The 1153433-nt window shown below is 41.1% G+C and overlaps 6 protein-coding genes, 3 long non-coding RNA genes, 1 other non-coding gene and 4 pseudogenes across 44 annotated transcripts; 8 read left to right on the top strand and 6 right to left on the bottom strand.

Annotated features, from left to right (window-relative positions):
- Window positions 1-36324: 36324 nt before the first annotated feature.
- On the bottom strand, window positions 36325-41898 carry LOC140594524 (uncharacterized). The gene is made up of 3 exons (XR_011995390.1): window positions 41812-41898; window positions 40476-40589; window positions 36325-36465 (listed from the first exon to the last, which is right to left on the bottom strand). It is a non-coding gene; the product is annotated as an uncharacterized lncRNA (long non-coding RNA).
- A 34912-nt stretch (window positions 41899-76810) lies between these two features.
- Window positions 76811-89554, top strand: LYZL4 (lysozyme like 4). Its single transcript, XM_026000806.2, has 4 exons — window positions 76811-76949; window positions 77063-77212; window positions 82310-82388; window positions 89297-89554. The coding sequence occupies exons 1-4, from the start codon at window positions 76811-76813 to the stop codon at window positions 89412-89414; spliced, it is 486 nt and encodes a 161-aa protein (XP_025856591.1). The 3' UTR covers window positions 89415-89554.
- A 66395-nt stretch (window positions 89555-155949) lies between these two features.
- TRNAK-CUU (transfer RNA lysine (anticodon CUU)) lies at window positions 155950-156022 on the top strand. Its single transcript has one exon. It is a non-coding gene; the product is annotated as a tRNA-Lys (tRNA).
- A 31740-nt stretch (window positions 156023-187762) lies between these two features.
- LOC140594377 (uncharacterized) lies at window positions 187763-200033 on the top strand. The gene is made up of 3 exons (XM_072725347.1): window positions 187763-187814; window positions 198812-199126; window positions 199336-200033. The coding sequence occupies exons 1-3, from the start codon at window positions 187763-187765 to the stop codon at window positions 200031-200033; spliced, it is 1065 nt and encodes a 354-aa protein (XP_072581448.1).
- Window positions 199903-205587, top strand: CCK (cholecystokinin). The gene is made up of 3 exons (XM_072726571.1): window positions 199903-200041; window positions 201075-201287; window positions 205184-205587. The coding sequence occupies exons 2-3, from the start codon at window positions 201077-201079 to the stop codon at window positions 205315-205317; spliced, it is 345 nt and encodes a 114-aa protein (XP_072582672.1). The 5' UTR covers window positions 199903-200041; window positions 201075-201076; the 3' UTR covers window positions 205318-205587.
- A 28706-nt stretch (window positions 205588-234293) lies between these two features.
- On the bottom strand, window positions 234294-235116 carry LOC112921620 (U2 small nuclear ribonucleoprotein B'' pseudogene; annotated as a pseudogene).
- Window positions 235117-238070: 2954 nt separating this feature from the next.
- TRAK1 (trafficking kinesin protein 1) lies at window positions 238071-421497 on the bottom strand. 21 transcript variants are annotated; one of them, XM_072726559.1, is made up of 17 exons: window positions 421384-421497; window positions 358228-358524; window positions 325943-326137; window positions 282964-283040; window positions 275520-275636; window positions 273221-273321; window positions 272287-272395; window positions 270013-270091; window positions 268939-269069; window positions 268221-268295; window positions 267440-267577; window positions 263733-263809; window positions 262095-262331; window positions 260592-260908; window positions 253551-253904; window positions 243833-243935; window positions 238071-240932 (listed from the first exon to the last, which is right to left on the bottom strand). In XM_072726559.1, exons 4-17 carry the CDS (start codon window positions 283012-283014, stop codon window positions 240134-240136), a joined length of 2688 nt encoding a protein of 895 aa, XP_072582660.1. In that variant the 5' UTR covers window positions 283015-283040; window positions 325943-326137; window positions 358228-358524; window positions 421384-421497; the 3' UTR covers window positions 238071-240133. The 21 variants fall into 21 exon arrangements, with proteins under 21 accessions (XP_072582660.1, XP_072582668.1, XP_072582658.1 ...); XM_072726567.1 differs by having other exon boundaries at window positions 253749-253904; window positions 421384-421491; XM_072726557.1 differs by lacking the exon at window positions 421384-421497 and adding an exon at window positions 420702-420883.
- Window positions 421498-445506: 24009 nt separating this feature from the next.
- On the top strand, window positions 445507-1035049 carry ULK4 (unc-51 like kinase 4). 2 transcript variants are annotated; one of them, XM_026000954.2, is made up of 37 exons: window positions 445507-445631; window positions 449796-449989; window positions 454388-454487; window positions 456707-456846; window positions 459469-459631; window positions 462032-462133; window positions 462713-462796; window positions 465229-465304; window positions 468443-468535; window positions 470733-470848; window positions 471003-471072; window positions 472757-472853; window positions 477604-477708; window positions 480780-480840; window positions 482171-482352; window positions 482686-482732; window positions 499013-499091; window positions 551893-552000; window positions 557787-557870; window positions 573753-573914; window positions 592891-593073; window positions 623157-623284; window positions 661706-661839; window positions 663507-663628; window positions 663997-664053; window positions 671531-671582; window positions 671681-671775; window positions 690348-690399; window positions 690498-690642; window positions 702486-702578; window positions 736556-736604; window positions 790307-790412; window positions 850551-850717; window positions 857551-857649; window positions 912453-912638; window positions 1032332-1032417; window positions 1034870-1035049. In XM_026000954.2, the coding sequence occupies exons 2-37, from the start codon at window positions 449852-449854 to the stop codon at window positions 1034931-1034933; spliced, it is 3825 nt and encodes a 1274-aa protein (XP_025856739.1). In that variant the 5' UTR covers window positions 445507-445631; window positions 449796-449851; the 3' UTR covers window positions 1034934-1035049. The 2 variants fall into 2 exon arrangements, with proteins under 2 accessions (XP_025856739.1, XP_072582640.1); XM_072726539.1 differs by having other exon boundaries at window positions 445520-445631; window positions 482174-482352.
- Window positions 486549-487296, top strand: LOC112921623 (transmembrane protein 9B pseudogene; annotated as a pseudogene).
- On the top strand, window positions 651688-652346 carry LOC112921622 (large ribosomal subunit protein uL1 pseudogene; annotated as a pseudogene).
- Window positions 1018494-1020115, bottom strand: LOC140594497 (small ribosomal subunit protein bS16m pseudogene; annotated as a pseudogene).
- Window positions 1035050-1040545: 5496 nt separating the features above from the next.
- Window positions 1040546-1081214, bottom strand: CTNNB1 (catenin beta 1). 14 transcript variants are annotated; one of them, XM_072726555.1, is made up of 18 exons: window positions 1080754-1080823; window positions 1080075-1080205; window positions 1053951-1054011; window positions 1053712-1053843; window positions 1053292-1053519; window positions 1052836-1053089; window positions 1052475-1052713; window positions 1052185-1052386; window positions 1050941-1051085; window positions 1047730-1047833; window positions 1047313-1047651; window positions 1046897-1047055; window positions 1045248-1045367; window positions 1044479-1044629; window positions 1044270-1044391; window positions 1042856-1042916; window positions 1041612-1041832; window positions 1040546-1041146 (listed from the first exon to the last, which is right to left on the bottom strand). In XM_072726555.1, exons 5-17 carry the CDS (start codon window positions 1053509-1053511, stop codon window positions 1041624-1041626), a joined length of 2325 nt encoding a protein of 774 aa, XP_072582656.1. In that variant the 5' UTR covers window positions 1053512-1053519; window positions 1053712-1053843; window positions 1053951-1054011; window positions 1080075-1080205; window positions 1080754-1080823; the 3' UTR covers window positions 1040546-1041146; window positions 1041612-1041623. The 14 variants fall into 14 exon arrangements, with proteins under 14 accessions (XP_072582656.1, XP_072582645.1, XP_072582653.1 ...); XM_072726544.1 differs by lacking the exons at window positions 1053712-1053843; window positions 1080754-1080823 and adding an exon at window positions 1080887-1081101 and having other exon boundaries at window positions 1040546-1041305; XM_072726552.1 differs by lacking the exons at window positions 1080075-1080205; window positions 1080754-1080823 and adding an exon at window positions 1080887-1081076 and having other exon boundaries at window positions 1040546-1041305.
- Window positions 1081215-1081533: 319 nt separating this feature from the next.
- On the top strand, window positions 1081534-1082057 carry LOC140594443 (uncharacterized). The gene is made up of 2 exons (XR_011995234.1): window positions 1081534-1081841; window positions 1081968-1082057. It is a non-coding gene; the product is annotated as an uncharacterized lncRNA (long non-coding RNA).
- A 997-nt stretch (window positions 1082058-1083054) lies between these two features.
- LOC112921627 (uncharacterized) lies at window positions 1083055-1086010 on the bottom strand. The gene is made up of 3 exons (XR_003235278.2): window positions 1085509-1086010; window positions 1084743-1084822; window positions 1083055-1084484 (listed from the first exon to the last, which is right to left on the bottom strand). It is a non-coding gene; the product is annotated as an uncharacterized lncRNA (long non-coding RNA).
- Between the last annotated feature and the right edge of the window lie 67423 nt (window positions 1086011-1153433).

Below are 1153433 nucleotides of genomic sequence, written 5' to 3'. Positions count from 1 at the left end.
GAACTAAAGATGCTCCTAGTGCTCTTATCACTTAGAAATTACAAGGGTTTTAGGAGCTCTGTGCCAGGAACCAGGGATGAAGACCAAATACACATTTTTTATTATAAATCACAACATTGCAGGCAGGAAGGTGGATGCAGGTTATTTGGGAGGTGATCCTATGGGCTGGAAGAAGAGAGGGAGGGTGCTGTTGAAGTCTCTGCTTTAGGAGATGGGGGTTCAGCTCAGCATGGACCTCCCAGAGTGGTCATGCTGGGGGTGAAAGCTGGGGCATTTTTATGTGGTCCCCAACCTGAGAAATAAACTGTCCTATACTTCCTGGATCTATCCACATTTCATCCCCTGGCTCCATGGCTTCAGAGCAGCACCAGACAGAGGGAGAGATCTCTGTGCTTTTGAAGTGGGATACTGAGAGCCTGCATAGGATTTTCCACTGTAGCTGGGCTATGATCAGAGGAGGGACCCCCCAAAACATCTGTTCCACTCTAGAAGAAGCAGAGCCACTCTGCAATCTCTGACCTAGATAGCCTGATGATTTTGCCTGTGCCCTACCCAAAGTGCCTGAGCACAGGGATCTATCTGGACTGTGAAGTTGGAAGTCCTGAAATCAGCCCCTGACTCCTTAGGGCCAGTGCTATGGGCTCATACTAGGGCCCTGTCCTGGAGCTTACTTCTTGGCCTTGTCTCACCAGCCCTGAGTGAAGCCAACCTGGACCATCTCCAGGAAACATGGGGGCTTGATCATTCCCAGACCCCCAGCTGGGAAACTGGGGGCTTCCCTGTGGGCTGCCAGCCATTATGTAAAACCCCAATCCAGGGGACCACAAACATGCCCCTCAGGCTCTCACCTTCCACTCCACCAGCTAGGAATCCTCTTCTGCCAAGTTCCATGCTGGGCATAATGGAAATATTCAGAAATTGAAGCCATAATACAAGTTAAAGATAAGTAGAAGGAAGAGATGGAATGAAAGCCTTCCGTTAGACTGGCTGCCCAGCTTCTGTCCCAGAACACTCATTTCTAGTACTCCCTGAGACCCCTTCCACAAGGGTTGAAAGAGGACCCCTCCTGACTGGAAGTCACCCCTTCCCTCTCCTGTGGGGGTTACTCCATGGAAGGGGCTTGGACCTTGTCACTGCCAGGGACCTTCTGGTGAAGCCTGTAGATTCTGGTTAGGCTGATGTTTTTAAAGTGTTAAAAATAAAACATGAAGGACTACAAGGGAAATCAATAGAAATTGCAAACAAATTTGTGCCATAGTAATACATATATTTCTTAATTCATGTATCAAATAATAAGACCTAGCAGCAGGCTGAATAGCTTTGTTTATTTATTTTAGAGAGGGGAGGAGGGGCGAAAGCAGAGGAAGAGAGAGAATCTGAAGCAGACTCCCTGCTGAGTGAGGAGCCATATCTGGATTTGATTTCAGGACCCTGAGATCATGACCTGAGCTGAAATCAAGAGTCGGATGCTCAACTGACTGATCGACCCAGGAGCCCCTTTAAAATTTTTAATTAATTAATTAATTTGAGAGAGAGAGAGAGTCTAGTGACTTTAAAGCAGGGATGAGTGTGGAGGCCGAGAAAAATCAAGGCCATTCCATCTCATGTACTTTAGCATTAGCACAAGTACAGCCATCTTAGGCCCTTGTGAATAAGAGCTGAACTTTACAGGAAAAACTGCAGAATGTCCTCGGCAGGGAATCCCATATCAGAAAGACAACAGAGCCCACACCAGTGGTAGAAAGTCCCATATTAGAATGAGAACAGAGCTCAATGCCCTTGAAAGCCCCATATCAGAAGTAAACAGAACTTGAGAAATTCCTCCACCCCTTCTGGAAAACCCCTAGACCAGCCCATAAAAACCCAGCAGTAACCCACTTTGGGGTCCAAGTCCCTGTTCCGCTGTGTCGGGCACACTTGGACCCAAGCTCGAGCTTGCAAATAAACCCTCGTGTGCTTGCATCGGTCTTGGCTCCTTGGTGGTTTCTCGGATTTGCAATCTTGAGCACAACTTTTGGGGGCTCGTCTGGGATCTGAGAGACCTCCAGGACCCTATCCGGAGGGTCCAACGTGTGGTGAGTGCACTCAACTTTTTCCACCTTTTTGTGTGCATATTTTCTGAGAGCTCTAAACTGTACTTTTACCTGTAGGAATTCCAATCTGTATTGGGTAGACATTGGCTTAGGCGGACGTGCTGTGGGCCGTCGACCGGGGGTCTTGAGGAGACATCCCTTGCCCCCACTGGGAGGACAGGGTCCTCATCTGAAAGGAGGACAGGGTCCTCATCTGTAAGGAGGACAGAGGTCCTCATCTGTAAGGAGGACGGGAGTCTTCATCTGTAAGGAGGGCCGGCGGCCAGCCCTTCGGATTACTTTCTGTTTTGTCTCTGCGGTGGCACTGGAACATTTGTCTGTGTTACTGTGTCCTTGTTAACTGTTTGTGCCTTTGTCTGTGTTACTGTGTCTTTGTTAACTGTCATAACAGTTTACATAAGGAGAAGGAAATTTCAAACTTACTGCATGTCAGAATGGCCAACCTTTGGCGTGGGATGGCCCCGAGAAGGAACTTACCACCTACCTCCTATCTTACAGGTTAAGGCCGTGATCTTCAGGGACAAACCGGACGGTCACCCTGACCAGGTACCCTACATCCTGGTCTGGCAGGACAAGATCAAGAATTCCCCTCCTTGGCTAAAACCATTTTTACTCCCCAAAGCGCACAACTCGGCTGAAGGTAAGGAGAGACTCTGGGTCCACTGCCAGACTCTAAAGGCAGGTGTCTGGGCTGCTGGGTGCAAGTCTACCAATCTGGCTGAGGTATGGTTATGTAAGACAGGGTAAGAACGAGAGTCCAGCAGCCTTCTTAGAGAGAATACTAGGAGAGAAGAGCTTGCAGGACTTATAGTAGCAGAAAGAGTCTATAATAATAGAGAAAGTCTGGAAGAGCAACAAACCAAACTAAGTGACAGGAGACCTGAAACCTGGCCAAGATCCTGCTGGCCACAACCATGGATGACCCACAGGAAAGATGGAGGCACCTCAAGAAGCTGGCTTCAGGGACAGGTAAGGAGGATGGCCCTGGTCTCCGTCGGGAGCACCCTAAGCTGAACAAAAACCAACGTGCTTATTGCAAAGAAGAGGACAACTGGGTGAAAGACTGTCTTAACAAAAGACCTAAGGCTCCTGCCAAGATCTTGGAGATGGAGGACCTGGATGACTAGGGGAGTCGGGGTTCGGCACCCCTCCCTGAGCCCAGGGTAACTCTCAGAGTGGAGGGGCAACCTGTTGAATTCCTAGTGGACACTGGGGCACAACATTCGGTTTTATTACAACCCCAAGGGAAATTGGCAAACAAGACTTCATGGGTGCAAGGGGCCACGGGCACCAAACAGTACTCATGGACTACCCGAAGAACTGTGGATCTCGGCATGGGACGAGTATCCCATTCCTTCATGGTCACCCTTGAGTGTCCCTACCCGTTGTTAGGATGGGATTTGCTCACCAAGATGGGGGCACAAATTTGCTTCCACCCTGAAGGGGCAAAAATCCTAAACAAGGAGGGGCACCCTATTCAGGTGCTTGTCCTGAGTTTAGAAGACGAATATTGTCTCCACCAAATGCCCTCAGCCCCAGTGACTGACATTGACCATTGGCTGTGGGAATTTCCCCAAGTGTGGGCAGAAACTGGGGAAATTGGGCTGGCCCGGCACCGACTGCCCATATACATAGAACTCAAGCCGGGGGCAGACCGTGTCAAGGTCCACCAATACCCCATGCCTCTCATAGCACGTTCGGGAATCACACCCCACATACGGTGACTTACTGGACTCGGGCATATTGAGGCCTTGCCAATCAGCATGGAACACTCCCTTGCTGCCAGTTCGGAAACTGCACTCTAACGATTACAGGCCAATCCAGGACTTAAGCGAAGTCAACCAGTAAGTAGAGGATATGCACCCTATGGTCCCAAACCCATACACCCTCCTCTATTTAAAAGATGCCTTTTTCAGCCTGCCTTTAGCACCCAAGAGCCAAGACCTCTTCACCTTTGAATGGATGGACCCCGAGAAAGGCATCAATAGCCAGCTCACCTGGACTCGACTACCAAAAGGGTTCAAAAATTCACCGACCATCTTCGATGAGGCCTTACACGAGTTGGGTGAGTTCCGTTCTGAGCACCCTCATTTGATATCCTGTTGGCAGTGGAGGACCAGGACACATGCCTGCGAAGCACCAGGGACTTGCTCCAAACCATAGCGGCTCTAGGATACCGGGCCTCAGCTAAAAAAGCCCAGATCTGCAGAGCAGAGGTGAGCTACCTTGGGTACAAATTAAAGGATGGACGAAGATGGTTGACAGATGCACGGAAGGAAACCGTCCTAAGGATCCCACAGCCGCAAACTGTCCGCCAGGATGGACAGAGGCATTTCCCACCAAACACGAAACAGCACAGACCATGACCAAGAAACTGCTGGAAGACATCTTACCGAGGTATGGTTTTCCTGTTAAGATTGGATCAGACAACGGCCCAGGATTCGTCTCTAAGGCAACACGGGGAGTGGCACTAGTACTTGGGGCAGATTGGAAATTACATTGTGCATATAGGCCCCAGAGCTCAGGACAGGTAGAGGGGATGAACAGAACATAAAAGGAGACCTTAACTAAATTAGCCCTGGAGACTGGTGGGGACTGGGCGACTCTCCTCCCTTTCACCCTATATAGGGTGAGGAACTCCCCATATAAGATGGGACTGACTCCCTACAAGATCATGGTCGGTCTTCCTCCACCTATTATCCCCAATTTAAAACCTGAGGTGCTTGCTGAGTTTGATTGCCAACTCCTTTTCTCCCTCTAAATGTTACAACAAACCCATGAGCAGGTGTGGCCTAAGCTGAGGGCCCTCTACAAGACTGGGCCACCCCCAGACCCCCATCGATACCGGCCAGGTGACTGGGTATATGTGCAGAGATACCAACACCAGACACTTCAACCTCGCTGGAAGGGACCCTACATCGCGATCCTGACCACTCCCACCGTTCTCAAGGTCGACGGGATTACTCCCTGGGTCCACTACACCCACGCCCGGCCAGCAGACCCACACGCCGTTCTCATGGACTTTGTTAAGACTGCGCCGTTCTCACTTACCCCACTAATGTTGCTTATGCTCTGTCCTCTTCGTGCCAGAACCAATCTCCATTAGCCATTTAAAAATGTGTACCCAATTCAGCCTTGTTTTTAAAGTCTTTTAAGGTTTAAAAAGATGGGAGCATCTTAACTGTAGAGAGGCTTTTGCAAGCAAGGGAGGGGGGAGGTATGTGCTGCCCCAAATGAGGAGTGTTGCTTCTTTACTGACCACTTAGGAATAGTCTGGGAATCTATGGCAAATGTCAGAAAAGATTTGGCTAGATGTAAACGGGAGAGAGAACAGCAACAAGGTTGGTTCGAATCCTGGTTTAATCATTCCCCCTTGCTCACTCTGAGAGCAACCAGGACCCATGATTGGGTCCTTCCTTAGGTTCCTCTGAGAGGGGGAAATGTGGAGGCCGAGAAAAATCAAGGCCATTCCACCTCAAGTTTAGCATTAGCACAAGTACAGCCATCTTAGGCCCTTGTGAATAAGAGCTGAACTTCATAGGAAAAACTGCAGAATGTCCTCGGCAGGGAATCCTGTATCAGAAAGACAACAGAGCTCAGAATTGCCCTAGGCAGAGAATCCTATATCAGAAAGACAACAGAGCCCACACCAGTGGTAGAAAGTCCCATATTAGAATGAGAACAGAGCTCAATGCCCTTGAAAGCCCCATATCAGAATGTAAACAGAACTTGGAGAAATTCCTCCACCCCTTCTGAAAATCCCCTAGACCAGCCCATAAAAACCCAGCAGTAACCCACTTCGGGGTCCAAGTCTCTGCTCTACTGTGTCGGGCACACTTGGACCCAAGCTCGAGCTTGCAAATAAACCCTCGTGTGCTTGCATCGGTGTTGGCTCCTTGGTGGTTTCTTGGATTCGCAATCTTGGGCACAACAATGAGAGTAGGTGACATTTTGAGGCCTCTCTACCAGTGAGGAAGTGAAATGGAAATATCTGGGATTTCTATTGGTGACTAAGTCACAGCTCCTGCAGATATCACTGTGTTTTGTTGCCTACATTCATAGTGGAAGAAAACGCTAAATTTCAGTTTAAAGTTAGTGGGAATAAAGTTGTCATTTTCTCCCACCCAAATATGTGGATCCTCTGATTTCTATTTATGTATTTCTTGGGGGTCAGTGGACCCAGGGATAAGATTCCCTCTTCTCTGGGGAGCCTCACCTGAGATGGGCCACTTTCTTAGGCCTCATGCACTGCCTTGGAGATCCCCTTGTTGCTTGGGCTGGTTGCTGTTGAGCCACTGAGGTCAGGGCAAATGCTAGCCTGTGTGCATCCAGACCCTGGGGACAGGAAGGAAACTCTAGCCTCAGGACATCGTGACTCTCATGGCTTCTAGGCCAGGGCAAAGCTGAGTGAGTCAACCCCAGCCACGCAGAGGAGCTCAGTCAAGAAGGAAAGGAACATGGAGATAGTGTCACCCTATAAGCTGAATGTGGTCAGGGCCACCGACAAGCATGCTGAGGAGCCTTAAGAAAAGGAGAGAGAGCATTTTAGATGGGCTTTGGGAAGGTGTCACTGGGATACTGGCCTGTGAAAATCAAGTGTGATTTGCAGGGTGGCAGAGGATATCCCCAACAGGAGACACAGCCAGTTTCTGAGGTTGCTGCTGGAGAGTCAGGGAGGGCAGGACAGTAAAGAGGCACAGTCACAGAGATAAGCAGGCAGACAGGCTGGGCCCCAGCTCCACAATGCTGAGCCCCCCAGGCATTTCCTTCTGTGGATACTACCTACCGGGAGAGCCAGTCCAGCCACCAGCACACATCTTGGCTTTAGGACAGCTAGACTCAGTAGTGACAGCTGCCAGGCCCTCCGGCTGGAAGCCACTGCCCTTATTAGCTAGTGTGGGATCAGCTGCTCTGCGGCTCAGCAGTCCAGATGTCTTAGAGGTTTGAAAATCGCCAGATTAAAAAACTAATTGCAGCATTTGCTCTAAGCCTGGCTCATTCCTGTCCATGTCCAGTGTTGTTGCATTTCTGATGGGGGCTGCGGAGGCTGCAAGGAGCTCAAGGGGACCCAGGCCAAGCCTCAGTCCCAAGGGATGGGGGTGGGGTCTGCCCTGGTGGCACTCCCTCTGCCTGCCTCTCAAGTGCACCCTTGAATGTACTTCCCAGGAGCCTTTGGAGGAGGAGGAAAGAGCATGCCCAGGGACTGGCTGGGGGCTGTGGACAGGAGGCCCAGACTCCTTCAGCCTCAGCACCCCCTGAGAGGTGATAAGCCTCAGGGACCAGACTGGATCATTTTAAACCAACTCTGATGCTAGAGATGCTTGCTGGCCTAGGTGGCTCTTTATCAACGTCTTGATTCTGTCTCTTGTCCACTCCCAGCCCATCTACAGGTGCCTGGTTCTGGGTGTCCCTCTGACACCTCCATCCTCCACAAACCGCCCCAGCCTCCAAGTCTTCCCACAGCCTGCTTCCCCACCCTCCCTGCTGTCCTGTTAGTGAGGGTTTTCCAAAACATACAATGGATTGTGCCTCACTTTTGTCCCTCCAGTCGAGGCTCCTACTGCCCAAAGAGCAGTTTCTCAGACTGACGTCCCAGCTCTCTTACTATTGGAAGTCACAAGTGTGGCAAAACAGTTTAAAACAGAAGGAGTGAGGTGGGGTAAGTGGGGGAGCAATGCCTTAAAGCTTCTTGGCTTGAGTTCCAGCTCTGCCACTTACTGGCTTTATGACTTTGGGGAATGCACTTAGCTTCTTTGCACCTCAATTTCCTCATCTGTAAAAGGGGGAAAGTAATAGTCACCCTATCCTGGAGTGTGTGAGGATTAAATGAGTTAGCTCATGTAAAGCATGTAGCATAGTGCTTGGCACATAGTAAGGGCTCAGTTAGAGGTGGCTGTTATCACCTGCTTCATGCTCTCCTCTCCCTACCCTCACTGCTACCCAATATTTTGTCATCTGCTAGCCACCCTCAACTATTCCAATGACCAGAGGTTCCATTAAAGCTTCCCAGTGCAGGGCAGCCCGGGTGGCTCAGCGGTTTAGCTCTGCCTTCAGCCCAGGGCGTGACCCTGGAGACTCAGGATTGAGTCTCACGTCAGGCTCCCTGTGAGGAGCCTGCTTCTCCCTCTGCTTGTGTCTCTGCCTCTCTTTCTCTCTGTGTCTCTTACGAATAAATAAATAAAATCTTTAAAAAAAAAGAAAAAGAAATGCAGACTCTCAGCTACTTTGACCTCCTGAATCAGAGTCTACATTTTGGAAAAAAAAAAAAAAAAAAAGACTTCCCAGGGCAGCCCTCTATTCATTATCTATTGCTGTGTGACAAATGACCACAAACCTAGCAGCTTAAGACAATGAACATTTATTATCTCACAGTTTTTGTGGGTTTTGAGTCTAAGCATGGTTCACTGGGTTCACTAACTCAGGGTCTCATGAAGCTGCCATCAAGTTGTAAGCCACGGCTATGGTCTTATCTGAGGCTTAACTGGGGAAGGATTTATTAGCAAGCGCACATAGTTGTTGACAGAGTCAAGTTTCTTGTAGCTGAGGACCAAGGACATCATTTTTGTGCTTGCTGCTAGAGGACCTTGGAGGCTGCTAGCTGGAGGCTGTCCTCTGCTCCTAGAGGCTGTCTGGGTTCCTTGCCATGTGATATTTCCCAACATGGCTGCTTGCTCCCTCAAACCCAGGAAGGGAGAGAGATAATAGCAAGATGAGCACTACAATATTTTTCTTTTCTTAAGATTTTATGAATTCATTTGAGAGAGAGAGAGAGAGAGAGAGAGAGAGAGAGAGAGAGAGAGAGTGAGAGCACACACACTTGGGGGCAAGGGGCAGAGAGAGAAGGAGAAGCAAAATCCCTGCTGAGCAGTGAGCGCAGGACCTTGAGATCATGACCTGAGCTGAAAGGTAGATGCTTAACTGACTGAGCCGCCCAAATGCCCACAAGATGGGCACTGTAATCTTATATTACACACACACACACACTTTCCATCACCTTTCCTGGTTAGATGCAAGTCACAGTTTCCACCCAAACTCACAGGCAGGGGATCATATAAGATGGCAACACCAGAGGGCAGGGATCTCAGGGGCCACCTGTCTGCCACAGACTCCAACTCTCTATCTTTGCTCCTGCTGCTTCTTCTTTCTGGAAGGCTCTCTGCATTTTAGGGTTCAACTTGCTCTTTTTCTCCCAATGTTTCCTGAGCACCTACTCCATGCCAGCATCTGGGCTCTATTCTGAGGGTACAGTCCAGCCTATCAAGTTTTCCCTGCCCAGAATTCTCAGCTCATATGTTTAATACAACACTTGTTCCATTGCCATGTGCAATGCCATAATTGTACATGATTTGTGTAAACACTTCTGGCTTGATGGGCTCAGTTTTCTTATGGGAACCTGGCCTTGACAAGGTCAGGCTGAGTCTGGGTCAAGGTTGGGGCTTGGTCTCAGGTCAGGCTTGAGAATAGAGCTCTGAGGACATGTTAGAAAGGGGCTGGGTTTTTTGTTTTTCTTAGGTCTACCAATGAGAATTAATCAATTTGTTTTTCAGAAACTAGCACCAATCTTTTCAGAAGCAGTACATCCAAAGCTATTAAAAACTCTGTTCTGTCCATGAAATATGGTGGCTACTAACTGCAGTGGGAGCTGGAGGTAACAGCTGACAGGAGGGGTTTATTTTTCATACGCAGCAAAGCCTCTCTACTTATCTAGGGGGAATTGCAAGTTATTCAGGGGCTGTTCAGTCTCTTTGACCCTTTTGGCTTGGAAAAAGGAGTGCACAATTCCTGTTGGACCAGGCCTTTGTAGGTGAGGGCTGTGTCTGGGCTTGATCATCCCCCTTAAGATGGAATTCCAGGAATTCCCTGTGAGAAGGCATCAGCTGGCCCAGTTTTCCCTGTGGCATGAGACTTAGAGTGTGACAGATCAGGGGACTGCTGGCACAGGGAACCGAACTGAACAAGTGTTAAGGGGATTCTGGGCTGGCCTCTGGGCAATGTGTATGCTTGTGCCAATTATACTGGTGAGGGAACTGAGGCTGGGGGTGGGGAAAGGCCCTGGGGGAGAGTGCCATAAGGAATTAGACTGAACATTTCCAGTCCCTGCCCTTACTCCTGCCCTCAGACCCTCCTGTGTACTTTGTGCTTTCCTACCATTCTGGGGAAATGAGACGTGGTTGAGAGATCCAGGTCACCCCAGGATGAAGGAGCACAGTTACCTTTGAGGAGCTGCAAGGTGTCCACACTTTGGAGAGGGCTGGAGGCTTCAGGCCCCAGGAAGACACCTGATGGTGATGTAGTTTTGGAATATAGGTGAGGTTTGGTGGGGTGAGGTCTGGAAGCGATGGCCAAGAAAACACTCTTGAGACATCTTTGGTACAAAAATGGTGGTTTTATAAAAGCATGGGACCTGTGGGCAGAAAGAGCTGCTACCTAGAGGTTGTAAGGCGTGGCTGATTATATATTTGGGAGTTGGGGGAGGTAAGAAAAGGGGAGGTTTTCAAAAGAACTTTCATATTCTAAAGAGGACCTAAAGGATATTGGAGGCCTTGCCACTGTCAAGTTCAGGCTGTTTTCCCCTGTAGCAAGGTATTAACATTAAGACAGTTGAGAGCTTCCTGGAGGACTGTCACACGTATCCCATCTAGGAGTTGGGGATGGGGTGCGGTTTACAGGGTGTCAACTTGTGCTTTGTCCTCAGCTGGTCTTCTGTTTTTTCTTTCTTTCCTTTAATTAATTAATTAATTTGTATATTTTTTTATTGGAGTTCTATTTGCCAACATATACTATAACACCCGGTGCTCATCCCATCAAGTGCCCCGCTCAGGGCCTTCTGATTTTTCATTAGTGGTTTGGAGGAGGGTTGAAACCTCCAGACCCCACTCCACGGAGGCAGAGCACAGAGCAGGGGATACTTGGGGAGCCAACAGCTGGCAGACCTGGTAGAGCCAGGAGGCAATCTCCAGACGAATAGCCCAAGAGGTGCCTACCTCCGAAGAAGTCAAAACCCAGAGAGGATTCAGAAGATCTTCAAGTTGGGAGTGGGGCTGGGCTAGAACTTGGGGTTCTTTTTCCTCACCTCATGGCCTTTCTCTGGAGGCCCAGGGGCCCAGGATATACCCATAAGGCCCTGACCTACACGGGAAGGTTCTCCCTGCTGGCTGATGAAGTTCTGGGTAATTGGATGTTTTGGTTAATGGAAAGAGCTATCACTTAAACTATAGATGAACTCAGTAAGCCCCACAAAGCCTTACTGGAGGATGGCTAAGCCCTTTCTGTGGAGGTGGTCAGGTCCCATGGCACCTGGGACACCACCACCTACTGCCCTGGTGCGGTGTGGCAATGTGGTGACGTGCTGGAGGGTTACCAGCTCCGCTCCTCTCAGGGCTGTGGGCTGAGGCCTGGAGTATCTGCCTTGAACAAAGGGCACACATTCTGCCTCAGAGGGCGGGTGTGCCGACCAGCCCCACCCACCACACCCACAGGAAGCCTAAAGTTGTAAAACAGCTTTTCCTTGGAATCAGAGAGAACTGGCTGGAAGGAGCAGGAGTGAAGGTTTGTCACAGGACAAGTTATTGTTTTTTGCTCTCAAAGACCCAGTGGAGAGGGATAAGAGGCAAACCCACCCTCCTAGAGGCCTAGTTCAAGGTCTGGGTCCTCCTTAGCACCAAGGAGGAATCAACAGCCTCTTTGTGTTCCAGAGTGGGAGGCTGCCTGGGAGCAGTGTGCTGCCTTTCAGACCTCTAAGCAGGCTCTCAGAAGAAACTAGATGAAACTGGATTGCCTGAGAACAGGGAAGGTGGAGACTTAGCTTTGAGAGTCAGGCTGTGGGTTGGCAACCAGATTTAGGGAAGTGTTGAATTCCTGGGATTTGAAGCAGTGGGTTGGCCTCGGGGCGGGGTGAGTCTAGTGGGTATATGTGAAAAGCACAAGTGAACACCCTCAGACTTAAATTTACTCCATCTGTGGGACTTGAAGGTCCCAGGGATTTGGTGAATCCAGGGGTAGGGGCTTTGGTAGTTAGCTGCACTGGATGATGTGGTGACCTCCCAGATCCCCTTCATTAGACTCTCCACCTCAGCCTCTGTAAATGTGGTTCTGATGGCTCACAGCCTTCTCTGGAGAATTCTCTTACACCTGTGGGAACTACATCACACAGAGCATTATACCTCTCACCCCCAGGGACTGTTCAGAGCCAAAGACCAATTCAGAGGATGAAAAAAAAAAAAAAAAAAAAGTCTGCCTCCTTGCCACTGATGGGACCAACTCTGGTACATTTCCTGCACCAATACCCCTTTGGGGTCAGGCTGAGCTTGACCTGTTGAAACCATTCTTGCTCAGCTCCTCTCCTGCCTCATTCTGCTTTACCTGTTCCCTTCTCCTGAGTCCTTCCCTCAGTAAACCCTGTCTCAGGCTATGCTCCTGGGGACTCTGACCTGACAATGACCAATATAAAACTTCTTACCCATCTTAGTGAATGCATTTGACTCAGAAAACAAGTGAGTCTGAATTAAATTAAAAAAAAAAAAAAGATGAAATCACCACGGTGATCCAGTAGGTCATGGAGCAATTTATGGCTATATCAGACTGTAGAAGGGACTTGTAGCCCTGGAGTAGTCTGGTTGATCATGGAGATAGTGGGTTTTCTTGGGGTAAGAGAGTTGAGATCCTTAAAAGGAGAGTTTCCAGGATTTGAGAGCACTTCATCCCTCGGCACTCAGTGGTACACTGTAGCCTGGAGGGGCCAGGGATCCATAGGCCACATCCCACAGCCCTCCTTGGAGGCCTTGTCTGGTGCTGTGTAGACTGCTTTCCTGATGGCCACAGTGGCTCTTCTCTAAGCTTTCCTGATGGCCACAGTGGCTCTTCTCTAAGCTGTCGAGAGCCAGAGCGGTTGAATCCTGATCCAAGATTCCTGTTTCCCACCCCAATGAAGGGACTCTCTTGAAGTTAAAGGGATAGGTTGGCTCCTGGCTCTGTGGTTATCTTGGCAATATTGTTGGTTCAGCTTCTGCCTCTTCTGGACCTCATTGTCCTCCCCTGTGAAATGAGGGCATTTGAGGGAAGGAGAGATAGGGGAGGGAAGAGAGAAGAGTTACAGTTACGATCTGCTCAAAGTCCCTTGAGCTATTTGTTAGCTTGGAACTTTAACCCATTGGCAGCGTGGAGTGGAGGGCATGCCCTTGCTCATCAATGGGGCATATCTGGTTTGGGGCTCAGGGCTCTGATGTTGAGTATATGGAGGAAGGGAGGATGTATAGAGGGTGACTGAAGGTGGCGCTGAAGACTACTTTGGAACCATTTTTACCATCTCTGCCAGAATGTTTGAATTCAACTTCTCAAGGACAATCTTTCTTTGAATTCTCAGGCATGTAGGCTTAAGTGTCCAAACTGGGATACTTAAAAACACTTTTTATTGTGATAAAATACATATAAGTTGTATCATCTTAACTATTTTTAAGTGTACAGTTCAGTGGTATTAAATACATTCATAATATTGTATAACCATCACCACCATCCATCTACAGAACTCTTTAGATCTTATAAAACTAAAATTCTGGACCCATTAAACAGTAATACCCTTATTACCCCTAACCTGGCAACCACTATTCTTCTTTCTGCTTTGACTACTCTAAGTATCTCATGTAAGTGGAATCACACAGTATTTGTCTTTTGTGTGATTGACTTATTTCACTTAGCACAATGTCCTCAAGGTTCATTTATGTTGTAGTATAGGTCAGAATTTTCTTCCCTTTTTGGATTGAATGATATTCCATTATATGGATATGCCACATTTTGCCACATTTTGCTTATCCAAGCCATGTACTGATGGACGCTGGGTTGCTTTCATGTTTTAGCTATATCGAATAACTCCATTATGGACATAGACATACAAATCTCTCTTCTAGGCCCTGCTATCAATTCTTTTGGGTATATATCAGAAGTTGAATTGCTGGATCCTATGGTAGTTCTATTTTTAATTTTTTGAGGAACTGCCATACTGTTTTCCATAGCAGTTGCCTCATTTTACACCCACCAACAGTGCCCAAGGGTTATAATTTCTCCACATTCTTGCCAACATTTATTATTATTATTAATTATTATTATTATTATTATTATTATTTTATAGTAGCCATTCTGACTGGTGTGGGGTGGTATCTCATTATGGTTTTGGTTTGCATTTCCCTAATGATCAGTAATGTTGAGCATTGTTTCATGAGCATCATTTCATTAAATGGCCATTTAAGTAACTATTTTGGAGAAATTTCTATTCAAGTCTTTTGCCCATTTTTGAATTTTTTGGGGAAAACAGAATTTTAGGAGTTCTCTATATATTCTAGATAATACCTTATAATATATGTGATTTGTAAATATTTTATTCCATTTTGTGGATTGCCTTGTTATTCTGTGGACAGTGTCTTTGATGTACTAAATTTTAAATTTTTCATAAGGTTCAATATTTCTATTTTTTCTTTTATTGCTGGTGCCTTTTGGTGTCATTCATATCCAAGAAATCATTGCCAATCCAGTGTTGTGAAGCTTTTATCATGTTTTCTTTGAAGAGTTTTGTAGTTTTAAGTATCGCATTTGTAAACTGGGATACTTTTTTTTGAAAAAGATTTATTTGAGAGACAAAAAGAGAGAGAGACTGAGGTGTGTGTGTGTGTGTGTGTGTGTGTGTGTGTGTATGTGAGGGACAGAGGGAGAGGGAGAGACAGTCCCAAGCAGACTGTGCTGAGCTCAGAGCCTGACATGGGGCTATAACCTCATGACCCCTGAGCCAAAACCAAGGGTTGAATGCTTAACCAACTGTGCTATCCAAGTACTCCAAACTGGGACAATTTTGAGACTGAAAGGGGTTGCTTAAAAAAAAAAATCCAATATAATTAACCCTATAATTAGGGTTGTATTAGTTTCAAATGTACTATCTAGTGATTCAACAATTCTTATTTTTTTTGACTCAACAATTCTATACATTACTCAGTGCTCATCGAAAGTGTACTCTTACTCCTCTTCACCTATTGCACCCATCCTCCACCCACCTCCCCTCTGATAATCACCAGTTTGTTCTCCATAGTTAAGACTCTCTTTGTCTCTTTTTTTTCCTTTGTTCATTTATTTTGCTTCTTAAATTCCACATATGAGTGAAATCATATGGTATTTGTCTTTCTCTGACTGGCTTATTTCATGGGGCATTATACTCTCTAGGTCCATCCATGTTGTTGCAAATGACAATATTTCATTTTTCTTTATGGCTAAGTAATATTCCATTGTGTATCTTCTTTGTTGAACGGGAAGGCTTTAAATAATGATGTACTTAAAAATTATTTATGTATTGACCAACAAACTGATTATATTTTATGGCAGACCTGTGTTGTTGTCATTCATGGATTAATTTCAAATATAAAATTCTTTCTAAAAATAAAAGTAACCCGTGTCCATGTTCATTAGAACAAAACTTCATACTGATTATGTGAACACTAAAAATAGTATAGGGGTTCCTGGCTGGCTCAGTCAATAGAATATGCAACTCTTGATTTCAGGGCCGTGAGTTTGAGCCCCATGTTGGGGGTAGAGCGTATTTAAAAATATAGCATATGCAGGAACACTTGGAGCTGTCACCATATCCACTGTAGTTGCTGGGGCCAGAGTGAGTGCCCAGGTGAAAGGTGCACTTCCTCTGGCTGGATATTCCTTCAGAAAAGCAATCATCTCCTCATTCCATCATGGTGAATGAAATGGATTTCACTGCTGGGGAGATGGTAGTGCTTCCAGCACTTACTTAATGCAGTGTTTAGCACTGTGTGAAAATAGCTTCTTGGTGTTCAAAGGACAACCATGCAAAATACTGGAGATGTTAACTCCCCACACTGGAAAGTGGTTCCACCAAGGTTCACTTTGTTGGGATTGACATTTTAACTGGCAGAAGTATAAAGATATTTGCCCTTCTACTCTCAACATGGATATTCCAAATATCAAGAGACATGATTATAAAACATGGTTAAAAAAATAAAGGGGATCCCTGAGTGGCTCAGAGGTTTAGCACCTGCCTTTGGCCCAGGGCGTGATCCTGGAGTCCCGGGATGGGGTCCCACGTCAGGCTTCTAGCATGGAGCCTGCTTCTCCCTCTGCCTATGTCTCTGCCTCTCTCTCTCTATGTCTATTATAAATAAATAAATAAAATCTTAAAAAAAAAAAAAAAAACCAGGGGCAGTTAGGCGGCTCATTCTGTTAAGCATCTGCCTTTGGCTTAGGTTATGATCCTGGAGCTCTGGGATTGAGCCTCTCATTGGGCTCCTGCTCAGCAGGAAGCCTGCTTCTCCCTCTCAGTGCCCCCCTGCTCTTGCTCTCTCTTGCTATCTCTCTCTCTCTCTCAAATAAATAATTAAAATCTTTAAAAAATAAAATAAAATCCCACACAAATTACAAAGAGAAAAAAGGCACATATAGAATGGCAAAACCTGCAGATACCACCTTAGCTAAGTGATCAAAGTTAACATCACCAGTAGTGGGGACAAACTGACATCATTTGCCTCCTGTTGTGACCTTGGAGACATATGGTTCATGTAATATTCTTGCCAATAAATGCATTACCTGAATCATGAGGAAGCAATCAAACAAACCAAAATTGAGGGACATTCTGCACAAACAGTGGACCTGTGTTCTTCAAAAATGCCCAAGTCTCAAAAAACAAAGAGTGAAGATTGTTTACAAATTTGACTAAATAGACATGGCAGCCAAATAAATGATCCTGAATTGGATCTTAGAGTTGGGGAAGAAATTGCTCTAAAAGCCAGTATTTGCCAATTTTGTAGACAAAGATAAGTCTACGCAGCATTTGGAAAAGAAGCAATATTAGAACAAAGAAGCTCAGTCTCAGATGTTCTACTCTAAAGTAACTTATTACTGCTTTTTAGAATAACTAGAGACAAATGTGAACAAAGACACTCAGAAACACATTTTCTTCTCAACTCTACCTACTTGTGACATAGGCAAAGGAAGATGACTCAAACTGCATTTGAGAAAACAAACAGTTATAAGTGGAAACAAGCCCAGTCTCAGAAATTCTTCTCAAAAGTAACTACTTAATGTTTGTCAGAAAACAGACACGAATGTAAGCTTTATCTGGGGGGTGGGGTGGGGGGTGGGGGGTGGGAACAGCCCAAGAAATGCATTGTTAACTTTTTTTTTTTTAAATTGTGAGTTAGAGCCAGTTAAGATGAATCTAGATAGCAATTTTTATTTTGGTATTTGAAAATGTTTTAATTGAATGTTTTATTTTAGGATAATTATAGATTCACATGCAGTTGTAGGAAATAATATAGAGAGATCCCGTGTACCCTTTCTTTACCCAGCCTCCCTCAATGGTAGCAACTTATAATACTAGAGAGCAATGTTGACCTTGATCCAGTTTGTCCACCCCAAGAATCTCTCCAGTGGACCTTTTATAGCTACACCCACTTTCCTCTCTCTCCCTATCCCATTCCTGATCCCCATTCCTGGCAACCACAGATATGTTCTCCATTTCTATAATTTTGTCATTTCAAGAATGTTATATAAATGGAATCATACAGTATGTAACCTTTTGGGTTTTTTCCCCCACTCAGAATAATTCCCTGGAGATTCATCTAAATTGTGGAGCATATCAAAAGGTCATTCTTTTTTTATTGCTGAGCCATATTTGAAGGTATGTATGTACTAGAGTTTATTTATCCACTCATTGAAGGACATGAGGGTTGTTTCCAGTTTGGAGCAATTATAAATAAAACTGTCTGAACATGTGCATATAGGTTTTTCTGTTAACATCAAATTTCACTTTTCTCTGATAAATACCCAATACTGCAGTCACAGGGTCTTTCAGTGGTTGCATGTTTAATGTCCTAAGAAACTGGCAACCTGTTTTCCACTGTGGCTCTACCATTTTATATTCCCACCAACAATGTATGAGTGATCCGGTTTCTCTGCAATTGGTGTTATCACAGTTTTTTAAAAAAATCATTTTAGTCATTTTATTTTGTGGATGTCCAATTGCTCCAGCATCATTTGTTGAAATAATTTGTTTGTCCCTTTCTCCAGCGAATTGCTTTTGTGCCTTTGTAACAAATCAGTTGGGCACATGTGTATGGGTCTATTTCTGGATTCTCTATTCTGTTCCTTTGATCTATGTGTCCATCCGTCTCTAATACCACGCTGTCTTGATTACTGTAGCAAGCCTTAACATTGAGTATAGTGATTCTTCCCACTTTATTCTTCTTTTTTTCAAAATTATTTGAGCTATTCTAGGTACTGTGTCTTTCCATATACATTTTAGAATAAACTTGTCTATAAAACACTTGCTGGGAATTTTGACAGGAATTGCATTAAACCTATTTTAATATGTTGAATTTTCCATTTCTGAACATAGTACATTTCTCCGTTTATTTAGGTCTTCTTTAATTTCTTTCGTCGGTACTTTAAAATTTTAAGGATATATCCTGTGCATGTTTTGCTAGAGCTACATCTAAATATCTTGTTTTCTTTGGAATGATTGTAAATGGTACTGTATTTTTAATTTCCATTTCTATATATGATCATTATTGGGATATCAAAATGTAATTGGTTTTTGTTTATTGATCTTATGTCCTGTGACCTCGCTTAACTCACTTATTAGTTCAAGAAGTTTGTTGTTTATTTTTTGTTTTTAGATTATTTGGGATTTTTACATAGACAATCATATCATTGCAAATAGGAACGTTTTGATTTTTTTCTTTTCAGTCTATATGCTTTTATTTCCTTTTCTTCCCTTCCTGCAGTGGCTAGAAATTCCAGTACTGCAGTAATCAGCAGTGGTAAGAGCAGGCATCTTTATCTTTTTTCCTGATCTTAAAGAGAAAGTGTTAATATTCCACCATTAAGTAAGATGTTAGCTGTAGGCTTTTTACGGATGTTCTTTATTGAGTTGAGGAAGTTCTTTATTTATAGTTTTTGAGAGTTTTATCATGAATGGGTGCTGTATTTTGTCAAATGCTTTTTCTATATGTATCATTATAGTCATGTGTTGTTTTTTCAAGCAGATTGAAATGGTGGAATTGAAATTGAGTGACTTTTGAATGTTGAACCAACTTTGCATACTTAGGATAAATCACATTTGGCCTTGATGCATAATTATTTTTGTACATTATTGGATTCAATTTGCTAATATTTTGTTAAGAATTTGTGCGCTTATGAGAAATATAGGTTTGTAGTATTCTTTTCTTGTAATGTCTTTGTCTGGTTTTTATCTTAGAGTAATACCAACTTCATAAAATAAATTGGTAAATATTCCTTCCTCTTTGATTTTTTTTAGAAAAGATTGGTAAAATTGGTGCCAATTAGAAAAATTGGTAGGATTCTCCCGTGAAACCCTATGCATCTGGATATTTCTTTCTCAGGAGCTTCTAAATTCTATTTCTTTAGTGGTTATAGGACTATTTGAATTATCTATTTCACCTTGGTTAAGCTTTGGCAGTTTGTGTTTTTAAAAGAATTAGTCCATTTCTTCTAAGTAGTTGAATTTATGAGCATAAAGTTACTTTTAGTATTTCATATCTGACTGGTGATTGGTCTTTATCTTTGTCTGTCTTGTTAGAAGTTTATCTTAAAAAATTTTTCAAACAACTAGCCTTTTGTTTCATTGATTTTTCTCTATTTTTTAAATTGATTTCTGCTTTTATCTTTATTATTTCCTTTCTTTGGCTCGTTTTGGGTTTATTTTGCTCTTCTTTTCTTAGTTTCTTCAAATGGATGCTTAAATTATTGGTCTGAAACTCTTTTTTTTCTAATGTAAGCCTCTAGTATTATAAATTTTCTTCTCATTTCTGTTTTAGCTGAATCCTCCATATCTTGATATGTGATATTTTCAGTTTAATTCAGCTTTCTCTTTATATATACACATATTTAAAATTTTCCTTTGAGACTTATTTGATGCATGGATTATTTAGAGTGTGCTATTTACTCTCCAAGTATTTTGCAGGTTTCCTGTTATCTCTTTACTATTGATCTCTGATGTGATTCCATTATGTTCAGAGAACATATTTGTCCTGACCTCAGTTCTTTTTAAATTTGCTGAGGTTTATCCTATGGTCCAGGATATGGTTTACCTTGGTAAACATACTGTATGTGCTTACAAATAATGTGTATTTTGCTATTGTTAGGTGGAGTGGCCCACCTTTATATTTTCAGTCTACTAGGGTCTTTGTATATGAAGTGAATTTCTTGTAGACAGCCTATGGTTATATCATCTTTTTAATTTACTCTGTCAGTCTCTGTTTATTGGTATATTTACATTAGTTGGTGATTTGTTTTTTTATCACCTGCACTCTGTATTTTTTATTCCTTTATTTGTCTTTTCTTGGTTTCTCATGGATGATGTGAACATTTTTATTTTTTTTTAAGTAGGCTCCATCCTGAGCATGGGGCCCAACATGGGCCTTGAACTCTTGACCCTGAGATTAATAACTGAACTGAGATCAAGAGTCAGATGCCTGACTGATTGAGCCACCCAGGCACCTCTGTCTATTTAAAAAATTTTGAACAGAATTAGTTTTCAGAAGTTTAATTATGTCTTGGCATAGGTTTATTTGGGTTTACCCTAGTTGGAAAATGTTGGATCTGTAGGTTTATGTCTTTTAGTGTATTTGGGAAGTTTTCAGCCATTATTTATTCAAATATTTTTGCACTTCCTCTCTCCCCCTCCTCTATTCCTGGGACTCTAACAGTATGATGCTATGTCTTTTGTTATTGTCCTCTAGGTACCCTTCCTCCTCACCCCCAATCTATTCTCTCTGTTGTTAATATTGGGTAAATTCTATTGATCTAATTCTATTTTCCTTCATCCCCACTCTACTGTTGAGCCCCTGAAGCAATCCAGTTATTGTCTTTTTCAGTTCTGTAATTTTCATTTGGTCCTTTAAAAAAAACAAAAACCTTTGATTTCATTTGCTGAGCTATTTGCCTTTTCTTTTGTTTCAAGATAATTCATTATTATGTGCTGAAACTTTTTTTTTTTTTTTTTTTTTTTTTTAGTGATAGCTAGTTTAAAAATTTCTGTCAGGTAATTCTGATACCTGATTTGTCTCAGTGTTGGGATCTGTATGTTATGTTTTCTCAGTGTTGTGATTTTCTTGGTTCTTGGTATGATGATTAATTTTCTTTCTTTCTTTTTAAGATTTATTTACTTATTTGAGTGAAAGAGAGCACAAGCAGAGGAATCAGCAGGCAGAGGGGGAAGCAGGCTCTCCACTGAGCAGGAATTCCATGTGGGCTGGATCGTAGGACCCTAGGATCATGACCTGAGCTGAAGGCAGATGCTAAATTGAACCACCCAGGCCCCTCTGATGGTTGATTTTCAATTATCTCTTGGATATTTTGGATATCTTAGAAGATGCTGGGTCCTATTTAATATTTTTCTTAAAGATTTATTTATTTGTTTGTTTGTTTATTTATTTATTTATTGGAAGGAGGGAGGGAGGGAGGGGAGAGAGAGAGAGAGAAAAAGAGAGAGAGAGAGAGATAAGGGGGAGGGATTAAGAGAGAGAAGCCCAAGCTGCCTCCACGCTGAGTGCAGAGCCCAATATTGGGCTCAATCTCATGACCCCAAGATCATGGCCTGAACAGAAATCAAAAGTTGGATGCTTAACCAACTGAGCCCCTAGTCTTTTTTTTGTTAAGTCAGGGAGTCCCTCTGTTTAGCACAGAGGCTGGGAGAGTGTTATGTTCTGCTTCCTACTGTGGTCTGGACAACAGCCACCCTGACAAAAGTGGGACACTGGCTTGTTGGCAGAGATGGGGTGGAAGTTCAGTTGCCCCTGAGCCTCACTGACACAGAAAAAGTGTGGCCCCAGCTTACACTGTCTTGTTGCTTCTGAGTGGAAGTTTAAGCTCAGCTCCCCACTGGGCTGCACAGCTACCATGGATTTGGAGGGAAATGGACTGACCCATACCACTTTATTGCCACAGGATAGGTGTGGAAGTTCAGCCCCACACTGGGCCCTGATAGCACGTGGGAAGGTGGTGCTGGAGTGCTGACTAGCCCTGCTTTGCACTGCCATTCAGTCTTACTGCTGCTGGGTGCATGTGGAGGTGCACTTCGCACCTGGGCCTTCCTGATACCTGGAATGGAAGGAAAGTGGAGGGATGACTAGCCCCAACTTGCAGGGCCTTGCTGAGTTGCATCGATGCCAGGTGTAGGTGGATGGAGGCTGAGCTCACTGCTGCACCTGGCTGACACCACCTTTTAGGAGAATCAGAATGCTGCCTGCTTCTGCCACACAGGGAATGGAATATTAGCTCCTTCCTCAGACTCACCAACGCTGCTGGCAGAAAAATCAGATTGTGCCTCTTACTTCCGTGGAGTGAGGGCGTGGGTGGAAGATCAATCCTTTTACCCCCTTACGTTTCTGCTCAAATTGCCAGGGCAGGGTGTGGTTTTTAAATTGGTGTTTGATTGGAGTAGGGTAAGTACTGCCAAAGTTTTCTGTTGTTAGATCATTTTTTGGTGGGGCGGGGGTCATTTGCCTAGAGAGAACAGGATTTTCTTGAAATTTTTATGGTTGTACCTGTTCATAGTTCTGGGATAGGAGCTTGCACAATACTCTGTCTAGAACATGTGGGAAGTAAGGAGGAAACCCAGGAGACTTACCATAGGATTGATCAAATCTATGGGTCTCTAGGTAGTCTGTGTTCTTTCTACCCTTCAGAATCTTCTTATGCTTGTCTGTTGTATTATGTCCAGGGATTTTTTTTAAAGATTTTATTTATTTACTTATTCATAGAGATGCAGAGAAAGAGAGAGAGAGAGAGGCAGAGGCACAGGAGGAGGGAGAAGCAGGCCTGACGTGGGACTCGATCCCGGGACTCCAGGATCATGCCCTGGGCTGCAGGCGGCGCTAAACCACTGCGCCACCGGGGCTGCCCCATGTCCAGGGATTTTTAATTGTGAGAAGGAGCAGGGAGAGTGGGACAACTCCATCTTCGTGGAGCTGGAAAACTGCATTGTTGTTTTGAAACAAGACAGCATTAGTGCAAACAAGTTCAGTCTCAGAAATCCTCCTCCAGAGTAATTTCTTATTGCTTGGCAAAATGACCTGTAAGGGGCATCAGCATTACATGAGCAAAATCTGAAAATACACATTCCTGTCAACTACACTGATAAATCTCAGCAGTAAATGTGAAAACAAGCTCAGAGTCACACATTACTCTAAAAAGGAAACTCTTATTTTGAGTTAGAACAAACAAGATAAATCCATGCAGTATTTGTGAAAACTAGCTCCAAGTCACACAGTGTTCTCAAAAGTTTTTATTGAAAGTTAAAACAGGTTAAAACAAATCCAACCAGTGTTTGTGCAAACAAGTCCAAATTAAAATTAATCTAAGCAGGCTTTGGTATCTGAATATTAAGCCCGGACCTCTTAACTGGACCTGTATCTTGGGCATCATCCTGGTTCTTATGGACCTTGGACCTGGATTTAGACATTTTTTTTGGTCATGAGCTTGGGCCTTCAATCAGCATCTCTATCTTGGAACTTGGTCCGATTTGGACCTTGATCTGAACTTGGATGTGGAGTTTGGTTCTGTACCTTGAACCTGGGCATAGACTTTGGACTGGAACTTGGACTTTAGTCTCTAACTTGTAGTTGATTTCAGACTTGGACATCAGATCTGAAATGACACATGACTATGGATATGAATGTTGGACCAGGATTTCTGACATGAATGTCAACCTTGGATCTAGAGTTTGGACCTTGCTCCTGAACTTTGGTAATGGAATTTTGACTTTGTTCCTGAACCTCAGTCTTGGATATATTCCTCAGATCTAGGCCTCAAACCTGGGCCTGAACATCAAACGTAAACTTTGTATCTTGGAGTTGGACCTAGAGCCTGTGCCTTACATATGAACCAGGACATGGACAATGGAACTTTGGCCTGAACTTCTGAACTTTGACATGGACTGTGATGGGTGTGGCTGTTGGACCAAGACTTTAGATCTCTATAATGGATTCTAATCTTGGATCAGTAACTAAGACCTGGACCTGAGCTTTGTACTTGAAACATAGATCTAACCCTCAGACTTAGAGCTTGGTCTTGGGCCAGGATCTAGAAAATGGATCCTGGACAAGGACCTGGTCCTTGAACCAGACCTTGGACCAGACTTCAGCCTTTGAACTGGATCCTGAATCTTAGTCCTTGGTGTAGCCCTTAGATGTGGATTTGGGCCTTAGAACAGACATAGGATCTCAATTTTGGCTTTGGATTTTTCTAACATCTAGAACCTTAGATTTTGTTCTTGGTCATGGACCTGGATTTTGGACGTGAATCTTGGACCATGACATTCACTTTGATCTTGGAGCTCAGACCTAGACTTGTGCATGATTCTTGACCTTGGAACCTGGACCTGGTACTCAATCCTGAACCAAGGTTGTGGGCCTAAACCTTGGACCTGGACCTCAACATTGGCCTGGTCCTGGATGTTGAACCTGCATTCTAATGTGGTTATGAATTAGACCTGAGAACTAGATTAAGACCTAGACCTTGGAACTGTAGCTTGGACCTTACACCTGGACCTCTAAACTTTGGATGGATTTCAGACCTGGAATACAGACTTGGACCTGGAACTAACCTGGACACTGATTTTGGGCCTGGAATTTGGTAATGGATTTTTCCCAGTTCCTGGACCCATTCTTAGACCTGGAGCTTGAACTTAGATTTGGATCTTACACTTAGATATTAATCTAAACCTAGACAAGGACTTTGACCTTGTCCTTGACTCTCTTTTGTGAACCTACATTTGGGACTGGGATCTTGGACCTGGAACTGGACTTGAACTAAAGTCAACCTTGGATCCTGGACCTGAATTTTAGATCTGGACTTTTAACTCAGACTTCAAACCTAGACTTTGGATCTAAACTTTGATTGCAACTACAGACTTTAAATTTTATCTGTTTTACTTTTATTTCATTTTTAATTTTTTATTTGCATTTACACCTGGAGATTGGACTTGACCTGGATCTTGGACCTTGGCATGAATCTGAACCTTAGACTGAGACCTAGATTTTGGATGTCTGTCCCGGACTTGCATTTGGATCTGGATCTTCAACCCAGAATTGGACTTAGGCCTCTAAAGTCAATCTTAGACCTTGGACTTAAACCCAGATCTGGACCTTAGAATAGGACCTGGACCAGAACCGGGATATAGTTCTGAATGTGGTTATCAGAATTTGGACTTGGACCTGGACCTCACACTTAGAACTTGTATTTGGATGTGCACCCTGAACTAGGATCTTGGACTTTGATTTTGTCCATGGATTTGGATATTGGACCTTGACTTAGAATTCAAAATGAACTTTGAATCTTGGAACTTGATCTGAATGTCAGGACTTGGACTCTATGGGAATCAGAACTTGACCTCGGACTTTCATTTTTCCTGTATCTTGGACCTTGACCTGGACCTGGACCTCAGACTTTGAAATATAAACTTTGCATCTTGGACTTTGTATTGCACTTTTAGTCTGGAATTAAATTTTTACCTTGAGCCTACATCATTGACCTCACACTGTTACTCAGCTTTGAACCTGTAACTTGGACATGCAGTTTTTCTGGGTCTTGGAAGTGTACCCTGCACCTTTGACCTTGACCTTGGACCTGGACTTCTGATCTAGACATGGCTGTTGGACTTGGACACTGAAACTTGGTTTTCCTAGTGGATATAACCTTAGAGCTAGAATTTGAATGTGGCCCTGTATCCTGGATTTGGACCACTAACTTCAGATGTTGACCTGAGGCTTATACCTCTGTCATGGACCTAGACTTGACTTTGGATGTGGATATGGGATATGAGCATGTTATATTTATCCCTTTAATATGGATCTGGATGTTTGATATGGATGTGGACCTTGGACCTAGTCTTTGGAATAGTCTTTTTCTAGTTCCTTGGATCTTACCTTAGACCTGGGAATTGGACTTGGAGCTAGACATTGGCCTTGGACTTTGGCTCTGTATCTGGCTTTGAGCCTGGGACCTGCAGCATGGACTTCTGCACTGGACCTGGACCTCAATTCTGGACATTGGATTAAGGACTCTAATCTTAGACCTGGACTTCGACCTTAGATGTGGTCTTTGGAACTTGTATTTAGACCTTGGCCCCAGATCTTGGATCTTGCTTTAGCTTAGACATTAGGCTAGATCCTAGACTTAGAAATTGGACATAGACCTAGACCTCTGAGTTGAACTTAGACTTGGACTTGGTACTAAGGTTTTGACTTTGATTCTGAGCTTGTTTCCTTTCTCTTTGTACACTTACTTTCATTTAACTTGCAGTAAGACCATACTTTTGAGAACAGTGTATGAGACTAGTTTATTTACACATTTGGGAAAATGGGAAAATTATTTGTTCTCCCATACACTGCTCTGAATCATCTTAATCGGTTCTAACTTGCAATAAGAAAATAATTTTTTTAAACAATGTGTGATAATGGCTCTTTTACACAAATACTACTTAGAAATACTTTAACTCTAACTTGCAATAAGAACTTTTGAGAATTCTATATCTAAGGTCCATTTCTACTGTCCATCTCCAGGCCCCATATCAAGATCCACATCTAAGGTCCTGGCAAATTCATTTCCAAAGATCAAGTCCACGACTATAGATGAGGTTTGAGGTCAAGTCCAAGTACATTCAACAGTTAATATCCCAAAGAGAAAATCCACAAAAAACTAAAACTGCTTTCTCTGACAACTGTATTTTTCTTCTTAAGAGCAAATTGCCTTTCTGGGTCACTTTTAGTCAATTAGCCAATTTGAGAACAAAAATTTTGATTCTATGTTCTACAGACTGTAATTTTTACTTTTATAACCCCTTCCTTGGTCCTTGTATACATGATTGATTTCCCTTGATGGCATGTAAATTTTCAGCTGTACTTCAACTAAACATCTCTAAGTTATTCTTTGACAGTTTGGGAGATAATACTAAGATATTGCCCTCTCTCAGAGCTAAGCAAATGATGAACCTGAATGTACACCTCATTGACCCTTTGACTCCTGCTTCACTTTCCTTTAACTTCTCTGGTAAGTCTGATAATCAAACTCTTTGTCTCTCAAATATTGAATATGGCCCTGCGTCACATCTGATTCTATTCTGATTCTGTTTTGCACATGGCCATTCCATTTTTCTCTGGAAGTGGCATAAAAGTGATTTGTTGTTATATTTTTTGACATTTTGTCTTGAGGATTATGCTATATTCTGCATTGGGGGCATTTGTCTATCACTGGGTCACAAAGCTTTGATTTAAATTGTTAGCAGGTCTCAGCCACAGTGCTGAGATGTCACTTGTGCACTTATACATCATAAACTATCTGTGTCTCTGTCTGTCGTAGTTTGGGGTTCTGAGACAATGCTCGGTTCAATAATTCACTACAGGGGCCCACAGAACTCAGCAATGCTGTTATATTCATTGTTATGGTTTGTTACAGTGAAAAGACACAGACTAATGCCAGCCATGGGAACAGGCACATAAGGCAAGGTTCAGGAGAGACAAGACATGAATCTTGTAGTCATCCTTCCAAGTTGGAATCATGTGGAAGTTCTTATTTCTCCCAGCAACAATGTGTGAAAATATGTGTAGAGTACTGCCAACACACAAGGTTCACCAGAGCAGTAATGTCCAAAGTTTCCATCAGGGGTGGGTCACATAGACATGGAGGAGTGCATGGGTTGCTGACCTTAGTCTCCTGTCCCCACCCCTTAGAGGTCTAACTCCCATCATAAGCCACATTGCTAACACAGACAATCTATCTCTGGGTAAACAAGACACTCTCTTATCAGGCAGGACATTTCAAAGAACTCAAAGCTTACCTTTCAGGAGCCAGAGGCAAAGGGTCAAATCCTTCTTTGGGCCAGGTTAATTCTTGTTTCCCAACAATTGATAGCATCCTTTGTGTTATTTGCTTGTCTTTGTAGCAGTATGAGCTTAAATCACTAACAAATAGAATTTTGTGCAAAGCAAACATTTGGAAATGGAGAACAGACCTGGATCAAGAAATATCAAGCAAATGCACCTTTGAGATCTTTGGTGTCTTCCTGGCCTTTCTTTGTGGAACTGCTTAACTTACTGGTGAGCTTAGGCTGAGACCCAACAAATTGTTCTCATTGTCAGAGTAGACGACCATTTTCAGAGCTGATAGATGTTACTTGTCGTTAGATATAGGCCGTTGTCTGTCTTTCACATTTTAGAAGTATGAACATCTTGGTCCTTGCCTCCCAGAGGAAGGCTGGCAGACATGCACTTGGACAGTGGAAGTCTAAAACATTCTGGTCCTCTGAGTGCGAGGCTGGCAGACTTGGGTGGATATCCATCTTTCAGTTTAGAGCCTGGAGGCCTGGAATATGTCCCTGCTGTAGTGCCACTGTTTGTGTGTGAAGATCTATGGAAGCCCCAATAAGGCAAGTAGAATGATTGGCCTACAATGTCAGGAATTGCTTTTGATGGGTGTTTCAAAAAGGAGACTTCTAGTTCTCTGCCTATAATCAACTATTTTCTCCCTTTGTTTGCATTTGTGGTCACCTCTTTTTTTTTAGGGGGAGAATTTTAGAGATTAAATGGTCATAGGAGCTTGTCATTTGTGTACACCTTACGTATGTGAAATTTCTATAGCCAACCTGCTATCAAAAGAGAGGAAATGTATACAAAGAGTTAAACAGCTGAAATTGGTTTCACATGATGGAGAGAACAGGGAGCTATAGCTTCTAAGCAAGATTACCTGGTTTGTATAAGAACTGTTTAAATGAGCCTAAATACATGTTTAAGAGTTCAAACCTCGGATGGAATAGAAATAGAAGTTGGTCATTGCATTTGGCTTGTCTAGAACTTCACGGCCGCCATCCCCACCTTCAGTCTGAAGCTTCTAAACACATAACTTCTCCTCTCTCTTTTCTCTTGAAAGTGAAAACTTCTGAGAGCAAACGAATTAGTATATCTTTTCCTCCCTTCAGAGAGAGTCAATAAGATAGATTATAAAGTCTCTCAGAGGGATCCCTGGGTGGCGCAGTGGTTTGGCGCCTGCCTTTGGCCCAGGGCGCGATCCTGGAAACCCGGGATCGAATCCCACGTCGGGGTCCCGGTGCATGGAGCCTGCTTCTCCCTCTGCCTGTGTCTCTGCCTCTCTCTCGCTCTCTGTGACTATCATAAAAAAAAAAAAAGTCTCTCAGATTAAAAAAATTTCTAGAAACCAATAAGCAATTACCTAAATCTAACAGAAATCCACCATTTATTTGTGACATTAGCCCAGGTTACGAACAAACATTCAAGCTGAGGGAGCTTGACAGACTGTATAACAGACTATATTCATTGGGTCAAGCTATCGTAGATAGGAGGACTTCCCTTGACTATTTTCCAGCCAGCCAAAGGGCTAGAGCTAATACACCTTTTACAATAGCTAAATGTTACATCTTTTAACTTCTGGGTCAGCACTAAAGGTGGAGCAAAATAATCAGTCGAGTTAGAGAAAAGGACCCTTGATTGTTGGCCAATTGATCTTACTCTCTTGGTGAGAGGTAGGCTTAAAAGGAAACTTGATATGAAATATGAGGTGGGTATTACTTTTTTTTCTTGTGGTATTTGCAAGTATCTTTCTTCTCATCTTATTCTGCTGTCTCCCAGCATTTAAATGTTATTATAGAGCTGTTACCTCAAGCTGGCATCTAGCTGATGGTACAGGGTCAAAAAGAAACAGTGGTCCTACTGGTCTTTTCAGCTACCTAAGTGAGCTTCATTTGGCTGACCAAATGGAAGACTGAGAAGTCATAATGAGAGACATGGAGAGACTACCTGCTTACCTAAGGTGGAGACACCAGCAGAAAGACACTGGCCACCACGAGAGGCAGGTATGCTATCTATACCTGCAGTAGAGCCATCAGGGCTTCTCAGATACTGCACAAAGAAAGAACTAAACTGCCTTCCCTAACCCTGCCAGCTTCTTAAGTGCATGCCACATTTCCTGAGGATTTGTGACCAACCATCCTTTCCAAACACAAAATTCAAGTCTCTGTTCATATGCTCTCTATGAGTTTTGCACTGTAAATCCTGCCTTTGCCTTTGTTTAGAGTGACAATTTATACATAATTGTGCTTTCTGGTATATGAATACACTTTCAGCTATGTACAAGCTAAATGCCTTTGAGTTATTCTTTGGTGCCTTTTATTGATTTGGCTGGTGAGCTTCTATGCTCCTTAATTCCCAACTACCTCTTTGGATCTTCTTTCTCAGGCTCCTTTCTCAGTTCCCTCTCATCTTGCTGACTTCTAAACCTCCCAGTGCCCCTGATGTCTTTTTGGACCGTTTTCCTTCTCCATCAGTCTTGTTAATCTCCTTCAGACCTACAGCCTCAAATACTTCTGTATATAATAATGACTCTCAAGCCCAGGCTCTTCCATGATCTCTAAGTATATCTCAAGAGCAATTCTGAAATTTCACTGGGGAGATCTTGTGAGTGCCCCTATTGTGGGGTTGAGGAATTCTCTTTGATTATCTTCTTTATTATCCTTGGTTAATCTGAAGTGAGGGTTGAGAATATATTCTCTTTGGGGGCTGCATAGATTTCTTAGCTCACTTCCTGCTAAACAAATGATTTATACTGAGGGGTCAGTATAAATCTTGAGGAGTCATGAAATTCCAGAACTATTATAGTCCAGAACTATTTCTTTTGCAGTTCAAAAACTAAGCAGATTTATTGTCTATTTGATCCCAGCCAGTTCCATGTCATTGAAACCATAAATACAGTTCTTTCCAAAATCTAGTTCTCAGATCACCATATTTCTTTGCCTGCCTCCTTCCCCCACACCCCCCATGCCACCCTGCCTTGTGCTTACTCTGAAGAGGGATACTTTGAGGCCATCAGGCTTCCATGGGAAAGCTCTACTGTTGGTCTGATCTTTCCTGAAAGTCTGAGTTTTTGTAGGCTTTATCAATTTATCTTCTCGGAATTAGGGTCTCCAAACATTTGGCTTTTTTGGTAATATAAATCCCCTGATTTTTTAATTATTTTGATTCATTTTTGTTCCTGATAACAAATGACTTCTTAAGTGCTTTTTTTTCTTGTATTGTCTTGCCAATGAGGCCAATATTACTGGATACTACTGTTATTTTGATTTCCAACCTTTCCCTATAGTTATAAGTTTATTAGTCATGTGGGCTACCTCCCAAGTTATTGCAGTAAATAGTTCTCTCAAGAGTTTGCCCCTACATAACTTGAGAGTGTCGTCTTTCCCAACCTTCTATATCGATTTCCTTGCTACCTATAGGCTGGCTGTTCAGCTATTTCTTAGGTTTGTTCAGCAGTATCTTTCTGGTACTGATTTCTGCATTAGTCAGGATTAGCTGACTTATGCTGTGGTAACAAAAATCCCCCAAATCTCAGTGATTTAACACAATAAAAGCCTGGCAGGAGGCAGGGTGAGAGACTGCTGCACTGTCACTCAGGGTCTCAGGTTAACTGAGGTACCATCATTTTGTAGTTCCCACATCTGGCACCAGTGGCCCAAGGGAAGTGGGAGACAGAACTCTACATGGGGTATTCTTCGTCTCAAACCCAGAATGTTACTTGTCACTACTGTTCACACTTCATTAATCAGAAGTAGTCATATGACCCCCAAATAATGACAAGGAGGCTGAGAATTGAAGTGTTTGTAGACATTATCTACCTCATTGCATCTGTCATTGAGAGTAGTCCTTTAGGCTACTTGAAAACAGGTTTTGGTTTCTTGTTTACTGTGCTTTTATTTTGTCTTTTATTTAATGCTATATCCTTAATTCCTGGTGCATACTAAGTGCTTAATAAATATTTAATGAATGGGTGACTGAATAGACTCAGTTTTTTCAGTTGAGCTTAAAGAGAAAGAAAGAAGAAATGAAGGAAAGGAAGGAAGGAAGGAAGGAAGGAAGGAAGGAAGGAAGGAAGGAAGAAATCTCTAGGTCCTCCTAGGAGTTGGAGTTGGAACTGTGTGATGACCCAGGGGATGGGTGGATGTGGACAAAATGCATACCTCAGGCATTGGAGTGTACAATCCCTTCTCAGGGAAAGTTGCTGAGGCCTTCCCTGGGCGTGCCAGGGGGTCAAATACAGAGCTGGAATGGTGTTATTTTGCCTGAGTTCTCTAAACAAGAATGGAATCTCAGTCTGGCAGCCCAGGATCCTGGGCTGGAAATGGTCCCTGGGTGGAAACCAAGTTTTCCATTGGTCACTGAGCCATTGCTGCTTGTGTGTATTGGGCTAATTTCACCTGTGGTCTGGGATCCTTGAGCCAGGAAGAAAATTTAAAAACATATCTGAGAAGCCTTGTGAATGTTCTTAGCATCTTTGTTCACAAGCCTCAAACTGGAAACAATACCAAATATTCATAAGAGGAAAATGGACACAGAGTTTGTGGTGTATATCACTATGAATGGGGTCCTACCCAGTAATAAAAAAGGACAAATTACAGATACATACAAAAACATGGATGAATCCTAAAAATCTTTTTTCCCTAAAATATGTCAAATGAAATGTTCTAAACATTAAAAAGTACATACTACGTGATTCCATTTATGAGAATTTCTAGAAGAGGCAAAGCTATAGTGATACAAATCAAAACAGTGACTGCCTGCCTCTTGGCGGGGGTATGGGATTGACTGGAAAGTTGCACAAAAGCATTATTTAGGGTGATGTAAATCTTCCATATCTTCATTGGGGGTGGTGGTTACATGGATGTACACATGGGACAATGGACACATCTCATTGATATAAATGATATATTTCTAAAAAATCATGACAACATAAAAAATTGATTTAAGAAGACAGAAATAAGATGGATTCTAAGCTGGTGAACTCAGTGGGGAAGAGGCAACTGCAGAACTTGTTGGAGTTGACACTACTGATTGTGAACTCACCTGTTTGGTTCAGACCCACCCCACTGCATTTGACTTCATGACCAACTCTAGCCATGGCCCAGATGATCTAAGTGTGAGTTCATTCCTTTGGAGATTGGTTCACAAAAGGACATGTTATGCAATTTGAGCCAAAGGAAAATAAGGAAAAGTCTGTTGGGAGTTCCTCTTGGAACAGTTTCCATACTTCTGTAAAAGGAAATGTAATGGGACTTTTTAAAAAAGGCTTTATTTATTAACTTGAGAAAGAGAGATATTTGTTTATTCATGAGAGAGAGAGAGAGAGAGAGAGAGAGATAGCAAGAGAGAACATGAGCTGAGGACAGAGAGAGGAGGGAGAAGCAGGCTCCCCGCTGAGCAGGGAGCCCAATGCAGGGCTTGATCCCAGGACCCTGAGCCAAAGGCAGATGCTTAACTGACAGAACCATCCAGGAACCCCATAATGAGACTTTTTTCTTGTCTCAATTTCATCTGAGGACCTCAACCTCCTCATCTTTAAAATGGAGATAAAAACAGCAGCTTTGCCTGGCATTGATGAGATTTATTCATTTAGTTACAAATAAGTTTTGAGCACTTGCTGTATTCCAGGGACTATTCTAGGAGCTGAAGTATATTTTATTCAGTGAACAAAACTTATGATATCTCCATTCTAAATGAAACATTGAAAGTATAACCCATTACATAGTGTGTAGTCCATGGTAGCCATTACTATGAGACTTAAAAACAAGAGACCCCAATGTTATATTAAAGGATAATTTTCCAAAACTGGTAGAATCATCACTCCCATAAGATATAAACATGAACATGTTAGAGGCTTTATTTAGCTTACTAATGAGAAAACTGGTAAAAATTTCACAAGTAGATCAAAGGAGAATCCAAAGAACAGACCCATTTATAGATGGATTGGGAATATTGAAATGATTGTACAAGTGGACTCAAGACTGGATATTCCACAGAGGAAGGTCACCCTTCCCTTGCATAAAATTTATTTACATGTCCCTAGGCAAGGATTATTTTGCACTGGCATCAGTTGTCTATGATTTACAGAGTTGCAAATTCACTTACATGAAATCAGAATTAGATAACAAGAACAAGTATGCTCTAAAGAATGCATAGTTTTCCACCAAAGCACACATTTTCAGTTCTATTGACTAAGTTGGTTTCCTATATAAACTCAAAGGACGTCTGTAATTGTCAAGCAAAAGTGTTCCAGGGGTTCTGGATATGATGGAAGCACGTGCCAGGAGCAGCAGAGTGTCTTACCAGGGCAGGCTTCAAGGAGGAGTTGATACTGGAGCTGTGTGGAAAGACAAGTAGATAGAAGCCAGGCAGACAGCAGGGAAGAGAAGGGCCCACCCCAAGGAAGAAACATACCAGGAAGGGCTGAATTTCTTACAAGTAATAGAAACTGACATGAGTTTGCAATCATGGTCCCCATTTCCCACCCCAGCTCTCCATTGGATAGTTGCTTCATTTCTCTTGCCAAAGATAAAGCTGGATACTGGTTAACGTGGTGAGGATAGACTTTATTTGGTCATAACCATTGCAATGGGGAGGAGGTTCCAGTGTGAGCTGAACTCAACTTTGGTTTGTACAGAGATGACTGGGGGTTTTGAAAGAATGGGGGAGCTAGAGAAGAGACTGAGTTTGTTCATTGGTTATTATCAGATAGAGAAGCAAACTTCTCACATCTTTATGACAGAAGGTGGTGCAAGTTAAAGCAAGGAGCCCAAGAACTGAGAGGGAGAATTGGCTAAGAGGGAGGCAAGAGTTATCCCCTAAGTGTTTGCATTTCAAAGAGATAGCACTCAGGTCCTTGAGAAGATGGTTCTGGTGGTAGAAGATCTATATCTCAAGGGGGACAGAAAGGATTCTCAATAGCAAGCTTTCTAAAGTAACTTCGCTAAGGGTGGGGGGCTGGGTTTTGGAACCTGTTTGTCTATTACCAGGTTTTGGCTGAAACGAGCAGTGATTCCCCTGGCAGCCTTGAGCTGCCTCAGGCAGGCACTTTCAGGGGAGCATCCTAGGGATGCAGCCTTGAGCTACTGGAAACTACCTTAGTGTTTGTTCAGGTCTCTTAGTGCAGGGATGGACAAAACCAGTTGTGCTGAGAGTCTGCAGTTTTTATACGCCAAAGTTGAGGTCTAGTCAAAAGCCATCTAAAGTTTGGTCAAGAAGAGAATCTTTGCCACTCTCTCCCCACAGACTGGCTCCCTTTGCTTCTAGTCCATGTGGTAGAATATGGTTGCCTTAGGTGGGTCCCCGAGAAGTAGAACCTGAGATGGATTTGGGTGATCTGTTGGGGGTAGTGTTCTCAAGTGAAGCCTATAATGCAGGAGGAAGCAGGAACGTGAAGGAGGTGGTCAAGCAGGATTGGTGAAGTGATGCAAATCCACTGCAGAGTTCTTACGCCTTGAGGCTGCCCTTTGGTATTTCTGTGGCTATGAGGGGGTGGGGGGAGAGGTGAGCTCTTTGTGGCAGCAGGTGATTTTCCAGAGAAAAGGTACCTTTAAAACATTGGCAATTTACGCAGGAGGAGGCAAGATGGGTGCGCTCAGCCTGGCACAGGAGATCTGGTCAGGGTACCATAACACGGAGTTTAGGGCTGCTGCCCACACTTTCTTTATTTGGTACCACTGTCAATCTGATTTTGGAATCTCATATCAATTTCAAATTTGGGGGCTGGGAGCTTTCTGACTAATGTCACTTATTTTTGGAGCCCACATCAGATCGATGAACTATGGCCTGGAGATCAGGTCATGGTTGTGAAGATGACTGCCCACCACAATTGCATGGATGCTAGTGGCAGTGGCAGGCATTCTGCAAGGTTCATGAGCCCCCAGAGGCACTCCTCATCTTGTAGTCTATGGAGCTGTGCTCCAGGGATGCCCCCACATAGCATACAGTGTGGAAGCTGCTCTTGGAGTATGTAGCATCAGACCTTTAGTGTTACGGGGTTGAGGGGTTCCAGAACATGCTACCCCCAAATTTGCCTTTTTGGCATATGGATTATTTTGTGGCCGTTGAGAGCCAACAGGTGCAGGAAAAGCCCTAGAAACAGGAAAACACATTTTCCTTTGGTAAAGTAAATTTACATTTATTATAAAGGAAATTTCTATTTGTAGAGAAGTGTCTCTCTCCTGTACCAGGAAGTGGAGGACCCTTAACAACTCTTATCAGTGGAGTAGGCACAACTTAAATCTGCATAACAAACTTCACTAAATAACCCTTATTTACCATACTTCTGATCACCTTCCTGTAACTTGCCTCCCCCACCCAGAAACACCAAGCCCCATTTTCTTTACCTAAGACGGCACATAAGCTCTTATATCCTTTTGAGTTACTCATCTCCGGGTGTGTTACATGCATGATGGACGTGTTAATAAACTTTAGCTCTTTTTTTCTCTGGTTAATCTCTCTTTTGTTACAGAGCCCCAGCCAAGAACCTAGAAGGGTAAAAATAAAGGCGATTTTATCTCTTCTACAGGGTTGAAGGGCATGTCCCAGAAAGTGCATTTACAGGGAGCAGCCCAAGAAATAACTACCCACCAAGCATGGAACTGCCCAAGGGTGTGAAGTTGGGCAGAGGGCAGGAGGCTGGACACGTCACAGGATCCAGAACTCAGAGGGCTTTGTATTCCTCATTAAGAATTTTTACCCACCTTCTTCCACTCAAGTGGGGGAGTTGACAAAGAAAAGCCAAATAGGGCAGAATTATAGAAAGGGCTCTAAGTTCAGTGCCCCCACCCAAATCCAACCTCTTTGGGTGAAGCCCTTGCTTTAAACCCTACTTCTGGATTGCATCTTCCCCGTCAGAACTTACCTGAGTTCTGTGTTCCATCCCCTTGACCTTTCTGTTTCCCTGGCAAGCCCTAGCTGACTGGGTAAACACCTAAGACATTGGTGTGTTAATTACACATACAAACTTTGGCATGCATTTATCTCAAAATGCCTTTTCTAGAAGGATAGATTCTAATAGTTGAGAATTGTGAGCCCTCTGGGGACAAAGCTTCTAGAGGGGCTTTGGGAACCTCTGATATTCCATTGGTTAGGCTGTCCATTGGTCCTTCATTCTGAAGATGTGCCCTTTATCTCTGTCCCCTTGTCTTCTCTGGGAGCCCCAGCCACAGGCCATGTGATCACATTACCACCAGGTGGCAGTGGCACCACATTCCTAAGTCCTCAGGCCACCACTCAGCCCAGTGGGTTTACAGGATGTAAATAAAAGGAATCCGGGTGTAAAGCATGGAGCTCCTGCTTTGGAACCTAGGTAAGATGGGAACTACTGCTTTGCTACTGAGAGACTCCAGGTCTTGGGGAAGGGCCTGGGTTTGTGCCTCAGTTTCCTTACTCAGAGTCAGAACAAATGTTCTGTGTTGAGAAGATAATAAAATCAGGAGAAATATGAAGATAGATAGATGTTTCTTGATCAAGCCACCTGAAAGGCTTGTTGATTTTCCAGAGTTCCTGAACCGTGGACCTAAGACTCCACTGGGAGAGTCTTCCATAAGACAGCAGCATCTTTTACATCTGGGTGAAACAGCTCCTACCACCTACACATTCCTCGTACTCCAGGTCAGAGGGGTCCTTGCATCCTGGCTTCTTAGAGTATGTGGGGGTTTGTGATAGAGGCATTGCTGGCTCTTTTCTGGGGCCATTACTCCCTTTGGGGCCTATCCTGAGTGTCAAAAGCTCATCTCCTAACCGCACCCCCCTTCATATATCCTACTGTATCCCTGCATTCCTGACAGGCCAGTGCTGACATGAAGGATGGCAGGAGCCCCTCTGTGAGGGGCTTGTGAACTTCAAGTTCCCAAGAATGTCTTCGCCCAGGTCTTCCTCACATCACAGGGCCTGTGGCAGTGGCCTCCTACTCTGGACTTCCTCAGCCCAAGCCTCCCTGTGGCCATGATGCAGAAGAACTCCTACCATGGCTTCCCAGGCTGGAGCTTCACCTGGTGATCTTGCCAGGCCCTTGAGGTCCAGGTGAGGACAATGTGTCACCCCTGGGGCTCCTCCCCGGAACCCGCCATGTGGAGAATTGGAACACTCATGTATTGTCTCTGGGTAGGGGGTTGTAAAATTTTGTGACTACTTTAGAAAATTGCTTGGCAATTACATAAAAAGTTAAATGCCTATCCGTCCTATAACTCAGGCCTATCTGTCCTATAGTTTTAATTCTAGGTATTTAACAGAGAATAATGTAGAGCGAAGCCCACAAAAAGCCTTGTGCAAGAATACTCACACAAGCTTTATTTACAATATCTCAAATCTGGAGAAGACCAGATGTCTCTCAGCAGGTGAACAGATGAGCACATTGTGACATCATCATAGGGAGCACCATACAGCCCTGTTACACATCATCACAGGAAGGAATCTCAAATGCAAGGCTGAGTGAAATAGCCCAGACACAAAAGGTTCATGCTCTGTGATTCTGGTTTACATGAAGTTTGAGAAAAATGTGAAACTAACCTGCGGTGGTAGGAATCAGAATGGTGGTTGCTTCAAAGTGGGGGTGCAGCTATCTCGGACTACAAGTTTGAAACCACCTAGTGAGGGCAGAGGGGAGGCTGGGAGAAACTTCCCAGACCAGTCTTGGCCTGTCTACTTCTGGACTTATGTCTCAGTCACTGCTAATTGCGTTTCTCCATAACTTGTTGTTACACCCAAGCCCAAATGATACATGTTGTGGAGGCCATTGAGAGGAGATTAAGAGTGTGGGCTCTGGGGACACCTGGGTGGCTCAGCGGCTGAGCATCTGCCTTTGGCTCAGGACATGATCCCAGACTCCCGGGATCGAGTCCCACATCGGGCTTCCTGCATGGAACCTGCTTCTCCCTCTGCCTATGTTTGTCTCTCTCTGTGTCTCTCATGAATAAATACATAAATAAATCTTTAAGAAAAGAAGAGTGTGGGCTCTGGACTCAACAGCTATCCTCCTCACACCTGGTTTGTCACTTGCCAGCCAGATGACTTTGAGATGCTCACCTAACTTCTTTGTCTCTGCTTCCTCATCAGGAAAATGGAGATAAAACTACCTACCTTGTAGGGTTGTTGCAAGGATTAGAGGAGTGGACAAAGTATAGTGCATTTAGAAAGTATTAACATAAGTTATGCAAATAGTCCCTGGTACATAGCAAGTGCTCTATAAAGTGTGGGATTTTATTGTTTTGGCACGGAGGAACAGTGTATGTTTGTGTCTGTGTTTGTGTGTGTGAACTCTGGTCTGGGTGGCACTATCAAGCCATACTGACCTTGTCTGAGGAGAATGCCTCCTACAGGTGGCGGCTGTGTCCTCATTTGGCTTCTGGAACCTTACCCAAGAGCCTGGCTCTGGGACTCCCCCTTATGCAGAGCAAACATTTTTCCTTCTGCTACTGGGCATGGGGTGGCGATGTTCCCAAGGCTGTCCCTTCCCTTGATCCTTCTCATCATACTTACGATGAAGGGGCTTTTTATGGGCTTTTTATGTTCTCCCCGAGAAGGTGAGGAACAAGTAGGGCTGCCAGATTTAGTAAATAAAAATACAGGTCACCTGAATAAATTTGAATTTCAGGTAAACAATGAGTGGTTTTTTAGTATAAATATGTCCCAATATTTCATTTTGTCTAGCAACCTAAGTGTGGGACCCTCTGCCGTAGGACCCCCACCCCTGCCTGAGGTCAGTGTCATATTCTGTGCTCCCCTGCAGGTTCTGACGGTGGGTGGAGGAGCAGGGCCATTTTCAGAGGAAAGCCCCAGTGTCCACCTCCCTTGCTGCCTGCACCACTTCCCAGATGCTCTCTCTTCTGCCCTCCTGGGAACTTCTCTACCGAGCTTGGAAAACTAACTCTGACCTGTCATAGGTCTTCCAAGCTTCTAGATAATCTATGAATTAGGCTCTGAATCCTTCAGTTTCTTACAGCCCAAAGCTGACTTTTGACATTCAAAACCCAAGCCATGGTCTGACTTTTCTCCCGTTCTGTCACAAGGGGAGGTTGTCATTGTTGTGGCCGAGAAAGAAGCCAGACATAGGAGGATATGCAGCCAACATTTCCAGGTATTCTCCAGCAACACAAAGGGGGTCTTGTTTAAACATCCCCACAGTCTTGTCATGATTCCCCATCACCACCCTGTTCTTTGTTTGGGTGGCCGCAGGGGTGGTCCTTGTTACAGATGTCGGGATATTAAAGGACAGGTATACCTTGTCTGCTCACATCCTCCTCCCCCTGGCATCTGTCAGAAAATACAAGTGGCTCCTGGTGCTGCTTCCCAGAGGAGACTGTAATTGAGCGCCCTGTCAGCCGATGCCAGATGCACCGCATGAGAGATGAGAGCTCATCCCTCTGCCTTGTGCTTGGGGCCGAGGAGGGAAGACAGAGGAGGCCGCTGAGACTTTTGAAAACTGAGAAGTGCTTTAGTGTAGTCAAGCACACCTTCTGGCAGATACCATGCAAGTGTGTCCGAGTCCTCCTACCTGGGCATTGCTGATGAACAAGCTTGGAATGCACCCGGCCTAGTCCCCGCAGATTCATTCAGAAGACTGAAGGCACCCACTCACGATGTCATTTACCTTCACGGCACGGTGAACCTGCAAGGGAAGTGGGCATTTAATTCTGGCTGGTGTTCTTCTTCAGCCACTAGGCTAAAAATGTACCCATTTGTGTAAGACACAGCCCTTAGTCACTGAGGAAAGTGAATGTGTGATGAAGAGAAGCGTCCTACATTTGGCAAACGTGCTGAGAATTCACACTTCCTGAATCAAAGTCCCTGACATTTTCAGAGAGCCAAATTTAATCAAGGCGTTTTTGAAAGATCCAAACTGAATCAGAAAGACAGGAGGCCCTATTAGCAGCATGAATCTTGATGACTGCTTGGAATTGCATTTGCTCAGAAGTCTAGCTTTCACGACAAATGAGAAATTCCATTTTGCATGGCTTGAGAAGGGGGCCTATTTCAAGCCATGTCATTGGGATAAAATTTGGAATAAACATTTATGTGTGAGATGCCATGTTGACCTCAAGATGCTCCAAGGGTCTTGGGAATAAAAGTGGGCAGGAGTTTTTTCCCCTCTTGAGGACTGTAGGTTCTTTAGCTTTGAGAATTGTAGATTCAAATAAAACCTCATTTAAAGGTCAATAATCAAAATCTAATTGTGATGGGGTGCCTGGGTGGCTCAGTAGATTGAGGGTTGGACCTCTTGATTTGGGCTCAGGTCATGTGTTCAGGATTTTGGGATCAAGCCCACAGTGGGCATGGAGCCTGCTTGGGATTCTCCGCTCCTGCTCCCATGCTCTCTCTCTCTCTGTCTCTCTCTGTCTCTCTCTGTCTCTTTCTCTCTCAAAACAACAACAACAACAACAACAACAAACCTAATAGTGAGCTGCTCTGAGGAGGAGGCCTGGAGTCCCATCTGTCCATTTCTGGTATTTGTCATGTCTTTCTGTCTTATTTCTCCCCCAGTTGGAATGTGAGCTTCACATATGCTGGGATTTTTTTCTAATCTACTCACGGCTATATCCCCAGTGTCTTGAACATTGTCAGACCCAGGGTAGGCCTGGGTCTGTATTCACTGAATAAACAAATGAGCACAAAGACCTCTGAGGCTTTGCAAGACATAGCATTTATTACTATTACTAAGAGTACTATTAGCATCTACTCACTGAGTGTGTGCTATCCTGTGTTCCAATAGCATATTGAGCAGTTTGCATGCATGATCTCATTCAATCCTCACAATAAGCCTGGGAGTATGTATTTATGTCCCTGTTTTATAAATAAGGAAAACAAAGGCTTTAAGATGCTAAATAACTTACCTAAAGCCACATGGCTGGGAAGTGGTGGTATTCAACACAGGCCTGCTTTGCTTGAAGCCTAAGTTCTCCACTGGTCTTCTTTTTTTCTATTAAAAAAACAAACAAAAAAACCCCCAAAAAACCCCCACAGCTTTATTGAGCTATAATTCATGTGCTATACAATTCACTTATTTAAAATACACAATTCAACTGCTTTTGTATAGTCACAGAGTTGTGCAGCCATCACCACGATTCGTTTGAGGGTATTTCCTTCATTCCAAAAAGAAACCCTGTACCCATCAGTAACCATTCCATGTTTCCCCCAAGTTCTCCCAGCCTTAGGCCACCACTAATCTGCTTTCTCTCTCTATAGATTTGCCTATCCTGGACATTCCATATAAGTAGAATCATATGACATGAGGCCTTTTGTGTCTGGCTTTTCACTTAGCATGTTTTCAAGGATCACACATGTTGTTGCATGAATCACCCTCATTCCTTTTTATTGCTGGTGTTCCATTGAATTCCACCCAGTGTGTACAGATAGGCCACATGTTGTTGGGTATTTGGGTTGTTTTCACCTTTTGGCTAATGTAATGATGCTACTATGAACCCTCATGTACAAGATTTTGCATGGATCTGTGTTTTCTTTCTCTTGGGTACATACTTAGAGGTGGAATTGCTGTATCGTATCATGGCTCTATGCTTAGCTTTTTGAGGAACTGCTGGACTGTTATTCAAGTAGTTGTACCATTTTTTACTCTTACCAATAACAATGTATGAGGGTTCTAATTTCTCCACATCTTTGTCAACACTAGTTCTTATCTGACTTTGAATCTAATCATCCTGGTGGGTATGGCATGGTATCTCATTGTGATTTTTTAAAAAAGATTTTATCTACGTTGGAGCAAATGGTGGGTATTTGTCGTTTCTAATGGCTGAGTAATATTCCATTGTATACATAAGTCAGTCGGAGAAGGACAAACATTATATGGTCTCATTCATTTGGGGAATATAAAAAATAGTGAAAGGGAATAAAGGGGAAAGGAGAAAAAATGAGTGGGAAATATCAGAAAGGGAGACAGAACATGGGAGACTCCTGACTCTGGGAAACGAACTGGGGGTGGTGGAAGGGGAGGTGGGCGGGGGGTGGGGGTGACTGGGTGACGGGCACTGAGGGGGGCACTTGATGGGATGAGCACTGGGTGTTATTCTATATGTTGGCAAATTGAACACCAATAAAAAATAAATTTATATAAAAAAAGATTTTATCTATTTGAGAGACAGAAAGAGAGAGTGAGAGAGCACAAGAAGGGGAGGTGCTAAGAAAGAGGGGGAAGTAGGCTCCTTGGAGGAGCAGGGAGCTCAATGTGTTGCTTGATCCCAGGACCCTGGGATCATAACATGAGCTGAAGGCAGACACTTAACCGACTGAGCCACCTAGGCCCCCCTCATTGTGGTTTTGACATGCATTTTCCCCATGGCCCACTGACTTCTCCCACCCATGCACTCACCATTTCTTTGGGTCTCCTGTCGTTGGCTGTCACTTCTGCTCAGCTGCTTCCCCATTGGTATCTCACTGGAGGTGAACCTCATCCTCACCGTGGCTACTGGGAAAAGGCTGTTGTTACTTATAACCTTCCTTTGAAAGGGAGGCAGTGTGTGAGGATCCTAGTAGCTGGAGGACATTTTGTTTGCAAAATATGAGTACTCAAAGTTAACAGAGTAGGCAGAGTTAAATTTGGCAAAGAGTTGGAGCCTGTGAGGGAGAGATGGGAATATAGAGCAGTTGGGGAAAGGTCAGGAGGGAGAGATGCAGCATGGCTGGTGCCCAAGAGGAGAGACCAGGCAGGTGATGTTCAAAGGGGAAGTCTGTCATAAAATGCTGTGTGTCTTACAGTGTGACCTCCTCTGAAACTTCCTACAACATCCTAAGTAAGCTCAGAATGGTCTTGTGGAGTTTTCTTTCTGGGGTGTACGTGTATGTATGTGTGTAGTGATGGACAGTAGGATATGAGGCAGTGCTGAATCAAGCATGAGGGTTGGTGTGGAGTGAAATCAGGAGTTTCATAGGGACAGTCTATGTGCTTGATAAATGCTCGACCCTGGGCCTCCTTCCAGACCTCCTGAGTCAGCATCATTTGGCATGGAACCTGGGAAGCAGCTTATTTATTTATTTATTTATTTATTTATTTATTTATTTATTTAAGTAGGCTCTGCACCCAGTGTCGAGCTAACATGGGGCTTGAACTCAGGACCCTGAGATCATGATCAGAGCTGAGATCAAGAGTTGGATGCTTAACTGACTGCGCTTCCCCGGTGCCCCTGAGAAGCAGTATTTTAAAGAGCTACCCAGGTACGATTCTTGTGCTTCCAATGTCTGAGAACCATCAGAAGGACCCCCAGTAGCCTCCATCAGCTCATACATAGTCTGTTCTGCTTCTAGCTTCTTTGTTTACAGTGGTGGAGGATGAGGAGCTCATGCAGCCCTTGGTCTTCCGGACATTCTTCTCATGAGCCCAGTACCTTCTGAGCAGTTTGGCTACAGGTCCACCTGGTGGCCTTATTCCATTTGGTTTCTTCTGCATGTTTATTACAGACACTGCACATTTCTAACCTTTGGTTGGCACCTGGCCAATTTTCCCTAGTTTCACAAGTGATTTCAGGAGATAGACAGGAGATGGTCACAACTCTCATCAGGATGCTTCTCCACCCTTCAGGTTTTTCATTTCTCTGGGGTCCTTCCTCTCACCCCTGCTGACAAAATCAGGCATGAATTAACGTCTGCCCTTAGATTTGACTGCTTTGATTTGGCAGTTGTGACTTCACAGTTCCCAACCCTCATATTCCTTTTCTACCAACACCTGCACATTCAAGTGAGCATAGAACAGCGAGAGTGTGACATGTATGATGTTGGTTGCAGGTTCACTTTTACAAAGCCCATGGAGAGCTCTAAATTGTAGAATACATTTTCTTCTTCCTGGTGCAGTAACATTTCAGGCTGTGAACAGTAATAATGATTTAAATATAGCTGAAAATGGTCTGCTCCATAAATACAACTTGTGTCAAAACCAAAACGCAACTTTATTTTTTTGTCTCAGATGGTCCTTTTATAATTTTTCAGGGGAGTAACTTTCCCTAGCCTCTGAACATTAAAATAACTTGTTTTCTACTCTGACCTAGGTCATAGATGGTCTTTCAGTCACTTTTAGCTAATAATGAGGATGCATCCAATTAAGGATATTAATGAAGGCTTCCATTTTCACTTGTTCTAAAATGTAGGTTTTGTTATTATTCAGATACAGTGAGGCCAACAGATCAGGAGGCTGCCATTGAAATGATAGTTCATGACACTATCCCAAGAGAAGATCCCAAGAGAAGGGGATGTACCTTCTCACAAGGAGCCACACATGGAAGCACAGGGGTCAGGCAGAGGGAATGAGAAAAAATGTGAGCAAGAGCCTTTACTGTAGTTTCTGTGAGGCTGGGTAAGCAGATTTAGGATTGGCTGGTTTGAATAATTTTAGCAGGCTTTGGTGCATAGGAGCTGTCCCTAGTTGCCTGGTATCTGGCCCTGGGTTGGATAGTGGCCTAGTGTGAGAGTCTGACCAACGCGGTGGTTGTTGGGGGCAGAGGCTCTGGATTGGTTGGTTTGCATAGGAAGGTACTCTTTTGAAGGCAAGTATTATTTTTATTTTACTCCTTAAACTATCTCTAAGAATTGGTTAGCCCTTGAAGTCCTCCAGGATCAGCAAGATGTCAAAGCATCCAAAAAATATGGAATAGAAAGACATGGCTCATACAGCACTCAAAGGTAAGATTTCACTCCATGCTAACACCTGTGGTTGGCAGCTATCTCCCACTGGGAAGGAGAGGTGACTTCTGCTCTTCTCTTACATACCTCTCTCCCACATGCAAGCTGCTGTTTGAGACCCCATCAAAGTACAGTGCATGGAGGTAGGATAGCAATGTTGATTCCAAGTGCCATGGTCAGGGTGTCCACTTTTCACAGCTCTCATCCTGTGAGGCCTTGGTCCTCCCAGCTGAATCCTTGAACAAGACTTAACATGGCCTACATCCTTGGTTACCTGGACAGGAGTATAACTCTAGGCCACGTTGCCCCCAACTGAGGAGGACCCAGAAGAAGCCCTCTGGATGTTTCTATTGAAGCCCACTCCCTACAGACCAGAAGCAATGGACATAGCACTCCATCCAGCCCCTCAAGGTATCAGCACAGTTTTCTGCAAAGAATTTCTCCTCCAATCCTATCCCTTCGCACACTCTGATCTTGTTTTCACAACCCTGATCCAGCTGGGGGTTCTCATGTCCTTGGCACATCTCTATATGGGGAGACTGTGGTTCAGATTTCCCTGTCTATCTCACTGGCGTAGGGGAGCATCCTCTGAAACCAAGGCCAGAGGAGTCCTGCTTTCACTTCCTACTGAAGAGGCATCAAGATCATACAACTGCTCAGGCTTCCTTCCCTTTGTGCCTCCTGCCAGGATATTGGAGCTTCAAGATTCATAGAACCAATTTCCACTTTTTTAGAGCAGAATATAATCACAATTAGCAAGATGCCATTTTCCATGAAAGTATGGAGAGATGTTACTTTCAGGTCCTGTGAACACTTTTGTCTGCTCAGAGCTTTCTGGAGAGGGTCATAGCTGCTCTGATGATGATTACCTCCACCCAAGCTCCTTCATCCTCTTCCTTCAACTTTTTTACTGAAAATATTTCCTACATCAAGGGAAAGCCCAGAGTGCTAGGGATGGTGGCAAGATAGTGGAGGGCAGACACGCTGGAGATATCTCTGGGGTCACAAATCTTGGGTAGAACTGAGGTTTTTACTCAGATATTCTATCTACTTACCTCCAGGAATCACTCATGTCCACCTGACTTTTAGGTTGGAAGCCTGTATTTAAATTCACAAAAGCAGGCTTTCCTGTATCTTCCTACCCAGGATCTGTAGGGAGGAAAATGAGTGGGGGTTTGGAACAGATGTGTCAAAGGTCTGCCATCACTAATAAGATGTCTGCCCAGATAGTAAGTTTTCTAGTTTTCCAAAGCTTTTGTGACTTCTTACACACACACACACACACACACACACACACACACACTCAAGCATTTGATGTTTCTGAAACCCAGCCTTAAACACATTTCAAGTCGTGATCACAGAAGCAATGGACTCCCTCCCTGGGGTTGATGTTCTGTAGGGCATTTCATGATAAATTTATCAAAGCCACAGGAGCCAAAGCTTCATAAATAATTTTGGCATCCTTCATTACTCATTATTTGCTGTTAGCCCGTTGGGGGCAATTAGTCTCCATAGAAAGGAGAGGCTTCCCATTTACAGTTGCATTCACAGCACTTTTATTTTTGTGAACATTTTATTTCCCCAATCTCCAGATGAATTTTTGGAATGTTGGAGATTTTTTATTTACGGAAAGTGAAACAGCTGTGTTATAATGGAACCCGAGGATTTATCCATTCATTTGGAGACACCTCCAAACAAATTGCATCCCCAATGTTTGCTAGACACTGTGCTAGAAAGGGGGTGCAAATCCCATGCAGACATGTCCCTGGACATGAGCTGGGAAAATTCACAGGAGTGAAATAGAGAATTAGAGTCCAGTGGGAAGAAAGCTGACACAGAGGCCATGAAAAGCAGATAAAGATTAAGGGGAGGATACCAAGGATGGTTGGGTTTGGAAGCATGTATAGAAGTTGGACAGATACAGAAGGAAAGGTTTTCCAGGCATAGGGAACAGTATGAGTCAAGGTTTGTAAGTTTGAACCTGCATGGAGGTCTGAGAGTTGAGAAGACCTTTCCCACTTCTGGTAGATTCTGGGGAGGCAGTGAGATTTCTGAAGGAGAAGGTTGTGTAGTGCATTCAGATGGAAAGGGTTTGTTTCCTGGTGTTTTGGAGAGTAGAACTATAGGACCCCTGATAGGTCAGCCATTTAGAAAAATATTAAAAACTTAAAATGAATTTCTGCCAATAATATAATCATAGCAATAAAATAAAAATGTAAAGCAAAAGAAAGGAGACTGATCTTGGGGAAAATGAAAATCAAAATCATGCCAGGAGGTAAAAGAACAGTAGCCAGAAGAACAACTTTTTCTTTTTTAAAAGATTTTATTTAAAAAAAAAAGATTTTATTTATTGATTTATTTGAGAGAGAGAGAGTGAGAAAACATAAGCTGGGTGAGGTACAAAGGGAAAGAGAGAAGCAGACACCCTCCTGAGCAGGGAGCCCAATTTGGGGTTCAATCCCAGACCCTGGGATCACAACCTGAGCCAAAGGCAGATGCTTAACCAGTGAGCCACCTCGGCACCCCCAGAAGAATAACTTCTTGAATTAGATTTGGAAGTGATAATATATATGTGCTATATAATACATGAAGTACATACAGATGTGCATATATGTAATATATATAAAATACATACATGTATGGAATATACATGTATTTATAGTGAGTGTATTGTATGTGTATATATATATGCCATATACATATATATTTATGTTTTTTTAATTGAGGTATAAGTTACATACAATAAAATTTCAAAATCTTGATTTTGTTAAACTATTACATATGCATATGCCAAGACACAGAACATTTCCACCATGTGAGAATATTCCCTTGTGCCTCTTTTTTAGCCAATCTTCTCATTCCAGAGAGCCCTTCCCCATAGATTACTTTTACCTGTCTTTGAGGTTCATATAAATAGAATTATACAGTATGTGCTCTTCTGTGTCTTGTTTCTTTTGCTCAACACAATGTGTTGTGAGTTTCCATGATCTACCTGGTGGTCTGTTTTTTTTTTTTTTTTTTTTATTGCTGTAGTATTCGATGGTATTGAGTATACCACAGTCTGTTTATCCACTTTCCTGTTGATGGACACTTGGGTTGTTTCCAGTTTGGGTTGTTGTGAATAAACGTGCTATGAACATTTCTGTACCCACTTTTTGGACATGTGCTCATTTCTTTTAGGTGTGGAGTGGCAGTCTGAAGTCATTATATCAGTTTACGTTTCTATCAGCATTGAATGAGAGTGAACTGTATTTTCAAGATGGATAATTCAGCTTCAAATAAGTATCCCAGACATATTTTGGAAGACTTGCTAAATGACTATAAGGCTGGAAGTCAGAGTCCATGGGTCTAAAGTTCTCACTCTGCCACCCAGCCCTGCATGCTCTGCTGATCATCTCATTTTCCTGTGTCTTCCTTTCTTTGTAACAGAAGTGGTTTAGACCTCGATCTCAAAAGTCACTAGAATTCAGTGTCATACTTAAATGTTTTTTCATGTTTCTCTCTGTATTTCCTCTGCTGATCTCCCACTACCATGCCAATTTGGTCAACAAGGCCCTTCTGTCCCTTGTCTACAGGGAAGAGAAGGCACAGCAGAAAGTAGATAAGAAAGTAGGTAAGACTCCTGGCTTTTGAGATTCAAAAGCCAAACCGTTGGCAGGGAGAGGGATGTGCTCAGGCCGGAGTAATTTGAGAGACTACATGATGCATGATGCATGATGTAGAGATTCTAGTTTCCTGGTCGGTATGCCCCTCAACCAGCAAAGATTCACTGAAGGGAATCTATGAATACAGATGGAGACGCATAAAGAAAGCAATGACAACGTTGTTGAGAAGGAGTAGCAGCAGCTTAAAACAACAACCATTTTATTTCATCTCAATTTCATAGGCTAGGAATTCAGACTGGGCTCAGCTGGGACTGATGACTGGTACACTTCCATATGGCTTCTCCAGAATGGGGGACTTGGGGTGGTTGTGCTTCTTACATGGTGGCCTAAGGCTTCTAGAAAGCATGTTTCAAGCATCAGGAAACTATTGGACTCTTAAGGCCTGGGCCCAGTGATGAGTAAAATCACAGTGTTATTTTTGCTCTGATATAGTGTTGAAAGCAATCACAAAGCTCACCCACATTCAAGAGCAGGGGACATGAATCTTACTTTAAGGGGAGGAATATCAAAGAATTGGTAGCCATCTGAAATCTACCATAGAAGGGCTCTGAATCCTGCTACTTTTCCCAGGCCTAGATCAGGGAGGAGGAAGGACACAGAAATTTCTAAAGAGATATGTGGGATCTGAGAGCAGATTGGCACCACTTCTGAGGTTGAGCCTGAGGAAATAGAAAGACCTAGAAAAGAGATGGCTGTGTGGTGTGCACATAAAGATGGAGCTTTAGATAGAGTTCCCTGGGTCCCAGCATGGTGTGGGAACAGAGGAGTGGATTCCTTTATGTCCAGGAGCATGGAGGGACACACATACAAAGAGTTGGCCCCAAAAAGGCTGGCATAGATTGTGTGAAAAGACATCTTAGGACCAGATGGGCTATTGGGCATGTGTGATGCAGTGTAGGTAGATGATAATGAAAAACTGTGTCATCGTTTCACCTACCCTCACCTGATGTCTTGGGTTTATGATGACCCCTGGAAATCAGGTATAGCCAGAAGACAGCAAAAAGGGACCTTTCACAGAATGGGTTCCCTGGGCAGAAGATCCTAGGATAGAGCTTAGCCTGCAGGATGTTGTGCCCTCAAGATCAACTCTTCTAGAGAGGAGAGGCGGAAGCAGGGCTGGGCAAAGGGAGAAGTGGGGTTTGGATGCAGTCCCATTGGAGATCCCAGCCAACTCCATTGGCAGCTCTGGAGTTGGGGTAGACCTTTAGAGTTATTCTGAGTTGGGGTAAGGGGGTTGGACCTGTATGCCTCTGCACTGATCAGGCATTGGATGCATCCACAGGAGAAGGGAGCATAACCTTGGGTGAGGCAGCTCCCTTCAGCTGGGCTAATCCCCAGAGGGGCTGACAGCTGAGGTCATCTGCCAGCTGCACAGCCAACAGCTGGAAAAGTGCTTTCTTCACTCCCGAAGGGAGATCTGGAAAGCACATATCAGCCTCCATCACAGGACTTATCACATGAATTATCATGATTTATAAAGTGATCAAGAAAATTACATTGCTTATCACCTGAAGTTGTGTGACTTATGCCTCCAACATACGAATTCCATTATTTTAAGAACAAGAGCCATATGATATGTTACTCTGATATAAGACAGATAGTCTTCTTCTTCTTCTTCTTCTTCTTCTTCTTCTTCTTCTTCTTCTTCTTCTTCTTCTTCTTTAAAGATTTATTTATTTATTTATGATAGAGAGAGAGAGAGAGAGAGAGAGAGAGAGAGAGGCAGAGACACAGGAGGAAGGAAAAACAAGCTCCATGCCAGGAGCCCGACACGGGACTCAATCCCAGGACTCCAGGACAGCGCCCTGGGCCAAAGGCAGGTGCCAAACCACTGAGCCACCCAGGGATCCCAACAGATGGTCTTCTATATGTCTTTTAGAAAGAGGGAAGGTCCCTCATCTTTCCCCACAAACAGAACATAAAACTAGGACTCAAGTAGCTGTTTGCCTCTACACTGCTACATGCCATGTACAAATCAGAGGTTGTTCTTATTTTGTGCTCCCCATTGAACGGCTAGAGAGGCCCTTAAAATAAGAACTCCCTATTTACTGGTTTTCCAAGAGCTATGAATCAACAGGGCAAGGGTAGAGCCTTTGACAACTCCTTTGCCAGTAAATAAGCCCTTTGCCACCTTTTCCAAAGATATGAGATGTTTATCTGATGCCAATGGCTGTTTAGAACTAAATAATATGCTGTGTCTCAGACTCATTTATATCTCCAAAATAGGGAGACTGACTGTGAACAGTCAAGGCAGAAAATAAGGTGGGTGCAAGGATCAGATCAGCTGAATCCACCCAGCAACATACTGTGGGAATGAGAACTTTCCTATCTCACAGGCAGAAACACTGGAGAAGAAAAAGGATTTCTTTCTGAGGAGATCGTTGGTCTATCCTGCTGCTCCATAGAGCTTTCTGTGATGATGAGAATGTTTTGTTCTGCTGTGTGCAATATGGTGGCTATTGAAATATGGCTGGTGTGACTGAGACCCTGAATTTTGAATTGTATATGATTTGGCCTGTGGCTACTGTATAAGGACAATGAGGCCCAAAGTCTTGCTTTCAAAGTATAGTCTGGGGAGGAGTAGCACTGGCATCACCTTGGAGATTGAGACAAAAATGCAGATTCTCAAGTCCCACTCCAGACATGTGACCCAGAATCTGCATTTTGGCAGGATTCTCCAGGGAGCTTGTGTGTCCACTAAAAATGTCTTTAAAAGGATGTCCCTCTTCCCCCAGCCTCCCATTCGATCATCCTATGATTCAATATGAGGGAAAGTGACTAGAGCATTGGAGAATATGGAAAGATACTGGACTTCAGAATGAAGAGCTTGGTGAAACACGGGCCAAGTTTCCCCCCAGGGTGGGCAGGAGCATTCTGTGAAGAGGCCAGCATGAGACTAGCCCCTTTGGAGATTTTGCTGACAGCATCTGGGAGGGTGGCCTGAGTCTATCAGTAGACCCACCTTTTGTGCTCTACAAGGACAGTGGGGCTGTGATCAGAATCCTCCAGGATGATCTCCTTCCACTCTTAGGCATTCTAGATAGTGGGGGACAGCCTGAAAATCCTCACCACCACCCATCTTACCAAATTTAGAATCTTCCCAAGTCATTGAAAAATATTTTGTGTCCTTCTTTTGGATCAAACACATTTTATTTTATCTTTTGGGTCTCAGATGGCTTCTTTTCTGTTTCCCACCCCATCCCCAATTTCTACTTTAGTTCTAGCTGTCAAGATTGTTATTCCAGCTCATTCCTACTTGTTTTAATTGCTGCCTCAAACTTTTCTTGAGGAAACCAAAACTTACTGTGATTTGTCCTTCTTCCCCCACTCCCCTCCATAGGTTTGATGTTTGTCTTTTTCAACAAGTTCCTCTTGATTTTGTTCTTTCCCTTGGGGCTTTGTGGTTGTTTCCCTCTCTGTTTTTACCTCCACTATGTTCCTGTTATTTATCTAGAAGAGCTATTGAATCTGAAGTAATAACACTTGCCCATGATGCTCAGCAGCACTGCCCTCTTGTGTTCTCAAGACTGCCATATTTCTTTGAAGGGAAGCTCATGACCATGTCTCATTTCTCTAGGATTTCTCTATTAGCAAAATGGCAAGGCTTTTTGTGACCCATGCTGGAAGTTGGGAACAAGGAAAATTGCTGATGGCACCAGCTGAGCACCTCAAAGTGTGTACAGTGCAGAGCCACTCAATGTGGGCTTTGGATAAGACATTAAATACCATCCTGCCTGTTCAGTAGGTGTCCATTCATTTATTAAACATGCAGTCCCGAGCTCCTACTGGAGGTTGCAAAGAGGGTTGAACCACAGTCTGGATCCCAGAAGCTGATCATTGACAATATGACACATGCAATGTCCTGCCTTTTTGCTCTCCAGAGCAGTGGGTTTCACCACTCACCACTCTGGGTTCAGCCATTGGTGTAGGTGTGTACGTTCCAGATGGAGGAAGAATGGGAGTTGGGGGGGGGAGGTGGGGGAGAGAGAGAGAGAGAGAGTGTGTGTGCAGTGGGGCTTTATTTTAAAAAGCTCCCAGATGGGTGGAAGGGGAGGAGGGCGGGTGTTGGAGGGGAATGGGTGACGGGCACTGAGGCAGACACTTGACGGGATGAGCACTGGGTGTTTTTCTGTATGTTGGTAAATTGAACACCAATAAAAATTAAAAAAAAAAAAAAAGCTCCCAGATGGGGGTGTCTAGTTGGCTCAGTCAGTTAAGTGTCCAACTCTGGATTTTGACTCAGGTCATGATCTCAGAGTTGTGAGATAAGGCCCCGAATCAGACTCTATGCTGGGCATGGAGCCTGTAAGATTCTCTCTCTCCCTCTGCACTGCCTCCCCTAAAAAAAAAAAAAAAAAAAAAAAAAAGTTCCCAGATGATTCTGCAGCTGTAGGACTAAACCCTGGGAAGAACAGCCACCAATAGCTGTGGGCCAGCCCTTTGATATGGTGGCAGGAGGCCCCCAGGGTAGGTAGGAGAAACACTGGGAGTCACTGCTGGACTGCATGAAAGGCTTTGGTTTTGCTGAGTAGGGTGGAGAAGCTGTGATGAAGAATGGAGTATCCTGGGCCAAGAGGGAGGTGAGGAGGTGGGTTTCAGGAGGGGGGAGAGGAAGGACAGATGTGGCCAAAACAACAGGGAGGAGAAGGCTTGAGTGAGGCAGGGGTAGTCTAGTGGGAACATCTAAATAAGTTTTGCTCTCACAACCCAACTTTCCATCCTGCTCCTAAATCTTCAATAAAATCTGCGTTACTCAACAATGCTTGGGAGATTTTTCAACTTTTAATTATAGGATATTTAAATATATACAGAATTGAGAGAATACATATTATGAACCCACATCACTACATGTTGACTATATTCAACAATGGTCAATATCAATACTTCTCACCCCTACCCCGGATATTTTTGGGGAGCAAATCCCAGAAGGTTAAGATTTTTACCCATAAACATTTCACAATTTATCTAAAGGTGGTAAAGATTTCTCTTTTTAAAAAAGATTTTATTTATTTATTCATGAGAGACAAAGAGAGAGAGAGAGGCAAAGACATCGGCAGAAGGAGAAGCAGGCTCTCTGCAGGAGCCTGATGTGGGACTTGATCCCAGACCCCGGGATCATGCCCTGAGTCAAAGGCAGACACTCAACCACTGAGCCACCCAGGCGTCCCTCTTTTTAAAAACATAACCCCAGTTCCATTGTTGCATCTTGAAGTTAACAATTCCTTGTTACCTATGCTCAGCATTCAGATTTCTTGATTGCTTGCAATTTATTTGAGTTAGCTTATTTCAATCAAGTTCCAAATGGGGCCCATCTGTTCCAGTTAGTTGACATGTCTTTTAATTGGTAGGTTCCTCTTCAGCCTCTCTATTCTTTCTTGCAACTGTTTTGTTCAAGAGACTAGGTTGTTCACTTGTTGACTTTCTCATGGTCTAGATTTTGTTGACTGTTTCTCTATGGTGACATATAACAGGTTCCTCTGTCCCCTGTATTTCTTGAAATTTGGCAGTTTGATAGAGGCTTGACTGGATTCTGATGTCATATTTTTTTTACAAGATCACTTCACAGATGGTGCTTTTTTCTTTCAAGAAACACATAGTATGTGGCACTCTATTTTTGAGATGTGAGAAATCATTGGTGCCCAACACCCACATCCATTAGTTTGTTAGGGGGTTGCAAACTGATGATGTTCTAATTGCATCATCTGTTCTTCATTTATTAACTAAAATTCTTCTATAAGGGGAAATTCTTCATCCACTTTTCAGTTTCTTTGAGTTACAGTGTGTGCAGGAGAAGCATGACACATGCTTGATTCTTTTTCTTTGTTAATTTTCATAACCGTAAGTAGGTGCCCTAGTACTCGGGAATTTATCTTTGTGGATAACAAATAATTGAATGTGACCTGTGCAGAGGGAGGGTGGAGCCTTTAAATTCTCTTAGTAGCTTTGAAAGAGAGATGTTAATATGCCCATTTTTACAGAGGTGAAATGAAGACTCAGGGGTGGTCCAAGTTAGAAAGCATAGGATCTGGGGTTTTATCTCAGGTCTGCCTGGTTGCAGAGACCAAACTCCTTACTGCATGGCATAGTCCTTTTTGTAGGACTATTGGGAATTCACTTAAACCTGGGTTTGGGCTGACAGCAGACTCTTCCTATTCTGGCTTGCTAGAAATCAACATTCTGTAGTCTGAAAAATGACATGTATATCCTTGAAACCTAAGAACAATCTTCCTTTTTTTTTCAATCTTCTTTTAGATTGCATTTAATCACAGTCATAACAATGAATTATTCGATTTCAGAGTACTTTGATGTTAAGTAGTTTCCCAAAAGTTGGACCCTAGACTAGCCTGCAATAATCAGATTTATATATTTGTTGTGATATGATATAATATATCATGATTTGCAATTCTGTGGTACACGAAAACATCACTGTACATAGGAGTAAAGGAACCTTGTATCCGAAGGGGTTTATTTATAAAGGAGTCTGGGAAAGCTGAGGATTAACTGTAGGAATAAAAAGATTTACTGAAACTGAAGGCCAACATTAGGTCATAAAAAGCATTTGTATGGTGCCATTATTTGTTTAATTGGTAGTTATGTGAAGAACCATCAAAATAACCAATGAGGGCAGCCCCGGGTGGCTCAGCGGTTTAGCGCCGCCTTCAGCCCAGGGCCTGATTCTGGAGACCCAGGATCGAGTCCCACATCGGGCTCCTGCATGGAGCCGCTTCTCCCTCTGCCTGTGTCTCTGCCTCTCTCTCCCTCTCTGTGTCTCGAATGAATAAGTGAATAAATAAAAATCTTTAAAAACAAACAAAAAACCCAAAATAACCAATGAATTCATGAAGATTATTCATCAGAGTGCATTCTGTTGCATGGGGCTCAAACTGGTTTAAGCATGGGCTTACAGGATTTATTTGCTAAGCAGCCCAGGGATAGATCTGACAGGACTTCAGGGATCACATGCAGTGTTCAGGACTGGGTTTCTCTTTATTTCTGGGCTCTGCTTTCTTTGTGCTGAGTCCATTCTTGCAGAGACTCTTCTCTGTGGCCCCAAGATGGTAACTGCTGGCTTTTTGCTCCTGTGGCTACAGCCTTCTTGTTGTATATCAATAGGAAAGAGGAAAGGGCCTTCCTTTAATTTTCATTGAGTCTTATTGGTTCTAAGCAGGTCCATGTGCCTATTCCTGAGTCAATTACTATAGCTAGGGAAATGGAATACATTGTAGATTAAGTTATGGGTACATGTTCACATCTATGCCCATTTTTCAGGGAGATGGTCCACAGCTTTGATTAGATTAATAGGCCAATCCAAAGAGTTGGGTATTCTGAGACAATGTTAGCTATTGAACCACACTGGATTGCTTTTTTAAAACCAGGGCTTCATATTTGTACTGTCTTCTTGAATGCTTTCAATATAAGGTGGAGAATCTGCTTTTTAGCTGTCCTTTATCGAATGATGGTGGACCTATTGGGGTTATCAGAGATAGTAAATACTGATCAGAATTTACTTCACATCATTTCTTCAAGTTCTAGATGTTATGACTTCTTTTCCCTCCCAAAGAAAGCCGTATGTCTGGGGCCACAGCAGAAGTTGCCCCAAATTGTGTCACAGAGGGTCAGGTCACAGCCATGCTGGAGACCCAGCCACTACCTGAGCAGCTCAGAGTGGGTTTGAGAGATGGAGAGGATGGGGAGCTGCGCATTCTGGGCGAGGAAAAGTTCTTCAGGAATTATTTCCTGATAATGATTCCAAGGCCTCACACAGGATGATATTTTTCTGCTAATACTGGCCTGGGGACCAGCACGCATGTTGTTGACACCAGATAATGTTAGTCCTCTGGCTGATACTGTGACAGATGAGCAAACATTGGGTGGCGGGCAGAACCCCGACTTCCTGAGTGTCCACAATCACAGATTCATTGAAGTTTAAACACACGGAGACCTATCACCCCCGCCCTTTGCGTTTGCCAGGAGATGAGGTTATCCGTGGGTGATTGTTGTAAACAGCCACTCCTCGTTTCCCCCTCCAACTTGCACTTTGGATTTTAATCAGGTTCAAAGCCTGCCTGGCATTTGGTTTGTTTTCCTCATCTGTATGACCCACAGGTGAGTTGAGGGATGCTTCAACTGTAATGTGCCTATGAATCACCCGGGGATCTCGTTCAAATGCAGAGTCCCCCTAGTAGATCTGAGGTGGGAACTGAGATTCTGCTCTCCTAACAAACTCCACATCTAAGAGCAAAAGGCTAGGCTAGGCCTCTAGCCTTGGCTGCACATTGGGGTCACTTGGGGAGTTGTAGAAATTCTAATGCCTGGTCCTACTCTCAGATGTGCAGATTTACTTGGTTTGGTCGTGATAATCCAGGTGATTCTGATGTGCGGCCAGGGTTGAGAACCACTGGCTGATCCCTCAGCCTTCAGCCCCTGAAAACACCTCCACTTCCCTCCCCCTTTCTCAAGGAGCCTGCTAGCTCCTCCTCACCACCAGTCTGGCCTACTCATACCATCTCTGCACTGTGCTCCTAGATACTCCTCTCCCTTGTCCTTGACATTCACGAAGAGCTTACTGTGGAATAGAACTTTCCACACAACCCGATGAGGTCAACACTGCTTATATCCCCATTTTGCAGGCAGAGAAATGGAAGTTCAGAGACTAAAATACCTTGTCCCAGGTCACATAGTCATTAAGTAGCAGCATCAGGACCTACCCAGGTCTTCTGTCTCTGGAGCACAAAAGTAGCAGAGTGTGGGTTAAGAGAATGGCCTCTGGAGCCAGACAGACATGGGACCCACCACTTATTGTCAGTGTGACCTTGGGCAGGTAGCCCAGATCCTACAGACATTAGGTATCCCCTCCGTAAAATAGGGGTGATAAGAATACCCACTTCTTAGAGCTATGGGCAACATGTTGTAAATCATGCCCCTAGAGCCTGGGCCAGAGGTAAGGTCACTGCCATTTCAATGCTGTGTGTTGTCTCCACAGCACTTGCTGTGAGCTCCTCTTCTTTGGCCTGGGCCACAGGCTTCCAGATTATAACTCTTCTGTGTTCACAGTAACTCTTCAAATAGAAAGTAAATTCCTTCGAGGCAGAAAAAGTACAAGTGTAAAATGTGTGTGAATGTGATTATTTTTTTGATCCATGGCCTCAAATGGGTTTCCTTTGCCCCGTGGGGCCTAGTGGTAGGAGGCAGTGGATTTACCAGTGTTTGTCAATTGATGGAATTTGTATGTTAGTCAATGGAAAATAATCATATTGGAAACAGAACTGTTGTATACACATAAATAATCATATGCTGTTGGGGTCATCCACTCATCCATCCATCCATCCATCCATCCATCCATGCATCCATCCATGCATCCATCCATTCATTGTCTTCTGTTCACTCAGACCCAATGGAGTGACTGAAGACAGCTCAGATTTGGCCCCCAAAACTGAGCTGGCTCTGCTGCTATGTCCCCCGTCTGTGGCGCAGGTGGGAAGGTTGAGGAGGTGGGGGTTTTATCTCATGTGTATCTCCTGCATTCAAGAAACTACTTTTTAGAGGATCCACACCCAAGACTTTCCCAGTTTTAACACTGAAAGTCCCACATTTCTGGAAATCCTGCAGTCCCAGACAAACAGGCATGGCTGGTCATCCCACCACAACCACACAGGTCTGGGGTCCTATTCTTGCCTTTCACAAACCTGACAGGTCGTGCTTCTTAGCCTTTCATCTTCAGGGAGGGCCCTTTGGTATGAGGTGATTCCTGCTGGCTTTTCTCATCCCTTTTGTAATGTGTGTCCACACGCCCCAGAGTCTGGACCAGTATTGCTGCCTCCCACCATGCCTGGACTTGTAGTCGTGATGGGTCTCCAGCCTGATCCCCTCTCAGCATGTCTCTCTGCTCAGCCTGACGTCTTTCTCCTTACATTTCTGTGCATTGTGGGTTACCAGAGAATCTTTGTCCTGACACGGTCACGAGAAGAGTGTTTATAAAAGAAAACACCTCCACTTCCCTCTCCCTTTCTCAAGGCTGCAAGCACACTTTGCTCAAATGCTCAATGAGTACACAAAATTGGGGCTGTTTTCTTTCTGATGCCATTTCAGATGAAGCTGAATATTTTTAAACTAGGCAAGCAACACCACAGCTAAAAATGCTTGGATTTGAAAATAAACGTGTGGCAGATTTACACCAATCCCTTGAATCAGAGACGTTTTCAGCAGCAAGTGTACCACGTGATTAAAGGGGGTTCACGCAAGAGCTTCCCCCCCCCCCCATGGAAGAAAAAGTCTGGAGACAGGCAATGGCTGATATGGATTTAGGGATCAGTGATGTCAGGTTCTGACTAGGTATCAATGCCATTGTCTTGGTCCCTTCATGTCAAAAAATGTTAGCAGTAACTCCAAACATCATGCTTTGGCAGCTGAGTTCAAAGAGGAAGCAGGGTAGCCTAGAACAGGGACTCCCTCCTTTCTTGCCTCTCTCTTTTGGGGGGAAATTGTTCCCAGAAGCCCCTCTTCCTACTCCCCTCCCCTGTAAACTTCCTCTCGCATCCAACCGTCCACAGGGGCAGGTCCCATCTTCTTTGTGGTTCAGGGGTCTCTGCCCAATGCATGAAACAGTATTACAGTTCTTTTTGGGAGGGGGTGGCTTTGGCTGAATGACCAAAAATATATCCCTAGCCCTCTTTCTTGGGAACTCTAAAGGCTTGGGCTCTGTCCCTTGCTCTGTTTCTGTCTTGCTCAGATGTGAATAACATGGTGAACTAGATGCACCTTCTCCAATTCCCAATATGGCCACTCTGCACCACTTGCAAAAGAGGCAAGGAAAGCAAGCTAACAGTGGGGGTTTCTGCATGAAATTGCTTTACACCAGTGATTTCATGGCAAGAAACAATCTTGAAAACAGGTAACCCAGATAATTTCAAAAGGAACTCCTTCCTCATTCGTTTCTGAGCATCTACAAAATTGGCTGGCCAATATCTTTTCTTGTCTCTAGGCATTTTTTTTTTTTTTTGCAGACGCTACAGATATAGATGTAGATATTGACAGATACAAATATAATTATAGATTGCGTTATCTGATGGTGTCTGTAGAGTAGATGGGGACCCATCTGTCAGGGAAGGCTCAGAAGTCCAGCCGGGGGCAATGGTTGGGGCAAACTGAGGGCCCTCAGCCCCACGAGAGGAAGTGAGACTCAGAGATTCAGGACTGGCTCCCCATCTCCCAGTGAGAAGTGGCTGAGCCAGGCTCCAATTCAGGGCTCCTGGCTCCTGTCAGAGACTTGGGACTTGAACCAACCAAACTGATCTCACTGCTGGATTATAATTGACACATGATTCTTTAAAAAAACAAAGCTGTAGCGGAACACTTGGCAGGGTCTCCCCAGTGGAGTGGAGTGAAAGGCGGTTTGCCTATTCATGCAGGTGTTCCCCACTTGTGGAAGGAGGCATCTCAACAGCTTTGCTGGAAAGACTTGAGATCAAGGAACAAAGAGATTAATGACTGATGTCTTTCCCTTGCTCACCAGGCCTGGGGGAAGATGAGTAGCCAGTGGTTGTGCAGCTGATATTAGCCTGTCTCTGATATTTTTCAGAAAAGTTTGGAGTTGGGGATGTCTGGGTGGCTCAGTTGGTTGAGTGTCTGACTCTTGATTTTAGCTCAGATCATGATCTTAGGGTCATGGGATCTGGCCGAGCATCGGGCTCCATGCTCTGCATGGAGTCTGCTTGAGATTCTCTCTCTCCCTCTGCTCTCCCTATTGCCCCACTGGCATGCACATGTGCTCTCTCTCTCTCTTAAATAAATAAATAAATAAATAAATAAATAAATAAATAAATAAATCTTAAAAACAATAAAAGAGAGGAAAGCTTGGAGTTGGGAAGTCAGTGTGGTGGTAATTAAGCAGCATTCATTTATGACTTTGTTAAATGCTTTTCCTTTACAACTTAGGATATCAACCATTTTACCTTGAGAACTTTGAAGCAAAACCTTTCCCCAAATCTAAATTGTCCTGCCTAGGAGAAACTCTGTCTACCTCTCTGGGTGGTGAGAATGCTCCTCAACTGCTGTTCTTTCCTGGTCAAATTGTGTCCCATGTATTGTTGTGTTGGAATACCTTTCCTTGGAGAACGGCAAAGGAAGCAATTTGTTCCCCTCTCTTTCCTTCTTCTTCTTCTTCTTCTTCTTCTTCTTCTTCTTCTTCTTCTTCTTCTTCTTCTTCTTCTCTCCCTTCATTTCCTCTTTCTCCTCCTCCTCATCTTTTTCTTTACCTCCTCCTTTACTGTCTGCTTCTCCTCCTTCTTCTTATTTTAATATTAAAATGACTACTTATTGGTCACCAACTATGTGCCAGGTGCTGTGTTAAGTATTTTACATATATTTATCTTACTTAATTCTCCAACAAGCCTATGAGGTAGATTTTATACTACCCCATTTTACAGGTGAAGAATAGAAACAAAAGAAAATATGTTAGATGCTCAAAGTCACATAGCTAGGAAGCCACAGAGCCAGGACTGTCTAACTTTAGAGCCCCGGTTCTTTTTTTAGCCTCTTAAAAATTAGCTTATTTTTCTAGTTAGATGGGAGATGTAATGAACACCAGTGTGCCCCTTGCCAGGTTTTCTGGCTATGAACACCCTGCTACTCCCACTTCATGCCTCTCTCAAAATATACACACATACTCTCTCTATCTTTGTGCCAAATCATCTGAAAGTTGACTGCAGACATAATGACATTTTACCCCTAAATATTTCAGTTTGAGTCTCCCAAGAATGAGGACATTTGCCTTCCTAAGCTCAATAGCATTACCACCTCTAAGGAAATCAACTTTATTCCAGTTACGCCATCCAATGCACAGTCCATGCTCAAATGGCCTCCATGGTCCCACAGATGACCTTTATAGCTACTATTTTTCAATCCAGAATTCAGTCAAGGTTTATAAATTGCCTTGGGTGATAATGAAACTTTAGTGCCCCCCAGTGAAGCGCAATAGCCTGCTTCCTTCTGTTCTTCATAAGCCGGGATCCTCTGGAGATGTTAGGACAATTAGTTTTCTTGTAGCTATGTGATCTCAGGCAAGCCATGCCATCTCCTTGAACCTCAGTTTCCTTACCTGAAGACTGGGCATCTAATAATCTGTGCATCTCAGCTCTCTCCTGAAGAAGGCTACTGTGACTACTAAATAAGATGTAGCATATAAAAGGCTCAGCCTAAATCTAACACACAGTAAATGTTCAATAGATGGTGGCTATCATTTTTTGTATATTTATTTTGTATTGAGTAGTAAGAAACTACCTCTTGGGTAATATGGTGAGCTGGGTAAGCAGATCAAAATTGCAAAACAAAACTAAAAATACTGACTAAAAAACTAATTAAGTACATCTATGAGAAACTAAACCAAAACAAAACACAGAAACAAAAATACTTCTCTCTAAAACTCAATGAGTGTGGAATCCAGCTTTTGCCCTCAGGGCATAGCTTTGGGGGGCTTTGGTGAGGAGAGGTGGAGTCTCACAGAAGAGCCCCTGTAGGGCTGAGACTCCAAAGAGCTTTGCACCCAGTGCAGTAACTTAGTCATCCTGTCCTGCAGACTGCAAGGGAAATTGCTTGTTTTAAAGTTGGGCATGGAGTGAAGTGGTAGGGGCAGGGGGAAGAGGGGAAGAGCTTTTATTTTCTTTAACAACTCTTCACCACTAGCTGACTGGAAAGCAAAAATAATAGGAATATACCTGCCCAGATCTTTTTGGAATAAGTCCCCAGATTTTACAGGATGTGAAACAAGTATGCTTAATATCGTTTCAAAATGAAGGTGAGGTTAAAAGCATGAGTAAAGAAAAAACAGACTTGAAAAAAAAAAAGAAAAAGCAGACTTGAAAAAATCAAATAGAACTTCTAAACACAGAAAATCAAATTAGTGAAATGAAAAACTAAAATCTTGGATTTAAAAGTAGATTGAGGGCAGCCCGGGTGGCTCAGCAGTTTAGCGCCTGCCTTCAGCCCGGGGTGTGATCCTGGTGACTCGGGATTGAGTCCCACATCGGGCTCCCTGCATGGAGCCTGCTTCTACCTCTGTCTGTGTCTCTGCCTCTCTCTGTGTGTCTCTCATGAACAAATAGATAAAATCTTAAAAAATAAATAAATAATAAATAAAAATAAAAGCAGATTAAACATACCTGAAGAGAGCATTAGTGAGCTGGAAGATAGGCCTGAAGAAATTATCCAAAATGCAGTCTAGACATACACACATGGAAAAAAGGAGAAATGAGGAACATAAGGATAGGATGAAGTGATAGTGCCTGAAAACCTTTTTTAGAAATAATGAGTGATTCATTGTCAACAGATTCTAGGAGCTCAACAGATTTTAAGTAGGATAAATAAGTTAAAAGAAATCTACATTTGGACCCAGTGGAGTGAAACTGAAGAGCCTGAAGGACAGAGGGAAGCAGCATGCTCAGAGTACTGCTCTGAGCAGCAGAAGAACAGCGTGCTGAGCACATGGCTGGAACAGAGCCCTTACCCACTCACTTACCTGCTGGTGACCTTGGACAAGTCATTTCTAAGCTTTGGCTCTTTCCTCATAAAATGGGCATAATAATCACAATAATATTTAACTGTTGGAGAGGTTGTAATGATTAAATGACTGAATTCACACTATTGCCTTAGCCTAGGACCCAACCACATTGGCAGAACTCAAGAAAGACAAGCTACTGTTTTGGAGGAGGTGAAGTTTTCAATCTTTCCAAAGGCATTTGAGCAAGATGGTGCTGGTGGGTAGGGGATGTAAACAACAAAAGAAGGTGCAGAGGCAGAGCTCAGATATAGTTCACCTTCACCTTGCTGATGACCTTCTTGCCCATTGTTTGAGACTCAGTTTCCACATCTTTTCCTCAGTTCAGCCTTCCTAGTCCCCATCCTGCTCCACCCCAGGCATGTGAGGGTTCCCTTCTCTTTGCCCCCACAGAACCATGAAAGGACTTCTATAATGGCACTTATTAAAATGTTGCTGTAATTTTTTAAAACCTGCTTAGGTATCCCACTATGCTATGAGCTCTTCTTGACATCTCTGGTGCTTGGCACAGTTTTCTGTCACATACTAGGGCATAATAAATATTTTGGGTGAAAAAACATTGCACAGAACCATAAGCAATTGATCTGAGAAAGAGAAGACCCCCACCCCAGCCCCAGTTTACCCAGTATATTAAATCCCATTGGTAACACAAGACCCATTCTATCCAGTTATGCCTATGATTCAGTAAGGGCAAATGATGGGATGGCAAACTCTGGTGTCTTTGCCCAAGGTGGCTCCTTTTCAGGAGGGATTCTTGGTCAATTTTTCTGGCAGCAAAGGTAAATGTCATATAAGGAAGAAAAGGAAATCCTCTTCCCTGTGGAAATTATACCTTTGCTGGAGGTTGTGTGACTGCAGTATCAGCTTGACCAGCCAATTCTGCGCAGTCAATAGGGTGGGTTGTCAATAGGGAGCCAGAGCAGATGGCCAATGTGCTAAGGTCCCAGACAGATGGTTGCCTAGAGACTTGAGCCAGGGCAAGAGTACAGAGTTGAGGGGATGTGTCAGTTATCTATTGCTGTGTAACAATTTCTTTTCTGATAATATGCCTTTTTAGATTGTAGCTTTTGCAGAGGGGTTATTTATTGATTAGCCTGTAGTTGTGAAAGGCACTTTGGTTCTTGGTTATCCAGTCTTCAAGCCTTGAAGCTATCCTTGAGCTACCCCTTCTCTTGTATTTCACCTACATCTGAGTTTTCTGAAAGGTCTCCAAGGCCAAGTGTGCTGGATATTGTCAGAAATGAGGCCTAGCCCATGGACTCACTGGCTCCTGAAAAAGGAAAAAAAGGACTCTTTCACAATAAGCCAAGGAGATGTCTATCACCCTGTCAGCTATTGACTAATGGTTGCTTAGATGGTAGGGGTAGGCTGGACACATGGTAGCACCTTCTCTGGCTGCGCAGAAAGCAGAAAAGACAAAAAATGGTGTGTAGTATGGTTTCTCAAGGACCAGCTTGAGGTAGAGGAGCCTGGGAGGCTGGAGAGCCTGGGAATTGGACATGGCAGAGATTCTAGGTCTACAGGAAAGGATGTCTCTCAGTAGTGCACATTCTTCAGAACCAACACATTCCTTTCTAACTCCAGAGCACACAGAAGGTCCAGATAACAAGAAGTACATATAATGCCAATTCCCAAGGTCACCACTTTCTCTCTTCATGAAAATTTGGTTTAAGTCATGGCCAATGAGGAAAGCATGCTGATGCATCATTTCTGGGAGGGGCATATGACACCAGAGCTCCCAGGGATCACGGAAACCTACCAGAGCCACTCCCCAGGAAAACCAGAGGCCTCCTAGCAGCAGGAATGTGGGTGTCCCATAAGGGAAATGAATATACCTATTTCACGAGTCTAGGTACACTGGCAGAAGCTTGTTTGGGGGTAATTTTGAAGGACAAGGACATAAATGTCAGTCTGGCCTTGGGATGAATTTGGTGTGTGAGGAACATCAGGTAAATCAATAGTGATTCAATTACTTTCTATTTTTAGAATAAGCTAAAAAGCCAAACAAAGTGAAATAAGCCAAACACAAAGAGTAAATATTGTATGTTTCCACTTACATTAAATACCTACAACAAGCAAACTCACAAAGACAGAAAAATGAAAGGTTACCAGGGGCAGGGAGGAGGCAGGAATGGAGAGCTATTATTTAATGGGTACAGAGCTTCTGTCTGGGTGATGAAAACATTTTGGAAATAGCGGTGATGGTTGCACAACATTGTAGATGTAATGAATGCTACTGAATTATACACTGAGAAACAGTTAAAATCACAAAATTTATGTTACACGTATTTTACCACAGCTTAGAAAAATGTAATATTCCCCAAACCATCCAATTGTGTATTCTAAATGGGTTAATTGTATAGAATGAAATCCATTTCAACGAAGTTGCTTTATTTTTTTGTTTTCTTATTTTTATTTATTTATTTTTACATTTTAAAATTTAAATTCAATTTAGTTAACACACAGTGTATTATTAGTTTCAGGGGTAGAATTTAGTGATTCATCAGTTGCATACAACACCCAGCACTCATTACATCAAGTGACCTCCTTAATGTTCATCATTCAGATACCCCATACCCCCACCTACCTTCCATCCAGCAACCCTCAGTTTATTTCTTAGAGTTAAGAGTCTCTTATGGTTTGCCTCTTTCTCTGTTTTCATCTAATTTTATTTTTCCTTCGCTTCTCCTATGTTCATCTGTTTTGTTTCCTTAAATTCCACTTATGAGTGAAATCAGATGGTATTTGTCTTTCTCTGGATGACTTATTTTGATTAGCATAATACTCTCTAGTTCTATCCATATCATTGCAAATGGCAACATTTCATTTTTTTATGGCTGAGTAGTATTCCTGTGTATATATGTTTTATCCAAATGTTCTTTGTTTATTCATCTGTCGGTGGACAGCTGGGCACTTTCCATAGTTTGGCTATTGTGGAGATTGCTGCTATAGACATTGGGGTGCAGGTGTCCCTTCAGATCACTACATTTGTATCTTTGGGGTAAATACCTACTAGTGCAATTGCTGGGTCATAGGGTAAATCTATTTTCAACTTTTTGAGAAACCTCCATATTGTTTTCCAGAGTGACAGAACCAGTTTGCTTTCCTACTAACAGTGTAACAGTACCCTTTCCTCCACATCCTTTCCAACATCTGTGGTTTCCTGACTTGCTAATTTTGGCCACTCTGACAGGTGTGAGGTGGTATCTCATTGTGGTTTTGATTTGTATCTCCCTGATGCCAAGTGATATTGAACATTTTTTCATGTGTCTGTTGGCCATTTGTATGTTTTCTTTGGAAAAATGTCTGTTCATGTCTTCTGCCCATTCTTGACTGGATTTTTTTTATTTTTGGGGTGTTGAGTTTGTTAAGTTTGTTTTGGATACTAGCCCTTTATCTGATATGTCATTTGCAAATATCTTCTCCCATTCCATAGGTTGCCCTTTAGTTTGTCCACTATTTCTTTTGCTGGGCAGAAGCTTTTTATCCTGATGAAGTCCCAATGTTCATTTTTACTTTTGTTTCCCTTGCCTTGGAAGATGTGTCTATCAAGAAGTTGCTGTGGCTGAGGTCAAAGAGGTTGCTGCCTGTGTTCTCCTCTAGGATTTTGATGGATTCCTGTCTCACATTTAGGTCTTTCATCCATTTTGAGTTTTTAAAAAAGATTTTATTTACTTATTTGACAGTGAGAAAGAGATATTGAGAGAGAGCACAAACGGGGGGGGGGAAGGGAGGGGCAGGCTCCCCACTGAGTAGGGAGCCCAATGTGGGACTCAATCTCAGGACCTCAGGATCATGACCTGAGCTGAAGACAGATACTTAACTGACTTACACCCCAATTTTGAGTTTATTTTTGAGTATGGTGTAAGAAAGTGGTCCAGTTTCATTCTTTTGCATGTGGCTGTCCAATTTTCCCAACACCATTTGTTGAAGAGACTGTCTTTTTTTCCATTGGATATTCTTCACTGCTTTGTCGAAGATTAGTGACCATAATTGTTGGTCCATTTCTGGATTCTCTCTTCTGTTCTATCAATTCGTATGTCTCTGTTTTTGTGCCAGTACCATACTATCTTGTTGATTATGGCTTTATAATATAGCTTGAAGTCTGGAATTGTGATGTCTCCAGCTTTGATTTTCTTTTTCAACATTCCTTTGGCTATTTGGGGTCTTTTGTGGTTCCATACACATTTTAGGATTGGTTATTCCAGCTTGGTGAAACATGCTGATGGTATTTTGATAGAAATTCCATTGAATGTGGAAATTGCTTTGGGTAGCACAGACATTTTAACAATATTTGTTCTTTCAATCCATGAACATGGAATGTTTTTCCACTTCTCTGTGTCTTCCTCAATTTCTTTTTTTAAAAAAGATTTTATCTATTTATTCATCACACACACACACACACACACACACACACACACACACAGAGGCAGAGACACAGGCAGAGAGAAAAGCAGGCTCCATGTCGGGAGCCCAATGTGGGACTCAATCCAGGGACTCCAGGATCACGCCCCGGGTGGAAGGCAGGCACTAAACCACTGAGCCACCGAGGGATCCCCCCTCAATTTCTTTCATAAGGGTTTTATAGTTTTCAGAGTAAGATCCCTTACATTTTTGATTAGGTTTATTCCTAAGTTTCTTATGGTTTTTGGTGCAATTGTAAGTGAGATTGGTTCATGGATTTCTCTTTCTTCTGCTTAATTGTTAATGTATAGAAATGCAACTGACTTCCGTGCATTGATTTTATATCCTCTGACTTTGCTGAATTCCTGTATCAGTCCTAGCAATTTCTTGGTGGAGTCTTTTGAGTTTTCTACATACAGCATCATGTTATCAGTGAAGAGTGAGGGTTTGACTTATTCTTTGCCTATTTGATTGCCTTTTATTCCTTTTTGTTGTCTTATTTCTGAGGCTAGGACTTCTAGTACTATGTTGAACAATAGTGGTGAGGGTGGACATCCCTGTTGTGTTCTTAACCTTGGGAAAAAGCTCTCAGTTTTTCCCTGTTGAGGATGATATACACTGTGGGTCTTTTGTATATGGCATTTATATTGTTGAGGTATGCTCCCTTTATCCCTACATGGAGAAGAGTTTTTATCAAGAAAGAATGCTGTATTTTGTCAAATGCTTTGCAAAATCCAAAAGTACATTAAAAGGATTATTCACCATGACCAAGCGGGATTTATTCCTGGGATGCAGAAGTGGTTCAGTATCCGCAAATCAATCAATGTAATACACCACATTAATAAGAGAAAGGACAAGAGCCATATATGATCTTCTCAATAGATGCAGAAAAAGTATTTGACAAAAATACAGTATCCTTTCTTGAAGTTGTTGTTGTTTTTTTCAAAAACGGTGGGACGCCTGGGTGGCCTGGAGGTTGAGTGTCTGCCTTTAGCTCAGGGTGTGCATGATCCTGGGATCAGGGAACGAGTCCCACACCAGGCTCCCTGTGGGGAGACATAGCCTTTGCCTATGTCTCTACCTCTCTCTGTGTGTGTTTCTTATGAATAAATAAATAAATCTTTTTTAAAAAGGGCAACAAAGGGTATGCCAACTGAAAGAGGAATGAAATCCAATTACTGACACACAATACTGAATTTTAAATAAAGATAAACACAGAGAAGATCTTTGTTGCCCATGAAAGAATTCAAAATGAAAGGGATAGTTCTGATGGTCTCTGCTACTGACCAAGATGGAGAGCCATGAGCTTTTCTCACAAAGTGAGTGGGTCAGGGCTACTCAAGACATAACTTAAACTGGATGAAGCCAAGAGGAATGGGAAAGCCCTAAGGTGGGCTGGCTTCAGGTACAGCCAGATCCAGAATTCAAATTATGTCACCAGGACTTAGTTTATCTTCGTTTCTTGGCCCTGCTGACTGTGGAGTTGGCTTCATTTTCTGTCTCCTCATGGTGGCCTTTGGCAGTGGCAGGATCAACCCTCACAGTGACACAACCATTTTAGAAGCTTGCCTCTTCTTAAACATTCATGGACACTGGAATATGCTTCTTTTCTAGAAGTTTTTATCAAAATCTTAATCTTCCTTCTGATTAGTGCAGCTTAGGTCACTTAATCATTCCTGAACAAATCATTGTCCCCAGAAGAATGTGATGTGCTGATTAATTTAGGCCTGGTCATGTGCACTCGCTCCTCTCTCTCCCCCACCTCAGAACTATGCATGGAGCCCTCTGTAGATGGTGGGCAAGTGAGGGGTGGGTGCATTCAGGTAGAAAATTTAGAGTGTTCATACTGTGGAGGCAAAGTATGAATCCACCTTACAGAAGTTGGGAGCACTCAGTAATGACAGAGACAGACTTGTTTCCAAGAGATGTACAGTTAGCACAAAACAAGTGGGAGAATCTTATCCCTTAACATTACTGTTTGGGCTTGCTGCCTTGAGGCTGGTTCTATTAATCTGTGTACACAAACTTTTCCCTTCCTTTTTGCTCGGCTTACTACATTTTTTTTTTTTTTTTGATGTATGTCTTCCCATTAGCCTGGAAGTTCCTTCAAATTTAAGGGCAGAGGATGTGTCTGGTTCCTCACTGAGCCCACCCTAGATACAGCACATAGTCAATGCTTAATAGCTGCTCTTTTAGTGATTGAAAGAATAAGGAAAGGCAGAGAAGTAGGATGTTCCAGTCTGACTGGGTGGGAGAGCAATTGTTATGATCATTGTCTAACTTGACAGGTCAGCTAGTTAGTTGTGGAAATCTAAGCACTCTTTCCAAATTTTAAAAATGAATTAGTTCTAGAAAGTTCTCATTTCTTTCATGCAGCCAAGTTGGTCAAAACTTATTTGGTAGGGCATGCTTTGTATGTGTATATAAGTGTGTAAAACTCTCAGTATAAGGACAATTATTCAAAGTCTACTTTCTGCTCTGTCATTAAATCTTTTAAAAATATTTTAATTTTTTGAATAGGCAATTTATTTACTTGTTTTGAAATCATGGCCAACTGTAATAAATTTCTTGCCTATTTTTCCATATACATAATAAGCAAATATGCATGAATATTACTCTGTTTTGCAAAATGATAGCATACTGAGATACTGATTTGAGGCTCCTTCTAACTTAACAATATTTCATAAATATTTCCATAATACTATGTGGAGAGCTGCCTCCTTGATTCCAAGGCTGAAAAGAATTCCATCCAATGAAATCACTGCAATAACTTTTGTAATCAACATCTGTTGATGGAAATATAAGTTATTTTTAATAGTTTCCTATTTTAACCTAATTCATGAATGAATAGGGGTGGCTGTGTTCCAATAAAACCTCACTGTCCATTATAATAATATATAATAATAACAACAACAAAAACAACAATAATAATGATAGCATGCTTTGTGCTTTCCAGGGTACTCTAGTGAATGCACTTAAGTCTTGCAAAGGAATGGAAATCTGGACAAATAATAGTGGAAGTGTGGGGGAGACAGAGGAGGGCTAATAACTAGACCTCCCCTAAAAGACCTCTGTTCCCTTCTTCTGACTCCAGGAGAAGAGACATAGTCCCTCTTGATCAGAGGTTTTCTGAAAAGCATAGGAATTCAGGATTATCTTTGAAAAACTACTTAAAAGTACATAAAGTTGAAAATATTCTACAGTGATGAGTAGTAGTGGTGACTTTTGCAAATTCAGTTGAAGAGTTAAGAGGAAGTAGATATGTGCCATTACTACTGATCTGTCAACTATACAAGTATAAGGCTTTGCCCACCTGAACCAGGAAAGTTGGTCATTCCAGCTAAGTTAATAATCAAACTTAAGATGAATGCTTTGAAAGACTTGAGAAAAGCAAATTATTAAAAACCATTTTACTAAAGGGATAATTGTGAGTAATTTAAGAAAGTTTAGAAAAATCTTGAAAATCTAGAAAGGAAATCTAGGAGACGTTGCTTTGCTTTATGTCTTTAAGTTCTTGCTTTGCCTTAAAGTTATAGAAACTAGAAATGGAATATGGCATCATAAGATTTACACAAAAACCTCAAGCAGTGCTCCAGTCCATGACACATATCTTAGAAAAGGCCATCGCTGAAGATTGTTGAACCAATGTGCATTTATGGGTTCATCAATTTAAGTTTTAGTGTTTATGGCCTGTTTCTTTTATGATTCTATATTTTATCACTTTTAATTAATAAACAAATAACCGGGGATCCCTGGGTGGTGCAGCGCTTTGGCGCCTGCCTTTGGCCCAGGGCGCGATCCTGGAGACCCGGGATCGAGTCCCACGTCGGGCTCCCGGTGCATGGAGCCTGCTTCTCCCTCTGCCTGTGTCTCTGCCTCTCTCTCTGTATGACTCTCATAAATAAATAATTTAAAAAAATGCTTTAAAAAATAAACCAATAACCAATCATAATTGAGTCAGCCAGAAGGGCTTCAATGTTTCAAAAGGCTAGCATTATCCTTAGTCATTTCAACATCTTTTAACTCTTTGGAGCTAGAAGGGATTTTAAAGATAATCCACATGAGCAGCCTGGGTGACTCAGTGGTTTAGCGCCGCCTTCAGCCCAGGATGTTGGGCTGGGCTCCCTGCATGGAGCCTGCTCTCCCTCTGCCTGTGTCTCTGCTTCCCTCTCTCTCTGTGTTTCTCATGATTAAATAAATAAAATCTTTTTTTTAAAAAAGTAAAAATACATTTAAAAAAAGATAATCCACATCGCAAATGAGGTTGCCTAGGCTCCAGAGATGATGTCCTTGACCATGACCTCATTATGAATAAAGGAGCAAAATAATGGCTTCTCCCACTGCTTCCTACTAGAAGGCAGTTCTGTGGGGGTCCAGATGAACACTCTGATAGGCAGAATAATCATCTCCCAAAGATGTTCACACTCTTACATCTGACACCTCTGAACATGTTATTTACATGGCAAGAAGGACTTTACAGATTAAGGACCTTGACATGGGGAGATTATCTTGGATAGCGTGGGAAGCCAACTTAATCACATGAGTCCTTATAAGTGAGAGAAAGGTGAGTCAGAGATACAACAATGTAAGAAGAGGCAGGAGGGAGTCAAAGCATGAGAGGGTTTTGATCCATCATTGCTGTTTTGAAGATAGGGAAGGGAGGTAGAGCCAAGATGTGCAGACAGCTCCTAGAAGCTGAGAATGGTCCCCAGTTTACAGTTAGCAAGGAAATGGGATCTCAGTCCTATAGTTACCAGGAATTTTATTCTGCCAACAACATGAATGAGCTAGGGAGTGAGCTAGGGATCTCCTTTAGGACCCTCAGAAAGGAGCTCAGTCCTACCAACACGATGATTTTAGACTGGTGAGACTCATGTCAGAATTCTGATCTATAGAACTTTAAGATAATATATTTATGTAGCTTAAGCTGCTAAGTTTGAGGTATCTTGGTACAGCAACAACAGAAAACTAATACATTGCATTGGCGACAGACCCTTCTCTGCTTCAGAATATTCTGGCATGTAGCAACTGATGTCATAGAAAAGATTCTAGAAGAGCAGGTTATAGAGAAGCACTTGTAGTTTAGAAGCTCTTAGGTGAAGGTAAGTGGGTTATCAAGGAAGTGGAATCTGAAAAGTCCAGGGAACCGAGTGCAGGTAGAGCAACTTCCCTGCAAAAGGTCAAAACTGCTGCAGTTGCCCTCCCCTGAGGAGGCTCTAAGGTCTGCAGAGGGACTGGTAAACTGGTAAGCTGGTATAGGGTAGGTAGGAACAGGGACAGATATGATGATACCCAGGTGCAGGGGACACTCAGAAAATCCATTTATTGCTTATATGATGACAATTCTGTTAGGAAGAGTTGGCTTTTTCTCATTCATCCATTCATTCATTCATTCATTCATTCAACAGAGATTCACAAAGCTTCTCCTATACACTAGGCTCTAAGTTCTGGGGATAAAGCAGAGAACAAAACAGACCAAGTTTCTGCATTCCTTGTGTTTACACTCTGGTCTAAGAGATAGACAAATTAAAAAACAAGGTCATTTCTGAAATTTACTTATATTTTGAAGAAAATAGAAATGATTTTCTGTGATAGAGCAGTGATAAGAGAGCCCTATTAGATATTCTGAGCTCACTTTTGAGCTGAGACCATGACCAGAAAGAGCAAGCTCTGTGATGTTCCAGGCAGAAGAAACAACAGGTGCAAAGAACCTATGGTAGGAAAGAGATTGGAATGTACAAGAAAAAGAAATGTGCTAGGGGAGTGTGGTGGTGTGAAAGTGAACAAGGGCAAGAGAGCTGTGAAAACAGACTAGAGAGGTGCTCAGGGGCTAGAGCAGGAAGGATCTTGTCGGCCAGGTTGAGGAGTTGGGATCTTATTTAAAGTGCCAGGGGAATCTATTGGAGATGGATGATGTGGGTGGATATATGTTTTTAAAGAGGACTTTCTAGTTGCTATGTGGATAATAGGGCATGGGGAAACAGGAGAGGATTGTGGACTATCAGAGTATATCTAGGAGACTCTACAGAAGTCAGAGATGATGGTGATCTGGACTGGGATGATGGCAGAAGGGATGGTGAGAGGTGGATTGGTTTTGAAAGAACAGGGGGAAAGGCTCCCAGTGAATTCACTGCAGGGGAAGAGGGAAGGAGGGAAGACTCAGCATGCCTTTTATGAGTATGTCTGGGAGACAGGTATCATCTGAAAATATCGTTTGCTCTACTGGAAAATGTAAACATGGACTTCTCTTCCAATATGCATTAAATTTCAATTATTAAGCTAAGAGCACGGATGTGTGACCATAGTTCAAAAGATAAGTGTTTGCTGGATATTCAATACTTTGCATATTCCACTCATTTACTTTTTAAGTGAACACAATTAGGTAAGTATTATTTTAATTATTATTTAGATGAGGAAACTGACGTACAGAGAGGCCGAGTAACTGTTTTAGATCACTCCTGGGATTCCTAAAATCAGAATCTGGATCCAGGCAACCTGACTCCCAAGTCTGAACACTTAAATGTTAGGCCCTCCTCAACAATGCTTTTGGTTTAATGGTGATGTCTGTAACTAATTATGTGACTTGAGAGTTTAAACAAATATTTAAAAGCAAAATTCTTTTAATTCAGGAATACACTTATTTATTTCTAACTTTCCCCCAAGTTAGACATTTAAGTCATTGGTTCTCAAGAGGGGATGATTTTGTCCCCTAGGAGGTGTTTGGCAATGTATGGAGACATTTTTGTTTGTCGCAACTGCAGGGGAGGATGTACTGTATATCTAGAGGCCAGGTGTGCTCCTAAATAAACTCCAGTGCACAGAAGAGCCCCCAGAGCAAAGAATTTTCCAGCCTAAGTGCCAAGGTCAAGAACCCCTTGTGCAGGTGAAGATAGGCTGGAGGACATGCATACACCTGTCAATGATGACAAAGAGGAGGGTCCAGTTAGTTGTCCAGCTGATATATATTTATGCAGTGTTGCAGGCTGTAGGGCATGCCAGGAAGAAGATATGTTATAATTTCCAAATGCACATCCTAGTCTGAGGGATAAGACATGGTACAGAACAGGACAATCATCTGCTAGCTGTTCTGGAAGTGATTTTGAGAACAGTAGGGTCTCAGAGAGGGAATATCCATGCAGGATTGCATCAGGCTTCAAGGAGGTGGCACCTGGAGCAGACACCTGAAGATGGAGCATTTGGTGGAGAAAAACATGGTAGGGCCTTGTGGATTGGGAAGAGCCATGTGTGGAGAGCTAAGAATTAGCAGAAGCATGGGCAGTGAGGTGTGGGTAGGCAGAGAGGAACAGAGAAGGAGCAACATGGGAATTCAGAGTTCACTGAATTGATTCCTCCTGATGGAGGGAGGGCAGGGTAAGGCCAGGTTATGGAGGGCTCAGAAAGCCAAGTGTGGGTTTGCTCTGATAAGGAATAGGGAACTAGCAGCATTCCCAAAGTGGCATTGTGTACATGCTTTGGGGACATTCCTCACTCATGTTAGAAAACACCACCTGGAAGAGGTGGCCTGGAGGAGTGGAGACCAAGAGGCTGGACTATGACTCAACTTGCAGTGATTAGGGTGCAGGGAAGGGGTTATGTGAAGGTGATGAAGGGGGTTTAGGGAATAGAGATGAGGGGGATTTAGAGGATGATGACGAGGAAGGTTAAAGGGATGGAAATAAGGGAGCTTTAAGGTGATGAAAATGAGATCAGGGGATGGAGATGAGAGGGGTTTAGGAGATAATGAGGGGGGTTTAGGTGGTGACAACAGAAATGGAGGAGAAGCTCAGGAATCAATTCTTTGAGCACTCCACACATGACCCCCCTTTTCACATATGAGAAAAGAGAGGCCCTATGAGGCTAAGGGCCTTGTCTATTACTGCCAGTGATGAATCCCCCTATGACATGGCAGGTCTGGGCTGGACTGGGGTTTGTCTCCTTGTGTGGACAACCATAGAAAAGCTCAGAGGAGTTTGATCTATAGATAATCTGGAGATAAGACTATGGCAAGGGTAAGACCACAGCTCTGAATGTATTCTAGGATAAAATGCAATGGTGGAAATAATTCAACGTAACAGTAGTGATTGTTCTTGAGTAGTGGGACCACAACAAAGTTTTCCCTTCTTTTTCTGTTTTTCAACATGTATCTAATCGACAAGTTGTACTTTCATAATAAAGGGGAAGAGAGATTTGAGCATGTGTATCTAACATGAGAGAGAAATGAGTGAGAAGAAAATCAAGCAGAAGCCACTGGGTTTTGCTGGAGGGAAAGAATGTGTGTGTGGGTGGGGTGGGGCGGGGAGGTGACCTTTTCAAGAGCTGTTTCCTTAGAAAATAGGGTGTCCAGAAGAGAAGGGGAGGCAGGGTTTCAGGTGTCTTGGTTTTGGGGTAATGTGAAGCCAAGGATTAGAGTGGGAAGAAGGATCATGGTAAGCCAGGTGGGACTCCCCTTTTTCTGGATCACCCACCCCCACCCCACAGTGCCCTTCTTTACCCTCAGAGACACTAGCGTCCTTGGGATCCTGGCAGGACTCTGTGACTCTACCGGCTTACCTGGCCACTATTGCCTTAAGCTGCCAGGAGCCTGAGAAGATGAAGGCATCTGTGGTTCTCTCCCTCATTGGCTACCTAGTGGTTCCAAGTGGTGCTGCTATCTTGGGGCGCTGCGTGGTAGCTAAGAAGCTCTATGATGGAGGCCTGAATTATTTTGAGGGCTACAGCCTTGAAAACTGTGAGTAGGCTCCTCTCAACCCCGTTCCTCCTCCCCTCCTTTCCCTCTGGCCCCTGCCCAGGCATCCCCAACTCCTCCCTCCTCCAAGCCACCCACCTCCTGTTCTATCTTAGGGGTGTGCCTGGCTTATTTTGAGAGCAAGTTCAACCCCATGGCCATCTACGAGAACTTGCCTGGTGGCTACACTGGCTACGGCCTCTTTCAGATTCGCGACTGGGACTGGTGCGACAGGGGCAGGAACCTCTGCCACATGTCCTGCTCTGGTAGGTGCCCCCCTAATGACACACTTGGGCACTGGGGGCTGCAGCACAGAGCTCAGAGGCCAGCTTTCCAGGGGAGCGAGAGTTTATAGGTTTGGAGCAGGGAGGCAGAGGGCCTGGCAGGCTCAGTGCTGCACAGCAGAGTACACAGAGAGGAGAGTCAGGTGGTGGCCAGGGACAGAGTCATGGATTCCCCCATCCAGATGGGCAGAAAAGGCATCAGGATGTGGAGAGGTGGTGGGGAGGAGCTGCAGACATCAGAGCCCACCTGAGCCTGAAGGGTTAGAGCAGAGGGCTCTGCTCTGCATGGGCCTCATTTCACCCATGCTCAGCCACACACTCTTCTTCAAATGGAATAGATGCTGCCACTTGGACAGGCACAAGGGGTCACTGGGAGGAGACAGAAGTAGGCCATTCCAAGAGAAGCTTTCCCTGCTGCTCTTAGGGGTCCCAGGTACCTGTAGTCAAGAGGATGCCTGGCCCAAGATCCCCTCCTTCTAGCATTCACTGAATACCCACGAAGTGCCAGGCCTCCTGGAGCTGACATTCTAGTGCTTGCATTCTAGTGCAAGCTCTTCATGAGTCTGAGTTCATCTAATCTTCACAAAGATCCCCATGACATGGGCACTGTTATTATCTCACTCTTTAAATGGGGAAACTGAGGCCCAGAGAAAGTAAGTACATGCTCAAAGCCACACAGCTGGCAGGTGTTATTGTTGAGGGGCAAACTCACACAGCATGGCCCCAGAGTCAGAGCCAGACTAATGGGCTGCACAACCATGCCAGAACTCTCTCTGACACCTGAGGCTGTCATTCTGCAGCAGGAGGGTCTGAGAGCCTGGCACTCTCAGGGTCTCCCTAATGAGCAAAGCTCCCTTCCCCATGATGAGTGAGAAATGTTCCAGAACCTGTGCCTTCTGAGCTGTGTCTTTAGGAGACAGAGTGGAGAGGTCATGGTAAAAGCTTTTAACTTTCTTATGTGGTCCAGAAGGAAGCTGCTTGATATTGGGCCCTATGCTTGGCCTTGGGATTCCAGAGAGGAGTAAGATAGTTTCCAGATTCAAGAAGAAGCAGAATTGCAAAGTAGGAGGGAAAGGTGCAGAAAACACATAGGAACCCAGTGAGAATCCCAACGGCCCCCAATATGAGTGGGCTACATGAGCCTGTGTAGGTCCCTTCCCAGAGCTTCCTCATCTGTGAAGTGGGGATGACACTAACTACTTCTTAAGGTTGCTGTGAGCATTAAATGTGATATTGTATGTGAAACACTGTGCAAGGCCCATAGGAATCATGTGATCAAAGCTGCAGGACACCTACACATTAAGAACATAATTTAATTACTGTGATAGAACATTCAGTATTGCCCTGAGCTTCCTGGTAGCCAAAGAAAAAAGAGAACCCCACTGGGCCCGTAATTTATATCTCATAATAAGATAGATAGAGGATAGATAGATAGATAGATAGATTGCCAGACTCTGACAGGAGAAACAAATAATTACCTGTAAAGGAAGTGGTACTACTGAGTGCTGTGATGAAAATATGGTGGATTAGATATCCTAAAAAACCCTCCTACTAGAAAAAATGGGAAAAAAAATCTGGGTGCCTGGCTGGCTCAGTTGGTAAAGCATGTGACTCTCGAGATTGTGAGTTTAACTCCCATTAGGGCATGTAGCCTACTTAAAAAAAAATTAATGAATCTACTGTAGTATCTGGCTGAGCTGACAAGAACATAAAATCCTTAAAGGTTAAAATGAGAAGTGAGAATCCAGACAGGTAAGTGAGGATTGAAGTTGATGGTGACCTGGGGGGGACATCAGCTGATTCCCTGTGGCCTAAGGCACAGGTTTGACGTCATTGTGTAGATAGGGCCTGAGCAAAATCAGGAGATGCATTGGAGACTCCACCAAAAGCCAAGACCCCAGAAAATCAGCTGAAAGATGAGCTAGAAAGTCCTGAAAGCAAAGACATTCCAAATGGGGGAGGGTGGGGGGAACAGTCTCCTTGGGAATTTGTCACCACAAGCCAGTACGACTCACAATGATGCAAGGCGCCATGGAGAGGTACGAGGCCCTGTGCTAAGTCCTGGGTGGCAGTTCAGAGGAATTGTCTACTGTCCTTGTCCAGCAAAGTGAGGGACAGAGAGAGCACAGGCTTTTAGGCCAGACAGAATCTTGGCTCCACCTCTTACTAGTTACGTGATCTGAACCTTTGTTTTCTTATCTATAAAGTAGAGGTAATAATAGTACTTACCTCACAAGGCTTTTGTGAGTTTTTAACATACTACAATGTATATAAAGTGCTGAGCGTACTGTCGGGTATACTTCCTGGTGAGTGATTAATACAACTTCATTCAAAGAATTTATAAGGTAGCTGGGGATTAGGGTGTGTGTGCATGCGTGTGTGCATGCGTGTGTGTGTGCGTGTAAGCATGTATGCACACGTGTATCTATGTATGCACATATGTATATTTGTATATATGTATTTAACATATTAGTGCTGAATTGAAGTGACATTTTATTCAGAAGAGGGGAGAAGGCACTGTGAGCTATGTGGGCAGTGACAGAGTTTTAAGGACTGTCCTTAGATGAGCAGATGAACATGAACAAAGTCTAGGAAGGGGAACTGCATATGATGCATATGGTTCCCAAGCTGTGGGTATCAGGGGCAGAGCACCCACTTTCAGGGCAGGCGCTAGCTTTGTGTCCTGCCCCTTGGTAGGTCTCTAACGGTGGGGTCATGGAGGAAGGCAATGGAAGGTAAGGTTGTAGAAGCGGGAAGGCATGTTGGGGCAAAGAGTGAGTAAGCCAAGGGTTTGGGGTTTTGTTTTACCGGCGACTAGGGGGCGCTAAACCAATGTTTTCAGGAAAAGCAATCAGACTGGATTAGGGAAAGGGGAAGACTGATATGCAGTCAAGAAGGAAAGTATTGCAGTAACTCAGGTAGGAGGTCTCAGCTTCCATATTCAAAGAAGAGAATGGGATGATGAATGCCTAGTCATGTTGGCCCCTCAGAGGCTCCTCTGGGCCATCTCAAATGGTGTTTCTTCTACCTGGAACACTTTTCCTTCTGTGATCCCTCCGTCCCTTTTCCTTACCCTGATAGGACTCTTCTAGATGTTCCGTGGCCCGATAACCCTTCCCAAACCTTTGAGTCTGATTGGGTGCCCCCACTTACCACTCCCACATCAATCTGCATTCCCCCCTCATTCCAGGTATCCTTTGTATGATAACTGTCTACGATCTTTATCTCCCCCTTTCAGACTGCAGGTTCTAGGAGGACAGGGATATATATTTTTTAATAATAAATTTATTTTTTATTGGTGTTCAATTTGCCAACATACAGAACAACACCCAGTGCTCATCCTGTCAAGTGCCCCCCCTCAGTGCCCGTCACCCATTCACCCCCACCGCCCGCCCTCCTCCCCTTCCACCACCCCTAGTTCATTTCCCAGAGTTAGTGGTCTTTATGTTCTGTCTCCCTTTCTGATATTTCCCACACATTTCTTCTCCCTTCCCTCCTATTCCCTTTCACTATTATTTATATTCCCCAAATGAATGAGAACATACAATGTTTGTCCTTCTCCGATTGACTTACTTCACTCAGCATAATACCCTCCAGTTCCATCCACGTTGAAGCAAATGGTGGGTATTTGTCATTTCTAATGGCTGAGTAATATTCCATTGTATACATAAACCACATCTTCTTTATCCATTCTCTTTCGATGGACACCGAGGCTCCTTCCACAGTTTGGCTATTGTGGACATTGCTGCTAGAAACATCGGGGTGCAGGTGTCCCGGCGTTTCATTGCATCTGAATCTTTGGGGTAAATCCCCAACAGTGCAATTGCTGGGTCGTAGGGCAGGTCAATTTTTAACTCTTTGAGGAACCTCCACACAGTTTTCCAGAGTGGCTGCACCAGTTCACATTCCCACCAACAGTGTAAGAGGGTTCCCTTTTCTCCGCACCCTCTCCAACATTTGTGGTTTCCTGCCTTGTTAATTTTCCCCACTCTCACTGGTGTGAGGTGGTATCTCATTGTGGTTTTGATTTGTATTTCCCTGATGGCAAGTGATGCAGAGCATTTTCTCATGTGCGTGTTGGCCATGACTATGTCTTCCTCTGTGAGATTTCTGTTCATGTCTTTTGCCCATTTCATGATTGGATTGTTTGTTTCTTTGGTGTTGAGTTTAATAAGTTCTTTATAGATCTTGGAAACTAGCCCTTTATCTGATACGTCATTTGCAAATATCTTCTCCCATTCTGTAGGTTGTCTTTTAGTTTTGTTGACTGTATCCTTTGCTGTGCAAAAGCTTCTTATCTTGATGAAGTCCCAATAGTTCATTTTTGCTTTTATTTCTTTTGCCTTCATGGATGTATCTTGCAAGAAGTTACTGTGGCTGAGTTCAAAAAGGGTGTTGCCTGTGTTCTCCTCTGGATTTTTATGGAATCTTGTCTCACATTTAGATCTTTCATCCATTTTGAGTTTATCTTTGTGTATGGTACAAGAGAGTGGTCTAGTTTCATTCTTCTGCATGTGGATGTCCAATTTTCCCAGCACCATTTACTGAAGAGACTGTCTTTCTTCCAGTGGATAGTCTTTCCTTCTTTATCGAATATTAGTTGACCATAAAGTTCAGGGTCCACTTCTGGGTTCTCTATTCTGTTCCATTGATCTATGTGTCTGTTTTTGTGCCAGTACCACACTGTCTTGATGACCACAGCTTTGTAGTACAACCTGAAATCTGGCATTGTGATGCCCCCAGATATGGTTTTCTTTTTTAAAATTCAGGACAGGGATATATTGACTGCATTTTCCATTCTACTTTCACTGCTTCTTTATATTGCTTAGCACAGAGTATTCACTATACATATTTTTAATGAAAGTATTATTATAAGAATTACAAGAGAAAAATCAGTAGATTTGTAAGAGATGACCACATGCTACATCTTTCAGGGTTGCCTTAGAAAAATTTAGGCATAGATTTATCCTTGGACTCACATGGAAGCCTCTCTAATGTTAGCACACTAGACCTTCCCTGACATCACTCTAAGTGTTGCCAGTTATAGACTTGTATTGTTCTACTTTATTTTCTCCACAGCTTTACTGAATCCAAATTTGAAGAAGACAATTGAATGTGCCAAGAAAATTGTAAAAGGAAAAGACGGGATGGGAGCATGGTAAGTGGTACATTTTTTAATAGTGTATGTTGATGACCTTCACCCATTATCTTTAATCATAATCTTGGCCTAATCTTGGTTTCTGAACATCTGTAGTCTCAAATGAGTGGGATCTTAATCATCATGCTAAGCAGTAGACCACCACTGAGTTCTGCAACCCCCAAAGTCTCAGAAGGAAGGACATAATTATCAAATTGCCTTAAGTGGAATGTATTTTTTTCCTTCTTAGATCTTGCTTAGGGTTATACAGAGGACTAGGATGAGTATCCTTGAAATAAACCTCTGTGGGATGCCTGGGTGGCTCGGCGGTTGAGCATCTGCCTTTGGCTCAGAGCATGATCCTGGGATCTGGGATTGAGTCCCACATCAGACTTCTTGCAGGGAGCCTGCTTCTCCCTCTGCCTGTGCCTCTGTCCCCCCGCCCCCTGTCTCTCATGAATAAATAAATAAAATCTTTAAAAAAGAGAATCTTATAGGAATTTAGATGAAAGAAATAATCAGAGATATACACAAATATATATATATATTTAAGATTTTATTTTTTTATTCATGAGAGAGAGAGAGAGAGAGAGAGAGAGAGAGAGAGAGGGACAAGAGACGCCGACAGAGGGAGAAGCAGGCTCCATGCAGGGAGCCCAATGTGGGACTTGATCCCGGGTCTCCAGGATCACACCCTGGGCAGAAGGCGGCGCTAAACCGCTGAGTCACCCAGGCTGCCCTCCTATAAGGTTCTTAATGCATGTTGTGAAATGACTCTCCAGCAAGTTTGCACCAATTTATATTAATATTAAGAGTTTAGTAAAATTCTATTTACTGCACTCTCATCAATTGTAAATCTTTGCCATTTGTAAGGCATATAACAATTTTATCTTCTTTTGCATTTTGTGATATCTCATTAGGGTGTTTTCCTATTATGTTTGCTATATATTTATATTATTTTGTGATTTTTTTTTCCTGCGGCCCTTGTCCTTTGCTTATTTTTAAATTTTAGGTCCTCATATTTACTTGTAAGAACACCTTACAAGGTGTATTAACAGATAATTGTATGTTTGTTACCAGAAATAACTGCAGCTCTGATTTCTTCTTTAAGCAGATATTTGCTTCAGAAAGCCATCTAAAATTTACAAGTGGTTGGGCCTGTATTTGACTTCTTTCACTCAATACTTGTTCATACTGTTGTGCATAGTTCTAATTTGTTTGTTCTCATTGCTGTATAATATTCCATTATATGGATATATCAGTTTATATATCCATTATTCTGTTGGTGAGTATTTGGGTAGTTTTCACTTTTTTAGTGCTGCCATGGACATTCTGTACTTTTCTTTTGGTGAATATATAAATGGATTTCCATTGATTTTACCAAGGAATGAAATCACTGATATTAGGATATGCATATTTTCAGATCTGGTGTATTTTACCAAACCACTTTCTAAAGAGATTCTGTTTACACTCCCATCAGCAGTTGCAGTTTTCAGTGGCTCCAAATTATTGAGAATGCTTGGTATTTTTTGTTTATTCTTGTGACTGTAGTGGTATTGCACTGGTTTTAGTTTGTATTTCCTTGGCAGCTAATGGGATTGAGCACTTTTTCAAATGTTTATTGGCCATTTAGATATCCTTTTATGTGAAGTGCCTATTCAAATCTTTTGTCGGTTTTTCTAGTGTATTTCTTTCATTCTGTGAGTTACCTTCTCCCTTTCTTAATGGAGTCTTGATAAAATGAAATTCTTAATACAGTCTAAAGTATTATTATTTTCATTTTATGGTTATTTTTGGTTATTTTAGAGAAATATTTGTCTATTCTTAGGTCATGAGGGTATTCTTAACTTTTTTTCTAAAAGCTTTATTTAATCTTTCATACTTGGCTCTACAATACCTTTTTCTTGCTTTATTGCATTGGCTAGGATCACCAGTAAATGTTGAATAGAAGTGATGATAGTGGCATCCTTGCTCATTCCCAATCTCACAGGTAAGTTTGATATTTTATCATTAAGTGTTATATTTTCTTTAAACGTTCTGAGATACTCTTATTCAGATTGAGTGTTCTTTCCATTTCTAGTTTGCTAAAGTTTTTAAAATCATGAATGGGTGTTGAATTTTGGTTATTACATATTTAGTATCTTTGCAATTCTATGTTAGCCTATCCATATATATATATATATATTTTTTAATTCAAGTTGTTGCCTTTTTAATTTCTCTTCTCTTCCATGGCTTTCTCCAGAGGTTATGCCTGGTTACATCTGATTGAGGCTCTTAGTTTTATAAAACTTACTTTTGGATTCTGTAGTATGTTTTTCTCATAAAAATGTTCCTCTGAATTTCATGATGATGCCTTTTATCTTATACTAATATTTCCCATAAGTACCATGTTAATTTTATTTTTCCTTAAATAAGGACAGGTTTACCCATATTTAGTATTTGCCTAATAGACAGGTTATGTGACTTTTTCTTGTTTCAGCTCACTGTTATTTTAGTAATGGTTCAGACCCACTTCACAAATGTCAATCTGGGCATAGACTGCTGTGCAAGACTTCTGGCCCAGATTCTGCGTTGCAGATTTTCCTGATATGTGTGCCTAGTCCTCTCTCATAGGCTAAGCCAGTGGAGTACATGAAAACTCTCCATTTCCAGCATGCACTTCTATCATCTTCATTGATCATGGTGGGCCTACACTATCCACTGTCTTACCACCAATTTCCACCATCTTTTGCCTTTTCTACCCCACATTTCAGAATTGAATGCTTGGTTGTTTCAGGGCACTGTAGTCACCAGTTAGATTTAGAAACAATGTCATATTTCCTCAGTTCAAGATTGTACATCTTAATATTTTTGCCATTAGGGTTTATCCTGCAATAGCTTCCTCCCACAAAAGTTGTTAGTAAATCACTAATGTATTTTACCATAGAAGGAATCTTATAATAGAGGAAATCCTTTCATGATAGCTATAATTTCTTTACTTCTTTCATCTGTAGGCTTTATATATTTACATAAACATCATCACTTAATCCTCACGAATCCTTGTGCAGTGACTATTCTTATTCCCCATAAAATGAGGACACGGAGGTATAGAGAGGTACAACAAGTTACTCGTGGCCATAGTGTTGGAATTAATTCTAGATCTTTGCTATTCTAGACCTCAGCTTTCACAAGTCTACTCAGAGATGGGGGGTGGTTGGCCTGGGAAATCTGTGCTCCATCATGTGGAAGGCAACTGAAGGACTCTATACAGTTCTTCTGTGGGGGCAGACTCACGGCTTCCAAACAAGTCAGTGAGTGCAGGAGGAGCAGACCTGCAGGTAGTTTAATTTTACCAGTGGAAATCTTGAGTGGTGTTTCTTACAGTGACCTCTGGGCCCTGTAGGCAGTGGAGACCTCATTCAGAATGTGGAAACAGGAAGTGTGTCAATCTCAGAGGTCAGCTTTTTGTTGTTGCTTTTTTGTGTTTTTCTGTGCCTTTTGGTGCTAAATTCAGTTGGAGATTTTTGTCTGTTTTTCTTGCCTCTGTCTCCAGCATCTTGCTCTGTGTCTGGTATATAATAGGTATGCCCTAAATATTGCTGAAAGATCAAGGCTGCATTTGGGCTATTACCTAGAAGCCATTAAATTTTTTAAAAGAATTTATTATTTATTATTTCTGAAAATAAAAATAATACATGTGTTTAAAGATGATAATCAAAAAGTAAACTTCTTGCTCTTGTCAGCAGCCTCCTGAAGGTCACCACTATTAATATGTCCTATAAATCAGAGAAAAATATATAAACATTGAGAATGAGAAAAATATTTTAAAATACACATGAAATCCCAACATATACACTGATTGCACCTAACTTTTTTTTCACTTATTAATAAAATTAAATCTTGGTATATCATCACCTAAAGGTCTCTGCCCTCTAAATGCTGCAGGTAATTATCTGCCAGTCCCCTATCAAAGAACATTTAGATTTTTTTCCATTTGCCAGGTGCATTTAAATGTGGGTAGAGAGATTGCTAAACTGACATTCAGAGAGGGGCACCTCCGATATACTGCATGAGGGGGCCTGTGTTCCCCCAGCTTGCCAACCTAGAGCAATAAAATTTGTGTGGTTTTTGGAAATTGAGACTTAAATGATGCCGTTCTATTTTGCTTTGCAAAATATTTTTAAACTACAAAGAATTTGAGCATCTTCTCGTGTGTTTGTTGGCCATTTTTCTCTAAACTGATTATTCACATGCTTAGCCCATTTTTTTGTTTATTTTATTTTTTTAAATAATAAATTTATTTTTTATTGGTGTTCAATTTGCCAACATACAGAATAACACCCAGTGCTCATCGCGTCAAGTGCTCCCCTCAGTGCCCGCCACGCAGTCACCCCCACCCCCTGCCCTCCTCCCCTTCCACCACCCCTAGTTTGTTTCCCAGAGTTAGGAGTCTTCCATGTTGTCTCCCTTTCTGATATTTCCTACCCATTTCTTCTCCCTTCCCCTCTATTCCCTTTCACTATTATTTATATTCCCCAAATGAATGAGAACATATAATGTTTGTCCTTCTCCGATTGACTCATTTCACTCAGCATAATACCCTCCAGTTCCATCCACGTTGAAGCAAATGGTGGGTATTTGTCGTTTCTAATTGCTGAGTAATATTCCATTGTATACATAAACCACATCTTTATCCATTCATCTTTTGATGGAGACCGAGGCTCCTTCCACAGTTTGGCTATTGTGGACATTGCTGCTAGAAACATCGGGGTGCAGGTGTCCCGGCGTTTCATTGCATCTGTATCTTTGGGGTAAATCCCCAGCAGAGCAATTGGTGGGTCGTAGTAGCCCATTTTTCTACTGGGATGTTAATGTTTTCCTTTGTTTTTATTGATTTTAGATGTGTCCTTTATAAATCAGGGTTATTAGACCTTTATCCATGATATCTATGTGAACTACTTTTCTCAGGTTTGCCGTTTGTATTTTTACATTATCTATGGTATTTTCATCATATAGGAGTTTTACATTTTCACAAAATCAGATCCTTCCATATTTTGCTTCATGCATGGCTCCTGAATTTATATGAAACTGCACTCCAAGTTTGTAAAGAAATGAAGCTATGTTTTCTTCCATATTAGAACAGTGCCTGCCCATAAGATGCCTGGGTGGCTCAGCGGTTGAGTGTCTGCCTTCAGCCCAGGGCATGATCCTGGAGTCACGAGATCGAGACCCACATTGAGCTCCCTGAATGGAGCCTGCTTCTCTTTCTGCCTGTGTCTCTGCCTCTCTCTCTGTGTGTCTCTCATGAATAAATAAATAAAATCTTAAAAAAAATAAGTAGAACAGTACCTGCCCAAAATGAGCCCTATAATTAAATTTTTGTTAATAAATTAGAAAAGAGAATTCTCATGGTTATGTGTTTTTATACTTAAATTGCTGACCTTCTTGGAATTTGTTGTCATATAAGAAATGAGGTGTAGGGATCCAGCTTTCTATTTTTCAAATGGTTAATCAGTGTTCTGAATACCACTTATACATTAATCCATTTTCCTTACAAATTTAATGGATTATATTTTAAAGTGGGAGTCCCCTTACTAGTGTGTCTTCTCAGTGTTTAAAATATCTTTCATACAGTCTCTACTCTGCAATTAATTGGAAGCGTGGCTGGCTCTCTAGGGTGAGCACTAATGAGCTAAAATCATCTTTATTGCACAACACTAAGTAGAGATATGCTGGGCCAGGCTGATTAAAGCCTTCTCACTTGTTCAGGACTTCCAGCAAAGTGAGCTTTTATTAAACTAATAAGCACCCATGTCTTTTCAAAGCTCAGATCAAGCAGCTCTGCAGAGTTGAGGCAGACAGAAAGGGAGAAGACCAAGGGCCTGCACACCTACAGGATTCCCTTCTTCAGTGCCTGCCCTGGGCTGTGGAGAGCCCTGCAGTTTCTGAAAATATGTATGTGTGTGTTTTCCCCACTGCTTTATAGTTGTGAGGGGCTAGGGGATCAGATCCCCCCACCTCTTTTTTAACTTTTAAAAAAAAAATTTATTTATTCATGAGAGACACACAGAGAGAGGCAGACATAGGCACAGGGAGAAGCAAGTTCCTCACAGGGAGCTCGATGTGGGACTCAGTCCTAGGACTCCTGGATCATGCCCTGAGCTGAAGGCAGATGCTCAACCGCTGAGCCACTCAGGAGTCCTAGAACCCCTTCTTTAACTGTGGGACCCTCTACCCTGGAAGACTCATGGGGGCCTGCCTGGCTAACGGACAGCTTACTAACCAGGATTTCTAATGGCCTGCAGCTGGCCTGGTGAACCCCACAGCTTCTAGGTTGGGATAGGAGGACCTGGGGTCTGGGTGCTGGCATGGGGGCTGAGAATAGAGGAATCACTTTTAGGGGCATGAGGAGAAAAAGTTTGAGAAACTCAGTCTAACTGGCCTAGGCAGGGTTGAGGTGCTAGGGAAGAAGCACGTGCATGGAAAGGTGAAAGAAACCCTGGCTTAAGGTCAAGGATTCCCATTTCAGATCAAGGGCCTGCCAAGGACTCACCACCTGAACCTGGGCAAGTCATGGAACTTCTCTGGTGCTCACTTCAGAGAATTTATGAGTACTTCTCTTATCAAAGGCTAGGGGAGGGTCTCCAAATTCACAGTGTGAGATTTATGGATTTATGGATTGAAGGGGGGCCGGTGGTGTGAGCCTGAGGATTTAGGGGACACTAGCATTCATGCTAGGATGTGCTGGAGTCAGCAAGAGAATCATACTCGAGATGCACAAAAGAAATGTGCATCTGCAGCAGCTGGGTGGCAAGCTCCAACCAATGCTTCAAGGGTCAGACCAGGGTGTAAATGGGCTGGGGTGGGGAGGAGACTGGAACCCTGCAGATCCTGAGCTCAGACACTGGGGAGCCCCCTCCTGTTCACTTTCCCTGCTTTCCTCTCTGCAGGCCCTCCTGGTCCCTGAACTGCAGGTTCGCTGACAATCTGGCGCGGTGGTTGGATGGTTGCAGACTTTATCGGCAAGGGTGGCCCCGACAACACTCTCCAGTGGCACCTTCCAAATGAAGATGCTTTTCTGTAAGCTATCTTCCCTCAATCCTGTTGATTATCTCCCCACTTGGCAGCTCCAGATGGAACAGGACAAATTTTGCTTTATCCGGGGATGCAGAATGCAAAATAAACCAGCTACTTACTCAAAAGGACCAAAGGTGTCCACTTGTCTAATTATACTGTGATTGTTACTAGCATAACTATGGAGGATTTGAAGGAAGGAAACTATCTGGACAAGATGTATCCATGAATGTCAATATTAGGTAGGGAAGGGAAGAAAAGATAACAGTGAAAGAGGGGTCAAAGGCAAGCAGGGCCACCAGTCCCAAGCTGTGCCCATGCTAGGACATGCAGGAGGAAGTGACACTACAAAATCCTCCTTGTACTTCTATGAAGAGAATCAAGTGACAGTTGCTCTCTTTTGTAAGAAGTTAAATTTTTTTAAAAGATTTTTATTTATTTATTCATGACAGATACAGAGAGAGAGAGAGAGAGAGAGAAGGAGGCAGAGACACAGGCAGAGGGAGAAACAAGCTCCATGCAGGGAGCCTGACATGGGACTCGATCCCAGATCTCCAGGATCACACCCTGGGCTGAAGGCAGCGCTAACCGCTGGGCCACTGGGGCTATCTGTAAGAAGTTAAGTTTAAAAAATTTATAACACATACTTGCATTAGAGAAATTGAAAAATATAAAAATGAAAAAAAAAAGAAAAAGAAAAATATAGAAATGTTTAAAAAGTCGTCCCATGATCTTAGCTCCCAAAGGAAATAGCTATCATGCTTTGGTTGTTATTCTCTTTGGGTTTATTCTTCCTGTAGAGGAGCCTTTATTCCTTACCAACAATGCTCTGATAATGTTACAGAGTTTGATACCTCATGTTTTAGAAAGAAAAAGGCATGCTAATAAATCTTTCCCCTCCATGTATTGTGATTTTAAATAGAAAGGGATTTATTTCTGAAGCTTGGAGGCTTATAAAATCCTTGCACCAGGGGCCAGTCTGGGCTTCCAGAGCACCCCTGCCAGAGGAGCCAGGGGAGCAGAAGCAGCAGCAGAGCTATGCTATCTGCTCTTCAGAGGCCAGGTACCCAAGTGTGGAGAGCACAGTTCCTAACCGTTCAGCACTGCACAGGAGGGAAAGAACTGAAGTGGCATTGAGAGAGCTGTCGGCAGCATAGGCTTCACCATGGATGTTAGGGATTCTTTAAAATGAAAACTTAGTGCCAGTTAATATTCCACTGTATGAACCCACCATATTTGATTTAACTTCTCCTTACATTAGATTTTTAAATATTGCCATATTTTAACCGTTACAAAGTATGCTGTAGTGCCAGTTTGTGGCTGCCTTTCATTTGTTTACACTTTCAAAATCACATGAGTCACATATATTTAATGAAGAAAACTTGGAGAGTACAGACGGTCATAAAGAAGGAAATTAAAAATACCCATCATTCCCCACTGGAAATGGAAGTTTGCATCATTGTGATGCAGCCACAGTCCAGAGCCCTGGGGTAGGGATGGTGTTGGTCTTTTTATGTGTCTGCTTTCCTGACTTCAGTGTGCGCACATACACATTTTTCCTTACAAACATGAACTACCACTGAACAAACAGTTTGTATCTTGCCTTTTTTCATGCAATATTTTGTGGCCTAGTATTTTCAGGTTTATGATAGGAAACCCAGCACTGTTTTGAACAACCTCACAGCATTCCTGTATGTGGACAAACTAATGGATATCACCTTCCTTTGTTAACTCTGTTCTACCCAGACACCAAGTAACCGACCTCAGGGAATCATGGCCACCAAAAGGCAGGCAGAGCTGAAAGCAAATCAGTCCTTTTCTTTGTTTCTTGATGCTTTCTGAGGGGGGAGAAGAAACAGCTATAAATCAGAATTTCGGGGCAGAGCTTTGACTAAGTTCAGTAATGATTGATCAGCTTATTGAATTGGTTTTTGTGTGGTATTCCCCCCTGTCTAGGGAAAAAGGTATTCCAGAGTTCCCAACCACAGGGCATGAATCGTACAGTAAAATCCCTGCTGCTGGGTCTACACTTGCAAGGTTTACACTCTGAGACGCTGAGAGCCACTTCCTTATTGAGCTGGGAATCCCATGCTGTTACTGAGGGTGGGCCCGGGAGTGATAATATACCTGACCTCAACCCAGCCTTTCCCCAGACATTAATGACAACCTGCAATTGATTAAAACACTATCTCCTCAAGTGCCCAATCCAGCGTGCTGCGATCTCCTTCCAGCCCATTACTTGGCCATGGTTTATCACTGGCCTCTAATGGCCACTCTGTCAACATGGGCGTGAGACTCGAGGACAAAGCAAATGTTAGTATATCGATTGGAATAGTCTCTCTGGGGTTTCCCAACATCAACTTCTGGCTTAGCACTCTCAAACCCACTGGTAGTGGGCATTGCGAAGAGCACTCACTCTGGGGCCAGATCTCCCTGCCCGGTGTAGGGAATGATGAATGCTTTATTTAAAAATCTTACTGGTGTTATATGCAACCGATGAATTATTGAAAACCACATCTGAAACTAATGATGTACCATATGTTGGCTAATTGAATTGAAATTTAAAAAAAGTCTCAATGATGACTCCCATTACTATTACTTCTAGTACCAGCAGCTACCATATGAACCCCAACCTTACATATATTACACATAGGCCTTTACATACAAGATTTTCAAACTTTGCAAAACCTTCCAAGGTAGGTATGAATTAGAACCATATCATGGGTGGAAAAACTGAGGCTTGGAGGGACTAAACAACTTGGCTTTATTCCAGCTTGGTAATAGATGGAGATGGAATGGGTATCTCCTCAAAACCTATAGCTCCCCCACACGACCCACTCCGCACCCTAGTTCTGTTAATTTTGGTGTGTTGGTGTTAATTTTTCACTCCACCATTAGCTAGAAAATTGATCTCCAGCTTTTCAATGAAGACTTTGCACTGGGGGCACCTGGGTGGCTCAATGGGTTAAGCATCTGCCTTCAGCTCAGGTCATGATCCTGGGGCCTTGGGATGGAGCCCCATATTGGGCTTTCTGCTCAGTGGGGAGTCTGCTTCTCCTTCTCCCTCTTTCCCTACCCCTGCTTGTGCTCTCTCTCTCAAATAAATTAATAAAGTTAAATTAAATAATAAATAAAGTTAAATTAATTAATAAATTAAATAAATTAATAAAGTCTTTTTTTTTTAAAAGACTTTGCCTTGAAGAGGTTTTAGATAACCAGCATGGAACAATGGGCCATTGTCACCGTGTACAATTCACAGGCTGGGAAATTGAGGTCCTAAGAAATGAAGTAACTTTCTCAGCTACATAAAATAAATCAATAGAGAAGGCAGTGTGGTGACCTGCCATGTTTCCCAACTTCTATCATGATGAACATCACCTAGAGTGGCTGTTAAAATGCTGATTTCTGGGTCATACCTCATTTCTACCAAGCCTTGTCTCTAGGTATGGGGCCCCAGAACGTGTCTTTTTAAAAAATATCTCCAGCTCTGGGAAATGAACTAGGGGTGGTGGAAGGGGAGGAGGGCGGGGGGTGGGGATGAATGGGTGATGGGCACTGAGGGGGGCACTTGATGGGATGAACACTGGGTGTTATTCTGTATGTTGGTAAATTGAACACCAATAAAAAATTAATTTATCAAAAAAAATATCTCCAGCTCTATCTGATCTTTGGGACACGGGAGAAGCTGGTGAGTAGCAAGAGTATGGGTTGGGAAGACGCAAAAGACATAGGATTGTTACTGGGTCTGCACTGACTGTTAGGCCACTTCACTCTCTGAGCCTTGTTTTTCCAATCTATAGGGTGAAGTGAATGACTCTGGCTCGGCCAGCCACACAGTAGCCATGTTGAGGGGTGGCAATGAAGATGGGGTCTTCTGATTTCTGGGCCCTTTACCTGTCTTCCAGTGCTACATTGATATGAGTGAGCAAAGGTGCTGCTGAAGATCTACCATCAGGAGGTTTAGGGTGGTGTGTGCATGTGTGTGTCTTCACCATCTGGTGCCATGGGTATCCTTCAGATGGCTTGGCCACATCAGTTACTGGAGTTGAGAAGATTGTGTCTTGCTCATTCTCAGGACACTGCTTTCTAGAATTCCCATTAAGCAGTGGCTGGTTTTCCTTTTGAAACTCAAATTCTACCTACAACTAGGGTTAGCGGCCAGGCGTCCCTGGCTCCTCATCACTGCTTCCTCCTTCCTCCCTAGACTTCTAGCTCCTTTGAAGCAAGTCTGCCCCTCTATTCTCCTGTCCCTTGCCCTGAAGGTTTTGGCTCCTGGCACGCTGTTGTCCACCACTGCTGAAGGCATTCTCAGTGGCCTTAGCATTTTTGTAGACAAGCCACCAGCACCCTGACATTTCATTTCCTTAACATCATTGTCTGTAAAGATCTTGTTCTCAACCTCACTTCAGCTACAACCCCTATGGCCATGCATTCCTCAGCCTTGTCATTACTAGTAGCTCTGCCACCTCCAGAGCCTCCATCTTAACCCTGCACGCTTTGAACACCACCTCATATCTTTCCATGGCATTCCCTCCCACAGGTCTCCAACTCTGACAATTCTTTGATTCCACTGGCATCTCAAAGGATTGATTTTCTTCCCCTTGCTCTGTTCCCCACCTTTCCTGTGTCCTCACCTGTCTCCTGCCCTGGCTTAGATTTCAAGGCTGCCTTTGTGATGCCAGCATGAATCCACTTCTCCCTTACTCATCTTTCATCTCTCTGACATACCCACCTGGCTACTCAACCTCAGGTAAACCTGACTCTTCACCTGCTCCATGTTTGTGCCCACGTAGCTCTACATATTTAGAGGAGAAGAATAAGAATCCCACAACACCATGTTGACTGGTGTCACTTTAAACTCTTGCCAACCATCATCAAGTGGGCCTTTACATTTCCAATCTATTTCACACTTTCTCCTGTCTCGTTAAATCTCCAACATCTCCTCCCTAATCCACCCTCTTAACGGATGATGTTGCTTCCTATTTCACGGAGGAAATAGAAGCCTTCAGATAAGACCATCTGCAGGCTCCCACCACACCTGCCCCCACATGCTCCTCCCTCCCTTCTGTGCTCATGGATGAACTGCTGATGCTCTCGGTTAAGGCCAGCCTCTCAACTTGGGTCTTGGATACCACCCCTTCTCACTTACTCTTAGACTATACAAGAGACAAGTGATACTAGACTATTATCTTCCTTACATGATTGCTTTCGTCCTCATAAGAACATATTGTAATCTCTCCCATTTAAAAAAAAATCCCTCTCATGACCTCTCATTTCCTCAAACACTCCTCAAAAGAATTGTCCAGGTTCCCTCCCCTCTCTGCCTTACTGCTCATTCTCTTCTTAATCCAACTCCTTGGAAACACACCTCTTGTGGTTATTGATGATCTCCACATTGTCAAATCCTATGATCAATTCTCAGATCACATCTTGCTCTCAGCATCATTGACATTGTTGATCACTCCTTCTTAGAACACTAAGTTCACTGTCATTGGGCCACCATACACTGCTGGAGCTTCTCCCATCTCATAGGCCACTCCTTCTTCACCTCTTTTGTTGGTATCTCTCCTCTTCCTGGTGGATGTTGGAGGGACCCAGGCTCAGTCTTTGGGCCTCTTCTCTATTTTCACCTACTCCCATGTTACATAACATCAGTATTCATCAGTATGCTTATGACTTCCAAATATGTATATTTCCTCCCTGGTATTCCCCTCAAAACTTCAAATTCACATACAAAAAAATACCTGTTCTACATCTCCACTTGATCATCTAATAGACAGACATCTGTACATCACAACTGCAGTAGAAAAAAAATATGAGTAAAAAGGAAGCCAAAGGCAGGGGGGAAGGAAGCCAGAGATCTCAGGCAGACTTCTTTGTCCTCAAATTTCTGGGTCACATAGGATGCACATGTCTCCAGGTATATGAAGCATTTCAGTATCAGGGAGCCTACTCACAGTGGGGTATCTTACAGTGGCTGGTCATGTAAGCACACTTTAGCTATGTGATCAGCACTAACCATTCAAATCTGTCCTGCTATCAGAAGTAGGTACAAACAATCTAATTATTTTACTAAATAATGCTGACAGGCTGATTCATCTTGTTCCAAAGTGAATCACTTGTCTTTAGGTAATATATTCTACATCACTGGGCAAGGGTCATTTGTCCATAGACAGGTATGCGATCTAGACCATATGGGATTTACCTGAAATGTTTGCATAACATGACAACAAGAAGTCTTTTTAAGCCTATAGTGGAGTTGACTGAAATGCTGCAGGTAGGATAGGCAAATATTCCCATGACTATATAAATAGCTGCTTCCACCATGATGGAAGAGATCCAGTATAATCAACCTCCCAGCAAGTGCACAGCTGGTTCCTCTGGGGAATGGTGTTATATCCAGGACATAGGCAGTAGTCTCTGCTATGGGAAGCTTGGGCAGTTCAGTCTCAGTAAGGAGAAATCCATATTGTTGAGGACATGCATGAACCCCATTCCTCATATCATAGCCACTTGATTTGCTCATCGGGTGTGGCTAGAAAAGAGACTGCCATCATCCACAAGCCTTTTTGTTAACCAGATTATTGAAAGCTGCTTCTGCCAGGGGTGCCCTGTGATGAGCATTCACATAGGACACAGATGTCTTTACACTCTGTACCCATTCCAAGAGGTCTATCTGCAAATCTTTCTCAGACTTCTTTGTTACCAGTCTTCCATTTTTGTTCCTCTTGGATTTCTGATCATCGAGCCAAACTCTTAGTACTTCCTGTGAATCACCATAGAGATCTACCTCTAACCATCCTTCTTTCTTTCCTGTAGATGAGACTCACTGTATTGCTTAAAATTCTGCCCACAGGGAGATTTCTGTCTGTATGATGCTATAGCAGTCTACATCTCCTTGGGGCAGCACTCTGTGTAGATCCATCCATCAGGTAGGCCCCAGATTTGTCTTCTACAATCACCTGATCATAAAGGACACCCTGTGAAGCCATAGGTGAGGCTGGAGGGAGAAGAGGGACTATGGGAATCTGAGCCTGAGCCCCTGCTGAAGCAGCTTTCTCGTGCCTTCAGGACCTGACCAAGCCCAATACTAGGTCTGTCACTTTTACTCAGTAATGGTGTGCTGCTGCACACTAGAGCTACCCTTGTCGCTTGGACAATCAGAGAGCACGTAGGTCACAATGAGCAGTTCAGCTCACATGGTCACTGGTCTCCTATAGTCAGTCCTACTGGCAACGGAGGAGCTGCTTCTCAAAATGAAAGCAGTTACTTCTGGAATAGAGCACAGCTTTGCTTTGAAGCCCTTAGGCACTAAGCTGTGACTCTACTAGGGCTTTCCAGAATTAGTTGCTGGAAGAGTTAATGGAGCAAAGTTAGCCACCTCCAGGTTCACCCCTGCAGTTGGGGTACAAGAAGGCAGAAAGTCTAGGCTTCCACTAGCATGCCTAGAATTTGCAGGAAACTGCTTGCTGTCAACTTCTGCAAAAACTTGCAGGTTTGAGTGAGGTGGCCAGGAGCAGAAGATGTAGCCTGACCCAGGAACTTGGCCTGCTGAGTCTCGATATGCACCATTCCAGATGAAGGACAGTCTGTTCCCTCCCTTCTAAATCTCCCTTCAGACTCACTGAGAGTCTATTGCTCAGTGGTGAAGCTTATACTGCAACTGCTTCCCACTGGCACGGGTACCTCCCAGGCCTCTGGCTCCTACAACCCAGGGGGGAACATAGAAATGGGTGTACTGCTTGTTACACTCTCTCTTCCTTGATAGGGCATTGATTTCCTTGGAAAGAGACAAAAAAGACTGTACAAATCCTAAGATCTGACTTAATGAGGTTAATTTGTTAAGTACTTACTGCAGTGAAAAACATTTAAGTGAATGAAGTTTAATTGTTTCTTTTAATTATTCATTTTTACTTCGAGTTATATAAGCTCATGATTTAAAGAGCAAAATAGGTTTGGCTGTGAAAATCAGCCTTCTCTCATTTTTCTCACCTTCCTCAGGGAAGAAAAAAAACAAAACAAAACACTTTCAACTCTTTCAGCCAATACTTTGGTATTTACATCCAATTCTCCGAAGAATGGGCTTTTATCTTGCTCCTTGGTTTGTGTGAAATTGGGGGTCTCCTTATACGAGGGAGATAGAGGTTTAATTCTCTTTTGCTCCTTTGTTGCCACCACACATACGGAGCCCGTATGGCTCCCATCCTACCAATATGGTCCAATTATAATTTGGGTTCTTTCAACATTTGGTCTCCATCATGGCTATGCAAATGGTTTTCACAGCTGAGCCGTGGCATCTAGTCTATGATTACTTCTTTTTCCTGGACAACATTCTCTCCTCTTTAAACTGTGTTTGCTTCATTGTTTGCTTAGTTGCCTAACTACTTCTCACTCGTTCAGCCCCCAACTTTCCCCCAGTTGTCCAATTCTTCTCTCAAAACGGGTAGATTCACTAGATTTTCTTTCTGTTTGTCTTCTTGAAGAACTCTCTCTCTTGGCACATTCTGTTTCAGTCTTTACTAGTATTTTGTCTCCAGCACACCTATTGTTCTGGAATTTTCTTTTACCACCATCACTTTTATCTCTCTCTGGGTTAGAGCCTTTCTTTCTTGGTTTATTCCCTCATTTTATTGGAGCACATCCTCCATATGCTTCCTTAGACTGAATGGAACTTTTTTGAAGTCTTTTGAGACTTTGTATGTCTGAAAATGTCTTTGTTCCACCCTGACACTTGGCTGATATTTTGGCTGGGCATAGAAATCTAGATCAAAAGTAATTTTCCTTTAGAATATTTATTAAATTGCTCTTGATTAGTCTGAGCTATTCTGATTATGGTTCTTTGTATATGACCTGTATTTTCTTTTGGAAGGTTATAGGATAGTCCTCAGTATTTCAAAATTTCATGATGACATGCCTCTAGTACTTAAAGTGTCAATATAATGCAACCTTTCAATCTGGAGATCTATGTTCTTCAGTTCTGGGCAATTGTCTTGGATTATTTAGTAGACTGTTTCTTCTTTTCTGATTTCTCTGTTCTCTCTTTCTGGCCTTCCTGGTATAGGGATGCTGTGCATCTTGTATTTTTCATTCATTCATTTAATATTTTCTTTCCATTTTTTTTTCTCTTTGATTTTTTCATCATCTTTCTGGAAAGTTTCCTTATCTTTTTTTTTTTTCAGAACTTCTATTGATTTTTCATTTTTATTGTCATGCTTTTAACTTCTAAGGGCTTTGTTCTCTGAACTTCCTTTCTTTCTTTCCTTTTAGTACCCTGTTCTTGTTTTGAAGATGTAATATGTTTTTTTTTTTTATGATGGATTTTGTTCTTACTTTTTTGCAGCATAAAATTTTAAAAATTATTTAAAGTTTTTTTTTTTTCAAATGTCTCTTGATCCCTGCTTGCTGGTTCATGTTTAAGAGTGGGAAAGTGGGATCCCTGGGTGGCTCAGCGGTTTGGCGCCACCTTCGGCCCACCGTGTGGTCCTGGAGACCCGGGATGGAGTCCCACGTCAGGCTCCCTGCATGGAGCCTGCTTCTCCCTCTGCCTGTGTCTCTGCCTCTCTCTCTCTCTCCTTCTATGTCTATCATAAATTAAAAAAAAAAAAAAAAAAGAGTGGGAAAGCAAGGAGCTGACTGGGAGCTCAAAGGCTGTGGGTGGACTGTTCTTGGAGAGGGTGAGCTTCACCCCAGGATGGTCTGGCTGGGTTGTATCCTTGTGGGCATTACTGGTATCAGGTCTTCAAGTCTGCCTACTTAGGCTGGTCATAGTTCCCAGAGAAGGCTGACAGAGTCTCCTATCTGGAGTGGATAGACCTGGCTGCCCACTCTCGGAGCTAGTTTGGGAAGAAAGTTAAGGAGTGGGCAATGGCTCAGCTGTCAAGGATATGTGTTTATTGAAATCCCCTGATTGTGATATGGCACTCACATTCTGAACCATGCCTGATATCCCCAGTCCAGAAACTCAGCCTTGCCTTCCTCAGGTAACAGAATGATGGTTTTCCATGAGAGAGGCAAGGTAGTCATTGGCTGCATGCGTGGAGGGGGAAAGGAGAGGTGGCCTTTAACGGATTCTTAAGCAGACTTTGGGCCATGTTGTTGGGCTGGCGGGATCAAGGGGGATCGGGAGGCACCAACACAATGGCGGCAGACCCTCCACCTTGTTGCCCCCACCTCAGAACTCTTCCATCACCAGCAGATGGTCATCAGGGGGAGACTGGACCTATGCAGGAAACCTGAACCGTACTTTACCCAGACCCCATATAAGGGGTTATTAAGGCAGTTAATGCCCCATACCAATTTCACCAGTAATATGCCTAATACCTATCACCCCGTACAGACACACAACCCTTAAAAAGTCTGCTTGCCCTCCCCTGCACACGGCTCCCCCAGCCTGCAACTGCCCCGCTCTCTCCCTCCCCTGAAGGCCGCCCAACCTTGCCGGAGAGTGTGTCCGATTAAATGCCTGTTTCAACCAACTTTTGCCTGGCCTCCCTCTCTATTTCATTTCACTACGGATTGCATTAAACCTGACACATGTAGCCCTCCCTTTCTCCACACTCTCAGAGTAATCAGTGGCATGCTTTCCTGGCCGTGATGCTGAGGATTGGCCCAGCCTGCATTTGCTCTGCTGCTGGCGGAAGGCCGGCTTTTGGGGAGCACTCTCAGTCAGTTGCCACACAACCATTTGCTTTCTCACTTCTAACATGCTGTCAAATGATCTCTTCTGCTCGTCCTGGACAGTTTGTGTATTTTAAAAAATCCATTAAGCTAAAATTGGGGCAGTTTATGGAGAGCAGGGACCTTGGAATGCAGTAGATCTGAGTTCTAGTTCCAGCCCTCCGACTTACTGACCGTAGAAAGTCCTGAAAGGTGATCACTTTTCCAAGCCTTAATTTCCTGATCTGAAGAAATCGGGAAATTTGTAGGGGAGTTGGGAATTAACATAATAATTAGGGTTATATGAGGATAACATGAGATGTACATAGTGCATGGTACACATTAAACAGTCAATAAATTCTAACTAGTATTGTCTCAATTAAAGCAATATTAATTTTTTTGATAATTAAATATCTCTATGACATATAATTTTGAGTAGAGTAAAAGCCTGGTAAGGGATGATTTGTCCAAGACTATCTCTTCCCTGGCACTAAAATTGTCTATAAAGTTTATACACACACACACACACACACACACACAAACACACAATTTCTGTATTGTTGGGTGTGGACTAATTTAGTACGTTCAAAGATGAAGGAATACCTTTCTAAAACTTGTTGAGCAAGAAAATAGAGAAGTGTATCAGTCATTGGGACATTGCAGAGCCTGATCCATAGAAACTATTATTGGTTACTGCTATTAGTAAAATACTTTGTAAATGCAACATTGAGCACCATTCCTGGCACAGAGCAGGTAATCCATAAGTGTTCTCTGACTGTGATCTGTTTTTCTATTTCTTCTGCTTTCTGGAATGTAATTGGCTAGCTCTGTTTTGCTACAACTGACATTTAAAAAACTTTATAACTGCTTGTTAGAATACAATGTGATCCAGAAGATGTTTCTTTTCCCTGGAAGAAAGCCCTACATTTTAGCTTTATGTGCTTTATAACAAGAAGCACAAGTCTGAGTGGAACCCATTTGGATTCTAATGAAAACCAGTGATTAGAATTCAGCCTTCGGGAGGTGTTTTGAAGGGCAAATGTAAATAACAGTTTGTATTCCTATTTCTTTTGGCAAAGGCAGATTTATTTCTATAGAATTTTACCTACTACAGTGATCTCTGTAAAATGAAATGGGAACTGGCAGAGAAGCCAGTAAATCACCCAAGCTTTCCCACAAGCTCTAGTCTTTAAAGTACTTGGGACTTGGGGTCCCTTTTTGTCATTCCAGATAGATTTTCCTTCCAGAAATTTCTAATTTATTATCCCAGCAATAAATTCTGGCTTTTCCCAGATGCACTGTCATTTCAATGTTGGCTTTCATTTTTCCCAGCTTCTTTCAAAGTTCAGAATCAAGTGCAAACTTTAAGCCAGTTGGCTTTGATTGCTCTGTATGGCCAGCAAAGAAAATGGCTCAGCTCAAACCTTTCTCATTATTTTTAAATGTAATTCTTAAATAATTTTTAATGAGTTAATTAAACTCATTAAAATTTTTTTTGAAAATGAATTCATGTAGATTGAAATACTGAAATCTGACAAAGACAAATTCAAGATTTCATCCAGGTCGTGAAATAGGCATTTATACAGAGGGTCAAGTTTAAAGAACTGGGAAGGTCCAACATTGGTCACTGTATCAGTTACCTCTTGCCACCATAATGCTATATAACAAACTATCCATATGTGAGTGAGCTCTAACAATAGGTATTTATTTTTTTCTCTTATGTCTGCAAGTCATCTGGGGCCACCCAATTTAAGCTCAGCAGGGCTCAGCAGTACTTCACTACAGCTCACTGCTGGGTACAAATGTGCTCCATTAATTTTTCATTTTTCTGGAACTACTGAATTACCTTTGGGGGCCCTTCCCATGAAAGCAGCACAGGTAAGCCCAACCATACAAGCACATTTTACTCCATTCATGTCATATCTGCCAACATCCCATTGACCGAAGCCCATAACATGGTCAAATACAAAGTTTAAGGGCAGGGAAGTACACATCAACCATTAAGCCAAAAAAAGTCATGTAACCTAGCCCAACATCAGTGGATCAGGGCAGTTTATTCCTCCTGTGGAAGTGTGGTGGGGAGTGTAAATATTTGCTAAACAGTCATCCTTGACCCACCCATGTATCTCAGAAGCTCTGAGAAAGATAAATCCTCTAATCTAGTGGTCTGTTCTTTCAGTCTAGTGGTTCTCAAAGTGTAGTCCTTGGACCAGCAACAATAGCACCTGGGAACTGGTTAAAAGGTAAATTCTTGGGACCCCTGCTGGATCAGAAGCTCTGAGGGTGAGGTACTTATCATACACAGAGAAAATACTCTGATTCTTTAATAAAGGTGGAATGGGTTTACATTATAGAGGGAAGTATTATTTAACATGGCTTGGCTGACCATAACCACTTTCACCTAAGGAACTTGGCAAATTCAAGGGTTGCCCAGCTTTAAATTTTATTCACTCCAAGCCTCTTTATAGGAGGCAGAAAGACCCTGAGCATAAACTCTGCTTCACAACTTACCAGTTATGTGACTTCGGGCAAATGACTTACACTCACTGAGTTTCAGTTTACTCACCTGTAAAATAGGGCATTAAATGTTTCCCTCCTTTGGAAAGAATGTCTGAAGTGTAGGCTTAGGCCTTTGGCCATAGTAGATGAATCCAGGGTCGGCACCTGACCCCAGTGTGATACTCTGATGACTTTTTTGAGGAGTTTGGGATTTTGCAATGAGAAGCACAGAGTCTGGAAGACAGCTGGGCTGAGTCACTTTGATGGCACAGTTCTAGAGATATCTAAGGAAATCACTCTCAGTGCTGAAGTATCTGGATTTTTTTGTTGGTTCCTGCTCTTCTTCTGGAATCCATGGGCTACCATGACTACTTCCAATAAATATCCCCCTCTGCTTAAGCAAATGTGGTAGATTTAAAATATGGCCCCCCAAATTCTTTGACATTTCCCAAGCCCCCATGTTGAAGGGGAAGCCCAAGCTGCCCACAGAAAAGCTCATGTGGAGAGAAACCAACAACTGGCACCATCTTATTTGCAATATAACTGAACCACTTGGGAAGTAAACAATCCCTGCTGAACCCAACTTTGCAGATTTGTGAGAAAGGTAAATCATTACTGTTAGTGTAAGCTACTCTATTTAGAATGGCTGCTTATGCAACAATAGATGAATGGAATAATCATAGCCAATAACTATAGCTTTGCTTGTTTTTCTTTCTTTTCTGTTGCTTACAACCAGAAGAAGTAGCATAGAGATTAAGCACTTAGATATGGGCTCAGGTGTCTGGGTCCAAATTCTGCTTTGCTATTTGCTAGGCGTGACTTTTGGGCTGGTTGTGACATCTCTCTGTACTTGGATTTTCTCATGTGTTAATTCTTACCAGGTTGTTGTGAGAATTAAGTGAGATAATGCATGCAAAGTATTTAGCGTCGTTCTCAATCTGTACAAATTAACCTCTCTCATTCTTTTTGATACAGTTTTTGGGAATGGGCTGCAAAGTAACAGAGTTTCCCATGTGGAAGCAGCTGAATTGAAATGGGGTGGGAAGAAGTGAGGACTCCCTGATCCCAGCAGGAGATAGGCAGGTCTTTTACATATAGGGTCCAACACAGTCCTACCTCTCTTTGTCAACTTGGGGCCAGACCATGTGGCTAGTGGTTAAGCACTTGGGGGCTGACCAGCAAAATATCAGAGTATTTCAGAAGTTGGAGATCATCTACAGACTTTAGTAAATGCCTCCAGAAAGGGATAAGCTCCAGACAAGCTGGACCACCACCTGAAAGCTGAGTGATAACAGGACAGAGACACTTGCTGCTTTGCTGATGCTCTGAGGCCATTGGGGGTCAAATAATCATGCCTTGTTAAATTTCAGAGGCTGCTTATTCTGCTGCCCCTAAAAGAGTGCCCTGATGAAAATGCAGGCCCCTGGAAGACATAGGCCAGGAAGAAGCCTAAGAAGGCAGGGATGCTGATTTTGCACATATTTCAACACCTTCTGCTGGGTCCCTGGAGACTTGCCACCACTGTACCTCCAGGATTATGGATGAGTCCTCACTGCTTTTGTCTACACTGCATGTCCCCACCCCCTTGGCCAATCCTGAGAGTTACAGGAGAGAACCCAATCTTGCTCCATCCACCTTATTCTCTCTCCTTGAACTGAAGGGCCTAGATCTTAGGTTGCTGAGTCATGGTAATGTCGGTACAATGGAGAGGCAGTGAGCAAATCTGCTACCGAGTCCACAGCTTCTGCCCTTTTTCCAACCTTGGGTTAGCTTTTCCTTTTTTCTCTGTGGGATCCAGCAGGATTTATCCACTGATGACTGCTTTTTATTTAAGCTTCTCTCTTGTTTACCACCTAAGAAACTTAATGTAAAGGAGATTTTAAAAACAGCAAGACAGCAAACGATCTACTCTATGGTACAGGCACATGGTGATGGCTCAAAAAGATGATACATAGTTAAGTTTACCAGGGCTGTGCCTGCACAAAGTAGGTCATCAGTACACTCTCCCTTCAGCCCCTTCCTTCTCTTGGATGCGCTCTGGAGACACACTCATTACCACAAGAGGCCAGACTGCTCTGGATCACTGTTCTCTTGCTTCAGGAGCCTGCAGCCCTCTGCCCATCTCATCTACATGCTAATGCAATTTCTGAGCATGATATATCCTAAGCGTGGCTAAAAATCCTGGGAGATTTATTACGTTTCCTAGTTCTATAGATCAGAGACAATTTTTTATAAATTCTTGCTTTTACTGAACAATTTAATATGCTATTGTCTAGGCAACAGAATTTGCCTCAATTAGATTTTCAGGCTAATATGGGGAGGAATTTTCCCCCTTCCTCTCTAGCAGTATTAGGGAAGGCCATAAGTCCTGCTCAAGAACAAAATTTGCTGCTGCCATGCGAGGAACTTCAAACCTGACTCTCTTTGGCAGCGGTGCTGTATCCTCCCTTCTGCTCCAGGACTGGTGTCTGGTTGGGGTGGTTGAGGCTTTGCACATGGGAAGAGCCCACTCCCACAGTGGGGATTGGGCACTGGCCACGCAGAGTGACCCCCACCAGGGAACACTGACCTTGGAGAATGAATCACTACCCGCCCCGGGGTCTGGTCCTCAGCGGCGTAAGCGCTGAAATTCAATCTTTGAAGTCCAGAAGTTATTGATGCTTGAATAAACATTGCCAATGAGGGACCCAAGATGAGAACAAACCAGAAAGAAAATCTGCTAATTTTAAGCAGACTGAAGGTTCACATCAGCAGGGCCAGCATGTTCTGTCCCTGGGGTAATCACTCCTCAAGAAGCCAACTTATCCGATGGTGGCTTGGTGAACATGAAACCAGAATGTGAGCTTCTCATGGCCCCAAGCTGGCCTGGGCAGAGGGTGTGCAGGCCCTGCCAATGTGCAGCCTCTGCCCCTCCTTGTTTGGGCTTTTGTGGTTCATCAACCTTCATGGAGGGATCTGTTCTTCCTCAAAGGGCTGATTCTTTTGTAGGCCTGGGATTTTTCTGGGGCCTCTACACTTCTGTTCACTCCATCATGAGCTAATTCCTGGCTTAATCTCAAGACAGTCTTAATTTCTTCCTTTCCACACTTGGGGCTCTGTTAGTCACCATGCAGTTGGAATCTTGGTTTTGACTGGACTTGAGAGTGGGCAGGAGGCAGGGGTCAAAGTTGACTCAGGTGATAGATCTGGGTAACAGACTGGCTGGTGGCACCATCTGAATCAATGCAATAGTCCCTGCTTTAAAGAGTGTTATGCTACAGGCAACAGAATCATTAGCTCATTTAGTCTTCCCAAAATACCTACAAGGAAAGTATGAGTATATTTCCCAATTGACTGAACAGTAACTTTGCTGATTTACTTGTTTAGTCTAATTATTTAGTTTTAATTGACCAGTTTTCATTTTGTACTTATAACATTTACACAGAGCATTCACTGTGTCCTTGCTCTCATTTCCTCTGCTGCTGCTGGGTCCTAAGGGTGGAGAGAGGGGAAGTGGAGGGAGAGAAAAAGTGTAATATATTCTTTAATAAGGAGAGTTTTATGAGCGCATCCTTCACTCATGTTTTCTTAGTCATAAGGATAATGTATTTATGAATCTTTATAATAAAAAACACAGTCTTGGGATGCCTGGGTGGTTCAGTGGTTGAACTTCTGCCTTTGGCTCAGGTCATGACCCTGGGGTCCTGGGATCAAGTCCCACATCAGGCTCCCCATAGGGAGCCTGTTTCTCCCTCTTCCTATGTCTCTGTCTCTGTCTCTCTCTCTGTCTCTCATGAATAAACAAATAAAATCTTAAAAAAAAAAAGGACACGATCTCATCAATGTATTCTCCTTATGCCCACCCCCACTCCATCACCAGCTTGCCTCTCTTTTGTCCCCTCTCTTCCTGTCAACCTCCCCCACCACTCTGTCTTGGCACCTCAGTCTCCAGCCACAGCAGCAGAGAGCTGGGGGAGATAATAGTTCAATATTTCATAAAATCCTGTATGGAGTCAAGATGAACTGATCAATGAAAACAGAATACTTCAAAGGATCAAATTATATACTGAATTGCTTATTTGGTGGACTAGGTCCCAGTGTTTTGGGAGACCTGTTCATCTGACTTGGCTTTTGGGTAACTATCCAGATGAAGTCACCTGGAGTCATTTTCCAAATGAAGAAGCAGAGGCAATAACAAGTGTTAGATCCACAATTTAAATAGCCTTATTTGGGGGCACCTGGGTGGTTCAGTCGGTTAAGCGTTCAACTCTTGGTTTTGGCTCAGGTCATGAGATAACCTTAGGGCTCCACACTCAGTGTGGAGTCTGCTTAGATTTTCTCTCCCTCTGCCCCTTCCCCACACCACCACCTCCAACAATAAACAAATAAATCTTAAAAAAAAATAAAAAAGCTTGCTCGAAGGTTGGTGTCTTTGTGCCATTCAGCAGGACAAGAGCATAGAAGACAGGACAGGATAAAACCCAGGATGTTTTTCCTATGTCTCTAAAGAACTGTATTGGGGTGGGGAGTTGATTTTCAAGTATCAAAAATGCAAATACCTAAAGAGGCCAGGAAAAGTGAGGAAAAGATTGGCAAGGTAAAGGAATTAGAAAAATCTGATTTACTCTAAAAAACCCCCCAAATAGTGCAAAATGTGATAATATGTGGCTCCATCACCTGGCACTAATGGTAGGGAGACAGTAGGGACAGGTAAGGACTGTGGTGAACTCAAGAGGGAGCTGCCATCAGTATTATAGATCTTTTGATTTTTCCAAAGCGCTGGAAATCCTGATTTTAACATCAAATCTCCCAAGTTTTAAGTGTAACTTCAAATTTCTTTGCTGGCCCCATGGGGGCCAGTCTAAGAAAATCTGGAGGCTAGATCTGGTCTATAAATTTGCAGCCATGATGGTTAACATGGAGCTATCACCAAACTGGAAGCTGAGTCAACACCATGGATTCCATGTAGCTGTGGGGGTCTGCAAATTCTGATTATGATGAAGAAGTCAAGAATAATCTCAATGCACACAAGAATAACATTTTACCACCAAAAGGAAATCAGTTTCAAATACGTCACCTGGTATGTGGTGTGCTGAATTTAAAAAGCAGCTTTGAAAACAACAATCTGGTGCTGAATCCCAGCCCTACCACCTACCTGCTGTGCAACCTTGAGCAAATCAATTAGCCTTTATTTCCTCATATATAATTCTTGTGATGCTTCAATGCAATAAGATATGTAAATCTAGATGAGCAGCAGATAGGAGGCTCTCAAGAAATGGTACTTGCTAAAATATTAATAGTGATGATTATAATTGATAATCATGATAATTGTTATCAGTATATATATTTATGAACTCCAAAGGAAGCTCTAATGGAAATTGGCTACTAAAAGTTCTTTTTGTATGTGATTTTTCTGTGAAGTTGGCGAGGCATTTTGATATTTCTTTCTCATTTCATTATGCTTACATTGGAAGTCACAAAGCCTCGTACCTTTTTATAATTGTATTAGAAAAGGATTCAGGGAACTCAAATAATCCATTCAAACCCAAACCCAGTGGGAATTTCTGACATTTGGCTTACAAAGCATAAGGCATCTCCAAATACTTCTCTCCACTGGCCATTAAGGGAGGCTGTGCCTTGGGAGGATTCACACAGAATTCAGCCTTTCTTACACACACACACACACACACACACACACACACACACACACCCTTATCCAGCACTCAGGACCAGGTCTTTAGCTTTAGCTCTAGGGTGGGAGTGGAGGAGGGTATATATGGGAAACAGGGACCCTTATGATTTGAAAAGAGTGAGAAAGGTTCTCAATGCAATTCCAAGTTGCTCCAGGTCACACAGAGAGAAATCTGACCTGCTTCACATTATAACCAACACCCAGGAATGTGGGGCTTGGGCTTCCAGGACAGTTGATGGCAAATGTCCAGGACTCCTAACATCATTTCTGACTCACTTCCCACCTCCACAGGCTACCTATACCAGCTCCTGACTTTTAGGTTTGACATCCTGATTCTAGTCCAAGCTCAGACCCGATATGACAAATGTGGCTTCCTCTTGATGAGTTTTGGGTCCTTGTAGCAGACTCTGTGGGGGCTCAACTTGACCATTCTCTTGCATGTGGACCCCATGATTTCCAATTTCCAGCAGCTGTAACTTGATGCCTCTTTGGTTACTTAAGCCCACTGAGCAAGCACCAGGAACAAGCTGTGCTCTAGGGTTAAGCCTTGCCCCCCCCCCCCTTCCAATAGCTCTCAATCAATCATGGATGGGAGTTGGGGTGAATAAATACTCCAACCTCCTCACCTTGTGCAGGACAGACAACTCAGAAGCTTGTTCTACCCTGTGTCCCAGAGATCCTGGGTGGGGCTGAACTTCAAATGTTCATAAAGTAACCTACATGTTAAAGCACTCAGTATCACTACCATCCCTTTTTTTGACACATGCCCTCCTCTCATACTGATGTTTTCTAGGATCACCTCCCAAAAAAGCTTGACTCAGGTCTGCTTCTGGAGTAGCCCAGTCTAAGACAGACTTCTTCCTTCCCCTATAGACTAGGATACTCACTAACCACCTGCTTGTGTCAGACACAATATTTACCACACATCAGCTCCCCTGAGATGGGTGTCATTATTACTCCCACTTATAAATGAGAAAATGGAGGCCACAGGGGCATCAAGTGGCAGAGCCAGGATTTGAACTCAGATCTTTTTGGTTCCAAAGTTCTGCCTGCCCCATCATATGATATTCATCTGATTTCTTTCATTCTGGATCTCTCTTCTGCCTAATCAAGCCTTGACTACAAGGACAGAAGTAGGCATGACTGACCAGTTACTGTGACACTAATTATCGCCATAAGTAAAAGAGCAGGAAATTATAATTCAGGAACTGAGTGTACCAAGACAGCTGGCTCCAGCCCACAGAGGCAGGCAGCATTATTATTTTAAGAATCCTCCTGGGCACAGAAGAGCAGCCTTTGTGTCTGTGGGGGTTGGTACAGGGATGGTGATGCCCTCCCCATCAATAGGCTGTGTAGGAAGACCCATGGAAAATGGAAAAACCCAGCTTGGACCTTTTCCGGTCTGCTACTCCTTGTAAGAAATAGAGGACTAACAATCTGGAGATCTGGCTTCCAAATCTCAACCGTCTGTGTAAATTTTGGCTTCTTGCTTCCCCACACTGGACCTTATTTCATGGGTTATGTGTACTGAATCTATGATGGTCCCATCAAGTGCAGCAGGCCAAGTGAATTTTAAGTATTGGATGCTTCATTTGGATTTTTCCCATAGTGTTTGGCATGCCTGATCCCAGATCCAACGTCATCTTTGGATAAGGTAAATAAGATGATAATCATGTCCCATTTGGGATCAAAGGAAGCACGTCATTGGCCAAAAATAGATTTCTACTATGTTCTGGCTTGAGATTCTAGAAAAGACGGATATTTGCTCATGCCTGCATTCAAATAACCAATGATACTTTAAAGTACACCTTTGCTCAGCCCTAAGCTTGGCACCAAGTGTTCAAAAATAGCTGATACAAAGCTGTGACCCCAAGTGTCAGGACTGGAAAGTGACTAGCAGAAATGAGTGTGAAAGAAGAGAACCTGGACTCTCTCTGCTTCCCCTGAGAGATGGCCTCAGTGAGTCTCCCTCTAGTGGGGAATAAACTATAGCAGCCCTGCCAAGGAAAGTAAGCTCCATCTGGACCAGGGGCAATTGCTTCTAGTACTGGCAGAGGGGAGAGAGTCTCCCAGGAGAATGAGGGAAGTCTTTATAGAGCAGACTGTGTTTGAATGGAGACTTGAAAGTGGCACAGGACTTCAGCATCTGGAGATCGGAAGTGGATGTTCCAGGCAAAGCAAATGTATGCAAAGTCCCCCCAGACATTGTCCAGGGCACATACGGTTTCAGTTGGATGCCACAGAGGCTATCTGAAAAAAAAAAAAAAAGATAAGGGGAAGGAAGACTGGAATAGACTTCTCAGATCATATGAGAAAGCTTCTAAATTCAGACGAAGGAGTCGGTGGTTTGGTAAGATATTGGTAGATGAGCTCTACCAGTCAGGGTTCTGAGTTATAAGCCACAGAAATCAATCCCAACTAATTTTAGCAAAGAGAAGACTTTATTAGAAGGATACGATAAAGCTCACAGAATTGAAAGAAAAGCTGATCAACTCAACTTTGGAAAATACAGGGAACAGGAAATCTAGAAGGAAATAGTGATAAGGAGCAATGAATGGTGTGATAGTCAGGTATTGCTGCAGTACAGCTACTTAACAAATAGCCCTCAAAGCTCAGTGACTTATGACCTTTTATTTTTATTGTTCACCTTTTATTTTATTTTATTATTGTCACCTTTTATTTTTATTGTTCATGGTCCTGAGAGTTGGCTGTGTTGGGTCTATTTCAGGCTACAGGTAAGTTCAGGTGTGTAATACATGTCTCCTCATTTTTCTTGGACCAGTGACTGCCTGGGGCTTGTCTTTTCATAACAGAGGGTAGAAGAGCAAGCCAAACTATCAAAGAACATTTAAAGTCCCTACTCCTGTCCAGTATTGCTGAGTAATATTCCTTTGGCCAGAGCAAGACCCATGGAAAAAGAGAAGGGAAAATAAGGAGGAATGGGAATCCACATGATGGGTGGGTACATGAGTGTGTGTGTGTGTGTGTGTGTGTGTGTGTGTGTGTGTGTTTTGGGGGGGGGTGTGGATCATTTCAAGATACTATAGCTATTAAATAGGGGCAGTCAGCCAGTAGGATTATAACACTGGAGGTCAGAAGTTTCTGTTTCCCTCAGAAACTCAGTGAATCTAGCTTTTCCCCATTTCTGGCCACATATCTCCTTTTTTTAAAAAATTATTTATTCATTTGAGAGAAAGAGAGAGAGAGCAAGAGCACTAGTGGGGTTAGGGGTAAGAGGAGAGGGAGAAGCAGACTCTCCACTGATCAGGGAGCCCAATATGGGGCTCGATCCCAGGACCCCGGAACCATGATCCGAGCTGAAGGCAGATGCATAACCTCCTGAGCCACCTAGGTTCTCCCACACATCTCCTTCTAGTGATGGACAATGGATGAAGAACACTCTGGAGGTGTTAATTTAACCCTTAACTTCATAGTGGAGCCCCTTGAGAGGATTTTACACATTCTCAGACCCAAATGATAAAACTGACCCCCTCCCCTGGAGTATCCCTCATGCCCAAATTCTTGAGTGCAGAATTGAACCCTGTGGCTTCCCAATATTGACCACTGGGAAGCATCAGGGACCCCAAGAGATGGAGTTACCTATCTCAGAAGCTCAGGGGGTGAGAAGTAAGCGAGTTAGAACTTCCTTTCTGAGTTCACATGGAAAGCACTCACCTTCTTGTCATCCAACAGGTTGGGAAGCAAAGCGTCCAGAGGTTGTACCTGAAAACATTCCTCGCAACCTGGGGTTCCCCTGGGAGGACTTTTGGCTATGATATCTCAGTAGGTGCTGCGCCTCTGGCTGGTCTCTAGTTAAAAGCTAAAACTTTTTATTCCAACTGGTGATTTTCCTCTCTGGGCCAGGCTGAGGCTCATGTTTCTATAAGCAGAGCCCTGGTTGCTAGGTGACATCCTGGCTCCCGGTTCTGGAGGCTGCAGAGGCAGAAATGAACCAAAGAGATTTGAAGCTTCCACTTTGAAGACAGAATATGAAACCTAAAAGAGGAGATAAGACCCTAACTTAATTGGAGGGTTATATAACAACCAGAGGAGGTTCTCATGTCCTCCCTGCCACCCTGCCAAGACCAGTGGGATATATTTAAAAGTATTTTTCAAAATAGGAGAAAAGTAGGAAGTCGAACTGATAAATATAGTTGGCTCTTTTGACTGGGAGAGGAAACTTCTAATTACATCTCTTTTCTAAGCTCCATCAATCAGATCTACACCTTCATTAGCCTCTGAGTCATTAGTGGAACTTATTAAAACAATTAGATCTGCAGAGAACTGCAGCCATCAGCATTTCTGACAGCTGCGTCGGGGATTTAAACTTTTCATTAAAATTGGATGGAGCCTCTTGCAAATCAATAAGAAATAGCTGAGCGTTCCAAGTGAAAAATGAGCAAAGAACGTGAATAGACAATTCACAAAAGGACCACAAGTGGCTGATAAACAAATGAAACATTTTCCAAACTCAATAGCCACCTGCAAAAATACATTAAAACAATAATGAGAAAGATTTCTAAATCTTTCCAAAGACTGACAAGTGGTCTTTAAGCGATAATATACAGTGAATCTGCTATTTTGACATACTATTGGTTGAAATGCAGTTAAAGGAGACCTTTTGGAAAGCAATTTGGCCACATATTGAAAGTCTTAAACATAGACACAACTTTCAGCCAAGCAATGTGGTGTCCTTATTCACAAAGATGTTCACAGAGCATTATTTATAAAAAAAAAAGGAGAGATTTGAAAAAAAAATACATATCTAACAAAGCAAAGGGAAATCATTTTATTATACAAAAACATATTCTCAAGATGGTGAAAGGAAAAAGCAGGTTATAAAGTCAGATGCACTTTATGAGTCCATTTTTGTAAGATGAAAAAGAAAATTGTTTATGCTTCTATAGAATGCACTTAGCTGGGGATTCTCAAACTTTCTTGATTCATGGAACATTTATGCCCCAGGGATTCTTTTATGGAGCCTCTGAATACTGCTCCCTGCCCTGAATTAAAACCTGACAGTTTGGTTTTTTAAGTAGTTGGGTCCAAACAATTGAACAGTAGTAGTTTGTATGCTGTTGGATGGAGGTTGCTATGTTTCCATCTGATATTAAAACACCCAGTAGCACCTTTGTGAGTTTCCTGCTGTGCCTTGGGGGCTCCTCAGCACATCCTTTGGGGTGCAGCAGCCATACAGCTGAAGGTTACCTGTAGCTCAGTCCTAGAACCTGGGCTGCCTGTGTTCGAACATGGGCTCCCTCACTTACTCATAAGTGGCCCATATACAGTAGCTTTCCGGAGCCTCAGTTTCCTCATCTGTTAAGCGGAGATAACGCTAGTACCTTCCTCTCAGGGTTCTTGCAAACTCTGTGAAATGCTGTGTGCCTGGCTTTCAGTGAGAACTTAGTAAATATTAGCCCCATTTAGCCCTCACAGGGGACAGTAGGTGCCTTGGACTTTTTTCTTTATACTTCTTTTGCATTTCCAAAATGTCATACAGTAAGCATGTATTTCTTTCATAATAAATTCTTTCTTTATTTTTAAATCTGAGAAAGTAGTGTCGTCTACTTCCCCTGTCCTGAGGACTGGGCAGGGGCAGGAGAAAGGGCGGAACAGGTCACACACCCTGACGGCATTCAGGACATTCCCCTTCTGCAGACGAGTGGTGCCTTGGTAATAATGGATCAGGAATGCCCCTCTCTGCTGCCTTGGGAATCTTATTTATTATTAATGGTAGACAGTGAGCAGCCCAGGTGGCTCAGTGGTTTAGCACCGCCTTTGGCCCAGGGCCTGATCCTGGAGACCTGGGATCGAGTCCCATGTCGGGCTCCCCGCATGTAGCCTGCTTCTCCCTCTGCCTGTGTCTCTTCCTCAGTCTCTCTCTCATGAATAAATAAAATCTTTAAAAAAATTTTTTTAAAAAAGGTAGCACGGCTGCTCCCCTCCACCCTCAGGTGTCTCGGCATTTGCCTGTGCTCCAACTATCTCCTTGCTGGAAGCACCTTCATCCCTCCTTTGCCTGATTAGTTCCCACACCCTGACCCAGACTCATTCCTCCTGCTCAATCTTGGATGAGCTAGGAAGCCATCCTCAGATGGCCTCAACTTTATTGAAAATTTCCTTGTCTGTATCCACTTGCTCTCTCCCCACTTCCCTCTGCCCCACCACGGCATGCTTCTTTGAGGCAAGAGCTGCATGATTTCATCTGTCTGGCATTCAGTGGGTGCTTCATAAATGCTTGTTGATCTGAACATCTTCATGGAAGAGGGAAGGCTGTATCATATGGAGATTTATGTTTGTTATTATCACATTTCTTGGGAACAAGTTACTCTTGGCAGACTCAACTTCTATAAGAAGGTTATGGGTCCTACTAGGGTGTTGGGTGTGGAGATGACTGTCTCCTATGGGGGACACCTTTTAGGGTCATTGGGGCAACCAAGCCTTCATCTTGGGCCTGGAGAAGCACTGACTATTTCTGAGAATGACTAGCTAGCTAGAAGGGGCTGATCACTGGGACATGAGACATCATGTCCACTCACAAGCCATGTGCAACATGTTGCTATCTGCCCACTCAGCAAATGATTACGCATCTACTGTAGACATGGCCCTACATGGGGCTGATCACTGGGACATGAGACATCATGTCCACTCACAAGCCATGTGCAACATGTTGCTATCTGCCCACTCAGCAAATGATTACACATCTACTGTAGACATGGCCCTACATGACTAGAAGATCGGCAGGTGTGGTTTGAATCTTGAGGGGGAGACACATACACCAGCACCTCTAAGATGTCAGGCCATGGCTGCTGGGACGGAGGCATGAATGAAGCCCTCTGGGGAGCAACACAAGTGATAGGGGAGAGTCTAGGGGAAGGAGGTAACTATTGCAGCATGATAGGTAGTAGAGAGAGAAAAGAAGGGTCACAGGCAGGAGGACAGCAGGAACAGTCAGGAGTGTAAGGCATGTTGAGGAAGGAAGGTCCCAATGCAGCAAGAGCACAGCATCCCCCATGCCACCTCCTACTCAAGAGGTGTGTCTAGGTTAGAAAGATGGCCCCAGGCCAACTCCATGCTCACTGCTCTGCTGAGTCCTAGGCAATGGAGAGTGGCTTCCAAGGGTGGAATCCTGTGAGGCAGATTCCAAAAAAGTCAGGTCAAAGTGTTGACATATGGGAGACACATATGAAGACCCCCAATCCAGAAGCCTACTTTCTGGAGGTCCTGAGACAAGCCTCCAGGGATAGGATACCAGGGACATGGCATCTCTACTTCCCATTACCCCTCCTAGTATGAACAAACAGAGCCTTTTGTCAAGTGTCTTGGGGAAAGAAAAGTATCTTTCCCCTACTGCTCCTTATTTTACTTCTCATAAGCCTCCAGCAGAGCAGCCTCCAAGAAAATGAGCACATTTAAGAGAATGACATCATCCCAGTTTATATGGAATGGGATTAGAGGGATAAGGATAAGGAATCAGAGTAACTGTTTTGTGTACTTATTAACTTTTAAATTAGTTTTTTAATTATTTCAATATATAATATACATTTATTATGGAAAATTAGAAAAATGCCAACACATAAATGTGAAAAATTAAAACACTGCATTTCTACCATTTATAGATTACTGATGTAACTTCAGTCCAGAGCATACCCTTTGTGGGGGATTAAATTCTTGGTTCCAATTCTCCACTCCCCTGTAGTAGTATTAAATGTCTACACTTTGTCATGGCCTTATAGACGGCTGGCTAAACTACACTGGCCCTTGATTTCAGGCCTTGCTTTGGCCAATGGGATGTTAGCAGAAATGATGCAATCAATGGTTTGAAATGTGTTCATGTGGTACGGTTTTCTAATTTACACTCTTGCCATTCACTAAGAGAAGGACATGCCTCAGGTAGGTGTTGGTCTAAGGAGGAGGAGGAGAAACACATGGCATAGACCTGGCCTCAGCCTGAAGTCCCACCAAAGCCAACCCAGATAATTCCAGATTACTTGCAAATGAGAGAGTAAGGAATAAATACCTATTATTGCACACCACTGAAATTTTCAGGTTATTTTGTACATTTTTAAAAAAGATTTTATTTATTTACTTGAGAGAGACAGCATGAGAGAGACAGTGAACATCAGTAGGGGGGAAGGGTAGAGGGGGAGGGAGAAGCAGGCTTCTTGCTCAGTGGGGAGCTTGATGTGAGGCTTGATCTCAGGAACCCAGGATCACGACCTGAGCCAAAGGCAGATGCTTAATCAATCAAACACCTAGGCGTCCCTATTTTGTGCATTATTGTGGCAACAAATGGCCCATACTCTGAGATATTTTCCTAGACACAATTTTTAACCAAAACGAGAGCATAGTTTTGTAGGTCACTTGTTTCTATTCATATACTTAAATAATTTTTATTTTATCTAATACTCAAATCATATCCAAATTTCTCCAGTTGACAAAGAAAATACCCTTTACAGCTGGTTTATCCAAACCAGCTTCAAATCAAGGCTCTGACACAGCCATCTAGTTAGGTACCTAAGTTTCTTTAACCTAGCACAGTCCCCTTTGGGATGACAGTGGCATGTTAAAGTTGAACATTGTGCCTAGAGTATGCCATAGGTGATGCCACGTGCTTCAGATTGCTTTGGGAGACCTTAATGTCTGGGTGACGCTTCTGCCAAGCTCTCACATACTAGGTAAGTCTAGGCCTAGGCTAAGGCCTGACTGATTTGATCAGTAAAGGTACAAGCCCATTGAAATTTAGACAGAATTACTTACTTCACTTAGGCAGTGAAAGGAAATATGCTGAAGGTACCAGCTTGCCATGATCCTTGGCCACATACCAATGGGGATGACTCTGAAGCCACAGGGTCAGTGACTGTGTGGAATCACAGGACCTGCTGGTGGACCGGTAAAACGCAAACTCCAAGCTGAGCAGGGATACATTCTGTATCAATGTTTGGAGGCAGGTGGCAGCAAGGATGGAACAGAAGGCCCCATTCCTCAGCAGAACCTGGGAGGCCAGGAGAAATGGTTTCCAAAAAGGCCTCCCAGGGGAGATAGGGAGGCTAGTGGAAGGTGGCCTCATGGCGGCTCCCTACCAGCCTCTCATCCTGTGTTCTGAGATCACAGGACATTCTGCCAAGACCAGAATAGCTGCTGCTCAAGCCTTTGCCTGTGTAGATACATTCAAGGTCTCATGACTCTGGACAGAGCTGTCTTCCTATACCTTCCTGAATGATCCTAAGGTTGCCTGTCGAGTGAAGGTGCTCATGGTCGGAATATATCACTCTGTGATGATCCTTTGGCACTTTACAAATGTTCAGTTCCCCATCAATTGTTCATCTGAGGATGGTAGCAACAATGAATAAAGCTTGTTTGAATCAACCATTTTAATAATGTTGGTGAAACAATGCTCTCTTCCTTCTGCATCTGTTAGCTAGCATTCTTTGAGGAATTAAGCTTTCCTTCTGCCTCTGGGGCTCTCTGGTGCCTCTGAAATTAAGTTCCTACTAAAAATGCGGGATTGATGCTTGATTTTTACAACTGCATATTCCAATTTTTATTATTAAAAAATTCAAAGATATACAAAAGTTTAAAGAATAGTACTGTGAATACACCTATACTCACCACTCAGATTGGAAAACTGTCTACATTTACTGTAGTTGCTTTATCTCTGTGTGTATATGTTATATTTTTGTTGAAAGTAAATTGCAGGGGATCCCTGGGTGGCTCAGTGGTTTAGCACCTGCCTTCGGCCCAGAGTGTGGTCCTGGAGTCCCGAGATCGAGTCCTGCATCAAACTTCTGCATGGAGCCTACTTCTCCCTCTGCCTGTGTCTCTGCCTCTCTCTCTCTCTGTCTCTCATGAGTAAATAAATAAAATCTTTTAAAAAAAGAAAGTAAATTGCAGACATCATTATACTTCACTCCTTATTTCAGCAAGCATTTCCTCAGAATAAGGATATTTTGTTACATAAACACAATGCCCTTAAAACTCCTAAGATGATTAACATTAATCTCCAACATTGTATTCAAAATATAAATATATATATATAGTTCAACATTACATTCCAATTTAAATCTCCCATTGTCCCCCAAATGTCTTTTATATCTTTTTTTAAAAACAAAACAAAATAAAACCAGAATCAAATTTCATGCATTACATTGACTATGTCTGGTTACTATTTATTTTATTTTATTTTATTATTTTTTAAGGTTTTATTTATTTATTTGTGAGAAACAGAGAGAGAGAAAGAGAGAGGCAGAGACACAGGAAGAGGGAGAAGCAGGTTCCACGCAGGGAGCCAGACGTGGGACTCAATCCCGGGTCTCCAGGATCACGCCCTAGGCTGAAGGCAGAGCTAAACCATTGAGACACCCAGGCTGCCCTGGTTACTCTATTTTAATCTAATTAATCCTCTTCTTTTTCTTCAGTGGCATTGATTTTTTTTTAAGAAACTAGGCCAATTGTCTTGTAGAATGTCTCAAATTCTGGATTAACGTAACTGGTTTCTTTATGGGCCACTTGACTTCTACTTCCATGGATTTCTTTCAGATTCAAATTACATCCAAATGCTTGATTGGGTCCAACTTAAATATTTCTGACATCCCCAGGTAATGTTGCAGCCATCATATTGCATCTTTTTAGGACACATAATGTCAGGCTGTCGCACTGTAAGGGATGCTGCGTTTAGGCTAATGATGCCTATTTAGGTTAGGGATAACCAGATTTCCCCATTGTAAAAGCACATTTCCCCTTAGTGATTAGTAAATAATCTCTGGGATGATACATTGGCACAGTGTGAATGTGTGTTCCTCAACAGCCTTTCAATGATTGGGCCGAGCAGCCAAGAATAATAGGCCATAGAACAAGGGAGGCAGATGCTGCAGTGAAGCATCTACAAGCCAAGAAACACCAAGGACTACCAGTCCCCATCAGCAGCTGGAAGAGGCAAAGAAGGATTCTCTCTATAGGTTTCAGAGGGAGCATAGCCCTGCCAACACCTTCATTTCAAATTTCTGGCCTCCAGAGCTCAGGGAAACAGTGTCATCTAGAAGAAAAGATGCCACATGGGGAGTCAAAGATCTGGATTTTAACCTTCTTACCAGCAGTGCATCCCTGGGTCTCTGTCTCCTGGTCTATGAAATGGAGCCTATACTTGTCATACTTCTTTCAGAGATGGGGTTGTAAGGATACTATCCATGTGTCACAAGGGGACATTGTTTTCATGGGAAGTAAGTAAACCAATAAAGGCTAAAAATGAATCAGTAATTATATAGGGGATTGCAAAATGATGCTTTGCTTTTCTTCTCTGTTTATTAGCTCACATTTGTTTTTCTGTAAGGAAGAGCTTTCCCTCATCAACTAGGATGAACTAAATAAAGTTCCTACACACACACACACACACAGAAGCAGGGTAAATGTTTTCTTTGTCTTTTGTCAATTTTTAGAATAAGGACTTAATATAATAGTTATCTCTAATAAAGGCGGTTGAATTTTTTCTCCCCCCCCTTTTAAAAATTATTACTACAGACTCATGTGTCTTTGTGTATTCAATGTTTTATAATAAATTGCAGTCATTATTCTTTCTTTTTTTTTTTTTTTTTGGTGCTCCAGTGGTCTCAAGTTGGGCCACTGAGAAGTCTTCAAATTGACTCCCATGACCTGTCCTGGCACATATCTCTTCATGATTCTCATCACTTCAGTGCTTGTAATTAATAGAGCAACGTACCGTGAGTGAATCCCAATCTAAACTATGGACCTTAGGCGATTATGACACATCATTATAGGTTCATCAGTTGTAATAAATGTGCCACTCTGGTGTGGGATGTTGATAGTGGAGGAGGCTGTGAATGTGTAGGGGCAGAAAGTACAGGAGAACTCTCTCTGTAGCTTCTGCTCAATTTTGCTATGAATCTAAAACTGCTCTTAAAAAAGTATTTTTTAAAGAGATACATTAATTTTTTTATATGAACCAGTAAGCAATTAATAATTATAGAGAATAAAGAAGCAAATACAGAAATATTATACTCCTGCCTCTGTCTTTCCTTCCTTCCTTCCTCTGTCCCTCTCCTAGCCTCTTCCTGGAGGTAATCACTGGGAACAGAGGATTCTATGGGACATGCATCCATGGTGTGTTATGTGAATGTAAAAAAGAATGCAAAAGCCCTTCATGTACCAACATGGAGTGATTGCAAGACATATTGTTAGTGAGAAAAAAAAAAAAACAAGGTGCAGAACAGCATATAAGATGTCAGCTTTTGTAAAAGAAAGGTGGAGGGAAAGAATGTACACTAATAACACACTCATATCTACTCGCTTAGCTTTATAGAAAGTAATACTGGGAAGGTAATCTGGAAACTAATAAAAATAGTTGCTCATCGGAGCTGGAATGGGGAAAGTAATGGGGGGATGAGAATGGAAATGTGCCTTCTCTGAATATAGCTTTTTATGTCATTTGGATTTAACTACATAAAAATTTTATATTCACAAAATAAAATTAAATAAGGAAGAAAAAAAGCAAATCTTAAAATTGAAAACAAATTAGGCTAGAGGAACTTAACTGCATAACAAATTAGTAACAGCGATGCCAAGAAAAATGTTTTTCAGACATCTTTGACATGGTTCTTTGGCAGTATGTCTTTTGCGAGATGTATTCCAAGAGAAGAAAGAACTGCAAGAAAATAGTCGATTTCACTTCACAGTTTTATTAGGAACAGAGCTGTTTTAATTTGGTGACTATTTTAGGTATGTTGTAAGATAAAGCAAAGAAGTAAATACTGGAAACTATGTATTATGTATTATAGAGAATAAAACAATTAATTAACCATATTCTAATATTACTAGAGACCTAACATTTTGAAGGTAAGAGAAAAGAGATCCAAATACAAAATAAAATAGATTTAATAGAAAATCTGCATTGTTAAATTTGAATTGGAATAAATATGAACCCATGATTTATATATGTGTACATAAATATGTATAAAGTCCCTAAGGGGCCTGACAGAGTGACTTGTCTCAGTTTTAAAACCAAAAGACCTGTGTCCTGAGAACTCCATCAGTTATATATAAAATATGTCTATATCTAAATAAAATAAATGAAAATATAAACATATTTCATATATAATGTATGATATGTAAAATACATATATAAACTATATCTACTATATATGATAGTTCTCCTCATTGAAAGGGCCTAGAAGCAATAGTCCCCAAGCCTCTAGATCTTCGATTCTGAACACTATTCCCACTCAAAAGAACCAGGGTTCCTCGGGTTAGGGCTGGGGCAAGGAACAATGAACAGAGTCTGAAACATCTTGTTGGTCCAGAGAATGAGCAAATGTTTAAAGACAGCAGGGGACAATGTTTTCTGGGACATGAGACTTTTCAGTTTGAAAATTAGGACAAGTTGGTCACTCAGTCAAGTCATCTATAGATAGACATTTGGATTACTTCCAATTTTTTGCTATTATAATGTCACAAAAACAAACCTTTTTCATATTTGTTTTGTGTTTGTGGATGTACATCTAGAAGGTAGATTCCTGGCAGTGGAATTCTTGGGTTAGAAAGTAAATGCATCCGTGCTTTTGTTAGATATTGGCAAATTCTCCTCCATGGAAGTAGAAATTGTGCTGTTTGGCCTCTCGTTCTGTGCCCTGGTACTTGGACCTGACCCAGCAGGGACGGAACATCTCATGCCATAGTTAGGAGGAGGTGTGCCAATACCTCCGAGAAAGACAAGTGACTGCAATTTATTTCCAGAGAGTATAAATGACTGCCATTAGCTTTTTCCTAGATAATGGTTTTGAAAGCCAGATGAGGGGCAGGGAGGAAAAGATGTTTTAGCATCTTTGGGAGAGGCCCTAAGTCCAGATTTCCTCTGCACCCCAGTTCTGCTTGGGTTTCTCACATTCTGATACCCAACTCAGGAAAGATAGCACAGTCCAACCCTACAATTCCAAGCCCATTCTCTTTCAATACTCAGGTCCTCATCACTGATTAACACAGGGCATTCTCAGCCCGGTCTGCTCCTTGTGGCCCTCAGCTTCTTTGGGCTCTTGAGTTGGTACCAGGACACAAGGATCTCAATTCTCCATCCTAGTCCTCTTGTCTCTAACCAGGGCACCATGCTTTTCCCCTTGGCACTGTCAGTAGGACAGGACTGTTCAGTTCATGTAGGATTCAACAGAAGCCTCCCCAGCACAGCTGTTTTCAATTGTGTTTGTTTTCCTCCCAGCAAATATAACATTTACATTTGCATAAGCATAGCCACATTTTATGAAATCTCAAATTCTTTTTTTTGTTTTTTTTAATTTTTTAATTTTTTATTTTTTTTTATAAATTTATTTTTTATTGGTGTTCAATTTGCCAACATATAGAATAACACCCAGTGCTCACCCTCAAGCAAATTCTGCAAGGAAGTAAAGCAATCGGCATTACAGTTATTTTGTCCCAATCCTCATGGAAACATCTCCTTCAGCTCGGTGAAGTTCTAGGCCTGGCTACAGCCCTGCTGAGATAGGCTGTGTCTGCATGACCCTAGGAGCTCTGGATGTAACAATGTCCCCCCTCTCCTCCCAAGAGGGCATGGTGTTAATATGAATGAGCTAGACTTATAAGTGTTTACAGGAATCAATCTCAAAGCATAAAGCTGAGTGAAGGGACAATTTGCAAAAGGAAATGGAGTATGATAGTATCCATTGAAGACCCACAAAACACTACATCATTCATGGAGACCTATGCGCTGGAGCAGAGTGCAGAGGGCACTGCTGGGAGAACCTGATGGTTTCTGGCTGGCTACCACTGTGATTGGTGCCATGACCCATGCAAGGGGTTAAATATATTGATACTGTGTTCCCCTCCAATAATGGCAAAGTGTGAAAGCAAGGGAGAAGTATACAATGTTAGGGCAGTGGGTATTACACATGGTAGGCAGGGAAGGAAAGGATTCACTGGGAAGAGGATTTGGCTTTGCCTCTAACTTACTTTTTCTTTCTCTTTTCTATTTTTAAGGATGTGGAAAAAAATGTGTTCAGATATTAGCAAGTATGTATCTGGATGCTTGTTATATTGTTCTCTCTCTATTTTTTCATACAGTTTAAATATTCCGGAATTGAAATATTTGTGTACATTTATATTTTAGGATGAAGAAAAAGTCAGAATGCAAAAGAGTGAGCATGAATGTTGGGAATAGACTTAAAACCTCTCTAATTTATATAAAGGAGGAAGGGGAGAAAAAGGGGCAGTGGTAAGGAGTGAATTCGTTCAGAAACACTTGCCTTTTAACTCTATTAATCACAAATTCCCTGCAACCCTGACAGTCAGTAGCAGGCTGGTAACACATCAGGTGTTCACCAATCACTGAGAAGGGTGAAGTCGTCCCCTAAGCCCTGACATGGAAAATCTCCAAGGTGAGAGAAGCAAGCACTGACCCACAATGAGGGTTGTCGATTATCCCCGGTGATTACCTCTGGCAAGGGGTTGGGAGGGACAGAGGGAGTGGTGGAGGACTTCTGCATTTTATCCTGGATAATTGTGCTTAGTTGGGTTTCACGTTTTACAGTCAGATGAATTAAGGTATTGCTTTTTAAATTAAAATAATTTTAAGTGGTGAGGATCATAGGAGAGGTGCAGAGTCCGAGAGGAAATAAGAAATGCCCCAGGGAGGAGATGGAAGGGCCCCGAAGAATAGTAGGATCTGGAAGACAGAAGTAGGGGAGGAAAAAGACAGCAGGATAGGGGCATTCAGGAAGGAGGTGGTAGTGGCCTCAGGAAGGGACTTTGGAACTCTCCTGGGAAGGACCCGGTATACAGGCTGGACTTTGACTTTTCAGATTGAGGAGTTTAGCTTCCATCTCTGCCACCTGCCCTCCCCCAAGCAATCAGATTACAGCCCAGAGGGGCTATGGTTGCCCAGGCAGGGCAGGCCCCATATACCAGAGATGAGCTCTACCCAGAAGTCCCTGGGAGATGGGCCGCGGCAGAGGCTTCTCTGTCATTCTCTGTCTGCAAGGGGCAGCCCTGGGTGCCACGTACCTGGTAAAGGAGGTGGGTGGGAGAAGGAAGGCGGGCACACAGTGCATCCCTACCGAGCTCTGATCAACTGCTGGGCACTCTGCTTGGGGCCTGGAAGGAAACTAGAAAGCCATTAATTTATATAATCTGCTAATTAAGCTAATTGTCTGAACAGCACTTTTTTGTATAGTCATCATAAAAAGGCATAATGAGCCGAAAAACAAAGGGTCTTTAATTTTTTTTCATGTCTTAATCATCACTTCAACTATCCTTCCCCGCCTGGTTGCTATAATTACAGGCTCTTGGTACAGAAGTGAAGCTGGTTTTCCAAAGGACATTGAGTTCACATCCACGTTCTGCCAGAAAACTGGCCCAATCCTGTAGGAGCTTCTGAAATTAGGAATGCTTCTCTCTGCGTGCAGATTTTCTTGGATACCTTTTGATCACACAGAGATGGACATTTCAGAACACCAAGAGACAGAGACAGAAATTCCTCTTCCTACACAATGGAGAAGTCGTATTGTGATAGAAAAACATGGTAGGCGCCATGGATACTAGGCTGTCGGTGTTCCTCAAAAGACTGCAGAACAGAATACAGGGTTCTGTCACTGTGAACCTGGAATGGTCTGGAACCCTTGGTAAGAGGCCTGCTTGTAGGTCATGGTAGAAAAATAGGCGGAATGAACCATTCAGCTGTCCCCACACCCACTCCAGGCAGTGCTGTCAGTGCTCACCCTTGGAAATCCTTGCCATTTCTGGGCACACCATAAGCCTGACTTGATTAGCCATCTTTGTTGAAGGGCTACCCATCCAGAGCCCATCTGGTCTGTATCTGGGAAGGAATGGGAAGAACCAGGGAATTAATATCTCTCTTAAGCAATGACTGGAAGATGTGAATGCCCCAGCTCCATCACCCATGGGCCCACATATGTCAGAGCTCTTAGGATTGGCTCCAGGTACCCACTGCAGTAGCTGGCTGAAAGCACACCCTTACGGACTATCTTCCCTTGCCCAAATACCTTTTCTTTCACCTTCCCATGCTCTCTCCACCTGCACTTAAATCCTTAATTCAAGATCTGCTTCTGGGAGAGCTCAAACCAAGACCCACTGTGCAAACCTTGCTGTGGGAAGTTCCACTCACAAACCATCACATTTGACCATTTGATTCAGCCCAGCTCCTCTGAGTCCTTGCTGACCACTCAGCCTTCTGAACTTGGCTGCTGGTTTCCCACCGTGCTCTGCATCCTTGGAGATGCCTTAGGGACCTCAGTGAGCAGGGGAGTAGGTAGTTCTAGGGTCCCCTCACTCTGAGACAACCTGAACAGTTCTGCTTTAATCTGTTATACCTAAGAATTTAATCTGCAAAAAGGCTTATGCTACTTCCACTAATGGAAAAAAGGTGATAATCACCAAGCAAGCCCAGTGCTCACCCCAACATGAGCTAAGGTGCCCAAGATTTCAAGTTTACAAACCTGCACCTTGGCTGGCCCACTGGGTGTGGGGTGTCATCATGGGAGAGGTCTGCTGCCCTTGCCCCATGGCTGCCACCCTGGCATCACATAGCTGCCCTCACTTCTTGCTGCCTGAGTGAAGAATACGATCCATTGCCATTTATGCCCTCTGAAGAGAATCTATAAAGCATCTGTCTCCTTTCCTGTATCTTTTGCCCACACTTCCATGTCTTCTCTCACACAAACTCCTTCCAATCCAGTGAAATGGACCATTCACTCTTCCTGATTTTCAGGGACACTTCCCTACTGACGCCTGTGTTAAGCAAAAGCATGGTCCCCAAAGACGCCCACTCTTGAGTTCTGGGAACCTGTGACTATGTGACCCTTATATGGCCAAAGAGACTTTGTGGGTGTGATTAAATTAATGATCTTGAGCTGGGGAAGATTATCCACATGGGCCCCTGTCATCACAAGAGCCCTTGTAAATGCAAGACCAGAGAAGAGAGAGAGGGGGGAGGGAGTCAGACATGTGCTGGCAGAAGCAGAGCTCAGAATGATGCCATTTCTAGTTTTGCATGTGGAGGGGCCATGAGCCATGGAATGCACGCAGTCTCTAGAAAATAGAAAAGGTGAGGAAGTGGATTCTAGAGCTTTCATGAAGGAATGCAGCCCTTCTGACATCTGGATTTAAGCCCAGGGAGATCCATTTCAGACCTCGGACCTCCAGAACTGTTAAGATGGTAAGCTGTTTTAAACTAAGTTTGTGGTAACTTGATACAGCAGCAATAAGAAACTAACAAATTGTATCTTTATGCTCTTCCCTCTGATCCAAACACCCTCCCATCTTTCACCCCATCCCACCCACCTCCACCAAGCTCCCTACTTCCTGGGTGCCATGGAACTTCACTTGTTCTTATCTCTGCCCTTAGCAGTCAACCACTTCATGGGAATCTCTCAACACAATCTCCAACTCCCACAGCCCCAGGCCCCAGAGTGTTCTAGTTTTCAAATATTGCAGTCAGTAGAAACAGTTTTTCCATTTAGCACAACTGGCACAGACTGACATTTTGAAGAGTTTTACTAAAAAGATGGGAGGATGAACTCTGAAAACACAAACATGAGAAAGATTAGTGACGTACTCAAGTACAGATTTTTAGTTTAAAAATCCAGTAGAAACAGCAAAAAGCTGCATTAGGATCCTGGGGTTTTCTGCTGGGAGCCATTCTCAGGCGCTGTTCTGGCTTCCTGCCCTCCTCCTCCCTGTCTACCTCTGTCCATGGCTTCCAGATGGTATCTCACCCTTCATAGAGCTACCTGAGACCCTCTGAAGACTTCCTCTGTTTCTGGGCTCACACTTTCAAGACTCCACTAGCCCACTCACTCCCAGTCTAAGAGTCTTGACCAGGCACAGCATTAGGAAGGGCTGACACTCACAATGGCAATGAGCACTGTGTAACTTATAACCCAAACTGAGACACTTTGGGGAGTGAAAGGAGTTATTAATAATTGTGCTTGGGAAAATGATATAAACCTGGCTGTTCTGGGAAAACCAGGCCATTCGGTCACCCCTAGCAATGGGCATTCTGACTCCTTGGCTTGGGCTGTTAGAAGACCCAGCTGGGAGACTCGGGGCTGCAAACCTTCTCCATTTTTGCTCACCTCCTAGAACTGACAGAAGGAACAAACCTAACCTCACAGGAAGCACCCAGGCATAGAACACTGACAGTCAGACACTAACAACACTAACCATCCTCAGTGGGCGATTAACCTGAGTTCTAGGGGAAAACAAGTGCTCTGTGCTCAGATAAGGCTGGAAGAGCTGGTTTACATAAAAGTGAGGACGTTTTTGTCTTTAAGTCAGGACTTAAGAACTTTTAATCCTCCAATGTGGGTCATGAAGCTCCAAGGAGAAACTACAGTATGCTATGTTTCCCTCAGAATACCATGGCTACCTTCCAGAAACCCCATATGGCACCTTGAGGGATAATTTGAGGCAGATCTGAAGCATCAGAGTGACTTGTATTCTCTGATTTGGGAAATCCCAGTTACTCTTAATTTGGAAAGACTCCAGAGATGGGTGGCCTATCCCTGAAGAGTCCTCGGGATCTTGCAAGCCATTCTTCTCCAGATGTGGTAGGAGAGCGTGCAAGGAAAGGAGGGGCAGTTCTGAGGCACAAGTTGAATGCACACTTGTATCAGGTAAATTCCATACAGGGTTGGGGCAGGTGTCCTGGCCTCCTCGCTGGTGGCTGCTTTAGCAGTAGCTTTATCTTTTGCTAAGAAATCCAAGGGATTGCAGAATGTGAGGCGATAACGCAGGGTGGCATCCTTACCTTCAGTCTCACCCTCGGCCTTGAAGATAAACCTGACTCTTGCCACAGATTCATTTTTACTGTCTTTCAAGCTCCAGACGACAGCCGCTTGTGGATGATGCTTGAGCTGAGCATTGATTTTGCTTTGGAGGAGCCAGAGTCCCTGCAGTCTGCATATCCATGGTCTTCATCCATCTTTCAGTCATGGGCCTGGAGATCCAAAGCAGAGCGCATTCATGTGATGGTCTGTGTGAGCTGATTACCCACACAGGAAAAATGAACCACAGGAAAAATGAATGCTGCCGATTCAGCATTTATCACTACTCTGTTTCAGCCATCACCCCAGGCTTTTATTCCTGTGCAACTTGGTACCTTAGAAATGAAACAAATTCAACTCACATGGGGCAGCCCCAGTGGCTCAGTGGTTTAGCACCGCCTTCAGCCCTGGACGTGATCCTGGAAGACCCGGTATCTAGTCCCACGTCGGGCTCCCTGCATAGAGCCTGCTTCTCCCTCTGCCTCTCTCTCTCTCTCTCTCTAATAAATAAATAAAATCTTACAAAAAAACCACAAATTCAACTCATATCAACTGGAAACAGCATACACACAAGGACTCAGAGGATGGGCATGTGGTGTGGTGGGGAGAGCACTGGCCAGGAGATTGGAAGATCCAGGACTGTCTAGTTTTCTACCCTTAAAGCTTTGGATCTCAGCTTGTTTGGAGGGCTTTTTAAAAAAATCTATAAAATAAGATATTGAATGATATTACGATAATCAAGTGTCTGGTATAGCATTTGTATCAAATGTAGCTGTACCAAAGTTTACCCACCAAGACTCAGATAAGCATAAAATGTAATTTTCTTTGTGTGTATCTATGCATGCATGTGTGTGATATATATAACCACAATTTGCTTTAGAGTCATTTCTCTCTGGGAGCAGAAGAACATTTGCACTTCCCAATTAAAGGTAATTCTACCTCTTTTCATTTGAATGTCTCTTTTGTGTAAATATTCAATTAATTCTAAGTTCAAGCTTCCTGTCTGGAATTATGATGTCTACCCCCCAAAGAGTTTCTTTACCTCTTTTTTCTTTCCAAGGGAAATGCAAATCAAAACTACAGTGAGATGCCACTTAATACCCACTACGGTGACTATAATCAAAATCACAGATAATTACAAGTGTGGGTGAGGATATGGAGAAACTAGAACCTTCCTATACTGCTGATGAGAACGTAGAACAGTGCAGCCACTTTGGGAAGCAGTTTAGCAGTTTCTCAGAAAGTTACACATAGAATTATCATATGACCCAGAAGCTCCACTCCTAGGTATACCCCCAAGAGAAATGAAAACATATGTCCACACAAAAACTTGTATGCAAATGTTTATAGAAGCATTATTCATAATAGCCCTAAAGTAGAAACAATTCAAATGTTCATCAACTAATGAATGGGTAAATAATGTCTATCCACACAATGAAATCTTGTTAGTTAAGAAGAAAGGAGAAAATATTGATACATACTACAATATGGATGAACCTCAAAAGCCTTACACTAAGTAAAAGATGGTTGCAAGGGACCACGTATTGTATGAATTCATCTACATGAAATGCCTAGAAATCTGTAGAAACAGGAAATAGATTGGTGGTTGTTTAGGGTTAGGGTGGGAGGTGGGGGAAGGGACATAGGGTTTTGTTTTGGGATGATGAAATGTTTCTGGTTGATTGTGATGGTGTTGGTAAAACTTTGTGAATATACTAAGAACCACGGGCTTATATAAATGGGTGAGCTTTAAGTGGGGGAACTGTTTATTTTTTTAAAAGATTATTTATTTATTTATTTATTTATTTATTTATTTATTTATTTATGAGAGACACAGAGAGAGAGAGAGGCAGAGACACAGGCAGAGGGAGAAGCAGGCTCCATGCAGGGAGCCCGATGGGGGACCCGATTCTGGGTGTCCAGGATCATGCCCTGAGCCAAAGGCAGGCACAAAACTGCTGAGCCACCCAGGTATACCTGAGGGAACTGTTTAATATGTGAATTATATCCCAAGAAAGCTTTTACAACCTGCCCCCCCCCCATAAAAGGAGTTGCTCTTTTTCCTCTGATGTTAAGCTGGTAGAGTAAATATTTGAAACTGCTAGTGGCCAAATTAACCTCTCTCTTAATGAGGCCAACATAAAATAAAACAGAGACAAGAAAGGTAAATACAGTTTCCTTTAGATGTTCTTTGAGCCCCTGATTCAGCCATGCCTGAAGCTGTATACTCCCTGTACTTTTTGGTTACATGAACCAATTAATTCCTTTGTTTGGTCTAATAAATTGTGAATTTCTTCCATCTACAAATATCTGACTTGTATGGCAAGATGTGCAACCTGGTTTTGTAGGGTCTACCTTGGATTTGAATCCAACTCTACTTTGGAACAGAACTTTCAGAATTTTCTCAGCTACATAAACCCCAGTGTGGGAAAGAAGTGCCCAACTCTACACATCGGTGTGCTGGGTCCTGAGAACCAGGAGCTCCATCTCTATGGAGCCCCTTCCTCACCCAGGGCTGAGCAGGGCTGGGAGCTTAGTGTCTCAGGGACTTGGAGTCACAGGTTGCTCTGTAACATGAGGCTGACTTGGCAGCAGGAACAGCTATTTCAATTTCTATCACTTCTTGTTTGAATATATATTAGAGCCTTAAACACAATGTGTAGAGTTTAAGTGACCTCATTAAAACCACAAAACATTTGGTCTGGGAATAAAAAGTTATACAAAACCCAGTTTGTTTCTGAAAAAGTGATGTGAAATTTATTCAAGCTATCCAATTTACCAAAAGTAAGACCATACATATAAATGTTTAAGACATTATCTGGCTCAGAGGTTCCTATTTTTACAAACTGAGTTAATAAAAAAAGAAATGAAAAATACTTCCCTTCTTGTTCATTTGAAATAATAGTATTAAGTTCTTATTTCACTAGAAATAAGCCTAGGGTGGCACAAGAAGCCAGATCTCCACGGTTGGCTGACAAAGATGCCATAGATTGGCTATACAATGACTATTGAACGATCTCATTTTCTTATTCAAGCCAGACACCATCATCTTATTAAAACTCACTTTAGAGCAGATTTAAAGCCTCATTTTAAAATTGAATTATACAGTTTGGCTTTGTCAAAAAGTGAGAATTTGAGGTAGACATTGGGCTGCAGACAGGCAGGCAGTTTTCAGGCTCCATACGTGGGCAGAAACAGAGAGAAAAGGAAAGATGTCTGAAGTTCAGGAGGCAAGAAAAGGAGTCCAGGGTCAGTTGAGGGTGGGAGAAGAGAGAAACAAAATCAATCAAGTTTTGTATCCAGGGCTTCAGTAAAAGTAGGAACAAAGGATCTTGGATAGGAAACAAAAAGCTAGGGATCTGGACAAAGGTCTGGGTCAGCAGAGGCCAGGAAGAGGATGGGGGCCTTGAAACCAGGTAGAGCTCAAGGAAAGAAGGAAGGACTCTCCCTTGGGCTGAGAGCCACCTGTCACAGGCAGGTGGTCCTGGCTGGCTGGGGAGTGAGGGGCCAGTTCAGCCTGCACCCTAATGTTGTTCTCCTAAGTGCTCTCCTCCCACTTCAGCCTGGACCCCCTACCCTCCAATACATGTTGTGACTTTGGCACTGGCGCCTGCATTCAGAAGTTGGCATCTATCTCCAGAACAGCCACCTTGCCTGATAGAGCTTTGCTCTCCACTGTGGCTTGCTCTGAGCCCAAACCATGAGTTCTAACCAGGAACCTGCCCAGCACATTGCAGCTCGAGGGGACACATTCAGTCCATGCTCTGAGCTGTTCCTTTCGCCCCTAAACTGCCCACAATTGTTAGTCATTTGATTTGTACAAATGTCTTACCTCTCCACTAGAGTAGAAAGTCCCTGAAAGCACATTTCTCACAGCCCTTATGCAATGCCAGATCCACATGTCCATGATACCCCATAAATGTTTCAATTGAGTGAATGAAGCCACTGGGTAAAGCTTTCTTTTCAACTGGCTTCCCAGCCTGATTGCAGGAGGCTCTTTTAACAAGCTATTCTAAATAATGTTAGTCCTGCATTTCAGTATTTGGAGTTGCCTATTGGGCTGTTGGTAAAAACAAAACCCAAGGGTGCCTTTTAAGTAAAGGACCCAGTGTTTACAGTCCACAGTGAAAATGAAATAATGAATACCCTGGAGGGATCTCCAAGTCAGAGCTGGAATTTCAAATTTGTTAGAATTATTTTTTGTCCAGCTTGAGAGCTATGAAAGCAACTCAGAATGTCTCTTAAATGTAATAAACAACCTCAACTGAGGGAACAGAGGGCTATCTCTGGACCAGAGTCACATGGGGAGGGATGTAACTGAGGACACCACCCCTAGCCCAGGTGGAGAGGGTTTACCTTAGTGACATGGAGCTGCTTCTGGGCCAGAGAAACGAGGGGCCAGAGAAAGAAGATGGAAATGCAATGCTTCTTTTTGTAGAAAACTGCCAGTTAGTAAAATAAACATAAATAACGTTTGATGATATTAGATCATTATCGAGTATTTTTAGGTGAGATAATGGTATTACAGTTATGCTTCTGAGAAAAGAATCCTTATATTTTAGAAATATACACTGAGTCATTTACAATTAAGTGATAATCATGGAATTTGCCTAAAAACAAAGGGTGGATGCAGGTAAGTAAGGGGTAAATGAGAATTTGTTATACAATTTCCTTTGCTTCTGCATGTGTTCAAATATCTCCATAAACAAAAGTGAAAATGAACAATAAAATAATCATAAACAATCTTAACTTGCTGCCTCCTATTGGTTACTGTTGTGGCTTCAGAATTTCTCCATGAGTTGACAGAGGTGGTGGGGCAGGGGCAGCCATTTGGTTGGCACAGAGTGAGGGCCAGCTGAGAAACTTGTGTGAAGTGTGTTTGCATAACAAGGGCACTTTTTACTTAGATGGTTAATTTAGGAATGGCCTGGTGATAGGTTGGGGTTGTTACAGGAAAGAGAATGGTAAAGTCCCCCGACAACAGTCTAGTCCTGGGAACATCCAGGTGAGTTTTTTTGGGGGGGAGCATTTGAAATGCACCTGCAGATTTCAGGGCTTGGAGGAGGAAGAGGAGCAGTCAGACCACAGCTGCTGCTTCTAGTTCTAGTGGGACTTGTTCTACTCCCACGGTCAAGGCTGTTCCTGCTCTGTATGACCAAGCACTGGACTCAGAGTTCACAGAGTTTGTTGGTTGACAAATTGATTGATAGACTGAACAATTGGTGATTGCTGTAGAGTCATGGTACTGGAAGGATTAGTTGGAGCACACTTACTTAGCCTAAGTCTAGGTACATCCAAAAAATGGCCATCCCCTCATTCTGACCTCATATGTTATAGATCCCATGTAGATATCAAAGCTGAAGAGAGAGGGGCACCTGGGTGGCTCAGTGGTTGAGCATCTGCCTTTGGCTCAGGTTGTGATCCTGGGGTCCTGGGGTCAAGTCTGACATCAGGGTCCCTGCAGGAGCCTGCTTCTCCCTTTGCTATGTCTCTGCCTCTCTCTGTGTATCTCTCATGAATAAATAAACAAAATCTTCTTTTAAAAAGCTGAATAGAGCAATGCCTGGAGACAGAACCTTTCTCATTCTCATTTCCCTTCTTTGGTCTTTTCATACTAAGTTCTGGACTTAGTATTTCTTTGGCAGTTAAATTTTTAAAAAGTGGTTTTGGGGAAAATGTACTAAGATGCTACTTAAACTCTACCATGTATTCCTTCCTTTAAATCTATATCTATATCTATCTATCTATATACATATATGGGGAAATATATATATTAGGGAAAAATACACACACACATGCACACACACAGATGAGTAGTTAACTGAACTCAGGGTCCTGATGATGCAAAGTGAGCATTATTCACTCATATAGAATATGGGGAATACACACTAAGAGGCCCACCGGGTCATTTCCTTATCTATGGGGAGACCTGTAATTTGAACCTGTATGTGCTCATGATTCTCAGTCCACTTCCCAAGACCAAATATCTTCCCCAAGTTCTAGGTCTATATTTCATTGGTCCACTGGGCATCTCCACTCTGGGGTTTTCTTCACAAAACTCAGCTCAGAATTTCCAGTGTTCAATTTATAATTTACTTCCAAACATGTTCCTACATTACTGACTTGGGACTTGGCCAGGCCAGAAACACTAGTGTCACCACTCTGGCCCCATGCTCCGTTGATTCTGTTTTTTGAACACCTCTGTGATCTATCCTATTCACCTTCTTCAATCTGATGATCATTGATGGTTAAAGCCCTCATTATTCCTCTCCTGCAGACTGACGACTGACTTAGAGTCTTGATACTTCCAAGGGAATGGATTCAGGCTACTTTTTTGAATGACAAGAGGATAGATGATCTCAGGAATGGAGGCAGGGGTCTTTTGGTACTATGATGGGGGCTGGGTCTCTACCCATTATCTTTCCACTGTCTTTGCCATGTGGGTATAAGGTCCTTTGCCAAGCAGAAGGGCACAGGGCACCGTCCTAGACTTCATAGATCAAAGGGGTATCAAGTAGATGGTCTTAGTCCTTTATTCCAGGTAGTATCAAACGGGTACATTAGTTCCACAAAACTTAGGAAGCTTTGCCATAGAGAAATCTGGGAAATGCAGTTTTTAGTTTTCCAGAGGCTGCAAAATAGGAAGACCAGCTGAAGAGGGAAGCATGTGGTGGGTACTGAGTGAGTCTGCCTATAGTATCTGCCCTTACAAGAATGACTTCCCAAGTTCTTCCAGTGAAACTTTCAGGAAAGTGGTCCAAGGAGAAATAAATACTATGAAGGATATGAAGACAAAGTTAAAGCCATGCTCCACTACTCCAGCATTTCTTTGACATCTCATGTTTTGTCTTAAAAATTAATGTTGAGATTGCCTTCTACTCCATAATATGTCTGTTTGCATAAAATTACATTTTTTTCCCTCAAGTTTTTGACAAGATTGATGCTCCAAATAAAAAAGCAGCACTTTTATGTGATACCTGCTTCTACTCCTGAGATGCTGTGGTGTTCCATGCAGGGGGCGGGGGGGTGGTTCACTGCTCCAGTGTGTAAAACTTGGGATGAAGTCCAATGAGGCAAGCATCAGACACATGCAGGCCTCTGGGGCTCACCCAGGCCCCAATACCACCAGCACATGGAGCCAAGTGTTCCTCAGTGCTAGGCTTCCACTCTTACCTTCTGTAGGGTCAGGAACCAGGCAGGAGGACCCACGGTAGGTAGGGGATGCTTTTTGTTGTTCCTTCCCAGAGGAGCTGGGGAAGGCAGAATTGTATGGGTACTCTTGTTAGCTCTAGTTTTTTTCACATGTAATTTGAAAATCACACAGCTCCCTATCCTTTTGCGAATAAATTTGACATCTTTTCATAATGTGACTACTTTCTTTTGGACTTCTAAAGCCCTTACCTGCATAACATTTAACCTTCTTATTAGAGCTTGTTTAAAGATGTCTTCCTTTAATAACGTGGCAATTATCAGCTTTATGGATTGTGCCTCAGATCATTTATCATCTTACAATCAATGGAATTGATTTAGCTTCTGAGAATGTACATCTGGGTGCTTTCCAGCCAATAAAAGCAAATGGTGGCAAAGTCATTGTTAGTACAGTGATTAATAAATGAGACTGTGACAGAAATGAGATTCAAGAACACAATGATTCCCTAGAGTCCTTCCTTTCAAGTTTAAGATCGTTAATGGAAAATAGTCCAGATCATGATTTTGCAGTTTCTATTCTCTGTTCTGGGAACCCTGGGACATCCTTGTCAATGCTGCCTAATTGCCTGGTCATGCTTTTTAAACAGTACATCCCTCAGGTCAAGAGAACCATATGCATCCACTATAGTCTCTCCATACAAATCTGTAGAAATTTAAGAAAATATATCTTTAAAAAATTCATAACTATTTTGGAAAGCAAGAGAGGGCACCATTAGTGGACATTATAAGGGATGCCTGAGAGTCAGAAGGCAGATGGGGTCAGACGGAGGAAGGAAACCAAATCCCAAAACACGCAAAGGGAGGATTCTTAAAAAGGAGGAAGGCGTTCTAGGGGGATCTCCAAGTTGGAGAGAGAGGCAGATACAGAGATGTGAAGGGTTCTAGATGGGATGTAGTAGAAGAGGCAGCCAGGTGGTTCAGGCCCTTTTGTCAATTTCCACCACTTGTCCCAGCAGTAGGTAACAGGGGGAGCACCACTGATTGGGTGGGAGCAGTGAGTACAGATGCTTACCTCAAGGTAAGCAGTATCCTTCACAGTTGATGACTCAAGAAGCCAGCAGCCCCCACATCCAGAAACCTGGATCCTCCTTGGGAGCTGCATGTCACCCTTGCCTATGTCCATGATGATAAGCTGTGCTAAGTAATGCCACATGCACTTTTCAGGACAGCTCAAATGCAAAAATGAATACACAACCAAAATTTAACAAACACCCAAAGAAAATCAAGCGTACCCAAGAGAGGCCCTAATAAAACAGAGGAATAGACAGCAGAGGAAGCACAATTAATTAGTCAAGCGAACAACACTTGAGATGGATAAGAGACAATTTCATATCAATCCAAGAACAAGTTATTAAAAAAAAAACCCAATTAGAAAAAATCTAAAAGAGAGAGAGAGAGAGAGAGAGAGAGAGAGAGAGAGAGAGAGAGAAGGAACACACACAAGCACTGAATTAGAATAGGAACATGGCTTTAAAAATGGCTCAGTGAGGGGATCCCTGAGTGGCTCAGTGGTTTGGCGCCACCTTCGGCTCACGGTGTGGTCCTGGAGACCCGGGATTGAGTCCCGCATTCGGCTCCCTGCATGGAGCTTGCTTCTCCCTCCGCCTGTGTCTCTGCCTCTCTCTCTCTCTCTCTGTCTATCGTAAATAAATAAATAAAATCTTTTTTAAAAATGGCTCAGTGAGTGAGGCAATCAAACAGGACTTCTGTCATATTAGGGGACAAAAGGACCAAAGATGAATCACGAAAGAACAATCGAGAGATGGAAGATGATGTAGACGTGTTGATGCGAGTGCCAGTAAGGGACAATGGACAGCTCCATTTCCATCTTGAAGTGATCATTAGAAATGCAACAGCTAGCTACAGGGCAAGGAATCACGGCCTCTAGGCCCCACCAAACACACACAAACAGCTCCAAGATAGTAATACTAACTGCATGCTTAACACCAAAAGGACTACAAGAAGTGCAAGACTTGTTTGCTGTCCTTTTGTTATTATAATAAATCTGCTAAGAGATGCAGCCAGCACACTGTGTTCAAAAGTCACTTGATTGTCTGTTCCTGTCAACTTTTATCACCCATGCTAGTTCTACTTTAGGGTTTGCCTTTCTTTCTCATTTATTTTTTAAAAATATGTAAGACATTTACATGTTCAAAATTCAAGACAATGTGCAAAACTGCTCAGAAAAGTCTCCCTTCTACCCCAGGCACCTCAATCTCTTTCTCCCCTCTGACTTTTCCTTTGCAGTATGTCTTTTAGAAAAAGAAGCAAATAATTAATTGTCCTCTCATTTCCCTCTACTCCTTACAGAAAAAGGTAGCAAAACATTGTTCCTACTTGAACCTACTTTTTCACTTACCAGCTTTTTCTAGCAATTACTCCACATGAATACACGGAGTGACTTCATTGTTTTTTACAGCTGGGTACTATTCCATCCTATAGAGGTATCATGGTTCATCCAACTGGCTTCAGATTGATGGACATTAGGGTTGCTTCTGATATTTTTCTACTACAAATAATGTTATAAGAAATAACTTACACATGGGATATTTCACATTTGTGAGAGTGTATCTTGAGTTGATATGGTTGGTAAAAAGGGAAAGTACAAAATGCCACATACCGTCACAGTCTTCCCCAGAAAGGTCATGCCTTTTTGTATTTCTTCTAGCAATGCCCCTCTATGGTCTTGCTAACAGGGTGCATTGCTGAATTTTTTTGGGGGGTTGACAATGTGAGAGGTGAGAAATGGTATCTCAGAGAAGTTTTTTCTTTTTTAAGTATAATCCACATACCATAACATTTATCCATTTAAAATGCATGATTCACTGGTTTTTCGTATATTCATAAGGTTTCACAACCATTAACACTATCAAATTCCAGAACATTTTGGTTACTGCAAAAAAAACCCCAACAACTCTAATACTTATTAGTAGTCATTTTCCTCTTTCCTCTTTCCCCAGCTCCCAAGAACCTCTAACCTAAATTTAGTCTGTATAGGCAGCATATAGTTGTACCATTTTTAAAATTCATCCTGTCAATTTCTGCCTTTTAACTGGGGGCTTAATTTTTCAGTGTTTTAAATTTAATATGATTGCTAATAAAGTAGGCTTTAGGTTTGCTATTTTGTTATTTATTTTCTATGCATTATGTCTTTTGTTGTGCTATTGTCCCAAAATGCCTCCACTGTACTTTTTTTGTGTTGGAGATTTTCCAGTGTACTATTTTAATTCTCTTTTAATTTCATTTACTATATATTTTGTGTTATTTTCTTATTGGCTGCTATGGGATGATAATTAATATCTTCATTTAGAACAACCTAATTCGACTAACACCACTTAATTTCAATAGTTTACAAAAACTTTATGCTCCTATATAATTCTATCTTCCTCCCCCTTCTTATGCCATAATTGTGAAACAAATTATATCTTTATACTCCATATGCCCATTAACACAGATTTATTACTGCTTTTAGCAGTTGTCTTATAGATAAAAGGCAAAGATGTTTATACTGTCTTTTATATTCACTTATATGGTTACCTTTATTGGTGTTGTTTATTTATTCTTGTAACTGTATAGTCTCCATTCATTTCAGCCTAAGGACTCCCCCTAATATTTCTTATAAGGAAAGACAGCTAGCAACAAATTCTTTCAGTTTTTATTTACTTAGGAATATCTTAATTTCTCCTTCATTTTTTTTTTCAAAAATAGTTTTACAGGGTATAGAATTCTTAGTTGACAGTATTTTTCTTTCAACACTTTAAATATGCCATCCTGCTGCCTTCTGGTCTCTGTGGTTTCTGATAAGAGTTAGCTGTTAATCTTACTGAGAATACCCTGTGTATCATGAGTCACTTGTGTCTTGCTGCTTTCAAGATTTTCTCCTTATCTTTCAATAGTTTGATTATGATGTGTCTAGGTGTGGATTTATTGAGTGCATCTGACTTAGAATTCATTAACCTTCTTGGATATATGGATTAGTATTTCTCATTAAGTTTGGGAAGTTTGGAGCTATTATTTCATTAAACAATTTTTCTGTTGCTATGCTTGATGGTGCCTGTATTAGGGTATTCCAAGAAACAGAATCAATAGGAGATAGATAGATAGATAGATAGATAGATAGATAGAATAATAGATAGATAGAGATAGAGATATATAGTTAAATAGATATATAAAGAGAGAGATATTTTTTAGAGGTTTTATTTATTTATTCATGAGACACACACACACACACACACACACACACACAGACACAGACACAGGCAGAGGAAGAAGCAGGGCCCCTGCAGGGAGCCTGACATGGGACTCGATCCCAGGTCTCCAGGATCACACCCTGGGTCGAAGAAGGCAAAACCGCTGAGCCACCCAGGCTGCCCAAGAGAGAGATTTATTATAGGAATTGGCCCACATGATTATGGAGGCTGAGAAGTCCCTTGATCTGCCATCTACAAGTGGGAGATCCAAGAAAGATGGTGGTGTAATTCAGTCCAAGTGTATGTATATTTTCTCCAATCTTTTTCCTTTTAAGTGTTTTGATTAGCCCCCACCCCTCCTTTTTTTTTTTTTTTTTTTTTTTTTTTTTGCCCTACTGTTACCTACCATCTCAGGCAGCTGTGATACAAACAGTTGACTTTAATTATTTTTGACAAATGTCCCTGAGGAAAAGACCATTTACACTGGGTAAACTCAGAGTCAGGTCAAATAAAGCCACTCTTATGAGTGGGGTTTTCTCTTTTTTTAGGGCGGTGGAGTGGAGGGAGAGGGATAAAGATAATTTTAAGCAAGCTCCATGCCCAACACAGGGCTCCAACTCATCATTCTAAGATCATGACCTGAGCCAAAATCAAGAGTTAGATGCTTAACCAGCTAGGCCACCCCAGGGCCCCAGAGGGGTATTCCTTTTAACCATTAAGCAGGTAAAATAATTATAATTTTCTGAGAATAGGGCTTTAAAGAAGCTCCAATCTCATTCTGCTCCCTCCTACAGCTGCCAGGCTGCAGGTATTTACCATGGTTGTGGAGTATTTGTTTTTAAGGTAACTATAAATCTGAGAAGGGGCAATGGAAATACCTAAATTATAATGCCACAAAGCTCCCTATCCTACCAAGATTCAGTCATTTTTCTTGAGTAGACACTCTTTGGATTGCTGTAAGCATTTGGTAAATTTCCAGAGTTCTGAAAAAGTTAATTCAGATCATCTCAGTGTAGTTTTAATTTGAATTTTTCTTATAATAAATGAAGTTAAATATGGTTTCATATGTTTAAATGCCATTTGCATTTTCTTTTCTGTGAATTGTCAGCAGTGTCTTTTGTACAGTTTTCTATTAATTTTTTTGGACTGTCTTCTTGATTTTAAGAATGTTTATATTAGGGAGATTGGCCCTTTGTACATATTATAAATTAGAAATATTTTTTTTCAATCTGTCATTTGTCTTTTGACTTTGCCTTTGGTGTTTGTTTTATTTTGTCCTGCAAAAACTTCATAAAACTTTTTTATTTAGTTAAACTTATCAATCTTTTAAAAAATTACATCTTAATTTTAAGTTATAGTCTGGTTTTTTAATTAATCCATATTTCTTTCTAGCATTTGGGATTTCATTTTTTATACTTAAGTATGATCTATTTGAAGCTTATACTTGCATATGTATGAAGTATAGGTCCAGTACAGTCTTTTCCCAAATGGTCAGCCAGTTATCTCAAAACCAATTACTAAGCATTTCACCTTCTCCAGTGATACGAAACACCACCTTTATCATGTACTGGGTTGACATATATATACTTGGGTCTACTCCAGGTCTTTTTATTTTACTCCATTGGTCTATCAGGCACCAATACAGTATCAGTTTAAATATTGAGGATTTCTATGGCTGAATGATAATCCATTGTGTATTTATATATCACATTTTCTTTATCTATTCATCTAGCAATGGACATTTAGGTTACTTCTATACCTTGGTTATTGTAAATATTGTTGCAATAAACGTAGGGGTGCATATATCTTTTCGAATTAGAGTTTTCATTTTCTTTGGGGACAACATTGCTGGACCTAGAGGGTATTACGCTAAGTGAAATAAGTCAGAGAAAAACAAATATCGTATGATTTCACTCATATGTGGAATATAGAAAACAAAACAAATGAATGAACAGGCAAACAAACAAATAAAAAAAAAACAGAAACAGACTCAACTACAGAGAACAAACTTGTGTTTGCCAGAGGAGACGAAGGTGGGGGGGGTGGGCGAAATGGGTAAAAGGGATTAAGAGGTACAAACTTCCATTTATAAAAAAAATATGTCCATGGGATGAAAAGCACAGCACAGGGGATATAGTCAATAATACGTAATAATTTTGTACGGTAACAGATGGTGACTACACTTACCGTGGTGAACACTGAGTAATATATGGAATTGTTAAATCACTACGTCGTACACTTGAAATTAGTATAACATTATATGTCAACCATACTTCAATAAAAAAATACTGTAGACTTCCAGTATGTTTAAATATATGGTAAGACTAGACTCCATCCCCCAGTACTTTTCTTTTTCTCAGGGTTTTCTTGACAAATTTTTCTCTTTACTTCTCCATAGGAACTTCATATTCATCTTTTCAAGTTCCAGAAGTGGAAAAAAAACTTGGTGTTTTTGTAGAGATCACATTAAATTCTTTAAATAGCCTGAGCAGGATTGACATCTTTATGATGTTGTTTTCCTCCTCAGGAATACATTCCATCTTTCACTGGTTAGGTCTACCTCTTTGACTTTCAGGGGTATTTTAAGTTTGGCACATAAAGGAGTGCACATTTCTTATTTAATTTATTCCTGGATATTTTATCTTTCTGATGCTAAAGAGTGGTGGCAATAATTACTTCTTTGCCTTGTTCCTATCTTTAGCAGGATGTCTTTAGTATTTCCCCATTATAAGAAACTGAACTTTGGGTTGAAACAAGTCTACTTCAGAAAGTGCCTTAACTTTTGAAGTAGTCTTTTTTTTTTTTAACATTTTTTTATTTTTTATTTATTTATGATAGTCACACATTGAGAGAGAGAGAGAGAGGCAGAGACATAGGCAGAGGGAGAAGCAGGCTCCATGCACCAGGAGCCCGATGTGGAATTCGATCCTCGGTCTCCAGGATCGCACCCTGGGCCAAAGGCAGGCGCCAAACCTGCGCCACCCAGGGGTCCCATCTTTTGAAGTAGTCTTAGACAGATGAAGAATTTTGTTCCAGAATTGTGTAAACGAAAGGCATGTTTAGAGAATTTTAAGTAATTTTAAAGGATTGTAAGCGGCAGGAGTGTAGCTTGCCTGTTATAGGTGAGGCAGGAAATGTGGATGGGGACCATTCAAGACCTCACAGGCTGTGCTAAGGTGCTTGGACTTTCTTTCATAGGTGTAAAAAAAAAACTACTGAGAAGTTTTAAGCAGGAGAACAGAATAATCATACTTTAATGAGATTCTTCTAGGGGCAATGGCTGATGATTTCCATTAACAAAGCATTTCAAACACAACTGCAAATCAGACCATACCCCACCCAGTGAATAAGCCAGGAGGAAAAGTTGGGTCCAGAAAAACAAACTGTAGCCATGTCACTATTTTTTTAATGACTTAAATATAATGGAGTTGGTAGATCTACTCAGGAATAAACATGAAAGACTTTTTCTGTTTTTCTATTTTCCAAATCTGAAAGTCCTGCTTGGGAGATTCAGCTACAGGTGACTATGCACTCTTCATCTTACCTAAGTATGAATCAGGATAGGCAGGTCTGGCCAGGAAGTACTGGATCTTAAAGAGACACCCAGCAATATGGTGGGACCTGAGTGACCCTTACAGCAAGCCCCAGAATCATTTCCATTCACTGAGGACATGACTCTTTTCTCTCTTTTTCTGTTTTCCTGAGTGGAGTGCTGGAAATAGTCAAGCACAAAGCACAGCATGGTGGACAAAGAATATGATGTTTGTGTTCATGAAAAATTCAACCCTAATTATACCTCTGGGAGCCAGTGGGAGTTATGAAATAGTGTGCTCAGGGTGTTCATCTTGTTAATAGATGCCAGCCATGGGGTACTTATTTTCCACACCATTTATAAAGACTTTGATGGACAGAATAAAGCGACTTGCGTCAGTCCACAAAATTATAAGATATAAAGGATATTACGGTAATTCTTTGGGATGATTTTCATTTAGTATCTGGTCTGTGAGAATGCCTTTCCTCTTGTTAGTGCAATATTTCAGCGAATGCAATAGTCAGCTTAGCAGGAACTCTCAAAAGTTTATGCACTAACATCGGCTCAGACACCGGGGATACATTTTGTTGCCATTTAAAAGTGACTATTTTTATTTTTATTTATTTATATATTTTTCTGTGTTCAAGATCCTTTTGGGAGAAGGGAGAGGGGAACGTGCACTGGCCATGTGTTACAACTGAGATAAAATCTAACAGCTGTTTTTAAAGGCTCAACCCCAATCCCAAGTGCTGGAAAACCAGAGGCTGAGGGAGATGTGTGAGCTTCCACCTCAGTGTTTTACTGAGACCAGTGTTGGCACAGGTGAGGCACGGAATCCAGCTCCGTTCCCTAGAAGCCATCCACAAGGTGTCCCTTGTAGACACCATGGCTGTAGACAATCTGGGTCCTCTTGTCCCGATGGCAACCCGTAGGGCTATTCTGGACAGCCAGAGAGCCCCAGACCGACTTGCCAGGGGCAGCGTCCAGCATGGGCTGCTTGAGGGCGATGCTGACTTTGAGCTGGAGACTCCACCTGGGTCCCCTTGAGCTCAGCAACGGCCTGATCTGCTGTCTCCATCTTTTCACAGGGGACGAAGGCACAGTTTCTGGGTGGCTCCATGGAGAGGGCAATGATGGTTCCAAAGGGAGAGAGGGCCCCACGAAGGAGGGTGGGCGTCATGTCCTCTCCACACGCCTAGAGAGTATTCCCCTTCCGAGGGGCCCTGCGTTCAGGGAACGAATCCCACCTGCGGAAAGGGCCGTCTCGTTGTCCCCATCGCGGTCCCTGCCCCGGTCCGCTCACGACTGTGGTCCCCGCTGGCCCCAGGTCCCAAAGCCGATCACTGGAAGGCACAAAACCCTCATACAGAGATTTCCTTTGGGGGCGTCTGGGCGACTCCTGCAGATCGCGAGGGCTGGAAAGTGGGGACTGGCCCCTTCTCAGGGTCCTTTAACTTCCCCTCTAGGGTTGAGAACGCTTGACGCCCGAGTTCTTGGTCTCAGCCTTGGTGGCACTGAAGGCTGCTGACTTCAGCTGCTTTGCCTGCTCTGTAGGGTGGCCAGGTCCACCACAGGCTGTTCCCACCTGAGCGTTTCCCACCGCCTTGGCTGGCTGTGCTGCTACTACTTTGCTTCTTCAGAGCCAGCAATGCCTTTTTCTTTTTCTTGAGTTTGTTGAATTTCTTCTGCAGAGCCTCCTCCTCCTGGCTCATTCGGGGGGGGGGTGGGTATCACCAACATGGTGGCTCCTGAGGGGGTGGTGACCGGGTCCCAAGGTCTCAGGGGCACCTGCCCTGGCCTAAAAGTAATCATTTTTAATATGTTTGTTAAGGAAATGGTTTTTAAATTTTATTTTGAACTCTTAGTTTAAGAGTGATAGCTCCTCGATTTCAATTACATGGACTGACTGACATACAGAAAGTCATGGTGCGACCAACATGACAGTCAGCATTCTGGAAACAAGTGAATAGTCAGGTCAGGTGAACACAAAAAAATGTGAAAAGAGAAAGCTAGCTAGTCCATTTGTTAGGACAAAGAGTATATAAACAAGTTTCTTTGGTCTGAGACCAAAATCAGAAAGTCAACTTTAGAAACTTTCACCAATGTTTATGCAGGTTGAACTATATGAAATTCTTGATAGTCTACTAGTTTTGACCTACAAAATCGTATTTTATATGATTCAACCTGATGCTTTAGGGACAATATCATGTCCACACCCTAGAACTGGGCATAACCTGCAATTGCTTTAACTCTAAAGCCTTAAACTGCCTGACTATATCCTCCTGTCCTTCTAAACCTCTCATGCCCTATTTCTATAATGAATCCTTGTCTGTAGCCTAGACCACTTTGCAGATCTGCAGGCCCATAGAGCCAAAAGTCCCCTGGGCAACTAGGCAAGAAGCTTGCAACAATACCTCAGTGTTAGTTTTTGGGTTTTGGGTTTTTGTCTTTTGTGGTTTTTTGTTTAGTTTTGTTTTTATGGGTGTTTTTTCTTAACCTCACTGAACCTAGTGACTCACAGCTATTGAAGAGAATGAAGGAGACTGTGGAACTTCTGAGGCTGAGTCATGGGAAGCATTGTGGCCTCCATCTTGGTTGAAAGACAAGAAACTCCCAACAAGAGAAGGCAGAGAGGACTGTGGCAATGAGTCTGTGACTTTGTGAATATCATAAACTCAGTGATGTCCTCTATTGTTTCACCCTTTCAGATGCTCAGGCTGTGACTTGTGGCCAGTAGAATTTGGCCTTGGTTTTTAGCAGAGTCGGCCCTGGGCTGCTTCTCTATCCACCCTTGCTCCCTTGGCAATGCCACTGGTTTTTGTCAGGGCTTTAGACCCTGTCCATGTGCTGATGACCCGAGAATTTCTGTCTCCTCCCCAGCCTTCTCCTCTGAGTTCCAGACCCTTGCCTCCAGCTTTCAACCAGATGTTTTGTCCACACAATGACATCTGAAGCACACTTCCACTGAAGCCCATCATATCCCTCCATCTCACTGTAGGAAATGGCACCTTCAACCTTTATTCAGCTCAAAAGCTTTAGAGGCCTCTTGACTTTTCTTTTCCTCACATCACACTGAGTCAGTCGGTAAATCCTATGAGTTCTCCTGTCACTACATGAACCAGTCTGACCTGTCATCACCCTCATGGAACCTATGAGTTGCCTCGTGTGCCTTGTGTGATATTGGGGCCCTGCCCATACCTCTGTCCGGGGAGGAAAGGGACGAGGCTGCAGGGCAATGTCACAGTCATCACCCCCTCTATGCTTCTCATCCGGGGAGTTTGGGGTTAGGTTTCTTTATCTATAAACAGCCATGAATAAACACTGTTTGAGCTTGAGAGAATCCAAAAATTGTCCTCTACTCTCAGGAGACATGCTACTCAAATTAAAGTGGAGACAGGGACAGTGTTGTCAGATCTGTTTTGGAAAAGGAGGTGGTGTCTCCTATTCCAGCAGATGGGAGACTTCTGTGGCCTGAGGGGGAGGAAGCATTTCCAAGTTCTGTGCCTGGGCTCCCTACAAGTGCATCTCCACAGCTACCTTTCCAACATCCCTAGAAACAAGGATCAGGCAAACGTAAACATCTGCCAGAGGGCAACTGGGATTTTCCATGTGATATCACCACACCCTTGATGGAGAATACCCAGGAAGAGAGGGGGTAGGGAAAGGGCTAGTAGAAGAGGGAAGACAAAAGATCGAAGGGTCAGTAGAGAGAGCCACCAACTAGCTTGAGTGAATGGTCCAGGGTGCCAGCTTTGGGGGGCACAGAGGAGAAATGAGAAGCTGGCTTGGATAACAGAGAAGCTGCAAAGTCACCCAGAGGGAGGGGGCAGACTAAGCTATGGCCTAACATGTCAGGAAGAAAGGCTGGGAAGGTGAAGGAAGGCTGGCAAGGGAAGGCTAGACAAGGCAGGGCTGCAAAGTCCTGGGATCTTTCTACCTGTCCCTGCATTGACAGGGATGAGCAGTGTGTGCCGGTCCCAATAAAGATGGCCACAAAGGATGTCCCTATATCTGAGCAGAGGGACAGGGATGTTTCCTGAGAAGAGGGAGAAGTTAGAACCTATAGGAGGGTCTGCAGGGATGGCCTTCAAGAATGGGGGGGAAGGAGAATTTTGCAGGTGGGGGGGGTGCCTGCAACTTTCCACCGTGTTCTTTGCCTACATGCTCTCCTTTGTGATGCAGTCTGTGATTCTTGAGTATGAGAATGAAAGCCTGCATGATAGGGGGCCCCTAATGTCCTTACCCCTTACCCCTTACCCCTCTTTTCTTTCTTTTTTGCAGGACTTTACACCTTGCAAACTTCGACTAGACCATAAGCCACAGGCTTGCAGAAATACTTCTTGGAATATACTATTCTGATGGCATTCGGCTTACACTGATGACCCTGGGCAAGGAGCCCAGAAACAGGAAAAACCTCTGAACTGTGAGTTTCCATTGAACGTGAAAACTGTTATCTACACCCAAACTGCACATCAGTATATTCAGCTTTTCCCTATCCTACAGAAACCCTGACCCTGCTTTAATCTGGGCTCACCTGTCCTTCAGGTACTCTCTGATGTGCATCAGTTGAATAAACTCTTTAATCTTTATTTAAGTCACCTAAAGAACTCTCTTTTGACACCTGATACTCAGAAATATAGTCCTAGAACATTATTTGGGTCATCTGTTCCAAGGCCGTCTTTTAGCAAGTGTCCAGTGGTGTTCAGGGAGGGCGAGATTAGCCTCTCTCCACCATAGCACTGGACTTTGTCATACAACGCTGCTTTCCTGAGCACAGGGCTCTAGAGCACAGGGGGGGGGCTGAGGGTGTGCGTGGGTGAACAATGGAGCACTGTGGGTATGACTCCTCACCCTGCAAGGGAAGGAAGTGGTGTGGAATAGGGGCAGGAGGAGAGTTTAATCTCCTTCAGTGTGTGCTGAGTATATATTCCATCTCATGAACTAAAGAATTCAGGAATTAGAACTTGTTTTATATTCCATGACTCTACTTAACTTCGCACTCAAGTCCCTTTCTTCTGCTGGGCTGCAGGAAAAACAACATCCGTCGTTTCTGGGAAATCTTACCCTTTAAGTGGTCTCATTATCCTGGACCTTGCATAGTGCCAAGGCATTGGGGTAGGGGAGGCTATTTGGTCCTTATTCATCAGGCCCACAGTTGTCAATCTGATTGCTTCAGGCCAGGTAGTTCTTGGTGACACCTGTGCCAGGAGTCTCTCTCTCTCTCTCTCTCTCTCTCTCTCCTTGCTGCCTCCCCAGTGGGGCTGCCAGGAAAGAGGGCAGTGCCCCATCCACTCCTGGGACCACAACCTCACTCTTCCTTCTCTTCGCAGTCTAGAGCAATCTATTTTCAGCCTGGGGAGAATCCGTCTCCTTTTATGTTTCTTTGACTGTGATTATTCCCAGGAATTCACTTCTAAGTGTAAAGCCAACATCAGCAGGACTTTCAGAGTGGACCTATTTTTTGACTTGCCACATGCCTCCCCTGAAGCAACGTGCACTGAGCTGACTTAAATGAGGAGAAGGAAAAGGAAGAAACAGATGGGAAAAGAGTACATACAGTTATGTATCTGTGAGAAATCTTCTGGCTTCTCCTTACCTTCCATGTCATCTGCTCTAACGCTGAGGCTGGCAGCCTGGGTTTGGAGTTTGCTAGTTGTGTAATGCTCCCTGGAGTTGGAGGTGAGTCCAGTCCTTACTCTACAGCTTGGATAGGGATGAGGAGGGAGGTTCTCCAGAGTATTATTATAATGGAGGGAATTAAAGCAGCTGAAAATACTTGGCAGTCTTCTGTGACCTCTCCCTGTTCCATAATGACTAGTTGTTTCTCCTCTGTGTCCCTAGAACTCTTTCCTTTATTGCCACAGACCACAGTCTACTGCAATGCTAGCTTCATTCCAGCCTCCCTCTTCAGACAAGCTGAGGACCTGTATTTGTTCATCTGTGCACCCTAAGCCCCTCAAAGGTAAAGACTGAGTGAGTAACTCTTGGAAATGCTGTGGAATCTCTGTGCCTGCTGCAGGGGTCTGGCACGCCCTGGGTATGAAAATTGTAGATGACAGCAAACAGTGCTGCTCAACAGAATGAGAATCAATAGGTTGAAAGCATGGGCCAAAGCAAGCCAGATAAAATCTAATGCTTAAAAACATAAAACCATGGACTTGAATTGCAAACTTCAGCTGAGATAGAAGTGACCAGTCCATAAGCAAGATGTAGGGGTTCTAGTTGTGTTCAAGCTCAGTATGAGTTAGTAGTGCTATGTAGTTGACAAAGAGCAACAATCACAACAAAAACAAGTAGTCTGATAAAAAGCTGCATTAAGAGGAGTATGCCATCTAAAACAAAGGTGACAGCCCTCTTCTACTCCTCCCCGCATCCAAGTCAGATCTTTCTGGGGATATAATGTCCAGCCCCAAGCACTATGTCTCCTGAGACAGGTGACCAAACAGAATTCCTCCAAACAAAAGTAACCAGGAAGGTAGTTACATTTCAAAATTTTATCTTGTCTTTTCTTTAAATGGTGCTGGATTTACTGGATAAACATGTGGGAAAAAATGAACATACATAAAATGAACACACAAATACACAAAATTTAACTCAAAAATGGATCATACACCTAACACAAAACTGAAAACTATAAACTTCAAGAAGAAAACATTAAGAGAAAACTTTTTGCAATATTGGGGTACCCAATATTTCAGGTAAGTATTTCCTGGGTGCTCAAGGGGTTCAGTTGGTTAAGTGTCTGCCTTGGGCTCAGGTCATGATCCTAGGGTCCTGGGATCAAGCCCATTTTGGGCTTCCTGTTCAGTGAGGTGTCTGCTTCTCCCTCTTCCTCTGACCCTTGCCCTGACCCTCCCACTGCTCATGCATGCTCTCTCTCTCTCTCATAAATAAATAAACAAACAAACAAATAAAATCTTCTTTTAAAAAAGGATTTTTTATTTTATTTTATTTTTTTAAAAAATATATTTATTTATTTATGATAGGCACACAGTGAGAGAGAGAGACACAGGCAGAGGGAGAAGCAGGCTCCATGCACCGGGAGCCTGACGTGGGATTCGATCCCGGGTCTCCAGGATCGCGGCCTGGGCCAAAGGCAGGCACTAAACTGCTGCGCCACCCAGGGATCCCAAAAAAGGATTTTTTAGAACATAAAAAAACTATGAAGGAGAAAAAGATGAATGGACTTCATCAAAATAAAACCTTTTTTTCTTTGAAATTCACCCATAAGAAAACCAAAATGCAAGCCACAGACTGGGAGAAAATATGTACAGTGCATATGTGAGACAAAGAAGTTGCATCCAAATATGTAAAGAACTCAACTCAATAATAAAAAGACAAAATAATACAACAAGAAGATGTGCAAAAGATTCAAATACGACACTTCACAAAAAAGATACATGAATGGCCAATGAGCCAGGAAAAGATGTTCACCATCATTGCTCATTAGGAAAATAAAACTAGAAATACCACATATTTACCAAAATGGCTAAAATTAAAGACACTGACCATACTGCGTGTTGGCAAAGACATGGAGCAACTGGAATTCTCACACATGGCTGGTGGGGATGTGAAATGATATACTACTTTGGAAAACAGCATGACAGTTTCTTAAAACATTAAACGCACACTTGCCATACAAGCCAGCCATTCTACAACTATGTATTTACCCAAGAAAAATGAAAACATACACCTACACAAAGACTTATACATTCGATAACAAGTCTTTATTTGCAATATCCAAAAAAAAAAAATCAAAAACAAACTGTGGAAGCAACACAAATGTCCATCATCAGATGAATATATAAAATATTATGATATATTCATACGGTGGAATATTACTCAGCAATAAAAAAGGAACATACGGTGTATGGGTACAACAACATGGGTAAATCTCAAGATGACTATGCTAAACTAAAGAAGCTAGATCAGACTAAAGAAGCTAGATCAGACAGCATGTAAAATACATGCTGTCTGATCCCATTTATATGCAATTATATATATATATTTATATACATTGCAGAAACACAAGTTCATCTAACGTGTCAGTATTGTTGGTGCTGATTAAAATGTTTGCCATCTTGATTGGGGTGATGTATACATATGTCAAATTGAACAAACAGTATACTTTAAATATGTGCAATTTCCTGTATTTCAATTATATCTCTATGAAATTGGAGGAGAGCTCTTCTCTTCGGGGAACATAAAACAGCATCAGATGTGGCTGGCACTAGTATTGAAAATTGTAGGATTGTAGAGCCAAGAGAATAGTAAAGCGATGCCTGGAAGGCCTGAGGGCTGCATTCAGTGTTGAAGTGCCCAGGGAGAAGAGGTGAGGGTTCTAGAGAAGGGGTCACTTCTTGCATAGGAGAAGATCCTGCTGGATGGTTGCCAAATGCAGGCAGAGAAATTCAGGAAATGATGCCCATTGGGATCCTGCTCCGGAAGGAATCAACTGCAATTTGTTTTCTAGGTTTTGTCAGAAGGTTTCCATTTGTAGCCACCAGATCAGGGTTTTCCCTGCCAATTTTGTGATTGGGGAGGGCTGTAAGTGGAGGAGAGTTGGCCAAACTAAATGTTAGAGTCTGACACACACTGTGGCAGGGCTGTGTGAACTTCCCCACACAATACAGCTCCAAGTGGCATCCTCGTCACCTTCAGCTGAGGATTCGCACCTGCAGCTCTCCATTCCAGAGCACCACACCACATCCTCCTGCTCTTCTGTATCTGAGGAGCAGTTTCAAGAGTTAGAACATAATGTGAGGGCAGCCTGGGTGGCTCAGCGGTTTGGTGCCTCCTTCAGCCCAGGGCGTGATCCTGGAGACCTGGGATTGAGTCCCACGTTGGGCTCCCTGCATGGAGCCTGCTTCTCCCACAGTCTGTGTCTCTACCTCTCTCTCTCTGTGTGTCTCTTATGAATAAATAAACAAAATCTTAAAAAAAAAAGAACCATAATGTGATTGTTGTCACCACCTCTAATTAGTAACAAGGGCTGGTATTTGTTTAGTAACTGACCATGGATGCGACTGCAGTTAGATGCAAAAATATTCAATGTCCAATAGGCACTAAAATCATAACTTTTGGGGTAACTCTGTTGGATAGAAATCATGCAATATTGATATTCTACTGGATAATAAGGTGACAACTAATTTATTTTTTTCAACTTTAAAAAACAGCTTTATTGAGATAAAGTTCATATAATATGAAATTTACCTTTTAAAGTGTACAGTCAACATCTTTCAGTATATTCATAGAGTCATGCATTAATACCACAATCCATTTTAGAATCTTTGCCTTACCCCAAAAGGAAACCTCATACCTCTTCATTGTTACCCACAACCTCCTCATCCCCACATCCCTTGGAAATGACTAATCTCCTTTCTCTTTCTTTCTTTCTTTCTTTTTTTTTTTTTTTGTATTTTTTTTTAATTGGAGTTCAATTTGCCAACATATAGCATAACACCCAGGGCTCATCCCGTCAAGCGCCCCCCTCAGTGCCCATCACCCAGTCACCCTCACCCCCCCACACCTCCCTTTCCACTACCCCTTGTTTGTTTCCCAGAGTTAGGAGTCTCTCATGTTCTGTCTCCCTCACTGATATTTTCCACTCATTTTCTCTCCTTTCCCCTTGATTCCCTTTCACTATTTTTTTATATTCCCCAAATGTCACAAGGTGACAACGAATTTATTTATTTATTTATTTTTTAATTTTACTTTTTTATGATAGTCACACAAAGAGAGAGAGAGAGGCAGAGACACAGGCAGAGGAAGAAGCAGGCTCCATGCACCAGGAGCCCCACGTGGGATTCGATCCCGGGTCTCCAGGATCGCGCCCTGGGCCAAAGGCAGGCACCAAACTGCTGCGCCACCCAGGGATCCCGTGACAACGAATTTAAAACATATTCTTAGGGAGCATCTGGGTGGCTCAGTCAGTTAAGCATCTGCCTTCATCTCACATCATGATCCCAGGAGCCTGGGACAGAACCCCAAAGTGGGCTCCCTGCTCAGTGGGGAGTCTACTTCTCCTTCTCCCTCTGCCCCTCCCCCACTCCAGTCATGCTCCCTCTCTCTCTCTCAAAATAAATAAATAAAATCTTTTTTAAAAAACGTATTCTTGGGATCCCTGGGTGGCGCAGTGGCTTGGCGCCTGCCTTTGGCCCAGGGCACGATCCTGGAGACCCGGGATCGAATCCCACATCGGGCTCCTGGTGCATGGAGCCTGCTTCTCCCTCTGCCTGTGTCTCTGTCTCTGTCTCTCTCTCTCTCTCTCTGTGTGTGACTATCATAAATAAATAAAAATTTAAAAAAATAAAAAGTAAAAAACGTATTCTTAATTGGTGAATTAGTTGAAATATTACTGATTATGCACTTTACACACATTCTATCTTCAAAACAACCTATGGGATAGGAAGTCATATTACTTTCATTTTACACAGGAGGAGACTGAGACACCAAGAGATATGGGAATAATTACCCAAATTTTGGGTATAAGGCCAAAAAAAAAAATAAATTCAGGGTCTAACCTATCAGAGTCAGACAAAGAGCATAGTGTAACAAGCCTCCTAATGATCATATAATTCTTCATGGGGATGTAATTTTGTTTGACCTACTAGGTAGTATTTAGTACAAGTATTTACTTAGTGTTTGATATTTTACCTAAATGGGGGTTTTTGCCCCCATTATGAGCTGGCTTTAGAACCTGGCACTCTGGGAGATAGAACACCCCTGTGTTTATCTCAAGTGGGCTGAGCTGTGCTCCCTGCTATCCACCATCTGGGTTACTTGGGTGCAGTAGTGAATTTGCATATTCTTTTTCTTTTTAAGATTAATTAATTTATTATTTGAGAGAGAGGGACAACAGGGGAAGGGGCAGAGGAGAGGGAGAGGGAGAGAGAATCTCCAGCATACTCCCCACTGAACACTGAGCCCCACCAGGGGCTAGATCTTGCAACCCCAGATCATGACCCCAGCAGAAATCAAGAATCAGAGGCTCAAGAACTGAGCCACCCAGGCTCACAGTGAATTAGAATATTAAGAGGAATTAGCCCAGGAGAAAAAAAGGGAGTTATCCCGAGTGAAAGAAACAGTTGATTTGAAGGGAGAGAACTCCTGGTGCTCTGGCTTCTTCTAGGACCTGAGGTTTCCATCCTACTGAGGGCAGGAGACCGTGTGGAGCTGCTACCTGAGGCTGGAGCCATAGCTAAGGCAGGTCAGGAGGGGACTCAGTGTGAGCCAAATGTCTCTCCAGGGTAAGTACTTGGAAATGAGGGTGGGAGAGGGCCAGGAGGAGAGAGGAACTGGTTGAAGAAAAGGTGACACGAAGCACAGTTAGGGCAGGCTTGGCAAGTTTCTTCTGTACTTCTCAGTAACTGCAAGCTATTCCTGAAGACATTTCAAGGTATTAAAAGTGGTATTCCTGTGAATTAATATGACCTGCCCACATAATTCATTTAAAAAATGCCTTTTGAAGTTGTAAACAGAATCAGTATGTCAGCTCCCGTGCTGAAGACTGGAAGAGATGAGGTGGGGATGAAGCCACTGGTCAGCCAGCCATCAGAGAAAGGGCCAGAGATGCGTCCCAGGAGCTTGTGAATCAAGTCCCCATTCCACCCAATCCATTAAAATTTTCATCGCTAACATGAAAGTACTTGACTTTTTAAAAAATGATAACAGTGCCAAACCCCATTTAGATGGAATAGCAATTAGTATTTTTTAAATGGTGTATCCAGAAGACAGGTGGTGCTGATATGAGGGTAGTTAACCCACTTGCTGAATTAATTGCCACTTTCCTCATCATCTGGGTTGTGAGAAGAGTGTTAGACAAATGGGGGAAACATTGCTGATGAAAGCAGAAATATTAGAATCAACCTAAACTGTAGGTGAATAGTTAAATAATTTTTTTTGGAATTCTCTGTACCTGGTTTTCAAAATGAAGGGTTCCTGGCATGCCCTGGGAAGATGTGCATGGTTCTCAGTGCCTGCATAGCTGGCAGCACCAAGAAAATAATTATTATGTAAGTGGAGACATTGTTAAGTGAACAAAAGTAAACAATACATACAACAAAAATCCATTTATTGTTTTAAAGGGGCTATGTGTGTTCAAAGATATTTATTTTTTTATATTTTTCATATCTATATAAACACAGAAACTATCTTGAAGAATATGTACCAAACTACTATAGTGGCTACTTCTGAAAAAGGGATTGGAAAGACGGGATTTTCCAGTTCAGAAAAATGAAATCAGCTTCTAGAAGATAAGTGCTCTAGAAGGTATGTGAAAATGACAAAAGCGAGAGAGAAAACTTCATATTACATACAATCACACTTTTCTTTCTTCTTCTTTTTAAGATTTTATTTATTTATGTATTTGAGAGAGTGAGAGAGCGAGCGAGCACATGACGTGGTGGAAGGACAGAAGGAAAGCAATAAGCAGACTCCCCCTTGAGCAGTGAACCTGACTCAGGGCTTCATCTCAGGATCTTGGGATCATGACCTGAGCCAAAGGCAGATACTTAGCCAACTGAGGCACCCTACAATCACACTTTTCTAAGACATCTATCATATATACTCATTTTTTAAAAATAAAAGAATATACAACAAATTAAGAGCAGTTGTCTTTAGATGGTGGGCCATGACTGTTGTTTTCTTGGATGCCTTTTTGCATTTTCCAAAATGTCTACAATATTGGTTTATTATTTTCATTACATACAGATCAATGCTTTTTTTAAAAAAAGATTTTATTTATCCACAAGTCATCCTCTTGTGGCCTCTTATTTGAGAGAGAGAGCCTGAGTGGGGAGTAGAGTAGGGGCAGAGGGAGAAGGAGAAGCAGGCTCTCCACTAAGCAGGGAGCCCGATGCAGGGGCTCGATCCCAGGACGCTGGGATCATGACCTGAGCTGAAGGCAGACACTTAACTGACTAAGCCACCCGGGTATCTAACCTATGCTTTTCAAAAGAAAAGAAAGTGGGGTGCCTAGCTGGCTCAGTTGGTAGAGCATATGGCTCTTGATCTTGGGGTTGTGGGTTCAAACCCCATGTTGGGTATAGATTAATTTTTAAAAAATTAAAAGAAAAAGACAAGTTTTGTTAAGTGTGAAGGCATGCTCCTTATCCCTGTAACTCGGGGGAAATTTGCTGGATTCCCTGCTTATAGAAAAAGGCAACTTCTCCCTGTGGCAGGCAAGGGAGGTCTCACCTAGCAATTCACAGGCTCACAGTTGCCCAGACAGAAATGGGACAAACCTCAATAACCAAGCTTCCCCAGACTTGCTCAGTCCTCCCTCACTTCATTTAACAATTGGGCTCCTGTGCTGATGGTTTCAGTTCACTCACTGTGAATGTCATCACCTGTCCCAAGGCACAGTGACTTCTGGTTCATTCTACTGCTCCCAGTAGATTGAGGGAGTAGTCAACTTTGAAACAAAACCAGGCAAGTTTGAGATAGATAGGCAAACATCACAAAAATCGAATTCTGTGTGTATGTGTATGTGTATGTGTATGTGTATGTGTATGTGTATGTGTATGTATGAGCTTAGCATATCCCAGAAGATGGTGTAGAGAATAGAAAGCAGATTCAAGGATCAGGAACAATGGCCTCTGACAGCCAGGGAGCTTCTCCAGGAAGCATGGGAAGCAGTGGATGAAGACAAATAGGAAGAAAAAGGAAGTCAAAAGGGTACCACATGTCAGTTTGTGAACATAAGAAATATCAGCACCCTGGAGATCCTTCAAAATAAATGGGGGCCACCTTTGAGGGGTAAGTTCTGATATCATACGGCTGTCAAACCAATAGGCATTTTATTCAAATAAGGCTAAATTCTCAAGCAATAAAGCAAATCATAAGAGATAAAAGGTCCTAACTTTCCTTTTAGAACATTCCATTCCAGAAAACTAAGTAAGGTAACATCAATAGCTGTATGAGAGGTGAACATTATAAGCTAAGAATGTTGTACTCACCCATTTTGTCTTTCACAAGTGAGGAAAACAGAGATATTCTCTTAAAAGCTTGGACCTATAACCAACAGGGTATAGATCCAGAGCACCCAAATTTGGGTGGGTGGGGGCATCCCCCACTGCACAGGTGAAAGTCAGGGAATCCCTCCCACACAGCTTATCTGGAAATCTTGGGGTAACATATCTATTCCAATTCAAGTGTTGAATTAGCAGGGCTAGGACCTTCTTCTCCTGTAGATCCCAGAATAATTTATGAGAGTGGGAGGGAATCTTGTGCAACACCCACGTGTACAGAAAGAAATGAAGTAAAATAGTCATCCTCTTGTGGCTGGTAAAAAAAAAAAAAACCCAAAAGTCATGTTTCAAAAAATATCAAGTATGTGATCTTATTTTTGCAGTATTTTTAAAAATTCTACAATGAAAACAGATTACTAAGATAATCAATGGGAAATGACGTAAAAGATTACTTGGGATGGGCCCAGAACTCTTCATTTTTAAAACTCCTAGATGACTCTCATTTATATATACTAGATTTTGAGAATGACTCCTCTAAACCTATTCTTTAAAGTGCTTTTCTTTTTCCAAATTTCAGGTTATAATGATCAAAGAAATACAATAACGACAACAAAAAAATACAGCACTGCTTGAAGGCTAAGAAAGGATACTGCCCCATGCCAAAAATATGTGGGAATATCTGAGCTGTAGTGATAGTAGACCAAACCAAGAGGTGAGCTGAGTGAAGCACAACCCTCACAAGTGAGGGAAAGCGTATCTGCAGAGAAATCTAGGGGACCTGCTGCCAGTCTGAACCTCAGTGATATCCCTAGGCTGAAGCTGGGAGCAGGGAGGAGCACCTGCCAGCTGCAAGGTGCTTCAGATGCAGTTTCTGGCAAGATCCTCATCATTTTAAGAGAGTTCCTTATACTCCTAGTTTGAGTGTTTTTTAGTTTTCTTTTCTGGAATGAGTTGATTTTTATCAAAACAATTTTTGTTACCTAGTGCAATGTGCATATGGTTTTCTTCTTTAATAGGCTAATAAAGTGACTGGCATTAAGATTTTCCTCAAGTTGAATCGTGTTTACCTACCTAGTATAAATCTTATCTTTATGCTGCTGCTTGAATTTGCCTCTTTTTTTTTTTTTTAATTTCAGCTTTATAAAGTGAGCTAAGCTTATAGCTTTCCTTCCCTCCTTCCCTCCCTCCTTCCTTTATTTTAAAAAAGATTTTATTTACTTATTTAAGAGGGAGAGTGTGTGTGCCCACAAGCACAGGGAGGGGCAGAGGGAGAGGGACAAGTAGACTCCCCTGGGCTTGGGAACATTTTAATGTAGATATTGGATTACCTTTCCAATTCCTTCTGTTTTTTATTGATCTCTATTTATTTTTAAAGATTTTATTTATTTATTCATGAGAGACACAGAGAGAGAGACAGAGACACAGGCAGAGGGAGAAGCAGGCTCCACACAGGGAGTCCAACGCAGGAGTCGATCTGGGACTCCAGGATCACGCCCTGGGCCGAAGGCAGGCACCAAACCGCTGAGCCACCCAGGGATCCCTTATTGGTCTCTTTAAATTTCCTACTTCTTTTGTCAATCCTGAGCATTTGATACCTAGAAAATCATGTTTTTTCTCTTTCAAATTTGTTATTATAAAGTTTTATATAATATTCACTTCAATTTTTAAAAATTCTACTGTGTTTGCAGGTACAGCACTTTTATTAGTCTTAATGTTGTTGATTGGTGTTTCTCTGATTTTGTCTTGATTAAACTTGTCACACTTTGTCCATTTTATTTGTGTCCTCCCTGCTCCAGAAGAAAAAAACAAACAAACAAACTACTTATTGGGTTCTATTCTTTCATTTCTTGGTTTCTACTTTTATATTTATTATGTACTTATTTGGTACACAATTGCTCTGATGCTCTTTTCTTAGCGTCTTAAACTGGGAGACCAGTTCATTTATTTTTAAAAAATATTTTATTTCCTAACAAGTGTATTAAAGCTATATTTTTTTTAGTATGACTTTGGCTGCACCCTGCAGATTTTTATATGTAGTGCCTCTTGTTGTTTGTTTCTGACTTATCCATAAGTTCCACTTGGGTTTTTTTTCCCCTATATTTCAGGTATTTTGGAAGGGTTATTTCTATTCCAACCAAATGAATAGTTTGGGGGGTAGGGGTTGAATTTGATACTTTTTCGTATCATTTGTTAATTGCGAAATTTGCCTGTAGAGGTTTTCTTTTTACAATGAGTTGAGATTTGCTTTTAGGCCTAACATATGCTTATTTTTTAGAAAATGTTCCACATTTGTTTAGAAAGAATGTTTCTTCTTTGAAGTTGTGTACAGAGTTCTTTATGTAGCTATTACATCAAGCTGCATTACTATGTTGTTCAAATCGTTTAAAGCCTCACTTATTATTTGCTTATTAATTGCTGGGAGATATGTAATAGGCTCTGTATCAACTGGCTATTACTGCAAAACAAACCCCTTGAAACTCAATGGCTTAAAACAGCCATCATTTATTATCACTCACGTGCCCATAGTAAAGGGGGTTCAGAGGACCTATGATGGCTTGGCTGAGTGCCTCTGCTCCAGGCTGTGGGTTGCTATGGTGGCTGTGCTGCTAACTGCAACGGGGGTGGGTGGGGGGACTGTGGTTGTTGAGATGATTCTGCTCATCATCATCAGTTTGTGGGTTAGCTAGAAGAACTCTGCTCCACGGTGCCTTTGCTAAGCTCTTGCTGGTCCAAGAACCGTGACATTTGCAGACGTAATTAAGGATCTTAAAGTGAGATCATTCTAGATTTAGAGTGAGCCCTAAATCCAATGACTGGGTGTCCTTGTAAAGAGACAGCAAAGGAGAAGCCGCAGAGACATACAGAGTAGAAGGTGATGTGAAAATGCGGCAGAGATAGGAGAGCTATGCTTATAAAGCAAAGAATGCCAAGAAGTGCTGCTAGCCACCAGAAGCTGGGAGAGAGACATGGAACAGATTCTCCCTTGGAGCCTCCAGAAGGAACCAACCTTGATTCAAGCCTCCAGAACTGTGAAAGAATAAATTTATGTTCTTTTAAGCCACTCAGTTTGTGGTAATTTGTTTCAGCAGCCACGAAAAAGCTAATACAATCTGCTCCCACACATGCCCCTACTCTTGCTGACACATAGGCAATACGCTTTAGAAATTTCCTTGAGATGTAAGCTTTTATATTCCCCATCCAGGCTGTGCTGGGATCTGACTCCAGGAAATGAGGACTGGTGGGAGCAAGTCATGAAGAGAATTAGTATCTCTTTGGGAAGCTCCAATTCAACTGAGGTCAGCATGGTCTCCAGGCAAGCAGAAGTGCTTCTCCTCTGGCAGAGGGAGGAGATTGCTTTTGCCAAGGGAGTTTTGGGATTCGAGATTATTGGGTTTCAACACCAAAAAGTTTCCAATCCGGGTATTTTCTATAGCTCTGTCATCATAATCAAATTCTGGGTCTGATATTCAGCACAATCTGATCTGTGACTGCAGCAGATAAGGATCTCCTTAAAAGCTACCATACTGATGTTAGAAGTCAGAATAAGGGACACCTGCGCGGCTCAGCAGTTAGCATCTGCCTTCGGCTCAGGGCGTGATCCTATGGTCCCAGGATCGAGTCCTACATCAGGCTCCCTGCATGGAACCTGCTTATCCCTCTGCCTATGTCTCTGCCTGCCTCTCTCTCTGTGTCTCTCATGAATAAATAAATAAATTATTTAAAAAAAATAAAAGAAGTCAGGATAATAATTCCCTCCCTGGAGACAGGCAATGATTGAAAGAGATCATAAAGAGAGCTTCTGGGTGTTGATAGTTTTATATTTATTAAGTCTGGGGCCTGGCTAGGTGATTGTGCTCACTTGACGGAAATTTCTCAAATCCTGTATTTATAATATGTGCACATATTTATAATATGTGTTATAATATGTAACACTTCAATATTTTATAAATTCAAATTTACAAATTTTTATTTGTAAAAAAATGTTTTAAAAAAGTTTTAAAAAATAATAAAAATAAAAGCTGCTCTAGAGGCTCTCTGACTTTATAAGTATATTCGTAGTTGAAAGCTGATTGCCCTGAGCTGGTCATCCTCTTTTCATAAGTCCCTAGAATTGTCATAAATAGCCAGACTGTTCCACATTCGTTTTAATTAATATAATTTCCACAGCAATTAGCGAAGTTATTATTTGGTCTCCTAGGACTGCCTCGCTATGGGTCCTTTGGAAATCAGGGTCTGAGACAAAGATTAAAGTACTAACACTTTATCTGGGAAGGGCAAGCCCAGGAGAGTGAGAGGAGAAAGGGGAAGCAAAATAAGGGAACTGTGTGAGGTGCTATAAGGCAAGGGGGTGCATTGGTGCATGGACCACTGCTCCACCAGGAGCCACAAGGAAACCATGAGGCCAGTCTGGATCTGACAATTTTTTTTTTAATTAATTTTTATTGGTGTTCAATTTACCAACATACAGAAAAACACCCAGTGCTCATCCCGTCAAGTGTCCACCTCAGTGCCCGTCACCCATTCCCCTCCAACACCCGCCCTCCTCCCCCCTTCCACCACCCCTAGTTCGTTTCCCCGAGTTTGGAGTCTTTATGTTCTGTCTCCCTTCCTGATATTTCCCAACATTTCTTCTCCCTTCCTTTATATTCCCTTTCACTATTATTTATATTCCCCAAATGAATGAGAACATACACTGCTTGTCCTTCTCCGATTGACTTATTTCACTCAGCATAATACCCTCCAGTTCCATCCACGTTGAAGCAAATGGTGGGTATTTGTCGTTTCTAATCGCTGAGTAATATTCCATTGTATACATAAACCACATCTTCTTTATCCATTCATCTTTCGATGGACACCGAGGCTCCTTCCACAGTTTGGCTATTGTGGCCATTGCTGATAGAAACATCGGGGTGCAGGTGTCCCGACGTTTCGTTGCATCTGAATCTTTGGGGTAAATCCCCAACAGTGCAATTGCTGGGTCGTAGGGCAGGTCTATTTTTAACTCTTTGAGGAACCTCCACACAGTTTTCCAGAGTGGCTGCACCAGTTCACATTCCCACCAACAGTGTAAGAGGGTTCCCTTTTCTCCGCATCCTCTCCAACATTTGTTGTTTCCTGCCTTGTTAATTATCCCCATTCTCACTGGTGTGAGGTGGTATCTCATTGTGGTTTTGATTTGTATTTCCCTGATGGCAAGTGATGCAGAGCATTTTCTCATGTGCATGTTGGCCATGTCCATGTCTTCCTCTGTGAGATTTCTCTTCATGTCTTTTGCCCATTTCATGATTGGATTGTTTGTTTCTTTGGTGTTGAGTTTAATAAGTTCTTTATAGATTTTGGAAACTAGCCCTTTATCTGATATGTCGTTTGCAAATATCCTCTCCCATTCTGTAGGTTGTCTTTTAGTTTTTTTGACTGTATCCTTTGCTGTGCAAAAGCTTCTTATCTTGATGAAGTCCCAATAGTTCATTTTTGCTTTTGTTTCTTCTGCCTTTGTGGATGTATCTTGCAAGAAGTTACTGTGGCCGAGTTCAAAAAGGGTGTTGCCTGTGTTCTCCTCTAGGATTTTGATGGACTCTTGTCTCACATTTAGATCTCTCATCCATTTTGAGTTTATCTTTGTGTATGGTGAAAGAGAGTGGTCTAGTTTCATTCTTCTGCATGTGGATGTCCAATTTTCCCAACACCATTTATTGAAGAGACTGTCTTTCTTCCAATGGATAGTCTTTCCTCCTTTATCGAATATTAGATGACCATACATTTCAGGGTCCACTTCTGGGTTCTCTATTCTGTTCCATTGATCTATGTGTCTATTTTTGTGCCAGTACCACACTGTCTTGATGACCACAGCTTTGTAGTACAACCTGAAATCTGGCATTGTGATGCCCCCAGCTATGGTTTTCTTTTTTAAAATTCCCCTGGCTATTCGGGGTCTTTTCTGATTCCACACAAATCTTAAAATAATTTGTTCTAACTCTCTGAAGAAAGTCCATGGTATTTTGATAGGGATTGCATTAAACGTGTAAATTGCCCTGGGTAACATTGACATTTTCACAATATTAATTCTGCCAATCCATGAGCATGGAATATTTTTCCATCTCTTTGTGTCTTCCTCAATTTATTTCAGAAGTGTTCTATAGTTTTTAGGGTATAGATCCTTCACCGCCTTGGTAAGGTTTATTCCTAGGTATCTTATGCTTTTGGGTGCAATTGTAAATGGGATTGACTCCTTAATTTCTCTTTCTTCAGTCTCATTGTTAGTGTATAGAAATGCCATTGATTTCTGGGCATTGATTTTGTATCCTGCCACGCTACCAAATTGCTGTATGAGTTCTAGCAATCTTGGGGTGGAGGCTTTTGGGTTTTCTATGTAGAGTATCATGTCATCGGCGAAGAGGGAGAGTTTGACTTCTTCTTTGCCAATTTGAATGCCTTTAATGTCTTTTTGTTGTCTGATTGCTGAGGCGAGGACTTCCAGAACTATGTTGAACAGCAGTGGTGAGAGTGGACATCCCTGTCTTGTTCCTGATCTTAGGGGAAAGGCTCCCAGTGCTTCCCCATTGAGAATGATATTTGCTGTGGGCTTTTCGTAGATGGCTTTTAAGATGTCGAGGAAAGTTCCCTCTATCCCAACACTCTGAAGGGTTTTGATCAGGAATGGATGCTGTATTTTGTCAAATGCTTTCTCTGCATCCAATGAGAGGATCATATCGTTCTTGGTTTTTCTCTTGCTGATATGATGAATCACATTGATGGTTTTACGAGTGTTGAACCAGCCTTGTGTCCCAGGGATAAATCCTACTTGGTCATGGTGAATAATTTTCTTAATGTGTTGTTGGATCCTATTGGCTAGTATCTTGTTGAGAATTTTTGCATCCATGTTCATCAGGGATATTGGTCTGTAATTCTCCTTTTTGGTGGGGTCTTTGTCTGGTTTCGGAATTAAGGTGATGCTGGCCTCATAGAACGAATTTGGAAGTACTCCATCTCTTTCTATCTTTCCAAACAGCTTTAGTAGAATAGGTATGATTTCTTCTTTAAACGTTTGATAGAATTCCCCTGGGTGGATCTGACAATTTTTAACACCACTTCGAATCTTCTTGGTCCTTTTTCCTACTCCATCCACCTCTGCAGCAAGTTATACACAAGTCCCAACCAGTTTCACAGAATTATGTCTCCTGAGAGTATCTCTCCTTCTGCCCCAGGGCTACTCTCATGCCAGGCTGGGAACATTTGGGGGGAGCTCATTTAATATTCATGTATGCACGACCTGGGAAGAGTTAACAGTCTACAGGGTAATGGCAGCTGTTGGATAGATGCTCCCCTTCCCCAGAAGGGCCGTTCTGAGATGCATTTCACAAAGTTTCTTAGACCATCCCATATCACTGAGCACCAGTCCCTAGCCATACATAGGTGGTGCCAACTTAAAACTTCTTTGCATTGGCTCTCCCTCCTATTTTGCTCCCCCTATCTCTTGTTTCTGTTCCTTGGGATCACCTCCCTAGTAAATTATCTATATGCCTGGCTTACCTCTGGGTCTGCTTTGGGGGGAACTAACAAGACAAAATCACTCATTGGGACGTTTGCCCAGCATGTATGATAGGTCACAAGCAGGTACCACACTCTGACATGAGCCACAGGAGAGAAAGGAGAATTAATCTGCTTGGATTCCCTTTACCTCCCATTTTTTTCACTTTTCCAAACTTAGCTCACAAAAGATAACTCCCAGCCTTTTCACATTATATCACCTAGCTTCTCACCCATCACTCAGGAAATCTGATCTGATGTTTCATGGTGTGGGATGGAAGGGTGACTTCATGGGGTGGGTGCTGATTGATACAGAGAGAGAAGAGGAATGGATAGAGGCAGTGCAATAGGTACACAAGTTGAGCATCGTGTACAAGGGAGGAAACAGTATTTGAGAAGCAAGAGAATTGAAGGTGGACAGAGTTTGAGAGTCTACAGAATATTTATACAGAGAATTCATCCAGAATCTATTGAAGCTTAGATCTGGAGCTTAGGAAAGAGACCAGAGCTATAAATGTGGATTTGGGAACAACCAGGACATAGGGGGGACTAGAAGCCTGACTGAAAATGAGGCCACTCTGAAAGTCACAGAGAAAAGCCAAGGTCAAACCTGGCGACCCAATGGGGGACAAATGTGCAGAAGAAGAGAAGCCAAGGGAGGACAATCTGAGTTAGGAGGAGAGTTGGGAGGGTGTTCTGTTATAGAAGCCAAGGGCAAGAGGGGAAGATTAGGTGAAATGCTGTGAGGAGGTCATGCAGAATGCAGACTAAGGAAAAATCTGTCCTGTCTGGCAATTAGGAAGTCATCTGTGAGCCCCATGAAAAATCTGCACCAGCAGAAATGCGGGCATGTAGGTCAGACTGCAGTGGCTGGGGTTGTGGGGAGGGGGGGGTGAAGTAGTATGAGCCTCCATGGACGCTCTTAGAGGAGATTGAGGATGTTGGCAGGAAGGAGAAGGGGCAGAAATGGGGGAGAGCCCTAGTATAATGCTGAGCATGAAGCAAGGGTCTTCCGAATTATGTCCTCACTGACCGTAGCCCTAGTCAAGCCTGGAATTTGCACTCAGGATTGCCTGCCTCTGTGAGATTGCCTCTCCATCATCTGCTGGAGAGTGAAGCAAAGCTCTGGGAAGGAAATTTCAGATGGGAGGGACTGGATTTGTGTGCAGTCCGAAAGGAGCCAGAGGAGAGGAAGGGCTGGCAGACACAAATAGGAAGAATATCTTGTGGTGGTGGTCCCCGGAGGAAGCACAGGTGGCAGGTGGCAGGTGGCGGGAGGAGGCCATTAGTAAGTCATCCATCTCAAGACTCAACAAATTACAGAATTGTAGACACATATTTATTTTGCCTTGGGCTTCTTAATTTTGAATCTCTTAGTTAATAGGTAGCCTTCTGACTTCCTTGCCCAGAAATTAGGATGTGTTGCTCACTAAAATGTGTTGGGCCTGGAGAAGTGGGAGGAGGGGTGCAGGAGGTCTATTAGTCACAGGCCCCAGGCCTAAAATATTTCTCTCTAAGGATGAAAACAAGCTTATATAATGAGCAAGAAATACCAGCACTGCTGTGAGAGTGGCAAAATAATGTAAAAAAAGTATTTTTTCCTTTGTTTATACTTTTTTACTACTTATGTTGAAATAATTATAGATTCATAGGAGGTGAAATAAATTCTTTTTTAAATGAAGGATTATTTGGGGGGGATCCCTGGGTGGCTCAGTGGTTTAGCGCCTGCCTTTGGCCCAGGGTGCGATCCTGGAGTCCCGAGATCGAGTCCCACGTCGGGCTCCCGGCATGGAGCCTGCTTCTCCCTCCTCCTGTGTCTCTGCCTCTCTCTCTCCCTCTCTCTCTCTCTCTCTCTGTTTCTCAAATAAATAAATAAATAAATAAATAAATCTTAAAAAAAGAAAGATTATTTTTTTATTTTCGATATGTATTTTATTTTAAGATTTAGTTTATTTATTTGACAGAGAGAGAGAGTGAAAGAGCCCAAGCAGGGGGAGTGGCAGAGGGAGAGAGAGAGAAGCAGGCTTCCTGCTGAGCAGAGAGCCTGACGTGGGGCTCAATCCCAGGATCTCAGGATCATGACCTGAGCCGAAGGCAGGCGCTTAACCAACTGAACCACCCCAGCGCACCCTTGACATACATTTTAAATGACATAATTTGTAAATGACATATTTTGTAGATGATATATTTTTTCCTGCCAATTTCCAAAAAATTTAAACCATAATAATATCTAATATTGTCAAGGGTGCAGGGACAGCAGCTTTTTGGAGGACAATTGGGTTGTACCTTTATAATCGAACACCGACGTGCACTTGGAATTTCCAGCTCCATGCGAGAAGTACTCACACACCTGCACAAAGAGGGTAAATGCTTGTCAGTGGGGACACAATATATCAATAAAATGGAATTCCATTCAGCCATTAAGATGAAGAACATGTATGTTAGGAAGTTCTCCAAAAACATTGTTAACTGAAAAAAACAAAAAACAAAACAAAACAAAAAAAACAACCAAAAATGCAAGTTGAAAACAGTACTATACTACAGTATGACCTTATTTATTTAAATATCAAAATGAACACAAAACCAAATTATTTGTGTCTATATAACTACAGTAATGTCGAAGGAGAGGAATGAGATTGGAGGATAATAGAATCAACGTGGAATTTCATTTTATTAGTTTTGTTATTTTGCAATGAGAATATACTCATGTATCATTTGGGCGTTTAATTTTTTTGCTAGAATGAGAACTGCTAGCATGGTAATGACCACATGAGACAGCATCTCCATTCCTCTTCTCATAAATATCACGTAGAATTCCGTTTTAAACAAAACTGGACTCCTACTGTTCTTACCTGAAATTCAGCAGTTTTTAGTACATATATGCTCCTCAATTTGTTGTTTGCTTTTGGTCCATCCTGAAGCCCTGAAATTATGATTGTTTTTCAATAATTATTTTGTTCAGTTTTATAGTTGTTTCTGGAAGAGAAGGTGTACCAACATTTTACCAGCCATTGCTAGAACTCTTTTCATTTGTACCTGAGTTTGTGATTTTGTTTTTCTGAGCTAATGTTTTCAATTTTTGTAGAGTCTATATAGTTTACTGGGGGCTATCATAACAAGGTACCAAAAACTGGGTGACTTAAACAAATTTATTTTTTCACAGTTAAAGAGGCCAGAAGTCAGAACTCAAGGTTTTGGCAAGGCCATGCTCTCTCTGAATTCTCTAAGGGAGAGTCTGTTCCATGTCTCTCTTTCTTTCTTTCTTTCTTTCTTTCTTTCTTTCTTTCTTTCTTTCTCTTTCTTTCTTTCTTTCTTTCTTTCTTTCTTTCTTTCTTTCTTCTTTTCCTTCCTTCCTTCCTTCCTTCCTTCCTTCCTTCCTTCCTTCCTTCCTTCTTTCTTTTCTTCTTTAGATTTTTATATTTATTTGAAAGGGGGAGAGAGAAAGAGAGAGAGAGAGAGAGAACACGAGCAGGGGGGAGTGCAGAGGGTGAGGGAGAGAAACAGACTCCCTGCTGAACAGGGAGCCCAATGTCATGCAGGGCTTGATTTCATGAATCTGAGATCATGACTTGAGTTGAAACCAAGAGTTAGATGTTTAACCAACTGAGCCACCCATGTGCACCTCCATGCCTTTCTTTTAGCTTCTGGTATTGTTGGCATTTTTTTTTTCTTTCTTATAGATTGATCACTCCAGTTTCTGCCTCTCTGGTCACATGGGGTTCTTCTTTTGTGTCTTCATATCATCTTCCCTCTGTGTATGTCTGTCTCTGTGTTTCTTCTTATAAGACACCACCTATATTGGATCAGGGCCCCCCTTAATGATCTCATCTTACCTTGATTATCTCTGCAAAGACCTTATTTCCAGATGAGGTCATATTCATAGATACCTGAGATTAGGACTTCTATGTACCTCCTTGAGGTGCATAACTCAATCTAGAACAGTTAAATATATCAATAGTTTATCTTATGGTGTCTATGTATTAACTTTTCCCTAAGAAAGATCTTCTTCACCCCTTTATGAATAAATATATTTTTATATTGTAACTTCTTACATTTAAATTTCTGAGACATCTGAAATTGTTTGAGTGTAAGGAATGAGATACTCCACTTTATATTTTCATTGTTCTAAAATGACTTTTTACATTGAATAGCAGTGGTGAGAGTGGAAATCCCTGTTGTGTTCCTGATTTTAGGGAAAAGGCTCTCAGTTTTTCCCCATTGAGAATATTTACTGTTGGCTTTTCATAGATGGCTTTTAAGATGCTGAGGAATGTTCCCTCTATCCCTACATTCCCAAGAGTTTTGATCAGGAATGGATGCTGTATTTTGTCAAATACTTTCTCTGCATCTATTGAGAGGATCATACGGTTCTTGTTTTTTCTCTTGTTGATGTGATTTATCATGTTGGTTGTTTTACAAGTGTTGAACCAACCTTGCATCCCGTGGATAAATCCCACTTAGTCATGGTAAATAATCTTAATGTACTGTTGGATACTATTGGCTAGTATCTTGTTGAGAATTTTTGCAGCTGTGTTCATCAGGGATATTGGTCTATAATTCTCCTTTTTGGTGGGGTCTTTGTGGGTTTTGGAATTAAGGTGATGCTGGCCTCATAAAATGAGTTTGGAAGTATTCCGTCCCTTTTTATCCTTTGGAACTGCTTGAGTAGAATAGGTATTATTTCTTCTTTAAATTTTTGATAGAATTTCCTCGGGAAACCATCTGGCCCTGGACTTTTGTGTCTTGGGAGGTTTTTGATGACTGCTTCAATTTCCTCCCTGGTTATTGGCCTGTCCAGGTTTTCTATTTCTTCCTGTCCCAGTTTTGGTAATTTGTGGTTTTCCAGAAATGCATCCATTTCTTCTAGATTGCCTAATTTTTTGGTGTACAGCTGCTTATAATACATTTTTAAAATCCTTTGTATTTACTTGGTATTGGTTGTGACCTGTCCTCTTTCATTCATGATTTTAATAATTTGAGTTTTTTCTCTTTTCTTTTTAATACAGCTGGCTAATGGTTTATCTATCTTATTAATTCTTTCAAAGAACCAACTCCTGATTTTGTTGATCTGTTATACAGTTCTTCTGGTCTCTATTTCATTGAGTTCTGCTCGAATCTTTACTATCTTCTTCTGCTTGGTGTAGGCTTTACTTGCTGTTCTTTCTCTAGTTCCTCTCGGTGTGAGGTTAGCTTGTGTATTTGAGTTTTTTCCAGTTTTTTGAGGGATGCTTGTATTGTGATGTATTTCCCTCTTAGGACTGCTTTTGCTGTATCCCAAAGATTTTGAATGGTTGTATCTTCATTCTCATTAGTTTCCATGAATCTTTTTAATTCTTCTCTAATTTCCTGGTTGACCTATTCATCTTTTAGCAGGATGCTCTTTAACCTCCACATGTTTGAATTTCTTCCAAATTTCTTCTTGTGATTGAGTTCTAGTTTCAAAGCATTGTGGTCTGAAAATATGTAGAGGACAACCTCAATCTTTTGGTATCGGTTAAGACCTGATTTGTGACCCAGTATGTGGTCTATTCTGGAGAAAGTTCCATGTGCACTTGAGAAGAATGTGTATTCAGATGGAAAGTTCTGTATATATCTGTGAAATCCATCTGGTCCAGTGTATCATTTAGTACCAGAAGTCCTAGCCTCAGCAATCAGACAACAAAAAGAAATAAAAGGCATTCAAATTGGCAAAGAAGAAGTCAAACTTTCCCTCTTCACAGATGACATGATACCATACATAGAAAACTCCAAAGATTCCACCCCAAGCTTGCTAGAACTCATATAGCAATTCAGCAGTGGGGCAGTATACAAAATCAATGCCCAGAAATCAGTGGCATTTCTATACACTAACAATGAGACTGAAGAAAGAGAAATTAAGGAGTCAATCCCATTTACAATTGCACCCAAAAGCATAAGATATGAGGGATTAAAACTAGCCAAAGAGATAAAGGATCTATACCCTAAAAACTATAGATCACTTCTGAAAGAAATTGAGGAAGACACAAAGAAATGGAAAAATATCCCATACTCATGGTTTGGAAGAATTAATATTGTGAAAATGTCTATGTTACCCAGGGCAATTTACATGTTCAATGCAATCCCTATCAAAATACCATGGACTTTCTTCAGAGAGTTGGAACAAATAATCTTAAGATTTGTGTGGAATCAGAAAAGACTCTGAATAGCCAGGGGAATATTGAAAAAGAACACCAGAGCCGGAGGCATCACAATGCCAGATTTCAAATTGTACTACAAAACTGCAGTCATCAAGACAGTGTGGTACTGGCACAAAAACAGACACATAGGTCAATGGAACAGAATAGAGAACCCAGAAATGGGCCCTAAACTCTATGGTCAACTAATATTCAACAAAGCAGGAAAGACTGCTTTTTCCACTGGAAAAAGGACAGTCTCTTCAATAAATGGTGCTGGAAAAATTGGACAGCCGCACGCAGAAGAATGAAACTGGACCATTCTCTTACACCATACACAAAGATAAACTCAAAATGGATGAAAGATCTAATTTTAGTATAAGTGCTGCTGAAACGAGCACAGATGAACGATCTAAATGTGAGACAAGAATCTATCAAAATCCTAGAGGAGAACACAGCAAAATCCTTTTTGAACTTGGCCACAGCAACTTCTTGCAAGATACATCTATGAAGGCAAGGGAAACAATAGCAAAAATGAATTATTGGGACTTAATCAAGATAAAAGCTTCTGCAAGGCAAAAGAAACAGTCAACAAAACAAGAAGACAATCTACAGAATGGGAGAAGATATTTACAAATGATATCAGATAAAGGGCTAGTATCCAAGATCTATAAAGAACTTATTAAACTCAACAGCAAAGAAACAAAAAATCCAATCATAAAATGGGCAAAAGGCATGAACAGAAATTTCACCAAAGAAGACATACACATGGCCAAGAAGCACATGAGAAAATACTCCACATCACGCCATCAGGGAAGTACAAATCAAACCACAATGAGATACCACCTCACACCAGTGAGAATGGTGAAAATTAACAAGACAGGAAACAACAAATGTTGGAGAGTATGTGGAGAAAGGAGAACCCTCTTGCACTGTTGGTGGAAATGTGAACTGGTATAGCCACTCTGGAAAACTATGTGGAGGTTCCTCAAATAGTTAAAAATAGAGCTACCCTATGACCCAGCAATTGCACTACTGGGGATTTACTCCAAATATACAGATGCAGTGAAAAGCTGAGACACCTGCATCCCAATGTTTATAGCAGCAATGTCCACAATAGCTAAACTGTAGAAGGAGCCTCAGTGTCCATCGAAAGATGAATGGATAAAGAAGATGTGGTTTATGTATACAATGGGATATTACTCAGTCATTTCATTCTCTATGATGAATGCTCACCATTTGCTTCAACATGGATGGAACTGGAGGGTATTATGCCGAGTGAAGTAAGTCAGTTGGAGAAGGAAAATCATCACATGGTTTCTCTCATACAGGGAATATTAAAAAATAGTGAAAGGGATCACAGGGGAAAGGAGAGAAAATGAGTGGGAAAAATCAGAGAGGGTGACAAAACATGAGAGACTCCTAACTCTGGGAAACAAACAAGGGGTAGTGGAAGGGGAGGCAGGCAGGGATGGGGTGACTGGGTGACAGGCACTGAGTGGGGCTCTTGACAGGATGAGCACTGGGTGTTATACTATACGTTGGCAAATCAAACTCCAATAAAAGAATATACAAAAAATGATTTATTAAATGATTCATTCCCTGTCATTGCTTTGAAATGCCACACATCTGACCCAGGAGGCAGAGAGGCTGAAGAACCAGATGCAGTGGGAACCCAGCTGCGGCCCTGTGCCAACCTGGTTACTCAGCAGATTGGTGACAACATGTGAGAGCCACCAGAGTGCCTCATGTCCTGCATCAGCCTCCCCAGTGTAAAGAAACATGGTTGTCCCCTCCCATCAGCCTTCCAAATCTTGTGGAAAATGTCCCTGATCCATGGTAACTTGCAGGTATGCAGAGAAGGGAATTCTTAGCTAGATTGACATAATAGGGTTAGAATGAAAGAATGATGTGATCTAACTTAAATTTTTAAAGAATCACATTAGACATTGGCTGCTATTCATAATACAGGTGAAACCTGCATGTGTCCTAGATCAGGGAGTACTGGGAAGTGGTCATATATTTAAAGAAAAAGCAAAAGGGCTTGCTTATAGATTAGATGTTGAAGACGTCCAATGAAGAAAAAAAGACTGGTCAAGGATGGCTCCAAGATTTTTGGACACAAGCAGCCTAGACTGAAGAACAGGATTGCCATTAATGAAGGTGGGGAGACTGGAGGAAGATCCAAATTTGGGATACTGGAGTTAAGAACTGTGTTTTGCAGGGTGCCTGGGTGGTTCAGATGGTTATGCTTCTGACTGTTGGTTTCAGCACAGATCATGATCTCAAGGTTGTGGGACTGGGCCCTGCATCGAGCCCCATATGGAGCCTAGTGCTCAGTGGGGAGTCCTTGAGATTGTCTCTCTCCCTCTCCCTCTGCCCTCCCTCCTGCCACATGCATTCTCTCTCTCTCTCTCTCTCTCTCTCTCTCTCCCACAAATAAATAAATATTTTTTAAAAAAGAACTGTTGTTTTTTTTTTTTTTTGGTTTTAGGTGCTTACTAGACCTCTAAGTGGATATGTTGTAACCTTGGACTTAGGGATGGATGGTCATTACCTTTGGCATGGAGTGAGTGTGTTCCATGTACGGGGAGAAGGATCTATAGAAATATTTGGGTGGCATGAAGGTTGTAGCAAAGAATGCTATGACTGTTAATATCCAGCCTCACTTTCTTTCTTTAATAAGAGAATCTTGAGTGTTAGCTGACAATTTCCAGCCTTCCTTTCAGCTTTCTGAAATCATACAATCTAGTTTTAGCTAATAAGATAATGGCAGAAGAAATATAAGTCACCTCAGGTCATACTTGTAAAAAGAATGGGTAGCAGAACCATTGAACCTTTAAATTCTCTGGAAGGTAGATATAAGGGTCAGGCTTACACAGCCATCTTATATCATAAGATGGAAACCACATGTTGAAGACAATGAGGAGTTTTATCCATATAAAAAAACAGAGATTCTATAGGAAACCCACATATAAATCCATTACTTATATTTAGCAATTAACTTATTGCCATATTTCCTTCATTTTTTGTCAATATATTTAAGTAAAATTACAACATACAACATTTCATCCCTAAATTCTTTAGTATGCATCTCTAAAATAGAAGATAATTTTTCTACATGATCAAAGTATCACAATTAACCAAATTAGTAACAATCCCTTATTATCTCAAACTTATTCTATATTTCTATTTCTCCAATTGCCCCCTTAATAACTTTTAAACTAATTTGGTTGAATAAAGATGCTATCAAGGTCCATTGTATTTGTTGCTGTCTTTTAAATCTCCTTTAATCTAGAACAACCTCACTCTCCCCTTTTTTATTCTTTCATGATGATGGCCAATTGAAGAGACACGGTCAGATGCCCTAGAGGGTGACCCATCTTTTAAGGCTAAAAGTCAGTTCTAAATTTAGGTTAAAATTTGGAGCAAGAGCATGTCATAGATTAACACTGTGTACTTCATATCGTGTCACATCAGAGGGCACAAAAAGTATGGTTATCCCATTATTAGAGATGCTAAAATTGTAAATTGATTTAAAAATCACTTTATAAAACAATATAAAATACATAAGAAAGATAAAAAAACATTAACATAATTTAATCCAACAATCCAATTCATGGAGTAAACCTTTAATGGAATAATGAACCCAATGTTTTATGAAGATTTTAGGCCCTTACCCCCTTTAAGAAAAAGCTGGAAACAATATGAATGTTAAACAGTTGGAACTCTGGTTTACTATGGGCTAGGTACTGGGTTAGGGCCTAGGAACTTAAAGACATATATATAGTATGGTCCTTACCTCAGGATCTGCTGGGAGAACATACATAATATATAGACTTCATAGATATAAATATATAGAAAACAGACATTTACTTCACACTGAGAGGAAAACCACAATGGGGATAATTTCCCATCTTTAATGACCTCAGGGTACTTCCTCCAGTGCCCTTCCACCTCCCCAGTTGAGAAGGCACTCAAAAATTGATTTCCAATTCATTTGACATTAATGTCTAATAGAATTTCAGTGTGGTTTTTAAAAAGATAAGCAAAATGATTTGCAGGCAGCACATATTGATCACCTATAGCCCTGAAACATTGAAGAGTTCCAAGATAGGGGAGATGATATTTGTTCAATAACAGAATTGTATCCATCAAGTTTTAATAGCCTGGGAGAGGATGTATCAGGGGGAAATGAGCATGATTTATTTGTAGATATGAATCGTATCCGTTTGTAAAGATTTTTTTTTCTGTCTCTGAACCTAAAGTTATGTCCTAAAGATAGCTTACTCTATGACAGTGGTCGGTCATGTGTACTGCACCTCCAGCTCCAGGTTAACAGCTAGGTAAGCACACGGGTGCAGATGTGTGAACAGCCCCATGTCCCATGTCAGAGGACCTGAGTGCTGCTGACCCTTCTCAACACAAAGGCTTACTGCCACAGTCTCAAAGTGAAGCTTATCAAGTCAGGTTCAGACATTTAAAGATGTTCACCTGATAAGTTAGTCCTCAAAGTATGTTTACTTTAAGATTTTATGATTGTATTAGACCTGGATGAGAATTTAAGATGTTTTTAGTCCATCCCTCTACCTTTCAATGGGACCATGACTTCTTCAGCTCATAAAGATAAGAACTTATCTTATTTTTTTAAAAATTAGTAATAATGATAAATGTTCCAAGGGGCAATTTCATCATTTCTGTTACTAATTGGCCCTGTTACTTACAGATATTGGCATTTAAGGGAACCCTCCTACATTCCTTGTGCTTCAGTTTAAACTTCGTTCCTTTAGCTCTAATTCTGACTAAGATGAGGTGCCCAGGACCATTCCCTTGTCCACCCTCATCCTCCACTTCATCCACCTAATACCCTGGGATCTACTTGGCCAAATCTTATCGCAAAATCTCCAAATCACATGCCACCACAGGCTAGTATATGGCTTGTTTTTCAAGGGACAGTGAGAGGAAAATATCTAGAAATGTATGCTGTGCACAGTATCCTCTCCCAGCTTGAGTAGCTCAGGGGAGCTGACCCCACCTGTTTTGAGGAGGCAGCACTCTCTTATCTAGACACTTTTCTCAACCTACTTTAAAATTCTTATTAGCAATTCCAGAAAATGTAAACAACTCCATAGTGACAAAAACAGATCACTGGTTGCCTGGGGATGGGGAGGGAAGGAGGAAAGGGACACCAGGAAACTTTTGGGAGAGATGGAAATGTTCCTTATCTTGACTGTGGTGAAAGCTTTAAGGTTGTATGAATATGTCAAATGTGACCAAATTATACATGCTAAATATATGCTGTTTATTTTACATTTATTTTACATTAATTATATGTCAGGAAAGTTGTCTAATGAATTCTTATTAGCTCTTAGTTCTACTTCTTTCACATCTAGCCTAATTTCAGAAGCTTCAGCTAACTAATTTACAAAGCCATGGTCAATACCATGTTCCTCCAATCCCCAGGGCTGGAAACCACTGCAGTAATATCTTCATGCAGGCCCTTCTGTGTAAATCAGTGTTAGTTCCCTATGAGCATGTGATCACTTCATTGTCAGTGAGGCTCAGAGAAATTAAGTTGATTACAGTCTGTTCTCTATGCTTGCCACTCAGCTGTGCGTAGGCTGCTCTATGATATTGGAGGGGCAGACCTTAGTTAATACAATGGACATTCCACAGATGAATATTCTGAAGAGGACATTTGACTTTATGTATATGGACCACCGCCCCCACCAAGATCTCCTCGGGACCATGACTAAGACTTGTCCAGTTGGAATGTGTTTGTTGCTGTGAGAGCGCTTTGGGGTTCACCCTGTTTCTCCTTTCCAGCAGCATTCCAGCCATGTTTTAAAAGGAAGGTGACCTAAGACTCTCCTTCCACGTCAGTCCCCATCAGCTCTTTTCCTCTATTTCCTTCATAAGAGGGCAATGAAGAGAGATTGTGGGAATACTGAGCATCTCAGAACAACTCCAGAGCCTTCCAGAACAAAGGCTCCAGTCACATTGAGCTCTAAGGCAAGCCAGAATAGAGAAGATGAATAATGCCTGTATCCACATCTGAGCTGACTTTTCCACAAGCAATGTAGGTCTTTGGTCCTAATCACAAAGACCCTTCCTACCCCAAGAAAAAAGATTTCTTCTTCCATTCACCTGGGTAACAAAGCAAGACGGAGTTTTTAAGTCAGGTTCAGATTTAATTGAATGTGACAAAAGCCTGGCTCAAAACAGCCTACACAGATTTGGAATTTATTGTCTACCACCACTTGGAGATCCAGTGGTGAGTCTCCTTAGGTACAAATGGATCAAGATGTTGTAGGCTGCTCTCTGACCTCTGTCTCTTTCTCTCTCCTGTCTCAATCTCAGTCCTCTGTGATCGCTGCATTCTCAGGCAGATTCTTGCCTTTTCATGGAAACATGGCCTCTCACAGCTCTTGTTTACAAAGGTCCCTATTGACTCTACTTTATCAAAAAAAGACAGAGACAAGCACTCTTTATGGTAATATATCAAGACTGACATGGGAACTCTGATTGGCTCTACTTGGGTTAAGTGCCAATTTGTGAACAAGTCACTGTGACCAGGTGAATGGGGTGCTGAAATTGGCCAGCCCTACTGCCATGGCACACTCATGAGGGAGGGAGTGAGGTGGGCATCCAAACCACATGGAGTGGTTTCCCCACAATAAAGAGGAGCAGAACTGGGGGAGGAGATGGCATTCTGGAAGCTGTCACAGTCCACTAGGAAGAAAGAAATTGCTGGTACCCCAACCAGAAAGGCTTATTATCAGAATAAGAAGAAGAAGAAAAAAAAAAAAACCTTCTCCCACTTACTGTCACCTGGAAGGTCACAGAACCTTTCTCTTTTGTGAAACTTTGTGATTTTCATTCATCCGGGGGGCGGGGGTGGTGGGGAGGAGTTTCTTCAACTCTGGTGGAAAGGCTAATGCCTTGCCTTTGCCTCTGCTATCTTGCTTCTGCAGCAGGAGGAAAGGCCATTGGACTGCCCTCCCCATTCCCAGGAAAATAATGATGCCAACTTGTAATTTATTCAGAGAAGAGATAAACCTGACCTTCACAGAGAAGAAAATAGCTTGGAGCAGGGATGTATTGATGAATGAAATGTCATAATTCTTGGCCTTGACCTGTAAGACTTTGATATATAGTAATAGACATTCATGGGGAAAAGGGGCACCTGTAATCATCTTCTGTTATGTACCTGAGGTTTATGTTCTCAGAAAGCCCACAATTTGAGATTCTTCCCCTCTCCTCTTATTCAGTGCTATTCCACCTAAAAGAAAGGAAATTTTAGCTGATATGGCTGTGATTCAAAAGTAAGTCTAGCTTGCACTAAATCTTCTGCTTTTACTATTGAGCCCCTCACCTCCTTGGTTCTGGCTGTGCTATATATTCGCTACGTGACCTTGGGCAAGTATTTTAATCTCTCCAAACTTCTTCTCTCAAGGGTATAATCATACATTGGACAATCCTCTTCAAACTGATTTAGAGATTCAACACATGTCTGATCAAAATCCCTGAAGGCTTTTCTTGTAGAAATTGATAAGCTGATTCTAAAATTCATACAGAAATGCAAAGAATCCAGAACATTTCTGAAGAAGTAAGATTGCAGTGGGTGCTTTTTGTTCTTCTAAGATGCTCTTCTTACCCTAAATGTTCTTCATTTTTTCTCAAAAGTGTCTATATGTGGATTTATCTTTGTCTATCCTACGTGGGTTTTAGTGCTCACTATGAATCCAAGGATTTATGCCTTTCTTTAGTTCTAGAAAGTTCCCAGAATTTTCTTAGAATATTACCCTTCCTTCTCCTTTCTAATTCATTTCTTCTGGAACTCCTTTTAGATGTTTGTTACAGACTCTCAGTCTAAATTCTTTCTTTTTTTTTTTTCTAAATTCTTTCTGTGTGTGTTTTATTCTTCTAGTTTCATCCTTAATGACTCACTTCTAATTGATTAATATTAGAGTTTGGTCTGTTGAGCTTTTATTTCATTGACCATATTTTTTATGTCTAAGATTTCTAATTGATCCCTTTGCATATCTACTGGTCTTATTTCATTTCTGTTTGTTTTTGCTCAATAATTTCCTTTTTTATAACTGTTTCTTCATCTCCTGAGATTTCTTAGCATAAGTCATTTTCAGATTACTCCATTATTTTTATTTTATGTGATATGAATTCATCTCTTGATTACTGATTTTATTGACTGCCTTTCTTGGAATTAGTTTTTCCTCATGTGTTTTTGAATTTATTTTTAGCTTATCTTGAATTGATTGGTCTCTCCTCTCTTTTTTTCTCCCCCTCTCTCCACCCTTCAGTCTCGTGTCTTCCTATTAACTGGTCCACTGTTGTTTCCATTTGGTCTTTCAGGATCTGTGATGATATTAGAGATTTCCCATATCCATTTACATAGGCTTGGACTAGGTCCTGGCTCTGAAGTTCTGTCTTCCTACTTCTGTCCTGGGAAGGTAGATTAAGTAAGCCATACCTCCAGGAAGTGACAGAATATGAATTTTTTCCTCACCTCTTTTCTAAAACAAGGGAATCCCAGCCCAGCTTGTACCTTCCACAGTGAGCCTGGATCCGGTGTCTTGCCCTGCACGGTGCACTTTTAGCTTCCACTTCCACGAATGATGTGAACTTCTGTTTTTGCTTGCCTCTGTGCTTGAGGACCTGTATCTTTAGCCTGAGCTTATTACTATACATTTATGTTATGTTCCTGGTTTTGTTTTTAATTGAAAGTATATGATTTAATTTCCCCTTTATGCATTTTATCTATCATTCTTTAGAGAGGAAAGAAACCCTCAAACAAAAACTAACAAAAGAGAAACAAATTCCCTCAAGGTCATAGAGCTAAGAAACAAAGCCAAATATTGACCTCCGATCTCTGTGAATCCAAAGTGAGTGTTTGAGCCACACCATCACAATCACTCATTTTTTCATAGAAAAATATAGTTGTTCTTCCAGCCACCTAAACAAAGATGTTCTTAACTTCCTTATGAGTTACAAATTATTCATTTAGATAACTTTATAAACCTTAAATGAATTTAACAGAGTATCAATCATTTTGGAACCTAAATTGACATAATAGGTATTTTTCTGGTTATCTACCACATTGATGACTTGAATAAATGACACTAATGGCAATTAATAATGATATTGTGAGTTATACCAATAGCACCAGTATTTGCATGTGAGGCACTTGGACACTGAGATGTAAAAGGATATAAAACTTGGTCCTTGCTCTCAGGAGCTGGACAGACAATATCTTAACCTAAAAATGCATATAATACATTAAAAGGTAACTGAAAGGAAAGCTAGGGTAGATGTATGATGCTCTAGGGTTATTAGGAAAGTTGAACTGAGTTGATGGAAGTTAAAAAGAAGGTTTAAGAAAGTGGCATGTTCCCACCTACCTGCATGGTTTATTTCATTTATTCCTGTTGGAAAATGTCTGCTTCAACTGAGGAATACTGAAAACAATTGTTCCTCCAGCAAACTAATATTTCTGCCTGGCTCAACAGTCAATAATTTTATTAAGGTATGATAAGGTGGCCTAATATTATTTTATTAACCCCTAAAGCCAGAACACAGTCTCAGATACCATCTTCAAATTATGAAAAGATAAACCATGTGACCAACTTTAATTTCAAGGAATTTCCCAGTCACCCAAGGTCATGAAATAAGGAAGACACTGAAACTGAAATATTCACCTGGAAAAAAAATAATAATCCACAGTCCTGATAGCTGGGGAATAAAGGGAAGAATTTGGATCTACATTTTAAATGAGAAGTCGCCCCTCAAACTGAAGATGACTTGAATTGTTTTCAAATTAAAACCAACAGAAGGGGTAGGATCTGATTTTATTGGTGAATTTTTTTTCTTTTTTGTGTATCTTACTGATTCCCTCATCATCATCACTTTCCACTCACCTAATCTTTTATGTACTGTCTCCCCATTGAGGGAAATGGGAAGTTTAACAAATTAAAAATCTCTGGACAAATTTCCCATGGATGTTTTGCCATTGCTTTTACTTTCCCTGGTTCAATCCATAAAGCAATAAGGCACCTAAATCAACTGTTTGTCAAAGTATGACCTAAGTCCATGAATGAGACAGGAGTGTCCACAAATTATAAGTCCTTTCTTCAGCTCTAGAAAAAGCATACAGTACTGGAGTTCTACAAAATTTGAAACAATTAAAAAATAGTTCTTCATATATGTAAGACACTGGAAAGGCATTTCACAGTTATCTCATTTAATTTGCACAATAACCCCAAAGGATAGACACTATTACTATCATTACCTTAATTTTACTGATAAGAAAACTAAGGGTCTGAGGGGATGAATACCTTGTTCAAAGTCTCATAGCTAAGGGAAAGAACCAATATTTGAAACTGAGCATTCTGGGTTTAGAGCTTGTGCTCTGCAGCACTACACACTACTTCCCTGGTAACTGAGTAACCCAGAGCCATTTCTTATGGTTTCTGTTTGTTTCCATCTTACAAATGTATTCACTCACTCTGTCAATTTTTTCTTTTTAATCTTTACACATATTTTAACAACTCTTAAAGTCCTTGTCTTCTTACTCTTCCATTCACTAATTCCCGTCAATCTTTTCTTTCAAATCTTCAATTTATTTGTAACCATTGTTTTAAGTCTTTTTCTGTTAATTTCAACATCTGGATTGTTATGAGGTGTACTTCTGTTTGATGCCATTTCTATGGATTATGGATCTTATTTCCCTGCTTTCCATATCTGTTAATTTTTTATTATATGTTGAATATTGTAGATGATACATTGTAGGAAGTCTAGATTATGTAGTTTTCCCTTAAATGGTGTTAAATTTTGCTCTGACAAGTGGCTAAATTATTGGTGGACCTTATTGATCTTATCAGGCTTTTATTTAGGCTTTGTTAAAGCCACCCAGTTTTGTCATGTCCTAGAGATGTGGTCCTCAATCTAGTATGTGTCCTTATACCTAAAGTAAGGTCTGAGGTCTTGACTGAATGCTCAAGATACTCAGTAAGATCTCTGAACTCGGGCTATGTTTCCCAGCTCTTCACAACTTCTTGTTGTGAGAGTTAAACATCTATTTAGCTGTCTGTATTCCAGCAGTCTTGCCTTGCTCATACATAGCTTAGACTGCTTCCCCTTGTGTAATCTCTCCTCTTTGGCATCCTGCTCTACTGTTTCCAGCCACCCAGCCACTCCAAATTCATTCTCTGACTCTTCTACCCAGCAAGACTCTTAGGTTCCACTTGGACTCAACTTTTCTGCTCAAGTCTGGAAAATGCCCCCAGGCATGGGGCCAGGGAAAATATGAATTTCTTCTCTCAAATATCAGTCTTTCATGGCCTGCTGTCTTATACTGAAAATAGTTGCCTTATTTATTTTATCTAGTTTTAGAATTGCTTACAAGAGGGACCAATGAACAAAAGAAGTGTTTATTTTGGGGGTAGTTTCTGCCTGTTATTTGCTTAGCATTATAATATGCAAACGTATTTTTCAGGCAATGCCAGCATCTGCTGCTAGTGACTTGGTTCTGTGTCATTTCCAATACATCGTATTTCATAGACCCTAGACTCTATTGATTGCAAAATCACCATTATTTTAGGAATACTGAAGCAAAAAAGGCTGTTGGTTAAACATAATTCTTGATAATCATTTTATATGATGTATATATCAGTCACACCCACCCCTTGTTGCTTTGAAATTTCTTTCATCTATTCTAAGAAATTTGGCAATCTTTGTTAAGTATCATTTTTTAAAGAGATTTTATTTATTTACTTATTCATGAGAGAGACAGAGAAAGACAGAGAGAGTGGCAGAGACACAGGCAGAGGGAGAAGCAGGTTCCATGCAGGGAACCTGACGTGGGACTCGATCCTGGGTCTCCAGGATCACGCCCTGGGCTGAAGGCAGCACTAAACCGCTGAGCCACCCAGGCTGCCCCTTTGTTAAGTATCTTAATACAAAATGCAGCACAGCTTTGTCTGCTTGTGAATATCTTCCTTTTTATGACCTATATAAAACACTTGACTATTGTTTGCTGAGAAAATATAGAACTGCAATAATTTTTCCAACCATACCTATTTGCTTCACTGACAACATCTCTAGGTTTTACTGCTGTTTCTATGCCCTTCTAAGCACACAATAACTTTTCATTTCAATGTCCATTGTAGTGTAATCTTTCCAAAGACATTCAAAATAATATTTAAAGCCAACATACAAAGGGGTGCCTGGCTGGCTCAGTTAGGGAAGCATGAGACTTGATCTTGGGGTCATGAGTTCAAGCCCCATGTTAGATGTAGAGATTACTTAAAGTCTTCAAAAAAGAAAGCCAACATGCATAACCCAGCATTACTCAGTTGACATGGCACCAATATGGACAATCAAGGCCAAGTTTGCATTGCATCTGTGTGCAATGACAATCACAGTCCACCTAGTCTCTATAATAAAGTGCCACCAATGGTAACACAGGTACTGATTTTGGAAATGTTAAAATGTGAAAAAATATCTACCTTATATAATTGATAAAATGTAGTACACAGAAACTATGCACGTATATGCACACTTGTATGAAAGGAAACCATGTCCAAAAAGAAGTAATTTGCTCATAAAAGGTCTTTTAATTGTTGTTCCCATTTTGACAACTTCAAGCACACTTCAAAGTTGCATCACTGTTGACCCATTAGTTGGCCTAGTTTTGCAAATTGGACTACAATTTAAGCACACTTCTCGTAAAATGAAAGTTAATTATGGTGTGGGCATTCTGAAGGCCATCCCTTGCTCTCACCAAACACATACCCAATTGGGAGATTGTAAATCATCCTAAATGCATGCTTTTTGCTTCAGGGACTAATGTTAGCTGAAGGTTACTTTCTCAGGCCCAACCATTACTGCAGAAGTCCTGTCCCAAGGATGAGGGGGAAAGACAATGCTCTTGGACTTGTAGCCTCTCTCAGAAGCAGGACCAAGGCAGTTTCCAGGCTCTAGGCTGAGTCCCACGAGAAGAATCCCACAGATAAGCACAATGCTACACCTTCTCCCCCACCCTCAACCCTGAAAACAGACATGAGTGATATAGGCTCTTTAAAACTGGCTTTCACCCACCATTTGCTTCAACGTGGATGGAACTGGAGGGTATTATGCTGAGTGAAGTAAGTCAATCGGAGAAGGACAAACATTATATGGTCTCACTCATTCGGGGAATATAAAAAACAGTGAAAGGGATTATAGGAGAAGGAGAGAAAATGAGTGGGAAGTATCAGTGAGAGAGACAGAACATGAGAGACTCCTAACTCTGGGAAACGAACAAGGGGTAGTGGAAGGGGGGTGGGTGGAGGGATGGGGTGACTGGATGATGGGCACTGAGGGGGGCACTTGATGGGATGAGCACTGGGTGCTATGCTATATGTTGGCAAATCGAACTCCAATTAAAAAATATACAAAAAAAAACTGGCTTTCAGTACATTGAACTTTTCTAAAGTTGGAAACTATTTAGGCAAGGTGAGAGTTTATATCCCAGAGCTAACCATGAAAGTGCAGTATCTTTTTTTTTTTCCTAATTCTTCAGAAATTTTGTTTAAAAGATTTGGGAAATCCCAAAGAGCAAAAAGCATGTTTTAATCTTCAGTAGTGGTGGCAGTAGTTGGCATATGTCACGTACTGGCTGGGGGTTATGTGTTTGGACTCTGTGTGCCTGAGCTAGTCCTGACAGCTACCAAGAGAAGTAGGTGTCATTATGCTATTCGTTTTAAAGTTGAAAAACTGATAATCAGAGAGATAGAGTAACGCAGGCAAGGTCACACAGCCAAAAGGAGCAAAGCAGGGATTTAAAATTGAGATTGTCTGACACTGAAGCCCATGCTCTTATGATTTAAAGGATGTCTTCCCCTTTCTCCCCCATCTCTGCATTCAAACCTCTTTCAAGGATAACCTGTCACCTCAATTAAAAATAGTGCTTCACCCGAGTGACTTTCAGACAAGGTGAAGAATAAATGCTAAGCTCACAGCTCAGAGTGCAGAACAAGCCCACAATTGGCAGGAAGTGTCCTCTCCTGGATGAAGGGGAGATGTTCAGGTGGCAGACACTTCATTTTCCAAACACAACAAGCTTGGTCCACACCTGACTCACCAACATCCCACAGAGTCTGTGGGTTACCAGCTTCCCATTTTCATTGACTTTCTGAAGCTAATGTTAGCTTTAAAAGGCGATATGAGGGGATCCCTGGGTGGCTCAGCGGTTTGGCGCCTGCCTTTGGCCCAGGGCGCGATCCTGGAGTGCCAGGATCGAGTACCGCGTCAGGCCCCCGGCATGGAGCCTGCTTGTCCCTCTGCCTGTGTCTCTGCCTCTCTCTCTCTCTCTCTCTGTCATGAATAAATAAATAAATAAATCTTTAAAAAAAATAAATAAAATAAAAGGCAATATGAGATTATGCCCTGGGTGTGCTTGCCCTGAGTGTAAAAGGCACAATTGGAAAATTCAGTCAACTGTAAGCAGGGTGATGGGACAGGCCTCAGGGTTAAAATGGAGGGCACCTGGTTAGAGAAACAGTCTTCTGGGCAGCCTGGATGGCTTGGCAGTTTGGCACTGCCTTCAGCCCAGGTCGTGATCCTGGGGACCGGGGATCCAGTCCCGCGTCAGGCTCCCTGCATGGAGCCTGTTTCTCCGTCTGCCTGTGTCTCTCCCTCTCTCTCTCTCTCTCTCTCTCTCTCTCTGTGTGTGTGTGTGTGTGTGTGTGTGTGTCTCATGAATGAATAAATAAAAGAAAATCTTTTAAAAAGAGAGAGAGAGAGAGAGAGAGAGAGAGAAACAGTCTTCCCTAGTTGCCCTTACTCTGGCTTGACCCTAGATCTCAGGTCCAGAGAAGACAGATGTTGGCGAGGCAAGGAAACTGTGAAGGAAGGGAAATGTGGAAGTCACTACCAGAAAGAGCTTCTGAATAGCCCAGTTTTGCAGTGGTTTGTTGCACAGCAATAGATATTGGAAGGGCAGAGGGAAGAAGGGAAGAAGGGAATGAAAGAAGGAAGGAAGGAAGGGAGGGAGGGAGGGAGGGAGGAAGGAAGGAAGGAAGGGAGGGAGGGAGGGAGGGAGGAAGGTAGGTTTGGATCTAGAGGCTAGGATAACAGCCTAGGGAAGAATCAATGAAGACCTAAACTATGGGAATTGAGATGGGGGGAAAGTCACCTTTGATTTGGCCCAAAAAACTCAGATCCTCTAAGCCTGGACAGACATGCAAATAGTCCAACATCATAGTCTCCATTGCTGAAGCCTGGGTTGGACAACAAACCAGTAGACATTTTGGTCACTGCCCTAGACAAAGGTCTAGCATCTGTAACCTCTCCCTGAAAGGAAGAGCATGTTTTTATTCCCAGTGGTGGTCAGATCCTGGCTACACAGAGGCTTCATTGATCTCAATGACAAGTCCTTCATAGGAGTGTTCCTGAGAAGTGACTTCTAGGGGAAACAAACGCAGAAGGCCGGAGATGTACAGCAAAGCCTAGTAGCACCTGGCATCCCCTCCCACCCTTTCCTAAATTTCCATCCGCTCTTATTTCCCTTTTATAAGGTTTCAAAAATTCACTTATTTTATGTGGACACAATTCCTCCTCCACCTATAAGAAATAATAATAATCTTGGTTTTCCCAGGACTATCCTTGTACTTGACACCAGGCAGCTGCTTACAAATGACAGCCTCTAAAGTAACTTTCTCCTATCATTCAAATAATTACATTGGGCCTTTCCTGGGATTGGAATGTCCTTTGGAGTATCTCTGGGCAGGGGAAGAACTTGGCAGTAAGCACGGGGGCTCCTCCTTTGTTTGCTTCCAGCAGAAAGAGGCTTTGAAGGACTCACTCAATCATGCTATCTAATGGCATGTGTATGCCCACGTGCATACCCTAAAAATTATCCAGTTGACAACCAGGAAGAATGAAAAGGCATATTTGCATAGCTCAGTAGTGGGGAGATCTCAAAAGGACACCTGGAACTGTACAACGGAGCCACACTCCTGCACCTACCTTCTCCCCAGTTCCACTCCTACTGTCTCCACTCCATGGAATTCACTCTAGTCCTGTATCTTGATTTTGTGTAAGAATCACCTGCTGGAATGGACTCTGTCTTTGTTCTACCCAGATGCCCTTGGATCCCATTTGTGGCTGCTGTGCTCCCCTGCCCCAGCTTCTAATAGCTTCCACTCATAACTCTATCTAGACAGCTGTGCTCAGGCTACTGGAGTCTCTTTATCTGCACCTCCAGAGAACCAGAAGTGCCAGTGAGCTTGGCTGCCCTTAGCCAATGAGTGACAGGTGCAGAACAAAAGCTCAGCCCCTTGCCTCAAGTAGCAACATCACTAAGATGTAACTTAAATACCAGAGCTCCCCTACCAGATCCAGTGGAGGCTATGTTCTATGGGGCTCTGTCTGGGATACACCTTGTCTTAGCTTCCCCTATTCCTGTCCTGCTTCTCCCACTCTCCTACCAGATGCATCACTCAAGTCGGCTTCTGGGGAGTCCAGCCAAGACATTTCAGGAGCTTGTCAAAAAACATCTTCCTTTGGCCTTATCGTCAGAGGCTCTGATACAGTAAGCGTAAGATGAGGCTCAAACTCTGCCTCTTTAATAAGCACCCTTCATGATTCTGAAGTATGGAATCAATTAATGGACCCTTCACTGAGAATGACTAGTCCAAAATAAGTGATTCTGACTTAAGGAAATGTACACTTGGGGTTTCTCATATGGTTTGATGGTCTTAAAAATGGATAAGAGTCCTGATCCTGGGGAGGCCACTGTATATCCAGCAAATGCTTTGCCAAATAGTGCAAAAAGAAGCTTCTGCAACCCACTCAGATAAACCCTAGTATTCACATCCATATGTCAGCCCCTAGCCCCAGGAAAAAGTAAACTCTTCGAGGCCCAGTGTACTCCCTTAGCTACCAGGCCTGTGCTGGTCTCTTAGCCACATGGTCCACAGGGAGTTTATTGCCCATTATGGGGTAAACATAAGGAATATTCAGCACTTGAAGCGCACTTCTACAGGCAGAACAGGCTTCTCTCACCACCAGAGAGAACTGTGGAGCAAAGGGTCACAAAGGTTGGGAGCTGGAAGTCAGACCCACCCACAAGGCATCCATGGCATCTGATGAAGCATTGATGTCAATATGTGAGGGCCTGCCCTATGAAGGTAAGTACTTTATAATTACAGTGCCTATTGCATGGTCTCTTTTAAAGAAAAATAAAATCATAAAATAAAATAAATTAAGAAAGAGAGCAAACAGCTATGGGTGGAAGAAAAAGAAATACAGCCATATTATAAAACCAGCAGCATTTCTCTAGACGAATCCTTTAGACTCCATATGTATCTTCCCAAAGAAAGCAGATTGCTTTGTGAGTTCCAGGGCTTTGGCTGGTGACAAACCAGCTCCTCACTTCTGATTTTCCCAGCTGTGTGTATAGCACAAGCGAATGCCTTTAGCAGCCTGGCAACTCTTGCCGCAATTAGGGTTGCCAAGAAAGAGCTGCGCTATCACTCCCGCTCTCTGCATCCGAGATTTCTCTTTAAAATTAGCATCTTGTTATACAAGGGTCATCCATGAGGAGCCCAGAAACTGCCCCCCATAAAACTTGACAATTTTAGCAGACTTAAACTTTTAGCATGGTTCTCCCTCCAATTTGACTTCAATGGAGCCACTGTTCTCAGAAAGGGGAGTGAGTGATAAAATTTAGGAGGCTTGGCACAGATCTGTGTAAGCAACACAATCCCAAAACACCTCTCATCTCTACTCCATCCTCCCATGAGTATCTCCTCCTCAGTATCTTGACCTGAGACCTCCTCCTCCAAAAAGAGCTGAATGTGCAAAAAAGCTGAAAATGCAAGTTTTCTTGTCCCCAAACCCTCACTTCACTCCACTAAGGTTTATCCCATTAAAAGCTTGCAATGCTCTAGGACATGATTCCTATGCGACTCGTTTGACAGTTGTGCAAACACAGGGTTACAAACCCAAAGTGGTTTGCTCTGAGTTACACAAACCATGGATGGAAGACCCAAGAGTTATGAAATTTCCAGGGTCGGAGAAGAAAAAGAATGGTACTCAGCATGAGAAGGAGGACATGTTTCATGAACATTTCTCCCAGCAAAATATTTATACCCAATGGTGCATACATTCCCAAAGAATAGGAACAAAATAGGAAGACTTGTGTGTTTTAACAGTGCATGAATGTAATGAGGTCTTTCCTCAGGTTTGTACTTAGGGGCTGCAGGAGACACTGTTGATACTTCATACACATCCCCTCCGCCCACTTGAACCCATAAGCAGCTGCCTGGGACAGGTTTTCATATAGGCTGGTGGCTGTCTACATCCAGTACCTGCATCTCTATTCTCAGCCTGTGTTAGGTCCTCCCTGCCTCCAACCCATCACTGAGCCCTCAAACAATAGGACACATGAGACCTAGATTAGTGCTCCAGTGGGGCAATTATGAGGTGTTTCCTATACAGCCACTCAGAAGGGACCCAGCCAGACTGAGCCCCAGTCTCTCTCACCAGTAACCTTCATTAACCCACACTTACTTGACTTTTCTCTCTTCTCAGACTCATTTTCTAACCCTCTCAATTCAGCAATCTGGGATGTCCTCCCAAACACACCACCTGCATCATTCTTTGCCTTAGGGTCTGTTTTTTTGGGGTGGGTCCCAAATTAAGACAGGGACCCAAAATATAAACCAATATTCATTTTTTTTAAAGATGTACTCATTTATTTGAGAGAAAGAGAGAGCATGAGCAGGAGGGGCAGTGGGAAAGGGAGAGAGAATATGAAGCAGACTCCATGCTGAGTGTGGGGCTTGACATGGGGTTCGATCCCAGGACCCCAAGATCATGACCTGAGCCAAGATCAAGAGCTGGCCACTCAACTGACTGAGCCACACAGGCACTCCGCAAACCAACATTCTTGCTCAAAGACTAAATCTCTTTTTCCTTTCAACTCCCAGCTCCAGAAACTTACATAAGAAACACAATCTGGCAGATAAGATCATATTCTCACTCCTTTGCAAGTCCTCGGCAGCCCCTGGGCCCAGCACCCCAAAGCTCCCCGTTCAGCTGGAGGCCCGTCTGTTGCCAGCCATCTCCAGGGAAGTCACAGAAGCTGGTAAACAAACTCTCTTTCACTCATCATCATGGGTGCTAGGAAAATATATGCGCAGATCCCTCATTTCTGGGCTGCCAATTTTTAACATTTTGTTGCCTATGCTGCAGGTTTGTGCTATTCCTTAAGGAATAAAAATCTAAATAGAACTTTTACATTTATGGTACAAATCCCCAAAGTTCACTGCTTTTTAACATGAAATGATATCCTCTTTTTCCTTTGGGCTACCTGTCCACCAATATGTCCTTTGGACATTGCTCAACATTATCCTTATGCAAAATAGCCTAACTTGCTTTCCTAAAACCCCAGATCTCTGCCCATTTCAGTAATGGAATCCCCAACCTCCTTGTCCACCCTCAGATCTCAGGCTTGTCCACAAGAAGTGCGTGCAGGCTGGATATTGCAGGCAAACCCATTGCTCAGCATGGTGAGGAGAGGAAATGTGTGCTTACCCTCTCTCTGCACCACAGCCTGACCTCTTGGCCTCCACACACTTACACTCTGCACCCCATCTTTCTGGGACCCCTGCCTTAATCCCTCTCCCAAATTTTGCCCTCTTTCTCCTAATTGAATTAAGATAACAAAAAACAGGTAGAGCAGGCTTTAAACATCCATGCTCTTAAGGCCTAAATCCCAACCCCATCTGACTCAACACCCACTTTGGACAACAAATACTTCACATGCTCTCTTTGCTGTCCTGAAATACCATTTTAAAAAAAAGATTTATTTATTTATTTATTTGACAGAGAAGGAGAGAGCACAAGCAGGAGGAGCAGCAGCAGGAGAGGGAGAAGTAGGCTCCCTGAGGAGCAGGACATGGGCTCCATCCCAGGACCCTGGTATCATGACCTGAGCTGAAAGCAGATGCATAACTGACTGAGCCACCCAGGGGACCCCTTTTTAAAAGATGTACTTATAGGGATCCCTGGGTGGCGCAGCGGTTTAGCGCCTGCCTTTGGCCCAGGGCGCGATCCTGGAGACCCGGGATCGAATCCCACGTCGGGCTCCCGGTGCATGGAGCCTGCTTCTCCCTCTGCCTGTGTCTCTGCCTCTCTCTCTCTATCTCTCTGTGACTATCATAAATAAATAAAAATTTAAAAAAAATTAAAAAAAAAATAAAATAAAAGATGTACTTATTTATTTATTTGATAGAGAGAGAGAGAGAAAGAGCCTGAAATGTCATTTATAACTCTTACAACACACCTATACACATAATATTTTTAAAATCAAAATACTGTCACAAATATAACATATTGTAGATAGAAAGTGCCTTCCATAATATCAAAGTAATTTAGAATAAAATGATATGTATCTTAATATGTAAATGATCAGACACAGTTAATTAGAAGACTGGAAATTGTCAGATGTTCACACCTATTTAGAGTGAGTCAGTTTGGCCTTAATACAAGTAACACAATTTGCAACTGAATATTACAAACATTTTTCTTTGCATTTCTATTTGAAATAAAGGTTAAACAATATAGGAATTTGTCTATGGAAAACAGATTTGTGGGCCAGTGTAGGTATGTATAGGGAGCTCAAACACCACAAGTACCCTTGGGACTGGTGACATGATTTTTCAAAATGTGGCCATCTCCTATTAAAAATCCCAAACAAAACAAGAGGCAATCTTCCCCTGACTTAACAGTTCTCACATTCTTGGAAAGTTCAGTCAAAAAAAAATATTTTTTTATGTTGCATGAAGCAATCTCCTAGGCTTGCATAATTTTTTAAATTTATTTATTTATTTATTTATTTATTTATTTATTTATTTATTTATGAGAGAATGAGTGAGTGAGTGAGTGAGAGGACAAGCAGAGGGAGGGAGAGGGAGAAGCAGATTCTCCCCTGAGCAGGGAGCCCGATGAGGGGATGGATCCCAGGACCTCTGAATCATGACCTGAGCCAAAGACAGATGCTCAACCCAGGTGGCTCCTAGGCTTGCATCATTATAGACAGGCTTTATTCACCTACTTGAATGTCCAGTGTATCATTCAACATGTGCTTGTCTCTCCAGGGGGTTGCCAGGCACCCAGCATCCTGATTCCCTCTCCCCAATGCCAGTAGGCATTGTGCTCCCTACTATTGTACTGACCCAAAAAAAAGTCCCCATACATTTCCAAAACTCACCTAGAGGGCAGAACCAGCCACACTGGTTGTGCCTCCTACTTTTGCCTCCTACACACATTGGAATTCAAATAGGACCATCGCTCAAAGTTTAAATCCCAGTCATTCAGTGAGGTCAGCTCTCTACATTCAGAGCTAATGCTCTCATGCCGTGGGCATGGCTGAGGAGCTGGCCAAGTAGCTGGAGCTGAAGAATTCATCAGCAAGAAGAGATAAATATGCTGTCCTTGACAGTTGGAAACAATTGCTATGGGTGGGGGGAACTTGGTAATACTTATCAAAATGTTAAATGTACATATCCCTTAATTCTGTAATTCTATAAATTCATGCCATCAGTAATTTTGTACATGTGCAGATTGATGTATATTCAAGAAGCTTCTGTTATAATTAGAAAATACTGGAAACTATTTACATTTTTATCAATAGGGAACTAGCTAGACAAATTATGGCACAGCCATATAAAAGGGATATTCTATAGATTTTGAGGTAGAATTATTCCAACAATACAGAGTGACTTCAATATATATTTTAAGTAAAAAAAGGTGAAGTAGAGAACATTATGTAATACGTGCTTCTATCGGGACATTGTGTGTGTGTGACAGAGAGAGGGAGAGACAGAGGCAGAGAGACACTTATTTGATGTACTTGTATGTGCATAGACTCTGGAAGAATTTACTAAAAACTAGAGGAACTCTGTCCCTGAGGAAGAGAAACTGAATGGAAATATGAGGTGAGGGGAAGACTTCATTTTTATTATATACTTTTTTCTACCTTTTCATTTGTGAATTATGTGCCTTTAATACATATTCAAACTATTTTAGTTCATTTTTAAAAACTAAGAGCTTTCCCTAATAAGGTCATCCTGGAAAGGCTGTGGCCCTAAGAATTAACTCAAAGGAGGGGAAATGGCCTTCACTGGGCACCAGGTGGGCTATTAAGGTGGGCCGTGTCTCTGATGGGTGTTGAGACCACTAGAGGGATACATCCTTGTCCTCTGTCACGCGGAGCCCCAGCTTTAGAGGAAAGCTGAATTGGCAGGATTACAAAGACTCCAGACTACTGGTCAAAGAACTTGAGTCTGTTCATTACCTTTTCCTGAGTATGGCCATAGAAGCTTCTTCTAAACCTCTACAAAGGAAAGTGAGCCAAGGGACAGGTCTGAGGACATAGGCAGCCAGTTTCCCCAGCAACTACCATTCCTCTTGGCTTTTCAGTATTAGTTTGAAAAGCAAAGGCTTGTTCTGCATGGAGACTAATGGCTGGGAGCTCACCTCTCCCCATTCCTATTATCCATTCATGAGGTGATCTCCTGTTTCTGGCAGCTCTTATATCCCTGGCAAAAAGAAATGGTACTGAAAACAATTCCTGTGACAATTTGGGAGTCAGTGACCAAGCCCAGGGTCAGCCAATAGCTTGTCATTCACCAATAGACAGCTTGTATATCCAGTCCATTGAACTAAGAGTTGTTTACTCAGTAAATGTTTATTGATCACTTCTCATGCATCCAGCACAGAAGTCACAGTCCTGTCCTCTGGCAAATGAGATATTCATATAGATGAAGAGGTCAGTCAATAGATTTATTGAGCAACCACTATGGACCAAGGACTGTTGTAGGAAATTAAGGTAAAGTATGGTAAGCTCTAATACTGAGTGTCAGCAAAGCATTAGAAGAGTAAATCTGCAGTGTCACTGCCCCACCTATCACCCCTCTGGCCCGACCTGCATAGTGTGTGCAGGCTCAGCTTCCAAAACCAGCATCAGTAGCTGTCCCCGTAAGGCCTTCCCACGGGAGCTGGAAACCCCTCTGGCCCATATACCCAGTGGGCCACGAGCACTAGGGAATTAATGCACCCCTTCTGGGAACCACCCTCAACCAGTGACTGGCTGGAGTTGTTGTATAAATACTCCAGCTCCCTCACCCACTTGGATAAGATAACCCTGAAGTGTGAGTTCTACACTTGCCTGGAGAGTTCCCCAGGAGGATTAACTACCACTCACAAGAGTCTTTTGACATTTATCATTGTGATGTTGCTGTTGCTCTTCTGACCCGTAGCCTGTTTTGCTCACCTGTTGGTGTTTGGGTTTGTGACCCTTGAATGAGAGGTCCCAGGTTTAGGGGATTCCCCAGACTTAAAGGATTTCAGTAACCTTACAGAAATGCCAGTGAAAGAGGATTTTTCCTCTTTTCCACGCAGGCATGTTGCAGTCTGCTATGGGCTAAATGTTTATGTCCTCCCAAAATTCATATGGATGCCCTAATCCCCACTGTGATGATATTAGGAGATTGGACCTTTGAAGGAAATTAGGTTTAGATGTAATCGTGAGGGCGAGGTCCTCATGCTGGAATTGGTGCCCTAACAAAGAACAAAATCATAGAGTTTGTTCTGTCTCTCTATCATGCGAGGATACGACAGGAAGAGAACCCAGAAAAAAACCTCTCACCAGGCCCCTGACCATGATGGCTCCCTGACCTGGGTCCTCTCAGCCTCCAGGCTATGAGAAATTAATGTGTTTTGTTTAAGCCACCCAGTCTATGGTATTTTGTTATAGCAGCCCAGCTAGTCCCTTTGGCTCCCTGGTAGCTATTCCTACCTCAGCCATCATCTTCTCTCTTCTCTACCTGAGAACTTTCTCTGGCCCTGTAGGAGCAGGGAGGCCGATTTAGAAGTGAAGAGGAAGCCGTCATCCCTGGAGCAGCCCTCAACCAATGGGGCACCAGAGCCGGTGGGTAAATCCCCCAGGCTCTCCTCTCAGCCTCAGGTGGGCTGGTTTTGAGGCATGTTCCATGAGGTATCTCACAGAGACCCCAGTGGGACTGCCCCCACAGCAGGAACCCACTCATCAACGTGTACTTGATTGTCCTCCCTCTCCCCTGTCCCCTCACCCTGCTTCCTTAAGATCACTGCCAAATAAATTTCCTGCTCCCAGGTGCCTGTCTCAGCCCTACTTTTGTGAGCACTGAAACTAAGACAAGACATTCTAATGGAGCTCATCATTAAGGAAAGGAAGCACTGTTCCCAATGACCACAGCTACTTCTTGCTTTTCAATCAGATCATTCTGGGTGATAGCAGAAACACTGGCTCTGGGGGCCTTTGAAAGTTTCCAGAACAATTAATGGCATTTCTACTATATGTACCAGGGGAAAATACTTAAGACCCCAAAAAAAAGCCTTCAAACCAATGTATTTTGAATCAGAGCAAACAATCTCCTGACCTCCTTTAAAGAGGAATTACTAGTAACAAGTTTAAATTCTGTGAATAATAAATTAGGAGGCTCTAGTACATCCCTGGAAATTCCACTCAGTCTTCTGCAAGTGAAGAATGGACATATGTCTTTGAGATACCTCCCAGGACTAAAAATCCTAATTGCAACAATTCCCTCTCACCACTACTCCCTTTCAAATGCCACATCTGGATATGGTCATCATGCTTTCAGCCCCCTGCATGGCATGAAGGAACTTCCACATCATGGGCAGTTCGGGGCCTCAGCTGGTGAGCCTCGCTCAGTGGTAAGGAGGTGAGGCGTTGGCAGGTGGGAGACAGAGAGGGCACTATCTGTTTTTTTCCTTTTCCTGAGACAAGAGGATGGGCTTAGGGTGAAACTTAATTACCATCTCACACTTGGTAAAATACAACCACAACCTCCAAACAAGGAAAACTCTCATTACAATCCCCTTTGTGTTCATTTGTACTGAAAAGCAAAACCATTTCTCCTTAACATACCTAGTGAGGTCTACGTATCAAAGAGCCTGAACAGAGGGACGTCAAGCAGGGGTTTGTATATGTTCCTGCAAGTCTTCTGCCCATACCCTCTACTTGATCTACTTCTCTCAGAATCATTTGTGCCCATTGATGACCTATTGCATATACAAGTATTTTTCTTGTTTATTATCTATCTCCTCCACTAGAATGGAAGCACCACAAACAGAGGGTCTGTATTGTTCCCTGTTGTATCCCAACAGTGCCTAATGGACAGTTGATTTTTTTAAGTAGGATTATCTTGAAATTAGAGAAAACTTTGGGGACAAGTGGTTTATTTGAGAGATGACCCCAGATACAAGAAGTAAGGAAATGAGAGGAGTAAGGCAGGGGAGGAGGAAAAGTCAACTGTGGGCACCTGGGTGGGTCAGTAGGTTAAGCATCTGTCTTCGGCTCAGGTCATGATCCCAGGGTCCTGGTTGAGCCACGCATCAGGCTCCCTGCTCAGTGGGGTGTCTGCTTCTCCCTCTCCCTCTTCCTCTGCTCCTCCTGCCCCCCACCTCGTGCTCTCTCTCTGTGTGTCTCTTAAATAAATAATAAGTAAACAAAATCTTTAAAAAAGAAAATTCAGCTAAAGGGAGGCTACTGTTAGAGGCAAAGGGTCTTTAAGAAGATTCCAGAAGCTTCTGGGAATGGTCCACACAGAGGACAGGAAATGGGCTCCTATCCCCCACTGATTGAGGGTTGTCCTCTGGGATGTTAAGACCCATGTACTTTCAGACTAAACCTCTTCTGGGTTTGAGTTTTGAGGCAGAGAACTGCAAAGGGGTGCTTTAAAAGCTTGAGATGGGAACACTGTCTGAATGCTCAAAACTACCCAGTCCAAATCCAGCTAGGGGTACCTGGGTGGCTCAGTCAGTTAAGCATCTGCCTTTGGCTCAGGTCATGATCTCAGGGTCCTGGGATTGAACCCTGCATCAGGCTCCTCCCGCTCCCCCAACAGCCAGAGCCAGAGGTGGGACATTAGCTGTAGTGAAGTCACCAAAAGCATCTACCTTAAGGGGCATTAAGCAAGTATCTTTAGTGAATAAATGGATTCTCCTTAATGCAGATAAACACATGCATTAACTGGAAAAGTGGGGGGGCCCAGGCACATCTTGCTTTAGAAGTGGTCAGAGTTATTAGTACCCTCTGACCCATTAAGAAGGAAGACTTATTAGTATGGTCATGGAGTTCAGACCCCTTTTACCTTTTTATTTTCCCAGAGAATCTTCTATAATATATCCCTGCTCAGAATTCAATTCCTAGAGGTGAAGTGGCTACAACTTTATAGCAAGTTATAAAGGTCCACTGCATAAGCCCTTCTTCCAGCTTCTGATAATCCTTGTCATTTTTGGCTTCTTCTTAAGGCATTTTTACTCTGGTGTCTTGACCACCTTACTCTGGTGTCTCAGCTCCCTCTTCTCCACTCACCGTCTTGCTCTCAATGTGCCTAGAGGTGTCCACTTATTCACCTGCCCTCCTAGGCACCCGCTAGGCTGGCAGTCACCCTCCACCCAAAGACTCTGGTCCACACTTCCAGTGCCTCTATGTCTTGAGCTTAGGGCTCATTCTCAACCTGTTACTGGGACATCCACACACAAGCAATGAGTTCAATCTTATGTTAGATTACCTACCTCAACCCCATACCCGGCCCTCACACCTGAACTCCTGGTCTTGGGTAACACTCCACCTACCCACTTGTCTCACAACACAGAGCCCCAGTGTCAGCCTCAGTCACCTAGTTTCATTGCCTCTACAAGCTTCTCTGACATCAAGAGGTTAACAGTGGCTGTCCCGGGATAATGGAATTTTTCTTCTTTACTCTACTTTTACTGATTTTTTGAATTACCTCTAATGAACACATTGCTTTGATAATGTTTGATATGTTTCATAATAACTAATAGGCTTCATAATCCATTGTAAACCAAAATATAAATCTATCTTTATCCCATCTGGCCCTCCTAATAGATCCAGACTTACAGCTTCTCCCCACTTGGAATGCTTCTCACATTACAACCAGACTCATCTTTCTAAAGTCAGAGTCTCCTTCCTCTGCTCCCCCTCAACAAAACATTTCTCTGGGGGACACCTGGGTGGCTCTGTCAGTTGAGCGACTGTATCTTGATTTTGGCTCAGGTCTTGATCTTAGGGTCCTGGGATGGAGCCCCCTGCTGAGCATGGAGCCCGCTTGAGGATTTCTCTCTCTCCTTCTTCCTCTGCCCCTCCCCCCCACTCTAAAGCACTCACTTGTGGCCCCCCTCAAATAAATAAATAAATAAATATTTTTTAAAAACCCCCAAAAATACTTCTCTGGGATCATCTCCCACCTCCTGCACCCCGATAGTCCCCCAAATACATCAGAATCACTAGGGGGTTGTCTGTTTACTTGTTTTTTCTGCCCCCCCATCATATTGTCATCATTGTTCATGCTGCATCCCCAATGCTTGGCACAAAGCAACTGTTCAATAAATATTAATTATTAATTAAGTGGATGGAAGGAAGGGTATTAAGTCACTGGCTTACCACAGGGAAATTCTATAGCAGTGGTTCTTAAAGTGCGTTCAGGGGCTCACCCGCAGGCGCATCATTGAGGAACTTGTTAGAATGGGAGATTCTTGGGCCCCACCTCAGAATCAGAGACTCAGGATATCTGAACAAGCCTTTTAGGTGATTCTGTTTTGTAGCAAGTTTATGTTCCCAGAAATGCCTTGGCCACAGTCACAAATAAAACTAGTTCCTGCAACTGAACTACACACCCCTTAGCAGCCTTGTGGAAAAACCACTGGAAAACATCTTATCTGCTGCTGTTTCAAAAATGTTGCCTGTAGGTTGCAGAAATACAGCAGCCTCTAGAGTTTAGAAAAGGGGATGCAACCAGAAGTGTCTCCCCACCAAGCTCTCCCAGCCACCCCCACCCTAACCTCCATGCCCCCATGCAAGAGTCCTCACAGTCCTGCCCATATAGGGACCCCTACAGCTGAGTACAGGTGCCAGTTTTGAAAAAGGCACTTCCAAGTCCTTCTTGAGGGAAAGGAGGAGAGGAATGAAGGGCTCCGGGGCTGGACAAGGGACAGATGTGACCCCGAGGTCTCGGGCTGGGAAGATTCTTCTTCTTTTCTTTTCTTTTTTTTTTTTTTTTTTTTTTTAAGATCTTATTTGTTTATTCATGAGAGACACACAGAGAGAGGCAGAGACACAGGCCAAGGGAGAAGCAGGCTCCCTGCGGGGACCCCGATGCGGGACTCGATCCCCCGCCCGCGGATCAGTCTGAGCCGAAGCAGCCGCTCACCACTGAGCCACCCAGGCGCCCCCGGGAGGACTCGGCCAGGGCAGTCCCGGCTGGGCGCAGCTCTTCGAGCCTCGGTTTGCCATCTGTGAAATGGGGTCGGCAGTGCCTTTCGCCCAGCTGCGGGGGACTTGAGCGCCAACCCAGACGGCAGCCAGGGGCGCGACGGCCCCGGGGAGGACGCGGGGGGCCCGCGGGCGGTCAGTGACCGGGCGAAGCCCCGTCGGAGCCGCGAGCCGTGCCGGGCGGGGGTCCCGCGGGGTGTGAGAGCTCGGCGGCGGGGGAGAGGGGATGGGCCGCGGCGCAGGGCTCTTCGGGGCACCCTGGCGCCACTGGTCGGCGACCCGGAGGCAAGCGGCCCTTTCCCAAGCCCCGAGCGAAGTCCCGAGGTGTCCCCCTCGCTCTACAGCTACCCCACCGGCCCGCCCAGGCCGAAGCCCTTTCACCGACCCGGGAACACCTGCCCTCGGAATCCTGGGGAACCTCCAGGGCTTCTCACGCGGCCGAGAAGAAAGTGAGGACCCCTCCCTCCCCCAGGAAGCCCACTCAGTGATCCGAACAAACAACAAACCACAACAAGCCCAGAGCTGCCTGAGCTGCTCCAAGCGGGGCGCAACCCCCCTCGCCCCCCACCCCCCAGCCCCAGCTCCGAGTTACACTTTGCAGACACCCAGCCCGGCCCAGTTCCCCAGCCCGGCCCTGGCCCCCCGGGGCCCCTCCGGTCCCCAGGGCCGACCTAACTGGGCAGCTCCTCCATCCCGGGGGGGGGTCCCGACACCTGGGAGTCCCACCCGGGCACAGGAAAGGGCGAGGGCGCGGGACGGAACCGGGACGGGAAGGCCCTCGGCCGGGGAGGCGGGCTGCACCCCGGGGCGGGGCGGGTCTCCGCTGGCCGCCGCCCCCCGCTCCCGGAGCCGCCGCCCCTCGTCGCCCCAGCGGCCGCCCCTGAGCGCGCGCGTGCAGCCGCGGGGCTGCGTCACCGGCCGGCGGCGCCGGGAGCGCCTATTTAAGGGGCGGCCGCGGGCCCACCTGCACCTGGCTGGGCTCCCCCGCCGCTCCCGGGCCGCGCCGACCACCGACCGCCGACCGCCGCGTCTGCGCTTCTAGCCCACGAGGTAGGTTCCCGGCCCTCGAGGTGGTGCGAGAATGCGGTCCGCAGTCTTGTGCCGCCTCCACCTGTTTCCTGTTTTCTGTATCTTCTTCCCGACAGACAGCTCGGAAGACCTTTCTTGAAGTCAGAAACAGCAGAGGGGGCGGGGCGGGCAGAGCGGCTGGGGGGTCCCGAGCCGGCTTGGCCCCCGCGCCCTGCCCGCGCCCTGCCCGCGCCCTGCCCGCGCCCTGCCCGCGCCCTGCCCGCGCCGCGCCGGGATTAGCTGCTAGTGGCTAGGACCAGCACGCGGCCTGGGCTCTGCCGGGTGTTCCACGGAGGCGCGGTGCACCCGGCAGTCTCCTCAGTAGACTCCCAAGGGGCTTTAAGATTCAAATTCACTTTCTAGATATTGCAGGAAATGTCAAGGCTTTGGGGAGAGAAAAGTGCGGGTGTCCTATCTGCTCGTGGACCTCGACGGCGGCGGCGGCGGCGGCGCTTTGCCAACCACGGAAGACCAAGCGCTTATTTCTGATTCTTAACAGCCCTTTGGGTTTTGCAGCGCAGTTGTTGCCGGCTGCCGCGTGCACCCTAACGGCACTTTAGGAACACCGCCTTAATTTCTCGCTCCTGCATTTTAAGCTGCGCTCCTCTCTTTTTCACCCTTTATTCCCGCCCCCCCCCCCCCCAAAGCTTCTTGGCTCTCAGCAGCTTTAACTCTTGCCTTTCCAGTTACAAGACGGGCGCTCTAACAACACTTTCTGAAACTAAAGGAAAACAGAAGACATTTCTCTGCCAGCCCAGGCGGAAGGCCGGGGCCCCGTCGGTACCGGGCACCGGTGGGGCTCGTCCCAAGCACACAGCGGGCTGTGGCCGCCGCGTGCCCCGCGGCGCCTGGCGAGCCCCTGCCTGGCGAGCCCCTGCCTGGCGAGCCCCTGCCTTGCACCGGCGGGCGCGGCCGGAGCCCCGCGCGCTTGCACTGAGCCCCCCGCGCCTCCGCCGGAGCCCGCGAGGCCCCCCGCCTTGTCGTTCACGTCCCCTGTCCCATTGCTGTCCCGCAGCCATGAACGGCGGCGTGTGCCTGTGCGTGCTGCTCGCGGTGCTGGCGGCGGGCGCCCTGGCGCAGCCCGTCCCGGCCGACCCGGCGGGCCCGGGGGCGCAGCGGGAGGACGAGGCGCCCCGGAGGCAGCTGAGGGCAGTGCAGAAGGTGGACGGCGAGCCCCGCGCGCACCTGGGCGCCCTGCTGGCCAGGTACATCCAGCAGGCCCGGAAAGGTACGATGCTCATTCGCCTGTGGGGTCCTTATTCCTCTGACCCCGCCTGGGGCTCCCAATCCTGACCCTCTTCCCCAGCGTCCTGCTGATGGAGGTGGGTGGCCCCTGGGAAGGAAACAGGCGGTGCGTTAAGCTGAAAGGTTTTTTCACTTTCGCCCCCCCCCCCCCCCCCCCCCCCCCATTGCACTGCTCTGGACAGTACGGTTTTCCGGTCTCCTTTTGTAGAAAACTGAGAGCGAATGCGGTGGATTCAATTAATTAAGGAAAACCTTTTTAAAAGAGCTTTCTTGAACTAGTGTTGGCCTGTGTTGCTGCTTAAGTTCAACGCTGTATTATGAAGATATTAAAACGTAATTATGAAGCAAATTACTGACTCTAAAAGACTTTGCAGATCTACCAAATACCCAATACTGGAAATGCAGAGGAACCGGGAGCCACCCAGGTGTGACACTTGGAAACCCCCTAGCAGGAAGGCATTGATGCTGAGAAAGCTCTTGCGTTCTAACAACAGTTGAAAAAACAGTGACGATGTGTCAGTTTTCACCAAAGAATGTAACAGGAGGAAAGAATCAGTAGCAGTTTTGAGTTCTCCTTGGCAGTGATTTAAAATGATTACTCAAGAGACCTGTTTGTTTTTATTTTGCTGTCAGAGAGGTGGTCCCAATTGCAGCAGGACTGTGCAAGCCAGGTTTCTCAGCATCAAAGTCTGCCTGCAGGATTATGGTGATTTGGTGGCTCACTAGTAGGGTGACATACTGACAGCCCTGTCCCTTTCCTGGGCCTGTCTCATCTGTAAAGCACAGAGGAAGCTAGAGTTCCCTAGGTCCCTTCTAGCATTCTGTGTGATTCAGAGGGAGGCTCATTCGTCTGTAGGCTCCTTAGGAATCATGATTGGGACTGAAACAGTTTTTTTTTTTTTTTTTCAACCAACTTGATCCACTGTGACATGGATGGCTGTGGGGTGGTGTGCTAGACTAGACCTATGCAGCCAGCCAATAAACCACAGAAAATGCTGTTGGGAAGGGTAGAGGGTGGACCCCTTTCCCATGAGGCTTTCTGACCCTCCCGTGTGCCAGGGAGGCTTTCCTTGACTAGACAAGGAAAAAATGATGAGCTTGGCTTTCCAGAGTCTCTGATGGTTTCATATGAAGGTAAGATCAAAACTTTTTCAACCAGGGGAATTCAGAAGGAAAAAAAAAAAAAAAGATGATTTGTTATATTTTGTCTGCTCTTTGGGAAATTGTCCCAGCTACCATCTTCTGTTTTGCTTTCTAACTAAAATTAAATTAAGAGATGTTGGAAATATTAGTCAGATGACAGAGAAAGTCTGAAAACTTCTTGAATTCCTATTGATTATCTGTCTCAAAGTAATTTAATATCTGTCCTTGGATGTCAGTTGAACTTCAGCCAGACCAGCCCGAAATATCATAGGTTTTTCACTGAGCTGTCATCTGGAACCCCCTCCCCACCGTCAGGAAAGAGCCACGAGAAACAGGTCTGAGAAACAAGCCAGTTGCCAAACTACTTCCCCAGAACCGACACTGGGCAGTGGCTTTATACTACAAATCTTAGCTGGAAGTTTGTCCCTAGCATCTCTGCTCAGCCACTTTCTCCCTTTGCCTTTAGAATGCTGTACCACACAAGCCCATGCGGGAATGGCAGCCCCTCGGGACTTTAGCTGCCAACACCCACAACGGCACGAGGCAGAAAATAATCCTACTCGCTTATTTGACAAATATGAACCAGGAAGAAATATTTATACATATCCTTGAATATTTTACACATTTTGAGACCATACTGGATATGTACTCAACTACAGTACTTACGCTTACAGAGTCTAAACACGATAATGTACTCTTCGAGGAGTGCTCAAGAGTTTATTGTTAGAAATTAATTGTCTGCAGAGCCTTCAGTGATTGAGAAGCAATTCTATTGGGGGCAGGGGACATCTAGCATACACCTGCCCCATGCCCAACAAAGCTCTAATGCTACATCTGTAACATCTGTACTGTTACTCCTCGCTGAAGCCCTGGTTAGTAAGTTCCATTAGGCTCTGGGAGAATGTATAACCTTTGCACACCTGACACTCTGTTCAAGCCCTGCCCTCCCCAGCGGGTCTGGAAGCCAGTCATCTTCCCAGCTGTACTGCCCATTTGGGGGGTTTTAAAGTTTAAAGGAGGCAGGCCCTTCAATTCAATTCTGTAAACCAGGTGTAGTTCCTACTTTGTGTCACACTGGAGAAGCGAAGTGAGGACCCAGGTAAATGCAAACACCGTGAGCACAGAACTGTCCCTGGAATGGAGAGATTGAGGTGTGAAACCGGCACAGCTACCAGGGCTGAATGTGATTCCTGCACCACCTCCCTCCTCCGCCCCAGCCCAACAACCTAGGCTGCTTATGCACCTCGAAGCTGCCGCTTTGCCTTCATTAACTGGAACTTGGGGCTATGCCCAGCCCTTCATGGCGGCATTCATCATCACCAGGCAGAAGAATGGGCCACATTTCTGTAACTAGGTACAAATACCTGGGTATGCAAGGTTTTTTTTTTGAATGCAAAGACTAGTATTTCACCTGAAAAATGTTGGAACAATGAAACAGCCAGGTCTGTTTTCCTTTTGCATAGCTGGAGATATCTGCAAAGAGGCAGGAATGTCTGGATTGACTTTTGATCCCAAGGCTGGGAAGGGATTGAGGTGGGGATGTCAGGAGAAGAATGGGTGGGGACATTACTCTGTATAATTGTTTCTGGTTTTTAATTTAGCTAGCTTCACTTGGTTATCCAATAAGACAGAGAAACTGCTCCTGCAAGGTCATTTATCAATAAATAAGTCATAGTCTGACTCCTTGCAGCCTGTGGGCAGGAGCTGGCAAGGGCAGTCTCATACAGGAGAGTTCGATCCCCAGCAGTGGGGTCACAGGGGCCCTCATACTATAGGAACCATGGAGCAGTCCTCCATCACTCTGCTTTTAAAGTCCCCTGGGATTTCCTCCTTTGAGGTCCCTGAGGGACATTTCTTGCCTCTTAGCTTGCACAAAAGAAGGCATTATACTGATTTCACATCCAGAAGGTCACTGTCTGTGATCTGTGGGCTAGGACTGTGTCATATGTCTCCAAAGAAACTGCTTCTTCATGTCCCTGTTTGCTCAATGTGAATTACACGTGAGAATCATCCTGTTCCTGACGACTTAACTCCTGAAGGTCCATTTCTCATTCAGTTATTGCATTTTGGTCAAAAGGGATGAATTAACCTCCTTATTACCTCTCTGCCCACTCTTCTTTGAGTGCCACTGACGTAAGATTTTAATCTGACAGTGTATCTTATTCTCATTATCATTTTGAAAAAGAAGGTAGCTTTCAAATTAATTTGTACACAGTATTTGTCTAGCAGTGGGACTTGACTCTATTTTTTTAAACCATTCTAACATCAAAATATTGTAACTAAAAAAAAAAAAATATTGTAACTGCGTCACCTTAACAATAGTCAGGTATGCTCGGGATATCAAGGGGCAAATTCCAGAAATGGGTAAGTACCGAGGAAACTCTTGCTTGGCATCTACTGAGGGCCAGCTACCAAGGTGGAAACACCCCGAGGAGTAGGAAAACTAAGGCATATCTAAGCTGTGGAAGGCCACAATCTGTGGATTCACTTAAATCCTTATAGATTGGAAGCCATACCCATGGCTAGTAAATACTACTCTCCCTAGTGACACAGACTTGGGTCCTTCTCTTAGATTTTGGTCTAGCAATCCATCCCACTGTTGGACAGCTCTTTGATACCTTTAAGGAGGAGTATACTACGTATTGTCTGGCTTTTCCCATTGTTCTCCTTTACAGATTGAAATAGTGATTCTCTTAGATGTAATGGCCCTGCTTCCTTTGCCCCTGCCCCTTGTAGCTCCTTCTGGCCGAATGTCCGTCATTAAGAACCTGCAGAACCTGGACCCCAGTCACAGGATAAGCGACCGGGACTACATGGGCTGGATGGATTTTGGCCGGCGTAGTGCTGAGGAGTATGAGTACCCCTCCTAAGGGCCCCTGCCTTTGTCGGCACACCAGGAAGCAACCGCCTGGCTCAGAAGAGGCAGAAAAAGAAAACAATCACACTCATAACTCATTGTCTCTGAAGTTTGACATTTTCAGTATCTATTTATTAAGTTTTCAATGTGAAAAATGTCTGTAAGATTGTCCAGTGCAACCTCACACCTCACCAGAATTGTACAAATGGAAGGCAAAACATTTTCCTCGTCTGTGATGCGTGGTCCTAAAGTGTTGCTATGCTATTAAAATAATTTCATTCTGCTCCCTAGTCCCCTGTGTCTATCGAGCGCAAAGGGTTCCATATAATCCACAGGACCTTCAAGGAGGAAAGCCTGATAGATAATACCCAAGGACAAACCCCTGGCATAGATGGTCCCAGAGAGGGCTCGAGAGATGAGGGTTGGACATGAGGCTAACTTCTCTACTGCCAGGCAAAATGGCCAGTAAAAGGACCTTCTGGGTCAGTTCCATGGCCCAGCTCTGGCCACCCTGGACGTGGGGCCCCTGCTGGGCTTCAATGCAAAAAGAAAACATGCCAAAAAAAAAAAAAAAAAAGAAAACATGCCCTGCTTGTAGTGAGCACTCACTTGTCTGGGTAAAGACCAGAGATGCAGCTTGGGTTGGAGCCTCCCACCTGCCCATCCCTGTAGGATGTAGTAACCCCATCCCTCACCAGGACTTCTTTGGGATTCTCTTGGCCTTTAAACAAATTATGGGGCAAATGCTAGTCAGTGCTTTCACATCCCTTGGATCTCTCCATGGCTCTGTGGCACAGAGGTTATTGTCCTTTTACAGATGAGGAAACAGGTCCCAAGAGGTAAAAGTGACTGGCCCACAGTTCCCCAGCTAATGAGATTCACAGACTTGATTGCTCCCAGTAGCATGACCTCCATCACCCCAGCCCTTCCAGACTCTGGAGTACATGTGAATCACCAGGGAATCTTATAACTCGCACATTCTGATTCAACAAGTCTGGCCTTGGGCCTGAGCAAGCTCCCAGATGAAACTAGTGTGGTGGGTCCTGGACCATACTTGGGGTGACAGTGGTCTAGGGAGGAGCCTGTGATTACAATCCCCTGGGTCTAACCATATTTCAGAGACATATTTCATAGCATATTGGGTGATTCTAGTAGCTACCTGAAGCAGAAACTCTCCTTTCTTGGGCCAGTCCCTCCATTGGCTCTCTGTAGGCGTCCATAAAAGAAATTATTTCAAGGGGACACCCAGAGATAATCTGACACCAGCTACCCACAGTACAGTCTTTCTATGCCTCTTAGCCAAGGCTTCCAGGAACCTCAGGTTCCTATACAGCAAAGGCCCCATGTGGCTTGATACAGCAGGGCATGCAGCCCCAAAGGAAAAGACATTGAAAAGAATGCTGGCGAATCTATAACTGGTCCCAGATGGTTCGTTCTCAGTCCAGGGCTACCCTGCAGGCACATAGTGCCATCTCCCTTGGTGGTAGAAAAATGACACCAGTCCTCTTTCTCTGAGGACTTTGCAATTCTTTAACTTGAAGTTAGCATTCAGTGCAAAACTTAGAATCTGAATAGACAACACATTATATTGTTCCTTTGTGAGGTCATTTCCTCATTCAATCCCTACAATATGGTCTCTGCTTTGTATCTCAGGGGTCCAAGCCCTGACCAAATACTCAGATGCATATGTTTTTAGTGCAGAACACACACATCTCACAAAAAACAAAACAAAACAAAACAAAACAAAAAAACCTTTTTTTTCCAGGTAGGTAGGGGTTCTTGGGTATAGATGATGACCAGTGTGTGAGTGTGTGTGTGTGTGTGTGTGTGTGTGTGTGTGTGTGTGTTGGGGAGGAGGCTGGTGAAAGAATTTAATATTAAGTCAGCAGTGGGGACTGGGTGAGAGAGGTCTGATCTGAATTAATAATTTATAAGTCATCGGAGAAGTAGATGGTAAAGTATCATTTTCAGAAATAAAGACGGGAATCATACAAATATAAATGAACATATATCAAAGATGTTATTTTACTCATTAATAAAGGACCAGTAAGATGTCCTATCATTTCAAAGGAGAATCTAAAGGACAGACACATAGAGGCAGTAAAGAATGCTGAAATGATGGGGCACCTGGTTGGCTCACTGGTTGAGTGTCTACCTTCGGCTCAGGTTGTAATCCCAGGGTCCTGGAATCAAGTCCCAAATCAAGCTCCCCCAGGGAGCCTACTTCTCCCTCTGCCAATGTTTCTGCCTCTATCTGTGTCTCTCATGGATAAATACATAAAATCTTTAAAAAATAGTACTGAAATGAATTTGCTGATGGACACAAAACTGGGTTGTATAGTTAGGCCAATAAAATGGAACGTGCAGAATAATCTGTTATCCAGGGCAGAAATAAGTTGTATTTTGGGGGGACAATATTCGCTTACATTTCTATAGACAAGAAGTATTTGCAGGACTGCCAGTTTTCTGTGGCTTACAAAGTAGCCCAGTCGGAAACACAGACCTCAACAGCATCCGATCAATACCTGGAGTCCCACTGAGAGGACACCCACTAGTCCCCTTTGCTCATTTCAAAGTCTCACAGTTTTTCCTAATGCAGGAAAGGGGAAGGAAAAGAACATTTTCTGGCCTCCTCAGGGGTGCAGGACTCTGCACAAGGCAACTCGTGAGCACCAGTTCAGGATGCTGTCCCAATCCTGCAAGCAAGGTGACCCCATTTTTCAAAGAGGAAGCTGGAGCTCAGAGAGGCTCAGTGACTTATCTTGCACTCTGCTCACACATGGCTGTGCCAGGGTTGAAGCAGTCAATTCTGAACTTTTTATGAGGTCATCTAGAGCAGACACTTCGAGTCTGGCAGAGAAGGGGCTTGGAGACTCATCTGGAAATGTGTCTCCGTGAGTCTGAATTAGACTGAATTAGGGTTTGTGGTGGCTTTGATGGCACCCAGTGGGGTATACTGGGTCGGAGTGGGGAGCCTAAACATCTGTGCCCCAATGCCTCTCAGAGTCGCCACTGGATTCAGGCCAGTCTCCTTCTACTGCCATGTACTGCTCTTGTCTCTATGCCACTTGCTGACACAGGGACCTAGGAGCCAGGATTGTATAACCTAGCTCTCCCTCAGCCCTTCCTTGGGGATCACATCGGGCTTCTGCAGCTAAGATGAGTAAGTGTCCCCCCAGAAGAGCCCACAGTTCCTCAAGCCCTGCTTCACGGAAGCCTGGAGAATGCACACACATTGGAAAGCCATGGTGCTCCCTTCCCTCCCACTGCCTCCTCCCCACTCACACCTCTCTACCCTCAGGAGCCCCTCACCATCCCCCTCCATTGCCAGCTGCTCCTCTTGAATCCCTTCTGCTTTCAAACCTCCACCCCAGACCATGGCCTCCTGCTGCTCGCACTCTCAGTTCTGCTAATTAAGGCTGCTCTAAGGGTTCCTTTTTGTCAATCCATTGGAATTTACAAGTGGAAAAGGCCAATGACTATCATTCTAGCCCAACACACACTCTCCTCTACTCCAACTCCGATTTTTTAGGTAATAAACTTACTGAAGATCACACACTGAATTAGTGGCAGAACCTATAGCCCTCTCTGGAATTAGTTCCTTGCTTCCTTGCTGGTTCTTGCATTTGCTCACACCTCTGGCCCTCTGGTTTAAGAGATCCAACCGGCCTGCTCTGACCAATGACCACTCAAGCCTCAACAAGACCAGCAGCCACAGTGAACAGAATTCACTTTCCCAAGATTTGCTTTGCCAAAATCTGCCTGTAACATATCTCTCCTATAAAGTGAGGAAATCTTTACACGGTGTACCTCAACCTACAGAGACCAAATGGCATCTTTGTTCTCTTGTTCAGCCAATCACAGATAAAAGGAAAGGGAAGATGGGAGAATGATATTATACATTCATTCTTTTAACAACAACAACAACACAAAAACATCATCCTTTCTTGTCTCAGGTTGAAGAGCCAAAGGAAAGAATCTTGACTACTTGGTTAGATCCAAGTACCTTGAGTATTTCCTTTTTCAGCATCTTCAAATTATTGTGAGTCCTGAAAATAAATAAAACAGAGGTCAAGCAAAAAAAGAGAAAAAAATTGTCCCACTAATTTCCCCTGGGCTCTGGAGTCTGAAAGGATATATTAAAATGATCTGTTTGTGTCTTTCTCTTGCTCTGTGTCCTCCCAGAGCACCAGGATCAGGGGCCCTAGATGAGGGAGTGCCTGCCCCAGATTCTCCACCAAACACAATGCCCTTGCTGGACAGACCTTCCCCTAGACATCCTCATTATCAGTCCCACCTCTCTGACCTCATCTCTTAACAGGAACCCCTCACTCACTCATTATACTCCAGTCTCGTTGCCTTCCTTGCTATTTCTTGGAAACACTAGACTCACTCCTACCCTAGGGCCTTTGCACCGACTGGCTATTCCTATGCTTGGCTCATTCTTTTTCCAAAAAGCATGGACTAGATCTCTCAGCTCATTCAACTCCAACATCATCTGTTCAGAGACTGCCCTGACCATTCTCTTAAAAAGCTCCTCCATTGGTCTCTATCCTTTTCCTTCCTTCTTGCAAGAGAACTTCTTGTGCTTATCATCACTTGGAATTGCATTACTTAATTTGTTTATTGGTTCTGTTTTACCCACGAGGACATCAGATCTGCTAGGGTAGAGATTTTTGTCTGTTTATTTCTTAATTCTCAGTATCTACCACAATGTCAGGTACATGGTAGATACTCAATAAATATTTGTCTAATTCATTAATCAATAAGGGGAAAATATCTCTGGTTTTCTTCTAGTCAGGTTATATATTGGTTTTAGAAGCAACTTCATCCAAACACTTATTTTAAAAATCAGAGAAGTAAAGCAGGCTCAGTTGACACTACCATGTCTTTCCAAGATGGGCATAAAGATGAGAAACTGAAAAACAGATGATGTACACAAACATGGCTGACAACATGCATAACATCCATGGAGATTGACATGGAGAGTATACTTTTAAAATATACCCCACCCCAGGGGTACTGGGTGGCTCAGTTAGTTAAGTGCTGGACTCTCAGTTTCGGGAGGTCATGGTCTCAGGATTATGAGATCAAGCCTCACATCTGGCTCTGTCTTGGGCATGGAGCTTGCTTAAGACTCTCTCTCTTTCTCCTTCCTCCTCTCTAAAAATAAAATAATAAACTAAATCTGACTCCCAAACACACATACACACACACACACACACACACACACACACACACACACACACCCAGCCCTATTTCTTTTGCTGTAAGTTAAAATCCAGAAAGAATAGAGCAATTTCAAAGAAGGAAAAAGAAGAATGTTTATGGTTTTTGTTGCATTTACTCAGAATATCAAAGAAGTGGAAACGATCTAAATGCTCCACAGTGAGGGAGTTGCTAAAGAAATGAATGTATATCCAGCTAGTGGACCACTAAGTAGCTATTTAATGAGTATCAGGATGGTGTAGGAACATGGAAAATGACTATGATCTGTGCAAAATGAAAAGGTCCTCTGATCCCATTAAGTTTATTTTCCTTTTAATAAGATTATGTGAAAATGAAAATAATCATGTGAGGGTCATAGAATCACAGATATTTTTCTTCCTCTTCTCCAAACTTCTGTACACTTTGTAGATCATCTTTACAATAACTTAGCTCATATTTTCCAGGTTGTGCCAGTCTACAAAGAAACACAGAGTCAGAAGAAAAGCCATGAAATTAGTTCTTCCATCACCTTTACCAAGAAAATACTCCCAGCTCTCCTCAGATGACTTTAACAATCACTTGTGTAGCCACCCACAGCATCTACCATTTTGCCCTCCAGCCCTGAAACTCCCTGAAGATGCCACCTCTACTACTGGAGATAAGAGTATTCCAGCTGCTGTGCTCATCCCCAGGTTCAGGCCCAGTGTCTAGAATGTTCTGATACCTTCTGTCTTCAGTGTGTGAGCCCGGGCCGCACTGGTACCATTTTGTTCTCATTGGGTCTGAACAGTTCTCTGTGGGACCTGGATACCAGTTATCATCAAAGTCACCAGTTGCTCCAGGCAGGTGGGTGTATTGCCTCCCCTGAGTGTGCAAGTCCATTATTCTACTCACAGTTTTCAGAAACATCATTTGCCTCTGAAGGTCACTTTGTATATTGAAGTCTCTGCATTTATTTTGTAAATTGAAAAATGATAGCGTGAGTCATTTGTAACTTGAAAAATGAGTAACATACACCTGCTGGGTAAGTTAGGCTCAGCAGGGTAGCAATGATGCAGTGAGGCCATGAGTTCAGCTGTTGGGGTGGAACCAGAGCATTACCCTTCTTTCTAAAGAACTTCAGTTCTTCTATAGCAGATTTGCTGCTATGAACTCCCTTAGTTTTCCTTCATTGGAGAGCATCTTTATTTCACCTTCCTTCCTGAGGGATATTTTCACTGGATTTAGAATTCCAGGTTGACAGTTCTTTTCTTTCATACTTTCAAAATACTTTATCGCTTCCTATGGCCTCGATGGTTTCTGCTGAGAAACCTGCCGTATTAAATCATGATTCACCTATAGATGAGTCCTTTTTCTCCAGCTATTCTCAAGGTATCTTCTTTGCCTTAGGACTTCAGTACTTTGTTTATGATGTATTTGGGTGTGTATTTCTTTCCGTTTATCCTGTTTGGGATTTGTTCAGCTTCTTGAATCTGTAAGTTTATCGCTTTCACCAAACTTGGGGACTTTTCAATCATTATTTCTTCAAATATTTTTCCAGCATCACGCTCGACTTCTGGGATTTTGATGCAACAAATGTTCAATCTTTTGTTGTTGTTGTTCCACATGTCCCAGAGGCTCTATTCATTGCTTTTTCTCTGTGGCTTACAATGGATAATTTCTATTTATCAATTCTGGTTCACTCACTCTTTCTCTGTCATTTCCATTCTGCTAATGAGTCCCATCTACTGAATTTCTTAGTATAGTTTTTGTATTTCTCAGTTCTAAAATTTCCATGTATATCTTCTACTTCCTTGTGAAGATTTTCCATTTTAACAATAGTCTCAAAGATGTTTGTAATTACTCATTTGAGCATTTTTATAACAGCTGCTTTAAAGTCTTCGATAATTCCAGCATCTGTGAAATCTCATCATTGGTGTCTGTTGATTCTCTTTTCTGAGAAAAATTGAAAATTTTATGTTTCTTTGTATGCTCAGTAATTTTGGATTGTGTCCTGGACAACTTGAATATTACATATGAGACTCTGGATCTTGTCTAAGTCTTAGCAAAAAAATGTTTATATTTTGGTTTTAACAGGTGAAACCTGGTTAGATTCAGTCTGGAAGTTCCAGCCCACCTTCTGTGGGCTGTGGCTCCAATGATAATTCAGTTTTCAATGAAGTTATACTACTCTCTGGTTCCATTTCAGGTGTGCATCCCAGTGATCACTGTGGTGACTGGGTGGTGCTCTATGCATTACTTTAGTTCTCAAAATCTTTGGTGTGCTCATTAGGACCCAGTCCAGACATACATGGCTCAGGAGTTCATAAATAATGATGCAGAGTCATTCTCCTAAGCTCCTCCCTGTCTGCAATCTCCTCTGCACTTTTCAGTTTCCTGGGGCTCCCCTTAGGGTCCTCCACCCAGAAATTCATGGCTCTGATACCCTATTCTATCACACACTTCCGCATTTGAGCCCATATTTAGGTGGCAGGAAAACAGAAAAAAGCCAGGGTGGGCTGGCCTCACCCTCCTGGGATCACAGTTCCTCTCATCACAGAGCAAGTTTCACCTTCCTTAGGGTTTAGGCTCTTACTACATCACTGACAGCCACCACTGCACTATGGGTTTGCCTGGGGCTGTGGCTTGTAAGAACAGAGAAAGAGAAGAAAGAGAAAACCAGGAATGCTCATGCTCTCTTGGCCATTAGGAGCTCCCTTTTTCACTCCTTAAGCCAGAACTAAAGGGCATCTTCTGGAGCTGTCTGTGCCTGAGACCCCACTTCCTGTTTCCAATGTGTAAAGCTTAAGAAAAGCACCACCATAGTCTTCAAGGCTCTTCCCCTGACTTCTTTCAGTCTGCCAGGGTCTGGCACTTCCTACTGGAATTGTAGGATCTTGGATGTGATATCTATCATCTCAAGATGTGTTGAAAATTTTAAATCCAGTCATTACTAGCATCAGGCTATTCTGTAAGAAGGGGTGGCTTGTTTTATTATCTTAATTTTAAATTGTTTAATATGACTCCCAAGGGGCTTCTGGTTTGGAAAATCTCAAAAGAGGACAGGAGTTGCTGACACTTGGAATGTTACATCTAATCAAGCTCCTAGACCTTTTTTACCTTCTCCTTTCCATGGCTCACGTGCTGGTCTGGGCAAATAGGAGCAGCCATACTTGGCAGTAGCTCAAGCCTTACCCGCCAGACACCTCTGGACTGCAGCCAAAGTGACTTCCATGTGTTTGATCTTTCTCTAAGTTCCATTTTGGAAAGGATTCAACTGCTCTCTTGTATCAACTTGGGTGGACTGTTACAAACTCTTCACTGGCTTATTATGCATGGAAATGTGCCCATGTGCCAGGCACTGTGTTGATGCGGTAGGTGCAGAGACCCAGCCAGGTGGGAGATTCAGAAAATCATAGTGCAATGCACCAGGAACTGTGACAGGTAATATGCAGAGGCTGGGAGAAAGCAGAGCAGCCGAATTAAGGGGCCAGCCAGCCAGGCAGCTGCCCAAGGGTGCCCGTCTTCAAGTGACATCGAACCACTACTGAGGCAAGTTGGGAATCCCAATGTCGGTGAAGTTCTTCATGCTTAACAGGTTACCTAACTGGAGAAAGGAGATGGGTTCCACCCCCACAGAAGACAACAGCGCCCTCAAGTGGACAATTTTAAAAACACACACTCCTCTGGGAGCCAACCTCTGCAGAGACAATTGTGCCCATTTCGAAATCTGCAGAATCAGGCCCATTTCTCCTGGCCACCCTACTGGTTATCCCACCTAGTCGGCTGAGATTTTAAAGCCAGAGAACTCAGGGTATAGTACTGTTTTCTAAGAATGGGTGGTTTCTTATATTATTTTAATGATACCTTTAACATGGCTGCTAAAAGTCTCTCGGATTTGGAAAACCACCCGATGGAACTGAAGACAGAATAAGAACCATTGGCAAGTGAATTGCTTTTTTTTTCCTTTCTTTTTTTTTTTTTTTTTGTAGAATTAAAACCAAGAAAAAACAAACTCTCAGATACGTTGTGAAGGCAACTTGGTAACTATGGTTACCTCTAATTAGTGAACCCCTTATGCTTCCCAGATTCGAGTGGAGAAAAATTGAAAGGCAAAACAATTTCAGATATATAAACATTTAATTTCCACCATGTGCTTGTATTCTTGTATTCTTAACATAAAGGATGAGATATGGAAGTTTATTCTCTGCACCTTGACCTTCTGTGTCTCTCCTGGCACAATGAGGATTCATTAGGCTGAACTGGGGGTTAAGGAAGTGTCTTTGCAGGGGGTGGCACCAGAAGCCAGGGTGCAGAAGGACAGCAGCTCACTGCGGAGTCAAACCTATGCAGGAGTTCTAACTGGGGCTGAATTAGGGTGAACGTACACAGGATCCAAACTAGCTCCTCTTGTTCCCTGTTGGACCCCCAGGACAGGTTGAATCTGGCCATGGTCCCAATCAGGAGTGACCAGTAGGGGAATCATTATTACTTGGACTTGAACAGAGAGGGAAGCCCCAAGAGAAGGTATTCGGAGTCCATCTCAGGTGTTCTGACAGGAAGAAGAACAACATGAAAAAAATACCCATACTAGGGACGCCTGGGTGGCTCAGCGGTTGAGCACTTCGGCCCAGGGCGTGATCCCAGGACCCCATTGGGCTCTCCGCAGGGAGCCTGCTTCTCCCTTTGCCTGTGTCTCTGTGTCTCTCATGAATAAAATAAATAAAATCTTTTTAAGAAAAAAATACCCATATTGAAAGGGAGAAGAGAGGTGGGCACCCACTCTGCACACCTCAGTCCTCTCAGCCTCACCACAGCTGCCTATCTGACCAGATAGGCAATTCCAGCTGAATTCCGGCTGGAGCAAACTTATCACAGGAGAGGGAAAGCTCCTGTCTCTGAGGGATTCCTCTACATCAAGGAAGAAAGATTTCATCTACAATTAATGAAGTCATAAGATAGGTTTCCAATGAACACTAGGCACAGCATGCAGAATAAAATTATTATTCTCTTGCACTGTCTGGAAAAGAATTATGGGATTAGAGTCTGGGTAAGATGAACTTTGGCCTATGTAGGAATCCACTGAAGTAAAAAAAAAAAAAAAAAAAAAAAGGAATCCACTGAAGTTATTGATTTATTTTTTCATCCTTTCATTCAAAAAAGATGACTGTGGCCCAAGCACAGCGCTGAGCATCAGACATTCCAGAATGAGACACCCGGGCACAGAGACATTGGGCATTCATGTCCTAGTCAGAGGTGAAAAATTGGGTCCAAAGGCAAAGATTTAGGAATCACTTTCTCTTGGATACCTAATGGATACCTCAATCTCAGTAAGTCCAAACTTGGACTGATGACCTTCCCCCTCCAATCTTTTCCACTCAATGCCTGAATTCCCACTTGGCTGATGGCAACCCCATCTACCCAGTTGTTCAGGTGAAAATCCTTGCAGTAATCTTTGACTCCTCTTGCCTTCATGCCTCTCTTTGAAAGCATCGGCAGATCTTGCTGTCTTTATTTCAAAAAGTATTTAGAAGCCACCCACTTTTTACAACCTCCACTGTCACCAGTTTACTCTGAGCCACGTTATCCCTCCCCTGGATTACTGGAACAGCTCACTAACTTTGTCCATGTGTGTTATAAATGTTCTTCTACCCTACAGTTTATATACATAATTATAGCACTATCGGCAGATACTGAAACCATTAAGCAAAAGGTTAACAAGACTACTTGCAGCAGCAAACCAATAGGCAGGATGCAGGTTTTCACTCAGACCTTTTTCATTTGCCTTGAAATATCCCTGACTCCTCTCCTTCAGGGAGGCAGATTTGAGGCTGCCTCTCAAATAAACCCTTTCCTTGCTGCATACTCCATCTCAGGGATTGTTTTTGCTGTGCTTCTTTCAGGCAGAGGAACTTGGATTCAATGACAAATGTGGTCCACCAGCCAGAGCTCTTTGTTGGTGATTTGTTGACCCCTACCCAATAAAGGGAGTCTGATACCCACTCCAGGTGATAGCCTAGGATCCCTGTCCTGGGGACCATCCCTGGGGCCCCACCATGGCTGGATACCCCTAATCTTTGGTGCTTAATTTAAGTCTTGTGGCAAGAAAATGGTTTTTGGATTCAGTTTGACTAGACATCTCTTGATGAGCATTTTGTGTGTGACAGTAGGTGAGCTCATTTCTTCCTCCCATTCAGATAGGGAGTTTGGGTTCTCTTAGCCTCTTTTTCTTGCTTGGTTAAGAACAGATTGAACAGGAAGCCCTTTGATTCAGTTGGTGAAGCTCTGACTTTTAGGGAAGAACTAGAAAGTGGGAAGCCAGAGGTTCAGTGGATGACCCCAACTTTTGTAGAGGAGCCAACACTCACAGAGGTATTCTGGGTTTCATTTGGTTGGTTTGTTGCTCCAGCTTTTAGTGTCTTTGAGTAAAACTAGCTATGTTCTAATTGGAAAATGGGAAATGACAATTCATGCCCACATGCTACCCTTTAGGCTGTATCCTCCCAAACTGGGCAATCCTTTCTCTTTTTTGCAACACTCCTTGGCCACAATATTCATTAGACTCTGGAGAAAAATGACCAATTAATGGATCCATAAACAATACCATCCTACAATTGGATTTGTTTTATAAAAGGGAGATATTTGGGAAGATTTGGTTTGCATCTTGTTTATTTGCCCTTATATGTTGTAAATGTGAGATTTTTCCTCTACCTCTGGATGGATTGCTAAAATTTGTAAAAGCTCTATTAGTTGGTTGAAAGTAAGTACTTAAAAGAATTAGGCATTGTGGGATGCCTGGGTGGCTCAGGGGTTGAGCATCTGCCTTTGGCTCAGATTGTGATCCTGGAGTCCTGGGATCGAGTCCTGCATCAGGCTTCCCACAGGGAGCCTGCTTCTCCCTCTGCCTATGTCTCTGCCTTTCTCTCTTTCATAAATAAATAAAATCCTAAAAAAAAAAAAGAATTAGGCATTATAATTCAAATATAGAAACAGATGTTTTAAAAGTTCACATGATCTGGGAAAATATTTGCTATGAAAGCTAACTTAAGATTGGTTTAATTAAAATGGACATGTCTTTAGAATTATCAGCATTAAATATGAAACTTATTCTGCCCATGCTTATTGAAAGTCAAATAAGTTCACGTTGTCTCTATTGCAAAAGTTGTCAGAAAAGAAAAAAAAAACAAACTCTCAGAACTTTGTCTAGTGCCTTGTGAAGTTCTATGGGTAATCTAAGAACAAAGAAACAGGTATAAATAATTCTAATGTTAAGACTACTGAAAATAAGGAGGACAATTCTGTATGCCAGGAAAGTGAGACTGGTTATTTAAGAGGGTGAACTTAGGCCAAAATCTGAATTTAAAAATGAAAGTTGTAGATCTGTGAGAAGCGCATCTTTGGAAAGGAATATTGCATGGTCAGGATGAAGATGATGGAGGCTAGTATGTTAAAAAAAAAAAAAAAAGTTTATTAGGGAGTGATCAGCACCCAGGGAAGAGAAGGGAGAGTAAGAGAGCAAGATTAGGCAGACATTGACCAGTGATGCAATATCAAAAGAAGCCTAACTGATTTTCTGACAAGTTCCAAAAGAACCTAGATTGGGACAAAGGTTGGATTTTTAGGACATGGCTAAAAAGGAAGAGAGCATGTCTTTTGCAAGGCAGCTGTCTTTAGTCAAGGCAATCCTTAATGGCTTCTGAGAATTGATGACAGTTGACAGCGTCCCTATAGCTGAGGGTCCTTCGTTCCTGATGGAGATTCTGGTCCACACATCCCAGTACTCACCCCAAGACCACAGGTCCGTGCAGCACGCTGGGTGTCCTTGTCTCAATATCAACATGGAAGATAAGCAGGGAAGAGGTGGGACTGCACACATTTTTAAAAAAAAATCAGCCTGTTGGAATGAATGAGTTTTAAAATCAGATGTACGTTGTTATAGGATTGGAATTTCGGCTTTCTCTGTTAAAATGACACTTTTCTTAGATAATTGGTCTAACTTGTAAACAAAAGTTTATCTTTTAATCTGCCTAGAAAAACAAAGCTGCTATTCAAAGAGCTAAGTTTCAGGAGCACCTGGCTGCCTCAGTTGGAGGAGCATCCAACTCTTGATCTTGAGGTCGTGAGTTTGAGCCCCACACTGGGTGTAGAGATTATATTAATGAATGACGAACGAACAAATGAACAAACAGAACTAAGTTTTGTTAACAGCTATGTAGCCCTCTGCATTTGGCTTTAGAATCTCTTATTGCCACCTTGGCTAAATAAATAATTATTACGTTTTGCAATTTGTAATCTTATTTAGGCATGTGCTTCAACACCTGATGTTTCAGACAAATTTCTCAAAATTCAACTTCTAAATGAAGTCTTCTTGACTGATTAGGCTTGTTAATTTGGTATGTCAAATTACATGGGAAAGCATTGTCAAATAAATGTTAGTAAACCCTCTTAGGTTATATTCTATGGGTGAATGCTATGACTGTTCCAGGAGTTATATAAAATCCCCAAGGTTTTGCTACATCCTGGCATAATGTCATTACTTGTCATTCTAATTATTGAAGTGTTGGCCACATAATTTCCTTGTCAATTGCATTGTAATGACAAATACAGGTCTCTGATACCTTTAAGATCCTAAAACTAGAATTTCTGAAACTAATGGAAAGGCTGCATTCAAACAGACTCTTGTTTGAAACATTGCTGGTTCTCTAATATTTGCTCCTCCAGATTTAAGGCTGACTTACTGAATCTGGTAAAATATTCCTTTGTAAACAAATATGAAACCTTTATCTTTTTCTCCTGACCTGATCCCTCTAGAATTTAGAAACTCTCCATGAGTGTCATATATTCATGTATTTATTTTTATAAGTTCAATAAGAGTCTAGTCTCATTATGTCAGGACACAACTGGAAACATTGGTTATATTACCAAGGTTTTGATTAGAATGTCTTATTTGAAAAAAAAAAAGAATGTCCTATTTGAGAGAGACATGCATAGACTCAGGTAAGACTAGACAGCTTTAAGTGATTAGATTGCCTTTATGGAGCTAGGGAAGCCTGTTGGAAAAATCAGCCTTGTACCTTGCTTACAGGGTTCCCAGCAGCCTTACCAGGTAAGTAAAGAAGGTCCCTTTCTGGCAAGTACAGGAACCTCAGTATATTTTTGGGACCTCAGGAAGAGAGGTATCACAGGTGAAGTATGTGACAAAGCTTCTTAGCCTCAAGAGGTTGTTAAAAGTTCAATCTGAAATTCCTTATGAAAAGTTTAAACAAATTAAAACAGATTAAAAACAGATTAAACCCAAAACAGATTAAAAACCCACTAACCTAGGGATCCCTGGGTGGCTCAGTGGTTTGGCGCGTGATCCTGGAGTCCCGGGATCGAGTCCCACATCAGGCTTCCTGCATGGAGCCTGCTTCTCCCTCTGTCTGTCTCTGCCTCTGTGTGTGTGTGTGTGTGTGTGTGTGTGTGTGTGTGTGTCTCATGAATAAATAATTAAAATCTTAAAAAAAAACCCACTAACCTATGTGGCCAATCACTATTCTTGCTGTCCTTATATAAATGATTAGGTCAAGATGGTTAAAATTGGATTTATTTTACAAATGAATTAGTTTAATTTGGCTATCTTTGGAAATGAAGGTGATTTTATAGAAATTATTTCCACAACACCTTTGTGTTTTTTTAAATAATAAATTTATTTTTTATTGGTGTTCAATTTGCCAACATACAGAATAACACCCAGTGCTCATCCCGTCAAGTGCCCCCCTCAGTGCCCGCCACCCAGTCACCCCCACCCCCTCCCGCCCTCCTCCCCTTCTACCACCCCTAGTTCGTTTCCCAGAGTTAGGAGTCTTCCATGTTCTGTCTCCTTTTCTGATATGATGTTAGGTTCTAGTTCTGATTAACTATATTTGGACTGGGTCCTAATTTCCTCAAATGTCTGTCTATGACTCTTCAAACTAAGGTTTCCAATTTTCTCCCATTCTCTTAATTTGGAATCAATGAGAACTAAAACAACTTTTTTCTGAAGCCTTCCAAACTGAACCTGGACAACCTGAGATTAGTTTTAGAGAAATATTGCCATAATGACCCATGTTTATTTTTTTAAAAATATTTTATTTATTTACTCATAGAGACAGAGAGAGAGAGGCAGAGACACAGGCAGAGGGAGAAGCAGGCTCCATGCAGAGAGCCTGACGTGGGACTCGATCCAGGGTCTCCAGGATCACGCCCTGGGCTACAGGCGGCGCTAAACCGCTGTGCCACCAGGGCTACCCAATGACCCATGTTTAGACAAACTTCATGCCTGTTGCTGCATAGGCCACTCAAAGATCACCAGAGGCATACAGATAATTGAACAAGTTTATTCTAGCCATCCAGATTTGCTGGATCTGCCATTGGAAAATCTAGACCTTAAGATGTCATGGATACAAGCAGTTTTACAGATTAAGGACAACAAAGAGCTGGATGCAGTGGTGACTCATCAGCTCTTGTCCCTGGCCATGGACACCAGAAATCAGACTGTTTGCCCAAGAGAGAACCAAAGTACAAAAATCTTGATAATGCAATATGTTGGATTCCAACCTAGAACTTGAGTATTTCTGAGTGCAGAATGATTCCATTCCTATAACCTCGATTTTCATTGCAGCAGGTCATAACTAGAATGGCCCTTGTCCCAATTCCCTCAAGAAGAAGGAATGACCAAAAGATAGTGGGGAGTAAAACCAGCAATGAAAAGGATAACAGGACTGCTCACAGCTGCAGACAAATAAGCACAGGAGCAACTGTTTACCTTTCTTGTTTGCCCCTAAATATCCCTGACTCTCCTCCTTTCCCAGAGATCAGGTGGATTCAAAGGTTGCCCTTCTATCTTTTCATTTGGCTGCCTCTCAAGTAAACCCTTTCCCTGCTACATACTCAATGTCTCAGTGATTGTCTTTGCGCATCAGACAGACTTGGGTTCAGTTACAATACTAGAGGCCTTGTTTCTGAACAGATCATAAGGCTGTAGTTGGTAATCATAATGTCCTTCCTTCACTGAGTATCCCACATTCTCTGCAAATCAACTAGGCATGGCCACTAGTGATATTTCAGATGGTTCCCAAATGAAATTTTGCATTATTCCCACTGAGTAAAGACCAGGAACATGAAGGAGGTGGTGGAGGAATGAAGTTCTAATTACCAGAAACAACAGTTACCATGCTGGCCTTTTCAACAGAAAAGCAGAATATAGAGAATTGAACAGGTGGCAAATTGAAAAAGCGAAAGGGAACATAGGATAACCTAGTGATATTAACAGCAGGAAGTAGAGCCCCACCTCTGCAGGGTTGGGGGAACAAGGGAAGAGATTTGGATTCATTAAATTTAGAAGCTTGGGGAAGTGGTGCTTAGGAAATGGAACTCAGGCTTCAGAGGAGAGTGTTACCTGCTATTATGGAGCAGGGTGTGTGTATGTGTGTGTGTGTGTGTGTGTGTGTGTGTGTGTGAGAGAGAGAGAGAGAGAGAGAGAGAGAGAGAGAGAATGATGAAGTTGGTTCAGAGAATGAGGAAAAAGAAAAAGACTTAACTGGAATCAACTTCTGCTTCCAGGGTGAAGACGTGTTGCTGGTTGACACTGACAGGAAAGGTGCACAGACAGGAAGTGAAGAGCCTTGTCTCCCTCCTCCATAGTTTACAGGGTCCCAGCCCCAGGCATGGATAAAATGGTGAGTTCAGAGCTGAGAAACAATAGCTTAAAAACCGGCACAGTTGACTTTCCCTACTCTTTCACATAAGATGTGTTAAATGGCTAACGTTGCAATGCATCCACAGATTCAGTACATCAAGACCAGGCCAGGATGGAACAAGATAAGATCTGCGCATATCCTGTAGATCCTGAAATTTCCCTTATTTTTTTTTAATTCCCTTTAAAGAAGGCCATGCATTTATTATTTGTAGAAGGGACAACTGTATTGTGTTAATGGAAGTCCTGTTGCTAATGAGGTTTATGTTTTGAAGGAAAAAGATGTAATTAAGTGTTGGACAGCCAGGGGGTGGACTGTGGGGGACATTCAACATTCCTTCAGTCTATTCAGCACCTTTGAACATCCCTCCTGTTTGGGAATTCTCTACAACCCCCAAGTAGGAGCCAGAGGCTTTTTTCCCCCTGGCCTCTTTTGCAGCTGGGGCATGGGCTTGTGAAGCTGGCCCCACCAATTGTACACAGCATCAGCAGTATAGACTCCAGTGGCTCTCCTGCAGTGGGCTGGTGACATGGTTTGGAAGTGTTCCTACCTCCATGGCTTCTAGTCCTGGTTCTCTGTCCTTAAGAGATTCTGTAATCTTATTATTCCTTACTGAGCCTGTTTTCTCCCCTAAACCATCTACAGCAATTTTCTCGTTTGTAACTAAGAGCCCTGACTGATGCAGATGGTAAGAACATATTGTGTGTTATGTAACTCTTCGCTCTAAGTTTGAAATTCTTCATAAAGGTGGTTTTTAAAGTACAGGTGAGTGAGGGCATAATAGATGAAGTAAGGGCCCAGGAGAAGGAGGGAGAGGCTGAGTTCTATAAGATTGGTGGAGACATGAGGTTTATGTACACAGCATCAGCAGTATGGACTCCATACTATTCTCCTTTATAACAGAAGGTACAGAGAAAACAATGAGTGTGCTTTAGCAAGTCTACGGGTTTGGTCACAGAAAATTGAGATCATTCCTGTGTGATTATAGTTAATATAGTTTATATTAGTTTCAAGTGTACAATATAGAGATGCAATAATTCTGTACATTACCCAGTTCTCATCATGATAAGTGTTCTCTAGTCCCCTTTTCTATTTCACCCATCCTCCCACCCACCTCCCCTCTGGTAACCATCAGTTTGCTCTCTATAGTAAAGACTCTGTTTTTTGGTTTATCTCTTTTTATCTTTTTTCGTTTGTTTTATTTCTTAAACTCCACATAGGAGTGACATTATATGGTGCTTGTCTTTCTCTGACTTATGTCACTTAGCATTATACTCTCTAGCTCCATCCATGTCATTGCAAATGGCAAGATTTCAGTAATATTCCATTGTGTATATATGTCACATCTTCTTTATCCATTTATCTATTGAAGGACACTTGAGCTGCTTCCATAGTTCAACTATTATAAATAACGCTAAAATAAACATAGAAGTGCCTGTATTCCTTTGAATTAGTGGATTTTTTAAATTTGGGGGTAAATGCCCAGGAATGTAATTACTAGATCATATGGTAGTTCTATTTTTAATTTTTTGAGGAAACTCCACACTATTTTCCACAGTGGCTACACCAGTTTGCAGTCCCACTAATAGTGCATGAAGGTTCCTTATTCACATTCTCATCAACACTTATTGTTTCTTGTGTGTTTGATTTTAGCCATTCTGATTGGTGTCAGGTAATATCTCATTATAGTTTTGATTTGCATTTCCCTGATGATGAGTGATGTTCAGAATCTTTTCATGTGTTTGTTGACCATCTGTATGATTTCTTTGGAGAAATGTCTATTCATGTCTTCTGCCCGTTTTCTAATTGGATTATCTGGACTTTGGGTATTGAGCTGTATCAGTTCTTTATATATTTTGGATACTAACCCTTTACCAGATATGTCATTTGCAAATATCTTCTCCCATTCAGTAGATTTCCCTTTAATTTTGTTGATTGTTTCTTTCACTGTGCAGAGACTTTATTTTGATGTAGTCCCATTAGTTTATTTTTGGTTTTATTTCCCTTGCCTAAGGAGACATAGCTAGAAAAATTTTGCTACAGCCAATATCAGAGAGATTACTGCTTATACTCTCTTCCAGGATTTATATAGTTTGAGGTCTCATATTTAGGTTTTTAATCCATTTTGAGGTTATTTTTGTGTATGGTGTAAGAAAGGCTCATTCTTTTACACGTGGCTGTCCTGTTTTCCCAACACCATTTTTTGAAAAGAGTGTCTTTTCCCATTGTATATTTATGCCACCTTTGTAGGAAATTAACTGACCATATAATTGTGAGTTTATTTTTGGGTTTTCTGTTCTATTCCATTGATCAATGTGTCTATTTTTATGCTGGCACCATACTGTTTTAATTACTACTGTTTTGTAACATACCTTGAAACCTGGAGTTGTGATACTGTTGGTTTTGTTTTGTTTTGTTTTTCAAAGTTGCTGAGGTCTTTTGTGGTTCCATACAAATTTTAAGATTGTTTGATCTAGCTCTGTGCAAAATGCTGTGCTATTTTGATAGGGATTGCATTTAATGTGTAGATTGCTTTGTGTAGTATAGACATCTCAACAATATTTGTTCTTCCAATCCATGAGCACAGAGTGTCTATCCATCTCTTTGAATCATCTTGAATTTCTTTCATAAGTGTTTTATAGTTTTCAGAGTACAGATCTTTCACCTCTTTGGTTAGGCTTATTCCTTCTTTAAAAAAAAATATGTATTTATTCATGAGAGACAGAGAGGGAGAAAGGCAGAGGGAGAGGCAGGCTCCCTGTGGAGCAGGAAGCCTGATGTGGGACTTGATCCCAGGACCCTGAGATCATGACCCAAGCTGAAGTTTAGGTTTATTCCTACAAATTATTTTTTGTGCAATTAGAAATGGGATTGTTTTCTTAATACCATTTTTTGATATTTCATTATTAGTGTATAGGAATGCAACAGATTCCTGTACATTGATTTTGTTTCCAATAACTTCACCAAATTCATTTATCAGTCCTAGGAATATTTGGTGGAGTTTTTAGGGTTTTATCTATATAGCATCATGTCATTTGCAGATGTGAGAGTTTTACTCCTTCCTTATCAATTTGGATGACTTTTCTTTCTTTCTGTTGTCTGATTGTTGAGGCTAGGACTTCCAGTACTATGTTGAATAAAATTGGTGAGAGTGGACATCTTTGTCTTGTTCCTGACCTTAGGAGAAAAGCTCAATTTTTTTACCATTGAGTATGATTTTGGCTGTGGGTTTCTTCATATAAGACCTTTATTATGTTGAGGTATGTTCTCTTTAACCCTATTTTGTTGAGGGTTTTTATCATGAATGGATGTTGTACTTTGTCAAATGCTTTTTCTGCATCTATTGAAACAATCATATGGTTCTTATCCTTTCTCTTACTGATGTGATGTATCAATTTGATTGTTTTGTGAATATTGAACCACCTTTGCATCCCAGAGAGAAATCCACTTGATCGTGGTGTATGATTTGTTAATGTACTGTTGCTAATGTTAATGGTTTGCTAATTTTTTGTGGATGATTTCTGTAGTTCTATAGTTCTCTTTTTTTGTGTTGTGTGGTGTCTTTATCTAGTTTTGGTATCAGAGTGATACTGGCCTCAGAGAATGAAACTGGGAGATTCCTTCCTCTTGTATTTTTTGGAATAGTCTGAGAAGAATAAGCATTAACTCATCTTTAAATGTTTGGAAGAATTTGACTGTGAAGCCATCTGGTCTTGGACTTTTGTTTGGGAGGTTTTTTTAAATTACTGATTCAATTTAATTGCTAGTAATTGGTCTGTTCAAATTTTCTATTTCTTCCTGCTTTAGTTTTAGGAAGCTATATGTTTCTAGGAATTTATCCATTTCTTCTAAGATGTCCAGTTTGTTGTCATATAGGTTTTCATAATATTCTGTTACAATTGTTTGTATTTCTGTGGTGGTGGTGGTTGTTATCTTTCCTCTTCCATTAGTGATTTTGTTTACTTAGGTTCTCTCTCTCTTTCTTTTATGAGCCTGGCCAGAGGTTAATCAATTTTGTTGATCTTTTCAAAGAACCAACTCCTGGTTTCATTGATCTGCTCTATTGTTTTTTAGTTTCTATATCATTTATTTCTGCTTTAATCTTTATTATTATGTCTTTAATATATGTTAGATCCACCTGGTTCAAAATATCATTCAAAGCCACTGTTTCCTTGTTGATTTTTCTGTTTGGATAATCTACCCATTAATGTAAGTAAGTTCCCTACTATTATTGTATTACTATTGATCACTTCCATAATGTTTGTTAATAGTTGCTTTATGTACTTGGGTGCTCTCATGTTGGGTGCATAAATATTTACAATTGGTATATCTTCTTGTTGGATTATTCCCCTATTATATTGTGTCCTTTGTTGTTTTAAAGTCTATGTTGTATAATATAAACATTGCTACCCTGGCTTCCTTTTCACTTCCATTTGCACGATAAATGCTTTTACCTCCCTTCACTTTTAATCTGCGTGTGTCTTTTTAGGTCTATAATGAGTCTCTTATAGGCAGCATGTAGCTGGGTCTTATTTTTTTTTTAAGATTTTATTTATTTATTCATGAGAAACACACACACACACACACACACACAGATGCAGAGACACAGGCAGAGGGAGAAGCAGGCTCCATGCAGGGAGCCTGATGTGGGACTCGATCCCGGGTCTCCAGGATCACACCCAGGGCCGAAGGCGGCGCTAAACCGCTGAGCCACCGGGGCTGCCCTGGGTCTTATTTTTTAATCTACTGTCAGCCTATGTCTTTTGATTGGGGCACTTAGTCCATTTACTTTCAAAGTAATTATTGATAGGTATATGCTTACTGCTATTTGTTGTTTTATGGTTGTTTTTTGTAGTTCTCTGTTCCTTTTCTTTCTCTTTTCTCTCATGATTTGTTGCCTTTCTTTGTAATATAAAATTTGGTTCTGGGGTACCTAGGTGGCCCAGTTGGTTGAGCGTCCAACTCTTGATCTCAGCTCAGGTCTTGATCTCAGGGCCATGGGTTCAAGCCCTACAATGGGCCCCACACTGGGTGTGATGACTACTTTTAAAAATTGGGTTCCGGATGATGAATTCTTTTACAGGCATTATATGTTGTGTACTCCGTTACTTTATGTCTCAGTTTTAATTTAACATTAAGGGAATGCAGCATTTTAATTGTAACTCTGCCAATATCTTTATCTAGAGGCCTGTTGCCATTTTTGTCTTCTATATTTTTGTCGCCAAGAAAGGCAGGATTACATTTTTTTTTTTTCAGATGGAGTTGGTGTAGTGTATTCTTGGTTATCAAAATACTCATAGTTTGGGGACTTTGACATGATAAATATTCATGGTGTGTAAAAGCATGATACATAACTGTACGATCTTACTTTAAAGGCTTACTTGTGTAGATAGATACACACTCGGGACCTAGAAGTCAAACTGTAAACTGCTTGTGATTATGGATGACTTTGTTCTTTGCTTCTTGTGTTTTTCAGTTTCCTTTTATGCACATATTAACTTTAAAAAAATAAATTTTTAAAAAACCTAAAAAAAAAAAAAATTGGGTTCCGGGCAGCCCCGGTGGCGCAGCGGTTTAGCGCCGCCTGCAGCCCAGGGCGTGATCCTGGAGACCCTGAATCGAGTCCCGCGTCGGGCTCTGCATGGAGCCTGCTTCTCCCTCCGCCTGTGTCTCTGTCTCTCTCTCTCTCTCTCTGCATCTCTATGAATAAATAAATAAAATGTTTAAAAAAATAACTAGATTAAAAAAATAAAAATAAATAAAAATTGGGTTCCTTTCTTTTTATTTTTACATATCTATTACTGGTTTTTGATTTATGGCTATCATCAGATTTATGTATCACATCTTTGATGTATAGTATATTAAGTTGATGGTCGCTTAAATTTGAACCCATTCTTTACTCCTCCCCCTCCTCCACATGTCAGGCATACATGTTGTACTTTGCATCCTTTTATTTTGTGAATCCTTTGACTGATATTTATAGTTACACTTAATTTTACTGCTTTTGTGCTTCCTACTTTTCTTATTCCTACTTAGGATCTTTTCTTCCCAAACAGTTCCCTTTAACATTGCTTATAGGGCTGGTTCAATGGTCATGAACTCCTTTAACTTTTGTCTGGGAAAAGTCTTTATCTCTCCTTTTACTCTGAATATAGACTTGCTGGATAGAGTATTCTTGGTTGCAGGAGTTTTTTTCCTCTCAAATGTATCTTTGAATATATTATGCCACTTTCTTCTGGCCTGCAAAGTTTCTGCCAAAAATCTGCTGATAGCTTTATGGGGTTTCCCTTGTATATAACTATTTTCTTTCCTCTTGCTGCTTTAAAAATTCTCTCTTCATCACTCTTTTTGCCATTTTAATTACTATGGGTCTTTAATGTAGACCACCCTGGGGTTTTATTGGGGGCTCTCTCTGCCTTCTTGATCTGGATTTCTGTTTCCTTCCCCAGATTTGGGAAGTTTTCAGGTATTATTTCTTAAAATAATTTTTCTGCCCGCTTTTCTCCTTCTCCTTCTGTGATCTTTATAATGCAAATGTTATTTGCTTAGTGGTGTTACTGAGTTCTCAGAGTATTTTCTTTTTTTTCTCTCTTCCATTCAGCTTGATTAATTTCCGTTACTCTGCCACCCCGATTGCTGATCCATTCTTCTGTTTCCTCTAATCTACTATTTATTCCATTTGGTGTATTTTTAATTTCAGTTATTGAGTTCTTTATCTCTGGTTCTTTTATGTGTTTTTTATCTCTTTGTTGTGGAACTCACTGAGGTCTTCCACTCTTTTCTCAAATCCAGTGAGTATCATTGACCATTACTTTTAATACTCTATCAGACATATTACTTATCTTTGTTTCATTAAGCTTTCTTAATATGATTTTGTCCTGTTCTTTCATTTGGGACACATTTCTCTCTGTGTGTCTCTTTCTATGTGTTAGGAAAGTCAGTTATTTCTCCTGTTCTTTAAAGCAGTGGTCTTTAAAGAAGAAGGGGTCCTGTAGTTCCCTGCAGTAAGATGCCCCATGCTCACCTAGCACTTCAAAACTATCTCCTATGTGTGCTGTGTGTGCCCTACTCTTGTGGCTTGGCTGCTTTTTCCTTCAGTCCAGTCATCTACAGTGACTCTTTTTGCCTGTCATGGACAGGGTTTTGTCTCTGTGTTGTTAGGAGACCAGTCTGGGGCCAGCTTGGGCTTGAGTTAGTCAGACCAGTCATTTACCAGAGATACAGTAGGCACCAAACTACAGGATGCTTTCCCTGGGGTGTTCCCTGAGAAGCTTTTGTTGGTGGGCAGGGTCTACAGTCAGACCAGGTCTGCCCCCAACCCATTGTAGTCAGGTTAGGGTGTATGGTTATCTTGCCCTATCCTTGGTGCAGGAGTCACTTGGGAGTAGTGTTGGCCCCTATTGGGGCTGCTTGCATACTTCTAGGCTTATGGCACTGCTTTGGATGGGCTCTGATCAAGAGTGTACTGGGGGGGGGGCATGTCTGTAGGAGAATGGAGGGGTGGGATGCTCTTAGCAGTTAGGTAGCAGGTGTTGGCACATCCCAATGGATGTCCCTGTGTCTAGGCTGGGGAGTGGTAAAGGGAAATGACCCCCACTAGCTCCTTCGTAGTTGAAGAAGTCTCCCATGTCAGTCTCCTTGACCCCCCAGCACATGTTCTGAGATTAGTAAATAAATGTCCCTCCCCTATACCCCAGGCAGTTTATCAAACTTCTGCCCCCATGCTGTATCTCAGCAGGGTTGTCTTGCTATCTCTTTAAGAGTGGTAACTCCATTTCCTCTCACCCTCCCTACTCTAAGTTCCAGGGGTTAAGCTCCATTAGTTGTAATAACTCATGAAATTATGCCCCTCTGGTTTTCAAAGCCAAATATTATGAAGATTCATTTTCCCCCTGTAGGTCCCTGGTGCCTGGGGTTCCTGGTGGGGGAGTTTGTTTCTCCCCCTCTCTGTTACCCTGGCACCTCTCCCTCCCATGGATAGTCCTATGGTTTCACACAGCTCTCTACTGGTTTTCTCCCTTCCTGCCCTCTTTGATGTGGCCTCTTCTTTCCATTTAGCCTTTTCTGCCAGTGTTTTCTGGATTATTTGCACTGATGTCGGTGTTACTCCTTGTGTCCATAGGATGAGGTGAGGTTAGGGTCCTCTTACTCCATCATCTTCCCTGAAGTCTCTGTAGTGCATTTTTTTTTCTTTTTTCCTTTTAGCCAGAATTTGCAGATTGTAAAATAAGCCCCACTAAAATTATTTGTCAAGAAATTACTTGAAAAATCTTGCATTCCTTTCCTGTCAATATTCCTTCTCTGAGTCTGGGATCTCTATGGTGGGTGTTAGTAAAAGAATAAATGGAAGTATTGTAGATATACCCTATTCCCTGCAAGGAGCATGCTTGTCAATCTGAATCAGCTGAGATAAATAAAAGACTCCAACTCACTTACCACCTTAAAGAACTTGATATAGTGTTCATTCCAAGTGAGCATATAAGTGCTTAATATGGAAAATCACTACTTATAACTGTTTAGTTATGATTACAGAATGACAAAGTTGAGTATAATAATGAGTCCCTATATTAAGTATTTTATGTGTACTTTCAATGAATAACATGCATTATTTTCATAATTGGATTTTCACTATATTCTTATATTCTTGAAATGTAACTTAACGTCTTGAATCTAGTAATTTAGAAGTTGTTTTATTATTTTTGTTGTATTTGACAAATACTGGCCCATAGGGATTGATTTAAAGCAAACCAACCAATCCTTCACCACTAAGAAGTGAGAAGCATGAGAAGCACCATTTTACATGTTTATAAAGTCCCAGATGCTTGGCTCTTGACACCTGGCTCAGTGACCCCCTCTTCATCCCTGTGTATTCATGTGGGATCAGGACTCCAGCTTTGACAAGGCAGCCTCAGAGGGACCAGAAATTGGATATTAGCTGATGAGGGTGGAGGTACCTACTTACCTAGTTCCTGAGCTAGCCAGGTACCTTATCTCTTCAGTGGGTCAGTTCTATAGCTTCTGCAGAACTGGGGGAACCCTCTCAGAAAGGCTGAGCACACAATGCAGTTACTTCTCCTCTCACAAGCTATGACCCAAGGCTAGTGAAGCCACTGCTGGCTGGAAGTCAGGCAACCAGGAGAGTCAGGGGTCACATGGAGCCATTGCTACACTGGGTCTTAGCATCACAGTGAAAAATAGAGACCCCAGGGAGGACTAAGGGCTTATCTACTTGGGACCTTCGGAGAACAACACATCTGTTTTTTTCTTTTCTCTTATTCTTCTTTTCCTTCCTTCCTTCCTTCCTTCCTTCCTTCCTTCCTTCCTTCCCTTCCCTTTCCTTCCTTTCTTTCTTTCCTTCCCTTTCCTTTCCTTCCTTTCCTTCCTTTCTTTCTTTCTTTCCTTTCCTTTCCTTTCCTTTCCTTTCCTTTCCTTTCCTTTCCTTTCCTTCTTTCCTTTCCTTTCCTTTCCTTTCCTTTCCTTTCCTTTCCTTTCCTTTCCTTTCCTTTTTCTTTTCTTTCTTTTCTTTTCTTTCCATAAACTCCATGCCCAGTATGGAGCCCAACACAGGACTTGAAATCATAACCCTGAGATAAGACCTGAGCTGAGATCAAGAGTCCAACTCTTAACCGACTGAGCCACTTAAGTGCCCCTGTTTTTTCTCTTCTGTAAAGATGTCCCTAAACTTCTTTGGCCTGCTGCTTGCAAGTCACCTCTCCTGGTGGTCCTTCAGGGATGCAGCTTCCTGGCCATGGGAAACTCGGCTGGATTCGGCCCTGTTCATGGTTGGCACCAGGTTCCTGTCTTGCTTCCTTTCCCTGGGTCTCTCAGGTCTACTCACAGGTATTGCTGAGCCTCCATGGTGCTGGTTTAAGCTAAATAGCCTACTTTCCCTCTCTGGTCTTTGGGACCTGAGAGCAGTATCAGGCTGAACTTTGAGTATTAGACATGGTGAATGCCCAAGTACAACCAGACACTTTCTCCAACCCTGGATTCAGTGACTGTGCGGCAGCTCTGTCAAGCTTAGGAGACATGGGCTAATGAAGAGTAAAGAGGCATAGTATCTACAGCCCACTCTCAAATGTCTTGGGGAAAAGCAAGGAACAAAAATTATTTTTAAAAGGAAGGTGCATTAAGAGGGGGTGGATTAATTTCCAAAAGTGGAAACACCCTAATATATAATGTTTTGTGAATATATATGTGTATATATATGTACATGTACACATATATATGTGTGAATATATATGTATATATATTTAGATTTATATAAACACCCTAATATATATGTTTTGCTTTCTCCTGTCTCCTGAGTATGGCATGATACAGGAAGTGGCTACATTTCTTTAACAATACCCCAATCCTGTGCGTGTGCTGACCCCTTGGCCCGGAATGCCTCCTTCCAGTATACCTGGTTGGCTGAGACCATGCCTCCTGACTTCCCTCAATGTCTCTGTTCATCCCGGTTGCCTTCCCTGAATTGCTTTCCAGGGAAAAGCAAACCCACATAAATTCAGGATTGGATCCTTAGGGTAGATTCATTCAGGTCTTCTGCTGTCTTAAAGTGCCCTCTACTGGCTACAGAAAATAAATCCTCCCAGGATATGTTTTCCAGCCAGGAGCCCACATGAGCACAAAATTAATTTTCTAAATTCCCAATCCATTTAGGTAATCAGAAGAACTTTCCACCTCCACAGACTTCTCCTTACATGAATCGAAGTTCTGGGTGACAGCACTCATAGGAGCTTTGGGGGAGGCAGGTGTCTACTTTCTTCCCCCTGTTGGAAAGGCCCCCTAGGGTATACCTGCCTCTCTGTTCCCAGGCAATGTTTAGAAGTGAATCCTTTATCTGTCTGGTGCTGGATACTTGGGGATCCCCCGGGGATCTCTCTAGGGAGCCCCACTTGCCCTTTCTACTTTTGTGTGGTCATTGCCTGAGTAGGGGTGAGTAGCTGGTACGGTATTCTGGAATATCTTCACTTTCTTGGCCCCCACTGTGAAACTAGCTCATCTGTACTTGGATCCTCAGATTCCTCTGAGGCTTCTCCTAAGACTCTAGAGTTGGCCCAGGGTCAGGGAAGGTGAAGCGCCCCCATGTTAGTTGTGGGTTAGAGCCCTTTCCAATGCTCTCCTTCATATACCAGCTTGGAGAAACTGTTGGGCCATCGGGGTAGTGGAGAATCAATAAGCAGTAAAAAGAGAAACTGGCTCAGTAGGTTTCATAACAAATCTTTTTTTTTCAAAGGTTTTTATTTATTTGAGAGAGAGAGAGAGCACAGGTGGTGAAGAGGGATAGAGGGAGAGAGAGAAGCAGACTCTCTGCTGGGCAGGGAACCCAACATAGCGCTGGATCCCAGGACCCTGAGATCATGATGTGAACCAAAGGCAGATGCTTAACTGACTGAGCCACCCAGGTGCCCCCTGAATCTTTTGATCTTAAAACATTTACTCAGCTTTTTCTGTACTCATAATCTAAAATACCAAGAATTTGACATCTGTGTTTCCTGGTCCCATCAACTGCCTCTTTGACAACTTCCTCTTGGGCCACAGTGCCTTCTGGTTGAGCTACCTGGGCTGGAGGTAGGGTTCAGGATATACATGAAGAAATTTAACACAGAACAGGGAGGAGAAAACAAGCCACCCAACCAAGTGTCTTCCTGCCGCATGCCACAGCCACAAAACAGAAGAATGCATTTATTCTTATAGTTTATAAGGTATTAGGGTACTTCCCACCTTTTAAGGGTTCCTTTTCTTGCATTTTTAAAAAGACTTTATTTATTTTGAGAGAGAGAGAGTGCATGTATGTGAGTGGGGTGGGGGTGGGAGGAAGTGGAGGGAGAGAGAAAGAAAATCTAAAGCAGACTCCACACTGAGCATGGAATCTGACTCAGGGCTTGATCTCACAACCAGTAGATCATGACCTGAGCCAAAACCAAGGGTCAGACACTTAACTGACTGAGCCACCCAGGCTCACCAAATATTTTTTTTTATAGAATACAAATAAAAGTCTATTGTACAAAATTGAGGCCTTCATATTTCATAGTTCAATAAGGCTAAACAAAAACTAGGTTATTTTTTAAAATTCACAAAAATTTCTCTTTCACTCCTCTGCATCCCAACTATTAAAATGGCCTGACCAAATGTTATCAAAACAAACACTTTAAATAACACCAAGTCCTTTAAAGACAACTATGCCATATGTTATTTTTTGGCATATGTGATCTTCATGGCATGGGACGGTGTGATTTTAAATCCCTGTAAAGCATCCCTGGCAGCTCCAGCCTGTCCATCATTTTCAAATTCAACAAAGCAATGTTATGCCTTCCGGGTACCAAACGTACTTCTTTGAAGCCCGGAAACTGATTAAACAGCATAGACATCATCTCATTAGTCTCTCCTCGTAAATTGTTGAGAAATAAAATATAGTTTGGAGGGTAATCAGAGACCTTAGGATTTGGTGTTGAATTTCCTTGGGTATTTGCTGCATTTGATATTCCCTGACCAGGCTTTTTGTTTGCAATGGTTGCAGTCTGTTCCACAGTTTTTGCCTTTTTCTTTTCTTTCTTCTTTTCTTTGTCAGCAAAAGTGCCACACATTTTAGATATTATATCCGAACCTGTTTTTGCATACTGGATTCACATTGGTTTACCATAAAATGGAAATCCTTGTAACTGTCTCAAGGCATTTGTGGATGAGCCCAGTTCCTTAAAAATAACAAAGCCTTGCCCCCTCATCTTCATGGTCTCTAAAGCTACAATATCTACCACATGGCCAAACTGAGAAAACAGGGCGTATAGGGATCTCTTCAATTCTTCTTTTTTAATTTTGTCATTCATATTGTTAATGTAAATTGTATGATTGGGTCTGATATCCATGTTTGCAGTTAAACTGTTCAAACTGCCTGAGGCCTGCATTTGTCCCGTCCCAAATCTTTTTCTTAATTAAGCTCTATGACCAACTTGGGGCTCATGACCCCAAGATCAAGAGTCAAATGCTCTACCAACTGAGCCAGCCAGGCACCTGCCTCACATCTTCTTTTTAGAAAAAATTATTTGCTTTTTCCAGAAACATCTGAAAATACTTGCAGACAGACTTCAGGCCCCTTTATCTTAATCCTTTAGTTAGTACCTCTTAAGAAATAGGACAAGCTTTTACACAGAGACAGCATAACTAAATTCAATGAAATTTAATATTGATATACTTTAAAACATATTCAATATTCAAATATCTCTGATTATCCCCACATCTTTTATAGGATGGTTTGCAGTTCAGAATCATGAATTGCATTAGTTGTCTTTTTATTCTCCTTTATTCTGATACAGTTCCTTGGTCTTTCTTTTATGACATTGACATTTTTCAAGGGAAGAGTTACATTGTTTTAGAAAATGTCCTTGGGACGCCTGGGTGGTTCAGTCGGTTAAGCATCTACCTTCAGCTCAGGTCACATCCCAAAGTCCTGGGATGGAGCCCCACATTGAAGGGGGGAGGGTCCCTGCTCAGTGGAGAGTCTAAATCTCCCTCTGCCCCTCCCCCTGCTCATGCTGTCTCTCAAACAAATAACATTTTTGAAAAAAAGAACATGTTCTTAATTTGGGTTAGTCCCTTTGTCAACCTCATAATTCAGGTGTTGCAATTCTGGTAGAACAGCACAGAAGTGGTGTGTCCTTCCCAGTACCTCACGTAAGGAAGGTACCTGCTATGTTTGTCTCATTTGGATAATGTTAAATTTAATGAGTTGTTGACAGTGGTACATAGCAGGTTTCTCCACTGCAAAGGTACTTTTCCCCCTTTGCAAATTAACCTTCTATGGGAAAACAGGTGTGTAACTATCCTGCTACCTAACAAATTCTACCCAATGGTTTTGGTGTCTGTTGTTGTCAAGATGAATTAGCTTTATGGTTGCAAAAAGGTGGGTTTTCTAACTCTATTGCCTCCTCTGTATTTTATCAGTTACCATGGTATGGTAAGGGAGGGCCTAGAAAAATGAATTATGCTCTGATGTTTTTCCATTTCTCCTTTATGTCTTTAACCTCTGCTTGAAATGCCTTCCCCCTTGGGGCAAATCCTGCCCATTCTTGAAGCCCAGATCCAGAGTCACCTTGTCTCAAAGCCTTTCCCGCCCCAGTTGGGGAGATAAACCCCTTATTCTGCCTCTACCTTTCAAGCAGGGTGGGCCATAGCTGTCAGGCCTTCTCAAGACCCCAGGACAGGGAAACTATGGAGGGAAAACCCTCCCCTCCCTTAGCAAGACTCCCACTCCAACACCACCTGACCCAGCACAGTGCTTCTCAAACTTTAGCCCCTGAATCACCAGGAGGACTTGATAAAACAAATGACTGGGCTCTACACTGGATTCTGATGCACTGCCCAAGAATCTCACTGGCTTAACAAGTTTGTTTCTCCTTCAGATCACATGCAAAATGCAGGTTGGCAGGGAGTCAGGCCACATGGTTCTTGGGCAACCCAAGGTGATGGAGGCTGCACCAACACGAACCACCATTTCGATATGGGCTTCAGGGGAAAGGACAGGCATAGAAAGTCTTGCATGGATTTCTCTCTGCTCACAGCCCACAGGCCAGAGCCAATCGCATGCCTTGTCCAAGGCGGGGTGGCTGGGAAGCGTGGGGATTGGCAGGACCATTTGGTGAGAACACTGGCTTCCCTGTCACAACCCATTCCCCTTTGTCAGCCAGCCAGATGGGTCATCTTTCTGCTCCTCAAACACACCAAACACTTTTCCAGCCTTCATACCTTTGCACTGGCTGCTCTCTGCCCACATGGTCTTGTGCCAGATCCCACACAGTTGTCTCAAATGCCACCTCCCCGGAGAGGCCTTCCCTGACTGCTATCCACTCGTCACAACTCTTGAGTATAGTTCTCTGCATGGTCAGGCCATGTTTGGTGCCATCTCTCTCCCAGTAACAGGCTGTATGTATACCCTACAAGAATAGAAGCTACTCAGTTCCCTACTACCTAGAATCTACACCTAGAACAATGCCTGGCACACAGTGGATATCCAAGATAAATTTAATGAATTAACCCTGAGGTATATCACTGTTCACATTCTGTAGGTTAAGAGGCCCCAAACACAGTAAGAGGCTTGCCCAAAGCCACACCATGACCAAATGGTAGCAACTGATTTTAAATCCACCCACTACTATATTTGCCTGCATGATTTCACTGCTTACACATACAGAGGTGGCATAATTAATTTTATCCATTTTCTCTCAATTCTCTGATGACCCTCTGCTGTCCTTGTTTTTTAAAAAAAATTTTAAGGATCTTATTTCAGAGGAGTGGGGAGGAGGGGCACGGGGTGAGGGGAGAGAGAATCCCAAGCAGGTTTTGCACTGAGCACAGAGCCCGACTCAGGGCTCAATCCCACAGCCCTGAGATGACAACCTGAGCTGAAACCAAGAGCCAGATGCTTAGCTGTGCCACCCACGTGCCCTCAAAGATTTAACACAAGTCTATGGAGAGCAATTTGGTAATATCATCACACACATGGAAAGTTACACGCATGCAATGTTTTTTCGTTCTAGTGCTGTGACAGAAGAGGCCAGAAGTAACTCTGTGTGCAGCCGTAGGGTGCTCGTCCATGGGCGCACGAATGTACTCCCCCGGGCACGTCGGCACATGGCGGAACAGTACATGGGCCTGAAAAGTAGGAAAGCTCTTCAGGTTGCAACTGCACAGTTGTCTAAGGGATAGCATTGTGTGAGAAGGGGTGGCTGGAACAGGACGTAGAGTAGATGGCTTTCATTTAATCTTTTCGAAGAGCTGAAGAGCTTTACATCTCACATAAATGAAAAAGACAAAAATGATAAATGAAAATGATAAAAATGAAATACAAGCCAGAATGCCAGTGTGGTTTCCATCGTTTGAACTTCTTTTATTGATAACCATTAGAGAATAAAATTTTATTGTTTTTTGATGCATTACAACACACTTTGTTGGTAGTGGTTGCACAAGGTTGATCATTAACTATACTAAATACTGCAACCTCCGAATTGCTGATTTTTACACTGGTATTTCCTTTGTGGTGACGGGTGGCTCCTCTCTGAATACATAAAGTGGTCCGTTCAGTTTGTGGTTTTCATATTCCTTTGTTACTCTACCTACTGCTTTAAAATACATTCAAATAAAAAGAATTTCCTTGCAGTGAGTGCACACATACAACCACGAGGAGAGCTGAAACACCCTCGTGTTGAGAATAAATAAAATTGTGGGACTGAAGCTTGCTCCTTTGAGACTTTCTCAAAGACCCTTCAGTGGGGGTGTTTACACTCAACTGGACACAGGGGTTGGGGCAGGGGAGGGGAACAGGGGATGGCAACGTGACAATTTCATCTGCATATGATGTCACCCTTCCACAGATGCCTGTACAAAGGACCATGGAACACTGTGATGGGCAGTGCAGCCCTCAGGTTAGAATAAATAAGTTACCTGCTTGGAGTGGCATGCCACAGACACACTGTGACCAGAACTGGAAAGGACAGCGGATGTTTGTGGAAAAGATGGCGTGCACGCACTTGCACACACATACACACACACACACAAAATAAATAAAAGTCCAAAACTTGGTCAGTGACAGCAACAGGACTGGGCTCCCTTGTTCATTTACGGTTCTTCCCACAAGCACCTCTATCTTTTCCTAGGGATAAACAGTGGTACACAGAGACCAAGGCTTGGGGGTGGGGTGGCTGGAGAAAAGATCTTGTTGAGACCACTCTGTCCTGAAACAGGAGGGCTGGATGTGGGGACAGTGACTGTCTGCATGAAGACCACATGGGTGCGAGCACAGGGGCCAGCCTCGGACATCACAGTAAGAACTGGAACCAGCAGAATGCCAAAGCCTTGTTGCTCCCGTGAACCAGGTGGCTATTACATTTGGTGGTGGTTCTTTTTCCTTCTACTGTTGACAAATCCCACCCACACCCTTCGCCCCCCAGCCCCTTTCCTTTTAATCCTATTGCTAAAACTGTCTGGGGTCTGGTCTTAATTTGGTTGTGACCCCAGGCCCCAAAACTCTGCTGCAACCTCATTAGTGACTGGGCATGTTTGAAACTCATTTCAGTGTCCTGGAATCACAGAGAGAACACAGACTGTGACTTTCCGTCTAGTACCATTACTTCCCTGCGTATAAAAAAAAAAAAAAAGGAAAAAAAGAGGACCTCACACGCAACAGACGGGGATGGCTGCACGGCGCAGCGGGAGCGTGAATACATTCTTTCAGGTCAGACGTTTGGCCTGACGACAGAACATCGAAGGATGATTCGGGTCGAAGGCATGGAAAGAAAAAAGTCACACCTCAAAAAAGCAGCGACTCTCCATTGAAGCAAGAGTGGTGGAAGGTCTTGAGGAAGCTGGGCCACCCAGAAGGAAGAGCGGCCCTGGCCTCCTGAAAGCTACATCAGCTGCGTGTGGCCGCGGAGGGGGGCCCCCGGTGCTCTGACCGGCGGGCGAGGTGAAGTGCCCAGCGACGCCGGCTGGCAGAGGCGCTGTGCCCCGGGCCGCGTGCCAGCTCACGATGCACAGCACTGGGAGCCAGCCACAAATTCACTGGTTTCCTATCCATGGGATAAGAACGCACTTGGGAGTTTCAGTGCTTCTCAAAGGAAAGAAGGAGAAAAGGACCTCCCCGGCTGCCCCTGCCCCCAGGCTAGCACAGGCGAAGTCCTGGTGACAGCGGTGACCGTGCTGGGGCGCCTCCCGTGGGACCGGGAGAGGGCAGGTGGACACGAGGTCTCCGAGTCCTATGTACACACTTACAAAGTCTCCGCTCTTCCCCCATTAGGCACGAGGTTGATTTGTCTAGCTCAAGAGGGGAGGGACAGAGGAGGAAAGAGGGAGAGTGCGCAGTGCAGGGGGGAAGAGAGGGAGGCAGGAGTAAGACGGCTCTCCTCCAGGGGAACGGCCCCCCTCCCATCCTCACCGTAAGCTAGTTTGTTTGGGGAGCTTAGCACCCATCAAGATGCCCGAGGTGAGAGTCACAGGGGCCTTCATCTGCATGCTGGACCCCACCATGGTGGGGAAGCTGCGGTTCCTCCGGATGCCACTGTTGAGCTGCAGCCCGCCGATGGTGCTGGTGACAGTGGGGCATCCGAGAGGCAGGCTCTCAGGGACCAGGCCTCCGGGGACGAGGGCCTGGGCCGGGCCCGGGGGCCCGCAGAGGAGTGGTCCCTGATCCTCAGTCAAAGTGGGGACGTGGGCTCGCCCTGAGTTCACCACTTTGGCCACGCCAAACCTCCTGACTTTGTCCACGAGGTTGAGGTTGGAGACAGACACGTCTGTCTGGCTCTCACTGCTCCGGACATTCTTCTTCTCCCTCACCTCCCTCAGGATGGAGCTGGCCGGCTTGGAGGCCAGGAAGTTGTCATAGGGAGGGCTCGTGCACTTGAACTCAAAGGAGGGCGGGGAGGATGTGGGTGTCTGCATAGGTGAGTTGGGGGGGGTGGAGGGGATCACGGCCATCCTCGGAGTGTAGGAGTGCAGGAGGGAGCCCCGGGCAGCCCTGTCCCAGCTCTGAGGATCGTACACGGCCGCAGAGATGCCCCGCTCCTTCAGCAGCCACACCAGCCCCAGAGACGTGCTCATGGTGGTCGTGGACTCCCGGATGTTGGTGAAGGACTCGGCCAGGCTCAGTCTGCGCGGAGTGCACGGGGTGGCCACCGGCGTGGACTTCAAGTGGCTGGCGCTGCCACAAGCTGGAGTTGGAGCCGAGTTAAGGCTGATGAGAAAAGACAAGAGGTCATTCATCCAGAAACGCCCACGAGCCCCAGGAAAAGGTCAGTGGCCAGTCTCCTGCAGGGGTGCAGGGAGGACTCCCCTAGCTCAGGTTCCCCAGATGCCTCCTTCCCTGCCTGCTCCTCCCTCATACCCAAGGCGGCCTGGGGTTCCCTGTGCCAGGGACAGAGTTTAAAGTTAACAAGCTGCACGTGATCCCCAGGGGCCAGGGATAACCTTCCTCCCCAGGTGAGGGAGGTCAGACTCGGGTTAGATGGCCAGTCAATATCACGCTCGGCGGTTAAGGAGAAGACCCAGGATTCGAGCCCAAGTCTGAATGACCCCAAAAATGCTGTGAGGGGCTTGCTTTCCCTACCAAATTTACTCAGATTTCAGGCATTCCTTCCTAATAACTGCTTTTCTGAGGCAAGGGGTTAACCAGGGACTATGGGATCTGAGCTCAGCGCAGGAATGGCCTCCGTGGAACGTCAGGTACAGACAGGGCCCTTAGGTGATGGGGAGGCTGAGGGTGTGTATCACGTCAGTGGAGGAGCCCAGCCTCCTGACTCCCACCATCATGCTCTTTCCTGTGTGCCATGCTATCCCTTAGCCCCTCTCCTGTGCCTGCCAATTCCACCCCAAGGAGGGGGGATGTGGGGTCAGAGGCAGCCATGTCAGGTATTCTCAGGCCTACATCTGTGGAGTGATCTAGAAAAGGCTCATGGGCTATACAGATCCTGTGTCACCAAAGGAAAGCTGTGAGATTCCTTCATCCACTCCTGTCATGTTGGGTGAGGACCTGTGATGTTCCAGAAGCTGGGGTCCAGCAGTAACGGGAGTTACAGCAGGATAATGTAACAGGGGATGTAGGGAGAAAGGCAGTGCTATCTGCTTGAAAACCAGGAAAGGCCCTCTCTTAACAACTGGTACAGGGCTGGGGCGAGGCTGCACAGGCACAGAGGCCCTTCACAGTGGCTGGATGAGCCACCAGGGGCAGAGCAGCACGTCCTCTCCTTGCAGTCTTATGAGACCCGCCGTGGGACCCACGCAAGGACATGGAGGGGCTGCAGGTGCCCCGTGGAGCAGGCCAGCTGGGTGGTTCCCAGGAGCTGTAGGACCCTCTGTCCCCAGCCTGGCCAGGGGAGGACAAAACACTAACTAGGGGAATGGGCAGGAGGGGGCCTCCTGCTGTGGGAGGGATGTTCCCAAGCAAGTGTGAGCTAAGGCATCATTTGGCTCCACACCCAGGTGACCTTGTGGCTGGCTGGTCAGCCCAGGGGGAGAAACCCAGGACAGGCCCGTCTCACACAAGCTCAGGGGTGGGGATGCTGGAGGGTCAGGAGCACTCAGAGAAACACAAGATTAGCAGACACAGCAGATTCCTAAGGTTAAAAAGTGGATTCTTCAACAGGCACACGTGGGATTCTACAAAACCAGTCTACAAGCAAAAGAGGGCAAAAACACACTGGACTTCAAGTCTTGTTTGCAGGGCCATTCTTGGGGAGATCTCTGATTTTGTTTCAAGTGTCATTCTTTCACAGTCAGGCAAAAAGCCTTCTCTTGCTACTGACTGCCAGGCCTTTTCGGTCCCTGACAAGAGATGGGGACAGATGTGCATTCAGAGTCCTCTGGCTTCCAGTGGAAGAGCACCCAGCACCAGCCTCTCCCAAGAGACACCCTACTGCACGGTAAGAACATTGAACTCTTCCAACACAGAGCCACGGGGTGGGGGCGGGGGGCAGGTTCTCCGGTGGCAGGAAGGGAGACAGAGAAGACCAGCCCAAACTTAGAATCCCCTTCTGCTGAGGACTTCCGTTAGGCCTTATTAGTGCTGGCACTCAGCTCCACTGAGCATTTAGAGGGGTTAGGGGTATCCACTGTCAAGGCCCATATTAGCCAGGCACAACCACAGAGACACATCCACGCCTAAGTCCTGGGTTAGTGGCGGCCACACGTGCACACATAGCTCCCTTCCAGGGGGCCCTGCCAGGGCAGGCACCACTGGCGGTGTGCTCACCCCCTGCCTTGCCCGTGGGCTCACTCTCTGCCCTACATCTCCTCTCAGCTCAACAGGGTATAGGGCCGCTTCGTCGTCCTCCTCACATGACCTGCGGAGAATTATTCATAGTTTAAGGTGTTCCCTGGGGCATCTGCTCCTTTGGAGCTGGCCTCCTTGCCTCCCTCCCTTTCTGCTTTACCTTCCATTCACCCCAGCATGTTGCTCAACTGCACAGCCAATGGCTGAGGGGGCTGCTTTGCCATGGGGAGGGAGACAGTTTTCCCTTTCACTGGGAGCCATGGAAGGCCTGCGCTCAAGCCAGGCCGACCACCCTCATGCCACACAAGTCCTCCTGCCAGGTGGTGTCAACCTCCAGCACTTCTGGAAGGCACCAAAGGGAAGTGGACTGTGCAGGGCACAGGGCTCAGTCTTTAAGTGTTATCATGTCAGCCATTCTCATGTGGCCGTGGGGCATGGTTCCTGGGGTCTATTCCAGAGGCACAAGGGATTCCACAGGGCTCAGTAACTCTATTCTGGGAAGGAACATCATGCTCTACTGACAAACTTGAGGGCAAAATGCCAACAAACTTGGCCTTACGACCTGGGGTAGCGTCATCTTCACCTGGAGAAGGCGGCACCTGAGAATCTTCTGTGGCCAATGGAAAAGGCAACTCTAATTACATCCAGCTCTCTCTATCTGTGGTGGATCTCAATCAACAGAGGCCTCAATTCGAGAGTAAAGATGGGACCCCCAGCCAGGTGACGGCAAGTGCTACGAGACGACTGAGCTGGCCAGAGTTGGTTTAGAATGAGCCTCTTTCCTTGACTTTTCTTGATCGTAAGTCCTGCAGGAAGTGCCCCAACCTCATTCCATCCTTACCCACCCCAGGGCTGGGGTCCCTTACCTTGGCGTGACCCGCGTGAGCTCATCTGAAGGATGCAGGATGCGGCATGTGGTGAAGGTGAAGGTGGAGTTGGTCTGTGACATGCACTTCCCAGGGTGGTGTGCTAAATGGGGAGGGGGAGGAACAGAACATATTCCTTGCATCCAAGTAAACCCATGAGAAGAGTCAAATTCCAGCATGGCTCTCGACAGATGTTAGAAGTGATGAGCTACCTTGTTAATGGATCTGGGCCAGGAAGGTGTAAGGCAAACGTTCTGGATCGAAGGTGGCCTTTCAAAAATAACCACACTTTTGAGCACTGCCGTGCAGTGCATTGAATTCCAGCTTCCGACCCAATCCAGACAGGGTTCCCCATCAGCGTGCTTTGGCCAGTAGTGGATCCAGTTTGAGCAGCTAATGAGCCCTTGGGGATAATTGGATTTCCCTCCTAGGGGTCAGAATCGGCTTCTTTCTTGTGGTGCTTCACACGTCTTTGCATTGGCAAACAGGTGCCGAGTTCTGCCAAGGAGACGGGAGAGGCACGGGGTGGGGAGGGGCCTTGCTGCCTGGAAACAGGGCAAGGCCCACATGGCTCCCTTTCCAGATTACACGAAAAGGGGCTTGGGGAAGCTGGTTCCACTACTGTCTATCTGTGGAGGGCAGGGGGGCGGGAAGATGAGGCTTCAGCTGCCTCAGCAACAGAGGGGTAAGACTCTCAGAGCCTGGGACTGTCTTCAGCTCCAGGATCAGGTGTGGTCTGATGCACTCAAACCCGTGCAGTCCCTGTCTCCCAGGCCACTTTCTTGCCATCTCCAGGATGTCTAACTTCTCACAAAAATAAGACAGCAACAAGCTGTACTCAGTTTATTTCCTTTTAAAGCTCTGAAGAGCTGTTAAGGCAGCTGAAGACTATGATTTGGTGCAGAGTAAATCACAGAAGCGTTAGGACCATGCATCAGAAAGCTGGCGAATGGCAGAGTAATGAGTGATAGAGTCTATGGGAGACATCATGATTGTAGAGGTCACCCTCATTCATAACTCAAATGCAAAAAAAAAAAAAAAAAAAAAAGAAGAAGAAAAAAAAGGGGGGGAAACGGGGGGAAGATGCTGCTCTGAATAGCATGCAGGTGAGGTACTGGGACAACCCCCCACCCTGCCCGTCCCACCACCCCTGCAGCAGCTCAGCCCCCAGAGACCTCTTGGGGGGAAACACATTTGGTTCTCAGATGCCATGAGCACTCTGAAGATTCAGAAGGCTGGGAACTAGAATCTTCTGGCTCGTTAAGGCAAGTTTTCTCTTGGATTTGACAAAAAGGAAAACAAAACAGAAGTGATTGGTGCCCCAAACCTACAGATCCACACACAGCTGTGTCTTTAAAAAAACAAAAACAAAAAGCCCCAGAAACCAAATGCAACAAAATATGCTGGAGACAGGTAGGCTGAAGGCAGGCAGGACAAAGTCAGAGCACAAAAATGGTGGCAGTGACTAGAAGACCAATGTAAGACTGCTTTGCCCCAATTATGATGGTCCAACCCATGTCTCTGGGCCCAGGCAGGTGCCTATGGCCCCTGGCGTGGCAGCCAGCACCCCAGCCACCAGAGCAAACTCTCAAGCACAGGGAGCGCCAGGCAGAGCAGGAATGGGGGGGAAAAAAAACCACACATGAAAACAGCCTTTATGAATCTTTTGCATCTCAACCAATAAATGTGATGGCTTAGGAAAGTGAGTAACTGGAAAACTGCTGCAAACAAAATGAAAATGGAATAAGCTATGAAGAAAAAGGCAACCGAACAATCACGATTCTCTGACTGCAATCAGGTCTAGAAACAAAAGCAACAAAAAGCCTGAGAGAAGCATCCCAAATAACAAGCAGGAGGGAGTATTTGGGGGAGAGAAAGGGAAGAAAAATGCAGTAAAGAGAGGTAACTAAGACAAAACAGTGGAAGAGAGAATCTTAAAAAAAAAAAAATAAATCAAAAGCAAGGCTGGATTTAAAATTAGAAGTGTGTCCCCATTTAAACACATGGCCAGAATATCAAATCAAAAGGTCACACACAGGTCCACTCCTCCTCCACCCCATCACATATTGGATCTTCAATTGCAACAGGTAGCGCGAGATGGACACTTTAGAGACACGGTGGCATCAGCAGAAGCGAAACCCATCTGACGAGAATGGGTTCAGGGGATAGGAAAAGGCTGCTAAAATTCAGAAGTCATCATTCCCCAGAAGCAATGGAGAAGAAGATCAACAGGAATCAAAAGTGCCAAGCCAGAGGTTCGGCCCCTCCCCAATACCACTGGGACGCCTGGCCCTCCAGCTCTCCGCGTGTCACCACTGCCCGCCGGGCTGCTGCAGCACTTCCCTTCCTTGGGACACAACACAGAGACAGTGAGTCGCCTGAGGCCCCTTGTACTTGCCTCGGAGCAGCTAGCAGGCTGGTTCCTAAAGCCCTGCCTGCAGGAGTGAGCAGTTTCTCAAAGGGTGCATCCTCCTCCGCAGGGACAGGAGGCTGGGGTGGAGGCTCATTAGTTCCCTGTCCCGACAGCGACAGTGCAAGGATGCCCTGCCTCAGGCGCTGTGCGTCCACCTCCTGCTGCCCCCTGGGAGGGACAGTTTCTTGGATCCACTGCTCCAGCTTCCTACTTCAGACCTTTTCCTTAGTCTGGAATGTGTAGGGGGAGGGCAGGGGGGGCTCACAGTGTTGCGAGGAGAGAGCATTACACGGGTTAGAGTATTCACACTGAAAAGGGCTCCATCAAGCATCCTCTAATCCTTCATTGTTTTTAATTTATAACCTCTTCCACCAGGTTCTGACACCTATACAAGATCCTAATCTATCAAAGAGAACCTATAAACTTAGTTAATCCTCAATCATTCAAGATCGTCTGTGTTGGTGAACCACATACAGGTGGCTAGCCTGCAAATTTTTTTTTTTCCTGGAAACAGGCTGTGTGTGCAGGCACACCCTTTGGCTAGCTGCAGGTGGCAGCATACGAGGGCTTTCTAAGGGCGAGGGTCACCCTGCTCCCTTGCTCTCCGATCTGATCCTGTGGGCCTTCTGCCTAGAATAGGTGCACTTGGTAAATTGTTCTGCTTGGCTGTGCTCCTCTGGGTGCAGGGGGGGAGGGTGGGGGCACAGGGTGCCCAAGACTGACTGCAAACTGGGTACTTGAGATCTTAAAGCTGCAACCAGTGACGGTGGGTGCCCTGACAGGGCACACAGTATCCAGTGAGCTGGGGCTTCCTCCCTGGGTGGCCCTGAGTCTACACTATGGGGTATCTGCAAGCATGCTATGCGGGTCTAGGTCATGGCTGCTCAGTGGAATGTTCAGGCCTCCAGGGAACATGGCCAGGAAAGCCCACTGCTCTCCCCAGGGCCCCTTGCTCTAATTATGAGGAGGGAAAAGGAGCACAGACAAGGCTGGGATGCTCTGGTGGGGACCCAAAGCATCACCTAGACTCTGCCAGTCTCCCATCCACATGATGGGATTTGTAGACACCAACTCATGCATTTTAGTCCATTCAAACCACCTTTCCTTTTCCTATCCACAGGGAAGGGAGACTGGTACTGTGCTGGGAGGAGTAACTTGCCCCTCTGAAGGCCATCATGGCACCCAGCCCTTAAAAGAGCCCTCACATGAGCCGACATAGATGCCAAAAATATATACCTGCATCTAGAGGTTTCTAAGGGGAGTTGCAAAATACACACCTGTACAACAATGCTTTCAAGGGGATTTCTGAGGATGGAGAAACCTAGCATGCCACACACCCAACCTATTTCTATTTATTTTTTTTGCTAACACAAATAATTTCTTAAAAATAAAAATTACAAATGCATCTCCAAATCTTGAAAAAAGAGTACTGTCTTTGGGATGCACTGAATGCTTCCCATGTTCTCTTCCCCCTCCTCATGCCAAGTGGCCAGATCTGTGTAAAATGAACCAAATGCCCCTGACAAATTTCCTTTTCTTAACTTCAACACCTAGTGTGAAGCTGCTGTCACATGATTTGGATCTGCTTTGCAATTTCTATAAACTCATTAGCAACCCCTCCCCCCCACACACACACCTTCACTCTCTCCCCCTCCTGCCCCCTACAGTCCAGTGGCTGCCACCACATCAACAGGGATGCCCACAGGCCCACCTTTTTCTCTGCAAGCAAAACAGAACCCACTGGCCATCTAGTTTATGGGTGTGGCTTGAACTAAGAGCATCTGTACCTTTTCTTGGTGCTTTTTGTTTTGACCTTTTTACTAGTTTCTAATGACTTTGTTACTTTTTTTGTTCAAAGAGTAATCATGTTGTGTGTTTGTGGGGGGTGGGGAGGACAAGGGGGGTCTTTGCCTGTCAGATACTTGTCCATTATAAAAAGGCAAAAGCAATGCTTTTGAATTCTTCCTTAAAGACCAAAATGTCAGAACACAGAAAAATCCTTTAAAAGACTTTTTCTGTCACTTTAAAAAAAAAAGATTATTTATTAATGAGAGACACTCAGAGAGAGGCAGAGACAGGCTGAGAGAGAAGCAGGCTCCCCACATGGAGCTCAATGTGAGAATCCCAGGATCCCGGGATCATGACCTTAGCCAAAGGCAGATGCTCAACCACTGGGCCACCCAGGTGTCCCTCTGTCACTTCTTTATATTACTCTGCCCATGAATTTTTCTGGGGAAAAAAAAGTTCCGTGACGAGTGCATATGGGCAAAGCTCCACAGAGCCTTTGTGTGCCTACGGCTTCACCATTAATATCAATACTGTGTCTGGGCTTCACGCTGCTCTAACAAGTGTTTTCCTCTGGGGGATGAGGAATCAAGAACAGTTTCTGATAAAGTAGCATAATTTTCTCCCTTTAAAAAAAAATAAGGGTGCCTGGGTGACTCAGTCAGTTAAACACCTGCCTTTGGCTCAGGTCATGATCTCGGGGTCCTAGGATCGAGTGCCTGTCTGGCTCCCTGCCCAGTGGGAGTCTGCTTCTCCCTCTCCTTTGGCTCCTCTCCGCCCCAGCTCGTGCTCTAACTCTCTCTCTTGCTTGCGCTCACTCTCCCCGCCAAATAAATAAAATCTTAAAAAAAAAAAAAAAAAGATAAAAGTGTTTTTAAGCCAAACAGTGTTACAGTGTGGTATTTTTTAACCTTTAGTTCCAGGCTTAACATGGACTTGCTAACTCTCTTTCTCTGCCTTTTGAACATTTCTTCAACACAGCCCTCATCTGGTCCTACAGCTTGACAGGGACCTCCGAGCCCCTGATGCAGACACAGACCTGCAGGAACTGGGAGGTTTCTATCATAGACATTTTTGAAACACATAACATCTTTTTCTGGTTTCTGTACAACTTATTTTTGGTTCTTGCAAAATTAAAATAATTAAGTCAATTTTTCCCACTGTGCCAAGCTGTCTACTCCCTGTTTCATCTAAGTAGTATGTAATTTAACAGATGAACAATCTAACAGCATCGTGCAGAAAAGGACAAAAATTCCCACAAGTGGCCACTAAAATATCTTCTGGAGAAAAAGGGATTCTTTAAGAATGTGGTTGAAATGTAAAAGGGGCAAAATGCAAAAGATCCTTTGGATGCTAACAAAGCTGAACCCCTACCTATACCCTGATCTCTTGTCCCTCCTTCTGTGGCAGACGCCCACCGGTGGGAGAGCTGGCCTGGCTAAGCTAAGACCCATTCGTGCTAAGTGCCTTCCACACCAGTTCAGGAGTGTGCTTCCCCACCCGCCTCTAGGCAGTACCACTGGAGAGCTCACTCACTGGTCAACACCCACCCCAGGGCTCCCTCCTACACAGACAAGAGTCAGCCACCTGTGCACACTCCTCAGCGGTCCATGCAGGTGCTCCTAGAGGAGCTTAGGGTCCTCCTATGGGTTTTCAGAGGTGAGGATGCCATCAAAAAAGCATTCCAGGAGAGCAGGCTCATTCAGGAAAATGTAAGCAGGGTGGACTCCAATTGTTGGTTTGTGAGGAGTGAATAACCTCTCTTCATTCATTTTTCTACTTCCAGGTTGCAGCTTTCCTGTTTTGCTCTGGTTTTATAGGTATCCTGATACAAGGGCACAGGGGCTTCCCTTAGCACTGCCGAACACAGGTGGGTGTGAGCAGACCATCTGCCCTGTCCACAAGGACCAAACTCTTATAACTGCTCCAGAACAAAGGCTGGGTTGGAAAGTCTTCCCACCAGAGTGGGAATGTATTGTCAGCTCTCTCTGCGGAGACAAAAGGGAACCTTCCAGGGTGCCTGGGTGGCTCAGCGGTTGAGCATCTGCCTTCAGCTCAGATCATGATCGCAGGGTCCTGGGATCAAGTCCTGCATTAGGCTCCTCACAGGGAGCCTGCTTCTTCTCTCTCTGCCTATGTCTCTGCCTCTCTCTGTGTCTCTCATGAATAAATAACATCTTAAAAAAAAAAAAAAAAAAAAAAGGAACCTTCCTACACCTGAGGATCTGTGAATTGAAGGGAATTTTCCTTTCCTTCCAGACCTGTCAGGCCCCCATGTCTAATCTCCCTCAGGACCCACCTGGGACCTGGGACAGAAAGGATAGCACTGGGCTATGGGGCTCTGCTCAAACCTGCTCCTGGCCTGCATAGGCACTGAGGTAATACGCAGCTGGCCCAACTGCCCCTCTGGCTCCTTTCCCCTATGTGCTCTTCCTTCTCTGGCCTTGCTCAGCAGCCACCACTGAAGAGAACCTGGACCTAAGCATCAAGTAAGGAAGCTTCAAAGGAGCTAATTCCTGGCCTTTGCCTGGGGTGCTGGGGGAGTAGGGGGAGGGGAATGGTTCCACATGCTGTAGCTTCAGGGGATTTTTCAAGGACTGTTTGACCAAATGTGATTTTTGCTTTCAGCACTCATTTTTGCACCTCAGCCCCAATGATGACATTGCAGGGCCACTGCCAGACAGGCACCGTGACTGGACCTGCTTCAGGTCCCCCCACCCGAGTGGCCTTCATGTGTATGAGTATGAAAATAAACTGACCTTCACTTTCTTCTATGTTGCTCTAATCCTATTTCTTTCTCCCCTTTAAGGATCACATGGCATCCCAAAAAATTCAGCTAAACTGTCCAACCATCTCCCAACTTAACTGCATGACTTTAAAACTCTGATCTTAATCCTATCCTGCATGCTGACTCTTTCCTACACATAAATACTTAAAATGCAGAACATGGACAGTACAATAACTCATTCTGATACACTGCACTTTCTATATGAGTTAATACATAAAACATCACTGAAAAAGTAAAACTATAATCTAAAAATTGTTTTAAACAATCCATTTTAATCATCTAAATTATTTACAAATATAAAAACAAGGAATCATGCTTTTTAAGACAGGGGATTATAAAAATCAGCAAAGAGTGATACAATACATTAAAATGTATTAATAAATTTTTTTCAGTACCCAGAACTCTTTCACCATGAGCTAACAGGTGCTAGATAACAGGTCTCCCCAGTTTCCTTCCAAAGTATCAGTTGTAAGAAAAAAAGGCTAAACCTCTGCCTTCAGAGTTTGTCCTTACTCAGTATTTCCAGGTGGTAGCCCCCAGAACTGTGCTGTCCGGCAACAGAAAAGCCTAAGCATCAAGGGTGAACCAAGGCAGGGACCAGACTAGCCTGAGTATAAATCTCAAGACAGACAATGCCCCAGTCCTTCCTGCTGAAGCTCATCTATTTACCTGTGGCTTCACGACTGTGTATATAATGCCACTTGGAGCCTCTGGGGTGATTTACTTTGAGTGACATGTTTCTTACCTTCTAGTCATCAAAAGGGTCCTGTTACTCCCAATAGGGCAAAAAGAGCCAAATCACTGTTGGCACTGATCCCCTCAGCACTGAGCTTTTAACAAGTCTGACCTAGAAGACAAGCCCAAAAGAACTCTGGTCTAAATGATCAGGCCTTGCCTGAGTTACTTTCAGCAATCTATAGAACTCTTTTTGATTGCATACTTCCAACGTGGGATCCCTCTAAGTTTCAACTCTATAGATTTGTATGCCTCTCCTCAAAGTTGCCGGGATGAGTTTGCTGCAGGTTTGAGGAAGGAGGAAAGAAGCAATAAACACATCTTTGTTTATGGTAAGGAAAGTGGTCAGGACTTCTGTCATTCTGGTCCCTTCTCTCCCTCTGACCTCTGAGAGAAGTTCTTAGCTAACTTCATGGTAAGTTTTATTCCTTCTGTACAACTTCTTGAAGACACACCTCATAGTGCTTCTTTAAAGTTCTAGTCTTTACCTTCTGGTCCACCTGCAGGACTGCAGGGAGGGGTCATCACACCTGACATGATTCCTACCCTTTCGGCCACCAAACTCAGCAGACACTGGGTTTCCTGGACCACTGTCTGCCTTCCTGAAGGACAGTGGTGCTGAGAACAAGGGGAAATAACAATACCATGGCTGGTCTCCCTCTTTTCAGTGCAAAGATATTAAATAAGAAACATTTTCATTCCATTGCAAGCTTACTCTGGCAACTTAATTGCTAAAGACTAAATAAATAAACCATAAACTTATGGGCTAAATCAATTCTTTTTACTTGGTGATATCTTTAAAGTTTATGTCAAAGGAAACAGAAACATTGGATTCAAATTAAGTCCCTTGGCCCAGGCACCCGGACCTAGCCTGGGAAGTGCCATCATGTACCTCGGCTCTCTTGCCCTGTACTTCATGGGAGCACTGTGACCTCCATGGATGAAAGTTCTGAATCACAAAGATACAGGTCCTCTCAAATCTAGTAACTCTGGGATGCCCTCAGGATGACGACCATTGGGTGAATTCATCTTTTTCAGAGTCTCTGCCCTGATTTCACAAGAGAGCCTCCTCATCTTCTTACCACTGTAGTGTATGTGTGTGTGGGGGGGGTGGGGGCAGGCAGGAAGTCTGGGGCAAATAGTAATGACATGACCCCCCTGTGGTCCCCGGGCCCTGAGCCCAAAGCATTTCACCCTAGTGATGCCTAGAGTATAATTCTGCAAACTCATGGTCATATCTTTAATGGGGCAGCAGGGGTGGGTAACCAGCTGGAGCTCTTCTCCAGATTTATCTGGGGTCCTGTCTCTGGAAAACCTTACTGACATTCCCCTCGGGTTTGTTGGGTCAAAGAGCTTTGCTAAAACACTTGGGAAAAATCCACTTTGAACACATGTATAAGCTGGAAAGAAGTTCCTTCATTGAAGTTAGAAACGTGAAAAGGCTGATCTATCCCTGTGTTGTCTGGAAATCCTGAACACTTTCCAGCCTTCCTCCTATTTCGATGCTCCTCATAGGTAACAGATTCTCTCACTCACCATCTGAGTGATCCAGCACTCCTGATTTCCCCTTAAAATGCCCAACCCTACTCAGCTCAGTTTGGAAATCACTGCGGGACTCAGGAATCTGCCCCCCACCCCAGACTCGGGGAGACACCCGCAGCAGGAACAGAGGAGCTGATGTACGAGGCAGGCTGGGAGGCAACAATCCACTTCTGTTTAGCAGCCTTTCCTGCTCTCCCATCAGGAGACCCACTGGGCCATCACCTCCAAGACGGGCAGAGAGCTACACCCATTCACTACAAAAAGGAGGCACTGGACTCTTCATTAAAAAAACAAAACTGCACGATGGGAATACTTTCATCATCACCCACACAGACGAGCGGAAGCTACAGACAGAGAGCCACTACGGATGGTACTCGGAACAGAGGTGAGAATGGCCCAGAACTTGGCCTCTGCTAAAGGTGCCAGGTTTACAGGACCTATTGCGGTGCCCTCACCAGACCCCTCCTCCTCCTCCTCCTCCTCCTCCTTCTCGGCCGCTGGCGGCTCTTGCATCTCCTCGGGGAAAGCCTGAGGCCGGCGTGGGTAACTTCTGCTGCCTGAGACAGTCACACGTGCTCGGGACCCCTCACCTGAGGTCTCTGGGTGCTGAACTGGCGTGGAGGTAGCTAGGCCCGGGAGGGAAATGTGGTCACCTGTGTCGTCTTCTTCAAAGTCGTTAAGGCAGTACACTTCGTCCAGGTCAACATCCAGTGTCCGGAAGCCTTTGGTGACCACACCGGGCCGGGGGTCCAGGATGCCCCCGAGGTGGGGCTGAGCCAGCTGCTGCCAGTGGTGAAGGGTGGCGGAGCCTTGCAGGAGAAAGGGCAGGTGGGGGGCAGGTGGGGGATGGGGGGGACAGGGAGAAGAGAGGGTTAGGATGGAAGTCTAAGCCGATGGCTGTCACCACCCTTGGAGTGTGGAAGCTGACCCCTGGCAGGCCCTGAGCCTGGTGGGTGAACTCTGGTGGGGACACTGATGGAGTAGCCCCGGCCCTGGCTACTGTGCCCCTGAGTCATCACAGGGGCTGATGACTCACCACGCCTGGGAGGGACACTAAGTCAAGGAATCAAAAACTCATCTTTTCACAAAGTAAAACTCATGCCATATGGTGTGGCAAATTTGGTGACAAACTTTTTTAGCCGAGTGATGTCAATCCCCAGATCCAACACTCCATCAATCATAGGAACAGAGAGGAAAAATGAGCAAGACAAGTTCAAAACAGGGTGCCTACGTCCTGATTCTGTGCCAAGTGCCTGCTGCTGGGGCCAGGTGAGACGTGAGCAGAGGCAGAGCAAGACAATGTTGTATGCACCCTGGGACACATAACAAGAGAAAAGTAAAAGGAAACTGGAGTAGCACACAGGGGTAAGCCGTAGACATGACCTTTGCCTCCTTTACTTATTAGGGTTTCGGCCTTCTGCCAGCATCCCAAACCCTGCAGGTTTAGAAGGCATGATGCTACCCGGGTGTGATTGGCAAGCACATGAAGTCCACACAGATCTCCTCAGTGACACCAGACCCCGAGACTCAGATGACATTCACGCAAGGTCTGTAATAACACCGGAGAGGTGTCCCTGAGGACCTCGTGGGTATCACGGACACTCACAAAGAGAGGTGTTCCAGGAATGAGTATGCTTAGCAAACCTGGGTTGAGAAGCAGAGGTACTGAGGAGCGTCCAGAGCCTTCAGTATGTTGCATGTCCTGGGATTCTGTACAATCCATTTGCCAGAGCAACTCTTCTTCCCTTTGGGACATTTCTTATACCTCACATGGCCCTAGGTGAGGTGAGCCTAGGTGTCTATCCCCGTTCTACAGGTGAATTACTTAGCCACACAGATGAACACTCTACACTCATGAGTGAGACTCTGAGAGCGATTCTCAGGTGTGGGAAAGAAGGAGCCTTCCGCACAAATGCCTCCCAGTTACCACTGGTTTATGAAGACTGTCCTCTGTAGGGCAGACAAGAACCCTACATGAGCCTAGGTGTCTATCCCCGTTCTACAGGTGAATTACTTAGCCACACAGATGAACACTCTACACTCATGAGTGAGACTCTGAGAGCGATTCTCAGATGTGGGAAAGAAGGAGCCTTCTGCACAAATGCCTCCCAGTTACCACTGGTTTATGAAGACTGTCCTCTGTAGGGCAGACAAGAACCCCTCCAGGGCATGTCAGAAAGGGGGGGCCAGGGGAGCCAGGGATGCCAGGAGCTGGCAGCTCAGGAGTCAACAGAAAAGAGAAGGGAATGGTGGCAGGCGTTGGGGTCAGGGACATGAACTAGATGCAGAGAACCCCCTCAATGGGCGCTCTGGATGCTCTGGTATGCCCAGTGAGCGTGCTATCCTCCAAATACTGTCAGGAAGGAAGTTTCTGGGAAGCAAGCTCAGCCAACGAGTCTTGAAAGGATTTTGGAAGTGGGCAATCTCACATTCACTTTATAGAGAAATGTTGTACACACCGCCAATATATGTTTAGGGAAGTCCCAACATACCCACTTGGAGGTCTGTCCCAGGTTTAAGTGTGCACAAGTACAACGGCAACCTACTTAACCTGAATCTATTGCATATAAGTAGAAAAATATTCTAAATACAAAAGAAACGAGATAATAAGAGGGTAACTATGACAAAAGAGCATCACAAGCCTGTTCTCTCACTAGATGCTAAGATACATCTAGAGCAATAATTCTCATCTAGGGATGGTTTTGCCCCAAACAGGACATTTGATAAACAGATGGAGACTTTTTGGGTTGTCACAACTGTGGGGAAACAGGGCACTCCCTGTTCAATGCCTAATGGCATTGAATGGGTGGGGCCAGGGATCAACAACTCCCAGCACCCAATGAGGGGACTGAGGTTCACTGAACTTAATTTTCCAAAGTCCCTGCGTCATGGTGGCAGAGCCAGGGTTCCATGCCCAAGGCCAGGTTCTTTTCGTAAGCTCACATGGCCTGCTGCCCAAAGTCTACAGGTCTGTCAACAAGCAAAGACATCAGTGCTCCAGCTGGGAACCCACACTAAGTGAGAAGCATCAATGGTGGGCAGCGAAAGTTGTAGGTGGCTGTCCAAGGCCTACTAGAAAACACATGACACTGCTGCTGCTGGAGTTTCTCAACCCACCTCTGGAGACCCCCATTCATGATACATAATGAGCCCCCTGTTTGTGTGTCCTCTGGACACACAGGCACATTCCTGGCTAAAATACTAAGACTAAAGTCTTAACAAGGCACTGTGACATCCAGCTCAGGACTCACATGCTCTTATGAGGATGATGACAAATCCCCAGGTACGGTGTGGCCATGTCACCTCTACTTTTGAAAGGGGAGGAGAGGGAAAGTTGACAGATGCTAGAAAGTCAAGAAGTGCTGAAGGCGTTCACCCTTCTGAAGGGGGCTGAGGTGTTTACAGTACACCTCAGGGAGGCTGGAGGTCCAAGGCTGGAAAGCAGGCCTGTGGGCCTTGGTCCTCCATCTGTTTAGCAGACTGCCTGCATCTCTCCCCCCACCCCAGGCATGGCCTCGAGAGAGAAACAAGGATACAGAGGGTTTGCTGTTTGGAATTCAAGATGCTGCAGAAGTTCGTGGGGTTATTTGCCTTCCCTGAATATGCAGAGCCCAAAGGAATTTCATGAGATTACAATGGAAAGATTATGCTGAGAGATACATTGGACTTGTATTTTTACCACCCCCCTAGCCAGCCCCATCCCACCTTAGGCATCCCTTACTCAGGTAGAAAACAGCCAACCTTTACTGAGCACTTGCTAGGTGCTGGGCACCCCTCTTAAGAGGCCTACATTTATTAACTCAATCATCATGATAACCCTGTTGTCTTCATTTTACAGATGAGGTGAGTGAACACAGGGAGGTCATGTAACTTGACAGAGGTTGCACAGCTGGCAGGTGGCTAACTGGGATTCAGATCCCTGCTGGCTCCAGTGTTCATCTTCCTAATCATATACACTGTCTCTGCGCCTGCAGTGAGGAGGTCTCCCCTGTGTGTGTCTCAGACGCCAGGTCAATAACACATCTGACTGGCTTTTTCAATCCTCATACAGGTGTCTTCCATCCTGCAAAAGTGAGTATCGGCGAAAGCCGCTACAACCCCATTATTTGAGTTACATCAGGCTGTGAGGCTCACAGAACATTTCCATTCCCAACTGGTTCTAAGGCCCCAGGAGGGTTTCCTGAGTCCAGGACCCAGGCAAAAGGGCTCACACCTCACTCCCTTCCCCTGCCACTGCCTGGAACGCCATAGGAATCCTACTGATCTCCTGGCTGCCTGAGGTTCTGCCTTTAATACAAGATGGAGCACAGATTAAAATTTAAATATGAACACCATCTTCTTCAGAGCTTTAGCTGCCTCTTTCCTATCATCCTCTCCCTGGCCTGGCTTCCTTTATTTGTCAAGCACAAAGCAGAAGAATCACTGTACTATTAGCCACCTCCCATTACCACCCCCTTGCTCCCTCCCTCCCACCTTGGCGAGGAGGTGGCTGGGGTCAGGGAAAGAGAGGAGCCTCCATGTTCCTAGTTGGCACCAAGATAAAGCTCTGTGAAACAAGGGCATGGACAGCAGAGAAAACAATTATGGTCACCATGCCTTTCCCTGTTTGCTTTCCTTCCATAGGCCACTGTTCTAAAAGTCGTTGTATCATCAAAAGGAGAAAACCAAATTCACGTATGTCAGAGGAGTACCGGGGTTAAAGTTTAGAACTACCCTGCTGGACAAATGTCTAGCTTAACTGAGAAGTGTATGTTTTCCTCTAATTACATATTAACTTGTTTACTGTAAAATAACCATCTTGATTTTAATTAATCACAAAGAAAGAGCAAAATATAGTGGGGAAAATACTGTCTGACTCATCTTTTTCATGCTGCTCTCTCTCCTCTAGTCTGAAAAGGTTTGTTTTCTTCGCTTGCTTAGAAACCCTAAGGTAAGATGAAGAGACAAGAGTGCTAACCTTCTTAAACACCTAGCCCAGCTATTTTGGCTGACACCAATAAGCAGATAGCAAGATGAATTAAATAGGTAAGGGAGACACAGATGGAAGACCCAGATTGGCTATCTACTGTGATCCCAACCAACATTCTCCAGGGACCTCACCTCAGGTACATTTACCTGAGCCACTGAAGACCAAGGGAATCCTATCAGTTTCTGAATGGGCCAGTGGAAAAGGATGATGTAAGAACATGGCCCCAGCACAATGCTGGTTTGGGTTCTCAACACTGGTAAGGCCATCCTTCAGACCTGAGCTGCTGAAACAGGGGCAAGTGTGGGGAACCTAAGCTTTAATTAGTACTCATTAGGTGCTAGGCATAATCACATTTACTCCTCACTACAATTTTGTGTGGCAGATATAAGCCTTATTTCACAAATAAGTTACCCTTTTGAGCCTTCTTTCCCTTATCTACTGCCATAGTTAGAGCTACACTGAACCCCATGTCAGGCAGACTTCTGTGTCAGCAGTCCATCTTGTCAAATTAAACAAAGTAATCAAAATATAATTGTGGAGGTAAGGAAGAAAAAATGCTCATTGTATTTTAAATAGCTGAGAAGTCAGAGAACTACAAAATGAAGGAGAGGGATCTCTATCATGAGATGTATTATAGTCCATAGTGATAGGACCTGACTTCTTAATAATGGTGGTGATTTAGCTTCCTGATGAGCAGGGTACTACAGATGAAACTGACCTAGCATATCTAATGGGATTTCCTCTTATTCTATTAACACAAAAAATACTGCTAAGTCACAAGATTAAGAGAAAAAAAAAAGATGAATTGGTTGAAATAAATTTTTAAAAATCTCTTCCTGCAATATGCTTGGAAAATAAATCCAAAGACATACTCTTAGATGATCTAACAAAACACAAAGTCAAATACAGAAATCAGACGAAATAGAGATGATAAATTCCAATGAGCTTTAAGAGACAAAGGAGAAAAAAAGAAAAGAAAGGCAGAAAGTAAAATTGCAGAAATGGAAGATTTTATTGAACGAAAAACAGACATAATTATGGATCAGGAAACAATCACCAAGCTCATAACTGAATAAACAATTAAAAAAAGAAAGAGCCATTCCTTTTCTGAAATCTAATAAGGGCCTAAATTATACAATCAAAAAATAATCATGAAGAAAGAACATCAGTCCACCCTCTTCCTTCTTCTGGAGACTACGGAACCCAGCAAATCTTGGGTCTTTAACAAGCATACCCTCATTTTACATTGCACATTCACAACAAGGATAATACTGCCCCCTATGAGGGTCGAAAACAGGTTCTTATGGGGTGAAAAAAAAAAAATCCCACTCTTTTTAGGCAGAGAGCAAAGATACAGTACATCAATACTATATTTGTGGTATTAAATTGCAGGGGGAGTAGCTAAGAATATATGTGTAAGCCTAACATGGGAAATGCAGCCTTACAGAAATTCCAATTTGGCTTTGCATCAGAAATGTAACAGAATCCTAATACGGGAGCACCTGGGTGGCTCAATGGTTGAGCATCTGCCTTTGGCTCAGATTGTAATCCTGGGGTCCTGAGATTGAGTCCCATATCGGGCTCCCCAGAGGGAGCCTGCTTCTCCCTCTGCCTATGTCTCTACCTCTCTGTGTCTTTCATAAATAAATTTTTTTAAATCCTTAAAATACCTTCTAAAACTCACATGGGTTTCCAAACTAAAGGAGTCAAAAATGAGAAATACAAACACCTGGTGGCTCTTAACAGGGTAAGTGGGTAAGTAAAGGGAAGACATTTTATAATGCCTGGAAGAAAAAGAAAAGAAAAAAAGGTGAATTCTTCCAGGAGTTTAATCATCTGGGGTGTCCCTGGTACTACCAAAAAGTAGACTACCCCTGGGAAAGGCAAGTTTAAGGAGGTACAGAACTCACTGGCCTCCATGGCCATCCCTGCTCCAGACTGTGGAAGCCTCACTCAGGACGCATGGCACTGGAAGAAAGGCACGCCCTCTTTACTTGAAGATGGAAGCAAAACCCATCAGCCCACAAACTGCAGATCACTCTCCCGCGGTCCCTGAATAAACAACTTCCAGCCTTTGCTCTGCACTCCTCCCTGACACCAACGTTTCTGAGAGGTGACAGCAATGATTTTCTGCACTTCTCAGACCCCAGGCATGACCTAATTAACTTTTTAATATGTTATCAGTGCCTCTTCCTCTCAAAATGCTTTCCTTCTGAGGTCCTAAATGCAAAAGAAAGAGGACTAGGAAACTCTTGGGAACATGCTTATTCCTTTTCTTTGGCCTGGTGGGCTGAGGTCACTCCCTGCCCGCCTGCACGCTCCCACGCTCCCCCCCTTTCCCCGCCCCCACAGGGGATGGAGGCCCAAGCTGGGCACCCTCAGAGGAACTCAAACCAGCATCGCGGGAGGCTATCTCTGAAGAAAAAGGAGTAGGCATTACAGAGGCTGCCCGCTTGCTGGTGGTGGATCAGGGCCCACAGGCGGTCGCCGAGGAGGGTGGAGAGGGGCTGAGGCCCCTGGTGATCACCTTCCAGCGGCTTCACGATCTGGAGTTTCTCGGGCAGGTAGGAGCGGCTGCTGAAGGACATGCCCGAGAAGCCGGTGAACTCGGAGAAGCGCGAGTGGGTGCCGAGGGACATGATGCTCTCCGTGGGCGTGAGCGAGCCGCTGAGCAGCTCGCCCTTCTCTGCCAGCTCCCTGAGCTTCCGCTCCTGCTCCTCCTCGAAGAACCTGCGCTCCGAGAGGTAGTTCTCCCGGCGGAGGGACAGCCGCCGCAGGGCCGTCTCCAGGTCATGGGAGCCCGGGGTGCCCGGCGTGCCCGGCTTCTTGCTCCGCTCGTCGCTCCTGCAAGGAGGGAGATGGGGCTGAGCACGGCGCCCCCAGCAGCAGGCACATGCAAGGTACACAGTTCGAGGAAGGCCTCGCTGCTAGGTGGCCAGGGGTGGACACGTCTGGGGGCCGCAGGACTGTTGCCAGGGAAGCCAACAGGGCAAGCCGCTGAAATTTAGGCAAAAATGGGCAAGGGCATGCCTGCCTGGAAGAACTAGTTCTCGCTGTTGGGTGTTTTGCTGGGAACTAGGAGAGCACTAAGGTGTAATGAAAATTTGCACCCACAATGCAAAAAAATTCCGTTCCCAGGAGCATGTTCCTTGTGAGCCCTAAGGATGGACGCCTGGTTGGCACAGTGGTCGAGCATCTCCCTTTGGCTCAGGTCACAAGCCCCGGGTACTGGGATCGAGTCCAGCATAGGGCTCTCTGCATGGAACCTGCTTCTCTTTCTGCCTATGTCTCTGCCTCTCTCTGTGTCTCTCATGAATAAAAAAGAAAAGAAAAGAAAAGAAAAGACGGCGGCTTGGCTTCTTCAGGCTACAGTCCTAGTCACCAGAGAGGTTACTGGTTCGACAGGCATTTCTCTTTCCTCTGGAATTAAAAGAGCTGTTCTGATCAAGCAGTTTCCCCTCTGACCCAACTAGTCAGAGCACCGATTTCACTGTCACAGAAGAAGGGTGTACAACACAGCTGCCTATGTGTGTGTGCATTTGTGGGGGGATGTGTCTGCAGGGCTTCAGGACAAAGAGGGACTGCCCACTGCCCACTCCAGGGGCAGGAGGTGTGTCTGGCACCTGCAGGGAGCCTACCTTCAAGCAAGCTAGATTCTGGTCACAAGACAGAGCCTGAGTCCTCCTCAGCCTTTCAAACACCCAAGCTACAAAGGGGTCCCTGAAACAAACATCCATTCTGTAGCCCAACAGTGAAGATTAACAGAAAAAATACTCATTTATCCTCCCCTTCAGCATTTGATGGAAAAGCAGACTTCCAGTTGTACATCCTTCCACTGGTGAAAATATGCCCTTGATTCTGATCAAGGGCTGGCAACTCAGAGGGCTGGCAAAACAGATTAAGAGAACTGAAAGGTCTATGCTTTTCAGGCAATTCTGTATCAGCCTCCCTCTTCTGATAGCTCAACCCATATCTGATCCACACCACCTGTCTCCAAAACACAAAGAGTAAAAACTCCCAGTTGGCTCACCCCAGGTCGGCTGCCTCTGCTTCCAGGATGATGCTGTTGGTTTTGTTGTCCAGGACGATGTTGCCAACATCACTGCCATAGAAGCTGGACCGGGGGGTGCTGACGCAGCTGGACAGGAGGGAGTTCATGGCTGAGGACTGGTTGGAGCCAGGGATGTTCATGGGGGACGGGGTCAGAGACCTCTGCTTGACGACTTGGTTGATGTTTCTCACAGTCTCAAAGACTCGCTTTTGGTGACTGGTGGGGGGAAAAGGGGGTATGCACAATATCCATGAATAAACAAATGCAGGAATGACTGTGGAGTTCAATCCTCCAAAAACTACCATCAGAGGAGCCAAAAGGCAGCTGACCCACGCTGAGCCCCCAAGCAACCTGCCACCCTGTGCCTTCCACATGTTTTTTAAGACTGTTGGCTGGAAGGCACTCAATGCCCACTGAATTCAGAGCTCTAATTTGTGGTTGTGTCCTAAAGGTGATACTAGCAAGATGATCAATGCTTTTCGCTCCCTTAGGCTTGACCCACAAATAAAAATACTTAAGCAGGGCTTTTTGTCTCCCAGCTATTTTTCCTCTTTTATGATGATCACTTAGAATACAAAGTCCAAGAGGGCAGTGTTCACTGTTCAGCACATAACAGAGATCCATAAATATCTGTAGAATGAGTATTTGCTGACTATTCACACACATATATATATATATAAAAGACAAGTCTTAAACTTCTATAATGAGATGATAAATACCACATGAATCTTTTTTTAGAAATTGCTAGTTCTAAGAGTGGAACCTCCCTTTGATGCTCATTTGTTCCCTTTTTTTTGGGGGGGTGGAGAGCAGAGGGAGAGAGAAAGAGAGAGAGAGAAAAAACAAACACAAATGGGAGAGGAACAGAGGGAGAGAGAGAGAGAGAATCCCAAGCAGACTCCATGCCCAATGCAGAGCCCAACATGGGGCTCGATCTCACAATCCTGAGATCACGACCTGAGATGAAATCATGAGTCAGATGCTTAACCAACTAAGCCACGCAGATGCCCCTCCTCATTTGCTCCTTTTTAAGGAGACAAAGGTAGGCACATTGCTATAATGGCCCCTTCCTTCTGGGATACATAGAGCTTCACCTCTGGTCACCCCCAGGATCCCATTTCAGTTCTGGCTGTGGGCTTTGGGTACAGAAAATACACAATGAAATCGGACCCACAGGTTTCTTAGAAACACCTCGGGGGAGGCCTAGTGCAAAGTCCCACATTAAGAAGAGAGTTGGTAGAGGCCAATATTCGTAAATGTATCCAGACGAGAAGCAGAGGCCTTGTGCACATCCCTCAAAGAGCCCCCTCTGTATCTCCTACTGCATCCTATTTTTGTTTTTCAAACAGACATTAAACATTTTTAAAGTACTGTTTTTCACCAAAAGGGAAGATAAAAATGATGTTAATAATAATAAAAGATGTTAATAATACATCTTTAAAATCCAGTAAGGGGAACTGGAGGATATTACTGGCTGTGTTCTATCTCTCTTAATCTGGACCCAAGTATGTGGAAGCACCACAGTGATCCCTGCTGGTGTCTGAAGCCCACACGTTGCTAGTTTTGATGACCACGGGGCATGAAGCAGTCTCTGGGAAGTTTAGAACCAGGCCATACGCGATATCTGGAGACTCAGGCTCTTCCAGCTGCAGTTCTTTGCGCATCGTTCCCTCAATCTCTGCTGCCAAGGAGTCCTGAGAAAAGCCAGAAAACACAGTGGGTGAACAGCAATTCAAGTCTCTAACAGAGGCTCACAGCTGGCTAGCCATAGGAATGTCAACTGAGGTTCTCAGAAGCCTGCAAACTACCCATGACACCAGGCTGACAACATTCGTCACTGTTGGAACCCCTGCCACGCAATCCCCATGGCAGATTCTGAATGGAGCCATCCCTAGTGGGCACTGAGAGTAAAGCCCCTATACTCCCAGGCAGCTAAGGGTCTGAGAGCAACGTCATGTCCCTTGGCCTTACCATAGAGCTGTGACTCTACCCATAAGGAGAGGCGGGGACTTTATGGAGAAGACAACCTCTGTTGTAAGCACTATCATCCAAGCCTCTGTCCTCGTGCCCCCCAGCCCCCTGCAAGAAAAGCTCCTCTTCCCACTGACCCATTGCTACCCACCTTTAGTAGCCAGCCCACACCTCTACAAATCCACTACTCTTACTACTATCAGTAGTTCCCACTATTAATCCTCCATTCCTCCCCCAAGAAAGACACCAAACAAATGAAGTCCCCACACAGTTAGCTCACTTAAATCTTTCTCCAGCTAGGTCGTGGATTTTGTGGGTTAGGGGAAGGCCCAAGCTGAGACTCACCAATTTTGGCTGCCTGATGGGTGCCCCGCTCCCTGAATGACCCACCACTCCTCACCTCTCCTTGAGGCAGAGCCTAACAAGCAATCCCACACATAGACACAGGTCAATGCCAGCAGGAAGACCAGATGTGTGCAGAAAAGCACCTGTTGGGGCCTCAGAGGAGGACACTACTCAGGACAGCCTGAGGGAAGGGCTAACTCTGTGCTAATTAAAGAGACCTCCTGTGATGATAGGAATGCTCTTTCTACACTGTCCTGCTGTGGGAGCCATAGGCCCCAAGGGAGCACTTGAAACATGGCCAGTGTGACTAAGAACATGAATTAACTAATTTTAACGGACTTAAATTTACTAGCCACCCATGGCCAACAGCTTCCCAGCAGCCAGACCAAGGGAACTCCAGAGCATCCCCCTCCATGGCCCAACGGTCAAAGAACAATGCTCCAGTCTGAAAGCTGGAACCAGGTGGGGACACATGACAGGAGCTGGCAAGAAGCTGAGTCCAGGAAGGTTTTGTGGGCTTCTTTTCAACTCCTATTTCTAAATATGCAATTTTATTTTATGAATTTTACCCACAGACTGCAATTCAACATCACCCATGTTGTAAGAGGGTTCCTTGGGTGAGCTCTTTTCTGAAGCTGGTTTAACTTTTCTTCATACCCTAATTCACCATATAGTTTACATTCGGAATTCTGCATGAGGAAACGTAGGAGAGATGACATACCAAACTACTAACTTCAAGGCTATACTGGGAAAGTTGCAGGCTGGCTCCATGACTTTTTTTTGGCCCTGAATATCCTAGGAGTCTGGGAAAGCCATGGGCCTCTTCTCAGAATAGTATTTTTAACTGAATAAAATAATTAGGGCTGAAAGGAAGCCAGATAGACTGAACTAGTCACTAGACTAATAACAACAATCATGATGGAGTAACACACAGGGTCTGGCTTCAGGCCTGGTAATTAGTGCCACCTTGAAGAGAAGCTTAGCACAAATGGGATTTTGAGATATTTTACAACTGAAAACGTGCCATGAAAGCAGCTGTGATTTTAGCTGGTGATAAAGTCACAGGGGTGCTAATAATGCTGTGGCTTGTGGCCCACCTTCATATGAGAAGGAAACACTGTACCACTGTGTACGAGGGATTAAAATAAAAGGTGTGACTTCCCTTAAATTCATGGGTCCCCTGAACCCTGTCTGAGGATCCCAGATTAGGAACTCTTGCCATCGGCAAGAGAGCCGGGAATGTACTCCTCGGGCAGAAACTGTTACTCACGGTTTGATTCAGCAATTACAAAGGCTGGGAGCAGGAGCAGCAGATTTGGGCGTTCTGCTCCACAAACATGGGCACAGCACCACTCAGGGTGCCTTAAATACCTTTAATACATAGTGTACTTTAAAAATAGCCATCTTCAAAATCTGAACCATGCCAACAGCTACAGAAAAAGGCAAGCAAAAGCTCCATCTCAGCAAATACGAAAGCTGAGAATCTGCAGAAGAAACCCAAATGTAGATTTTCAGTTTGGCTTTTCTGTGTCATGGTTTTGTTTTAAAACAGGTCTGTCCCTGAGAGTGGGGAATGCAGTGGAGTGAATCCTAAGTGCACGGGAAATAAGATGCCCCAAGGAGGCCACCACACCAAGATGGGAAGCCAGGAAGTAGGTAAACTGAAGCAGAGAGCATACATTGCTACATAGGCCAGTCTGTGAGCTGCATGTCATGGGCTCCAGATCGAGGAATCAGGGGCACAGAATGTTCTTTGCTGCCTTTGCTGGGATTTCTGAACATAATGGATCACCAATCTGCTCCTTGCAAGGCTATGTTAATGTATCTTTCGTTTTGGTTTCACTAGGTTTCAATCAAGTTGAGAGAGAGAGATTGTTCTAGCCTGATTTTGATACATAAAAGGAAAGGAGATCATGATTTAGAAAAAGTGAACCAGAAAACAAGGGTCAGGGTGGAAGGGGCAGGGCAGTGTCAGCAACAGGGGTGGGGAGGAGGATGAGATGAAAGAGCCCTACAGCAAGACCAAAGTCCAAAGGAACAGAGTTTTAGAAATTGGAGCCACCATCCACTCATATCTCATTTGGGAATGCTTCTCTCAAAAGTTCTTGTCTCCTCAAGGAGGATTTGGTGTTTCAAGAAACCACAGAAACAGAGCCTCAATATAAAAGTTCTTGGTCTTATGTTCTTCCATCTGTCTGTCCACCCATCCAAATCTCGTACCTACTGAGTAGGTATAATTCTGTGACACAACAAGCACCGAATAGATAGAGTATTACAGAGAGGGAAGGAGGAAAGTAGCAAATAAGACATGGTCCCTGCCTTCAGGGAGCTTCTGTTGGATAGGAGAAGATGCAACGAGGAAGCTCAGCAAATGCCAGGGGGAAAAGACCAGCAGAGCAGGCCTGCCCTGTGCTGCGAACCTCCAGCACGGAGAGCTCACCTGGAAGATCCCCTTCTCAACCATGTTTCCTTAAGGCCCAAGCATGCAATAGATCAGGCCAGAGCTAAGAAATAAGAGTGCAGGGAAATCATTTTTTAGAAATAGAAACACCACTCTTTGTGGAGAGAGAGATTTTTTCAGATCACAGATATTGAAAGCCCCCAAGAAGATGATTACTAAGCCTAGAAAGAACCAGCAGAACTGTATGGGCAATTTAAGAATTCTAGAATGCACTGTGAAGCCAAAATAGCTTATAGTCTCATAAGGTCAGAAACATAATAATGTATGAATAACATCCTCCAAGTATCTGAGGTTCCTACTAAGTTTACCAATTAAGGATACGAGGAGAAAAAATATGGACTGAGTCAGAGGGATGGCAGAGGAGGCATCGATCTGCCTCATGTAGTCACAGAGCCACCAGCTGGGCATACAAGCCCCTGACTCAGATCTAGATCTAAGCTGCAGAATGAGAAGCCACCCACAAAGACTCCCCTCCAGACCCCACCTCCCTATCAGGCCCCGTGGGTTGGAAGCGGGGGCACAGGGCACGAAGCAAGCGGGCACTCACCATGGGGAACAGGCCCAGCGAGTGGTAGCACCGGGATGTGGTGTTGGGCATGGTCTTGTTGCGGAGGTTCTTGAGCTCCTCCTGCGCCTCGTGAAGCATCTCCATGCACTCTGCATACTTGTCCTCCAGCTCACGCAGCTGCGGAACACCAGAAAGGCACACAGGGTCAGGGGCCGGTCAGGAGCCCTGTGCCTCCAGGCTGACACCGAAGAATACTCGAGGCTCAGTGCTTATAGCCTCAGAAACCTCCCAAATTCTAACAATGGGCAACTGAGGAAATAGGCTTCCAATTACGGAATGTGTAAATCATGGGGATGAAAGACCAATGGTACGGTGACAGTAGTACGCTGACAGATGTGGCTGCACTGTGGTGAGCACAGCATAGCGTACAGAGATGTCAAATCACTACTTATACACCTAAAACTAATGTAACACTGCGTGCCAATGATACTCAAAGAAAAAAATAATTAAAACAAAACAAAAAAAAGCAACTTGATGCAAATGGGAGAGCAAAGCGTCACACCCTCGTCTCCAGCCACATCTCTGCGTGGGCTCCTTCCTACGGTGAACCCTGTGCCATTTCACTTACTGGACATTTAGCAGGAGGTGGGCTGTGCAGGGCCCGGCCCCCCAGGAATTTACGAGTAAGAATGACTTTTGATTCAGAATTAAAAACAGCTAGTGAGGTGGACATGACCCTGAGAGCGGGGCCCAGCAGAGGGAGGGTGATGGCCCGAACTGGGAAGGGCCTGGTGAAAGTGGGATGAGAGGAGCCACTCACCTCGGCCGTGAGCTGCCGCTGGGCATCCTTAGCAGCCCCCAGGTGCTGGACCAGCTCTTCATTTTCCACCGCGCACTGCAACATGGCAAAGGCCACTCAGCTTCTCTTTTAAGATACTTAGGGACATCTCACTGCTTTCCTCTCACTCCTGATCTGTTCCAATCCTAACACACCTCCATGATGAGACTTTTAGGCCAGAGTAAAATTTTGCCTTTTATGTAATTTCGAAGGCAGCCTTTCCTACATCTGTGTCCATTCTGTACCCCCGCCCTATGCCCGTCTCCATAGGCACGGCCCCGCCCCAGGCACACTTCACCTCCTGCTTCTAGCAAAGGCCTGACATGGGAACCTAGATTCTGTTTTGTTGTTGTTTTCCTGCTGCTCCATCTTAAATCTAACGGGGAAATTATTCTGTAGCAGGACACACTAGGTACACTGTGTAAAAACAAATCCTAGACCAGAAAATTCATGAGTTAAACTTCAGAACTCTGTAGCTCAGCACCTTTCTTAACAAATTCTATTAATGTGCAGATTATTTTTAGGAGATCAGTGGTTATATGATCCCTCTCCAGTTCAAGGCAATGAGCTCTATTCTATTGATTTTGCTAATAAGCCTTTTCTCCTAAGGGGCAGGACAAACTCCTAAACTATGAAACCAAAGGGTACAGTCTTCAGGGGCAAATGCCAACTGCATGAACCCGAGAAACAGAAGCCTTACAGCTTTTGCCTTCTTCTGCAAGTCAACTATCTGCGACAGCAGGTGTGTGATCTCCTCTTGCTGGCGGGCAGCATCTTCGGTCTTCTTAGCCAGCTCCTCTGAGATACTGGCAATCTGCACATTGGCATCCCCTTTAACCAAGAAATGACAAGAGGAAGTTAGACCCAAAGAGAATGGTTTCTTTGTGGTTTGCACAAGAAAAAGTATCTTTTTTTACCAGGCAGGGGGAGGAGTGGAGAGCGGAGAGTGAAGAAGGAACAGCCTCCGTTTTCCTGTATGGGCTCTGTCAAGAGAAGGAGCAGGCCCCCAGGTGTGGCTCCCAGGCCCGGTGTGGGGAGCCCAACCCCACGGACCAAGGCTACTTCCCTTAGAGGAAGTCAGGTAAGTTTTGGGCGTCAGTCGGGAGATACCACACCACACAAAGGTGCCCCAATCCCCACAGTCATGCATGAGCAGATCCACATCATTAACAGGAATCCCTGCTACGCCCTGTTCTAGAAGGAACTGCTGCCTGCACAGTATAATTCCCTTGGGTGTTTTCAACCCATATTCAGGGTCATAACTCATTTTACTAGATTGGAACACAGGGTGTGTTTCATTTATTAAGTGTCTTGCTGAAACTCAAAATACTGTCTGCCCTTTTGTCTTGTAAACTGATGATAGAGAAGGTGGGAAAGGTACTTGTCTGCAAAGCGGAGAACTCTGGCCTCAACCTTCACATGTCAGTTAGGAGAAACCATAATTGATTAGTTTTTGCACAGGGACATGAGAACTCTATAACTGGGCTTAACTTGGGCATCACATAACTCCGGTATTCCAGTAGAAAGCCGAAATCAAAATTAACTGTCCATCTCGGTGAGAAATTAGGACAACACATGGCTGACAACCTAGCACCCAATTTCTCATGAGTCAGAGTGAGGGCTGCCACGCAAGGTCAGGAGAAAACTCTAGTTTTCAGAAAAAGTGCTATGGAGCCCAAGCCACCAGGGAGACTGCACTGCATACAAATCTGCTCACAAGATGGCAGAAAGTAAAAAGAGGCGGTGAGGGTGGAGCAAGAGGACCAGGACATACTCAGCTCCTTCACGCAGTCGTTGACCAGCTGCTGTTCCTTCTCTTCGTAGGTAATGGTCTCCGTCTTCAGCTGGCAGGCCTGTGGACAAGGCTCAGGTCAGAGGCCCACATTCACACCTGAACGGGTAGGGTGGGCAAGGCTTGGGGCCCGGGGCAAGGATAAACTGGAGTCCAGGAAGCTGCCTTCCGTCCTCCCCCTCCCCTACCCGCCATCCATTACACCCTCAAATACAGGAAGCTCATCAGAATGCCCTGCTCAGGTAAGGAATCACCAATCCTCAAAGCCAAAGAGCTGAAAAATGTGTACCACCAGAGGGCGCCACACAAGGGGATACGCGCTCTGCAAGTGCCACCCTCGTGTCCACTGGTGAGTGTCTGTCCCAGCTCATAGACATGGACCTTTGTGACCCCAGCGGGTCTAAGACTCAGCTTTTCCAACCACAGGCATTCTAAGGATGACCACAGGAATAGCTAACACTTGTCATGTACCTGCTTTATGCAAGGCACTACCGTCCTAGGAGGTCTGAGTCAGAGTTAGATCTACTGTATTCACTTAGTAAAGACAAGGTACAAGACAAAAGCATTAAAATCCAGAATCCCAAGAGCTATCTCAGGACTCTGGATAGCCAGCTGACAAGGTTGGAAAATAGAGATCCAAAGAAGAAAATATCCGAGGGACACCTGGGTGGCTCAGTGGTTGAGTGTCTGCCATTGGCTCAGGTCGTGATCCCAGGATTCTGGGATTGAGTCCAAAATCAGTATCCCTCTGCCTATGTCTCTGCCTCTTTCTGTCTCTCATGAATGAATACAATCTTTAAAAAAAAAAAAAAAAAAAGGAAAGAAAAGAAAGTATCCAAGGCAGAGAAGGGGTATCTCTGAGCCCTCAGGCCCTGGCCCCTGGGAGACACTACGCTCCTGAAAACTGATGTGGAATCTGTAGCTGGAATTAGGTTCCTTCCACGTGCTTCAGGTGAACCCTCTGACAGGGGGACAAATTACTGCATATCTAGGACTAGTGCATTTACCTGAGGTAGACAGTGGAATGGAAAGCTCTGGCCAGGACTCTTGACTTGGCCACTGGCTGGCAGAGAAAGCCTGGACAACCCTCTTGGTGGCTCTGGGTTTGTGCTGCCCACTAGTCAATGAGGACTAGAAGAGGTAAGGTCTAAGAACATGACCCTTCCCTCGTGCACAGCCCTGATAAGCCCAGACATGAGGCTCTTTCCACCTTGGGGGCAAATTCAAGGTGGTCTGCCTTACTACAGGGGCTTGAGGGAGCCCTGGGCCAGCTCGGGTGGGTGTGCAGTCCAAACTTAAAGCATACCTCTGGCTGGAGAACACCAACTCACTGACAAGACAAAAAGTACTAAACTTGCATGCGTCGGTGTTTCTAGGTAGGGGCAGCGGGTGAAGGGAAGTAACGTGGGGGTCAGAGTCCCAGAGCCTTGCAAATCCCAGCTTTGTCATTCCCTAACTTGTGCCATGCTGGCAAATCAAACACCTAGCAGCCTGGGTCCTGGCTTCCTCACTGTAAATGACAAGCAAAGTAACGGACTTCCAGCCTTGCTGCAAAATTTGAAAAAACAAACAAACAAACCGAACACAGGCAGGGGTGCCTGGGTGGCTCAGTCAGTTAAGTATCTGCCTTTGGCTCAGGTTGTGATCACGGAGTCCTGGGATCAAGACCCAAGTCAGGCTCCCTGCTCAGTGGGGAGTCTGCTTCTCCCTCTGCCCCTCCCCTCACTCATGTTCTCTGTCTTTCAAATGAATAAATCTTAAAAAAATAAAAAAAACCAACACAGGTAAGCATCTGGCACAGTGACTAGCCAGTCAGAAATACTCAAAAGCATGAGTTGCCAAGTTGTCTCAACTATCTTTTTAAGTTAATTGTCTAAGAATTATGTCTCCAAGTTGTCATGTACTATCCCTTAGAACAGATCTGACTGGCAGCAACCTGCTTCCATGTCATTTCCATGGAGACCCCCCACCCACAGAGCCCTGCTGTGAGCAGGAGGACGGGGAGGGCCTGGCCACAGTTGCCTACTCACACAGAGGATCCCTGAGTCCTCAGCCCCACCCGTCCCCCACCGACAGGGAGCATCTGTGCTCCCCAGAAGCCACTGCCCAGCACATGAGTGAGGCTATGAGCACCACACAGGTGGCTCCCCCACAGTCACCCTCGGGAATGATGCTGCAGGCACAGCCCCTCCTGCCAGATAAGGCAAAGGGGCCCACCACCCTCCAGAGGGTACAAAGGCAGGGAGCGCACTTCACCTCAGACCGGAGTACCACGTTCTCCTCTTCGAGGTCCTTGAGCTTCTTCTGAAGAGAATCCAGATGAAAGTAATTCTGCACTGAGGACGATGACTCATTCCTCTTCAGTCTGGGGGAGAGAGTACAATCTCGTTCTAGGGAGAGACATTACCTCCCTGACTCCAGCAAACCCAGGGAAGCACAAAGGGCCTTTGTAGGGAGGGACCATGAAACCCGCAGGTGCAAAAGGGGCCCCCAGGAGAGCAGGGGCAGCACACAGCCTCACCACCACTCAGGATCTGAAGTCACCACATGGCCTCACAATTCAGCAGAAGCAACTACTTGAATACACACACTTCCAGAGGCCTAGAAATTTATTTAATATTTGCACTGCCATCCTATGTGCCCAGAACAGTTTTCAGTACTCTACAGGGATTAAGGCAATTAATGCTCATAATCCTATGAACAAAGCACTAGCAGTAGTCCCATTTTACAAATAAGCAAACAAGCACAGAGTGGTTAAGTAATGTAGTCAAGAGAACACAGCTAGGAAACCGCAGAGCAACAGTCTGAACTCAGGCCACTGGGCTCTCGAGTTCATGCTCCTAAAGTGAAGCTCCACTGACTCTCAGAGAAGTCCCCCACACCTTCTGTTCCAAGGGTCCACCATGGCACCTCTGGCTCCAGAACCCAATATGACCCTCTCACTGCAGGGCCCACCCTGCGCCCAGTGACCAGGCCGGAGCAACCAAAATTGACGAACAACCCTGTCCTCCCATGTCCTGCTACAACAGTACAATTAATTTGAGGCCCGTGGACTTGCTGGGTCTGGGGAAGGCTGGGAGCAGTGGACCTACTGCTGGTGATGTAGCCCTGCCTAGGTAACTCCAAGGACATGGATGACAGCCAGCTGCCTGTGTCCTGGCCCCAGTGACATGGCCCTCTGGAGACTTACGGGGTGGAGCACACGGACTCAGGCTCGCTCTCCTCTGCGGCGCTGGTGTAGAACTGGAGCAGCTCATCCTTCATGGACAGCTCGTGCCGGAGCTGAGATACCTGTACAGACACAGCAGGGGGCCCCTCCATCATGCTCAAGCATGTGCTGCTGGGTGACAATGTTTGTTGAATTCCTCACCAAAAATAAAGCCATGTAATTGATTTTTGTGCTTTTCAAGGATAAGAGGCTACATTTGATCACATTTAAGAAAAACACAGTCAACTATGTTCTGATAGAAAATCCTCTGCCTAAATTTATGGTTTTTACTTGGGTTCAGAGAGGAGGTGAGAGGAGACTAGAAGGCTCTAGAATGATGTTGGGTGGGGAGGAGGGAAAGACAATATAGCATATGGGCTTTGCAAGTAGCCAGATGACCAGCTGGGCAAATGGCCGGAGAAAAAGATCCTGTTATCAAATGAAAGAAGAGGCCATTCACTTCTGCTGAAACCAAATGCCACCCTGGACCGGGCCCCTGGCAATGCCAGCTTTGGGTGGGCAGCTACAAGCAGCTCATCCACCCTTGCTGGCACACTCGGCACACTCACAGCCTCACCCTGTGACTGCTACACCCTCACAGGGCTCTGAGCCAAGCCTGGCCAGACTCTGCTCTGTACTCAGTGATCACAAGATAGCAATTTCAGACATAGGGAGAAAGGACGCAGTCATCAGGAAGTGGCCAGACTGATACTGCTAGGTCAGTTTTTGCAAACTGCCTTATTTATGCTTAACATCTTAAGCAAACAAACCTATGCCATAAAATTTTTCACTTCCCTTTCACCACTCACAACTGATGAACAAAGAACTAGTGCTGTGAGCGAGAATTACAATTTAATTCTTTGCCTCTAATTTGATTTGGGGTCTATGGTGTATTCCAGCTTTCCTACACAACACAGTATTTATGACTTCCACAGAGAAGAAAATTTTATCTGCACAAAAGCTTTAGTTTCAACATCTAGACTGACAGTTTAATGATGTGTGTCATTATGTGCTCAAGGGGAACATATTACAGTTTCTAATTTCAAAGCTTTTCCAAGAAAAAAGAGGCATTTCCACTTCCAAAGATTTGGGTGCTGTTTGTAGGAGGTGAGGAAGCCCCACACAAGGGCAATAATGTAGAGGAAAAGCATGTGACAGACAACGGGTGACCGTTTACTGGTTCCCAGGTGGCATGTTTCTCTGCTCAGAAAACTAGGTTGACCTGGCACGCTCTAATGCCTGAGAGAAGGGGAAGTCAGGTCATGATGCTGGGGACAAGGGAAACAGGGGTTGACTTCTCCAAAACTCAACCATATTCTACTGTATCATCTTTCAAAGGAAGCCCAGGATTAAAACTTTTCTTATACATTGGCAACCCTGTTTCATCAATATTAAAACCATTATTAAACCCAGACACGATGGCTGGGAACAGCTTTAAGGGGGAAAAGTCTGAATATATCTAAGAGACAAGAGTAAGGGTATCCCCTCCCACTTAGAAAGTTTCTGGTAGAAAATAAGGGAGAAGAAACCAGGAGAAGAAGAAAGTCAAGTGAAGATCCTCACAGCTAAAATTTGCAGTTACAAGAATAGGATGATGGAAAAAAAAAGCTACAAAGGAGGGCCTGGCTCTAACTGCTAAGCCTTGTTTCAGCGACCCCTCCATCTCCACAGAGCCTTCCTCATCCTGCCCATAACCACAACCTTCCAGAAAGTCAGTGTTGCTCCTCTGAAACCTTAGCCCCTTAAGATAAGACCTAAGCATTCAGACTCCACCCCCTGATCACCGGTGCCCTTCAGCCAAGATCTGTATCATGAAAATAACAGGTCTCCTGTCAGGACAACGGTAGCCTATTTTTTTGTTTTGTTTTACAAACATAAAATTATATATTGGAATGAAGAATGTGCAGCTGCTGCCCTACTCTGCAGCACAGGCTGGCCTCCTCCTGACAGGGCTCCCCTCTGGCCTGCCTGTGCCCACCTGCCCCAGGAACACCTGCTCACTGCCATCTTAGCCTGCGTATGCTCCTTCCACATGCTCAGTCTCTCCCAGTCTCTGTGAGGCTCTGGACTCTGGGGGGATGGGGACTGGGGCTGGTCCAGGGCTGGTAGGACTGGACACTCATGGCCTCATGAGCAGGTGAAGGCTGTTCCTACCCCAGCTGGTGCTGTCTACACTGCTGGAAAGAGGGTCATGGACAGAAGAAGCAGCCGTCCCGGAAGAGCAGCTCTGGGGGCTGAGCCCAAGCCCACCTGGCTGTGGCCACTGCCACCAGCTCCTCACCTCCTCCCTGATGTGTTCCACTTGCTCCTCCAGCAGCTCGTTCCTCTCAGTTAGGGTCTTGTTCTTCTTCAACAACGACTGGCCAATCCGAGCAGCCAGTTCTAAATCCCGCTCTTTCTATGAAAGGCAAAAGGGAGAATAGACATTCAAAACACCTGTATTTCCTGAAGGAGCCAAGAGTGCTCAGTGTCAACTGAGGAAAACAGGGCATTTAGAAATAACAAAGGTATTAACAATTCACCATCCATGCACCCACCTTTGATACCTGTTCAGAGAAGGGGAATGCTCTGCCCACGTAATGTAGAGCTACGCAGACCTCAGGCAATGGGAGGCAACCTTTAAACCCAATGAAAACAAGTCTCTGTTCCTATGGGAGAAACATGCTTTCCAAAGCATTTCTCTGTGGTTGCTTTTGGCATCTGTGAAATCACTTGATAATCTGTCCACCTGAGCACTGGGCTACTGTATTGCCAGGGCCTGGCACGTGGAAATACTCAGTTAACTGCTTGCTGGTTGAATGAGCGAGCACAGAAATTTCACAATGCTTTTGCAATAGAGCCAAGAGCTGACGCAGGGAGGCAGGCTTCTTAGAACATATGAAGCAGGAATTTACTGAGCTCCCTATATTTACTTCATATGAAACAAAACGTAAAGTTACTCTGAAATACAAGAGCATGTTTCTTTTACTCAATGGAGGCTATTTGGGTTTATTTTTATCATTATTATTTTAAGATTTATTTGGTAGAAAAAGAGCATCAGTGGGAGGATCCAAGGGAGAGAGAGAGAGAGAGAATCTGAAGCAGACATCCACTGAGCATGGAGCCCAACAGGGGGCTCGATTCTAATGACCTGAGCTGAAACCAAGAGTTGGATGCTCAACCGGCTGAGCCACGCAGGTGCCCCTACTGAGATTTACTTTAAAAAAATACTTTCAAGTGGTGCCTGGCTAGCTCAGTGGGAGGAACGTGCAACTTTTGATCGTAGGGTCATGGGGTTGAGCCCTATGTGTGGGTAGAGATTACTAAAAATAATAACAAACTTAAAAAAAATTTTTTAAATACTTTCAAACTGGAGATAATGCATAAAATTGCCCTACTTCAGAGACAAAGACTGTGTTAAAAACAGAAGTTTCTGTTAGTTCAGCTGATGACATCACTTATACATAGCAGAGTGATACACAAAGGAAGATCATTAGTGGCATATGAAAGGTACAGCTGCTGGGGCGCCTGAGTGGTTGTCAGTTGGGCAACCAAATCCTGATTTTGGCTGAGGTCATGATCTCAGGGCCATGACGTTGGGCTCCATGCTTAGCAGGGAGACTGCTTGAGATTCTCTCCCTCTCCCTCTGCCACTCCCCCTCTGCTTGTGTGTATCTAAAATAAATACACAAATCTTTTTAAAAAATAAATAAATAGGGATGCCTGGGTGGCTCAGCGGTTGAGCAACTGCCTTCGGCTCAGGGCATGATCCCAGGGTCCTGGGATCAAGTCCCACATCAGACTCCCCACAGGGAGCCTGCTTCTCCCTCTGGCTATGTCTCTTCCTCTATGTCTCTTGTGAATAAATAAGTAAAATATTTTTTAAAAATAAATATAAATAAATAAATAAAGGTACAATTGCCTCTATGAGAGGAAAGATGTTCCTTGACAGTGCAGACAGCAGGACAGATGCCATCACCAAATGTAGACTCACCCATGCCTGAGAGACTGTTTGCCACTGTGGTTAGATTCAACTTGCTCCCTTGTAGGGATTTAGCAAGGGGAGAACTCTGGAAAACTAAATCATTTGAGAAGCTTCTGCTAATTATTCTGTCCAGCTGGTGTAAAAAGCAGGCAAATGGGAACATGTAGTTTAGAGCAGGAAAAAGGCTGGGGAGGAGTCTTAGCTTCAGACCAGCTACTAACTAACAACAGGGCCTTGGGCCAATGGCTTCCACTTAACAAGGATTAGGTACACACACTCCAGGTTAGCTTTTTCCAAACACAGGGTATAAACCATCAGTAGGTTGAGAATCATTTTTGTAAAGGCAACTGATATTTTGTTTCAAATGAAATTCAACAGCACTAAATCGAAATACCGACGCGCATTCTACAAAATAAGGGCATCAGTTCACATTTATGCTCTGGCTCATCATATATTTATTTGAGTTCTGAGTCACAACCTGAGATGCGTTTCTTACAGTGGGTATCACTCAAAGGTTTATCTGCTCCAGGCAAACCCTTCAACTCCAGACCTGTGAGATCAGGGTCTGACTGAATATCCCTGGGACCCAGTTGTCTCATCTGTTAGATGGAGACGGGTAGTGGGGCAGACTGACTGGGCTATCCTTGAAAAAATCTTCTAGCATTATGATTCAGAATTGTATGAGATTTTTTTTAAATGGCAGTTTTTATTTCTAACTTCTTATATATTCACCAAATGATTCCGTGCACTAGCAGCACATCTTCCCTTGCTTATCCAAGAGTTTCACTGACATATGAGCTGAGCAGTGGAGGTCTAAGTACAGCCTGAGAAGACTCTGGATTTCAGGAATCTGGCACTCTGTCCCACGCGTGGGATAATGGTCACTTTCCTCAGTTTCCCACAATTCCGAAACCTGTCATTTCTCCCACTGCTGCCCCAGAAGCCAGCCAGGTGTCACAGCATGGAAGCCACAAATACTTCCAACTTATTCCCATAATGTGTGCCTCCTCGTATGCCTGCCAAGGAATAAAGGGGAGCAGTGACTGCCCAGTGAACTGAGATGCTCATCTCTGTGTACTCATCCCTCCTGGTTAGTGTCTTCCAAGGAGGGTTTTCATTCAGCTCAGTGGCCCTTTATCACTTCTGAGACTCAACATGTGTGCTTATTTGGTACGCGGAGGAAAGGACCCAAAGGAATTGTGGGAGGAAACCTCTCTCCAGGCCGACTTAAAATTAGCATCTTGTTCAAATAGTTTCGGCTGGCTAACACTCAATTAAAACTGCAATACCAGTGTCCATTTCTCTTTGGAAGTGGTCTCCACAAACCTAACTCAAGTCAATGAAATCTCTCTACCAGAACAAATTCTCAGGTTGAATACCCAGCAAGTGCTTAATGTCATAGACTTCACTGTTCTCCACTGCCATCATGCATCCATCATGACATGCATCATATTAAGTTCCAACAAGCACAGACATTCTGTATGCCTTAGCTACATTCTGTGCACAGACTCCACGGCAAACAACCAAGCAAAAATTATAATTATGAAAGCCTGCTGGGTGAGGCCAGCTGGAGCACCCGAAGGATGGTGAAGACTTCCCATAGCACATAGAGGCCAGAACCCAAGAGCAATGGGCAGGGGGAGAAAAACCAATGGGCTGTGCACTCAGTGAAGCCCCTCACCTTCCCCATGATACCCCAAACCTTACACCTGGGGGCTCCTCAACCTCCCCACCCCATGGTGGGGCAGCTCTCACCTCATCTACACCAAAAAATCTCATCTTTATAGTAATATAAATAAAAACTCTCTACTGGGGGTGGGGAGCAAGAACTTCTAGTAAAAATATTTATGGATGAAATGAAAAAAATTAAACAAGTTACATGGTGTCTAAAAGTTATTGAAGAGGGGGCATTTGGCTGGCTCAGTCAGTAGAGCATGTGACTCTTGATCTCAGGGTTGTGGGTTCGAATGGCTTGTGGGTGTGGAGATTACTTAAAAGTCATCTAAAAATAGTTCAGCTACAAGTTACAATAACTAAAAACTTATTGTAGTGGCTCTGGTTTTTCTTTACTAAGAGTACAGACAGGTTGGTTTTCTCCTGGAGGATTACAGGAATGAAAACATTCCCAATTGCTACAACCAGCCAACATATGAAAAGTGTTTACTACTAAAAACAGGAAAACAGCTAGGAAATGACCCCAGGGTTGAACTACAGTGGGAATGAGAGATCACAAATAATTTAGGCCCTTGGAAATGAACTATTAAAAGAGCTGGTTCCCTCATTCCTCGGGGAAATGTGGCCAGGTGCATGGAGCTCGTTCCAGTTGCTCGCTCCCTCTTCCTGTGTTCTCTTTTGCCAGTGGCACTTGTGCTGTCTGACACAGCCCTGGAGATGCAGAGCAGCAAGCCTCCCACTTCATGGCTGACTCATCTCATTCACCAATCTCAGGATAAAAAGCATGACTAAGGGGCCCTCGGAACAACCCTCTCCAAACTGGGGCGTGGGATGGGTGAGGCAAGCTCTGCCCAAAGGTAAATCCAAAGGCAGGAAGCCAAGGCAAGCTGCAGCATCGGCTTCCCCTGAAAGGCAGAAGCAAAAAGTTCCCCGCTGGCCCCGGGCTTTGGCATCCTGTGCACATCTCCCCAGCGCCCAGTCTGCGTGTGGCAGGCCTAGGAACCAAAGCCAAGCCAAGCAAAACAGAGCACGTACAATGTCACGTGACCGAAGCAGTTAAACTTTAACCGGGAATCCGCCTAGTTCCTAAGAAAGGCAGTGACTCAGAGGTGGTCCTTATCAGGACAAGAAGAATGGCATTATAGATAAAACACAGATACACACAGACTACAGCCAAGGTGAGCTGCTAAAAATAAAGAGAACAAAGAAGGCACAACAAAACCACCTGAAGAAAGTGTCCCACAAATATTCTTTCCAACAGCTCAGTTTTTTAAAAAAGATGATTGCATGCTTTCTGCGGCATGACACTTGCTTGGGAGATTGCGGGGGGGGGAGGGGGGGGGGCGTGAGGGGAGGACTACAGACACCTAGTATCTGCAGGAAGGGCTACAATCCCAAGATCCTTTGGGAGCAATCCTCGGACTCCCAAGCAGAGACAGGTCTTGGCCTGTGGAGGGATCACCAGGCCCTGCCAGTTCCACCCCAGCAGAAGCCAAGAACTGGGGGCAGTGGAGGCAGCATCTCATAAAAAAAATATTATCTGGTTTGTGCTTTTAAAGTAAAAATGTCCCTCCGACAACCAACAGGCCATACTCTCCAAAACTAAATAAAAAGAGCAGCCCAGGTGGCTCACCGGTTTAGTGCCACCTTCAGCCCAGGACATGATCCTGGAGTCCCCGGATTGAGACCCATGTCAGGCTCCCTGCATGGAGCCTGCTTCTCCCTCTGCCTGTCTCTCTGCCTCTCTCTCTCTCATGAATAAATAGATTTTTAAAAGGTTTTTTTTTTTTTCTTTAACAACAACAAAAAAAAACCTAAATAGGGGAGTGCATTGCCAAATGCAAGTGTCATACGCATCAGTTACCAGCCTGGGTGGAAAGCAGCTGTGCAGCCATGAAGGCATCTTCTGTCCTCTGGTTCAGGTCCCTTCGTTGAGAATGGGACAAGCAGTGGCACTTCTGGCTAAGAGCTACCACAGAACCGATGAGATGACACAGGGACAACAAATGGCTTTCAGTAATCTACCCTCAATAACAGGCATGACAACAGCTGCAGACATTTATGAAAGGCCTGTCGTTTCCAAGGTAAGAAGAGAAAAGAAACCACCCAGATGGTCCTTGCCTTGGAAAAGCTTCTAGGTAATCCAGCTGTGTGAACAAGACAAAGGGAACTGCAGGATGACTCCTGTGCTGGGGGTACAGACCCCCGTGATGGTCAGCTTCGAAGGTCCCCATGAGCCCAACAGCACAGAGCTCAAGGCCAGGGAAAGACGGGGCAGGTCCCTGGCGACAAGCTAGAGAGGTTTCAGAACATGATCAGTGTGTGCCTTTGGACACCACAGTGAGGACTTCTACGTGTCTTTAAGTGTGTGTATGGGGGGGTGGGGCAAAGTGGTCACCACAGGCTTGGGTTGGGGGGCAGCTGTAGAGAGAAAGAGAAACCTGACAGCTGAGGCTCTGGGGACCAGAGGAGTGGAATGACCTTGGAATGAAAAGAATGGTCCAGATGTAGCCCTCTCAGAAGACCTAACAGACTAACAGTGTGGGGTGAGGAGTGGATGCTGGAAATACTAGGGAAGTACTAGAGGATGTGGACAGCCTGGCACTGTTGGGGGAAAGGACACAGTGGGAAGGGGTCTGTGAAGAACCATTTTCAAAAGTCAGTGGTGTCAGGGGCACCTGGGTGGCTCAGCGGTTGAGTGTCTGCCTTTGGCTCAGGCCAATTCTGGGGTCCTGGGATCAAGTTCCGCATCAGACCCCCAGTAGGGAGCCTGCTTCTCTCTCTGCCTATGTCTCTACCTCTCTCTGTGTCTCTCATGAATAAATAAGTAAAATTTTGGGGAAAAAAAAAAAAAAAGAAAAGTCAGTGGTGCCAACCAAGCTAGCCTCCCAAGTACCTAATACCAGCCCATATGGCAGCAACGAGAGTACCACCAGAAGGCCTGTGTCCTAAAATGCCTCACAATGGCCCTGTCACACAGCCCAAAACCTAACATCACTTATTTGGGGTTGAGTTGTTGGTACTGCCACGACATGCAGGTGGCCAGGCAGTCTCAGCTCTTGCCCACATTCTACCTGGCTATAGGGGAAGGAGAGGAGCAGACTGCTGGGGGCAGGTGAGCCCTGAGGAACTCAGGGGAGAATCCAGAGAGTCCAGCCCTCAGAATATAAGAATACTGGATATGAAGATGGGAAAAACAGAGGGAAAGAGAGACATAAAATATGGGATACATAGATGTCTCCCGAAACTCCAGGTCCCACCACTCCTGTTCCGTCCTGTGTTTCAACCTTGTCCTGCCACTGGCTGAAAATGACAACACTGATTTCTGTGTCTTGCACATTATTCTACTCTTGTTCTGGAGATGAGCTAGTGACTGGTGACATGATCCAAAGTCAATCTTGGTTCCAGAGCAGAAACAAGGGTCTAAGTAAGTACCGGTGCCATCAAGGACTGACAACGTTTAGAGATGGGCACTTACTCAATATATACCTAGAAGAACCTGCTGTGTTCTGGCGAGTTCTAGGCATGGGGGTGCACACATGGTGCTCATCTGTCTGTAGAGGTGTGCACAGGACCAGGATTCCCAACTGTCAACAGAATGCTAAGAAGAAACCAAGAAAACCAAAGTCTTTGAAATACTAGCAGCTCATCCAATCCTAAGCAAGTTTTCTCATTTCTTTTCCCCATGGTGATTTTGATTATTTCTATGCTGCATAATCTCTCCTTAACCTCATGTAAGTTAAAAAAAATTACAAAGATAGACTAATGATGTATTTTTCTGACACTTACAGATATCCTTAAGATACAGTGTTAAACGTAAGGAAAAATCTCACACTGGGTTTTCTAGCAAATATTCCTATTTTGTGTCATTAAAACATTCCTTTTAAAATCTAACATACCTTGGACAAAGTTACAGCTACAAAGACCTGTAGAGCTACCAGTTCAAAAAGTAAAGCCGTGGTACCATACCCTGGGAGGGCCCCGTTTTGGGGATTTTTCACGGAGAAGACAATAATGTATGCTTTAATCAACAGAAGTTATAACCAGTCAATCATAAATGGCTCTCTGCCTCCCCGGAAACACTTACCTCCTCAAGAAGCCGAGTGACAGCATCTATGTCATTATATGTCTTAGTCATCTGGCCAACTCTTTCAGCACATAAAACTGCAAGAAAAAAAAAAAAAGTGGTGATGAACTCCTGATGTCACAAACCAGCCAAGCAAATGACCCCCCCTAAAAAAGCGGCCCTCATGTCGTGCCTGCATGTTGAGCACAAAGGGTCGCTGGTTCTGCCAGGTTCAACCCACATGAGCTGAGCAGCACTGGATTTCGTTTCCAAGTTTCAGGGAAGAGCCTCAGGGGGGCTCCAGGGCTGGGGTAACTCTGGATCCTGCAAAGTTCTGACTCTGTGTGTGTGTATGTGCATGCACTTGTGTGCACACTTAGAGGTGGCGCTGAGGACAAGGCACTGGAGAAGGGGTTCTGGCCTCATATAAACTCAGCAAACTGAAATGGGTCGGCCTCAGGGCCCCCACTGTGTGAATGTTTAGAATCACAGGGTCTCTTGCTAACCACAGAGACCCAACCACATGGACAGAGTGGGGTCCTTCAGAAAGCAGCTATTGGTATAGTTAGCAAATAGCAATCCCAGCTGATCATTTCATAATGGCGCAGCCCCTCCCCTCCCCAGGCAAATGGCCTAAATTCTAAGGCTAAGCAACCAGTTTCTCTACCATGAAATCTAGGGTCGTAGATTCTTTTTAATCAACACCAAAAAGACCGATACCATTCCTGCCATACACAAACACGCGTGTGTGCACACGGAGTGATATTTCACCACATATATAATTTCTTGTGGTCGTAAGAGGCTACATGCAGGCCACTTTAGGACATGTGGGGCCTCTGTTCTCCTGTTGGAGAAAAAGGTTGTGCGATGAAGGAACACTTTAGTCCTAGGCTAAAAAAATAGCAGGGTGGTTTTATTTTAAATCAATGAAAGGAATCGATTTGCAATTCCACAAACACCAAGAAAGTAGCATAGGTTTTATTCTGTAGAGGAAGGAATGAATGTAAATGGGTTTAGGACTCAGGCAGTAAACATTTTTAGACTTGCCACTTTTGCAATAAGTAACATCTAAGTAACTCTTTATAACTAAGACTCTACAAAATAATTCCTTAAGAGGTGAAGACATGCTTCAGCTTTGACAATGACCCACATTCAGTAACAGCCCAAGCAAGGCAGTTGAGAATTAAGTGTATTACTAAGCTAGAAACGAACTAGGGGTGGTGGAAGGGGAGGAGGGCGGGGGGTGGGGATGAACGGGTGACGGGCACTGAGGGGGGCACTTGACGGGATGAGCACTGGGTGTTATTCTGTATGTTGGTAAATTGAACACCAATAAAAAATTAATTTATTAAAAAAATAAAATAAAATGAGATCTAAAAAAAAAAAAAAAAAAAAAAAAAAAAAAAACTAAGCTAACCTCCATAGCCTTGCTAATGGCAAGCTGTAACTGGAATCCGATAGGTCTCTAAATATTTTATTAAATGCAAGTACAGATCATCCTAGTGAATGAGCTCAGAGAAATCCGATCCATTGGAATGATTTTCTAGCTTAAGGAGACCTGAAATCTGGTTCCAAATCTGAAACCCCCTTCCAGCTCTCTCCTGAACTCAACAGTTCTCTGGGAGCTGGGAGAAAACGCACTGCCTCAAGCACTTTCGTTCCCTCAACCTCCAGTGGGGCTGACTTCAGGAAAAGCAAGAGTTGGTTTAAACCAGAATTTAATTGGATGGAGGTGGAGTCCAGCTCAAATTGCTGTAAATTGTTCATCAGCTCGGGGTCATGAGAAATCCTTAAGGGAGGATTCCTGCACCCCTGCAGGAGTTAGTTTTCATGCTGGACAACTGTGCTCCAGCAGTATTGTAGGAAAAGATGCAGAAGGGCCCCCAGCCTGCCTGCTGGCCCCACAGGCAACCATCAGCAGGCCTGGCTCATTAACCAGAAACAGACCCCAGCAGTAACAAAAGGCCTCTGTGCTGAAACCGGTGTTGTGACTAGGGGGCCTGCTTACTGCCCACCTCTTACCCCCTAACTTAGAGAACAGAGTCCTCTGCTGTTGTAGAGAAAAAGAAAACCCAGCTCGACTTTAATTAATCTGGCTCCACATCACTGTAACATAATAAAGAGAGCAGGATTCAGAGCTGCTTTTTCCTCCAGGATTGTAGTCATCAGAAATCATAATCACACTTTTTTAAGCTAATTTTTAAAATTAATCATGTATCGATAATCACAAGCAGATATAAGAAGTAATACAGAGATCCCTTACACCCTTCACCCAGTTCCCGTGGTGGTAACATTTTGTAAAATTATATCACAACCAGGGCACTAATATTGATACAGTCCATGAATCTGACTCAGATCTTCTCTGATTAACTCCTGCTCATCTGAGTGTGCATGTGTGTACCCGCTGTGACTAGTAAGTAAGCTCTAACAATCCTATTACCTATGCATGTAGGTTTGTATATCCACCGCCACAAAGATCCCTCATGCTTCCTTTTAAGAAGCTTTAACATGCTTTAACCATTGATCCAATAAGATGTACCCTTGGACCAGTGGTTTGTTTTCTAGCATTAACCAGTCAGACACATATTATTGCCGTGCGTGCAGTGACAGGAGGGCAGGTGTAACCTTTCATGTTCAGTTAGGGCTGCAGATTGTGAGGTAGAGACCTTCCAAAAATCCCCAGGCCTTTGAGAGATCCCAGCTTCAGAAGTCAGAGTCACAGATGAAAAACCATGGTTGACCTTGAGTATGTGCAGTTATTCCAGTTATATTTTTTAAAAAATACATATAATCTCAATGGGGACGAGAGGGACTGATTTATAGTAAATACACAGTGGAAAAAAATCAGGATAGCCATAAAAATATTGACATTTCGATGGCATTATAAATTTTAACTTTTTTTGTAGTGACCATGCATACTGATGGGGAAAAATTACTTAATATATTTTTCAGAAAATATACAGTTGACTATAATATAAGGTCCTGGAATCCTCCCTGATGCAACTTTTTAGAGAAATCAGTAACAGAAGCAGCAGACCTTTACTGAGCACATTTCCTGTGGCCATGTTCAATAGCCCTCTATTCGGATTATCGATAAATACGACAGGATAGGAACTTAAACTAACCCCATTTTACAAATGGGAACCTGAGGCCCAGAGAAGTTAAGTAACTCCTCTGGTGTCATACAGCTAGCAAATGGCAAATGTCAACATAAGGAGAGGATCCCAGCAGGGCTGCAGTTAACATTTATAGAGTACCTGCTATGTCTGGGGATTTTATGTGTTTTTTCCTGAATCCTCACAGCAACCCTACAGGGTAGGTGCTGTCACGATGATCATTCCACAGATGAGAAAACAGATGTTAAAGGACCCGATCAAGATCACAGCCAATGAGTCTGCATGGCAAGGACTGCACTTAGGTCAGTCTGGCTTGCATCTTAAACTAGGGAGCCACAGAGGATACAAGGGTGAAGCTGAGGCCAGCACACATCGACGGCATTCAAGAAGCATAAACAGAACAAGAAACATCTGTGGTGTAAGGGAGAGATCCCTGGCACTGGGGCTCTGAGGCTTAGGTTTCCATAGGGGACTCTACCAAGGTCATGAGGCCCCAGACAAGACCTGCCATGTGTGTCTTGGGTTTCTCTTCCAAGAAATGAGAGGGCAGGGGTGAGAACAATGAGGTGGGAAAGTAACCAACAATGCCCTTAAACAGTAAGATAAGTACAGGCTGTACCTTCCAAGCACCGACTTTCTAGATACTCAATCTACAATAAACCATGGTCTTGTTTCTCTCTCCATGGGAACAACATTCCAAATGGAGGTTCCAATTCAGACCAAGGGGGTGCTAACAAATCAACCCACTTCCACTCAGAGGATGTTCAAAAAACAAAACAAAACAAAGCCACAGTAGCAGATCTCTGGGTGGCTCAGTGGTTTAGCATTGCCTTCAGCCCAGGGCGTGATCCTGGAGATCAGGGATGGAGTCCCAGGTCGGGCTCCCTGCATGGAGCCTGCTTCTCCCTCTGCCTGTGTCTCTGCCCCTCTCCGTGTGTGTGTGTCTCTCTCATGAATAAATAAATAAAATCTTTAAAAGAAAAAAAAAAGCCACAGTAAAAGAACAGCTGTAAACCTCTATAGTAACATGAGAAAACTAGGGTCTAAGACTCTAGAAAGAGAAGTATAACCTACACAGGCAAAGCAGATATACCGTACACACAGCACAGTTCTTGCAGTATCACACTAAAGTGTATCCCATGTGCAGCAGGCTCTGTGCTGACCAGGAGAGAAGACCTATGCCTTCTGAGGGCACCCAGAAAACACACAGCCCATGTGCCCCATCAGGGCAACCTTGGGCAGGGGCCCAGCATGTGTGAGGTCTGGCAAGTCCCTTTAAGGAGTCTGGACTTTCACAATGGGACAGCAAAAGCCACTGGAGGGTTCTCAAAGAGGGAGTGTTCTGGCTACAGTACAGAGAAATGGGGTAGGGATTGGGGGGGTGGGGTTGTGGTCAAGGCTGTTGATTAATTCAAAGAAATCCTAAGTGGCTATGAAAATGGAGAGGAGTGGTTTCTTGAGAGAGTTAAGAGGATGGTAAATCAGGTAAGATCTGGGCTTCTCACTGGGACAGAGGGTACATGAGCACTCTGTTTCCTAGGTCTACTGCACCACCCCACCCCATCCACTCCCATCCCTGCCCCCAGCAAGACAGGCACATGCACTGGAAGGCCAGAAGCACAATGGGGTTGACCAGTACAAACACTGGCAAAGGGGACAGGGGTTGAGATCCCCATGGAATAATGTGCCATGTTGTGCACAATGCCCTGCAGCAGGAGGCGCCCTGCAGCAGGAACGCCCTCCCAGAAGCTGGAGGTACTAAGTAATGGTTCCAAAGGATCCAACTTGCAATGAGAAAAGAATCAAGCACTTGAATGGGCAGGTGGAATCATGAAGGCAGATTCAGATGAGTGGCCCTGGGCTGGCTGGGCAGGGGGAGGGAGGCCCGTACTGGGCTGTCAGCTAACTGGCGGAGGGAGGAGGGTGCCGCTCTGGGGTGAGGGGTGCAGGCAAGCCACTTTGGCTGAAAATCAGGAACGCAAGCTTTATGCAAAGTAAACCACCCCCAAAACAATTTTGAGAATAAATGCTGGCAGCCATTTTACAGTTCCTGTTCATAGACAGAAGATGCCAGCCAAGAAATCCCCAATATCTACAGAGAGCAGGCCCTGAATAGAAACCAGTCCCTGCCTAATACAGGGGAGATGATGCCAGGGAAGGAAGCTCAGGGGTGATGACCTGAGGCCCAAGGAAACCCCCACAGGGAAGAAAACAATGGGGTGGGGGGGGCCTCCAGGGTCAGGTCAGACTGGGCATCCAAAGGAGCCCCAGGGCATGAGTGGGAGAAGTGGGCAGGGGCAGTGCAGGCGGTGGAGCAGCCAAAGCAGGAGGTCAGAGGCAGAACGCAGGAAGCCTGGCCAAGGAAGTGGATGGCAAGAAGGTTCCAGCACACAACCCGCTCTCCCTAGGAACTTGTGCCTTCTTATCACATTAACAGGCTTGAAAGGCCCCCTTGACATTTTGGCTTTATCAGACTTCTCTGAGAAAATACGGTTGGCAGCCCTCACTACTCATTTATATACTGGGTTGTGGTGGAAAGATTCTCCTAAAGTTGTATAAACAATTAGCTCTCACCACTTCTTAACCTAATTTTGATATTTCTCCTATGTCAGTTTTACATATTTTTGGAGCAAATAAATATTTTGCACACATACAAGTATGTATGTATACAACCATAAATGCACATTTACATAAAACTAAATTATAAAAATATATACATGTGTGTGTCTATACCTCAGGAGACACAGCTCCCTTATAATAACACGAAGACCAAGTCACCAATATCCATGAATGGAGAGAAGATATTCATAACTGCCCATTATATTTGCATTTTGCATTGTTTGGCTATGTGTTCCAGCCTATTTGTAGGTCATTTCTTTAATTAATTAGAACACTGTTTTTCAACTTTTTTAGAACCTGATTCCAGTCCCTCTCCTTGATAATTTCTCCTCTTACCTTAAAATTTTTTGAAAAGTAAATTTTATTTTCTATAATATTTATAAAAACCATAAACCTATCGAATAACTTCCAAAATGCCCAGTTGAGACAGGAGCTGGCAGTTAGGTGTCAGAGAAGAGAATGGTCCACAAATCAGTGGGTTATCCCTCTCTCACTATGAGCAGGAATAGCAGTTGTCATCCTCAAGGATGCCTGGGTGGCTCAGTGTTGTGCCTTCAGCTCAGGGCATGATCCCGGGGTCCAGGATCGAGTCCCACATTGGGCTCCCTGCATGGAGCCTGCTTCTCCCTCTGCCTGTGTCTCTGCCTCTCTCTGTGTGTCTCTCATGAATAAATAAATAAATAAAATCTAAAAGAAAAAGAAAGAAAAAGCATAACTACATTTGGCCCCCAATCCTCCAGGAAGTAAACCTAATAAGTACTGCCCTGCTCCTGGCAAGGGCTGGAAGGCTCAGAACCTGAAAGCCAAGGCTAAAAAGATCCCCATGAAATCCTAAATGAGTCATGACTAGTGCTAAATTTCCAGGCATTGCAAAACAAACGTCCTTTTTTTAAAGCTTTGTCTACACATTTTTTAATTTAGTTTGTCAATGTTCTGCTTTAAAAACCCTCACCAGCTCTGCCACTGCCAACAAACAGCAACCTCAATTCATACATACATATATATATATATAAAACATATCAGAACCATCCTTACCTGGCTCCTAGCCTGCCACCCATGGCCATTCTCCATCATAGCTCATGCTCACCCCTACGATGCTATTCTTGGTATCTGGCTTGGAGCCACATGTGCCTATTTCCTTCTGCAGAGACCACCTCTCCTGCTCCTCCCTGTGGCCCAGCAGGACAATAGTCCACCATTGTAAAAACTGTGCCTTTCGGAACACCTGGGTGGCTCAGCAGTTGAGTGTCTGCCTTCAGCTCAGGGTGTGATCCCGGGGTCACAGGATTGAGCCCCACATCCACTCCTTGCAGAGAGCTTGCTTCTCCCTCTGCCTGTGTCTCTGCTTCTCTGTGACTCTCATGAATAAATAAATAAAATCTTAAAAACAAAAACTGTGCCTTTCCCAGTCAGCCTTCCCTTGGAGGGCAGCTAGCTCACAGACACCCAGACCTGGCTGATTGGCAAAGCATTTTGATGAAAGCAACATCTTTATTATTTATTTATTTGAGAGAGAGAGAGAGAGAGAGAGAGAGAGAGAGAACATGCAGAGCAAGTGAAAGAGAACATGAGTGCGGGAGGGGCAGAGGAGAAGCAGGCTCCTCGCTGAGCAGGGAGCCCAATGCAGGCCTTGATCCCAGAACCCTGACATCATGACCTGAACCAAAGGCAGACACTTAACCCAACTGAGCCACCCAGGTGCCCTGAGGGCAGGGGGACATCTGTAAATGGCTATTCTTCCCCAGCCATACAGCAGCAACCAACCCCTGCGTACCTAGGCCTGACACCATGCCAGTAGGTTAGACACGTGTCCCCATACTTTATGGCAGGGGACCTCAGGCTCTGAGAAGTTAGATGAATGGCCTAAGGTCACAGACTTTAGAAGTCCCCTAGGCCCCTATGGAAGAGGAAGAAAAAAAAACCCATGTCCACACAAAGCTGCAAAGTATGCAAATGCCTATGGCAGCATTACTCCTGACAGCCAGAATGTGGGAACAACCCAAAGGAACCTCTCCTGGTAAATGGATAAACAAAATGTGGTACGTCTGTGCCTGTCGAGTTATACATCTGTAGAAAGGAATGCAGGTTTGGTACACGCAGCAATGTGGAGAGGCCTGCTTAGAAGCAGCCCAACACAAAAGACCACAAGCTGTAGGATTCCTTCCTGTGCAGTATCCCATAGAAGCAAGTGAGAGAGAAAGCAGATTCGTGGAGTCCTTGGGTTGGGAGTGGGAATGGGACTAGCCATGAACGGGCATGAAGGAGCTCACACGGGTAGGGCGTTCAGACGTTCTACAACTGGACTAGGGTGATGGCTAAACAACTCAGAGAATTTCCTCAAAAGCATTACACTGTTCAAAGTAGCTGAGTTTTACACTATGTAAGTTATATCCCAATATTTTAAGTTACCCAAACAACATGTAGCTACATAAACTGGAACTACACAGACTGTATTCCAAGCACTTCCCCGCTACACAGCAATGTAAAAGCCTTCGTTTGTTATCTTGATCCCCAACCGAGCCTTCCTCAGACCACAACTGTGTAGCCACAGCAATCCCTCACCTCAAAACCAGCACTAATAAAAGGCACATAAATGGACTAGTTCACCCCACAGAGACGTCTGCTTAGATGACTGTCAGTAAAATTAGCTCTCATGATACAATGGTAAAGAAACCAAGAGCCATCTCTCCCCAGTTTTTGAAAAGAGGGACTCTGGACTGTCTTCCCCAGGCATGACACATCCATTCTCTTTCCAAGGTAGAGTCTTCATCCCTGGCATCGCTGTTCTCCTTCAACATCTATCTTCAAAATAATTTAGACTTGGCCCAACAGTGCAAGTGGATTAACTACTAAGACCCATAAGACACATGTTATTTGGGGGGACACCTAGGTGGTTCAGTGGTTGAGCGTCTGCCTTTGGCTCAGGGCATGATCCTAGAGTCCTGGGATCGAGTCCCGCATCAGGCTTCCTGCATGAAGCCTGCTTCTCCCTCTGCCTATGTCTCTGCCTCTCTGTGTCTCTCATGAATAAATAAAAATCTTAAAAAAAAAAAAAAAAGGACACACATTATAACTATTATAACACAAAATATTATATATATATATATATATATATATCACAAAATAACTTATTTTGATGCAGCCCTTGAAGTGGGTATAGGAAGAGGGTGAAGACCCACCCAAAATGGCCCTGGCCACAACCATAACGGACATAATTCTTACAAATGTCCCATGTCCCCTCCCATCTGGGCTATGTAGGTCCCGTGAAGGCAATGCAGTCTTATTTGGGAACCAACACATAACTGATACTCAAAAAACAATAATAATAATAAAAAGGAAGATTCTGTTTTCTCCCAGACCAGTCTTTGGAAAAAAAAAAAGGTTCATGTCTAACTAACACCCCAGAGAGGGGTGAAAACAAGGCCCCAGTGTATATTTTGTCACCCCAAGATAAGCAAATGTCCTAGGGAATCACCTCCCCTTTCCTCCCAGCTTCCTGGGGGGTGGGAGTGCGGCAAGAGAGAGAGAGAAGCCATCTAGAAATGGGCCATATCAAGTCTAGTGTGGCACAAAGAGATAATGAAGTAGGAAACTGCTAAGAAAGAAGCCGTGTTAAAAAGAAAGGCATCAACTCATAAGTAGCAGTGGTCTTAAGCCAGAAAGCAGATGGGCGGACTTCCTTACTGATTTCCAGTTAGGGCTCAACACCTGAAAACTGCCCTTTGTGCCAAAGACTGATGTGGCCACTCACATCCTGGCAATCAGCAGCTACCTCTGAGGACAGAACACAGGCTCTCCTGCAGCCGTGGGTTCAGAAAACCAAAAACCCCAGAGGATTCCATACACTCTTTTCAAATGCCGCCAGCTGCCAGGAATCGGGTAAGGAATCTTGCAGTTGGGTAACAACCTCAGGAGCGTCCAGATGAGGAGAAATTACGAGATCAGGCTTCTTTGGGCACTCCCTTGAGAATGTGGTGCGAATCTGCCACACAGGAAACGATAAGGAAGTGACCACAAAACTTGACTATCTTCGCCAGTGTTTTCCTGGTGGCTGGTGCCAACACCCTGCTGGGCGCAGAGGGGGCATGATCTGCAACCCCACTCCCAGCGGCATGGAGATGTACCCCCTGCCTGCTCTCGCCCTGAGGCAGAGGGTACCGGGACAAACAAGCAGAGCCCTCCTCTGAGAATGCCACACAGCCCAAAAGTGCTTGAGGTCAATTCTGTTTCTGCACTGTTCAAGGCCTCCGTGGCCAGAAGACACAGAGCTCAGACATGTTCTCTGCAGAGGACAGTGAGAGCCAAGCTGCCTCTCGCAGCTGCCTGGTGTGAGCAAGCTGCTTCTCCTGGAAGCCCGGTCACCCTATGAGCACCCACTCTGTGCGTTAAAATGATTAAATGAGATGATGCCAGGAAGGGCCCTGAACTCCATCAGCTTCATGCCTGGGTGTGGTGGAAGGCAGTCCCCCAGGCAGGGTGACATGGGTGGAACTCTGGACAGGACAATCTAGCTGGGCCTCAGTTGCTTGGACTGCAAACGGGAATAGCATTTATTTCAAAGGCTGTTTTGAAGGTTGAAGGGTGACATTACAAAGTGCCTATCACCCTCACAAGGTGACTGGAAGAAAATAAACGTCTCCTGTATTCACAGGTCTCAGAACAATCCAAATATTAAATCCGTCCTTCAGCTGTCAACCAAAAGCACTTCTTTCTTTTTTTTTTTGGTTTGTTTTTTGTTTTTTAAGTTCTTCTTGAAATTTTTTTTAAAGATTTTATTTATTCACGACACATACAGAGAGAGAGGCAGAGACACAGGCAGAGGGAGAAGCAGGCTCCTGCAGGGAGCCTGATGCAGACTCAATCTCAGGACTTCAGGATCACGATCTGAGCCAAAGGCAGACACTCAATCACTGAGCCACCCAGAAGTCCCCAGAAGCACCTCTTTTAGATCAGTTAGCAGGGAAGAAAACCACCAAAACCAGCTCAGAATCCAGGGAACAGTTATGGCCACATCCTGCAAATAATTTCATTATTCAAGAGCACTTCTCTTCCACACACACACTTGCTCCCCCTTAACTCAAGACCCAGGTGGTGTGACGGTGTCGGAGAAAAGCAAGGTCCTGCCCAGCAAGTGGCTTGCTCTGGGACACAGGACTGGCCACAGAAACCAAACCTTCCAAAGCAACCTCTATCTTGTGATCTATGCCCCAGATTTCCTTCAGGCTAGAAGCCCGTCCCATGAATTTGATTTTACAAAGAAAACTGAGCATGTTGGCAATAAACTGTTTTTTTTTTTTTTAGCCTACTGTCTTGAAATTATTGACAATTCATCCCTATAAGAGAGCTAAACTTTTTTTTTTTTTTTTTTTTTTTTTAGGAATTATGTATTTATTTTAGAGAAACAGCGCATGTGCAGTGGGAAGGGGGAAAGGGAGAGAGTCCCAAGCGGACTCCACACTAAATACTGAGCCTGATGCAGGGCTCAATCTCAGGACTCTGAGATCATGACCTGAGCTGAAAACAAGAGTCAGTTGCTTAACTGACTGAGCCTCCTAGGCACCCCACGACAGCTAAACATTTTACTAGAGAAAGGAAGTAGGTAGTAGGGTGGGAAAAAAAACCAAAAGAGAGGAGAATGTAATCCTAAGATGGCAAATACAGAGCAGTGCCCACTTGAATATGATCATAAAGTAGGGACATTGTGTTAGGGGATGTCAACAAAAAGAAGTCACCTCCAGTTGACCTGTGAACTGGACTCAGGTATTTGGAGGCTCCCCTTCCCTGTCCTTGGAATGTGAGTTCAGCTTGCCTTTCCTGCTCCCAGAGGCAGCTCCAGGGACTCGGCCTTGAGAAGATAATGTGGTGTTGAGAACACCTGCATGGTATGCGTGACTGAACCCAGTTAAAGCCTCTATATCAACTTCTAAGGTTTGGCAGGTGGGTGCCAGATCCACTCTCTTGTTACCACCCAAGATAAGCCTTGTATGAAAGTTCTCTTTGCTTATTAAACATGTCACCTACCAATCTGGAGTGGCCTGCCCTCTTCATCAAGAAGAGGAGTATGGGGGCGGGTTTCAGATTACACCAGGAACCTCCACAGGGAGTTGCAAACCAACACCCATGGTTATCTACGAGATGTGGACCAGCACAGGACAATGTACATTGGAATCAGCTGGAGGGTGTGTTAAGACCCAGTCTGCTAGGCTCCACCGCAGGGTGTCTGGCTCAGCAGGTCTGAGGACAGGGCCTGAGAATGTGTATTTCTGACACAATCCTGGGCAATGCTGATGCTCCTGGGAAGGGACCCCACTTTGAGAACTGTTAGCATAATGGTTAAGAGCAGAGGGCCCTTGAGCCATTCTACTCAGGATGAAATCACTTACTAGCTCTGTGACTCTGGACAAGGTCACTTAAGCTTTCTCTTATAAACCTATAAAGTGGAAAATTATAATAGCACTTAACCTCATTTAGTTGTTTTAAGGATTAAATGCACAAATTCACATAAAGTACCTAGAATGGTGCCTGGCACACACAGTAAGTACACAATAAACACTGGATCTCATCATCATCATCTGGCTCACCGTTTGTTTGTTTGTTTTTCCTTAAAGTTAAAAATACGGATATAGGAAATATTTGAAATACAATTTTTTTTTCTTCTCTTGACTAGGCTATAAGACACTGCTCCAGAATCTTGTGTAGCCTTTAATTTAGAATCATATGGTTCAATGACTGGTTTCTCAAATCATCTTACTAATAAGCTCTATGGCGACTGCCCATCTCACACTTTCATATGCACGGGAATCTCCGGAAGATCTTGTTAAAAGGTGAGTTGTGACTCCATGGGCCTGGGGCCTGAGAGTTTGCAGCACTAACCAGTTCCCAGGTGATGTGGGCACATGGGCTACATGCTGGGTTGCACAGTCATAAGGAACATTAGCTGATCCAGGTAAACCCGGGCTGGTCCTGGCTCCACAGGAGCACATGGATACCTTTCTCCTGAGCATTTCCAGGAACCTGACTAATGCATAGTCTCCATCGGCCAGCCACTCCTCCTTTTACCCCCACTAGCTCCTTTGCAAAAGGACCAGGTGAAGCACCAGGCCTCAGCATGGAGCCCCCTGGCTCTCTTCTGGCTGTTCCCTTTCCCTGCTTTCTCCAGTGCAATGTTTTTAACTTCCTGTAGGTGAAACGTTAGTATTATCAGAATAGAAACCTCAAAAGAAAAACACTTTTGGTATACAGCTGATTATAAATAATTTTTAAAATAAAAGTTGAGACATGAAAATAAATCGTCACAGAGCAGAATTTTGAGAAGGTATTCAGATTGTTTTTACCCGAGACCTAAAGAACACACTTGCAGTCACTGCTTAAACATCCAGTTGTACCCCCAAAATCCCTTGCTCTGGGCTGTGAGTGAAAGCCACATTAGCCCAACTAGGAAACTCACACCAAGCTTTTGGGCCTATCATTAACACCCTCCGACTTGTCCAAAAACAGCATCCCTCTGATAGAACCCAATGGTGGGTACTCAGGTGATTTCAACATCAGCCCTCATACTTTTATATTTGAAATAATCCTAGGGGCAACTGGGTGGCTCAGTGGGTTAAGCATCCAACTCTTGATCTCAGCTTAGGTCTTGATCACAGGATTGAGTTCAGGCCCCACACTGAGCTCTATGCTGGGGATGGAGCCTTCTTTAAAAAATTAAAAAAAAAAAAAAAAAAAGAATAACCACTTTGGGGCACCTGGGTGGCTCAGGCAGTTAAGCATCCAACTCCTGATTTTGGCTTGGGTCATGATCCTGGCATCAAGTTCCACACTGGGCTCCATTCCCAGCAAGAAGTCTGCTTCAGATTCTCTCTGCCCCTTCCCACACCAACCCCCTGCCTTGCACACGCTCACTCATTCTTTCTCAAATAAATAATCCTTAGGGACTCCTGGGTGGCTCAATGAGTGTCTGCCTTTGGCTCAGGGTGTGATCCTGGAGTCCTGGGATCGAGTCCCACATCAGACTCCTCTACCTGTGTCTCTGCCTCCCTCTGTGTATCTCTCATGAATAAATAATTAAAATCTTTTTTAAAAATTCTTAAAAAATCCTAAGTTTAAAACAAAATCCCTATTTCAAATATGATTTTAAAAAAAATAAATGCCAGCACAAAAACACACTTCATTTAATAATGACTCAGTCTCTTGCCCACTAATTTACCCAAACCCATTCAGTCACAATAAAACAACTAAACTTCTTAAAGCGGAGTACTGGAATGCTTTAAAAGGGGAAACAAACAAACAAAAATCCCAGACAACTACAGATATTTGCAATAATGTGTATGAATTGGTTAAGCCACAGGAGCCAGACAAAATAATGCACATTATTTGATTCCATCTACATAGAACAAGAACAAAGGAGCAAACAAATCTAAGGTGACAGAAGCCAGGACAATGATCTCCCTCCTGGGGTACAAGGGGACTTCTCAGGGCACTGGACATGCTGCATGTGGTTTTACGTGGGGGTTATTATTCAAGCCATTCACCATGGAAGATCTGTGTAGTTGAAGTTATACCTCAATAGGAAAATAAAAGAGTGCTGTGAGATGAGTAAAACAGCCAGGCCTACTTAGACACTAACAAGTAAAGGGTTAGATTTGAACAAAGTACAGAATTTACCCTCTTCCAAGAGGTCCAGGCTTTCATGTCGCTCACAGGTGGGCTTCCTCTCTTCATCCTGGTAGTCATATTCAAAATACCCTTCTTCCCTTCCCACATCGCTCAGGGACATTGCTGAAGTCACCCCAAAGCCCAAACATTGCCCTAAGGGGCGGTTCTTGGGGTAGCTCCCAGCTGTCTGCCCAGAGGAGCCATGGGAACCAGAGCTCCTGGGGTACACGCTGGGCCCTGGACGGGGCAGAGGACATTCCCTGGCTGAGCTGGAGTGGAGGGTGTGCACAGGGCCATCGGCCCAGCGTCACACACGACAGACCCGGAAGGGGGTGGCTCCTAGAAGCCAGGGGAGGGCCAGGGTGGGGCGTGGCAGGAGAAGCACCTGCCAGAATGGGAATGCCCTGCCTGCCCCAGCGTGACCTTGCCAGGTGCTGTCGACTCAGACAGGAGGCAGGCAGGCAGGTGTAGGACTTCAGGTAAGCTCTCCACCTCCAGAGTCTTCTCCCTACTTTTCCTCCCCCCAGAAGCAACGAGGAATGGTAGCTTCCTGGAAGTTTCATAGCAACTGCACAGGGCAATACCAAACAAGCCTTAAGCAGGTACACCTGTCGAAAGGTAGGACTCCAGCAGAGGAGCTGCCCTGGTGAATCATTGCCCAATGCCTCCGATGAGAGAATTTTGGTGTGTGTTCTGAGACCAATCTGACTTTTTTTTTAAAGATTTATTTATTTTGAGAGAGAGGGAGCATGAGCAAGGGCCATAGGGGCAGAGGGAGAGAGAAGCAGACTCTCTGCTGAGCAGGGAGCCAGACATGGGGCTCGATCCCAGGACCTTGGGATTATGACCTGAGCTGAAGGCAGACACTTAACTGACTGAGCCACCCAGGCGCCCCTGAGACCAATCTGAGTAACAGCCTGCCACAGTGCTAAACAGGGAAGAAAGTGATCATTCTTATTACTAGCAGAAGGGAAAAAAAAAAAAAAGGCAGCAACTACTACCTGTTTTAAGCTTAATTCAGTCTTTCTTTGGTAATACATTGCATTTGCTCTTTTTAAATCTGCATTTTATAACCCGCACTCTCCTCCTAAATCTGTGTTGTATACAGTCAGATTTATAAATTCTAATTGCTAGGATAAGGAGGAAAAATTCTAAAGCCTAAGAGTTTACACTGTTGCCTGGAAGAAGAATCCATGGTTTAATTGCGTATCTCAATACCAATTCCTCCGGAGTGTTTGATTTTTGCCTTTAAAAGTGAAAATGGCAGGTTCTTCCATCAAACCCACTGGAAGGTGGCCCCGAGTGCTGGCAGCTAAGAACTGCAGCACATTCCGCAATGTCTGTGCTTCAGCTGCTTCCCAGCTACACTGTGGCAGGTCTCCCAGTTCCTAAGAGCCACACCAGGAGACGTATTCCACCTCTCTGCTGATTTGCCTCCCCTAGGTAACCAAGAGGGAGGCTTTGCACAGAGGCAAGACCATCATACAGAAGTCTCTGCCCAGGTTCAGGTGATAGTTCTTATTCATCTTTGGATCCTTAGGGCTGAGGATCCTGTTTTGAGAGCTAAAAATGTCTGCTACCGTGAATTGCTACCTCCATAAGAATGTAAGATCATATGAGTGCCTCAAATAGAAAACCAGAACAGAATAAAAATGCTATTTAAAAATAAAACCCTAGAGACATATGCATTGTCTGGTTAATATTTTGGAACCTGAAAAATGATTATTACATTTTACAACGTTAAAGATGGGTTCTTTATAAAAAGGAGGCTTAGCAGAATTCAGTGGCAGAGGGTTTAAAATCACATTTTGAAAATCTGCATAAGTTTTAAATACAATGTTTATGAGGACACACACTTGGGGAAAAATGCCATTTAATCGCAATAAATAGGATCAAATTAGACTTAATTCAATTCAAATGACCATAAGTCTGAAGCCCTGGCAAGGGAATGAGGGAGGGCGGGAGGATCTCCACCTTGTGCATTATTCATTCAGCAAATATCAGACTGACTCTAAGATGTGTAGGATACTGTACTCGGCCACGGCGTGTACAAATGAAAACAAAAGCTGATCTCATGTATTTGAGAATACTCTCAAGTGATGACTCATAACCAAGTTGTTTATACTCAGCTTTTAACTCGAATCTAGGCTATCCTTAACAAATGATGTCCAAATCTGTATATATTATATAATAAACATTTAGGACATGGCATTTTGAACACCAAACCATCCTACACTCTTCATGGCACCCCATATTTCTGGGTTTAGTCCTTCAGGATATTCCCTGCCTCCTACTCCAAATCTCTCCTCTGTGCCCTCTCCCAGGGATGTTAAGGAATTCTCAAACCTTATCCACATGTGCATTCATTTCAAGGTTAAAGGCAGAGACAGGCCAAAAAACAGCTTCTCTGACAGAGCAATTTCTTCAAAAGCCAGAGCCAAGAAAGCCCAGGAATTCCTGTGCCAAGTGGGAGATCCTGGACCTCTGGATACGAAGCCCTTGAGAAGGAGCTTGGCCCCAGGAAGAGCCAAGTAGCAAGGGTGTGTGCTGTCCTAGAGGCAAGGACCAGACACTGGGGCTCGGGCAGGGGGGCAGAGACTGAATTCTGGACCATCCCTAGATACACTGCACAGGAAGACCATAAGTGGAAGGTGTCACCTCTTGCAGGGTGGAAGGGCATCCTTCCTGTGTGTCCCTCTCCAGATCTACTCAATATACCATCAGAGAAGTCACTGCCCCAATTTCTAGCAAAAGGAAAAAAAGCTCTACCATGCACTGTCCCAAGAGTGGCCAAAATCCACTGGGGTTATTTACATTCAATTTTAAATTAATTAAAATTAATAAAATTAAATAAAATCCGGGGTACCTGGGTGGCTCAATTGGTTAAGTGCCTGCTTTCAGCTCAGGTCATGATCCCAGAGTCCTGGGATGGAGCCCCAAGTTGGGCTCCCTGCTCAGCAGGGAGTCTGCTTCTCCCTCTGCTCCTCCCCTTCTGCTTGTGTTCTCTCTCGCGCTCTCTCTTGCTGTATCTCAAATAAATAAAATCCTTAAAAAATAATAAATTATAATTAAATAAAATCCAAAATTTAGTCATGTTCACCACATTTCCAGTGCTCCAGAGCCAGATGTGGCTATTGGCTACCATACTGGACAGCACAGCACAGCTCAGAGTGTTGCCACTATCAAAAGTCCCACTGGACCGCAGCCCTCCAGAGGGTACCTCCCCGTTTCAAGATGTGAGCTGTACACTTCCTGACCTCCATGGTCTGTGCCTTGTCTGCCGCCCCTTGCCTGCACCTGACCCCACCGCACCCTCCTGCCACCATTGTCCTTCTGCCCTCTTCTCCCAGTGCCATCCACTGTGCAGACTTCTCCCAGGGCTTCAAGCACCTCCCCTCCTTCCACTTCTTGGTTCCATTGGAGCAGAGCAGCCATTTCTGAAGGTCAGGATCCAAAGACCTTGCTTCTACAATTTAAAAAAAAAGGGGGGGGGCACATCATGCTCCAAAACCCGGGCTCTGGGCTTGCATCTCCACCTGAGAGAGGGCATTACTGCTACTTTACCAAAGCCACTTACAGAACTGACAATTACATTATGCATTTATAATTAATTCCTTTTTTTTTTTAAGATTTTATTTGAGAGAGCGCATGCACTCATAAATGAGCAGGGTGATGGGGAGAGGTAGGGCAGAGGGAGAAGCAGACTCGCCACTAAACAGGGATCCCTATTCGGGACTCGATTCCAGGCCCCCAGGATCATGACCTGAGCCGAAGGCAGACGCTTAACCTACTGAGCCGCCCAGGCGCCCTACTTATGTTTTTTTAAAGTCACTTTTATAGCCATTCAGAAGGGCGCTGCGTCTGGAAAGGGAAAAGCCATCTGCCCCTTTTGAAGGTGCATCCCCCAATAAACACCAAGTGAACAAATGACAGCCTGTTTGAGTTGTTTGACACGAAGTGCAGGAACATTAGAAAATCATCTCAAAAACCTAGGAACAGCTTTTCAACTAGTGTTTCAAATACCTCCAGCAAAATTTTACTTCCAAATTAGCCAAGCCTCACTTTGGGGTGCCATTTTGGGGGTCCCTGCAATCAAGCGAGTAACAGCACCTGACTTTTCACTGTGGAGTAAGAAGCCCAAGGAACAAGTCCATCAGCCGTCTACTAGAGCATTCCCAGGGGAAGATCAATATTAGCATGAGCAAGACCATCCCCCCCACCAGACATTCACATCTACAATGTTGTACTGCGGGTAATGAGGGTGCCAGGTTACAAAAGAAACTGTAGCAAAAAACAGGTAGTAGTAAAGATACTACTATATCTTGTTCAAAATGCCACTTGTCTTCTAAAAAGGATTTTTTAAAATATTTTATTTATTTATTCATAGAGACAGAGAGAGAGAGGCAGAGACACAGGCAGAGGGAGAAGCAGGCATCATACAGAGAGAGCCTGACGTGGGACTCGATCCAGGGTCTCCAGGATCACGCCCTGGCCTGCAGGCAGTGCTAAACCGCTGTGCCACGGGGGCTGCCCCTAAAAAGGATATTTAAAAAGAATTTACCAACTAGACTATCTCTGAGACAATAAAATTAAGCACTGGCCTAGCACATCACCATTTACGAAAAGTTTTTACAGCTGACCTTGAACTGGGTTTGAACTTCGATAAATACAGTACTGTGAACACGTTTTTCTCTTCCTTAGGATCTTAATAACATTTTCTTTCCTCTAGCTTACTTTATTCTAAGAATACTATATAAGAATACTACATATTATACTATACTTACTATAATACTATACTAAGAAAAATACAACATACAAAACGTGTTAATCAACTGTTTATGTTCTTGTCAAGGCTTTGGTTGACAGTAGGCTATTAGTTAAGTGGTGAGGAAGTCAAAGGTTCCACATAAATTTGCATCGTGTGTGTGGGGGCGGGGGGTTGGTACCCCAAACTCCCATGTTGTTCAAGGGTCAACTGTACTTTATATTCCTTACACTCTTCACTATGCCTCTTGTCAGTGTGGCTATCCCCATTTTCCAGATGGTGCATCTGACTTGACAGAGGCTCACAGACATCCCAGGATGTGCCCAAACCACAGAGCCATGCAGAGTGAAAAGTGAGCCTCAGAAACTCCAGGCCAGCGCACTTTCTGGCGATATATGTACTTCTAGAGTCATTATAGAAGGACATGCTCTTTCTTTAGCTTAAAGACATACACTTGACCCCAAGTCTCTTTTTTTTTTTTTTTCCCAAGTCTCTTTAAATATTAAAAAGGCCTCAGTTTTTAAAAGCATACTTTAAAAAAAAAGTCATCAGCATAGCCAAAAAGGAACATGAAATTCTTTAACAGACCTAAAGAATGATTTTCCAGATCCCTGTTCCTGGGGCTGGTCTCCACTGACACTGGCACAGTTTCTCAAACACACCTGATGTAAAGAATCACCTAAAGTATGTGCTAAAATTTCAGATTTATCAGGACCTCTCTGGGTCTGGAGTAAAGCTGAGAATCTTCTTTTTAAACAACTGGGTGATTTTCACAATCCACCAGGCTTTAGAGGCAGGACACATCCAATGTAGGCAGCCATGACTCCATCTGACACCATAGTTTAAACAGGAGGCACTGGTTTATCTGCACAAATTCTGCGAAGGCCATGCTACATGTGTCGAGAGCTGGCTGTTTCAAATCTCTAAAAATTACTTGAAGGTAATGGGCAACCAACCCCCCTCCAGTTTCTTATTATTCTAAGTCCCTGCCCCATGCCCCTTGTTACACCCTCTGGGGGTCTTACTGTTGTTGTTTGGGGGATGGGAAAGATAGTAAGATTCCATAACTACCACTGATAAGAGGGAAGGATCCGGTCATTCAACACAGAATGAAGCTCTCCTACACCTCCAGAGATAAAAGAAAACAGCAGCTATTTTTTTATTCCAGTTTTAAAAGAGGGATCCTCATTGTCCTGCCATCTATACTCCCACCCATACGTGTATTACTTTTCAGTGCTAACCCTGCAACTGATGCGTGAGTCACTAACTCGGACATAAATGATGATTTTGCATCTTTTTCAAAGCATTTGACTCATCTTTTGTTATTAGCATAGAAAGTTCCCTAGAAGTTTCCCTCATTAAAGATTCAAACGCCAAATGATAAGAGAGACAAAGCAGTGCTGTGTGTCTACTACCTGGCCACCTCACCAGGTTGGTCGGGTCTGGACGATGAAAGGGCTATTTCATTTGCAATTTTATAGACGCAGGCACGTATAAACAAAGGCAAACTGCATTTCCAGACTAACTGTAGAGGCCAGGTAAGAACTCAACTGGTCAGAAATGAGTAAGCGAGTTAACCACAAAATTAGCATTTACTTGAAATCCCAATCCCCTGGGTTTCCTAAACTAGATGATTTTTGGGTTTCTGTCCCTTTTATTCTGTTTCGCTATTTTTAAAACCCGGATTATGAAAACGCCAGTTGTCCCAGTAAAGTCTGTCCCAATAGCCTTTCCCCTTCATCCAAACTGGAATGGAGGGTCATGGCAAGTATTTCGCTCAACATACATTCAGACAGTAACTGCAATCAACACTAATTTACCCTTGGATAGAGAAGTCGCTTCTCCTTCCATTTTCCTTTCCGTTGGAAGAAGAGAGATCTGGCTGCCTCCAGGCCAAAAGACTCAACTGAGAAATGGCTGGGTAAGAAAGTCCATCTGACAGACACCCAGATTAGAGTCAGCCAGCCTCCTCTCACCCCTCAGACTGCCTACCACAAGCCACTGGCTTTATCCCCAAGGACGAGGGTATAAAGAGGGCTGGATGGTGTAGCAATTGGGTCAAGATAGTAAGAAACCTTCCTCCCCCACTTCTAGGAGGGATCCGTGGGAGCCACAGCCACACCCAACCCATCCACAGCCTGGGACAGGCTCTGTGCAGAAACTAATCCTCCCCATTCCAGTGATCCACCAAGGAGGTCCATACTCCAAAAAGTTAGGGAGGGCTCAGTGAGTCACTATCACCACGGAAACTCTTAAGAGTTCAGTGACAGTTCTGATAGCATCCCTATCATTGCCTCTTGGAGTGGGGTAACAGGACAGGAACTGGCTTCAAAACAACGTATCCAAACAAAGAGAAGGATTCAGTCACCTTTTCCCCTGAAGACGCTTGGAGCTGCCCACCACCACCATTACTCAGGATATTTTAAAATGCACAGGGACTCCACCTGACACCATCTTCACCTAAGGCTGGGGGGGCAGTGGGACTCACCAGGGGAAGTTTCTCAGCACGTTTACATACCCATTCACCCTCTCCAAGAAAGTCTCTTGGTCCCTCCCCTGTAGCCCTGGGTCAAGACAGAAATAAAAAAAAAAAAAAAAAAAAAAAAAGACAGAAAACAGCAGATAAGAGACAATTATGTAGTTCTTCAGCTTACTAATGAGGCCAGCTCCCAGCCTGCTACATCATTCAGGTTAATCAAATGTGGTCATGGTTAGGGCAGTCTGAAACTCCCGATTCAATTAAAAAACAGTTCCCTTATCTATTAGTGGTTCGTGTGGGGCTGGGAACATACCATCATCAGGGAAGAGACCCTCAAACTGTACATATTAATTGTATTCTTTTCATGTATGTGTGTGTGTGTAAGAGACATGTGATTTGAGGGTTATTTTGAAGAAGAAATTAAAGATGACAGATTAACTGTGTCATACACGATTCTGATGCCCAACACCACAGGAAGCCCTCTCCCGTGGCCTCTCTGAGAATGCACCTCGGTGCTATTGCCATGTACCTGAAACCTCCCGAGACCTGTCCAGCTCAGTCTCCTATGGAATGTGCCACACCCTCCCTGCACAAACTGAGCGGGTGACAGAAGGAGACAGTCTCTCCTTGCCCCTCCCAACATCTCCCCACCCCCATCTCTGTGGGATCCCACAGGCAAAATTCATTTGAATTGCCTGCTGGGTGGGAAGCTGCTTCTTCATTTTCTCCAGCCTTCCCACATTTACCCCCACCCCCACCCCCACCCCACCACGTCTGGGTTCAGGGAAGGGAGGATTTTTCCAGGCCTGCTGCCAACAGTTCTGAATATACTATTCCCCAACCCCGCCAATAGCACAGAGGTCACTGAACACATCTCCCCCTTGCACACACACGCACACACGCACGCGCACACACACACACACACACACACGCATCAACACCACGCTCACGCCTCACCCCAGAGAGAATTCGATCCAAGAGAAGTATGATGCTCATAAGCCCTGCATACCAATACCATCAGCCCTTCTGAGCAAAGACCGACTAACGGCAGAGGAGGATCCATGACCCTGCCCACCTGCCATCTCCTCCACCTCCACCGTGCCTTCAAGCCTGTCAGAGCCATGCATGCCTGCGGCAGTGTGGGTTCCAGTGCCCCCACCTCCTGCCTGTGTCCCCACGAAAGGTTTCAGGACCACCACCCCACCCCGGAGGGAGACAATGTCCCTCCACATTCCTGCTCTGTTTTGCAGGGAGCCATAATTACCGTCCGAGCATTCTTCATAATACCAGTCTAGTTCATAATAATCCGCTTCAATAAATTTCTGCATAGTCAGTATTCTTGCAGAGGAAAGAACGGACTTCACAGCGCCATCAACATCAAGTAAAACACTGCCATGCCTCCCTGCCCTTCCAGAACACTGGGCAGAAGAGCATCCCGAAACACACCGGAATTAAGCTGTGCATTCTTAATGACAGTCTGCAGCCCAAACAGAAAAGAGGCAGTGAAAAGAAGAATTCTGGTGGGGCGAGGACGGGAAGAGCAGAAAGGGAGGCAATTTGCAGAGCTCTCGGAGCCCCCAACAGCCCTGCTAATAAAGCGGCAGTGGCCAGCAGCCCTGAATGGGAGTATCCGGAATTGTCCTATCCAGACGCGAGGAGGGTGACGTCAGGGACACACACCACCACCCAGAGGTCTCACTCAAGCCTCGCCTCCTGCTTGCTGCTCATCTTTCAATCTAACAGTTGCCATAGAAACTGGCCATCTCTGAAAAATGATGCAGAGATGGAGGCAATGTCTTCCAAGAATGCTGGGAGCAGGGGCTGAGAGGTGCCACCCAGGGAGAAAGGAGGGTGCGGGCCAGGGGGCCTCGCTACCATGGTCACTTCCAACAAACATAAGGACAAGAATATCTGCTCGCTTCTGGGCCACTCACTGCACAGTCTGCTTTTGAAAAATGCCCACCTTCTAAAATCTGCAACCATTACTTTTAATTTTCTCTCACCAATCTGATTTAACACATTAAACATCTTTTCTGAAAATCTGACCACCGCCTCAAGGAAACGCAAATTATTTAGAAAATGGAAATGTTTTTCACTGAGATGCAGTTCTGCTCGCTGTTCATGCCTTTGCTCAAACTTCTGAAAAAAACAGCCTACAACATACCAACAGGGGAGGATGCCATGACAAAGGGGCCCAAGCAATGCGATATACTGTTTCTGGGCACTTACACGTGCGATCAAAGTACAAACAGCAGAACAAAACAGCCCACCTGCAAGATAGTAGCTGCCTCTAGGGAAGGAGGGGAAGGGAGCTTTGCAACTGTCCTAAATGCGTTTGTAATGTGTTATTTCCTAAGGAAAAAAAAAAACGGAGTTAACGTTTACTAGGTTTTTTTTTTTTAAAGATTTTATTTTATTTATTCATGAGAGACAGAGAGAGAGAGAGAGAGAGAGGAGAGAGAGGCAGAGATACAGGCAGAGGGAGAAGCAGGCTCCAAGCAGGGAGCCCAATGTGGGACTCAATCCCAGGACTCCAGGATCACGCCCTGGGCTGAAAGCAGACGCTAAACCGCTGAGCCACCCAGGCTTCTCGACATTTACTATTTCTAAGTGTTTGACATGTTTTAAATATTTCATTCAAATGAGTACGGGATAATTAGATTTTGGATGTACTATAGGGTAACTCCATCCTCTAAAGCAAAATTTCTCAACTTCAGCATAACTGCTGACATTTAAGGTCAGATCATTCTTTGCTGTGGGTGGGCTGTCCTGGGCATAGCAGGGTGTTTAGCAGCACTGTTATCTACCCACTTAGATGCCAGAAGCACCATCCTTTCCTTGTCAATACAAAAACCAAAAAATGTCTCCATACACTGCCAAATGTCCTCTGGGGGCAAAAATCTCCCTCCAAAACCAATGCCCTTAAACAAAACTACCTATAGAACCTCACCAGCCTTTGGCCGAATACCATAACTAATCTGCGGATGTCAACAGCAACAGCATGGGCTTTGTTCGTTTTTTCTCTTAATTTTCTACTCAAGACCATGTAATTTATGAATGAGTAATAGTAAAAGGGTCTCTTTTCCACTATGAGAGGGCATGCTTCTTTCCTGCTACAATGACTGAACAGGGATAATTTCCCTTTATTCTTCCAATTGCATATGATGCCTCAGTTAACAAACGTGGAGACACATCGCTTGAGGGCAGGGCTTCCGGGAGTTAATGTGCATGTGAATCACCCAGAGCTCTTGCTAAAATGCAGATTCTGCTGCGGCAGGTCTGTGGCAGGCCCAAGATTCTGCATTACTAACAAGCTCTCACGTGATGGCAATGCTTCTGGTCCCCAGATCACATTTCGAATGGTGAGGTATTTCAACAGGATGGATAAATCGGGGTGGGTAATATATACAGTGTGTGTGTGTATCTCTCTGCATTTGAGTAAAAAAAAATTTAAGAAAACTATATGTTTGTGTACATACACACACAATTACAAACCCTATATATAGACACTTGGGCAGAATCTGTACCATGTATAAATCTATCTCAGCCTTTCTAAATCATGAGAAGCAGATGAGCCTTTTAATGTTGTGTTGTGAGGTCCCCAGAGCTGGCTTCCTGTCCCCTGTGTAGGTTCCAGAAGGTTTTCCCAGCTCCAGGTACACCCCCTCCCCAGGGCCCTATGCTTTTACCAGGTCATGCTTGTACACCAGCATGAGATGCTACAAGCAGATCTTCCCACTTGTCAGGTGGCCAACTGAGCTCACTTGGCCCAGCCTGCACATGGTGAGGGCATGTCCTACCCTGTGTGGAAAGCGGGGTTCCTGCCTCTTTAGCAACATCAAATAGAGGAACCTCCTTGAGTCTCAGAAGAGTAAAGGAAAGTTAAAGGCAGCTGGTGATGAATCTTGGCTTGAGCCATAAGCAAGCTTTTGGGAAAGTTTGGAAAATGTACGGTGCCAGGAAATGGGACTGTCCCTGGTCAGGCCGTTCCCCAGCTGTCACCTATACCCCGGAGGACCTGCCCCCCTCATCACCCAATTCCAAATTCTTCCTGGTCCAAGTAGGGAGCAGACCCCCATCATCTCCCTCCCTTAGTTTAATCCCTGACCTTCCCTCTTCCTGACCCCAACTTAGATACACATTTAAGATTTTCTAGGACATTTGCCTATTTAAAGTCAGCAGCCAATGATTTTCATTCCAGCTCTACCTGTCCTCATTATCTGAACATCCCTCACCCTTTGGTCCTCTACCAAGTCTCTCTTCTATAAGGACAGCAGTTCTCTGCAGCCCCATGGCAACCCCCGCCCCGTGGCCCTCCCACATGTCATTCCTCATGAGACATGAGCAGAGAGGCTAGTGCCGCAAGGTTTTCTTTAAGGTGTTTCTAATTAGAAAGATGGCCCTAGGCCGCCAGTCAACAATGAACAGATTCCTCAAATATCAGCACGCTCACCAGGTTCAACCCACTATGGCTGGGGAAAAGGTTCAAGGTCCAATATGAATTTGCAAAATGAGGGGTAATGAACAAACGGGAAATGCAAATTCTGTAAAGTGTCACAGAAAGTCAGATGTGGGTAGAAACCCTTTAAACAAAGGCAGGGCACATTTACCTTCCAGTGCTATGAATTTTTAAACATACTTTATTATAACACATCATCATAAAAGCAAAAAATAACGGATGGATGGATAGATGGACACACAGACAACAGATTAATACCGGCAGTTTAATTTTTTTAAAAAAATGTTTTATTTATTTATTCATGAGAGACACAGAGAGAGGCAGAGACACAGGCAGAGGGAGAAGCAGGCTCCATGCAGGGAGCCCGACGCGGGACTCGATCCCAGGACCCTGAGATCAGAACCTGAGCTGAAGGCAGAGGCTCAACCACTGGGCCCCTCAGGCATCCTGTAGGCAGTTCAATGTCATAGTTAAGAGCTTGAGCTTTTGGAGTAAGATGGCCTGAGGTTTAGGTCCAGGCTCCTCATTCATCTCTGTGACCCTCTTAGACACCTGAGTCTTATCTGCTAAATGGGGTGAATATAGTACCTGCCTCTGAGACAAGGCCACGTTTTAATTAATTAGTGGATGGCAGAGCACTCAGCACAGTGCCTGGGACAAAATGAGTTTGCAATAAGCATTAGTTTGTGATCATCCTCATTACTCAAAATTCTTTAAAAACATAAGTAAGCCAGTACGGGCAATTAAAAAGAGAGTACAATTTTCTAAGCTATAATTAGGGAAATGAGGTAGAAACATCTTGTCTTGGCTTGTCCCTGCATAATTAATGAAAAGACACTGAGTTCACGGTAATAAGCCAGAGTGACAGTCAGCGGGGGGCAGGGTGGGGGGACACCTTTCTAAGCAGTCATATATTGCTGAACACAACTTATATCAAGTGCAAAAACTGTACATGTCCAATTCATGTTTTAAGAAAATGGGAAAGAAGACAGAGTATCAACAAATACAAAGGAAACAGCAGCACTTATGGGTGACTTCCATGGGCTTCAAGCAGGATTCAAAGTGAACATCCACACCAAAACTCCTATTTTATAGGCTCAGAAGGACAGAGCAATCTGTCCACAGCTCTGCAGAGATGATGCTGAGGTTAAGATCTAGGTGCATCTGCCTTCAGATTCACATTTCCCTCTATGAGTCCCATGGCCCCCAGGGGTCCTAGTCTTCCCTCCCTCAGGGCTTCTTGCAGCTGAAAAAGCAAGCTCCCCGCACCCCATCACTACCATGCCTGGGCTGCCCCCATCACTGTTCCACCCTGGGAGAACCAGGATCAGGGACAAGTCCCAGGAGCAGCCTCAGAAGCCACCTCTCACTCACCCTCATCACTGGATATCATTTAGGAAAATGCAGGCTGCACACCAGGCAGCCAGCACTTTCTAGCTCACTCACTCCTCAGACCTGGCTACCTAACTACCAGCCCCCTCGATGTGCAGATAGGGGACGTGGCCGGGCAGGGGGGGAGGCAAAAAGTTTAAGCTGCTAGCCTCGGATCACTCAGCAATAAGAGCATGTGGATATAAACCAGGCATGGTCCGCCTCTGAAGTCTTCCCATCAATAGCTAAGAAAACATCTAAAAATTATTTACACATGAAACATGAAAGGAAAAAAATAGAAGAAGGGATTCAGTTACAGGAAATAAAAACCCTAACTGGCATCTCACAGCAAAAATACTGTGTTTTTTTTTTTAAAAAAAAAGAATAAAAAATGATCAGGAAAGAGTTAAATTGAAAATATCAATGGGACTTCATGATATTAAAAAGAAATACTAGTCCCACGGGCGCCTGGGTGGCTCAGTTGGTTAATTAAGCATCTGCTTTCAGCTCAGGTCATGATCCTGGGGTCCTGGTATGGAGCGCCATATTGGGCTCCCTACTCAGCAAGGGGTCTGCTTCTCCTTCTCCCTCTGCCCTCCTCCCGCTTGTGATTTCTCTCTCTCTCTCTCTCTCTCTCTCTCTCTCTCAAATAAAATCTCAAAAAAAAAATATTTCCAGCTCTGTTAAGAAAAGTGGCCCAGCAAGGATACCACTCCACCAACGACATGCAGGTCAATACTTTGGTGTCCAGCTCTGAGTGAAATGTCAACAGGGCTCCTTGGAGAGCTGTTAATTCCATGTCTTGGGGCAGGAAAAAATCAAGATGCACCTATAACACCAGCTGGCAAGAAAGCAAAGATAGCTTAACAAGGTCTTGGAGTAGAAGTGATAAGGTGCAGAAACTGGCATAAAAGGATGGTCCAGGGCCAGGCAATTTGAACATCAAAAACAGAAGACAATTAATAACATTGTTTTAAAAGATGTTATTTACTTATTCATGAGAGACACACAGAGAGGCAGAGACATAGGCGGAGGGAGAAGCAGGCTCCCCAGGGGAAGCCCAATGTGGACTCGATCCCAGAACCCTGGGATCACGCCTTGAGCCAAAGGCAGATGCTCAACCACTGAGCCACCAGGTGTCCCTCAGTTAATAACATTTAAAGGGAATAAGTGGAGTCTGTGAAAGCCGTGAAATCAGGGAACACCAAAACTAAAGGACAAACAAGTGAACAAGGCAACTGATAAAGGAAAGAAGATAATAGGAAGATATTTTTGAACCATCTTAAGAAGTAGGGGAGAGTAGGCGTGTATGACTCTTCTGTCTCTGCCACTAATATCTTTTATAAAGCATTTCATGAACATTTCTCTAAGTAGGGAGGCTATGAATAAGCCAACCGGATATGGAATGAGGAGGCAGGTGAAAGACTAGGTAGGCCTAACGCTGTGGTCACAAACTATATCCAGGCAGGAGGAGGATTGGGTCCTATGCTTGCAAGGTGAGCTGTAAGTTCTCTTTTGGAAGCACTTAAGAGAATCTAATAGAGTTGGCCTGCTGCATCAAGGGTAATCTATTACATACATTTGTAATCAAATTTTAATGTTTAAAAGAATTTAATCTCTGGGACGCCTGAGTGGCTCAGTGGTGAGCATCTGCCTTCAGCTCAGGGAATGATCCCAAGGTCCTGGGATCGAGTCCCACATCAGGCTCCTTGCAGAGACCCTGCTTCTCCCTCTGCCTATGTTTCTGCTTCTGTGTCTCTCATGAATAAGTAAATAAAATCTTTTTTGTTTTTTTTATTATTTTTATTTTTTTTTAAGATTTTATTTATTTATTCATGAGAGACACAGAGACAGAGAGAGGCAGACACAGGCAGAGGGAGAAGCAGGCTCCATGCAGGGAGCCAGATATGGGACTCGATCTGGTGTCTCCAAGATCACGGCCTGGGCCGAAGGCAGTGCTAAACCGCTGAGCCACCAGGGCTTCCCATAAAATCTTTTTTTAAAAAAGAATTTCTAAGTTTCTGATTATTAGTTGTGTGAGCATATGAATTAAATGTTCATACACATATGAACGATTTTATGTATATACTTGAACGTATACATATATATATACATAATTTTGAATAGTTATTCAATACATTTAAAAGATGAGTAAACATTAACAATTACAGCACAAATAACACAGTTAGGAGTTTGCCCCAAAGTATCTGAACATTAATGGAACCTGCCACATGCCACTTTCCTCTGTGCCTCTCGGTGACTGGCACAAGGCATGTCCTGCCAACCAATTAAGCAGGTGGGTAAAAGGATGGCTCCCTGTGTGCTTCCCTCCTGCTTGGAAGCAGAAACATTCAACAGCCCCAATTCCCTCTGGAATATGTTCCCAGTCTCTAGAGCTTTCCTTCCTTCAGGAAATAGTGTGGCTAGCCTGTCTGCACCCAGTGGTGGCTAGGAGCCTAAAGACAGAGAAGGGAAGACCCAAAATGGACTTCCATGCCAGAGAGGGCTGGTGGAACTCCCATGAAACACAGTCTTACTAACAGACCTTCCTCCCACCTGCTACAGAAAATTGACAGAGAGGAGGTTTCTGTGCCCCTCTCTTTAAAAAAAAAACAAAAAAAAAAACATCGCCACTGCCAGTCACTGAGCTCCTATGGCAGAAGGCAGGCTGCTAGCAAACAGCTTGCTGTCAACTACGCCCTCCCAAACCATCTCCACCTCATTTCAGACACAGGAAAAGCAGGCACCCATGCCACCTCCAGAGTTCTCTAGGGCAGAACGAAGTCTGGCTTTTAGAGACACATCCAAAGGCCAGGAGATAGCATTCAACAGAACACTGCAGAGCCAACGTGCAGCCAGGCCTTGATGCAGTTATTAAAATCACCTGTATGTCTAAGAAGGACACAGAGAAGAAACAGAGTTCAGATGTGTTTCCACAGTTTCCAGTTTGCTTCCTGCAGTGTTGGGGAGCTGCATGGGACATTTCACTCCCAGGACCAGCGAGCGGGTCATACGGCAGACGTTGCAGGCTTCAAAATGCACACCAGAAGCTCCACCAATCCCCAATTCTGCTCCTGCCATAACTCTGAGTCTCTGTGGCCTGAGCACATCCCCCAGGAGGAGCCGATGGGGTGCAAGCTGAGCTGTCATATCAATTTCCCACCTGAGTCTGTTCCAACTTTGTCTTAGATGTGCTGGATTGACATGAAAAGGAAAACAGTCAATCTGTACAGAACTGCTTGCCAAGCATTTTTGGTCTTAAAAGAAAAGATACTCAACATTGGAATCTGGTTTATTGAGAAAAAAAAAAACTGGCAGGTGGCAGATGCCAAAGTAAGCTTAGGTACTAAGCTTAGCTTAGTGGGTAGACTGCCCCCGGGATGAGTACCTGCTATCCAGCAGGCTATCCTGCTGACCAGGCACTGTGTCCAGAGCTGCAGGTGCTATCAGGTGCACCAGCATATGGCTGTTCTGCACCACCTCTCAGGCACTCGTCCTCCAGTTCTATCGCCTGAGGCCTGGGCCCACACCTGGGTGGAGATGCTGTGACCAGGTATGGCTCACATGTGGGGAGTGTCCATACAGCCAGCTTCTCTGCTCTCGCCTCTGACCTTGCAGACACCTGGGTAGCTAAAAGCAGTGACAATGCACCCAAGGAAGAGTCCACTTGAGTGAGGGGTGAGCAAGAGAGGGGAGAAGGCATAACACAGGGTTCATTTGGATGCTCACCTGTAAGCAACATGGCTTCAGGTTTGGGGAATGGCAGAAGGACACGGCCAAAATGTGGGCATTTACAGGAGAGAAATTCATGGCAACTATTCATAAATATAATGCATGCTTTTGATATCTTTTTTGTTAGCAAATGAAAATGAGAAGTTTTCCCTGGTTGCAGATCTCTTTTCCATTCCAACACATCCTCCACCCAACCCTGTAATTTACCTTTACTCCCCTCACACGACCCCACCGACCACACACAACACCTGGGTGAGAATAGATCCCCAGGGTTCTGCAGGGCAACTCCCCACCATGTTTTCTCCTATGCCACCACCTCATATTAACTATCAACCCCCTTCTTCAGAAAGCACTGGGTGCTATTTATCCATTTCATTTGTTGAGGATTAGAGCATATTGCAGTGCCTCTATTTTTGCTGCACTTAGGATTTTAATCAGATGAAGGCAATCTTTGGAAGGTAGCAAAAATCAAAATGATCTCTGTATTCCATATGCAGTTTTTTTTGTTTGTTTTTATCAAAAAAAAAGAGGAAAAGTTTAACTTAAAACATGTATCTTTTCATTTTCTGTTACTTAAGAAGCATTTATTAAACATTTATTAATTTTTTTAAAACATTTTATTTATTTACTCATGAGAGAGACACAGAGAGAAAGAGAGAGACAGAGACACAGGCAGAGGGAGAAACAGGCTCCACGCAGGGAGCCCGATGCAAGACTCGATCCCGGGACCCCAGGATCATGCCCCGGGCCGAAGGCAGGTGCCAAACCGCTGAGCCACCCAGGGATCTCCTTAAACATTTATTTAATGCAAGGCACTGAGCTGAGGCAGCTTTGGCCCATTCAAACGTGATGCAGACACGGGCTCTGCCCCCTTGGGATTTACTCAATGAATACAGAAATTATTTCCAATAGCTTGTAGTCTCTTAGAACATAAGCCTTGCAGAGATCTAAATCTTAATGAGGAAAGTTGTAGGCAATTTAAAACATGCCTGGAGAATTAGGCCAATATTTCTATAGTATTCTGTCTGAGAATTCTTTATGATTTTCCCTAGAATTATCACCTGAGAGCAAAAGCACTTTTATTTTAAAAAGCAAATACTACTTTTATATATATATATATTTATGAAACTGGTTTTACTTTTTAACAATTTCTTAAAACTGAAAATTAAAGCCCCAAGTCTCATAATTCCTGTTAAATAATACAGAAAAAAAATTGCAATAAAACAAAAACAAGAAATAACAAGAGAACTTTGTCATGGGATACCTTTGACAAAAGAGTAAAATGCTCTCAATGACATATTCAGAAAGTCACAGAATGTTTAATGCTGACTAATTTCCAGATAAAAAATCTGAGTCCCAAAGACACTCTGAGATTTGCTCAAGGTCACACATGGAGTTGGCAGATGAGGGGAATGAGGCCCTCAAACACGGGGCTGACTCCTGGGTCTCTCACGACTTTTCTTCTCTAAGAACCTCTCAGAATGATGTCCTTCAACAGATGAATGGATAAAGAAGATGCGATATATATATATATTATGGAATATTATTCAGCCATCAGAAAAGATGAACCTACCATTTACTTCGACGTAGATGGAACTGGAGAGTATTATGCTAACTGAAAGAAGTCAATCAAATAAAGACAATCATCATATGGTTTCACACATATGTGGAATACAAGAAAAAGTGAAAGGAATCATAAGGGATAGGAGGGTAACGGAGTGGGGAAAAAATAGAGAGGAAGACAAACCATGACAGACTTCTAACTCTGGGGAACAAAGGGTTTCGGAAGGGGAGGTGGGTGGGGGATGGGGTAACAACTGGGTGACAGGCACTAAGGAGGGCATGTGATGTGATGAGCATTGGGTGTTGTACTATATGTTGGCAAACTGAATTTAAATAAAATATTTAAAAAAAAGAACCACTCAGAAAAAGAAAACCTTTACCATATAGGAAGGCTACCTAAACCCTAAATAGACATCACTACCCCACACAGATAAGCTGCACCTCTCAATTCTAGCTAAACTTCTATAGATAACATGCATGATTGTTCCTTCATTAAGCTGTCCTTGGTGAAAATTCTAAGGTGATCCCATGATAACACTTTGAATTAAAAAAATACACACACACACACAATTGTCTACTTCCATCATTTTCTTCAGGCCTTTACCTATTATTGTCATTTTCTAAACATTCATTAATGGGTAACCACCTGTACAAGCCAAGAAAAGGCTAAGACATTCTTCCTCAGGTGTCTTACAAGAAAACATACAACGGACTTTTTCCAGTCTTCTTAAAGACCAAAAGCAGTGTTTTCAGGCAAAGTACATCTGAGTACTGCCCAGCCTGATGCCTTAGAAATAAAAAGACAGAGTTGAAGATGAGAAGATCATAAGTCAGAGCTGGGGACAGATGAAATGCTCTCCACTTAAGCACCGCAAAAGCACAGAAGACCTTTTCAAACCCTAGATAGTAAGGCGTGGGCTACCCTGTGGATATCGTACTGTGGAAGAGAATGGGCTTGGTCTAGCTGGGCTCAGACCCTGCTTCTTGCCCATCCTGTGTGACCCTGGGCTGACACTGGAGGGTCTCCTCTGAACCTCAGCCTCCTCACTTTCAAAATGGACAGTCTCCCCCTCTGAGCACTACAGAGGGACTCAGAGTGCCCAGAATGTGATAGACACCTGATGGATGTCCTTTCCATTTATCATTAACCATCACCACGTAGAAACCATCCAACAGAAATTAGAGATGAAACACAAAAAGAATTCTGAATCCAAAGAATGAGGCATCCACCAAATCTCTGGATCTCTACCGACCATTCTCGGTGAGCAAAAAAACATCAGGAAGTTTATGAACTCTTAGAACCTTATGGAATGGTGCCCTACTCATTCACTCACTCAACATGTATTCCTCAGGGTTCCCAATGACTTCATGACTTAGTGTCTGCTCACCAAGAATGGGCTGCTTCTGTTGCGGTAAGTTAACATTTAATCTAAGAGTGAGTAATAACATAGTTCAAAGAAACATAAAAATCACCACATTCTCAAGTTGAGTAAATTTCTAAAAGCACACTTTAAGGAAATCATGAGTGGGGTGTACACATACTGATGTAGAAGGGCGTTCGCTGGCATGTCATCTGAGAAAAAATTAGAAACAGCCCAGATTCCCAATAACAGATAAATGATTAGATATAAATGATAGTATATTAAGCAACAATGAAAATTGTGTTTTTCAAGAATTTTAACGCATGGGGAAATGGTCAACATACACAATTAACTAAAAAAGCATTATGTTCCCAGATATGTAAAATATTTGTGGGAGGAAAAAAATCCACTAAAAATATCTCAACAAAAATTGAGAAGTGGTTGCTAAGGCTGTTAGTCATCTTTTTGTCCTAATTTTTGCTAAATTATCTACAATTAGCACACTTTTATGTACTTTTATGTATTATTTTTAAAATCTCACTCCCTTTAGAGGCCATTTATGTTCACTACACAGCCAGATGCTAAAAGATGAGACATGGAGTGGGCTCCATGATTCTGTCAAACAGTGACAAGCATCCCTGCTTCCTCTACCCTGAAAATCAGAAGTGGACACTATCTCTCAAGGCAATGGGTGCCTCTGAGGACACAACGGATGGGACGAGGCATGGGCTGCTGCCAAGTGCCTGGGGTCTCCGCGGAAGTCAGGCAGCTGGTAAGAAAGGCAGGCGTGAAGATGACAAACTTGTGTTCAGCTTATGTGAGACTCCATCCTGTGGGTAGAGAGAGAGATGTAGACACCGCCTCCAGAGACACAATGACCAAAGCAAAGGATGGTGGGGGGAGGCAGGAGAACCTAAGAAAAAAGACTGACAAGCATCCACTGTTAAGCAGAGGAAGGAGAAAAGAGATTTTTACCAAAAATGAAAAGTAACAAACCAAACCAGAGATGGCAGGTCTGAAGGGAGGCAGAACTACATTGCCAGGCACAATTCAGCTGCTCACAGATACACATTATAAATAAAAGTTCCAGTGGGAAATACTTAAATCAGGATGTTTCCTATTTGATCTTCACCTGGGTACCCCTCCAACATGAACACTTCAAAGACCACATCTCGTGATGAGGAGACTTCTTGTCTTGGCTAGAAAGAAGGGATGTGCTATAAGCTTCTCTATTCCCAACTCCTAGTTGACCTGTAGCCAAAATAAGGGCCTGTGGCCCCCAGAAAGTCCACTGCCTGCTGCCACTGCCCGCCAGCCAGCCACTGTCTCTCGAGCCTGGGCATATGGGCTCTTAGAAATCACGCTCTTTCCCTACCAATTGTCATGGGTGTTTGTTCCCAAACCTGTTCATTTCTGTTTTGCTTGCTAATGTAATCACGCAATTACATTTATCATTTCATGAATAACACCAAAAAAGAGCTGTTTCTATGAAAGTTAAGTTTAATACTTTAAAGACTAAATTAAGGATTAAATAGCCAATCCAGTTTGGATACACCAGTGCATTGTACCTGAAAAAAATCATTTAACAAAGAGGGGATCACAATCCAGTGTGTGTGTCCTAATGGACTCATGAAGGTAAAGCGTTTAGCACAAGCTCAGCAAACAGGAAGCACTCCATAAAGGTGACTCTGTATTATTATTGTTTGCATTATCACAATGTAAGCAAACAGGGAGATGAGAACCATGAAGGCAGCAGAAAGGAATGGGGAGGGACATCACAGATTGGTGCTCAAGGAAGGCTTCGGGAGGAAGGCTACTCTGAAGAGGGCACATTGGTGCTGAGAATGAGAGAACAGGAAAGAAAGAGGAGGGGGTTCAGAGGGAGCCTCTGTGAGGCAAGCTTGGCGTGTCCACAGTGGGGCTGGTACGAGGTTAAGAAGGTGCAATGAGGCTGGCTGGAGAGAGGCCAAGAGCCAAGTCACAGGGTCCTAGAAGACTCTGCCTTTTATTGAAAGAGCAGTGAGAAGCAAAGTAGCAGCATAACCTGAGTGGATCTCGAGACAAGGCCAGCCGGGCTGCTGATATAAAAGAGAGTAGTAGAAAAGTAAAGTTTCAGCAGCCCAGGAATGGGATGGCACTGGCTTCACCCATGATAGTGGCAGCAGGGTCAGAGGAGGGATCTGAGATACACACGCAAGAAGAATTAACAGAGCTGGCTAACAGCCAGCAGGATGCAGAAATGGGGGAAATTATGTCACATTTATCAAGACAAATGTGTAAGGAGGGGGGGCAATATTGACAGTGGATGTGCTAAATTAATGACTACATATGGGAGCCTGGAGCTGGGAAGGGAAGGTGGGAAAGGGGAATCAGAACTGGACAGAAATTTGGGAGTAGCTAGCATGTAGCTGGTACTTAAGCCTTGGGAGGGGAGCACACAGGGAGATGCAGGCTGGGCGTCCTGACATTTACAGCAGCACATCAACTTACCTGGACATTTGAATTACGGGCTTAAATACCATTTCAAAAAGGGCTTATTTTTAAAAGCTCTCTCAGTTCATCAGGATCGACACAACCACTGATTTAGCTCAGAAAAAGAGAAAAACCCAGTGAGAGAGTTTGGAAGGACCGGCCTGAAAGACAGGAGGGCAAGTGTCCAGAAAGGAGCGGTTGCTACGTCAGCCCTGCTCCAGGAGCACCAGGACATCCAGGGCCAGCCCACGCTCTGGCCAGTGAGACCCCTGCAGATGCTCTGGGCCTTCATGGCTCGTCCCCGAGCAGACTCCCTGCTGACCCGCAACAAGTCCTAAGATGGTAAAGCGTGACACATAGGCTTGTACAAACACTCATGACGCCTGGGACCGTGTGGACACAAGTGAATGATACAGTGGAAATGCGTGGAAATGTGTATGATATTGACTGTGGGTTGCACTCACTCCTCCACGGACACAACCCCAGAGCACCGGGCGGCGGAGTAGGGGGACCCACACACGACCCCTAGCCCACACAAGGCAGACACCATGCATGACCTTAGGGACGAGCCACTTTGCCATAGGCCTTGGGTGCTCCAGCAATGGTTGTGAATTTTTTGTTTGTTTAAGTTAAACTTTAAAAAATTAAAATGGGGGATCCCTGGGTGGCTCAGCAGTTTAGCGCCTGCCTTTGGCCCAGGGCGCGATCCTGGAGTCCCGGGATCGAGTCTCACGTCGCCTCCGGCATGAAGCCTACTTCTCCCTCCTCCTGTGTCTCTGCCTGCCTCTCTCTCTATCATGAATAAATAAATAGACAAATCTTAAAAAAACAAAAAATTAAAATGGCACAGGGACCTGGTTGAATGTGGAAGTCCCCGGACTCTATTGGCTTCTCCCGCATAAGCAAGGCAAGCCACCCCGTGCAGGATGCCAGCAGAGGCCTTGAGGGCTTCCTGGGTTAGCCCGAGCCAGTGGCAAAGTCTCTGCTTAGGTAAGGGAAGAAAATCAATAATCCAAGAGATGTTTTCACTTCCTTAGCCAGAAAACCTCAGCTGGAACTCAAACAAGTCAAGCTCACAAAGGATTACAGGTGCATACCAGGCGCTCAGTAAATACTTGTTGGCTGATTAAGAAACTTTACAGCAAAAGTAAACAATAGAACAATGTCTTGAAACTCTTATTTGCCTTATGACCTTCTCTTCTCCTCAGGAAAAAAGATTATTCCAGGTAAAGTCAGAGGTGAAATGGCCAGAGAATCCTATGCACTTGAGACATAAAGAGATTTCTTTTCTTTTGACCGAGTTGTCTCCTTAACCAAAGAGATACAGAGAGGGACGCCTGGGTGGCTCAGAGGTTGATCATCCGGAATCCGGGATCAAGTCCCACATCGGGCTCCCTGAGAGGAGCCTGCTTCTCCTCTTCTCTCTCTCTCTCTCTCTCTCTCTCTCTCTCTCTCTCTCTCCCCCCCCCCCACCGCCTCCCCTCTCTATATGTCTCTCATGAATAAATAAATAAATAAATCTTAAAAAAAAAAAAAGTTACAGAGAGCAGGCCCTGGAAATGAGGACCACAGCCACCTGGCACCAACACAGCTGCCTTCATGTCTGGTGTCTGCAGAATGCTGTGTGGCAAGAAAGGTCCACAGCACCCACAAGTCATTTCTACCAGAGATGGGGAAGCATGACCTCCAGACCACAGGACAGAGACAAAACCACAGGGAAGAAGGGAGGAAACCTCAAGTTGAAATTAAATTATATCTGGCTGATTGTTGCTTGGGACGCCGACCTTTATGGGGAAAAAAAAAAGTTGAATTTTGAATATGTGGGACACACATTTTATAAATAAATAGTTCCTGATACAAACTGAGGGTTTGCTCTTTGTATCATGTTTTCCAAGTAAGCTTTATTCTTAAATGGTTTTCTCATTTTGCTCTTCTGAGAAAGTAAAGCATGCAGTCAAACCAGACAACATAGATTTGAAATTCAGCACCCCACTGTGCTAGCTGTGTGACCTTGGGCAAGCGTCTTAACTTCCCTGTGCCTCAGTGTCCTCACCTGCAGGATGGGGACAGCAAGACTCTCTCCCAGAGGTCACTGTGAGAACTGAATGAGATACATGTAAGGAATTAGGAGCAGTGCCTGATACCGGCAAGGGCTACTTGTTGACTGTTCTTTCTTCCTCCTAGACCACTTAGTCCTAAATGTCCCCTATCTATGGGTACGTTTGCTGTGTGAATCATTTGCATGTTCTGTGTTTCTCACACTCCCCAGGAGTCAAAAAATCAACCTGTTAAATATTTGCCTGAAAGGGTCATTCTACCACCTGGTAAAGGTAGACCCCCCAAAAAGTTAGACACCTCTTCTTAACAAGCCAGGTGAGGAACACCTGGCTGGCTCAATGGGCAAAGCATATGACTCCTAATCTCGGGGTTGGGGGCTCAAGCCCCACATTAGGCACAGAGGCTACTGAAAATTAAAAAATAAAAGTACTCACTTTGGCAGTACATATACTAAAAAACAAAACAAACAAAAACAACAAGCCAGATAAGGGCCAGATTTAAAAGGCAAAGTGTAATTTCTCTACTCTGAGGGACGGCCTGTAAGGAAGAGGGCTGAGTTTTACCTCATCTCCCATTATCAAAATCTCTAGGGTCTCTTCTCCCCACTCCCACCCATAACAGAGAACCACTGCCCTAACTGATAAGAAAATAAACCTAAGAGGAAACAGCTCTGTTATCTTCTCACACACCTCACAACTGATTTAACACACACAGGTGAGTCACTGTGTCGTGGCCAGAGCATCTCCTAGTTACGCACGTATAAACAAACAATGAAACCCAAAGAGGACACCATGCACAGAGCAGGGCCCCTGATCTGTGCTTTCCACTGACCTCTCAGCCAGCTTGGCAAGGCTCACGCACCCCTCCTTAGAAGAAAGAGTTGAAGGCAGCCCGGGTGGCTCAGCGGTTTAGTGCCACCTTCGGCCCGGGGCATGATCCTGGAGACCTGGGATGGAGTCCCACATTGGGCTCCCTGCAAGGAGCCTCCTCCTCTCTCTGCCTGTGTCTCTGTGTCTCTCATGAATAAATAAATAAAATTTTTAAAAAAAGAATAAACAGTTGAAAACATAACATAAAATACAAAGGACTACAAAAGGAAACCAATTGTATTACAATGTAGTTATTAAAACTTGCAAAAAGTCTGTGCTATAAGAGCTTCATTATCAATGTATTAGATAGCAAGGGCTATCGGCATGCTTAATAATGAATGTAATTTCAAAGCAGTGATGAGTAAAGGTGGTATTTCAAAGTATCTGTTTCCACTGCAACATGACATGAAAATCTTGATTTCTATTGGTGAAAAAGTCACAGGTCCTGCTAATACCACCATGCTTTGTTTTCTATCTTCACAGTGACAGGAAATGCTGCATTTCAGTTAGAAGTTAGTGAAAATAAAGACATCGTTTCATTCCTTTAGAACTTCACAGAATCCCCAATTTCCCTCTACAGACTTTTTGGGGGTCCTAGGACCTCAGTTTGAAATCCCTGCTGAGGAGTGTGCTATATGTAAGAGCTAACCCTGATCATTCATTTAATCAAGTTAGCAAATACCTACTTTGCTCTAAGTGTAAGTATCACAGAAGAAAACACAGAATTAAGGTCAGACTTGGGGCAAACTATGCTCTAAGAACCTTTAGAACCTCTGCTCAGCATTTACTTTGTTTCTTCTAATCTTAGTATAATTTGTTTTATTCACTGCCAAATCCATCATATTTTTTTTCTCCCTCCCTTAAATATGTAACTGGGGCACCTAGGTGACTCAGTTGGTTAAGAGTGTTCCATTCTTGATTTCAGCTCAAGTCATGATCACAGGGGTCCTGGGATCAACTGCGATCAAGCCCCCAGTTCAGGCTCTACACACAGCAGGGAGTCTGCTTGGGATTCTCTCTCTCCCTTGCCCCTACCCCCCACCTGCACACACGCTCTCCTGCACACATCCTCTTTCTCTAAAATAGATAGATAATAGAGATAGATAGATAGATAGATGATAGATGATAGATAGATAGATAGATAGATAGAGATAGATGATAGATGATAGATAGATAGATAGATAGATAGATAGATAGAGATGATAGATAGATGATTGATAGATAGATGATAGATAGATAGAGATAGATGATAGATAGATGATAGATAGATAGATAGATAGATAGGATCTTAAAAATAAATAAATAAAAACAGAACAAACAGAAATAAGCCACAGTGTCTGTTCAAGTCTGCTGCTGCAAGTATTTGAAAAGATGGGAGATCAGTACTATGGAATAAATACTATGCTTCTACTTCCTTGAGAATCAAACCAGCCCTGCCCAAACTGCAGACATTTCACAGGGATGAAAGGAGCAATTCATAGGAAAATTCTACAAAAACAGTGAAGTACTCCCTGTGGATGGTTCCCACTATGCTGTGAATGTAAGTGGTTAATCTGTGTATGAGAAGGGATCCAGGAGCCTCCGGTGACAGAAACAGCCAAGCAGGGTCCAACAGAATCACACAATCTCTTAAGGAAGATTAAGTAACACATGAGGAGTTTTGAAAAAATAGTTCTGCTGTGAATTATACCGTGAAGCAGTCTGAAGGAACCAAATACAGAACCTGCCAAGGACGTGACTCCGGACACAGTTTTCTACCCAACACCACATCTCTTGGTGTAACAGATACCGTGCGTCAACAAAAGTGACTGCCAAAGAGCTTCCTATATGCTACCAGACACATCAGAAATTTTAAAGCTCCAATGTGAACACTGGTACAAGTCTAACATGCTTCATATCTGTCCTGGTGTGGACTACTCTATTTTTATTCCTGTTGAAATGGATTATCTGCTGTGTTCACAAAGACTGTAGGATTTGTCTTAGGTATAAAACACAGGTCAGTCTAAACAAAATTCCTTCCTCATTAACATCTAATAGAGAAAATGTGAAAATAGCCCCAGATACTTTCTAAAAGAGAAACTTGTAGTTCCAACTCATTTATTATAAGTGATTTCCCAAATTTAAGAACACTGGAGATAATTCTGTATTGAGGCAATAATTACAGAAAACTTACTGCTGTTATAAACTCATTTTGAACCATGTTACCATCAAGTAGAAGATTGCTATACTTTTTATTTTTAAAGGTGACATAATGATACACAGGTATGTAAATGATGTCACTTCCAAAGGGACATCACTAATTTAGACTAGGCTAAAGCTGACTGGAATTTTAAAGTCAGAAGTTTTAAGACAAAGGAGAGCTGGTCTGTCCTATCCATCTCATAGGGCTGCAGTGAATTTCTAAAGAGTAAAATTATTTCTACAAAGGCACCTCTTGAATGAACATCAGAAACATCATTAGCATGAAATTTTAAAATTATCATGTTTTCTAAATCTGCAAAATCAGGTTTCACACACTGGGAAGTGGCGGGGGGGGGGGGGGGGGGGGGAGAACCCACCTAGTGTACTGCTCACCCTACCAGGTGTCAGCCTAAGGCAGAACTGGTTTGTCACTGGAGCAGCCTTTTGATTTTCCTGAATAACCAGCTTAGTGGGCTTTCATACGGAAATCATTAGCCTTGGAAAACTAAGTTCACAGATATAGAAAACAGATAGGTGGTTGCCAGAGGCAGGAAGGTTGGGGAGGTAGAAGAAACAAATGAAGGGGGTCAAAGGTACAAACTTCCAGTTATAAAATGAATATGTCATGGGAATAAAATGTACAGCATGGTGACCACAGTTAATATTATGTATTGCATATTTGAAAACTGCTAAGAGAGCAGATCTCCAAAGTTCTCCCCATGAGAAAAAAATTTTTTCCTAACTCTGTATGGGGACAGATGTTAACAAGACTTATTGTGGTGGTGCATTCTATAACATGGACAAATATCAAATCATTATGTTGTACATCTAAAATTAATAATGTTATATATCAATTATACTTCAATTTTTTAAAAAAGAAGAAAAATTGTCAGCCTTGTTATACATGTTTTGCTATGTCCTATAAATAATACTAAGCAGCCAAGAATTCCCAGTACCTTTGGTTTAAATGCAAACTCTTTCCCAGGGAGTTTCTAAGGATTCACATGGTATTTTGGTAAGAGGGGGGAAATGGGAGCATTTTCAAATTCTTCTCTACAGTTATGAGAAAACTGGTTCAAATGAAATTTCGTACTTGGTCCCCAATACACTAAAATGTCTATTCATAACACTCAAAATCAAGGCCATGTGTGAGACTAAACCCGACAGCCACGTTTCCTGGAGCACCCTTCCATGAATGGCAGGCTGTAAGACCTGCTAACCAGTACAAGGTCCCATGCAGGGCCACAGCTAAGAAGCATGGGCCATTGCAGTGCCTCACCAAACGAAAGGAACTACTCACGGAAGTACTTCAGCGTCTCTTCAATTTGCTCGGTTGTAAGGTCAATGTTGGCATCTGGAGAAATGAGGGGTGTATGGAGCCAGTCGTCGTGGTCATAACCGTAGATGGTGTCGGCTCTTAACTTATAATGGGGCAGCTGCTCCTCCAGCAGGCTAATGATCTCGACTTCCGGAAGATCGGTGCTGTTGCACACGTCTGGAGAGAAGAAAATAGGGAAATGAGAGCCCAGAAATGGTTTTGGCCCTGCTGCTGCCAGCTAACTGGCCTTGTGGCCTCAACAGATATCTTCAGCTACTTACCCACAGCATGGAGAGGCCAGCTACGGCCACATCAGAGATCTTTTCTGCCAATTTAAAATCCATTCTCGAAACTTACAAGACCTACCCGAAATAGTTCTATACCGTTTAGCGGCCCACTTCATTCGAAGTAAAGCCACAATTCGTGTGCTTTCTGGGCTCATTCTTCCCAACTATTTCTCTGACCATTCTCTTTCAATCACTTGATGCGTAAACCAAAGCAGTTACAATTTCACCAATATGTCTAATTTCTTCCTGCTACTTGTAACCAGTCAAGCCATCCCTTCATCTGGGATTTTGCCTTCATTTAATTCCCCGAATTGTGGATCGGCCTGTATTTCTTTCCATTCATCCACCCAAATACATCCTGAGTCCCAGAGACACAGGAGATGCAACAGTAAACACAACAGTCGTGGTCCTGCTCTTGCAGTGCTTGTATTCTTGTGGGACTTCCACCCATTAAAGCAACAAGTGTTCCTCCATTGAAGGCAGAGCTGGATCATCCCAGAAATGTTGGTGTTTTGAGCACGTCATGCAGAATTAACCTCTCTCCTCCCTTCTATATTATTTTTTTTTATAAATTTTTATTTATTTATGATAGCCACAGAGAGAGAGAGAGAGGCAGAGACACAGGCAGAGGGAGAAGCAGGCTCCATGCACCGGGAGCCCGACGTGGGATTCGATCCCCGGGTCTCCAGGATCACGCCCTGGGCCAAAGGCAGGCGCCAAACCGCTGCGCCACCCAGGGATCCCATCCTCCCTTCTATATTAATACAGTGTTTTGGCAGTGTTACATTCTATCTTCTGAGTATTTTAGTATCCAACACATTCCCCTGTGAGATGGCAAATTTCCATCAGCAGTTGTTCTCAATCTATCACCGTACCCCTCATAGGTCCTGGCCTAGACTGTGCTCAAAAGATGCTCCATAATGCTTATGAAGGTGCATCAACCCATATAAAGCACACTACAACAGAGGCCTTTTAATTAAACTGTAAACACACCACCACAGCAAATGTACCCAGGACAAGACCAGTCTTCCACAACTTCTCTACCCCTGAGAACAGTGAAGTAAATAAATGCTAATGGATGCACGTTGATGATCTCTCCACTAATTCTGACATCAGTCACCATACTGGGCCAGTTCACAGACAGTATTCATGACTCATGATGGTAAATGGCAGGTGGGAGCAGTGGAGGTCTTGGGAACCCATAAATAAATCGATGTGGTCCTCATGGCTGGACGAGAGAGTTAACTGGGTCTTTCATTCGAGGAATGAGCCTTCAATGAGAAAAATCACTTGAAAGATAAGAAGAATGCAGTAAGAGCAATTAAGAAGGTTATTGCACAGTGTCCTTGCCTTGAAGTAGTAAACAAAGGCGGGGGCCAGGATCAAGGTGGAGAGCAGAGCATGAGATTCAGACTCCTGTCCCTCTCCAAAGTGCAGGGAGAGGCAGGAGGAGAAAATCCTCTCAAGAACCAGGAAACTACACATGGGCAAGGTAAAGTAAGGAAGAGGTGCTGATGAGAGATCACAGTCATGAGTCATCTGAGGACGTGGAAGGTGGCATCAAAGGAGGGAGGCCCTGTCTGAACACCCACGGAGGAAGTGAGTGGTGCAAACAGTGGGAGCGAATCCCAGGGTGTGGCTAGCTGGAAGGGGAGGCGGTAGGAAGAGCCCCAGGCAGGTGTTCAGGGGTTCACTGGAGAAACAAAGCCAGCACAGCAGGGAAGATCAGTCCCTTCACTGCTCCTGGCCTGAACCAAAGCAAAGGCAAGCAGCAAGGCAGTGCCTACAGAGCCGCTCACACTCAAGTAGAATACGGAGCCTCTCATGCCCAGAACAGCTATGCCAGAGATTTACCAAAATCCCTCTGTCCTTCATGGTTTAGGCTACATGGCAGGCAAAAAAATACCAAATCACAGGTAAAGGGAGCATTCAGTGACCAAGTGCCTCCCTTTGAGCAAGACCTCACTGAATGCACCTGTCATTCAATGCACCTGACTCCCCTTATCTCCTTCTCGCTCCCCACACACCCCCTTGCACCCCTCTTCCCCCACACAACCCCTTTTTGCTCAGCTTAATATGCAAAGCTTCACTGCAGAACATTTCAATTCAGGAAGTCAGTGTGGTTTTGCAAGCACTAAGGAAAGAGAAGAAAAATAAGTACAAAGTGAAGACATTTAGAATTTTTCTTAGAGCTTTAGGGACTGGAGGGGGGATAACATCTGAACACTTGGATTCTCTGCGTTGTGTGGGGAAATGTCACTGGGAGCGCTCCTGGCATTTCAGCCAGCTGAAAAGCAGACCAGAGCTGCTCTGCCACTTTGCAAAGGTCTGCTGGGAACAGAAGTTGCCTCCTCCCGGAGGCCAGAGCCAACAGCCCAACCTCAAGACAGAGGTCTTGTGTTTCTTCTCACCTCCCACCACCAACAAAACGCCACCCAAGAGGCTCAAGATGGGCTCATAATTAAGCAATTGGTTTCTCCCCTCACAATCAAGTGACGAGTAAGTTCCCACAAAGCTCATTTTGAAAGGATGCCTCGTGATTATAAAATGGCAGCCTTGTGACTGAGGGGACGTGGGGTCACGCCCAACTGGAGGCGTCTCTTAACTGAGCACAGATTGGCTCCACAAAAGACATTGCCAGCCTATGCCTAGGAGAACAGGCAGAGGACCAACACATTCCTGCATGACTCACCCTCACAACAGGCTAGAATCTTCTGGTGTCTCTGCTTTTGGTGGTGGGGAAGGCAACAATCTCAAACAAAAGTCCCTTCTAAGAATACCATGTCACTTCTGAGCACGTTGGCAGCTGCTCAAACTCTGAGACTTGACCTGTCCTTCCACATTTCCGGGGCTGAAGGGCAACCTATTTACAGTGTGGGTCTTTATGTCCAAGAGAGATTGTTATGCTCAGAGCATGTGATGACAGGTGAGATAAAATATTGAAAGGTGAGACTGAGCCAAAATGCCTTTTTAAAAAAAACACTGTATTTGATTTTGCCATAATGGGACCAGCCATATGAACACAGCAAGTTTCCAGCTGCCTAAAAGGCCCAGAGAATCAGAACATAGGGAAGGATTACAGAGACCCAGGGAGCATTCCTCAACCTGACCTGGGCTGCAGGACCAAAGGCCCAGGGGTCCTCCTTTGGAGGGGAGCACCACATTTGCCTCACGGAGAAGACATATCGCAGGCCTGAGGTTGGATAAACATAGCATGAGAACCTTCAAGAATTCCCCAGGAATGCCTGCACTGTTGCAAGCCCCAAGCCTGCGGGGCACTCTCTGACCCTCTGAGCAACCTGGGACAGGTTATATTTGTTCTGTTTTGCAGATGAGGAAGCAGAGATTCACAGGAGCTGTAGAATATCTTGTTGGTCAAGGCCACGCAGGTATTATTTGGCAGATCCTGCCTGAGAAGCCTCAACTGTCTGTCTGAAATCTATACCCTTCCCCTCTGCCACCCGTCTCCCAGGCAGGCACACAAGAAATACTGGGGAATCCCCAGGATATTCTAATAAGGAAGGTTCTGTTCTCAGCAGGAAGATGGCTTCACAAGCATGATAGGGATGTGCAGTTAAACACACTGACAAATGAGGGAGGCAGGCAGGAGAATGATTTTCTCTTCTAGAGCACAGGAAGTGAAGTAACTTGTCTGCAGAACCAGGAAGGCCCTGCCCCCTCTCCTGGAGCTTATTCAAGCTCATGGTATAAAAGGGCACTTTTGGCCCAACCTGGAAGCAAGGACCCCATTATACTCTTGACAGTCATCATTTCTCCACCGATCCAACTCACATCAATTTTTTTAAGTTTCTTTATTTGAGAGAGAGAGCATGGCGAGAGGGGCAAAGGGGAGGAGAGGAAGAAGCAGAACTCAAAACCTGATGACAGGGGCTTGATCCCAGGACCCTGAGATCATGACCTAAGCCAGAACCAAGAGTTGGATGCTTAACTGACTAAGCCACTCAGGTGCACCCCCCACAACTTACATTATTAACAAGCTATAAAAACATGTCCTCAGATAAACCTCAAATAAAGGGCATCAGCCTGCTGATTGAACTCAGACCCAAACAGGTCCTTGGCTTCAGTCAGATGTGCAGCAACCACAGCTGGGAACGCACTAACGCCCAGCCTGTCAAACTATCAAAAGGCCAGGCTCACCCAGGCAGTCAGGGTAGATCTCCTCCTTCCTGAGTTACTACAACAGCCCCGTGGTTGCTGGCCACACGGCCACTGGTGCCATCTGTGGGAAGAGGATGCTTTTTAAAAACATGGTACTGCCCTGCTTTACAAACCTCCTGGCTCTCTATAAAGTGCTTCATGTTTCAGCCCACGCTTTCCTAAGATAGAAGCCGATGGGACAGAGGTTTCCCAATATCCAATTTCTGCTTCTTCCTTTTGGTAATGGAATTCCCAAGGTGTGGCTAGGCACAGGGCCACTGGCCGAAAACTACATTTCCCATCTTCCCTTGCAGTAAGGTTATGTCCCCAAGTCCAGTAACAGGATGTGAACAGAGCTTCTAAGCCATGGCTTCTCCAGCTGTCACATACAGAGAGGTAGCTGGTGCTGAAACCATCTTCAATCACACAAGTAGGGCAGCCCAGGTGGCTCAGCGGTTTAGCGCCGCCTTCAGCCCAGGGCATGATCCTGGAGACCTGAGATCGAGTCCCACATCAGGCTCCCTGCATGGAGCCTGCTCCTCCCTCTGCCTGTGACTCTGCCCTCTGTGTGTGTGTGTGTGTCTCTGATGAATAAATAAAATCTTAAAAAAATAAAAATAAAAAATATTTTTAAAATATTTTTTAAAAAAATCACACAAGTAAAGGCAACACCCAAGCAACCCTGGGTGCCTGGGACCATCTACCTGATGGAGTCTACCCTTCCCCTGGGACTTTGAGGAGGGAAAGAAAGGTCTACCTTGTGGAAGCCACTATTATCTCAGTCTCTGTTAAAACATCCTCTCTTATCAAGTGCAGGCTCTGCTGTTTTATCCAAGACCTCTTTGGTTAAGCCACATCAACTTCTCACCATTTGCTAAAGATATTTTTTCACAAATCTTGGTTTTTATACCAGCTGTCCTCACTGCCTAGAAAGCCCTTCACTGCCCAGCAAACTCCATCTCAAAATACCACTGAAAGGTCACCCTGTATTTCAAGCTTTCCTGGACTCCAGTCCTGTGGCTATGTACATGGTACATTGAGTGTTTTGCTACAATGTTATGAGTGTTTTCTGCAATCCCTTCTGCACTAACTATGAGCCCCTCAGGAGAAAGAACTGAGTTAGCCACCTTTACATCCAGCTGGGCAACAAACAGTAAGTGCTAGCTGAGTGCTGGATAAATAATGGGGACAGGGGATCCCTGGGTGGCGCAGCGGTTTAGCGCCTGCCTTTGGCCCAGGGCGCGATCCTGGAGACCCGGGATCGAATCCCACGTCGGGCTCCCGGTGCATGGAGCCTGCTTCTCCCTCTGCCTGTGTCTCTGCCTCTCTCTCTCTCTCTCTCTGTGTGACTATCATAAATAAATACAAAAAAAATAATAATAATGGGGACAAAGGCAAGGAAAAATGAGCAGTGGGTGCAGGGCTTGTCTGTCAGCCCTGTGTCCCCAGGATGGACCAACGCCCAGCCTTCAGCACAGGGGAGGTGCCGCCATCTAGTGCCAAGTGTTTTCGTGCCCCTCCTGGCTTGCCCCTAGGCTTTCATTCAGCATGGAGGCAAGTCCCACGGGGAAGTGATTATCCTCTCAGTCACTCAGCAAACACAGACTCAATCCAATACCCCCTATTCTTATGGCACCACTTTGGGAGCAAACCACAGTGGGTCTCTTCACCTGTTCAGAACTCCAGTCCCTCCTAGGCTTTCTCCAAGACATAAGCTTTGGAGTGGGTCCTCCTACCTGAGGATGAGGGCTACATCTAGGGCTGCCTGGGAGGTGGGGCAGGGTGCTGGAGACTGCTAGGTATCTGGAAGGTCTGGGGTGATAGGTGCAGCTATGTCCACTCCACATCTGACTTGGGCTAGATCCTCATTCCTACAGAGGGGCTCGAAGGAGGCCCCTCTGATACACAGGTGACATGCCAGCTTCATGGAATTTGCCAGGCACCCAAGATAATGTTTAACATTTTATAGCAGAGGCAGAAACTCTGCATTAATGCCTGACATTTTAAAATTAGGGAGTCTCATGTAAAGACACAGATCCTTGATCTCTCAGAAGAAATCAGTGTATCCAAGGACCATGCACTTACATGCTCTGAGTGGTGGCCACCCCCAGATCGGGGAGGGAGGGTGGCTCCACTGGAGTTTCTGGGCCTCCTGCCTGCAGCACTGAAGCTGGAAGGCTAGGCCCAGGAGAGGAGAGAACTGCACAGATGCAGGGGAGAAGCAACCTACACACTCACCCAGGCTCCAGGAAATCCAGGGGCAACAGCAAGGGAAGAAGAAAGAACAAAAAGAGAGGGGGAATAGTGCTGGATAAAGAGGAGAGCTTCATGAGAAGAACGTAGCAAAATCAGGGGAACACAGGGTCAAGTCAGGGAAGAGACAGACGGTGAGTGAGGCAAGCCAGCAGCACGACTGCCACCTGCTGGAGGGTGCCTGGGACCCAACTATGGCAGCAGCATTGTTCCAAGAGCTTGAAGGAGGGGACCCCAGGCCTGGTTCTGTCCCCAACTTCTCCCTTTCACCCCAGCAGGTCCTATTTTCATCCGTCTGTAACTCAGTTTCTGCATCTACTGAACAAAGGCATGAGGTTGCAGAAGAGTTCTATCCCTGCCCTAAACATGTCTGAGCAGCCAGGTCAAGGGCTGTGAGTACATCACATCCTGCTCCACCCAGGAGGTGCTCATGGCCCCAGATATGCTGATTTCTTCTGAGAGGACAGGAATCTGCATTTTTACATGAAATTTCTTGAACTTTAAATGTTAGATACTCACTTAGAATTTTGTAAACATCCAAGGGCCACATTAAAACGTGTGTGTGCCTCCTGTTTGTGCTCTGGGATTTCCCATCTTTGTGTCTCACTCTAGGCCTTGGGAGAATGTTCTAGACTATAGTAAAGGTGACGATCAAAGGAAAAGTAAAGGAACCTTAATTCAACAAAACTGGCCATATTCTAAAAACTAATCTATTTTCTATTTTTGCCTCCCCTACCCTAATCCATTCCATTTCTTTACCCACCATGTTTCCACTTGGCCACATCAGTGGTGACTGAGGAGTGTGACCCCAGGTCTGTGCTTGGGGAAGTTCTGGAGATGAGGTAAGCCTCTTACCATCATTATGCTCAGCAGTGACAGCAAACCCACAACAATGTTTTAAAAACTGCACAAGATGAGACCTTTCTCTACTCAGCCATTTGTAAACCACTTGTACAGACTTGGAAATAATTCATTTTTCTTGAAATTATTAAGATTAAAGAGTGCAGATGCAAAGATTTACAGGCCATACTGGTACCAGAGACATGCCTGATACTTTGTAATTGGTGTCTTTCTAGAAAATTCCTATTATAGGGTCACACAGTTAAGAGCCTTACCTAAGCATCTTCAGGGAAATCAGTAGTTATGCTCTACATCACAAAAGTTATGATTTCACAAACTCAAAGGGACCACTAGAGCTAAAAATTACTGGCTCAACTGCCTCACCTAATGGAAGGGGAGACTATCCTCAGAGAGGCTGAGGTGGTGCCTACTGAGCAACTAGCCACAGACACAAGTCTGTGACACATGAGAGGCCTCAGAAAGTGACAGTGTCATCTTGAATGTTGATCTATCCCTCGCTGTTTAGGCAGCACCCTGCCTGGTAAACAGTAAGTGCTCAATAAACATGCGCTGAATGATGCAAAGCATGTGTACCTATTCCAGAATTTCATCTATTCGTATTCTCACAAACCAGCAGTCCATGCAGGGTGAGAATTAAGAACACATTTTACAAACAAGGAAACCAAAGTCTCAGATTATGTGAGGAGCCCAAGTGAGTCTGCTAGTAAGGGGCTGTGCTGGCCCCCCACATCCTAGTCCACTTCCTCCTAACCCTAATTCACACATGGCTCACTCCCAGTCTAGTGGGTCCTGGCAAGGACTCTCCAGGGAGGGAATCTCCCATGAATTGTACATGGGGGTGATGTTGCCAACAGGCAGGCTTCTCTATGAGGGACCTTTAGATGACCCCCAAGGCTCCACTCTAGACTTCCTGTACCAGGATCTATGTGGTACAATCCAGGAACTGACTTCTAAGTCAAGCCCTACAAGGGGTTTTTGCACACCAACATTTGAGAGTTGACACTTAGCCCCTTGTGGTCTTGACTAACTGAACCTGCTTTCTTTAAAAACAAAATCAGTTAAGTAAGGCATGTGGCTCAACATTCAAACAGTATGCAAGGGCAAGGAGGTCTCTCTGCAGGCTCCATCCGGCCACACCTCCACCCTGTCCCTACTTGCACACAAGACCATTCTTAGACTTCCCATGAGAACCAGTGTGGGCCCCCTGCGGGCACATCCTCGTCCTCATTCTCCTTACACAGGGGAAAGGCCTACCAAGTTCAAGGCAGCAAGGAGGTCTCATGGCTAAGTTGTAGGGGGTCCAGACATGAGGCCCTGCTGTCTCCCTGCGGCACAGTGGCTCACACTCCAGCCCCGGAAGGCACAGACACGAGTCCTCCTTCCCCTCCTCTCCTGCTTCTCCCCCAGTGAGGGCCAGCTCCCTTGCTGGCAGCAGCGCAAATGGGTCTACAGGAGAGGTAAGGCCACACAGAGAAACCCATACGGGAACATAAAGAAAAGGCCAACCCCAGAAAGAAAAACCTGCACTGGGGAGTTGTCAGCAATGGCTGTGACCCTAACTGCCAGCAGAAGCAACTCTTTCTAAGAAAAAGGATAAACAATTACACGAGGTAGATTCCACATACACTGGGTGTCAGGTTCTGAGTTACCACATAATCACACGTGAACACCAGCTTAGAGGACACCTACCAGCCAGGAGCACTGTAGCAGAGACTACCGATCTGAAAGAGGACAAGTTCACAAGCAGGAGTTCCAACAGGACAGGACACTAGGCAATCTTGTGCAACTGACCTTTGCTGTGCAAATATTCTTTGTTGTGCAAGAAGAGAGGGCAAGAGGTGGCAGGGCAAAGCAAAGGAGGCGGATCCTGCTGGGGAGCCTTCTAAAATGGCAGAACCAAATCCAGTTTTTCAGAAATAGGACCTCTGATGGGCTTTGTATAGAAATCTACAGGGATGCCTGGGTGACTCAGTTGGTTGGGCATCAGCCTTTGGCCCAGCTCAGCTCATGAACCCAGGATCCACATAGGGCTCCCTGCTCAGTGGGGAGACTGCTTTCCCTCTCCCTCTACCCCTCCCTCTGCTCCTGTGCTCCTGCTTGCTCTCTCATGTGCATACGTTCTCTCTTTCTCGAATAAATAAATAAAATCTAAAAAAAAAAAAAAAAAATCTACAAAAGCAGATGATACTACATTACAGGTCGAATTGATTCTAATACTGAGACATACAGCTTGAACTCTACAGAAATTTATTTTAAAAGGCAAAATTAATGTGCATAAATTCAGTCCAAAGCTAAACCTGCACAGAAAATAGGGAGCATTACAACCCACTGGGATGTTTTATCGCGCGATAAACCCAAAAAATACTTTGGTCTTGGGATGCCTGAGTGGCTCAGTGGTTCAGCATCTGCCTTAGGCTCAGGGTGTGATGCCGGGTCTCGGCAATGAGTCCCACATAGGGCTCCCTGCGAGGATCCTGCTTCTGCTTCTCCCTCTGCCTATGTCTCTGCCTCTCTCTGTTTCTCTCATAAATAAATAAATAAAATATTTTTTAAAATTACTTTGGTCTTCTAATTTCCTTGATAATTTCTCTTAAAAGTGTATATTTTATAATTGTTAAATTACCAGGGCGGGGGAATAATTTTACATGAAAATAGCCAGGAGGGCAACCCAGGTGACTCAGCGGTTTAGCACCGCCTTTGGCCCAGGCCATGATCCTGGAGACCTGGGATCAAGTCCCACATTGGGCTCCCTGCAAGGAGCCTGCTTTTCCCTGTGCCTGAGTCTCTGTCTCTCTCTCTCTCCTCTCTCTGTGTATTCTCATGAATAAATAAAATCTTTAAAAAAAAAAAGAAAGAAAATAGCCAGGGTCGATGTGATGATTGCAATTAAAGTGCTCACAGCTGAATTAGTGTTTAGACAGATGGAGCTGGTATAAATTGGAACAACACTGGCAGTAAACAGCTTGACAGCATGTTGGGAGAACCAAAAAATGTATCATGACCCTCAAACCAGTACCCTCACATATAGGATTAAATCTAAGAAAGGAATCCAAAAAAAAATCTAAAGTGCAAAATACATAATCATGTTTACAGTGCATCTGATAAAAACATGCATAACCAGTTTCCTCAAAAGAGTTAAACACAGAACTACCTTATGATACAACAATTTCAAATCTGGGTATATATCCAGAAGTGACTGCAGAGACTTGAACAGATACTTGTACATCCATGTTCATAGCAGCACTATTCACAACAGCTAAAAAGGCAGAAGCAACCCAAGCGGTCATGGATAAATGAACGAACATCGAAATGCAGTCTATACACAGAGCAGCATATCATTCAGCCTTAAACAGGAAGAATATTCTGGCACATGTTACAACATGGATGAACCTTGAAGACATTATACAAAGTAAGACATTGTAAGGCATTATACGAAATAAGCCACAGCTAAGGGGGCGAGCACTGAATGCTTCCTCTTATGTAAGGTACCTAGAGTAGCAAATTCATGGGGATAGAGAGCAGAATGGTGGTGACCTGAGGCTGAGGGATGGGGGGGATGGGCGGTTGGTGTTTAGAGGGTACAGAGTTGCAGCTGGGGAAAATGACAAAGTTCTAGGAAAGTATTGCCTTCAGTACTTGCTCAACACTGCAGTACTTGCAGTACTTGCTCAACACTGGAGAGGTAACTATACCCTTAAAATAGCTAAAATGATAAGTTTTATGTTATGTATGTTTCATCACTTTTTTTTTTTTAAGAAATAAACGACAGTCACAGCATTAGGGATTTCCTTTTCTCTCAGACTGGGGACCTGGGGACCTCAGCACCTCAGGGGCAAGAAACGATACACGTGGACCAGATGTTGAAGAACATACAAAAGAACCAAGCATACCATCTGGATGGTAGCTGACGCCAGAAGGGAAGGGAAGGGAGCAGGTGGAGGGGTAGGCTGAGCAAGGGTGCCCATTTGTCTTGGCTTGCCCAAGACAGCCCCAGTTCATGCCTGCTGTTCCTGTGTATTAGTATTAGTATCACTCTCTATCATACTTGAGGGTGCCCCTTCTAGAAAACAGTGTGGCAGTTGTTGAGTAAGTTAAACACAGAATCATGATCTGACCCTGCAATTCCACTCCGGGGTTATACCCAAAAGCACTAAAAGTGGGTATTCACACAAAATCTTGTCCACAGCTACCCTCTTCTTCCCAGTAGCCAAAAGGTGGAAACAACCCAATGTTGACCAACCAATGAACTGACAGAGAAAATGTAGTACATTGATACAACGGAATGTTATTTGTCCATAAAAAGGATACCTGCTACAAAACATCATGCTAAGTGAAAGAAGCCACTCACAAAAGACTACATATGATATGGCTCCATTTATATGAAATATCCAGAGCACATAAAGCCATAGAGATAGAAAGCAGATCAGTAGTTGCCAGAGGGTAAGAGGAGGGAAGAACAGGAGTGAGCGCTAACAGGTAGGAAGCTCCCTTTGGGGATGATGAAATGTTCCAGAAATAGATGGTGCTTACACACATTTGAATGCACCAAATGCCACTGAATAACACACTTTAAAAATGGGTAATTGGGAAATGTTACATACATTTTAACAAATTAAAAAAAACCCAAATAACAAAAGTGTCCCTGATGATAAACCTCAACGCAATACCACTACACACTAAAATGTCTATAACAGAAAAGACACACAGTGGATTGAATTAGAGGGGATGTGAAGCAACTAGAACCCTTACACACTGCAGGCGGGAATGGGAAATGGTACAGCTACTCTGGCAGTAGTACAACTCTAAATCTACTCAAAATATCTCCAAATTGCATACTTACAATGGGGGAATTATATGGTTATGTAAATTATACCTCGACAAAGCTGTTAAAAATTGTCCTTGCCTGAACAATGATCACCCTAACTTGGGCCAACTACTTAGGAGATCCGAAGTTAAAACGACAAAAGCTCATCAAATACAAATGGGGTCATAATACCTGTAAATTATTTATGCACATTTCCTATATGTTAACAGTCCCATCTTCAACACACTTTTTAAAAGATGTTCATTGCAAAAAAATAAACAAAAAACAGACTCTTAAATTCAGAGAATAAACTGGTGGTTGCCACAGGAGAGGTGGTGGGGGATGAAATAGATAAAGCAGATTAAGAGTACATTGATCTCAATGAGCAGTGAGGAATGTAAAGAACTGTTGGCTCATTATATTGTACACCTGAAACTAATGCTGTAAGTTATATTTGAATTTTAAAATTCTTAATTCTAAAAATTAAAGATATTCACTGCATTGCCAAATACAACCTTCATGTCTAGCAAAAGGGCAGTATCTACGTAAATCATACCAACTTAATGGAATTTTTTAAAAAGATTTTATTTATTTATTTATTCATGAAAGAGAGAGAGACAGGCAGAGACACAGGCAGAGGGAGAACTAGGCTCCATGCAGGGAGCCCGACGCAGGACTCGATCCCAGCACTCCAGGATCCTGGGCCAAAGGCAGGTGCTAAACCGCTGATCCCTATTCCATCAGGGATCCCCGATGGAATATTATAAAGCCACAAATATCAATTATTTGTTCATTTCTAGGGAAAGGTCACTGGGGCAGAAACTGGAATGAATATCTAGGGGTACAGTGTTCTAACACAGGGAAGAGTAAAATAAAAAAATAAAATAAAAAGGCCAGCGGCATCCTGTGTGGCTGGAGCCAGGGGAGGTAGAGCAATGCAGGTGAGGGGAGACAGTCCATAGCTCCCAGAACCTTTAGTACATGGCAGGAGGTCTGAACTTACTGTGACAAGAGTGCCATGATCTGACTCAAGTATTAAACAGGTCTCTCTGGCTGCTGTGTGGACAGATTGAAGGGACTCCCAATTGGGGCTAAGCCAGGATGCTACAGTCCAGGCGAGAATGACACAGGCAGGTAGAAGTGGCTAGATTCAGGAAACACTCTGAAGGCAGAGGTACCAGTACTTGATGATCGATGAGAATTTCACAGGTGAGTTTGCCAGAGATTTAAAAGGAGTAGAAGGAAGAAAAGCGTCCAAAAGCACCGGACACAGTCATTAATTCCAAAACACTCTGAAAAATCTCTTTTCTATTTCCTGTGATTTTATTTCTCTCCCCTCCACATGCCTTGGAAAATTCACTGGCGATGTTATCAATTTATCACTAGCATCTCTCCAAGGCAATAAATTCTGATCCACCTCCTTTTTAAGGGCTGAGTAGGATTCCACTTTCAGCATATACCACAATTCACAGTTATGTAATTCCTCACCCATAAACATTTCATATCTGTGCAGTTAAAGATCACTGAAATAAATATCCCTTCTTTAGTGGCTGCACCAATCTACATTCCCATCAACAGTGCACAAGGGGTCCCTTTTCGCCACATCCTCACCAACACCAGCTGTTTCTTGTCTTTCCCATATTGGCCCTTCTAACAGCTGTGAGTTGATCTCTCGTTGTGGTTTGGGTTTGCATTTCCCTCCTGACTGGTGATGCTGAACACCTTTTCATGTACATGCTGGTCAGTAGCATTTATTTCTTAATAATACTCAACATCTTTTCATGGACATATTGGCCATTAATAGTTCTTTTACAGGATGCTCATAAATATTTTTTCTTGCTTATCTCTTCTTTACTGCCAATATACACAGAGGAACTTTATATTAACCCTTTGTCTATCAAATATAATGCAATTGTTCCCACGCCCCACTCACCTCCCACCTTGTCCCTGGTCTTGCAAGCCTACTCGTGTTTTCTGGCTTTCCCCACACAGCCTTATGTGCTGCTACAGGACTTTCTACTGGGAGCTCATATGCCAGTGGTAAGTAGGGAAGTGCTCTTATATTGCACAGGCAGGAGCCCTTTCAGCCCTATTTTAAAGAGGTTTAAAATATGTGCTCCAAGTAGAGCTCTATTCCTAAGAAGGTGTGTCGCAGCCTTGCATGGCTCTCTGCTTGCAGAGGCTGCATCTCCTGTGCCCCCCTTCATGGGAGCTGAAGGCCCCAGACCCTCCCCCTCCTGCATGCCTCCTAGCCTTTGGTCCGCCTCAACTTATCTCCCACCGTACCGTTTGTGCTTTGTACTGTTTAATGTTCTGGTTACAAAGTCACCGAATGATTCCTGTTATTTCTGGCCGACAATTTTGCAGAACATGCAAGCTTTTCAGGAGCAGGCACATCGTCTTACAGCAAGAATCCCTGTGTAAGTCTTAATTTTTAAATAGTCAAAGTGATCCATCATTCTTTTATAGTTATAGCCTCCATATCAGGCTTTAGCATGGCGCTGCCAGCCTCAAATTATTAAAATGTCCAGTAATAATTTACTTCTTCCACTTTTATGGCTTCATTCTTGACATTCTATCTTCGAGTGATCTGGATTTTACTGGGTGTGAAAGTTATGTAGGGATCCAGCTGTACTTTTTACAATGATAACAAACAACAGTAATAATAACACAAACATTCCTGGAGAGCTACCATCACTAAATAAATCCTATCAGGTGAAGCCGCTGTTCTGTGCAGCCAAACCCAATCCTTACTGATATGGGTAGTTACCTTTAAGCCACTTGGAGGTAAAGCTATATTTTTCTGATTCTCCATAACAAAAATAAAGTAGATTATACTTTATCTCACCAATCTCCCTCTTTACCTCTTGACTCTTGTCGCTCTAATTTGTAGGTTCAGGTGCAATCTCTCCTGTTATGAAATTTTTAACTTTTTACACTTACAATTGCTTTCTGTTTTCCAAAAACCCGGTACTTATAGTTACCCTCTCTAAAGCTTTCAAGGCAGCCTGACCTGAGGAGCTGCCAGAGTTCTAGGTCCACATCCTCCCTAAAATTAGCTTTTACTATGGAATGAAAGTCAATTAGTGTTGAAGGTTAAACTCTGAGATAAACAGTCAGATGTTGAATCAGGAAAACTTTATATTATTAATAGAACACAATTTTGTAAAATCATAATGCCTACTGTGCCTCTTCCATTAAATGCAGTTTGCTGCTTTATTGTTCATCTAAATTATTTCCTAGGCAGGAAATTCTGGTTATAGGCGAACAATGGTTACTTTTTCAAAACATGAAGTGAGATCATCTGGATATTAAAAGACTAAAAACTCATCCCTAAAACCATGACTACAGCCCAACAATAAGCGGTTAGGCAAAATAGATAAAACGAATAAAACACTTGAGTGTGAAACACTTTACTTGACCAGGTCTCAAACCAACACACATGTATATTCAAAAAGCAGAAAATTGCAAAGGGCAACTCCTCCAAAGCAGAATACAAATAACCAGGTATAATAAAAGACAAAAGTTAAAGCTATATTATCAGGTGATATAGTTCTGATGCACACATGTTAGAGGCAATGTAAGTCTCTATTGGGTGTATACTTGCAGAGCACTATGAGCATTAAGAAGCTCCCTCACTCTGTTCTCCAAGGCCAGGGCTGAGCCTGTTAGGGCCAAGAAACAAGGGCAGCAGATTCCAAGAGGTGACCTTCAAAAGCTCATTAAAAATTCAGCCACATTGGGAGGGGGTAGATGGGAGCGGATTGGAGGTGACAGCTAAAGGATCTGGAGTTTCCTTTGGGGGTGATGAAAATGTTCTAAAATTGATTTGTGGTAATAATTGCACAACCCTGTGAACAAGCTAAAAGCCATCAAGTTATAGATTCTATATGGGTGAATTATATCTCAATGAAGTGGTTACACATACAAAAATATAACCACAAGAGAAAGTAGGGAAAGTAGGGTCACTGAGCACACCTACTGCCCCTACTTAGGCACACCTCAAAGTCCTCTGCCAAAAACACTGTGAAAGATAATACTGAATCCACCAGGAAGGTTAAATCGCCTTCCCCATCATCCTTGGAAGGACCAAGGATCTTCTACTCCCTTTACAGAAATTTTCATGGAAACTAAGTTAAGCAAATGAGGTTTCATACTTAGAGACAATAAGCTTTGGCTGTCTAGAAAATTCAATGCCACAGAACACTGTTTACAGCTTAACAATGCTGAATGGTGGGTGGGGTATTATTGGACTCAACAGCAGCCTCCCAACTAACAAGGGGGGATTCCTCTCTTATTGTTGACAGCCTGATAGAAATCAGGGCTTGACTCTAAACGAGGAGTCCACCAACTATGATCCATGGTCAAATCCAGCCCCTGCCTATATTCATAAATAACGATTTTACTGAAACCCAGCTGCACACCCATTCCTCTAGGTATCGTCTACAGCTGCTTGTATCCACAACCGTAGAAGCCGGGAGTTGCTGCACAGATCCCATGACCCAAAAACCTGAAATACGTACTCTCTGGCCTTGAGGGAAAGGTCTGCCAACCCCTATTCCAGGCCATAGGAGAGATCGCTGATCCCCTGAGGCTTCCCGATGGCCACCTGTGGGCTTCAGCCATTTGAGGATCTTCTAAAATTCAGCTATTTGTTTTATTCACAATTCTTCCTCCTTCACTACCTACCCTTGCTTTGGTTTGGGTTCACTGTGAACAAAGTTCACTTTGCAGTTCTGTGACTTTGAGCTGGGCCACAGAACTTGCCCTGGCCAATTTGGAATGTGAGTGGCCGTCACTTGCTGCATATCCAACCAGAGACTCTGAAAGTGTTGGCTGAGTTTGTCCATGTACGCCCTGTCCTCTGACAGGAGGAAAGTATGGCCTGAGACAGCTCCTGTCCCTTGAGCCGAATTCCTCAAATGAGAGATAAGGGGAGCTGACCTGAATTAAAGCCCAGGCAATCCTCAGGTGACCTATACCCACGATCTCGGAATAAACATTGCAATAGCCACTGTGGATATGGGAGTGGTTTGTTACCCAGCAAAATCTGACTCAGTTTAAAATATATACATAAAGTACATAAAGTAAAATACTAAAGTACGATGACTAAGAGCTAGAAGAATAAATCATTGAAATCACACCACCATCAGAATCTCTTAACAGGTATCCCTGGGTGGCTCAGTGGTTTGGTGCCCGTCTTTGGCCCAGGGCGTGATGCTGGAGTGCCGGGATCGGGTCCCGCATTGGGCACCCTGCATGGAGCCTGCTTCTCCCTCTGCCTGTGTCTCTGCCTCTCTTTCTCTGTCTGTCATGAATAGATAAATAAAATCTTTTTTTAAAAAAAGAATCTGGGCAGCCCAGGTGGCTCAGCTGTTTAGCACCGCCTTCAGCCCAGGGTGTGATCCTGGAGACCCCGGATCGAGTCCCACGTCAGGCTCCTTGCACGGAGCCTGCTTCTCCCTCTGCCTGTGTCTCTGGCGCGCGCTCTCTCTCTCTCTCTCTCTCTCTCTCTCTCTCTCTCTCTTCTCTCTCATAAATAAATAAAATTTAAAAAAATTTAAAAAAGAATCTCCTAACGGTCCAAACAGGAAAGGCATGATCACACTTGGCTCTCAGAATACCCTCCCACTTGCAAAAACAATTTCTGGAATTAACTCCAGCAAACAGCAGATGAGGATCACTAAAACAAAGGTGGAAGGAACAAGACTGAGGAGGCATGGAGGGATGGACGGAGACTTGTTTTGTTCTACACAACTGAAGCTATCTGCCTTACGTGTTGGATTCTCTGGACAATTAACCTCCTCTTCCCTTCAGTCCCTTTCGGAAGCTGTGAACCCAGGACACTGTGGGTATTCTGGTCTCTGGGTTAAGGCTGCCACTCCTGTTGCTGGTGGCTCCCTGATCCACTAGAGGGTGCTGCATGCACACCTGTGGGGGGAAGCGGGGCACTCCCAGCCTCCCAGGCAGGTAAGAGGAGCCTGGGCATCAGAATTCCACACCCTTTCTCAAGCTCAGATCTGTGCCTTCCCATTTCTACTCACCACAGACCCCCACATCAATAGGAAAAAATGGACCTGAAATAACACTGAGCAATGGAGTTCACACCTGCAGTTAGGATAATCTGAATTGACAGGTGTAACGCTTTTTCTTTTTCTTTTTTTGTCTTTTTTTTTTTTTAATTGAATTCATGTTTTTGTTTTGTTTTGTTTTGTTTTGTTTTTTCGGTTTTTCTTGGTATAGGAAAAGAAATACACTGATATTTATCAGATAAGCTGAAAGTGAGCATGTTAGGAATTCCGTTCTCATTTTCAACCCAACGAGAGAAGTGAAGGAATGTCTGGGTCGCCATGCCCCTACGCTTATAGCCTTATCGTCATCTTCCCAATCATTACGAAGCAAGAAGGAAGAGGGAGAGAACTTTCCCACTAGGAAAGTTCAGTTTGGCCCACACACATGTTCCATCACACAGATCAAGATCCAGGAAGGCTGAAAAACTTCTAGAAGATGAACATTCAAGTCTTGCCCTGAGCTGGTTCACTTGATTTGGAGTTAGTGTGGGCATTCTCCGGCTCCTCTAGCCACAACTGGTTCATTTTCTTCCACTTGCTCTTACCCTTGCTCACTTGAGACTCACACCACCCTGTGCTCACGCTCATCTCTCCACTTCCCAGTCCCTCCAGTCTTGGCATGGGGCTTGCAGCCATCTTCCCCACCATGCTCAGGGGGTCACCCAGGCTGCCGTCAGCACCTCCCAGCTCCTTCCCTGTACTGCACGCTCCACCTCTGCCAGCCACACCTGGGCCATCTCTGAAATCTGAAATTCAGAGGCCCCCTCCCTGACAAGGACCACCCCCCTCCAGCCCCCTCCCCTCATAGCGCTCCCTCATTTAACCCTACTACACCACATCAAGACCACTACCCCGTGGACCCTTCCACTTTGCCTTCATCATGCCCTTCCCTACGGCTTGAATCCCACAGCCTTTTGCTTCAACTACCCTCCTCCATCCATGGTATATTCATGGTGCACAGCAGACCCAACCCAATTCTGCAGGACAACAAGTGTCCACCTCACCCTGCCCTGTACCTGGGCTCCCAGAGGCACTAGGGGAAATCACAATGTACCATGGGGCTGGTGGAAAGGCCCAGAAGGCTGAGGACTCCCATGCTCAGGGGGGCCACCATGCCCATCACCTCATCTCCTATTCTGCCACAGTGCTGGGGTGGCAGGGGTGGGAGGATGAGAGAGGATGGGTAAGGTCTGAAACAGCCTCTCCACAGGGCCATAACTCAGGGTAAAACCACCTTCCAGCAGCTTCCAGTATCCCAGAGGATGAGTGGCCAGTTCTTTGCATGCTCTTCCTCCTTCCTTCTCTTTCCCGGGGGTCAGCTCTGAAGACTTCCAGAGCTCACATCCTAATGCTCAGCGATCCCTTCCTAGTTAGCTGCATCTGAGAATTCTCTAGACCTACTGACTGCATACACAGTGCTTAAGGTCCAGTTCCTTCTCTTGTCTGTTCGCTCACCTGCACACTCAGCGGCGTGTCTGGGAAACACCTTTGCTAATCTTCCTCTTCTAACTAGACCCCAGCGTATCATAAATCAGCATTAGGTAGCCTCCTGTATTATCCCAGGATGGGTCAGGTAACAGAAGAGGGTGCCTGTTACCCAGACAAGAGAAAGGACTCGTTTACCACAGGCCACCTCATCTCCTCTGTGTGCCAGAAAAGCACTAAAGAACATTAACCCAGCAGAGCCTGTAACCTGTTGTCTTTACCTAAGTGGTTCTGGTTGAATGTGGCACAGCTTCCAGAGTCTGCCTGCTGAGATCCACCTCTGCTTTAAAATGTTTAGAAAAAGAAAAAAACGGGCACCTGGATGGCTCAGTTGGTTAAGCAACGACTCTTGATTTTGGCTCAGGTCAAGATCTCAGGGTTGTGAGATCGAGGTCCAGGTTGGGCTCTATGTTTATGTTCAGTGGGGAGTCTGCTGGAGATCCTCTCTCTCCCTCTCCTTCTGCCCTTCCTCCCATGCACTAGTACACGTGCACGCTCTCTCTCAAAATAAATAAATATTTTTTAAAAGAAAAAAGAAACGGTTTCTCTTATGGTGGGGGGAGCAGGGGAAGGAGAGGAGAAGGGGAGTGAAGAGGGAGGGTGGGGGGGGCAGAGAGGGAGGGCGGACAAAGAGAGGAGAGGAAAGAAGGGGAGAAGATTTAAAAGATAGAAAGCAAAACTGAAAATGTAAGTCCTCGGAACTGGTCCTCTGGAAACCGGATGCCCACTGGTTCCTGGCTCTGAGGCAGTTCCTGGCAGGACTATGGCTTAAAACATCAGAGCCCTTCCCAGAGCTGCTCAGACTGACCGCTACCAGCATGTGTGTGTTCAGTCTGTTTCCCAGGACAGGCATCTAGGGAATGTAAAGACTCAAATCACCAAATGCAAGGTGATCTATTTGTATAAGGCACAGGGCACCCTCAGTGGGTGATCCAAAGCCTGGCTCCTTGCCTCTGGAATTCAAAATCAATCAGTGAACTGCCGGGGGGAGGACAATGGGCAAGGATTGCACCAGATTTCATGGCAAACCAGGCTGGCTGAGGCAGCTTCATAGAAATGGGAATTAAGCAGAGGCCCTAAATAGAAAGAGTCATTAAACCTTACTGAACACCTTCCATGCACCACTGTACTAAGTACTTAATAGGAATCACCACACTGAGTACCAACAACAACCCTGAGGTTGTTACTGTTACCCCATTTTAGAGATGCAGAAACAGGTCAGAGACTAGCTGACCTGCCCAAGGTCACACTGTAAATGCTGTAGCTGTAAAACACACCCAGATGTCTCTGCCCCAAAGCCAACATGCTTTAGGCCCAGAACACCCCAGGAAGCCACACTGCTACTGTCAGCATCTATTCTGGCTAAAACATGGAGGTGGGTAGACTTCTCACTGGAGCAAGCTCATGGCACCCTGAGAAAGCACAGGGGGCCAACATCCATTTATTTCCTCTTCAACCCCGTGTAAGTCCACTAAGGTTTCAACAGAACTATGTTAGAATAAGTATAAAAGAAGAGCACTCTATGTATCTTACTAAATAGAAGGAGGCAGGAGTAGGAAAGGACAGTTTTAACAGAATAGCTACTCAGTGAAAACCTAAGGCAACTGAGCTTCCTTGAAGCCAAAGTAAAAAGAGGCCTTTCCCTACACACACACCAAAAAATTCCCTCATTATCTAATAAAAAGAAACATCTATTAGTAGGAAAGAAAAGACTTCTAGCAAGGACCCCAAGAGTTCATCAAGAAATTTTTTTTAAGATTTTTTATTTGTGGGGGATCCCTGGATGGCTCAGTGGTTTAGTGCCTGCCTTTGGCCCAGGGCGTGGTCCTGGAGTCTCGGGATGGAGTCCCACATCAGGCTCCCTGCGGGGAGCCTGCTTCTCTCTCTGCCTGTGTCTCTGCCTCTCTCTCTCTCTCTGTCTCTCATGAATAAATAAATAAAATCTTAAAAAAAAAAAAAAAAAAGAATTTTTATTTGTGAGGCACCTGGGTGGCTCAGTCAGTTAAGTGTCCGATTCTTGATTTCAGCTCAGGTCCTGATCTCAGGGTCATGAGACTGAGCCCTGCATCAGGCTCCATGTTCAGTGGAAAGTCTGCTTGAGATTCTTTCTCTCCTTCTGTCCCTCCCACTGTTCACGTTCTCCCTGCCTCTCTAAATAAGTAAAATATTTTTTTTAATATTTTTTCTTTATTTGAGAAAGAGAAAGAGGAGAGAGAGAGCAAGAGCAGAGGGGAGGAGCAGAATGAGATGGAGAAGCAGACTCCCTGCTGAGCAAGGAGCCTAATTGATCCCAGGACCCTGAGATCATGACCTGAGCTGAAAGCAGATCCTTAACTGACTGAGCCACCCAGGCGCCCAGAGTTCATCAAGAAATTTTTGAGATAAATATTCAACAATGAAAAAAAAAATATTCAACAATGTAATGGGGAAGTATCTTCAAAATCATTTTTTTACAAATGATGCAGAGATACCAGTCACTTCTACAATCAACTAAAAATTTAAAAAAAGAGAGAGATCATATGCTAAAAGTCTAAAAAGTTTAATTGAGAAACATTTCCATCACTCTAGAAGGTTCTACTGGACTTCCTGTAGAGCTTCAGGCTTTTCCAAGTATTTCACAAAAATCTGTCACTTGCTCCCCCCAATAAAGCCACCATTCCCACTAGACAGGGAGAGAAACAAATTCCGCCTCCCTGACACTCCAATAAATTCCACCTCCTCCAAGGCCTGCCCCTCCCAGAGGCCACATGGCAAGGCTTCCCAGTGACTGGAGCCAAATCCCACCCAGCTTGGCACTCCCTGCAGAGCCGGAGCCAAATCCCGCCCAGCTTGGCACTCCGCACAGAGCCGGCCCCTGAACAAGGAGAGCAGTTAAAGGAACAAAACGGAAGAACAAACCCAGATGGCCAAAGGAAGGAAGAAATGAGTGAAGAGCCATGAGTGGGTGAAAGATAAGCACGTTTCTGAGAGAGGGATGGGAGCATGCTAATGTAAGAAAGAACAGAGTAAGCCTGAGGCCCAGAACACATAGAGGGGCCGTGGGCCTATCTCAGAGACAGCAAGACAGACAGAAGATGGGGAAGGGGCCTGCCAACTACTGGGGAGTGGAAAGGCAACATGTGAAACAACTGTGCCACCTGCTGTTCTTCCTTCCCCTCTACCCTCCATTCACCCACCCAGCTGCGGGCAGCCCAGGGCTTTCCCCCAGGCTGACTGCACATAGATGAACAAACAAAGGATAGACGATAGACTGCAGGCAACAAAGAAACTGGCTAACTGAACACTTACTATGTGCCAGCAGCTCAGTACTCCACGTGCAGTGACTCAGTTGGTCCTCACGGCCATCCAGTGAGGCAGCCTTCCGCCTCAGCTAGGCCTTCTCTACCATTGGCAAATAAAGAAAGGAAAGTACGAATAACTATTCTCTTACATGGAATTATGGAAATAACTATTCCATAGGCTAAAACCAGAAACTGTTAAGAGGCATTTATTTCAGATCACATAAAATAAAAATAAAAACTCCCTCTACGTACAGTGAGGAATATAAATTGAGACCATCTGTGCTCTTGTTCTCACACCTCCATTGGCAAAGTGCAAGGCGTTTGCTAATACCTGGGGTGCAGGAGGGGGCCCAGGGGGCCAACACCCCCTTTATCTGAATAATACAAAAATACGACCTCTCTGGCAACATCCATCAAGACTAAAATTTCAACTCCAGAAATTCTCCTGCCAAGTGTATTCATTGCATAGTAGTTCAAATATCTGGGAACATCAGGACACATGGGTGGCTCAGTAGTTGAGCATCTGCCCTTGGCTCAGGGTGTGATCTTGGGGTCCTAGGATCAAGTCCTACATCGGGCTCCCTACATGGAGCCTGCTTCTCCCTCTGCCTGTGTCTCTGCCTCTCTCTGTGTATCTCTCATGAATAAATAGATAAAATCTTAAAAACAAAAATCTGGGAATGGTGATATCCCCTGCAGCCTTTGGCATCATCCTGAGAGATCCTGAGCTAGAAACCACCAAGCTAAGCTACTCCTAAATTCTCAACCCACAGAAATATGTGAGACTATAAATGTTTGCTGTTCTAAATGGCCAAGGTTTGGGGAAGTATGGTGCATAAGTAATACATGAGACTTAAATTCAGGTGGATATAAAAGGATATTCTACTTCAAATAATGTCTAGTACATAGTAAGTGCTCTATCATTGCTAGCTATCCATAATCTTCCTACCACAGGATCTTTGCTCATGCTGTCTTTCACTGATGAGAATGCTCTTCCCCCATCCCCACCCTGCTAACTCCTACAGACTTCTTTTTAAATACTGCTTTCCCAAAGAAAACTTCTTGGAAATGCCACTTCAGAAATCCCCTTTATACAATCTTTTATCACCCTCTGCTTCTCCTATGAATATCAAATAAATAGTAATAGCAGTTAAATAGTAATTCCTGTTACTATTTTTAAGATATTTTTCCTCTTCTTAAGTGTAAAAGAATCTCATCTTGGCACACTGCCCTATCCTCTATACACACAATAGAAACTCAATTATACCTCTTAAAGGTCAACAACCAATTAGAAAAAGTGACCAAAGACAAAAGAAAACCCAAACTGTTTGCAGAAAATAAAATACAACAGGAAAGAGGTGCATTTATTCATAATGAAAAAGATACAAAATAAAATGAAGTACCCTTTTTAATGACCATCTGATTAATGGAGATGAAAAGGGTTGATAATGCCCAGAGCTGACAAAAAACGGCCACTCCCTCACACTCACGCTAGGCCCTTAATGTGTACAGGCTCTCTGGAGGGCAGTGTCGTGATTAGACTAAACCCTATATGCACACTCCCTGTTACCTTACAGACACGTAGATAAGTGACCCAAAAGATACACATGCAAGAATGTTCCTTGGAGCACTGTTAAAGTGTAAACCCTGGAAATAATTTTAAGGCTCCAAACAGAAGGGGTCTGCCCCAAAGAGTGGCTCTCACTTGGATCTTAACTGTCCAGTACACAGTCAGCTGCCTTGGCAGGTGCACCTTCATGGTGATTCTACCTGCAGGGGCCAGACCTGACTGCTCGTCATGCACCCTGAAGCGGCCATGTGCATGCAGTCCCAGCTGAAATCCAAGTTACAGCAGTTTGTTCAGCTTCTTGTTTACAGTAAGGCATTACACTGGTTCTTTTAAAATTGTCTTTAGAAGGCTTAGTGGTCTATTCATTTGCAGTTTATAAAGGTGGAATTAAAAAGTATGTTATAAAAGGAACATTACACCTGATAACTGCTGTATTAAAAAAATGATAATGATAAGCAATAGGACATTTTGTAGCTATTGTTATTTAAGATTTTATTTATTTGAGAGACAGCATGAGTGGGGGCAGGGGTGGAGAGAAAGGGAGAAGCAGACTCCACACTGAGCAGAAAGCCTAATGCAGGGCTCAACTCTGGGACCCTGAAATCATGACCTAAGCCAAAGGCAGATGCTTAACCAACTGAGCCACCCAGGAGCCCCTGAGGCTATTGTAAAGAATAAGGCAATATTATATGTACTTAAAGAAACATTCACAAGTAGTACTGTCAACTTTTTAAAAATGCATATCAGGGTAGAGGGTATGGTCCCAAAATTTAGGAAAAAAAACTTAGAATGATTTTTTTAAAAAACATTAAACTATATAGACGGCAGAGTAACTGCTATTCTACATTGCTATGCTTTGGTACAATCTGAGTGTTACCATTTGCATGTATTATTTTTATAATTTGAAACCCAAATTAAATCAAATTATTTTTTAAAAATTTCACAATGGAGGAAGTTCATTGAAATAGGTTCAGCAAACTACATGACTGGGTCAAGCCCCAAGGACCCCTATCTCACATGAGAGGACAACTCTGCACCTCCTTAAAGGTGTGGATGATAAGTGCCCCCTCCCCCACCAGCAGGGTTGTGCTGAAGACAAAATGGGTTTCCACAGCAGTGCTTGGAAGCCTGCCAGGCACAGAGCAACTACTCAGTGTCAGCCTGTGTTAGCATTTGTGATGGCTAACTGTCAACTTGACCGAGCCATGGGATGCCCAGGTGTTTTTTTTTTTTTTTTAAGTTTTATTTATTTATTTGACAGAGACAGAGAGTACAAACAGGGGGAAACAGCAAGCAGAGGGAGAGGCAGACTCCCTCTGAGCAGAGAGCCTAACGTGGGGCTCAATCCCCATGACCCTGGGATCATGACCTGAGCCGAAGGCAGATGCTTAATCCACTGAGCCACCCAGGATGCCCAGGTATTTGGACAAACATTATTCTGGGTGTTTCTGTGAGAGTATTTTTGGAAGAGATTAACATTTAGATCAGTAGACAGAGTAAAGCAGACTGTCCTCCTTAAGTGGGTGGGCCTTATCCAATCTGGTGAAGGCTAGAATCAGAGAAACCATCCTCCCTAGAGTAAGAAAATTCCTCCCACCTGACTGCCTTGGAGCTGACATCAACTTTTTCCTGCCTTTGGACTCAAACTGAAACACTGGCTCTCCCTAAATTGCAAGCTGTCGGTATTTGGCCTGGAGCTGCACCACAGGCTCTCCTGGGTCTTCATTTTGCTGACTGCAGACCTTGGGACTTGTCAGCCTCCATAATCCTGTGAGTCAATTCTTCATAATAAACCGCTTTTTATATGCATATCCTGTTAGTACTGTTTCTCTGGAGAGCCCTGACTAATACATGATTTATGAAAATTGATTTACTCCAGGTCTAATTACAGCTTTAAAGTTCCAGTTCATGATAGTTTCAATGTGAGGGGCTCAAATCTGTCAATGTTCACACCAGATTGGGGCTCAGAGAACACAGACAAGTTTCTCCAGGCCACAATTCCCAGAGTCATGACTGTAAGCATAGATAGGGGAACATCTGAGCCCAGTAACACATCTTGCACCGTCTCTTGCTGAGGCCCTGGCAAGCCCCTCCAGTAGACCCTGGCCAAAAGGGAATCCAAGGTCCTGAGGCCAGAGGCCCACACCTGGCCCCTTAGTTAGCAAGGACCCTTGAGCCCTGGTCTGGTCCCATCAAAAAAAGAGCACCTTGACAAAGCCTGTAGAAAGCAACCCTCACTCTGACACCTGCAAATCAAGTTAATGTAAGTCCACTAGGAAAACGTAGCATCTGAAGGGATGCCATGAGGAATGCTACTTGCAGATGGGATCAATGTTCTGAAGCCTCTGAAAAGCATGCCTGATTAATACTTTAAAATAAGACTGCTTTTTAATTTTTTTAAATATAATTTACTATTTTTGAATATATTTTACCTAAATTTTATAATGTATGTCAAAGACCGTGTCCCTCTAATGATGAGGGACGGAGGGGGGTTAGGAGGATCAGTTGGGGGCCTCCACAATCATTCACATGGCACATTTAAAAGACAGATGTGAATGTTTGCATGTTTTGCTGAAGATTAAATGTTAGCTCTAGAAATCAGCATATGAGGCCCTCCTCCTGCATTCCATGTGTGAAAACCAACTGTTACACCGAGCAGATTTTACAAAGAAGCAGCAAAGAATCTTTCCAAGTTATGAGTTTAGAAAACATGTGTGATTCCCTAGATTCTAGTTCACATTTTCTCACCCCATGAAAGAAGGGATTTCACTCTCCATTCTTTTCTGTTTCATTCAGCCAAGCACCATTGAAGTTATAACTTTTCAATAGAAAACATATGAGGAATTTTATGCTAGACAAGAACTGATAAGCAAGACATCAAACTTAATTCATAAAAGACATCCATAATATTTTCTTTGAGCATGTTTTCAGAGGATAAGCCATCAAGTCCGATAGTTTAGGCTAGTGATAGAAAAGGAACAAATCCTAAACGGAGGCCCTGTGAGGGGGGGGTTGCCCCTGCAGGGCTGCTCCCAAAGCAGAGTGGGAGCAATTCTTGTAGGGCCACCGCTGGCCGTCTACACCTTTGCCCGCCTCCAGTGCCCTGGGCCAGAGCCAGTTCTCATGTTGGAGCCCCGCAAAAGGCTAGCCTCCAGTAGCTACTGGTTGAACAGAATCATGGAAAACTCCTGAAGAAGCTTTACATAGCCCCCCAACATACAGTCACAGCCCAAACTCTTGTCCAAACTCATATGTCCCAGACACTGAACTACTTCAACAGGCCAAGAGGGGCTTCCCTCTCAGGAGTTTACTGGGTTTGGGCCCAGACAGCTCTTGGTCACAGCACGTACAACACAGGACAGACACCAGACGCTCATCCACCGTCGGACTCTGATCAGCCCTTGCAGCAGGGGAGACAAGCCAGAGCAGAACTGATTTGCAAGCTCCCCAGCACTGAGGCGTGGATCAGAGGTACGGGGCTAAGCACATTTAGTAAAAGGAATGAAAAAAAAAAGTAAAGGCAGGAAAGAGAGGAAGAAGAAGAGAGACATTAACTCTGTTCTTCACCTTTCAAAAAAGTCCTCGCTGACCCAAATGCCAGGTGAGGTGCTGAGAACCAGGATGAAGACACGGGATTAGGACAAACTGAAGAGCTGGAGAGACCAGAGGGGGGCTTGGAGACCCTCCCCATTTAGCTGCTGCAAAGCACCCCAAAAGGGAAGGTGGTGGAAGTCTGAGAGGCCCAGTCCCAGCTGCTCCTCACGGCCCCCCGGTGCTGCCCCCACTGAGCTGGGATGAGGGGATAGGCGGGAGCAGGCCCCAAGGACCCTCGGCTCTGCCCTTCAATGATTCAATATTGCAATTTCCCCATCACATGGCCAAGGGCGACCTGCCAAGCAGAACAGAGCAGGAGAGACACCACTTCTCCTGTGGTCTCTTCTGCTTTCCGGCCACACCACAAACAAAACAAACAGCAGAAAACTTACCACATGAGTTTGTCTGAACGAGCCTGCCTTGGCAGAGTCCTGGCAGAGGCTGGGCCCTGACAGGCTGCCCGAACTGAAGTACCAAGGCCATGTACACAAATCGACTCCAAAGGCAAGTCAGAGAGAAAAGGGATTCTCCATGAGAACCCAGATGGGGCAGGACCTCGGCACAGCCACCCGCCTGCGCCTTCCTCAGCAGCTTTGTCGGTTTGCCTGTTGGGGCAAATCCTAAGATTGCGAGCTGCCCTGGAAGCACAATGGGTTACGTAACTCCGGGCAGCCTGGGCACCCTATCGGCTCATTTTGTTAAGCCACCCCAAAGAGAAAATGACGCACCCCAAAATGTGATATCCCTAAGCGAAGGGGTGGGGGAGGAGCAGGGGAGCAGGGCTTTGTGCTGGGCATTTGGCTTTGCCTAAAAATTAAAGAGGAACAAAAAGTCTGCTGTTCATCTCGCTGCTCACTGGGAACCGGGGGCGGGGGATATTTATCAGAGGCCTGAGGCCAAGTGGGCTCCCAGGACTACACTTGGCAGGGCCCCTGGAGCCAAATGTGCATTCTTGGGGACACTCCAGGGCTCTCTGAGAATATTTTTCACTCTGTGTCCTCCTCTCAGTGACCATCTAGAAAACCTTTAACCTGAGACTGTCCTGCATCATCTGGCCACCCAGCACCCTCAGTGTGTAACGGGGCCTGTGCTTACACTCCTGTTTACTAAGCCACTGCCAAACGGGATGGCGCTGAGCTCTGCTTCTCAGCTGTCCTCCCACTGATGTCCAGCAAACAGCCTCCAGGCACCACGCCCTGTGGGGTTTGAAGTTTCAGCACCACATTCTACCATTTCTTTGTCCTTGTTTGTCACGTTTGGAGAAAGTGAAACTACTTCAACAGGCTGCATGTTTCCTGGATTTCACTGGCACAGATGCCACTGGAAGCCCCAGGGTTAGTTCCCATGCTTGGGCAAATGAGAACACAGCTGGGACTCTGCCTCCTCCAGGAAGCCCTCTCGGTCCTCCCCCAAACTTTTCCCTCCAAGACTCGCACCCTTAGTGTGCTCTCATGTGACCATGCTTAACACTGTGCCAACCATGGCACATTGTCAATTTTCCTTCGCTCATCTGTCCATCCCAGTGGACTGTATTCTGGGGGTGCTAAGAACTCCCGTCCTGGGATCATGACCTACATACAAATATCACCCCTCAGAGCTCAAGAAGCTCGGGCAGGATGCCGAACCTCTCATGATTTACTCTCTTTACCAGTAAAAAAGGGAGTAATAGACCCCACTTGCCAAGCACTGGCCACATGAGGTGCTATTTCAGTCATTGGGATACAGGGCTGCACAAAGTCCTTGTCCTCAAAACACATAGTAGCTCATGACTAAGTCTGGGGAGGAAAATATGGCAGGAAAGGGAGAAAGAGAAAGGAAATGGTGGACCACTCTATTCAGGGAGTTCACAAAAAGGCCTCTAATGTAATGCCATCTGGAGAAAGTGAAGAGGGAATCACGAGGACATGGGGCAGAGTAGGGGTTGGCGGGTAGGCGATCCAGGTGCTGGGCAGCAGCAAGAACAAAGGCCCTGAGGCAGCACATTCCTGGTGAGTCCAAGGATTAGCAAGGAGGCCAAAGTGTCTGGGGTGGAGTGGGCACAGATGAGATAGTCAGAGGGGTGGGAAAGCCCTGTCACTTAAACCACCACAGGCCATGGTCAGGTAAGAGTCCACTGGAGGTTTAGAGCAGAAGAGTTAAATCACCTGACTGTTTAAAAAGCCTCTTTGGTGGCGTGGAACAGGGTAGATGCCATGGGGCTGGTAAGAAACCATAAAACTCTGGACACACTGAAAACAGAGCCAACAGACTTTCCAGTAAACCAGGGTGTGAAAGAAACACAGGGGTCATGAATGCCTCCAAGGGGTTTGGCCTGGGAGACTGAAGGATAGAAGTACTGTCTCTAAAGACAGGACAGACCACAGGAAAAGCAGGAAGAGGTGCACATCAGTTCCTTGTTGGCTGTTTCAGTCTGAGATGCCCAGAGGCATCCCAGGGAAGATGTACGTGGAGTCAGACCAACATGTCTGGCCTCCAGGGGAGAGGTTTAGTCTAAGGACAGAAGCTAGACAGTGGTCAGCATACGGCAGATTTTAAATCCTAGAGACTGGGGAAGATCACCCGAGGCCTGGGTGTTTATGAGAGAGTGAGGGGCTGGAAGGACTGAGCCCGAGACCCTGCAACATTCCCAGGCTTGGGGAGAGCAGCAGCCAGAAAAGTCAGAGAATGGGAGAATGGGGACTCGAAGCCAAGAGAGATCTTCCAGGAGAAGAGAGTGGTCAGCAGTGTCAACTCCTGCTGAAAAGCCAAGAAGATGAAGGCTAAGGACTGACCCCTACACCGGACAAGGCCCTCAGGGCTAGGGGCGTGATGGGGTCGCAGCCTGCTCACACTGGATGCAGGTGAGAACAGAAAAGAAAATGTAGTGTGTACACAGAGGAGCAGAGACTGGCTGTGGGGGCCACCAATGAATCTTTTAACAAAGGGAGAGGTCACAGTTTGTTTCTGTGCTAACACGAGAGATCCACGAGCAAAAGGAAACAGATAATGTAGAGGGAGAGGAGACGTAGGAAATGTCTCCTTCTGGAAGTGGGCAGGCAAGCAGGTGTGGGATTCCGTGCATGAGCAGATAGAGGGCCATTCGTGGGGCCAGAGCTCAGCACAAGGGCTGGGCACCCAGACTGGGATCCTGGGCCACCTGGGTGCCCCTCTGTACTTAGGACACTCTTGACACACAGGAGGTCCTCAATGCTTATCTGTGAAACAGAACAATACAAAGCTGCTGGAATCTGCACATTTTAAGCTGTCACTGGGCATTATTTCAAACAGGGGGAAAAAAGTAAATGCTGCAGACAAGACAACAACTGGGGCAAACTTTGAGAGGAATGCATCTGGATGTAACTCTAACAGCGCTCCTTCCTGCTTCTGCTCACACCAGCCCACATCATGTCTGCTCAGAGCCCTTGAGTGCACTGGCTCCAAGCACTTGTCTCAATGATGATCCCTCAGGGCTGGGGGGAAAAGAACAAGCAAGAGCTCTAGTATGATTAACTCTGCTCCTGGGACATGAGGAAGGTGTGACTGGTGCAGGCATCTCTAAGAAGCCATGTCTGTGCAAGTCTTGGCAGTCCACGAAGGGCCCTGCAAACAGTTCCCCAAGTTTGCAGCCCACAACGCAGCCATGTGTGATTTCCACCACACCTGTCTGTATGCATGAATCAGAAACTGAGCTTCAGCGAGAGGAGGAGGCACCAAACTACACTGAGCATCACTAAAGGCTTGTCTTCACCTTATGTTGGTTCTGGATGGCAGGTCTCAAAATCCCAAAGCTCAGACTCTTTGTGCTCAGACATTTCCCCCCTGGCCATTCACACCTCACCCAGACACACTGCTGTGGCCACGGCCTCCCCCAGTCCTCATTCACTGAGGCCTCCCCCTCGCCCCACAGGAAAGGGCTCCCCTTACCGGTGATGGTGCAGGCATCCCGGTACCCTTTGCAGCTGGGAGCATCTTCCACAGCCTCGCTTACATAGTGCTCCTCAGGGATGCCCGGGCTGCAGGCTAGGACTGCATGGTTGCACGCCTCCAAAGGGGGCACAGAGTTGGCCAAAGTGTCGTCGTTCGGAGCTGTGGCGTCCAGCTTGGCAGGTTTCACGGGGAGGTGCCCACTGCCATCGGGGGCCCCGTTGCCGGAGTCTGGGGCAGTCAGGTGGACAGCCCCCGGTTGGTCTGGCACACCAGCAGGGGCTTCTTACAGGGAATCTATGGGACAATCCAGAGAGAAGAGTAAGTTAGTAGCACCTCTCAAAAAAGGACAATAAAAATGGGCCCTGAGATGATGAGGGTTCAGACCACAAATTCTGAAAAGCGTTTCCTTCAAGTCAAGGTATTTCCAATCAAATTCTTCAGTTTTGATAAAGGAAACCTCAATAATTTGCGGACATACTTTAGCACAACAGTTCTCAAAGTGTGATCTGAGAACCATGGCGTTCCCTGAGACCAGTATGAAGTGTCAGAATGACTTTCTAAGCATAGTGGAGTTTTCTAGAGACCACACAATGTGTGGTGACACCTTGCCCTGAAGGCTTAATAGTGGAATCTGTATTTCTGTATCCTTGTGGCTTAAATTTTTGTTTTGATTTCTAGCACAACATATGTGAATCAGTGTGACACCTATGAACATAGCCTCTTTGGGATCCTCAATAATTTTTAATGGGTCCTGAGACCAAGAAAGTTTGAGAATTACTGCTCCAGTGTTAAACACCTAGAGTTTGTTTTAAGAAAGAAAACAAAAACATGGGAAAGTTAACACTTTACCCAACAAAGTACAGTCAGTTCTGACATATAACTACAATCCTAGGCCTGTGACCTTTTCCTTCCATATGTACCACAATACACCAAGAGTTCCTATTAGATATAAATGAATTCAGCTCTCATTAAAACGAACACACAAATATAAAGTGGGAAGAAGGGGAGAACCTGTATAAATCCCTGGTGAAAAGTGAAAGGCAACCAGAGGTAAGACTGTAACATCTAGTCAGTAATTCAAATACAAACAGATGGGGATCCCTGGTGGCTCAGCGGTTTAGCGCCTGCCTTCGACCCAGGGCGTGATCCTGGAGTCCCGGGTTCGAGTCCCACATCGGGCTCCCTGCATGGAGCCTGCTTCTCCCTCTGCCTGTGTCTCTGCCTCTCTCTCTCTCTCTCTGTCTATCATGAATAAATAAATAAATAAGATCTCTTTAAAAAAAAAAACCTCAAATACAAATGGATAAGCAACCTGATAAGAAAAAGCCTGGAATTCCCAAGCAGAACCCCAAAAACATTGTGGGCAGCAGAGGCCTGAGGAGACAGACCAGAGACCTCCAGAAATGACCAATGAATCAATTAAGCTACTGTTCTATACAAAGACAACAGAAAGACACTGTCCAATATTTAAGAACTTAAAGATTGGACCCTGGATAATCCTGGGGAAGCTCCAGCCAAGTATGCTGACCACAACCTTATAGCTCTCACTAATGAACAGATCAATGGAAAAAACTTGAAGGTGAGGAAGGACTGCTATAGCAAGAATGGCAGTGAAATTAAACCAGGGACATGTAGAATTAATGTCTAAATAATGCACATGATTCACAAACCTGAAGCAAGGGGCACCTGGGAGGCTCAGTCAGTTAAGCATCTGCCTTCATCTCAGGTCATGATCCCAGGGTCTGGAATTGAGCCCCACAGTTGGGCTCCCCACTTCATGGGGAGTCTGCTTCCCTCTTCCCTTCTGTCCCTCCCCCTGCTCATTGCCTCTCTCAATTTTTAAAAAAAAAATCTTAAAAAAACAAAAAACAAAAAACCTGAAGCAAATAGCTCAAAAGGAAAAATGGTCAAAGGATATAAAGATTCTCCAGTCCCCAAAAAAGAAATACACAAACACACACACACACACCAAACATGTTAAGGAAACTTAACAGTGATCCAAAAAAAAAAAAAAAATCTATCAGACTGACAAAGATTTAAAAATTATAACAAGGTTCAACTTGGCAAAGTTTTAAGAAACTCACAGTTGTATGCATTACTTGGGGTGGGAGGGGTGGTAATAAATTCAGAAGGGCAGCCTGGCTAAACATATGTGGCCCTCTGGCTTGGGTGGACGTGGGCCAAGGATGTTTATCATCATGAAATGCAAGAACAACCCAATGTGCTAGAGAGAGCAGAGAGTCAATTAGAGCTGTACCACAGAGAAGGCAACCATGCAGCCATGAGAAGTTTCCGAGCTGCTATGAATTTATCATCATTGGAAACTGCTCTACCCAGAGAAATAATGAACATGGCCTTGGAAAAGTTTTAAACACATTAACAGACTGAACCTTCACTCAAATCTTCCGTAATCTATACTCAGATGCATTCTTTAGGATCCTAACAGAGAAGTTTGAAATACTTTGTCCCCTTGCAAAATGCCACCATTCTACTGAAAGCTAGAAAAATTTTGTTCAAATCGATATATTTTTTTAAATAAGCAGTCTTAAATACACAGATTTCTTTTTTTTTTTTTTAAATATACAGAGTTCTTAAAGAGGACTGCAACCATGGATTCTACAACTTTTGCTTTCACAGTCCATAAGGTGAGGGAATTGGCCTAAATCCTGATGACAAGCCCTAAATTGCTACTGTCCTGCCTCCTGGCGCCTTTGCTTCAATTTACAGTAGTCATACACTCAACCCAGAAGTATACTGTTATAAAACAAATAGCTCAATGGTGCCTGGGTGGCTCAGTCAGTTAAGTCTCTGCCTTTGACTCAGGTCATGATCTCAGGGTCCTGAATTGAGCCCCACATCTGATTCCTTGCTCAATGGGGAGTCTGCTTCTCTGTCTCCTTCTGCCCCTCCCCCTGCTCGTGCTCTCTGTTTCTCTCTCTCTCTCAAATAAATAAAATCTTTTTTTAAAGAAACCACACAAACTAATAGCTCAAGTATAAGCACTTTCTAAAAAAAAACGTATTCTGGACACATCAGCAAATGCTCATTCAAGCCTCAAAAGGGAACACAAGCAACTATTTTGAAGTACAAAGTACACTTATTATTTGCTGCAACTGGCAAAGCCTTCAGAAGCTTGAGAGACCTCTCTTCTTAGGTAAAACAGAACTACTCCAATTTATTTTCTCATCTCAAACCCCAATGAAAATAATTAAAGATACAAGCAGGTGCATTCCTATGCACACTGCACTTGAGGTACATCATATCCCGTAATCTGTGATTTTTAATTCGCACTGTATGACTTCCTTTGGGCATATTTTTGTTTTGTCGTGGTAAAACAAAAACAACAACAACAACAAAAACCCACAAAACATAAAATGTACCCTCTTAATCATTTTTTAAGTGTAAAGTTCAGTAGTGCCAAGTACATTTGTGTTGTTGTGCAACCAATCTCCAGAATACTTTTCCTCTTGCAGAACTGAAACTCTGCATCCATTAAATGACCCCCATTCTCTCCCTCCTGCCAAAACCTGGCAACAGCCATCTACCTTCTATTATCCTATGAATGCACTACTCGAAGTGCCTCCTGTGAGTGGAACCATACTTTGTCTTTTTGAAACTGGCTTCTGTCACTTAGCAGAATATCCTCAAGGTTTATCCATGTTGTAGCATATGTCAGAATTCCATTCTTTTTAAAGGCTGAATAATATTCCACTGTATTCAGAAGCCCTCCTTGAAATGAAGAGACCAATCTCCAGCCCATGAACTGGGCACCTGGGTGGCTCAGTCAGCTAAGCATCTACCTTTGGCTCAGGTGATGATCCCAGGGTCCCCTGATGGAGCCCTGTGTCAGGCCTCCTGCTCAGGTGCACGTCTGCTTCCCCTCTCCCTCTGCCCTTCCCCCACACATACACACATGCTCTCTAGCTCCGCTCTCTCTCAATAAAATCTTTAAATTAATCAATAAAATCAAATAAAAAACAATCTAGAACTTCTATCAGTACAGAAACAGTTATAATTACAGCCAACCCAAACTACTGAATGCTATAAGATGAGATAATCTGCATAAGACACACACCTCTGTGCCAGGTACATCTAACATTCTCAAAAATAATCAGATTCTACTGTAACACTCACATGCCACCCTTTCCGATCCTATTTCACCGTGAAACCTTTCTCCTCATGATACCTACTTGCACGCCATTTACCGAATAGAGTGCACTTTGGGAAAAGCCTCCCTGTATCTGACACAACGCCCATGCCTTTGTCATCATTTGTCCCAGACACATGTCTCCCACATATTGGGAGCATTTGAAAGCATGGGCTGGTCCTGGCACCTGCTGAGTACTAAGTAAATATTCACAGAATAAACAATAAACAATAACGAGTAAACAACAAGGGATTTGGCCCAAATGATGCTGAGGATCTGCTAAAGCTCTGAAGGTATAGTTCTGTGATCCATATAGGAACCAAAGGGCCTGAACTCCCAAGTTACAACTCCAGATGCTAACCTGGAGAGGACTAACAAATCAACAGAAAACCTTCGGAAGCACTCTCCTGAGGTGTTCCCGGGATAAGGACCACACTCCGTGGGCTCTCCAAATGGCTCCAAATGAACCTCACGGCATCCTTTCCATTACTCACCAATACACACCAAATGCGATTTCGTGTAAGATGACCCACAAACAACAATTCAGGAATCAGGAAGCCTCATTTATAAACCACTCAAAAGCTGGCTTGCATGTCCCTCACCCAGTTTCTAGCTTGAAGAAAGTCACACAGCACAGCCCTCTAGGGAGACTTGGGGATGGTGGGGGAGGGGTGACGACTCTTCTCTCCTTCCCCAAGGCACAGCCAGGTGAATCATGCTGGGAGAGACACCCTAACATTTCAAAATCAGTTTTCCTAGGACAGTTGTTTCGCAGCATTTTTACTCATAATGCAGTATTCTGCTGGTAAGTCTGGATCTCTAAGACCTCAACGATCAGAAATAATTAGGGCCAGGCATCTAATCAGACTCAGGAGGGAAGCAGCCACTGCAGAGGAGGCCACCCAGCATGGGACCCCAACCACCCCAAAGCATCATGTGGGGGAAAAGGAGAGATGAGTTCCCATAGGTCTCAGAACCTCAGATTCCACCTCTCTGAGGCAATAATATCCACATCTCTCAGATTGTTAAACAGATTATAGACATGGATCCAAGTACCCAGCACCATGCTAAGCACAGAGCAAACCCTCCAGTTTTACAAACTCTCAAACTGCCCCCCTAAATTATTTGTTTACTGTGTAGAAGTGATCCTTAGAATGTTCCTACATGTGCACAATTTGAACACCAGTATTCTGTAAGGCAATGCATAAAATCTTAACAATATCGACTTTTTTAAAGATTTTATTTGTGAGAGAGAGCACTCAAGAGAGAGCATGCAGGGGCTGGCGGGAGGGAGAAGCTGACTCCCACTGAACAGGGAGCCTGATGCAGGGCTTGATCACAGGACCTCAAGATCATGACTTGACCTGAAGGCAGATGCTTAAATGACTGAGCCACCCAGGTGTTCCAACAATATCAACTTTTATTAAGGGCTGGTAGTGTGTGCCAGGCCCTGTGTCTAGAGCACTTTGGAAGCTCTAACCACCCAGCACCACCTCTGTCTCCTTGCTGGGGTACTGTTACCAGCCCCATTTTACAGTTAAGGAAAAGAATGCTCAGAGAGGTTCAGCAACTTTCCAAAGGTCACAGAGCTAGTAATCCAGGTCTTAATTGAGACAAGCGATGGAAACCCAACATGAACACAATTCCTGACACCTAGTCTCTTGCCTTCCCCTCCGACTACCGGACGCAGGCATTTCTGAGGCTCCACGGGGTTCAGGAACAAAACAGCCACAGCCCTGGGTGCTCTCTGGCTCCAGCAAACCCTGGCACACCAAGCAAAAGGCCTCTTTCAGGCAGAAGAAACAAACAGGGCTTAAGCAAAGTGAGAGTGGATGGTCCTGAGCAATGAAAGCGCCTCTGTTTCACTGCCTGGATTCTGCTTGTGGAGACTTTGGGAAGGAGGGATTTTTCTCAGCAGAGGAGTGAGAAATCTGCAACCTGGTCAATTTTCCAGCAAAAGAGGTGCCAGGAAAAGAAGTAGGAGAAAGTACACACACAGAGGCGGCTCTCCATTTGAGCTGAGAGAATTCTCTGGCCCAGGGCCCCAGGCCCTTGCCCAAGGTTCCCCTGCCTCCCTCTTCCTCTTAACTGTGGTCAACAACCCAGCCCCCCAGGTTATCAGAGGATGCGACAGGCCACTCCAGTTTGTTGCTGACAAAGTACACATGTGCAAGTCCATGCCCCTCCAGCACGTAATTTTGGGGGACCTGAACTAAAATCCAGAGAGCTGTGTGACACTGAGGCAGTGGTGTTGCCTCTCTGGCACCCAGATGCCTCATCTGGATAAGGGAAAAAACCTGAGCGAGCATGAACCAGATAGTCCCTCGCAGCTAGGCCACATGAGGATTCCCCAAAGCGCAGGAAGTTATGGGAAGGCTTCTATGTCCTCATCAGCCTTTTCCTCCCAACTCCCCCAACCCCATATCATCCACCTGAACCCTTCTCCATCACCCACATATAGCTGACCTCTGCCAGGAAAGCCAAATGTTACTGTACAGACACAGATGCCCTCTGCAGACACAAATAACCTACTGCACAAAGCCAAAAAAAAAAAAAAAAAAGAAAAAGGAGCTTCCACCAGGACAAACTCAGAGGTTGCTGGGAGAAAACCTGAACAGGGCTCCAGGTTGATGGACCCACAGGCGACAAGAAGCCAGTGCGGGGTGACTCCCTCCATGGCCAGCCAGGTGCCTGAGCTTTTATGGCTTCCCTTTTCTGGGCAGAGGCATCCAATACACCTGGGGACTGAGACTTAACTGCCATAGTTTAGCAATTCTAAACAAACAGGTCCAAGAACAGCAAAAGTTTCAAAAAGGGACAAACTGTTCATCAGGACTGTAGCAGTTTTCTACTGCTGCTGCAACAAACTGCCACAAATTTGATGGCTTGAAAGGACATCTATGTACCTACTGACAGTTTTTTGGTTTTTTTTTTTTTTTTTAATTTATGATAGTCACAGAGAGAGAGAGAGAGAGAGAGAAAGAGAGAGAGGCAGAGACACAGGCAGAGGGAGAAGCTCCATGCACCGGGAGCCTGACGTGGGATTGGATCCCGGGTCTCCAGGATCGCGCCCTGGGCCAAAGGCAGGCGCTAAACCGCTGCGCCACCCAGGGATCCCCCCTACTGACAGTTTCATAGGTTAGCAATCTGAAATGGGCTCGTTGGTCCCAGGCAACATGTCAGCAGGGCTGCGCTCCATCCTGGGGCTCTGGGGAAGAACATGCAGCCAAGCTTAGTGGGGTTGTTGGTTGAAATCTGTTTCTTGCATTTCCAAGAATGAGATCCTTGTTTCCTTGCTGGGCTGTCCGCTGGGGGCCAGTCTTGGCTCCTAGCAATCCTGTGTTCCTTGTCACAACATCCTTATCTCAGGGGCCCCTTTTTGGTCCTTGCCTGTGCCCCCCACATCTCAGAGCAACAGCACATTGAAGCCTTCTCATGCCTGGAACCTGTCCTCCCCTTGCTCCACATCTTTAGAGCTTCCTCTTCCTCTTCTGCTTTAAGGGCCCGTGTGATTACACTCACCTAATCCAAGACAATCTCCCTGTCTTAAAGTCATGTGATCAGTAACCTTAAATCCAACTGCAAGCCTTTTTGTGACAGAACCTAGGTTAGTACTGGACTGATTAAAGCCAAGGGACAGCCATCTTGAAAGAAGGACTTTAGAATTTTTGCCTCCCACAAGGGCCTTTGGTTCCGAAAGCACAGTACACTTCAGGAGCCCCTGTGTTGCCCCAAGCCTGGTGAGAAGGTAAACCAGAGTCAGCCCAGACCCTCTCAGCCCCACAGGAAGGTGATTTAGACCCAAAACTGGGGACCAAACAGGCCTGAATCCAGTCCTGGCTCTGCCACCATCCACTAACTCCCCGATCAAGTTCCAAAATGTCCCTCATCCCTAAAATGCAGGTGCCACCTACTGGTTGTCAAGCAGCTAGAAGAAGCGGACACGATGAAAACAGATGGCCTGCCAGGCCTGGACAAGAGTCTAAGCGTGGAGGCATATTTATAACACACTGTTTTTCTCTCAAGAATGCGCACACGGGGCCAGGTAACTTGCAGGCTATGGACTCAGGGCACCCACTCCCGGGCCCGGACCCTCACTGGAGGCTGACTCACTCACAAAGGTCCCTGGCTAAGATGCGACAGGCACAAGGCGCACCCCACTCTCAGGCCAGCCATGCAACAGCTGCTTCTCTGAGCAAACTGCTGGGTGCTTCAAAGGTGGTGAGACCTACATACGCTATTTCAGAACGCAGACAGCCTCAGCACTCCTGTCGTTGTAAAAGGAGCCCAGAGGCCTGGCCCTCGGCTTGGTAATTTACATGCATGATCTTGTTTATTGCTCACCAACCTATAAAAGTACTATCAGTATCTGCCTTTTACAGGAGAGGAACAGCCTCAGAGAGATTAAATAACTTGTCCAGGATTTGAACCTAGATCTGAATGGCACTAAAGACACTGCTCTATTACAGTTGTGAGTAATCCTGTGTGACTGTGTCGTTCACGGTCAAGTGAAGAATCATATCCCACATGATCTCTCACCACTGACCATTCTCCTACATCTGTCCACTGTCACTCAAAACCACCCTCCTGGGGTACCTGGGAGGCACAGTCAGTTAAGCATCCACCTCTTGGTTTCAGCTCGGGTTGTGATCCCGGGGTCATGAGATCGAATGCCATGTTGGGCTCCACACTCAGCATGGAGGCTGCTTAAAACTCTCTCTTCCTCTCCCTCTGCCCACCCCACCCCCAAAAACAAAACAAAAAATAACTCTCTTGCCATAAGGGGGCAAACAAACTCAAAGTGAAGACCCCACTGAAGCCACTCAAGTGCACATAAGAAATATGTACACCCCCCCATAGCCAGCCCAAGATGGGGTCTGATCTCTGGGGCCATGCCAAGCAGGCGGGCAGACAGCTGAGGGGCAACCACAGAAGTCCGGTCCTACTTTACTTCTCCATCTTACTGCTCTCTCCCTACCTCATTTGGTCTTTCTGCCATTCCCAGGAGCCCCAGCCAGCTCCTTAAATAACTGAACAAGCAGCTAAGTAGTGGGGAATATTATGCACAATTGGAACAGTTGGAGGATGAGGAGGGGGTGAGTTGCAGTTTTGCAGCGATGGTGCCACGTGAGAGAAAGACCACAGGGGCCCAGAAGCAGCCACTGACCCCGCAGGATGATACAACTCACTGCAGGCTTTCCCACGCTGGAAGCCCTTTGCCCCATCAAACCGAACCGGTGCTAGAGCCTGCTGGAGCTGTTCTCATTTAGTGAAGCACGGGGTGGGGGACACGGCTAAGTGCCTTGCCCAAAGTTTCATCTTGGATAAGAGCAGAAGTGGGACTGGGAAGCACTTCTTATTTACACAAAAACATCAACTACCGTTACACCACACCATAAAGGGAAGGAGACATCCTGGAAGAGAGCAGGTGGGACAACCCGCAGAATGAGAAAGAACATTTGGAGGAGTCGGTGTCGGCCACCACAGCCAGGAAGTCAGCCACTCCGGGCCACCCCAAGGCACAGGAAAGGAGATGCCATATGGTCTCAAGGATGACTGTCAGGGCCTCTTGTGGCCTCTTATGAGAAGTCTGGAAAAGGGGCCCTGGAAAGGGAGAGGCCAGGACTAGGGACAGCTGGGGACTGCAGGCGGGCACTGTCATGGTTTCCACTAGCAAGGCCACTGAAGGTGTGGACTAGGAGCCGCACTCAAGTGCCTACCATGCGTGTCTTTCTCCCTGGCACCCACTTTCCCATGCTCTCATGCTCACACACACACATGCACATGTACACACATGAAATAAATGCCATTTTCAAGGCTGTACCATTCTCTGCTTCCAAAGAAAGTGAATCCCTCTAACAGCTTCTAAAAGAAAATCAAGAATCAAAGAAAATGTTTATAACTCCAGAAAAAAATCTGGTGTCTGGTCCTATCGCTCAGCCTTGTCTTTTCTAAACCTTGAACAGAAGCAAACCCACCCACACACAGCACTGCCCCCCAGTCAATGCTATGAAGGACAGGCCCCTTTCATAGATTGGGTCTCATGAATGAAAACTGCTGTCGTGTGACCAGATCCCCCAGTTTCCAAAAATAACCCTGCTGCACTGGAGAGAGCAGAAATGCCCAGCCATGCTGCCTCCCAGCCCTGTCTCCCAGAAGGAGGCAGTCAAGGGAATAAAAGACTGAGCTGACAGCCTTACGTAACAGTCCCAGCTCTCCCTAGCTGGCGGCTGCAGATTTATAACACGCCAGAAATAGCTACCTCTCCTGCAAAAGGGGACCGGCCTGGGAGGCTGAGCAGCAGAGCCTCGCCTACAGCCTGCCTCTCCCCTTTGGTCTGCAGAGGAACCTTTCTATGCCTTCCAGCACAAAGCGAGTTCAGTGAGCCCACAGCCAGGGCCTTGCACAGACATGTGTCACCTGAGACCTGCCAGCCCCAAATGCTGGAGAAGACATTCAAAGCATAGCTGTGGGTCCCTCAGAGACAGCGCTCCCAGGCCAGGGGAGGAACAGTAACTCTAGTATGTTGCTCTGCAGAGAAGCTTCTCCAGCACAACAGAGTCGCTTTGCACTCCCAGATCAACTCAGGACAGAGAGTGGCCTTTGGACACTTTCTCCTGCCAGCCACTGGAGTAGGAGGCCAGCCTGACAGGTGGCAGGCCCTGCCCCCACTTCAAATCCCAATCAGAAAATCTGAAACGGAGGCAGCAGAGATCTTCACATTACCAGGACACCAGGAGGAGTTCTGGAGGCTGGCCAAAGCTGAGGAGGGTGGCAAGAGTGGTAACCTCATCCAAAAATCACTGTGGGATGGCTTGCTGGCAATCTCTGAGATTCCAGGCTGGAGGGCTGCTGCTATTAACAGGAAATGCTCCCTGAGAAGAGCCAGATGTCCTCATCAGAAAGCCCTGCAGCCCAAATGCATGTGTCATCACTTCGAAGGAGCATGGGGTCTCTGGGGAGCAAAAAATGTGGGTTGGAAGAGAGTGTAGATCCTTGGAGAAGGCAAGCCCACAAGGCCTCACCTGCCCTTTCAATGTATAGGCCTGAATTAGTAATAAACCTTGCCCAGGTCAGAATAGCAGCTGCCAAGCTGTCATGCTCCGGGATAAAGTTAATACAGTAACCAGAATGGGAAGGAGGCCCAGGAATGTGAGACAAGGGTGGGAAATGAGGGGAGAAGGAAGTTCTCTGTGCATGACCTCTCCTAAGGTCCTGGCTTTTACTGCACTCACTCCCTGGGAGGAGTCTGGCTTTAAAAAAAAAAAAAATCATAATGGTCTCAACAAGGAAAAGAGTATTAATGGCTCCTAGTTACTGCAGAATGACCATGTGCCTGGCCAGGCTGGGTGCCTTACCCCCAGAAGCGGTGACATAAAACTCACAGAGGCCTAAGGAGGCTGCACAGGAGCCCCTGTCAGCTTGCTGATGGTGAAAGTGGGGCTAGCAAAAACTTGCCCACAGTCCAGAACCTGGAGGTAGGACTGGTATTGAACCCAAGCCTGTTTACAAAGCATGCAGCAAATGTGTTGCACACAGCAAATGCCAAAAAATGTATAAGATAAACATCAGGTTTGTTCATGGTATTCCTCTCTTACCACTTACATAGAGCTGAAGTTTTTCAGAATGGTGAGGACATAAGAAGAGCATCCTTCAGGAAAAAGAAATTAATATTACAAGATAATACCAATTTTGCGACAAATGCATTCAAAAAAATCATGATCATTTTACACTAAAAAATGTTAACATCCCCAGCAAAAATGCTTATGTATGAATCTTTCTTTTTTTTTTTTTTAAGATTTTGTTTATTTATTCATGAGAGACACAGAGAGAGAGGCAGAGACACAGGCATAGGGAGAAGCAGGCTCCATGCAAGGAGCCCAATGTGGGACTCGATCCCAGGTCTCCAGGATTACACCCTGGGCCGAAGGCGGCACTAAACCGCTGAGCCACCCAGGCTGCCCTGTATGAATCTTTAATAAAGGAAATTCAGTAAGTTTTCAGGAGAAAAAAATCACACAAAAAAATCAAAGAAATTTAAAAAAAAATCAAAGAAATGACAATTAAAACATGAAATACTATCTTATTATCTATCAAATAGGCACACCTCTCCCCCACCCCCAGAGCCTACACTGCTAACAAGGGTGCAGATAATGAGCTAGGTCACATCCAGGGGCATGCATCAAAAGCAATTCCACTTCTACAAGTATTTCCTAGGGAAAAATCACAACTGTGTTCGGACAGAGAACTTTCCCCTTAGCACTGAACAGAGAACAGCTAGTATGAAAATGTCTAATAATATGGATCTCAAGTCAATAAATTAGCATGACCCACTCATATAGCACATTTGTACACTTCTGACCATAACACCATTTCTAATATCAGTGCAGAGAGACATATGGAGGCCAAGCCAATATACTCAGGACAGACTAGGTGGGAAAATGGCAGACTACAAAAGTAGGTGCAGAATACAGGGTATCTGTTTTAATAAAAATGCAACACAGGCAAATATAATAAGGATAAGTCATCTTCATAGGCGTCCCAACCTTGTGCCCCAGCCCCACCCACAGAACTACACCCAACAGTCCTCTGCTACCCCTCCCTTATTAGGTCCCTGGCTGCCCTCCCGCATGACAGTGTGGTCCTCACCTCTCGATGGCTGGTGGAGCTTTAGCACCACTGCACCATCCCAGATGCCCACACTCATGAACAGCCTGAATATAATAAGTACATTTTCTTACCACAGCCAGAGGAACACCACAGGAACAAATGCATTTCCAACAGCACTTCTCCTATAAGCTCAATTTCTTTGAAAGAGTCACCATTAGTCACTGTGTGAAGTTGGGCAAGTTAATGTTAGCCTCTATAAGTCTCAGTTCTCTCCTCTGTAAAATGGAACATTGTAACAGTACCTAACTGTACAGGGCTGTCCTAAGGATTAAATGAGATAATAGTTAAATGAGATAATATGGTCAAATCAAATGAACTCTAAGCACGCAGAATAAATGCTCAGTGACAGCTCCGCTAATGGGAGTTAACTTGTTGGGAAAGTGGGGACCCTATTTCAGAGAGCATTTCATATATATATATATATATATATATGGAAAAAAAATATATAAAAACATAAAAATTCAAGTACACATGGCTTATAGTCTATGCTTTATATCATATGGACAGAAGCTGATTAAAATGAAGGCTCATTTCTGTTCACTGCTGTGTCTTCAGTGTCTGGAATATAATAAAGGTTCTGTCAATGTGGAAAATTAGATGACTCACCCAACTGAATATAACCAACCCAAACTTCTGACTTAATTACAACTACATAACAAGCTAATCACAATTGTGAATATAAAGGACAATGGATTTGCACTAAGTCATCTATCATATTAGAATGAGAAGGGAATGTTTGAGGGGCTTCCTGAATGAAAGAATTAAGGTCAGTTTCCGAAACTGACCCACAGAACCTGACAGCTTGAAAGAAGAAAAAAAATTCTCACCTAAGCATCAAAGGAGGGCAGAAAATTTTTATTTTCAACTGTATCTTTGAATAAAGCTTCCTTTCCATTTCCATATCAGCTTCTCAATGTGCACCAAACTACAATGAAATCATAGCCTTGTGTTTTTGAAAACAGATTCCGTAGCTATAGTAACAGAAGTTGTCACTATTCTGACTTCACTTGCAGGATCAACTGAGAAGAAACAGCTCTCAGCTTGCACACGCTAATCAGCTCTAGAGATTGTTCTTTTCAATAAAATGTGCTTAACCATAATTAATAAAGCCCTTAAACTCTAAATTCTCTGGACAAGTACCACATAAAAGTTCCTTTAGCTAACGATTCATGCTTAGGCACATACACACAAAAATACCCTATTCCTAGGTTTATTCATTCTAAATAATGCCCCAAGAGGAAAGTGAATGGTCCACATTAAAAATCAGATTCTGGACTTAAACCATCCTGCCAGCAAAGAAGAAGTTTTCTATAAAACGTTAAAATAGGCATCTGCCCAGAAGTGGGAAACCATGACTCAATTTTTATCCACTTTTAGTAAGTAATCCAAAACAGACTTTGGGATTACTCAAGAAGTAGCACAAATAATTAGGAATGTATGGCATTGAGAGTAGAAGCCAAAAGTTTCTGTATGAGAATATCACAGAAGGCAGTGAGGTCAGAGACCATAGATACCAAGGGGCTAAAAGGAAGCACATTCTCTCCCCCCAGGAAAAAGCACCCAGGGGTGACTGGGTGACTCAGTTGGTTAAGTATCTGACTCTCGATTTCGGCTCAGGTCTTGATCTCAAGGTCATGAGTTCAAGCCCCATGCTGGGCTCCAGGCTGGACATGGAGCCTACTTAAAACACACACACACACACACACACACATACACACAGCACCCAATTAGTCTTTCTGAAATTAACAGAGCTGCCACTAGGGAATTTTTTGAACAGCAATGAACACACTAAATGAATAAAAATAGCTAGTTTGCAGTCATCATGTAGTTTCAGGGATGATAATATCTCCTTAGGGTGAAGGGGCCATGATAACCACAACACACAGAGGTAATAGCAAGATAGGAAACAAGAGGAAACATACTGGCTAGGAACTAGATGGGTCAGGGGCGGGGAGGACTGAGTCATCTCCAAGCAAGGAACCAGTAATTCCTCACTGGTCCCCGCCAGTCACTGCCCTCAGGGGTGCCAACAGTGGAGGTCCCACAGAGGCACCAATTCTGCACTGTTCATGACCCCACTTTGGGGGATCAATCCCCACATGCCACTTTCCCAAGTTGGGCTCCTCCTCTCCCTTATCTTTCCAGTACAAGTGGCATCTGTCCACGACCTTGGTGAGTCTAACACACCCCGAACCTTCTTCTTCGTAACTGCAAGTTTAACAGCAGACACAAGGAAGACAGCTTGCTCACAACTTCAAAACCACACCACCCACATGGCCCTGGGAGAACTGATGGGGTCACATTTTCACAACTCTATTTTATCTGGCCTATACTGTGTTGCTAATGTTTGAACTAATTGCCAAGTGTTAAAAGTCAAAAAGTCTTCACATTAAAAAAAAATCTGGATTTCTCAGCTCCCCAATAAGTTTGAAGATCTGGCAACATCAGGTTCACAGTCCTAAGAAGCGGAAGTTGGTCTGGAATAGGGAGCCAGTACCCTCCATCTGCCACAGTCGCCACCACTCCCCTGGTATCTGATGCCCAGCTGGTTTACCTCTTTGTGTTACCTGCCTGGCCTCTACCAGCATGTTATACAGTAACAAGGCAACGCTCTGGAATAGCTTTGCCTTTAATACAGGATGAGTCCGATCTTGGGAGGTTCCCTTTTTTCTATCATTTTGCAAAATTCCAATCTCTGGAAAAGGGACTAGTTTTAAATAAATTCCTGGTTAGCTTATTGTTTATACTTATAATAGAGAATGTATAACCCAACATAAAAGTTTTTAAAGAAATCCTTAAACTTCCCACAATGAAAATTTTCTTCATCAAACTCTACGATTTAATTTACAATCAGAATTTCATAGGGGAATTCTAGTAGACATTCAAAGACCAAATAATCCCAAGTACATTTACATTATTCCCGGGCATATTAAAAAACAAAAAACAACAAACAAAATGAGAAAACATACACACATCATGGGATCTATTATTTATTCCAGGAGCTGATCAACATTTAAAAATCCAATAATATAATCTACCATATTACTAAGTCTAAGGAGAAAAATGATTATAAATGCAAAAAAACTTCAATATAGTTCAAAAACCTATATCTAGTAAAAAATAGTCCACAGGAGCACCTGGGTGGCTCAGTAGTTTGAACATCTGCCTTTGGCTGGGGTCATGAGCCCAGGGCTCTGGTACCTCCATTACTATGTAACAATATGTTGGGGGTGTCAGCTAACACAATTAGACAAAAGAACAATTAGCAGCATCAGAATGGGAAAAGAAGTAGTAAAATGGCCTCTTTGTAGATGATATGATTATAATATCTAGAACAAGAGAAATAATAAATAAAGGAAGTTGGTAAAGTAGCAAGATATATTAGCACTAAAGTCAACAGCCTTCATATCCACAAACAATAACCAGTTGGAAGATACAAAAGCAGATGAAATCCCATATAGGACGGCAAAATAAACCACTCTGAAATAAACTGAATAAGTTATATGTACAACATAAGAGAACATTTTAAAAAATCATGCAAAGTTATTCATCATGACACAAATTATAAGAGGGAAACATCAGAAGCAGCCTAAACATTTATATAAAAGTTTGTTCAACCAAACAATGGAATCCCACACAACAGTAAAGAAAAAAAAATATATCTACAAGGAAGATCTCCATAAACAGATTACAAAATAGTCTCTGGAATATATTGCTAATTGCAAGAAGAAAGTTATACAAGGTTACTACTTTTTGTACAAGAAAGAAGGGGAAATAAAACATTCACATACAAGTTGCTGTGGTTTTTTTTTAAGATTTTATTTATTGGGGTGGGGGGGGGAAACAAGAGCTGGGGGAGGGTCAGAAGGAGAGAAGCAGGCTCCCGGTTGAGCACTATGTGGGTGGATCCCAGAACCCCGATATCATGACCTGAGCTGATGGCAGATGCTGAACCGACTGAGCCACTCAGGCGCCCCATTGCTGTTCATTTTTATATACACAAACACCGGAGGAACAAACAACTGAAAACTAGTTATCTTTCTAGGCGGGTAGGAACAGGGTGAAAGTAATGTGCGCTGTCTCTGGGTGCACTTTTTCCTACGGCTTTGGACTCCAGGTCATGTTAGCATTTTATATAATCAAAAAATTAAGTCAATGAAGATGGGAGACGGATACTGCATGTAAACAGAAGGAAAAGAACACAGTCACAGAGCAAATGAGTAACATTAGCACTGGAAGAAGAAATCATCAAAGTCACTCTTGCTCACAATACTCTGTACACACTCAACGAGATACAATCTGAGGACAAAAAGAACTACACAAAACCAATCTTATTTCATAGGTATGTTGATGGTATGAGTGTAGCCAATTTTAAAATTATTTGGGGTGCAATGTGTGAATATGTTGGTGTTGTTATAATCCCAGCTATTGTTAATAACAAGGTGGGTGGGTGGGGATTATTCATTTAATTGGAAGAGCAGGGAAAGTAAAAGTAAGAAAACCCTAAAAAGGTTCAATGTGGGTAGAACTCAAGATGCTAGGGATAGGGCAGCCCAGGTGGCTCAGCATTTTAGCACCGCCTTCAGCCCAGGGCATGATCCTGGAGGCTAGGGATCAAGTCCCACGTCAGGCTCCCTGCATAGAGCCTGCTTTTCCCTCTGCCTGTGTCTCTGCTTCTGTGTGTGTGTGTGTGTGTGTGTGTGTGTGTGTGTGTGTGTGTCATGAATAAATAATTAAAATCTTAAAAAAAAAGATGTTAGGGATAAAGCTAGAGACGCAGGGGCAGGTGTAGGCCATATCATCACATAGCTCCAGGGGGGCACCACTCAATATAATATATATAATTGTACACTAAGACAGCCCTGGCCTGCCTGCCCCATGCTATGTAGAGCTTGGTCTTTATCCAGTAGGCAAAGAATCCACCATGGAAGACATGGTCTGGGCTGCAAGTTCATCCTGAGATGCCTAGTGAGTTAAGAGAGAGCTTCATGGCCAGAGGGCTCAGGAAGGCTCAGTGCAAACAAGTGCCATAGATTTAGATCTGCAGAAAGGCACGTGTTTTAAAAACCTATTCCATGGGATCCCTGGGTGGCTCAGCGGTTTAGCGCTTGCCTTTGGCCCAGGGCGCTATTCTGTGGTCCTGGGATCGAGTCCCGCATCGGGCTCCGGCATGGAGCCTGCTTCTCCCTCTCCCTCTGCCTGTGTCTCTGCCTCTCTGTCTATGTCTATCATGAATGAATGAATAAGATCTTTAAAAATAAATACATACATACATACATACATACCTATTCCAGCCCTTCCAACAATTCCTCTGATTAGCATCAACAGTATCCAACTGAACAGCCATACCCAATGTGACTGCTGGGGGAAAAAAAACACCTCATTCATACACACACACGCACACACATGCACGCACGCACTTAACTCCCTGAAAATAAACCCTTAATATTCCAAGGTAAGAGCATCTCACAAATCATTTTCAAAAAAGCTTTCATTTCCAAGAAGCCTTAACACAAATATTTTAACTTCAGTATTTCAGGAACCATTCTGTAAGCTGCTTAAAATGCTTATCATTCATTTGCTTTTTCCATGAGAAGCTCATAATAAAGCAACATCCATTCTCTAATTAGTCTAGAATCACATGATAGCTTCCCAAATTCCAATTGATAATATTTTAGAGTTCTTCAGATTTACATTGGGGTAACTCCCCCAGACGGCAAATCCAAAAGTCTGTTTCACACCTCAAAGTACTCCGGCACTGACGTGGGACTGTCTGAAAATTCACATTTTTGTGATGTGTCACTACTACCCAATCTAGAAGGCATCTGTGGCCTCTCCCCCAGGTGTTATCTCACCTTGGGCTCACATATCTCTTGTACAACAAACTACCACAGAAGACACTTGCTAAAAACAAGGATGGACTATCTCTCCCAATTCTGTGGGAATAGGATAGGCTTGGTTGGGTGGTCCTTCTGCTGTTCTCAATTGGGTCTCTCATGACGTTGCTCAGATGGTAACAAGGATTAGAGCATTTAGAATGGGTTCACTCATGTCTAGCATTGTGGCAGGGATGACGGAAAGGCTGGGAACTCTCCATTATGTGGCAACATGCTATTTCCATGTGGCTCCTTGGGCTTCTCATAGGGCTGCTGGATCTCCCTAGAAAGTGGTGTTCAAGGTCTGAGGCAGAAATCCCAGATCTCTCTAGACTGGGTCTTGAAAGTTACACAGTATCACTTCTGCCACTATCCACTGGTAAAAAAAATAAATAAATCACAAGTCCAGCCTGCATTCCAGGGGGAGGAGAGAAACTCTACCTCTCCACAGGAGCATGGCAACAATCTGTGGCCCACCACATGGGCAACATATCAGGCCCCTGACACAGTAAGGACAGCTGCCTTGCCCCACCTGCTTTGACTTTGTTCACAGTAAAACTCAGCCACAAAGGTTTTCCTGGAAGACAAAGTCCAATGGCACAAAGAACTTGAATGCATTGTCAGCTATGGACTGTGACAAGGGTTGGCAAACTTTCTCTTCAGTTGAAGGGCAAGATAGGAATTTTCCAGGCTTTGAAGGCAAGTATGGTCTCTGTCACGACTCAACTCTGCCTTTGTAGCAGGAAACAACCCTTGGCAGTGTATAAATGAATAGGGGTGGCTGTATGCCAATAAAACTTTATTTACAATGACAGGTGGTAGGATGCAATATTTTGCAGACCCTTGGTCCAGGAGCACTGGATTTGGGAATGGAAAATCAGGAATTCTGACTTCACTATTCACTACCCATGTGACCTTGGTTTAACTTTCTGGTTTATTTTCTACATCTACAACACAGTGATGATATCATGCATCTCCCATGATGGCTGTGGGCAAGGATCCACGTGAAACTGCACAGCACCCCCTGCCCCAGTAAAACAAGCATGCCTTAGTTCTAGCCTGCAGGGCCTGAAGAACAACTCCTTGGAGGGGGTCATGGGGAAATCCAGCTGGGCAGGAGAGAAGGGACTATCCTGCACTGTTTTTCAATGAAATGGAACCTTTACTGTGAAAATTATATTTCACACCAGACTGAACACTGTTTGTTAAAGACCTGGCACTGTTTTGCTCTTTCTCAATAGCAAAATACCTTACTTTAAGGCATGAAGACAGTATTGAGACACAAACAAGTAGCATACATGGTCAATGAGAAGAAGGGGAAAAAAAACCAAAATGAGCAAAAGAAGTATTTTACTCAAACACAAAGTTGGTTCAGAAGCACAGCAATATCTTTATACTGTACTTAAGCTGGTTTTATAACTTCTGAGAGGTTAAGCAGAAAACAGTCTCTGAGACAATTATGTATATATATATATATATTTTTTTTGAGAGACAGCATGGGTAGGGGGCAGAGGTAGAGGGAGAAGCAGACTCCCCACTGAGCAGGGAACCTGTTGAGGTTACAGGGGTCACCCTCAGGACCTCAAGATCATGACCTGAGTCAAAGGCAAACGCTTAACCAACTGAGCCACCCAAAATATACATACATATTTAATGATAAAAGTATAACTGGCATTTTTCAAACATGTGAATACAGCTTTATTTTCCTGAAATTGGCCTTGGTGGGGAAAAAAAATGAATTCAAAGTGTTTTTTTAAAACTCTATCCATAGCCAAAAGGAATTAAAAGCATTAAAAAAAAAAAACTTTCTTTGCATCTCCACTAATAGGGCAATATCATACCAATAGTCCTCTGTGAGAGTAACAGATTTCCCATTAAATAACTGGCAGCATTCTACTCTTATGTCTGGAAAATTCCATTTTGTTACTGTCCAAATCTTGTTCACTACGGATCTCCCTGCTGCACACACCTGAGCAGGATCTTGATCACCACTTGTTTTGCAATTTCACATTCCTTTCTCCCACAGCTGGGCAGCCATGGTCAGGAGCACTCGTCCCACAGCCTCTATGAGAGACAGCTGCATTCCAGTGTGATGGTGTCAGGAACATCCTAGAAGGGTGTGGGTTCTCTCCTAAGCCCCAGAGTGAGTGCCAAATGGCTGTCATCGTTTGGATTGAATGTCCATTTCTAAAACAACCTGTACCACTTCCAGAACAAAGTTCTACTAAACGAAGTTAAAATCCAGGCAAATGGATGGATGAATGGCCTCATCACTCCTGGTTCAGAGATTAGTAAATTGGTATATCTTGTTGGTCTTCAGATTCAGAAATTAGACGGGACAGAAGTGGGATGACTTAGCATTAAGAGAAGCAAAAGCAAATGCTTCCAAATTCTCTTGTATTTGTACTTAAGCAGAATGGAATTCTCACATGATAGCTGGGAGGTCTATATTAAGTATCCGAGGCCAATCTTCTCCTAAATAAAGTTCAAGAGGCACTGAGTTCACATGATACTCGGCGCTCTCCAGACAGCTGATTGTTCTCCCATATCTCATGCTTTGGAACTTGAGCTTCAAAGTAGTTCCTTGCCTGCTTTTGCCGCAGCCAGAGTCCATTATGTACCTAGGAGGTGTGATGGTGATGAGCTACCAGGGGACCGAGTGGTAACAGACCTGCCTCTCTCATGCGGGTGTGTGTGTGTGCATATGGGTGTATGCGCACATGTGCATGCATATGTGCATACAAGTGCACACTGCTGAAGGTCACTGGTCACGTAAGATACTAACATCAGGGGAAGCTGGATCATGGGTTATGAGAACTCTCTGTACTCTCTTTGCAACTTCTCAGCAAATCTAAAATTATACCATTATAAAGCATTTTTTAAAAAACAAAATAAACTTTAGGTCAGCTTGAAGGCCTGAGTGGTGCTTCTAGTCTTCAGAGGATCCTTTTGTATTAGCCATTAAACCCCTCAGAAGGCCAGTTTGTATAGCCCCAAAATGAAGCTCATGAGACTTCCAAGGGATTGCAAAATACGCCTGACAAAAATGTATGAACATTCAATATTAAGATTCAGGCTTTTCCCCCGTGACAGGCTGCAACTACCACCCAACAAGACCGTTAAGTGAAGCCAGGCCTGGAGGGCAGGCAGCATTTGCTCTATGCTACTATACCACCCTACATGTCAATGCTACTGCATTTCCACCCTCCCAAATGCAAAGGGACAACACTTGGGGACTCTTTGGTAGCTCTTCAACATTTTAAGGGCACTGAAAATATTTTTTATTTAGTCTTCACTAAATGGAACTAAATGGTTGTCTATTCCACATTTAAATGAATACACTTTAAAATAAGTCATGTAATATCAGCATCCTCTATTCCTTGAAACTCTGGGACTTTGTACATGTTCCTTCTACCTGGAACCTCCTCCCCCAGGTATCCTCAAGGCCTTCTGTCTCACCTTTTGTCAGATCCTACTGACTTCAACCCCTCAGAGAGCCCTTTCCTGACTACCCCGTTTAAAACTGCACACCTTTCCCAGTGCTCAATATCTTCTTCCCTTTTTATTTTTCTTCTTAGAAGTCATTCCTTCTAATACACTGTAATTTACCCATTTGTTGAGGGCCTATATTTCTCAAATGGAAATCATGCTCCACACAAGTAAAGTTTCTGTATGTTCTGTGCACTGATAGTGCAATTCTTAGGAACCCTTTATGGAGAGATATTCCATGTTCATGGACAGGAAGACTCAATATTGTCCAGATGTTACTTCTTCTCAATTTGATCTATAGATTCAATGCGATCCCAATCAAAATCTCAGCAAATTATTTTGTAGAAATTGACAAACTGATTCTAAGATTTATATGAAGAGGCAAAAGGCCCAGAATAGCCATCACAGTACTGAAGGAAAAAAAACAAACCTGGAGGACTGGCATTACATGAGTTCAAGACCTCTATCAATCTACAGTAATCAACACAATGTGATAGTGGTGAAAGGATAGGCAGATCGACAGAACAGAATAGAGAGCACACAAATAGACCTCCATAAATATAGTCAACTGATTATAGACAAAGGAACAAAGATGGTCTCTTCAACAAATGGTTCTAGACTGGACACCCACATGCAAAAAAAAAAAAAAAAAAAAAGAGAGAGAGAGAGAATTTAAACACAGACCTTAAACCATTCATAAAACATTAACTCAAAACTGATAACTGTAAAACGCAAAACTATAAAACTCTGAGAATACAACATGGACGAAAACTTAAATGGCATCAGGTGTGGCTATCACTTTTCAGATACAACAGGAAAGCACAATCCATGAAAGAAATAATTGATTAGCCGGACCTTCTTTAAAATTAAAAACTTGTGCCCTGCAATATCAAGAGAATGAGAAGACAAACTACTCAGAGGAAATATTTGGAAATGACACTTCTGATAAAGGACTGTTATCCAAATACAAAGAACTCTTAAAAACTCAACAATAAGAAAACAAATTCCAATTAAAAAATGGGCCAGTGACCTCAGCAGACACCTTACCAAAGAAATACATGGTGGTAATTAAGCATATGAAAATATGCTCAAAATCCTATGTCATCAGGAAAACTGTGAAATACCACTACACCTACTGGAATGACAACACCAAATGCTGTCAAGGATATGGAGCAATAGGAACTCTCATTCATTGCTGGGAATACAAAATGGCACAGCCACTTTGGAAGATAGGCAGCTTCTTACAAAATTAAACATACTCTTACCATGTGATCCAGCAATCAAGCTCCAAAGGAATCCAAAACTTGTACTCATACAAAAACCTGCACACAGATGTTTATAGAAGCTTTATACATAACTGCCAAAACTTGGAAACAACCAAGACGCTCTTCAGTAGGTGAATGGATAAACTGTAGTACGTCCACACAATCAAGTATTATTAACTCCTATGAAGGAATGAGTTATCAAGCACAAAAAGAGATGGAGAAACGCATATTATTAAGTAAAAGAAGCCAATCTGAAAAGCTACAAACTATAAGATTCCAACTATATAACATTCTGGAATAGGCAAAACTATGGAGACAGTAAAAAGATCACTGGTTGCCAGGGGTGAGAGGTGGGGAGAAGGGAAGAATAAGCAAAACACAAGGAAATTTTAAAGCAATGAAATATCCTGTGTGATATTATAATGATGGATACATACATGTTATTATCCATTTGTCCAGACCCACAGACTGTACCAAGCCAAGAATGAATGCTAAGGTAAACTACGGATTTGGGATGATCCTGATGTGTCCATGTAGTTTCATCAATTATAACAAATGTATCATGCTAGATATGGCATGGTGGCATCTAAAGAAATACCTTAAATACATATAAGTCACTTTGCCAAGAGCCACTGGGGTATGAGAGATAAACTCAACAACTCAGGTGGCCAAACAAATGATGAGCAAGGACAGGCTGGATGTCAGGGGAGATGCTTGCATCAGGCAGGACTGGGTGACTTTAAGGGTTCCTCTGGTCCTCAGTGACCATCATGAAGATGAACAAGACAAAAGAGAGTTTAAACAATCCTTATTTTATGTAATCATCATAACTGCCAGATGACATGAGAATGATCCACATTTTATTTTTTTGTTTTGTTTTGTTTTGTTTTTTGTTTTTTTGTGATCCACATTTTAAACATGAAGAGAGAGGGTTAGAGGAGTTACTTGTCCAAAAGCTGGACACAGGTCTGACTTCCCATCAAAATACCACTACCCCTCCCCAATCATGGCAGAGCAGTAAGAAAAACGTAAGTAAAACCAAGAGAGCCAAAGGTGCAAGGACAATTCCAATACACATTGGACAGAGGAGGGAGTGAAGGAGGAAGTGAAGTCTGAGCTCAGCCTTAAATGACATGCTCAGGTTTACTGGCATTAAAACAAAACAAAACAAAACAAAACAAAAAAGATCTTTCAGTTGGTTGTACCTTCCAGTTTCTTCAAATACTTCTGATTAACAAGGGGCAGGGCAAGGAGCAGATTAAACAGGGTGAATTCTCAAAGCTATAAGGTACTTTATGGAGAAGGGACGTATGGCCTGCATGAGAGGCAATGAATCAGAGTCAACCCCATTACCTGTGTGTCCCTCCTGTTCCATGAAGGCACATGTACAACGTCAGTGTCTGCAGGCAGGCTGGTTCTCCTCAGATAGCTAGGGGAGGGCAATAGGTACAGGGTCGCTGCAGACATGACAATGTCCAGGGGAAGGAGAGAAGCAGTCTTCATGTGTCCCTTTGTCTGTCTTCTCCCAAAAGAACTTTCCTTAGGAGGCTGAAGCAGATTTGTCCTAATTGCTACAGCCCATGTCAAAACCATGGCAGGGAGAATGGGACCACAGTGACAGGCCTATGTTAATCAGCACCCCCATCTATCTTCCCATCCCCATCCCATACACTGCAAAGGAAGCTAAAGAGAGTGGCACAAAATCCAGAAGAAAATGTGGTGGAAAATGGGTATATGGGTTGGCAAGCAGTTTCTGCTACTTCCATCACCTATTCATCTGTTTGCCTGTTCAAGCACCACTCTGAGTTTGTCGGTCCATGTAGAAAAAAAAAAAAAAAAAACACCTACCCAAAACTGAATTCTAGGCTCCCAGGAGCTTATGGTTCAGCCATATTTACATAAGAATATTCCATCTCCTTGATATTTGAAGTAGCACTGGACATCCCAGGCAGTCTAAATATCAAAAAGTAATACAGCCACAGCAACTTCTTGCTGAACAAGTCTCCAAAGGCAAGAGAAACAGAAGCAAAAGCGAACTGTTGGGACTTCATCAAGATAAAAAGCTTTTGCACAGCAAATAGTCAACAAAACTAAAAGGCAACCTATGGAATGTAAAAAGATATTTGCAAATGTCTTATCAGATGAAGGGTTAGTATCCAAAATCTATAAAGAACCTATCAAACTCAATATCCAAACAAGCCAATCAAGAAAGGGGCAGAAGACATGAACAAACATTTCTTCAAAGACAACATTCAAATGGCCAACAGACACAGGAGAAAATGCTTAACATCATTAGGCAACAGGGAAATACAAATCAAAACCAAGATGAGATACTACCTCACACCAGTCAGAATGGCTAAAATGAACTCAGGAAACAACAGATGTTGTCGAGGATGCAGAGAAAAGGGAATCCTCATGCACTATTGCTGGAAATGCAAGCTGATACAGCCACTCTGGAAAACAGAATGGAGGTTCCTCAAAAAGTTAAAAATAGAGCTACGCTATGACCCAGCAACTATACTACTAGGAATTTATCCAAAGGATACAAATATAGTGATTCGAAGGGGCAATGCACCCCAATGTTTATAGCAGCAATGTCCACAATAGCTGAACTATGGAAAGAATCCAGATGTCCATAATAAATGAATGGATAAAGAAGATGTAAGTACATATGTACAATGGAATATTACTCAGCCATAAAAAGAATGAAATCTTGCCATTTGCTATGACATGGATGGAACTAGAGGGTATTACGCCAAGCGAAATAAGTCAGAGAAAGACAAATACCATATGACTTCACTCACATGTGGAATTTAAGAAACAAAACACAAGAACATAGGGGAAGGGAAGGAAAAATAAATAAAATAAGAGAGGGAGGCAACCCACAAAAGACTCTTAACTCTAGGAAACAAACTGAGGGTTGCTGGAGAGGAAAGGACTGAGGGGCAGGGGTAACTGGGTGATGAGCCTTAAGGAGGGCATGTGATGTAATGAGCACTGGTGTTCTATGCAAATGATGTCACTAAATTCTACTTCTGAAACTAATAAAAAAATCAAAGAGTAATATAACAGTGATACACTGCTTTTAATTAGTATACCTTAAGACACACCACTGCCCTACTTCTCATCATCATGATCACAGGTAGCTAGGAAGTGGTTCAATCTGAGGTGGCTAAGGCAGCAGAAGGTGCCCTTCACAGGGCCCGTTCTATTAATAGCAGTTCAGTATGACTCAGGTTACCAGTTCGTTCAAACCCATACACAACTGGCTCCTCTGAATGAGGCACTTTTAGTACTTTTGTTTCTCACATGAGATTTTTCTGTTTTACACTAAATTGGAGGGGCCCCTGGGTGGCTCAGGGATTAAGCATCTGCCTTTGGCTCAGGTCGTGATCCCTGTGGGGAGCCTGCTTCTCCCTCTGCCTACATCTCTTTGTCTCTCATGAATAAATAAATAAAATTTTTAAAAATTAAATAAAACCATAGACTGGAAATAGAAATGTCAATGAAGGTATTAAAAAGAGTAGAGAGCAGTCTATTATCACAATCAGGGCCAGGAAAAAGTATAAGACCTTGTGAATATATATGTAAATATACACACACATACGTATATATACATAAACACATATACACACACACACATATATATACATATATATCTTCCAAGTTTTCAATATTGTATTCAATATTATATACTCATGAGACACACATTTAAGCTTAAGATATAAAAAAATAGGGGATCCCTGGGTGGCTCAGCGGTTTAGCACCTGCCTTTGGCCCGGGGCATGATCCTGGAGTCCCGGGATCGAGTCCTGCATCCAGCTCCCTGCATGGAGCCTGTTTCTCCCTCTGTCTGTGTCTCTGCTTCTCTCTCTCTCTCTCTCTCTCTCTCTGTGTGTCTTTCATGAATAAATAAAATCTTTAAAAATATATATATATAAAAAAATACACTTTTATGATGTATTTGAGACATTAAAAAGTAGGAACTTTTCTATAAGATTTCTAAGTGAACAGGACAAAAAAGAATGCTTTTAATTTTATAATTTCTAATACTTATTTGGTGAAATAACCTATTTAACATTAGTTAATATGTCTGCTACATATAATTTAAAAATCAATATATAAAAGGGTAGACTTCTGTTTATGTTGAAATATTTTAATCATTTACTGGATATTCATCCAAGATATATTTTAATTAACAAAATAATTTCACAAGTTTGTGTGACAAATGGCCAATAAGCACATGAAGAGATGCTCAACATCAGCAGCCATCAGGAAAATGCAAATCAAAACCACAATGAGCTACTACATCCCACCCACTGGGATGGTTAAAATCAGAAAGATAAATAATAGCAAATGTTGGTAAGCTGATGGACAAGTTGGAAGCCTCAAATGCTGCTTCTAGGAAAATGCAAAATGGAGCAGCCACTTTGGGAAGCGTCAGGCAATTTCTCAAAAGGTTACCATATCTATGATTTAGCAATTACACTCATAGGTAGCCCTTCAAGAGAAGTAAAAAGATATGTCTATGCAAAAACTTGTTTATGAATGTTCATAGCTGCATTATTCATAATAACCAAAAAGTGGAAACAATCCAAAAGTTCAATAGGCTACACAAAATATAGCCTATGCAGACAATGGAGTAACATCCAGCAGTAAAAAGGAATGAAGTACTGACACATGCTACCACACTGATGAGCCTGGAAAACATGATGCTAAGTGACAAAAGCCAAATGCCAAGGACCACATATGATTCCATTTATATGAAATGTCCAGAATAGGCAAATCCATAGGAACAGAAAGCAGATAGTGGTTGCCTGCAGCTGGAGGACTAGAGGCAGATGGGGAGCCACTGCTAGTGGTACAGGGTTTCTTTCTGAGGTAACGGAAACATTCCAAAATTGATTGTGGTGATGATGGCTGAACAACTCCATGAATAGACCAAAAACCTGTGAATTCTATAAAGGTGTGAATTGTATGGTAGGTACCTTATTATCTGAATAAGGCCATTATTTTTAAAAAGAAAAAATGTTTAGTCTATGGAAGCAAGGGATTAGGAAGGAACAGGGCAGTATCTTTGGGGTAACAGAACTACTTTATATCTTAGTGGTGGCCAGCAACTCTACATTTTTGTTAAAATTCACAGAATTGGACACCAAAAGAAAAATGTCCATTTCGCCATACAGCAATTTGAAAAATAAGAATTTTTTCACAAATCTATAGCTTTGGGCATCCACAGCTGACCTGTTAGGAAGCAATGTTCAGATGTGATCATGTCAACGATTTGTCTGGAAAGAGGGAAGGATTCTGCTGACTCAGCTGTATCTGCTACAGTGCATAAAACAACCAAGTCCTCAACACGTTCCACCATAATAAACCCTAACATACTTTAGAAATGTTTCAACCATGCTGGGAACAAGTATGATGGTGGTAAAACAGCAGAAGGCATTTTAGAAAGAAAGTGTGTCCCCCAATATAACACTGAATCTTCTAGTCACCAGGTGAGCAGTGGGAGGTCCTTGATTCTTGGTCTTGGTGTACAACTGCTTAGCTGTGAGCAGGTGACCTGGGCTGAGTTATTTCTAAGCCTTCTGCTTAAACCCGCCCACAGCTTCTCATCTTTGCTAAAACAAGACCCAAGCTCCCAATTCTGGCCTGCAAGGCTCTCTCTGTGCAGCATGTATCTGACTCTCCATCCCGGCGAGAGGCCAGGACAAGGGAGGACAGCAGGGTGGGCCATGAAACCAGCCAGGCCTGTCTCTCCAGCCAGAGGAAGAACTAAAGGAGGTCACTCATTCCACAAGTACTTATTGATCATGGTGACTAAGCGCTTAGCTTGGCACATAATGTGTCCTCAATAAATGGTAGCTATTGTTTCTGTTAAAGACACACACACACACACACACACACGAATGGTAGCTTAAGGACAGGTCCCGTCTATGCTGTGTCAATTCCCAACGGCAATGACACCAGACACTCAGTTAACACACTGACTCCTTGAAACTAGTCTTAGAGAACCAAGGGAAGATTCTTCAGAAAAAGCCAAAGTATTTAAAGAAACTTCTACTAAAAATTATAGCAGATGTTTATGCATCCCAGTATCTTTTGTCATAGCTGAAGTTAGTGTCTGGGTAGGGTGGCTGTCTGCAGGGATATAGATTTTGATTCCCTACTGGGCAAGTAATACATCCAACACCAAGCTTGGCAAAAGCAAATGGAGGTCTGGGGTCTCACTTTGCTCAGGGAAGACAAACCAAGAAGGGAGGAAGGGCAACATCTCAGGTGTCAGGATATCTCTTTGCTCAGGCCAGTTTAAGCCTGCACAACCTGCTGAGCCAGGTCAAGCAGGGTCAGTGTGAACTTCACTCAGAGCAGGACCAGAGCACAGGCACCTACCCAGCTTTTGCTGGCTCCTCTGAGCCTGGATTTCAGGGCCAAGGGCAAGACTTGGCAGCAGCTCCTCTGGATTTCTCCAATCTTTGCCTGGGTCCAGGAAGAGAGAAGACTACCCCACAGAATGTGGACCCTAGCAGAGCATACCTAGCTCAGCCACCAAGAGGAGACACTCCTCCAGTCCCACAGCATCCACCTGCCCTAAGGGTTCTCTTTTACTGTCTTCCCTTGCTACCAACTTGATTCTTTACTCTGAAGGATCTGTGGTATTTTCTCTCCATAGTGTCTTCTTTTTTTTCCCCCTGGAAATGAGGGAATGCCATGATCACCTTTTTCTTTGTGCAAAGAATGAGTCGGCTATCACACTACACTAACTGTAAACATCAGATAAAAGTCAACTAGACAGAGTCCATAAGGTCCACCAGCTTAAACAAATGGAAAAGAAAAGTTTCATTGTATGGGACATTGCCTGGGAGAAGCAGGAACTCATAGAAACAGCCATTGTTTGGGAGGAAAGAATCAAGCGGCTTATTCCCAGCAGCACATGAAAAAGCAACATTCAGCTGGCTTGCAGTGTCAGGGAATCTGAATGGCAATGGAGTGGCCCGGCCAGTTGGCTCCCTCTGCTGCTCCCCCTTAACAGAAGGTTCAAGAGGAGCCAGGAGCACCAGCAACCCCAAATACCATGGGGGAAAATGACTTCTTGAGGGCCTGTGCACCTAGCACACACTTTTCTCAGAGCGTGGATAGGTGCGGCTGACAACCAGAACTCAAAGCCTGGGGCCACTTGCTGCCTCAGCCCTTAGACAGTGGTGTCTAGGGCTCTTTCCTGATGGCGTGGGGAGCAGGTGAGGGACATAATACAGAACATTCCACACAGGGTACATGCAGTGCAAGCTCAGCGAGGTGAAATATACATCCCAGAGCCATATGCACACAGAAGAAAGATTGGAAGGAAATCCCCAGAATGCCAACTGTTTGTATAACCCGTATCCACAAGCGCACATGTACATGCATGCACCCCTCATTAGTTCTTCACATGATGCAGGTTAAAACAAGTTATTTTTTTCCTTTAAGACTTAACCATGCTTTTGGTCGTTTGCTACTTTCCCAAATCACAGGCTGAAACTGCTCAACAATGGCATAGGGGCCTTAGGTAGTGATGCTGTAGGGATACTTCCCACAGGAAGCCTCAGGTGAGATTACCACTCCTGTGGGAGAGACATTTGTAGGCTTTGTGTCACTAACCCCCACGTCCACAGGACTGACTTTGATGTGAACCTATAAGATCATCTAAACCAGCAAGCATGTGTCAGAACCTTCTGGAGGGCTTGTTAGAACAAAGATTGCTGGACCCCCATCCCTGAGTTTCTCCAGCGTGGAATAAGATACAAGAATTTACATTTCAGACAAGTACCCAGGTAAGGCTGCCGCTGCTGCTTGGGGACCATCATCTGAGCCACTGCTCTCAACCCACAAGTCATTTCAAGCCAAGCATCCCTCAGACACCAACATGCTGAATTCTTCAGCATGGGGCAAATGCCCCCTAGAACCCTGCCCAGGAGGGGTACTTCTGACTTTTAACTGAAAAATTTTGTGTGAGTTTGGATCTACTTCACTGATGCCTCCTCCTTGCTTCTGAGGAAGCCAGCGGGTATCATAACTCCAAAGCTGGGCATCAGCTCAGCTATCATATCACAAGGTCACAGGGCAGCTGCAAGTCACAAAAGGTTTCCAAATGAGTCACCAGGGTGTCACCAGGCAGTAGAGAATCGGATTAGAAGGAAGAGAATAAATTCAATACAGAAAAAAAAATCTGTCACATTTAGACAGCCACCAGACCTGTGTTCTTGAGAACAGGGGATAAAGCAGCTAGAACTCCATTGTCTTTCATGATTTAAAAGATGAGGGTCTCACAGTCTTTGAGGTCACATACGTATCACCCATCACTGCCCTTCCCTCCTAATTTGGCTCATCCAACTGCAGTGGCAGAGAGCTAGCCATCCTCTATAGGACTTTAGAAGGTCAGTTCCCTTAGCTCTTGGGCCATCAAATAGCTACTCAGACTGGTCCTTAAGTACACACCGGAGCCAAAACAGGAAAATACCACAGCAGGCTAAAAACCAAGCTGCAGATAAAGGGGAAGTCCCCAATAAGGGAGTCCCTGAACCATGAATAGGGTTAATCTTATCCCCACTGCAGGGGAAAATGAGAAGGCATGGATCCCACTGAGCTACCTACCTGTCTTCCTGCCTGCCTTGGAAGAAGGTTCCCTAGTGATTATCAAAGCACAGGCAACAGAAAAATGTGCACCACCCTCATGCTCACTGTTAACTCGCTCAGAAGGCTGGAACCTCTGGCTGGGCTGGTGAACACTGGGATATATGAGGAGATCTGCCACCACTTGGAAGATGATAGCTAAAGTTGCCTCTAAACTGGACTAATGGTAGAATGTTAGCGTTTCTGTATGTAAAAATAAAATTTTGCCTTCAAAATAAAGTCAGCCAGAGGGCTTTTGACTTTAGTACCTAAGTCCCACAAGGAAGAAAATGTTTGCTATAATAAACTATAAAGACAAATAAAATGGGAGAGAAGAGAACATGAAAAATTTCAATGAAGTTTCATAAGATGAAAAGCAGCAGGACCTAGCTTTACCTGCCTTAGCAGAGCAGAAGCAACTGCAACAAGTACCTCCGGGGGGGAGGGGGGGGGGGGTCCCAAGGAGAAGCGAGAAACTCTGAAAAGGCTCAGAACCTTAGGAACTGAACTGTGGGGGATGGTGAGAGAGAACAAGTTTGGGATTAGCAGAAGGTTCATAAATGAGCAATCTGACACCTTCCCAGCCCCCATGGATCCTGTTTGACCTGCCTGAACATTCAGGCAATAGTTCTCTCTTCATTCCAGCAGAAAACTGGAGTCAGAGGGGTTGACCTACAGAAGTACTGGACCCTAGAACACCAGGCAGGGCTGAGATGGGATCAAATATAGGGGGGTATGTGTAAGTTCCTCCCACTCACTTCCCCAACTCAATTCATAGAATACTAGCCACCAGGCAGGAGACCAAGGGTTCTCCTCTGGGGAAACAGACCAGCACCAAAGGAAACAACCATAAATACCCAGAATCCCCAGTGCAAATGCTATGTCCCATCACTCATAATACTCATAATAACCAACAACCCCATTCTCCATATAGAACTCCAATCAGGATTGAAGTCCCCCAAATATGGACAACCAAAGACCACCAGACATTTGAAAAAAAACCTCTCACTTGGAAACAGAGACCAAAACAAACAGAAAAAAGAAATTCAAAGGTAACAGAGACAATGCAGGGAACAGAAGCAAATTTCAAAATATCATCATTAATGCCTTCAGAGAGAGAAGACATTATCTCCAAAAAATACAAATAGGACACTATTCCAAAAAAATGGGAGGGAGACATTCAGAGAATAAAAATGGGCTTTCATAAATTAATACTAGAAATTAACATATAGCAGAAATAAGAAATTAAAGAACTAAGAATAAAGCTGAGGAAATCTCAAAAAAAAGAATAAGAATTAATAAGAGAGAGGGCAGCCCCCGTGGTGCAGCAGTTTAGCGCCGCCTGCAGCCCAGGGCATGATCCTGGAGCCCCTGGATCGAGTCCCACGTCAGGCTCCCTGCATGGAGCCTGCTTCTCCCTCTGCCTGTGTCTCTGCCTCTCTCTCTCTCTCTCTCTCTCTCTCTCTCTCTCTCTCTGTCTCTATGAATAAATAAATAAAATCTTTAAAAAAAAATTAATAAGAGAGAAAAATAGATAAGAGGTGACCAATCCCAGGGGTAAAACAGCCAATAAAAGGAGCTCCAGAATAGCGGGAAAAATGGGAAAGTAACAGGAAGTTATCAAAAAACTATGTAAAGATTATACAAAAATTATATATATGATTATATTGTGGATTTATACATAATTATATCTATACTTTTGTCATATATAATAAATATTTCCTTATATTTATATTATACATAAAAATTGTGTTTGCTAGAACCGAATATACATTTCAACTGGAAGGGGTCCACTGAATGACCAGTTTAATGAATGAAAAACATCCTACACATCATCTTGAAATTTCAGGAGCTTCTAAAAAATTGAGTGACATGCAAAGGATCAGGAATCAGAGTGGTCAAGGACTTCCCAACAGTAATACTAAAGGTTAAAAGACAGAGAGCACGGCCCTCAGAATTCTGAGGGAAAGTTATCTCAACCGAGAATTCTATACCCATTCCAACTACCAATCAAGTGTGAGAATCAAGTAAACATACAAGGATAACTTGGAACTATAAAAGAAAGTTGAGAAGAAAAAATTGAGAGCTTGTGACTTCTAGGGAATAAGATGGAGAGCTGAACAGGTGGGCATGGAAAATACAGTTGTTTTCATTGGCCTCTTAGAGTTACTTGACTTTTTAGAAACCATGTACATAAAATTGGCAGGAAATATACTGGACTGAAGACCATGTTGAGTTGTACTTTGAGTGTGAACACAAGTAAAGTCATTTCAGAGCTGTGGTCAATACACCAGCCCAATGAACTGGGTTATTCAATAAACCAAGAGGAAGAGGAAGTGAAGGAAGAAAAAAATCTGGATATTAAAAGACTTCATATACATCTCATGTTTCTAGGGGCACCTGGGTGGCTCAGTCTGTTAAACATCAGACTCTTGATTTTTGGCTCAGGTCATGATCTCAGGGTCGTGAGATCAAGCCCCACATCATAGAGCCCATTTAAGATTCTCTCTCTCCTCTCTTTCTGCCCCTCCCCCAACCCCTACTGCTTGTACACTCTCTAAAAAAAAGGTTTTAAAAATAGGCCAAAAAATTATGGTGCCCAGTGATTATGAAAAAAGTCTGGACAGCAGTTACCTTTAGAGGGAGGGTAAGAGGGGCTTTTGCAGAGCTGACAAAGTTATACTTCCTGAACTGGGCCGTCACTATAGACTATATTTACCTAGTCATAATTCACTGTGCTAGTCATGGTTTTGTGTGGTTTTCTATATCTATGTTTGATTTTATAACAAAAAAGATTTTTTCAAAAAGTTATGTGCATATATTTGTCTTGATAAAAATGAATTATAAAAAAAAAAAAAAATCAGGGATCCCTGGGTGGCGCAGCGGTTTAGCGCCTGCCTTTGGCCCAGGGCGCGATCCTGGAGACCCGGGATCAAATCCCACGTCAGGCTCCCGGTGTATGGAGCCTGCTTCTCCCTCTGCCTATGTCTCTGCCTCTCTCTTTCTCTCTCTGTGACTATCATAAATAAATAAAAAAAAATTTTTAAAAAAATCAGTGGACCTCACACACAAAGGAGATTTTCTGGCAAGATGTTCTCTGTGTATCAACACTGAGTATTTCTGAGCAGTATGAGCTGGAATGTTCTCTTGCTTTCATCTGTTCCATTCTCAATCACAGAACCTTAAAAACTGACTATTTCACAAAAAAGAGAATCATTTTTTTTTTATATTATTTGAGAGAGAGGAAGATAGAACATGAGCGAGGTGAGGAGCAGAGGGAGACACAGACTCCATGCTGAGGAGAGAGTACCACGTGAGGCTCAATCTTAGGACTCTGGGATCATGACCTGAGCCAAAGGCAGATGTTTAACCAAGTGAGCCACACAGGTGCCCCTTGAGCCACCCAGGTGCCCTTGAGAGTCAATATTTTTAACCTAAAATGTCAACCATAAATATCTATGGGCTAATCTTTCAAATTTGAGGGTTCCAGAGCTTTCTTCTTTTCTCTCCACCTGATTAATGGCAAACTCAGAATTGAAGGATAGAAATGGGTTAAAGTAAATCTTAAATGAGCCCATTTTTCTTTCAGATCTGCCAAAAGACTGGCTTGCGTAGGACCATTTACATTCCTCCTTGTTGCCACTGAATATAGGAGAATAACTCAGGGATATAATAATCATGAATTTTTAAATCTGCTTTACTTTTATTTTCTTAAAAAGCAACCTAATATTTTGGCCACATTTAATGTAAAGAATGAATTTAAATATTAGGCAATAAAATGTTATTCTGAATTAGGTAACATGTATATACAAATACTTCCCATTTCAAAGTTTGTACTGTCTCTTAAAAACTAAATGAAATAAAGGCCATCCAATTTAACAAAAAATAGTTACTTCAGGGCCCTCAGAAATACCAAAACTCACAATATTCAGAATGGACAATCAAAAAGCATACACTTCTGTTAAGAAAAAGAGGAGGGGGTGCCTGGGTGGCTCAGTCAGTTGAGCAGCCAACACGATTTTTGGCTCAGGTCATGATCTCAGGGTCATGGGATGAAGCCCCAAGTCAGGTTCCACACTCAGCACAGAGTCGGCTTGAGATTCTCTCTCTCCCTCTTCCCTCTACCCCTCCCACCGCTTGTGCAAGCACACACTCGTGCACAGGTTCTCTCTTCCCTCTTTCTCTCTCTCAAATAAATCTTAAAAAAAGAGGAGGGGAGAGAGGGAGGAAGAGGAGGAGAAAACTACTCAATTAACACCAGAAAAATGACCCAATAGTGTTTGATGGGTTTATGGATCAGGAGTTAGTCTTATCAGAAAACATTTACATTTCTTCCTCCCAAGACAAGTACTACAAATTTTAGCAGACACTGTGCCTTCTAGGCTAAATTCAAACTTAACTGTAAAAACGTTGATTCATTTTCCCTCTCCCAGAAGGGCTCCAAGCACTCAATAGACATCCTCTAAATTCCATGTTCCTAGGAGTGGGATACTAGAGCCAGAGGAACTCCTGGCACCAGTTGGTTTATCCTCCCAGCTGGTCAGACGAGCCAACACTCTCCTCCAGAGGGGGAAGATCTTATATAAGCCAGACAAGGCAGCAGAGGGGCCCAGACCAGAACCCTCATATGCTCTCACCAGGTGGACTCTAACCTGGCTTCCCAAGCTATGGCCTTCAGAGGGTCTCCTGGGAGTTCCTGAATGGTACAAAAATTACATGTGGGTTTTTTTTTCCCCCAAGTATGCTCTATGGCAAATTTGAATCAACAAAAAGAAAGAAAATTGCAAAAGTTGCTCAGTCGAATCCATGATTATCAAGGTAAAGCCTCCAGTTCCAAATTTGGTATCTGCAACCCAAGTTAATTAAGTCCCTGATTTTTATTTGTCAGTTTGGGGACCACTGACTGTCCCAGAACACACATTACTAAGACCATACTGGCAGAGGAGGGATGTTAACAGGGAAAGACAGCAATTCTTCGCAGGCTCAGAGACATGTAGGCACAAGGATTCCACTCGTATGATACACTGAATTGTCTAAAAATTCACATAAACCAAAAGCTCAAATACACAGATTTTTAAAGTCACCATTATATGTAATGGGTGATTATAACAGCAGCCCAGGGGGATAGGTTTGATTCAGAAGTACCTACTCACCAAGAGATACTATGAAGGGTTTCAGTTTACTAAATACAATGGCCTGATTTCTAATCATCCCAGGTGAAGGCAATTTGGTTCAGGGTAGAAACCAGGTGGCATGGCCTCAGGATCACAGGACAACTGAAGACCAGAATAGAAACTGGATCCCAGTCTGGGGCCCAATCATGCAAAGAACCAAGATTTCAGTGGACTCACTTGAAGTGTAAGTCTTAGGCAAAGGATTGAGTCATAGTTACCCCACCTCACAGAGAGCATTCAGCTTGTGTCTAAATGAATAATGACACGAGTCCACCTTGAAGACTCTACTCCAAAACAGTTTGCACGCTGAGGTTCTTTTAAATAAAGGCAGGAGTCCAGCTTCTAAAGGTTATAAAATGAAAAGATATACATTTATGGAGATATAATGTGCTATAAAATGGGTCCTCCCGAGTCGAAGTTTATGGTAGCAACAGGTTCCTGCTTTGAGAAACTTAAATCATCACATTTCAGAATGGCCACATCTTTAAAAAAAAAAAAAAAAAAAAGGCTTTTAAGAAACACACAGGCATAGCTGGTAGAGATTTTATTTCCTTCAACTAAATTGGTTTTGCAGCTTTAATTTCTTAGGCTGGGCAAACTTAAAAATCTAGAGGAATTCATGAAATTCAAGTGAAAAAACAGAGCACAAGAAAGAAAATAAAGAAAACTGGCAACCAGCTCAAGGCTGTTTTAATGGCTGACCTCTGTAACTAAATATTCATAACAACGAATACACGGTGTTTATTAATAGGCACTTAACTGGCAGCTCTCCCTCCCCTTACCCTAACTGTCCCATGAAGAAGGCATCTCATCTCAGCCCCACCCAGGAGGAGACGGCAACTCTAGGAGAAACAGCCCACACAGCAGGCAGGTGGCACAGATGGGGCTTGAACCTGGGCGGTCTGGCTCTGGAGCCCAGCCTTTTGGCACAGCAAGACCAAACTTGTACTGGCAAATCCAATTTATTGACTACTTTCTAGGAAACTTGCCCTCTTTACAGAAAAAATGTCCACGTAACACAAACAATAGTCAAGTGACCTTAAAAAAAAAAAGCCTGAAAAGTATGGGGGTGAGGGGACAAGATATCCACGCAGAACTGATAAACATTATTTTAAAATTCCCACATCAGTTTTAAGGTCCAAAATCTAAGTCGAGTCAGTACCTAGGGCCACCTGAAAGGTAAACTTCTAGCCCAGGACATCTGGGTTCCAGCAAATCAAAAGAACTAGCTAGTTAGCACTACCCTTTCCATCCCAAGCCAACCCACTTCTGCAGACCAGGGCAAAGAATCACAACCAGACTGTGAACGCTCAAGCTCCCATTTTCAAAATATTAAACTATGACCATAGCAATCATTTTGTTTTATTTAAAATATACTGTCTCCCACCAATCAAAAGCATTTTAAAGGGCTGGTAAGAAGGCTGCCCATCAAGTCATCAAGAACTATGAGAGGCCACAGCACTATCCTCTTTCAAATCTTCCAACTCGAGTCCCCTGGGGACGGTGGGGGAGGAGCTCTGCCACCCTCAAGAGGTCACAGTGAGAACTAAGGATGCAGAAAAGCAAAGGCAGGGACTGGCTCAGAAACGGCTAGATTCTGCAGACAGAGTCTGTCTGAGGCCATGAAAACTGGGTTCCCCTTGACTCCCCACATTCGTTCTTGGAGAAAATAGGCCACAGGGTCTCGAGGTGGAAAAATCCACAGGCGAAAAGCCAAAAACAACATCCATCAGAAACTAGAGAGATTTGCTCAAAGGGCAGAGGGGGATTAGGGGAGGTGAGGGGAGCCAGGGGTCACAATAAGGACAAAGGATTCCCAAGACAAAGGGGGAAGCAGGAGGGCGAGGGTCAGGGGGAGAGGACTAGAAAGAGAACAGAAGGGGCCAGGAGAAAGGAGGGAAGGGGGTGGAAGGGGGAGGGATTGGGGGGGATGGGACAGAAGGAAGAGGAATGGGAAGACCAGAGGAGAGCTGAGGCGAGGGACAGGGAAGAGGAGAGGGGAGTGGGGGAGGGGAGTGGGAGAAGAGGGAAGGCAGGAGGAGGAGGGTGACAAGCAGGGATAAACTGAGACAGCTGAGTGCCATGAAACGGTTGCTAAGCTGCTGCCCATAAACCCACAATAATGGCTGCAGATACACTAATCCTTACCCCCAAAAGGGGGAGGCAAGATCAGCAAGAACACTAAAGCAGAGTTCCCAGGGATCAAATTCCACATAAGCATCCTTTCTAATGTATTCTTTACAAAGGAGGCCAACATTCTCTGGTAATAAGAACCCAGGATCATCATTCTTTTTAAAGACAAGACAAGAAGATCAGTATAATTAGGAACACTTCCAGACCCTGGCAGGTCAGGGTCCACTTAAATATTAGAGACAGCAGCCATAGCAGTGGCAACAGGAGATGATCAGCCCTAGAGAGTGGGACAGCCCTCTTGCCATCAGCATGAAGAACTGTATTTCTTCTCTGGAACACAGACTAGGAAGCAATCACTTTCATGGGTTCATTTTCCAAAAAAAAAGGAACAAAGGACTTTATTTCAGTGAAAAACAATGCGTAAGCAGAAGCAATTTTTACTCAGAAGTCTATTTCAAGAGTATTTTCACTTAATGGAAGTCCTAAAAAATAAGTAATGAAGTAATAATCTGAAAATCATTTACTGTAATATACCATACTAATAAAGGACAAAAACCACAGGACCATCTCAAAAGATGCCAGAAAAACTACTGACAAAATTCAACATCCTTTCATGATAAAACACTCAACAAACTAGAAATAAAGGAGAACTTCCTCAACGTGATAAAGAGCATCTATGAATAACCCACAACTAACATCACATTTACTGATGAAAGAATGAATGTTTCCCCTGTGATCTGGAACAAGGCAAGGATGCCTGCTCTTGCCATTTCTGTTCAACACAAACAGAAACTGTACCGGAGATTTTAGCCAGAGCAGATAGGCAAGAAAATGAAATAAACAACACTCATACTGGAAAGGCAGAAGTAAAGCTTCTCTTTCTGTTTGCATATGAGATGATCTTACATATAAAAAATCCTAAGGAACCCACTAAAAACCTATTAGAACTAATAAACAGGTTTGGCAAGGTTGCAGGATCAAACAATATACAAAAATCAGTCGTATTTCTATATACCAGTGAGGAACATTCTAAAAATGAAATAAGGAAAATTATCACATTTATAATAGCATCTAAAAGAATAAAATACTGAGGTATTAAGAAGTGTAACACTTGTATACTAAAAACTATATTGTGGAAAGAATTGGAGAATATCTAAATGGATAAGGAAAGAAGTGGAGAATATCTAAATAGATAGAAGACATCTCATGATAAGGAAGACTTACTATTTTAAGATAGAAATAGTCCCAAAATTGATCTATAGTTTCCATGCAACCCCCATCAAAATCCCAGTTGCCTTTTTTTGCAGAAATTAAAAGCTCATCTTAAAATTCAAATGGAAATGTAAGAGATCCAGAATAGCCAAAATAATCTTGAAAAAGGAAAATAAAGTTGGAGTACCCACACTATCTGATTTCAACACTTACCATAAAGCTGTGGTTAATCCAAAGAGAGTAGTACTGCCATAATGCTACAGATCAGTGGAACAGAACTGAGAACCCAGAAATAAACCCTTAGGCGTATGGACAACTAACTTTCAAGAAGACAATCCAATGTGGAAATAAAGTCTTTCCAACAAATGGTGCTGGGAATGATAACCTATATGCAAACCAGCAAACTTGGACTCCTATTCACACCATACACAAAAATTAACTTGAAATGGATCACAGCCCTAAATGTATGAGCTAAAATTATAAAACTCTTAAAAGAAAATATAGATCTTCATGACCTTAAGTTAGGCAATGGTTTCTTAGTCATAACATGATAAACACAAGTAACCAAAAAAGAAATAAATTAGGCTTCATCAAGGTTAAAAGTTTTAGGTTGCAAATGATAGCACCAAGAAAGTGAAAAGACAACACAGAACAGATAACTCAATTGCACAGCAAGGCAATTCAAAACAAAACAAAACAACGTATCCTTGATATTTTGGTCCAGGTAAATGGACCAAAATGGACCAGTAAATGGACCACTTCAGCATTCCTAACCCTATCCCAACACCCCTGCACCACCTCTAGGAGGAGACTCTACTTGAAAGATTTCAACTGGAGTTATCCAGTGGGCTGTGAACCTCTCTCTGCCACACCCCACTCCCAGCCTCCCCTCCACTTGAGGTCCCCATTATAAAAAGTGGTTGACCTCTCTGAACCACACCCTTGTCAGGCAACGTGCTAAGGATGCCATAACCATGTCTTTCACTTACACAAGGTCCAATGGCTCTCCCTGTGGCAACCCTTAAAGACACCTCTTGGGAATCCAGGACTGGCCACCCTTCTGGCACCTTATACCACACACAGCTTGCCTCTGGAAGGGGAAAAAGCATGGACACGAGTGAAAATGTCTGAACTCAAACCCCTCAATTCAGACCAGCGACTCAACTTCCAATGGTTCGCCAGGATCCACCTCAGCAAAGTCACTGGGAGGATAAAATACTATAATCCGCGTAAACACTCACTAAATGTCGCCTGTTGTTCTCACCGAGAAAGGAAAGGCAGGTGTTAGAGTCCACTTTTAGAGACCGAAAGAGAGTCCTCTAACATGATTTCCCAACATGGGTCATGCTGCTCCCTCCATGGGAACAAGCCCTGCCCCTCCCTTCAGCTAGATCCCTCTGGACCCTGTTCTCAAACTCCGGAGGCCAAAAAGCTCCTGTAACAGTCCTCTGAGCACACCGGCCTCCCAGTCACTGCTACAACTCTACATTTCTTTGTGAGATTTCATTAATTTCTGTCTAAACCACCAGATGATAAACTCCAGGGGGCAGGGGCTACACGTCTGCTCACCATCCTCAGCTCCCTGCCTGCCATGCCTTCCACAGAAACTCTCTGCCAGGCACTGTGCCAGGTCCTGAGCACCCCCCAGTGAACATCACAGATGAGACTCCCAACCTCCAGCAGCTTCCGTTCTCCTTGGGGGAAGGCTAGGAATAAAGCCCATAAACCAGCAAATAAGATCATTAGAAAAATGGGCACACTATAAATATCTCACCAGTACCTGAATGACAAAAGAACTGTATCCATTTAGTTACTTGAATCCTACAACCAGGCAAGCATCTTCCGTTTGCGTCATGCACAACGGCAGGTTCCTGCTGCCTGGTACCACAGCGCTATCTGCAGTGCCCTGCTAGGTCAATTTCTAAGGACCATAAACTCCCCAGAAGGTTAAAAGTCACTTCGACGTGTATAGTCAGGTCGAGTCTGTTTCTCAAGATCAGAAGCACATCAATTTTCCCCAGTTGCCACATGAGTCAGAGCAGCCACAGCTATCTCATGACCCAGGAATTCTGTTACATGGCTCTGCTGATTACAACTTGTGATTTTTAAAAGGTTCACAAACATACTACAAGAGAGTACAGGAGGCCACAGAGAAAGTCCACTCCAAGGGGCCGCTGCCATTTCCAAATCCATGTCCACCTATCAGACTGGCAGATGAACAGAGCAATTTAAACCTGCATCATCAGGGATCCCTGGGTGGCGCAGCGGTTTGGCGCCTGCCTTTGGCCCAGGGCGCGATCCTGGAGACCCGGGATCAAATCCCACGTCGGGCTCCCGGTGCATGGAGCCTGCTTCTCCCTCTGCCTGTGTCGCTGCCTCGCTCTCTGTGACTATCATGAATAAATAAATAAAATAAAATAAATAAAAATAAAAATAAATAAATAAATAAACCTGCATCATGAAAACTGAACGAGATCGAAAGGCTCACGTCTGCTCTTCAGTCACTGGGTATTTACTAAGAACCTACCATGTGCCAGGAACTGCTGCCTACCTCTCATAGTACTGGGAACATTGGGAGAAATGAATTGAACAAGTCTCTGCCCTGGTGGAACCTGCAAACCACTGGGAAGAATGCTCTACCCCTTATGATACACAGACAAGAACAGCCCTCTGGGTCAAGTGCGACCTGTCAGAACAGATGTCTGCATGCCCTCCACTGTCCAATGGGAGCCTCTCGCAGAGACATTCTTTACCTCCAAGGGGCCACAGACAAAAATATCAGCAGCGACAGGCCACCAGGAAAAGTGCTGATACAGAAGGGTTACCTGGGGTCAGAAAAGGCTTCTACTGCCAGCCTCCCGTCAGACCTAAAAAGCGAGCAGGAATTAGCCAAACTGCCAGAACAGGCTGCACAGGGAGCGGGTTCAGGGTATAGGCTCTACAGGCAGAGCTAACAGCACAAGCAAAGTCCAGGAGGAGGAAGAGAAAGCAGGGCCCAGGGAGGGGACTGAAAAGCCCTGAAGGGCTTTAGCAAGGGAAGGAGGGGCAGCAGCAGCCTCTTTGGCTCCATGGGGAGTTCCCGAACAGGTTGACAGGTTATAAGCAAGTGAAGGGATCTGACATATGCTTTCGAAAGGTCACCTTAGGGACAGAGTAGAGAAAACATTAGAGCAGCCATGTCCAGAGGGCATTCAGAAAGATCTAGGAGGCAGATACCCAGGGGAAGGGGAAGGGGTGAGAGAAAAGGAGAGGCAGGAAAAGGTCCAGGTTCCGGCCCAAGCACCTGGGAACGGTGCTAACCTCCATGTGACTGGGCTCACAGGTAGACCCCTTTCTTGGTAGGGAGGTGGTGGGGGATAGGGCAAGCAAGTAGTGACCGTGGTAATGAGCAGGGGTCATGTTTGTGCATCCCAAAATGGAGAAGTGCAGTGGGCAGGCAGGTAGGTAGCTAAATGGGTCCAAGAGCTCAGCAGACAAGATGTGGGTAATAATGGCAAATGAGGCCACAGGCATGGTCACCACCAGTGGCAAGGTGCTCAGCTGAGGTGACACACCCTGAGGATACACACCACCACTCAAAGGCTACATGGTGGCAGAGGAGCCTGTAGCCTACAAGGCAGGGTGGTGGAAGGCGTGGGAAGAAAGCCAGAAGGGAGCAGCTTTTGAGAAGCCCAGGGAAAAGAGTATTTCAAGAAAGAAAGAATGGGAGTATAGAGACTGTGATGTCAAAGGTCAAGACTGCCAGGACTGGGTGTGCCCTGGACTTAGCACCAAATTCAGCACTCTTGGTGATGGAATAATGGGCTCAGGTGCCTGAGGGCAACAGGGCAAGGGAGGAGGGGCCTAGGCAGTTTCAGTGAGACAGGCTGTGAAGGGGAAGAAAGAGCGATGGCCACAGAGACCAGGGGTCTAGAAAGAGGGGAGAGAAGTGAGTATGTCCCAGGAAGTGGGGTGTAGTTCACAGATAGCATGAGGCTGAAGACACAGAAAGAAGGACTAGTTTTCCAAGCGTCACTCCTGTGGAGGTAGGAGGGAATGGGAGCCACTGGCTGACACAAATCCGCCTCAGTCAGGAAGAGGGTCCCTCCTTCATTCCCAGGAGCCAACATCTGGAGGTGAAGGCTGAGAGGCAGCAAGTCTGCTTGCTCCTGCTCACCCGGGGGGCGGGGGGTAAGAAGTTTAGGAAAGCCATGGAAAGTCAAGAACAGTCATAGTGGCTCAAGGCAGAGACAGAAACCTCAAGAAACATACACAAACATGGGAGGCCTGGGTGGCTCAGTGGTTGGGCATCTGCCTTCAGCTCAGGGCGAGATTCTGGAGACCCGGGATCAAGTCCCACATCAGGCTCCCTGAAGGGAGCCTGCTTCTCCCTCTGCCTTGTGTCTCTGCCTCTCTCTCTCTCTGTCTCTCACGAATAAATAAATAAAACCTTTAAAAACAAAAACATATACAAACAAGCAGGCAGAGCCTGTGACCCAGCTGAAGATGCTTTACAGGGTCAACACTTCGGCCGACAGGTGATTCTGTTACTTCTCCAGCAGCCCTCGGAAGGCAGGCACAGATTTCTGCTGGGCCGCCCAAAGGAAAGCCAACAGGTGCTCAGTGACCATAGGCCAGGGTGGAGGGGGAGATGCCAGGAACCTGGATGAGGCAACACAAGTGTGCAAAGGCCAAGAAAGTCTGGAGTTCAAAGAACAGGGTAGTGATGTTGAGGGTTTCAGAGGTGGCACAGGTAATTTCAGGAGATGACACAGACCCAGTCCAGGCTGAGACTAGGGCAGTGAATAAAGTAGGGAGGAGAGGCCACCAGTGGAGAGGAGATGGTCAAGGTGCTGGGTGAGTCATCAGAGTCTCGAATGATGCATCATCAGGGGAAGATGACCAGAAGCCAAATGTCTCAGTCTTCCATGATGGAGGCAGAGAGCCTGGGAGTGGAAGGAGAGGACAATATACGGAAGTGTCAGCAACCCCAAAAGAGTGGATCTCAGAGCTCCCCTCGCTGAGTGCCTGCTGCATGCTGCCAACAAGCAAAAAAGAGCCAGACCTTTCTATACCTCACCTTAGTGAATCCCCACAATCATGCTCCCCAGTCTTATTCTATAGATGGAAAAACGGAGGCTTATTGGCTAAGAACTTTACCAAGGTCACAAAGCCTAAACATGTGGGACCCAGATTATGAGGTTCAGGCATCCAAAGATAAGTCTGCTCAGCCCACCATATGCACAGAGAGACAGGGTAGATTGCATTATTTATGCCTCACCAATCACTTATCCCCATGCAAGGGCTCTCTAATTGTGCCTCACACCATCTCCAAGGAGGAGGGGTCAGGGGCCACCGGCTGCCAGCTAATAAGCAACTGGCTATCCTCCTGAATGGCTTACTGTACTCGCTGAGATGGGAGGCCACGGTAATTACCCAGAGCCCATTAAAAAGAGCCCAGAATGTGATGTGCCAATAGTTCCAGAACAAACACACTGAAATATATTTTAAGGAAACCCTAGCCCAGAATTTATACTTCTGAAAGAGCTGACTTGATGATATTCTACAGGAAAAATCCCTTCCTTCCCACATTTCCGAACAAAGCAGCCAGTGTTTTAATTCAATGACAATGGAGTTTCATTTTAAGGAGGACAGCAGCCTACTACACTTGTTTTGAGATGTTAAAAATATTGGTGCCACAGTCTTGGGGTGATGGAAAAGACTTGAAGAAGTAAAATAGGACTTATAATAAGTCTTATAATAAGTCTTATAATAAGTCTTATAATAAGTCTTATAATAAGGGAAATGGCCGTTGGCATTAATTTGGTTCTTAATAAATTGGTATCTATTTATTCAGATGCCAACAAGACATAGTGGAAAGGCCTAGAAGAGAAGTGCTCAGAGGTGTGAAAGAAGCCTTTGAGTGTTGACACATGGAGGTGAATTTGAGCAATATCCTGGGGCTTCACACCATACTTGGCAAGATGGCCAAGCCATGATGAGTATGGGGTGACAGGCAGCTCCTCTGTGCTGCACACGCTAAGACTAGGGCAGTGGATAAAATAGGGAGGAGAGGCCACCAAGATGGCAAGCAAGATGCAAGATGGCAGCACCTTCTGGAATAACCAGGCAAGCCCAACTCATCCTCACCTACTGTAATCCCAAATAAACCCAGCTCGAGTGTCAATTATTCTTGCCATACCCTACCAGAAAGCAGCAAGATCTTCTGTCCTTAAATATTTCAGATTCCAAGAGAATGCACCTTCCAGATTCTTTACTGATAACCTCAGTGGCTGATGGGCTTGAAGCTTCAGCACATGCTTTTCAAAGGAGGCTGCTCAGCATTCCTAACCCAGTCCCTGCAGGTGAAAGAGCGGAAGCCCCTCACTTCCCAGGAGCTGTGGCAAAGTCGGATCTTCTCCCCGTGCCAAGGTTCAAGGTCAGGCCTTCCAGGGAGAGAAATCATCTCAGATTATGAGGTAAGCAAGAGTGATAATGATAAACCTGGGATTAGCTGTTTAATATTTCTGTAACCTTGAAATTCTGATCCTCACCGGGGGAAAATGCTATCGTCCACACTGTGAGGGAAGAGGCAACGTGCCTGAGATCACCCCACTATAATTTATAAGAGAAGCATTTTTAAAATGGTGAAGTTCAAGTAGGGCACCGTATCCAGACACAGACTAAGCCAACTGGCAAAGTACACAAAGAAAATATTACAGAATCACTTGAAGAATCTTCAGGATTTTTTCAATGTTGAAAATTCAATTCGCTATGGTTTACTATAATCAGTGGTTACTGATGCTCTGCCCTGAAGCACACTGTTCCTTTTCTTCTCCATAATCTGTTCAACAGTTACTTCATGCTCCTTGATTTGGGATGAAGTCTGAGATTCACCTCATTCCCCCTGCCAAGGAGAGCGTAACTTGTGAGCTATGAAAGAACACAGCCCTTCTCCTTCCTCTCGGCCTTTAGCTCAGGCTTAAGATGAAGATGCCTCCACTCACTTCATAGATGTTGGGCAAACTTTAACTCCAGCAGTCCCGACTAACCCCTGACCAACAAATTACATAGAACGGCTTTTATCATCAGGAATTTTAAATTATGTAAACGTTTTTCAGCGTTAAGAGTTCCATTCAGAATATATGAAATCTAGACATCACATTAAATTCTTCCTTGCCGCAGCTCCTCACATCCACAGCCAGGTGTCCTGAGCCTCTACCCCAACACATCACATCCTTTACCCTGGCCTGAAGCTGCACCACTCTGCCTGGGCCTGTACCAACACAGAACTCTTTCCCCTTCTCCCTGCTCCCACACTCTGGCTCTCCACACAGCAGCTGGGGAACCCATGCAAAAAAAGTAAATCCCTTCATGTCACATCCCTGCTCAGCATCCTCCAGCAGCTTCCTTCCCACCATACTCAAAATAAAATCTCAACTGCTGACCACAGCCAGGCAGGCCAGTGGGACACAGGCCTGTCCTGACCATGCTCTGCCTGAGAGGATGCTGTGTTCATATATTTTCCATGGCTCATCCTATTATTGGGTCTTTATTCATCCATAACCTTCCTAAGGAGGCCTTCAGAGACACTCCACCCTCTGTCACTCCTCCGTCCCCATCACCCCTAGTCACTACCTGGCATTACAGTTTACACCTGTTACTCGTTTGCATCTCTCTCACCTGCCCCCAGACCTGGTCTAATTTACTGTCACACCTCAATACCTGGCCCAGGGAGGCCACTCAACACATACTTACAATCACTCTTCTAACCAGATCTCCAGTTCCCCATCTTACCAACAAGTCACTGACTCCAGCCAAAGCCGACTCTTACCTGCTGAAGACCTAGGAAATCAGAACCAACCACATTTCTGGAATAAGCGTAAACCACTCAGCAAACACGATGAGATGAGGCACATATGTACACCTGTCACTGTTGCCCCACAGCTAGAGCCACGGCACCTGTCCCCACCAGTCTGCAAGAGCTGGGGTGGGCACCATGCAAAATCCTACTTAATGATTCCCCTTCTTCAGATAAAGTTAGGGAAGTGGGAAAATGCCATTCTTGGTTTTATTTCCCAATCTCTAAATTAGCAGAGAAACCAGTAAGAATAATGAGGTGCCCAGCTCAGTAACTCTCTCCCCATGCTGATCTCACTCTACAGTTTGGCTTTGGGCTTATTTTTTTTAATACCTTTTTCAGAACAAAATAATTTTTAAAATCCAAAAAAAGTACTTTTTCTAAAATAGTTACATTTACTTTCCTTTGAAGAGAAATGCCAAGGTTATAGAAGCTTTCCTTAAAATCTATTTCTGACAGTTGTAGCCATGATTAGAGTGAGATAGGACACTGATCTGTGTATTATTTCATTATTCTTGAAATTAAAATAGGATCAATTTGTTGTAGCTACAAAAGTAATGTAATATCTCAAAACGTCAGTGCTCAGAAAGAGTAGGAAACTTCTATAATGAAGCTTGCATCACTTTGAGCTTTAAAGCATAGAGTCCTAATACATAACAGCACATTCCCTGTAGAGATTCAGTCCCCCCACCCCCTCCCTCCCCGAACAATAAGTCGATTTGATACTGATTCTACCTTGTGTTTCCAAGCTGAGACGGGTTACTATAAAAATGAGGGACGAGGGAAGGGCTGCACGAAGCTTCCTGATAAAAGTTGGTCAGGGGGACCCAGGACAACGGTGGTGAGAGGTCGTCAGCTGATCCCACACACAAACCGTGTGCAAAAATGGACATTAGTAACCAGTGCCCTGGCTGGCTCCTTAGTCTGTCCGGGCCACAGTGGCCCTAAGGCCACTACTGCGCCCCTGGAGCCGAGAAGCAAAGCGAAGGTGCAGCTGTAGGACAGGCTCTGGAGCAGACCCTCTCCAGCGTTCCTCACCCTCGGACTTACCTGCGCTCCTTACACTTTCTAGGAAACGCCGAGGCTCACTTCTAATCTAAAATGGGCAAACTTTCTTCTCGGGCCGCTCTGTCCTGCCCTAGTCCCACACTAGGGTTAAACTACGAGGGCCCACGGAGAAAAGAAGGAAGTACCAGAGGGAGGGACAGGGAGAGGGCTGGGGGGAGCGGGAACAGGGCAGAAAGAGACAGACAGACAGACAGAGGCAAACAGCAGGGAGCGAGAGGAGGACAAAGGACAGAGACAAGAAACAGAAAACACACACAAAGGGCAAGAAAAAGATAAGGAACGAGACGGAGAGGAAAAAAAAAAGGCACAAAGGGAGAGAGAAAGAGAAGGAAAAAAGTTCAGGGGGGGAAGGAGTGATGTGTTTCATGGAAAAGCTATTGGTTACCGAGGGGCTCCTTTTCCATGTACTGTATTATGCCATATGTGGGAAGTGATCGAGGCTGGAACTCCGCCTAAGAACATCTGCCACGGACTTTAAAAGCCCTAATAATAGCACAGCTGGTGTCCCCAGCCTAATGAGCTCACCGCCCACGTGATCCTTCCCCGGCAGCTCCTCCCCGGAGAGGCCCCAGCTCTCCCCCGGCCTCCCTCCCCGCCTTCCCCTTCCCCTTCCCCTTCCAGCCCCGCCGCTCCCTGAAACCAGCCCCCGGGCTGCCCAGAGCTCAGCTACCCTGATCCAGCAGTTCCTTTGCACGGAGCCCTTCTTAACGCCCAAGGCACAGATCGGAAACAAAAGATAGGCCACCACTACAAATCTTCTCAATAACTGAAAGGATAATGATTATGCCAATAAATTCAACAGCTTGGGTGACACAGATACAGTCCGTGAAGTACACAGCCTACTAAAACTAGCTCGAGAGGAAAGAAGAGATCTCAACAACCCAGTATGTATTAAAGCAATAGAACTCTTTTTTAAAAAAAGGATTATATTTATCTGAGAGAGAGCACAAGTGGGGAGGGGGGAGAGGGGGAGAGAGAGAGAGAGAGAGAGAGAGAGACGGAGAGAGAGAAGCAGGCTCCCCGCTGAGCAAGGAGCCCCACCTGGATGTGAGGCTGGATCCCAGGACTCCAGGATGATGTCCCAAGCCAAATGCAGATGCTCAACCAACTGAGCCACCCAGGCGCCCCAAAGCAACAGATTCCTAATGATAAACTTTTACAGACCCAAAGAAAGGCCAGTGTGCCATCACAGGTGTGCCATGCTGCCAGGGTACAGGGCACAGGCCCCTGCAGGTGCCCTAGTGACTGGGGAAGATGGTCCCAGGCAGGGAGGCTCTCAGCCAGCTTGACTTTCCCACTGACCACTGCGTGTTGCTAGGAGAAAACTATGCCCAGCAAATTGGCAAGGGGGCGGGGAGAATGTGAACAAAGAAGTGAGCTTTTCAAGGCGGGGAATTTTTAACCGTCTTTGGTGTAATTTTTTGAAAGTAATTCCCATATAAGACACTTTGAAAAGTCCTCTAATACTTGGAAGGACCTATACCTTAGCATCAGGAAGGACAAGCATTTCAGCTTCTGAGGGGACAGTTGGCACTGATACCGTATCCATAGCAATTGGAAGAGGTGCTGAAATATCTGGGACCCCCCCCCTTTCTCAGTCCAGGCAACACATCCTGATCACAAAGAAGAGCCAAATGGACATGATACATGGGCCTTTTTCACCAGAAAAAGACAAAAAGGAGGCCACATTTCAGAAACCATGCTTGGGAACATACAATAGCATGGATGTGTTTGTAAGCAAGCAGTATGGAGGCCTAGCAAATTATTAGATTCCACCCTGCCTATGAGGGAATTATATCAATAGCAAGCACATGATTAGCTAAAAGGTGGGTAATAATGAATTTTTCTACTATTAAAGACTGCTACACTCTAAAAGACAATGTTTTATATCTCATTAATGCCACAAATTACTGAGCCTTGACAATTTCCTGTTTTGATTTAGAACATCAAGCCACTCTTGCCATAAGTTAACACTACAAAATTCACAAAAACTTAAAAGAACAATGACAGTCTCTGAAGGACCATCCTAAGTGCTTTTATACATTATACCCTCTTGTCAGAAAGTTTAATATACTGAGAAGAATCCTTTCCAAGTCACAAGTTTCCATTCGCAAAACACTGAAAAGCATGAACAGAATCAACTGCCATTCAGTTTTTACCAACCTGCCTTTTCACTTTTTATTCTCTTGAATCAGACATCCAGGCCAAGACTATGGTTCTCAAACCTCACACTCCTGCTCCATCTTCGGGCCCCTGATGTGCCCTGCCAGGCCACATGGGAGCATGAGGCAAGAGGAAAAATCAGTAATACCGATTCTGTCTTTATTACAAATATTGATGCTTTGTTCATCATAGATTTCTTTGCGTTTTTTTTTTTTAAGAAATTCTGCACTAAAATATTATTTCTCTTGATTACTTAAATTATGGGCCTGAGAAAGGTAATTGCCTCTATCACATCACCCTAGGCCTGGCCCTGGGCCACAGTAATAACACCACACCCTTCATGAACCAAGGAAAATGAGTAAACACCCAGGCTTCATTAACTACCCTAAAGACTGGACAATAGCGGCCTTAAGGCCCAGGTACTAGGGGTGCATATGTTCCAAATGGATCCATGGATGTGGAGTGGGGGGAGGCAATGGGATGAAAACCACAGGTTAGGGCACTGTTACATTCTGCAGAACAATTATCTTACTTCATGCTGCATTAAAATAGTTGCCAAATTAACTAGAACTTTTCATTGTCTTATGCATGCAGCGCCGTTAATTTTTCCTTATATACCCACCTTGCATCGTCAATACCTCCTTGTAGGTAAACTGCTCTTCTCACCCTTATTATATGATAGTTTTACCTGTATGTGAACTTCCTGAACACGGAATCCTATGGAGTATACCTCCTTGTCTGGTCTCTTCACCTTAATGTTTTATCTGTAACATTCATCTGTTTGTTGCATGTCAATAATTCATTCCTTTTTAAATTGTTGAGTAGTATTCCATTGTATGGAAAAAGCACGATTTTGTTAATAGACATCTGGGTTTCTCCACCTGGGGGCTGACATGAGTAAAGCTGCTACTAAGAAGACAGCACACATTTCTGTTGAATATATGTCCAGGAGTGAATCTTGGGATCATAATGTATATGGTCAGCTTTAGGGAATATTGCCAATCTTCCAAGTGGTTGTTGTTTGTGTATGATGCATGAGGCTTCCACCTGGTCCACATCTTCACCAGTGGTAAGTATTGCTAATTGCTTATTTGACCCATTGTGATGGGGCTGCAGAAGTCACCTTGGCTAAAATAAGCAATTTCTAACTCCCTCCAATTTTACCATGACTCCACAGCTCCAATAGTACAGAATGTAAAACCTCAAGTTACAAACATAAGATTCTCAAGAAAGTGCAGTAAAATCTTTAATTCTGAGCTCACTAATTTCAGAAATTCATTAAATACAGACACCCCTGAGACAAGCACACATGATACTTGGCACAGAAACCTGCAAATGTTTCTGAAGGCCGCAAGAATCCTCACAGTCAACATGTTACTATGATTACAGGCTAAGCCAGCATCTCCTGATACAATTCTACAAATATTTGCATGCCAACTAAGTATAAATAAACCCAAAGAATATTTTAGCTGTTATCTTATTTGACCTATCACAGCAGAGAGGCCCCATGAACCTCATTCCTCCCTGCAGGAACACTCTCTTCCCCCAGCACTTCTCATCTCCTCCGGTCGACCTCTGGGAGTTCTCCTTCACATGACATTACTGCTGTCTATTCGGGGATGGCCCCCAGACCCTCCCCTCACACACAGATCTCCCTTCTAAGCCTCAGGCCCAGATGTTCCATTGCCCTAAACGCCTCCACTAGGAAATCTCACAAACACATCAAACCCAGGACATCCAAAACAGGATCCTGCATATCCTAACCCTTGTACAACTGAGTTATCACAATTGATTGAAGCAATTCAAAAATCTCAGCCTCATCCTTGAGGCCAGCCCTCCCTAACTTTACCACCATCTCTTCAAAGAGCAAGCCACACCTCCTCAAAGTCACCCAAAAGAATCCACTTTATCCAGACTATCACTGGCCACCCAGCCGCAGCCATCACCCCCTCTCATGTGTAGCCAAGCCAGAGGTCCAATGAAGGTCTGTCATTCCGGTGGCTGGTAGGGCTTGGGACCACACACCTGCCTGAGCATGCTTGAGGAGGGAAGATGGCCGCGTCCCCTCATGACACCTGGGCCCTGCCATGGTCTTCTCTTCACAAAGTCTCCACACTGCATCCCTGCTCTGCCCTACTGAACAAATGTGCCTGCAACTTCTGAGTCTGTGAGGGAAATCCTCACATTTGATTGTGCTGAATCCTCTGCCATGTGGCCTCTTCAATCAGGATACCATAAAGAATAACCAAAAAGGATAAAAGGCTGGTGATAAAATAAACAAACTCTCTTCTTTATTCTTTGTTCTCTTCTATAGGAGTATCTTTGCTACCATCAAGAGACTTAACTAAAAGTTTTTCAAGCTAACATTCAACAATTGCTATGATACTCCTCTTACAATCTCTTTTAATACAAACCATTTTCCTATCATCCAAGTAGAGCATAAACACACCTACTGCGTCAGTCAACAGTTCATAGCCTATTTTCCCAGTGATTTGCTTGTCATACCTTTTATCCGTTATAATAGTAAGAATGTTCTGCTTGTCTTCTCACACAGAAAGATATTTTCTCAAATACTTCACACCATACTCCTTCCAACAGAGACTTTGGAAATGTCAAGTCCCAAGGGATTTCTCTGATGCCTTGGGATCCTTGCAGAGTGAACCATTTCTCCCCAAAGCTAAAGAAGGGAAGTTCATTGCCAGGTGAGCAAAATCTGCAGCCACATCACTCCCTCAAGTCATGGGGGCTCTTCCTGTGAGGACCATAAGGACAAAGGGCAACACATACCCTTGGGGCATGGCACAGGGGACATGCTCTGAAATTATTTGTGGATGAACACGTCATAAGGAGTTCAAAACAATAATAATGGCTAACACAAAATGTTTACTGTGAGCCACACATACACATTAACTCACACAATCCCTTTAATAACCATATGAGGTTATCATACAAGGTAATGATTCAGAATTGACTGCTATAAATAGGAGTTTTTACCAGGTTCAACACCTCTAACCCTGGGAAAGCACCCATCTTAAAGGGGGAAAAAAAGAACATGGCTTTAAACATATCAATAGCATGCTACAGTTTATCCCTACAAATTGGTAAATCTGAAGGATTTTATTTTTTAACAAGTGAATGGAATAAGTCTATGTCCCACTTAAGCATGTAAAGCAAAACTGTACAATTTCCAAAGGATCCATCCTTTCATTTAAAAACATCTTCTAGATGCAAAGGTTGAAATGGAATACCTACCATCTGGATGACACTGTTTTCTTCCCTACTACCAAAGCCAGTAAACCAATTGTCTCAAAAATTCTGCGTCCAACTGGAACACTCACAGACACAACACCAGTGACTCATGTGTGTAACAAATTGCTCATTTTCCTTCTCCCCATCTTCCCTCAAAATCATTAGGTTGCTATTCCTGAATCATACATTTGGTTTTTTGTTGGTTGGTTCATATTTTTAATCCCTTGGCACAAAGTTCATCAATTCCAACCATGTACCATGACAAGAATCTGCCTGACACTTGAGTTTAAATAAATCTCTGATATTCTTCCCAGGTTTGAAATTCTGCAATGTAGGCAAGGTCCTCAGGCGTGACAACTGTGTTGCCAGATTTCTGCAAATGCAAGCCTGCCAAACACCTCCACTCGGAGCCAAGGGCCAATGGGCAAACCAAATTTATTCTTAGAACCCCGGACTCAGGGACGCCAGGGTGGATCAGGTTAAGTGTCTCCCTTCGGCTCAGGTCATGATCCCAGGGTCCTGGAATCGAGTCCTGTGTCAGGCTCTGCCTATGTCTCTGCCTCTCTCATGAATAAATAAAACATCTTTTAAAAAAAAAAAGAATCCTGGACTCAGAATTGCCTTTACACTATTATCCTCCTGACTCCCCCAACTCACACACCCAAATTCCCATTCAAAATAAAAAAGGAGAGGAAAGCATGGAAGGAAAGACCATCAAGTCACAGACTCGAAAACACTAGCAGCTCCTAGAAACCTTATTAATCTGAGTCTCACCACACTTAGTAAGTAAATTCAATATGATGCCTACAGAGTAAAACAGAAATCAGGAGCAAGGACTGAAGTAAGAGTCCCACTTTTTAGGAATTCTCCACAGCTCCAAGCCAGACAAAGACTGTGGCTAGTGTTGGGAGAATATCAGAATAAAGAAAAATAATTCAAAAGAAATAACCACATCAGGGCTGTCTGGCGGGCTCAGTTGGTTAAGCATCTGTCTTCAGCTCACGCATGATATCAGGGTCTTGGGATAGAGTCCCGCATCAGGCTCCCTACTCAGCGGGGGTCTGTTTCTCCCTCTACCCCTCCCAACACTCATGACCTCTCTCTCTCTCAAATAAATAAATAAAATCTTGAAAGAAGGAAAGAAAGCAAGAAAGAAAGAACACATCACACCTATTAGGATGGCTATTATCAAAGAAAGAAAGAACAAAAACTCAGAAGTGTTGGTGAGAATGTGGAGAAATTGGAACACCTGTATGTTCCTGGTAGGAAAATAAAGTGGTTCAGCCATTCAGAAAAATGGTATGGCTCTTCCTCAAAAATTAAACAGAATTACCACAGGATCCAGCAAATTCCATTTGTGGGTATGCACCCAAAAGAAAGTAAAAGCAAGGACTCAAGCAGATATCTGTACACCCACATTCCGAGCAGCATTATTCACAACAGCCAAAAAGGTTGAAGCAACACAAGTGTCCAAAGATGGATAAATGGATAAACAAAATGTAGCACATACACAAAATGGAATACTATTCAGGCTTAAATGGACGGAAATTTTGGTACATGATACAACAAGGATGAACCCTGAAGATATGTAAGAAAAGCCAGATAAAAAAACCAAAACAGTACAATCCCTCTTATATGAGGTACCTGGAATGGTAAATTTATAGAGACAGAATTTAGAATGGTTGCCCCGAAGGTAGAGGGATGGGGGCATGGGGAGTTGGAATTTAATGGGTATAGCCGTAGCTAGGGAAGATGAAAAAGTTCTGGGGACAGATGAAGGTGGTATTGGCACAATAATGTGAATGCGTTTAATGTACAAAACTGTACACTGAAAAATGGCTAACATGGCAAATTTTGCTGTATAGATTATACCACAACTTTTTAAAAAGAATAAAAGCTGATCAGTATATTAGCAATTTCATCTCTCAGACTGGGATCTTGGGCACTTCATGGGCAAGAAAGGAAGAATTTTGTAAAGGCAGGTTCCCTGCACCCATCCCTATGTGCAATTACAAGAAGACCACCCTGGGCCAAGAGCTCTGTACCTGCTAGGAAGGCAGGAGGGAAGAAGGGTGGGTGAGAAAGGCTATCAATACACTGGGGGTCAGATCCACCTACCTTCTCTCTAGTTTCCACCTTGTCTAGTCATGTCCTATGCATATGACTTGGTACTTCCAATCTGCTCAACAAAATGGAGATAAATGTGTGGAGAGTTAGTTCAACTACATGGCTAGAACTTAGGGAGAACCACCTATGCCCTGTTTTGGTGTATTTTTAAGAATTTGAAACATCACCCAATGTTCTAGGTGTGGGTTGTGGTAGGGAGGGTTAATAACTGAACACATCTAGGACTGCTTTTCTTCACTACTGATAGAGAATTGCAGTTTGCCCTGTCCCCCCATGGGTCCCCCCATGGGGAAGGATTGGGTTCAGCAAACTTCTGAGAAACCCCAGTCTCTTTCCTTTCAGGAGAAGGCTAACGGTGGAATCCAGCTTTGAGCACCAACTGTCCCAAGTGGGGCAGGGAACAAGTGTGTACTGGCCACTTGTTCTTCCCACCATACGCAAAGTCTGGCCTTGTGCATGGGTAAAGAACATTCTGGGGAACCACGAGGAGGTGAAGAGGTCTCTGGGCATCAATACCACCTGGAGATATGTTTAAAATGGAGATTCTGGGGCACCTGGGTGGCTTAGTTGTTAAGATCAGACTTTTGATCTTAGCTCAGATCATGATCTCTCAGTCGTGGAGCCTACTTAAAAATAAAAAATAAAATAAAATAATAAAATGCAGATTCAGGGATCCCTGGGTGGCGCAGCGGTTTAGCGCCTGTCTTTGGCCCAGGGCGCGATCCTGGAGACCCGGGATCGAATCCACGTCGGGCTCCCGGTGCATGGAGCCTGCTTCTCCCTCTGCCTGTGTCTCTGCCTCTCTCTCTCTCTCTCTCTGTGACTATCATAAATAAATAAAAAAAATTTTTAAAAAGTATTTAAAAAATAAAATAAAATAAATGCAGATTCACATTTAGCAAGTCAGGGTCTGCAGTTCTGCAAGTCTAACAAGCTCCCAGGTAATGCTGACAGGCTACAGGCCCACCTGCCACAGGTTGGGTAGTGAATCCTTACACTCCTGCAACTAGCTGGAGCCAGGACAGCAGGGAGCAAAAGTCAGGCACAAAGAGCACCACTGGGATCTTTGTCTTATGAGCATCACTCACCTCCACTCAGGCCAAGTGGTCCCACCATGAACCTGGACTCTCGGTCCCCTTTTTGCATAAAGCAAAAACGAAGTTTTTCCTCCCCACTCCCCCAGGAAAAATTTTCTAAAGATCTTCCAACAACTTCAATGGTGGCTTCTGCACTCATTGCTCACCTGCTCCCCCTGGTTCAAATTCATGATCTGCTAACACAAGTGAAGCCAAACCTATTCTAACATTTTAGGGAGACGGTTGATGTTTGACCACATTTGCAACTGGAAATTATTTGATAAGGAGCATAATAAAAGGAGACAAGCCTACACTAGATCCTGCCTTCTTTACTTTTTTGCAAAACTTGAAAAGTGAGAGCTTATGGAATGTTACCATCAAAAAAATCTAGGCCCACAGCATACACCACTGATGTGAAGAACTGCCTGGAAGGACTTCTTGATTTTACCAAAACCACCAGAGGAACTGATAGAGAACGTCAAAAATCCCAGGGCTCTTCGTGTGTAAAGATGCTTTTTCTCTCTAAACCTGAAGAAGAAAAATCAAAATCCTTACCCTTATTCTAATTAATACCCATCTTAAATGACACATACAAGCCTGTACCTATGCAATCCAATGTAGGATTTGCTAATAAACATTCTGTGTGAACATAATTCAGGAGACCACAGCATCGTTAATCAACATAATCTCACTATCTAGGAACTAAGTCTAGTCACTGAGGAGAAGTACGATAAAGAATGAAGTGTTCTGAATGGTACGCTACAGGGGATACTTTTCAGAAAAAGTCAAACCACTTTATCCACAAGTCCACAGTTACCTTCAACAAATTCTTGGGGGTAAAAAATGATCTCAAAGTCCCCGGAATACCCAGAGCATGGTCCTGCTTAATGTTCAAAATCCAGATAATTTATACTTTGGTGGTTCTTTGATTCCCTAACATACCCTTGGATATTGGAGCACCCTCTTCAGCTGTTAATAAAAATCCATCTCGGAGAGGACTTTCTGCTTTCAAAAGTCCTCGCATATCATGAAGTCTGGAACTAGCAGAGCCCCCAGAAATAATCCAGTTTCAAGATTTCCAAATCGGCGTACACATACTTATGCTGCAGGAAACCACGAGAGCCTCAGGGAAAATAAGGTGCATCATCCTTGAGTGCTTTTTGAATCCAGACAACAATTTAAAGCATTTTTATATTAAAACAAACAGATGGATCCTGCCTTCTAGTCTCCATCAAAGGAATCGTTGAACACACACTGAAACAGATTCCTCTGACCTGAAGGTTTCGGGGCAGGTTTAAGAAGCATCAATATAATCCACTTTACAGCTTGAGACATGGCTGCGAGGAGCTGCCAGGAGAAGTCACTGCTATGTGCTAGTCCTCAAAGAGATTTACAGCCCTCCTCCCACAAACCAGGAGAAGCTGGGAGCAGCCCTTCCTCAATTGGAGAACCAGAAGCTCAAACAAGGATGTGTGCCACCTGTGTGTCACCCTCTTCCACCTCACGTGCACTCCTAACAAACACATAATTAAATGAGCTTCTCAGTGAATGATAAAGCCACAGGTCCCTCCATAAAACATGTCAAAGCATTTAAGCCAGCTGCACATCATTGGCATTATATGTAGCTTAGAGGCATCCAGATTTACACATAGGCTAGTAGTTACTATCTCTTCACTAAAACTTTGAATTCTTCAGCACTGACGTGGCCTCCATTTGGATACACCTAATAACGAGGCAAGTCAGAATGGGTAGCATTTGTTCCAAAAAAACAGGGGTGGGGAGGGGAAGGAACCAGAAGGCCCATTCAGCAGTGTATCTCTAGACAAAAGACACTGTAGACTGAAAAATAAAATCTAAGAACCTATGTGAGATGGTCAGCTCAAGAGTCATCTAGTGATTACAGAGACCTACTGTGTGTAAGATCAGAGGCTAGGGCTCAGAGCAATGACTAGAAGAGTCCACATCAAATGCCAGTCAGGTGCTGTTGGTTTGGAAACTGAAAGTTTAGTAACTGCTTTCAATGCAAATATTGCTCTCTTATTTTCAAAGCCCTCTTGGGGAGGGGGAAGAGAGGGAGAATCTTTTTTTTAAGATTTTATTTAATTATTCATGAGAGACACAGAGAGAGAGAGAGGCAGAGACAAAGGCGGAGGGAGAAGCTGGCTCCATGCAGGGAGCCCGACGACGTGGGACTTGATCCCTGGACTCCACCATCACACCCTAAGCTGAAGGCAGGCGCTAAACCACTGAGCCACCCAGGGATCCCAAGAAGGAGAATCTTAGCAGGCTCTAGCCCATAGCAGAGGCTGCTGTGGGGCTTCAAACTCATGACCCTGAGCCAAAATCAAGAGTCAGTCACTTAATTGACTGAGCCACCCAGGTGCCCCTCTAAGCCCCTTCACCTGATCTGATTTGACCTTCACAGCAAACTTGTAAGAAAGAATAATTAGTATTATAATATCTGCTTTATTATCCCTGTCAGGGGTGAAAAAGGTTACCTAGTAAAAAGGTTACCTTTCACACACCTAGTCCTGCTGGAATGAGACCTGAAAACCCTCCCCTATCCTATAGTCAAACTTTTACAAACACTTTCCTTTAAAACACTTTTTAAGCCTTGTAAGAATCCAATGAGGTCTGTTTGCTCCAGAGTGGCAGGCAATCCCAGAGAGGGGAAACCCAGGTCAGAGAGGTTAAGGAAGGGCCCAAGGTCACAAAGCCAATAAAGAGATAGGAGCTGGAATTTGAATCCAGGTTTTCCACTCAAGGGCCTGTGACCTGGGGTGCTGGGTGTCTCAGTCGATTGAACAGCCGACTCTTGATTTAGGCTCAGGTCATGGTCTCCGAATCCTGGGATCCAGGTTGGATAGGGCTCAGTGCTCAGTGGGAAATCTGCTTGAACATTCTCTTTCCCCCTCCCTCTGCATCCCGCTCCCATGCTCTCACACATGCGTGTGTGTGTGCACTCTCTAATAAATAAATAAATGTTAAAAAAAAAAAAAAAAAAAGGCCTGTGTCCTTTTCAGAAGGAACATCAGCAACACAGCCAGGGTAGAGACACCCTCCAGGAAGAGCTGGGGATGGGAAACCAAATCTCACAGGCCTCTAGGGAGTCAAACAGGAACCGGCTCATGCTGGGGCCAAGCTGAGACCCAAGTCTTGCCAAAGCTGCTGTACAAGTCCATGGGCTTTCTAACCCAGTTCAGCACCCCGAGCCCTGCTCAGCTCCCCGGATGGCTCAGTCTGGGCACCCCTGTGATACAACTGGGGTCAGATATCAAAGGGCACACAAGTGTGATCTTTCCAGACCAACAGAGAGAGAAAGGTGCCATCTGTCACTCCAGGTCCAACTCTGAACCTGCCAGGCAAACTCCCTGCCTGTCATCCTCCCCTGGACGTGGGGAGACCCTCCCCTGTGCAGACTGCTCAGGGCTGGCAAATGCTCAGTCAGGCCACCTCCCTCTCTGCTGGAAACTGAAAAGGACCCTGTTCCCAAGCAAGTTCTTAGCTTGCTTCCCTATCACTCGCTGCCACAAACAAAAGATGCTGTAGGAAAGGGTACCCACCCTGCCAGACAACGTTTACGCATTTCTTTGATGCAATGAAGTCCTAGTGAAAAATATCAGAAAACAACTTTTTACAAAAGAAGTCAGAGGCCTAGACACTCATACTTGGGAGCCGCTCAGAGTGAACGCTGATGCCAGTGTCAGAGCAAGTGCGGGAAGGAAGGGCTCCAAACGCAGAGGCTAACCGGCCAGTGTGCACCCAGCAGCGGGCTCTGACCTGTGCTTCCCTGAACACAACTTTACAAAAGAAGAGGCTACGTTTCCCTTCATTTGTTTTCACCTGCAAGAGGCTGACCTTGGCGATTCGGAAAGGATTTAAAAACCCACGCCAAAAAGTGACACAAGTAAACTTGTTAACTCTCCAAATGGAAAGGAAGGTTCCTAAAAGGCACCCGTGGGGCGGCCCAGGCACGCTCAGAAGATGGGATTCCCGCCGCGCGCGGGCGAGGGGGACTCGGGGCGCCGCTCACTCTGGGCCGGCCCGGCCCGGGGCTCCCCGAAGGTCGCCTCCCTGTCCTCGCCGAGCGCCGGAGCCCGGAATCCAGGCCACGCGGGGGGCCGCACGCCGAGCGCTCCGGGCGCCCCTCCGGGCCCCGCCAGGGTCTCCCCCGGGTGCAGGCGGGAGGGCTACTCCCCGCTCGGGGGCCCGAGCCCGGCCTCTGCCGCCGCCGCCGCCGCCGCATCACGCGCCCGCAGCCCGCGAACACGCGTGTCCCTCCCTCCCTCCCTCCCCATCCGCGGGCCGGAGGCGCGGACCCCGGTCTTACCCCGAGCAGGCGCGGCCCCGGGGGGCTCCCGCGCGGGGCTCCCGGGCGCTCGGCTCCGCTGGCTGCCCCCGCGCCGCTGTCCTCGGCCGGGCCCCGGCCGCCCGGCGGCTCCGGTTCCCTCCGCAGCAGCCGGCCGGGCGGCACCGGGGCGCACGCGGCGGCCTCCGGCTCCGGCTCCGGCTCCGGCGCCCCCTCCTCCCTCCTCGCTCCTCCCTCCTCCCGCCGCCGCCGCCGCCGCCGACCTGGCGCTCGGGGCTCGGGCTCCGCGGCTCCGGGGCTCCGCGGCTCCGGGGCGCGGGGGTCGTGGGTGCTCCGGCTGCCCCGCGCTCCCTCCCGCGCGGCCCCTCTCGCGGGGGCGCCTCGCTCGCGGCGCGCGGGCGTCACGGGCTCGGGGCGCGGGGTGACGGCGACGGGGTGGGCCCCGGGGCGGCGGGCGGGGGCGCTGCTGCGGACCGGGGCACTGATGCGGGCGCCGCGGCGCGGCCTCTCGCCATGGCTCCCCCGCGGCCGGGCGGCTCGCGCCTCCCCTCCGCGCTGCCGTCACCGCCCGACGCGCGCCGAGCCCTCCCCCTGCCCGGCCCCGCCCGCGCCGCCACCTGCGAGCCGCCCTCCGGGATGCCCGCCCGACGGAGCGCGCCCGGGGCGCAGCGAGCCGCCGCCAGAGGCCGCCGTGCGCCTGTACCTGCGCGCGTCTAGGGTCAGCCTAAGGGCCCGGGCCCCCCGCGAGCCAGGCTTTCCTGCAGCTCGGGGAGTCTAGGAAAGCGACCCTGAGGCTGAAGCTGCGGAGGACAGAGCCGGGGGGGAGGGGGGGGAGGGGCTTGTCGATGGACCGTCTGAAAAAATGCCACCGACGGAGGGGTGGGGGCGGGGGCGGGGGCGGAATCAGAAAAGGATCCAGGAAGTCAGCGCTCACAAGCCACTGTATTATGCAAATCACTAGTGGACGGTTTAACGCGAAACAACCCAGATTAGCTCACTTCCAGTCGGGGCTGCTGAGTGCACTACTTGGGCCCGGTCTCTGCCCAAAGGTCGCAGAGGACATTGGGAAGACACGGAGAGGACTCTGACCCGAGCCAAAGGCGCAAGAAAGCTGAACCATAGAAAACCTGGTCCCAAATACTGGAAGGGGACTTGAAGTATACAGTCAAGATCAGTTCAGGCAAGAATCCTCACTGGATGCCAACACCAGAGCGGATTTTACCGGAGAGCAGATATTTGCTTGGCTTAATTTGTCTCTCGGTAGATCATTTAGGCTCATTAATAACAAGAAAGAAACATTTACAGAGAAGCAGGTGGACCACACCTTGACCAGGTGATCAAAATTAACATTATCAACGAGAGTAGATGGATACCGTGTCCTCAGTACACATCACCTAGGCGGTGTTCCAGGGACAACGCATAACCTGAATCTAATCATGATGAAACCTCACACAAAGGCAAAATGAGGAACATTTAGCAAAAAGGGGCAGGGGCTGTATTCTTCAAACATGTCAACGTCACAAAAGACAAAAGAGGGACATCTGAGTGACTTAGTTCATTAAGCGTCTGACTTGATTTCGGTTTAGGTCTTGATCGCAGAGTAGTGAGTCCCAGCCCCACATTGGGTTCCATGCTGCACAAAGAACAAAGGAGGCCCAATGTTCCAGATTAAACATTGCTAAAAAGGCATGACAACTTAATATGATACCTTGTCCTATACTGGAGGTGGAGAAATGCTAGCAGGGATATTTCAGTGGACAAAGCTAGAATCCTTTTTTATTGAAGATTTTTTATTTATTTGAGAGAAGGGGAGAGAGAGAGAGAGAATGAGCAGGGGGAGGGGTAGAGGGAGAAGTAGGCTCCCTGCTGAGAAGAGCACCCAACCCAGCTGAATCCCAGGGCCCTGAGTATATGACAGGGCAAGGAGGCAGAGGCTCAACCAACTGAACCACCCAGGGGCCCCCAAAGTTCGAATCCTGATAGTACATTAAAGTATTGGATCAATGTTAAATTTGCTGCTGTTGATAACTTGTACTATGGTTATGTAGAAGAATACCCATATTCTTAGAAGTACACATTGAAGTATTGTCCAGGCATGATGTATGTAACTTCAAGTGATTCAGAAAAAAAAATGTTGATAGGAAAAACGATAAAGTAAATGGGCAAAATATGAAGTCAGTGAATCTAGGTACAATGTGTACTAAAACACTTCAGTATGTTTGAAATTATTTCCAAATAAAAAGATCTTTGAGAAACAAAGTAGGGGATGAGGTTCAATGGGAGGAAGGCAAGGTATGTTTGTAAAAGGGCAACACAAGAGATCCTTCTGGTTTTAGAACTTGTGGTCTTAGAGCAGGTGGTTGAATTTATATAGAACTTAAATACACTTTTGGGACACCTGGGTGGCTCAGTGGTTGAGCATCTGCCTTCGGCTCAGGGCGTGATCCTGGGGTCCTGGGATCCAGGTCTGCATAGGGCTTCCTGTAGGGAGCCTGCTTCTCCCTCTATGTCTCTGCCTCTCTCTTTGTGTCTATAAATAAATAAATTAATTAATTAATTAATTAATTTTTAAAAAAGAACTTAAATGCACTTTAAAAAGTACAAGTAAAACGGGAAATCTGAGTAATAAGATAGGTGGATCGTATCAATGTCGATATTCTAGTTGTAGTAACATTAAGGTTTTGCAAAGTGTGATCATTGGGTGTGATCATTAAGGTTTTGCAAAGTGTGATCAACTGAGTGAAGTATATTATTTCTTATGACTAAAGTAAATCTATTTCAATAAAAATTTCAGTTACACGGGCATCTGGCTGGCTCTGTTGCTAGAGAATGCGACTCTTGATCTCAGGGTTATGAGTTTGAGCCCCACACTGGATGCAACAATTACTTAACACATTTTTTAAATCTTTTAAAAAATTTCAATTACAAAAAAGCAATAAGTAAATGCCAAGTAGGAAGGTAGAGAAGTACAACCACCTGGGAATATGCAAGAGCAAATGTGCTGGTGCTATCTCCTTGTGGGTTTAGAGTAGACATGGAGCTGTTAGCAACATGTTTCTCTAAGTAAAAAGAAAGGAAAAAAGGAAGGAGAGAGAGAGAGAAAGAAAGAAAGAAAGAAAGAAAGAAAGAAAGAAAGAAAGAAAGAAAGAACTATTTGAAGTATAACTGACAGATCAGATTCCTTCTAATTCTGTAATTTAAGAATCCTAGAGCTGTGGGATCTTTGACATCATCTAGTCCAACCTTCTCATTTTCAGGAAGCCGTGGGCAGAAAAGTGGTACATGACCAAAGGAGCATCAAATTAGTGGTAGACCTATAACTACAATTCTTGTCTGCTGAATATGTCCAATGCTCTTTGCACCTTTACTGGCTGCCTGTCACTTTCTATGTCCATGAGGTCTAGTCAAGCTTGGTGCCAAATTTTAAAGTCATCCATTCATTCATTTTGAATCCCTCACTGTGGTCCCATGGGCACAGGGTCCTGACATCCTGTTTCCAGCACCAGATGACAGACAAGTGCATCCCACCCCTGAGGAGGAGGGCCTGGTTTCCCTCTGGCATTCCCAGCCTGGATGGAGCAGGTGGCAGGCAGGGCCCTTTGAGTGAGCCCCTAGTGGTGGGCCCTGAACTACTTCAGCAGCTGGAGACCTGCTGCTCCTGGAAGTCAAGGGTGCAGCGACCTGGGAGGGAAGCCAGATGGGTATGCAGAAAAGAAAGCACTAATTTCTTGGCAGGTCCCAGCCTTACCTAACATCAGGCACAGGTCTCTATACCAGAAGTGACTCTGGCCTCCCTTGGGGCACAAATAGCCACTGTATTCTTTCCTTCTGTCAAATCAAATCAGAATCAGCATATGTTCACTGATATCTGCCAAGCCCTGAATAAATAGCTATGAGAAAATACAAAAAAGGAATATCTGATGCCTGCCCTTTAGAAACCTAAAATACAGCCAGGGACCCAAGATGGAAATGTAGAAAATGACCTGACAGGGATGCCTGGGTGGCTCAGTGGTTGAGCATCTGCCTTTGGTTCAGGTCATGATCCTGAGATCCTGGGATCAAGTCCCATATCAGGTTCTCTGTGAGAAGCCTGCTTCTCCCTCTGCCTGTGTCTCTGCCTTTGTGTGTGTGTGTGTGTGTGTTTGTGTGTGTGTGTGTCTTTCATGAATAAATAAATAAAATCTTTAAAAAAATTTAGAAAGTGACCTGACAAAAGAATTAAAATGCTAGCTTTGTTGGCTTGGGTTCTCCTCAAAAGCAGTGTTAGCGAAGGATTGAAGGGCAAGTACTTTCTTTTGGGAAGTGATCTCATGGAACAGGGGTGGGAAAATGAATCAGGACCAGAAAGAATGAAACAGGGAGGGAGAGAAAACCCATTCAAAGGTGTTTGATCTAGGCAGTCTCCTTTGTGAACAAGTAGAGCTCAGTCCTACTGGGACCCTCTGAGGAATTGCATAGAATCAAGATAGGGGGCACCTGAGGGGTGCAGTCATTTAAGCATCTGACTCTTGGTTTCAGCTCAGGTTGTGATCTCAGGTTTGTGAGATCAAGCCCTGCATTAGCCTCTGCATTCAGCACAGAGTCTGCTTGGGGTTCTCTCTCCCTCTCCCTCTGCCCTCCCCTTTGTGCTCTTTCTAAAATAAATCTTTACATCTTTTAAAATTGAATCTTTATTTAAAAAAATCAAGATGGAAGAAGGGAGCATTTAACCACCAGCTCCTAGCTCCCATCAATAAAGTGGGTACTGAGCAAACAAGTGAACTGAAAGGGTATCACAGGCGACATACATATATAAAATACCAGATTCTCCAGCAAAAAAGCAGCCTATTGGCAGATATTTTTGCTTGCTTTATTCATTGCTTGCATTCCAACACCAACAACAGGGCTTAATTCATAGTAGATGCTCAAACAATAGATACAGAATGTAGAGGAAATTATTAAAAGTATACAAATAAGGGATCCCTGGGTGTCTCAATCAGTTAAGTGTCTGCCTTCAGCTCCGATCATGATCCCAGAGTCCTGGGATCGAGTCCCACATCAGTTTCCTTGCTCAGTGGGGAGCCTGCTTCTCCCTCTGCCTGCCACTTCCTCTGCTTGTGCTCTCTCTCTCTGACAAACAAATGAATAAAATCTTGAAAAAAATAAATGAAAGTATTTAAATAAGTAATTTATCAACAGTGTGTGTGTGTGTGTGTGCGCGCGCACTGGGTATTGGATAGGCTAGAGTGATAGTGAACACTGATAGTGAAAAAAAGTACAGTCTTGGCCCTCTGAACCTTTCAGTCCAGGAGAAGAGTCAGATAATACGCTACACGTGCATATTCAATTAGTTTGTGACACATTCTGGGAAGAAAAGCGTGCAAACACTAGAAATAGAATAAGAGGAGGATTTATGATAGACTAGTTGGTAAGGGAGGATCTAAGAAGGTGACCCAGAGGTGGAACCAGAACCAATCATGCATAGGGCAGGGGGCAACATCAGAAAAGGACCTAAAAGCAAGAAAGACACTCAGTAGCTGGATCCCTGGGGGTTTTTCAGGGAAGATCCAGGCTATGGCCCCATGCCAGTTTGAGGAGAACCGGAGACCACTTCAGGGTCAGTTGGAGGGCTCACTCACAACCTCCCCCTCCACCACAACCACCACTACTGCCACCAGTAATACTTTGGGAATATAATAAAACTCCAGTGTAACATAAGTGGGCCCCCAAATTGACTGGCAGAGTGTAGCATAGGGTCACAAAACTGAAGGTTAATTAAAATCAATATTTCTAGTAACTATTGCACAGTTACTATGTGAAGAAGGAAAAATGTTTATAAATAAAACATCAGCTTAACTGAACTTACAGCACCCCAAATGGTCATGGGCTACTCACCTATAAACACCTCCCACACAAACATCCTCTAAGAAAAGAGCTGGAACCTGCCCCCATTGCAGAACAAGAACAGAAGTCTAATCACATTATATCCACACTTGTGTTGTCACTGATGTCTTATTCCAAGGTCTCAGTTTGTTGTTTTGTTTTGTTTTAATTAATTAATTTATTTCATATATAGAGAGAGAGGCAGGGGGAGAGGAAGAAGAGAATCCCAAATAAACTCCATGCTCATGCTCTCTCTCTTTTTCTCTCAAATAAGTAAAATATTTTTAAAAATAAAAAATAAAATATTGACCAGTTGCTCACAGGTTCCCTAGAAGTAAGAGAAAAATAGATTAATACCAATACCTTCTTTAATACCTGGTATTAGTCCCGAGGCTTTATATGCATGGATAATTTCCAGATTTACACTTCCAGCCCTGACTCTCCCTCCTGAACTCCAGACTCATGTAAACAAACTGCCTAATTAACACTGTTGTCTGGATGTCTCATAGGCATCTCAACCTTATGATGCACTAACCTGAACTGCTGTCTCGCCCCAAGTAGTTTGACTCTTCTAGTCTTTTCGATTTCAGTTGCTCGGGCCAAAAACCTTATAATCATTTTAACTTCTCTCTTTGTTCCCAACCTATCAAGGACTCTGTTGATTCTACCTTTAAAATAAAATCCAGAATCTACTTCTCACTGCCTTCATTGCTTCCAACCTGCTCCAAAACCACCATCATGTCCCCGGGATCCCTGCAAGAATGTCCTTAATCCTTGCTTGCTTGCCTCTTCCTCTATCTTCCCTAGAGTCCATCATCAACACAGGAGCCAATGTCCCTGTAAAATGTGACTCATTTCATGGTCCTTCTCCCTTAAAACCCTCTAATGACTCCCCATTTCCCCCAGAAAATAAGCAGAAATCCTTCCAATTGCCTATTAGACCTACATGGTCTGCTCCCTGCTCCCTCACCTCATTTTCCTCTTCTCTCCAACTCACTCACTTCACTGGACAAGCATAACAATCTCCTTGCTATTCCTTGAACATCCACAGATACTCTTACCTCAGCACTGTGCGCTGTTCCCTTCACTCAGAATTCCTTTCTTCCACATGGCTCTTCCCCTCACCTTCCTAGCAAGGCCCTTAGGCACCCCAATTCCCTTTGCCCTCCTCTATTTTCTCTTATTTAGCCCATTATAAAATGTACTCATTACTGTTTATTTTCTGCATTCTCTCTCTTGATTTACAAGGTAGTTTTATTCCTAGGCGCAATCTTGACACAATGCCTAGAACATAGTAGTTGCTCAATAATTATTTGTCAAAAGGTCAATCCTTCCGAATCTTAACAAAAAGCCATCTGACCCAGAATAATACACTTACTGATGGACATTTTATTGTCTTGTCAGAGGTGGAGAATGTAGTAACTTCAGTTTTTCTTATATCAGTATTAAAAGATCTTGTGAATAAGTCCTGACTATCCTTCTCTTCCACAATCCATTATGAAGAGACCATCTTTTTTTCTAATATTTTACTTATTTATTCATGAGAGACAGAGAGAGAGAGGCAGAGACACAGGCAGAATGAGAAGCAGGCTCCATGCAGGGAGCCCGACGTGGGATTCGATCATGAAGGGACCATCTATAAAAACCCTGCTAGGGCACCTGGCTAGTTCAGTCTGTTAAGCATCTGCCTTCAGTTCAGGTCATGATCCTGGAGTCCCAGGATAGAGTCCCACATCAGGCTCCCTGCTGGGCGGGAAGTCTGCTTCTCCTCCTCCTCCCTCCCGTCCCCTACTCATGTGCAATTATGCTCAGGCTCTCTGGCTCTCTTGCTCTCTCTCTCTCAAATAAAGAAATAAAATCTTAAAAACAAAAACCCTGTGAGATCCTATTTGTTCTCAAGAACTACAGTATTATTCTCAAGGGAATGAGTGTCCCGTATTACTTTCTGACTATGGTATATTTGTTCATATTGGCTAATATGAAAATTATCATAAAATAAAGTTGTCATAAAACTTATCTCCAAGTCCTAGGATTCTACATTTCATTGGATGACTCTGTTGACACCAGCTAAACCTCAGGCTGGCATGGTTGCTTATCTAATTCCCTTTCCAAACTAAAGAGTCTCCCTCTCAGTTTATCCTGATAGGAAACTACCTCTGCTATTTTAATTCTTTACTTACCCCCATCTGAGTCTTTTCAAATTCATATGCCTTGAAGACTTTCTGGTACATGATATTTTACACGTGGCCAATGTTTTCCTAGTGGTACATATTCATGTTTTGTTTTATTTTCCCCTGAGCATGGATTCTTCATCCCGGGTCCATGGAGGTACAAGGGGGATATCAGGGAGCGTATTAGTTAGAGTGAGCTAAACTGATGTTATAAGTAAATGTAAAATATAATGGTTCAACACAGGGGTTTGTCTTTTGCTCAAGTAACAATCTAGAGTAATTCCAGATGGGTAGAGGAGCTCTTTTCCACATATTTCACTAATGGACTGATTGTGGACTGAATGGGCAATGCCATTCAGATGCCATTCTGGCTCTGCCATCTTGGGTCACCCTGGGCATGACCAACTCAGTGAGGAGCTCAGGGAAAGAGCATGCAGGAGCCTGTAGGGGAGGTTCCATGAGCCGGGCCTGGCAGGAACACACAAACCACTTCCACTCAAGTTTCACTGGCTAGAGGTCTTAGTTACATGGCCATAGTCACTAGAGGGAAGCTGGGAAATGTCTACTTAAGCAACCAGGAAGAAGGGGAGAACAGATTTTGGTGTTCTGCTAGCATTTTCTGCCACAGGGGATCTGAGAAACAGGCACACACACAAAAGATATATTTTTATTCAATTTAATTTGTAAAGGATAGAGAAAAATTGCTTTATTATTCAAATTATAAGCTTATTGTTTTACTTCACTTTATGCTTCAAGAAGAAGTATGAGGTTATCTGATTGGCCCGGCAAGGTCATCTGACTATAGGGAATTAGGGGTGGAGACTGTTGCCAAGAAAAGATGCCAGTACTTATGGTCAGGCAAGGTACAAGGACCATCACACCATCCAGGATATTAGGACATATGAATTAACTTGAGGAAAACCTGTTGTGAGGGACACAGCTGGGACTCGACCTTTATCTCCCATGGCCTTACAGCCAGTGCCAGCTGCCAGCACCTGCATCTCCTTCACCTCTTCAGGCAACTGAAGGCTACCCTGCTCAGTACAGTGGCCGGGAAGTTCTGGGGAGTATTGAAGACCTGGTTCCAGAAGTTTCTGCTGCCTTTCCCCTTAGGACAATGTAAATTTTATGCTGGCTGCCCAACTTCCTCCATGTGATTAAGTTCCAGTTCTTTTTGCTTGATAAAAACACCCTTCTTTGGCTATCTTTTCTTTCCCTATCTCACTTATCTGCTCTCCTCCCCATGTCTTGTGGGCTCACCAAACAGAGCTTGAAATATCTGGGGCTTCCATTAGGTGGAGACCCAGACTAAAACCCTTACCCTGCCATGACTGTTATGCATATTGGTCAGTGTTTGTGCTTAGCACAGATTCTGTTGGAAACTGTCAAAGCAAAGCAAAGAGCCTGGATGGAAACTTCTCTAGACACTCTGATTATGTCACACTGGGAATAAGGAGAAGCAGGGTCAGCGGGTTCTGCACTGCCAGGGCTGTGAAAAGAAAACAATAGTAACAATCTCACAGTGCTCAGCATCAGCAAGTAGAACATTTTCCCCCTGCTGTTACTAAATTTATCACGGTTAGCAACATAAAGTCGTTGACCCAATAAGAACAGGCTCCCGTTCCTCTGGCTGGAGCTTCATAATAAAGAAGCTGGTAAGAAATAACCTCCACGTAGGGTATAAGACCTTGGCACAGTTGAAGCCGAGTTAGCTAAGGGAATATGGCAGGGCAGAAACAGTTTACTCTATTCCTCCCAAGCCCACCCCACATGGAGCAATTATACTGATGGCATACAGCAGTGGGCTCTTAAAAAAATGGTACTCAGTTTGTTAGTTGAGGTGACAAAGAAGGACTTTCAGGAACAGGAATGAAGCTCTCATGGCTTTCGTTTAACTTGAATCATCCAGTGGGACAGGACACAAAGCCTCCCCAAACCACATGGGATGACGTTCTTGCGGACAAGAGCAAAAAGGCAAGGGCAGAAGGCAGGAGCAGCCATGGCTCATCATCTTGGATGTGCTGCAGAGAGGGTGGGTCTTCTTCCTGAAAAGGACTCAAACTGGAGTTGGCTTCCATTCGGAAGCCTCCTGTGAAGCAGCTCCGGGGTTGCACATCCCAGTGCCAGATGGAAGAAATAGCACACAACATTTTTTTTAAAGATTTTATTTATTCATGAGAGACACAGAGAGAAGCAGAGACATAGGCAGAGGGAGAAGCAGGCTCCCTCTGGGGAGCCTGATGCAGGACTCAATCCCATGACCATGGGATTATGACCTGTGCCAAAGGCAGACGCTCAACCCACTGAGCCACCCAGGCTTCTCCAAATGGCACACAGCTTGAGGAAACCTGATCAAGTCCTTGTTTCCTCTACTCCTCTCTATTTCAAAAGTTTGCTAAGAAGAACACATTTTATTGAGTCTTTTCCTCCCTGTCTCAATTGGTTTGAAAGGTTTTACAGTCTGTTTCTATTTCTTTCAGATTTACCTTTAAATTTTTAAGAGATAGATATTTATTTATAAAAAAAAAGACATCAATCCTACTTGAGGATGTACTCTAGGAAAACAAACAAACATCAATGCAAATGAAGAGGCTAAAAGATGACATGCAAAACAATAATGATAAAGTGTAATATGTGTTTGGGGCGCCTGAGTACTGCAGTGGGTTAAGTGACAAACTCTTGATTTCAGCTCAGGTCATGCATGATCTCAAGGTTGTAGGATTGAGCTGAGCGTCAGGCTCTGTGCTCAGCAGGGAGTCTGCTGGAGAGTCTCTCTCCTTCTCCCTCTCCCTCTGCAACCCTATACCCTGCACCTCTGCTCTCTCTACCTAAAATAAATAAATAAATAAATCTTAAAAAAAAGAAAGGAGAACAAAAGGAAAAGAAATGCTCTAAAAACAAAACAAAACCAAAAGTGATGGGTTATGTCAATGGGACACAGGGGTCAACTAAAAGAATTCCCAATGGTTAAAGCAAAACAATTTGAGCGAAAAATGAAGCGGAATTGAGTGATTTGGATTATAACCCAAAGTAGAAATTAAATATCCATGAATACACACTAACATAAATAAATGATTGAATAAATAAATACATGGAGAGGAAGAGAAAAATCTCCCATGCAGAAGAATTCCAAATAAAGTATATAGATCTCCATTCTCAAGGGGGTGACACAGAACTTCCCACTCTAGAAGTTTGGGTTAAATATAGAAACTTCCTTCCAGAAAGTTCAGTATAGAAAGGGGGGAAAAGAGTCACTTTACAGTGTAGAAACCCGGTAAGCACCACCTCTGCCAGGTGATCAAGGCTTTTGTCAACAGTGACGTCGTGTTGACATCAGGTACCCCTGATATGATGTGATGAGAAGGACACTTCACCTCTGTGGTCCTCCTGCCCCAACCCATAATCCCAGTCTAATAATGAGAAATACATCAGACAAATCTCAATTGAGTGACATTCTAAAAATACCCAACCCGTATCTGAATAAAACACGCACGTTAGTTCTGTATCAATATTTGTGACAAGAGGGCCATACTAAGATAAGATGTAAACAGAGAAAAATGGGTGTGGGGCATGAGAAATCTTTGTGCTATCTTGGTAATTTTTCTAACAATAAACAATTCTAAAGTAAGTTTATTTAAAAAATAATGGTAAACATTGAAACCGGCATAAAGTCAAAATAACTTTTTTAAAAGATTTTATTTATTTGAGAGAGAGATATTGAGTACACACTCAATAGAGCGCAAGAGAGAGAATCCAATGCAGAGCTCCATCCCAGGACCCCAGGACCACGATCTGAACCTGAGGCAGGTATTTAACTGACTGAGCCACCCAAGTGCCCCCTTAAGTTGAAATAACTTTTAATAATATGATGAGAATGTTTAATTCACTGGTCATGAACAAATTATTTAAATATAAATAAAATTAGTAACTTGAAGTGAAAGTGCAATTTCCACAAAATCCCTGCTGAGGAAAGAAGCTGGAGAAGGAAATTAAGTCTGGGGGTTGAGGGTAGGGGAATGGGCAAATGGGTGAAGGGGAGGGGGAGGTGTAGGCTTCCAGTTACTGAATGAAAAAGTCATGGGGATGAATGGTGTAGCACAGGGAATAAAGGCAGTGATACTGTGTGTGTATCAGACACTTATACACACATAATAGTGTGTGGTGACAGACACTTGTGGTGAGCACAGCATAACGTATAGAGAAGTTGAATCATCCTGTCATATGCCTGCAACTAATGAACATCAAATGTCAACTATACTACAATAAAATTTTTAAAAAAATTTTACAAAAGAAGGTAAGTCTGAAGATATTGTCTTGGGTAATGTGTCATTTTGATGGAGAGATAGACACATTTGTAGATGTTAGGGCTTATTGCTAAAGGAATTAAAACAGTTGGAGCATAGGCAATACGCTCAATAGAGGGGAACAATGATAAAGCATAATAAAGTCAAACATAGAGCATGAAAAGAATAAGGCCAGTGTGTAATTGGTGATCATAAGAAGCTTCAAAAAGTTAAATCCTGCTTCAGAAAGAGAAGACTTTCAGACTGGGTAAAAGAAAAGTCTAGTTTTCTGGGGTTTACAAAAGACACCCAAAAGAATATGATTTTTTTTAAAGATTTTATTTATTATTTGAAAGAGTGAGTGTGAAATGGGACAAGCAGAGGGAGTGACAGAGGGAGCTGTAGAAGTAGGCTCTCCGCTGAGCAGGGCAACCAACATGAGACTCGAACCCAGGACCCCAGGATCATAACCTAAGCTGAAGGCAGACATTCAACCAACTGAGCCACCCAGGCGCCCAGAACATGATTTTTAAAACACTGAAAGTCATAGGAAGGACAAAAATATAAAAATAGAAGGCACAATAAATTAGGAAAAGAAAGTGTAGACAGAAAGCATAGGTGACACAACTAATAAAGCAGCAGTGTCCTCGATTGTTTGGACGTGCCTTTCTTGGTTCGCTCACACCCAGCCTGAGTCCACATCAAACCTGACTACAGGAAGTTCTGACCTTTTCTCTGGTAAATCCGAGTGTTTACATTTTCCAAAAATCTATCCTGTTATTCTTGTCATCTCTTGTGCTCAGCCTGCAAATGGTTCACTCAGGTCTCTGGCCTCTGCAGAACTCTCTGGTCAAGGCCACCTGGAGGCCCCCCATGTCTGCCTGAGTGCAGCTAATGCAGGGCTGTCATGTTTAATTAGAGTTCACTAAAACCCAAGGATAGTCATTACATGTTAGCCAAGTTCACCAGATGGAAAAACTGTTGTTGTGATATGTCATTTATCCCCCAAATTAATCAGTCGATTGTATATAACACCAAATGCCAAAGAAATTTTATTTTAAGGAAATGACAGTGTCCTGCAGTTCATATGTAAGGATAAATATATAAGAATACATAAGATGTTTCGGGATGCCTGGGTGGCTCAGTCTGTTAAGCATCTGCCTTCAGCTCAGGTCATGATCTCACGATCCTGAGGTCCAGCCCTGTGTTTGGCTCCCTGCTCAGTGAGGAGTCTGCTTCTCCCTCTCCCTGCTGCTCATGCTCTCTCTCTTTCTCAAATAGATGCATCAAATCTTTAAAATAAATAAATAAAATAAATAAATAAAATAAAAAATAAAAATAAAATATAAAAACAATATGTGAGACAATTGAAAAAACCATCAAGGGGTACAAATTCTGACCAGAAAGCAAAATATGAAGTGACAGTCATTAAAGGGTTTTTTTCTGTCCTAGAAATAGGTAAGTACAGGAATTGCACAGAACTGAGGGTTGAAAAACAGAATAATGCACCTGTGAGAATTGAGTTTTTTAGCTGGCAGTACACTGTTTTCCCCTCATTTTAGTAGCAAAAATTCTCTGGGGTCCTGAATAATTAAACAAAAACTGTGCTACTGGAAGAAAACTATAAACTGTTTTATTAGTCACATTGTATCCACTGTGACAGGGGTTTCAGGTAAAACCTGGAACAATTCAGAGAAAACACTTCTTAAAAAGATTCTCTAAGTATGCCATTTTCTCTAATTTCTTCTTAGTTTCTCTTCCTCTTTTAATATATTTTTAAGCTTTTAAAAGGTCTTATTTTTTAAATTATTTTTTAAAGATTTTATTTATTCATGAGTCACATAGAGAGAGAGAGGCAGAGACATAGGCGGAGGCAGAAGGGAGCTCCCTGCGGGGAGCCTGATGTGGAACTCGATCCCAGGACTCAGGAATCACAACCTGAGCCAAAGGCAGATGCTCAGTCACTGAGCCACCCAGGTGTCCAAGAAAGGTTTTATTTTTAAGTAATTTCTACATCCAAAGTGGAACTTGAACTCATGACCCAGGGGTCAGGAGTCACATGCTCCACTCACTAAGCCAGTCAGGTCCCCCTCTTCTTCCTCTTTTTATTTTTTATTTTTTTATTTTTAATTTTTATTTATTTATCATAGTCACACAGAGAGAGAGACAGGCAGAGGGAGAAGCAGGCTCCATGCACTGGGAGCCCGACATGGGATTCGATCCCGGGTCTCCAGGACCCTGGGCCAAAGGCAGGCGCTAAACCGCTGCGCCACCCAGGGATCCCTCTTCTTCCTCTTTTTAAAGAGATGATCTGGATAATGTATATCTAGAGGCTGTGCCTCATCCTTTGATATTCCAAGATTAACAGCCATGACCAACATAGTCAGCAGGTTTTTTAAAAGAAACTATAAAAAAATTCAAACATGAAAATAAAATCATATAATGGGTTCCATTTATTCATCACCAACTTCAACAATGACCAGGGCAGAGCACATCTATCTCCATCCTTACTCAGTTCCCTCATCCCTTCAATTATCTTGAAGCAAATCCCAATCCCAGACAACATATAATTTCATTCATAAATACTTCAGTGTGTATCTCTAAAAGACAAGAAGGCCTTTTCTGACAAGTTACCTAAAATGTACACGGTTCTGCTATTATGCTAAGTGAAGTTAGTCAGAGAAAGGCCAATGCCATATGATTTCACTGACATGTGGAATCTAAAAAATAAAGAATCAAAGCAGAAACAGACCTATAAATACAGAGAACAAATTGGTGACTGCCAGAGGCGAGGAGGGAGGAGGGATGGGCAAAAAGGGAGGCACAGGCTTCCAGTTATAGAATGAATAAGACACAGAAATAAAAGGCACAGCAGAGGGAGTCTAGTCAATGGTACTGTAATAGTGCTGTGTGGTGACAGGTGGGAGCTACACTTGTGAGCACAGCATAATGAATAGAGTTGTGGAATTACTATGCTGTATACCTGAAACTAATGTAACATGGTGTGCAAACTATACTTCAATTTAAAAGTACATATTATTGGGGCACCTCAGTGACTCAGTTGGTTAAGCATCTGCCTTCAGCTCAGGTCATGATCCTGGGGTTCTGGGATTGAGCCCCGCATCGGGCTCCCTGCTCAGTGGGAAATCTAGATCTCCCTCTCCCTCTACTGCCCCCTGCAATCATGTTCTCTCTCTCAAATGCATAAAATAAAATCTTTACAAAAATTAAAAGGACATATTATTAATGAAGTTGGGTTCATAAAAATTACCTTGACTTAGCTTTCTGAGGGACTGGGACTCTTTCATAAATTTTTCAATTTCTTTGGTTATTGTTTTATTGAATTTTTTTCTATTTGAAGCTATTGCTATTAGTCTGAATTTTGATAAAAATAAATCAATTTCATCAAATTTCCTAATTTCTTTTCATGACATTGTATCTAGCAAGAGAAAAAAATTGGAATATATCAAGTTAATGCTGGAGGGCCAATTGATGATGCAGGAGAGAGAGGATGGATCCAGAAAACGTATGTGTGTGTGTGTGTGTGTGTGTGTGTGTGTGTGTGGTGGGGGTGCTGCCCATTCACTGTATAAGAGGGGAGACAGGGTTCATGGATTCAGATAGATGTAAATGGGTTGATTCAGTGCTTCCTCTGTGAGTGAGGGTAGTGGTGAGAATATCAGATGTTGCAGGAGAGAGAAACTGAAATAGTTAGCTCAAAGAGGGAAACAGTGAATTATCTAAGAAAATGTAGGATTTCCTGGACGCCTGAGAGACCATTTTAGGAGTGTGGGTTTTAAATTTAAAGCAGGGCTCGATCAGCATGATTGCGTATTTTTGGCCAACCACAATCCTCTGCTCCATGTTGGCATACAGGGAGGAAGAAAGTTGGATTTAACCAGAGTTGGTTTTTCCAGTTGAGTTTAATGAGGAAAGAGAGGTAGGTTCAGGGTAGTTTAGAGTATACACAGTAGAGTATTTTAGTGATTGGGAAAGTAAAAATATGATGAGAGTGGTAGACAATGACAAAAGCATTTGAGGTGTGGGACAAAAAAGTAACCAGGAGAGGGTTGTGGGAGCAGCCAAGTGAACAGTCAGGGGATTTGGTTGATGACAGACTGTAAGTCTAGAGGGCATAGCAGAAGGACCAAGAGGGGGCACAGTAGGAGTGTGTGGGAGACCGTTGCATTAAATGTATCAGGATAAGATTACGAAAGGAATGATGTCCTAGGAGGCTTTCACTTCTTGTGGCCTTTAGGCACTGCCTGTGAATCCTGTTGCTCTTTACTTCTGGGCCTTTCTCTATCTAGAAAAGTGGATTTGCTATTTAAAAGTTCCCCTACTGGGAGGATTTTCTTTCATTTAGTTTTCAAAGCCATCTTTCTTTGTCTTTCATATCTATAATGCCAAAGCAGTCCACTTTTGGTTGGTTCCAAGAAACCTTGGAAAAAGTTGTAAGCCAGGTTTGACTTTTTCTTCAATAGTCAACTGGTCAAAAGGAACTCCCAAAGAGGAAAAAGCTGTGGGTTAAAAGGGGGTTTCTACGGGCACCTGGCTGTCTCAGTGGGCAGAGCACTCTTGATCTCAGGGTCACGAGTTTGAGCCCCATATTGGGTATAGAGATTACTTTAAAAAATAAAGCAGTTTCTTTCTTTCTTTAAAAGGAGAGTTTCTATGCATCAAGAGTAGGTGTGTTGGGAGTGTAACCAACCTGCTCAGGCAGCTTGCTAATGCCTTCAGGACACACAATTAACAAGGTGGTAATAACACTGGACACACCCATCTTAATGGTTTGGTGGATTATAAAACTCAGTTCATGATAAGCAGCTCATATCCCAAGGCTACTTAATATCTAATGGTATTTACCAGCAGCTTCTAAGAACTGTTTCTCAAAGGTAGTTACTTGATAAAAAGAGGGTGCCCTGTTTCAAGTTTATGGGTACCACCCCTGAGCTAGTGGTGTCAGGACTGATCACAGGATCCACAAGTATCTGACACAGACGCTTAGAGTAGCATTGCATCCATTGGAGTATATGGAGCAAATCACAAAGCTTTTTGCTCATTAGACTGGACAGGCTGGAGAGGCTTTTTGTTCCTGGATCCACTCAAATTTGCCATCATTTCATATGATTTAGGAGACTCAGAGTAATACATCTGAATATTTGCTTAGGAAATACAAAGAGGTCCAGCAAACATTGTGCATCCTTCTTAGTGGTAGAGATACAAGAAATGGTAATTTCCTCTTTGCTTTGAAGTAGGGGCCACTGGCTTGTCGGATAATTCAACCAAATAAAAGGTATCTGAATTTTCTTAGGATTTCTTAAATCTTATATCCTATCCTCACAGGGGTAAGTATATATTATTAGGGAATCTAGAGGGCTTGTTACTTCTGTCTTTTCTGATTGTATCAGCATTATGGCCTCAATATAATGAATCTGTGTGATATCCTATAGGATGATTAAAGGGTCAATGTCACCATGAACTAAAGTGGCACAGAGCCAGAGTGGATATAATCCTGGGGCAAAATTTAAAAGTGCACTAATTACCTTAGGAGGTGAAAAAAAAAACCTGATTTTTTCCCCCTTTTATATCCTGAGCTAAAGAAAAATGCATTAGCCAAATAACAAGTTATGTACCAAATGTTGAGGTTGATTTACTCCAGTAAGGAAACCACATCTGGAAGAGCAACTGCGGTATTTAAGATATCAACTGATGAAGCCTATGGCGATCTGTTGTCATTTTGCAAGATCTCTTGGTCAAATCAGTTTGGGTTTGCTATTTCAAAGCCGGTGCCAAGTATTCCCCTGCCAGTCCAGGAATTTCCCTTTCCCTGGTGCACTGTTTCTATAATCAATGATTTCAAGTCTTTGGAAAATACTAGGAGGAAGATGCAAAGTATGTTTCTGTGCGTGGTGGAAGTATTTTTTCTCACAGGCACTTGGGCCTCCCATTCATACAAAGACTCCTAATGCGTCTTAGGTGTGGCACTTGGGTGAGGGTCATGATTTTCCATCACAGTGTTTCAAATTATACCTCTGTTTTCCAGACCTAAACTTTTTTGGGGGTGGGTGGGTGGGACAGGAGTCATACAAATCAAATAGCATCTTAGTACACTGTTATCTATTTTAGTAGTAGATATTACATGATCAATTAGCTCCACTTTAATATCCCTGTGGGTGAGCACATTCTGTTTATCTCTCCATCCCTGCTGGCTATTATTGGAACCATTCGCATTTTGTCTCTCCCTTAAAGTGAGCTAGATTTCATTGCTGTGGTCCCCAGGCAGACCAGATATCCACTCCACATGTGCTCTGAAATTTTAGGGTCTTTCTTTAGTTTGCATCTATTCTGGGGGACCCGTTTCCACATTAGCCAGGGCTCTTAACTGGAAGCAACAGAAATGGACTTTGATTAAATAAAATGGGACTATATTGATAAGATACAGGGCGGTTCACAGAAATATTGGAAAGACTGGGGATTTGGGCTCAAAAAAAAAAAACCCTCAGGAAAGAATAAAGAGAACTAAAGGACTATGACTAGGGTTAGGGTCAGAGCTATAACTGCAGTTAAGGTTAGGGTTAGGATCAGGGCTCAGATTGGGGCAAAGGATAGGGCTCAAGCTAATCTAGTGCTAGAATTATGTTTGGGATAAGTCTAAAGTCAGGGTTACAATTGGGACTAGGATTAGACTTAGGGCTGATGTAGGTCTAGGGTTGAAACAGTAGATTTAGGGTTTTATGGTTTGGGCTAGGATTTTATGGCTTTTGCTAACTTTAGGACAAAGAGAACTATAGGACTGGAGCTGGGGTTACTTCTAGTGCACTAGTTAGAATTACAGGTAAGGCTAGGGTCAGGCTCATTTGGTGAACGTAGTTCATGCTCCTGACTTTTCACCAAGGTTTTCGCTACCTGGCCAGTGTACTCATCCTCCATTTACTTCCTTCTGCTGAAATTGACTCTTATGTGAACAGTAACCACCTTAACCTTGGAAATTAGGCTGCTCATCCCTAGTAGCCTTCCATCAATATTTGACTGCTACTAGCATTCGAAGGTAAGTCATCTTCAAGATGGAACCAACTCTGGGTTGTGATTTATGGTTCAGAGCTGCCAGTGGGTTCAGGACAGATCTTGTTGCCAGGCAGACTACACCTGCTTAGCCATTCCTATGCCCTGTTTTAGTTTCCTCACTCCCCTCTAGGAACACTTCCCAATAAATCACATGCACAAGAATCCATTCTCCGGTTCTACTTATAGGCAACCTAACCCCAGACAGCAAGCAATACATAACTCAAATATAAGGAGATTCATGTTCTGCCTGCCAAAAATTGACAATCACCCACAATGCATATCTCAAAAGGAAATCAAGATGCATAACCCCCATTGACTATGTATTCTACTATTTTTCTCTCTAGTTCCAGTAGATTCTGTGAGACAGGATGCTACTTTTTTGTTCACTGCTTTGGACTCTGGAGCCAATGTTTTTCTTGATGTATAGTAGACTGAGTATATATTTGTTGAATGAATGCATGGTTAATGAGATTCCTCTGATCCTGCTCCCAGACTGCTGTGAACTCCGGACTGCTGTGAACTCCAGAGGGTCACCATGCCAGACTTTTTCTCTCATAATTTGATATTCTGCAGCCACAAGCTGGCTATTAGCATAGCTCAGAGCTTCAACTCTAAATGACTACCCATTACACATGGTGCACTGCCTTGTCTTAACCATCCGCCTCCCTAAGTTCTCATTGTCATCTTGCCCCTTCATTCTCTGCAGGTAATTTTTCTTTCTTTCGTGTTATAAAATTTTAAAACCAAATTATTCAGAATAATCTCCAATTACTTCACAAATAGAGATCTAAAATACATAAGCTAGAAATAGACCTTCATGTGCATATTTAAAAAAAACTGGTCTGGAGGCACCTGGGTGGCTTAGTTGGTTAAGTGCCTTTGGCTCAGGTTATGATCCCAGAGTCCTGGGGTCGAGACCCGCATTGGGCTCCCTGCTCAGTGGAGAGTCTGCTTCTCCCTCTGTCTCTCACCCTGCTTGTGCTCACCCTCTCACTCTCAAATAAAGAAATAAAATCTTAAAAAGAAAAAAAAAACCCTAAACAACAACTGGTCTGCAATGAAAGAAGCATCACAAGTGCCCGAGGAAAGGGAGAATGTTAGTGCTGGGATAACTGGTTAATTATTCTGAAGCATAATAAACTTAGAACCCAATTCCCCAATGTTCACCAAAATCAATCCCAAATGGACTAAATAATCTAATGCAAAAACTGAACAAATAACAGTAGAAAAATAGGTGAATGGCTAATTTCCATATGGGAAATGTCTTCCTAAGCTTACAAATAATTTTTTACAAATCTCAAAGGAAATGTTAAACATTTGACATCACCCTATCACATGTGAATATATCCTCAGGCAGAAAATCAGAGCTGCTTGCCGAGTTGGATGGATAAGAATATTCAGTGTTAACTGTGTACTAGGAAAGAGGAAAGGGAACCAGCCCTTCCCCTTTCAGAGACTGTTAAGGAGGTTGGCTTAATAACTTGGCTTGAGATTTGTTAAGAGAAAACTCAAAATTCAAATAATCTACAGACTCTTTGCATTCCTAAAAGTAACAATCAGGAGCGGACAATATTTGTTTCAGGAAATTCCTTAACAACCTTCTTGCTGATGAAAGATTAGATCAGTTCCTCCAGAGGACGTGAGTAATGGGTCCATCAGATAAGATGATGGGACTGAGACAATACTCCCCTGAAGACAAAGAAGGAAGAACATCAGTCCTGGACTGAGTAGAAGAGGAGGGAGGGGTAAAATGGAGCTACAGGGAAAGTCTGAGAGAGGAGGGTGGCACATAGCTGGGGAGGCTTGCAGAACGCAGATGAGTCACACTACGTTTTGTCCATTTATGGGGATACGTATATATGTGTGTATGTATAAAACATATGTATATGTTATATATAATTTAAAATATATATTCATTTAAATTATGTGATGTGTGGGTAGAATAGGTAGTACAGTCTTGTGGTTTCAATTTGAACTGTACAAAGTATGCCTCTTCTACTCAGCCCTGCACCCACTCAGGGCCCCTCCAACAGTCAGTCAGTAGCTACTGGCTTCTTGTCTTTCCTTCAAGAGGTGTTGGAGCTATTCCTTGAATATATGGACAAACATCTACATGCATTCTTGTTCCTTTTTTTTTCTCTTTACAAATGTTAGTATATTATGCTCAATGTTAGGCATCTTTTCTTCTTTAATAACTAGTCTTGGAGTAGTTTTTGTTATCAATACACAAAGAGAAATTCATCTCTAACTTAATCAGTATTTTGCTGATAGACATTTGAGTTACAATTTTTAAAAATTATAGATGAGGCTGCACTGAATAGTTTTTTGCATATGTTATTTTTCTTTTCTTTTTTTTTTTTTTGTAAAAATTTTTATTTATTCATGAGAGACAGAGAGAGGCAGAGACATAGGCAGAGAGAGAAGCAGGCTCCATGCAGGGAGCCCGAAATGGGACTCAATCTTGGGACTCCAGGATCACGCCCTGGGCGTGAAGGCAGGCGCTAAACTGCTGAGCCACACAGGGATCCCTGCATATGTTATTTTTCAAATGTCATAATATATATGATTTGGATAAATTTTTAGAAGCACGGCTGGGCCAGTACACATGGACATTTGTTATTTCAATATATATGGCCAAACTGCTCTACCACCAGCAGTGTGCAAGTGCCTGCTTTCTAACACCCTTACTATGACTATATCTAATACTTTTAAGTTATTTCCTTTCAATGTTGTAACCTCTGTTATTGCCACACCACCAGTAAAATATGTTTTGCACAGTAACATGGGCTTTGGGGAAGGAAGAAGAAGAAAGCACCATCAGGTGCATGAGGGGGAGCAGGGTCAGAGGTGAATAGGATGTGCTGGAGATAAGATGGTGAGAAAGGAACAATTATTAAGGAATTTGTTGCAAGAAGTGACCAAAAAATGTAATTTCCCTGGAAATCTAGCCCATTCTGGAGTTGCCACAGTATGTGTAATAGACTTTAGAGCAATTAATTTTGTTATTAAAGGGAAAAGACATCCCAGGAGGCCAGAAATTTTAAAGACTATAGATTAATATTGGAAGGTTGAAAACCTCCCATCCATAAGGGAGGTGGCATCTGGGTTTTTCAGTGTATTTACACTTTTAATCTGGTGCTAGAAGAATGATGATGCTCTTTCCCAGGCCTTCAGAGTGATGGAGTAAACTTCGAAGGCTCCCAGATTTCAGCTTGTGTCCCCCGGATAGTTGATTCCCTGAGCTGGTAACCTGAGCATGGAACATATCATATCTTAGGGAGAGCTGGAGACCATAGGGCACCAGGGTCAGTTTCTGCGTCTAGTTCTCTGGGGGAAATTACAACCCAGAAGAGAACCATGGAAACCATCTCCCGCCCTCTGAATTTATACCTCCTGGTTAGATTTTTCCCTCCTTCTGTTTCATTCATTTCTGTTTTTATCTTTAATAATGTTTTTCTTCTATATTCATTTCCACTGGGATCATTTTGTTGTTATTTTTCTAAGCTCACTGTCCCTGAACAAAACCTAGAAACAATTAATTGCCAAATCCACAATCATAATGAGTAACTCCAAAACACCTTTCCCATGAAGTGGCAATCAGGATAAAGCAACATAAAAAGGTGTGGAAGATTCAGACATGTCAGTTAATAAGCTTGAAAATATGCATATGAAATTTTGAACACAACAAACAGATCTTCTTTCCAAACTCCTGTGGAACATTTAAAAATATTAACCATTTATTAGGCCACAAAGGAAATTTCAGTAGCTCCCTGAAACCAAAAACGTGCAGGCCAAAAGTAACAGCAGAATCTATCCAGTTGTTAATTAAACAAAGACCCAACTCTTAAATATCTCTTGGATTAAAGAAAAAAGATAATGCAAACTATAGATGCTATACATTATACATCTATAATGACATTAATAACTTAAGTTTTAGTCTGGTTTCTGTATCGATTGTTTCCTCCAAGTTACTTTCATTGATTTGCTATTTTAATCTCCTTCATGTTAGGGTCTTTCCTCACATATCTTGCTATTTCTGGCTATATGTTCACATGCAAGAGTAAGGCACTAAAAGGCTCATTCGGTGTTTATTGAACATTTTTGGGGATTATTAATCAGTGAAATTTATGTAGTAGAAATAAGGCACTGGGATAGCTCTTTTATTGGGAGATCTTCCTGTCTGCCAGGTATTAGGTAAATCTCTTTCCCCAACAGGAAATCTTGTCCATTTTCCCACCAAAGATTAGAACACCAGCTGCTGCCATCATTCTGGGCAGAAAAAGCCACCAAGCTTAGAAGGCATTCTTCATTCTCCACTGCTTTCGGCCTTTTACTTATGTCATTTGGAAAGTACTTCCAGCTTTTATCCTGAAAGCGGAAGCCACTGAGACAGGTTCCTGAGAATGTAAGAAAGGTCAGAAGCAAAAAAAAATAATTGTGATTCACTTGAGATCAAAGAGATGCACAGGTCCTCTGCATACAGGTCCGCAAAGCACGGTCCCTGATAACATCTACATCACCTGACAGCTTGATAGACTTGCGCAATTTGGGGCCTCATCCAGAGCCAGAGAACCAGAAGTTCTGTAGGTGGGGCTCAGAAGTGAGTTTCAACAAGCGTTCCACGCAATTCTGATGCTTAAAGTTTGAGAACCACCGAGCTAACTTGATGGAAGGAAGAGAGGAGCTGCTGTTAATGTGTCTGATGGTTGGAAATTGAGGACTTGGGAGTTTTATTTTTTTTTAATTTTTTAAAATTTATTTATGATAGTCACAGAGAGAGAGAGAGAGAGAGAGAGGCAGAGACACAGGCGGAGGAAGAAGCAGGCTCCATGCACCGGGAGCCCGATGTGGGATTCGATCCCGGGTCTCCAGGATCGCGCCCTGGGCCAAAGGCAGGCGCCAAACCGCTGCGCCACCCAGGGATCCCGACTTGGGAGTTTTAAAAGCCATAAGCAATCACCTCGAGATGGAGGATCTTTACGTGAGATCCAAGAAGCACGGTGATTTATAGTCCTCTTTTCTAAAGGGTGAGGAACTCGACAAACCCGCTTCTTTCTGAGCCATTAGTTACCCAGACTCCGTCGCCACGTCCTTGAGCTCCGGCTAGCTTCAGAAAACGGAAGGAAGGAAACTGGGGACAGTACGGGACGGGAAGAAACGACGAGGGCCCACGGTTTCACTGCCTCCAGCGACGCACCTTACCGCCCCGGCTGGTCCCCTCTCCGCCCCAAACCCCAGTCCTCACATCCAATTAGGTTGGGCAAACAGTCGGCCTCGGCCCCCACACTTCCGGGCCCCAGCCAATAGCAGCCCAAACTGCTCAGCCAGTCAGCGCCGCGCGCTGCTTCCGGCGTTCTGCGTGCTGCCATGGAGACGGGATGGGCAAGTCCAAACGCAGAGGGGTGCTGGACCACACCACCTGAAACTGCGCCTGCGCATTCCACCCTACTCCGTTGCTTCACCCCTAGCTTTGGCCAGTGGACCTATCCCGAAGGACTAGAGCCCAGACGCGCGCCTTGGCGGGAGCAGTACCCTTGGTGGGCGGCTTCTTCCCGCTGCGTGTTCAGGTGAGTGGCACTGGCAGTTTTGGGGTCCACGAATTTGGGTTCGTGTCTTTCCGTGCGGGGGACACTATAGGCCTGAAGGGGCGCCATCCACCTGCCCTCCCTCCGTGAGCCCTGTGCCTCTCGCGTCTTGTTTCTTTGGGCTCTGCTTTGTTATCGTGTTACTAAAAACTTTATTATCTCGAGGTTTCGGTTTAGGGCATACGGGACAGCTCTTCGAGGACTTAGGTGTAGGGGGGTCGGGAGGCGCGTTTTATGGACGCCCCAGACTCGGAGTTTCCCCCCGTAAGACCTTGGCGACGCTTCCCGAGTTCTAAGCCGGCTGTGTAGACAGATGTCACTGGAGGTAGGGAGGCAGTGAAAGCCGCCAGCTCGCTGGTCTTGAGCCTCTTGGAGTAGGGGAGCAGCGACTCAGCGCCTGGACTTTCGAGGTCAGACTAAGCTGAAAGCCTGTAGTTAATTCAGTTGTTAAGGAGGAGCACCTGTTGAATGCTTGGCACGGTGCCTGCCACCTTTTATGCCCTCGAAAAAGGTTGTTTTGGCCTGTTGTTGTTAGCGAAGTTGGCGTGCACTACCCTTAACTTGAGGGTTAGTTAAACCATAGATTACTGGGCTCTGCTTCCAGAGTTTCTGATTAAATAGATCTGGGCTGGGGCAGCTGCTGCTAATTGAGTTAATGATCTGAAGGCAGAGTAAAGTGGAGGGAGGGTTCTGGTCTTTATCCGCGTATCTCTAACACCTGGTCGGTTTCAGAGTTTGTTGAATGTAGGCCCGACTCCTGAATATTAGATGCCTCATTTGCGCATATATATGATTCGTTCTGGCTTCTTTGATAATACCTCGGTGAACTTGTAGACTGAAAGGGTCTTAAAAGACGCACCACGCCTTTAGAAGATGTGAAAGACTAAACTGTGGTGCCTGGAAATGCACACCCAATGAGAAAACGATAAAGAAACGCTAGGAAGTGATAACTGTGAAAATCAGGAGAGTGATTGCTTTTGGAAAGGAGGAGGAGTTGTGATGACCATAGGCTCAGGAAGGGACTTCTGGTGTGGGAGGCAAAGAGATATTCTTTATCTGGGTGGTGATCACAAGGGTGTTCCTCTTAAAATAATTCATTAACCTATACATTTATTTTGTGGGTTTTCCCTGTATTTGTGTTTTATTTCGCAATTGAAGAGGTTACGCATTAAAAAATGCATGTTAATAAGTGTAAGGTGAGAATGGCCTTGGAGTGAGCCAAAAAGAATCTTAAAGTCCTGGAGTTTCAAACTTGAAAGATAACTTAGAAGATCATCAGATCCAGTTCTTATTTTACTCTAAGGAAACTGAGCCGGGTAGAGGGGAAGTGCTTCCAGAGTAAACTACCCTTATCTAAAGCAGACTTTGTAATTGATGCCTTTTGTTAATTTCAGGCCGTACAGTCTGCTCAGATGCCACTTCTCAGTAAAAGATTGAGGGAAAGAATTTGGCGTGAATCAAATTCAAAATTTGAAGTTTTAACTTTTTTCCCTTATGGCTTAAAACTTTATTTTCAAGGAATCAATTATTTATCTTATATAAAAACTTCAACACCTTATCCTGGCGTAACCTAATGTAGTCAATTAGCGAACATTTAATTAAAGGTTTTTGGTTATATTTTTTTCTAGCTAGATTGCTTTTCCATCTTCATATATTGTCAATTTAATCTTACTTTGGCTATATTACATACTATGTAATGTAATACATTACATTATATATATATATATATATACACACACACACACACACACACACACACAGGGTACTGCTCTCCTGTTGCCCCAAAATTACTGCTGTCTGGGTTGCATTTTGGTGGGTCATGGGTCACTATTTTTTAATGAATGGGTTTTAGGAGGAAAGGAACATAGAGGGAACTTAGTAAAAGTGTTCATTAAAGTAAATAGATACTGTGACACTTCTAGGTTTTCATTAATTTAAATTCAGATTTCTCCTGCATCTTTTCTACTTAGAATTCAAAGAATTTACTGTCAATGGTATGAGTTCTTCTGATTTGATAGACTAGGTTTGTAATCCAAATAACTAAGTGTAATTACTAGCCTATACATTTTTATAGTAGAATTTTTCCCATTTTGTAGTAAGTTTTAATTTCTTTGGAAGATGGATTATAGAATTAGTTATTCCTAGATTCTTATATCACTGGTTCCCTGTACTAGAACAGGACAAACTGCTGCCTATTGGCCAAACTTGGCTTTCAGGCTGTTTTTGTAATAGCCTATGACAGAAAATACGTTTTGGGGATCTGATGTAATCATAGTGATTATGCTAAAAAATAGTGTATTATGTACTTCAAAGTTGTTACACGATTAGATCTTACATATTCTTACCACAAAAATGATGATTATGTGACATATAGAGGCATTAACTAATGCTATGATAGTAATCATATTCTTATATATAAATGTATCAAGATACAACATATGCTTTAAACTTAATGTACATGTGAATTATATCAACAAAAATTGAACTCTACAGTTCACCCCTTTAAAATGTACAACTGTGATTTTTTTTAAAAAGATTTTATTTTGAAAGAGAAAGGGTCAGAGGGAGAGGGAAAAGCAGACTCTCGGCTGAGCAGAGAGTACACAAAGGGTCCATCTCAGGACCCTGAAATCATGACCTGAGCTGAAGGCAGATGCTTAACCAACTGAGCCATCTAGGTGCCCCAATTCAGTGATTTTTTTTTTTTTAGTGTATTCACAAAGTTGAACAACCATCAGTAATAATTCCTGAACATTTTCATCTGCCCCCAAAGAAATGCCATACTAATTAACTTCTCTTTTACATTCTATTTCAAAGGATTTTTCTCTAGGTTCTGACTTATTGAATACCATGTAGAAACAGCTGCTTTTATTTTTATTTTTTTAAAGATTGATTTATTTATTGAGAGAGAGAGAGAGAGAGAGAGGGGCAGAGAGAGGCAGAGAGGCAGAGACACAGGCAGAGGGAGAAGCAGACTCCACGCAGGAAGCCCGATGTGGGACTCCATCCCGGTCTCCAGGATCACACCCCAGACTGCAGGCGGCGCTAAACCGTTGCACCACCAGGGCTGCCTGAAACAGCTGCTTTGAAAGAGTATATTTTACAACTTACTGGATAATTTTTAGAAAATTTTCTATAGCATGTGAAATCCTTCCAAAGAGATACCAATTTAAAATATATTTTGCCAATCAAATAAATACTTTGATTATATTGTAAATGTATTGTTTAAGATACTGAATCCATTAATGTACTTAAATTCTAAATAAAATCTAATTGATAAAATAGTAACATCAATTCCTAATTAGGACATTGCAATTAGGACATTCTGTTGGCTAAGAAAATGAACTCTCTTAACTGCTTATATCCTGGATGATAAAGTGGTTAAAAGTATTTTTTAAAATTTAAAACAGGAGTTAGCACTTTTTCTGTAAAGGGACAGGTAGGAGGTATTTTAGAATATGTGCAGGTATTTTAGTATGTGTGCAGGCCATTACTCTGTCATAACTCTGCAGCTGTAGCCTAATAGGAGCCTTAGACAATATGTAAATAAATGGGTGTGGCTGTGTTCCAGTTAAACTTTACAGAAGCAGGGAGGAGGCTGGATTTGGCCCAGAACCCAGTAGTTTGGTGACAGCTGACTTCAAATAATATTTGGATTGACTCTTAGAATCTTTGTGGATTAGATGGGAATATTATTATTCCAAATTTGTTTATAACCTATTTTAATTTACATTGTCTCATTTGCTTCTCATAATTTGAGATTTAGGTGGGTCATATATTGCTACATTCTATACAGATGTTGACACAATGTGCCTTCTTTTGTAAGAAGAATGTTAGAAAAGTATCAAAATATGTTAGCGGACATCTCATTCATCCCTCATTTTGTTATATGTGTTGGAAATAGCTGTCATTTCCATCATTTTTGTTGAGATTTTGTTGAAGGAAGTTGAGTATTGGTTTGTCAATTGTTTTATTTTCCCCTTAGCTTTTTTTTTTTCACCCTGCAAAAAGGTGAAAATTCATCTTTCACTTGTAGGTGAATTTTCTGAGTTTATAGAATTACTAGGTTTACATATTAAATATCCTCGGCTAATTAATTATGTAACTAGCTTATATTTATACGTGTTATTTTTGTTTACCTTTTAGGAGCTAGAAATGCCATTAGGCTGCCCTTTTATCCAATGTGAGAATTCGACCCAGAGATGGAAAACTTCATTCTGTATGAGGAGATTGGCAGAGGAAGCAACACTGTTGTTTATAAAGGGCGTCGGAAGGGAACAATCAATTTTGTAGCTATTCTTTGTACTGATAAGTGCAAAAGGCCTGAAATAACCAATTGGGTAAGTCAATTATATTTCCTTTTCTCTGGGAAAACACAGAGCTATGATCAGGGAGAGGTAGCAGAAGCTGCTGAACTCACTATAGCAAATGCCATATTTTCAACCTGGAATGGGTGACCTTCCGTTTGTTTCAACCTGGAATGGGTGACCTTCTGTTTGTTTCAACCTGGAATGGGTGACCTTCTGTTTGTTTAGTGCCTGCAATTCTGAATAATGCCTAATAAACATACCTAAGTAGCAAATTAGTGTTTTTTTGAGAATGGTCAAGGAAAATATAGTCTATATTAGGTCATTTGCTTTTAAATTTAGTATGTCATTTATAAAGCTAGCTGGCCAAAGGAAGAATGTTGAGTGAGACTGCTGACTTGGGTTTGAAATTCATAGCCTAGGCTCCTGGACCAAACTTAGGTCCCCTGCCCCCCACATTGTAGTAAAAGACATGTATCAAAAAGTTTACCATCTTAAAAAAAAAAAAAGTTTACCATCTTAACCATTTTTAAGTGTATAGTTGGTGATATTAAGTACATTCATTATTGCTGTACGACCATCACCATCTCTAGAATTGATTTTTTTTAAGTTAATGTGGTTTTTTTTTTTTTTTAAATTTTTTTTTATTATTATTTATTTATGATAGTCACAGAGAGAGAGAGAGAGGCAGAGACACAGGCAGAGGGAGAAGCAGGCTCCATGCACCGGGAGCCCGATGTGGGATTCGATCCCGGGTCTCCAGGATCGCGCCCTGGGCCAAAGGCAGGCGCCGAACCGCTGCGCCACCCAGGGATCCCTGGTTTTTTTTTTTTTTAAAGTAGGCTCTGTGCCCAACATGAAGCCCAATCTGAACTCATGACTCTGAGATGAAGATCTCAGCTGAGATCAAGAGTTGGACACTTAATCAACTGAGCCATCTAGGCACCCCTAAAAAGTTAATTTTTTAAGAGCAGTTTCAGATTCACAACAGAATCAAAGTGTAGCAATTTCCCATTTATTCTCTGGCCCCATGCATGCATAGTATTCCCCATTGTCAGCATCCCTATCAGAGTGGCACATACATTACAATTGATGAACCCACATTGATCTATCCTAATTATCCAAAAGCTATACTTTATATTAGGATGTATCCTTGGTGTTGAACTTTCCATAGTTGTGGACAAATGAGTAATGACCTGTATCTATCCTAGTAGATACAGTATCACACAGAAGAGTTTCCCTGCTCTAAAAATCTTTTGTGCTCCACCTATTCATCCCTCCCCCTTCCTCCCAACCCTGGGCATCAGCTGACTTTTTTTTTTTTTAATTATGTCCATAGTTTGGTCTTTTCTAGAATGTAATATAGTTGGAATTGTATAGAATGTAGCCTTTACAGATTGACGTCATTAATTTAGCAGTATGTATTTATCTGTGTCTGTTTGTGGCTGATAACTCATTTCTTTTTATTGATGAGCAGCATTGCATAGATGTACCAGTTTGTTTATTCATTGGCCTATTGAAGGGCATCTTGTTTTCAGTTGTGAATAAAGCTGCTATAAACATCTGTACAGATTTTTGTGTGGACGTTAAGTTTTCAACTCTTGGGTAAATACATGGAGTGCGACTGATAGATTGTTCAGAACTGTTGTCATCTTACAAAACTGAAACTCTTTAGACATTAAACAATAATTCCTCATTTCTCCTTCCCCAGTCCTAGGCAGCCACCGTTCTACTTTGTGAATAGTACCTTATGTAATTGCAATCGTACCTCTTTTGTCTTTTTTGACTGACTTATTTCACTTAGCATGCTGTCCTCAGAATTCATCTATGTTGTAGCACATGTCAGAATTTCTTTCATAAGACTGTATAATATTCCACTGTATGTATATGCCACATTTTGCTTATCTGTTTACCTAAGGACACTTGGGTTGCTTCTACCTTTTGGCTATGTGAATAAAATGCTGCTATGAATATGAGTGTACACATGCATCTTCAGGACATCTTTTGCTTTAAATCCTTTGGATATATACCTAGAAAGTGGAATTCTATGTTTATTATTATAATTTTTTAAGGAACTGCTGCACTGTTTTCCACAGAGGCTGTACCATTTAACACTCCACCAGCAGTCCACGAGAGATTCTATTTCCCCACAACTTTGCCAACACTTGTTATTCTGTTTTTGTTTTTGTTTTGAAGGTAGCTATTCTAATGGGTATGGGGAAGTGTTGGCTTTTGTAAAGAGTGTGGATAGTTCCAGGAAGAGAGGTATATGGGACAAGATGCAGATTTGGTGCTAGGACCACAAGGGATTTTTCTTCCAATGAAGTTTTCTCTGGGCGCCCCCCGAATCAGTGGGGATCCATTTAAACATGCTCACCCTGTGTCTTCCATTCTCTTTTTTTAAAATTTTTTTTTAATTTTTATTTATTTATGATAGTCAAGGAGAGAGAGAGAGAGAGAGAGAGAGAGAGAGAGAGAGGCAGAGACACAGGCAGAGGGAGAAGCGGGCTCCATGCACCGGGAGCCCGATGTGGGATTCGATCCCGGGTCTCCAGGATCGCGCCCTGGGCCAAAGGCAGGCGCCAAACCGCTGCGCCACCCAGGGATCCCCTCTTCCATTCTCTACTGGCCCTTTATTAAGAGTTTATTACAAGATGCTCCTCAAATTCTCTTTGCCACTCTGATTTTTGTTTTTCTCCTCACCTGTCTTCTAAATTATGTGGATTCACTTCCCTTTCTTTGCATTAGAATATGAGCCCATCTAGTCATTCTGAGCGTGTACCACATATCCATTTTTAAAATAGGGAACTCTATATTACTATGGAGCAATGGGCCCATTAGCCTGTGCTGAGCGTGAGGGATAGTTGAGTGTGTGTGTGTGTGTGTGTGTGTGTGTGTAAGAGAATCAGAAACAAGGATCCAAAGCAATTGGGTAATTGTCACCAATTGAGTCTGGAAGGTTTGTTAGTAAAGCACATGTTTTTGGGGTTTTAGTTTCCATATTTAATGGGATTTTGAAGGGAGAAAGCAAAAAAAAAAAATCCCTAAGACAACTTAGTTTTGTTTTTTTATTTTTTTTAAACAGGCTCTTGCATCTTTATTATTGGGTTTTGAATTCACTCTTGTTTTTTTTTGTCTTTTTTTTTTTTTGTGCACAGGTATTCTTATCTAATGGAAATGTACATTTTAAGATCAGTGTTTTCACTGTAATGATTCTTTTAATAACCCAAGTGAATTGATATTAGGATTCACTAAGGATATTTTTAAAAATAAAATTATAGAATCCTTTGAGAATTCTTTTAAATATTTTAAAAGTAATACATCATCATTATAGAAAACTTAGACATCTAGAAAAATGGGTAGAAGGAAAAAAAAAAAGCCTTGTTTTATCACCTGAGGCAGTCCCTGTTTATCTTCTAGTCTTTTTTGCTATGAGTTTTATTTTTTATTTTTTAAAAAATATTTATTTATTTATAAATAAATAGAGGCAGAGAGACAGGCAGAGCGAGAAGCAGGCTCCATGCAGGGAGCCCGATGTGGGACTCAATCCTGGGTCCCCAGGATCACACCCCGGGCAGCAGGCGGCGCTAAACCGCTGCGCCAGGGGCTGCCCATGCTGAGTTTTAAAAAAAAAATTTAAGTCACTGTATTACATAATTTTGTTTCTTGCCTTTTTCACTTAACATCATTATACTGTCATTTTTTATGATACAAAATGAAATGTTTTAATGTTGGGCTAATGTTTTGTCAGTTGATATGTAATTTAGTTATTATTGAACCTTGAGGTTATTTTTACTTAGTACAGGTTTTTTCTTCCTTGAAAATTATTTCCTTCCTGATTATAAAAGTACTGTGTACTTAATGTAGAAAATAGAAAAAATAGAAAAAAAATCACTAGCAGTTCTGATCATAACAGCAGCTATTTTGATATATTCCTTTTGTTCATTTTCCTATGAACATTTCTTTTGCTATGTTTACACAAATATACAAAACTGGATTGTGCAAGGTTTTTTCTTTTTTTTTTTTTTTTTAGGATTGTACATTAAATTAGCATTTTCCATGTCACCAGTCTTCATAACCATCACTTTTAATATCTGTATAGAATTCCACTAAATTCCACTATTTTCTTACCCGCTTCCCAATTGTGTATTTAGGTTTTTCTTAATAGATGTAGGCATTTTAAGAACTTCCTTTTGGGGATCCCTGGGTGGCTCAGCGGTTTCGCACCTGCCTTTGGCCCAGGGCACGATCCTGGAGTCCTGGGATCAAGTCCCGCGTTGAGCTCCTGGCATGGAGCCTGCTTCTCCCTCTCCTCTGCCTGTGTCTCTGCCTCTCTCTCTCTCTCTCTCTCTCTCTATGTCTATCATAAATAAATAAAAATAAGTTTTCAAAAAAAAATTTCTTTTGTGTGCGAATGTTGTGTTTTTATAGGTCCGTCTCACCCATGAAATTAAACACAAGAATATCGTAACTTTTCATGAATGGTATGAAACCAGCAATCATCTCTGGCTAGTGGTGGAACTCTGCACAGGTGAGTATGTGCCAGAAGTGCTACAAATATATCCACCTTAAGTAGTTTTGAAGAAACCTATATTGTAAGTTGTTATTTTCCTTTTGTATTGCAAATATAAGTATTTGATACTATTGGCTATGTTCACTTGTAGCAATGTAGTTTGAGGGTTATTAGGATAAAAAAGTAAAGATAGTTGGTAAGAGGAAGACAAGTAAAATTTGGGCATAACTTTGGTATAAAATATTACTAAATCACCTGCATAAAAATTTAGAAATATTTTTTTAGTGATTAACTTTTCCAACAACTTTTCCTAGTTAAAAAAAAAAAAAAAAACCCAAGTATTTTTAGGTCAAGTAGCTCTTAGTAAGCTAATTAGTTTATAATGTGAGCATCTTTTTGCTTTTATAAAGAGAATACTTAACAGTTTATAAAAACATAAGCAATGTGAAAAAGTACAAAGATGAACCAACAATAGGACCATCTGAAAATAATTAGAGATAACTTGTTACAGCTCTTGCTTGTTACAACTTTCTGGGACTATATATAGGGAGGAGAATGACTGAATATATTGGTATTTTCTGGGCTTTTAACTTCTGTGTCTTCAGGGAAAAAGTACCACTGTTAGCTTACTTCTGTTTATACATTGAGTAATAATAAAGAATCGTTAAATATTAAGACACATTGTAATTTCTAACTTTGTAAGTCTTACCCATTTTGTTGGCACTTATAACTTATAAAACTGAATCAAGAAAGAAGTTATTTGGAATAATAATTCATTTGCATTTTGTTTTTTTCTGAATCAATAGGAAAGGACTATGGTTTAATTACTTCCACAGTTATACACACTTTTGTGGTGATCGGGGGACTTTCCCTGTGTTAATTTTTGCTTTAGCTGTTATTTCTGCTCCCTGACCATTGTCATAGCCTTACTAATATATGCCTGTGTTTTGTTTCGATGGATTGAAAACTGCTCCAAATAAACTTCAAAATACCCCCTACTTTTACCATAGTATTCTGATTGAACTTTCAGATGACAGCTAACAGTATATATTGATTTATTTTAGGAATGAGAGGGTGAGGGTGGGGATGCTGGGGGATGAGGTAGGGCAGAGAGAGAATCTTAAGTAGGCTCCACTCCCAGCACAGAGCCTGCCACAGGGCTCTATCTCACAACCCTGAGATTGTGACCTGAGCTGAAATTAAGAGTAGGGTGCTTAACCGACTAAGCCATCCAGGTGCCCCAAGGTTGTTTTTTTTTTTTTTTAAGAGTTTTATTTGAACCCCAGTTAGGACAGCTGCCTGGGACATACAATCTTCAGGAAGAAGAGTGCTCTGAGGAAGGAACATTATGTTTGGGGTTATATGTGTTTCTCTGAACTTTGTTCCTATTGGCTTTTTATAAAGCCAGGATGCTTTATTTTATTTTTTATTTTTTTAAAGAATTTTTAAAAAACATTTTATTTATTTATTCATAGACACACACACACACACACACACACAGAGGCAGAGACACAGGCAGAGGGAGAAGCAGGCTCCATGCAGGGAGCCCAATGTGGGACTCGATCCCGGGTTTCCAGGATCACGCCCTGGGCTGGAGACGGTGCTAAACCCGCTGAGCCACCAGGGCTGCCCCAAGATGCTTTAAAAACAAAACAGAACAAAACTGTTCCTGGCACTTAGATGGTAGACATGTGACTGGGACTTTAGACTTCAGAAGAGTATAGAAATAGAATTCACAGTATATCTGCTTTTGCTGTTTCATTTCTTCAGTAATGTACACTAAGTTATGATTTTCTCTTAAGAAAAGACATCTTTTCTGCCATCCAGTGCTTTGTAGAACGTGATCTAACTTTGCGCAGAGTAAATGTAGCTATACTTCGCATGATGTGTTTAAATGCAGTTTGGATTATTTACCACTAATTTTAGCAGCTGTTCAGGTTTTGAGGGATCTCTAGTTAGAAATCCTAGCACCATAGGGATTCTCCTTTCATTCCACCTGCTTGCTTACTGACTAGTCTCTGAGCCTGAGCAGTATTTCTCTGGGAGCTGGCTCTGGAGTGTGCACACAGATTCCTCTTAGAGTGCTTGAATCATTCACATGTGTATTTTCCCTGCCAGGCTGTCCCTGTGTATGGATTTGATAATTTTTTAAAGCTCAGCATCCCCCAGCATGGAAGCTCCCAGAGGCACTGTGTTATGCTGGTGTGTTAAAATGGGTGATTTTAATCAACTTACAGGTGGTTCCTTGGAAATGGTTATTGCTCAAGATGAAAACCTCCCGGAAGATGTTGTGAGAGAATTTGGGGTTGATATCATTACTGGATTACATCATCTTCATCATCTTGGCATTCTTTTTTGTGACATTTCTCCTGGCAAGGTAATTCATGACAAGTTTGATTTCTTAACTGCTTCTATTTTAAGTTACAATGCGTTCTCACAGGTGTTTCTATTTTTAGATAAAATGTAGAACATCTTGAAATTGAGTTAATTATTTTTCTTTTAGAGAATTAATTTATGAGAGAGAGAGAGAGAGAGAGAGAGAGAGAGAGAGAGAGAGGATGAGAATGAGAGAGTGAGCCAGCACGATCAGGGGAAGGAGTTAGAAGGACAGGGAGAGAGAATTTCCAGCAGATTCTGTGCTGAGCATTGAGCCTATCCCCTGACGGAGATCATCACCTGCCAAAACCAAGAGTTGACACCCAACTGACTGAGTCACACAGATACCCCTCGAGTTAATATTAAAAAAAAAATTATATATAGTGCTGTATTTTAGCTATCTGCTGAAGTAGCTTTAGAATGAGAAGTCCCCCCTTCTTTCAGAGTCCTTTGAGTGTTATTGCTGCTGAGATATATTGTGAATGAGGAGCTCAGTAGATCTATAAAATAAGACTAAGCTCTTAAATGATATGATTATGAGCCATTGTTTTAGTTTGATAATGCCAACTTTGGCTTTATTGTTTGATTACTGTCATTATAAGTCAAAGAGCTTATTCTTTGATAAAATCAATGATACATAAATGGATGTGTTTCAGTGTAGTAGAGGCATGAAACCTGCTTAGTTTCAGAGTTGCAGGTGATACTGACATTTAGAAGTTGTGTGACCCTGGACAAGTTATCCTTTTTCTCTCTGTGCCTTTGCTTCCTTGTCTATGATATGAAGATGGATTCTGTACTATATTTAGGTTGAGCTTCTAGGACACTTTCTGCTGTTTTCAATCAATGGTTTCTATTATTTATAAGTACATATTTTTAGAGATTGTACTTATTACTGCTTTGAGTTGCTACTTTGTTAAAGTGTACATGATGAAATAAAAAGTTGAATATTGTTAAACATTATTATTGTAGGCCCTCCATAGGAGAATATGATTATTTCTAAAAAATCCCATAAAAACTATAGACTGAAGAGAAGTTCTTGTTTGAAATATCTCTATGCTTGTGCCAAGTCTACAACCATTTCACTGTCATTATAGCCCTGAAAGCAGCTGTAGATAATATGTTAATGCAGGAGTATGGGTTTGTTTCAATAAAGCTTTATAGACCCTAACATATCAGTTTCATATAACTTACACATGTCAAGATACATTTTTATTTTTATTTTTTAAAAAACCATTTAGAAATGTAAAAACCACTCTTAGCTTATGCTTAAATAAAAACAGGTCCTGGCTGGGATTTGCCCAAGTGACTGTATGTCTGCCAACTCCTGTGAGGGAGTTGTTTTAAAGAAGTCTAACATTATATGTTTACAATTTAGGAAATTCATGATGATTGTACTATAACCTTTTCTCTTGAAAAGGGGTTGGCAGGGTTGGGCAGCATGACCGTTTCTGTAACTGAAGTTTTATTGAGACACACCTTTTTTATGTATTGTCGATTGGCTGCAGAGTTGAGTCATCAGGACAGAGACCTTATGGCTTGCAAAGTCTAAAATATTTACTAACTTAAAAACAAAATTGCCGGCCCCTGCCAGTGGTTCTCAAAGTGTGTTCCCTAGACCAGCAGTATCAGCATTGCTTGGGACTCATTAGAAATGCAGAGTCTTGGGCCTCACCTAGACCCATTGAATCAGAAACTCGGGGTAGGGACTAGTAGTTTATCTTAACAGAATCCAGGGGATTCTGGTGCTCAAAAATTTTTTTAAAAGTCACTGTTGTAGGTTGTAGACATGCTTAGTATTTGTGACTAGAGATTAAGGGTAAACCTTAAATTGCTTTTATTTTTTTATTTTAAAAAAAACAAAAAAACTTTAAGTTGCTTTTAAAAACAAAGATCCACTTGATACAAAAGTAACAGAAAAGATAATAACTGTGAAAAGATAAAAGTAACAGAACACTGGCAGGGGGTTCAACAGTCACCGAATAATAACTTCCAGTCACAAATTCTGTTAGCTGACTTGAGCTGGTCATTGTCAAAAGCCCTTTGCATGTATAAACTCAGGTAATCGTATAACAGTCTGAACAGTTCAATATTATTTTTCCCACTTTATAGGTGAAGAGACTGAGATTTAGAAAAGTTAAGTAAATTCTCCAGGTCAGACTGCCAATAAGTGGTGGACCTAGGGCTAGATCTCTAACTTCAAAACCCTAGTTTTGAACCTGTGAGTAAATTATGCGTTGGACAGGTGGAATTTCAAGTTCTCCTTGAGCTGTCACGGAGGATTGGCGAGGAAAGATTGATTGTTCTACATACGTTGTTCTTCATCTTTCCCAGAGGCATGTGGTTTTTATCTGTGGTTATGATGTGTTCATTTTATACCTCTGAGAAAAGACAGTTTTATATTTGATTCTATTATTAAAATGTTGGGTGTATTTTTCTTCAGCTGCTTTTATTTTTTTATTTTATTTTTTTTCTTCAGCTGCTTTTAAAAACTTGTATGCATTTAATTTTTTGAGTAGGATGAAGCAAGAAAACCAATGCTTAGAGTTCTTCAATGGGATTTGAAGAGGTGCTGATGGAAGTGTAAATGGAACTGGTTTCTGAACATATTTTTTAATCTTCTTAGATACTCTTGGAAGGGCCCGGCACATTGAAATTTAGTAATTTTTGCTTGGCCAAAGTAGAAGGTGAAAATTTGGAGGAATTCTTTGCTTTGGTGGCAGCAGAAGAAGGAGGAGGTGATAGCGGGGAGAATGTACTGAAGAAAACTGTAAAAAGTAGAGTCAAAGGTATGTGGAGAGCTTATAGATCAGAACCCTGCACTGCTCAAGTCATGTGTTTAGGAGATGATAGACCTTATATTTTTGTCAGTCAAAATAATATATTGGAAATAACAGTGAGTAGAAGTCTGGATATGGGGATGGCTTTGTCCATAGCCTAAAGGTTTTCGTATAGATCCAATACTGTGTAAAGTACAGACCATCTCTAATAAAGCCTGTATCCTATCCTTGCTTTCTATGTCTCTGACTATTCATGAGAACATAAGGATGGCCATTTTGTCCTGCTTCCTTCTGTATCCTCAGCACTTAGAACAGTGTCTGGCACTCATGAGTGGCTCTGTAGATATTTTTTCAACATTGATGAGTTGCTGATATTCTGAAAGTAAGGGAGATTGTTAGGGTGCATTCTTGAAAGGTGGTTTTGCCAGTGAGATGGGGCCTGGGGTGTTAAGAGTCACTGTACTTGAGGGGAGATGGTGAAGTGATACCTTTTTTTGTAATTTTTAAAAAATATTTATTAATTTTGAGAGAGAAAAAGCACAAGCAAGGGAGAGGGGCATAGGGAGAGGGAGAGTCCTTGCTGAGGGAGCCCAATGTGGGGTTTGATCCCAGGACCCCAGGATCAAGACCTGAGCCAAAGGCAGGCACCCCTGTAATATTCTTTAGAGAGAGTGAGCATACAAGTGGGGCTGTGGGCGGGAGGGGCGCAGGGAGAGCAGAGAGAATCTTAAGCGGGCTCTATGCCCAGTGTGGGGCTCAATCTTAGGTTGCTGAGGTTGTGACCAGAGCTGAAATCAAAAGTTGGATGCTTTAATGACTGAGCCCCCCAGGCATCCCTCTTCTGTGATATTCTATGTGTAAATGGATGGTCAAACCTAACATATGTAATCATTTTTCTATGTTGTCTTTTCTGATGCACTTGTGAACGTAGGGACATCATATTCCTTAGGACATTTATTAAATTAATGTAGAAGAAAGAAATAAAGTACAGAAATCAACAAATTTAGACATGTTCTAGACACTGGAAATATCGATGTGAACAAAATGCAAAAATCCTTGGCCTAACTGAATTTGCGTTATAATTGGGGAAGACATTCACTTTCAACACCTATCAGTGATGTGCCTGGGCAGGGTGCCTGGGCATCTTGCAGGTCTTATTTATGTTTGCTTTCTGAGGATCTGGGAAAGTAAGGCAAATAGATCCTCCATAAGTGTTTGCTGCATGAGCGAATGTATGTATGAAATATGATAGTATAGCAAAAATGTCACATAGTAGAACTTTAAAACTTGAGACCACATGAGACTGCTGCTCTGGCTGTAATAGGTCCTGAAGATATTTGCTGGAAAGTTTACCTCAGTGGAATTTTATTTTCCAAATGATTGATGATTACTCCATGAAAAGAACATTCTCATTGGAAGATGGGAGGCTTTTAGGTGGAATTTTGGTGGGTACTCTGCAACTGCTTAGTTGTGTGACTTAGATATTAGGGGACCCTCTAAGGTTTAGTTTAATCAGTAAATAAGAGAACTTGCTAGCTCAAGAATGTGTTGCTACTTTTTCTTTCTTTTTTAAAAGATTTTATTTATTCATGAGAGACAGAAAGGCAGAGACCTAGGCAGAGGGGGACGCAGGCTCCCTGCAGGGAACCTGATGCGGAACTCGATCCCAGGACCCTGGGCCGAAGGCAGATGCTCAACCACTGAGCCACCCAGGGGTCCCAAGAATGTGCTACTTCTATATAACGTTAAACTTTGTAGAAAGTATATGTAGCACATCTTAGTGCTATTCACTAAATATTTCCTGTTCTTCTGGATTGCATCTTCTCCCGGCCAAAGCTAAGGAAGTATGAGCAGAAGTGATGTGAGTTACTTTGAGGTTGGAATTTTCAGAGCCAGTTTACAGTTTACTATGTTTACCCCCCTGTCCTGGTGATGGAGGAATCATGAATTGAGATGGGCCCTCGATCAGCCTGGCTCTTTGAGTGACTCTAAGGATCCGGGCCGCTGGGCTGACATGCAGTAGAAGTGTAGTTGGAGTAATAAATAAACCTTTGTTGGTAAGCTGGTGGGAATTTGGGGTATTACTGCTGTATAACTTAATCTATTCTAATGAGAATATTATAATCAAAGGTTCTTTTGATTATTTAAATTGTTAAATTAAAAAGAATATACCTAATTGTGCCACACCACTAACTCAATTGGATTTTCAAAACCTGTTTGTATTCATACGTATCCTTGTCAATGAAACCTGAAAATTAAAAACCATTAAAAAATGTGGGGTACAGATGAAGGCATGTATTTATGGGTGTATTTTCCTCCATTCTTTTTTCACCTTACCAGATCCCTCGTAGGTAGATTGTTTTTGGGATTGATACAAATGCCTAACAGAGGTGTTCTTTATACTTTTAGGATCTCTTACATATACAGCACCAGAAGTTTTGAGGGGTACAGACTTCTCCATCACCAGTGATCTCTGGTCTTTGGGCTGTCTGCTTTATGAAATGTTTTCAGGTAATTACTTTCTGGTACAGTTTAAAATCAGAGCTGGGCACACACAAACAGATTAAATCTGTAGTTTGAAAGAATTTTGCCTGGAAAATGTGAAAACTAGCTTTTCTATATTTTTATATAACTCATTTATCTTGCTTCCCTCTGTATTCCTCCTGTATGCTTGGTGTCTAGGCATATGTCTAGAACCTTTGACATATAGGACAAGGGATTTTTGACATACAGATATTTTTAATGATCTTTTGCAAAAATGTAGGTACTTATTAAAAAACTGTGATTATTAGTGGAAATTGTTGCAAAGGTACCTTGTGCCTGTGAATTATTCAGATGTGTCCAGCGACTCATGCAGCCCTTGGATCATGGTAATGGTCCATATATGCATTAGCAAATTTGTTAGGATGATAAGTTTTAAATTACAGAAATACAAAAATATACAGTGTGCCTGATCTGGGCACTTAGAAGTTATTACTATATATTTTTTCCTGTATATTGCATAATTTTATATCTGTAGGTGAGATTTATTTAGAATTATTGGTGATAGCAAGCTATTGTCTAATTTTGCAGTTTTTCTTATGATTTCAGGAAAACCTCCATTCTTCTCAGAAACTTTTTCAGAATTAATTGAAAAGATTTTTTATGAAGATCCTTTGCCACCAATTCCAAAAGGTAGGGTTTTTAAAAATTATAAATGCAGTTAATTTATAATTGATACTAATGGGACACTTTTGTCCAAAGTTTGTTTTTGATTCCTAACTTCCAAATTTAATTTTTATATATAGTCACAGATTGATATTTTTAGAAATGTTAGCTTTCCTTTTGCTTATTTTAAATTGTTTTTTCAGACCCTGAAATGAACAAAGTACTACTAATAGATTCCCTCATTTAAAAAAACAAATTATTTTGTGCTCCTATATCAACAGGAGTCTGGTTTAAAGATTTTATTTTTTATTTTTATTTTTTTTTATTTTTATTTATTTATGTATGATAGTCACAGAGAAAGAGAGAGGCAGAGACACAGGCAGAGGGAGAAGCAGGCTCCATGCACCGGGAGCCCCATGTGGGATTCGATCCCGGGTCTCCAGGATCGTGCCCTGGGCCAAAGGCAGGTGCTAAACCGCTGCGCCACCCAGGGATCCCCAGGTTTAAAGATTTTAAAAGCTCAAACTTTTGTGTGTTTTTTTTTTCCCTTGTGTATCTACCACTTCCTACTTTGTACTCGTGTTCTATGTAGTTATTTTTGTTTAGTGTTCAAATAGGGACAAGTCTGGTATTTGTCAGTGCTTATTTTGAATCAGAATGTCCCTGACAAGTTTTTAAACTAGGCATAGTTCCAGTGTTTTAAAAGTATTGGAGCTTTAATCATATGAATTTTAATGAATGTAACAATCTACCACTAACAGCTTTAAGGCAAGGGGAAAAAAAAACCCAAAGGCACAAACATAATAAAGTACTTTGTTGTACACCACAAAAAAAAAAAAAAAAAAAAAAAAAAAAAAAGTGAATCTCAAGACACACAAATTAAAACAGGACTTTACCAAGAAAATTTACATTTTTAAAAGAAAAAAACTTTTAGAAGTAATTAATGAAAGAACTGGAATATAGAATTCCTTTAGGATTTCAAGAGTCATCCTAAGTGGGGGAAAAAAACCCAAAACACGGTTTTGAAAATAGTCTATACTTATTTTTTTTTAATTAATTTTTATTGGTGTTCAATTTACCAACATACAGAAAAACACCCAGTGCTCATCCCGTCAAGTGTCCGCCTCAGTGCCCATCACCCATTCCCCTCCAACATCCGCCCTCCTCCCCATCAAAAGGCGCAGGGTTTCAGACTGGATAAAAAAGCGGGACCCATCTATTTGCTGTCTATAAGAGACTCATTTTAGACAGAAGGACACCTACAACCTGAAAATAAAAGGTTGGAGAACCATTTACCATTCAAATGGTCCTCAAAAGAAAGCAGGGGTAGCCATCCTTTTATCAGATAAATTAAAATTTACCCCGAAGACTATAGTGAGAGATTAGTCTATACTTATTAAAACAAAACTGCATTTCTTCCATTAACTTTTTTTTTTAAATTTTTTTAAAAAATTTTTTTTTTTTTTTTAATTTATGATAGTCACACAGAGAGAGAGAGAGAGAGAGGCAGAGACACAGGCAGAGGGAGAAGCAGGCTCCATGTACTGGGAGCCTGACATGGGATTCGATCCTGGGTCTCCAGGATCGCGCCCTGGGCCAAAGGCAGGTGCCAAACCGCTGCGCCACCCAGGGATCCCTCTTCCATTAACTTTTATATTAAAAATGATTTCTACAAAAACTCTCTCTTGTCATGATGACTTCTGATTTTTGTTTGGTTTTGAATACTCATAGTATTGATTATTCTTGTGTCCTGTAAGTTAAGGATTTTTATGCAGGGAAGAGAAATCTGAAAATGCAGGTGTCAGAGGTATGTCAGGATACTTTTGGTGGCCCAGGCTTAACTGGGGATCTTCCTTCGACTGTGGCCGTGGTTGCTGTAAAACCTTCTGTGATGTTTTTGTCCATTGTCCTCATGGCCACTTTAACCAAAGACTGATCATTTGGCTATGGTATATTCTAATTTAAAAAAGCCTAACATTTGGAGAATACTGGAATTGGCCAATATCATGATATTGTCATGTATATTATTTTCCTGTTAAAAATCTTTAAAATAAAAAAGGAAAAGAGGGATTGCAAGTATTCTTATCATTTTACATTATAAAGTCAAGTTGGTCAAATTAAGAATGCCTCAGAAAATGAGGCATAATTAAAAGTTGAAGACAAGGGGTAGGAGTTTGTCAGGTTGGTGATCTTTACTGGGCTTATTCAGTAAAGAGAAAGTTTAGAGGTAGTCCAGTCTTAGTTTTTGAGATTCATGTTTTTTTATGGTACAGTAAAAATATTGTGTACTTTTATGCCCACACCTCACCCCCCATTAAATGGAAGTTGTAATTGTTAATAATGGATTCAGTGTTCTCTTAAAAATTATATGTGCTTTCAAAATACTATTATTCTAAGTGTTTATGAAGAGTATGTATTCATATACTTACCACTGGTTTTTCTTTTGGGAATCTCTATAGATGCTTCTCTTCCTAAAGCTTCTTCAGATTTTATTAATTTGCTTGATGGTTTACTTCAAAAAGATCCTCAGAAAAGGTATGTGTGGATAGTGTTTTAATATGAATGAAGAAGAGGAATCTTTTTCTCATTTCATGTATGCTAAAATGGTACTATTCTTAATATACAGAGAGCTAGTCAGATAACGCTTAAAAAAAAAAGCTGAGTTTATGTTGAATGTTTTCTGTCTGTGGGTTTTTTTTTTAATTCTAATTAGTTAACACACTGTGTAATATTAAAGATTTATTTATTTTAGAGTGAGAGAGGGTAAATGAGAGGAGAGGAGCAGAGGGAAAGGGGGAGAGAACCAATCCTCAAGCAGGCTCCTTGCTGAGCAGGGAGCGCAATGTGGGGCTTGATCCCAGTACCCTGAAATCATGAACTTGAGCTGAAATCAAGAGGCTGCTGCTTAACCGACTAAGCCACCCAGGGGCCCCTAACATACATGGTGATAATTAGTTTCAGATGTGCAATACAGTGATTGAACAATTCTGTACATCATCTGGTGCTCATCACAGGTGCACTCCTTCATCCCTATCACCCATTTCACCGCACGCCCTCCCTGCACCCCCCTCTGGTAACCATCAGTTCTCTCTAGTTAAGAATCTGTTGCTTGGTTGTCTCTCTTTCTCTTTCTCTCTCTCTGTTTGCAGGGTTTTTAATTATGAGGAAGTGTTAAAGTCCATTTCTCCTTTTATATATTAAATAGTTGCCTAGTAGGTTGACAGATTTTCTTGTAACTCCTGAATCCAAGAGGGGCATTCCCCCCCACCCCCAATTGGGGATTTTAGGCTAAAACTGTCTTACACTATTGAACTGGGTATGATGCTATCAAGACAGTTAATGTAGTTATACTGAGTGGTATTTTAATGTGCTATGCTTTTTTGATAATCCTGTCATAATGAGGGTATCAAGTGAGAAGGTAATAGGCGCAGTGTGAATTTTCTGGGTTATAGTAATAGCAGAAAGTTAGAAATCACTGGAATGGGATAGCAGAGGGCAGGAGGGGAGGTGGGGGAGTCTGGAGGGTGTCTCCCTGGAGTGGCGGACAAGAGCAACTGCTCTCTAGTTTGGATTCTGCCACTAGGTAACGGGGAGGTGGGGGTGTTAGGCAAGTGTTTGGGGTCTCTGCTTCAGGGTGTAAATTTCATATAGCATATAAAAAAAAAAAACCTTCTCTAGCTTCATTAAACATAGAGAAAAACTGCAGAAGGAAATGCTAATTCTCATGTAAGTTTTAGGACAAACCCCTTGTGCTTGAAATGGATGCCTTTAGGATCAGTATTATTTTGCTATAGTCTTCCAGAAACGTTTTGATGGGATTCAAATATACTTAATTTAGAATTTGCATCCGCATTTCCACATATTTATATCCCTGTATTGTATACTTTATTGCATAAATGATACCACTCTATCACCTAGTTCTTTCTCTATGTCCACCAAGTCTTTTCAAATGGCTGCAGAATGTACACATGATAACCATAAGCCCAATAAACATTTAGAGTGCTTCTTGATTCAGAATATTATATAGGCTGCTACAGTAAAAATCCTTTTGTGTATATGTTAGTGTCCACTTAAGCAGTTAGCTCCTTTGGAGAGATTTCTGACAGTGGGGTTGGTGGCCAGAGGCTAAGAACATGAAACAGTTTGATGCATTTGCTACATTCTTGGAATGTGTGCTGGTTTAGCAACCCTAGAGAGCCCTTTCCCTCCCAGTGTTACAATGGATTTTATTGACCTTATAAATATTTGCCAAACTGCCTGACAAAAAAGAAATTCCAATTTTTATTTCTCTGAAATAAAAATGTGAGTTTTAAGAGCCCTTTATATAAAATTTATTTTATATAAAATTTATAAAATATATAAATTAAAATTTATAAATATATAAATTATATATATTATATATAAAATATATTTTATATATATAAATATATAAAATGTATTTTATATATTTATATATAAATTTTAATAAAATTTATAAAATATATAAATTAAAATTTATAAAATATATAAATTAAAAATATAAAAAATTTATATAAAATTGCGAGTGAGTTTTAAGAGCCCTTTATATAAAATGGATATTATAGGTGATTGCAGATTCTTTTTATTAATCATGTTTTAATTTTTATCAAAGTAGTTTTTAATTCTTTTTCTCTTTTCTTTTTTTTAAGTAGGCTCCATGCCCAGCATGGATATCCACAACTCTGAAATCAAGACCTGAGCTGAGATGGAGAGTTTAAACAGATGCTTAACTGATTGAGCCACCCAGGCACCCCAAAGTTGTTTTTATTTCCATAGAGATCTTTTGAATCATCAAATTTTCTCTTTTGTTTTGAAATTTCAGTCAGGCTTAACCATTCTGAGTCTGATGATTATAACTAGAAGCATACTCTATTAGTAGTAAAAACTAATGCATTGAAAGTGTGGGTTTTAGATACAGCCTAAAGTCATTTTAATGTGGACAATCTAGCTAGATAACATTTTAGCTCCTGTGCAGAAGTGTGACTGTAAAATCATGAGGCTAATTTTCTTATTTCTGAATGAAGTTCTAAAAATGAAGTCCCAAAAATGAAATGTATGAAGCAGGGAAGGTATGTAGACTAAAGGATGACAGAATTATAGATTGATAATATCTGATGTGTTTGCTTTAAAATTTTAAGCTAATTATAGACTACTTTTATAGGCTATGTTTGAGAACCCAAAATGTTTTCATCAGGCTCTGTGGAATATGAACCCTGAGACTTCTAATATTTAGTTGTCAGACTCTTTAGTTCTGTACCATTTAAGGCTTCTGAATTATTTTTTTGTTGTTGCTAAGAGATTAATTATACTAAAATGAAAATAGGGACACTGGGATGACTCAGTTGGTCAAGCATCTGACATTTGGTTCCCGCTTAGGTCATGATCTCAAAGTCGTGGGATCAGGCTCTGAGTGGGTCTCCATGCCCAGTGGATAGTCTGCTTGAGATTCTCTTCCTCATTCTCTGTACCCTTACATGCAGTCTCTTTCTCTCTAATAAATAAATTAAAAAGAAAGTATGAAAGAATTGTTGAGGTACATTCATATAGAGAAATTTATAAATCATAAAACCTAGTAGATGTATTTGGGACATGACTTGGCAATTATGCATGGTGAATCATGTTAAAATAGAACTTTAACATTTGTATTTTATTTAGATTAACTTGGGCAGGCCTACTGCAACATTCATTTTGGAAGAGTGCTTTCACTAGGAAAGATCGGGAGTCAAGCACCGAGGATTCCAATGTCAGGTAGTATATAAGCTTATCTTTGTGTGGGGGCATGGTTATTAAATGATTGCACTGACTACTGTTCTGTCAATGCAGCATCAATGATATGACTTTCTCTGCTTACTAGGAGAAAATCAAACATTTGATTAAGCATTGCTTAAAGAGTTTATCCATGAATTTGGTGTTCTCAATTTTGTTCATTTTCTGATCAGTTGTTTATTATCCAGTCAGTGATTTTAGTATGGTGGTCATTAGCTCTAAAAATGTAACACTTTCCACCTTGCCAAGCACACGGTAGGATCTCATTTACTCCTTTTGAGTTAGGTGTGGTTACATGATTTGCTTTAGCTAATGAAATGTGAACAGAAGTGATGTTCATTCTGTATAAAAAATTTATGAGCCCCTGAGATTTGACACATTTCTTCCTCCTGATGAGGCACCTGCGACGAAAATGTCCAAATGGGGTTGCTGTCAAGCTAGGTCTTCAGTGACTGTGATGAGCGTAGCTTCCCTGCCAAGCCTTCAATGGCTGTGTATGTGATTGCGACAAAGTTAGGAGATTCTAAGCCACTGGGATTTGTGGGTTGTATGTTACCAGAGCATACCCTAGTTCCTGTCTGATTCTGACTAATACATCTCATTTTTATTATGAAATCTTCTTAGCCCAGGACGCCTACACAAGTGATCATATTAAGAACAAGGTGAAAAGTGGTCGAATAAAGTTCTGCTAATTGACTTGGCTCCCCCTCCACTTATTTAGTGGTGAATAGTTGTCTGATTCTTGATTTTGATCTTGGCAAATTCGGTATATAGGAGAGAGAAGTCTGAATTCTATTTAAGATCTCTCCCAAACTTGGGTTTCTCTGATGCAGTGAGTTTCAACTATGTTCTCACCATTGTGTTAGGCTCTGTGGGGACTACAGAAAGCAGGGCTCTGGTCTCACTCCTCCAGCATCAGCAAGTCATAGAACACCTCTGACCTTAGTTTGTCATCTTCCTTTTTAAAATCTATGTGCCTTTGATTTCTTTTCTTGCCTTATTGCCCTTGCTAAGACTTTTTCAGTAAGATGTTGAATGAGGAGTGATGCAAGTGAACATCTTGCCCTGGTTTCTGTGTCTAGGATGAAAGCATTCAGCCTTTTACCATTAACTATAATGCGCTGAAGATTTGTGTAGCTGTTTTTCACTTTGAATGAACATTCAATTTTGTCAAATGCCTTTTTGTATCAGTTGATAAGATCATATTGGTTTTCTTTAGCCTGATTATGGACTCCTACATAAATTGGTGGTGTTCAAATATTGAACCAGCCCTGCAGTCCTGCAATAAACCCCACCTAGTCATGCTGTGTTACAATTTTTATGTCTTGCTGCAAGTGTTTGGGGCCAAGTGGCAGGAGGACAGCGAGATAGGAGAAAAAAGAACAACGGGGATTTGCCTCCTGTTCTTGAGATCATAGCTGTTTGATTTTTTTTTTTAAGATTTTATTTTTTATTTATTCATAGAGAGAGGCAGAGTCACAAGCAGAGGAGAAGCAGGCTCCATGCAGGGAGCCTGACATGGGACTTGATCCTGGGTCTTCAGGATCACACCCCCGGCTGCAGGCGGCGCTAAACCACTGCGCCACCATGGCTGCCCTCATGGCTGTCTGATTAGAGAAGATACTCCTCCCGCAGTTTTAGGCACTGGCTAGAAGCTGCTGCTCTCCTAGCTAGCTGCTGCAGGATTACCTGGAGGCTGGGACAGAGTAAAATGGAAAAAAGAAACAAAAACAAAAACCCCACCCAAACCAGGAGATTTCCCCTGCTTTGACCCTTAGAGATCCCCTTTCCTATTTATTAGAACAGAAGTAAGTAGGAAGCTTCTCTTGGTGGCTCCTTTGGTCTGTACTCATTGCTTTTGAACCCAGGCCAGGCAATACTCGAAGAGGGGGAGAAAAGGGAGACTCATTGTTGGTTTATTGGTACTTTGAATTCTGGTTTCCTTCTCCAACCTAAGTGCTGCTGTTTATTTTTCAGGGATAAGGTCTATAAATTCAGTAGAATGCCTTAGATATAGTAAGTGCTCATTTTAGCTGCCTAATGACAATACTTTCCAACTCCATGGCTTTGCAAAATGTTATGTGTAATTTAATGATCTTTTCCCACCTCTTGGTCTGCATAGAAAATTATAGAAAACTCAAAATAAATTTGACTGTGTTGGTTTTCTCTGGTTGAACAGCAAAAAAGTGATGGAGCATTCTGGGACGCGAGATTCCAAGGAGTTTTTGAAGCCTCCGAGTGCACAAGCCAAGGGGGAGAAGGGTGGTCAGCGACTAAGTCACTCTTTTAGACTAGGTGAGCTCTTGCTGGAGCATGTTTGTGCCCTTTAGGGTGCTGTTTCTGAGTGCTTCTAGTTTTTGTTACCATTCTCTTGAAATTCTGTCTGCATCCTCCTCTGCTCATGATATTTTTGATCCTTTATGGATAATATTTTTCTTTCTTGCCACAGAAAATCCATCTGAATTGCGGCCCAAAAGTACTGTTGGGGGTCAACTGAATGAATCCATGTTTCTACTCAGGTAGGTAAGATGACAGAGCCTAAGGAATCCATGGGACATGACAGCGAGGTCATCCCAAAGCATCTGTTATCCAGGTGCCAAACTATGTTAGAGATGAAGGATAGAGATGTGAATGTCAAATTTCGGGTTCAATCTCTGCTTTCAAAGTTACTGTTAAGTGCTGGCCAATGGAATGTTGATTTGGCTGTGCATTTTTTAAAAGTTTTTTTAAAATTTTTATTTATTTATGATAGTCATACAGAGAGAGAGAGAGAGAGAGGCAGAGACACAGGCAGAGGGAGAAGCAGGCTCCATGCACCAGGAGCCCGACATGGGATTTGATCCCGGGTCTCTAGGATTGCGCCCTGGGCCAAAGGCAGGCGCCAAACCACTGCACCACCCAGGGATCCCTTTTTAAAAGTTTTTAGCCAAACCACAATCTTTCCTATTCACAAGGTTTAAAACCTTTTCATTTTATACTTTCCCTTCAAGTAGAATTGAATTTGAAATTTTAGCAGTTCATTTCTTTTTTGGATAAAGACTTACAGGAAAGAGCAGATTGTTTTTTTTTTAAATGTTTTATGTGTAGGCTTAAGTAATATTTGTTTAATGTAGTCATTGAAATAATTTTAAAAAGATCAGAATGGTATTTTAATATGATTAAGGCCAACATGTTTTAGTAATGTGTGTTGTGGTTATAGTTTTAGTCTTATACACAAATAGTTTTAATGACATAGGGGTTATAACAGGGAACTATAATTTCTTGACTTGTTTTACCCTATTTAAAGTATGTTAAATTTATCTACATAGATTCTAGATGTTTTAAGTTCAGTTTAAAAAAAAACTTTTTATAATCTTTGGCATGTTAAATAAGTACTTGTTCAATGAATGAATAAACAGATAAATGAGAGAGAGGGAAGAATCTTGATATTTAGGAATTTGAAGGAATTCATTGAAAAAGACCCTAATGATCTGAGTCGAAGATTTCTTTTTTTTTAAATGTAAAAAAACTCAATCAGAGATGCAAGAGTAATGGATTGACCCACAGAGTATGAGACCATTTTAAAGGGTAGGAGAAATAATTAAAAATAGGTGCAGATTATTACTTGTTTCTTAAATAGGTACCAAGATAATATTCCATTTAAAACGTTTTCTGGGGACACCTGGGTGGCTGAGTGGTTGAGCATCTGCCTTCGGCTCAGGTCATGATCCTGGGGTCCTGGGATAGAGTCCCACATCGGGCTCCCTTTGAGGAGCTTCTCCCTCTGTGTATTTCTCTGCCTCTCTGATTCTCATGATTAAATAAATAAAATCTTAAAAAAATTTTTCTAAAATAAAATTGTAAATATTTTCCATCCTTTGTAGAATGTCCAATCTATTTTATTATGTCAATCCTGATACCAGCAGACGTTTAAAAAATAATAAAATCAATGTTTTAAGGTTTCTAGTTAAAATAGAAGGTACTGTATATAACATAGGTTCTATAAAGAAAAGAAATAATAAATTAGCCAGGAAATTGCTTTCAAGACATTTACCGAAAGTGTTGGATAAACACAAATTTAGAGTTTAAATATATGAGATCATGTAGAATCTTTATATTCGACCAGTTTTTCTGTGAGATAGATGTCCGTCCCCCCCGCCCCCCATAATAGTAAACAGTTTGTTTCTAAAATCTGAGTAGTATTGATTGGTCTGTATTTTCCAGTTCTCGTCCAACTCCAAGAACGAGCACTGCAGTGGGATTAAGTCCTGGTGAGGATATGATTCAACATTCACCACAGAAAACTTCTCCTTCAACCAAGGTGAGCAGAGAGGGGATTTTCCTTTTTTTTTTTTTTTTTTTCCACATAAGATATAGAGAGGCAGAAGAATAATTGCCACGTTGATCTCCAAACTATGATTGAAACAACAAATTTTACAATTAAGTCCTCTTTGATCACTGGTTTCTCTGGTAAGTACTCTTGAGAGAGAATTGTTTCATAATTATTTCTTTGATAACAGCTTTCCTGAGATATGATTGACAGCCCATGTAATTCACCCATTTGAAGTGTACAATTCAGGGCCTTTGAGCATATTCTGAGTCCTGCAGCCATCACCATGGTCAGTTTGAGAACACTCATCATCCCACAAAGAAACGCCACACCTATGAACAGTCACTCCTGTTTTCCCTCAATTAATTTCTCTTGCCTCTCACCTGAGAACCACTAATCTCTCTGTCTTTATAAATTTGTCTATTCTGGATATTGCATATAAATGAAATAACACAGTATGTGTACTTTTGTGACAGGCTTTTTTCACCTAACATAATGTTCTCAAGATTCATCGAAATCATAGCATATATCAATCCATGTTCTTTTTTATTGCCAAAAGATAATCTGTTGTATATACCACATTTTATGTTTCCATTCACTGGTTGGTGGACATCTGGGTTGTTTCCACCTTGCGGCTATCGTGAATGGTGCTGCTGGGAATGTTGGTGTACATTATTTTGAGTGGATGTGTGTTTAATTTCTCTTTAACCCTGCAGGAGTGTAATTGGGACATCCTGTGGTAACTCTGTTTAATCTTTGAAGAACTGCCAAAGTGTGTTCCAACATGGCTGGGCCATTTTATATTGTCCAGCAGTGTGTGAAGACTCTAGTTTTTATTCATCCCTAACAAGACTTGTTATTGTCTTTTTTCTAATTGTGATAAAATCTAATTTAGGTAAAATTTATCATTTAACTATTTTTAAGTGTACAGTTCTGTGGCATTAAGTGTATTCCCATTTTTGTGCAGCTGTTACCACCATCCAGAACATTTTTATCATCCCAAACAGACTGTGTTTAGTGTACCCACTAAACAATCATTCCCCATATCCCTTTCCTCCCAGCCCCGGTAGCCATGATTCTACTTTCTGTCTCTGTGAATTTGCCTAGTAATCTCATAAAAGTGGAACCGTAAAATATTTGCTTTTTTGTGTCTGGCTTATTATACTCAGCATATCTTCAAGGTCTATCCATGTTGTAGCATGTGTCAGAATTTCATTCCTTTTTAAGGCTGAATAATATTCCATTGTGTGTATAATACCACATTTTGTTTATCCATTCATCCGTCTTTGGACATTCTGTTCGCTTTAATGTTTGGGCTGTTGTGAGTAATGCTGCATTATAGCCATACTGGGGTGTGTGAGAATATATCTAGTTTTGATTTGTATTTCTGATTGTTAATTATGTTGATCATCTTTACATATGCTTTCGTACCATTTGTATATTTCCTTTGAAAGAATTCAAATCTTTACCTGGTTATTGAGTTGTAGGAATTCTTTATGTATTCTGGGTATGTGACTTGGTGGTGGTGTCCTTTGAAGTACAATTTTAATTGTGACGTAGTTCATATTTGTGTGTGCGTGTTTGTTGTTGCATTGTAGTTGTCTTGGCATTCTTGTTGACTAGCAATTTAAAGGTGAGGTTTATTTCTGGATTCTCTAGTCTGTTGATCTATGCATCTTTTCTCATGGTGGTAGTATAGTAACTGGTTAGTTGTGTGTGTGTGTGTGTGTGTGTGTGTGTGTGTGTGTGTGTGTTTAAAGAGAGGTCAAGAGGAGAGGGGGGAGGTGGAAGGGAGAGAGAGAATCCCAAGCAGGCTTCATGCCCAGCACAGAGTTCAGCATAGGGCTTGATTTTATGACTCTGAGATCATGACATGAGCTGAAATCAAGAGTTGGACACTTAACCAACTGAGCCACACAGATGCCCTGATAATTTTTTTTTTAAAGTAGATTCCACACCCAACATGGAGCCCAATGTGGGGCTTGAACTCATGACCCTGAGATCAAGACCTGAGCTGAGATCAGGAGTCAGGTGCTTAACCAACTGTGCCACTCAGGCACCCCTAGCTAGCCATTCTTGATCCTTGCAGTTTTAAGTAAGTTTTGAAGTTAGGAGGTATGATTCTTCCAACTTTGTTCTTTTTAAAGATGGTTTTGGCTATCCTGGGTCCCTTGCATTTCCATGTGAATTTTAGGATCAGTTTGCATGCTTCTGTAAAGAAGCCAGTTGGATTGTGATAGCAATGATGTTGAATCTATGGGTCAATTTGAGAGGAGTATTGCTATTTTAACAATTGAAAGTTTTCCTCCATGAATGTGGAATGTCTTTCTATTTGTTTAGGTCTTTAATTTTTTTTCAGTCATTTTTGAATGCGGGGATATTTTGAATTAAAGTTTTTCCAAGTTACTGTATTTAGTCTTGAGAGAGAGAATTGCTTTCATTTGTTTCTGTAACTTTAATGTAATGTGAAATGCATTTAGGTTGCATGAAACTTATTTCTGCATTGAAATATAAATGTGTTATAATAAAATCTCATTCTAATTCTATGTGAGATAGAAAATCAATATAAAAGTAAAAAATGCATTTTGAAATGTTAGAGATGTCAAATCTCTTCTGGCATGTGGTTATTGTAGATGAGTGCACTTAATCGTTTTATTGAGAATATTCAAGCAGTAATGATAGAAGTACTATATAAGAGTTTATCTTTTATAATTTAAGTGATACCTTTTAATTCAATTACAATTTTTTTTTAAGATTTGACAGCAGAAGCAGGGGGTGGGTGGCAGGCAGGAGGAGAGGGAAAGGAAGAAGCACGCTCTCCAGTGAGCAAGGAACCCGAGGTGGGGCTCAATCTCAGGATTATGACCTGGGATCATGACCTGAGCTGAAGGCAGATGCTTAACTGACTGAACCACACAGGTGCCCTACAAAACTTTTATTTTAATTGTAGGAAACTTGGAAACTGTACAAAAGAACAACAACAAAAAAACTACTTCTAATTTAATTACCCAAAGGAACCACTGGTTACATTTTTTTTTTTTTTAAGATTTTATTTATTTATTTATGAGAGTCAGAGAGAGAGGCAGCAACCCAGGCAGAGGGAGAAGCAGGCTCCATGCAGGGAACCTGATGCGGGACTCGATCCCAGGACTTCTGGATCGCGCCCTGCGCCAAAGGCAGGCGCTGAACTGCTGAGCCACCCAGGAATCCCCGTATTTCATTTTTATAATCTGTTATCTATGCATGCATTTTGTTTATATATAGGAAATTAATTTTCACCTATAAATTTCTGATTGGTCTACTTGATTCTTTTTTTGTGTGTATTTTTTTAATTGGGGTCTACTTGATTCTTATACTAGTTTAATGTAAGAATATAATTTAAGTCATTCATGTTGGCCTTTCTTTGAAGTTTTTCTTTTTTTTTTTTTTAATTTTTTTTTTAAATTTTTTATTTATTTATGATAGTCACAGAGAGAGAGAGAGAGAGAGAGGCAGAGACATAGGCAGAGGGAGAAGCAGGCTCCATGCACCGGGAGCCTGATGTGGGATTCGATCCCGGGTCTCCAGGATTGCACCCTGGGCCAAAGGCAAGCGCCAAACCACTGCGCCACCCAGGGATCCCTCTTTGAAGTTTTTCTATCTTGAAAATCTATGCCTTTAAGCATTAAATTTTTTCTTTTACAATGTTGCCCTGTACTTTTTTTTTTTTTTAATTTTTATTTATTTATGATAGTCAAAGAGAGAGAGAGAGAGAGAGGCAGAGACACAGGCAGAGGGAGAAGCAGGCTCCATGCACCGGGAGCCCGATGTGGGACTCGATCCCGGGTCTCCAGGATCGCGCCCTGGGCCAAAGGCAGGCGCCAAACCGCTGCGCCACCCAGGGATCCCAGCCCTGTACTTTTAATGTATTTTTTCCTATGTCCGTTTTCTAAGTTGTGAAGGGGGTGGTCTTGGTTTCCAGGAACTTTATTAGCTAATTATTTTAATCCTTTATTCATGCTTCTGCCTCAGTTTTGGATAATTTCCTCATTTTTCATTTCACTGATTTGTTTTTTTGTTTTGTTCAGTTTGCTGGTCAATGTTTCAGTGGAAATTCCTAATGCATAAATCCGTTTTTTTTTTTTTTTTTTTTTTGTCTAATGTGAAATCCTGAGGCATACTACTAGAAATGAGAGTTCTGTTTGCTGTTCAAGTAGAGCACAAAGAAACATCTCAAAGGAGTAACTGATGGCAAATATCTGGCTACTCATTTTCATTATGTGTTAACTCTAGCTTTATAAAGATGGAAGTGTGGAACACTTAGGTAACAGGTTAGTACTTAACCCTGAAATTCTTCTATGGTGTAATTTTAAGTTTGTATTGAATATTCTATAAAGCAGAATAAAGGAATGACCAAAACCATGCTGGTAATTGAAAAACAAGTTTGCCTCATCATAGCTTAGAACTCAGACTATAGAAGACCTGTTTTCTGGTTCTACCCGCCCTCTGTGGTAAACATGAATAGATCAGTTACTTGAGCTTTGTGTTCTCCTTCTGTAAAAACAGGAATGATGATACATATGACTGAGGATTTTTGTGAAGATCAAAGAAGACTGTGAAAGTGTATCAAATAGCAAAATGAGGTGCACTGATCTAGGTGACCCTTCCAGTACTGTTCTACTCAACATCTTATTATCTCAATTTAATTTAAAAGCTCTTCACTAGTCATAGAAACAAAGCCTCATTTTTGTTCTTGTTTCAGATTACAAGTGAACACCTGAGTCAGCAGGACCTGGAATCCCAGATGAGAAAGCTTATCTACATGGACTCTGATCTTGTTGTCACCCCAATTATCGATAACCCAAAGGTGTGGAAAGATGCTCTGACAGATGAGGGCTGAGCTTTAGACTTTGCTGAGAGCCGAAATCCTGGTGGTTTTTTTCATTCCAAATCTTCTTTGCTCTTCCTCATGTCTACTTTTATGTCATTTGTGCCACAGTGTCTACATTTCTCATGCCCATCCTGTCTGCACCCTTCTCCTCTTCCTGCATTGTTTTCTGCTTCACTGAGTGGTGCATCAGCTCTGCCTCCTCTCCATGCATGGGCTTCTAGACCTCAGACCTTAGTCCTTAGTCCCTTCGTTTCTTCATACATTCTTGAGTGAATTTCTCCAAACACTCTTGTTGTGGATGTGTTATGAAAGCACATGTGAGTGAGGACTGCTCCCCTGGCTGGGGTGGGTAGGCAGGCACGCAGAGACCATACCCTCTTACAGTGCTTGCACCACAGGCCAGATGGTGGAGAGACACTGGGAGGTTGGGGAGTCATTATTCACAGGTGCATTTCATATCCAGGGAGATTTTTGTGGCTTCATGTCATTTGGAATATACTACTGTATTACTAGGGGATGATGAGTAGTCTCTTTAAGAAGAAGTAATTTCTCAGTCCCTCTGTACTACCTATTCTGTATTTTAATTTTCTTCTTTTTTTAAATGTCTTTTTCTGTTTTAAATTATGCCCATTTTTACTCATCTCATTGGGGAACATTACTATAATTTAGAACAAATGGGTTTTTGGATGCATATTTACTAGATAGACAAAATTTTACAATACATTACCCAGCTATTTTTTATAATGGAGCTAATTCTTTTTATGAGTTCAGATATCTGGCAGAGTAATTGTATATCATGCCAACTTAATGTGTAAACTGTCATTTACCCAGTAGATCTTCTAAGAACAGTTGGTGAGATCTTTTGACCATATTCTTTTCTGTTTCTTTTATGACCACACTTAATTGTTTTAAGGAAGCCTTATTAGAAATTTTTTTTTAACTTCTAATTTTAGACCTACAGAGAAGGTTCAAAAATAGTAGAGTTCTGTATGGTTTTTACCCAGCTTCTCTTAATGTTAGCATCTTATAGGACCGTAGAATGGTTAGCAAAGCCAGGACATTAACACTGGTACAGTGCAATTAACTATATTACCAAATTTATTGGAATTTTACCAGTTGTACCACTGATGTCCTTTATCTGTTCTAGGGTTTCTTGTTACAGTTTACTAGTAGGCCTCCTTTTTCTCCTACCAGCTATCCTTTTCTTTCATGGCCTTGTAATTTTTCAGTCTTTTCTTGGCTTTCATGACCTTGACATTTTGAAGAGTACTGGTCAGGTGTTCTGGGGAATGTCACTCAAGCTGGGTTTGCTAAGTGTTTCTTATGATTAGTATGTATGAGGTTATGCATTTTTGGCAAGAATACTATTAAGCTTTTTAAAAATGGCTCTGTAGAGAGGTTTTGGAGAATTTAGATATAGATATCATAGTTGATCTTTTAAACTAAAAGTCTCAAGATGAAGGTACCCTGGCTGTTCCAAACTTAGGGATCCAACTACCTGTTTTTCCCCCCACTTTCTTAAAAAAAACAACAAAACAATTGTGTGCTTTCCTGTTCATGCCTTTTACGGCTTCCTGAAGTGGTGTGTTTTCTAATTCAACTTGAGTGAAGTTCTTACCATTCTTTAAAACTTCAATCTCCTTCTAGCTCTTCTGTAAACCATGTTAGCCTCAAGTGCTTGCCACATTCAAATTTTTTAGAAAAATTTCTCTTTGTAAAATGTTCCATCTATAATTATATCCTGCCCATTTTGTATTGCTCAATATTGGTGTTTTTGTTTTGCTGTTTAACACCTTTTGTTTTATCTTTCCAACCAGAGTATCAGCTCTCTGACCATTGGATTGTGTCTTATATCTTAGTTTGTGTCTTATCTTCCCCCTTAGCACTTAGCATACTGCCTCACCCTCTCAGGTATCCAATAAGTATTTGGTAAATGACTAAATTTCTAACCTAGAGATTGGTTAAGGTTAAGAGTAAACCAAGGTAAAGTGCTGCTGCTGCTTTTTTTTTTTTTTTTTAAAGATTTTTATTTATTTGACAGAGAGTGAGAGCACAAGCAGGAGGAGCAGCAGGGAGAGGGAGAAGTAGGCTCCCTGCTGAGAAGACAGCCCATGGGGGGTGGGGGGGGCTTGATCCCAGGACTCTGGGATCATGGCCTGAGCTGAAGGCAGATGCTTAACCAACTAAACCACCCAGGTGCCCCTTTTTCAGGGGTGAAAAAGTGCTTCTTTTTCAATGACACTTTATTTTATTGCAGATATCACTTGAAATGATTTTTTAAAAATTTATTTATTTAAAGTAAACTCTACCCCCAGTGTGGGGTTTGAACTCATGACCCAGAGATCAAGAGTCTGCTCTACTGCCTGAGCCAGCCAGGTGCCCTGAAATGATTTTATTTTTATAAATTATTTTCTGTGTTCGTGTATTTTATTTATTTATTTATTTTGAAAAAAAGATTTTATTTATTTGAGAGAGTGACAGAGCAAGCATGAACAAGGTGGTGGGGAGATGGGCAGAGGAAGAGGGAGAAGCAGACTCCCCTCTGAGCAGGAAGCTGATGCGGGGTTTGATCCCAGGACCCTGGGATCATGACCTGAGCTGAAGGCAGATGCTCAACCACCTGAGCCACCCAGGCGCCCCTAGTGTTTGTGTATTTTATTTTACTTTATTTTTTTATTTTTATTTTTAATTTTTTTAAAAAAATTTATTTATGATAGTCACAGAGAGAGAGAGAGAGAGAGAGGCAGAGACATAAGCAGAGGGAGAAGGAGGCTCCATGCACCGGGAGCCTGATGTGGGATTTGATCCTGGGTCTCCAGGATCGCGCCCTGGGCCAAAGGCGCTAAACCGCTGCGCCACCCAGGGATCCCTGTTTGTGTATTTTAATCTGAAGGACCGTGTTTAATTCTTTTTAGTGACAAATTTTCAGTGATTTTTTTTTTTCTGTCCCAATGGATTTATAATCTGGAAATAGGAAATTTTATCAGGAGATCGGTATCTGTCTCAAAAGGTGTCTTAAAAGATTTTGTTGTTTTTTTCAACCACAGATAATGAAACAACCACCAATTAAATTTGATCCAAAGATACTGCATCTACCGGCACATTCAGGTAGGATTCTAGAGGCCTTGTCAAACACATAGACTCTTGGAAGATACATACAAATAAGAAATTTAATAGCAAATGGAATATCTCACTTATTGAATAGCTGAGGTCCTGTTTTCTTGCAAATTGGCTATATCCTTGGGGAGGTGCTGTGCACAATATAAATGACCGGTAATCCATTTATGCCAGCCTTTCACCTTAGCTGAGCCTGGGCTGCCCTGTACTCTTAGGGGAGTAAAAGTTCCTGTAAAGTTGGATGGGCTCTTCTCTTGCCCTTCCCCCTTGTAGAGTCCATTGAATTTCCAACATTTATGGTGCTCCTATAGGTAAAGAGGGCTGGATTCCATAATGAAGAAATGAGATTCTACTCCAGGAGTGGGGCAGTTGACATTGGGGGTCAGATGGTTCTTTTGTGGGGATGGTGTGGGAATGGAGACACTTCAAGGATAATTGTTACGTTTCCTTTCGCCTAATGGGAAATCGTATTTGGGACAAACAGAAATTGTCTTATGCCCTAAATTTTGATGTATTTTCTTTGATAAAATCTATTTTGTGCTGTTAAGCTAGATCCAGGAAAACTTTGTCATCGTAGCTAGACTATAATCTAGGATTTAAAATCAAATCAAAGTAAATTCAAAATAAAATATACTCAAATTTAAATAAACTGTGCCAAGTAGAACCACTATTCATGAAAACCTTAGAGGATTATTATCTCAAAATAATCTTTCCCGTTTTCCCTTTACTTTGAGTTATTTTAGGAAATTATTATTATAGCTTATTTTGTTTAAAGATAGAAATTAGCTGAAGCTCTTAATTTTGGATGGCATCTCATTGCCCAGTTTTTGTTTTCTGTTTGTAGAGGGTTGAACTTGGATCGCCCACATGACTTCAGCTGCCACATTAACCTGTTACACTTAACAATAATTTCGTTGGAACCTTTGAACAACTGCATGATTCTTGGCTTTTACAATATCCTAAGGCTAGATAGCTTTATATAGTGGCTCTCTTGCTTTTTTGTAATATGATTTTATTTAGCTTGATATTTTGTTAGATTCTAGGTTGTAGGCTGATTCTCCTGTAGGTGTCTTTTTTGTGTATAGTATTCCATCACATAGAGAAAAAGTCTCCATGAATAGCAAAAGAGGAATCCAGAAGAGTAAATAAAAGTAGTGTCATCTTTGGAGGACTTTTTGGTTTTGATGTTGTAAAGTTAGGATTTTCTTTGTCCTCCTCTCAGCTATTGAAATTCTCTGTTCTGTTTTATTTCTTTTGTAATGTTTTTGGCTTTTTTTTTTTTAACATGATACCCACTTTTAATATTTTCTTTCCTCTCCAGTAGATAAATTAGTATTTCTGAAAGACCAAGATTGGAATGAATTTTTGCAGCAGGTGTGCTCACAGATTGATTCCACTGAGAAGAGCACAGGGGCCTCTCGAGCCAAGCTGAATCTCCTTTGCTATCTGTGTGTTTTGGCTGGACATCGGGAGGTGGCCACCCGGCTCCTTCATTCCCCACTGGTAGGAAGTTCAGTTGTAAAGTCTCATTTCGTGGTCCTTGCAGCATGCCTTTTGCATGTGACTCTTGTACTTCTGCTGAGGTTAGAACATTAGTGCAAAAATACTAATTTGATGTAATTACCGTGGGAAAAAAATGTATCAAGATAATAGGTTTGCCAAAATTATTCTGTTTAATCCTTGTGTCCAAAAGCAGTTGAGTACACAGTGATTTTTGAATTTATTTTGTTGTTTCCTCATAAAGGAGTCACATTTCAGTTGTAGACAGGTCAGATGTGTTAATCACTTTCTATGTCATTTCATGAATGAAATGTACATCTTATTGTTTTATTTTAGTTCCAATTGCTAATCCAGCACTTGCGAATAGCTCCAAACTGGGATATGTAAGTAACATTTATATTTTAATAAATTATTATTTGTTGAATAATTACAGCATACATATTTATAAAACACATTATTCTGAATACTTCTATACTTAAATAATAATTACTCTGAATCTGAGGCAATCAGGCAAGTCATAGGCATCCCAACTGTAAATTTAAAAAGATTTCAAAATAGGCCTTATAGTATTATTATGAATATAAGTCTAGAATTATATAAACTATATCTGGAAACTTTGTTACTGTGCTTCTTTTGAGTATTCTTGACCAAACGATCCCTGTCTTTTAGTTTTTTTTTTTCCCTCCTCCATTTTCTCTTGCAATTACTTCTTTCCCTTAGGTGATACTGATGTTATTTAAAATCTAATGGGATTATGCTGTGTAAATTCCTGATGGAAGGATGTGTACTTGCTTCTTACACAGGCAGTGTACCATGGTGAAAAGCACATTAGATGAAGTGTCAATAATCTTATGATCAGATATGTGAGGGTTAATTTGGGGGCTATCTGTTCTATTCCATTAGTTTAAATATCAGTTTTGATGCCAGTACCACAATGTCTTGATTACCACAGCTTTGTAGTAGTTGAGTTTTACAATCTGAATGTCTGTGTAGGATGATAAAATTAAATGGATTTCTGATTCAGACAGATCTGCCTGCTGGGCAAATTGCCTTAAGTGCTGAGCCTCAGTTTCCTCAACTGTAAAAATGGTAATGGTGTATCTACCTCATAGATGTTTGTTAATAAAATTTGAGCAAGATAAGTGTATCAAAAACTTTGCTTGGTGCCTGATTCTCACTGGTTGGTAGTATATGTTGGGCCAGGGAGATTATAGTGGTTGTACTTGGTATTATCAAGCCTGCTTATCTTGTATTATTGTTAGAGAAGCATATGGCAACATAAAGGTGAAAGGGTTTTTGTGAAATGTGGGAATGGCAATTATTCTTCACTGGCAAATTTGGGAGACATGAGGTATTCACAAAATGCTCTTTTGAATAATTTTTGTTATATATCTCCTAAGATATATAATTTTGTTATATATCTCCTTTACTTCCCCAAGATAAAACCTGGCATTGCAAATAGGGTTTTTAAGTAATTTTTGGGCATGTAAAACTTTGAGAAGTTTTATGGTGTGCTCACTAAAAAGAAAGCAACAAAACCTAACACTTCAGCTGGAATTTATATCCTTGAATGGGGTGCCCCCTGCTGACTTGTAAAAATAGATATTTTTAGATTAAAGTTTAATTGTAAAATAGCTTGTGTTTGAGGAAAATGATAAGTAACAAGGTAGACAAATCCTCTGCTTGGAACCTTCTTTTGTTGTCTTCTCCATTCAAATACTATTTCTTCCAGTGAGGCCATCTCTGACCCAGGTCGTATCATCTTAATAGCATGTAATGGTTCTCAGTTTAGCTGGGGGATAGTCACTGTTGAAATTTTTGTTTCGGGATCCCTGGGTGGCGCAGCGGTTTGGCGCCTGCCTTTGGCCCAGGGCGTGATCCTGGAGACCCGGGATCGAATCCCACATCGGGCTCCCGGTGCATGGAGCCTGCTTCTCCCTCCGCCTGTGTCTCTGCCTCTCTCTCTCTCTCTGTGACTATCATAAATAAATAAAAAATTAAAAAAAAAAAAAATTAAAAAAAAAAAACACATTAAAAAAAAAAAAAGAAATTTTTGTTTCTTTTCCCCTTGTATGTTTATAACATGTACTTTAAATTTTTTTTTTTTTTTTTTTTTTTTTAGTGGCAGAGGGGGAGCCAGAGGGAAAGGGAGAGGGAGAATCTTAAGCAGGCACTATGTTCAGTGTTGAGCCCGTTGTGAAGCTGGATCTCAACCCTGAGCTGAAATCAAGAATTGAACACTTACCCTACAGAGCCACCCAGGTGCCTCATATGTTATGTATGTTTTAATATCATTAACTGTCCAAAATTTTTTCTAGGTATGTCTTCTGTACTATGAATGTCTGATTATTTAATTTACCCTGTTCCCTATTTTTGGATAATATTATAACATTGTAAAAATATGCTGATGAACATTTTTGCATTTAAATCTTGGTTCCTGTTTTTTTCTTTCTCTCCTTAGGGCAGATTCATAGAATTAGAATGAATAAATACAGGCAATAGATAGTTTTGAGACTTCTGTTAAATTGCTAAAACATTCTTTAGAAACATTGTATTTTAACATGCATTCTTGTTGGTGTTTATAAAAATGCCCTTTTGTTAGAACTTTAAATAGTGGATATTTATGAAATTTTGTATCTTTTGCCAATCAACTTTATTGAGACGTATAATCCACATATAATGTGTAATATTTTATTAAGAAATTGTATTAACTGTGGGCATAAATGTAATAGGAAATTGACCATTTTAGTAAGTGCACAATTCAGTGTTATCAAGTATATTCACAATGCTGTGCAACCATCACCACTCTGTTTCCAGAACTTTTTCATCATCCCAAACAGAAGCCATTACCCATTAAACTTTAGCTCCCCTCCCCCTTCCTCCCAGTCCTGGTAACCTCTATTCTACTTTTTGTTTCTATGAATTTGCCCATTCTATACCTAATATAATTGGTATCATATGATATATGTCTTTTTGCACCTGGCTTAATTCACCTACTGTCTTCAGAGTTCAGCCATGTTGTAGCATGTATGAGAATGTCATCCCTTTTTAAGATTGATTTAATATCCCATAGATGTATATGCCACATTTTATCTTTTTATCTGTTGATGGATACTTGGGTTGCTTCTAACTTTGGCTATGGCAAATAATGCTGCTGTGAACATTGGTGTACAAATATCTGTTCCAAGTCCCTTCTATCAGTTATTTTGGGTATATTCTAGGAGTGGAATTGTTGAATTGTTTAGTAATTCTACCTTTTCACTTACTGAGGAGACATCATATTGTTTTCCACAGAGGCTGGACTATTTTACATTCCCTCTAGCAGCGCACAAAGGTTCCAATGTCTCCACATCCTCTTTATCATTTTTTTAAATAGTAGCTGTTCTCATGGGTGTGAAACTGTGTATCATTGTGGATTTGATTTACTAGTCATTTCACCAATAACTAGTAATGTTGAGCATCTTTTTATGTACTTATTGGCTATTTGTTTACCTTTGGAGAAATGTCCATTCATGTCCTTTGCCTATTTTCTATTTTCTAATTGGGTTATTTTATGTTGTTGATTTGGAAAAGGTTAATATCCAGGATATATATATATATATATATATATATATATATACACACACACATACATACATACATACATACATACACACACACACACACTCTACCTTATACTATACCTTATATATATATACCATATATATATATATATATATATATAACTCTTATCAGATTATATGATTTACAAATATTTTCTCCCATTCTGTGGGTTGCCTTTTCACTCTTGATAGTATCCTTTGAAAGTCAGATTTTCCTTTTTTTTTTTTTTGTCTGTGCTTTTAATGTTCTATGCAAGAAATCATTGCCAAATTCAATATCTTAAAGCTTTTCATCTCTTCTTCTAAGAGTTTTACAGTTTTATATTTAGGCTTTTGATCCATTTTGAGTTAATTTTTGCATGTAGTGTTAGGTTAGGGTCTAACTTCATTCTTTTGCTTGTGCATATATGCAGTTTTCCTAGCACTGTTTGTTGAAAAGGCTGTTCTTTCCCCATTGAATGGTATTGGCAACTTTGTCGATAATCTTATGAGCAGATATGTGAGGGTTAATTTTGGGGCTATCTGTTCTATTCCATTAGTTTAAATATCAGTTTTGATGCCAGTACCACAATGTCTTGATTACCACAGCTTTGTAGTAGTTGAGTTTTACAATCTGTATCTGTCCTCCCTATAAAGATAATTCTGGGCATATTTATAATAAGAACATATCTCAAAAAGATTGTGATTGCCTTCATGTTGTGGATCCCATGCCTGTGCAAGGGCCTGATGTAGAAGCCTACTGTCTACGCTGTGAATGCAAATATGAGGAAGGAAGCTCTGTTACAATCAAGGTTACCATTATAATTTATCTCTCCATTTTGGGCCTTCTACTTCTGTACATGGTGTACCTTATCCTGGTTGAACCCATACTGAAGAGACGCCTGTTTGGACACTCACAATTGATACAGAGCGATGACGATGTTGGGGATCACCAGCCTTTTGCAAATGCCCATGATGTGCTGGCCCGCTCTTGCAGTTGAGCCAATGTGCTGAATAAGGTAGAGTATGCACAGCAGCGCTGGAAGCTTCAAGTTCAAGAGCAGCGAAAATCCATCTTTGACCGTCATGTTGTCCTCAGCTAACTGGAAATCAATTGAAGGTGATTAGAAAGAAAGGAGTCAGACAACTGAAAAAAATTGAGTTTTCCTGGGTTTTGTTTTAATACCCTGCTGATTTCACCAACTCTTGCTGGCAAATTCAGAATTGGGAGACAAAAATGTGCTTGGTATTTTCTTTTCTTGTTAACATATTAATACAGACATTTTTAAAAGCACACACCTCAAAATCAGCCAATTAACCTTTTTCCTATTTGTGACTTTTACTAATAAAAATAAGTCTGCCTGTAAAAAAAAAAAAACACACACACACACAGAGACACGGCTATCAGAGAACAGGTTGTGAGCGAATAAAGAGTTCACACAGCTTCCACGCGCTTTACCAGGTATCAGCTCTAGGCCACCTCCTCCTCCGCCTCCTCCTCGAACTCCCCCTCCTCCTCGGCCATGGCATCCTGGTACTGCTGGTACTCAGACACCAGGTCATTCATGTTGCTCTCAGCCTCTGTGAACTCCATCTCGTCCATGCCCTCACCCGTGTACCAGTGTAGGAAGTAGTATGAGACCTCCAACTTTTTTCTCTTCCTCAAGATTATTTTGCCTATTTGTGGTCCCTTGGGATTCATATAAATTTTAGGAGGGACTTTGCTAATTTTTGGTATAAGTTTGACACTTGAGTAAGGTAAAGTGTTCATCAATTTTTTAAATACAGTGTCTCCATTTGTAAATTCTTTATTTCACCTCTTGGTTGATTGGACTTCATTTTTTTCAGTAGTTTTCCTTTTTCTTTTCTTTTTAATTAAAGATCTCTCGGAGGCTCTGCTTCTGTAGTTGTTGCCTCCTCCAGGCTTTCTCTCAGGCTTTAGGGCTCAGGCTTAGGAGGCCGAGTGAGACCTTCTAGGGTCCTCAAGCTGGCTCACCCCGTGCCATTCTTCGGAGTTTGCATACTTCCGTCGTGTCAGTACAGCTCTGGAAGACTTGGAGCCAACTGTCTTTTTCTTCTTCATTTTAAATATTTTATTTATTTATTCATGTGACACACAGAGAGAGAGAGAGGCAGAGACACAGGCAGAGGGATAAGCAGGCTCCCTGCAGGAAGCCCGACAGGGGACTTGATCCCGGGACTCCAGGATCATGCCCTGGGCCGAAGGCAGGGGCTAAACTGCTGAGCCACCCAGGCTGCCCTTTTTTTCTTCTTTATATGTGACTGGTTTGAGTTTTGCTTTTCAGTGTCTGGATTTTTCTTTTTATCCTCAGCCTGTGAAATTTTACTGTAATGTGCCTAGGTATTTTTTTTTTTTTTTTTTTTTTTTACTAATTTGCTTTGGAAAATTAAGTCTGTGAAGTGCTACAGGCTTTCTTTAGCTTCCATATTTCCTGAGGATCTCTTTCTCAGTGTTTCATCCTTTTTCTTTTTCTGAAAGTTCTATAGAATGGGCATGGGGTTTCCTATTTCTCTCTTCTCTAAACATTTATTAGTTAGAGAGCAAGTGAGCAGTAGGGGCAGAGAGAGAGGCAGAGAGAATCTCAAGTAGACTATGTGCTGAGCATGGAGCATGACGGGGGCTCAATCTCGTGACCCTGAGATCATGACCTGAGCAGAAACCAAGAGTCAGATGCTTAACCGAATGCACCATCGAGGTGCCTTTCCTGTCTCTTGACTTCATTTTCTTTTGCTTTCTCTCTTTTATTGAGATATAACTCACCTATCATAAAATTCACCTTTTTTTTGGTTTGTATGAATAGTTATTTTTTGAAGCCGTTTTAAGTTCACAGCAAAATTCAGAGGAAGGTACAGAGATTTCTCCTCTACTTCCCGCCCCCACACAGGCTAGCCTCCCCCATTATCGCCATCCCCTGCCAGAACAGTACATTTATTACAACTGATAAACCTGCACTGGCACATTATAATCACCCAAAGTTCATAGTGCACACTACAATTCACTCCTGGTTTTATACATTCCATGGATTTAGACAAATCTATAATGACATATATCGCCTTTATGGTATCATACAGAGTATTTTCAGTCCTCTAAAGATCTGTGCTCTGTCTGGTCATCCCTCTGACAATCATTGAACTTTTTACTTTCTCCATAGTTTCACCTTTTCCAGAATGCCTTACTTGGAACCCTACAATATTGGAATCCTGTGATATGTAGCCTCCTCAGATTGGCTTCTTTTACTTAGTAATATGTGTTTAAGGTTCCTCCCTCTCTTTTCATAGCTTGACAGCTCGTTTCTTTTTAGTGCCACATATCTGATTGTCTGCACGTATCACAGTTTTCACATACTGAAGGACACCCTGGTTGCTTCCAAGTTTAACGTTTATGAATAAAACTCCTGCAAAATACCATGTGGACATATGTTTTCACCTCCTTTGGGTAAGTACCAAGGAGCGTGATTGCTGTGGAAAGAGTATGTTTAGTTTTATAAGAAACTTCCAAATTGTCTTCCAAAGTGGCTGTGCTATTTTGTATTCCCATCAATGATGAATGAGAGTTCCTGTTGCTTCATAGCCTTCCTAACATTTGGTGTTGTCAGTGTTTTGGATTTTGGCCATTCTTATTTGAGTATGGTAGTATATTGTTTTAATTTGCATTTCCCTGATGACATATGATGTGGAGTGTTTTCTTATATGTTTATCTGCCATCTGTTTATCTTTTTTTTGCTGAGGTATCTGTTAAGATCTTTGGCTCCTTTTTTCATTGGATTATTTTCTTACTGTTGAGTTTTAAGAGGTCTTTGTGCATTTTGAAAAAGTTATATCTGGTATGCCTTTTGCAAATATTTTCTTCCAGTCTGTGGCTTGTCTTCTCATTCTCTTGACATTATCTTTCACAGAATAACTTTTATTTCAAATAAAGAATAGCTTATTAATTTTTAATTTTTAATTTTTTAATTTTTATTTTTTATTTTTTTTATTATTTCTTTCATGGATGTGCCTTTGGTGGTTGTATCTAAAAAGTCAATGCCACACCCAAGGTTATGTGGGGTTTTTTTTTTTTTTTTCCTATGTTACCTTCTACCAGTTTTAAACCTTGACCTCTTACTCTTCAGTCTTTGATCTGTTTGGAATTTTTGTCAAATGAGTAAGAACTGTTTCTAGATTTTTTTTATGTGGTTGTGTATTGATGCTAGCGCCATTTGTTGAAAAGACCATCTTTGTATTGCCTTTGCTTTTTTTGTCAAAGATCCTTTGAGTATATTTATGCAAATCTGTCTCTGTTTGGTTTCATTCACCTTTCTATTATTTTGTTAATAGCACACTGTCTTGATTACTATAACTTTAGAGTGAGTCTTGAAGTCAGGTAGCATCAGTCCTCCAACTCTGTTCTTCTCCTTCAGTATTGTGTTGGCTATTTTGGATCTTTCGCCTCTCCATATAAACCTTAGAATCAGGGTGTCAATATCCATGAAATAAGTTGCTGGGATTTTTTTTTAAATTTTTATTTATTTATGATAGTCACAGAGAGAGAGAGAGGCAGAGATACAGGCGGAGGGAGAAGCAGGCTCCATGCACCGGGAGCCTGATATGGGATTCGATCCCGGGTCTCCAGGATCGCGCCCTGGGCCAAAGGCAGGCGCCAAACCGCTGCGCCACCCAGGGATCCCAGTTGCTGGGATTTTTATTTGGAATTCCATTTAATCTCAAGATCATGTTGGGAAGAACTGACATCTGGATGATATTGAGTCACCTTATCCATAAACATGTAATACCTCTCTATTTCCTTAGTTTTTTATTTCATTAATCATAGTTTTATAGTATCTCATATAGGTCCTTTACATATTTTGTTAGATATATTCCTATGTATTTCATTTTTGGGTGTTAATGTTAATAGTGTTGTATTTAAATTCCATTTGTTAATTGCTGGTATAAAGGGAAGTGGTTGACTTTTATATGTTTGTATGCTGCACCTTGCCATAATCACTGATTCCTGGAGGATTTTTTTTTTTTTGGGGGGGGGTTAGGGAGTCAATTCTTTAGGATTTTCTATAGTCATGTGCTATGTGAACAAAGACAGCTTTCTTTCTTTCTTTCTTTCTTTCTTTCTTTCTTTCTTTCTTTCTTTCTTTTCTTTCTTTCTTTCTTTCTTTTTTTTTTAAATCTACCTTTTGTTTTCTTACTGCAATAACTAGAGGTTTATTTATTTTATTTTATTTTTTTAACTAGAGGTTTAGTATGATACTGAAGAGTGGTGGTGAGAGGCAATAGCCTTGTACCTGATCTTAGTGGGAAATTGAGTTTCTCAATTAAAAAATTAAAAAAGATTTTGAGAAAGAGAGCATGGGCAGAGGGAGGGGGAGAGGGAGAGGCAGACTCCCCACTGAGCAGGAAGCCTGACATGGGCCTTAATCCCAGGACCCTGGGATCATGACCAGAGCCAAAGGAAGACACTTTTTTAAAAAAAATTTCTTTTTATTGGAGTTCAATTTGCCAACATATAGCATAACACCCAGTGCTCATCCCATCAAGTGCTCCCCTCAGTGCCCATCACCATCACCCCAACCCCCTGCCCACCTCCCTTTCTACCACCCCTTCTTCGTTTCCCAGAGTTAGGAGTCTCTCATGTTCTGTCACCCTCTCTGATATTTCCCACTCATTTTCTCTCCTTTCCCCTTTATTCCTTTTCACTATTTTTTTATATTCCCCAAATGAATGAGACCATATAATGTTTGTCCTTCTCTGATTGACTTATTTCACTGAGCATGTGAAATTTGTTCCAGGACCTCCAGGTCCCTCCACATAGAAGCAAATAAAATGGTGGGTATTTGTCGTATCTAATGGCTGAGTAACATTCCATTGTATACATATACCACATCTTCTTTATCAAAGGCAGACACTTTAATCAACTGAGCCACTCAGGTGCTCCCGAGTTTCTAATTATTAAGTAGGATGTTGGCTGTAGGTGTTTTCTAGATAGTCTTTATCAAGTTGAAGAATATTTCTGGTTTACTGAGAGTTTTTTTTTGTACATGGGTCTGAATTTTGTAAAATGCTTTTTCTTCATCTATTGATAAGATTCTGTGATTTCTTTAAGTCTGTAGATGTGATGGAAATTCTTTTGAAAAATTTAATGGTTTTAGCATATTCACAAAGTTATGTGACCATCACTACTATATAATTTCAGAACATTTTTTACCACCCAGTGAAACCTCCTATATATTGTCCCGTCACCTCTGTCTCTGCAAACCACTAATCTACTTTGTCTATAGATTTACCTATTTTGAATATCTCATATAAGTGAAATATACAAAATGTGATTTGTGTGTGTTTGGGTGTGCATGCATGTGCATCTGGTCTCTTCCACTTAGCATAATGTTTTCAGGGTTTATGTTGTAGCATGTATCAGTACTTCATTCTTTTTATGACTGGATAGTATTCCATTGTACAGATAGTACCACGTTTTGTTTATCCATTCTTGTTGAACACTTGAGTTGTTTCCAAATTTGGCTATTATGAATGATGCTGCTGTGAACATTTGTGCATAAGGTTTTATGTGAAGATATATTTTCATTTCATTTGGATATAAACCTAGTAGTGGGGATCCCTGGGTGGCGCAGTGGTTTGGTGCCAGCCTTTGGCCTAGGGCGCGATCCTGGAGACCCGGGATCGAGTCCCACATCGGGCTCCCGGTGCATGGAGCCTGCTTCTCCCTCTGCCTATGTCTCTACCTCTCTCTCTCTCTCTCTCTCTCTCTCTGTGACTATCATAAATTAAAAAAAAAATTTAAAAAAAAAACCTAGGAGTGGAATTGTTGGGTCATGTAGTAATTCTTTGTTCAGTCTTTTGAAGAGCTTCCAGACTTTCAGTGATCTCCCTTAATTTTATCTTTGAGCTTTCAAGTTTGATATTTATCCCTGCTTATTTTATTCTTGAGTATCTCTGTTTTATTTCAACAATCATATTAATCAACTTTTTATGTTCTGATTCTTTAGCTGCCTGAATTTGGTCTATAATGTACTTTTGAATTTGAGGATAAAATGTAGGATTATAAAAATCCTATTTTGGAACAGAATTTAGGGTTATAAATGTTATGACTAAGATTTAGGATTAAACATTAGGATTATAAGAGTTCTATTCTTATCTCCTTAGCCTGTGAGTCACCTCTTTTTCATCATGGTCTTGCTTTTTAGGGCTGTTGGTTCCTCAAATTCTTGGTGGTCTTAGGTACTTAATTTACATTATGAATAAATGGTTGAATTGATCAGTTGGCAGTACAGATTTCCTGCTTCTCTAAGTCTGTTTCTCCAACTTCTTTAAGGGAAAGGGCTGGCATGTGAATGGTGATGTCTGTTGGCTAGTTGACTTATATGTTGGGAGCTCAGCTGGCTAAAGAGCCGGTAGGCAGGCTGGAAGCCTACTCAAGTGTTGCCAGGATGGGTTTTTCTTTGGGATGGAGATGGGTTTCCTCCATTAACCCCCCTTTTCTACTCTAGTATCTGGTGTGGAAGACCACAGTCTCTGATCCCCACATCCACATCTGAATCCTGCCTTAGGAAAGATTGCTTACTGTAGGAATAATTTTCCATTTTTATGCTGGAGGCCAGGACTGCAGGGTTTATTTTGCATACCAGGGAGGGAGATAGGAAGGCAGCAAGACCTGGTTGGCTCACTTGTTCATTGTACAGTTCTGTAATCTGGTGGTCATCCAGTGGCTCATCCTCACCTTTTGTTTTAGTTTACTGAGTCTATGGGGCTTCCTTGGGAAAATCTGCCTTTATCTTTGGTTCTTAGGGATCTCTTCTGTTCATTTTCTGTCAATATGATTTCATCTATGCTGATCATCTGGGATTTTCTTAAACATTTTGGTCTACTTTCAGCGCTTCTTTCTGTTTCTAGTTATCATTTAATTATAAATTATGTTTTCTTTGAGCAGACTCTTAAGGGAACAGAAAGGTAGATGTCAGTGTCCAGTCTTCTCCATAAAGCAGCAGAATGCTCCTAGGTTGCAACTGGTATTATTTGTGTTGATTGCGGTTGTGACTGATGGACATTTGTATATTTCATGCATCCAATGAAAATTGAAAAAGTACTTCTGAATTTATATATGTTTGTTTTCTTCATTTTTGTTATTTCACTTTTATAATGTAACGTGTTCTTTTTAAAAATTATTTATTTATTTATTTATTTATTTATTTATTTATTTATTTATTTATTTATTTATTTATTTATTTATGATAGTCACAGAGAGAGAGAGAGAGAGAGAGAGAGAGAGAGGGGCAGAGACATAGGCAGAGGGAGAAGCAGGCTCCATGCACCGGGAGCCCGATGTGGGACTCGATCCCGGGTCTCCAGGATCGTGCCCTGGGCCAAAGCAGGCGCTAAACCGCTGCGCCACCCAGGGATCCCTAATGTAACGTGTTCTATATAATTTCTGCATTTAGGGATTCTGTGCATTTATTTTTGTGGTCCAGTATAAAATCATCTAAAAAAATGTTATTAATGTAGTAAATGATGTAATAATAGCTAACTCCTGCAACACATATTAAATGCCAGATGATATGGTAATTGCTTCACATGAATTCTCTTTTGATTCTTTGAACAACTTGTGGAGGTACATATTGTAGTCCTATTTAACAAAAAGTAACCAGGCACACAAAGTATGAGTAGCCAAGGAGCTGTCCCCCTGTCTCTCTTACGGTGGGGACAAGACTGGGCCCAGGATATTTAATTTCAGAGTAATAAATGTCGCCTCTCACTGAGTGAGTGTGGTCACTGTTCGTAGATGGTAGTAAGTTTGGTATATACATCTGTTATTTTGACCTTACTAATTTTATTTATGGGTTTCATTTTGGCCTTCTTACTGTACTTGGAAGAGAAGTAGGTTGAAGTTTCCCACTACTCTTGGTTTTACTCATAATTCTTTGTTATATGATGTATAACAATACCCTTTATTAGGTTATCCTGCTTTTAATTTACGAGGAATCTTTTTCTCATTTAGCGGTGTTAGCCTTAAATTCTTGTTTGAGGTTTATGTTGGAAAACCCTGTTCCACTTTTGTTTACCTCATGCAGTCATATGTTTATCTACTGCTATTCTACTGATCATTTAGTTATCTTTTTTTGATGTCGATGTTCTGTTCATTCAACAAACATTTATTGAGGGCCTGCTAAATGCAAGGTACTGTCTTGGTGTTTGTGTTGTTGAGCACTACCAGGTCTTATATTCATGACCTTCTGGGCCAGTTGGAGGACACAAATTATAAACAGGTAAACACATGAAGAAGGAACTACAACATTTTAGATCTACTCTCATGTGGTAGCCATTAGCTGCATGTGGTTATTAAAATTTAAATTTAGAAGTAATTCCACAAAAAAATTAGTTCTTCACTTGGACCAGCTATATTTTAAGTGCTTGATAGTCACATGTGACTGATGGATATATTCTATATAGCATGAACAATTTAGATTTGGAACATATCTGTCATTGCACAAAGGTTATTGGCCAGTGCAATTTTCTGTGCTGTCATAAATACGTGAATATGTCATACGTCAAGTACATGAATATACTTCTGAGGTACAGTATAATGGGATATTAGGGGCACCCAAAGTGGTGAAATTTAGTAATTTAGTAAGAAAACTGATAAGCCTGATTTTTGACAGCATCACATATAAGATATAGTTATATGAAGTGTTTGGTATAAACTGAGAAATGTTTTTATTACTTTAAATAGTTTATAATTTAAAACTATAAGGATGTTAAGATAGTGTGTTTTCTCTTGTTCTGAAAGGAATTGTTTCTGATGAGATTCGGGAAATATTAATGATCATGTTATAGTACATGTTTCTTTTAGTTGAGTAAATCTTGTAGGCATTATTTGTGTAGATTGAAAAAAAATAAGGTTTCTTAAGTACTTCGGGCTTGTCCTTGAGCCAAGATAAGTTAGTTTTTGCTTTGCATTCTCTAATTCATTAGTCCGTTTTTTAAACAATTTTTAATTAATTGATTTTAAATTTAATTTTTAAATTAAGTTTTAGAGGTAGTTTAGTGATTTATCAATTACATACAATACCCAGTGCTCATTATGAGTGCCCTCCTTAATGCCCATCACCCAGTTACCTCATTCCTTCTACCCCCATCAACTCTCAGTTTGTTTCCTATAGTCTCTTATGGTCTTATGGTTTGCCTCCCTCTGTTTTCCCTTCCCTTCCCCTGTGTTTATCTGTTTTCTTTCTTAAATTCCACATACGAGTGAAATCATATGGTATTTGTCTTTCTCTGATTGACTTATTTTACTTAGCATAATACCCTCTAGTTTCATGTCCTTGCAAATGGTAAGATTTTTTTTTTTTTTGGATGGCCAAGTAATGTTCCATTGTATATATATACACCACATCTTTTTTTATTCATTCCTCTTGTCAATGGACATCTGGGCTCTTTCCATAGTTTGGCTTTGTGGATATTTCTTCAATAAACATTGGGGTGCAGGTGCCCCTTTGAATCACTATGTCTGTATCCTTGGGATAAATACCTAGTAGTGCAATTGCTGGGTGGTAGGGTAGCTCTATTCTCAACTTTTTGAGGAACCTCCCTACTGTTACCAGTTTACATACCCACCAGCAGTGTAAGACGGTTCCCCTTAATCTGCATCCTTACCAACATCTGTTACTTCCTGACTTGTTAATTTTAGACATTCTGTCATTAGTCAGTTTTTGATAATAAGCATTTGTTTCATCATTGTAAAAAAAAATTAGAAGTTAATCCATCTATCCTTCAAAATTGCACACGTGTGAAAATTGAAACCTAATCAACTTGGCTGTGGTCAGAAAATGAGGTAGTGGCAGAGCAGTGACTAGATGCTTTTTCTTGTAACTTTTGATCCAATGTCCTACCAAATCTTTTTCAAATGGTTACTTTTAAAGTATAATCTTTTTAAGCCTGTCATTTCAACACACGCTGTTGGGAAAACTGGACCACTTCTTACACCATACACATAAATAACCTCAAAATGGATCAAGTGCTTAAATGTGAGACCTGAAACCATGAAAATCCTAAAAGAGAGCACAGGCAGAAATGTCTCTGACATCGGCCATAGCAACATTTTCTTTAGATAGGTGTCCTGAGGCAAAGGGAATCAAAGCCAAAAAACTTTCGAGACTACATCAAAATAAAAAGCTTCTGCACAGTGAAGGAAGCAATCAACAAAACTAAAAGATAGCCTACTGAATGGGAGAAGATATTTGCAAATGTCCTATCAATAAAAGGGTTAGTATCCAAAATATATACAGAACTTTTATATAATTCAACATCCAGAAAACAAATCCAGTTAAAAAATGGGCAGAAGACATGAACAGACATTTCTCCAAAGAAGACCTCCAGATGGCCAATGATGCTTAAAAAGATGCTTAGCGTCAATCATCATCGGGGAAATGCAAATCAGAACTACAATGAGCTATCCCCTCACACCTGTCAGAATGGCTAAAATAAAAATCACGAGAAATAACAAATATTGGTGAGGATGTGGTGGTGCACTGTTGGTAGAAATACAAACTGGTGTAGCCACTGTGGAAAACAGTGTGGAGCTTCCTCAAAAAATTAAAAATAGAGCCACCCTATGAATCAGTAATTGCACTGAGTATTTAATACAAAAAACAGTTCAGAGGGATGCATACACCTTTATGTATTTTGTAGCATTATTTACAATATCCAAACTATGGAAGCAGTCCAAGTGTTCACTGATAGATGATTGGATAAAGAAGATGTATATACAAAACAGTGGATCATTCAGCCATAAAAAAGAATGGAATCCTGCCAGTTGCAACAATTGGGATGGAGCTGGAGAGTATAATATTAAGTACAATAAGTCAGCCGGAGAAAGGCAAAAGCCATATGATTTCACTTTTATGTGGAATTTAAGAAACAAAACAAATAAGCAAAAAACCCAAAAAGGAGCAATGAAAAAAAAAAAGAGAGAGACAAACCAAGGAACAGACTCTTAAAAGAACAAACTGATGGTTACCAGAGGAAAGGTGGGTGAGAGGATGGGTGTAATAGGTGATGGGGATTAAGGAGGGCACTTGTATAAGCACTGGGTGATGTATGGAAGTGTTGAGTCAGTATATTGTACACTTGTATAACACTGTACAGTGAATAAACAGTATAATCTTTATTTAGAGACAAGATGCTAGTCATACAAATGCCTAGGACTTTAACTTGTTGAGAGACTTGAATGATTAATTCAAGAAGTGTTGAAATCCCTAAGAATTATGTCTGTATGTTAGAGTTCTGACAGCATGAACACTTCCCTGTGATACTTCTCTGATTTTTTTCCCTCCTGTGTAAATAATTGGAAAAGTAGAGGTCTCTGGCTGATGTACACACTGATTAGCTCAGAGAATATGTAAGCATCAATGAGAATACAGTTCTCAAGGGAAAAAAATACGGTTCTCATCAACTCATATATTCAAGCATTTTTTCCAATTAAATAAAATCTTAGGACCAAACTCTTGCAAACCATCTGAAAATGATATTTAATAATTTTTCAACCTTATTTTCTGTTGGATAAGGAAACAAATTCCTCACTAAAACTAGTAGTTTTTAGAACAATATTTGTAAGATCTATCATTGTAAAAATTTCTATAAAAGTAGATATGTAAATATATGTTTAACTGTTCTGATATTTTTTACCTCTTATGTATAAAATTACTGGTCTATTAATAAGTAGGACATAACTTTTAGCCAAATAGTGCTGTACTTAGAAGTAAAAGGGTTAAATACATTTTCCTTCTCCTCTTTGGTTAGGCCTTGCCAAAATTTTATTTTGCATTTAATACTAAAGCACAACTTGTTCAACCTTAGTCATTAACAGAGGGTCCTGCAGAGGGCATTGCTGTTCATGTCTCTTCGCGTATGGAAGGACCATATAGGTGGGAGAGTAAATGCTCACCCTGGCACATCTCATTTTTATCTTTTGTTAATGCTCACATTGTGTAACGTAATTAACCAGGGTTGGTTACTTGGGTCCCTAATTCTCCTCTTCAGAGCTTATTTTTCTTCATTTACAGACGGGCCAAGGTTGCTCGGGTGATTGGTTTACTGGCCTCGCATACAACTGAGCTCCAGGAAAATACACCTGTTACCGAGGTAATTCTCTTTTATTACTGAACTGTTACAAATGACAAAAAAGGTTGTTCCTGATTTTGTAATTTAGAACATGCAGCGTACATTGACTTTCACTTAAGTTTTCTTTGTGGAATTGTGGCAATTAGAAAATAACCTCAGTAGACCCTTAGGCGTAAACATAGCTGCACATTTACAACGTATTCTGTTATTAAAGGTGATATGGCAGAGTTAAAAGGCTTGTGGGCTCTGTTCAGTATTATTTCAAGAATTTTTGGGTAGGTCTTTTATTATGAGTTTTCTTGTAGTCTAGCAACATTTTATTATACCTAACTTATTTCCTAGTTGAAGCTCAGTTCATACTTCAGATTAAAATCCTTTTCACCTAGAATTTAGTGTTTTCATCCTCACCAATTGTCAGTTATTTCTGACAATGATCCCAGTATTAAATGGCCATGCATGCTTGAAAGATACTTAGAAATATCAGGCATTTTTTTTTTCAAGTACGGATACTGGGAAGCATTTCTAAGTTAATCAGTACATCTAAGTTCCATCAAGTGAATGCTATCATTGTACTGCCTTTTTGAGTGTCCTTTATTGCTTGGACTAGAGGAGTGTCAGGACTTGAAATCGGCGAAAAGAACCAAGGCTTTTAGGGGCAAGAGCAAGAACAACTGAAGGAAGGAGAAAGTGGGAAGAAGGGAGTTTTGGAGAGCCAGAACCTGTGATGTGGTATTTGGGGCTTTAAGAGGAATCATCTAGCCAAGTATTGCCCAATAGAACTTTATGTAGTGGTGGAAAATGTTCTGTAACTCTCAGTGTCTCAACCGGTTCCTGGGATGGCATCTCAGTTAGCCCTGGTCTCTCTAAGTGGACATGAAATGGACAGTTAATTTAAGGATTTCCTTTGTTTTTTAACTCTATCCCCATTTCCTACAAACTGAGATTTCTGAGCCACTACAGGAAATGTCACTAAGTTTAACCTTTTTATTGTTTTTTGGACCCAGAAGAGTGAATTGTGGCCTCTGTGACCTCTGGTGGTACCCAACTTGGCTATTGGAGATACATAGATTTTTTTTTTTTTTTAAAGACCCAGCACATAGGGCAGTGCCACTAAGCAGAGAGGCTTTAGTAGCTCAAAAGTGGGGACTTTTTCCGATGACTCAGAGCAAGGTTTTACAATACAAGAGTGGCTGTTGGAGATAGAAGAAGTTAAAATTCTAAGACCAAGTCCTGACATTCTAGAGGGCATTCCTAGATAATCAGGAGCAGTGGGCCATGAAGTGAGGCCCTGGAGGTGTAAAGCATGACTGTTGAATTAAAATGTTCAATAGGGGGGATCCCCGGGTGGCTCAGCGGTTTGGCGCCTTCCTTTGACCCAGGCGTGATCCTGGAGTCCCAGGATCGAGTCCCGCATCGGGCTCCCTGTGTGGAGCCTGCTTCTCCCTCTGCCTCTCTCTCTCTCTCTCTCTCTCTCTCTCTCTCTGTTTCTCATGAATAAATAAAATCTTAAAAAAAAAATGTTCAATAGGCACCATCATGAGTAGGGTAAATACTTTAGGAAGTTAGTGGATTTAAAGATCAGCTGGATGCTTTCTCTTAGGATTCAGAAGAAAAGGAAAGGTTAAAAATTAACTAAAAAATAAAAAAGCTTGGAAAAGAGTTCTAGAAGATCTGTTCTGCTGACCAATATGGCACGCACTAGCCCAAAATGGCTATCAAACCTTTGAAAAGCAGATAGTCTGAATTGAGATGAGCTTCAAGTAGAGACATATCAGATTTTGAAGACTCCGTATGGGGGGGGGGTGGGGAAGAGGAGGAAAGCATCTCACCTGGAAATTTTTTACAGACTACATTTGCAGATGATAATATTTTGGACATATTTGGATATTTTTATTAATTTCACTTTTTATTTTTTTCTATGTGGCTCCTGGAAAATTTTAAATTACCTTTGTGGCTTGAATTGTATTTCTGTTGGACAGCACTTATCTAAGATAAACATAATGGGATTTCAAGAAGGAGAGATCAAAGCAAACATTCATGAAAGAAATAATAGAAGAAAATTTCACCCTGAGCTAAAGAAAGACTCAATCTTTAGATGAAAGGTTTCATCAAATGTCAGGCAAGACATTGAAAAAAAATGCACATTCAGACCTATCCTGGTGAAATTTGTAATTACAAGAGAAAAAGAAAACCAAAACTCAGATTATAAACAAATTAAAGGCAAATTAGACTTGCATATGATTTATTTGTAACACTACAAACTGAAGATACAGAAAACAATAGTAATGGAACATTTAAGGGATCATGTGACCTTGAATTTCTCTGTACAGCCATCCTATTGCCTGTTTGTCAGGATAGGAAGAAGACTTGTTTGGAAATTCAGAGACTCAGTCTTAATATCAGTCTTTCTTAAAATTTCTTAGTATCAGTCTTAATTTCGCCAACTTTTTAAAAAATTTGCGCTTGAGCAAGCTACTTGAGTAGCTGCCTCTAACCAAATTTTCAGGTATCGTAAAGAAGCAAATATAAACAATGTATCCGGGGCACTGGGTGGCTCAGTTGGTTAAGCATCTGCCTTTAGCTTAGGTCATGAGCTGAGGGTCCTGGAATCAAGCTCTGTGTCAGGCTCCCTCCTCAGTGGGGAGTCTGTTTCTACGTTTCCCTCTGCCTCTGCCCCGACTACTCATGCTTGCTTTCACTCACACTATCTCTCAAATAAATAAATAAAATCTTAAAGCAAACAATGAATCCATTAGCATTTAAGTCTGAATAGTAGCTGTTAATGAAGTACAACCTGGAAAGAATGAATTCATAAAAAAGAATACATATACTATGAAAAAATTAATGGTAATATGGAAGTCAATTCTGCATTGTTTTAGAAGATCTGGTAGGGTAGGAGAGAAGGGAATAGCAAAGGAAAAGGCAAATTTGTTCTTTTACTAATTGAAGCATTTATTATCTGTTCTGGGCATGGTAGTGTGTTACATGTGGAAAGACCATTATTACTCCAGGCAAATTCTTGTTCTAGAAGAAATTCATAGATACTATTTTATTTTGTGTATTGATACTCTTTTGTTCCTTAACAAATATGTGTCAGTGGCTGTGTATATACAAGGTATTGGCTTGTACACTGGGGTACAGTGCTGAGCAGAGAGATAAAAATCCCCATTCTGATAGGGTCTATGTTCTAGTGTGAGGAGAGAGCAGATATCTAGTGTGAGGTGGCGATAGATGCAATGAAAAAGATAAAGTAGGCTAGTAGGGTTTGGGAAGGATGAGGTGGTACTATTTTAGCACTATTTTAGATGGGTTGGTCATGGAAAGCCTTGGAGAAGAACCTCTAAGCAGAAACCTGAAGGGAAGGTTCCCTCACTTGGGTGAGCAGCAGGTGCCAAGGACGGGGGATAGAAGAGTGGTTAGCATGTTTTGAGGAGCAGCATGGAGGTGATGTAGCTGGAACTAAATGAGAGAGAGACTCAAGAGGAGAATACAGGAGATGATGTTAGTGAGGTAGCCAGGGCTAGGTCATCGATGCCAAGCTTGTCATAAGCCCTAGTCAGAATTGGGACTCTATTCTGAATGAGATGGGAAGCCATTGGAGGAATTTGGTCAGAGGAGAGCCTTGATGTGGCTTATGTTTGAAGAGGATTACTGTGTTACGAGGACAGGGGCAAAGTAGAGAGACCACTTTAAGAGCCTATGGTATGTGGTAGTTCAGATGAGGGGTGATGGTGACTTGGACCAAGTTCGTAGTGGTAGAGGCAGTAAAAAATTATTTTATTCTGGATATAGGCTTTCTTTCTGGATAGATTTCAAAGTGTTGACAGATTGCCTTATTGCTGTTATATTTGAAGGCAGGCTTTAATAACCAGGTCTTGCCAATATAAATTCTAATATTCAATGTGGAACATCCTGAGGTTTCAGGGAAATGCAAATCAAAACCAAAATGAAATAGCAAAACAGTCACCAGTTTGGCAAAAATGAAGTCTCACAGTCCCAAATGTTAGTGAAAGTACTGAGCAGAAGACAGGCTTGTATGCTGCTGTTGGGAATGGACCTGGGCACAGCCACACTGGAAAACTGAGCACATCTCTACTCTGTAAGCCGGCGTCCCCTACCTTGCAACCTAGTGTACCAAGTGACATGTACAAGAATGTGTATCACCAGCATTATCTGCAACAGCCTTATATTTGAAATAACCTGTTTGTGTATCAACAGTAGAATGGATGAAGTGTGTCACAGTCACACAATGGCATACTAAATAGCATTGTGAATGATGAACCCCAGCACAGGGCAGCAAGCCTGAATGAATCACCTGATTAGAGACTGTTGTCCTAGACATCAGTAGGACATTTCCTGGGAAAGATTGATCTCTATATTCAGAAGTGTCAGGGCTGTGAAGGCTCTTGTGGGGAGGGTCAGTTCCCTCTTGATGCTGGACATGCTGAAGGAGAGGTGGATATAGGTAGAAGCCATGGAAGGTGTGGAGGTAAGAGGTGCCCTGTGTCTGAATCTGGGAAGATGGGCTGGATGCCAGGGCTGGAACTAAGAGGTTGTCTGAACCCACGTGGTGTCCTTATGTTTGGGGGCTCCGTGTGCGTGACTGCAGACAGTATATTCTGTTGTCCACTGCTGGAGAATTCCTGTGGATCTGGGCAGAAGCCCTCTGGGGACCTGTCAGTCACCCTGAGTGACATGCTTAGCTCAGCCCCTGACTCCATGCCCATGGTCTGTCCCCCTGGCAATTGCTGTTGCTGCTGCCACCAAGTGTGTGTGGTTGGACAGTTCTTGAACCATACTTGTCTCTGTGTGCCCTCCAGTTTGTTTACTACCCAATGCTTCCCTCTGTTCAGAGACTGTGTACCTCCTGTTCTTGAAATACTGCCCAGGTCCTGTTGCTCTTCCTTATGAAACACTGTGTTCTTAATGCTGCCTCCATCAAGGGGGGAGGAATGGGTGTTAATTCCTGAGGTTCTTATGTCCTTCATTCATGCACTGTTGATGTTTTATTTGAAATTAAACTTGGAAAACATTATACTTACTTAAAAAATGCAATAGTGTGTAAGGAGTTATCTGTGGGAATTTCTGAATTATGCATACTGTGAACTAAGTTCCTGTGGAGAATGAGAAATTCACAGAGTAACTTGAAATTGTGCCACGTGTTCCTGATGATTCCATCTTTTATTCCTCACACTCACTCTGAATTCCTATGAACAGTTGGTTGTGATAATTAGGGCAGCCAGTAGAGGGCACTCAAACACTGGAAACAAAGTTTTACAAGTTTAAGAATTTATCTTTCAACTTCAAGAAGCTGGTTTAACAGGTATACAGTACAGTGTTTCATCTTTTCCCAGGTTTTTGGAGTTTTTGCTGCATGGCATGTAGTTTTATTCCATTGTCCATTATTACCATTTGAGATCAACAAACACCGTGGCAGCCTGTACAGAAAAATGCAGTCGTTTCAGGGGATTTGTGAGGAGGGAGTCCATAGATGAATCTTAGCTTCAGATTTCTGGAGACCAGGTTTCTGTAACACTCATAATTGTAGGTTTTCATAGATAGTTTTTCAGGAAATCATATAAAATTTCAAGTGTGAGATAGGACAGATTTCAATAGGAGGTTTACTACTGGTAGATGAAAAAAAATATGGTTGAAGATCTTACAGGCATTTAAGGTGTACAACTTTTTTCTTTTCTTTTTTTTTTTTTTTTAATAATTTATCTTTGTATCCCACAGTGCCTGGCCAGCAGAGCAACGAGTATTTTAGGCACTGAGTCAGTGTTGAAGGATTTAATAAATTATTAAAAGAATGGTAGGAAAGTATGGCAGTATAATTTGTTACAAAGAGAAGAGATGGAGAAAAAGCTATTTTGCTATCTTGGCATAATTTAAGTCTCTTTCATCTAACTCTTTCACCAGTGCCACAGGAAAGAGCTGTCGTGATCTCTTGTATGTATTTAGAAGCATTTATTACATTCTTCATTTTTTCTACAAAAGAGTCAGCCTTTCTTCCTAGACAACATACTTACCACCCTGTAATGATTATGATTCTTATATGTAATAATTTTTAAGAAGTATTCCTGATGTTCTGGCGCAGAGATTTGGTTTTAAGCATGTAATGGGTGTATTTTATGAAGTTGAATATAGAATCTAATAGAATCTATTTAGAACTGGAAGGAAAATTAGCAGACATTCTAGTTTGATCCCTTCATTAAACATTTTTATTGTGGAAAATTTCAACATACATAAAAATAGACCAGAATCAGGGGATACCGTTCACTTCCAATAATCACCAGCACTTTGCCAATGTTGTCATCTCTCTCTACCTTCTACCCTCCTCCTCCCCATCTCATTCATTCCCTCTCCTTTCCCCCACGTCCTTATGGTAGAATTTTTTTTTTTTTTTTTTTTTTTTTTTTTTTTAAATCCCAGATGTCAGGGCACCTGGGTGGCTCAGTGGTTGAATGTCTGCCTTTGGCTCAGATTGTGATCCCAGAGTCCTGGGATTGAGTTCTGCATTGGGCTTCCGGCAGGGAGCCTGCTTCTCCCTCTGCATATGTCTTTGCCACTCCCTGTGTCTGTCATAAATAAATAAATCTTAAAAAAATACCAGGTGCCATATTTAATTCATAAACATTTCAGTGTATTTATCTATGAGAAAAGAATTAAAAAAAAATCACAACACTGTTATCATGCCCAACAAAATCAGTAGTATTTTCTGAATATCCTGTCAGTCAGTATTCAGAAGTGTTTTACTTTTTTAATTTTTTTGAAGTAGTAATTAGTAAAAGTTTATTGTGCACATACTAAAGGGATAGTTTGTAAACTAGGAGCACTCAGAACATGGAATGAGGATCAGAAGTAGTCTGTGGTAAAGCAGCTTATATACTGTGAAGGCAGAGAGTGTTTAGTCTTTACGGTGATTGGTTATAATACTGGAATTTTCTTAAAGGGAATTGGTTAGTGGTTACCTCCTACTGATTTTGGAGAACTGTTTACATTTTACTTATAGTATCCAGAAGAAAAGCAAGAAGTGACCTAGGTCAAGTTATCCTTGCTTGTTCTTCAAAATAAGTTAAATTAAGCTTTGTTTGTATGACTAACTGGTTTTATCTGCTCAGGGAATTTTTAAGTCTGGTCTCTGTGTTTGATTTTAATAATTCCCTCGTTTTGGTCATGCTCTCAGCAGGCCGAAGAATCCCATGTTCACTGTTTTCCATTAAGGGTTGTCAGGCTGGAAGGCCACGTAGTCCCTGTCTTCATCACTTACGTGGTGGTTGTTGATTTTAACCAGTTGTCTGATTTTTCAGGATGTCATTTGGTGTCCATGTGGTTGCCAAGTAGACATTTGAAATCCTGGAGAGTGTACAACCCTATAGGGAGGTTCATCTGATGACTGGTTCATCTGATGACTCTAAGGAGAACAGTGGCCAAGGATTGAAAAATCCCACCAGGGATTCCTAGGAGCCAAAATTTGACCAATTAGATGGATCTATGGAAGAGGTGTCACTGCTTTTTTTTAAAAAAAATTTTTTTCCATTTGTTTTTATTTAAATTCACTTGCCAACATATAGTAAAATACCCAATGTTCATCCCATCAAGTGCCCTCCTTAGTGCCCATCCGCCCACCCACCTCCCCTTCTATAACCCTTTGTTTGTTTCCCAGAGTTAGGATTCCTCATGGTTTGTTTCCATCTCTAATTTTTCCCATTCAGTTCCCCTCCTTTTCCTTATAATCCCTTTCCCTATTTCTTTTTTTTCCCCATTTAAATTGAAAAACTTTAATTCTCTGGGTTTGTTGTAATTTATCCATAGCAGTCTTTCACATTATATGGATAAAGCCTCCTACTTCTTATTGGGCATGTCTTATTTCCCCTTATCAATTGCAGGGTCCCAAATGGACAGAGATCATCTCTTACACAGGACTTATTTTGTACCCCCAATAAAACCTAGGAAGGAAGCTAATATGTATAAGCCCTTCCTGTGTGGGAAACACTACTCAGGAAAGAAACAAGAAGACCCACTGAGAAAAGCCACGGTGCTGAGGATGGCCAGCTTTGCCTTTGCTTGTCTAGCCAGCCTTGTCTCTATCCATACCCAAAAACAACAGTGTTCTCTCTCTGGGAGTGTCAGTGATTTATGCAGCAACCTGGTCCTATATCCCCAGGTTATTTCAGGAGCCTGTTACCTTCATGTTTTTTTTCCTTTAATAATAAATTTATTTTTTATTGGTGTTCAATTTGCCAACATACAGAAAAACACCCAGTGCTCATCCTGTCAAGTGCCCCCCTCAGTGCCCGTCACACATTCACCCCCCAACCCCCCTTCCTCCTCCCCTTCCACCACCCCTAGTTCGTTTCCCAGAGTTAGGAGTCTTTATGTTCTGTCTCCCTTTCTGATATTTCCCACACATTTCTTCTCCCTTCCCTTATATTCCCTTTCACTATTACTTATATTCCCCAAATGAATGAGAACATACAATGTTTGTCCTTCTCCGATTGACTTACTTCACTCAGCATAATACCCTCCAGTTCCATTCACGTTGAAGCAAATGGTGGGTATTTGTCATTTCTAATGGCTGAGTAATATTCCATTGTATACATAAACCACATCTTCTTTATCCATTCATCTTTCGATGGACTCAGAGGCTCCTTCCACAGTTTGGCTATTGTGGACATTGCTACTAGAAACATCGGGGTGCAGGTGTCCCGGCATTTCATTGCATCTGCATCTTTGGGGTAAATCCCCAGCAGTGCAATTGCTGGGTCGTAGGGCAGGTCTATTTTTAACTCTTTGAGGAACCTCCACACAGTTTTCCAGAATGACTGCACCAGTTCACATTCCCACCAACAGTGTAAGAGGGTTCCCTTTTCTCCGCATCCTCTCCAATATTTGTGGTTTCCTGCCTTGTTAATTTTCCCCATTCTCACTGGTGTGAGGTGGTATCTCATTGTGGTTTTGATTTGTATTTCCCTGATGGCAAGTGATGCAGAGCATTTTCTCATGTGCGTGTTGGCCATGTCGATGTCTTCCTCTGTGAGATTTCTCTTCATGTCTTTGCCCATTTCATGATTAGATTGTTTCTTTGGTGTTTAGTTTAATAAATTCTTTATAGATCTTGGAAACTAGCTCTTTATCTGATACGTCATTTGCAAATATCTTCTCCCATTCTGTAGGTTGTCTTTTAGTTTTGTTGACTGTATCCTTTGCTGTGCAAAAGCTTCTTATCTTGATGAAGTCCCAATAGTTCATTTTTGCTTTTGTTTCTTTTGCCTTCGTGGATGTTTCTTGCAAGAAGTTACTGTGGCCGAGTTCAAAAAGGGCGTTGCCTGTGTTCTCCTTTAGGATTTTGATGGAATCTTGTCTCACATTTAGATCTTTCATCCATTTTGAGTTTATCTTTGTGTTTGGTGAAAGAGAGTGGTCTAGTTTTATTCTTCTGCATGTGAATGTCTAATTTTCCCAGCACCATTTATTGAAGAGGCTGTCTTTCTTCCAATGGATAGTCTTTCCTCCTTTATCGAATATTAGTTGACCATAAAGTTGAGGGTACACTTCTGGATTCTCTATTCTGTTCCATTGATCTATGTGTCTGTTCTTGTGCCAGTACCACACTGTCTTGATGACCACAGCTTTGTAGTACAACCTGAAATCTGGCATTGTGATGCCCCCAGCTATGGTTTCCTTTTTCTTTCTTTTTTTAAAAATTTTTATTTATTTATGATAGTCAGAGAGAGAGAGAAAGAGGCAGAGACACAGGCAGAGGGAGAAGCAAGCTCCATGCACTGGGAGCCCAACGTGGGATTCGATCCCGGGTCTCCAGGATCGTGCCCTGGGCCAAAGGCAGGCGCTAAACCGCTGCACCACCCAGGGATCCCAAGTCCATGGTATTTTGATAGGGATTGCATTAAACATGTAAATTGCCCTGGGTAATATTGACATTTTCACAATATTAATTCTGCCAATCCATGAGCATGGAATATTTTTCCATCTCTTTGTGTCTTCCTCAATTTCTTTCAGAAGTGTTCTATAGTTTTTAGGGTGTAGATCCTTTACCTCTTTGGTTAGGTTTATTCCTAGGTATCTTATGCTTTTGGGTGCAAGTGTAAATGGGATTGACTCCTTAATTTCTCTTTCTACAGTCTGATTGTTAGTGTATAGAAATGCCACTGACTTCTGGGCATTGATTTTGTATCCTGCCATGCTGCCAAATTGCTGTATGAGTTCTAGCAATCTTGGGGTGGAGGCTTTTGGGTTTTCTATGTAGAGTATCATGTCATGGGCGAAGAGGGAGAGTTTGACTACTTCTTTGCCAATTTGAATGCCTTTAATGTCTTTTTCTTGTCTGATTGCTGAGGCGAGGACTTCCAGTACTATGTTGAATAGCAGTGGTGAGAGTGGTCATCCCTGTCTTGTTCCTGATCTTAGGGGAAAAGGCTCCCAGTGCTTCCCCATTGAGAATAATATTTGCTGTGGGCTTTTTGTAGATGGCTTTTAAGATGTTGAGGAATGTTCCCTCTATGCCTATACTCTGAAGAGTTTTGATCAGGAAAGGATGCTGTATTTTGTCAAATGCTTTCTCTGAATCTAATGAGAGGAACATATTTCTTGGTTTTTCTCTTGCTGATATGATGAATCACATTGATTGTTTTACTAGTGTTGAATCAGCCTTGTGTCCCGGGAATAAATCCTACTTGGTCATGGTGAATAATTTTCTTAATGTGTTGTTGGATCCTGTTGGCTAGTATCTTGTTGAGAATTTTTGCATCCATGTTCATCAGAGATATTGGTCTGTAATTCTCCTTTCTGGTGGGGTCTTTGTCTGGTTTCGGAATTAAGGTGATGCTGGCCTCATAGAACGAATTTGGAAGTACTCCATCTCTTTCTATCTTTCCAAACAGCTTTAGTAGAATAGGTATGGTTTCTTTAAACATTTGATAGAATTCCCCTGGGAAGCCATCTGGCCCTGGACTTTTGTGTCTTGGGAGGTTTTTGATGACTGTTCAATTTCCTCCCTGGTTATTGGCCTGTTCAGGTTTTCTGTTTCTTCCTGTTCTAGTTTTGGTAGTTTGTGGCTTTCCAGGAATGCATCCATTTCTTCTAGATTTCCTAATTTATTGACATATAGCTGTTCATAACATGTTTTTAAAATCATCTGTATTTCCTTGGTGTTGGTAGTGATCTCTCCTTTCTCATTCATGATTTTATTAATTTGAATCTTCTCTCTCTTCTTTTTAATAAGGCTGGCTAATGGTTTATCTATCTTATTAATTCTTTTTTTTTTTTCCAAACAAAGATTTTTTTTAAAATTTTTATTTATTTATGATAGTCACAGAGAGAGAGAGAGAGAGAGAGAGAGAGAGAGAGGCAGAGACATAGGCAGAGGGAGAAGCAGGCTCCATGCACCGGGAGCCCGATGTGGGATTCGATCCCGGGTCTCCAGGATCGCGCCCTGGGCCAAAGGCAAGCGCCAAACCACTGCGCCACCCAGGGATCCCCTTATTAATTCTTTCAAAGAATCAACTACTGGTTTTGTTGATCTGTTCCACCGTTCTTCTGGTCTCAATTTCGTTGAGTTCTGCTTGAATCTTTATTAACTCTCTTCTTCTGCTGGGTGTAGGATCTATTGGCTGTTTTTTCTCTAGCTCCTTTAGGTATAAGGTGAGCTTTTGTATTTGAGTTCTTTCCAGTTTTTGGATGGATGCTTGTATTGTGATGTATTTCCCCCACAGGACTGCTTTTGCTGCATCCCAAAGATTTTGAATGGTTGTATCTTCATTCTCATTAGTTTCCATGAATCTTTTTAATTCTTCCTTAATTTCCTGGTTGACCCTTTCATCTTTTAGCAGGATGGTCCTTAACCTCCACGTGTTTGAAGTCCTTCCAAACTTCTTGTTGTGATTTAGTTCTAATTTCCAGGCATTATGGTCTGAGAATATGCAGGGGACGATCCCAATCTTTTGGTATCGCTTCAGACCCGATTTGTGACCCAGTATGTGGTCTGTTCTGGAGAAAGTTCCATGTGCACTTGAGAAGAATGTGTATTCAGTTGAGTTTGGATGTAAAGTTCTGTAGATATCTGTTAAATCCATCTGGTCCAGTGTATCATTTAAGGCTCTTGTTTCTTTGGAGATGTTGTGTTTAGAAGACCTATTGAGTATAGAAAGTGCTAGATTTAAGTCACCAAGTGTAAGTGTATTATTATCTAAGTATTTCTTCACTTTGGTTATTAATTGATTGATATATTTGGCAGCTCCCACATTCAGGGTATATATATTGAGGATTGTTAAGTCCTCTTGTTGGATAGATCCTTTAAGTATGATATAGTGTCCCTCTTCATCTCTCACTACAGTCTTCGGGGTAAATTTTAGTTTATCTGATATAAGGATGGCTACCCCTGCTTTTTTTTGAGGACCATTTGAATGGTAAATGGTTCTCCAACCTTTTATTTTCAGGCTGTAGGTGTCCTTCTGTCTAAAATGAGTCTCTTGTAGACAGCAAATAGATGGGTCCTGCTTTTTTTATCCAGTCTGAAACCCTGCACCTTTTGATGGGGTCATTAAGCCCGTTCATGTTCAGAGTTACTATTGACAGATACGAGTTTAGTGTCATGATGATATCTATTCAGTCCTTGTTTTTGTGGATTGTTCCACTGGACTTCTTCTTAAAGGGGAATTTTAAGAGTCCCCTTAAAATTTCTTGCAGAGTTGGTTTGGAGGTCACATATCCTTTCAGTTCTTGCCTGTCTTGGAAGCTCTTTATCTCTCCTTCCATTTTGAATGAGAGTCTTGCTGGATAAAGTATTCTTGGTTGCATGTTCTTCTCATTTAGGACCCTGAATATATCCTGCCAGCCCTTTCTGGCCTGCCAGGTCTCTGTGGAGAGGTCTGCTGTTACCCTAATACTCCTCCCCATAAAAGTCAGGGATTTCTTGTCTCTTGCTTAAGGATCTTCTCTTTATCTTTGGAATTTGCAAGCTTAACTATTAAATGTCTAGGTGTTGAACGGTTTTTATTGATTTTTAAGGGGGAATCTCTCTATCTCTTGGATCTGAATATCTGTTTCCTTTCCCAGATTAGGAAAGTTTTCAGCTATGATTTGTTCAAATACATATTCTGGCCCTCTGTCCCTTTCAGCGCCCTTGGGAACCCCAATTAAACGTAGGTTTTTCTTCCTCAGGCTGTCATTTATTTCCCTTAATCTATCCTCATGGTCTTTTAATTGTTTGTATCTTTTTTCCTCAGTTTCCCTCTTTGCCATGAACTTGTCTTCTATGTCACTCACTCGTTCTTCCACCACGTTAACCCTCGTTGTTAGGACTTCTAGTTTGGATTGCATCTCATTCAATTGATTTTTAATTTCTGCCTGATTAGATCTAAATTCTGCAGTCATGAAGTCTCTTGAGTCCTTTATGCTTTTTTCTAGAGCCACCAGTAGCTGTATAATAGTGCTTCTGAATTGGCTTTCTGACATTGAATTGTAATCCAAATTTTGTAACTCTGTGGGAGAGAGGACTGTTTCTGATTCTTTGTTTTGAGGTGAGGTTTTCCTTCTAGTCATTTTGCATAGTGCAGAGTGGCCAAAAACAAGTTGTACTGGGAAAAGGAGAAAAAGAGAGGAGAGAAAGAAGGAAAGAAAAGAGAAAAAGAAAAAAAAAGAGAAGAAAAAGAGAAAAAAAAGAAAGGAAAAAGAAAGGTGTGGGGGAAGCAAACAGAAATCAAAAAGCAAAAAAACAAACAAACAAAAAACAAACAACAACAACAACAAAACAAATCAAGGGAGAGTATCCTCTGATTGTGTATACTGTAAGTCCCTTGATTTCCCCTGGAATTTTCCAGTGCTGCTTTGTCAATAATTTGTTTTCCCCCTGACTGTCTAGCTGGTCTTCTGGGGGAGGGGCCTGTTGTGCTGATTTTCAGGTGTTAGCACTTGGGGGAGCTGCTCCGCCCCCTGCCTGGTGCAGGGCTCAGTGAGTGGTGTTTATCCTGTTTATCCTGTGAGGCTTCTGTGAGGCTCAGTGGGGGTTGTTTACCCCCCTGAGGTCCCAGGAGGAACAACCACAGTGGCAGTGGCCAGCTCTGGAGCCTTGGATTCAGCTCCCGCAGTAACTACAGAGCTCTCAGTCTGCAGGGGCCTGGATGCTCTGGGGGCGGGGCTGCTGATCTGCTCAGCTTGGGGCAGGTGCGTCCTTGCTGTCCTGGGCCCTCCTGGCCTCTGCCTGTCCCGGGGGGAGGCCGGATCCTGGGCTGTGTCCCTGGTGCCCTGTGCTCCCGGGCCTGCGCTGTTGGATTCGCGCTCCTGGCTGGGAAGCCCCCTCTCCGGGGAGCCACTGCCTGAGCCCCTCCGAGCTGCTCCTGGGGCCGCGCAGCTCCCTGCTCGAATCTTTATTAACTCTCTTCTTCTGCTGGGTGTAGGATCTATTTGGTTAGCTTTTGTATTTGAGTTCTTTGCAGTTTTTTTTTTCTTTTTTTTTCTTTCTTTGCAGTTTTTGGATGGATGCTTGTATTGCAATGTATTTCCCCCTCAGGAGGCAGCTCTATTCTTAACTCTTTGAGGAACCTCCACACAGTTTCCAGAGTGGCTGCACCAGTTCACATTCCCACAAACAGTGCAAGAGGGTTCCCCCTTCTCCACATCCTCTCCAACGTTTGTTGTTTCCTGTCTTGTTAATTTTCGCCATTCTCATTGGTGTGGTGTGGTATCACATTGTGGTTTTGATTTGTATTTCCCTGATGGCAAGTGATGCAGAACATTTTCTCATGTGCTGTTTGTTGGCCATGTGTAAGTCGTCTTTGGAGAAATTTCTGTTCATGTTTCCTGCCCATTTTATGATTGGATTTTTTGTTTCTTGGGTGTTGAGTTTGATAAGTTCTTTTTTTTTTTAATTTTTTTTTTTATTTACTTATGATAGGCACACAGTGAGAGAGAGAGAGAGAGGCAGAGATATAGGCAGAGGGAGAAGCAGGCTCCATGCACTGGGAGCCTGACGTGGGATTTGATCCCGGGTCTCCAGGATCGCGCCCTGGGCCAAAGGCAGGCGCCAAACCGCTGCGCCACCCAGGGATCCCCGAGTTTGATAAGTTCTTTATCGAATTTGGATACTAGCCCTTTATCTGATACGTCATTTGCAAATATCTCCTCCCATTCTGTAGGTTGTGTTTTAGTTTTTTTGACTGTTTATTTTGCTGTGCAGAAGCATTTTATCTTAAGCCCCAATAGTTCATTTTTCCTTTTGTTTCCCTTGCCTTCATAGATGTATCTTGCAAGAAGTTACTGTGGCCAAGTTCAAAAAGGGTGTTGCCTGGTTCTCCTCTAGGATTTTGATGGAATCTTGTCTCACAACTAGATCTTTCATCCATTTTGAGTTTATCTTTGTGTATGGTTTAAGAGAATGGACTAGTTTCATTCTTCTGCACATGGCTGTCCAATTTTCCCAGCACAATTTATTGAAGAGACTGTCCTTTTTCCAGTGGATATTCTTAACTGCTTCATTGGATATTAGTTGACTATAGAATTGAGGGCCCATTTCTGGGTTCTCTGTTCTGTTCCATTGATCTATGTATCTGTTTTTGTGCCAGTACCATACTGTTTTGATGACCTCAGCTTTGTAGTAGAGCTTGAAATCCGGTATTGTGATGTCCCCAGGTTTGGTTTTCTTTTTCAATATTCCTCTGGCTGTTCGGGGTCTTCTCTAAATTCAAATCTCAAGATTATTTCTTTCAACGTTGTGAAGAAAGTCCATGGTGTTTTGATGGGGATTGAGTTGAATGTGTAAATTGCCCTCAGCACAGATATTTTCACAAAATTTACTTTTCCAATCCACGAGCATGGGATGTTTTTTCATCTCCTTGTGTCTTCCTCAAGTTCTTTCAGAAGTGTTCTGTGGTTTTTAGGGTATAGATCCTTTACCTTTTGGTTAGGTTCATTCCTAGGTATCTTATGGTTTTGGGTGCAATTGTAAATGGGACTGATACCCCAATTTCTCTTTCTTCAGTCTCATTGTTAGTGCATAGAAATGCCACTGATTTCTGTACATTGATTTTGTATCCTGGCACATGCTGAATTTCTGTAGGAGTTCTAGCAATCTTAGGGTGTAGAGTCTTTGGGTTTTCTATATACAGTATCATGTCATCTGCAAAGAGGCAGAGTTTGACTTCTTTGCCAATTTGAATGCCTTTTATTTCTTTTGGTTGTCTGATTGCTGAGGCTAGGACTTTCTAGTACTATGTTGAATAGGAGTGGTGAGAGTAGACATCCCTATTGTGTTCCTGATCTTAGGGGAAAGGTTCTGTTTTTCCCCGTTGAGAATGATATTTGCTGTGGACTTTTCATAAATGGCTTTTAAGATATTGAGGAATGTTCCTCTATCCCTACAGTTTGAAGAGTTTTAATCAGTAATGGATACTGTATTTTGTCAAATGCTTTCTCTGCATCTATTGAGAGGATCATATGGTTCTTGTTTTTTTTCTTGTTGATGTGATCTATCATGCTGATTGTTTTATGAGTGTTGAACCAGCCTTGCATCCTCGGGATAAATCCCACTTGGTCCTGGTGAAAAACCTCTTCATGTACTGTTGGATATTCGCTAGTATCTTGGTGAGAATTTTTGCATCTGTGTTCATCCAGGGATATTGGCGTATAAGTCTCCTTTTTCGTGGGGTCTTTGTCTGGTTTTGGAATTAACGTGATGCTGGCCTCATAAAATGAGTCTGGAAGTATTCCGTCCCTTTCCATCCTTCAGAACAGCTTTAGTAGAATAGGTATTATTTCTTCTTTAAACGTTTGATAGAATTCCCCAGGGAAGCCATCTGACCCTGGACTTTTGTGTCTTGGGAAGTTTTTGATTACTGCTTCAATTTCCTTGCTGGTTATTGGCCTGTTTAGGTTTTCCATTTCTTCCTGTTCCAGTTTTGGTAATTTGTGGCTTTCCAGAAATGCATCCATTTCTTCTAGATTGCCTAATTTGTTGGCAGATAGCTGCTCATAATATGTTTTTAGAATTGTTTGTATTTCTTTGGTATTCGTGCTTGCTCCTGTTTCTTTTTGTTTATTTATTTATTTACTTTTTATATAAATTCATTTTTTATTGATGTTCAGTTTGCCAACATATAGAATAATACCCAGTGCTCATCCCATCAAGTGACCCCTCTGTGCCCTTCTCCCAGTCACCCCCACCCCCCGCCCATCTTCCCTTCCTCCCCCTCCTAGTTCGTATCCCAGAGTTAGGAGTCCCTCATGTTCTGTGTCCCTCTCTGATATTTCCCACTCATTTTTTCTCCTTTCCCCTTTTTTCCTCTTTCACTATTTTTTATATTCTCCAAATGAATGAGACCATATAATGTTTGTCCTTCTCCACTGGACTTATTTCACTCAGCATAGTACCCTCCAGTTCCACCACGTCGATGTTTGCTGCTCTTTCATTCGTGATTTTATTAAGTCCTTTTTCTTTTTAATAAGGCTGGCTAGGGATTTATCTATCTTATTAATTTTTTGAAAGAGCGAACTCTCCTGGTTTTGTGGATTTGTTGTACAGTTCTTCTATTCTCTATTTCACTGAGTTCTGCTCAAATCTTATCTCTCTTCTTCTGCCTGGTGTAGGCTTTACTTGCTGTTCTTTCTCCAGTTCCTTTAGGTGTGAGGTTAGCTTGTGTACTTGAGTTTTTTTCCCAATTTTTTGAGAGTGGTTTGTATCGCAGTGTTTCCCTCCTAGGACTGCTTTTGCTGTATCCCAAAGATTTTGAACGGTTGTATCTTCATTCTCATTAATTTCCACAAATCTCTTTAATTCTTCTCTAATTTCCTGGTTGACCCATTCATCTTTTAGTAGGATGCTCTTTAACCTCCGTGTGTTTGAGTTTCTTCCAAGTTTCTTCTTGTGATTGAGTTCTAGTTTCAAAGCATTGTGGTCTGAACATATGCAGGGACAATCCCAATCTTTTGGTATCGGTTGAGACCTGATTTGTGACCCAGTAGGTGGTCTCTTCTGGAGAAAGTTCCATGTGCACTTGAGAAGAATGTGTATTCCGTTACGTTTGGATGGAAAGTTGTGTATATATCTGTGAAATCTATTTGGTCCAGTGTATCATTTAAGGCCCTTGTTTCTTTGGAGATGTTGTGCTTAGAAGATCTGTCATTTGCTGAAAGTGCCGTGTTGAAGTTTCCTATTAGTGTATTATTAAGTATCTCTTTACTTTGGTTGTTAATTGACTGATCTACTTGGCAGTTCCTACATTAGAGGGATACATATTTATGATTCTTAGGTGTTCTTGTTGGATAGACCCTTTAAGTATGATATAGTGTCCCTCGTCATCTCTTACTACAGTCTTTGATATGAACTCTGTAATTTATCTCATCCTCATATGAGGATTGCTATCCCAGCTCTCTTTTGAGGACCATTTGAATGGTAAATGGCTCTCCACTCCATCATTTTCAGCTGGAGGTGTCCTTAGGTCTAAGATGAGTCCCTTGTAGACAGCATATAGATGGGTCTTGCTTTTTTATCCAGTCTGATAACCTGGCATCTTTTGATGGGATCATTTATCCCTTTCACGTTCAGGGCAACTATTGAAAGATATGAATTTAGTGTCATAATATTACCTATTCAGTCTCTGTTTTTGTGGATTGTTTCTTTGGGCTCCCTCTTTCTTTTACAGGGTGCCCCCTTAATACAGAGCCGGTTTCGTGGTCACGTATTCTTTCAGTTTCTACGTATCCCGGAAGCTCTTTATCTCTCTTTCTATTCTGAATGACAGCCACGCTGGATAAAGTATTCATGGTGGCTGCGTGTTCTTTTCATTTAGTACCCTGTATATGTTATGCCAGCCCTTTCTGGCCTGCTAGGTGTCTGTGGAGAGGTCTGTTAATCTGCTATTTCTCCCCATTTAAGTTAAGAATCTCTTGTCTCACACTGTTTTAAGAATTTTCTCTTTATCTTTGAATTTTGCAAGTTTCACTGTTAAATGTTGAGGTGTTGAATGTTTTTTATTGATTTTTCGGGGGTTCCTCTCTATCTCTTGGATCTGAATGCCTGTTCCCTTTCCCAGATTTGGGAAATTCTCAGCTATGATTTGTTGAAACATACTTTGTGGTCCTCTTTTTGTCTCAGCCTTTTCTGGAATCCCAATTAGACATATATTCTTCCTTCTCCAGCTATCATTTATTTCCCTAAGCCTTTCCTTATGGGCTGTTAATTGTTTTTCTCTTTTTTTTTTTCCCCTCAGCTTCCTTCCTTTCCATCAACTTGTCTTTTATGTCATTAACACTCTCTTCTACCTTATTAACCCTAGCAGTTAGAACATCCAGTTTGGATTGCATCTCATTTAATGTATTTTTACTTTCGGCCTGATTAGATCTCAATTCTGAATTAATGAAGTCTCTAGAGTCCTTTGTGCTCTTTTTCAGGGCTGCCAATAGCTTTATAATTGTCCTTCTGAGTTGAATTTCTGACATTGTATTGAAATCCGGATTCTGTAACTCTGTGGCAGAGAGTACTGTTTCTGGTTCTTTCTTTTGTGGTGAATTCTTCCTTCTAGTCATTTTGTCCAGTGCAGAGTGGTTGAATGAGTGGGCTGAGTCAAAAATACCAACCACGACCTAAGTAAAATATACCCTAGATGATTCTAAAGAGGTCATAGACCAGAAAATAAAAAGAACAGAGCAAAATAAAACAAAAGTACCACTAAAGTGAAAAACAAATTTTAAAATGAAGTAATAAAAATAAAAAGCCAAAAATCAAAACAAAGAGAAAAAAAAGAAAAATAAAAGAAAAAGGGGAAAAGGGGAGGATGGTGGAAGTGAGGCACAGTGGTGGTGGAGATACAATGTAGTCTATCTGAGGGGTCCTAGAGGGTAATCTTGGTTTTGAGTGTATTTTGTTCTGTATGTTAGAAGATGTTTAATCTAAATTTATATAAACCAGCAATAGTTATAGAAAGCCCCAACATTGACCACCAAAACATAAAGAAGATAAAGGGGGGGGGGGCAGAATACGAAGGAAGAGATAATATAATCTCACAGAATCAACCAATAGGGTGTTCCCCTTGATTTTGTATGTATTTTGGTCCTGTTATAGAGGGTACTAATTTCCAGTATTGTAAAACAAAATGAGGCAGAAAAAAACAAATACCCATATCTTGTATATCTATCAAAATTAAATTATGTTGAAGGGAATCCAGAAGTGAAAAATATATCTAAGACATGTAATTGTAGAAATATGAAAGTCAAAAAGGAAAAAAACTTAAAAAGAAAGAGTTGATATAATATTGTAGTTAAGGTGGGAAAAGAGAAAAAATATTGGAAAATTTTAGTTTGGTATAAAAACAAGTTGTAATGGAAAAAAAAACAAAAAAATGACCATCTAGTTTTGTGTACTATTTTCTCTCAGTTCTGGGGCTTTCAAGTGCTGCTTGTTCAATAAACTTGCTTTTCCCCTGTTCTTCCAGGAGTTCTTCTCGGAGAGGGGTCTGCTGTACTGATTCTCAGGTGTCTGTGCCTGGGTGGACATGCCCTGCCTCTTGCCAGGTTTATCCTGTGAGGCCTTTGTTCCCTACAGGCCCTGCCTCTCCCAGGCAAAAGGTGAAATAAAGAGGAAAAAAAGTGGTGGTAGCTATATTTCCAGCTCTGGAGTTGAGCTTCCCACAAGTAACTAACTGCATTCTCCCAGTCACCTGTGGCCTAGATGCTCCTGGGGGTAGGCACATGTGCATTGATATGCACAGCTTGCGGGGGCCCAGTGGCAGGAGAGTTCTCGCTGTCTTGTGCCCTCCCCACTTCTGCCTGTCCCAGGGGGACTGGAAGATAGACAGCTTTGTCCGCTTAAGCGCCCTGGGATCTGGGGCCCTGTGCCCCTGGACCAATGCTCCCAGGGACTGCCTCTCCCAAAGGGGAAAGAGGACAGCCACCTCTGTCTGTGGTTGGGCTGTAACGTAAAGGCCACTCTGGAGCTGGCCCACCTTACTGACTGGTTTCTCCAAAATGCCCGGGAGAGCTGTGGCTGTCGATATTGGACTAAGGTTGGCGGTGAGCTTTCCCCCAGGTGCCCCTCCTCTTCTAGTGACTCCGGGAATCTTGAGGCTTCACTGCCCCTCCTGTGATTCTGCTCAATTTCCCTGCTAAGCACCTTTCCATCAGGGAAAACTCCAGCTCGGATTTGTAAAGTTCCTGCCTCTTCAGAGCTGGGCTTTTGTGCCCTGGAGACTTTGCCACTCCACTTTAGCCCTGCTAGTTGTGGTCCCCCTCCCCCCCTTTATTCTTTTAGATTTTTTTTGCCTTCCTACCTTGTTAGAAGCAAAAAGTTAGAAGAAATGCTTTTCTCTCTCTAGCATTCCAGCTGTTCTCTCTTTATTTTTTATTTTTATTTTTTTAAACATTTTATTTATTTATTCGTGAGAGACAGAGGCAGAAACACAGGCAGGGGAGAAGCAGGCTCCATGCAGGGAGCCTGACGTGGGACTCGATCCCGGGTCTCCAGGATCACACCCTGGGCTAAAGGCGGTGCTAAACCGCTGGGCCACTGGAGCTGTCCTTTTTTTTTTTTTTTTAAGACTTTATTTATGTAAAAAAGAAAAAAAAAAAGATTTAATTTATGTTCTCTCTTTAAACCTCAGGTCAAATTCGTAGATGTTCAGGATGTTTTGAAAGTTATCTAGGTATGTTTGTGGGATCAGATGAATTGAGGACCCCTACTCTTCCACTATCTTGCCCAACCCATTGAGATGTCACTTATTTGATGAAAAAATTTTATCTGGTCTTTAGGGTCTTTTAGATTTTTGAGTAATAATTCAGGATTTGTTGACAAACATTTCACCCATGACCGGCCGTGCATCTCCTTGTTGAGTAGTCAGGGCATCCGAACCCTCTCATTTTAGAGTACCACTGGTACTCAGTTCATACTGCTTGAGGAGCATTTAGGCTATCATTAAAAACCTTTTTCAATAATTACAGAAAAATTAGTTTTTTGAATTCATGAACTCCCCAGTTGAAGAAAAAGCATTTTGACAAATCTATAGAAATCAGATCTTTTTCGAATAATAGGATTAGAAGTTTATAGGAAGCTCACCTATAAGAAGCTCAGGAGTTAGTCACTTTATGTACAAATGATCATACGTTTCAATCTGGCTGGCATTGAAGGAGTCTTACTTCATCATTTTTGGGTGCAAGATATCCTAACCAATAGTATACATACCATTTGGATGGGAAACCTTTGTATATCTTATTATCATAGAGAATGAATAATCTGGTATTACTAAGAGACAGAGCCAGAATGCACCCCAGAACCCACCAGTGAGAGGCAGTGTGGACATCATGGTTATTTTTTGTCACGTAGGCATCGGCCCGTACCCATCTTGAATGGCTGTGGTTTAAATGTGGAACAAAAAACATTCCTGTGAATTTGGTTTAGCAGTCTGTGTATTGTATATTATTGTTGATAAATGATTGGTTTCCTTTCTAATGGTCCCCTGAATAGTCATCTATCCAGTAAGTGAAACTTATTTATTTTATGTAATGGGATTATGGAGACATTCGATTTACCTACAGAGTTTTCATTGAACTAGAACATAGAACAGCTTCAGTAATTTCCTTGACAATGTAATTAAAGGTATCCTTGTCATTATGTAATTCAAAATCTATCATATGTAGAAGTGCAGTCTCCTCTATCTGAGTCAAACTGGAGGGTTTGATTATAGAGTAAGTCTGGAACATGTCCCAAATCAGGTCTCATACCATTAAGATTCTATCTATTTTTTTTAATTGGAGTTCAATTTGCCAACATATAACATATCACTCAGTGCTCATCCCGTCAAGTGCCCCCCTCAGTGCCTGTCGCCCAGTCACCCCAAACCCCCGCCCACCTCCCTTTCCACTACCCTTTGTTCATTTCCCAGAGTTAGGAGTCTCTCATGTTCTGTCACCCTCACTGATATTTCCCACTCATTTTCTCTCCTTTCTCCTTTATTCCCTTTCACTATTTTTTATATTCCCCAAATGAATGAGACCATATAATGTTTGTCCTTCTGATTGACTCATTTCACTCAGCATAACACCCTCCAGTTCCATCCACGTTGAAGCAAATGGTGGGTATTTGTCGTTTCTAATGGCTGAGGAATATTCCATTGTATACATAGACCACATCTTCTTTATCCATTCATCTTTCGATGGACACCGAGGCTCCTTCCACAGTTTGGCTATTGTGGACATTGCTGCTAGAAACATCGGGGTGCAGGTGTCTACCATTAAGATTCTTTATGCACCGGGACAGGTTATCAGCAATGAGGTTTATAGTGGTTATGGGCCACCTCTTGGACTGTAAGGCTTCTTCTCACTCAGATTAATTGCTCCATGCTCGGCCTGGGCTGAGTGGAGGTGTCCTGGCCTTTGAACTTGGGTAGTTTGGGCTGATGGTGCTCTGAGCTTCATGGCGGCCAGAGGACAGGCACTCCTTTGTGTGCTTCTGCCATTCTAGTTCTTCCCAGGGAGTCATGGGGTAATAGCCACTCCCCAGATTTCCTTGATGGTCCCATACATCTCATTTTGTGACTTTTCATTGAGCCAGGATTGAAATAGGGTCTTGTGTTCCATTTAGATAAGGTAGACTCTTACGTCTTTTAATTTCAAACATTTCCCCCATTGTTTTTTAGTGCCATCTATTAAAAATAAATTGTCATTTGTCTTAGCCAAAGCTGGAATGTCAGAAATTCTATTCTACCCTTTTGATGTCATTTAATATGGTCCTTAATCTCCTACATTTCCTGTGAACTGTTGTTTTTGATACAGACCCTTGATTAGATTCAAGTTCAGTTTTTTGTAGGGGGATAGGAATTCTTCATAATTGGTGCTGTGTATTTCCTATTGCCTCACACGGGGAGGTGGGGAATGTCTGGTTGCCTCACTGGCTCCAAGTGTTGTTAGCCTTGTTTTGTTGCAAGTTATCTATTGCTCTTTTACTTAGCTTTTAGCATCCGTTGATGATCATTGCTTAAATGCCTTACTTTCTCACTTGGAGTTCAGAGTTTTTCTTATGGAAGAACTTTCTTATATCAACTAAATTATTATCCTAAAGTATAGTTTGTTTAGCAAAGGCAGGATAAGTGATTGTTTCCTTTATAGGCCATTTTCCAGAACAATGAGTTGGTACCTTTGAAATCTTGATGCATCCAATGATTCCTTTTGTATTAAGAACTTATGGATTTATATATATATATGTTTATATATTTCATTCTTTTGCAATAGTAGTCTTTATTGATGCTTAAACTGTAATAAGTCTAATGGGAGCCCTTTTGAGTTTGCCTCTTGCTTTTGAACATGACCCTGCTACTGTCTCTAATAACGTTTTTGCATTCTGTCAACAAGATTTCTCAGGCTTATCTTGGGAATAATCAGCCCTATTTTCTTCAGGAAACTTTGATTTTAGTTGGAAATGGTACTTAGAGAAGAACACAGTCTGGGAAGGGGTGTTCACTGCTACGGAGATTGTCATTTCTTCTAGAACTTTTCAAGGGTCAGAATTAGGAAGTTTTACTTCCTAAAGTGAAAATAAGTTTGTTCATATGGGCACGTCTAATTCAACTTTAAATTCAGTTTTTACCTTGCTGATTTAAAATTTTTATTGTTGGGGATGCCTGGGTGGCTCAGCAGTTGAGTGTCTGCCTTCGGCTAAGGGCATGATCCTGGGATGCAGGATCGAGTCTCACATCGGGCTCCTTGCAGGGAACCCGCTTCTGCCTCTGCCTGTGTCTCTGCCTCTCTCTCTCTGTGTCTCTTATGAATAAATAAATAAAACGTTTAAAAATAAATTTTTTTCTTTTAAGCTGAAAACCTTGGCTGCTAATTATGCCTTTGAACTACAGTTTAGAATAATAGTTTAAAAATAATACAAATATTATTGCTAACAAAACTGCAAAGTGCAGCTTAAGGTATCTTTGTGCGTTTTATTTTGGTTCTTGGGATATAATTCAGTGGATGATATATATAGCCAAAATACTGAGTTTATTTACTTCTTACTTCCATCACTAATATGATATAAAAATATAAATTACATAATTAAAAAAATATTTTTAATATATCATTTTATATATAATTATATATTTTTTTCAATTTGTGTTACCTATTTAAGGATATAGGGATTACTTTGTGCTTTTTGAATTAAAAATTATAATGCTTTTTATTTAATTGAAGAGTTACAAATATACAGAAATGTGTACAAAACACATGTGTCATGCTCAGTGACTTGTCACAAAGTGAAAACCCCAAAACTCCAACTGGGTCAAGAAATAGAACATTACCAGCACAACAGGAGACCCCTTTCCTTATTACTTGTTTCTTTCTTTGCTCTACAGGTGACTACTATTGTGATATCTAATACAAGATTGTTTTGCCTGCTTTTGAATTGTATTTAAAGTGTATCATATAACCTGTGTTTTTGGCTTATTTTGTTCCATGTTATGTTTGGGAAATCCTTGTTTGTTTAGATACCTGTAGTTCATTTTCATTAAATGAATATATTACACCACTGATGATGGACATTTGGGTAGTTTTCCATATTTGACTGCTATAAGTAATTCTTGGACATGCATTTTGATACATAGATTTAGAATTGCTAGTCACAGTGTTGGCATATGTTCAATTTTAGAGGATTATCTAAAAGATTTTCTAAAGTGTAAAATGAAAATCCTTACACCAATTAAAGAGAGTTTTCCATGTTCTGTATTCTCACAAATACTCACTTTTGGTATAAAATCTTGTTAAATAAGGATCTACCAAGTTCTACTTTATTTTTATTATGAATGAGTGTTGAGTTTGGTTATAGGACATGTACAGAGCTAATGGCAAAGTTTTTCTATCTATATTAACAAGTATTGTTGGTATTACTAAAATTAAATCACCCTTGTGTTTTTAGAAGAAACTCCACTTGCTTTGTGATGTATTATTACCCTTTGATAATCTGTTGGTTTTTTTTTTTTTTTAATACTTTATTTATTCATAGAGTCAGAGAGAGAGAGAGGCAGAGACACAGGCAGAGGGAGAAGCAGGCATCATACAGAGAGCCCGATTTGGGACTCGATCCAGGGTCTCCAGGGTCACGCCCTGGGCAGTAGGCGGCACTAAACCGCTGCGCTACCGGGGCTGCCCTGTTGGTTTGTTTTGTGCTAATTCTTGTAGATTTGTTGCCATCCCCCTCCAATGACATCTATTTCTTGACGAATTCAAGCCACTTGTCTTGTAGAATGTTCTACATTTTGGATTTGTCTATTCTGTTTTCTTCGTTTAGTCTCTCAATTTCCTGTAAATTGTAAGTTAGGTTGAGAGCCTTGATTAGATTCAGATTAAATTTTGTTTTGGGGTAAGAATTTATCATAGGTAATGGTGGGTACTTCATATTTCATCATACTGAGAAGCATATAGTGTCAGAGTTCCCCTATTGGTTTTACCTGCTTTGATCCCTTGAGGATCTCTTGAGGTGATACCAAATATCTGCATTGTGGAGGTGCATGTTTTTCCTTTGCAGTGTCACTTTAACCACCATGTTAAATATACAATAAGGAAATAATTATATGGATTATAACTTTTGTTTTAACCTTTTTCTAAATTAAAATGCAGTTTTGGTTTATGATCTGTTGATCTATTGTCATTGATTGCTGTTATTTTTTTCTTTTCATTTTTAACATATTCACTAAGTTCATTATGCTCTGCAACATTATTGTCATTGTTTTGAAATTAATCTAATTTTCAAACTTTTTATGGCATAATTTTTTTGGAGGATAATCACATTTTGTGATTTAGTTGCTCAAGACTGATAGCTCCTAAGAACTCTTGACTTAGGAGTATCAACACTGTGTTATTCAGCCTCCTACTGAATGGGTTTTAGAATTAAACTTTATGTTAAGCAGTAGATATGGAGATTGGAAGCATTATTTAACTCACATAGTTTTCTCTGAACATTGTGTGCTTTTGGAACTCTAGGTAGGGGATGTGATGGACTGCATTCATTTAGAGATAGATCCCATGTATATTTTAGAGATTGTAGTATAGAGTGTATACTTCAAGTGCTTGGTTCAGTATTAAGCTACATAATTGCACCACTTCCTCTGCTGTCCTTGGTGGTGTCAGTACTGTAGCATTTCATTGCTAGCACAACTGCACAGTCTATTCTGTAATAGGTCTTATTTTCCACAGTCCTAGTATTCAACTTACACCTTTAAAAATACTTTTTAATTTTATTTTTTAAAAAAGATTTTATTTATTTATTAGAAAATGAGAAGGAGAAGAGACTCCCACTGAGTGGGAGAGCTCAATGTGTGGGACTCAACCCCAGGACCCTAAGATCATGACCTGAGCTGGAAGCAGACCCTTGACCAACTGAGCCACCAAGGTGCCCTCCCCCTTTTAAATTTATTTATGAGAGAGAGAGAGAGAGAGAGAGAGAGAGAGAGTGTGTGTGTGTATGTGCAAGCATAGGCAAGGGGAAGGGGCAGAGGGAGAAGGAGAAGCAGACTCCCCACCGAGCATGAAGCCCGGTGTGGGACTTCATCCCAGGACCCCAGGATCATGGCCTGAGCCCAAGGCAGATGCTTAACTGACTGAGCCACCCAGGCGCCCAACTTAAATTAATTAATTAATTAATTAATTACTTTATGATAGGGAGAGAGAGAGAGGCAGAGACACAGGCAGAGGGAGAAGCAGGCTCCATGCACTGGGAGCCCGATGTGGGACTCGATCCCGGGTCTCCAGGATTGCGCCCTGGGCCAAAGGCAGGCGCCAAACCGCTGCTCCACCCAGGGATCCCCTTAAATTTTTTTATTTTTAATTTTATGTATTTATTTGAGGGAGGGAGGGGGAGTGAGAGAGAGAGAGAGAGAGAGAGAGAGAAGGCAGAGACACAGGCAAAGGGAGAAGCAGGCTCCATGTAAGGAGCCTGATGTGGATATAAATATATATTCATTAGAGAAAAGCAACCTAAGACTGCATCTACACGTATACACGTGGGACTTGATCCTGGGACTCAGGCAGGGGCTATACCACTGAGCCACCCAGGGATCCCCTAAAATTTTTTTGAAGAACAAATGATACTTGTACTTTTTGGCTGTACTTTTGAGTGTGTTTTATGCACAGATGTGAAATTGTTTTCCCTGGAGTTTTTCTATGTAACATTGATTCTCATTTTTCTCATTATAAAAATAATATATGACCTTCTAAGTATGGCAGTGTAGCTACTTAGATAATCTGAAAATAGTTCAATAGTAAAAAAAAATTTAGAAATGCAGGTTAAAATATAACAGAACTTTAAAATACTTAGCTGAATGTACAAGAAGATAAGGGAAATTATCAAAAGTCCAAGAGAAGAACTGAAACCTGAAATGGTAAGATAATAAAGCTGTTTAGGGTAGGTGGGCTGGTGGTTATTGCTATTACGGTTTTGACATTTAGCACAATTTAAGAATAGAAGATGAAATTTGAGGTTTCCCTGAAGCAATTAGTTGGGAATAAGACTCTTGACAGTCTACTGCTACTAGTAAAAGGGACATTTGGAAGAGGGGAAATAAAGAGCAACCTACCTGTCTATACAGGAGGTAACAAGGAAGTTTGTTGATTTTTATTTTTAACTATAGAAAGGAAAAAAGTATCTTCCATATAAATTTATAGCTGCCTGTAAGAGGGAGGAGCAGAGGGAGAGGGAGAATTTTTTTTTCCCTTGTGATGCTAGCCAATCTTTTTTTATTAAGGTTTAAGGAATCATCAGCTAGAATGAGTTACAGGTGCACATGGAACACACCTCAAACAGCCAACAATAACCCGCCTTCTCTCTTTGTTCCCAACCTACCGAGTCCCTTTACTCTACAGAATCCAGTATCATCATTCTTTCAGAAGGATCCTTGGATATACAAGCATTGGATGTATGTATCCATTTATTTTAATAAGACTGTTCAGTACTTTGTTTTCACTTGGAGAGAGAGAGAAGCTAAAGCAGGCTCCACACTCAGTGCAGAGCCCGATGCAGGGCTGGATCCACGACCCAAGATCATGACTTGAACCGAAACCAGGAGTTGATGCTTAACTGAGCTGCCCAGGTGCCCCTGTAACCAGTTTTTTGTTTGTTCATGTTTGGAATATACTTCTTCCAAACTGAAACATTAACATAAAAATCAGACGTGGGTTGGAGTTCTGGTTCTGGCAATGGTTGAGAAGCTGTATTGGCAAACCCTTTGGCCATAACAATAACAAATCAGACAGAATATAAGAATAGAAATACATAGAAGCTAATGAGGACACACTATTCAAAAGAAGGAGGCAGTCTAGGGGAGATGTACTTTTAATTGGCTTACTCCTTGTAGGAGCTCCGAATTCATGCAGGGGGACAGAGTTCAGGTAGAACACAATGGTCTTGCTGGGCCAAAGGACTGTGGTTGGAATTTGGCATTACTAGACAGGGTAGAAAAGGGGTAGGGAGGAATCTTTCAAGAGCAAAGTCACAAAATGTGTGTACCAGGTACTCTGCAGTCCTTGGCTAACTTGAAAGCTGTGCATGTGCTGAGTGATACTGCATGGAAATGGGTGGAAAGCAGCAGCTGGGAGATTGAAGAGTTGTGCAGAAGTTTTAGCAGTTGCCCAGTGCTGGGAAGATAGATTTTTGGGATCAGGTCCCACTAGGTTAAGAGGGGCGTGATGAAGACCATGGACTTTCCATTGAGGTTCCAGGAGGTCAAAACTAGATCTGAGGATCATGCCTTCATAGGAAGGAGGTTATTGGCCAATATTTTAAGTGCTTGACAACAAAACTCCACACTCTGTGGATTATCTTATTTTCCTGTAAAGTATTCAGAGGAAAAGCTCTTTGTGACCCTCAGAGATTTCTTAGACTTAATGCCAAAAGCATAATCCATAAAAGACAAAAGAAATCAATAAATTGGACTTCATCAAAATGAGAAACTTTTGCTCTGGCAAAGATCCTGTTAAGAGATTATGAAAAGACAAACTGCACATAGAAGGAAAATATTTGCAGACTACATATCTGACAAAGGGCTCATATTTACAGTAGTAAAGAACTCTCAAAAGTCAGCAGTAAACAAATAAAAAAATTAGAAGATGGGCAAAAGACTTGAGAGACATTTCACCAAAGAGATTATATATGGTAAATAAGTACATGAAAAGATGGTTAGCATTTTTATTCATTAGAGAAAAGCAACCTAAGACTGCATCTACATGTATATTAAAACAATCAGCATAATAAGTAGTGACAAGATCACGTGCTTGCAAAGATGCTGATAACTGGATCTTTTAACATTGCTGGTAGGAGTCTAAAATGGTATGTCTAGAAGACATTTTGGCAGTTTTATGAAAAATGAAACCCACATTTACCATATGACTCAGCAGTTTTGCTCTCGGGCTCCCTTTCAGATAAAAGAAATCCTATATTCATTCTAAAGTCTATATTTGACTGTCATACCAGCTTTATTTACAATAGCCAAAACCTGAAAATACTAAAATATCCTTCAATTTGTGAGTTATTACACAAATCTTGGCAATCCTTATCATGGAATAGTACTTCACAGTAAAGAGGAAGGGACTACTTATACACATGATAATTTGGGTGGATATCAAGGGTATTGTGCTGAAAGTCATATGTTATTCTTGAAATGACAAAATGAAATGACAAAATTATAGAGCTAGACAACAGACCAACAGACCCACCGTTGTTGGGATTAGGGATACTGAGAGTGGGAGTTTTACGGTAAAGGGATAGCAAGATTTTGGTGATTATCGAATAGTTCTGTATTGTGGTTGTGATGGTGGTTACATGAATCTACATATGTGATAATATGTCCATATTGTACCAATGCCAAATTTTTGTTTTTTGATACTGTACTATAATTGTGTAGGATATTAATCATTGTGGGAGCCTGGAAGAAGAGAGTATGGGATCTCTCTGTACTATTGTGGCTCCCTGTGAATTTATGATTAAGAAAAAGAATTTTATATTTTCTTACATATTTACCTCTATAGGTGGGTTTTTTTTTTTTTTTTTTTTTTTTTTTTTGAGAAGGTTGTAGGGGGAGAGAGAATCTTAAGCAGGCTCCATGCTCAGTGTGGAGACTGAGATCATGACCTGAGCTGAAATCAAGAGTTGGACTCTTAACTGATAAGCCACCTGGATGCTCTACTCTATAGCATTTTTTGTTCTTTTTTAAAAAAAATTTATTTATTTATTCATGAGAGTCACAGAGAGAGAGAGAGAGACAGACAGACAGAGAGAGACAGAGAGGCAGAGACACAGGCAGAGGGAGGAGCAGGCTCCATGCAAGGAGCCCGATGTGGGACTTGATTTCAGGACTCCAGGATCGTGCCCTGGCCTGAAGGCAGGTGCTAAACTGCTGAGCCACCCAGGGATCCCGGCATTCTTTATTCTTTTTTTTTTCCCTGGCATTCTTTATTCTTAACCCAGGTTTGTATCTAGGCCTATTTCCCTTTAGCCTGAAAGATTTACTTTAATATTTTTCTGTTAAATTCTCTGTTTGGAAATGAATTTATCCATTTCCTCTTTATTTCTTTATTTTGGAGAGTCTTTTCATAGATACAGAGTTCTGAGATAGCTTTTTTTTTTTTTCCAACACTTTAAAAATATCATTCTAGCATCTAGCATGGATGGTTTCTGATAAGTCAGCATTCATTCATGTGATTGTTTCTTAGCATGAAATATATAGTATTTCTCTAATTGCTCTCAAGATTTTCTCTTTAGTTTTGATTTTAAGCAGTTTGAGTATGATATGCCTAGTGTCCTCAATGTATGTATATCTTGGTCCAGGTTCAATATTCTTGGCAGTGTGAGCTGTTGTCTATCATGAATTTTGGAAAAAACCTCAACAATTAACAAATATTCCTTCTGTCTCTGTTTTGTGTGTATTATATACATAGTTTATGTTGCACTGTATATGAAATAGTGTAATGTTGATTTAAGGTGAATTGTGGTGACTTACAATTGCTCTTATAATCTGCAGAGTATCTAGTAAAAAATGAAACAGCTGTCACTAAATAGCTAATAGAAGAGATTAAATAGAATACTAAACGAATACTTCATTCAAAGAAGTCAAGGAAGAAGGAAGAAAGTTCAAATGGGTCAAAGAGAAAGCAAATAGCAAGATGATAGACTTAAACTTCTCCACATTGGTAATTACGTTCAGTGCCAGTGGCTTAAGTTGTCTATTCAAAAGGGGAGAGATTATCATATTGGATAAAGGAGAGAAACCTAGCTGTGTACAGTTTATATGAGACCTCCTTTAGATATAAAGATAAGCTAAAAAATGTGGGAAAAGATATACCATGGATATCTAATAACAAGAAAGCTTGTGTAGATATACTAATAACAAAGTAGACAGTAAGGAAATTTTGCCAGAGATGGAGATGAGTATTTTATAGTGAGAGTTTCAGTTCGAGGGGTCTGGGTGGCTCAGTTGGTTAAATGTCTGACTCTTGATTTTGGCTCAGGTTGTGATCTCAGGGTTATGGAATCGAGTCCCGTGTTGGGCTCCACACTCAGTGTGGAGTCTGTTTGAGATTCTTTCCCCTCTCTCTGCTCCTTCTACGTGCTCATTTTCTCATTCTTGTTCTCTCAAATACATGAAATAAAATCTTTAAAAAAACCTCATTAAGTAGTATTAACAATCCTTAATTTGTATGTATCAACTGATAACATTTAAAAATAGATGAAGAAACATTTGCTGGAACTACAGGTAGAAGTACCAATCCATTATTGTTGTTGAATATGTTTTAAACAAGGAGACAAAATCAGATCAAAATCAGAAGATTTGAATGATACAAATGAAACTGAACTAGTTGATGTTCACAGAACACTAACTCCAACAACTGTAAAACACATTCATCTTAAGTGCACACTGAATATCCACTCAGGCATTTTCAGCCACAAAACATATCTTAACAAAGGATTAAAATAAATGGAATTAATGACATTAATTAAAATTTAGAATAAATTCTCTGACTATAATGGAATTAAATTAGAAATAGATAAGAGGAAATCTGGAAAATCCCCCCAAATATTTGGAAATTAAAAAAAAATACTTCTAAGCAACTCATGTGCTAGTGAAGAATGTGCAAGAGGATTAAAGTATTTTAAACTAAATGATAATGAACATCTAATACATCAAAATTTTTGTGATACGCTAAAGGGAGATGATTTCTGATGAATTTAGTCCTTCTCTAAGATAGTGTAGATAGTAGTATACTACTCTACCATGTAGTATATACATTAATATATGTTTATATTTATTTACATTTATTTTCATTCAACATCAAGTTTATGTAGCTTTATGAGAAAGTACAAGACAGGTAGTATGAATGATAACAGCATGGAAGAAGTCTCATGATGTAGTAGGTATAACTAGTGATGATCCAAATCACTTTGCCATTGGGAAGTATGTGACTGAAAGAGATCAGGCTGGATGGGCATAGAACAATTCATTTTGGGGAAATCATAATCTTCAAAGTTAAAGTTTTCTTGTAACTGAGCTTTGCTATCTGTCTTCCTATTATCCATCCATTTACCAATGCTCACTACTCAGTGATCTGTATGTGTATCTAAATATCTATATCTGAGAGTGCTTTATATATTCTGGATATAAATCCTTTATCAGATGTGGTTTGCAATCTCCCTCCCAATCCCCCTCAATGCTGTGGCTTGTCATTTTATTTTCTTTATAGTGTTATCTAAAAGTTAATTTAGATCAAGTCACATTTATCAGATTTTCTCTTTCATGGATCATGCTTTTGATATCTTAAAGGTCCTTGTCTAGTCCAAGGTCACAAAACATTTTTCTTAGGTTTCTTTGTAAAATTTTTCAGTTTTGGATTTTATATTTGGGCCTATGATTTGAGTTAATTTCATATAAGATATTAGGTTTGGATAAAGGTATTTTTGGACAAGTAATGGGGTAGACACTGGAGGTACAACAGTGAACAAAAAAGATGTCCCTGTCCTCATGAAGCTTTATAATGGACAAAGGAAATTAAATAGAGAAAGAGGAAGTCATAAAGGAGCCTGAAAAAGGAGAGTGGTTAAGTAGAAACTCTTTAGTTGCTTTAGTAGATAGGAAGAGATGACCATGTGTCATCGTCATCATTTTTATTGCTTCTCAGATTTAGGTTAATTTGAAAACAGACATTAGGCTAATTTGAAAACAGGACTGGACTGTTTATTAGTAACTCATAAGAACAGTTTATATGTGGTAGAAGTCCGATGGGAATGATTGTGAGCAAGTGGGACATAGTATCAAGATAAAGAAGTTGCCCAGAAGTGAGCAAGTGGGACATAATATCAAGATAAAGAAGTTCAGCTACCAGTGTGGAGATTCACTCCAGAGACCTTGAAGAAAGAGGCTAGTGAGGGGCTAGCTGAAGGTATATAATCCTTTGGATGGGTAGAAGGGAATGTGATGCAGGAGGGTGACTAGCCTTAGGTCAGAGAAGGGACACTTTATCTTCTATAATAGGAAGAGAGGATTAATAAAGGTAAGTGGATGAGGGAGGGCATTAAGATTGGGTGGTGGGAGGATGTGCAAGATCTTGCATCTACTGGCTTCTGACAATGGACTATGTCAAGGTCAACATCAGAAAGAGGGAAATGCGCGCCCAGGGGATTTGAAGTAGATAAGTTCAGAAGCTGTCCTCTCCTTGGATGAGAAAGCTGGCTCACTAGGGAAAGAGAACATTCCACAGAAACTAAGCTTGTGATAAAGAATTTAAGGTGAAAGAAACGAGTCTGCCTTCTTGTATGATGTTCTCCAAAAGACCATTGGGTTTCCAGTCAAAGGAGTGGTTGAGTCCTTTGGAGGGAGAGAGTGGCCACTTTCAAACCCTTTTACATAGGATCCTATGGTTTTGAGTCTTATTATACCCCAGGACTCAGTCCACGTAGGGAAGCAAGTAAAGAAGGCTGAAAAGAAGGTAATGTACTCATTGGTTTGGATGGTATTATTGCATTATTATTGCATTATTGCATTTAAAACATCATCATGGAAAGGCTTTGAGAAAGGATCTTTTTTTTTTTTTTTTTTAATATTTATTTATTCCTGAGAGAGAGAGAGAGAGGCAGAGACACAGGCAGAGGGAGAAGCAGGCTCCATGTAGTGAGCCCAACGTGGGACTCAATGCCAGGTCTCCAGGATCAGGCTCTGGGCCAAAGGCAATGCTAAACCTCTGAGCCACCAGGGCTGCCCAAGAAAGGATCTTAAAAAGATGAGACTGGAGATTAGAGAGTATTTGAATTTAAGAAGTACTGGAGGTACTGTCAGGGTCCAGGAGATGACTGTGGGTGAGTGGCTGAATTGGGATGGAAACAGGCTAACGAACTGAGCAATGAGAACTATGTGGTTGGGGTTCTGGGTGTGTCTTCCACATGGATGTCCACTTTGCTGAAGATATGGACATGACTGCAGATGGGAAGGAAGGTGAGGAGCAAGGAATCAGTAGAGAAGAGGAGTGAGCCAGGGGGTCAGTTGTCTAGGGCACCCAGGAGGCTGGTGCATTATTATTATGTGAGATTCAGTCAGGGGTCCTTTTTTTTTTTTTTTTCCTAATTTAAATTCAATTTGCCAACATATAGTATAACATCCAGTGCTCATCCCATCATGTGCCCTCCTTGATGCCCATCATCCAGTTACCCTATCCCCCCACCTGCCTCCCCTTTGCAACCCAGCATTTATTTCCCAGAGTTAAGGATCTCTTATGGTTTGTTTTCCTCTCTAATTCTTCCGCATTTAGTTTCCCCTCCTTCCCTTATGGTTCCTTTTACTATTTCTTATATTCCACATGTGAGTGAAACCATCTGATAATGATCTTTCTCTGATTGACTTATTTCACTCAGCATAATACCTTCCAGTTCCATCTACGTTGATGTAAATGGTAGGTATTCATTCTTTCTGATGGCTGAGTAATATTCCATTGTGTATATATAGACCACATCTTCCTTATATATTCATTTATTGAAGGACATCCTGGCTCCTTTCACTGTTTGGCTGCTGTGAACATTGCTGCTATGAACATTAGGGTGCAAGTGTCCTGCCATTTCACTACATCTGTATCTTTGGGGTAAATACCCAGCAGTGTGATTACTGGGTCATAGGGTAGCTCTATTTATAACTTCTTGAGGAACCTCCATACTGCTTTCCAGAGTGGTGCACCAGCTTCCATTCCCAACAGTACAAGAGGGTTCCCTTTTCTACACATCCTTGCCAACACCTGTTGTTTCCCGTCTCGTTCATTTTAGCCATTCTCACTGGTATAAAGTGGTATCTCATTGTGGTTTTGACTTGTATTTCCCTGAATGCAAGTGATGTGGAACATTTTTTCATCTGTCTGTTGGCCATGTGTATGTCTTCAGTGGAGAAATGTCTGTTCATGTCTTCTGCCTGTTTCTTGACTGTTTGGTTTTTACCTGTTGAGTTTGAAAAGTTCTTTATAGATCTTGATACTAGCCTTTTATATGTCATTTGCAAATATCTTCTCCCATTCTGTGGGTTGCTGTTTAGTTTTTTAATCGGGGGTCCTTTGGCATGACAAAAAGTTTGGGAATGTTAGCAGGAGTGTGAAGGACACTAGCCTCCTCTCACCTCTAGATATACTTTGAGTTAGGTTCAGTATCACCTTTGCTGCATGCCAGGGCAACAGCAAACAGAGAGAGACATAAATTTTTGACCAGGATCTCAGAGAAAATGATTTCTCTCTTCTTCGGATATGATATTTAAATTTGGCCCATCACTGGGACTTGGTTAACAAAAGTGTTGTATGTCTGCCAGTATATGTGTCACAGCTCAAGACATAGTATTTACTCAATTGTGGTGGGTGGGAAGAACTTCTAAGAAAAAAAAATTAGCCATGTTTCTGGTAATACTTTTCTGTCTAAAGCCTGCAGTTAAGCCAGTTCTTCTTGTTGATAGCAATTTGTAAAAATGGTGTTTAGATGCTTTCCTGGAGAAAAAAAAAAAAGACTTCTACCTTGTTGGTAGAAGTCTTTATATTTTCCCCCCTTTTGTAGTTATTAAAAAGCCCCACAAAGTGGTTTGTGCCCCATTGTTGTGTCATTGTAGTCTTCTCAGGAGTTTTGTGTTGAGGGCCTGGGAGATGCCATCTTTAATATTAGATACTGTGAAACCATATCTGGCTCCTGTATAGCCCAAGCTGAGACTGTTTTCAATTACTGTGCTCCACATTGTTAGTTTTAGCAACTCTGCCCTTGTACCTCCCTGCTAAACAAACTTGTTTTACTGTTACTTTTTAGACAGCATCAGAAACAAATTTGTTAAAAAATGATAAAGAGTTGAATAGTATTCAGGTCTTTGTGTGGGACAAAGTGAAACATTCTGGATTTGTTGTATTAAGCCATGATGCCTAAAGTACATATCATCTGGGAGAATTGCCATATTTGAATCACTTTTGCATTAAACACATATTAAACAGCTCACATCAAAGAATTCTTAAAAGGCATGTTTCCTAATTTCTTATAATGGTAGGATTCATTTAATTTCTTACCTAACATGTTGTAGAACGATTTTTAGCTTCTGTGTTTTCTGCTGTAATTTTTATGCTCATTTTACATAGGCTATGCATATACCTTTGTTATAATATTTTAAGAGCAGCAGTTGTGAGGCTTATATATTTGAATGTGATATAATTTAGTAATCCTTGGGAGCCTAGCAGAGCATCACATTTAATTTTCTATTAGATGAAAGAAACCTGGAAAGAGAATTGGTGATGGAGAGAATTGCACAAAACAAAACTAATCAGAGCTGATCCCTGAGGCAGAAAACTGCAATTTAAAATGAGCTTCCTTTGTATTTGAGGAATGTTGACGGACAACTATTAAGAGCATAGTAACAAGTAAATAATAGTAGTTATATATAGTAAGCTCCAACCACACTATTGAGGTTATATTCTTTGTGCCATAACTTTTAAATTATTCCAGACCCTAAACGACTCAATATTAATGAAGGACAATGGTAACTTGGTTTCTTAAGAAAACATTTATGTAGCAGGCATAATTGTGTTCTGTTGATCCCAAGTAAAAATGTCATTTGACTCTCGATAAAGATGTGAGTGTGTGTGTATGTGTGTGTATGTGTGTGTGTGTATATATATATATATATATATATATATATATATATATATATATATATAAAATCTACACCCTGCTACCTCCTTCATTAGGTACAGAAGAAGGGGTTTACCATGACAGTGTGGCAGTACCTGGAATATGTGTCTGGCTTTGCTTTTTCTGTCTAGAATGACTTCTCCTTCCCTCTTGGTCAGATTTAGTTTGTGGTTGCCAGGAGGAGGTGGAGGAGGGTGGAAATAAAGGGTAAGTATCTCTTTCCAGTATAGCTATCAAAGAGTCCTGGCTGCAGTACCTGACATTGGTAAGAAAGCACTTGTTAGAACAGCATGACTTTTTTTTGTCATGGTAGGTTGATACTAGATTGAGGACTCTAGAGACTGCCAATGTCTTACTTTGTTTTACCCTCCCTTAGCCACTGCCACACATTTGCCAATGGTGAACATTGTTGCTTGATGAGTAGTCAAGAAGCCAAATATAGGGGCTGATTCTCTGATACCAAGATGACATATGAATTCAGTGTCCCTGGCAATTCTAACAGTTCCTTTTTTTTTTTAATTTGACTAAAACTAACTCAAAACTATAAAATCAATAGTTTGTGAAGGCTTCGAAGGCTATTACTGAAAATGAAACCTGACAACTTAGTCATTGGTCAGTCTAAGTGTTTAATAATATTGATATGATTTTCCAAGAAGGAAAAGATGAATCTAGCTCATGGGGACAGAGGAAGGTAGGGAATGTCATAATTTTAATGATAATTGGTTTCAGAAACCAATATGGGAAAAACTGGAAAGTGAAGCTTGCAGAGGGAATTATATCATTCATAGTTCCTCACACATGGTGCCCTCAAATTGGGATAATTCACTGATGGTTCATTTACAAAGGGATGATTAACTACAAGAGATGGTGCAGTTATCCGGGGTTAGTAATAGCAGGGTTGCTCTTACCTCTTGGTCCAAAGAGAAGAAGGGAGGTACATGCCATTCCTGGCACAACATTTGGGAGTTGCATTGGGAGGCTGACTTAAAGGGGCAGTACTATTGATAGTACTGGTAGAGATGGCTGAAGTGCAGGGGCAGAGATGGTTAATCAATACATGGAATAGGCATCTGTCCCTGTGAGGACAAAACATTCCCTTCATGATCAGAGTTCCAGTGTAATCAGTCTGCCACTGGGTGACCACTTGGGTCCTCTAGACAATGGAGTTACATCAAGACTCAGTGTTGGCTTTTGTTCATGACAGGTTGGGAACTTGGCAATGGCAATGGCCAAGTTATCCCTAGTGAGCAGAAGTCCATGTTGTTGGGCTCTTGCATAGCCTCCAACCTTGGCCTCCATGCTGTTTTGTTTGTACATGGGCTCATTGAGCAAGTACCAGGGAAAATGGTGAAGGATGTTGATTGGCATCCCCAGGTGGTTCTGCTTTTCCAGCTGACTATTGATGCCTGCTGGTGGGGCATTTCTGGAGGTGAATTATGAATGTATTTACAGTCTATTGCCATTCAAGAGGCTTCCATCTATACCTCTCTCCCTATAGTTTAAACTTTTTTTTTTTCTGTCTCTTTTTTTTGGGGGGGCATGATTTTGTTCTTTCTAGGTTTTTGATCCCCTTCAGTTACTGCCTCTGAGTTGGTGTAGATCCATCTCTTAATCCATCTCTCTTTGTTAATAGGTGTACCACACAAAGTTTTGCAGACTCAGAGTATTTTCTTTCATCATTGTCTTTGTGGGCCGAGTTGAGTGGGGTTACAGTGAAGTGGCCATCCACTTTCTGTTGATGCAGATTCATATGTGAACTGGAGAGGGAGGAAATACAGAACTCCCTAGGAAGTCATGAAAATGGGTCAAGGAAGGGAGAGGCAGCTGAGCAGTGGGAGCAGATAACCATAGGAGTCTGAGTCACCTGCATTTGGAGTGAATGAAACTGCTTGGCTTGGGCCCATTCTTACCACTGTAATTTAAAAATAAAATGCTATTGTGTGCAACCAATGTTATAGTAACATGCAGTTCATGATGGGTAGGTCAGGTTTCCTATTATTCCAGGGTCAGGCATTCAGTCTCCACCAGGGTCCAGCAACAAGCCTGGAGCTGCTTTTCAAATGGAGTGTGATTGTTGACAGAGGGCAGGACAAGACCTTATTCCAAAATCCTAGAGGGTCTGTGTTATGATTTCTGCTGCTAGGGCTTGCCACAGGCTTTGTATAGCATCCCTATCTGCCACATTCAGTTCCAAAGGCATTAAGTCTGCTGAGTCTTAAGACTCAGCTGAGGGCAGCCCTGGTGGCTCAGCGGTTTAGCGTCTGCTTTCAGCCCAGGGTGTGATCTTGGAGACCTGGGATTGAGTCCCACGTCGGGCTCCCTGCATGGACCCTGCTTCTCCCTCTATCTGTGTCTCTGCCTCTCTCTCTATCTCCTCTCTGTGTATTCTCATGAATAAATAAAATCTTAAAAAAAAAAAAAAACTTTAGCTTGGACTGGTTGTAGAACCCTTTCATGGACCCCTCTCAAAACTAGCAGCCTTGTCAATGATCAGTAAATGGGTTGGAGCCTCCAAAATCCAAGCAGACTCACCCATTATTGAGCCTCCTTATTTGGGTGAGTAATGCAAGGTACAGCAATCTTCTCTCTTACTTTAGAGGGAATATTATCACATGCCCCAAGACCGCTGGATTCCTAGGTACTTACCAGTGTAATAGGCCATGAATTTTTGCAGGACTTATCTCCTACCCTCTGACATACAAATTAGGGTGCTACTTACCAGGTCTATTTAGCATGTCACCAGTATAAAGAAACAGTATGATATCCTGAAGATTATCAAGATGAGGGGGTCCCTCTGGACTATATTATGACAGAGCAGGAGACTTGATATAGGGGCAATTTGGCAAGCAGAAACTGCTTCTGATTTTATTCACTGATTGGAATGGAAAAGAAAGCGGAACAAGTGCCAGGGGCTATGGCTATGTTAATTTACTTCTGTAGAGATACAGTTACAATAGGCATCATCAGCTGATTAAATCTGCAGTCATCTGTATCTCGAACCCTTGTGGCTTCTCTACTGGCCTAAAGGGCAAGTTAAATGTGGATGTGTTAGAAGTAACCATCCCTGTGCTTTTCAAGTCTTTGGTGACACTGGTTCCTAATCACTGATCTAGTGGATATGGCTTGCTTTTGGTTTATTGTCATTGGGTGGACAGACAAGGCAGGTGTTGTAGTTCTAGGAGTTTCCACTTTGTCTCTTTGTACTCAGTCTTCAGTCCGCTGGGTGGGAATCAATTGTGGGGATCCTACTAGTTACTATATCTTTTCTCATTGCAGTTCTAGGACTAGGGAAATAACCAAAGATAGGCCCATGGGCCCATTGGACAGATGTGAAATGGATTTAGTAAGATCCTATGTGGCACCAGGCCTCGATGAGCTCTTTCTTGATCTGACTACTGGAGTATAGTGGCTTCTTAGATCTCCAGAGATCAGCCCAAGTTCAGAGCCAGTATCTAAGAAGTTCGAAGGGTCTGGGAATTTTCCCAGGACAATTTACCCAATTGTCCCATGGTAAAAGTCTGAGGACTTTCTGGGGGAAGGAAAGTGGTAGGGGAAGATCCACAGCATTCACTGTGGCCATTTTTTAGAGGTCCTTGTGGAAGGGACCTTTAGCTTAGTGAATGAGCTCTGGATCTTGAACTGTCTTGGGCATTGGATCTGGATGAGAAGCTGTAAATCCTTGGTATGGTTTTTTTTGTTTCGTTTTTTTTTTTTTTTTTTAGGGTTCTGCCCAATAGACCTAGAAATTTTATTATATGTCAAACATCAAATTAGTAGGCTGATTTGATGGCAGTTTACCATTGTCTTGGATTCTAGTGGGTCAGAGTACTTTGATCATCAGATTGCCATGTGACTCACTGTGGCACTTGTGCCTATGGTTAAGTGCTCATTGGCCTCTATCATTGCTAGATTCCATTATTCCCATTGTGACCAGAGAACCCAGTTCTGTTGTATTTTCCACTCTCCCCTCTGGCCTGTCAAGGATAGCCAAGGGCTTCTCAAAGATTCTGGTGCCCCACTCGGTAACTCATGTTTTTCAGGCCCACCTGGGATTGGTGGTTTAGGGTGGGTGGGCAGATTGCATTTGTAGAACCATTCCAACATTTTCAGTTCTGAGTTTTCAGACTCTGTTCTCTGTAATTCTGATGTCCAGGCTATGCCCCAGACCAATTAAATTAGACTTTTCTGGGGCTGGATTCAGGTATCTATAGTTTTTAAAGCTCTGCGAATGATTCCAATATGAGGGCAATGTTGAGTCCCACAGTAGTGATTTCAGTGTTGTTCTAGACCTTAAGCATCACTGCGCAACTTGTCGGATATACAAATTCTCAGGCCCCCACCCCAGACATACTGAATGAGAAACTCTGGGGGTGGAGTCTAGCACTGTTTTTACAAATTCTTTAGTAAAATTGAGAATCACTGTTCTACAGTCTGCTGGGGGAAATCCTAGCATTTTGACCTCATTAACTATAGACTATCATTAAGGTCATGTTATCACTAGTCAGCCTCGAAAACTCCCAGGTATTTGAGTCTTTGGTCTCCCAGGTGAGAGGCAATGTGAATGTGACCTGTAGAAATGCTTTTCAGACTTGGTTCAGCTCTCAGGAAGATTTCCCCCTGCTTCATTTAGTACCAAGATCTCAGGACTCCTTACTGTCCTCTCTTGCAGGCTGGTTCATTTTTTATTCTTACATCCTTGGAATTTCAACTGAATGTAAATGATCTCCTATATTTGATGCCACACTATGGATAGGGCCTAAGGTTTGTCTTTTGTTCCATTTCAAAAGGTTATTTCAAGGTCACCAAGATTTAGCACATGCCACCAAGGTTAAAGTATCCTTTTTTTAAAAAAAAAAGATTTATTTATTTTGAGAGAGAGAGAGTGAGAGAGAAAGGGTGAAAGAGCATGTGTGCGCAGGGGGAGAGGGAGAGAGACTCTCAAGCAGACTCCCTGTTGAGCATGAAGTCCAATATGGGGCTCAATCCCATGACCCTGAAATCAGGATCTGAGGCAAAATCAAGAGTCAGTTGCTTAACTGACAGAGCCACCCAGGTGTCCAGGGTTAAAGTATCTTGAGTGCTTGCTTATTTTTCTGTTTTCCTCTTTTCTATTTTTTGGTCTTTCAGGTTTCCTTAATTTCTTTCCAATTTAGCTGTACATTTTTATTAAGATACTTAAAAATATTTTACCCGATGTTTCTTGTTATTTTCAATGTAAGGAATATTCAGGATATGTTGTATGCCATCCATCTGAAAGGACAAAAAGTTTTAATGGTTACTCAGATTTCAAACTACAGATTCATTACAGATTTATTGCACTGTGACATCTAATTTCTTAACTTAATCTGCATAGCAAGATTTATTCATATACTTGTAATACACTGCTTTTTCTGGTGGTTGGTGCTTCGCAGCTGGGGTGCAGATTCATGATATAAATGTTGATGGCAGATCTTAGCTGCCACACAAATGATCTTTCACCCTTAGATATATGTGTGATAGTTTACTGAGTGTTTTATTAATGATTATTTTAAAGTATGAAAACTCCTTTATTTCTGTGTATAACTCGAGTGGTCTTCTTACATTGAACAAGGGTTCAGTCTCATGATAGACTAGTTTATGTTGCGGTAATGGAGACTATCAACATCTCGGGCTCACCTTTGTTCTTACAGGGCCTAAGTGGCTCTGAGGGCAGCTGACCTCTGCCTTCCAAGCTGCTTCTGTCCTATATGGCATCTCCATCCAGTGTAATGCTTTAAAGTTTCCTGGGGCAAGGAAGAGAGACTGGAAAATTGCACATGGGCATATGATGGGCATCATTTCCACTTTTAGCCAGTCACCAGAACTAGTCATACTGCCTCATCCAACTCCAAAGGGGGCTGAGAAATCTTTTTATGTGTCCAGGAAAGAAGAGGAACTGGTCAGCTTGGTACTATCTACTGCTTTTCCAGATTGAGTCTGCCTCGTGTAAACATATGCGGTATTTATTAGGAGGGAATGAGCAAGGTCAGAGGCTCCAAGAAAAAGTTTCAAGCAGTCGGGATCTGGCAGCTCTAGAAGGCCTCTGGAGCAGGACCCTCTTGGGGTCTGGCTTGTGGCCCCCACCAGAATGGTGAACGAATTTCAGTTTCTTTACTCTGTGTCACGCCGCTCAAGGTTCAGATTTCTGAGCAAGAACCCTGCTGGTTGAATTTGAATTGTGGCCTTCCCTTGACTGTACCAGTCCATGGAAGGAAAGATGTTTCTGAAGGGAGTCAGGGACCCTTTCAGGTTCCTTATTTGGAGTGCAGAACGTCTGTTTTGTTATCCCACAGACTAAGCGCAGTATAGGAGAGGTACTTCCCCAGAAGGAAGCTGAGGGATGTTAGGAAGAGGGACTGGTGACCAAAAAATGACAAATTTCTTTTGCAGTCTAGAGTTATTGACACCTAATTTAAAAATAAAACCCCGAAACAACCCTGGGAAGTTGATAAATCTTGTGTGCCTAGTGCTTCCAAACTTACTATAGGACTGTAAAAGACTGTAAGAAATCTGCTTATATATTATATTTGTTTTTCCTGATAGTTTATTATCGTTAAGAGAAGGAATCCAGTTATAGGTTGTTTATTTATATTTAGGCCTCAACAGGGAAGTGACGTGTTAGCAGTCCTTGCCGCATCTTCCCATTATCTGATTTTAGAAGTTAGGTGCCAATTTAAACGCAGTTGCCCAACCAATATACTGAGATTTAGAGATTAAGGGTTACATCCACAGAAGATAATGTGAAAACTTTGATGTCAAGGTGTTGCCAGGAGAGCATCGTGCAGACAATGCTGCTTCATTACAATAACATTTTCAGTTATTAAATACAGAACAGAATTTTATTCAAACAAGTTTTCTATCTTTCTTTTGCATCATTGGCCTGTCTTTGTGTCAAGACTTCATTCTCTCTCTCACTTTTTTAAACTAGTACTTGTGAAAAAGAGTAAAAAGAGGGTTTGGAGTTTCAAGTCTACAAGTGTGATTTTACTTGGCAAGACTTAATCAGAAATGCAAGATCCAAAGGAATCTAAGACTTAATATGAATAAAATTTAAGAAAGGACTATGAGGCTTATCATGTTTTTATTTTATGCTACCCTAGCTATGTTCGGGATATTGAAAGCGGGGTTCTAAGGAAAAAAAAAAACAGCCTGGGCAGATTGGTATCAATTAGAATTCTCTGTTCTCCTGAAATGTTGGGAATACCTCTTACTTCAAAGGTCAGGGGAGGATGCTAAACAATATCTAATTTAAAAGATTATGTTATAGTTGTTAGGATGACTGCTGCTGTATCTCCCACTAGGAGTAGTTACGTAGGACTTAAAAAAGAGGTCTCTTTGGCTTAAAAATGCTGACCAAATAGGAAATGCTAGATATTTTCTGGATCTGGAGTTTCAGTTTCTTTTTGTAGTTGTTAATTGTATACCCTTGAATAGAAACATTTACGAACTATTTTGAGAGTCAGGAGCAAGTAAATTTATTACTGTGCAAGTGTCAGAATATTAGTTTTATAACTGTAGAACTTCCATGCTTTGGTATTCTTAATTCATCTTCCTGTCTTTTTGCCTTTGACCTAAGAGACTCAGTCCAGGGTAGGTAAGAGTGACACACATTTGACCATTTAATTCAACCAGGTGACTTCAGAATAAAGCCAAAGAGGCCTTATTCCACCTTGTCAAAGTAGGTATAAAATAGGTTTGGATTTCAAAGTAGTTTAGGAACTAGTATAATCTTAAGTTATTATTTGTAGTGGTCCACCAATCATGCCTGTGGTCGCAGAAAGATAGTTTCCATTAATGATGGTATAGATATGCTAAAAGCATAATGATACTGGAAATAAGACTCCTCTCATCTCCTCATTTTTCTTAGGTTTTTTAAAAAATGAATGTAATAGTAGCATAATATTTGAATATCTTATTTTTCTTTTTCTTAAAAAATTTTTTTTAAAAGAGAGATAGCATGTGTTTGTGGTGGGGGTGGGGGAAAGGGGCAGAGGGGGAGAGAGAGAGAATCTTAAGCATGGAGCCTGACCCAGGGCCCATTCTCATAAGGTAATGACCTGAACTGAAATCAGGAGTCGACCCTTAACCCCAGTGAGCCACTCTGATGCCCAGTATTTTTAGCTCTCTTAGTTTCAGTGTTCGAAGACTAGGTGAATTTTTACAGAATACAGGAAAATATGCATAAGAACAGTATCTACACATTATTTGGATTTTTGAGTTTGATGAACTAAACAAATGTATTTTTAACTTTTTTGTTCTGTTTCATATCAGCATTTTCCAATGTCCTTGTACCTAGGTCAACAAAAACTTTTCTTCTTGGTATTTGTCATTTATGTGGCATATTTGTTTATTAATCTTACATTTTTCCTTTTTAATTTTTTTTTATTTATTTTATTTATTTATGATAGTCACAGAGAGAGAGAGAGAGAGGCAGAGACACAGGCAGAGGGAGAAGCAGGCTCCATGCACCGGGAGCCCGACGTGGGATTCGATCCGGGGTCTCCAGGATCGTGCCCTGGGTCAAAGGCAGGCGCCAAACCGCTGCGCCACCCAGGGATCCCTGCATTTTTCCTTTTTAATATTAAAATTTCTTTCAAAATTTAAAAATAGCAAGTGGAAAAATCTAAAAAAAAAACATTATATGTTGTGTACTGTTTAGTGCTATCCAAAGTTAGCTTTTGCAAGAGACATGTCAGGTTGCTGTGGTATTACTAGGGTAGATTATATGATGTGTGCCTGTTTACAAGACACCAAGGGCTGAAGCAATTTCTGTTATGCTGCAGGTAGTTCAGACAGTTTTATCTCTTTTAAAGATTTGCAGTGTTGAAATGTTTTTAATTTCAAGTGATACTTACTGATAAAAAATGCCAGTGGATTATAAAATGGAGAAATATTATAAATCCCTGCCACTAACTTTGTGAAGTAGAGAGTGGGATCCAGGTTTCAAATTTAGTATAAGGTTGACTTTTTAAAAGAATTAAACCCTTTATTTTGAGATTATTTTAGATCGTATGCAGTTATAAAAAATAATACAGAATGCTATGGATGTATACTTCATCCAGTTTTTCACAATGGTGACATCTTGGAGAACAGTGTTACAATATTACAATCAGGATATTGGCATTGAAACAGTTAAGAAACAAAACAGTTTCATCTCCAGGGATCCCTCATCTTGCTGTTTTATAACCATACATATTTGCTGTATCACATGTCTCATTCCCACCCCAACCACTGACAACCAGTAATTTACTCTATTTCTATACTCGTGTAATTTTGAGAATGCATAAATGCAATCATATGGTATGGAACCTTTTGGGACTGACTTCTAAAATTTAACATAATTCTTTGGAGATTTATCTAGGATGTTGCTTGTGTCAGTCCCCCCCCCCCTTTTTTTTTCTTACTGGTATTCCATGTTATCAGTTGTATCACAGTTTATTTAACCCCATTTACCCATTGAAAGATACCTGGGTCATTTCAGGTATTAACAATTATTTGTTAAAGCTACACATTGATGTGCAGGTTTTTGTGTGGACGAAAGTCTTCATTTCTGTGGGATAAGTTCCTAAGATCTGAAGTTAGGTAAAGAGTAAACTTACCACCAAGTCATAGTTTTTCTGGGATATATGGCCAGGGGTACAGTTTTCTGGGTAATCACACGTTTAGTTTAGTTTTTTTTTCCCCCCCCAGGAACTGCTACACTATTTTCCAGAGTGGCTATACCATTTTGTAGCCTACCAGCACTGTATGAGTGCTCTAGTTACTTTCCATCCTCAGCAGCAATTGGTGTTGTCACTATTTTGTGCTTTTGCCTTTCTGATAAGTATATAGTGATCTCCCATTATGGTTTTAATTTGCATTTCCCAAATTGCTTATCATATTGAACATATTTTCCTGTGCTTATTTGTCAACTGCACATCTTGTTTGATACAGCGTCTCTGTGCTTTTGGTGTCAAGTCTACTGTTTTACCTACATCCCATTCCCATTCTACCCCCACCCCCCCAGTTTTTTAGTTTCATGTTTTACATTTAAATTCATGGTCTATTTTAAGTTAATGCTTTGTATAAAGTGTTAGACTTAGGTCAAGGCTTACTTTTTCTTTGTCTTTTGTATAACCAGTTGCTCCAGCATCATTTGTTGAAAAGGCTGACTCTCCTCCATTGGATTGCCTTTGTACCTTTGTTAAAAAATACTAGGCTCTACTTGTGTGGAGCTATTTTTTGGATTCTCTGTTCCATTGATCAATATGTCTGTCTCTTTGAAAGTGCCACACAGTTTTGATACATATCTATATAATAAGTGTTGAAATCAGGTAGAATAATTTCAACCACTTTTCTTTTTCAAAATTGTTTTGGCTATTCTAATTCTTTTGCCTTTCCACATAAATTTTAGAATAATCTTGTTGATAGCTACAAAAAATTTTGCTGGGATTTTGATAGGAATTGCATTAAACTGGGCTATCAGATTGGGGAAAATTGACATCTTTACTATGTTGTTTTCCTCTCTCTGCACATGGTATATCTCTTGTTTTGTATTTGTTTAGAAGGTGGTCAAGCAGGACTGGCCACCAGAGGAGACAGAGGGGAGGCTCAGGAAAACAAAGTTTATTATACTCACAGGTCCTAGAGACAGGCAAGGTGTGCCATTCAGGGCCACATGGAAGTGATTAGGAGGCAGAAGACAGCAGCAAGGGGAATGCCTAAGCCGTTGCCTTTATTGGGGTTTCCACAGGAAAGACAAAGGAAGACAAGGGAAGGGTAAATAGTTTAGTATTGGGTTGTTTGATTGACTTCAGCAGGCTTTGGGATATAGGGGTAGTCTCTAGTTGGATGGTAACTGGCTCTGAGATGATGAAGGCAGAAGAATATTACCTCCTGGAGTGTATGGGCCAGATAGAGGAATGGCTAGTTTGCATATCAAATAGATAATTATTTGGGTCTTTGATGTCTCTAAGAATTGGCTACCCTTGGGAAGGCCAGTTTCTCCCCAGTCAGAAAGATTTTTTTAAGATGTCAGTACATCATAATTACAGAAAATACAACACACACATACACATGCACACAAATTCATTTCTCCATTTATTTAGATCTTCTTTGATTTCTTTTAAACAATATTGTGTGGTTTTAGCATATAGATCCTATACATGTTTTATTAGACTTATACTATTTAACATTTGCAGTGATTGTAAATGGCATTTTTAATTTAAGTTTCCATGTGTTCATTACTTATATGAAAAAATGCAGTTAGTTTTTGAATGCTAATATTTTATCCTGTCACCTTGCTAGCCTCATAAGTTGTAAGGAGTTTGTTTCTGTAGATTTTTTGGTATTTTCTGTAAAGACAATCATGTCATTTGCAAATAGCTTTCTATTTCATATTGAGTGAATTGTGATAGTCTGTGTTTTCCAAGGGGTTGGCCCATTTTGTCTAAGTTGCCAAATTTGTATGTGTAATGTCCTTTTGATATGTCTTGCTTGTTTTCTGCCCACTTGTTTTGTCAATTATTGAGAAGAAGATGTTGGAGTCTACAAGTATAATTCGGGGTTCATTTCTTTTTATAACTTTGTCAGTTTTTGGTTCACATATTTTACAACTGTTTGGTACATGCACATTTAGGATTGGTATATTTCATTGGTGGATTGCCCCTTTTATTATTATGTAATATTTCTCTTGGTCTCCGGTGATTCTCTTTGCTCTGAAATCTGTTGTGTGATATTAACATAGCCATTCCTGTTTTGCTTTGATTACTGCTGTATATATATATGTATATATACATATATATATGTATATATACATATATATATACACACACACAAACATATATATTTGCTTTCAATTTGTCTATATCACCATCTTTGATATTTCTTGTAGATAGCATAAACTTGGATATTTTATCTATATATCTATATATCTATATATCTATATATCTATATATATATATACATAGCCATTCCTGTTTTGCTTTGATTACTGCTGTATATATATATGTATATATACATATATATACACACACACACATATATATTTGCTTTCAATTTGTCTATATCACCATCTTTGATATTTCTTGTAGATAGCATAAAGTTGGATATTTTATTTTATTTTATTTTATTTTTTTTTAAAGTTGGATATTTTAAATGAACTCTTTAAATTTTTTTTTTTTTTTATTTATAATAGTCACATAGAGAGAGAGAGAGAGAGAGAGGCAGAGACACAGGTAGAGGGAGAAGCAGGCTCCATGCACCGGGAGCGCGATGTGGGACTCGAACCCAGGTCTCCAGGATCGTGCCCTGGGCCAAAGGCAGGGGCCAAACCGCTGCGCCACCCAGGGATCCTTAAATGAACTCTTTAAATTGTATTTAGACCATTTACATTTAATATAATTATATATTTGATACTAAGTCTACCATTTTGCTCTTCTTCTTGCTATTTTTCATTTTTACTTTTATATGAATTACTGAACATTTTTTATAATTTTGATTTTTTTATAGTATTTGAGTGTATCTGTATAGATTTTACTGGTTCTAGATATTAGATATACAACATACATATAATATATATGTGTAGACTTTTGTGTAACCTGTCGTTTTACCAGTTTAAGTGAAGTATAGAAAACTTACCTCCTTTTCAACCTTTTAATTTCCCTCATTTAAAAAAATACTTATTTATTCATAAGAGACACAGAGAATGAGAGAGGCAGAGACACACAGGCAGAGGGAGAAGCAGGGTCCATGCGGGGAGCCCGGTGGGACTTGATCCCGGGTCTCCAGGATCATGCTCTGGGCAGAAGGTGGTGCTAAACCACCGAGCCACCCAGGCTGCCCCTATTTCCCTCATTTTCATATAATTGTAAATATGTCCTCTAAATATTTAGAGCCAAAGCAGACATTATTATAATATTTGCTTCAACCAACAAACATAGTTTAGGAAACCTAAAAAGAGAAGAAAAGCCTGTTATATTTACTTATATTTTTGCTTCTCATGTTCTTGTTTCCTTCTTGATAATTCCAAGGTTCTTTCCTCTATCATTTTTCTCTTTGGAATGCTTCCTCTAGCATTCTTTTGGGGTAGGTATGCTGGTAATGAATTGCTGTTTTTGTAGGTTACAAAATAAAACCCCCCAAAGTCTGAATATTGTTAATATCAGATAATTTGATGTAATGCTAGTGGATGATTAGTTAAGGTCAAGGAAAAGGAAGACTGTAGAAGTGACCTGGTGCAAGCACTAATGTGATTTTACGTTTACCTTTCCTTCTCACTCACTTCACATAGAGGGTTCATTCTGTGTGAGGCAGTAAGTGGTGAGGGATACTCATTGCAATATATCTGTTCAGGGGAATACTGCTCAATAATAAAAAGAACAAACTATCGATATATGCTACAACATGGGTGACTCCCCAAAGCATTATGCTAAGTGAACAGAGCAAGAGCAAAAAGAATACATAGTATATGATCCCATTTACATGAACTCTAGAAAATGTGAATTAATAACAGAAAGTAAATCAATAGCTGTCCAGGGAAAGGAAGAAAGGGAGCAAAATGGAGGGATTACCAAGGGAACTTGAGGTAACATGTGGAGGTATTATCTTGTCTGCGGTGGTGATTTCATAGATGTATACATATGTTAGATGTACCGAATTGTACATTTTAAATATATGTGATTTATTCTGTCAGTTATAACTTAATAAAGCTGTTTAAAAAATACCACATCAACAAGTGTTCCTCCAGTGCATGGCTATTGTGCAGTAACCCCACATGCAGGTCCAACTCATCCACACTCTTGTTTACAGAGTGAGGCCCATGATCACGTGCTTGGAAGTTGTGGCATTGTCAAATTCTTCTGGAAGTTTTTAAATGCTTTCTTCAGTTTCTGTACTTAAATCTTTGTTGACAGTAAGAAACAGTTTTATCTGTGCACTATACTTTGAATCACACTGTTTGGGGTGCACTATTTTATATACATTTTTTTCCATCTCAGAATGGGGCCATTCTACATGTATCATTTTGAATCTACTTTATTCTACTTTATGGTCACACTGTGATTTGACTAATTTGTGTTCTGGTGTATGAATTCTGGCAATGAGCATATGTATGTAATTTTCTTAGCATGACTCCCATGAACTTAACTGGATCTGATAAAATATCCTGCTGAATTTCAAAGTGGATTATCTCAAAACTTTGGTATAACATTTCCTTCTCTCAGATTTTTAGAAGAATCATTTAAAAGTTTCATGCAGTGTAAGAATTTTTCAAACTGGGGTGTGCTGGAGGATGGTAGGCTCTAGCCTGGTAAAATCTGTGCTTAGATCTTGGCTGTCCAAGTGAACTGGACAGAGAGACTTGCTGTTTGTCTTTCAGCCTCCCTTTCCTGTCTTTAGAGATGGAGCAATAGTTGCCTTGTAGGATCAGCAATACAGTGAAAGTGCTTGGTAACTGAAAAGTGCTATATGTATGTGCCTTTCTTTTACTGAATATATTTTTACCTTCATCTGGGATAGTTACTAATTTTTTTCAGGAATAAGTCTCATATTTTGAAAATAATTTGGACACTAGTTCTTAAAAATGGAGGGCAAATTTTGTAGAGTGTCAGGTCTTTTACATACAGGTTAAAGAACTGAGAAATACATGTGAACTAATATACTTTTTTTCCTTTTCAGGCAATTGCTGTCTTAACTGAATTAATTAGGGAAAACTTCAGGAATAGCAAACTAAAACAGTGCCTCTTACCAACGCTTGGGGAGCTGATCTACCTTGTAGCCACCCAGGTGAGGCCATCTGAGGAACTCTACTGCTGTTTGATGTGTTCTAACATATTCTGGCTGACAAGTGTTAATATCCTATAAAAGTTGTTTTGACTTTGTCCCTTAGAGCATACCTAAGAAACCTTGGGGAAAATTTTACCTTTGAAAGCGAAAGGCTATCAGTGTCTGTCTGTCTGTCTCCTTGTCTGTCATGGTCCCTCTCCTAGTGCATCCCACAAAGTATAGGAAATTCTCACACCATATTTTAAAACCAATCGACCAAATGTCCCTCAAACTACTTTTTTTTAGGTTGCTGCCATCTTTGACTCTTTGAAGATGAGGCCATTGGTTTTCTGAGTATAAAAGCTTCATTTCAGTTAAAAATACTGCTTTGTGCAAATAGAGCTCAACTTGTCCGTGAGAGTTTGTGACTATAGAATTTGACTTATTTCTTAAGTTGCAATATGAAGTGCTATTGAATTCAACAAAGAAAAATTAATGTTTCATTAGTGTTTCTATGAATGTTGATAATGATAAATTATAAGATATTTGATACTGAGGGTTTGTTTTTTTAAAAATTAATTTCAGAGGTAGAATTTAGTGACTCATCAATTGGATACAACAAAAAACCACTGCTCATGAGTGCCTTCCTTATTGCCCAGCACCCAATTATCCTTTCCCCTCACTCCCCTCCCCTCCAGCAACCCTCAGTTTGTTTCCTAGAGTTGAGCTTCTCTTATAGTTTGCCTCTCTCTCAATTTTCATCTTATTTTTCCTTTTCTTCTTCTATGTTCATGTGTTTTGTTTCTTAAATCCCACATATGAGTGAAATTATATGGTGTTTATCTTTCTGACTTATTTCACTTAGCATAATACCCTCTGGTTTCATCCATGTCATTGCAAATGGCAAGACTTCATTTTTTTCATGGCTGAGTAATATTCCATTGTATATGTATACTACATTTTTTTAATCTATTCATCTGTCAATGGACACTTGGGTTCTTTCCATGTTTTGGCTCTTGTGTACATTGCTGCTATAAAAATTGGTAATACTGAGTTTTAAGGAAGTACTGGTAAGAAGTAGTTGATCAGGAAGTTCTCTCACTACATTTGTGATGTTTTGGGTCCTAGATCTTGTTCAAATATTGTATAACCTGAGATCTTGCTCAAATGTATAATCTGAGTATCCTTAGTATCAAAGCTGAGCTGACTTCCTAGGCAATCATCATTTTAAGGCAATTATCATAATTATTATAAAACATCAGTATTTAAAATCATTTAGCTCCACAATTAATAATGGTAGCTGATACAGCAAACTGTCCTCTTTTTTTTTCCCCCCATTATTGTCTTGGCTATTCTTGGCCCTTTGCATGTTGGAATCAGCTTGCCCAATTCCGCAAATCATTTAAAAAATTGCATTGATCTATGCAGATCAAATTGGGAGGTACTGTTACCTTGATAATTTTGAGTCTTCTGCATATTTGGAATTCTACTGAACAAAATAATTATTAGCATGTGTACGGAGGAAGAGCGAAGTGTCAATTAGGAAAGTATCAGTATATTGTTGGTGTTTTGTCCTCCAGTGCACAAAAATGGTATTTCCATATATTTCTATTTTAAGAAATACTTTCATTTGAGTTAGTTCATTCTGTTCATAAAACTTTTGTACATCTAGTTTTGTATGAATTTGTTCTTAGGTAGTTTTATATTTTGAGAGACTACACATTCAGGAAGCTAGAAAACTAGGAAGTCAAGAAGGGTATATGGGGGACTGTGGCTTTCCTATTTTTGTTCCCTATGTGCCTTATTCCCTGGTAAATAATTGTTCTAATTGCATCCCTACCTGTTTCTCCATACACTTGGTAATCTTTCCCTCCCGTCTCTCTTTCTGCTCCCAGGCAAACACTGATTCACTTCCTGTCATATGGATTAGTTTGTATTTTCTAAAATCTTATAAATGGAATCATACAGAATCCTATTTCTATTTGTTTCAAAAAGTAGATCTAGAGAATTGTTTTCTTTGGTATGTGCTTTAATTGATATAAACTAAGGCTACTTTAATAAAGGGATGATTTGTGGCATTTGACTACAACTTAGGATAGCAAACTAGAAAAGGAAGTTATATCCCTGGATCCAAAAAAATCAATAACGTTTCATAAGATGAGGGCTTTTGTGGAATTGTCCCTTTGTGGATATATGTGAACCTTAAGATCTCAGATCAGTGCTGACCTGAAGGGATAATACATACTATGTATAATACAGAGACCTAAGCCCTGTCCTATTGGTTCTCTTTGTGCAAATAGTGCAAAGTTGAAGAGCAAAGGTGACAAGTTTGAGGATGGAAGACCAGAGTAGATTCTACAGAGGACATTAGGAGGCAACATACTTACAGTTTATGGGTTTCTTTTTTTTAAATCAAGGATACCTCCTACCTTGAGCCCAGTTATTTCTATTCTGCTTTTTTTTTTTTTTTTTGTCTCACTGTTAATGACCTTTCACCTGGACTGTCGTGATGGTCTCCTTGCTTTATTCTTGTGTCCATTACAGAGAGTTCAGTGTCCTTCATCAGAGCCCTCCATTGCTTCTTGTCTTGCTTTGGTCACAGCCAAATCCCATCACTTGCATTGTTGGCCTTGTGGGCTGTTGTCCCAGTGCCTACGTGACCTCAGGTCTCACTGCTCTTCTGCCTTCTGCCTCTTTGCACACACTGACATTCCTCCTCCATCTCCTACTGCACTGTGCAGTAGGAGAGGGAGCCACCCTGTCTGTGGCCTTCCTCTAGCTCCTTACTCTGCTCTGGCTTTCTTTATAGCAGTCCTCACCATCTGGACTTACTTGTCTTGTTTGCTCCTCCTCCTCCTCCTCTACCTACTTCTTCCTCTTTCTCCCTTTCCTTCCATTCCTCTTCCTCTTGTTTCCCCACTAAGCATGCTTCAAGCAGAATATTTGTCTTACTCAAGGCTCTGTGGCCATTGTTAGAAGAACTCCTGGTACTTCGCAGGTGCTTTTATAATGTGTTACCCTGCACTAAGACCAGTGGGATGAGAGGAAAGTGAGCAAGGGGGCGGGGCTCAATCCCAGGACCCCAAGATCATGACCCCAGGAAAGACTCCTTGACTGAGTCAGTCAGATCTCTTTGTCTTGATGCTGTGAGCAAGGGGAAGTCACAACGGCTCTCAAGAAGGGTAATGATGAATGGATAAAGAAGATGTGGTTTATGTATACAGTGGAATATTACTCAGCCATTAGAAACGACAAATACCCACCATTTGCTCCAACGTGGATGGACCTGGAGGGTATTATGCTGAGTGAAATAAGTCAATCGGAGAAGGACAAACATTATATGGTCTCATTCATTTGGGGAATATAAAAAATAGTGAAAGGGAATAAAGAGAAAAGGAGAAAAAATAAGTGGAAAATATCAGAAAGGGAGACAGAGCATGAAAGACTCCTAACTCTGGGAAATGAACTAGGGGTGGTGGAAGGGGATGTGGGGGGGGTGACTCGGTGGCGGGCACTGAGGTGGGCACTTGACGGGATGAGCACTGGGTGTTATTCTGCACGTTGACAAATTGAATATCAATAAAAAATAAATTTATCAAAATAAAAAAAAGAAAAAAAAAAAGGGTAATGATGTCATCTGGTTTAAATGCCAAAAAAGATGACTGGTTTAAAGGTGGCGAATACACTGGAGAATGATAAGAAAAGATTCTGAACCTGAATGTGAGTAAGCAAAGTAGGAGCAAAGTAAGGAGTGAGAAGAGGGTGTTTCAGGGAAGAGAAAGCAAGAGGCCGAATATAGTTTATGGTCCCTGAAAGAGTATGGAAATGAGCCTGCTGGGTTGAGTGACATGGAAGTCACTGGAAACTCAACAAGAACTCTTTTTTCTTTTCCTTTATTTTTTTTTTAAAGACTTTAATTATTTTTTCATGAGAGACACACACAGAAAGGCAGAGACATGCAGAGAGTTCTTTTATGTACTTATTTACTTAACTTTGAACTGAGTCTGAAGGCATGTTGGACTGTGCTGAGAGTTTAGCAGGAGATGAGGAAGCTGGGAGAGGTGACATGAAGCCATAATCTTTGTGTAAAATTGTGGAGGCTGTAAGGCCCCTGTTTGGAAGATGGGGATAGTTAGCCTATTCTAATGGAAATGAAAGGGCCCAGTGGGCTTTGAATATGTAGGGGTGGTATGGAATAGTCCCTAACCTAATGACCCTGAAGGATGCAGGTTGGGAATGGGATCCTGAGCCCACATAGAAGGGGTGGAGGAGCCTCTCTGGTTATAACCACTGAGGGTAAACAGCAGATGGGTTCAGGTGTAGGAATGCTGGGAGCTCCGTTCTTAGGACTTCCATGATCTCAGAGGAGGAGGAAGGTAGGTGTAGTGCTGAGGGGATCATAGGTGCGAAGTTGTCCTTTCGAACAGGGAATTGGTCATAGAGGAATGGGAGGCTGCAGAGTGGTATTGAGGGTCCCTGGACTTGGTGATCCTGAGTCATTCATGGTCTCTCTGTGAGCCCAGCTGCCTGAGCACATGCCTAGAGAAAACAAGCCACTGGCGCCCCCCAGGGTTGGTTTACTCAGAGAATGGAAAAGGGCATGTCAGAGAGGAAAGTGTTCAGGCTTTTGGCTGGAGTGACTAAATAATAGACTCTAGGGAGTCTTAAGTGGCTGGAGGGGGAGGGTAGGTGATAAATTACAGAAAGAATGTGATAGAAGTTTTGAATAAGTGAGCTGGGAGGGAGGTAAATTGTGCTTGGAAATTGAGTGCTGAATTAGTGATTTTTAAGCTGGAGCAGCAGTTTGGGATAATTTCTAGACTATTACTGTGTGGATTTTTAAAAAGATTTTATTAGCAAGCGAATGAGTGGGGGCAGGGGCAGAGGGAGAGGGAAGAGGTTGATTCCCCACTGAGCAGGGAGCCTGACCTGGGGCTCCATCCCAGCACCGGGAGATTGTGACCTAAGCTGAAGGCAGATGCTTAACCAACTGATCCACTCAGGTGCCCTGACTGTGTGTAGAATTCTGTGATTAATCAAGGACATGGTTTTAATGGGCCATAATTCTCATCATAGGTGGAAAAAAACATTTGGATCAGTTAAGGTACCAGTTCTAAAATTTAGACAGTCTTAAATATTTCTTTAACAATGGCCAAAACCAAATTTCTTTTGCTGTAAAGAGATTAATTTTTCTCACCTTTCTGTGTGGTACCTGATTTATATTTTGATTTTATTTGATACATTGCAGGAGGGTTTTAGTGGTTATTACTCTAATTTGGTTCTTCTGTGAGAGAATCATTGCCAATATCATTAAAATCAGTGTACCTGCTAATTACATTTGCTTATTTTTATTTAGCATTTTGCCCTACTAGGTAATATGCTCTCACTTGTACTTATGGGTTCTCCTGAGATATTCCCCAGAGCTGTGTATTCTGTGCTTTCAAATCATTTTAGATAATGTACTACCTTTTAGGTAGGAATATCTGTATTATCATCTACAATTATCAATAGAGTAGTTTCTCTACCAACTGGATCATATTGTCAGTTTTCACTTCTTTTTGTCTGGCTTTTGATGAGGGGGTCTGATGAACATCATAGAATATGATGAGAAAGAGGAGAAATACTTTGTATGTACAATGTAGTAAAAAGACCCCTAACTGGGTCAGAATTGTCAGGTAGTAATACTTTAAATAGAATATTTAGAAGTTTTAGGTAGTTTGTGTATTTGAAACTGTCTTTTTCTTGAACGGGTTAATAATATCTTTTGTGCTGTTAGCTTCACTGCTTTCCCTTCCACTTCGTTTTAGGAAGAAAAAAAAAAGAACCCTAGAGAATGCTGGGCTGTTCCCTTGGCTGCGTACACAGTGCTAATGAGGTGCCTTCGGGAAGGGGTAAGGCTCCTTTGTTGTCCTCTGTAGACACCCTCAATTGTAATAACCCTTCAGGCACTGTGTGCGGTTTGTAGCCTGCAGCAGTGCAGGAGCTTGTCAACCAAGTATTGCTCCTGAATTTAAATAATCCCGACAAGCCACCATGAGCAAGTGACCTACAATGGAGCAAGTGTAAAAATGAAGTAGCTTTCTCCTTCACTTTTTAAATGTCTTGCCTTTTAAAAGATGATAGCAAACACAAACATAAGTAGCTTTTTAATAGCATATTCTTCATCCTCCCCTGTTTTTAAACTTACTGATATACCAGTTTAGTGAGCAAGGTGTGTGCAGAGGATTTTCTGTGAGCCTCAAAGCCCCATGATTATCTTGTCAGGTTGCCATTTTGTGGTTCAGAAACAGGAAGCTTCCACTAGTATCCATTCATTTTAATATTAAATGGTATTTATTATGTGACTACCCCCCCCACCCCAGTTTATTCACAGTCTTTCTCATGCTGAAAACCAGCCAGCTGGCTAACTAACCAACTGGTGGAAGTAGCTCCTGTGTGTTACTATGTAAAGGATGTAGTAGCTGACCTAAAAGGTTTGCAATTTCTGTTTGCTTTAAACCATTTGACATTGTTTCACCCAAGGCAAAGCCATAGGCAAAAGACATTCCTTAAGGAATGAAAAAATATGTCACAATAAACATCTTCCTTTTGAGTTCATTACTTGCTGCGTGGTATGGAAATGGAATGATGTTCCAAGTATAAAAGAGCTCTGCAAGGGTTTCCCCCTAGTGATCCAGAAATGAAGTTTGAACACTTCCTAGCCTGTAGGGTTGAATGCGTTGTCAGCTGTTATTATGGGCTATGAATAAAGCTGGTAAATTGTACTTTACCAATAATCCAAGAATTAAGTCATGTTTATCTGTAGTCAAAAGACATGTTTCAGTTTATCATTCAAGGCCTCAAGCCAGGCACACTTGGGGGACAGAGATGAAGAAGGTGACTATTCACATATACATACATCTCACCTATTGTAGGAGATAAGATAAAGATACAAAGTGGAAGATGTCAAGCATTTAAGTGTGAAAGAACAAAATACAGGAGCTCAAGGGAGAAAAGAGTCTTCTAGAAACTTTCTCAACAGTGTAAAGAAATTTTAAAAACTTTGTACTTTAATTTTTAGAAGTTAGCTTAATGTGTAATAAAAGATGATTGATTCTAGACCATCGGTTGTATCCTTGATTGAATATCTTCTCCCTGTCCCCTCCTGTGTTTATCATTGTACATGTAATAGGAAGAAGAATGTCTGTTATCCATGTATATTGTTATTATTTTTTAAAGATTTTAAAAAATTATTTATTCATGAGATACAGAGAGAGAAGCAGGCTCCATGCAGGAAGCCTGATGTGGAACTCAATCCCAGGACTCCAGGATCATGACCTGAGCCAAAGGCAGATGCTTAACTGCTGAGCCGCCCAGGTGTCCCATGTATATTGTTATTAAATAATTATTTTTAATAATTCTATTTTGTATTTTAGTAGCATGTGTACCTTTTATTGCCTTTGTATGTATGACAGGTCTTGTGTATTTTTCATAAAGAGGGAGGGAAGTCCAGGACTCTCTAATTTATGAAAATTTTGTTGTATATCTGAAAGGCAGTTAAGTATGTGCTTGGACAGCACAAACAGGTGTCCCTCACTTTTTAAAAGTTCACGTTACATCACTTGACTTTTACAAAAGACCCACAGTGCTTCCTTTCTCTAATTGAAAGAAATGGGAAGAGTATCTCTGCTTCTACAAAAAAGGGCAAAAAGCAAAAATAGCATTCAGGGTTTGTTTTGCAGTGAGTTGTTACCCAGGCAAGCCTCCCCCTGCCCCTACCAAGGTCCTTCCTTCCCCTGGAACTACTATACTTAGCATCTTAGCATCAAGTCACCATGGGTTTCAGTCATATCTTTGAGTGACTGTGCTTTGTCATGATATATTTTCTACATCTGTTAACAAGATGTGTGCTAAGTATCAGAGAAGCTGGAGAGGTTATTTTTGGAGTCTAGGAATGCTCAAAATCTTGACTGTTTAACTTAATGGTAATTGCTCTTTGCTTTACCCGGTTGGGGCTTAGGAAAGGTTTCACAGGAACATGGTACTTTTGAATAGTGGGGGAAATCTGAACTCTAACATGGTTTCTGTAGGACAGATAAATTAGGGGTGATTATATTCCCCCTAAAAAAGGGTTTCTGTCTTTACAAAAATAACTCAGTTGTAGCAGTTCTTTAACATATATGTCTAATGTATTTAGGACATAGTTGAAAGTAAATGATTTTTAAGCCTCTTCAAAAATTAAAAATTTTTTTCCAGGTAGGAAAACTTTTCCCAGCCCCCACTGCTATTTCTGAATGTAGGTTCTTCTTTCGTGAAATTTATGTGTATGCTTATATGTATGGTTAAAAGCACACACTTTGATATACCCACTTTCTTGAAAATAAAAAAGGGGCTGGGGTCTTAGAGAATTCTTTGTCTCTCTTGGATTGTAGCTTGCTCTTTCAAGGAGTACCACTATTCTGACTTCATAATAAACATTCCCAAGTTTTTCTTTATTGTGTTTCCATCTTTGTATTTCTAGATATTTCTTCCCTCCCTCCCCCATTTCCTTTTTGAGAGGGCGGAGCAGAGGGAGATGGAGAGAGAGAATCCTAAGCAGGCTCCATGCCCAGCCCAATGTGGAGGTCGACCTAAGATTGTGATCTAAGCTGAAATCAAGAGTTGGATTCTTAACCAACTGAGCTACCCAGGTGCCCCTGTATTGCAAGATATTTCGTTGACTGGTTCTTAAGGCTAAACTTCATATAAATAAATGGCACCAAATCCTGTGGAGACTTAATTCTTCTGCTCCAAAGTTAAATTGAAATTGATACATGCTAATTGTGAAAACAGTCATTCATTTATACTACTGTGTAGTATGTTGTTTCAATATGTGTCAGTACACACAGATACATGTGTATATCAGTACACTCCCAGGAGTAGGGTATGGGAGTATCCCTTAACCTACATCTTGAACATTTAATATGGTCAGACTTTAAATTTTTGTCAATTTCATGTACATTAATTATTTTCTCAATAGTTTTAATATTCATTTTTGTTATTACTAATAGGATCACCATCCTTTTCTATTTATCTTTTTTTTTTTTTTTGGTTCCCATTGCTTTATAGGAATTTGGTACACTGCCTCCCTTATTGTTATAAAATATTTGAAATATTAGAAAAGGAAAGAAAACTATAATGATGACCTTTATTTCCATCAGTTTCAGTAGTTTTTAACATTTTTTTCTCCTTTGTTGTAATATAGCTGTATATATTCATGTTACATGCATTTATTATTTACTTATTCCTCTTTTCTGAACTGTTTGAACAAATTGCAGAGGTCATGGCAGTCCATGCACTGGAATTTTTATGTATCTGGATATTAATCTTCTGTTGTTTATATGTGTTACAGATATTTTGTGATTTGTGGTTGGGCTTTTCATTTTCTTAAAATATATTCTTAAAAAATATATGGGTAATAAGTTCTCCCAGCATTATTTATTGTTTTTTAAGATTTTATTTATTCATGAGGGATTGAGGGAGAGAGAGGCAGAGACATAGGCAGAGGGAGAAGCAGGCTCTCTGTGAGGAGCCTGATGTGGGACTCGATCCCAGGACCCGGGATCACACCCTGAGCTGAAGGCAGACTCTAAACCCCTAAGCCACCAAGGTGCCCCTCTCCCAGCATTATTTAATGAGAAGGGTACCCTCTCCCCACTGCTCTGCAGTGTCCCCTGTCACATCAGTGTCTTTTGGACTCTGTTTGATTCTGTTGGTGTATTATCTGTCTCTGTTCTGTACTATCCAAATTAATACTTTATATTATTTAATGATTTTTTTAAGTACATGGGGAGTTTTCCCTTACTAACATCTTTTTCAAGAGTTTCTTATCTATCTTTGTTCCTTTTCCTTGTGTATTTTACATTCACCTCTTCAGGTTCACCTATTTGGATGTTAAGAATACATCTGTAAATAAATTTAAAGAGAATTAGTTCATAGTAATAGAAAATGGAAGGCCTACTCAATGAGGAGACTAATAATAGAATGACACATTTAATTAAAAAAACTGAATTAAAGTAACAAGTTCTTTTGAATTCTTGGTGACATTCAGCTAATGTATTTATTGCTTAAGTTAACTCTTTCAGCTGTAGGTCTCATTCTTTACAGGTAACATTTATGAAACATATATTATGTACTAGCTGGATACAGGAAAGGTAAAGATGAACTAAGTTACTGCCCTGCCTTCAGTTTTTAGGAGAGATTTTTTTTTTTATCCTTTGTTCTTTGAACCAGACTTTTATTGTTGTTTTTGTAACTTCATTTGCTTTGGTATCATTGTGTAGTCATTAAGACATTTCAAGCTATTAATTTTTCTCTCCCTTTAATGTTAGCTGTATCTCACTAGTTTTTGACATGTAGTGTTTCATTGTTGCTATTTTATTGATAATCCCTAGTTCTCCTGGATCCAGGGTTGTTTATGAGATAGTTAACTTTTTCAGGTAGGTGGGATTTAATTGCCCTTTTTTCTTTGTTAAAATAACGAAGTTGCATTACCTTATCGTCAAGAATGTGGTTTGTCCTATTTCTCTTTGGATGTAAAAAAAAAAAAAATTTTTTTTTTGGTAAAATACATGTAACATAAAACTTAACCACTTTAACCACTAAGTATATAGTTCTGTGGTATTGAGTATATTCACATTGCTGTGCTATTTCTGTTGTTTTAAATATAGTGAGATGCTGTTTTGCTTTGCCTACTGAATTTTTTTTTCCCCTGCATCAAAACTTAGTAATGTGTCTTGTTGATTTATGGGCCTGGTAAAAACCGGTTTTTACCTCTTTTCTTTCTTTCTCTTAATTTCTGCATTGGGAAGAAAGCAGTACAGATTTTACTTCATTTTAATTTGATATGTAGACTTCTTAGAAGCCAACTTTAGTTTTAAATTATAAACTCTTTTGTTCATTATGTGTCGAAAATTGGCTTTGCCATGAGATACTTATGTTATAAAAATAAAATATTTTCTAGTCAAATATATTGAGACACTGGATTAAACAAGGTTGAACAGGTGTTTTTGTGTGTGTGTGTGTGTGCGTGTGTGCGCGCGCGCACGCTTTTCAGAGTTTGTAACTGTGACTCTACTTGGGGGTGGGATTGTGTATGCAACATTTTCAAAGAAATTTGCCCACATACCAACCTTATCTTATGCCATGTTGTGGGATGCACTTTGGGAGAAGAAGTTACGGACTTAAATGGAGACTGTCAGGAGTTCAAGATAGCTTTTAGTAGGTTTTCTTTTTTTAAAGTTACATAAGGTATGATGACAATGTTTTCTGAACAGTCAGCCTATTTTCTGAACACAGTTTCTTTAACTTTAACAATGTTGATAGAGATGCAAATCAGATGTTTTTGTCCTTGTTACAGATATCAATGCTTAGGTGGAGAGAGGGCAAGTATTTAGAGAGTAGGAGACATATGGTGGATCCCCCAAACAGTAGGAAGATCTGGTGTGACTGTTGAAAACGGAGTGTGATAGTATGGAAGAAGAGGTATTCAAGGGGATACTGACAGACTGTCAGAATTGGGGCTGGCTTTTCAGAGACCTTGAACTGGGACCAGAGGTTGTGAATTTCAATCCAAATGTGTTACTCTTTCGTGGTTTGGTGTTGGCTAAGGTCTGGGCACCACCTGGTGATATTTCTTATATAGGCGGGTAGTTGTTCTTGATGGTCTTCCATGAGCTTCTGAATTGGGCTCCTCTGAGTCTTTATTAGAAAGAGTGCAGAGAGAGAGCACAGGTGAGGGGAGGGTCAGAGGAAGAGGGAGAAGAAGCCAGGCATCCCCCAAATGGTCTAATTTCATTCTTCTGCATGTGGCTGTCCTATTATATTATTTCTAAATAATAGCTTATTCAGTAATTTTGAAGTAACAAAATTAGTTTAAGAAGAAATTTTTCTTTTTTTTTCTTTTAAAGATTTTACTTATTTATTTGACAAAGCACAAGCAGAGGGAGTGGCAGGCAGAGGGAGGGGGAGAAGCAGGCTCCCCACTGAGCAAGGAGCCCGATGTGGGGCTCGATCTCCGGACCTTGGGATCATGACTTGATTTGAAGGCAGATGCTTAACCAACTGAGCCACCTAGGTGCCCCTAAGAGGAAATTTCATTTTCTTTTTTTTTAATTAGAGCGCTCTCTCTCTTTTTTTTTAAACAAAGAAAACTAGTAGTAAAATTGTTTATGTATTTAATTAGAAAAGACTGGGCTTGAATTAGAAGTACTAGAGATGTTAGCCATATATATTATCTTTGAAATCTTTCAGATAATAGGGTACCTAAAAAAAAAAAAAGGAGAAAAAAGAGTTAAAATTCTTGGCTTTTGATAAAGAAATTTAAAATGTACAGTTATATTTTCTGATTTTGTAATTTTAACAGTTTAATTTTAATCTCCTTATTAAGAAATGTGTGTGCTTCAACATCAGGTTCCTTCTGGGTACTCACTACTAATAGAGGACCAGGTTGGAGGTGGGGACATGGAAGGCCATGTCCGTGAGCTTCTCATTTAGCTCAAGGATGACCTTGCCTATAGCTATTTCAGTGCCAGTAGAAGCAGGAATGGTGCTCTGGGCAGCCCCTTGTCCAACATGCCACAGCTTCCCAAGGTCTTCTGGATAGTAGTGATGGCATGGAGTCCTGAATCTCTCCATGATGTCAAAGTTGTCATGGATGACATTGGCTAGAGGGGCTAAGCATTTGGTGGTGCAGGAAGCATTGCTGGCAATCTTCAGGGAATTGCCATAATTCTCATGGTTCATGACCATCACAAGCTTGGGGGCATCAGTAGAAGGGGGAGGGATGATGACCCTTTTGGCACCACCTTTCAAGTGAGCCTCAGCCTTCTCCATGATGGTGAAGACTCCTGTGGACTCCACAACATACCCAGCACCAGCATCACTCCATTTGATATTGGCTGGATCTTCCTCCTAGAAGATGGAGATGGGCTTTCCATTGACGATGTTTCCTGTTTCAGCCTTGACTATCCCATTGAATTTGCTGTGGGTAGAATTGTACTGGAACATGTAGACCATGTAGTTGAGGTCAATGGGAGGGTTCACTAAATGGAACAATATCTGTTTTGCCAGTTAAAAGCAGCCCTGGTGACCAGGCACCCAATACTGCCAAATCCGTTTACTCTGGCCTTCACCAGAAGGTGAAGTGTCTTGGGGGTGTGGCTAGCACTGTACCAGAAGATGTGACCATCTGTCCAACAGGGAGGAGTAGAGAGCCACTCTCTATAATGTTTTGAATGCTATTCAGTAAGATGCAAAAGGGCATAGTAAGTAAGGATGGAGTTACCTAATATGTCTTAAAGTGAACCTTTGAGAATGGCATGAGGAAGTGATCCTGACGGCTCATGTGGGACAGACGGCTTCCAGAGATGTGGTGTAGGATAAGAGGCACAAAGCATGGCATTTTCCATGCAAGGGTGAAGTTGCATCTCCTCTCCTCCTGTGGCAGGTAACTTCACAGGGGAGGCTTCAGAGTTTGGCTTTGCTGAATTCAGTATGCAAGAACTGGTGAAATACCATTTATAATACCTTTCAAGGATTTATGTTGGTTGGATTTCTGTGCAAATATTCATATTTGACTTATTTTTATCCCATTACATGTTTTGTACTTTCAAATCCTATAGCTCTGCTGTATCTTACTCGTTTAATGCCTATGCTTATAGTTTTTCTATTTATCTTTTTTTTTAGCTTATGGTATTATGCTTAGAGGAAATGGTGTATGATTTCAGTTCTTTAGAATGTGTGAGACTTCTTTCATGACTCAATATCTGTATACTCCAGGGGAAAAAAAAAAAAGGCAAACTCTACCATTGTTGGAATAATGTGTTTTTTCCTTTACATTAGGTCAAGCTTGTTAATCTGATAGATAGGGATATAAATCTTCTATATCTATACTGATTGCTTTTTGACTGTTTATTTTATCAGCTACTGAGATAGATGTTTGAAATGCTTTCTTTGATATGATTGCAATTTTGTATTTTGCTTTTATGTATTTTGAATGTTAGTTATTAGATATATAAAAAATTAGATCATATTTTCCTTGCTTATTGAAATTTTGATCATTATGTTGTTACTTTAAAAATTTACCAGTAGGTGCCTGGCTGATTCAGTTCGTAGAGCACATGACTCTTGATCTTGGGGTTGTGAGTTTGAGTCCCATGTGGGGTGTAGAGATTAAATAAATAAAACTTAAAAAATCACCAGTAATGCTTTTTTTTTTTTTTTTCAAAGCCTATTCTGTCTTATAATTTAGTTATACCATCCTTTGTTGGGCTAGATATGACTGGTGTATCTTTTTCCATTCTCTTATTTTTAGATTTTCTAGGTAAATAACTTTATTTAAAAAAATTTTTTTAAACGATTTTATGTATTTGAGAGAGAGACACACACAGACAGAGAGCACAGCTGGGATAGCAGCAGGGGCAGTGGCAGCAGAGGGAGAGGGAAAAGCAGCCTCCTTGCTGAGCAGGGAGCCCAATGTAGGGCTTAGTCCCAGGACCCTGGTTCATGACCAGAGCCAAAAGCAGATGCTTTTTTTTTTTTTTTCTCCAAAGGCAGATGCTTAATTGAATGAGCCACTCAGGCACCCCAAATAACTATTTTTGATGTTTCTCTTAATATTGTATTAAAAAATTCTGCTTTACAGTTTTTCTGTATTATTTAGCCCATTTATGTTTTTTGTAGTTGGTGTAGCTGTATTCATAGCTGCTATCTTATTTTGTGCTTTTGTTTTTTTTTTCTTCATGTCTTTCTGGTTTGGTTGCTTTATGAAATAATTCCTTTTAATCTTTTAGTGGTTATTCTGTTGCTCTTATTGTTGAAATCTATTTTTTCCATGAATACAGTTGTAGGTTGAAAGTATTTTTAATAATTAAAGATAGCATTTTAGTGTCTTCTGATTGCACTTGTGCTGTTAAGAAATTAGCTTGTTAGAACAACTGTGGCTCTTCTGAAGGAGATACTCTGTAAATCAAGTGAGGGACTACTTATACCTTTTGCTTCCCCTCCTGTAATCTCCTCTTCCTAACACACACCTTCATCTCCCACCTCAGATCAATGAGGAGTCAGGGAGATGGGAGAATTACTTTTTGTTCATCTCTGTTATACTTGGTTGTAGGCACCGGAAGCTCTGGCTTTAATTGGAGCTGGGTCTTCATCTAACTTCCAATATGTGTGGGCTCTTATCTTCCCTCACATTCCTTTTGTTCATTTTGTTGGACAAATGCTCTCAGGGTGAACATCAGCTTAAGAGCTCTGGGTACCTCTGAGGATTCTTGCCTAACAGTCACTGGCCTAAGAATTTGGTGCTAGTTCATTGATACTTTTAAGGTTTGTTTATTTTCTTATTTTATATCTAGCATTTTTAGTTGCTTTTAGAGGGAGAGAGTTGTCTAGATATCTAGCCTACTATATTTAAAGAAAGAGAAATCCCATTTTCTTGATTGAATGAGTTACTGAAACAGTAAACCAGACAAACTCCAGGTACCTTGAGATCTTTAGAAGAAAGATTATAGTTTTACTAAATCAACACATGTGAAAATAATTAATGTCAATATTTTAGATGTTAATTTTGGTACTTTTCTTTTTGAAAAGTTGGCACATAGGCTAACGTTGGCAGCAAAACTTTTTTATTAAATCTATCCACAACACATTAGAATTACTTAACACTGTTAAAAAAAATAGTATAGCTCTTCATTGATAGCCTAATCATCATAGGCTTATTTTCACAGGATAATTTACTAATCATCATAGCTTTTATCCTCATAATATGATGAAATAGGTCTTTGATTTAAGTGACAGTATTAGTTCAGTCCAGTTATCCCTTCCAAAGAGTTAATTAAGCGGAAAATAGCACCAATCTTATTGCTTGTATCGTGTCCCACAGGGGATTTCAGAGGGACTAGGATAGCTCATTTCAGGTAGTAGCAAGTTGAATTGGCCTGACAGCCTCACTGAGTTTATAGAGCACGGGGATGACACATGGCTCCCTTCCAACCTGTGTGCTAAAGTAGTCGTGGTTTTCCAGTACTGGGAATGAGTTCTCTAGGAATTGACTGACAGTTGTGATGTAAAGCATATGTTAAGGTATTTGAAAAGGTCCTTCCCCCTCTCAAATTGCTCTCCCCCCTGCCCTATATGCAGGGCAAAGGTTCAGAAACTAATGAGAAGACACAGAACAAGGCATATGGGACAAAAATGTCATATGTGGATGTACTGAGAGCTAGGGAGGATGAAGGGCATAGCTTAATATTTGTGGGCAAGTAGACTTCCTTATATTGCACTCCCACATTAATGAATCTTTGTACCACCCAGGTATGACTGTGCTCTCAAGTGGAGTACCCATCTAGGTAAGACTTAAGATGGGGAAATGTTTGGTTGTGCCTGGGCTCAGGGAGAAAGGGGCAGGAGTTGAGCTGAGCAGTTAGGCATGCTCAGTTTATTCTTTTCAAATTTGCCAACTAGATGGAGCATTTTATTTTCTCTTGGGTAGAATGGATAAAGGAACAGAGAGAGGATGAAAAGATTATATCAATCTTGCCACAGGGGATCCCTGGGTGGCGCAGCGGTTTGGCGCCTGCCTTTGGCCCAGGGCGCGATCCTGGAGACCCGGGATCAAGTCCCACATCAGGCTCCCGGTGCATGGAGCCTGCTTCTCCCTCTGCCTGTGTCTCTGCCTCTCTCTCTTTCTCTCTGTATGACTATCATAAATAAATAAAATAAAATAAAAAATTAAAAAAAAAATCTTGCCACATAGTAGGAAACATCAGGAATGGGGAGGAAGCATTGAAGAAGTTCAGGTATCTTTAAAACTGTTTTTTTCTAGCAGCCTTACAATTCATACTTTATGATATTAATAATAGGAAGAAAAGCTAGCATAAAAAATTTACTACTTAAAAATACTACTTTTTATGACCTAGGTTAAGTGTCCACGTATGTTATTTAATTTCCAAACTGCCTTGTGTTTTATTGTTTTTATAGGTGATAAAACTGAAGCACGGAGGTGAAAAATGCCCAAGGATATATAGCTAGTAGAATGTAAAACAATGGCTTGAACCTAGGTCTAACTCAGCTTCTTATTTTTTTTTTTTTTTACATTTTCATGAAAAATACATAACTTTTTGATTGAAAAAGTAATGTGTATTTTAACAATGCAAATAATGTAAAAATGTCTGAAGTAGAATTAGTGGACCTCCTCATAACTCAACACCTACTATACTCACTATTAACAGGTGTTGTATCTCTATGACCTTCCTTTACTTATATTTATATTTGTATATTTTCTTGTTAAACAGACATGGGATATATTCACATAATTTTAAATGTAGTTTTCAATATTTCAGCTGACATATAACTTATATAAACTGCTCAGGTATTTAGTGTGTATGTATTTCAAATGTTTTTTCCCAATGTAGACACTATGAGGCATAATTGTGTCATTATGAGCAGAAATTTACAATTTTTATGGGGGTTACTTTACCGATTTTTTCCTTTATGCTTAGTGCTTTTTTTCTTAAGAAAGCTTTGCCTACCTCAAAATAGCCAAGATGTTCTTTATGATCTGGTCTAGAAGCTTTTTTATTTTAGCTTTTGCATTTAAGTCTGTGACTCATCTCAAATTAATTTGTGAATATGGAGTTTCCTGGGCTGTTTTAGGATTCAGAATATAGTCTAACATAGTAATGGTTTGTGTGATCTCGAAAAAGACATTTATTTTGCTTTTGTTGACAAGAATGTTCTATCAGTATCAAAGTTGGTTGATGGTTTTACCTTTTCTTATATTCTTACTAACTTTCTGGCTACTTGTCCTGTCACTTCCTGAGAAAAAATATTGAATTTCCTAGCTAAAATTGTGAATTTGTCTGTTTATTCTCTCAGTTTTATTAATTTTTGCTTTAGATATTTTGAAGTTCTGTTGTTAAGAGGCATAAATAGGATTGTTATATCTTCTGTTTGAATGACTCTTTGTGAAGTGACCTTTACCTTTGGAGATACTTTTTGCTCTGGAATCTACTTTCCTGAAGACATATAGCCACTCTGGCTTTCTTTTGATTACATTAGTGTGATACATATTTTCCATTCTTTTAACCTGTGAATTTATTTATATGGGGATTTCCTGTTGATAGTCTGTATGCGAGTCCTGTTTTCTAAAAATCTGAGAATCTCTACCTTTTCATTAGTATGTTTAGGCTTTTATATTTAGTGTGATTGTTGAATAGGTTTAAACTACCATCTTGCAATTTGTGTTCACCCATTGCTTTGTTTCCTTTTTCTTTTTTTCAAATTAATTGACTTTTAAATGATTCCATTTTATATCTTTTATTGAGTTATTATGCTTTTTTTTTTTACAATATATACTTCTAACTTATCACAGTTGACCTTCAGGTAATGGCATATAGATTTATATATAATAAAGGAGAATTTTTATAAGAACCTTATATCAGAACTTACTGTGTATAATGATATACAAACATATACACCCAGTACATCTAGTACTGCTTTTCTAGACTTTCTATTATTATTGTACAATGTACTTCTACGTGTTTTTTTTTTTTTAAGATTTTATTTTTTATTTGACAGTGAGAGAGTACATGCATGAGCAGGGGTGCAGTGGGGTGGGCAGCAAAGTGAGAGGGAGAAGCAGACTCCCCAATGAGAAGGGAGTCTGACTCAGGTCTTGATCCTAGCATTCTGAGATCATGACCTGAGCCAAAGGCAGACACTTAACTGACTGAGCCACCCAGGCTCCCCTGTTGTTCTGTTTTGTTTTTCATTTTTATTGATGTATGATTCACAAAATTGTAAGATAATTAAATATACAAAGTGATATTTTGATGTGTGTGTGTGTGTGTGTGTGTGTTTGTGTACATACATACATACAGTGTGAAAGGATTTCCTTGCTAAGTTAACTAAAACATCAATCACCTCACATATTTACCTCTCTCTTCTTTTTTGGATGAGAACATTCATATTCTACTCTTTAAGCAAATTTCAATTGTACAGTACAGTGTTATCAACTCTAGTTACAATATTTTACATTAGATTCTCCAATTTATTCATTTTATAACTGAAAGTTTGTACCCATCACAAACCTCTCCCTATTTTCCCCACCTTAATCTTTGTTTTTGAAAAGTATTATTGTTGGATATACATTTGTAGATTGATAGTTCCCAGTCTTTTTTTTTTTTTTTCCTTTTAATACTTTAAAGGTATTGCTCCATTGTCTTCTGGCTTGCATCATTTCTGATGAGAAGTTTCTTGTCATCCTTATCTTTGTTCCCCTCTACATAATGTCTTTTTACTCTAGCTGCTTTTAAACGTTTCTCATTAGTACTGGCTTTTAACAGTTTATGATGTGCCTTAGTGTGATTGATTGATTTCTTTCTTTTTTTGCTTGGTTCCTTTCCATTTGAGGTTCATTGAATTTCTTGAGAATTACTAGTTTTTTTTAAAATTTTTTTTAAATTTTTATTTTTTTATGATAGTCACACAGAGAGAGAGAGAGAGGCAGAGACACAGGCAGAGGGAGAATCAGGCTCCATGCACCGGGAGCCCGACGGGGGATTCGATCCCAGGTCTCCAGGATTGCGTCCTGGGCCAAAGGCAGGCACTAAACCGCTGTGCCACCCAGGGTTCCCGAGAATTACTAGTTTTTATGAATTTAAAAATTTTCAGTCAATATTTCAACCTTCCACTGCCCCCCCCGCCCCGCCACCTTTGGGATTTCATTGTGCATACACTAAGTTGTTTGAAGTTTCCCTATAGTTCACTGATGCTTTGATGCTCTATTCTGTCCCCCCCGCCAGTCTTCCCGTGTTTATTTTATTGCTAATTGCTATGCCTTAAAGTTCAGTAATCGTGAAGTCTCCAGAATCTAATCTGTCAACTCAATGTATTTTTCATATAACACTCTGTAATTTCTAGCCTTTTGATTTGAGCCATTTTTATATCTTCTATATCACTTTTCATTGTACTTAGCTTTCTTCTTCCTTCTTAGTGTATAGACAATATTTATAATAGCCATTTTAATATATTTTTTTCTAAGTCCACCTTGTATGTGTCATTTCTACTGATGGAATTTTCTTTTTAGGAGTCATTATTTTTCTGCTTTTTTTGTATGTGTGGCAACATTAAATGGATGCCAGACATTGTGCTTTTTATATTGTTTTGTGCTAGAGTTGTTTTTTTTTTTTTTTTTTAATTTTTTTTATTTTGAGGGTGCCTGGCTGGCTCAGTTGGAGGAGCATGTGACTCTTGATCTCAGGGTCATGAGTTCAAGCCCACATTGGAGCCTACTTAAAATTTTTTTTTTAATTTATAAATATCTCAAAAATTCATATTCCTTTAAGTACTTTTGTATTTTTTCTTGAACTCACTTAAGTTATGTGGAAACAGTTTGATCTTTTTTGAGGCTATCTTTTAAGCATGGTTAGGACAATCCAGAACAACCTTTAGTGTTAATTTGGTGACGCTGCTCAGGTAATACCTTTCTTGGGACATTGCCTTGTAATTTAGGTGGTGTTTGGCTGATTGGCATGCTAATTATTCCCAGCCCTGAGTGATTCCTAAGGATTGTTCTTCTTGCTCCTTTTGATTTTAAAATCCTCTTCCATTTTTATGTTCTTACTACATATTTTTCAGATTATTTCATCCCTTTAATTTTTTAAGTTTATTTTTCTTTTTCCAGTTTTTATACAAATTCCAGTTGGTTAATATACAGTGTGTTTCAAGTATGGAATTTAGTGAGTCATTAAATGTAACACCTAGTGCTTATCACAAGTGCTTTCCTTAATACCGATCATCCATGTAACCCATCCCCCCAGCTCTCCTCCAGGTAACCTCAATTTGTTCTAAGAGTTTTTTTTTTTTATGGTTTGCCTTCTTTTTCCTCCCCATGTTCTTCTGTTTCAGTCCTTAAATTCCATGAGTGAAATCATATAATTGTCTTTCTCTGACTTATTTTACTATTTTATTTACTTTTTATTATCTGAAGCATAATACCTGTCATTGCAAATGGCAAGATTTCATTCTTTTTGATGGCTGATTAATATTCCTTGTGTATGTGTGTATACTACATCTTTTTGCATTCATCAGTCGATGAACATTTGAGCTCTTTCCATAATTTGGCTGTTATAGATAATGCTGTCCCTTCAAATCAGTATTTTGTATCCTTTAGGTAAATACCTAGTAGTGTAATTGCTAGATCATAGAATAGTTTTTTTTTTTTTTTTTTTTTTTTTAGATTTTATTAATTTGAGAGAGAGCAAGCATGAGAGAGGGGAAGGGCAGAGGGAGAGAGAGAGAGAAGCATATTCCTCTATGAGCAGGGAACCTTAGGTGGGACTTGATCCCAGGACCCTGAGATCATGCCCTGAGCTGAAGGCAGGCACATAACCAGCTGAGCCACCCACTCTGTAGTGTAGTTCTGTTTTTAACTTTCTGAGGAAACTTCATACTATTTTCTAGAGTCTGTCATTTTATTTTTATTAAAATATATTTAGATTATGTTATGCTAAGTTTTAGCGATTAAAAGATTAAACTGATTTAGTGATTAAATTGTCATAATTTCATAATGGCCTGAAAGAATGATCACACCTCCTAATTACCTAACGCACACAGGGGCAGATGATATACTCTTGTATCAGACCTTTATTATCACTGGTTATGAAGAAATTTCATGTATGTATTTCTCCTATTAAATAACTACCTTTTTTTTTTTTTTTTAAATAACTACCTTTTACTCTTCTCCCTTTCTCTAGGAAGAGCGTGTTGTGAATCACATGGCAGCAAAGATTATTGAAAACGTCTGCACTACCTTTTCTGCTCAGGCTCAGGGCTTTATTACAGGAGAAATTGGACCCGTTTTATGGTACCTATTCAGACATTCCACTGTTGATTCTCTCAGGATAACAGCAATCTCGGTAAGATGGAGCATCTTTTGGGAACATATCTGGGTATATTTAAACACCAAGTATATTTAAACACAAGAACTGTCCTGGAAATAGAGTAAATTTCATTGGATAAGTAGGACACAGAAATGGTGAGAACAATAATTTTAAGGCAAAATTTTCAAAACTGGGACTGGTAAACCTTGGGATTGGGGGAAGTTGCGGTAGGATCTTATGGGACCATACATATTGTCTCAGAAATGATTGGGAAGTGATAGTGGAAAGCTGTGCTCCTGGGTAGGGTACAGCATTTGGTTTGGTTTATGTTTAGTGTTGCCTGACTTTTTCTTTTAGCTCCTTCTTTCAGATTTTATGCTAGATACACTTATCATGAATTAATTATAAAGTGAATTCACGTTATGTTCAGGCATCTGTGGTTTTGCAGCTTTTGTATTTTGATTGGCTGTCTACTACTTTGCTCATATGGTTATAGTGACTTGGTGCAAAAGATAATTATGTATGAAGATGTGTTAACATGGTTGTATCAATTTAATACTCTGTTGAACAAATACAACCCTTACTCATATGATTTATTAAAATGGTCTTTTTGATCACTAGTCTCCTCTGTACTCAACATTATATGGCAGCCTTGCTGTCTTTCTTTTGCTTGATCATTCTTGTGCTTCTCCCCTTTGTCCTTCATTCTCTTTCCTTAAACCTCCAACCTTCATTTTCCTGTTACAGTTGATGAACTGTCCCTTTTGGCAGAGACAAACATCTCCATGTTTCTTCACATCTTCTTTCTGTTCCCTTCTTGGGAATCTAACTTAAATGGTTACTTTTGCTTTTTCCTGAATCTTTAACCCTTACACTACTAGATCCTGCTAATTAGCATTCAAGTATTCTTTACCTCATTAAAAAAAGAAAAGCACACACGCAAACATATCAAAGGGTGTCTGGGCTGTACATCCCTCTTCACAGCCATACTTCTTTAAAGAGTTATTGTCACCAGCTGTTACTCCTTTCTGGTCTTATTTTCTCTTTAACCTAGTGTAGTATCTGTCCTAAAATGATACTGGAGATGATCTTGCTCAGATCTCCACTGACTTTCATATTGCTAAATCCTGGGGATATTTATTGATATTTTCCACTTTTTTTTTTTTTTTTTAGATTTTATTTATTTATTCATGAGAGACACAGGAAGAGAGGCAGAGACACAGGCAGAGGGAAAAGCAGGCTTCCTGCCGGGGAGCCTGATGCAGGCCTCAATCCTAGGACCCTGGGATCATAACCTGAACCAAAGGCAGATGCTTAACCTCTGAGCGACCCAGGCACCCTTCTTATCTTAAATTTAGCTATGTAATTTTGAAGATCAAATGCTAACCATTCTGCTCACTGAACATCATGAAGGAAAGGATATGTAACATCTGTCTCTGTCTCTCTCACATACACACACACAAATGCTTCTGGAGCCACATGATTTCAAAGTGGCCAAAAACCCCCTAATTATGGTGTTAGTAATTCCAGAAAGACTGTCTGAAAGAGTTACAAAGTATACCAGTGACCATTCTCAAGGAATCTTGAAATTCTATCTTAGAATATCCATTTTATATCACATCTTGTCTATATATAATGGAATATTACTCAGCCATCAAAAAGAATAAAATCTTGCCATTTGCAATGATGTGGTTGGAACTAGAGGGTATTATGCTAAGTGAAGTAATTCAGAGAAAGACAAATACCATCTGATTTCACTCATGTGGAATTTAAGAAACAAAACAGGTGAACATAGAGGAAGGAAATGAAAAATAAAATAAGATAAAAACAGGGAGACAAACCATCAGAGACTCTTAACTGTAGGAAACAAACTGAGGGTTGTTGGAGGGGATGGGAGAGGGGAAGTGGGTGGGGGTAACTGGGTGATGGACATTAGGAGGCACTTAATGTAATGAGCACTGGGTGTTCTCTGCAACTGATGAATTACTAAATTCTACCTCTGAAACTAATAATACAGTGCATGTTAATTAAATTGAATTTAAATAAAAAATTTAAAGAACATCCATTTTAATGCTGGGCCTTTAAAAAATATTTCTTGTTTTAATTAGGTTTATGTTATTTTTATCTTTATATTCAAACATGATTTCTTTCCTTGGCAAAGTTTTTTCCAGTTCCCACCAAAGTTGTGTACCTTTTAGCCTTTGCTTCACCTAGCATTAAGCTTTACCCTTTCATCCTGGGGTTTTTATATTTTGTTCTTAGCATTTACCTGAATCATTCATTTTTTACTGAAATTTTGCCCATTGTCCCAAAAAAGTCTCTCCTTTCTTCGCTCCAAAATCCCATTCAGTATCATATGTTCCAGATCGTTTTTCTATTTCTTTAGTTTCCTTCCACTATGAAATAGTTCCTCAGTCTTCCTGTGTATTTCATGTCCGTTACAATTTTAAAGAATATAGGTCTTTTATTTTGTAGGGAGTCTGGTGCTTTCTCATGAGATTTTCTTAGCACCTTTGAGGACTCCTGCCTGTAACCAGTCTGTGATTTAGCCATAGGAGGATCATCTATTTTTATTATTCCTTCTCTATCAGAGGTTGGCAAATGTTTGCTATAAAGGCCCAAGTTATAAACATCTGGGGCCTTGTAGACCACGTGTAGTTTCTGTTGCACATCTTTTTTGTTTCGTTCTCTACTGCCCCTTTAAAAATGTAAAAAACATTAAAAAAAAAAGATTTCATTTATTTGAGAGAGAGAGAAACAGAGCATGCATGAGTGGTGGGGGGTGGGAGGAGAAGGAAAAGCAGACTCTCTGTTGAGTAGGGAGCCAGATGTGGGACTCCATCCTAGGATCCTGAGATCATGACCTGTGTGGAAGGCAGACACTAAACTGACTGAGCCATTCAAGCACCTCTCTTTTTTCTTTTTTAAAAGATTTTGTTTATTTGAGAGAGTGAGCACAAGTGGAGGGTGGAGGGCAGTGTAAGGCAGATGGAGAAGCAGACTCCTTCACTGAATGAGGAGCCAGATGCAGAGTTCAATCTCAGGACCGCGAGATCATGACTTGAGCCAAAAGCAGATGCTTAACTGACTGAGCCACCCAGGCGCCCCCACAACCATTCTTATTATATACCTCATGAGTTGTGGAAAAATAGGCCTTTGGTATTGCTTGGTATTCTATTGTAAGGAAGCTCTTTCCCTTCTCCCATGTGTATATGTGTATTTATATCATTACTTTGATGAATAATTACTTTGTGCAATGGGTCATAATTTGATATTACTGCCAATATCCTTCTTTGTTGAGATGCCAAAGTCATCCTAGATTTAGCCAATGCAGTCCCTTCAAGCTAGCTTCTGTGTTCTGTGGACCTATCTCTATCATGTTTGAGCATTTCATTATTTTCTGACAGCACATGGGTGTTCTGGGTTAATTTGTGCTTTTTCTCTGCCAGCTCTGGAACCAGTCATTTCTCTGGGGAACCTTTGGTATTTTTTTTTTTTTATTTATTTATGATAGTTACACAGAGAGAGAGAGGCAGACATAGGCAGAGGGAGAAGCAGGCTCCATGCACCGGGAGCCCGACGTGGGTATTCGATCCCGAGTCTGCAGGATCGCGCCCTGGGCCAAAGGCAGGCGCCAAACCGCTGCGCCACCCAGGGATCCCGAACCTTTGGTATTTAGAAGCCAAGATCTGGACACTCTTTGTGCTTATTGCTATGGGGTGTCATTGTTTCTAGGCCTTCTTAATATTCAGAGTTAGAAAAAAATATATCCATTCATACACATACATTTATAATTGCTTTTATATATATTATACATATTTGGAACAAAATTCATGCATTCATATCAATACTTCCAATTTTAATTCAATACCTTAAGATTCTTTCAAGCCTTCCCACTTCCCATGTTTGTAAATCCCTTCTCAGGTAGAGACAGACCTGGTTCCCATTACTCTCCATACTTCTACTGATTTGTTTAGTCAGTCAAATTTACTTCTTTGTAACAGACTCTATCAACTCTGGCCACCTCTGCTATGTCATCCTCTGTCTTCCTTGCCATTGCCACTCTTCCTCCTTCACCCCTGTGCTTGGTTCCTCCTCTCCCCAATGCCCCCTTTCCTCAAATGCAGACATATTGACCTTGGGAGAAGGGAAGGTGAGAGGAGACAGATTAAGAAAAATGAAGGGTTAGGTATTCTTTTTTATACATTCTCTTCCCTTAACTCCTCCCACCTCACTGTTCACACTCAGGTACTTAACCTGTCTTAGGAGGCTCATTCCTGAGTGTCTTTCAGGTCTGTCTTACCTCTCTCTGCTATGTTTCTACCTCCACTGTCTAGGAATTGGTGAGCACTTTTTACTTTCAGTGCAATATTATTTAATGCATTTAGCACCTTTTGCTTAGTAAATCAGTTGTATTAGCATATTATACTATAAATCCTTATTGGTTATAAACTCCTTTAAAACCAAGACTATATATATATATATTTTTTTTTTTTTTTTTAAAGATTTTATTTATTCATGAGAGACAGTCAGAGACACAGGCAGAGGGAGAAGCAGGCTTCACGCAGGGAGCCCGACGTGGGACTCCATCCCGGGACTCCAGGATCACGCCCTGGGCCAAAGGCAGGCGCCAAACCACTGAGCCCACAAGGGGGATAGTCAGGGATCCCCCCAAGACTATATTTTTTCATCTCTCTCTTTCTCTGAAGCCAGGTCTTTGATTACAAGTTAGGATTTTTCCTGCAAAGATTGAGAGAGAGGGATCCTTCTGTCCCACATTATGAATGGGGGGGGGGGGGGGATCATGAGTAGTTGGTTAATAACATTTAACATCCCTCATTATTGGGGAGACGAGGAAAAAAATAGTAAATAAAAATAAATAATAAAAAGGTAGGGTGATCATTTTTATTATATAAAATATAAATATATTACATATATTTTATTATGTAAAAGTATGAAATCATTGTTGGGGGGATCCTAAAATAAAGTTATTCTAATGTAATCTTAAGAAAATTGTTTCTGTCTTGTAAACAGGTTTACATGAGGATTTATTAAAGATTGAGGTGGCAGAAACTGAAAACAGACATTCTGAAGACACTTGATGCAAATTCCTAGCAGGGAATGACAATTGCTTCCTCCCTAGCATGCCTTACAGAGCTGAACTTCCTTTTTTTTTTTTTTTTTTTCCAAATTCTTCTCTCAGGAATGTGTGCCAGAGGTTAATATGCCCATTTGGTGATAAAGATGGGAATTCTTATCACAGCCTTCAAGATCTCAGGTGGTTTGGCCCCTGCCTACCTTTTTTATAATGTCTCCTAAAGCTCATTGTCTCACTCTTTGCATTTCAACCACACTTTGTTCTGACATTTTATAGAATTTGCAAGCACTTCTCTGCCTCAGGATTTACCCCCTTATTGTTCCCTATGCCTGGATACTCTTTTCACATGGCTGAGTCTTCATCTTTCAGGTATCAGTTTAAATGTTACCTCCTCTGGTGACATCCCCTGGCTCCTCAAATCTCTTTGTATTTTTGCGCATAGCAACGACCACAGCTCTATTAATATAATGTATATAAGCATGGTTTTCCCTATTCGTGTCAGTTCTAGGAGGGTAGGAGCCCTTTGTCTTGTTCACTTCCTAAGCACACATGGTAGGTGTTTGGTAGGTCTCTGTTAACCAGATGAAGTTCTGCATGAGTTCTGCTGGAGAAGAGTGGTGTTCAGAGCTGGGGCACTGAGCTGCTTCTTGTTTTGTTTGTAATGGTCTGTGCTGTCTCTGCCATTGATTTCCTGGTCATATCTTGGTCCCATAGATTCCCCTGTATCAGCGTGGTCCCCAGCCCAGCAGCATCAGCAGCACCTGGGAATTTGTTAGAAATACCGGTTGTTGGCCCTTGACTTAGACCTGCTGAATTGGAGTCTCTAGGGGAGGGGCTCAGTAATCTGCATGTTAACAAGCCTCCAGCTGATTCTAATACCTGCTGAAGTGGGAGAACCATTGCCCTAGTCCTTGAAGCTTTTGGAAATACTGGCATGGTGTGAAGTGAAAGACCGTGAATTTCTCCTTCCCATGTGGGGATGGCTTTATGGCTTATGGATTGGTTTTTGGGAGGAGTGGACCTGATTTAGGAATATACTGGATGAATAAAAGATTACTAGAATTATTAGGATTACAAGGAATCTCTATGAACCATTGTGGGGGACCAGAGAAACCTGTAGAGTTAAATTGAGTAGGATTGCGCCCATGAGGAAGATAAGTGGAGTAAACATAATTGCTGATGGGCTGAGATGAAGGGGATAAAAAGTGAAGAATTTTGCAACGTTGTGGTTCCCTCTGGGGTTGGCGAGGAGCCTTTCAAGGAACATTGACTACTACTTCCACTTTACATGCCCCCCAACCCCTATTCTGATGTATTTTAATATGTCTCAGGAGTCAGATGAGAGTGTGTATAATTTAAAAAAGCTCCCAAGGTAATTTTGATAGGATGAAAAAAATATTCAAAAGACAAAATACAAATGGTTTTTAAAGTTATTATTCCATGGTGATTCTGTCCATGTTTCTAATAGATATGCGTCCTCCATTTTGACTTAGTCTATTTCTTAGAAATTGCTTTTGTTATGTAGACCGTCAGGACTTCTGGAGGTAACACAATGTTCTTTTTGAAGCAAATTTTGAAGTGAATTTTAGACTAGAAGTGGTTTTTTTCCCCCCCAGTTTTAAAATGTAATTTCAAGCTCTTTTTTATTAAGTAAATATTTCAAAACCAGTGCACTGGAGATCTGACTTGAGATTTGATTTTTTTTTTTTTTTTTGGTTCAGAAAATACAAGCCACTAATGTGCTCTTGAGCCTCCATGAAGCTCTCAACTGTTTGATACCCAGAAGTGGGTTAAAGGTTATTTTCTGCATGAGCTTTTTAAAATGGAAAGTCTGTTAGGCTTTTGAGCAGTATTCTGAAGATGAGACACTCCAGTTGCCCTCATATTGGTTTGAACACATTTGGAAGTAGTCTGGACAAATCTTTGATCAAGAAATATCCCCATTATGATCAGGTAGGGATTTTATATTGTTAGAAAGTCAGTTTTGCTGTGAGAGCTGCCCCAACAGTTGTTAAAATGCCAACGACAGTGTTTCGCGTCTTGAGGTCACTATTGGAAGAACCCTTAATTTGTTCAAAAAGTTCTGATTGAAGCATGACCTTTAGGGACTCTGTTTAAAATGCTGTTTTTTAGAAAAAATTTTGGATTAAAATAATTCTGTTTTGACTTCATACACAGCAATTTTCTTAGATCCACTATAAATGAGGTTTAAAAACTTTCACATTCTAGAATAGAGCTAGCTTTGTTTTTAGTAAATTTATTTTTCATATTCTTATTTTCAGATATTAGTTGCTACTTTTCTACTGAAACATATACAGTTTGGGCATTAGACTTGAAGAATCCTACTTTCATGGTTTCCAAGCCATCATGTCTAACTTAGCCAACTGTAACTCCCATGGAAGGGAGAGGAGAGACTAAAAATAGGATTCTATTCAAAATAGAGCGATATTTTTTTCCTGTAATTTCATTCTGCTATGACTATCTGTAAATGAATAGAGATCCCTGGTGTATGTTTGACAGAGTCAGTGATTATTGTTATATTTTCTAGCTTTATTGAGATGTCATTGACATAACATTGTTTAAGTTTAAGATGTACTACATGTTGATTTGATACATGTGTATATTGCAAAATGATTACTACCACAGTGTTAGGTAACCTCTGCATCATATCACATACTTAACTTTCTTTTTTGTAGTGAGGACATTTACAATTTATTCTCTCAACAACTTTCAAACATATACTGCAATATTATTAACTATAATCACCATGCTGTACATTAGATTCTCAGAACTTATTAACTATAAAATTGGAAGTTTGTATGCTTTGACCAACATTTACCCATCTCCGCCCCCCACCCTCACCCCCCCAGCCTCTGGGAACCACCATTTTAGTTTGTTTCTATGAGCTTAGCTTTTTTAGATTCCACATGTAAGTACTTAAATATCATATAGTATCCGTCTTTCTTGGTCTTATCCCACTTAGCATAATGACTTAAAGGTCGACTACCCCATGTTGTTGCAAATAGCTGAGTTTCCTTTTCTCTTGTGCCTGAATAATATTCCATTATGTATATGTGTAACATATACCACATCTTCTTTATCAATTCATCCATTGATTGACTCAAGTTATTTTCATATCTTGGCTATTGTGAATAATGCTGCAGTGAGCATGGGGGTACAGATATATCTTTGAGATCCTGTTTTCATTTGTCAGTGACTATTGAGACAAGATTATACATCCCATATGATAATCAGTTCCATGAGGAAAGGGACTCTGTTTTGGCAGAAGGGTGTATATGTAGTGCTTTGCAAATGCTTAGTTTTCAGTGTGTTTGTTCAGTAATTTCAGATATGGTAGTAAATATATACACTATTAATAATGTAAATTTTCCTGGGATGCCTGGATGGGCTCATTTGGTGAAGCGTCTGACTCTTGATTTTGGCTCAGATCATGATCTCAGGGTTATAGGTTTGGGCCCCATGTTAGGCTCCACACTCAGCAGAGTCAGCTTGAGATTCTCCCTCCCTCCCCTTGCTTGCTCTCTCAAATAAATCTTAAAAAAAAAATAATATAAATTTTCTTTAAATATTTATTTCCATCTAATTAAAAATGTGTAATATAGTCATGGCATCAGAATGTAATTTAAAAATTATTATAAAAGTGCATTTTTTGAAAACTTTGAACAGGACATATGTAAAAGGGTGAAGACTTCCTTGTCTTTTCTCTACCCCTCACCTTTTGGTCCCACCCCAGGAGACAGCAATTTGAGAGGGTCCTTTTAGATTTTCATTGTTACTAGTTGCATTATCTTTTCCTTTTGGGTTATAATAAGGTCACATCAGCATTTTCATAAGGATTGGAACTAAAGTTTTAGCATTGAGTAAATATATGTACTTTAAATGTTCATTTTGGTAGAAGATTGAGTTTATACCAATCAACATTTGTTTTCCTTATTTTATCGATAGGAATAACTTTTAAAGGAAGTTCATCTTTGGAGATAGAAAAAATATTTAATTTTTTTTCCTGAGATTTTTAAGAAAAAGAAAATATTTTTTGAAATCTTTATCTTTCCCCTCTTTCCTTACAATTCTTTTTTTTTTTTTTTTTTTAGAGCACATGCTTATGCTGAGAGGTGGGAGGAGGGGCAGAAGGAGAGGGAGAGACAGTTTTAAGCAGAATTGTACTGAACCAGGAGCCCTGCAGCAGGCTCGATCTCATGACCCCAATATCATGGCCTGATGCGAAATCAATAGTCTGATGCTTAACTGAGCCACCGAGGTGCCCCTTACAATTCATCTTATGTTTGATTGTTTAACTATTGATCAAGGTTATAGATCTGTTAAAAACATAAATCAGAAAGAATGAGGTTATAAGACATTAGCTATAATGTTTTTGTAAAACTATTTCTTTCTTTGTAGTCTCTTATATATGCACAGAATTTGACCATCTCCCATACCCGCCTCCCCCCCCCCCCTTTTTTTTTTTGCTTTAAATCTTTTGAGGTTTTTCCATTGCTTATGGCATAAAATTCAAAAGTCCTGGTTTGGTAGACCAACTGTGGCTCCAGCATATTTCCTACTCTCTGTTTTTCCTCCTACATCTGAAATGTGTTTTCATTGCATCAACTTCCCTTTCTTAAAACATGCTCTTCATCTTCATGTCTCTGTGTGAACACTTGTTCTCTGCTTTCTGGCTGGATTTTTTAAATTCAATTTTAAAAAATTCCAGTATACATTCAATTAACATACAATGTTTTATTAGTTTCAGGTATACAATAGAGTGATTCAACAATTCTATACATTACTCAGTGCTCATTATAAGTGTATTCTTCCTCCCCTTCACCTGTTTCACCTTCCTCCCCCCCACCTACTTCCCCTCTGGTAACCATCAGTTCTCTATTGTTGAGTCTATTTTTTTCATCTTTATTTTAAAAATTCATTTTGTTACTTAAATTTCACATATGAGTGAAATTGTATACTGTTTTTCTTTCTCTGACTGGTTTATTTCACTTAGTATAATATTCTTAAACTCGATCCAGGTTGTTGGAAATGGCAAGATTTCATCCCCCCGTGCCCCATATCTTGGCTGTTTTTCTTCCTTTTTTTTTTTTTTTTTTGGAAGTTCAGTTTGCCAACATATAGTATAACACCCAGTGCTCATCCATCAAGTGCCCTCCTCAGTGCCCATCACCCAATTACCCCAACCTCCCGCCCACCTCCCCTTCTGCAACCCTTTGTTTCCCAGAGTTGGGAGTCTCTCATGGTTTGTCTCCCTCTCTAATTTTGCCCACTCAGTTCCCCTCCATTCCCTTATAATCCCTTTAATATTTCTTATATTCCCCGTATGAGTGAAACCATACCATATAATGATTGTCCTTCACTGATAGACTTATTTCATTCAGCATAATACCCTTCAGTTCCATCCACATTGAAGCAAGTGGTGGGTACTTGTCGTTTCTGATGGCTAAGTAATATTCTGTTGTGTGTGTGTGTGTGTGTATATATATATATATATATACACATATATACACACCACATCCTTTATCCATTCATCTGTCGAAGGACATTGTGGCTCCTTCTGCAGTTTGGCTATTTTGGACATTGCTGCTATAAACATTGGGGTGCAGGTGTCCTGATGTTTCATTACATCTGTATCTTTGGGGTAAATACCCAGTAGTGCAAATGCTGGGTCATAGGGTAGCTCTATTTTTAACTTCTTGAAGAACCTCCACACTGTTTTCCGGAGTGGCTGTACCAGTTTGCACTCCCACCAACAGTGCAAGAGGGTTTCCCTTTCTCCACATCCTCTCCAACATTTATTGTTTCCTGTCTTGTTAATTTTCTCCATTCTCACTGGTGTGAGGTGGTATCTCATTGTGGTTTTGATTTGTATTTCCCTGATGGCAAGTGATGCAGAGCATTTTCTCATGTGTTGTTGGCCATGTGTAAGTCGTCTTTGGAGAAATTTCTGTTCATGTCTTTTGCCCATTTCATGATTTGGACTGTTTGTTTCTTGGGTGTTGAGTTTGATAAGTTCTTTATAGAATTTGGATACTAGTTCTTTATCTGATATGTCATTTGCAAATATCTCCACCCATTCTGTAGGTTGTATTTTAGTTTTTTTGACTGTTTATTTTGCTGTGCAGAAGCATTTTATCTTAAGTCCCAGTAGTTCATTTTTCCTTTTGTTTCCCTTGCCTTCATAGATGTATCTTGCAAGAAGTTACTGTGGCCAAGTTCAAAAAGGGTGTTGCCTGGTTCTCCTCTAGGATTTTGATGGAATCTTATCTCACAACTAGATCTTTCATCCATTTTGAGTTTATCTTTGTGTATGGTTTAAGAGAATGGACTAGTTTCATTCTTCTGCACATGGCTGTCCAATTTCCTCAGCACCATTTATTGAGGAAACTCTCCGTTTTCTAGTGGATATTCTTTCCTGCTCTGTCAAATATTAGTTGACCATAAATTGTCTGGATTCTTTATTTTATTCTTTTGATCTGTCTGTTTTGTGCCAGTACCATGCTGTCTTGATGATCACAGCTTTGTAGTACAGCTTGAAATCTGGCATTGTGATGACCCCAGCATTGGTTTTCTTTTTCAAAATTCCTCTGGGTATTCGAGGTCTTCTCTGATTGAATACAAATCTCAAGATTATTCCAACCTTGGGAAGGTTTCCAACCATGGAAAAAACCATGGTATTTTTTTTTTAATTTTTTTTATTTATTTATGATAGGCACACAGTGAGAGAGAGAGAAGCAGAGACATAGGCAGAGGGAGAAGCAGGCTCCATGCACCGGGAGCCCGACGTGGGATTCGATCCCGGGTCTCCAGGATCGCGCCCCGGGCTAAAGGCAGGCGCCAAACCGCTGCGCCACCCAGGGATCCCAACCATGGTATTTTTTATAGGGATTGAGTTGAATGTGTAAATTGCTCTGGGTAGCATAGATATTTTCAAAATATTTATTATTCCAATCCATGAACATGGAATATTTTTCCATCTCTTTGTGTCTTCCTCAAGTTCTTTTAGAAGTCTTCTGTAGTTTTTAGGGTATAGGTCCTTTACCTGTTTGGTTAGGTTTATTCCTAGGTATCTTATGGTTTTGGGAGCAATTGTAAATGGGATTGATTCCCTAACTTCTCTTTCTTCAGTGTCATTGTTAGTGCGTAGAAATGCCACTGATTTCTGTGCATTGATTTTTGTATGCTGCCACATTGCTGAATTGCTGTATGAGTTCTGGCAAACTTGGGGTGGAGTCTTTTTTGGGTTTTCTATATACAGTATCATGTCATATACAAAGAGGCAGAGTTTGATTCTTCTTTGCCAATTTGAATGCCTTTTATTTCTTTTGGCTGTCTGATTGCTGAGGCTAGGACTTTCTAGTACTATGTTGAATAGCGGTGGAGAGAGTGGACATCCTGATTGTGTTCCTTATCTTAGGGGAAAGGCTCTGTTTTTCCCCGTTGAGAATGATATTTGCTGTGGACTTTTCATAAATGGTTTTTAAGATATTGAGGAATGTTCCTCTATCCCTACAGCTTGAAGAGTTTTAATGAGGAATGGATGCTGTATTTCGTCAAGTGCTCTCTCTGCATCTATTGAGAGGATCATATGGTTCTTGTTTTTTCTCTTTGTTGATGTGATCTATCATGCTGATTGTTTAATGAGTGTTGAACCACACTTGCATCCCGGGGATAAATCTCACTTGGTCATGGTGAATAAACCTCTTCATGTACTGTTGGATATTGGCTAGTATCTTGGTGAGAATTACTGCATCCGTGTTCATCAGGGATATTGGCGTATAAGTCTCCTTTTGGTGGGGTCTTAGTCTGGTTTTGGAATTAAGGTGATGCTGGCCTCATAAAACGAGTTTGGAAGTATTCCGTCACTTTCTATCCTTCAGAACAGTTTTAGTAGAATAGGTATTATTTCTTCTTTAATCGTTTGATAGAATTCCCCAGGGAAGCCATCTGACCCTGGACTTTTGTGTCTTGGGAAGTTTTTGATGACTGACTCAATTTCCTCGCTGGTTATTGGCCTGTTTAGGTATTTCATTTCTTCCTGTTCCAGTTTTGTTAATTTGTAGCATTCCAGAAATGCATCCATTTCTTCTAGATTGCCTAAATTGTTGGCAGATAGCTGCTTATAATATGTTCTTAAAATCATTTGTATTTCCTTGGTTTTGGTTGTGTTTGCTCCTCTTTCATTCGTGATTTTATTAAGTCCTTTTTCTTTTTATAAAGCTGGCTAAGGATTTATCTATCTTATTAATTTTTTGAAAGAGCGAACTCTCCTGGTTTTATCTGTTGTACAGTTCTTCTAGTCTCTATTTCATTGAGTTCTGCTCAAATCTTATCTCTCTTCTTCTGCTTGGTGTAGGTTTTACTTGCTGTTCTTTCTCCAGTTCCTTTAGGTGTGAGGTTAGCTTGTGTACTTGAGTTTTTTTTCCAATTTTTTGAGGGTGGTTTGTATCGCAGTGTTTCCCTCCTAGGACTGCTTTTGCTGTATCCCAAAGATTTTGAACGGTTGTATCTTCATTCTCATTAATTTCCACAAATCTCTTTAATTCTTCTCTAATTTCCTGGTTGACCCATTCATCTTTTAGTAGGATGCTCTTTAGCCTCCGTGTGTTTGAGTTTCTTCCAAGTTTCTTCTTGTGATTGAGTTCTAGTTTCAAAGCATTGTGGTCTGAACATATGCAGGGACAATCCCAATCTTTTGGTATCGGTTGAGACCTGATTTGTGACCCAGTAGGTGGTCTCTTCTGGAGAAAGTTCCATGTGCACTTGAGAAGAATGTGTATTCCGTTACGTTTGGATGGAAAGTTGTGTATATATCTGTGAAATCTATTTGGTCCAGTGTATCATTTAAGGCCCTTGTTTCTTTGGAGATGTTGTGCTTAGAAGATCTGTCATTTGCTGAAAGTGCCGTGTTGAAGTTTCCTATTAGTGTATTATTAAGTATCTCTTTACTTTGGTTGTTAATTGACTGATCTACTTGGCAGTTCCTACATTAGAGGGATACATATTTATGATTCTTAGGTGTTCTTGTTGGATAGACCCTTTAAGTATGATATAGTGTCCCTCGTCATCTCTTACTACAGTCTTTGATATGAACTCTGTAATTTATCTCATCCTCATATGAGGATTGCTATCCCAGCTCTCTTTTGAGGACCATTTGAATGGTAAATGGCTCTCCACTCCATCATTTTCAGCTGGAGGTGTCCTTAGGTCTAAGATGAGTCCCTTGTAGACAGCATATAGATGGGTCTTGCTTTTTTATCCAGTCTGATAACCTGGCATCTTTTGATGGGATCATTTATCCCTTTCACGTTCAGGGCAACTATTGAAAGATATGAATTTAGTGTCATAATATTACCTATTCAGTCTCTGTTTTTGTGGATTGTTTCTTTGGGCTCCCTCTTTCTTTTACAGGGTGCCCCCTTAATACAGAGCCGGTTTCGTGGTCACGTATTCTTTCAGTTTCTACGTATCCCGGAAGCTCTTTATCTCTCTTTCTATTCTGAATGACAGCCACGCTGGATAAAGTATTCATGGTGGCTGCGTGTTCTTTTCATTTAGTACCCTGTATATGTTATGCCAGCCCTTTCTGGCCTGCTAGGTGTCTGTGGAGAGGTCTGTTAATCTGCTATTTCTCCCCATTTAAGTTAAGAATCTCTTGTCTCACACTGTTTTAAGAATTTTCTCTTTATCTTTGAATTTTGCAAGTTTCACTGTTAAATGTTGAGGTGTTGAATGTTTTTTATTGATTTTTCGGGGGTTCCTCTCTATCTCTTGGATCTGAATGCCTGTTTCCTTCCCCAGATTTGGGTAATTCTCAGCTATGATTTGTTCAAACATACTTTGTGGTCCTCTTTTTGTCTCAGCCTTTTCTGGAATCCCAATTAGACATATATTCTTCCTTCTCCAGCTATCATTTATTTCCCTAAGCCTTTCCTCATGGGCAGTAAATGTTTTTCCCTTTTTTTTTTTTTTTTTTTTTGCCCTCAGCTTCCTTCCTTTCCATCAACGTGTCTTTTATGTCATTCACTCTCTCTTCTACCTTATTAACCCTAGCAGTTAGAACATCCAGTTTGGATTGCATCTCATTTAGTATATTTTTAATTTTGCCCTGATTAGACTTCAGTACTGCAATAATGAAACCTCTAGCGTGCTTTGTACTTTTTTCCAGTGCCACCAATATTGTCATAATTGTATTTCTGACATTGTACTGAAATCCTAATTATGTAACTCTGTGGCAGAGAGTACTGTTTCTGGTTCTTTCTTTTGTGGTGAATTCTTCCTTCTAGTCATTTTGTCCAGTGCAGAGTGGTTGAATGAGTGGGCTGAGTCAAAAATATCAACCATGACCTAAGTAAAATACACCCTAGGTGACTCCGAAGAGGTCAGAGACTAGAAAATAAAAGAAAAAGATGAACAGAACAAAATAAAACATTGACCTCTAAGGTCAAAATCAAATTTTAAAACAAAGTAGTAAAAATAAAAAGCAAAAACTCAAAAACAAAGAAGAAGAAAAAAATAATAGAGAAATAAAGAAAAAAGAAAGAAAAGGTGGGGATGCCATTGTGGTGAGGCAGTGGTAGTGAAGAGAGAATATCGTCTGAGGGATCCTAGAAAGGTGATCTTGGTCTGAGTGTATTTTCTTCTGTATGTTAGAAGATGCTCAATCACAAGTTTATGTAAACCAACACTTATAGACAGCCCCAACATTGACCCCCAAAGCATAAACAAGATAGAAGAGGGGGACAGAATGGGAAGGAGGAGATAATATAATCTCACAGAATGAACCAGCACGGTGTTCCACTTGCTTCTGGGTCTGTGTTTGTTATGTTTTAGAAAGTACTAATTTCTAGCATTGTAATGCAAAACAAGGCAGAAAAAAAAAAAACCCAAATACCCATATCTTGAATATGTACCAAAATTAACTTGAATATGTTGAAGGGAATCCAGAAGTGAAAAGTATATCTAAAACATGTAACTGTAGGAATATGAAAGTCAAAAAGGAAAAACTTAAAAATGAAGAGCTGTTAAAATATTGTAGGATATTTATATTAAGGTGGGAAAAGAGAAAATATTGGAAAGTTTTAGACTGATATAAAAATGAGTTGTAATGGTAAAAGGAAAGAAAAATGAAAAAAAGGACCGTCTAGTTCTATATACTATTTTCCCTCAGTCTTGGAGCTTTCTAGTGCTGCTTTGTCAGTAAACTTGTTCTTCCCATGTTCTTCCAGTAGTTCTTCTGGGGGAGGGGTCTGCTGTGCTGATTCTCAGGTGTCTGTGCCTGGCGGTGATGTCCTGCTCCTTGCCAGGTGTTGGGCTGTGTGTGAGCTGTTTATGCTATGAGGCCTGTTTCCTAGAGGCCCTGCCTCTCCCAGGCACAAGGTGACACAAGGAAGAAAACAAAAATGATGGCGGCCAGATTTCCAGCTCTGGAGTCGAGCTCCCCGTGAGTAACTAATGCAGTCTCCCAGTCCACACTGGCCTAGATGTTCCTAAGGGCAGATGGAGGTGCACTGATCTGCACAGCTTGCAAGGCGCCTGGTTGCAGGAGAGTTTTCGCTGTCCTGTGCTCTCTGTGCTTCTGCCTGTCCAGGGGGAACGCAAGATCTCTGGCTTTGTCTGCTTGGGATCTGGGGCTCTGTTCCACTGGACCCGTCCTCCTGGGGACTGCCTCTCCTGAAGGGAACCGAGCACAGCCAACTGTGTCTGGAGCCCGTCTGACTGGCTTCTCCAAAATGCCCTGGAGGGCTGCCGCGCTCCAGCCCTTTATCGATATTGGACTCTTGTTTTATGGTGAGCTTTCCCCCCAGGCGTCCCTCCTCTTGTAGTGACTCCAGGAATCTTGAGGCTTCACTGCTCCTCCTGTGGTTCAGCCCGATTTCCCTGCTAAGTGCTTTTCTGTCGGGGAAAACTGCGCAGATTTATAAAGTTCCCGCTTCTCCAGGGCTTGGGTTTCGTGGCCTGGAGGCTTTCGCAGCTCAGCTTTAGCCTGGCTACTCGAGGTTCCCTTCCCCTACTTTATTATTTATATATTTTTTTCACCTTCCTACCTTGTTAGAAGTGAAAACTTTTCTCCCTGTAGCATTGCAGCTGTTCTCTCTTAAAATCTTAGGTTGAATATGTAAGTGTTCAGGATGCTTTGAAAATTATCGAGGTAAGTTAGTGGGCCCAGGTGAGTTGAGGACCCCTACTCTTCCGCCATCTTGCCCCATCTCCGATTTCGTTCTTTTTTATGACTGAATGATATTCCAGTGTGTGTGTGATATTCCAGTATACACACATAAACACGCATATACACGCTCACACACCACCTCTTCTTTATCCATTCATCAGTCAGTGGAAACTTGGGCTGCCTCCATACTTTGGTGTGGTAAATAATCCTGCAATAAACAATAATAAATAAGGGTGCATGTATTCCTTTGAATTAGTGTTTTTGTATTTTTGGAGTAAACACTGAGTTATGATTACTAGATTATAAGTAAACACTGAGTTATATGATTACTAGATTATAAGATAGTTGTCTTTTTAACTTTTTGAGGAACCTCTGTACTTTATTCGACAGTGGCTGTACCAGTTTGCATTCCTACCAACAGTGCATGAAGGTTCATTTTTCTCTACATCTTCATCAACACTTGTTTCTTCTGTTTTTGACTTTAGCCATTCTTACAGGAATGAGGTGATATCTTATTGTGGTTTTGATTTTCATTTCCATGATGATGAGTGATGTTCATCTTTTGATGTGTCTGTTGGCCATCTGGATGTCTTCTTTGGAGAAATGTCTGTTCATGTCTTCAGCCCATTTTTTAAATTGGATTATTTAGTTTTTGGGTGTTGAGTTGTGAACATTTTTATATATTTCGGATACTAATTCTTACAGAGTTATTTGCAAATATCTTTTCCCATTCTGTACATGGTCATTTTGTTCTGTTGATTGTTTCCTTTTCTGTGCAGAAGCTTTTTGTTTTGGTGTGGTCCCAATAGTTTATTTTTGCTTTTCCCCCCTTGCTTCAGGAGACATATCTAAAAACAGTTGCCATGTCTGATACCAGAGAAATTACTCCCTGTGTTATCTTCCAGGATTTTTATAGTTTTAGGTCTCACATTTAGGTCCAGGCTAGAATTTTCTTTACTTTTCTGCCTGTCCACTTCCCACCTACCCATCAGCCAGCTCAAGGTCATCTTCCTGTGTTGTTGACGTGCTTTACTTTCTTTTCCAAGTATATTTCAGTGAAATCATTTCTGTTATAACATTTGTTCCATTCTATTACTTTATTAATTGTGTTTTATCTCCAATAGTTTGTGAGCAAGTTAAGAAAAGCTCAGATGTCTGATTATCTTGGTTTGAATTCTAGCTTTGCCACTTAGTAGGTATATGCCTTTTGGCAAGTAACTTAAGTATTCTATGACTTAGCTCTATTGTCTATAAAATAGGTTAATACCAATACCTTTTTTATATGTTATTGGGAGAATTAAATGTGATCATCTTCAGATACTCTGAGATAACATTTTTCACATGCTAAACAGTAAATGTTAGATATTTATTTTTATGGTTGTTTATTCAGTCCTTATTAGTGTCTCCAAAAAAAGAAGACACTTGATGGTTTTTATTATTTAAAGGGAAGTTTTCTATACAGACTTATAAATTAGTTTATCATTTTTGCTAATGATTTAAAATATTTATGCTTATCATAGAAGTTTTGTTGTCTTTAGTTTTTACTGGTGGCTGGATTGTTTCATTTTTAAATATGCTGAAAATTTTCACCTTTCTTATGCCAAAATAAGTAATTAAGGAGCCAGGTAAGCACCCTCTATTTCTTTACACAGTAACATGTGTTATCTTTCTGAGGCATGGTTAATGCCCTTGGGTTGTCTGACCTTGTTCTTCTGTCTATGCAGGCCTTGTGTCGAATCACCCGTCATTCTCCTACTGCCTTCCAGAATGTTATTGAGAAGGTGGGACTGAACTCAGTAATAAACTCCCTGGCCTCAGCCATCTGCAAAGTTCAGCAGTACATGTTGACCTTGTTTACTACAATGCTGTCTTGTGGGATTCATCTTCAGAGGCTAATCCAAGAAAAGGTTTGAGTTAGATTTCACCTATTACTGTACTTTAAAAATTGTTGTTGAGCTACTACAATTGCAGGGGAAAACAAGTAATGCCATTTCTGCAGAATGTAGTTTTCATCTCAGGGGACCTTTTTGAACTTTGCCAAATGTCTGTACCCCAGGCCATTCATCTGAAGATGTTGTGGAGTCTTTTAGTGATTAAAATAGAAATCCAGTAAATGGCTCTGCCGGCATGTTCCATTTCATTAATGAAAAGTTGGAAGATTTATGAGTCCTTTCTATATGATGATATTCCTTATGCCTCTTCCTCCTCAGCCCCCATCTCAACCCCCATATGCTTTGTCTTTTGTTTGGAGGGTCCCTTTATATTCTCTGCTTACTTGGACTCATTTTTACCCCTTTCCTTGTCTAATATTTGGCTAACACAAAGCACCTTGACAACTCATTTTCTCTTGTTTTTAATTTAGTTTCCTTCTAATCCTAGGATATTCCTTTATTTTATATATAGTAGAATTTTAAAATATTCAGTTCCGATTACAAAACTTGCACAGCTATGAAGAAGTCTCTGTAATAGCCTTCCTCAACATTCCTCTCCAGTTGCCTGATAGTGATCTGCTGACGAGAAGCAATAGGCATCACCTGGGAGAGGGTTGGAAATGCATCTTCTTAAGCCCCACCTCGAGCCTGCTGAATCTCAATCTATGTTTTAATGAGATCTCTAGGTGGTTTGTTTGAAGTCTATAATTTAAGAAGCCCTGTCCTAGAGTATTAGTATTGGGTGAGGTGTTAACAGGTAGAAAAAGTGGACCATGTTTATATATACATGTTTGGAAAGCTATGTGTCAAAGTGAAAGAGATAGTTTTAATTGTACAGCTTTTCCCAGTGTTTTTGTATGCTCATGCATATTATGTATCTTCACTAGGGGAATGTAGTGTGTGGTGTTCTTTAAACTTACTGGACCAGTTATCCTTTTTTTAGAGAGGAGATGCCTGTCAAATTGGAGTTTTGAGAACTTGGTTAAGGTAATGCTACTAATAAGTGTAGAATGGAACCACTTTCTTACAGTTTTTGCCTTGGTTCTTCTGTGTTAGGGTCCACACACTAAATTCTGGTTTTTATAATAAAAGTTAAAATTTCAGTAATTATGAATAATTTATTTATCTAGTAAACCTGATCTGTCAAACTCAAGATGGAGAGTAAATCATTTCTTGCCTTTACTCTGATTAGTCCGATTTAGACTGCTAAGAAGTTTGAGCCTCAGAGAAACAAATTTTTTCCCCAAAAGTCTGTGTATCTAATTTTTGCTATTAAATTTTCTAAGTCATTAAATATTGTTACATTGTATTTGAAAAAGCACCATTTGAATAGTTTTACGGTATAAATTGTGATAAGAGAGGCTGAGTCTTTTTTTTGCCCTCAGAACAGATATGGATTTTGTTCCAATATGGTATTTTACAAAGGGAGTAAAATAAGATGCATTGATTAATATGATTTTTGTAATTGTTTTATAATGTATATTCCATATTAACATAATAATCGAATGCTGAAAGGTATTGAATAAGTAATCTTTTGATTTTGATTAATATTGGTGCTGAAAAAAATTATGGTAGAAAAGATATAATACAAAATTTACTATCTTCACCATTTTTAAATTTATAGTTAGTAGCGGTAAGTTTATTCACATTGTTTTGGGACAGATCTCTAGAATACTTTCATCTTTCGAAACCAACACCCTGTGCCCATTAAACATTTAGGATGCTGTGTTTTAAGGCTTTGGATTTTATTTGAATCTGTTTTAGTAGGCCTCCTCTGACATGGAACTGGCAGAGAAAGGGGGTGATACCTGTGCCTACCATATTGGAGTGGAAGTTCAGGTTCCCCAGTGGGCTTCTGTTGGCACTCGAGAGGTACAGAGAGCCCCTGTTTACTGCTGTACTGGGGTGGAAGTCCACACTTTCCATAGGCCTCCTTTGATGCCTGTCCCCCCAAGCCGGGAGTGGGGAGCGCTCCTCATTTACTATCTCCCCTGGCACCAAAGAGTGGGAGTGTGAGCCTCATCATATCTGGTGGAAGGTGCTCAAGGTGCAGGCTTCCCGCTTGCCTTTTCTGCTGCCATCTTGACAGGGAAAGGAATCTTATTACTGCTATATATGGACAGTGGCTCAGGCTCTCCATGTGGTCTGTACTGATACCAGAGTTAGGGCGAATGGCTACTGTTACTGCTAGGGTGAGATGTTATTGCCAGATCTCCACTTGCTTTTTTCTGGTATTGTTCTCATGGGGAGAGTGTCAACAGTTGACTATTGAGGGTAGGAGTCTAGGCTCTCTACTTGCCCTTTGCTGATGGGGCTGGGATCATGGTTTTTCCATGATGTTTGGTTGGAGTAGAGTAGCTATGGTTTGAAAGTTTTCGATCTCCCTGAGCTGCCCCTTTCTTGGTCCTTTGGCTCTAGAGAGCTGACCTTTCTTGTGTTTTGTTCCTATTGGTGTTCCTAGGTTTCTAGATTATCCAACACTCAATCCAGGATATCTGAGGCAAAACAAACAAACAAAAAAAGCAGTGAGCTCACTGCCAAGTGGATGCTCAGGTGCTGAGGTTCCTACTGGTTCTTCTTCTCTCTACTTTTCTGAGTTGTCTTACGTTTGTTTATATCCAATGTCCAGGGTTTTTAGTTGTGCTTAGTGAGAAGAATAGGAAACAGTGCATCATCTTCTCTCTTATCCTTTATTTTTTAAAATGTTTCTATGACAGGTCAATAATATAGAGTGAATTCTCATTTAAAATGGAGGATTCTATTTTTTAATTAAAAAGAATTACCATTTATTGAACATTTACTATGGGCTAGTTAGTGACTTGCCATCCTGGGGCAAATAAGTTTCATGGATGAAACTTAGTGTGTTGAGTAATTTTGTCAAGTTCGTGAGGATGTCAGTGCTAGAGCTAATGCTCATGCCAGACAAATGAGGATGCAGAACAATTTTGGATAGTGTTGATGCTCTGAAGAACAGAAAACAGTAATGTGATAGAGTGCAATAGGCAGTTGTGCAGGGAGTGGAGCCATATATCATCATCTGGATGGGCAGGGCAGGGTGAATGTCAGGGAAGGCCTCTCTGAGGAGGTGTCATTCCATCTGAGCCCCGAATGACAAGAAGGAGTTTGCCCTGTGAAATCTCTGGGGAAAGAACTTTGTAGTTTAGCTTCCCTGAGGCATGAGAGATCTTGGGAAGATCTAGAAAGAGAAAAAAGGCCCACAGAGCTAAACCTAGTGAGCAAGAGGAAAGAAGCCATTGGGAAGAAGCTGGGATGGGGTGGAGGGAGAGAGACCTAGATCATGTGGGGTTGTGGTCTTCCTCACAGGTTTTATTTTACTTAAAAAAGTGCATTTAAAAAATATACATGTATGTTTCAGGAGCAGGTTTAGCAACCTTCTTATTGCTAAGTTGAGTTACTTTTCTGAGTGTTTGGTTATTGACAGGTTAGAATGAATGGAAGAGGAGAGGACCTAGGAACAAATACCAGGTTTACTCTTTCCTATTGGACAGAAGAAGAACTGCATGTGTACTTTTGGGGAATCATGGCCTGTATATCATGATCTTTTTAAAATGGAAAATCAGTCCCCTAAAGAAGTTCATGGTATTCCTTTTAAATAAGAGAAATTACTGTTCAGTTCTGAGAAATTAGAAGCTAAAGAATAATACAGAATCAGCTATAATCTTACTGCCCAGAAATAATGACTATTAACACGTGGGTCTGTCTCCTTTTAGTCTTTTGTCTGTGTGTCTATGTATTTTATGCACACATTTATAAAATTAAGATCAAAATGTGTAGGTTTATCTTTTTTTAAGATTTGGAGACAGAGCATGCGTATGCATGTGTGTGTGTGTCGGGGGGCAGGCGGGGAAGAAGGGCAGAGGGGTAGGGAGAGGGACAAGCAGACTCTGCACCCAGTGCAGGTCCCATGACCCTGAGACCATGACCCAAGCCTAAACCAAGAGTCAGATGCTCAAGCAACTGAGCCACCCAGGTGCCCCAATGTGTAGATTCATCCTGATGATATTTTGTCATTAAATATTCCCTAAGAACATTTAAAAATAATATACAATTTTTCATTGTGTGGTACTGCAATAATTTAATTCTTTCACTACTATTGAAGCACTTCTCATTTTTTGATTTCCACGGGTTGATGCAGTGAACATTGTGTTGCATACATCTTTGTGTTCACTCCTAATAGATTACCACAGCTGTTAATAGCAGGTCTGCATGGATACAGCTAGACTATCCTCTAGAAAGATGATGAGAGTACTAGTGACTTGAAATTTGACCAGCAATCATTAGACATGTGCCGTCTCTTATAATGAAACACGGAGTAAGGGGTTATTAGCAGCATACTGCATGTTTTCATAGTCACTTGCAGTTAGCAGCTAACCTGGGTCTCCATTGGAACTATGTGACAGTAGCCAGGTTTTCACCTTAAACTAGACCATCCCCATTATTATTCCCTTCTGAATCCTGCTCATGTTCTCAAGCTGGTAGTGAAGGAATTTGCTCAGTTTGCTTATCACCTGCAGGAGCTACTTGCATGTCAGTGCCCTTCGATGACTGTTATCCAGCACTGATGTGCATCAGTGTTGTTTACTTTGTGTTGTCATCTTTAAAAGGATCTGCTTTCTCATAAATATGCTAAATGGCAGAATATTCGTTTATCCAGAAACAAACGTTAGTTCTATACCCTGTGGTTAGCCACAGCCATGGTGACAGGGGACTCTGAGTCACAAATCATGTGTTCTCAATATTCTAGCAACTGGAGAAATTGAGCCATACAACAAATGACAAGTTGTCCATTTTCTTCTCTCCAGATACTCAGCAGGATACTTTTTGAACCACTGGGAAATGGTACTTTATATGTAATCCTGTGTCATTGCTAGTTTGGGAATTGATAACTTTCATAGTTCACATACGTGAGTGGTTGTGAATAAAGGGCTTATGGAACATGTGACCAGAAGTAAGAGAAAACCATGTAGCTGAGGTGTGAGTTTATTTACTAGTCTTTGTCCTATAAATTTTTTTTTGGTTTTCGTTGCTGTTTTAGTTTTATTTTTGTGGTTCTTCCAAGCTGTTAATGTGTCCTACAAATATTCAATCTTTAATACTTGGGGCTGGGTTAGTTTGGGAGTTTGTAAATGTATTTCCTATTGTTTTATTGAGGAGAGAGATGTTGGATGAGGTCATTGCAATTTCTCTTAATTATAAGAGCAAGAAACTTAAAGTAGGTAATGCTCAACTAATTTATTTTTATCAGGTTATATTTATAACTTTTGTGAACTTTGGAGTTTTCATGTTTAGTACAGAAAATTCAGAATGTACGGAATACAGAAGACCAAAGTGCTTACCTCCTTGAGGTAATCTCTGTAAAAATTGTTATTATATCCCTTTCAAATTCATATTTGCTGTACATGGACACAACATATACGCATATACATGTGTATACTTGTGTTTCCATATTCCCACCTCTTTGCTGCCACACACATTTTGTTAGAATCTTTTTGCAGAAATTGGATTAACTATATATATATTGTTTGGTAATCCATATTTTTCTATTGCATGACATGTGAGGAATGTGTGTCTAAGTCAGTATAACTCTTCTTCTTCTTTTTTTTTTTTTTAAGATTTTATTTATTCATTCACGAGAAACAGAGAGAGGCAGAGGTAGAAGCTGGCTCCTCGCAGGGAGCCTGATGCGGGACTTGATCCCTGGACTGAGGATCATGCCCTGAGCCAAAGGCAGACGCTCAACCACTGAGCCACCCAGGCATCCCAGTATAACTCTTCAATATTATTTTTAAAGAGTAATGACATTCCATCACCATTTATGAAATGCTTCCATGGAAGTATCACCATTTATCCTAGCAGTTCACTATTTATTGCCCCTCTAAGAATTATTTTTGCCATTGTTTTCCCAAGGAGACCATTCTTATTGCTAAATTCTTTTGCATGGCCATCCTGAATTATTCCTTTAAGCTAAAACTTTTAAGTAAAATTGGTAGGTTATGTTCATTTTTAGAAAGTTCTTTTCCCTTCCTAGTTTGTAGATAAAAAACCACTATGATTGCATATATGTTTGCAAATAGACTCAGTGCCAGTAAAAAGTGTGGAAGCATTGCATCCAGATTATGTGTCTCACATCTGCCAAAATATTTTGGTTTCAGACAGTATTAAGTGCGTGGCTACAGCCCTATCATTCCATCATCCCATCATCCCTTTCGCTTTACTTTTCTCTATCTTTGAAAATTTCAGCCACCATATTTAGATGTCACATGGTAAATTCTTTTTCTTTTTCTTTTTCTTTTTCATAATCTTTGTCTTTTATTTCACTGAACCACGGTGAGTTATTTCCGGGTTATTGGAAGTTTTGACTTCGGTCAGAAATCATGCTAGTTATGAAATTTATGACTTGTGATGTCAGGGTGACTGGTAGAAGGTGATTGGTTATGGAATATAGAAAATCTGGTGAGAACAAGAACAGATTCTTAAAAGATATCTGTTTTTGCCAATATGGCTGAGTAGATACCTTGCGAACTCTCGCTATAAAAAAACTTTAAAATGCTGGATAGTCCTAGAAGAGATAAGACTTTCAGGAAAATAACAAAGATGAAGAATCTAACAGTGAAGATGAAATGGAAATTGGAAGGGCTACTGTGAGAGTGATGGGGCCAAAGTCTGGTTATTAGGGTACTGGAGTGTGTGTGTGTGTGTGTATAGCATATATGTGTGTGGAGGTGGGGATATGTGTGTTTGTTCAGGGTTTTTGCATATGGGTGGGGTGTGTCTCTTGTGTTTGTGGGGGTATATGTATGGGGTATGGAGTGTATGTTTGTAGGATTTATGTATATGTACAGGGTGTGTGCTAGGTGTATGTGTGGTTTGTGTGTTTATGTGTAGGGTTTGTGTATGTGTACAGGGTGGGGGTGTGTGTGGGGTGGGGGTATGTGTGCACTCCTGGGGTTTGTGTGTGGGCGGGGTGTGCAGGTTGTGGGTGGGGTGTGGGTATATGTGAATGGGTGTGTTCAGTAAGAAGACTGAAACCTAAAAATTGTTGAGAGAACAATGTAATTGGGCCACATTTACCCATCATCCTCATCATCAATTTTCAGTGCATGCTAATGTTGCCTCATCTCTGCTCTCTCTTCACTTGTATTTCATGTCTACATGCTTCTCTTACCTCTGAATTGTTTTGAAGTAAAACACAGACATTGTATCATTTGTAATTATTTCAGCTATATCTATAGAAGATAAGCAATATTTTAAAATAGATATATTAATAATGTTATTAAACCCCAACCAATTAATAAGCTGTTTTATTTTTCTGTTTTGTTTTAAATAAGTTCCATTCAGAGTTCATTTGGCTTATCAATGATTATTTTCTAGATTACTTGAATCAGGATCAAATCAAGACCTGTATGTCCCCTTTCTAATTCAGGTTGATTTGTCTTTTCATTGTCTTTAAATCTATAGATTCCCTTATCTTTTAAAAAATATTTATGTATTTAGTCTTTGAAATGAACCTGTTGGGCAGCCCCGGTGGCTCAATGGTTTAGCGCCGCCTTCCACCCAGAGTGTGATCCTGGAGACCTAGGATCAAGTCCCACGTCAGGCTCCCTGCATGGAGCCTGCTTCTCCCTCTGCCTGGGTCTCTCTCTCTCTCTCTCTCTCTCTCTGTGTGTGTGTGTGTCTCTCATGAATAAATAAAATCTTTAAAAAAAAATGAAATGAACCTGTTAAGGAAAACAGTCATAGTTCATGGGCCTTTCCACGTTTGGGTTTTGCTGATTGAATCTAGCAAACAACTTAGACAGTGTGTGTCCTTTAAAATGCTGGTCCTATATTTCTCATACAAGTTTATAGGTTTGATCAGATCCAAATTAGGTTTTTTTTTTTTCCCCCTGAAGATGTTTCATTGGTGGTGTATGTGTTTTTTTTTTCTTTTAAAGATTTTATTTATTTATTTGACAGAATGAGAAAGCACAAGCTGGTGGAGCAGCAGTGGCAGAGGAGAAGCAGACTCCTTCCTGAGCAATGGATCCTGATGTGGGACTTGATCCCAGGACTCTGGGATCATGACCTGAGCTGAAGGCAAATGCTTAATTGACTGAGCCACCTAGGTGCTCAGGTGGTGTGTGTTTTTCATAACAGAATACATACACCGATAACTTGACTCTGCCTTTTCCCATACAAAGAGTGAGCAGTGGCTTCAGTTCCAGTCTACCATACTGGTTATAAGTTTCCTCATCTGCTCTCCTCGTAGTGGTTTTAGCAGCCATTAATGATAATTGTTGAGATACATTGTTTTGTTATGGGTGAAAATATCCTGATATTTAATATTATTGTTCTGACCTCATGTCTTAATCAAAATTGCTCTATTTTCAAAGAACTCTTATCAATTCTGGTTACCCTGAGGAATGGTTTACATAATCAAAGGCAGGGTAGGTGCTTGATTCACTTATTTACTGGTTTTTAGAATCATGAGTTGGTTTTCCTAGCAGTTTCCAAAGACTCTTTAGGATTGGGACTTTAAAGGATACTTTAGTTCCCTTATGAACTCACAGATTTTAATATTCTGATATGTTTCCATTGTGGGTGATGTTTTCTTCAGTACTGAGAGTGTTGCTTCTTTAGCCAGTGGAAGCCTCCACAAGTAGCCTCCTGGGGCTTTTTGTCAGAAATCCAACAGTCTTTACCTTCTTGTGTTCTATTTAGGCTTCTCTTCCATGTTCTCTGCTCTGCATCTGGAACCAGTCATCCCTCCAAAGAGCCCCAGTTCCTCTAGTAGGAAATGGTGTTTAGAGACTGTGATATAGGATAGGAGTACTTACTGCTACTGGGTTGGTTATTGTTTCTAGGCATTCCCAGCAGCTTGAGCTAGGAAATAACTATTTTAAAAATTACATCTACTGTTCATACTGGTATTTCCAATTTCACTATTTTGCCTAGCTTATTTTATATTGTAATTTTTTCTCAAGTTGAAAATCTTGTTTTCTATTGACAGTAACTTAATTTCTTACTTGTTTTATAATATTTATATGTCTCAGAACAATATTATGATTTCTGAATACAACCTAAGATTTTTGTGCAATTGTTTTAGTGCTTAGGGTATGTCCAACTAGATGTATAGTCAGATTAGTACGTTGTAAATTCTTTTCAAATAATTCTTTTTTTGTCTTCTTAAGTCACCAACATGATATACCCTTAAGTATCAGTTTCTTTTTGATTTGTAGGGATTGCTTTTGAAAAGTTGAATTTTTTTATTATCATGTAAAATGTTCGTATGGTTTTAATGGCAGTTTACAAAGAATCAATTCAGAGGAAACTATTTTCCATATCTGTCCTCTCTACTTGTTTCCTTCCTTCCACATTGAATGCAAACATTTTTATTAGTACCTGTTTAAATCTTCTATTTAAAAAAAATCAAATGTAAACAACTATGTCTTTCTCCCTATATCTATTTATCTTTATATCCATGTATCATATCTATGTATTTATCCCTCTCTATCTCTGTAAGGTTTTTTATTAATGTGTTATTTATTTTATAGATATACTGTTTATATTTATCTCTTCATTTTATCTATCTGCCTTCTCCCCAACCACCCCAATGCTCCTATATTTGTCTGTGGGTAAAGGGTTAAGAATTATACTTTCAGTTAGCTTTCCAGCTTTGTGTTTCTGGAAGCCTAAGACCAACCTATCACCTGTGAAGTTTTTACAGGAGAAATTGGTGCCTGTGGGGTACGAAGTTTCTAATTCAGAGTGACTCCCATACCCACCCAGTGTGGCTTTTTTCTTAGTATGCCTGAGCTGTGATCATCAGGCTGCAGCCAGAGCAACATCTGAGGCTGCCTTGCCAGCAAGCTCTGTTCCTGAGCAAACTGGTTGAAAATGTGATCTATGGTCCTCTTTGCATTGATACATCTAGTAGACTCTAATGTGACCTCTGGTGGGTGTTGTAGTAGTCTCTCCCTTCTTTAAACTAAAGGACAGCATATGCCATTTTGCACCTTGTGGGTTTTTTTTTCTTAGTAATATATTTCAGAGATCATTTCATTGTTGTTCATAGATAGGTTTTGTACATGCCCCTCTCCCTTTTAAAAACAATACTTTGTAGTGGATGCACCACATTTTAGTCAACTGTTCTCTTGAAAGATATTCATGTGTTAAGTCTCTTTTCTTACATTATTAGACTAAAATATGTAAAGGGAAACTTGAACAAATTTTAAAAGAAAATATAAGTGGCTATCTTTGTGACCTTGCTGTAGGGAAAGTTTTCTTAAGGCTTAGTATCCAGCATATAAATAATAGCCTACATATAAAAAGGAAAAGACAAGACAAAATGAACATAGGATATGAAGAGTTACTTCATAGAAGAAGAAACTAGAATGGTCAATAAAGTCACGAAAAGGTGCTCACACTGAATTTTGATGAATCAAATGAAGGTTAAAATCAGTTTCATACATTTCAGGTTGGCAGAAATGTAAGTCCGACGTTAAGAATTGTTGGTGGAGGTAAGACCAGTGGAACCCTCCTAAGTAAAGTGATATAATCACTTTGGAGTACAATTTCATACTTTGTAGTAAAGTTGGTTTGCCTCCTCTGTTTTTATCTTATTTTTCTTTCCCTTTGAAGCCCTATGTTCATGTGTTTTGTTTCTTAAATTCCACACGAGTGTAATTGTGTGGCATTTGTCTTTCTCTGATTTATTTCACTTAGCATAATACCCTCTAGTTCCATCCAGATCATTGCAAACGGCAAGATTTCATTCTTTTTGATGGCTGAGTAATATTCCTTGTGTGTGTGTGTGTGTGTGTGTGTGTGTGTGCGCGCGCGCGCGCGTGCACAAAAAACAAAAAACTTCTTCTTTATCCATTCATCTGTTGATGGACATCTGGGGTCTTTCCATAGTTTGGCTCTTGTGGACATTGCTGCTATAAACGTTGGGGTACATGTGCCCCTTCGAATCACTATGTTTGTATCCTTGGGATAAATACCTAGTAGTACAATTGCTGAGTTGTAGGGTCATACTATTTTTAACATTTTGAGGAACCTCCATACTGTTTTCCTGAGTGGCTGTACCAGTTTGCATTCCCACCAACAGTGTAAGGGATTTCCCCTTTCTCTGGATCCTTGCTGATATCTGTTTCCTGTCTTCTGCCCATTTCTTGATTTTTTTTTTCTTCTTGTTCTTAAAGTTTACAGTCTCAGAATTTAGAGGGTTTTAGGAACCCTATCACCTTATTGAAAATAGTATATGGATTATTAAGTCAACGAACTTTGAACATTACCACCTGTGTTTAATGGAAATATTCTGGCAGGTTGGTAATGTGGTACTTTATGATAGACAAGATAGAACGTGATGTAGGACTTCATGGGAGCCGGGGAGTGAGTATCTTCTCTGGTGACAGGCTATGTTATTAGTTGAATTATTGCTTGTTTTGGATATAAGAAAAAGTGTTCTTTTTTATTCTGTCTTAAACATCCCAAAATTAGTCATCTTCTTCAATTTACAGGCCTCCTTGGATGACTTTAGGCATACTGTTTTAGTTAAGAGGTGAATTTGAAGTTAAGTAAAAAAACATTTCTTTAAGGAAGTTTAGCTTTCAAAAATAATGTTTGCTATCTAAAAGCCTACCAGATAGCCTTGTGATTCAGGAAGTATCATTCTATTAAATTCACATATGAATTACACAACTTTCAGTGACAACGTACTCTAGCATTGGGAAAATTATTCTGATTGGAAAGAGTGCTCTGAAAGAAGAGTTGTATTGCTTATATGGATTATTTGTGGAATTTAACACTAGATCTTTTGGTATACTGATGAGATTGGGAAGTTGGCCACAGCTTTTGTGTACACCTTCTTGTTTGTTTTTTTAAAGATTATTTATTTATTCAAAGAGGGGGGTGCAGAGGCAGGGAGAGACACAGGCAGAGGGAGAAGCAGGCTCCATGCAGGGAGCCCGATGTGGGACTCGATCCCAGGTCTCCAGGATCTTAACCTGGGCTGCAGGCGGTGCTAAACCCCACCAGGGCTGCCCATGTTTTGGGCTTTTGGCTGAGGTTCATGTTTTGTACTGATGTTTAGGAAGGCCTTAGTGCTTTATTTTGTGGTATAAAAGATATATCAGATTGCTGGTCATTTTGTGCTTATTCAGAGTGGTGCCAACTTGGTGGAATGAGTAGATTTTTAATGAGAGAGAGAGAGAGAGAGAGAGAGAGAGAGAGAGAGTGTGTGTGTGTGTAGTTTTTTTGACTTAAAATATTTAGCTAAAAATATTTATATGTTTTTTGGCTTGTCCAGATATTCCGTATTTGAAACTGTCATTCTGTGATTGATTTTAGATTATAATGTCTTACTGACAGGATATTCAGATGATAGAATCAACATCATAGCCCCTTGCTTATGAATTTTGTAGAAACAGAAAAACTCAAGGGTAAACAGTATATAATAGTGTGTTCCTGTTGGGGTAGATTTGGGGAGGAAGAATGCTGCTGCTGTTGTACAGAATTTTCTACCTCCTCAGATCTCCTTAAAAAGGTTTCAAATTATGCCACAAATGCCAGAATAGGAATGGGTGCAGTGAAATTGTGAATGGTGGTGTGGGGTCAGCAGCTGTTTGGGAGGTTGTGGAGAGAAGGAGAAGGTGAATTCTGACAGCCCCAGAAACTGGAGAATCCAAGTACTCACCCTCTAACAGAAAAATTCCCCACTCAAAATAGAAAACCTGGCATGCAGTTCTTAGATTAGTCATTGAAAGTTGGGGAGACTTCATAGGTTCTATTGTGCAGTTGAGTATAGAAAGACTAAGGAGACCAGGATGGGAAGAGTAATGTAAGCCCTTTAAGATATTCAGAAATACCCAGGAAAACTCTGTCCTAGGACAGCACTCCATGCTGGACAGATCAGGACTAGAATGCACATTAAATATGGCAAGAACCCTCAGAGAAAAGATGTGGAGGACATCAGGTAAGGCAGATCTGGGGAGGCGCTGTGGAGTTTGCTCCAAAAGGCCATATGTGTGAACATTTCAGTAACAACAGAGGAAAGAGCTCTCACATCACAAAAATAACAGTTATCCTGGCCTATCTTCACTGTCCACAGTAGACTGTCCTTCTCAAAAGTATGAGAAAATCGGGGATCCCTGGGTGGCGCAGCGGTTTGGCGCCTGCCTTTGGCCCAGGGCGCGATCCTGGAGACCCGGGATCGAATCCCATGTCGGGCTCCCGGTGCATGGAGCCTGCTTCTCCCTCTGCCTGTGTCTCTGCCTCTCTCTCTCTCTCTCTGTGTGACTATCATAAAAAAAAAAAAAAAAAAAAAAAAAAAAAAAGTATGAGAAAATCCATATCATTCAGACACCAACAAAGCAAAAAGTTTGTGGTAAAAAAAATCCATAAAAAATATAGTGTTAAGAGAGTGTAAAAATATAAGAATAAATGATAATAATATTCCCCTGAGTGGTAGATGATCATTAATAAAAACATGAGCACAAAGCATATGAAAACTTCAAAACTTGACGTTTTAAAACACTGAAACATACTAGAAAATTTGGAATGGAGGCTATAGAAGAACTGCACAGATCAGAAATAGAGTGGAAAACAGAAATGGGTTATAGGAAAGTACAAAAAGTTGACATTATCTCAGCAAAGATTGCAAAATTAAAGGAAAAGTAGTCATGAAGGTAGTTGAAGACAATTTATAAAGGAACACAAAGGGAAATAGGTACTAACACTTTTGTCATAAAGATAATAGGAAAAGAGAAAAGTGGAAAAAACAAATTAAAGATGAAAAGCATCTTGCTGAATGTCTTAGATCTAGAGAAGACAAAGATAATCCAACAAACAAAAAAGTGAAAAAAAATCAAATTAAGGGAAAGATGAAAAGCATCTCACTGAAGGTCTTAGGTCTATAGAATACAAAGATACTCTAACACACAAAGAAGAAAATTAAGTCATCAAAACAGAAAAAAATACTAAAAGCTACAATCCAGACCACGTTTTCTTGAATACAAAGAGTACTTGAATGGACAAATCAAAAGGACACACAGTGTATCTAGGAAAATCATTCTACAATAGCAATCAGATGACATTTGAAAGAAAAGTCATTTGAGCATCTAGGCAAAAGGACCTTATATCTCAGCAAGTCACTTATAAGGAAATGACAATTATACTGGCATCGGACATTTCCATAGTGGTGCCACAATTCAGTGGAGAAAGGTATTTAAGATTTTTTTTTTTAATTTTTATTTATTTATGATAGTCACAGAGAGAGAGAGAGAGAGGCAGAGACACAGGCAGAGGGAGAAGCAGGCTCCATGCACCGGGAGCCCGATGGTGGGATTCGATCCCGGGTCTCCAGGATCGCGCCCTGGGCCAAAGGCAGGCGCCAAACCGCTGCGCCACCCAGGGATCCCGTATTTAAGATTTTTAAGAAAAGATATTAACCAAGGATTTTATATTCAGTTACATTGGGTCTTTGTTATAAAAACCACAGATAGATGTATGAACATGGAAGAGATTAGTTTCTGTGAGCTCTTCCTGAGGCTTCCGTCAGAGAATGAACTGCAGACAACCAAACAATGTTTGAATAAGCTAAGGTCAAGTGATGAAATGCAGGCTGATAGAATAGTATGTCATTCTAAACCTGTAGTGACTGTCTCCATCCATCCATATGCACACATATGTGTAACTACATGTCTATGTGTGTATATAAATGCATATAAGGATAAAGGGTAAGTATATGAAAGTTATAGTAAACTAGACATCTGCTTTGTAAATAAATCACTGCTGTGACTTAACAAAAAAAGAAAAAAAAGCTTATCATAAAAATTCAGTGTCATTGTCAGAAAATTGAAAGCATATAAAATTCCTGGAACTCTACTGTATTTCAGCTAATCAAGCTTCGAAAACTCACATCAACTTGTTTAAGCTATATAGGTTCAAACATCTGCCTCAGTTATGTTTTTCCTAAGGTACATGACCTCAAATGTACTTCCTAGCTGGATAATCAGTAATGCATCTTTTGGATTTTATATTTACTTTGGGGGTTAAAGATTTACACATTAATTTTTAAAGGCATATCATATTTCACAGGTGAGTTTGTTCATACTCACTGGTAAGAACAGCTTCCTTCTGAGTGTTATTGATTAGAAATACTGCCTTCTGAAAGTTTTTTGCCTTATTAATTTTGACAATAGCCGCTGCCCATCTTTATTTTAGCAATCTAGTTTGAAGTCGTTGTTTCAGATTTCATGTTTTGCCCAAGTAGTACAAATAGCAATTAATAATAAGCCAGAAGCTGTAGACCACTGTTATTTGGAAGTACCAAGAAAGATCACTGAGAAATTTTGTGCATGTAAATTTAGAAAAATTTGAATATTAAGCCTACTCAGGTTTTTTTTTTCTCCTCAGAGTTATTAGGCATACTGACTCAATGGCCTTTAATTAAGCATTTAAAATATGGTAATTTATGCACATCCATCAGACCATGAGTTTGTATTGTGATATTTTTAGTCCATCTACATTAATAAATGTATTTTGTGAGACATTTTAGTTAGATACTTGGCTAAACTTTAAGAAGAGTGTAATTCAAAAAAATTTTGAGATTTAATCAGTATATTTTTAATTTCCTTCTCTATCAAACAGGAGAAAATTGCGTCAGTGATTTCTCATTGTTTTCCTTGAGGCTGTTATCCGTTGATGGCCAGGCTGTACTCATTGATTTTTTTGTTTTTTTTACCTGTGACAGTTGATTGAAGCAGATCAATTTTCTCTCTTGAGATTTTGCAGGAGATAATTTTGAAGTTCTCGACCTCATCATTATTTTTATTCATTTAATAGTTTTTTGTCTTTATGGGATGTATTAGAGGGATGTTTTATCTTTTTGCTGAATTTTGATGGTTTCATTTTGTTTGCTCTGGAAGCTTCATATATTTGGACCAATTTCTAGCGTTCTGAATATTTCATCATCTCATCTTCGATAGATAGATCTGTCCACTGCGAAATCACTGCCAAATACCATTTGATTGTTGGACATAAACTCGTCATGCTGTGGTTGGTTTATAGACCCTACACAGCTTCTGCTTTTTTTCCCCCACATGTAATATTTAGGTATGTTGAGCTGAATGGCAAGATGAATTTAAATCAAAGCTGAATACATAGTGGACTGCAAACTGAAATGACCTGAGGTCATTTTTGGTTCTCTAAAGGTAGTTTTGATTATTCATTCTTGGCACTGAATCTTTGCCTGCAGCCTATAATCTTCCCTCCTCAAGTGTTGTAAGACTAATACTGTTCCAGAGGTGTGGTGCATGTTGCTCAAGATTAATTATGAAGTCCTGGGCAATTAGTTGTAGGCAGTTCATTCAGACTGCTCATTTTTTCAGAAATGACTAAATGAGAATTTATTTAGGGCATAAGATGTTTTTAGGCCTAGATCCAAAACTGTAGTCTGTAATATATTGCATCTTCTCAAGAGACTCAGAGTTACTATGTTACAAACAAATCTAGTATACAATTTCTTTTGTTTTTGGTGTTATAGTTTGTCTAGTTTTTTCCCCCTGATTAAAATCATAAATTATTTTAGTTTTGCAAGAGTGTCAGTAATGGCTGCATCTACTACATCAAGAAGAAATACAATAGATCTCATCACTTACTTGTGGACGTTTCTCTGTTTTAAAATTATGGCTATTACTGTATGAATTTTTTTTTGTGCCTGGAAAGTTTCATCTTTCATTATATACTTAAGCCATATTTCACTCATCTTTCCTCTGTAACAAACTACTTCAAAACGTAGTGGCTTACACAAGGACAGTAATTCATTTTGCTCACAAATCTGTAATTCCGGCAAGGCTGTGTTAGCTGGGAAGATTGAGTGGGGTTGGAGAATAAATTTTCCAGATGGCTTATTCATATGAGCAGCAAGTTGGTGCTAGCCATTCCGTGGGCACCCACTGGGGCTGTGGGCTGAGAGCCTCATTTGCTTTCCATGTGGGCCTCTGAAGGTTGGTTGGGCTTAGTCACAGTGTGGTGGCTGGGTTCCAAGAGTGTTCTGAGAGAGGTGCTTGGGTGGCACAATGGGTTGAACATCCAACTCTTGATTTCAGCTTGGGTTATAATCTTGGGGTCATGGGGTTGAGTGCCATGTTGGACCCTACACCCAACATGGCATCTGCTTGAGTTTCTCCTCTCTCACTCTGCCTGTACCACCTACCCCTAAAATAAATAAAAACAAACAAACATCTCCTGAGAGAACCATGTGGAGGCCACATGGCCTTTTCTGCAGTCAAATGCTCTACCACGGAGCTATACCCCCTCTCACATTGCCTTTTCTGACCTGGCTCTGGAAGTCATGTAGTACCACTTTTACCACCTCCTCTTCCCAAGCTCATCACTAGCATTTGCCATGAAAGAAGACGATGAAACTGGATATAGTCTTTGCTACAGTTATGATTTACTTAAGAAATCCCCTGTTTGGGGATGTTACAATTGTTTGTTGTTATTGTGTCAGGTAAACAATACCACCAATGAACATTCTTGTACTTAAAGCTCATTTGTTCATCACTTTGTTAGGATAAACTTTTTGAGTTGTAAGAGTTGTGTCAGAAAAAAGAACATTTTTAAGGGCTTTGAGAAATAACTCACTTTTCTCCCAGCTGAAGAAAAGGTTGAACACTTATTTTCATATGGGCTATATTTAAGGTTTATCCATTTATCCATGACCAACACTAGCTGCCATCCATTTTCATCTTTGCTGGTCTGCTTTGCAATAAAATGGAATCTTATTCTTCTGAAATTTGCATTTCTTTCCCTACTAGTGAGAGTAGATGATTTATTTCCTTGTTAGGCAGTTTAGAGTTCTTTTATCAGTTGTTTGCTAGTTCCTGTGTTTTTTAACTGGAGTGTTCATGAATTTTTTATTGATAAGTGATTTATACATATTTGACATACTTTTCCAAAGATTATGTATTTATTTTGACAGATGTATAGTATTGTAAGGCTGTCCTCCCCCCCCTCCCCTTTACTTAAATTTAAATTTTTAATCACACTTTTGGAGTCTTTCTAATGTTAAGTAGAAAAGTAAGAATTTCAATAAATGAATTGTCCTTTATCTTTTATTTGCTAATGTCTGTTCTTTATCTTTTATTTGCTAAAGTCTTAAATATACCTCTAGTTGTTTTTCCCTTTCTATTGTTTTATTTATATTTCCCATACACATTTCAAAAATTTAGTTCTTGCAGCACTTTAGGATATATTTTAGTAATTGTATGGAAAATACATTATTTAGTGTTTTTAGTTATTTTAGTATTTTTAAGCTGGACAAAAGCCTTCAGTCATTATCAGTGTAATCATCTCCATTTTATTTTGAAGTTGAGGAAACAGAATCCTGAAGAGGTTATTTTGTCAAGGAATGTGGCATTTGTAGTCAGTTTTGTTTGGCTCCAGATTTCAAGTTCTTTCCCAGTTAGTATATTATGCTGCCATTCCAGTTTTTCAAGATTTTTGTTATTACTCAATCAAAAGCTTTGGCTTTCTTTGGTACGTCATACATTTCTCTCAAGTTTTTTCTTAAATGGTTTGTATTTTTACTGTTCTTTATCAAAGGGATTCATGACCTAGTTATCGAAGCTTTTTCATGACCTACTGGAGTGAAAACTATGGCGTTTTCAGTTTTATCTAGCTCCTTTACTAGGTACTTAGAAAAGAAAAGGAAAACACTAATTAGATTTTTGGCATAATGCTTTTGGATTTGAATGCATAAATGCTAAATCTATGAGTATGCATGGGTGGCTCAGTAGTTGAATGTCTGTCTTCAGCTCAAGGTGTGATCCCTGGGTCCCAGGATTGAGTCCCACATCAGGCTCTCTGCAAGGAGCCTACTTCTCCCTCTGCCTATGTCTCTGTTTCTCTCTCTGTCTCTCATGAATGAATAAAATCTTTAAAAAAATTAAATGTTTAGAATATAAGGAGATGCATTTTAATATACATAAAAGTTTTTAGGAAGAGTTTTCATCACTTGTAATGTTGTATTTTCTTTAATACACATTTTCATTTTCTTGATTTCTTATTTATAATAGTCTTATATTCTTTGTCAGGGAGTTAAATCTACCTAAATTTAGATTTCCTTTGTTCATTGCCATGAATCCTTTTTAGTTCCTAAAGTTAGAATAAGGGATGTGGTGTCTTCTTCCTTTAAGTTAGAATAAGGGATGTGGTATCTTGTTCATAAAACTTTGGATAGCTTTAAAGTAATACTAGACTGTTTAGAAAGGTTCTCCTAAATTGTCATTTGTGTTCATTTTATTTGCTCTAAACTCAGAGTTAGAAATTTAGATACAATGAAAAGATGAATAATAACAAGTATTGGGAAGGATATGGAAATGTAACTTTCTTTATTAGTGATGAATAAATTAGTACAACCACTGTGGAAAATAATTTAACAGCCTCTATTTAAAGCTAAAGAGGTGCCTAGTTCTTAGCTGTTCTGCTCTCAGGTTCATATCCAAGAGAAGTAGATACGTATGTTATTTGTTCACAAAAAGCCACATGAGAATGTCCACAGCAGCTTTTTAAAAAAATATATTATTTAAAAAAATTTTTTTAAAGATTTTATTTATTCATGAGAGAGACACAGAGAGCGAGAGAGGCAGAGAACACAGGCAGAGGGAGGAGCAGGCTCCATGCAGGGAGCCCGATGTGGGACTCGATCCTGGGACTCCAGGATCATGCCTTGGGCCGAGGGCAGTGCTAAACCGCCGAGTCACCCGGGCTGCCCCCATAGCAGCTATACTCATAATAGTCCCAAACTCCAAACAATGTAAATGTTTAACAATAGAATGGATTTGTATATTATTCTGTGTTCACATAGAACATTACACATCAGTAAAATATGAATTGCTATTCAATATGTGCACATAACACAACTTTTGTACCATCACATCAAAGCCAGGCAATGGGAATTTTTTTACTTCTTTTTTTGTGTATCTTTGCTGTATCCCTTTTTTCTTTATTTTGTTTTTCAGAAAGCCAGCATTTTGACTTATTTATATTTTACCATTTTTCCCAATTTTCTAACTCACTACCCCTCTGCTTGCATCTTTATTCTCTTTGATTTTCTTCATTTTTATTGTTTTTTGTTCACATATTTTTTGTTCTTTCATTTTCATTTACAAATGTATGTACTGATTGTTATTTTCTTCTGACAACTATTCTAAATGTATCGATCCCATAAGTTCTGATACATAGTGTTCTTAGCATATTTTTAAGTTTTTCAATTTTGACTTATATTTTCCTATTACCTCAGGGCTTTTTAAAATAGTGTTTTAAAAATTTCCAGGTGCAAGGATCTTTTGGATTGTTGGTGCTTTTATTAATGTCTAGTTTTATCACATCATGCTAATAAAAATTACTTTTTCTTTTTGAGCTATTCCAAAAAATAGAGAAAAGAAATTTCCAAATTCATTCTATGAGTTTCAACATTACCCTTAAAACAAAACCAGATAAAAACATTACAAAAAAAGAACTACAGGCCAATATACCTGATGAACATAGATGTAAAAATCTCAACAAAATATTAGCAACTGAATCTAACAATACAATAAAAAAATCGTTCCCCACAAACAAATGGGATTTATTCCAGGGATGCAAGGATGGTTTATTATTCACAAATCAATCAACACGATACATCACATTAACAAGAAAAAGGATAAAACCATATGCTCATCTCAGTAGACACAGAAAAAGCCCTTGACAGAGCATGACATTCATTCATGATTAAAAACCTTCAACATAATAGGTTTAGAAGAAACAGCTCAATATAAAAGCCCTGAGGTATATATGAAAAACCCATGGCTAACATCATACTCAATGGTGAGAAGCCAAGAACTTTTTCTCTAAGATCAGGAACAAGACAGGATGTCACTCTCACCACTTATATTCAGCATAGTACTGGAAATCCTAGCCATAGCAATCAGACAAGCAAAAGAAGTAAAAGACATACAAATCAGTAAGTAAGAAGTAAAACTTTCACTATTGTAGATGACATGGTACTATATATAGAAAACCTCAGGGTTCTACTAAGAAACTACTAGAACTAGTAAATGAACTCAGTAAGATCACTGGATACAAAATATGCTAATGATAAAGTAGCAGAGAAATTAAGAAAAATCCCATTTTCAGGTGCACCCAAAATAATAAAATATCTAGAATAAACTTACCTAAAGAGGTAAAAGACTTTCACTTAAAACACAAAGAAATGGAAAGAAAGATATTCCATGCTCATGAATTAGAAGAATTAATATTTTAAAAATGAAGGAGCCTCGGTGTCCATCGAAAGATGAATGGATAAAGAAGATGTGGTTTATGTATACAATGGAATATTACTCAGCCATTAGAAACGACAAATACCCACCATTTGCTTCAACGTGGATGGAACTGGAGGGTATTATGCTGAGCGAAATAAGGCAATCGGAGAAGGACAAACATTATATGGTCTCCTTCATTTGGGGAATATAAATAATAGTGAAAGGGAATATAAGGGAAGGGAGAAGAAATGTGTGGGAAATATCAGAAAGGGAGACAGAACATAAAGACTCCTAACTCTGGGAAACGAACTAGGGGTGGTGGAAGGGGAGGAGGGCGGGGGGTGGGGGGGAATGGGTGACGGGCACTGAGGGGGGCACTTGACGGGATGAGCACTGGGTATTATTCTGTATGTTGGTAATTTGAACACCAATAAAAAATTTATTTAAAAAAATAATAAAAATGCCCATATTACCCAAAGTAATGCACAGATTTATTGCAATCCATATAAAAATACCAACACATTTTTCACAGAACTAGAACAAATAATCCTAAAATTTATATAGAATTACAGAAGACCCCCAAAAGCCCAAGGCAATCTTGAAAAAGAACAACAAAGATGGCGGTATCGCAATCCCAGATTTCAAGTTTTACTACAAAGCTGTAGTAATCCAACCAGTGTGGTACTGACACAAAAATAAGCACACAGATCAATGGAACAGAATAGAGTCCAGAATTAAACTTGTGCTTTCATGGTCAATCTATGACAGCAGAGGCAAGAATATACAATAGGGGAAGACAGTATCTAACAAATGGTGCTGGGAAAACTGGAGCACTTTCTTACACCATACACAAAAATAAACTCAAAATGGATTAAGAATCTGTGAGATCTGAAACCATAAGAGTCCTAAAAGAGAACATAGTAATTTTTATGATATTGGCCATAGAAACATGTTTTTAAGTTCTGTCTCTTCAAGGGAAACAAAAGCAAAGTAAATTATTGGGACTACACCAAAATAAAAAGCTTTTTCACAGCAAAAGATACCATCAACAAAACAAAAAGGCAACTTACTGAATAAGGGAAGATAATTTGCAAATGATGTAGTCAGTAAGGGGATAATATAAAAAATGTATAAAGAACTTATGTAACTCAACACCCAAACCTCCAAATCTAATTAAAAATGGCAGAGGACCTAAAAAAGACATTTTTTCAAGGAATACCTACAGATGGCTAACAGTCCCATGAAAAGATGTCTCATTACTCATCAGGGAAATGGAAATCAAAACCACAATGAGATATCACCATTTGCCTGTCAAAATGACTAGAATAAAAAAGACTAGATAACAAATGTTGGTGGGAATGTGAAGAAAAAGGAATCCTTGTGCACTGTTGATGGGAATGCAAACTGGAGCAGCCACTGTGGAAAACAGTAAAGAGGTTCCTCAAAAAGTTAAATATAAAATTAATATCTCATAATTTCACACCTGGATATTTACCCAAAGAAAATGAAAATACTAATTCAAACGATAATGCATCTTTGTTTATTGAAGCATTTTTTACTACAGCTAAGATACGGGAGCACCCCAAGTATCCATTGATAGATGAATGGATAAAGATGATGTCACACACAGAGAAATATTACTCAGCCATACAAAAGGAATGAGATCTTGCCATTTGTAACAACATGGATGGATTTTAGAGTGAAATAAGTCAGAGAAAGACAAATACCATCTGATTTCACTCATATGTGGAATTTAAGAAAAGAAACAAATGAAGAAACAGACACAAATATTCTTTTTTCTTAATAATAAATTTATTTTTTTTTGGTGTTCAATTTGCCAACATACAGAATGACACCCAGTGCTTGTCAAGAGCCCCCCTCAGTGCCCGCCACCCAGTCACCCTTACCCCCCTGCCCTCCTCCCCTTCCACCACTTCTAGTTCGTTTCCCAGAGTTAGGAGTCTTCCATGTTCTGTCTCCCTTTCTGATATTTCCCACTCATTTTTTCTCCTTTCCCCTTTATTCCCTTTCACTATTATTTATATTACCCAAATGAATGAGACCATACAATGTTTGTCCTTCTCCGATTGACTTATTTCACTCAGCATAATACCCTCCAGTTCCATCCACGTTGAAGCAAATGGTGGGTATTTGTCGTTTCTAACGCCTGAGTAATATTCCATTGTATACATAGGCCACATCTTCTTTATCCATTCATCTTTCTATGGACACCGAGGCTCCTTCCACAGTTTGGCTATTGTGGACTTGCTGCTAGAAACATCGGGGTGCAGGTGTCCCGGCGTTTCATTGCATCTGTATCTTTGGGGTAAATCCCCAGCAGTGCAATTGCTGGGTCGTAGGGCAGGTCTATTTTTAACTCTTTGAGGAACCTCCACACAGTTTTCCAGGGGGGCTGCACCAGTTCACATTCCCACCAACAGTGTAAGAGGGTTCCCTTTTCTCCGCATCCTCTCCAACATTTGTGGTTTCCTGCCTTGTTAATTTTCCCCATTCTCACTGGTGTGAGGTGGTATCTCATTGTGGTTTTGATTTGTGTTTCTCTGATGGCAAGTGATGCAGAGCATTTTCTGATGTGCATGTTGGCCAGAGATACAAATATTCTTAAATATAGAAAACAAACTGGTGGTTGTCAGAGGGGAGGTTGGTGGGGGAGAGGTGAAATCTAGAAACAGTGTATTTTATGGTTTAAAATAATCTGACTTTTTATATGGTAAGTTTAAAGAAACATTTTATGTTTAAGGAAAAGGTACATTTTCTGTTAGCTAAGTGTAAAGTTGGATATATACCCATAACATCTAATCTGTTGTTTATGTCATTAAGTCCTTTATATTCTCACTTATTTTTGCTCTCTTGACAGTCTTGGGCAGAGAGTCGTGTGATAAACTCTGTTGCTTCTTGCATCTTCTATAGTTACCACTTTATAAGAGTGGTTAAGTTATTTAAGGCATAGCATTCATTATTCATTACTGTCAAGTGTTTGTTTCGAATGGTGGCCTTTAGCATTAAAAAGTATTCCTCCTCTTATTCTTTTTGGCCTAAATTCTGCCTTGTGTATGGGGAAGAGTCATTATCTAATTCTTATTGTAATAGGACCACAAACACATTTTCTGCTCTCTATTTTTATTTGCCTGATATCTCTCTCTGTCTCTCTGTGTCTCCTTGTCTCTCACTTTTTATCATTTCTAACATTTATATACAATGCAATTTACATTTTGGAGTAGTTCTGTGAATTAACACATGCATAGACCCTTTCACTACCACCACAAGAAGGATACAGAACAGGTGTAGCATCTGAAAAAAATGACTTTGTGATGCTCCATTTTTATGCAAACTACTTCCCACCCCATTCCCTGGCAATTACTGATGTCTTCTCTGCTCCAAAACTTTACCTTTTCTAAAATGTTATGTACATGGAACTATATCGTATGTAATTTTTGAGAGGTCTTTTTTTACTTAATGCTTTTGAAATTCATCCATGTTATGATTATCAGGTCGTTTGTTTGTTTAAGCTTTTGATGTGATGGGCATTTTCATTATCTTTTGAAATTTTATTTTTAATTTTATTTCTTAAAGATTTTATTTATTCATGAGAGACACACAGAGAGAGGCAGAGACCTAGGCAGAGGGAGAAGCAGGCTCCCTGTGGGGAGCCTGACTGGGGACTCAATCCCAGGACCCCAGGATCATGACCTGAGCTGAAGGCAGATGCTCAACCACTGAGCCACCCAGGCGTCCCTTCATGATCTTTTTTTAAAATTTAAATTCAATTAAAATTTAATGTATTATTAGCTTCAGAGGTAGGGGTCAGTGATTTATCAGTCTTATATAACACCTAGTGCTCATTACATCATGTGTCCTCCTCAATGCCCATCATCCAGTTACCCCATCTCTCAACCCCGTTCCCTTCAGCAATTCTCAGTTTATTTCCTATCATTAAGAGTCTTTTATGGTTTGTCTTCCTCTCTGATTTTGTCTCGTTTTTCCTTTTTAATACTGAGTACTATTCCATTATGTAGATATACCATGGTGTATATACCCATGTACCCATTCAAGGACATATGGGTCATTTCCATTTCTTGACTGTTATGAAAAATGTTGCTGTCAACTTTCATGTGTAAGTTTTTCTGTTAACATATATTTTTGTTTCGCTAGAATAAATACTTAGAAGTGCAATAGGGATGCCTGGGTGGTTCAGCAGTTAAGTGTCTGCCTTCTGGATCAGGGTGTGATCCTGGAGTACTGGGATCGAGTTCTACATCGGGCTCCCTGCATGGATCCTACTTCTCCCTTTGCCTGTGTCTCTGCCTCTCTCTCTCTCTCTGTTTCTCATGAATCAATAAATAAAAAGTTTTTAAAGTGCAATATCTGCATTATATATGATTAGGTGTGTGTTTAACAATTTTTTATTAAACTGCCAAGCTATTTTCAAGAGTAACTGTACCATTTTCTACCAGCAATGTATACAGAATTCTAGTTCCATACGCTAGTCATTTTTCAGTTTGTCATTCTAATAATTGCTTAGTGTCTCCTTGTGATTTTAATTTGCATTATTGTAATGATTGTGACATTGAGCATCCTCTCGTGTTTATGTAAATCTCTGTATGTGTTCTTTGGTGAAATATTGGTTTAAATATTTTGTCTATTAAAAATAGTTTTTCTTAATATTGAGTTTTAAGAATTCTTTGTGTATTCCGGTTACAAATATTTTATGCTACTATCTGGCTTGTCTTTTCTTACATTGTCTTCTATAGAGGATAATTTTAATATTCATGAAGTTCAGTTCACCAGTTATTTCTTTTATTAATTGTGCTTTGGTGTTATATCTAAGAACTTTTTCTAACCTAAGGTCATGAAGATTTTCTGTTCTGTTTTCTTTTAAGAACTTTATAGTTTCACATTTTCTATTCAGTTGTATGATTCATTTTGTATGATTGTAATTTTTGTATATGGTGCATAGTATGGGATGAAGTAAAAAAAAAATTTTATTTGTGGACATCCAGTCATTACAGCACTACTTATTGAAAAGACTATACTTTATCCTAAGTTCCCTTTGCAACTATTTTGTTTTAAAATATTTTATTTACTTAATCATAAGAGACACACAGAGGCAGAGATATAGGCAGAGGGAGAAGCAGACTCCCTGCAGGGAGCCTGATGTGGGATTCGATCCCAGGACCCTGGGATCGTGACATGAGCTAAAGGCAGATGCTCAACCAGGTTCCCCCCCCCCACCCCCGCCCTTACAGCTTTGTCCTAAACTAATTGACTCTTTCTGAATTCTCTTTCCTTGGTCTTTGTCATTTTGTCAATACCACATTGTTTTGATCACTGTAGGTTTTTTTAATGTGTTAAAATAATTGCGTGATTCTATCATCCCCCCCCATCAAACTGTTTTGCTCATGAGTTCCTTTGTCTTTCCATATAAATTTTATGATCAGCTTGTTTATATCTACAAGAAAATCCTGCTGAGATTTTTTTGATTGGAATTGCATTAAATCTGTAGGTCAGTTTAGGGGAAAATTGGCATATTAACTATCTTGAGTTTTTTAATAGATGAACATGAAATGCCTCCATTTATTTATGTCTTTAATGTTTTTTCTTTTATAATTGTTGTATAGTTTTCAGTTTACTGATTATCCACAAATTTTATTAGGTTTATACCTGTATTTCTTTTGTTGTTATTGTTAGAGTTATTGAAAAGTGATACTTAAAAAAAAATTTTGTTTTCTAAAATTGTTCCTTGCGGGTGTATAGAAATACACCGGATCTTGCTAAACTTATTTGTAAGATGTAGAAGCCTTTTTGTAGCTTCCTTAGGATTTTCTAAATAGATAATCATAACCTCTGAGAATATTTCTTCTATTACAGTATGAATGATTTTTTTCTTATTTTTCTTCCTCAACCATGGCAATGACTTTCGGTCAAATACTGAATTATGAAATGGACATGCTTGTTTAATTCCCAGTCTTACTGGGGAAGCATCAAATGTTTCCCTATAGTATGATGTTAGCTGCAATTTTTCTCTAGATATTCTTTTGGTAGATTGGTGAAGTTCCCTTCTATCCTTTGGTGGGTTTTAATCATGAATGGATGTTGGATTTTGTCAAATGCTTTTTCATTATCTATTAATATGATCATGTGTTTTTTTTTTAATTTAATCTGCTGAATTACATTGGTCAATATTGAACCAGTCTTGGATTTCTGCAATAAACTCTACTTGATGGTGATCTTTTTAAAGTACTTTTTATGTATTATTGGACTCAATTTTGGTTAGCTCAAAATTCAGCAGACTTTAATTACATTACCGTCTGTTTTTAGATTGTATTCCAATGCATCAGGTATTCCGTTCATTTTTTTCTCATAAAAGAGTTTTCTGCTGGAGTCTTCTGACCAACTCCATTATGGTTAGGCTCTCTCTGTACTTGGTTATAGCTATCATCTGGAACATGATTCCCTTTATCTCTTTCCTGCGTTCAGTATTTTCTATTTTCTTGGTTTATTTCTTTAGGGTGAGTGTTGGGGGCTATATAGAGGAGTGGTGGTATGATAAGTGATTTTGGAAAGATAATAAATAGCCAGATCATGAAGGGTCTTGTAAGTCATGATAAGGGTTCATTTCAGGGGTTGCAGCAACTACTGAGAATATTTGATAGGTGAATAAAATAATCTTCTTTGCTGTTGGAGAAGATCACTGTGGCTATGACTTGTGGGATAGATAGAAGAAAGCAAAGTGAGCTAAAACATGTTATAGTAATTCTGGGAAAAATAAAATGGTGCATTTAAATATAAGGCAACATTAGTGGGATATTACTTTCACAGTAATTGGGGATCAATTGGACATGGGAGGAGGGAGGAGTCGAGGAAGGTGCTCAGGTTTTTTAAGTTTGGTCTTAAGCTGATGACCCTCAGAGGGTGAGTATCATATATAGGGTAGGTTCTGAGTTGAGTGTTGGACATGCAGTTGAAAGGTTTGCAATATACCCCTTCACTCACATTTAGCAAATGTTGCATTTTACCATGGTTGATTTATAGTGTCTTTCTTTTATGGTGTGTGTGTGTCCAATTTGAGAAGAGTTTGCAGACCTGATGCCCCTTTACTTTTTTTTTTTATATGCCCCTTTACTTATAATTACTTCACTGAATATTCCCGAAAAAAAGAAGCCATGGGTTTAAAAAAGCTAACATTTATTTAACATTAGTAATTCCTCTACAGACCTTATTCAGGTTTTGCAATTGTCCTGGTAATGTTCTTTTATGTGACACAAAGTTGCCAGATCTTGAATTGCAGTCAGTTATCATGACTTTTTAGTTTTCTGTAATCAGAAAAGTTTCTCAGTCTAAGGCTAGCGGATCTTTGAGTGGTTTTGTAATTACATCTTTGTATGTGTGGTGGGTGGTGTTAGTGTGGGAAACAGATTTGTAATCATCATGGTCCTTGGGTCCAGGGTATAAATTAGAATGGGAATTGATTGTGGAGAAATGGGTTTCTACTGTCTACTTACTGGAAAGGTGGAAACAGATCTATTACTCAAAGATCCTGTAGTGTTGATTCATTTTTTTAAAATCCAGGTGATGAATTACCTTGATTATTTAGTTCCAGGAACTAGGTGAGACTCCTGCATAATGTAGGTATATAGATATATCTCCATCCTTAATAAAAAGCAACATAGCACCCAGTGTAAAAGTACTGTGACATGGCCAAAAATTTGAACTGCTTTCATTTGCCTTGAACATAACTGTGTCACTCTTCGGTGCTTGCTTCTCTTAAGGACTGTTGAGAACTTCTACTCTTGCTCTCTGTACCCGTCTTGCTAACAATACAGTTGTCTATTCCTGCCTGCTTACATTCATTGACTCTGTGTGTGTATGTGTATGTGTTGCTTTTCCTTTTTGCATATCAATAGGCACCTGAAACAATGTCCAGTCTGTTAGAAGGGAACATAACGCTAATCTTATTATGCATTCCTCTGTGTTGTATTATGCCTCTAGTTAAAGAATGTTATAGAAATATAGGTTTTTCTTTTAAGTCATATTGAGTATTCTTGTATCAGTAGATCTTAGATGTGTAAACTAGAGACGTGCTTTCTGTATAATACAAAGGTTTGTGCAGAGGTTCATGTGTACATGCAGTTGTTACTTCCAGTTCTAGTTACTTATTGTCACATTTTAAGTGTGACAATAGGTTGTTAGTGGGTTAGGTTGTTGGGTGGTTGAGTGGTTAAGAAGCAGGCTTTGTTGTTCCACTGACCTTGATTTCAGTCCAACTTTTTGAATTGGTTAACTTTTCAAAATAGTAATATTGGGGCTCCTGTGTGGCTCAGCTGATTAAACATCTGCCTTCGGCTCAGGTTGTAATCCTGGGGTTCTGGGATCAAGCTCTTCATCAGGTTCCCTGCTCAGCAAGAAGTCTGCTCTTTCTCCCTCTATACCCACCCCCACCCCCACTCACATGCTCTTTCTCTCAAATGGATGAATAAAATCTTTTAAAAAAGTGAGATAATATTGTCAACTTGTTACAGCTAGTTTTCAGGTTTAAGTGAGATAATACATATTAAATTTTAGTATAGAGTCTGGCACAAATTAAGAATGCAAAGACAGTAGCTGGTATTATTATTATTATTATTATTATTATTATTTGCTACCTGTGTAGTTATTATACATGACTAACCTTGATAGTTGACTGCTCTATTCATTTCATGTTTTCTCAAAATATATTTTCATATCTTACAGGATTTTGTCTCTACAATTATCCGTTTACTTGACAGCCCCTCAACTTCCATTAGAGCAAAAGCCTTCCTGGTTCTTTTATATATTTTGATTCATAACCACGAGATGTTGCTGCTCAGCTGCCAAGCAAGGTATGATTTTCTCTGATATGATTTCATCAATAACATCAGTTTGGAACCTGTTTTATTAGTAGTATTTCTTGGCTTCTGTGTACCTAACACTGAATTTTTTTTCCCTAGACTTTTCTAAGGGTTTAATTTTCCACATAAAACCTCAGCTGAGAAGTACTGAGGACCTGGAGAAGACTTCTGGAGCTGAAGCAGGGTAGTGGGAAATAGCCAGAGGTCCCTAGATCTGATGACAGTCCAAGGCAGAGTATTAAAGTTCTGTTTTGCATTCTTTGGGAGGCATTTGGGAGGCATTCTTGACTGGTGGTTTGGCCATAGTTTTCACTTCTGTAAGATTCTGGAATGAGCAGCTAGAAGCCCAGCAGAACAGTCTAGTGAAGTGTAGAGGAAGAAGCAGGGAGAAGTTTCTGGACTGGTTGTAGGTTGGGAAGGTTTCACTCTCCGTGGGTTCCACCTACCTTCTCTAAAAGGAGAAGCTGTCTGACACACCACAGATTCTCTTCATGCTCTGGTGCTTTTGATTAACATCTGGACTGTCTGGTCCATGTGAAATTACAACCCAGAGGAGCCTTGAGTATATGGTTGACTGTCTCTGATCTAGTTTTTTACTTATTGAAGAATACTGAGGAGACCCTAGAATTGCTGAGATTATCTAGATTACAGATTGGAAAACTTTTTCCTGTAAATAGAGAGTGAATATTTTAGGATTTATGGGTTAAGAGGCAAAATGTGGCTATTTATACTTGTGTAACCAGAGAAAAAAACAAATTTCCACAAATTTTTTTTATTGATGAATGTGCTTCTATAAAGAGAAAACAAACATACACAGATTTTTTAAAATGACCATAGTAAAAATATACTAATAAATGAGGACTTTTTTTTTTTTTTTGTAATACAGGTCTGAAAATGAGAAGAACAGAATTTTTTTTTCTGAGGGAGAGATAACATTTTGCTTAAATAGGGGTCAAAGTTTGTGTCATCCTCATCAAATCAGTTGTAAATGTCTATGTCAGTGCTGATTCCTAGCTTAATTTTGTGTATCTGATCTTTGAAAATGTCTTTTCTTATAGATAGGTACTGTCATATACCAATATTAGTTCATGAGCGTGTGATCTTAGTTGAACATATTCATTACTTGGAAGGCATTTGTGGGATTCTATTAGATTCTTCCTTGATTTTTTCCTTTTAGCATGTCCTTATGTCACAGGCTAATCAGAACTAAGTGAAGGGTATATAGAAGCTCCTACAGAGCCTTCTTTCTTTTCACATCTTAGGGATCATTGTCGAGCTTTGTTTTATATCCAGTGTCTTGAAAACTGATGTTTCATGTATTTTGTAGTTGTGCTTTTTTAGCTTTTTATTTAAATTCTATTTAGTTAACATATAGTGTTATTAGTTTCAGGGGTAAAATTTAGTGTTTTATCAGTTGCATACAACACCCAGTGCTCATTACTTCAGGTGCCCTCTGTAGTGCCCATCAGCTAATTCATCCCCCCACCCCTCCCTCCCCTCTAGCAACCTTCACTTTGTTTCCCAGATTTAGAGTCTCTGATGGTTTGTCTCCATCTCTGTTTTCTTCTTACTTCATTTTCCTTCCCTTCCCCTATGTTCATGTGTTTTGTTTCTTAAATTCTACATATAAGTTAAATCATATGGTATTTGTGTCTCTGACTTATTTCACTTAGCATAATGCCCTCTAGTTCCACCCACATTGTTGCAAATGGCAAGATTTCATTCTTTTTTGATGGTTGAGTAATATTCCATTGTATATACACACCACGTTTTCTTTATCCATTCATCTGTTGATGGACATCTGGGCTCTTGCCATAGTTTGGCTCTTGTGGATGTTGCTGCTATGAACATTGGGGTACATGTGTCCCTTTGAATCACTACATCTATAACTTTGGGGTAAATGCCCAGTAGTGAAATTGCTGGGTCATAGGGTAGCTCTATTTTTAACTTTCTGAGGAACCTCCACCTTGTTTTCCAGACTGGCTGTACCAGCTTGCATTTCCACCAACAATATAAGAGTGTTCCCTTTCTTCACATCCTTGTCAACATCTCTTGTTTTCTGAGTTGTTCATTTTAGCCATTTGACAGGTGTGAGGTGTATCTCTATGTCATTTTTATTTGTATTTCCCTGATGCTGAGTGATGTTGAGCATTTTTTCATGTGTCTGTTGGCCATGTGTAGGTCTTCTTTGGAGAAATGTCTGTTCATGCCTTCTGCCCATTTCTTAATTGGATTGTTTGCTTTTTGGGTGTTGAATTTGGTAAGTTCTTTATAGATTTTGGATACTAGACCTTTATCTGATAAGACATTTGCAAATATCTTTTCCCATTCCGTAGGTTGTTTTTTAGTTTTAAAATTGAAATTTAAAAACTTCAATATTACACTGTGTCCTTTGGTGTGCAAAAGCTTTTTACCCTGATGAAGTCTCAAGAATTCATTTTTACTTTTGTTTCCCTTGCCTTGGGAGATGTGTCTAGCAAGAAGTTGCTGTGGCTGAGTTCAAAGAGGTTGTTGCCTGTGTTCTCCTTTAGGATTTTGAGGGTTCCTGTCTCCCATTTAGGTCTTTTGTTCAGTTTGAGTTTATTTTTGCATATGGTGTAAGAAAGCGGTCCAGTTCTGCTCTTTTACATGTGGCTGTCCAATTTTCCCAACACCATTTGTTTAAGAGACTGTCTTTTTCTATTGGATATTCTCTCCTGCTTTGTCGAAGATTAATTGACCATAGAGTTTTGAGGGTCCATTTCTGGATTATCTATGCTGTTCCATTGATCTGTGTGTCTGTTTTTATGCCAGTGCCATACTGTCTTGATGATATATTTTACAGTTGTTTCAAGCATGTATCCTGTCCATTAGTCTATTAGAAATGGAAGAAGTTGTTCTTGTCTGTTTGTAAAGGCTTCTCTCCATTTGCTTTGCTGCCTCTACTCTGTGTATCTACCATTATTTTAACCAGGACAAATAATATAGTTGTCTCAACAGATGTTTTTACATCATTTCTTGGACTCATAGTTTGGTCTCCATGTAGCAACTAGAGAATCTCTTACACAGTTCGGTCAGCTTTTGTTTCTTCTCCACTCAGACTCTTCTAAAACATCCTGTCATGTTGAAATGATAGCCTTCCTCTTTACCATGGCTTCCTCTTCCTTACTTCACCTAGCAGAAGCCCACTTTTAGCCTGTCTTCTATGACTCTTGACTTTCACTCCATTCCATCCACATAGATTTTCTTATTGCTTTTTGAACACAGTAAGCCTACTAGACTCACTTCAGAGCCTTTCCCAAGTACTGTTCCTTGTACCTATAATGCTCATCCTCCCAGGTGTTTTCATGGCTGGCTTCCTCAGGTATTCAGGTTTCTGGTCAGTTTAAGGGTCTCTTCTTCTGAGAGCCACTCTGATCATCCTGTCTCAAATACCCCTCTTAACTCCAACTGCAGAAACCCTTTAATGGGAAAGAACTAAACAATTCAGACCATCAAAGCCTGGATATAAAATCTTTGGTCCTCCTAGGAAATTGCTGTGATATCTGTGTGTCTGAACAAATATTTAGAAACTTTAGCAGTGGTGGGAAAATGGTGGCCTGAAAGCATACCCTGGCTCTAACTTCTGTGCTATCTCTCTGGAGCAATACAGTGAGTAGAATGCATGTAGAGTAGGAGCCTGGAAGATGAGGCTTAGCCTTGCTGGAGAAGTAAGGACAGGCTCCACTCTCCCCATGCTGTGTGGCAGATTTGACTTGCTATCCTCCAAACCTTGGTGAATAGCAGACTTTGGGACTTCTGCAGGATCCTAGATGCAGATGCTTTCTGGATGTGATTGATGGGGCCAGCATGCCTGTTCCCAGGAGGTCAGGAGCAAGACTGAAAGGGGGGCAGTCTGCCCCTGGTCAGTGAAGCTGCAGGCAGATGACCTCATTTCTTTGCACTTGAAGAGAACAGCTCTGTCTCACCACCTGCTTCTTTGCCACAACCTGTCCTGGTCCAGTACTGAGTAGGTAAAGTCATAAGTAAGCAGATTTGTCATAGTCTATTGAAAGAGACACGGTACTGGGTGGAGGAGGAGAAAGAAGAACAGGCAGCTCTTACTGGGGCAGAACAGATGGGATGGACAGAATTTTAAGAAGTAATGGAAACTATGGAGAGGAAGTATTTTGAAATTCAGCAGAGGAAGAAAAAGAGCATGGCCTCTGCTGAGGATGGTGTTAGTGCTTTGAAAGGCAGTATGAAAGTTCACACCTACCACACAGAACTTATGGCAGAGACCTGGACAGTCCATGTGAAAACAATAGGAAAGATGGAGTATGGTTCTAGGACCCCTCACATGCCCCGAATGCCAGGGGGAGGAAAGGAACTGATGGAGGATTTCTAAATGAAGAAATGTTAGCAATTGTCTTCTGCTTGGACATGCCCTCTTGTGATCCTGTACAGACTTGTGAGTAAAGGAGTGAGAAAGTCACAGAACTATAAAGGCAAAGGGAAAGATGGCTAAAGCTGATGAGCGCTGTCACCTCATCTTTGTATTTTGGAAGCTGGAAAGCTGGTGGGTAAATAAATGCTTGCTCATTTAGCAGAATGGAGATTGCTGACATCCCTTTTTGTCTGCAAGGGGAAAGCTGTGAGGAGACCTGATGACTGTGTGACAGAATTCTGGAAAGGTTGGGAATTAGGGGTGCCTGCTACCTTTGATGGCGGTGGTGAAGAGGAGGGGAGACTCAAGACAGGATTGATAGGGAACCTGCATGAAGAGTTGATTCCCACCTTCCTCCTCCAACACAAATGGTCAGGAGACACCACCTCTTCTGCTATAGCGGGAGACTTGAAAATGCATTCTGGATCGTGTGAACTGGAGACGCTGCCAATTTGGGTATTTCCACATATAGATAAGAGGGAGATGAGGTGCCTTGTGAGAAATCTGAGGTTTGTACGCAAGTCTACATACTCTGAAGGGTGAGGACTTCCACCCCCTATCCTACTGCACTTGCAGACTGTTAGCAGCCTGGCTATGTACTGTTGGCCAGAATTTGGAGATTCATCTCTGGGAAGCTGACCAAAACCCAGTAAAAGTACCATAGGGGCTGCCATTTGGATGTCCCCTTCTGCAGCTAGTGACACCTTGCTGGACATTCTTGGAGTGGAGCCCATCAGTCTTAGGGCCTGCTCCTGTACACACACCTCCCTTCAGTGCATCATTTAAAAATATAAATGGGCCTCAAGAATCACCAGATATTTAAGGGAAGCCTCTTACATGGGATATAGAAGCCAAAACTCATCAACAGATAAAAGGGATGTGGCAGAAACAGAATAAGATTATGACCAGACACTTCATGAAGAGGGGAATGAGGAGGACCTTTAAACCTATGAGTAGATGTGAAAGCTTCCTTGTTGTAAGAGGAATGCACTTCACTACTTATTCTAAGGGAAACCAGCAGAGATAGCATTTCTGGCTCAGTGCATGGGCAGGGTCTGAAAACATATTCTCTTGGTGAGGACATGGGGAAACTGGCCTTGTCATACGTTGCTGGTGGGAATATAAAGTATAGTAGCTACTCTGAAGAGGAATTTGACAATATTTAGAAAAATTACATGTTTTCACCTTTTGCCCAGCCATCTCACTTCTAGGATAGAACGTGCAAAGATCTGTTATTAGCAAAGAAGTGAAGTGACATATCCACTAAGCACTGCTTGTTATGGCAGAAGATTATAAACAATGCAAATATGCAGCAGCAGGAGATTGGCTAGAGAACTGTGGACAACCTTGTGTTGGTTTTCTCCCTCCCTCCCTCCCTCCCTCCCTTCCTCCCTTCCTTCCTTCCTTCCTTCCTTCCTTCCTTCCTTCCTTCCTTCCTTCCTTCCTTCCTTCCTTCCCTTTCTTTTTTTTGTGTGTGTGTGTTAGTTTTCTATTTCTGCTGTAACAAATTACTGCAAACTCCATGGTTTGAGACAATGCACATAATTAATCCAGTAGTTTCCCTGGGTCAGGAGTCAGGGCTCTGGGTAGTGAGACTCTCTGCTCATGTCTCACAAGCTTGAAGGGAAGGTGTTGGCTGCTGCTGCAATCTTCATCCGAGGCTTAGGGTCCTCTTCCAAGCTCACTAATTGTTGGTGGAATTTATTTCCTTGCAGCAGTAGGACTGAAGTCCCTGTCTCCTTCATGGCTTTTGGCCGGGGATCGCACTGAGCTTCTAGAGACCAACCTTTCTCTCTATCAGCAGTTCACAGCAGAGCTGTCTCCTTTCCCCCCTGGACGCCAGCAGGAAGGCTACTTTTTCCTTGAATCCCGTCCATCCTCCTCAATGTCTCTGACCTCCCTCTTCTGCCACCAGCCACAAAAAAACTCTGCTTTTACTAGTTTCACCTGATTGGGTTAGATGCATAGAGATAATCTGTATTTTTAGCTTAATTGAATTGGGATTTTAATTACTTCTTCAAATTCTGTCCACCCTAGTATCTACATTAGTGTCTGATGCCAGAGGGGTGGGAATCTTGGGAGAGGCACATCTTTAGGATTCTGCAAACAACAATTCCCATAACGGAGGACTTGGCAGCTATGGAAAAGGGACCAGGAGGAACTCGATACACGCACAACCATGGAGTGGTCCCCAAGATATATTATTATCCCTAAAACAAGCAAGGTGCAGAACAGTACTTATAGTATAAGAAAGGGGGTGAGAACAGAGAAGATACGTGTATTTACTAATATTTTCAAAAAGAGAATGGAAAGATAAATGAAAAATTAAGAAAAAATGACAATTTATAGAGGAAGAGAATAGGGAGAAAGGGTAGGGATGAAAGCTCTTCTCTGAATATAATTGGTTTATGACTTTGCTGATTGATTTTAAAGATTTTATTTATTTATTCATGAGAGGCAGAGACATGGGCAGAGAGAGAAGCAGGCTCCATACAGGGAGCCCCATGTGGGACTTGGTCCTAGGACTCCAGGATCACGCCCTGGGCCAAAGGTAGATGCTTAACTACTAAGCCACCCAGGCATCCCTATGACTTATATTTAAAAACCATGTAAATGTACATGAATAAAAATAAAAATGATAAAAAGAAAGTAGTGTGTAAAAATGGAAAAATAACTTTACAGTATAATTCCCCAGAGAAGAGATGTAAACGTGTTTTTAAATCACAATACTTGGTAGTGTATTTCCATTGGAATATATTTTAGGGACCACAAAACCCCATTATGAAACTTTCAGCTGTATTTTGTTCTTGTTGTTGGTGTTAATAATTATATTGCTGGCTTGAAACTACTGCATATACATACATGTAAGGAAGAGAAAGCTAATAATTATGACAGTTGTAACAGGAACCAAGATTTTCATCATAAAAGAAAACATACAATTATGAAATAAAAAGTAAAATCCTATCATGCTTAATTTAAATCAAAATTATCAGGATGAACTCATGATTTAGTTTTTAAAAATTTTTGTTTTGTTTATTTGATTTAGTCTCTCTCTCTCTCTCTCTTTTTAAAGACTTTATTTATTCATGAAAGACACACAGAGAGAGAGAGGTGGAGACATAGGCAGAGGGAGAGGGATAAGGGCTCCCTAAGGGGACCCAGGGAGCCTGGGATCACAACCTGAGCCAAGGTGGATGCTCAACCACTGAGACACCCAGACGTCACTGATTTAGTCTCTTTTGAAAGAAATTACTTATTTTATAGTTTTATATCTACTAAAAATCCAGCACAAATTTTAATGCCTAAAATGCTGTTTTCCACTAAAAGGAACCATGCCTTTTTTGCAAATGGCCTCTGTATTTGGCACAGCTATACGTTCATGCAGGAGATAAGCACAATAGAGCCCAGGACATGTCATTCCTGAAAGCAAGAAAATTATTAAAAACTGCTTGAGGTCATGTCAAAAGAACATAAGATCCAACTTGAACGAGATTCTCTTGGCCCAAGATGGCATTTTGAGCATTAAAAGGAATAATGATTGCAATATATTAAAATACTAATGTAAAAAATTTTTTGAGGTCATGATTTTTTTTTAATAAATTTATTTTTTATTGGTGTTCAATTTACCAACATACAGAATAATACCCAGTGCTCATCCCATCAAGTGCCCCCCTCAGTGCCCGTCACCCATTCACCTTCACCCCCCGACCTCCTCCCCTTCCACCACCCCTAGTTCGTTTCCCAGAGTTAGGAGTCTTTATGTTCTGTCTCCCTTTCTGATATTTCCCACACATTTCTCCCCCTTTCCTTATATTCCCTTTCACTATTATTTATATTCCCCAAATGAATGAGACCATATGTTTGTCCTTCTCCGATTGACTTACTTCACTCAGCATAATACCCTCCATTTCCATCCATGTTGAAGCAAATGGTGAGTATTTGTCGTATCTAATGGCTGAGTAATATTCCATTGTATACATAAACCACATCTTCTTTATCCATTCATCTTTCGATGGACACCGAGGCTCCTTCCGCAGTTTGGCTATTGTGGACATTGCTGCTAGAAACATCGGGGTGCAGGTGTCCCGGCATTTCATTGCATCTGCATCTTTGGGGTAAATCCCCAGCAGTGCAATTGCTGAGTCGTAGGGCAGGTCTTTTTTTAACTCTTTGAGGAACCTCCACACAGTTTTCCAGAGTGACTGCACCAGTTCACATTCCCACCAACAGTGTAAGAGGGTTCCCTTTTCTCCGCATCCTCTCCAACATTTGTGGTTTCCTGCCTTGTTAATTTTCCCCATTCTCACTGGTGTGAGGTGGTATCTCATTGTGGTTTTGATTTGTATTTCCCTGATGGCAAGTGATGCAGAGCATTTTCTCATGTGCATGTTGGCCATGTCAATGTCTTCCTCTGTGAGATTTCTCTTCATGTCTTTTGCCCATTTCATGATTGGATTGTTTGTTTCTTTGGTGTTGAGTTGAATAAGTTCTTTATAGATTTTGGAAACTAGCCCTTTATCTGATACGTCATTTGCAAATATCTTCTCCCAATCTGTAGGTTGTCTTTTAGTTTTGTTGACTATATCCTTTGCTGTGCAAAAGCTTCTTATCTTGATGAAGTCCCAATAGTTCATTTTTGCTTTTGTTTCTTTTGCCTTCGTGGATGTATCTTGCAAGAAATTACTGTGGCCGAGTTCAAAAAGGGTGTTGCCTGTGTTCTCTAGGATTTTGATGGAATCTTGTCTCACATTTAGATCTTTCATCCATTTTGAGTTTATCTTTGTGTATGGTGCAAGAGAGTGGTCTAGTTTCATTCTTCTGCATGTGGATGTCCAATTTTCCCAGCACTATTTATTGAAGAGACTGTCTTTCTTCCAATGGATAGTCTTTCCTCCTTTATCGAATGTTAGATGACCATACATTTCAGGGTCCACTTCTGGGTTCTCTATTCTGTTCCATTGATCTATGTGTCTGTTTTTGTGCCAGTACCACACTGTCTTGATGATCATAGCTTTGTAGTACAACCTGAAACCTGGCATTGTGATGCCCCCAGATATGGTTTTCTTTTTTAAAATTCCCCTGGCTATTCGGGGTCTTTTCAGATTCCACACAAATCTTAAAATAATTTGTTCTAACTCTCTGAATAAAGTCCATGGTATTTTGATAGGGATTGCATTAAACGTGTAAATTGCCCTGGGTAACATTGACATTTTCACAATATTAATTCTGCCAATCCATGAGCATGGAATATTTTTCCATCTCTTTGTGTCTTCCTCAATTTCTTTCAGAAGTGTTCTATAGTTTTTAGGGTATAGATCCTTTACCTCTTTGGTTAGGTTTATTCCTAGGTATCTTATACTTTTGGGTGCACGTGTAAATGGGATTGACTCCTTAATTTCTCTTTCTTCAGTCTGATAGTGTATAGAAATGCCACTGACTTCTGGGCATTGATTTTGTATCCTGCCACGCTACCAAATTGCTGTATGAGTTCTAGCAATCTTGGGGTGGAGGCTTTTGGGTTTTCTATGTAGAGTATCATGTCATCAGCGAAGAGGGAGAGTTTGACTTCTTCTTTGCCAATTTGAATGCCTTTAATGTCTTTTTGTTGTCTGATTGCTGAGGCGAGGACTTCCAGTACTATGTTGAATAGCAGTGGTGAGGGTGGACGTCCCTGTCTTGTTCCTGATCTTAGGGCAAGGGCTCCCAGTGCTTCCCCATTGAGAATGATATTTGCTGTGGGCCTTTTGTAGATGGCTTTTAAGATGCTGATTTTCAGGTGTTAGCACTTGGGGGAGCTGCTCTGCCCCCTGCCTGGTGCAGGGCTCAGTGGGGGTTGTTTACCCCGTGAGGCCCCAGGAGGAACAACCGCAGTGGCAGTGACCAGCCCTGGAGCCCTGGAGTCAGCTCCCGCAGTAACTACAGAGCTCTCCGTCTGCAGGGCCTGGAGGCTCCGGGGCGGGGCCGCTGATGTGCTCAGCCCGGGGCAGGAGCGTCCTTGCTGTTCTGGGCCCTCCGGGCCTTTGCCTGTCCCGGGGGGAGGCCGGATCCTTGGCTGTGTCCCGGTGCCCAGTGCTCCGGGGCCTGCGCTGTTGGATTCGCGCTCCCGCCCCGCAGCCCCCTCCGCGGAGCCGCCGCCCGAGCCCCTCCGAGCTGCTCTGGGTCCCGCCGTGCGCGCTGCAGCCCTTAGGGAGCTCGGCGCACTCTCCCGGGGCGCAGGTGCCTGTTAGTGTCCCCGGGAGCCCGAGGGCATCCCCGCCTTCCTGGGTCCTGCTCCACCTCCCTGCGAGCCCCTTTCCACCGGGAAGGTTGGTGCAGCTCCTGCTTCTCCGGGACGGGGCTCTCCTGTCCTGGGGACACTCGCCCTTGGATGCCTTTTGTGTCTTTATTTCTTTTTCCCGTCTTCCTACCTTGATAGAAGCGTGAACTCTTCTCACTGTAGCATTCCAGCTGTTCTGTCTTTAAATCTCAGGCCGAATTCGTAGATTTTCAGGATGATTTGAAGGTTATCTAGGTAATTTGGTGGGGACAGGTGACTTGGGGACCCTCCTCTTCCGCCATCCTGCCCCTCCTCCTGAGGTCATGATTATAATAAATCACCTTTATTAGGATTGGTGACCATTATCCTGAAAATTGTTCAGTCAGGGGCCAAAATCAGTATTTACCTAGCATTTAACAGACTATCATTCAAAATAACCAAATAGTTGATTTGGCAAAGTTTTTCCTTATTAGAGTTTCATAGCTAATCAATATAAGAGAAATGATAGAATTTCTAATTCTATCCTAATTCTATCATTTAGGGAATCTTCATTTTGTAATCCTTTAACTCATAAATGAATTAACTTAAAAAATGAACATTTTTGGATAAATCTTTGGATATACTTTTTAACACTTTGAGTAACTTTCTAGTGAAATTGCTGGGTCTTATGATTTTTAAAAAATATTTTATTTTTATTTATTCATGAGAGAGAGGGGGCGGGAGGGAGAGAAAGAGAGAGAGGCAGAGACATAGGCAGAGGGAGAGGCATCCTCCCTGCAGGGAGCCTCATGAGGGACTGAATCCCAGGACCCTGGGATCATGATCTGAGCCAAAGGCAGATGCTCAGCCACTGAGTCACCCAGGTGTCCCAGTTGGTCTTATGTTTTTAAGAAATAGACAAGCTATTTTCAAAGTAATTGTACCGTTTTACATTTTCCCCACAGTGTTTGAAAATTCCAGTTTTTCTGCATCCTTTCCAACAATTCCTTATAACCGGTTAGTTTTTTTTTTTTTAACATTACCCATTCAACTGGGTGTGTAGTTCTATCTCACTGGGGTTTTTATTTGCATTTCCCTAGTGACTTATGATTTAGAGCATCTTTTCATGTACCTGTTTGCCATTTCTATATCTTCTTTGTTGATCCATCTATGCATATCTTCTATTATAAAAATGGGTTATTTTCTTAGTTTTAAAATATATATTTATGATAGAATTTATCAGATGTGTGATTTGCAAGTATTGTTTCTCCATCAGTGACTTGCCTGTTTAATCTCTTAAGAGTGCCTTTCAAAGAGCAGAAATGTCTAAATGTAAATGGATAAATGAATTGTGGCATATTTATACAAGGGACTCCTTATTTTACAGTAACTACTTAGCAATAAATAGTTTTTAAGAACTGAAAGGTTTCATCCTACTTGTAAGCTAATAAGTAAACCTGCTGGTTTTCATAGATGCAGGCAGAAGACATAGACTTCTGGGTCAGAGACAGGACTTGATTAACGAAGGCACAGTGGTCAGCGTGAGGATTATGTTTGAATTGGTTCCCTCTTGACTCCCAGGTCCCATGCTGGAGGGAACAATGTGCAAGCAGGCCCAGGTGGATGCTGTGTGAACCGGGAGGTGGTTTGTATCTTTGCCGAGGAGCTCCAGGATTTGGAAGCCCCTATTTTTTTTTTTTTTTAAGATTTTATTTATTTATACACGCACACAGAGAGAGGCAGAGAGAGAAGCAGGCTCCATGCAGGGAGCCCGACATGGGACTTGATTCAGGGTCTCCAGGAACACGCCCTGGGCCGCAGGCGGCGCCGACCGCTGTGCCACCGGGGTTGCCCAGGAAGCCCCTATTTTATGGGGTGCTGCAGACCTGCCCAACTTTTACCCTCAGAAGGAGACAGTATCTTCATTATCCTGATCAGAAAATAAATCTGCCCTCTTCCTGGGTGGGCAGTGTGAGTGTGGGCCAGGGGGCATCTCTTGGTCCCCCCCCCCTTTCAAAACAATTTATTTATTTATTTGTTTGTTTGTTTATTTATTTATTTATTTATTTATTCATTCATTCATTCATGAGAGAGAGAGAGGGAGATGGAAAGGGAAAGGGAGGAGGCAGAGACACAGGCAGAGGGAGAAACAGGCTCCATGGAGGGAGCCCGATGTGGGACTCGATCTCAGGTCTCTAGGATCACACCCTGGGCTGAAGACGGTGTTAAACCACTGGGCCACCGGGGCTGCCCCTCTCTCTTTCTTTCATTTAATACTGGCCTCATAATGGGAGGGTGGGATATGTTCCTTCCTCCTCTGTTTTCTGGAAGAGATTGTATAAAATTGGTGTTAAGTTTCCTTTAAATGTTTAGTAGACTGCTCCAATGGATTCATCTAGGCCTGAAGATTCATTTTAAATATTTATGGAGCATTTTACCCAAATCCATTTTTTAAAAATCATTGCAGGACCATTCAGATTATTAATTTTGTCTTAGTTGGGTTTTGGTAATTTATGGTGTTTGAAGAATTGGCCCATTTCTTCTATGTTGTTGAATTAATGAAAATAACTTTTTTTCTGGTATTATTTTTTTAGCTGCTGAAGGATCTATAATAATATCCCTTTTTCATTCCTGATATTGGTAATTTGTGCCCTGTTTTTGATCTATTATATTAGAAATTATTGTAAAAGTAACTAGTTTTTTGTTTCATTCATTTTCTTTATTATTTTTCTGTTTTCAGTGTCATTACTTCTCTGATTCTTATCATTTCTTTCTTTCCTGCTTATTGTTTGGTCCTATTTTGCTCTTTTATTTTTTTCATTTCTTTTTTTTTTTTAATTTTTATTTATTTATGATAGTCACACAGAGAGAGAGAGAGAGAGGCAGAGACACAGGCAGAGGGAGAAGCAGGCTCCATGCACCGGGAGCCGGACGTGGGACTCGATCCCGGGTCTCCAGGATCGCGCCCTGGGCCAAAGGCACGTGCCAAACCGTTGCGCCACCCAGGGATCCCATTTTTTTCATTTCTTAAAGTAGAGACTAAGATTATTGATTTTAGACCTTTCTCTATAAAAGTTCTCATGTAGATCGAGTTTTATAAGTCTCCTTTACAGCAACACTTTTGCTGCTTTTGTACATACTTTATGTTCTTAAAAATTTCTTTGATTCAGTTCTCTGCATCTTTACTTCCTTTAAAACTTCCTCTTTGATCCATGGATTATTTAGAAATGTGTTGTTTAATTTCCACATGCTGAGAGATTTTCTGTTGTTATTTTGTTATTGATTTCTAGTTGGATTTTGTTATGGTCAGAGAAAATAGTCTGAATTATTCCAGTTCTTAAAAATTTGAGGTTTATTTTATAATTTAGTAAGTTATGTATTTTAGTGAATGTTCCATGGGTTCTTGAAATGGATATGAATTCTGCTACTCGTTGAGTGGAGTGTTCTTTCTGTTAGATTCTCTTATTTTGTTGTGTTTTTTAGATATTTTGTACTTAAAGTTTTTATTTCTAGCAATACTGAAAATGGAATTATGAAGTCTGCATTATAATTGTGGATACGTCTATTTCTCTTTTCAGCTCTAACAATTTTTACTACATGTATTTGGAGACTTCATTGTTTAGTGCATACATACTTAAGGTTATTATGTCTTCCTGGTAGATAGATGCTTTTATCGTTATTTAAGTTCCTCTTTGTCTCTGATAGTTTTATTTTCTGTGACATCTACTTCATTGTTTCAGTAAAGCCTTTAATATAGGCTAGACTATTATGTATACTCCTGGACTTACTCATTCTGATGTTCTTCTTTACTTTTTTTGATATTCTTAGATTGATGTTATAGTTTCCTTTATGTTTAGAGAACTTTCTTAGCCCATTCTTTAAAGATAGGTTTGTTATAAAGGAACTATTACTTTATCTTTTTCTGAGCAATCTTTATTTCTCTTGCATTCCTAAAGCATATTTCTCTGCAGTTAAAACTTTGGTGGATGAATTTTTTAAAGTCACCCCCAAAATATTACACTTTATTCTGATCTTCATAGTTTCATATGAAAAAATCTGTTATTATAATTGGTATTCTTTATAGGTAATGGGCCAGTTCTCTCTGGTTGTTTTAAAGATAATTTCTTTGTCTTTTAGGATTTAGAAGTTTAATTATAATTTATCTTTATGAATTTCTTTGTCTTCTGTTTTGAGTTTGTTCAGCTCCTTAAATCTAAATATCTAGGTATATTTCTTCTGCTAAATGTGGGAATTTTCCAAGCCTTATTCCTTCAAATATTTGTTCAGTTCCATTCTTCCTTTCCTCTGAGAATACAAATATAGGTGACCTTAGAGATATTGCACATTCAGTTCCAGACCACTCATAATAAAGCAAATATATACAATATTAGAATCAAGTGAGTCAAATTAATTTTTTATTTCCCAGTGCATATAAAAGTTATGTTTAAACTTTTAAAAGTCTTAAGTTAAAAGTCTATAAAATGTGAAATAGCATTACTCTGAAAAAACAAACCAATATACATATCTTAATTTTAAAATACCTTATTGCAAAGAAAAAAAAATGCTAACCATCATCTGAGCTTTCAGCAAGCTGTGACCTTTTTGTTCATGGAGGGTCTTACCTTGATATTGATGGCCACTGACTGGTCAGGGTGGTAGTTGCTGAAGGATGAAGCGGCTATACCAATTTCCTAAAGTAATCCAACAATGAAGTTTGCCTCGATGATTGACTTTCCCTTTCATGAATGATTTCTCTGTAGTATGTAATTTTGTTTGATAGCATTTTAACGAAGTAGAACTTCTTTCAAAATTGGAGTCAGTTTTCTCAAATCCTGTTGTATCAGCTAAGTTTATGTAATATTCTAAATGCTTTGTTGTCATTTCAACAATCTTCATAGTATCTTTATCAGAAATAGATTTCCATCTCAAGAAATTGCTTTGTTTGGGCCCATGGGTGGCTCAGTGTTTGAGCATCTGCCTTTGGCTCATGTTGTGATCCTGGGGTCCTGGGATTGAGTCCTGCATCAGGCTCCCTCCCTCTGCCTATGTCTCTGCCTCTCTCTGTGTCTCTCATGAATAAATAAATAAAATCTTAAAAAATGAAATTGCTTTCTTTGCTTTCATAAAAGCAACTCCTCATTCACTAAAGTTTTATCATGAGATTGTGGCAATTCAAATATAATAAAGAATATGAAAAAGTTTAAATATTATGAGAATTACCCAAATGTGACAGAGACATCAGTGAGCAAATGCAGCTGAAAAAAATGGTACTGATAGACTTGACCTATGCAGACTTGCCACAAACCTTCAATTTGAAAAAATGCAATATCTGCAAGCTCAATAAAATGAGGTATCCTCGTGTAAAGTATTTTGTAATTGTTCTACAAGTCATGAGACTCTGCCTTTTTTTTTTTTTTTTTCTTTTGTGGGGATAGATGAGGAGGAGAGGGAGAGTCTTAGGCAGGCTCCACCCACATCCATCATGGGGCTCAATCTCACAACCCTGAGATCATGATGTGAGTTGAAGTCAAGAGTTGGGTGCTTAACTGGCTGAACCATCTAGGAACCCTGCTGCTTTTTTTTTTTTAAAGTATTTTTTAAAATCAGTTTTTCAGATTTTGTAAATATAATTAATCTGTTTGTAATTCCCTGATTATGTTCTCTCCCACGTGCATTCTATTATTGAGCCTATCCAGTGAGTTTTTTATATTGCTTATTATATTTTTCAGTTCTGTATTTTACATTTTCTTTTATAACTTTTATTTTCCCTGAAATTTTCAGTTCTTTCATTGGTTTTAAGAGAATTTGAATCATTTTTATTATGACTGTTTTAAAATTCTTATGAGTTCGTTCTGGCATCTGATTCGTATTGGTATTAGATCTATTGATTATCTTTTTGATTCCAGTTGTGATATTCCTGGTTCTTTCTGCCATTAATGATTTTTGACTGTGTCTTGGACATTTTGCCTATTTATCTTAGATTCTGTGTCTTCACCTTACTCTATTATTAAGTCTTGTTGCTTATTAAGAAATGGACACTCAGCTCATCATTGGACCCCACTGACACTAACTAATGGAATGAGATTGCATCCTGCTTCTGCTGGTTGGGGAAGAGAAGAATACCTTCCTACTGAGATATGCTGATGCCATCCTCTGGGAAATTGGAGAGTGGCTTGCTTTGGTTGAGCAGGGGGTGGAGGATCAGTTGCCTGCTTATCTCAAGGATGCTATTCCCAGGGTGGGGCACTGGGTGGTAGGATCAGATCATTGCTGTCTGCTCCTACCAGGCAGAGGATGGAAGATTAGCTCCCTGTTGGCCTTGTTCACACCTCTCAGTTGGGGAATCAGAGTGGACCACCTGGCTCCACTGAAACTGTAGAGGAGGGAGAGAGGGCTGTATGCAGTTTTCTGTTGGTGTTTTGCCAAAGTAGGGCAGGTATTCTAAAAAATAAGCAAACAAACAAAAAAACAAACAAACAAACAAACCCCCCAAACCCCCACCAAATTGGCCCTTAGGCCATCTTTCTACTGGTGCTTTGGGTAAAGGAAGCAGGCCTTTTCTTTATCTGGATAGTTCTGGTTAGAAATCTTCTATAGCATCCTTTTCTGAATATGTGAGCAGCATAAGGAAACTGAAGAGACTCACGGCTGTATTGTTCATCAAGTTCTTTATTCTTTAGGCAACTCACATATTTTAAAGTCATCTTATGCTTGTTCTTTATATTATGCCCAGGCATTTTTAGTTATAAGAGGGAAGATCTGGGAGGGATGGGGCATAACTCCATCTTGGCATAATTGGAAATCCGAAGTCACTTTTAAGTACTGCTCATGGAAATACAAATTGGTGCAACTTTTTGGAAAGTAATTTAAAAACATCTATGACTGTTAACAATACAGATCACTTTGGTTCTAACAGGCCTGCATTTGGTGTTAGAAATAGAAGTATGAATTATTCAGGATGTATGCCTGCGGGTGCCAATGTAGCATTGTTTCTAGTGGTTAATGTCTGGAAATACAGTTACTCTCCATTGATATTGAAATGATGATAAAGCTATAATATAAGTAAGTGATTCATTTCATTAACTCAGAGGTATGTTCATTATATATAGATAAGTGGCAAAATGAAAGGGCAGAACCACATATAATGAAGTTATTTTTATAAAACAAATAAAAATGGAAAAAGTCTTCTATTTGTATAAAAATTTAAGAAAAACCAGTGAAGTATAATACCAAGTGGATTATATCAGGGGGAAGGGTGTGGGATAGGGAGATTGTTATTTTTATTCAGGAAATTGTTTCTTATTTTTATTCATTTTTATTTTAACCTTATTATAGTAAGAATGTTTCAGTCCTGTATTTAAAATCTAAGGAAGAAAAAAAATGTTAGCAATAGGCTCCAGGTGATTTTGAAGGATTAAGGGAATCTTTAAGGTAGTCAAAGCTTAAATTTTGTTTCAACTTTGTAAATTAAGTTTATGAATGTGTTACTCCCAGAAACACAGCCAAAGTATGGAAAATAGTTGGTATTTATTGCTTTGTGCTTTGCAGCCTAGGTATTCTATTAGGGTGTCTATAAAATGCAAGGTTAAATATAAATGTATGCAAAAGGTTAGGTATTAAAATTCTTAGAGATGAGTTTATATGCAAAATTGTTCTTCCTTCCTTACCTGTCCCCTGGAACTCCACTAGCAGCTAGAATTCTGAACTAACCAAGATGCTGCCCATCTGACTGAGAACTGGAAACCTCACATCAAGAACCCATGATAAGGGGGGCACTTGACGGGATGAGCACTGGGTGTTATACTATATGTTGGCAAATCGAACTCCAATAAAAAGATATACAAAAAAGAAATAGCCCATGATAACCTTTGCTACATTATGTAGATATTTTTTCCTGCTTTCTGTCATCACCATTGGCCTTTTATGGATTAAATATCAGCACACTTTCTATGATGTCAGCTTTCAAATCTATCTAGCATGACAGGCAGTGAAATTGAGCTGTCAGGATCAGATAAAAATTATATGATGGCCCCAAACTGTTCACCTATTTCTCCAAATGGTTTCATACTTATATTGAATATGACAGGTGATAAAATAGGATCTTATGTGTCTCTAGAAATGATAACCCTTTCAGAGGATGAAGAGTCTTGTAAGCTCATTGTATAGATTTGCTCTGTGAGCCTGAAATTTCAGTGGCTCCTGATGGATCATATTTTCTTCAAGGTTTTCTTTTTTCCCCCTCCCCTTTCCTCATAGCTTACTATTAATATGGTAATTAGTGAAATGAAGAAAAAGTCTGCTTTGATCTTGAAGGCTTTTTTTTTTTTTTTAAAGAAACATTTATTCTGTATAATTGGTTAACTGTGTGGGAAAATTTTTCTTTGCTCACCCCATACAAAAGCCAATTCCAGATGGATTAAAGAATTATATACCAAAAAGGAACTATAAACAGCTGGAAGAAAATATGTTTAAATATGGACAAAAATAACTTCTGAGTAGAAAAGCAATGAAAGAAACCATAAAAGGAAATACTGATGGTTTGACTATATATAGATTAGAAACTTTTATATACTCCCCAAATTACAGATTTTGTTAGCGCAAAATTTTATTTATAAATATTTAAATCTAAAATGCAGCATCATATATAACAAAGAGTTAACCCATATACCGTAAAGAGATTCATAAAGATACAGATAGTTGGCCTCAAGGAATCAAAGAAATACAAATTAAAATGATAACCAAACACTATTTCTACCCATCATAATGTCATATTAAGGGAAAGAAAACACCACTGTCTTATATTGAAAGTACAGATTAAAGGACAGGACAGCTTTTAACCAGGTGGTGAAGCTACCTTTTTGAGGGCATTTAAAAATGTGTGTCAGGAATCCCTTTGAATCAGTAGTTACACTGTTATAAATAAGCTTGCATCACAGGTTTGTACTTTTCTGACCATGTCAACTACCTGAAAGATATGAATCCTCAGTGAGCCTACCTTTTCTTGCTTGCTGAGATTTTCATTAACTTTAGTTATTATGGAATTGCCTAGAGGCTCTTTACAGAATCCCCTGGTTCTAGTTGCCCCTGTCTACAATGTAATCATGACCACTCACTTTTAACCAATAGAGTAACCCTCTTTATTACCTAAAATGGATTGTTGTGTCCTCTGGTGGGAACTTTCCTTCTTTGGAACCAATCTAGCAGAGCCTCAGGGTCATAGAGATGGGAAGTAAGAAATCCTGTGAAATGCTGTAAGACAGGACACAAGCTAGCTTGTTTTCTTTTTCTTTCTTTCACTCCTTTTTTTTCTTTTGGTAAAGATTTTATTTATTCGAGATAGCACAAGCTGGGTGAGGAGCAGAGGGAGAAGCAGACTTGCCACGGAGCAGGGAGCCTGATGCAGGTCTTGATCCTGGGACTCTGGGATCATGACCTGAGCTAAAGGCAGACGCTTAACCAACTGAGCTACCCAGGCACCCCCAGAACATAATTTTTTATTGCATTATTTCCCAGCTGCACCATGATGAATTGCCAGTAGGCCGTTCCTCCTTTTAGCCAAGCCAGGGCTCCTGGCTAGAGGGGTGCTTGCTGAGATGAGTGAATTAAACTTGAACACATTACCACACTTCTTTTGCTCTTAATAAGTTCCCAGGTCAGATGTAGTATTATATTGATTATCAGTATGGTAAATAAGGCATTTCTTTAATCCATGCTTGGTGCCACTGGCAGACACTTATGGGCAGGGAAAGCAAATCTGTATCCAGGATATGTAACTATTCCATTAAGGAGAGTTCACTGCCTCTGCCATAAACCTACTTGTTGCTAGATGACTGGTTGGTCTCCCCAGGAAATGGGGCCAATCTGGTGGCTCAGCATTGGCTTCTCTTGTTGGCTGGAGTGGCAATATCCAGGTCATGGTTGATGAGCATTTCTTTTGCTGAGCCCGTGCATAGCCTCCACTGTTGCCATCTTGGCCATTTTGCATATGGGCCTTGCATGAGCGAGTCCTGGGGTGGCTGGAGAGTCATGAATGACATTTGCAGAACAAGTTATCTTGTCTACCTGATTATTGAGAGCCTCTTCTGACATGGATGCCCATTGAAGGCATCTACATGGTACAGAGATGTCTTCGTGTGTTATGCCTATTCAGAGACATCTCCCCACATACCCCTTTCTCAGCACTTGTTATCAGTCTTTAGATCTTGTTCTAAGTCCCTGACCATCCTCCTAGGCTGTTAGCCAGTGCCTGTGAATCAGTGTGCATCTGTACTTGTAGCTATATCTCAATTTAAAAATGTAATACAACAAAATGTATTTGAAGCTCTACCAACTGGGGAGGATTTCCTTTTTAGGAACCCCTGCAATTCGGTCTGTAAACTGCAGCAGTGTACTTCAGTTTGGTGCCAGCATGTTGTACCAAACCATTGAGTGGCTCAATGCTTTTTCTCTTCTGTCAGTTGGTCATAGATAATTCTTAATCAAGATTAAGAAGCAGGGGTAAGGGGGGGAATCAGAAGAGTGTGTGTCAGAGGAATCTCAGCTACCTAATTATGCAGCTTACTAGTACATTCTGGCCCCATTCCAGCTCAGTCTCTTATACTGATCAATCTACTTGATTACTGCTCTGCATGCCCAACCTAGTGGCTTGGTGTTTCAGGTTAATGATACAGGTAGTGAAAGGTAACTCAGATGATGTGATAATTTGGTGTCAGTAGTCATGCATTCATTCTCTATCAGGAGCTGTTTCTCAAAAGAATAGTAATCTGCAGGTGAACATGTGGCTTTGCTCTAAAACTCCTTAGTCTGTTTGGGTTGCTATAACAAGATACCAAAGTCTGGGTAGCTTATAAACAACAGAAACATGGTTGTGGAGGCTAGAAATGTGACAGCAGGGTGCCAGCATGGTTGGATGAGGCTTCCAGTCACAGACTTTGTATCCTCACATGGAGGAAGGAACTAAGGACCTCTTTGGGATCTTTTATAAGTGCCTAATTCCATTCATGAGGGCTCTACCTTCATGACCTAATCACCTCCCAAAGATGACCTAGTCACTTTCTAACACCATCACATTGGGTGTTAGGATTCCAACATGTGTATTTTGGTTGTATACAACCCTTCAGACCATAGAATCCCTAAATATGTGTGTTGTAATCCATGCATATATTGTTGGTGCTTCCCTGGGGCTCCCTCTATCACCACTGTGTACCACAGACACACAGAGTATCACTTGCTGTGTTAGGTCATGAGGCCTGAGTGGCAGAGTAGCTCACACTGCAGGTTGGAAGTGCAGCACAGCCCTTATTCACACCAACCCTGCTCAAAACTAGCAAGTTTTTAAATGGATTGCTCAGAAAATTAGTTATGAGAACACATTCAAAGATGGTATATTTTGCTTTCTAAGTTCACAAAACCCCACTCTTTTGGTCATAGTCCGTAGAAGACGCAATAACTTGTTTTTGACTTGGAGGGATTCCCCAACATGCTCTAGACCAGTGAGCCCCAGAAACTTCACTGAGGACTATTAGGCCCATGGATTTTTTTATGGGATTTAGCCATCTCTCATATGTCTTACTAAGCCAACAGAAGTACCTGCTGCTAACTGTTCCTCAGGTCCAATCAGCTTCATATCCACAAAGTAGCATACAAGTGTGGTGTTGGGTAGGCATCAAGATGATCTAGGTCTTTGCAAACTGTTTAATGGCTGAGAGCAGAATCCATGGCATAACTCAAAGGCAAGGCAGTGAACATTTACTGTTTACTCTGATAAGTAAAAGCAGATGCATGCTGGTGGTTCTTCCACACTGATAACAGAAAAGAGCCTTTGTCAGGGCAGGAGCAACTACAATTCCAGGGCTGTGTTGATTTGTTCCAGTACGGATACTAAATCTTAAATCCCAGCTGCAGCTGGAATCACAGCCGGTTCATATTTTGGATAACCTTGAGTCATTCAAGATCTATCATAGTCATTTTCTAAGATTCTGCACTGGCCAACTAGGAAGTTTAAATGGGGACATAATAGATTTTATCACCTCTGCACCTTTCAGTTTTTTGCTGTTGGTATAATTTCTGTGGTTTGGTTTTCTGCTGGTATGGCTTACTATCTTGTTATTAGAGGACATGCCAGACACTGCCACGTATCCCTTCCGATCATAATAGCACTCACAGCACAGATCAGATAGCCAGTGAATGGATTCTGCTAGTTGCTGAGTTTGTCTGTTCCAGTTATAAATTTAGGAACTGAAGAAATAATCACTGATTAGGTGTGTAGATATGTTTGGTGAATGCAATTTGAATTTGGGCCAAAACACCATTTATTACCTGGCTACCCTAAATTGAGAGACAGTAGCTTTAATTATAAACAGAATTTTTAAATTGGATGCTTTGCTGAGTGTTCTGACAAGGAGATGGGAGAAAAATGCATCTCCTATTTAAAATACAAATTTTTGCTGTATGGGGGAACACGCCAATTATGAGTTCAAGAATGTGCAGTATATAGGTAAAAAATGGGCTTAGTGTGTAGTGAAGCAACGTAAAGTGTTTTGGTTCTCTGGAAATACTATACAGCTGCAGCAAGGAACCAACTGTGAAGTTGTCTAGGATGAATCTGAATGAGATGGATATCCCCAGTTTGCAACATATGGCAGTAGTGTGGGAAGATCCACAGTAGAAACAGACAATGGAGCAATGCTTTTGATGGGCACAGTGAATGCAGCAGAACTTGAAGGGAGTGGAGATGTCCCAGGGCTGGGAGGTTCTAAAGGTGGTCAGGGAGTGCAGGCATCTTCAAGGAAGGGCATGGATTAAATTAAAACAAGTGTGTGTCTTCTCCATTTTTAAAACCTATCTAATCACCTTCCCACAGTGTGTAGGTGCCATTCTCTCAGGAATAGATTATGGGAATCTTGTCTCCTATTTGCACCATTTCCAGGCAGTCTGTTCTTCTTGAGTTCCTTTCTGTTTATCTTCCACTTGTACACATGTCACATCTAATTGCCTGTCTGGTTTACTCCCTTTCTCATCCTTCCTGCCACTACCAGATTAATAGTCTTTAATATGCCACTTTTCATCGAGTCATTCCTTTGTTTTAAAAAATTTCCTTCCCACAATCTTGTGCTCCTCCTCCTCTTTGTTAGCATGGCCCTTGTACCAGGTTTGCTGGTATGTGGTTCCTTTAAGAATTGTTCATAGGACATAGCTGATAAACAGTATCCAAGATATAAAAAGAACTAATACAGCTCAAAACAATACCCCCAAAACAAATAATCCAATTAAAAAGTGGATGAAAGACATGAACAGACATTTCTCCAAAGAAGATATCCAAATGAGCAATAGTCACATGAAAAGATGCTCACCATTGCCCATCATTAGGGAAATGCAATCAAAACTACAGTGAACAAATACAGACTACAATGAACGGTCACTTCACTCAGCTACCTAATTTGTGTCTGGGTTCCATGTTTTGGAACATTTAGCCATTCTGTTAGAATGGCTAAAATCAAGAGCACAATAAACAACAGGTGTTATTGAGAATGTGCAGAAAAAGAAAACTTTGGGCACTGTTGGTGGGGATGCAACCACACTGTAGCCACTGTGGGAAATGGTATGGAGGTTCCTCAAAAAATTAAAAATAGAATTACCCTACAATCGAATAATCACACTACTGGCTATTTACCCAAAAAATGCAAAAACACTAACTGGTATGGATGCATGCACCCCCATATTTATCGTACCATTATTTATAATAGCCAAACTGTGGAAGCAGCCCAAGTGTCCGTCGACTGATGATGGATAAAGAAGATGTGGTGTACACACACACACTGGAATATTATTCAGCCATAAAAAGAATGGAATATCACCATTTGCTACAGTGTAGATGGAGCTAGAAAGTATAATGCTGAGTCAAGTCAGCCAGTGAAAGACAAATACCATATGATTTCACTCATGGAATTTAAGAACAACAAAGGAGCAAATTAAAAAAAGAGACAAACCAAGAAACCAGACTCCTAACTATAGAGAACAAACTGCTGGTTACTAGAGGGGAGGGAGGTGGGGAGATGTGGAAAACAGGTGAGCAGGTTAAAGAGTACACTTACCTTGATGTAAAGACAAAGATAAATGTTTCCTTCCTTTTTACAAAACTCTGTGTTCCTTCTCCTTTTAGTTAGCATGGCCTTTGTGCCAAGTTGGCTGGTATGCAGTTCCTTTAAGAGTCATTCATAGGGTTGAGAAACTTACTTCCCCTTGTCAGCCTCTATGTCTTTTTCCCCTGCCATTTAGAGTTTAGTGTACTACTGGGCTTTTCCCCACTTCCCCAGGCAGGTTTTCTATTCTGGGCACTTGGGCCTTCCCTTGCTGCACTTGTACCTGCACCATCATCTTTAGGAAATTCTTTCAAGGCTCTGGCTGTGAATGGTGATACAGTTTCCTGTTTTTAGGGCTACAGTGGACTTCCTGTGGGAAGATGAAAACATGGGAAGTAAAATACTTGGGTTCAACTTGCCACCTGGACCTAGAATTTACCTTTGTAGTTATAGAGCTCACAGTATGAACTTAACAATCCTTGTTTTCTTTCCACCTCAGGCTCTCTTAGCTGATTCTCCCCACTCTACTTCATTCCTGGCCCTCCTTGTTTCCCTCTCATTATTGTCCTGAGGTGATCATCCAAGCCAGTGGCTTCAAAACCTTTTATCTGCAGATAGGCACCTTAAATGACCTCTTCCCACTCCTGGCTTATATGATCGCTAAGTGTTCAATGTTCAGTGGCATGCCTAAGAGGAATCTTCAAGTTAATATGTACCAACCAGACCTGCTTTCCAACTCCATCTCCACTCCCAGACTCTACCATCTCAATAACACTCAACACGCTCAGTAGTATTATCTAGTTATTCCATCCCAAATCTCTGAGTAACATATGTTTTTGTTGATATCTACACTTGTCCAGACTTGCAATTCCATTGGTCTCTACCCCTTTCAATAAATGGCAGCTCTGCTATTCTCAGTTGTTTAATTACATAGAGTTATTCCCAGTTGTTTAGTTACATGGAGTTATTCCTGGCTTTTCTCTTTCACATCTTGCATCTAAGCAATAGCAAATCTAATTATTTGTACTTTAAAATACCTAGAATCTCATCAATTGACACCATTTACACGCTGCCATCCCCATCAAAGCCAATACAATTTCTCATTTGAGCAATTACGGTCGCCTCTTAACTGGTATTTCTTCTACGTTTGAGTAATCTGTCCTTCTCACAGTATCCAGAGCGCTGTCTTTAACCCACAAGCAGATCATGCCATTCCTTCTCATTGAGAGTGAAATTCAAGTTTCTTACCATGGCCTCTAATGTCTTACAAGATCTAGAGTCTGTCTCTCTGATCTTTTCTTTCGCTGTGCTCCAGCCACATCAACACACTAAGCACATGCTTGCTTTTGGGATGTTGCATGTGCCTTCCCAACGGCCTGGAACATTTTATGCTGGCCTCCACGTTGCTCATTTCTTCACTCCTTCTGCTCTCTGCTTAAATGTCATCCTGTCAGAGATGTCTTCTCTGGCAAGGAACTAATTGTTTTACTCTTCTTTAACTTTCTTTTACGACTTATCACCATGTAAAGTATCTTGTAGTTATTTGTTAATTGTCTTCTTCCCACTCAAATGTATATTCCATGATCCATATCCTCAGTGCTGAGCACGTAGTGGACACTGTAATGAATGAATAAGTTGAATGAATAAATGAATATCATTATCCTTGTACTCATTGAGCTCATTTTACTAAAGGTACTGCACTGATGTAAGTACTGGAGATATGAATGAATTTAGGGCATGTCAAGTTTAGCTATAGAAGCCTAGTGGTACAGCATGAGGCAGATGAGGGAAGCATAAAGGTAGATGTGTGTGTGGAATGAGCATAAAGATTCCTTGGGAGATGGGAGTAAAGAAATTGTGGTCACATTAGTGGGAATGAATCATAGTGGTAAATAGAAGGAAATGGGGGGCAGGCAGTAGATTGGGAAGCAGACATGTCCTGGGCAGAAATAATTCTATTAAAGGTAATGGGGGAGGGGAAGAGAAGTGGATCTTACTTATTTGTGGTTTACTTGGATTATAGTTCAGAGTGTTGATCCTTTAAACTTGATCTCTTTGTAGAATGCCTAAGAAATACCATTTACAGTTTTGTTGTAGAGCAACTGTAAAGTGTTTATGGACACTACACTCAAATGTTCCCACATTTTATTTTCTTCATAGAATGTGAATTCTTTTAGGAGATAATGTTCCCTTGTCAGTAAAGTCAGTCTATCCTACAATAGCCTGTGTAAACACATCCTGTAATGGGAAGGCGCTGGGGAGAGCACAAAGAAATGGAGTGTCATTTTAGAGTTAGTTTAATATTGTTATGGATCCCATCAGTTTTTTATTTCTCCCAGCAGAGGGAATGGATATTTTTTTATGTGTTAAAAGTCTGTGCTAGTGTTGAGAAACTATTTGAGTAGTTTTTGCCTTATAAAAAGAGATTTTTCAAGCTATGATAGTTAGGTAAAACATTATTACATTTTGTAACAAAATTTAAATGCTGAGGAAAAATCAATTGCTTACAGACAAGAGTTAATTTGCTTTTTTGATACTCTGTGAATTTTGGCAGGATTTCTTTTTGCTCTCCTGATTTCCAGTAGATAAACATTTATACCTTCTCTGTTTTCTGTCTCTGGACTGCTTGTTATTTATATAAAGGATTTCCTGGAACAAGGAAAGAAGCCCACTTTTGAATCATCTCAATCTCTGAGTGGATTCAGGTGATCCTCATTGATACACCAGCTGCCTTCCAGATGCAAGCTTAAATCCTGTCTGGTAAAGTCTAATCCTAGGCCTCAAAATATTCTTCCAGTTTTCATGTATAGAATCTAACTCTCAATAGAAAGTAATCAGGCCTATGAGGAGATAAGATAATATGACAAAAACAAAAAACAAAACCCACAAGATAACAGTGGATAAAAATGGAGATTCCAGAACTGAAAAATTAAATAACTGAAAGTAGGAGCTCAGTGGATTAGACACAGCTGAAGAGAGAATTAATCTGCTGAAGTGTGTGTGTGGGGGGGTCCGGATAGAGAGATAGGATAGAAAACATGGAGAAGAACAGAAGAGATAGGGGGAAAGCAGTGGGAGATGGTTTTTACAATAGATGGTGCTGGATTATTTTGGATATCAGTTTATAGAGTGTATTAAGTTACACTGTACAAAAATGTCAATTCTGGTAGATTGCATGTATAATATAAAAATGTTACTTAAACAATAAAGCTTCCAATAGATAGCAAATATCTTCATGACCTTGGAGTAGACCAAGATTTTTTAATAGGACACAAAAGCACTATCAGGAAGGAAAACACTGGTAGATTAGATTACCTTAAAATTAGGAACTTCTGTTCATCAAAAGACATCATTAAGAGAATAACAAGATAAGACATACATATAATCAACAATGGGCTCTTAATTACAATATCTAAAGAACTGAAAGGGGATTACCCAATAGGAAAATGAACACAGAGGGTACCTGGGTGGCTCAGTTAAGTGTCTGCCTTTGGCTCAGGTCGTGATCTCCACTTGGGATGGAGCCCCACATTACACTCCCTGCTCAGTGGGGAGCCTGCTTCTCCCTCTCCCTCTGGTCCTCCTCCCTGCTTGTTTTCTGTCTCAAATAATAAGAAAAAAAATCTTTTTAAAAAAAGGGCTCTCTTTTCCGGTTACTGTGGCGAGAGCTACCATGAGCAGCGAAGTCTCCCGCGACACCCTGTACAAGGTTGTGCGGGAGGTCCTGCATGGGAACCAGTGCAAGTGCCGGAAGTTTCTGGAGATGGTGGAGCTGCAGATCAGCCTGAAGAACTATGACCCTCAGAAGGACAAACATTTCTCGGGCACTGTGAGGCTTAAGTCCGCCCCCTGCCCTAAGTTCTCCGTGTGTGTTTTGGGGGAACAGCAGCACTGTGATGAGGCCAAGGCACTGGATATTCCCCACATGGACATTGAGGTGCTGAAGAAACTCAACAAGAATAAAAAAAGAAACTAGTCAAGAAGTTGGCCAAGAAGTATGTTGCCTTTTTGGCTTCAGAATCTCTGATCAAGCAGATCCCACGAATCCTGGGTCCAGGCCTGAATAAATCTGGCAAGTTCCCTTCCTTGCTGACCCACAGTGAGAACATGGTGGCCAAAGTGGATGAAGTGAAGTCCACCATCAAATTCCAGATGAAGAAGGTGCTATGTCTGGCAGTGGCTGTTGGCCACGTGAAGATGATAGATGATGAGCTCGTGTACAGCATCCACTTAGCTGTCAATTTCCTAGTGTCATTGCTCAAGAAGAATCGGCAAAATGTCTGGGCTTTATACATCAAGAGCACCATGGGCAAGCCCCAGCGCCTTTACTAAGACACAGTTTAATAAATCATAGTCCTACCATTAAAAATTAATTAAAATAATAAAATAAAATTAAAAAATTAATTTAATTAAAAATGAACACAAGACTTAAACAGGAAGTTTACAAAAGTCTTTTCCAAGTGGCCATTTAACACACAAAAAGATGCATAACCTTGTTAGTCATCAGGAAAATTCAGTTGGATTATGATGACATACCAATGGATACCCACCAGAATGGCTCTAATTATAGAGCCTGATCATGCAGATTTTGGCAAAAATGTAGAGAAACTATGATTCTTATGTTTGCCTCTTGGAGTGTAAACTTTCCTAATAATCACTTTGGGAAAACTGATCATCAGCTGTGTCTACTGAACTGAATCTAGGAATGCTTTGTGATCCAGCAATTTTGCTTACAGGTGTAGACCCAATAGAAATGCTTACATGTGCCAACATAAGATATTCTTAACACTATTCATAAATTGAAACAGCTCCAACATACATCAGCAGTGAATAAATTGTGGTAGGTCCATATACTGGAATACTATACAACAATTAAAAAGAGTACATACAGATGAATATTAGCAAATATATAATGTCAAGCAAAATCATACCTGCAGATAAGTGGCAGTGTTTGGTCTGGTCTTAGTTAAGAGTTGAAGGAATGACAACCTGTTTTAGAAGTTCTCAGTGCATGGACAGATTTTCTTGACTTTGAGTGTCACACTAAGATCGTCTGTGTAGGCATTTTTAAATGTGAAACTTCAGCATTAATATTTCTGATATGTTTGTCTTGGGCTAGTTTTGCTAAAGAGCATAAAGAACATTCTAGTCGTCAGCTGGAAAGCAGGGACCTGGCTGACAGAATCCTAGGAGCCTGTGTGGGGAAGGGGGCTGGAAGCCCTAGTGGGAACTCATTTAGTCTCTCCCTGTTTGCACTTAGGCAGTGGTCTTGTTGATTTGGTCTACTTTCTCCCAGTCTAGAAATATCCTGTTTTACTTTCTCTGGAGAATAAACCTCCAGATTTCAGTAAGTGCCTGGGTACAAGTACAGTGACAGTCACCTAGATTCATTGGGTAGGGGAGGTAATTTAGGGATCAGTTGCTTTTGAATCATATTTTGCCACATATTTGTTATTTTACTCTTCCTCTTTCACACTTAGTTTTAGAAGTGCCTTTTTAGTTAGTACCAGGCAAGTGGTTATCTACTTGAAAGAGTAATGGATTTGGATTCCTTCCCAATCCATATGATAAATCAGTTTCCAATGAATTGAAGACTCCAGTGGGAAAGACCAAAAGAAGGAGAAGAAAGAAAAAGAAGAAAAAAGAAGAGGAAGAGGGTAAATCTAAACCGTATAAATAATGCCTCTAAGTCAGTAACAAAAGATTGAAAACTCAGTGGGAAAATGAGCAAAACACCTGAACAGGTATTTCACAAAAGAGGAAATATGAACAAAGAAATACAAAAATATGCTTACTGTGCTAATTAGGATGAAAATTCAAATGAAAACCACAAGATATAGATCGGTAAAGGTGAAATCTGACACCAGTAGATATCGATGAGCTTGTAACTCAGAGGCAACTCCTACCTGGCTGTTGGGAGTACATTGGGACAGCCACTTTGGGAGGCAGTAGGGCAGTGCAGTGATGTGGAACTTTCATGCTTCTGTTCCTATATACATACCTCAGCTACTCTTGCCCCTGTGCTCCAGGAGATAGATGCAGCAGTGTTCACAGCAGAATGGTCTGTAAGAAAAAAAGCTGACAGCAGCCATAATGTCTTTTAGTAGAAGAGTGGGTAAATAAATAGCAGTACGTTCTGCATGTTCATTTAAAACAAAATGGACCTGATAGCTATTTTATTCCTTACGGGAAATGTTTACATATTTTCTTAGATCAAAAGGAGTAGTAAAGTTTTAATGACCTGTATTTCCACATCTTCTACAGAAAGACAGCACACTCTCTCTTATTGTAATCACTTGAGGCAGGGTTCCAGATGCAGAGGAAGCTAGAGGCAAGATTTTCTAACATGATGATTTGTGAGTAAGAGAGTAGGATGAGTAGTAATTTGCCCTCTGGGATCCTTCTCTTAAGACCCATGCACTCAAGAGAGCAGTTTCTTGAGTTTGGTGGTAGGGGTAGTAATAATTATTAATATTAGTAATAATAATTAGTAGTACTGGCTACCATTTCTTGAGAATTGACTGTGTGTCCTACTCCAGGCTACTAGCTCATTGAATCCTCACAGCAGTCTCTTACAACACAGGCAGTATTATCTTATTTATAATTAAAGAACTGAAGCTTTTAAGAGTTTAATAAATTTGTTGAGGATCACAGTTTTAGATAGTGCTGCAGGGAATTATATACAGGTTTGGAGGTTTGGGTGATACCTCCATCTTAATATTGTTAGATGAAATAACCCTCGTGAAGGAAAGGAGAAAAAAAAATCTAGAAATCATAATGGGCCAGGGACTATAATAAACTTTTGGGGTACTGCTGTGGTACTATTGTTGGTCTACTACTTTTTTAAAAGTCATCTTGATACTTGGCACTATGAGAAAGCATATCTCTATAGATCTTACCAAGAGGAGTAGTCTCTTTGCCTGTACTTAGCATTATTTATCATTTGGTAGAGTATCTTGTGTTATTGAGAATTACATTACCTAAACAACTTTTCTTTCTTTCTTTCTTTTTTTTTTTTCTGAGTATAGTTGGTAAACAATGTTACATTAGTTTCAGGTAAACGACATAGTGATTCAGTAGCTCTGTACATTATCCTGTGCTCATCACAAGTGTAGCTCCCATCCGTTGCCATACAACACTTTTATGGCATCAGTGGCTATGTTCCCTATGCTGTGCTTTTTATTCCTGTGACTTAAAAAAATGGACTCTCTAGGATAATGGTATTACTTCATGTTTGAGTAGATAACATGTGTCCATGGTTCAAAAACCAAAAAAAAAAAAAAAAAAAAAAAAAATCAAAAGTGAGAGATACATTCCACCTCATGTTCCATAGCCCCAGAGCACCATCATGCAAAATTAAGCATTATTATTAGTTGCTTATGGCTTATGTTTCCTTCCAGAGTAGTTTCTATCCAAGCAAATGTGATGATAGATCTTGTCTCTTTTTACACACAAAAAAACACTGTTTTGAACTTAGCTTGTTTTGCTCAACAATGAATGTATCTTATATGTAGTTCTTTCCCTGTAGTATATAGAGAACTTCCTTGGCTTTTTTGATAGTTACAGTATAATGATGGACCATATTTTATTAAATCAGCCCTCTTTTGTTTGGCATCTTCCTCTTCAGTATCTTCCTGTTAATGGCAGGAAAATATAAGTGTGTCACATGTATACAAGTATATATGTAATAATTTCTTCCTAGAGGTAGATTTGCTAGATTTTTAATTTTGAAGGTACTACCAACCTGCTCTCTATGGGATTTGTGTCGTTATACTTCCACCAGTAGTAGTACTAGGGTGTTGGTGTCCTCAAGTCTTGATGGTAGTCTTTGCTATCAAACTTTCTGCATTTGGCCATTTGAGGGCAAAAAAAGAGTTATTTTAATATACAGCTGACCCTTGACCAACATGAGTTTGAACTGTATGAGTCCACTTACATGCAGATTTTTTCAATAAGACCGGAAAATTTTTTGGAGATTTGTAACAACTTGAAAAAACAGATGAAGCACATAGCATAGGAATATTGAAAAAAATTGAGTATGTCATGAATGTATAAAATATATGTAGATACTAGTCTGTTTTATTATTTACTGCCATAAAATACATATAAATCTATCATAAAAAGTAGAAAAATTTGGGGCACTTGGTGGCTTCGTTGGTTAAGTATCCAACTCCAGGTTTTGGTTCAAGTTGTGATCTTGGTCCTAGGATTGAGCTCCTCTTAGAGCTGTGTGCTCAGCAGGGAGTCTGCTTCCCCTTTTCTCCTGCCCTCTGCCCTTCCTCCCACTCATGTGTGCGCTTGCTCTCTCTCTAAAATAAGTAGATAACTATTTTTAAATATTAAAATTTATCAAAACTTAGTATACAGATTACACAGGGTGCCATTTGTAGTTGAGAGAAACAAATGTAATGATGCAGTATTAAATCATAGTGACATAAAATTAACTGTAGCATGTACTGTATTACTGTAAGAATTTTGTAGCCACTTCCTTTTGCAGTTGCAGTGAGTTCAGGTGTTGAGAGTATCTGCTTAATGTCATGTGACACTAGTCTTCCATGTTTGAGCAGCAGTTCATCTTTGAGGTAAATTGCATATCACAGTAAAGAGTGATTTATTTTGGTTCCAATATTAGTAAATTAGTTTTTTGAGGTGAGGGGATCAAAAATTTTATGTGGATTTTCAACTATGCCAACTGGCCCTACCTTGTTCAAGGGCCAACTGTACATTTCTCTTATTATAGGCAAAGTGTAACATCTCCTTACTTGGGATATTTATATTATTTTCTCTGTGTACTACCTTTTCCTATCCTTCATTTTTTTTTTCTCTTGGCTTCTTAGTTTTATTCTAATTGATACCTGGGAGGCATATATATATATATATAGATAGATATATATCTGTATATAGATATATACATATCTGTGTGTGTATGTGTAAAATAGCCTTTTGTGATATGAATTAGAAATATTTTCCCCTAATTTATCTTTTTAAAAGAAATTCAGCTTTATTGAGGTATAAATGACATATAAAATTATATGATATTTAAAGTATAGATTGTGGTGATTTGATACATTGTGAAAGGACTCCCTCATCTAGCTAATTAACACATTCACCACCTCACAGATTTACCTTTTTTTTTTTTTGAGAGCATTTAAGTTCTACTCTCTTAGTAAATTTCAGTTATACAAGATAGTGTTCTCAACTATAGTCACCGTGTTTTACATTAGATCCCCTGACCTTATTGCTCTCATAGAGGAAAGTTGGTACCCTCTTACCTACCTCTCCTTATTTCCCCCTACCTCCAGCATCTGGCAACCACATTTTTACTCTCAGTTTCTATGAGAGTGACTTTTTTTTTGTTTTGTTTTGTTTTTTTTAGATTCCACATAAAAGTGCTACCATGCAGTATTTTCTTTCTCTGGCTTATTTCACTTAGCACAGTACCCTCAAAATCCATCCATGTTGTCTCAGATGTCAGGATTTCCTTCTTATGCTGCATAATGTTCTATTGTATTTGTATACCACATCTTCTTTATCCATTCATCCTTTGATGAATCAAATGGGAGAATATTTTTCCCTCCTTTGTCTTTTGATTTTACTTATGGTATCTCTTCCTGAGAAAAAGCTCTTCTTAAAAATATTCATTTTCTACTTCTTATGTAAGCCAGCAATATAAATGTCAAACACGTCAAACAGTAGAATTAAGAAAAAGATCTTGAGAAAAGTAAAGACCAAAGAATTGCTTCAGAGAACTAGGTAAAGTCTTAGAGTACTTTCAACAGCAATATGTGTCTAGTCAGCTTAATACTTATGGGGCACTGATTTCATATCAGGAACTGTGCTTAGAAGTAGAAAGATGTGGTGAGCAAAATCAGATATAGTTCTTGCCCTAAGGTATTTTTGAATTTTCTGGGATGACAAACATTATCAGATAATCAAAAATACATTATGAAATTGTACTTGGGTAAGAGCCTTCATGTATTCTGTGCTCTGAGACTATATTATTGAGAGATTTAATTTAAGGGAAACATCATTGCAGTGAATGATGAAGTATGTGTAGGAGTTCACTGGCAAGGAGAGAATAGAAGGGCCCTGGAGGCAGAGAGGCAATACCTTGTTGCTGGGGAAGGGGAGAGGGGCTGGAAGAAGACCAGTGTAACTGGAGGGGAAGAAAGTAAGCCAAAGCTGGAGATGTAGTCGGGGGCCAGACCTTACAGGTCTTGAAGATCATGATAGAGAGTTGTAAGAACACCCGTGTTAAGGACAGTGGAATTCCATTGAAAGGCTTTATATGCAGGAGCAACTTGATGGGCAAGATTCACATAGATGTAGGGTGTATAAGGGTTAGAAGGATATATGGTAGCTCAGAGGCTACTATAGATGCCCAGGAGAAGGCAGTATGGAAGCTTGCACATGACTGGGAGTGGAAAAGTGTAAGGCAGCATTTAATGATTGACTTGGTGTGGGAAGTAAGAGGAAGGGAGGTAATAAGGATGACTCTTAGGTTTCTGGTTTGTTTGATAAGGTAGAGAGTGATGCCTTACATAATGGGACATTATGTTCTGAAAGACAACCAGGTTTGTTGGGATGATCATCATGTTTATCTGGGATATGTAGATTTTGAAATGCCTTTGAGACAAAAGCAAAAGTCAAATCAGCAGTGGGCTATATAAGTCTGTAGCTTAGAGATCAGGTTTAGGCTGCAGATATGTAATTGGAAGATCAAATCATTGGTGGGGATGAGATTACCTGGGTCAAATGGTACTAAGAAAAGAGCAGTGGATCTAGAATTGAATCTTTTTGTTTTGTTTTGTTTTTTTAGATTTTATTTATTCATGAGAGAGAGAGAGAGGCATAGACATAGGCAGAGGGAGAAGCAGGCTCCCTACGGGGGAGCCTGATGTGGGACTCAATCCCAGGACCCCAGGATCATGACCTGAGGCAAAGGCAGACGCTTGACCGCTGAGCCACCCAGGGTCCCATAGAACTGAGTCTTGATAAACTTGAGCATTTAGGAGCATGGGTCAACCAAAGACATAGAGAAGGACCAACTAAAGAAGTTAGAGAAGAAAACTAGGAAAGTATGGTGTCATGATATATGGAGGAACAGGAGGAGTGACAACAGTGTTGAATGTTGTTGACAGGTGTTCCCTGGATTTGATCTCATGGAGGTTGTCAGTGACCTTTAAGCAAGTGATGAGTAGTGCCCTTTTGAGTCAGACTTGGGTGGGTTGAATAATAAGTAGAAGGATCTATGGAAGTGTTAGGTAGAGATTTCTCTTTAGAGGTTTGATAAGAAGGGGTCTAGAGAGGCAATGAGGAAGTTGCTAGAATAACATGAAAAGTATTTTGTTAAATGAGAGAGAGTAAATATATAAAAGGGAAAATGAGTAATTGGCAGTTTTAAGGTTCTGAGAGGGTGAGAGAGAATGAAATCTAAAGCCTAGGGGGAAGAAGAGATAGGGCCATTGTGGGAATGGGAGGAAAGACAGTTATGATGGAATGCACAGTAGGCGCACATATTGAGAATTAGGAAGGAGAGTTCCTTCATGATGCTTTCTATTTTCTTTGTACAATAGGAGGTAAAATCACTCACTTAGAGTCTCATGAGAGAGTGAACACTTGGGGATTTGAAGAAAAGAAAAATTTGAAAATAGACTGAGAATATATTGACCAATGAAATGTAGTCAGATTGCTGATACTGCTCTGGGCCATTCAGTAGTGGTGCCACACATTTATCGTAGAGTTTAGCTTCAGTAGCCTTCTCTCAGGCATCCAGAAAGCAGATCATTGGATTGATCCAGAGTTCATTTGGCTAGATGGCTGCAAAGGAAAGACAGAGGACAAAAGAGTAATGAAATGATAGATGGGATATAATCGAAGTTGGAAGTAAGTGAAGAAAAGAGGAAGCTGATGGATTGGGAGAAAATGTCATGGATTCATTGAGAAGTTTCCCTGAAGTTGAAGAATGGTCACAGTGGAAGAATGTGCAAGTAGGATCAAGAGAGATTGTGATTAGAGGGTGTGTTTGAAATACTCATCTTGGAGAAGACGCTATAATCTTTCACTTCGGAAAAGCTGTTGGACAGATGGTAAGGCTGGGCAGGGAGATGTCAGGCAACCCCTCTTGCTGGCAGAAAAGGAAGATGAGTTTCCCCATCCTTGGTATTTTCAGGTCTCACTCCTTGGATTGGGCTGAGGGAACAGTGCCAAGTAATTAGGAAGTTCTTGGAGTTGCTACTCTTGTCTTGGAAGGTCCCAGCCACAGTGATTGTGTGTCGCCTGTTCCTGGGAGCTCCAGGCTGACTGGCTGAGCAGGCTGCTCCTAGGCATTGTAGCATATCTCCTGAAGCTCTTAGATTCTACTTATCATGAAGTCACGGGGTCTCATTTCTGTAGTTTACTTACCATCAAGAAGTTTTGTGCTGTGAATTCTTTAAGTAGCATTGATACATTTCTGCTGATTCATGAGTATTTTCCCTGCATTTTGATTAGTGCCTTGTATTTGTTAAAGTGTGGCTAGGATGGAAATCAAGGACTTGAACAGAAGATATTAACTGGCTGGTGGAAACATAAACTTGATTTGGTGTTGGCCATGTGTGTTCACTAGTAGAGCTCCAAGTAATAGTGAGTAAAAATAGCAAAATGCATGACCAGATCTACGAAGAGCCACATGAATGCTAAGCATTATGATTTCAGTATTCTTTATATAAATACATTGTGTGTGTGTGTGTGTGTGTGTGTGTGTTGTGTGCAAAACCACCTCTTTCCAGTTGAGAGTAGGAGTTGGTTGGAAATCCTGAGAAGTAGAAGTTGTGTGGTATGAGTGAGGCCAATGAAGCTGGGAATGGGAAGAAGGATGATGACATGGGAGATATTAAGGGACTTTTATGTGATGAAATCAGTGAAATCACTGCCCTTTTGAGAATTGAAGTGAGTGGGCATTTGGGAAGGTACCTGGTGGGTCCAGTAAAGCAGATGAAATGTGAACCTAAAAGTTTTCGGGTACACCCTCAGTGTCTAGGGTGATGGTCCAATATGTTCCGAGGGTGTGAGCTAGGCACAGTTGGTCAGAGATTGATTTACTGAATGCCAGTGGGTTGAAGAAGTCATGTTTGTTAAATGTCAGAGATCATAAAACTAGGAGACAAAGGGACATGTGAAATCCAGATGTTTCGATATAGTGTGTGCTCTCTGTATCGCTCAGTGTTGAAATGAAACTTTTTCTTTGGATTTACGTATACAATTTACCGAAGGAACTGGAATTCATGTGACTTGCCTGAGGTTCCAAGGAAGTTTAGTACTGATGACCAACAGAAATGCAGACAACTTGTGGTTCTACTTTGAATCTTTGAAACTTGAAGAGCACTCTTCTGCCCAGATGCCTTTTTCTGTCTTTCATCTGTCATCTGAAGAATGTGGTTTCTTTTCACGGGCCAAGGCTAAATGAAATCAGGGCATTATTTTGTAATACACTGGCAGATACTTCCAAAGTTGCCTTATTTTCTTACTGCATAAACGTTTAGATTTTTCTAAGGCAGAAATAGATTGTGCCTGACAAATCGCAGCAAATCCAAATGTCAGCATGATTGGGACTGTGCCCCCTGGAAACACTTGCCTTGGCGGCATTTTCAGACAGATGCTATCAACTGTTTTATCATGAGAGGTAATCTTTTGCACTTTCCTATATGCAGACTGGTGATGTACATCGAGAGAGACAGCAGAAAGACCACTCCAGGCAAGGAGCAGCAAAGCAGCAATGAATACCTGTCCAGATGCCTGGACCTTCTCATCCGTCACATCGTGCAGGAACTGCCACGGATCCTGGGTAAATCAGAGGCTCATCCTTAGGCCCCTTGCTGCTTGCCTTTCTGTGCATGGGCTTTTAGGTTTTGCCTCTTTTTTTTTCTTGCTTCTTGCTTATCACAGGTGAGCATAGTGACACCTTTCCTTGATTGTGTAGTTTTAAGATATCAAGATTTGCTTTATCTGTTTTTACAATTATTTTGCACTGGTGGCATGACTCAGGCAACAAGCAGGCTAAAGGTTACCCTGAGGTGTTATCTGTGGTAAACTGGCAATTTTGGAAAATAAACACAAGGAAGGCACTCTAAGAGCTTGGAATTGGACTGATGCTTCTTATTTTGGGTAACTTTTCTCAAGATTTCTCTCTGCCTATTCTGAAGAAAAAAATTTTGCCTTCGGGTTACAGCCACACACTTATTTACCGTTAAAAGAGTTTAAAAATGCCATAGGCATTAGAGTTTAAATATTAAAGAATTTTTATATTCATTTTTTTTTTTTTTAAGAATTTTTATATTCAATTCAAAGTTTACACATTGCTTTGGTTTGAAAAAATTTAAATAAAATTTCTAATAATGATTTGCAAAAGACATTTATTCCAGATAATCTCTCGTTTTCATTGTTATTTGGAGAAATTAAAATAATCTAAGGAATGCATACATTTTGTTTAAATCCCATTCCATGCTTTTCCAGCAGATGTAGCTATATACCAGAAATGTTAAAAATGTTAAATTTGGTCCAAGCTCTTGTGGTAAAATATCTTTAGGCTCAGAAATTTAGAGTATAAATCTGGATAATTAAAACATCTGCATGGCTGATTGACAGTATCTTTTTCCTCCTTACTAATATTTTGAGCGTTTTTGTGTGTGTGTGTGTGTGTGTGTGTTAATGATTGATGTGTGTGTGTGTGTGTGTGTGTTAATGATTGAAAATAGAGCTTTTTTTTTTTTTTTTTTTTAATTGTAACCTTTTATAAAACTTTGACTTGAAGGCTACAGTCTGGTCAAATGGTAGTTGAGTTTCTTTGTGCCAGACTCATCCTGTTTTAGGATGTGATGCTAAGATTCAGATGTCTACATCACAAGTTTTATTTATGATTGGACTTATCATCCAGTGGGAAGTTTTGGGAATTAATCTTTGTTTTGCTATCATCCTATTCTATTATTAAAAATTGCAATCTGTAATCTGTTCACTTATAATTTTTTTTTTTGAGTAGACTGGACCTATAGTCCAATGTGGGGCTTAAACTCATGATCCTGAGATCAAGATCTGTGCTGAGATTTCAGAGTCGGATGCTTAACCAACTGAGCCACCAAGACACCCCTCACTTATAATTTTTTAAATAACTTTTTTCTGTTTATAGAAATGAGAAGTGCTCGTGGTTAAAATTTGGAAAAGACAAAAAAGGAAAAGGAAGAATAATCATATCTAAAACCATTACTATAAAATCGATTTAAAATTGCTAGATACTCCATTGCTAGATGGAGGATCCAGCTTGTATTCATTGTGTTCTCAGAGGCCACAGTTTTCTATTATAATCTTTCTGTGAATAAAATAACACAGCCCCTACCCACTTCTTTCATTTGGAGAGTAATTACCACAGCAATCCCATCAGTGTTCAGGCAGTGACGGGTGGTCCCTAAGTATTTGTGGTCTGTAATCTTCACATGTGCTCTGGGATCTGCTTTGCAGGTGACATTCTTAATGCCTTGGCCAATGTTTCTGGTCGTAAACACCCTTCGACGGTCCAAGCAAAACAGCTGAAGATGTATCTACCTCTGATGCCTATAGTGCTTCATCTCGTAACTTCTCAGGTACTGTCTTATTAGGAAGAAAAACGTATAAATGTGACTATCTTTTTGATACACTGAATCTCAGAGACATCAACTCAGACAAAACATTTTCTTTCTTTTTTTTTTTTCTTTTAAAGATTTATTTATTTATTCATGAGAGAGAGAGAGAAAGAGAGAGAGAGGCAGAGACACAGGCAGAGGGAGAAGCAGGCTCCATGTAGGGAGCCTGATGCGGGACTTGATCCCAGGACTCCAGGGTCATGCCCTGGGCTGAAGGCAGGGACTAAACCGCTGAGCCACCCAGGGATCCCTCTCAGATAAAACATTTTCATTTTGTTTTCTTATACCCGGCTTTCAGGATTTAATCTATGGAAACTCTCATCACACAGGTATTTCGACCTCAAGTTGTAACAGAAGAATTCCTTTTCAGTTATGGAACTCTTCTTGTGAGTAACACTGAATTTTTCACGTTCTTAATAAAAATGTGGCTGTCTCTACTGTTTGTGGAATTTGGTGTCAGAATGAAGTAATTTTAAAATCCTTGTGGTATTTATTTGTCTCTAGGGATGTGACCTTTTTATATTTTTATCTGTTGACTGTAATAAAATTTGACATTTGGAGAAAAAATACATTCTCTCCTGATAATGTGTTTTGTTCAGATACTGCCCAAGTAGGGTAAATAAGTCCATAGAAAACACTCTCATAGGTTTTGGTACTAAACATTATGAAAAAATTTAAAATCATAAACCTGTTGAGAATGGAATGCTGGGAATATATTATCATCATTATTTACTTTGGCTTATGTTGTCCAGTTATATGTAGTGTCTCTTTTCATGATGGCATTTCTCTCAGTTAAGCTTAATTTAACTTTTTCTTTAATTTTGATGAGATGAGTAGCAATGAAAAACAAATCATTATCCTATCTTTCACTTCATTTTTGCTTGCAAAAAATAATCTCTTTGTGGCTCATGAATTGTACTATTTTTTCCTTGTCTGGAATAGTTGCACTATATATCATTGATAAAATGGGGTGCTACACAGAGAGGGAGTTAAGACATCTGTCATACGATATCTCCAGTCTTATCTTGATATTAATAACACTTAACTGAGATTTTCAAAACGCCATAGAGGTTTCTAGTTAAGATGAAGTCAACATCTCCATGTTGTTTTAAGTGTGGAATACAAAAAAAATGATTGTCCTCCACAAGTGAGAATGTAGTGTTCTAGAAGATTCATCATAGAGTAAAATATGAATTTTTGAAGTACAAATGTTGAGTGGAGGTCACTGATTTTTTAAGAAATGTGTTCAGACAATGCAGTTAGGGTCCTTTTGTTTCTCATACCAAATCTTTATCATACTAAGTGCCTTGAATTCCAAGGTCTGCAAAGTACATAATTTCATTGTTGTGCATTCACGGATTTGCTATTACTAGAATTTCACTTACTACCTTATTTAATTTGCTTTTTAATCTGTTTTTAAGTCCAATATAGGTATCATCTTGGCATGACTGTAATTGATCCACTGCACTAAATTATTGTTGCCTGGAAATGGTAATTTTGCCCTTGTGGCCATCTTGGAATCTTTTGGCACAGTGTTTGTTTTTTTGGGATGTGGATAATTGTCCTTGCTTGTTCTTTTATTTTTTTCTTCTGTGGAGTACTTTCCTCTTCCTACATTAATTGAGTACACTTTAGGTTTTCAAGGAACCAGCAAGTATCTACAACCAGAAGTCTTTATGGACCTTCAGGAATTATATGTTTGTATTTTAGGGAGAACACATCTGCTCCATCTAATGCAATGCTCTGGACGAGGGAGGAGGCCACATTAAGGGGGAATCTCCTCATCTTCACTCATTGGGCAAACTCTGTGTGGGTGGAGAGGTAGTCTGTAGGGTCTCCTTAATAGGCCCTTTTAGGGAGTGGAAAATAACTTGCCTGTTTGAAAGATAATTAGTATATTAAAAAATCTCTAACAGTTTTTTTCCTTGATAATGTCACTCAGGTAGATGGAATTTAGGCAAATAAAATGGAAAATATCTTTTGGCTTTTTTCAGGCTATTTTCCTAGTTTGGATCATGGCCAGTCCCAGAATTTTTTCATTATTTTTCTCATCACATCTGTTATTTGGCCTTAGCTATGTGTGCATTGTTCTTTTACTCAGTGTTGAAGGCTTTGATGAAAAACTAGTAAAAGGAAAGAGGTATTGACTAAAATGAGGAACCTGGATTTAGTTATCTCCAGACTTCTTGTGCATTTATTATCAACTGTTGAGTTGGTTGTACTTCTGTGAATTGATTCGTAATCTATCCAGAAGATGCCAAAGGTATCATGGAAGTCACAGTGCCCTACTGATGCCACCAGGCAAAGTCAACTCATCCAACAGTCTACTGCTGCTTAGAAATTCACAGTGCAGATTAGCATATTAAAGCCTCTTGAGTTTTGTGCTTTGAAATAATCTTTTTAAATTTTGCTTAGGCAAAAGTTTCCTGACCTTATTTGAGAGGGTTTGTTTTGTTTTGTCTTTTTGTGAGGAGAGAAGGGGGCTGCACAGGTCTATGTGTTCTATAGAGCAGTCTACACAATGGCTTCGTGAAACTGTCCAGAGCACAGGGCACCTTCTATCCTGGTGGCCTGAGGGGCCAGATCATTCTTGTGTATGTATTTACCCCTGTGGGCTTTTTTTTTTTTAAGATTTACTTTTTATTTATTCATGAGAGACACACAGAGAGGGGCAGAGACACAGGCAGAGGGAGAAGCAGTCTCTCTATGGGGAGCTCAATGTAGGACTCAATCCCAGGATTCTGGGATCATGACCTGAGTCAGAGGCAGACACTCAACCGTTGAGTCATCCAGGCGCCCCAGCACTGTGTTTTGAAAGCCTTATTGTTCTATCTGGAGATAAATATTATTTTTAACATTTTTCAAAATGTATCTGGTAGAGTAGCTTAATTTGCCTTAATTTGAGGTATTCAAGTGTGGCTCATCTTTATTTTTTTTTTATTTTATTTTTAAAAAACATTTATTTATTCCTGAGAGAGAAAGAGAGAGAGAGAGAGAGAGAGAGAAGCAGAGACACAGGCAGAGGGAGGAGCAGGCTCCATGCAGGGAGCCCGATGCGGGACTCAATCCTGGGACCCCAGGGTCACACCCTGGGCCAAAGGTGGCACTAAACCGCCCAGTCACTCAGGGCTCCCCGTGGCTCATCTTTAGTAGTTGTGTCCAGTGGCAGCAAGTTGTTGCCCAGAACTTTTTGGGCTTCCTCTGCAGTGGCTGTCCGGGAACTGCTGGCCTGCCTTGAACAGGTACGGAGACCATAGGTGGGCTGGTGTGATGGCTGCTCATTAGAAGAGTCCCAAAGAGGCCAGGCTGGAGGGAGTGGTGGAATTGCACTTCCTGTTAGCTTTGCTTTTCAGGCTGGCACTAGGCAATTGTTTGCCAGTTTTGACCCATAGACATCTTTTATATTTTTGGTAGAAAACTTCAGGATACTTCTTACATATGGACACAGGAGTATCAGAATTAGCATTTTGTAAACATATTTTTTAACTACCTAAAACAAAATTTTGGTCGTCTTATATTTTAAAGAAGCAAGTATTTGGAAATGATTTAGCAGGGCACCTTTAAACCATTATGAAGCTTTCAAAGGGTCTAGGCAAAAGAGGATTACATAGCTGATAATTGCTATTTTTCCTTCTTATTAACAGAAGCACTGTGTCATCATACTCGCCTCTTTCTCTCCAGTTAAAAAAAAAAAAGGATCTAGGGATAGTGTGAGCCTCTGGGGAAGCACTATGGGGAAATCCTGCGGTAAATACCATAGTTCTCTGGGGCCTCCGTTGAACTGGGCTGGGAAATAGGAAGCAGTGACATTAAGGAAATACGCTCGGGAACTCGTGATGTGGAATAACCTAATGTTCACTGTGTTTCTTATGTCCTTTTGAAAATGCTCTTGATTAATGAGCTGAGGAAGAGGATTTTGTTGTGTGTTTTTTTTTTTTTTCTCCTTAAGCCCTGGCCTCATTTAGTTTATAAAAGTGCATTAATGGCAGTGCAGTGGCTATATAGTTTTCTACAAAAAAAGACCTCAACGATTTTCATTTTCAAAGGCAAGAAATGATAAAATTATTCTGATAGATTTGTATACAAAAATGTAATCATAATCTCCATTACTTCATAAATGTTTACTTATCCTGGGCATTGAGATAATTATTTTATAAGGGATGTATTTCCTGCCTTATGCAGATTTTTGTTTTCAGCGAATGTTGGTTTGTGGATAGGTAGGTATTGACTTCAGTTGCAGTAGTTACAGCAAAGATAGTGCACTCATACATTTTAAGAAATATGATGCTATGTACTTGTTTACTGCCATACAGGTATTCCTGCTATGAGCGCCCCCTTCCTTTTAGGAACAGCAAATTAATTCATATACATAGTTTGCTGTAGGAGCTCATTCCGGACTTCTCTGAAGTATTGAATGATATTGCAGAGCCCTGGCTTGCACTCATGGCACAGCCTCTCCCTCTAGATAGGACCATTTTCTGCCTCACACTCCTCTACCCAGGAAGCCTGGCTGTGGAGCAGGTGGCCATCCTTTCAGCTTCTCTGCTAAAACTTCCAGTGTTGAAGCTTGCACCCTCAGAATATAGCCTGTGTTACTCCTCTGCTGTGCTCACACAGATTCCTGGATCATTGCCCCTCATTCCTCAGAATTTTCCAGCATTGATCTCATTGTTAGTGTCTCCATGCTGTGTCTGTCCACGTTCTCGGAAAACCAGACATCACTATGGACCATGCTTCCAGCATCTCAGCCTCTTACCCTCTCCACCGCCTCTTTCCTCAGGAGCTTGTAACCCTCTCTCAGCTGCCTGCACCTATGACATTTCCATTGCCACAGTTTGGCCACCATCCCCGATTTTCACCTTACTTCCCCTCTGCTCCCCATAGATTCCTCTGAGACTGAAACTGGTCTTAGCACTTTCCGATCACCATCCTGCCCTCCTGAAGGCCAGTGACTTCACTTTTCTCTTCACTCAGCCTCGAGTCCCTATTCAGCTGACATTCTTGCTTGACACAAACCTGTAACTCCCTTTGCTTCCCTCCTTTGGTGTCCTCCTCTGGCAAACCCTAATTCTGGTGCAATATAATTCCCTACCTCTTGCTTTGAGTGGCTAAATATGGAGAGACAAAAACTCAATGAAATAACTGGTCTCACTTTTTTTTTTTTTTATAACTGGTCTCACTTTAAATTCATGATTGCTCATCTCAAGCGAGACCTCTCTCTGCACACTGGTGCATCTGGCTTCTTTTCCTAATTTATATGCCTTCATGCTTAGTAGAAGAAGAAATGTATCAAAAGATATTAAAATTTGTAAAGCAATGAAACATTCAGTAGGGATTTTTTTTAATTAAACAGAAAGTATAAAGAAGAAAATAAGTTAAAAGAAGTCCATAATTTCACTATATAGAGAACCCTTCTTCACATTAAAAAAGGAAAAAATTAATACACATATATGGCTAGAAAATTCCAACAGTGCAAATGGTGCAAAAGCCCACCTCCCAGGCCAGCATTCTGTCTTCCTAAAGAAAACCTCTGCCGGTGGTTTCCTGTGATGTCTTCCTCCAAAATTTTTGTCCTCATCTATGTTTGTGTAATATCTATATTTAAAAATATATACACAGGAAAGATGGTAGTATAAACACTGTACCTTCTTTCTTTGCTTAGTAATCCATAGATCTTTAAGTAGACTTATTTAAGTCAAAAGACATCTTTCTCTGAATATTTTACTCAACATCAAATCCATATATTTACTCAGTAAAAGTTATGTGCCCATTTTGGAATTTTGTGAAATTATATCAACCAAATTATGACAGGCTTATGTTGCCTTTTTAAAAAATTATTATTTATTACATTTTTTCTTTTTTAGTATTTTGTTTTTGTAATCATAGACTGAAATAAACGATTTAAAGAGTCTTGTATGTTCAGCTTTCAAAGAATGTATGTCTTTGAGATTTTCTCTTAAAGGCAACTTGTACTTACTTAAGTTATGAAAATATGCTTATTAAAGAAAATGTAGAAAATTAGATATGAAGAAAAAATCATCCATAACTCCACTACTCTCAGAAACAACCATGTGTTAACCTATTGTTGTTTACATAGTGTTTTCAATTTGCATATATGCATTGTGTGTGTAGAAAACTGTGTTTGTAACATATATATACATACATATAAAACTTACGCTGATGCATGTAGTTGAGATGAGCTGTATGTGTATATACATATGTATATATATGTATTCTGTGTTTTTTTTATTTAACATTTAAAGATTTTATTAGGGAGAGAGAGACAGCAAGCAGGGGGAGGGACTCTGGAAGAGGGGAAGTAGACTCACTGCTGAGCACGGAGCTTCACATGAGGCTAGATGATCCTGAGATCACAACCTAAGCCAAAACCAAGAGTCAATGCTTAACTGACTGAGCCACCCAGGCACCCCAATATTTTTCTATTTAACTTTGACTAAATATTTTCCCATAACTCTAAAATTTTCTTTTTTTCCACATTTTAATGGCTATATACGGTCCTGTTTGTATAAACTGTATACAGTTTGATACCATTTCAGTGAAGACCAAAAATACACAAACAGTATACTATTTAGGGACATATGTATATCTAGTAAAACTATTAAAAAATGTTAAGGAAATGATAAATTCATGACAGTAGTTATCTCCAAATAAATGACATGGGGTGGAAGAAACTCATGCAAAAAAATTGGGACTGTCTTAGTTCTTTCTTTCTTTTTTTTTTTTTTAAGTAGGCTCCATGCTCAGCATGGAGCCCAGCATGGGGCTTGAACTCAGGATCAAGACCTAAACTGAGATCAAGAGTTGGATGCTCAACTGACTAAGCCACCCAGGTGCCCCTGGAATGTCTCAGTTCTTAAGTCAAATATGGATTTAAGGATTTTCTTTATTCTTTATATCACAAAAACCTAAACAGATGTTCACTATATATGTGATATATAGTCATTTATATTTATCAAGTATTTTGAGAAGAACCATTGGATCATAGTAGACTCATTTTCACTCTAGGTTAATTGCTCACTTTTTTTTTTATACCAGAGTAATCTTACATTTTAATTGCTGCTTGTTGTTATATATAAAATATTATATATGTATTATTTTGTAAGCCAGGAGCCAGAACTCAGTATTGTGCTTCCATACATCACTAACATGGCCATGCTGCTTATTATTATTGTTTCATTCAGCTCATGTTCACAGAATACCTCTTCTGTGTTGTGCATTCAGCTTCAGACTGGGAAATTCACCCAGGGAGCTCATAGCTGTGCTGCTCAGGCCTGCTTCTAAAACAGTGTTGGGAGTCCTCTTGCATGGAGGCATGGCATTGGGGTTGGTGTTGGGGTTAATGGTAGGACATATAGAAGAGGGACTAATAACAGTGGTGAACTTTGAAGGCAGGCCTTGCTTTGCTGCATTCGGATGCAGTGTACACTCAGGGCAGATAAGGCCCAACCTTCCTTTGAGAGGACTGTTTCACCTGATTAGGTGCATCCGTACTAACTTCCAAGGAGTGAGTAAGTGTAGCATATTGGACATGGTTATGTATTAATTGGATTATCTTCACTTTTATAGGGTGACCTTTCTGTGCTTTCATTGCTATTGAATTTATTCCAGTATTAAATCTCATGGATAGTGATCTCTATGTTTAAAAATGACTATGGTTTATAAGATATATATTATTTCATATCATATTTTAAGACCATGATTATAGTGTTTATAATATGTACATAGTATTTAATACCTTTCGGGAATTATTTCAGTAAGAATGATAGGTACAGTTTTGGGGAAAACATATTTTCTTTCAGACTTATTTTGAAATCTTCACTTAATACTTTTTATTTTTTACAGAGTCATATTAAATCTGTAGACTCAGGAGAAACTAACATAGATGGAGCCATAGGTGAGTAAATCATGGGACATTTTACGTCTTTGAGGTACTTTGATATGGTGATTTTGCACATGAAAATAAACACCTATAATAATTAACTGTATTCCTAGGACTGATGGCATCAGAAGAATTTATCAAGATCACGTTGTCGGCTTTTGAAGCAATAATACAGTATCCTATTTTGTTGAAAGACTATTGCTCTACGGTCAGTTCTGGCAGCTTGTGAGAAAGATTTTTTTTGTTTATTCGGTAATTCTATAAGTAAAGAGACTAGTTTGCATATATTTGGTTCATATGTGTTCCTCACATGAAATAACCATTCAGAAAAGCTGCCCACCCCCCCAAATGAACATAAGAAGTGTCTTCTCTCCTTGTTGACTTCTTTGGGATTTCCTTTTAAAAAAGATTTTATTTATTTATTTGACAGTGAGAGAGCGAATACAAGCAGGGGTAATGTCAGAGGGAGAGGGAGAAGCAGATTCCCTGCAGGGCAGGGAGCCTGATGGTGGAACTCGATTCTAGGACCCTGGGATCATGACCTGAGCTGAAGGCAGACACTTAATTGACTGAGCCACCAAGGCACCCTTTTGGGATTTCCTATGCTTGTTATTCTTTTTCTCTTCTGGCCCAAACTCAGCCCAGCTTGCTGCTTCTTTCCTGGTTATTTGTTGTACCCAACCAACCACATAAACTCTTAGAATGGTGTTTCTCAGTGTTTGCACTATGGGCATTTAGGGGACGGACCATTCCTTTTTGTGTTGGCTGTCCTGGGCATTGTAGGATGTTTAGCTGTATTCCTGGCCTCTACCACTAGATATGGGTAGCACCCACTCCTACCTTGCTCCGTGACAAACAGGAAGGTCTTTACACATTGGCACGTGTCTTCTGGGCAGTGAAACTGCATGCATTTCAAGACCTCTGCCTTAAAGCTATCCTTAGGCGAGCTGAGTGCTGACTTTAGAGGAGGGAGGAGAGGCTGTGTGATTTCATTCTCAGCCACAGAAAGCCTCAAGAAAAGAAGCCAGGTAAGATGAAGCCAGGTCTATTTTCTCTAATGGTTCTAGGGGTTGACTGAACTCAACAAGGCAGTTTGAATGTGGGGTCTTTCAAGTACTTGTAGTCAGTGGTGCCTGGGGCTGGAATCATGTGAAGACTCATTCACTCACATATCTGCCTCCAGCTGGGACTCTTCAGGCACCTCTCTCCATCCTCTATGTGGTCTCTCCAGCAGAGTGACTTCAGGGTGGCCTGACTTCTTACATGACATCTGGGGATTCTGAGGACACATGTTTCAAGAGAGAGAGAATAATTATTTTTTAGGGTTAGAAACTTTCTACCAATTTTTTATGGATATTTTCTTCTTCTCCTCCTCCTCCCCCCTCTTTAAAAGTGCCTTAAAACTTGTATAGTTTAGGGATCCCTGGGTGGCGCAAAGGTTTGGCGCCTGCCTTTGGCCCAGGGCGCGATCCTGGAGACCCGGGATCGAATCCCACATCGGGCTCCCGGTGCATGGAGCCTGCTTCTCCCTCTGCCTGTGTCTCTGCCTCTCTCTCTGTCTGTGACTATCATAAATATAAATTAAAAAAAAAAAAAAAACTTGTATAGTTTAACAAATAGTTGCAAAGCCAGTGCTCAAGAAATTGCCACTCAGTTAAAAAACCATGACTGTAGCTTTGAATTCCCCTCAATCATGATTCCTTTCCTCCTGGGAGAGGGGCCACTATCCTGACTTTCATCGTAATCATTCCTATGCATTCCTTAGTAGGCCTGTCTATGCATTCCTAAACAATATAGATTGGTTTTGCCTGCTTTTGTACTTTGTATCTGTACTCTATGTGTTCATTTGTGACTTGTTTTGCTCAGTGTCTGTAGGACATCCATGTTGTAAGTATCTCTATGGTTTAATTTTTCATTAGTGTATTGTATCCTAATGTTGAGTATATGCAGATACCACAATTTACTTATATTTTCTGGATAGACATTAGGCACTTTCTGGTTTTTGGCATTTACAAAATATTGCTCTGGAGATTCTTGTGAATATATTTTGCACCACATAAACATGCAATATTTCTAGGATACATATATAGGAATGGAATTAGTGGTTATAGAATATTTACAAACTCATTTTGTCTAGAAAATGCCGTAGTGTTTTCCAAAGAGGTGGTACTAATTTATATTCATACCAGCAGTGCAGTATCTGATTCCCACATCCTTCTCAACTCCTATTATTTCAAGCTTTTTAATGAATGAATATATAATGATATTTCACCATAGTTTTAAATGGTAGGATCAAGACTACTAATGTGACTAAGTCATTTTTCTTTTTTTTTTTTTTAATTTTTATTTATGATAGTCACAGAGAGAGAGAGAGAGGCAGAGACATAGGCAGAGGGAGAAGCAGGCTCCATGCACCAGGAGCCCGATGTGGGATTCAATCCCGGGTCTCCAGGATCACGCCCTGGGCCAAAGGCAGGCGCCAAACCGCTGCGCCACCCAGGGATCCCCACTAAGTCATTTTTCAAACATTTATTGGCTGTTTGAGAATTGTTTAAATGAAATGCTTGTCCACCTGTTTCTTTGATTTTGATTTTGACTTCTGTGTCATTTTTCTATAACTTACTGAGTATGTATAAATCTCCTTTAAGGCAATTATGAATTTATATCGCCCTATATAATTCAGTTTTTGTTTTATGTATTTTGATGCCATGTTATTAGGTGCATGAAAATTTAAAGTTATGTCATTTTATGAAATTGATCTTTGTTTCATTGTGAAGTGACCTTTTTTTTAAATAAATTAATTTTTATTGGTGTTCAATTTACCAACATACAGAATAACAGCCAGTGCTCATCCCGTCAAGTGTCCCCCTCAGTGCCCGTCACCCATTCACCCCCACCCCCCGCTCTCCTCCCCTTCCACCACCCCTAGTTCATTTCCCAGAGTTAGGAGTTGTGAAGTGACCTTTATTTCTTGTAATGCTTTTTACCTTAAGGCCTCTTTTGTCTCATTTAGTATAATCACACATACTATCTTTTGTTTAATATTTGCTGATGTATCTCTTTCATTTTTTTCCTTCCAACATCTCTCTATCCTTATGTTTTAGATCTGTGTCATGTAAATATCATATAGTATTTTAAAAAATCTTATCTGACCCATATTTAACTTTCACTGGAGCATGTACTCCATTTACATTTACTGTAATTGTTAGTATATTGGCCATCATTTTACCGTCTTCTTTCAGACTTTGTCACATATATTTTCTCTTTTCCCACATCTAATTTATCTTTCTTCCTAATGACTTACATTTTTTTTCATTAATTTTTTCTCTGCAGAAGATTGGCATTTAGGTACTCCTTGTTCTTTTACTGCTTATCCTAAAATTACATTATCCGTATTAACTCTTTAAAAGCTGAACTTAAAAGAAGCTCTCTTTTCTTTAAGTAAAATACAGATCTTTAAATAAAATACAGACGATAGGTCTGAGATCATAACTTCCCAGGGGAGCCTCCTCAGCAGTTCCCAGGAGTATTAATGTATGTGGAGGGGTTGGTGACTAGATCTGATTGCTCCATTACTCTGAGAGTATAATCCTCAGTTCCCAGCTCAGGGTAGGAGACTATACAAAACTGCATCTGCTGGGGAGTCCTGGACTCACATCTCTCTCTCTGGCCCTCCTGGCCTCACTGGAGCTTGTGCTTGTCTTATTGGTAGGCGCCTCCAGGGCACAATCAGGTATGCACTCATGTGGTCTACTCCACTCTGTAGTTAAGGCTTTCATTCAAGAAATTGGTCTGAAAGTTCCCCCACTGTCTTTTTCAGATCTTAAATACTTTTAAGATTTTGTTCTTTTATATTTTATCTGGCATTTTGCACTGTTTTCAGTGAGAGGGTTAATTCAAATAACCATACCCACTATTACCAGAAACTGTTGTTATGGTCACTTTCTCAGCAGTGATTTCTCAATTTTTCATTGAGCTCTTACTTGGTCCAGTGTTGCTTATTGATTTTTTATCCTACTGAACAATAACCCCATGGATAACTTGTTAAGATCCAGTATTTTTAAGTATCTGTGCTTATATGTATGCAGACATTTAATTAGTCTATTTACTAAACATGAAATGTCATCATAATAGCTACAGCCCATATTATGATAGGAAAGGCACCACTGCAATTCATGGTCTTCGTAAAAAATATTTTTTAATGCTATAACCCATGGGAAATCTTCTAATTACCACTTCTTGAGCATGACTGGAATACATGAAATTGAAGATCCAGCACTCCAAGGAGCATTACATTGTTTGAAATGTTAGCACAAACTGTGTTCAAGGCTGCTGATCAATACTTTATTATATGGAAGTGATTACATGCATTTAATTCTTGATGAGCACAATTGCTAAACTCCGATTCTTTCCGGAGTTTAGACCATTTGGTTCTTTGGAGTTGGAAATCAACAGTGTGGCCTACAGAGCAGTAAAAAATATACAAGGATTTGATTGTATAAAGAATTTGTTCCCATTCATGGGGGTTTCAAAAAAATTTAATAGCAAAGGGAAAAATAAAAGTGATTCTTTATTAGAAAGTTCTGGCAATTAAATACATAAGTTGTTAAAATATATTTCAGTTTCTTTAAAAATCTAAACTAAATGGGCATCACTTTTTTAAATGGAGTCCTGCCCTTTTGTAAATTTTTAGGCTAATGCCTGGAGGCTAATAAATATTGAATAATTTATCTTTAATTAAACCAGATTTTTGAATTAAGAGTTGGTGAGGATATTAGGTGTGGAACTCTCAAAAACTTCTAGTGGGAATGTAAGTTGGTACAAATACTTTGGAAAACTGGTAGTGGCTATTGAAGCCGAATGTAGTATATACCACGAGTCAGCAATTTCACCTCTAAATTGTACATTCAATGGAAATGTGAATGTATGTTCTCTGAAATACATATAGAAGGCTGGTCATAACTCCAAACAGGAAACTATTCAAATGTCCATCATCAACAGTCTAAGGGGTAAACAATTTATGGACTAGTCATATGATGGAATGCTATGAAGCAAAGAATATGATTTATAAGTATGCTTAAGAAAATGGATAAATCTCACAAAGTTAATTCTGAGACAAAGATGGCAAATACAAAATATCATAATACAGTTGCATTAAATTTAAAAACAGGGTTGTTTCATCTATTACAAGTTAGGATAGTGGTTATTCCTGGGGCAGGTAGTAACTGGAAGGGGGTGCTATAAGGGAGCTCTGCAATGTTATCGCAAAGTCTTTTTTTGATCTGGGTGCTAGTTACATGAGTCTGTTAATCTTGTGAAAGTTAACTGAGACATATGCCTAGAATTAGTATACCTTTATATATGTATGTTATATTGAATAAAAAGGTTGCATAATATAAAAGTATTTTTCAAAAATAAGTTAAAAAGTGTTTAGATCTTGGTAAATATAAGCCTTTTTTTTTTTTTTTTTTGCAAAGTAACTGATATGAATTAGCATATCTCTTAATCAGTCACTGGTATGGACTTATATTCTGTATTAGTTTCCTATTGCTTCTGTAACAAATTATCAAAACTTCAGTGACTTAAAACAACACAAATTTATTATGTTGGAGTTTTGGAGGTCAGAAGTACAAAATGGGTCTTTGGGAGTAAAATCAAGGTATCAGCATACCTGTGTTCCTTTTGGAAGCTGTAAGGGAAAAATTCTTTTTCTTTGCCTTTTCCAGCTTCTAGGGGCTGCCTGTATTCCTTGGCTTATGGCCCCTTCTTACATCTTCAAAGGTGGCAGTGTAGCATCTTCAAGTATTCTCTCTCTCTGACTTCTGCTTTTTTTTTTCTTTTTTCTAGAGAGAATCTTAAGTAGGCTCTATGCCCAGCATGGACTACAACACGGGGCTTGATCTCACAATCCTGAGATCATGACCTGAGCTGAAATCAAGAGTTGAATGCTTAGCCAACTGAGCTACCCAGCAGCCCCCCTGACCTCTGCTTTTGTTGACACATCTCCTTCTCTGACTCTTACCCTCCTTTCTCCCTCTTATAAGGAAATCTTTTTATTATATTCAGCCCATCTGTCTAATCCAGGATAAACATCTCAAGATCCTTGACTTAATCACATCTACAAAACCACTTTGCTGTGTAAGATTAGAAATGATCAGGTTTCAGGGATAAGGATGGTGGGCATTTTTCTGTCTACCATCATTCTGTGTACCACAAATTCCTATTTTTATCAATGGCTTCATTACAGAAATTATTTTGGTGCTCATGTTATACCAGACTTGGTCAGTGTAAAGCCTTTCAAGTTGGCTCCTACATGCCTGTGCCATTCCCCATCATTTTTTTGAGTTTTTTTTTTTTTTTTAACTTTCTGACATAGCAAGATATTCTTGCCTCAGCTCTTAGCTTCCCTGCTCTGAGCTAGTCATTTCCCAGTCAATTCTCTGAGGAACCCTGATTCCTTTTCATGGAAAATGGCATTAGTTGGTTAGGGCCCTATGTGTGATCCTCCTTCCTAGGATGTCTTAGCTTTTGGGAAATGTCTACATAAAACAGAGCTAGGAAATGGATACATATATATATACACATATGAACGACACACTCATATGCATGCTTGCATATGCTTGTATGGACACACACACATATCCATATTTTGAAATCATGAGTTCACATTAATACTTTCAAATCCAGTCCATGTCCACATGATTCTTTCTTGCCTTCCCCCATTTCATATTTGTGTGTGTCCCTTCTTCCTCTGTAAAAATTCTGGCCTCCAACAGCATCATATTCCCTCGTTTGCTTAATTGTATAATGCATCTAAAATTGTTACAGAATGACTTTACCCTCACCAATACAAAAACAAACCTAATGAAGTCAAGGAATCAGGGAGGGAATTCCTCCCTCTCCTCTGCCTCCCAGTTGTCAGCCAGGCATGACTGGGGCTGTGTACTCCGTGATACGTGCATAAGGTACTTGGATTGGTTCCCTTCCTCCCCTTTTAGAGTAGTTCTAATACTCACCTGCAATGCAGTTGATTTGTTTTCAGTCTGCTTTTAATTATAGGTTTTCTTTTCCCCTTCCTATCCTTTTTTGGCTTTATTTTTTGAATATGTGTAAGATAATAGCGTTAATAGCATTTCCAAAAGCCAAAGCTCTAGAAAAAGATCTGTTCAGAGCAGTGTCACTTTCTTCCCCTGGGTGGATATCCCCTCCACTCACCTCATGGCTCCATCATACCTTCCCTATGCTTACAGGTAGCTGGCTTCATTGTTTTCTGGTTTCTCATTCAGTGTTTCTGTTTTGTGAAGAGGACAGATATCTTATTTCCGCTCTTTCTTGTACAAAAGGTAACATACTATATTTGCACTTTTTCATTTCATAATGGATGTTAGAAATTACTCCATTTCAGTTCATAGAGCTCTTCCTGTTTCTTCATTGGAGTAGCATAGTACTTCACTGTGTGTATGTGGGTCATAAGTTATTCAACCTATCTCCTGTGTTGGGATGTTTAGGTAGTAGCTAATATTTTTCAGTTCTAAACAAATAACCTCGTGCATATATGGTTTCCTATGACTAGAGGCGTATCTTCAGGGCCCATTTCCAGAGTGGTGGTTGTAGGATCAAAGGATAAATGCATAGGGCTCACTATTTTGCCTTCCCCTCAGTAGTGTACGAAGTACACAGTAGTGCCTGTGTCTCCCAGTCCCAGTACTGCCAATGGCAGGTGCCAGTCTTCTGAAATTTTGCCAATATCTTATGCCTTGGGAATTCTTTACCATCTTTTTAGGTATTTAATGTTGTAAAGAGGATTTAAGCAAGTTGTGTCTAGTTTTCTTAGTCGTTCTCCTCAAAAAGGGTGCTGTGCATGACCCACTCTGCCATTAGCAGAGGTGGAATTCATGTCTTTGGCATGTTTTCCCTGTATGTCCAATATTACTTTGTGTGGAGGAAAGGGGACTGGCAGTTGGTGTGAACATGTTAATTATTGTGCTGTCTGATGTACTAGATTTTCCAAGGCCTGCTGCAATGAAGGAAGTGGTGATTAATTTTCAAATGTAGGATAAGAATTTTAATTGAGTGCCTAGAATAGTAGACTTCACTTTTCAAATGATATACTTTCATCTATAAAATAAAAAATAGGAAAACCACCCCTCTACAGAAATAACAGTATAAAGCATACTTTCATCATAGATGATTATTTCAGAAATATACTTTCCACAGGTTAGATTGTTGCTTTCTTTCTTTGTGAAGAGAAAAAAATCTGAATATGGTTACGTGATTATTTAAAACTGTTGAACTTAATGTTCTTCATTTCTTAAAATGGAAAATCAGTCTGTTAAATGATGAAGTATCATCTCAGGCATCAGTGGCTTTAAGAACAAACAAAAGTAAGGTTTAGCCATGTGAGTGTTATTTACATATTTCAATGCCTTTGTGCTTGTCTAGCTTATGTGTCCCAGAGCTATCAGCATTTCTAAGTCAAAGACTTTCATTTCTTTTGGGACATTGAGGTTCATTAGCAACAAGCAATATACATACATATGCACACTTAGTTTTTGAGTGGGGGGCCCAGTTTTTGAGCAAAGAAATAAAAAGTCCCTAGACTTTGGAATGTGCATTTTTTTTAAAAAGGTGAAATACAACTCTATTTTTTTTTTTTCTGGACATGTCCTTAGATGATTTTTACCACGGATTAATTTCTTTGTTGATGAAAACAATGCTGCAAACATCAATTAAATATTAAAATTCCTTGGATTGCTCTATACACAGGTATATTATCCTCACAATTAAAATAAGTAATGAATGATGGAATTTTATGATAGAAATCATTAGTGCAGGGGAGATTGATTAGAGTTGCAATGGTATTTACTTAAATGGTGTCTATGTTGTTTATACATTTTGTGGAAGATTCTAGAAGAGGAGAGCACTGATGAACAAACCATCTAACTTCACAGCAGCAAAAGGTACTCACTATGTTTTATCTCTGATGGTTCAGTTTCTTGTTATTTATTTATTTACTTATTTAAAATTTTATTTATTCATGAGAGATGCACAGAGGAAAAAAAAAGAGAGAGAGATGCACAGAGAGAGGCAGAGACAGAGGCAGAGGGAGAAGCAGGCTCACTCTAGGGAGCCTGATGTGGGACTCGACCTCAGGATCATGCCCTGAGCTAAAGGTAGACACTCAGCCACTAAGCCACCCAGGCATCCCAGTTTCTTGTTTTTAATAGGGAGACCTAGTACCAGTGAGCAAAGCCATGCTAATCAAAGGTGTATAGGGATGCTTGGGTGGAATACTGGGATCGAGTCTCACATCGGATTCCCTGCACAGAGCCTGCTTCTCCCTCTGCCTGTGTCTCTGCCTTTCTCTCTCTGTCTCTCATGAGTAAATAAATAAAATCTTTAAAAAAAAATCAAAGGTGTAGAACACTGTCTTTGTCATATGCAATGTTGGATATTGTCATGGTTTCCTCATTGTGACTTAAAAGTAATTTGATGGGAATCCCTGGGTGGCTCAGCGGTTTAGCACCTGCCTTCGGCCCAGAGCATGATCCTGGAGACTCGGGATTGAGTCCCACATCGGGCTCCCTGTATGGAGCCTGCTTCTTCCTCTGCCTCTCTCTCTCTCTCTCTGTCTTTCATGAATAAATAAATAAAATCTTTAAAAAAATAAAATAAAAGTGATTTGATAAAGAGGGTTTTTAGGTTTTTGCCATTTTTTTTTCTTTATTACTACTTCATCGTTGCCATTTGGATTGGGTTGTCATGAAACACAGATTGAGTTTTATCATTTATGATTTTAAAATCAAGAAGCATTCTGTAACATGATTAATCAGCAATCATTCTTTGTGCCAGTATGATACAGGATTTGAATCTCTCTGGGTCTATGGCAACCAGCCCCAAGTTTAGATAAAAATCAAGGGGTGTTATGTATAGAATTGTTGAATCATCATTTCGTACACCTGAAACTAATATGACACTGTATGTTAACCACACTGGAATTAAAATTAAAAACTTAGTAAAAAAATTCGTGGGTGTTAAGAAAATAATGAACACTGTTTAAAAGTGTATTTGGAAGAGAGAATGGACAGATCTCTGGGAGGGGTGTGGGTCTCAGATTAGGTGGAGGAGGACGTCCTCTTTGTGTGTCAGGCAGTATGGTCTGCTGGAACACAGAGAAAACCTGTTACCTTGAAACATCTTCCTGGCCTCTTTATAACCATTAGGCCATAGATGGATCTGTACTGGACTTATGCTTCCTTTGTAAGTAGGGTTCTAGGTGTGGCCTTGAAGCCTGGATGCACAAAGCGGCCATGGGCAGAGGGGTAGGAAGGATAAGTAAAATTTGTGTAAATAATGAACAGGCATTGGGTGGGGGCAGGTGAGAGAAAAAAAAAGAGGAAAGAAGGCAGGAACAAAGGAGGGGCCTAGAAGAGGCAGGCAACAGGGCAGGAGCCCCAGAGCTTGTATGGGGAGGTTGATGGGGGGAAAAAGGTGCAGGTGATTCAAACACAACTAAAAACCAGATGTTTAATGTTTAATTGCAAATTGTTGCTGTTGCTGTTAAACAATCTGCATCACTGCAAACCCTCAGTGAAGTCTGGTGTACGTATTGACAACTTGTGAGATTTTAAATTCCGTCCTTTAAAAGGGACTACATTCTGTCTCGGTGTTCATATGATACCTTGAGAAGGTTGGAGATCAGGAAAGACCACCTGAATGACGACAACAGGCAGAAGCTGTTAATTTGGAGCCTGCTGTAGCAAGAAGTCAGCACCACTGCTTGCGTTTGGCAGAGACTCAAAGGCAGGCAGAGGGTGTAAAATCTTCAGTGTTAAAATAAAAAAGGGGGAAGACCTAAAAACTATTTTTGTTGCCATAGGGGAGCTGGAGACAGACTAATGAGAAACAGGGCCTCCTATGGGATTGGTTAGGGGAGCATAATTGTCATATGGTGGCCGGTCTTGAGTTGGAACGGGCAGGGTACAAAAAAGAATGAAGCTGGCAGTCAGCCACCAAACCCTGACCATCCTAAGCTGCTGGCAGCAGGTGGGATTTGGCTTCCCTGCTTGCTTCCTGCAGAGACTAGGGGACAGAGTCCTAACTGTCATAGACAGTTGGACCACCGTTCATTTGTATAATCAGTTCTGAAGCAAACAGCAATAGAAGGTGAGAAGATAATAAAATCCTGGAGTATATAAAAACGCAGAGTCACCAATGAACCATGGGGAAAGTAAATAAACCACTGCGCCTTCCCAGAAATCTGGGAGAGGACTCGAGATTTCTTATAGTGTGCAGGCCTGAGAATTTTATTTAGAACTGGAAGTTTGGGGTGACCTCAGCTGACAACTAGGATACAAAAGCAAATTAGGTCAGTCTTTCTTTCTTTTCTTTTTTTTAAGATAAATTGCCATTGTGTAGAACAAATACCTTTTAGGTTTCAAAACTTTTTTTTTTTTTTAATATTTTATTCATTTATTCATGAGAGACACAGAGAGAGAAGCAGAGGGAGAAGCAGCCTCCATGCAAGGAGCCCGATGTGGGACTAGATCCTGGGACTCCAGGATCATGCCCTGGGCTGAAGGCAGGCGCCAAACCACTGAGCCACTCAGGGATCCCTCAAAACTTTTTTTTATACCCTATTCATATTAATAAGATGAATAGAGTTATAGCAGTGATATAATGAGTAGACCCCCCAAAATTTTGGGTCTTTGATTTATGTATTTATTACTCATGTATTTTATAAGTACCTTTTGTAAACCACTTCTTTAGAACAAAGCACTGAGGGGTGCCTGGGTGGCTCAGTCAGTTAAACATCTGCCTTTGGCTCAGGTCATGCTCCTGGGGTCCGGTCCTGGGATCTGGGTACCTACTCAATAGACAGCCTGGTTCTCCTGCTCCCTCTGCTCCTAACCACCCTCCCCCAGCCTCTCCTCGTGCACACTCTTGCTCTGCAGTCTTTCTCTCAGATACATAAGATCTTTTAAAAAACTCAAAAAACCTCATAAAGCACTGAAAATACACTAGTGAGCTGGAATAAGACCCTGCTCTGAATAGGTTCAGTACTGGTTGGGAGGAAGAAACCAATGTAATAAAGATTGGACCATGCATGGTTTGAAAAGTGCTGTATTGGTGGTTTGCATGGGGTGTAACCAGGAGCCCTACTCAGTCTGACAGGATCGGTGATGATTTTTAGGGATGATTTTATTCTTGAATTAAATCTTGAAGACAGGTAGGAATTAACTCCTGATTGGGCTCCTGGGTGAGCCGTGGGGATTAGAGGCAGATAGAATCTGGTATGCTAAGGGAGAGAAGTGTGAAATAATTTCATGAGTCATTTTAAGGTTTCTCTCCATATTATTTGAGATTCTTAGTGTAATTTACTTGAAAATACTTAATCACAGAGGTATAAAATAAATGCACCAGTCGGTTTTAATGTCTGCCCTCGGAAAGGTTAGTTTGTATGCTATCAGGAATACCTCCTCAAGAGATGGTTGGTTAGCATTTGAAAGACTCTAATCAGAAGTTCACACCTGTGAAGTGTCTTCATCTTGATGCTTTTGTTAGAAGGATTATTTTCTTTGGTGAAATGAGTCCATTTTTAAAGCTCTCTGGATTGACTGGAAATATCGGGCAAGTCGCCCACCCTTGGAAGGGTACAAGAATCCAGTGAGCCCAACGAGATGGTACTCTTGGCAACAGACCATGATTTGTTGCTACGTTTTGTACATTGGAAGCCTTTGGCAGTCTGATGAATTCCATAAACTCATTCTCGGAAACATGTTTTTAAATGCATAAGGCAAAATAAACTGCATAAGGATATAGAAGAAATCATTTGTCCTTAAATACAGATATCAAGATACTTTTTAAAAAAAAGAACAAATTTGCCCTGATGCTGGGCCTTAGGTAATCATCAATCCTGTGCTTCTTTCCCCCCTGCCCCACATGCCCCATGATCTCCTGCCTCACTTTGAGCACCCTCTCTGCCTCTGTGTGTGAGTGACTGTATGATTTCCAGGGATTTGGGGCCAGAGGCTAGAATTTTGCTGAGTTTGTCATCATGAGCCAATCTGCTCTCTCAGTGTAGAGTTACTTTCTCCTCTCTGGTATCTTGTTGCTTACATATCCAGGTAATTGTTTTAAGGTTCATCTGGATGTTTTCAAAATAAATTCAGAGTAAATTACTCTAAATATCTCAAAAAATAGGAAAAAAAGGCCTAAGTCATTCTATAGATGAATCTCAAGGACTTTAACTCTTAGCAGCTAGTTACGTCAAGGACAGTGACAACAATAAAATACACCTCCCTCTCTGCCAGGAAACTCTGGCTTACCCACACATTCCAATTTATATAATGTTAATTATTTTACATTTGTGTCCATTTCCCTTCTATCCCTCAGTTGCTATTAAATTTTGATAGTGGTAGTGGTAAAACCCCCATACCTACCTACTGCGAGCTCATCAAAATCATTTGTGTGTGTGTGTGTGTGTGTGTGTGTGTGTGTGTCTATATGTAGGTCTTCTGTAGGTCTACTTAATATTTGTGTAAATGTTGAGATGTATCAGTTATACAAATTTTTTTCTTGCATTTTTTGGAAGTAGATTTATTAAGCCTTCTGATTTGTATGGGAATATATTGAAACGTGTCACTTTCTTAAATTTCTTTTGTTAAATTTTCTTTGAATTTTCTGCTAAAATTCTACTCCAAGAACTGTTTCTTTGCTCTACACTCCCAAATAACTAACATTTTAAAACTTTAATTTTCATCTGTTCTTTTTTGCTCAAATCATTGTATGTTTAATTCTAAGCAAACATTTTTCCCAAAGATATGTGGTCTTTTTCCTTGTTAGGGTTTTAAAACCAGCGATCTTTCCCTGAAAACCATATATTATTTTGATTTATGTAGTTATTGAATAGAATATAATTAAAATGGATGAAATTGTTTTTCAGTTTTTATCTCCCTTGCCTTGCTTGAATTGCTAAGCATCCAGACATTTTCAGTGTAATTTTATTTCTATTTTTCACTCTGTGTCTTTATGGGTAGTTTTCATTTGATAATGTAATCAACTGTCATTGTTCAGCAAAAATATGAATTAAAGGTGAATAGTCAAATAATCTTCTGAATTGTCTTGTAGTCTTCATTTACATATTGTAGCAAGCATTTTATTTCTCCATTACTATCTTGTACCTGTTTACTTCTAAAGGATCATTCTCAGTTGGAAGGATTGAATTTGTATCATCCTGAGATACAACAATAATTGCCTTCAGTCATTCAAAGGAAAACTGTTAATTAAAAAATTAAATGATTTTATAATGAACTAGATTTCTTCTTTTAAAACCGATGAAATATATTTTTATTTTTTTAAGATTTTATTTATTCATGAGAGACAGAGAGAGAGAGGCAGAGACACAGGCAGAGGGAGAAGCAGGCTCCCTCTGGGGAGTCTGATGCGTCCGGGATCACAATCTGAGCCAAAGGCAGACACTCAACCACTGAGCCACCCCGGTGCCCCATGAAATATATTTTTAATACTGAAATTTACATTTAATATGTATTTAAGGCTATATTGTTTTAGGCTACAGAGTGTCATGCTGTCAGATCTTTTTTTGCAAGTTGATTGCTTTCATGAAATACAATGATAAGAAATTTACACATTCTACTTTTGAACTCTTGAAGTCAGATCTTCAATGAGTATCTTTGAACATGTCACATAGACATGGAATTGCTGGGTTGCAGGGTGTGTTCATCTTCAGCTTTGGTTGTTGTGAAATTCTTTATCCAAGTTGTATTGGTTTACTGATTTACTGTGGTATGCGAGTACTTATTTTCCCCTAGTTTTGCAAGTTCTTGATATTAATATGATTTCTTAACTGGGTATATGTATCTCATTGACACACATTTTCATTTCTCTGACGATTAGTGGGTTTGAGTAGTTTTCACATGTTTGTTTGTTGGCTATTTGTGTATTCTCTTTGGGGAACTACTTGTTCCTGTCTTTTATCCAGTTTTGAGAGTTGTCTTTTTCCATTGATTTCTTTTATTCAGCATATTAATCCATTGTCAAATTTGGAGATTGTAGAACTTCTTTGAAGTCAGTGGCTTTTCTTCTCATTTTGTTTATGGGGACTCATCTGATACAAATGTTTTTTAAATTTTCGTTTGTACTTTTTAGATGTTATTTAAGAAGCCCTTTCCTACTTTATATTACAAAACTATGCTCTCATATTTTCCTTTAAAAGCCATTTTTTTTTAACTGGTAGATATTTAATCCTCCGGTAATCTTTTTTTTTTTTTTTAAGTGTTCTCTGGTATTATTTTTTTTACCAAACAGATAGCTAATTATACCTATAACTTTAAATGAATAGTCTATATGTTTTTGCACTGTTGATAATGCTCTTATATGCCTCTTGCTGAGTTCCCATATGTGTCTATTTCTAGGCTCTCTGTTGCATTCCTTAAATCTCTTTATCTAACCCTATGCTTGTACCACTTTATTTCCATCTGTTACAATAAACCTGGAAACTTGGGAGAGTAAATGATTCCTGCCCACAATTTGTTGAAAATTCTTTTTTTTTTTTTTTTTTGAAAATTCTTTATTCTTGTTTTTTTTCCCCATTGTTGAAAACTAACCTCTGTGCTCTAGAGCCAAAATGTAACAGAATGACATCATTAGGGTATAAAGATGGGAGACACTTTATTACTTTGCCAGGCACGGGAGGCTGTAGCAAGCTAATGACTCCAAGACTGTAAGCCTACCCGGAGTATGAGACTGAGGGGTTTTATAGGAAGATACAGGGTCTGAATGGTTTTGATAGGAATCTGGTACATGTCCTGCTGGCTGTCTCCATCATGTCTTTAAGGTGTTCTCATGACTAACACTGGTATGGCCATCTGAATCTTGTTATTAATACTGAGTTCCTGGAACCAAGGATTCTACAAAAAAAACAAGTGAGGGGAGGGAGCAGCTTCAAAAATGAGGAAGAGAAAAATGTATTCAAAGTTAAGCCTTGTTCACCCACTAGTGTGTCCCTTTTAATTTCCATCCATCTTTCTGTTTCTATAACAGTATCACTACTTTGCAAATACATTGTGGAATCAATATGAAGAGTTTATGAAAACCTCCTTGGAATATACATTAGAATTATGGGTTAATTTGAGGAGAGGTGACCTCTCGGAGTCTTCTCATCAATGACTATGTGTTACACCTTCATTTATTCCTTCTCTGATAAGGAAAAATGAGTTTCTGCCCTAATATCATTTTTTCTTCTCTGAAGAACTGCCATAAAAAAAATATTTTATTTTCAAATAATCTCTATATCCAATGTGGGACTTGAACTGACAATCCCAAGATCAAGAGTCACATGTTCCTCTGACTGAGCTGGCCAAGTCCCCCGCTCTGAAGACCTTTTTAAAACATCTCTTGCAAGGCAGGTCTCCTGGCAGACTTTTTCTTCTGTTTTTGTTTGTGAGAAAATCTTTATTTCTTCCTTTACTTTTGAGGGATAGTTTCACTCAGAATTCTAAGCTGGTGTTTTTCTCTCTCAATGCTTTGAATATTTCACTTCCATATGATCTATCAGGTAAAATGAACTGATAAATGAATCATTAGTGCGAGGTTTTACGTGTGTGAAGCTTGAAGCCGCATCGTGTTCATGGTTTGCTGAACCTGTGGTTGCAGAGGCTGCAATTCCCTCCAGAGTCCTTGTTTTCATCTCTTCTATTGTTTTGGGTTTCTCTAATAACTCCTTCTGACATAAAGCCCGTGTCTTGCAACTCTCAGTTGTCATCTGTGTTATCATACAGGAGCCATGTCAATGTCATGGTAAGCTGTGGCGGGAGAGGAAGTGTGCCACAGTCCTACAGAATTCTTTCTGTGAGCCTGTGCATTTGACCTCGGCAAGTCCTTCTCAATTGTTTCCCTCCACAGGGGAGAGAGGAAGGCTTAGAGGGTGCCAGAGTTGGGTCTGTCCTTCCCGTGTCAGTTAGGTTCTGGTAAAATAATGACCCCTGTGTCCAGGCCTTTGTTAAGGAGAAAAGAATGCTCTGAGCCTGTTTCACAATGGTTAATTTTTTCCTCCTTCTGCTGGAATCATGAGAGGTTCGCCTCTGATCTTTACCCTGAGAATCTAGTGAGGATTCTGGAAAGTAAACTCCTGGGTGTGTGGAAGATCCACTAAGACTGGGTTCAGGCTCTGACAATTTCTCAGTGACTTTTGCAGTTCTTGTACCTGTTGCTGGCTCCCGTGACGATTTATGTGCCCACTAAGCTATGATTCTCTGTATTTGCCTGGCTCTTTGGTTTTTGGGACAGTTGTTTGTTCCATGACCTCAGTTTTCTGAGGTGTCTGAGAAGAGTTGTTGATTTTGTTTGTTTAGCATTTTTCTTGCTTTAAAGATGATTGTGACAACTCTGAAGCTTTTTTTCAGAAGTCTATCGATGATCATACCTGTAAATGTTTTCTGCATTTTTTCCTGTAAAAGTCATAATATCATAGATTCCTTAGAATTTTATTGTAGTTGTAGATCGTATCTTATTTCTGTTATTTAATTGGTCAATGTAGGCTTATAGGAATACTGATGATTTTTGTCTGTTCATCTTCTCTCTGATGATCTTGCTTTTTGGCCATGCTTAACTGTTTTTCAAACTTGAATTGGAAACTTAGATCACTTATATCAGTCCTACTTATCCAAAATCTTTAAGATAGGTGTTGATCATGTTAATAGGTGTTAATAGTAGGATACATTTCTTTCCTTGGCATGGTTTTTGCTTTTGGTATAACTGCAAGTTTAGAACTGTCCAGATTCCTCAGTGCAGCATGATGTCTATGTTTTGAGTGATGTGACATCACTTAATGGAAGAGGGTAAACAAAACATCTCTAGTTCTTAGGGTTCTTGCATAAATATCTAGATACAATATTATACATAAGCTTATTACATAAGGTGGAGCTAGAATAGGTTGACATTGATGGGCTGTTATCCATGTTGTGAAGATCTTTACCTGTGGAGGGCTTCCTTTCATTGGTTTAGACAGCAAGATGGTATTGTTGGGCTGTGATCCGTTTCTCCTGCCCTTTTATCAGTGTAGGGAGAACAAGTACATATTTCAGGATCAGGAATAAATTCAAATGTAAACAACACGAATTTTGTTTATTGTCACCAAACGTTAAATGGGGGAGACTGTGGAAACAATTTGTCCTTTTTTTATTGTTTATTTTCATCCAGGGGAATAAATTAGTTATTTTAGAATAGATTTCAAACCATATATGATTGTGCTCTGAGTGAGAAAATCCTAGAAGTAGTTTGTGTAGTAGATTTACATCTTTGAATCTCTTTAGCACCCAAGATTAATTTGTCATGGCTCTTTGATGTATTTAATAAAGCGTGAGGATTGAGTGTCTCCTTTTCCCCCAATATTTTGATTATGTAGTTTAAACTAGAGTAATGATCACCAGCTTATATATATTAATTTGGTGGTTTAATGTCAACCCATGCCAACCAGATTTTGTGTTATATACTAAAGTTCCTTTATAAATTCTGAAGGTTTGATAAATTACTGTTTTGATGATCATACTGTCATTTTGACCTGAGGACTTTTTCAGAGTTAAATGAGCTTGGTGGTTTATTAAATGTCATGCAGAACTTAAATCCAGGATAAATTCAGCTATTGATTCTACCCCCTCTTTTGATTAGTGATTCTGTCAGTGCAAAAAGCACAGATAGTAGTTAATACCAGTGTTGTGATCAGAAAGATTTGAACCAAGTCTTTTACATCTTTTCTTTAAGGTTGTTGACTACATCCTGCCACCCTTGGTCTCCTTGGTTCAGAGCCAAAATGGTAAGTGTGACCATGGTCAACAAGAATGCGTTGGGTACACTTCTGTCTTCATTCTGTCTCCACGTACTCACATTCTTAGCATTTTTTTTTCTTTCAAGTGGAGTGGAGGCTCTTCAGCTTGCGGTTGCTCTCAGAGACCACATCTTTACTCGTGAACCAGGAGGTTGGGGATGGCAAGAAGGAAGCGAATGTCAACTTTGACAGCAGTCTGCTGGCTCTCATTAGAGACGTCTTACTTCCCCAGTAAGTCCCATGTGCTGCATTCATGCAGAGAAGTGTAGGATGTTCAGGATGCTTCCTTCAAACTAGGTCTAATGATGGAATTGGAGGCTCGATGTCCTTATTTTTTTGTACATATGCTTATGTACTCACTGTAAAAGAGGTCCAGAAACAGAAGCAGCAGTGCCTACACTGCATAGAACCCAGGAGAATCCATTTAGAGCCTTACCTGTTTTCCCAAAGGCACATGACTCTGAGGCTATGCAGATTTAAAGGTGTTTGTGCCCAGAGGGGTAAGGTTTATTATTCAGGATCAACATTACAAGACTACTGGAACATGGAATTGGGATGTTTCCTAGTTCTACTCTGAAATAATAGAGATGGAAAGAAATCTTCCTTCACCCCAAACTCTTGGAATGGAAAAAAAGCTTATTTATAAACAGGATATTTTGGTGGGGTGGGGAGAGTTGGTGGTGGTGCTAGAACACCACATAATAATGACTATTAATTAATACAATGGGATCATCTTTTTCCTTGACTCCACTATTCACATACCAAACATTTAGTAGGGTGATGACTGAGAGGACCCAGTCTAAATGCATGAAACTCTAAAAGCACACTGAATTTTTTTCTACCACACTGTGAGTCTTATCAAACAAAAGTACAGGGCTACCTTGTTTTATTATGCTTTGCTTTATTGTGCTTCAGAAGGTCTGTGGCAACCCTCCATCGAGCAAGTCTATTGGCACCGTTTATCCAATAGTATTTGCTCACTTCATGTCTTTGGGTTACATTTTGGTAATTCTCCACAATGTTTCAAACTTTAGTTTTTTAGTAATAAAGTTTTTTTAAAATCAGCGTATGTGCATTTTTTTAGACCTAATGCTGTTGTACACTTAATAGAGTATACAGTATAGTGCAAATTAACTTTTATATATGAGCTGGAAAACCAAAAAGTTCATTTGACCTGTTCTTATTGCCACATTTGCTTTACCCTGGTGGTCTGGAATGGAACTCAAAAACTTTAATGGAATTAAAGTTGAAAAACGTATGCCAGATATCACTATTAAAGGAAATTTTACAAATGCTGGATTGCATTGCACCGGTACCTGCCTGATCATGGCTTCCTTCAGAGCCTGGGCTGCAGGTTTTAGGAGTGACAGTTTCGCCAAATGCTCCCCTCAGTTTGTTCAACTTCTCCAGATCACTGGTTCTCTTTAAAAAAAAAAAATAATAATTTCCACAATATGTAACAACCAGATCTTATTATGTTCCAAAGCACTCAACTACTCATCGTCGGTTTAAGAAGGTTCATTTTATGAAGTGTGTGGCCAGTGTGTATCAGCCCTCCTCCTGGCAGAGGGGGCTTGTCTTGACTGGTTAGCGCTTGGAACTTGATCTGTGATGGCTCAGTTTATAGAGCCAGACCCTTGTTTCTTTTCATGTCTGCACTGCTGCAGTTGGTTTCAGGGAGACTCCTGATAACGAATATATACTGTAAGAATACTTCTGATACCCAAAGCAAGAAAGTGGTTATCTCTATGGAACAAAATTTAAAACTTTGTTATGTGGAGCTTTCTCAGTGAGAAACTATCAGTAAATGTATTTTTGGTTCCATTTATTATCTCTGAGTGTGTATGTTTGTACTAATATGGGTAAATAAATATAAGATTAGAACCTTCTCTCTGAGATTAATTCATGCTTTCAGAGCCATCTTACACTTCTAAACTATATTTAATTATATGCATCTTTCTGATAAGAAAATGCCTAAAGATAGATTTTTTTTGTGTGTGTGGAAAATGTAATTTTTGAGATGTACATTGGATATCTGCTAACAGCTTGTAGGGAAGCATTTCTCAGGACCTGAGAGGTGCCCCCATGGTAGGGACAGGATTTCCTTTAACAGGACTTTACAGTTTACTAATCACTGGTAACACCTATGCAAATTTGAAATAAAATTTCTTATTATCTGAAGTTTGCCCACCTTAGGAAGAGTTTGCAAAATGAAAAATGTTAAATCTATAATCCAGTGCTTTTGTTTTACTTATTTGAGATGGAATAAATAATATGTAGTCCCTGTAATATATATCTTTACCTTTTCCAGTGATGAGGAATTACAGAGGAAAATACAAATGAAACCACATGCAGTTGAAAAATAGAAGTATATGTTTTCCAATCTGTAGAATGGGGACAATAGTATATAATTCAGAAGATGCTTGTGGGCAATTAAATGGGATACCACTTGTAAAATAGTATAGTGCATAGGGCATGGCACACTCTTGACAGTAGTAACACTGCTACTATTATTTTTAGGTACATTATTTTCTATTAACCTTTAAAAGGAAGATTGTAATTGTACGAAAGTAGTAGTAATAGTACATCAGAGGTATGAAGTGGCTGTTAAAATAGATATTGCTGATTGTGCCTACGTGGTATATATAGTAAGGGCTCAGTAAATGTTCACAAAAACTTAAAAATGAAATCTGCCTCATGCATTCATTTAACTTTGACTATAGAAAACTAGAAATCTTGGCAAGGAGTTTAGTCTTTGGTGATAACTCTTGGTGATTATAAGTTTAGAAATGTTAATCATAAAAAATTCATGTTCTTCTCTGAGTAGGTAAATATATGGTTTAAGAATTATGAGAAATCTTGCTGTTTGGACAATATGAATGGGCCTAGAGGATATTATGCTAAGTGAAATACGGCAGAGAAAGACAAATACCATATGGTTTCACTTATATGTGAAATCTTAAAAAAATACCCAAACAATTAAACAAATGAAACAAAAACAGGCTGGTAGATACAGGAAATAAACTGTTGGTTACCCAAAGGGAGGTGGGGTGGGCAGGCAAAATAGGTGAAGGGGGTTAAGAAATAAAAACTTGCAGTTATAAAATAAATGAGTTATGTACATTTATGTTAACATATGTATGTTATGTCATGTACAGTTTACAGAATGCCAGCAGTAATATTGTAATAACTCTGTGGTGACAGGTAGTAGGCTTCTCAGTTTTCACTCAAAAGTGTTGTATTAGTTAAAACTATTTTATTTCCAAGTGGTAACACTCAAAACTAATCTGGAAAATAATTATGTGCTCACATTATGAGCTCTGCTGGCATTAAATATAGCTGGATTCAGGGGTGTGAGTGATGCGTACAGTCCTGTGTGTTTGTGTTTTTCTCACCATCTCTGCTTTGCCTGCAGCTATGTGGCATTGTTCTCAGAGAGGCTCTTTTTACTTGGTGGTTAAATAGCTCCTGGGTGTTGATCCTAGGGAAAGAGTGGATATCTTTTCTAAAAGCTTTAATGAAATTTTCAGGGAGGATAGTAATTTAATCTTGTTAAATACCATGTAATACCTGTGTTCCAGGTGCTTATCAGAACTGCTAGCGATATGAATGAAAACTCAGTTGTAAGAGTAAATATCTTACTAAATATTAGTTATGGGTCTCAGAGAAATAGAACCAATAAGATGGGGACACCTGGGTGGCTCAGAGGTTGAGTGTCTGCCTTTGGCTCAGGGCGTGATCCCGGGGTCCTGGGATCAAATCCCATATCAGGCTCCCTGCAGGGAGTCTCTTCTCCCTATGTTTCTGCCTCTCTCTGTGTGTCTCTCATGAATAAATAAATAAAATCTTAAAAAAAAAAAGAACCAATAGGGTGTATATATATAGAGAGAGAAGGAGATTTACAATAAGGAAATTTGCTCACATGACTATGGAGGTTGAGAAGTCCTGAGATGGATGGTCAGCAAGCTGGAGACCCAGGAGTGCCGATGGGGTAGTTCTGGTTTGAGACTAGAGGCCTGAGAATCAGGACAGCTGATAGAGTACAGAGCAGTCTGAAAGCTGACAGGCTGGAGACTCAAGAAGAGCTGGTATTTCCAGCCTGAAGCCAGCCAACGAACAGTGCCCCAGCTCAAGGCAGTAGGACAGAGAAATTCCCTTTCACTTGGCCTTTTTGTTTTACTCAGGTCTTGAACTGCTTGTATGAGGCCCACCTACCTTCGGGAGGGCAATCTGGTTTACTTAGTCTACTGACTCAAATGTTACCCTCATCCAGACCTAGAATAATGTTTGATCAAATGTCGCTGTCTCTGCCCCTGTGGCCCTGTTAAGTTAGCACTTAAAATTAACCATCACCTCATCTATCATAAATATCATGGATGGATTGCTTTCTATATAAATTAATAAATTAATGTAAAAGAATTGTCACCTCTTCACAGTATACATGCTTTGCTTTCTGAAGAGATGAACTTTAGTTGTAAATATTTGTTTAGTGCCTTTTCTATGTGGAGAATTATTACACCGTTGATAGGTGGTATTTCAGTTAGACTTTGAAATCTAGGTAGGATTACATAGAAAAGGAGTAGATCTTCTAGGCAAGAATGGGGTAAGCAAAGGTGTGGAAGGGGCAGACTAGTGAACAGTAAACAGGCCAACTTATTTCCAGGGGATACCTGCATGTGATAGTTACGTGAAGTGAGCTGGGGAGAGAATGTTTTTTCTCTCTCTTTTTTTAATTTTAATTTTTAATTTTATTTATTTTTTTGTTTTTTCTCTTAACCAGCTTATTTGTTCACCGATCCTAATTGAGTACATCTTACTATATCCACATATTTTTAGTTTCTGGGGATATAATAATGACCAAGATAGGCACAGCCCTTATGGAACATGTACTGTCTGGTAGAGCCAAATGTTTCAGAAATTACTCTTTTTTAACTGAAGAAGTCTGTAAGTCCTGTAAATAGAAAGGTTTAGTTAAGTATAAATTAAATATTGAAGCCAACTTCCTTCAACAGTGTGCCTGTGTAATGTTCATAAACCTGCCACAGAACACATGTTCTTTCTGAAATGTTCTGTGTGTTTACTATCCCTTGGCTTTTGAATTCCACAATTCACCCATTTAACTTTCTGAAGCTCACTGTTTCTCAACATTTTATGATGTTGAGACACTATTTCCTATGGCTTATCCTAGTAACATCTTCCAGAACTCTTCTGATCAGTTTTGAAATACTACTCAAGGGCTTTTCTGTTAAGATCAGGAACAAGAAAAAGATGCTCACCATCAAAACTTTTATGTAACTTTGCATTATGAGTATTAACAAATATAATAATTATTAGAATATTAAACTCTTAACTGTTCCATTAGATGCATATTGATGCATAATGAATTATCACACACTTAGTGGCTTAAATCAACATGTGCTTAGCTATGTAGGTTGGAAGTCTGACACAGTGTGACTGGGTTCTCTATTCAGGATCTCATGCCACTGAGGTCAGGTGTCTGCTGGTCTGAGTCCTTGCTTGAAGACTATGGGAGGAAGCTGCTTCTAGGCTCAGTCAGGTTATTGGCAGAATCAGTTTCTTGTAGTCTGCATTAGTTTCTTAAGGCTGAATTACCACACACCGACTGGCTTAAAACAACAGAAATTTATTCTTTGACAGTTCAGGAGGTCAGACGTTCAAAGACTTGGCAGTGTTGGTTCCTTTGGGAGGCTCTGAGGGAAAAACCATGCCTCTCTTCTGGCTTCTGATGACTGCCTGCATTCTTGGGTTTATAGCAGTGTCCACCCCAATCTCTGTCTTCACATGGCCTTCTCCTTTGTCTGCCTCGAATTTGCCTGTAAGGACATCTGTTGTTATGTTTAAGACCTACCCTAAATTATCCACATCTATAAAGCCTCTTCAAAATAAGGTCCCATTCACAGGTCCTGGGGGTTAGGACTTGGACATATATATCACTTGGGGCTATTATTCACCCCAGTACATAATTGTAGGTCCAAAGTCCCTGTTTCTGTACCACCCTACATCCCATTAGGTGCCTACATATCTTTTCATGGGTCCCTTCATCTTTATATCAGCTACCGTTATCAAACCTCCCTCATGCTTGCAACCTTTTTGAGTTCCTCTTCTGATACCAGCTTGAGAAAACTCTGCATGTTCAAATTGGTGGTATTGGCACTTCGCAGTCTGGTTCTTGGGATTAGTATATACTTATAATGAAATCTTGGCTCTGTGGCACTTGGTGCACATGTTCTCACTTCTCCTCTCCTTGCCTCCTTCAGCTTCTCTTCCCTAAGGTAGTTGCAATACCACTAATATAACCAAGTTATCTGGATGATTCATGAGAAAAAGTTTTTTTCTGGAAGATAACCATATATACTCAGGAAATTGCTATGATTTCCTTCAGCAGAGAGACAAAATTTTCTTTGAAAGGTTCATACAGACGAGGCAATGTTTACTGGAACTTAAGTCCAGAGTGATTACATCAATTAAAATTGGCACCTCTCAAAAGTTAAATATCAAAGTAATTATCAATGAACTCATAGTCTTGAAAGTAGTCTTCTCCTGACTGAATTTTTTTTTTTTTTTTGGAGACTTGTTTCATAAAGTGAGGGCATTTCTCTTTCCGTATTTAACCATAAGTGGGGACTAGATCCTTCACTTGGGAAAGACACCATTGCTTTCTTGGGAAAGAGGAAATTTTAATATTCATACAAAAGTAGATGATGTCATTTATACTAGATTGTATGACTATGCCTACAAGGTTTAAAGCCCTCCTGCCTTCCATCTTTCCTTCATTTGTTCCTTCTTTCTTTCAACAAATATATATTGAGTGATCTCCATGTGCCAGGCACTGAGGATTATATGGTGAGCAAGACTGGATCCCTGCCTCTCAGTGCAATTACATTCTAGTGGGTGAGACAAAGCAGTAAACAGATAAATATGTAAGATGGTTTCAGTTAATTGTAAAACGTAAAACAGTGTCAGGGGTTAGAGAATGGTAGTAAGAGGGACATGGAAGGGGTTGATACAGGTAGGATAGTCCAGAAAGACTTTACGGGAGGTCGCAAACCATGGAGAAAATCTCTAGGAATTTGCCTTTGCTAGGCTGCAACTACTTTGCCAACATGTATTTTAGTTTTCATATTTCCTTTTAGCCTTGTGTGTTTTGAAAAGAGATCATGCTGATATAAATGTGCTTACAGTGTTTTTATGACAATATGGCACTTGGCATTTCTCTCCTGGGGAAAATGAGTATTGCCTTTCTTTTTTATAATTCTCTTGTGACCTGTGCAATCATCAGGGCCATAATGACTTCATAAATTATTAAGGCTTTGTTTTTTAGAATTTCAGAGATGGCTATGTTTTTGACAAATTAGAATTGTATTTTCTCTTAGAAATTGGAATTTGTAAGTGAATTCCATTAGTGGCAATACACCATAGAGATGTTTATCTGGCTTTGAAATAATATCCAGTAAAAGTCATGAGTTTGACTACCTGGCTTATATGTTGGTGGCTTAGAGGACATCCAGATGATTCTTTATTGCATCTTTGTACCCCCTAACCACAAATAGCCTATGTTAAAATAGACATGAACTTGGCATTCTCTGATGGAAATCAGGATAGACAGAGTATTTTGACTTTATCTTTTCCTTAGATAATTTTATTTTGCAGATAAATTTAAATCACAAATGTTTTTATATAGCAGAAGCATCATAATATTTTACTTTGTTCCTTTTATTTAATCATTTTATGATTTGAGTGTCTACCTAAATTAGCACCTTTAAGTACAGATCACTCTTTCTTGTCCAATGTGTATCACCTTTCTGTTTTTTTAATTTATATGTATATTCCTGATCCCACAACACTTAATACTTATTGTGATTTTGTAAAGTAATTCAGCTTTTCATTTAGTGGGATCTTCCTCATTATACTTCCCTCTAAATTTCCTTGGGAGTTCTAGAATCCTTCTCCCCCTCCCCCCGACCCAAATTCTCAGAGCACACTCCATTGCGATGTAGAAATGTGCATTTGTGGCTAACTCCAAACAGAGTGGACCTCTTCAAGATATGGGCCTCTCCTTTGCCCCAGCAGAATAGATACTTCTTTCCACTTGGCCAGTTCTTTGCTCACTTCCCCAGAGTAGCTTCTCCCAGTAATGCAGAGTTATTTTGATTGCCTGTTTCCACTTCCTGCTAGTTTACCTAACTGGGCACCAGTTTCACTAGGCATTTAGCAAGATAGGGAGGAGACCATCCCTTCGATTCCTGAATATGTGGTTTTTAGAAGTTTTCTCTCATTTGGGATAGATGTGGATTGATTGACTACGAATGGTTTTTCCTGCCTGGGTTCTAGCTGTTTGGGACCTGGAAAAGACTCCTTATGTGGGAGGATTCTAGAAGGACAAGAGTGTGTGTGTGTGTGTGGGGGGGGGGGGGGGGCGTGGGTTATGTTGTCAGCGATCTCAGTCTGTATCCTGGCTCAGGGCACTTGGAATGTTCCTCTCCAGCCTCTGTCCATCAGAATGGACCAGTTCTTCCTCTGGTCACTCTCCTTCCAAACCTTTTCAGGAGTCTAGACTTATCACTCTTTTTTTTCCTGCCAAGTCACATTCAAAAGAGTGTGAGATCCAATTAGTATCAGCTCAGCTGCTTTATCTCTGTTCAGAAGACAAGCTTAATAAATCACAGCATTCTTCTGGCTAGTTCTTGCTGACCATTACAAACCTATCTTTGATGAAATGGAAGTATATTCAATATATTCAATATTTGTATTCTAAACATATCTATTATGAATCTTACCCTTTTTTCAAGGGGAGAAAAACATAATATTCTTTGGGAAAATCCTCATGCACAGGCTGGTACGGGCTTCATCTTTACCTCCCATTTCAAGGTCGGATAATCTCAACCCACAACATTTGAATTTTAGGCAGTTAAGCTTTCATCCGTGTGTTCTTTTTAAATGTAGGTTCTACATATTCCTGTTAATTCTGTGTTAAAATATTTTGTATTTTCTCAGTCTTACTGAGATTGTTTATTACATTCCTAACCAGTTGTTCATATTTTCTCTTGTTCTTGACACAAGAAAAGTACAGATTACATAGGAAGCTGTTTAAAATTGTTGTTTTTTTTTTTTGAAGCTGTTTAAAATTCATGTAGGTTTGGGGTCCTTTCCTCTGTGATTTAGCTAAGTCTGGGAATGGAGACAAGGGGTGCCCAGCATCTAGAGTGTGTGTGTGTATGTGTGACTTGTTGGAAGCCTCCCATCCTCACTTGAATAGAAAGTCTCTGGCTGATAGTTTCTGAATACTGGTAGGCAGCTGAAGAGTGCATCTTTCTCCTATCCAACTCAATGCTTCACTTTAAACTCAGAAGTGCCTCAGTTTCCCTCTTCAGGATGTGAGTCATGAAGAGTTAACTTAGCAAGTGTGGGATGTTAAGCCCTACACTGTTACAAAGAGACTGGCCCTTAACCTTTTTCTGGGAGATAACTTCTGAGCCTTTGGAATATCCTGCCTGATAAGAGAGTCTGTATATTTGGGGCCTTGAGCCATGCTAGATACTTTATGCTAACAATGTGAATTTTGGTGGGGGCCTTGGGCCATGACATATCAGCTTGACCTCTGGAGGGGCTGGAGGCTCCACACAGACCCTTCTTGCCCATGTGCCTTACCCATAATGAAACTCTGGACACCGGTGCTCCAGGGAGCTTCCCTGGCTGGCATTATTTACCTGTGTTGTCCACAGTGTTGCTTGGAGGGTAAGCTCTGTCCACATACCTCCACGGAAAGGACAAATGGCAGCTTGCTCTGAGTCCTGCCTGGACTCTGCCCTATGTGCCTTTCATATATGCTGATTTTCACTGTAACAAATCTTAATTGTTAGTGTAACAGCTTTTCTGTGAGTCTTTCTAGCAAACCACTAAATCACCTTGGGTGCCCCAAACTTAGGATATGAGAGCTTTTTATTTTACAAGACTCTTATAGAAAGGAATAATGATATCTGTCTGATATGCTGAGTTGCTCATTTTTTAAAAAGAGTTCAAACTGGATGTTAAAATTTTATGACTACATTTTTATTACCTTTAAAGTTGTTTCCTTGTTTTTTTTTTATTCATAAGGTAAAATGTATTGTTTTCCTAAATTTGATTTTTTTTTCATTTCTAAAATTAGGCTTAGGTTGTATTGTATTTTTTAACATGACATTCTCTTTGACTCATTAACATTTATGATCTTGTATATGAATTATGGGTATTTTGACTTTTATCTTTGTCATAAGTAGGCAAAACTCTTAGTTGCTAAAATTTAAAAATGTTTTATGAGAAACCTTTCTGAAATATGGTGCTTCCTGCCTTCTTAAACAGAGCACCCTACCCAATTTAACATTTTCTTGACTCACTACCCCCATTTTGAGCATTATGGTATGTAATGGGCCCTGTGGTCCCATTGAGGTATGAACAGCTGCTGCTGCTCTGTTAAATGCTCCCCAGGCTTCTCTCTGTTTGGAGTTCTTGGGTTTGCTTTTTTTTTTTTTTCTTATGCCTTCAAGTCCCACTCTTTCTGTCATAGTCCCTCTCCCCCCTTTACTTGGCTCCTTTTTAATGGCTGTGGGATTAGAGGCTGCATAATTAAGCTTGTTATAGAATGATTTCCAAAATGAGAGTAAGTAGGCTCTGAGTAAGAGCCTGGGGCCCTATTCTCAAGATGAAAAGCATCCGCTTCATGTCATGGATTTTTAAATATACATTTTGGGTTTGGGGGGATATTTTACTCCCTTTTTAGTTGGTGATTGTTCCAGAGAGTTGAGTCATAAACTCAAATTCGTTTATCTGCTTGTGTGTCCATTTCTCTGTTTGTCCATTCCTTTGCCTGACAGTTGTTTCCTGAGCACCCCCATGGTGCTGTGTACTGGATAGCTGAACCTGAACAGGTTACAACATAGTCTGCCTCACAGATCACATGGGGGGTGCAGTCTGAACTGTGTTGTGGAAAGTTTTAATAATAAAGACCTTTTATTTATTTATTTTTATTCTTTCTGGGAATTTTCTTTTTTAAAAAAAGGATTTTATTTATTTATTAGCGAGAGAGAGAGCGAGAGAGTGAGCGCGAGCACACAAGCAGGGGGAGGGGCAGAGGGCGAGGAAGAAGCAGGTTCCCCGTGGAGCAGGGAGCCGGGTGCCGGCTGACCTGAGCCGAAGGCAGATGCTTAACCAATTGAGCCACCCAGGGGCCCCAGTGATTTTTGTTTCAGATTTTTAAGTTTTAATTAGAATAATACTGTGCAGAGAAGAGTTCATGGAGCAGGCCTGAGACTGCTCTGCTTAGAAAGGACTGCTTCCTGGGCTATCGGCTGGCCCTTGGCAGGCTGGCATCTTAGAACTTGGTGCCCAGAGTGTTTCCAGACTCCGTTTAACTGCTAAAGGAAGGTCAGGCTACCTGGGCTGTTGTGTAGACAGCAGGGTTGATGCTGAATGCCCGCTTTCTTCCTGGGAGGGGTTTTGATTCCTGTTAGAGGTTGCTGGTGTGTCCGGCCCCCAGTAAAAACCATGATCACTTGAGTCTCTCATAGGCAGAAACACCCCATGCATGTGCTGCATTTTCATTGCTGGAGAAGATTGTGCTCTGTCTGACCTTGCTCGGGTGGAAGAGAGCCTAAGGAAGCCTGTCCACCCCTCCTCCTTCATGATTCATCTGTATCTGGTGGGGTAGCTCTCCGGAGTCTCCACCACGAGCACCTCTCTGAACTTGAGGGTGCTCTTGCGGACCCTGCCACAAATGCCTAATTTTAATTGGTCTCTTACTATGCATGCAGCCCAATACCCATCTTTTCCTGGATTCTCTTATTGAATCTTCCCCAAAACAGACCTCCATGAGGCATGTCAGTGTCCTCACTGCCATTGTCGGGTGAAGCTCTTTGAAGTTTCAGGACATGAAGCACCCTGTGTGGGTCCTGTACCTTATACATTTATTTCAGTGTCTTTACATTTGACTGTATGGCATATTTCTTCTGTTGTTTGGAGGAGAGGTTCAGTGACAAAAACTGTTGAATTATTTTTTTAAAATCACTTTATCCTTGCAGGTATGAGCACATCCTCACGGAGCCTGACCCAGTACCAGCATATGCTCTGAAGCTGCTAGTTGCCATGACTGAACACAACCCAACTTTTACCAGGTAGTGTAACTCCAGGTTTCTTTTTCTTGTCTTTCATCTATAAAATGAGTTTCATATATTCTAAAAATGTTAAAGATGATGAGATCCTGGGGCATCAAGGTTTGAGTTACCGAAGTAGTTCATTTGTCAAGGTTGGTGACTTGTGTGATCTCATGTTGATGCAATTTTGGGTCTCTATTTGTATCTCTTACTGGACTTTTTGTACTGTGGGATTCATGATTGCTTCAGAATGGTAAATTCTTTAAAGAGGAAAAAAAAACCTCACACATGTACTTTAAGAAATGTCAATTAGTGCTTCCTATTGTACTGAGCAGTTTATTAAATCTGTGTAATGTTTATAGACTTATTTTCTACCATTTTGTTAAGTTGACATAGTTTCATTTAGCAGAGGAGAGCTTTGGCCTCTATTGAAGTTACTATGTGTGATGATCCCAAATATCTTAGAACTAGTTCCTAGGATGCTGGCAATTGCTTTCAGGCAGGTGCAGGATAGTTTGTCAGAGAGAGAGCCCCAGGTCTACAGATATGGGGCAAAGAAGAGGAGGCCCTAGGAGAAAGCTAGTTTTAGTTGTTAGGTGATGTCTGAGAACCTTTGGGTTCAGATACCGTCTGCAGGTGTAATGCACTTCTGTGGTTGGTCTTTAGGAAAGAACTAAGTCACACAGCCCCAAACCCCTTGTTTTTTTCATCTGCTGTGCCACAGAAGGTCTTGCAGAATGATGAGCCACCAGCAGTATTACTAGGGAGCAGGAAAGTCTGTTTGTAGATACTCTCTGTATTTAGCCGGGCCAGGGCACAGAGGTGTTCCATGACTGAGGTACAGGGGTGCCAAAGTGCTCTTGGACTTTGGGGCATCTGTAGTGCTGAGGCTGCTGTAGATTCCAGGCCTATTGCCTTCTGCTGTGAGTGGCCTCACTTATTTCCAGAGAGTGACATATAAATGCTACCCTGTACTCTCTGTGCCATGTTGCAAAAGAAGTTGGGGACCATTTACCCTTCCTAGTTCTAAATCCTGTGCCTCTCTAGCCTTTTAAAAGTTTGACCAATGAGCTTTCTGCACTCATCACTCAACGGCACTGTTCTCTCTTCCTACAGAAGATATTTCATTCTAAAGAGTGTATCTGTATTAGAAGTCAAATATAAATTCATACAATTACTTCTTTCCTGGAATTTTGATACCAGATGCCAATACTGTATACTGATTATGTCCTCTCATTAGATTGGGTAGATTGCATTTACTTTTTTAATGTTGACTCTTGATCAGTCATGTGCATGTTTTCTAGGCTCCTTCTTCTTCTTGCCAACTCTCTATGAAATTCATCTGAATTGCCTCATACTGAGGGGAAGAACCTAGTGAAGTTGATGACCTATATATACAGTCTTTTTATTTTAAAAATGAATACACTGGGGAGACACTTTATTCTTTTTTTATGTTAACACGCAGAATTCAATAAACTAATTTTTTAATAAAGATTTTATTTATTAGAGAAAGAGGGAAAACATGAGCACGGAGAGGGGCAGGAGGAGAAGCAGGTTCCCCGTTAAGCAGGATCCCTGGATCATGACCTGAACTGAAGGCAGACGCTTAACTGACTGAGCCACCCAGGCACCCTTCAATGAACTAATTTTTAAAAATGTTTTTCCTTGCTTTAGTGTGACAAGTAACATCTGAATATATTGTGTGTGTATTACAATCCAGCAGTAAAATCAAGTGGTCCTCCAGGCTTCCTCATTTCCCTCCCACACTGCCATACACAGGTCTCTGTCCCAGGGGTAAAACTTGCTGTTGCTTTGGTGTGTGTCTCTTCTGAATCTTTTCTGGCTGTTTAAATTCAATATGCATATACAGAAATAAATGGCTTTGCTTTCTGGCTGTTGATTTTTTAAAAAATCGTATTGTATCACTATATTTTTCTGAAATTTGTCTTTTTATTTGTCAAAATTATTGGGAGATTTTTTTTATATAAGTATTTATTCATACCTTTGGCAATATCTTTGCCAAAATGAGACTTCATTTTGCATTTACTTATCTACTGATAACATTGAACCTTTTAATATTTATTTACTATATTTAATTGTAAAAGGTGCACAGCCTTCAATCTTCAGTTCTTCTTCAAAGTATCTCTTGTAGAGAAAAACTCCATATATATATGCAAATATTTCTACTTAGGCAAATAGTTTTTAAAATGAGAAAAATAATTTTTAAATTATATATAATACAGTGTAACAGTTTGAATGGGCAAGAGAAATTTGAGTACAAAGATATCCAAATAATTTTGTTAACTAAAACTACTTTTGACTCTCCAGCACCCATTTAAAAAGCACCTCTGCTGTATGTAAGGTCTCTTTCTGGATTCATTCTTCTGTTCTCTTTGTTTTCTTTTCCTATGAAAGAGGCAAACAGTCTTGACAGAGGCTCCAGGGATCAAGAACAAAGCATTAAAAGCCTACTGCTGTCTCCCCAACCTCTCCCCACCCCATACTTTAAATGGGAAAGTCCTAGGCCCAGAGGCTGTAGCAACCTATGTGTAACTTGCAAAGTCTACCCACACACCTTGAAGGGAGGGATGAAGAGGGAAAAGTTATATGTAATTAGACCTCAGAGTTTGTATTTATTTCTCTAGCTGGAGTTTAAAAAACAGTGTAACATTTTGGAATTGGCAATAGATTTCCTTTGAGGAAAAAATATAGATAGATAGATAGATAGATAAACAGATACAGATATATCAAAAGATAGATACTGAGAAGTCTTATTCCTCCCTCTATCCATTCTATTTTTCCTTCACTTCCCCATGATCACAAATGGCTAACTACCTTTGTTTATGTAGTGCCCTACTATAAGCTAATGTGAATATGTACTTTTTCCAGTTCTCCCTTTTATGCTCAAGTAGCATATTATGTATGTTTTCCTGACCCTTGTTTTTTTCACTTAACCCCAACATTTGCTTCTGTAGCAATATATAGAGAGCTTATGTTTTACAGTTACAGAATCTTCCATTGTATGGATATACTATAATTTATCTAATTAGTGTCCAGTGGATAGACTTGAGTTCTAATCTTGTGATATTGCAAACAATGAACAATCTGTATCATCTTGTATGTATGCTTGTACATCTTATGGGATGAATTCCTAAAAATGGATTTAGGTTTCAAAGGATAAATGCAGGGGATCCCTGGGTGGCGCAACGGTTTGGCGCCTGCCTTTGGCCCAGGGCGCGATCCTGGAGACCCGGGATCGAATCCCACGTTGGGCTCCCGGTGCATGGAGCCTGCTTCTCCCTCTGCCTGTGTCTCTGCCTCTCTCTCTCTCTCTCTCTCTCTCTCTGTGTGACTATCATAAAACAACAACAACAACAACAACAAAAACAAAGGATAAATGCATTTGAAAACTTTTTTTTAGATATGGCCAAATTTTCCAACATAGGGATTTTACCATCTTGCGTCTCCAAGGGACATGTTTGAGGATGCCTGTTTTCCTGCAGCCTTCCCATCAGAATTTGTCATTAAACTTTGGAATTTTTCCAGCATGATGAAATAGATTATTTCAGAGTAATTTTAATTCACATTTCTCTTTTTTTTCTGCTCACGCTCTTTGCCAACATTTCCTTGGTCTTGGCAGTGCCACTCCTCAAACTGAATCACTTCCTACTTGGCTTTCCATTGAGCAAATACACCATAGTCTGCTAATCCATTTTACTTTAAACAACTTTCCTATTTTTTTGCTGTCTTGAATGGTTTGGCCAATAAGTTTTCCTTTGAATGTTCCTTGGTGAATCTGTACACATGTCTTTTTTGGGCACCGATGCTGGAGTAGAAGTACTAGCTCATAGAGCTTGTGCTTGCCCAGATTGAGTAGATATTGCTGAGGAATTTTCCAGATTCATTGTACCAATTTGCATTCCTACTGGCATTGTTTGGTTGTCATATAAGCTTTAAAATTTTTTTTTAAAGTCAGGTTTATTGAGGAATAATTTACATAGGCTACAACTTATTCATTTTAGGTATACAGTTTTCTGAGTTTTGAGAAGTGTGTATAATTGTGCAGCCACCACCTCTATCAAGATAGAGAATTTTCATCACACCAAAATGTTCTCTTATGCCCCTTTGAATGTTAGCTTATACAGATTCTGTTTGCTTGGAGAAGGATATGACCAGATTGATTTTATATTTCATTTTAACTTTTAAAATTTATTTTTTAAGAGGTGCCTGGGTAGCTCAGTTGGCTAAGTGTGACTCTTGGTTTCAGCTCAGGTCATGATCTCAGGGTTATGAGAGTGAGAAGATTGTCTCTATTCTTCTGCCCCTCCCCCTACATGCATGTGTGCTGACTTGCATGCTCTCTCTCAAATAAATCTTAAAAAAAAGGAAAAAAATATTTTTTTAGGAGTTAATGAATAACACATTACAGATTTCAGTATTTGAAAGAGTATACAGAGAAAGCCATATTTTCACTCAAGGTGAAAGCCACTCTTACCTGTGTGTGTGTGTGTGGTTTTTCATAGAGTTGGTAGTAGTATGCTGAATGCACCATTCTGCACTTCTTTTTAAAAATACATACAACAGCTTTATTGGGATATAATTCACATACCATCTGTACTTCTTTTTAACAGATACATAAGAATTGCATTTTATAAATACTCCATATTTATTTAACAAGTTCCATTTTGGTGAACATTTATGTTTTTCTAAACTTCTGGTATCATAAAACAAAGCTATGATTAATGACATAGGCCATTCATTGCATGTGTGAATATATATGTGTAGAATAAGTAATGAAAAGTAGAATTACTTAATCAAAGGGTACATAAACCAGTGATTTACAAATTTATCTGTACATTGGTGTCATCAGGGGAATCCTTTAAAAAATATCTAAAGACTGGCCACACCCCAGGCCAACTTAATAAAAATCTCCAGGGCTAGACACAGGCATAGTAATGTTGACCCTCTCCAAGTAATTACAGTATGCAGACAAGCTTGGGAACTACTAGTCTAACATTTGTATTTTGAAAAATGTTGTTCAATGCCCCCAATCTAGGTTGTGCCAGCTTATTCTCCACCAGCAGTGTATGAGAGTATCTATTTGTGCCAAACCTTTACCACATTAATGTGTATCTGTGTTTGAAATTTGCCATTGTGTAGGTGAATATTGCCTCTTTGTTACTAATTTCTAGTTTTATTGCTTTGTGATTAGATAATATTTTTGTTTTTGCTAATTTTTATTTGATTCTATGGTCTAACAGGTCAGTTTTTGTGAATGTATTATATTTAGTTGCTTACTGTAACTAAAACAAAGTTAGCTCTAGCCCTAAGAAGAGTGTTACCTATACTTTGACCTGTGTCTTAGAATGGTAACTCATTAACGTAAGAGGTTGTCCTGTCACCTGGTAGCAGTGATTTTTAGGCAAAATGCTGATCTTAAGTGTATATCAAGAGTAGAATGCCTTAATTTTCATATACAGATTTCTAGTAATATAAAATAAATCATTTATTATAAATTTAACTTCTTAACTTCATCTGCATCATGTTCTTTGAAATATAGTCAGTGAAGCTTGCATATATAATAGACCCTTAACAATGTAGGAGTTAGAGGCATGGTCAAAACTCTGCATAACTTTTGACTCCCCTAAAACTTAAGTACTAGAAGCCTAGTATTGACTGGAGGTCTTATTGATAACATAAATTTTCGATCAACACATATTTTGTATGTTATATGTATTATATACATACATAAAGTAAGCTAGAGAAAAGAAAATGTTAAGGTTGTAAGGAGAAGAGATGACATTTATATTATTGTACTATATTTATTTTTAAAAAAATCCTTGTATAAGTAGACCCAAGCAGTTCAAACCAGTGTTGTTCTAGGGTCAACTGCATTAAGAGTTTAGAGTACCAAATAATAACCACTGGGAACATTAAATCATTCTATGCCAAGTGCAACATTGTTTCATTGTTTTTTCTTATTTTGTAGGATTCTTAGTGGGCAAAGAAGTCTTCAAAAACTTAGAGTACAATTGAGAATTTATTGTTCCTTCAAATAAGGGACAAGAGAGCATGATCAAATCTGCATTGTATCTGACCAGGATTTTTTTTTTTTTTTTTTTAAAGCACCACTGCCCTGGTAAATATAGTTTCTTGGGTTTATAACAGAAAGGTAAATTGTTTCCCATGTTGTTCCAGTTTTACTATCAGAAGGGATGTGTTAACTCCTCTGAGCTCTGCCCTTTTCTCTCTCAATTTTACAGTAGGTTGCACCAAACCGTTGCTCTTAGGGAGAACAGTAGTACCCAGAAGCTTGTTTTCATTAAGAGCTAATTAGCTTTCAGCAAATCTTCTTTAACAAACAAATTGAATTTTAACTTCTTGAGCTCTTTTGGAACAAAATTTACCTCTTATCTCGAATTGCAAAAGGTGGTTTCTATTGTGTATCTAAGAATTACCATTTTAGTTTGCTCAAAAAATGTTAGAGCTGTTTGTTTTATGACAAGATTCACAGAAATGCCTTTAGAAGAATAAAATTTTAGTGATCTCTTAAATGAAATTCATGGTGAATCCATGCTATAGCTTTCAGTGAAAAATACTCCTGCCTTTATAGTCACCATGCTTCAGCTGATTTCCCTCATTGGTTTTTGGTTCATTTATTCATCCATCCATCCATCCATCCATCCATCCATCTAATCAGCAACTACTGAATGATACAGAAATAAGGGACAGTTTAATTTCTTCCCCTCAAGGTGCTAAGGATTTAGTGGAGGAGACATTTATCAATAGGTTTCTATAAAACAGTGTAAGATTTCAAAGGTCCAATCATGTCTAGAAGGTTATAGGAGACCCTAAGGGAATTTAACTCAAATAGTTGTATGATTTTGTTTCTTAACCTGTTTGTACCTAAGTTCCCTCATCTGGAAAATAGGGGTAATATTAGCATCCAGTCCACGAAAATGCTATGCAAGTATTCCCCTTCTTCCTCCTCCCCCCCCCTTCCCCTTTCTCCTTTTCATATGATTAATGGAAGAACTAGTAAAAGAAGTACTCCTAGAGAAGGTATCCTCCTTGAGAGTAGAAAGAAATGTTTCATGGCGCTGATCAAAACCAGAGCTCCAATGCCCTATGAAGAATTGGGGGAAAAAATTTAATAACAGAAACAAATTGCATGCCTTTTGATTTATATTCCTCTTTTTTTTTTTTAGATTTCATTTATATGAAGAGAGAGAGTGCCCTAGTAGGGCAGAGGGGAGGGACAAAGGAGAGGAAGAAGCAGGCTCCCCACTGGGCAGGGAGCTCAATTCAGGGTTCAGGGCCTGGGGCTTAATCCCAGGACTCCAGGATCATGACCTGAGCAGAGGCAGACATTTAACTGACTGAGCCACCAAGATGCCCCTAATTTATATTAATAATAACATTTTTGCCATATCTGATATATTTTAATTTAAATTTTATAGTCTGATAAAACTAAAAATCCCAATTATGAGAAATATCAGAGAGGTTTGAGAGGTTTCCCTGTAGTTAAAATAAGCCAGTTAGGTGTTTTGGCTCTTCTCAGTTAGCTGAATTTACCCAGCTAAATATTTCCTCTGATGAAATCTGTAAGATAACTATGTAATACAGTAACAACTTATTGTTAAAATGAGAATGAGTTGATTTCTCCAGAAATAATTTGCTGCTTCTCAAGTTGCCTATGGATATCAAAAAGCATCATCATGAGAAGCAAGTCAATCTGAGTCTTGGCAGCTCCCATTTCCATTCTAGGGTCACTCCTCTGTGGCTTTCCCATTTATTCTTTACTAGCACTCGCAGCATAAAACCCAGGGCTTTTGCAATAGGCACTGAGCCTTTGAGCGTTATTTTTACCTTATCTTTCTTCCTTCGTGGACATAGCCCTTTCCCCAGTGCTCCTAGCCACTTGTTGAAATTGGGTACATCTCTGCACTTCTTACAAAAGTATAGTCATTTCAGGGGATAGAGCAAATATAAAAGATTGAAAATACTGGGCAATTTTGAGTTTCCTCCTTTCATCAGATCCTTAAACCAAAAACTTTATTTTCCTTTCTCTCCACCTCAATTTGGGATTAGAGTGCTGCACACTTGCGTAACACGCATATTGTTGGTACTTAAATATTAGTTGAAAAGAATTTGGAAATTAAATGAAAATTATCCTAATGATCAACCTTGCTGGGATATTTTGTGTACTTCCACTGAGATGGTCCCTTTAACAGTTATAAGCATTATTTTGCTCTTAGCACAGCATTTTACTTTTTTTCAGGAAAATTCTTTTTCTTGAACCTCCAGTGGTTGGTAACTGTCTTTGAAAACTGTTAATAGAATAGCGCCTCACAATTGAAGGCCATTTCTAGGTCAGAGTGGATGGTTTCAGTTTACTTTTTTGGTGTGACATTTACATTTAAGGAAAGCACTTAGAGTTTATTGTATACCTTTGCAAATAGTGCTTTCCTGATTGTGTATGGCAGAGGCCTACTCAATCTGAGAGGGAATTCAGTAAAGCTTTTGGTGTTTTGCAAGATGTCCTTAGGTCTGTTGGAGAAAACTGGAGAAACAGGAGAAAACTGCCCTGGGAAAGATAGCTTGTTATACTCACAGATCCAAAGAGGAGGGGCATACTGCACCAAAGGCAGCCCTGTGAAGAAGCAATAGGATTAGTCAAGAGTCAGGGGAAGTGACAGCAAAGTGTAGACAAGAGCCCTTATTGTAGTTTACAAATGAAGGAGGCGGGGAGCAAGTGTAGGCTTGACTAGTTTGAGTAATTTCACTGGATTGTGGGAGTGTAGGGGCTATCTCTGGTCACTTGGTACCTGGCCCCAGGGTGAATAGGGGCCAGCTCTGGTTCAGTACCTAGCCTTGGGGAACATCAGCTTGACCAGGAGTGGTCAAGGAGGCCACTGGGGTTATGGCTCTGGATTGGTTGATCTGCATAAGAAAGGAGAGCTCCAAGAAAAGTTGTTTGCTGTCTCTTGAGAATTAGCCCTGGGAAGGGCATTCCTTCCAGAATTGGCAAGACCTCAAGATGTGAAAAAAACAAAAATACAGAATAAAAAGGACATGATTAATACCCTGGGCTCAGGTCTTCGTTTTACACATGAGGAAACGAGGCCCCAGAGGGAATTGTGTACTCCAAACTTCAAGTCAATTTGAAGAAGATCAGATTTTGGATCAGACTTCCTGGTCCATTGTTCTTTGTACTATGCAGCAGAGCCACTTTTAAAAACAAACCCAAGTGAATATCACAGTGGACTTTGGAGTCTTATTTTTTTTTAAGTTTCATTGCATCACATTTATTGTAAGAGTGGTCCAGTACCTTAACACAGTCATCTTTATTGTCGTGTGGATCTATTAACAGCAAATGCATAATTCTCTGTTGTTTCCCTTCGCAATCATCACTAGGTGCTGGCACCATCTTTCTTTGATTTTTATCAATGTGGCAGCTCCTGGCACCATTCTGGTTAATAATATGATCCTGGTTCCTGGTTCAATGGAACCTCTTCCTTCCCTTATCCTCCTAGGTTTGGGACACTCCTGTGCTGATGACTTGAAGCACATCAACGGAGTTGAAATCACACTTTATTATGTTAATCATGCTATAATTCATCGCTGTATCTCCTACATCGCAAATGTAGGTGTTTACATAAGCACTCATGGAGTAAGTATTAAATTAATTCTCTCATTCCACCCCTGCATTCTGATTCTGTTGGAGTTACAGAAGGGTATGAGCCTAAAACCTTAGGAACTGATTCAGGGCATTCTCTTTTCCTTAATGAAGTGTGAGGAAAATCAACAGCAATTGAAATCTGTTTCGACATTATGTTTTCAGAAAGGAAAAACTCGGGATCCCTGGGTGGCGCAGCGGTTCGGCGCCTGCCTTTGGCCCAGGGCGCGATCCTGGAGACCCAGGATCGAATCCCACATCAGGCTCCCGGTGCATGGAGCCTGCTTCTCCCTCTGCCTATGTCTCTGCCTCTCTCTCTCTCTCTCTGTGACTATCATAAATTAAAAAAAAAAAAAAAAAAAAAAAAAAAAAAAAAAAAAAGAAAGGAAAAACTCTTAACAGGTTTTTTGCCTGCTACTGGTAGATGTATATACTTCTGCTTATTTTCTTCTATTATCTTGTTACTATCACAGAGCTTTTCCCTAAGTTCATGGTGAGCTGGTAAACATTTCATTGCCTATCCTTACCATATGGTCTTCAGTTGGGTCCATTGAGATAGTTTGGCTCTCTCATCAGAAGTAATCTTTGGGAGGAGGGGGCAAGGTGGCAGAGGAGTAGGGTCCCCAAGTCACCTGCCCTCACCAAATTACCTAGATAACTTTCAAATCATCCTGAAAACCAACGAATTCAGCCTGAGATTTAAGAGAGAACAGCTGGAATGCTACAGTGAGAAGAGTTTGCGCTGCTATCATGTACAACTTGTTTTTGGCCACTCTTCACTGAGCAAAATGACTAGAAGGAAAAACTCACCTCAAAAGAAAGAATCAGAAACAGTCCCCTCTCCCACAGAGTTACAAAATTTGTATTACAATTCAATGTCAGAAAGCCAAATCAGAAGCACAATTATAAAGCTACTGGTGGCTCTAGAAAAAAGCATAAAGGATTCAAGAGACTTCATGACTGTAGAATTTAGATCTAATCAGGCAGAAATTAAAAAATCAATTAAATGAGATGCAATCCAAACTAGAGGTCCTAACAACAAGGGTTAATGAGGTAGAAAAATGAGCGAGTGACATAGAAGACAAGTTGATGGCAAGGAAGGAAACTGAGGAAAAAAGAAAAAAACAAAAGATCATGAGGAGAGGTTAAGGGAAATAAATGACAGCCTCAGAAGGAAAAATCTATGTTTAATTGGGGTTCCTGAGGGCGCTGAAAGGGACAGAGGTCCAGAATATGTATTTGAACAAATCATAGCTGAGAACTTCCCTAACAAGGGAAGGGAAACAGGCATTCAGATCCAGGAGATAGAGAGGTTCTCCCCTAAAATCAATAAAAACCGTTCAACACTTCAACATTTAATAGTGAAACTTGCAAATTCCAAAGATAAAGAGAAGATCCTTAAAGCAGCAAGAGACAAGACATCTCTAACTTTTATGGGGAGAAATATTAGATGAACAGCAGACCTCTCCACAGAGACCTGGCAGGCTAGAAAGGGCTGGCAGGTTATATTCAGGGTCCTAAATGAGAAGAACATGAAGCCAATAATACTTTATCCAGCAAGGCTCTCATTTAGAATAGAAGGAGAGATAAAGAGCTTCCAAGATAGGCAAAAACTGAAAGAATATGTGACCACCAAGCCAGCTCTGCAAGAAATACTAAGGGGGATTCTGTAATAGAAAGAGGAAGTCCAAGGGAACAATCCACAAAAACAGGGACTGAATAGGTATCATGATGACACTAAATTCGTATCTTTCAATAGTAACTCTGAACGTGAATGGGCTTAATGACCCCATCAAAAGGCACAGGGTTTCAGACTAGATAAAAAAGCAAGACCCATCTATTTGCTGTCTAGAAGAGACTCATTTTAGACATAAGGACACCTACAACCTGAAAATAAAAGGTCAGAGAACCATTTAACATTCAAATGGTCTTCAAAAGAAAGCAGGGGTAGTCATCCTTATATCAGATAAACTAAAGATTATCCCGAAGACTGTAGTGAGAGATGAAGAGGGACACTATATCATACTTAAAGGATCTATCCAACAAGAGGACCTAACAATCATCAATATTTATACCCCGAATGTGGGAGCTGCCAAGTTTACCAATCAATTAATAACCAAAGTTAAGACATACTTAGATAATAATACACTTATACTTGGTGACTTGAATGCAGCACTTTCTACAATCAACAGGTCTTCTAAGCACAACATCTTCAAAGAAACAAGAGCTTTAAATGATACACTGGACCAGATGGATTTCACAGATATTTACAGGACTTTACATCCAAACACAACTGAATACACATTCTTCTCAAGTGCACATGGAACTTTCTCCAGAATAGACCACATACTGGGTCCCAAATCAGGTCTTAATCGATACCAAAAGATTGGGATCCTCAGCTGCATATTTTCAGACCATAATGCTTTGAAATAAGAACTAAATCACAAGAAGAAACTTGGAAGGATTTCAAGCACGTGGAGGTTAAGGACCATCCTGCTAAAAGATGAAAGGGTCAACCAGGAAATTAGAGAAGAATTAAAAAGATTTCTGGAAACTAATGAGAATGTAGATATAAGCATTAAAAATCTTTGGGATACAGCAAAAGCAGTCCGGAGGGGGAAATACATTGCAATACAAGCATCCATCCAAAAACTGGAAAGAACTCAAATACAAAAGTTAACCTTGCACCTCAAGGAGTTGGAGAAGAAACAGCAAATAGATCCTACACCCAGCAGAAGAAGAGAGTTAATAAAGATTCGAGCAGAACTCAACGAAATCGAGACCAGAAGAACTGTGGAATAGATTAACAAAACCAGGAGTTTGTTCTTTGAAAGAATTAATAAGATAGATAAACCATTAGCCAGCCTTATTAAAAAGAAGAGAGAGAAGACTCAAATTAATAAAATCATGAATGAGAGAGGAGAGATCACCACCAACACCAAGGAAATACGAACAATTTTAAAAACATGTTATGAACAGCTATACGCCAATAAATTAGGCAACCTAGAAGAAATAGACGCATTTCTGGAAAACCACAAACTACCAAAACTGGAACCGGAAGAAATAGAAAACCTGAACAGGCCAATAACCAGGGAGGAAATTGAAGCAGTCATCGAAAATCTCCCAAGACACAAAAGTCCAGGGCCAGATGGCTTCCCAGGGGGACTCTATCAAACGTTTAAAGAAGAAACCATACCTATTCTACTAAAGCTGTTCCAAAAAATAAAAAGAGATGGAGTACTTCCAAACTCGTTCTATGAGGTCAGCATCACCTTAATTCCAAAACCAGACAAAGACCCCACCAAAAAGGAGAATTACAGACCAATATCCCTGATGAACATGGATGCAAAAATTCTCAACAAGATACTAGCCAATAGGATCCAACAATACATTAAGAAGATTATTCATCATGACCAAGTGGGATTTATCCTTGGGATGCAGGGTTGCTTCAACACTCGTAAAGCAATCAATGTGATTGATCATATCAGCAAAAGCAAAAACAAGAACCATATGATCCTCTCAATAGATGCAGAGAAAGCATTTGACAAAATACAGCATCCATTCCTCATCAAAACTCTTCAGAGTGTAGGGATAGAGGGAACATTCCTCAGCATCTTAAAAACCATCTATGAAAAGCCCACAGAAAATATCATTCTCTGTGGGGAAGCACTGGGAGCCTTTCCCCTAAGATCAGGAACAAGACAGAGACGTCCACTCTCACCACTGCTATTCAACATAGTACTAGAAGTCCTAGCCTCAGCGATCAGGCAACAAAAAGAAATAAAAGGCATTCAAATTGGCAAAGAGGAAGTCAAACTCTCCCTCTTCGCCGATGACATGATACTCTACATAGGAAACCCAAAAGCCTCCACCCCAAGATTGCTAGAACTCATACAGCAATTTGGTAGCATGGCAGGATACAAAATCAATGCCCAGAAATCAATGGCATTTCTATACACTAACAATGAGACTGAAGAAAGAGAAATTAAGGAGTCAATCCCATTTACAATTGCACCCAAAAGCATAAGATACCTAGGAATAAACCTAACCAAAGAGGTAAAAGATCTATACCCTAAAAACTATAGAACACTTCTGAAAGAAATTGAGGAAGACACAAAGAGATGGAAAAATATTCCATGCTCATGGATTGGCAGAATTAATATTGTGAAAATGTCAGTGTTACCCAGGGCAATTTACACAATTAATGCAATCCCCATCAAAATACCATGGAGTTTCTTCAGAGAGTTGGAACAAATTATTTTAAGATTTGTGTGGAATCAGAAAAGACCCCGAATAGCCAGGGGAATTTTAAAAAAGAAAACCATATCTGGGGGCATCACAATGCCAGATTTCAGGTTGTACTACAAAGCTGTGGTCATCAAGACAGTGTGGTACTGGCACAAAAACAGACACATAGATCAATGGAACAGAATAGAGAACCCAGAAGTGGACCCTCAACTTTATGGTCAACTAATATTCGACAAAGGAGGAAAGACTATCCACTGGAAAAAGTCTCTTCAATAAATGGTGCTGGGAAAATTGGACAGCTGCACGCAGAAGAATGAAACTGGACCACTCTCTTACCATACACAAAGATAAACTCAAAATGGATGAAAGATCTAAATGTGAGACAAGATTCCATCAAAATCCTAGAGGAGAACTCCAGCAACATCCTTTTTGAACTGGCCACAGCAACTTCTTGCAAGATACATCCACGAAGGCAAGAGAAACAAAAGCAAAAATGAACTATTGGGACTTCATCAAGATAAGAAGCTTTTACACAGCAAAAGAAAAAGTCAAAAAAACTGAAAGAAAACCTACAGAATGGGAGAAGATATTTGCAAATGATGTATCAGATAAAGGACTAGTATCCAAAATCTATATAGAACTTATTAAAGTCAACAGCAAAGAAACAAACAATCCAATCATGAAATGAGCAAAAGACATGAACAGAAATCTCACAGAGGAAGACATAGACATGGCCAAGAAGCCCATGAGAAAATGCTCCGCATCACTGGCCATCAGGGAAATATAAATCAAAACCACAATGAGATACCACCTCACACCAGTGAGAATGGGGAAAATAAACAAGGCAGGAAACCACAAATGTTGGAGAGGATGCGGAGAAAAGGGAACCCTCTTGCACTGTTGGTGGGAATGTGAACTGGTGCAGCCACTATACAATGGAATATTCCTCAGCCATTAGAAATGACAAATACCCACCATTTGCTTCAATGTGGATGGAACTGGAGGGTATTATGCTGAGTGAAATAAGTCAATCAGAGATGGACAAACATTATATGGTCTCATTCATTTGGGGAATATAAAAAATAGTGAAAGGGAATAAAGGGGAAAGGAGAAAAAGTGAGTGGGAAATAGAGAAGGAGACAGAACATGAGAGACTCTTAACTCTCGGAAACGAACAAGGGGTGGTGGAAGGGGAGTGGGCGGGGGGGGGAGTGGGGGTGAATGTGTGACGGGCACTGAGGGGGGCACTTGATGGGATGAGCACTAAGTGTTATGCTATATGTTGACAAATTGAACTCCAATAAAAAAAAAAAAGAAATAATCTTTGGGGCACCTGGGTAGCTAAATTGGCTAAGTGTCTGCCTTCGGCTCAGGGTCCTAGGATTGAGCCCTGCATCAGGTTGCCTGCTCAGTGGGGAGTCTGCTTCTCCTTCTCCTTCTGCCCCCCCTCCCCGCCCCCGTCAAATAAATAAAATCTTAAAAAACAAAACAAAACCAAAAAAACAACTTAATCTTTGAACTTTCTCATTGCCTATATGCTTGGTCATTTCAGTTTTTCTCTTTTGACTCCTGTGGGCTCAGTGATAGTTTATGGTGTAACAGGCAGTAGCTGGCTAAAAGTCCCACATGGTAATGTCTCTTGCCACATGGTGCCCAGGTTTGAGCCACTCACTGCATGTCATGTCAGAAGCCAGCATTTAGTTGTTTAGTCAGAGTGGCCCTTGGTATTTTGGGGGCTACAATCAACAATAATTCACAGTTCCTTCCTTCTGTGTCTAAATAGATGTTCAGGGATATCACCACCTTTAACAAAATGATACCTAACATTTTCCCCTGAAGTATTCCCTTACTTGCCCACAGGAAAATTCATTTGCTTCTTTTTGGTTCTCCACAGAAGCTCTTGAAGTTTTGCAGTTTATTTCTGTCATAAGATTATGGACCTTCAGAACAGAGTCAGTTTTGATAGTTTTCTTCCTGCAAGAAAAGTTAATATTCTTTATTCATTCCTTGCATCACCCCACAAATAGTTGTGTTCACTGAGAACAGACATTTCCCTGGTTTTCCTGAAGATTATGATTTCATGGGGATCATAGACAATAAACAAGGAAATTGATTGAAAAAAACTTAATTTTAGTTAGTGGTGCAAAGAACAGAAAGCAGCATTTGAGAATGGGGAGTGTGGGGTTGAGGCCAGCTATTTTGAGCCAGTGCTCACGGCTTCCCTAGGAAAATGGTAGAGTTGACTGGCTGCCTGAATGCTTGCGTCAGAAGTAAAGCAGCAAGCCTCTGATTTTCAAGGACTCTCAGAGGAAGGGAATACTCACAATGTTTGATGCTCCTGTGAGTGTCTGTAAGATGAGGATGGGGAAGTAAACATTATTGTGGCAGTAGGAGTAAATTCCTTAGGGGTTATTTTCACTGGCATGTGGGGCAAAAGCCTGGTATAGTTCATTGAGGAGGGAATTATGAGGTGGTGCCTCAGTAATTCTGGAGAAAGTTTGACTCTAAAGGAGAGCTGAAAATGGGGAGCTGGGAGGAGATAGGGCATTTCTTGTTTCTTTTTAGGATGAGCAATAGTTTAGAGACATTTCTATGTTGATGAGAATGATCTAGTACCGAGGTTGATTAACTACAGTTTATGGGCCGAATCCAGCCCACCTGCTTTTGTAAAGATAATATTATCAGAACACAACCACATGGATTTGCTTATTGTCTGTAGTTGCTTTTGCATTACAGTGGCACAGCTGAGTAGTTTTGAAAGAGATCATATGGCTTGCAAAGCCAAAAGTATTTACTTTCTGATCCTTTATTAGAAAAGTTGCCCAACTTAATCTTGGAGGAAGGCTAAAACCAATGAAGCAAGAGGGTAGGAAGTGGCTTGCTAGACTGACATCCTGTTTCCCAGGAGGTGTCCCCTGGTAGACTGACATCCTGTCCCCTGCAGTGTTCCCTAATGGAGAAGTGTTGGAACCCCTGCATGAGTGGAAAGATCATTGAGCTGGGGTGTTAGGAAGTGGTGTTGTGCCTTTGGGAAGCTTGTAAGTGAGACTTTTGAAGTGAAAGTTGCCATTAGGGCCCTAAAACTGTAGAAACTGGATGCATGAGGATGGGATAAGAAAAGTGTTTGGAAGCAATGAAGTCAATGAATTGTGAGGTCAAGGTATTGCATTTCTATTTAGATAATTGGAAACTAGATCATAGATTCCCATTTGTAGAATATTTATGAAAACAATACTAACACTGTATGAAGGACTTGTTTATGCATTTCTGTTTGAGACTGTTATCATTTGTTATTATCCATTGTTTCCTATTATAAGACCCATAGTAAAAATGGTATTTTGGTCACTGAAAAGTGGTGGTCATTGTGGTGATCATTATTTTTATGAGGTCCTCTTTTTATACTTGCCTTTAAAAATAAGTAGTAATTATTTTCCCTGTGGAAAAAAGTATTACATTTTTCTTAATAAACCATTAAAGTATGTTCATTACTGTTTATTTTTAACCCTTTCAGATAAAACAGAGGGACTCACCTTTTTGGGGGTCTCAGTCTTCTCTAGAACCCTTCTTAGAGAGATAGGGCTTAGCCTGGGTATTCTAGGTTTTAGGGGTAGTGGTTTTTATGAGTTGAGGATTGTATAGGTTTTTGGAGCATTCCTACACATTCTCTTTGAACATCCAAGTTCCTTGCTATATATATATATACCTAGAATGTGGGTTAAATCTCAGGTGTGCCATGCCCTTGGTCATATCTTATCACCCACTCATTATTTGCACAGACTTAACACCTTTAGGGCCATACTTTGGGGCTGTGATTCTTCAGGTGTTTACTAATGAAACTTGGTGGAGCCCTGGACAAGTGGGCAGTGCACTACAGCCCACACATCCCTAATCATCTTCTCAGTTCCTCGCTGTCAACGGCCCTAGGCTTGCTGGACCTCCAGACAGAGCCAGCGACTGTTCTGCAAACTGGCCATCGTCAAGGCAACATGGAAGCATTGCAAAGATCATAGTGCTCAAGTACCATGGTTACTTGACTGCAGGAGGTCTAACCTGGGCTGTCAGGATGTGATGTAAATTCCAGTGCTAGATCACACACCTGAGTGAAGTGAAGTGTTGGGCTTAATTCAGTGGCAGGCTCTTCAATTGTGTAGGAATTACTGAGAAATGACTTGGGTTGTATAGAGCAACCTTTCTGTGGGGTTTGTGCAGACATTGTTGTGTTAGTGAAGAGTGAACTTTTCCAGCTAATTTAGTGGGGAGGTGAAAGCTCAAGATGGTCTGTGTGCCAGTAGAAGTGATGGTGCAGGGTGGGAGTGGCAGTGCCCATGAGTAGATGGCTCTTATGGTGGCACTGGGAAAACCAACCTTCACAAGCTCTCAAGGCCATTAGCCATCTAAGCATTGTTACCTTCAGTGCAATACTTCGTTTTCATGTACACTTTGGTGTGGCATCAAAGCAATCGACTTTATTTTCTACCATTATAAACAGGTTTCCTTTTCTCCAGCCACCATCGGCATCATTATCTTCAGGATTTAAAAGGAATAGTCTTTAAATTACTTGTCTTTTCAATATCAGGCTAACATCTTTATTTTATAGGCTCATTAAGGAATGTGTAGAGATGACAGTTGAACCAATCTATATATAAAGATATATAGATATAAAGATAAATGTATATATTTATCTTTACTTGGTGGGAGTTTCCAACTTTCCTTATTGGCTTCTTTGATTTTTGACTCATCAGTTAATGCCTTTTGGTTATTTTGCACTTGTAAAACAAATTTATTTTGCTTCCAATGGTGTTAAAATGTGCAGCATTGAGAACAGTGGCAAAGAGGGATGATACCGTTGTCTTTCTATAAAGCATTTCTATGGTGCCCTTACATTTTGTGTTTATATGGTTATTGGGTCTCTTTTTGATTCATACAGTTAATTTATAAGCCTTTATTTCTTTGGTTTTTACAACTAGAAAATGGTATGATCATTGTACCTTCTAAAGTCTGAAAGAATAGATCCTTTGGTACCGTTTGGCCGATTTTAGCATCAGAGTTCTGTTTTAATATTTGTACTCTCTTTTGGTGATTTACCAAGAAAATTTACCATTTCAGAAATAGTACAGTACTTTTGCTACAGACTCATTTTTGTTGTTGTTTATCTACTTTTGATAAAGCCATGCATTGTCTGTGAGTATATTGTGTACACCTGTCACTGTCAACTCCATAGAACAAAGTGAAGCCCAATGGAATGGAATGCGACATGAAGCATGAAATACAGACTCCCAATTTATTTCTCATGTCTCAACACCATATCCTCCTCCTTATCAAGTCTTCTGATTTTGTGTGATAACAGTTATTGGTCAGAATATATTACAGTGTCTGCTGTCTGCTGTACAGACGGGGCCTCTGTGATATAATTAAAGAGCATGAGAGCTGCCAGACTAAACAGTGGTCTGAGTTTCAAATGTTCTGTGACTTTCCTGGCACAGTTTTATTACCATCTTGAACATGTGTTATCACTTAGGATTCCTTGCCATAGAGTATAACATTGGAAAAAAACCCCAGGCAGTGAAGGAGACTAACCATGGGTCTTCATTGAGGTAAATGCCTCTGAGACACTTCATACCCTCAAAATGTACTATTTTGTGTGTGTGTGTCTTCTGTCTACTTGCAGTTATAAATTCAACTATTACAAAGTAAACAAAACGGTCAGCTTTTAGGGACAGACTTCATTAGTTATTTTGAAATTCTAAAGTAGGATAGTCCAAAGGGAAAATGGACAAAGGGTATGAAAAGGGCCTTCCTAACAATAAATATGAAAGAGAGTAACCCTAAATTAGTAATCAAGAAAATTCCATTAAGATAATAAAAAAGTCAAATTGGCAGTTTTTTTTTTTAACAGCACCTTGTTGAGAAGCTAGTGAAACTTTACAGTTTTATAAATTAGCACATCTTTTGTGACATGCAAGGTGTCAATATGTGTTAAACTTTAAATGTCCTTTGATTCAACTTCTAGGAATATTTCTTAAGAGAATAGTAAAAGATATGCACAAATATTTGTATATGAGAATGTCCATTAATACATTATTTAAGACAGCAATGAAAGCTGGGGCCCTGGGGTGGCTCACTCAGTTAAGCATCTGACTCCAGGTTTCAGCTCAGGTCATGGTCTCAGGGTCCTGGGATCGAGCCCTATGTTGAACCCCATGTCAAGCCCCATGTCAGGCTCCACACTGGGAATGGAACCTGCTTCAGATTCTCTCTTTCCTTCTCCCTCTGCCCCACCCTCTCACTCCCTCTCACACTTTCTCTTTCTCTCTCTCTAATAAAAAACAGCAATCACAATGAAAGTAAAGATAGGTAGTATCTGTCTTCAAAGAGAGCTTAATATGTTCCAGACAGTGTTGTATGCTTCATGCGCACAATCTTATTTACTCTTCAACCTCACAAAATGAAGTAGGGGGTGATATTACATACAAAGAAAATAAGCTTGTGCTCACCCAGGAGCACAGAGCTAGGACAATTGAGTGAGGATTCGAACTCCTTTGAAGTGATCCCTTAACCACTATGTTTTTTTTTTTTTTTTCCTAGTGAGTAATAGTAAAAAGTGGAAAACAAGGATCCCTCAATAGAGGGTTAGCTACCTTATAGGTTAGAAAACTATGAAGGTACAAGAACTCATATTTTAAATGAGTATTTAATGGCATGGGAAAATATTTTTATTTTTATTTTTTTAAATATTTATTTGTTTATGAGAGACAGAGAGAGAGAGGCAGAGACATAGGCAGAGGGAGAAGCAGGCTCCATGCACCGGGAGCCTGACGTGGGACTCGATCCCGGGTCTCCAGGATCGCGCCCTGGGCCAAACGCAGGCGCCAAACCTCTGCCCCACCCAGGGATCTCCAGGAAAATATTTTTAATAAGCCCCAGTATATATGGTATGAGTTGACTGTTTTCTCCCACTCTATTCTGATATAATACAGTTTAAATTAGGCAGATTCCAGTTCTAATTCCAGAATCATTACTGGCTTGTGAGTGGTTGTGAGAATATTGCTTTACTAGCCTGTGCTTCAGTGTCTTCTTCTATAAGTGTCATTAGACATTAAATGAGATGTGGCTGTGCAAGGGTTAGAGTAACATGCACAAGAAATGGTAGCTGTTATTTTCCAGATGAGGTGGATCCTATGCCTTATATAAATAGAAGACAAGTAAATAATACTTCAGAATTTCCTGATTTTTTTTTTAAAGATTTTATTTATTAGAGACAGAACAAGCAAGGTTAGAGGCAGAGGGAGAGGGAGAAGCAGACTCCTCTTCCTCTCAACATCGGGCCCAATCCCAGGACCTTGAGAACATGGCCTGAGCCGAGGGCAGATACTTAACCAGCTGAGCCACCCAGCTGATTTTGATTAACAAAATCAATTATTAATGATTTTGTTACAGCCCTGGGACTGTAATATTTTCTTTGTACAGTTTTTCTACTTTTCCCAAAGGCAATATGCTATATTTCTTGCTTCTGTATTTCTATATTTTATATAAATAATTTTATATAAATAGGTATTACAAAATTAAGATTTTTTCTCTCCACCTAATTTGATTTGTCAGAGGTTTTAAAGTAATACCATACTCTGTTTTATTGAAGTTTTATAATAAACTTTGGTAACTGGTAGAGTATATCTGCCTGCCTTGTTCTTTTTTCATTTGTTTATTTATATTCAATTTATTTAAACTATACGAAAAAAGTCAAACAGTTCACACATTTCTTCCATACCCACTCAGACCTAGCTTCTGGTAACTATAAGTCTTTCCTTTGTATATGTGAGCTGGATTTTGTCTGGGTTGTTTATTTGTTTTGTTTAGATTCTACATATAAGGGAGATCATATAGTAATTGTCTTTATCTGACTTACTGCACTTACCATAATGCCCCCAAGGTCCATCCGTATTGTCAGAAATGGCAAGGTTTTTAGTTTTTTTAAATGGCTGCATAATATACCACTCTGTGTGTGTGTGTATGTGTATGTGTATGTGTATGTGTATGTATACATACACCACATCTTCTTTCTCCATCCACTCATCGATGGATGCTTGGGCTTCTTTCTGTATCTTGGCTATAATAAAGAATACTGCAGTGAACATGAGGGTGCCTATGCCTTTTCAAATTAATGTTTTTGTTTTCTTTGGATAAATACCTATAAGTGGAATTGTTGGATCGTATGACAGTCCTATTTTTAATTTTCTAGGAACCTCCATATTGTTTTCCTCAATGGCTGCATTAATTTATATTCTGATCAACAGGGCACAAGGGTACTCTTTTTTTCTACAACTTCACCAACGTTTGTTATTTCTAGTCTTTTCAATAAGTCATTCTAACAGGTATGAAGTGATAACTCATTGTGGTTTTGATTTATGTTTCCATGATGATAATGATGTTGAGCATATTTTCATGTACCTGTTGACCATCTGTATGTCTTTTTTTGGAAAAATATCTATTCAGATCTTGCCTATTTTTAGTGTGATTTCTAATAATTATTTTCTATAATCAGGAAAAAACTCTTATTTGTTAAAAACATACCTACTCATTTTGGGCTAGTGGTTCTTATCAAACATTAGCATTAATGATAATCCATCACTCATCTTGGTGGTTTTGAGAGTCCACGAGGTAGCCTTCAGTTCAATGGCTTCAAGTTAATCATCATTCTATATTGTTTGTTAGTACCATAGTATCACATATTGATCTTAGAAATAACTCCTGAAATAAGCTTGGAGAGTTACTCAGCGTAATACAAGTATAACTTATAGAAAGTGGGACTGAACCTAAGGTCAAAACATCCAGGAGGTTGAGTAGGGTGTTAAGGTGTTCTTTCTAATTCTCTTCCATTCCATTCACTGACATCTTTGCTTCCTGCACTCTGTGAACATTGACACCACTGGGTGTTTTTTTTTTTCCTGTCAACTCTCTAAATGTTGGTGTGCTTTGGGTTTCTACCCTCAGTCTACTTCTACTTGTCGCTCATTTTTCAGAACTTAATTCATTTTCTAATGCAAAGCAAGTTTACCCTCTATATATTATAGTGTCTTAGAGCAGTTAACATTATGAACTCAGAAATTAATTAGCTATGTTACTTGGATAAGTTTCAATTTTAGTTTCTGTCTCTATAGAACGAGGTGACTCATTCCTACATCATGGTAAGGATTGGGTGAGAGGTAAGGTGCTGATTACACCCAGTGTGTGATGTGTAGTAGTTTCCATGTGATTGCTTGTTGTGATGGGAATTGTTCTGGTGGTGGTCATCATGGTGGCCCCAGGTAGGACAGATCAAGCACCTGGAGTCATTCTGTATTTCTTGTATCCTCTTTCTCTCCTGCATCCAGTAGATTTTGAAATCCTGTTGATACAACCTCATTGATCTCTCTCATTTTTCTTTTCCAATTTACACCTGCTTTGGTGCTTATCACTTCTTATTTTGAGAGTAGTCATTATCAGCTAACTGATCTTCCTGTTCCCAGTCTTTTTTGTTTCCAGTCCATCCTCCTCACTGTAACCTGAATAACCATTGTAAAAATATAAAACTGGAAATGACCTCATTTTGCCTAATCAGGCTCATAGTAGCAGCTAGTCACCCAGAGTAGGGCTTGGCAAACTTTCTCTAAAAGGCCAGATAGTAAATATTTTAGGCATTTCCGGCCACATGGGCCATGTGGCAACTACTCAGCCCTAGTGTTGCATTGTAAAAGCAGCCTGAGATAATATGTAAATGAATGAGCATGGCTGTGTTTTAAGAAAACTTTATGAAGACTGAAAATTGAAATTCATGCAGTTTCAAATGTCATGAAATATTCTTTTGATTTTTTTCTGCAAGCATTTAGAAATGTAACAACCATGTGTATGTTTTGGGCCATAGAAATGATGGTGGCCAGCAAGATTTGGCTTGCAGGCTGGAGTTGACCAACCCACATCCAGGGGATAAGTTTTAAGCTCCTCAGCATGGCTGACAAGATCTTTTGTGATCTGCTCTGGTTTATTCCTCCAGCCTGATTTTTAATTCTCTTCTCTTTACTCCTTCTACTACTGCAACAAATGTGCCTGTTCACTTGCTTTTCACTGCCTATAATGAGCTCTTTGTTATGCTGTTCTCTTTGCTCAGGGCATAATTCATCCCTACCTGTCCTCCTCCTCCCCCTGCATCTATTCTCTGCCTGTCAATAACCTACTCCTCTTTTAGGGTTCAACTCAAGAAGTACCTGTACTGTGGGGTGTGATCTAAGCCGCCTCGGTCGATATCTCTGCCCACCTCCTTGTCACTTGACCAATTTACTTCCTTGTATCTCAGTTTCTCATGTGAAAAAAATTCATCATCATCATCATATTACCTGACTCCTAGGATTTTTTTGTTGTTGTTAGGATCCAGTGAGTTACCACATGTACATCTGTGGGAACCAAGTTCCACATGGTAACTGTGTGTACTGTTGTCATTGTTGATTCACTTTGAAGCCTTTGTTAGGCTTCTCAGGCAGAAAAGACTATAGCTGACCCCTGAACAACATGGGTTTGAACTGTGTAGGCCTACTCAGGTGGATTGTTTCCTGTAAACACAGTACAGTACAGTACTTTAAATGTACAGTACAGTACTGTAAATGTATTTTTCCATCCTTATGATCTCCTTAACATTTTTTTCTCTAGCTTACTTTATTGTAAGAATGTAGTGTATAATCATATAATATACAAAGTATGTGCTAATGGGTTGTTTATATTATTGGTAAGGCTTCAGACCAACTGTAGGCTATTAGTAGTTAAGTTTTGGGGGAGTCAGAAGTTACACATGGATTTTTTTTTAACTGCAGGGAGTCAGCGCCCCTACCCCATGTGTTACTCAAGGGTCAGCTGTATTTCTGTTGTCACTCCTGTACTTTTTTTTTTTTTTTTTTTTTTTTAAAGATTTTAAGTAATCTCTACACCCATCGTGGGGCTGGAACTTACAACTCCTGATCAAGAGTTGCTTGCTTTACTGACTGAGCCAGCCAGGCGCACCCCTTCTATACCCTTTATAGACATCTCTCCTAGCATTTATAATACCTGATATAACTCTAACTTAGCTTAATGCATGGCACCTAATGGATACTCAGTATATTAATGAGTGTGTGAAAGAAAAGAGAGACAGATCTTAACCTGACTTTAAGTAGATTCCAAAAAAAACCTCTTACATTTCATTAAGTAACAGGACAAAAAGGGACCATGGAAAATAGGTAGGTTCATTAAATTGAAAAGAATTTAAGGACTTTTATACAATTTTTTTTTTCTTTTTTATAGTGCTAGGCTCACATCTGTAGCAGAAAAGAGATGCTGGCCACATGTGAAATCTGGTGGTCCTCTTAGGGACTTGTCTCTGGTTTGTGCCCTTGGAGTCCTTTATCTCACTTATCTTACTGATAGTGGTTTTTTCGATTAGTCCCCTCCCTGCTCTGGTGCAAGAAGCCACATGCTTCTTATCTGGAGTGCAGATCTAGAGCTATGTGACCAGACAATCATGTCTTGGGAAGAGTGCCAAGGATTCAAAGAATTATTAGAGAAAAGGAACCAGCTGCAGAGCCACAGTCTTCAGAAAGACAAAGGGTCAGGGCCCAGGACCCAGGCAGAGCAGAAAGGATGTGGGGACAAAGGAACCAAAGCCCTGGGCTGGTGAACAAGAATGTTGTTGCCTGTGTGGGGACAGTTAGTGTAAGGCCCTGGACAAACTGTGACCTTTGGGCACTGGTAGCACCTGGAGTTAGAGGGAGGCAGGGAGATTTTTGCACATGAGGTCCACATACCGTGTGGAGGTCCTTTGGGGCACAGCTCTTCCATCTCACCTTCTTTACTTTCTGTGATGGAATAGGCTGGGGCCTTGTTCAACAGATGTGGGGCATCACAGGCTTATATTGTGTATTCACTGAGGTAATGGATGAAAAGCATTTGGCACAGTGGTTGATATAATGTACAGTTTTAAATGTATATAAATCTCCTTTCTATTGGAAAATATTTGCTTTGTGCTTAACCATAGTTTCTTACTGAAATTCCTGTCTTTTTCATGCTCTTTGAGGCAATGGGAGATTCTGTATGTGGGAGGTACATTCTGGAATAGCTTTGTATTCTAACTTAATTTTGGGACTTTCTCAGCAAATGAAGCAGTCAGCTTTATAAGTTGAATTAAGTTATTTTTATATTGTATATGTTTTTTGCCCACGGGGGTATAAACTTCTTCAAGGAAGAGGTATAATGCTTGCCCCTACGAAGGACTCTTTGGGTCTTTGTAAAAGGACCAGATCTAAAAATGTTTTGGCCAGAGATGCTAAAATTTCAACCCTGCCCCTTTCTTGTGAAAAATACCTCCTTAGATGTGTACCCTTGGTAAGACTTCTGCAATTCTGTGCAAGAGGATTAGCAAGCATTGCAGGCAAGGGCAAACATTTCAAGGAGAAACATTACAAATATTCCTGCTTTCAGGCTAGACATAATATCATGCCATAGCTACACATTATAAAACCATTTCTTTTTGAAGCTGATTCAACTAGACCAATAATTTGAAATTCAGCTTGATGTTAAAGATGGTCAAACATCTTTTATTTTTTTTAATTTAAAATGATTGCTGTTGGTCCACTAGGCTGGCAAATTATGTAAGTCATAAGAAATGAAAAAGCTTTGTTTGTAGTCTAGTCCTCAGTTATAAACAAATAGTAACTCTTAAACTCCTAACCAGCATTGTTGAAGTTTTAAAAAGTCCAGCATCTATTTAGGGTTTCTAGATAAGTTGACCACAAGCAGCTTATTCAAAGAACTCAATATGAATTATTCCTTTAAAAAGGAGGTAAGAGGATGCCTGGGTGCTTTGTGGTTGAGCATCTGTCTTTGGTTCAGGTCATGATCCCAGGATCCTGGGATCGAGTCCCTCAACTCTCTGCCTGTGTCTCTGCCTCTGTGTGTCTCTCATGAATAAATGAATAAAATCTTAAAAAAAAAAAAAAAAAAAAAAAGATGAGGCGCGTGGAATGGATGGAATTTCCAGGTGGCCTTCCAGATTCCCAGAAGGTGTTACTCAGTGAAACAGTAATTTAGTGCTGCTGTGAAGGAACATTGCAGATGTAATTAAGGTCCCAAACTAATGGACCTTAAAATATGAAGATCATCCAGATGGGCTTACTAATCATAGGAATGATTAGGAGTGGCCTAGAGGTCAGAGACTGGGGTGTCAAAGAGATTTGAAGCTCAAGGATTTTACATGAAGGAGAGTCCTCTTGCTGGCTTTACAGATGGAAGAATCCATGTACCAAGGAATGTGAGCAGCCTGTAGGGTCTGAGAGGGACCCATGGCTGGTAGCCAACAAGAAAAGACAGCCCACAGTCCTATAGCTGCAAGGAACTGCATTCTGTCAACAAGAGAATGTGATTAAAAACATATCCCATTGTCACCCAGCCTCCAAAGGGGAAGTTGGCATCACTGACACCTTAGTTCCAGATTTATGGTCCTCTGAGCAGGTAACCCAGCCATGCAGAGCTAGATTTCTGACCAACAGAACTTTGAATTAATGAAGGAATGGGTATCACTTCACAACACTGAATTTGTGCTAATTTGTTATTCAGCAATAGAAAACAAATATGAGGCCTGAGTTATGACTCCTTTGGATTGCTGTAGTAGCCTATTAACTGTTACTAACTATTAACTATTCTATTAACTGTTAACCATTCTCTCTGGTTCTAAACTAATGTTACACTAACTGTGGTGAAGAAACAGTTTTTAAAATTTCAGTGTGCTGTGGACCAGTGCTGTGGCAGGTTGAGTCTTACAAAAAATGGCTACAAAAAAATCTCCCATCCTGCATGCTCTTTGTCTACTTCCCCATCAGGAGATGACTGTTTCTCCTCCACTCCAGGCTGAGCTGACCTTAAAGACTGGCTTGTTAGCCATTTAGAATGCAGTGGAAGTGATACTGTGTGTCCCAAGGCTGAGGGTGAAAAGCCCGGGCAGTTTCCACCTGGTTGTCTAGGAATGCTCCCTCTTGGCACCCAGCTGCTATGCTTGAGAGGCCAGGCCATTTGGAGAGGGTGGCAGCAGGTGGTCCCTGGGCAGAATTAATTGAGCCTTTTCTGAGTCACCCCATGTGACATGTGAGCAAAGAAACCTACAGATCAACTGATGAATTACTGAACTCCACATCTGAAACTAATGATGTATTATATGTTGGCTAGTTGAATTTAAATAAATAAAAAAGTCTGCAGATGCCTCCAGCCCCCCTGCTGTTCTAGCCAACGCCAACCTTTGTGTCTTCACAGCTGCCATCAGCAAATGAGGACAGGTCATCCTCAGCATGCCCTGTCCAAATCCATGACCCAAATAATTCACTAGGATCATAAAGTAGTCATTGCTTTATGACACAAAGTTTAGAATAGTTTGTTATGCCACAAAGGTAACCAGGAAACATATTTTTATAAAATATTATAAAAGTCAAAGCTGAAAAAGGTACTCAGAATATAAGCAGAAGTCATACAGTGTCACTTCTGTACTACACTGTTGGTCAAAACCATTACAAACCTGGCCAGCCTCACGGAGAGATGACACAGATCCCACATCTCAGAGAGGGGAGTCAAAGAATTTGGGAGCCATAAAGCAAAACCAAACCAAACAAAACAAAAACCCCCAAAACAAACAAAAACCAAAACTTTCAATATTGAAATAATTTTAATCCCTACATAAAAGTTATAAAGGTAGTACAAAGAATTTCCATATGCCTTTCACCCTGCTTCCACGAATGTTAACAACTTGTTATCAAAACCAAGAAATTAACATTGATACAATAATATTAACTAAGCTGCAGATCTTATTCTGATTTTGTCAGTTTTCCCACTAATGTCTTTTCTCTAGTCTGGGGTCTGATCTAGGGTTCTACACTGCATTTAGTCTTCTTACCTAATAGGAATCCCTCTGAGTTAGGGACAGCTCCTCACTCTTCCCTTGCCTTTTATAGCTTTAACACTGTCGAAGTGCACTGGGTAGTTACTTTGTAAGATGCCACTCAATTTGAGTTTGGTGTTTTTTTTTCATGATTAGATTGAGGTTTGTAGTTTTGGCAAAAGTACCTCCAAAGCAATGGTGTGTCCTCCTCAGTGCATGATATCAGGGTGTGTGTGATGTCATTGTCTTATTTCTGGTGATGTGAAACATGCTCCCTTGGTTAAGATGGTGTCTGCCATGTTTCTCCACTGTAAATTTCTTTGTGGGGAACTATTTTGCAGCTATATGCAAATATCCCATGTTTCATCATATTTTGGTGGAGTCATGTTTTAAACTGCTACAAAGTTCAAATTTCTTATCATCAGACCCAACAGACAGAAATAATCTTTCCAGTTTGGGTAGCTGTCTTGTCACAGACTTGTGAGAGTGTGCAGGCTGGTTCTGGTCTGCAGACCATTCTTTGAGTAGGAATGTTCTGGACTGTACTCCTTCCCCTGCTCATTTTACACATTACTGTCTGATTGGAGCTTGAACAGTAAATCCTACTGTGTCATTCTCTGCTGAAAATCTTTCATCATTTCCCTGTCACGTGTAGGTAAAATCTAGACTTCTTGGTATGGCGTCCAAGGTTACATCATTCTGCTCCATCTTTCACGTCATCCTTTTACTACTCAGGCTGTGCCAATCCCCCTGCTCACCCTCTCAGTATAAGGCCAATTCTTTAACGCTTGTGAACACCTCTTCTTCCTGGTCTGGGCTTGTTGGGTTTTCTCCGGATTGGTTCCCTTATCACCTGTTATCTCTGCTAGAACTTACTTCTGTTTGTACAGAACCTACATCTCTGCTAAAACTTATTTCTGTTTGTACAGTCTTCAGAGTCTCTTAAGCTATTTGACTCCCAAGTTTGAAGGTATGGATTTTGAGTTTATAAGATTAGCCCATGGCAAATACTTAATAGAGTTGGTAATAGTTTGAGTGCTGAGATAGATTTCAGGAAAAAAAATCTCCAGGACTAAGTAAGGTTTATATGACAACATGAATTGTTGAAATGCAGGGACAGTAGATGGAGAAGCCCTTTGGAGGGATGGACAGTGTCCCCAGTGGATAGGGCTGACTGCGGAGATGGAGGACCTTGATTTCTGGTGCTTGCTTGCTACATGGGCAGGTAAAAACCAGAAGCAGTCAAGCAAACCTGACACTGCAGTGCCATGACCAAATCTGGTGTCTCCTTAGACCCATTTAATCACCGTTGGGGCTGCGCTCCTTGTCTTGCAAACCTGAGCCCAAGGTAGGAAGAGACTTTCCTTTCCCTCCCTGTACCTCCTCCTGGCTCCTCTTTTCCTTGAATAAATAGCAGTATGGTAGCATTTTATTTAGTTATTTTTAATTCTTATTCTTGGTTCAACTCAAGATAGTCTTTATGTTTCAAAGGAAAGTTTAAAAAATGTTAACAGTGGTTTGAAATGAAGCCCAACTCACTTCTGAACAGAAGCAGAGGAATCTCCCTGTTCCTACTTTTCCTACCTAAATTGCATCTAGTTATTTGTATCTGTCACTAGATATACTTTATATTTAGATTGAATTATGAAGCATCAGTAAATAAAACTTTTAGAAAGTTTCCCAACACTGGGGCACTTGGGTGGCTCAGTCGGCTAAGCATCTGCGTTCAGCTCAGGTTATTATCCCGGGATCCTGGGACCAGAACTCCTTGTCCTGCTTCCTGCTCAGTGGGGAGCCCGCTTCTCCCTCTCCCTCTGCTCCTTGTCTCCGACCCCGTTCTACTCACTGGTACTTGTTCTCTCTTTCAAATAAATAATTGTTTAAAAAATCTTAAAAAAGAAGTTTCCCAACACTGAGGGCAACAATTACTTTAGGCACAGGAGGGAGTTAGAATGCCAATAATGTCTCCTAAAGACATTTCTAAGTGTATTCAATTCTAATTCAAACAACACCCTTTTTGTTAATAATATAAACCACAGATATATAAAATCCCAGTGAATCTTATGAATCAAAATTTTGTAAGGAAGACTCTTTAACAGCATACAATCTATTATTAAATTGTACCATTAAAGGAAAGAAAAAAACAAGACCCCCTCCTGCCAAATGTCAAGTGGTCCTATGTTGGGGAGTGCAGGGTATTTCAGTTTCCATCTGGAATTACTTAAAAACAGTGTGCTTAGATGGCTAACAAAGAATAGTATACTGTGATGTAGTTAATATCTTCATAGTCCTTTGAAGTTGAGGGATAATTTCAGAAAAAAATCTTGTTGGTTTTTGGTTTAAAAAAAAATCCAGAAAAATCCAGATAAATCTTTTTACTTATTGTCCTCAGGCTGTCCATAAACGCATAGACATTTTATATTATTTTAGAGTGTAGGGTATAACAGGCTGATGTAGTAAAATGATGCTGGTGATTTAAAATCATGGTGGCCAGCCACTGAACAGAGCCCAAAAATAAGATAGCCTTTTGCAAAAGTCTACTCCAATAATTTAAGACTTACTGCCTAATTAATTCCCTGAGACTCAGCCACATCAGCTTTCTTTGGAGGTAAGCCTTGTCCTCCCTGCTCTACAGAGGCCTGAGCACTGGGGCTGCTCTCCAGAGTACAAATCAAAGGAAGAGAGCTCTGAGAAGATTGTTCTGTTACTCAGAGCACATCAAGGATTTGATCATCGGAAACCCGAGCCACTAATTGGGCCAACTGTGGTATGAGAGGAGGTGGTTAAAAGAAGGAGAGAGATTTTTAAAAATCAAAGTTTAAGAGCATATTGAAGGCAAATATTGTCTCCAAAGCAATCTAAAATTGGGGATTTCAGATGTCTTTGACCCATGTAAGAAAAATGCATTTTATATCAGCACCCATTATGAATCTATAAACCTAAAACCAAAACAAAAATGTCGTGGAACCATACTGCGTGTGACAGGGCAGCTTTGGATATTCTCTATTTCATTATTTTAATTAAGAAAATGCTAGTCAATACCCAGTGAACTCATGTCATTGTGCACTTATTGGTCATTTCCCAGTCTGGAAAAACACTGCCTTAACTCATTGTAAACATTTGCAGTTGTCCTTGTACCATACTTGCTTTAGAGGTTGTTTTGTTTGGTTTTTGAATTTACACTTAGTTTATGAATCATTGAAAATGTCATAGAAATGCTGTGTTTTTTGTTTTTTGTTTTTTTTTTTAACTGAAATTGCTTTTACTTAGCTCGAGTTCCCTTTTCATTTACCAGATGTAGTTCTGAATTATGTCCTGTCAAAGGACATTCACAGTTTTAGAAAATTGTGAAGCCTGGCATGCTAGAGCTGAGAGTTGAAGGGGCCTGAAGAGGTAGTCCAAGCCAGCCTGCTCATCATGCAGAAGCCCTGGATAAGGATTAGTTGTAATTCATAAGAATGAATTATAGAGGTTTCTACAGTCATGTCCTAGCAGTAGAGTTTATTTAAAAATACTGTCACGAGGGTGCTGGTGTTGTGAGTGGGTGCTTCTGGATCTGAATCTTGAGGGAGAGTGTAGAAGAAGTAGCTCTCATTTCTAGGTACCATGGGAGAAGAAGTGGAGCCCATGTCCTGGGAACTTTCTTGGCTGGGGTGCCAAGAACTAGGGCAACTCTCAGGTGTCATTTCAGTCCGGACCTACTAAGAGTATATATCATAAAATTTTAGAAAGCCAATTCAGGGAAAGAGGTGGTCAACATCTTGGGAGCTGAGGAAGAAGACTGGGAATGTGCTGGCCTGAGCTTGTACTATGTTTTGAGTCTGTACTTTTCTGGTCCTGCCCTAGGCCCATGGTGTAAGGAGCTTCAGCCTCTCATCTGAACCTTCAAGTTGCCCAGGAAAGTGAGAGACTGTAAACAAATTTAATATTTGTAGTCAAAACCTTATCCCCTAATATATTGGAACTACAGAAATAATCATTTAGATAGGATGGGCTTTCTAAGCACTCCCTGCAGTCTTTGAGACTTCTCTCCATACCTCACTTTCTCTTAACACATATTTATTAACACTGTGATCTATTTTTGGCAAGTCTCATAGGCTTTTCTTTTATCAGTGTATTATCATAGACAAACAAGCTCTAGAGAGGCCCGATGACAAATTCCCTTCCTATCCATCTGGGATTTTCTGTGAAATAGACAAACTGTACATACCCGCAATGAAGGCAGCATGCTTAAGTGCTATTGTTTATCATACAAAGTAAATGCTAATAAAATGAAGGAATCTGATTTATTTTTAAAACAGACCAGGAATCAGCAAATTATAACTTATGGGTCAGATATAGCACATCCTTGATTTTGTAAATAAAATTTTATTGGAACCACTGCCATGCTATTCAATTATGTATTATTTATGCCTGCTTTTACAAGGTAGTGACAGAGTTAAGTGGTTGCCGTAGAGACTGTGTAGCCCAGGAAAGCCTAAAATCTTTGCCATCTGACCCTTTACAGAAAAAGGTTTACTGCCCTGGACTGAAAGGATATCTAGGGACTGAAGTATCGTTTTTAGTAAGAATTGTTGAGGCTATTTTCTCTTAAGTTGGATGAAAACAACCTTCTGTCACAATAGATAATAATTCATAACTAATTTGGATGAGGGAAAGTTCCCAAAGTCTATTGGGTGATTGGGGTCTACTCTTTTTTAAAAAATATAAAAGATTAAAAATCATTTTACATTCATTCATTAATACTGAGAAGATAGCTAATGAGGCATATATGAGAGATTACAGTGTGGCACGCTTCTAATTTAACTGTGCAATGAAGGCTGGTCACATGATTTCAGCTGGCATTGTCTAGTCTCATAGTCTTTATAATAATTGTGAATTTTAATTAATTTTTACATTTATAAATGTCAATCTACTTAAGATTATACTTGCTACAGATCAGTAAGGCTAAGCTAATAGTCACTTGAAAGAGCCCCATATTTCTTGTATTTAATAGATGTAGTTCAATGTATTAAAAATGAGTATTTAATCATCTGGTTTTTAGTTCACAGAATTTAAGTAATAAAACATGGGGCTGTGGTGCTCCTTGATCAGGGTAGTTTAAATATGAGTTATCTAATGTGTGGTTATCTTTTTATTTCTTTTTAACAGACTTGTGGAAGAGAGCAAACTGATCCCACTCATTTTTGAAGTAATTCTGGTAAGAAGGGAAATGTGTATCTGGAATTCGAGTGACATTTAAAAAACTTTAAGGTTTTGACCATGTTGTGGGGTTGGGTTCTAACCCTAACTCTGTCCAGAAGGATTCTGTGCCCTTTATCATCATACTTCACCTTATCAGGTCCCTGTTTCTCTATCTGAGCTCTCGTCCAGCTCTGAAATTGTATAGAAACACTGTTTAATGGCCTGCCCTCTTTTCACAAACCCTTTATCTGAGGTTGGTTTGTGCAGAAGGGCAGAAGGATGACTGCTGCACTTCAGTATGAATTTTCTGATGAAGCCCTCTGACTTGGTAGTCACTGGGTCACATCAGCAGTTTTGTGCTTATGGTCATAAAGTTATGTTCTTTAGAATGTAGAAGAGCTTAACTTCCATACATCATTTTTTTCCTAGGTATAGAATGCTATGCAATTGAAAACCATCTGTTAAAGAAAACCTTTCTTCTATGGTTCCTATGTATAGAGGGTAAAATGGGATTGCAGAGTTGACTTTTCTCCCTTCTGATGAATCCCTGCTTATAGCAAAGGCAGGTTTGAGAAGTAGGCTAGAAATTAAGTTGGTATTTAAAGCAACAGAGTGCCCTTAGCTGAAGAACTGTTCTCTTGTACCTGGGTCAGCTATTTCCCTTCACTAAAAGCTTTCTGTATATAGCTAACTTAGAGCACAAGGGACAGAGGAGGGGACACTTCCCCAGCCAGATTGGCCTAACCTACCTTGGTCTTCAGTGGAGCAGTAACCCTAGTCTAATAATTGTACCCATGGAAAATTAGCTTTACTTAATCATCCTGAAATATTATTAATCTACAGGTTGTTTGTGTGTTGATATGGCTAAATGGTACAGGTGAATCTTCCTTCCAGGAGTGTGGGTTGGGTTTGCAGAGCTATATGGTTTGGATGGGGGCAAGGGGTGGGGGTGGGTGGTATTCCCAAGGCATGCTCTGGTGACAACAAGATGACACAGAGCTGCTGTGCTGGTGATATGTGCAAGGTTTGAGCCTGGATTGAATTGCTTCAAATAGTAAGGGGATTTTATGAGCAGTATCAGAAGAAGAAATAGAGAAAATGAGAGGAAGACACATGGAGATGGAGAGCTATCTGATAGGGATTTTCAGCTTTGCCAAGTGGCCTGTGTGTCTCCCTGTTTTCAGAGGGTATATGTGACTTGTGACATTGCATTTGTTTTAGAGGACAGTGGGTACAGTAAACTGCCTGGTTTGGGATTGGTTGGGCATGGGGCAAGAGTGAAAGCTGGCCAAACCCAGCCACATCAGGCTTGCATTTGCAGAGACCAGTGCTGAAGACATGGAGAGCACTTGAATTAGAACAGGCCTTAAGAGGGGGCCCCTTGCTGTGGCGGGGTGTTTTTAACCTATTCAGGTCAGTACAGCTCCTTTTATAACTGATGAAAAATTCTCATCCTACCTTTGGCAATCACCTTGGCATCTCAAATCTGCATATAGGAAATTCCTTCTTGAGGGTTACCAAGATTCCTCTGTGCTTGATTAATCTTTGTATAATGACCACCTTCATATTTTACAAACCATGGTAAATGTTTAATTTAATTGGTTAATGCCATGATATAGACCTTTGTCATGTGTTGGAGCTGTCAGAGAGAGTGGGTAGAGGTGACAACTACTCTCCAGGTGAGGATCTCAGCCAGTCCTGAGCCCTGTGACCTCCCAGGCATGACTGGGATGATACTTTCCCTCTAACCAGAACAGCTCCACACGCAGGTTTCTTGTAGGATAATATTTTTTTAAAAAAAGATCCTGCTGCCAAAAAAAAAAAAAAAAAAAAGTAAATAAAACAGTTGGAAATCACTGCTTTTGGGAACAAATCTTTGATGTCCTTGAAGAACATTATTAAATCCCTTTTCTTCTTTTGTCTTTCTTGAGTTGAATAATCTCAACTTTCCCCTCTGTATAAATACATTTTTTAATCAATTGAATGTCTTTGTAACTGTTATCCTGTGAACAATTACCTTGTCCTTTCTAAATTTTTGTCACTGAGCAAGGCATAAAACAGCATTTTAGTAATTCTGTGATGCACATTTTTTTTTCAGATTTTACCATTTCTGAAACTGGGATGTACTTTTCAAATCACTGGCATTTTACAATTGCTTTCAGCCAGGTGACCTGCTTGTCATTGCCTTAACTGATTCATTTCACTTTTCTTTTTATAAGTACCCACGAGTGATGCATTATAAAAATATATGTCTGAATATGTCTAAAAGGGCTCTTTAAAAAAAATAAAATGAACTTTCTGAGTAACAAGAAATCATGTCATAGTTTAATTGGCAGCATTTTTCTTTCTTAGGGCTTAATAAAATAATGATGCATCTTAGAACTGAAGGATTCCTAGTTTCAGGGAAATACAGTATATACTTCAATTAGGTTTGGTTCCTATGCTCAAGGCCCTATGTGGTATCTACATACATGTAGCAGCTTCTTGGCAGCAGTTTGATCAGAAAAGACATAATGAAAAGATTGTTCGGGGTCCTGCATATTGGCTACTGCTTGTTTTCTAGCCACCCATTAAAAAAGCAAAAGCTGGTGGTCCGTTGTGATCTCCTGATGACTTTTTTTCTCTCCTCTTAGCCCATAACTGTTTTCCAGCTTCTTTTGATGTACTTAAAGCCTGATATGGGCTTTATAACTTCCTCCTTTTCTAGAGTTCCTCAAAGAATGTTCTCTTACCAGCAGTGCATTCTTTCCGACATGTTTTGCAGTAAGAAAGTAAATGTTTCTCATCTGATGGGTAGGAATTGCAGGCAGCTTCTGTCTTTTCTGTAGGCCTGGAGGGAAGTGAAGCTGTAAGAAGCAGAACTGTGAATTTGATATCCTATTTATATAAAAATAGCCATGTGCAAACCTTAAGCATGTAGGGCAAAGAACTTTAAGTATGGATCAAACTGGTCAAGATACTGTACAGAGCTATAGTGATTAGAACAGTATGGTACTGACCTAAGAATAGACATACAGTACTGATGGAACAGAATAGGAAGCCCAGAAATAAATTGATACTCTTATGGTCAATCTATGACAAAGGAGGCAAGAACATACAGTGGGAAAGAAACAATCTCTTCAGTGAATGGCGCTGGGAGAACTGGACAGCTACATGCAAAAGAATGAAACTGGACTACTTTCTTACACCATACACAAAAATAAAATGGAATCAAGACCTGTGAGACTTGAAACCACAAAAGTCTTAGAAGAGAACACAGGCACTAATTTCTTTGACATCAGCCATAGCAACATTTTTCTAGATATGTCTTATCAGGCAAGTGAAACAAAAGCAAAAATAAACTACTGGGACTGTACCAAAATAAAAAGCTTTGCACAGCAAAAGAAACCACCAACAAAACAGAAAGACAAACCTACTGAAAGGGAGAGTACATCTGAAAACATATATCTGGTAAGGGGTTAATACTCAAAATATGTAAAGAACCCATACAACTCAACATCAAAAACCCAAACAATCCAATTAAAAAAATGGAGAGAAGACCTGCGCAGACATTTCTCCACAGAAGACATACAGATGGCCAACAGACATATGAAAAGATGCTCAACATCATTAATAATCAGGGAAATGCAAGTGAAAACCACAATGAAATACCACCTCACACCTGTCAGAACAGCGAGAATGAAAAGAAATAACAAGTGTTGGCAAGGATGTGGAGAAAACAGAACCTTCATGCACTCGGTGGAAATGTAAATTGATGCAGCCACTGTGGAAAACAGTATAGAGATTCCTCAAAAAATTAACAATAGAAATACCATATGATCCAGTAATTCCACTAATTGGAATTTACCCAAAGAAAAAGAAAACACTTTGAAAAGATCCATGCATCCCTATGTTTATCCAAGCATTATACAGTAGCCAGGATATGGAAGCAACCCAAGTGATAGATGAATGGATGATGAACATATATAAACACACACACAGGAATATTAACCATAGAAAGGATAAGATCTTGCCATTTGCAACAACATTGGTGGGGTCTGGACAATATTATGTTAAGTGAGATAAGTTAGAGAAAGACAAAGATCACATGATTTCACTTCTTTGTGGAATCTAGAAAACATAGACAAAAAGCAGAATCAGATCTATAAATACAAAAGACAAACTGATAGTTGCCAGGGTTGAGGAGGATGGGCAAAATGGGTAAAGGGATGTGGGTGGTATGGGCTTCCAATTATGGAATGAAAAAGTCATGAGAATAAAGGCACCGACAGCATAAGGAGTATAGTCCATGGCATTGCATTAGCATTGTATGGTGAAGAGCAGAGGATAATGTATAGATTGGTCAAATCACTGTGTTGTACACCTGAAACTAACACTGTGTGTCAACTATACTAAAAATTAAAAAACAGAACAACTGGTTAAAGACACAACCAACTGAAAGTAGTTTTTATTATATATAAAAAAAAATCTCTAGTCATAACCGCCTCTTCAGAAGGCACAGTGCTCCCTCCTGTCTGGATAGCTAACTGGCCCCCTGGATTCATCATGCAGGAAGAGCGATGTACAAGCACATAATTGGACAGGAGTGGTGTGGGAGATTTAGGGACGGAGGTTGAGAATGCTGTGGACTCCAGGGGTGGGAGGGAGCCCCTGCTCATTGCAAGGAAAGGAGTCTCCCAAAAGAAGTAACCTTTGAATGTGGCCTTGAGAGAATTGCCATGAGGAGAATGGGCATTCCAGCATGGGGGATGGTGAGTTCTTAGATGTGCCTGGACCAGAGACCATGGAGAATTGCAGGGAGTGAGGCTGGAGCATAGTTTGGACATGGATCCTACAGGCTTTATATTGTGGTGGTTTCATATTTGTTTGGCTTTGTGAATAATTGATGCTTTTCAAAATCAGATAGTATCTTCCACTTAAAAATCTTTTTGAGCCTCTGGCTCAGGGGCTGTGTGTGCTGAGGAGGTTAGGCTGCTCAGCCAGACATTGGGACTCATAGAGAATCAGGCTTAGGGTCATGGGATTATATTGAAAACTTGAGACTGGTTGAGGGCTGGATTCTGTGAGTTCTCTGGAAATCTCCATCAGTGAGGCTTTTGAAATCAGCCATAGGGCGAGTAGGGAAAGGGACATAAAACACAGGGCTGGTCTCAGAGGTTTGATCCAAGGGCCCAGGACTTCTAACACCACATTCAGGCCAGAAAGCAAGCAGAATGTTTTTAATCCTGAGACCCAGTGGCAAGTGTCCCAGCTCTTGGCAGGCCAAGTGGTGAGGAAAGCCAGGTTAGCTGATTGCTTATAAAAAAAGAGCTGTCACAGCAGCTTCCCTGGCAGGGCCCACTTGGTTGAGGGCACTGCCTTTTCCTTCACCTTGCAAGGCAAATGTGTTGGGTGGAGTCTGGAGGCTCAGGCAGTGTGTGCTGGGTTAAGCTGAATGGATTCCTCTGCACAGTCTTCAGGTCTAGCATGCTGAGGCAGTCTGAATCTGTGTTACAAATGCAGGTTCCCAAGAATGGGAACCATCAGAAGGACCCAGTGGCTTGGTTGGGAATGCAGAGTTGCCTGTGGAGCAGGATAGAAGGCATTCTTCTTCCCCCTTTGCCACTTTCCAAAGTGTAGAAGATGCTTTTAAATGTGTCTTAAGTATGAATTTGGATGAATCAGCCTTTGGATTTTGCTATAACTCTAATCTCTCTTCATTTTATTTTAGTGGTTTATGCTTTGGCCTACTTCAGTAAATCATTTTGATACCAAGTAATATAGGCAAACTGTATTTTATTGGAAAAAAATCTTTATTCATGGCAGATTTTCCAATATGTGCCAAAATATTGCTGTCATGATATTTTATGTGTCTGTTCCAAAACAAACAATTAAAGAGCAATTTGGATGGCAAATGTTAACAATAAAAATGGGATTAGCAATACACTAGTTTGACAATTATATTGTTTTAACAATCTTGAGGATAGCAACCAAAGCAGGCTTGAGTAAATCTTTCAAGTCAATGGTATCTTTAGAAAAGAGTCTCTTTATGGACCCTCGGAGCCTGAAGGATTTAATCATGGAGACACCAACATAGTACAGACTGGCAGCCACATTACATTTAAGGAATGTTTTCAGTCCTGAGCATTCATCAGGCTTTTAAAATTACTTTGCTTTTTTCTAGTTGCAACCCATCTGATGTGAATTGGTTCTTTTAGGTATGTGAAAAAGACAAGTTCTTTATAAGATTAAGAATCTGCACACTTGTGTCCAATATGCCATTAATATAATTCTGCTGTGCACATGGGTGTGAATTTCTATAGTAGAAAACAAGATTCCATTAAAATTTCAAAATGCTTGACTTAGGAAGAGCCTTTCAAAGTTATACAGAGTACTTGATATAAGAGAAATCTGTTTCTTTAATCTATGTGAATACCTATTCAGGATTTCTGTAGTCCGCAGAATGGAGCTGTATAACCCAACTGCTGTTGTATAAAGATGACTTTACACACTACTCACATACTGTCATTAGAATATGTGCTTTGTGGTGGGTTTTTTTTGTGTGTGTGTGAGGGGTAGGAAATAGATTTGCATAGATCTGTTCTTGGTAGCTCATGCCATCAATTTGTATTTGTAAAACAGCTCTCTAGAGATGGGGCGTAATCTATTGATGCCACATTGAATGAAGTTGCCCGTATAGCTACTGAACAAATGACTGATCTGCTCAGTATCCTGTTACCTGGTTAGCCGAATAAATGGGTCGAAGCTAAACAAAATAAACTTGTATATCAGCAAACTTGGCATAAAGCATAACTAGTTTCTGCATAATTAGCCCAACTGGTTTGAAAGAAGATGGACTTTATTAAGATAAAAACCACAGGGATCCCTGGGTGGCGCAGCGGTTTGGCGCCTGCCTTTGGCCCAGGGCGCGATCCTGGAGACCCGGGATCGAATCCCACATCGGGCTCCCGGTGCATGGAGCCTGCTTCTCCCTCTGCCTGTGTCTCTGCCTCTCTCTCTCTCTCTCTGTGACTATCATAAATAAATAAAAAATTAAAAAAAAAAAAAGATAAAAACCACATATTAGGTCCACTGCAAAAAATGCTCAAGTAGAGCTTAAGATATCTCTGGCCAGTTACAGGGTACATATTGGGAATGTGTTACATATGACCTCTCCTGAGCCGGTGGAATCCTGAGTTTTATCATCATCATTCTTCTTTCTAGTTAGTTCTGCCCTAGGCCCTGGGCTTCACTTTGAGGAAACAGTATTCCTTCTCCCTTCTCTCTGAGGAGACGGTCTAGTTAAAAAGCATAGAAACAGACAAGTGATATATACTTCACAAGGGTGTAGCTTTTAGAGTTTTTGGTTTTTACTCCTAATTGGTTATGGAATTAGACTTGCAAACAAAGGGTAAACTAGGGCACACTGTACTTCTCAGTGTGGTAACCAGTAGCCACACAGAGCATTGAATCGAGTTGTGTTCTAAGTGTCAAATACCAGATTTCAAAAAAAAAAAAAAAGTGTTAAGTAGGTGATTTTCTTGTATTGATTATATGTTAAAATAATAATTTTGGCTACATCAGGCTAAGTGAAGTATCATTAAATTAATTTTATCTTTTCATTTATTGCAGCTTCCAGAACATTTAAAACATGTGGTTTGCATTCTTTTTCTTTTGGATGGTGCTGTACTAGGTGATTTCCTACATCTATCCTCAGTGACATTGTGAATTCCACTTAGGGAAGAAACACTGCTGTGTATAACCTCATTTGTGCCGAGCACATTGCCCTCCTGATTTTTGCCTCTCAGTATGTATTGATTTGTTCATTAACAAGTGAGAGAGGTAAGGCATGGCTGTTATATTTAGATCCTTCTTTCCTAGACTGCAGTCACCAGCCGATCTTTGTCTCCTTGATGGTGGGGGGACGATGAAATAGTAAGATGGGCCAAGTGATGTACCCATGAAAGGTAATTTGGTCATAGCTCCCCTGAATTTTGTTCATGGCTGGTTGATACCATTTGATTTTACTGGTTTCCTGACTCTGGAGTGTCTGGGGATGTCCATTCATTGGCCATTGGCCACCTTTGGCTTCAGGCTGTGTTAAAAAATAAAATGCCTATCGTGGTCATCAGGCATTGCCAGTCTCATGACTCCAAAACTTTTGTGTTTCGGCCCCTTTGATAGATGGGAACAGAGTAGAATGACTCGTGGAAAATACAAAGACTCACTGGAAGGACCTAGTGTAAAATCAGTGATTACCCATTCTTCATATGTAACCACTGAATGTTACTTTTTCTTAAACTTCTTTGGTAATGTAGGATTTGATAAAGTTTATTCATGAACAAAACTATTGAGAATACTTTTTAAGAAAGTAGAAATGTCAGCAAAAAGTTACTAGTTTCAATTAAAGCCACAAACATCTATTAGCATTTGCTTTTGATGCTCTTTTGTGTTTGTTTTCTTGGATGAGCAAGAAAAAGCAGAATTTATATGCTTACCCAGAGCTGCAAAGGATTTTCAGACTGAGCCAGGAAATCTGATGGACTGAAGCAGTTTACAGATTTATGGGGAAAGGAAAGCTTTTTAAATAGCACTAGCAAGTGAAATTGCATTTTGGATTTATTAGAGGTACCAAATTGGAGAAAGACTGTGAGAAGAAGCCAGTAAGGGCAAATTATTACATAGGATTTTTAGATTTATTTATCTCTGGTAACAAAATCAGTGCCTACTTGTAAAGAGTTCAAATGGTACAAAAATGTCTAACATGGGGGCCCCTGGATGAATCAGTCAGTTAAGCATCTGCCTTCTGTTCAGGTCATGATCTCGGGGTCCTGGGATAGAGCCTTGAGTTGGGCTTTTTGCTCTGCAAGGAATCCGCTTTTCTCTCCTCCCTCTGCCTGTCACTCCCCCTGCTTGTGTACTTGCTTACTTTGTCAAATAATAAAATAAAATCTTAAAAAAAATGTCTAACATAGAATGTAAAGATCTTCTATAGTATCACATTGCACTGCACAGCTTACTTCATATTCTTATCTTCCACCCATGTATTATATCTGTATCTTTTAAAAGTGTAAAACAGAACCATAATAAATATTCTATTTTGTATCTGCCTTAATGTATAGTGTCCACAACACCTGTGTGTGTGCGCGTGCGCGTGTGCACATATGTATTATTTATTCTATCTCATGGCCATATAATATTTCATTGTATTAACACCATTTATTTAGCCAATCTTCACTGATGAATACTTAAAGTTTTTTTCCCTTTACCCTTTTTGCTAATATGAGCAACACCAACAGAAGAATATCTTTGTCATATCTTTGTACCTCTGTGAGTTTATCTAAAATTTTAACAGTTGAATTAGTGTGCCAAAGTATATGCATCTTTTGTATTTTATATTACTCTCAAAAGTGTTAATATAAAATTTCTCACATAGCAGTAGTATAAAATAGTACCAACTGTGCCATACTTACAGTGAGTATCATTCAATTGTCAGTTGTTTTTTTGACTAGTTTGCTTTTTGATATGTCAAATACATCTTTTAAAAAAAGATTTTATTTATTTATTTATTTGAGAGAGAGAAAGAGAAAGGGAGAGAGCCCAGGCTAGCACAAGCAGGGGGGAGGGACAGAGGGAGAAGCCGACTCCTCACTGAGCAGGGAGCTCCATGGACGGGGATGGACCCAGGAATTACTACCAGAGCTAAAGGCAGGCACTTAACTAGCTAAGCCACCCAGGCACCCCTCTTTTATATTTTATTTTATTTTTTTATTTAAAGCTTCTATGTTTTTCAGCATGCTTGGGCAAGGACTTCTCCTCAACAAGTTTATATGATATTAATCTTTTATTCTGTCCATTTATAGTGTCATGATTACATTTTAAATCTTTGCCCTACAATAACTTTGTTGTATGGAATGAGTTTAAATCCAGCTTTTCTCTTCCCCACACCTCCTTTTCTCCATCACTGAGTTGTTCTGACACTGTTTGCTGTTGTAATTGTCATAATGGTGACTTGAAATATATTTCTCATTCACTCACTGGATCTCCACTTATTGTTTACCGTCTATGGGCATACAATATGCTATATGTATTTAGAATGCATAATTTGATGGGTTTTTACATATGTATGTGTGATTAGGATAATGAACATTTCCAACATCCCCCTAAAATTTCCATTCCTATTTGTAATCCATCTCTTTAGATGCCTTTCTTGTCCCAGGCAACTATTAATTGGCTTTCAGCCCCCTCTAAATTAGCTTTCACATGATAGTTTTGCATATAGAATTTTATATAGATGAGTAATAAGATATGAACTTTTTTTTTTTTTTAAATGGACTCCTTCTTTCACTGGGCAAACTTATTTTGAATTCATTAGTGATGTATGTAGTACATATCAGTAGTTCATTTGTTTTTGTTGCTGAGTATTGTTCCATTGCAAAGAATAAGAACATGCAGTAAGCTGTGTGGTGTGATATTATGGAAGATAACATTCTATGTTAGACATTTCTGTACCATTTGAACTCTTCACATTGCTTGGAAACTCTTTATCCATTGCATGGATATACTGCAGTTTAGTGATCCATTCATCTGTAGATGGACATTTGGGTTGTTTCCACTTTGGGACTATTATGAATAATGCTATGAATATTGGTCTATAAGTTTTTGTGTGGACACACTGTAATGCCTAGGAATGGAGTGGGTGACATATAGAATAGGTAATGTTTAACCTTTTAAGAAACTGCAAAGCCATTTTGGAACATGGCTTACTCTTAGATTCCCATTGCTAAGGAGATGAGAGTTGTGGTTATTCCACATTTTCATTAACACTTGGTATGATTAATCTTTTTTTGTTTTAGACATTCTAATGGATTTGTAGTAGCATATCAGTGTGGCTTAATTTGTATTCCCCTGATTATTACTTTTGTTGGGCTTATTTGCCATCTGTATATGTATGTATTCAAATCTTCTGCCCTTTGTTTTTATTGTTTGTTTTCTTGTTACTGAGTTGTAAGACTTCTTTTTTATATCTACCTACAAGTACTTTGTCAGCTGTATATTCTGAGTATTTTTATGGCAGTGTGTTTTGTTTTTTTATTTTCATGGTAGTGTTCTGAATACTTAAAGTTTCTGAAGACTGAAAGTTTTCAATTTTGATGAAGTTCAAGTAGTTTTATTTTTAATACTAGATACTTCTTTGTATCCTACTTAACAAATACTTGCCAAAACCAAGTTCATAAAATTTGCTCATGTGGTTTCTTTTACTTTGTTTTTTTTTTTTTGTTTTTAAATTCATTTAGTAAACATATAGTGTATTATTAATTTCAGGGTTGAATTTAGTGATTTATCAGTTGCATATACCACCCAGTGCTCATCATATCAAGCGCCTTCCTTAAAGCCCATCACACAGTTGCCTCGACCTCCCACCCACCACTTCTCCAGCAACCCTCAGTTTGTTCCCTAGAGTTAAGAGAGTCTCTGATAGCTTGCCTCCCTCTCTGATAGTTTTAGCTCTTACATTGAGATCTGAAATATAGTTGAGTATATGGTGTGAAGTGAGAGTTGGGTTTATTTTCTTTCTTGAGGGTATCCAATTGTTCCAGCACCATTTGCTGAAAAAAAAAATATATATCTTTTCTCTGTTGAATTACTTTGATACCTTTGGTCAAAAATTAATTGATCATTTATGTGTGACTTTATCTCTGGACTTTCCCTTCTCCATTATTTTACATGTGTAGTCTTCTGCATTTCCATAGATTTTAGTATCAGCTTTTCAATTTCTCTCCCAAAATGCCTGTTGATTTATCGACTCTGTACATGATTTGAGGGAGAACTGACATCTGTATAACTCTGTGTCTTTTGATCCATGAACATGGTATGTTTCTATTTATTTGGGTATTCTGTGGTATCTGTCAGCAATGTTTTGTAGTTTTCATTGTATAGGAAGGTAATACACAACCTTTCTCAAATTTAATTCTAGGTATTTAATATTTTTGATGCTCTTGTAAGTGGCATTCTTTAACTTCTGTTTCTGGTTATTTATTGCTAGCATTTAAAAATACAATTGAGGGACACCTGGGTGGCTCACGGATAAAGTGTCTGCCTTCAGCCTAGGGTATGATCCTGAGGTCCCAGGATTGAGTCCTACATCGGGCTCCCTGCATGGAGCCTGCTTCTCCCTCTGCCTTTGTCTCTGCCTCTCTCTCTGTCTCTCATGAATAAATAAATAAAATATTTAAAAATAAATAAATAAATAAATATAAAATAAAAATACAATTGATTTTTGCATACTGACCTTGTATCCTGCCACCTAGCCAAACTTACTTTTTATTTCTAATAGCTTTATGATAGAATCTTTTGAATTTTCTACATAAATGATCATGACATTTATAAATGGAACTATTACTTTTCCTTTTACAATCTGTATGACTTTTGTTTTCTTTCCCTTTTTGCACTGGCTAGGACCTCCAGTGCAGTATTGTACAGAGTGGTAAAAGCAGATAATCCTAGGCTCTTTCCAAATCCTAGGGAGAAAGGATTATCTCTGAAGTGTGTGGTATGTTTTTCATAGAGTCCTTTAGTAGGCTGAGAAGTTCTCTTTCATTCCTAGTATGCTGAGATTTTACTGTGATGGTTCTTTTTTTTTCTGCATCTATTGAAATGATCATATAGTTCTTTAAAAAATTATTTTAATATAGTAAATTTATTGATGTTTATATTAAACCAAACTTGCCACCTAGATCTAAACTACATGTGACTATGCTCTATTAATTTCTTTTATAAAATGTTGGCTTTTTATTTAATAAAAATGTTATGAAGTTTTGTGACTATGTCTATGAAGGATAGTGCTCTGAAATTTTATTTTCTCTTAATCTTTTTCTGATTTTTATAGCAGAGAAATGTTGGACTCAAGGAATGAGTTGAAACGTGTTCTGTTCTCTTTAGTTTTTTGGAATAGATTCTTTTTTGTTTTTTTTTAAATAGAATTGGTGCTATTTTCTGCTTAAATTTTTACTAATCACCAGTGAAACAATTTAGGTCTAGAATTATCTTTATAGCATGGGTTCAAATTGTAAGTTGATTTTCACTATGTTATTCAGTTTATTTCTTCTTGATATCTTTCAGGAAATTTGTATATTTCATTTACATTGTCAGATTTATTGGCATGAAGTTGTTTATGATATTCCCATAACCCTTTAGTGTCTTAAGAATTTGTAGTGGTGCCCCATCATTTCCGATATTGCTTATTTGAACAGCAATGAGAAATTGAGGTTTTTTTTCTTCATCCACTCGAGTTTTACTTAACTTTTTCTGCTTTGAGAACTAGCTTTTGGTTTTATTGATTTTTCTTTTTTTCCCCCTATTTCATTAATTTCTGCTCTTATATCCTTCTCTCTCCTTTGGATTTCATTTTTTGCTCTTACTCTCATTTTTTAAGGTAGAAGCTGAAGTTGTTGGTTTATGTCTTGTCTGTTTTTGTAATAAAATCATTTGGTACTATAAATTTCCCTCTAAGCACTGCTGTAGTTCCGTTCCACAAATTTTGATGTTTTGTCTCCATTTTCATTTAGTTCTCTGTAATTTCTAATTTCCTTTGTGATGTCTTTTTTGATTCATGGATTATTTAGAAGTGTCTTATATAACTGCAGTATTTGGGACTTACTAAATATATTTTTTAATGATTTCAATTTAATTTGATTGTAGCTAGAAAACATACATTGTATGATTTGCATGCTATATAATTTCTTTAGACTTGTTTTATGGCCCAGTATATGGTCTATTTTGGTAAATGGTCCCTGCATACTTGTGAAGATTGTATATTTTGCTGTTGTTGGCTGGAGTGTTCTATGAATGTCAGGTCAAGTTAGTTGTTAGTGTTGTTCAGTCTTATATCTTTACTCATTTTTCTGGCTACTGGTCTGTTACTTATTGAGAGAAAGGTAAGAGAGTGTCTTGTGGCTTTGGCTACTTTGCTTTTAGTTATATCAGTTTTGTTTTCTGTTTTGAAGCTCTGTTATTCTATGTAAAAATAAAATTTAAATTATTTGTGATACTGAGGAATAGAACTCTATCATTAGGAGATGCTGCTCTTTCTTTTGGTAAGGTTATTTATCCTGAGATCTACTTTGTCTGAGGTTACCATCATCACTGTAGCTTTCCATGATCAGTGTTATTAGTAAGGCATGTGTGCTTTTCTATCCCTTAACTTCTAACCTATCTATGCCTTTATATTCAAAGAGGTGTTTTCTTGAAGGAAGATGTACTTAGGGCTTGCCTTTTTTTTTTTTTTTAATTTATTTATTTATTTATGATAGTCACACAGAGAGAGAGAGGGGCAGAGACACAGGCAGAGTGAGAAGCAGGGTCCATGCACCAGGAGCCTGACGCGGGATTTGATCCCGGGTCTCCAGGATCGCGCCCTGGGCCAAAGGCAGGCGCCAAACCGCTGCGCCACCCAGGGATCCCAGGGCTTGCCTTTTTATTCAATCTTATAATATTAGTTTTCCGTTTGAGATGTTTAGAACATTTTCATTAAGTGTAATTAGCAATGTTAATATATTTAAATCTATAATATTACTACTAGTTTTCTATTGTTCCTTCTTTCTCTCTTATTTCTGTCTTTTGTAGCCATCTTTTGGATCAATTGAATATTTTCCTTTTTAGTGATTGGTGTAGGGTTTTCAGTACACATCTTTGTGTAACCCACTGTCATGTACGTAATTACTTTATATAATGGTCACCTCTGAATGTACTAGTAAACAAAGTAGCCAGGAGTTTATTGGACATAAAAGATCACAGGGCAAATAGAAAAATTCATATCACACAATTTGCTGAGTTAATTAAGCACACAGTGAGAGCAAGGGTTAAGGTAAATTAACATACTTTAAGTAGAGTACAAGCAAGATGAAATATATACCCAAGTCCCAGGTAAGAGTGTATTCATATCTCACACTTGTCTGTTGCATCAGCCTCCTCAGAGTTGAAATGTGAGAAAGAGGGCCCATCAACAGAAAATATCTCAGACCAACAGTATGTATTTGCTGTAGAAGAGGGATACTGAGATGTGTGCAGTTGGCCCTGGCTGTAGTTTTGACAAACTCACTGTCAAAGCTGGATTTTATGGCTCTTATTTTTGTTTTTCAGCAAAGAACACACAGGACCTGAATAGATGTCACCAGTGTGTGGCTTAACTAAAACTGCAGGTTATAGTGAATATTTGGTGCTTCCAAATATGGTTTTGTATTTAGTTTTATATTTAGTGTATCATGAATATTTAGGGTCTGATATCTCATGCATGTTTAATGAATACTGAATCCTTTGGTGCTCTCATCCATTTCCATTCGTGTTCAGCACATATATTCTCTACCTGTACATGTCACACTTAAAGGTTTCAAACATCCCATTTTCTTCTTCTTTTTTTTTCTGTATCAGAATTAACTACTCTCAAGTGATCCAGAAATATACTTTACGTCGCTTGATGATGTCTTATGTAAGGACAGTCAGCAGTGTACTTCTATTCTTAGTGACTTCCCAGTATGTGTGTCATAAAATCAAACTCCTTCAGAACCCTATGTGATGTGCTATGGCTACTGCACCCACTTCATTTCTTCTCTTTCCCTTCCTGACTGTGCTTTCACCATATTGACCCCTCAGTTTACTGAATAGGCAATGCATAGGGCTACTTTCTCTTACCACAGGACCTTTGCTTTTACTAGTCTCTCCCCAGAATATTCTTCTCCCATCTCTTTGCATGGCAAAGTGCATTCCATCCTGCAGATTTCAGAGAGACCTTTGTTCTCTTCCTCATCTGAAATAGTGCTGTGAGAATAAGAAGCCATACCTCATCAGAAGTCTCTAGCCTCATCTAGCATCTGCCACAAAATAGCCTTAGGTGTTAGGTAGCCACACAAAAAAATCTATTTAACTAAGTAAGGGTATAGTGCATTATTATTCTCAATGTACTTCTGGGTTTTATATGCAGACAACATTTTAGGATTTTTGTACAAGTATTTATAAATAAAATTAATCTCTAGTTTTTATGTCAAGTCGACTACTGATTTTTTTACCTTTATATTTTGAAATATTTATAGTTTTGCAAGGAAATACCAAGAGGTCTCATGCATGTCACCTGGTTTCCTGCAGTGGTTATGTCTTATATAACTATAGTACAGTATCAAAACCAGAAGACCTTCATAGCCACACTATGTTTGCATAACTCAGTTGATGTGCATTTGGTGAGGTTTGTTTTACATCTCGGGATGGGGTTTCTCTTGGCTTAGGTTCTGTGGACCTCTGAAAGGAATGCGTATTCTGCTCTTACTCCGTGGAGTGATGAAATCTTGTTGGCTGATGGTGTTAAGTTCTCCTATAACCTTGCTGATTTTCTCTCTAGTTATACTGTCAACTGCAGAGGTGTGGAAGCCTTCAACTGTAGTTGTAGCTTTGTCATTTCTCTTTCCTTATCTCACAGTTGGTGGTGCTTTCGTGTTTCACAGCTGTGTTGTTTCATTCATGCATATATGGGACGTTCATGACTTCTTGGTGGTTTGCATCATGTAATTTTATCATTATTTGTTTATTGTTTATTATTATGTAATATCTCTCAATGTTCCTTCTAATTTTCTTTCCCCTGAAGTCTTTTTTCCTAATATCAGTACAACCACACCTGCTTTCTTTTGATAGATTTTTGCATGCATATCTTTTTCCATCCTTTTAAGATTCAACCCACCTTTATCTTTATATCTTAAATAAGTTACTTGTAGATAGCATATAGTTGGGTCCTCCACCTCATCCACTCTGCAAGTCTGTCTTTTCAGTGATGTGTTTATATGTTTAATATTTCATATAACTATTGATGTGTTCATAAGGTTGCCTTTTGTTTTTTCCTTTTTTTTTTGTTTCTCTGTTTTCTTTTTTTTCTGCTGTCCCATGGACTAATTGGACTATTTTTTTTAGAATTCCATTTTGCTTTGTCTATAGTGCTTTTGAGTTTATCTCTTTGAATACTTTTGTTAGTGGTTTTACTCTTGGTATCATACATAATTTATATGCATAGCTATAAGTTATAATGATCTAATAGTGTCACTGTCTTTTACTAGTTTGAATAAAGCATAGAAATTTTATCTCATTCACAAAATTTGTTTATAGAATTCACCTCTGAAGCTGTCTGGTCATGATTCTTTTTTTCCCTCAAGTTTATTTAAATTCTTTTTAGTTAACATATAGTGTAAAATATTAGTTTCAGGAATAGAATATTGGTTTCAGGAATAGAATAGTGTAGTGATTCATCACTTACATATAGCACCCAGGGCTCATCACAACAAGTGCCCTCCTTAATACTTATCACCCATTTAGCCTTCCTCCACCTCACCTCCACTCCAGCAACCCTCAGTTGTTTATCTATATTTAAGAGTCTGTTTTATGATTTACCATCTCTTCTTCCCTGTTCATCTGTTTTGTTTCTTAAATTCCACATTCCAGTGAAATCATATGGTGTGTGTCTTTCTCTGATGATTGATTTCAGTTAGCATATACACTCTAGTTCCATCTACATCATTGCAAAAGGCAAGATTTCATTCTTTTTTTTATGGCTGAGTAGCATTCCATTACACACACACACACACACACACCCCACATCTTTTTTATCCATTCATCTGTTGATGGACACTTGGGCTGTTTCTGTAATTTGGCTTGTGTTGATAATGCTGCTCTAAAGATCAGGGTTCCCTCTTGCACTGTTGGTGGGAATGTGAACTGGTGCAGCCACTCTGGAAAACTGTGTGGAGGTTCCTCAAAGAGTTAAAAATAGATCTGCCCTACGACCCAGTAATTGCACTGCTGCGGATTTACCCCAAAGATACAGATGCAATGAAACGTCGGGACACCTGCACCCCAATGTTTCTAGCAGCAATGTCCACAATAGCCAAACTGTGGAAGGAGCCTCGGTGTCCATCGAAAGATGAATGGATAAAGGAGATATGGTCTATGTATACAATGGGATATTACTCAGCCATTAGAAATGACAAATACCCTCCATTTGCTTTGACGTGGATGGAACTGGAGGGTATTACGCTGAGTGAAATAAGTCAATCGGAGAAGGACAAACATTATATGGTCTCATTCATTTGGGGAATATAAAAAATAGTGAAAAGGAATAAAGGGGAAAGGAGAGAAAATGAGTAGGAAATACCAGAGAGGGAGACAGAACATGAGAGACTCCTAACTCTGGGAAATGAACAAGGGGTAGTGGAAAGGGAGGTGGGCGGGGGGTGGGGGTGACTGTGTGACGGGCACTGAGGGGGGCACTTGATGGGATGAGCACTGGGTGTTATGCTATATGTTGACAAATTGAACTCCAATAAAAAAAATAAAAGACAAAAAAAATTAAAAATAAAAAAATTAAATATCAGGGTTCCTATGTCCCTTCAAATCACTATTTTTGTATCTTTTGAGTAAATACCTAGTAGTACTGTTCTCCAGAATGGTGTTTGTATTTCCATCAACAGTGTAAGAGAGCTGCCCTTTCTCCACATCCTCACCAACATCTCTTGTTTCCTGTGCTGTTAGTTTTAGCCATTCTCAAAGGTGTGAAATAATATCTCATCATGGTTTTGATTTGTATTTCCCTGATAATGGGTGATGTTGAGCATCTTTGCCTGTGTCTGTTAGCCATTTGTATGTCTTCTTTGGAGAAATGCCTGTTCATGTCTTCTGCCCATTTCTCAACTGGATTATTTGTTTTTTGGGTGTTGAGTTTGATAAATTCTTTAGAGGTTTTGGATACTAACTAACCCTTTATCAGGTATGATATTTACAGATATCTTCTGCCATTCCAAAGGCTGCATTTTAGTTTGTTGATTGTTTCCGCTGCTGTGCAGAAGAAGCTTTTTATCTTGATGAAGTTCTAATAGTTCACTTTTGCTTTTGTTTCCCTTGCCTCTGGAGATGTATCTAGGAAGAAGTTGCTATGGCTAATGTCAAAGAGGTTGCTGCCTGTGTTCTCCTCTAGGACTTTGATGGGTTCCTATCTCACATTTAGGTCTTTCATCCCTTTTAAATTTATTTTTTGTGTATGATGTAAGAAAGTGGTCTAGATTCATTCTTCTGCATGTCACTGTCCAATTCTCCCAACACCATTTGTTGAAGAAATTGTCTTTTTCCACTGGATATTCTTTCCTGCTTTTTGGTGGCGTCTCTGGGTTTTCTACAGAGTATCATGCCTTCTGCGAATAGTGAGTTTGACTTCTTCCTTCCTGATTTGGATGCCTTTCATTTCTTCATGTTGTCTGATTGCTGTGGTTTTGACTTCCAGTACTGTGTTAAATAGCAATGGTGAAAGTGGATATCCTTGTCTTTTTCATGACAGTAGAGGGAAAAGCTCTCATTTTCTCCCCATTGAAGATGATATTAGCTGTGGGTCTTTTGTATATGGCCTTTGTGAGGTATGTTCCCTCTGTCCCTACTTTATTGAGGGTTTTTATCGAGAATGGATGCTATACTTTGTCAAATGCTTTCTCTGTATTTATTGAGAGGATCATATAGTTCTTATCCTTTCTTTTTAATTTTTTAAAAAAATATTTTATTTATTCATGAGAGGCAGAGATATAGGCAGAGAGAGAAGCAGGCTCCCTGAGGGGAGCCTGATGTGGGACTTAATCCCAGGACCCTGGGATCATGACCTGAGCCGCCCAGGTGCCCTCCTTTTTTTTTTTTTTTTTTTTAATCTGGTGTATCACATTGATTGATTTGTGAATATTGAACCATCCTTGCAGCCCAGGAATAAATCCCATTTGATCATGGTGTATGATTCTTTTAGTGTACTGTTTGATTTGATTTGCTAATATCTTGCTGAGAACCTTTGTATCCATGTTCATCAGGGATATTGGCCTGTGCTTCTTTTTATTAGTGGGATCTTTGGTTTTGGAATCAAAGTAATGCTGACCTCATAGAATGAGTTTGGAGGTTTTCCTTCCATTTCTGTTTTTTGGAACAGTTTGAGAAGAATAGGTATTAACTCTTCTTGAATTGATTGGTAGAATTCCCCTGGGAAGCCATCTGGCCCTAGATTTTTGTTTGTTGGGAGATTTTTGATTACTGATTCAGCTTCTTTGCTGGTTATCAGTCTGTCCAAGTTTTTTATTTCTTCCTGTTTCAATTTTGGTAATTTTTATGTTTCTAAGAATTTATCCATTTTTTTCAGATTGCCCAATTTGCTGGCATATAATTTTTCATAATATTCTCCTGTAATTGTATTTTTGTGGTGTTGGTTGTGATATCTCTTCTGTCATTCATGATTTTATTTATTCAGGTCCTTTCTCTTCTCTTTTGGGTGTGTCTGGCTAGGGGTTTATCAGTTTTATTAATTTTTTTCAAAGAACCTGCTCCTGGTTTCATTGATCTGTCCTACTGTTTTTGTTTCTTTCTATATCATTTATTTCTGCTCAAATCTTTATTATATTCTTTCTCCTACTGACTTTAGGCTTCATTTGTTGTTCTTTTTCTAGCTCCTTTAGGTGTAAGGTTAGGTTGTTTACTTGAGATTTTTCTTGCTTCTTGAGGTAGGCCTGTATTGTTATATACTTCCCTCTTATCACTGCTTTTCTGCATCCCAAAGGTTTTGTACTATTGTGTTTTCATTTTCTTTGGTTTCCATGTATTTTTTATTTCTCCTTTAATTTTTTGCTTGAGCCATGTATTCTTTAGTAGGAGGTTGTTTAACCTCTATGTATTTATGATGTTTCCAAATTTTTCTTGTGGTTGACCTCATGTTTCATGGCATTGTGATCTGAAACTATGCCTGGTATGTTCTCAATCTTTTTGTACTCATTGAGACCTGATTTGTGACCTAGTGTGTGATCTCTTCTGGAGAACGTCCCGTGTACATTCAAAAAGAATATGTATTCTGCTGCTCTAGGATGAAATGTTCTGAATATACCTGTTAAGTCCGTCTGCTCCAGCATGTCACTCAAAGCCATTGTTTGTTGTTCATTTTCTGGTGTTTTATTGTATCTAGGGTGTTCAATTCCTCTCTATTACTGTATTATTATCAATGAATTCCTTTATGTTTGTTATTGTTTTATATATTCAGGTGCTCCCAAGTTGAGGGCATAAATATTTATTATTATTATTATTATATCTTCTTGTTGGATAAATCCTTATATTGTGATATAGTGCCCTACTTTATCTCTTGTTACAGTCTTTGGTTTAAAATCTAGTTTGTCTGATAGAAGTATTGCTACTCCAGCTTTCTTTTGATGTTCATTAGCTTGATAAATATTTCTCTATCCCCTCATTTTCAATCTGCAGTTGTCTTTAGTTCTAAAATGAGTGTCTTGTATGCAACACGTAGATGGGTCTTGCTTTTTTATCCATTCTCACACCCTATGACTTTTGATTGGAGCACTTAGTCCATTTACATTCAGAGTGATTATTTTAGTGCCATTTTATTACTTGCACTGTCATTGTTTCTGGAGACTTTCTCTTCCTTTCTAGCCTTTGTTACTTTTGGTCTTTCTTTCTCAGAGTCCCCTTTAATACATTTTTTAAAGATTTTATTTATTTATTCATGAAAGACTGCATTATTCAGGACTTGATCCCAGGACCCCAGTATCATGACTTGCGTCAAAGGCAGACAGATGCTGAACCACTGAGCAACCCAGGTGCCCCCTTGCCCCCCATAACATTTCTTGCAGGGCTAGTTTAGTGGTCATGAACTCATTTAGTTTTTGGTCGACTGGGAAGCTCTTTATCTCTCCTTTTATTCTGAATGACAGTCTTGCTGGATTGAGTATTCTTGGCTGCATATTTTTCCCATTCAGCCCATTGAATATATCTTGCCACTGTCTTCTGGCCTGCCAAGTTTCTATGGAGAGAGCTGCTGCTAGCTTTATTTGTCTTCCCTCATAAGTTAGGAGCTTCTTTTGCCTTGCTGCTATTAGGATTTTTTCTTTTTCTCTATATTTTGCAAATTTAATTATGATATGTCTTGGTGTTGGCTTGCTTGTGTTCGTTTTGATGAGAGTTCTCTGTGCCCTCTGGATTTGAATATCTGTTTTCTTCCCCAGATTAGGGCAACTTTCAGCTGTAATTTCCTCAAATAAACCTTCTGCCTCTTTTTCCACTCTCTTCTTCTTCCTCTGGGACTCCTATGATATGAATGTTATTGTGCTTTATGGAGTCACTGAGTTCCCTAAGTCTGCATTTGTGATCCAATATTTTTCTTCCTTCTTATTTTCAGCTTCATTATTTTCCATAATTTTATCTTCTATATCACTTATTTGTTTCTCTGCTTCTTCCATTGTTGTGGTCATTATTATCAAGTCGGTAATGCATTTTGTAGCATTTTTTTCAGCCCCACTAGTTTAGAATTTTTGTCTCTGCAATAAACATCTCCCTGGTGTCTTCTATGCTTTTCTCAAGTCCAGCTAGTGTCCTTATGATTGTTGCTTTCAATTCTGGACTAGGCATATTAGTCATATCTGTTTCAATTAGATCCCTCACCATGACCTTTTCTTCTTCTTTCTTTTGGGATAGATTCTTCCATCTTGGCATTTTATCTAGGTCTCTGCCTTTTTGCTGTATTAGGAAAGCCTGTTACATTTCCTCTTCTTAAGAGTAATGGCTTTATGAAGAAGAGCTCTACACTGTTCAGGGCCTGGCTCTTCAGGAAGTGTTTCTGGTGTATGCTATGCGTATACTCTGCTGCTATGTTTTGGCTGCTCTTTCCCTCAGGTCAGTCCTCTGCAGAGTTTCTCCTTGCCTGCTGTGGGGAGTATTTGTAACCTGCCCACAGTGTGAGGAGTTTGAACTAGGTGTACTTTGGACTGCTTGTTAAAACAGATCTGATGCTATTTCTCCTATAGCTGAAGCTTTGTAGACCTCTATGGTCAGTAGGCATGGTACATGTGGAGAGGTGGGGATGGTTTTGTGCTGGTCTTCTGGGGGAGGGGCCCGCTGCTCTGGTTCTCTGGCATACTTTCCCAGAAAAGCAGCACCTACATAGTACAGGGTAGCAGGGCTTGTTGCAAGCAGTTTAGGCTGCCACTGTTGGTGCTGTGTTGCTTACTGAATTGAGTTTATACTGAGGGGCAGGGGAGAGAAATGGCAGCAGCCCTTTACCCTACTCCTCAGAGAGGGGAGTTCACACCCACTGCTGTCCAGGAAGCCCTCTCAGAAGAACAGATAATCTCCCCTAATTTGTCTTAGGCATCCCTCAGATCCCTGCTTTTGCCTTGTCAGTGTCTGGGCAGTCTGCATGCCTGGAGCATGGTATGCCTGTGTTCTATCCCAGGCAAATCGGCTGAGTCTTAAACCTACATAAAATTTAGGGCCCTGGCTGGAGTGGACCCACACTGGTCCTCTGGAGGAGGGTGTCACTATGTCAGGACTGATGCAGGTTTGTTCCAGAATGTGGGTCATGCCCAAGTACAAGGGCATGGAGTTTGGAGTAAAGTGCAGCAAAGAGCCAGTGTCCAGGGTAGCTGCCCTCAGCAGGTGTCTCTGCACCTGTTCTGTAGGGCAAAGGAAGGAGATGGTGCCTACTGGCTCTCTTGTCCCAGGAGAGGCAATGCCACCTCTCCCAGATATTTCTGAGAAGGGGAGACCATCTCTCCCAGTGTGCCTCCTTCCCAGGGGGATCCTCAGATCTGCTCCCAGGTATCTGTCCTTTCTCCACAGGAGCACTGCTCTGCCCACCAGGCTCCATGTTGGCCATGCTGTAGAACTGTAAAACTGGTCTTTGAGCCCCAGTGGTGGTAAAAACTCTAAAAAATCAGCCCCTCTTGTTTTCCCAGTAAGTGGCTTTGGGAAAGTGTTTTCCTTGCATTCCTCTTTCTGTTGCCTCTCTCTCTGATCAAGGCTCCCCCCGCCCCCGCCCTGTGCAGCATCTGTGATCCCTTTCTCCCCCAAATTAAGCTCCGCACCTCCTACCTCCTACCTTCTATGATGTGACTTCCTCTCTGTCTAGTTGTGCAGCTTGTTCTGTCAGGTGTCAGATCGATTTCTTGGGTATTCAGAATGATCTGATACTTACCTACCTGTATTAGAGGGACAAGGCAAGCTAGGGCCCTCCTATTCCTCCTCCATCTTAGCTCCTCCCTGGTATGGTTCTTTTTAAGGAGATTCTAGCTCACTGACCACTTTAAAAATAAAACCTTTTTGTCTTAGTGTAGTTTCAGATTTACAGAAATGCTGTGAAGGTAGAACAGAGAGTTCCTTGTACTTACCCCCTTGCAAGTTCTTATCTTACCGTGCTACATTTGTCACAGTTAGCAATCTTACACATGACTCAGAGTTCCCTAGCTGTTCATGGTTCCTTTTTCTTTTCTCAGCATCACCCAGTACAATACACTGAGTCTCCTTAATCTCCTCCTCAGACTTCCCTTCTTTTTGATGGCCTTGGTGGTTTTGAGTAGCCCTGGCATTTTGAAAAATGTCTCATAATCCGAATGTGCCCTGTTTTGTTTTTTGTTTTCCTCAGGATAAGACAGTCATGGGTTTGGGGTAGGAATACCACAGAGGTGAAGTGTTTTTGAATCACATCACATGAAGGGTTCAGGCGGTCAACATGCTCTGTCGCTGAGCGTCAACCTTAACTGTGTGGCTGAGGTTTATCAGCTTTCTCCTGTGTGATGTTACTCCCCTGCCCCCCACTTCCATGTTTTACTCTTTGGAAGCAGGTCAGATAAAACTCATCTGACACTCAAAGGATGCAGAATTCAGTTCCGTCTTTTCGAGGGCACAGTATCTACATAAATTATTTGGAATTTTGCTATATAGGAGATTTGTCTCTTCATGTATTTTTTTATTAGTATTTGATGACTTTAACAACTGCTTCCCTAGTTAGTTCCTCTTAACATTTTTTTCCTTTATTCTGGAAATGTGAATTTTTCTAAAGTATCATCCAAATCCATCATATTTTGAGAGTTTTATAACTATTTCTTTAGCATATATGGTTATTTACTGGATCATCTTCCTAATTTGGTGTATTTGTGACTTTTTCCATTTTGTCTATATTTTGATAGCTAGTGTTTCATGATTTTTTCCTCCTTAAGTCACTAGCTGTTTTACCAACTCTACTGATTTTATCCATTTTATTAATTCCCTTTAAAAACATCATTAATCATTCCTTTCTCCTTTCATTAGAATATTTTGTTCACTTCCTTATCTCTTGATTTCAGTGCTGCTCTGCACTTACCGATTGTCCTTGTGAGAAATAATGGGTGCTAACCAGAGTTATGTCTGTTTCTTGAGAGCATCAAGGAGAGACGTGGGAAGTGTTATGATGTAGAAGTTGGTGTGTGACTTGTGATGGTCACTGTTATTCATTCGATCAGTCCATCAGGGACTGCTGGGGGCTTGGTCTCAGAGAGCTCATGGTTTACTATGGGGGCCAACAGAAATCAGCAGGTTCATTATCATGTAAGTTATAACAGGTAACAGCAGGCCAGTTCTCTGGCTTGGGGTGACTAGAGCCCCTTCCACGAGTGGGGCACACTTGTGAGCAGGAAGTGCTGCAGTTTGCCTGATGGAGTGTGTTGTACACCAGCAGAAGTGTGTGCTTGCTCTGTCCCCTTCCTCCAAGGGTGCATTCCCCCCAACCCCCACCTTCCTTTACCCACATGACTGCTGCTCTCCTGGCAAGGGTAACTTCCAACAGTGCCTCTTGAGCCTTCTTGGCTCTCTCCTCCTGAGGATCATGGGGGCTCTTTGGACCAGGTGAGATGCTCACAGCACTCCATACTTCTCTACAGCACTTGTCACTGTTGCAGTTTTATGTTTGCTTTGTGTGATTAGTTGATTAAAGTCTATCACTGAATGCCTGACTTCAGACAGCAGGAGCTGGGTTAGATTTGGTTACTATTCTATCCCTGCACCTCCATCAGGCAATGGCACATGGCAGGTGCTCAGTAAAGGCCTGCATTGAATGAGTGAGGCCTAAGAGGGAGCAGTCGTTGGCGACAGGTGCATTGGGCCCATACTGTGAAGACCTTTATGTCCCTGCCAAAGGGTTCTCCACCTCGTGTCCTCTGATGAGTCTTGGAAGGACATTAAGCAAGGATTTGACATGATTACATTTAATTGAGAAAGATCTGCAGGGAACCATTTATGTGAAAAGTACATTTTAGAATATGTCAGTAAAGCAGTGTTAACAAATAGAGATTTCTTATTTTTGTAGATATTAACCAGTAGTTATTATTCACAATGTTGCCATTTTAAAAAATGCCTTTAGTGAGTAATCTTTTTTCTGCATTTATGTAGATTCTCTGCTATAGTTAGGAATGTTTTTTAGAGTTTCCACCTGTGGTAAGCAGAATATTGCCTCCACCTACTAAGATGTCCCTGTGTTAATCCCTGAAACCTGTGAATTTTAAGTTGTTTTGCAAGCGGGAAATTAAGGTTGCAGATGGAATTAAGGTTGTTAATCAGCTGACTTTAGGGAGATTATCCTGGATTATTCAGGGGATTTAGTGTAATCACAAGTACCTCTAAATGTGGAAGGAGGAGGCACAAGGAGCTCTCAAAGTGGTGGAATGAAATGCAGGAGACTAATCTGGCCATTGCTAGCTTTGGCACTGAAAGGGGCCACAGGCCAAAGCATGCCATGAGGCTCTATAAGCTGGAAAAGGCTGGCCTCCAGAAAGGAATGCAGCCTTACCAACATCTTGGTTTTTAGTTCAATGAGATCCATCTCAGACTTCTGACCTCCAGGACTATAAGGTAATAAATTTCTGTTGTTTTAAGCCACTAAGTTTGTGGTAATTTGTTACAGCAATAATGGGATCCTAACAGAAAACCACTTAACTATATTTTATAATAAGTCCACCATGGATGCAATCATGAGAACAATACAGAGCAGTCTTTGTAGAAGCAGCAAATGAAATTAACTATGAAATTCTGCTTGGGTCTTTTTGTGCTTGTGTATTTGATGGGTGATAAACATACCCACATATATTGGCTGTTTTTTTAGATTAAAATTCACGTTAATGTTTCTTGATCTGTATTGGTCAAAGCAGAAATAATGTTCTTTTTTTATTCTGATGCTGCCCCCAATGATTCACATGTGAATAATTCCTGCTGTGCCAAATAACTATGGCAATTTCTATGTCTCATTATAAAAATAATTCATTTTGCTCTCCATGACAGGTTTTCCTTTGAAATATATTACTCATGTGCTCTGGGAGATTGCTCACATATGTCTCTCTCTCTCTGTCTGGTCTCCTGAGATGCTCTGTGTCTGTTGAAGCACTGGATTTTTATTTTTATTTCACTATAAAATGTTTTATAGTTTTCCATAGCTCCAGTTGAGCCATATTTTAGCAATTAATATTTTAGGGGGTTAGAAGGTATGTGTGTTGTAAAGCTGTTTAGATAGATGGCAGGAATGGCAGACTGGAGCAAGGTCAGGTGCTTCCACTCTTGCTTGCAATGGAGCCTGCTCTGGGGGAGTGAAGGACTGGTTGGCTCCAACTTGGATGTCTCTGCATTGGTCAGTTTTGCATATAGGAAATTCTTGTGATGTTCAGTGGGTCCACTCGTCTCTAAGGTGTCTTAAAACTCTTTAGCTTGAGCCCTTTGGGAAGTCAGGGACTGCCAGGAGTGAAAAGCATGCTTAGAAATGAAATTTTTTAAGATTTTATTTATTTATGAGAGAGAGAGAGAGAGAGAGACAGAGAGAGAGAAATAGAAATAGAAGAAACATGAGTGGGGGTAGGGAAGTGGCAAGCAGAGGGAGAGAGAGAAGCAGACTCCCCGCTGAGCAGGGAGCCCATGTTAAGAGAACGCAGTGCAGTTGCTGCACTTAGGAGTTTTGTTCTTCACTTTTTTCCATGTGCTTTGTGATGAATTGTACATTTACCTTGGAGCTCATCTGCTATGCAGAGCTGGTTCCCACCCAAATCTCCAACTTTGTATTTTGAGGAGTATATCTCTTTCTGGCCTTTAAAAAAAATTGTCCATTGGTAACTCCGTTGGCTCAGGATGGTAATCAGAGATTACCTCTCTGAATGTGGGAGTTACTGCCTCCTTAGGACCTGCCCAGCAACCTGTCCCTTTCCCATGAATACCCTCAATACTCTGTTCCTCTGTGGGGAGTGAACCCAGACAATAATACAAAGTAGTCCTACACTGAATTCATTGCTTGGTGTTACCAGGGTCTTGATTGTGCAAGATGTTAGACAGTCTGCCTAAAACATTCAGCCTGGAGTGTGCTATGAGGGAAGGGGAAGGGAAAGCCACATTTTCTTTAAGATATAAAAGATAAATGCACAATTCACCATGTCCTGATGAGTGCAAATCCGTACAAGTTTTGAGCCTAAAGAAGAAAAGCCTCTGTGTATCTTCCTTGGTCTACATAGAGAAAAGTTCTTTGGAGCCAGTTCAGTTTCCCCAAGAATCCTTTGGGATGGCCCTGTGTCAAGAGAACATGTAAGAAGTAGCTTTTGGGTTGCCATGTGAATGGCACGTGGGACTTGCCCTGAGACTGTTACATTATGCCCCACCGTAGAGTGGGAAGACAGCAGAATATCTGAGTATCCATTCTGGGTGGGATTTGCCTTCTCAGTTATCTCCATGCTGCATGAGATCACGGTCCTGAGTGGACTTTACCTTGACTGCTGCATGAGGAGTCTGCAGGGCCAGCCTGTTCTCAACCCAAGGGAACTGTAACAGACTCAGAGGAGGATGCTATTTTGGTCTGGAAGGCAGAGGTTAGAGATGTACTAATAAATAGGATGGCCACCACACGAAGGAATTTCCTGGCCCAGAATATTGGTAGCATCTGTGTCGCTCTGGAGTCTGGCACATTTTCCTCCTTTCTATGACTACTGTTGTCCTCATTCTGGGTGACTGCAGTCTTCATGTTGAGGACTGTTTTCACCCGTTTTCTATTATTCTTTTCCATCACCTGCACAACCTGTCCTCCCTGTGGACACATTTCTGACATTGTCACTCTCATAAGTACATTGTCTTCGCAGTCCATCTTTGAGCAGCCGCCTCTCTGACTGCCCTCCTCTTCTAGCACACCACACCCATAGTAGTTTTCTCAGTTCTTCAAAGGAGTTGTCCAGGTCACTGATCCAGCCACCCTCAGTCAGTCTGCCAGCCTCTTTATGTCATCCCTGCCTTTCCTTGGCTCCATAATCTATCCACCTCCAGCCCTTGAAAGCTCCCAAATGCCCTCACCCTGTCACCTGTCCCTTACCTCTCAGACCTCCAGCTTTCATTAAGCCCAGCTGTCTTCCTCTTCTTCACTAGCATCTGATCAATTAAAATCTCCTGGAGAAAAACATGCCATTATACCAACTAGTTTCTCTTTAAATTAACAGATTCAGTCTCAGCTGGGAATCCCTGAAGGCAGTCCACGCATGCTTTATGTGTTTGATTCCCACTCTCCCGTTGAAAAAACCTTCCTTGTCTTGACATCCTGTTGAAAAATAAAATGAAACCTCTTTACATGGACTTCCAGTGGTCCCCATCATCCGCCCCTTGGACCTCTCTTTCCCCATCTCCTACCACAGGCCCCTTCACCCATGTACTCTGGGCACCCTGGCCGTTCCTGTTGCTCCAGCTTGTCAAACTGGATTCCACTTTGGATCTTCACAGTTTCATTTGCCTAGAATGCCCACCTCTCACCTTCGTATGACTGGTTTCCCTTATCATTTAACTTAAAATCTCAATCTTACTTCCTTTGGGAGGCCTCCTTCTGCTCCATTCTAGCTAAAGTACTTACTTGCTATCAGAACACCCAGGTTTATTTTTTAATGTGGCCTTTAACACTTTTTGATGTTTTTCCTGCTTATTTGTCCACTTCGTGCTCTGCTCACTATGATTTTAGCTCCATGAGGGTAGAGCGATACCTGGAATGTGGCATATGGAAGTGGCCTATCTGTAGTGTTGATTAAATAATGAATGAATGAATAAATATCTCTTGAGCCATTTCCTTCTCAAATACATACATGTTTCTGGTTTCAAAATTTTCATTAAAAAATTTAGATGCTGAAATATGAAAGAAGGAAATAAAAATCAACTTTTCCCAACTAGCAAGGGATAGTCATATTAACAGGTGTGTTGCCTTCCAATCTTGCATATACTCCTATGTCTAAGTATTAATACAGTTTTCTAATTTGCATTTATCACACATCTCTTTTACTTTTTAAGAAGCATAATTCTATTTCATTGCTTTTAAGCAATCATTGGGCACTTAGCTCTTTTCCATTCTCTTCTCATTTCTCCTAATTTGAAAACTTTGTGAGGGATGAACTATATCTATTTAACTGCTAGATTCACAAAACTTATCTCAACATAGCATTTAATAAATGCTTATGAGTGCTTTGAATGAATTTTATTTTTATAGGTGACTATTGATTAAAATATTCATACATTTCTGTCTTTATACATATTCTTAATCTTCAGGAGAAATTTGTAAAGGTAGAATTTCCAAAAGAGGTATATCAATTTATATCCCTTAGAACAGTTTATAAAATCATCTATTTTCTAGATTCATGCCAATAGTAATAAATGCATACACATGCATTTATAAATCTTTGCTATATAAATCTATATTTTATAGGCAGATCTCATAATTTTCATTTGCAATTCTCTGAATACCAATAAAGTTTTCAGTGAAGACATTTACTAGAAATTTTATTTACTCTTCTGTCAATTGCCTATTTATGGCCATTTTTCTGTATACATGTTTGCCATTTTCTTAGATTTTATTTTATTTATTTATTCATGAGAGACACACAGAGATTTTTTTATTTTTTTAAAGATTTTATTTTTTTATTTTAAAATTTTATTATATGTTATATATTATTATATAATAATATATAATATATTATATATTATTTTAATTTTTTATTTTAAAATTTTATTTTAAAGATTTTATTTATTTATTCATGAGAGACACACACACAGAGAGAGAGAGAGAGAGAGAGAGAGAGGCAGAGACACAGGCAGAGGGAGAAGCAGGCTCCATGCAGGGAGCCGATGTGGGACTCGATCCGGGATCTCCAGGATCAAACCCTGGGCCAAAGGCAGTGCTAACCCCCTAAGCCACCCGGGCGGCCCGTTCTTAGTGATTTATAGAACTCTTTACATATTACACTAAACTTATTGTATATGACTCCCATATTTTCTTAGTTTGTCATTTGATTTTTAGTTGCATTTATGGTGATTTGAGACAAAGACATTTTTATTAATTTTGAACTCCTTATCTACATGCTTTGTAGATTTGGCCTTTGATATTAATCTTTAACATGCTTTTCCTCCTGATTTGAAAAGCATCTCTCTTTCTCTCTCTCATGATTGTGGTTTTATTTTTTGACATTGAACTTTCAAATCTACTTAAAATTTGCTGTAAATTGTACTTTGAAATAAAGATCTAAGTTTGGTTTTCTCTAATATTTACTTTATTTAAAATAAGCTTAGGGCGTTTAGTATATACCAGTTGCTGCTTTATACACACTAACTTGTAATCCCCATAGCGACCTTATGAAGTTTTTCTCCTCCTCCCCTCCCCCATTTTACAGCTGAAGGATGTGCATTTTACTGCACAGGGAGGTTAGTAACTTGCTGAGGTCAGGCTGGTAAGAGTTGGTACTGTCTTGATCCAGAGTAGGTACCTTGAACTACTCCAGTCTACTTCCTCTGCTCTTGTTAAGTACTCCTCTCTGCACTGTTTTGTAAATAGACAATCTGCCCCCATTTTTAACATGATGTGAAGACATATACATGTTTAAATCTCTTTCCAAGCTTCATTGTCTGCTCCATTTAACCTCTGTTCTAGAGAAAGTCCCACACCTTTAAAAATTGTTTTTATTTTTTTTTAATATTTTTTTTAGTTTTTCTTTATTTATGATAGTCACACACACACAGAGAGAGAGAGAGAGAGAGAGAGAGAGAGAGAGGCAGAGACACAGGCAGAGGGAGAAGCAGGCTCCATGCACCGGGAGCCCGACGTGGGATTCGATCCCAGGTCTCCAGGATCAGGCCCTGGGCCAAAGGCAGGCGCCAAACCACTGCGCCACCCAGGGATCCCTAAAAATTGTTTTTAATTTCATCTTTTCCTCCTTACTCTTCTTCAAGTGGTTCAGTACTTCTATATATTTTTACCCAAATCCTACTTCTGGAAAAGTAAAGACCTGGATCTTTTCTATTAAGGTGTGTTTCAGTTCCATAAATATTTGATTTATTATAAGGGATGATGTACAGACTCAATGGTTATGAGAATGTTTCCCACCATGATGATGCAACCCTGCAAGCCACTGCACATCCAGTCACTGGGTGTGTGAGAATGTGCGGTGGACAGGAGCACAGTGCTGGGACAGAGTAGATGCTCAGTAAGTGCATATTTATAAACTTAGGAGGATAATGTGTTGATGTCTACATTCTGTTTTTAGTTTTCATTTGTATCCTCTCTGTCAGGCTTGTATATTTAACAAGTAATAATAATTTTAACTTAAATAAGAGGAGACTTTGAAATCCCTCCCCTTATCTGTGCCAGTTTCTGTTAGGGAGAAGATGCTGAATTTCTAGTGTCTTCCTTCATTGCTATTGAAGCGCTACTGAGATGAATCAAGAGAGGCACCAGGGAGTTTCAGAAGATTTGTTTTCACTTTTCATCCTTAGAGCCAAGTGATTTTGGACTACTTGGAAAAAGCCCAACAACACAAACCCACTGTCTGCTCTTTCCTTCCCCCTTGCCTTCCCCCTTCCCTTCCTCTTCCCTTCTTGTAAAATATTTTGCAATGATGACATTGGTTATGATAATCTAGAGAAAATAAAGGTAAATTCAGTGCAGTTGTCTGTCTCTGCCCCCCCACCTCCGAATCCTGTTCTACAGGTGACACATTGATAATCTGAAATAGGAAATTAATTCTTTAGATTTTTATTCTCTAATCCCTAGGTTTTGCTAATTATAGCTAATTTAATATGTTTAAATTTAAGAGAATGTATACATTTTTTTTTAATATTAAGCATTTGAATATAAAGGCAAACCCATTGTTTCTTACAAGAGTTCTTACTGATCACAGGCCATACTTACTGGCTTGGATGATCCTTTGACTATAATGGTCTCACTTCTGAGAGGGATGGAAGCATCCGTTATATTATATGAAATTCTAGTCATTGAAAACCAAAATAAACGGGGGGATAGAAAGAATATCATTGGGTAACTTTTTATTCTTGTGAAATTGACATTTTGTTTTTAAGATTTTTCACTTGGTTTTTGGTTTTCTACAGTTTTACTATAATATGTTTCTGTGTTTTTTTTTTTTTTAATATATTTTGGATTAACTGAACTTCTTGAATCTGTGGGTTAAGATTTTTTGTTAATTAGAAATATTTTTAATCAGTTGCAGAAAGTACATGGCTATTACCTCTTTAAATATTTCTTCTGCTTCATTCCTTCATTCTTGCTCATTCCCTCTTCATTCTGGGCTCAAATTACACCTGTTAAATCTTTTGTGTCCTACATGTTTCTTATAGTCTTATTTTCCATCATTTCTTTCCCCTTCTGCTTAGTTTTTACTTTCTTAACCTGTCTTCCAGAACACAAAAGCAAGTGTTAAGTTGTATGTAAATTACTTTTCAAGCCTATCCATTGTATTGTTAATATAGATATTTAATTGTTCAGTCCTAGAATGCCTGTTTGATATTTTTTTAAAATAGATTACAGTGTTCTGTTGAATTTATCCATTATTTCATCTATTTTCTCACTATTTTCTTCATTCATAATTATTTTAAAACCATTTTTTTGATAACTCTAGCATTTTTTCCTCTTAATATTGGTCAAATTTTCTTGCCTCTTTTCATGTCTAGCAATTTTTCATTGTATATTATGCAAAAACAGTAGAGATTACTGATTGTATATCTTCTATCAGAGAGCAGCCCCACCTCTTTTTTCTTAGAGGGAGAGAGAAAGCGGAGGTGGGAGAGAGGCACAGAGGGAGAGAAGAGAGAATCTTAAGCAGGCTCGGTGTGCGGAGCCTGATGTAGGGCTCACTCTAACAACTCTGAGATCATGACCTGAGCTGAAATCAAGAGGTGGACATTTAACTGACTGAGCCACCCATGTGCCACCACCCCACCTTTTTTTCCTTAATCATTTAAGAATAGAGGCTGATCATCTTAATACAATTAGAAAGTAAGCTGGGTCAGAGCTATTTTATCATGATTTGGTTTTAACTCTGGTATAGTCCTGTTCTTTTGATTTGGCTTTCCTGGACTTTTTATTAACACCTGATAGTTCTGTGTCCCCTCAGCCCTGCAAGACCAGGGGATTCACTTCTGTCTTTCAGAATGTCCCAGCCTCATTCTCGAACTTAATGCCTCATGTACTTTCAGAATCTGACAAATACCTTAAGGGAGAACTATTTGAGTACCTGTATTGGAGTCCTTTTCCTGACTAGCCATTTCTTCTTTCTTTTTTAAATATACTTTTTAAATTGAAGTACAATTAACATACAGTGTTATATTAGTTTCAGGTGTACAATAGAATGATTCAACAATTTTATACATTACTCAGTGCTTATCAAGATAAGTGTGCTTTTTTAAAAAAAAGTTTTTATTCAAATCCCAGTTAGTTAAGAGTGCAGTATTAGTCTCAGGTGTATAATATAGTGATTCAACACTTCCACACAACACCCTGTGCTCATCACAAGTACACTCCTTCTTCCCCATCACCTATTTCACCCATCCTCCCCACTCTGCCGCCCCACTGATACCCAGCAGTTCTCTATAGTTAAGAGTCTGTTTCTTTATTTTCTTCTCTTTGTTCCTTTGTTTTGTTTCTTAAATTCCACATGAGTAAAATCATATGGTATTTGTTTTTCTCTGACTGACTTATTTCACTTAGCATAGTACTCTCTAGTTCCATCCATATCATTGCAAATGGCATAATTTCATTTTTTCCCCAAGGGTGAATGTTATTTCTGTATGTGTGTGTTTGTGTGTATATTACATCTTTTTCCTTTTTCTCAGATCTAGGGTTAGAGTTAGACTTAGGCCTAGAGCTAGGGTTAGAGTCCATGTTAAGATATGTGCCTGGCATCCTGCAGTTCAGAGACCTCTCCAGAGAATAAAACTCCAGTCTTCTGCTGGGGTGAAAATAGATGTAGCCATCTACTGAGTTGAAGCAAGGAAGGACTTGGGGCTCTAAATATTCTTTAAATAGATATTCAATTATTCCTTCTGTTTTTAATCTCTACCTTCAGACCCATTTTCAGAAATATTACCAATTCTTAAATGTTTGGGTCTCCTCCAGAATAACTAAACTGTTTCTCAGATCTTCTTATTTTATGTTCAGGAACCTGCTTTCTCAGACCTAGGTTGAGGGTTGGGGTTAAAGCTTATGCCTGGCATCCTACAGTTCAGAGACCTCCCCAGAGGGTGAGGGTTAGGGGTTAGAACTAGGTTATGTTTAGTGTTCAGGCTAGGGGCATGTGCCTGGTACCTGGCAAGATTTCAGTCTTTATATGGCTGAGTAACATTCTATTGTATATATACATCACATTTTCTTTATCCATTCATTTATGGATGGACACTTGGTTGCTTTTGTGTCTTGGCTATTGTAAGTAATGCTGCAGGAAACATGGGGTTGCATATATCTTTTTGAATTTTTTTTCCTTGGGTAAATACCCAGTAGTGGAATTACTTGATCATATGATATTTCTGTTTTTAATTTTTTGAGGGAACTTCATACTGTTTTCTACAGTGGCTGCACCAATTTACATTCTTACTACCAGTGCACAACGGTTCCTATTTCTCTACATCTTTTTCAACACTTGCTCTTCCTTGTCTTTTTGATTCTAGCCATTCTGACAGGGGTGAGGTGATACCTCATTGTGGTTTTGATTTGAATTTCCCTGAAGAGTGATGTTGAGCATCACTTCATGTGTCTGTTGGCCATTTATATGTTATCTTTGGAAAAATGTCTGTTCAGGTCTTCTGCCCATTTTTTTTAAAGATTTTATTTATTCATTCATGAGAGACACACACACAGAGGCGGAGAAGCAGTCTACATGCGGGGAGCCCAAGGTGGGACTCGACCCCGGGTCTCCAAGATCATGCCCTGGGCTGAAGGCGGCGCTAAACTACTGAGCCACCCAGGCTGCCCCTTCTGCCCATTTTTTTAAATGAATTTTTTGGTGTTGTATAAGTTTTTAATGTTTTGGACATTATCCTTATTAGATATATCATTTGCAAATGTCTTCTCCTATTCAATAGGTTGCCTTCCTGTTTTCTTGATGTTTTTCTTTGCTATGCAAGGCTTTTTATTTTGATGCAGTCCGAATAGTTTATTTCCACTTTTATTTCTCTTGCCTCAGGAGACATATCTAGAAAAATGTTGCTAAGGCAACATTGTCAAAGCAATTACTGCTTATGTTTTCTTCTAAGAGTTTTATGGTCATGTCTCACATTTAAGTTTAATTCATTTTTAGTCTGTTTTTGTGTATTGTGTAAGAAAGTGGCCCAGTTTGATTCTTTTGCATTTAACTGTCCACTTTTGCCAGCACCATTTGTTGAAGAGACTGTCTTTTACCCATCGTACATTCTTGCCTCCTTTGTCATAGATTAATTAACCCACAAAAGCCTCTTAGGTTAGTATAGGGAGAGCACCCTGCAATGTTGTGTGACTGCAGCCCCAGCAGATGGACTAGGGTCCAGCATTTGATCTGAGTGCTTACATCACCCAACTTTAAGTCTGTGGCAGCCCCAGACAGTCCCCTTAATAGCACAGGGATGAAACTTTGCTTAGTGTACCCATAGCAGGGAAGGTGAGTCATTACAGCCAATTGTACTGAAGGCAAACATGGCTCAGCCACAACAGCAGGGTATACACAGTCCACATAAGAAGAAACCCCAAGAATGCCTGTTTCTCACAGAGGGCATTCTGCTCTGGAGCACCACAGGGCTACTTTTTTATAAGGATACTACTTTCAGGATGAGGAGACCAGTTGACCTTCCTAAAATGTAGTAACAAACACAGAGAGCTAGACAAAAGGAGGTGACAGAGGAGTATGTTCCAAATGAAAGAAGAGGGCAAAACCACAGCAAAAGCCTGAAATGAAATAAGCAATATGACTGACAGAGAATTCAAAGTTCTGGTCGTAAAGATAGTCACTGCATTGGAGAAAAGAGTGGAGGATTCTCAGTGAGACCTTCAACAAAGAGATAGAAAATATAAAAAAGAACCAGTCAGAGACAAGGAAGTCAGTAACCAAAAAACAAACGAAAAACAAACAAACATACAAAAAAAACACTAGATAAAATCGGTAGTGGAATAGAGGTTACAGAAGAACAGATCTGTGAGCTGGAAGACAGCAATGGAAAGTAACCAAAGTGAACAGCCAAAGATAAAAGAAAACTAAAAATGAGAAGCCCATGATATCAAGAATTAACTTTTGCACTATAGGGGTCTCAGAAAGAGAAAAGAGACAGATGGAGGCAGAAAATTCATTTGAAGAAATAATAGCTGAAAACTTATCTATCTGGTGAAGGAAAGAGACATCTAGATCCAGGAGGCACAGAGATCCCCCTGCAAAGTCAGCTCAAGGAAGTCCACAACAAATCATATAATAATTAAAGTGCCAAAAATAGTGTTAAAAGACATTTTAAAAGTAGGAAGAGAAAAGAAAACTGTTCCATACAAGAGAAATCCCATAAAGGTATCAGCTGATTCTTCAGTGGAACCTTTGCAGGCCAGAAGGGATGCTATATTTAGAGTACTGAAATGAAGAAACCTGTGAACAAGAATACCCTACCTGGCAAGGTACAGAATAGAAGGAGAGAGAGTTTCCTAGACAAACAAAAGTTAAAGAAGTTCATCACCACTAAACCAACCTTACAAGAAATGTTAATGGAAATTCTTTAAGTGGAAAGAAAGGCCATAATTAGGGGTAAAAAAAAATTGTGGGAGGGAGGAATTCCACAGATAAATGCAAACATATAATAAAAGTTGTAGATTGATTACTTATAAAACCACTATAGTGGTTAAAGCACAAAAACAGTAAAATCAATTATATCTACAAAAATCAGTCAAGGGATTCAAAGAATGAAAGGATGTAAAGTATCACAGCGCATGTATAAAATGGAGAGTGGGAGCAAAAATTCAGTGCTTTTAGAATAGATTTAAACTTAAGCATCCATCAACTTAATATAGTGTTATGTATATAAGATGTTATATATGAACCTATTGGTAACCACACAAAAGAAAGATAAGAATCTAAGCATGATACTCAGGAAAGTCATAAAGCCACAAGGGAAGAGAGCAAGAAGAAGAACAAAGAAGAATTATGAAAACAACCATGAACAAGTAACAAATTGAATTAAGTACTTTGTAACCTAACATATCCTAATAGAAGCAGAATTCTCTGGATTGATTAAATTTTGCTTTTATCTTTCTAAATTTCATCCTGTTGCTTGCTTTCACTAACTTCATTTTTTTCTAGAATTTAAAAATTGAATACTTCCTTTATTTTAGTATTTTTATTGTTATATCTAATGCTATATCTTATAAGCTGCTTTAGCAGTACCTCCTGAATTCTAATGTTTTCATTATATTTATTTTCTTAAAAGTTTTCAATCTTGATCTGTATTTCCCTCAAGAATTTTAAAAGTGCAGTTAATAAAAACTTGTCTGGTTTTACAATTTATAGTATTGGTACAATGAGTAGATTTCTGTTTTGGGGGAAATTTGATGTCCGTATATGCTATGGTACATTTCATGAATTCTCTGTGCATTTGAAAACTGTCTATAGGGTTCAGAATTTGGCATATATATATATTTGTATCCTGTATGTATAAGATATATCTTACTGATTTATTCCTTAATTTTAATTAATTTTCCTTAAATTGAGGGAAGTGAATATAGTGTCCCATTATTAGTATGTTTTTGTATATTTCTCTTTGCTTCTCCAAATTTGAGGGTTGTCATATTACTGGGTGTAGACATGTCAATAATTACATCCTTGCTTAGTTTAATGGTCTATAGTTGGAATTTGTTTCATAAGTTCATTCTTTATTGTGTTTTGTGTTCTTCAGTCCTTAATATAGAATTATAATAGCAGGCAGTCAATACAATAGAATTAGAATAGAAAGTAGGTGTGGACTCATGCCTGGTCATGAGTTGGTGTGATGGGTCTCCCAGCCTTTCTTCCCATAGTTATCATTCCTGCTGAATGTGAATTTTCCCTCCTAAATCCTCTAATTCTTGATAGAAGTCATCAAGATTTGGCCTAGAGACCCCTCTAATTTACAAATTGTGATTCCCAGTTATACTTCATACCTTTTTCATCGTTATACTTTTTGGAAGTAAGTGTGCTTTGGAAAAATTTAAAACCCCACCTGCATATTCTGACAGGTGGTTCTGTTCTTTGCTGAGCCTAGAATTAAAGAGCCACTCCTGTTATCCTTTGCTGTGTTCCATGTTTGCCCGTCCCTGGACCAAGTGCCTGATGACTTACAATTCACCATTCTGTGCTTTAGGACTCACATCTAGGTGGCTGTCCTGGGGCATCCTTCTGGAAGCAAACACTCCAGCAGTTCTGGCCAATAGTAACAAAGCACTCCAAACATGATAAAAGTCCATTAAAGAGTGGATGGAGGAGGATGAGCTTGAGGATTAAGTTTTGAGGAGGTGAGATGACCCTCCAGCACAGGAAGTGGGGACAACTCTGGCTCCCTTTCAAGGCTGGTATGGAAGCCAAGGCTATTGAAGATGGTCCCTCTAGCCGGTGAAACGTTGTCGTTGAATGAGACCCTAATTATAGTGTAATGCTTTCCTCATGGATATAAATATAAAATATTAGACAAAGTATCCATCTCTCTGAATGGCTACTTCCTGATTGCAGAATGGCTAGGATTTTTGATGATCCATCTCTTCTTATTAATCCCACAGGGTTTCATAGTGAAAAATAAATGAGACTTATTTATGCTTGCAAATCAAATTGCCATAAAAGGTTATTTCAATAGACAGAGGCAAAATCATACTAAAATAATTTAGTAAAAATGGGAGCTAAGAGCATGCTTAATGGAACATGATGAGATTTAATTTTCTTACTATTTCCATCATTAAAGCTCCATTATCTTTTCTGAGACTTCATTTAGGTTTTCATACACATGGCAACTTTGAGGCATTTGTGGGGAGCATACAGAAGCCTGTGAGTTCCATTAAAAAACAAAAACAGCTAATAATATACTGTTCTTTCATTTTTGCTATTTGATATCACTGTCTTACATCCAAAGTATCTTGCATTCTCTTCCTAACCTGATCTCTTTAAACTTATAAGTATCATTATCTAAGAGCTTTCATACAAAAGAAGTTTGATTCTAGAGTTGAAAACAAAACTAAGACTTACTGATAAGTGTCTCTGAAGTGCAGAAGCTCTGAGGATTTTTAAGAATTCCTAATAAATTTATAATTTATTCATTTATAAGTTATAATTCCTTTGGCTCCAAGTATATCCTCATCCCTCTGTACATACCCAATCTGGCTTTCAGTCATCACCCAGAACCAGCCCCTACAAGGGTGAAATAATTAGCCCTCAAGCATATCCACAGCTAAATCCTATTTGTAGATAGTAACAGAATCAGAAACAGTATTAGCTTTTTACAGACTGTACAACTTCATAGGTAGGGATAGGTAAGAATCCATATATCGGAAAAGTCCCTAGAAAGTAGTGCACCTTCTGTTTGGTGTCACTAAAAAGACAGAGTGTTGGTCTTTCCATCCAGAGGTGGACTCTGGTTACTTTAGGTTCTGTCTGAATTCCATGCCGTAGGGGTGAGTACAAGCAGAAGATGACACACTATGGTCAGGTGATGAAGACTGGCCATGGATAAGGTGAGGAGCTGAGAGAAGCTGGCAGGGAGTGCGCCCTGGGGAGCTGACCTAAAAAATGACACAGAACCACTCCTGCCCACTCTGTGCAGAGGTGATGTAACTGATTTATTCCTGTGAGTTACAGTGACAACGTACTTCCAGCTTTTAGGGATTTTTAAAAATTTTTATTTATTTATTTGAGAGTAAGAAAGTGGCACAGGGAGAGGAAGAAGCAGGCTCCCTGCTGAGTAGGGAATAGGACATGAGGCTCCATCCCAGAACCCTGAGATCATGACCTGAGCCAAAGGCAGATGTTTAACCCACTGAGCCACCCAGGCACCCCTTTAGATATTTTTCTTAATTGAAGTATATCTAGGTTGTTTTTAACTCCACTGAATCCAAAAGAAATTACTCTCCCAGGCACTTATTATTAGCTGAGATTTAGTATGGATTCCAAAAGTCTTAGACAGCTGTTCAGAGTACTCAGCTTCAGGGTGCCTTTGGAATGTCCCATTTCTGTCAACCTCAGGTTCCCAAGTCCCATGGTTGGTGCCCTTCCTCAAGTCCTAGACCTTTCCAAGCCTGCTGGTTGTTCCTGCCCAGCTCCATTCCCATCTCCCTAAAACCTTTTCTGGTCTTAGCTTGCCATGGTCTCACACCCCCTGTACGTAAGCACAGTCAGCATACCATGCTCCCCTCAGCCCATTCTATTTCCCTGCCTTCCCACTGGATGATCAGCTTCCCAAAGGAAGGTGTCTGGTGTGGGTTGGGGCATGTCATCATGATCTAGGGTGGGCCTGACATGGGCTGGTGTTTAGTAGACCAGGAATTGATATTCAAGGAATGACTAGGAATATCGAAGGAATGACATTCAATTGTGTGCAGAGATCGTTCATTTTTTTACCTCAAAGTAGTATATACTATTTTCTGTAACACAAAAGGATATCAACTGGGCAAACTACTCAACATAATGAATAGTCAGATTGTTCACATATTTATAAAGGTTTTCAGGTCTGTTTGTGTGTGTGTGTGTATATATATATATATTCATATATATGTATATATACATGTATGTATTTGTGTTTTAAAGCTTATGCAAATTCACATTAAAACCACTTTAAAAAAATGAGAGCTTACATTCATTCCGTCTGAGGCAGTTCTGTTTTCTGTATTGTAAAATCCTGTGATTAAGAGGATGATAATTCCTAAGCCTGCCTTTTCTGCTTCCCTCTGACAATACTTATGTGATGAAGTTGGCCTTCATGGTAACTCAGGTGGCATGTAGTATTTAGGATTCTTCTAGGGGCTGAGGAAAGGCAGGATTCTGAGGACATTGTTCACCCAACAACCCTTTGTTCTTAGGTTGATTAGGTGCTTGTTGAAAAGATGGGGATAGGGGATACCTGTCTTGTGCTAAAACTTATATTTGAGTGATCTTTGCTACAATCCACAAGCAAATATTTGAGACTGCAGAACTGTTCTGTTTGACTATAAGAAAGCATAGAGATTTAATATTATTTAACCTCACTTTGAAATATTCATATAAAAAGCATCAGAGACAAAACTTGCGAGCTGCAAAATAAAATATGTGCTTTAATTGGGAGTTTTTGGGATTACAATACAGGAGACAGAGGTTTGATTGAAATAAAAAATGTGCTGTGGAGAGACAAAGGAGGTTAGAGTTTTTAAAGTGGAAACAGGGATCCCTGGGTGTCTCAGCATTTTGGCGCTGGCCTTTGGCCTAGGGCGGGATCCTGGAGACCCAGGATTGAGTCCCATGTCGGGAGCCTGCTTCTCCCTCTGCCTGTGTCTCTGCCTCTCTCTCTCTCTCTCTGTCTCTCTCTCTATTTGTCTCACAAATAAATAAACAAATAAATCTTTTAAAAAAATAAAGTGGAAACAGGAGGTGCTTGGGTTGCTCAGTCTGATAAGTGGCTGACTCCTGATTTTGGCTCAGGTCATGATCTCAGGGTCCTGGGATTGAGCCCCATCTCAGGCTCCCTGCTCATGGGCTCATCCTTCTGCTCCTCTCCCTGCTTGCACCCTATCTCTCTCACTCTTTCAAATAAATATATAAAATATTTTTTGAAAAAATAAAAAGTAAAGTGGAAAGAGAGGATTTACATAAGTTGTATTGAAGAAAAGGTGATTGATGCTGGTTTATCTACAGTTACATTAATCTACATGTGATTGGTTGCTAGGGCTAATGTTAGACAGAAAATCAATTTATGTCCATTATAACCTAAGTAGATTCTTTGACTTTTAGCTGAGTTTAGGGAAAAAAAATCTGAGAATTTGAGACAGAAGATGTACATGAGCCCCACCTCCTCAACATCCTCCTGGTTGCATTTTAAACAACTCTCAGCAGTGCTTACTCCATTGTCTTCTCTCCATTGCCGGAAGACACAGCATTGGGTTTAGCATGGAAGGATGTTAAAAGAGAGGAGGACCTTGGAGGTCAGCCTGAAACTCCAGCAGGGGACTTCTCACTGGTTGCCCACTTCTGCAGGTGTCAGGGGAAGGGCTTGCCCTTCTGCGTGACCCTGCTAGAACTCTCAACCCTGCATCTGGATGTGGCAGCTTGTGCAAAATAATGAGTTGGGTGCTCTGTCTTGCTCAGTTGCTGGCAGGGAAGGGCTCCCTATCTTCTGTGTGGCTTTAAATGACATTTCCAACTGTCTGAGGTTTTGCCTCTTGCCCTGCCCTTGGACCTGGTGACGATGACTTGGCTCAAAGTCATTGCCGTTGGAGTTGTTCTGATGGAGCAGAGCCTACATTGTGTTGAACTTCAGAGCATAGTGACGTGAAATATTTCAGAATTGAAGCTGTAGTGATTATTTCTTGTGCTTTTGGTTCACAACTGTCTACAACTCTCTACAACCATGAAACCAACGCTGGTACTAGAAGGGCAGAGAGAGATTAAGGAAACAGGCAAGTCACTCCAGGGTGGAAGGTGGCAATTTAATAAGCAAAGGGAACTTACATATGTGGCTTATCTTGGATGGCAGCAAGGCAGTGGATCTCTGCACCTGTCTGCCAAACAAAAGTTTATAAATAGAGGCCTTAACTGGGTTCAGTCATCTATACCGTGCACCACATCACTATCTCGAGGCTATGTCTCTGAAGCAACCTCTGGGAGCTGGGTAGGCAAGCAGAACCCACATTCCAAGGACAGGGAGGAGGTGAGGAGCCTCCAGTTGCCTGGAGTCAACTGGCAGTCACATCTTTATGATGACTTTCCCTAACAGTTTTCAAGGTATGTTTTTGTGTATGTGCAGGTGTGTGTTTGGTTTGGTTGTTTAATGTGCCACTTGTGCCCTGAGAGATGAAATTCTAAGATTAGCCAATAAGATTGGTGATGAATAGACTCCAGTCCTTCTTGAGTGGCATATGCATGTCTCAGAAACCCAGGGGCAGCTCAGGGAAGCTGTCCTAAAGATCAGCTCCCCCTCTCTGTGCACCCCACACAAACAAACTTGACATGCCCATCCATTTTGTCACGCAAGTCAACAGAATGGAGAATCCCATGTCAGCTGGTCTGTGCAAGGGGACTGCACATCTTTTCATTTGCAGTTAATCAAAATTCACACCCAGGAGGGGCTGTGACACTATTATTCCATATACTCATGGGGACTGTGGGGGGTAGGGGGCTAGGTGAGAGTGTGGCAGCAAGAAAACAATCCTAACACATGTGATCCATGAATTGAGAAATAGCTTGAAGGGCTTGGCATGAAACTGAATCCTTTGTTCCTCTCCTCCCTGTCTGTTGAGAATGGCATGAGTTACCTGGGGGCTGATACTAGGCAGTGCTGATAGGCAGGGCCCTGAGTTGTTGTCTCTGTGCAACTCCCATTGACATGTTGGTCAGCATTTATTTGGAGGCACCCAGTGGCCAGATACATACTGGGTCACTTGGCTGACCTTTAGTTCCTATTTGAGGTGACCAGCTGCCCTGTGATGCAGAGACTTTGTGTTTTAGCATCTGGAGACTTGGGATTGCACCCTGAGCTTATCCTTTCTGGGCTCATTTTTCTTTCTTGAGGAAATCCAGTAGTCCCTCCTTTCTTCCTTCCCATCCTCCCCAGTCTCTCTCCCTTCTATCCTTTGTCCTTCCCTATTTAGCACTCATCCTAATTTCTGATCTTCTCTTTGACCTGCTTGAAGAAAACTTATTGAAGCTATCTTGATATGTAATTTCTTGAGGCTAAAGCTCATTTATTGAGACACAAGAATTAAAAATATGAAAGTCCCATACCCTTCCCTGTCTCTTCCTCCCTTCTCCCTCATTCCTAAACTTAAGGGACTTCCCAGGGACTGGTGGGACTGTTGCTTTGATCCAGAGGCAGTGAGTATGAACAAATGGGCACTCCATAGATGAATCTTGGTTGTCCAGCATACAGCCAAGACCCCCACAGAGGTTTGTCCCAGAACAGATGTCGAAGAAGGGTATCTGGTTTCGGCTGATATCTCAAGGTCCTTATGAGATGCCCAGACTGGCTTGGTCTAAGAAATTAATTTAAGCTCTCAGTAGCCTCCTTCTAGGTTCCAAAAATGTAAATGGCTACGTTCTTCCTTGGTCATGCTGGCCAATCTTCTGACTCCTTTGGAATCTCCTTATTTTTCTTGTGTTCCCAGCACATGCCCTGCTGTCTGCTCAGTGTCTGTTTTTTGATCCCTTCTCCCAAACCTTTTTCCAACACAAGACCCCTTTACCCTGCCCATAGTTGTCCAGCATGACCCATATTAATACTTTTATACTTATACTCAGTTTATGCTTATATTGGAGTATCTTCAATTCCAGTTAATATTTTGGGTCTTTGCTGACATTTTTTTTATTATCTAGGAGATGAAAAATTCCTCAGGTGATTTTTATCCCGTTACAACCAATTTATTCCCCAAGATGGTATACTTTCTATCATTGTGTGGCCAAAAATGAGTGTATTGAATATTCCAAAATGATTATACAAATATTATACAAATATGATTGTTGTTATCCAAGTAGAGTCTAAGAAAAGGAAAGCTGATTGCCCTCAGTTATAGAGATTGAGAACAGAACTGTGATCATGCATAAAATACCAAGTGTACCAAATTCCAGGGTGAGTGACAAAGATCTGGGCCGCCTTATGCTGCTGGTTTGTAAATATCCAATGTATGTATTTGCAGTTCCCTGACGTCTGATTTGTTACCTGCTCAGAATAATTTATTGGAAAACGGTGTTCCTTTAAAATTTCAACTCAGGTAGTGAGATGGCTAGGCCTTCATTGCCACCTTAGAGACAGCCCTGTGCAACAAAAGCTAGTTGAAATATCCAGTGTGATCCAGACATTATGTGCTTTTGGAGTGTGGGGGGGTCAGTAGGTATTATGTTGAGGTATTCCTATGTCCTAAGAAATAGCCCACCTACCACTAGCAGAGAGATGTTAAGGGCAACTGAATCCATAGCTCCTGGGAGCATTGCCTATATTATTACTCCAGTGTTTGCAACCAGTTTGCAACCATATATATATGTATATATGTCATGCTGTACACAAACACACACACACACACACACACACACATATATATATATATATATATAGAAGTAAAAAAGTAAAAAATAAAAATCAGTTTTTAAAGTTGCCTACTTGACTCTGCATTCCCTGATGTGATTTTTAGAACTGTGAGGACAAAGTTAGGTGATGGGGAAGGAAGAGACACTTCTGAGTTGAAGTCCTGGTCTACTCCTCATATTCTCTAATGGGGCCTCAATTTCCTTACCTTTAAAATCAAGAGATTGAACTCAAAAGTTCTCTAAGATTCTTCCAAAGTCTGTTAGTATGATTCTTGCTTCACTCCAGCTTAGCCTACTGGTTTGAGGCAGGCCAAGGGTTCTTACTTTCCTCAGGCTGGTTTCCTTTCTGTTTTACTACGCTGTTTATGTGCACTGAAAACCTGGGTTCAAATAAACTTGCCAATCACCACTGTCTTTCTCCTGCAGACTTTGCTGGTACTCCTTTGAGACAGGAGTCGTGATTACCAATACTTGGTAAACTCCCAGTGTGGGCACATTGCAAACTGCCATTGCAGAAGACAGCTGTTAATTGAAAACTGTCTTGTGATAATTGAATGTATTGATATTATCATTCACCCTATGTAATATTTTCTTTCTTTAAGATGGGACACTTCTTTATATTCGTGAGCAGTCATTTTTAATGGAGGAGTGCCATTAAAATTGTGTCAGCGTCAGGGCACCTCGGTGGCTCAGTCAATTAGGCATCTTGCCTTTTGCTCAGGTCATGGTCTTAGGGTTCTGGGATTTAGCCCTGCATCGGGCTCCCTGCTCAGCAGGGAGTCTGCTTCTCCCTCTGCCCCTCTCTCATCTCGTGCTCTCTATCTCTCAATAAATAAAAAATCTTTTTTTTTAAATTTTTTTTATTTTTATTTATTTATGATAGTCACAGAGAGAGAGAGAGAGAGAGGCAGAGACACAGGCAGAGGGAGAAGCAGGCTCCATGCACCGGGAGCCCGACGTGGGATTCGATCCCGGGTCTCCAGGATCGCGCCCTGGGCCAAAGGCAGGCGCTAAACCGCTGCGCCACCCAGGGATCCCCAATAAATAAAAAATCTTATAAAAAATTGTGTCAACACCTTTCAGAATTTTTGGAGTATGTATTTTCCATGCTGATGCAAGTGCTTCATGAGTTCTTGACAACTATTTCACATGGGAGAGATTTTATGTATTTTATTTAAGGTAGAAAGGTCTGAATTTATCATTTATTGCAAATATTCAAAAGTAAGTATGTACCTATTAAACTTCTTGAGGAAGATGATTTTTGTTGCTCAAGAAATATTTATCAATTATTTAATTGAAGGCAATTTCTATTCAGTGACAAGTTAATTCCCTGACGGAGAATCCCATGAGCTACCTGTCCCTTCCCCAGCTGTATTCCCCTGAGCAACTCTGAGCCAGTTTGTTTTCCCGTTAATTTACCAGAGGCCTCCACCTACCAGGCACTGCACCTAGCACTGGGGACATGATTAAAAATCTCAGTCCTGCCCTCCAAGGGCTCGGTGTTAGGCAAGGACTGGATGAGCCACCAGTCATGCAGTAGGCTGTGATGAAGTCAGGCACAGGAAGGTGATGATGGCACTTTCCAACAAGAAGGGCAGCCATCCCCACAGCTCCTGGCTTCAGCAAACAACATCTAGCCTGAATTTTAAGAGTGAAAATTAGTTTGTCAAGGCTTTATTTTTGTAACATTTTACAATTATCTATTATTTTGTCAGTGGCAGGGTTGTGACAGGAAGGTGGAAGGAGTTGTGTGTCTGGAGGCACGCTTGTATTTTCTTATCCCCCCTACTTTGGGTCTGGGTTAGCTCAGTTGGGGCATTGTGGGACAGTTGGGCCTGTCAACACCCCCGGCGGGCAAATGACAGGGGCACAGTCTCCCCCTGGGGACACGGGTCCCTGCTGCTTCCCTCCATCCCCATTGCCCGGGCTCTCCTGCTTGAGCAGCATTGGCTCTGACCCAGTGTGCCTGCCTTGAGGCGTAGAGTCTTAACAGGAGCCCAGAGGATAGAAGTTTCCTCTAGAAGCTTTTAAATAATGTGAAAGAGCAGGAGGGCTAAGCAAGCCAAGTGATCACAGTTAACCTGCCAGGAGGGTATCCACAGCACTCTGCCACTGGGGTTGAGTGAGGACTGGAATTCTCAAGCTGAGCTCAGCATACTGATTGGCAAGTGGTACCATTTGGTCCCACAGCCTCCCTTCTGTGCCAGCTGGAATGTATTGCTAATAGGAACTTGTATTTGCTGCTGCTAGAGGGCCTCTATAATAATCTGTCAGTCAAATTAAAAAAATTAAATTCTTTTCTCTCTTATCTTTAATCAGAAATATGATGACCCAAATAAAAGAAGGGACTTAGCTCAATACCTCCAGGCTTTTAGGGCCAGAGTCCCACGTCTTTGGCTATGGACGGGGAAGAGCATGCTTGAGGTTCTCCCTCAGCCTCCAGAGAGCCTGCTAGGCCCCAGCAGCCCTGACCGCAAGGCAGAGGGGCTATTTGGCTCTTTCACAACTGGTAGAGCAAATGCCCAGTGGTAGTGACTGCAGTACCAACTTCATACCCCAAGCATTCCCCCTTCGGATGCCCAAATCCTGGCCTTGCTCCCCAGGAAATCCCGTGTACATATATATATATTTATGAGGGAAATGAGAGAAATTGATTTTAAATTTGTGCTCCTTCCAGCTTGTTCTCTTTCCTGTTTCTTACCTCCAGGAGTCAGAATTTGGCTTAATAAGTCACGAGGATATTTCGAAAATCCACGATCCAGAATCCATGATTCTTCTCTGGGGTTGAGAGCACTGGAGTTACAGGCCCCTCACTAATGCCATCCCCTGGTTCTGGTGGCCTCCCCACCCTTCCAGCCTTTGAATCCCCCAGGCTCTGGACAAACTGGATGGTGGGAGGCCATGACTCTCCCCCTTGGGCTACAGTGGACTCTAGTATGCTCCTCGGGCCTGCAGGCCCCAGGTTTAGGCCCTAGGAATGGGGATGAGTCCTACCACTTGAGAAATAAGAGCCTGGTTAGCAGTGGAGCACAGGAAGTGAGAAGCAGAGACTCTACTGGGAGCTTGTGGCAGTCCCAGCCAAAGATGACAAGCACCCTATCTTTGGCAGAGGAGAGCTTAAAGAGGGGGCTGGGGGAGAATCAAGGGGCATTTATTACTGATGGGGTGTGGGAGGCGGGAGAGAGGCGGTAGCCCCAGGTGATTCTAGGATTTATGGCTGCTTGGTCGACGGATGGTAGAGCCCTCATTGAGATCGGAAACCAAAGAGGGATGTGTGACAGGGAAGGACAGGATGAGTTCAGTTTAGATGCTATTGAGTTTGAGCTGTGTGTGGTACAGCCCTGTGAAAAAAAATCAATAATATGAAAAAGTGTCCTCTTCTCCAATACATTTATTTCATCTAAATGCTCCGAAGCGTCTTTTATGGGCTCCAGATGTCTTGGGATCTAGCTGTATGGGAGAAGGTATAAAAAGGAAAGTGAGTGGACACCCAGTGCAGCATCTTTGCACTCTGTGAGCACGTGCACAGTACACCAGCATCCTGTAGTACAACGTGCAAAAACTTTTTTCCCTGAAATGTGATCTCACTGTGTGTTGAATAGGATAGGCCCGTGTTTCTTCCCAAGAGATTATAAATTTCACGTTCATAACACTGGAATGTGCTTCTGCTTTTCAGCCTCCCCTTGGATTCTAACCTCCCAGGGGACCAGTGATTGTCTTTTAATTTGCTGTCTTTGGAATTCTGACCCCACACCAAGGGCAAGAGAGTGTGACTGTGGTTCATCATTACTTTCAATTGCTACAGGTGTTTCCTGCCTTGACTCTTGAGACCCCTGCCAGTCTGGTGAGTCCAGCCATCTGAAGTCTTCTAGTGCCACTTCCGTCCTCAGATATTAGAATAAAGTATAATGCTTTGTTTACAGTGAGACCGCTTTGGGAAGGCTGATCATTCTTCAGTGGTGTTTCCTTGCCGTGCCCTTGGCAGTTCAGAGCTGTCCTCTTTAAGAACTGAAGCAATTAGTTTCGAGAAGGCTGATTCTTCAGGGTCCAGTGCTCCCCTGCCTTTCATTTGCTGAAGCTGTACATTTTAATGAAGTTGTTTCATCTATGTTGCCAAACACTAGAATTTTGCTGCTTCAATTCTAATTATCTCTACTGGCAAACGCTATGTTTTATTAGAACTCTCAAGTGCTCTGTTTATTAAATGTCCATACATGATGGCATTAGGCACACAAATTAGGTCAGCCGTGCTTATTGATGGGTTATGTATAAAGGAGTTAAATACTTTCGTCATAATCCTAAAATGCAGTGGGATTGCCTTTTGTGGCTTTGTGCACCATTAGTGATGCCTTCTCTGATGAGCTCGGCTGCCTTTCTTACCCATCTGCCAGGGCTAATGCTGAGTGTCTGAGCAATGGGGCTGTGGTCGGGAACTTAAGTTACATATTTCCAGCCTTTGGAGTAATATACTTATTCTTTTCTTTCTTATAGTTGCCTACCACTTCCATCTTCCTTTGCGGGTTGTAGATCTTACAACATTGTGGTATATATGGAGGCCTCTCACAAAGCTGGGAGATGCCAGTGGTGGTGGCCCAGAGAGGGCAGTGCTACCATAGCAGGCCCGGCTCAGTATTTCTCTGCTTCTTTCTACCCCCTAACCTGGGCCCCTTTAGATTCCTCCCACCTCACCCTGGGGTCTTCATGTGGTATGGGTTTACCTGGGATGCGCTGGTGGTTCTGATACTGTCTCTCCTCTCTTGTAGCCCACACTGTGGTCACCAGGCAGTGCTGCAGGGTGATTAGGTGCATGGCTTCTGCCATCCCACGGACAGTCTCAGCTTCACTGTCGAAGTGTCGGGTGATTCTTGGCAAGTGATACTTCACCTCGCTAACCTCAATATCCTTATCTGTAGATAAAGGAGAACTGTAGCCACTTCAGTGTCTCCCTGAGGATTAAATGAGATGCATTGCTGGTTACGTGCCTGGGATACAGGCCATGGCACAGAGTGCCGATCTACAAATTGTCAGCACTGCCTTGTCGCTCGCCTTGGGCCCACATGGCTGCTTTACCCCCAAGGGCCAAGATCAGCACAGAGGCTGCTGGTGCCTAGGCCCCCTGACTCTGTGCCAAAGGTCCTGTTGCAAGTCCTCAGCCACTTCTTTCTCTGCTTGCACTGCTTTACTTGCATGCATTGAGACGCCAATGGTGTGGACTCCTTTTATTCATAAGCCATGAGGATTAAAAAAAAAAAAAAGACATCAGGACTTTAGCCTTCTATTACCATCTTTTTACTCTGGAACTCAGTCCTAGCTTTCTGGGCAGAAGGGCTGCCCTAGAGGAGCATCTAATGGGGAATCCAGTGTTTAATCAGGATCATCCCTCCCCTCTGACTCTGACCTAGCATCTTTGAACCAAATTTGAGTTTCCCTTTTGTCTTTACACCAGGCTTGCGGAGTGCCTGAGAACAACCATGGCCCCACATATGTACCCCCCTGTTTTCTCCCTTCCTATAATCCTTTACTCTGACTTTCAGTTACTGTGGTGTTTTCCAATGCATCATTTACCCCTGTAGGCTAATAGGGTTGTGAACAGCAAGAACAAATCTTATTAAAGTTGCTAAGAGAAATGAAATAACTCAATTTGATAGAAGTTAATGGAAGTGTGTTTAACTCATTTCTACACCTTCTCAACCACTCTTTGCATGTATTTCATTCTTCCTGGGAGAAATGATGACATGGGCCACAGTAGTAGCTATGTTAGCTCCCCCCCCCCACCCACCCACCGCTGAGAATTACAGCATCCTCTGGAGCAGGAGCAGGGACTCTTTCTCCCCAGCACTATGGAGGAAGCATATTTATATACAAGAGAGAAGAGTACCTAAATAGAATTCTCTACTCTTTACAAAGCCTTCACTTTATATTAAAGGCCATAGTGTATGAATGGTTTGAAAAACCAACAACAAAAAACAATAATGTTTTTGATAATGGCTAGAAAAGAAAAGAAACCATTTCTCCCAGTCTGGCTATAGGATTATTGGTCTCTTTTTTATTTCTTGCATCAAATATCTTATCCTAGAGACCGTCAATGAACATAGTTCATTTTAATTATCAGAGCACACCTTGGCTTTATGCCCCTCTGCAAACTGAATTGTGGGGCTGGCAGAGGCCTTTATTTTTCAGGGACTCTGGAATCCAGGAACCTGGTTGGCCAGGGTACAGTCCTGGGTTCATAGTGTTCAGGGGTAGTGAGGATTTGGATAGTTATCTTTTGTACTAAAGAAAATGTCTATACCAACAAGTGGGGAAAACTGAAGCATTGGCTTCACAAGGAGGCAAAAATATTACCATGAACATGACAGAAAAGGTGCATTTAATTGTAAGAAATGTGTATATCGAAGGAACAATGGATTTCTCGCCAATGAAACTGACCTATATTTGCTGACGGGCTAGTCTTTGAAAAAGGAACAGAAGTGTTATTTTATCGATGGGACCAAAAAAAGTGAGGAAAAAACCCCCCAAAGATTTATTAGCTTCTCTTTTCTTGACTAGAATAGGTTTCCTATGTATCATTAGTTACTTTATCATGAGTAACATGTTGTGTCATCTTGTGCTTATTAATCACCCTTTCCTTCCAGCCAACTATATGAATAATTAGATGAAATTGATGACAGACCGTTGCTTCCATATTCATCTTCTTAAACTGGTGTCAGTGGACCATTCAGACATTAACATCTACTCTTAAGTGTGTGTTTCTAAAGAAATGTAGAAATTTGTAAAAGCAAATTAGTATTTGAAAAGCAAACCCCTTGTCTAATATCAAGCAGACCTAGATGGTGAAACCAGTAACATCAAGTGACTGTCATTACTGGGAGGCACACATCTGGTGACAGAGCAGCTTCAGAGCTAGATGCAAAGTTGGTGTCTCTGTAAGCTTTGGAAACCATGTGTCCATCAAGGGTACCCTGGTCACTCTGATGCATGTCGTCACTCTGTGACCTGGTAGCTTTATTTTGTAACCTCAGTTACTTTCAGGTGTGTCTCCTAAGCTCTACCTAGTTGATTCTAGTCACTCTGACTCTTCTGTCGCCCATCTAAAGCACAGAGGGCTGTGTGGTTGTCACTTAGCTTGTAGGTAGGGACTGCATGCAGTAGTACTGGTGCTCTGAATGATTCGTGCTGCCTCCCAGCTGAATTAACTCACTGATGGGGAGTGCCTTACCGCAGGAGGATCTGCTTCATTAGAGCGCAGAATGATAATCATTTAACCTTGTGCAAAGAATGAAGGGATGGAGGTCACTTGATCATTTGTCTCTATCATGATGTAATTGCAATTCTGTATAGTTATGATGAAAATTGTGATCTATTGCAGGAGCATCAGGAGAACATCCTGGGTAACACCATGCAAAGTGTGATTGCATTGCTCAACAATCTGGTTGCCTGCAAAGATTCAAATATGAAGCTGCTTTATGAACAAGGTACATGCTTCTTAGAATTCATTTTGAGTCTTGATTTTTGCCTATTTGTTATTTTCCTCATCATACATAGCAGGGACTCGGGAAGTGCTATTCAAAGTTGACAAATCAAAGTAGATATTTGAGAATCTATAAATAATATTAATGTTATCAGAAAAAATAGGAAATGTGGTGAGATTGTGGTAGTTTCTCTAAGTTCAATTATTTTCCTTTAGGGCTCAAAGTTTCCTTCCTCCTGTAGGAACTGTTATAGATGAGAAACCAAGAAGTATAAGCATGGTAGTTAGGCTTATTGCTATCAATCAGAATAAAAACATATATAGTTAGTCCAAGGCATCTTGGAAAATGAGATTGGATGAGTTGAAGATGGCATTATGTTACATCTTATGCATACCTATAACATTAAAATTAAGAACTTTTTTAAAGACTTTATTTTTTAGACCAGTTTTTTCTAATTTTTTAAAAAAGATTTTAGTTATTTATTTGTGAGAGATACAGAGAGAGAGAGGCAGAGACATAGATAGAGGGAGAAGCAGGCTCCTCACAGGGAGCCTAATGCAGGACTCGATCCCCAGACCTGGGATCACACCCTGAGCCAAAGGGAGACGATGCTCAACCACTGAGCCACCCAGGAGTCCCAGACCAGTTTTAGTTTTAAAACCACATTGAGAGGGAGAGACAGATTTCCCATGTAACCCTTGCCCCCATTTATGGCCTCTCCTTTGATTGTCTTTTTATTGTCTCTATAGTTTTGTCTTTTCCAGAATGGCATAGTCAGAATCCTACAGTATGTAGCTTTTTAAGACTGGTGGCTTTCACTTAGCTATATGCATTTCTGATTCCCGCATGTCATTTCATGTCTTGTTAGCACATTTCTTTTCAGCACTGAATAATACTCTATTTGTCTGGGTATACCACAGGTTTTTGTTTCGTTTTGTTTTGTTTTTAATCCATCCCCCAGTCGAAGGACATTTTGGTTTCTTCTAGACTTCATAACAAGGATGTTGTCATCTAAATTAAGTCTAGATATACATGAGACCTCTTGGGGAAATTTTTGTCAGGTGTAGCTCCTTTAATTTTGGTCCTCTCAAACTCAAAGACCTGTGAACTGAGGATGCAAGTTGTCTTCTATGCCACATTTCTAGACTACAATGAGGAGACATGGAAAGAAGGACCATCATAGGAACTCTCATTTAAATGGAAAGACCAAAAGTACGTAGCTGTCACTGATGCATGACAGTGTTCAAATTTTGGGCAGACACATTTCCTGAGTCATCTTTGTTCCACAGGGGGGAAAAAAATCCCTTACTTTGAGAGCTCTCCCTGCAATTGCTTCTTTATGGTTCTTGCCTCTAAATTCTGGATTCTGGTTCTTTTTCTATAAGAATGGCTCATATTTGGGCAGCCTGGGTGGCTCAGTGGTTTAAGCACCTGCCTTTGGCCCAGGACGTGATCCTGGGGTCCTAGGATCGAGTCCCACATCGGGCTCCTGGCATGGAGCCTGCTTCTCCCTCTGCCTGTGTCTCTGCCTCTCTCTCTCGCTCTATTGTATATAAATAAATAAAATTAAAAAAAAAAATAAGCTGAGTAAGATTCTAAGCCTGATTCCTATCTGTAGATGTTTGGGGTCCTACAACCTCTTTTCATTCTAAAAGCAATTACCCCTGTTCTTTTTAGTATACATCAGTGGTGCTTCTTACAATATAAGTCTAGCAAAATCTTTGTTAGTTTCTTATAAGCATTTTTTCCAGTTTTATTGAGAAATAATTGGCATAACATCACTGTATAAGTTTAAGGCATATGGCATGCTGGTCTTTTTTTGCATATATTGAGAAATGATTACCATGATAAGTTCAGCTAACATCCATCTTCTATGGATAGGATAAAAAGAAAAGAAAGAAGAAATGCAAAATTTTTTCCTTATAACAAGAACTCTTAGCATTTACTCTTAACAATTTTCCTATATATCGTACAGCAGCGTTAGCTATAGTCATCAGGTTGTATATTACATCCCTAGTACTTACTTGTTTTTACAATGGGGGGCTTGTACCTTTTGACTATCTCTTCCTATTTCTCCACCCCCCAACCTCCACCTTTAAGGAATTGTAAATAATGCTGCAATGAACATGGGGGTACAGCTATCTTTTTCATTTAGTATTTTCATTTTCTTTGGAAATATTCCCAGAAATAGAATTGCTGAATTATATGGTAGGTCCGTTTTTAATGTCTTGAGGATCCTTCATCCGATCTTCCATAGTGACTGCACCAATTTACTTTCTCACCGACAGTGTACCTGGGTCCTTTTTCTCATCCATGCCAGCATTTGTTATTCCTTGTCTTTTTTGAAGGTGGCCATTCTAATAGGCATTAAGATGGTATCTCACTGTGGTTTTAATTTTCATTTTTCTAATGAGCATCTTTTCACTTACCTTTTGACCTTTTCTGTACCTTCTTTGGAGAAATGTGTATTCAGGTCCTTTACTCATTTTTTAATTGGGTTACTTTTTTTGCTATTGAGTTGTATGATTTCTTTTTATATTTTGGATCTTATCAGCCTCTTATCAGATGTATGGTTTGAAAAAATTTTCTCTCATTTCATATGCCTTTTCACTTTCTTGATGGGTTCTTTTGCTATATAGTTTTTTAGTTTGATGTAATCCCACTTGTTTATTTTTGGTTTTGTTGCCTATGCTTTAGGTATCACATACAAAAAGTCATAACCAAGACTCATGTCAAGAAGTTTTACTCCTATATTTTCTTGTAGGATTTTCTTGACTTCAAGTCTTAAATTTAAATATCTAATCCATTTTGAATTAATTTTCATGAGTGGTGTAAAATATTGGTCCAGTTTCATTCTATCTCTCAAGTATTTTTAGCTCTCGTCAAATATTAATTGACTATATGTGCTTGGATTTATTTCTGAGCTCTTCATTCTTTTCCATTGATCTATTTGTCTGGGTTATTTTTGTTAGTATCATAGTGTTTTGATGACAACAGATTTATATTCTTGATTGAAATCAGGAACTGTGATGCCTCCTGCTTTGTTCTTCTTTCTCAGGATTTCTTTGGGTATTCAGGTTCTTTTATGGGTCCATGTAGATTTTAGGAGTGTTTTTTCTACTTCTGTAAAAAAAAATGTCATTGGCATCTTGATAGGGATTACATTGAATATATAGATGGCTTTTGATAGTTTTGACATTTTAACACTATTAATTCTGCCAATCCATGAAGATAGGATACCTTTCCATTTCTTCCTTTCTTCTTCAACTTCTTTTATTAATATCTTGCACTTGTCAGAGTAGAGATCTTTCACTTCCTTACTTAAATTTATTCCTAAGCGTTTTGTTGCTTTTGATGCTATTGGAATTGGGATTGACTTCTTTCTTTTTCAGAAAACTCATTGTTAATATATAGAAATGCTACTGATTTTTAAATTTTGTATCCTACAATTTTACTGAATTTACTGATTAAATCTGACAGTTTTTTGGTTAAGTCTTTAGAGTTTCCTTATATAAAATAATGTCATTTACAGATAGGGATAGTTTTAATTCTTCGTTTGCAATTCCTTTAGTATTTCTTGTAAGGCGGTTCTGACGGTAATGATCTCCTATTTTTGTTTTTGTTTTTTTTGGTTTTTTTTTTTTGAGGAAAGTTTATTCTTCCTTCGTTTCTGAAAGACAGATTTGTTGGATGTAGAATTCTTGATTGACAGCTATTCTCTTTGAATATTTTAAATATGCTATCCCATTCTCTCCTTGCTTAAATGTTTCTGTTTATAAATTTGTCAGTAGTCTTGTGGGGGTGCCCTTGTATGTAACTTCCTTCTTTTCTCTTACTGTTCTTTAATTATTTCTTTGTGTTTAACTTTTGACTATTAGACTGTGTCTCTGTAATTGTTCAAGTTCAAATGATTTGGTGTCCTATGGGTCTTATGCATGTAGATATCCATTTCTCTTCCCGTTTTTCTGGACATTTTCAGCCATTGTTGCTTTAAATATACTTCCCATTCCTTTCTCTTCTTATTCTGGAACCTCCATAATGTGAATATTGTTTCTTTTCATAGTGTCCCCATATTTCGTGTGGACTTTTTCACTCTTCTGTCTCTTTTTCTTTTTGCTTCTGTGACTGTGTAATTACCTTGTCCTACACTCCATGTCACTGGTTCATTCTTCTGTATTGCTGGGTCTACTTTGGAAACTATTGAATTCATCAGTGTGGTTATTGTATATTTCAACTCTAGTACTTCTGTTTTATTGGTTTTTGATGGCTGCTATTTCCTTGTTCAACTTCTTGTTTTGTTCATACTTTGTTTTCCTGATTCATTTACATGTCTGTGTTTCTTGTAGTTCACTAAGCTTCCTTAAAAGGATTATTCTGAATTCTTTACCAGTATGTAGATCTCCATTTTGGTAGGGTGGGGGTTGGGGCAGTGGTTGGAACTTTATTAGTTTACTTTGGTTGTGTGCTATTTACCTGACTTTTCATGATTCTGATTTTTTTGGTTGATATCCACACATTTGAGTAATTAAGACCCTCAAGTTTACAGCTTTGCTTTGGCAGAGATGATTCTTCACCAGTTAGCTCAGTTTGGCTTTCTGAGTGTGTCTGCTGGGTTTCTGAGTGTGTCTATCTTGAGCAGGTAGAATGGGCTATTTTGGTCTATTTTGTGGTAAGGCAGCTATTTGTCCCCTGAGGACAGTGATGGAGATGTGCTTGAATAGTTGGATAGGACTGCTGGCTCCATTCCCTACCTGAGTTGAGGCAGTGGGATGGGCTCCATGGTTGCTTGGGTTCTCTGATTAGGTTTACTAGATGGTTAAGACTGGGTTACTTTATTCAGTAGTAGATCGGAGCTATGAATTAGCTTCCCTGTCCTGGGAGGGCAGCAGGATGGCACAGAGCATCTGTCTAACTCATTTGGGAATGTGAATTAGGTCACAGTGTATACTGAACTCCGTGGTCACATGAGGCTTCCAGTTTGGCTTACAGATGGGAGAAACTATAACCTGTGCTCTTTGTTGTATATTGGGTTATTGAATGGGCCATATAATTTCCTGCATGCTCTGGTTAGGTTCCCTGGTCAGATTGGCTGAAGACTATATTCAGCAATCAGCAGGGCTCTGAATTAGATTTCTTGGGTGGGCACAGTAGGAGAAGCAGCTCTAAAGCTGGTAAAGCTTTTTGTTGTCTTAAGTGAAGCCAACTTACAGTCTGACTTCTCTGACTGAACAGAGCCACTGGATTTGCTCTGCAAACTTTTGGCTCTGCTTGCCCATCTCTTGGCTCAAGTGCGGTCAGGTTGCACAGCTTCTGGGATTTGTCACTAGCTCTTCTGGTCAGATGGGGCCAGATGATACTCTCACGGTGGGTGGAGCTGTGTTGCCACTCCCATGCCTGAATCCCCCTGTTGTGTGTAGTACAGGGATGCTCCATACCCAGTTCTGGCTTTCCTCTGGGGGTGATCAGCTCTTCCTGCTCACCTGCCTATTGGCTCAGGTGCTACTGGGCCACACTGCTTCCAGTTTTCCCCAAGCCCTTCTGGTCAGATTATGCTGGAATTCACTCTGCATAGCAGCCCAGGCAGTGATTCAGCTTCTTGCTTGGGTGTGGCAAACTGGGCACTAGGGAGGCAAAACTGGTTCAAAGATCCAAATCAGATAGATCTGCACCCTGCACTGAGTCCTCTTGTCACAGTGTACCCCCAACGTGAATCTACAGATGAGAAAGCTATTCATTGAGATTATGACTTGGGCTCCCCAGGTACAAATTCAGTCTGCCAAGATCCCTGTGCTGGATGTCATTAGCCCCTCCCCACTTCACTGTTAGACATCCAGCCTTTGAGCCCCACAGATTCCCCTTGTGATCCTTGTGGTGCAAGATGAGACTTGAGGTTCCTGCATAGCCACCCACAATGTTGGGGGGTTGCTGGCCATCCCTGTGGGTTCCTTTTTCCCTGCTGGAGGAATTGATGGCTCAGAGGGACTTTCCTTATGGTGCTGACTGGTGACCTGGGGGAGGGACAATGTGGCCAACACATAGCTGCTTCTCTTATCCTTCTAATGTGGTCTGTCTCAGTGTCTTCCATACAGGGGTATGCTTCAGCATCACCTCTGTGTTCTAGAATTCTCTCAATGGTGTCTGGTTCCTGAGTAGCTGTGACTTGTTTTGAGAGGAGCAAAGTCAGGACCAATCTGTATCACCACCTTGGTGATATCACTTGGTTTCCTGTAAATCTTACTGGCATTTATTCCGTTAAACAAAAAGCCCACCCAGGGGGTACCTGGGTGGCTCAGTGGTTGAACATCTGCCTTTGGCTCAGGTCAGGATCCCGGGGTCCTGGAATCAAGTCCTGCATCAGGCTCACTGCAGGAAGCCTGCTTCTCCCTCTGACAATGTCTCTGCCTCTCTCTGTATGTCTCTCATGAATAAATAAATAAAATGTTTAAAAAAAAACCCACCCATGAACCCCTTCAAAGCATTCTAACTTGGACTGAGCATTAGGATACTATGAAGTAGTGCTTGTAGGATTCTTAGTAGCCCTATTGGCTGGCCGAGAGAGTGGGTAAGGAGTCAAGACATCTGAAATTGAGATTAGAGAGGTTGCAGCTACGGGTTCGTGAATGCATGGAAATACATGGCTGAGGTGGGATGAAGGACAAAATGCTAGAGGACAGGAACTTAGGGAAATGAGAGATCAGGCATAGAAGGATTGTTTATGAGGTGACCCCGATGGCTACAGAGATTTTGTGTTTAATGGGCTGTTAGAGCCAGAGCACCTGAAGAAGCACAGACAGATTTACCAGGAAGCTAATGACGCTTATGTGTCAAGGGCCCTCTTTCATAGAGGGGAAATTTTACATTTATATATATATTTTTCCTTCTTGTAGTCTGTCCTCACCCCCAACCATATAAGCTTCAATTCTCATGGTATCTGGCCCCATTCCAGGATTTGTGGAGTGAACTGAAATCACAAAAATAATTATGGCAAGAGTAGCGTTAGCTAATGGTAATAATATTAGTAATGTTTGTGTTAATATTGTGCTCAGGGAATAAGTGGAAGTGATTTAGTGGTCTGAGGGTGTTGGGAGAGAGGAAGCAGGTGGTAGAGACTGTTGATCTGAAATTTAGTGGACTATAGCCTGCTGGCTGGCAGTTTGCTTTTACAAATAAAGTTTTGTTGGAACATAGACATGTCCATTCATTTACATGCATCTTTGGCTGGTTTTGTTGTATAATGACAGTGTCTATAGTTGAGATACAGACTGCGTGACCCCTAAAGGCTGAAATATTTACCATACTGCCATTTAAGAAAAATGTTTGCCAATCTTTGGTATAGAAGCAGCAGCATGTAATAAGGTGACACCACCCAGATAGAAAGGGGTGGACAATTTGAGAGATTTTGCTGATGACTCTGTGTTCCAAAGGTCACTGTGGAAGGAGTTTGGGGGTTGAGAATGGGTAGGCTGTTGCCTTTGAAAGATGATGTGCCAAATTGTCTTTCTGTCTTCATGACAGGAGATCGTGGATGAATGATTTGGGATCATAAGCTGTTTGTGGCAGCTGAAGTAGAAATAGATAGTGGGCCTGGTGAGTCCACACAGTCGTAAGTCTGAGGAGAGGTGTCAGGCAGCAAAGATGGCAAGATGAGGAAGGGTAGTGGAATTCCCAGAGTACAGACTTTGGGAACTCCTTGCCGGCCCCTACTAGCAGAGGATAGAAAGGAGGGGTAGGAAGGAGCTCCTGTGGCCTGTAGAATAGTCTGCTTCCAGTCTCTGGAGAGGAGCACCAGGTCTGATTTTCTATCATTGCTCTGCTGCTTTCCAAACTCCTTGGCTACTCAATGTGTGGGTTAATTTTTCCAGGGCTGGGTGAAGACCCGATGCATGTTTGCAAACCCAGAGTGTATTAAGATTCACTGGAGTGTGGCCACATGAAGAGTCATTGGCAACCTGCTACCATACAGCTTTGAATGTACGTGGTTGCTTTGAATTTAGTGTTGGTAATCTTTATTTCAGATCAGTTCTGGCTCACTTACTGGTTTACATATTTATTACAATTCACACAGAATTAAATTCCCTCTTCCAAACAGAGATGTTTCCAACATTGATCCTTAAAAATCATCTCCGTATAAGGTAGAAGAAGAAATAATTATTCTTGCTTTCAAGTGCCTCATATTAGCACTGTATTAGGCCAGTGTCAACTGAGTTTCATCCTCAGACTGTGCACTTACAACGGTAAGAGTGCTGTGTGGGGCATGCTCCGGCTATGCTCTCTTATATCCATGCTCTGATGGTACAGAGCATGTGGAACAAAATGGGCATCCACGGTTCTGAGTTGAAAAATGACAAGAGTCCTCCTCCAAAGGGGAAGAACTTTTTAGAAGAACTTAACCAATTAGTTTTACTTATATATTCCTTTTTATGTCCATATAAAGGTAATCTGTGAGAAACTCCACATCAGAAGTCTCAGAGCACTTACACTGAGTGTAGGATGGGGTTCTAAGTGATAAAGTGTGTGCCATGATGCAGTTGGCAGCATTTTTTTTTCTTAGTGGTATATAATAAAAGGCTGTTTCTTCTGATCAGTGCCATCTTAGATTCAAATAAGTATGTAGCGGTACAGTGTCTGCTACTTGGTAGCCATGCCACAAAGCACACAAACTCTGGTAAGTAGAGTCACTACATATCACCAGCATGCAACTGCATTGTGTAATTCAGGGTTTTTTTGCTTAAACATTTTCATTTGTAAATGAACCATTTAGGGGAGAGAATTATAAAATAAAGTAAGACCTTTTGTTTACATTTGAAAAATATCAGAGTTATTAACATTTTAAAACTGGCTGCTAGCTTATCCCTGTGCAGTGACCTTTCAATAATGGATATTAATTCCAGCTCAGTTTTACCAGCAGAGCTGTCAGAAAGATGTATTTACATGACAGACTGCAGCAGCCAAAAAACTGTAGCACCTTGAAAGAAGCATTTAAAGAAATTATGTTTGTCTCCATTGGTTTATGGTGTGTCAGAAATCAAAATATTCATTTCTTACTAGGTTTATTATAAGACTCCCTGGATTGGTGTTTACTTAAGAAACCAGAAAATCACTGGAGTTGTTTGGGCTTTGAAGGTGTACTTGATAGCTGTCTTATATTCTTCTACTTTTATGACTAAGATTTAAAATAATGTACAGTAGAGGTTGGCAAACATTTCCTATAGGCCCCATAGTCTTTGTCATTACTACTCAGTACTGTTAATATAGCAGGAAATCAGCCTTTGAAATCCATAAATGAGTGGACACGACCTAGTTTCGATAAAATTTTATTTCCAAAATTAGGTGGCCATCCCACTGACCATGGTTTGCCAACCTCTGTTATACAATGACTAACCCAAAGTTTCTCAAAACTACTCTTAAATCTTTATAAATCAACATCTATAAAATTTAGTTATTAAGAAATAACAACAAAAAAGAAATAACAGAAAATTGGATATAAACTAATATGTTAAGGAAGAGCCTGCTGCCCTTATAGTAGTATGAAGGTATATGAGGAAAGTAGACATCTGTCCTAAGGGTTTAATCTAAAAATGATAATTAATAAATTTTATAGTCAGTTAGCCTTTGCTAGATAATAAACCACCCCAGAACTAAGTCACTTATAATAAGTCATTTATTTTCTCCCCACCCCGTGGGTTGGCAGCCTGGGCTGGGCTCAATTGTATGCCTGGATCCTCGAGGAGGGCTCCCTCAGGCTTCCTAACATGGCAGCCACATTCAGGAAGAGCCTGCATGGAAGCTGCAAAGCCCCTCAGAGATCTCATGCCCCGTCCATCACATGCTATAGGTTGAGGGAAATCACTAAGTCAGGCTGGTTTAGAAGGGAGGTTCCAGGAGCTGCAAAGAACATAGGGCCATCTCAAATGTATTTCAGTTACCTAGACATTTAGAACCATAACTTCATACAGCACCACACCAGTGTACTAGGGGTTGGCAGACTATTCTAGAAAAGAGCTGGATGGTATCTATTTTGGCTTTGTGGCCACAGCCTCTGTGGCAGCTACTCACTTCCCCTCTTAGAGCTCCAAAACAACCATAAACAGTGCATAAAGAAATGAATAGGGTGTTTCAATAAAAATTTATTTACAAAAGCAGATAATTTGATACTCCCTCCCTATCTAGTTCTTTCAGTTTTTCAACAGATACGTGCATGCCAGGGATTGTTCTAGTGCAAGGAACACAGCAATGAATAAAACTGATAAATATCTCTGCCTTCCTGAAACTCATGTTCCAGTCTAGAAGATAAACAGCAAATAAATGAAGAAGAGGTTTATGTTAGATAACATTAGATGTTACATGGTGAGGAGTACTGTGGGAAAAATAAAAGGAGGAAAGGGATAGGAAATGCCTGGATCAGTGTGGGATAGAAACTCTACTTTGGGTAGCCAAAGATGACCTTGCTTTGAAGATGATAAAGTAAAAACGTGAAAGAAGTGAAGAAGCGAGTCCTGCAGGTGACTGGGTGTTGGTGGGCAACTGAACAAGCAAGTACAGAACCAAAGCGGGTATGTGGTTGGCCTGTCAGAGGAATGGCAGGGAGGTGGACATGGCTGCAGTACAGGGAACACTAGCAAAGAGTAGCAGGAAAAGTCAGCGGAACTGGTTGGTCCGTTCGGGTTGCATAGGGCCGTTATTTTTGTCTAAAGCTATTGAAAGCTTTAAAATCAATTGGAAACTTGTGACTAGACTGATGTTCAGTGTTGTATGGTTTTTTTTTTTTTTTAAGATTATTTATTTCAGAGAAAGAGGGAGAGAGCGCATGAGCAAGCAAGCATGGGAATATAGGGGGTGGGGAAGGAGCAGAGGGAGAAGCAGACTCCCACTGAGCAGGGAACCTGATGGGGTTCTGGGATCATGACCTGAGCCAAAGTCAGAGGCTTCACCCACTGAACCATCCAGGCACCCCTGCAGTTCATTTTTAATGGAGAATTAGGTAATTGGTTGGTAGACTACCTACCTACCTGCCTCCCTCAGCTAACTTGTAAAGATCAGCCCAGTGTTTTAGGTGAGGCTGATGATGATCCAGTTTAGAAAAAATCCTGCAGTGACTTAGCTCCTACCTGGGGCTGGAATCTCTTATTGCCTGTCACCTTGAGAGATTACTGTGTGAACGGCTCTGGCATTAGAGAGCCTTTTTTTTTGCACAAAGCAGCACACTCCACCTTTGAAAAATTCTAATTGTTAGGAAGATTTTCTTTATATTGAGCTGAAACTGGCTTCTCTGTAATTTCTACCCTAGTTGATTCTAGTTTCCCCCTTCAGAGCTACTTAGACAACATTGATTATTTCAGTTCCCTGCAGGGGGAATACCATACTTGGCCAAATTAAGTGTGCAGGTAGAGTTTAGATGATGGTGATATCACAATTTGTTTTATAATATCTCACTGTTTAAGATGCCAAAAATACATTACTGATTTTTTTTCACAGCTGTTGAGACCTATTTATTTCTTTACTACCCTGTGTAGCTATTTATAGTAGCCCTTCTTAACATATCTCTCAAAATGCATGGTGTTCCTTGATTTTGACATTCATTTTACTTCATCTGTTATTGAGAATTTATTCAGTTATACCAGTTTATTTTAGATGGTGTTTATTTTCAGGTTCTACTGGCTGTTGTCAGATTACAAACCACCCCATAAATCAGCGAATTAAAACAAAAATCCTGTTATTTTGACTCTTGTGTCCATAGGTTGGCTGGAGCTCACTCTAGGCTAAGCTGTGCCTTAACATGAACAGATTGCCTAAGTAGCATCAACTCTAATGGACCTGATGATACTGGGGTCTTCTACAGTTCTGGTTAGTTCTGGATGCAGTCCAGCTGGTCCCTCAATGCATTAATGGCCATGCTAGTCTTTCAGGAAACAAAGGGCCCAGTGTGACTCCCTGACTGCCGAGGCCTAATTTTCTTCGTGGCCCAAGCATTCCACCTCAGTTTTCTGAACCCCCAGCTTTCTAAATGCCCTGTTGTACCTAACAGCAGTTTCTGTGCCCTTATGCTTAGGGATTCCATGATGTGGGAGGAAAAACTTAGATTTTAAGGATTGATGTGTTAAAGTTTCTCAAGATGATTCTAAAAAATACTTACTCTAATGTACTTAGTGAAATTTTAGTTGTTTATAGTTTTAAAAATTGAAATCAAATTCATATACCACAAAGTTCAACATATTAAGATTCCTATTTCAGTGGTTTTAGTATGGTCACAAGTTTATACAACTATATCCACTGTCTAATTCTAGAACGTTGTCATGACTTCAAAAAAACCCCAAAACAAACTCCATGTTCCCCTTCCAGTTATTCCCATTTACTTCTTCTCCAGTCCCCAGAAACCACTGATCTATTTTCTATCTCTATGGATTTACTTATCCGGACATTTCTATAAATGGAATCCTATATATGTGGTCTTTGTGTTTGACGTCTTTCACTTAATATGTAAATGTTAATGTTTAAAAAAAAGCACAAATAATCTAGTTTAAAGTATTGTTACCCAAAAACGTGTATATGTTTAACACTTACTATTATCAGTGAGAGTGACAGAACGTGAGAGACTCCTAACTCTGGGAAACGAACAAGGGGTGGTGGAAAGGGAGGTGGGTGGGGGGTTGGGGTGACTGGGCGATGGGCACTGAGGGGGGCACTTGACAGGATGGATGAGCACTGGGTGTTATGCTATATGTTGGCAAATCGAACTCCAGTAAAAAATATATAAAAATAAATAAATAAATAACACTTTCATTACATATTTGAATTTTTCTAACTTCTTACTATCTTGATATCAATAAACCTTTTGCATTAACAGATTGCCCCTATTTGCCTCAAAGAGTTTTTAAACATATCTACATAAATCTAAAGTAAATGCCTATATGAAGAATACATTTAATTCAGTAGCTTTTCTCTGTTAGAAATTATCCTCATCTTAAATGTGCAAGATGGTGTTGTAGCAGTGTAAAGAGTGCTTTCAAAAAAAGTTGAAGTTTAACTGGACATAGAATGGGCATTGCTCAAATTGGCATGAAATTATTCATTATGATAATGGTACCAAACTTACGTGAGCTATAAGGTGGATGCTAAAGGGGCTTTTCTTTTCTCAAAAATGCTTTGACAACCCTTTTCTGTTAAGCTAATAATTGGATAAAGGTAGACTTGTAATAAAACTTGGAGACAACAAAGATCCCAGCTTAAATCTTAGGATATAACTTTTTCTTGGACTAGAACACACTGCAGCCTCAGTTTTCAAAGATGTGTGTGGGGATGAGATAAAAGTAAGTATCTGGAGGGGTGCATGGGTGGCTTAGTCTCTGACTCTTGATTTCAGCACAGGCCATGGTTTTCAGGGTCATGGGATCAAGCCCGGAGTCAGGCTCTGTGTTCAGTGTGGAGTCTGCTTGTCCTCCCTCTGCTCCTCTCCCCACTTGCTCTCATGCTCATTCTCTCTCTAAAATAAATAAAACCGTATAAAAGGAAAAAAAAACACTAAGTATCTGGGAAATCTTTAACTGAGCTTGATCTGTATCGGACAGTATTTTCCTTTAGTGGAATTCTGAGGTAAGTCACAAGGTTCTCTTTCAGTTTATATTGTGACAAAGTTTATCTTTTCTTGCCTTGCCACTCATACTAACCAATAGCTTACAGTACTTAATGAATCAGAGGAAAATCCAGTATTCTCCCCTTTACCCCATTTCCTTGGTTGCCTACTTGTAAAGTGGCAGTCATACTTATCTAGGCATTCTGCAGGTGAATGAATTATAAGAGACTTTTGAAACCCCTCAGGAGAGATGCCTTAGTTAACAAAATACTCCCTGGCCAGAAAGCTATAAAATGAAATTCTTATATATAAATACAGCCAGTAGAACCTGTATCTGTAAACTTCCAATGATAAATTCATGTATGCAGTTAGATTGAGGTTCTAACAGAAAACAATAAAAAACATTGACCTGTGGAAGGCAGGATTTTGGAGAGTGGTTTCAGGACATAGGAGTTATTAGGCAAATTCAAGCTTGGACTGTCAAGTCTTTGCTTCTTGAGGGCATGTTTGCCTATGAGCTGTGGCCAGTCCCCTGTCTTACCATGTTATTTATATGTCCAACTCTCAGAGGGAGTACATTATTTGAGCTTTTCTTCCATGAAATGAAAAATCTAGAGATCTGAAATTCCATCATCCTATTCTGTCCTCACAGTGGGGCCATGAAATTGGTTTTCTCGTTGATAAAGTAGAGCTTAAATCTTCTTTGCAGGGTTGGGAAGATTTAAATGAGATCATGTATGTAAAGCACTTGACAAATAATAGAGTTCCAACAAATAATAGCTATTATTATTACTACTATTTTAGTGCTGTGGTTGGTAAAAAACTACTTGCTAGATGAATTGCAGATTCGATTTTTTTTTTTAAGGAACTTCTGAATGTTTCTGGATAATGTAACAGGGGAAAAAAAAACACTTAATTTTGTTTCTACATCCCCAAGTCCACATAAAGCAGAAGCCCAACTGCATCTTCAGTGGGAAAGAAAAAAACCCTGCAAAACTTCCAGCCAAAACCTTTGAGGCATACCTGCCAAATAACATGAATTCTGTACAAAAATGAGCAGTATACACCTCATTTAGACTTTAAACAAGGTGTATATTTTCCTCAAATATGTGCCACAGCCCTGAATGACACATCTAATGAGTCTGTGACTGGCGTGACAAGATACAAGTCAGCCAGGTGGTGATGTCCCTAAAAAGATAACTGTTCCAAACCACAGAGGCGTTAGGGCACCCAGGGGGAAGTGGAGGGCTGCAGGGGAGACCACACTCATGTACCATTTCTGTCATCTCTGAACTTGCCTTCCAGCTGAAGGCAGCAACCTCAAAAAATGTGGCAAGGTGGGATGTTGGCAAGAGCTTTGTCCAGATTGACTTAGCCATGGCCACACTGGTCTCTTGAATGTTGAAGAGATGTACATGGAGGCTGCAGACTGATTCCACTCATGCTGACCACCACACTGGCCATGGCCCTGTCCCTGTCCATATTTCTTCAGCAGGTACCTGTTATTTTTCAAAGCTGAGTAACCTTCAGGAAGGAACCATTCATAAAACCTGGAGGAAGGGAACTTATGTGAAAGGTAAAGAAAGGACACACATTTTCTAAGTCTGAGGGATGTAATAGACTCACTCTAGAAGAAGGACCTCAAGGAGAGATGCAGGAGCTCAGGGGGAGACATGGAACAGAGAAAGAGATGAACAGCAAACTGGGAGAGCTTGGGAAGAAATGGAAGAAGGGAACTTTAGCCTGTGACACTGGAAATGACCTGTCAACAGACATGAAAGCCACACCAGGAGCTGCAAAAAACCGAGTCAACACAACGGAAAGTATCAGGTAGCAGGAAGTCTTCATAAGGACACAAAAGAAACCGGTGATTTAAAAATACAAGTAGAGGAAGTGGTCAATATCATGGGCAAAGGAGATAGAACATAATAAGGATGATTGGTGCTCTAAAAAGAGAGAGAGAAAGAGAGAGAGAGAGAGAGAGAGAGAGAGAGAGAGAGAGAGACCTGGGCAAATTGAACAGATAAATACTTTAAAACCATAGAAAATGCTTCATAAATAAGTAAGTGTGCAGATTTAAAAGGCATGTCATATCTTAGAAAAAATGATGCAGAGTGACCTATTCTGGTTGGTAGGATTAGCCATCAAGAACAAAGAAAAGATTATTTGCGTCTTTTTTATATGACCATCCTAATGGTGTGAAGTGATAGCTCACATGATTTTTGACATGCATATCCCTCATGGCTAATGTTGAGCATTCTTTCTTGGGCTTAGTGACTGTTCTTTGGTACAATGTCTATTCAGGTTGTCTATTTTGAAATTCAGGAATTCTTTTGCTCTGAATTTTAAAATTTCATGTGCCCCTGAGGGCCTCGGTCGGTTAACCGTCCACCTTTGGCTCAGGTCATGGTCCCTGGGTCCCAGGATGGAGTCCCACATCTGGCTTACTGCAGTGGGGAGCATGCATTTCCCTCTTCCTCTGTCCCTGTGCTCCCTGCTCATGTGTGTGTTTTCTTGTTCTCGATCTCTCTCTGTCTCAAATACATAAAATCTTAAAAAAAAAAATTTTTTTAAATTTCAAATGTTTTAATTGTGTTCCTGACTCGTAAGGATATCAGGTCTGTTTTTCATATAGCAACAGGCAGAATGATCATTTCAAGGGCAGATCTTATATTGCTCCCTACATTAACTTCATGCTGTTTGTAGGAACAAGAATGGAATCATTAACATAGCATAGAGCTCCTGTTCCATCTACTTCATCTCCAGCCACTTTTCCATCTACTGCCTGTGTTTTGGCCTCCTTCACCCTATCTCAATTTCTGTTGTGTACCATGCTTCTTTCTACCCCACACCTTCCACCTTCCCATGTGCCATTCCTCATCCTTCTTCCCTCCTTATGGCCTTCAGAGCTCTGTTCAAATACCATTTTCTCAAAGAATCCTTCCCTGATATTCCCTCAGGGAGACTGTTGTGCTTTCTACAGCTTTAATTAAAATAGGTAGTAGCAGTTAATTACTTAATGTCCCTGTCATCTGCTAGAAAGAAATCCCCATGAAGTCCAGAACCTGCCTTTGCCATGCACAACTGACTTCCCCTCCACAGTTCGTGGTGCGTGGGAGTTGCTAAGTAAGTATGCACTGACTGAATGAAAGTGGACCACCTAGTATAGTGCTCATATTCCATTTCTAGAGTAAGGGCTTTGAGACTCTGCTCATGAGCTCAGCCACAGAATGCCCTGACCCTGTGTTTTCCATCTGTTGACCTCATCTGTAGTGATGTACCTTGTATCTTTCTCCCCGCCACATATGTTTACATGAGGCATTGTGTGCTGGATTCTTTAAGGCTGCCAAATTGAATACAATTTGAGCTGCTGACTGATTTTTTTTCTTCAGTTCTTATTTAATTCCTCACTTTTGGGATTCTGCTTGCTGATCTCCTAAGGGCAGATCCTTTCTGGAGCACACTGAAAATCACTGGCAGAAGCTGAGACCATAATCTTGGATTTAGCAGAGCAATTTTGAGCAGTGATCTCGTTTTTCATCTTTTATTGTATTTGATTTTAAAATATGGACTAGGTGTTAGATAGATGCAACTGTCCACTTATCTCTCTTTTCAGGTTTCTTTGAATTAGAAGGGCCTGTGCACCATTACTCTCCTTCCCAGGAATATCTTTACTAGCTCTCACTTAGGCTTCGTAATGCCAGAAACACCCAGAAATATCAAAGCCATATTATCATTTATCCAAAAAGTTTTCTTCAGTAAAAGGAAAAAAGACATTTAACAAGTTTTTTGATTAAATGAGATTAAAAATATGTTAAAGAGGAGGGAGGCACATATAATAGAAGGTGTGAATCTATAGGCCTCCTCTCAATATTTTTTTTAAATTTTTTATTGGTGTTCAATTTGCCAACGTATAGAATAACACCCAGTGCTCATCCCATCAAGTGCCCCCCTCAGTGCCCATCACCCAGTCACCCCCACCCCCCGCCCACCTCCTTTTCTACTGCCTCTTGTTCATTTCCCAGAGTTGCCTCCTCTCAATATTTCAAAGCTCTCCTGAGAGATTTTTTGAAACACTTAAAAAAAAAAAAAAAAAAGCAAACCTATTATTTAGGGAAGAATTTGAGAAGTTAGCATGCAAGTAAAAGAGGGTCACATGGTATGGCAATTGAAATAGCTGAGTTAGAATCATGAGTCTGTGACTTAATCTGTGAGATACTTTGGGTTTTAATCTCTTTAGGATAATGGTACCTATTTTGTATGTTTGTTTGGAGGATTAAATGATAATATATGTAAAACTTTCATGTATAATTAATAAAATTAGCTTAAGTATTTAAAAGTAAGTACTAAAAATAGCTAAGTGTTCCTCACATGGGACCATATAAGCAGATCATTGGAATGAGAGACATGAAGCCCAAGATAAATTATTTGATTCCAAGACAGTGTCAGCCATTTAAAATAAGTTAAGCTTTATCATTTCAAATAGGTTGTAATGCAGTGTACTGAAAAATAGCTCCAAGCCATTGTTATTTTTTTTATAATTATTTATTTGTGAATTCTTTCTTTTCTTTCTGAGATAATTAACATATAACAGTGTGTAATATCTAAGATGTATAAATGTTTGAATTTAGTATACATATAATGCAGTTATATCACATGATTACCTTTTTTTGTGGTGAGAACATATAAGTTCTATTCTTTTAGCAACTTTCAAGTATACAATACAGGATTGTTAACCGTAATCACCATGCTGTGCATTAGATCCCCACACCTTACTCATCTTATAACTGCAAGTTTATATTCAGTCATTGTTCTTAAAAAGTTATAGAGAAATAGGGGTGCTAAGTTCATAGGATGGAAAGTATGTCATTTACAAAAAGAGTAATAGACGGATTTCAGAACTCCAGATAAGTCTGTCTCAACAAAATGATGATGCTGTTAGTTTGTGCTAATTTTTAAAAAAGGAGGGTTGATGAAGGAATGCCTGAGACCATATTTAAGAGGCATTAATGGCCATGTGATCTAGGGGATGGAAATCATGAACTCCTAGATCATACAATCAGGAGGACTGTGAACATTTGGTAAAAGGACTGTGTTGGGTTGGGGAATGGTAGCTTGTGGAAAAAGGAACCAAAATTTTAGTAGATTAACACAAAGGAAGTTTCTCAGTTGTATAAATAGTAGAATACGTGGCCTTTCTGGTCAGTGGGTGGCTTTCTTCCATGTGGTGTCCATCTCCTTCCATTTCATAGCTCCATTATTCCCCTGAGACTTAGTGTCTTTCGTATCCAGCAGACAGAAGAGTAAAACAGTGAAGAAGGCACACCTTCTTAAGAATCCCAGCTTAGAAGTGAAAACACTTGCAAATCATTTATCTGACAAGGGATTAATTTCCAGAATACATAAAGAATGCCTACAACTCAACAACAAAAACACAAACGACCTAATTCAAAAGAAGCCATGGAAATAGCCACTAAGCACATGAAAAGATGCAGAATATTATTTGTTATTAGGGAACTGCAAATCAAAGCCATAATAAGATACTGCTTCACACCTATTAGGATGACAATTAGTTTTTTTTTTAAGAGGGAAATGTTGATAAGGATATGGAGAAATGGGAATACTTACATTGATGGCAATGTAAAATGGCGCAGCTGCTGTGGAAAACAGTATGGTGATTCCTCACAAAGTTAAACACACGGAACTACCATATGACCTAGCAATCCACCTGTGAGGTGTATGCCCAAAAGAATTGAAAACAAGTACTCAAAGAGCTACTTAAACACAAATGTTAGTTGCAGTATTACTCACAATAGCCAAAGGGCAGAAACTACCCATGTGCTCATCAACGGATGAATAGATAACAAAATACGGAGTACCTAACAAAATATACATACAATATAATATTCAGTGATAAAAAGAAATAAAATTCTGATATATACTACAACATGGATGAACTTTGTAAACAACACCCTAAATGAAAGAAGCCAGCACAAGAGGACAAATAACAGTGTGACTCCACTTTATATGTGGTACCTAAAATAGACAAATTCATGGAGTCAGAAAGAATAGCAGTTACCAAGGCCTAGGAAGAAGGGGATGGGGAGTTACTGTTTAATGGATACAAAATCTTTTGGGGATGATATAAGTGGTCTGGATACAGTGGCAATGGTTACATGACATTGTAATTACAAAGTATTTAATGTCACTCAGTTGTATACTGTGAGATAAAGGTAGATTTTATGTTACATCTATTTTACCATAACTGAGAAAGAATCCTAACTGGAAGGAACACACATCCCCTTGCTCACATTCCATGGGTGAGAGCCAGTATCACAGCCATGTTAGATTGCAGAGAGTTCAGGCAGTGGGGTACAAGACCAAACAGTCACTTCTCAGTGATGATTGCCCAGTTTGGAAAGACAGCCGTGAATATTTTGTGGCCAGCCAGCTACTTTGGACACAAGAAACCAAGTTTCAACATATATTTTTCATATTCATGTATTTTGCAAGATAGTAAATCTAGTTTAGAAGCAACTTCTTGAAACTGTAGGATCAAAAGATCCTGAAAATTTCTTACCACACATCAACCAAGTAAAAAGAAATAATTCAAGTTATTATTTTACTAATTTTAAGTGTGAAATGTTCAAAATGAATAAAATGTTTCTTGTGTTAGTTTCTCATGACGGCAGTTATGAATGTACTCCTATCCATATCTCCCCTACATGGTCATATGTACTTTGAACTCCAAATCTCTACCCCACTGCATTTCAGTAGGGTCACACTTGATATCTCAGCCTTGGGGCTTCCAATGTCCCCTGGTGTGAGGAAAAAAGTTGAGTTTACTTCTGGATGAAACACTAAAGAAACATTGCAGATGAAACTGGAGGCTGCTTGGCTTAAGGCACCCATGATGGTGAGGCAGTTTTTTCTGGAGTGGAATGATTGGAAGCCGTTCATCCTAAAGAGTGACAGAAGATGCTGGGATGTTGGCTTGTAGGCCTGATGAGCTCCCAGCGCTGTGTTCAGATAGGTGTCCACCTCTGCCATGAAATGTGAGGAGGTTTATGCTGTGAGTCGCTCCAAAAGGCAGGACCTCGAGCCCTAGTGAAGGTTTCAGGGTACCCACTTCCTGTTCAACATAAGAAAGATCTTTCCAGTGATTTGAAGACCAGTGTGGAGAGGTCAGCTTCTGGGCAAAGTGATTGCCACATGTCTGGAAGGGAGATGAGCCAGAGAAGCGATTCCAACACTAGTAGGAAGCTGGCTTAAAGGCCTCTAGAGCTTCCTCACCACTCTGGAGAGTCTGTGATTCTTTCCTATCCTTGCCAATGTTTGCAAACATTCCTGCAGTCTCCAAGATGAAAAGCAGAGGAGGAGTTAATGTAATGAAAGGAAGCTATTAAGATGTAAATTGTTTTCTCCCTAAGTGGTTTCACAATGTGCTGAAACACACATTCACTTTTATTTCCTTCTGTCTAGGCTGCAAATGCTCAGAAACTAAAGACAGAAATGTGGAATCAAGCAGGTTATCCCCATACAAAGAGAGACCGCTAACATCTGGCTCTTTCCTTTTTTCCTTTAAAGGATATAATCAGTGTTGCGTGGTGTCTCTAACGCCTGCTCTCTTATATCTTTAGTTTTAGAGGGAGAAAAATCTAATGTCAGGCAGCAATTACTGCAGCACTTCGCTGGCATATTCAGCAAACAGTAGGCCATTTAAACCGAGGACAGTTATTAATGGGATTAGAACAGTAATAAAACTTTATAGAGGAGTTTAATAACTCATTTACAGACCATGAAACGAAGCTAATAGTCAACCTTCATGGGTGAAGTGTTCTATTTGTCCTGTGGTCCACTGCTTTGACTTTTAGTCAAATGTCAAGAGATGACTTAGATTTCAAACATCAGTATATGCATCTTATTGTAAAAGCAGGTAGAATTTTACACACTTAAAAAAATGAGTCCCCAGAGAGCAATGATGTAGCATTAACATTTTTAATAAAATGTAAGGTATCAGCTCTTTCCATCTACAGATAATATAAAGGGGTGATTGGCAAACAATAAAGTGATCTTCTGTATATATAAGCACCAAACTTTGGACTTAATCCAGTCTTTTTCTGGGGTATCTCTTGGATATTAGCTATAAATGGCTGAATACTTTAGTCCATCTATCTCCCATTCTCTTAACAACTTGTACCAGAAAGGAATCTAAGCATCATAGTTTGTCCTCACCTCCTTCCTAACACCTATCTTTCACTGCCCCATGCCCAAAAGATCTCCTTTCCGGTTGGACACAGTTGTCTGATTTGGATTTTGTTTCCTTCCATTTCATTCAGTAACCCTTTTTCGAATCCCATTGTCTAGAGTTGGGATATTCCTAAAAGTCACTTATTTGAACCCCTCGTTGTATAAATGAGGGAAGCGAGGCCAACAAGGTGCAGAAACTTGAGGATGGGACCCCCACAGTGGGAAAGCAGCTGGGATGATCCCAAGATGCAGAGGTTCTAAACCTTAGCTCCCTTTACCCCCTATGCCTTGAGCAACGGCTGGCTCACCTCTGTTTCCAGAACACCAAGCATTTGATACAAAGTGCTACTACCAACTGTTCAGCACTTTCTGCCTCTCATTTGGAACCAAGATTTTGCTTTAGTTCTGTTTGCTGTAAGAAATGGACTGGAACAGTGCCCTCTGTCTTTGAGGCAAAAATTACTGATGATTTGAGGTCCCTCCTTTGTAGACACGGTGTAGCATCTTCTCGATGTCCCTGGTGGCCAGTGGCTTGCATTTTCTTTCTGTTTGAGACATGGCCAGTGTTTAGAAAAGGCATCTCTGCCTAGGGAATAAAGACATGCATTCTTTTATCTTGGGCTTCCACCAGCTGCACTCTACAGCTAGAAATGGCATTCACTCTGGCATTCTGACAAAGAAATAAGAAGGGATAATTGTTTGGGCACGAGTCTAATGAAATTGAAGCAGTAAACAGATTGGTGACATGACCATTCAGTGCTCAGTCCTCCGAATCATGTCTTGACAGAATGGCCAATCCAGAGGGTTTTACTAAGACCCTAATCAGGTGTTTGATATTGGATAAAAGGATGCTTATCCGGATTTTTTTCTGGTACAACATCAAGCTTGTCATTTTTATTCTAAATATTTGATTGAATGAAGGAACAAATGAACTTGAAAAATTATATTAATTAAAGATAATTGCATTTGGTATGTGCTTGTGAGTCCACCAGATGAGGAGAGAACAGTTCCTATAATAATAAGAGCAACAGCAGCAGTTGTAAGAAGTAGAATCCCAAATGGCATTCATCTTTCAAAGACACAGCCATCTAGCATTGAACACTGTCAATGGGGTTTGCCTCTGAGTCTGGCAAGGTGGCTGTCTCTTTAAGGAAAACCAGCCACCCAAATCTGGAGAGCCCACTGAGGTGCTATCAGAATACCAGCATGGAAATAGAAACCCAGTTTTGACCTTGTGGGTTATGTTACTTTAAAGGTGATATGTCTGATATATGTTGCTTATGATGTAGACTCATATATTGTTGAGGGGCAGAAATGTATGTATGTACAGATGAAAACCTCTCACAAGCTGCATCTCAACTGCATAGCAAAGTCCAAATGAAAAAAACAAAAGAACAACAACAACAAAAAAACTTAAACTTTTCTCCCAAACATGAACTTTCCAGTTAAATGAGTCTAATTCTTGTCTAATTCTTTTCTGGTTGAAAATAGCCTGATTGCAAGTCTATTTATAGTCTCTTCAAAATCTATCTCTCCTCCCTAAAGCAGAGTCTGGATCTATAGCAGTGTTTTGTGTGTCCTTGTGGAGATGGGGGAAGGCAGGGGCTCTTTGGCTCCCTTTATGATGAGACACAAATGAAATAAGGTTTTTTTTAAAAACTAATTTTATTTATTTTAATGTGTGAAATACTTTAGTTTTTAATCAGATACGCTTCATCATTTTTGAAAATATGATTTAGCATTTTATTAGAGAGCAGTTTGCAGATTTGGTTTAGTTTATTTTTTCTAAATTAGTAGACTTAAAAAAAATTTTTTTAGAAGAGCAGTCTTAGGGGGCACCTGTGTGGTGCAGTTGGTTAAGTGTCGGACTCTTGGTTTCAGCTCAGGTGGTGATCTCAGGGTTACAAGATCCAGCCCCACATCAGGCTCTGCACTCAACACAGAGTCAGCTTGAGACCATCTCTCCTTTTCCTCCTCTCCCTCTCCCCCCTCAAATAAATAAATCTTCGGTGTGCCTAGGTGGCACAAGTGGTTAAGCATCTGGCTCTTGATTTCAGCTCAGGTCGTGATCTGAGTCCTGAGATCAAGCCCCACATTGGGCTCCATGCTCAGTGCAGAGTCTGCTTGAGATTCTCTCTCCCTCTCCCTCTCCCTCTGCCCCTCCCACTCATGCTCTTGCATGTGCTCTCCTCAAATAAATAAACCTTTTTAAAAAACAGTTTTAGGCTTACAGAGAAATTCAACAGAAAGTATAGAGAGGCCTCCGGCCTCCTGTCTCTCCCCCTTCCTCCACCCCACCCCCCACAGATTGCTCTTTTGTAACACACTAATGTTAATATTTGTTATAATTGGTGAACCGGTATTGATACATTATTATTATTATATAGAATTCATAGTTTACTTTAGGGTTCACCTTTTGTATTGTATAATTAATTCTATGGGTTTTGCCAGATGCACATTGTCTTGAATCCACCATTGCAAGATCATATAGAATGGTTCCAGTGCCCTAAAACCTCTTGTGTTCCATGTATTCATCCTTCATCGCACTCCAAACCCCTGATCTTTTTAATGTCTCTGTAGTCTTACCTTCCCAGATGTCATATATTTGGAATCTTACAGTATGTAGCCTTTTTGTCCTGGCTGCTTTCACCCACAATACACATTTAAGACATTTCTCCATGTCTTTTTGTGGCTTAATAGCTCATTTCTTTTTATTGCTGAATAATATTCCATTGTATTTACCATATATATTCCATTGGATTATCACAGTTTGTGTATCCACTTGAAAGACATCTTGGTTATTTCTAAGTTTTGTCAATTATGAATAAAGTTTTTTCAGCTCATGTGAGTAAATACCAAAGGGCACAGTCAATGGATTGTATGGTAAGCCTATGTGTAGTTTTATAAGAAAGTGTAAAACTGTCTTCCAAAGTGACTGTGCCATTTTGCATTCTCACCAGTTGAGAACAACAGTTCTTGTTGCTCCACATCCTCACTAAGCATTTGGTGTCAGCATTTTGAATTCTCACCATTCTAGTAGATTTCATGGTGGTTATTTATTTAATTCGCAGTTCCCTAACACCATGTGATGTGGGCCATCTTTTCATAGGCTTATTTCCCATCTATGTATCTTTTTTAAAGATTTTACTTATTTATTCATGAGAGGCAGAGAGAGAGAGAGAGAGAGAGAGAGGCAGAGACACAGGCAGAGGGAGAAGCAGGCTCCATGCTGGGAACCTGACATGGGATTCGATCCCGGGTCTCCAGGATCACACCCTGGGCCAAAGGCAGCGCTAAACCACTGAGCCACCGGGGCTGCCCATCTGTGTATCTTCTTTGATGAAGTATGTGTTCAGATCTTTTGCCCAGTTTTTATTTTTTTTAGTTTTTTTAAAATTTTTATTTATTTATGATAGTCACAGAGAGAGAGAGAGAGAGAGCAGAGACATAGGCAGAGGGAGAAACAGGCTCCATGCACTGGGAGCCCGACGTGGGATTCGATCCGGGGTCTCCAGGATCGCACCCTGGGCCAAAGGCAGGCGGTAAACTGCTGCGCCACCCAGGGATCCCTTTTGCCTGGTTTTTAATTGGATTGTTTATTTTCTTATTGTCGAGCTTTAAAGATTCTTTGTATATTTTGGCTACAGGTCCTTTCTCAGATATGTGTTTTGTAAATATTTATTCCTACTCTGTGACCTCTCTATTTTCTTCTGATTTAGTAATTTTGATACTTGGTTTTAATGGTGGGTATAGCTGAAAAATGAGCCTCATAACAGTGCATAGAGCTGCATGGAGAATGTGCACTATTGACTCTGCTTCCTAAATGAGACCTCTTTTCAAGACCATAAACCGTTTATGCAAAGATTTGTTAATTATTTATTTAGCAAAATATCATTTTCCCAGAACATTGCCTATTCTAACAAACTAATTGAAACATTTTGCATTCTTATATAGATTCAAGACCTACTGTGATTTACTTGGAAAACATTTAAATGGGTATGAAAATAGCTTCAAATTTTTTTGGTCATATTTTATTTACTTTTTATCGAGCTTTAACGGGCAGTAATAAAGTAGGCTAATTTTAAGCATACAGTTTAATGAATTTTTACATATGGATGAACATATGTAAAACATATGTGAAACCAACATCTAGATCCAGAGTTAGGAACATTTTTACTACAACAGAAAGTTCCTTCAAATTCATTTCCAGTCCACCTTTCACCCAGAGCTAATTAGTATTCTGATTTCTAGAACTATTGATTAGTTTGTCTGCTCTTGAACCTCATATCAAAGAAATACAAAATATATCCACTTTTGGGTCTGGCTACTTTCATAGCATAATTCTTGTTAAAGTCATTTACTTTATTCCTTTTTATAAGTGTTTTTAATTTAAGAAATTGCTATATAGTAACCCATTGTATGACTATATTGCAGTTTCTCTTTTCCTATTTTTTAAAAAAGATTTTATTTATTTATTCATGAAAGACACACAGAGGCAAAGACATAGAGGGAGAAGCAGGCTCCCCATGGGGGGTCTGATGCAGGACTCGATCCCAAGACCCCAGGATCATACCCTGAGCCAAAGGTAGACGTTCAACCACTGAGCCACCCAGGCATCCTTCTCTTTTCCTATTGATGAGCATTTGGCTTGTTTTCACTTTATGGTTATTATGAATAAAGCTGCTGTTAATATTCTTGTACTCGTTTTTGTGGCCATATCCCCTCATTTATTTTGGCTACATACATGTGCGTGCACACACACACACACACACACACACTTATGAGTGGAATTCCTGAGTCTTTTTTTTTTTTTTGGAATTCCTGAGTCTTAAGGAAGATGTAGATTAGTCTTCAGTAGATTTTGCCAAACACTTTTCTAAAGTGTGCTTTAGAAAACACATACATATCTTTCACTTATTTCTAACATTGGCTTTTTTGGTGTCTAATTTATAGGATTCTTTATGTATTTTAGATGAGATTCCTTTGCATATTGCAAATACTGTCTTCAATTCTGTAGTGGGCTTTATACTCCTCAATGGCAAATTTAATGAGTAGATGTCACTAATTTAATGATATCTAAACTTTTAACAGTTAATGTTTTATTGTACCTTGTGTAAGAAATTTAGCCAAAGTCACAAAGATATTCTCCTGTGCTTTTTTCTTACAGCTTTATCATTTACCTTTCATATGTAGATCTATGAAACATCTCAAATTAATTTTTGTATATGGTATGATATAATGGCCATGGCTCTTTAAAAAAAAACAAAAACAAAAACAAAAACACCTCCTGCACTGTATGTTTAAAGGTTTTTTCTCTCTCTGATTTTCCTTATGGAATAGACTTGAGATTTTTAGGGAACTATCTTCCTACAGTGCTTTTAGCCACCCAATTCAGATGATGCTGGAAACTTTATCAAATATCTTTTTTTTTTTAATGCTCTCTATTAGTAGTTAACGTTTTCACTGAATGTTTAAACTTATTCACCTTCGAGGAATGGGTGAAGAGTGTGTTAAGGAATGAAGTGTGCATATGTGTGTAAGTACCTCCTGGATAGCATACCTAAAACTTCTTTGTTATCAAAGAATCTCAGCAAGTACTTTTTTGTAAAGGAAAAAAAACTGCATAAATCATCTTCAAGCTTAACAACTTTTGTAGCATCTTAGCCATGAGATAATCAATGAATCCATGTGTTTTTCTGATCATTCTGCATCTTATTACAAAATGTTATAAAGATTTGCCTATTGTCAGGATCTTGTTTTTCTAAAACTAACCACATCAGTGGCCTAGTGTTTGGATCAGGCACTCTTAAGCTGGGTTGCCTGGGTTCCAGCTCTGGCTATACAACTGACAGCCACTGTGACCTTGGGTCCAGTGGCCTCACCTGTGACAGTAGGTTTAATTATAATATCCAGCATAGAGGACCGTTGCAGATGTTACCTGAGAATGAATGTAAAGAAGTCAGAATGTTGTCTTGCACAAAGTTCATATTCCATAAATTATTTATATGCATATAGTCATATGTATGGATATTTATTTAATTTTGTTATTTTTCCTCTAACACATTGTATATTTGTGCCAATCAGTAACCCTACTGCAGCAGTTTGCCAGTGAATGAGGCGAGAAACAAATTTCACTTAAAGTTGTCTTTCCAACCTTATCCTAAGAATAATTTTATAAAAAATTGATATCAAAGCACATATTCTGTGACTTTACTTACACAGGTTTTAATAAAAACATCTCTAGTAAATAAATTATTGACTGTCAAGAATATATCATTTCCAGCTCATTTTTTTCTTTAGTGACTCATAGAAAAAATAATTATTTGACTATTTTTTGGTAGGAGCAGAATCTCCTAAGACTATGACTGAAATAAATCGGAAATAACTATACTGTGATCCACCCTCTCATAATTTAGAATTTGTTCTAATACTTGCTGCTTCAAGTTTTCATCAATATTTTAAAGATATTGCCAACAATATTCATTGATAAAGATTAAATGTTAGGTTCTGTTTTTCCAGTTGGATGTTATTTTAGCCGTTTTTACCATGAGAAGAAAAGTGTCCTTATGGTTTGTGCTTTCTCTGACTTATTGTACAGTGTGAATCCTCATAGGGGCTTCTGTATATTTATCATTACGTTTCATAAAATGTTGAATGGTACTAGAATCACATGAAATACAGAGATTTATTTTCTATTTGGGTGCTTAGTTTTACATTTTCTTGTTAATTTTGACAGATTCATATTTCTAGCTAAAGTATCAAGACAAAATACGTAGCAAGTTCATTGTAACAGTAGTAGTCATAATTTCCATTTTTAAAGCTTTTTTTCAGATCCAATTACCTTGTCATTGTTTTTAACATCATGATGTGGTGGAGGAAAACTGTAGGGAGCAAAATCACTCTGGATCTTTGTGTGCCTGTGTTATTAGTATTACCTTCAATTTCACTTTTTTGTTGTTGTTGCAGGGATCATTATAAAGCACTTGTCTACTTTTTATTTTGTTAATTTTTAAATTAATTCAAAGTGACATAGTATAGTTGATACATCCATGGAACCAGAGTTACGTGAACTGTTATGATGTCCCAGTGTGGCGAAATTTTACAAAACTCAGTGCCCAGTCTGCCTCCCTGGGACTTCCTGTCCCCATCCTCTTGTCTGGATACTCAAGTACCCCTAGCTTTGTGCGGAAGAAGAATACATCCAGTGAAAAGACCAGTTGTTGGTGGGTTTTCTTGTTTGCTTGGTAAAAATAATTATAACAAGTCCTAAGGTTTTTTTTTGTTTTTTTTTTTTTGTTTTTTTTTTTAACACACTCCAATGGATATATCACTTTGGAGACTTCTGATTAAAAATAAGAAAATAGGGATCCCTGGGTGGCGCAGTGGTTTGGCGCCTGCCTTTGGCCCAGGGCGCGATCCTGGAGACCCGGGATCGAATCCCATATCAGGCTCCCGGTGCATGGAGCCTGCTTCTCCCTCCGCCTGTGTCTCTGCCTCTCTCTCTCTCTCTGTGACTATCATAAATAAATAAAAAAAAAAATTTAAAAAAAAATAAAAAAAAAATAAGAAAATACTTGCTTCAGTGCTAGAGAACAGGAGAAGGGTTCATTAATGAAGGACTTGCTTTTCTTGTTGGAAAGCAAGAAAAGAGATCTGAGAGAAAAAATTAACAGAGGAGGTGATGAAAAATTGGTGGAAAGGTAAAGAAAAATTGTAAAAGACAATTCCAAAAGAGAAAAAGAAAAAGCAGTAGCAAGAGAAAAATGTGACTATAACCCAGGATTTCTGCAATTCTCTTGCTTCTTGTCTTAAAACTTGGAAAAGAAAGTTGTATGAATCATTGTCAGCTTCCACTCTCTTCCCTATAGTATATACTCTATCCACAATTAAGAAACCCATCTAACCATGCCCTCAGCTTGTTTGTATTGCTGGAATAATCATCTCCAGGGCCATAAAATGAGTGGGTAGATGTATATAGCAGCCCAAGTAACTTCTCTTTGGCTTCTGCTTCTGTGCCCTGGAGGCCTGAGATTCTCTTCTGGCTTCTTCCCTCCACATAAATGAATGTTAGGGCCAGCAGTGTAGGATGAAGGAACTATAGTATTGATTAAAAATGTTAATGTGCTCTGTAATCTAATTTTAAGATGATTGCATTAATGTATGTACTGGTTATGTGAGACAGGTATTTCTAGTTTGGTTTTTCTTGCTACATAGCTAATTAAAAGAATAACACTGCAGAAAATACATTTAACAAATATAACACCTATTTATGATTTTAAAACTATTGGCTTACTAAGATTAGAAGGGAATTACCTTCATTTGATAAAGAATATCTCAAAAAAAAAAAAAAAACCCAAAGCAAAGGTCATATTGAATATCAGAATATCAAAATAATGCCAATTTTTCCCTGAGATTGAAAAAAATCAAACATGTCTACCATTACTACTTTTAAACCTGTATTAGAGGTCCTATCCAGTGCAATAGGTACCAAAAAAAAAAAAAAAGATGCATAAGAATTAGAAAGACAGAAATAAAAGTACCATTATTTTCAGATGACATGAATGTGAACCTTGAAAATTCAAAAGAATCAATGCACTACTGAATTAATATGCAAATTTATCAAGGTCACCAGTTATAAGGTCACTATAAAATATCACTTAATATGAGATTGAAAAAAAAATGAGATTGATATAAAAAAACCCAGGTTTCTGTTAACAATAAAAAAATTGAAGGATGATTCCATAAAATCATGATGATGATCCCAAAAATCAAATACTTAGGAATAAATCTAAGGGACAAAACTTATGCACTCAAACTTACAAAACATTGGAAATATGTACAAGGGTGTTGATAGCATAATGTTTGTAAAAATGCTAGAGACTGTTCAAAAATCCATCAACATGAGAATATTTCTATACAATGTGCTGTAGTCACAAATATAGTGCCACATAGCAATACTGTACTGTTAGTGTCATATAGGTGGATCTCATGAACGTAACATGGGATTCTAATTGTACAAAATACAAAACCAGCAGCTAATTCTTAATTTTAGAAGTCAGGGTAGTTATGATTTTGGGGGAGGGCGATAATGTGTGCAGGAGGTACAAGAGGAATCTAGGCACTGGTAATGTTCTCTGTCTTTAGCTGTGGGCTGTTTTACATGTGTTGAGTTTGAGGAAAATTTATCTGTGTGTTTAGGATATTTATACTCTCCTATATATCCACTACACATCAGTGAAAAGGTTCCTTAAAAGAGTCAAGTACTCTTTATATATACAGATAGTGGCTTAACATGGAGTAAATGGGTGCCTTAGATTCAGGTCAGTTAGATTGGATTGTCATTTGGCACTACCATGTGATAGCTGTGTGACCTTCCTGCACCCAGCCAGTACATGGGTGAACTACTTTTTCATCTGGAAGATAGGGATAATGTCTTTGTTAGTTAGTTATATTGAAAATTTAATATGGCACCTAGATGTCATTGAGAAAAATGCTCATTTTCTTCCCTTGAAGGGACACTGTGTCCATTTCTGTGTGTGTATACACATAATATATGTGTGATAGAAAGCAACAGCTCAGTGAATTTTAAATTACAATTCATGATTGGATTCAAAATGATGTATTTACAAACAACTTTAAATATGTTTACAGTTTACATTTATAAGTCAAGTATAACTATACTTTTTTATACATTTATATGGCTGTGTTCAAATATAGAGCAAAGTTCCTTGAAAAATTTTATGGTGACAGTATGGCCATATATTTTTCCCTCTAAAAGCTATTATGTATAATAAAATGTATCATTAGTTACATTTAGGTTGTTATAGACGATAGGTTGGGATCTAATAATGATTTTTCTCCCTTTGGAGGTTGTCAGATTTAATCAGTAGGTAATCAGACATTGATGGAAAATGAAATTCAAAGTTATGCTCTATATTTCCATATTTGCATACATCAGTCTGAAGCCCTGAGCCATTTTATAGTCCCAAATAACGGAAGTGGCTTTTATTTCCATCCATTTAGTCATTCACGTATTCATTTTTTAAAATATTTGATGAGAACGCATTCCAGCCACTATTCTAGGCAAAGGCTTTTGGTCTTGATAGTGATCCTTTATGGTTTCTCTCCCCCAGAATGCAATCTGTGTGTCAAATATATGTTAGATCATGATGTGACCCACAAGGGGGTAGAACATTGGACATGGGGGTTGTGCACAGGATGACTGAGGAAAGCCTGTCTTTTAAGATGGCATTTGAGCAGAGATGTGAAGGAAGAGTCATACCAGTGTGTGTGTGTGTGTGTGTGTGTGTGTGTGTGTGTGTGTGTGTGTGTGTGGCGGGGGTGAGGGTGGGGGTCAGGTGCGAGGGACACATTTTCTACCTGACCAACTGAATATACCCTAGTCTTAATTAAAAATCAAGTCACCAATCAGGTTGTTTTTATTTTTTGTTTGTTTTGTTTTTAGTGTTGGAATTTAAGAAACAAAACAAAAGAGACAAAAACACAGACTAAACATACAGAGAACAAGCTGGTGGTTTCCAAAGGGGAGGTGAATAGGATAGATGAAATAGATGAGGATGAAGAGTACGCTTACGATGATGAGCACAGAGTGATGTACAGAATTGTTGAATCCTATACTGTACACCTGAAACTAATATAACACTGCCAATTATACTTCCAGTTTGAAAAAAGCACCCCAAATAACAATGGTAAAATTTGGGCAGCCCCGGTGGCGCAGCGGTTTGGCGCCGCCTGCAGCCTGGGGTGTGATCCTGGAGACCTGGGATCGAGTCCCATATCAGGCTCCCTGTGTGGAGCCTGCTTCTCCCTCTGCCTGTGTCTCTGCCTCTCTCTCTGTGTGTCTATGGCTAAATAAATAAAATCTTTAAAAAAAAAACAATCGTAAAATTTTTCATGGAGTGTTTTTGTTGTTTTCTCTTTGCTTTGGTTTTATATCTTTGGACGCAACCAAAATGGCCTTTACTATGGCTGAAATTAAAGCACTGATTCCAATGACTAGTTTTGAATGTTGAAGTACTAGAACTCAGTGTTTCTAGTTCTAGCTTCTCTTTACATGGCCTTGCTTTTTTGGTGGTGGTAGTGGTATCAGTGATAACATTTTTAAAATTTATTTTCAATTGAAGAGCAGTAGCATACAATATTAGCTTCAGGTGTACAACTTAGACATTCAATGATTATATCCATTATGACGTGCCCAACAAGATAAATGTCACCATCTGTCACCATATGAAGTTGTTAACAGTGTTACTGATTGTATTCCCTATGTTTTACTTTTCGTCCCCCTGACTTATTTATTTTATAACCGGAAGTTTGTACCTCTTAATCCCCTCTACCTATTTCGCCCATCCTTCCACCCCCATCCCCTTTGGCAACCACCAGATCTCTGTAGTCGAGTCTTCTGTTTCTGGTTTTTTGTTTGTTTTGTAGATTTTATGTATAAGTGAAATCATATGGTATTTGTCTTTCTCTGTGATCTACTTTACTTAGCAATATACCCTCTAGGTCTATCCATCTTGTCCCAAATGACAAGATTTCCTTCCTTTTAATGGCCAAATAATATTTCATTGTGTGTGTATATATGTGCATCCTCTTTATGCATCCAGGTATCAATGAGCACTCAAGTTGCTTCCCTATCTTGGCTATTGTAAATAATGCTGCAGTAAACATAGGGGCACATGTACCTTTTTGAATTAGTGCTTTTATTCTCCGTAATGGAATTATTGGGTTATAGTATATTTCTACTTCTAATTTTTTCTATTTTTAATTTTTAAATTTTTCTATTTTTAATTTTTGAAAAACCTCTGTACTGTTTTCCACAATGGCTGCATCGATTTACATTTCCGCAAATGGTGTAGGGGTTCCTTTTTCTCTATGTCCTCACTAATGCTTGTTTTTCTTGTGTTTTTTTGATACTAGCCATTCTGATTGGTGTGAAGTGATATATCTTTGTGGTATTGACTTGCATTTTCCTGATGGTTAGTGATGTTGAGCATCTCTTCATGTAGGCTCTCTGTAGGTCTTTTTTGGAAAAATGTCTGTACAGGTCCTGTGTCTCTTTTTTAATTGAATTGTTTGGGGGTTTTGGTGCAGGAGTTCTTACATATTTTGGATATTAACTCTTTATCAGATATGTCATTTGCAAATATCTTCTCCCATTCAATAGATTGCCTTTCCTTTTTATTGATGGTTTCTTTCCCTGTGCAAAAGCTTTTGTTGTTGTTTTTGGTCCTTGCTGACTATAAAAATCTATTGGCATCCTGAGTAAGATTCAGATTTTTTTTTTCAGAAGGACAGAGTGTGGGTTTTTTTTTCCTTTTTTGACGTTTTAGAACATTAAAATATTAGCTTTTAATCATCAGGTTTCTTCTTTTTATAAAAAACGACCCCCCCCCAAAAAAAACCCCACATGATGCATACAAATTACATATATGTTATATTTTAAGTTAAACTGAAAGATATACATCATTATTTAGGATAATTTTGCAGCCAGCTCAGAACTCAGTGTTTTTAATATTTTTCAACACTCTAAACTACGTAATTGATTAGTAAAGAATTTAGGTATCCTATGGCATTAGCAGGAACTATTTTTGAGAATGTTAGAATGGATGGGACCTTGGGTCGCCTGGGTGGCTCAGTCACTTAAGTGTTTGCCTTCCGCTTAGGGAATGATCCCAGAATCCTGTGATCAAGCCCTTGCATCAGGCTCCCTGCTCAGCAGGGGGTCTGTCTATGTCTTCCCCTCTCACTGCCTCTCCCCCTCTGCTCATGCTTTGTCTCTAGTTTTCTCTAAAAAAAAAAAAAAAAATGGACAGGACCTTGAGAGCTCTTCTGATGTGATTCCTTGTCACTGAAGAAGTCTGGAGGAAGGTAGGATGCCCTACAGGACTTGAGCTGACAACCATGACCTGAAACCTCTAAAACCAAGCCCTCTTCTCTGTTTCCTAGGTCAGCCTTAGATCACAGCATGCTCATATTATAAAGAGGAGCTGATGTCACAATTATTTTTATAGATAATCCTTGGAATGTTTTATGCATATTTGATTTAACAACCAAGTTTTGATCTCTTGTTGGCTTTGTTATTTGCCTTTGTGCTCCCTGTACCAGAAGCAGGAGACATCCACTGATGGCCCTTTGGGACATTAATTAGACCTTAAGAAATGTCCATCTCCCTGAGATAGTTTTGTTGCAGTAATGTGACTTCTTGTGAGAGTTACAATATGGTCAAAAAAACCAAAGGGATAAAAAGATTACTCAGAAATAGAGCCCCCACCTTTATTCCATGATGGAAGGGGCTATCCAGATCTCTGGAGAAGTGATGGAGTATTCAGTAAATGCTCCAAGAATGATTATTTCTCAGTATGAGGACAAAACAGAAATTGGACCCCTACTTGATACCATGCATGAAAACCAAGTCAGGAGTTTTATATATTTAAATGTGGAAGACTATCCTGTAAAATTTTTGGAAGAAAATGTAGGAGAATGCCTTTATGATCTTAAGATATGTAAAGATTTTTTAAACGCTAATCATAAAAAAGGCTGATTTATTTGAGTACTTTAAATTTTTTTAAAAGATATTATTTATTTGTTCGTGAGACAGACACACACAGAGAGAGAGAGAGAGAGAGAGAGAGAGAGAGAGAGAGAGAGGCAGAGACACAGGCAGAGGGAGAAGCAGGCTCCATGCAGGGAACCTGATGTGGGACTTGATCCCGGGACTCCAGGATCACGCCTTGGGCCGAAGGCAGGCACCAAACTGCTGAGCTACCCTGGGATCCCTGAGTACTTTAAATTTTTAAAAATCTGTTTATCATAAGACACCATCTAAAAGTAAAAAGATGAGGCATAAGTCAAGAGAAGCTATTTTTGACATATGTAACTGACCTAGCATTAACTTCCTGGGTTATGAAGAGCTCCCCGTATTCAGGAAGAACTGACAAAGACAACCCAATAGAAAATTAAGAAGAAGTAGTAAATGGGCATTTATAGAAGAGATAAATGATAAATAAATATGAAATAATCAATAGAAAAAAGCCTTTTTAATAATAGGGAGATACAAATTAAGTTCTCAATGAGATACCATTTTATACTAATAGATTGGCTCTGGATCTCTAGTGAAGTTATGGATCTAAGTGAACACTGTTTATGGAGGTGTGCATTTATAACTCCACTGTGGATGGTAGACACACTACCTTGTGAAGTTGAACATCTGTATATCCTTTGAGAAATTCCTTTTCTACAAATCTTAGGGAAATTTTTGTGTATGTTGATCAAGGAAAATATACAAAAATACTCAGCATGGAAACAACCCCAGTAAACATCAGTAGAAGAATGGAGATATTTACTCAGTGAAATTCTACACTAGGATATTTTCTAGCCATGAGATGAATGTATCAAAGCCAAATGCACAAACCATTGAGAAAACAATACAAGCTGCACAATTCCACATGTTTCCACATGTAGTATAATAACCAATTTTATAAAACCCAAGATCAAACAATATATTTAGGGATACATACATATAATAAGACTGTGGAAGCAAAAGCAAGGGAATAAAACACATAAAATGTAGAACAGTGGATGTATCTAGGGAGGATTATCCAGACAGATTAAATGGAATTGGTGATATTTTAATTTTCATGTTGAGTATAACATTTATGGGTGTTCATTTTATTATGCTTCGTAATTTATATGTTCTTTTGATTCTATCAAAATATAATATTTAATGAAAAATCAGAACTACAATTACAGATTATTTAGAAAAAGGCTCAGAGAATCTATATGTTATGCTTTCTGTATTTTCAGTTAAGCTCTTGGATTAAGTAGGTTTGAATTCTTTTTATTCTAAATAAGAAAAGTGAAGATAAGAGGATCAAATATTCAACTCGGAGTTCAAATAAAAGCAGCAATGGAACAGAAGAATTAATAGATGTTTTAGCAAAATAGTTGAAAGCTTAAAGTGTAAAATTAGACCAAATTTCCAAATTTAACACTTATTACAGGGACAAATAGGGACTATGCAGCAGGTTTAGGCAAGAACAGAATGTCCAGTGAACCTTTGGCCGGGGAGCTCTTATGAAGTACTAAATCCTTATGAGGAATCTTCTTGGCAGAGACAAGGGAAAAAAGCTTGCAGGAGACTCTGGGCCATGGTATGTGGTACATTGTGTGTAGGTTACATAGGCTAGATACATCATGAGGACAGGTGGGCAGGACGGGCATGGTAGGCTTTCTAGGCAGGGAGTCCCTGCCCACAGACAACCTTATCATTTGCCTCACTGTGCTGAGCAGGTATTATTTTATCATCATCATTTTTGTAAATCTGGCAAGCTTTTGCAGAATTAATACAGTAATGAAAATTTTAATATGTTAAAAACTTTTTTTTGCCACATAGCAAAAGTCCAAAAGTGAAATTGAACAACTGAAAAATCCTCCAGTTTAACTACTTTGTGTAGAAGTGAAAACTTAACTCCCACCCTTTGCATTTTGTGGTAGATTATACCCAGGCTGGGAGCCTACCATGCATTTTATGCCAGTCAATAAAAATTTGCCCAAGGTGTCCTGCCTTCAGCACCCTACAGTTCAGAAAAAAAAAAGTTGCCACTTTGCCAAGGAATGCTAGGATTCCTTTTGGTGCTTCAGAAGTTTTGCAAATATTTAATTTGGATTTTTCTTTTGAATGTAGTCAACTCTTGATTGTCTAGACCACCAAAAAAGGAGAAAGTGGATGGTTGAGAGAAGTTGTTCAAATGTAGATCACAAGCAACATACCTTTTCTTCATTTCAACAGAGCACCCCTACTCTCATCATCTTGCGTATTGGGGATCTTCATGATACATTTGAGCAAAAGAGTTTTCATCAATAAAAATAACTTTGAAAACCAATGTTCAATTGCTCTTTACCTGTAAGAATTGAGTTCCTACCTCAATAAAAGTATTGGTAAGAGAATGACTGATTGAATAAAGTGGATCCATGGGAAGCACTTAGGGTCCATTTTAATTGAGCATGATATTTAATTTGTCAGCAAACTTGATAAGACAGAAAATAATACAGAGACATGAGATTTAGGGCAGATTTTTTGCTGGATCAGATTTCCCATTTCAGCTTTTGATTTCTTAGATTTGTCTTTTCTGGTCATTTCGTATAAATGGGATCATTCAATATATCATCTTTTGTATCTGGCTTTTTAAACTTTGATGGCATTTATGAGGTATACCCATGTTGTGGAATGTATTGATATTTCATTTCCTTTTATTACAAAATAGTATTCTATTGTATTTTTAATTTGTGCTTTTCTTATTCTTCACTTTTATCAATTTATTAATTTTTAAAAGAAGCTGTAATATTTGTCTATTTTCTGTTTCATTGACTTCTCCTTTTATCTTTATTAGTTCCTTCTATTTACTTTGGGCCTACCTGAAGGGAGAGTATTTCCCCCCTGGATTCCTAGGGTGAGGAATTAGAGAATTGATTTTAAAGCTTTCTTCATTTCTAACATCTAGAACTATAGATCTTCAGCTGAGCCCTGTTGTATTTTCATTATCACCCATTTTGACTTATTTTCTAATTTTCCTTGTGATTTCTTTTTTTAACTTGATTGTGTTTTAGAAGTATATTTACTTTTCATACATTTGGGGGCTTTCTAGATACTTTATTGTTACTTATTTCTAATTTCTTTCTAATTATGTTGAAAGAACACACTTTGTATGATTTCAGTTTTTGGGAATTTTTGAGGCTTGCTATTTTGGCCTGGCATTTGGTCTGTCTTTGAAGGTTTCATGTGTACTGGCAAAAAAATGTGTATTCTGTAATAGTTGTTGGATATAGATATAGTCTGTGTATCTGTATAGTCTGTAAAATTTGTTGAACTCAAGGTGATTGTGAGAGCTATTCAGATTTTATTTTTTATCTACTTTTCTATATACTGATTTCTTTTTCAGTGGTTCTATCACTGAGAGAGAAGTATTTAAAAATTCCAGTTATGACTGGACCTATTTTTGCTTAGTTGTATTAGTTTTTGTCTTATGTATTTTGAAACTCTGTTATTAAGTGTTCTTACATTTATGATTGTCACCCTTACATCATTAGGAAATGTCCCTTTTTACTTCTGATATGATATATTTGATTTTCTTGAAAATTTTAAAAAGGATTTTATTTATTTATTCATGAGAACACAGAAAGAAGTCAGAGACACAGGCAGAGGGAGAAGCAGGCTACTCTCAGGGAGCCCAGTGTGGACCTCGATCCCAGAACCCTGGGATCATGATCTGAGCCAAAGGCAAATGCTCAACCACTGAGTCCCACAGGCATCCCTGATTTTCTTTAATTTGACTATTAACTTACCTTGGTATGGTTTTGTTTATAATTTTCCTGCTTGTAGTTTGTTGAGCTCCTTGAATTTGCAAGTTTATGGTTTGTTTTGTTTTATCAAATTTGGCTGACCATGAGCTATTATTTTTCCAAATATTTCTTTTCCCCCATTACTTCTCTTTTTCCTCTAGAACTCCAGTTATTATGTATATACTGCATATGTGTGTATATATAATAGTCTATTTGGATTTGTTAGGGTCTCTATTCTTTAAAATTTACACTTTTCCTCTTTTCTTCAGATGGGATAATTTGCATATATCTTTTATGTTACAGACATTTTTTTTTTGCCATCTCTCGTTTTCTCTTGATGCCAACCAGTGAAAACTTCATTTTAGATAGTATGCTTTCTAGTTTTTGAATTTCCATTTTCTTTATTGTTTTCATTTCTTAAGGAGTTCTGATCTTTTATTTTTATTTTTTTTTAATTTTTTTTTAATTTAATTATGATAGTTACAGAGAGAGAGAGAGAGGCAGAGACATAGGCAGAGGGAGAAGCAGGCTCCATGCACCGGGAGCCTGATGTGGGATTCGATCTTGGGTCTCCAGGATCGCGCCCTGGGCCAAAGGCAGGCGCCAAACCTCTGCGCCACCCAGGGATCCCGAGTTCTGATCTTTTAATTCATTATGACCATATTTTCTTCTATATCTTTCAATATATTTTAATAAGCTGCTTTAAAAACCTGGGTTATCTTGATGTCTCCATTTAATGTATTTTTTTTCTTGGTTATGGGTTACATTTTCTCATTCTCTGATTTTTTGCGATGTATAATAATTTTTTATTGTTTGGTAGCAGTTCTGCAGGTACAATAAGAAGTCTGAATTTTGATGTCTTTAGAGAATATTGAGTTCTTTTCTAGCTGTCATTTAATTTACTGGTAGTTCAGCTTGACTCTTTCAAGCCTTGTTTTTAATTTTTGTTCCCATGGGTTTTTTTAATAAGATGTGGCTTTTTTGAGGTCTCAGTTCATTACTCAGAGTATTTAGCATGATTTATTCTCTCTGGATTGCCAGAACTCCTTGTCTCCCAGCTCTGTGCAATTTCAGGCTCTCCCTTTAACCCACACCTTCTAGGGAGCTGTTGTCTATCACACTACCTGGAATCTCATCCAACTGACATCTTGGCATGTGACCCAGGACTTTAGGGTACCACTATGCAGATTTCTAAAAAACTGCTTTTTTGAACAGCTGCACACTCTACATTAGTTTACCTGGTAAACTCCAGCTGTTTCAGCAAACCCTAGCTCTAGTCTCCTGCTGTGCAGCAAAGCGAGGCTGCTTTGCTCTGAGTCCTACAACCCCATGCCTTCATCTGGAAAGTACCTCAATATGAGAAATCCCAGGAAAGACAGACAAAATACCAGGGTGATTATAGGGCTTATTTCATGCATCTCCTCTCTCAGGAAACAGAGTCTTGTACTGTTTGTTATCTAACATCTGAAAAAGGGTTATGTCATATGTTTTGTCTAGGTTTAACCTTATTTATATAGAAGGATGAGTTTGATACCATGTATACTGTCATGGCTAGGTATCACAGTCCTCTCTTAGTCTCTCTTTATTTTTTATTTTTTTTAAAACATTTTATTTATTTATTCATGAGACACACAGAGAGAGGCAGAGACATAGGCAGAGAGAGAAGCAGGCTTCCTGCGGGGATTCTGATGCAGGACTTGATCCCAGGACAGGGATCATGCCCTGAGCTGAAGGCAGACACTCAACTGTTGAGCCACCCAGGCATCCCGGTTTCTTTTTATTTTGAAGTTTACTTATTATGAGCATTTCTTCTTTTATGTAAGAGCCATTTGTATTTCCTTCCCTTGGAAATATTCCTCTGTTCATTTTCTTTGACCACTTTTCTCCTGTGTTTCTAGTGTTTTCTTATCAGTTTCTTGGGGTTCTTTACAGGTAAGTGAAAGTTGACTCCCGTGATATGTTATGCATATATTTACCACTTAGTTATTTGATATTTCATTTTAATAATGTATTTTGCTACAGAAATCAGAGTTTTAGTAAGTAGTATTTAATAAATCTTCTATAGCTTCTGGGTTTTGTATTCTATTAGGAATGCTTTCTTAACTCTAAACTATCCTTAATTTTTTTCTATTACTTTTATGAATTCAGTTTTGATTATTAAATCATTGATATACCTGGATCTTATTTGGTTTTAAGTCTTGAAAGTAAGATTTATTATTTGATGGCTCCTTAATAATACCGTTAAATGAATGTTCCATCTTTTCACCATCAATCTGCAATGCCATTGTATTAAATAGCTGTATGTTTTTGTGCAGATTTTTAGACTTTTCATTTTTCCCTTTGATTTTTATTTATTCCCATGTCAGTGCCAAACTCTTAATTTTCATGGTTTTATTATGTAGTTAGACATTTGGTTGGGATAGTTCCTGTTTCTAACTACTTTACCTATCTTAAGAGTTTCCTTGCTATTTTACCTTTTGATTTTTTCCACAATAACTTTGTAATTAGCTTGTCTAGTTTCAAAAAACATGTTGACTCCTAACATTTTTGCAATTACTTTTAATTCATAGATTACTTTAGGAAGAATCAACATGTCTATGATTTTGAGTTTTTCTAGACAAAAATATGGTATGACTCTCCATTTGATTCCTTTTTTAAAGGATTTTATTATTCATGAGAAACAGAAAGAAAGAGAGAGAGAGAGAGAGAGAGAGAGAGAGGCAGAGACATAGGCAGAGGGAGAAGCAGGCTCCATGCAAGGAACCCAATGCAGGATTTGATCCCAGGACTCCAGGATCATGCCCTGGGCCAAAGGTAGATGCTCAACCACTGAGCCACCCAGGTGTCCCTGTTTGTCTGATTCTTTATCCTTTGGTAATATTGTTTCTTCATGTGGATCTTAGAGAGTTCTTGGTACATTTATTCTTAAGTATCTCATCTTTTGTTGTTATAAATGACACTTCTACCTTCTTAGCAACTATTACTCTTACACTGAATGTTTTTCCTTTTACAACAAAGTCTAACCTGTGATATTCATAACCTTCACCTAAACATTGTCCCCTTCCTCTGTCTGCTTTTCTCACTGTCATTTATACAGATTTATTAAGTCCACTGAGATGGGCTCTGGGTAGAATGATGCACAAGATATATTCATATGCTCAAGCGGCAGTGGTCTGAATTAGTCATTTATTTGTTCATTTAAAAAATATTTGCTGAATATCATCTATATTTGAAACAATGATTGACACTATAGAACTCACAAAAAGCACCTTGTGCAATTCAAATATTGTGTACTCAATATTTCTAAAATACATTTTATCATTCCATTATATTTCCTTTCTTGAGGAGCTTGTGGTCTAGTTAGGGAGAAGCATTTTCTGTGAAAGGATAAGTAACAATACAGGATAGTATTGCAAAATGGATGGAGTAAACAAGCTTTCAAAGGAGAAAGCTGCGTGAAAGTGTGCTGAGTGAGGTGGAGGCTGGAGGCAGGATGGGGAAGAGAGGCTACCTTAGCCAGAAAGAGCAATGGGAGCAGAACACAGAGGCAGGAGTGAAGGACAAGATCACAGGGGACAGGGAATGTACATCTTGACTGGAGAAATGAGTCTGTGTTGGCAGGCTTGGCTGGAACCAAAGTGTGGAGGGCCTTGAATGCTTGGCCAGATAAGGGATGGCTTGGTCAATACTCAGGTTCTCTCAGTGGTGTGGGGACATTCCAGCATTGATGTTGAGCAAGATTAGGCCACCCTGCTGGCAGGATGGTGATGGAGATTGGGAGCAGATCTTCAGGAGGTGAAAACAGTAATAGTAGGTATGTGGTGATACCTAAAGTTAAACCTGGAATGGAAAAGGAGCTGATGCAGCATACAGAGGTGTGGGAAAAGGGGCGCAACTTGGACTCAGTGTCAGACATTTGTGTTGAGAGGGAAGAATTGGCATTGCCAAAAAAGTTTCAGATTTCAGGGACAGGAAAAACTCATTATGCCTTTTACCTCTTCCTGAAGATGTTGATTTGGGATTCGTGTCCTCCAAATTGGATTAATAAGTTGGAAAAGTGAAAGGATTCATATGTGAGGATAATCATGGTCATAACCTGTGTATTAACACCCTGTGTTTTAGGCTTTATAATTAGAATCCAGCGATTAGAATTTTGCTAGCCAAGATTGGTGGAAGGTGACATCTGAGAGATTGTCTTTCTGGAGTAGCATCAGTTAAGTAAGTAATCCACAATAGAACTTATGTTTACTGGCTCTCAGGGTATTGTTAGTGCTGAGTAGGTTGAAAACACCACAAGTACATTTCTTATGCTGGAAAGAACTTTGCAGATAGTCTCAGGGGAGATGAAGGTTAGGAGGGAAAATGTCTGTCTCCTTCTACCCAAGTCAGATGAGAGGAAAGGATTGTGCCGGGAAGGGAGATGGTGTTGCTCTTTGCCTCATCAAGTTGTTAGTAGGATTTGGTTGTATTATTAGAGGAGATTCACCCACTGGTTGTGAAGCGCTGGGCCAAGCTAGAGAATGAAAGCATAACACCAGGGGCCCTCCAGATGCTCTGGTCTTCAGAAAGATCCTGTTACCATCCCATTGTCCACTGAAGTATTCTGTGACAAACCAGCTGGTGATGAGCAATAGAGAACCCAGGATAGCAGTGAGAAACAAGTGTTGAGAAGAGATGAAGTGCTTATGGTAAAGTACTTTTTGAAAAATTTAATAGTGGCTTTACTAGCAGAAAAAAATAGAAAGGAAGCAGATTTGTCTACATTGTCAGTAAAAGAAAAATGGATAGGATGGTATTTTCAAGGGGCAGCAAGGCCAGTTGAAGTTTTCCTTTGGAACTGAGAAATTGGCTTAGTTGAAAAAGACAGATGAAGGGAGATATGAGGGAGACTTACATGAGGTGAGTGACTCAGACAGGGAGGCAGGGGGTGGAAGTTTTGTATAAGGCAGAGGGACCAGGTTGGAGCTTATGGATGAGACCGCTTTTGCTCAGAGACTAACAGGAAGGATGATGAGAGTGTATCATTTTTTTCACCTCCATTTTCTCTATCCTTGATTTTCACATTATGCCCCTGCACCGAAGCCATCTAAACAGGCAAAGCCAGCACTTGGATGTCCTACAAGACACTGGGTAGTATTTCTTTCCTTGGTATCAAGCTTCTCATGGCTAAGACTCTTTAGATTCCCTTCAAGGTGGAACAAGCCTCACAAAATTATCAGAATGAGTCCATGGTGTTTCAGAGGCTCAGTCTGAACTCTGAACAGTAGCTTTTAGTCACAAGTCTACAAATGTCTAAAGTACTCTATCATTTGGGACACCTGGGTGACTCAGCAGTTGAGCATCTGCCTTTGGCTCAGGGCATGATCCCAGTATCCGGGATCGAGTCCCACATCAGGCTCCCTATGAGGAGCCTGCTTCTCCCTCTGCCTTTGTCTCTGCCTCTCTCTGTGTCTCTCATGAATAAATACATGAAATATCTTTTAAAAAGTATTCTATCATTCATTCTTTTTAATTTTTAGAGATGTGCAATAGCTGTAACTTTTCTGAATAAAAACAACATGTATTCAATGTAAACATTTCATTAATGCAGAAAGGTATAAAGTTTAAAAGTGACCTTACCTGGGTTGATGAGCTGGGTTCTCCTCATGTACAAGGCTTACCAAGCAGTACTAGGTAATGAGGAATAATCTGGGTCTGGAGCTGTGCCTCACTTCCATTTCTCTGGAAGGTCCCAACTTTCTCATCTGTAGGGTAGTGAGGATAATTTAGGAGGCCATGGCAGATTGGATGAGATCATGTCTGTAAAACAGCACAGTGCTTGAGAAATAGGACATGTTCAATAAATGACTCTTAAAATGCCTTTTCTAAATGCTGTTATTCTATGTGTATTTCCTCTTAGTTTACCATATTTGATGTGATAAACATATGTATATGTCAATATGTATAGTTCTGCTTCATTTTCTTAATAATTTCAAATCTCATTGATCCTCTCCCTCAGTAGGCTTTTAGAGAAGCCTATTAACTATCAGAGTAGTTAAATATCATTGCCTTGGCTAAATAGCCAACAGAATTTTGAATGAAGATTGGGAGTGAGCATCCTTTTCCAGTTCCTGGCCTTAGTGGGTATGCCTCCACTACTGAGAGGCTTTATGGAAATGGCCAGTTAGTCATATATGACTAACTCCCAGTCTCTGTAGCACCTAGCCCAGGAAGCCAAATCTGCTCCCTAAACCAATAATATAACATGCCCTACTTCTAGTCAACCTGCTTCCAGCTTTCCCATACCAACAATCTTGAATCAGTGCATACCCAAAGCCTTCCTGTCTTTTTACTATAAAGCTTTCCAAGTCCTCTGCCTGCCTTTGAGTCTCTGCCAAATGCAAGTGGTAGTAGCTGACTCCCTTGCTATAGCAAGCTTTGAATAGCCTCCACTTGTTCTCCTTTGGGTGATCTTTGTTTATTTCCATACACTGTTAAGTATGATTTCCCATAGTGGGTTTTCTAAGGATTAATCAGCTGTGAATTTCTAGAATGAGCCCTTCTTTGGTCATGTAATGTTAGCTACTCAATACATGTTTCTCAAGAACCTGCTATGAGCCACAGTCTGTGCTAGGCTTAGATAAGATAGGAATAACCCAAACAGATATGTTTTCTGGTCTTGTAGGATTTATGGTCTAGTAGGGAACACAGACATTTATCAGATAAGTACACTTGATTGTGGGGTTTTGGAGAAAAGTGCTCCAGGAAACTGAGAAGGAATGGGCGGGGAGGAAACCTAGAAGAGTAGGGCATCCTATAAGCCAAAAAAAGATGGCAGCATTTCTGAAAGATTAGATGTGATAAGAGCCATCAGAAAGTCAAGTGCAAGGAGGTAAAGAATGAGTGTTATGCTCTTCTGTTTTTTTTTTTTTAATGCTCTTCAGCTTTTTAAACCATGTTTCTTCATTTATTTTCCTCTATGGTTATTTCTGCAGGCTTCATTTTTTAGATTCATATTTAAGTGAGCATTTATAAGTTCCTTTATAGCTTGAATTGATTTCCAATATGACTTCAAATTTTTTTCAGAAACTTGATATGTAGAAGGTACATATCAAATTCTTCCTAACTAATATTTATTTTCTCCACCAGAAGACTGAAAGTGAAATGCATTCCCTGCTGATTGTTGTCATTTACTTGACAGCACTGGTGTTGAATATCTAATATTGCTCCATGTCTCCTGAAGCAGCAGCTTGATGGGCTCACTGTGTGAGTGGCACCTGTTAATTAACTAATGCAGAAAGATGTAACTGAAGTAGAAGATTGTCATGGGATAACAGACCTGCTGTGTACAAATGCTAAAATAACTTTTGCAAAATAAGACTTTTAACAAAGCAGATCTATTTTCAAGGCACAGTGTGGCAATTTTCTGTCCCTTCTACTTGATTACTTATTTTTTAGCCCTTTATATTTCTCTAGTGGTGTGAGAGATTCCACTTGGTATATGCTGCCCTCCCCCCTCCTTTCTTAGCCTTATCTGTTCCTAATTACATCTTTTTAAAACCTGTTGGGGTTTTTTTTTTTTGTATTTTTTAAAAGATTTTATTTATTCATTCATGAGAGACACAGGGAGAGAGAGAGAGAGAGAGGCAGAGACACAGGCAGAGGGAGAAGCAGGCTTCATGTTGGGAGCCTGACGTCGGACTCGATCCCGGGTCTCCAGGATCAGGCCCTGGGCTGAAGGTGGCGCCAAGCCGCTGAGCCACCTGGGCTGCCCATTTTTTTGTATTTTTAAAAAGATTTATTTATTTACTTATTGAGAGAGAGAGAGAGAGTGTGTGTGTGTGTGTGTGTGTGTGTGTGTGTGTGCACGTGCTCCTGCATGCATGGAGGAGGGGTAGAGGAAGAGGGGGAGAGAGTCTTAAGCAGACTCTCCGCTGATGCGGGAGCCAATGTGGGCCTTCATCTCAAGACTCGGAAATCACAACCTGAGCCAAAACCAAGAACCAGATATTCAACCTACTGTGCCACCCAGGTGCCCCTGTATTTTGTTTTGTATTCACAAAATAAACTTCACAGATAGTCCTTCTTTTCCTCCTTTTCCATTTGCAGTCATTTCAGTTACAAAAATGCAGTCTTGCAGAGTGAGTAATAACATAGACTGGAGCCAGATGGCTGTGGCAAAGTTACTCATCCTTTCCAAACTTCAGTTTCATCTTCTGTAAAATGGAGTCAAGGGACTTTTGGTTAGATAGCTGTTAAAGCAGTTAAAATAGTACTAGGCACGTGGTAAGAGCAATATAGGTGTTTACTATTATCGCTGTTTCTCTGCATGGCTTATTCTAATATCTCATTTTAAGCTCTAGAGTATTGATTTATAAATAGTACCGGATTGTTATCTTGTATCTTTATTGATAGTATGTGGAAAGTGTTTTCCCTGTGGAGTTTTAATAGGTTTAGAGTAAATGAATATTATATTCATTTGCCACATTCTGACTTGTAAAACATTACAGCTAAGAGAAACCTCCAATACCACAGAGTGCTCCTTCTTTTATTTTCTAACAAGGGGATTAAGGCTCAGGAGAATGAAGTGAGTTGACCACAGTCATCCTGTTAGGTTCTGATAGTGCTGAGACATGTGGCTCCCGTCCAAGGAGTTTCCTGTGCTATAATTTGAATGATATAGTTTCCTTCCCTATTTATGGCCAACCCAAAATGAGTCACTGCATAGATTTTTCCCATAGAACAAGGTAGTGAATACAGAGCGTCTCCCATATCATCCGACTGGGGTTTTCTAAGTTCTTGGTCCCTCAGCTGAGATGGACTCGAAAGTGCATCTCAGCATCAGGAAGTGGCTAAGGCCTTCTGGGTCAGGATGGAGGCTCCACACAGGGAATTACTTCTACTTCCTGCTTGTATTTGGCTTCTTCTTTTTTTTTTCTTCTAAAGATTTTATTTATTTGTTCATGAGAGACAGAGAGAGAGGGGGGGCAGAGACATAGGCAGAGAGAGGAGCAGGCTCCATACAGGTAGCCCGACTCGGGACTCGATCCCAGGTCTCCAGGATCATGCCCCGGACTGAAGGTGGCGCTAAACCACTGAGCCACCCGGGCTGCCCTGTATTTGGCTTCTTATTTATGTCATAACAAAGCCACAAGTTTAGTGGCTTATAACAACACCCAAGTGTATTCTGGTACAGTTCTGGGGGTCAGGAGTCTAAAGTCCAGATGTTGGCAGGCCTCTTTCCTTCTGGAGGCTTCTCTGTTTCCTTGCCTTGGAAACCCAAGCTGCTGCCCGAGTCCTTTGCCTCTCGGCCCGGTGTCACTCTAGCCTCATACTTTTGTGTTTACATCTCCTGTTCACTCTGACCTCCTGCTTCACTCCAAAAGGAACTCTTGTGATTACATTGGACCCCTTTGGATCATCCAGGGTAATCTATCTCAAGATCCTTAATCACATCACATTTGTGAAGTTCCCTTTGCCATATAAAGTGACAGTCACAGTTTCTAGGAATTGGGATATGGATATCTTTGGGGAGGGGGCATTATTCATCCTACCACACTCCCAAAGCACCATTAAAATGAATCAAGTCTTCAAAGTTATTAACTCTAGAGAAAACATGAAGTTGCCCAGGAAAGAAAAAATAATCATAGTTTTCCATGGGACTTAATTGGGAATAGTGTTTATACAGTCATAACAATGTAATTACTGTCAATCTGATTGGTAGAGATGCCTATAGTGGAGGGATAAGGAGTGGGAACTGTTTACATGTGAGGTAGGGCATGGGGAAAGAGCTACATCGTCCTCCCTGCATAGGAGTAAGTCAACAGATAATGCCTACAACTCAAAAAATACAAGTGTGCATTATCTAGAGAAATGCAGGGAAATGATAAGTAGGTAAAAGAGTGAAACTAGTTGCCTCTGGAGATAAGAAGGTGACCTGGAACTGCAGGAAGACCTTGACTCTGGGGGAAAAAAAAAAAAAAAAGATGGAACGAAAGGGAAGGTGAGGGAAGTGGATAATGCATGGAGTCAAGAAAGCATGGTGCTTTTGAAGATAAGGAACTTGAAATTTGACACCTGGGAGACTGATACTCTGCCACACAAAAAGAAGATTTAAAAACACAATTAGAACTCACAGTTCCTTGAGCTGGTTAGGAATTTTACCTATGTGTATCAGAAATTCAGATAGCTATGTAAAAAAAAAAAAAAAAAAGTCTTACCAGTGAGAGCATGTCTGATGGAACTCAGCCCAAGATTAATTCCTGGCCCCCAGAGACAGCTGGAACCAAGGGCCCAAATATGACACTCAGAGCCTCTGGGTCTCCCCAAGTTTCTCTTCCTCTCGCATCATTTTCCTTTCCACCCTCACTACAGCCTAGTGTTCTTGCTCATTGGTCCTTGAAATGAGGCATTGCCACTGCCACTCCCTGTTTCAAATGTTTCAATGTTTTCCTTAGAGAGGAACTTGCCTTTGCTGCCCCCCCATTTCTGGAACTCCAGAGGAATGAAACAGCTGGTTGTGGCTGGGGACAGTCACTTTGTGTAGAGAGAATGCTACACAATAACCAAGGGGTGCCTGAACTTTAGCCCTCCTTCTTGGGATTGTTAGCTGTATCATGGAATTTCATCTTAAAAAGGGACAGTTCCCTTGAAAGAACAAGTTAACACTATATATGTATACTGTGGTAAGATATAGAAGTTTCTGATACATTCTTCAGTGAAAAATAGCAAGCTATAGACTACATTCCACGCATATATGTATGTTTGTATTTGCATGTGTTTCGTATGCCCTCTATAGCAAACCCTTATGTATGATGAGTTTTGAGGAAATAGGATGTCAAGGATATTTATATTGTCTGTGTCATACTTTTTACATACAAATAATTAATTGCATTTTTACAGAGTATAAGACAAAATGACAAGTGTGAATTGGATCATCACTCCCACTGCCTGATAGCGCCAAGCTGTCGTTTTATTCCATTATCTGTTTCACACATGGCTATCTTCCTATGGGCCCTGAAGGGAAGGGCCCATTTCTTGAGGTTTTTTTCTCATTCCTTCCTTATTGAGCTCTATAAAATTTACATTGCAAATGCTCAGCATATTGCAAATGAACTTGGGATTGAAGGAATGATGCATGTTCTTTCTTGAATGTTTACCTATTATCTCAGATAGACCACAGAGAAGGAAAAAAGGAAGGAGGGAAGATGTGGTATGTCAAACTCCAGAGGATATGCTCTAGCTCAGGGCCCAGCTCATAAAAGCCCATTCATACTTCAGCAAGTGCTATACTGAAGTCAAAATTCCACTGGACAAAGCTTTCCACACTTTTGGGGCAGATCCCAGAGTGTATTACTGCTGAGAGGGGTCATACTTCTTCCTGAGAATGTTTCCTTTGCTGCTCTTCCACCCTACTCTCTTCCAGCACTTTCCTGAGCATTGTACACATATGATCAATCGTTTGTTATACCTTCGATTTCCTGGTAGAAATTGGAAAGTTAATAAAATTTACTTTTGAACTAGTCATAAACAGCATTGGATCTTAAGTATTGGATATGAAATTAGCATCCACTTCTATTTTTTTGTGTTCTCCCTTTCAAAAATGGCTCCAGTTATGTTTGTGCAAATTAGTTCTAAGCTACTTTATCTTCAGTGCATAAATCCTTCAAGTGTTAAACTTCTCTTTTCAGTGATTTTGTAATTGAGCTTATTCTATCCAAAACTTTTACCTCCCAAGTATGCATAGAGCAGGGGATATAGAAGTAGGTTTCCATGTTGCTAAAATGCAGTGATTCTCTGCCTCAAACAGAAAAGGGCATTATAGTCTCCTGGGAAGGTGACCAGAATAAATCATATACTTGGAATAATTCAATATGGTGTTCTCCTCTGTGGAGTTAAGTGCTAGACCCATTCTGTTTGAATCTTGGGGGTCCAGGGAACACTGTGGGTTCAGGGGAGCTGGGGCAAGATTGTTTTAAAGATACTCTCATATAGAGTGTCCTTTCAGCGGGTGGGGGGCAGGGAGATTTTTTTTTTTTTTAAGATTTAATCTATTTATTCATGAGAGACACAGGGAGAGGCAGAGACACAGGCAGAGGGAGAAGCAGGCTCCATGCCGGAGCTGGACGTGGGACTCCATGGGGGCAGGGAGAGATTTTTTTTTTTAATTTTTATTTATTTATGATAGTCACAGAGAGAGAGAGAGAGAGAGAGAGAGAGGCAGAGACATAGGCAGAGGGAGAAGCAAGCTCCATGCACCGGGAGCCCGATGTGGGATTCGATCCCGGGTCTCCAGGATCGCGCCCTGGGCCAAAGGCAGGCGCCAAACCGCTGCGCCACCCAGGGATCCCCAGGGAGAGATTTTTAATTAAAACATTTAGCCTCGGGCAGCCCCAGTGGCCCAGTGGTTTAGCACCTGCTTTCAGCCCAGGGTGTGATCCTGGAGTCCCCAGATTGAGTCCCGAGTCCTACTTTGGGCTCCCTGCATGGAGCCTGCTCCTCCCTCTGCCTGTGTCTCTGCCTCTCTCTGTGTGTCTGTCATGAATAAATAAATAAAATCTTTAAAAAAATAAAAATAAAACATTAGCCTCTGGCATATTTGAGAAATGCCAGCCTCCGACCATGAAGTACTGTCAGTTTTTGGGTTTGGCGGGTTACTTCATTTCATGAATTGGTATATCCTATGCATCAAGTGAAACTTGTTCAGCATCCCTCTCCTGACTGAGGAAAGCTGGCCAGTTTGGGAGTCTGGCCCTGGTGCCTGGGCAGGGTGTGAGGGTGAAGGTTTGAAATATAGGGTGAAGCCAAAGCTCCAGGAGGGCATGCAGAATTGGGGCCACAAATGCACAGGGGAATGGAGACCGGGGCACAATGTGGACACATAGGGTCTCTTAGGAAGGGACTGGAATAACAGAGGCAAAAACCCACACTCAAATGGTTCATAAGTGTTGAGCCTGAGAAACGGGGTCATTTGGGGTCATGTCTGTATGGGTGTGGGTGGCTGCTTCAGCCAGAACAGGTTTTGTATGCTTGGATGCTCCCAACCCTACAATTCACGGACGACTCCATTTACCCTGCCAGTGTGTCCAAGATGGGCATTACCATGTTCACCCTGCATGTTTTTTCTGTTTAAAAGTAGACTTTTAACTCAACTGATTTGTTGTGATTCTGCATTTGGGGTATAGCAGTGATCAATTTGGGAAAGAATGAATTTCCCACATCAAATTTCACAGATACTTTTATCTTTTATACTCCTCTTCCAGATTGTCTGTTCAGGGTGACTTTAGTGAACCAGGTTCACTAAAGGGGAAGTGGCCACATGTTTTATGATGCAAATATAAAATTATCCACAAGGAAGCCTCAGTTTGGGGAGGTTATGTTTGGATTTAGAATGTTGTGTTCGAATCAGTAATGATAGAAATAGAAATTGCTTTCAAAAGCTTGGAGTTTCAAAGTGTGCTCTCATGTTAACACTCTAACAGATTTTGAAGAAGTAATAATATAATCAGGACACAATGACCGGAGGAGCTGGGAATAGCTCATGCACATTAATATTCCCAGAACATTAAACACTTGAAAATAACTCATGGGGATGACTCCTTTAGAGATTTGCTTATAATTAATACAAAATAATTCTTGGATTTTATTTTTGATGAGTTGGGTGTAATTAATGCAAAGTAATTCTTGGGTTCTGTGGCTTAATGAATTCTGATTTCTTTTGGAAGTGTTAGGATGGAGTATTAAGTTCTTATGGTGGCATTTGACCAGAGGACTGCGAAATGCTAAGGCACCATTTCAGATGCCTTTGTACAGCATCTCTGAGGGAGCTCATAGGCAAGCAAGGCACAGACATCTTCTTTATTGTGCTGGTCTCCATAAAAGGCTGGGTTTAGCCTTACTTCCTATATTAGGTCCCCCTACTAGAAACAAAGTAGGCTGTGTCTTTCCCTTTGTATTTGCCTTAGTATTGAAATATCAGTCTTGCATCTTAACACTCAAGCAGGAGAACCTCCCTATTTGCTTCACACAGATGTGTACCAGCTTGTGCCAACAGAGGCAGGAGACACAGCAAGGGCTGTACATTTGCCCAGGGCTCTGGAACAGAGCTGACTTAAGCCACAGGTAACTACTAAATCTCAGACTGGGTCTGGATGAGAGAAGGGAGAGAGGAAAAAAAAAGAAAACCCAAACAATGAAAGGAATGCCCATGCCTTTTCCAGGGATGGAGGCCTCTGACTATGCTGTATACCAGTCTTTTCAGTGGAAGAGTAGAGTGGAAAGAGCCATACACTCATGCCCACTGACAGTTGAATCCTTGGGGGAATTTTCACTGTGAAGAATTCAGCCCTGGCAATGTCCTTGAACTTGACTGACTCTCTCTCTCTCTCTCTCTCTCTCTCTCTCTCTCTCTCTCTCGGAGGTGAGGGTATCTTTCTCTTGACTAACACTTCTCTGTGGAGAATAAAAGAACAAATAGGGGAATGTTAACTTCCTTTCCCTCCATTTGCCTCCTTAGATTTATTCCTCCACTTTAGTAGAATGTGTTGTGTTTCAGCTTATTCACAGAGCTTTGCCAATATTCACAATCCCATCCTTGAGTCCCCTGGGGTAAGATGAGGGGAGAAGCAGTGGCCCCTCACTTTTTTCCCTAGTGAATGTGGGTAGCTTTATGTTGTCAGCCTATGTGAATGCAGATTCAAGTCCTTCCTTCCAAGAAGCAGTATTCCCTAACTCCCTCTTGGGGAAATTCTGGACGCAGTGTGGAAGCAAACATGTCAAAGCGTACAGGGTTTATGGGGAAAGTGCACCAAGAAAGATCCAGTAACTTGAAGTTTGACTTCAGGCCAAAGGATTACCAAAGACTGGCATGAATTGCCTGGAAATGACCCAGTCAGTGAACTTTCTTCAGGGTTATGAACTGTGGCAATTAAACAGCCTTGACAGTTTTTTCTTTTTAAATTTTCATCATTCCTTTTTCTCTATGACATGATGATGATACTATCAGGATGATTTCACTATGAGCACCTTTTCCTTCCTTTCCTCTATAAGCCCTGCCACTGTCTGGGATTTGCTCAGTGCTGCTCATCTTGCTTGTCTGTCTTGACTGTCCTCCGGGAACTCTTCCACTCTCTCTGGTTGTCTTCAGTTTCTGTTTTTCCAGTCTCAACTACCATCCAGTTTCTAGTTTTTAATCTCCAGCTGCCTCTGGGCATTGGCTTTCAGATGTTATCACAGACTCATCATGTCTTAAAAGCTAATTTACAGTGCCTAGAAAACTCACTCCCCATGTCTTCCAGTGCTGACACAGTTCTCCTATTCCTTACCCTTTCTGGCTCCATTCCACTGTTGCCACCAAATAACAAATCACACTTCTTTAGTGATGTGTCTGCCTTCCTCCTTGCTCCCCACCACCACTTGGTTATGGCATGGTCACAGTCTCAGACTCATTGGTCTTTTGGTCTCAGTTCCCCACTGGTTGGTCTAAGAGTCTAAGTATATGGACAAAAGTATATGGACTCTGGAGTTATACATGGATTCAAATCACTTCTGTAACTTGTACTTAACTCTGTGACCTTGAATTTGTTATTTGAGTACCTGTTCTGGAGTTTTTTTTGTTTTGTTTTGTTTTTCGCTTATATAAAATGGAGATATTAGCATCTGCCTAACAGATCTGTTATAGAATTCAGGTGAGGTATTAAATGTAAAAAGCTTGGGGATCCCTGGATGCCTCAGTGGTTTAGTGCCTGCCTTTGGCCCACGGAGCGGTCCTGGAGTCCCAGTATCAATTCCCAAGTCAGGCTCCCTACATGGAGCCTGCTTCTCCCTCTGCCTATGTCTCTGCCTCTCTCTCTCTCTCTCTCTCTCTCTCTCTGTCTCTCTCATGAATAAATAAATAAATAAATCTTTAAAATTTTTTTTAAAATATGTAAAAAGCCAAGTAGAGGCCCATTGCCAGACATAGAGCAATGCTCAGTAAATGCTGTCATCCCACACAGACTGCTGTGTCAGAGTATGCAAGATTTCCATCACCTTAGAAGGTTCTATCTTCTCCCTTCCCTAGAGCCAACTACTGTTCTGATCTCAGGTTTTTTTTCTGGAAAAAAAAAAAAAGGTTTTTTTCAGAACCTTATGTAAATATATTCATACCATTGTGTTTATATACCTGTTTGTAGTGTTTATCTCTCAACATCCTTTTTGAGATTCATCCATGTCCTTGTGGGATTCAGTGGCTCATTTCTTTTTACTGTTGACTAGTATTCCATTGTATGAATATATTTTAATGTGTTCAACCATTCTCCTATTGACACTTAGGCTATACTCTAGTTTGGGGCTATTTTGAACAAAGGTCTAATGAGTCTTTCAGTGGATATAGGTTTTCACTTGGGTAAAAACCTAGGAGTGGAATTGCTAGGTAATATGCTGTTTATTTAAATTAATAAAAACTGCAACTATTTCTTATCAGCAATGGATGAGTACTGGTCACTCCACATCCTTACCAACATTTGGTGTTGTCAGCTTTCTTCATTATTAATTATTCCTGTTTGTGTGTAGTGGTATCTTGTGATTTTAATTTGCATTTTGTTTGTGACTAATGATGTGAAACATTTTGTATGTGCTTATTGACCAACATCTTTAGCAAACTGTTTAAGTCTTTTACCCATCTTTAAAATTGATTATCTTTTTATTATTGAATTATATGAACTGTATTCTGGATATAAGTTCTTTATTAGATATCTATGTTGTAAATAATTTTGTGATGAAGTTTAACTTATTCATTTTTAAATGATCCGTACTTTTTGAGACCTTAGAAATTTTGCCTGCCTCATAGTTAAAAAGATCTTTTCTTTATCTTATTCTAGAACTTTACAGTTTTAATTCTTGTGTGCAGATCTGTGATTCATGTGAAATTAATTTTGCAAATCATATGATGTAGTAGTCAAGAATCCTTCTCCCCGTATGGATACTCAGTTTTTCCACCCCCTTTTTTTGAAAAGAATGTTTTTGTAAAGAATTCACTTGTTGAAATTTGTGTGACCCATGTAAGTGTGGGCCCATTTCTGGACTCTGAAACTGGAAGTATTTGTATGAAGTCATTGTTTTTCTTTTATGGATGTATACTTCTTCTTCTTTTTTTTTTTTTTTTGGATGTATACTTCTTATCTCTATCTACTGAATCAATGACATAGTAGCAATGAGCATCCCTGGTCCTCAGACTATGGTTTCTAAATACAGTTTCTTCTTAAAACAAACCAGGATTTTTGAAGAAGTAGCTAATGCCCAGTCTGAGACAGGAATTTTTTATTTTTTAAACTCTTCATAAAGCTTTTTAATTCATTTTATTTAATATCTTTGAGGCAGGAATTCTTGAGATGAAATTGGGTCATATTATAGCAAAGGCTAGGACATTTTCAAGGGGCTGTTAATAGCCAAAGATGGAAATAAGTTGAACATTAAAAAAAAAGATTGAATCCATTGAAATCCATAAAATGTGTTCTTTAAAAATCCACTGTATTCACAATGATGTTACAAAATGAACTAATTTAGTAACTTTTTGGTATTTTCTCGCTTCCCCATTCACTCCCCCATTTGTCACATTTGGTAATTGCTAATACTCCAAAATCATGGTTCTGAAAACTGGTAAATGATAACAAAGAAACGTTTATCAAACATATATCTTGTCTTTCCTTTACAAACCATATTTTATGATACCCAAACCATTGATAAAAGAAGATTCTTTCTTTCTCTGAAAGAGAGAGAGAGGGTGCACCAGTGAATTTAAGGGCTCAGTAGCTGGGGGTGGGGCAGAGGGAAAGGGAGAAGCAGATTCCCTGTTGAGCAGGGATCCCCCCCACCAAGTGATGTAGGCTCATCCTAGGACCCCAGGATCATGACCTGAGCCAACGGTAGATGCTTAATGGACTGAGCCACTGAGGCACCCCAAGAAGATTCTTTATAGAAGAAAACCAGCTGAAAAAATACAGAAGGAATGATAGAATTAGAAACTTACTATATAACCGTTGTCTAATGAAATGATGGGACCAGACAGTGGTCATTAGTAGGTAACATTTGATGGGAAACTTTATAATGAATGGGTTAGGCTAACAACTCCTGAACTTGATCAATTTTAACATTGTTAAGTGTGGAACAACTAGACAGTGTATCCTTCCAGATATGATGCAACAGGACATGCAGAGACCCAGCCCCAAGTCTTATTGCCAAAATAATTGAGCCAGAATTAAATGGAGTCTCTGGTCACTACAATTACCATTTTACAGGAAATACAGGGATGGAGGAACCACAAGAATATCTACAGGAAAAAATGATCTAACTTCTCCAAAAATAAATGGCATGAAAATTGCAGGCAGGGGAAAGACTGTTAGACATTAAAGGAGACTTAAGGTCTGCAACCAAATGAAATGTGTGGACCTGGTTTGTATCCTGATTTCAGCAAACTAATCCTAAAAAAGACAATTTTGAGACAGTTGAGTTTTGAACATAGGCTGGGTATCACCCATAGTAAATAAATTTCATTTTATTAAGTGGTAATAATGTTTTTTTTAAAAAAGAATGTTTATCTGCTGACTATACAGAAGTATTTACAGGAAAAATAAGATTATGTCTGGTATTTGCTTTAAAATCATAAGAAAAAAAAGTGGAGATAGATTAAACTAAGATGAGCAAAACTATTGATAATTATTGAGGAAGGTGATGGGGATTCCTTTTACAAAACCATCATGTGTCTGTCTTCGTCTCCATAATAAAAAGTTTAAATGAGAAAAACATATATTTTGACCCTGAAGTGAAAGTTCTGGCCATAAAGAGCACTGAATATATGGCTGAGAATAGACCACTTGACATCATACTAATGAGCTTGCTGGCATTATCACTGCTGTGGAGAAATACTTCATGTCATGCTTCATTTGTAATCTCCTATGAGCACCTTCCCTGACAGCTGGTGACTTGAGTGTGTAAAGTCAGAGCTTGGCAATTGTTGCCTGCTGCTCCACATAGCAGACCAGAAAGACTTTCCATCCCAGTGGGGGTTCGATTGCAGTCATTGTTTGCACTCTTTCCTTGAAGCCTGCATGAAGATTAGGAAGATGGCTCACTGTTGCTCACCAGCTGTTTGGTCTGAATCAAGCAGCAGGTAGCTGGATGTCCAGGTGTCCACCTCTCCTTCGGAAAAGCCACATCCTTCTCTGCTGTTCACATAGCTACACTTCCCCAGTACTCACCCTCTGCACCTTTGACCATCTACGTGATGTGTCACAAAGTAATCATAAACCCTCAAAGGAAAACTTCCTGCAACATGTATTTACCAAACACTGTGCTTTATAGCCCTTTTGCCCTACCTGCAGCTCATGAATACCAGTGTGCCGATTCATGGCACGCAAGTGAGTGATGCTGCCTACCTCAGAGGAGAATGCCTTCTGGTGTCATGTGCATGTCATAATAATTGCTTTTCTATACTGTGTGTCATTGATGATATGTGCAAACAAACCTTGTCATCGAGGGGCACCTGGCTGGCTCAGTGTGTTAAGCATCTGCCTTCGGCTCAGGTCATGATCCCAGGGTCCTGGGATCAAGCCTCATGTCAGGCTCCCTGCTCAGCAGGAGTCTGCTTCTCCCTCTCCCTCTGCTGCTCTCTCTGCTTATGCTCTCTCTCTCTCTCTCTGTCAAATAAATAATCTTAAAAAAAAAAACACCTCAAAACTTTGTCATTGATAAAGAAATTTTGCCCATAGTTAATTCTGCCTTCTCTTCAAATATATTTATCCTCAGCTTTGTGACTTGTACCAGCCCTTGTCACAAGGAGTGCAATGTTGTATGAGGCCTCTATAATTTTGGTTTCTTTCTGCCTTCAGTGACAAAATTAATTACTTTTGAAATCTAAGAATTACTCTGCATTTGTCTAGGAGAACTAAATTGCTTTCCTGGAAATGACAATGGCCTTGTTTGGAAGAGATACCAAAGCTTGGATGGATGTGCTTGGCAGAGTTTTCATCCAATTGATCATCTGAAAACTAGGGACAAATGGATTGCAGGACCAGTAAAGTCCACCTTACAGTATAGCTCCTCACCATGCTTCCCCCCACCATCTGCTGTGTAAAATAGTTATTTTTGAAGATTTAATTTTCTAGAACATTCAGATGATCTACTGATGCCAAAGGTCCTGTTCACCATTTTTGGTTTATAACACTGTGTGCTGTATTTTCACCACATTTATATCTGAATCATTTTTGTGAATTCAAAGAGTAATGCTACATAATAATATCAATAAAAATGTCAATTCAAGTGGAAGCAACAATGCCTCTACTTGTGAAAATGCATTTTTTTGGGATACACTACATCAAACTAAAAGTTGAAGACCACCTGCACTATTAACTTAGTATGAGGTTTGCAGGGACAAAATGATAGAATCTAGAAATTTCCAAATGTCAAATTTATTAAAATCATAGTTGATCTTCATTTCAGTTTTTTTTTTTTTTTGGAATGCATGTGGAAAAAAATACACTTCATTGCTTTCTCCTCTTGGAGTGACCCAATAACTTATAGATCCTTGGGTCTCCTGGGTTCTCCTGTAAAGCCTGATCCACATCATGAAGAACTGTACCTTCAGAGAACCTGGGGACAGGATGTTCCTATGCAACATGTTTCCTTCTGGTGCCCGGGAGCACTCTCTTCTTGTGAAGCCTGTTCACGTAGGATCGTGTTTCTCAATGTGTAATTTGGGGAACCCTCACATCAAATCACTTGGGGAGCTTATTTAACACATCTCAGGCTCCTGAGCAGGCTCTGGGAGTGAGACCTGGAAACCTGCCTTTTTAAAAACCATGCCTGGGGCTATCTGCTATGAGTGCAATGGAAGGACTGCTTCGAGTTTACACAACGTAGAACACATACGCCTGCCCCATTGGGTTTCTGAGACACATTATTTTGTAATTTATGAAGCATGTTGTACCCTTCTCCTTTTTTACCCTTAGGACTGGTCCGTCACGTTTGTGACTTATTCACTGAAACTGCCACACTGTGCTTGGATGTGGACAATAAGAACAACAATGAGACAGCGGCTGCGTTGCTCTTCTCCCTGCTTGATATTCTGCACAGGATGCTGACCTATACATCCAGTGTTGTCCGGCTGGCTCTACAGGTACAGGGCCTCTGCTGTGCCTTGAATACCCCTACACCATGTCATACTTCCCCTTCTCTCTCTCCTCTGATCTTCCTCTAATCTGTCTTTATTTTTGAAGAACATATGATTTTGTAGTGACTACCAGATAAGCCATCTTGGGTGTGACCAACCAATGTCATTGGGGTGACCAATGTCAAGGACACATAATGTGATCACACAATCTGTAAACTTTTTTTTTTTTTTTTTTTTTTTAAAGTAGGCTCCACGCAATGCAGCGCTTGAACTCAGAACCCTGAGGTCAGGACCTGAGCTAAGATCAACAGCCAAACTTTTTTTTTTTTTTAAGAAGTAGAATTTTTTTTTTTAAGATTTTACTTATTTATTCATGCGAGACACAGAGAGAGAGACAGAGACAGAGACACAGGCAGAGGTAGAAGCAGGCTCCATGCAGGGAGCCTGACATGGGACTTGATCCCAGGTCTCCAAGATCATGCCCTGGGCTGAAGGCGGCACTAAACTACTGAGCCACCCAGGCTGCCCAACAGCCAAACTTTTAATTGACTGAGCCACCTAGGCACCCTCCCAGTGATCACACAATCTGAAAGGAAAGCAAGAAAGGACAAAGGAAAGACTAGCCAGGCCCCATTTGGGGAAGTCTCCTGATGGAGATCGTTTGCCTACAGGCACTCTTGGACCAGCCCAGCAGTGTGCCATCTTTCCAGTGTTGGGATGGCACTCCAGCCTACACTCAATAGGATGCATTAACTTGCTATGGACAATGGATTAAGATTTTAGGCAAACATGCACACACACATACACGTGTTTGTATACGCACAGGTACACACATAGACATACATGTACAACACACAAATTCTCTCACTTCCTTTTATGACCAGTAACATGGAATTGCAAGACGGTTTTTGGGGACTAGAAGTATAATCAGTATGATCATTGAAAAAGTCAATTTGCCCCAAACTATAACCTGGATTTACTTTGTGTCATGCTGTAAGAAAGGAAGGGAATGTGGGTTTGAGTACTTTTTTTTTTGTTGAGTATTAGGTGCCCACACATATGTATTTCATTTAACTAAATGAGTCTGCTGGTACTTAGATTATGTGAAAGCACACAGCCAAACTGAGTTCATTGCTATATTTAAAATCCTGGTAAAATTGCAAGAGATATACATCAAATGGTAGTATCCTGGCTTGACTAGATGCAGAAGCTCAAGTTGAAACCAAGCTGTTTTGATACTTTGCCAGGAGTCATAGTAGCAGAGCCAAGAATGATTCCCCAGACTCTGGTTTAGTCTGTAGTATTCATCATTCTGATAAATGGTATCTTTTATCCCAAGTTGAGCCAGTTAAGTGTTTAGCTTGTCTAGTATGGTTTAATAAATAATTCCAAGATCCCCTCAGTAAACATTATAGTTAGTGTTTAACCCAAACTTGTAAAGCTGGTAGGTGGAAGTGGCCTTCAAACAACCTGGTTCTTTTTATTTGCTCATCTATAGTCATTGCAAATGAACAGAGCACTGTTAAGTACTTCTGTAATCCTGAGTCACGGATTTCTCTTCTCTTTTCCTCTTTTTTTCTAGTGTTTTTTTTTTTTTTTCAGAGAATGTTGTTTCTTATTTCAGCCTTGACAGTGGTTTTAGGTAATTCTTCAAGGTGCAGTCGATAGGTACTCTTGCAAGATGCTTTGATGATATCAATCTGTAAAAGATTATGTTTTGTAGATTGTAGATAAAAGGGATCAGAAGTTTTAAAAATTCCAGAACAATAGAAATCCTTTTATTACAAGTTATTAAAGAGAGATTCAAGGATCTTTAAAACTCCTTAATACAAAATATTTTCTTATTCTGTTTTTTAAAAAATTTTCTAGTATACTGGTAGATCACTATGTCTTACTTTTTCATTTCTTCCACACCACTGTATGTTTTACTGCTAACATCTTTCTAAATCTTCACCCGTAATACCTGTCACATATTGCTTTTGGCCTTGACTATGACTTTGATCTTCATATACTGGTGTCAGTCTGACAGAGTCTTTGAAATTGAATCAGGGGAAAGAGCTGGAAAAAGAAATGGCATGTGTATCAAAAACACATCCTCCTAGAACACGGAGCTAGAAGTACTTTCCAAACCCAAAGTCACCTCTTCCATTTATAAACATGCTCCACCCTGGGGATTCTTCTGCATTCAAAATGTGATCTACTTCTAACAGGAACTACTGTAAAGTAGAAGAATTGAGGGTTGCCAGTGTTTAAAATGATAAGTGCTTAGATTTTCTTTTTCAGGAAGGAGAGTGATACGATGTAAGAATGTATTCTTGGGAGGTGGGAACCTTGGGAAGGCACTGTTAGACTCTCTATCGGAAATTTAGTCTCTGGCGCCAGCATGCCTTGTTATTCAAAGTCAGCCCTGGTTTAACCTCCTAGGGGTTGTATGGGGGAGATATGGAATTGGATATACCAGTACATGCTCCAGACTCACTGGTGTGCTATGGGCCTTGCAAGTGAAAATGCCTTGGATGCACATCCTACCCACACCACCTTCCACCTGTATGACCCTGGGCAAGTTCACCTGCCTAATGTTGATTTCCTCATGTACAGAGTAGAAATGATAAGAAATGCCCTACAAGGTCATTGTATGACTTAAATGAGAGAAGAAAATATATGTGAATATATGTATATAGGTGGTGTCTTGTATATGCCGGGCTCAGGGAAGGGAAGCAGGAAATGACTGCTGCATCATTAACAGCAAGAACAGTTCACATTCCTGCTTCCAGAAGGAATCTGCTTCCAGAAGGCTTCCTGTGGACTACGACTTCCTCATGTCTGTGTCCTGGCATGTGGGAGGCTGCTCAGGCCATAGTTCTAAATAGTTCAGAGACTAAACTGACTCCTGAAAGGCTTATGAACTAGTAATTTATGGTTTGTTTTTGTACTTATTCACCCAGGACAGGGCTAGGTTCTGAGAATTCAGCAGGGATCTGGAAAGGAAGTGTGTTAGCACTCAGGAGGCTTGCAGTTTCGGAGGGAAGACCGTCACTACACAAATGGCAAGGAAATCATCATCCCATTACATCTGTGAGCAGCAGCTACTGTGAGTTACAGAATGCTGCAGGGTAAACATGGGAAGAGAACCTAGCCGAGTTTGGGGGTTGGGGAAGCCCAATTCAGTATTAAAATCCAGGTCACCTGACCCCCCCTCCCCAATCTGGGCCTTGACTATCATTTGAGAAATGATAGTCCTAGAACATGGACTGTTTCTATGCTGGTGCTGCAGACGTGCTGGTGGTGTTGCTCAAAGCCTGGAATGTGGCCATGAGTCCTCCTTTGACTTGCACACGCTTAAAGACTATCATTAGTGAAGGCTGTAGTCTGTTTTCCATAGCTCTGGAAATTATCCAGTTGGACTCTTCTGTCATGTTCCCCTTGTTGCTCTTGCCCATGAGCCACCCTCTGCCTGGTTGCTGAATGCAAGGGAGGTTTTTCTGCCATTGCCTGTAATCCTCACCATGCCTCTCCCTGCCTTGGCAAACCTCAACGACATCTCATTATCTGAGATGGGCTCTTCATACTTGTTGGTGAGATAGTCAAGGCCTTGTATGATCCAGCCCTAGGGTGCCTTCCAGCATGGTCTGCCAGGCCTCTGCGCTGTCCACACCCACGCCAAACATTCGGCTCTTCGTATCTCACTCCCTGTGCCTTTCCTCCTACCGTCCCCAGCCCCTGAAACACCGCCCTCCACACTATTCCCCCGTAGACCTCCTTCCCACCATCAAAATGACAAAGTCACATGTCACCCTCTCTTACTTCCCCTCACCACTCCAACTGGGTCCACCTCTATGTCACTTTTCACACTCTGCCTTCAGCCCAGTCATTGGTAAGCATGCTATCCTTTTGAACAGACCACAAGACCCTACAGAGTAGGGGCCAAATCATGTCATCTGTGCATTGTGAGTACACATGTGATGATAATTGGGGACCACGGTGAGTGCTGAACTGGCCTGGGCCCCACCATTGCAGCTTGTCCATTTTGTACTTAAACTGCTAGGGATGTCAGAGAACAGCTACCTGAGGAACTGACTCTCTCCTGTTCTCTACAACTGCCTTATCTCTGTGTTTCTTTCTTTTTTTTATTTTTTAAAAAAGATTTTACTTCTTTACTTGACAGAGAGAAAGTAAGCAGGGGGAGGGGTAGAGGGAGAGGAAGAATCAGACTCCCCGCTAAGTGGGAAACCTGATGTGGGTGTCTCGATCCCAGCACCCTGAAATCATGACCTGAGCCGAAGGTATGTGCTTCACCAACTGAGCCACCCAGATGCCCACCTCCGTGTTTCATTTAACAACTCTCTTGAGTACCTACTACCTGTCACTAGATTCATGTAGCAGTTAGATAGAATTATATTTCCCCTGGCCATTTGTTTATTTTTATCTCTTAATGCTATACTCCTTTATCTCATTTTGAGTAATGACATATTGCCATTTAATAATAAAAGTGGCTCATAAGTTGACATTCCCAGATTTTATCTGTTTAAGTATATTAAGTTTATATTTCCACCCAGAGTCCTCCCATGAAATTCATCCTTAGAGATCCAGCAGCTTTCTCAAAAGGATCACTAGATAGAACACCCCGTTGTCATCTCAAATTCAACATGTCCAAAACTAAATTCAGCATTTGCCTCCCCAAAACATTCTGCTGCCCACAAGGTCAGCTACCTTCCTCCTGCTGTGCATACTAGAAACCTGGGAGTCATCATTAAAATTTTTCTTTTTCATATTCTACATCTAATCTGTTACCACTAATATAGATTTTACCTTAAATATCTAGTAAGTCCAGTCATTTCTCTCAAACCCTGTTGCTCAGGCTCCAGTGCAGTCTACCATCTTCTCTTGCTTAGACTATAACTGGATGGGTCAAGAACACTGGATGGCTGGGAGTGGGGCAAGTTACCCTATGGCCATGACAGAGGCAAGTGAGTCATGGACCAGAGGCTAGGGCAGAGGACCTGAATGGAGAGGACAATAGGTATATCATAGCAGAAAGAGAACTTCCTTGCTGTGGAGAGAGCCCTTTACAAAATGCACACAGTGGGCCATAGATCTGGGTATCAAGAGGTTGCCTCTAGGGAGTGTGACATTAGGAACCTGAGATAGAGAGGGGAGGGGGGCCTGGGCCTCTGAAATTGTTGCTCAGCTTCCATTTTTCTTACTGTGGGAGCCCCTGCCGGGATCCCTCCATACACAAAGCATCCACTGCAGTCCCATATTTTTGTAAGGAGAGAAGTTTCTCTTGCATTTTTGGTGTGAACTTCTCTGTTGCGTGGAGAGGTAGCGTGCTCTTTCCAGAACCCTTGGCAGCATTGCAAGGAGGTGTTACCTGAATCTTGGTGGGGAGAGTCTGGATGTTTCTTGGGAACAATAAGAAATGACTATGTAGATTTAGAGGATATGGAGGACACTGGATGTCCTGATGGGAAGAGTCCCACAGGGTCCACTTGTTCTTGTGGCACCATCTGCTTGCTTCCACATGTTTGGGAAGGAAGCAGTGCCATCATGCCCCCTCCCGGCCTAGGTGCTTGTTTGCAAGACTGTCTGATCTTTCCCAAGAGAGAATTCCTTTGCTCTAAAGGATGATGTATTAATGTGAAAAGGCCAGGATTCTATCTCCCACTGTGCTCCAGAAGGCGGGATCAACAGCCAAGGGTCAGAAGGGTTCAGACCTCTGGGTTGGGGTTGCACATTTGTTTTCTGGAAGGAAATCCTACCTTTCTGGTAAAGTCAGTTGGGAAGGCCAGAAGTGGGGGTGGGGAGCAGAGAGGGAAGCTCCGTGCTAGGATTACTGTGGTTCCCCTTGGCTATAGAGAGGTGCAGGTTGTTAAAATGCAGGTGTATGCTTTTTTAATCTAGTCCCTCTGAGCCAGAGAAAGCAAGCAGCTCAAATTTTGTCCAGAAGGAGCTGGGCCTTCATGAGAAGGGTCCTGGAGTCCAGGCTAATAATCCAAGACAGGCAGTCTGCAGCCTGCTCTGAAGGCTCTGGCAGAGATCATTACATACGGTTTCTTCTGAGTAAAATTAGAAACAGAAAGTGTGTGAATGAAATGTGTATATACTGGAGCAAACACAATAGTCTGTGACTTTTTTCAATATAAAATTATTCACCCCTCAAAGCAGAGACTAGACCGCCTCATAAAACTCCTGGAAGAAGACACACTTCCGAGTAGAGCCACTCACTCCTCATTTCCTCTTTCCAATGCAATTTAAGCCCATCCTTCCTAAGCAATGTCAACCTGTGTCTGGGGCCTCCCCGTGCACTGGTTCATTGGACTAATATTCTAGATGCTATTCAAGCATGCACATGCATACAGAGAAGGCAGGCCTAGCAGAACTGTATGATGATGGTATGCATTAGATAGTGTGCATAAAAATGCCCCCGAGAAATGAACATCTGGGATTTGGAGTCCGGCTTTGTCTCTCATTGTCTGTAGGGCCTTTGACAAATTATTTAACTTCTCTGACCTTCAGTTTTCTCACCTGAAAGATGGGGGTGACAGCACCTCATCTCAGCATGGTTGGAAAGATAGAGTCCCCTCCATAGTACATGAACACCAACATTGTTCTTTCAGGGACGGTGTTGGTATTGCTGTGGACTGCCCAGGTCTGCCTGTGTAGCCCGTGCTGGTGGCAGTGGCTCTTCGTGTCCTGTTACAACAAGGCTGGCTTCTCCTCAGGGGGCCACAGGGCATTGCTTCCTCAGCCCCCTTCCTCTCCTACACTGAGTGGATCTGTCTCCGATGGCCAAACTGACTAATCTCCAACACCCCTCCCTTTTCTTCTCCCTGCTCAAGGCCCAGAAGTCTGGCTCAGGAGGGGACACTCAGGCTGCGGAGGACCTGCTGCTGCTGAGCAAACCTCTGACAGACCTCATCAGCCTGCTCATTCCTCTGGTAAGAGCTCACCTGTTTGTGCATCCTTCAGAACATTGCTGAGGTGAAAGTAATTTTACTTGAATTTCATGATGCCTTGAATTTCTCTGCCACTTTAGTTCTTTCCAAGCTAGAACCAAAAGAAATTTCAGAAGATTATTTGACCCAGAAATACTAAATTTCTACTTTATTTTATTTTAATTTTTTAAAAAGATTTTGTTTATTTATTCATGAGACAGGCAGAGACATAGGCAGAGGGAGAAGCAGGCTCCCTGCAGGGAGCCGAATGCAAAATTTGATCCCAGGACCTGGGAATTACAACTTTAGCCAAAGGCAGACACTCAACCACTAAGCCACCAGAGGCATCCCTAAATTTCTACTTTATTTTAAAACTAGATGGCTTATCACTCATTTCAATAGGTATTTAGGGCAGATTCTCAAATCCATCTTAATGGGTGATAGAAAATTTAAGAAATGAATTCCAAGAAGGAAGAAGAAATCATTATGGAGACCAGTTCTCTCTCACAAAGATATTTTTAGAGTTGAACTTGGCATATAGGACTCCTGAGGAATGCAGAAGCATGCACGTCGACCTAGGACATACTCCCCTAAATCTCTACAGAGATAGTAAATAGGATGACACAAGACCACCAAATATGTGGAAAGAGCCTAGCAGAAACTTAGAATTTGGACCAACTAAACAATTTGACCCAAACTTGAAGAGGACCCAGTCCCTAGACTCATGACTCCTACAGAGCAGCCAGAGGGCAGGTTGTTGAAATTCCATGAAGACTCCTGAAAACCTCTCCAGATTTGGGGATCCAAGGGCTGAGAGTCCCTATAACCCCCTGGGAACTCAGGTCTGGTAGCTTTCAGTCTTGACAGAGACAGTTCCTCAGTTCTCTCAAAGCTACTAGGATTTGTCTTTTTCTGCTCTGTGGCTTTCAAAGGAAGGCAAATGCAGTTTGGATGAATAATTCCTTCGACTTAATTGTATTTAGCAAATAAAGGTTTGGTTCAATGGGGTAAGGAGAAAAAGAGAGGAAAAAAATCCATCAATTCTGGGTTATTTTAAATAATGGCATATACAGAGTAGAGCACCCACAAAAAAAGTGGCAGTGAGTTCACAATGAAGTGAGGGAACATCCTGCAACCTGAGGGAACATCCCCAAGCCCCAGAGTGGAAGGATATTTGGTGTAAAATATCTTTTGAATGAAGCTGCATAGAAAATAGAATATGGGCGCTCTAGTTCAGAGTGTGGAGGCTGAACCCAGAGAGGCTAAGGGCAGAAAACAGATGAGGCTCCAATGAACAGAAGAAAGACTAACACAAACTAGACTCTCTATATAAGAGAATCAAAATGACATGAAATTAAAAAAAATATATGCATATATATAAACTGATGCAATATATGAAACATTGGATAATAATTATATTTATAGAGAAAAATATTTAAAAAGACAAATGAAGAAGATATATCTTAAGAAAGACAGATGAAGAGGCACCTGTGTGGCTCAGTCTGTTGAGCTTCTAACTCTTGATTTCAGCTCAGGTCCTGATCTCCAAGTTGTGGGATCAGCCCTGCATTAGGCTCTGTGCTCTGCAGGGAATCTGCTGGAGATTTTCTCTCTACCTCTCCCTCTGCCCCTCCAAGCATATGCTCTCTCTCTCTTTCTCTCTCAGTCTCTCTCTCAAATAAATAATCTTTTGAAAAAATAATAAAATATAAAAATTTAAAAAATTGACAAATAGGTAGTGGGCCAGAGTTAGCCCACAGGCCACAGTTTATTAACCCTTGCTCTGCATCATTATTTTTATCTACTTGGTCTGTGAAGCAATGAGAAAGAGGAGTTAAACCTCTCAATACTGCTGAGTTTTTTGAATTTCATCCTGTGTGTTTTTGGTCCTTTTGTTTATATAGTTCTGTGCTCTAATATTTGACACAAAAAAGGTTCACAGTTCTATCCTCCTGTGAATTTTATTCCTTATTATTGTAGAATCCTTCTCTTGGTTCTGTTAAAAGCTTTTTTTGTACATTAAACCTTACACTTACTATTAAAAAATATTTAGAAAGAAAATATAAAATAAGAAAATTAAGATCAAAGAGAAGTTTGACAATAAATCTAATTGGAATAAACTGACCTATTAAAAGAAAGCAAATCTGAGAATGTAGTAAATACCAAAACCTGGTCTATAATATATGTGTGAAAAAGAGTGTCCTAGAAGTTTTACCTAGAGTGGATTCTGCATTTGTCTGACTGTTTTTTTTTTTTTTTAAGATTTTGTTATTTATTTGAGAGAGAGGGAGAGAGAGAATGTGTGCGCATGCACAGGGAGGAGCAGAGGAGGTTGGGAGAGGGACAAGCAGGCTCCATGCTAAGCAGGGAGCCTGATGGACACAGGGCTGGCTCCCAGGAACACCCAGGTGCCCTCCACCCCTGCACGGCCTATTTTTGTAAGTAAAGTTTTATTGAATACAGCCACACAGAGCATTTGTTTACATATTGTCTGTGGTTACTTTTGCTCCTTGATAAGAGTTGAGTTACAACACAGACCTTATAGTTCACAAGTCTATATTATTTACTCTTTGGCTCTTCACAGACAAAGTTTGCTGACCCCTGTATAAAGGGTATAAATATTTTAATAAGATGGATCTACAGAAATAGATCCATCTCTGTACCCTGAAAACAGAAACTGTACCTTCTTTTCAGTTTTCCAGAAACATCTTTAAAAAGTTGGCCATAAAAAAATAATAATAAAAAATAAAAAAAATAAAAAAATGAAAAGTTGGCCATGCAGTAGCTAAAAGGATATCAATAAATTCCAGTAAGTAGGGATTGTACAGACCACATTCTTTAACCACAATACAGTTAAACTAGAAAGAAAACTAAGAACAATAGAAGATGCACTGTTGGCAAGTACTACCCATGAGTGTAATCAAAGAATAAGTTTTCATTGTGATTATTTCAGTCTGGGCCCAATCAGAAGGCAGAAACCACACAGTGATTTAAATAGGAGAATTTTAATATAAAACATTATTAACTATGAAAAAAAAGAGTAACCCTAAGATTTAGGAAGAACTCTGTAAGGTGCCTGAAAGCTGAACAAGAGTACTCAAGGGAGGGCAGACTTGATCTGGAGCACCCCTACACTGACGCTCTGGGTCAGATCTTATTGGAGAAGTCATGTCTGCAACCCGCAGGACAGTGGACAAATTTCCTGGGTTGCCGTGGGGCCAGAGTGGGTCCACTGCCCTGGAAAAGCAGGAAACAACCCTTCAGGGTGCAAATGAATCCTAGGCAATATTGGGACAGGGTGCCACTGTTGGTGGGAGGCCCAGTATTCATGTAAAGAGGACCACAGGAAGCAAAGCTAGGCTTTGGAATAGGGAGTCAGGTTACCAGCGTACATGGCAGGCTGGAGTGCAGAGTTTCCCTTGGGGGGGGCAAGGGAACTATAATCACACATCAGGCTAGGGCTGAGGGCTGTTGACGGACCACACTTTCTGGGCCGGTGGTTAAGTTGGATCTTCACCAGATGCTTCACATTCACACTTCTGACTGACCAAAACAGCAGGAGAGTCTCTTCTTCCTGCCCTGGGTCATCTGTGAGATTTCCCCCTAGCTCTTTGAGACAGTGAACTCTTGTTACCAGTAACTTGATCACACTTACATTCTGGTATATGGCCAGACGTCTGCCTAACTTGTGTGAGCTGTGTTGTGTATATACACATTGATCACCAGAATCATTGGTTTTAAAAATGGACTGTGACAAGAACATTGCCATCTATCTTCTCTGGAAAAGATTAACACACATTTATTGCTGTGTATAAAGTGAAGAAAAATAGTAATAAGGCAATTTAGGACCTAAACTAGAGCACATATAGACCAAAGATAAATTTTATAGTGGTTGTTAAAAAATGTAATAGGTTACAGAATGAGGTGCTGGAATTACTTTCCCATAGGGAGAAATAAACAGACTTTCAGTTTTCATCTGACTTGGATAATTTTGGAGGTATTTCGCCTAAAGGCAGGTGGATGAACTTGTTACCTTTTGAGGTTCTTTCCAGATAATGGTCCTACAAAAGTAAACATATCCTTAAGAGAAAAGAAAATCTGTCAACCCCTAATTTATGCTCTATATTTTTACTATATGCTGTAGTAGAATCAGACAAGAACATAGCCATAGTGATTCTTAGTCTGTTTTGAATGTCACCTGCTTTAGGAATCTGAGGATTCTAGACCCTCTTCCCAGAAAAATGCGGACACTTTCTTATATGCCAAGGTCTGTGCACAATTCACATTTTCAGGGGGATCTTGGAACCCTCAACTGGAACATAGTATAAGATCTGGCTAATAAAAGGTATAACCGATTGACCATGTCTCCTGAAAAAAAAAATAAAGCAAAGTAATTGTTTGAATTAAATATTGTATTTGAGAAGAGAAAATGAGAAGCTAGGCTGTACATCCTACGAGTTTTATAATTAGATAACTGATTGCTCTAAGGAATTATGCTACCGCCTCCTTTTCCCTCAGTTAAAAGTAGGCATTTTCTTTTTTTTTTCTTTTTTTTTTCTTTTTCTTTTCTTTTTTTTTAAAGTAGGCATTTTCAAAGTTAAAGGAGATCACTATTTTTGGAAACTTTTCTTTATTGTATGTCTGAGATGCAGTATGTAGCCTGGTCTATATGTTTCACATTAACCATGGCTTCTTGGCCATTGAGATCATGGCTCTCTGCAGTCGGGTCAGGATGGCAGCCCTCACTGAGCATCAGGATGTGAGCTCCTTCCTGTGCTAGATGAGTAGGGACCTGAGCCATCTCCAAAGCAGTTAATGATTCTGCCAGTAGCAACGTTTTAGTCTGTATCAACATGATACTTACCAATTCGTGTTTCTGACATCACTGTGCAATTTTAAAACTTAAAATTTTAAAACTTAAAACCCTACTAAGTATGGGGGGGAAAGGTTTCTTTTTTTTTTTTATTTTCTAATTTCTTTCTCTCAAGAAATAACCAAGTAGATTTTTCTCTTTAAATAGTAATGGGCTTGGACTTGTCTGTTCCTTCTCTTGCATGTTGCCCTCATCGTCAGTGGCCTGAAATCTAGGTGATAGTTTATAGTGATTATGGTTTATGGTGATGGAGGCCAGAGGTACTGAGTAGTCCATTTGCAAGTCAAACCCAAGAAGTTGGGCATCTCGATAGTTCTTTACTAAGCAACTGCTCCAAGGAGTTAGTGCCCTCTTTAATAGGGATATCCCTCTCTCCAATTAACCACTGCCCACCTGCCTGCTGGGAGTTTACACTGGATGCACCATAAGCATCTCAGACACAACAGGGTAAAAACAAACCCATAATCACCTCCTTAAAACTGTTTCTCCTCTTGTGTCCTGTGTCAGTGAATGAAATGCACTTCCCCTCAGTTGCCCAGCCAAGACTGCAGGCATCATCTTGGCCTCTCGTCCTTTGCCATCCTGCCCTATTCAGTCAAGCCACTGAAGCTCATCACAACTGTCATTTCTCTTCACTCCCATGGGCAGTGTCATAAAGGCCACCACCATCTTGTGCTTGCAGGGCCTTGGGGGCCTTCTCCTTGGGATGCCTGTTCTTGCCCTGCCCACTGTCGTCTTCACAGTGGAAGCAGCATGCTTTCTCTAAAATGCAAGACTTGTCACTCATTGTCTTAAAACCTTTCAATGATCCCCCACTCTTCATGGATAAATTTTAACTTCCTAACAGGTTCTGTAAACCATGTATGATTTGACACTTAGTTTCTAGCTTCATCTCCTGTTTCTCTTTGCCCTACTATGTGTTCTATATCCTCGCTTCCTTCAGTTCTTTTTTTTTTTTTTAAAGATTTTATTAATTTATTCATGAGAGACACAGAGAGAGGGGCAGAGACACAGACAGAGGGAGAAACAGGCTCCTAGCGAGGAGCCTAATGTGAGACTCGATCCCAGGACCCCAGGATCATGCCCTGAACCAAAGGCAGATGCTCACCCACTGAGCCTCCAGGCATCCCAGCTTCTTTCAGTTCTTTAAATGTACTTTGATTTCCCATGCCTCTGTCTAGAACATATTCCTTCTCCTTCTACTTGTCTGACTCTTCCTCAGCTTTCAGCTCTTGGCTTAGATGTCCCTTCTTTTCAGCTTTACTTTCATGATTTGATTAATATTTGCATAAGAAAATGAGCTAATTGCTAACAAATGCAGTATGTTTTCTACCTTTCTTTAGTATAACGAAGAATAGACCGCATCTGGTAGGGCATAGGTTCATGTACAAATTTATCCAGTGAGTTTGTCTGTACCCTTGTTGTCCTGCCCTGGCTAAGCCAGCACCTCCTAGGGAGTGGTAATGATATGGCTCACCAGCTCGTTTGCTCAAAAATTACATCATCTGGATTTCTCTCTAGAGGTTGACCTCTTCTTGGCAGGAGTTGTCCTGACCTTCACTGGGCAGCCTATATTCCTGAAATAACCCATATTGTCCTCAGATTGACAGGAAAGGGTACAAAAGGGCAGGTAGCATTGCTCAAGGACTTCTGTTTCTGGAAATTGCTATACTTGTACTAACTGCAAAATATAAAAATCCAGCCCTAGAATTCCCCACAGCAGTGGTGAGCATAAAAGCTTTTGAGCCATCAAAATAGAAGCCACAGCATCATTACTTTCTCTAACAAGAGACCCCTCAGGATCCTGATGTTCAGTGTTTAGACTTGGGTAGCTGTGGAAAAGACTCCCAAAACTGCAGGTGTGTTTTCTACCATTACTTTTTACACCTTTATCTTGAAGTGGTTGCAATATAGCAATATGGTTTTTTTAAAATTAATTTATTCATTTTAGAGAGAGAGAGCAGGGGAGGGTCAGAGAGTGAGGGAGAGAGAATCCTCAAGCAGACTCTCCAGTAAGTGTGGAGCCTGACTCGGGGCTTGATCCCAGGACCCTGAGATCATGATCTGTTTTTTTTTTTTTAATTAATTTTTATTGGTGTTCAATTTACCAACATACAGAAAAACACCCAGTGCTCATCCCGTCAAGTGTCCACCTCAGTGCCCGTCACCCATTCCCCTCCAACACCCGCCCTCCTCCCCTTCCACCACCCCTAGTTCGTTTCCCAGAGTTAGGAGTCTTTATGTTCTGTCTCCCTTCCTGATATTTCCCAACATTTCTTCTCCCTTCCTTTATATTCCCTTTCACTATTATTTATATTCCCCAAATGAATGAGAACATACACTGTTTGTCCTTCTCCGATTGACTTATTTCACTCAGCATAATACCCTCCAGTTCCATCCACGTAGAAGCAAATGGTGGGTATTTGTCGTTTCTAATTGCTGAGTAATATTCCATTGTATACATAAACCACATCTTCTTTATCCATTCATCTTTTGATGGACACCGAGGCTCCTTCCACAGTTTGGCTATTGTGGCCATTGCTGATAGAAACATCGGGGTGCAGGTGTCCCGACGTTTCATTGCACTGAGATCATGATCTGAGCTGAAATCAAGAGTCAGTCATTTAACTGACTGAGCCACCCAAGTGCCCCATGATAGGTTTTTAAATAGCATTTGGTTGTTCTCCGGATCTGCTAGTGCAAAGTTGAATAGGCAAGTGTTCACTTATGTGATGGAGTATGACTGGTGCCAGAAAGCAACTCCTCTAGAAAATCCTTCTCACCCATGATTACCCAAACTCCCATATTCTTATTGCCCCCTTTACGGGCTTCTTTTAAATAATAATGCTTTAATTTGAAAGCATGTCACTTGTTTCACAAAACAAGACCAGGGTAACAGTACAGATCAATAGAAGAAAATGAGGAAGTAGGAGTTTGAGGGACAGAGAACTGAATATGAAACTATGAAACATGGGTCATGCCATGTCTTCCCACAGGAAGCCTGGGTCTCCCTCTGCCTAGGTTTCTGCCTTTCTCTCTCTGTCTCTAATAAGTAAATAAAATCTTAAAAAAAAGAGGTAATTAAAAATATATATAGGTCTGTATCAAAAGCCTTCAAATTATTTACATCCTTTAGTGTAGCCATTCTACTTCTAGAAAATTTATGCATAGGAAATAATCAGAGAAGTACTGAATGACTTCTGTAAACATATTCTCACACCATTAAACTCTCACAGTAGCAAACACTTTGGTAATAATTTATATATTGCTCAATGGGAAATTAATTTCCATTCTTAGGGTAGAAGTCTCTATGCCATTAAATATCCTATTTCCCAAATATATTTAACAGCATGGGAAAGTATTTGTAATATAAGGCTAAATAAAATATCAGAATATATATTGATTATAGAATGATGCTAATTTGAAATGTAATAAAAAGTTCAAAGTATATATCATCAAAAATTTATATGTATCCAAAATGTATATATACTTTAAATTAGCATTATTTTTATAATTCACTTTGCATTTATGATTTAGTTCATCCGCAGACAGCAAAGCATGTGGTTATGTTTCTTCCTTGTCTTCTAGTGATAAATCCACGTAGCATTTTACAAAAACTGATAATCAAAAGAGCGAATTGTGCAGCAAAGACAGAAGGGCAACAAAGAAGCTCAAAGCATTAATGTTGGAAGGGAAATTTGAATCTAATGTAAATGGAGTTGCAGAAGAAGCAGCAGAGTTTAGGAATGTTGACAATGATGCCACTGAAGAGGTTCTAGATATGCAGCCGGAGGAATTTAGTGGAAGTGAGATCACCTTTATAAATAAGGAATGTGGGATCCCTGGGTGGCGCAGTGGTTTGGCGCTTGCCTTTGGCCCAGGGCGCGATCCTGGAGACCCGGGATCGAATCCCACATCAGGCTCCCGGTGCATGGAGCCTGCTTCTCCCTCTGCCTATGTCTCTGCCTCTCTCTCTCTCTGTGACTATCATAAATAAATAAAAATAAAAAAAAATTATAAATAAGGAATGTGGTTTTGAAGAAAAGAATGAAGTCTCAGAGGAAGCAATGCAGGCAAAAATAAAAAAATAAAAAACTCACAACCAAATCAAAACAAAACAAACAAAAAAAGCATAAACAAAAACAAAAAACCCTTTACATTAAAGGAATTCTGGGAGGGACACCTGGGTGGCTTAGCAGTTGAGCGTCTGCCTTTGGCTCAGGGTGTGATCCTGGAGTCCTGGGATCGAGTCCCACATCAGGCTCCCTGCATGGAGCCTGCTTCTCCCTGTGCCTGTGTCTCTGCCTCTCTCTCTCTCTCTCTCTCTCTCTCTCTCTCTCTCTCTCTGTGTGTGTGTGTGTGTGTGTGTGGGTGTGTGTGTGTATGTGTCTCATGAATAAATAAAATCTTTAAAAAAAATGAATTCTGGGAGATATATTCCAACAGTGAAAGCACAAAAGGATAAAATGTTGGGAGTCGAGCCAGAGTTAGAAAGGAATAAGACAGTTTCCCAAAGGCATAGGAACGATACACTCTCTGTGTGGTGAATTACATGAGGAAAAAGCAGCAAGTACTATTCAAACTACTCTCTCTTTTTTTGAATTTTTAATTTTTTCAGATAGCCGGGGGGTGGGGGGCGGTAAGCAGGAGGGGCAGAGTGTGAGGGAGAGAGAGAATCCCAAGCAGGCTCCATGTCTGTTGTAGAGCCTGAAATCAAGCATCAGACACTCAACTGACTGAGCCACCCAGGTACCCCAAACTACTCTTGTTAAGAAAACAACAAAACAAGATAAAAAATGATCTTAATTCTCAATGTTTCTAGTGTTTTGGGTTATAGCAATAAATACTAGGTTTATTGTTTATTCTCCTGCACATCAGTGTACATTTGTAATTGATATTGAGAAATGAAAAGTTTTAAAGGTCATGGAATAGTTGTAATTTCCCCATTCATTAGGATCATTTTGCATGGTTAAAGTTTGCACGGTCATTTTTATGATTGCCTGCTTCTGCAGAGGGGTAGATAGGACAGGCGTATTCCACAGTGCCTGCCGTGGAAGAAGTATATGTGATTTCTGTTTTTGGAACACCCATCTGTATATTTCAGATTTTATAAATTGAACATTTATTACTTTCATAATCGTAAAAGGTTTTAAGTCCTCATTTCTACCTTTTATAATCCCATTTTCCTCAGCAAAAAAAAATTATAATACTAAATTTCTACCTTCTCTGTCCTTTCCCAGCTTCCTTCTACCCTCTAGTGAATGAGTGACATCCTTTTCTGGCAGCCCACAGCTATTCTACGTTAGACTTTTTGAAAATCCCACTGCCACGTCTCCCTCCACTATTCATCTCCCATCATGTCCTCTGGACAACTTTTCTTTCACTGAAATGTCTAGCAGCAATTTCAGTGGTAAACCTGCAGCCTGCTGACAACAAATTCTTAAATTACAGAGATCCAGAGTATACTCAGAAAACAGACAGGATCTCCAATAGATCTTCATAAGAATCATGCATAAGGTCAAGGAACAGCTGTTCCTTGCAAACTAGCAAATCCATCAGCCAATAAAATATAGCAGATCCTGTGATAGGGTTGTAGGTGCCATCCGGCCCTATGGTGGGAACAACTAACTACATGAGTTGGGCCAAGGAGGAAGGGCTGGATGGATTTTTTTCCAATTTTTTTTATTGTGGTAAAATATATGTAAAATTTACCATGTGAAACACTTTTTATACAGTTCACTGTTATTAAATATATTCATAATGTTGTACAACCATCACCCCTGTTAATTTCCATAAATCTTTTCATCTTGTGAAACTGCAACTCTATATCCATTCCCTTTCACCCCAACCCCTGGCAACCACCATTCTACTTCCTGTCTCTAGGATTTTGACTACCATAAGTTCTTCATATAAATGGAGTCGCACAGTATTTGTTGTTTTGTGGCTGGCTTATTTCACTTAGCATGACATCCTCAAGGTTCATCCATGTTGTAGCTTGTATCAGAATTTCTGTGCTTTTTAAGGCTAAATAATACTCTGCTGTATCTATGTACCACGTTTTGCTTATCCATTCCTCTGTCAATGATCAGTTGGGTTCCTTCTAACTTTTAGTTGTTGTGGATAATGCTGCTACAAACATAGGTGTATCTTTTTGAGACCCTGCTTTCAGTTCTTTTGAATGTATACCCAGAAATGGAAATGCTAGATCCTCTGATAGTTGTTTTTAATTTTTTGAAGAACCACTCTTCTGTTTCCCACGGTAGACATTCTATTTTACATTCCCATCAACAGTGTGCAAGGGTTCAAATTTCTTTATATCCAAATCAACAACTTGTTGTTTTCTATTTTGTTGATAGTAGGCATCCTAATGGATGTGAGGTGATATCTCATTATAGTTGTGATTTGCATTTCCCTAATTATTAGTAATATTGAACATCTTTTCATGTGTGGATTGTCACTTGCATATCTTCTTTGTAGAAGTATCTGTTCAAGTTTTTTGCCCATTTTTATTTTTTTTTAATTTTTAAATTTTTTATAATAAATTTATTTTTTATTGCTGTTCAATTTACCAACATACAGAATAACACCCAGTGCTCATCCCGTCAAGTGCCCCCATCAGTGTCCATCACCCATTCACCCCCACCCCCCACCCTCCTCCCCTTCCACCACCCCTAGTTCGTTTCCCAGAGTTAGGAGTCTTTATGTTCTGTCTCCCCTTCTGATATTTCCCATACATTTCTTCTAACTTCCCTTATATTCCCCAAATGAATGAGAACATACACTGTCATTCTCTGATTGACTTACTTCCCTCAGCTTAATACCCTCCAGTTCCATCCACGTTGAAGCAAATGGTGGGTATTTGTCGTTTCTAATGGCTGAGGAATATTCCATTGTATACATAGACCACATCTTCTTTATCCATTCAACTTTCGATGGACACCGAGGCTCCTTCCACAGTTTGGCTGTTGTGGACATTGCTGCTAGAAACATCGGGGTGCAGGTGTCCCAGTGTTTCATTGCATCTGAATCTTTGGGGTAAATCCCCAATAGTGCAATTGCTGGGTCGTAGGGCAGGTCTATTTTTAACTCTTTGAGGAACCTCCACACAGTTTTCCAGAGTGGCTGCACCAGTTCACATTCCCACCAACAGTGCAAGAGGGTTCCCTTTTCTCCGCATCCTCTCCAACATTTGTTGTTTCCTGCCTTGTGAATTTTCCCCATTCTCACTGGTGTGAGGTGGTATCTCATTGTGGTTTTGATTTGTATTTCCCTGATGGCAAGTGATGCGGAGCATTTTCTCATGTGCATGTTGGCCATGTCTATGTCTTCCTCTGTGAGATTTCTCTTCATGTCTTTTGCCCATTTCATGATTGGATTGTTTGTTTCTTTGGTGTTGAGCTTAATAAATTCTTTATAGATTTTGGAAACTAGCCCTTTATCTGATATGTCATTTGCAAATATCTTCTCCCATTCTGTAGGTTGTCTTTTAGTTTTGTTGACTGTATCCTTTGCTGTGCAAAAGCTTCTTATCTTGATGAAGTCCCAATAGTTCATTTTTGCTTTTGTTTCTTTTGCCTTCGTGGATGTATCTTGCAAGAAGTTACTGTGGCCGAGTTCAAAAAGGGTGTTGCCTGTGTTCTCCTCTAGGATTTTGATGGAATCTTGTCTCACATTTAGATCTTTCATCCATTTTGAGTTTATCTTTGTGTATGGAGAAAGAGAGTGGTCTAGTTTCATTCTTCTGCACGTGGATGTCCAATTTTCCCAGCACCATTTATTGAAGAGACTGTCTTTCTTCCAGTGGATAGTCTTTCCTCCTTTATCGAATATTAGTTGACCATAAAGTTGAGGGTCCACTTCTGGGTTCTCTATTCTGTTCCATTGATCTATGTGTCTGTTTTTGTGCCAGTACCACACTGTCTTGATGACCACAGCTTTGTAGTACAACCTGAGATCTGGCATTGTGATGCCCCCAGCTATGGTTTTTCTTTTTTAAAATTCCCCTGGCTATTCGGGGTCTTTTCTGATTCCACACAAATCTTAAAATAATTTGTTCTAACTCTCTGAAGAAAGTCCATGGTATTTTGATAGGGATTGCATTAAACGTGTAAATTGCCCTGGGTAACATTGACATTTTCACAATATTAATTCTGCCAATCCATGAGCATGGAATATTTTTCCATCTCTTTGTGTCTTCCTCAATTTCTTTCAGAAGTGTTCTATAGTTTTTAGGGTATAGATCCTTCACCTCTTTGGTTAGGTTTATTCCTAGGTATCTTATGCTTTTGGGTGCAATTGTAAATGGGATTGACTCCTTCATTTCTCTTTCTTCAGTCTCATTGTTAGTGTATAGAAATGCCACTGATTTCTGGGCTTTGATTTTGTATCCTGCCACGCTACCAAATTGCTGTATGAGTTCTAGCAATCTTGGGGTGGAGGCTTTTGGGTTTTCTATGTAGAGTATCATGTCATCGGCGAAGAGGGAGAGTTTGGCTTCTTCTTTGCCAATTTGAATGCCTTTAATGTCTTTTTGTTGTCTGATTGCTGAGGCGAGGACTTCCAGTACTGTGTTGAATAGCAGTGGTGAGAGTGGACATCCCTGTCTTGTTCCTGATCTTAGGGGAAAGGCTCCCAGTGCTTCCCCACTGAGAATGATATTTGCTGTGGGCTTTTCGTAGATGGCTTTTAAGATGTTGAGGAATGTTCCCTCTATCTCTACACTCTGAAGAGTTTTGATCAGGAATGGATGTTGTATTTTGTCAAATGCTTTCTCTGCATCTAATGAGAGGATCATATGGTTCTTGGTTTTTCTCTTGCTGATATGATGAATCACATTGATGGTTTTACGAGTGTTGAACCAGCCTTGTGTCCCAGGGATAAATCCTACTTGGTCATGGTGAATAATTTTCTTAATGTATTGTTGGATCCTATTGGCTAGTATCTTGTTGAGAAATTTTGCATCCATGTTCATCAGGGATATTGGTCTGAAATTCTCCTTTTGGTGTGGTCTTTGTCTGGTTTTGGGATTAAGGTGATGCTGGCCTCATAGAACGAATTTGGAAGTACTCCATCTCCTTCTATCTTTCCAAACAGCTTTAGTAGAATAGGTATGGTTTCTTCTTTAAACGTTTGATAGAATTCCCCTGGGAAGCCATCTGGCCCTGGACTTTTGTGTCTTGGGAGGTTTTTGATGACTGCTTCAATTTTCTCCCTGGTTATTGGCCTGTTCAGGTTTCCTATTTCTTCCTGCTCCAGTTTTGGTAGTTTGTGGCTTTCCAGGAATGCGTCCATTTCTTCTAGATTGCCTAATTTATTGGCGTACAGCTGTTCATAATATGTTTTTTAAATCGTTTGTATTTCCTTGGTGTTGGTAGTGATCTCTCCTCTCTCATTCATGATTTTATTAATTTGAGTCTTCTCTCTCTTCATTTTAATAAGACTGGCTAATGCTTTATCTATCTTATTAATTCTTTCAAAGAACCAACTCCTGGTTCTGTTGATCTGTTCCACCGTTCTTCTGGTCTCGATTTCGTTGAGTTCTGCTCGAATCTTAATTAACTCTCTTCTTCTGCTGGGTGTAGGATCTATTTGCTGTTTTTTCTCTAGCTCCTTTATGTGTAAGGTTAGCTTTTGTATTTGAGTTCTTTCCAGTTTTTTTTTTTCTTTCCAGTTTTTGAATGGATGCTTGTATTGCGATGTATTTCCCCCTTAGGACTGCTTTTGCTTCATCCCAAAGATTTTGAACAGTTGTATCATCATTCTCATTAGTTTCCATGAATCTTTTAATTTTTTTTAAGATTTTATTTATTCATTCATTAGAGAGACAGAGAGAAAGGCAGAGATACAGGCAGAGGGAGAAGCAGGCTCCATATAGGGAGCCCGACGTGGGACTCAATCCTGGGTCTCCAGGATCACGCCCTGGACTGAAGGCAGCGCTTTAAACCGCTGAGCCACCGGGGCTGCCCTCCATGAATCTTTTTAATTCTTCCTTAATTTCCTGTTTGACCCTTTCATCTTTTAGCAGGATGGTCCTTAACGTCCACGTGTTTGAGGTCCTTCCAAACTTCTTGTTGTGATTTAGTTCTAATTTCAAGGCATTATGGTCTGAGAATATGCAGGGAACGATCCCAATCTTTTGGTATCGGCTCGGACCCGATTTGTGACCCAGTATGTGGTCTATTCTGGAGAAAGTTCCATGTGCACTTGAGAATAATGTGTATTCAGTTGAGTTTGGATGTAAAGTTCTGTAGATATCTGTGAAATCCATCTGGTCCAGTGTATCATTTAAAGCTCTCGTTTCTTTGGAGATGCTGTGCTTAGAAGACCTATCGAGGGTAGAAAGAGCTAGATTGAAGTCACCAAGTGTAAGTGTATTATTATCTAAGTATTTCTTCACTTTGGTTATTGATTTAAATATTTTTTGCCCATTTTTAGAATCTGTTTTTTTTTTGTTGAATTTTAAGAACTCTCTATATATTCTGGATATTGACCCATTTTAAATACGTTATTTGAAAACATTTTCTCCCATTCTGTGGGTTGCTTTTTTAAAAATTGTGTCAATAATGTCTTTTGATGTACAAAATTTTCATGGCCCAATGTGCCTGTGTAAATTTTTCATTTGTTGCTTATGCCTTTGGTGTCATATTTAAGAAATTGGTGCCAAATCCAGTGTTATGAAGCTTTCATCCAGTATTTGTTCTAAGAATTTTATAGCTTTAGGTCTTACATTTAGATCTTTAATCCATTTTGATCTAATTTTTGTATATGTTCCAACTTCATTCATTTGAAAGTGGATATCAGTTTTCTCAGCACCATTTGTTGGAAAACTGTCCTTTTTTCCATGGGATGTCCTTGGTACCCTTGTGAAAAATCATTTGACCATATATATGGGAGAGTTTACTTCTGTGCTCTCTATTCTGTTTGTCTGTATGTCAGTTTTTATGCCAGGACCACAGTGACTTAATTACTGTAGTTTTATAGTAAACTTTAAAATCAAGAAGTCTGAGTCCCCCAGTTTTGTTGTTGTTTTACAAAATTGTTTTGGCTACTTTCAGTCATTTGAAATTACATATGAATTTTTAGATGGGGTTTTCTATTTCTTGAAAAAACATAATTGGGATTTTGATAGGGATTGCACTGACTCTGTGTATTGCTTTCAGTAGTATTGTAGTATATTGGTCAAATTTTGTCTGTATTATATTAATGGAATTTTTGTATCTTGCATCCCAGGAACAAATCCCACTTGCTCATGGTGTATTGTACTTTTAATATGCTGCTGAATTCGGTTTGCTAACATTTTTAAGAGGATTTTTGCATCAGTGTTTTTCAGTGATAGTGATCTGTAGTTTTCTTAGACTGTCTTTGTCTGGCTTTAGTATCAGGATACCTGGCCTCTCAGACAAGTTGGGAAATATTTTCTACCATTTTGGGGAAAAGTTTGAAAAAAGGATTAGAACTAGATGTTTTTCAATGTTTGATAGAATTCACCAGTGAAGCCACAGGACAAGGGCTTTTCTTTGTCAGGAGATTTTTGATTATTGAGTTAAACTCTCTACTAATTATAGGTATATTCATATTTTATATTTCTTTGTGATTTAGTCTTGGTAGGTTTTATATTCCTAGGGATTTACCCATTTCATTTAGAGTATCCAATTTGTTGGCTTACAGTTGTTCAAGTACTCTCTTATAATCCTTTTTAATTCTATAGAATTGGCCATAATATTCTCATTTGTATTTTTGGTTTTAGTAATTTGAATCATCTCTTTTTTTCTGTCTATCTAGTTCAAGGTTTATCCATTTTGTTGATATTTTCAAAGAACCAAGTTTTGGTTTCATTGATTTTTCTCTGTTTTTCTATTCTGTTTCATTTATCTTTATTCTGATGTTTTGTTTTGTTTTTTAATTTCCTTCTTTTAGCTTTGGATTTAGTTTTTTTTTTTCTTTTTCTTTCCCCCCCAGTTCCTTGAGTTGTAGATTTAGACCATTGGTTTGAGGCCTTTCTTATTTTTTGATATAAGCATTTATAGCTATAAATTTCCCTTTTAGCATTGCTTTTGCCATGTCTCATAAATTTTGGTGTATTGTGTTTTCATTTTCCTTCATCTGTAAGTATTTTCTACCTTCCCTTATGATTTCTTTGCTCTGTTGGTTGTTTAAGAATGTGTTGTTTAATTTCTATAAATTTGTGAATGACTTAGTTTTTGTATTTTCACTGATTTCTAAATTCATCTTGTTGGGCAAGATATTTTGTGTGATATCTATCATTTAAAACCTATTGAGACTTAGGACACTTCTCTTTTGTTGCTTTCAAGATTCTCTTCGTCTTTGGCCTTTGAAATTTTGAGTTTTGTGTATCTTCATATGGGTGGGATTTTTTTTGTTTTTTGGGGGGTTTTTTTTAGTTGATTTTACTTGGAGCTGATTGAGCTTCTTGGATGTTTATATTCAGGTCTTTCATCAAATTTGGGAAGTTTTTAACCAATCTTTCTCCAAATATTATATCTGCCTGCCTCTCTCTCTCCCTCCCTCCCTCCCCTCCTCCCTCCCTCCCTCCCTCTCTCTCCTCTTTCTCAAACCTTCAAAATGTGTATGTTGGCCCACTTGATGGTGTCCTACACATCTCTTAGGCTCTCTTCAGTTTTCTTCAATCTATTTCTTTCTGTTCCCTGGAATCAATAATTTTCATTTTCCTGTCTTAATGCTCACTGATTCTTTCCTCATGCTCAAATATGCCTTTGAATCTCTCTAGTGTACTTTTCCAGTTCATTTATTTTACTTTTTAATCTCCATAATTTCTTTTTAGGTTTTTATTTTTATTTGCATTTCCATTTTGTTTGTACAATGTTCTCTTGACTTTCTACACAGCTTTCTTTAGTACGTTAGTTAGGATAGTTGCTTTAAAGTTTTTGTCTATTACATTTACCATTAGGTTTTTTTTTTTTTTTTACCATTAGGTTTTTTTCAGGGACAGTTTCTGTTGATGTACTGGGCCACAATTACCTGTTTCTTTGTATGCCTTGATAGTAAAAAAAAAAAAAAAAAAAAAAAAAAAGTTGAAAACTGGACATTTGAATCTAATAGTGGTAACTCTGCAAATAAGATTTTCCCACTATCCCTAGGGTTTGATATTTTTTTTCTTGTTGTTTGGTTAATTTATATTTTTGATTGTTGTAGATTGTCTTTGTGCTGAGGACCAGTCTGCCAAATGTAAGGTCTTTCCAGGTATTTTCTAAGTGTGTGCCTTTCCCTGGGCATGTGGTGGTTACATGTGGTTACTTTCTAATTTTCCTAGTATATGTTGCTGCTTTGCAACATCTGGTTCCCCAAAGAGGAAAAACAGTAGGGTGAGGGGAAAGGATGATGTCTCTTTAAATCTGCAAGTCACTGTATCCAGAGGGGGTGTGACTTTGAACAATGAGGTGCAAGAAGAGTGGCTGGCTGCCTTTTTATCTGCACCTGTAATCAGAAGCAGCAATCAGTACCTAAAGAACTTATTCCTGATATTTGGAGGACTGAGTCTTTTTGGTCTATCTTAGTTCCTGTAAGCTTTGTGTAAGCTGCCCCCCAAACACAGGAATAGCTGCCTGTCATGGGGCTTGGGGTAGGGAATGGGCAACTACTACTGTCCTAAGAGCAGAAATTGACCAAAATTAACCTGTTTACTGTCAAATCTTCTCCTAGAAGTTGTAAGCCTTCAGTAGGTTCCAGAATTCCTAGGAAGTTCCACCAGGCAGATTCTGCCCCTGCAGTTGTCCAGGTGGAGAGATAGGTTCCCCATGCTTCTTCCTCTTCCCCAAATCCTCCAGGGCTTTTTGAATATTGTTTAAAGAATGGATGACAATGTACCGAGCAGATATAGTATGGGGGTGGGTGAAGGACTATGGGGTTGTACACCCCAAACAGGACATACTCATTAGGCGTAAGTTGGAAGTTTGGGGCTCTGATGGTAATGGTGGAATCCGAACTCAGGGTGTTCCAATGTAATGACAAGAAGTGTACTTTGAAAAATTGTCAGAGACAGATAGTGAAAAACATATGTAAGCCTTTTCACTAAGGGTAAGTCTTAATTAAATAACCAGTGTCACTTTGCTTTTCTAAGTCAAATGAAATATGGCACTATCAATGGATGCTAAAATTAATGAGTAAAGGTATAATGAGAAATAAGAAATAAAACCTCAAATTACCTCTCCACAAAATACTAAGTAAAAGAAAAATTTTACTATTTTTTCTTTTTTACAGTTCAGAAAACTGATAGTTACCACCCTAACCAAGTGTACAAAGTTAATACTGCAAGTAATAAGCTAAGCTATACCTACTGATATAATGCACTGAAAGGTGTACAATATCACTTCCTAGTATTCCTGGCAAAAATGCATTTACCAAAATTAATCATTTGGAAACATCAGTCAAACCAAGTTATCCTACATACTAACTGGTCAGTATTCTTCGAAAGTGTCTAGGTCATTAACATCAAAGAAAAACTCGATGGATTATCACAAATTGTCAGAATCTGAGGAGACATGATAGCTAAATCCTATCTGAATTCCATGTTGGATCATGGACTAGAAAAGGACATTAGTGGAAAAACTGACAAAACTTGTCAAAGGCCTATAAATTAGTTAATAGTAATGTCTCAATATTAAATTCTTGTTTGTTGTAACTATACTATGGCATAATAAGATGTCTATTTAGGGCAGTAAGTGAGCTCATTTTTACTACTTGTAGCTCATGTAGGTCCAAAGTTATATCAAAATTAAAAATTAAGCACTTTAAGAAAGGAAGAAATCTGGCCCCCATATGCCATCTACTCCTTTAGTACAAAAGTCTTAGTCCTTCTCCCTGAATTGATTTTCCCCTATAGAATTCTTGAAGATTATCTTGTTTCCCAAGATTGTGGTACTTGAAATTCAATGTCTATAGCACCTGGGCACTAGCTCCCAATGGTCACTTCTACACCTGCCTTGTATGACCTGCTCATTGTTTTCCAGTTATAAACCTTTTTCTGTAGATTGGCCACTTTCCTGTCTCAACTCTTATAGCTTTTTTTGTCACAGAGAGTGAGCTCTTGGGTTATACTGAAGAATCTACAGGAAACTAAGGCATCATTTCTTCAAATGTTAATCATCCAACATAGTTGTAGTTTCATTCTATGGTAGTAATAGTGCATTTTGGAAGGGTTTTAAACAAGAGTATGCTATGAGATTTTTGTTTTAGACTGAAGACCAGGTTGAGATGAAGTTGAGAGGAGGAACAGAACAAGATGACCAGAGTGCCCAGGGCAGAAAGTTGCATAGGGAAAGAATCTCAGAGAGCTGCAGAGGGTTTCGCTCAGTTATTCAGCAGAGTACATGTATATGAGGAAACAACCCAAGGCCAGGAACAAACCGCCCATGAGGATTAGAGAGAATAGAGTCAATTATTCACATAAGGCCAAAAATAGTTCTTTTTCCCACCAGGCATACTGGAAAAAAATTCTTAATTCACAGAGCATTGGAAAGGAAGATCTTACCTCAGTAGTGGGGAATAATTAGTGCTAGACTAAGGACTGCTCCAGACCCACCTAACACATCATAAAAGATCTGAAAGGATGAAACTGTTTCCAATTAACTGCCTCCCAAGAAAAAAATACCTTGTGACTATTTTTAGGAATACATGTATATCAAGCACTCAACAAGATTTTTTTAAAAGATTTTATTTATTCATGAGAGACACAGAGGGGGTGTGGCACAGAGACATAGGTAGGCAGAGGGAGAAGCAGGCTCCATGCAGGGAGCCCGATATGGGACTTAATCCCAGGATTCTGGGATCATTCCCTGACCTGAAGGCAGCCACTCAACCACTGAGCCACCCAGGTGTCCTACACTTAACAAGATTAAATTCAATTTCTAGCATCTGTCTAAACGATAATTGACCATTTAAACTACAGTAATAGCTATGTGTATTGTGAGGTTTATAAAAGCATGTGTTTATGTAAAATGCAAAATCTGGAAATGAGGAAGTGAAAGTATACTAAGATTCCTATACTAGCACAAAATAAGATCACTTGAGGGTAGATGGTATTATATTAAAGATGATACTGTTAAACCCTAAAGCATCAACTGCACAAAACAAATAGGCATAACTAATAACCAAGGAGATGAATACAATAATAAACAACAGTTAATTAAAAAGACAGAAGAAGGGTGCCTGGGTGGCTATTGGTTAAGCGTGTACCTTCAGCTCAGCTCTTGATCCCAGAGTTCTGGGATCGAGTCCTGCATCGGACTCCCTGCTCAATGGGCAGTCTGCTTCTCCCTCTACCCTTGCCCCCTGCTTATGATCTCTCTCTCTTTCTCACCCACTCTCTCTCTCTCTCAAATATATAGAATCTTAAAAAGAAAAGAAGACAGAAAAAGAGAGAAAAGAGACAAAAACTTCTGGAACAAATAGAAAACAAATGACAAGAAGATAGACTTAAACCTAATAGTATCAACAATCACATAAAATGTAAGCAGTCTCAACACCTCAATTAAAAGGCAGAAATTGTCATACTGGGTAAAAAAACAAGACCCAAGTATATACTGTCTACAAGAAACTTAACTGTACGTATAAAGACATAAGTAGGTTCAAAGAAAATGAATGGAAGAAAATGCCAAGCTAATACTAGTCAAGAGGAGACTGAAATGCCCATTTTAATAATAAACAAGATGAATTTCAGATCAAAGATTGTTACTTTGGAATAAAGAAGGTCATTTTTCTAATGATAAAGTGATCACTTAATCAAGTAGACATAATAGTCCTAAATAAAGTAAACAAAACAAAAAAAGTGTTAGAAGTGCAAGGATGGAAAGATAAATCCAGTTTTCACCAGAGATTTCAATATCCTCTCTTGATAATTGATAGAAGAAACTGAAAGAAAAATCAAGAAAATGGTATACTTAAATAATACTATCATTTAGTGTGACCTGATTGACATTCATAGAACACCCAGCCAAAGAAGAAACCAAATTCTTTCAGATGGAGGTTGAACATTTTAGGAAGATAGATTATATTCTGAGCCACAAAGGAAGGCTCAATAAATTAAAAATTGTTCAACTCATATAAAATATTTTCTCCCATCATAATAGAATTAAATTAGAAATCAATAAGAGATACTTGAAATATTTAAAAATATTTGGAACAACATAGTTCTAAATCATAGATCAAATTAAAAATAAAAAATTAAATTAGAAAGTATTTTCATTTCGCTAAATGAAAATAAAAACACTCTGTCAGAATTTGAATCCTGTTAAAATGGCATTTAAGGGGAGGGAAGTTTATAACCATAACATTTATGTTAGAAAATAAGAAGGGTTTCAAATCAGTGAGCTCAGCTTCTACCTTAAGATACTAGAAAAAGAAGAACAAATGAAACCCAAAATAAACAGAAGAAAGGAAATAATTATGATCAAAGTAGGAATCAATGAAATAGGAAACAGGAAAATGATAGAAAAAAATGAACGATTGGGACTTCATCAAGATAAGAAGCTTTTGCACAGCAAAGGATACAGTCAACAAAACTAAAAGACAACATACAGAATGGGAGAAGATATTTGCAAATGACCTATCAGATAAAGGGCTAGTTTCCAAGATCTATAAAGAACTTATTAAACTCAACACCAAAGAAACAAACAATCCAATCATGAAATGGGCAAAAGACATGAAGAGAAATCTCACAGAGGAAGACATAGACATGGCCAACATGCACATGAGAAAATGCTCCACAGCACTGGCCATCAGGGAAATACAAATCAAAACCACAATGAGATACCACCTCACACCAGTGGGAATGGGGAAAATTAACAAGGCAGGAAACCACAAATGTTGGAGAGGGTGCGGAGAAAAGGGAACCCTCTTGCACTGTTGGTGGGAATGTGAACTGGTGCAGCCACTCTGGAAAACTGTGTGGAGGTTCCTCAAAGAGTTAAAAATAGACCTGCCCTATGACCCAGCAATTGCACTGCTGGAGATTTACCCCAAAGATGCAGATGCAATGAAACACTGGGACACCTGCACCCTGATGTTTCTAGCAGCAATGTCCACAATAGCCAAACTGTGGAAGGAGCCTCGGTGTCCATCGAAAGATGAATGGATAAAGAAGATGTGGTTTATGTATATAATGGAATATTCCTCAGCTATTAGAAATGACAAATACCCACCATTTGCTTCGACATGGATAGAACTGGAGGGTATTATGCTGAGTGAAATGAGTCAATCGGAGAAGGACAAACATATGTTCTCATTCATTTGGGGAATATAAATAATAGTGAAAGGGAACAGAAGGGAAGAGAGAAGAATTGGGTAGGAAATATCAGAAAGGGAGACAGAACATAAAGACTCCTAACTCTGGGAAACGAACTAGGGGTGGTGGAAGGGGAGGAGGGCAGGGGGTGGGGGTGAATGGGTGATGGGCACTGAGGGGGGCACTTGACAGGATGAGCACTGGGTGTTATTCTGTATGTTGGCAAATTGAACAGCAATAAAAAATAAATTTATTATTAAAAAAAAAATAAGTGAAACTAAATTCCACATCTTTGAGAAGATCAACCAAATTACTAAACCCATTGCCAGACTGATAGGGAGAAATGAAAGAAGACACAAATTGCCCATATCAGGAATGAGAGAAATGTGGAGAAATATCACCACAGATTTTACAAATAATAAAAGGAAAATAAGGGAATATTAGAAACTGCTTTATGCTAACTTCAGCAACTTAGATGAAATGGACAAATTCCTTGAGAGAGCCAAACTCTCAAAGCTCAGAAATCAAGCAAGGAAGAAACGGAGGGAGGGAGGAAGAACAGAAGGAAGAGAAGAGAAAGAAGTAAAGAAAACCTGAATAGTTCTATATCTATTAAGGAAATTGAACTTTTAGAAAAATATTTCCATAAAGAGGACTCCAGACTTGGATAGCTTCAGTAGTAAATTCAAATAAACATTTTGAGAAATACCAAATTTAAGTGAACTTTCCCTGAAAACTGAAAATGGGATACTATTTCCCATTCTGAAACTAGCATTTCCCCAATACCAAAATTCATACAAACACATTACAAGAAAAGAAAAATTACCAATCAGTATCCCTCATGAACATGTAAAAATTCTAAGTAAAATTTTAAGTTTGAATCCAAAAAATACATTAAATGATAATACATCATCGTCAACTGGGATTTATCCTAGTAATGCAAAGATTGGCTAGAAACATACTAGTATACTTCATTTGCAAACTAAGAAGAAAAACCATATATTCATGTTAATAGATGCAGAGACATCTATAAAGAACCAACATTTAATATCATACTTGATGGTTGAAAGATTTAATGCTTTCTCTCTAAGGTCAGGAACACAGAGATACCTACTTTTACTGTTTCCACTTGCCATTGTATTGTTGTTCTGGCCAGCGCAATCAGACAAGAAAAAGAAATAAAAAATTATTTTGAGTGGAAAGGATAAAGTAAAACTGTCTCTATTCCCAGATATCTTGATTATCTTTATCAACAAAAACCAATGAAATCTAAAAAATAGCTACTAGAAATAATAGAATTTAGCAGTGTTGCAGGAAACAAGATCAATATACATAAATCTATTTTATTTCTGACAATAAATGTTTGGAAATTGAAATAAATAATGCTATTTACAGTATCAGAAATATATGAAATACTTATAGGAATAAATCTGACAAAAGATTGAAAACCAAAAAAATTGCTTAGAGAAATAAAAGAATTTATAAATAATGGAGATATAGCTTGTTCACAAGTGGCAGACTCAATATTGTTAGGATACCAGTTTTCCCCAAATTGATGTGTAAACTCAATGCAGTTTCAATCAAATTCCCACCTGCCTTTTTTGTAGAAATGGATCAACTGGTTCTAATGTTTACATGAAGTACAAAGGACATTTGTACAGCCAAAACAACATTGAAAAAGAAAAAATTTGGAGGGTTAATACTAATGATTTCATAGTAAGTCTTTACTGTGAAGCTACTGTTATCAGAATTTGGTCAGATATTGGTGAAAAGATGATTTTGAAGGTTGTGGATAAATATGTTCAGTATCTTGATTGCTGTACACTTTAAGTATGTGTGGTTTATTGTATGCCAAGTATGCATCAAGAAAATTGTTAAAAAATAGGAAGTCATTCCTCTACTATTTCTTTATTATTTTCCTCAATTATTTTCATTTCACTCTGAGTTAATACACCTGATAGTTGTTGTGTTTGGCAGTTCGCTTTTTCCATTTCAGGCTTCCTTCCTACTCAGGCTTTTCAAGAGTGAGAGTTATTTGTGTTTTGTGGTGCTGTTGTTTCTTTTCTGCACCAACTCCTCTCTGCCTAGTGGTACTGCAGTTATCTCAACTCTTCCCTGGGTCCCTCAATCCAGAAAGAGATATGAAGCCGAAATTTCCATCTCAAGGTGAAACTGGAGTTTATCATAGATGCAGGCACTGAGCCTGCAGGGTACTTAGCTCAGGTTCGGTTGCTGCTGTTTTCAACAATAGGGGAAACGTCTTTATTAGCTAGAGCCTGAAAGCTAGAGCAGCTTCTTCAGCTTCCTTTTGTGGACAGGGAACCCTAACCCCTGTTTCATACTCTGGATCTGGATTTTGTCCTTGATCTATATGGGATGGTAATCTCACTTACATTGGAAATTCCATCTCCTGGTTGCTGCTTCTCAGTACTTTTGAGTCTCAGACTTCTTTGTGTTTGTTCTGCTTCTGGTCCATAGAGATATTAATCTATATGTTTAATTTTTTTTCTTATTTTCATTATGGTGGAGATAGTCGTGCAAATTTTGGAGTCACACACTATCTTGACTGGCAGCCACATATCTGTTTAGTTCTCAGCTTTATCCCTGGCACTTTTCAAAGTGCTAAGCCTTTGCAAGCTCTTAATAAATAATTGTGGGATGCATGAATAAGATATACTAAATGCCAAAACAAAATTATATTATGAGCTGACTTATGATATTCTCAATATATGTTTATATGAAGTGCACAAAAAGAAATGATGGTGGGATTATTTATACTAAGGGTTTAAACAGGATATTTGTCAATGTTTTTTGCTTTTTAAAAAATGCCTTTCTGTGCTGTCTCCTTCCCCCTCCTTGTTGTTGTTGTTATAATAAACACGAACCCTGGATACACAGTAGGTATTTTGACCTTGGAAAAAGTAAAATAGTGATCCTGACTCTTAAGATGTCCCCTGACATTGTGGCATTGCCACCCTACCCTCCCATTCCCTAGTCTCAAACCTCATGTCATGTCTGTACATGATTTTCTGTCACTTTTCCCCGTGGCCTTCTCTTCCTCCAGAACCTAACTCTCAGGTACTCTAAAAGGACCAAAAGAGCTTGAAAAAATAAACAGAATCTCTCTCTCACATCCCTTCAAGAAGTCATTCCATCTGCTTGATACTGCTTGAAATTCCCTTAATTAGATTAAGAAATCAAAGTGGTAGGTTTGGATTGCCTCCTTGGGAAAGTTAACAAACCAGTATGTGCACATTTCTGGCAAATCAGCGATGGCATCCAGATTTTTTCCATTTTCATTTGGGGTGTAGGTGATAAAACAGAAAGGCTTGATGTTCATTGAGGTAGGGCAGGGATGCTTTAAGAGGGCATAGGACAATTGACATTCAACCTCAGCCTCAGAAACCTTTTTCCACTCCAAGAGTGGCCAGAAGGAAGCCACAGAGGCATCTGTTCACTGCATTAGTGAGGACCAAGGGTGCTTTTTGCTCTGCCCAGAGTATAATATGTAAGACATGGAAATCAAGCAAGGCAGCTTACTGCTAGCTTACTGCCAACTCTTTCCCTTCTAAAGATACCTGACATTCTCTCCATCAGATGGAGAAAAATATCCTGAGTGTATTTTAGCTTCAGAATCTTGAGCATTTTTCCTAATATACCTTACCATTTTTAGTAAACAGTGAGTTTGTTCCTAAATGTAGGATTGGAAATTCCAGATTCAAATCTGATAGGCAACTTGAAGCTTCTTGGATGATTCAGGAGCACACGTCCTTTCCAGCCTCTTGCCAGTGGCCAGCACAGTAGGAAAACTTCATAAATATTTACCAGTTCTGCAATTCTCACAGTAGCTGCTATCAACAGAATTCACTCTAGTTCTGCCAGTAAAGGTCAACATACTGCTCTGTTGAGTGAAAACTAAGAACAGAACTAAAAGTGGCAGTAAATACACTCTGTAGTGCTATGATATATATTTTATGTATATTTTTGATCTAAGTACTAGATATGACTTAGCATAAAACTTTAAGTTCTACTTAAAGTAGAACTTTACAGAACATAAAAATGTTCTGGGATCCCTGGATCGAATCCCACGTTGGGCTCCCGGTGCATGGAGCCTGCTTCTCCCTCTGCCTATGTCTCTGCCTCTCTCTCTCTCTCTCTCTCTCTCTCTCTCTCTCTCTCTGTGTGACTATCATAAATAAATAACAATTAAAAAAAATTTTTTTTTAAATGTTCTACTTTCAGACTCAGTAGATTCCTTGTCTTGGGATCTGTGCTATATCCATGAAATGATCAGATTAGTAATTTCTTTTAGAAAAAAGCAGATGAGATTTTGGATCTATATTACTTGTGGTCATTGTGAATTGTAATTAAAGTTTGATGACTTTCCTGAAGGAGCTGGATTGTGTCCCTTTGCTCCAGAGGACATTACCAATAGCAGCCCCTGGGTCTGCTCTTTAATTACTGTCGAAAGACCATAGCTGCTTGGTCTCTCTTCTCAGGCAGACTGTTTGAGGCAGATAGCCCCTACCATGTCATTATCCAGTGACCTAGTGAAACCAATTGACACAGTGTGTAAAGGTAGCATTTTCATCCAGTTCTTTTGAAAGATTGGGAATTATAATGACCATTTCCTACCACCAAGATAATGGTTAGATAAGAAGAACTCTGTAGGCCTCTTGAAGGCATATCATTTTAAAATTCACTTGAGATAAAAAAAAAAAAAAAAAAAATTCACTTGAGATAATGATAATTTACAAATAAATGGTATAGTGTTTTTAAAAAATATCAACCAGAAACATTCTTTTTTTTATTATTATTATTATTTATTTATTTATGATAGTCACAGAGAGAGAGAGAGAGGCAGAGACACAGGCAGACGGAGAAGCAGGCTCCACGCACCGGGAGCCCGATGTGGGATTCGATCCCGGGTCTCCAGGATCACGCCCTGGGCCAAAGGCAGGCGCCGAACCGCTGCGCCACCCAGGGATCCCCAACCAGAAACATTCTTAAAAAAATATTGGTTACCTGCAATGTTACATTGTCCTATTCTTACAGTATCCCTTTGGAAGTCCTAGCAACAGTAATCAGAAAAGAAAAAAATAAGAGGTATCCATTTGGTAAGGAAGAAGTTAAGCTGTCACTGTTTGCAGACAACATGAAAAAAACCTAAAGACTCCACCAAAAAAAAAAAATCTATTAGAAGTAATCATTGAATTCAATTAATTTGCACAATACAAAATTAATACCCAGAACTAGGTAGCATTTTTATACACTAATTATGAAGTAGCAGAGAGAGATTAAGGAAACAATTCCATTTACAATTATATCAAAAAGAATAAAATACCTAGGAATAAACTTAACTAAGGTGATGAAAGACTGATGAAAGAAATGATGATGACACAAACAAGTAGAAAGATACTTCATGCTCATGGACTGGAAGAATTGATGTTGTTAAAATGTCCATACTACCCAAAGCAATCTACAGATTCAGTGCAACCCCTATCAAATCACCAGTAGCATTTTTCATAGAACTAGAACAAATGATACTGAAATTTGTATGGAACCACAAAAAACCCTGAAGAACCAAAGCGATCTTGAGAAAGCAGAACAAAGCTGATATTATCACAATTCCAGATTTCACGATATACTACAAGCTATAATAATCAAAGCAGTATGGTACTGGCACAAAAATCTATCGAACAGAATAGAGAGCCCAGAAACAAACCCATGAGTATATGGTTAATTAACCTATGGCAAAGTAGGCAAGAATATACCAGGAAAAGATAGTCCCTTCAATAAATGGTGTTGGGAAAACTAGATAGCTATATGTAAAAGAATGAAACTTACCACTTTCTGACACCATACATAAAAATAAACTCAAAATAGATTAAAGATCTAAATATGAGACCTGAAGCTATAAAATCCTAGAAGAGAACAAAGACAATAATTTCTCTGATATTGGCCATAGCAACATTTCTCTAAATGTCTCCTAAGACAAGGGAACAAAGGCAAAAATAAACTACTGGGAATACATCAAAATAAAAAGCTTTTGCATAAAAGGAAACTGTCAACAATACAAAAAGGCAACCTACTGAATGAGAGAAGGTATTTGAAATGATTTATCTAATGAGGATTAATTTCCAAAATATATTAAGAGCTTATACAACTAAGCACCACAAAAAGATGTGAACAGAAAATTGGGAGAGGACCGGAATAGAAATTTTTTCCAAAGACATACAAATGGCCAACAGATACATGAAAAGATACTCAATATCACTAATTATCAGGGAAATGCAAATCAAAACCACAATGAGATATCACCCCATACCTGTCAGAATGGCTGAAGTAAAAAAGACAAGAAATAACAAGTAATGACAAGAATATGGAGAGAAAAGACCCCTCGTGCACTGCTGGTGGGAATGTAAAGCCACTACGGAAAACTGTATGGAGATGCCTCAAAAAGTTAAAAATAGAAATACTATATGATCCAGTAATTACACTGCTGAGTAATTACCCAAAGAAAATGAAAACACTAATTCAGAAAGATATATTCATCCCTGTGTTTATTGCAGCATTATTTACATTAGCCAAAATATGGAAGCACCCTAAATATCCCATCAATAAATGGGACACACACAAATATTATTCAGCCATAAAAAAGAATGAGAGATGTTACCATTTGTGACAACATGGACATGGATGGACCTAGAGTATATTATGCTAAATGAAATAAATCAGGCTGACAAAGACAAATATATGATTTCACTCAAATGTGAAATCTAAGAAATTAAGTAAATGAATAAATAAAAAGCAGAATGAGACCTATAAATACAGAGAACAAACTGATGGTTGCTAGGGTGAAGGGGGTGGGAGGATGGGCAAAATGGGTGAAAAGGAGTGGTAGATACAGGTTACCAGTTATGGAATGAATAATCATGGGAATAAAAGCCCCAGGATAGGAAATCTTAGACATATATTTTATGTGATATTATAATAGCATTGCAATGTGACAGATGGTAGCTAAACTTGGGGTGAGCATAGCATAATATATAGAGAAGTTCAGTGTTGTACACCTGAAACTAATATAACATTTGTATCAATTGTACTCAGTAATAAAATAAAAATGAAGTATCCCTTGGGCCAGAAAGTAATTGTACTCATATTTAGATCAAAGTTATAATTTATTCTCATATAGAATTTTATTTAGCAATTTTTGACTTATTTTGGGCCATGCCTTCATGGTATGATGAAATAATTGGGAAACATCAACCTCAATCAATTTGACCTCATTAGCATACTCATTAGCAATCAGTTTATCATTCTTAAAAAAAAAAAAACAGTTTACCATTCTTTAGCATTATAAACATATGTATGTATCTTCTAATAGGTATTTTTATTTTCACTTTGACTGGATTCCCTGTGGTCTTTAGTAGTTAGGTTACTGTCCTAACTTGTCCCAAGTCTGTCCTTGGGAGTAAGCCATCTTCAAGAACTTTAGTGTGACATCTTTGAAAACGTGGCACATGGAGTTCATTTGCTGTAATCATGCCACCATCACTGACAGGCCTTGTTGGTCTGCACATTTTCAAATATAGCAGACAACCACTCATTTTACAGAGAAGTAAATTTAAGTATACATTGTGTGGCTAAGCTGTTCTTATCTTTCTTTTTGTCAGTGTGAATTGAAGGGTAAAATTTTCAACTCATAACTTATTTTGTAATTATGGCTTAGTACATAATTAAAGATAGACTTGAGGCAAAAAATAGGAAACTCACATTTCATGTAAATGAGACCTCAAAGCTGTTTGGAATGTGGAGACCAAGATAATTACAAAATCCATCATGCAGAAACACTGCAAATACAGAAAATTCAATGTTTAACCCAGTAATCAGTTTCTCTTAATTTATCACTGAGAGTAAAATAAATTGAATATTGAAGAACTAAACTCCTTTTCTTGTGTAATAGTTATTGTTTAATAATTAGTTGGAAACACTTTGAGCATTAATACTGAGCAAATATAAAAGAATATAAAATAATAATAAAGTGAGATATTTTCATGCTGGGGCCTCACATAAATGATTCGGAAAAGGGCAAATGAAAGTGAGTCAGTCATCCTGATGTATGGAGCAGAATAGTTCCCTTCTGAGTGTTTAGTGAATATGCATGGTACATTATCTTTAGGTGTGTCTCTGAGGGTGTTTCTGGAAGTAATTGGCATTTCATGGTAGGCTCAGTAAGGCAGATTGTCCTCACCAGCTTGAGTGGGCCTCATCTAATCCCTTGAGGTCTACATAGGACAGAAAAGCAAAGGAAGGGTGAATTTGCTCTTTGCTTAAGACGGGACATCAAATTCTTCTGCCCTCATACAGCAGAGCTTCTGGTTTCTGGATCTTCGGACTCAAAGTAGGTTTATACCATTGCCCCCAAGCTCCACCCATCACCTCTGCTTTCTGGCCTTTAGGTTTATTTTTTTTATTTATTTATTTTATTTTTTTTGGCCTTTAGGTTTAGATGAGAACTAGACCACAGCTTTTCTTGGCCTGCAGCTCGCAGGTGGAAGGTTGTGGAACTTCTCAGCCTCCATAATTATGTGAGCCAGTCCTTCATAATAAATCTCTTCCTGCATATCTACATAACCCCTATTGGCTCTGTGTCCCTGGAGAATTGTTTAATATGCTAAGTGAAAGAGTTATAAATTTTTAATTTTGATATATATTGCCAAATTGTCCTCAAAAGGTAGAGTACCAGTTTTCATTCTCAGTAAAATAGAAACTGCTCCTTCCCCCACAGCCCTGCTGATACTGACTTTTTTGTAATATTTTGCCTTTCTGACATATGAAACATCAGGTCTTTGATGTTTTGTATTCATTTCATTGTGGGTCTTTTTTCTAGAAATCCCTTTAGTGTAATCTTGGTCCATTTATTTCTACTTAGTTTACCTTTTCCTATTGGTTTTTTTAAAGTTCTTTGTATATTAAGTTTCTTTTGTTATAACAAATATGTTTTCATTTTCTCTTTGTATTTTTAGTTTTTATTGGTATTTTAGCTATAAAGATGGTTTCCTGTTAGTAGTGAATTTTTTTAGTGTTTTCCTTCATGCCTTTGAGTTTCCTGTCATGTTTTAAAGGTCTTCCTATTCCAAGGATATATAAATATATTTGCCATATTTTCTTTTAGTGTTTCTATGCTTTGTTTGACATTTAGATATTTGATTTATTCAGGATTATTGTGTTATAAGGAGTAAGGTGGACATCTATGTGGTGTCATATTTGTAAAAGAGTTCAGACGTCGAATACTATTAAGATTCTGTTTCATTGATTCCATGTATCTTCTGTCAGAGAATTATTAGATAAGTGGGAGTAGCATCTGCTACTACTATTTTTATTTTATAAAAATACCATTTCTTTAATATAAGTGGTTATGTTTATTCTTTGCACTATAATGTGATCCTCTAGAGAAAGTAGTATTTTCAGGATTGGTTTCCCCCATGGAAAAACTTCTTTACTGGTTCATCAGAGAGAAACAGTCAGACTCAATTATGCTGTTTCTTTTGGGATTGTCGAAGAAAACTGTTGAAAACTCCATTGATTGAGGCACCTGGTTGGTGTAGTCAGTTAAGTGTCTGACTCTTGATTTCGGCTCACGTGGTGGTCTCAGAGTTGTGGGATTGATCTTGCATTGGGCTTTGCACTCAGCATAGAGTCTGCTAAAGTTTCTCTCTCCCTTTCCTCTTCTGTCCACTCACATTCCCCCCTTAAGAGAATAAATTAATTGAAAAAAAAACCTCCTTGTTGGATAATGAGTAATTTGCCATGCATTTTATGTGTATATTGATAAATAATATAGATATATTATCTAATATCTATATATTATGTATCTATGTATCTATCTCTCTAAAGAAACCTTGACCTACTTCAAAGTCATACTGATTGCATTTTACTTTGTCAACCTGGTCCTTAAATATCTTGGCCTCCTAAAATGTGTGCTGGGTTTTTGAACTGTAGAAACTGCTGTTGCTTTGTTGTCAGTAGGGTTAATAGCCTGATAGCATTTTTGGAGCTGTGCATTTACAGGAAATAGCAACAAAAAGAGAAATAACTGCATCTTTACAAAGGGAAAACCAAAGAATTTTAACTAATTGATTTGACATTCCGTGTGAGCCTGTTTGGCAAGACACGGTGGCATTTCCATGATTCATTTGGGTCATCTCTGAACATCCACTTACTTACCTGTGGTTAAGTTGGCTTTATCGGTTACCAGAATTACCATGGGGAAGTTAGTAAGTATCCATTTCTACCTCAAACAAAAAAAAAAAAAAGGAGGAAGTATTAATACCTCATAGGATTGTTGGGGGGACAACCAATGCTTCAGGAACTCTGAGCAAAGTACTTGGCACATAGTAAATTCCCCCCTACCCCCGTGTTTGTTTTTATCTTTGTTGTATCATTATAGATGCTGGTGTTATCTTTATTACTCAGTAGTACAATAACATGCAGTGAAAAACCCATTATGGCTACAGCCTTGAAATACAATTCCTGGGTGTCTTTAGAAGTGGGCCATATTTAAAATGAGCAGCAAACACTCCGAGTGGGATTTGTTTTATTTTTTCTACCCCCCACCAAAAGTCTTTGATTTTGTTTAAACTCAGAAAGTCTGCCTATGCATCATACTTGAAGCAAGAAAATTATGTAGATATTTAATAGTGCGGGTATTTATCCATAACCGGGATACAGTGAAGTTAGCAGTTTTGATAATGATGTTTGGCTTTTTTGTTTTGTTTAATGCCTGCAAAATTATCCTGCCTATGGCTCCCAGAGGCCTTTACCATACAGCATGTTCTGTAATCATATTACTGATCTAATAAACATCTATCTCATTGTAATAAACTCTCTTTGTGAACAGCCTCATTAATGTGCTGAAATAATGTACCCGGGGGTATTTCCAGCAATTTCATTGTAGCTCTAAAATTAGCTGCCCTAACAGCTCTATTGGTGGGAAAACTGCCACTTCAGCTCCAGTGATCAAGTCTTCTGCAGTGCCTAGCTGATCACGAAGGTACATGGGGGCAGAGATCCCAGTAAAGGTGCTTTGAGGGCAACAGAGTCCTACAGTGTAAAACTTTAGACAATCTCAATTTAATTTTAATTCTGGATCAGTCTCTTTGAATAAATGAACCATTAGTTTATAGAGCTGAGACTTTACCTTATGGAATTCATAATAAATGTCTAGATAATAAAGCCATAACTATGTGTAACTGATTTTAGGGAATTTTCTTCCTCCAGTTGTAAAAATTGCCTGGTTAGATAAGATTTTACTGTTAAGAAGTGTTTTTTTTTTTTTTAATGTTATTAGCCTTACAGTTTTATTCTAAAATATCCATTCTTTTAATAGAATAAAAACCCTTTTTAGGGATAAATGTATTATCTTTTATTCTCTTTTTCCTTTGGGGGTACATTCTCTAGCTCAAACCTGTATTTCCAGAGGAGCTCTTTAGAAAGGAATGGTTTTAATATGAAGAGGACTTCAGGTATTTTTTAATATCCTGCATTCAGTACACAGTAATATTTTTATTTTTATTTTTTAAATTAAATTAAATTTAAATTTTTTATTGGAGTTCAATTTGCCAACATATAGCATAACACCCAGTGCTCATCCCATCAAGTGCCCCCCTCAGTGCCCGCCACCCAGTCACCCCCACCCCTGCCCACCTCCCCTTCCACCACCCCTTGTTCGTTTCCCAGAGTTAGGAGTCTCTCATGTTCTGTCTCCCTCTCTGATATTTCCCACTCATTTTCTCTCCTTTCCCCTTTATTCCCTTTCACTATTTTTTATATTCCCCAAATGAATGAGACCATATAATGTTGTCCTTCTCCGATTGACTTATTTCACTCAGCATAATACCCTCCAGTTCCATCCATGTCGAAGCAAATGGTGAGTATTTGTCGTTTCTAATGGCTGAGTAATATTCCATTGTATACATAGACCACATCTTCTTTATCCATTCATCTTTCGATGAACACCGAGGCTCCTTCCACAGTTTGGCTATTGTGGACATTGCTGCTAGAAACATCGGGGTGCAGGTGTCCCGGCGTTTCACTGCATCTGTATCTTTGGGGTAAATCCCCAGCAGTGCAATTGCTGGGTCGTAGGGCAGGTCTATTTTTAACTCTTTGAGGAACCTCCACACAGTTTTCCAGAGTGACTGCACCAGTTCACATTCCCACCAACGGTGCAAGAGGGTTCCCCTTTCTCCGCATCCTCTCCAACATTTTGTTTCCTGCCTTGTTAATTTTCCCCATTCTTACTGGTGTGAGGTGGTATCTCATTGTGGTTTTGATTTGTATTTCCCTGATGGCCAGTGATGTGGAGCATTTTCTCATGTGCTTGTTGGCCATGTCTTTGTCTTCCTTTGTGAGATTTCTCTTCATGTCTTTTGCCCATTAAAAGATTTATTTATTTTAGAGGGAAAGAGAAAGAGAGAGTGCTCAAGTGGGAGGAAGGGCAGAGGGAAAGAATCTCCAGCAGACTCCCCGCCAAGCAGGAAGCCTGACATGGGGCTCGGTTCCATGACCCATGAGATCATGACCTGAGCCAAAATCAAGAGTCAGACATTTAACAGACTAAGTGTCCCCAGTGTACAGTAATTTTAACAGATTTATAAACTATATAATCTGTAATACGTTTTTGAATCTTATAACCAAAAAGTAGTATTTGCAAATTGCTTTGTTAATTAATTGATGGTCTGTTATGTGGAAGTGCTAGTCTGTTAGTGGAGCTGTTAAAGATTGGTTTAGCCTTTCACATTTTCTCCAGGCATTATTGTTGGTTATAATAAGTCTTTCATTTGCCTCGTGTCAGTACCTGAGGGTCATGACAGAGGGCACCCAGGATATTTACCCTCTTTTAAATTTTAGGGAAAGGAAGACAGATTTATGCCAGATGTTTGTATTTATGTATCTGTGTGTATAGTTAACACTGTTTCAGATTTTTGAGTTACACAAGGCAGCGTTAAGCACATTATAACAGTTTAAACAGGATAGAAATGGTTAAAGTAAAACTAAAGTCACCCCCTAAAGTAGAACTAAACTGTCCCTTACTGTAACCACTGGGTACATTAGGCATGTGTTCTTGCCGTTCTTTTCACTTTGCTTGCAGTCACATGCACTTATATCATTGATTTTTTTGTTGTTTTGTTTTAGGTCTCCTTCCTAACAAAATAGGGCCATAGTATATATACAGATATTTTGTAACTTTTTACTTATCTCCATATTATGGGCATCTTTCAAGTCAATATTTACACATCAATCTTATTCTTTTTAACAGCTGCATGGTATTTCATAGTATAAATGTACTAATATTTATTCAATTCAAACATCTCCTGATGGATGGCCATTCAAGTTGTTTCCATTTATTTGCTATTATAAACATGACACAATACACATCTTTCTATGGTTTTTGGTACTTCTACATTTCCATTAATTAGATAAGACCCAGAAGTAAGATGGCTAGGTTAAAAGGTGCTTTCAAATTTCAATAAATATTCAATACCATATAACTTTCCAAAAGATTTTAGCAATTTATATGCTAATTAAAGATGTAGAAATGTACTTGTTTTCCTACATTGTTACCAGCACCACATCTTCTGAGTCTTTCTAAAATTGCTTTGTCCATTTACAGGTAAAAGTAATGTTTCATATTCTGTGACTGTAGCATTTAGAAAAAGGACACACAGGCACTCACATTTGAAATATGTATCACAGCAAGGCATTAACTTTGGAAATACAAAGAAGTAGATTATATAGCAAATTATAAATTATCAAAATTGGCATCAGAATAGATAAAAATATCAAGCTTCAAAAGTGGTAAAAATTTGATCACTGGTGACGTAAGTCTCTTAATCTCATTGTTTAATAGGAATCCACAAAGTCTAATTTGTTTATACCACAAGCAGGTGGAAAAGCGGGATATGCCAATCCAAAAAGAAATCTTACAAGTATGTATTTACCATGTAGAAATTAAAGGTTGTCAATATAAGTATTATCATCAAAGCAAACATTACTAGGTAGAATAACCAATCAGAGTTATTTATGTTTTAAAAGTTAAACATTGATTTCATAGGACACAATCACCCTTTCTGTCTTACAAGACTTCTTTATTAGAAATTATCTTTTCAAGGACTATTTTATGAACAGAATATAATTTGCTCTTCTGTAGCTGCAGGGAAAGAACATTTTTCTCTTTTAGAAGGGCAAATACTAGAATTCCGCTACTTATCAAAAGAAAAGCTTAAAATATGGGAAAAAAACCCCACCAGACAACTGGATTGTAGTAATGTGATATTTTGCATCTGTAAGATTATCATTAAAAGATTAGACGTCTAGGTAGTTATACATGTGAGTTCTAAATTTTCAAGGAACAGATCATTCCTGTGCTGTTTAACTCAGAGTATAGAAAAATATGGAAAGCTTTCTGGTTCATTTTCCTAAAGCTATAATGAGTTTAATGCCATAACCTACTTTAAAATAAGAACAATTGCAGATCACTTTTACTTATGGATATAGCTAAGAAAATCTTTAAAAAATAGTCAAATCTAACAATATATTAATGAACCAATATAACCAACTAGCTAGCATATGATACAGGAATTCTAGAAAGTTCAAGCACTAGAAAAGCATAATTTAATATTTTAGGCAGTTGAAGGAGATAAAAAACATAGTCATAATCAATGCTAGGAAGTTCAACTAGCCATTCTTCATTTTTTAAAACTATTTAAGACAGTGAATCTTCTGTACACATTGAAAGTTACTTCCTATAAATTAATAGTAAACATTTTATTTATTTTTTATTGGTGTTCAATTTACCAACATACAGAGTAACACCCAGTGCTCATCCCGTCAAGTGCCCCCCTCAGTGCCCGTTACCCATTCACTCCCACCCCCCGCCCTCCTCCCCTTCCACCACCCCTAGTTCGTTTCCCAGAGTTAGGAGTCTTCATGTTCTGTCTCCCTTTCTGATATTTCCCACACATTTCTTCTCCCTTCCCTTATATTCCCTTTCACTATTATTTATATTCCCCAAATGAATGAGAACATATAATGTTTGTCCTTCTCCGATTGACTTACTTCACTCAGCATAATACCTTCCAGTTCCATCCACGTTGTAAACATTTTAAATAAAACTGAAGGCATTTTCATCACAATTTTTAAAAGAGGAATACCTTTCTCTACCACTAATAATCAACAGTGATTGGCAAGGAGATGGGGGCTTATAGATAATCCTGTGAGATAAGAGAAAAATCTAGAAATGATCATTACTGAAGTTGATAAAATTTTTATACCTAAAAAAAGATTGAGGTAAAAAATTTGTTGGAACTTAAAAGCAAAGTTTAGTAAGTTGGTGGATTATAATGTAACACCCAAAAACCAAAAGCTTTTCTTTTTGCTGACATTTGTCTCATAGGAATAGAAATGGGGGGGGGGGGCTTTTACAGAAGTGACTAAAACCATCCCATAAAAAAAGGCTGAAAATAAATGTAACAAGAAAATTCAGGGGGTACCTGGTTGGCTCAGTGGTTGAGCATCTGCCTTTAGCTCAGGTCGTGATCCCAGGGTCCTGGGATCGAGTCCTACATCAGGCTCCCCGCAGGGAGCCTGCTTCTCCCTCTGCCTGTGTCTCTTCTCTCTTTGTCTCTCATGAATAAATACATAAAGTCTTTAAAGAAAAAAAGAAAAGAAAATTACATGATAACTGTAGAACCTTTTGAAAGACATAATATATGACCTAAATAAATGGAGAGACACGCTGGGTACCTGGCAGTAAGACTTAAAAAATATAGATTCTTCCCAAATTCATATTCAAATTTAATTTTTATCCTAATTCCATCCACACTTTTTTAGTTCATCAAAATGATCCTATAGGATAAATGTGAGATTTGCCATGAAAATCTTCTGACAGGATGGCCTCTTTCCACTGTTCTCTCTGGCATGCGCATCTCCTGTCTCTCACAGGATGCCTTTAAAAGAAAAGTGCAAGAATTCAAAAAGAAGTAACTTATAATGATGCAGAGAAAGGGAAACGGGAATCAGTAGTAAGATCAACATATTTCTGAAGGACAAAAGGAAACCTGTAGCAGGGTTAAACTAGAGCAGAGGAAGCCTCTGGCCCAAAAAAATCCCACGAAAGGTGCCAGCATGGTGGCAGGTGTTGGCCTTCTCATTGAAACTCCACAGCACCTCTGGCCTCAGGGGATGATATAGAACCGGGGCATTTTCCACAGGCTCTATGAACAGCTCCAGATTTGATTTCTCCTATGCTCTTCTCCAACTTTCACATGCAGAAGACCAAGTAGTATAGTATATGCCTTCCAAATTGGTGCCCGGACTTTCCCCTAGAGCAGTGGAAGCTGAGAAGTACCCAAACAGGACCACAGGATAAAGCATTCCTAAATTTTCTGACGAGGGGTGGTGGTAGAACTGACAATGAGGCCTCCCTAAAGCAGAGCTTCCCCAAATCCACACCCATGGTGGGAGGATCGGCTACACCCAATATAATATCTACTGCCTATAATATCTCCCTAAGAATCTCTCTGCCAGCCAGCGGTGGTTCTGACAGTGCATGAGGACCTCACTGATGTTCTGTAGGCTCCATGTCCTCTCGCTCTCCTCTCTGCATTGCCTAGCTTCTGGCACATTCACTGCAGTCATACTGTCTCATTGCTCAGGATCTTGTGGATCACCGCCAGGCGTTTAGACTGTATTCTAAACGCAGGGAGAAGTCACTGGAGGTTCTAAGAAGAGTGATACGATCTGATTAAACAACCACTGTGGCTTTTGGGTGAAAAACAGATTGTAAGAAGCACAAGTGGAAGCATGAGGGAACATTTGGTTACTTCTCAAGTGGCTTTCTCGAGCATCTTTCTCTGATCCCATGTCAATGAAATCCACTTAAATCCCTCTGCTGTTTCTGCAGCTTTGCTGCTTCAGTAGAATCATTTAAATCTCCTCCTATCTGGACTTGCGTTGAGTTTTGAAAAGAGCTCTGTTTCCCTATTCTGTGGTTACAAGAAAAATGTAAAGTTTGTTACAAGAGTTGGGCAGGACAGTTAGAGGAACCCTGAAAGTCAAGGCCAATTTGATCAACCTAAGACTTTCAACTTGTTTTTGGATTTTTTTTTTTTCTCTAGCACTCTGGTCTATGATATATAGACTTACAACTAAATCAATAATGGTAGTGGCAGGTTTTCTCCCCTTTAAATGTTCACTTTTAGAAATATAATTTGCCCAGGGGTCAATGAGACTAAAAAATATCCTTCTCAAGGGCAAGGGGCAATGTCAAGTCTGTGGGCAATAGTGCTTCCTTGGGCTGTGTTATCTGGAATTACCACCATTTATCAGCTTAATGATATTTTCTGCTGCCTCTTTAGCTGAATTTGGGCAGGGGTAATATATTAAAATGAAGAAGAACAGGGATGGATGGTCAAATGTGAAATCTCGTTAAAGAGATCCTAACAATACAGACCGAATCTGTTCTCAAGGTGCTTTTAAACAGCATAAAAATAAAAAACATTGTATTATAAGGGATTTTTCTTTCTTTCTTGGTTAATTTGTTCTCATCTCTGAAAATAAATATTCCTGCGTAGTTTTGACAAAGTACTACCACCAGGAAGTACTTTTAAAATAAAATCTAAAATGAGAACAACTTTCAAATGCATTATTGTATTGTGTAAGTTGAATAAAGGGACACATAAATGTGATTTTTTAATTATTTTAAAATAGTTTTAAGAATTCAAGTGTAAGTTTACTTTGAGATATTTCTAAGTTATGTGTGTATATATACATATTTATCTCTTCCATTAGCGTTTGAGTTGGACGATAAGAATGTTTGCAATAAATTTAGTGTTGACAGTAAAATACAAGATGCCAAATGGACATAGTTACACTAAGAAAAGATTCCTTGTTTATCTTAAATTGTAACTAAGTTGGGTGTTCATTTTTTTTAAAGTCTGGCAATTCTAAATAAAGTAGAAAACATAAATAACGACAATGAGATAAGGTGAAGTTTCTATACAGGTATGAAGTCTAACATAATTGCTAAAGTTGAGTCATGGTTTTGGCCTTGAGAATCTTGGTCACCACACAGAAATGGAAATACAACCATTTAGGAGATGTATTTTGCCCAGAAAGTGGGACAGGGTGGCGGGGAGACAGTTCCTTGGGATCAGGTAATATTTTCTACTCTTTGAGGCTTCTTCATGGGTCTCTTCAAAGAGGGGGACACTTTGTGATGGGGTAAATGGTGGTAGTATCTAACTTTTTAAGCATTTTATGAACTAGACAGTGTATTTTGAAGAGAATTTTTAAATTTAGATGAAGTTCATTTTACCTTTTTTCCTTTTGTAAATTATGCTTTTGCAGTCATATCCAAATTCAAGAAGATTTCTCCCAGTGTTCTAAGTTTTATAGCTTTAAGTCTTATATTTTGGTCTATTTGCCACTTTTTTTTTCAAAGAATGAAATGACTTTCAGCAATTCCTGAGGACTTAGTTTCTTTGATTGAGTATGGATGTTCCCCAGTGATTCTGGGCTATCTTAGCACTAGAATTCACCTGTGTTATCAACAATTTTGAGTTAATTTCAAGGTATTGGATGTACCTTATAAGGTATAAGGTAAAAGGTACAGACTGAAGTTTATGTTTTGTCATATTGTTTGAGCACCTTTATGATAAGTCTTGAAAGCCAGTAATGTTAGTCTTTCAACTTTTGTTCTTTTTCAAATTTGTTTTGGCTATCCTATGTTCTTTCCATTTCCATATGAAACTTAGAATCAACTTATCAGTTTCTACCAAAACAAACAAACAAAAACCAAAAAACTACTAGGATTGTGAATGCAATTGCGTTGACTCTGTAGGCTAATTTGGAGAGAATGTCGTTTTAAGAAAATTGAACCATCTGACCTAAGAAAAAGGTATATCCCTCCCTTTATTTTGGTCTCTTCTAATTTCTCTTACCAATATTTTGTGTATTTCAGTATACAGGTCTTTCATCCTTTGTCTCATCTAAGTTTTTTTCAATTTTTTTAGGTGTTATTATACATAGTATTGTTTAGATCCAATTTCGATTGTTCCTTACATATAAAAACAGTTGATTTTGTATGTTGCTCTTGAATACTGTAACTTTGTTATACTCTTTTATGGATATAAAAGTAGAGTTTGTTTGTAAATTCCATTGGACTTTCTACAGAAAGGATCATGTCTTCTGCAAATAAGCAGTTGTGTCCTCCTTTCCAATCTGGATGCCCCTTTTTTGGGCCTGACTTCTCTGGGCAGAGACTCCCATTTGATGTTGAATGGAAGTGGTGAGAACAGACATCCTGTCTTTGATCTCAGGGTGAAGCATGCCTTTTATCAGGTTGAGGAAGTTTCCTTCTATCTTCATTTGCTGAGTTTTTGTTAGAAATAGATGTTGAGGGACACCTGGGTGGCTCAGTGGTTGAGCATCTGCCTTTGGCTCAGGGCGAGATTCCAGCCCAGGGATCGAGTCCCTCATCAGGTTCCCTATGAGGAGCCTGCTTCTCCCTCTATCTATGTCTCTGCTCTCTCTGTGTGTCTCTCATGAATAAATAAACTAAAAATATTTTTTTAAAAAAAGGTAGATGTTAGGGGATCCCTGGGTGGCTCAGCGGTTTGGCACCTGCCTTTGGCCCAGGGCACGATCCTGGAGTCCCGGTATCAAGTCCAGCATCGGGCTCCTGGCATGGAGCCTGCTTCTCCTTCTGCCTGTGTCTCTGCCTCTCTCTCTCTCTCTCTCTCTCTCTCTCTCTCTGTCTATCATGAATAAATAAATAAAACCTTTAAAAAAAAGTAAAAAAATAAAAAATTAAAAAGGTAGATGTTGAATATTGATAAATACTCTTTCTATTGAGATGATCATATGGCTTTTCTTTTTTACTTATTAATATGATGTTATGGACTGACTGTATCCGTGTTCATGAGAGATATTGTTTAGTAGTTTACTTTTTTCTTATTTTATTATTTTTAATTGAAATATGCTTGATGCACAGTATACTCCATACTGATGTATTATATTAGTTTCAGGTATACAACCTAGTGATTCAACAATTATATACATTATGAGATACCACAGTAGCAGTAGTTAACATTTGTCACCAAAGTTATTACCAGCGTTAATGACTATATTCTCTATGCTGCGTTTTTCATCCCTGTCAGGACTTATTTTATAACTGGAAGTTTGTACTTCTTAATGCCCTTTACCTATTTCACCTAGCCTCCTACCTCTTTTCCCTCTGGCAACCACCAGTTTGTTCTCTGAATTTACGACTGTTTCTTTTTTGTTGCTCTGTTTTGTTTATTTGTTCATTTGTTTTTTTGGAAATCGTATGGCATTTGTCTTTCTCTGTGTGACTTATTTCACTTAGCATAATACCCTCTAGGTCCATGTTATACCAAACAGCAAGACTTAATTCATTTTTATGGCTGACTAATATCCCACATCTTCTTTTTCCATTCATCCATTGATTGACATTTAGATTGCTTCCATGTCTTGGCTATTGTAAATAATGCTGCAGTGAACATATATCCTTTCAAATTAGTGTTTTTGTTTTTTCCAGATAAATACCCTGGAGTGAAATTACTAGATTGTTTGGTATTTCTATTTTTAATTTTTTGAGGAACTTCAATAATGTTTTCCATAGTGCCTGTACTAATTTATATTCCCACCACGTGCACAAGAGTTTCCTTGTCTCCATATCCTCACCAAAACTTATTTCTTACCTGTTTGATACTAGCTGCCTGGTGTGAGGTGATATCGCATTTTGGTCTTGATTTGCATTCTGTGATGATTAGTGATGTTGAGCATCTCTTAATGTGTTCTTTGGCCATCTGTAGGTCTTCTTTGAAAAAATGTCTCTCTGCCCATTTCCTAATTGTATTGTTGGTTTTTGTTTTTTTGTTGTTGTTGTTGTTTTGTTTTTTAGTGCTAAGTTGTATATGTTCTTCATATAGTTTAGGTATTAACCCTTTACCAAACATACCATTTGTACATTCAGTAGGTTGCTTTTTTGTTTTGTTGATGGTTTCCTTTGCTGTTGCAGAGCTTTTTAGTTTGATGTAGTCCTTTGGTTTTGTTTTTGTTTGGTTTTGTTTTTGTTTCCCTTGCCTGGGGATACACATCCAGAAAATAGTGCTAAGGCTGATGTCCAAGAGCTTTCTTTTAATTAGAGTTTTATGGTCTCAGGTCCATAGTTAGGGCTTTAATCCATTTTAATTTTGTTTTGTGTATGGTATAACAAAGTGGTTCACTTTCATTCTTTTGCATATAACTATCCAGTTTTCCCACACCGTTTATTAGACTTTTTTTCCCATTGAGTACTCCTGACTCCTTTGTCATGAATTAATTGACTATATAAGCGTAGATTTATTTCTGAGCTCTCTATCCTGTTCCATTGATTTATGTATCTGCTTCTGTGCTAGTACCATACTGTTCTGATTACTGTAGTTTTGAAATCAAGAAGCATGATGCCACCAGTTTTGTTCTTCTTTTTCAAGACTCCTTTGAGCCTTTTATGATGCGGTACAAATTTTAGAATCATTCTAGTTCTGTGAAAAATACAATTGGTATTTTAATAGGGATTGCATTGAATCTGTAGATTGTTTTGTGTGGTATGGAGATTTTAAGAATATTCTTCTAATCCATGAGCATGAAATATCTTTCCATTTCTTTGTGTCGTCTTCAGCTTCTTTCATCAATGTCTTGTAGTTTGTAGTGTATAGGTCTTTCACCTTCTTGGTTTTTCTGTGTTTTTAATTATTTTTTTAATTTGTATTTCCCTGATGACTAGTAGTGTGGAGGATCTTGTATTTATTGATGATTTCTCTACCCTTTTTTTGAAAAATGTCTATTTTCTTTGCCCTTTTAGAAATTGGATTTTGTCTTTTTGTTATTGAATTGTCAGAGTTTTTATATATTATATATATACATGCAGTTTTATTGAGGTATAATTACATACCCAAATCTTTTATTTATTTATTTTAAGTAAACTCTACACCCAATGTAAGGCTCAAACTTAGGATTCCAAGATCAAGAGTCACATGTTCTACCAACTGAGCCAGACAGGCATTCCTATAATCCTTTTAATATGTTGCTGGGTACAGTCTAACATTTTGTTGACAATTTTTTTGTCCATATTCATGAGGGCTACGGGTCTGTGGCTTTCTTTCTTGGAATGTCTTTGGTTTTGGTATCATGGTAATACTGGCCATATAAAATGAGTATGAAAGTGTTGTATTTTCTTTTCACTTTCTGGAAGAGTTTGTGTAGAACTGGTATTACTTCTTCCTTGAATGTTTGGTAGGATTGACCAGTAGAGCCCTTTGGGCCTGGAGTTTTCTTTATAGGAAGGTCCTTAACTCTAAATTGATTTTATCTAATGGATAAATTGCTATCCAGGTTATCTTTCTTTTTGAGTGAGCCTTGCCCTTCTGTCTTTTCTCTGATACTTTGTCCCGTGAGCTCTAGCTGCTTTGGATTTCTGAAACTTTTAATTTATAATGTCTCTTTAATTTAGGAATGTGCTACAAGAGTAGAACTCACCTCACTTGCTTTCCATCCTTTAGGCATCATTGTCCTGCTTTGCCTAATATCCAGTGTCTTAAAAACCATTTTTCTGTGTTTTTGTCTGCTGGTTTGTTATTTGTAGACAATTGGCTCTATACTTCCCCTCTTATTCCAGAGAAGATTGGGGGGATTTTTACACCTTTCACAGTCTTTGTTTGGGTGAGGGGCACCAAAAATACCCCACTAACACTATGAGATTTACAATTCTCCAAGAAATAAGCCACTTTGAAAATGTTTCTTATGATAAAGTTTCCAATTATTTGAACAATGAAATAAAATTAACTCAAAAATGAAGAAATATTAAAGTAGATTGAAATAGAAGCCAGAATACCTTTGCCTACCTCTCCAAGTACTGACGATCTATAAAAATAGAAGATTAAATATATCTTAAATTTTAGGGAGAACAGAAAGGGAAGCTGTTAATGGAAAAGAAATTTTGTGCGATTACTAGATGATAGAAAGCAGATGGGACTGAAGCAAAATAGTTAAGAAACCTATTACCCAAAAAGCACATAGGAGAAAACTAACCAGAAGGTAGGAACAGATGCAGAAGATCTAAACTGAGAGTGAGGTGAAAAAACTGATCAAGGCCCTGAGGCATTTCCCAGGCTAATTGAAGATTAACATTTAGAACAAGCAGACCAATCAGACGCCTCCCCTCATCCATTTTGCTCTGCTTTTTTCCAGCATAATCAGTCAAGAACTGCACTGTAAAAAGGATGACCTATCTCTCTGATGTGATTTCTACTATAGGGTCAGGACCTAGGAATAAGCATTGTAGAATTTGAGGAAACTAAAAAACATAGAGGAAGCCAGCTGAAGAAAGAGATTTATACAAATGAAAACAAAATCCATACCAGCTGCCTATAAAAATTTGCCCTATCTTTCATTCATAAAATAGAAAAGCCAAAGACAACTAGACATTTGGGAGAGCATAAGTGCAAGAAGCAGAAAAACCAAGGTAAATAAGCAGCTTAGCACAAAAGGAATAAAGTTGGTAGGAAGTGTTATGGGTTGAATTGTGTCACCACCAAAACAATATGTTGAAATCCTAACTCCTGGTACCTCAGAATTTTACCTGATTTGGAAATAGTGTTGTTTCCGATGTAATTAGGATGAGGTCATTGTCGAGGACAGTACGTCCCTAATCCATTATGACTGGTGTCTTTATAAGAAGACAACCATGTGAAGACAGACACACAGGAAGAATGCCACATGTTGACAGAGGCAAAGATTGGAATAATGCAGCTACAAGTGAAGGAATGCCAGTGATTGCCAGAAGGTAGCAAGAAGCAAGGGTGGAATCTGCTATGGGTGTCAGAGGAAGTGTGGCCTTGCCCTTTGGTTTCAGACTTCTAGCTTCCAGAACTGTCAGACAGCAAATTTCTGTTGTTTGTGCCACCTGTTTGTGGTACGTTGTTATGGTATCCTAGGAAACTACTACTGAGAATTAAAGTTCTCTTACTCCCATAAAATGAATGTTCAAGTAGCCCACAGGAATGTTTAAAAAGAAAAGAGGCAGGGGGACAGAATAACAAGAAACAGAGGAAATATATAGGAGATGAGCAATAAACTTACATATTGCACTTAAACCCTAGCATCTTAATATTTACCTTAAATGTAAATGGTCTAAAAACACCAATTGAAAGACAAAGTTAGCTACAATGGGTAATAAAACATGATCCAACAATATGTTGTCTGTAAAAAACTCACTTCAAGTATAATATGGGCAGCTTGAAAGTAAAAGGTTGAAAAGTATGTACGATGCAAATATTAACTTCAGAAAAGCAGAACTGTCTGTTAATATCAGATAAAGTAGACTTCTGAGCAAGAAAAATTACTAGAGATGGGGGTATTGGATAATGATAAAAAAGGGCAATGCCATTGAGGTGACAATCATTCCAAATGTAGGTATGCCAAACAAGACCTCAAAGTATATGAAGGAAAAAATGGTAGTGCAAAAAGGATAAATAGACAGATGCACAGTTATAATGGATTTCAAAACTCTACTCTCCAGCAATTGAAAGAGCTATTAGACAGAAAATCATCAAGAATATAGAAAAATTACCCTCCAGTTCCATCCACATCAAAGCAAATGGTGGGTATTTGTCATTTCTAATGGCTGAGTAATATTCCATTGCATACAAAAGCCACATCTTCTTTATCCATTCATCTTTCGATGGAAATAAGTCAATCAGAGAAGGACAAACATTATATGGTCTCATTCATTTGGGGAATATAAATAATAGTGAAAGGGAATAAAGGGGAAAGGAGAGAAAATGAGTGGGAAATATCAGGAAGGGAGACAGAACTTAAAGACTCCTAACTCTGGGAAATGAACTAGGGGTAGTGGAAGGGGAGGAGGGCGGGGGGTGGGGGAGAATGGGTGACGGGCACTGAGGGGGACACTTGACGGGATGAGCACTGGGTGTTATTCTGTATGTTGGTAAATTGAACACCAATAAAAATTAATTTATTAAAAAAAAAAAAAAAGAAAGGGAATAGAAGGGAAGGGAGAAGAAATAGGTAGGAAATATCAGAAAGGGAGTCAGAACATGAAGACTCCTAACTCTGGGAAACGAACTAGGGGTGGTGGAAGGGCGAGGGGGGGGTGACTGGGTGGCGGGCACTGAGGGGGGCACTTGATGGGATGAGCACTGGGTGTTATTCTGTATGTTGGCAAATTGAACACCAATAAAAAATATATTTATTATTAAAAAAAAGAATATAGAAAAATTGAACAACAAAAGTAACAGGATGTATTGACATGTATGGAACACCCTATCCAATAACAACAGAATAGATATTTTTTTCAAGTACCCACGGGACATTCACACATCCTGGGCCATAAAATAAACCTTAACAAATGTAAAATAAAGTATTATGGAAAGGGTTCTCTCACCATAATGAAACCATACTAGAAGTCAGTAAAGACCATAGAAAAATTTCTAACATTTAAAAAGAAAATACCCTTTAAATAATTCATGGGGCAAAAAGAATGTCATGAGGGAAATTTTTTAAATGCATAAAATTAAATGAAAAAGAAAACATATCAAAATATGTAGAATGCAGGGGCGCCTGGGCAGCTCAGTTAGTTAAGCAACTAACTCTTGATTTTGGCTCAGGTCATGATCTCAGGGTCCTGGGATTGAGCCCCATGTTGGGCTCCATGCTCTGCAGGGAGTCTGTTTGAAGGTTCTCTCTCTTACTGTTCCCCCCCCTTCCCCTGTTCATGCTCACTCTCTCTCTCCGAAATAAGTAAATTTTTAAAAACCTATGTAGAATGCAACTGAACTACTACTGAGGAAAATTTATAGTAACAAAATCTTACATTAGAAAAGTAGAAAGATCTTAAATCAATAATCTAAGTTTCCACCTCCAGAAACTAGAAAAAGGCATAACGAACCCAATGCAAGCAAAACGAAGGAAATTATAAGGATAAGACCAGAAATTAGTGAAACTGAAAACGGGAAAACAATACAGAAGAATCAATGAAACAAAAGCCTGATACGCAACGAAACTGAAAAATCTCTAGCAAATTGACAAAGATAAAAATACAAAATTACTAATATAAGGAATGAAGCGGGAAATGTCAGTATAGATCTACAATCATTAAAAGGATTATAGCAGAATAGTCTGAATAATTTTATGCTCATAAATTCTGTAACTAGAAGAAATGGACAAATTCCTTAAAAAGTACCAAAACTGGGCAGCCCGGGTGGCTCAGCGGTTTAGCGCCGCCTTCAGCTCAGGTTGTGGTCCCAGGGTCCTGGGATCGAGTCCCACGTCCGGCTTCGTGCATGGAGCCTGCTTCACCCTCTGCCTGTGTCTCTGCCTCTCTCTCTCTCTCTCTCTCTCTCTCTCTCTGTGTATTTATTTATTAATAAATAAAATCTTTAAAAAAAGTACCAAAACTCAGCTAAGATAAACACCTTAATAGTCCTATGGTCATTAAAGAAATTGAATTTATAATCTAAAAGTTTCTGAAAACAACTCTCCTGACTGAGATGATTTCAGTGGAGAATTCTATCTACCAAACATGTGAAGAGTTTTCAATGCCAGTTTTAAGGAGAGTTTTATGAAGATACTACTACCCTCATGCTAAGCTACACAAAACAAAACAAAAACAAAAAACTCTGCAGGTAGAAAGCCGATAGACTCGACCGCTCCAGATGAGGCCATGGAAAAGGACCGAGGTCACGCCCTTCTATCACTTCATCTATAAAACTGAGAAACTGAAAAGGAAAAGGCCCAGATATTCGCTAATTTTTGTAATAAGCGTTCGCCACTTAAAATAAATTTTTATATTTGCATATTTAAAAAGAACTCTACAAAAAAACAACACATAACCTAAACCTACAATATCTTATAAACTTAGATACATTTTCAACAAAATATTAGCAAATTAGTTGCACCATTATATAAAAACACAATGACCAAGCAAGATTTATTGCATTTGCAAAGCTTATTCAACGTTCAAAAATAAATGTATTCTACCATATAAACAAGTGAAAGAAATACACATGACCATATCGACAGAAAAGGTGTTTGACAAAATCCAGCACCCATGATCAAAGTTCTCATCAGACTAGAAGTAGAGGGGGAGCTTCCTCAACCTAATAAAGGGCATCTATGCTAAACCTACAGCTAATATCATACTTAATCGTGAAAGACTAAATCCTCTTTTCTATATGATTGAGAACAAAGCAAGGGTGTCAGTCAGCTCCCGCTATTTTTATTCACTATACTACTGGAAGTTCTAGTCAGTGCATTAAGGCAAGAAAAGAAATAAAAGGCATCCTGTTTGGAAAGGAAGAGCTAAAACTATCCCTGTTTGCATGTGACACAATTGTCTATGTAAAAAATTCAAAGGGTTCTACAAAAACACTCTTAGCATCAATACATGAGTTCAGCAAGACTGTGGGATTTAAGATCACCAAACTAAAATCAGTTGTCTTACTACTGTTGGTATCAACATTGAACGTGTGGAAACAAATACTAAAATCACCATTTGTAATTTGCGAAGAAAATTAAGTACTAATATATAAATATAACACAATGTATGTAGAACCTATATATATCCTTGAGATTGCAAAATTGTGAGGAAAGAAATGAAAGAAGACATACCTAAATGGAGAGACAGTGTATGTTCCTGCATTAGAAGACTCAACAGACTAAAAATGTCAATTTTCCCCAGTTCCATTGACAGTTTTAAGGCAATCCCTACTAAAATTCCAAAAAAAATTTTAATAAATAGATAAGCTTATTCTAAAATTTATGTAGAAAAATAATAGACCTTAGAATAGCTAAAATAATCTGAAAAAGATGAAGTTGGAGGACACACTGTACTTGGTATTAACACTTATTTCATAGCTACAGTAACAAGACAGTGCATTGTTGGTGGAGAGAGAGACACCAAGATCAATGGAATGGAATAGAGAACTCAGAAACAGACTCGCACAAACATGCCCAGCTGATTTTTTAATGAAGTTGTGAAAATAATTCAGTGGAGAAACAAATTTTTAAAAATGATTCTGGAGCAATTGTACATTTGGTGGCAAAAATAAATAAATAGAAGACCCTCTACCTAAACCTCATATGTGATACAAAATTAATTTATTTAAATGTGAATTTTAAAACTTTTAGGAAAAAAAATAGAAAATCTTCAGGACCGAAGGCTAGACAGAGTTTTTATTTTTTTTTATTTTTTTTATTATTTATTTATTTTTTTTTTAGACAGAGTTTTTAGACTTGCACAATCCCTCTGAAATAAAACCACAAATTGGACCTAATCAAAATTAAAATTTTCTTTCTGCAAAAGAATACGGTGGATGGAAAGACAAGCTACAAACTGTGAGAAAAAGTTTGCAAGCCACATATCTGAAAAAGAAGTCATATCTAGAATATTAAAAGAACTTTGAAATATCAAAAATAAAGCCACAAACAATCTAGTTAGCAAAGGACAAAAGACATGAACAGATGAAAAGATATTCACTATCAGTTACCATTAGAGAAATGCAAATTAAAACCACAATGAGTTATCACCACCTGCCTACTAGAGAAGCTAAAATAAAAAATACCAATAACACCAAATGCTGGTAAGGATGCTAAGAAATTGGATCTCTTATACATTGCTTCTAGGAATATAAAATAGTAAAATAGTATAGCCATTCTAGAAAACAATCTGCTAGCTTCTTAAAAAACTAAACACGAGCCTCCCATTCAACCCAGTAATATACTCTTGGGCATTTATGTCAATGAGAAATGAAAGTTTATGTTCACGTAAAAACTTACACAAATGTTCTTAGTAGTTTTACTTGGGATAGCTCCAAATTGGAAATAATTCAAATTTCCTTTGAGGAGCAAGTAGTTAAAATGTGGTACATCTATACCATGGGATACAACTCCGTAATAAAAAGAAATGAACTGTTGATACTCACAAAAACTTGGATGAATCTCAAAGAAATTATGTTGAGTGAAGAAAGCCATATGCACTGGGTGTGCTTTCATTTATGTAACTTACTTGAAATGACAAAATGACGAACAGGTTAGTGGTTGCCAGGGATTAGAATTGGAGAAGGGAGAGAGTTGGCCTTTGCTATGAAAAGAATCTTTATGCTAGAACTGTTCCTTATCTTAAGATAGTGGGTATTACCAAATCTACTTGTGTGATAAAATTGCTAAATTTTAAATTTAAATTTTAAATAACTAAATACATATATATATACATACATAGATACAAACACAAATAAAGCAGTAAAATCTGAATAAGGTCAAAGGATTATTATCAAAGTTAATTTCCTGGTTGGGCTATTGTACTTTAGTTACAGTTGTTTCCATTGGGGAAAATGGATGAAATATGTATGAGATCTCTCTGTACTGTTTCTTAAAACTACATACGAACCCACAGATATCTCAAAATAAAAGATTAAGTCACATGCAAAAGAATGAAGTTGGACCCCTGCTAACACATTCAAAATTAACTCAAAATGGATCAAAGACCTAAGTGTAAAAGCCAAAACATTCTTAGAAGAAAAAATAAACATAAGAGCTGAAAGTATAAAAACTCTTAGATGCATAAATCTTAGGACATTGGAGGAGGTAATGGTTTCTTAGGTATGATACCAAAATCACAAACAATTAAAAAGTAGATACATTTGGATCCATCAAAATAAAATGTTTTGTACTTCAAAGGATACTATCAAGAAAGTGAAAAGACAACCCACAGATTAGAAAACATTTTTGAAAATCTGCTGAGGGACTTGTTTTTAAAATACATAAAGAACACTTAGTCTCAATCATCAAGTAGAAGATGGCCCATTTTAAAAGTGGGCAAAGGATCTGAATGGACATTTCTCCAAAGAAGATATACAAATGGCCAGTAAGCACATAAAAAGATGCACCACATCATCAGTCATCATGGAAGTATAAATGAAAACCACAGTGAGTTACCACTCTGTATCTACCAGGATGGCTGTAATTAAACATACAGATAACAATAAGTGTTGGTGAGAATGTGGAGAAACTGGAATCCTCCTACATTGCTGATGCTACTGGCAGCTTTGGAAAACAGTCTGATAGTTCCTCAAAAGGTTAAACATAGAGTTATCATATGTTATCATATGACCCAGCAATCATTTCTATACACCCAAGAGAAATGATAACCTACATCTGCACAAAAACTTAGAAATATTCATAACAGTATTGTTCATAATAGCCAGGAAGTGAAAACAACTCAAATGTCCATCAACTGATGAATGGATAAACAAAATGTGGTCTGTCCATGCAACAGGGTCTTCTTAGACAATAAAAATAGAAATGAAATACTGTTACGTGCTATAGCAGGGATGAGTCCTGAAAACATCATGCTAAATAAAAGATCCCAGTCAGAAGGGATCATATTTTGTATGATTTCATGTTTCGGGTAATGAAAAAAATTCTAAAATTGATTGTGGTGGTGGCTGTACAACTCTGAATATATGAAAAGTCCCTGAATTGTACCTGTTAAACGAGTGAAGTGTATGGCACGGGAATTACATCTCGTGCTCTTCCAAATAAAATAAAACTTTAAAAATGAAAAGGTGAAAATGCTTTGTAGTATGATTATCATTCATATTATACCTTGTAATACATAACAGAAACAGTGTTTTCTGTCCCACCTGTTTAGCCAATAATTTGAACATGGACAAGTTCAGAATGTTCCTTTATATCTTCGAGGAAGTAGATTTTTCCTAAACAAGTCAAGAGTAAGCAACAATGGATAGGCTGTGCTCCTGAAAGCTCAAACTCTCCATTCCTCCAAACTCTCTCTCTCTCTCTCTCTCTCTCTCTCTCTCTCACACACACACACACACACACATTCTTGTGAATGAACTCACCGATTAGGAAAGCATATAAAATACATGCTGGTCCTCTGCTTGTTACAGGCTTTTCTTTACTTAGATTCAAGAAAGGACTGAGGGGGATCCCTGGGTGGCTCAGCGGTTTAGTGCCTGCCTTTGGCCCAGGGCGTGATCTTCGAGTCCCCGGATCAAGTCCCACATCAGGCTCCCTGCATGAAGCCTGCTTCTCTCTCTGCCTCTCTCTCTGTGTCTCTCATGAATAAATAAATAAAATCTTAAAAAAAAAAAAAAAGACTGAGGAACTTTCTCCTGATTTTGTGCCATTAACCTTGACTTTTTTTTTTTTTTAGATTTTATTTATTTGTTCATGAGAGACAGAGGCAGAGACATAGGCAGTGGTGGGGGGGGTGGGGAGCAGACTCCCCACTGAGCAGGGAACCCGATATGAGACTCAATCCCAGGACCCCAGGATCATGACCTGAGCCAAAGGCAGATGCTCAGCCACTGAGCCACCCAGGTGCCCCACTGCCTTGAGTTCTTGTATGCATTTTGAAAGAGATTGAAAAAAATACTGAATTACTCAATCTTTACACTCACTTGGACTGACATTCTCTCCATTGAGTCAAATTTTTCTGTGTTTCTTGAGGAATACCAACACAGTCCTCAATGAACTTAAGTAGTCCTTTCTGTTCATTTGCAGCTTCCAAATGAGGATCCTGAAATTTTTGAAGTGTCGTCCAAGTGTTTGTCCATACTGGTTCAGCTGTATGGAGGGGAAAACCCAGACAGTCTGTCTCCTGAAAATGCAGAGAACTTTGCTGATTTACTAACATCTAAGGAGGACCCAAAAGAACAGAAGCTTCTGTTGAAGATTCTCAGAAGAATGGTGAGTCTACACAGGAGCTAGGGTCAGGGTGGGTGGCTTCAGTGGCAGCTGATGGAAGAGAGGACTGATTTTCTTCCACCTGATTTCAGTAAAAGAATCCCTGGTTACCTTTCTCTGTGGTCACCTCTTGATAACGTTTATCACGTTCTGCCTGTTTGTTTATGAGCATAATTTTTTTCTGAACTGTGGGAGAATAAGTTAGAGACATTGTGCCTTTTCACCCCCTGAGGCATCAAAGGTACATTTTCAAACAAAATGGATGTCCTTTTAACCACAGTAATCAAAATCAAGAAATCTAACACTGATACAGTTCTTTTATTGATGTACTATCCGTATTCCCATTCTGGCAGGTGGCCCAATGGTGTCTTTCATAGCCTTTTTATTTTCCCCTCTGGTATCCAATTCAGGATCACATATGTTGTTAGACATGTCTTTAATCTGGAATAGTCCTACTGTCTTTCTTTATCTTGCATGATGTTTTTGAAGAATATAGCTGGGCATTTTGTAGGCTGTCATTCAGTTTGGGTCTGTGTGTTGTCTTCTGACAACTAGATTTATGAAAACTCCAGAAGGGAAACGGTCTTTCTCACTCCATCCCATCCAGTGACTCATGGTGTCTATTTGCGCCTTCGCTGGTGATGTGAATTTTTATCACTGGGATTATTCAATGGCAGTCATTATATTTAATATTGTAGTGGTTGTAGAATGGAGGTTTTCTAGCTTCCATCATTTCCAACTCCCATTTGTTTTGTTTCAAATTTTATAAATATATAGAGCTGACATTTATTTGAAAGTACTTTTGAAAACTGGCTCCTTTTCTATTTACTGTAAATATTACTCTGCTGGTTTGGGAGCCCATTATACATAGTAGCTGTTGTTGAAATTTATGAAGAAGTGGAGGCTCGATTGATCTGCATCATATTCTGGCTCGTTAGTCTTGTGTTTATCTCTAGATTCAAATATCTTGAGGGGGCCCATTGGCAGTGGACGCTGGGGATGCTCCAGAGACTTATATTCAAGACTGCTTTTGTGCCAATTTGATAGACAGCTGTAGGGCATGAAAAGCTATATCTACAGGGCAGATTATGGATGACAGATTAGAAGGGAGATAGAGATTTACCTTGAAATGATTTCTTTACAGGTTCTGACACATCACATAAAGGGCCAGTTAGATTCTGTTTGTGAAAGAAAAGTGGAATTCAAGTAACTTTGACCTATATATGTGAAAACAGAAGTCATTTCTGATGCTGCTTATCCCTTTTCATTTAATTGAGCGATATAGATGTTATATATACTATATATTAATATCATATATTAAGTATATAACTAAGTATATAATATATAATATACAACCAATACATAACATATATAACATAACATACATATAGCATATATATATAAAACATACAAATTAAAATTTACAATCTTAACTAGTTTTAATCATACAGTTCAACGGTATTGTATGCATTCTAATTTCTGTGTGTAGGGGAGCCTATGTGGCTCAGTAGGTTAAGCATCTGCCTTCGGCTCAGGTCATGACTTTAGAGTCTGGGGATCAAGCCCCACATCAGGCTTCCTGCTCAGCAGGGGAGGCTGCTTCTCCTGCTGCTGCTCACCCTGCTCATGCTCTCTCTTTCTTTCTCAAATAAATAAATAAATAAATAAAATCTTAAAAATTTTTCTGTCTTTATAAATTTGTCTACCCTTAGTCCCTCATATAAGTAGAAACATACAATATTTGCCCTCTTAGGTCTGGCTTTTTTCACTTCATGTAGTATCTGAGATTCATCCATGTTGTAGCATGTGCCAGAATTTTCCCCCTATTTAAGGCTGAGTAATATTCCACTGTATGTATGTGGAATACATATGATATGTATTATGTGTTATATCACATATCAACATCTTTCCATCTGTTGATGGATATTTGGGTTGTTTCTATGTTTTCTTCTCCATTTATTTTTTTTTGTCTTTTTATTATTATCATGATAGATTCAATGAATTTTCCTTTCTTCATTGTCTTGTAACCCCCTGCTCTCTATTATATGGCCAGTGGGAACCTGTTCTGGATGTCTGCGGTGCTTTTGACAGGCCTCCATCATTTTTTTAAAGCCCTTCTGTCTTTTTTTTTTTTGTAATTACATGTGTACTCTTTTTTTAATTGATGTATAGTTGGACAATGTTAATATTAGTTTCAAGTGTACAGCATAGTGATGATTCAACAGTTCTTTCTATACATTACACAGTGTTCACCACAATGAGTGTAGTTATCTGTCACCTTACAAAGTTATTACAATATTATTGGCTATATCCCCTATGCTGTGCTTTTCATCCCTAAGATGTATTTATTTTATAAATGGAAGTTTGTACCTCTTAATCCACTTCACCTATTTCACCCATACCCTGCCCTGCTTCCCCCTAGTAACCACCAGTTTGTTCTCTATATTTGAGTCTGTTTCTGTTTTTGTGTGTTGTGTGTTGTAGCTTCCACATATAACTAAAATCATGTGGTATTTTTTTTCTCTGATTTATTTTGCTTAACATAGTACTCTCGGGTCCATCCACGCTGTTGCAAAAGGCAAGATTTTGTTCTTTCTATGGTAGAGTATATAAATTTGTATAATACTGCATATATATATTTCATTGTGTATAGTGTATATACACACACAAACACATATGTACAGACACATACATATATACCTCCACATCTTCTTTGTCCATTCATCTATCAGTGAACACTTAGCTTGGTTCCATATCTTGGATATAAATGATGCTGCAATAAACATAGGGGTGCCTACATCTTTTCAAATTAGTGTTTTTGTTTTCTTTGGTTAAATACCCAGCAGTGGAATTACTGGATCATATGGTATTTCTGATTTTTTTAAGGGACTTCTATATTGTTTTCCACAGTGGCTGCACCAGTTGATGTCCACACCAATAGTGCACAAGGGTTCCCTTTTCTCTACCTCCTCACCAAAACCTGTTATGTTTTGTCTTTATGATTTTAGCCATTGTGACAGGTGTGAGATAATATCTCATTGTGGTTTTGACTTGGATTTCCCTGATGATGAGTGATGTTAAGCATCTTTTCATGTACCTGTTGGCCATCTTTATGACTTTTTTGGAAAAGTATCTGTTTGAGTCCTTTGCTCATTTTAAAATTGTTTTTTTTTTATGTTGAGTTATGTGAGGTCTTTATATATTTGGAATATTAACCTCTTTTTTTAAAAAAAAAAGATTTTATTTATTTATTAATGAGAGACACAGAGAGGCAGAGACATAAGCAGAGGGAGAAGCAGGCTCTCTGTAGGGAGCCTGATATGGGACTCCATCCCAGGACCCTGGGATCACTACATAAGCCAAAGGCAGATGGTCAACCACTGAGCCACCCAGGTGCCCTGGGGTATTAACCTCTTATTGAATGTATAATTTGCAAATATCTTCTTTCATTTAATAGATTGCCTTTTTGTTTTGTTGATGGCTTCCTGTGCAAAAGCTTTTTAGTTTGATGCAATTCTAATAGTTTATCTTTGCTTTTGCTTCCCTTGCCTCAGGAGATATATCTAGAGAAATGATGCCAGAGACATTATTGCCTGTGTTCTCTTCTAGGATTTTTATGACTTTAGGTCTCACATTTAGGTCTTTAATCCATTTTGAATTTATTCCTGTGTGTGGTATAAGAAAATGGTCCAGTTTCATTCTTATACATGTAGCTGTCCAGTGTTCCCAGCACTCTTTATTGAAGAGACTGACTTTTCCTCATCATGTATTCTTGCCTCCTTTGTTGTAGATTAACTGAACATGTAGGTGTGGGTTTATTTCTGGGCTATTGAGCACTTTCCATCTTAACATGATATTCCAGGTTCATTTTCTACCTGTTTTCTGCAGCAGCCCTGGAGTTAGCCATTTCTCCAAGGAACCATGAAGCCTCTTCCTGGAGTTTTCTTTTCATTTAGAAAGTAAGATAAAAAATGTTCCATGTTGAAATTATGATGACTGCTTAACAAGAAAAACAGCCTAGGGGGAATCCCTGGGTGGCTCAGTGGTTTAGCTCCTGCCTTTGGCCCAGGGCGCAATCCTGGAGTCCCTGGATCGAGTCCCACATCGAGCTCCCGGCATGGAGCCTGCTTCTCCCTCCTCCTGTGTCTCTGCCTCTCTCTCTCTCTATGTCTATCATAAATAAATAAATAAATCTTAAAAAAAAAAAAAACAGCCTGGACAGTCCAAGACTTATATACCCAGTTTTACTGTCTCATAGAGAAAAGCCCTTCCAGTCACCGTCACCCTGATGTCTCTGATTTAGCTATGCAGGAATGCCCATCATTTTTGCAGACCAGCCATCTATGATGTCTGTTTTAAAATATTAAGCTTTCTAAATTACTCTGGGTCAGTCAGCAGTGGGTTCAAGTTGTGTAAAACACGGCTGGAGATTCTGGGGCCCATTCAACTCAGCTGAGGCCTGGAACTTGCCTATCCTGAAACTCAGTTCTATTCATACTTTATACTGAGTTCAGTACATTCAGAGATAAATGGCAGCAGATTACTCAGATCGTATAAGGCCAGCACCTACTCTGAGACCAATTTAATCCTTCGTCCTATCTATCCCATTGCTTCCTGTCCTTATCTCTGTGCAGCCATTTTTCTAACTGTTGGCTTACTTCCTGTTCTCATCTGCATATTACCAGGGCAGTGATGTGGTCTCCTTCACCACTGTATCTTCATCATGTTACAGTGTCTGGCCCCTAAAAAGTAGTTAGCAGATGTTTATAACTCTGTGCTAGTCCCTGTGTTGAGGACTTTTGGTACATTGTCTTGTTTAATGACAACTCTAGAGGTCAGTCCCAGGGATCATTCCCATTTTACAGGTTCAAAACTAAAATTCAAAGAAGTCAAGTAATGTCCCCAAGGCCACCAAGTAGGAGATGGTAGAGCTGGTATCAGTCCAAGTTAGATTGCCCCTTTCTTGTGCTCTTTCCAAGCAGCTGGCTGCCTTGCAGCTGCTCTGCCCATTACTGACATGGACTGGGTAGGCATTCATTCATCAAGCTGACTTTGATCAAATTTTGATCTAGAAAGCACTTGGGAGATGTATTCTTTCCTTCATGTAAAAACATTTAGTAGAATTATTCCTATGTGCAATCATGGCACCAAGGATACTAAGATAGTAAAATATGATCTTCCTGTTCCCTGTTCTCAAGGGCCTTTTACTAGAGAAGTAGAAAAACACCCAGTGTCATTACAAAACAGTGCAATCAGTGCTACAGTGGAAGGACCAACAAAGTTCCACAGGAACAATTCCTTTAGGGATGAAGTTGGCAAGGTTGTCCACAGGTTGGAAGGAGGAAATACATCCTGAGCAAACGGTCTGAAATTTAGGGAGCTAGAATGGGAGACACAAGAAAAGGGCCAGGACACAGCAACTTCTGGCAGGACACATCTATGAAGACAAGGGAAACAAAAGCAAAAATGAACTTTTGGGACTTAAGATAAAAAGCTTCTGCACAGCAAAGGAAACAGTCAACAAAACTAAAAGACAACCTACAGAATGGGAGAAGATACTTGCAAATGACATATCAGATAAAGGGCTAGTATCCAAGATCTATAAAGAACTTATCAAACTCAACACACCCAAGAAACAAACAATCCAGTCATGAAATGAGCAGAAGACATGAACAAACATTCCTCCAAAGACCTACACATGGCCAAGAAGCACATGAGAAAATGCTGTGCATCACTTGCCATCAGAGAAATACAAATCAAAACCATAATGAGATACCACCTCACACCAGTGAGAATGGAGAAAATTAACAAGACAGGAAACAAAAGATGTTGGTGAGAATGTGGAGAAAGGTGAACCCTTCCGCACTGTTGGTGGGAATGTAAGCTGGTGCACCACTCTGGAAAAGAGTATGGCGGTTCCTCAAGAAGTTAAAAATAGAGCTACCTTATGACCTAGCAATTGCATTGCTGGTTGTTTACCCCAAAAATACAGATGTAATGAAATGTCAGGACACCTGTACCCCAATGTTCATAGCAGCAGTGTCCATAATGGCCAAACTGTGAAAGGAGCCACTATGTCCTTTGACAGATGAATGGATAAAGAAGGTGGTATATATATACACACACACATACATACAGTGGAATACTATTCAGCCATCAGAAAAGATGAATACCTACCATTTACTTCAATATCGATGGAGCTGGAGGGTAGTATGCTGAGTGAAATAAGTCAATTGGAGAAAGACAATTATCATATGATTTCACTCACATGTGGAATACAAGTAGTAAAAGGGACTGAAAGGGAAAATAGGGAAGTTGGTGAGAAATTAGAGAGGAAGACAAACCATGAGAGATTCCTAACTCTGGGAAACAGAGGGTTGCGGAAGGGGAAGAGTTGGGGGGGGGTGGATAAGGTCACTGGGTGATGGGCATTAAGGAGGGCGCATGATGAGATGAGCACTGAGTGTTATACAATATGTTGGCAAATTGAATTTAAACAAAATATATCACAAAAAAAAGAGAAAGAAAGAAAAGGGTCAGGAAAGACCAGACAGTTCCAGTAGCAATTTTAGTAGCACTAGAGTTTGGACACTATTTTTCTAGAATTAGGAAATTCTGGCCTCTGAACCAAAAGGGCAGTGGCAGCATCTAATTGAATTCCAATTGTCTGTTCTAGGAAATAAAGCTTTCTCATAGTAGTTGGCAGGGAATGGGTATTTAATAGGTATCCAATGAGCTGAGTAAGAAATGCCTATAAAATCTCTGCTTTCATCATTGGCAGTTGTTCATTTTTGCTGTTCACTGTGTGTATTATGAGCTCATTTTAGTGTCTTACAGATGCATAGGTCACACTGAGAGGGACGTCATAAGGCATTTAGTTAGCCCACAGTCTCCTCCACAATATCCCTGCCAAGCTTCTGAGGAGTGGATGAGACTGGATAGGCAGATGTGTACAGGACAGGAACTTGAAAGATAAAAGAAAGTAAGTAAAAATTTCCTGTGGCTTTCGGGAGGCCAGCTTCGCAGGCTCACCTCACCTCACCGGACTAAAGGAACCAGATATGATAGAGAAGCAGGGACCATTCTAGATTTATTACCTGGTGTCAGTAATTGGATGGAGGAAGCCTGATAGGTGGAGCCTCCTGATTGTAAGGAGTTAAGAAGGAAAAGACAGGCTCCTGAAGATCTTCCTCAAAGGATATTCACCCAAATGCACACTTCCTCCAGGAGCACTTCTCAAAAAGAAGAGTCTTTTTACATCCTGATAGGGGAGTAACTTTCTTTCCCTAAGCCAATTGAGCTTGCTGGTTTCATCCAGAGAGGGTAACATCAAAATATGTGTGGCCTCATAGTTTACAAGGCCAGATAATAGCACATCAGTAACAGGTAAACCACAGTCATCAGAGAGCTATCTTTGAGCATAATACAACAGATTCCCCCCAGTGTGTCACACAAAAGGCCTGTATTCTTGAAATATCTGTTATAGTCCCAAGCTTATGACAATTACTTTCTAAAATCACAATTTTCAATAACTGATTCAAGATACAGAATGTTTAATTTGTGCTAATGGAGTTGGGATATGTTCTGCCCCTAGGGTGCCCTTCCTTATTTAGTCTGTATTTAGAACCTCCAGAAAATGTTGAATAAACCTAAGAATTTAATTATCTATTGTAATTTACCAGAAAGTTGGGAGGTTTTATAATTATACTTTGTGTTCTAGCTTTAAAAATGCGATAGAACCTTGCAAGGTGCTCCCATGTTTACCTATCCCTTAAACTTGATATCAGTGGCAGTTTTCCCAGGGTAATGATTATAGATTAGCTACTCGTCACTTAATTAAAGCTAGCTTATTTCGACACTCAAAATATCGACTACACATAAACCGCCACAGACTTGTTCTGTAAAACTGGCTTAAACATAGACTATTGACTACTTTATGAAAGCAGAGAAGTGCTCCGTGGGAGGGTGATTGTGAAATGCTTGATGTGTCTAACACCTGTCAGCTGCCCACCTGTCTACTTGGGCAGCAGAGGTGGCGGGAGTGCAATTCGGGATTGCTCTCTGAAGAGGGTTAGTATTAAAGATTACTACAGGTATCTATCTTTTGGAGCCCCTTTACCCTATGGCTTTCAGAAAATCTCCCTGTGCTTACAATCATTTTCCTTCTAAATTCTCATGTATGTCCCCTGGCCCTTTCATTCCAGCATGGGAAGAGAGCTGCTCTGTTGCTAAAAATCAGTGTGACAGCACTTCTTCACACAGAGTCTTTAAAGCTTTGAGGACACCACATGAGGAAACTAGAAATTCTGCAGCCATCCTTTGTTTTAGGATGAGCTATAGATTTAGGATCAGAAAGGATCTCATTTCTATTAGAAAGGTAAAGAAATGTTTCTTGAGGTATAACAAAAAGGAAAAATGATTCCTATCTCCCTCCTAGCTTATTTTTCTTGCAGTAAGACCTTCTGTTCTTGCTTTATTCTTTTATTATTATTTTTTGTTTTATTTTCTTGAAGGGAAAAAAAAAGGAAGATTGTGAAGCCAATGAAATTTCTAAGAGAAACACTGTGTAAATGAGTAAAAAGTAAATGTAATAAATTTTTGTGAAATCTGGCCACTTAGAAAATTCTTCTGAAAATCTGAGGGATGCTTTTATGGGTTTGCAAGGGAGATCTTTCCCTGAATGCATACACATCCATTTGTAGTTAGGCTGGACAAGCATTCTCCACCAATGATTGCCATAGGGTCGCAAGATAATTAGGAACTCGGAATGACTGAATTGTCTCTTTCCAACAGAGAAAAAGCAATATCTTGCCTAGAATTTGTACTTAATTCCCCGAGGAAGTATTCCTGAGCTTTGGAGCAAGACAGACTCAGAAAGCAAAAGGCCAGTGGCATAGAGTGCTTGATAGCCAATCCCTCTCGGGATGGAGACTTCTATCTTGCTGAGAAACAATTGTCCCTCTCAAGAGCCTGAGGGAGCATGCAGCTCTTTGCCAGAGATTTCTTCAGGATGTGCATGTAACAGAAAGCTTCCTTGAAATCCACTTTGAACATGTCTCATCCTCCCTCACATTTCCTTCATCTTCCCCCTACATGTACCCGCTCTCTCCTTTCCTTCCCACGTGGAGGCTCCTTGGGACGAGGCTGGTCACCTTCCTGGCCTCTCGCGCAATCTGTTTGTGTCCCCCGGGCAGCAAAATTGTCTTTCTGTTTTGACTTTTCCTCAAGAGGTTCATCTTCCCTGCCCACTTCCTCAAATTCTTCTGGGAAAAAAAAAATTTTCTCTACTTTCTCTAAAGAGATTGCCATTTGTCATACTTTTACCCACCGTGTTATCACAAAAGTTTCAAAACCACAGAAAAGTTGAAAGAACAGTAGAAAGGACACCAGTGTTATCAAGAATTGTTATCAGAATTGTTACCATTTTACTGTATTCTCTATTTCTATGTGTCTGTGTTTTCTGAATTATGTGAATGTTGAAGCATCATGACATTTGGCCCCTAACTACAACATTATCACACCTAAGAAAATAATAGTTTCATAATATAGGTAATCTCCAGTTCACATTTGATTTTCCTAGTTGTAAAGAAATGTCTTTCGTAGCTTTCTTTCTTTCTTTCTTTTTTTTTTTTTAAGAACCATATGATAGTTGGAGCACTGGTGTGGCTCAGTAAGTTGAATGTCTGACTCTTGATTTCAGCTCAGGTCATGATCTCAGGGTCATGAGATCAAGCCCCATGTTGGGCTCCAACTTCAACAGGGAGTCTGCTTGAGGATTCTTTCTCTTCCTCTGCCCCTCCCTCTCCCTCTCTCTCTCTCTCTCTCTCTCTCTCTCAAATAAATAAATCTTTAAAAAGAACCATATTCTAGTCAAGGCTCACATACTGAATTTAATTGTTGCTTTCTTTTTCTCTTTCATTCTCTCTCTCTTTCTCTAAGTAACCCCTACCCCTAATGTGGGGCTCAAACAATACAACCCCAAGATCAAGAGTCTCATTCTCTTCCAGTGAGCCAGTCAGCCTTCCCTTCCTCTCTTTTAATCTAGAAGAGTTTTTTGCTTTTTGTTTTTTTCCCCTAGGAAAATGACTTTTTGAAGAGCCTGAGTCAGTTGACTGGTAGAATGTTCAATATTTTAGAATGTATGATTGTTTCTTTATGACATTTTTGGTTAGAATATCTCACTGGCAATGATCCCTCATGTTGTATCCCATAGGAAGCATATGATGCCGGCTGCCCCACCTGTGGGCTCAGTTTGATTGCTTATTCAAGGGCCTGTGTGCCACATCTCTCCATCTTGCAGATATGTTTCCTGTTGCAATTGTAAAGCAATCCTTGGAGAGATACTTTGGCACTGTGTGAATATCTGTATTCCTCACAATTTTTTAAACCAAAGGGTAAAAACTATATAAATGGGATGATGTTCATGGAGCAAAAGAAATAGGTTATTTGTAAGCATGAGAGAAGGAACTTTTGAAGTGTGGAAAGGACCAACCTGCCCTCCTTGGCAATAGGTAGAACATCTCTCAGAAAGAGGAAAGACCTGCCAGAGATGCTACTGTCTTCCACAAAATTAATTCCCTGAGAACGCACCCAGTGTACATTGTAAATAAGAAGCTAAGAGTCCTTGGAATTGTTTTATGTTCTATAGCATCCTAACAACCAGGGAGGAAAAAGAAACAAAAAAGAAGCAGCTTACTCGGAAGGATCCTTTATTAATTCAATCCTTGAATATTCCCATTTATAGGGATTTATTATCTGGTTCAAATTATAGTAATTATGCCTAATTCTGGAGTTTTCCTGATTTTTAGTGATCATTCTGACCATCATCAGCCCCAATGTGCAGCTGTTGTTATGCAGAACACCACAGACTCTCTTGGTTATGTGGGATTTCCTTAATGACATGCTTTTAACAAAACCATGTCAAAATAATGAGCATTCAAAGTATGTTAAGTATTAGGATGAACGTGTTTGAAAAATACTTCCTTGTGGATGTGAACAGCAAAGAAAATTGTTCTAAGCATCCTTCCCATGTGAACACCTACATTAAATATTTCTAATATTTTTATTTTAAAAATTATCTTACATATAATTTCCTTTTATATAATCTACATTAATTTTAAGTGAATTCCACCAGTTGAAGGAAACAATAGTTAATATCTATGTTATGTTCATAAGAATGTTTCTTTCCTAAAAAAGATTGTTTTCAAGTAGATACACTGTATGTAATGAGGAACGAGAATTTGGTTTCAGATTTTCAGTTTTTAAAGAATCATGGAAAAAGCTAAAGATAAAATAAATGATTTTCAATTGATATTTAAATATCTGAGAGAGTATTTTATTTATTTTAATATATTTTATTTAATTTTATTTATTTATTTTGGAGAGAAGGAGGAAGGGATAAAGAGAGAGGGAGAGAGAGAATCTCAAGGAGGTTCCATGCACAGCACAGAGCCCAAGACAGGGCTTAATATCACAACCCTGAGATCATGACCTGAGCTGAAATCAAGGTCAACTGAGCCACCTAGTTGATCCTGAGTGAATATTTTAAATTGTAGTTTTTAGATAACTTGAATTTAAAAGTATAATATGACCTCTTCTTGGGAGTGGTGGTGATAAGTAATTGATCAACAGAAGTACTTGACCAAATTTAGGCATATGGTTTTGTAACATAGGAGTTCCTTTTTGTTCCAGAACAGTGATACTGAAAAATAATCACTTGGTGTGAATTCACATAAACTAGCCACCTAACAATTGTGGTAAATAATGTTAGGATATATTTTGGGACTTGATCTCAAAAAAAAAAATTCTGAAATTTATTAAAGTGAGTTGATTTTGTCTTTTAACAAATTATAAAGGCATTCTCTTTTAAAAAAAATATTAGAGAGAGAGAGATGAAAGAGCACAAGCAGGGGGAGCAGCAGAGGGAGAGGGAGAAGCAGGCTGCCCTCTGAGCAGAAAGCCCGATGTGGAGCCTGATCCCAAGACCCTGGGATTACAACTCAAGCTGAAGGTACACACCCAACCTACTGAGCCATCCAGGTACCCCTAAAGGCATTCTTATAACGAGTTACTACTTAGTATTTTGTGACACTATGCAGAAAAGGTCTTCACTAAGAGTAGCCACTCAGCAAGTAGTGCCTACTCTGTGGCAGACAGGTTCTAAAGGCTGAGGATACAGTAGTGAACAACACAGACAAAAATCTCTGTTCTACTGAAGCTTTCTGCGAGAATGAAATGATAACTGGGTAGATATAAATATAACTATGTTATATTTTAGGCAGTAAAAGCACTAAGAGGAAAAATATAGCAGGAAAGAAATAAGTAGAGTGGGACATTTGCAACTTGAGATAACATGGCCAGGGAAGGTCTTACTAGGATGATATCTGAGTGAAGAGTAGACATATAGGATGCAAGGGAGATAATGTAGAGAGGGTGAGGTGGAGGGAGGAAGTCCTTGCAGCCCTGTAAGCCCTTGTAAAGATTGGCCTTTATCCTGAGAGTTTTGAGCAGGAGCCTAAGATTGACCTGGTTACTAGTTCATTGAAGAGGATCGGCGCTAAGAGATGCCAGGAGGTTACTGCAGTCCAGGACATTCCTGATCATTGCTTGCAGTGGTTACATTTTGGACAGATCTTGAAAGGAGAACCAATAGTGTTTGCCAACAGAGTGGATATAGGTCAAGACAAAAAGAATAGTCAAAGATGATTCCAATTTTGGTCTAAGCCAAATCCTAGATGGCCAGAACTCAGGGGGAGCTGGTCTGGGGAGCAGGGGGAGTCAGGAGCTCAGTTTGGGATATGTTACATATGAGCTGCCAGTCAGACAACCAAGTGGGAGTGTCTGGTTGGCTCTTGGATTCGTAGGTCTGGAATTCCAAGTAGGAGAGGTCTGGACTGGAGGGAGGAATGATAGGAGGTGGTGATCAGAATGTGAGATGCTTGCATATGGATTCTGGAGGGCTGCAGTTAATGATAATGACCAGGTCTAGGGTAAAACCATAGGAGTGAGTGTCTGAATTGTGAAGGAATCCAAGATCATTGGATGAAAAGCCAAAGAACTGAGTGATGGTAGAAGAATCCTCTCTGTGGATGTTGATATTGCCAAGCACTGTGATAAGAACAGTGTTGAGGACAAGAGAAGTGAGCTGTAGACCAAGTGATCCTATATTGGCAACAGGGAAAAGTAGCAGATGGCAATCTCTGGGTTATTAGATTTAAAGCTGAGGAAGGGGGAATGGAGGAGGGACAGAGAATTGTCAGCAAGCATCAGTTAGCACCAAGGAGCCACCTCCAGGTCCAGTGGTTCAACAAGTGTGAGTACCTGTAGGAGAGGCAGCATTCTGAGGGAACAGCCCACTTTCAGTTAGAGCAACAAAGTGAAGGGAAAATTCTGGGAAGAGATTGAAGATACAAGAGATTTTGCTGGTGACTATTCAAAGGGCACAGTGCACAAAGTTCAAGAGGGATAAACAGGGAGCCCAAGAAAGGTCTGTACAGAGCCTTTTGGGAATGACAATCCATGGGAAGAGGGAGACTTGGCTTTGCATAATGACCAGTGTAAACTAGGATGAAGTGCCTGAGGAGATTGTTCCCAACTGTTCTGGGCAGACAGGATGGGTGAGGTGTGAGGGAGAGCCTGCAGAATTCAGGGACTCCTGGCTTCAGCCAGGGCAGAGGTGACCCCACCCAGAGTGATCATGTTCCCATGAGAGACAGCAGAGGGCGGGTCTTGCTCTGAGCCTGCCAAGGCAGCCTGTAGCCTGGCCCTTCCACTCCATCACATGGGACTCTACCAGTGATTCTAGACTTTTTTGTGTGTCGTCTTTCACATTATCACAATTGAATGATAGCCTGCGCATTTAACCTTCTTAGCACCATCTTAGAATGTTTTTTTTTTGCCAGACTATTTATTATTTATTATTTTTATTTTATTTATTTTTATAAATTTATTTTTTATTGGTGTTCAATATGCCAACATATAGAATAACACCCAGTGCTCATCCCATCAAGTGCCCCCCTCAGTGCCCGTCACCCAGTCATCCCTACCCCCCTGCCCACCTCCCTTTCCACCACCCCTTGTTCGTTTCCCAGAGTTAGGAGTCTCTCATGTTCTGTCTCCCTTTCTGATATTTCCCACTCATTTTTTCTCCTTCCCCCCCTATTCCCTTTCACTATTTTTTATATTCCCCAAATGAATGAGACCATATGAGATACCACCTCACACTGGTGAGAATGGGGAAAATTAACAAGGCAGGAAACCACAAATATTGGAGAGGATGTGGAGAAGGGGAACCCTCTTGCACTGTTGGTGGGAATGTGAACTGGTGCAGCCACTCTGGAAAACTGTGTGGAGGTTCCTCAAAGAGTTAAAAATAGACCTGCCCTACGACCCAGCAATTGCACTGCTGGAGATTTAATACCCCAAAGATACAGATGCAGTGAAACGCTGGGACACCTGCACCCCGATGTTTCTATCAGCAATGGCCACAAGAGCCAAACTGTGGAAGGAGCCTTGGTGTCCATCGAAAGATGAATGGATAAAGAAGATGTGGTTTATGTATACAATGGAATATTACTCAGCCATTAGAAACGACAAATACCCACCATTTGCTTTGACGTGGATGGAACCGGAGGGTATTATGCTGAGTGAAATAAGTCAATCGGAGAAGGACAAACATTATATGGTCTCATTCATTTGCCAGACTATTTAAAGTCTTCATGAATTTTCCATTGCTATTCAAATTAGCATTCCCTTTTGAAGTGTCTGTCCTATCTTCACACCTGAAGATATTTGTCCCTTCTTCAGCTGGTGATCATCCAATCTATCTCCTAGATCTTCACTCTTCAAAGGTTTTGGGTAATGAAATCCTGTATGTTTTGCAAGATTTGAATTTCATGTTGCAATTGATTTGTGTATCACAAATACGCTAACTAGTGAAAAACATTTTGCTTAAGCCCAGCTGGGCACTTTTGTGTGTGAGCGCCTGACAGCAAACCACCCATCAGTTTATCAGTGAGCTTATATATGCCCCCAAAGACATGTGCTTCCCAGCTCAGTCAGAGTTCATGGAGACTTGGGTTTTGAAAATAAATATTTGGGTAATAAGAACCCTCTGCCATCCTGTAACGACTCTTTTAACTTAATAAATTTGATGATCCCACATGCAGGCATAGTTTGCATTTAAGAATTTGCCTTTAAAGTCAACCATGATAATAAGTGACCCTCCTGATCTATGTCTATAGACATTTACTTATATTGTAATATTTTGATTCAGGGTTGATGAGTAACGCTGAGCAAACTGCACAGTCTTCTTCCACTCTTTTTCCTTAGAACCTCAGGAAATAGTTGAGGAGGTTAGGTGGCCTACACATGCAGTATGGAAAGATTAAGTCTCATTAGCATCTTAGGGTGTTGAGTCAACATCCTACACCAGCATTCCAGGGGTACCCATGTGATCATTATTGAGACCTGCCGTAACTTTTTGTTTTAGAGATTAGCTTTTCCAATGCCATTGCTAGAGGGAATGTTTTGAAGGTGTTCCTAAGAATTAACCTGTGACATTTTGCTTTTTCCTATTGCCACTCTCACGACCTTCCTTGAAGCAGATAATGGTTGGAATTCTCATTTCAAATCATCCTGGCTTCCCCTCTGGATTTATACTTAGGATGTATTTATCCTTTCTTCAAAGAAAGTCTCAAAAGTTCTACACAGTGTATTTTTTCAAGATATTAAGTACTTCCATTTACTATAAACAGGTAGTGCTTGCTTTCTATGAAATCTTCCTAGGAACTTGATAGATTTCATTAGTTGGGACTCCAAAATATTTAGCTGTAAGTATCACAAAAGTTCTGATGCCACTCGCTTTGTTGTTATTGTTATTCCTTCATTATTATGTCAAGAAACGAAGCCTGTTTATAAACTCCACATGGACCTTTTGTGTAATGGTTATGAGCAGGTTTTAATGAAATTTGAGAGTGTCTCTAGAGATCACAGATACTGGGGCCTTTAACATTGCAGCGTTGCTTAGCAACCTGGAAGTCATTACATTTCCAGGCTCTGTAATAACATGATATACTTTTCTTTGCCAGTCCCTGATGAGAATGTAAGGGAAATAATCTCTTTCTAAAGGTTGCACTCTATGAGTGGGCAGCAAAATAGATTTTTTTTTTCTCTCCTCACAGTCCGAGCAGGTTTTAAATCAGTGCACAAGTACTGCTTTCTGAATGTTGTATGTGACAGAATGAGATAGATTCTAAGATGACATTCCTGGAAGGAAGATCTACTGTTCTGAAATAATGATTGTAAATACCATAGAAATCAACATATGTGGATACCATCACCATGTTGAAAAGAATATTTGGCTTATTCATTGACTACCAGTTAATGCAAGAGTGTCTGCTTATTCTGTCCAGGTATTTGCAGGTACCAGGCAGGTTTTAAGAGTATAGGAAAACCATATGTTTTATGGGGGAACGTTTGAATTATTGACTATCTTTGGAAAGATAACAACTCAAATGTCTGTCACCTGATGAATGGACAAAATAAAATGTGGTATATCCATACGGTGGACTATTATCCAGCCATGAAAGGGAGCAAAGTACTGATATGTGCTACAACAAAGATGAACCTTGAGAGCATTAGTGCTAAGTGAAAGTGAGAGAAGTCAGACACAAAATGCCACATACTGTATAATTCCATTTATGTGAAGCCATAGAATAGACAAACCTACAGAGACAGAAGCATTAGTGGTTGCCAGGACTCAAAAGGGAGGGGATGAGAGTGACTGCTAACACATATGGGGTTTCAGGGGGTGATGAACGTGATCCAAAACCAGTTATGATGATGGTTTCGCACCTTTGTGAATATAATGAAAACCACTGAATTATACACTTTCAAAATGATGAATTTTATATTATGTGAATTTGTTATAAAGAAAAACTTACAGCATCTAAAAAAAGGGGGGGGGGAGGAAATATATAGCCATGGTAGAAAACTTGAGAAATATATGAGTAAAAAGAAGAAAATCATCCTTAAATTTGTAATCTGTACAATTACCGTGGTTAATGTTTAGTTTTTTTCTGGACACCCGCAACCTATATATGTGTATGCATATATACATATGCATAAAAACCACCTATAGACAGGGACCATAAGGGAAAGGAGGGAAACTGAGTGGGGAAAAATTAAAGAGGAAGACAAACCATGAGAGACTCTGAACTCTGGGAAACAGGGTTGCCGAAGGAGCACTGAGGAGGGCACATGATGAAATGAGCACTGGGTGTCATACTATATGTTGGCAAATTGAATTTAAATAAAATATTTAAAATTAAAACCACACATATTGACACATTTCTAAATGATTTGAGATTTTAAATCACGGTGGTAACAAATTCATGTTTTTACTTTTACTACCTCCACAAATTCCATCAAAATGATCAGTATATGTTTAAAAGTAAACAAATGTAAAAAAAATTAAAATAAGCAAAGTGTATAGTCTCACTGAAAACAGGGAAAAGAATCAGTACTAGATGTCTAATTTGGGAAACTTCTAGAAGACACCAATTAGTTTAACAAAAAGGGTATTCAGAATTTAGGGGACCTCAGATCACCACAGGCAAATAAGCAGGTTTATTAAGAAACTTTGGATGAATCCCAGGCTCAGGGGCAGCAGGGGCTCAGAGGGAGAGCAGAGACTGGGCCCTGGCGCCATCCTTGGACCTGTTTAGCACGGGAACTTCTCCAAGATGCCCTGGGGTAGGTACAAGGGTAACTGAATTCCGTGCTGGGCTGCCCCAGCTCCCCAAAGCCACTGCCCTCCACCAAAGTGGATGCTCAATCTTCAGATCCTGTTCCTCCTCTAAATTTAAATTGACTCATTTTTCCTTCATTTCTCCCAGGGCAAGGCTGCCCACTGCTCTCAGCAGCCTCTGCTTAAGGGAGATTCCCTAAGGAATCCAAAGTGAGATCTTATAAATTCCTAAGGTGGCTCATCAGGCTACCAGTCCTCATATAGATCTCATTTATGAATATGAATAGACAAAAAAGAATCAATTACTGGACACTTGAGGAAAGTCTGTAGCTAAGGAATGGCCACAGGTGAACCAGAAAAGCCAGTGGTTAAAAAATGATAAACAACAACAACAACAAAATAAGAAACAAGACTTTAAAAAAAAATCTAATTAGTGTCCTCAGAAAGACTTGAAAGATTATCGCATTCATAAACAAAACAGGGCTTTCGAATTTTAAAACCCAGTGGAGAGATTGAGTAACAGAATACACTCTGACAAAAGCCAACTGAATTATTTATAAAACCAACTCGAAGAGTTCTTTCTGAACTCAGAATGAGAGAAATGTTAGGGACTGTGGCAGATGGATCCAGAAAATCCAACAGCTTTTCATGGGCAGTCTATTAGCACTACAGGTCTGGTAATCTGCCTAAATTAATTACCCTCTTGGCAAAGGGAACAGCATATACTTGACTGTGGTATGTAGACGTTTACCCCACATCCTCCACAGGAGAGCAATTTGCTGATAGGCTATATGTATAAGTGTATTTGTATACTTACTGTGTATCTTTTTGCAAATTGTTCTCCTGTGGAGCTGTACATATACACAATGGTATGTGTGTGTTTGTATACATCTCTATGTATGTCAGGTGTGTTTTCTAAAGATATGTGTTTAGGGCATTTCATTTATAGAATCTATTGAACTGGATGCTGATTGTTTAAAATATAAGATGTTATTACTCTTGGAAGTACATATTTTCTAGGGAATTACTATATATTTCCAAAACTATAAATACAAATAAAAGACCATTCCATCCCCTTTCCATTGTATTTAATCTAAATAAATAGTCACCCTCTTTGATGCTGAGCTAATGGGAACCACCAGCAAAGTAATTAGCCCAGGTTCCTTGGGTTTCCATTGAAGTACATATTTTTTTCTCATTTCATATCATTTTTAATTTTCTTATTTTTAATTGAGATATAATTGATATGTAGCATTAATTTCAGATGTACAATTTAATTGGATATATGTATATATTGTGAAATGATCATCACAATAAGTCTGGTTAACATCCATCACCATGTCTCTTGTCTTTAAGGATAGCCATTTAAAAAGATATAAGATGTATTTTAATCTGTATTTTCTTTGTTTTTAATTTAAATTAAAGTTAGTTGACATGTAGTGTATTATTAGGTTCAAGGTAGAGTTTGGTGATTCATCAAGTCTTAATAGGATTTCAAGAATGGAATTGAACTCATAGGGAAGCCATAAAGCCATTTGACCAGGATTCCTTTTTTGATCCCAAGGGCTCTCTACATGGGGTGCCTTAAATACCAAAATGCTGCTTGCTATTTGCTCTGAGAGCATCTCTGCCTTTGCAATGGTGCCACTGTGACTGTCTGTCTTTTCTGGATTAGCAGATCTAAACTGGGCAGCCTTTCAGATGTGTGATTAACAGATAACCCTTTGTTGAGGTAAACAGTGAATCTATCCAAATGGTTTCTTTGCAATATGGAATATTTTATTTAAACCAATTTGATCTGTATCTTTAATCAAGAATATCAATTGGCCTAAGTTTATTTTTAAAAAGTCTTTAGTTTATTTAATACAGCTTTAGGATGTAGTGTTACATTGAGGTGGGTGAAGTCTGAACTTTGACAAGATGCTTGGTCTGCATTCCCAATGAAAGAGCTCATTCAGCATAGTGGTGAAGAGGCTTGGGGGTTTGGGCAGCCTTGGATTCAAGTGTCACTATTATTTGGTAAATAATTGGCCAAGTAATCTGTTTTCACTGATCTCTGTTTTCTAATATGAAAAATAGAAATAATAATATTTCTACCATAACAGTGTTGTGAGGATCGAGGTAGTGTAAGCAACATGCTTAGCATATGCATGGAACATAACTGCTCAGAAATGGTACCTCTTGTTCTTATCATCAACATCCCCATCATCATTTTTATTCCTATATTATATTAATTTCTAGGCTTCAGAATGCCTAGTTGTCTTCTTTCCCAAATACATTTTTCACTCAATAATTGTAAAAACATTAGGGCATGAAAAATGTCTGCTGTTTATTTGAGGCTATTTTGAATTGGTTTCATTCAACTTTCATAGGTTCAGAGCTCAAGGTCATGAGGGCTAGTGCTGTATATTGTCAAAAATTTTTTTAATTGAAATTCAGTTTCATTAACATAGTGTATTAGTTTCAGAGCTTTCACACAGCAAAGGAAACAGTCAACAAAATTAAAAGGCAAGCTACAGAGTGGGAGAAGATATTTGCAAATGACGTATCAGATAAAGGGCTAGTTTCCAAGATCTATAAAAAACTTATTAAACTCAACACCCAAAAAAATCCAGTCAAATTTTATTTATTCCTTTTTTCTTTCTTTTAAATGAGGCCAGTGTTACTGTTTACTGGGACATAAAGCAGCTCTCACCCAGGGCGTGCCCCAGTAAAAACAACTATTTGCAGACCAGATACTGAGATTACCAATGAAAAGCACTTCTGGATTCTGAATCCAGAGTGTAGTGAACAGGCTGAAATAATACTGTCTCAGGGCTAGTTTGATGGTGTGATGGGGTCCACAGGACCTCCAACCCCTTGCCATTCAAAACATGGTCCTAGATCTACAGCAGCTTTATTACTTGGAAGCACATTTGAATGCAGAGTCTCAAGTCCCACCCCATGTCTGCTGAATCAGAATCAGCATGTCAGCATGGTCCCCTCAGGAGATTCATGTGTACACTCTGAAAAATACTACTCTAAAAAAAGAAGAAAAGAAAAACACTACTCTAGGGTCTGCTCCTGAAAATCCAGAGTGGATGGTTACTGAAGCGATAAAAAAAAGATCTGGGTCTAAGAGATTCTCTTTTCAGAATCCAGTCTCTCTTGAGCCAGCTGCTTATACTTTCAGCTATGTTTTCAAGGAAGAGGATTGGGACTCTAATCTGTGTGTGTCCACTTATTTTTAGAAGACCCACTAACATCTACTTTTGGTAATGTCTTTATTTATTTAAAAAAATTTGAGAGAATGAATGAGAGAGAGCACACATGAGCAGGGGCAGAGGGAGGGGGAGAAGTTGACTCCTCTGTTGAGCAGGGAGCCCAATGTGGGGCTCAATCGCAGGACCCTGAGATCATGACCTGGCCTGAAGGCAGACACTTAACCGACTGAGCCACCCAGGCACCCCTTTATTTCTTATTTTAATTTTTCTTATATTTGAACATGATCATAACATTCAAAGCTGACATAACTGTTTATGGTTTCTGTTTCTAAAGCTAGTTTAACTAGTAAAGAATTCACAAGGGGAAAGACTTTCAACAGCACTAGAAGAGAAATACCAGGGAGAGAATATTGATTACAAAATCCCGTGAAACAGGCTAGCAGAAAGTACGAGAGTTTTCCTATCTGCTAAAATGATTATATCCACCTACAAATGCATTAATAATGCAGTAATGTGGACAAAAGGCACAGCTCTCGGTCTGGCAGAGGGCAGGGAGCCAGTGTTGTTGCTGATCGATCAGTTTGAGGGCAGAGGCCAGGAAGTGGGAATGGGGAGGGGAGTTACTGAGTGGGCCCTTGTAGTCATCACCAGTGACTGGATTGAGAGAGGACACATGGACGTAGAAAGGCAGGTTCAGACTTCTCTGTCCCTTACCTGCTGTGTGTCCTTGGACAAGTCATTCGACATCTCAAATCTGAGTACAATTTACCAGAGGGAGCATTTACGTTAGGATTATAGGAGATAATAGTGCAGCACACAGTTTATCACAGCACAAAGCCATCAATAAAGGCATACATACACATGTACAGGTATAGACTTTGGAAATGACAAGTGTCTTCACAAATACTCAGGACCCAGGTGTCTGTCCCTACCAGGCTGTAGACTTCCAGCACACTGATTTTCTCAGTCAACACCACTGCTGTTTGAGAACACATATTCTTCCTGTCTGTGATAGGCACCTTCTGCCCAGGGCATCGGTGACGGCTCAACTGGAATGCACACTGCGTAATGCATATAGTTTTATTGCTTGCCTTGGAGCCCGGAAGTCAGTTTTATTGCTGTCCCAGTCAGACGTGGTGAAGCAGCAATCTCCTGGCACAGAGGAGGCCTCTGTGGCCTGCTTTCCCCAAATCAGGGATCGGCCATGCTGGGCCTCGCTCAGGAGAGCTCAGAGCCATCAGCAGAGCTGCTCATGACTTATGCATGAAGCCAGGTGATCCCATCTGGCCTCCCTCAAGGTCTTGACCCTTCCTCGGCCCTTCCCTGCTGCCAACACAGAATCCATAGGCCCTGGGGAACCAGAGGGCTGTTGCCAATTACTGTGGGCATCTCTCTGTGCCGCCCCACCTCCCCACCCCCGCAAAAGAGCTCCTTGTGCCTTGTTAGGCTTAATTGGTTGGCCCCTGAGAGCTGGAGTCTATGGTTTGAGTCTCACCAGTAGCCCTGAGGCATTCTGAGGACGGGCAGCATGGTTTTCAGAGTCCACAGTGTAGAGGTGCACAGGCTTACTGCCTCCTTTACCACCCCAAAAGCTGGTGGGTAGCCAGACTGTACGTCAGTGCCATGGCTGCAGCAAATGATACTGGAAACTATGTCACTACACAAAAACTTTCCAGGAACACCGCATCCAGGGTAGGGTGCCTGGATCTTCTGAGCTGTCATGAACGTGGAATATTCTCTGCTGCTAAGTGCAGGGAATTCCAGTTACTGTTGCCAGCTGTTCATCAGATGACACTAAAGATTGAGAAATAGTTTTCCTCAAAGTTACTGTTTTGACCCCCTTCTTAATAATGATGTAAAAGCCAACATGTGTCAAGTGTTTTCTCTGGGCTGTCCACCAAGCTGAGTCATCGACCTGGACAATATAAGAGCAGCCCTAGGGGAGCACATATTAATATCTCCATTTTCCCCAGTTGAGGACACTGAGGCATAGGAGGCCAAATGAGTAAGTGGTAGATCTGGGATTTGAACCCACATAATTTACCTTACCATCTTTAACCATTATCATCATCTTGAATAGTGTACGTCATATCATATTTACCCCAAATAAGGAGGAAATTATGCACCTAAAATGGTTAAGATGGTAAATTTTATGTTAGGTGTATTTTATCACAATTTTTTTAAAAATTGGAAAAAAAGAATTGGCAAAATCGTCCAGGGCCTACTTTTATAAATATGTTTCTAATTTGAATGTTCCTAACTGATCTCTGCTTTCAGTAACCTGAATGTATCAATCTCTAATTCAATTATAAATTCTAGCTTTTCCCTTAAAGTTGTATTTTCTCAAAAAAAAAAAAAAATCCCCAAATAATTTGGTGCCATCATTCCTGGGAACTTTCAGTATACATGTCAACAGTACTCTCAATGGTGGCATTTTTCATGTTCTTCAATTCCACACGTCTATGCCAGTTTTCAGGTCATACCTGAAATGAATTTACTAGTTCCAACCATCTTTCTTAATGTTAACCCTCTGCTAGGGCTGAGAAGTGGGTTATTCTGGATAATTGAGGTATCTAATCAATGGTGCCTCAGAAAACTAAGCTACAGTAAAACATGCTTATCAGCAAAACTCTTCTAAATAAAAACAGTCCAGTCTTTGCTGGACTGTTTTGAGCCCCTTTCTTAAAAAAAAAAAAAAAAAAGATTTTGAGAAAGAGAGAATGTGTGTGTTTGAGTGGGGAGGGGCAGAGAGGGAGGGAGGAAGAATCTGAGACAGACTCCACTCAGCTCAGAGCCTGACACGAGGCTCGATCCCATGACCGTGAAACCATGATCTGAGCTGAAATCAAGAGTCAAATGTTTAACCGACTGAGCCACCCAGGCACCCCTGAGCTCCTTTCTAAGTACACAGTGACCCATGTGATATGAACAGCTAAAATTTCAAGCATAGCCTTATTCGATTAGTTTGTTGTTGCTATTTTATTAGCATGGCTGAAGTTCCAACTTCATAATAACATAAAATCAAAAAAGAGCCACTAAAAATAGAGCCACCTTCCTTAGAAACACCACCAAAGCATTAGCATCTATCTTCAAAGATTTTATGGCAGAAACTTGCACTTAATACACCTCCATTATATCAAAATTCAAGTAAGGTGCTGCATTTTATCATCATGATTAATATTACACATTCACAGAAATGTACGGGGAACAAATTAAAACACTCTTGCCCCCACCACCCACTAAGATGCTCCTTTGAAAAAAGTCTCAGTGAGTCACGCTAGGATATGAAAACTTCTAGCAATGTTGTGATGTAAAATAATCCCCAAATAATGATGTATTTTCAGCAGTATAGCTTTTGAGCTTATAAGCAGTTATACGGAGGATGTGTACCACGTTCTGGTGGATTCGGTCGTCTGCCCCCTCAGGGAATGACCTGTGTCAGTCCTGACCCCTGGAAGAGAGGAGTTTGTGTTCAAGAGCCCTTGGCAAACAGCAGGATAATAAATGAGCACTTTTGATAAGTCAGCTTATTTTTTCCCCCGAATTTTATGTCATCCAATCAGTTTTATCTCGATCAAATCTAAGTCTCCTGTTTTCTAGTTCAAATATTTTGAAAGCTCTCCAAACCCGTTATTCCCCCACCCCCACCCCATCTTCTCTGTTGGTTGATGACTTTTTCTTCATATTTCGCTGGGAAAATAGAGGCCTTCGGGAGAGAGCTGCCTCCAACTCCTGCCCCAACGTGGCCACCTCCCGGCATCCATGCCGCTCACCTCCTGGCCTCCCCTTCTGCCTCCGGCCCTCTCTTCCCTCTTGCTCCAGGATGCTTCTCTGACGTCTCTCCCGCATTGTCACAGTCCCCTTAGCTGGGTCCTTCCCATCCGAGCACAGTGAGCTGTTACATCACCTGCCTTTTTCTTTTCTTTTCTTTTCTTTTCTTTTCTTTTCTTTTCTTTTCTTCTTTTCTTTTCTTTCTTTTTTTTCTTCTTTTCTTTCTTTCTTCTTTTTTAATTTTTTTTTTAATTTTTATTTATTTGTGATAGTCACACACAGAGAGAGAGAGAGAGAGAGAGGCAGAGACACAGGCAGAGGGAGAAGCAGGCTCCATGCACCGGGAGCCCGACGTGGGATTCGATCCCGGGTCTCCAGGATCGCGCCCTGGGCCAAAGACAGGCGCCAAACCGCTGTGCCACCCAGGGATCCCTCTTCTTTCTTTCCTCCTTCCTTCTTTCCTTTCCTTTCCTTTTCTTTCCTTTTTTTCTTTTCTTTTTTTTCTTTTTTCTTTTCTTTTCTTTTCTTTTCTTTTCTTTTCTTTTCTTTCTTTTCTTTTCTTTTCTTTTCTTCCTTTCCTTTCCTTTCCTTTCCTTTCCTTTCCTTTTCCTTTCTTTTTCTTTTCTTTTCTTTTTCTTTTTTTCTTTTTCTTTTTCTTCTTTTTCTTTTTCTTTCTTCCCTCCCTGTAGTTCAATTTGCCAACATATAGCATAACACCCAGTGCTCATCCCGCCAAGTGCCCCCCTCAGTGCCCATCACCCAGTCACCCCCAGCCCCCGCACACCTCCCTTTCTACCACCCCTTGTCCCAGAGTTAGGAGTCTCTCATGTTCTGTCTACCTTTCTGATATTTCCCACTCATTTTTTCTCCTTTCTCCTTTATTCCCTTTCACTATTTTTTATATTCCCCAAATGAATGAGACCATACAATGTTTGTCCTTCTCCGATTGAGTTATTTCACTCAGTGTAATACCCTCCAGTTGCCTTTAGAAAGGAGAAAACTTCTCCTGCCCCACATCCCTGTCTCGATGCTGCATTTCCCTGCTACCCCCCCCCGCCCCTGTAAAACCCCTTAGGATCCAGCTTGTGAGGCTTTCACCCCCACCCCTCCCTCAGACAGCCCTCACTGTGGCAGCTGGTGACCCGTCAGCCCGCCGCCTGCCTTTCACGTGGCCTGTGCCACATGGTAGCTCTCCCCTTCGAGAAACTCTCCTCTCTGAGTTTCTGGGATAGCATGTTGTCCTGCTCCATCTACATTCACTCCTCAGGTGGCCCAGCCAGTCCCTTGCCTGTCCAGTCACCTCCGTGTTTACTCCCTCAAGCCCCTGAACTTGAGCCTGATGGCATCCAGCCTGCTCCGTACCATCACTTGGCTGGCTGTTGTACCTTAGACTTTCCAACCCCCACCCTCCCTCACAGCCTGTTCTTAACACAGCAGCCGGAATAATAACCTCTTTAAGCCCAAAGTGAGATCACGGCTCTCCTTCTCAGATCAAAATCTAGATCTGTTATGACACCTGCTGCAGTAGCCTGAACTAAGTGGCATTCATCAACTCCTCGTCTCCTGTGGGGGAGACCACCTCAGGGAGAGTAGGTGAAGTGTTGGATGGGCAGGCAGCAGACCAATTCCAGAGCCACTTCCATTTCATGTCTGCATTCACCAAATGTGCTGAGCCCTACCCTGTGCCACGCTTCACGCTGGGCGTTGGGCAGGCCAGTCTCTAGTCCTGGGGAACTCTCCACCCTGCTTATGTAGCTATGGGATCTTGGTGTTCCACTCAGAGGAGCTGACATTGAGGGAGGTAGACCAAATACAGTCTGTAGTTTCATCTCACTGGCTCTCACACAGCCTGGAGCTAGTGTGGCCTTCCTCCGAGCTCAGTGCTCTGGCACTTAGGGGAGTGGGGTGTGCCCCACATTGCACCGACACATTCTCAGAGGTGGATGCAAACTACTGAGTGGAGCTGCTACTTCTTCCTTCCAAGATAGCATTCACAAGGAGGAAGGTTTCAATTTCAGGTGTAGGTCTAAGTCTCTGCTCTACACTGGGAAACCTTGGCCAAGGTACTTCCTGAAATGTTCTTTTCTTATCAATAAACTAGCGATTTTAGCATCTGCCTTGTAGGCTATTATAAAGATCAGAGCTTCACCCAAATGTTCTCACATATACCAGGCTTTTAGGGTCACCATTTCCTTTAATCACCACGTAAAACAACCATAGGGTCCCAGCACTTCCCCATGGTTGCCGAAGATGCCTGAGAAATAGAAGAGGCTTAGATTCTGTTGGTCACTTGTACCCCAAATCCCTGCTTGCTACTCATGATCACACCTTTTGGTGTTCCTGTCCCTTCTCACCCTGCAGGCTCTGCTTAAAGCTTGCCCCTGAGCCTCTTGTTTCATCCATCAGCATTCCACTTCTCCAAGAATGAGGAGGGAGCATTTTCCACCTGCTACCTGAACTGCCAGGCCTCATTCTGCCTTGCACCTCATTTCCCAGCTGTCCCCACCCCTTCCTTTAGCTCCTGCTCCCTCAGCCTTGGCTCCTACCCGTGACCTGAACCTGCCACTTGCACCTGCTCACCAGACTCTTGGCTCTAATGGGCTTTGCCTGGTTTCACCTTGCCTTCCACACCAATCCTGTCTTCCTTATGAACCACCTAGACCAGAGAAACATTTTTCCTCCTTAGCTAACAAAATTAAATCTTTATTTTTAGTTTCTGATTGTATAGGTAACATGTGACTTTTAGTCATAACGATTTAAGTGTTACAGAAATTAAAAAATTAAAAATCCCAGAGAAAGGAATCCTATGAAACCTACAGTCTCACGACCACCCTTTTGCACCGGCTTGTATGGCATGGAGTTTTAAATCTGCTTGGTCTACAATTAAATAGTGGAGACATAAAGGATATAGTTGCTGATGTTATGATTTATAATACTGCCACATCCCTAGAGCTGTAGGAATGATCACATCAGAAAAGAATAGTCAGAATCACTGACAATTCAGAGAAAAGAGAGATGAGCAAGAGACAGGACACTAGACAATATACATCTGACGATAACAAATCAAATGTATTCCTGCCAGGCAGCTTCAGGCCTTGTCTGTGTGTCTGACACATCCCGATGACTGTCACATCTCAATCTCATATTCATAGGACCTGATGTTCTTTGAGTGATCCTCTTTCCTTTATAGAAAAATATGGGAAGTCACAGTAGAGCCAATGAGCAGTTGGGCACAGGGAACATAAGGGGACAGGGCCCCTCTGTGGTGGCCTGCAAATATGAACACAAATTCAATTATGAAGGTCATGACCTATTTTTCATCTCACCAAGGTTAGAGTGATAAACAATTTACGCGTAAGGGAAAATGGCTTGATAGTTAAATGAAATACCCAGGTGTTTATCTAAAAGATGCTGTGGGATATCCTTGGGGCTAGCAATCTGGTTTGCATAGAGTGTCTGTTCAGAAGTTTTCTGTTTTGAATTTGATGACATTTTTAAGCTAGCTGTTTCATTTTAGCATACCCAGTAATGAAATAAACAAAGTGTGAATATGAGACAGTGCTAGTTAAACATTTATACCAGCCCTACCCTGTCATTTCTTGAAACTATTAAAATGTAATGTTTTTATATGAAATCATTATAAATTTATAACAAGTCTAATCTGTGGTGATGCACTGTTCCATGGACTGTGAATTATTGTTCTAAATTTCGGGTGGCAGATGCTTTCTCTGAGTGATGGTGCTGGGATGATTAGCTCCTGTGATGCAGTGTAAGAATATGTCTTTAATTTGCATAAAACACAAGTGCTGATTATACAGTTTGATTTGAGATCTTCTACAATATTTTTCCCAAACAACAATCTTGACAATCAGCTCTCTTACAATAAGGAAGTGCTGATTGATTATGAATACTGCCCTGAAGACTTTCTACCCCCAAATCTGCATTAAAAATGTATCCATAGAGACGATGACACTAAAAAACATCACTAAGTCCAGGATGGGTGCAGTAATGAGCTGTAAGCAGAAGTTAGGTTCTGTGAAGCTTTTGCTGAGCCCAAGGGCACGCAGTTTGGAGGTTGGGATTCAACCCAGGATTGGATCCCTCTTCTCAGGGCAAGTCTTAGATGTGGGTAAACCAAAAGCTACCATTTCTCAGGGTGATTGAAGAGGACTAGGAATGCTTTCCACCTCAAAGTATCTCTGTCTTCCCTGAAAGTCATCATCTGTTCCTAAAATTCTACCACCAGAGATCTCTTTTGGGGGGGAACAGGCTCTCCTTAATAGGTAGGCACTCTTGGAAAGTTGTTTTTGCCATCAGCACAGTCAGTTCATTGGCAAATAAGGGTTTTCTAGCTGCTTTCCAATGTGGTGGCGAGCTGAGAGCAACTCCTTCAAAAATGATGAACATAATAGGAACACATCAATGCTTTGATACATGTATTGGGGGAAGGGAAAGGCAGAGACCCAGATCACTGAGGAAGGGAGATCCACAAGGTAAAAGTGAGGTCAGTTAGCTATTCTGGATTTCCACAGTATAACAGAGGGCCAGTGTTTACCTGGAAAGGCCCGCACAGTAGTTCTTATCTACAATTATATGTGCCTGTCATGAAAACAGATTTAGAAATTAAGTTATACTCTAGTAAACAGTTTCTTTGTTGGGCTGGCAGATCTGCCTCAGAGTGGGGTCCTCATTTCCTGAGATTCCAGGAGCCTTGTATAAGCTGGCCTCTGTCAAGCTTTTGCCTGCTTCCTAACTTAGAAGCAGAAAGTACAATAAAGAGTACTTACTATATGGTCTTGACCTCAGAGAGCTCCCTGTCCTAATGAGCAAGAAGCATGTTACCACCCAGTGTTTGTAATTTAGGAGGTGAAATAAAAAACTTTAACAAAAATGAGAATTACCTGCAAATGTGCTCCATAAATGAGATAGGAGAAAATGAAACCATTAAAACTTATTCTCCATTGAAATCTCTGAAAACAGATTTCAGAGATAGCCAGAGAAGCTTGATTTGTAGTGGATGCAATTTATGAAAATGGCAGCCAGTGATCCTTGAGAAATAAGAGGCCCCTGCCTAGTCACTCAAGCCTTTTGGTAAAAGGAAATTGGTCCTCGTTGTCTCATAAGGCCCTCTCTATGAGATCATGATTCTAGCACAGCTTCTGCTCAGGCACTGTGGACTGATGGGAGAAGAAGGGGCCACAGAGTGGCCAATGATGCACCAAGCATGGTGCCCACAATGGGATTACATACCCCAGCATCCCTTGCATTCAGATTCTAGCTGCTTGTGGGAACACATATATGTGAGATTCTGGGTTGAGTTTCCTTAGGAGGCAAAGCTGCCTTTTCCTCTCTTTGCCCATTTGCCAGCTGGATACAGAGGGCTCTGAGACCCACCCATGGGACAGTGGAGCCAGAAGGTGGAAGGAGCATGTGTCTCTGAGGTACCAGGTAGCAGGCGCCTTTTGAAGCTTGTGTTGAACCATCTATTAGAGGAGACAAAAGTAAACTTCTAGGCCCCTGAGATTTGAGTGATGGGAGTGGTGGGGCCTGTTATTTCATCTAGCATCATTCTGGCTAATGTAGTAGGTTAACCCGTGGAAATAAGTTGGAAAATTGTAACACAGTCTTTCCTTGTTTTGCTTTAGTTATTATTGATTTCATGTCCAGTATATAACAGATTGCTCATCAAATACATCAGTACAAATTTGTGCCTGTTTCCCCAGCCCTTTGAGTGAACATTATCTGGTTTATACTCAGCGAGTTAGGTCATTGCTTAGTGGAGCCAAACCCTGCTTGTTCTAACCAATGGGAACTTGATGTCCAGAGAGGGTTCTAAGAGGGGGAGACCCGGAGCAATGAACACCAAGCTTCAAATTTCACAGGGTAAGCAGGAGGCAGTATCCCTGGAAGAGGCTAAAGTCAAGTTGTTTCTTTGATTCCAAAGCCTAAAGAGGAAGGTTACCATCTACTGCTGACATTGAAAGCAAGTCCAGCAGAGTTAAAAGTATGAGAAAGCAGGGCAAGAGGCAGATTCCAAGTTCCATGGGCACCATTTTGACACCCAGTGGGTAGAAGGTGCTGCAGGTCTAGTTTGCTTGAGATTTGAAAATGGATATGCCCTACTTTCTTTTGAGCTGCCCTTGTCTGACCTCAAAGGCACACACATTTCCCACTTAATCAGCACCTTAGGTTAGGTCCCTTGAGTCATTTGCCTTCTTCCACGACCACCAACCTCCTGCTTGGACTTTGGGCTCTGCAGAGATGAGGCTGGGAACCTAGTCTAGAGGAGTAGATTAGGTTAAGAGCAGCTAAGCTGCTCTCCTGGCCAAATCAAAAGGGCTCTGTTATGATTATTAACTATTTTTGGCTGCTTCTTGGTGGTCAGAGTGTCCTAAACCTGGGACCAGAGCATGGGAAAAATGTGCTTATACCTAAAAGAGCGGGGTCCCCAAAATATGAAGCGGCCAGGGAAAGCATTGGCTAAAAATGGGGACCCCAGTGGCAGGACTAGTGAAGACCTCAGGGGGACACCGAAACTTAATATACAGAGTTTTAGCCTTCTTTTTAAAATGGCAAATTCCTTCTGAAACTCTCAGTGAATACTATTATAAATACTAATCAAGTCAGTGATGCCTTGAGGGATAAAGGAAGGAAGAACATTGTGTGCTGTGTGACCCTCACCACTGGCTACAGTGATAGTTGGAGCATGGATGGGGGAGGGAGTCAGGGGTCCCTGAATCCAGGTGGTAACCAGAGCCTTGCAGAGATGCCTACAGCCTAGTAAAGAGCACAAGACCACAGCCAGAGAACATGACAGTCCAGAGACACACCAACCCCATTCTTCAAATACACTGGAGTGGTATTTGTCAGTCTTTCATCATCATCATCATCATCATCATCATCATCATCATGCATCCAAGGGAACCTTTTGAGACACTTTTTTCTAATTGCCTCTTGCTATTAAATTTTAGTACTGCAGACATTCTGCCTTTCTGTCTATCTGGTGGTCCCTGGGAGGGCCATAAATCACTGTAATATCTAAGATTTAGTCCTGCCCCTACCAAGAGCCAATTTTTACCTCTTTTGGATCAATATCGCCCTGTTGAGAATGTATGCCCTAGAAGGTGACCCAGAAAGGAGGGAAGGTCAGTTCTTCTACCCAGTGAATGGGGGTGACCCCAATAGTCACAGTGGACACAACACACAACACACCTATCCCTCTGTTGTGGAGATTCACATGTGGTAGGGAAGATAGCTGTATTTGAAAAGACAGAAGCTTGGGTTTGTCTCCAAGGGAAAGCTTTATGTCTAAGTAGCCAATAAGGCTCTTATAGCAATGTTGGGGGCAGAGGGAGGACCTGGGGGGTGATAGGGGGGCATCCGTGAGAAGAGAAAGAATGAAGCACTGCCTATCAGATACTACTCTAGAATGCCTGGAGTTTCTAATTTCTAATTATTTCTAAATACATCCTGGAGGAATTGGCAATTACACCACTTTTCATTAGCTGAAACTGGATGCAATTCTTGGTGTATTTCCAGAAACCAGGCCACAGCTTTTGTCCATCAGATGTGTATTGTTTCAGCTCCTGGTTTGACTCTTTTTGTGAAGAAGAAAGGGCATAAGTCTCTGCCTCCACACACCCTAGCACCAGGCCTTCCACCAACAATCCCACCGAAGTATTTCCTGCTGTGCCAACTTGTCTTTTAGGGGAGCCAAGGCCTTGACTCACCAGCTTCTAAAGGGTTTGGTCAGGCTGTGATACAGAGTGTAAAGTTCCCATCTAGTGCCCAGAGTTTATGGGCTTTCCAGAGAATAACTCAGGTGGCTTGACTTGTCATGAGTCCAGAGCACTCTGGTGTGAACTGAAAAGGAATACACCTGAAAACAGCTGAAAAGGAGAAGTTGACCATGGAACACTTAATTTTGGCCATATGAATGAGGAGAATCTTTCATTACCAGGTCCTACAGCTCCTATTCCTGGTGCTCCTGAGAAGTCGTGTGCTCTTTTGACTGAACTTCCATTCTGGAAGAAGAGTCTGCAGGCAGGTGTCCTGCAAACGAACGGCCCAGTGCTGGAGGAAGAGGCCTGGTGGCAAGGTCTCCAAAAGAACCAAGCCTCATTCATTTCTCTGCAATAGGCAATCTGCACACATCTGGAAACAGCAGCCAACACCTTTGGGGGCTTTTCCTGCTCAGACTTTAAAATGGAAATTTGGATTTCTGGATCTTTTCAATGATGACCGAGGCAGTTCCAGTGAGGGGAATCTTGCCAAACTCAGACACTTCTTGAAAGACATAGTGAAGAGTAAATGATGAGTTCATTACAAAGAATACAGGATGAGGGCAGCCCTGGTGGCGCAGTGGTTTAGCGCCGCCTGCAGCCCAGGGCGTGATCCTGGAGACCTGGGATCGAGTCCCACGTCGGGCTCCCAGCATGGAGCCTGCTTCTCCCTCTGCCTGTCTCTCTCTCTCTCTGTGTCTCTATGAATAAATAAACAAAATCTTTAAAAAAAATTAAAAAAATAAAAAAAAGAATACAGGATGATTCTGGTGTTACTTGATGCAGGCTTAGCTTTAGTTATACTGTTAAAACACTCCCCGTTCCCCGCCCCACACACCCACCTGGCTATCCTGCACCAATACCATAATTTCAGTTTCTTACTCAAGCTAAATAACAGCGAGCCTTCAAATTGAAGTTTGTTCTTAAGCAGGATCACTTGTGGGGTTTATATGTTCAGTAAGCACATAAAAAAGATAGTGAAAGCTACAAAATTCTTTGTAAAGATTATTTCTACATTGTGTTTATGTTAAGGAAATAAACTTCCAATGAAATATAATTAGTTCTATGAAAACTTTGTTTCCGCTCATGCACATTTTTCTGGAGAAGGGATCTATAACTTTCATTCTTAAAAAGGCCCGGGCCTTGGAATAAAAAACAAGAAAAATAGAATCAAAAACAAAAGATGGAGAACATGTTGTTTCCCTGGAAGGGAGACAGAGATAGCTGAGTTAGAATAGTACAAAACGATTCTTTCAATTTACACTTTTATTATCTTCTCAGGTTAAATATGGGAATGCTAAAGATGATGGATAGTAGGTTTGCCTAAAATATGGAAAAAGATCTGTGTTTGTAAAGAAATGACTTTCACAAATCACATTTATCATAATGTAGTGTTAAATTTTAAAATGTCTACCATGTGCCTGGAAATATACCCATGAAATATCAAAGGAATTTATGCCCATATTAATAATGGCAAGATGGACAAAATAATCTCCATCTTATTTTTCACAAAGATATGTGTGGCCTTGACAGTGGTGCCATGGTGATATTTCCTTCACTTTACAGAGGAAAAAAAAAAACACATGAAGAAAAATTATGCTATGGCATTGAAAATGACAAAAAGGAACCTTGGGCCCCACATTCCATAGTGAGACACCTCCAGGGAGAAACTTCTCTGCCTTATATGTGTTCCCAGAGCTCCATGAGGTCATTAGTTTTATGCTCATATTTGATAAACAGAGTGAGGGTAGCAAAGATTCCAGTTTTGCCCTCTGAAGTCTGACTTGGCTCCTCCCAGAGTCCAGTTCTACAGGAAGGGTAGGACTTTAGAAGCCACTGCTGCTGCTTACTACTACTACTAGCAATCATATTACTGCTGCTCCGACAACTACACCTCCATGTCCCTCTCAATCACATGCCCGTGATGTGCTGGGTGCTAGTGAATGGGCCAGATGCAGGAGGTGGAGGCAGAGGAGGTTGGCTCAAGTCCATCCTGTGTGGAATGGACTTGGAGACAAGCTCTCAGCAACCAACCAAGATAATCAGGCTTCCTTAGGATCATCCCAGAGATCTCCAGTTTCTGAGCAAATATTGTTCTGCAGGTGCTTTTCTTTTTTTGCTCCTGGTCAGATGGCAAGGGTCTGTGACTGCCTTCTAAGAGTTACATTAGATATGGAGGGAGGAAAGGATGGGTACTTTTGTTGTTGTGGGAAAAGTAAGCTCCGTAAATGATACATTGGATGCAGGGGTATATGGACTCAGGAGGAGTTCAGCCTTCCATCTCCTGTGACCATTAGTCTGGCCTTAGCCCTGGAGACGCTCTGATCTACCAGGTGTGCTAGACTGCAGCCTTGACTGAAGACTTCCACTCCATCTCTATGCCATAGAGACCCGTGTCATAGAGACTGATATGGGGAAGTGTGAACCCACTTTGGTCACAGCTTTATGAGGCGCTTCACTTCCTCAGGTCTTTCGGTTCCAGGTAGGCTTGCAGAATGTGTTTGCATCTCTGGGGTCTTCCAAAAGCTGAGGACTTAGGGTTCTACTGCACTCTGGCAAGGCTCAGCCAAACCCTGTTTGTTCATATCTTACTGATTCAGATGATGTTGAATCTAATAGGTGAGTAAATTAATGAGTGTGGACACTAAGAAATATGATGCATTATGCAGATGTGAGGGACCTCTATTGACCTCTTTTGATGTTTTCCTGCTGTAAAAGTACCCATGCTCAGAAGAGTCTCACAGTTACATTTGCCTTTGTGTTCCTGGGGCTTGTAGTTTATGTGCTGCTATATTTCTTTCTCTTAGAGTATAGTGTTCTTGGGGCAGCATAGGGAGTGGGACATAGAGGCAGAAGGAATTTTAGCAGTTTGGGCCTCTCTGAGCTCACTTAGCCTCTCTGACTCCCCATTCCTCCTCTGTAAAACAGGGATCCTAATACATTCATTCTAGAATTATTTTGAGAAATAAAACAGTGTAGTAAGTAAGGCACTTGTGCAAATCCCCTGGCATTTGGCTGACAAACCAAAGTGGTAGCTTTTGCCTTATTCTCTAGGGCACCTTGTTTTGGGCCCTAGAAATGTTGGATTGTGAACACTACTGCTGTACCAAAACTTCATTCATATCCGAGACCTTTATTCTTTTCTGCCTTTTCTCCATGAATTTACTTTTTTTTAAATTAAGTTTTTATTTTAATTCGTTTAGCTAATATTCACAATAATATTAATTTCAGAAGTATAATTCAATGATACATTGTCTACCCATCTCCCCTCTGGTAACCAGCAGTTCCATGTAGATAAGAGTTTGTTTCTTGGTTTGTTTCTCTCTTTTTTTTTCCCTTGGTTCATTTGTTTTCTTTCTTAAATTCCACATATGAGTGAAATCATGTAGTGTTTGTCTTTCTCTGACAATGTAGTATTTGTCTTTCTCTTTTGCTTATTTTGCTTGGCATTATACTTTCTGGATCCATCCATGTTGTTGCAAATGGCAAAATCTCATTCTTTTTTATGGCTGAATAGTATTGCATTGTATATATATTTAACCACCTCTTCTTTATTCATTTATTAATGGAAGTGAACACTTGGATGTTTCCATAATTTGGCTATTATAAATAATGCTGAAATAACATAGGGGTACATGTATGTGGTCTAGTGGTTAAGATTGGTGCCTCCATCCATTTACTTTAAAATTTACTAAATCAGCAATTCTTCCTGCTTATAGCTTGCCAATACCTTACTGCTCATGTAGGGAGCAGGTACTGATGGCTGTTGTAAATCAAGCCATGCCCTGGGGTCACCTTGGATTTACCCTGCCCTCGATGAGCCTAGAGTAGATGGCACATGCCAGCAGTATGCAATTCAATGATTCCATTGGGATGAGAGGCTCCTTTTTTCTGCAGATACTAGGGCAGGTTTCTTAGGTCACATGTGAGATGAGTTCAATACGTGTGTAGGATTTGGATATATAGAGGTGGAGGGAAGAACATTCCAGAGATGTGGAATGGCATGAGAAAGAATATGGAAGCAGGAAAGGGAGAGCCATATATAGAGAAGGAAAGGAAGTCTCAGACGGAGTGTTAAATGCATATAAGAAAGGAGGAGGAAGAAATGGAGTTGGCAAGATCAGAGACTGGTCTGGAAGGAGCGTGGCCATCTCTTGATTTTTCAGACCCAGGGAAAGTACCCATCTTGCTTATTCCCTGCAGTGTTTTGAGCTGTCAGGCTTCACCTATTTTTTAGATGAAGTCAAAAAAGTCTATACTGGAAGTCTATACGGGAAATATTCAAAATGAGAATTCTTTATTTTATGATTCACCCAAAAAACGAAGAGACATACTAAAGGCTTGAAAGCAGTTCTATACATGGCAAGACTAGTTAGCACGTATGTGACTTTGGACTGAGTTTCCTATTGGGATGAACTTTTTTTTTTTTTAAGATTTTATTTATTTATTCATGAGAGACAGAGAGAGGCAGAGACACAGGCAGAGGGAGAAGCAGGCTCCCCTGCAGGGAGCCCGATGTGGGACTCGAACCTGTAACTCCGGGATCACGCCCTGACCTGAAGGCAGATGTTCAACCACTGAGCCATCCAGGTGTCCCAGGATGAACTTTAAAGCCGATGCACTGTGCCTTTGAACTCAGAACTGCAATGATGACACTTGTATTTAGTGCCTGTTCTGTTCAGAAAAAAAAAAAAAAAAAAAGTATAAATCCTTACTTGTGGATTCTGTGATTTTTTTTTCCTGAATACTTGTTCCTATGTTTAAAAGGGGGGATTCTAGTGACTGAATTCTGTAATTGGAGTCCTTTGAAGATAAATCCTGAGTAATGACTCATGTATTATAGGTTATTTTTAAGCCATTAGAAAAGTTGGAAGCTCATCAGAAAAAGCAGTGAGTCTATATGCGACAGAGCCCTCAAATCCAGATGACTGACTTGCATTCTTTTGTCATGTTCAATGTGGTATACTTAAAACTACTTGGAAAATGATTTTTAAAATGAATTATTTTAGAACAAGAGAACTCAAGGATGTAGTAGTCCTACTTGCTGTCATCTTTTTTAATTATTTTACTTTAGATTTCTTTTCTACAGCAAACACACATAAAAGTACTTCTTATTCATTTTGTAATTTATTAAAGAAAGTCATCAATAATGAAAATAAACAGCCAAAAGCCTGAAAATATTAAACTAAGCATACAAAAACTAAATAGCAGGACTCTTCTCATTGCCCCACTAGCCTCCCTCCTGTCTTCCCTCACACCTCCTGTGGACTTGCCTCTTGCCCTCCTGGGCCCCACATCCAGGCCTCTGATAGGAACACTGAGCCGATGTTCACTGCGCTCACCTTGTGCAGAGAAAGAGTACCAAGGACCTCAGTATGTGAGAAATAGAGCACATGCTCTTTGAAAAGGAAGCCTAGTGTTCCCTGTGAGACATGAACAAGAAGACGCTAGGAACTCTCAAGAGATAAATAAAATGAAGTCCTGACAGTCATGATGTGTCCACCCAAGAACAGTGGGCCATATAAGTGGCAGGAAAGTGCATCCCAGTGAAAGTATATGCCATGTCCTCAGGAAATGTTTATTGAGCACCTGGGGGAAGCATCATACTGCTCAGCTTAAGCCCATCGGCAAGTTCCCACTGCCTCTCCATCCTCCCTGTACTCTCACTGCGGCCACTCTGGCCACCATCAGCTCTCCTCCTTAGCCATACTTTGGCTTGTCTTTGAGCTATCCCCTCCACCTGGAACATTGTTCCCTCCCAGCCCTACCCCCTGTCCTCCCTTCTTGCCCCAGCACATCACTGGTGTCTCTGCAGGTCTCCACTTACAGTTCTGACTATAGGGAGGTAACATCCTGTCCTTACCCCATTGTAACATTACATGTCATTGTTATGTTTAGCTCCTGCATGCAGACCGCATGGTTTTTGGGGAACTGTCTTGTTCACACCCCACTAGCAGTTAGCAGAGTGCATGAAACAGACATAGAGGACATTCAACCATCCGGAAGAAGGGAAGACAGGACAAGAGGAAAGGCAGAGGCAGGAAGAAGAAGGAGAAAGTATTGAAATCCTGCATGCAATTGAGCCAGGCACAGGAAGTAAAATTTATATAAAAATTCCCTCGGCCACAGGAGCTCAAAGCCTAGTGGGAAAGAGAGACTTGTACTAAATTATTAAAGATGCAGTATGAGAAAGCATTGGTGCACACCAAGTGTCCTGTCCCCACAGGATGGCTTCTGAGTATGAGTGAGACCTTGCTGTGGATCTCAGGATAGTGGGCCCTGGAGGTCAGGCAATGAAATTACCCTGGATGGAAGGTTGGCCACCAACGTTGCCAACCTTGGTATGGCCCCAGGTGTCCACAGGACCCTCCTTTCTTCCAGTGGGGAAGCAAGCCCTGGAGGGCTAGATCAAGCTTTATATAGGGACACTGAGGTCTCTGGGCTTACCTGCCCTAATTCATGGGAAAGCACAAGGGGCCACCACCTCCTGATTCCTGCAGATACTATCTCTTGCTTGCACATGGAGGGGCTCCCAGCTTTAGGGTGGTTCTGATGAGCTGCTTGAGGCCAGAGGGTGTACCTTCTACCCAGAGCTGGCCCAGCTTCCACTGTTGGTGTGATGCTGCTAGGAGAACGCTCTGGGCAAATAAAGAAAAGCTTATCAAACCTAGGCATTAACAGATGTGATCTTCTTTAAAGTGTTTAAAAATAAAAGGCTAATATAAGGTGCCCCAAGTGCTGTCCAAGGCAGTAGCTGTTCTTCCTGTGTACTGTGTAAAAGCACAGAGATAAGCATACCAGCTCTGCTGCGGGTCCTCACTCTTATCTTGTCCTGGGTAATCTCCCCCCTGGCCCGGGTGGGAAAGAAAAAAGCTGTTGAGCATGAGGCTGTGGGAGAAGCTTCCATGGCAGCAGAGGGTTATTCATTGTTCTGTACAATTTATATGACCATAGGAACTGGTGAGGGTTCAAATTAAAACAAGGCTACAGCCTGTTGGAGGTTGGCTTTTTTGTCCATTTGGCTCTTTACTAGGCAGGAGTTGCTTGCATATTTCTTATATAACTTTAGCTCTAATGACAGTAGCAACAATCCTAATTATTAGGAGCCCCTAAATCAGCTTTAATTGCAACATAGATGAGGGAGATCTAGTAGAAACGTCATGCTCTATAGAGATGCAACACGAAAGCATTAGATTGTAGCACAGTAGGTCAGCTTTGTGGGCAGGCCTCTTCCTGTCCCATCTGCTCTCTTGCCCATGGATGTGAAGTGGCCGTGGCTGTGCACTTCTGATATGGCTGGGTGTTGTAGCCTGGCCCCATGCACAAGAACTCAGGTAGGGAAGTTTGCTTCTGAACCCTCAGCTCATTAATGCACGTTCCCCATATACTTCTGTACTCACCGTTGACCTAGCACTTCAACGGCAGGAAGGAAACTCACTAATCCATGATGGCAGTTTATTCTCCTTCCCCCACATCTCAGCACAAACCATATTGAAAGTATATTTTTCTCCTAACATCACCTAATTTAACACCTCAGCTAAAAATTCTATGCTTGCCTGGCTTTTACTATAGCAAAATTTGTTTATAAATAGTTCAGGGAATGTTCTGATATTAGAGACAGTTCTACAGATGCTTCAGGTTCCATTTCATTTCCAAAACAAAATGAGCCAACTCTCAGGTACATTGTTACAATTCATCTAGTTATTTGTGTTGATCTTCTGAGAGACAAGCATCATCCTTTACAGGGAAGTAAAATGTGGGGATGCTTAGCAATGCTTCCTCTCATGGAGCCTTCAGGACTGCCATCAATCAGTAGTCCTGGTTTCTTGACTGTGGCCCCCAGCCCTTCATTGGTCTAGTCCTTCTTTTTTCTAGCCTCACCACAGGGACTAGTCAACGCCCTACCACCGATTCTCAGGAAGAGTAGCCCGGAGGCCAAGGCACAGAGATGAGAGGTCTTGTCCACTACACTGTAAGCAGGCCAAAGAGTGAGGTGGGGTGAGGAGAGTAGCTCATGTATCTCTGTGGGTCTGTCCTCCTGTACCAGACCCTGCTATAAGCTGGTGGTTTTCTGCCTAGACCTCTCTGATGATAACATAAGTGGGAGAGAAGAGAGAAAATGAAGATCTTGAGGGATGAAGTTATTTTCAGAATTTCCCCTTTCCCTCAGAATTATAGGGCCTAAAAAAATTGACAGAGGCAAATTATGTGCTTGGTGACGATTGCTTGGGCACATATGTATTCCATGAAATCAGTTATGATATAATGATAGAGCTGGTTGCAACATCCATGCTTCTCTTTTTGAGTTGCTGTTCTGGTCTGGGCATGTTTCTGTAGTAAGGTAAGCTCTCACAGGTGGAACAGTGGTGGTCAGAACCCACCTGGTCTGTCTTCATCATGCTTGATGTGGTGTTGCCAGGCTAGCTCCTCAAAAGAGATTAGTCACTAAATAAAATCACAGCTTCACACCATGTCCTTTCCCTGAACTGGGCCTATCCCTCCCCTCTCGCACCATCAGCTATTGCCACAATAATGCACAGTAATGTAACAAACTACCCAGAGCTCCACAGCATCGCACCAATAAGCATTTCTTTCTGGATCATATGTTGTGGGTCACTTGAATTCTACTGATCCAGGCTTTGGCCCGGCCCACAAGTTGGATCCAGCCTGCTCTGTTCCTCAAGGCCAGTGGACTAGTCAGAGCTGGGTCCTTTCAGGCAAGCGGCAGAAGCACAGAAATCTAAATCATGTGAGTACATTATAGGCTTCTGCCTGTGTCATGTCCACTAACACCCCCCATTGGCTAAATCAGGTCACATGCTCAGGCCCAAAATCAAGGAGATGGGAAGCATCGCTACCCCATGAAGCCAAATCAAGTCACATGGCCAAACCCAAGTGAATATTTGCTGAACAATAACATAAACTCTCATATCATCACCAGGCCTGGCCACATAAGGTAAATCCCATATCAGTCATCCTATTTCTGTCTTGTTGCTTATACTGAAACATAACCCTGCCTATGTCAACACCTTGATGGTATAACCACAGGATTGGTAGGAGAATGAAGAGCTCACATGTTGGAGAACATGATCTAGATGCAACAGCAGTTATAATGCTGGCCTGGGATATTCCCAGCAGTGGGCTGGCATAACAGACAGGCTTCCATTTGGAAATTGGAGGAGGTTGGTCCTATACTCAGCTGAGGAACCATCCTTAGCTCCCACTCAGTAAACTGTACTCATGCCTGTATCCTCCTGGGAGGCTCTGATTGCCTTCCAGAGGAGAAACCTGCCCCTTTGTCTCCCATGTTTACCACTCATCCCCACCCAGTTCCATGAAAGCCTCCCAGCAAACACCTATAAAATGGCAGAGGCTTCAGCTTTGTGCCACAAGTGGTTTCAAGTATGAACTCAGGCTTCTTGTTACATCACTTTAATTGTAGCACATTAGAGATGGAGATACCCTTAGAGATCATCTAGTTCAACACTGTCCTGTAGAACTTTCTACAATTGGAAATGTTGTAGATTAGTACTATCCAGCCCAGCAGCCATTGTCGTAGGTGGCTGCTGAGCACATCAGATGTGTCTGGTGGAACTGAGGAACTGAATTTTAATTTTATTTGATTTAAATTTAGATTTACATTTAAATGGCCATACATGGCTCATCACTACCATATTAGACGGTTTCCCTCATTGGCCCAGAGTAGACATCAATAGATGGTTCTTGAATGAACGAAAAGGAGAGAAATGACTCCTACCTGACATCATCAGCAAACTGGTGGCAAGACCCTGCGACATGGACAGACTGGCCTGGATGTGTCCCCCACACTCCACTGCCTCTCTGAAGCCTGTATCTGTTCGCAATTATTTGGCCTTACTTCTCTACCTGTAACCATCTCACAATATCTGCACACCTCGTGGTCAGGTAGGGTGGAGTGGAGGATGGAAACACTCAACCTATTTTTCTCTCTCTAGTAATTTGAAGACTGAGCATCAAAAACTCAATAAAACATCAAATAATTTTTACACAGTAGAAGTAATATATACTTTCCATCCAAATTAAAACACAGACTCCCAGCAATTTAATTATGCAAATGTGATATAAGCAGCAGCAAAACAGTGTTAAAGGGGAAGAATGAAGATGGATAAGTTAAAATTTCTGGTGACATTTTCCTTTCTACTTTCCTCTTTTGGTTAATATTATGCTGATTTTCATGCACTGCTTAGGTGGATACTTTATTTCTTTGTGATAAGTGCTTCTGCAAATTTATGCAAATACTACTAATCGCTGTTGAGAAAACCAGCAGCCATTACAAGCCCTACTACCCACATGTGTTAGGCAGTGGCACTAGATGAGTCCTTAGCCATGAATTTGATTAAATATACTGGTAAGCAAAGTTGTATGTCAGAAAGGACTGTTTTCCTCTAGCTGCAAGGAGAATTCTAGATTCTAAAGTATAGTTCCCACCTTTGTTCTTTGGAGGCCCAACACGAAAATTGAAGAGTAGATATAGACTGTTGTGCTCCCGCCTCCTAAGAGGAGCCCCATTCCCAGGTCCCTTCCAGTCAGAACCTGTCTTAGGGTGGGTCCTTCAGAAATCGACTCGCAGGTGAGGATTTGGGTACAGTTAGTTTATTGAGGAAGTGCTCTCGGGAGAAACCTGTGAGGAAGGTGGAAGCATGAGACATAGAAGGAAAGAAAGGCAAACAAGTTTGGGATCTCAGGCAGAGTCCCATGGTGGGTGGTTTCACCCTGATTCCACAAGGGCCACTGGATGGCCCCTGAGACCAGGGGACTGGGCTCCATACATGCACTCCATGTCACTCAGGTGCAAGAGTCATCCTGAGGCACTTGCTGCTCCCTGGGAGTATGGGTAGAGCAGATGTAGGTCAAGGGCAGACTTCTGACGGGAGCCTCGGGGCCAGGACTGTGGATGGACACACAGAGACCAGAGGGGATGGGCAGAGTGTTGGCTGTATCCACCAGAAGCTTACCCCAGGTTCCTGCCCACAGCTGGCACCCCTGCCTCATGCATGGCTCTTTCTCCAAAGCACATGGTGTCTCTTCCCTGGAGTTCCCCTTGGGCACTTGAGAGCTTCCTGGTACATTATGTCCAGGCAACTGGGATTTGTTTCATAATGGTTTTTGTTCTATCCGATCACATTGGTATTTTTATAGCAGTCTTCAGGGTTTTATACAGAAGGTCAGCAGAGGAGGGAATCTGTAGCAAGCCCAGTGCAGAAAAGTGTTCCAATTTAGAGCTATTCATGGGCAAGGCCAGCTAGTAAGGACCCCACATAAGCCAGGAATTAAGTTTTGGTGTTTCTTCTCAGCACCTGGGAATTTCCTGGGCATGCTGCAGGGAATCCCCCTTGTCATGCTGAGACCTTTGGGGCTGGACCTCTGAGCAGCAGAGACAGCATCCAGCAGGAACTTCCTGCTGTATCTGCAGCAGCCTCCCCATACCTGTGTCACTGTTGGGGAGCAGGGGGCAAATCCCAGGTACCAGGCACCCTTATACTGAAGCACTCAGATCCTATTGAAGAAAAATTGGAGCCCTCGATACTTTCTTCTTATTTACCTTCTTTCAAGGAAGGTGTTCTCTTTTTGGCTCTGTGCAAAGCAGAAATGCTATTTTGAAGGTGAACATAAAAGCTCTCTTGGCAAAGAAATTGCTTTGTTCCATTTGAGAAAGCTCTCTGCCTTTGAGAGAAGAGAGGGTGTGGGGCTCTGAGAACTTGATTAGCTCTCATCATCTTTCCCTCTGGTTTCCAGGGACGAGGCTAGACAGAAAGACTCACACATTCTCCCCGTGGGTCTCTCTATGTCCCCTCATCTCAGAGCTTCAAGGGCCACCACATCCAGAGCTGCCTGAGACTGGGATTCCTGTTTAGATGGCAGACCCAGAGGGCTGAGCCTCTGGTTCATGCAGGGCAAGAGGAACTGTGTTTGCACTTACTGTCTGTGTTTGAGACTGGTTTGGCTGCAAAGTGGCTTTGAAAATCCCACCTTAGGAAATGAGGCTGGCAGCGCCTGAGCACATCATGCAAAGAGCATTGTAAACTATAAAGCGGTGAGCAGTTTCAGTTGGTGGTGATGCTGATGAACTCTGGGCCACAGGGCCTCAAGATACTATGTGTATGCGTGTACGAGTTTGCGCTTGTGCACACATGCATGCATGTGTGTATGTTTGCATGTGCTTTGTCCTCTTCTAGCAGAGAGTGTTTGGTGGCAACATGCCCCTCGGGTGCCTGCCCTTCCCTCACCCCAACTGGCAGAACAGGGGAATTGGGGAACTCCCTCCTCCACACAGGCCCTTGACTACAGAAGTGACAGGGGTGATGACAGTGGCTCCTATGCCTGAACTTGTCCCTACCTGCCCCCCAGCCCATGCAAAGAGTCTGTGAGAATAATGTCAATTTTATTTTACCAATTTTTTAAAGATTATATTCATTAATTTGAGAGAGAGTGTGTGTGTGTGAGAGAGAGAGCGAGCGAGAGAGAGAGAGACAGAGAGAGAGAGCAAGTGGGAGGAGAAGCAGTCTCCCTGCTGAGCCAGGAGCCCTACCCACGACTCTATCCCAGGACCCTGAGATCATGACCTGAGCCAAAGGCTTAACCATCTGAGCTACCCAGGTGCCCCCAAAATTGCATACTCTTAAATATGCATAAAAATACATACTATATGGTAGCACTTTACAGGCCAGACATGTAAAACTGGAGCCTTATCAGGATTTTGAGTAAGAAGAAGTGGATTGGCAGTTGACTCATTATGTACACGCATTCTCTCTGAGCCTCAGTTTACCCGTCTAGAAACAGGACTAAGGCCTGGTAGAAAGATTGTTTGATGGTCCAACAAGATGATATTTGATAAGCATGAGCTGTAGAGCACTTGTCATATGGAGTTAATATCGTCTGCGGCCTCAGCAAGGTGGTTTGTAGCCACAGTGCAGCCCCTTCCCCTGTCTCCTGGATGAGGAAACAGAGGACCAGACTCCTCCACACTGCGCCCCCCAGCAAGTGACGGTGGGGTTGCAACCCCATGGCTTCCTGTGCAGGGCATCCCACATGCTGCAGGTGGACGCAGGGGTGGCTGGCCACCCAGAGCCCAGTCCTGCTGGGTGCCAGTCGATGCCAGGCTCTGTAACTGCCAGTGCTAGAGACCCACCTGAGGGCTTCAGTGATGTAGTCACAGGAGGGACAGACCGTGGGTGTTTGTAAAGAGGGGTGGACATGGATTGGGGTGAAATTTCTCCCGCACCTTTGAGCCAGCCCCACACCCTCCTGTACCATCAAGTTCTCTCCTTAAACCTCTAGAGTGTTGACTCCTTATCCTTGAAACCTGGTGAGAAGAAACTGACCCCAGTGACACTGGAGGGAGTTATAGAGGGGTTTGAAGTTCTACCACCATCATTTCCTGTTGCATTTCCTTACAGGCTTGAAACTTCATATGGGGGCACCTTTAGTGCATGCTATTTTCTGAGAGCCTTTGCGGGCTGTTCTCTATGGTACAGAAAGTGTTTTCCTCCAGAGGCAATTTCATTAGTGTGGAGGTTTTCCGGGTAATAGTACTGGGATCCTGCTGGGAGTGCCTGAGGCTGGGACTGGTGAACTGAGGGAGCCCTGATTCCCCCACTTACCCTCCAACGAGCTGAGAAAATCTGGGTGGAAGCTGTGCTCCTGTGCTGGGTGGCAGAGACGTATCTGCATTCAGCTGACAGAGCTGCTTCCTTCTGCCTGCCCTCCGTCTGCATTTCTCTCTCTCTCTCTCTCTCTCTCTCTCTCTCTCTCCCTCTCTTGTTCTTAAAGAAGCCTTGTTCTCAAAGTAGTTTGCAGTTTTTCCTGTTCTCAAGTATTTCTTTATAAGCATATGGAGCATTTTTTATTTGAGTGACCTCATGTTGATATGTTCCTTTCCATTGATTGATTGATTGATTGCATATTCCCCAAAAGCCTTGGGCTAGACAACTCTTAAATATCTAAGATAAGAAATAATGTGAGATGAGAAGGTCAGTGAGGTTCAAAGACCGCTATATCTTTTCTTTCGGTCCTCACTCTTCTGACATCCAACTCCCTTAAATCTTATGCTTCCAGGACACACCTGTTTTGCAAGGACCAATTTCTGTAGCGTAGGCTAGCATTACACTAGCATTCTTTGCTTATACTCATCACAGGCCATAATTTTCTTAAATCTTGTGGCATTAGTGGTTGTAACTTTTTTTGCAAAAGGGAAAAAGTCTTTCATTTTGTCTTACCATCTCTTGAATTTTTAGTGTGTTCCCAAGAAACTATCAGCTACCATCAAGCCATATTTTAATAATTTCCAATCTCATTAAACTTGATGATACAAAGATGAAGATATTCTTACCAAACTTGTTAGGGATTCATTAAATAAGTGAAAATAGAGATAGATAAATATTCAAAGTTGCTGATTACTTTTGTCACCAGTTTTTAAGTGAAATCTGATGCTTTACCCTCAGATCATCTTACCATGAAGTTAGCCAGCATTAAAGGCCTGAGCCTTAGGTCCTAACTCAAATTAAGCTAACTTACAACTGCACGCTTAATGAGCATGTGTAATAGTGCTGTTTCATGATTTAATTATCCACTCTACTTGTCTTGCAAGGAATACTATTATGAAGAAGGAATTGGGTGCCATTGTTAAAAATACCTTTTAAAAATCATGTGACAACTGTCCAAGTTTTGTTTCTCATGTTTGTATAACCAGCAGTTTCCTATCAGTATCAATTTCCCCATATTGCCCTTTTTCTCTGTCACCTTCAGTATTAGAAATTTTCATCCTGCCTTAAATTCTTGGTCCCAAGGAAATGAGCCATCATTTTGATTGGCCCTTTCCCCTCTAGCTATGACATTCCAGAGCCCTGTTCCGTTTTTCCTCCCCACTCTGTCTGAATCTTCTTTATTTCTACTCCTTCAAAGGATGAATGAAAACAAAAATTAATTAGACGTGAAACTGTTTTCTTTTTTTATGATTTGTAGTTAATTCTTTTCCATAAGCCTTCAAATCCATTCTCGTTTTTAATACATACATCTCAGATATCTATCCTTAGGCAGTAAACTTCAAAGACCCAGAACTGGTTCTTTGTTTAAATGGTATGTGGCCACACAAAGGGACTTCCTGCCACCCCTTTGGAACATGTGTGGAAGTGGAGGGGTGGCAGCAGAAGAGGGCCCAGAGAAGCACCTGCAGAGCTGCATCCGTGTCGCTACCCACAGCTCACCATACCATGCACTTATGGACAAACACGGAACCTCTAAAGATGGGTAAACCAGGTGTCTCTATATATTTGTTTATATGTATATATTTTCATACCCTACTCAGAAAAATAACCTGTAAAAAAATCCCCCAAAGTAATTGCAGAGGTCCAGAAATGTAGAGCTCGAAGGAACCCAGAATAGGTGAGACATCTTCTGTGTTAGCCAGAGCTTGGGATCCCCCCAACATGACAGGGGGAAACAAAGAACCAGGTGGCCAATAGGACCTCAAGATACTCAACAGGCCTCCACCTGAGAGTAGATGAGGCAGCCTCTCAACCCTATCCACAAAAATAATTTTAGCAAAGGTTTCTATAAGTTAAGCCTTCCCCAATTTGCAATACCTTTCACAGACCTCCCATGTTCCACCCTCTTCCCGTCACCATAGCAACACATTTCTAATAAAGGAGGAGAGGGGAAGAAGCAATTTTGCAACAGTGACCTTCCCCTACTCTCAGTTTTGCCATTGCATGTGGGGTTTTCCTTAGTTGTCCTGTCCTGTGAACTTATATTCTCCTTTCAAGATCTTATGATCTTATAATAAATAGTCCCCGTCCACTAAAATAGGAAAGCCAGGCCTGGAAGCTTTAGTAACTTGGCATTCATGGTGTATTTTACGCTATACCTGTCCTAAATAGCCAGCATCCCAGCCCTCTCTGTCCTGTGCAGCAAACAATGGAAGGTGAAATAGCTCCTGCATGGATGACAAACAAAAATGAAGGTTATCATAAGATGGCACTCTCCTTCATTACCCTAGGTAAGGTAGGAAAGATTTCTGAATTTAAAAAAAAGTGCTGGACACCAAGACAAAGGAAAAGAAATGTAGGCTAAGGTGGGTGGAAACATCTACTGATTTCACCTCTTTCCTCAAGCACAGGCCCGGCATAGAGCCCCCATTTCTGATTGGGTATCTAACTTCTCTGCACTAATTTTTCTTTTTTTTTTTTTTTTTGTCACATCTCCATTGAAAAGGATGTGGAAAGTCTCACAGTCATAGACAGAAATGAGCAGCAACTGTAAACTGGTTCCTGTCTGTGAATGCATGTCTGTTGAGGCCATGTACATTGTTGGGTTTTGCTCTTATAACATTAACTTCTGTAGATCCCTCTGGCAATCAGTTTGCAGTTTGAAATGATCCAGGTTACACTTGTCTGCATGATTCTGTTCAGTGCATTGATCTGAAACATCTCTCTCTGGATGATGTCCTCACAGTTTATTCTGATTGATACAGTCTAAGATGGAACCTTCCGGAAAGATTCTTTCTTGTGTTGTCTGGATTAGGCATGGCCATGCACAAGTTATTCAGAAGTGTGTTATCATCCTGCCCTGTGGATCTCAACACACAATGCTTTGCTTGAAAAGAAAATGGTTTCAGAAATTCCACATGAGATGACTAGAAAGTATATTTAAGGATTGATTAAAGTTGGTTTAAAGGTTGATGCCAACCTTGCTAAAGAAAGGATCTTAAACGATTTTTCCTGCCACACCATCTGGCCATCCAAGCAGCAAAGGTGCAAGCTTAGTCGTAGTCTATTGAGCAGCCAAGATTTCTGGCTTCCAACTAAGATTTGTCACTGGGAAGATGGGAAGCTCTAAATATTGTCCTTTTGTACCACTAGTGTCATTAATCATGATGAAATCAAGGTGATTCTTGCTCGGGCTTGACTGTTTTCCAGAATTTTCTTGAAATCCTGTGAATGTTTGATTGGAATTCACAAATGTTGATAAGGCCCCCAGATTTGCTTTATAATGGATTCCTTTAGGACAGATCATCTTTGAAAGGGAAATGTAATCTGTTGGTTTATGTTTTATTTGTTTCCTCTTGGCTGGAGAATTTCTGCTTTCTGGAGGAACAGGCCCACAGGCCATACAGTGGCCATGCTCAGATTTCTAGCAGCTACTAAGGAAACAACCAGGAGATTCTAAGACCCCAAATCCCAAGATCTTATTTCACTTAATTATGATCTTGTACTTCTAGAACAGGTACATTTTCACATTGTATTTTATTTTTAAAGACTATTTGTTTTAGCTTATAGAAAATTTGGAAAGACATTTAAGAGGAAAGAAAAATTATACCATTCTCCCAGATAAATTTGTTATAATTTTGGTGTATTTTCTTCTAGTAATATGTCTACTTGTTCCATATTAATGAATATTTATCACTTGCTTTTTATAAGGCAGATTATAAGGAATAATCTGAGGTTATTAACAGTCAGAGATCAGTGGAGTTACTGGGGAACTCTCATTAAATTCCAAATGGAAAAAACAAAGTACTAAGAAATCTGTCTCCAACAACTTTAAAGAGTCTACAAATCTGGCCTGGTTGGGAATGAAGAGGAAGGTGGATTGCAGAGAAAAAGTTTATTTTTCCTTTGAGGTTGTAAAATAGTTAAGAAAACGTGTAGGTAAATATAGAAAAGGAGGAATCCTAAAGGACATTGTGACATTTTTGTTACCCTGGGATTGGGAGTGTGGACAGGAAACAAAAAGCATAAGAATAATCTTAGGTACACATTTTTCTTCGTGTTTTTCCTTTATTTTTTTTAAGATAAGAGCAAGGAATGAATGTTAAACAGTCAGGTTTTATTCTATAATTGCACACATTATTAACCCAAGAACACTCCATTTTCTTTAGGTAATTGGAGCAGATTAGCTGTCAAGAACCCAGGAGCACATGCCCAGTTTGAATTGATTTGCCCAATTGTTCTGCTCTCTTGACGAGTCCCTTACGTGTATCACTGCTGTGCCATTTCCTCAACTGTTGGCCCCAAGGAGACAGTCCTGCCTGACTCAGTCAGGATAAACGAGATCTCTTACCCTAATGAATGGTTTCAGGCCTGACCCACAGAGCTAACCCATACCTAAGTTTGTCTGAAGGCAACTCCCTTCTTTTACCCAAATGGCTGCTGTGACTGAAAGAGTTCATTAGAAAGTTAAATGAAAGCCAGAGAGCAGGGACCTGAGGCTGCTTCTGTATTTTTATGAGAGGGATTTATGCGTGTGTGTGTGTGTGTGTGTGTGTGTGTTGCATGAGCAAACCTGTTCATCTTTAGGAAACTACCATGCCAAATGCTAAGCTCCAGATCTTGGGGACCCCCTTGCCCCCAGAGATGGGCAGAGTTGGGCCTCTCCTCCTGGCTCCCTGTTGCACCCTTACCTCTTTTCTTTCTAGTCTTTGTAGCCACTCTGAGCATTAGCAGCAGGGCTTAGCGAAAGCCCAGAACCCCAGCTCCTTCCATGGCCATGGCTGGACTGCTTCCAGGCTTAGCTCTGTTGCCTGGAACTACTCCGCAGTGAAATTGTGGTCATCGAAGTACTTTAAGCCACAAAGTGCTGGAGGCAGAAGAATCTCTGGAACATTTAGATGACTTAGGGGTCAACAGACCTCTTAGTCCATGGTTTGCCTCTGAGCCTCTCACTCTGCACTCTTCACCTTGATGATGCACCTGCTTCTTGTAGCATCATTGCTTTTCCACTTACAACTCGGGTCCCTGCAGCCTCATTCCTGGATGAGTTTGTAGAACAGTAGGAGAATAGTTAGACCCAACCTGACTGGTTTTGCCTATAAGAACTGCCGAGGTAAGCATTGCCTGCGGAGTGGGGATAGTACGTGAGCAGTGGCCAGCCTTGGGAGATGACCAAATGTGCTCTGATTGCCAGATAATTTGTAAGACTTGTAAAAAGTAGTCAGTATGGGGTCCATTTCCTTGCAAAAGCAAAATCAAGACACTTGGGGAGAGAGATAAGCTGGCAGAGGTTGATTGAATGGAACAAGGGGGAAATAGGCATGCTAGGGATTAGAGACACAGTCCTTGTGCTGGCCAGTTCTAATCTCTGACATTGACTCTAGTGCACCAAGTCCAGAAAGCTCAGTGACAGCAGGATTGCAAAATCTGTGGCAGGAAACAGCTCTTAGCCTCAGGGCATTTAACTGTCCAGAGAGGAAACACTGGTCTTGTGGAGTTAAGGCCAATTAATGTGATATTAATCTGAAACATCTTCATGCTCACACAAATTAGGGAACTTGAATTCTGGCACTTATATTTTAATAATCCTGTATGTTTCTATATTTTTAGTCCCCAGTGCAATACCATTTGTCAAATCTAATATGCTTTTCCAACAAATACCCCTTTTTTGGGGGAAGAGCTTTATTTTTTATTCAAATGGTTTAAAACCCTAACAGATATATAAATGAAGGTGTTTATTGCTATATTGTCTTAATGAAAACTTGGAAATAATCTAAATGTTCATCCATAGGGACCTATTATGTAAATGTTGGCCCATCTATATGATAGAAGACTATCCTGTTCTTAAAAATAATATGGTGCAACTATATGTATTGATAGAAAAAGATGCATATGGCATTTGGTTGCACAGCTGTATTTATAATAAGATTTCATTTTTATAAATATAGACTATCTATGACTAGATAAGGTTAGAAATGAGTCCATAGGAATAGGCATCAAACCATTAATAGTGTGTCCTGATAAAAGTGTAAGTTGTAGAGGCAAAATTTCATTTTCTTATTCATACTTATGTGTATTCATCCATAGCATTTAAGTTTTTCATAGTTATGTGGGCTTTGGGGCTTTTTTTAGAATTTAGATTTTCTTTAAAATAGCACTAGTGGAAAGAAAAAGATCCATGAGAACCACCAGATACTATAATTTCCTTAAACTAGATTCACTGCTCCCCAGGTAGAGCCAAGAATTTTAGAACATCTGAAAAAAACAGAGATTTTAAAGTAGCCAAAGTAGCCAATTGAGGTCCCTCATTACCTTCTATTTAAGAATTGGGACTGTTGATACATACAACTTGGTTGGATTTCAGAGATGTTGTGCTGAATCAAAGAAGCCAGTGTCAAGAATAGGATTCCATTTATCTGACACTCTCAAAACACCATCACTCTAGGGACAGAGAAAGAGAAGAGATCAGTGGTTACCAGGGTTTGGGAATGGGGGCAGCAGAGGGAGATTGTTTCTGGCAATGGAACCATTCTGGATCGTGATTGTGGCAGTGGTAAATGCAATTTTCATGCCAGAAACCATAGAACTATATACAGAAAAGTCCATTTTATTCCATGCTAATTAAAAATTTTTTCTTAGGCAATGAAATAAAGGAACAGGCAACTGAGGAGGATTACATGTCTGACCCCATGTAGGAACGTGGCCATGGTTTTGTCATTGTTGTCACCCGCATATTTGCTACTCTGTGGGACTTGCTTTCCTTGGCTGAGTCTCAGAGGCAGCCTCCCCTCACCTCTGTGCTCAGGGCACCAGTTCCTCCACCCCAACAACTATAACAGATTGTCCAGTTTATGTCTAAGCAAATGTGTATGCCTTCTATGGAACTTCTTCCCTGCAGTTTCCAAAATTAGATGAATCTAATTTTGCTCTCTGACAATAAAATAAGGCCAACCCAGATACATCTGTTTATCGCAGTCAGATCTCTGCTCTCTCAGTGTCCCACATCTCTTGCTGTGTTCCGGGTTTCGAGACCCTCCAGCTTTCTGGTCTCTTTTGTCTGAAACCACATTGGCCAGAAGTGAGTGTGCTCTGTCTGTGGTCTGGCAGTAGAGGATGGAGCTGGCCAGCTCTCTTGCCCATCCTAAATCAGGTCTTTGGTCAGTGGCACTGATGATCACATCACTGTCTATGGAAACCATATGGCGCTTGGACACAGTGTGCAAATACCATCTTTTCACACCTGCTGCTGCAAAGCCTTATCTCCCTGCAGTATTCACAAGTAGGTTCTTCGTCTTTTGCTGCTGAATTGCACATTTATCCTGTTCAGTTATATCATCCTAGGATGACCACCCTGAACTATCCAGACTCCTGTGGGTGCTAACATCTGGCATACCCACCATCCTTCCCAGCCCCAGGCTCAGACATGCCAAGTCTTCATCTCTGTCAGTGTCACCCCTCTTTCTAGAAGACTTGAGGAAGGAAGACGCCAGAGCTTCATTCTGCCCTCCCGGTCAGCTGTGACTCACTGGGAGAGCTTGTTCCATGGGAAGAGAAAAGCCATGTGCCCTTAAGGTTTCTTCTGCCCGTATTCCCTTCTGAAAAGATCCTTGGTGTTCCCAATATTGTCACTCCTTATATGTGACTGCTAATTGTATGCCTTGATGCACTAGTTTAGGCTGGTGGGGCAGGATGGCGCCACATAAATACAAGTTATCATCCTAATTGGCATCACTGCATACTTAAGCGGGTTTGAAACCTCGAGGCCTTCTCTGGCACTACATGGGTGTGTAGTTATTATGAAATTACTACGCATCTGGATGTCTTATTTCCATAATTGCTTCACTTGAAAGGTGACTAGTGGCCTGTTCTAGAATGAGAAGGTGTTAATTATGTTAATAATCAGGAATTCTGAAGCAGCTTCTCTGAGTGAGTGCTGGACTGGTGTGGGTTCCAGAAGGTACAGAGAAAATAGGCAGCCAGTGACCTGATGCCAGTGTCAAAGCAAATGAGACACTATAAAGAAATGTGAGAAAAAGGTCTAAAGGAAAAGCAGGTTATCAGTGGCCATTGAGGCAATTTTTTGGTCTGACTAAAAAGTACACATGATATAATGAGCTAAATTAAATAGATGAGAGATTTGGTGCAGTTTGCTTCAGAACAAAGCGTTCTATGGACTTTGTCTATCAAAATACCTTCTTCCAGAACATTGCTTAAGATGCGAAGATAAATGGAGAGAGTGCTAGATGTTCTGTTTTCTCCCTGCCCGCCCCCCCAAAACCAGCAGTTTATTTCCAAACCCTTTAAAAAAAATCTCATTTCACCAAAAAATAAACAAAATAACTCGGCCCAAAGTATTGGGCTGGGCTACTTATCAAGAACTTGGAAACACCAAGATGGAGATCCTAACATATAAATGCAATGTTATCAAACACTGACCTCACTGTGGTCAGGTAGTCAGGTCAGTAGTTACTCCTAAACTGCTTGATCAAGACACTGCATTCAATTCAGAGTCCTTACATAAAACATTTGCCACCATGTTCTACAGATCCTGCTCTCGATGGGGTGAGAGGGGGATCTGCCTTCTGAGTTGGTGATCCCTCAGATTGTTAGTCTGGCCAGTGTATCCACTGTGTACCGCCAAAGCCCCAGACATTATCAAAGAGAACCATTTCTAAAGGACCTTGAAATAGCTAAACTGTCCATTCCCACCAATCAGGGTCATGTGACTTAGGGAGAGAAAAAAGAAACTTCATTAAAAGCAGCTCAGAGCATCTATAAAGCAGACTTTACATACAAGCCCCAAAATACGCGTTTTGTGTGAGCTTTTTCTCTTATTTCCAAAACTCCCCAACCTGTGTCCTGTTGACTCTAAGCTTCATTTGCCTTAAGTCTACCATTGACCTAATATATTTCTTTTTACCCTTTTTAAACAGAGGAGGTAGTATGTAATACTATTCTACCATATGAGTCGTCCTATGTGTATACAAGCATGTAAATATCACTTTCTTTAACTTGCAGTTAATACATTTTCCAACAAATGTAGAGTAATCTAGTTGAAGAGGAGAATTGGGGATTGTAGCAAGCAGGCGTTTCAATCACAGATTCTAAATTGCACTTCAGTTAATAATGAAATTCTTGCAGGAATTAGCTGCAGACTTGTAGTCAAGAATCGAATTTGAAGAGTTGTCCATATCGATTTGTGAAATGTAATGATACTTCTTCTCGTGATCAGAATGCTATGGATTTGCTGTCTGCAGAGAGAATGGGAGAACAGATCAGAGCAGTCTGTCCTTGGGGAGCCCAAGCTGTGCTGAAGCAAATTGCCCCCACTAATGACCAGTGGCGGATACAGGAATCCAGTCATTGTGTATACTGTATGATAAAGGCCTGGCTTTATTTTATTATATATATAAATGCATACATCTATGCGGACATATTCATATATACGTATGTGTCAGTATTTACAGAATTTTGTATATACATTTACAATATGTATTATCCATACATATATATATACACACATATACATACACATGTGTTATAAAATCCATTCTTTTATTAAAAAGTTTTTCAGTTCCAGAGCCTTCTCATATGCAATTTCTATGTCTCTCAAAACCATTTTCAACCAAGACAACATAAATTCTAGAATTTACTGAATGGATAAGTATTTGAATTGAAAGTATTTGCTTTATGTAATAACATAAAATCTGATTTCTTTTTTCCATTTGATTAGAGTTTAACTCATCTTTCATCTAAGAAACCAGTGAATAGGGAGGGGTACCTGGGTGGCTCAGTTAATCATCTGGCTCTTGGTTTCAGCTCAGGTCATGATCTCATGGGTTGTGGGATCGAGCTCCATGTTGGGCTCCATGCTCAGAGGGGAGTCTGCTTTGGATCTTCTCCCTCTTCTCCTCCTCCCATGCATGCATGTACTCTCTCTCTAAAATAAATAAATAGGGATGCCTGGGTGGCTCAGTGGTTGAGCATCTGCCTTTGGCTCAAGTTGTGATCCTGGAGTCCTGGGATCAAGTCCCGTATCAGGTTCTCTGGAGGGAGTCTGCTTCTCCCTCTGCTCTGTCTCTGCTTCTCCGTGTTTCTCATGAATAGATAAATAAGATCTTTTAAAATAATAAAATAAATAAATCTTTTAAAAAAATAAGCCAATGAATAACTTATACTTAAATATGAATATTTTTGAGGGGATCCCTGCGTGACCCAGTGGTTTAGTGCCTGCCTTCGGCCCAGGGCGTTATCCTGGAGTCTGGGGATCGAGTCCCATGTCAGGCTCCCTGCATGGAGCCTGCTTCTCCCTCTTCCTGTGTCTCTCATGAATAAATAAATAAGTAAAATCTTTTAAAATATATATATATATATATATTTTGAAAAGTTGTGTCAGTTCCTAGTCTGTTAACTTGTACTTCATTGTAATTCTTCAAAGTCCCCAGGACACTCCTACCTCCTGGGCTTCTTTCGGATGTCCTAATTTTTCTGAGCAACTAAAGTGAAACTGTCACTTTTAGAAAAGAGGGCATTACCTTGGTGATTCTTAGGAGAATATTGCCATTATACTCATCTAACGGTCACTAAGGACTGAGTCAATAGTGTCAAGATGGACTTAAATGAAAAGCGTTATCACCTAAACCATCAGAAAACTGTAGGTTGCACTGCAAAGACATGAGCGGCATGAGAGGCAGTCTCCCACTGTATGTAACAAGCCTGATGGTTCCCTCCTAGTGCAGTCATCTCATTTGGCTAGGTAATTACCTTGTTTAGTAAGGTGATCATTCATTTTTCTCTTGTGTTGCTAATTTTTTTCCAGCCTAATATTTTAGTACAGTACTTCCTCCATGCAAGAGTGAAACTTGCATAGTTAGTCACAAGACGCTCACTGAGAAACAAGAAAAGCAAAGGAAACCCTCCTATGATCACAGTGTACAAGGTGAAAGAGGGAAATGCCCTTATATGGCCTTTGATGAAATAGAAGAGAAAAATGATGGCAGGTGAGTCCCAGAGAGAGAGGATGCCCTCCACCTCTAGCCTTTGCCTTTGCTTTCATCTTCCCTCATTGTTCTTTCCACTTGTCCAAACCCTGTTTGCCTGTGTCTAAGTTAGCCCCTTGCATGCTGTCTGCACACAGAGCTGTCACCCCCCAAAATGGGCACTTAATCCTCTGTACATAGTAGCTGCACCTGAGCCTGTTTTCTATATTCTTGAGTTCCTATTAAACTTTTCCCATCTACTCTCCCTGCTGCATTAAGTCAGGGTTGCTATCTCTGCTACATGCCTTTGTAGACACTTAATAAATGCACTGAATTTAATAAAGGATCTTCTAAATGAAACAGATGTTCAGCAGTCACCTCGCTCAGTGTAGCTTTCTTATTCAGCAGAGAATTGGTTAATGACTATGGAATAATAGGTGGTATAGTGACAAGAGCTTGATGTCTCCTCCCCAGGGGCCAGGCCTGTATCTTCCTGTGTCCCTGCTCTGTCCTAACCCAGGCCTAGCACACCAGAGATTCTCAGAACCAGCTTACTGAATGGAAAGGCAGAGAAAGGGCTACCTTCTTAATGCTTCAGCCCCAGTTTAAGTAGCTGCCATCTCAGTACCTGAGCTAAGGCTGGCCTGGCTTCCTGCTAGGCCAGGCCTGTAGCCACAGTCACAATTCCTCAAAGCAACACAACCAAATTGTTGCTGGATCATGAAACAGCGCAAGATAACCAGGTGCAAGCTCCACTACCCTCCCCACATAGGAATGCTGGGAGGTAGCTAACCTCCACCACCCATAAGAAAGAGGAAATGTTTCAAATCTACTTTTTTTTTTTTTCTATTTTTGTTTTTAATCTTCAGGTCTTTCTGTTCCTGGGGCTCTTGAACTGCAGTAATTTTGCTTGTTAGTTTTTCTTGACTTGATACCTATCCCCCCAGGAACATCCCGGTGGATCTGCCTTTTTCACCATCTGCAAGTGGGATTGGACTGGGGGAGGGGCACACTTGGGATCTTGTAGGCATCCTTACTACCAGCCATGCCCCCTGTGGAGTAGGCCAGGTCACATGCTTGGGTGCAGGATTCCTGGATGTGGGCTCCTGGCTTGCTGACAAATTAACTTCCTGTAAATACAGCAGTGAGACCACTACTGTATTTAGCAGATACTGTTAACTCCTAGTTAAGAAAAATGTTCATTCTTTGCCTTTTTTTTTTTAATTTTTATTTATTATTTATGATAGTCACAGAGAGAGAGAGAGAGAGGCAGAGACAGAGGCAGAGGAAGAAGCAGGCTCCATGCACCGGGAGCCCGAAGTGGGATTCGATCCAGGGTCTTCCGGATCACGCCCTGGGCCAAAGGCAGGCGCCAAACCGCTGCGCCACCCAGGGCCACCCAGCATTCTTTGCCTTATATCTGAATTTAAAGTTTCTTTCCCTCGATGTACCATGCCCACTGTTATGTTGTTGTAATTCAGTCATAAGCTATTTTGTTTTCTTCTGCCTCAGTATCCACTTGCAGAGAGCTCTTTTATATTTGTATGCATGTATGTTTAATTTACACAAGTGATACTGTTCTTATTCAAGGGATCATGTTCCTTCTTTTGTTTTGTTTTACAGTTTTTACCTAACACTATACTCAAAAACCCCATTCATGTTACTTTATGTTCATGTAGTGAACAAAATATAGCATATGTCTATCACTTCTGAGTCATATTAAGTTGTGAGAAACTTTTGTATCTATCTAGACAAAGAAATCACTGTGAAATGAATATATAAAAGCTTGGGTTCTACATTTATTATTCAGGGACTCCAGCTCTTATTTGCATCCAGAATAGAGAGCTGGGGATGGACTTGCTGGACCATACTGGGGCATCTTTTCTTTCAGTAAGTCCTGACAGATTGTTTGACAGGGCAGCTGCAGCGGGCTAAGCCCCCACAGTGGTCCATGAGCGTTCTTGACTCTTATACATCCTTGTCAACATTCATTATTACCTGCCTTACTATTTGCCAGGCACTTATATCCATTCTAATGGGTGCAAGGTAGTATTTCACTGTAAATTCATTTTGCATTTCTCTGCAAATTGGTGCTTTTGTGAATTTCCTGTTCATATCCTTTGCCCATGCTTCTGTTGGTATTCCTGGCTGATATGCGGATATTGCTGATATATTCTAGATATTTATATGCAGATCTAAAGATGGAAAATATAATCTCCATGCCTGTCGTGTTTGTTGACTGTCTGTCATGTCCTTCACTGACCAGAAAATTATCAACTTGTCTTTGGTTTGTACATTGTGAGCTTTGCTTAAGAAGCCTTTCCCTAATTCCTAGTCATAAAGATAACCTACAATGTGTCCCTTTCACTTCATTTTCGAAATGTCATCCTGTAAATCTTTGGCACACGTTTATTTCAGTTTCTTTAGTTTTAATTTTGAGTCAAGCACAAATCTTGAATATAGATTTAATATATTTGCGATGTAGCCTAGCAAGCAATACATGCTGAGCATTGGATAATTTGGCCAGAAGTAAGTCAGCATCCATCATTTCTTTCACCAGTGGTTCTCAAACTTCAGTGTTTATGGGAATTACCTAGGAGCTTTGTAGAAACGCAGATTCTTGATCTAGTTCATTAGGCCTGGAGTGGGGCACTGGAATAGGCTTTTTATCCGGTTCGAGATGATTCTGAGGCAGATGGTCTCTAGCTTGAGGGAAACTACCTTATAGTCCAGTTAGGGTAGGTGCATCACTTGAAAAAAAACACTGTCCACAACAATCCAAATAAGAGACTAAGGACACCTGGGTGGCTCAGTGGTTGAATGTCAGTGGTTGAATGTCTGCCTTCAGCTCAGGGTGTGATCCTGGGGTCCTGGGATTGAGTCCCACTTTGGGCTCCCCACAGGGAGCCTGCTTCTCTCACTGCCTGTGTCTCTACCTCTCTGTGTCTCTCATAAATAAATAAATAAAATCTTTAAAAAAAGAGAGAGAGAGAGAGAGAGAGAGACTTTGAGCAAAGGGAATGGAATGGAAATTTTACCTGCAACCCCAGTCCAGCCTCTGGGCGCTGTAGTCATTGGAGTGGGGGTGGCACTGGGTGTGAGGAAGTAAGGCTTCAATCCCCAAGAGTTGTTGAATATTTTATACCCCTAGCCTATTTCACACTAATGCTGACTTTCTAAAGGGCACTGGAGACCAGGAATGGTTTTTTAGAGGCCATAACCACCCTAATTAACACCTCTCCTCTTCTTTTAAAGGTGTCCCCTGAAGTAGTAATGGAAATGTGAGATCTTGGGAGAAAGCACCTTCCCAGAGTCCCACTTTGCTGCATTATAAAGGGAAAAAAGTAAGAACCAGAAAGACCTGGCAATTAAGATCCATGAACAGTTTCCAGGCTTTAAAAAATGGCAGTAAGATATAATTGCATTAAATTGCTGAATGCAGAACTTGCTCCAGAGTGCAGCCGACATGGCGTCTTTCAAGGCTGGGCCTCTCAGGATCAATTCAGGAGCATATTCCCCCTTGAGAAGGATTCTTGTCCAGGACAGGAAAAGGTGCTGAGCAACTGTGCTCAGCTCCCAGCCTGGGTTGTTGAGACTGGGCAAAATTCATGCATGGTTCCCTCAGTCCCAGCGACCCTGGAGGAATTTATATTTATGTATATGAGGTTCTGGGGGACCTAGTCACTCTGTTGTTCTTGTAGAATGTGCTTTGATTCCAAGAGTTGATTTGTATTAGCATGTTCATCATCGTTACCAGGGCGGTAATAGCGATACCTTCTGATTCATATGGCATGGTTTACACAGGACTTTCCCCTAGATTATCTCCTAATAATAATGGCTGCTTTTTGTCAAGTGCTCACAATGAGATGGATGCTTTACATATATTACCTTTAATCCCCCCAAGAAATCTGTGCTTTTATAGTTGGGGGGACAGAGACTCAAAACCAGTCAAATTTCCTTTAAGCCACATAACCAGTAAGCAGCAGAGCTGGAGGTAGCAGATTCTCCAGTCATGTGCTGTGTATACAGTAATTTAAAGAAAGTGCAAGCTTATATTTGTCTCAAACCATAAACACTCAAAATATAGCATATGTCTATCACATCTGAGTCATACTAAGTTATGAGAAACTTTTGTATCTATCTAGACAAAGAAATCACTGTGGAATGAATACATAAAAGCTTGGGCTCTATGTTTATTATTCAGGGACTCCAGCTCTTCCAGTTCCTAGTTCAGTGATTTTAAGGGAGTTATTTAACCTCTCTGACTTCAGTTTCCAGATCTATTAATTGGACAAAATAGCAAAGCTTATTTCGTGTAGTTCTTAGGAGGCTTGCATGGCATGATCATACAAAGGTTTAGGAAAGTGTCAGGCATATGGTAAACACCCAATAGTGTTAGATGTTTAAGAAACAAATATGGTGATATGATGGCATTTGCTGTAGCAGATTGGAGATGTGCTTGCTTTAACCATGTTCCAGGATTTAGTCTAATAAAACAATATGTGCAAATATTTCTTCTTCTTTACTAGAACCTAGCTTTTGAGAGAGCCACAACCTTGCGGGTTCTCAGTCCATTTTGATCTGGCCTCTCCCAGAACTGACAACCGTTAAACACCTTGCTCATTCTGATGAGTTACAATAACCATGCACCTACAACATGAAAAGTACTTTTAAGTCTTTTGACCCATTGAGATCTCAGTGGAAATAAAGTGGCCTGCAGCTCTTATGATGGAAACCACCTGGTTGGTGAGGAAAGTTGCAGTCATGAGCACTCACATGCACCTGCCCACAGCACCCCCTCCACCCCCCAGAGGAGATGCCCACAGACGTGTGGGAGAAACACAGCCTGCATATCCATTTCCAGGGCTGCCTGAGTGTTCACACAGCCATTTCAGATTGTCTCCAGGGCCGTCTTGTACTAGCTTTACTATTGCATTTAAGTGAAAGAAGGACCCCATTTCATTAAAGGATGTAAGACATATGTAAACTCATTTTCATAGACCTGTTACAGCTAATGCTACCTTTTCAGACCCAGTCCTTTACTCCTTATACTCCACCATCCTCTAATCAGTGGTACGGATTCCTCCAGAGTTTTGTTTAGAACAAAATTAACATTTTCTGGGAGCAAATTTTTTAAATGGATCTGTCTTCTTTTACCAGTAATGGTAGAAGGTTAATCACTGATTATAACCCAAATGCCACCCATTTTCTTTATAAACAATCACTGGATACATGGTATCCAAACTGTAGTTCTAGATTTCTCTCACCTCACAGAATATCCTGCTGATTGCCTGCTGCTGTCACTCTGAGGTGACTCAGGTGGCTGGCTGACCCTGTGCAGCAGGATTTCCCTCAGGGCACATTACAAGCCCAGGACTTTTCTTCCTACCATCACGCTGCATAGTACCCTTATTATATAGAAGACTCTGAATAAAATGTTTTAGGATAGTGGTAGCTACACTCAAAAACAAAAGATTTGTTTATAGTGTTTCTTTCCAGCTCTCTGCCTTTCAGTACTATTATGTTTGCATTTAAGAAATTAAAGTTTTGAACTAGAAACTAAATACAATAATATGCCAACTTACTGAATTTAAAACCAAACTCAAATATCAATTTTTATTCAAATATAAAATAACCATTTTTTAAAACTAGCCTAACAACACAGTTCAAACCCACGTGGACTTCTTAGAGTATTACACTTCTACAAAGTGCAATTTTGAGACCCAAATTTTTAAAAATATCTTCTCAATTCTCTGTGCCAGAGAAAATCCCACCTATTATTATTCATTGCCATTTACCAGTCATGAAATGGAAGAATGGAAACAAAGGGATTTTTTTTTCTGTCATGTTTTCTTTATATTTGCCTCCATTAGGATTTTCTCAAGTGGTACGATAAAGAGTTGAGAACAATTTTTTCCTTTAGACTCATTAATATTGTACATTAATCCCTGGGACAATAGTATCGGATACACCCATTAGCTAAAGGGTCAATAAAACTGCATCAATAGGAGGGGGGGTGTTGCTTGATTCCCTGCAGCATTTGTGAGTTAACAGTAAGCAGATATCAAAGGAAAGGAGTTTGGCAGCAACTTTCCCAACCTGAGGACCAGAGAGTAAATCTTTCCTGTCTATAACCACAGAAAGTTATTCTAGAGGGTGCCAGAGCCCTGGTTTGTGGTTTAGGTAGCACTGTGGAATAAATCAGAACATTCTAGAATATTCTGGTAAATTTCTCCATCAGAATTCCAATTCTGATAAATGGAATCAGCCATTTATGGTGAGGTTCCCACTATAATAAAATGGCATCAGCCATTTATGGTGAGGTTCCCACTATAATAAAATTGATGGAATATATATTTGACCAACCAAAAAAATATTTGTAATTTGGTAAATGCGTGGGGGGGGGGGGGGCGGCCAGCAGGCTGGAGCTGAACTGGGTTATCTTTTCTTCCATCATAGAAACTTCTCAAATCCTAATGTTGGATATTTACCTTTATAAATAATCAGCTGTGTGGGGTGAAAACTTAAAAAGTAAAGTGGTAATGTTTCCAAATCAGAAGAAATTAATTTGATTTGCTAAGAAAACAGACGTGTGACTATCACATTAAAATATTCAATCATTCAAGCATTAAAATGTTTAATGAGAGTACTAAAGTTTTCAGAAAATGACTGTTACAATATTAACTTAGAAAATTGCACAAGAGTTGGGAAGCCTGGGAGGCTCAGTCAGGTAAGCCTCAGACTCTTGATTTTGACTCAGGTCATGATGTCAGGGTCGTGGGATGGGTTCTGTGCTCAGCAGGAAGTCTGCTTAAGATTCTTTCCCTCTCCCTCTGCTCCTTCCTGTCTGCTCATGTGCTCTCGCTCTCGAAGGAAAGAAAAGAGGGAAGGGAGAGAGGGAGGAAGCAGAAAATTGCATAGAGAAATGTATGGGCTAACTGCAAAAGATAGGGGTGCCTGGGTGGCTCAGTGGTTGAGTGTCTACACCTTTGGCTCAGGTTGTGATCCCCAAGTCCTGGGATTGAGTCCTGCATTGGGCTCCCCTTCGGGAGCCTGCTTCTCCCTCTGTGTATGTCTCTGCCTCTCTCTCTCTGTTTATTCTCTCTCATGAATAAATAAATTAAATCTTTAAAAAAATGCAAAACATATTCCAAGATGTTAACTCACTTAAGATTTGAATGCCTATTACATGCAAGATGCTATTGTAGATGCTGACATACATGGTAAATGGAAATGTTCCTGTCTTCATGGAGCTAGCTTCACACAGTTGAGGGAAGGGGGCACTGCATACTAGTTTTTGTTTTTTTATAACAGCTTTGTTGATATATAATTCATATAGCTCATTTAAAGTATGCAAATCAATGTTGGATTGTATATCCACAATTGTGCATCCATCTCTGCAGTTTTATCACCCCCAAAGCAACCTAATACCCATTAGCAAACACTTCCCATTTGCCCTCTTTCTCTAGCTTCTGGCAATCACCAACTTTTCTCTCTATAAAGTTTTGTCTTCTCTGGGCCTTTCATATAAATGGAATCACACACTATGTGGTGTGGCCTTTTGTGTCTGACTTTTTTCACTGAGTTTTGTGCTTTCAGAGTTCATCTATATTATAGCACATGTCAGTATTTCATTCCTTTTTTTTCCTGCCAAATAATTACATTATATTATATCCATTGTATCCATTCATCAGTTGATGGTCATTTGGGTTTTCTCTACCTTTTGCTAATATGAATAATACTGCTATAAAAGTTCATGTATAAGTTTTTTTTTAAGATTTTATTTATTCATGAGAGACACAGAAGGGCAGAGACATGGGTGGAGGGAGAAGCAGGTTCCCCACAGGGAGCCCGATATGGGACTTGATTCCAGGACCCCAGGATCATGACCTGAGCCAAAGGCAGATGCTCAACTACTCAGCCACCCAGGTGCCCATCATGTACAAGTTTTAGTATAGACCTTTGTTTCACTTGGGTATGGAATAGCTGGTCCATATGGTAAATCTATGTTTAATCATTTGAGGGATTCCTAGAGTCTCTCCCAAAGTGGCTGCATCATTTTATATTCTCACCAGTGGTGTATGAGAGCTCTGATTTCTCCACATCCTTAACATTATCATCACTTGCTATGTTGTCTTTTCAGTAAAAGTCATCCTAGTGGGTATGAAGTGGTGTCTTGTGGTTTTGATTTGTATTTCCCTGATGGTTAACAATATTGTACATCTCTTCATGTGCTTGTTGGCCATTTCTTTGAGAGATGTTTATTCAGTATTTAGCCCATTTATTAGTTGAGAAAGACTAGGGAAGGCTTCGTCAGGGAGGCCTCTCTGGTAGCCAAGACCTGAGTGCTGAGTAGGAGCTGGTCATGTAGAAGAGAATATTCTAGGCCTATAGAACACCAGGTAAACCTATGGTAAGTGAATTTGACTTGCTTAAGGAAAAGATAGGACAGTGAGGCCAAAATGCAGTAGGTGAGAGGGGATGGTGTAGGAGAGATGACTGGATACCAGAATAAGGTTAGTTTGGTGCAGGTGCTGCTGTGGGAATAAAGGATTGGGGTGGGCAGGAGTTAAAGCAGAGTACTAGTTAAGAGATTACTGCATTAAGTAAGTACAGATACAGGTGATGATGATGCACTGCTATAAAGGGATTTGAAGTGTACTTTCAAGGTAGTGCCTTCAGGACTAGCTCTTGTGTTGGATGTAGTGTGTGAGGGAACAAGATAATACAGAGGACCACTAGATTTTGCCTGGATAGTTGGTGAGATGATGACCCACAATTGAAGTGAGAAGTAAGTTCAGCTTCAATTTCAGAGAAGATTTCTACGTTATTATTGTCAAGTTGGAGAGCTTCTTGGATGTGCAAATTGCTTCTCATCAGATTTGCAAAATTTTCAGCCATTATTGCTTTGAATACTTTTTCTGCCCCTGTCTCTCCTCTCCTGATACTCCCATTATACATGTACTGTACATTTAATGGTGTCTCATTTCTTAAGACTCTCTTCATTTTTCTTCATCATTGCTTTCTCTCTGTGCTTTGGATTGCATAATCTCTATTGATATATCTTAACTTTGCTGATTCTTTTTTTCTGCCTATTCAAATCTCTTGGGAGTCTCTAGTGAGCTTATTTCATTTATTGTACTTTTCAAAATCAGAATTCATATTTTAAAAATTTTCTCTTTATCGATATTCTGTATTTGATGAACATTGTCATCACACTTTACTTCTTTATACATGATTTCCATGAGGTCTTTGAGGATATTTCTGATACTGCTTTGAAGTTCATGTCTGTTAAATCCAACATCTGGGTCCTATCACAGTTGTTTCCTGTTTTTTTTTTTTTTTTTTTTTTTACTGTATGGATCATATTTTTCTGTTTCTTTGTATAGTCCTAATTTCTTGTTGGAAACCAGATATTTTTGATAATATATTGTAGCAATTCTGGTTACTGGTTCCCCTTCCCCCAGAGTTTGTTATTATTATTTGTTCATTAATTTGTTCCATGACTAACAATATTACTGTAGTAGAGTCTATTTTTTTCCACCCTCCCCACAGTATAGAGCCTCTTGTGAAGCCTTCTCAAGAGTTCTGCCTTGGGCATTTGCACAGTCACCCTGGGATGATCATGGTTTTACCAGGCTGTCTGTGTCTTTCCCTGATCTCTCTGTTAAGCTGTCTGCCTCTTTGGTATCACATCTAGCTGTAAACTTCTATTAATTACTGATTCCTGTAATTGTTTATGAGAATGCTGTAGGGTAAAAATTGCTCTGCATTCTGGTCCAAATAAATGTGGACCCCTTTGCAGGGGAATTTTTTGAGACCAGTCCTCAACTTTTGTTCTGACCCCAGGAGGGTTCTCTTTTGGGCTCCTTTCATGGTTCTCTCTGATAAGAAGCTGGTCTGCAACTTAGCCTGCTACTATGATGAAGCTACTAGCCTTCCCTTACTTGCTTACCACCAAAAGCTTCTTTGTTTTTAGAACATCCTTGGGCTCGAATTTCATCACACTCTGTTCCAATAAAGTCAATTCCTTTGGGGACAGGTTTGGAGTTCTTTGTTCTTATGGCCTGCCTCTTCCTTGTACAAAATCTCTGAGCCACAATTCTGGAGCTGGGGGAGGGCACAGTGGCCAATTTCTCTCAGAGTGACACCTCTGCTTTATGAGCAGGATAGGATAGAGGTGGCAACCTCTGGCCATGTCAGCTTATCTCTTCCAGCATGGAACCTCTGCCCTATGAACTTCCTGGGGTGAGGGCAACCAGGGCACCACCATTCTCAGTGTGCCACACCTGAGAGAGAACATCTGCTGTCTGTATGGGAACTGGGTGAAGGAAGGGAGCTTCCAGTTTCTCAGCTGTACTTACCCAGAATTTAGCCTCTTCAACACATAGTTGGACAGGATGAAAAATGTTGGTGTCTTGCCCCTCTTGGAGGTGTATCATAGGCCCTAACTTGGAATTGGCAGGAATGAGAGCCCTGTATTCTTTGCTACACCAGTTTACAATGGAGTTTCCATCATGCTGAGCTGGAAGGGAATGGAGAGGATTGTGGTAGACCTGCCATAGACTTTCACTGTTATCATTGTGTGTGTTAGTAGATTTTTCTTGAATAAGTATTTCTTCATTTGCTGTATGCTATTCAGACAATTTTAGACACCATTTTAAAAAGTTTTCTACTCATTTTGCTTGTTTTACTGGGATGTGGGTCTGTGGAGCTCCTCACATTGCCATTCCAGAATCCCGTAACACCATTTTACTCAAAAGAACAACTACTAACAAATTATGGTTAGATTCAAGAGTTAGCAAGTATTTTTCTCAAAAAATGAAGTCTGTCACTTCAGGGAAAACAACTAACAGCAGTTCTAGCCATAAAATAGAGTTTTCAGGCAAAAATTAGAATTTTAGGGATACATAATAGTCACTACTGAGAGTCTGACAGTGTTCCAATAGGTAAAGACTTTTCTGGTGAGATCAGTGGTGATATTAATTAATGTGATTTTTTTATATTCTTTTTTTTAAAAACAAATTAATTTTTTATTGGTGTTCAATTTACCAACATACAGAATAACACCCAGTGCTCATCCCGTCAAGTGCCCCTCTCAGTGCCCGTCACCCATTCACCTCCACCCCCCGCCCTCCTCCCCTTCCACCACCCTAGTTCATTTCCCAGAGTTAGGAGTCTTTATGTTCTGTCTCCCTTTCTGATATTACCCACACATTTCTTCTCCCTTCCCTTATAATCCCTTTCACTATTATTTATATTCCCCAAATAAATGAGAAAATACACTGTTTGTCCTTCTCCGATTGACTCATTTCACTCAGCATAATACCCTCCAGTTCCATCCACGTTGAAGCAAATGGTGGGTGTTTGTCGTTTCTAATGGCTGAGTAATATTCCATTGTATACATAAACCACATCTTCTTTATCCATTCATCTTTCGATGGACACCGAGGCTCCTTCCACAGTTTGGCTATTGTGGACATTGCTACTAGAAACATCGGGGTGCAGGTGTCCCGGCGTTTCATTGCAACTGAATCTTTGGGGTAAATCCCCAACAGTGCAATTGCTGGGTCGTAGGGCAGGTCTATTTTTAACTCTTTGAGGAACCTCCACACAGTTTTCCAGAGTGGCTGCACCAGTTCACATTCCCACCAACAGTGGAAGAGGGTTCCCTTTTCTCCGCATCCTCTCCAACATTTGTTGTTTCCTGCCTTGTTAATTTTCCCCATTCTCACTGGTGTGAGGTGCTATCTCATTGTGGTTTTGATTTGTATTTCCCTGATGGCAAGTGATGCGGAGCATTTTCTCATGTGCATGTTGGCCATGTCCATGTCTTCCTCTGTGAGATTTCTCTTCATGTCTTTTGCCCATTTCGTGATTGGATTGTTTGTTTCTTTGGTGTTGAGTTTAAGAAGTTCTTTATAGATTTTAGAAACTAGCCCTTTATCTGGTCTGATATGTCATTTGCAAATATCTTCTCCCATTCTGTAGGTTGTCTTTTAGTTTTGTTGACTGTATCCTTTGCTGTGCAAAAGCTTCTTATCTTGATGAAGTCCCAATAGTTCATTTTTGCTTTTGTTTCTTTTGCCTTTGTGGATATATCTTGCAAGAAGTTACTGTGGCCAAGTTCAAAAAGGGTGTTGCCTGTGTTCTCTTCTATGATTTTGATGGACTCTTGTCTCACATTTAGATCTCTCATCCATTTTGAGTTTATCTTTGTGTCTGGTGAAAGAGAGTGGTCCAGTTTCATTCTTCTGCATGTGGATGTCCAATTTTCCCAACACCATTTATTGAAGAGACTGTCTTTCTTCCAAGGGATAGTCTTTCCTCCTTTATCGAATATTAGATGACCATACATTTCAGGGTCCACTTCTGGGTTCTCTATTCTGTTCCATGGTCTATGTGTCTGTTTTTGTGCCAGTACCACACTGTCTTGATGACCACAGCTTTGTAGTACAACCTGAAATCTGGCATTGTGATGCCCGCAGCTATGGTTTTCCTTTTTAAAATTCCCCTGGCTATTCGGGGTCTTTTCTGATTCCACACAAATCTTAAAATAATTTGTTCTAACTCTCTGAAGAAAGTCCATGGTATTTTGATAGGGATTGCATTAAACGTGTAAATTGCCCTGGGTAACATTGACATTTTCACAATATTAATTCTGCCAATCCATGAGCATGGAATATTTTTCCATCTCTTTGTGTCTTCCTCAATTTCTTTCAGAAGTGTTCTATAGTTTTTAGGGTATAGATCTTTTACCTCTTTGGTTAGGTTTATTCCTAGGTATCTTATGCTTTTGGGTGCAAGTGTAAATGGGATTAACTCCTTCATTTCTCTTTCTTCAGTCTCATTGTTAGTGTATAGAAATGCCACTGATTTCTGGGCATTGATTTTGTATCCTGCCACGCTACCAAATTGCTGTATGAGTTCTAGCAATCTTGGGGTGGAGGCTTTTGGGTTTTCTATGTAGAGTATCATGTCATCGGCGAAGAGGGAGAGTTTGACTTCTTCTTTGCCAATTTGAATGCCTTTAATGTCTTTTTGTTGTCTGATTGCTGAGGCGAGGACTTCCAGAACTATGTTGAACAGCAGTGGTGAGAGTGGACATCCCTGTCTTGTTCCTGATCTTAGGGGAAAGGCTCCCAGTGCTTCCCCATTGAGAATGATATTTGCTGTGGGCTTTTCATAAATGGCTTTTAAGATGTCGAGGAAAGTTCCCTCTATCCCAACACTCTGAAGGGTTTTGATCAGGAATGGATGCTGTATTTTGTCAAATGCTTTCTCTGCATCTAATGAGAGTATCATATGGTTCTTGGTTTTTCTCTTGCTGATATGATGAATCACATTGATTGTTTTACGAGTGTTGAACCAGCCTTGTGTCCCGGGGATAAATCCTACTTGGTCATGGTGAATAATTTTCTTAATGTGTTGTTGGATCCTATTGGCTAGTATCTTGTTGAGAATTTTTGCATCCATGTTCATCAGGGATATTGGTCTGTAATTCTCCTTTTTGGTGGGATCTTTGTCTGGTTTCGGAATTAAGGTGATGCTGGCCTCATAGAACGAATTTGGAAGTACTCCATCTCCTTCTATCTTTCCGAACAGCTTTAGTAGAATAGGTATGATTTCTTCTTTAAACGTTTGATAGAATTCCCCTGGGAAGCCATCTGGCCCTGGACTCTTGTGTCTTGGGAGGTTTTTGATGACTGCTTCAATTTCCTCCCTGGTTATTGGCCTGTTCAGGTTTTCTATTTCTTCCTGCTCCAGTTTTGGTAGTTTGTGGCTTTCCAGGAATGCGTCCATTTCTTCTAGATTTCCTAATTTATTGGCATACAGCTGTTCATAATATGTTTTTAAAATCGTTTGTATTTCCTTGGTGTTGGTAGTGATCTCTCCTTTCTCATTCATGATTTTATTAATTTGACTCTTCTCTCTCTTCTTTTTAATAAGTTTGGCTAATGGTTTATCTATCTTATTAATTCTTTCAAAGAACCAACTCCTGGTCTGTTGATCTGTTCCACAATTCTTTTGGTCTCGATTTCATTGAGTTCTGCTCGAATTTTAATTAACTCTCTTCTTCTGGTGGATGTAGGGTCCATCTGCTGTTTTTTCTCTAGCTCCTTTAGGTGTAAGGTTAGCTTTTGTATTTGAGTTCTTTCCAGTTTTTGAATGGATGGTTGTATTGCGATGTATTTCCCCCTCAGGACTGCTTTTGCTGCATCCCAAAGATTTTGAACGGTTGTATCTTCATTCTCATTAGTTTCCATGAATCTTTTTAATTCTTCCTTAATTTCCTGATTGACCCTTTCATCTTTTAGCAGGATGGTCCTTAATCTCCACGTGTTTGAGGTCCTTCCAAACTTCTTGTTGTGATTTAGTTTAATTTCCAGGCATTATGGTCTGAGAATATGCAGGGGACGATCCCAATCTTTTGGTATCGAGTCAGACCCGATTTGTGACCCACTATGTGGTCTATTCTGGAGAAAGTTCCATGTGCACTTGAGAAGAATGTGTATTCAGTTGAGTTTGGATGTAAAGTTCAGTAGATATCTGTGAAATCCATCTGGTCCAGTGTATCATTTAAAGCTCTTGTTTCTTTGGAGATGTTGTGCTTAGAAGACCTATCGAGGGTTGAAAGAGCTAGATTGAAGTCACCACTATAAGTGTATTATTATCAAAGTATTTCTTCAGTTTGGTTATTAATTGGTTTAAATATTTGGCAGCTCCCATATTCGGGGCATATATATTGAGGATTGTTAAGTCCTCTTGTTGGGTAGATCCTTTAAGTATGAGATAGTGTCCCTCTTCATCTCTCACTACAGTCTTCGGGGTAAATTTTAGTGTATCTGATATGAGGATGGCTACCCCTGCTTTCTTTTGAGGACCATTTGAATGGTAAATGGTTCTCCAGCCTTTTATTTTCAGGTTGTAGGTGTCCTTCTGTCTGAAGTGAGTCTCTTGTAGACAGCAAATGGATGGGTCCTGCTTTTTTATCCAGTCTGAAACCCTGCGCCTTTTGATGGGGTTATTAAGCCCATTCACGTTCAGAGTTACTATTGACAGATATGAGTTTAGTGTCATCATGATATCTATTCAGTCCTTGTTTTTGTGGATTGTTCCACTGAACTTCTTCTTAAAGGGGAATTTTAAGAGTCCCCCTTAAATTTTCTTGCAGAGCTGGTTTTGAGGTCACATATTCTTTCAGTTCCTGCCTGTCTTGGAAGCTCTTTATCTCTCCTTCCATTTTGAATGAGAGCCTTGCTGGATATAGTATTCTTGGTTGCATGTTCTTCTCATTTAGGACCTTGAATATATCCTGCCAGCCCTTTCTGGCCTGCCAGATCTCTGTGGAGAGGTCTGCTGTTACCCTAATATTCCTTCCCATAAAAGTCAGGGATTTTTTGTCTCTTGCTGCTTTAAGGATCTTCTCTTTATCTTTAGAATTTGCAAGTTTCACTATTAAATGTTGAGGTGTTGAACGGTTTTTATTGATTTTAGGGGGGGATCTCTCTATTTCCTGGATCTGATTGCCTGTTTTCCTTCCCAGATTAGGAAATTTTCAGCTAGGATTTGTTCAAATACATATTCTGGTCCTCTGGCCCTTTCGGCGCCTTCGGGAACCCCAATTAAACGTAGGTTTTTCTTCCTCAGGCTGTCGTTTATTTCCCTTAATCTGTCTTCATGGTCTTTTAATTGTCTGTCTCTTTTTTCCTCAGTTTCCCTCTTTGCCATCAACTTGTCTTCTATGTCACTCACTCGTTCTTCTACCTCGTTAACCCTCATTGTTAGGACTTCTAGTTTGGATTGCATCTCATTCAATTGATTTTTAATTTCTGCTTGATTGGATCTAAATTCTGCAGTCATGAAGTCTCTTGAGTCCTTTATGCTTTTATTTAGAGCCACCAGTAGCTGTATAATAGTGCTTCTGAATTGGCTTTCTGACATTGAATTGTAATCCAGATTTTGTAACTCTCTGGGAGAGAGGACTGTTTTTGATTCTTTCTTTTGAGGTGAGGTTTTCCTTCTAGTCATTTTGCTCAGTGCAGAGTGGCAAAAACAAGTTGTATTGGGAAAAGGAGAAAAAGAGAGAGAGAGAAGGAAAGAAAAGAGAAAAAGAAAAAAAGGAATAAAGAGAAGAAAAAAAGAAAAAGAAAGAAAGGTGGAAAAAAAAGGAGTGGGGGAAGCAATCAGAAATCAAAAAGGAAACAAAAACAAAAAAACCACGGGGGAGTATCTTCCGATTCTGTATACTTTAAGTCCCTTGACTTCTCCTGGAACTGTTCCGTCTAGCTGGTCTTCTGGGGGAGGGGCCTGTTGTGCTGATTCTCAGGTGTTAGCACTTGGGGGAGCTGCTCAGCCCCTGCCTGGTGCAGGGCTCAGTGGGGGTTGTTCACCCCGTGAGGCCCCAGGAGGAACAACCGTAGTGTCGGGGCCAGCTCTGCAGCCCTGGAGTCAGCCCCTGCAGTAGCTCCGGAGCTCTCCGTCTGCAGGGCCTGGGGGCTCCGGGGCTCTCCGTCTGCAGGGCCTGGGGGCTCCGGGGCGGGGCCGCTGATCTGCTCAGCTCCGGGCAGGAGCGTCCTTGCTGTCCTTGGCCCTCCCGGCCTCTGCCTGTCCCGGGGGAGGCCGGATCCTGGGCTGTGTCCCCGCGCCCTGTGCTCCGGGGCCTGCGCTGTTGGATTCGCGCTCCCGCCCTGCAGCCCCCTCCGCGGAGCCGCCGCCCAAGCCCCTCCGAGCTGCTCCGGGTCGCGCCATGCGCGCTGCAGCCCTTAGGGAGCTCGGCGCACTCTCCCGGGGCGCAGGTGCCTGTTAGTGTCCCAGGGAGCCCGAGGGCATCCCCGCCCTCCTGGGGTCCTGCTCCAACTCCCTGCGGGCCCCTTTCCACCCGGGAAGGTTGGTGCAGCTCCTGCTTCTCCGGGACGGGGCTCTCCTGTCCTGGGTCACTCGCCCCGGCCTCAGCCCGGCTCCTCACGGGCCCCTCCCCCTTGGAGGCCTTTTGTTTCTTTATTTTTTTTTCCCCTCTTCCTACCTTGATAGAAGCGCGAACTCTTCTCACTGTAGCGTTCCAGCTGGTCTCTCTTTAAATCTCAGGTCGAATTCGTAGATTTTCAGGGTGATTTGAAGGTTATCTAGGTAATTTGGTGGGGACAGGTGACTTGGGGACCCTACTCTTACGCCATCCTGCCCCTCCTCCCTTTTTTTTATATTCTATCACAAAATATATCAACATTTTAGGCAGATCCCTACAATTCAGTAGATGAGTATTTTTGAGATGACAAAACACAGGAGATTACAGAATTTTGTATGGTTAATGACCTACTCCAAGTGCAAGATAAACCAACGGATTTTCAAGTAAAAAGGGCTTGGGAAGTTTACTGATCTGGTTTCCAGTCCACATCACAATTATCCTTAAGAAACTTCACTTGTTGACTTCTGGTGTAGCATCGAAGAAGAATATTCACAATCATCTGAAAAGAATGTGATACTTCTCCACTTCCCAGTTACATATCTGTGTGAGGCTGAGTTTTCTTTGTATATTTCATTCAGAACGGTATATCCCAGCAGATTGAATGTAGAAACAAATTTGTGAATCCAGTTGTCTTTTAATACATCAGACATTAAAGAATTTGCAAAAATGTAAAATAATTACACTCTTGCTCTGAAATTTTCTTTCTTAGGAAAAATATTTTTTAGATATTAAAAACATTTGCTGATATCAATAGTTTTGTTATTTTAAAATGAATTTATAAATAGTTTTAAATGTCTCATTTTTTATTTCTAATACAATAAATATGGATAAATAGTCCCCGCATGAACAGATGATCTTCAGGGTTTTCATTTCCTTTAAATGTAAAGGGTTCTGAGAATAAAACATTTGAAAACCACTTACCTATGGGAGACCCATATATAATGTCTATTAGATAAGTGTTTTCATGTATGCATGTGTGTATCTACATATGCACACGTATACATATATAATGAAAGCCTGCACTGAACAAAGATGTATTCTTTACAAAGACACATGGAAATTTAGAGGTTATCTCAAAGTTTCTTAACCAATTTAAAATAAATTATATACTCAGACCACATCTCTAACCACAGTCAAATTAAATTAGAAACGATTCATAAGCCATCCCATCACCATTACCACCACTACCATTTTGGGGCATGGGGAACTGTGGCATATACCTACTCTTGAATAATAATGGCTTTAAAAGAATTTGATGATGTTCAAACTGAAAATATTTAGAACTAATCTGGTCATCTATTTCCATCAAACAAACCACACTGAAACTTACTGGCCTAAAAAAATTTATTTGCTGACAAATCTGTAGTTTGGCTTGACTCAGTAAAGCCAACTTGTCTCTGCTCCTCTGCACAATGGGGCATCAGCTGGCACATCTCAAAGGCTGGGGTCTAGAAGCATCTGAAGGCTTACTCTTAAGTCTGGCAATTGATGTTATCTCTTTACGTGGCCTCTTCACGTAGCCTGGGCTTCCCCAGAACATGGTGGCTACTTCTAAGGATGACCATCTCTACAGAACCTTGTGGAAACTGCATTGCCTTTTATAACCCACCTTCAGAAGTCACTCCGTATCACTTATGTCTGCTCCAGGTCAAGTCAGTAGGCTGAGGGAAGCAGGAAATTACACTTCATCTTTTGATAGGAGGATTGTCAGAGAACCCCTGGGCTTTAAAACCACTATAGAATTGAAGTAATAAAATTAAATAGTTTGACTTAGGCAGCACATCAGAACTTTGGCTAGAGGGACATTTTTAGTGTTAAAAACAAGAAACGTTGAAAATAAATGTGTTGATTATTCAACCAAAGAAGCCTGTAAAAGAGTAACAGATTCAACCGGGAGAAATCAGAAGGAAGAAAATGCTAGATATAAGAGTAGAAATTAATGAAATAGGAAGTAATGCAAAACCAAAAGCTGATCTTATAAAATGCTAATAAAATAATCCAACTAGCTAAGGGGAAACGAACAAATAATTACACCCCAACAATAGCAGCAACAACCAACATTTAGTGAGCACTAGATGTATTACTTTTCACTTTTATTGCCAAGGATTCATCTAGGTATATTACATCCATTAACCAGTTTAATTTTCCCGACAATTAGATGAAACTGGCACATTAGATAACCCTAATTTACAGATGATGAAACCAAAGCATTGTAGAGGTTAAATAATTTGCCCATGGGACACATAGCCGCTAAGTGCCCTAATACTTTTCATCTTTGCTGCATCTGTGTTGATGCCCGTCTTTTCATTCCTAATAGTGTTTTGTGTCCTCTCTCTTCCTGAGCAACCTTGCTAGAGGTTCATCTACTCTCTTGGTCTTTAACAACCATCTCTTGGCTTTGCTGATTATATTGTGTGCACTCATTTCTCTTTCATTCATCTTTGTTCCTGTAGCAAGTTCTAGTTACCTTAGATTTATTCTGCTTTTCTTTTTTTTTCTAATTCATTTGCATAATAAACTCATGACTTTTTAGCCTTTCTTCCTTTCTGATATAAGCATTTAGGGCTACAAATATCTCTCCTTGGTCCACTTGTGCTGCGTTCCACAAGTTTTGACATATAGTGTTTTTTATTACGTCTCAGACCTAACTTTTAAAAACCATTTCATCATCCCATCTTTGAATCATAAGTTATTTCTTTTTTTTTTTGTCATAAGTTATTTCTAAGTGTGGTTTTAGAATCCCAAACCTGTAAATTGTTTTTTTGTGATTAACTTCTGATGGAATGGTGTATGGTCAAGAAACATGATCTCTGTAGATTCTGGTTCTTCAAATTTTTTGAGACTTGCTTTATGGCCTGATATATTATCTCTTTTTATGAATGTTCCATGTGTGCATTAGAAGAATATACATCCTTCAGTTGTTAGGTGTAAAGCTCTCTCTCGCTCTCGCTCTCTCTCGCTCGCTCGCTCTCTCTCTTTTTCCATTACACTGAGGTTGTTAATTATCTTGTTCAAATATTCCATATCTACTTAAATTTTGTATATGCCTGATTATCAGCCAGGTGGTAAATTTGTGATTTCTCCCTAGAGTTCTATCAGTTTTTGCTTCCTATATTTTGACACTGTTTTACTAGATATATTGGAGTTTAGAATTGTTGTGTCATACTGATGATTTGAAACTTTTAATATTTTGTAGTAACTTTCTCTGTCCCTGTTTATGGTTTTTTATCTTAAGGTCTATTTTTTTGTTTAGATTAATATGTTTATGCCCAATTTCTTTAAGCATTACTCCCCTGGTTGCTCTTTTTCCACATATTTACTTTCAACCTTCCTATATATCCTTTTGCTTTTTTAGAAGTGGCTCTTACAAAGAGCATGGAGCTGGATTCTGGTATTTTGCTATTCTTTGCATAACTTTCTCAGTTACACTTTTAACTCAGTTTTCTCAATTGTTCTCTTTTATTGTAAAATACCTTTCATACAGAAGGGTAAACATATTTGCATGATTTAAAGAATAATTATAATGTAGACCAGATGGGTGACTGTGATATAGTTTAGAATGCACAATTGCCAGTCCCTCCCCTCCGACATTCTGCTCAGACCCCTCCTAAATGTAACCCCTTCTCACTTGTATGATGGTCATTCTCTTCCATTATAACTTTAAAATTTCTCTTATTTTTAAATAAAAGCACTTACGACTTTGTCCTTGCAGTAGACCTTTAATTAAAAAGTAGAAATTTCAATATGTAGCCCTTTTATTCTTTTCTTAGTTCTAAATAGGTTCTGTGTCCCTTTAAACATACTTTGTGCTCCATTTGTTCTCTCTTGTGGCATTAGCAGTATGTTTTAAATATTCAAAATTAGGGGGGGCACTTAACAGGATGAGCACTGGGTGTTATACTATATGTTGGCAAATCGAACTCCCATAAAAAATATAAATAAATAAATAAATAAATAAATATTCAAAATTCATGAGGTTTTTAAAAACTTACTTTTTTTTCTATTTTAGTTGCATTATAGGTCAGAAAATGCCATCTATATGAAGTCAGTTCTTAGCTATTTTTTTTTTATTTTTTATTTTTTTAGTTCTTAGCTATTAATTGAGACTATTTGTAGCCTCATAATGTGGTCAGTTTTTTGCACTTTTCAGGTTTGAAAAAAAAAATGTATATTTTAGTTTTGGAGTACAGGATTCTGTGTTATAGCCATTATGTTGATTTTACTAGTTGTGTTACATTCCTATCTCTATGATCTCCCTGATGTTTTGGGCCACTTGATAGACCAATCAATGAGGGATGTGACACATCTCTCACTATGATTATCGATTTCAATATTTCCTTATAATTTGTTCATTTCTACTTCATATATTTTAGGATTGTGGTATTTATGTGTATACAACATAGGAATTGTTAGTTTCCTGGCAGCTTCATAGAGTATTCTCTTAACACTGTGTTTGGGCCTTCATCTTCATTTATAAATAATGCTTTTTGCCTTAAGATCTGTTAGATCTGTTTTACCTTTCTTTTGCTTGTATTAGTCCAGGTTCTCCAGAGAAACAGAACTAACAGTGTGTGGATGGGGAGAGTTATACTAGATTTCCATATATATGTATATGGATAAAGAGATTTACTTTAAGGAATTGGCTCACATAATTGTGAAAGCTTGGTGAGCCCCAAATCTGCAGAGTAGGCCAGCAGGCTGGAGACCCAGGGTAGAATTGCAGTTCAAATCCAAATCCAAAGGCACTCTGCTGGCAGAATTCCCGTCTTCTTGGATCAGGGGTAGTGAGAGGTGTGGGTGGTATCAGCCTTTTTCTATTGAAGCCTTCATCTGATTGGACAAGGCCCACCATGATATGGAGGTAACCTACTTTATTTAAAGTCTACCAGTTAAAAGTTAATCTTCTCAAAAAAAAAAAAAATGCTGGGCAGCCCCGGTGGCGCAGCAGTTTAGCGCCGCCTGCAGCCTAGGGCATGATCCTGGAGACCCTGGATCGAGTCCCATGTAGGCTCCCTGCATGGTGCCTGCTTCTCCCTCTGCCTGTGTCTCTGCCTCTCTCTCTCTCTGTGTGTGTGTCTCTATGAATAAATAAATAAATAATCTTTTAAAAAAATGCTTTCACAGAAACATCTAAAATAGTGTTTGGCAAAATATCTGGGTACCATGGCTTAGCCAAGTTGAAACATAAAATTAACTGTCACACTTGTTATTTCATTTTCCATCTTTTTACCCCAAGCCATACTCCCTCTTTTATGCCTTAGGTAAGTGTCATATAAATAGCATCAAGTTAGATTTTGTTGTTTTTATCTGATCTGACAATCTCTGTCTTTTAACTGGTTTATTCCATTTGCACTTACTGTGATCCTATATGGAGTTAGTTTTTTTTTCTATTGTTTTGTGTATTTCTGATTTATTCCCCTTTTGTTTTTTCCTGGCTTCTAATAAACTGATTGTAATGTAAATAAATACATACCCTTTTTCCTGTTCTACTGGTTTGAAAGATATATGTTCTTTCCCTTTTATTTAGCAATGATCTTTGAAAAGTTAGCAGGTATAATTGATTTAACAAAATCTAGAAGCAGTGCTTCTCAAAGTGTGAACCACAGATTGGTGCCAGTCCAAGAATTTATTCTGGTACTAGTTCACAATGAGATTAATATATAGATTGAGTTTCCACAGCACATAAGGACAGAAATTGAGACCTTGGATAAATTTGAGAAAGGAACTGGAAATTCAAGTTTTGGGGTACCAAAATAAGCATGTTCCAAGGCAGCCACACCAGCAAACACAGCCGCATGTTTTAATTTCTTCCTCATGTTTTCCTGCTGGGGATTTCCCTTATTTCCTTGCTAGCTCAGGTGTATGTTTAAGAGAATATTTTATCAGCACATGTGGCTTTTATAATGTGAGAATTTCTAGTCTATCCAGGTCTTAATGTTCTATTGTAGGAATGGAAGTTTCTCACGATGTATCTTTATCAATATTGATATGTATTCATTTAAAAGGGAGAAAACACTCAGCTTTACAAAGGGCTGGAATTTCCTTTCTTCAGGTATAAATCTTCCCCCTCCAGGCCTGACCATCATTTTGGTGGCTCAGTGTGTGTACCCATCTCCATAAAAAGGGAATGTTTCCTACCTTATAATTCTTGGCAGGAAACAAAGACCATCTCTAATGATAATACTATGTACTTGCTATTCCTGGCTCCCTTGCAACTGAGCCACAGACAAGTGATTTCAGCCATTTGTGTCAGACCCCCTCATTGCAAAGTTTGACCATAGGAGCTAGTGACATAAGCAAGGTATGGTGAGTTTGCTATCTGGAGAAGTGATGGGATCTCACTTTGCCAGATTGACTTCCTGGCACTTCAGAGCAAAAACAGGACTGCTGCCAGTCATGACTGTCTTATGATGGCCTTTCCAATCAGAACTGGCCCTGCTGCAAGCTGGAATACCTTGTATCAGAGGTGGTGATTGGTGTGAGCTTTGTCCCTGGAAGCTTAGCCTCAGATTATTCAGCTCCCCCCAAAATTGTGAGCCCCCAGTAGCTTTCTCTGCTTAGAGCAGCCAGGGTTGATCTCTGCAGCTTGCTACTAAAAACCATGATCCCAAGTGTTATATTTATCTACGTTAAGTTTCTGATTCTACTGTGCCAACAAATTCATGTTCTCTTGAAGAAGGAAATGTCTGAGATGGCTCACTATCTTACACGTGACACTGAGTACCTTCACTCCTGCAACTTTCCAAACCTTCTAATGTGTCCCTTCCTTTAGTATCCATATACCAGTGATAACAGTCACTTGGCATGGCTATAGGCTCTCTATTCCTTTTCCAGGAGATCTTTGAACACCATTTGGTTGTCCCCTCTCACTGCATGCTCTACCATGTATCTCCCCGATTTAATCCTGGGCATTTCTACAGGCTGCTGCCCTTCCCAATGTGGCTTACCTCAGAGCACAGGTATATCTGCAGGGCTTGCTACCCAAGATGACCCTGAGTTACAGACTCAAGCAGATCAGAAGAAAACAACAGTGCAGAAGACAGACTTACAGCTGGGCTCTAAAAGATCCTATTACCTGGCCCAGAGAACCCCTTATCTCAGAGAACACTGCTAGACATGTATCCAGACTCCCTTCCATTTGTTGAATAATCAGAAGTCAGTTGTCTGCATTTCACTGTGTGAAGAAGTAAATTCGGGAGAAGTCAATCAAGCTGAGACCTCACTAACCTCTCTGGCTCTGCAGAGACATTTGCGTTGTTAGAATGTGCTCAAGTAGAAATGTGGTAGCACACTCCTGCAGTCACAAGATCTTAATTTTAATGAATACCTCTTCTCTCGTTTTCTTTGGGAAGTGAAATTAACATTTCAGCATGAACTACAAATGCTAAATTGTTAATAGCCTCCCTAGAGTTACTTCTTGCTATGACACCTTCAATGATCATCTTGATTTAAGCAGAGTCAAATATCGGTGTAGGCTCCTGAACTGGAAGCTCTTTAAATGCTCCTCAAGAAGAATGAAGTCTTTTCTCCCAAACCCTGGGAAGAAGACAATACCAAGTAATTATTATCAGAAGCAGTGCTGTAATTTTTAAAAAATCATTATGTCTAAATAATAATTATAATATTTGTTCATTTGTATTTGGATGTTTGATGTTTTATGAATTTTGAATATGATATTGATTTTGTTCTGACGTAAATACACAATCCTGTCATCCAGTCTTTGGCTGCAGGCTGTTGTAATATTTTCATATTAAGAAAAAATTCACTTATTCTTGAATATTATGAAATTTTCTATATCAAATTAGTCAGGGAATAAATTATTTTGATTTTTTAAATATTTAACCAAACTTATTTATCTAAATTTGATAGATATGGAATCAAAGATAACTGCTCTGCTAACATTAGATCACTTGAAATGTTTGTGATTCCCTGTACTTCCTCAATAGACATTCATCATGAATTTCTTGTTTAGAATCAGAGCTTTTTATCATTTCCCTTCATTTTAAAATGATCTGTTCACTTTAAATAAGGACCATTTTGCAACTTGAAATCTGAACTTTTGGGAGAGTAATTGGAAGTAAATAAACAGGGCTGCAACTGGGCAATTTTCTAAATATTTCAAGAACTTTGAAAATAGTTAAAAGAAATGGCTTCTTACAACATGCTGCGTTTCCACAAAAATACCTCTTTTGATCATTGACTTGAGTATCCAAAAAATAATCTTTCATGGCTTTGTTCTCATCATCCTTCCACCTTTTTATATTCTTCCTTCAAAAGGCCACCAGATGTGTGAGAGCCAAGACGGTGGTGTTAGCGTCTGCTGTCATCCACGTCCTCTCTCCTTCTGGACCCCAGACATATGAAAAGCTCAATTTACTGACTTGCTTAAACAATTTTAATAAGTCTTAATTCAGATCTTATTTTGTTTCCACTCAATAATAAATTGAAGAAAACTCCATTTATCTCTGAAAGTTAAACACGTTTAAAACTGATAGTTGGATTCTTTAACTATGTCTGTGCAAGTCTCCACTAGCCACACATTCTTTACAGTGCTTAGATATATAAAAGTAGTTTCCTGTGAGGTATGAAATGCCCACTTTCTTCACCCAAGTGCTTCAAATGATTCTCATTTTCCCATGCTCTTGCTCTGACTCTGACATCCTCAGCATGACCATTCATCATCAGTTAGGCCTGGGATTAGGTGACCTTCGTAAATAGAAGCTGTTAAATTTATTAATATCATAAAAATATTGTATTAATCATGAAGCCAAGATGGTTTTAAAACCTTAAACTGAGTTTTACTATAATGATCAACATCAAATAACTCTTAGAAATAGAGTTCCTCTTCCTAAATGGTGTTACATCCATCAGGGATTCAAACTAATTTTTCACAAACAAGTATTTTGATACTTTACAGATATTTAGATTGTGAAATTTGTTAATGATGACATATCTGACACTGAGCATTCAGTGCCAACCAAATTTTTATTTCGTGTTTATGTCCTGTCATATCTCTTCATTTATATTAATAGATACTTAAATGTTTTTACTCAGATGCATTCCTTTGCCATACTGTAAACAGCCTGTTTCTGTAGAAAACTGTGATCAACCAGCCTTTCTACCCAGTGTTTAAGTTGTTAATTAATGAAAGGTTAAATAAATGAAGATTAGTTGAAACCTTTTTCAGCTGGCTGTATACCATTAAATAAGTTAGTGCTCACATGTTATATCCATTCCTGGCATGTAACTTAGAGCTAATTAGAAGTTATCTTGAGGCCTGGGAAGCCTCAGTCCATTGTATTCAACATTGTTATGTTGAAATGCACATTTCCCCTCATCTTAAAAGATTGAATAGCATTTCATTTAAACATGAAATAAAATGCCAGCTGGTTAAGAGAGAAAAAAATGTAGTTAGTATAATATTTTTTGCATGAATGGCACCATCCCTGCAGGGTACTGATTCCTCCCCATCTCACTCAGTGCTCAGGCTTGACTAATGAAAGCGGCAAGCAGTGTGGATGATCCCCGGGCAAAAAATGACTCAGAAATCACACCTTTTCATTCTGGACTGAAATACAACAGCGCCCTTTGACCCTTTCTGGATCTGATTTATCCGTGTGGCTGCACTATCTTGAACAAGTCCCTGAGGTTGAGGGATTCTATCCTACTAGACCCCCTTTTATGATCATCCTTCTCAATCTGGATTCAGCTACCTCCCCACCAGGACTTCGGGTCCTGATTATTCTAGATCAGAAAAAAGCCCCCAAAACCTGTGAAATGGTCACAAGTTTGGGGGGCTGTGATAAAAGATTTAATTTTATTGGGTCCAGAAAGTGTTCAGTCTGTATTGCAGGATCTGAGCTCATGAACCTTCCTTGGGACTGATGTTTGGTTATTTGTTTAAAGTGTCCTGGTGCTTCTAGCTTATCTATAGCATAACTGAGGCAGGAATGCCAGCCCTGGTGAAGCACTGGTTTGCAGAAATATTAGTAACAATATTATTAGTGAGTAATAATAATGTCTTATTTGTTATGGCTCCAAATTAATGTGACCTTTTTTGGAGTTGGGGGTTTCATAATTGTGCTCTTTCTTATCTCTGATTCCGGGTCTAAAATTAAGAGGAAGGAAAAAGTCAATTGGACAAATTCTTACCTGCTATGGACCAGACTTTGTTCCAAGATCTGGGGATGTGTCAGTAAAGCAAAACAGACATAAATCCCTCTTGTGGACTTTACATTTTTATGGAGGGAAGTAGACAATAAATAAGGGAATGATAGAGGATATCAGAAAGTAACAAGTCCTAGGGGGAAATTCACAAAGGTATGGGCAGGCAAGGCATGAAGGGTTGTGGTAGCAATTGAGAGGTGACATTTGTGTAAAGACTTGAAAGAGGTGGGGGAGTGAGTATTGTAGGAGAGTGTAGGACAAGAACATTACAGGCAGAGGAAACAGCAGGTGCAAAGGCCCTGAGATAGGAATGTGCCTAACCTAATGACAGCCAGGCATGGCAGATTCAAGGAGCAGCAGCAAGGCCACCAATGTGGAGAGAATGGGGGGCGGGAGTGGGGGGAGGAGACCAGCAGAAGATCAAGGACAGGTTACTTACTGCAATACCAGGGACAGAGATAACTGTGGCTTGGCCCAGGGTGGTAGCAGTTTGGGTGGTGAGAAGGGGTCACATTTTAGATCCACTGTGGAGAGAGACCTGACAGATTTCCTGACAGTTTGGATATGGGCACAAAATAGGAAAGGAAATCAAGAATGACTACAGGAGGGGCACCTGGGTGGCTCAGTCAGTTAGGCATCTGCCTTCAGCTCAGGTCATGATCCCAGGGTCCTGGGATGGAGCCCTGAGTGGGGCTCTCTGCTCAGCAAATCCTCTTCTCCCTCTCCCTCTGCACTTCTCCTGCTTGTGCTCTCACTTGCTCTCTTTCTCTCTCTCAAATGAATAAATAAAAAACTTTTAAAAATGTTAATTAAAAAAAGAATGACTACAGGAAGAGTTGATTTTTGAGGACAAGATTGATGCTCAGTTCTGTTCACTTAAGGACATGTTGAATTTGAGATGCCTACTAGACATACAAGATTATGCCCCTGGCATAATCTGACTTTTCCTTCCAGTCTTGGGGTTGACCTGGTCTTGGCTAGGCTTGCACAAGGGCTCAGAAGCTTGTGGAATCTCCTTGTTTCTGCATGGATATGATATGCTGAACATTAGGCCCAGTTTCTAGAGCATTAATTATAACCCCACCTGTTCGTTTGCTATGCAAACCTACCAGAATGTAAGAAATGGGGCATAACATTTCAAGCTAGAACTTGTCTTCTGCAAAGGGAAAATTAACTCTCTTTTATAAATGTCAGTGCTTTAACTGCTATTAGCCACACATCACCTGTATCATGCCTGGGAGGGTGTTCCCCACCCCCCCAGCTGGAACCTACGTGGTGCTTCTCATGACTACCTGGGTGGGCTGTGGAAGTGTACTGGAGCCTCATCAGACTGGCATGGGGCTGCATTTGTATATTGTTAGGCCTTGATTAAGACAAAGCTTCTCCCAGGCCTACTCGTATTATTTGGGAAGTGTTCTGCAACCGAAGAATAATTTTAATACACAGATCAATGAAAACTGAGATCCCATAGGGTTTATTCATTGTCAATTTATCATTATTATCTCCTCAATATAATTGTGTTAAATAATACCCTTTGTAGACACACATTTAGAGGAAAGTTGTACACAAATACTGTCTCGGTAGAAATGAGGGTTCCTCCTTTGAAAACTCTTTTTAGAAAAGCAGATAAATACCCTCCAGTTTTCACAATTTAGAGCTGCTGTAAATGTTCCAGAAATAAATATCTGAGTCACATTTACCTCTTCCTGAGTTTTCTACATCTTCAAAATTTTATGCCAACTTCATTTATCCAGTGGTATATAAATCAGACAGCTCTATGGCTGCCCCAGGCTTTCATCCAGTCAAAGAAATGTGACCAAAGCTCTTTTTCAATTTTTCATCCACTAAATTTGTACCTCCCCAAAATAAATCCAGCACTGGCAATGTGTGATGAAACCAGTGGCCGTTCCCTGCTGGTGTCAGGAAACATGCAGCCCCTATCGGCTGGCGTGTTTCCGGAGCCATATATAATTAATGATCTTGACTCAGTAATTTTGTGCCTAAGAGTTTATCCTAAAGAAATCACCAGAAATGTGGGCAATGGTAGATGTGGGAAATTATTTATAGTTCAGAAATTGTAGTGAATCTAAAAATCCACCAACATGAAAATGATCTGGGAAGTTATATTTTACTCTCAGTGCAATATTTTATGGTCATTAGTAATTATTGTAATAGAAATTACAATTTGCAATGTGGAAAATATCTGGGCTATTATGGTTGGAAGTAAAGCAACACAAAAATAATCTGTTCACTGGGTTTACAAATTACTCCTCTTGAGCAGAGGATCACAGAACACAAGAGTCTCCCCATCCAAATTTCTAGGAGACCTCCAGTTATACTCACTAAATATTGCTACATTAACCAATCACCCTGAAACTTATGAACTTAAAACAAGAGCCACTTTAATGTCTCACAATTTTGCAGGTCGGCCATTTAGTTTGGAAGCTGCTGGCCATTCTTTTACTGGTCTTGACTGGGCTATCGCATTCATTGTTGGTCAGCTACCAGTCACATAGGTAGCTGTGCAAGTCTGCTGGGCTGTCTCACATATATGGGGTCTTGGCTGGGCCAATTCATCCCATATGGCTTTTCATTCTCCAGCAGGCTAGGCAAGGGCTTGTTCTCCTAGACAGAAGGGTGAATGGAAGTGTGCATTGAGTCCTAGACTTGGAACTGATGCATTTCTTTCATCACATCCTGTTGGCCAAAGCAAGTCACAAGATCAGCTGTGGGAAATAGAGCCCACCTCTTGATAGGAGAAGTTGCATGGCTATATCGTCAAAGGTGTGACTATATTAGAGGAGAATAATTGGCAGCCATTTTTACTGAATTGTTGAGGTTCTTTAGAGTCAGTGATTTTCCAAAGAGTTTGGGTATTCCAAACCTGCTGTTTTATCCCAGGCTGAGATCTATCCTGAACATTCCAGTGTGTACCACGTGAGATTGGCCATGGTGCCCATCCTGGTTGTTCAGTCCCATGCTATGCCAATTCTTAAGTATTTTGAATATTTCTTCTATTTGACCCTGATTCCAGGATCCGCTATATGCAGGAAAGTTTATAGCCTGTCCAGGGTTACCCCTCTTCTGATACACAGTGTAGAGAAAGAGAACATAACTCTCAAGTGAGTTAATCTTCAACAACAGCTGGTGTAATTATGGTAGCTGGGACCCTTGTTTCTTTTTCTTTTAAGACTTCTTTATTTATTTGAGAGAGTGCATGAGTAGGAGGGTAAGAGGGAGAGAGAATCTCAAGCTGACTCCATGCTGAGCATGGAGCCCAGCGTAAGGTGCAATCCCATGACCCTGAGATCATGACCTAAGCCAAAACTGAGTCAGATGCTTAACCGGCTGTACCACTCAGGCACCCCTGGGATTCTTATTTCTTATTTTTAGATTAAAATCTTGTTTCCTTTTTGATTTAAAGGAGAAAAATGAGACTAGGAAGATCTAAATATTTTTAAACAGCACTAATTCTGGTTAACTTGTTTATTTTAAAGACGGAAAAATACCATGAGCACACAGGGATAATTATGGCATAGTGTTAAAGTTACACATCACTTTGGGGACTGACCAATATGGGGTTGAATAGTGAGCCTTAAACTCTTAGGAAAAGCCACTACTTTTGCCCATGAGTCCCGATGCTATCTCTCCTTATTGACAGAAAACCTCAAATAATTTATCCATCAGAGAGCCCAAACGCCAATTTGTAGGAGTGTTTTGGTAGTTTTCTGGCATAAGTTTGTGTCTTAACCTTGTAAGCCAAATATTACTGTCCTCCTAGTGCATTTTAAACTGAATGTCAGTTGTCATATGTGGTATATGGTATTATTTGGGCGTCTGATTCTTCCGTTCATTAGCAGAGTCAAATGATAGATGCAGTCTCTTCAGTGGAGATAGGCAGCTTTTCATCTACTGTTAACTCCTAAGGCAAAGTGAGGCCTAGTCAGCTGTTGACCGTGGACGTGTTGATTTGTGTTAGGCCTTTGACCTATAGGTCCGAAAAGTGTGGGTATGACATCGGCACGCAGGAGGCCATCCTTCATTTCCTTTCTCGCCTGGGAGACTGAGCTGATGCGCATGATCGTCTGCAACACGAGAGTGCATCAGCCCATCGAAAGACTGCTGACAGCCTCGCCATCCTCAGCCTCTCACCGTGAGGGCGGCTACGTTGGCTAAGGCAGTTTGCTTTGGAAAGCATCACTGTGGCCCATTGGAAAGAACAGAAATCAAATCCGTTAATAGTATGAGATTTTCTTCAGTTTCAGTTGATTTCATTGGCTCTTAACCTATGGAACTTTTTTTTTTTTTAATTTTTTAGAAGATTTTATTTATTTATTAGAGACTGAGAAAGAGCAGAGGGAGCAGTAGACCCCCTGCTGAGCAGGGAGCCTGATGTGGGGCTCGATCCTAGGACCCTGAGATCATGACCTGAGCTAAAGGCAGACAATCAACTGAGCCACCCTGGCGCCCCAACCTATGGAACTTTAAAGAGCGCTTGCCCAGAGCCCCTGAGGATTCTGACTTGCTGGGTCTAGAGGGGTCTAGAAATCTCTGTGTTTCAAAGCTGTAGACATGATTCTGATGTGTATTAAGGGTCAAGACCCCTCAGATTAGGTCTGTGTTTCAAGGAAGAAAGGTCTGCCCATCCTTCAAACAGGGTTCATTGTCAGCATCCTTTTGTCTCCTTCTTTGCCACTGTGATATGCTGAAAACGTTCACGTGGCCTTCGGACTGTATGGCAACAGTCTCAAAATTGAAAAGCCAGGCACTCCCTCTGTTCTGTTTTCAAAGTGTTTATAGTAGAAAGAACCTACCCCCTCCCCACCCCACCCTCTGCAGGCACCAGGCATCAGTGATTACAGAGAGGCAGAAGTTAGGGTTCCAGAAGGAATCCAGGATCACAAAGATCCTATACAGGGAAACAAAACAGTGAATAAGCAATGACCAGGCCAGCAGGCAGCACAGCAGGCCCTCGTAGAGGCATGAGAGGGAGAGAAACTTCAGGAGACATGAGGTTCCTGAGGATGGATGGACTCTTAAAAGGAGGGAGCACATTCCTGGCCCTGGGGTGGCACATCACAGCACCCGGGGCTCTGTTTGCAGAGGTCTGAAATGTCATAGGCCTCTGCTCCCCTCATCAACTTCCAGCCACAGGGACAGAGCACCCTGTGTCCAGGCCCCTTGCTATCTAGACTTTAGGCCTGGAGTTGCCTCTGCTCACTGTGCTCCGCCTTTCCTCGGGCTCCTTGTGTGGCTACTCCCTCTCTACTTTAGGGCTCAGCACAAATGTCACCCCTCACCAAAGGCCTCTGATGTCTCACCAATAATTGGTTTTCCATCAGTGACTCTAACAGCCAGCAGCCTCTTCACATGGTCCTCAGCTGGTGGACGGTTCCCCATACCTGCAGCACAAGCCAGACAGATCTTCTTGACTCCCAGCCTCAGCTGGGAAGCTCAGCTCTGGTTTGGCAAGTCTGGAGCCTGTGGCCTCCACCATGCAGCAGGCTGATGCTACAGCCTGTCCCTGTAATGGCTACCCTGGTCAAGTTCCCCAGAGGCTTTGGCTTCCAGCCCTGCTTTCCACTACTCTCTAGGGATCCCTTTCTTTCTGACTGAGTTATGTGTTTCCTTGGCATTTGGATTGTGTGCTTCTCGACATTTCAGTGTGTTTGGATGAAAGTGGGGGGACTTCTCACATCACTGTCACTGTCCATATTTTCTCAAAGTCACATTATCATTATAAAACAAGTCTGATCACTTCCTTTCCAAAAAAAAAAAATCTCTCACGATTTCCTCTACTGACAGAATAAAATATAAGCTCGTTAGCATGACCCAGAAAACCCATTACAACTGGCCTTGTATCTCTCCATCTGCCTTTCAGCATCCTCCGTGGCAAACCACCAGGGACACTGATACCACTCCCATACTGGGGCCCTGGACTCATTACGCTCTTCACACCTTCCTGCCTTGGTTCACACCATCTTCTGTACGGGGAGTCATTCTCCGTCCTCTCCACTCTGCAAATTGGGTCTAATCCTTCAGGATACAGAGGAAACATTACCTCTGCCACGAAGCCTACCTTATATCTGCCATCTGCAAATCCTTCAGTAACTGTCTGTGGGGCCTCCAGTGAATATTGACTTCTCTTTGCCTACCTTCCCAAGTTCAGGTGATTGATCTCACCAGCAAAATCTAATGTGGCACTTACTGGCAAAGGAGTCTGGGAATTGTAGTTTCCAGGGCTCCTGTGTAGAGGCAAGAGCTTAGAAGGGTAGCAGTGGTCCTGAGTATCAAGAGATAGTAGTCAGGATACATGTGCCATAACCCTTGTCCACAGGGAATTCATGACTTAGAGGAGTCCAGACAATTCAGGGCAGCACCTGGAACATACCTTATAAGCACCTTAGGAACACAGCTCAGTCCAATTACTTGGGTCTCCTTGAACCCCCAGTGCAAGCCCATGAGTCAATGAGAAGACCACAGCGCTAAAAAGAGCTCACTGAGGAGTGGAAGCCAGTTGAAGATGACAAATGCCTAGAAGGGAAGCAGTATAACCTAAAGAGTAAGAGCAGAGCCTTTGAGGCCAGACTGGGAGGGTTCAAATCCCAGCTATTCCACTCTCCAGTTGAATGAAAGACACTTAATTTCTGCCGTAATTTCTCTGTTAAATGGAGGTAGTAACAGTATCTTCCTTGTCCAGCTGTTGTATATTAAATGAGTGAATCCATGCAAAGTGATGGCAAACAGTAAATCATCAGTGAACTTAGCTGTCTTCATCATCATTGGTGTTGCCATCATCATCATTCCTGTGATGTCGTAGGGCAGAGACCTTACCAGATCTTATACTGAAATAAGGTTGCTCTAATGGAGAAGATGAGTGACAGGTCCAGTCTCCAGCTAGATTGACTCGCTCCCTCTTTGAGCTTCCACCCTCTAGCCCTGAGCCTTTGGTTCCTCCGTACAATGAAGAGAGGCGGGGTGAATATGCCCTGGGATTCCTCCTGCTATGTCGACCTTGGACTCTGCAGCCACCATCAGCCTGAGATTCTGTGGGATGTCAGAGGATCCTGCTCAGGCTTTCATCCTGCAAAAGTTCCCCTCAGCTTTGGCCCTTTGTCGGCATAAAATGTTTGGGTCCAGACAGCAAAATCATATTCCACTCACCTTGTATTTTGTGGGTGTCCTCAGTAATGCTAAATTTCTGAGGGAGGGGGCACCTGGGTGGCTCAGTGGTTGAGCATCTCCCTTTGGCTCAGGTCATGATCCCTGGGTCCTGGGATCAAGTACCGTATCAGACTCCCCTCAGGGAGCCTGCTTCTCCTTCTCCCTCTGCCTATGTCTCTGCCTGTGTGTGTGTGTGTGTGTGTGTGTCTCATGAATAAATAAATTAAAACTTTTTTTAAAAATCTGAGGGAGTTTTGTGACGGTGTTTACAATTATTTTAAGGAGGTGTTGAGTCCAGGTGCCTGTAAAATATAATTAAGAATTCAGAGGATAGAGTCACCCATGGGGATTTAATCATTTATTTCAGTCATTTTCATGCAGTCTTCTCCCTCCCATACCTGGAACCATAAGCTCAGTAAGTCATAGCCATGATTTTAAAATGGTTGGTGCACTCAGATGATGGTGTGATATTCCAAAATTAGGAACATTTTAAGTACATGGTATATGATTGCCATAACAACAGCCAGAATAGAACAACTTAAATAGGTTAACTAAAACGTTTTAAATGTATGGGAGATGCAGCTATGTTAGAAAAAGCTGGAAAGCCCCAGGAGTTGCCCAGATGCTTCAGATGCACCCCCAACAGCGCTGTCAGTGGAGCTCCCTCCCACCACAGTGTGCTTGCTGCTATACATCCCTGACAGCTGGCGGGAGTACCTGCTCTGTTGTGAACGTGAACAAAGAAGGACCCAAAGGTTCACCATCTTTGACCGTCACATTTCAAGACTAGGTTGGAAACTGGCTATTCAAAGAATTACCTCCAGGACGGTTTGTTCTCTGAGTAAACACCACCACCAGGCAGGTCCATGTTGGGTTTGGCAGGTGTTTGCTTATCCACTGGGGTATAATAAGGTCCCTTGAAGCATTCTTAGGGTCATGTATTATCACTTTTGTCATCGGCAAATTATAAAAACTCTGAGTCAAACTGGTGTAAGCATGCTACATCTCATAGAAGGAATCCAGAGGTACAGGGGGTCCCAGGGCTTTGCCTGCTTCTCATTCTTGAATTGCCTTCCTCCTTACATGAGCTGTTTTCTTGGACTGGAGCAGGCCGTTGGCGGCAGTTCCAGACATCACAGCAAGATAGACCCAACAAGGTGCTCCAGGTCCTACCTAGGTCTTGGAGAGGAAGCCTTCTCAAGAAGTTCCCAGCAGATTTCCCCTAAAGTCTCCTTGACCAACTTAGGATCAGTGCCTTGGCTGGAATTCTGTTTACCAGGATTGGCTCAGATTCATTAGAAATAACCTCTGGGGCTGCGGTGGGCTCAACTTCCCTGAGGCAAACCATGAGGAGAAGCGCATACCCAAACAAAATTGGGATTCAGATAAGAAGCAAAAAGTGGGAGATGGGATTTCTGTGGCCACAGAGATGTCCGCTACATACTATATTTCATCTTTTGTTTGTTTGTGAAATTACTGGAAGTTTAGTTTTCCCACAAAACTATATACAAAGGGTAAGTTAGAAGCAAACTGAATTTTTGGATAATTCTCTACATCAAAGAAATCACTATGTTCCCTTTGGGTCTGCTCACACCCATCTTAGACTCAAAAAGATCTGGAAGTAACTCTGAAGACATTTAACCCAATCACCTTGTATTTATACCCAGGCACATGGGATCACGATCCAAAAAAGTTTCAACTCTAGTTTAAGAAAACCAGCTGTGTAGACCCTGTCTTCAAATGTACATCCCTGGCCAATAGTAAGATTTACTGGACTAAGTGTTATGAACAAACATGATGTCAACCTCAGCGCAGTACTTTGTAGAATGATTCTATTTCCTATATTTGGACTCTGGCGAATGTTGTCATCCTAGGTGGGTTTGAGGCTCTTAACTGTGGGGATTTGGTTGAGAGAAGAACACTGCTTCCACGGACTCAAATCTCTAGCCAGAGGCGTTTGAAGAAGGCTCAAACCCTTAGAGAGTTTTGGTGTCTCAGGGGTGAAAGGAGAAAGAAGCTATAATGTGTCCTCCCTTGGCCACGGCTCCACGTCCTGTCCTTTGCAGAGCGAAATTACACAACCAGATTTCACCCCACAGGGCCCCCATTTGCTCTGCTTTTGTTTCTGAATTTTGGACCAAGAAAAGTCAATATAAAGATAAGCATCATATTCCACTCACAGCCGAAACCCATATCCCAGGGGCAGAAAGAGGAAGCTGCCTTGTTTTTCTCTTCACATCCTTTTAGTCCTTAAGCCAGCAGGAAACTGTATCCCACTCTGCTGCTTGGTCTGATTTTCCTTCCTTCCACCAAGTTAAACAGCAACAACTTTCTTCCCTCGTGCTTGTTAGAAAACCAAGACCCCGGCCCTTTGCTTAGTATTCCTCAACCCCCAGCCACACCTGCTGGGTGGCCTTCCTCCTCTCTGCTCTGTGCACCCTCCTTATCGCCCCCACATTCAGCCCCACCCTGGCCTTGCCATTCATCATGGAGTGTTTTTTTTAAGACCTCTTTATTGGGCACCTGGGTGGCTCAGTGGTTGAGCGTCTGCCTTCAGTTCAGGGTGTGATTCCAGGATTGAGTCCCACATCAGGCCCCCCACAGTGAGCCTGCTTCTCCCTCAGCCTGTGTCTCTGCCTCTCAGTGTCTCTCGTGAATAAATAAATAAAATCTTAAAAAAAATTAAAGAGAATAGAGAGGGAATGATCACTCCTCCCCACCTTTCTCCAGCCATCAAATTCTCCTCTCTGAAGGCAGCCAGTGCTAACCCTTTCCTGTCTACCAGTCCACACGTGCTTTATGCATCTATTAGAAAGGCCTGCGTGTCCCCTCTCCTTCCTGACACACAGCTGACACAAGTGGCAGCTTTCTCTACGGACATCTTTCCCACTCCCTCCTTGGCTGCTTCATCTCTGCCAGGCAGTAGGTGGAAATGATATTTTGCTGTGGTTGTAATTTGTTTTTTCCTTACTGCAAGCAGGATTTAGTGCAATTTGCTGTACAAAACCATGTGAGTTTCTTTTCTTGTGGGCTCTTGTTTTGCCCTTTAGGTTTTTTTTGTTTTTGTTTTTGTTTTTTTTTAATTTTTATTTATTTATGATAGTAACACACACACAGAGAGAGAGAGAGAGAGAGGCAGAGACACAGGCAGAGGGAAAAGCAGGCTCCATGCACCGGGAGCCCGATGTGGGATTCAATCCCGGGTCTCCAGGATCGCGCCCTGGGCCAAAGGCAGGCACCAAACCGCTGCGCCACCCAGGGATCCCTTGTTTTTGTTTTTAGTTGATCTTATACCTATTGATTTGTAGCTCTTTGCCAGGGAAAGGAGCCCTCTGTGATCCATGTCCCCACTGTTTTCCCTGTTTATGGGTTACCTCTTGGTTCTGTTCATGGTGGTTTCCACACAGACCGTGATTTTATATGATCACACTCGTGTCCCCAATTGTGAAAAGAAGGAACAAAGACAAAGAGCTCTTGACTCTGAGGGTTGCCTCTTAGTGAGTCTGTTCTGAGCCTTGATTCTTTTTCTGTCATCTGTTGTTATCCTCTGACCTCCCCACTCAGCCAAAAGAAGGGTACAAGGGCTGGGGCTTTGACTGGGATGGTCCAGACCAGCAAGGGACCATCCAAAATGTTCAGTCTTAGGGCACATTAGGGCACATTAAAATGGACACATTTTAATGGACACATGGCATCACTCTGGACCCTGCAGATGGTAGGAAGGGTTCTGAGCAGTTCACCAGCAGCTGAGTTGTTCTCTCATGAGTGTTCAAACATCTAATGGATGCACCAGCTTGTCTGGACTAGTAGCTGAGAGGTTTGCTCTGAATGCCATTACTGATTTTTCCCCACCCTTTATCATCTCTCCACCCTTTGGCCATTCTCTTAAAGTCAGATTCTCATCTTTCTTTGAAAAGAATATTTCTCAAAAGAAATGTTTTCTCCCTCTGCTAGACACTCCTGGAGCAAGAGAGGATGAACAAGAGGCTTTGATCTTGTAGGCATTCTTTTTAAGTTTGATCTTTTGATCTAATGTTTTGTCTCTATGTACTTAATGGTTTGCTTCAAAATCACCTAAATATCAGGTCAAATAAGACAAATACTTTCAAAAGCAAAACCCATACCAATGCTTTATTGTAACCCTTAACAAAGTGCTGTTAAACTGTCCTTTGCAATTAGCAAATTGTTTCTAACTGGGCAGGAGGTAAAGAGAAGAACTTCCCAGGTCTCTTCTGTAACAGGATTACCAACCTCATGATCCCCAAAGCCCACATAGCAAATCACATATATGTAGCTCTGCTTGTTCTCATCACTATCATATGATTCTTTATAGGAAGTAATAAATGAGTGACATCTTCTAGGGCATCCCCTAAGCACTGCAGGCTGTACACAATCACCCACATCTTTTCTATGAGGGCTTTGGGAATACCTGGCTCACTCTACTGTGGTCCCACTGGACTGTCGGCCTCTGAGCCAGTGTGGTGAATAGTGCAGGACACACACATCTCAGGTGTTCTCACACACAACTATCAGTGGACCAGCTACTGCATCTGGGTTGCCAGATTTGGGTAGCTAAGATGGCGGCATCTTTTCCCTTCACCCTTTACCTTTCCTGCCACCACATAGATAGAAGTCCTAGACACATGAGGTCGTGAGATATAGGACACAAAGAGACCCAACAGATTGTAGCACATCTTTTTGGGATGTAATAGACCGCACTGCCTATTGAGGTTTCAGAAACCTAAATGAACTACAGTGAATGGAGCCCGGCAGAATTTGTATTCTGGATTGATTTGGTTATAGTTGTGTATTCTGGGCCAAGGCCTATAATTAATTTGGCTATTTCTGTGCCCAAAATTTCTTACAAATAAGAATTTGAGATTCTGTGGTTACCACCCATCTTTAAACCCATGAGTCAGCACAAGGTCTTTTATTTTTCTTAATGCAATTTATGTCTTCTGAGGAAAAATATCACCACTGTGACTGAATATCAATGCATCATTGGCTGTCTGTGTGGCTGTCTGATCTTAAAATATACTACAAACTAATGCATGTGCCCAAAAAAGGAAAAGCTAGAAACATTTCAGGTACCCACCAATAGAGAAATGGTTAGAAAAATTTTGAACATGAAAGCATTACAAATTAATACATGAGGACTTCTGCTTCAGGGCAGGATGGAGTGAGAGGGCACAGATTTAACCTCCAGCCTGAAACAAAAACAACCACCAAACTGAAATAAACAAACAAACAATGGTTTTTAAGACAGGCCATAAAAGATAAAGATAGTGGTCCCTGAGAGATGATGACTATTACTGCTTCAGCTCAAGAGTTTGCAGGCCACAGTATATGGTGGGGAAACTGAGCTAGAGGCAAGATCTCTTGATCTCCTGGACACAGAGCTGAAAGTCCAGGGAGACCAGAGCAGCTAGAGATCACAGGACACCGCACTAGAGAGGAGAGGTCTGCATACAGAGGAACCTCAGAGACTTAAAGCTGGTCCCTCTTGAATAGTCCACAGAGTAATAATCAGTGCCTATGTGTGAGGCCAGTGAAAGATCTATCCAAAGGGTTTAACAGGAACAGAGCCCAGTGCTCATAGAGAGCCAGGAATAGCTTTCCCACCAGCCTACCTGGAAAACCTCAAGATTCATGAGGCATAGGATAGAATATACAGTAAAGAATAGAATCCCCAGTAGCAGGGGATAATTAGCCCCAAATTGAGAAGTGCTCCTGACTTCCTAACAAATCAAAAAAAGCAAGACTCAAAAGCATCAAAATATTTCCAGTAATTCAGCTGCATCCATAAACAAAAACAAAGAATATTTATGAAAATACAAAAATATCAAGCAACAGGGTAAATTGCATAATATCTGGCATCAAAGATTACAAGGTATACAATGAAGCAGAAAAATACAACCCATCAAAAATCCAGAACTGACACAGATGTTAGAATTAGCAGACAAGGATGTTAAAAGTTATTATAACTGTATTCTGCAACTTAAAAACTTAAGCAGAGACATAAATAAGTGCTTCTTTTTAAGAAGATCTAAAATAGAACTCTTAGAGATGAAACATACATGGATAGAAATCGACAGATTAGATGTTCTAGAAAAAAAGCTACTAAGTTTGAACACATAGTTATGGACACTATCCAAAATGGGACACAGAAAAAATAATAAAAAGATAAAGAGCATCAGTGAGCTTTTGGGTAAATTCAAGTAGCCTAACATATGTGTCATTGGAGTCCCTGAAAAAAGAGGTAGGGGAAGGGCAGGAAAACTTATTCAAAGAAATAGTAGTTGGAATTTTTCTAGATTTGATGAAAGCTATAATCCCACAGATCCAATATGTTCAGTGAACCCCAAACACAAGAAACATGAAGAAAAGTAAAGGTACATTACAATCAAATTGTTCAAACCCAGTGATAAAGAAAAAATCAGGTAGAGGAAAAAGAAACACCCAGAGGAACAGAGATGAAGATAACAGCCCATTTCTCTTTGGAAACAGTGCAAGAGAGAAGACAATGGGGGTACACCTTTGAAATAGTGAATGGAAAAACTGCCAACTTAGAATTCTATATCCAGCAAAAAATATCTTTCAAAACTGAAGGCAAAAAGAAAAAGAAAAAAAAAGACACTTTCAGAAATAGAAAAGCCAAAAGAATTCATTACCAGCAGACAGACCTGCACTACAAGAAGCCCTTCAGTTGGAGGGAAGAGAGTACCAGATTGAAGTACCTACACAAAGGAATGAAGGTCATTAGAAGTGGTAATGACATTCTCACCAGCAGAATATGTGGGTTCATAGTAACTCCACTTGTAATAGCCCAAAGCTGGAAACAATCCAAAGTCAATCAGTAAGTGATCAGATAAACAACCTTGTATATCCATCCATACAATGGAATGAATACCACTCAGCTATAAAAGGAATGAATTATTGATACATTCTACAACGTGGATGAGTCTCAATGTAGTTATATTGAGTGAAGGTAGCTAGGCAATATATACTGATTCCATCTACATAAAATTTTCAAAATAGTATATAAGACAGAAGGCAGATCAGTGGTTGCCTGGACATGGAAATGGGAGCAGAGAGAAGGGAGAGATTACAAATAGAGGAGACTTTGAGGATGGTGGATATATTCACGATCTGGAGTATGGCGTTGGTTTCATGTATGTATACATACAATTTAGCAGATTGTATAATTTCTTTGTAGTTTTTCATGTCAATTAAGCCTCAATAAGGCTATTAAAATTATTAATACATGAAGAAAAAATGAATGTGAGAAGGAAATAGAAAAAGAACATAGAAAAATGTAAAAAGCACAATTTTAGAAGCCCTGCATCATCTAGGTAAAAACTACATGTGATATAGATGGTTAAAAAGAAATAATTTAGAAAGATATCATGTTTATAGAAGAAGTTGTTGTAATAGTTTTTGCCACTTGTTTTAATACAAAAAAAAATGAAGAGACAACAATGCACTTTATTCTCAGATTTCATCATTTTATGGATTTGAATTTCGGTGTTGCTTTTTAATAGCTTCCTTCAAAATGTAACCTTTCTGTGCCACAGTCTCTTCATATATGAAATGGGAACATTAACAGGGTGTAACGCTCAGGAGCTCAAATGAGCTAATTCATCTCTGAGTGCCTAGAACAGTACCTGGCCTGCAGTTAAGCATTTAGTAAACATTATTAGTAGGACTAGTTCAAGGTCTCATGGCCACCTTGGGTCCAAGCATGAAAGGCTGAGGTTGAACTTTGGACGAGTGTTGATTCCTCCCATCTCCATACACTCAGGGAAAACAACAAAATCTGAAAAAGAGATCTAGAGGAAGGGAAAGGCTTTAAGATCTTTGTTTGTACTTCCTAACTCTGAGACTGAGACCCTATGACAGTACAGAGTGATTCTTTGAGTTTCCTGGGCAGGGGAGTAAGCAGTAAGGACATGGGGTCAGTCAGGGGCTTGCTTCAAGGTCATGGACCCTCAGCTGGGTGGAGTGAGTACCTTACCTGGATGTCTAGTCTTGACTCCCAGACCCTCTCTTGGTTGGGCATTTGTAGCCACCCAATCTGAATGTGTCCATCCTCCTCTCTTTTCTCTGAACTCTGGGCCCCCTATATGAGCAGGTAGTTTTTACTGTATATTACAAATCATCTTTTCTCTGAGTGATCTATCTCTTGGTCTCCAACCTAAGATAACAATCTTGTCTGTCATTATCCTGGGCTGCTTATGTGATGCATGTACATGTGCTTTTTTCTAATATATACATTAGAATATACATATATATTCCAACTAATACAGTTCATACTAATAAATAGTACTTTCATTGTACCTTCACACTGAAGGTTGAGTCACACAAAGTATTGAGGGTGGAAAAAACATGAGCCACCAAAGAGTCAAGGACTTTCCCCAGAACCCTTTCAACTATAGTAATGTTCAAGTACTTTATTGTACACTTCTCTTTTATTAAGTAATTTAATTTTATAGGAAGCTGTAAAACCAAATGTTTTTATCATTTGAGTAACTTAAAGACTCATGGAGATTGTACTGTTTAAAGGAATCCTATGAAGGTCCATTAAGTGATAATCTGCATAAGAATTTGTTTTTCATAAAGTTGCATTTCTTTAAAATAGTCCCAGAATTCCTATAATCTTAACTCTTGTTTCAGTGTCATGAACTAGAGCATCTCATCAAAGTAGCAACTGAATCATGGTGGCATTTTGTTGTGGGGTGAAATGGATGGTAGCCTCATAATATCCCCAATTAAGGGAGCTTTTGGAATACACTACCTGTCTCCTGAAACCACCTCATTCATATGCTGGAAGACTGTGCATTTGCACAGAACCATCAATTCCTAGAACTCACTTACCTATCCTAGGCCCAATGTTTGTTTCTAGGATTTTCTATAAAAGGACATGTCAGCTGATATGTAATATTTCCAGTCTGTGGCCTTTATTCTTTCCATGGATGTACATTGAAATTATTAGTGAAGCTAATGGAGGAAGATGAAATTATCCATTGCCAAGGGATATCTTGGAATGATGATTGAGTAATTGTACTCTAAATACAAAATAAGGGTGTCATGCTTATCACACTTTAATTTTCCCAGAATCCTGATCTGTTCTAAAACTCTTGTGGAACTAATTTTAGAACAGTGTAATAAAGCTTGCTTTAAATTTTCACTCAATTGGATCATGTGGAAAAAAGGAACTAGTCAGTGACAGATGAGTGCCAGTTTGGTCTGGATATAAAATATCTCCCCTAGGTTGATTGAGTCTGTGTAACTGGTAAGCACTTTGGTCCACAGAGCAGAGGAGGGGCTGGCCTGAGAGCTGCATTGCAAATGCTGCTCCTCTGCTGGCTCTGCAGCATCCGTGTGTGAAGGCTTTATTTTCTGGAGCCACATGCAGGGATAGTTGAGTGTGGGGACCTTTAAGGATGCTCCACCAGGACTTCTTGGCCTTGGGAAGCTCAGAAGGCCCTTACAGCACAGGTTTGTCCTAAGGTGGGATACATCGCATGATCGTCACAGACCCACAGACCCCAGAAGGAAGGGTATTGTGCATCAAAGGCTAGTCATGACTTAACTTCACACAGAAAAATAGGGCAGACGGAGCCAGCCTCCTGAATTTCCCCAGATGTCCTAATATACCATGAGAAGACTACAACATAACTTGCCTGAGCAAGGATCTGGTGGCTAACCCAGGGATTGTCAACCTCAGCACTATTAACATTGGAGTCCGATAATTCTCTATTTTGGAGCTGTCCTGGGCATCTTGGATGTATAGCAGCATCCCTGGCCTCTACCTACCAGATGCCAGTAGCATGTCCCCTTACCCCTAGTGGTGACAATCAAAAATGTCTCCAGACATGGCCAAATGTCCTCTGGGGGACAAACCCCCCCTACCTGAGAAACACAACTGTGGAACAATGGACTGTGTTATGAAGCCAGCAGACCACCTGTAATCACAGCTGGATGACTATTTCACAGGCCATCTGGATCTTGTAGACATCACGCCTCACACTCCTGACTTGGCCCCTTTTTCTCTCAGTGCCACTTGATTTGTCTTGGCTCCCAGACCCTCGCTTGGTTGGGCATTTGTAGCCACCCCAGTCTCATCCTTGAGACCAAGGGTCCTGAATCAAGAAGACTTTAGCCACTTTGCCTCTTGAGATGGCAGTTTCCTCGTTTGGGAAATGAAAATAGCAGCAGGACCCCCTCCCTCTGAGGTTGGTTGGGGTAATGCAGGGGAAGGCCTCCTCACTATGGCTCTTGCCACATTAAGGACCTAAAAGTCCTGCAGAGGTCACCATGTTAAAGTATGTAGGATTTCTACCTTTTTGCTGTCCATTGTGTTCATCATTTCAAGGCAAATGAGTCTATCTAAGGAAAGTGTTTTAGAGCCTTAAAACATCCCCTCCCAGCACATTTATATACATACACACACAAACACACACACACAAACACACACACACACACACAGGACCACATTCTCTACTTAAAAGATGCGAGGCATCCCCACCCTCCCGTTAGCATTGCCTTTGCTTTAAGTCAGTTCTGAGCAGAGTGGTTTTGAGGGACTAGGGGTAAGATGAAGCTTTTGGGGGAAGGGTATTGCAGCACTGCAGTTAGAAGGAGGAGTAGAAGAGTGCCCTGTCCCCTCTAGGGACAGAAATCCTTTTCTCAATCTCTCTCCCTGCCTTGTTCAGCGAATACCTCCTAGGGATACTTCTGCATTTGACCTGGGGCTCATGAAGCACATGTAAGTTGTGTATGTCCCACCTCATCTGAAAGCATGGAAAGCTTTTCATCTTGGATGATACTCTTAGACTTCCAAGAGTCTTGACCTTGTCCTGTGAGCCATTAAGGACAATGTGGGAAAACAATGATCTAGCCTGTTGATGGCCAAACCACCTATTCCTGAGCATTCCCCCATGGTACCTGGCCTAGCTTGAGTTGGAGTCCCTGTCAGTTTCAGAGCTCTGGGCCCTCAACTCTGCAAGGCCCTCTTAGTGTCCCACTCTGGCCTACTAAGATGTGTGAACAGAGTCTGAAGCGAACCCAAGGCTTTTCTAGAGGCTCTGACCCACCAATTAGAGATTCCTTGACCAAAGCTCTGGCATCTCTATTAAAGTGCCCTGGGTGGCCCAAGGGGAGGAGTGATTGCCATATGGTAGCCACAACTCCCTTGATTCTAGGACCCTGAACCCTGTCCAGTCACCAGCAACAGCCATGCTTCCCCGTCCCCAGCCCTATGAGTTCCCCACAATGATGAGGGATAGAGGCCTGTAGAGGTTAGTCAACTCAGCCTGCCAGAGCCTTTTACAGAGGAAGACCTAGGCTCCTTGATGTTGTCCTAGTCTCTGAGACTTTGCTTCAATTAATTTTATCCCAAAGCCAGTTTGATCATTGTCTGGGAAGTTGTTTTCTGTGGATACCAATTTTGCTCAGCACTGTGTGGGTCACCAGGTTCACCCCCAAAGTAGAAAAGGCTTCTCCTGGGAGTTTCCCAGGCCCACCCACCTTCACCACACACACAGCTCCTTGTCACCAGCTAGCTACTACATAATGGATGCTCCAGGGTCAGCTGATAGCTGACCTGCCTCTCTGAGGTGAAATCCAGGGATGTCACAACTCCCCTCTTTCTCTGGAGCCAGGTTTTCTCAAGGCCTCACAAAGAATGTCCTCATGCTGTGGTCTGCCGAAGGGAGGGGAGGACAAGATGCTCACAAGGGCTGCTCATTTTCTCAAAATGGTCATTATTAAAATGTTTCCAAATGGAGTCTCTTGGTATTTTATTAAGTCTCTTAACAAAACTAACTGAGCCACCATGGGAATTTTCAGCTGTCCGGCAGCCAATATCTGGCCTAAATTTTGACTAATTGGTGCCTTATGGCTTTAATCATGTAAACCAAATGTGCTTTAATTTTTCTTTCCATTTCATTTTCTTCCCAGTTTTATCAATTTGAGGAAATTTCAGCAGCCCCCAATTGTTCGAGAATCCCAGAAGTACAAGGTGAAGTTTAGAGGACAGTGCAAGGCAGAAGAAGAAATGAGTCAACCCTTGCCTTAGGCATGCCCACCAGCTCTGCTTGCTGGTGTCTGGCCTTGTCCTGACACATGCTGAGGCAGCTGCTGAGGTGATGGTGAGCCTCATGGAAGCCACCTGCCTCTGAGTCCTGGGAAAACCTGCACCCACACTGCTGCTGGCTGTGGGTTTGCCCACCACGCCAAAAGTCTTCCTTCACTTGCCTTCCTGACTGGAGACCCAGAGCCCAGCCCACAGTGAGGCCAGCCCACACTGAGGATCCTGGGGTGTTAGCTCAGTCTCTAGATCCTGCTGCCTCAACCTCTCATGTCCCTCAGTCCCTGGGGCCCTCTGTCCAAACCTAACAAATCCCAACTTGATGCCTTGTAGTCCTTTGTCATGGCCTCCCTGGAGCCTGTGTGGACAAGTGACTAGGCCCCAGTCCCATGTCATCTCCTCCCTGTACTGGCGAATGCAGTGACTTCACAGCAGCAAAGGTGTTTCTGTTCATGGAGCATGTTACTACAAGCAGAATTCATGGCCTGCCATAACCAACTTTTTCCTCAGTCATGTGTTTCAGGAGGAGATTGAAGACTTCACTAATTTAGCTAATAGTTTCACCATTTATCATAAAGTAGTCACCAAAAGCCAAAACTCTCATCTAATAAGTCTGTTTAAAAGATTATTAGTAATTGTGGATGAGTTTATCTCCCTTCCACTCTGAGAATGAGTATGGGATCATGTCACCCATTTCAAATGTAAGGTCTCTATGTCCAGCTTTTCCTCCTCTTTGAAGAGTCCTGATAGAAACCTTAAGGGTTCTGTTTCCACATCACAAAGTCTAGGATGTAGACTTTGTCCTCCCCAAAAGGGACTGTGTAGACACTTGACCTACAATAAGGGGCTGGCTCATTTGGCACACTCACCCCCCTAGTTCCCTGCTGCCTCACACCTTTACCAGGGAAGGTGCTGTCTCTGCCACTGAGGACAAAGGTCCAGGCAGCGTCTCGTCTTTGCTTAATTGAAGGCTCAGTGGGAGGAAAAACAGGAGGGGTCAAGTCAGCATGGCTGGAGATCCAGGGCTGGCAGGTGAGCTCTTGGATGTGGTCCCTGTGGCTGCCCCCTGGACCATTTGCACAGTCTCTCCCAGCTGTCTTCCTGCTTCTGCTGCCCCCAGTATCCACAGCATCATTCCCACCTCAAGGCCTGTGTGGTGGGAATTGTGTGCTCTTGCCTTTGCAGAATACAGGTCCCTGCACTGTTCTCATGGCTGGCACTCTCAGCATTCTGTTCTCAGGGAGACCGTCCCCCCCAACCACACACACTTCCTCCTTTCCTCCTGCTCTAGTTTCTTCATGGTACCTACTGCTATCTTAAATCACTCTGTTTACTTTCTCATTGCTTCTCACAGCCATTGCTCTGACTTGACACCACTAGATCCCCAGACTCCAAATAGGGTCTGGCACATAGTAGGTGTTCAATACATCTTGAGTATTGAACTCCAAATAGGGTCTGGCACATAGTAGGTGTTCAATCATCTTGAGTACAGAATCATACTAATGCGTGTAGGACCCTTTATAGTTGCCAGAAGAGCTTTTCATGTGTCATCTCGGGTACGCTTGTGGTTTATTTCTGCCCACTTCTAACTAAACTGAGGGCCTTGGGAATGAGGATGTGTAATTCTCTTATAACACCACAGACTTCAAACTTAGGCTATACCCATTTTATATAATTGCAGTCGTGTTCGACGTATATATTTGTTTTGTGTTTTTTACTTTACATTGAAAGCATTTTCCTAATTGTCCTTATGTATAATGGCTGAATCATAGCATCACAGCACTTAGGACACATAGCTGACAGTGTCCTTATTTGGTGGAGTGAGGAATTGAGGAAAGAAGGAAGTTGTGGGGGCTTATTTAGACTTGTTGCCCTGACATTGACATCACTCTACTTTGTCTCCCTATCCACTGGAAGGTTCAGAGAAAGAGCTGGAAACAGGTGCTTTAATTAAGCCACTTCTGGGACACCTGGGTGGCTCAGCAGTTGAGCATCTGCCTTCGGCTCAGGGCATGATCTCGGAGTCCCGGGATCCCTGCATGGAGCCTGCTTCTCCCTCTGCCTATGTTTCTGCTTCTCTGTGTGTGTGTGTGTGTGTGTGTGTGTGTGAGATGAATAAATAAATAAAATCTTAAAATAATTAAGCCACTTCTATCTGCTTCTTTCCCACCTGAAAGCCCCACCCTTACACACACACTCCATACCACAAATGAGGGATCCTTTTTTTTTTTTTTTTTGACCTCCAAATCTAATACAACTAAGAGCTCTGCACAGGTGTTTTAAGAGGGCTTTGACCTTTCTCCCAATGTTCTCTGCTCACTGAAGTCAGCTTGTTTTTGTTTCTGTAGCTTCTGTATCTGTTTTCTGAGATGCTAAGAGGACTTCACGTGCCCGTTTCCTTCGCAGCCTCTCAGCATTTGTGATCCATCATGGGATGCAGAGGGAAAAAGCCAGAAAGACCCAGAAACCTCTCCACAGGCTTAGAGAGGTGGGCCCCACAGCCAATCCAATGCCGGATCCGCTCTAGGTTGAGAGCAACGATTTTCTCCCCGTGACTGTTGGGCAGTGGATTATAGGAGCCCAGCTGCTCCACGAAACGGCCATCCTGGGGGCACTTGTTGTGAGCAGCCACAATGCGGTAGAAAGGCCTGTTGGTACAGCCACTCAGGGCAAGGCGGATGGTTAAGTGGCTGAGCCGGCGGGTTAGTATATAGATACCTCTACTAGTATCCTCTATACTAGATACCTCTATACTAGTATATAGTATATAGATACTCAGTATGACCATATAGTTTCCTAAGGCTGAGCTGGAACTTTCTTGGGTCAAGTTCAAATTCTATCTACTTACATAGTTCCTCACTTCCTGTGACCCAAGTTCTCACACTTTCCAAATCACTTGATGATTGCTACCTTGAGTGTTTTCTCTTGTGAAGAAATGATTCCAGCCTCCTGTGGTTGACATCCTAACACCACTGCCTTGGAAATACATTCTCTCATATTAGCCTTTCTAAGCGCTTGGATGGGGTCCTCTGGGGAAAATAGCATGTACTGATCTTGTATTTCACTAGAGCTTTTTCTGGGCCATCCTCTAGTCTATCCTTATATCCACACAAGGTCCACAATTATAATTCTTTGCCAATTAAAACTGCTTTTCCTCACATATTTTGGACCTGGATGTTGTAGCTAGTGAGTTGGATTAGGCCTAAAAGATTTCCCAAACCAGCTATATTATATTCAGCACTTTAAACTACTAGACTTAATGGCCAGAAACTGATATAATTATGTACAGTTTTAAGCAATAAGGGCATTTTGACTGCCCCATAGAGAGGTGAGAGAATTGGCTGGCCTAAAATGAGGGAGGTAGATAGAGATAATTGTCTTCTAGAAAATAATCGTGTCTTATGGGATGAAAAGGAAAAACATTCAAATCCTCAGCATATTATTTCCATGTCCCCTGGATTTAGCAGGTGCCCACAGGTGCAGGCAGGAGTTTGGGCAGGAGAGGAGAATGAAGGTGTCAGGCTAGACTGGAGAGCATAAGGACCCCGAGAGGAGGAAAGAAAGGTCAAGAGAAAGAAGAAAATCCTCCCACACTGGTGTGTTCTCACTAAAGTCCATACAATTTGATAATTCACATGTTTGCCTACCTCCCATCCTCCTTTGCTGGGTGCTTTTCCAAATCTGGAAATATCCATTGAGAGGAGAGCGTTCACCACATTGACCCTAGCTCTAGAGGCCCTGGTCCTACCTTGCTTGGTCAGATGCTGGCTCTGGCTCTGTATCCAGTGTTCCTACATCCAGACCCTGAATGGGGGAGGCAGAGGGCAGCATAATGATTAGGGCAAGAGGAGCAATGCAGTCAGCCATATCTGATCTCCATCTCAGCTCCACTATTAACCAGCAACCTCACCCCATCTTAACATGGGATCATAGAAGATCTTCCTCATAGGGTCATTGTGAGGAGAACAACAAATAATAGTCCACAATGGCAGCCCAGAAAACTTATAACTCACTTCCCATCATTAGCAAGGACAACCTCCACCCATGGATGCAAAGAGGGATGCACAAAGCGTTCTGGTAGCCAGATGCTGAAGGATATCACCAAATGAGTTGTGGTCCGCATATCAGGAACCGTTCAGCAGACAGTACATATGATGACCCACAGAGTTCTTTAGTCAACACCTGGAAAACCAAGTTCTGTCTAGAAGAGAAATTCTGTGGTCCCTGCTCCCCGTGGAAATGATGGGAGTCGACAACAATGGTGGGGAGCAAAGGGTACCATATGATTTGCAAGGGGCAGGGTGCACAGTGGCACAGAGGATACAGAGCCAGAGCCAGCATCTGACCAAGGAGAGTATTTATCAGCCCACCAGACAACCCCAGCTCTACAGGGGGTGCAGCAGCTGATGTGAGAATGTAATGATCTCTTAGAACAGGGAGGGGTATTAAAGTTGGGGAGACTGGGTCCTATCTCAGTGCCAGTGCTTGCCAGCCTGCAAACTTTGGCAAAGCACAGAAGCCTTGTTAGCCTCCATTTCTTCTGGGAAGTGAGCATTCTAGTATTTATTTTTCAAGGTTGTCAAAGTGTTCATTTCCTTTCTTGACCCAAATTCCAAGGCCTTTTTACTCCTAGGCCTTATAGCTCAATTAGTCTTACAAAGGTGGATCCCAACAGTTCCTACCTGAAACCTAGGATTTGTTAGCCTTGCCTGTTAACCTTAGCATTGCACACCTGCTAATGCCCTGTGCACACTCCCCTGCCGCTCAATTCTTATTGAGAACTCAACCCAGAAACTCATGGGTGCTCTTGAACAAGAGGTGGTCAGCCAGTTTCTTCCTCTTCTGCCCCAGCCTTCTTCAACTTGAGGAATCAATATATTCCAGCTACCACCATTTCTCTGGACCTCAATGCTGTTCAACTGCAAATGAAAGCTAAGCTGTGCTGCTTGTAGAGCATAGAAGAATCCCTCCATAGTGGTCAGTGTGGATACAGAGATGGTGCTATGCATGCCCTAGTACCACTCAGGCTTAGTGTAAGATCTCTGGCTCCCTCCAGAGAGCCTGAGTTCGTGGGAATCTGGGCCAAATCTAGGTGAGCAAGCAATGGGGCCTAGCTCCTCTGTAAGCCCTGTCTATTCCCTGTCTCTTCCCTTCTCTTCCCTAGAACCTAGTGTAGGTTCTAGCTGGAACCCCTCACTGCTTAGTGACCAATCAGCAGATCCACTGACAGCAATCAAGGATACCTCTAGATTTCTTTCCAGTCATCCCCCTGCTTACTAGTCTTGGTCGGAAGGGGCCTCACTTACTTTTGGTGAAGAACATAAAGGTTTCTTTTCTTAACATTTTATTTATTTATTCATATAAGAGAGAGAGAGAGAGAGAGGCAGAGACACAGGCAGAGGGAGAAGCAGGCTCCATGCAGGGAGCCCGACGTGGGACTCGATCCCAGGTCTCCAGGATCAGGCCCTGGGCCGAAGGCGGTGCTAAACCACTGAGCCACCCAGGCTGCCCAAGAACATAGTTTTTAAATGGACTCCAGGGAAGGCATGGATGCCCTGAGGCCATTGAAAGCTGTATGAGAATTGCCCCATTTTACCCCACATGTGCTCAGCATCCTCGAAGGCATGATGAGCAAGCATACTGGCCTGGATGCAGAGCAGTGTATGTTAATATTGCCTTGCTTTGATGTCAATGTGGGAGGCAGGACCCTGGCAACAGCTCAAGAAATTTCTGGAGAGGCCCACAGTGAGCACTGCAACACCAGGCAGAGGGTGGGGGAGGAACTTCCAAATCCCATCTCACCTTCCAGAGGTTCTTCCCCAGATTCCATCCTGGCATCTCATGGCAAGGGGATAGATGACATGTTTCGATATGCGTTTGGTAAAATGGCTTTGAAGTCACCTAAAAACCTCAGCTGAGAGAAGACAAAGTATATGTTAAGAGAACAAAATAAAGGGGCCCGGTGGATGGGTTTTATTATTTTTTTTAATTTAAACTCTCTGAAGTAGAGTTGTCATAGTTACCTGCCTGTTTTTACTTGTATTTGTGAGATCTGAGGGCCATGGAATTAAAACAAACCTCCGCTGTGTGAAGCGTGTGTCTGTAATAACAAGCTCCAGGGAACACCTGGGCTGGCTCCCTGTTGCCTGTTTCATCTCCTGGATTTTTGTAGTCTCAGTGTTGCCTGGACCTGTCTGGAGGCCTCTCTGGTTAGAAAGCTGAAGCTACCTAGGCTTAATTTTGCCACACACATTCAGGATCACTGAAAACACAGGCAGATGTTATTACACACTCATAAACAAACCCCACAGGCTGCCCAGGCCTGACTTGGTTGGAGCCATGTATCTCTCCATTCCCATTCTCCATTTCTAAACAGAGAAACTCACACTGGAACATTTTATGAGCTTCATGAGGACAATGCTGTGAGTCATATTTATGAGGATGAATTCATGTTATACCACAGATAGAAAATTAAAATACATTCTTATTCACACCTTTTTTATGGCCATAGATAAGGAGTGTAGGCACCAGGCCTGGCTTTGTCCCTCAGTGGCCACCATGACCTGGATAAGCCACTGTCCTCCCTGTTGTCACAGCCTCACCTGCTAACTGAAGGAGCTCACCAACTTCAATGTCCTGCCATTGCAGGAGATAGAAGATGATTTTTTTGTGAGTTTGCCTTTGGGAAAGTGAAATCCAGAAAGGAGCCAACCCCAACTGTCCTGTAGGGTGTGCATATAAAGTCACTACCTTACAATTTGTGAGCCAGGCAGAGAATTTGAAGATTGATTCTGCAGGACACCTGCCTCTCCTTGCAGTGTTTTGGTTTTACCCAGTGATGCATGAATGCCGGTTGACATGCACCATATTCAAGCCACAGTAGCAGGTTGAATAAGTTGTATATTTGCCCAAAGTATACAATCTGTTTTTAATATATCCTCAATTAAACAGCACTGGAGGAACAATCTTTCTAAGATGATCTTGGTTCTAAGCTCCAATTCCCAACTTTTTATCTGATCTTTTTCTTGAACACCCCATGTTTTTAGTGATCCTGTCTACCAAAGGAACTGCATGTATTTAGTATAATTCATGTTTCCATTTTGATTGATTTTAGCCACACAGCTATGAGACAGATGTCTCAGGGCGAGATAATGACAACCACACCATATTCAGCTGATATATTTGATATATTTTTATTATAATGAGGAGGAATGTGAGGCAGGCATGACTCTTTTCACAAGAAATGGACGTTTTGAAATAACGAAATCCACTCATGGACCCTTAGAGGTCCAGGAACCTCTGCTATAGAACATTATTGGAAAACCAAATTGAGTTTGTTTGTCTTGGCTTATGGGAATTGACTGAGAGCTAGTAATGAAAATAGTAATTGCAGGAAGAAGTATGATGTTCATACTTTTTGCCAGTCCACTCTTATTTATTTTCTTAAAGAGTCCCTGCAATTCTCTTTCTTGATTACTCTAATCACAGTCATGAGAAGTTCTCCAATAGTTGCTGAACCAGAAATTCAGTATCACAGTGGACAAGTGTCACTTCTACTTTATTGACCTTCTGTGGGTCCCAGTGTGCCCCAAACATTCTCTTATTTCCATAGCACAAAAGGGATAGGTAGGATGGCCTTGGAGCAGACCCACAATTTGGTTCTCAAAAAAGTTTAAGTACCAAGAAAATAGAAGGTTCTAGGCCACACTATGTGGTTGGTAGGTACAGTGGGATGTTTCTAAAATTAGGTTGTTTCCCATCTTAATTAATTAATTTATTTTTAAAGATTTTATTTATTTATTCATGAGAGAGGCAGAGACATAGGCAGAGGGAGAAGCAGACTCCCCACAGGGAGTCCCTGATGTGGGACTCCATTCCAGGACCCTGGGATCATGACCTGAGCCAAAGGCAGATGTTCAACCACTGAGCCACCCAAGTGCTCCCCCATCTTAATTTATAACCTTCAGTGGCCAGAGAGGAGCCCCCACTCTTGGAGAACAGAGTAATTCTCTCTCAGGGTCATTTCAAAGTCACTGGAAATCCTAATATTTCTATTTTGACTAATTATAAGAAATCGGTATCATGGGCAGCCTGGGTGGCTCAGCGGTTTAGCGCTGCCTTCTGCCCAGGGCCTGATCCTGGAGACCCAGGATCAAGTCCCACGTCAGGCTCCCTGCATGGAGTCTGCTTCTTCCTCTGCCTGTGTCTCTGCCTCTCTCTCTCTCTTTTTTCTCTCTTTCTGGGTCTCTCATGAATGAATGAATGAATGAATGAATGAATGAATAAATAAATAAATAAATAAATAAATAAATAAATAAATAAATAGGTATCACAGGACAAAATAACTTAGCAAGGTAAACTAAACTCTTATCTTCTTGAGAATCATCCAGACCTTACTGATTTGTCATTCTAAAAACCCAATCAGACCTATATCCCAAGTAATGCAAAAGGTGTCTCCACTGTTTTTTCATTTACCTGTTGAAGGACATCTTGGTTCCTTTCACTTTTTAGTGACTGAAGCTGCTAGATACAGACTTTTGTGCAGACCTAAGTTTTCAGTGTACTTGGGTGAATACCTAAGAGTGCAATTGCTGGGCCACGTGATAAGACCATGTTTAATTTTATAAGAAAGTGCCAAAATGTCTTACAAAGTGCTGTACCATTTTGCATTCCAGCTTAGCAATCAATGAGAGTTTCTGCTACTCTGCTTCCCGGCGGGCTTTTGTTTGTTTTCTGAATGTTAGCCATTCAAATAGGTATGTAGTGGAATTGCATTGCAGTTTAAATTGGTATTTCTCTAATGACAAATGACATTGAGTACCTTTTCATGTGCTCACTTGCCACCCATAATACTTTCTTTGGTGAAGTGTCTATGTAGATTTTCTGCCCATTTGAATAGTCAAATGGTTTGTTCTCCTGTTGAATTTTAAGAGTTCTTTTTACGTTGTGGGTAAAAGTCCTTTATCAGGTATGTGATTTGCCAATATTTTCTCTCAGTCTGTGCTTATCTTACTCTTATCAATATTTTACAAAGAGCAAAGTTTTTAATATTGGTAAAATCCAATTTTTCAATTTTTTTTTCAGGGACTGTGCTTTTGTTATGTATCTAAAAACTCATCAACAAAGCTAAGGTCACATAGATTCTCTTCTATATTTTCTTCTAGAAGTTTTATAGATTTATATTTTATGCATTCAGATCCATGACTCATTTTGAATAATATTTTGTTTGAGGTATAAGATATGTGGGTAAGTTCATGTTTTTGCATATACGCATCCTTTGTTGTAGCACTATTGGTTCAAAAGGCTGTCTTTCCCCCATTCAGTTACCTTTGTGCATTTATCAAAATGTTGATAGTATTTGTGTGGGCCTATTTCTGGGCTACCAATTCTATGCAACTGATCTATATGTCTGTCTCTCTGCCAATACCATGCCATCATGGTTACTATAGCTATATAGTAAATCTTAAAATTTTGTAGTGTGGTTCCTCCAACTTTATTCTGCTTTTTTCAAAATTGTTTTAGTTATTCTTGTTCCTTTGCCTTTCCATACAAATTCAGAATCAGCTATTCTATATCTACATAAAATCCTGGGAGGGGTGCCTGGGTGGCTCAGTTGGTTAAGCATCTTGATTTCAGCTCAGATCATGACCTCAGGGTTCTGGGATCAAGCTCTACATCAGGTTCCACACTTAGAATGGAGTCTGCTTAGGATTCTCTTTCTCCCTTTCCCTTTCCCCCCTCACCCCACTTGCATGCTCTCTCTCTCTTAAAAAAGAAAAAAAAACTTTCTGGGAATCTGATAGGAAATGCATTAAACCTGTATTTTGGGGAATTAATAACTGTACTATATTGAGTCTTCCAATTCATGAACATAGTATATCCATTTATTTAGGGATTTTTTCTTTCATCAGCATTCTATATAATTTTTAGCATATAGATCCTGACCCATTTTGCTGGATTAATACCTTTGAAATTTGTCAAAACTTGCTTTATAACCCAGCATGTGGTATATTTTGAAAACTTCCCATATACCTTTGAAAAGAATATATATTCTGAAGTTGTTAGATGAATTTTTCTTTATGTGTTAATTAGGTCAGGTTTGTTCATCTTGTAGTATAAAACTTCTGCATCCCTTCTGATTGTTTGCATATTGCTGAGAGATTGAAAAGTATCCCACATAATTATAGTGCTGCTTTAGCAGCATCCCACAGATTTTGATATATCATTTTTTAATAAGTTAAAATACTTTATTAAATTTTATTCAATAAAAATATAAATAAAGCTTAATAAAATATTTTCTGATTTCCTTGGGAAAATGATCTTTCAATTATTTAGGAGTAAGTTGATGAATTTCTAAGGGATTTGGGATATTCCTATCATCTTTATTGATTTCTAGTTTATGATTAAAAAATATAATTTATATAGTTTCAGTCTTTTTATATTAGTTAAGAGTTGTTTTATGATCCAGGATATTGTATATGTTGGTGAACGTTCCTGGGTTCTTGAGGAAAAAAATGTGTATTCTATTACTGATGGGTTTAGTGCTCTGCAAAAGCCATTGAGATCCAGTTAGCTAGTGATGTGATTCAACTCTTCTGTATCCTTGCTGATTATTTTTTTTCCCGCTCATCCTATTACTATGAGAGTAGTTTGAAGCCTCCAGCTGCAGTTGTAGATTTATCTGTTTTTCCTTTCAGTTGTATCAGTTTTTGCTTTGTGTATTTTTAATTTCTACTGCTAAGTGAGTGCATGTTTACTGTTATATCTTCTCAATAAAAAAATCTTTTTATTAAAATGTTATAAAAAAAATAAAATAAAAAATAAAATGTTATGTCCCTATTTGTCCTTGGCAAATTTTTTGTTCTGAAGTCTTCTTTGCCTGATATTAATGTAGCCACTTGAGCTTTCTTTTGATTCATGTTTGTATGGTATATATGTTTGTATGGTATACATGTTTTCATCCTTTTACTTTTAACCAACCTGTCTTACTCTATTTGAATTAAGATTCTTGTAGACAGTATATAGTTGGGTCAATTTTTTTGTCATGTTGAAAAATCTGTTTAATTTGCTGAATTTGGATCATTTACATTTAATGTAATTCTTGTGTTAGGTTATAGTCTACCTTTTTATTTAGGTTTATCCCCTTTGTTTTCATTTTCTTGCTTGTATCTCTACTGACTTATTTAACATTTTTTATGAGTACAGTTTGTCTATAGTAATTTTTACTAAGTTTTTTTTTTTTATAGGGATTCCTATTAGGATTATAAAAGACTTTACTTTTGGAGCACTTGAGTGGCTCAGGCAGTTGGTTGTCTGCCTTCTGCTCAGGTCATGATCCCGGGGTCCTGGGATTGAGCTGCATGTCAGGCTCCCTGCTCAACAAGGAGTCTGATTCTCCCTCTCCCTATGCCCCTCCTCTTCAGTGCTTGTGTGCTTGCTCTCTTTCTCTCTCTCTTTCTCTCAAATGAGATCTTAAAAAAGATAAAAGACTTTGCTTTTCATAATCTACTTATAATCGGTATTTTACAATTTCAATTACAATATAGAAACCTTACCACCTTATAAGTTCCTCTGCTCTTCCCCCAGTTCCAGTTCTCTTTTATCTACATGTGTTTAAAACCCCATCAGACAGTATTATATGTTTGCTTTTCTACCATCAAATGTATTTTAAAGAAAGGGAATAGTATGTTATGTTTACCCAGATATTTACCATTTCTGTTGCTCTTCCTTCATTCCTAATAGTCCAGGTTTCCTTCTGGTGTTATTTCCTTTCTTTATGAAGAGTTTTTTTTTTTTTTAAGTTTATTTTGTATTTTTAAGTAATCTCTACCCCAATGTGGGGCTCAAACTCATGATTCTGAGATCAAGAGTTGCATGCTCTTCCAACTGACTCATCCAGGTGCTCCTGAAGAGTTTCCTTTAGTAATTCTTTTAGGGAAATTCTGCTTCTATTGGTTTTCCTTCATCTGAGAATGTCTTTATTTCACCTAAATTCCTGAATTAAATTTTTGCTAGAATAAAATGCTAGTTTGATATTCTTTTAGCACTTTAAAAGTGTGTCACTCTCTTCTGGCCTCAATATGATAAGAAAATCACAATAATTCAAATCAGTGTTCCCCTATACATAACTTGTATTGTCTTTTCTTTTTCCCTGCATCCACAATTCTTTTTTGTCCTGAGCAAATTTGATTATGATGTATTTGGATATGGATTCTTTGGGTTTATCTTGTTTGAGTCTCTCTCACTTTTTTGAATCTATAGATTTATATCTTTCATCACACTTGGAATAGTTTTAACTATGATTTTTTCAATACTTTTTATCCATTCATGCTCTGCCCTCTCATTCTGGAACTCCAGTGATACAGACCTTTTGTTATTGTCCTACAGGTCCCTGAGGCTCTATTTGTGTTTTCAAACTTTTTCTTTGGTTGCTCAGATTGGATCATTTCTATTGATCTACCTTCAAGTTCACTTCTTCTTTCCATTACACTAATGAATCCATTTGGCATGGTTTTTAAAATTTGGGGGTTATATTTTTAGTTCTAAATTTTCATTGGTCCTCCTTTATAACTTCTAATTTTTCACATCCTATTCTAATACTTGGTTCTATTCTATTCTATTTTATTTTATTTTTTTTAAAGATTTTATTTATTCATGAGAAACACACACACACAGAGAGAGAGAGAGAGAGAGAGAGAGAGAGGCAGAGACATAGGCAGTGGGAGAAGCAGGCTCCATGCAGGGAGCCTGATATGGGACTCGATCCCAGGACTCCAGTATCACACTCTGAGCCAAAGGCAGAGGCTCAACTGCTGAGCCACCCAGGCGTCTCTTGATTCTATTTTAATACCCCTCTCCTCTAATACTTGTTTTAAGAGTGTTGCATTACATTTTAATACTTGTTTCAAGAGCATTAGTGATTGCTTGTATAAGCATTTTTACAAGACTTTAAAGTCTTTGTCAGATAATTCCAACATCTGTGTCATCTTGTTGTTTATTGTCATTTATGGTCTATGCTGAGCAATGTTGGATTTTATCTTGGTTACTTTAAATATTATATTATGAGACACTGTGCCTAATTGAAACCCCACAGAGAATATTGATACTTCTATTTGAACAAGTAATTATGTTGGTTATGATCAGGATGCAGGTTGGAATAGTAATTTCAGTGTCCTGTCAGTTTCTAAGCATTTGCAATGCTATTTGGGTCTATCTTGTGTGTCCATCCTCTAGATGTCAGTCGGGGATGTGGACAGAGGTTTATTAGCTCAGTTCCCTAAGTTTTTGGTATGCCATTTGGATCAGTTCCATGCATACACAGGTTGAGGGGGAGCCTAGGAATTTATAAACAATTTTATGTGGTTTCTCAAGCTCTTCTGATCTGTTATCTCCCCAATGTTTTCCTGGTTTCTTGCATCTCCCATTTTCTGTCTGGCCATAAACTGCTCACTTCCACAACTGCCATGTCTGGGCCAAACATTGGTGAGAACAGAGCAGGTGGGAGGGGGGTAGTTTTGGGCTGGGCTCCTGTGCTGGCTGCTGTTGCTGCTGCCACCACAGAATTGCCTGGGGCCTGGGACAAGAAAATTGAGAAAAAGGGTGGGGGGGTTACCTAGAAGATATTATCTGCTCTCTGTGAGCTTTTGGGAGTTTCCTTTCCCATTTCTCAAGCCTGGTTTCTCCTGGAGCTCTCTCTTCTGCCCCACAGTGTTGACTTCAAGCCAAGCTATTCTGGGTTCACCACCAATTTACTGGTGCTTTGAATCTGGTGCCTTTCCCCTGTCTGCCTGTTGCTATTCACTTTTCAGTATTCTTAAATAGCTGTGCTGTGCATTCTGTTCAGGTTTTATAACTGCATTTAGAGGGAAAGGGTAGCATGTGTTTTCTCTGTCTTACCTAGAACTGAAATCTTTGATTGATATTAAAATATTTATTTTCTAATTAACTCATCTTTATATACAGCAACTTATATACAATAACTGATGTTTCAATTGAGTTCTGTTAAGGGGAGCCTCGGTGGCTTGGTTGGGGATCTGACTCTTAGTGTTGGTTCAGGTGGTGATCTCAGGGTCATTGAGATGGAACCCCAAGAGGAGTTCTCACTCAGTGGGGAGTCTGCCAGAGATTCTCTCCTTTTGCCCTTCTTCCTACTCATACACACTTTCGCTCTTTCCCTATCTCTAAATAAATCTTTTTTAAAAATAAAAATAAAATAGAGTTAAGTGGCCAAAGCACATAGTTTTCAATGACTTCTTTTGGCTTCATTTATGGCTACAGACATCAGCTGCACATGATGCTGTTTTCATCTCTTCCTTTGATCACCTCATTCTCACAGTAGTTTTCTATTTGCACCTTCTAACTTGCCTTGTGAGCAAATGTAGTCTTGTTATTTCTTTGCAAGTTGTGGGGTAATTGCCTCGGAGCACAGCCTCTACACACAATCCCATGATAGGGCTGCTAAGGGCAGTGATTCTGGACATAGCTCAACCAAGCTGTATGTGGAACAGTTTTGAGAAAAATCAGGTGGGAATCCTCTCTGAAGACCACTGTAGTGTACATTTGTGCTTACTTCAGACATAATTGAACTACAGCTGACGTTTTCAAATAGCAGCCTTTGAACTCATCAAGTTGGGTGTAATTTCAGAACAAATTTACATGCAGCTCTTTTAAGATGCAAATCTTTGCAGAAATCACACCTGATGCAGTTGAGCTGGCAGCTGGTCGCTGGCACACTCAGAAGGTAGGATAGGATCTCAGTGGAGGTGCAAATTCACTCACATGTAATTTAGAGTCTGCACTAAGGTCTTTTTACCCCCCATGACCTTTCTATCACCACAAGTGATTAAGAAATGTTCGCCCTATTCTTGAGAACCTGGGAGATGATAATCCAACCCTGGCCGCTATGATCAAATGGAAAGACAGAGAACACTTGAATGGTGGGGCAGCAGCTGAGGCCAGTCTGGTTCCAGCTTCATGTGGGGTTAGGATCAGGCTCCACATGTACCTCTCTTGTGGCTCCTTAATCTTGCCAAGCCACTATTACCTTATCATCTATAAAGCATGCTACATACTTACCTTGCAAGGTGAATAAATAAAAAGAATAGATGAGGCAATTGACAGGAGGCTGCAGTGCCTTCTGAAAGGTAAAGTGCCATGCAAACGTTTATTATAAAGTATTTTTTTAATAATGAAGACAAAAATAGGACACAAAGGTTGAATTAAGAGGAGCAAGTCTGGGACACCTGGGTGGCTCAATGGTTGTGCGCCTGCCTTTGGCTCAGGGCGTGATCCCAGGGTCCTGGGATCGAGTCCCGCTTCAGGCTCCCTGCATGGAGCCTGCTTCTCCCTCTGCCTGTGTGTCTGCCTCTCTCTGTGTCTCTCATGAATAAATAAATAAAATTTTAAAAAAAGAAAAAGAGGAACAAGTATAATACTAGGATCAAAGTTCATTCTTAAGGCCTTCTCTCCTTGCCTCACAGACATGGACTTTTATGGAGGGGTTTATGAGGAGGTCTCCAGAAGCCGGGATTGGATCCTCTCCCATTCAGGCCTTTCCAGCCCTGAGAGTGTATGATTCAGCTCATAGGCGCTACAGAGTCAGAGATTCTCATGTTGTTCCTGTTCCTCCCAGGACTGTGGCAATGAGCAAGGGCCTACCCCCAGGGTACTCTGGAAGGGGTTTGGTTATCAGTGTTTCTTTCCTCAGGCCCCCCAGGTCTCCACGCATCCAGAACTGTGATTCTTTTTTCCATATGAGGTTGCATTGGCCTCAGGGCCCCAAGGAGTCCTGGCTCTAACAACTGAATAAGTTCATTCGCCATCATTTGTTCTAACTCAGAAGTTCAAGCTTTCAGAACGCAAATCCTCCTCAGGGACCCACCAGAGGCACCCCACCCTGAACTCATGCTTACTCCCCAGGGGCCATACTGTCTGCCTCTAATGCTCTGGTCAGCAGTGCCCTGGAGGGATGGGTCTCGGGGTATCCCCCCTAATGCCACGGTAGCCTGAGACTCGGGGTACCCTTCCAATGGGGCCTGAGTCAGGGATGGGCCATCCAACCACTTTCTTCTCCCTCCCTTGCAGGTCACATCCAATGAGAAGCACCTGGAGAGTCTCAAGGATGCAGGCAGCCTCCTGCGGGCTCTGGAGTGGCTTGCCCCGGCTGGAGGGTAAGTAGGCTCAGGAGGGGCAGTGCAGTCTACTGGGCTCAGCAAACACTCAAGCATTTCTCATAAAGAAGGCCACCCTGCACGCGCACAGCCTCATCACCACCTCATCGCGGAGGTTTGGGCAGGGCTGCGCCCCGGATGGACAGCTCAGCGTGCTCTACAAGCACCGGGCCGTCTTATTTGGCCACGTCTGCAGGGAAAACTTGGAAGCTGCAGAACAGACTGTGTGTCCCCAGAAGCTGACACTGTGCAGTTAGGTCAGCCTCCTAGTCCTCTGCTCTATGCTCCGTATGTGCAATGTAGGGAAGTGAGCTCCACAGTCTGGGCTGCCCAGTCACCCAGGCTTGTGTCACACGCTGTAAAGGTACGAACTGCTAGGTGGGCATCCCCACAGTGATGCTGATGCTCGGTGAAATTAGGGCCACAGGGAAGGGTCATCCCATGACACCCTCCCCCCCCCCCCACACACACACGCTCTGAGCTTGAGAGGTGGTGACAGGTGGGGGGTAGGGCTTACACATTGTTATACTCTTATCTGAACTGTTAATGCCAAATGACCAAAGAAAAATGATCTGGGTTAAGAAGGTTGCCACCCTTTTGGTCAGATGGTGCTGTACTGTACATGGGCTCACTGTGTGTGACAGTGCCAGAGCCGGCCTGCGGTCGGGCCATTGTCCCAAGATGAGGGAGCCTGTGGGGGCCACAGCCCCCCTGAGCTTCAGCTGCTCTCTCAGTCCTGGGGAGAAGAAGGACCCATCTTGTAAGGGGTTCCCGGCCTTCACTGGGTGCACAAGACATGGAATGGGTGCTAGCGTTTCCTGGTGGTTTGTTTTCAGAACCGCAGGGTTTTCTGAGTTCTGCAACCTGGTGTTTTGGGTTCAGTGTTCATCTGAAGAAAAAATATGTAGCTGGGACATTGCTGGAAGTCTGTGGAGACGGGGTGCCATTAGACTACCCCAGTGCCTCTCAAGTGTAAGCCAGAGAGGTAGGCTCTCTGTGTTTTCTGTGAGGTGCATGGGGAAGAACAGGCCGGCTGTCACAGGGGACGGGCCCTCCTCACCCTGCTGGTCCCCGTGGTTTAAGGCGTGGACAGTGACTCCCTAGGCTGGGCCGCGGGCCTCCGGCTGCACTGCTGTGAGGAGCATGCACCATCTGTCCCCAGGGACTGGACTTGTGCGTGAAGCCCCTCTGAGCAGGTGTGCCAGAGAGGGCACAGGAGAGCCCCCAGCACACAGGAGTTGAGCATAGAGCACCCAAACCCCTTCCTCTGCAGTGCCTGGCTTTGTGGGAGCCCTCATCCAGCAGGGGCCTCCATCTGCCTTAGGCCGAAGCCGGCACCTAATGGAGCTGGACCCAGACTGGGACCAAATGTGTCAAAACATGGCTCGGGCTCCACAGCGCTGGTAGCCTCTCCTGCAGCCCCGCTCAGCACCCCCGCGGTGAAAGGTCTACGCCGGGCAGACCTGGCCTGGGGAGGGTGCTGCTATGAAGTGGTCTTGTTTGGGCTTTATTCAGAGGTCTGAAGACCTCTGCTCCAATGTGGCTCTGCCAGGGGTCGGCGTACCCTCCTGTCCCTGGGGCCTCTGGGCTGCCCTGTTGCAGGTGGGCAGCAGGACTCCACCAGCTTAGCTTTGACGCATCTGGGATCCGGCTGAGTTCAAACACACTCTTGCCAGCCCTTGGGCCCTCTGATGTGCAGAGCAGGAATGCACGGCACCATCTCTCAACCACAGCCCCGTCCACTGCGACCCGCCTCCTACGCAGCACCCCCACCCCGGGTTATTTGGCAACAGCCCTGTTTCTGTGTAGTCAAGTGTGCCGTGAGCTAATTTTATACTTCAGGGCAGTGCTTTATGTCCCTCTTTTCCTTGCTAACAGTTGTTAAGGCACAGGTTTAAATGTGTCTCAGTTTGTTCCAGTAACAAATTTTCCATTTTAAGCTCTTATTTGGGCATCCACACCTGTAAGAGTAAGAAACCCAAAGCCTTCCGGCTCACTGGCCAGGAAGTGGCAGTATGGAGCAGGGAGAGCCACCAGCTGACGCAGGCCTGGCATCACGGCCCTGACACCCAAGTCAGCCGCAGGCCGGCTCTGGGCAGGCCTGTTGCAGGACCTGGGCTCAGCACGTCAGGCTGCCATCTGACCTCTGACTCGCCCGTAGAGCTCAGCATCAGCGTACCTGGCCAAAGTGGCTCTGATGATTGGGGCCCAGGAGCTCAGGCCTAGTTTAGGGGTGCCAGCATGGCCAGCTCTGAGCCCCCCTGGGACCGTGGGCCAACTGAGGTCCCAGAGCCTGAGTATCCTGTTTCTGCACCTCAAGATGATGAAGGGGCAGTTTTACGAAGTAGCTGGTCCATCAGATACTCAGGTACAAGAAGTCCAGCCTCTTTGAAACAGGGGGCATTTTGGCCTGGAGATGGCTAAGGTGTTTCTATTTTGGTTTTTCTCACAGTTCGTCTGCTGACAGTGTGGTGGCTTCCCTGGCCCTGGAAATCCTGCAAGCTGTTGGACACTAGGCAAGAAGGCACTTAGCACAAGCCTGCTCTGCAGCAAGCCCTCGGCTACACGGTGTCACCGCATACGTCACCACTGTAGCTCTATCTGGACCTAATAAAGTCAGCTAAACCCAGAACCTTCTGGCCGAGGTGTTCTAACTCTGGGCCCTAGGAAACCCACTCAGAATGGAGTGGATGCTTCATTCCTGCAGGATGCATCTGGGAACCATGGGTCTGCTGGCTGTTCTGAGAATGTTCTTTCCCTGTGTGTGCCAGGTAGAAAGCCTGTCTGCTAATCACGTAGATGAGAAGCCACAGTCCTCAGCCTGTGGCATCTGTGAGCAGCTCTCTCCTCCAAAGAAGATTTAATAGACAGGAGTAGGCATGAATGTTCAACTAGCCGCAGCTCCAGAGCAAGCTTTTGGAAACTGGTTTTAGCCTCGTCTTCCTCTCACTTCTACCTCTGGTTTTTCTTCATTTCAGGGACAAACTGATTCCAAGAATCCTGGGGAGGGCTGGGCAAGGCTCCACCAACAGGCAAATGGTGCAGTTTGCCTAAAGGATGCAAAATGCTTGAGGAACCCTGGCCTCTGGGAAGGTCTGCCCATCTAAAGGGCGGGGGGCGGGGGCTTCTACTTTGACGCCAAGTCCTACTGATTACCCCCTTAAATCCTTATAACCTTTCCAGTTTCTTCCTATGTTCCCTCACATGCCCTTAAACCTCCTACATGAAAACATTTGGTGGACATTGCAGAAAGGTGCTGGGAATGTGGTACTGAGGAAGGCTTACTCTTGAATCTGGACTGCGTCCTGGGCAGCTTGGACCACATGAGCAAGTCCAGGCCCTTCCTCAGCCTCTCTGGGGCCCATGTCCCATCCGTGAAGTCAAAGGGCAAGTCTAGACTAGATCAATAGCTGCCGCCCCCTCCCAGCTCCCATGCTCTGTGCCTTTTAGAAAGAGGGGATTTGCCCCACTACCAGACACTGTCCCCAGCCCAGAGAAGCACAAGTGGGCACACAGGTGGCCTTGTCTAATTGCATCACGAGAAGCTGGTCACACTGTCACCAACAGCCCCAGTGATCTGGGTAGTTTGCCAGCTTCCATGTGGCTTAGTCATGAAAACAGCAGCTCTCTGCCCAACTCCATCAAGAACATATGTCTGTTACCTTATTTACTCGTCACCACAACCTACAAAGCAGGTCGCCTTAGCTTTGATTCCTGAGAGAAAACAGGCTCAGAGGAGGCAGACCGCTTGCCCAAGGCCACAGAGTCTGGTTGAACTGAAAGACCCCAACTCCATAACCTGTGTGTGTCCCTCAGTGGGGTAGCCAGAGCTTGAGCTGTGAGCAGGTAGGTAGCAAGAGTGGCCCAGCCGGAAGCAGGCAGTCTCCTTCCACCTCTCCCAGCCTACTCACTGCCAGTGGTGAGGAGGCTCCAGGCCAAGTCCTGTTGGGGGATGTGCCCCACCTCAGCCTGTGTACCCATGTGGCCCCTGGCCCCACTGATTTTGCTTGAACTCCTGGGGGGTGGGGGGCTGAGCAGCAAGAGGCCCGGCCCTTGGCTCCAGTCACCTTGCCTGCTGGGTCCAGGGACAGACATATGTCTCCCTATTTTCCTAGGAAATAAATCTGTTCTCTCCTGTCCTTCAGTTCTTGGGTGAACTGCTCTGGAATTCCATGCCTGGTCTTCCCAGAAGGTATTTCAGAGCACTGAAGATTCTTCTTTACCTTTTTTAGCTGAGCAGGAAAGAGTCTTTGCTATTTGAGGGAAAACGAGAAAATCTTAACATTCCAGAATGGTTTTGTTGAGTGGACCATTCTTGGCCTTAAGTCCCGCTACATTGCCTTTTTCAGGAAAGATGTATCTGAGTGGGCAAAGGGCAAGCAGGCCTAGAGTGCACAGCCCACGGTGCTGGAGCTCTGAGGCAAGCCTGTGCCAAGCTTCACACTGGTGGGAGGTTGGCATCCTGGAGTTAGATCCTTTTGATTATTCTCCTAAACGTGCCATGTGGAAAGCAGCACCCATGGTCCCACTGAGCTCAGGCACAGGACACGTGAACAGGCTTGGCTGGGTGAGCAGGAGGTGGCCTAACCCTTCCTCGCCCTCCCCGTGTGAGGCCCAGACCCTCACATTTGGCTTCCCAGGCTGGCTCCAGTTCTAAGAGAAAGCTGGCCCTGGGCTCCTGGCCCATTAGAGCTCTTGGAATTCTGGCAGTGGCAAGGGGCCCAGAACGACACCCACTGGCCCTCATTCCCCCTACCTTCATGGTTCAGCTATTTGCTCTTTAATTGGCTACAACCATGGGTCAAGCCTCTCCAGACATGATGTCACATGTTGCAGAGGTAGGACGCCAGAGGGTAAATTAGGGAGGAGACCAGGCAAATGGCCGCACAGAACTCTCTTTCCCTCCATTAACACCAGGCCCAAAGCTTCAAGACCTCCCATCCTTACAGCCTGAGAGCAGGTGCCCAGAGGAGGGGTCTGTCCCTCTGAAGAGCCACACTGCAGCCACAGGTGTCCTGAGAGGAGGGAACAATCATCAGGGCAACTAAGGCTATGGTTTTGTAGGTCGCAGCAACAGAATTTGCTCTTACCGTTGTTTTCATCTAGCTCTTCCTGGTTCCCACAGTACCCCAAGGCTTTTCAGATGACCTCACGAGGTTCTCAGGTCAGTTCTGTGACCACAGACAGGTTTATCCCTGTGACACAGCTCAGGAAGGGGAAACTCTGGGGGCTACTAAAGCTCTTGGCCAAGGAGAGAGGGGAACTGGGTCTCTCCTATCTCGGCTTGAAGATCCACTTTTCTCCCCCACCCTCACCCCCACTCCCCGTGACAGAAAAAAACAGTGGCAAAATCTATGGATATATGCAGGAGCTGAGATAGGAGCTCCAGGAAGGAACTGGGAGGGATGTGGGGCAAGGACAAGTTCACCCAAAGTTCAGGAGGCCCTGAAAACCTCATACTTCAGTGGGGCTGAGGAAGGAATACAGATGTCACAGCCTCAAATGAGGACCAGGGAAGTATGGAGTCCTGAAGTGACCGTCTCAGGCCCTTCCATACAGGTGATAGAGGTGGCCTGTCACTTGCCCCTAGCTTACTTTTTGGGGTGGGGAGGGCAAAGGGACCCCCTCCCCCCCTCAGCCTGCCCACAGAGGAGGAACAAGCAGCATGATCCTCTTGGCCTTGCCTCTCAACTCTGCAACTGCAGCTGGTGGGGGAATTCACTCAAGGTAAGGCCATCTTAAATTCTAAGAGGACAGAACAATGGCCATCAACAGGGCACTCTCAGCACTTTATAAACCAAGCAGCATGATTCAGACCTGTTTTTATTACAGAAATCAAAACAAAAATTAAAAAGCATTTTTATCTTAAGATCTTTCACCGTCAAGGATTCAAATAACCAGATTGAAGCCTCAAGTCTAGAACATCTGTTCCAACACAGAAGAGCTTCTTTCTTCAGCTAAGTGGTGGACACTGTAATGGGATCAATTGTCAGGTGCCCCCTGTCCTCAGGTAACCACTACTCTGATTTCTGTAGCAGCTTGCTTTTGTTTTTACCATCCATGGGTGATGTCCTCCAGCTTGTCCTTTAATTTAATCAACGAAGTCCTACAGCACGCATTTATGACTTGCTTTTGGTCAGTATTATGTTTGCAGGATCCACACTCTGCTGTGTGAAGCTGTAGTTCTCTACTGCAGGACAGCCATTCTCTTGTATGAACACAGCAATTATTGGACACCTGGGCAGTCGTGCAGTGCTCTCCCAAGCCACAATAATGGAGTTTGAGGCAAAAGAAAAATCATTAATACTGATCCTACTTGTCTTTAAAATCTTGGTATTTTGCGGGTTATGGATTTTTTTCCCCCTGCATTTTGTTTTTCCAAACGGTCACCAATTTTTCCTTTACTAAAAAGCCCCTTTTCACACTGACCTCCAGTATGACCTCTAAAGTACTATGTTCACATCTTCCATTCTCCCCTTATTCCATATTTGCCTCTGTACCAACCAATGTTAACTACTTCTACACTCCTAGTTAGGCAGTGTCCACTGGTAGAGCAAGCCTTGCCCTCTCCTTTTTCTCAAATATCTTGGCCTTTGTATTATGGAATACTTGCAGAATCACCTTGTTGAATCAGATGAACTTTACTTTTTTTTTTTTTTAAAGATTTTATTTATTTATTCATAGACACAGAGAGAGGGAGAAGCAGGCTCCATGCAGGGAGCCCGATGTGGGACTCGATCCTGGGTCACCAGGATCACACCCCAGGCTGCAGGCGGCGCCAAACCGCTGCGCCACCGGGGCTGCCCTGAACTTTACATTCTTTTTTTTTTTTTTAAATAAATTAATTTTTTATTGGTGTTCAATTTACCAACATACAGAATAACACCTAGTGCTTATCCCGTCAAGTGCCCCCCTCAGTGCCCGTCACCCATTCACCCCCACTGCCCCGCCCTCCTTCCCTTCTACCATCCCTAGTTCCTTTCCCAGAGTTAGGAGTCTTTATGTTCTGTCTCCCTTTCTGATATTTCCCACACATTTCTTCTCCCTTCCCTTCTATTCCCTTTCACTATTATTTATATTCCCCAAATGAATGAGAACATACACTGTTTGTCCTTCTCCGATTGACTTACTTCACTCAGCATAATACCCTCCAGTTCCATCCACGTTGAAGCAAATGGTGGGTATTTGTCATTTCTAATGAACTTTACATTCTTAAGTGGAATTTCAAAACTATAAAGAATTTAAGGCAAAGCTCTGAAATGTTTTCTGATTTTATGAAGTTCTTTAAGTGAAACGCCATGCTGGGGTACCTTATATGAAGTGAAGCTTCTGGTGATGCTGGCATGGTTCTGTCATGCACTGGAAGGAACCTAACAACCACTTCACCAGGTACAGGGTCTCGTCTCCAATCCCAATTACACTTTAGACCACAGGTGCTTTCATAGAACTTCAACCAAAAGGAAGTGAACATGTTTATCTAATAGTCATGATCTTAATCAAACAGTAATGCCTGGTAACTCAAACTGCTCCCCCCTAAGCACAAAACACTGTCACTTTCTAAAGACCAAAACACAAGTCACAACAGGTCTACTGACTCTGTCCTTAGGGATGAACTAAGCTTGTCAGATCTAGCACCAGGATGACAGGATTATCTGGCAGACAGGTAGAAGAAGGCTCATTCTGGTCTCTGATTATGTTCAAGATAAACATCACTTAAACCATCTTCGTTTTCAGTTCCAAGTGAAGCTGAAGGAATTCCCCTCTCCAAATAAGTCACATTTATGTGAAGGTGCTTGAAATCCAAATCCAGGTAGTTATAATTCTTCATTATTACCTTAATGGAAAGGTACCTTCTGATGGTGTCTGAAGTGGGGGAAGCCTATCTGGCTTTCAGCTGGGTTCTACGTAGCCCAAAGACCACATTACATGCCTCTGAATTGAGGTTTCTGGTGCAATTTAACCCAGGGCTCACTGTTAAAGTTGGCAAACAATCCCATCTAGAGGTAAGGGGCTCTCTCTCATTACAACTTCAACTTTTTCACTCTGTGTGTTTTCCTCAGGATAAAGCTGAATAAATGAAGTATCCTCACAAACCATTTAATGAAAAGGAGAAAAAGGTGACACAATCGAATGAATTAAAAGTTTAATTCTGAACCATTTTTATAACCGCATTTTCTCTTGAAGCATTGTATCACAGCAGGTTACAACAACTTTGGGATAAAAGGCAAATGGTAAACTGTCCAAAACAAGGTTCCAAATAACACCTCTTACTGATTTACCCTACCCATACATATCCCAAATAAAGTTTTTGATCAAAAACATGAAATAGATCCACCTGCTTATTTTAAGCATATTAAAAAGGAAACTAATTGGACCATTTCTATTTGTCTATTTTATACAAAAAGGCTACACAATGTTACACTTTATTCAGATTACAATTAGAGTGATTATGAATTAGTGTTCTACACCATTACTCAATTCTTAAAAATTAGAAATTGCTGTAGCAGTATTCACTATAACTTAACACTACGAGAGACTTAAAAAACTAACAGTTACTGCAAAAAAATTAAAGAGCTACTTCAAAGCAAGCAAAGTCAGTACCATTACAGATATTTAAAAAAAAATTTAACAAGCAAGGCTAGAGTTTGATAAATTCCATATCCTGTGATCCATTCTTGTGCATTCTTCACTTCTTGAGTCACTCCCAAAATCCATTTGTATTGTTACTCCTCGACCAAAAAGGACCAGAACAAAAAGTTTACTTCAATTGTTCCCATAGGAAACTCAGCTTGGTTAGTGTGTCAGGCACTTTCTGAGATACCAGCCCACCCCTCGAGCCCTCTCAGCAACTCTACAGGCCAATCACAATGCAAGTTCAGACAATACAGCTGTATAAAGAGAGAAAGGCTGCTATTAATGTTTAAAACAGCAAATGTTACTCATTTGAGTATTAAGTTGCAAAAGCTGTGGCAAAAAACATTAAAGTTAATAACTTCCACACATGACCACTTAACAACCAGAAATCTGAGAACATTCAAATGTTCTAAGACATCTCCTTTCAAAGTACGTATCTGTTTTGGTGGCAGATTTACAAATAGGCCTAAACCACTCCCACCCTACCAACCAAGTCTCTCTGAAGTTCTGTAGGCAGAGTAAAAGTATTTTACCCAAACTGGCTTTTTTAAACTTCTTACCTAAAGGATGATTTACAGGTCAGTATCAAACCAGGCCAGCTGATTGCTGTCGCCTGGAGGCAGCCCATCCATGAGGTCCTGGGCATGCCCCAGATCTGGCAGCCCATCAACTGGATAGTCAGCACCAGGGTGGTGGCCACCCATCTCATGCTCCATCATGGGGTCCATACCCAAGGCATCCTGGCCATATCCACCAGAGTGAAAAGAACGATAGCTGGGATCTAGAAGAGTCGGGGTGGCAACAAAAGGGTCAAAGGACAGAGGGAAAGAAGAGAAAGACATATAAAGTTACCACTGAGGTGTGGGCCCTCAACGGCAGTGAACTTGTCTCAGAAAGCAGGCCTTTCTAGCCTTCTTCAACCAAGTCATTACTCAGTGCCAGGCCACCCATGAGGCTATACAAAGTCTGTTTCCATCAGAGGCAGATCTGTAGGTTCTAACCACACCATCCATTTTACCACTGAACATTCTGTGTTTGCTTAGGTAGAGAAACAAAATCCCTGAGGAAGGGCAGCAAGCAGTCTACTGTGTGTATGATGCTCAGGGATCAACAAGTCATGGGCAAGAGATGAAAGAAAAAGCAAGGCGGTCTGACAGATGTAATCTATCTGTTACAAAGTCCAGTGACAGAAAACTACTGAGAAAATTCAAGCTGCTGTTTCCAATGAAACCTTTACATTAAGGGTTGACATTTATGTATCTGTCACATAAGACAGCTCTATGAGCTGCAGCAGGAAAACCCACATGAGATTATAAACATAAGGGGAATAGTTGCATTTGTTCACGGTCTACCCCCTGCTCCATCTCTATTACCCAGAGTTGAATGAGCTTTTCGTAACACCCTGATAATAGAACTAACTGTGTAGACCCAATCCAGATCTGAGCCTGGGCCTGAGTTCCCCATCCTCTCACTTCCTGGGTGGGCTGCAGGCACAGATATTACAGCATATCTGACCAAAAAAGGGAACACAAAGGCAACTTGTAATATCCTAAGCTGCAGAAGCCCCGTAGTCATGACTCGTATTTGTTGGTGTGATCCTGCTGCCAGCTCAGTGTGCGGCCCAGAATTCCCTAGGCTCCACAAGAGCTACTGCTGCTGACTCTGGAATTTCAGACGTGCCTTTAACTGCTGCCACTACTCTCCTGCCAACACTGGTTTCCCAGATGAGCAAAGCAGCTCTTCTGATAAAGCTTTGGGAGCTTGGGCTTGACCTGGAATTAATCAAGAAATCTGAGACACATACCATCCTGGCGATATCCAAGGGGTTCTCCCTGGGCACCAATATCAAGTCCAAGATCAGCAGTCTAGATAAACAGGTACAAGGTAAGGAAACAAAACAAAAATGAAAATTCTCAAGTATACTCTCTAACATTCTGAAAACAAACTTATTTTCAGATTACAGAGGGAACAAAGAACTCACAGAAATACTTCAAACTCCACCCCTCAAAGATTAACTCCTGATACTCAGAGCAACATGTTTTGTCATTATACACAGTATTAAAAATATTCACTAACTTATTCTTTCAACAAATGTAATAGTCAACAAAACAGGCAAGGTGTCTCTCTCCAACAGGAGTTGCTGACAAACAGGATATGTTCTATGAAAGAAGACTTTAAGCCTGAGCAACTTGAAGGGAAGACTGGGAGAGGAACAGGTTTGGGGAAGTACACAGCCCAAGCTGGAACATGTTAACACTGCCCATTAAAAACCCAATTAACACATTACTCACTGTTTGGCAATCTGCTTTTCTTTTTCACCTAACAATCTACAGGATCTCTTTCCATTAATATAATCCACTGTATGACTATGTAGCATAACTGAATGAACTTTCAGCGTGGTTCTAATGTTTCAAGAACAATTCTTTTTAATATTTATTCATGAGAGACACAGAGAGAGAGGCAGAGACATAGGCAGAGGGAGAAATGGGCTCCCTGCGAGAAGCCTGATGCAGGACTTGATACCAGGACCCTAGGATCATGCCCTGAGCTGAAGGCAGATGCTCAACTACTGAGCCACCTAGGTGTGCCTCAAGAACAATTCTGTACTGAGGACAAATACTGAAGACAAATTCACAGAATTTCAAATAGAAAAGTAGATGAAAAACTGAAAATTTAAAGAGACCATATCAATAAATTGACCTCCAGCTAACAGAATAGAGTGCCTCTTTCCTTAAAAGGAAACATATTTCCCTTTTGGAAAAGCATCTCTTTAGAAAGAGAAGCTTTAAGCGGATACTTTTTCCACCCATGTCCCTCACAAATTCTAATGTTAAGCAGCATTATTTATTCTGAATAGCTGTTTAAAGCTGTGGTTCTGGGCAGCCCTGGTGGCCCAGCGGTTTAGCGCCACCTTCGGCCCAGGGCATGATCCTGGAGACCCAGGATCGAGCCCCCCGTTGGGATCCCTGCATGGAGCCTGCTTCTCCCTTTGCCTGTGTCTCTGCCTCTCTCTCTTTCTCTCTTGCTCTCTGTGTCTCTCATGAATAAATAAATTTTTTTTTTTTTTTTTTAAATAAAGCTGTGGTTCTTTCTCACAGCGGCTGCTAAAGTAGCAGAAAGGACAGATATTCAAGCCAGGGACACAATGCAAATAAATGTGTGCGAGCATTTGGAGGGGAAACCACACGCTACCAAATAAACATGTCCATATGGCCTACCTCATTCCAAGCCATTGGCTCCGTTCTGAAGAGAGAACTGGTCAGCTCAACCGAAAGCCGTTTCTTGTAATCCTGTGGCTTGTCCTCAGACATTCGGAACAAAACAGCAGCTGCATATGTTGCTGGAAGAGGACAGGAAAAAAAGCCCCTGAGGAAAAGCTGAGGCTTTCCTGTATATATGAGTTAAAGGTTCTGGCTCTTCTACTTACCTACACCTTCGTTCCTAGAGTGAAGTAACTCTGTCAGAGGAGCTGTGGCTCCCTCCGCTTCAATGGCTTCTGCAGCCTCCTTGTCCTGAGCAAGTTCACAGAGGACCCCTGCAGCTACTCTTTGGATATTTTCAATGGGAGAATAAAGCAGCTAAGGAGAAAAACACAAACAAAACCTAATTAAATCTAAGGAAGAAACACAGCAAGCACCCCATTATGGTGCAAACATTCCCAATTCAGAGAAAACAAGGCATTTATAGTACTTGCATTAAATCATGTTCTCGAACTTTATGTTCTCAGGTATTTGATGCTCTTGAACACAGCTTTTCTAGACCATTTTTGGCTACAAACCCTTTCTTCAGTTTTAGTTGAGCTTGGATTTGGCAAAACAGGAAGTGGCTGGAGGCCTGTCTCTGGCAACCCATATCAGCTCTCCTAGCTCCAAAACTCAGTACCCCAAAAGCAGACTATGACGTATCCTCCTTCTTCAGGCTCTAGTCCCAATGCTTCTCCTACTGCCCCAGAAAAACAAAGGGACTTTTCATAAAATTAAATGTACTCAACAAAAAGAGCAAACACTACAGAGATTCCATTTGTCATTCATTGGCAGGGGGCATATGAGCAGAGTGTTGTCATTATAAATGGAGATAGATGAAAAACTGCCCTTAACTTGGTCCCTAGTTTTCTGAAATTTTGCTTTTCATTAAAATCCTGAAATTTTATTTATAGACTCATAAAATCTACAACACTTCACATGAAATCAACATACCTGCACAAACAATGGAATGGTATTTAGTCCTCTGATTACGATTCGGTTGTGAACATCCCGAGCTAGGATATGAAGGGCTCCAGTACAACCTTCAACAATTTCTTCCATACGGACCCCCTCCTACCAAAAGAAACATGGTTAACAAATAGGGTATTCTCTTCTCTAAAGTCAATAAATGAAAAGGTTTTCTTTTGGAGTAACATTACCTAGACTAGTTATTCACATTATACACCCAAGATTCCCTCAGAATTTGCAAATGGTTTAGGAATGAAAGAGGATTCCATGACTGAACATTATGGACATGGGCGGGGGGGCTCATGATGGCACTGATTTCAAGCTGCACCCCTCCCCCACACCCATACTGCACACAGGAAATACAGCTTTGAAATGCTCAGAATCCCAAAGATAACTTTCTTACAGTCAAGACACCAACCACTTTAGGTAAAAAGTATATATATAAGATACACAAGGATGGGAAATTAATGCACAGACTGACAAATGCTTTTCTTCCATATGTTCCCTCTATTTTTGTATATCTATGTGTATTGGGTGCAAGCCAAGGAAAGTTTTATCACCAACCGCTAAAATTCTATTGAGCTGTCAAGTGGAAGACCCACTCCTCACAATCTCCAAAACTATCTGACGGGTAGTCTACACGAGAGAAGGAAGTTAGTTTTTGCAAAATGTAGGTACTATCCGTTTTCCCTGTTCCTGAGTTTTGAAAAAGGTTATGATTCTGCTTCTAGTGGCTTTTTGATTTTCATAAAGACACAAAACTTGATTTTTATAAAGACACAAATACTCCTTTCTTCCTAGACAAAAGACTGAAAATAAAAGGTATCTTTTGCATTCTTGTAAGCCACCTCCTAGAGACAGGCCAATACCAAAAGGAACAAATAGAGAAAGGCAAAGCCCTATGATGAGGGCATACACATAACTAGCAATAGGAGATGCCCAAAATCTGTTCTGGTAGGCTCCTGTTTTCTAAAGTAACCTAATTAAATAAGAGAAAACTCTTTGAAGACCTGAATCTTCAAAAATAAATTCTAAGGAATAAATTTCTCTTTAGATACTTGTAACGACGCTTTTTAAAGACTGCAAAGCTGACATCAAAACTTTAGGCTGAGATTATCAATCTGGGTAAAGATTCCAGAAATGCTACTTATTCTCGAAATTTATTAGTATCCTTAGGTCTGTGAAAATGGTTTAAACCATTTCTGGAAGACATAGTAAAAAAGTGTGTTACATACTTACAGGCAAAATTCGTGTTCTAATGGGGAATAAGGGCTCTGAAATCAGATGGACTTGGATTCAAATTATGGTTCTGCTACTTCCTAAGAAGGTGAACCTCTGTATGGATTAGATGAAAACACTGTATGAAGTGCCTAACCCCACAGCAGTACGTAACACCCATGCTTTCTTTGTAAGACTGATGATGTAACGGAGAGGTCAAAATCAACATCACTAAAAGCCACATTATTCCTTTATCTTTTCTGCAGCTACAGAAACAAGTAATTTTTTTTTTAAATCATTAGCAAATAGCCCTGCAGGCAGGAAGATGGAGGGAACCAATGACCAAAGAATTCAGGATCCTATGAATTTATGCATTCCTTTTAAATAGCCAGGTGTCACTATTCAGATTTACCTACCACAAACTGCTGCTGTGTTCCACCCATAGATGTACGGCGCTGGGTATCCTGATGGGCACGAACCAGCAACTGAACTAGTCGTGGAATGGCACCCTGCTCACGCAGAGGTGCATGATTTGCTGGACAAAGGGCAAGATTTCGAATCAATCCAACAGTAGCCTGTAGATAAGAAGAATAAAGGATGGGCATGTAACTCAACCAAATCATCTTCTTAGCCTAAAATTCCCACCACACTACTGGTATCACCTAAAAGTAGCACAGACTTTGAAAATACTTCAGAACCCCACCCCAGCCATACTTCCTATTTACTAAGGAATAGGATTCGTACTTGCCAATCCCTTATGCCTAGATAGCCATCCAATAGCTAGAGGTGGATCATTTTCAATTCTGCAACCTATTTTTGATTGACAGTTTACCTTTATTAGAGGCCAATGGGATGGTGGGTGTAGGAGTTTAACCACAACTGGCAGTCCATAGTGAAGGCGAACAGCATTCTGGGCCATCTCTGCTTCCTGGTGTCGGCTGGTCAGATGACGAAGAGCACAGATGGCAGGCTCAGTAATGTCCTCCCTGTCACCAGCACGAAGGACAGTACGCACAAGAGCCTCTATACCACCCACTTGGCAGACCATCATCTTGTTCTTATAATTATTGCAAGTGAGATTAGAAAGAATTCCAGCTGCACACGTGACCACATTTATATCATCTGAGCCCAGAAGCTGAACAAGAGTCCCAAGAAGACCTTCCATCCCTTCCTATGGACATAAAAACAAATGCTCAGTACATATTCATCTTAATTCTATCACCAAGGCACTGGCATACTCAGAATTTACCTGTTTAGTTGCAGCATCTGATAGATTCCTTAGAGTCCAAAGACAATTCTGAACAAGACGTTGACTTGGATCTGTCAGGTGAAGCCCTAAAGCCTGCATTCCACCTAAGATATGAAAAAAGATCTAAGGTGATGGCCGTTAGCTGGCAAGTCCTATCAGCACTGTCCTCTCTAGTCTTAGAGAGTGTCCCTCATTACTGCCAAAGTTTACCCCCTCCATCTAAGTCCTTTATTTCATTTGTTAGGCTGTTGCTCAGTTTCCCTTTCTTTTCTAATTCACCTCAACTGGTGACAACTTATCGAGTACTGTTCCTCCCTATGTGGAAAAAGCCTTCGTTATCTCCACTGTCCTCCTTAGGTAATATTCGTATTATTTCCTTTCATCCATTCAATCATCTCAAAAATATTGACCAATACCAGGCCCTGTTTTGAGTTGGAGCTGTACCAATGTGCAAAATATTCTAAGGTCCCCACTCTTGTGGAGCTCACAGTCTAGCTGGAGGCAGACAATAAACAAATACAGTTAATAAACTGAAACTCCATAGTATGCCAGATGATGTTAAGTGCTATGGAAAAAAAAACAACACAAGAGGGCGGGGGCTACAATTTCAAGTAGTGTAATGAGGGCACCTCAGTGTGAAAGTGACATCTGAGCAAAGCAGCAAAGACCTGAGGAAACTATGTAAGACCAACTTAACAAGGCATGGGAACACTTATTACCAAGGATTACATGAAAGATGCTGACTCCAAAACACGTGTCAGGAAGGTTTAGGACCCTAAGGAAAGACCTTTATATTGATTGAGAAGTCTAAATGGAAGCCTAATTCCCCACATAATGGGTTAACTTCACCCATCTCTCTCCTACGAAATCACTTCTGAATGTAGTGAGATACTTTCCTTGTCTCCCTGTTCATCTTTTCAGGTCTGTTTCATTTTTTATCTTATTATTATTTTAATCTTTAGGCTCCACAGACAACGTGGGGCTTGAACTCATGAACCTGGAGATGAAGAGTTGCATGCTCTACCAACTGAGCCAGTCAGGTACCCCTTTTTCAGTCTGTTTTAAAATTAAGTCTACCTCTTCTACAAGACAAGGATCATCCCTATCTGGTTCCTTCCTCATAGCACCTCCAGCTACTAACACAGGGACCTGCATAAGGCTAATGCTCAACATTCGTTAAATGACTAAATTCCCCTCAACCTTCTTTCCCCTCACAGATTTCATTCCCTCCCTTTACTATTCACTCTAACAGGGTGGATGATCTCAACCCCAAACTGCTTATCAGAATAGCCCATAGACTTTAAAAACACACACAGTGATTCAGCAGGCCTAAGGTTAAGATAAGAGTCCCGTGCAGATGCCTCTGAGGCACACACCCCCCTTCCCACCTACACTGACAGGTCAACTCCCAAATTTCTAGCCTAGTCTTGCCCTGCATTTTATAGTCACTCTGAATATTTTCACATCTTAAATTACCTTATTCCAAATATTAACCAACCTATCCTGGTAGTTCCATTTGTATCTTCACGGTACCAATGTTCTCCCTACCATAAACCACTTCTGGTTGTACTGTTAAGCCCCTAAGTTAGTATACTCTATGGGTTCTTTCAGAAATCTCAAAAAAGTCATCCTTTTGCTGTGTACTTTTAATACCAAACTGCTTAATTCCTAGAAGCCTATAACACATCCAGGTGGCCTGGTCTTCCTTGCCTTTGATCATTCAAACTGTCATATATTGTTAGTATTAATATTCCAAACACCCCACTGTGATGCTGATGCTGTGCCACTGCTTAACCATCATTAGTAACTTCTCATCTTCTATAAAACAAAGGCCACATTTTTTAGCATAACATTAAGGAACCCTTTAGAATTTGGATCCCACCTGACACTACAAACTGAACTAAATATTCTACATCTGTGGTTCTAAAGCTGAAATACGGCAGAAATGAACATCTTACAGGCCTAGAAAGTCCTGCAAATATGGTCCTTGCCTAGCCCATCAACCTCATTCTGGGCTACTTACTCATTACTCATTAAATTCTAGTTACACACTCTTCCTCTTTAGCACTTAGAGATCAACAAGCTCTTTCTTACTTTTAGGACACAGCACACGTTTTTCTCTGCCTGGAAGGCATCTAATCCCCACTTCTCATATAACTAAACAAGTGCTTTCTCATCCAGCAATCCCACTGTACATCCCCTTCTCAGGGAAGCTCCCTGCTTCCTCCCTCCCTGTTAATTCTGTATCCGTATTTGCTGTTCCTTTCTCCCCTACAGAATTCATTCTTGGTTGTAATGCCCCCATCTTTTACATATTTTTGTCATTCTCACAGAATGGAAGAATAAATGCAGGGGCCCTATCTGCTTGGTTAGCCAATGCAGACCACGTGCTTATTCCAGTGCTTGAAACACAGGTGCTGAATGTCTTCAGAACACACAAATGAACAGCAGAATAACCTAGCTAACTTCTTAAAATGGAGACACCTAGGTCCCCAGTCCCATACACATTTCCAGCTACCTATTGACTTTATCACTTCACTCCAAGGATTCCAATTAAATCCAAAACTCTGCATTTTTCTGCAAGCACTCCTCGTATTTCTGGAATAGCTGGCAGAATTTCATCCCCTTATTGAATATGAATGCAGCCACACCTGTCTCAGTGCCAGCTGCTATCCTGGGTAATCATAATGCCCCTCTCTCCCACAAATTCTCAAATTACTCCAGACAAGTGAGAAAAATAGGTGTTACCAACCCTACACTTTATTCCCAGTATTTTCTTCTAATAAATGCTTTCATATTTCTCCTCTTCCAATTTTGATATGAAACTTGGTTTCAGAGTCCAGGTAAATACTATTAAGTGGGTTAAGAAAGAACTGATGCTAGATAGCTAAAGAGTATCTTTATGATAAAAAAACAAAAGGCCCTGGTTGGTCCACCTACTCCTTTCCTCTGCTACTAACATGCACACAACATAGAGTGCCAAGTAATCAGCCATCATTTTTGATGGCTAACGAGAACTCTATCTAAATGAGGCTTAAACAGCACCAATGCAAGGTGTCAAGTAGCACATATATTTTGAATGTGATCTTGGCTGCAAACTGGTTCTATTCAGTTTCAGCCCATTAAGGTCAAGTTGTATTACCCTTTTCCTAAGACAAGTAATCTAATTAGAACTATAATATGCTGTACACATGACACTCAGAACACTTACCTGCTTCTACAATAGCTGGTTTATTACTAGAGCAGACAGACAGCACCTTCAATACTCTGCTTGTGGTCCACAGAAGTTTCTCATAAGTGTAGGTCCTCATTATATTTACTAAAGCTTGAGGTCCACCACTAGCCAGAATGATCAGCTAAAAAGATGTGTATATAATATTGTTAGTCTTGGAATATTCACCATATGCCCAAGAAAAGCCACACTACCAACCCATTTTTATCGTACAAGAATTTCAGCCAGCTTGCCATTGACCTAAATATATCCCTGAACCCCATTACCCCAGATTCCCATATTGGGACGTTTAGCCCCTCTTACACCATTCCACTCAAATTCAGGCATCCCAGTACTCCCAAGAATATCTCAACTTTTCCCCAATATTCTTCCTCTCACACTGATCAGAACAAAAGAAACAAACAGAAACCATGTTTGTATGCAACAGTATTGTCCATATATTAATGGTATATCAAAGCAGATTTCTTGAAAATTTGAGCCAGAACAGGTGCTTAGAACTCCTAATGATTTGGCTCTTGGCTTTTCCTAATCATTATTCACCTACTTAAAATGAAGTATCATAAAATACTCATTCTTGCCCTTTACTTTCCCGCAGACCCCTACTTCCCAACTATCCTGATTTTCTAAAAACAAATCTCCTCACTTCATGCCTCTGCTGATACTGAACTGCTTTCCATTACTTTTTTAAAACATATTCTACAAGGCCCTGAAGGACCTGCCCTGCTAATCTCAATACTCCCATCTCAAACCTTTCCTCTTCTTTACTCTGTAAATTCATCCCTCTCCTCTCTCAGGACTTTCAAAGGTGTCACTTCCCCTCTCTGACCTTCACCTAGTCAGTCTTTCCTCATCCTTGTGAACTGAACTCCACTATCACTTCCTTCCACTGGTCTCTCTAAACCTTCCAAGCAGGGTGTGGTTCACGTATATGCTATCACACAGCCCCTCTACTTCTTCCAGATACATGAATTAAATAGTAATTAGGTTATTATCTCTAATTAGTGCCTATCTTCCACCTAAGTATGAAAGCTCTAAGTATACCCACTGTATCCTTATCACCTAGCCTTATATAAACAAATATTTAAAGAAAAAGAGATGTCCAGCTTTTTTTCTAGGATACACACAAAGGGTGAGGCATACAAAGAATGTGCAAGAGTCCACAGAAGGACATGACACTGGATTCCCCAATGCTCCATGAGCCATACTCAGAAAAATTCTTTTACCTTGCTTTCCTGATTCCCGTAAGCTAAAATCTGAAGGCAGTCTGTTGTAATAGCCAAGAATTTAACATTTGTTTTGTTGAGCAAGGCAACCATTTTCTGCAGTCCACCGGCTAAACGTACTGCCATTTTAGCTCCTTCTTGATGTAATAAAAGGTTGTGGAGAGTTGTAATGGCATAAAATAATACAGAATCCACTGGTGAACTGGGAAGAAAAAAAAAGCCTCATCAGAAAGGCTGTGATGGCACCCTTCTCCTCCTTAGCTTCAAGCATCCTAACCATGTTTTCTTACCCAAGCATCTTCACCAGGGCAGGAATGCCCCCAGACTTAAAGATGGCCAGCAAGCCCTCACGATGATGAGAAAGATTGTGCAAGGTCCCAGCAGTACAGCGAGCTGTTTCCACATCATTTGTATTCTGCATGGTGCGTACAATAGCAGACACCATCTGAGGAGAACGCATGATGGCGTGTCTGGAAGCTTCCTTTTTAGAAAGCTGATGGACCATAACTGCAGCCTTATTAACCACCACCTATAATGTACAGGAATTAAGAGACAGAATTATGATTTTCAAATACTGATACTGGATAAACATTCTGAGGCTCCTTGAGTTTCCTTTAAAGCAGATTAAAAGCTAGCCATGTCCTTACTTACCTGGTCCTCATCATTTAGCAATTTTGTCAGTTCAGGGATTGCACGTGTGGCAAGTTCTGCATCATCTTGATAGTTAATCAAATTTACAACTGCATGTTTCAGCATCTGTGACGGTTCAGCCAAACGCTGGACATTAGTAGGATGAGCAGCATCGAACTGTGTAGATGGGATCTGCATGCCTTCATCTAATGTCTCAGGGAACATAGCAGCCCGCACCCTCTGAGCTCGAGTCATTGCATACTGACCATCAATATCTGGAAAAAATAAATTCAACACTCACTGTTCATAATTCAGCATTCACCTGAATTTGTGCTATCCTAAGTGGTAAAGGTAACATCACAATCACTCCATGTTTTCTTTACCACACCATTTTATTTAAGCTATTACATACTAACTTTTTCAAGAATCATTCTTAAAATTGCCTTCTAACTTTTATTAAGGCAATAAAATACTTACCAGCTACTTGTTCTTGAGTGAAGGACTGAGAAAAGCCCTGTTCCCACTCATACAGGACTTGGGTGGTATCCACATCTTCTTCCTCGGGATTGCCTTTACCACTGAGAGAAGGAGCTGTGGTAGTGGCACCAGAATGGATTCCAGAATCCAGGTAAGACTGTTGCTGCCAGTGACTAACAGCTGCTTTTCTGTCTGGCTCCATGGCCATGTCCAGCTCCATCAAATCAGCTATAAAAATCAAACAGTATTAGCATTACCACCATGGAGATGTTATATTCATTAAAATATCTGTGATGACCCATTGAAATATTGTTAGAAATAGTCAAATCTGAAAGTCAGCCAAGAATAAACAACGATAGCCAGGATTAGCTCAGTGATGAAATATCTATACTCTTAAGGGACCACCTAACAATTACTCACTGAATTAGTGGAAGAATGGTACTGCATCCAGGCTCCAGAAGCAGTCATCCAGACTAGATTCCTGCTGGTGGCTTGTTTGCTATTTCACCAAGCCATTAGGAGGAGTGAGCAGAAAATGGAGCAAAAGGTAGCCTGACAAGTAAGCAGGGAGAGAGTAAAGCAGGGGGATCTGAGCCAGACTGGGTTAATGGCAATGAAGCAGAGCCCCGATTCAGTAACTAAAGACTTTTGATACAAACCTTGGGTAGCCATTGCCCACACAGGATTTTCAAAACCGTTGTATGGTGTGCTTCAGATACCCTAAAAGAGTTAATCAAGTCATTAGGATTTAAAATTAGTTTGTTTTTAGTACTTTTAAGTCACTAGGATGACCTGCTAAACATCATGGATTATATCCACGAAAAGCCCCCAAATCCCCCTCTACCATGTGAGAGTGAAAGCCAGACTCCATGGTCTCCTTAATACACTCCCCACAGCTCCACCACTGCTGAACCTCTTTTAGTAAACACCTCTTTTTAGGTAGAAATACAAATTACAGTTATTCAGGATGTCAGAAAGCTTAATTATTGTTGAGGATGAAGAAAATTTATAGTGAAAGCCAAGGTAGGAAAAAACTATTCAAATTCAACTCCTCGAATTCCCAAAAGACCTCTCCCCTCTCTTTTTAACTTCTTTCACTGAAAAATTCAGAGATCTTTCTGGTGAGACTGGACATGGAATTTAAAAAAACACTAGATTTTCACTAATGGTTTTTCTTTCCTGACACAATACAAAGACATCTAAAATACAAAACAGGTTTTGCTGACTGGATCAGAACACTGGGTTTGAGATCTTTTACTGACTAAAATTACTTTTCAAATGTAAATCTGCAACACAATAATCACCCTTTTAGTAAAATCTGTCTAGTTCAAATTTATAGCAATGATGTATTATAAATACAACTATTACTGACCAGAATGCTGTTCTGATAATTACAAAAAATATATATATTACAAAAGTACTATATATATAAATACATAATTTATATAAATGTAAATCCTAGCATCTATGTTTACATTTTGGCCTCACTGTGTAATAGGAAAACACTGAATCACACAGGAAACTACTTGCAAATGAGAACTGTGTTTAAAGGCTCACAACCACCAGATATTCCTAATAATAACATTTCCTTTATCACAAAGTATTCCCGTAAACAAGTTTATCTTGCACTACAACTTAACACATTGGTTTACCAATATGTAAAGATATGGACTAAAATATTTAAACATGAAGTGAGTACTCTATCCATGTAAAAAGGAGTTTAAATGTTTAAAGAAGTTGGAAACTACACTCTGAAGTCCTACTTGCTCTACGTAAAGGAAGCATGTGTTAATTATTCCTAAAATTGCTCTTGCGGTACTAGATTTTTATAGCCACAAAGGTCACTTGACATGTAAAGATAACAAGAGTTGTGGATACAATTGTTTAGTGTCCACAGTAGAAACACAACTGATAATCTTTTTTTACATGACAAAAATGAAGGTCAGAAAATAATAAAGGTGATTCCTGTCAATAAGAATCTTTTAAGATACCAAGTGGGATTATGTATTTAATGTTTTGATTCAACAGGACTAGAGTGAGGCATAGAAACCTAAATTTTTAATGAAGATTTCTACAGACCACACTTTAAGAAATACCCATGTTCTCTACTCACTGAAGCTGCATTTTAGCTTTTATTTTATTTTTCCACCTCTCTGGAAACTGAGTGCTCCACTCCAGCTCCCAGGTATATTTCCCGGAAAGGCGACTTAAAAATATGTTCTACATTGGGCTCCTCCTTTGGCTAATGCCACCGGGCTCAGAAACCAGTCACTATGATATACATACAAAATATGCATTAATCAATTGTTTATGTTATTGGTAAGGCTTCTGGTCAACAGCTATCAGTTAAGTTTTTGGCAAGTAAAAAGTTACACGCAGATTTCAGACTGTGCAGGGGTTGTGCCCCTAACTGCTACATTGTTCAAGATTCAAGTGAATATGGCTTTAAGGAAAAAAAAATTATAGTATTGTCTCCTTGTTGATGTAAAGACAAGACATTTAACCATGTTACTGGGTAAAATCTGTTTATGGGGACTGACCTATATATTTTGACCATAATTTATAATGATTCAATGGAAAAAAAGCAAGTTCCTATTCCAAACTTACGATATCAATTTATATGTTGGGGTCTTGTAAATACTATTATTTTTATAGTACTTTAAAATTTATGGAGCATGCATAAAAATTATTCTTGCTCTTCACTACAATTCTATGTAGTGAGGGAAGCCAAGTGTCATTCCAACAGGTTGAGAAATAGAAATAAGCAGGAAGGAAAACGGGGATCTACATAATTAACAGTATATACCAACTCACTCCCACATTATTCTGCAGACAAATCCAACTTACCAAAAATATGAGAACTATTCACTTTAGAAATTTCTTTAGAAATTGAATATACTATCCAAAGAGAAGTAGGCCAGAATCTTGCCCAAAAAGAAAGCCTTCTTCATTCTTCCTATGGACAGCACTTTCAGCTCAAGGGCTGGCTCCTCTCCACCACACCCTCCCAATCATCAGGGGCCCAATCCTAGAGCTCCCAATTAACCAAGGCTTACCAAATACATCAGGAAAACCTTCAAAATCAAAGGAAAAAGTTCAAGAAAAACCAACAGAAAAACTGACTCCAGAGTAACACAGAATTTTAAAATAGGAGTAAGGGTGGGGAAGGAAACACATTCGTTTCAATTACCCTCAAAAAGACTGGCGATAATAAAAGTTCACTAGATAACCAAAGTTGAGGAAAAAAACTCCTAGAGCATAAAGGAGAAAGATGCTCAATATAAAAAGAAACAAGATGATTGATCTAGGGGATCAAAGCTCCACCTAAAAGGCATTTCAGAAAGAATTAGGGGAAACAAAAATGGGGAGAAGTCCATTACATACCAACTTAAGATAAAGGGGGGGGGGGGGAGATGCTAACGAATCATGATGTACTAAATGTTCCTAGATACAAGTGATCACTAAGTACAAACTACATTAGAATCCTCTGGGTCTTGCCAGCTTTATCCCCACCAAGTGGTGCTTTTACAAATAAAGAGGGTGATCAGGATTGCCCATTTATCCAATTTAGTGAGGTAATGGATACATACATCCTTCCTTTTTCTTTTTGTTATTTAAACATGTATTCTTTCCAGTTACCTCAAAAATCTTTTTTTTTTAATTTAAAAATCTATAAAGGTTTAACAAGATATGGGATAGAAAAAATATATATCCTCTATATATAATAATAATTTCTATTTAGGTGAAAAGTTCAACCTGATCCATATCTTTATTCAAAGTATTACTTTTGAGTAATTTTTCCTTCAGCTTTTCTAATATGACTACTTAAACATTCTAGGTTTTTCTTTTTCATTAGGAAAAAATTCAAATATGCAGGAAAGTAGACACAATTATCTAATGAACACTCACATCACCTCAATGACCATTAATAATATGTAATATTTGTGCCCTCCTACAGAATAATTATAAAGTTAATTACATAATTCATTCATTACGTGGCTACAAAAAGGATGGTGTTTCTTGCAAACAATTTTTATAAAAGACTAGCCTTACTAGCTGCTACTCAATTTCACAAGGAGTGAACTGGAGCCTCTACTTCACCTAGTGTACTTGAAACAGCCTTCTGTCAGTCTATGTGAGAATTCTTGACATGATACATGTTTTACACTAAAGTTTACTTCTCCAGTTTCCATTAGGACAAATTATATTACCTTATATGTCACAAAACTCAAGTATTACTAACTAGGAGTGACTTTGCTATGTAAAAATAAAGCAGGGATGCCTGGGTGGCTCAGTGGTTGAGTGTCTGCCTTTGGCTCAGGGCATGATCCCAGGATCCAGAATCCAGGATCGAGTCCCATATCGGGTTCCCTGACGGTAGCCTGCTTATGTCTCTGCCTGCTTCTGTCTCTGCCTCTCTCTCTCTCTCTCTCTCTCTCGTAGGTCTCTCACAAATAAATAAATCTTTAAAAAAAAATAATAAAGCAGATCTATTATAAAGCCTCAGTTTTATACTGGCAGTTCATACCAACAATTCACTTTCCAATATCCTGTACTAGAAGAACCAAAGCCAATCACTAACTGTTTTCAAGTAAGAAAGCACAACTCTATTCAGGAGCATGATAAATTTATGAAAAATCCTCAGGGATTAAAAACAGTTCTAAGTAAAACTTGCTTTGTAAATCTAAAAGCACATACATACACATTTTTATTAACTGTCACTACTAAAACCTTGCCCGTTAAAAAATGTATAATCTCAAATCTTCCTGTTTGGGCACTTTTCATTCATCACTAACACTTCTAAATCACAACTCAAATCTAATTTCCTTCCTACTTTTACTCCTCAGCTATGTCTTTGTGTATTCAGAGAGGAGAGGAGTCTTCCTACACCCGCCAATAAAAAACAAAGTTTCAATGCCACTTTTGCTCCTCCAAAAGTCCTAACATTAATGCCCTTTGTAGTATCTTTAAATACATAGGTGTAAAAATGGCTATGAGAAAAAATATGAACTGCCTGTGACTAGGAAAAATTAAGACATTTCTCAAATGATCTCTTTTCTTCATTTTATGGTCTTCTCTATTCTCTATCCTACTTATAAAGTAATATATACACTTAGCATAAAGTAATGTTTTTGTCATTCCCATAATAATGATACTCACGGTTAATGACATTCTGGTAAATTCAGTATTTTACTAAACTTACTATTAGGTATACTTTCTTTCTTTTTTTTTTTTTTAATTAATTTTATTGGTGTTCAATTTACCAACATACAGAAAAACACCCAGTGCTCATCCCGTCAAGTGTCCACCTCAGTGCCCGTCACCCATTCCCCTTCCAACACCCGCCCTCCTCCCCTTCCACCACCCCTAGTTCGTTTCCCCGAGTTAGGAGTCTTTATGTTCTGTCTCCCTTCCTGATATTTCCCAACATTTCTTTTCCCTTCCTTTATATTCCCTTTCACTATTATTCATATTCCCCAAATGAATGAGAACATACACTGTCCTTCTCCGATTGACTTATTTCACTCAGCATAATACCCTCCAGTTCCATCCACGTTGAAGCAAATGGTGGGTATTTGTCGTTTCTAATGGCTGAGTAATATTCCATTGTATACATAAACCACATCTTCTTTATCCATTCATCTTTCGATGGACACCAAGGCTCCTTCCACAGTTTGGCTATTGTGGCCATTGCTGATAGAAACATCGGGGTGCAGGTGTCCCGACGTTTCATTGCATCTGAATCTTTGGGGTAAATCCCCAACAGTGCAATTGCTGGGTCGTAGGGCAGGTCTATTTTTAACTCTTTGAGGAACCTCCACACAGTTTTCCAGAGTGGCTGCACCAGTTCACATTCCCACCAACAGTGTAAGAGGGTTCCCTTTTCTCCGCATCCTCTCCAACATTTGTTGTTTCCTGCCTTGTTAATTTTCCCCATTCTCACTGGTGTGAGGTGGTATCTCATTGTGGTTTTGATCTGTATTTCCCTGATGGCAAGTGATGCGGAGCATTTTCTCATGTGCATGTTGGCCATGTCCATGTCTTCCTTAGGTATACTTTTAATATAAACATAGGAAACTCCTAGTATTTTAGACCCTTAAAATATTTTCATCTGCACTGTATAATGTATCTGTACTGTAATTTAACCATATCTCCCATTCTTGAATATTTAAGTTTGTCCTCCCCCATTTAGTTTGCTATTCAAACAATGCTGAACAAACATGTTTCCATATAAATGATTCTCTTAGTTTCTTGCACTTCTCTTCCACATTAGGATTGCTCCAACTACTGGGTTAAAAGTTAAAGAACTTACAAGGCATTTGATACATAGCTCCATAATACTGATGGAGCATAAGCAGGCAATTTTCACAGAAGGCCCTCTATGAGTGGCCAGCCTACCAAGATGTGAGCAGCATCAACCGTTACCTCAGGATAGTCTGTAATAGCCACATCCAACCATCTAATGTACACCCGACCCCACCTAGAAAGTTCTAAATTCTGAAGTTAAATGCTTAATTTTTTTTATTTGCCAACATGTAGCCTTTCTGACTTGCCACATTCTTAATGTAGTTCTTTTATATTTTTATAGAGTACATGTATACCTTGTATGTAAGAAACTCCTTGAATAATCATTGATAGCATATTTAGGCCTCTTGTGTCTGATAATATGACTTTACTATTTAAAATAATTCAACTATGGTAATTTCTTTTGCACTTCTAATATATGCTCAATCTCACCAATGAGGAGCTTCACACAGCATCTTTGATCAGTAACAATCCTAAAATAGTCCTGATCCTTTAGAAAAAAAGAAAATGTTTTAAAACACACTTTCACTTTATCCACTCTAAGAACAAATCACTACTACAAAAAGCAGATAGTTTTTCTCCAGCCCATATTAATATAGGCAACCAAAAAAGATATTTTAAAACAGTTATTTCAAAGTACATAAGAAATAGCCTTTACCTACACACACATTTTTATAGTTACCAAATATAATTTTATGTCAGCTAAGTTAAAGAAACAAAATGTTTAATACTGTTTATGCAGTAAAAGTACAAAGGTGACATGCTAGCTTTTTAATACCTGGGTGCAAAGGAAATCAGGAAGGAAGGGTATTAAAGATGGCTTCAACTTTTCAGCATTTTTTTTTAAATCAAATAAATACAGCAAAATTACGTAGGTCTCTTAATCTGAGTCACCATGATTACATGGCTGTTTGTTAAATGTAACATTTAACACATTCTGCATAGCAAAAATAACTGATTGAAAATAAAATGGGGAAATAGCTCTTACTGGCATTTCAGATAAACTCCAAATATGATTTTAAAATAAATCTTTGTACTTTAATCTTTTCAATTAACTGTCCAAAAAAAGACACAAGTATTTCATGTATACTTTTGTTAAACTAGCTAATAAACCTTACAAACTCAAGTCTCAAAGATGAGAATAAAATAAATATTCCTGTTTCCTTAAAGAGGCAGCAGTCACAAAGCTTAAACAGGCTACGAGTCTATTTTAGAAGGCTAAAGACTATAAGCTCTGCAGGAGGGTCTGTTCCCATTACTGAAAATCCTATTTTTCTCCAGTTCACAAAAATGATGATTAGCTAAATACTTTTAAACTTGAGGATGTTCTCTGTTAAGACTCTAGAGACCCCTTTTACACTCATTTTAAGTTACAGTGTGATAAGGCTGCACAGAAAATGGTTAGGCTAAGTTTTTAATAAAAGGGGCCATTATACACAAATTCCTTTATACAAAGAGATTAGTAAAACATAATCGCAAAAAGATCTCATTCATAAAAGCAGCTATAAAAACAAAGTACACACAAGAGGTAAACTTTTGTATTATACAAAGACACTGTTGGTTTTCTCTTACTTAGTACAAATTTAATGTACCCCCCCCCCAAATTCTCAGATTTCTTCAGCAGTGAAAATGAATGATTCTTAAGTTCATCTGGAATTGAAGTATAAAGATAATAATAATAAAAAAAGACTGAAATAACTATCAGATACTAAAATACATTATAAATCAACAGCCACAGCAATTAAAGATCTGTGTATTTGGGATATGAATGGCTAAGAGAGTACTGTGATCAGACAACACCAAGATATAATATGGTAATTTAATAAATGAAAGAGGTAATACTTCAAGTAACGGGAGGCAGGATTATGTATTAGGTGGGCTTATCTTCTAAAAAAATTTCTTTTATCCTGTTTTCATCTATTTTTATTTCACTATATTAAAATTAAACCTACATTCATCATCAAATATTTACATGTAGGAAATAAAGCAATGAGATAAAACAAGATATATTAGCAAGGGCAGTATATACAGAAATAAACAATGGTAAGAAGCCAAATATAAGCATGACTTGAAACTCTGAAACCAGAAGGATCATTTGTGTACATAAGATGTTTAAATTCTACGCAAAAAACCCACTGCATACAAAGTCATTTAAAAAATGACATGCTGATCACAAGACAGGTGAATATGATTAAAGACATTAGTATGCAAAGAACTAAGGAAAATTATTAAGAAAATAAAAATCAGAGGAAGAGCAGGAACCATCGTTTCAAAGGAAAAATAGAAAACAAGCAATAAATATACACATATAATTGAAACTAATTTCTTTTTTGCTTATCCAACTGGCAAAGATTGAAAAGATTAATACCCACTGCTAAGAATATACAGTTGACCCTTGAACAACAAGGATTGGAACTGCATGGTCCACTTATATATGATTTTTTTTTTAATCATGATGCATGTACTCTTTAATCCTCACCTCTAATTTCACCCATCCCCACCCCCCATTCTGATAACGATCAGTTTGTTTTCTACGGTAAAGAGTGTTCCTTGGTTTGTCTCTTTTTTTTTCCCTTTGCTCATTTGTTTTTTCAAATTCCACATGAGTGAGATCATATGGTATATCGTTCTCTGACTTATTTCACCTAGCATTATGCTCTTTAGCTCTCCATGTTGTTGCAGATGGCAAGATTTCATTCTTTTTAGGGCTGAATAATATTCCATTATATATATACTACATCTTTATCCAGTATCTATCAATGGACACTTGGTCTGCTTCCATAGTTTGGCTATTGTAAATAATGCTGCTATAAACATAGGGGTGCATATATCTTCTCAAATTTGTATTTCTGTTTTCTTTGGGTAAACACCCAGTACTGGAATTACTAGATCATAAGGTAGTTCTATTTTTAATTTTTTGAGGAAACTCCATACTGCTTTCCAGTGGCTATACCAGTTTGCATTTCCACCAACAGCGCAAGGGGGTTCCTTTTTCTCCACATCCTTGCCAACACTTGTTTCTTGTATACATGGATTTTTTTATAGTACAGTACTGTAATAAATGTGTTTCCTCTTCTGATTTTCTTCACATTTTCTTTCCCGTAGCTTACTTTATGGTAAGAATACGATATACAATACATACAACAAACTTTTAATCATCTGTTTATATTGGTAAGGCTTTTTTTTTTTTTGTTTCTATAAACAGTAGGCTATTACCAAGCTAAGCTTTGGAGGAATCAAAGTTATACAGAGACTTTGGACTGCATGGGGTCTGATGTTCCTAATTCCCACGTTATTCAAGAGTTAACTGTAGTTAAACTGGCAGAAACTTTTTGGAAGTTGGCACTACCCATTAAATATAAACACCCTCTCACTCTGAAATTCCATTTTTATTTATTTTTATAATTTTTAAAAAAGATTTTATTTATTTATTCATGAGAGATACAGAGAGAGAGAGAGAGAGAGAGAGAGGCAGAGACACAGGCAGAGGCAGAAGCAGGCTCCATGCAGGGAGCCTGACGTGGGACTTGACCCTGGGTCTCCAGGATCACGCCCTAGGGCCAAAGGCAGGCACTAAACCTCTGAGCCACCCGGGCTGCCCCCATTTTTAAAATATAAATGTAATCTGCAGGAATATTCACAGAAGCATGCCAACAGGTCTACACAGTGAAGCATTCATAGAAATTGTTGGATATTACCCAAATGCTCCTCAACAAGGGAATAAATAAAAATAATTTATCCATTAAATGAAATGTATTTTCATAACTGAACAAATTTAACACCTTTCATGTTACTGGCATTGCAATAACAGTGACGAAGAGTCACAGAATCAAGCTCATACATCTAGTAAAGCTTGCATTATTAGAAATTTAAGCAATAAAAACAAAACTTAAAGAGAACTGTTGTGAAGGAAATAAAGAAGGTGAGAACAGTGACTGGCTGAGGAGAAGGGCAACTCTAGGTAACAGTGAGGTATGATGGAGGAACATTTGAGCAGAAGAGGAGTTGCAGCCAGCCAACTAAAGAAGGGGAAGAACACTTCATGCAGAGAAAATGTGTAAAGAAAGGTATGAACTTTGGGAAAGGTACTACAGATCACCAGCATAATGAGAAGTGAGGGAACTATGAAACGAGGAAAAGACCAGATCAATAAGGATGTTGAATGAAATCCAAAGTGCACTAGGAAGCCACTGGAGGTGAATGTACTATGATTTAGGCCTTTTACAGTTCACTCTAGTGTCTGTATGTTAAAAAGATGGTAGGGCACCTGGGTGGCTCAGTCAGTTAAGTACCTGACTCTTGGTGTCAGCTCAGGTCATGTTATCAGGGTATTGAGATCAAGCCCTGCATCAGGCTCTGCACTTAGCAGAGTCTGCTTGAGATTCTCTCTCTCCCTCACCTTCTGCCCTTCCCCCTGCTCTCACTTTCTCTCTTTCTAAAATAAGTAAATGAAAATCCTTTAAAAAGAAAAAAGATGACGAGAGACCAAAAGAAAAGCAGGGAAGCCAATCAGGAAGCCACTAGAAATTGTACATCATCTAAGTGAGAAGGGGTAGTGGATAACTATGTAGCCATTAGAAAGAATGAAAAAAGATACATAGGGAAAAAAAATTCAACACATATTTAATATGCACAGCATTTGCAAATTTTAAGATATCGTTAAATACACTCCCAGAATTAAATTTATATAAAGAAAACATTAGTATTAGAAATGATGCCTGCCCAAGAAAACTTATCATTTAGCCCCATTATGTGTTAACCAGTGATAGCATTAAGGAAATGTTTTTAAGCATAAAAGCTAAGTGGCCTATAAAAAATACTTTCTGCTAAAGAAATGTGGAACCTTCTCAGCCAACCATTAGTATCTCAAGGCAAAACAACAACAAAACCAAAAAACTTTAAAAAAGACATTCTCTGGAAAAATGTTTCTGAAAGCAAGGAAATCACACTTACTGCATTTCAAAATATTTTGACAAATGAAATTTAATTTTATCAATAATTTTCCTATTTTCAGTAATTTAATACAGATTTTCATTCAGTTCTTTTTCTATCAAAATGGCACTATTCTAAGCATCACAATGTAATGACAGATTTGACGGACTTATTTTAAATATATTTTAGGATAATTTTAGCATAATTTTAGGATAATTTTTTTAACATAATTTTAGAATATTGCCTTGTAGTATCTGGTAAACATCTAATTCTGCCCTTGACATATTTAATATTGTATCATATTTAAATGCTTAATAATTCTAGTTCTGAATCTAATGTTACCTCACTGAATCTTCCTAGAAACCTTATAATGTCTACATCATTTGCCAAATTATCAGATTAAAAGCCTGACTAGCAGCAGTTAATTTCAGAGTATAACTAATAAACAGCTCAGTATTTCACAATGTTGCAGATCAATGCAAGAGAAAGGTTAGAAAAAAATACATTCTTCCAATAGATTACAAGAAAAAGAAATCCGTCTAAGATGTGAATCATTATATGCTTCATACTTTGACTCTGTGCCTAGCTAGATAGCACTACTGCTGATAAAAAAATGAAAAATTTTCAAACATGAGTATATTATGCCAAGGAGATAGGAGTTTCTTTCAAGAAAGAATTTATTTCTAGATGTTAATCTCCAGGTTCAGGTTATAGACAGAATTAATGGCAGGGACTCACTGACTTCTAGAAGTAATTAATGCATTGCTTTATATTCCTTAGTAATAACCTTCCTCTTTTTCACTTGTTATAAGTTTCCCACCATACAGCACACAGGCCTTAAAAAAAAAAGTTCAATATGTGAACTCTGTGAGGGCTAGGGCTGTATCTTTAGTTTCTCATTGTAACTAACAAGTGCTTAGCACATAGTAAGTTTTTAAATATTTGATGGACTGAATGTGCCCATAAGAAAATGTTTAAAAACTAAGCCTTAGGAAAAATGAAATGCAATATAAGGCTATAGCCAACAATTAGGTATAACCTACGACACTTCGTAAATGCCTTTAGGAACATGAATTTATGAAAAGTGTATCTTATCTGAAACAGGTCAGCAAACTTTTTCTGTAAAGGGCCAGATAGTAATTATTATAGGCTTTGTAGACCATAAAACTGGACTACACCAAAATAAAAAGCTTTGGGCAGCAAAGGAAACCACCAACAAAATGAAAAGGCAACCTACTAAATGGTAGAAAATGTTTTGCAAATGATATATCCAATAAAGGCTTAGTATCCAAAATATATAAAGAACTTACACAACTCAAGACTAAAAAAGCCCCCAAACGTCTAATTCAAAACTAGACAGAGGACCTGAACAAATATTTTTCCAAAGAAGATCTACATATAGCCAACAGACACATCAAAAGATGCTCAACATCATTAATCACCAGGGAAATGCAAATCAAAACCACAATGTGTATCACCTCACACAAACCAGAATGGCTAATATCAAAAAGACAAACAATAAGTGCTGGCAAGAATATAGAGAAAAGGAAACCCTTGTTCACTGTTGGTGGCAGCGGAAATTGGTGCAACCACTGTGGAAAACAAAACAGTATGGAAGATTCCTCAAATAATTACAAGTAGAAGTATCATATGATCCAGTAACTCCACAACCAGATAGGTATTCAAGGAAAACAAAAACACTACTTGGAAAAGATATATGCACCCCATGTTCACTGCAGCATTATTTACAAGAGTCAAGATGTGGGAGCAACCTAAATGTCCATCCACAGGTGAATGGATAAATATGTGGTATATACACAAACACAATCGAATATTAACTCAGCCATTAAAAAAAAAAAAAAAAAAAGGAATCTTGCCATTCATAACAACATGGATGCACCATGCAGGAAGTATGCCAAGTGAACTAATTCAGACAAAGAAAAATACCGTATGATTTCACTTTTATGTGGAATCTAAAAAACAAATGAACAAAAAAACAAACACTCATAAATAAGGGGAACTAGTGGTTGCCAGAGAGAGGGAAGGAGTGGCGGATGGGTGAAATAGTTGAAGTGGATTAAGTAACAAATTCCCAGTTATATATTTGCATTTTTTTCTCAGTTATAAAATAAATACAACCCAGAGATGAAAAGTATAGCATTGGAAACATAGTTGATAATATTGTAATAGTGTTGTATGGTGTCAAACAGTGACTAGGCTTATCATCATGAGCAGTGAGTAATGTACAGAACTGTCAAATCACTATGTTGTACACATGAAACACAACACTGTATGTCAACTATACCTCAACAATAAAAATGTTTTTTTAAAAAAGATCTTTGTTGCAACTACTCAACTATTACAGTGGGAAAACAGTCACAGACAATATGCACACTAACAAGCATGGCTGTATTCCAATAAAACTTTACTCATGGAAACTGCAAATTTGCAATGTCATGTAGTTTCACATGTCATAAGATCTTGTCCTTCTTTTGGCTTTTTAATCAGCCCTTAAAAAAATATAAAAATTATTCTTAGTTCTCAGGCCATACAAAAACAGGTGGAAGACAGTAGCTGCCCATTCTCATCTATTTATTACATACTTTCACTGAGAATAAAAAATGAGTTTATATTTTAATTAACTATGTTAAACCTAACGTGAAGACAAGTAACAGAAAGTGGTTTTAAGTAAGTGAATAGGTTACTGAGGTCATATACTGCCTCTGCCTGTATCTTCAGAAACAGGTTATATGAAAAACTAAACTGGAACAAATGACATATGAACGCCACATCAAGACCATTTATTTGGGAAAAACATTTCAGGCTGTTAAAAACAGCACGGACTAAACCAGAATTCGGCTTCAAGGTATGTATGCCTCTTAAATTTTTTTTTTCTATGAAGACCTCCAAGTTTGTTTGAAGGACCTTTTCAACTGGCTACCAGATCCTTCCAATGGTTTCAACCTGGAAATTTAAAAAATAGAGAGGACTCTGCGCCATCCCCATGGTTCTCTAACCCAGGAGAGCTGGGATAGGACTCTGGCATTGCATTTTTAAATGTTAAAAATGCCATACATGTTGCTGACACTGCAAAGGGCTACCACTGCAGAAGAAGCATATGATCTAACTCTTATGTATATATTAGTCAGCAACTCAACTTAAGTATAAAACGAATGTGACTTCACAGAGTAACCACACGATGAGCTCCTTAAGAAACACGTCATCAAAAAAAATAGAAATAAAAATAAACACCTCATCGTTAAGACAACACAGATTCTTACTGTAATCTGCTTTTTAAAAAAGATTTTATTTATTGAGAAAGAGTGGAAGCGAGTGCACAAGCAGGGGAGAGGCAGAGGGTAAGGCAGAGAGAGAATCTCAAGCATACTCTAGGCTAAGCACCAGAGCCCCACATAGGGCTCGATCAATCTCAGGACCCTGAGACCATGACCTGAGCTAAAATCAAGAGTTGTATGCTTAACTGACAGCCACCCAGGCCCCCTGATTCTTAATCTTTAGCAATCTTCTATACCCCACCATGCACATGAAGTTTATGTCACTCTCCCAAACAAAGCACAGTTTTGCTGCCTTTGACAGCCTTACCATAGTAACAGATTTCATAATCATGAGACTCTCATATTTAGGAAGAGTAGCAAATTACACAGAGTGAGCTAGAAAGCTTTTACTTCCAAAATGTGACTACTTTTATTATCTCAATACAAAAAAAAAAAACAAAAAAAAACAAAACAAAAAACCCTTCAAGGAATAGCTCTAAATCTCTGTTCTATTTTTAGTCCAAAAATACACTAGTATTTTTGGACGAGTGAACCTGGAGGTATACAGAATGCCTCACTGGTATATTATCTTGTTTTCTTGATTTGCCAATTCGTGATGTTAATCACGATTTTCTGTTCCACAAGTTTCCCAACAATTCCTTCATTTTCTCAACAGTTCAAGAACATTGTAATATCAATGGCATAAATATATGTATAAATTTAATTTATTCAACAAATGTTTATGCAAATGCTACATGCAAGGAGGTGTAATAGATTCTGGGTAGACAGTGGCAATTAAAACACACATGGTCCTTGAATCCTTGATAGGGAGACAGATAATAACTGAATAAACAACTGCAAAGAGCTATAGGTGTATAACTAAGCAACAAGTGGGAGAAGGGAGTAGAATGACACGAGGAAAGTGGAAGGTTCCTACTTAAGAGTGGCCAAAGGCTTCTTGACGGTAACATTCAAAAGCAGAGACCTGAAAAAGGATGTAAAACACAGCATGTAAGGAATAGAGCAGAACATTCCAGAAACAAGAAATAACATGTGAAGAAGCCCAGAATCATGAAGACCTGATCACTTTTAAGAACAAAACCTTGAAACCAGAGTGTTTAATTATAGTGGAAAAGTGAGTACAATGAGATGAGGCTGAAAATAGCCAAATCATGTAGGGCTCTCTTGCCTTTCATAAGGAATTCATTTTTTTCCCCTAAGTGCTACTGAAAGTCCATGAAAGGTTGCAAGCTGGTAAATAAGAAAATCCCATTGAGTTTTTAAAGATTTTACTTTACTTGAGAGAGTGAGCACGTGCAGGGGAAGGAGAAAAAGGGGAGGATGGGGAAAGAATCTCAAGCAGACTCCCGCTGATCTCAGAGCTTGAGGTAGGTCTCAATCCCAGGACCCTGAGATCATCACCTGAGCAGAAACCAAGTGTGTATGTGAATGCTTAATTGACTGAGCCACCCAGATGCCCCAAGATCCACTGAGTTTTTAAAAACTGATTTTGGTTATAATGGAAAAAACTGAAAGGGGACAAGAAATAAAGAAAGGAAACCTATAAAGAAACTATAATAAATAGTCCAGGTGATAGATGGTGGTGGCTTAGGGTAGTCACACAAAGCACAAAAAATACCTACACTGAAGACAAACTCTAAAGTTTGATAGAGTACTAGTACTCTATCCAAAGATAGATTACAATAGGCTGGTTATAATAAATGAGAGAAATTAAAGTAGTATAAGAGGCATTAAAGAAGAATCTTGGGGATGCCTGGGTGGCTCAGTGGTTGAGTGTCTGCCTTAAGCTCAGGGTGTGATCCTGGAGTCCTAGGATCGAGTCCCACATCGGGCTCCCTGCATGGAGCCTGCTTCTCCCTCTGCCTATGTCTCTGCCTCTGTCTCTCTGTGTCTCTCATGAATAAACAAATAAAATCTTAAAAAAAAAAAAAAGAAGAACAAGAATCTTGGGTATCTGGGTTGTACAATTAGGTTGTGATACTGAGTTTATCCAATAAAGGGGAAGAGAAGGGGGAATATTTCTAGAACTCCACTGTCCAATACGGTACCTACTTGTCACATGTGGTTATTTACACTTACATCTTATTTTATTTTAAAAAAATGTAGTTTCTTCAGATTACCATATTTCAAATGCTCAATAGCCACATGTTACCATACTGGACAACCACCACAGAAAATTCAACCGGTGAGTGCTGTCACAGAAGGAAAAATGAAAAAATAAATTTAAAAAAAGATACCAAATGTTAAGTAGTCCAGCAAGACTAAAGCTAAAAAGCATTCACATAGTTGGGTCAACACGCAGGTCCAATAGGGAGCTCTATGGAGCATATTTACTGGAATAACGAAAGCAGAACATGAACTGGAATGGGAGATGAAAAGTGGAGACAAATCCATAGGGACACACTGTGAAATGGAGCAGTGAAATAAATGGGGCATTAGCTGGAGGAAAATAAAGGGTGTCCAATTCTAGAACATTCCCCCAGCCAACAAACCTTTATTGAACACCTGTAACTTCCAGACACTCTTCTGGGTACCAGGGACACAAAATTAAGACAAGACCAGGAGAGGAAGAAAGAACAAACAATGTTACTTCAGAGTATAATTAAATGCCACAAACCAAATAAAAGAATATGATGAAATGAAAACGAGTGAACAGAAAGACCTCAATGTGGAAGTGATATCTGAACATGAGCCATAAATGGCAAGAAGGAACCATCTCTGCAAAGGTCTGGAATATCCAAATGAGGTAATGATTCACTCAGCACTCATTTACCAAGTAACTACTATGTAGTATGACATTAGGCACTGGGAAGGAAACAGTCAAGGACACAGACAAAAATCCGTCTTTCTGGAGCTTACATTCTGGTAGGTTAAGAAAAAAGAAAACAAAAATAAAATGTTGTGTTATCTATTATGTTACAGAGTGATAAAAGATAAGAAGAAACATAAAGCAAGAAAGGAGATAGGAAGTTAGGGAAGGACTATGATTTTAAGACAGGACGGCAAGAAAAAGCCTGAAAGAGGTGAGGAAGGGAACCACGTTAGGAGAGCAAGCTTGACCAGTTGGAGCAAAAAACTAAGCACAGAAGAGGAGGGGGAAAGTAGTAGGTGATAGTGCTGAAAAGAGGGGCTTGTGCCTTTCCTGAATGAGATGGTAAGCACCTGGAGGTTTCTGGACAGAAAAGTTACATGATCTATTGCTTTAAAAGGATTACTTTGGCTACTGTGTTCCTCTACATTTTAGAGGAACAAAGGTGTAAGCAGGGAGACCTGTGAGAAAGCATGTGCAGTAATCCAGGCAAATGATTACAATGGCATGGCTATGGTAAGAAATGATGAGGTTTGGGATATTTTCAAAGGGAGAACACACAAGATTTGCAGACAGGGTTTAGTTATACTGTGTGAGTCAAGGACAATCAGGTTAGAAGCTTGAGTAACCAGAAAGAATCCGTTGCATTTAGGAACTAAGAGAAGCAGCCTTAGGGGAAACTAGGAACTCAGTTTTAGATACGTTAAGTTTGTGATGTTTCTTAGACACCCCTAATTTTTTTCAAAATAGTTAGATATTAGCATTAGAGTTCAGGGGAGAAACCCATACTAGGGATATAAATTTGTAAGTTATCAGCAAATTAATGTTATCTGTTTAAAGCTGTGAAACTAGGTTGTTGTTTCTTTTTTTTAAAAAAAAAGGTGGTCCTAAAACAAACTCTTAGCCACATGAACAAAGAGGTCGGAGAGAGAACAGAAAAAGTAAAGGAGACTAAGAAGGAACTGCCAATGAAGTACAAAGAAAACCTGCTAGCAGACACGGTGGCCTAGAAGCCAAAGAAAAAGTGTTTCAAGCAACTATGCCAAATGTTACTCATAGAATAAATGAAATGAGGACTAAAATTTTTTAATAATGGTTGCTGGTAGCGGCTCAAAAGAAAAGTGTATATAAGCAAATTTTTTCAAGGTATTTTGTGTAGGTGGTGTGTGAATAGGGAGACAGGAAGAAAAGTGTTTTAAAATGAGATAAACACTACAGTTCATCCACAGTGACAGAGAAAGTAAAGGGAACAGTCACAGATATGGGAACATGCAGGAATCCTTTCAATTATTCAATATGCTTAGTGAAATAGAAAGCAAGGGCATTAGATGAGTGAGAAAAGGGGAGGAGGTACTGGGATGTTTGAGAAAAAAAGAAATACAGTCATAAAAGAGGGTGAACTAACAGAACAGAGACCATTGGGCATGAAGCCAGAAAGGGATGAAGTTGTTGAGAGTATATACAAGAAAGTGATTATGATTCAACATGAAATTTCAGCTAGATATAAGTGAGGGTGAAGGATACGGAAAAGCTTGGATAGATTATAGGTTCTGGTGGAGCCGAAGGACTGTTAGAATTCAAAGTATTTACCAGAGGAATAAGACAGCAGGACACTTGAAATGAGATTGGGGAGGCAAGGTATTCTAAGACCTGACAATGGCAACATGTGGACGAAATTTAGAGTGAAAAATAAGATCACTGGAGAACAAACCAAGGAACTAATAAATAGGCCAGAATATTGGAAGCATCTTTTTTATCAAGCCAGACCAGGACACCATAAGCAGCTTGTGCCAGATTATAAATCAACACACTATTTCCTTTGTGGAAAAAAAAAAAAAAAAAAAAGACTTGCTACGAAAAAAGTCAACTGTACTCAACTAGTGAATTTGGTGACAGGTGATTTAGATTCTGGCACAAACCCCTTATCATAATCCATACTAGTAACAAACCGTTCAGACCAGATGACATTTTGAGTATCACTTCTCTACACGAACACTGATATCACCAAGAATTATGACAGAAATAAAGACGACAGTGAGCCAAGCTAATAAAGTGTTCAAGGAAGGAGGGAGAGGACCCTCACTTTTTCTTCTTCTCAAACATCCCAACACTTCCCCCAGGAAGTTGGTAGATGACTGAAATAAAGAGTGGTAGTGAGTAGTATAATTTGATGGCATGAGAGTCAAAGTCTGGAGTTCTGGAAAATAATGGTTAAGACGTGACAATGAGAAATAAAAACACTTTCTCTACCTCTTGGTTTAGTAGTAAAAGGTGTGCAAAAAAGGTACTGGGAAAGCTGTAAGCTCAGGGAAGAAGCCAGGTTACAGTGGGAGTAAAAAAGAGAAGGGAACATTCCCAAAATATGCTGAAAATAAAAGGGGTTTGCTGATGACTATGAGTTATAGAAGGCACACTGAGTGAATTTCAGGAGGATGATAAAAGGTGGCAGATGGGAGACCAAAAAAGCAATGAGATTAGAATCTGGAGGGACAAGGCTAACACAGAAAAATCAGGTATAATAACTAAAAAACAAAACCCTTGAAAAGGCATGGGTCAGGACTGGCCTCTAACCAAGATACACTATTTCCTCCATTTTAAAGATGGACACTTGATGCAGATTGACAGAGTGGTGAAGGAGTTCCTGCTTAGCTTCAGATGGGCGAGATGGGACTCACGAAGAGTGGAGAAGGTTAAATAGTCTTCCTGTCTTAAGAGCTTTCTAGAGAAATGTAATATGATCTGGGGTATAAGGCAGAGGGAGAAACCCGAGGCCCTTCAGCATAAAGCCAGGGTAGTCTTCAAGCATAATTAGTAAGTATTCTTTAAAAAAAAAAAAAAAATCAAATTTTCATATTTCCCAGCTTCCACTTTTGGAATACCAATTTAACTATCATTACTCTGCCTCACAACTGACCCCCAATCTTCAGATATTCCAAGACTTTTAATCTCTTAAACTTTCTAACCCCTCACTTCTTATTCAATGGGAAACAGAATCAGATTGGCACTGATTCAGGACCCAGGAAAAATGACAGCAGAATTAAGGTAGGAAATAATGACATACAGGACAACTATCAGATACAGAATAACGGTTTTACTACATGAATGGATCACAGAAATATTCATAATTAGAAAAACAATATAAACTTAATTTCACAGTCTCATGTGGCTTTTCCAACAGAATATCTTCTATATAAAAAAATAACGAAGAGTTGCCAGAAGAGAGACTAAACTTACTAACCTAACCGAAGAGTTCTATGTTCACACATACTAGGGTTTCCTGTAACATTTAATGTCTTCTCTTATATCTAACTCAACTATTAAGTAGATTGAAGTAATGTCTGACACTGCTGCAATCTTTCAGCAGCTCAGAAGAGAATTTAACTGTCTAAGCCAACACTTTCTACACAGCGGAATGGAATACAACTTGGGAATCTCCACAGTTAGATAGAAAAATGTTTCCAAGAAGCCCTTGTTCCTGTTTTACACATATGGCATTCATCTAGTATCTGGGAAAACTCAAAGACAGACTCACTCCCTACATCCTTACCCCCAAACCACTTAATTATACTTAAAAAAAAAAAAAAAAGTTTATAACAACTACCCCTCAGTGTAGCAAATTACTACAATCATTTAAGATCATCTTCAAACTACATTCCCACGAAATTCTGCAGTAAATCTAACTTCTCACACTTTTACATGAAAAACGTACAATAAAATGTATGTATGTATGCACATATACATCACAGCTATTTCAGCTATCCTAAAATCCTTTTAATAAAAGCAGCTTATTAAACTAACCCTTTGGCCTTTGCATATCTTTTACTTCCAAGTCAGATCAGCTATCAGCATTTAAGATAAAGATTTATTAATCACAGATACGGTTTGTATGCCATGAGGACTGACAAACTTAAAAGAACTGTACAGGCATTTTAAAAAATATCTCTCCCCCCGCTCCATTTTTAAAATAATTATTAAACCTGCTACAAATCAGTTAAAAGGAAACTATCAGTACAGCAATGTGTGAATTATGAAAACAAAACTGTGGGAACATTAATGAAGAAATGGACAGAAAAAAATAGGGGGGAAAATGGGAAGAGCTATGAAGCATTTTCACCCCAGCATTATCCAGCTGTTCACACTATTCAAACTGCTTTGGAGGCAGAGAGGGTAGCCTTTTCAACAAGTTAAAGAGGTAGGAAATTTCTAGAATATTACAAGAGAAACTTTACAGTAAAGTTACATAGGAATAGTGGGATAGGCCAAGGAGTAAGCATCCCTGAGATAGCTGCTCTGTGAAAACTCCACTGATCAGTTTTGTTTGTATTCTATACCGTATCATATACATACACAACTGTAACATTATTTTCAGATACTGCATTTTCCCTATGCACTGCATTTTCAGCCCAGACACAGTTTGATTTAAAGATAGTTTGCAGACTAAACACTCAAACTTTTCTAATTCCGGAAATGAAAAACTTCATCTTAGCAACAAAAGATTTAACCAAAATCTATTGAACTGCCTGCATAAATGTATTCTGAGTAGTAGTATGCATTAATTTAAGTAAAGCTTACATTTAATTAACCTTTCATTATCTAAACTTTGCTCTGAAGTTTTGGATTTGGTCTGATAATAGTTTATGTTAAAAGTGTAGACTTCAGATAAAAACCAGGACATGATTTAAAGACATCAATAAAACTTCAGGCTGACAGGACTACGTACACGAAGCTAGAATATGTCCAGCATTTTTAATATCTTCACAGATTAAAGTTTTGGTATCTCTTTTAAAAATGCACTTTAAAAAACTATAATTAAGATGATCGAGTTGTTAGTTCTCCTTTTCCTTGACCAAAACTATAATTCCTAAAATCAAGTGAGTTTCCCAGATTTCACGAACGAATTAATACAAAAGTGCTTTTAAGTTCCTAATGATAGAAGGCATTTTCCAAGGACCCAAACATGGCCCTAATAGTTTAATAGTCTTATTTCCTGTTATATGAATCCACAGACTCGTATTATCCTCAGTCATTTAGTAGAATCATTACCATAAGGAACTTACTCTAAGTGGGACTGCTGAAGATGTTACAAACTGGCAGTCGGTATATTTAATTTGTGCTTAATAGTGTCTTAAAACATGAATTTCACTCACCAACATGTGCAAATCAAAGGATGCACATTATTCTGTAACAACAACAACAACAACAACAACAACACAGATGATGTGGCAACATGAACTATAGTCCCACACACACAAGCTGGAACTGCTGAAGACTGCCTACTTCGTTAGACTGGACTTACACTCTCCAATTTATTGTATTCCACAAGGTCTCAGTTACCCTATATGGCCTGATCCTAGAAACATGAGTAGCCATTCCCACTAGAATAGAAAACCAATCCTTTATGGCTTTATGAAAGCAATCTTTAGTCGCCTATTTGAATGTCAAAATGTTGTATATTATAGTAATGAAGACAAGCAGCCAATTTTAAGAGATAAATTTAGTTCCTAATAGAATCTTTAAGTAAGCTGTATGTACAAACTTTTTAAAAGAACTTCTACATCCATATCTCATGGAAGTCTTGGAAAACTGGAACAGCAGCTATTCGACCTTAAGAAACAATAAATGATGCAAATACTAAGAAGCAACTTGAACATTAATTCCAAAAATGATCCTTTATGAAAAAACACAATCTATTTTCAATAATTTACATAAAACAAGGCATTCTTGCTGTGTTAAAAAAAAAACTCATAATAATGTATTTCTTAAATAGTAAAAAATCATCAATGTTTTCAAAAAATTAAATGTCAAAGGCAAATGGAGCAAGTGATGTCATATTACTTCTCCACAGTCAAGTTTTCGATTTCACTTCAACCACCCATTATGGAAAACAGGCAACATTTTAAAGTTTTTCTAAACTGATTTTCCATAAAATTAATATCTGACTTTCAATTTCAAACTGGATCAGAATCCAGTTTGAAACAAGGACATTTATAAAATAATGTTATTAATAGAAACATAAGAATTTTAATACAGGAATAGGGAGAAAGGTTTTTACTGAAAAATTTAAAGGGCAAAATATTGGCATAGTACGTCCTGACCCACAACCTTAGACAATAAGAGCCTATAGTATAACTAGGGCATTATAGTCTAGAGTTCACACACACTGAGCTAGTTTGGTTTCTATTTCTTAACAGAAATATTCCTTGATAATATAACTGAGTTGAGCACTTATTCATGTTTTACTGTGTAACTGATTTTAGACAAATTGACAATTTTTTCTGAGTATTTTAGTTTCTGTAATTCTTTAAGATGACAAAACACATGATCTTTTACCGCCAAATTATTATAGTGAGTTTTTAATTTTATCACCATGATATATTCAACCTACTTAAAGTGGCTTACACTAAATGTAATCCCTAATTTAACTTTGATCTTTCTCCTACAAATATTGGTTGAGATGACATTTTCTCAAGCCAATCTTTTAATTACCAGTATTGATATAGATAAGTTATTCTAGAATTCAAGAGGTTTTTTGATTGATGCTTTCTCATCAGAACTATTCAAAAATATATTCCACACAAACTTGATGAGGGGGGGAAAAAAAATCACAAGCATTACATTATATCCACTGGAGGGCACTCAACATGACCAAAGCATGCAATGAAAACATGCCCTAACACTACTCTCACTCTGCTGCTGCCTCAGATTTGAAGGAGACTCTAGGGGTGGGTAATGACTCTTAAAAGAAGAGGTGCCCACAATTAACAAATTCACAAAGGCAGTTAAACTCTAAAAAGGGGTTCCTAATGTGACTTTCTCTGTTAAGAGCATCTTTTTCATTAGAGAAAGTAGACTTAATGCATACTTTTTGTTCAGACCTCCGCAGATGGATCTAGGTTTCAAACTCAAGTCAAGCTGTCTCACATGAAACCCAAAAACAGAAGCAGCATTCTTAAGTAAACAGAGGAAATAAAGAACTTTCTCCTGAGTTTAAATGATGAAAAACTATATGAGTTAGTTCCTGCTCATTTCAAGCAACACGAATCATGTATTTTCCCTTCATGGAACCTAAGTATATACTTATTTTAGCCTAGTTCTCTATCACACAATTAGAACGGTATTACATAAACAATGGTCTGTTAAATAATGAGAACGGATTCTGCAAATCAGTATCCTCTATATAAGGGTACAGGAGGCAACAGCCACATGCTCTGGAATAATCAGAAGCAGTTCCTAGGCTATGTTTACTACTTACTTTTATGGTATAAAAATGTTTTTAGTCAAGCTATTTCAACAAAAGATATATCCCCAACAATTCCCAGCAAGAGAGCTACCGTAAGAAAACAAAGTTAATACAACTAATGTTTTCATAAACGATGTCACAAGTCAGTATGTAGCACTACACAAGAATTTTAAGACTTTATTAGAAGTTTGTCCTACACAAAAATCATTCAAGCTGGGTTAGCAGTTAAGCATACTTCCAACCAAGCTCAAAAGTTACCACCTACCTGTCTGCAATTATTGATTATCAACAACTAGTAAACCGTGAAAGGTTAACAAATTCATGTTATAACTGGACAGATTGTGTTCTTTCATTTCAATAACACAAAAGTTTCATTTGACTAAATATACTTAGTCCATTTTTGGCGATTGTAATTTCACTGCTACTTGTAACCATAAAAAAGATATTCAAACTTTTGAGTGATCCACATCCCTAGCTAGATCAAGGATAGTTACGCTCCCCTTCCTACCCTCCCAACAATACAAAAGAATATCTACACAGTTTCCTTAAGTGCTACATCTTCAAATACCCTTTGAGAAATCTGCCTACTTCACGTCTTCCCTTCCTATTTGGGGAGGGAAGTACCTATTAAAACAGGCACACAAAACTTTATTTATATGAACAATTTTTATTCTGTTTTACTAGTCATAACTAGTAACAGAAGGAAGCTCAATTCAGCTAGGTAAGTTTTAATATTGGGAGTACACATGCATTCTATATAATCATCTTAGCAAAAGACGAAGATTAACAATTAGTTCAAAAGAAGGAAAACTAGAATACTTCTTGACACTTGACGACCAGTGAATGTTTTACTTTATTAACACCTTATTTTTAAAGCTTAGCTTTCTCTGAAAGCTATTTAAAATGACTTCCAGCCTCTGGAAGAGTTGCAAGCTTAGTACTCCACACAAGGGCTCTAAGTTGCACGCTATACTAAACTTCCTAGTGCATTTTATTTCCCCTTCAAGGACTTCAGACTTGAATAGTTTCAGCATTCCTTTAATCCTATAGAACAGTCTTCTGCAAGTTTTTCAAGTTACTGTTGCAATCACTTTAGGGCCTTGGCCTTGTACATGGCCTTCGGAACAAAGACTGGGTCAAAGTAATGAATACTGGGTGCAAATTAAGCAAATTTTGAGAAACGACATTCTCAAGTAAACCTTAATGGTACTTTTTGTCTTAAATCTAGAGATTGTGTGGGTTTAAATGTTCAAGTAAAATAAACACCGCAGCCGCCCTGGTTCGGACCCAAAACAAAGCCTCCAAAATAGAAATTTATGTCACTAATTTAAGCAGACACCTAACGGCAGCGTTTTGCACATTTCAAGCTACGTCTACTCTTTTGTAGCGCGAAGATACCTAAGGGTACTCAATGTTCACCAACTGACAATAATGCAAGAGCTTCCTAAATTCCACACAAAATACTTCATAACTTCAGCGATCTGAAAAACATTAGCCCAGACTTTATCAAAGGATAGCCGTCTCTTCAAGTTGATGTCTAGTCTAAGCCACCACTATTCATGATACAAAGCTCTCATTTCATTAAAACCACTCCTCGATTTCCTTTTGCCGACCTCTGCATACCAGCAGGCCAGTCTCTCTTCATTCACGACTCACAAACTCGGGGGGGGGGGGGGGGGGGCGGGGGGGGGGGAGGGGAGACCACAGATGTCTGGAAGATAGAAAGTGTGGAGACAATGCTCCCTCCAAAAGGGAACAGAAAACCAAGGAAACAACTACACCCAACTGCCGAAGCTTTTTAAGTTTCGCGGATCCAGGAGCAGGCTTTTTGAGAACTTCCTAAGTCTCGGTTCAAAATCCTCTCCCCCGAAACAAAACACTCAAAAGAAGTTGCAACACTTGAATTCTATGTGGTCGATTTCGCGGCGGGGGGGGTGGGGGGGGGGGGATGAGGGGATGGAATTCACTCTGCTGGAAAGAAGAGTGCCCAAAAAATCATGTTTAGCTGCCATAAAAGTATTTGAATCGGTCATTTTCTACCAACCAGCTTCCCGAGGCACCCCGAAGCCGAATCCCGCCCTCCACTTGGTAAGGGACAGTAAGCCAGGCGCCCTGCCCCCCGGCCCTGTTCTCACCGGGGTCTCACGCCCCCCGCCATGAACCCCGAGACCTCGGTGCGCCGCACGCCGCCTTCACTCACCTGGCGCGGTACGAGAAAACACACGCGCGGGGCGCGGGGCGCGGGGCGCGGGGCTGTGTGCAAGCCCCACTGACGCATCGCGCCGTCTGCGCTGGTAGTTTGGTTCCTCTAAGGTTTAAAGTTGCCTGGATCTAAACAAGCACCGGTGCCAAACTCAGAGGCAGGGGATAAAAAAACAGTAACGATCCCCTCAAGAATTCCCTTCATTCGTCCCTTTAAGATCGAAACCAAGGAACCCGAGCAGCGAGTCTACTGGCCCTACCGAGCCGGCAGACGGGACCCGGGCGGCGTCCCAGGCCCGGCGCCCCGACCCCAGTCCCCGCGGCCGCCGGGAAGGCGGAGCCCCCGACCCGCGCCCCCACCCCGCCCCCCGCCCCCGCCCCCGCCCCTCACCCCGGCCCGGAGCATCCCGAGGCGCAGGGTCCCTCCCCCAAACTCGCCGCGGCCGGAGCCCCCGGACGGAAACCACAGCCGCCCCCGCGCCCGCGCCCGCCCCCGCCGGCCCTCCAGCTCCCGGACGCGCCCTCGCGGCGCCCCCTCCCCGCCGGCGGCGCCCCCGGGCCCCGAAGAGCCGCGCGACCGGAACCCGGGCCCGGCCGCCGCCCTCCGCCCTCCGCCCTCCGCCCTGCGCCCTCCGCCGCCTCCCCGGCGCCCCCAGCCCGCGGCCCCCGCCGCCCACCCCGGGCCTCCGCGCCGCGCAGGGCCCGGCTCCCCGCCGCCGCCGGGACCGCGCGCCCGCGACGAAGTTTGGCTCGGAAGAGGCGGCGGGAGCAGCCGCGGAAGCGAAGGGAAGGGAAGGGGCGCCCAAGCACCTCAGGGGGACAGGCTCCTCCCGCCGCTGGCGTCCGACCGTCCTCGGCCTGCGGTGGCGGCTCGGCGGGGGCTGGAGCTGCTCCGCGGACCTTCCTCCGTCTCCGCCTCCCCCTGCGCTGCGCTCCCAGGGCCGGGCCGGCGCGGCTGCCACAGACCGAGAGGCTTAAAATGGCGCCGCACAAGGAGCTCTTATAAGTCGCGCGGCGGCCGCTGTATCCTGCCGCCGCCGGCGCAGCGCGGAGCGTTCCGCCGCGCGAGGACAAGGGGCGGGGCGCCGAGAGCGGCGGAAAGTAGTCCCCGCGCCGCCCCGCGCCGCCCGCGCCGCCCGCGCCGCCCCGCGCTCGCCGCCGTCCCGCCGCCCGGGGCCGGGGCGGGGCGCCCGCGCGCTCCCCGGCCGCTCCCCGGCCGCTCCCCGCGCGCTCCCCGCCCGCTCCCCGCCCGCTCCCCGCCCGCTCCCCGCCCGCTCCCCGCGGGCCGGCGGGACACGCGCGAGGTCGCCCGGCTGCGCGGCTCCGCGGGACGGCGGGCGAGGGCGCCGGGGGCCGCGGGGGCGGACGCCCGCTTGCCTCGCGCCGCCCGCCGCCCGCTCCCCGCCGGAGGCGGCCTCTCGGCGCTGGCGCTCGGGGGCGGGGGGCGGGGGGCGGCGGCGCGGGCGGCCTGGGCCTCGCGCTCCCCGAGCCGTGCGCCGCCGCGCGGCCCCCCGGGTCCGGGCCGTGGACCCCGCGTCCCGGCGGGAAGTGAGCCGGGGCCGGGCCGCCCGCGGTCCCCTCCCGAAGGCCGTGAACTCTCCGGAGAACGGGCGCCCGGTCCGCAGTTCAACAAGTCGCGCTGGGAGCGAACGACCGGTGGGCACGGATGAGCTCTAGGGCCCCGTCAATTAGGTTGATTCTTACAGATTCCATTTTTATCTGGTTATTTGTGGGGATGTTTCTTTGGAGGAAATGCATTTCGAAGGTAATACTTTTGAGAAATGGATGGTGTTGTTTATGGGAGGAGTCATCAATCAGGCAGCTTGCGATTTTTTTTTTTTTTAAACTAATTTTCGACTCCTCAAAAACACTTTCTAATTCGTCTTAATAGGCCGAAGTTGAGTCTTCATTTCCCTTGGAAAGGTCTCGATTGTCATCCAGCAAGATTGGCATTGATTAAAGCTGAAACCATTATGATCGATTCAGTTTGTCTGTTGTTTATGCTTATTTTTCCTCCAAAGCAATGGAGAGTGCAAAAAGCAACAGTGAAAGTTGTCTGGAGGCTTTTATCCCTGTAATTAATGCATGCAAACAATAGGTCTCTATACATAGGTAAGAGCAGAAAACCCACTTATTCACCCCTGGAGCAGCATATGTAGTTTTAGGCAAGCTAACGTTTCAGGGCCAACATGTTCTTTAAATAATTGTGGGTAGTTTCTTCCCCCGTGTTAAAGATATTTTACTACATACAGTGGTAACGCTCAACTGCTGTGACCACACTAGTGGAAAAAGTACACACACTAAGATGATTTTTGGTGAGATCCATTGTCTGGAATTACTTCCTCGTTTGTCTCTTTGCTAGTAATTCTGTAGAATTAAATGAGCCAGTGGTGATTAGCTCTGGTAGTCAGAATTCAAACACATCATACAGAAAAAGTTATTTTCGTCAAAGCGGCGTTTCTCGTATAAACTCGAATTGTAAATAGCATTTCCAGGCACTGATCCCCCCAATTTTAATCCTCACATACGGTATTAAGGAATATGCAGTTGATTTGACTAGAGTCAGACATTTAAAATCAGATGACTGATCAATCAATAGTTGAGGAATTTTTTTATGGATGTCTCCTTTTTCTATATTCAGTTTCTGTGGTGTTTTTGGCTTTTGTTTCTTTGCACTCTCTTAAAACTGGTTAAGACACATTCGCACCATTCGAGCATCTAAGGGATAAAACTCTTCTATGTTTGTATTTCTTTATTCAGATGCCGGAATAAATGAAGCATTTTCTATCACTTAGATATCTTGATCTAAATTTGGAATTAAGATTTTTAAAGCCCTGCTAATGCTGTAAGCAAACACAATGTTATTAAAGGAAATGTAAAATTTGCAACAATACAGTAAGACAAACTGTTTTTCCCATCAAATTGAAGTGTACTGAAGAATTAGTGGGTAGCTAGCATTTAGAAAAATTTGTTGAATGTAACAGATTGCTCAGAATTTTTATTTGCTTCTCTCAAACAACAGAAATTGTCCCAATTGTCTCACCAAAGATATGACATGAATAACTTCTGTGAAATGAAGACAAATGCTAACATTAAGCCAAGGAGAAACAGAAGCATCAAAATACCTGATGAGCTGGTGAAATAAGTGGTTTTTTTGTCAAATTGCTTTTTCAAAATTGACCTTGGGCAATGTGTTTCATAAAAACACTTGGTTATCTTTTTACACCTTTTTCTTCTAGAGCTGGCCATTGGGGTTTGACATAAATTAATCCATTTTAATGCAAAAGACTGCATTAAACAACAACAGCAACAACAACAACAACAAAAATGCGGAAGACAAATGGTTCTAAATTTCAGGCTCTGTGCCTAGAAACCCAAAGTGTCGCCAGCTGGTTTAACAGAGGAAGTATTACTTGTCATGATATTAGACCATTGGCATATCAAGCAGTGACTACATGGAACCTGAAATGTAAAAGCGCCCCTTCACTAAAACATACACTTTTGAATCACCTTTAGGCACAGAAAAAATGCTCAGATTGTGCGCTTCCAACAGAGACATTAGTCAAGTCAGCACTGGAAAGAAGGCCCATTCACTTTTTGGATAGTTAACTATCAAATCCATTAATTAAACATTTATTGAGCACTAAGACAATGAGCTTCCTTTAGAGAGAGGGGAATGAGTGACTGGCTTCTTTTGATTAGGTCCCTTAAATTAATGTATAATTGTGGCTGTTAATCAATCCAACTTAAACGTAAACAGAGACAGTAGAAAATAAGCTGTGAAACGAGGGTGTGGTCTCCTCTGGACTCTATATCCGAATCTCCTTGGGAAGAAACCTCTCCCAGCAGAAAGGTAAGACTAAATAATATTCCATGCATTTATGAATAGTAAGTCCCAATTTCCCTAAGAAGTTCTGTTAAAAAATATTTCTTTCTGACAACGTGGGAACACTGGACAATAATCAGATCAGCTTTTCATTTAGCAGCTCATCAAGTGGCTATTTATGGATTGGGACTTTTGATTTGCAATACATCATCTCAGGATTCAGTGTTATCTTTTGATTTCTTTCCAGCTGAACAGGCTAAGTAGTTGTAAATACCTCTTGTCAGACTACATGGTTGGCTATTCTCGCACACAGAAGTAATCTAGGAACCCACTGGGCAAATTCGGGCGGAGAGCCACTGTGGAAAGCTTGCATCGGGTGTGCACTGCAGAGCGAGGGAGGGGCGGTGAAGGTGGTGGGAGGCGATGGCCATGGTGGTGGCCGTGGCAGCAGCAGTGGTAGCTGTGATCATGGCGGCTTCAGTTATGCCAGGAACACGCTTCCTGCTTGGAGTTGCATGTCCTCGAGGCCTTCCTTGGTTTGACACAACAGTCCTTGCCATACTAAGGAAGCACATTTACTGGCTACCATAGAAAGTGTGAAGGAAAAGCAATGGAGGCATCATCCATGATATTTAAAGAACACAAAGGTATATGTTTCTCAGTGTTTCTAAGAAATAAGATAAATACCGCGGCATTGCAAGGAAATCACGCTTTGGAGACATATGCACACGCCCCCCCACCCCCCCACACACCCCTCTATTAAAAATTTCAAAATGGTTGCAGATATCTCATTCACAAGAAGGTTAAAGGCGTTTCCCATCGCAAGAAGGATTAACTTACCGGAGGATTCTGGGACTGCAGATGTATACTGCGGCAAAATCCTAAATTCATCGAAAAAAATCATTTCTGGACTCCAGCTGCTAAAAATAATAGAATTATAGTAAATCATGGATAAGATTAAAACAAGCCATTTTCACATTCCAGGGCGTTGAGAAAAAAATGATTCTTTTCTTTTAACTCATTTCTTAAACAATGCAAATTTTAAAGTAGCCTTTCTTTCCAGAGCACGCAGCGCCATGAAATCGATAATTTTTGATCTTTCGGTTAGTAGGCAACATGGTGAGCTATTGCAGGGACTGCAGGCAGCAGACATGTTCTTGTCAGCTAAAAATTTTCATATTGTTTTTGAATCCATTGAGATTTGTAGATGTGATATCACCGGTGTTTTTTGTTTTAGCCTGCACTGGGCTATGGGGACGCAAACTCTCAGTTTATCGACATATACATGTCTATTGCTTTATATATATTAAAAACAGGGAGTCTTACTGGATCTTAAACAAAAAATTATGTAAAAGGAGTGGCTGGTGTGATTATAATCCCATCATGCAGGGTCCACGGTTCCCATTTAGTGAAATTTCGCAGAGGGCAACTTCTTAAGAACATCCCTGCTGTGCAGAGTGAAAAGCATGAACAAACCAAAGACAGAATTCATCTGTGTTTATATTTTACAAACAATGAAAAACCTACTCTTTGTATGCCTCTTTTCCCCCACCTTATTATTTCATGAAAACTGCAGCATTTTCCCCGCCCCCATCCAAACACTCACCACCCCAGCATTGCAGTGTTCCGTCCCTCTTTTGCTTCTCCTTCGTCTTCTTTTTCGCTTTCACAAATTCTGCACGCGCCATCTTTGTGTGGGGTGATTCTTTGCTAATTTCAGTGACCCATTCTCTTACAAATCGGTTCAGAAATAGAAAATTATAGTGCGCTTTGGGGCTTAATTTGCCTAAATTTCTTTCAGTCTTCCCTTCTGACATAGAAAAATGGAAACGACAGGGGGGGAAGCCCCCCAAAAAAGAGAGATTTCTATTATTTCCATAACCTGTTGTATACAGTGGTGATAAAAAATATTATTAACATAATAGCAACAGCTGCAGCCTAAATAGAAGCTATGAGATAATTAATGTGCTACAACAAATTAATTTGCTGCAGGTGCCTCTGCTGTGAACTGAGTAACCCATGCCATATAAAGTCTAAATACAATTATGATTCCCCCCACACACTAAAGCAAAATACAGAGCAAAATGTCTTGTTCGGTAAATATATGCATGCCTATTGTAAAAAAAATAAAATCCTCCCCGGCCCTTTTCCCCCTTGGCCCCCATCAAGCCATCTCAAATGGTTTAGTCATCAGTGGATAAGTGTGGAGTTGGATCGGGCGTTGTGTGTATGTACAGAGGTGGAGGGGATGGCATTTTTAAGCATGTGGAGGTTTTGTCCTAAGTCTTAGTTGGAAAACGTATGGACCACCTACAGATTTCTTTTTAAAAAATTAGAGATAGTTTCTAAAATTTAAGAGCTCGATTGGTTTTATAACAAAAATTAGGTAGATTCATGTGTACAGCTAAACGAAAAATAACAGTGTTGAGCAGTTGTCCATCTGAATTAATTTTTTAAAAAATCATCTATCCTATAAAAGAAATGTGCCTGTGGTGTGGCACTCTTCATTGATGCAGAAGAGAATTTTTTTTTCTCTCACTTGCTGTCAAGTTGAGCATTTATGGATAATGGTTGCTGGTTATATCACAAGTATGTGCCAGAAATACACTGCGTCAAAGCAGCTCGGACAGGGACCTGGGGAAGGTCACAATGCCAGAAGCAAATGTCCGTTTTCTGTTTTGCACCACTCAGCAAAAAAATACCTTTGGGCCTAGGAAGGTGGAGGAACGTACAGATTGAAACTTTTTTAACTTCCTGACTAAAAAATGCTCTTTTGGAGTAAGGACCTGGTCATTTCTGACTTTTCTTCCAGGAATGCCACTGAAAGAGATGACATTTTGTATTCATTGCAGCCTTGGTTTGTTGTCTGTTAAAAGCAAGAAACTATACATTTTTATCATGGTCTAAGTATTCAAGGCTCTTGGTTATTGGAATCTATTTTATTGGATGATCTTACATTCCAATTCTAAATCTTGGAATAAATTCAATTAATTTCTTAAATAATGGACAGAGTTCTATAGTATTTTGATTTGACTTTGCAGAAATTTTAGTTCTGGGAGACAATATAAGATTATTCAAACAGAACACTATTCCAGCTATCCCCAGAAGGGACACTGCATGTGCACAAGTTTTCTTTAAAATAGATTTTATTTCTCATATTTCTTTTGGGTGGACAAGAGGTACTTGTCACTATCATTCTGATGCGGAGGTGCCGTACATTTGTCCTACCACTTCTCATGCAGTGACGGGCATGCATTTTACTCCATCTTTCTTTTGTTTATACCAAAGCCATCTTCACATCTGCTCATATTTTGAATTTACAATTAGAGAATTTGAGTTGGTGGAGGGAAAGAAAAAGAAACAAAGACCCCTGGTTTTCTTTTAAAATGAGAAGAAAGAAATTCCTTGGTAAAAATGAGAAAAGTTGACAAGTATGTAATATATACATCTCCTCCAGGATTTTCCAGTAATTTTATGTCAGCTGACTGTGTCATTCCACACAAATGTAACTCTCTGAAATCATATCGTTCTATAAAATTGTGATTTTGAAATCAATTAGGGAAAAGAAAAAAAACTGCTTTTATTTCTGTGGCTTCAACTGACTGTCCATTCAAAATATTTTTCCTCCCACTCTAAATTGTATTCAAATATAAGCTGTAAGAAATCAAGACAGTAAATGTCTAACATGTATTTCTCTTTCCCATTCGTGTTCTCTTTTCATAGTGTAAACCATCCCTGGTCTCTCAGCCCTGTCTCATATGACTTAGTTTTCGGAACCTGTATTCTTAGATTGTCAGGATTAGTGACACTGTGCAGGTTCTCGGGAAAAAAAAAAAAAAAAAAAGGAAAGAAAGAAAAGAAAAAAAAATGTTGTTGTTGAAAGCCAACTCATTTTGGGGTGGTTTGTTACACAAGCTAATTAATATATCTAAGATGATTCAATTTTTGGCTTGTTTTTACCAATCACTAACTGATCATTAGGATCCATTTACTAATGTTGATCCTGAGCTGGTTGTCTTCTAAAACAAAAATTTCTAAAGATTTTGCATTGAGCAATCTTCTTCGTAAAACAATTCTGAATATGCACCTTCAGATGTATATTTATTTAAATTATACACATGTACTGCTATCAGTGCATACATGAAATATTAGTGATGCTTGGCTTTTTTTTTTAGATAAAAAGTAAATAAAGGAATTGCAGTATTTTATTTTTTCATCCCAATGAATCCTCATGTGCACTTTCTGGGTTTTATTCACTCCACTCAGGACCGCTTATTAAAATTCTGAAATCTTTCACATAATCTGCTTATTTAAAGCATTATTTCACCCAATTTGAATGGGTGTGCTTCATTTTTTAAAACTAAACTCAGAGCTTTATTTATTATAGCTGCTGATTATTGCAGAATCCTTTAGGAAATTACACATTGATCTTTTCTATTAACTGACTTTAAATAAACCCTCTGGTAAAAACTGCCATTCACGTTTCTAGCAAGTGTACCTAGAATATATACTGGTTGATGGAGTCTCTTGTATCACCGTTTTCTCTGAATATTTAACTCTTTTGTGTGGGGGGTCTCCCATGTCTTTCCCTTCTTTAGGGAAGGTGTTAACCTTTTCAATAAAGAGGATGAGGGTGCCTTTTCAATGTCAAAAGATTCTGAGAAAGCTCAAATAATAGTTGTACTTTTAGTGTCGATTGAGAATCCACATAGTGATAAAAAGCTCCTATAAAGTCAGTAATGCTTTTAAACGAATTTATGTTTTATTAATCCCAGTGGAATCGACATGAATTTGAATACTAATCACAAACATATGGGAAAGACTCATTTTTCAGTGCACAGACAATTCTTAGTACCCAAATGGGTTTTTGAAGCTCTTGCTTAACTTGGTGGTGAGAAAACCATCGTGGTAAGGAAAAGAGGAGACGCGATTCCTACTCTGCTGTGCCCTAGCCATGTGACCTGGAGAGGCTCTCTAATCTGAGTCTTGGCGTCAGCTCTGTGGTGGCAGTCCCAGGAATCCAAATGGTGGCTTCCGTTTGTTGAGCTTCTGCCAAATTTGAAGCCTTGCCTTTGACAACCCAGTAAACTTCACCTTTTCACCTATAAGACCTCTTTAAACCATCACAGATAGTGGGGTCGGGAAACATTATTTTTTCCCATTTCCCATTTGGAGGACTTGAGATTTAGGGAAATTAAAGAGTTTGCTCAGGTTACAGGCTAGATAAACAGTACTGGAATTAGAACTCCAGACCTGTGTTGTCTGGTACAGTAGCCATTAGCTGCATGTGGCCATTTTAATTCAAACAGAAATAAATTAAAATCAAATAAAAGTAATATTCGGTTCCCCAGCCTCATTAGTACATTTCAAGCACTCAGTAACCATACGTGGGCTACCATATTGCAAGGCACAGATAAAGAACCATCATCATGGTGAGTTCCACCTGACAAGGCTGAGCTACGAACTAGACTGACCAGTTGCAAAGCCCATACATTTATCAGTGGACTTAACTCTTCCTTACCCATTCATTCCTTTGCTCATTGAATCATTGAACTAACATTTACTGAATACTTAGCACATGCCAGGCACTGTGTTGGACCCTAGAGAGTTTTCTCATTGTCTTGGTGTCCAGAGCAAATGCAATTAACATTAAAGAGCTTCTTAGGCTTGTAAGGTCCTAGATAAAAGTGAGATACTTTTGTGTTGTCCTTGCTATGATGTAGTGAGACTCCACTTCACTGAGGGCAGGGTCTATGCCACTCTTTTTTAGAATCCTGTCCTCCGTTCCTCACCCCTCTGGCACTCAGCAAGGTGCAATATCCAACAAAAGTGAATGCAGAGCTTCCCTGTAGAGGGCATGTATATCAGTTTCATCTAAACCCTTTTCCTAAATTTGGCGAATTCATCAGGTAGAGTATCGTGAGCAACATGGTGCCTGGAGCATGGGCTCGAGATCTCAGTTTATCAATCGGATGCTTCCACTTGGGACTTTGAAACAGGAGCAAGTGAGCTGAAGAAGCTAGAGTAGATTTAATGTTCAATCGCTATACTACTGTCACTTCACTGACCTTGTGATGGGCACCCCTACAAGCAACTTTTTGCTTACCCCATCTGACACCTCCTTAAGCCTCCAGCATGGGAGTGGATTTGCCATTACCAGTGGAAGCCATATGAAATGAATGCCCATGACCTTCTTGGTCTCTGCCAGGTAACAAAGTCCTGTGGTCATTAACTTGCAAAACACAGTCTCGGTTTATCTGTGTATACTTCTATCTCCAGATGAAGGTAAAAATTCTCCTCCCCATCCCAGCTAGGACTATGAAGAGGATGGGTTGACTCCTTCTTCTCCCCATCACATCCTCCCCACTGCCCAGCTGCTATAATTAACCTGTCTGGGGTTAGGGCTAAGAGGAAAGAGGCATTTTCTCACAGACTGGTTACTGTCGTAAACTGGCTTTTTGCTCTGAGGGTCTGACCAATGTTGAAAGGTGGCCCTGTTATGGGCATTTTTGTGGGTGTGTTGGCAATTCCCTTGCTGGAATGCTCTATCACTCTCTTGGGCATGGTGGGACTCCACAATCTTAGGGTCCTCTTCAAAGGTCTGCCTCCAATCTCAGTCTCTCGTCCCTTTGATGTCCTCACTATACCCAGTTCTGGGCCATCTGCTTTCACATTTCTGCTGAGTGACCTGCCTCATACCCTGACATCTGGAAGCTGCCACCACATCTTGGGCTCAGTTGAAATTTCTGGTCTGACTTCCCGTTCCCCTAAAGATGGCAGAAGGAACTCGGTCCAGTGGAGCCATGACCACAGTGTAGTCATCTGATGGTTCTGCTTTTATTTCACATCCATTGCTTCTGCATTCCTGGGAATTCAGTGAAATATCCAACACCCTTCCAATGAATTATTTTTCCCCTTTAGCCACAGCCGGTTGATTTTTATTCCTTACCTAGTCCAATAAAATTTTCCATTTTGATTATTTTCAACCATTGTCTGTCTACTTATCTCCCTTGTTTGTACTTACTAGTTATATGTACTATTTTTTATATTGCCACATAGTACATGTACCACATAAAACATTTAGAGAAATCAGAAATATATAACAGAATGAAAAAGTGCTACATAATTCCATTACCTCCCCCTGATACCCACATCCATTGGTATTTCTAAGTTTAATTTTTGATATGTATTCATAATTTTATATATATTTCACCCACCCAGTTATACCACTACAGCCCTCACCTTTGTATTGTTGTTAATTTCTTCTGTATCTTGCCAGCATAGAGAATATGCATATATAAGTCAACGTGAGTTTGGGTTACTTTGCCTCCATCACCCTTCTTATAAAAAAAAAACAAACAGTATAATCTTCTTGCCCTTTACTTTCGTCACTTACCAACGTATCTTGGAAATCTCACTACATCACTACTTCCAGAGTAGTGCCTCATTTGTTTATGTAGCTGTGTGGCATTCCACAGCACCTTAATTTATTTAGCTAGCCCCTTCCCATTGATGGACATTAGGCTGTTTCCAAGAGTTTGTTGTTGCAAATAGTGCTGCATAAATAATCTCACTCATGTGCCATTTGCTAAATGTGCATATCTTAACTGTAGAATAAATTCCTAAAATAAATAAATGCTGAGTCAAAGGGTATATATTTACCAGGAGAACAGAGTCAATATTAGGTATTGCCAGATTGCCAATAATTCTTCGACACTCCCAATTACCATAGATGTCATAACAATTTTCCATTCTCACTAGTAACGTACCAGAGTGCCTGTTCCCTAGCAGCCTCATCAATGGAAGAGGAGGATGTCGTGCCCTACCCATGCCTTCTAGACTGTCATCTCTATGCTAGGACTTTTTTCTGGCTTCAGGAAGCAAGCTTGGTCTGTATGAGTGTGGGAGACAGAGCAGAAATGTCTGAGAGTTAATTCCCCGCGAGCAGCCATCAAAAGTGATGGTCAAGCAGTTGGTAGATAAACACCTTCCTTTCTCACTTTTTGAGGGGATAACTCTGACATGTGTTCTGCACTATCTCCTTATTTCCCAGCTGAGCTCCAGATACCCATCTTGGCAATTGGCCTGATAACACAGCCTGTCATAACTTCTTTCCTTCTCCTCACTTCCCTGCTGGCAATTTCAGTGATCACCTCCCAAGTGGGATCACTACTTACAAGTAAACTATTTGTCTCAAGGTCTGCTTCTGGGAAAACCTAATTTAGTAGCCAGTCATCAAACAGTTGCAATTTTAGAAATATCTCAATGTAATTTGAATTTGCATTTCTCTTATAAGTGAAGTTGATATTTTCATGTATCTGAGCTATTTTTGTTTTTAATTCAATGAAATAATGGTCATATCTTTTGCCTAGTGGCCTCTTCAATTTATATAAAATTGACAGGAAAATTAGCTGTTTGTCTATGATATGAATATTTTTTCCAGTTTGTTCTTTGTCTTTAAGGGGTTTGTAAAATGTTGTTTTATTTTCTTCACTCTTTCTCTTCCTCCTCCTCCTCTTCTTCTTTTTTTTTTTTAATGTAGACAAATTAATCAATCTTTTCTTTTGTCTCTTCTGAATTTGGAGTCATGGTAAAATGCTTCCACCTTAAGTTATAGAGGAAGAAATTCATGTCTTCTAGTAACACTTAAAAAAATGTTTAGATTTAATTATATCTTTAATCCATTTGGAATTTATCCTAGTAAATGTTCATCAACTTTTACCTTTGTTGGACTTTTTCTTCACTACCGTCTCTCCCAGGATCACCCACTGCTCTGAAAATGCCCTGGGTTACTTTGAGCAAAGTGTCATATTTCACTGCCCCAACCTATTTCTTCTTGCAGATGACTACTGGTTGCTTCTCTTTCCTCTTAATTTGGCCTGTACTACCTTTACTAGCAGAAGAGTTTCCCACTATAGTATTTCTCTATCTAGAATAGCCTCCCTATATCTTTCACTTTACTGAGCCCATGTTTTATCTCATCTTAAAAGTGAATATTTTTTTCCTTTCCCACATCTCTGCGTTTTTTTCTCTTATTCTGTTCAAAACCGCAGAGCAACTTGTGTACCATTTTCATATGGCATTGGAACCAATCTCTCTTAAGATTGCAGCATGTTTTTAACTGCAAGTGCAAAATAATAATAATAATAATAATAATAATAATAATAGAAAGGATTGAGAGGGCCACTAACAATTTTGTAAATCCGCAGGATTCTTCTGCAACTCAGCACGTTGCTGCGTACATTTAAAATTTACTTTTGTCTTGACAGTTCACTCTTAGGGAGAAAAATACAAACAAAACAAACCAAACCAACTAGATAGATAGATATATCAATAGATCTGATCTGTATTCATCTGTAGAATGCTAAATAAGTCATGCAAATCATATCTGCACATGAACTTGATTAAATTTTATTGTTTTGGCCAAAGCAGACAAACTGGAAGAATTAAACCTTTTCTGATTTATTGCTGCCTATCTCTTTGGCCATTTCTTAGATGTGCTTCTAAAAACATTGCTCTTGCAGTTCTGGTGCCTCTTTTTGTGATATTGCAAGCCAATTCTACCCTCCAAATTGTGGTCAAATCATACACACTGATCTTCGACTTTCTTTTAGTTGAGAAACACCCATTGAAGCATAGTCTCTTCTTAGAAGGAAAGAAACTCATCATGCTCTATTGGTCTGGTTAACTGGCCTACCATTGAGTCAGAGGCCCTATTGAACATGAGGAAAGGATACCAGCTTTCATTCCTTCCTCCCATGGGTGTGTTACACTCCCTTTGCCCTCAAAGGATACAAAGAAAATGCATCATCTCCACCTGTTTACTCAACTGTGTATGATCCTGCTTGCTGTACCTTGGAAGAGAATAATGCAACTGGAATAATGCAAGATCTCCTTTCATGGATACCCTCCAGGGCCCTTCTGACTTTTCTTGCAGGAGACCAGGGGAAAGGAACTGGGTGGTGAAATGCCTGTCTCCCTACCTGTCCTCCATTCTCTCTACGGGTTTTCAGTGTAGCCTCTGTGGAAACTTCCATCACAGACATCTCCCCCCTGGTACCCCCACCCTCCTCATCAGAATACTCCTCCCCTGAGTGTCACTAGCTGTGGGATTGTAAGACTCCATTATAATAAAGGTGACAATGACAGATCTCAAGGAAGTAGAGCTCCAAAGTGAGGGAGGGAGGCACATCAGAGAGAACGGGCTCCGGGAGCCTGATAATGAGCATGGAGAGGACTTTTTCTGCTTATGGGTGAAAAAGACAGGGAAGTCTCTGTTTGAAGACAAAGCACATAATAATGTGATCACAGAGCTCTCCTAATGGGGCCGATGTGATGTTCAGAAAATGTATTCTTTTCACTGCCTTATTCTTACGTTCCAGTGGGAAAGGTCTTCAAATGAGTGTTTACTTAATGTATCTAACTCAGTAATACCACACTCTAGCCAAGATTTTTATACAGCAAACTTTCACACTCACATATGTGTTTAATTGATTTAATGACCTTAGGTCTCATAGATTATTTTTTCTAAACTCTTTGCCTCGGTTGGAAGAATAAAAAGAATGGTCAGACAGAATCTCTTAGTGGTGTTGTCAATTTATTTCTAAAGGATTTTCTAACATGCTTAGCTGGATGTTCCCTTGCCTTTCCCTCTCCTTAAAAGAAAAGTAGCTTTTTTTTTTTCTTTTTTTTTTTTTTTTTTTACACAGAAGTGCATAAATTGGTTCAACCAGCATTGCCAGCTTCCTGTGTAGGGAATGCTCTGTTTTCCCCAAGCTTCAATTTGGAGAAGTGGAGCCTGTGTAGGGAATGACCTGACATCGCCTTGGTGTTCAGGAAGGAAACAGGCCACACCTCTGCCTCGTGTGCCAGAGGCGACTGCTGCCCTCAGGATAGCTGCGTAGGCAAACACTCACATTTCTCTTGGACTGTGACACTGGGCCAGATTCATTAGCTTGGCTCGATTGAGTTGATATGGCCTCTTCTTTACTTTCTTTCTGTTGATTTGCCAGTCACTGAGGCTGGGGATCAGAAAGACACTCTAAACTTAAGACTCCCAAGCACTTGTAGATAATTGAGGGACTTTCCAGAACTATTCTTTCCCATTGGGCTTTCTGGATGGTTCCTGAGATCCAGAACAAGAGGAATGGTCCACCAGCCCTGCCTACTGTTTTGCTTAGCACTGGAGTTTTGGAGTGAGGAACAAGAATGACTGCTAATGGGTATGGGGTTTCTTTTTGGAGTAATGAAAATCTCCTAAAATTGATTGTGGTGATGGTTGTACTACTTGACTCTACTAAAAATGACTGAAATAGGGATGCCTGGGTGGCTCAGTGGTTGAGCGTCTGCCTTTGGCTCCGGTCATGATCCCAGGGTCCCAAAATCAAGTCCTGCATCAGCATCCCTGTTGGGAGCCTGCTTCTCCCTCTGCCTATGTCTCTGCCTCTCTCTGTGTGTCTCTCATGAATAAATAAATAAAATATTTTTAAAAATTAAAAAATAAAAATGACTGAAATATACACTGTAAATAGGGAAATTATATGGTATATGAATTATACTTCAACAAAACTGTAATAAAAATTTATCCATATATCTTATTGTTAATAATTAACTTGTTCTCCTAGGATCCCATCCTTAATGAAGCAAATGATAAGCATCTCTCAAGAGCAGTATGTAGTCACCCATGACTAAGTGCAGGTGTCAAAAGATATGAGCAGACCTTGTACAAAGTTTGTTCCTGTGAAAGACTCAGCAGCTCACACAGTTCCTGCAAACGTTGGTAGGCAATTCATTCATTTCAAAATAGGGAATATGAATTTTGGATTATATGCTCAGATAGCCTAAGATTAATTTTTTGAAATGTTAGGTACATAAAAGCTCAGAAATAGAATCTCGCAGTCACTCTTGGCCTGTCACCTAGTATTTCCTGATTCATTGGCTGGAGCCATCACACAAGAACATTCCCAGTGGGACTTCAGGATCACGTACTTCAGCATTTTATGAGAGCTACTTCAGGCAGAGTCAGTATGCTAATGTCACAGAACTGGGGCGTGTGCTCTGCCCACATCACAGAAAGGCTGTACCATTTGGGGACCCTTCTTCCACACTTTAGTGTTCATCTCCAACAGGTAGCATCTGCATTTCTTTTTAGAAGATTGTCCTCAGTCTATTGGGATGCGAATTGTCTATACACATAGAGACTCAGCAGTGCCTGGGAATTTATGTGCCCACCCACATCGGAAGTGGCTTTAATCAATGACTGAGGGATGCAGATGGGGAGAGTAGAAATGCGATCTTCCTTGTCTGAGGTCTGGATAACTGTCAGATGTAACTTTTTTTTTAAGATTTTATTAAACATTTTATTTATTTATTTATTCATGAGAGACAGAGACAGAGACACAGGCAGAGGGAGAAGCAGGCTCCACGCAGAGAGCCTGACAGGGGACTTGATCCCAGGTCTCCAGGATCAGGCCTTGGGCTGAAGGCAGCGCTAAACCGCTGAGCCACTCGGGCTGCCCTCAGATGTAACTTAAACTCCAGAGCTCTTCATGGCATCAAGTGAGGCCACCCTCCAAGGTATCACACTCCTGCTTAGCTTCCTCTCTTTCCTTGTTCCACTTCCCTGTGTCCTTACAGGTCTCACCTGGCAGCACTTCCTTTACAAATCACCTGCACACTAATCTTTTTCTCAGAAGCAGCTTTTGGGGGCCTGACCTAAGCCTGCCAACATCTAGGCTAATCAGTGTACTTATGGTAAGCACGCCCAGGCACGCTGTGGGTACAACTGGCCTGAGTCTCATTTGGCTGTTTGTATGAATCCAGACAGGCCTTTCTCTCTAGAATGTTGGAGTGCAAGTGCAGGCATGGGATCAGTTGGGACTTGGTGGAACCAAGAGCTAGAGAAGAAAGACACTGGGGGCCTGGCGACATTGTTTGAGCCCCTGGCAGGGCCACCTTTAAGGGCATGCAATCTATGCAGTTAAAAAGGCTCTGAGCTTAGAAGGACCTTGAGCTAGTTTTAATGCTCTTACATTGTCATCTTGAAATTCTTAACAAGTTTTGAAAAAGGTCCTTGTACTTTCATTTTGTGCTGAGCCCTGCAAATTATATAGCTGGCTGTGTTGCCTGGATCTAACAATACCTGAAGCTACATTTCTCCTGGATTATTTCAATTTCACAACTCAGCAAATTTCCTTTGGGCTTCTGTCATTTGCAGCTTATAGAGAGCTTGGATCACAGTCTGGGTTCCCCTGGTTTCAAACATCAGAAACTCAGCCAGCTTAGCAGGACAAGAATTTGTTCAAGAGTATTAGATAACTCACAGAGTCTCTGAGAGGTTTAGGGGAACAAAGCTGAAGGCCCACTGATAAAGAACCATGGCCAGATTCTATAACAAACAGAATATACCTCTGGACACAAGTATCGCATCCGTGCCCACGACTCTGGTGCTTGAATGCTACTTGGGACCTGTGTACCTGGTAGCTGAAGACTCTGCTGCTCTGCTCAGCAGTGTGGACTCTGTGTGCCACCACAGCCTCGAGGGCACTGGCTTCCTGCTCAGAGTCTCTGAGTGGATGTGTCAGATTGGTGGACCCCAAACCTGCCACCTGCAACTCAGTGGCAAGAACAGCTGGGCAAAAGAAATCCCAGCTTTTATCTTGAGGAGGCATGGGGGTCTTAAGCCAGGGAATTTCTCCCAAAGTAAGAAAGGGATTTAAAGACGGTGAGAATCGTCCCAATACCTTCTGCTTACATACATCTGACTTCTGCTGAGGGCTGTACATATGCGTAGTGCTTCATAAATATGGTTGATGCACACACTTTCAGCTGCTCTCAATGATTCTTGGGTCGCCCAAGGTGCCACCCCAACCAATCCTTGGGACATCCTATCCATCCTTGCCTTTTTAGGGGCTGCCCTGGGCCTGACTTCTGACCCTACCTCCCTGGTAATCTACTATTTCCCACCTGCCTGGAATCACAACCAGGACAAGATGGGTACGTTTCTGTAAAGCAAAATATAGCCCAGCCCTTAAGTTACAAGGTATTTGTTTACCTGGAGGCAGATGGAAAGGTGTCTGCTAGATTTTGTTTGCTGCCACAAAGCAAGTCCCACATACTTACTGCAGCTGGCAGGTAATAAACCTATTGCTATGCAAAAAAGATCTCTTTATTGTTAATAATTTTATGCCAACATCCAGCTTGTTCAGAAGGAATATTTCTTAGAATCAGGGGTTAATAAAATAATGAACAAAATAAAATGTATAAAGTTAGTGATTATCAGTTTCCTTTGATGAATCAGCCCCAGCGTTTGTTATCACAGATCTGATGTAAAAATTAAATAGAAGAACAAAAGAGTGCCTTGGGCAGGGGCATGAAATCAGCATTTAAAAACAACTTTCATCCATTTTGTACCTTTATATTGAATACATTGATTTCGAAGGAGAGGCTAGAATACAGAAGTGGGAATGGGCAGAGGGGCTGCTGCGGACATCATGATCCCCTCAAGGCGGGCTTCCTGGCTGTTCTGCAAGAGGCTCCAGGTGAGTTCTCCTAAAAAATTAGGAGAACTCCTTAGTGTCAGAGCGGTGAGGTTGGGCAGACATCAGCAGGGCCAGATTCATGTCCAATGCGTGTGTGACTGTGCCAGAGGCTTAGAACTGAGAAAGAGCAAAGAGAAGTTGCTTGTCTAAACCTCTGCCCTGGGTCAGCTCGTGGACTCGGTTTTTCTGAGGCTGCACTAATAGTTGGGGAGGGGTTGGCATGAATCGGGGCCCCTCTGAGATGCCACTCTCTGTCCCCTGGCTGGAAGAATTGACAAATAGGCCTTCATTCTCCCGGAGAGGCATTGCAGGATCCTTTGGAGAGTCCTTGAGGGTGTGTGGCCCTGAACTCTGTTTATCTGGAAATCAGCTGGCAGGGTGTGATGGGTGCTCAGTAAACATTTGCTACCTTGTTCACTTTAAACCTTAATCTCTGCTATTTCCACTACCTAGAGTATTCTTTCCCTTTCCTTGCTTCCCATCAGTCACTATAGTATCCTGAAATTTTGACAGAAAGCATTAAAACATAAAATAAAGTCATAAATCCTAAGAAAGCAGTGTTTTCCTGAATGCCAGGTGTACACATGCACCCAGCAGACTGCCCTTTGGTCAGATTCACCTCCAAATCTCAAGCATCGCTCTCCCGTACTGCACAGGGAATGTGGATAACCTGTGTTGAATTCTGTGTTACCTCTTTGAAGGAAGAAGCCACATCCTCAGAACCAGCTCCCGAATAACCTATGCTGTATGCTTTCACTGACTTTGAAGCCCAAACAAAATAGATGAACAGTCACAAGGATGAGAAAGGAAAGTTGAGGATCCAGTTTTTAAGGAAGTCTTAGCTCTGCTCCCAAGTGCAGGTCTTCACAACTGATACAACTCTTTTTGTGCAACTCAGCGGAGACTCTCCCTGCCCAGGATCTTTTGGGCTGTGGTCTCACCTCCTGTCATCCATGGGAAGTGATAAGGATTTTCTCCATATTGGAGGGGAGTTACAGAACCCACATAACTCAGCTACTGTCCCTGAGATGCCAGAGCACTCTCTTCCATACCTAGTAGAGCCCTTGCAATGGGTTTAAATTCATAAACTCATTTCTGGGCATTTTTGGATGAGAAGTCACCTCCTGAACTGAGGTTCTATGCTTACAGCCTCTGGAATCAGAGTGACCAAGTAGAGCATCTTCCTTTCCCTCCCAAATTTGGCCAAGACAAATGCTTCACGACTGGTAGGCCAAGCTGCAACTCACCACCAAAATGCTTCTGAATCCTCTCTATTAAAAAGGATGCAGGGATCCCTGGGTGGTGCAGCGGTTTAGCGCCTGCCTTTGGCCCAGGGCGCGATCCTGGAGACCCGGGATCGAATCCCAGGTTGGGCTCCTGGTGCATGGAGCCTGCTTCTCCCTCTGCCTCTCTCTCTCTCTCTCTCTCTCTCTGCATGTGTGTGTGTGTGACTATCATAAATAAAATTTTAAAAAAATAAAAAATAAATAAAAAGGATGCATAAATTCTCAAAGGTGGCGAAAACATTTTTTTCAGAAGAAAACACATGCTGGAAGGACACACATAAAACACACTGTAGAGTGCCCTCCCCATTTTGAACTTTAAAGCAACCCTGGGTTCCTGAACCCAGGAAACAATATGGTCTCCTGGTGTAGGGCGTGCTTGTGGTTATGAACCCCAGCTCTGCCACTTTACATTGTGGGATCTTAGGCAAGCTACTTGACCTCTGGATCTCAAGTTGGTCACCTGCAAAATGGGGCTAATTATTATACAGTCTCATAGGGATGCAGTGGAGATTAATGAGACAGGCAGGTGGTGGACTTAGCATGGTACCTGGAACATACAGTAGGAGCTCAAAGCTCCTACTGTCCGTCAGCTGTGATTGTGGGAGAGGCATGGCCTGGCAGGAGTCTAGAATACTGAGAGAGGCTCTCTTGAGGGGTGTAGGACCATGAACAGGGGTTGGGGCCAGCAGTGGATGCTGTTGCTCTGTAGAATCTGAGCCAGGAGGCTTCAACTCTGGCTTCTCTAGCATAGATGGCTGCCTCTGCCTGAATGACCTTGAAAATAGGCAAACTATGAGGCCAAAAAGTTTTGCCCTCTGTGACTAACTTGTCTAATTATTACTCCCTGGGGTTTGACTGGTCAAAGATGAGCTCAAGGGAAAAGAAGGGGTCAGATTCCAATAGGACTTCTATCCACTACATAGGAATTTGGAGTTTTCTGGAAACTAGAGCATACCTTCCAAGGATTTTAGCAGAAGGGTGGAAGGGCCAGAATGATGTTTCTGAAAAAAAAAAAAAAAGTCACAAGGGAAGATGTTGTACATCCATGTGTCCATAGAAGGCCATAGTCAGGTAGGAGGTAGGAAGTGAGGGACACCAGCTGGGGACCCTCCAGTCATTCAGGTAAGAGATGACCCATGTAGAAAAAGACCAGGCAATGGGAATGGAGGAGGGGGAGTGAGGAGAGAATAGCCATGAGAGAGAGCAAAGGGTAAAATTAGCTGTGTTTGGTGAGTGGTTGGGTGCAGGAGCCGGGCAGGATGGAGTGTGGCTCACAAGTTTCTAGCTTCAACACATTGCCCAAGGCAGGAGGAAGGGCGGGTTTAGGGGAAGATGAAGTTGCAGACAAGCTGAATTTGGGGTAATTGTGGGAGGCTCCAGTGGTGGTTGCTCCCCATAGATGCAGGCCCAGAGCGTGGTGCAGTCTGCCCCAGGTGTTAGCTCCAGCTGTGGATGAGCTGCCCAAGAGGGCAAACTGACCACAAACAGCAACAGCTTCAGTGTCAAACCAGCCCCAGCTGAGTAACCAACCAGCATGATCTCAGCATAGCCATATACTGCCTACCCCAAGGGTACAGGCTACACCTCCCAAGGCTGCTGCTTTTGGAGAAGCAATAGGGAGAAGCAATAGGGAGACTTCAGGTCAGGACAGAGGCTGGGGACATGAGCAGTCTCGGAGGAGTGTTAGCCCTCCCCTCTGGTTCCCTGGCCTTATGTACACCTGTCCTACTCTCCTCACGCTTTACATATGCCACCATTGAGTGGGAGGAAAGCCTGCCCCTATGAGAATTCTTCACCTGCCCTGAATCCCTGGGGATGCCTGCCAAGAGCACTGGGACTCTGGGGAGCTTTGCTTTCTTGCCTCTGAAGCTCTGCAGAGCCCTAGCTGTCAGCAGGAAACAGGAGGGCAGATTCCCTGAGGCTTGGCATTACTGTGGAGGAAGCACATTAGCTCCAGGAGCCTCCACTCTGGCCAAGGAGGAGGCGAGTGTGGCGGCTGTGCCTGGTAGCCGGTTCCCAGGTGAGTATTGGAAGGTGCAATCGACAGCTGCCAACGAAAGAAAGAACACACCAAGTAAAGCAAAGAACCAAGTAAAGCAAAGATGGGTAAAACAACTCCGTCTCCCTGAGAGCCTGCCCGAAGCACAAAATTGACCACTGGGTCCTCTATAATTAGGGATGTTATTGATTTACTTATTGTAGACCTTGTGGATGCACTGTGCAAAACAGCATCTCTTAACTGTATCACACAATGCTGTCTCTCTACAGTTTGATGGTGCAGAAGCGTCTTTACCTAATTTCCAGGACTTCGGCTATGTGATATTAGAGCTTTATCTGTGTTCTAGAATCAGTGACCGAAGTTGCTGAGAAGAGCCTTGGTGTTAATGATGATCTGATTTAAGCCTGGGGAAGCAAGGCTGAAATTTTTTTTCTCCTGGTCCGGAATTCAGGACCAGTACAGCCCATGTTGCTAACTCCTTTCCTCTTGGCTTCAACGCAAGCCTCCACTTTGGTATTGTGGTTAATTGTATCCTAAAGCAGAGTTTCTCAACCTCAGCATTATTGACATTCTGGGGCCTGATAATTCTTTGTTTTTCAGGGATGTCCTGTGCGTGGTAGGATTTAGCAGCATCCCTGGAATCTAGGTGCTAGTAGCAGTCCCTCAAATTGATAACCAAAAATATGTCCAGACATTGCTAAATACCCTTTGGTGGCAAAATCACCTGTACTTGAAAATCACTGGTCAGAAGGAGGGCCTCTGGTTAGAAGCAGTATCTGTCTCTCATATAAAGTATGTAGAGCCCAATTCTGCTCTGAGATTTGCCCCTGAGAAAAGGGAGGAGGGTATGGACATGCGACTATAAACATCATTCTGAATAAGGAGATAGCCTCCTTGTCACATCCCTTGGGTGAGCCAGATTTTAAACTCTGGTACCCACCCCACTGGGGATTTCTGATGGGTCATAGATGCAGCTTTAGAAAATGTTGAATTGAAAGCACAAAGCTTGTTTTCTTGCTAAGTTTCTTTTAGATACACCAAAATCTCAAATTGGTGCTAGCCTCTTATCCACCTCAGCAACATACCTTTGCTATTTTTCCTCTTTTTCTTCCATTTTCTCTCTCATATTAGCTTTTCTGCTGTGTTTCACAGTATCATTGTTTTAGTTGTTACTCTAGAAATTATGAAGTGTGTCTTTAACTTATTGTAGTTTATCTTAAATCAGTATTTTTACCACATTCTGAATAACACAAGACCCTTACAACAGTTTAAATCCATGTATCTCTGTCCTGCCTTTCACTCTTATTGTCATATATTTTACTTCTACGTATGCCATGTTATTATTACTCTTGGTTTAAACAGTCCATAGTTTTTTATATTTAACTTTTTAGTTTCACTACCTTTCTTCCTGTACTTCCTTCCTTCTATCTGGGATCAGTTTCCATCCACATAAAGAAGTTTCTTTAGTTATTTCTTCTCTTTTGACACAGGGAGAGCAGGCCTCAGGAAAAGAACATTTCTCAGACATTAATGTCTGAATTTAGTCAAAACAGTTTTGATTCCCCTATGTTTATTGCAGTTCTCCTTTATTAAAAAAACTGATTATTTTTTCCATTTAATTTATCAAAGTAGGGATCCCTGGGTGGCGCAGCGGTTTGGCGCCTGCCTTTGGCCCAGGGCGCGATCCTAGAGACCCGGGATCGAATCCCACATCGGGCTTCCGGTCCATGGAGCCTGCTTCTCCCTCTGCCTGTGTCTCTGCCTCTCTCTTTCTCTCTCTGTGTGACTATCATAAATAAATAAATGAATAAATAAATAATTAAACAAATTAATTTATCAAAGTAATACATTGGGTTGATTTAAAGAAAAATATTGAGCAAATAATTGTCCAGATGGTACAGATCAAAAACTGAGAAGATGGTATGGAGGTTTTCAAAAGTTGGTACTGATAGCTTATGAGTTTCAGGTATTTGTATAGCTCTAGGTTGCTTACAGTTACCTTGTAGTTATTCTTTGATAACCGCCATTTACAGCATAAACACTAGGTGTTAGGCAATGTGCTAAAGACCCTATACTAACCACAGGTCAGGTTTTTATAATTATGATCAACTGATATCCCATTTTTCTTTAATTACCAAATTTCCCATACTTGTCAGCTTTATTCATTTACTCAGTAAATGGTATCAGGCATCTTCTCTGTGCTGGTCCTGGGTTTGGTGCTCAGCATACTGTGGAGACCAAAAGCTCTCCTACAGCTGTGCTTACTGCAGAAGGCAGACATCAATCTAAAAATCCCCAAAGCTATTATGTAATTGCAAACTAGCTGAGGGCTAGAAAGAGGAACAATGCACTACCAGGGATTCTGGCACGGTCTGAGAGATTAGGGGGGAACTCTCTGAGGCTACTCAGCTAAGAGACTCTCCTCTTGCCCCCATTTGCTTCACCTGGTCCCTCTCCCAAACCCTTTCCGTCTCCACTTATTTCCCCAGAGCTCTTCTCTGATCTCTGCATCCAGTTAGTTAGGCAGCCTGTAACCTAGTGAACACTCTAGCCTTTTCCTTTTAGGGAATGTGACATCATTATAATTACAGTTGGCCCTTGAATAGCATGGGCTTGAATTGCATGGATCCATTTACCTGTGGATTTTTTTTACAGCACAGTACTGTAAATGTACTTTTTCTTTCTCATGATTTTCTTTTTTCTCTGGTTTGCTTTATTTTAAGAATAAAGTATATAATACATATAATACACAAAATATGTGTTAATCAACTGTTATTGTTTTTTTAATTTAAAGATTTTATTTATTTATTTATGAGAGACACAGAGAGAGGCAGAGACATAGGCAGAAGGAGAAGCAGGATCCCCTCAGGGAGCCTGATGCGGGACTTGATCCTAGGACCTCGGGATCATGCCCTTAGCTGAAGGCAGATGCTCAACCACTGAGCCACTCAGGTGATCCCCAAATATTTATGTTATCAGTAAGGCTTCCTGGCAATAGTATATTATTATACACAGATTTTCAACTGTGCAGAGGGGTGGTGCCTCTAACTCCTGTGTTATCAAGGGTCAACCGTACATAATTATTTGGGTCATCATTTGTTCAGTATCTGAGAGCTCATTGGACTCTAAGTTTCACAAAGGCTGAGAATATGTTTATCATATTTGCTGCTATGTAACCTGTTCCTAGTACACAGTAGGCTCTCAGCAACATGGATGAAGCAAACCAAACCTCTCCTGACCTCAGGTTCATCTATAAAAATGAGTATAATGATATTGAACTCACTAGCATTTGTTTTCGTTTTTGTATTTTGTAAAAACAAAATAAATGTGTGAAGTACAAGATATGTAGATAGCTTTATATGTTATTCCCTGCCTCTTTTTTTTTTCCTTACCCACCAGAAGATGCCTGCTTCCTTGTTTTTTTTTTGTTTTTGTTTTTGTTTAAATTTCTTCCCTGCAATTCTACATTAGCCCATTCTCAGAGCTCCACATTCTTCTCCCCTCTGCATCATAAGTCCATCACCCAGGCAGGCTTCCAGTTTTCCCCTGTAGTTAGGGAAGACTTCTCCCCAGCCTGTGGTCTCTGGCAAACATTTGCTCAATCATGAACAGATTTACAACTTAATTACAGGTCACTTAAGCTGGCCCCAGTCAGACTGGGGATGCTCCAAAACTCACCTTTGATGGGGAGAGGGATTAATTAAATTCCTTAATAAAATCCTTTATCCCCATGAAAAAGAAAACAGAAATAGTTCTTGTGCACTTTTAGGAAGAGTAAACACATGTCCCGTTGTCACCAAGCTGAGAAGGCCGTGGAGCACATCAGAACAAGCGCTCCATTTCACAGGTTAGGAAACTGAGGACCAAGGAGCATAGCTAGTTACTGGCAGAATTCAAACCGGCATCAGGACCAAGACTTTTGATGTTGTCCTTTAGCAGCCACTGGTTTAAATGATATATCGTTTCCCTTCTTGCCCGCATTTAACAAATGAACATTTTTCTGGCAACTAGACTGTTTCTTTATGTCATGAAAGGGGAGTAATCAATTAATTCAACAACATTTTCTGTATACCAACTCTGGGCCAGATACTGGGTCAGGGATAGGGTAAGCAAAGATAATAGGGTAAGTTCACCAAGCCTCACCCGGGAGAATGGTTGAATTCTGGGACATCTATACATAGGCAAATTCTGGGTTGAATGTTCAGTCCAATTCCTTCCACATCTTTATTCTTGGCTTCTTTTCATCAAGAGAAAAAAAAAAAGATTAAGGGCTTGCTAGAAAGAATTACTTAAGTGACTTTGTTTTTCTTTGTGTGTTTTTTAAATTTTTTTAATCTTTAAAATTTATTTATTTATTTATTTATTTATTTATTTATTTATTTATTTATTTTTGAGAGAGGGAGAGAGAGAGAGAGAGAGAAGGGGCAGAAGGAGAAGGGGACAGAAAATCCCAAGCAGGCAGGATGCCCAATATGGAGTCCAACACCGGGCCTGATCCCATGACCTCAAGACCAGGACGCAAGCTGAAACCAAGAGTTGGACACTCAACCAACTGACATGTCCAGATGCTCTGATTTTGTTTTTCTTTATCTCTGCTTCTCCCCTGACAAGTTTGTACTCAAAAGTATGAGGGTTCCCCTGGAAAAGAGAAGGTGCAGGGTAAATCTACACTTGTTCTTAGCTGCTGTGTTCCTCACTCCAGCCTTCTATTCCTATTAACCCCTTCCCACTGGCTGGACTTTGGTTCCTGCCTGGGAAGAGGGAGGCAGTCCAGTTGGAACTAAAAGTGTGATCCCCAAAACTTACCTCATTTGTTTTCTGAGGTTTCTGTAGAAATTCTGATCTCTGCCGGTTGGCCTTGTCATCTGGCATTTGGTCCTTTCTGCTTCTTATTTGCATTGCTTTGATTACTAACATGCTGTTGGGTCAGTCTGCGTGTACTTTTGGTTTCTATTAAACTGCTCTATAGAACTTACTGTGATGAAGGAAATGGTCTATAATCTGTGCCTTTCAAACAGTAATCACTAGCTAGTGTAGCTAGTGAGAACTTGAGATGTGGCTAATATGACTGAGGAATTGAATTTTTAACTTTGTTTACTTTTAATTCATTTAAATTTAAAAAGCCACAAATAGTGGCTACACAAACCGGACAGTGCAGGTCTAAAAAGAGACTCTGCCTGGCCTGGATCAGTAACATATCTTTGGGCTTTCATATTCATGGACCACCTACACTCTTGACATTATCCACCCACTCATCCATCTATCAATCCATCCCAGAGATTGCCACTTGTGCCACACTCCCAGATGTAGGTTGAGAACACAGAGGCGAATCACACTGAACCTTAACCCCTAGGAAATCCATAGCCAGGGAGAGGGAGAGAGATAAATGAACATGGCCACCATTATATCCTTCCTGGTATGATTAATAGACTTCAGAACAATGGTAGGGACACAAAAATGGATGTGATCAGTTCTACTTAGGTTTGGGCAGGTGGCCGGTCAGAGAGGGTGTAGCTTTTGTGATTAGTCTTGTAAGAAAGGAAGAGGAATATTTAGCAATATGCTGTTTTGTGCATCTCTAGCACCTTCCTGAAATCCTATGAGTTAATCTTTGGTACCTTGAACTAAAGACCAAACTGGAGGTCTCAGGGGTGGAGGTGGATTGAAGAGTAATTGATTCTTTTTAATGTCCTGCTTAGATATTTGGATACTACTTATGATTAACTTTTCCAGATATTTCAAGATACGAATAAGTGAACTAAATTCCACTGAAAGGAAAATTAGTTTTTCCAGGTGTCCTGGTTGTTGTCCAAGGAAAGAAAAGAGATGGCCAGACAGTTTTCCTTTTCTTTTTCTTTTTTTCTGCCAATGGGCCTTTATAACTTTTGGGAAAATAAAGAAATTGTTACCATTCATATTTTTTCTCTTTCAAAATCACGTGATTCTGTTTAAAAGAAAAGGGAGGGTTTTTTTGGTTTTTGTTTTTTGGTTGAAAGAGAGATCAAGTATGTATACCAGAATTATGGTAGGGGGAGAGGGGCAGAGGGAGAGATAGAATCCTAAGCAGGCTCCATGCCCAGCACAAAGCCTGACACGTAGCTTGATTTCACAACCCCAGATCATGACCTTAGCTGGATGCTTAACTGACTGAACCACCCAGGCACCCCTGTTAAAGAGTTTTTAAAAACCCCTGATGATTTAAACTACCTTTTAGAAGTGTGTAGAAAGAGAAGAATTCCAAGATGTCAGAAAGAATGAAAGCCCTTCTTCCTTAAGACACATGTTGGTGTCACAAGGGACATCAGTAGTATTTTGTCTGTTCCAACACTCTCCTTCCTTGGTCTGGGGAATTGCACATCTCTAGCTTCAAACATGATGGGTGGGAGCAGGCAGTCCCGAGACTCTCTGATCCCTTCATAGGGAGTCATGTGACCTAAGTAAGACCAATCAGGGTCCTTCTCAGATTTTTCGGTTGGTGTTGGAGAAGGGCCCTATCCCTGGGGTTATGGATCAATAAGGAATTGGAGAATGCTGGCCTTCTTCCTAGCCACCTAGAGAAAGTCTGTCTGCTAAGAGAAAATAAGCCACACAGATAGAAGCAAAGAAGAGCTTTGAACTGTTCAACAGGATTAGAGAAAATGGGTCAATTAAGAGAATCCAAATGTAAGTGGTTCATTGAGAACACTCAGTGTGGTAGAGATATAAACACAAGATTTTTTTTTCCTACTCATTGCTGTGCTCTGTAATATCTACTTCTTTGATCTTTAATTTATCTTGGCAGATTCCATAACTTTCTGGCCACCTCCAGTGATTAAACACAACCAGGTCCCATTAAAAGCACCAATTTTCTATCCAATGCCATTTCTCCTCTGCCACTGCTGTCTAGACTTGTGGCTCAGAGAACTTAAATGGATGAAAAAAATGGTCTTTTCCCTCATTCCCCCTCCCTCTGTTTCTAGCTTTCTGCACTGAGACAGTGGGTGAAGAATGGGAAGAAGGGGCCGACTTATATGACTCTTATGTGGTGAGGTGGTCTTGGTTTTTCTCTGGTTCAATCCGGTTCTGTCAGAAGCTTGAGGTCTTTTTGGATATGGCCATCTCTGAATAGAGTATGTGGTTTTCCTGGGAGCAATACTCAGTTTTGTTCCATCTCTTTCTACTGCTAAAGACTCTTCAGAGGTGACCATGGCTCCCCACAGGCAGTTCAGGTCCAAATATCCTTTCAGAAGGAATGTCTCCTCTCTTGCCTGGGGGACACTTGGGCAGCTCCATACTTCCTGCCTCCCCTTTTACCTCTGTGTTTCTTCTGTTGAAGTGAAGATGCCCCTTTTTTTTTCTTCCTGGGAACTCTTATGAGTCTTTTCTTCAAATAAGATGAAGATGTTCACATGTACTCTTCACCTTCAGGAGACATTTACAAATTCCCTGAGCACTCTCCAAACATGTTCCTCTCTGCCTGTTGTCAGCACTAGAGAAAGCCAGGGAGGAGATGAAATCTTTTCTTCTTATAGATATCCCAAATATCCATGAGTGATTTTTCTGATCTATTTTGCCCACTGGTGTGAAGAGAAATTTCTCCTATCTCTCCATCATTAGTGGGGAGGCATGTTGTTTAGTCTTGACAGGGACACTGTGCTTACCAAAAAGCCACACAGAACTCTCCATTGGTCCCCACTTCCTTTCTTCTCCCCAGTGTTTCCATTTAGGTACTACCCAGGGGCAGGGCTGATGATTGATTATAGAATGAACACTGCTGCTGCCTCTTAAGAAGCCATGAGGGAGGTGCCATCTTTTTAGAATGTGGAGGTCATTAGCACTAAGGGCATGAGTGTCAATTCTATGTTGATAAGAAGGCCCAGTCAGAGCATGTTACAATCATTGGTAAAAGGTCTTCCCACTAGAACAAAAGACACAAAGTAAGAATCCATTATTCAATGGCCTCAGGTAATTTTTTCTGATGAGTTTGGATTTCAGACAGGCTATGAATGTTTATGCAGATATCCATAGGTGGGGAGGACTAAAAACCTGCAAAATGCTGAATAAGATGCTTACCCTAGGATGGGTACCTTACCAACAGGCCAATGTACAAATATACTTGAAGAGAGATTCCATAGGTTGGACAATATATCCTCATCTATAAAACTGCCACTAATATGAAAAGATGTCTGCTTCATCCACTGACTACCTGTGTGACCCAAGGCAATCACTTTTGCTTTTCTCAATTTCATTTTCCTCATCTGCAAGGTGGACACTACTATTGACTTTGTTGTGTGAAATAGAGAACCACCATGAGTCCTGTAAGTAGTACATTTTAGTCTGTTTCTGTTCCTATTCTTTATAACAAAGATGACATCAGGGCTTTACTTCTCAAAATGAATAGGTTTAGTAGATTTCTTCCCACCAAGAGGGATGGAGTTGGATTGGTGAGGGGGAAATATCTAGGAGCTAATGTAGATACTATGGGTATAGCTGCTCAGCTCCCAGCAGTTGCTGTAGGGCCTTGTCTTTGCTATACCTCTAGTCTCTTCAGGGAATGGCTCTTCCTCCAACTGATACCTAAAGTTGCATGAGGTTTTAGTAAAGACTGTCATTCCTGGGAACCCATGCTCTTGACCTGATGTGGCCAATCGCAGTGCTTCAGCCCCTGACAACAGTGATTGGTCTTGGAGATATAAGGGTCTTTTCTGGGATTTATCTAATTGGAGATTTCTTCTTTGATGATGAAGTTGGCACACGTTCTAGAGTTCCAGGGAACCATGGTTTCATTTCATGAAAGGAAATGCAGCCTCCTAACAGAGAGCAGAGGAAAGAGATGAGGTGGGGGAATTGGACTGCCATTGTGTCCCTGGTTCCAGGTGGCCTTGCCTTCTTATGCTGTGGTTCTAATAGATAGTAATTTTTGCCTCTTTTGCTGAAGCTATTTTGAAATGAGTTTCTGTCACTGAGAACCAAGTGAGCCCTGACCAGTATATATCTCTTTCCCCTTGAGATTAAATATTGATACCAGGTTCATTGCTGTTGGGTTTAGAAACACTCTGCTGGGCTAGTTGCTTTCTGAAGAGATTCAAATGATAGGTCAAGGGTGACTTTAAATTGGGAGTACTTCTAGGGTGAGCCTACTAGAATTGCCATATAAATATTTTCTTCAAATGGGTCCCCCTGAATTGTCTCCAGTGGCCTCCTAGATATAAAGCAAGTCTCCACAGACTTTGTCTTGGTCTTAATCTGGCTCCTGTTTTCCTGGGAAAGGAGAGTGCTTTCCGATCTGTCCCCAAAGGTTCCTGACCTGGCTGTAGACTGTTCTGCTCTATTGCCTTTATAGATTATACCTTGCTCTTCCCCCCCCAAGGCTAGAGTCTTTATGAGAAATTGTAACTCTTGAAAATCCATATGGGTTCCTTGAAGCTTCTTCAGCTGGTTCCTTTTTTTTTTTTTTTTTTTTTTTTAGAGATTTTATTTATTCGTGAGAGACACACAGAGAGAGGCAGAGACATAGGCAGAGGGAGAAGCAGGCTCCTTGTGGGGAGCCTGATTCCAGACTCGATCCCAGGACCCTGGGATCATGCCCTGAGCCGAAGGCAGATGCTCAACCATTGAGCCACCCAGGCATCCTTTCAGCTGATTCTTAAAGCTGGTTCCACTCTATGGAAATGCTTGGTTCCTTTGCTTCTTCTCTTGTCTGAGGTCTGGGGACTGAGCTTACAGGGACAATGTGGCCTCAATGGCAGCTTCCAGTGCCTGTTTGTAACACTTCTATTCTGCTGCTGCTCTACTCCCTGTCATTTCCAATGAAGGGAAGGGACCTTGGAATCACAAAGAACTGGGTCTGACCCTTGGCCCTATTATTTTCTAGCTGGGTAAATTTGGGCACAAACTTCATCTTGCTGAACCTTGGGCTATTCATTCATAAAATGGTAATATTAATCGTACCTCCCTCATGGGGTCACTGACACTCTAACCAAGCCCCCTCCCTTCAGTTGTATATTTGAAATAGGAACTGCCCAAAGGAAAGGCACAGAGTGCTAGACAGATGAAGCACTGATGTTCTTGTGACCCCAAATGTCCTTAATAATGGCAAGGCTCATGGCACACTTTTCTGGAATGTGCTGTCATCTGTTAATACTTTAACATGCAATCACTTGGGCCTGTCTGAGTCAACACCTGAGCTGCTGCTGCCTCTGCTCTAGCTTAGATCATTGGTGATTTCTAGAGGACTGAAGGCTGTGTTCATCCATGAAGGTTGTAATACATCATTGTTTTTTAAGCACAAGAAATTCTCTCTGGTCAGCTTGTAAAATATCTTCAACAATTTGCCTCAATCCAATGCCTCTTAGGGAAAGGCTATACATTTTAGGATTATAACTCCCAGAAGAGTGCCTAGTTTCACCCAAGAATGGTTGTTCACATGAATAATTCTGAATATTCTATTTATATGAGATGATGGATGTTAACTCAACCTATTGCTGTAATCATTTCATGACATATGTAAATCAAGCTATCATGCTATATACCTTAAACTTACATGGTGATATATATATAATTATTTCTTCAATAAAACTGGAAAAAATAAAGAAACCACCAAGCTCAGGATGGGCAGAGAAAATGTTGAAGAAATAAGAAGTTAAAATGTAAAAGAAAAATCTGTATCTAGTTCCCAATATCCATAGGCATCTTAATTTGCAAGCAAGTATGCCCTTTGAATGAGAGCTTTCTGTGACTTGATCCCTATTTTCCCAAGTTTGAGATGGAGAATAATGATGACTTTAATTTAAGGAACCTATTCAGCACAGACAACAGATTGGGTACTGAGTGGCACCAAGGACACAAAAATGATCAAAAGACACCATTCTTACCTGATGACATTGCAAATGTTTGTAGTATCCTATGATAAATGTGGTGCTTGAGATGTGTATAGGATGAGGAGCAGCTTGGCCAACTCAGAAGAGATCGCAAGTGGATCTTACAGTCATGCACCAGGAAACCATCCATGAGCTGGGCATGCATTATGCACTTCCTGCTGTTCTCAGAACATATCTTAGCATGCTTTTACTACAGAGCCTTTGCACATTTGATTTTTTTTTGTCCAGATTACCTTTTCTCCAAATATCCTAATGGATCACTCCCTTACTTTATCCAACATCCACATTCAAATGCTATTTTATCAGAGTAGGCCTTCCCCTGACCATCCCAAATAGACGACTACCCTCAACACATTTAATTTCTATTTCATACCTGGCTCTATTTTTCTTCATTGTATTTATCACCACTAACATATTATATGTTTGTTTTTATCTGTCATCTTTTGACACACACACACACACACACACACAACTGTTAAAATTAAGAAAGCAGGGACCTAGTATTTTTTTCCTACTTCTGTGTCCCCAATACTTAAAACAGTGTTTGCCACAGAGCATATGCTCAGTAAATACAAATTATAAATGGGTGAAGAGACTAAGATACCTGGATGGTTCAAACTTGATCTCTTCATTAGTATTGTGCAGTTTGCTTGGGAAAAAGAATAGTCCAACAAGATAGAAAAAAAAAAACATGGTTGCTGGTTTAATTAAAATGTGTGTAAAATGCTAGTAGAACTTAGAGGAAAAAGCTATTCATTTCTTCTTTGTGGAAAGACAGTGAGGAAGGAGGTGATATCTCAGAGAAGGTCAAATTTCACCTGGATCCTGAAACATAAATGCAAGTTTGCCAGGCAAAATGGGGATTAAGAATAGTAGCAGTGTCGGTGGGTGCACTACCCATATTCCTGAGCTCACTGTCCACTGTATGGTACAGCTGCTTACTGAATGCACATACAGCTCTTGGCCTGAGGCTTTCTCTTGGAAGTGTGCTAGGCAGGCTGTAGAAGTGCTGATGAGCTAGAACCCAGAAACAGCCCTCAGCCTGTGGTGGATGGGCATTGGAGGAGAGATGCCCCAACATTTTGCCCCTCCAGTGGAACAGCTTGGAAGTGCACATTATGCTGTTTGTATGAAGCCTCTGAGGGGGCTGGGTCTCTCTCATTCACAGTAATAGGTTTGATAATACATTCTTTATTGACTTTCTTTCCTTCCCCACCTCACTTCCTCACTCCCCTTCAGTGTTTCCTGAGGTCACTTCTCAAACAATTTCCTTTTGAATTCTTGCCTCAAGACTACTGCCAGGAGAACCACCTAAGGCAGCCATGGTCACAGAAGCAGCAGGGACATGGACAAAGGGGGCTGGACTGCACCCTGCAAGCCTGGGAGATGGAGAGACCAGAGCAACAGCCACAACTGTGGCTGGTCAGCAGTTCAACTGTGAGATGTCTCTACACATCAGGTTGAATAGCAACAAGATTATGCTGACAAGCACATGGAACATTAGCTTGGAGCCAGCATTTCCTCCTTTCTCAGCTACAGCTTTTTAGATGCTGAATTAGATTTTTACTTTTTCATCATTCTGTTTGCTACCCTTTCATTCCAGATCTTTTCTTCTCTCTCAGTCACTGGAAGAGAAATGATAGCTCTGCTGCAGGACCCAAACCTCTCTTGTGTGAAGTGGGCCTTGGGAAATGTCACTGGGACCTCTCTCTGGGCAGAGAGTGCCCAACATAGAAATGCTACCTGGTAGTAAGCACATCATGACCCCAGAGCAGATACCCACAGGCGGGCAGGTATGACAAATGGGTGGTCTAGGCAAAGGGAAGGAAGATGGATACAGGAAATGGGGGACATAGTGTGGGATTATTTGTTCCTTTGGAATTGTACATTCACATCAGGCATCATCATCTTTTCAGTGAAGTCTCCTTGTCTGAGTGTCAATTGTTCTGAGAGATCATTAAATAGTATTCAAGGCAGGACACTCGAAGAAGGGCTGCTTCTGAATGGGGATGACAAGAGTAGCAAGTGTTTTGAGATATAAATCCATTCCCATTATGGCTGTAAATCTTGCAAAGAAGGGAATGCCGAGACCTGGTGGTGCAAGTTCTTATGGCTCCCAGTGCGCTTTCCCTAGATAAGTGACCAGGGGACCTTTGTATGATCCAGTAGGCTGAGAGGAAATTGAGCTGCCACGCCATATGAAGCTCCTGCTAGAGATTTGGAGGAAGATGAATGGTACTTAAGCAACAAGAAGAGCGTGAAATCAAACCATTAAAAAAACAATTTCAAGTCCAGTCAACTTCCCTCACCTTCTTTTCACTGTGATAAAGCCCCTAAAAGTCATTGGATGGTTCCTTTGATCTTGCTCAAGTTGGTGTGTTGACTTTCTCACCATTTTCCATTGGGACCTATAGGTGCTCCTTGCATTGGGGAAATGTTGCCTCTGGGAAAGGATGGGGAGAGGAGACGCTCTTCCATACCCTACCCCCCATTTCTCTCATTGTTTTCTCATTTCTCTGGGGATGAAGCTGGGGTTTTTGGAGTTGAAGTCACTAAGGTTGTCTGCAGGCATACCTAGGAGAGAGTCTCACTAGGCTTATTCTCTTATTTTTAAAAAGTTCTTTCATCCCATCTGAGATATCTGTCACTTTCTACCCCAGAAAATGTGAGGTCCTGAATGGACAGATGTGGGTTTTCAGCCCATAGAACAGGGTGCCTTTAAATCTGGTGGCTGTGACAGTGGTGGGTATCACCTAGGATGACACAAATCCTTCCTTCTGCTCAAAACACCCAACTTCTATTTTTTGGTTTTTAATTTAAAAATTAATTATATAAATTATAGAGAAATGAATTATCCTTGGGAGAAATTAAATCAGAACCCTTTGGATAAGACTAAAGGCCACTTTGACCAACAGTGCCCCCCTTCCTCAAAGAGGTAACAGCTATCATACCCTTCTTGTCCTTTTTCTACTCATTAACATATATGTTAATGTACTCTTATCCCCACAGAAAATATAAAGAATATGTGCTTAAATATATTAAAGCCATCATATTTTATATGCTATACTGCAACTTATTTTTCCATTTGACAGTCCTTCAGGCTGGTAGGATTGAACTCAGAAGCCACCTTTCTGGTCACACAGCTGGGAGGGCATGAAGGAGGCTGAAACTCAGCCCATCTCTGCTAGCTTAGCCCAAAGGGAGGGCTGCTTTTCTCTAACTTGTTTACCCAGATGGGGTATCTTTCTCTAATTCATGCAAAGGTATGGTATGTAAGTAGGATATGGTGGCCCTGATGGATCTTCTATGCTCTATTTAATTGATGGTAGTATTCCATAGTGTGGATCGATTGCATTTTATGTATTCATCCCCATGGTTAGACACTTAAGTTGTTCTAATTTCTCACCATTGTAGGCAATACTGCCACAAACAGTCTTATATATGTCTCTGTGTCCACTCATGTAGCTGTTTCTCTAGAGAAGTATTGGGATTACTGAGTCATAGGAATGCACATTTTAAATTATACTAGACAATGCAAACTTGTCTTCTGAAGGTCCCTTCCAACATGCAGTCCCACCAGCAGTATATAAGAGTGCCCATTTCCATCAACCTTACCAACATTTGATGCTGCCTGACTTGGATATTTCCTAATTTTCTTCCTCTTCTTAACATACATCTGGTCAACCCTACTGTCCTGAGGTTGTTCCAAATCTATTGTCTTATTTTGCCCTGGTTTCTTCATCAGCTGGATTTCAATTTTGGTTCTCTGGCCATCTGAGCTTTACGCTCCTTGGTCCATCTACTCTGACAAGGAGCATCTGTCTCATTTGGTCTGAGTTCCAGGTGGCAGATAGGCAGAACAACTCTGCTTCAACCTAACTGTGGGACATGGGCCAGTTGCTTGTCTGGGCCTCAGTTTCCCCATCTGTACCAGAAAGGAACTAGGTTACAGAAGCTCCAGGATCCTACCTCTCAAGTTTTGGCCTGAATAAGATTTTAAAATTTCACTTTAAAAAGGCACTTTTGCCCCCATCAGAGTTAGCCACTGTTTGGTCTGGTTGAAATGCTTACTATGAATGCACACAGTCAGACATGAAGCATTTGAAGAGGTAATGGGTAGGTACACATTTTATTGCTCCAATGATTTATATCACCATTCATCTCTGTGTTTTCATGGGTGGGGATGGTGATGGAGAAAGAATTTTCTGGTCTGTGCAAGCTGTCAACCAGGTAGTGAATATTTCTCAGGTAAATCAGTTCCACTTTCGCCTCTATAGTCACTTTCTTCTTGGTCTTCAGGCCACAGCTTCCTCATTCATTCAAATATTTATTGAGCTTCCTTATTCATACTCAGATATTTATTGAGTACCTATGTCCTTTGCTTCATGGTTACTTTTGGAAGGAGTGAGAGTAGAAGATGCAGGATAATGGAAAGCACTTTTGTGAGCTCTCATGGTTTTGTTCAGTGTTGTTTAATAGAACAGTTTGAGATGACAGAAAAGTTCTGTAAAATCTATGCTGTCCAATATGGACCAACTCCTAAATGCCTTGGAGGAAGCAATACAATGCTGGGGACTTTGCAGCAAGTACTCTAAAATTCAGTCCTCTCAATCTTTTCTTTGATGCCTCAATCTCTTAATTTGTAGAGAATTGTTTTGAGGATCAAAGGATGTAGAATGTCTATACCTGGCACAGAGCCTGGCCCGCTGTAGATTCCAATTCCCCTCTGTGTGTTATCTTGGTTCTCAGGATTCCTAATACGCTTTAAACAAGTAAAAGTTTCCACTCAGAGAGCAGAGACTATGCTTCTGGGAAGGGTAGGCTGAAGAGGCCACCTCCCCTTTCAGAGGCTTCCCAAGCCTCAGACTCAATCACCCAGGTGAGTTGCACAACTTTATGGGCACCACAAGCTGTATCACTCTCATTGTAGGGATTTTCAATGGTGGGAATTCACCTCCCCACTACTGCCTACCTAGACAGGTGCTAGAACGTAATATGTGCTCAGTAAACAATTGTGGGTGGATTAATCACCAAAGTCAAGTCATTATAGTTGAGTGGAAGCCAGGAGCTATGAGTTTTGGACAGCCTACCTGCCTCCCCTGGTTCAGCTCTGCCCCTCCAGGAAAATGCAATGATTCCAGTGTTGCAAGCTACAATTTGACTCTCAGCTTTGCTGCTGCCTGGCTCTATGATCCTGGCAAGTACCGACTCTGCTTGGTGTCTTAGTTTCCCTATTTGTCCCTGGGTGCCCTCGAATTCTGTGACCTGATTACATATGGGCTGTTTTTGCTAGATAGGTCCTGAGGCTGGCATAAGGGTTCAATACACATTTCTCCTCAGGTTGGGGTTTATCTAGGCTGGTCACTATCTTGCCATCTCTCCTATCACCCCTGTCTCCTCTCCATACAGCGGGAGCTTGTGGTTGGCTTCCTGCCACACCAACAACAGGCAGGCAGTGTTCTCCTTCCCTTCCCTGACCTCACCCAGCAAGCACTCCAGAGGCGGTCAAAGCAAACAGGACTTGCTCGACCTGGCCAGGAAATCCAGAACAAAAGAGGGCTTCTTTAATCAGCTGTTTCCTTTGGTCAGAAGATAAGTTGTGAGCTATAACCTTTTTAAAAAACTGAAACAGAAGAGAAATAAAGTGTCAGACAAACTTTGATGAAATTAAGGCATTCATTATTTTTCATTCAACTAGCATGTGAGTATTATGAGAGGTCTGTGGAGCTGTGGCTGTGTGATGGTGCACTGGACATGGAGCATGACCTAGGAGGGGTCACGGTTTAGTGGAAATTAGTAGTAGGAACCAGGGCAGATTACTGTGTAGTATGACTAGGGGTTACTGACTTTGCCTTTTTCATTACTGTGTCCCCACTGTTTAGATTTCAGCTAGATGGTGATATGTATTCTTTGTATATTGTGTCACAAATGTTTATATGTATATAGTGATAAATTAAATTGGGTTAATGGTCAGCAAATATTCACTCTTTGGTGTTTACGTTTGTGTGTGTGCACATATTTCTTCATGTACATGGTTGGTGATTAATAATGATTTGTTGAGTGAATGAATGAGTGAATAAGGATGGGATGTTTGGAAGCCCCTAGAAGGGGGCCCAAATCCTGTATCCAAGAAATAACAGACAGGCCAAAAGTCTTGAAGAAAGGGTAGAAGTAAGTAAGGGAGAGGAAGCCAGAGTGGGGTAGGTAGTGGAAAGATGGGGGTTGAGAAGGGGTTGGGGCTTGCAGGTTGGGGAGCAGCACACAGCTGAGGATGAGGGCTTTAGGTATGTTCAACCACATAAAATTGCCAATAACTGACCATTTTTGACTAAGAAAAACAACAACCTCCGTAGAGTTGAACCAGTTGCTTCAAACGTCGTTGAACAGTTAGGGACAAGATCGTATGGGGCCTAATGAGTTATGTAAAGAGACTGAATTTTCTCCTGAGGGCATGGAGAGGCAATGAGGTTTTACTTTTTCTTTTCCTTAAAATAAGACCATTTTTTTTTCTGGTATAGCTGTATAACTTATATTTGTCATTATTTTAAAAAATTCATATTAGAGCAACAGTAAAAAGAAATAGGATAGTAATCATCTTTGCTCTCACTAACCAGATAACCATAGTCAGTTTGAACTGACATGTCAGTCATAACAATTTGGAATACCTTTTCTGGACTGTTTTTTTTTTCTCTCAAGTTGTATATGTGAAGAGGAATAGGGCATGAAGCTGCTATTTAAAAGTTGCCAGTGGCCTTTGTGTCTAACGGAGCAGGTTGTAGGTTACCATGGAAAAATTCGTTTTTGTTTTGTAGAGGATTCAGAGTGGGAGAAAGGCGTAGCTGGACTTTTTGGGCCTAGCTGCTGTATCCTTTCATATATGCCTCTTGTGAGGTTGCTAGGGACAAGCTGGGCACATTTCTACAAGGCTCAAGGAGTTCCCTGGGATGCAGGGCATGGAGATCTAACACCTTCTCTAAGAAATCAATCCAAAATGAAAAACGTTGGAAATTCAAAAAATAGAGAAAAAAATCCCAAAGTGAAAATGATCATCTTTAGTCCTGTGCAGAATCTCATTATTGATATTTTTGGTATATTTGTCCCCTTTTTTCTTTATATAGTTCATATATATAGTGATAAATCAAATTGGAGTAATGGTCAGCAAATATTCACTTTTTGATATTTGCATATGTCTGCACACATAAATATATATATGAAACATGCATATATAAATATATGTATATGTTCATATATACATATAAAGTTTTGTATATACACACACACAAAATAAGCAGTATTGTTTTGTATTTCTCTCCCTCTTGCCACTTTATTTTAGAATTCTAGCTTGGAAATTCCTGAAGGGATCTTGTTATCCTGAAATAATCCTTCACAACTCTTTGATGATATGCCCTTAACTCTGAGGAAGTCTCTCTTTCCCTAAAGTGGGCTGAAGCTACTTTTGGTATCTCCTCAGAACCGGAGTCTCCTCCTTTTTGTGGGGCTACGTTTCTTACCTAATTTACCAAGGGTAGGCGTATCTGATATTTGTCAAGCAACAAGTCAAGTTCTGCGGCTTTTAGAAATGGTTAGTGGGACACAGACAGCTTCTCTCTGCCTCTGTGGCTGGCTTTCATGGAATGTGGGTGCATGGCCAGGATGTCCACACAGAGCCCAGCTCTGCTGCCTAGAGAGGAGCGTGAACACCTGAAACTGATCGAGTTGGTGTTTGTTCATTTGAGGGCCCTTGCATCCCTCCCACCATAGCACCATAGCCTCTTTCTTCCCTGAGTCCCCTCCCCCACATTCCAGGCTGACTGCCTCTCCATCTTGGGGTGGGAAAGCTTCTGTCACAGGCTGTACATTCCAAATCCAAATTCTGGGTGAAGCCCTCGGTTGGCCAGGAGGGCCAAAGTAATGGAGACTTGTGACATTTCACTGATGCACTGAGCACTGAATCCATTTTATCTTGGCTTCCATGTTTCTCTTGGGGACATATTTCAGCTACTGGAGACTATTTCAGTACAAGATGGTATAACCCTTCTTTAAATCTCCTTTGATCTTCTAACTTTCTCCAAGTGTCTTTAACTTTTGCAATTCTAGAAAGTGTTTCTCTTTCTGAAGCTACTCATTTTGCATATGCTCCAATCCCCCTAGTGCCACCAGCACCTCCTTTCTGGTGTGTCCCCAGAAGCAGCGGTTGCATCTTCAGTTTCAGGGCTCACTGCCCAGCCACCAGGATTCTATAGGTTTCCTCGAAACACCCTCAGTTACTGTGTGTTCATTTTTTCTTTGCTTGGGTTTCAAACTCTTCCTCTGTCTTCTTACATCCATTTTATTAACTGGAAGAAATGCAGTATTCCCTGTCATCTGGCAATTGAAACTAGAATCTTGATAATGACACCTTCTTTGTTTATTGTTTTTTTTTCTCTACTACTTTCCATAAGACACCTCCCAGGCTCATGACAAAGACGTTTTCCTCTTCTTATATAATATTAATGACCACTCAAGATCATAATAAAACAACAACAACAATACTAGCTTATGTTTATTGGGTGCTTACCATGTACCAGGTCCTGTTTCATGTGCATTGCAGATATGATCTCCTTTGACCCTAATGACAATCCTCACTCTACAGATGAGAAAAATCAGGCACGGAAAATTTAAGTAACTTACAAAAGTGCTAGCACCAATGTATGAAGGCATTTAGTAACCTAGATTAAGAGCCATAGGAAAATACCGTGTTTAGATATATCAGCATATCTCATTGGCATCCTTCCCAAAGCCCTACTTAAGTGGTCCTGGACATTCAGATACTGTTACTGAAACACTGTTTGTCTTGAGGACATGAATTGTCACATGTGCCCTCTTGAAGGCTCTGTGTCAAGACTCTTTTTTGGGTGTTAGTGTTTACACTGTCTGCAGCTATTCCCATGTGTCTCAGGTTTGTGTTTTATTGGGATTCAGTGTCCCCTCCTCAGGCCCTAGCCACACTTTCTGAGACACATTTCTGATTATAGCCTCTCCAACTGTATTCCTGATGCTTTCACTTAGCCTTTGCATGATTCTCTGACATGCTCAGGGCTCAGGCTTAAGGGAGGAACCTGCATGCATCAGCCAGGGACTGATCTTCTGCTTCAAAGTTACATTTGTAAGACAGACATGGCCGTCAATGTGCAGATACCTGGGGCAGCTATGATGGTCCCTAGTCCTGGACATCAGTGTCATGTTCCTGCTGGCCTATCTTGCCCCTGGGTACTTCCTCCAAGATGCTCCCTTGACTCGGTATGCCTGGGTTTCCTATAGCCTTTTTGACCCTAGTGATATGACAGTCAGGCTGGTAGGCTCGATCTGCCTGAATGGCCCTATCTATAATTTCATGGTTATTTTGGCTGATATAAATGACAGTGGTGGAAAAAATAATCCTATTTGCAGGATGGCTCTGGCGGGTAGGTTGGCCTCAGTGGCAGAGGCATGGGTTATGGTTTGTGTGAAGCTTCAGTGGAATTTACACTGACTCAGCACCCTGTGTCAGAGTCCTAGGCTCCAGGAAACAAGAGGATTTCCTAAAGTAACAGTATTACCAGGGGGCCTGTGTCTGCTGTGGGACCACTCCTTCTTCCCTCCTTCAGTAGCTAGATGGGTTAGAAAAGAGTAGTGTCCCACCTGCTGGAAGTGGAAACCAGAGATGAGAAACTCCCACTGATGGTGGAGGAAGAGCTGATATGATGCCTTGGACCAGTGGTCCCTGAAGGGGATGTGAAGACATGATGAGCAGCGCGGCCCGGGGCCTCACCTATGGGAGCGGGGCCAAGGCTTGGACAGCAGCTGACACGCTACATCAGAAGGCCTTCAAATGGTCAGGTAGCTTGGGCAAAGTGCCTCACCTCACTTAAGATTCTTAAAAACCAGATTAGCAAAGATGAAAACAACTTATGAAAATGACAGTCTCATAGTCTGCTGAGGGAAGCATGAATTAAGACTGGTCCACAATCCTTTACCTGAAACCTATGGGGCCAGAAAAATGTTGGAATTTAGAATTTTTCAGATTTTTGAAAAGCAGTGTGATGTATAGATTGTGTATTATATAACACTCCCTCAGGAACCAGGGTGATACACACATTTATGTGTCTGCCCGAAATGCACAAATATTCATACTTAGTGAGATTAAAAAAAGACTATAAATAGTCTTGTGTCTATTCAGATCAGGGTCTGACACCAAATAAGCTTAGATATTCAACTTGTGAAAGCATTCTCAGTTTTCAGAGTTTTGTGGATAAGATTAGAGACCTTGCAACCTTTCTGCAGGGCACTTTGACAATATGTATTAAAAGTCTTAAAGTATACACGACCTTTCACCCCACAACTTTACTTCTAGGACTTAGTTCTAAGGGAATAATCATGATTACAAGCAACACCCTAGCAATAAGGATGTTCATAACTGCATGGTTTTTGTTTGAAAAAGAATGAAAGAAAAGGAGAAACAATCTGTCTACCATTAGGGGATTGGTTTTTTTCTTGAAGATTTATTTATTTCTTAGAGAGAGAAAGTGCATGAGAGAGTTGAGGGGGGGTGATAGGGGCAGGAGAGAGAATCTTAAGCAAACTCAATGCTGAGTGGGGAACCCAAGGGGCTCCATCTCTCAACCCTTAGATCACAACCTGAGCTAAAACCAGGAGTCAGATACTTAACCGACTATACCACCCAGGCGCCCTAGGGGAAATGTTTAAGTAAATATAGTACATGCATGCAGTGGAATATGAGGTGGTCCCTAAAACTGTAATGTTTGCTTGTTGACTTGGAAAGATGTGCACGATTTATTATTTAGAGACAAATCTTAGCTATGAGTAGTCTTATTTGCAAACAAAACCTGGAAGAGTAGACACACACCAGAAGAGTTATCTCCAGGGTTTTGTGGGGTTTTTATTTATTTATTGGTAATGTGGATTTTCTCATTTCTCTATTCTAAGTTTGAAAAGCAATACTTTCAAACTTTCAAGGGATTCAGATATATCTAAGCTAATACTGCTCCTCTCACCCTTTCCTATCCCCTTGAAGGTAACCAATATTCAAGGGTGGGTATCTTTCCAGACCCTCTTCTCTGTAAATGCATAAAAACTTTTAAAGTAATTTTTCCACCCGTGGAGTCATACCATGGATATTGTTCTCTGCCTTCCTCTTTCAGTGGACTCTGTCATTAATTTCTTTCTATGATGCAAGGATGTAGTTTTTTCTTTTATTGAAGTATAGTTGGCACAAAATGTTACATTAGTTTCAGGTATACAACATAGTGACTCAAGAGCTCTATACATTATGCTGTGCTCACCACAAGTGTAGCTACCACTTGTTATCATACAACACGATTACAATATCATTGACTGGATTCTCTAAGCTGTGCCTTTCATCCTATTTACTCAACCTTTTCCATCCCATTGGACTTTTAAGTACTTTCTTTTATTTACTATTTAAGTATTTGTTTACTATTTCGAACAGCATTGCAAAGAGCATTCTTTTGTGTGTGCTTTTGTGGACATGTGCATGCATTTATGTAGAAGAGTTTTTAGTTTTCATTTTCCTGTAACAAACATCTGTTATTTCGATTATTAAAATTTTTAACATATTAAAAGATTCCATAAGACTGTTTCTAATAGCCTGAAGGCACTCAGTTGGCCCATTTTTTCCCCTCAGGATAAATGAGCTATTCACTAGCACCACCTTGTAAATAAATACCACATATTTTTGGGCTGTGCATATATTTTTTTTTTTTACAGATTCATCTTCCCCCAGGAGTATCTGGTCCAGGGTAGCAGACAGGAGTCAGGGGAGGTGGCTGCAGTTGCCAAACCTTGAGGAAGAGTGTGGGTGGATTGTCCTTGGATGGCTCTAGGTGTCTACTTTCCACAGACTGTCTGGTGACTGTCTTTCTGTGGCAGTCAGTGGTCACTGACCACTCTGGGAAGACTTTAGTCATTGATCCCATAGGCTGATGGCCTCCTGGAGGGTGGGGAGGAGTATAGGGGGTAGGCTGGCTTCTCTGGAGCTTGGGCCTGATGGATTTTCTATAGGTACATTTTCTTGGGCTGATGGCTCCAGAGTAGAGCTCCTAGTGTGTGTGTGTGTGTGTGTGTGTGCGTGCGTGTGTGTGTGTGTGTGTTTGGGGTGGGAAGGCAAATTGGGTCCTCATTCTGGACCCAAACCCTGCAGCCTTTTTTTTTCCTCTTGCGCTTGCGAAATAGATACATTTCCTCAATGTTCAGATACCTACTTTTCTTTTACATTATAGTGTTCCTGCAATGGGGGGTAGATGTTGAATGTGGGAGTGTCCCTCCCTGGCTCTTTCTGAAGCCTATTATTAAATAGGGGGTGTATTGTCCTACAGTTTGTGGGGTCCTGGATATAGATACATAGATGCTCCCCTTCTGTTCCGCTTCATGTCCAGCCCCATCACCAATATAGCTCTCCTGGCTCCCTAGATGAGGGATTGCAAAATTCCACTCCTTGTATGTAGAGAATGAAGGAAAGAGCTGTTAAAATCTTTTCTTGAATTCAGACTGGACCCAGGTGCAAAGCAAAAGCCAAGCTTGTCATCTTTCTCCTGCACTGCTCAGTGCCCATCCCTTCCCATAATGCTGCCTGAACCCTCCTGTGTAATTAGTGGGGGCATAATTAATACATGAGAAGATGCTTTCTAACAGATCTTAGCCAGTGTGTCCTCTTAAAATGGGATGGGAGGCAGAAACTTACAGGCTTCTACATGTCCACCTCAAATGTCTAGTCAGACAATCCCATCATTGTCTCCAGCCACGTGCATTTATATGCTTCTGGGATGGACCAGCCCGTGGAGGAAATCATGGGGTGAAGTTGAGTTCTGGGTGCCTAGAGGGGGTGGGCTTCAGTAATGAGCCAGGAAAACCATGATAGTGTTACTTGTCTCAATAGGAGTATCTTCGCAAGGTGGGTAATTGTATCTTCATAATAAATGTGAAGTATCTTCATAAAGTAGATAATTGGCCAGTGAGACTGACTAGAGGAAGACACTGAATTTTAAGCAAGTATTTATGAAGCACCTACTGTGTGTCAGGCACTGAGCTGCTATTTCACTTAACTCCTGAGATGTGTATCAAGAACTTCTCATTTACAGGTTGCAACAGGGTTCTGCGGTGGTGAGGTGGCCAGCTGAAGGCCATGGTTACAGACTCAGGTTCGTCTGGCTCCGGAGGCTTAAGGGAAAATCATTCTTATGACAATCTAAAATTTCCTTGCTCTTTTCTTCAGTGTTTCCCAATAGTCTACCCAGCACAGAACCACTTGGATAAACTTTCTAGGAAGAGTCTTGGTGCCAGCCATTCCCTCCACAACCTGGCTCATCCCTACCTCTGCAACCTCATTGTCTGTAGATGGAAATGTGCTCCCCTTTCAAGGCTTTGCCCAGCTGACATGAAGATATTGGTCTCCATGTTCTCTGAAGTTGCTTCTAGGCCTACTGGTCAGGGTCTTATGGTTGGAAGAGCCAACTCTCTCTTAAATGTTTTCCTAATTAATTTTATATGCTTCTGACGACGAGTAGGCACACAGAAGCACCCTTGTCCCCAAATTTGTTTTACTTCTTAAACCCCTTCGATGACTCCCTCATGCCCTCAAACTCCTTAACATAACTTACGAGGACTTCATCATCTGGCCACTGTTATCTCTCCAGCTTTGTTTCCCTCTTCCCTCTTCCCACTTCTCTTGTGCCACTATATACCTAGTCATGTGAACCACTTAGAGCTCCACAAAAATACTTGTGTGTTGGGGGAGAGTGGTGAGTATTTACATAGTCACTGAGCTCAGCTGTGGAAAAAATGAAACTTAATTTTTCTATAACTGACTCAAATTATTACATGTCCTCTTTTCTGCTCAGCAGTAGAGAAAAGTAATCTTGCAAAAAAAAAAAAAAAAGAAAGAAAGAAAAAGAAAAGTAATTTTGCCAATTCAAGGTAACTTGATTAGTGCTACTTTTTAAAAAAGTATCTTTTTTACTGTGATAAAATATATATAACATTAAATGTACCATTTTAAGGGTGCCTGGGTGGCTGAGTCAGTTAAACAACTGCCTTCGGCTCAGGTGATGATCCTAGGGTCCTGGGATGGAGGCTGGAGTCAGGCTCCCTGCTTGGTGAAGTGTCTGCTTTTCCCTCTCTCTCTGCCTGCCATTCCCCCTGCTTATGCTCTATCTCTCTCAAATAAATAAAATCATTAACAAAAAATAAATAAAGTGAACCATTTTAACCAGTTTTTAAAAAAGATTTATTTATTTGAGAGAGAGAGCACAAACCAGGAGAGGGACAGAGGGAGGGGGAAATTCGACTCCCTGCTAAGCATAGATGTGGGGCTCCATGGATCTGGGGCCCCATAGATGTGGGGCTCAATACCAGGGCCTTGAGATCATGACCTGAGCCAAAGGCAGAAACCTAACCAACTAAGCCATCCAGACACCCTCCCCCAATTTTAACCAGTTTTAAGTGTATAGTTTAGTGGCAATGAGTTGTTCACATTGTTGTGCAACCATCAATATTACTCACCTCTAGAACTTTTTCATTATCCCAAACAGAAACTCCATATCCATCAAATAAATCTCCCTGCCCCCAGTGCCTGACAACCACCATTTCACTTCTGTCTCTATGAATTGCACTGGTCAATACTCAATGTCTTGGTGACTGCTTGGTAACTCAGGGTTCTTCCCTGTTCCTTCTCCCCTATGTCTGGAAAGATTTACGTTTCTAGGGAGATTCACAGCCTTGCTATTCTGTTGGCATGAATCTTGTCTATAGTTTATGTCCTTGGTCCTGCTGTGGCTACTGGTTGACCTGTCCACATACCATCCATGTGTTCACACAGGTCTTGCCAGTCCACTGGCCCTCTCAGCCCTCTACACACTGCCCCAGCTCCAAGAGTTCCAGATGCACACCCAGTCCTCACCTTAAACCCTACTTCGAGGGCTAGTCCCCAGGGGCCTGAATCACTGTTTCCTGTCTTGGGCACTTGGATCTTTTCCAGGACTCTTCCAGCAACTCTGGGTTATACCAGCAAGGCCAAAGGTCATTCATCTGCCCCTTGAATACCTTCTTCCTATCTGAGAAATCCATCACCCCCACCCCATTCTCAGAATATCAATCAGGGGTCAGGTAGTAGCTGAGCTAGCTGATTCTCTTACTGCTAGCTGTGAATCCTCTCCATTTGGGCAGAAGAAAGCTATTTCCTTCCAACCTATGGCATACATTTTCTCCTTCTATTTCAGGGCTCTTAACCTTTTGAGAACTCAGAACTTTTTTTTCTCTAGTTCTTACCATGGAAAATTTGAGTTCTCAAGACGATGTTTCTGCTAAGGATTTCTACATTTATTCATTTTTAGAACAACAATTTGTTGAGCATTTACTATGTCCCAGGCAACTTTCTAATCCTAGTGAATAAAAGAGACAAAGATATCTGTCCTCCCCATATAGTCCAGTGGAGAAAGATTGAGAATAAACAAGTTAAGTGAAATAAATGTCAGGTGGTGGTAAATGCTAAGGAGAAAAATAAAGCTGAGGAGAGGGACAGGGAGTATTTTTGTGGAGTTTGGAAGAAGGAAGTCAGAAAAGATCTCACTGAGGGGTGTTATCTGAGTAAAGGAAAGGCAGAGGTGAGGGAAACAGCCCTATCCGCAAACAGCAGATAGCTGGGGGAAGGATTTTCCAAGTTGAGAGCATGGGACGTGCAATGGTCCTGAGCATTTAGTGGGGTTAATGCATTTGGGGTACAATAGAAAGGTCCGTATGATTGCCTTGGGTGTAAGTAAATAGAATGTGAAGTCCAAGAGACAGTGGGGATTAGGGGGAGGGGAGCAGATGATGAAGAACTTTCTAGGTCATTGTAAGGCATGGGATTTTACTCAGTGAGAGGGAAAGCCTTTGCAGGGCATGAGTACAGCAGAGGAGTGGGCTAACAAGTCTTAGATGGAGGGTTACCTACCATACTCAGCCACACTTTCTCTTACCAAGAGACCTTTGCTTCCTCTCAGCCTTGAACCTTCTTCTTTCCCTCCTGGGTGGTCTCACTTTGGCTGGCACTTCTTTCAAGATGCCTTGGAGCCATTTGACCCTCAGTTTGGGATTGGGAGCCCCTCCTATGAGTTACCATGCAGAGTGACCTAGCCCATAGGGCTATTCTGTGACGTTCATGAGTTAGCATATGTAAAGGTGATTTTAATCTATAAAGTACCATTCAAGCATATCTCCTGCTTTTCCCCCCTTCTTGTTCTTCTTGCTGTTCTTTCTTATTTTCAAACTTCTCTCTCTTCCTTATTTAGCAGAGGTCCTTCATCTGAGGGCCAGTGGAAGGGTAGGCAGCATTTTCTGTGTTTAGGTGTATATGTTCTGGGGGACAAGCTCCAGAGCGTTCATCAGTGTCTCAGGAGTACTTGACCCAAAAGAGGTTAAGAATGACTATAAATTTTCTTGACACAAAAGCAAAATAAGATGGAGGAGGTTTTATTCTTTAGCTCTTCATCATTCTCTCTGCCCTGTTTAGTATTTCTGGAACACAGACACAACCTTAAGATGTTAAACCAAACTTTCAAATCTAGATTGAGGCAATATTTGAAATCTAAAGTTCAACCTCAAATCAATCTCTTCTCTCAGAGTTTTTTGTCCCCAGGAAGGCAGCTCCATTACACAGGGCCTCCTTTAAATGCTGGGCAGAGTGAAAGGCCAGGTCGTCCGTGCGGCTCCACTTTCCATAGGGGAGCAGTTGAGGCAAGAAGGTGCTGAGCAGGATTTGCACCAAGGACCAGAAGCACTGTCCCTACGGTCCCTGGAGAACTACCTCCTTGCCTTGTCAGCTGCTCTGCTCAGCATTTCCAACTGCTCTGTCCCAGTGAGGGCTGAGCCTCCTGTGAGAAGTGATCACTATCACTCAGTTTAATTCCCATTTAATATAGTGTCAAGATAAAGACTGAGGATTCGTGAATCCAGCCTGTAACGGGACAGAGCAAATGTGTGAGAATAAAACATCTCCTGACCTTTCCATCAGAGACCAAGGTTTTATTTATTTTCTTAGGAGTGGAGTGTCTGGTGGGGTTTTCTGCCCATCCCCCCTTTCTTTGGTGGTGGTTGTTGTAGCTCAGTGGGGCATTAAATTTAGGGAGCTGTCTGATCTGTCATAGCCGGGCTGGCAGGAGTGTGGATGATGTGACCCAGAGATAAAGGCCTATGAGCTTTGTTATAAATTCTTCAGTCTGGAGCTGGGGCCCTGAGGGAGGGCTCCAACCCTAGCATACCCTGAACAAGTGTGGAGTCATAAAAGCAGTGTCATAATAACACTCATAGAGTGCATTTTGAGGCCTTGACTGCATTTGGGTACCCCCCCCAAAGCAGGTCCCAGGAAGCATCATTGGCTTAGGGAAGTGAGACTGGGAAGGAAAGAAAGCAGATCCAATGTGAGTTAATGAGCAGGTCTCTGTGGGCAAGTTGGGGTTCAGTCCACAGGGGTCCTTGAGAGATGGTGCCCTGGGCAAGGGGAAGAAGATGGGATATGTATTCATAAACTATCATGTCTCGCTAGTGGGGGGTTGTTCCCCTGGGTCATTTTTTAGCTTCTGTGACACCCCACTCTGCTATATCTCCATTGGTTTTCAGTCTACTTTTTGGGCTCCTCCTTACAATATCCATCATTAAATCTAAAAGTGCTTTAGGCTTGGTCTCCCTGTTTCCTTAGTTATCTATACCATCATCTTACACTATCTTATCTGCTCCCTTGGCTTTATTTCTACCTGTACACTCATGACTATAATTGCTGGCTTGGGGAGACCACTAGCAGGCCCCCAGACCTGTTTCCCTTTCTTCCATCTTTATTCAGTTGCAGCCAGCCCCTGGGCTTCCTAGCTAGATGCAACATTCTCTACCAGTCTTGTGGCTGGCTGTGACCAGCTTTGAGGTTTGGCCAAGTTTGAGCCAGTTGGTTGAGAGCAGAAGTGATGTGGTTAAGTCTCAACTTTTGGTTAAGTCCAGCTTAAAAACAAGTCATTTGCCTTGGACCTTCCCTCCTCCTTCCTTCCCATGGGCTCAGATGCAGACAAAGCAGTAACTTAGCTTTGTCAATCCCAGTGAGGGCACACTCTGAGGATGGTGGAGGGAATAGATAGAAGAGCCTGGGCCCCTGAATTACCTTGTGGAGCAGAGTCATACCATACTAAAATTTTAATTTATTAAACATCCTATTTCGAGCTTTGTTACAGCAGGTTAGCCTGTAAATGAAATAATAAACTAGACCAGACTTCTCTTCTGAAGTCCTGACCCATTTAAGCAAATTCAACTCCATGTTTCTACTTGGATGACCCTTGATCCCTCAATTAAAACGGAGTTCTTGGGATGGCTAGATGGTGCAGTCAGTTAAGCATCTGACTACATTTTAAAGATTATTTATTTATTTATGAGAGAGAGAGAGAGGCAGAGACACAGGCAGCGGGAGAAGCAGGCTCCATGCAGGAAGCCCGATGTGAGACTTGATCCCAGAAGCCCAGGATCACGCCCTGAGCCAAAGGCAGATGCTTAACTGCTGAGCCACCCAGGCGTCCCAAGCATCTGACTCTTGGTTTTAGCTTGGGTCATGATCTCAGGGTTGTGAGATTAAGCCTTGAATCGGGCTCCATGCTTAGCATGGAGTCTGCTCAAGTTTCTCTCCCTCCCCTTCTGCCCTTCCTGCACATGCTGTCTCTCTCTTTCTCAAATATATAAATAAATCATTAAAAACACTAAACTCTTAGTTTTCACTCCCTTCCTCCTGTAATGTCCCTCTCCAACATTCTCCTTTTCTGTCAGCATCATGTAGGCTGATTTTCTATATTACCAGGATGTTGGTGTTTATTTTTAATCCCTCCCTTTTTCTAAACTCCACTTCCAATCTATAACACAGTTCCCATTGATTCTATTTTCAAGATATATCACACATTCACTCACTTCTATCTTTTCTCCCATAGACATTCTGATGTTTGGTACCTTGAAATAGGTATATATCTTCAAAAAGCACATAGTATTTTTGTATGCAGTTGTTTTTGGTTTATAATAGAGATCTCATTCTAACTTTTGTAATCAATATGAAGCTTTCTTAGATTTTATCTACATTACCATATGAACCTCTAGTTCATTATGTCTGTTGCCTCTGTGTGTTTTGTAATGAGTTGGCATCATATTTTGCTTATCCATTCCCCTTATTATGCATGTCTCAGTTATCACAAAACCTCTGCTAGAAAAAAAAATGTTACAAAAAAAATCCTCACACATATTCCTTCATGGACCTGAAGGGTGTGAACTCTTCTTGGATGTGTACCTAAGTGGGATTTCTGGGTCACAGACTATAAGCATACTTAAAGAGTACTAGGTTGCTTTCAGGATGGCTGCACCTGTTTTTTTTTTTTTTTTTACCTTTAGTCAATAAATGTTCCTTCCCCCAAATATTTGTCCATTATGCTCAAGATATTGGTACTGTCTGACTTTTTAATTTTGCCAATTTCATGGATATATAGTGGTATCTCATCATTATTTTAATTCCATTAATTAGACTGTTAAGCAGTTAAGTAAACTAAATCAGTGATTTGGTTAATTGTGTCAGTGTGAGCATCAATTCTCATGCTTATTGGCCATTCAACCTCTACTTCTTTGAATTGACTGTTCCTATTTTTTTTAAAACATTTTTTCCTATTGGGTTTCCTGTCTTATTCTTGTGTATTTGAAGGGAGGCATTCCTTTTGTCATGGGAACTATCCTAACCAAGTACTGTTCCTGTTTATATTTATGTTTATGAGGATGTTGGTAAAGCTCAAACAAACCATAGGAATGAAGGACTTACAGTAGTTAATATAGGAAAAGGAGGTGGGAGGAACGAGTTGTACAGAAGTGTACCACTTCTCAGAGCCTGCGCTGTGGCCATTAGAACCATAGTCACAGCACAGGAGCACAGGGCTGTGCTACATGGACCACCTCTTTGTACAAACCAACCTTCAACAGTTCATTAACAATAAGGGTGTTAGTAATTGTGCACTGAAGAAGTTTTCATTAAATGGTGCTTTAAAATTTTCAGCACTCTATTTGGGAATGCACCATTAAATTGATTGGCCCATTAAAAATCAGTGGTTAAAAATGAGTTCATTGTTAAAACGGAAAAATAATGATAATGATACTGACAGTGACTGAAACAATGGACCATCCTGCTCAAAATCAAAAGAAGCAAGCCATTAACATGTGAAATGTAAGACGTGCAAATGAATTTTCCCACTGTTAGGTCCAATGTTGATGATTTACTTTGAACAAAACAACATCATTAATCATGCTAAAGAAATGTGGTTAGTTTCCATTTCATTCACTTTGGAATTTTTGCTTGTGTTTATAATTTGCAAAATGGTTTTTATAGGTTTTTTTTTTTAGATTTTATAACCATGAGAATTTTATAACTATTTTTATGTTTCTACAGTTTAAATAACATTGTAATAAAAATAATTTTGACAAATACTGGAGGTCTGTAATAATTTTTCCATTAAAGTTTGAGAAATGCTGTGTACACTTAGTGTACTGAAATGTTCATGTGTAGATTATAGACTATTAACTGTTTGACAGAGTTAGGGGAATGGTGGTTACCAAAATGAATTAAAAAATATTAGGCACCACAGACAATTCAATTATGTGTGAATTTGAGGGGCAGACCAGAGCAAGGTTATCATATATATAGATTTGTGGCAGCCATTCCACTCTTTTTATAGAGTCTTCCTGTAGAGGCTGGAATGCCAAGAACTACATTTCCTGATTTCCCTACAGGTCAAGTTCTAGATATGATCTAGACTTAGCCTATCAGGTACATTCACATGAGTGTAGGAAGGCTGAAGCGAGCAAATGTCTAGCTACTGCCCTTTCCGTTGTCAGCATACTTATGGAGCCATATTGGTCTCAGGGTCCAATCATTGTCTCTAAGGGTGTCAAAAGGCAGGGTGCCGTGGGGGATGCTTCCAATGGTATAGATCATGGCAGATGTGATGGTCTTTTGACTATGGGACTGATGAAGTCCCCAGTGCTCCCTAACTGTAAAAGACACAGTTGCTTTTTGGTGGCTCGGCTATTCCCGTGGTTTTGAGAGTCATTTGGGAAAGTTCAACTTGTTTGTTGAGTACTTTCAGTTATCTTTTAAGCTGTGGGTATCCTATAATAATTCACTCCAGCGTAACCTGGCTAGAATAGCTTCTCTTCTTTGCATATAAGACTAAGTGATAAAAAGTCAGACCCCTGTAGAGTGAGATTTTTCTGGTTATTAAAACCAACTTCTGCATAGGGTGTGATCACCTTTTTTGTGCAGAGGGTATGATTTTTCATCTTTGCCACCAGGTAGCCAGAGACTGTGTGTACTCAGTGGCACATGAATAGCACAAGCTGTGGTCCCTGAGTTCAGGGATGGATGAGATGTGGTGGTAGTATCTGTGGCTGGCCAGGGAAGCTTCATGGAAAAGATGGAATCAGAATTGAACTTTCTTTTTTTTTTTTAAAGATTTTATTCATTCATTCATGAGAGACACAGAGAGAGAGGCAGAGACAGAGGGAGAAGCAGGCTCCAGGCGGGGAACCCAAGGTGGGACTCGATCCTGGGACTCTGGGATCACGCCCTGAGCTAAAGGCAGATGCTTAACCACTGAGCCACCCAGGTGCCCCTGAGTTGAACTTAATTAAGGAGTTGAGTCTAGAGAGGAGGCAGGCAGGAAGAGAGAGGACATGGGAGGAGGGGAGAACAGCAGATACAGCATGTAGATGTGGAGGGACAACTTTTGGCCAGATATTGGAAAACCTTGAATACCAGGAAGATCTAATAACACTTCATTGTCTAAACATTGGAGAGCCATTTCAGGTTTTGAGTGGAAGTGATGTGATTGAAGCTGTGCTTCTCACCACAATTCCTTCCCTCAGCCTTCTCTTGGGCATAAAGAAAATGTTTATATGATAAGCTTTTGGAGTGAATGGTTATATTTTATGGGGTGAGATTGGGACTGAGATATTCTTATGTGGCCCATTTATTTGGAACTTCAGAAAGTGGGACCCATGGGAAACTTAGCGTTGGATAAATCTTACCTGGAAGGAAGGGCAACACCATTCCCAGCAAGCAGCTAGCCCATGTGGTAGCTACTAAAGGAGAAACCAAGATTCTACACAGGTTCCAAAGAGCTATATCTCAGCTTTGGGCTATGTAAAATATAAATAAATAAATAAATAAACAAATAAATAAATAAATAAATAACACCTCTGCAAAGGAGGTTGTGCAACTTTAATTTCTCCAAGAGACAAAGTGGGGGAGATTTGATTGTAGGACTATACTTTCTCTGAGACAACAATGGAGGGTGGATGACATTTTTGGAAATTTTGTATTTTCTAAGAATTTTATTTAATTTTTGTGTGGAATCTTTGTGATGGTCTGATGAAAATTAATTTCATTTTTATCTTACTGGTTTGGGGTTCAGCTCTTTGCATCACATTCTCTGATGAACTAGATTGGATGATGTAGCTGGGATACAGAATGGGGGAAAATTCTTAGGTAGTAGGCTTGGGAGTTCAATGAGTGGCCTTTCTTGACCCACTTCAGAGATTTCTCGGGGCAATGCAAATGAAGCATTGTTGATGGAGTGAAAGTAAAGAAGAGAGACCACAAGAATGAAGGAAGAGGTATTCCTGATACTCTGGATTTTCTCCCCTGAGTCAGTTCAGATTTGACTGACAATAGACCTGACTATTGAGCCCAGTGGTTGGGAAAAGTAAAAAAGCGTGGGTAGCTTTCTTTCTTTCTTTCTTTCTTTCTTTTTTTTAAAAGATTTTATTCATTTATTCATGAGAGACGCGCGCGCGCACGCGCACACACACACACACACACACACACACACAGTGGCAGAGACACAGAGGGAAAAACAGGCTCCATGCAAGGAGCCCAAGGTGGGACTCGATCCCGGGACTCCAGGATCACACCCTAGGCTGAAGGCAGGTGCCAAACCGCTGAGCCACCCAAGGATCCCCCATTATGGGTAGGTTTCTAAATGGAGAAATATACTCATGGCCTAGTCTCTCACCCATTTTCATTCCTTCTTGGAGGAGGAAACATCAGCCTAACTCGTTAGGTGAGGGTGATCAGTATGGATGCGTGGACAATGATTTCCTTGCTCCCTCTTGAATCCACCAAGTATCTATGCCACCCTGGATGATCCCACTTCTAGGTTCAAACTAGACTTGTGTGTCTCCCTCCAGGTATCACTGTGTCATGATAACACAGGGAGAAGTTTGACTTCCCAGGGTGCCTTATTTTGTTCTGTGTAGTCCTTTCTTGGTGACAACTTGATAATTTTCTTTCAATGCATGCACAAATAATGTTAAGCTTCTGTGATATCCAAACTACATAGACTAGACTTAACTCCTTCCGTTTTTCCTTAAAGATGCCACTAATGCAAAACTAAACTACCTATATATTTTTTCTACTGTCCTTATAATTTTGATTTTGTCTTTTTTGGTGCCAGCCCATTTTGCCTCAGATTATTTATTGTTGACTTGTTTCACAAATATCTTTTTAACCTGAGCATACAGATGCATTTTATAGTCATTTTCTTCCCCCTCATTATTGTCTCCAACATCCTGTTTGGAAGGAGGCTCCCTTGTCTTATTTCTTTCAGTGCTCTGTTTTCTTCCTCTTGTTTCCTGGCAGCTGAAAGAGTAAGCACATACATTTCTCTATTCTGCAGTCATATGCACATGTGTGTCCTCTCCTCAATCTTGGGTCCTGGGCCATGGAGAATTTTGTCTTGAGCTGAGGGGAAAGACATCTTCCTTGTCCTTGGTACTCAGACATGCTCTCTAGTCTTTTTGTTTCTACAAAGTCCTGCATTAGGATTTTAAGCCTGAAAATATGAAAACAGTACTTTGTTTTTCACTTGCCCCTGTGTATAAGGGTAAACTCATATCAGAAGCTCACTGAGACAAAGGTAAAATTTGGCATTTCTGGGTTCCCTAACCAGATGTCAGTTAAATCCCATCATGTGTCTGGCAGATGATATTCCTGGCGATGGACTATGGTGGCAAGGGGCAGGAGGCTGCTGGCAATCACTGAGGCACGCAGTGATGAAGTCTCCACTGAAGGTGGTAGTATGAGAGCAACAGTGGGTATGGGTGTGAGAGACACTGGGGAAGAATTAGAAGGGCTTCAAATTGGTGATTAAAATTGGTCATAAGGATGAGCAAGCAAAAATATCAGGAATAGGGAGCAAAAGGATAACTGAAAAGATGAATGATACAGATAACAAAAAAAGGAAAAGATGAAATAAAAATTATGGTTATAGGACAGCAAGAATTTAAGAAAATATATACAAAGATGTCAAAAACAGTTCTGTGGATAAGATTTTAGAACTCTACTTGCTCATGCAACTTCTCTTCAATTGGCACTCCCCAGGTAGACGTGGGGGCTGACACAGGTGTAGGGAAAGTCAACACTAGTTAGTCCAAAAGGGGGAAGCTTTTGAAAGGAGCTAGGCCAATGTTTCCAAATGTCTTCACCACAGACCAGGTCAGTTGCTCTGAGATTACTATGCTTTCTGAGATCTCTGTGCCCTAATCTATTCTGAAGTAATGTGCAGCTTGAACTTTGTTGTCCTGGTGATGCCTTCCCTGATTCCTCCTGTCTTGTGTTCACCTGAAAGCAGAGCCTGAGCTAAGGGCTCAGGGAGTGACTGCTGGAAGCAGGAGTGAGGGCCAGGGAAGAGGAGAAGCTGGTATACAGATGCTTTATGGAGATCTCGCTCCTGGGACTGTGGAGAAGGACCACTCACTGAAAAAGGAGGCAAGTGTCTCGCCAGCCTATCTCCTCCCTTCCCTACCACTGGTTGAGGGCTGCCTTAGGAAATGTCAGTGCCCTTCATTTCTGGATTGAGCTGGAGTGTGTTGACAGCTCTGGGGCAGAAAATGGAAAGACAGTGGTGCTTGAGATAGGTAGGACACAGTCAGCTTGTGGAACTGTCCACTGTAGCTGTGGTTGAAGTCATAAGTGGGATGAAGGGACATGGCAGGGCATCCAACCATATGCCCAGCTAATAACCTCCTCCTCTGGGCCCACCTTTGGCTTGCACCAACCATACCATATTGTACCAGTGCTGGTACTCAACTGATTTGCAAACACAGGTGTCCAAACACAGAACTGAGAACACTACACCCTAACCCCATGCCAGCCCTCAGCCTCTCCCTGAAATCTGTGGATGATCTCATAATCTAGCAAATAAAAGTTTAATTTCTGACTAGGTAGGAGCCTGCTCTGTTCTGACTGGTCAGGGACTTGTACCCCATTGGCTTTGAATATCACCTCTGATTGTCATCATCTGCCACATGTCTGTCTCTTTCATCAGATTGTGTGCCTTCCTGGAAGGACTGTTTTATTTATTTTTATATTCTCATCACCCAGTAAAGGGCATGCCACATTTGGCAACTCAATACTATAAATAGGAATGGTATCAAAATAAAAAATATCCATTTAATACCAAGGTTACCCAAGGCTTGGCTTAAGTCAGATAATGACTGTTGTGCATGTGGCTTATGACTACATTGAACAGTGAATATTTCAAGTCTTACTTTAACCTTGGGCATAATCTTATTCTAAACTGCAACCTAAATCCATTATAAAGCTGGGTTTTCAAGATAATATCTTGCAAACTTTGGTTCTTTGAGAGTGGATTTGATGTTTAGAAATGACCCAGATTTGCTCAGAGATAAGTCTGGCAAATTCCAGTAGTTTTTCAAAGTGAGAAAGACCTTTTTGGATTATAAATAAGGTATATGACTCTGAAGTAATGAGTTTTTTTTTTCTTTTGTTGTTCTAAGCTTCATGGGAATGCATTTCTAAAGAATGAAGTTCAAAAATATTTTCAGCAGTGGCATATTTGTTCAAAATAAGTGCATAGCCACAATGAGATGCCACCTTCAACCCATTAGGATGGCTAAGATATTAAAAAACAACACAACAGAAAGTGACAAGTGTTGGTGAGGATGTTGAGAACTTGGAATCCTTGTACACTGTTGGTGAGAATACAAATGGTGTAGCCACTGTGGAAAACAGTATGGGGGCTCCTCAAAAAACTAAAAATAGAATTACTCTATGATTAAATGATTCCACTTCTGAGTATAGACTCATAGGAATTAAAAGCAGGAACTTGAAGAGATATTTGTATACTACGTTCATAGCAGCATTATTCATGATAGCCAAAAGATGGAAAATAAACCCAAGTGTCTATTGAGGGATGAATGGCTAAACCAAATATGATAAATACATACATTGATGTATGATTCAGCCTTAAAAACTAAAAGAATTCTGACACATGCTACAACATAGATGAACACTGTGGACATTATTCTAAGTGAAGTAGTCACAAAAAAACAAATATTGCATCATTCTGCTTACACGAGGTCCCTAAAGTAGCTTCATAGAGACAGAAAGTAGAATGGTGGTTGCCAGAGGCAATGGCAGGAATGAGTTATTATTTCATGTGTCCAGAGTATCCATTTTGCAAGATGAAATGAGGCTTGTGGATGGATGGTGGTGATGGTTGCACAACAGTGTGAATGACTTAATGCCACTGACTGTACACTTAAACATGGCTAAGATAATAGATTTTATATAATGTGTATTTTTTCACAACTTAAAGTAAAGATATACTTGAAAAAATATAGGTGTACAGCTTCCCAAGGTGACTACTTTGAAAGGAAACACATGTTTGGATGTTTAAGTACGTTTAGTACGATCAGTCATAGGAAATTATGGCCACAATTCATCTATAGGTGAACACATACCACATTCCCAAATGCTGAGACACATCATTATTTTCGATGCTTAAGAAGCTATAGACTAGCAAGTGAAGAAAGCAGACCATGATGGCAACATATCCTACTATCCATTTTCTTGCCTTCAAAGTTGCTAAATATCACTTACTACTGTTCATTTCTTCCCTTGAGAAGGTGGTTTGGTATCTTCTCTGGTGCAAGAATGTCATAAGTCAGTGGGTGATTATCACTCCAGAATGTAGAATGACTCAGTAAATCCAACCAGTACATGCTGCTAAAATAAAGAAAAGAGCCAGCTGTACTTTGTGAAGATAAAAACTAGCCACCTAAAATTCAGTTTTCACTTTCCACTGTTAATTTGCATTTGGGTCGCGTGAAAGTAGGCAGAGTCCCTGCTCCTCTGCCTTCTATCCTCTTGGACATTTAGCTTGGTTGGAGACTTATTCCTTAAAATCAAGATTTCTCAAGCTCAGCACTATTGACACTTGGGGTTGGATCATTGTAATAGTGGGCTGCCCTGTGCATTGTAGGATGTTTAGCAGCATCCCTGGCTTCTACTTCCTGGACACCAGTGACAATGTCCCCACCCCCATCCTGTGACAAACAAAACTGTCTCTGGACATTGTTAAATGTCCCCGAGGAGAACCCCCACTCCCACCCACATTGAAAACCACTGCTTAAATGGAGGACAAACCACTCAGCACCTCTTTGAGAATAACATGCCTTAAGTGGCAGAGAGCTTTGCCACGTCTACTGTGGCAGTGGAGAGCATTCTGCAAATGGTGTGGTTTTGTCAGATGCTGGAGGGAAACCCAGGCCTTTTACCCGAAGGCCATCCATGCCTCTTGTGGTGAGGAGGCAGCTGTTAGCTGAAGTTTCCTACTCTTCTGTGACTTTAGTGTGGTTTAAGGACGGAGCACAGACTTCAGGGCCATATGGTCTGGGCTCAGATCCTGCTCTATGGGTAAGTTGCAATCCATCTGAGTGTGGGATTTCTCTATGTAAATGGGGATTTCAAGCCCCACCTCATGGAAGAGCTGGGGGCAAAATGATGCATGAGGATATATTAATGACAAATCCTTCTCCATCTTCTCCCCAAACCACCTGAGTCAGTTGTAGCAGACAGACGGTCCTCTGCTCAGGTCCTTTTGAATCCCTTTTACATTTCCATATACCCCTTCCCTAACATTTGTGTGCTTTGCGTTACATAGCAGCTCATGTGACTCTTCAGAGGATTGCCCTTGGGCTATGGGAGCCACTTTGTGTCATGTAGAGAGATAGGAAAGTGTTTGGGTATTCACACCTCTATGTCTCTCTGTGGGCACCAGCAAATGACTCACAGGTGTAGAAATAGGAAGGCTCCATTCCTTCTTTCAAGTTGGGTCAAACTCTCAGGCATAAACTCTAGCACTCATCTCTGGATTCAGGGTAAGGCTAGAACTTTGCCCCAAATCACCCCTGCTGGGCTTCTTCCTGTTTCCTGATGTGCTCCCCTATTCTCTTACTCAGTTTCTCCTAGGAGCACTTCTTGTGTCAGTTGCTTGCACAAGAATCATCAACTCAAGGCCTCTTCTGGGGAACTGGGTAGTCTCCAAAAATGGCCTCCATCATTTCCTTCCTTCCCTATGCATGTTTTTCCTTACATTAAGAGATAGATTCTAATTTTCCTCCCTTGAATCTGGGCAGGACTTAGTGACCTGCTTACCCGATGGCAAGCAGCAGAATGATGATCTGAGCCTGCTGAGACTAGAGGCCCAGCAGCTGCTACATGGGTCTCTTGCACCCTGTTTGAACCCAGCCTACATGCTCTGAAAACCCAAGCCATATGGGGAGGACACTTGTAGGTACCCCAGTCATGGGCTCCATTTGAGCTTCCCACCTGTAGCCACCATTGATCACCAGCCATTAGGGAGACATCTTAGATGACCAGCCCAGCTGAGCCTTCAGACAGCTCCAGCTGCCATCTGACTATCACTGCATGATGGACATCAAGTGAGAGCTACCCAGCTGAGCCCAGCTAACTCACAGACTCATAAGAGATCATAATAAACTGCTTTAAGCCATTAGTTTTCTGGATGTTTGTTTCACACCAATAGATACCTATAACAGGAACTGGACAGAAGACTCCAGTTAGAAGGATATTCTGCCAGAGGACATAAGGTTGAGTAGGGATGTGCTCACCTGCCCCACTGGGCTAAGAACATTCTCAGGGCAGCTCTGCATGGGTGAAAGGGAGCGGGAAAGTTGCCAGCTACCTTAGAGATGTTGTGATGTACAGGTAGGATGGGTCTTAGTTTCCTCCCTGCAGGAAGGAGTAGGAAGTGAGACACTGTGTTCCTTGTGTGTTTCTCTCTGCTGAATCTCCCAGCAAGATGTTTATGTGTAGCTCCTTCCACAGCTCAGCTAATTAGCTGCTATGTCTGATTAACTATTTGCTTTCTAAAAATGGGTCTGTGAAAATGATACTTCCCTGTTCAAGAGTTTTATTGGCTTTGTAAGATGCTAGCACTTCATGACAATCTCAGGCCCAAACCCCAATGATGCAAAGATAAATATTCTCCCCAAATGAGGTGTTGTTAGCTATGTTGGACAATCAATCTGCACAAGTCACTTGCTCAAGCTGCTGTCTCTCTGCCTGTGTCCAGGGATGATGCAAAGTGAGTTAAGTTTTAAGCTGCTATTTACAATGTAGTCAGGGATCTGATCAGAAAGTAGGCAAATAAAGTAGAGGAGTGGATATGAGAGGGGGGTCCTAGGTGAGGTTTTGGGGACCAGGGAAGATGACTCACTTGAACTTGACTAATCTTGTGTGTGTGTGTGTGTGTGTGTGTGTGTGTGTGTGTGTGTGTGTTATGTGTCAGGGGTTGGGGTGGATGTGGGTGTGTAACAAAACAACAAGAAGTAATGAAAAACTGCAACAAAAAGAGTTTCTCTTTACTCTTTAATACCTACTAATGGCAGGACATATGCTATAGGCTCAGAGGAATGGAGGCTCACTCTTTCTCTGCCCAGTCCAAAGAGCCAAGCAACTCAGATTTGTCATTGGTAGAGATGGTGCTGGCTCATTCCATTGTCTTCTGGCTTCTGAAATCACAGGTCTTGGGAAGAAGATAATGAGTGAGGGGAATTGGAGATCAGATTGAACTTCTCCCTCACCTCAGGTTCTCCATCAAAGTGCACCTCAACCCCCAGACTAACCTTGTCACAGCCTAGTAAGGAAAATGAGAACTTGAACCAGAAGTGCTTAGCTTTGCTCATACACCAGGATGAGATTAAGTCTAACTGAGCCTCCAGGGGTAGAAGGTAATATAGTCACTACACTTCACGATTCAAAGAGCATTATAATAGTCCATGTGAACTGTAGTTAGGCAGTACACAACTTGTGCAGCTATGCTTAGTGGCCCAGGTGGAAAAGGAAGCAGTATGGACTTCTGTAAATAGCGCTGAGCTGGGGCCTAGAAGTTGGTTTCTAATATTCCTCAAAACTGCTTGACCATGCCACTGTTCTACCAAATAGCTTCTTTTTAAAAAAATATTTTATTTATTCACTCATGAAAGACACAGAGAGAGGTAGAGACACAGGCAGAGGGAGAAACAGGCTCCACACAGGGAGCCCGATGTGGAACTCCATCCCAGGTCTCCAGGATCATATCCTAGGCTGAAGGCGGCACCAAACCGCTGAGCCACCTGGGCTGCCCTACCAAATAGCTTCTTAACAAAAATTCTTAATAGTGCTTCATGTTCTAGCTCCATATTACTTCTGTATTCATCCCCAAAGTTTCATCACTTACCCTGCTCCAGCCACACTGGCCTTCATGCTGCTTTTCAAATATATCAAGTGTCTGTCTTTCTTGGGGCTGTTTCCCTTCTACCTAGGATGCTCTTCCCACAGGTGTCTGCATGGCACACTTTATTCTCGTCCTGTGCTCAAATATCAGTTCTTCAAAGAGGCCCTTTCTTTATCACCCTGTCCAAAACATTGTCCCAGGCACTCTCCACTTCCACCCCAGCTTGGGTTTATATCACAGCACTTATCACCATTAGAGAATATCCTGCATTCTCTTTGTGAAGGGCAGAGTCTTTGCTCTGTCTTTATCTTTAATCCTCAGAACAGTGCCTGGAATAGAATAGAGGTCCTCAAAATATATTGGATAAATAAGTGAGAAAATGTTCCTCAGGTCTGCCAATTGTGTGCTGCAACGAGTCATTTGGTCCCTTTGAGTAGCCCATCTGTTCCATGAGGAGATAACAGGACCTTCTGTCTCTGCAGTCATGGCTGGGCACTTTGCTTCTCCTCTTTTTGGGGCAAAGGACAATACAAAGATACTAGACCCTGCATAGGATGTATGGAAGGATCTAGGAGTGGAGGAAAGAAACAGCAGGAATAAAGAGATGGAGAGTGAGGGATGATGTAGAAAATGCTGGCTCAAGCTGAATTCCAGGCCAGATGGCATAAAAATGTCCTCCATGTTGGCTGTCAAAAGCAGGCAGAAAAATCTCACCAGGAAGTGTGGAATCCAGCTTGGGCATGAAGGGAGGTTCAAAGGCTCCAGAATGACCAAGGTGGTGGACAGTTGCACATGGATTCCACAGATCCAGTACTGAATAACACTGAATCACATTATGATAATTATGTCCTTATCAGTACTCCCACTGATACGTGAAGGAGAAAGTCTCCATCAGACAGTGGTAAGCTTTATTCTCTCTTTTTAATCTCCCTTTGCAGTGAAGAGGCCATGAGCCTTTGGCTCAGAGCCTGAAGCAGGCAACATTTCCAGATAGAGTTTAGTAATTCTGTTTGCTTGTAATTATTTTTTGTGATTACCATCCATTTATGGCAAATGATACTGAATCCCACTTCTCGTGGAAAGCTGAAAGGTCTGGCAAGCCCAGATCTTCTTTCCTTCACAGCCACGATTTACTGGGATGAGGAGCGGCCCCCCACTTTTGTTGGACAGTTCTCCAGAATCACCCCCACCCACAGCTACCACCTCATTCACTTTATAGAGAAACAAAGGCTGAGATTAAGGGTTGGCCCCAGTCATATAGAATAGAATATATCCAGGATTAGAGCTCAGGTTTGCTGTCATCCATTAGAGGAGGGATTATTAATTATGCATGGGCATCAGCATCACCAGAGTAGTTTTTTTAAAAATGCATATCTAAATTGTTTAGAAGCCCTCCAGGTGTTTCTGATAAGCACTGCTTGATTGGTTTATATTGTATTGGCCTGTAATAAAGAGATGTCAAGGTTTGGCTACTCACTGGTACCATTTCTTTATGGACCTGTTAGGTTTCTCTGATAGTAAGCAACAGAAAGTAACATTTATTAGTTTAATTCAAAAAAATAACTCATTGGAAGGATGTTGGGTAGTTGATAGAATCACAGAAAAAGCTGATCAAATGGGCCATGGGAATCAGCAGGGCCAGGAGAATCAGCAGATCCATGAAAATCTTAGTAAAAACTGATGAGCTCTCTTCTTTAGGATCTTTCCATGAGATGTCTCTATCTCTCTGCTCAAAATTCTAATTTCTAGAAGAACCTCAATGTTCTCAGTTGAGCTATGTTCCTATCTCTTGGCCAAATGAGGTGGTGGGACATTTTGACCCATCAGGACCCCAGAAGAAAAACTGAGTTCTGTTAGCAAGGAAAGAGGGAGAGATGCTGGGAAGATGTAAACAGTAAGTGCCTACCACATTTTGTGAGGATCTCCTCAGATACAACTGAAATTATGTAACAGTTTCCATTTGGCTTGTTTTAGGAGCTCAGGATGGAGGGTTAATTTCCTATCTACAGATGGAAGCTTGAGTCTTTGAGATGATGAGATATAATTAGATTTTCAGGGGGGAATCCTTGATTGACATTTTAATGGAACCTAAGTTTCTTGACTTTTCTCTAAGACTTTGGAACTGATTTTCTTGTAGGTTGAGGAGACAGAACCAATCACTCCATTTGGAAGTTTTAGTTTTTTGAGCCTCAGATAAGGAGATTTTTATTTTGAGCCTTGCTATGGTTCTCAGAACCTGTGCTAAACCAGTAACAGGATTGTATATTTCAAGGGATGAGCCCTTAGCTGGTGGGCCCAGATGCTTCCTGAATGAGGAATAGCCTACTTTTTGGGATGAGAAATGGATCTAAGCATTTTCAAGTTGAGTTTTATGTGTGATGCTGGATCTTGATTTTGGCACATCATTTACAACTAAACCTATGTGACTAATCTTGTTTCCTTTTTCGCTTAGGCTGCCAGGATATCTTCAATTATACCAACTGGGCAGGACTTTGTTGAGATTTTTTTTCTTCTCAGTTCTTATATCCTGTCCTAATTCCTATGTTTTCCTGTTTCTGTTGCTTATTGCACTATTTTATTATGTGCATTTACTACTACCACCTTCATTCCCTTTGTGGAGAAAAACTGAGTAGAAATATCATGACTCTCATCTGATGGTTAATAGCTGGGCGTTCTCAGGAAAGACATTCAAAATCTTTACACCTCAATTGTCTATAAAACACCCTGCCAACCTCACTGGGCAGTTTTAAGGGTCAAGTGAGTTGATGTGTATGAGAAGGGTTTGTTCTGCAATATAATCCTACAAAGTATTATTAGGCGTTGTAGCAGCAGCATGATTAAGGGTAATATTTGGCTGAGGCACATGCAGATTTTACTTCAGTTCTGAAGTTCAGCCAAGCAAAAGGAAAGAAAAAACCAAGGGGCAGTATGTGCTATTTCCAAAATTGAGAGAGATGGCGGCCTTCAGCTCTGGGCCTTTCTGAATTCACCTCACCGTTGGTTGGCTCTGGCTGCTGCAAAGCTACTTTGGATCAACCTTTTCTGCTGTGAGTGCTAGTCTCATGGTATACCATGTGGGGTTCCTGAGCTGAGGAATTAGTTTTCCTAGCAATGTGTCTGCCCCTGCCCTGGGAATGCAGGAGGCCTATGAGATGGACTGCAGGCTTCTCTTGCACACCAGGTCAGAGATGGGGGAGGCTGAGTCATTGATCTAGGAGTTGGCCAAATCAGCATCCCTCTGTCATCCTACTGTCCTGCTGGTAATCTAAACAAATGCCTGGGAATGAAAGAAGACATTTTAAGGGCCTCTTTGCTTCCACAGAATCTGTCCCATTCCATCTAAGAAAACATCCCATCTTTACTATGTATGAAAGTATTGGAGAGCACATCTTTTCACCTGTAACAATTATTTGCATTTTCCCAGGAATATGAATATCGTGTTTGTCTTTTAGATAACTTTTGGGGGTTAGAGTTTTCTCCTTTAATTGGGTTTGACACAGTTTCAATACCTTTGAAATAAACTCTTCCTCTTGGCCTGGGCTGATTTGGAAGATGTGCTTCCATCAGTATGGATACTTCCCAAGCCTGCTGTGGGTCACTGTCAGCCATAGCATATCTAAGTGGAGGAGGGTACTGGTGAGTCTGGAGAAGTGCCAGTGATGAGCTGGTAGGGGGTGGTAGCCTGCCCTCACTGATGAACCACAAATTTCAATATCACGATTCCTAATTCTGCTTTCCCTCTCTTCAGTTAAAACTAGCCTTTGCTGATTGAAGTGGAACATAGCTGCTGGCACCCTGGCTTGACTGTCCCCTTAGCTGCCTTTTAGACTAGTTTTCTTAAGGATCTGTTCAATGTTTGTATAGAAGGGGTAGGGAGGTATTGATTTCCTAATAATAAAGGTCCTACATAGTGACAGATGCATTTATGCATTACTACTGGATCAAGAGTTTGAAGAAATTGGGGATCCCTGGGTGGCGCAGCGGTTTGGCGCCTGCTTTTGGCTCAGGGCGTGATCCTGGAGACCCGGGATCGAATCCCACGTCGGTCTCCTGGTGCATGGAGCCTGCTTCTCCCTCTGCCTGTGTCTCTGCCTCTCTCTCTCTCTCTCTCTCCCCCATTCTGTGACTATCGTAAATAAATAATAAAAAAAAATTTTTTTAAAGAGTTTGAAGAAATTAAACAAAAATACTTCCTACGTTTTGGTGGCTCTTTGTAAAGGAATTAATTTAAATTTCTTGCAAGTAAATTCTGCATGTTGAAAAATCAATAGGTTGAAAAAAATCAAATAGGACTATAAGACTTAAAATATAAAACAGGAATATCCTTCTTGGCTCCTCTGCCCTTCCATGACCCCAAATACCCAAAGGTTTTCACCTCTTTTTTTTTTTACCTCCCTAAATAATATATATTATTGTATGTATTAAGCTATTGTACTATTTCTTTTAAAAAATTTAGTTCTTCCTCTTTAAAACTGAGATGTAATTGACATACAACACTGTATTAGTTTTAGGTATACAACATAATGATTTGATATATGTATGTATTGATGACATGATTACCGCAATTAACATCCATCACTACAAATAGTGACAAATATTTTTCTTCTGATGAGAAGTTTTAAGATCTACTTTCTTAGCAACTTTCAAATATACAATACAATGTCATTAACTATAGACGCCATGTTATACATTACATCCCTGGAACTTATTTATCTTATAACTGGAAGTTTGTATCTTTTGACTTCCTTTTGTACGCTTGACTAAATATTGTACTATATCTTGATGTGTCAGTTTGTACGCTATTTGACTTCTCTTATGATGGTTGAGAATTTAACATCCCACCACCACTTGCACTGTTCCTTTCCCTCAATCTCAACACCATAACTTTGATTAACAAGGTTAATCAAATCCTTGTTTCCATTAAAACTATAAAACTATTGCTCACTAAATGGATCAAGTAGTATAATATGATCATGTTTCAATGCTTGAAAAAGTGCTCTTTTTCACTCTGCTTAATTGTCTATATATCCAAGGCGATTCCTCCATCCCCAGTGCATACCCAGTACCTCTGCAGATCTGTCAATCTTATCAATATTTCTCTCAAATCCATCAACTAACCTGTCATTCCCCTCCCACCCCCACACTGTTTTTGTCTTACCTGTGTGCACACCCTACCCATCATAACTACTTTCTAGGATGGCACAGATCCTTTATCCTGGCATATCTTATCACTCTCTGCTCTGATTTACTGCTGTTCCTTCTCTCTCTCTGTCTCTCTCTCTCTCCCATTTAAAGATTTATTTATTTATTAGAGAAAGAGAGAGAGAGAGAGAGAGAGCACAAGAGGCAGAGAGGAGGGAGGGGGAATCTCAAACAGATTCCAAGCTGAGCCTGGAGCCAATGCGGGGCTTAATCTCTCGACCCTGAGATCATGACCTGAACTAAAAATCAAAAGTCGGATGCTTAAGTGACTGAGCCACTCAGGCACCCCTGCAATTCTTCTCTTTATGGGTTTATGTTTTTGTCTTGCTAAAACACATTTTCTAGAGGCTTCCTAAAAAAGGATACATGGCAGATTTTTTTTTTTGAGTCATTGTATGTGACCATGTCTTGATTCTGCCCTCATACTTGATTATTTGTCTGGATATAGAATCAGCTGAATGTTCTCACCATTCTCACCTTTGTGGCCCTGGAGCCTAATACAGTGTCTGGTACATGGCTGCCCCTCAAATCCTGCTGAGATGCCTGAAGGGAGAGCTCGGAATTCCAGTCTGGCACTGTAGACCTCAGAGCCAATCTGCTTACGTGCTTTGCTGCCTCTGCTGAGGTGGACAGTTAGATGTTCTAATTAGAAGTTCCTGGCTTCCTCATCAGCTGTGGCTCCTTTGCTGATGTCAAAAAATTCTAAGAAGTGTGGTTTAGTCAAGGAGAGATCAGTAGCCTTCAAGCAGCCATGGCTATGAGCAAACTTGAGAATATAGAGACAGGGTGGGGTTAGTAAGATGTCTGTCTTACTAACAGACGTAGACTCTGGAGATGAATTGTCTAGGTTGGCACCCTAGGTCTGTCCCATCCTAGCCTCACAGCATCAGAAAATTTCTTTTTTTTTTTCTAAAGGTTTTATTTATTTATTCATGAGAGGCACAGAGAGAGAGGAGGAGGAGACACAGAGGGAGAAGCAGGCTCCCCTTGGGGAGCCCATTGCGGGACTTGATCCTAGGACCCTGGGATCCTGACCTGAGCTGAAGGCAGATGCTCAGCCACTGAGCCACCCACATCAGAAAATTTCTTAACCTTTCTGTGCCACAGTGTCCTCATCTGTAAGTGGGGAAAATAGTGGTGTCAAACTTATGAGGTTACCATGAAGATGAGATGAAAAAATTCATGAAAAACACTCAGAGCAAGACCAAGCAGATAACAACTGCTTGATAAATTAGGTAGTTGATATCTGTTCTCACATGTCCTGTCCTTCCTGTCCATCTGAGGCCCCATCCTTTTGTTCCTGGTTTCACCACTCAGGCCAACTGGTCAGGTAGCAAACATTTGGAATTTGGGATCAGAGAGTTTGAGCAGCTCATCAACAGTGTGGCTGTAGACAAGTCACAGGACCTCTTGGAATCTCTCTTTCCTCACTGGGAAATGGTGAACTCCTTCCTCAGCTGCCATCACAGGTTTCAGCTCCTGGGGAAGATATCAGTATCCTTTAGAATCATCACTGCTGCCTTAGTCACATCGAGGGGCCTGTGTGGCCACTGGGAATCCCTGCTATACTCCTAGCCTGCCCTACTCCAGGGTGGTCTGCTGGACTGATTCCCAACTGCCAGAAGTTCTATTTCTTTTCCTGAAGGTTTCATCTGGACACCAAAGTCCACATGACAGATCCACATTAAAGAATGGACATGCTAGGAATTAACACCCCTCATTTCTCCTTGCTCCCTCCCCAACTGGTTCATCTTCAAGTCAAGACTGCAGGAATTGGTGTAAAAATGCCCCAGCTAATGTGCAAATAATGTACACGAGCTCCCAGTTTTCCCAGGGGGTTAAACTCTAGTGAGCCTGTAGCCAACTTGCCAACATGGCATTGTTTATTCCCTAACATCCCCAGTCTCTCTCATTCCAAATAAACTTCTTGCACTTGAATCCTTATCTCAGGAGCTACTTTGTGGGGAGCCCATGTCTGATATAATTTCCTAGATGATGCTTCTCAGCTTCTTGGGGGGACTTACATTATAAACGGTGGCTTGAGAAAACTCTGTCTCCCTGGGAAAAGTTTGCTCCAGCCCTGTAGGAGGAAACGAATTTCAGCTTTAGGCCTACTGCATGGGTATTTCTGATTAAAGACAAGATATGGCTCCATGTGGGCAGGTATGGGTAATAACTTCTCCCACCAACCCATAAGACCTGAACTACATGAAGAAGGGCCTTATTCCAAGAGGTATTGAAGGTTGGCACAAATTGGAACCATCCTAGAGCCTCTGTCAGGGACCAGTCTTGGCACTCCTCATGCCCACCTGTCCCCTGGCAAGCCTCTGAAAGCAGATGGGCTTCCCAAGAGCTGCAGCCCTTGACCTTCCAGCTCATGCTGGGCCCTTCACAGTGGCCTTAAGGGGCAGGACAGCTCAGGCTCAGGAGTGGGAGGTCATCATTGTACAATTGATCACGAGGGGTGGAGTATTCTTTATTGGCTCCTTCATGGTTAATCATGGGAGTTAACAAGAGGGTATGTGGCTGAGAGCCCTGTTGTTGATTTTAATAACTGTCTTACATCTTGAGGGTTAAAACAGAGAAAGAGTTGAGTTGGGCTGGACTCTACTCAAGCTTAGCTTTAAGCCAAGTGTAGCCCATGGCATTCTGGGGAACTCGGTGGGCAGCACGGAGGTGGCCTGGGCTAGTGTGGGAAGGAGTCTCAGGTAAGGCAGGATGGGCAAGTAATTCCTGCTATCAAGATGACCTGTGTCAAGGAAAGCCTCCTCTGTGTAGTCTATTGCCTGCCTAACAAGAAATCCTATCACCTATTTTTTGACTATTTTGCTCCTTTTTTCTGCAAAATAAGTTTCTATTCCTGTAGCATCCTACCAGCAGAATGCATGACAAGTTGTTACTCAATTCAAATATTGGGACAGTCTGATATTCGATGAGTATTGCTTTCTTATGATCTGTGCAGCTGGGCTGTGTTGTCCTCAGCTCTGATGGCCAGTTCTTGGAAAAACTGAGTTCTTATGCTGTGAGGAGCAGAGGCATTTTGTCTGTTCCGAGGGCAAGAAGGCACTTCCTGAAGTAGAAGCAACCTGTCACCTTGGGTGGGAAGTGTGCCTGTGTCCTCAGTAGGTAAAGACAGAGTGTTCCACTCAGTGACCCATGCTGAATCCTGACCAAGGAGACAGAAAAGAGTAAATATCCAGTTTTTCTCTCATAGCATCCAGGATAGGGGGACCTTTGAAGTGTTAAAAAAATGATTGAAGACAATTTAGGTGATATAGACTTTATTTAACACTTCTTGAAGAGGACAGTCTCCTCTCAGAGAACTGCAAAATGGGGCGGAGGGCAGGGTAAAAGCCTCTATGGGCTGCACGAGGCCCAGAGTCAGCAGACTGGGCTGAGTTCAGCACACTGGAGAAGTGCATCCCAAAGGGCTTTCAGAGAGAAGAGGAGGGGAACATGGGCAGCCAAAGGGCTGGCAATGGTGAGGCAGGAGGGTGTGTCGGGGCTGCTGGAAGTACACATGGCAGGCTCGGCAGGCACCAGCCACGGAATCTCCAGAGCTGGAGGCGCCTCCCAGAAGCTGGGAACAGGTGGGCAAGATTCCCAAGGGATGGGAAAAGTGCATTAATATTAAAATTGCAGCTTAATCCCCAGCAGGAGTGCTTTGGTTGGACACTCATGTTTTCGGGGCCCAGCATGGCACAGTGTGAGGACAAGGCTTGTGTGTGTGGGTGGGTGGGGGGAGTTGATAAGTAGTGCAAGGGGAAATTTGAGGTTTTAGATAGAGTCAGGCTACATATGTTCATAGAAGCCATAACTGTTGTATGCTGTAGCTGTTCTCTCAAATGAGAAACTTGGTCATTGTTTCTGTTGAAATAACTTTCTAGGACTGAGATAGAGCTTGTCTTGCCTGGGGTGCCACGTCAGCCAATATGGGGTTAGTCAAATAACTCATGTTCCTAACAATGCTCTGCTTGACCAGAAATAGAGTCTGGTCAGCCAACCCCCAGCCCTAAGCCAACTCTGGGCCTTCCCACCCCAAAGTTGACCATGTGGCCCCAGCCCATCAGATATTTTCAATTTTTCTCTTCCTCATTCTTTATTCTTTATCCTATAAAAGTGTCCTGCCCTTCAAAACCATTCCCTCTGCTTCCCTTGCCCCAGCAGCTCCTGGTATACTGATGACCTTTTACTAAGGAATTGTCTAGCTGATCTTGCCTGTGCTTTGCTTCCTCAACCAGTGAAACTTCTTTGCAAAGATTCCTTTTCCTTTTGGGAAGAGGTGTCCAAATTATCTTACCTAGGACAGGAGATCTCTCTGGTATTATTTCAATTGGGTCTTGTCTTTGTTTAAAACAAGGGTCCACATCTTTGCATTTGTCTATCTGAGGCAAAGAGAGGATAATACTATTAGTCCTTGAGCTTAGGGTTATGGGAGATACAGGATATGGAGATATATCAGATATATATTGCTACCTATATCAGTTATCCAATGCTGGGTAATAAGCAGTGCAAAGACTTGGTGATTTAAAACAACAACCGTTTGTCTAGCTCATGGTGCTATGAGTCAGGAATTCGGGCAAGGCTCAGTTGGGTGGTTCTTCTGGTTTAGTTGGGTTCACTCATGAGTCTGTGGTCAGTTGGCAAGCCTGCAGATCAAGTATGGTTTCTTGCACACTTCTGGTTTTGGCTGGCAATTGGCTTGTTTTTGCACCACAGGACCTGTCATCTTCCAGCAGCTAGCTTGGGTTTCTTCACCTGGTGAGGGGGCAGGATTCCAGGATGATGAGCAAAAACATGCAAGGCCTCTTGTAGCTTGGTTCAAACCTGGTTCAGTGTCTCTTCTGCTGCTTGTTGGTCAGAGCAAGTATGAAGCTAGCACTGATTCCAGGTGGGGAATAGGATCGGAAAGTTTCAGTACAAAGGGACGTAGATAAGGGAGGAGTGGAACAATCTACGTATCACACTACCAGTGCATTGCCTTTTCTCTTCATAAAAGGCATGATGATGTTT

Source organism: Vulpes vulpes, chromosome 11, assembly GCF_048418805.1.
Source record: "Vulpes vulpes isolate BD-2025 chromosome 11, VulVul3, whole genome shotgun sequence".
NCBI lineage: Eukaryota > Metazoa > Chordata > Mammalia > Carnivora > Canidae > Vulpes > Vulpes vulpes.
This window is presented reverse-complemented; position numbering and strand designations above follow the sequence as displayed.

Bases quoted from the DNA above. Each gene is read 5' to 3' on its own strand.
- ULK4 (XM_026000954.2), top strand. From the start codon at position 449,852: ATGGAAAACTTCATTCTGTATGAGGAGATTGGCAGAGGAAGCAACACT. The intron at 472,854-477,603 runs GTGAGCAGAGAG...TTCTTGTTTCAG, and splicing joins AAACTTCTCCTTCAACCAAG to ATTACAAGTGAACACCTGAG. The intron at 661,840-663,506 runs GTAAATCAGAGG...TCTGCTTTGCAG, and splicing joins GGAACTGCCACGGATCCTGG to GTGACATTCTTAATGCCTTG.
- CTNNB1 (XM_072726540.1), bottom strand. The intron at 1,053,090-1,053,291 runs GTAAGTATTTTA...TATTTTTTCCAG, and splicing joins CACTCAAGAACAAGTAGCTG to ATATTGATGGTCAGTATGCA. The intron at 1,051,086-1,052,184 runs GTAAAAGAATTT...ACATCTTTTTAG, and splicing joins ACGGGAATCAGGAAAGCAAG to CTGATCATTCTGGCTAGTGG.
- TRAK1 (XM_026000943.2), bottom strand. From the start codon at position 354,807: ATGGCCTTGGTACTTCAGTTCGGGCAGCCTGTCAGGGCCCAGCCTCTG. The intron at 272,396-273,220 runs GTAAGTCTCCAG...TCTCTCCCCCAG, and splicing joins GAGTCCGTGTGCTCCACCCC to ACTGAAGAGGAATGAGTCAT. The intron at 262,332-263,732 runs GTATGGCCTGGT...TCCCCCCACCAG, and splicing joins CCTGAGTCTCCAGATATCGC to TCACCAAAAGCGAGTCTTTG.
- LOC140594377 (XM_072725347.1), top strand. From the start codon at position 187,763: ATGGCATCTGATGAAGCATTGATGTCAATATGTGAGGGCCTGCCCTAT. The intron at 187,815-198,811 runs GTAAGTACTTTA...TTTATTCATGAG, and splicing joins TGAGGGCCTGCCCTATGAAG to AGACACACAGAGAGAGGCAG. The intron at 199,127-199,335 runs GTCAGTGACCGG...CTCGCTCTACAG, and splicing joins ACGCGGGGGGCCCGCGGGCG to CTACCCCACCGGCCCGCCCA.
- CCK (XM_072726571.1), top strand. From the start codon at position 201,077: ATGAACGGCGGCGTGTGCCTGTGCGTGCTGCTCGCGGTGCTGGCGGCG. The intron at 201,288-205,183 runs GTACGATGCTCA...TGCCCCTTGTAG, and splicing joins CATCCAGCAGGCCCGGAAAG to CTCCTTCTGGCCGAATGTCC.
- LYZL4 (XM_026000806.2), top strand. From the start codon at position 76,811: ATGAAGGCATCTGTGGTTCTCTCCCTCATTGGCTACCTAGTGGTTCCA. The intron at 76,950-77,062 runs GTGAGTAGGCTC...GTTCTATCTTAG, and splicing joins GGGCTACAGCCTTGAAAACT to GGGTGTGCCTGGCTTATTTT. The intron at 82,389-89,296 runs GTAAGTGGTACA...TCCTCTCTGCAG, and splicing joins AAAGACGGGATGGGAGCATG to GCCCTCCTGGTCCCTGAACT.